Here is a 1107619-nt window from a genome sequence, read left to right as displayed (position 1 = left end):
CTTGGTCTCGCTGACTTCAAGAATGAAACCATGGACCCTCGCCGTGAGTGTTACAGTTCTTAAAGATGGTGTGTCCACAGTTTTTTCATTCTGATGTTCAGACGTGTCCAGAATTTCTTCCTTCTGGTGGGTTCGTGGTCTCACTGGCTTCAGGAGTGAAGCTGCAGACCTTTGCAGTCAGTGTTACAGCTCTTAAAGGCAGCGTGTCTGGAGTTGTTTGTTTCTTCTATCTGGAGTTGTTCGTCCCTCCCGCTGGGTTAGGGGTCTCACTGGCTTCAGGAGTGAAGCTGTAGACCTTCACCGTGAGTGTTACAGTTCATAAAGGCAGTGTAGAACCCAAAGAGTGAGCAGCAGCAAGAGTTCTTGTGAACCCCAAAAGAACAAAGCTTCTACAGCATGGAAGGAGACCAGAGCAGCTTGCCGCTGCTGGCTTGGACACCCTGCTTTTATTTCCTTATCTCACCCCACCCACATCTTGCTGATTGGCCCATTTTACAGAGAGCTGATTGGTCCATTTTACAGAGAGCTGATTGGTCCGTTTTGACAGGGTGCTGATTGGTGCGTTTACAATCCCGGAGCTAGACACAGAGTGCTGATTGGTGTATTTACAATCCTCTAGCTAGACGTAAAAGTTCTCCAAGTCCCCACTAGATTAACTAGACACAGAGCACTGATTGGTGTGTTTACAAACCTTGAGCTAGACACAGGGTGCTGATTGGTGCGTTTACAAACCTTGAGCTAGACACAGAGTGCTGATTGGTGTATTTACAATCCTTTAGCTAGACATAAAGGTTCTCCAAGTCCCCACCAGATTAGCTAGATACAGAGTGCTGATTGGTGCATGCAGGAACCCCGAGCTAGACACAGAGTGCTGATTGGTGCATATACAATCCTGCTGCTAGACATAAAAGTTCTCCAAGTCCCCACCCAACTCAGGAGCCCAGCTGGCTTCGCCTAGTGGATCCCACGCCAGGGCCGCGGGCGGAGCTGCCCGCCAGTCCCGCACCGCTGGCCTGCACTCCTCAGCCCTTGGGCGGTCCATGGAACCGGGCGCCATGGAGCACAGGGTGGTGCCCCTCAGGGAGGCTCAGGCTGTGCCGGAGCCCACCATGGGGCGGGGGGGGGGGGGGGGGGGCGGGGCTTGGGCATGGCAGGATGCAGGTCCTGAGCCCTGCCCTGCCAGGAGGCGGCTGAGGCCCTGCGAGAATTCAAGCGCGGCGTGGGTGGGCTGGCAGTGCTGGAGGACCCGGCACCCCCTCCGCAGCTGCTGGCCCGGGTGCTAAGCCTCTCACTGTCCCAGGCCAGCCGCTCCGAGTGCGGGACCCGCTAAGCCCATGCCTACCTGGAACTCGCGCTGGCCGGTGAGCGCCTTGCACAGCCCCGGTTCCCGCCCAACCCCGGTTCCCACCCGCGCCTCTCCCTCCACACTTCCTCTCAAGCAGAGGGAGCCGGCTCCAGCCTTGGCCAGCCCAGAGAGGGGCTCCCACAGTGTAGCAGTGGGCTGAAGGGCTCCTCAAGCGTGGCCAGAGCGGATGCCAAGGCCGAGGAGGCGCTGAGAGCGAGTGAGGGCCACCAGCACGTTGTCACCTCTCAAAACCATCCCTCTGAAGTCAAGCTGCTTGTCTCTGACATCAGACCACAGTCTCCAACGTCCAGCTGCTTCTCCTCTTCTCCCCTTCTCTGCTCTCTGCCAGTACGGTAAGGGGTTTTTAATGGGTACAGGATTGGGGGTGTGGCAGGCCATGTGTGGTTTTGGAAAAGGCAATATTTGAGCGGGAAAACAAGAATCTCACTTTAGGCCATGGTTCCAAGCTTGAGGGTGGGGCTTCTCCAGGGACTCTGCCCTTTTCTGCTTAGAATTTCTCTGCCTCCTGTCCCTATCACTAACAGCGTTCTCAGGAGGATCAAATGAATGAATACGTGTAAAATGTTTAGAACAGGACCCATTTACAGTGAGTGTGTTAAGTGTTGGGTGTAATTGATGCTGCTGCCCCTGCTGATGTTTTTAGGTCGTAAGTAATAGATTTTTGTCTAATTAAAATAACAAGGGAGATGCACTGAACAAACACTACAGAATGTCAGATAAACAAAGCAAAGTCTAAACAATCAGTTTTTGTCATGGGCAGGAATGAGGACCATTCTGGGGACCTAGGAAACAAGTGTTTGTCAACTCCTCCGAGCTTCCCTTGGACCAGGGGTCTAGAGATAGAGTATAGCACAGTGGTTAAAAGTATAGGCTCCAGAATCTAAAGCCTGGGTTTTTTCTCTTAATAAACTTTTAAAAATGTTAGAATAGTTTAAGATTTACAGAAAAGTTGTGAAGACAGCGCAGAGAGTTTCTGTGTAAAACTCAGAAGACTTTGTACCGGGCTTGGGCCAGTTACAAACTGTGTGCTTGGGCCCACTCCCACCCTGTGGAGTGCTTTCTTGCTTTAATAAATATCTGCTTTCATTGCTTCCTTCCCGTATTTCATTTCTTTGTTACTTTGTGCGTTTTGTTCAATGCAATGTCTCACTCTGTTGCCCAGACTGGAGTGCAGGGGCATGATCACAGCTTACTGCAGCCTCAACTTCCTGGGCTCCAGGAATTCTTACAAACTTGGCCTGTAAAAATTTCCCCAGACTTTAGGCAATACAGTGAACACATTTCTATAAACTGCAATTCTACAATGTAGCTCTTTTCTATTCTGATGCCTAACACCTTTCAGTTTATTTTGATTTAGAATCTACCACTTGACAAACAGTGGGACACAGGAAGGATTTTGAGGTTTCGGCTGCAAGGGTAGCACATTAGGAAATGGCAAAGATTTCACTGTAGGAAGAATTCAGGTGATACTTGGTTGGCCAGGCTTATTACTCAGTTTTTATAGCAGTAACAACCCTCAGATCTCACTCTCAGTTGCTTATAACAATAAACATTTCTTGCCCACTGTTCAGCCGATCAGCTGTGGTGGCTCCATATGTCTCTCATTCTAGGACACAGGCCAAAGAGCAGGGGCCACTTGGGCAGCTGTACAACACATCTGCTTGTAGTTTATCACCCAAATCAAATCATGTGGCCAGCCAGGCTTGGTGGCAAACACCTGTAATCCCAAAACTTTGGGAGGCCAAGGCAGGAGGATCACTTGAGGCCAGGCATTCGAGACCAGCCTGGGCAACATAGTGAGACCTGCCCCCCACCACCACCACCAAAAAAATAAAAAAATAAACCACCAAAAAAAAAAAAAAAATAAGCCACACACACACAAAAAAAATTAGCCAGGCGTGGTGGTGTACACCCATAGTTCCAGCTAATCGGGAGGCTGGGGTGGGAGGATCACTGGATCCCAGGAAGTTGAGGCTGCAGTAAGCCGTGATCATGCCCCTGCACTCCAGCCTGGGCGACAGAATGAGTCATTGCTCGAACGAAATGCACAAAGTAACAAAGGAATGAAATACAGGAAGGAAGCAATGAAAGCAGATATTTATTAAAGCAAGAAAGTACTCCACAGGGTGGGAGTGGGCCCAAGCACACAGCTTAAGGGCCCAGTTACAAAGTTTTCTGGGTTTTAAGCCCTCCTTTGGAGATTCCTATCAGTTACCCCTGATCTGGATGAAGGATTTGGTCCGTGGCTAATTACAGGCTGGGGTGAATTAGAGCCCTAGGCAGATGAAGGCATGGCCCCTGCTCGGCCCGCGGCCAATCCAGGGCACTCTCCCTTTCCATCTGAGCTGTGGTGGAAGCCGGAGGGCTGTAGGGAGAGTGGCCTTTGATCCTTTGTTACTGGGCGTGGGGAGCTGGGGTTTTCTCTTTTGGTTTAGCTTTAGGAAGTTGGCATTAATTGTTCTTTGGTTCCCTGCCCCAGACACAGGTGCTCCCCTTTTGGTCCAGCTTTGGGAAATTATCGTGAATTGGCCTCAGAGTCCTGCCCCCAGACCTTGGTGTTTTCCCTTGATTCAGCTTTAGGAAGTCGGCATGAATTGGGCTTAAGTTCCCTGCCTCCAGACCCTATTCTCCTGCCTCAGCGGTAAGGAGACTTCTATGGCGATGTGCTTCCACCAGAACACAAAAACGGGAGCTGCTGGAGTCTCCTTAATGCCTGGTCTTGGCTGCCCCCGGAATGTCACCTCTGCCTCATTCTACTATCAAGGTGGTTGCAGGGACAGCCCAGGTTCAAAGGAAGGAGAAGTAGACTCCCCCTCTTTTGACTGGCAAGGGGACATTGCAAAAAATCCTGTCGTTTGGGGGGGATTGTTGTAGTCATCTTTGGAAACACAATCTGCAACTTTGATGTTCATCAAAGAAATCTGCTTGAGCTGTGAGCTCAACTGGTATTCGACTTAAGAAATCCACAAAATCGGTTCTGAACTGCATTTTCATCTCAGCGTTTGGCCACGGGCAATGAGAGCTTCATTCAGAAGAGTCACAAAATCGTTCTGACTAAGACCATTTTGTCTAGATCAGTAATTTGGGGATTTGCCTGTCTCAGTGCCATCAGAAGCAACCACCTAACCCAGAAATGCTAACATTCCTCTTCTTTCAGCAGTCACTGACTACCTACATCCCTCAGCTCCCTCCCCATCTCACATCACCCTCAGGGGCCTCTGAGCACAGCATCACCGAGGGGGCCACAGCAGCAGAACCTCCTACCCAGATCTCTGTAGGCACTGCCATCATGTGACTAAACTCCCCTCTCAACCACAACCTCCAGCTACAGGGCTCTCATCCAAGTCAAAAATCCAAAGACAGGCGTCTGGCTGGCTGCAGGAGTCCAGAGCCATGAGTGTCCCTAAATTAGTCAACCATGGCTGGGAGACAGAGCCATGCAATCCAGACCCAGCTCTTCTGCTCACTGGGGCCGTTCCCGGAGAAGGAGAAACCACGCTGGAGCGGGCACTCCCACGAGTTGTCGGGGAACAAGAACTCGGATCCTGGCGGGAGAGAGCGAACAGTACACCCGAGCGGCGGCTGTCACCCGCTTTGAAACACGTAAGTGCCCGGCCAACCAGCATCCCAGAAACGCCTGGGGAGCGGGGCGCGCGGACGAGGAGAGACCGCGCTGGGAGGGCGCGGAAGGGCGAGGGCGCTGCCGCCTCCACGCTGAGCTCACTGCGCGGGGCGGCCCCCGAGGCAGGGCGCGGGGCGGAGGCGCCCGAGTGGTCCGTCTCGGGAGGCGCAGACGCGGTTCCTCTCGAGGGCGCTCCCGCTGTGAGGAGCAAATCCTAGGGACCTTTGCGTCATGAGCACCCAACGGGGCCCGCCCCCTTAGGACCTGCACCTGCCTGAGGGGAAAACCCGCCCACCACCCACGGTCGCCCGCAGCGCTTGCCTGCCAGCCTTCTCATCTGCAAGCCGCCTCCTCCCTGCCAACCTCCTCCTCCCTGCCCAGCCTCTTTCTCTCTGCCAGCCTCCTCCTCCCCCATCGGCCGCCTCCTCTCCTGCCAGCCTCCTCCTCCCTGCCAACCTCCTCCTCTCCTGCCAGCCTCCTCCTCCCTGCCAACCTCCTCCTCTCCTGCCAGCCTCCTCCTCCCTGCAAGTCTCCTCCTTCCTGCCAGCCTCTTTCTCCCTGCCAACCTCCTCCTCTCCTGCCAGCCTCCTGCTCCCTGCAAGCCTCCTCCTTCCTGCCAGCCTCTTTCTCCCTACCAACCTCCTCCTCTCCTGTCAGCTTCCTCCTCCCTGCCAACCTTCTGTCCTGCCACCCCCCTCTTCCCTGCCAGTCTCCCCCTCTTCTGCCAGCCTCCTCCTCCCCTGCCAGCCTCTTCCTTCTCACCAGCCCCCTCCTCCCTTTTCATCTAAGATCATTTGACCTGTCATTCAAGGCCTAGTTGAAATGTCACCTCTGTAGAAAAGTTTCTCCCCAGTTCTCTCTGATAGTTAGTTCTTTCTCTCCTTTGAGTGGGGTAGCATGGTGCACATTTCTATATCAAGCTTCTTGGCCCGGTTTTGGTATTTACATGCTTATCTCTCCCCTGCAATAGGGACAGTGCTAACTTTCTGTCACATTTCTTTTTAATGCCTTCCTAAAAGAGTGACCAACACATGGGTGATATTCAACAAATGATTGAAAAAGAAAAAACAAGAAAAAGAAAAATGCTGTTTATAATCAGGTTCAGGGGAGACTATGAGAATATAAATAAGACATAAGAACATCTTGTTATAAGAGAAGTTCATATAAAATACATTTCAGGCACAGACTAGACACTCAATAAATATTGCCTGAAAATGAATACAAAGAAAGAACTCAAAATAAGAGGCTTTGGGGAATCATTATATATATATAATTATAAGGGAATTGGTTTTTTTGGTCTCTAACTTTCTAACTTTCTAAGAGTAATAACTGGAAAATTTAGAAAATAAAAGTATGAAAAAAATATAAATCATACCACTTAAAATTTAGGCATACTTCTTAATCTTTTATGGTGTGTGTGTGTGTGTGTGTGTGTGTGTGTGTCCATACACATTAAACATACGTAATATAGATACATTAACTGGGTCTAAATGGAAAGGAAAGTAACATGAAGAGCTTGCTGCCATATGACATTCGTAATTTATTATATGTTGGTCTTTTTTTTTCTTTTTAAAAGTCTTTCCCTCTTTCCTTTGCATTTGAATATAGGTTGTTTGTTTTGTTTTGTTTTGTTTTTTGAGACGGAGTCTCACTCTGTGGCCCAGGTTGGAGTGGAATGACACGATCTCGGCTCACTGCAACCTCCACCTCCCAGGTTCAAGGGATTCTCCCACCTCAGCCTCCCAAATAGCTGGGATTACAGGCACCCACCATCACGCCAAGCTAATTTTTGTATTTTTGTAGAGACAGGGTTTCACCATGTTGGTTAGGCTGGTCTTGAACTCCTGACCTCAGGTGATCTGCCCACCTTGGCCTCCCAAAGTGCTGGGATTACAGGTACGAGTCACCATGTCTGGCCATATGTGGGTGTTTTCTAATTTAAAAAAAAAAAAAAAAAGGCTGGGCATGGTGGCTCATGCCTGTAATCCCAGCACTTTGGGAGGCCGAGGTGGGCGGATCACGAGGTCAGGAGATCGAGACCATCCTGGCTAACATGGTCAAACCCTGTCTCTGCTAAAAATACAAAAAATTAGCCAGGCGTGGTGGCGGGTGCCTGTAGTCCCAGCTACTCAGGAGGCTGAAGCAGGAAAATGGCATGAGCCTGGGAGGCGGAGCTTGCAGTGAGCCAAGATCGCGCCACTGCACTCCAGCCTGGGTGACACAGTGAGACTCGGTCTCAGAAAAAAAAAAAATTAAAAAAAAAGCAAAAATCAAAAGAAAACCCTCCTGGTTTTGTTCAATGTGAATTTTCTTAAAGATGCTTGCAATTACTGAACATGTTAGCTGGCAATAATGGCCTTTATGTTGATTTGTTTAGTTAAAATAATCTTTGCCCAGAGTCCCTACCTGTTAAAGGTTTACACCATTAGCAAGTTCAGGTTTTCTCTTCATTTGCTTGTTTTCATAGTGGTCACCAAAAACAAAAAGATATTTCATCTGAACTGCTTTGTTAAGAATATGGGTTTAAAAAGATATTTTTCTTGTCCTAGAAAAAATGAGAAAGCAATGATTTCTTTCCTTTGAGAATAACTCATGTTTTTGCCAGATACTGATAGTTTTTTTTTCCCTTTACCCTTGTAATTAAAATTATTTTTAGTGGGTGTCACTTAGAATCCAGGGAGCACTTTGTGTATCTTTAGATTTTTTTTTTGAAACTCAGACAAGTTTCCTTTGATGATGTATTTGAATAATATTATCTATGCATTGATTGTGTTGATGTCTTCTTTAACAGCCTCTATAAATTTCCTAGGTTGGTTCTCTATTCTCTGCCCTCCACACCTAAAGATATTCATTATTATGCATGATCATATGTAGATTAAAGAACAGAAAATTAATAAGCTTTATTATAAATACTTTAGTATCATTCATACTCACATGCTTTTCCTATGTTGTAAATTTACAGCAAAAATAAAGAAGGCCAAATTCATGCTTATCCTTTTAATTCAAGCATTTATCTTTAAAGGTAAAGAAGATACCACAAACATTTAATGAGCCCTTCCTATACTATGTGCTTATCACTTAACTATTCTAAATAATTTTGCAGTTAGGCTTGTAGCAAAGAAACTGATAATAATTTTAAATGATATTATGAGTATCACAATGGAGAAAAATAATCAGATAACTTATCTGACCATGGCTTAGGTTCTTCTCTTGGAAAAATATTTTTGGGTCAGACTGTGGTTGGTCCTTCTCTCTTTAATGCTCTTTCCCCTCTTTGGTCCTCAATTTAGAACTATTTATAGAAGCATCTATTATGATAGATTCTGTCTCTGCATAAGTGATTGTAATTAGCTATATCTCATGAAAGTTTCCTAGGATTGAATAAAATAGAGCCAGAGTTAGCAGCGGCTCAAGTCTGTAATCCCAGTACTTTGCGAGGCCCAGGCAAGAGGAGCATTTGAGGCCAGGAGTTCAAGAACGGCCTGGGCAACAAAGCCAGATCCCGTCTCTACAAAAAAATTAAAAAATTAGCCGGGTATGGTGATGTGCACCTGCAGTCCCAGCTACTTGGGAGACGAGGGCAGGAGGATTGCATGAGCCTGGGAGGTCAAGACTGCAGTGAGCCACAATCTCACCACTGCACTCCAGCCTGCGTGACAGAGTGAGATCCTGTCTCAAAAATAAATAAAAATAAAAATAATGTACTTTAAAAAAGAGAGGGAGCCAGCGCTCACTTTCTGATTTATCATCATGCCATTCATAAATCTCAGAAGCTACTGTTACAGTGAAGTATCTAATGATACTGATTCCTTCTGGTGAATTCTGTTCTGCTTTAATTATATTATATTACAATAAAGGGCATGTTTTTTCTTTTGGGATTTAAAAGAAAAATATTACCCCACTGACACAGATTGATCTATCTAAAATGAGTAGCACGTTCAAAAATTAGTTGTTTTTGTTTACAAAGATGGAATTGTCACCTTTATATGCCACAGCCTCAGTTTTGGAAGTATCTGGTTTTTTATATGGAGTTGAAATATAACCAAGGCAAGTTAGTGCTATGGTCTGAATGTCTGTGTCCCTCACCCCCACCCCCCGCACCATTCATATGTTAAAACATAATCCCCTGTGATAGGATTAAGAGGTGGAGCCTTTGGGAGGTGATTAGGTCACAGGGCCCCACCCTCCAGAATGGGATTAGTGCTCTTGCAAAGGGGGCCTGAGGAAGGTCACTAACCTCTTGTTTGCCCATTCCACCAAATGAGGCTACAAAGACAAGACATCCATTTAATGAAGGAAGTGGCCCTCACAAGATTCCAAACCTGCTGGCAACTTGATCTTGGACTTCCCAGCCTCCAGAACTGTGAGAAATAAGTTCCTATTGTTTATAAGCCACCCAGTCTAAGATATTTTGAGCATTTTGAATAGACTAACAGCTATTGTATTTAATGTAATCCTCCCTTTCCTTCTCAGAAATTCCTATATATTTCTTTTTCATCTGGTCCTTTCTTTCAGCAACTAGTTCCCTACATATAGTAGTTATCAAGCAACTGTTGCATGAATGAGGAACAGATATCTCAAATCTATTTATCTGCAACAGAGTCAACCAAGAAAAAAACAGAATTTGATGTCCAAAATTCAACCTTGTTCATTCTTTCCTCTGACCAGGGAGCCAAAGAAAGATGAAAATATTTTTAAAAAAATTTTTTTAATGCAACCATGAAATTAAAAATGCCAGGTTGGGGATTCTAAATGACAGCAAGTATTATGGGAAAGAAAGAAAGAAAAAGGAAGGAAGGTAGGTGAAAAGAAAGAAGGAAAAAGAAAAGAAAGAGAAGAAGGGAGAGAGAAAGAGAAGAAAAAAAGAGGAAAAGAAGGAAAGAAAGAGAGCAAGAAAGAAAGAAAAAAGAAAAAGAAAGAGAAAGAAAAGGAGGAGGAAAAAGAGGAAGGAAGGAAGAAAGGAAGGAAGGAAGGAACAGGTTGAACTTTTTTGTAAATTCCTGTAAGGGAAAATGTTTGATCCTTAGACCACTGTAAAAACAAGTAAGTGGTTCTGTGGTAATGATTTAGGAAGACACCAAAAGGAGAAAATGTTATTAATATAGGAATTATTATCAGTGAAGAAGTTCTGTTTAGACAGTTGGTAACTTCTGATGAGTCTTGAATCATACAGCCCACAGTTAGCAGACGATCCAAGCCTATCTGCTCATGCACTCCTCTATGCTAATCGCCCTGAAGTTCTGGGGTCCAGGGAATTAACTGTAGGAATTTATAGATTTTCTTGTAAATCTAAAAGCTGAATTTAGGGTCCTGTTGTAGCCTGGGTCATCTGAGAAGCAGCTGCCAAGATGGAATTAGATGTACAAGAGGGAGGATAGAGGCAAAAGGGAGCAAGAGCAGCAGAGTAACCCTAAAAAACTCCTAATAAAGTCTTGGTCAACGAGTAGACATGAGAGGAGTCTCATGTCCAGCAGGAATGGCCAGGGTCTAAGTCCCTTGCAGGGTTCAGTCCTTGGTTGGGAATGGCCTGCAGAGGGCATTGTCTCCAGTGAATGCTGCAGGGGGCAGAGGGTGGCCATCAGCCAACCCCAGGTCTCCTGCAGGCTCTGTTAGTGGAGCTGTGAGGAGCCACCTCCATGGTTCCAGATCCCCGAGCACCTGTAGATCTAATTTTATGTTGAGTTACCCGTAAAGGGCCCAAGACATCCTGGAAAGGTGATTCTACCTAGAAGAACACCTGTGTTCAGTCGCTCTATTAAAGAGAAGGTGAAAATGTTACTGGAAAAGGCGGTCTCCATCCAGACCCCCAGAGAGGGTTCTTGGATCTCTCACTGGAAGGGTGAGAAGGAGATATTTTATTGAAAGCTACTTCTTTACAGAGTAGGGCATCCTCAGGAAGCAAGCAGAGGAAGGCACTGTCTTTAAGTTTTTCATATACGGGGGTCTTGTCTATGTAAAGACTAAACTAAGCTGTGCCTATGTATGGCTGAGCAGACAGAATGAGAAAATTTATTATTCTGTTGACTTAAAGAAAACTATCCTTGACATTCTATTGTGTGAATACATCAAAGCATAACTGTAATATCGCCAATGTTGTAAAACCCCAACTCTACAAAAATTAGCCAGGCATGGTACTGCACACCTGTAATCCCAGCTTCTCCAGAGGCTGAGGTGGGAGTGAGGGGTGAAGCCAGCTGGACTTCCTGGGTCGGGTGGGGACTTGGAGAACTTTTCTGTCTAGCTAGAGGATTGTAAATGCACCAATCAGCAGTCTGTGTCTAGCTAAAGGTTTGTAATTGCACCAATCAGCACTCTGTAAAAATGCACCAATCAGCACTCTGTGTCTAGCTAAAGGTTTGTAAACGCACCAATCAGCCCTCTGTAAAATGGAGCAATTAGCACTCTGTAAAATGGACCAATCAGAGCTCTGTAAAATGGACCAATCAGCAGGATGTGGGCAGGGCCAAATAAGGGAATAAAGGGTGGCCACTTGAGCCAGCAGCGGCAGTGGCAACCCGCTTGGGTACCTTTCCATGCTGTGGAAGCTTTGTTCTTTTGCTCTTCACAACAAATCTTGCAGCTGCCCACTCTTTGGGTCTGCATCATCATTAAGAGCTATAACACTCTCCACGAAGGTCCGTGGCTTCACTCCTGAAGTCAGTGAGACCAAGAACCTGCTGGAAGGAAGAAACTCTGGATACATTTGAACATCTGGAGGAACAAACTCTGGACACAGCATTTTTTTTTTTTTTTTTTTTTTTTGAGATGGAGTCTTGCTCTGTCACCCAGACTGGAGTGTACTGGCATGATCTCGGCTCACTGCAAGCTCCGCCTCCCGGGTTCACGCCATTCTCCTGCCTCAGCCTCCCGAGTAGCTGGGACTACAGGAGCCCGCCAGCACACCTGGCTAATTTTTTGTATTTTTAGTAGAGACAGGGTTTCACCATGTTAGCCAGGATGGTCTCAATCTCCTGATCTCATGATCTGCCTGCCTTGGCCTCCCAAAGTGCTGGGATTACAAGCGTAAGCCACCGCGCCCAGCCAACACACCATCTTTAAGAGCTGTAACACTCACGGCAAGGGTCCGCAGCTTCATTCTTGAAATCAGCGAGACCAAGAACCCACTGGAAGGAATAAATTCAGGACACAGGAGGATCACTTGAGCTCATGAGGTCAGGGCTGCAGTAAGCCATGATGGCTCCACTGCACTCCGGTCTGGGTGACAGAGTAAGACCCTGTCTCAAAAAAAGAAAAAAGAAAAAAGTAACCACTTTCTTTGCTCATCTGTAGGAAGCAATTCCTTACCCATTCAAGTTTTATCTTGAGCCATGCTCTCACTGCAGCACTCCAGTCTGGGCAACACAGCAGGATCCTATCTCAAAAACAAAACTTGGGTCACTTTCCTGGTCATTCATGGACAAACATATGCTCAAGAGTGGCAAAAATTTGAGTTGCCCACCTGGCACATTCCCAGCTGAGTTGAAACAAGGTGACAACGCTGCCTTCTTGTTTCAACTCTCCCACTGCAAACAAATGTTCTTTACAAAATCTATTTAGTGCCACATTGTTCCTATTTTGTGCGTTTGGGTGGTGATTTTGCCTGTGAAATGGCCCCCAAGCATGGTGCTTGAAGGGCGATCTAGTGTTTCAAGTACAAGAAAGTTGCAATGTGCCTTACAGAGAAAATATGTGTGTGAGATAAGCTTCATTTGGGTGTGAGAGTGCTGTTGGCCAGGAGTTCATGAATGAACAACATATATTAACCAAGATGTCTTTAAACAGAACTACCTGTAAAACAAGAGTTAATGAATGAACAACATGTATTAAATAAGTGTCTTTAAACAGAACCACACATAAGACAAGGCTACGTATTGATCAGTTTACAAAAATATTGGGACAGAGGCTCTCAGGATTCTAACCCTGTATTTCTCCTGTGAGAAAATTCAGTGATCACAGTGACCTTATGAAACACGACTACTGGCCAGGTGCCATGACTCACACCTGTAATCCCAGCACTTTGGGAGGCCGAGATGGGCGGATCACCTGAGGTCAGGAGTTCGAGACCAGCCTGGCCAACATGGTGAAACCCCGTCTCAACTAAAAATACAAAAATTTGCCAGGCGTCGTGGTGGCACATGCCTGTAATCCCAGCTACTCAGGAGGCTGAGGCAGGAGAATTGCTTGAGCCCGGGAGGCGGGGGATGCACTGAGCCGAGATCATGCCACTGTACTCCAGCCTGGGTGACAGATTGAGACACTGTCTCAAAAAAAAAAAAAAAAAAAAGATAATGAGAAGAAAACTATGTTAAAAAGTCAGCATGAGGCTGGGCGTGGTGGCTCACACCTGTAATCCTAGCACATTAGGAGGCAGAGGCTGGAGGATCACTTGAGCCCAGGAGTTCAAGACCAGCCTGGGCAACATGACGAAACCCTGTCTCTACAAAATATACAAAAATTAGCTGGGTGTGGTGGCATGTGCCTGTATTCCCAGCTACTTGGGAGGCTGAGGCACAAGAATTGCTTGAACCCAGGAGGCGGAGGTTGTAGTGAGCCAAGATGGCACCATTGCACTCCAGCTTGGTCAACAGAGTGAGACTCCGTCTCAAAAAAAAAAGAAAAAAGTCAACGTTATATGCAGTGGCAAAATTCTAGAGTAGAGGCCATAAACTGATAGGCCTACTACTCTGTCCGGCCCAAACACTGTAACAAATCATTCCAATTTAGTTGCAAACACTGAAAATTGCAGTGCCCGGTAATGAAACTTCCACAAAGGGGTGATTCCAAAACACCTGACTGACAGTGCTAAATTACTGCTTGGCCCTGCAGGCATTTGAGTTTGTAACTTGCACTCCCGAGGCATTCTTTTTAGTTCAGAAATATTACAAAGAGGCCCCTTTTTTCCTATTATTTTGAAAGTATTGATAATATATTAAGGCATAATTAAAATCTTAGTAGCTAAATGTTCTCGCCACGAAAACCAAAACTCAGAATACCCATAACTAGTTGAAGTGATAGACATGTTAACTTACTTGATCATGGTCATCATTTCACAACATATTGTACACCTTAAACTGACACAACTTTATTTGTCAATTACAACTCAATAAAGCTGGAGAAAAATAAAAAGAAAACTAAGATTCATAAGATTATTGTGAATAAGATAAACATATAGCTCCTAATGATGCACTCAAGTATTTCAACACGGAAAACAGAAGATAATTTCCCCTTCATTTCATCTTTTAAAAAATGTACACTAAATACAGTCAATTCTCATTATGCATGGTAGTCATGTTTTGTTTTTTGTTTTGTTTTGTTTTTTTGAGACAGAGTCTCACTCTGTCATCCGGGCTGGAGTGCAGTGGTGTGATCTCGGTTCACTGCAACCGCCCCTCAGTTGAAACAATAGAAAAAGAGGGAATCCTCCCTAACACATTTTATGAGGCCAGCATCATCCTGATACCAAAACCTGGCAGACACAACAAAAAAAATTTCAGCCGGGTGCAGTGGCTCACGCCTGTAATCCCAGTACTCTGGGAGGCTGAGGCAGGTGGATCATGAGGTCAGGAAATCGAGACCATCCTGGCTAACATGGTGAAAACCTGTCTCTACTAAAAATACAAAAACAAAATTAGCCAGGCATGGTGGCGGGCGCCTGTAGTCCCAGCTACTCAGGAGGCCGAGGCAGGACAATGGGGTGAACCCAGGAGGCAGAGCTTGCAGTGAGCGGAGATGGTGCCACTGCACTCCAGCCTGGGCAACAGAGCAAGACTCCATCTCAAAAAAAAAAAAAAAAAAAAAAAAGAAAGAAAATTTCAGGCCAATATCCCTGATGAAAATTGATGCAAAAATCTTCAATAAAATACTGGCAAACTGAATCCAGCAGCATATCAAAAAGCTTATCCACCACGATCAAGTTGGCTTCATCCCTGGGATGCAAGGCTGGTTCAACATACACAAATCAATCAGCGTAATCCATTACATAAACAGAACCAACAACAAAAACCACGATTGTCTCAATAGATGAAGAAAAGGCCTTCAACAAAATTCAACAGCCCTCATGCTAAAAACTTTCAATATACTAGGTATTGATGGAACGTATCTCAAAATAGTAAGAGCTATTTATGACAAACCCACAGCCAATATCATACCGAATGGGCAAAAACTGGAAGCATTCCCTTTGAAAACCGGCTCAAGACAAGGATGCCCTCTCTCACCACTCCTATTCAACATAGAGTTGGAAGTTCTGGCCAGAGCAATCAGGCAAGAGAAAGAAATAAAGCGTATTCAATTAGGAAAAGAGGAAGTCAAATTGTCCCTGTTTGCAGATGACATGATTGTATATTTAGAAAACCCCATCATCTCAGGCCAAAATCTCCTTAAGCTGGCCGGGCACGGTGGCTTACGCCTGTAATCCCAGCACTTTGGAAGGCTGAGGTGGATCATGAGGTCAGGAGATCGAGACCATCCTAGCTAACATGGTGAAACACTGTCTCCACTAAAAGTACAAAAAACTAGCTGGGCATGGTGGCAGGCGCCTGTAGTCCCAGCTATTTGGGAGGCTGAGGCAGGAGAATGGCGTGAACCTGGGAGGCGGAGCTTGCAGTGAGCTGAGATTGCGCCACTGCACTCCAGCCTGGGCGACAGAGTGAGACTCTGTCTCAAAAAAAAAAAAAAAAAAAAAAAAAAAAAAAAATCTCCTTAAGCTGATAAGCAACTTCAGTCATTTCAGGATACAAAATCAATGTGGAAAATATCACAAGCATTCCTATACAGCAATAACAGACAAATAGAGAGCCAAATCATGAGTGAACTCCCATTCACAATTGCTACAAAGAGAAAAAAATACCTAGGAATCCAACTTACAAGGGATGTGAAGGACCTCTTCAAGGAGAACTACAAACCACTGCTCAACGAAATAAAAGAGGACATAAACAAATGGAAGAACATTCCATGCTGATGGATAGGAAGAATCAATATTGTGAAAATGGCCATACTGCCCAAGGTAATTTATAGATTCAATGCCATCCCCATCAAGCTACCAATGACTTTCTTCACAGAATTGGAAAAAACTACTTTAAAGTTCCTATGGAACCAAAAAAGAGCCCACATTGCCAAGACAATCCTAAGCAAAAAGAACAAAGCTGGAGGCATAATGCTACCTGCCTTCAAACTATACTACAGAGTTATAGTAACCAAAACAGCATGGTACTGGTACCAAAACAGATATATAGACCAATGGAACAGAACAGAGGTCTCAGAAATAACACCACACATATGCAACCATCTGATCTTTGACAAACCTGACAAAAACAAGAAATGGGGAAAGGATTCCCTATTTAATAAATGGTGCTGGGAAAACTGGCTAGCCATATGTAGAAAGCTGAAACTGGATCCCTTTCTTACACCTTATACAAAAATTAATTCAAGATGGATTAAAGACTTAAATGTTAGACCTAAAACCATAAAAACTGTAGAAGAAAACCTAGGCAATACCATTCAGGACACAGACATGGGCAAGGACTTCATGACTAAAACACCAAAAGCAATGGCAACATTGTTCAGCTCCCACTTATAAGGGAGAACATGTGGTGTTTGGTTTTCTGTTCCTGCATTAGTTTGCTGAGGATAATGGCTTCCAGCTCCATCCGTGTCCCTGCGAAGGATGTGATCACATCTCGTTCCTTTTTATGGCTGTGTAGTATTTCATGGTGTATATGTACCACATTTTCTTTATCCAGTCTATCACTGATGGGCATTTAGGTTGATTCCGTGTCTTTGCTATTGTGAATAGTGCTGCAATAAACATATGTGTATATGTATCTTTATAATAGAATAATTTATATTCCTTTGGGTACATACCCAGTAATGGGATTGCTAGGTCAACTGGTATTTCTGGTTCTAGATCTTTGAGGAATCACCACACTGTCTTCCACAATGGTTGAACTAACTTACATTCCCACCAGCAGTGTAAAAGCATTCCTATTTCTCCACAGTCTCACCAGCATCTGTTGTTTCTTGACTTTTTAATAATCGCCATTCTGACTGGCATGAGATGATATTCATTGTAGTTTTGATTTGCATTTCTCTAATGATCAGTGATGTTGAGCTTTTTTCATGTTTGTTGGCCACGTGAATGTCTTCTTTTGAAAAGTGTCTGTTCGTATCCTTTGCCCACTTTTTAATAGGGTTGTTTGTTCTGGTTCTTGTATATTTGTTTAAGTTCCTTGTAGATTCTGGATATTAGACTTTCGTCAGATGGATAGATTGCAAAAACTTTCTCCCATTCTGTGGGCTGTCTGTTCACTCTGATGATAGTTTCTTTTGCTGTGCAGAAGCTCTTTAGTTTAATTACATCCTATTTGTCAATTTCTGCTTTTGTTGCAATTGCTTTTGACATTTTCATCATGAAATCTTTGACCAGTCCTATGTCCTGAATGGTATTGTCAAGATTTTCTTCTAGGGTTTTTACAGTTTTGGGCTTTACATTTAAGTCTTCAATCCGTCTTGAGTTAATTTTTGTATAAGGTGTAAGGAAGGGGTCCGATTTCAATTTTCTGCATATGGCTAGCCAGTTCTCCCAGCACCATTTATTAAATAGAGAATCCTTTTCCCATTGCTTTTTTTGGTCAGGTTTGTCAATGATCAGATGGTTGCAGATGTGCAGTCTTATTTCTGAGTTCTCTATTCTGTTCCATTGGTCTATGTGTCTGTTTTTGTACCAGCACCTTGCTGTTTTGGTTACTGTAGCCTTGTAGTGTGGTTAGATGTCTGTTAGTGTGATGCTTCCAGCTTTGCTCTTTTTGCTTAGGATTGTCTTAGCTATACGGGCTCTTATTTGGCTCCATATGAATTTTAAAGTAGTTTTTTCTAATTCTGTGAAGAATGTCAATGGTAGCTTAATGGGACTAGCATTGAATCTATAAATTACTTTGGACAGTAAGGCCATTTTCATGATATTGATTCTTCCTATCCTTGAACATGGAATGTTTTTCCATTTGTTTGTGTCCTCTCTGATTTCCTTGAGCAGTGTTTTGTAACTCTCCTTGAAGAGGTCCTTCACTTCTCTTGTTAGCTGTATTCCTAGGTATTTTATTCTCTTTGTACCAGTTGTAAATGGGAGTTCATTCATGATTTGGCTCTCTGCTTATCTGTTGTTGGTGTATAGGAATGCTTGTGAATTTTGCACATTGATTTTCTATTCTGAGACTTTGCTGAAGTTGCTTAAGAAGCTTGTGGCCAGGTGTAGTGGCCCATGCCAGTAATCCCAGCATTTGGGGAGGCTGAGGCAGGTGGATCACCTGAGGTTAGGGGTTCAAGACCAGCCTGGCCAACATGGCAAAACCCTGTCTCTACTAAAAATACAAAAATTAGCTGGGTGTGGTGGCACACACCTGTAGTCCCAGCTACTTGGGAGGCTGAGGAACAAGAATCGCTTGAACCCAGGAGGCAGAGGTTGCAGTGAGCCAAGATCATGCCATTGTACTCCAGCCTGGGTGACAGGGCAAGACTCTGTCTCCAAAAAAAAAAAAAAAAAGCTTTTGGGCTGAGACAATGGGGTTTTCTAGATATAAAATCTGCAAACAGAGACAGTTTGACTTCCTTTCTTCCTATTCTAATATCCTTTATTTCTTTCTCTTGCCTGATTGCCCTGGCCAGAGCTTCCAATACTATCTTGAATAGGAGTGGTAAGATGGGGCATCCTTGTCTTGTGCCAGTTTTCAAGGGGAATACTACCAGCTTTTGCCCATTCAGTATGATATTGGCAATGGGTTTTCATAAATGGCTCTCATTATTTTTATGTGTGTTCCATCACTACCTAGTTTATTGAGACTTTTTAATATGAAGGGATGTTGAATTTTATCAAAGGCCTTTTTTCATCTAATGAGATGGTCATGTGGTTTTTGTCTTTAGTTCTATTTATGTGATGAATTATGTTTATTGATTTGCATATGTTGAACCAGCCTTGCATCCCAAGGATGAAGCCAACTTGATCGTGGTGGATAAGCTTTTTGATGTGCTGCTGGATTCTGTTTGCCAGTATTTTATTGAGAGTTTTTGCATTGATGTTCATCATGGATATTGGCCTGAAGTTTTCTTTTTTTTATTGTATCTCTGCCAGGTTTTGGTATCAGGATGATGCTGGCCTAATAAAATGAATTAGGGAGGAGTTCCTTCTTTTCAATTGTTTGAAATATTTTCAGAAGGGTCCCAGCTCCTCTCTATGTCTCTGGTAGAATTCAGCTATAAATCTGTCTGATCCTGGGCTTTTTTTGGTCTGTAGGCTATTTATTACTGCCTCAATTTCAGAACTTGTTATTGGTCTATTCAGGGATTCAACTTCTTCCTGGCTTAGTCTTGGGAGGGTGTATGTGTTCAGGAATCTATCCTTTTCTTCTAGATTTTCTAGTTTATTTGCATAGAGGTGTTTATAGTATTTTTGTATTCGTATAGTATTGTTTGTATTTCTGTGGGGTCAGTGGTGATATCCCCTTTGTCATTTTTTATTGTGTCTATTTGATTCTTCTCTCTTTTATTCTTTATAAGTCTAGCTAGCAGTCTATTTTATTAATTTTTTCAAAAAACCAGCTCCTGGAGTTGTTGATTTTTTTGAAGGGTTCTTTCTGTCTCTATCTCCTTCAGTTCTGCTCTGATCTTGGTTATTGCTTGTCTTCTGCTAGATTTGGGGTTTGTTTGATCTTGGTTCTCTAGCTCTTTTAGTTGTGACATTAAGATGTTGATTTCAGATCTTCCCAGCTTTTTTATGTGGGCCTTTAGTGCTATAAATTTCCCTCCTAACACTGCTTTAGCTACATCTCAGAAATTTTGGTACATTGTCTCTTCATTCTCATTGGTTTCAAATAACTTCTTGATTTCTGCTTTAATTTCATAATTTAGCTGGGAGTCGTTCAGGAGCAGGTTGTTCAATTTCCGTGTATTTGTGTGGTTCTGAGTGAGTTTCTTAGTCTTGAGTTCTAATTTGATGGCACTGCGGTCTAAGAGACTTTTTGTTATGATTTCAGTTCTTTTGCATTTGCTGAGGAGTGTTTTACTTCCAATTATGTGATTGATTTTAGAGTAAGTTGCCATGTGACATCAAGAAGAATTTATATTCGATTGTTTGGGGGTGGAGAGTTTTGTAGATATCTATCAGGTCCACTTAAGCCAGAGCTGAGTTCAAGTCCTGAATATCCTTGTTAATTTTCTGTCTTGATGATCTGTCTAATATTGACAGTTGGGTGTTAAAGCCTCCCACTATTATTGTTTGGGAGTCTAAGTCTCTTTGTAGGTCTCTAAGAACTTGTTTTATGAATCTGGGTGCTCTTGTACTGGGTGCATATATATTTAGAATAGTTAGGTCTTCTTGTTGAATTGAACCCTTTACCATTATGTAATGCCCTTCTTTGTCTTTTTCGATCTGTGTTGGTTTAAAGTTGGTTTTGTCAGAAACTAGGATTGTAACCCCTGCTTTTTTCTGCTGTCCATTTGCTTGGTAGATTTTCCGCCATCACTTTATTTTGAACCTATGTGTGTCTTTGCACATAAGATGGGTCTCTTGAATATAGCACACTGATGTGGCTTGACTCTTTATCCAGCTTGCCATTCTGTGTCTTTTAATTGGGGCATTTAGCCAATTTCCACTTAAGGTTAACATTGTTATGTGTGAATTTGATCCTGTCATCATGATGCTAGCTGATTATGTTCCAGACTTGTTGAGGTAGTTGCTTCATAGTGTCACTGGTCTGTGTACTTCAGTGTGTTTTTGTAGTGGCTGGTAACATTTTTTCCCTTTCCATATTTAGTGCTTCCTTCAGGAGCTCTTGCAAGGCAGTCTTGGCAGTGACAAATTTCCTCAGCATTTGCTTGTCTGAAAAGGATTTTATTTCTCCTTCACTAATGAAGTTTAGTTTCGCCAGATATGAGATTCTGGATTGGAAATTTTTTTATTTAAGAGTCTCCCTCTCCCTCTCCCTCTCCCTCTCCCTCTCCCCACGGTCCCCCTCTCCCCACAGTCCCCCTCTCCCCACGGTCTCCCTCTCCCTCTCTTTCCACCGTCTCCCTCTGATGCCGAGCCGAAGCTGGACTGTACTGCTGCCATCGCGGCTCACTGCAACCTCCCTGCCTGATTCTCCTGCCTCAGCCTGCCGAGTGCCTGCGATTACAGGCGCGCGCCGCCACGCCTGACTGGTTTTCGTACTTTTTTGGTGGAGACGGGGTTTCGCTGTGTTGGCCGGGCTGGTCTCCAGCTCCTAACAGTGAGTGATCCGCCAGCCTTGGCCTCCCGAGGTGCCGGGTTTGCAGACGGAGTCTGGTTCACTCAGTGCTCAATGGTGCCCAGGCTGGAGTGCAGTGGCGTGATCGTGGCTCGCTACAACCTCCACCTCCCAGCCACCTGCCTTGGCCTCCCAAAGTGCCGAGATTGCAGCCTCTGCCCGGCCGCCACCCCGTCTGGGAAGTGAGGAGCGTCTCTGCCTGGCCGCCCATCGTCTGGGACGTGAGGAGCCCCTCTGCCTGGCTGCCCAGTCTGGAAAGTGAGGAGCGTCTCTGCCCAGCCGCCATCCCATCTAGGAAGTGAGGAGCGCCTCTTCCCGGCCGCCATCCCATCTAGGAAGTGACGAGCGTCTCTGCCCGGCCGTGACCCCGTCTGGGAGGTAAGGAGTGTCTCTGCCCGGCCGCCCCATCTGAGAAGTGAGGAGACCCTCCGCCTGGCAACCGCCCCGTCTGAGAAGTGAGGAGCCCCTCCGCCTGGCAGCCACCCCGTCTGGGAAGTGAGGAGCGTCTCCGCCCGGCAGCCACCCCATCCGGGAGGGAGGTGGGGGTCAGCCCCCGCCAGGCCAGCCGCCCCGTCCGGGAGGGAGGTGGGGGGGTCAGCCCCCCGCCCGGCCAGCCGCCCCGTCCGGGAGGGAGGTGGGGGGGTAGCCCCCCACCCGGCCAGCCGCCCCGTCCGGGAGGTGAGGGGTGCCTCTGCCCAGCCGCCCCTACTGGGAAGTGAGGAGCCCCTCTGCCCGGCCAGTCGCCCCGTCCGGGAGGGAGGTGGGGGGCTCAGCCCCCCCGCCCGGCCAGCCGCCCCGTCCGGGAGGGAGGTGGGGGGGTCAGCCCCCCACCCGGCCAGCCGCCCCGTCCGGGAGGTGAGGGGTGCCTCTGCCCAGCCGCCCCTACTGGGAAGTGAGGAGCCCCTCTTCCTGGCCAGCTGCCCCGTCCTGGAGGGAGGTGGGGGGGTCAGCCCCCCGCCCGGCCAGCTGCCCTGTCCGGGAGGTGAGGGGCGCCTCTGCCCGGCCGCCCCTACTGGGATGTGAGGAGCCCCTCTGCCCGGCCACCACCCTGTCTGGGAGGTGTACCCAACAGCTCATTGAGAAAGGGCCGGGATGACAATGGCGGTTTTGTGGAATAGAAAGGCGGGAAAGGTGGGGAAAAGATTGAGAAATCGGATGGTTGCCGTGTCTGTGTAGAAAGAAGTAGACATGGGAGACTTTTCATTTTGTTCTGTACTAAGAAAAATCCTTCTGCCTTGGGATCCTGCTAATTGGTGACCTTACCCCCAACCCTGTGCTCTCTAAAACATGTGCTGTGTCCACTCAGAGTTGAATGGATTAAGGGCGGTGCAAGATGTGCTTTGTTAAACAGATGCTTGAAGGCAGCATGCTTGTTAAGAGTCATCACCACTCCCTAATCTCAAGTACCCAGGGACACAAACGCTGTGGAAGGCCGCAGGGTCCTCTGCCTAGGAAAACCAGAGACCTTTGTTCACTTGTTTATCTGCTGACCTTCCCTCCACTATTGTCCTATGACCCTGCCAAATCCCCCTCTGCGAGAAACACCCAAGAATGATCAAAAAAAAAAAAAAAATTTAAAAAATCAAAAAAATAAAAATAAATAAAATGTTGAAAAAAAAAAAAAAGAGTGTTGAATATTGGCCCCCAATTTCTTCTGGCTTATAGGGTTTCTGCTGAGAAGTCCACTGTTATTCTCATGGGGTTCCCTTTGTAGGAGACCTGACCTTTCTTCTTTCATTTTGACCTTGGAGAATCTGATAATTATGTGTCTTGGGTTGATCTTCTCATGGAGTATCTTACTGGGGTTCTCTGGATTTCCTGAATTTCAATGTTGGCCTGCCTTGTTAGGTTGGGGAAGTGCTCCTGGATAATATCCTGAAGTATGTTTTCCAACTTGGTTCTGTTCTCCCCATCTCTTTCAGGTGCCCCAATCAGTCGTAGGTTCAGTCTTTCTACATAATCTCATAGTTCTCAGAGGTTTTGGTCATTCCTTTTCATTTTTTTCCCCCTCTAATCTTGTCTGCTTGTCTTATTTCAGCAAGACAGTCTTCAAGCTCTGAAATTCTTTCTTCTGCTTGGTCTGTTTGGCTATTGATACTTGCGGTTGCATTGTGAAGTTCTTGTATTGTGTTTTTCAGCTCCATCTGGTCATTTATGTTCCTCTCTAAACTGGTTCTTCTGGTTAACAGCTACTGTAATGTTTTCTCATAGTTCTTAGCTTCTTTGCATTGGGTTAGAACATGCTTCTTTAGCTCAGCAAAGTTTGTTATTACCTACCTTCTGAAGGCTACTTCTGTCAGTTCATCCATCTCAGCCTCAGGCCAGTTCTGTGCCATTGCTGGAGAGGTGTTGCAATCATTTGGAGGAGAAGAGGCTTTCTGGCTTTTTGAGTTTTCAGCATTTTTGTATTGATTCTTTCTCATCTTCCTGATTTTATCTGGCTTTGGTCTTTGACGCTGCTGACCTTTGGATGGAGTTTTTGTGGGGACATTTTTGTTGATGCTGTTGTTGTTGTTGCTTTGTTCGTTTTTCTTTTAACAGTCAGGTCCCTCTTCCACAGGGCTGCTGCAGTTTGCTGGGGGTCCACTCTAGACCTTATTCCTCTGGGTTCTTCCCACCCCTGGATGTGTCACCAGTGGAGGCTGCAGAACAGCAAAGATGGATGCCTGTTCCTTCCTCTGGGATCTCTGTCCCAGAGGGGCACTCACCTGATGCTAGCAGAAACGCTCCTGTATAATGTCTGATGACCCCTGCTGGGATGGGGGGCAGGTCTCACCCAGTCAGAAAGCAAGAGATCAGGGACTTGCTTAACCAAGCACTCTAGCTGCCACTTAGCAGAGAGGGTGCACAGTGCTGGGGGTTATCCCACTCCCAGACTGCCCAGATTCCACAGAGCCAGCAGGGGGAAAGACTAAGTCTGCTGATCTGCAGAGACTGTGGCTGCCCCTCCCCCCAGGGGTTCCATCCCAGGGAGATCAAAGTTCTGTCCATAAAACCCTGGCTGGAATTGCTGAAGCTCCCACAGGGAGGCCCTGCCCAGTGAGAAGATATGGGTCCAGGTCTGGCCTAAAGAGGCAGTCTGGCCACGATCTTCCACAGCCACTGTGCTGCGCTGTGGGGAATTGCCCCTGGGTCCAAACCGCCCAGTCTCCCCAGCACCAGCAGGGGAAAACAGCAGACTGGAGCTGCAGTAATGCCAGCTGCCCCTTCCCCTGGGAACTTGGTAATCTTAGCGGCTGACAAGAACCTACGCAGCTCTGTACTTGCAACCCAAGGCTCTGGTGGTGTGGGCTCACAAGGGGATCTCCTGATCTGTGGGTTGCACAGATCTGTGGGAAAAGCATGGTTTCCCAGGCAAGGTAGCACAATCACTCACCACCTCCCCTGGCTGGGGGTGGGAGCTGCTCTTGCTCCATGTGGCTCCCGGGTGGGCTGTCACTCAACCCTACCTTTCCTCGCTTTCTGTGGATCATGCCAACCACCTAGTCATTCCCAATGAGAGATTCTGGATACCTTAGTTGCCAGTGTAGGATTCATTCACCGTTTTCGTTCATCTCAGTGGGAGCCTCGAACCGCAGCTGCTTCGAGTCAGCCATCTTGGTCCTTGGCTGGGTATTTGGCTACTGTCTCATGTCTCTTCACATTGCAGGGCTCTTTCTCTTGCTACAGACAGGTGATCAGGTCTGGCTTGGAGATAGTGACACCATTTCTTGGCTTCAGGGGTGCCCTGGAGTCTTAGCTATGAATCTTCCAAAACCAGCAGTTCGCAGAGCGGTGGAGGCTGAGGCTGTGGCAGAATCACCTAGACCTCCTGGAGTAGAGGACACAGGGCAGTGAAGACCTAACCCTGAGCTCTGGATGGAGTGAGAGACAAAAGCAGGTATGCATTTTGACTAACTGCCCACTTAAAAAATTGGGAGGATAGGCAGAGATATTTCCATTGAGCTGGCAATCTATAATACAGAAGGGTCCTCAATGTATTCTGAATGGTTTGCCCAATTCTCTCTACAGAAATTGTTGCAGACATTTCAGAGATAACATGCCCAATTTTCATGCAGTCTTACTTATTTTTATGTGGGAGACATAGTGCACATGTAATCTCTCTTTGTTTGGTAATTGGATGTGACCGAAGGATATATATGACAAGATTTAAGAAAGAGACTGAGAAAGAAGATGGAGAAATTTTGAAAGGGATGAAGAATAACTTGGACACTTGACAATTTGGCCTGCAACAGCACTGGCCATGCCATGTAGATTGTTAGCTTGTGAGTCTTTTGTTGTTGTTGTTGTTGTTTGTTTTTTTTGAGACGGAGTCTGGCTCTGTCGCCCAGGCTGGAGTGCAGTGGCACGATCTGGGCTCACTGCAAGCTCCGCCTCCCGGGTTCACTCCATTCTCCTGCCTCAGCCTCCCGAGTAGCTGGGGCAACAGGCGCACGCCACCACGCCTGGCTATTTTTTTTGTATTTTTAGTAAAGATGGGGTTTCACCGTGTTAGCCAGGATGGTCTCGATCTCCTGACCTCATGATCTGCCCGCCTCAGCCTCCCAAAGTGCTGGGATTACAGACGTGAGCCACCGCACCTGGCTTGTGAGTCTTTTAAGCATGTATTCCATTAGTTGTCAATCTCTGTTATAAAGACAGAAGATAAAGTAAAGGCTACCCAAGTACTATTCCATGCTTGGAGTCCTGTAAGTTTATTTTCAATTACATATTGTATATCCTGGGATATTTCTGAAGTTTCTAACTTATCTAGTACAAGTAGAATCCCAATGTCAAACATTTGGTCGATGGTAAAATTGTCATATTGTATCTAAAATTTGCTTAAAAATGTATATCTGTTGCTAAACTGCATGTGGATGATACAAAAGTGTTTTTTTAAACTTTTAAAATAAAGATTTGACATCTGCTCTATTAATTTACCATATTAACAATCAGTAACAAAGTATGGCTTTTAAAAACTTAACAAAATATATTTAACCCTCCTAAAGGTATTATAATATGTATATACTATAATGTACTCTTAATGAAATGGCTTCTTTTAAAGTATTGTCTTGGTCATTTGAAGAGGAAAAGCTGTAAACCTTGTCGAAGAGGCAGCTTAGTGTGGTAGAAAGGACATTGAACTAGGGGCCCAGAGCCCCACTTTTAAGCTTCATCTTTTTTCTTGCCAGCTATGAGAACCATAAGCAAGCCCTAAGCCTCTCTGAACTTCATTTTCCTCATCAGTAAAGTTAGAGGCTTGGGTTTCATGACTTCTGGGGTTTGCTTCCACTCTAACCATCTATGATTGTGTTTATTTTTATTCTTAGAGTGCTTCCTACATATTGTTAGACTCAATGATAAAAATTGTAGTATAAGAAAATAACAATCATTTTTTAACTGGAGACCTACAGGATGTGAAATTATTCTTGTTGGTATAAAAATGAAAATATGTTTTATTATGGAAAACCCTTTAAACACAGACTAACCTATGAGCCATCATATCCACAGATAAATTGAAATATGATAATCTTATAAAGAATCCCATATACTGTATATGTGAATTAAACTCCTTTTTAGAAGTTGCAACATTTCCATAGAGTCTCTCTGGGGAGTTGTTTGTTTTTTGTTCTTTGTTTTTCTTTTTTCTTTTCCTTAAGTAAAATATTCTCAAGTTAACAGTTAAATCTTCAGTTAAATATGAAAAATTTCACACATATTGGTCTCCTTGGGCTGCCATAACTAAATACCATACACTGGGTAGCTTAAACAATCAACATTTATTGCTAACAGTTCTGGAGGCAGGGAAGTCCAAATCAAGATGCCAGCTGATTTGGTTTCTGGTGAGTTCTCTCTTCCTGGCTTGCAGATGGCAGCCTTCCTGCTGTGTCACATATTGAAACAGTTACTGAATATAAATTCTTATCATTCATAGACAGGCTACTAAAAGGATGACAACTTTTTAAAAATTTTTTTGTAGAGACAAAGTCTCCCTATGTTGCCCAGGCTGGTCTTGAACTCTTGAGCTCAAGAGATCCTCCTGCTGTGGCCTCCCAAAGTGCTGAGATTACAGGGGTGAGCCACTGTGCCTGGACAGGATGACAACGGAAAATACTTGTTCACTGTACGTTTATTGAGTTTCTCATTTAAATCAATCAATGGATCAATATCAACATGTCATTTAGCAGTCTAAATTTTATGGCAATATTATGTAAGCATTAATCCATTGATTGATTTAAATGAGAAACTCAATAAACATACAGTGAACAAGTGTTTTGATTATATTAAACCCATTAGAATCTTGGTGCACCCCCGCTATCCCTACAACTTAAGTTAATAGAACATCTGGGAATGAAATGCAAGGTTTTAATTTTACTACAACTGCTTTTCATGTTTAAAACAATTGTTGATACAAAGCATTCAGGTGATGACATCCATGTAACCAAGGTGAGTGAAGCTGAACCCTACTAGGAAGAAATAAGATTCAAGTAAATAATGTGTATTAGTTATGTAGGCTGGGTGTGATGGCTCATGCCTGTAATCACACTTTGGGAGGCTGAGGCAAGATGATCTGTTGAGGACAAAAGTTCAAGACCAGCCTGGGCAACATAGTGAGACCCCATCTCTACATAAAATATTTTTAAATATTAGCCAGGCATGATGACACACACCTGCCGTCCTAGCTACCCAGGAGACTAAGGCAGGAGAATTGCCTGAGCCCAGAAATTCAAGACTGCGATGAGCTATGATTGAGCCACTGCACTCCAGCCTAAGCAACAGAGTGAGACCTTGTCTCTAAACAAACAAAAAAAAAAGAAAGAAAGAAAAGAAAAAGAAGAAAACCTAAGAAATATAAATAAAAAGTGAAATAGTGAAGCTAAAGAAAAACAAATATATTGAATTCTATGTCAATTAAAAAAATGTCTATTAAGAATGAGAGAAAAATGGAAATATTTTTAGACAAATAAAAGCTAAGAGAGTTTGCCAGGATCAAAATCCACTATAGGAAATTATAAAAGAAGCATTTCTGGCAAAAGGAAAATGATCCCATATGAAGGGTCCGAGTTGGGAGAAAAAAAATAAAGGTAAAATAGGTAACAATAAGTGGGTAACTCCAAATGTATTAAACAAGAAAAAGAATGTCCTGTAGAGTTCTAAGTAGATATACAGTACTAAGCAAATATTAGCAATAGGATAGTTGGTTTGACCATAATGATATCAGATCAAATTGACTTTAGGGCAAAAACCAATACCAGAGATAATGATAGTCACTTTATAATAATAAAAGGTCAATTAACCAGGAAGATACAACCATTTAAAATTTGTACTGTAGGCCGGGCACAGTGGCTCACACTTGCAATCCCAGCACTTTTGGAGACCAAGGTAGGAGGGTCCCTTGAGCCCAGGAGTTCAAGACCAGCCTGGGCAACATAGAGAGACCTCGACTCTATACAAATAATTAATTAATTAATTAAATTTGTACTGTAGTCCCAGCTACCTGGAAGGCTGAGAAAGGAGGATCGCTTGAGCCCAGGAGTTCAAAATCAGCCTGGGCAACATAGCAAGACCCTGCCTCTAATGTTTAAAAAATAAATGCACCCAGGCACGGTGGCGCATGCCTGTAATCTCAGCACTTTGGGAGGCCGAGGTAGGTGGATCACTTGAGGTCGGGAGTTCCAGACCAGCCTGGACAACATGGTGAAGCCCCATCTCTACTAAAAACACAAGTTAGCTGGGCGTGGTGGCGCATGCCTGTAATCCCAGCTACTCAGGAGGCTGAGGCACGAGAATCACTTAAACTCAGGAGGTGGAGGTTGCAGTGAGCTGAGATTATGGCACTGCCCTCCAGCCTGGGCAACACAGCAAGACCCTGTCTCAAAAAATAAATAAAAATATATACGTGTGTGTGTGTGTATATATATATATATAATCAGTTTTGAGACATACTTTGTCAGAGATATCTGCTATTGCCTGCATATTATCTTCTGGATTATAACCTGGCACTTTTATCATAATTATGAAGGTGGCTAGGTTTCCAGTAAATATCAGCATTTTATATGGACAAAAGCAGTTAATAAAAATCAGTTCATTTACTATAAGCCAAATGTGCTTGTTCTTAATCTCACCCTTTCCCAAAGTTTTTGAAGCTTTGATGTGTTGGTTTTTGGTCTGTCCTTAATATAAAATGTACTTACAGACACTTCTGCAGTTAACCCTGAAATTACAAATTGATGACACTTCAAGGCAAAGCAGGAGCATTATCTGTTCCTTCAGTGTCCCCTCACTGAATTCTGACTTCTGCTGCTCCATCATACCATCTGGCTGAACGCTGACATTTCATAGTTTACCACTGTAAAGACACCGACCTATGTGAGTTTAAAAGTGATCTGCACAATCTGTGAAATTTTATATACAACAAATTGGTTTTTAAAAATACAAAAATAACATCGGTCTTTTTTTTTTTTTTTTTTTTGAGATGGAGTCTTGCTCTGTTGCCCAGGCTGGAGTACAGTGGCACGATCTCAGCTCACTGTAACCTCCGCCTCTTGGGTTCAAGCGATTCTGCTGCCTCAGCATCCCAAGTAACCGGGATTACAGGCTTGCACTACCATGACTGGCTAATTTTTGTATTTTTAGCGAAACGGGGTTTCGCCATGTTGACAGGCTGGTCTTGATCTCCTGACCTCAAGTGATCCACCCACCTCGGCCTCCCAAAGTGCTGGGATTACAGGCGTGAGCCACCGGCACCCGGCCACATCAGTCACTTTTGTCATGCTGACAATTTGACATATAGACACATGCAGGAGAAAAGTTCCAATTTAGTCATCTGAACAACTGTAGCTTCTATATTTTTAATATGACAAACACTGCCACTGAGTTTTCACTCTGACAACTCCTTAAAAATTGACCATATACTGCCTGTGAAGTAGTCTCAGCAAATTTCAAAGGATGGTAATGATTTAGATTTGTTCCCTCACCGCACTGCAGTTAAACTAGAAATCAATAACCAAACAACAACATAAAAGCTACTCCCTACGTGTGGGAGTCAAAAATGAAATCATAGTGATCTTATAGAACATTGTTAACAGAATGATAAGGAAAATACTTCATATCAAACCTGGTTGGGGATGTAACTGAAGCAGTTTTAGAGGAAAACGTTTCATCTTCAAAGTGTATAGAACGGGCCAGGCACGGTGGCTCACGCCTGTAATCCCAGCACTTTGGGAGGCCAAGGCGGGCGGATCACAAGGTCAGGAGATCGAGACCATCCTGGCTGACACGGTGAAACCCCGTCTCTACTAAAAATACAAAAAATTAGCCGGGGACTATGGCATGTGCCTGTAGTCCCAGTTACTCGGGAGGCTGAGGCAGGAGAATGGCATGAACCCAGGAGGCGGAGCTTGCAGTAAGCTGAGATCACACCACTGCACTCCAGCCTGGGTGGCAGAGCGAGACTCCATCTCAAAAACAAACAAAAAAAAGAGTGTATAGAACAGAGGTTCTTTTTTTTTTTTTTTTTTTGAGATAGTGGTAAGACTATAAACAAAAGCAAGAAAGTTATTGCCGTGAAAATTCAGAAAAGGGCCAGGCACAGCGGTTCATGCCTATAATCCCAGCACTTTGGGAGTCTGAGGCAGGTGGATTGCTGGAGTCCAGGGGTTCCAGACCAGCCTGGGTAACAGGGTGAGACCGCATCTCTAAAAAACAATAAAATTAGCCAGGCGTGTGGTGCATGCCTGTAGTCCCAGCTACTCAGGAGGCTGAGGTGGGAGGATTGCTTGAGCCCAGAATGTTGAGGCTGCAGTAAGCCATAATCGCCACTGCACCACTGGGCTCCAGCCTGGGTGACAGAGTAAAACCCTGTTTCAAACAAACAAACAAAAAAAGTCAACATAGTGGTTACATTTAGGGGAAGTAATTTTGAATAGGAAGAGACATGTAGCAGCTTCTGAAGTGCTGGCCAAGTTTTTTTGTTTTTTGTTTTTCTGAAGTGCTGGCCAAGTTTTGTTTTGTTTTTGTTTTTGAGGCAGGGTCTTGCTTTGTCACCCAAGCTGGGGTGCAGTGGTGTGATCATAGCTCACTGCAGCCTTGACTTCCTGGGCTCAAGCTGTCCTCCCACCTCAGCCTCCTGAGAAGCTGGGACCACAGGCATAAACCTAGCCTAGCTATTATTTTATTTTATTTTATTTTTATTTTACTTTATTCATCTATTTTACTTTATTTTGTTTTACGTTTATTTTATTTTATGTAGAGACAGGGTCTTACTCTGTTGCCCAAGCTGGTCTCAAACTCCCAGGCTTAAGCAATTCTCCTGCCTCAGCCTCCCAAAGTGCTGGGATTACAGGAATGAGCCACCACGACCAGCCCTGGGCAAGTTCTTTTTTCTTAATTGGCAGGTGTTTACACGGTTGTTTGCTTTATAATATTTTCATTAAAATTGTTTTGTTTATTCATTTATTTTTCTAGAGATGGGGTCTTGCTACATTGCCCAGGCTGGTCTCGAACTCCTGGCTTCAACTGATCCTCCCACAGACATGAGCCACCACACCTGGCCCAAATTTTATTTTGAGATAATTATAGATGTACATGCAGTTGTAAGAAATAATATAAAGAGATCCCATGTACTTTTTACCCAGTTTCCTCCAAGGAAGGAACATTATATTACAATTTTATAATATAATACAATATAATATAATGACACAATATAATACTGTATTATATCATAATACAGTATTATATTGTAAAACTATATATAGTTCTATATCACAGTCAGGATATTGACACTGATACAGTCAAGATACAGAGCATTTCCACTACCCTCCTCTTGCTGCTTTATGGCCATACCCACTTCCCTGCCACTCCATAACTCTCACCTCCTTAACCTCTGGTAACCAGTAATCTGTTCTCCATTTCTATAATTTTTTTTTTTTGAGAGAGGGTCTTTATCATCCAGGCCGGACTGCAGTGGCGCAATCTCGGCTCACTGCAGCCTTGACCTCTCAGGCTCACGCCATCCTCCCACCTCAGCCCCCCAAGTAACTAGGACTACAGGCATGCCACCAGTATATTTTGTGGAGATGGGGTTTTGCCATGTTGCCCAGGCTGGTCTTGAACTCCTAGGCTCAAGCAATCTGCCCGCCTCGCCCTCCCAAAGTGCTGGGATTATAGGTGTGAGCCACCAAGCCGGGCTCCTTTTTATAATTTTATTATTTCAAGAACGTTTTATATAGCATCACAAAATATGCAACCTTTTGGGATTGGCTTTTTCTCACTCAGCATAAATTTCTGGATATCCATCCAGGTTGCTGTATTCATCAGCAGTTTATTCCTTTTGATTGTTAAATACTGTCTCCATCCATTCCTGCTGCTATAACAAAATACCTTAGCCTAGGTAATTTATAAATAATAGAAATGTATTGCTCACAGTTCTCGAGACTGGGAAGTCCAAAATTAAGGCACTAGCAGATTTGGGTCTGGTAAGGGCTTCTCTCTGCTTCCAACATGGCTCCTTCTCACTGCTGTATTTTCACATGGCAGAAGGGTTGAATGCTTGGGTCCTCACATGACAGAAGGGCAAAAGCCGAAAAGGATCAGACTCCCTCAATCCCTTTTATAAAGGCACTAATCCTATTCATGAGGGCAAAGCCCTCTTGACTAATCACCTCCTAAAGGCTTCACCTCTTAAAGCGATTGCATTGGGGATTAAGCTTCAACATGAATTTTGGAGAGGCACAAACATTTAAGCCATAGCAGATCGTATTCCATGGTGTGGACATACATTGTTTAACCATTCATCCATAACAATACATCAGGGTTGTTTGCAGGTTTTGGCTATTACTAAGAAACTGTTATAAACATTTATGTACAGGTTTTTTTGTGAATGTAACTTTTTATTTATCTGGGATAAATGCCCAGGAGTAAAATTGCTGGGTCATATCCAGATTCAGTTTTTTTAAGAAACTGACAAGCTGTTTTCTCCCAGTGATATATGAGTAAACCTGTTTCTCTGCATCCTCCACAGTATGTGGTGTTGTCAAGGTTTTTTATTTTAGTCATTGTTAAGTGCGTAGTGATATGTCATTGTGAACTGAATTTGCATTTCCTTAATGGCTAATGATGCTGAATATCTTTTCATGTGTGCATTTGCCATCTGTATATCCTCTTTGGTGAAATGTCTGTTCATGTCTTTGGCCATTTTCTAATTGGATTGTGTGTGGGTTTCTTACTATAGATTTTTGAGCCTGCTTCATATATTTAAGAAAAAAATCCGGGGCTGGGAGCAGTGGCTCATGCCTCTAATTCCAGCACTTTGGGGAACCAAGGTGTGAGGATCACTTGAGCCCAAGAGTTAGAGACCAGCCTGGGCAACATAGGGAGACCCTGTTGCTACCCAAAAAAAAGAAAAAAAAAATTTTTAATTAGCTGGGTGTGGTGATGCTTGCCTGTAGTCCTAGCTACCTCAGAAGCTGAGGTGGGAGAATCACCTGAGCCCAGGAGGTCAAGGCTGCAGTGAGCTGTGATGGCACCACTGCACTCCAGCCTGGGTAACAGAGTAAAACTCTGTTGAAAGAAAGAAAGAGAGAGGAGGAAAGGAAGGAAGGAAGGAAGGAAGGAATAGAGGAAAGAAAGGAAGAAAGAAAGAAAGAGGGAAGGAAGGAAGGAAGGAAAGAGAGAAAGAAAAGGAAAGGAGAAAAGAAAAAAGAAAAGAAAAATGAGAGTGAGGGATGGAAAAGAAAAAGAAAGAAGGGAGGGAAGAAGGGAGGGAGGGAGGAAGGAAGGAATAGAGGAAAGAAAGAAAGAAAAGAAAGAAAAAAGAGAAAAGAAAGGAGAGAGCAAGGGATGGAAAAGAGAGAGAAAGAAGGGAGGGAAGGAGGAAGGGAGGGAGAAAGGAAGGAAGGAAGCAAGAAAAAGGCAAGGAATGGAAAAGAAATACTGGCCAGGTACAGTGGCTTATACCTGTAATCCCAGCACTTTGGGAGGCCAAGGGAGGTGGATTGCTTGAGGCCAGGAGTTCGAGACCAGCCTGGCCAACACAGTGAACCCCGTCTCTACTAAAACTACAAAAATTAGATGGGTGTGGTGGTGTGTGCCGGTAATCCCAGCTACTTGGGAGGCGGAGGCTGGAGAATTGCTTGAACCCAGGAGGCAGAGGGTGCAGGGAGCCTGGATGGTGCCACCGCACTCCAACCTGGGCAACAGAGCGAGACTCTGCATCAAAAGAAAGAAAGAAAGAAATTCTTTATCAGGTATATGGTTTGCAAATATATTCACCTGGTATGTAGCTCATCTTTTCATCCTATTAACAGCATCTATCACAGAGGAAGTTTTTAATTTTGATAAAGTCCAATTTGCCAGGTTTTCCTTTTATGAATTGTGCATTTAATGTCAAGTCCAATGATTCTTTTCCTACTCCTAGGTCCCGAAGAATGAATTTCTGCTAGAATTCTTGCTAAAATTTTATAGTTTTACGTGTTACATTTACATCCATTATCCATTTGGATTAATCTTTATTTTTTCTTTCTTTTTTTTCCCTTCCTTCCCCTCCTTCCTTCCTTCTTTCTTTTTTTTTCTTTCTTTCTTTCTTTTTTTTTGAGATGGAGTTTCACTCTTGTTGCCCAGGCTGGAGAGCAATGGTGCGATCTTGGCACACTGCAACCTCCACCTCCCGGGTTCAAGTGATTCTCCTGTCTCAGCCTCCCGAGTAGCTGGGATTACAGGCACATGCCACCACGCCTGGCTAATGTTTGTATTTTTAGTAGAGACGGAGTTACATCATATTGGTCAGGCTGGTCTTGAACTCCTGACCTCAAGTGATCCACCCGCCTCGGCCTCCCAAAGTGTTGGGATTACAGGCGTGAGCCACTGCACCAGGCCGGGTTAATTCTTTATAAGGTGTGAGATTTAGGTCCAAGTTCATTATTGTTAGTGTTTGTGCCTATGGGTGTCCAAATATTCCAGGACCATTTGTTCAAAAGGCTAGCTTTCCTTCATTGAATTGTTTTTGCACTTTTGTAAAATATATGTTGGGGATATTTGTGTGGCTCTATTTTTGGGTTCTCAGCAAGACGCGGTGGCTCACACTTGTAATCCTAGCACTTTGGCAGGCTGAGACGAGAAGATACCTTGAGCCCATGAGTTCATGACCAGTCTGGGCAACATAGTGAGACCTTGTCTCTATAAAAAATGTACATATATGTAAATGAAGTTAAAAAAATATTTCTGGGTTCTCGGCTGGGCATGAAATATTATATTATATTATATTATATTATTACAATACCATTTTATAATATAATGCAATATAATATAATAATACAATATTGTATTGTAAAACTATATATAGTACAATATCACAGTCAGGATATTGATACTGTGGCTCATGCCTATAGTCCCAGCACTATGGGATGCTAAGGTGAGTAGATCACTTGAGCCCTGGAGTTTGAGACCAGCCTGGGTAACATGACAAAACCCCATTTCTACAAAAAATTCAAAATTTAGCTGAGCATGGTGGTGTCAGTGGAGGCCTAGTGGGTTGCTGGAACTCTCACCCCCACACAGTAGAGATACAGAGCACCCTACCTTGGTGTCAGAGGAGGCTCACCTTTACCCCATCTGTTAGTCACAAGGCAGTGCCCCCTTCTACTGCTGGGGTAGTGTCACACACACACACATACACACACAAAGCAGCCAAAAAGAAGGTTTAAAAATGGAGAACAGATTAGTGGTTACCACAGGTTAAGGAGGTGGGAGGTGTGCAGCTGGAGGGAAATGGGTGTGGCCATAAAGGAGCAAGAGGAGGGATCCTTGTGGTAATACCTTATAGTTTACCTTGTGGTAAACTATATCAGTTATTTGGGAGGCTAAGATAGGAAAATCGCTTGAGTCTGGGAGGTGGAGGTTGCAGTGAGCCAAGATCGCACCACTGCACTCCAGCCTGGGCAACAGAATGAGACCTTGTCTCAAAAAAAAACTATTTTAGAAACATAAAATATTTAATCTATAATATATTATAAAATATATAGTCTATAGTTAAATTATAAATATTGAATTATAAATATTTAATCTATAGTATATTATAAAATATTTAGTCTATAATTAAATTATAAATATTGAATTATAAATATTTAATCTATAGTATATTATATAAATATACTTTATATAATTATAAATTATATTTATATAATTTTACATTTTACAGAAATATAAAATATAACATATTTTATTATTTAAATAATGTGTTATAATTTAGATATATAATAAATGATTTCTAATATAACATATTTTATTGTATAATTTTATAAAATATGAATTTATATATAGAATATAGTTATATATAATATGAAATTATATGTGTATACACAAACACACATATATACAAAATTTTATCATAGTTACAAGTGTCATTTTACCAGTTCAAGTATAGAAGCTTTACCTTTCTTTACCTCCCTTTATCCTCCCAGATTTATTTATGTTAACTACTTTCTCCTTATACATTTAGAACAATACCAGACAGTGTTATAATTTTTGCTTCAACTACTAAATATAATCTAGAAAACTCAGTAGGAGTTTTGGAAGGTGTTCTGTATTCACCTGTATTTTGACTTCCATGTTTTCCTTTTCTGGTATTCCAAGATTCCTTCTTTTATTGTTTCCTTTCTGCTTAGAGGACTTCACTTAGTCATTCTCTTAGGGTGGTCTGCCAACAGATTCTCATAGTTTTCTTCATCTGAGAATGCTGTGGCTTCTTTATTCATGAAGGATATATTCTCTGGGTATAAAATTCTGGGTTGATAGTCTTCTAGCACATGAAAACTGTTTTGCCATTTCCTTCTGGCCTTTGTGGTTTCTGAGGAGAAATTAACTGACATTTATACTTTTTTCCCTTATACTTAAGGTGTTGTTTCTCTTGCTCTGCTTTTAATATTTTTTCTTTGTCTTTTGTTTTCAGAAGATTGACTATGTTAATGTTGTAGATTTCTCTGGGTTTATCCTGTTTGGAATATACTCAGCATCTTAAATCTGTAGGTTTATGTATTTTACCATATTTGGGAATTTTTCTGGTATTATTATTTGAGTACTTTTACAAGGAAGTCCCTTCTTTCTCTTTTTCTTTGGATCTTCAATTACATGAATGTTAGACCTTTCATTATAGACCCACAGGTCCCTGAAGCTCTGTTCATTCCTTTTAAGTCTATTTTTCTCTATTGCTCAATTTCTATTGTTCTATCTTCAAATTATCTGATTCATTCCTCTGTCACCTCAGCAAATTAAGCTCATCTGCTGGATATTTTATTTTACTTATTGTATTTTTAATTTCTAAAAATTTCTATTTCATTCTTCTATTTCTTTGCTGAGACTTTCAATTTTTTCACTTACTTCAAGCATGTTCATAATTTTTCACTGAAGCATTTTTATCTTTTTCAAATAGTTCTAACATCTCTGTCATCTTGGTATTTGCATCTGTTGATTGTATTTTTTTTTCATTCAGTTTGAGATTTACTAGCTCTTGACATGGCACTCATTTTCAATGGAATCTGAGATATTTGCGTATTGTGTTATGAGACTCTATATCTTAACCTTCTTTTTGGCTGGTTTTCTTATGTGTGTGTGATACTACTCCAGCAGGAGAAGGGAGCACTGCTGCCTTGTTACTGCCAAATGTGGATAAAGGTCCAGATACCCACTCAGCCTCCTTTGACACCAAGCTGGGGTGCTCCATGTCTCTACTGTGTTGGGGTGAGAGTTCCTGCACCTCATTAGGCCTCCACTGATACCTTTCAGTATGAGAAGGGCAGTGGTGCTTGAAATCCATTCCTTTCTCTCTGTATACACTGGAATTGATTTAACTCAATATTTGTCATTTCATGCCTGGTCTGGGACAGTTAATTTGTAAATGGACTCCCCAACTTTGACATTTTCTTCCTCCCATCCTTCCTCCACAATGCTTGCAGAGTGATCTTTACAAAACATAAACCCAGTCATCACATCCCCTTACTTAAAACCCTTTCATGAATCCCTACACTCTCCAGAATAAAATCCAAAACAAAGAGAGTCCTTCAGGACTTGGTCCCTGCCAACTTTTCCAGCAACATCTCACTCCACTAATGATATGGTTTGGATCTGCGTCCCCACCCAAATCTCATGTTCAGTTGTAATCCCCATTGCTGGAGGTGGGGCCTGGTGGGAGGTGATTGGATCATGGAGGTGGGTTACTCCTGATGGCTTAGCGCCATCCATTTGGTGCTATTCTCATGATACTGAGTGAATCTCCTGAGAGCTGGCTGTTTGAAAACGTGTGGCACCTCCTCACTTCTTCTCTCTTCTGCTCTTCCATGTAAGACATTCCTGCTCCCTCTTCACCTTCTGCCATGATTGTAAGTTTCCTGAGGCATCCCCAGAAGCCAAGCAGATGCCAGTGTCATGCTTCTTGTACAGCCTGTAGAATCATGAGCCAATTAAACCTCTTTTCTTTATAAATTACCCAGCCTGAGGTATTTCTTTTTTTTTTTTTTTTTTTTGGAGACAAGAGTCTCATTCTGTCACCCAGACTGGAGTGCAGTGGTGCAATGTTGCTCACTGCAACCTCCGCCTCCTGGGTTCAGTGACTCTTGTGCCTCAGCCTCCTGAGTAGCTTGAATTACAGATGCATTTACCCACACCCAGCTAATTTTTATTTTTGTATTTTTAGTAGAGACAGGTCTTCACCATGTTGGCCAAGCTGATCTCAAATTCCTGACCTCAAATGATCTGCCCGCCTCAGCCTCCCAAAGTGCTGGGATTACAGGCATGAACCACAGTGCCCTGCCTGAGGTATTTATTTATGGCAATGTGAGAACAGCCTAATACAGAAAATTGGTACTGGGAGTGGGGCATTGCTATACTGATACCTAAAAATGTGAAAGTGACTGGGGAACTGGGTAATGGGCAGAGACTGGAATAGTTTGGAGGGCTCAGAAGAAGATAGGAAGATGAGAGAAAGTGTGGAACTTCCTACAGACTGGTTAAATGGTTGTGACCAAAATACTGATAGTGATATGGACAGTGAAGTCCAGGCTGAGGAGATCTCAGATGGAAATGAGGAACTTATTGGGAATTGGAGCAAAGATCACTTTTGCTATGCCTTAGCAAAGAACTTGGCTGCCTTGTGCTCCTGCCCTAGGGATCTGTGGAACTTTGAACATGAGAGTGATGATTTAGGGTATCTGGCAGAAGAAATTTCTAAGCAGCAAAATGTTCAAGATGTGGCCTGGCTGCTTCTAACAACCTATCACATATACATGAACAAAGAAATGGCCTATAGTTGGAACTTGTATTTAAAAGGGAAGCAAAGCGTAAATGTTTGGAACCATTTGCAGCCTGCTCATGTGGTAGAAAAGAAGGCCCATTTTTCCAGGGAAAAATTCAAGCAGGCTGAAGAAGTGTGCATAAGTAAAAAGGAGCCAAGTGCTAATAGACAAGACAATGGGGAGAAGCCCTTGAAGGCATTTCAGAGACCTTCACAGCAGCCCCTCCTATTATAGGCCCAGAGTCCTAGAAGGGAAGAATGGTTTTGTGGGACAGGCCCAGGGCTCCACTGCCCTGCACAGCCTCTGAACACTGCTCCCTGCATCCTGGCCACTCCAGCTCCAGCCATGGCTCAAAGGGGCCCAGAACTCAGGCCTCTGCTTCAGATGGTGCAAGCCATAAGCCTTGGTGGCTTCCACATGGTGTTAGGCCTGCAGGTGCACAGAGTGAAAGAGTTGAGGCTTGGGAGTCTCTGCCTAGATTTCAGAGGATGTATGGAAAAGCCAAGATGTCCAGGCAGAAGCCTGCTTCAGGGACAGAGCCCTCACGGGGAGCCTCTACTAGGGCAGTGTAGAGGTGAAATGTGGGGTTGGAGCTCCCACACAGAGTCCTCACTGGGGCACTGCCTAGTGGAGCTGTGAGAAGTGGGCCACCCTCCTCCAGACCCCAGAATAGTAGATCCACCAACAGTTCGCACCGTGTGCCTGGAAAAGCTGCAGACATTCAACACCAGTCTGTGAGAGCAGTCACTGGGGGCTGAACACTGCAAAGTCACACAGGCAGAAAGGCATCAGTGTGGCCTGGATGTGGGACATGGAGTCAAAGGAGATTATTTGGGAGCTTTAAGATGTAATGACTGCCCTTCTGGGTTTCAAACTTGTGTGGGGTCTGTAGCCTCTTTCTTTTGGCTAATTTCTTCCTTTTGGAATGGGAGTATTTACCCAATGCCAATACCCCCATTGTATCTTAAGAGTAACTAACTTGTTTTTTTATTTTACAGGCTCATAAGTGGGACTAGCCTTGTCTCAGATGAGACTTTGGACTTTGGACTTTTGAGCTAATGCTGAAATGAGTTAAGACTGGGGGACTGTTGAGAAGGGATGATTGTATTTTGCAATGTGAGAAGGACATGAGATTTGGGAAGGGCTGAGGGCAGAATGGTATGGTTTAGATCTGTGTCCCCACCCAAATCCCATGTCCAGTTGTAATCCCCAATGTTGGAAGTGGGGCCTGGTAGGAGGCAATTTGATCATGGGAGCTGGTTCTTCATGATGGTTTAGCGCCATCCTCTTGGTGCTGTTCTCTCAATAGTGAGTTCTCCCAAGATCTGGTTTTATGGCACCTCCTCTCTCGCTCTGTCTTGCTACTGCTCTGCCAGGTAAGATGTGCCTGCTCCTCCTTTACTTCTGCCATGATTGTAAATTTCTCAAGGCCTGCCCAGAAGCCAAGCAGATGCCAGCATCATGCTTCCTGTATAGCCTGTGGAACTCTGAGCCAATTAAACCTCTTTTCTTTATAAATTACCCAGTCCCAGGTATTCTTTTATAGCAATGTGAGAACAGATAAATACAACTAGGGAACCCTGTAGATCAGCTGTATCAAAGCACTTGTCCTGGAAGACAGTCCCTGACAGCACTGAGGCCTGGAAGCAAAGAGAGACAAAAAATACAGTCAACCCTCCATATTTATGGGGTATGCATCCATGGATTCAACTAACCACAGATTGAAGATATTTTTTAAAAGATGAAGAAAAAAATGGATGGCTGCATCTTTACTAAACATGTAGACTTTTTTTCCTGTCATTATTCCCTAAACAATACAGTATAACTATTTACATAGCAGTTATGTAGTATTAGGAATTACAAGTAATTTAGAGATGACTTAAAGTATATGGGCAGATATGTGTAGGTAATATGCAAATACTAATGATTTTATACAGCAGATCCTTGAAGAACATCATTTCATTCGACATCATTTTGTTATAATATTGATGAGAAAAAATCGATTCCTGGCCAGAGCTGCAGTCTGTGTGGTGTCAGCACATTCTCCCTACATCTGCGTGGGTTTTCTCAGGGACTCCAGTTTTCTCCCACATTCCAAAGCTGTGCACATTAGGGGAATTGGTGTGTCCAAATTGTCCCAGTGTTGCCAGGTGCAGTGGCTCACACTTGTAATCCCAGCACTTTGGGAGGTCCAGGCAGGAGGATCACTTGAGTCCAGGGGTTCAAGACCAGTCTGGGCAACAAAGTGAGACCCCATCTCTACAAAAAAATTAAAAATGAACAGGGCATGATGGCACACACCTGTAGTCCCAGCTACTCAGGAGACTGAGGTAGGAGGATTGCTTGAACCCAGGAGTTTGAGGATTCGGTGAGCCATGATTGCACCACTGAACTCCAGCCTGAGCAACAGAGCAAGACCCTATCTCTACAACAAATAAATACATTGTCCTAGTGTAAGTGAGTGTGTGTGTGTGTGTGTGTGTGTGTGTGAGAGAGAGAGAGAGAGAGAGACAGACAGAGAGAGCCCTGCAATGGAACTCTGTCCTGCCTAGGGTTAGTTCCCACCTGTGCCCTGAGCTGCCAGGATAGGCTCTGGCCACCTGCAACCCTGAAATGGAATCATTGGGTAAATAATTATCTTGCTTGATTTTATTAATCTTTCTTAAATGTATGTATCACTCACATTTATTTCAATATTTTATTTATTGAATATTTGGTAGAGACAAGGTCTCACTGTGTTGACCAGGCTGGTCTCGAACTCCTGGCCTCAAGTAATCCTCCAACCTCGGCCTCCCAAAGTGCTGGGATTACAGGCATGAGCCACTATGCCCGGTCTATTTCAGTGTTTAATATTAGAAAGGTTTTGGGTCTTTATTTAGAAGTTTGGTGATATTTTTATAAGCAGAAATATGCCATAGGAACTTAGCTCTTGTTTCTATCAATTAGCCTATGGTTAATGAGTTCCTTTATTCATCTTTTCACTTAAAGTCACAGTTTCCACGAACCTATTGATGATGCTAGGGGAGGACTTAACTGTATAAGGGACTTGAGCATCCATGGTTGGGGGGTGCTGGAACCAATCCCCCACAGATACCAAGAACAACTGTACTGCAACTACTTTCTCTGCCCATATTCCCCTCCCATCTTGTGCCATTCCTCCTACTGGCTGAGCTCAACCAGAAGTGAGAAGCCAGAGAGCAAGAGAGCCTGGATGAAACACTCCATGGGGATCAGACTTCAGGTCACAGAGTAGGGCAGAGAAGAGCAAAGAATGGATGTTGCAGGGGAAATGGGGACAGTCAAATGGAGAGTAACCGGCACTCTGAACCTCAAGCCAGCCTAGGTCCTAGAGCAGTTAGGAACCAAAGTCTCATCTTGCCAAATGCCATTCTTTTTTTTTGACAGAGTTTCGCTCTTGTTGCCCAGGCTGGAGGGTAATGGCGCAGTCTCAGCTCACTGCAACCTCTGACTCCTGGGTTCAAGTGATTCTCCTGTCTCAGCCTCCTGAGTAGCTGGGATTACAGGCACGCGCCACTACGCCCAGCTAATTTTTGGTATTTTTAGTAGAGACGGGGTTTCACCATGTTGGTCAGGCTGGTCTCAAACTCCTGACCTCAGGTGATCCGCCTGCCTCAGCCTCCCAAAGTGCTGGGATTACAGGCGTGAGCCACCGCGCCCGGCCCCAAATGCCATTCTTATCCTCCAAGATTATTACATGTTCTGACAGAGTTCATCAAACATCCCAGGTCTCAGCTCAAATAATATTAAATGCGTTACATAAAATCCCATTTTCATTTCATGGATAGAACCACTACGTTGCTCTCTATGTTTCAAAAGTCTTCCTAGCTCAAAAAGGAATTAGATAATTATACCCATAATCAAAATATGGTTGGTATGATACAGATGGTTAAATATATGCTCCACTATTCTCACTGATTAAAACATCTTTTTATCCCATTTATCGTAGCCATTTTTTTAGGATAGTGAATTCTTTTATAATTTTCAGGAGAAAAGTTTATCTTTAGCAGAGTAGTTTAAATCTACCCAGTGGTTTTTATTGGTGGTGGGGTAGGGGGTTGTTTGTTTGTTTGTTTGTTTTATTAAGACAGAGCCTTGGCCGGGCACAGTGGCTCACGCCTGTAATCCCAACACTTTGGGAGGCTGAGGGAGGAAGATCACAAGGTCAGGAGTTTGAGACCAGCCTGGCCAACATAGTGAAACCCCATCTCTACTAAAAATACAAAAATTCGCTGGGCATGGTGGCACGTGCCTGTAGTCCAAGCTACTCAGGAGGCTGAGGCAGGAGGATTGCTTTAACCCGGGAGGCAGAGGTTGCAGTGAGCTGAGACCATGCCATTGCACTCCAGCCTGGATAACAGAGTGAGCCTCCGTCTCAAAAAACTAAAACAAAAACAAACAAAAGACAGAACCTTGCTCTGTCACCCAGGCTGGAGTGCAGTGGCGCGATCTTGGCTCAATGCAGCCTCAACCTTCCGGGCTCAAGTGATCCTCCCACCTTGGCTTCCCGAGTAGCTGGGACTACAGGTGAATGCCACTATGCCCAGCTAATTTTTGTACTTACCCAACGGGTTTTTAAACAAATAGATATCATTGCCATTGATGTAGTTATATGTTGCACAATAGCTGCTGGAATCCATAAGTTGAGCAACTTGCACCATATGCTTTGAATACTGTTAAGTAAATATTAAAAAGTGAAGATTGAGTACTTACTTATGCTGTCAATAAACTTGAAAGCAAGATTTCTTACACTAATGCCCATTGAATAACCAAGCAACCAAATAAACATTTAGTAAATAACTTTATGGGTAATTCCAGATGTCTATAAGCTTTTAAAAATCATTCATCAACCTGAACTAGTCCTAGCTTTCTGTTTTTAAGTTTCTCATTTTGCTATCGTTTTCATTAAATGTATCCCTGCACATACTTCAGAAAGTCAAATAATCCTAAATTATTATAAAATCTAACAGTTCCCTGTACATATCCCTCTTCCATTTCCCTTTCTTCAGAGGCAACCACATAAAATTGTTTTAACTGTTTATTTGGACATTTGCCTCGGAATCTCTAAATAACCTGCTTACACTGCTATTTTTTTTTTTTTTTTTTTTTTTTTTTGAGACAGGGTCTCACTCTCTTGCCCAGGCTGGAGTGAAGTGGTGCGATCTTGGCTCACTGCAGCCTCAATCTCCTGGGCTTCCCAAGTAGCTAGGACTACAGGCACATGCCACCATGCCTGGCTAATTTTTTTTTTTTTTTTTTTTTTTTAGAGCCGGGTCTTGCCACATTACCTAGGCTGGTCTCAAACTCCTGGGCTCAATTGATCTACCCACCGCAGCTTCACAAAGTGCTGGGATTACAGGCATGAGCCATGGTGCCTGGACTTATACTGCCATTTTTTTTTAAGTTATAAGTAAATTGTTCTATCATAAAGACACAGGTATGTGTATGTTCATTGCAGCACTATTCACAATAGCAAAGACATGGAATCGACCTAAATATCCATCAATGGTACACTGGATAAAGAAAATGTGGTACATATACACTATGGAATACTATGCAGCCATAAAAATGAATGAGATCATGTCTTTTGCAGCGACATGGATGGAGCTGGAGGCCATTATCCTTAGCAAACTAAAGCAGGAACAGAAAACCAAATACCTCATGATCTCACTTATAAGTGGGAGCCAAAGGATGAGAACACGTGAACGCCTAGAGGGGAAAAACGGCCTGTCAGAGGATGGAGGATGGGAAGAGGGAGGGGATCAGGAAAGATAACTAATGGGTGCCAGGCTTAATACCTGGGTGATGAAACAATCTGTACAATAAACCCCCAGCTTTACCTGTGTAACAAATCTGCACATGTCCCCTGAACTTAAAGTTTAAAAAAAAAAAGTATAATCTATTAACATTCCACTATGAAAGACGAGGATTTAGGTCTTTTCTAAGCCCTACTATCACCGCCATACATAAACACTCACTCTTCTCATCCTCCCACATGAAAGTTTTATGAAGAGTTTAGTCAGTGGGAGGCTTGAGGTGGGAGGATCTCATGCAATAGTTTGAGCCAAGAGTTCAAGACTATAGTGAGCTATGATCATGCCACTGTACTCCAGCCTGGGTGACAGAGCAAGACTTGGTCTCTAAAAATTAAAATAAAGTAAAATAAAATAGCTTAAGCCAGGCGTGGTGGCTTATCCCTGTAATCCCAGCACTTTGGGAGGCTGAGGCGGGCAGATCACTTGAGCCCAGGAGTTCGAGATCAGCCTGGGCAACATAGTGAAACCCTGTCTCTACTAAAAACGCAAAAACAATTAGCCGGGCGTGGTGGCACTTGCCTGTAATACCAGCTACTCAGGAGACTGAGGCAAGAGAATTGTTTGAACCCGGGAGGTGGAGGTTGCAGTGAGTCGAGATCACGCCACTGCACTCCAGCCTGGGTGACAGAGTGAGATTCCATCTCAAAAAATAGAATAGTTGAGTCAGATTCACTGTTGGTGTTATTATGGAAATGTTAGCCAAATTCACGGTACAGCCACATTTCTTTTTCTTCCCTGATAACATTTTCTTGTTCTTGGTGTTAATACATGTCCTTGTTTTCACTTAGTTCTCTATGCACTGTTCACTATTTTGTCTCCCTCTAATGGATCTTCTGTTTCCCGGCTCTCATATATTCTACTTTATTAATATAATACCTTATTTTAGTGGAACACGTCCTCCAGTAACTTTCAAAGAAAAAATAGATGGGTGGCCGGTGTTTTGAGATTGTTCGTGTATGCAAATGTCTTTATTTACTTACCACTGGATTCATAGTTTGGCTGCGTATATAATTCTCTACTTGAAACCACTTCTCCTCAAAATTTCAAAAGCATTGCTCCTTTGTCCCTTAGCTTGCAGTATTACCATTGAGAAGCCCAGTGCCATTATTTTGTCTGATTCTTCTGTAAGGAAAGATTTAAATATCTTTCCATTGTCCCTAGTGTTATGACATTTCATACTGGTGGGCTTCGTGTTTTGTTTCATTGTTTGTTTTTTTTTTTTGGAGATGGAGTCTCACTCCAGTCAGTCATGCAGGCTGGAGTGCAGTGGCGCGATCTTGGCTCAGTGCAACCTCTGCCTCCTGAGTTCAAGTGATTCTCCTGCCTCAGCCTCCAGAGGAGCTGGGACTACAGGCATATGCCACTGTGCCCGCTAATTTTTTTCTGTTTTTGGTAGAGACGAGGTTTCACCATGTTGGCCAGGCTGGTCTCAAACTCCTGACCTCAAGTGATCCACCCGCCTCGGCCTCCCAAAGTGCTGGGATTACAAGCATGAGCCACCACATCTGGCCTGGTGGGCTTTGTTTTTGTTCTATATCCATGTCATGGGCTCTGGACACTGTGGTGGACCTTTCTGTGTACAAGTTCACATCCCTCAATTCTGAGAAATCTTTTTGAATCATGTGATTAATAATTGTCTTCCTTCCATTGTCTCTGTTCTCCCTGTAACTCCTAATATTCTGGCTTTGTTCTACCTGTAAGCTTCTCTGATTTTCTTATCACTTTCCTCCTATATACATCCTCTTGCTCTACTTTCAGGAGCTATCCTCAGCTTCTGTTTCGTACCATCTGTTGAATTTTTCATTTTTGTTACTATACTTCTAATTTCCAAGACCTCTCTTTTGTTCTCTGAATGTTCCTTTCTTTATAAAACCCTCCATTTGGTTTCATGGGTGCCACATCTTCTGTCTCAGAGAACATTGATAGGTTTGTAGCAGTTTTCTTTTCTAAGGATAGTCTCCATTTCCTCTAGGTTGCCGTTTCCTGCTTATGTGGTGTTTCCCATCTGTTTCCATGCCGTGGACTCTTCTCAAATGTCTGATGATCCTTAGCTGTCTACTCATGTTTAGGAATGGGGCACTGAAAAGCTATTTGGAAACTGTGTGAATATTGATTTGCCTTGACCATTTTGCTAAGAAACTCAATGATTTAGTGTCTTTAAATCTTTTTTTCCTTTGTGATCAGATTCTGCAGAGGGTCGGGTGCCATGGCTCACACCTGTAATCCCAGCAATTTGGGAGGCCGAGGCAGGTGGATCACCTGAGGTCAGGAGTTCAAGACTAGCCTGGCCAACATGGCGAACCCCTAGCTCTACTAAAAATACCAAAAAAAAAAAAAAAAAAAAAATAGCCAGTTGTGATGGTGAGCACCTGGAGTTTCAGCTACTCAGGAGGCTGAGACGTGAGAATTGCTTGAATCCGGGAGGTGGAGGTTGCAGTGAGCCAAGATCCCACCACTGCACTCCAGCCTAGGCCACAGAGTGAGGCTCTTTCTCAAAAAAAAAAAAAAAAAAAAAAAAAGTTCTGCAGAGAAGGTTCCGACAGCTGCCTGCTTAGGTAGGGGAAGTCTCCTCAGGGGCCCCAAGATTCAATGTGAAAAGGATGGGAAGAGAAGGATGGATTGGGCACTGGCATTATCCACAGGGAATTGCAGCATACACATGCCTTTTCGATCTTCTACATTTCCCTCAGGGCTGAGTGCTTGCAACTGGACACCCCCTTCCTGCTTCCTGCTTCCTATTTCTTGGTGTCTGAAAAACTGTAGTGCTGCATACTACTCCAGTGATGGCAAACGTGGTGGCCATGAGAACATGCCTCATAGACTTCTTTTTTGGAACATAATTGACCAAAGGCCCCAGCTGCTGTGCTCTGAAATTCATCAGTATGCTTGGGCATGGTGCTTCTGCTCATAGGCTGCTCCCGCTAGGGACTGGATGCAGCAGGACACCAAGGCAGACACACTCCCGGGAGGCATGGCCTCCTTTGCAGGCTGACTTTGGCTCAGGGACTCCCTTATCAACTTTGCCGAGGCCGAGCTCAGTGGCTCACACCTGTAATCCCAGCACTTGGGAGGCCGAGGTGGGCACATCACTTGAGGCCAGGAGTTCAAGACTAGCCTGGGCAACATGGCTAAACCCCGTCTCTACTAAAAATACAAAAATTAGCCAGGCATGATGTCTTGCGCCTGTAATCCCAGCTACCTGAGAGGCTGAGGCAGGAGAATTGCTTGAACCCAGAAGGCGGAGGTTGCAGTGAGCCAAGATCATGCCTGATAGGTGACAGAGCGAGACTCCATCTCAAAAAAAAAAAAAAAACTTTGCCAAATCTTCCTTGCAATGCTCTCTAGGATGACTGTGCTCAGCCTTCTCTCTCTCTTTCCTTCACTCAGGCTCACACTTGCATCACCAAGTGATGCCTCTCCCAGCCATCCTGGCTCTCTCCCTATTTCCTTTCACACAAGCATTTCCCTTAATAAAATCCTTGCATGTTTAATTCCATCTTGATGTCTGCATTTTGGAGGGCCCAGTCCAACCCAACAAGACAGTGCTAAATTCAGCTCTTAGACACAGTAAGTCTTTTAAATATAAAATATATAAGTATTGATTTAGTTCATAAGAAATTAACCATAAGTAAGAGAAAACTGAAATTCATTTACAGCTATGCTGAGGGACTGCCAAATTAGACACTGAGAGTTGACATTTATGTTCTCGGTGTCTTTAAAAAAAATTTTTTTTTGTACAGATGATTTCTACGTTACCTAGTCTGGTCTCAAACTCCTGGGCTCAAGTGATCGTCCCACCTTGGCCTCCCAAAGTGTTGGGATTATAGGCATGAGCCACCACATCCAGCCCCTCAGTGTCTTTTGATTTGGATGTTTGCTGAAACTCTTCTATAAAATGAGAAAAATAACATTTCTAACATAGCTTTGACTTTGTTCTTTCTTAGATTTTTTCTTAAGAATTCTGAGTTGTGTCTAATATCAAAATTTGCAATACAAATAGAGATTTCTCTTTTAAAATAAAGGCCAGGCGTGATGGCTCACACCTGTAATCCCAGCACTTTGGGAAGCCGAGGCAGGCGGATTCCCTGAGGTCAGGAGTTCGAGACCAGACTGCCTGGCCAACATGGTGAAACCCTGTCTCTACTAAAAATACAAAAATTAGCCAGGTGTGATTACGTGCACCTGTAATCCCAGCTACTTGGGAGGCTGAGGCAGAAGAATCGCTTGAACCCGAGAGGCAGAGGTTGCAGTGAGCCGAGAGCACACCACTGCACTCCAGCCTGGGCAACAGAGTGAGACTCTGTCTCAAAAAATAATAATAAAATAAAATTCATATCTGCCTAAGTTTTGAGAAGGCTGTCAGGAGTAAAAGCTCGTGTGCATCTTCCCTGCTCTCATCTGAGTAGAACAGATCCCTTTTAGGTCATGTTAAATCTGCATTTTCTTTTATGTGTGCACCCTACAGACCCCCCAGTCCTGAAATGTACCCAGATTAATATCTTTGATGTCCAGATCACAAAGGGCTTCTTATTTTCAGGGTGTTCTTTGTGATAGATCATCTTTTCAGACTATCTATCTTTTGGCAAAAAGGAAATAACTTATAAGTATTTTCTGAATGTACAAACACATTCATGCATTCATTACTCTCAATTTCTTTTTCCACCTTTTGAAAACCAATACAGGTAGAATAGGAAGCCAAGGATGATGGTGTTAATATGTAAATATTAAAAATTTTTATTTAGCTATTTTAAAATCAAATCAAATGGTCCAGGTGCGGTGGCTCATGCCTGTAATCCCAGCACTTTGGGAGGCCGAGGTGGGCGGATCGCAAGGTCAGGAGATTGAGACCATCCTGGCTAACATGGTGAAATGCCGTCTCTACTAAAAAATACAAAAAATTATCCCGGTGTGGTGGCGGGCACCTCTAGTCCCAGCTACTCAGGAGGCTGAGGCAGGAGAATGGTGTGAACCCGGGAGGCGGAGCTTGCAGTGAGCCGAGATCGCACCACTGCACTCCAGCCTGGGTGACAGAGCGAGCGAGACTCCACTCCGTCTCAAAAAAAAAAAAAAAAAATCAAATCAAATGTATGATTGTGACTTAATTTTTGTCATTTCAAATAATCTTTCTAACTCTGTGTTTGAGAAGAATATGCTTATCCTTAAATGATGCAAACATTCTATACCTTACCCCCAGCCACAGTGGTTAGGGTAATACTTAGAGAAAAGCCAGGCCACTCAAATACACTGCCTGGATTTTTCAGATTGTCACGGGGTGAGAAATGCTTTTAACTCCTGAACATCAAATTTAGAAGGATGAGGTATAGGGCTGCATATAACCATGACCCCCGACTGCCACTCACAATGTGGGCAAATATGTCTGCATCAGAGAGAAGAAAGCAGAACATTGTGTGGGGATCCCAGTTATCCTCCAAACCAGACGAGTGTCTTTCTGGGGTCTGTTAGGAAGTGAGATAAGGGGCTGCGCATGGTGGCTCACACCTGTAATCCCAACACTTTGGGAGGCTGAGGTGGGAGGATTGCTTGAATCCAGGAGTTCAAGACCAGCCTGGCCAACAGGGTGAAACCCTGTCTCTACACACACACACACACACACACACACACACACACACACACACAAATTAGCCGGGTGTAGTGGTGCATGCCTGTGGTACCCGTTGCTCAGAAGGCTGAGCTGAGAGGCTGAGGCAAGAGGGTCACTTTAGCCCAGGAGTTCAAGACTCCTGAGCTATGATCATGCCACTGCACTCCAGCCTGGGCAACAGAGCAAGACCACGTGTCTACATTTAAAAAAAAATTAATAAGGAATTGAGATGAACTGATTCTTTTAATCTACACCCTACCTCAACCTCTCTGAAATTTATTTTGTATTATTGGCTGTAAATGCAATCTCTTTCCTTATAACTCTATGGGTTAACATCATCTAAGGTGATTTTTAAACTTGTTATCAAGTTCTTTCACATTTGTCCCATCAGAAGTGAAGTCTCTATTCCCTCCTGTTAAATCTGGGCTGGCTTTGGTGACTTGTTTGTACCCAATAAAATAAAGCATAAATGATGCTGTGTGACATTGGAGGCTAGGTCAGAAAAGACCATGCAACTTCTGCCTGGTTCTCTTGGAATGCTTTCTGTAGGGAAAGCAGCCACCATGTAGAAGTCTAACTCCCCTCTCAAAAAGGCCATGCATACCTGTTCTGGCAGACAGGCCTGGCTGAGCTCCCAGCCAACAGCCAGTATTCCCTGCAAGCCATGTCAGTGTTTCATCGTAGACATTCACAGCCCAGTTGAGCGTTCGGATGACAGCAGCACAGCTGACATCTGACTGCAACTACATGAGAGGCCTCAAATGAGAACTGCCCAGCAAAACCCTTCCCCAATACCTGACTCACAAAATTGGGAGCAAAATAAAATGCCTACTTTAAACCACGAAGTTTAGAGAGACTTTGTTACAGAGTAATAGTAACTAGAATGTATCTTTGCTTGGGCAATTGATTCCAATCTCAAAGTAATGGCAGTAGTGGTACATTTTCCATGGATGGAATGGATGAGATCTAAATGCTATGTGTTTTCTTAAAAACTTCTGCTGATATGCTCCTTACGTATTATAAAACTCTTTTCTTAACAGCTACAATGACTATATGAAATGTATTTATTTTTTATTTTTTGAGACATGGTCTTTGTCTGTCACCCAGGCCAGAGTGCAGTGACATGATCATAGCTCACTGCAGCCTCAAATTCCTGGGCTCAAGCAATCCACCTGACTTAGTCTCCTGAGTAGCTGGGACTACAGGCTTGTGCTATTATGCTCAACTAATTTTTTTATTTTTATTTTTATTTTTTGTAGAGATGGGGTCTCCTTCTGTTGTCCAGGCTCACCTCAAACTCGAGACCTCAAGTGATTCTCCCACCTCACCCTCACAAAGTGCTGGGATTACAGGCATGAGCCACCACACCTGGTCTGAAATGGATTTTTGAGCACAGTCTAGATCTTAAATGTCTGACTCTGGTTCCAAGATTTGATTTGTCAAGTATAGATCGGATCTTACCACACAGTCTTACAGGGACTGCACATGTATTTTGTTGTACGAAAAATCAGTGGTATCATTTTTTTTTCCTAACATGGGTGGCCTTGAAATTTTTGTTTAGTTTAGTTTAACTTGGGCTTATAATATTATTTCTTTTTCTTTTCCAATCAACTTTCTCAGGTTGAAAATTTCTATTTGAAGTTGGATCAAAGAAAAATATGAAGGGAGAGATGATGATAAAGAATGAAAACAGGACCCTCCTTCAACCACTGAAATGGGAACACTGTGCTTTCTCTGAGCAGCAGTTAAAGGTCAGCATTATTTTCCCAGGCCCTATGCTAGGCCTGACCGATTAAAGCTGAGAGCAGAGGCTTACACGGTTAGCATGGGAAAGGAGAGAATTCATGGTCCAAGAGGCAGATTCTCAGCCAAGACTGATCTTGGGAGGCCATGAAGAAACACCAGAGCTGAGCAAGAGAGTGCAAAAAGTCATAGTCAAGAGAAGAAGCCGAGGAGATGAGGCCCAGGGAAAGAGCCCAGGCAACCCAGAGAAAGGAAAACTAAACAGGCTTTCAGCCTGATCATTTCTCACCTAGAGCCCACTGCAACATATTAAGTGTTCCAGCTCTTACCCCAACATGTCTTAAAGAAGGTAGCCCTTTAGGTTGGTGTAGTGTGGGAAGTTAAAAAATCATGATGAGAGCTAATCATCTAATCATGATGAGATGATCCCAGGTGTGTTACAGGATCCCAGATCCATGCTGTGAAACCTCTTGTTCCCAATCTGTCAGTTTTATAGTCTCTCCTGGTATTGATGGGAATTTGGTACAGACCAAATGGCATTTAGTTTTCCCAGCTATTAGTACACATAGGACAACATGGCTAAAAAAGAAAAAAGTATAGGCTTCTTTTTGGCCCCCAGAAATCCAAGCAGACATGGGGGAGCTATGCGATATAGTTTGGATGCTCCATCCAAATCTCTTGTTGAAATATAATCCCCAGTGTTAGAGATGGGGTCTCGTGGGAGGTGTTTGGATCATGGGGATGAATCCCTCATGAATGGCTCAGCACCATTCCCTTGGTGATGACTGAGTGCTCACTCAGTTCACATGAGATCTGATTGTTTAAAACTGTGTGGCAGCCAAGCGTGATGGCTCACACCTGTAATCCCAGCACTTTGGGAGGCCAAGGCAGGCAGATCGCTTTGAGCTCAGGAGTTTGAGACCAACCTGGGCAACATGGTGAAACCCCATCTCTACAAAAAATACAAAAATTAGCTGGGCATGGTACTGCGCACCTATAATCCCAGCTACTCAGGAGGCTGAGGCTGGAGGATCGCTTGAACCCAGGAGGTGGAGGTTGCAGTGAGCTGAGATTTCACCACTGCACTCCAGCCTGGAAGACAGAGTGAGAACCTGCCTGGAAAAAAAAAAAAAAGTGTGTGGCACCTCCCCAACCCTCTCTCTTGCTCTGGCTCTTGCCATGTGATGTGTCTTTTCCCACTTCATCTTTTGCCACGAGTAAAATCTACCATGAGTAAAAGCTTCCTGAGGCCTCCCCAGAAGTCAAGCAGAAATGCCAGCGCCATGCTTGTACAGCCTGCAGAGCTGTGAGCCAATTAAACCTCTTTTCTTTATAAATTACCCAGTCTCAGGTATTCCTTTACAGCAATGCAAGAACGGCCTAACACAGTAGCCCTTTTTGATCTACCATGAGGAAAATAATGGCACAAGTAGAGTATTGACCTGGGCAGAAATATTCAGACTCTCAAGATAAACTAGGGGAGGAACAATGACTAATGCGTTTGGTCATTATTAGCATTTGGTCATTTCTAGCATTTTCCCTAGCAAATGGATTCACTCATTCATTCAGCTGATATCTGAATGAATCAGGAGGCATTACGCATCCAACAGTGAACAAGAGACAGTCCGTGTCTTCCAGAACCTCTATTGAGCATTAAGATTTGAGTGAGGTTCTGGCAGACAGGCCTGTTCCTAGTGTAAGGCTCAGCCTCAGATGTGATCCTGAAGGCCTGTTTCACCTGGATGCAGTCCATTTGGATGAGTTTGCTTGAGAAGCACACACATGGAAGCCATAGGCTGGAGGACATCAAGTATGGCTGACGTTAGGGTGTCTTACCTGAGGGATCCCAGAAAGCAGAGGCTGAGACAAAGTCTTGAGAATGAGTTTTCTGTTGGGGAGTGTGATCCTATGGAGAAAAGCAAGGAAGAGCTGGGTGTGGTGGCTCACGCCTGTAATCCCAACACTTTGGGAGGCTGAGATGGGTGGATCACCTGAGGTCAGAAGTTCGAGATTAGCCTGGCCAACATGGTGAAACCCCATCTCCACTAAAAATACAAAAATTAGCCGGGTGTGGTGGTGCAGGCCTGTAATCCCAGCTACTCGGGAGGCTGAGACATGAGAATTGCTTGAACCCGGGAGATGGAGGTTGCAGTCAACTAAGATCACACCATTGCACTCCAACCCTGGGTGACAGAGTGAGGCTCCATCTCAAAAAAAAAAAAAAAAAAAGACGAATACAATGCAGACCAGGAGGAGGAGCCAGTTGAGGGAGGTGTTAGCAAAGACAGTCACTGCCATGGGTAGATGATTGCTTGAGCCCTCGGAAGCATTGGTCTGGTGGAGAGAAAGGGATAGCATCTGTCCATTAGTTCAAATGTTCCTAAATCCAAAGTTGACCTGATGGAGTGTTAATTCTCCTGCACTTATGGGTTATGCTTTCATGGACAAAGAGCAGGTTCTCACAGCATCGCCCCCTACAGCATTAGAGGAGCCCTGGGGAGGGAGGTGAGAAGCATGTGACACAGGACTGTGGTGAGGCTGTCAAGGTGCGTCTGTGTGAATCTGATGAGTGCCCATACAGCACTGGTCACTGCAGTGGTGCCTAGAATAAGAGTAAGGTGAGCCTGAGAGTATGAAGAAGGACCAATTTTTTAAAAGGTAATTAAGTGAAAGTTTTCCCATTAAATCTTGGGGCTGATGAGAAGCCTTTTGCCCCTCCTATGCAGGCAGTTGGCATACTCTTCTCTGCAGAATTTGATCATAGAGGAAAATGTTTTAAAGATGTTAAATCATTGGGTTTCCCAGGAAAATGGTCCAGCCAGATCAATGCATCCACAGTTGATAAATCTAACTTATTCACATAGCTTCCAAATGGCTTCTAAGTGCCCTGTTCTTAAACATGAGTAGGCAGCCAAGGATCATCAGATATTTGAGAAAAGTCCATAACATGAAAGACAGATGCCAAACAACAAACAAGTAGAAAAGTAACTTGGAGGAAACAGAGACTATTCTTAGGAAAAACTTCTGGCTGAGTGTAGTGGCTCCCACCTGTAATCCCAGCACTTTGGGAGGCCAAGACAGGAGAAGTGCTGGAGACCAGGAGTTCAAGACCAGCCTGGACAACAAAGCAAGACCTTGTCTCTATAAAAAAAAATTTTTAAATTGGCTGGGTGTGGGGGCTCATGCCTGTAATCCCAGCACTTTGGGAGGCCAAGGCAGGTGGATCACCTGAGGTCAGGAGTTCGAGACCAGCCTGACCAACACGGAGAAACCCCGTCTCTACTAAAAATACAAAATTAGCCGAGCGTGGTGGCAGGTGCCTGTAATCCCAGCTACCCGGGAGGCTGAGGCAGGAGAATCACTTGAACCCCAGAGGCAGAGGTTGCAGTGACCCGAGATCACACCATTGCAGTCCAGCCTAGACAACAAGAGCGAGACTCTGTCTCAAAAAAAAAAAAAAAATTTTAAAATTAGCAGGGTGTGGTGGTACACACCTGTAGTCCTAGCTACTCAGGAGGCTGAGGTAAGAGGATCACTTGAGCCCATAGGTCAAGGCTGCAGTGAGCTATGATTGTGCCACTACACTCCAGCCTGGGCAACAGAGCAGGACCCTGTCTCAAAAAAAAAAAAAAAAGAAAAAAGAAAATTTCTAAAAAAGAAATCAGTATCCTCAGGGACAGATGATGTGGTACTCATAAAACAAAAATGGAATGCTTTAAGAAAGAAATGTTCACAGAACAGAAGAGAGACCTTAGAAATTAAAAGGCATAATTTAAAAAATGAAAAACTTGGTTGGGTATAGTGGCTCACACCTGCAATTCGAGCACTTTGGCAGGACAAGGTGGGAGAATTGCTTGAGACCAGGAGTTTGAGAACAGCCTAGGCAAAAAAGTGAGACCCTGTCTCTACAAAAAAAATAAAATAAAAATTAGCAAGGTGTGGTGGTGCATGCCTGTAGTCCTAGCTACTCAGAAGGTTGAGGTAGAAGGATCACTTAAGCCCAGGAGTTTGAGACTGCAGTGAACTATGATCAAACCACTACACTCCAGCCTGGGCAACAGAGCCAGATCATGTCTCAAAAAAAAAAAAAAATTTATAAAAACCTGCCAATATCCTCAGAGACAGAAGATGTGATATCCATAAAACAAAAATGAAATACTTTAAGAAAGAAACAGGCTGGACGCGGTGGCTTACGCCTGTAATCCCAGCACTTTGGGAGGCTGAGGCAGGTGGATCACAAGGTCAGGAGTTCAAAACCAGCCTGGCCAAGATGGTGAAACCCTGTCTTTACTACAAATACAAAAATTAGTCGGATGCAATGGCAGGCACCTGTAATCCCAGCTACTCGGGAGGCTGAGGCAGGAGAAGCGCTTGAACTCGGGTGGCAGAGGTTGTAGTGAGCCAAGATTGTGCCACTGCACTCCAGCCTGGCCGACAGAGTGAAACTCTGTCTCAAAAAAAAGAAAGAGAAAGAAAGACAGAAAGACAAGAAAGACGAAAGGAAGGAAGGAAGAAGAAAGGGAAAGAAAGAGGAAGAAACTAAAGAAAGAGAAAGAAAGAAAGAAAGATTGATTCAGAGAACAAAAGAGGGATCTTGGAAAATAAAAGTATAATTTAAAAAATGAAAAATTCAGTTTGGTGTAGTGGTTCTATACAAGGTGGGAAGCCAAGGTGGGAGGATCACTTGAGACCAGGTGTTTGAGTCCAGCCTGGGCAACATAGCAAGACCTCATTTCTACAAAAATTAAAAAAAAATAAAATTAGCCAGGTGTGGTGGTACAGGCCTGTGGTCCTAGCTACTCTGGAGGCTGAGGCAGGAGGATCACTGGAGCCCAGGAGTTCAAGGTTACAGTGAGTTATGATCATGCTACTAAACCCTAGCCTAGGCAACAGAGTGAGACTCTGTTTCTAAAAAAAAAGAAAAAGACATTAATAGTTGAGTTGGAAAGAAGAGTTGAGAACATCTCCTGAAAGTAGAAAATAGAAAGTGGTCACTCCTCTGACCAATCCCTTCCCCATGCTCAGCCCTGCAGATGCTCCAGAAGGGGAACCTGCAGATGCTCCAGAAGGGGAACCTGCAGATGCTCCAGAATGGGAACCTGCAGATGCTTCAGAAGGGGAACCTGCAGTTGCTCCAGAAGGGGAACCTGCAGATGCTCCAGAAGGGGAACCTGAAGATGCTTCAGAAGGGGAACCTACAGATGCTCCAGAAGGGGAAGTCTTTGTTTCCCAGGACTCACTCACAGCTTTGCCCACTGAATTCTCCAGAAGGGGCATTTATGAGCTCTGAGGAAAGCTGAATCCAGGCAGTTACCCAGACTATGACTGTCTTAGTGTGCTCAAGCTGCTGTCACAAAACTCCATGTACTGAGTGGCTCACAGTTCTGGAGGCTGGAAAGTCCAAGAGCAAACAGCAGATCTGGTGTCTGGTGAGGGCTACTTCCTGGTTTGTGCATGGTCTTCTCATTGTATCCTCACATGGCAGAGAACAGAGAGAGGAAAAACCCTCACATTTCTTATAAGATCACTCATCCCATCACAAGGGCCCCACCCTTATGACCTAATGATCTCCCAAGGCCCCATCTCCAAATACCAGCAGCTTTGGAGTCAGGGTTGCAACATATGAAATTTGGGGCACAAAAACATTCAGTCTATAGCAATGACTGAGTCTTTTTCTAACAGTGGCAGTAGTCTTTTTTTTTACACAGCTAATTTTGTGCTTGTTTTTCAGTTCTTTACACATTAATAGCATATCGTTTAGAAATTCATATATATATTTAAAGACCTTGATATGCCACCCTTTGAGTTACAACTGGGACAGTTGGGAGAGGGGAAAGTGTTCGAGTGGGATGAAGAGCTAGGAGAGGCTCCATGGCCGGAGGCCTGGTCCACTTCGTTTTTGTACCGGAAGGGCTCATCGCCAGTTTAATTGAGAAGATATGTGCAGATGAGGACTTCTGTCACCAGAAATTAGTATGTTGGAGTTAACACTAAAAAGAAAAACAAAGGAACAAGTGATTCTCCTGATGGAGGATGGAAAGGAAAGGTGTCACGGAGTACTTCTAAGATAATGGTAAAGATCTATCTGAGGCTGGGCATGGGGGCTCATACCTGTAATCTTGGCACTTGGGAAGCCAAGGGGGGCAGGCCAGGAGCTTGAGACCAGACTGGCCAATATGGTAAAGCCCCCTCTCTACAAAAAATAAAAAATTAGCCTGGCACAGTGGTGCACACCTGTAACCCCAGCTACTCAGAAGGCTGAGGCATAAGAATTGCTTGAACCTGGAAGGCAGAGGTTGCAGTGAGCCAAGATTGCGCCACTGTACTACAGCCTGGGCGACAGAATGAGACTCTGTCTCAAGCAAACAAAAAACAAACAAAACAAGAAAGATGTACTTTAGATGGCAATTCACAGTTCATCTTATTCAATAAATTGTACAATATGTTTATATATTTTTGTGTATGTATAATACATTTCATAACTTAAAACAGACTTTAACCTCATCTGATAGACTTATCTCTTGTACCTTGATGTCAAGAAAATTTAGGGATAGAAAGACTACGGCCAGGCGTGGTGGCTCAGGCCTATACTCCCGTTTGGGACGCCGAGGCGGGTGGATCACCTGAGGTCAGGAGTTCGAGGCCAGCCTGGGCAACATGATGAAACCCCATCTCTACTCAAAATACAAAAATTTGACAGGCATGGTGGTGGGTACCTGTAATCGCAGCTACTCGGGAGGCTGAGGCACAAGAATTGCTTGAACCAGGGAGGCGGAGGTTGCAATGAGCTGAGATTGCACCACTGCACTACAGCCTGGGAGAAAGAGCAAGACCCTGTCTCCAAAAAAAAAGAATAAAGCATGGCAAAGTACAATCTGAATCTGGAACTTTGCTCTTAGCCCCACTAATGAACTTTGGTCCTGCAAATAATACAGAACAGAGTTGACTGCACTGCACCTAGATAAAGAGGCAATGATTGCTTCACAATCCTTTAATTAAAACTGCTTTTGTATTTTTCATTTTGTAAATTATACTTATTTCTATCAAATTTTCTTTTGTGTTCCCTTTCCCATATTCTTTCTGTCATGTGACTTGGAAATATTAGAAATCCATGACTCCTCCCCACCTCAATGGTCAGTGAGTGTCTTATTCTTCTTGACTGTATATCTAAAATAGCTCTGTCATCACCCTTCTGTTTCCAAAACTCTGCCCTGGTGCTGGTGCAGGCCCTCCTGAGAATCTCTTGCTAGCTAAGACATCATGTCCAAGCAGGCCTCCCGGACTCCGGTCTTGACCTTCTTCAATCTGTCTTCAATATCACCACCAGAATTCAGCTTCTAAAGTGTAGGTTTCTTTTATCATGGCAAAATATACTTATCATAAAATTTGCCATTTTAGGCCAGGCACAGTGGTTCATGCCTGTAATCCTAACACTTTGGGAAGATAAGGGAAGAGGATCGCTTAAGTCCAGGAGTTCAAGACCAGCCTGGGCGACAAAGTGAGACCCCATCTCTACAAAAAAAAAAAAAAAATGTTTTTGAGATGGAGTCTTGCTCTGTCACCCAGGCTGGAGCGCGAGAGTACAATGGCCTGTTCCCGGCTCACTGCAAACTCTGCCTCTTGGGTTCAAGCGATTCTCCTGCCTCAGCTTCCCAAGTAGCTGGGGTTACAGGCGCATGCCACCATGCCCAGCTAATTTTTGTATTTTTAGTAGAGATGGGGTTTCACTGTGTTGGCTAGGCTGGTCTCAAACTCCTAACCTCAAGTGATCCACCCACCTTGGCCTCCCAAAGTGCTGGGATTATAGGCATGAGCCACCACGCCCAGCCCCCCAGAAGCATTTTATATATTTATTATTATTATTACTTTAATAGAGACAGAGTCTTACTTCGTTGCCCAGACTGCTCTCAAACTCCTGGGCTCAAGCAGTGATCCCCCTGCCTTGGCCTCCCAAAGTGCTGGGATTATAGGCATGAACCATTGTACCAAGCCTAGCAGTATTTTGAATAATTCCCAAGCATGCTAGCTGAATGACAGATTTAAGGAATTTCTTTGATTCGCTTTGTTCTTTACAAATATATTTCCCATTTGTTTTGATTATTGTTAACTAGGAAGACTTGCTTGTCAGCACGTTGTGAGGTTGTTTTTACATATAAAGGAATGAATTGTGAATGGTAGTGAGTTCTAAGCTGTTAGTTTGTGGCTGCTCCAGCTTTTATCTAAAATTATGTTTCTTTTCTGATTTGTTCCCAACGTCATTATGTTAAGGGTAGGATAAGGGAAACTTCAACATTTGACAAAGACTCTCCTTTGACCAAAACCTCAGTCAGGCTCCTCTGAGTCCTCCCTGCACTAGGCTCGACCTTGGGCTTCTCTTTCTGTCCTTATTAAATCCAGTTTGAGCAAGAATCCTGACAAATTGGTTTAGTGAAAAGTCTTCCACACTTATATCTGTCCAGCCTCCACATCTTATCACGCTGATCTGCCTTTAGCAATAATCCTATCAAGTTGGTTTAGCCAGAAACCTCTTATCCTTCATGTTTCTTCTTAGCAATTTTCCACCCACTCCCAACTTGCTCCTTGGTGATAAATCCTCACTCATCCTTGTTGGAGACAGAGTTGAGTCCAATCTCTCTCCCCGACTGTGAGACCCCATTGCAATGGTCCCTATACCTATCACCATGGCTCCCTTTGAATAAAGTCTGCCTTATAATCTTTAATAGCATCATGAATAATTTTTCTGTAATAATTTTATCACAAATATTACATTGCAAATTAAGTATGTACATAACTTATGAAAATAGGACAAAAGGCCGGGCACAGTGGCTCACGCCTGTAATCCCAGCACTTTGGGAGGCTGAGGCGGGTGGATTACCTGAGGTCAGGAATTCGAGACCAGCCTGGCCAACATGGTGAAATCCCATCTCTCCTAAAAATACAAAAAATTAGCTGGACGTGGTGGCAGGCACCTGTAATCCCAGCAACTTGGGAGGCTGAGGCAGGAGAATCGCTTGCACCCAGGAGGCAGAGGTTGCACTGAGCCAAGATCAGGCCACTGCACTCCAGCCTGGGCAACAAGAGTAAAACTCCATCTCAAAGAAAAAAAGAAAATAGGATAAAAATGGATGAGATGATTGTTGGAATACCTATTTTGTTGAGTATTTTCTCTGGTGATTATTTTCATATATATATATATATATATATATATATATATACATATATAAAACATGATGCTTTGTAGTAAGATTCTAATGAATGTCATAAAAATGCTCATGTGTGGTCATATCGACATCCACCTTTATGGGGAGAATTTAGTGATTTCTATTGTTCTTACAACCATCATTGCACACTTAACAGAATCTGAAAGCTAGAAGTTTCCTTAAAAATCATCATCATTTCAGAAAAATAACAGATGCTGGTAAGGATTCAGAGAAAAGGGAACTCTCATACACTGCGGTTGGAATGTAAATTAGTACAGACATTATGGAGAACAGTATGGAGATTTCTCAAAAAACTAAAAATAGAACTACCAAACGATACCGCAATCCCACTACTGGGCATATAACCAAAGGAAAGGAAATCACAATTTCAAAGGGATACATGCATCCCCATGTTTATTGCAGCATTATTCACAACAGTGTCCATCATCAGAAGAATGGATAAGGAAAATGTGGCATATTTACACAATGGAATATTTTTCAGCCATAAAAAAGAATGAAATCATGTCATTTGCAGCCACATGGACGGAACTGGAGGTCATTATATTAAGTGAAATAAGCCAGACACAAAAAGACAAGTATCACATGCACTCACTGGTGTGGAAGCTAAAAAAGCTGATCTCATAGAGGTACAGAGTAGAATGATAGTTACCAGAGTCTGGGAAGGATGTTGAGGGTTAGGACAAACAATGGCTAATTAATGGGTACAAACAGCCAGGCACAGTGACTAACGCCTGTAATCCCAGCACTTTGGGAGGCCAAGGTGGGCAGATCGCTTGAGTTCAAGAGTTTGAGATCAGTCTGGGCAACATGGTGAAACCCCATGTCTAAAAAAAATTACAAGTATTAGCTGGGCATGGTGGTGAGCACCTGTGCTCCCAGCTACTCAGGAGGCTGAGGCAGTGACTGAAATCGCACCACTGCGCTCCATCCTGGGTGACAGAGTGAGACTCTGCCTACAAAAAAGTGGGGGGGGGTGGTACAAACATGCAAACATGCAGTTATAATAAATAGAAATGTAACTGCCCAAGGGATTCTTCCTGCCTGCTGCACAGACAAAATCAATCCACTGAGACCACGGCACTGCAGTAAGAAAGAGTGTAACTGACTAGAGGCCACCCACTTGTGAGAACTGGAGTTATCACGCAAATCAGTTTCCCTGAAGGCTCAGAGGCTAGGGTTTTTATGGACAATTTGGTGGGCAGGAGACTAGGGAATGGGTACTGCTGACTGCTTGAAGATGAAATCATAAAGGTGTGTGCTGAGTCCGCCTCTGGGTGGGGTCACAGGACCAGTTGAGTCATGAGTCTGGGTGGGGTCAGTCTGAAAAACATCTCAGAAAAAACAATCTTAGGTTCAACAATATTGTTGTTATCTATAGGAGCAATTGGGAAGGTCACAAGTCTTGTGACCTCCGGCCACAGGACTCCTGCGCCGTAATGGGTTATAGAAATTATGCCTACGTTTTAGCAGAGTTCATGCTCCTCCCATAATGCTATTCTTGTGGCCTTTCATTAGTCTTAAAAATGCAGTTTTCTGTCCCTGAGCAAGGAAGGGGTTAGTTTTAGGGAGGAATTGTTATTGTCCTTGTTTTCAAGTTAAACTATAAACTGAATTCCTCCCAAAGCTAGCTTGGCCTATGCCCAGGAATGACAAAGGACAGCTTGGGGGTCAGACACAAGATGGAGTCCACTATGTCAGATTTCTTTTACTGTCATAATTTTGCAAAGGTCGTTTCAGAAGGAATAAGTTACAATGTTCTGTAGCACAGTAGGGTGACTATAGCTAACAACAATGTATTGTACATTTCAAAATAGCTACAAGTGAGGACTTGAAATGTTCTCAACACACAGAATTGATAAATGCTCATGGTGGTAGATATTCTAAATACCCTGACTTGCTCATTACACATTCTATGCATGTAACAAAATATCACTTGTACCTCATATTTACAAATATTATGTGTCAATAAAAAATATATTTATAAAATAAAAATAAATTTTAAAAAATTTTAAGTCATCTTATCAGGATTAGAAAACTAAGGCCAAAAAAGGCTAAGGTCTTATCCTAGACCACCAACTTAGTGGCTGAACCAAAATGAGGACTCAACTCCTCTAACTTCTGGTGGTATGCCCTTTTCACCATACAGACAACATTATCTTCACTGGCAAACACAGAGGTCATCTACGTTGGTGGCACCTTCTGGATATGGGCAGCGTACAAGCCAGCAGCCTTGTCCCTGTCCTTTCCAGGATTTTAAACCTAAGGCAGGCAATATTATAAAATGATGAATGCAACATGGATCAAGGTAAGTAACATAAACAGGTACAGATACTACATAATGAACAGGCTCCTTCCAGTACATATTTTACAAATCTATGTTATGCATGCAGGTGAAGGTACAAAGGTTCAGTGGGAAAGCTTTATGTTTAGAGCACAGGAAGAATGAAGAATCAGTTTCTTATTTCTTACAACCCTAGACGTTAACATTATTCCTATCTTACAAATGAGGAAACTGAGGTACAGAGAGCTGAAGAAGCTTGGAAATGTCACACAACTGCTAAGAGGCAGTACCTGGACTGGTGATCCATCCTCCACACGCTTGACCACTAAGACAACGTATCTCAGCCTTTTGTGATTTGCAACCTCCCTTATTGAATTCCATTAGGAATTTTCTTAACCATATCACCATTTGTGCATGGAATATGATTAAATTATTATAAGTTAGTTTTGTGGCAATTTATTTTTTTGCATGTGTTTGTTTTTCTTACTGACAGGGTTTAACTCTGTTGTCAAAGCTGGAGTGCAGTGGTGTGATCTTGGCTCACTGTAGCCTCTACCCCCTGGACTCAAGGGATCCTCCTGCCTCAGCCTCCTGACTAGCTGGAACTACAGGCACACAGCACCATACCTAGCTAATTTTTGTATTTTCTGTAGAGATAGGGTTTCCCAGGCTGGTCTCGAACTCCTGGCCTCAAGCAATCCTCCCACTTAGCCTCCTAAAATGCGAGGATTATGGGTATGAACAACCACACCCAGCTCTTCTGGCAATTTGGCTAGGCTATACTACCCAGTTATTCAAACACTAATCTAAGCATTGCTGTGGGAGTACTTGTAGATGTGATTAAACATCCACAACCAGTTGACTTTAAAGGAAAATTATCCCAAGTTATCTGGATGGGTCTCATCCAATCAGCTAAAGGTCTTAAAAGCAAATCAGGACTGGGTGTGGTTGCTCAAGCCTGTAATCCCAGCACTTCGGGAATCTGAGGCAGGCAGATCACTTGAGGTCAGGAGTTCGAGACCAGCCTGGCCAACTTGGTGAAACCCCATCTCTACTAAAAATACAAAAATTAGCGAGGCATGGTGGCACAGACCTATAGTTCCAGCTGCTTGGGAGGCTGAGGCATGAGAATTCCTTGAACCTGGGGAGACAGAGGTTGCAGTGAGCTGCGATTGTGCTACTGCACTCCAGCCTGGGCGACAGAGTGAGACTCTGTCTCAAAAGAAAAAAAAAAAGGAGCAAATATATTTCTCCAAGGAAGAATTTGTTGACTGCAGTGTCAGCTCCTGCCTCAGAGCTTCCCCTCTGCTGCTAACCTGTCCTACATACTTTAGACTTGCCTAGCCAGACTGCACTATCATGCAAACAAATTTCTTGAGATAACTCTCTCCATCCTTGTGTAGATGTATTCTACTGGTTGTTTCTCTGGTAGAATCTAGACTCATAGAACTGTTAAGATTGTATTGTATTAAATTTCATTTAAATCTAATATTTTATGGTATGTTCCATAAACTATAATTTTTAACCTTATTCCATATACTAAATAATTTCTTTTTAATTTACTTTATTATTTTCTACAAAGTATTTCATGTTTGGTTTGGGGATCAAATAAGTATTAGCATATGAATAAATTTACTGATGTCTTCATTGCATCAAAAATTGACAAAATTGCTCTCATGCCCTAATACTTGAAATTGTTGGCCAGGCGTGGTGGTTCACACCTGTAATCCCAGCACTTTGGGAGGCTGAGGCAGATGGATCACTTGAGGTCAGGAGTTCGAGACCAGCCTGGCCAACATGGTGAAACCCCGTCTCCACTAAAAATACCAAAAATTAGCTGGACGTGGTGGCAGGCACCTGTAATCCCAGCTACTTGGGAGGCTGAGGCAGGAGAATCACTTGAACCCAGGAGGCAGAGGTTGCAGTGAGCTGAGATCGTGCCACTGCACTCCAGCCTGGGTGACAGAAGGAGACTCCACCTCAAAATACGTAAATAAATTGTTGCCTTTTTTTTTTTTAAAGAAAAAGCGACTGCTTTGTTTTCATAATTTTCCAGTTTTGTTTGTGAACAATGAGTTTCCGACTGGTCTTTGCAAGCACTCGTTTCTATCGTTTTTTTTTTGGTTTGTTTTTTTGAGACAGAGTTTCCCTCTTGTTGCCCAGGCTGGAGTGCAATGGTGCAATTTCGGCTCACTGCAACCTCTGCCTCCCGGGTTCAAGCAATTCTCCTGCCTCAGCCTCCCGAGTAGCTGGCATTACAGGCACGCGCCACCGTGCCCTGCTAATTTTTGTATTTTTAGTAGAGACGGGGGTTTCACCATGTTGGCCAGGCTGGTCTCGAATTCCTGACCTCGTGATCCGCCAGCCTCGGCTTCCCAAAGTGCTGGGATTACAGCCGTGAGCCACCGCGCCCTGTTTATATTTTAAGTTGTTGGGGAGGAAGGTCCCAACTTCTAAAGGATTTTAAAACTGAAAGTCCTGTATCCCAGAAACCCCTCAGCCCTGTTCATGCTATTAGCTTCCTTCCTAATAGATGGGTGTAACACCAGTTACTTTACAGGTTTCTTCTTTTTCTTTTCTTTTTTTTTTTTAAGACAGAGTCTTGCTCTGACACCCAGGTTGGAGTGCAGTGGTACAATCTCGGCTCACTGCACTCACCGCCTCCACAGGTTCAAGCGGATTCTCGTGCCTCAGACAGTCAAGTAGCTGGGACTACAAGCGCACACCACCATACCTGGCTAATTTCTGTATTTTTAGTAGAGTCAGGGTTTTGCCATGTTGGCCAGGCTGGTCTCGAACTCCTGGCCTCAAGCAGTCCGCCTGCCTCAGCCTCCCAAGGTGCTGGGATTACAGGTGTGAGCCACTGCGCCCGGCCACATTGCAAGTTTAAAAGATTCCTGGCAATGTCAAGCACTCGAACCTTCCAAAACTAGCCACTAGCCACATGTGGCTACCAGGCCTTCAAATTTTGGCTAGTGCAACTCACAAGCTGAATTTTTCATTTTACTTAATTTTTAAATTTAAATTGTTATTTTATTTTATTTTTTGAGACAGAGTCTCGCTTTGTTGCCCAGGCTGGAATGCAGTGGCACAATCTCAGCTTACTGCAACCTCCGCCTCCCGGGTTCAAGGATTCTCCTGCCTCAGCTTCCCGAGTAACTGGGACTACAGGCGCACACCACCATGACCGGCTAATTTTTTTGTATTTTTGGTGAAGACGGGGTTTCACTATGTTGGCCAGGCTGGTCTTGAACTCCTTGACCACGTGAGCCACCGCGCCCAGCTAAATTTAAAAACTGATACTTGATTCAGCTTTTGGAAAACTTTTAAGTATGATTGGAATAACAGAATATGTGAATCTACATTTTCAACTGTAAATTTAATAAACTCTACCAGCCCGGGCAACAGTGAAACCCGTCTCTACCGAAAAAAAAAAATAATAACAAATTTAATTAATTAACTGGCAGTGGTGCTGCGCACCTGTGGTCCCAGCTACTTGGGAGGCTGAGATGGGAGAATCGCTTCAGCCCAGGAGGTTGAAGCTGCAGTGAGCTGAGACTGAGCCACTGCACTTCAGGATGGGTGACAGAGAGACCCTGTCTCAAAAAAAATTTTTTTTCAATAAAATCTAAACGTAGATATTTCTGATGAAAATTTAGTATCCCAACAGAGACTTGCTGGAAGGACAAAATATATCACATTTTTAAGACATTGTACGTATATCTCATTAGTAATTTGATTATTGAAATAACTTTTGAAAATACCGCACTAAAACGTTAACACTAATTTCACCAGTTTCTTCGTACTTTTTGTGGCTACTGCAAAATTTAAAGTTATGTGTGTGGCTGCATTATATTCCGAGCGGACAAGCCCGACCTGGCAAGGCCTGGCAAATGGTAAAAGCCACCAAAATGGTGGCATATGAGCTGCATGATAGGAACGAGAATGATATTCCTTTGTGAAGATCAACAATACTTGACATCAAGTAGGTCTTCAAAACACAGGACTACCTAATGCTGAGAATTACTCCTCCCGATTACACAGTGTCGCATTTGTTTTTGTGAGCGCCTTAAGTTCCTTTTCCGACAAGAAAGGCTGGCAGACAGTTCTGATAGGGATGAAGGAATGGAGCACTTGGGGCTTGCCTAGGCTGTAAGGTGAAGTTTTAGAATTGTCACTTGGAACTCGGTCCCACGCCCAGAAATCGCAAACAGTCCCAAGTTTCCACACTGGCCACGCCAGTCCGCGACCCACGGCGGCTCCCAAGGCTGCGCCGACCTAGGCGCCCACACCCGCGACCTTCCCCGGAAGCGTTTCCATTTCATTCCCTCAAGTCCGCAAGGCGCCGGGTGGGTCCCGAGCGCCCGACTCAGCCATAAAGGCGGCCCCGGGAAAACGCTCTCGGAAGCGGGTAGGGGCCCAGGCCCACGCTGCCCGGCGTCCGCAGGCCAGGGGCAGGGGCAGAGGCAGGGACGGGGCAGGAACAAGGGAAGGTGGCGGCGGGCGGAGGCGAGGCCGAAGCGCCGGGGCCCGCGGGCAGAGGCCGCAAACGTATCCACGCCCCTCGTGCATCCTGGAGCGGGGCTGATGACGAACACAGGGCGCGACGGACGCACACACCGCCCAGCGCTCGCACGACGGTGCGTGCAAGGAGGCGGGAGGGAGCCTCGGGCTGTCACCGGCGCAATCTGCGTCCCGCCTCCTCCGCTCCCTGCGCTCCCGCCACCTCGGCAACTCCGCGCCCGCCTCCCGCCTCCGTCGGAAGCCTCCGCCGCAGTAAGGCTCCCGGTCTCGCTGCTGTCTCTTTAAATGGTGGGGCTACGAGCCGCCCCTGCAGCTGCTCCCTGGGTGGCCCCGCGCGCCGCTTTTGAGGGGCGAACCAAGATGGCGGCGGTTTTGGCTGTGTGAGGAAGACGGAAGAGACGGCGGCGGAGGGAAACCGACTTCCACTAGTCCGGGTCGCTTGGGCGGCCGGGGGCCCTCAGAGTCTCCCGGGCAGTGGTAGCAGTTGCAGCAGGATCAGGCGCCTGTCGGCTTCTGACGTTTAAAACAGGGGGAGCGGAAGGGAGCCACTGGCCGCGGTGGCAGGGCCAGGTATAAGGAAGGAAAATATGGCGGCGGCGGCGGCGGCCTGAGGAGGCGGCGGCGGCGCGGGAAGCTGCTTCGCGGAGATCATGGCGGAGGCGGGAGCAGGGCAGTGACGGGAGCCCCGAGTTCCTAGCGCTGCGGGGCGGGAGGCTACGAAGCGCTGCGCGGCCCCCTCGGGGCTGCCGGGCGCCGGGCTCGCCAGGCCTGGACAATAGCGCCGGGGAGCCGGAGGCGAGGAAAGGCGGCGGCCCAGAGCTCGGTCCCTGGAGCGGGCCATGCAGGCGGCGGCGCGGCCCCGCGGCGCCCAGCGGCGGCAGTGAGGCCGGGGAGCCCTCCGCTCGCGGGCGCCCTCACGCCTCGCCCCTCGCCTCTCCAGGGCCCCTTTCCTGGGCGTCTACTGGCGGGGCCCCCGCCCCGGTTCCCGGGCGGCACGATGACCGACACCCGGCGGCGGGTGAAGGTGTACACGCTCAACGAGGACCGGCAGTGGGACGACCGGGGCACCGGGCATGTGTCGTCTGGCTACGTGGAGCGGCTGAAGGGCATGTCCCTGCTTGTCAGGGCTGAGAGCGACGGTAAGTGAAGCCCCGCGCGGCGGGACCCTCGCAGCCCCCACGGCCCTGGGCCGCCTCCCTGGTTCTTGCGGGGCATGGCGCTCGCTCCACGAGAACAGAGGGACGGCTGGGGAGGGCGGCCACCTCGGGGGAGGACGGGCCCCAGGTACCCCAGTCTTGCGGGAGCTCCCCGGAGAGCGCTTGAAATGTTTCCTTTCTCTGAGTGCCTGGTGGCATTTTGGGTACGAGGAGAGCCAAGCGTGTTTGAGCTGTGCCGCCCTGGAGTGTGGAGAGGTCGAGGACCTGAGATAGGGAGTCCGGAGTGTGCTGTTCTTTTGCACTAGAGTGACCTTGAGAAAGACACTGATTAATCCGATCTGCTGCCTTAGTTCACCCATCTGTAAAGCAGGCATGAAACTTTGCTTGGAGCTAAGAAAGTTCTTGGACCTTTCACACTTTGAAGAACGTTTTGCTGTGCTTTTTTTGTTTTTCTTTTTAAACATCTTTTTGCTACATGTTTCTGATCGTGTTGAAGCTTGGCAACACTGTATCTGGCAACTCTACACTAAGAGAAAACGCTTTCCCTTGCGAAGATTTTCGTTCACCAGTGTTGGTTGTCTTTTTTATAGTAATGCAGAATTTTGTGTGTAGCTTACTATATAAACATCTTGCAAAGTTGGAATCATATGAGCTTTTTTTGATTGCTTAAATGGGTGTTCATAATTTGGTTAACAGGTGCAGAGAAGTTGGCAGATAATTTTTAAAACCTTTCGGATCTTCCCTAGTGTTTATGCTTCACAAATTTTGAAACAGCCCTCAAGGTTCAAAGACTAAGTTGTTTGAAAATAAGTGTTTCACGTTTTTTCTTTTTTCCACATGTGCTGTTTCATATTTTAAAAGGCTTATTCTCTGTAGGGATTGCCACTGTTTTTGGCGATATACAGTGAATTTCACTTAAAATACTCAAGTGGGGTAAAACTATTCTCAAATTGTTACTTCCAAACGTGAAAGTAAGTTATCTTCCACTTCTTTTTGTACATTAGTTTATATTTTGCAGTTGCTAACGATGCCAGTTTATTATGATTGTAGCGATTCTGTATCTGAATTATTGCAAACTAATTTCAAGGAATTTTCTTCAATTGGACTCTCCCCAGAACTCCAATTCCATGAAAAACCAACAAGACTAGCCCTTCTGTAATTGAAGACTCTGGGAATATTGATGTTCTATTTAAATTGAAAGTGGTAATCTGGAGTATATTGCCCACAGGTTATAAGGTTACCCAAAGTAACTTAAATCTGGAGAGAAATTATTTTCTTTTGGAGGCATTTAAAAATTTTTGAATGTTGGGTGTATTTTTCTGGGCCTGAGTTATTGGCTTCTTAAAATACAATTTGAATGTCAAGTGTTAGTGTAATTTTGTATGTGACTCACATAATAACCTACTCTAGATCTTTCACACATTTGGAAAACTTTACATAGTATGTTGGAAGGTATGGACTTTTTGTATCAGCTTCTTATGAGATGAAAGTATCCGTAGATTTCTTTTTAATTTTTTACTTTCAAAAAAATAAAAACAGGATTTTGCCCTGTTGCCAAGGCTGGTCTCAAACTCCTGACCTCACGCAGTCCACCCGCCTCGGCCTCCCGGAGTATTAGGATTACAGGCATGACCCCCATCCCAGCTGAAAGCATATGTAGATTTGAGATCAATTTATTGAAATCCATATTAAAAATAATACATATAACCTTCACATCATGTGTTTAATTTGATTCATTATACAAAAAATCCTTTAAGATATTTTTAAGTATAAAAGTTTAATGTCGTACTATCAGAAGTATGCTTTTCTGCATAATTAATATAAGCAATTTTTTTCCGTGTATATATTATTATAGTATATATAATAGTATATATAACTATAGTATGTATAACATGTATATATAACTATAGTATGTATAATATATAGTATATATAACTATATATAATATATAGTATATATAACTATAGTATATATAATTATAGCATATATTCTATATAGTATATATAACTATAGTATATATAATTATAGTATATATACTATATAGTATATATAATTATAGTATATATATTATATAGTATATATAATTATAGTACATATACTATATAGTATATATAATTATAGTATATATACTATATAGTATATATAATATGTATAGATTTTTTTTTTGAGATTGGGTTTTGCTCTTGTCTCCCAGGCTGGAGTGCAATGGCACCATCGTGGCTCACTGCAACCTCCATCTCCTGAGTTCAAGCAATTCTCCTACCTCAGCCTCCTTAGTAGCTGGGACTATGGGCATGTGCCACTATGCCTGGCTAATTTTTTTGTATTTTTAGTAGAGACGGGGTTTCAACATTTTGGCCAGTCTGGTCTCGAACTCTGTACCTCAGGTGATCCACCCGCCTCGGCCTCCCAAAGTGCTAGGATTACAGGCGTGAGCCACTGCGCCGAACCTCCATTTATATTTTTACCATTTTGGAAATAGCCACAAATCTCTCTTCCTCCATTTTGCAGGTTGGAGGTTAAATGACTAAAACAAAATGACTTTAATTTTTATCTAGCAGGGAGAGCTTAACTAAATTACTGATGTGCCCTTGTAAATTTAGGCTGTAAGGAAAACTGAATGCAAAGAATGGACTTAGGCTGGGTGCGGTGGCTCACGCCTATAATCCCAGCATTTTGGGATGCCCAGGCCGACGGATTGTGTGGGCTCGGGAGTTCAAGACCAGCCTGGGCAACATGGCGAAACCCCATCTCTACAAAACATACAAACATTAGCTGGTGCGGTGGCACGGGCCTGTAGTCCTATCTGCTCTGGAGGCTGAGGTGGGAGGGTCACTTGAGCCTAGGAGGTGGAGGCTGCAGTGAGCTGTGATCATGCCACTGCACTGGGTGACAGAGGGAGACCCTGTCACACACAAACACACATACACACACACCATGGACTTAGAAAAAATTCCAGGATACTTGTGAAATACTGTCAGTAATCTTTAGTCGATGATTAACATTTCTTGTCACATCTAAATAGGGATAATAAGTCAAAATTTACTGACTACCTACTATGTGCCAAACTCTTTTAGCAGTTTACTTATATTGACTTACGTAATTCTTACAACAGTGTCTGATTTAGTGCTATTAACCATATTAAACTCCCATGTTACTGTCTACTTGCATTTGCTGCTTTATTAGCCTGAAGGTTTATTTCAAAGAAAATGAAAATTACTTTTAGCCTAAAGATATTTTCGGCCGGGCACAATGGCTCATGCCTGTAATCCCATCACTTAGGGAGGCCAAGGCGGGCAGATCACAAGGTCAGGAGATCGAGACCATCCTGGCTAATATGGTGAAACCCTGTCTCTACTAAAAACATACAAAAATGTAGCCAGGTGTGGTGGCGGGCGCCTGTAGTCCCAGCTGCTCAGGAGGCTGAGGCAGGAGAATGGTGTGAACACAGGAGGCGGAGCTTGCAGTGAGCCAAGATCAGCACCACTGCACTCCAGTCTGGGTGACAAAGCGAGACTCCGTCTCAAAAAAAAAAAAAATTTCAATTATAGTTTATCTACAAGCTTTACATGGATGTTTTTGTGTTGACTGCCAGTTGGGGTCAGCCATTATTGTGTGCTTGCTCCATTCTCCATCATAGGATAATTGATATTTTCTTTTTGTTGTCATGAGCAAAATGGAAAGTATTTCTGATTTTCCATAAATTGAGTCATTTGTCCAATAGAAACTTAAAATTATTGCGCTTTTCCATACTTGGGCTAGACCTAGTCATTATTGTGTTGAAGTTTTTCTTTTCTAAATTACTTGTAGCTTTTCCCCAAAAAAACTTTTGATTTTCAGATTATTTCTTTAGAACAAAATAAATATTTGATTCTTAACACTTTTCAAGTATTTATTGTCTGTAAAATTAAGTTTTTGTGATGTGTTAATCATCCACCTTAGAAATAGGCTATCAGCTAATTTGGTGGTCAGTGCTAGAGATAGTGTGATAGGGGCTTTTGCATACCTGTGAAATAAATGGTGTGTGTTTTTTTTTTTTTTTTAGGCAGAATCTCTGTCATCCTGGCTGGAGTGCAGTAGCATCATCTTGGCTCACTGCAACCTCCACCTTCCAGGTTCAAGGGATTCTCATGCTTCAAGCCTCAAGCCTGGGATTACAGGCGTCTGCCATCATGCATGGCTAATTTTTGTGTTTTTAGTAGGGACACGGTTTCACCATGTTGGCCAGGCTGGTCTTGAACTGCTGACATCAGGTGATCCGCCCTCCTCAGCCTCCCAAAGTGCTGGGATTACAGGCGTGAGCCACCACACCCGGCCGCGTTTCTTTTTTTTAATAAGTTCTCTCAGAAAGGATGACAACATGTCCAAAGTCATTCATCTATTAAGATGGTATGAGTTGGGATTCAAATTCAGGCAATTCATTTTAAACTGTACACACTACTTAGTAATGACAAAGCGTTTGGGAATTTTATAATGTATATAGTGTTAGCATGGGTATAGAAAGGCTGGGTAGTTTTAAAATTCTCTCATTATTGGGTCTATATTTGTGGACGGGGAAGCTATAATAATGCTATCTCAACTGTAGGCTCAGTTCTTGTTAGGGGAGCTTATATGCTCGTCTAAAAATCACAGAAGAGAATTTCTAAATGGAAGTACTTGTGGCCTTCATGTTACAGAGCAGATCTGTCATGGTAAGTACTGTATGCCTTCCCTTCCAAAACCGAGTAACTTGGCACTCAACCTACCTTGCTTTAGAGGAAAAGGGATGTCCCACTAAGCTTCTGGGCCCATTTCTTGGATTGCATCTTTATCCAGTAGGTTTCTGCTGGCAAAATAGGTTGTAAGAACACGTCCCTTTTGTTTTTTGTTTTCTTTTTTTTTTTTTGAGTCAGTGTTTCGCTCTTGTCACTTAGGCCGGAGTGCAATGGCACAATCTCGGCTCACTGCAACCTCCGCTTCCCGGGTTCAAGCGATTCTCCCGCCTCAGCCTTACGAGTAGCTGACATTACAGGTGCCTGCCACCACGCCTGGTGAATTTCTGTGTTTTTAGTAGAGACGAGGTTTCACCATGTTGGCCAGGCCGATCTCGAACTCCTGACCTCAGGTGAGCCACCGCACCCTGCTCTTTTTCTTTTCTTTTCTTTTCTTTTTTTTTTTTTTTTAATTTTTAAGAGCTCTGTTGCCCATGCTGTAGTGCAGTGGCAGGATCATAGCTCACTGTAACCTCAAACTTCTGGGCTCAGTTGATCTTCCCACCTAGCTGGGATTACAGGTGCACACCACTGTGCCTGGGTAATTAAAAAAAAATTTTTTTTTTCTTTTTTTTAAGAGATGGAAGGGGGTGGGTCTTACTTTGTCGCCCAGGCTGGTCTCGAACTCCTGGGCTCAGGCATGAGCCACCATGCCTGGTCCAATTTTTGAATTTTTTCAAAGGTTCTCACTGTATTGCCCAGAATGGTCTCGATCTCCAGATGTGAAGTGATCTTTCCCACTTGGCCGCCTAAAGTGCTGGGATTACACCGCACCTGGCCCATGCTTTTCTTTAAGGAAGATAGATTACCTTATTTCTCTCAGTTTTTATGATAGCCGTATACCTGCAAAGTTCCATCTTCCATTTCAGATTATTTTGTTTTTATTTTTAATTCTTTCAGTGTATGCTGTGTCTGTTAACTTGAAGTAAGGATAATAATTTCATACCTTGCTTATGCTCTCCCTTTGTGGTGAAATCATTATACTACTTTTCTTTCTTTTGTTTTTTCTTCAACTTTTATTTTAAATTCCCGGGTACGTGTGCAGGTTTGTTACATAGGTAAATGTGTGCCATGGTGGTTTGCTGCACAGATCAACCCATCACCTAGGTATTAAGCCCAGCATCCATTAGCTATTCTTCCTGATACTCTCTCTCCCTCTGCCCCTTTGTACTACTTTTCACCATTATGATTTTTACCATATCCACCTGCCAGTTTTACAGTTGATAAATGCAAGGCTGGGGAACAAAGTGAGACCCCCCATCTCTACAAAATAAAAATTTCTAAATTAGCCATGTGTGGTGTTAAACACCTGTAGTCCCGGCTGCTTGGGGCTGAGGCAGGAGGATTGCTTGAGCCCAGAGGTCGAGGCTACAGTGAGCTGTGACTGAGCCACTACTCCAGCCTGGCTGATGAAGCAAGACCCTGTCTCAGAAAAAAAAAAAATGTAGCTCGGGCACAGTGGCCCACATCTGTAATCCTAGCACTTTGGGAAGCCAAGGTGGGGGAGGATTGCTCAAGGCCAGAAGTTCGATACCTGCCTGGGCAACATAGCAAGACCCTGTCTCCACAAAAAGTTTAGAAAATTAGCTGGGCATGTGGCACATACTTGTAGTCTTAGCTACTCAGGAGGCTGAAGCCAGAGAATTGCTTGAGCCCAGGAGTTTGAGGCTGCCATGAACTTTGGTCATGCTACTGCACTCCAGCCTGGGTGACAGAATGAGACCCTATTTCTAAAAACAAAAAATTTAAAAAAGAAAGAAATGTAAGGGAGTTGGAATTCCTCCACACACTGAAGAGTGTCTTTGGCCATAATCATATTTGTGCTCCTTATTACGAAGTACTTGCCAAGGCATCCAGAATAGTGTGCTTACATTGAGTTTTTACCTTGAATTTTATAAAGTATTCTTTACATTTCAAAATAGTTTTATCTGTTCTCTGACTCATATCTTAGAGTTAAACAGGTTAAATTCTCACTGTTACTTGAGGCATGAAGAAAATGAGACATGGAGAAATGTTTTTGTTCAAGGCAGCACTGCTAGCGAATGGTAAAACTGGGATTCTGTGCTGTTTCTGCCTCTTGATAGAACTCCATGTTCATTGTAGGTGGGTCTGCCTCTATCCCTACTGTGATTAGAAAAGGAGGTCAGAACACTTAGGGTGGAAAAGCTTTTGGGGGTAAGAGCTGTGAGAGAAATGAACAGATCAGTCAGTAGTATAGAATCTTGTATATGCCAAGCATTCTGTATATTTATCAAGAAGAGCTCAGTGTCGGTACAAGGGGAAGTATTTCACTTTGAAAAGTTTGTTTATTTAGAGACAAGGTCTTGCTGTCACCCAGGCTGGAGTGCAGTGCCACGATCATAGCTCACTGCAGCCTCAAACTCTTAGGCTCAAGTAATCCTCCTACCTTAGCCTCCCAAGTAGCTGGGACTGTAGACACATGCCACCAGGCCCAGCTGATTTATTTTTAAATTTTTTCAGGGGAGGTGGGATCTTACTGTGTTGCCCAGACTAGTCTTGAATTTCCTGCCTCAAGCAATGCTCCTACCTCACCCTCCTGAGTAGCCAGGATTATAGCTGTGAGCTACCACACCTGGCCCATTTTAGTTTTTAAATGCCACTATGTAATGAGGCATTTAAATTTTTTTCCGAAAAGTCAGGAAAGAAGGACTTGGAGCACATACCTGTTACGGGTTTAAAGCATACTTTAGTCTTGGCCGGGTGCGGTGGCTCACGCCTGTAGTCCCAGCACTTTGGGAGGCCGAGATGGGCAGATCACGAGGTCAAGAGATCGAGACCATCCTGGCTAACATGGTGAAACCCCATCTCTACTAAAAATACCAAAAAAAAAAAAAAAAAAAAAAATTAGCCGGGCTTGGTGGCGGGAGCATGTAGTCCTAGCTACTCAGGAGGCTGAGGCAGGAGAATGGCGTGAACCTGGGAGGCGGAGCTTGCAGTGAGCCAAGATCGCGCCACTGCACTTCAGCCTGGGTGACAGAGCGAGATTCCGTCTCAAAAAAAAAAAAAAGCACACTTTAGTCTCCCACCTACATGAGATTTTGGGCCCCATTGACTTTTCTTTTTTTGAGGCGGGATCTCACTCTTTTGTCCAGGCTGGAGTGCAGTGATCAGGGCTTACTGCAGCCTTGACCACCAGACTCAGGTAATCCTCTCACCTCAGTGTCCCAAGTAGCTGGGACCACAGGTGTACACCACCATACCTGGCTAGTTTTTTCTGTTATTTTTGTAGAGATGGGGTCACCTTATGTTGCCCAGGCTGGCATTAACTCATTTTTGATGGTGCATTCTCTCTACTAATGAAGCATAGTACATAAGTCCCTGCCTTAAGCCTTGAATATTGATAAGGACAATATACTCTAGAAGCTGATGGGTTGAGCTGCTTGCTTAGGAGTGACAAGGGTGTAGCTCTTCTTTCTGAAATCCTTCAGTATTTATCCAAATCAGGGCTGTGGTGAAGACCAAAGTTACTTAAACCCAAACCCAAACACTCCCATATTACTTCCCTGCTACCTGAGTCTAGTTGGTTGATAGTGAAGATAAAACCATAAAAATTACAGGAATTCTCTATACTATCTCGTTTCTTCAGTGAGAGGAAGTTAAATCTTCTAAACAAGTGAATTTTCCAGATGAATAAAAGCTGTGTACCAGAAGGTGTTTTTTGGGTTTTTTTGTTTTTAAATTTTAGAGACAGGGTCTTGGTCTTTCACCCAGGCTGGAGCGCAGTGGTGTGATCATAGCTCATTGCAGCATCAACATTCTGGGTTCAAGCAGTCGTCCTGCCTCAGCTTCCCAAGTAGCTGGTACTACAGGCACATACCACCATGTCCAGCTAATTTTTGCATTTTTTGTAGAGACAGGGTTTGCCATGTTGCCCGGGCTGGTCTTGAGCTGGTCTCCAATTCTTGGCCTCCAGTGATCCACCCACCTCAGCTTTCCAAAGTGCTGGGATTACAGTAATGAGCCACCATGCCTGGCCTACCATAAGTTTTAAAAGTCAGTAATTTTTTTATGGAATGTTGACTAAATGTGTACTGGAATGTTTTTCCTAAACAGTAAATGAATATATTGGTTAACCTCTTATTCGTAATGTGTTTATGGGTCATTATTAATGCTTGGTGTTTATGGGTCATTATTAATACTCGTTTTCCTGCTATACAACAGTACAGTGTTACCAGTGAAATGACTGTATGATGATGCCCTAAAAAAACAAGTATTGAGGCCAGGCGCGGTGGCTCAGCTTGTAATCCCAAGCACTTTGGGAAGCCAAGGCAGGCAGATCATGAGGTCAGGAGATCTAGAACATCTTGGCCAATATGGTGAAACCCCGTCTCTATTAAAAATACAAAAATTAGCTGGGCGTGGTGGTGTGCGCCTGTAGTCCCAGCCACTCTGGAGGCTGAGTCAGGAGAATCACTTGAACCCGGGAGGTGGAGGTTGCAGTGAGCCGAGATCGTGCCACCGCACTCCAGCCTGACAAGAGTGAAATCCGTCTCAAAAAAAAGTATTGAGTGCTGGTTATGTACTACATATTGGGACAGGCACTTGAATAAAAAATTTCAGTTAATGCTAATGGCAACCCTGTGAGGTAGGTATTATTTTTTTCTTAACTATAAATCTTGTTGTATTAACTTGCACCTGGCAAGAAATCTATAATTTTTATGCAAAACCTTTCCTTTTAAAAATATTTGCTGAGTTCTCTGTAATGTAGACTTTGTTAGAAGGATACCTCACTCTGTACTACCAGCCATCTTTATCTCCAATCCCCAGAGGTGTAGTGTTGTGTTGTGTTTTGGTGGGGGTTGGTAGCACCCTACAAGAAAGGGCCTCACATTTCATTTTATAGGAAGAACCAAGATATGAAGCAGGGAGGGAACTTTTTTTTTTTTTTTTTTTTTGAGGTGGAGTCTCGCTCTGTCACCCAGGTTGGAGTGCAGTGGTGCGATCTCGGCTCACTGCAACCTCTGCCTCCCGGGTTCAAGCGATTCTCCTGCCTCAGCTTCCCGAGTAGCTGGATTTACAGGCACGCACCACCATGCCCAGCTAATTTTTGTATTTTTAGTAGAGATGAGATTTCACCATGTTGGCCAGGCTGGTCTTGAACTCCTGACCTTGTGATCCGCCCGCCTTGGCCTTTCTTATATTTTTTCTTGCTATTGGAATGTGACAGTTTCTACCTGCAGTTGTCTTGGTGATGTTCTGAGTCGCATTTCTCCTTTTGACATTGTTTTCCCATTTCCTAATTGTAAACACCTCTATTATCAGTATATTTGGGACATCAATTAATGTCAGGATACACAGATCTCATTTAAAAGTAGTGTAGTATTCCACTGTACTTATTCACACAGTAGCTTGTTGGTGGCACAGTGTAGCATTCCTCGAACTTTTTTTCTCAGGATACCTTTAGACTTTTTTTTGTTTTGTTTTCATTTTTATATTTTATTTTGTTTTTTTCACACAGGGTCTCGCTCTGTCGCCCAGGCTGGAGTGCAGTGGTGTGATCAGAGCTCACTGCAGCCTCAACCTCCTGGCCTCAAGCAATCCTCCTACCCCAGCCTCCCAAGCGGCTGGAACTATGGGCCTGTACCACCATGCCTGGCAAATTTTTATTTTTTGTAGAGATAGAGGTCTCAGCTGGGCGTGGTGGCTCACATCTGTAATCCCAGCACTTTGGGAGGCCAGGGCGGGGGCAGATCATGAGATCAAGAGATCAAGACCATCCTGGCCAACATGGTGAAACCCTGTCTCTACTAAAAATAAAAATAAAAAAATTAGCCAGGCTTCTTTTTTTTTTTTTTTTTGAGTTGGAGTCTCACTCTGTCGCCCAGGCTGGATGGAGTGCAGTGGTGCCATCTCGGCTCACTGCAAGCTCCGCCTCCCGGGTTCATGCAATTCTCCTGCCTCAGCCTCCCGAGTGGCTGGGACTACAGGCGCCCACCACCACGCCTGGCTAATTTTTTGTATTTTTAGTAGAGACGGGGTTTCACCGTGTTAGCCAGGATGGTCTCGATCTCCTGACCTCGTGATCCACCTGCCTCTGCCTCCCAAAGTGCTGGGATTACAAGCGTGAGCCACTGCGCCCAGCCAAAAAAATTAGCCAGGCTTAAGTGATCCTCCCATAGCAGACTCCCAAGTACCTGGGGTCATTGGCGCGTGCCACCACGCCCAGCTAGATACCTTTATACTCTTAAATTGAGGATTCCCCAGATGTTTATTTGGATTGTATTTATCAATATTTACCATATTAGAAATTAAAACAGACTTTAGGAAAAAAATCACTTAAAAATAATGTTCTAACTTAGCATGTTAACAAAATATCATTAAGAAAAAATAACTTTTCTAAAATAAGAGTTTAATGAGAAGAGTGTCTTTTTTTTTTTTTCTTTGAGACAGAGTCTCACTGTCAATTAGGCTGGAGTGCAGTGGCACAATCTTGGCTTACTGCAACCTCTGCCTCCCAGGTTCAAGCAATTCTCCTGCTTCAGCCTCCCTAGTAGCTGGAATTACAGGCATGCACCACCACACCCAGCTAATTTTTATATTTTTAGTAGAGACGGGGTTTCACCATGTTGGCCAGGCTGATCTCGAATTCCTGACATCAAGTGATTCGCCTACCTTGGCCTCCTGAAGTGCTGTGATTACAGGCATGAGCCACCATGCCTGGCCTACTTTTACAAATTGCAACATCTGGCCTAATTTTTAAAAAACCAGAAAGATTCTCATCTGCTTCTGCATTCAGTCTTTGGCAGTATCAGTGTAGACTCTGAGAGAATTAATGGTGGAAAAGGCATGTAACCTTGTAGTATCATTTTGAAAATAATCTTGACTTTGCAGGCCCCATAGTGTCCTCAGATCACATTTTGAGAACAGCTGGTATAGATTGTTTTTAGTTTGTTGCCATTACAGACTCTCCTAATGAAATCTTTATCCATATACCTTGGCACTTATCTGAGGGTGTAGGGTAATTTCCTAGAAGAATAGTTGGCCCAAAGAGTAGTATGTGTTTAAAAGTTGGGTAGGTGAAGATGATTCAATTTTCAGTCTTGGTACTGGTAAATGAGTATTAAGGACACCTTATTTTTTTGAGAAAGTCCAAGTGCACATATCAATTAGTAGACATTAGAACTTGTTAGGAATGATAGATTCCACAGTGGCAGATCTAATTGTACTGATGCATTCCACTTAGCTTGAGCACTCTCTTGATTTTCATTTTTCTCTGTGTTTCCTTTCTCATTCTTTCTCAAGTCTCAATATTGGAGTTTTCTTGAATTGGAGTGTAGGATTTCCTTTCCTTGGTCTTTGTGACAATGTCTTTCTCAGATGTGTGGGAAAAGGTATCGTGTGTGTGTGTGTGTGTGTGTGTGTGTGTGTGTGTGTAAATAAAAGATTCCTCTTGGGAGATAAGGGCATCTGTTTCATTGGAGAGGATAGATGTGTTTCTCAAATGAGTTGGGGTGAATGGGGTCTGTCTTGAGTGTGTGCTTCAGTTATTGAGTTCCACTAGACATAACTGTTATCAGAAACATGTTGCTCTTAGTTAGAACCTTCTCTGCCTCCCTCTTAATGTTGCTGAGGTCTCCTGCTAAGGATCATCATTTCTCGCCTGTCATCTCTGCTACCATGTTATTTAATAAATTCCTCTCCTAAAGTTGAGCTCTATATCCCCATCCATACCCATACCTTAGTAGGATAGAATTACTGTGCCTAATACTGTAGCTATAGCAACAAAATACAAACAAACTTGTTGGGGGTAAGGATTGTGTTAATTGATATTAACACTGAACTGGATCTGTTATAGTTGATTGGTTTAGTGTTTATAACTTGGCTCAATAAAACCTATTAGGTGATGGAGGGAAACCCAATAGACTAGGAATAAACCTAGTATTGTGTCTTTTATTTATTGTCTTACTGAGCCCTCAAGTTGAAAGACTTTCCGGTGTTCTAGCCTCTATAGCCTACTTATCTCTTTGGGAATATGGTATTGGGGATGAGAGCTGGACTTCCTAGACCAAAACTGTGATATGGCTGAAAAGAGAGTTTCAGGGGATACTTCCCTCTAATATCCTGAATAGACCAGAAAAACATTTCCCAACACTAGAAGCTTCTAGTGTGTCCTGTTTTAGCCAGAACTTTGGAAGGGAGTACGTCAAACCTTTTTTTCCCTCTTTCTTATTATCCTGATCCTGTAAACACTACTAAGAGAGTTTTGAAGAAAATGTAAAAGAGACTGGTACTTGAGAAATAATTGCTATTAGGGATTAGGTGGCTGACAATGTCATACCACTGCACTGCCGTGTTTTTTGTTTTAGTGACTGTAAAAATCAGGCGTGTGTTTCTTGAAAGCACAACTTGAATAACAACCTCAATCCCCTGTGCTATGTGTTTCTGACTTCTTAAACTTAAAAAAACTTTTGAATTGCAGTATAATACATCAAAAAGGTACACAAATCATAAGTATTCAATTTGATGAATTTTCAAAAAATAACCAGCACACCATTGAAAAAACAACATAACCACTACTCTGGAAGCCTACTTCAGGTTCCTCCCCAGTCACTATCCTACCCAGAGAAAACTGCTAGCCTAATGATAGGTTAATTTTGCCACTTTGTGAGCTTTGTGTAAATTGAATTCTATGGTTTATACCTTTGTCTCAGCTGTCTTTTACTCAGGTTTGTAAAATATCTGTTGTGTTTACTCTTTGATTCATATATTAACATTGTTCGTGGTATCCATTGTATGAATATTTATACTTTACAGTTTACCTTTTTGTGTGTGTGTGTGTGTTTTGTTTTGTTTTTTTGAGACTGGGTCTTGCTCTGTTGCCTAGGCTGGAGTGCAGTGGCATGATCTTGGCTCACTGCAACCTGCATTTCCAAGGCTTAGGCAATCCTCCCACCTCTGCCTCCTGAGCAGCTAGGACTACAGGCGTGCGCTGCCACACTTGGCTAATTTTTAAAATTTTTTTATAGAGACAAGGTCTCACTATATTGCCTAGGCTGCACTCCACCTGTTTTTTGTTTTTTTTTTAACAGTATTTACATACTATATAATTCACCAATTCAAAATGTACAATTCATTGTTTTTTAGTATAATCACAGGTTTGCAACCATCACCACAATCTAATTTTAGAACATTTTGTCTCCTCTGAAAAAAATCATGTGCCCATTAGCAATCACTACCCACTTTCACTTCCTCCCAGCCCTAAACAACCACTAATCTATTTTCTGTCTCTAAATTTACCTATCTGGACTGGGAATGTGCCTGTAGTCCCAGCTACTCAGGTGGCTGAGGCAGGAGAATTGCTTGAACCCAGGAGGCAGAGGCTGCAGTGAGCTCAGATCACGCCACTGCACTCCAGCCTGGGCGACAGAGAGACTGTCTAAAAAAAAACATACACACACACACACACACACACATTATGTATCTGGACATGTGGTATTTTATGATGGGCTTCTTTAATTTCATATGTTTTCAAGGTTTATACATATTGTAATGTGTTAGGTTTTCATTACTCTGTGTAGCTGAGTATATGCCACATTGAATTTATCTGTTCATTTTTTGCTGTTGTAAATAACCTTGCTGTGAATATAAATGTACAAGTTTTTGTCTGGGCATGTATTCATTTCTCTTGGATATATACCGAGAAGGGAAATTGCAAGGTAACTGCTTAACTTTTGAAGGAACTGCCAAACTTTTCCAAAATTGATGCCTCATTTTATATTCCCAGAAGCAATGTATGAAGCTTCCCATTTCTCTACAGCCTTGTCACCGCTTGTTATTGTCTTGTCTTTGATTGTAGACATTCTAGTGGGTACTAAATGGTATCTCATTTGTGGTTTTGGTTTTTGTTTTCATTTGAGACAGAGTCTCTGTCGTCCAGGCTGGGGTGCAGTGGTGCAATCCTGGCTCACTGCAACCTCCACCTCCCAGGTTAAAGTGATTCTCCTGCCTCAGCCTCCTGAGTAGCTGGGTTTAAAGACATGCACAACGATGCCCAGCTAATTTTTTGTGTGTCTTTAGTAGAGATGGGGTTTCACCATTTTGGCCAGGCTGGTCTCGAACTCCTGACCTCAAGTGATCCACCTGCCTCAGCCTCCCAAAGTGCTGGTATTATAGGCGTGAGCCACCGTGCCTGGCCCTTATTTGTGGGTTTGATTTGCATTTCCTTAATGACTAATGCTGAGCATCTTCTCATATGCTTACTAGTTTTTTGTATATCCGTTTTGGATAAATTTCTATTCAAATTCATTGCCCACATTTTAATATTGAGTTGTAAGAGTCCTTTATATATTCCGGATACAAGTCCTTTACCAGATATATGCTTTCCAAATCTTTTCTCTCATTCTGTGGGCTTTCTTTTTACTTGATGGTATTGTTTGCAGCACAAACAAATTTTTAATTGTGATGCCCAATTTTTTCTTTTATATAGGTTGTACTTTTGTGCAGTTTTAACTTTTAGAGAAGCGTTTCCTAGTTGGGTCCTATGCCATTAGAGATCTTGCATCTTCTGAAATATAATTTGTTAAAGTAATGCAATTCTTTCACTCTATTTTACTTTTGTAATTTTATGGAGATAGATTGTGTCTGAGAATATGAGTTGTATTTCAAAGTAGGTTTTTGTGTGTCTTTAGTAGAGACGGGGTTTCACCATGTTGGCCAGGCTGGTCTCGAACTGCTGACCTCAAGTGACCCACCTGCCTGCCGAGGCGGGCAGATTATCTGAGGTTGGGAATTCAAGACCAGCCTGACCAACATGGAGAAACCCTGTCTCTACTAAAAATACAAAATTAGCCAGGCATGGTGGCACATGCCCAGCTACTCAGGAGGCTGAGGCAGGACAATCACTTGAACCCAGGAGGCAGAGGTTGTGGTGAGCCGGGATTGCACCATTACATTCCAGCCTGGGCAACAAGAGTGAAACTCCGTCTCAAAAAAAAAAAAAAAAGTAATATTGATCCATAATGTACTTTATATACTTTATGATTTCCGTGGAGAATAATAGAATGCAATTTTTATTCTAGTAATTAAAATAATGAAAGACTACAAAGATAGTTGGAGATTTTTATACCTTTTTTAAATTTTATATTAAAAATATATAGTATGGGGTCTCACCATCCTATATATGAGACCAGGCTAGCCTCAAGCAATCCTCCCATCTCGACCTCCCAAAGTGCTGGGATTACAGGCATGAGCCACTGCACCTTGCCTTTGTTTTTTGAGACAGGATCTCTTATCACCCAGTCTAGAACCCAGTCTAGAGTGTAGTGGCGCAATCATGGCTCACTGTAGTCTTGAGATTCTGGGCTCAGGAGATCCTCCTGCCTGTCTCTTGAGTAGCTAGAATTATAGGCATGCCCTACCTCATCCAGCTAATTTATTTTTTCTTTCTTTTTCTTTTTTTTTTTTGAGGCAGAGTCTCTGTTGACCAGGCTGGATTGCAGTGATGCAATCTCAGCTCACAGCAACCATGCCCGGCTAATTTTTGTATTTTTAGTACAGATGGGGTTTAACCATGTTGGCCAGGCTGGTCTCAAACTCCTGACCTCAAGCGATCTGCCCACCTCAGCCTTCCAAAATGCTGGGATTACAGGCGTGAGCCACCACGCCCAGCCTACTTTTTCTTATTTTTATTTTATTTTATTGTTATTTTATGTTTGCAGAGGCAAGGTCCTGCTTTATTGGCCAAATTGTTCTCAAACTCCTGGCCTCAGGCGATCCTCCCACCTCAGCTTCCCAAAGTGCTGGGTTATAGGTGTGAGCCACCGCACCTGGCCACCTGCTGCTTTTTCTTGTTATGAATGTATCACTAGCACAGCTCTTAATAACCAAAATAAAATCCTGAAAATTGAGCGTAAAGAGAATTGAAGGGGCACTGGAAAATGTGTTTTGATTAATCTGGCAAAAGTTGGATAAAGAGGAAGAAGATTAAAACAGTATTTTCTCCAAAATGTGAGAATGCTTATCTGAGCGTCCTAAGCCAAAACCAGTTTTTGTAAAGAAAAAAAGCCCAAAGAAATGGGGTTTGTGGGGAATACAGGTGGGAAAAAATAATATGGTGAATGTTTAGTTACCTTAAGCACTCAAAGGATAAGAAAGAGATTTTGGATTAATTAGGTCACCTGTCCTAGACATAGTTGGGAGGGTTGGTGTGAAGTGGAAAGCTGTTCATGTGCATAAGACATATACAAATTGAGTTATCATAACTTGGTTAATTTACTGTGTTCGGTATTACTTGGTACTGTTCTGAGCACACAGTAGTGAATGGTCATTAAATCATTAATACTGGACAGCATTCATAAAACAAATGAACTTTGATGTAAAAGCAAACTAAATTTGGAAATGTTAAGAGCACTCTTAGCCATCTAACCACTATTTGGAATGGGTAAAGCAATTGTTAAGTGTAATAGAAGAAATGAAAGCTCCGTATGAGAGACAGTTGCAGAGAAAACTGCTTTTTCTCAAATATTTTGGGCCAGAGTTTGTCTTCAGGTAGTACTTGCAGGTATAAACTAGAACTGGTTGATAAGAGGAGAGGGGTATGGGAAGTCATACAATATATAAGAGATTTTAACCCAGATCATCTGACTTCACACTGTGTTGTTTAATTACCTTCTGCTGTCCATAAATTAGTAGATTTCTATTGTTACCCAGTCCTTACTCGTCAGATTATCATGTCTTTACTGCTAAAAGTAAGCACGTATATAAAACATTTATTGGCTGGGTGCAGTGGCTCATGCCTGTAGTCCCAGCACTTTGGGAGGCCAAGATGGGTAGATTGTTTGAGCCCAGAGACCAGCCTGGGCAATAAAGGGAGACCCCGTCTGTACAAAAAGTAAAAAAATTAACCAAGCATGGTAGCTGGCACCTGTCCCAACTACCCAGAAGGTGGAGGTTGCAGTCAGTGAGCTGAGATCGCACAACTGCAACAGAGCTGAGACCCTATCTCAGAAAAACATTTCTTAGGTTACAAGTTACTGTAATTAAACTTACCTTGTTTTAAAAATAATTTTTCTAGGCCAGGCGTGGTGGCTCACGCCTGTAATCCCAGCACTTTGGGAGGCCAAGGCTGGTGGATCACGAGGTCAAGAGATTGAGACCATCCTGGCCAACATGGTGAAACACCATCTCTACTAAAAATACAAAATTATCTGGGCGTGGTGGCACATGCCTGTACTCCCAGCTTCTCAGGAGGCTGAGGCAGGAGAATCGCTTGAACTTGGGAGGCGGAGGTTGCAGTGAGCCGAGATCGCGCCACTGCACTCCAGCCTGGCAACAGAGTGAGACTCTGTCCCCAATAATAATAATTTTTCTGTAACTGAAGTTGAGTTTGCATCAAATGTTCAGAAAAGGAAATATGGTCGGGCACAGTGGCTTGCACCTGCAATCCCAGCACTTTGGGAGGAGGGGGCAGTGGGAGGATCACTTGAGCCCAGGAGTTGGAGACCAGCCTGGGCAACATAGCGAGACTCTATCTCTACAAAAAGTGAAAAAATATTTAAAAATATTTTTTGAGGCCAGGCGCAGTGGCTCACGGGTGTAATGCCAGCACCTTGGGAGGCCGAGGCTGGTGGATCACCTGAGGTCAGGAGTTTGAGACCAGCCTGACCAACATGGTGAAACCCCGTCTCTACTAAAAATACAAAACATTAGCCTGGTGTGGTGGCACACACCTGTAATCCCAGCTCCTTGGGAGGCTGAGGCAGGAGAATCTCTTGAGCCTGGGAGGCGGAGGTTGCAGTGAGCTGAGGATCGTGCCAGTGCACTCCAGTCTGGGCGACAGAGAGAAGCCCTGTCTCATTAAAAAAAAAAAAAAAAAAATTATTATTATTTTTTTTAAGGAAATATGTGTGTATGTAAGGGAATATAATTTTGCTGTTTTACAGTAACATAATGGAATGTCTTTTTCTGTTTCCTAGGTTCTCTACTTTTAGAGTCGAAAATAAATCCTAACACTGCATACCAGAAACAACAGGTAAAATTTTGAAGATGTGTTTTATCTTGCATATTTTCCTTTTGAGTAAATGAAAGTTTATTATCTGATTGCTTATAGTGAAAAATTTAGAAGAGATTACAACAGTTTGGCAGTGAAATTCTAAAATAGGATTTCTGCCAATTCCTATAGTGTTTAATACAATAATTTTAAATTTAAAAAGCTTGCCACAAGTTAAAATGGAGTTTGTGTTCCACCTACTATAGCAACTGAGCCCTAAAATTTCCTTGTTTTTACCTAAAAAAAAAAGGTGACCATTGATGTGATAAGCTGCTACAAACACAGTTAAATGGTGAAAATTCCTGTTGTAGATGATAGTGCAGAAGGAACATTAGTATCTCCCTCTACAGCAGTACTGTGTAGATAGGAATCTGTCATATGAATCTGATTTCTTTTACAGATTCCTGAATAGGGTCTTATTATGATACTACAGTTTTGAAGGTAACTGTACTTCACAGTACAGTGTACTCAAAATACACTTTCTTAAACCTTTCTAATATGCAAAAAAATATTAGAAAGTAAATCTTTCACTTAGTATCAACTAGTGCTGTTATTAAATGGTATTCATTCAGTACACACGCGCGTGCGCTTCACGTACACCCACACAGACACACAGGATGAGTGCTCTATATAGCCAATGAAGTCAAGATCAGTTCCCTCATTGCCCAGAAGATGCAGATACAAAATAGTTAATTGAGAAGAAAGAAGATTACCAGCTTGTTCATAAAGTGCTTTGCTTCATCATTGATCTTTAAAATACTAGAAAGAAGTTAGTATTGTTTTTATTTTTCCCATTGGGTGATGCGTAAAGGTCGTGACTTGTTTGACCACACAAATAGTGGTTAGGAATGCTGGTGTCAACTCCTAAATATATTTAGTCGTGATTTATTTGTCCACCAAACATTCATACAGTATATTTTCTTGATAGTTTGATAGTCTGATAGAATACTGTATTGCATTTAGTGTTCTTAAGAAAACTTAAGTTTAATGGAAAAATCTAGAGCCTGGAATATTTGGCTTTGGTCTTCCATACTTAAATACATTAAATACATGTTTTGAAGTTGTATTCAGCTGAAGAGTAAAAGCACATCTTAAGAAAAAGGAAAGATTGAAACTGTTTTGAGAATGAATGAACAGATTCATGTGTCTCAGCCTATAGGTTTTTGGGTGATAAGCAAGATAATTTGGGGAAAAGTTGCTGTAATATTTGGAATCTTCAAGGAAAACAGAAAAGCAGTTTCTAAAATTTTATAAACTTGCTAGATTTGTCAAATGGGTAATTAAGAGCATATGTCTGGCTATACCCTGACTTAAGCATCAGCCACAAAGTGATTCTGAATATACGTTATAGCAGAATGTGTTATTGGCTTTACACTTATCCTAGTAGCCTTTAATAAGGCTGATAATTGTAAGTATTTATCAGAATTTTAGGAGCCATCTAATTTGGGCAGGTTGTTCCTTTCACCCCCAAGATGATTGTTATTTTCTGCCAACTTTGTTTTCATCACTAAGAAGTAGTACCAGCCAGGCGTGGTGGCTCACACCTGTAATCCCAGCACTTTGGGAGGCCGAGGCAGGCGGATCATGAGGTCAGGAGATCGAGACCATCCTGGCTAACACGGTGAAACCCCGTCTCTACTAAATATACAAAAAATAAGCTGGGCGTGGTGGCGGGTACCTGCAGTCCCAGCTACTCAGGAGGCTGAGGCAGGAAAATGGCGTGAACCTGGGAGGTGGAGCTTGCAGTGAGCCGAGATTGCGCCACTGCACTCCAGCCTGGGCGACAGAGCGAGACTCCATCTCAAAAAAAAAAAAAAAAAAGTGGTATCTATATTATGACTAGTTTTCATAACAGTATATATCTTTCCCATCCTAATGATGAGGAAACTGAGGCTCAGAGAGGTTACCTCACTTTCTAAGCATTACCTGCCACATAGATGGTGGTATTAGAATTTATACCGTGGCCTCTTTACCTCTTAAATTTCTTAGTATTTTCATTCCATGCTATTTTGAGGGAAAATAACATAACTTTAATTTTGTCTTATCTGGAGCCTTATAATAAGTGCTCAGTATTTACTGAGCAGATAACCTTGTAAAGTATTTAGGCTGCCAGAATTATAGATTAACTGCAAATTCTTCTACCATTTGTTCTGTTCTGGTGAATTATAAAGGTAAACTAAAAATGAAACCTTACCAATTTTTGGCATGTTGATCTTAGAATGTTAATAGTTTTGAGCTTGAATTGCCACTCAGTCTGGATCAGATTGCCTGCCTGGTGTCTGTGATATATGGAAGTCCTTTAAGATAGTATAAAAAGTGGAGTTTGAGGTGTTTTCCAAAATTCTGAATAAAAATTATAGACTTAGTAATACTGCACAACCAAATCAGATTCTTATCTGTTTATTTCTGGCTGGCAGCACTTTAGTCCAGTGAGACTACTGGTCTCATGATTGACAGTTATATAAATGACTGAACAGAGTTAATATGCAGTTTGGCAGATAAATTTTTCATTTTTTTTTTTTTTTAGAGATGGGGTCTTGATATGTTGCTCAGGCTGGAGTACAGTGGCTATTATTCACAGGTGTGATCATAGTGCACTGCAGCGTCCAACTCCTGGCCTCAAGCAATCCTCCCTCCTCAGCCCCGTAACTAGCTGGGACTACAGGGATACACCATTGTGCCTTGCTTAGACACATTTTTAAACATGGAATCCATTTGTGTTACATTAAGAAGTGTTCTTGGCTGGGGTTGGTGGCTCACGCCTATAATTCTAGCACTTCTAGAGCCCAGGAGTTTGAGACCAGCCTGGGCAACATGGCATAACTCCGCCTCTACAAAAAATACAAACATTGGGCATGGTGGCACATGCCTGTAGTTCCAGCTACTTGGGAGGCTGAGGTGGAAGGACCACCTGAGCCCAGGGAAGTAGAGGCTGCAGTGAGCCTTGATGGCACCACTACATTGCAGTATGAGTGATAGAGACACCATCTCAAAAAACAAACAAACAAAAAAAAACAGAAGTGTCCTTGCCTAGTGAGAAAGATTAGAAACTGCTGCAATAGAATCATAGGTCCTTAAAGGTACCTTAAGCTAGTCATCTTTCCTTCTCAATACAGGAACCATTATCATCCTGATGGATACCCAGTCGGCCTTTGCATGGCTGTTTTTGGTTACTTGCTAGTCAGATTGAATTATTTTTTTCTTTATACCATATTCAAATCCATCTAACTTTACTCTTCTAAATTCTCTTTGTACCAGCTTGAAAAAACACTTGAGTGACATAGCCCTTCAGATTTTGAAGTTAGCCATTAAATGTAACTCTCCCTAGTACCATTCAGTATTTCTTGTATGAGATGATTTATAGATTGCTCTCAATGAGAGGATCCTTTTTTGAAATGGTTGATTGCTATCAAACAGTATGTATATTTATTTATTGCCAGTAAGATTTGAAAGGATTTTTTTTTTTTTTTTTTTTTTTTGAGACGGACTCTCACTCTGTCACCCAGGCTGGAGTGCAGTGGCACGATCTCGGATCACTGCAACCTCTGCCTCCCGGGTTCAAGTGACTCTCCCACATCAGCCTCCCATGTAGCTGGGATTACAGGCATCCGCCATCATGCCCGGCTAAAATTTTTTTGTATTTTTAGTAGAGACGGGGCTTTACCTGTTGGCCAGGCTGGTCTTGAACTCCTGACCTCAGGTGATCCGCCTGCCTTGGCCTCCCAAAGTGCTGTGATTAGAGGCATGAGCCACCGCACCCTGCCAAAAGGATATATTAGGCCTTATAAATATTTTGACTCTCTATTTTTTTTTTTTTTTTTTTGGAGACAGAGTTTTGCTCCTGTTGCCCAGGCTGGAGTGCAGTGGGGCAGTCTCAGCTCACTGCAACCTCCGCCTCCTGGGTTCAAGCAGTTCTCCTGCCTCAGTCTCCCGAGTGGCTGGGATTACAGGCACATGCCCGGCTAATTTTTGTATTTTTAGTAGAGATGGGGTTTCACCGTGTTAGCCAGGCTGACCTCAAACTCCTGACCTCCGCCCACCTCAGCCTCCCAAAGTGCTGGGATTACAGGCGTGAGCCACCACGCCCAGCCAAATATTTTTATTATACCATGCATATTGTAGAATATATGCTCTTGGTACTATGAGGAATATAAAATGGTCTCAGTAAGTATTGTATGTGCAGTGTCTTGCTGAGATTACATCTTAATAAAAACTGTTGAACTGTTCATTAAATTTTCATTAAAGTTCTGTCTAGATGGCCAGGCACTGTGGCTCATGCCTGTAATCCCAGTGCTTTGGGAGGCCAAGGCGGGAGGGCCCAAGGCCAGGAGTTCAAGACCAGCCTAGGCAACATGACAAGACCTCCATCTCTACAAAAAATGAAACTAAGAAGTTCTGAATAGGAATGAAAGGGTGGTAGGTGCTAGGAGTTTGCTGCTTCTTGAACCATAGCACTTTGCTAAGTTTAAAAAAAAAAACAAAAAAACCTATGTATAGGTAAATGCTCACGTACTACAAATGTAGCCAATAATTTCAAGGGCTTCATGGACCTCAGAGGCCCCTGGTGAAAAACACCTGCTGACAATAGAGGGAAGAGAGAAGGAGTTTTATTAACCCTATCGTCCTAACATGCCCTAGCTATTTTATGCTTAGATTTCCTCTTTGGACATTTTAATGACAGCATAAAATGTAAGTCAGTATGCTCGGATAGCGTTGGTATAATTGGTATAATGTTTTGTTTTTATCTTTTGCAATGCATGAAAAGAATATATTTCATATATTGGTTTAAGTTGTCCTTAAGGAAACATTATTTTTGTTTTATAGATTGGGGGAAGTGAAGTGTAAAAAGTCATTGTTTTGAAAAAGAAAGACATTGATAATTGCCAGTATTAGTGTTGCAAAAAGTAAAAATGAGCACAGTTTTATTTCCTTTTGTTTGTTCATTTTCGTTTGTGATAGTGTATGTTAATCATTCAGACTCCTTTTATGTCTCCAAAGGACACTCTGATTGTGTGGTCTGAAGCAGAAAATTATGACTTGGCCCTTAGCTTTCAAGAAAAAGCTGGATGTGATGAAATTTGGGAGAAAATATGTCAGGTAATTTTTTAAATAAAAAAATCAACATGCTTTCTTTAAGTGTTTAGTTTTTTGCCATGCTTTCAACTAATGCCCAAGAGTTTAAATAAATTTCAAATTGATCTTTTAAATTCACTGCTGTCTTTGAACTTGATTTAAAGGAAGGTGTAATTTATTGACACTAAACTCTCTAGCTCATACCTTTGCTGAACTCCAGTGTTTTATATCCACCTGCCTTTTTGAAACTTTCTCTTTTCATGTTCACTAGCATCTCAAATTTAGTACTCCAAAACCAAACATAATCTTCTCACATATATCTATCCCATCTCCTTCTAAGTGCCATGCAGTTGCTGAAATCAGAAACTTGTGGATCTTGTTTATCCTTCCATCATCGCTTTTATCCATTCAGTCCCTCGATAATAAATCTAGATCCATTGGCTTATCTTCATTTTTACTTTTGTAGTTTTCCAAGCCACCATCATTTCTTGCCTGGTTTATTGGTTTTGTCTTGACTGATCTTCCTAAATCAACATTTTAGCTAGAGCAATTAGGTGATCTTTTTAAAAATGCAAGTCTGATTACATCACTCTTTGTTCATAACTTCTTGTGGCTTTTGAAAGAAAACCCACCCTTGTACTTGTCTTGAGCAGTATGGCTGTTGACTGACTATTCAGCCTTACCGTGCCTCTAGGCTCGAATGTTCTTAATTTATTCTGGAGTTTCCCTAGTGACATAATCACAATCTTTTGTGAATTTGCATTTGTATGTGCTCTAGTAGCTAATGCTGTTGGCTCTTGTTATACACTTCTTAGGCCATTTCTTTCTAGAGAAGGTTTCTCCATCTCCATGTTTACTTTATCTAGAGAATAATCTTCACCAGATTCCTTAATTCCTTTGAATGTGGCCCTCAAACCAGCAGCACAAGCATGACCTGGGAACTGATAGAAATGCAAATTCTGAGACTAGCACCCCTCCCGCCGACCCCAGACCTACTGGATCAAAAACTGCAAGTAGGGTCCAATAATTGTTTTTTAAAATCCTTTCTTAGGAATTCTGTTTTCACAAGCCCTATAGGCCAGACTTTTCTCTGTAAAAAACAAGATAGTAAATATTTAAGGCTTTGCAGGCCATATAGTCTCTGTCACAGCTAGGTCACCTCTGCTGTTCTAGTTCGGAAGTAGTCATAGACAGCACATAAATGAATGGAGGGGCTGTCTTCTAGTAAAACTTTTATTTACAAAAACAGGTGGCAGACCAAATTTGGCTATGGTTTGTCGCCCCCTGCTTTTGGTGATTCTGATGCACCCTAAAGTTTGACAGCTATAGCATTCATAGAAGATATAGTGTCCTTAGCACAGTTTTTCCTTGACTTAATGGAATTTATTTCAAGAATATATTCTACTTCGCTGTGCTTTTCATAAATTAACCTGTCTGTTAAGCTGTCCCTTTCCTTCTCTGAAACATGAAAGGACTAACATTTATATCTGAATACCATCCATCTTTTTAGTTTTTCTTTGCTTTCCATCCAACAATTATATTTATAGCATATGTCTCTAGATTTTGTCTTGTAGTGTTATCCCAAAGAGAGAGAGGTGACATTAATGAGTTCAGGCTATGTTAATAGCATCTGTTATTCAGACAAATCTTGTTCTCCTCTCTCATCTTTCTGAATCAAACACTTCCACTCTGGATACAGTCTTCCTTTATGCCAATGTGTAACTCAAACCTGAACTCACTTTGTCATTGTCATGCCTGGCTCTCCTTTAATATTGTCTGATCTTTACCTTTGTTTGGTCTTTAATATCATAAAGTTTTTCATCATCTTAATAATTTTATCACTAGCTGCTTTAATATTCTTTTCTGATACTCCCTTTCAACTTTTATATAGTTTATGTTCAAGGTGTCATTTCTCAGTCACTCTTTTTATGGGTTCTGTCTGAACTTCTCAATCATTTTCTAGATCCAAGAAAGTCATTACATTTTGCTCTCTGAGATATTAAATGTTTTTCTATTTCTTGAACCATGTTCACCAATTTGCTCAACTCAAAAAGATGGCATTCTTAATATAATAAGGGCACTCCTCTCTTTTCATTTGGTTTGCTAATCAAAATCTAACATTTTTCTGTGGATAAAGTCATAGTTTGGGTATCAGGAACTTAAAACTATAATGAGAGCTTACATAATTAACAAATTCAGAGCCAGTGTGAGACCATGCAGGTACAAGCCATGAATGTGACTTGCCTCCTTTCAGTGCTGCTGTCCACTTGGTTGAGGTCAAGACCATATCACCTTGCAGCACATTTCAAGAAAAGTATTCCAGGTCGTCATCTTTTCTAGTATCTATCAGTGCATCTGTTCATTACGCTAAGCAATTTAAGTTTCTTGGCTTTTCCATATAAGGTCTAATTTTTTTCATTGCTTTACCATTCTACTTGGCCTTCTACTTGCTTTAGTGTTCACTGTCCCAAATTCTAGGGCCAAGATAACAAAATTTGTTTCATTTCAAAGTTTATCCTTGACCTTTTGTTACCAAAAAAAATGCCTTACTTTAAAATGTAGTCAATATAAGTTACCTTTTTATAATAAGAGCCCCTCCAGTGGCATAAAATTAGGTTTTATGACAGATTTTCAGGCTCCTAGAGGGATCATGAAGGCTACAGGTTAGGGTGTGTAGAAAGGAAAATATTTTCGTGGTTTGGTTACTTAACCTTCAGCAGACCTTTTTTGGGAATAACTCTACTACATATAGGTTGTATTTACTTTATATGTGGCTTCATTTTTATGTAGGTACACTTGTATTCTGCCTAGTGTTTTTTAAATCCTGTGTTTGGGCTGTCAGTATTTATAGAAGATCAGTGACTCACTTTGGTCCAAAGCCAGTTTGTTCATGCTCTTTGGCCCTTGGTTTCTACAATCAATTGATGTTAAATATTTTCCTTTTTGCTTATAATTATATATATTTTCTGTGATCATAACATTATGATATTTGGTGTTTATTTGGTCTTCACCTCAGAGTTAAATATTGAAGAGTTTGGTGGTGGCAGTGTCCTTTAGCACAGTCCTAGGACTGTTTCTGAGACTTGCCTTGGTCTGCTGGAAAAGAGGGCCAGGGATATGAGATGTTAGTGGCTGTTTTAGCATCAGGCTTCTATGTTGTGGGTCTGCAGAGGGCTGTTTCGTAACAGTCTCACTTAGTTTAGCCTGTCCTAGAAAGTTGTTCTTGCCAGCAGACCTCATACTTTATAGGGAAGCTCATTCTGTTTTTGAACTTTGACTAACTTCCTTAAAATTGAAAGTATACATATTTGGAGAAATGTAATGTAGAAAAGTAGGCAGTTTTGTCTTGAAAATGACCATTATAGGTTTCTTACAACATTTCTAGTATTCATCTTAGAGTAGCATTTAGGTTTGCTGGTCACCTGTTATCTATTTTGTCAGCAATTAAATTTTTTTTCATAGGTTCAAGGAAAGGACCCTTCCGTGGACATCACTCAGGACCTTGTGGATGAATCTGAAGAGGAGCGTTTTGATGATATGTCATCGCCAGGCTTAGAATTGCCATCTTGTGAATTAAGTCGCCTTGAAGAAATTGCAGAACTTGTGGCATCATCTTTACCTTCACCTCTTCGTCGTGAAAAACTTGCACTGGCACTAGAAAATGAGGGTTATATTAAAAAGCTCCTGGAGCTTTTTCATGTGTGTGAAGATTTGGAAAATATTGAAGGACTGCACCACTTGTATGAAATTATCAAAGGCATCTTTCTCTTGAATCGAACTGCTCTTTTTGAAGTTATGTTCTCTGAAGAATGTATAATGGACGTCATTGGATGTTTAGAATATGATCCTGCTTTATCACAACCACGAAAACACAGGGAATTTCTAACAAAAACAGCCAAGTTTAAAGAAGTGATTCCCATATCAGATCCTGAGCTGAAACAAAAAATTCATCAGACATACAGAGTTCAGTATATACAAGATATGGTTCTACCAACTCCTTCGGTCTTTGAAGAAAACATGTTATCAACACTTCACTCTTTTATCTTTTTCAATAAGGTAGAGATTGTTGGCATGTTGCAGGTGAGTTAGATCATTCCTTTTTTCATATTTCAAGAGATGCAGCGAAAACAATTTGCTCCTTTTAAATACATACATTGAGTTTTAATTTTGTTAATGTATAAAGTTAAGTATTGTGAGTTATTTTAAGAGATTATAATATACAATAATAATACGAGACCAGAAGGTTACTCTATCTGGGGTAGGAGAGGTAAGTGTGACAAATGTAGTTTGAAGAAATGGTATGAGGGGATGATTTTTTGGATACAGGGTCTTGCTCTGTCACCCAGGCTGTAGGGCAATAATGCAGTCTCAGCGACTGCAACCTCCACCTTCGCTTCCCTGGCTGAAACAATCCTCCCACTGCAGCCTCCTGAGTAGCTGGGACCACAGGTGTGCACCACCACCCCCAGCCAATTTTTGTATTTTTTGTAGAGATGGAGTTTGTCATACTGCCCAGGCTGGCCTCAAACCTCTGAGCTCAAGCAATCTGCCTGCCCTGGCCTCCCAAAGTGCTGGGATTACAGGTGTGAGCCACTGGGCCCAGCCTGATTTTTTTTTTTTTAAGTTGAGGTCTTGCTCTGTTGCCCAGGCTGGAGTGCAGTGGCACAGCCATAGCTTATTGCAACCTTGAACTCCTGGGCTTGAGCCGTCCTCCCACCTCAGCCTTCCAATTAGCTAAGACTACAGATGCATGCTACCATAGCCACCTTTTAAAAATTTTTTTGTAAAGAATGGATCTCACTTTGTTGCCCAGGCTGGTCTCAAACTCCTGGCTTCAAGCAATTCTCCCACCTTAGCCTTGCAAAGTGTTGGGATTACAGTTGTGAGCCACCATACTCAACTATAGGAGGATAATATTAATGAAATGGTTGAATGCTGAACTTTGGGGTTATTACTCTATGAATTTTGCATAGAATAGAACAGATTGGAAGAGGAAAGAGTGAAGCACAAAGCCAAGAGAAATGTCACCAAACACAGAATATAAATTCTAATGAGAATTGTGGGCCAGGCGCTATGGCCTGTCTCTACCAAAAAAATAAAATTTAAAACGAATTTGTAAAATTCCCAGATAATGATACGGTAAAAGTCCAGTTTCAGGGTCTAGGGAATGTAGCAGAGGAGGCAAATTATAACTGCATGTATCCCTACCAAAAGCCACGTTTTGCTAAGGGGTGTGCCTGTGGGTGAGTTAAACCCATGTGAATTTGAGTTTCAGCTCCGTCTGTCACTTAATAACAGTAGCTATGTGAGTTGGGCAGCCTTAACTTCTTAAAGCTTCGGTTTCCCCATCTGAAGGATGGTGACATTAATGCCTACCCTGTAAAGTTGTCTGAAAATTAACTGAGGTCAGGCATGTAAAGAAAGTGTTTAATATGATGTAAGATTCATGGGAATTTTTTAAGTGTCTATTGATAATTGCTTATTAAAATGTAGATTTTTTTTTCTTATAGTATGCCCAATCTCTCTGATCTGGTGTTTTAGGGTATTTGCATCACAGTCCCCTAGGGTGCAGTATCATGAATTCTGCACAAAACCTGAGTCAAAGTCTCTGAGAGCTAGACAATAATTTGCGTTTGTAACACCCCCAAAATTAGAAAAGCTCTTACTGTGTCATCCCAGTGTGTGAATTGGTCTATTCTAACTGAAATAGAAGTTTACATAGGCTGGGCCTAGTGGCTTATACCTGTAATCCCACCACTTTGGGAAGCCAAGGCAGGAGGATCGATTGAACCCAGAAGTTAAAGACTAGCCTGGGGCTGGATGCGGTAGCTCACGCCTACAATCCCAGCACTTTGGGAGGCCAAGGCGGGTGGATCACCTGAGGTCAAGAGTTCAAGACCAGCCTGGCCAACATGGCGAAACCCCGTCTCTACTAAAAATACAACAATTAGCTAAACGTGATGGTGGACGCCTGTAATCCCAGACTCGGGAGGCTGAGACGAGAGAATCATTTGAATCTGGGAGGCGGAGGTTGCAGTGAGCTGAGATCACACCATTGCACTCTAGCCTGGGCAACAGGAGTGAAATTCTGTCTCAAAAAAGATTTTTTTTTTTTTTTAAATTAGCCAGGTATGGTGATGCATGCCTATAATCCCAGCCATGTGGGAGGCTGAGTTGGGAGAATCGCTTGAGCCCAGGAGTTTGAGTCTGCAGTGAGCAATGATCATGCCACCGCACTCAAGCCTGAGCAACAGAGTGAGACCCTATCTCAACAACAAAAAAATAAGTTTGTGTAGTACAAAGAAAGAATTGTTATTTGCACCCATACACACACACACACACACACACACACACACACACACGTTGTTTTTTATTCTTTGATGCCTGTGGTATTGTAAGAATAATAGGTCTTTGGGAGACTGAGGTGGGTGGATCACTTGAGGTCGGGAGTTCGAGACCAGCCTGACCAACATGGCAAAACCTCGTCTCTACTAAAACTACAAAAATTAGCCAGGCGTGATGGTGGACACCTGTAATCCCAGCTGCTCAGGAGAATGAGGCAGGAGAATCGCTTGAATCCAGGAGGCAGAGGCACATGCCTGTAATCCCAGTTACTCCAGAGGCTGAGACAGGAGAATCATTTGCACCTGGTAGGCAGAGGTTGCATTGAGCCAAGGTCGCACCGCTGCAGATAAGTGTAATATGACTTGGAAGATCTTTTAAGACTTTACCTCAGGTGTATAAGTAAAATTTATTTGAAACCTGAATTTGTTAAGTATAGAAAGGAAGACAATAAATGTAGTAAGAGCTGCCTGGTAGCACACATTACATATAAAGCAGTATGTTTAATCATGTCTGTTCCTGTTTAGAAAATTTTGTATTTCTAAAATATTAGCCAGTGATAGGCAAAAAAAGGAAAAGTATGAACTAAAATACTGAGTTCTCCTGATCCTTTTCTTTAGCTCCATATGGTTCTGTTTTTGTTATGTGGGGATTTGTCACTTCTGTGTTTTCTTGGTCTTCATACATGTAAAATGCCAGTTTTATTCATTAAGTATGAATAATTTCAAGTTGTTAAATCTTTGCTTCCCTGTAATGTGCTTTGTAAAATACTGGCTGCCAATATGTCTGTTTCTCTTGATGCTGGACACTTCTATCCAAAGTGCTGCTGTGAAGGCTGTAGCATTTTACAAATGTTTTGGCAAGAAGTGATTGAGGTACAGTTTAATGCAGGTTCCTGCCCACTTTGTATAGCCCCATGCACACAAAATAAATATCACACCCTCTTAACATTGACTGCTTCCTTTGTAGTACCATAAACATTCTTATTTTCTCTATTTCTGTACCCCCAACTGCAGCAGTTCAGAGAATGTCTTTTTTAACCATTTGATACCCATTTGGTAGAATATAGTATATTGGAGATGTGTCTTGAAATTGGATGCCATTTGGGTAGCAAACATGGTCAAGATCATATTAATGAGGTATGACCTATTTGTTCATTTTAGAAAAAGTAAAGGTGAGAATAACCAAACTAACTTAGTGCCACAGAAGATTTTTCTGGAGCACTCACAACAGTGAATGTGGAGCCAGTAATCTAGTGGGAGCTTGTATATACATCCATGTGTATGTGTATTTAGAGTGAGGCATGTCTAGGGCTTAAGTGGTATTGAATCTACTTCCACTAGCTGAGGTAGTAATTAAAATCTTGGTCGAGCATGGTGGTTCATGTGCGTAATCCCAGCACTTCAGGAGGCCCAGGCCAGTGGATTGCTTGAGGCCACGAGTTCAAGACCAGACTGGCCAACATGACAAAACCCCATCTCTGCTACAAGTACAAAAATTAGCTGGGTGTAGTGGTGTGTGCCTGTAGTCCCAGCTGCTAAGGAGACTGAGACAGGAGAATTGCTTTAACCTGGGAGGCGGAGGTTGCAGTGAGCCGAGATGGCACCACTGTGCTCTACCTGGGTGACAGAGCAAGACTCTGTCTCAAAAAGCAAAACAAAACAAAAGCCAAGATCTTGATGAAAAAATAGTGATGAGAAACATTGACCGGACAATCATGAAGGCTCTGCCACCTTAATTGGGCTTGGGTAAATTTTAAAATCCAAGTCTCAATTATAAAATGAGGAAGTAAAACAAAAAGTTCTAAATTTTGCTTTTTAAATAATTGAGTCATTCTCTGTATCTTTAAAACACTAAAGTAGCTTTGTCTTCATTTTCATTCTCATTTGAGAGGTTGTAGAACTACCTTTTAAAAGTTAATAAGGTTATAAAACCTATGAAAGTGAGGGGTCAGCAAGTGTTGGTCCTGCTATTTTTGTAAGTAATATTTTATTGAAATACAGCCATATCCATTCATTTCCAGTTGTCTGTGACTACTTTCATATTACTGGAGCAGGGTTGAGTACTCGTAGTAGAGATCACATGGGCCGCAAAGCTCAAAATATTTACTACCTGGCCTTTATATAGGCTTAGAAAATAGAGCCTTGACAAAATTTTATACTTTAATAGTGTGGTTTTTCCTTCTGTTAAAAAAAAAAAAAAAGACAGCATTGCCAATACCACCTTTCCTTTTTATAGTTATTGCTGTGTATATTAAAGCATTCCTGAAATTATATTTTAGGACAATCTTAGCATTAACATAATTGCATTTGTCCTTTGTTTCACAGGAAGATGAAAAATTTCTGACAGATTTGTTTGCACAACTAACAGATGAAGCAACAGATGAGGAAAAAAGACAGGAATTGGTAAGAAATTAGATACTATGAAAGGCATAAAAATAAAACAACTGGCCGGGCTTGGTGGCTCACGCCTGTAAATCCCAGCACTTTGGGAGGCCGAGGTGGGTGGATCACGAGGTCAGAAGTTTGAGACCAGCCTGGCGAACATGGCGAAACCCCATCTCTACTAAAAAGTACAAAAATTAGCCAAGCATGGTGGCGGGCACCTGTAATCCTAGCTACTCAGAAGGCTGAGGCAGGAGAATCGCTTGAACTCGGGAGGTGGAGGTTGCAGTGAGCCAAGATCGTGCCATTGCACTCCAGCGTCGGCAACAAGAGCAAGACTCCGTCTCAATAAATAAATAAATAAAATAAACTTTTTATATCACTTATCCTTTTTTCTAATTTCAGGTTAACTTTTTAAAAGAATTTTGTGCGTTTTCCCAAACGCTACAGCCTCAAAACAGAGATGCTTTTTTCAAGACTTTGTCAAACATGGGCATATTACCAGCTTTAGAAGTCATCCTTGTAAGTTTTGTGTCTCCTCATTTTTAATTACCATTTTTTAATCCCAAAATTAATATTTTTAATGCTACATGCAAATATTCTATTATAGCCAATATTTGAAATTAGCTGCGTAGTTCATTAAGTTAAAGAAGCTGTAAAATTCCAATATTAGACAGTTTTCACACAGTATTGAAAGAATGCAGTAAAGGAATTTCCCATAATTTAATGATAGTTTGTCAGCTTTGCAGCTTATTAGCTGAAATGTTAAAATAGGCAAACAAATAAATGATTTAGAAAGTATAATTTTATCCGTACAATAAGAGTTTTATATGCAGAAGAATTTCTTTGACCTTTCTTTTACATTGAAGTTTTTTCATATGTTTTGTTAGGTTTGGATATTTACATAGCTATAGGTTCCGTATTTTTATAAATACAGGAAAAATAAATGTTTTTTGTCTGCAGGGCATGGATGATACACAGGTGCGAAGTGCTGCTACTGATATATTCTCATACTTGGTTGAATATAATCCATCCATGGTACGAGAGTTTGTCATGCAGGAGGCACAACAGAATGATGATGTAAGTAAGAAGTTAACAGAGCAAAAAATAACCAGCAAGGTAAATATTATTTGTACTAATAGTAAGTATTTATACATAGGAAGCTATAACTGTTTTTATTATTCACTTTTAAGATTTAATTGTTGCTGTTTGGGAAAAGTGTAGCCATAATATCAGACAGCTTATTGTTCCCCTAAATTGGTTCCTGTCTCAGTTTATCAATTTGTCCTACAGCAACTATTTATGTTCATTTAAATTGCCTTTTAAAATATTCATGTCAGTTTTTTTTTGTTTTGTTTTGTTTTAATTCTGAAGTCAACTTGCTATATTGTGTTTTTTAAATCATTTAGTCAATCAATTCTTGTATCTGGGGAATTAAGAGTAAGTTACCTAGGAAAACATTGACTTTAGGGTAGATTCTCAAAATCGCCAAGAATGAAGAAATGTAGCACAGTCCCTTAAAATATGAAGGGTGCTGTTTCTTTACTGCCTAGCCATAGAGAACAAGCTGTTACGTTGTTCACAAACACTCACGTTAGCATCTGAGATATACCAGATTTTAAAGTAGTAGAGAATATATCCTGGTAATGTGAAGGGTGCGCCTGGATCACATAGTGCGTGACATGTGAGAGCACTAAATGTGTGTGCTCTCCTTTATTTTAAAATAATTGAACCAATGATTCTGATTTTTTCCTGCTTCCCCCATAACAATTTGGAAGCAACTTTTTACGTAAGAATGAGTAAGAAGGACCTGCTCTCAGGTCCTTCTTAAGGGAGGAGGGGAATAAAGATCCCCTAAGGAAAAAAAAAAAATCTGTTTAGAATTCCAGCCTGTGGTATTTTTACGAAATAGGAAAATAGACTGTCTTACTTTTTGAAAAGATCCTATTTAATGTATTGTGATGTCAAAAGGAAATGGAATGCCATGTAACTGCTATGTTTAAGTTTTTATTTTTATAGTGCAGGATAGGTGCAAAAAAGCACCAGTTTGAACTGTTGTGTCATGTTTTTCTTTTATAAAATATTAACATCGGCCTCAGCAACATAGCAAGACCCTCCTTTAGTACAAAATTAATTTTTAAAACTTAGATATGGTGGCATGCACCCATAGTCCCAGATACTCAGGAGGATGAGAAGGAAGAGTCTCTTAAGACCAGGAGTTTGACTCTGCAGTGAGCTATGATTGCTCCACTGCACTCCAGTCTGGGTGACGAAGCCAGACCCCATCTCAAAAAAAAAAAAAAATTCTTTGAGAACCAAAGTATCTGTATTATTGAAAATAAAGGCTATTGTTGGTCCCATTAACCCATGAGCTGAACATATGAACATGTATTGATATACCTCAAAATACACACAGTAGGACTCTTTTTTTTTCCTGTTTTGCAACAGAATAACATTTCAGTCACTAGGACTCTTGATTCCCACTCTTCTTAATCATCATTTCCATCTACTGTCTGCATTTTCTCTATCCCTTGTCCATCCTGCCTTTGCATACACATAGGCAAGAGCAGGGATTTTCTCACTGAATCCCTCTCAATCTTATTTACTACTTAGGTGAGGAATACCAGTCATAATAGGACCTCAGGAAAACCAGCCATCTCTTTTCTTTGATATTTAGAATGTGTATAATCCATTTGTTCTCTGCACTCTCTAAATACCATAGTCTCATTTTCTCCAATTTCAGACATTCAGATAATTTTTTCCTAAATTTATTTTAAAAGGAAATTTTATATCACTTTTACAAATGGAGAACATACATCACTGGCCATAAATAGAAGGACTCTATAATAATAAAAGCAATAGACCAGGCACGGTGGCTCACGCCTGTAATCCCAGCACTTTGGGAGGCTGAGGCAGGCGGATCACCTGAGGTAGGGAGTTCAAGACTAGCCTGACGATCATGGAGAAACCCCGTCTCTACTAAAAATACAAAATTAGCCGGGCATGGTGGTGCATGCCTGTAATCCCAGCTACTAGGGAGGCTGAGGCAGGAGAATCGCTTGAACCCGGGAGGTGGAGGTTAGTAAGACGAGATCGTGCCATTGCACTCCAGCCTGGGCAACAAGAGGCAAACTCCGTCTCAAAAAAATAAAATAAAAATAAAAGCAACGAAAGTATTATGATGTTCTAAATCCTACCTAAATATTCTTACTCTTAAAGCTATGGTCATAAAACCCACTGGCTTTCTTCAAAAGGTAGATTACATTATTAGAAAGTTGTAAAGATATATTATCACCAAACTAAAACTTTGCTTTTGCTTTATTCAGAGGAATTTAAAGATAATAGACAAGAAATTTCTATTTAGGGCTATGTCCCTGTACCACACTTTAGGGAATGAAACACTGTCATATGTCCTGTCAGATAACTGAGTTAAACATTTCACTTTGCAGTTAACAAAACAGCTAGAGCCTAGGTATAATGCTGTGGTATGTGTCTTAGTTTTTGCTTTTTCCGTTCTCTCATAATAAGTGATCCTGAGTATGTCTATTTTTCTCTCCAGGATATTTTGCTCATCAACCTCATTATAGAACATATGATTTGTGATACAGATCCTGAACTTGGAGGAGCAGTCCAGCTTATGGGCCTGCTTCGAACTTTAGTTGACCCAGAGAACATGCTAGCCACTGCCAATGTAAGCCATGAGCATTTCCCCTCTTTTTCATAGCTAGTATATTGTGTATTGCTGGTAGGAACCAGTGTGGTTAAAGTTCATGGAATTGTTCTTGTTTCCTTAGAAAACAGAAAAGACTGAATTTCTGGGTTTCTTCTACAAGCACTGTATGCATGTTCTCACTGCTCCTTTACTAGCAAATACAACAGAAGACAAACCTAGTAAAGGTAAGATAATTCAGGTTGGTAGTTAAGTTCTCTGTTCTTGAATGCTGAATTCAAAGTTGGTGTTAAGTCAGTCTTTTTAGGAGGCAGTTAGTGGGAGGTAGAGGCTGGGAGGACACACCTTTTAAAAAGTAGTAGTCTTTAAAAGTTCAAACCATCAGGTTAACATAGAGGTCTTAATAATTTGGTTGGTTGGTTGGTTGGTTGGTTGTTTTTATCAAAAGCAACCTGGAGAATTAATGATGTATTTTGAAAAGAAAGGTTCATGACAAAAATGTCCCTAAAAGGCCTGTAATCCCAGCACTTTGGGAGGCCAAGGCAAGCGGATCATGAGGTCAGGAGATCGAGACCATCCTGGCTAACACGGTGAAACCCCATCTCTACTAAAAAAATACAAAAAAAATTTAGCTGGGCGTGGTGGCAGGTGCCTTGTGGTCCCAGCTACTGGGGAGGCTGAGGCAGGAGAATGGCGTGAACCCAGGAGGCGGAGCTTGCAGTGAGCCGAGGTCGCCCCACTGCACTCCATCCAGCCTGGGCGACAGAGTGAGACTTCAACTCAAAAAAAAAAAAAAAAAAACAATTTTCCTGAAAGTACTGTAATCAGATAACAGAAACATGTAAAAGAAATAAGATAATTTTTTGTTGAACAATATTTGTATTCAGTTTGCATCTACACTGGTGAAATATAAATAGAAGGCAGTAGCTATGAAAAAATTCATTTTAAATTATTTGTACTCCAGATGTATAGACAGAGCTAGGATTTTTGCACAATATTAAGCTACTTTTATTTATATTGAAGATATGTTAAGGTTTGTTATTTTTGTATTATATTCATTAGAGCTTTAGCGTGCGTGTGCGTGTGTTTAATTTAGGAGGTAGTTTTAGGTCTACATTCAAAAATTGCTTATTTAAGCTTTAGGAGTAAATACATTATTTTGTCATTGGAATTTTTTTTTTTTTTTTTTTTTTTGGAGACAGAATCTTGCTCTGTTGCCCAGGCTGGAGTGTGGTGGCGGGATCTCGGCTCACTGCAACCTCTGCCTCCCAGGTTTGAGCAATTCTCCTGCCCCAGCCTTCTGAGTAACTGGGATTACAGGCACCTGCCACCATGCCTGGCTAATTTTTATATTTTTAGTAGAGGCAGGGTTTTCACCATGTTGGCCGGGCTGGTCTCAAACTCCTGGCCTCAAGTGATCTGCCCACCTTGGCCTCCCAAAGTGCTGGGATTATAGGTGTGAGCCACCACGCCCAGCCTTGAATTCTTAATATAGCATAATTATAGCACTCACATAAAACACAAGTTAAATTTACTTTTTGTGTAACTCCAGAATCAAGTCCATGAAATGTGAATGTCCATTTTTCTTACCTGCTTTATTCATATTAGGTAAAGCTTGAGGCTTCTTTCCAAACCACATGTTCTATTCCTCCAACCTTTATTAAGATGAGAACTCATTGTGATTTTGTGAAGGACTGTGTTATAATCTAAACGTGGGGGAATGAAAAAAAGCCTTTCAGAGGCTTGCTGCCTAGTGAGGAGTAAAGATAAGTCAATGATTATAATTCAGTATAGACTCGTTACAAGTAGTAAAGGAGGCACAAAACACACTGGAATCAAGGGAACAGGGAGAGAGAGTAATTGCACCAAAGATGACACGGTGTCTGGCAAAACCTCATATGCTATATCTGTTGGAGAACATGCTAAGGTACCTGGTAGAGGGTCCTTGAATTTTGGAATAAGGCAGATACTCTAGATTTGTATCATAACTCTGCCTTACTAACTTTTCCAACTTGGGTCTAGTTAGTTAATAGGCTCATAATGTGAAACAGTTTCTTATAGGGTTGTTAAAATTAAATAAAAAAAAGTAAAGCACCATTCCTGGCACATGTTAGGCGTTCAGTAAATGCTAATTTCCTCCTCCCTAAAGTTAATATATTTAGGTTAATAGAAGAGATTTTACTTGATTAGAATTTGAGTTCTTACATTTTAGAAGGAAAAATGTTAGTCATTAAATATAATTAGTTGTGTTTTGTTTCTTTTAGATGATTTTCAGACTGCCCAACTATTGGCACTTGTATTGGAATTGTTAACATTTTGTGTGGAGCACCATACCTACCACATAAAGAACTACATTATTAATAAGGATATCCTCCGGAGAGTGCTAGTTCTTATGGCCTCGAAGCATGCTTTCTTGGCATTATGTAAGTGTTAGAATTATTTATCATCTTTGTATATTGACATGTTGGTATTTTTTACATCTTATTGCCCAAATGAAAAGACCACTGATTACAGGTCAGGAGATCTAGGTCGTAATACTAGCTCTGCCACTGATTATGCAGGTTTGCCATGTTGAGCAGGTGTTTTTCTTGACTCTCTTCTTACTTAATATACAGTAAGGGAGTAGAATGTATCTACAGTGTTATATTCCATTACTAAAACAGCACTTTGATCATTTTACCTTGGATATTTTATAGCAGGGGTGACAGACTACAGCTGAGGCCAGATCCAGCCCATGGCCTGTGATTGTACAGCCTACAAGCTGAAACATGCTTATGTTTTTAAAAGGTGGCCTGAGAAGAGAGAAATGAATATGGTACAGAGACCATATGTGGCCCACAAAGCCTAAAATATGTACTAGGTGGACCTTTATGAAAACGTTTGTAGACTCTTTTAGAGCAATATAGTCTCATAACAAGATTGTTCTTAGACATAAGTTTTTCAGAATGACTTTCACAGTGTTCTTAAGACCCGAGTTTGTTAGAGAAAACCATGTTTCTGAATTGAAAATAGGTTAATCCAGGATGTTCTTTATCAAGCAGCAGCCAGACATCTCAGGTAATGAGTTGCCATATGTAAGTGGTCCTTACTGGTAAGTTGTTAGACCAAATTTAGGGGTACCTTAGAGGTTCTGTAAGAGATTTCTGGTGGTAATTTAATTTTTGCCCTTTGGTTTTTAAAGGTAAGTTTGAGTGTTTGTTGTTGTTGTTGTTTGAAGCAGTCATAGTCATGCACTAATTAGAGGCCTGAATATATATCCATTTTTGCTAATCTTCTTTACTTCATTTCTAATTGTTTTGCTTAATTGATTTTTTAAAAATCCTTAAATCATGTAATTACATATTATTAAAATAATTATAAATTAAAATTTTATTTTAAATTTATAAATAAATAAATGGCCAGGTGCAGTGGCTCATGTCTATAATCCCAGCACTTTGGGAGGATGAGGCTGGCAGATCACCTGAGGTCAGGAGTTCTAGGCCAGCCTGGGTAACATGGTGAAACCCCGTCTCTACTAAAAATAGAAAGCTGGGTGTGGTGGTGCACGCCTATAGTCCCAACTACTCGGGAGGCTGAGGCAGAAGGATCGCTTGAACCTGGGAGGCAGATATCGCGGTGAGCTGAAATTGCACCATTGCACTCCAGTCTGGGCAACAGAGAGACACTGTCTCCCCACCCAAGAAAAATAATAAATTTTATATTTTATAAAAGCAACATTGCTTTCTTTTAAAATTCATTAAACTTCCTATCAGGGCAACATTATATTCATTTTTCTCATATACTATCACAGAAAAAGTGAGAACACCAAGGCCAAGTTTAGAGGGGGAGTTTATAGCTCTTTGACTTGTTCTTTTATGTTGACAATAGAGTTTTGTTCAAGTGTGGAAAAGGGGATTTGAGAGCAGAATGGAAAAACTGAATAAATGAATAAATTGTTTTATTTTACCAAACATATTAAACACAACTATATTTCATTGATTCAAAAAATGTACACTTTTAAACATTATCTCTGAAATTAAGATGAGTCTTACAATTAACCCATTTATGCCTAGTGTTCCATTATTGGAACGCTAAGCTTGTGGGAGTTATTTATATCCTGCTTAAGGTCAACACCAAGGTCTGATTTTTTTTTTTTTTTTTTTTACAGAAAAAATTTGCAACCTCTAGCATGAATGGGTTAATGGCATGTCACTATAATTGGTAGCTTAGTCAGTGGCATCTTAGATTTGATTACTATCTTATATCTGGTGTACTAGGAAAATGAAGATGGTTATGACCTGGACTTGGCCATCAATGGAATCAGTTCATTAGGAGGAGGGAGTCATGTGAAAATCAAAATGCAACAGTAATAAGCACTACATTGAGGTGTGTTTGGATGCATAGTGGAAATAATTCATTATAATTTAATGAGGCAGATGAAAAATTTCACACAATTGGTAACTTGAGTTGTGTCTTGGTCATGGGAGAGTATTGCATTCTTGGTTGAATACATAGTTAAGATGTTAATTGGGTAAAAAAAAAAAGTGTGGCATGTGGACAAAGTATACTTGGTCTTTTTTTTCTTTTTTCCTTTTTTTTTTTTTTTTTTTTTTGAGACGGAGTCTCACTCTGTCGCCTTGGCTGGAGTGCAGTGGTACGATCTCGGCTCACTGCACCTCCACCTCCTGGGTTCAAGCAATTCTCCTGCCTCAGCCTCCTGAGTAGCTGGGATTACAGGAGCGCACCACTACACCCAGCTAATTTTTGTATTTTAGTAGAGATGGGGTTTCACCATGTTGGTCAGGCTGGTCTCAAATTCTTGACCTCGTGATCCGCCTGCCTCGGCCTCCCAAAGTGCTGGGATTCAGGCGTGAGCCATGGCGCCCAGCCTACTTGGTCATTTTTAAAGAGAGTCAGGACAATGCAGCTGAAAGCAAAGGACTTTTCTTTAGTTCAGTTCATCATTTCATTATTTTGCTTGCAGTATTGCAAAGAAAATTTCTCATAATCTAATGAGAACTTTGGAGAGAATCTTTTAAGTAAATGAAAGTTTATTGTTGGAAACTAAGTATGTTAGCAAAATCTTAGTTATGTTTCATTGTTGATATTTTCCAAACTGAGTCAGGTTATCATTAAACCTAACTCTTTGAAAGGACCTCTTGGTGTACCTCTCTTCCCAGGGTTGAGGATATATAAGTATCTTCCTAACAAAGATGTCTGTCATTAGGAACAAGCTTTTTAGAACTGGCTTTGTAGTATGCAATAGGAGTTTTTATCAAAGATATCTAAGAACTAAAATAAATTTGAGGAAATTTAAGATACTTGTGGTTCTTCTGAAAAAAAGTGTACATTGAAGTATTAGGTATAGTATTTTTTAAAGGAGGGTTTATTGATATTTAAGTTTAGGTGCACATATATAAATGCAGACAGTAATGAGCAATTAAATGTAACAGTTTGGGGATTTAGGGAGCTTTTAATTTTTTTATATTTGCTGCTGCTTAATTATTATACTTTGTCATCTTTAAAGACAACTAGTTAAGTATGTAGGTGTGTCTAGCAATCGTTTCTAAACTCGGTCTTTATAGGCTAGATATCACATCTATCAATTTCCTTGGCCTTATTAAGTTCCTTGGATCTTACATTGTAGCCCTTTAGCTCATACTTTTATGTTGTTTGAGAGTGTTTTGTTGTTAAAAACATGGAAATCTTAAAAAGGAGTGAAATAAAGCTTTATTATAGAGGCATTTATTCAATTATCATTAGTTACAAGGTAAAAAGTCACAAATTTATTACATGAAATTCACGTTTTATAAAGTACAGATAAATAATGTTTTTTAGAGATGATTGAAACTAAGCACAAGAGGTTCCTGGAAATGTTAATGAAGGTTAGAGATGTGAGTGGAAGCAGAATGTGCTTTACATTGAAAATCCAATGGCAGTGCCAACTTGGCCTATCCTAAAAGCTTTCTCCACTCTACTTTGAGTGACTTGACTTCCTAGATCTTACTGGTAAAATTTTGAAAGCAGCTTTTTACTCAACAGCAAAGAATAGTGGTTGGATGTTTTTGATGCAGGTTTCTTTTAAGGGATGGATTTGAGTGGTAATAATACAAAGTTCTTGATATAAAATGTAAGAGCAAATGGAAATAAGGACCAAAACAAAAAGACCACTAGAACCTCCTTCTATCTACCCCAGCAGTTTCTGGATAGAAGTGCTCTGGAAGAAGTGCAGTGGTGCCATCTACATTCCCTTGTCTTAGTGAATTTCAGGAAAGGAGTTTTTCACTCACCTAGGAACTATAGTCAGACAAGAGGGGTGTGTGTGTGTGTGTGTGTGTGTTATGGTAGGACACAAGTCTCCACAAAGCCCGCAAAGTTGGAGTACAAATTCTTAAAATAGTAATACTCCTGCCTTAATTATTACAAGTTTAAAATGTGGTCTATTAGCATGAGCTCTAAAGTACTGATTTTTATTCCTAACAAATGGAAATGCCTCAGTAAGTTCCTTTGTCAAATAACCTTAAAAATACAAACTGAAAATATTGTTTTGGGAAAATAAACCCTTGTTAGGCTTTGACTTATCACACAGAAAGATGCCTCTTAGTGTTTAAAATGTCTTAGTTCACCATGAGTATGTTTTTAAAAATATTCAGTAGTTTAAAAAATAAAATGCAATTATTATTCTATAAACTATTTAGAAACTCCCTGCCCAGAGTGTTTCTTAAGAAAGATACACTCTTAAATAAGTTGCATTGTTAAGGCAGTTAATAATCAACTGTACCTAATTGGGCATTCACTTGTGGACCTCTTTTCTGCCAACTAAAGAAAAATTGAGCTGCTTTACTCCTCTGCCTTCCCACCCAGAAACCGTGTCAGCATGGTTGCCTGGCTACCTGCTCATGAAGGACTTGATTAATAGCAAATTGGCAATTTAACGAGCCACTTCCATGATCTCCAAAGAAACCAAAATACAAACACAATATTTAATCTTGCCAACCGAAGACGATGTGACTGCATGAAGTGAGTATGCTTTTTTGCACTGTTTACAATAACTGGGGCATTAACTTACTGATAATTCCATTTAGGTAAAGAGGGCTTTGTTGAAGTCTAGCTGTCTGAGTATATTTGTGTCTTGATGAATGGTGACTTAAGTAACTCCCCATACCTCAAGATGTAAATATACCTTTTAATCTGTAAGTTAAAGCCTAATTAATTATGAAAATGAAAACTAGAAAAAAATTAAAAAGCATACTCGCTACAATAAGCATAGAGGACCACATTTTAAATAACATCCTCTAAATTTATTTTTAAACTATGGCAAGGCAAATTTTGGGTCATGCAGATTTTTGTGGGTTGATGGCCTTTCTACAGCCACATCCACAAATAAATAAAATTCCATGAACTACAATGCAAAATAATAAGAGTGTCCAAAAATATTGAAGATCAAATTATACAGTGGATTGCCCTAATAAAACACTGGTTTTTTCTATTAAGGTGGATATAAAAGGTCATGTTGAATTTTTTCATCTTAAGTAGTGTGATAGGTTCATTCATTTGTCTTAGCTCTTATTTTAGATGTAAATTACATTTTGGTCATTAGTAACTGGTTTATTTTCAGGATTTTTCTGGCTTTCTAAGACTTGTGTTCTATGATGACATATACTACTTTTAGAAGACATTTTTCTGATAACATTTTCATAATCCTTATCTTTAGGTTCACAGTTCCGGAAGTGCAAACATCATAAATAATTATTGATATGTGTTAAACAGTTTTTTTTGGTTTGATGGTTATTTTTGTTTGGTAAGTCTAAAGTATGGAAGAGTGGTATGTGATTTAAACAACCATGCCTCTGTGTTTCAGGTGCCCTTCGTTTTAAAAGAAAGATTATTGGATTAAAAGATGAGTTTTACAACCGCTACATAATGAAAAGTTTTTTGTTTGAACCAGTAGTGAAAGCATTTCTCAACAATGGATCCCGCTACAATCTGATGAACTCTGCCATAATAGAGATGTTTGAATTTATTAGAGTGGTAGGTTCTGTATTTTTAATTAGAATTTTCATTTTAATTGTTTGAGAAAATTGAATATGCATTACCTAGTATTTTGGCTTGAGATGATAATATTTGGAGAGATTTAAAAAAAAAAAAAAGTACTAAAAGCCTGTGAGAGATTTGAGTCAAGCTACATCTTACCTCTCAGCAGCTACAAATCTGTTATAGCAGGGGTCCTCAACCCCTTGGCCGCGGACCGGTCCATAGCCTGTTAGGAACCAGGCTGCACAGCAGGAGGTAAGCTGCTGGCAAGCAGGCATTATTACTGCCTGAGCTCTACCTCCTATCAGATCAGCAGCAGCATTATATTCTCCTAGGAGCATGAACCCTTTGGTTAACTGTGAGGTGGAACAATTTCATCCTGAAACTGTGCTCCCCCACTCCCACCCCAGTTGGTGGAAAAATTGTCTTTCATGAAACCAAAAAGGTTAGGGACTGCTGCTTTGTAGGATGGTCACAGTAATCATTTTAAGAAAGCAAAACTACACTTGACAGATAAGCATTTGAATGTGTTTTTCTTAACTTACACATTTCTAAAGACCAATTTCATAATACTCTTTATTCTCTAGTAATGTAATAAGCTAGTGGTTCTCATTGATGCTGTGCAAATTTATCTGGCATGGCTTTTTGTTTTGTTTGTTTCTTAGAGACAGGGTTTTGCTATGTTGCCCAGCTGGGCTCAAACGATCCTCCCACCTTAGCCTCACAAGTAATTGAGACTGGAGGTGCATACCACAGTACCTGGATGTCGTGCTTTTTTAAAAGCTGGGATAAAATAATATAAAACATTAAACTTGCTATTTTAACCATTTTAAAGTAAACATTCACATTGTTGGCAGCCATCACCATTATTCATCTCCAGAACTTTTCTGTAACATGCTTTTTTTGGGGGGTGAGGGAGGGGGGTGGGGACAGAGTCTCACTCTGTCACCCAGGCTGAAGTGCGGTGGCATGATCTCGACTCACTGCGCCTTCCACCTCCCAGGTTCATGCGATTCTTCTGCCTCAGCCTCTAGAGTAGCTGGGATTACAGACATGCGCCACCATACCCGACTAATTTTTGTATTTGTAGTAGAGATAGGGTCTCACTATTGGCCAGGCAGGTCTCAACCTCCTGACCTCAGGTGATCTGCCCACCTTGGCCTCCCAAACTGCTGGGATTACAGGCATGAGCCTCTTCACCCGGCCTGTGACATGCTTTTAAAATACGCATGGCTGTTGTGTGTTCTCTCTTGTAAGTGGGAACTAAACTTTGAGTACACATGGAAATAAAGAAGGGAACAACAACAGATACCAGAGCCACTTGAGGGTAGAGAGTAGGAGAAGGTGGGGATTGAAAAACTACCTATTGGGTACTGTGCTTACTACCTGGGTGATGAAATAAGCTATACACCAAACCCCTGTGACACGCAGTTTACCCGTATAACAAATACGCACATGGACCCCCTGAACCTAAAATAAAAATTAATTAATAAAACATATATGTCCATGGCCAGGGATAGTGGCTTATGCCTGTAATCCCAGCACTTTGGCAGGCCAAAGTGGGAGGATTGCTTTAGGCCAGGAGTTAGAGACTAGCTTGGGCAACATATCAAGACCCCATCTCTACAAAAATTTTTTGTTAAAACTTAGCCCCGTATGGTGGTGCATGCCGATAGTCCTAGCTGCTCAGGAGGCTGAGGTGGGAGGATTGCTTGAGCCCAGGAGTTCAAGCCTGCAGTGAGCTATAATCATACCACTATATCTCAACCTAGGTGCCAGAACGAGACCCCATCTCTAAAAAATACACATACCCAGCCCGCACATCAGAATCAGAATCACCTAGGGCAAGACCTGGGCATTTACTTTGTAAAGACCCATAGATAGCTGGGTGCAGTGGCTCGCACCTGTAATCCCAGCACTTTGGGAGGCCGAGGCAGGCAGATCACCTGAGGTCGGGAGTTCGAGACCAGCCTGACCAACACGGAGACACCCCATCTCTACTAAAAATACAAAATTAGCCAGGCGTGGTGGTGCATGCATGTAATCCCAGCTACTCTGGAGGCTGAGCCAGGAGAATCGCTTAAATCCAGGAGGCAGAGGTTGCAGTGAGCCGAGATCATGCCATTGCACTCCAGCCTGGGCAGTAAGAGCAAAACTCCATCTCAAAAAAAAAAGACCCATAGATAAATTGGGGACTACTATAGTAGCCAGTGTACGTTATTCCCATTTTTTATTGTTTGGTTATCTCTAAGATTATGTAGTTTTATTAAATTAAGCTATTTTTGGTGGGTATGAATTGATTAAATTAAGCCTCATCTTGCTAAAATGACATTTTCCTATCATTTTTTCATTACTATTCTTTTCTGTAGGAAGATATAAAATCATTAACTGCTCATGTAATTGAAAATTACTGGAAAGCACTGGAAGATGTAGATTATGTACAGACATTTAAAGGATTAAAACTGAGATTTGAACAACAAAGAGAAAGGCAAGATAATCCCAAACTTGACAGGTAAATTACCATATATTTAAACCTATTCGTTCAGCATCAAGTCGTATGGTAGTGGCTTTATTGTTTATTTGATATTATTTGGCTTGACAAGGAACAGGGAAATCAGCAGATAGCAAATAGAAATTGTAGCTTCCTGTAAGGGTCAACATAAATGTTTCCCTGAAGATTAGGCTGGTTATTAGTATAATACCTCAGGCATGTATCAGGCTAGATAAGGGAAAAAAAAAAAAAAAGACCAAACAGTGGAAGTGAGGCTTCATGTGTTCCAAATAAAATCAGAGGATTATATTACTTGCTTTGAATTTACAAGTTACTAAGGTTACAAATTATTATTTAAAATTTTGTACATTAATCTAAATACCTGGATTTACATTGATACTTTAATATTTGTAAATTTCATGTTAATTCCCTATGTTAACAAGTTTAATAAGTCATCTGTAACAGTACAATTAAGTCCATATATGATTGTATTTACTCTTTCTTCCCTACTCATAGTATGCGTTCCATTTTGAGGAATCACAGATATCGAAGAGATGCCAGAACACTAGAAGATGAAGAAGAGATGTGGTTTAACACAGATGAAGATGACATGGAAGATGGAGAAGCTGTAGTGTCTCCATCTGACAAAACTAAAAATGATGATGATATTATGGATCCAATAAGTAAATTCATGGAAAGGAAGAAATGTATGTTGGAAAAAAATGGGCAAGAGAAAATTAAGGCTTTCTTACTCTAGATTTATTCTTATTTCTTGACAAAATGATTATTTGCTTGGAAGGTGTGATGGCATACGGTTTAAAGACTCTATTGCTTTATGGGATGTGACTGAATAGCAGTGTTGTGTAGGCATAAACTTAAGTTTTCTTAATTTGAGTTGAATAAGGAATATACTATTTCAGGAAGGGTAGGGATACTAAATATGATTCTGAAGGTTTCAATTCTTCTCTGGGGTAAGATCCAATGAATGGAATTGTGGTTAGTATTTTGGTAAGCTTCTTTTATAAATTGAACTTCAATGTTTCTACCCAGCGTAGTAAGCTAGTTAAATGTGTTTTAGTGTTACCTCATTTGGGGAAATTTAAAAAAGAAGTATGGGGGACGACTATTGACAGTATTCTCATTTTTAGTAAAAGAAAGTGAGGAAAAGGAAGTGCTTCTGAAAACAAACCTTTCTGGACGGCAGAGCCCAAGTTTCAAGCTTTCCCTGTCCAGTGGAACGAAGACTAACCTCACCAGCCAGTCATCTACAACAAATCTGCCTGGTTCTCCGGGATCACCTGGATCCCCAGGATCTCCAGGCTCTCCTGGATCCGTACCTAAAAATACATCTCAGACGGCAGCTATTACTACAAAGGTACATTCTTGACTCCCATTTTGCCCCCTTTTTTCCCAATTGAAGCTTTCTCAACAATAATTTTGACTAAGATTCCCTTTGGTTACTGCCACCTAGAACTGATTTAACATCCCTGAACTAGAGGATGAGTCCCCCCCACCGCTTGAACTTATATAAAGGTTGAGAAATTTCTGAAAGTTTTTTTTATGACCAATGCAAGTCTGCATATAGTGTGAATTCTCACTTGGGTATTTTGGATTTTAGAACTGAAACTTCAAATTTGTATGTCAAAACATTTACAGAAATGTTCAAGGTTTTCAGTTATTCTTGAATAAATGTTCCTAACTAATACCCAGATAAAGCCTTTGTGGGGAAATGATAATCTAAATATCTGGGTACTTCTAACTTTACTTTGCCAGTTAAGGTTTGTTAAGAAAATTAAACATCTACTATCACTAACATTTCATATAAGAAATGAACAAGGGCTGGGCACGGTGGCTCACGCCTGTAATCCCAGCACTTTGGGAGGCTGAGGCGGGCAGGACACGAGGTCAGGAGATCGAGACCGTCCTGGCTAACGTGGTGAAACCCCGTTTCTACTAAAAATACAAAAATTAGCCAGGCGTGGTGGCGGGCGCCTGTAGTCCCAGCTACTCTGGAGGCTGAGGCAGGAGAATGGCATGAACCTGGGAGGCGGAGCTTGCAGTGAGCTGAGATCGCTACTGCAACAGCGAGACTCCATCTCAAAAAAAAAAAAAAAAAAAGGAACAAAATCTTAAGAAAAAATGTAGAAAACATGCAATCTCAGAATAAAACCAGTTTTGGGGGCTCCTTATGCCAACCACCCTTTTCTTTTGAGACATAATATATTGATTATTGGGCTAGCAGACTAGCAGTTAAAAGACTGGCATTTGGGAATCACTGATCTAAATCAGACACGTAATGCCCATTCAGTCTTTTTTTTTTCTGGCGTGAGCTGGAGACTCCTGACGGCTAAGAAGTGAATCTGAGACACGCTGAAATGAAGAGGCAGGCTTGAGAGCAGAGCAGTGTGAATTTTTCCCTTAGCATCGAAATAAAGCAAGCAGCAGCCAGGCGCGGTGGCTTACGCCCGTAATCCCAGTGCTTTGGGAGGTCCAGGGGGGTGGGTCACGAGGTCAGGAGATCCGAGACCATCCTGGCTAATACGGTGAAACCCCGTCTCTACTAAAAATACAAAAACATTAGCCGCGTGTGGTGGCGGGCGCCTGTAGTCTCAACTACTCAGGAGGCTGAGGCAGGCGAATGGTGTGATCCCGGGAGGTGGAGCTTGCAGGGAGCTGAGATGGCGCCACTGCACTCCAGCCTGGGCGACAGAGTGAGACTCCATCTCAAAAAATAAATAAAGCAAGCGGCAGTGGTTTCTGGTGAAGGAGCAGGGCTAAAAGGAAACCCAGATGAAATGATGAGGAAGAGTCAGGGTAGAACTGCTTTCCTAACCTCTAATAAATAGAAAAAGCCTGTCTACCCTCATTTCTGGTGGTCTCTTTATCTGCTGCAGTTTTCATTTTGGTACTTTTTTTTTTTTTTGACAGAGTCTCAGTCTGTCACCCAGGCTGGAGTGCAGTGGCGTGATCTTAGCTCACTGCAATCTCCACCTTCCAGATTAAAGCGATTCTTGTGCCTCAGCCTCCCAAGTAGCTGGGATTACAGATGTGCACCACCACACCTGGCTAATTTTTGTAATTTTATTAGAGACAGGGTTTCACTATGTTAATTAACAGGCCAGGCTGGTCTCAAACTCCTGTCCTCATGTGATCCCTCCGCCTCAGCCTCCCAAAGTGCTGGAATTACAGGCACAGGCCACCATGCTCAGCCTCATTTTTATACTATTTTAGACTTTATGTTTAAAAAAATTTTAAGATGCTATTAAGTCTTGAAACAAACATTTTTCATTCATTTTCTAACTCCTGGGTAATTTGCTAGGATTATAAACTACTTAAATTTTTTTGCTTTAGTTTGGGTGCAGTGGCTCATGCCTGTAATCCCAGCACTTTGGGAGTCCAAGGTAGGTGGATCGCCTGAGGTCAGGAGTTCAAGACCAGGCTGGCCAACATGACAAAACCCTGTCTCTAGTAAAAATACAAAAATTACCCAGGCGTGGTGGCGGGCGCCTGTAATCACAGCTACTCGGCAGGCTGAGGCAGGGAGAATTGCTTGAACCTGGGAGGTGGAGGTTGCAGTGAGCCGAGATCGCACCACTGCACTCCAGCCTGGGTGACATAGCGAGACTCCGACTTGGAAAAAAAAAATTTTTGCTTTAATTCTAATTAACTCAAAGTTTTCCCTTATTGTAAAAAAGTATGCATGTTTATTACAGGAAATTTAGAAAATATGTAAACATAATGAATTGAAGTTTAACACAGTCCCACCACCCAGAAATAACCACCGTTACTATGTTGGTAGGATCTATTTTCTTTCTCCAGCCAGAAAACACCAGTGTTTTTATATGTTTTATTTTCTGTTCTTTAAATAATCCTTATTTCTTAACAGGGAGGCCTCGTGGGTCTGGTAGATTATCCTGATGATGATGAAGATGATGATGAGGATGAAGATAAGGAAGATACGTTACCATTGTCAAAGAAAGCAAAATTTGATTCATAATAATGGCAACGGCCTAGGATCAGTACCTGTTGAAAAAAACTGGTTCTCCACCCCTCCCCCATACAAAATCCACAACAAAGCGCAGTGGTCTCTTGTGAATGACTGACACAGATCAGCCTCTTACACTTGACTTCTGCTCATCAAGTGCCAATTCAATGGAGCAGGAGGAGGGGATATCATATATTTAGGGGAAAGACTTAAGCCTTTGAGCTCTCCAGCTTGGACCACACATTGCCCTTTTCTCAGGGAAGGAAATGGAAACAAAAAGCCAACAGGGCAGGGGTTTTGTAAGTGGAACTCTGGATTGACTGGTCAGTTGCTACAATCAGAATATGCTTTCTTGGACCATGTTTGAGACTCAGAAGAATGGGCCTTTCTGCCATAATTCTTCACTAGTCAAGAATGCCAGCAGTTTCTTTGTATAAAGAGACCTGCCTTTAAAATCATACATTCTGAACATTTTAGTCAAGCTACAACAGGTTTGGAAAACCTCTGTGGGGGAGGGGCGAGTATAAAGTTTTCCTCTTTTTTAACTGTTCCCTTTGCCCTTCAAACTGCAGATATTTTTTTTTTTAAGTGGGGACTTCTCCCTACTTGATTAAAGATTGAGTGGAATTCTAGATGTGGTCATTTGTGTCATAATTTTTTTGTTTTATTTTGTTTTTGATTTTTTTTTTCCTCCCCTGAGTGTATGCTTAGTTGTTGAGTATATATATTTGGGACCATTAAAACTTTTTTTGATGTAATATAACCTAACGTTGTGCTGGTACCTGTTTTACCATGTGTAATTTTTGTTCTACATCACAGTTCTTAATTTGTTTAGAGTTTTATGAAAGATGGTATAGTTTTTATTGACAAAAGCAAAGTAATCTTACAACTATGTGCATACAAAAGCAATACTATTTTGTGACTAAATATTTTATATTAAAATTTACATCAGCAACTGTCTTGAGAATTCAGGGAAATAGAATGGAATTTAAAACTTCAACAGTTTTGTTAAATCTAGAAACATGAAATTAGTATTCCAAAGAGATTCTGAAATTTCTTTTCTTGGGGAAATGACGGTACATTAAATCAAAATTGAGGATGGATGATTTAAAAACATTTGACTTTTGAATAATAAAAAGAAAAGTGAAGAGTAAGAGAAATTGTATTAGTTGTATGTTTCTTGTTTTTGTTTTTAACTACTCCCTTTGGAATACCAGTTTGACTTGTAAGTGGTGGTTTCTAAATAAATACCTGGCCAGAGGACCATCACCTGTCACCTTATTAAAACAGTATTTTTAAATAGGTTCTTTTTGTTGTCTTAGATGTGATCAAATTATTTCAAGGAAAATGAAAATAATTCTACTTACCCTCACTTTTTAAAGTGAAGAGTTTAGAACTTAAGAATATATTTTCAAATGTGAATAAAACTTCATATCCAGGAAAGGATGCTATTTTAAGTATCATATACTTTAAGAGTATCTAGCAAGCGCTGTGTGCTTCTCTGTCTTGTCTTGTTTATTCCTCAGTAAATTACAATGGTGGTACCAAAAACAAGACTATACTGCATAGTTGGATAGAAAACCAGAAAGTGTCAACTTGCTACAGTCATTAAAAGTTTTATTATTGGCTGATAATTTTTTTTAACAACAAAAACTTTGGGTGCTTAATTATGAGATTATATCTCACTAGAGTATAGATCTAATTAGGAGGCACAAGTTTTGGCTATTAATAATTGAAGTTAATCAACTTATCTTGCAAATAAAGAGAAGAAAAACTCTTAGGATCTAAGCCAATTATATTATGTCTTCCTTTTTTACCTAGAAAGCCCCATGCCAAGTAATGTTTCTGCTTTAAACATATAGTTTAAAACTGACCTTTCTGGATGATTCTTGAAACACTTGTCTTGGTATTCTGCAGGTTCTTAGATTGAGGGAAGAACTTGCATCACTTGATTTCATTTTGTGGTCCAGTATATTAACTGCTGGCCTTCCACAGTTAAGAGATGACTTCTCATTGATGGACTTTTGTGTTCCCTTAGTTATTAGTGATTATGGTTACTGAAATAGAAACCTGACACAAGTGTTCCTAAAACAGGAGAAATGAGGTTAGAAACAGCTTGTCATCTTATGAAGGAATACTGTTAGAAATTGCTAGAAATACAACACTACACACAGTTCCATTGACTCAAAAGTCCATACTTTGTTTCACTCTGTCACCCAGTCTGGAGTGCAGTGGTATGACCATGGCTCACTGCAGTCTTGACCTCCCAGACTCAACTGATCCTCCTCCCTCAGCCTCTCAAGTAGCTGGGACCAAAGGGACACCACCATGCCTAGCTAATTGGTTATTTTTTGTAGAGACGGGATCTCCCTATGTTGTCCTGGTCTCAAGTGGTCCTCCTGCCTTGGCCTCCCAAAGTGCTGTGATTACAGGTGTGAGCCATCATGCCTGACCAAAAGTCCAAACCCTTAATCAAAGATACTATCTTGGTAACTGACACGAATGTAGTTAAAAATTATTTCCCACCTTAACGATACCAATTGGTTCTTTCGGTCATTTTGCAGTGTTTAAAATGAAAACATTTTCACCTCCCAGAGTGAACTCAACAGTTTCTGAAAAAGATTTATAATTATTGCAGGAAACACCTTGACATCTTTTTAATAGAATGATGTGTCTTTTTTTTCTGCCCAATTATACTCAGATCTTGCATCTAATTTTTCCCAGAACTCCAATTTGCAAGTCAATCTTTTTGAATTTGGAAATGCAGGGGAGGCATGGAGCAGGGGAAAACATTCCCTACTATTTGTTCTTAATTAACAATTGGTCATTGTAAAGGCTGCAAGATTAGAATGGCAACAAGTTTAAACTGGAAGATTTTAAGTGGAAATTTTTTCAGGTTGTCAGATTTCTGGTATTTAACCATAAATAACTGCTAAAACAGCATTGTCAGAGTTCTTTTTGGAGGAAAAATTAGGCCCTCAAAATTCTTTTATTCAGATTATATTAACTTTTTCTGACAATGTTATTTCAAGAAAGATTATAGACATTTTTATGTATGGACTATTTACCATTACACTGGGGCTTTGAGAGCATATGAGGAAATGAGAGTCATCAGTATATTGTGATTCCCAATGCTAATTTCAGTTTTTATTTCTTCAGCCTTAATATCTTATTTTGGCTTTGTAGAACGATGAATCTGAAAGAAAACTGTAGAGATCCTGTTTTCAGCTGAGTATGTTAACGCTGGAGTCAAATGTCTCATTTCTTCAAATAGTTCTTGTTGGAGACACAACGTTCCTTGACCCTTTTCAGTCTCCTGGATAAAAGGTTCTTCTTCCATGTACTCAGAGGAAATAGTGGTTACTTCAACATGAGGCCAGATGGGCTTTTGTTTATTTCCTCTGCCTCCTACCATTTCAAAGAAAGTGCTCTGGTATAAGTAACATCCTACCTGCAGGTTTATTGGATCCTTTTTCGTTCTCTATTATTTGACGCTGAGGCAGCATTAGCTACCAACCACTGTTTTTTTTGATATCTTTGTCTTGGTTTCTACACATGTGTTTTAACTTTTTTTTTTTTTTTTTTTTTTTTTTTTTTTTTTTTTGGAGATGGGGCCTCTGTTGCCCAGGCTGGAGTGCAGTGGGGCGAGCACAGCTCACTGCAGCCTTGACCTCCTGGGTTCAAGCAATCCTCTTGTCTCAGCCTCCCGAGTAGCTGGAACTAGTTATGTGACACCACGCCTGGCTGATTTTTGTATTTTTTTGTAAAGACTGGTTTTCACTGTGTTGCCCAGAGTGGTGGTGATAAGAGACAGGGTCTCGCTCTGTTGCCAAGGCTGGAGTGCAGTGGCACAATCATCACTCATTACAGCCTTGAACTGGCCTCAAGCAATCCTCCTGCCTCAGCCTCTCTAATAGCCAGGACTCTAGTAGCTGGGACTACAGGTGCGTGCCACCATGGGTTTTGTTTGTTTTAAGAGATGGGATCTCACTATGTTGCCCAGGCCAGTCTCAAATTTGACGTCTCCATTCTCTACCCCTTCAATGCTGGGATTCATTAGGTTTCCACCTTTGTGCACTCAACTTCCCAAGCTCTGACCAGACCACATTTCTTGTTAGGTCCTTGACACAATCATGCTGTGCTCTAAAGGATCTGCCCTTACCTGCACTGTGCCCCTTTTCTTGACTGCTCTTTTCTCTGCCTTGACTGCTGATGAACTTAAATTCTTTCAACATTCAAAAGTGATCCCCTGATACCCCCACTCATTTCTTGAAGGAAGGGGCTATATCCTTTTCAACTTTGTATCCCTAGCATATAGCATGATACTGAACCCACAGGCAGATTTTGGGTAATCTGAGTAAATGAAGGAAAGACTGAATAATGTGCACACAGAGTACAGACTAGGAAAGCAGCTGATGCTCTTAAAACAGTCAAGAGTTTGACTTATTCTTGACCACAAAATTTCCTATCCTTTGTACCCATGAGCCTTAGGGTAATTCTTTTTTCTTTTGTTAATGAACTGCAGCTAGAAAGAGACCTTAGGGTAATTCTAAAAGCCCAAAATACCCCCTTGGCATAACATTTGTTGCATCAACAATTCCTACAGTCCTGCTTCTTTAAGCTTTCCTGGTTTATTCATCTCTGCCCCAGCACCTCTAACTCCTCAGCTCAGCGTTCATTTTGGTCATAGGTCTTTACCCCTAAGTAGGACTTTCATCACCAGACCTAGTATGAGCTGGTTGGTTCCTCAATACCCGGGCCACAGGCCAGCAGCAGTCCATGGTTAGGAACTGGGCCACACCGCAAGATGTGAGCAGCAGGCAAACGAGCAAAGCTGTATATTTACAGCCACTCCCTATTGCTTGCATTACCACCTGAGCTCCACCTGTCAGATCAGCAGTGGCATTAGATTCTTACAGGACCGCAAACCCTATTGTGAACTGCACATGCAAGGCATCTGTCACTGTCTCCCATCACCCCCAGATGGGATGGTCTGGTTGCAGGAAAATAAGCTTGGGGCTCCCACTCATTCTACATTATGGTGAGCTGTATAATTATCTCATATATTACAATGCAATAGTAGAAATAAAGTGCACAATAAATGTAAGTGCACTTGAATCATCCCAAAACCATCCCCCCACCCACCCTGGTCTGTGAAAAAATTGTCTTCTATGAAACCAGTCCCTGGTGCCAAAAAGGTTGGGGATCACTGCTCTAAAGGAAGGTGAGGAAATAATAATACTTTATTAACCAACCTCCAAGATAATTCTGATTGGCTTATACTGTGAGAGGTAAAAATCTCTCCAAAACTAAGAGCCCAGAAATATTTGGCCTTTGGAATGTTTAGGGTGGCTTTCAACAAAGGTAGAGAATGAAGAATTAGTGAAAACCTTTCACCCAAAACCCCCAATTCAAGCCCTTCAAGGGCCTACTTTGGAAGACTGGAATGGGATAGGGGTTGGGGTGCAAAATAAAAGAGGCTAAATCAGCACTCAGGAAATCCCACAATATGTGTTCCATGCTTGTATGTTGATTGATAAATTGATTCTAAGAACGCTTTTCCTGGTAAGGCAGCAGTGAAAAGTGGACAAAATGGAATAGCAAGAGCATAGAAAGGCCTGGGTTTAAATTCTTACTCTGCTAATAAGATCTTAGGCAAGCTCCTTTAGCCTTGGTTTTCTCATTTGTGATAGGAATAATATCCACAAAACAACATGAGGGCTGTGGAATATATGTGTATATAAAACAGCTATCCCAATGGTAGGTACTCAATAAGTAGTAGCTATTTAATATATATTAATATAGTCCAAACAAGTCTGTAAATTATCTACTTTTAGGAGTCATTCATAGTCTATGCAGTGGGAATTAATATATTGATTAAGATTATACATCCATAAATGGCTGAGTGAGGAACTTGGCAAATCTCTCCCCAAACAGCAACGTTAAAACAGCAAAATTGCCCGGGCACAGTGGCTCACACCTGTAATCCCAACACTTTGGGAGGCCAAGGCAAGAGAATTGCTTGAGCCCAGGAGTTTGAGACCAGCCTGGGCAACATGGCAAAACCCTGTCTACAAAAAATACAAAAATTAGCCAGGCATGATGGTGTGCCTGTAGTCCCAGCTACTCTGGAGGCTGAGGTGGGAGGATCACTTGAGCGGGGGAGTTTAAGGCTGCAGACAGCCATGATCTCACCACGGCACTCCAGCCTGGGTGACAGAGACCCTGTCTCAAAAAACAAAACAGCAAAATTGCCAAAACCAACCATTTCAGGACTGTAGAAATCAACCAAAGACATATAACAAATTAAGAAAACAATCTTGGTGGGCCAGGTGCAGTGGCTCACACCTGTAATCCCAGCACTTGGGGAGGCCAAGGCAGGCAGCTCACTTGAGCTCAGGAGTTCGAGACCAGCCTGGCCAACATGGTGAAACCCCACCTCTACAAAAAATGCAAACATTAGCTGGGCATGGTGGCACATCCCTGTAGTTCCAGATACTCCGGAGGTTGAAGTAGGAGGATGACCTCAGCCCAGGGAGTCAAAGCTGCAACAAGCTGTAATCATGCCACTGCACTCCCACTTGGGTGACAGAGTGAGACCCTGTCTCAAAAAATAATAATCTTGGGTAAGAACAGTGGGAGTCTATCTAGAATTTTGGCCTGGGGCTACTCCCATCCCCCGAAGCCGCCTTACTTCCCCACTCCCAATCCCTCAGCTCAACCAGCTGGGTAGTTCTACTAAGCAGGATAGATTTCATTTGGAGTGGAGGGAAAAAACACACTCCTGCTTGTTCACAGAAGCAGTAGCTTGACCAAGAAAAAAAAGGACTCAGATTATTAACGTCAGAAATAAAAGACACTTGGTTGGGACATTACTACCAACCTTGAAGGTTGGTAGTATGAATAATTGTATGCCAGTAATTAGATAACTCAGATGAAATGGACACATTCTTAGAGACAAACTTCTGAAACTCAAGAAGAAACACTATTTGAAGAGATCTATAACAAGTGAAAAGATTGAATTAGTAATCCAAAAGACTATCCCCACACACAAGAAAACCCTGGAGTCCAGATGGCTTCATTACTGAATTTTACCAATTCTTCACAAACTTCCAAAAAACAGAAGAGGAGGGATCACTTCCCAAGTCATTCTGTGAGATCAGTATTACCCTAATAACAAAATCCAGACAAAGATATCACAAGAAGAGGAAGCTACAAAGTATCTCTGGATATGGTTGCAAAAATTCTCAACTAAATACTAGGACACTGAATCCAGCAACAAAGAATTATATACCATGACCAAGTGGGATTTATCCTAGGAATGCATGGTTGGTTTAACATCTTTAAATCAATTAATGTAATAAGCCATATCAAAAGATTAAAATACAAAACCACATGATTATCTCAATAAATGCAGAAAAAGCATTTGACAAAATTCAACACCATTTCATGATAAAAACACTACACAAACTCAACCAGATAAAGAGCATCTAAGAAAAATCTAGAGTTAACATGATAATGGTGAAAGACTAGATGTTTTCCACCTAAAATCAGAAACAAGAAGTGTCTCTTGCCTCTTCAACATTGTACTGCAGGTATTAGCCAATTTAGGTAAAACAATTAAATGAAAAGCATCAGATTAGAAAGGAAAAAGTAGCTGGGTGCAGTGGCTCATCCCTGTGATGCCAGCACTTTGGGAGTCCAAGGAGGGTGGATGGCTTAAGCCCAGGAGTTCCAGACCAGCCTGGCCAACATGGCGAAACCCCTTCTCTACAAAAAATATTTTAAAAAATTAGTAGCCAAGCGTAGTGGTGCATGCCTGTAATCCCAGCTACTCTGGAGGCTGAGGCAGGAGAATCACTTGAACCTAGAAGGCGGAGGTTGCAGTGAGCTGAGATCGTGCCATTGCACTCCAGCCTGGGCAACAGAGTGAGACTCCATCTCAAAAAAAAAAAATTAGCTGGACATGGTGGCATGAACCTATTGGTCCCAGCTACTCAAAAGGCTGAGGTGGGAGGATCACTTGAGCTCAGGAGGCAGAGGAGATTGCAGTGAGCCAAGATCACACCGCCATACTCCAGCCTGGGCAACACAGTGCCTCAAAAAAAAAAAAAAAAAAAAAGTGGAAGAAGTAAAACTGTAGATGTTTGTGGATGCCATGATCTTGCATGCAAAGTCCTAGGGAATTCATACAAAACTCTTAGAACTATAAGCAGGTTCAGCAAAGTTGCAGATGTAACATCAACATACAAAAATCAGTTGTATTTCTGGGGCCAGGCGCGGTGGCTCACGTCTGTAATCCCAGAACTTTTGGGAGGCCAAGGCAGGCAGATCGTGAGGTCAGGAGATCGAGACCATCCTGGCTAACACGGTGAAACCCTATCTCTACTAAAAAATACAAAAAAGTAGCCGGGCGTTGTGGCGGGTGCCTGTAGTCCCAGCTACTTGGGAGGCTGAGGCAGGAGAATGGCATGAACCCGGGAGGTGGAGCTTGTAGTGAGCCGAGATTGCGCCACCGCACTCCAGCCTGGGCAACAGAGTGAGACTCCGTCTCAAAAAAAAAGCTGGGCGCGGTGGCTCATGCCTGTAATCCCAGCACTTTGGGAGGCCAAGGCGGGCGGATCACCTGAGGTTGGGATTCACGACCAGCCTGACCAACATGGAGAAACCCCATCTCTACTAAAAATACAAAGTTAACTGGGCATGATGGCACATACCTGTAATCCTGGCTACTTGGGAGGCTGAGGCAGGAGAATCGCTTGAACCTGGGAGGCGGAGGTTGTGGTAAGCCGAGATCGCGCCATTACACTCCAACCTGGGCAACAAGAGACTCAAAAAAAAAAAAAAAAAAAGTTGTATTTCTATACACTTGCAATGAATAATCTGAAAATTTAGAAGACAATTCCATTTACAATAGCATAAAGAAAAATAAGATACAAACATATTTAACAAAAGAAGTCCAAAGTTTATACCCTGAAAGCTAAAAAACATTGTTGAAAGAAATTAAAGTTTTGTTTGTTTGTTTGTCTGGGGACAAAGTCTTGCTCTGTCACCCAGGCTGGAGTGCAGTGGCGCGATCTCAGCTCACTGCAACCTCCACCTCTTGGGTTCAAGCGATTCTCGTGCCTCAGCCTCCGGAGTAGTTGGGATTACAGGTGCACTCCACCACGCCCAGCTGTTTTTTTGTATTTTTAGTAGAGATGGGGTTTCTCCACGTTAGCCAGGCTGGTCTCAAACTCCTGGCCTCAAGTGATCTGCCTGCCTCAGCCTCCCAAAGTGCTGGGATTACAGGCATGAGCCACCAGGCCTGGCCAAAATTAAAGATTTAAATAAATGGAAATGCATCCCATGTTTATGGATTGAAAGATTAATATTGTTAAAATGGCAATATTCCACAACTTGATCCACAGACGGAATGCAATCCCCATCAGAATCACTAGCTGACTTATTTGTAGATGTTGAAAAGCTGCTTCTAGAATTCATCTGGAACTGCAAAGGTCTCAAAATAGCTAAAACAATCTCTAAAAAAAAAAAAGAAGAAGAAGTAGGAGGACCCACACTTCCAAATTTCAAAACTTACTACAGAGCAAGAGCAATCAAGACAGTGTTGTACTAGCATATAAAATAGAGATCAATTGAAATGGAAGAGAGAGTTCAGAAATAAAACCATGTGTCTATGGTCAACTGATTTGCAACACGGATATTGTTACAAGCTGAACTGAGTACACCTAAAATTCGTCTGTTGAAGTGCTAACCCCCAGTCCCTCAGAATGTGATGGTATTTGGAGACAGGGTCTTTAAAGAGGTAACTAGTGGCGTGTGCCTGTAGTCCCAGCTACTTGGGAGGCTGAGGCAGGAGAATTGCTTGAACCCAGGAGGCAGAGGTTGCAGTGAGCCAAGATCGCGTCACTGCACTCCAGCCTGGCGAAAGAACAAAACTCTGTCTCAAAAAAAAAAAAAAAAAAGGTAACTAAGTTAAAATGAGTCATTGGGGTATACTTTTAAGAAGAGGTAATTAGGACACAGACAGACACAGAAGGAAGATTATGTGAAGACATAGGGAGGAGAAGCTGACCATCTAGAAGCCAAGGAGAAAAGTGTCAGAAGAAACCAATCCTGGTAACACCTTGATCTTGGACTTCCAGACGCCAGATTTGTGAAGAAATACATTTCTGTTGTTTAACCCACCCAGTCTGTGGTATTTTGTTATGGTAGCTCTAGCAAACTAATACCTATTTTTTTTTTTTTTTTTTTGAGACAGAGTCTCACTCTGTCGCCCAGGCTGGAGTGCAGTGGCACAATCTCGGCTCACTGCAAGCTCCGCCTCCCGGGTTCACGCCATTCTCCTGCCTCAGCCTCCCCAGTAGCTGGGACTACAGGCGCCCGCCGCCACGCCCGGCTAATTTTTTGTATTTTTAGTAGAGACAGGGTTTCACAGTGTTAGCCAGGATAGTCTCGATCTCCTGACCTCGTGATCAGCCTGCCTCAGCCTCCCAAAGTGCTGGCATTACAGGCATGAGCCACCGCGCCCAGCCACTAATACCTATTTTAATACCAAGAGTAGATCTAGAGAACAGAATCTTTTTTAAAATTTTTAATTGTTATAGGTACACAGTAGGTATATATATTTATAGGGTATATGCAGGTATTTTGACACTGGCATAAAATATGTAATAATCACATCAGGGTAAATGGGGTATCATCACCTCAAACATTTATCCTTTGTGCTACAAACAATCAAATTATAATCTTTTAGTTATTTTTAAATGTACAATTAAATTCTTATTGAGTACAGTCATCAAATGTTGTGCCATCAAATACTAGATCTTAGATCTTATTCTTTTTTTTTTTTGAGACAGGGTCTTGCTCTGTCACCCAGGGTGGAGTACAGTGGCGTGATCACAGTTCACTGCAGGCTCAATTTCTCTGGCTTAAGTGATCCTTCCACCTCAGCCTCCCAAGTGGCTGGGACTAGAGGCGTGTGCCACCGTGCCCAACTAATTTTATGTTTTGTAGAGAGGGAGTCTCACTGCGTTGTCCAGGCTGGTCTTAAACTCCTGGGCTCAAGTGATTCTCCCACCTTGGCCTCCCAAAGTGCTAGGATTACAGGCATGAGCCACTGCACCCAGCCCCTAATTTTTTGTACCCATTAACCATCTCCACCCTCCCCACCCCGACCCCCTTACTACCCTTCCCAGCCTCTGGTAACCATCCTTCTACTCTCTTATCCATGTTCAAATGTTTTAATTCTTAGCTCCCACAAATAAGCAAGAATATGTGAAGTTTCTCTTTCCCTGCCTGGCTTATTTCACTTAATGACCTCCAGTTCCATCCATGTTGTTGCAAATGACAGGATCTCATTCCTTTTTATGACTGAATAGTGCTCCATTGTGTATATGTATAGCACACTTTGCTTATCCATTTGTCTGTTGATGGACACTTAGGTTGCTTCCAAATCTTGGCTATTGTGAACGCAGCTGCAACAAACATGGGAGTGCAGAGATCTCTTCATTATGCAAATTTCCTTTCTTTTGGGTATATACCCGGCAGTGGGATTGCTGGATCATATGCTGCTAGCTCTATTTTTAGGTTTTAGGTTTTGTTTTGTTTTGAGACAGAGTTTCACTCTTGTCGCCCAGGCTGGAGTGCAGTGGCGCCATCTCGGCTCACTGCAACTTCTGCCTCCTGGGTTCAAGTGATTCTCCTGCCTCAGCCTCCTCAGTAGCTGGGATTACAGGTATGTGCCACCATGCCCGGCTAATTTTGTATTTTTAGTAGAGATGGGGTTTCACCACGTTGGCCAGGCTGGTCTTGAACTCCTGACGTCAGGTGATCCGCATGCCTCAGCCTCCCAAAGTGCTGGATTACAGGCGGACCCACCACGCCTGGCCTTATTTTTAGTTTTTTGAGGAACCTCCAAACTGTCCTTCATAGTGTTTGCATGAATTTACAATCCCACCAACAGTGTACAAGGATTCCCATTTCTCCACATCCTTGCCAGCATTCATTATTGCCTGTCTTTTGGATAAAAGCCATTTTAACTGGGGTGAGATTATATCTCACTGTAGTTTAATTTGCATTTCTCTGATGATCAATGATGTTGAACACCGTATGTATATGGAGAGAGAGAGAGACAGAGAGAGACTGGCTCTGTCGCCCAGGCTGGAGTGCAGTCGTGTGATCATGGCTCACTGCGGCCTCCGCCTCCCAGCTCAAGCGATCAGCTGGGACCACAGGCATGCACCACTATGCCCAACTAATGTTTTTTGTTTTCTTATAGAGTTGGGAATCTCACCATGTTGCCCAGACGGGTCTTGAACTCCTGGGCTCAAGTGATCTTCCTGCCTCGGCCTCCCAAAGTGTTGGGATTATAGGCATGAGCCACCGTGCCCTGCCAAGCACCATTTCATATAACTGTTTACCATTTGTATCTCTTCTTTTGAGATATGTCTATTCAAATCTTTTGCCTATTTTTAAATTGGATTATTAGATTTTTTTTCCTATGGAGTTGTTTGAGCTCCTTATATATTCTGGTTATTAATCTCTTGTCAGATGTGTAGTTTGCAAATATTTTCTCCCATTCTGTGGGTTTTCTCTTCACTTTGTTGTTTCTTTTGCTGTGCAGAAGCTCTTTAACTTGATGTGATCCTATTTGTCCATTTTTGCTTTGGTTGCCTGTACTTGTATTATTCAAGACATCTTTGCACAGTCCAATGTTTTGGAGTTTCCTCAATTTTGTTTTGCAGTAGTTTCATAGTTTGAGGTCTTAGATTTAAGTCTTTAATCCATTTTGATTTGATTTTTGTACATGGCAAGAGATAGGGATCTAGTTTCATTCTTCTGCACATAGATAGCCAGTTTTCCCAGCATCATTTATTGAAGACTCTCTTTTCCCCAGTGTATGTTCTTGGCACTTTTGTAAAAAATGAGTTCACTTTGGATTTATGGATTTGTTTCTGGGTTCTCTATTCTGTTCCATTGGTCTATGTGTCTGTTTTTATGCCAGTACCATGCTGTTTGGTTATTATAGCTCTGTAGTATAATTTGAAGTCAGGTAATGTGATTCCTTCAGTTTTGTTCTTTTTGCTTAGGATAGCTTTGGCTATTCTGGGTCTTTGTAGTTCCATATAGATTTTAGGATTTTTTTTTTCTATTTCTGCAGAGAATGTTGGTATTTTGATAGAGATTGCATTTAATATGTAGGTTGCTTTGGATAGTATGAACATTTTAACAATATTGATCCTTCCAATCTATGAATATGAAATATCTTTCCATTTTTTTGCATCCTCTTTAATTTCTTCCATCACTGTTTTATAGTTTTCATTGTAGAGATCTTTCACTTTTTTGGTTAATTTCTAGATGTTTAATTTTATTTGTAGCTATTGTAAATGGCATTACTTTCTTGATTTCTTTTTCAGATTGTTTATTGTTGGCATATAGAAATGCTACTGATTTTTGTACATTGATTTTGTATCCTGTAACTTTATTGAATTTATCAGTTTTAATAGCTTTTTAGTGGAGTCTTCAGGTTTTTCCAAATATAAGATCATATCATCTGCAAACAAGGATAATTTGACTTCTTCCTTTCCAATTTGCATGCTCTTTATTTCTTTCTCTTGTCTGATTGCTGTAGCTGGGACTTCCAGTACTATGTTGAATAGCAGTGGTGACAGTGGTCATCCTTGTCGTGTTCCAGATCTTACAGAAAAGGCTTTAAGTTTTTCCCCACTCAGTATGATACTAGCTGTGGGTCAGTGATGTGTGGCTTCATTATATTAAAGTATGTTCCTCCTATACGCAGTTTTTTGAGGGTTTTTATCATGAAGGGATGCTGAATTTTACCAAATGCTTTTTCAGCATCAATTAAAATGATCCTATGGTTTTTGTTCTTCATTCTGATGATACGCTGTATCATATTGACTGATTTGCATATGTTGAACCATCCTCGCATCACTGGGGTAAATCCCATTTGGTCAGGATGAATGATCTTTTTAATCTGTTATTAAATTCAGTCCTAGTATTTTGTTGAGGATTTTTGCATCAGTGTTCATCAGGGGTATTGGCCTGTAGTTGTCTTTCTTCTTTCTTCCTTCTTCCTTTTTCTTTCTTTCTCTTTTTTCTTTTTTAATGAGTCTTTGTCTGCTTTTGGTATCATGGTAATACTGGCCTCTTAGAATGAGTTTGGAAGTACTCCCTCCTCCTGTATTTTTCAGAATAGTTTGAGTGGTTGGTATCAGTTCTTCAAATGTTTGGTAAAATTTAACCGTGAAGCCATTGGGTTCTGGGCTTTTCTTTGCTGGGAGACTTTACTGCAGCTTTGATCTTGTTACTTGTTATTGGTGACCTGTTCACGTTTTGGATTTCTTCATGGTTCAGTCTTCGTAGGTTGTATGTATCTAGGAATTTATCCATTTCTTTTAGGTTTTCCAATTTATTGGCATATAGTTGATTATAGTAGCCTCTAATAATCCTGTGAATTTCTGCAGTATTAGTTGTAATGTCTCCTTTTTCATCTCTGATTTTATTTGGATCTTCTCTCTTTTTTTCTTAGTCTGGCTAAAGGTTTGTCAAGTTTATCTTTTCAAAAAAACCAACTTTTTGTTTCATTGATCTTTTGTATTGTTGTCTTTGTTTCAATTCCATTTATTTCTGCTCTGATCTTTATTATTTCTTTTCTTCTCCCAACTTTGGGTTTGGTTTGCTCTTGCTCTTCTAGTTCTTTAAGATGGATCATTAGGTTGTGAAGTTTTCCTTCTTTTTTGATGTAGGCGCTCATAGCTATAAACTTCTCTCTTAACACTGCTTTTGCTGTATTTCATAGGTTTTGGTATGTTGTGTTTCCATTATCATTTGTTTCAAGAAATTTTTCAATTTCCTTCCTAACCTCTTCATTGACCCACTGGTCATTCAGGAGCATATTGTTTAATTTCCATGTATTTGTATAGTTTCCTTAATTTCTTGTCATTGATTTATATTTTTATCCTATTGTGGTCAGAGAAAATTGATATCATTTCAATTTTTTTGAATTTTTGTTGTTGTTGTTGTTGTTTTTTGAGACAGAGTCTCGCTCTGCCACCCAGGCTCTGGTATTTTGATAGAGATTGCATTTAATATGTAGGTTGCTTTGGATAGCATGAACATTTTAACAATATTGATCCTTCCAATCTATGAATATGAAATATCTGGAGTGCAATGGCGTGGTCACAGCTCACTGCAACCTCCACCTCCCAGGTTCAACCGATTCTTCTGCCTCAGCCTCTCAAGTAGCTGGGATTACAGGTGCCTGCCACCACGCCTGGCTAATTTTTGTATTTTTAGTAGAGATGGGGTTTCACCATGTTGTCCAGGCTGGTCTCAAATTCCTGACCTCGTGATCCACTCGTCTCGGCCTCCCAAAGTGCTGGGATTACAGGCATGAGCCACCGCGCCCAGCCTTGAATGTTTTAAGACTTGTTTTGTGGCCTAACATATGGTGTACTCTTGAGAATGATCCATGTGCTGAGAAGAATGTGTTCTGCAGCCATTGGATGAAATGTTCTCTGAATGTCTGTTAGGTCCATTTGTTCTACAGTGCAGATTCAGTTTGATGTTTCTTTGTTGATTGTGTCTGGCAGATTTATCCAATGGTGAAGGTGGAGTGTTGAAGTCTCCAGCTATTATTGTATTGGGGTCTATCTCTCTCTTTAGCTCTAACAACATTTGCTTTACATATCTGGGTGCTCCAGTGTTGGGTGCATATAATTAAAATTGTTATATCCTCTTGCTGAATTGATCCTTTTATCATTATATAATGATATATATACATATAAAATGATAAGGAAATAAAGGAGAGACCTCCTTTGTCTCTTTTTATAGCTTCTGTCTTGAACTCTATTTTGCCTGATATAAGTATAGCTACTCCTGCTTTTTTTGTTGCTTCTGTCTTCATGGAATATATTTTTCCATCCCTTTATTTTCAGTCTGTGTGTGTATTAGAGGTGAAGTGTGTTTCTTGTAGGCAATAGATTATTGTGTCTTTTTTCTTTAAATCCGTTTAGCCACTCTATGTCTTTTGATTGGAGAGTTTAGTCCTTTTACATTCAATGCTCTTATCAATAAGTAACAACTTAACTCCTGCCATTTAGTTATTTGTTTTCTGATAGTTTTGTGATCTTCTCTTCCTTCTTTCCTTCCTTCCAGTCTTGCTTTTAGTGAAGGTGATTTTCTCTGGTAATATGTTTTAATATTCTGCTTTTTATTTTTTGTGTATCGTTGTATGTTTTTAGATTTGAGGCTATCATGAGGCTTGAAAGTATAACCCATTATTTTAAACTAATGGCAAGTTAACACCAATTGCATAAACAAGCAAAAAGAAAAGTAATGAAACCTCTACACTTTTTTTTTTTTAAACAGGGTCTCACTGTGTTGCCCAGGCTGGAATGCAGTGGTACAATCCCAGCTCACTGCAGTCTCAAACTCCTGGGCTCAGGTAATTCTCTTGCCTCAGCTTCCCAAGTAGCTGGGACCACAGGTGTGCACCACCATGCCCGGCTAATTCTTGTATTTTTTGTAGAGACAGGGTTTTGCCATGCTTCCCGGGCTGGTCTCAAACTGCTAGGCTCAAGTGATCCACCTGCCTTGGCCTCCCAAAGTGCTAAGATTATAGACGTGAGCGACTGCACCTGACTTCTTGTTTTCTAACTTTTTGTTGTTTCTATTTATATATTATTGTACTAGCTATGTCTCAAAAAGTTTAGTTATTATTTTTTGATTAGCTCATCTTTTCATCTTACTACAATTAAGTGTTATAATATTCTGTGTTTTTCTGTGTACTTACTAATACCAGTGAGTTTTGTACCTTCAGATCATTTCTTATTGTTCATTAATGTTCTTTTCTCTGAGACTGGTGAACTCTCTTTAGCATTTCTTGTGAGACAGGTCTGGTGTTGATGAAATCCGTTAGCTTTTGTTTATCTGGGGAAGTCTTTATTTCTACTTTACGTTTGAAGGATATATTTACTGGATATACTATTCGAGGATAAAAGTTTTTTTCTGGCCAGGTGTGGTGGCTCATGCCTGTAATCCCAGAACTTTGGGAGGCTGAGGTGGGCGGATCACCTGAGGTCAGGAGTTCAAGACCAGCCTGGCCAACATGGTAAAACCCCGTCTCTACAAAAATACAAAAATTAGCTGGGCATGATGGCGGGTGCCTGCAATCCCAGCTACTTGGGAGGCTGAGGCAGGAGAATCACTTGAACCTGGGAGGCAGAGGTTGCAGTGAGCCAAGATCACGCCACTGCACTCCAGCCTGGGTGACAGAGCAAGACTCTGTCTCAAAAAAAAAGGTTTTTTCCTTCAGCACTTTAAATATGTCAGAGAGTTGCCTATAAGGTTTCACTGAAAAGTCTGCTGTGACTACAGGTGCCTGCCACCACTACTGGTTAATTTTGTATTTTTAGTAGAGATGGAGTTTCACTGTGTTGGCCAGGCTGGTCTTGAACTCCTGACCTCAGGTGATCCGCCCTCCTCAGCCTCCCAAAGTGCTGGGATTACAAGCGTGAGCCACCACACCTGGCCAAAGTGTACACTTTAAATGTGTGAACTGTATAATATGTGACTGAGACAGAGTCTCACTCTGTTTCCCAGGGTGGAGTGAGTGGTGCTATCTTGGCTCACTGCAGCCTCTGCCTCCTGGGTTCCAGTGATTCTCATGCCTCAGCCTCCTGAGTAGCTAGGATTACAGGGGTACACCACCACACCTGACTAATTTGTGTATTTTTGGTAGAGACTGGGTTTTTCCATGTTGCCCAGGCTGTTCTCAAACCCCTGACCTCAGGTGATCCACCCACCTCGGCCTCCCAAAGTGCTAGGATTACAGGCATGAGCCACCGCATTCAGCCTTGAATTATATTTCAAAAAAGGTGTCTAAAAAAAACTAAAAGAAAGGTTGCAAAACAATTATATAAGTTTCCACTTTAAGAAACTAGAAGCCGAGGCAACATAGTGAGACCTCATCTCTAATACAAAGAATTTTAAAAATTAGCTGGGTGTGGTGGTGTGCACCTGTAGTCCCAACTATTTGGGAGGCTGAGGCAGGAGGATCACTTGAGCCTGGGAGATTGAGGCAGTAGTGAGCCATGAATGCACCACTGCACTCCAGCCTAGGTGACAGAGTGAGACTCTGTCTAAAAAAATAAAAAAGAAAATAAATAAATTTAAAAGTAAAAAAAAAGAGAAACTAGAAAAAGAAGAAATTAAACCAAACTCAGAAGAAAATAAAGAGCACAAATCAATGAAATTAAGAACAGAAAAATTAATAGAAACATCAATACACACTCTAAAGACATTAAAAGGATAATAAGGCAATGGTAGGAACAACTCTATGCCCATAAATTTGGATTTAGATAAAGGGGAGAAATTCCTGGAAAGACACAAGCTACCAAAGTGTTTTAGTCTGTTCTCACATTGCTATAAAGAACTACCCAAGACTGGGTAATTTATGAAGAAAAGAGGTCTAATTGACTCAGTTCTGCAGGCTCTACAAGAAGCATGGCTGGGAAGCCTCAGGAAACTTAAAATTGTGGCAGAAGGCAAAGGGGAAGCAGGCACATCTTCACATGGTGGAGAAGGAGAGAGAGCAAAGGGGAAGGTGCCACACACTTTTAAACAATCAGATTCCACAAGAACTCACTCACTATCATGAGAACAGCAAGGGCAAAATCTGCCCCTGTGATGCAAACACTTCCTACCGGATTCCTCCAACACTGAGGATTACAATTCAACATGAGATTTAGGTAGGGACACAGAGCCAAACCATGTCATTCCACCCCAGAGCCCTCCCAAATCTCATGTCCTTCTCACATTTCAAAACACAATCATGCCTTTCAAACAGTCCATCAGTCTTAACTCATTCCATCAGTAACTCAAAAGTCCAAGTCCATAGTCTCATGTGAGACAAGGCAAGTCCCTTCTGCCTATGAGCCTGTAAAATCAAAAACAAGTTACTTACTTCCAAGATACAATGGGTGTACCAACATTGGCTAAATGCTCCCATTTCAAATGGGATAAATTGGCCAAAACAAAGGGCCTACAGGCCCCATTCAAGTCTGAAATGCAGCAGGGCAATCATTAGGTCTTAAAGCTCCAAAATAATCTTCTTTGACTCCATGTCTCACATCCAGGCCACATTGATGCAATGGGTGGGCTCCTAAGCTCTTGGGCAGCTTTGCCCCAGTGGCTGTGCAGAGTACAGCAACTGCAGCTGCTTCCACAGGCTGGCATTGAGTGCCTGAAGCTTTTCAAGGTGCATGGTGCAAGCTGTCAGTGGATCTGCCATTCGGAGGTCTGGAGGGCAGTAGCCCTCTTCTCACAGCTCCACTAGACAGTGCCCCAGTGGGGACTCTGTGTGTGGGTTCCTATTCCACATTTCCCCTCTGCACTGCCCTAGTAAAGGTTCTACATGAGGGCTCTGCCCCTGTAACAGACTTCTGCCTGGACGTCCAGGTGTTTCCATACAACCTCTGAAACCTAGGCAGAGGCTCCCAAGCCTCAATTCTTGCCCTCTGTGCACCCTCAGGCTTAACACCATGTGGAAACCTTGGTGGTTTCCAGCTTGCACTCTCTGGAGCAGTGACCTGAGCCACATCTGGGGCCCTTTTAGGCACAGCTGAAGCTGGAGTGGCTGGGATGCAGGGCACCCTGACCTGAGTCTGCACAGAACAGCAGGGCCCTCAGCCTGGCCCATGAAACCATTCTTCCCTCCTAGGCCTCCAGGCCTGTGATGGGAAGGGCTGCCATAAAGGTCTCTGAAATGGCTTTGAGGCATTTTCCCTATTGTCTTGGCTATTAACATTTGGCTCCTCTTTTCTTATGTGAATTTCTGCAGCTGGCTTGAATTCCTCCACAGAAAATAAGCTTTTCTTTTCTATCACATGCAGGCTGCAAATTTTTCAAACTTCTCTGCTCTGCTTCCCTTTTAAATATAAGTTTCAGTTTTAGACCATCTCTTTGCTCATGAATATAAGTATACACTGTTAGAAGCAGCCAGGCAGGGCCGGGTGCAGTGGCTCACGCCTGTAATTCCAGCACTTTGGGAGGCCAATGCAGGCAGATCACGAGATCAGGAGTTCGAGACCAGTCTGGCCAACATAGTGAAAGCCTGTCTCTACTAAAAATACAAAAAAAAAAAATTAGCCAGGTATGGTAGTGTGCACCTGTAATCCCAACTACTTGGGAGGTTATGGCAGGAGAATCATGTGAACCAAGGAGGCAGAGTTTGCAGTGAGCCGAGATCATGCCATTTTACTCCAGACCGGGCAAGAGTGCGAGACTCTGTCTCAAAAAATAAAGCAGCCAGGCCACATCTTGAAAGCTTTGCTGCTTAGACGTTTCTTCTGCCGGATACCCTAAATCATCTTTCTCAAGTTCAAAGTTCCACAGATACCTAGAGCAGGGGCACAATGCTCCATTCTATTTACTAAAGCATAGCAAGAGTGACCTTTACTCCAGTTCCCAATAAGCTCCTCATCTCCATCTAAGACCACCTCAGCCTGGACTTCATTTTCTATATCACTATCGGCATTTTGGTCACAACAATTTAATAAGTCTCTAGGAGGTTCCAAACTTTGTTTCATCATCCCTTTTCTTCTGAGCCCTCAAAAGTGTTCCAACCTCTGCTCATGACCCAACTTCAAAGCTTCTTCCACATTTTCAGGTATCTTTATAGCAATGTCCCACTTCTCTGGTACCAATTTTCTTTTTCTTTTTTTTCCTGAGAAGGAGTCTCACTCTGCTGCCCAGGCTGGAGCGCAGTGGCATGATCTTGGCTCACTGCAAGTTCCACCACCCGGGTTCACACCATTCTCCTGCCTCAGCCTCCCGAGTAGCTGGGACTACAGGTGCCCGCCACCACACCCGGCTATTTTTTTTTTTTTTTTTTGTATTTTTAGTAGAGACAGGGTTTCACCATTTTAGCCAGGATGGTCTTGATCTCCTGACCTCATGATCCACCTGCCTTGGCCTCCCAAAGTGCTGGGATTACAGGCATGAGCCACTGCACCTGGCCCTCTGGTACCAATTTTCTGTATTAGTTCATTCTCCTGTTGCTACAAATAACTACCTGACTGGGTAATTTATGAAGAAAAGAGGTTTAATTCACTCACATTTCCACAGGCTGTATAAGAAGCATGGCTGGGGAGACCTCAGGTAACTTACAACCATGGTGGTAGGTGAAGCGGAGGCAGGCACATCTTCATATGGCGGAGCAGGACAGAGAGCAAAGGGGAAGGTGACACACACTTTTAAACAACAAGATCTTATGAGAACTCACTCATTATCATGAGAACAGCAAGGGGGAAGTCTGCCCCTGTGATCCCTCTAGGGATCCCTGCCCACTAGGTCCCTCCCCCAACACTGGGAATTACAATTCAACATGAGTTTTGGGTGAGGACACAGAGCCAAATCATATTATACAGCTTAACAAAGATTAAATAACCTGGTTAGTTTGTATCTATTATAGAAATTGAATTTATAATTTAAAACCTTTTAGCAATAAAAACTACAGGTGCACATATCTTCACTGGCAAATTCTACCAATTACGTAAGGAAAAATATCAAGTCTACACAAACTCTTTTAGGCTATAAAGAACAAGAAACACTTCCCGATTCATTTGCTAAGGTCATCATTACCTGACACCAAGACCAAAAACATTACAGAAAAAGAAAACTAGAGGCCAATATCCCTCATAAATACAGATGTGAAAATTCTCAACAAATTACTGGCAAATTGAATCTAATTATACATGAAAAGAATAAATCATCATGGCCAACTAAGGTTTATCCCAAGAATGGAAGGCTGGTTCAGCCTTTGAAAAGTCAATCAGAGAAAGGAGAAAAGGCTGGGGAGGAGCCAAGATGGCCGAATAGGAACAGCTCCGGTCTACCGCTCCCAGCGTGAGCGACACAGAAGACGGGTGATTTCTGCATTTCCATCAGAGGTACCGGGTTCATCTCACTAGGGAGTGCCAGACAGTGGGCGCAGGTCAGTGGGTGCGCGCACCGTGCGCGAGCTGAAGCAGGGCGAGGCATTGCCTCACTTGGGAAGCGCAAGGGGTCAGGGACTTCCCTTTCCGAGTCAAAGAAAGGGGTGAGGGACGCACCTGGAAAATCGGGTCACTCCCACCCGAATATTGCGCTTTTCGGACCGGCTTAAAAAACAGCGCACCACGAGATTATATCCCGCACCTGGCTCAGAGGGTCATACGCCCATGGAGTCTCGCTGATTGCTAGCACAGCAGTCTGAGATCAAACTGCAAGGTGGCAGCGAGGCTGGGGGAGGGGCGCCCGCCATTGCCCAGGCTTCCTTAGGTAAACAAAGCAGCCTGGAAGCTCGAACTGGGTGGAGCCCACAGCAGCTCAAGGAGGCCTGCCTGCCTCTGTAGGCTCCACCTCTGGGGGCAGGGCACAGACAAACAAAAAGACAGCAGTAACCTCTGCAGACTTAAATGTCCCTGTCTGACAGCTTTGAAGAGAGCAGTGGTTCTCCCAGCACGCAGCTGGAGATCTGAGAACGGGCAGACTGCCTCCTCAAGTGGGTCCCTGACCCCTGACCCCCGAGCAGCCTAACTGGGAGGCACCCCCCAGCAGGGGCACACTGACACCTCACACGGCAGGGTATTCCAACAGACCTGCAGCTGAGGGTCCTGTCTGTTAGAAGGAAAACTAACAAACAGAAAGGACATCCACACCAAAAACCCATCTGTACATCACCATCATCAAAGACCAAAAGTAGATAAAACCACAAAGATGGGGAAAAAACAGAACAGAAAAACTGGAAACTCTAAAACGCAGAGCATCTCTCCTCCTCCAAAGGAACGCAGTTCCTCACCAGCAACGGAACAAAGCTGGATGGAGAATGACTTTGACGAGCTGAGAGAAGAAGGCTTCAGACGATCAAATTACTCTGAGCTACGGGAGGACATTCAAACCAAAGGCAAAGAAGTTGACAACTTTGAAAAAAATTTAGAAGAATGTATAACTAGAATAACCAATACAGAGAAGTGCTTAAAGGAGCTGATGGAGCTGAAAACCAAGGCTCGAGAACTACGTGAAGAATGCAGAAGCCTCAGGAGCTGATGCGATCAACTGGAAGAAAGGGTATCAGCGATGGAAGATGAAATGAATGAAATGAAGCGAGAAGGGAAGTTTAGAGAAAAAAGAATAAAAAGAAATGAGCAAAGCCTCCAAGAAATATGGGACTATGTGAAAAGACCAAATCTACATCTGATTGGTGTACCTGAAAGTGATGGGGAGAATGGAACCAAGTTGGAAAACACTCTGCAGGATATTATCCAGGAGAACTTCCCCAATCTAGCAAGGCAGGCCAACGTTCAGATTCAGGAAATACAGAGAACGCCACAAAGATACTCCTTGAGAAGAGCAACTCCAAGACACATAATTGTCAGATTCACCAAAGTTGAAATGAAGGAAAAAATGTTAAGGGCAGCCAGAGAGAAAGGTCGGGTTACCCTCAAAGGGAAGCCCATCAGACTAACAGCGGATCTCTCGGCAGAAACCCTACAAGCCAGAAGAGAGTGGGGGCCAATATTCAACATTCTTAAAGGAAAGAATTTTCAACCCAGAATTTCATATCCAGCCAAACTAAGCTTCATAAGTGAAGGAGAAATAAAATACTTTACAGACAAGCAAATGCTGAGAGATTTTGTCACCACCAGGCCTGCCCTAAAAGAGCTCCTGAAGGAAGAGCTAAACATGGAAAGGAACAACCAGTACCAGCCGCTGCAAAATCATGCCAAAATGTAAAGACCATCGAGACTAGGAAGAAACTGCATCAACTAACGAGCAAAATCACCAGCTAACATCATAATGAGAGGATCAAATTCACACATAACAATATTAACTTTAAATGTAAATGGACTAAATGCTCCAATTAAAAGACACAGACTGGCAAATTGGATAAAGAGTCAAGACCCATCAGTGTGCTGTATTCAGGAAACCCATCTCATGTGCAGAGACACACATAGGCTCAAAATAAAAAGATGGAGGAAGATCTACCAAGCAAATGGAAAACAAAAAAAGGCAGGGGTTGCAATCCTAGTGTCTGATAAAACAGACTTTAAACCAACAAGGATCAAAAGAGACAAAGAAGGCCATTACATAATGGTAAAAGGATCAATTCAACAAGAAGAGCTAACTATCCTAAATATATATGCACCCAATACAGGAGCACCCAGATTCATAAAGCAAGTCCTGAGTGACCTACAAAGAGACTTAGACTCCCACACATTAATAATGGGAGACTTTAACACCCCACTGTCAACATTAGACAGATCAACGAGACAGAAAGTCAACAAGGATACCCAGGAATTGAACTCAGCTCTGCACCAAGCGGACCTAATAGACATCTACAGAACTCTCCACCCCAAATCAACAGAATATACATTTTTTTCAGCACCACACCACACCTATTCCAAAATTGACCACATAGTTGGAAGTAAAGCTCTCCTCAGCAAATGTAAAAGAACAGAAATTATAACAAACTATCTCTCAGACCACAGTGCAATCAAACTAGAACTCAGGATTAAGAATCTCACTCAAAACCGCTCAACTACATGGAAACTGAACAACCTGCTCCTGAATGACTACTGGATACATAACGAAATGAAGGCAGAAATAAAGATGTTCTTTGAAACCAATGAGAACAAAGACACAACATACCAGAATCTCTGGGACGCATTCAAAGCAGTGTGTAGAGGGAAATTTATAGCACTAAATGCCCACAAGAGAAAGCAGGAAAGATCCAAAATTGACACCCTAACATCACAATTAAAAGAACTAGAAAAGCAAGAGCAAACACATTCAAAAGCTAGCAGAAGGCAAGAAATAACTAAAACCAGAGCAGAACTGAAGGAAATAGAGACACAAAAAACCCTTCAAAAAATTAATGAATCCAGGAGCTGGTTTTTTGAAAGGATCAACAAAATTGATAGACTGCTAGCAAGACTAATAAAGAAAAAAAGAGAGAAGAATCAAATAGACACAATAAAAAATGATAAAGGGGATATCACCACCGATCCCACAGAAATACAAACTACCATCAGAGAATACTACAAACACCTCTACGCAAATAAACTAGAAAATCTAGAAGAAATGGATAAATTCCTCAACACATACACTCTCCCAAGACTAAACCAGGAAGAAGTTGAATCTCTGAATAGACCAATAACAGGAGCTGAAATTGTGGCAATAATCAATAGTTTACCAACCAAAAAGAGTCCAGGACCAGATGGATTCACAGCCGAATTCTATCAGAGGTACAAGGAGGAACTGGTACCATTCCTTCTGAAACTATTCCAATCAATAGAAAAAGAGGGAATCCTCCCTAACTCATTTTATGAGGCCAGCATCATTCTGATACCAAAGCCAGGCAGAGACACAACCAAAAAAGAGAATTTTAGACCAATATCCTTGATGAACATTGATGCAAAAATCCTCAATAAAATACTGGCAAAACGAATCCAGCAGCACATCAAAAAGCTTATCCACCATGATCAAGTGGGCTTCATCCCTGGGATGCAAGGCTGGTTCAATATATGCAAATCAATAAATGTAATCCAGCATATAAACAGAGCCAAAGACAAAAACCACATGATTATCTCAATAGATGCAGAAAAAGCCTTTGACAAAATTCAACAACCCTTCATGCTAAAAACTCTCAATAAATTAGGTATTGATGGGACGTATTTCAAAATAATAAGAGCTATCTATGACAAACCCACAGCCAATATCATACTGAATGGGCAAAAACTGGAAGCATTCCCTTTGAAAACTGGCACAAGACAGGGATGCCCTCTCTCACCACTCCTATTCAACATAGTGTTGGAAGTTCTGGCCAGGGCAATTAGGCAGGAGAAGAAAAGAAAGGGTATTCAATTAGGAAAAGAGGAAGTCAAATTGTCCCTGTTTGCAGATGACATGATTGTATATCTAGAAAACCCCATTGTCTCAGCCCAAAATCTCCTTAAGCTGATAAGCAACTTCAGCAAAGTCTCAGGATATAAAATCAATGTACAAAAATCACAAGCATTCTTATACACCAATAACAGACAAACAGAGAGCCAAATCATGAGTGAACTCTCATTCACAATTGCTTCAAAGAGAATAAAATACCTAGGAATCCAACTTACAAGGGAGGTGAAGGACCTCTTCAAGGAGAACTACAAACCACTGCTCAAGGAAATAAAAGAGGATACAAACAAATGGAAGAACATTCCATGCTCATGGGTAGGAAGAATCAATATCGTGAAAATGGCCATACTGCCCAAGGTAATTTACAGATTCAATGCCATCCCCATCAAGCTACCAATGACTTTCTTCACAGAATTGGAAAAAACTACTTTAAAGTTCATACGGAACCAAAAAAGAGCCCGCATTGCCAAGGCAATCCTAAGCCAAAAGAACAAAGCTGGAGGCATCACACTACCTGACTTCAAACTATACTACAAGGCTACAGTAACCAAAACAGCATGGTACTGGTACCAAAACAGAGATATAGATCAATGGAACAGAACAGAGCCCTCAGAAATAATGCCGCATATCTATAACTATCTGATCTTTGACAAACCTGAGAAAAAGAAGCAATAGGGAAAGGATTCCGTATTTAATAAATGGTGCGGGGAAAACTGGCTAGCCGTATGTAGAAAGCTGAAACTGGATCCCTTCCTTACACCTTATACAAAAATCAATGCAAGATGGATTAAAGACTTAAACGTTAGACCTAAAACCATAAAAACCCTAGAAGAAAACCTAGGCATCACCATTCAAGACATAGGCATGGGCAAGGACTTCATGTCCAAAACACCAAAAGCAATGGCAACAAAAGACAAAATTGACAAATGGGATCTAATTAAACTAAAGAGCTTCTGCACAGCAAAAGAAACTACCATGAGAGTGAACAGGCAACCTACAAAATGGGAGAAAATTTTCACAACCTACTCATCTGACAAAGGGCTAATATCCAGAATCTACAATGAACTCAAACAAATTTACAAGAAAAAAACAAACAACCCCATCAAAAAGTGGGCGAAGGACATGAACAGACACTTCTCAAAAGAAGACATTTATGCAGCCAAAAAACACATGAAAAAATGCTAATCATCACTGGCCATCAGAGAAATGCAAATCAAAACCGCAATGAGATACCATCTCACACCAGTTAGAACGGCAATCATTAAAAAGTCAGGAAACAACAGGTGCTGGAGAGGACGTGGAGAAATAGGAACACTTTTACACTGTTGGTGGGACTGTAAACTAGTTCAACCATTGTGGAAGTCAGTGTGGTGATTCCTCAGGGATCTAGAACTAGAAATACCATTTGACCCAGACATCCCATTACTGGGTATATACCCAAAGGACTATAAATCATGCTGCTATAAAGACACATGCACACGTATGTTTATTGCGGCATTATTCACAATAGCAAAGACTTGGAACCAACCCAAATGTCCAACAATGATAGACTGGATTAAGAAAATGTGGCACATATACACCATGGAATACTATGCAGCCATAAAAAATGATGAGTTTATGTCCTTTGTAGGGACATGGATGAAACTGGAAATCATCATTCTCAGTAAACTATCGCAAGAACAAAAAACCAAACACCGCATATTCTCACTCATAGGTGGGAATTGAACAATGAGATCACATGGACACAGGAAGGGGAATATCACACTCTGGGGACTATGGTGGGGTGGGGGGAGGGGGGAGGGATAGCATTGGGAGATATACCTAATGCTAGATGACGAGTTAGTGGGTGCAGTGCACCAGCGTGGCACATGTATACATATGTAACTAACCTGCACAATGTGCACATGTACCCTAAAACTTAAATTAAAAAAAAAAAGAAAAGTCAATCAATGTAATCCACCATATTGACAGGTATAAATATATAACAATACATAACATTTTTGTAGCAAAAACAAAGTCAAAAGAAAAATGATAAACTGGCAGAAAATATATGTGACATACATCACCAAGGGGCAAAAATCCTAATTTATATGAAGAACTCTTTAAAATGTTGACAATGTCCAAAAATCCTATAGATAAATGGAAAAAAGATATTTGAACAGACAGTTCACAAATAGATTTTTTTTTTGAGACAGAGTTTCATTTGTCACTCAGGCTGGAGTGTAGTGGCACGATCTCAGCTCACTGCAACCTCCACCTCCCAAGTTCAAGCAATTCTCCTGCCTCAGCCTCCTGAGTACTGGGATTACAGGTGCCTGCCACCACGTCCCACTAATTTTTGTGTTTTTAGTAGTGACACAGTTTTGCCGTGTTGACCAGGCTGTTCTCAAACTGCTTACCTCAGATGATCTGCCCACATTGGCCTCCCAAAGTGCTGGGATTACAGGTGTGAGCCACCACACCTGGCTGAGATATTAAAAGATGTACTAGAAACATGATGTTCAAGTTCACTTGCAATAAGAGAAAAGGCAAATTAAAACTACAATGAGACTCCATTTCTAATTGATCACATTGCAAAGATTCAAAAGTTTAACAGTCCCCTCTGGTGGTACAGTGGTGGGGTAGAGAAACAAGCACTTTCACATATTGTTGGTGGTTCACTTAGGTCTTTTATTTTTTGAGACAGAGTGTCACTCTGTTGCCCAGGCTGCAGTGCAGTGGCGCGATCTTGGCTCACTGCAAACTCCACCTCCTGGGTTCAAGTGATTCTCCTGCCTCAGCCTCCTGAGTAGCTGGAATTACAGGTGTGCGCCACCATGCCTGGCTCATTTTTGTATTTTTAGTAGAGACAGGTATTCACTATATTGGTCAGGCTGGTCTCGAACTCCTGACCTCAAGTCATCCACCTGCCTTGGCCTCCCAAAGTGCTGGGATTACAGGTGTGAGCCACTGCGCCTGGCCTGGTCTTAACATTTAATCATAAAAAGGTGTTTTCAGAACCCCAGAGTTAGGACCCCCGTTCAAAGGCTGCATCAGGTCCCAAAAATGCTTTGTCCTGTTCTGCCTCAGTTACATGAGCAAAGATTACAGGAAACTTTTCAGCGACAAGGTCTCAAAGTCATTTATTTCCCTGTTGATGTTTTAAAAATACCCTTAAACAAGTAAGCCATTGTTGAAAATGTGCTCACCCTTAGGTATTAAACAATAAATATTAGTCTTGCTTATTGACTGTTACACATGAAAACATGCTACGAGTTTAGAATTTGGAAATGAACCAGCAGAGTCTGGGGCTCAAAGAAATCTCTCTCTTTGCTTCCTCCCGCCAGCTATCTACTCTGTGTCACTTGGCTAGTCCTGTACATTTCAAACCTGTTTCTCTTCCATTACCCAGATACTTCTGGTGCCAGATACTATTGAACACGGATATATTGTGATACATCCTTTAATCCTGCACCTTTACAGTAAACCTATCTTTACCAGATTGAGGCTCCTGCTGGAGGCCAGCTGGCTATGAAAGAGTGAATGAAAGCAATGCTTTCTTGAGCTCTGCTGCTTCAACTTAAAGGCACCTAGGAATCAACTAGGGACCTTGTTCAAATGCAGATTCTTTTTTTTTCTTTTTGAGATGGACTCTCGCTCTGTTGCTCAGGCTGGAGTGCAGTGGCACAATCTTGGCTCACTCCCAGGTTCAAGCAATTCTCATGCCTCAGCCTCCCAAGTAGCTGGGATGCCTGCCACCAAGCCTGGCTAATTTTTTTTTTTTTTTTTTTTTTTTTTTTGTAGAGATGGGGTTTTACCATGTTGGCCAAACTGGTCTCAAACCCCTGACCTCAAGTGATCTGCCTGCATTGGCCTCCCAAAGTGCTGGGATTACAGGCATGAGCCACTGCGCCCAGCCTCAAGTGCAGATTCTGATTCAAGTAGGCCTTGGGAGGGTTCTGAGACTGCATTTTTACCAAGCTTGTGGCTGGATCCACTGACTAGGCTTTGCCAAGCAAGGGGCCATGAAAGAAATTTGGGTAGGCTCCCCAGCGTTGGTGACACAACTCAGTCTTCCTATCCCATCCAAATCCCCCAAGCCCTCCACATTCAATCACCAACCCTCCTCTCCACCTCCCCTGCTCTAGTTTGGACCCTGATCACCCTCACAGGAATTATTGCAAAACTCTCCTGATTTAATCTCCTTGCCTTTTTTCCTCTTTAATCCTGTTTTTGAGGTTGCACAGAGATCTTTCTAAGATGCAAACCTTGGCCAGGCATGGTGGCTCATGCCTGTAACCCCAGCACTTTGGGAGGCTGAGGTGGGTGGATCACCTGGGGCCAGGAGTTCGAGACCAGCCTGGCCAACATGGTACAATCCCATCCAGTAAAAATGCAAAAATTAGCCAGGTATGGTGACACACACCTGTAATCCCAGCTACTTGGGAGGCTGAGGCAGGAGAATCACTTGAACCTGGGAGGTAGAGTATATTCGTCTGTTCTCACGCTGCTAATAAAGACATACCCAAGACTGGGTAATTTATACAGAAAAGAAGTTTAATTGACTTACAGTTCCATATGGTTGGGGAGGCCTCACGATCATGGAAGAAGGTGAATGAGGAGCAAAGTCACATCTTATACAGTGGCAGGAAAGAGAGCTTGTGCAGGGGAACTCCCATTTACAAAACCATCAGATCTCATGAGATTTATTCACTACTGTGAGAACAGTATGGGGGAAACCATCCCCATCATTCAATTATCTCCACCTAGTCCCGCCCTTGACACATGGGAATTATTACAGTTCAAGGTGAGATTTGGGTGGGGACACAGAGCCAAACCATATCATTTTGCCCCTGGCCCCTCCCAAATCTCATGTCTTCATATTTCAAAACTAATCATGCCTTCCCAACAGTCCTCCAAAGTCTTAACTCATTTTAGCATTAACCCAAAAGTCCAAGTCCAAAGTCTTATCTGAGACAAGACAAGTCCCTTCTGCCTATGAGCCTGTAAAACCAAAAGCAAGTTAGTTACTTCCTAGATACAATGGGGGTACAGGCATTTGGTAAATACACCTGTTCCAAATGGGAGAAATTGGCCAAAATCAAGGCTCCATGCAAGTCCAAACTCCAGCAAGGCAGTCATTAAATCTTAAAGCTCCAAAATGATCTCCTTTGACTCCATGTCTCACATCCAGGTCACACTGATACAAGAGGTGGGTCTTTATGGTCTTGGGCAGCTCCACCCTGTGGTTTTGCAGGGTACAGCCCCACTCCTGGCTGCTTTCATTGGCTGGTGTTGAGTATCTGTGGCTTTTCCAGGCCCACAGTCCAAGCTGTTGGTAGGTCGACCATTCTGTGATCTGGAGGACAGTGGCCCTCCTCTCACAGCTCCACTAGGTGGTGCCCTAGTGGGGACTCTGTGTGGGGACTCTGACCCCACGTTTCCCTTCCACACTGCACTAGCAGAGGTTCTTCATGAGGGCACCGCCTCTGCAGCACACCCCTACCTGGACATCCTGGCATTTCCATACATCCTCTGAAATCTAGGCAGAGGTTCCCAAACCTCAATTATTGACTCCTGTGCACCCACAGGCCCAATACCAGGTTGAAGCTGCCAAGGTTTGGGGCTTCACCCTCTGAAGCAATGGCCTGAGTTCTACATTGGCCCCTTTCAGCCACGGCTGGGACACAGGGCACCAAGTCCCCAGATTACACAAAGCAACGGGGCCCTGAATCCGGCCCAGGAAACCATGTTTTCCTCCTAGGCCTCCAGGCTTGTGATGGGAGGGGCTGCCATGAAGACCTCTGACATGTTCTGGAGACATTTTCTCCATTGCCTTAGTGATTAACATTTGGCTCCTAGTTACTTACACAAATTTCTGCAGTGGGTTGAATTTTCCCCTCAGAAAATGGGTTTTTCTTTTCTGTGGCATCATCGGGCTGCAAATTTTCCTAACTTTTATGCTCTGCTTCCCTTTTAAACAGAAGTTCCAATTCCAAACCATGTCTTTGTGAATACATAAAACTGAATTTTTTTTTTGAGACTGAGTCTCACCTTTTTTAAGTCTCACTTTTTTTTTTTTTTCCGAGACTGAGTCTCACCCAGGCTGGAGTGGCACAATCTCTGCTCACTGCAACCTCTGCCTCCCAGGTTCAAGCAATTCTTGTGCCTCAGCCTCCCAAGTAGCTGGAATTACAGGTGCAAGCACACCACTTCACCTGGCTGATCTTTATATTTTTAATAGAGACAGGATTTTGCTCTGTTGGCCAGGCTGGTCTGGAACTCCTGACCTCAACTGATCCGCCAGCTTTGGCCTCCCAAAGTGCTGAGATTACAGGTGTGAGCCACCAAACCTAGCCAAGACTGAATGCTTTTAACGGCACTTAAATCACCTCTTGAATGCTTTGCTGCTTAGAAATTTCTTCCAAACAGATACCTTAAATCATCTCTCTCAAGTTCGAAGTTTCACAGATCTCTAGGGCAGGAGCAAAATGCTGCCAGTCTCTTAGTGCTAAAGTAACAAGAGTGACCTTTACTCCAGTTCCCAACAAGTTCCTAATCTGCATCTGAGACCACCACAGCCTGGACCTTATTGTCCTTATCACTATCAGCATTTTGGTCAAAGCCATTCAACAACTCTCTAGGAAGTTCCAAACTTTCCCACATCTTCCTGTCTTCTGAGCCCTCCAACTCTCTAGGAAGTTCCAAACTTTCCCATATTTTCCTGTCATCTTCTGAGACCTCCAAACTCTTCCAACCTCTACCTATTACCCAGTTCCAAAGTTGCTTCCAAATTTTTGAGTATCTTTACTGTAACACCTCACTACCTGGTACCAATTTACTGTATTAGTCTGTTCTCACACTGCTAATAAACACATACCCGAGACTGGGGAATTTACAAAGGAAAGAGGTTTAATGGACTCACAGTTCCGCACGGCTGGGGAGGTCGCACAATCGTGGCAGAAGGCAAATGAGGAACAAAGTCACATCTCACAAGGCGGGAGGCAAGAGAGCTTGTGCGCAGGAACTCCCATTTATAAAACCACCAGATCTCGTGAGACTTATTCACTACCATGAGAACTGTATGGGTGAAACCGCCTCCATGATTCAATTATCTCCACCTGGCCCCACCCTTGACATGTGGGGATTATTACAATTCAAGGTGATAATTTGGGCGGGGACACAAAGCCAAACCATATCATGGAGGTTGCAGTGAGCCAAGATTGCATCACTGCACTCCAGCCTGGGTGACTGAGTCTGTCTCAAAAAAAAAAAAAAAGAAAAGAAAAAGAAAAGCAAACCTAGTCAAGGCCCATTCCAGCTTTAGCCCTTTTGCTGGCTCCCACCTTTCCTTAAGATAAAGTCCAAACTCCTGGACTGAGCCCACTGGCCCTCTCACAAGCTGGGCCCTGCCCACCTCCCCCATATCCCAGTAACATCACCTCCCTCTGTGTCTCGGCAATGTTGTGGTTCCCACATGCCTTTCCACATGGTGTGCCCTCTGCCTCGAATGTCCTTACTGTGAGTCCTAGTAAGGGAAAAGGAGCTAGGCTTGGCAGGACCAGGGGAAAGCAAAAGGAGAAAGCAGATAAGCTGTAAGTCAGCCTTTGTTTATGGTCCAGGACACACAGCCCTCCTTCACGAATAACTCATAATCTTCCTGCACCCAACTTATCAGCAGACCTTCGGCTGATAGAAAAATGCAAGTTAGCTCACTGCAACCTTGGCATTACCAGCACTGCACAAAGCTCTCTTCAGCACACAGTACAAGCGGCATACCGTAAAATCCCCAGCAAGCCTTCGTCTCTTTGCAGTCAGCTCTTCTCTTGCTGACCTGCCCATTGCTTCCTTGCAACATGTTTTCCTAGTTTCTCTAATAAATCTGCCTTTCCTCACTGACAACTATCTTAGTAAAATTTTTTTATCACCCTCATGACAGCGGCCCCAGAAAGTCACCACGTGCAACATTTCCCACCTATCTGCAGGACAAGCTTTTATTCAGCCTTAAGTACTCTGGCCAAATATCACATCCTCAGCAAAGCCTTTCACAATTCCCCAAAAGAAGTTAAGGTGTAAACACACTCTCCATTGTACTATTTCTGTACCTTATACATGCTTTCCAAGATGCTGTCCCTCCTATGCACGATCAAGCTCTTAAAGTCAAGGGTCACGTCTAGTCTTCATTATGTTGTCACTGAAGACGTAGTTCTGAGCTAACACATAGCTTTACAATACAGCTTATGTCTTCAGCGCCTGTGATCAGGAAGAGAAAGCATGGAACCATTCAGGATGCCTGGCTTTTAGTCCCAAATCTAAATTTGCTCAGCCAATTTAGGCAGATCACATTAATTAGACTCTCTTTTCCATTGAGATTTATGACAAATGACAGTATAAGTGAAAATGCTTTGAAAAATATCAAGTGCTATAAATGCAACAATTTAATAATTTCAACGATCAAAAAAGCCACTTTTCATTGAACACTTAGGCTGTACCAGGTGCTTTACATAGATTGTTCCTCATTCTGACAGCATTCCTGGGAGGGAGGTAGCAGGAGCCACACTGTGTAGACAAGAAAACCTTTGCTAAGAGACATTAAGAATTTGTTTCAAGTCACACTGCTAGTAGATGGCACAGCCAGGACTCAAACCCATATATCTGGTGACCCCAAATTTATGCATTTTCTAGTAAGGTTTCATGTAAGGTTGTCTTATGACATAAAACTATATTGTATGGCCGGGCGTGGTGGCTCACACCTGTAATCCCGGCACTTTGGGAGGCCAAGGCAGGTGTGTCAATTGAAGTCAGGAGTTCGAGACCAGCCTGGCCAACATGGTGAAACCCTGTCTCTACTAAAAATACAAAAATTAGCTGGGTGTGGTGGTGCATGCCTGTAGTCCCAGCTACTCGGAAGGCTGAGGCAGAATTGCTTGAACCTGGAGGCCGAGGTTGCAGCAAGCTGAGATCACGCTAGAGTGAGACTCTGTCTTAAGAAAAAAAAAACAACTATATCGTATTATCCAGTTTCAGATGCATCTAGCATCATAATAAATGATTGAACTTTTATTATTTTTACTTGTCTGCACATAACTTTTAAAAATGCGAAAGGTTTAAATTTATCTGTGATTACTTCTTACTCCTTTTTTTTTTTTTTTGAGGCAGTGTCTTGCTGTGTTGCCCAGGCTGGAGTGCAATGGCATGATCATGGCTCACTGCAGCCTTGACCTCTTGGGCTCAAGTGATCCTCCCACCTCAGCCTCCCGAGTATCTGGGACTACAGGTGCACACCACCACACCCAGCTAATTTTTAGATTTTTGTAGAGATGGGGTCTCACTATATTTGCTCAGTCTGGTTTTGAACTGGGCTCAAGCAATCTCCTGCCTTGGCCTCCCAAAGTACTGGGATTACAAGCATGAGACACCACATCTGGCACTCTTACTGTTTCTTGAGAGCAGGTTCATGTCTTGTTTAAAGTGCTTATCATAATGTTTAGCACTTAGCAGAAATTCTATAATGTTTATTTTTTAATTGTTAAATATTGTTAGTCTTTAGTTTCAACATATGAAATTGCCATTTTTGTAGGCCCAAATTTGACAAATATCAGCAATTTCATATGATTTAAGCTATATCTTTAAGAAAAAGTTAAAGGAAAAATAAATCAGTTGAAAATATGTTTACTTGAGCATCCTGGTTTCCAATATTATGTGTATACTTCAGCATTTCCATGTTTTTTTTTTTTTTTTGAGATGAAGTCTCGCTCTGTCGCCCAGGCTGGAGTGCAATGGCACGATCTCAGCTCACTGCAACCTCTGCCTCCTGGGTTCAAACGATTCTCCTGCCTCAGCCTCCCGAGTAGCTGGGACTACCGGTGCGTGCCACCACGCTTGGCTAATTATTTTTGTATTTTTAGTAGAAACGGAGTTTCAACGTGTTAGCCAGGATGGTCTTGAACTCCTGGCCTCGTGATCTGCCTGCCTTGGTCTCCCAAAGTGCTGGGATTACAGGCATGAGCCCACCGCGCTCAGCAGCATTTCCATGTTTTAGTGTATTGTTTCCTATTCTCTGAAAAAAAAAATCTTTGAAATAGGTTGAAATTTTCCCCAAAATATCAGTCTCACATTAACAAGCAGCAGGTTGAAACACAGATACTCTCCTATGCCTTGCATCCCAAAGGACCCCAAATCCTTTATGTTTTTCCTGAATTTGACAATAATATTAATTCCCAATTTTTTTTTCTTTTTTTTTTTTAGATGGAGTCTTGCTCTGTCACCCAGGCTGGAGTGCAGTGGCGCAATCTCAGCTCACTACAACCTCCGCCCCCAGGGTTCAAGCGATTCTCCTGCCTCAGCCTCCTGAGTAGATGGGATTACAGGTGCACGCCACCACGCCTGGCTAATTTTTGTATTTTTAGTAGAAATGAGGTTTCATCATGTTGGTCAGGCTGGTCTCGAACTCCTGACTTGTGGTCTGCCCACCTTGACCTCTCAAAGTGCTGGGATTATAGGCGTGAGCCACCTCGCCCAGCCTAATTTCCAATATTTTAAGAATGTTCCAGCCCAGCATGGCGGCTCATGCCTGTAATCCCAGCATTTTGGGAGGCCGAGGCAGGAGGATCACTTCAGCTCAGGAGTTTGAGACCAGCCTGGGCAACATAGCAACCTTGTCTCTACTAAGATTTAAAAAATTTAAAAAAAAAATTATCCGGGCATGGTGGGGCTCACCTGTAGTCCCAGCTACTAAGAAGCCTGAGGCAGGAGGATCACGTGAGCCCAGGAGACTGAGGCTGCAGTGAGCTATGATTGCTCAGCCATTACACTTCTAGCCTGGGCAACAGAGCGAGACTCTGTCTCAAAAATAAATAAATAAATAAATAAATAAAGTAAATAAAAGAACGTTCCAAAATGTCAGATCTGTGACAGAATATAAAACTATCATAGAATATAGTATTTTGTGGCCAGCCATAGTGGCTCACACCTGTAATCTCAGCACTTTGTGAGGCCGAGGCGGGCAGATCACCTGAGGTCAGGAGTTTGAGAACCGCCTGGCCAACATGGCGAAACCTTGTCTCTACTAAAAATACAAAAATTAGCTCGGCATGGTAGTGAGCTGAGATAGCTTGACCCCTGGGAGACAGAGGTTGCAGTGAGCCAAGATTGCGCCACTGCACTCCAGCCTGGGTGACAGAGCAAGACTCAGTCTCGAAAAAAAAAAAAAATAGCCATTCCCTCTCCCCACCCCAAGTTGTAGTAACAATTTAAGCTCCTGCTCCTATCAGGTGAAGTAGAAATGCCATTAGCTAACACTGCTGAGTCAGTATTTTCTGAGAGGGTAGAAAATTCCTTTATCAGAAGAACACAAAATACTGCTTCTACCCAGGAAGCAATGTATTAAGCAATAGATACATTTATATCCAGAGATTAACAAGGAAAAACTTAAAAATAAAGAGTTAAGGCTCAGATGGATGGAGTGAAAGCCAAGGGTGTTCTGGAAGGATGGAGGAGGGGCATTGGGACTCTCTGTGTAGTGGTCAGTGGAGGGTCTGTGCATTTGCTCCTTGAAGCTTATGCCCCAGCCCGACGGAGACTTCGGGGAAACAATTTTTATTAAAGCAAGGGTAGCAGAATGGGGCAGGAGATGAGGAAGAGACAGTGATTATGTATCTCTATAAAGCTTTATGGCTTCCACAATCTTTTTACATGCATCACCTTGAGCTTTAATATTGTCTTGTCAAGTCACATGGGGAAAATGGTCTTATCTTGATTTTGCAGATTAAGTGACTTCTAGGAGGAAACTTGTCCAGGCCAAACTTGTCCCGTCCTTTGAAGCCTTCCAAGCTTGCTACACCTGGGGCACCATCCAGTTTGCCTGCCCCATTGCCTCCTAGGGAACAAGGGAGCTGAGTTAGATCCTTTTAATCCTGGTGGCGTAGTCAAGCCAAGGCATGGTAGCAGATACATCAATGATTATGAACCAACACAGCAGCTAACTGACCCCAAAGCAAACATTCCTGACATGGCTGTGGCCCAGGGCCTTGTCAATGTCCCCAGGGGAAAATTCCCTCACCAGGATGGGAAAAGTCTCACAACTGTCAGAAGGCATTTGTCCACTGTATTTCTTAGTGTGAAAGAATAAGCTTACTCAATAAATTTTTTTTTTTGAGACAGAGTCTTGCTCTGTCACCCAGGCTGGAGTGCAATGGTGCAATAGCAGCTCACTGCAACCTTCCCCTCCCGGGTTCGAGTGATTCTCAGCCTCCAGAGTAGCTGGGATCACAGGTGTGCACCACCACACCCAGCTAATTTTTCTATTTTTTTTGGCCAGGCTGGTCTTGAACTCTTGGGCTGAAGTGATCCACCTACTTAGGCCTCCCAAAGTGCTGGGATTACAGGTGTGAGGCACTGCACCCGGCCTCAATAAATAACTTTAAAGATTCCTCATCCTTGTCTTTCCAAAAAAATTGGAAAAACAACTTTGGCCGCATCTGCATCCCTTACTTTTCAGAAGAGAGGCTTCCGAGCGAAGAGCGGTGTGTGTACACATCATACCTATTTTTGAACTAACTTACATTATGAGCAATTAAGGAACTTTTTTAAATAAAAGATTTTTAGCCGGGCGCGGTGGCTCACGCCTGTAATCCCAGCACTTTGGGAGGCCGAGGCAGGCGGATCACGAGGTCAGGAGATAGAGACCATCCTGGCTAACACGGTGAAACCCCGTCTCTAGTAAAAAATACAAAAAATTAGCCGGGCGTGGTGGTGGGCGCCTGCAGTCCCAACTACTCTGGAGGCTGAGGCAGGAGAATGGCGCGAACCCGGGAGGCGGAGTTGCAGTGAGCAGAGAGCACGCCACTGCACTCCAGCCTGGGCAACAGAGTGAGACTCTGTTGTCTCAAAAAAAAAAAAAAAAAAAAAAAAGAGAAAAGAAAAAAAGATTTTTATTTCAGATAAAATTAATATTTCCATAATTAGGATACACACATAATTAGCAAACACACATTCTTGAGTCCATTATTTAAGGTTTATTCTATAAACGACTTCCATGAGTATTAGAGATCCTGAATGTCATCTGAATATTTGTCTACACACTTGTGGGCAGCTTCTGTAGACTTTTCTTTGTAGAAATTCCAGTTTTTCTGAATTCTTCCTTTTCCTTCAGGTTTTCCACTTTGCATTATTCATAAAAGGCTGGGTCATTATAGTGAGCTGTTAAGACATTCTTTCAATGCAGAATTTTCTTTCCAGCATTTTACTACCATAAGGATTCCAGAGTTCTTGCAACATTTGGTAAAATCTTGAACTTGTCAGAAGACCTCTCTCTGGCCTTTTCTCTCATTATTTTAGGGATCAAAACATCTTTTTCGACACGTCTGAGCTGCTGCTCCAAAAACCTGTAGTGTCTTCCCATTGTTTTTGGTATAAAAATCAAACTCCTTGAAATGGTTTACAGGACATTTCATGATTCACAACTGAAACTCCTCCACAGCGATGGCACACACTCCTCTTTGATCTCAATTCTTCTTTCTTGTGGTCTTTGCTTAAACCACTGTTCTTTAAATTTCACAGAGCAACCATCAGAGTTGTTAAATTAATCCGCGGGGTCGAGTGCCATCGCGGCGGGCGGAGAAGCAATTAAGGAACTTCTCTAATGAACTTCTGGTGCACAACAAAACCATGTAGTCTCGAAATTTTAGTTCCTCCGCAGTCCCCCATTGTGTTTTATGCTACCCCGCCTTCCACAGTCTCTAGGGACCCCTAACCGACCCCCTTGGCTCTCAGGCCATAATCTCACAACCCTCCCCAGCCCAACGGGGTCCGCCAGCGCTGGGCTGTAATACCACTCGCCACCAGCAGATGCCGCAGCCCCAACGCTGCACAGAGCCAACTTTCAAAATTACCACCGAGCCTGTCGGCAGCCATTTAGTGCCTGCTGTATACTTGCCAAGCGCCACGCAGGGCCCTTCGGGTCAACCCTGTACCAGTTGGCCCAGCTGCGAAATGCGGCGATCGTTAGGGTTAAATTAGTAAAATGGTCTACAGTGCTTTGAACAATGACCGGCTGGTGGTGTGAAATTATTACCAGGCCGAGACCAGCCTGGAGCCGGCTCCTGCCTCGTGCCGTCCCGCAAGGAGGTCCTGCCCCCGGGCTTGCCTTCCAGCCAGTTGGGGCCTTTGCCCTTTTTCCTGTCGCCTGCCACTAAGCTGCTGCTAGGAACCCCGGCTGGAATTTAGCTCGCCTCCGGCAAAGTGGTGGGGGCGGGCCCGGGTCGGGGAGGCCACATCACCTGCTTCCTGCAGGAACTTTTAGAAGGCAGGCAGCCCGGAACATGGCACGGTGGGGCACGGTAGGGCGCGAGGGGCCGCGCCCCTAAGGCCTAAACTCAACATAAAGTTTCTTCTTTGCCCTCCAGCCCAGCCCCAGGGTCGGGGCGCGTTTATCGCGCCGCGCACAAGCGTGAGGAGCGGGGGTTTGCGGGGCCTCTTGACTGTACCTGGGGCTGCACCTGCCAGGAGTGCGGAAAGGCGCAGGGCCGAGGTCCCCAAGCCCAGAGCGGGCGGCAGCTGCGGGCGACCTCGGAGGGCAGAGCAACCTCGGAGGGCAGGGCGTCCCCGCTCCCGGCACGCACCAGTGCCCGCGCACCCCAGCTCGCACGTGGCGCTCGGGCCCCGGCTGCACGCGCACGCGCGCAGGGATGCGCCACGTGCTGGGGCCCCACACGCGGGGAGGCTGCGCTCGGCGAGGGCGCGCGGTCCCACGGGCGGGGAGCCGGGCCCCGCGACCCACCCGCCTCGGGCCACCAGTCCCCTCCCAGCGCCCCGCGTAGCCTGGTCCCGCGCCCGGGCTCCCGGGCTCCCGGGCTGGCACCGCGAGGCGGCGCGCCGGTCGCCCAGGGCCGCCGAGGGGCGGGGCCGCCCGTATTGTTCCTCCCCGAGCGGCTGGCCCTCCCCTTCCCCCAGACCCGGGCGGGGCGCGGGGCCGCCGAAGCCGCGGAACGTGGGCTCGCGCGCCCCGCCTTTGTCTCCCGGGCGCGAGCCGCCGCAGCCCCGCGCCCGCTGCTCGCTGCGGAGCCGTTTTGTGCCGCGGCGCGGGGGAACGGGGACGCGGGGCGGGGGGCGCGGAGCCGGCGGGCGCAGCCTCAGCATGGACGTGACAGTCTCGGAGCTCCTGGAGCTCTTCCTGCAGAGCCCGCTGGTGACCTGGGTGAGTGCGCCTGGCTCCCCGCCCCTTTGTTGGTGCACCGGCTTCTCTCTAGCCCGGCGACGGGACGCCGCAGACCCGACACGGCCGGGGCCCCGGGTGGCTCCGGGGCGCGAGGGACGCAGCAAGTGGCTCCCGGCCGGGGTTGGGGCCGCGTCCTGGAGTCCGGAGCTTTGTAACTCTGGAGCCGGCGCCCCCGTTGTGCGTCCGGCGCGGGACCCCGCCGCGCTTTCGGCCGGGCCAGGAGCCGGGCGGGTACACCTGTTCCCGCTGGGGCTCTAGGCTGGCTGCCTCGGGGCGGACCGGGTCCCAGTGGTCACTCCTGTCCCTGGGGTTTAGCCACTCCCGAAAAGGACCCCATTCTTCCCAACCAAATATCTCATGTAGTTTTTCTGAATCCCTGAGACCAGCCGGTGGATGGCGGTGACGGGTGGGGAATGGGGGGCGCCGAATGGGAAAGCGAACAGACTGGGGTGGGCGCACTGATTTACAATGGATTTGAGACGTGAGACATTTATTGAAAAGTCCTTTTTATTTTTATTTCTTCCGCTCTGGAACGCGGGAGAAAAGTGGCGAGGAAGTTTTTCCTCCTGTCTCGTGTCTGTTGCCCCGCGCGGGGAGGGGAGACAGGCCCTAGGAGAAGGCCGGGCTTGGTGCCTGCTGAAGGGTGGTGTGGGCGTGGGTGACCCCCTTCTGCTCACACTGACCCGTCCAGTCTCTGCCTGGGAGAGCTTTGGACCGTTTGTGCGCACGGGGTGACTTCCTGTCTTTCTCTCCTCGTCCCCCTCCCCGCAGGTGAAAACTTTTGGCCCGTTTGGAAGCGGCAGCCAGGACAACCTGACTATGTACATGGATTTAGTGGACGGCATCTTTTTGAACCAAATTATGCTGCAAATGTAAGTTACCTTCTTCTCGGAGGAAGGAAAGAATGGTGCGTTAGAAAGTTTGAGAGTAGAAATGGAGTGGAAGGTTGCATGGCGGGGTGTGTGTGGGGTGGGGGGTAGTTCTCTGAAGGTGGAGACGCTGGTATCTCAGTATTAACGTGCCTGTTGGACATTCGTAGGTGTTTGAAGAACTCCAGGACAGTGGGTCTGGCAGTTGGTTTGATGAAGGAAATTTGGAATTGAATGACTGTCATTTACGTGGTGTAGATAGTGCAATTGACTTCAGACTCAAGGACTTAATTGTGGTTTGAGCAATGAAATGAAAAAGTCCCCTTTTGGAGGGCAAGGAACTGTAACGGAGAGTGTCTGGTTACAGGAAGTGTCGGGGTGGGCCCAGGCATCCGAGGGTTACTGTAAAGTTTCATTTTAGATGAGGGTGTCTGTGTTTCTGAGCTCCTTTACATTTCATCTTCCTTTTTCAGTTGCCCCAAAGCAAGTGCAATTCATTAAGTCCTACTGTATGGACTGAGTTTAAAGTCACAGTGTTAGGAGGGTCCCATGGTGCTGTTTGTTTGGAAGCATGCAGCCTGAACAGGGTCTTAGTAGAAGTTACTCTTGCCAGCGAGTACATCTGACCACATCCTTTCCTGTTGCTGAGCTCTGCACGGCCTGATTGACAGCTTGCCACAACGTAGGTGTTGGCTTCTACCTTTGCATTCTGTTTTTAACTCAAACTGCAGGGAACATTGGAACTGAGTGTCGGGATGATTCACAGGCACTTGAAGCAAAATAAAACATCCTAATGTTCTCTGTGGATCAGCCTCGTGTGCGCACCTATTCACCTACGACTGAGCAAGTTGTCATACTGGAGCATAAATCTATTAGCTAATGAGAGATCAGCTTCGTTTGTGGCTCACAAAGGCAGAGGAGCAGTTTGCTTTGGCATATCCAGAAAGTGGCTTATATAGATTGCCTTAAACAGCCTGTTTAGAAAAAAATAATTCAAGAACCTTGCTTTTTTTTTTTTTGGAGACGGAGTTTCGCTCTTGTTGCCCAGGCTGGAGTGCAATGGCGTGATCTCAGCTCACCACAACCTCCGCCTCCCGGGTTCAAGCGATTATCCTACCTCAGCCTCCCGAGTAGCTGGGATTGCAGGCATGCGCCACCACGCCCGGCTAATTTTGTATTTTTAGTAGAAATGGGGTTTCTCCATGTTAGGCTGGTCTCGAACTCCCGACCTCAGGTGATCCGCCTGCCTTGGCCTCCCAAAGTGCTGGGATTACAGGCATGAGCCACTGTGGTGCCCGGCCTCCTTTTATTTTAATAAGTCATTTGATGTCATGCTGTTTAATGGTTTTTGCTTTTTTTTTTTTAAAGTTCACAGCTGTGGGTGTAGGAAAAAAAGTCACTACCAATCTTACCAGTCTTCAGTGTCTGATTAGATTGAAAAACATAAATCTGTTGCCAGCTTTGACAGCACTTCTTAGATAACTTTGTTGAAACTGAGTTTTCCGGAAGCTGTCTCGTGGCATATTCGAGTTCTGGCCACTCTCCCCTCATTCTGTTAGACCCTGAAAATTACTGGATTCCATTGGCGCAATGACCGGTGAAACTTCAACCTGTCCTTACCCAAGCCCAAGACTGTTTAATTAAAAAAACCAGCAGTATCCCCAGCCTTTTCATTCAGCTCCTACACCCAGGCAGAGGGGGGAACAAAAGCACTGGGACTGTTTCTCTTTCTTCCCTGACCTTTGGAATTCCTGAAGCGTTTCCCACTTGCTTGTAAATCAGGAAAGCCTGTTGGACCGTTCCTTTGAGAAACGCCAGCTCATCACTTGTTCTCATTTGGCCCATGGCTAAATTCGGCCGGGGTGGTGTGGGGTGGGAGGGTTTCTCCCCTTCCCTGGGCAATTTTAGATGTTCTCTCTGTGATATGCCAAGGTAATCATTCCAGAAGTGGGAACTGGTAAATTGTAGCTCTTAAGACTTCAAGAAGTGCTTCTGGGTCCCTCAGGATGAGTTGGGCACAGAGGAATGGAGCGTGGGGAGGCTGAATGGCTGGCTTTCCAGAATGAGGAAAGAGAAGAGAGAGCGGGTGGGCATGGTTTCCTGCATGGGTCATCAGAATCACCCAGTTCCAGGTGATAGAAGTCAGAATAGTGTTTTTGTGTCTGGAAGTGGTGAGGATTGACTGGAAAGGACCCGGGGGAACCTTTTCAGGGTAGTTGAAATGTCCTGCAGAGTGGCTGGAGTATGTTTCATTTTCCAAAACTCCTCAAATTATAACTTTATGCATTTCATGCTATGTAAAATTACCTCAACTAAACAATGAACCCTGGCCTGTATCGGACAGCCTACATAGCCAGCTGGGATTCAAACCCTTGGCCTCCCTTTTACCAGCAGTGTGACACTGGGCATGTCGCTCAGTGCCTTAGTTTCCTCATCTGTAAAATGGGACGTAAAGTACCTTCCTTAAGAGATGGTTGTGAGGACAGAATGAAACCTTGTGTTAACATTTAGCTATTTGCCTATGTAGGTGCCATCTTAATCCAGAAAGGATTTGAGGCACCAACTAAAAGTTCTTTTTTTGTGTGGCCTACCTTTTCCCCCACATTCTTCGATCCTTGGATTACCCCACAGTTCTCAGCCCTTAGCCCTCTACCAATGAGGTCTAGGGCAACATTGGACCCTGGGACCCAAGTCCTAGCCCCGCATTTAGACTGTACTGCACTTAAGCCTCTGTTTTCACTTCTACCAAATGGCAACATGTCACTAGCCAGCAGGTAAGGGGTAAGGCTGTTCTGCCTCATCTCCCATACCAGTAGCTCCTAGACTGTGCTATTTGCCTGTTTTGATTCCTTCACCCCAAGTTTGTAGGACCTGAAGAAATCGCGTTGAGCAGTACTGCTAACAGAGCTCAGATAAGAGGCTGTTACCTAACACCTGGGAGCCTTGTGGAGGTTGGCTGGGGGTCACGTGACTGCACCTGGCCATTGTCTCCGGCAACCGGAGAAGGCTGTTAGTAGTCTCTCGGCCCTGGTCTCCTGGTGACATCAGCACCTGGAAGCAGGGAAGCCCCACAGGTTCAGCTTTCTGGGGAGGCCCAGGGCTAGGAGAATTCATGAATGAAACTGAGGCTTTGAGTGGCCTGGATGGAGAGGCCTGGGAATGCCTGCTCAATAGCCCCTCTGTCAACACAGTGTCTTGGGTACCTACCAGCACCCAAGAGAAAACAAAGTTTGCTCTGGTTAACTTTGGACACGTTTTTCATTCTCTTGTAGGAAAATTATTTAAGAGCCTTAACCCTAGCATCAGGCAGACAAGTTCAAATCCCCACTCTGCCACTTCCTAGTGTTATTATGTTGGGCAAATGACTGAAACTCTCTAAGCCTTGATTTCCTGATCTGTAATAAGGGGATGGTATTTTACCAATTTGGGGGAGATTTAAATAAAACTATGTATATAGAACAAGCCTAACATATGTCTATCATTGTGCAGATGAGGCCCAGATCTGAGTTTGTGTGTGGACATACGTACGTGTACCCATGCCCTTAGTGCTGTACATCTCTACTTGTGAGAGTAAACCATCCGGTTTGACGCAGTGGCTAAAGTTGGAACTTGGTACTAGGGCTGAGAGCTTGTGCCCTTTAAGTTCAACCATATTTGTTCAGGCTGCTTGTGACCCCTGGTGCTAGCTGCAAAATTCAGGATACTGTGTTAATTATTCATAGGTTAGAAACATCCTCGGGGAAATAGGAGAGTTTCTTTACCTCCCAAAAAGCATTTGAAGGATAACTTTTACCCCAGTGCACTTGAAGGAGAGTTTATGTTTCCCTTTTGCAGATGTAGAAGCTTAGGATAAAAGGGGAAATTTTACTTGTTGGTTGAATGAATTTGTATTGGCGCAAAAATCTTGGGAAAAAACAATTTTTACCTATGAACTTAAGTAATTTCCATCTTTTGGCTGCAGTATATGACACATGGGGGCTTTGAGTCCTTAAAAATTATACAAACAGGCTGGGCACGGTGGCTCACGCCTGTAATGCCAGCACTTTGGGAGGCTGAGGTGGGCGGATCACAAGGTCAGGAGATCGAGACCATCCTGGCTAACACAGTGAAACCCCGTCTCTACTAAAAATACAAAAAAATTAGCCAGGCGTGGTGGCGGGCGCCTGTAGTCCCAGCTACTGAGGAGGCTGAGGCGGGAGAATGGCATGAACCCGGGAGGCAGAGCTTGCAGTGAGCCAAGATTGTGCCACTGCACCCAGCCTGGGCAACAGAGCCAGACTCCATCTCAAAAAAAAAAAAAGAAAAAAATACACAAACTATGTTCATCTTAGGAGAATAGGAATATATACAGATGAGCAAAATAAAACTTGCCTGTGATTTTACCATGTGGAGGTAGCAATGTCAATATTCTAGTGCCTTCCGAATGTTATCTATGATATATATTAATACGTGTCCTTAATGTATTAATATTTTTATACAAATATGGACTCTTGCTATTGTTTTTTAGCATGGGTCCATATTTGTATAAAAATACATTAAACATATATAAAAACATTTAGCATGTTTTTTAACCTGTGATAAATTAGGGATATCTCTCTGTGTCAATACATAGTTTCTTGATTTAGCTTTAAATTTAGGAAGTTTTTGGAATATGACCAAAAGTTGGGGGCTGGCTTTCCCAAAGGAGGGGGGCAAGGTTACTGTAAGCCTAAATTATAACTCTTTTTAAAATTCTAGCAAGAATTGGTTATCTTTCTTCTTCCTTTTTTTTTTTTTTTGAGATGGAGTCTCACTCTGTTGCACAGGCTGGAGTGTAGTGGCTTGATCTCTGCTCATTGCAACCTCTGCCTCCCAGGTTCAGGTGATTCTCCTGCCTCAGCCTCCCGATTAGCTAGGATTACAGGCGCATGCCACCATGTCTGGCTAATTTTTGTATTTTTAGTGGAGACAGGGTTTCACCATGTTGGCCAGGCTGGTCTCGAACTCCTGACCTCAAGTGATCCTCTCACCTCGGCCTCCCAAAGTGCTGGGGTTACAGGCATGAGCCATCGTGCTTGGCCAGTTTCTTTTTTTCTAGTTGGAAGTTTTTATGAAAAGGAATCCCTGGGGGCCCACACTTTAGACTTGGAACTCTTGGAACTCTCCAAGTTCCGACCAGCTACCATATTTATGTCGTGTCCTCTGAGATCCTGATACTAGAGTGTTGGCCTTTTAAGTTTTAGGACTATCATATAAAGATGATTGTTGTTCTGAATGACAACTTTTGGGGAAGTGCAGTTGTTTAGCGGTTATAATAACATCTTCCTGTGGTACAGAAGCAAGTACAGTCCACGTTTGCTACTGCAGATGTAGGCTTCATGGAACCATATAGACTTTGAAGGCCGGAAGGATCCTGTAGCCATTTTGCAGATGAGAACACTGAAGCCCAGTGAGCTTTGGCTGGGCTTGGGACCTGGGCTAGAACCCATGTCTCTTGATTCCCATTTTGTACAGCATGGAAAGGTGGGAGTTACGGGGGTGCTGGGCAGAGTGGAGATTGAGATGTGCCTGCCTTAACTGTAGTTGAGGCTTTTGTTTTGATTAGTGTCCTGATAGCTCTCTACCCAGAGAGGCTTAGTTAAAGGAGGGAGTCGTAATAATCACGGTAAGTAGCTTAATTACTCATACAGTAAATGTCAGGGTTCTTTTAGAGTTGTTTCAGTGAGCTATTTCTTGCAAGAACTGGGGAGAACAATAGCAGGGATGGTCAGAGGCTTCTATGCTGTGATGTGAGGGGACTCCCAGGTTCCCGACCCTGAGTGTATGCTATGCCTTTGCACGTGCTGGAGATGTCCACGATGTATACTGAGGCTTTCGGCTCCTGGCCACTCCTGGGGTGGTCCCGTCTGACTTCAATGAAAGATGGGTCTACAATGACAAAGACCAAAGAAAGAAGAAACAAAACAGAAAAAGCGCTGCATGTTCTCTGAGTTCTGCTATTTTAAGAAGTGCATTTGTCACTGTGAAATTGATTTTCATCTTTTAAGGTATCTACAGTAAAGGGAGGGGAATTGTACCTTTAAGATAAATTACTTTATGCTGCCAGGAACACTTCTGTAGCTAAAAATGCCTTTGCAGTTTAAATTCTGAATGCCTCTTCTTTTCCTGAATTAATTTCCACAGAACTCTTAACCTTTATTTTCTCAGTTATGCATGACTCCAAGAGAAACATGTAACATGTAAATGACTTGGCCACACTCCATCACTGTACTTCCAGAAACATTTGAAACGTTTTCGATTTGTAGGGTTTTTTTTTCCTTTGTCAATTTTCTACTAATTATTGGCTTTGAATGAGCCAGATGGCATTGAGATTGATTTCCTTAACTCCCCACACTAACCCCCAAGAGGCTCAGCACCTTCATCACGGGGTCTGGATAACAGAAGAAACTGTGAAGACAGGCTCTCCTTTGAATTAGCCATCCTTTGCGGTGTCTTGGGACTGTCAGATGGAAGGGAGGCCTTTGTTATGAAAAGCAGCGCACAGTCTGTGGAAGGGTGGAAGCGAACTCAGTAATGCTGAGTGCTCTTGTCTAATGGGGAACGTTTTCTGACACTGAGCATTTTGAGAAATGTCCTGTATATAGATGAGGGAGGGACATGATACATCACTTGATGTAGATTTCTAGTTTCATCACAGCCAGACCCAACTTTTGCCTGAGGTTGGAAAATAAATGACACTTCGGGGATTCCCCACATGAATTAATTGTGTCTCTTAGCATTTCTTACAGGGTGCATTGTACACCATAGAGTGCCATAGATTGTTTATGCCAGTTTCTCAAGATAGGATTTTTGTCCCTGGAATTTGTAAATCACAGGGAGGACCAGCCCAAGACCAATTCGCATGACAGAGGGAGACCTGTGTTTAATGGAACATTATGATTTTATTGGCGAATTAAGTCAGAAAATGTACCATTTTGGCCTGGCACAGTGGCTCACACCTGTAATCCCGGCACTTTGGGAGGCCAAGGCGGGTGTCACTTGAGGTCAAGAGTTCGAGACCAGCCTGGCCAACATGGTGAAACCCTGTCTTTACTAAAAATACAAAAATTAGCTGGGCGTGGTGGCATGCACCTATAATCCCAGCTACTTGGGAGGCTGAGGTGGGAGAATCGCTGGAACCCAGGAGGTGAAGGTTGCAGTGAGCTGAGATCGTGCCACTGCCCTCCAGTCTGGGCAAAAGAGCAAGACTCCGTCTCAAAAAAAAAAAAAAAGAAATGTACCGTTTTAGGCTGGGCACAGTGGCTCACACCTGTCATCCCAGTGTTTTGGGGGTCTGAGGCAGGAGGATGGCTTGAGGAGTTCGAGACCAGCCTGGGCAACATAGTGAGACCCTGTCTCTATAAAAAAAATTAAAAAAAAATTAGCTGGGCCTGTAGTCCTAGCTGCCTGGGAGGCTGAGACAGGAAGATCCCTTGAGCTCAGGAGTTCGAGGCTGTAGTGATCTGTGATGGTGCCACTGCATGCCAGACTGGGTGACAGAGTGAGACCTGTCTCTATTTAAAAAAAAAAAAAAACTACCATTTTTCTCCTTCTGTCTTTCTTGATATTTCACATATTTTTCTTTGTTCAGCTTTTAATTCTTTTAATCTTGAAATATATTTGGCTGGGTTGGTTTTATACAGTATAACATTTGGGGTCTGCACTGATATGTGGTTGGTTTTTGTGGGTGCTAGGAACGGTGGGAATGGAAACAGCACTGACTGAGGGCCTGCGGTGGGCCAGGTGCTCGGGTCAGGGAGCAGAAAGGCGATGTGGCCCACCTGAGGTCCTGGCTTAGCAGTGGCAGGATTGGGATTTGACTTGAACCACAACTGCCACAGCACAGCCTCATGGTCACCTAGGGACTGGAGGACAAGATGCTGGGTCGTGGCTGGGAAAGGAAGTGTGGCAGCTGCTGGGAGATGCAATTTCCATTCTCGTGTTTCTTCCCCTAGAGATCCCAGGCCCACAAATCAACGCATCAATAAGCACGTCAACAATGATGTGAACCTTCGCATTCAGAATTTGACCATCTTGGTGAGAAACATTAAGACCTACTACCAGGTAAGGGCAGTTCTGCTGTCGGGAATTCTGATGTGTGTCCATCAGTATCGTCACTGTCACGGTTTTCCCACAGGAGGCCGGGAGGAAACGGTGCTTATGTTTAGGCCTCTACTTGTTGACAGTTGGTCTGCTTTCATGTGAACCCTTTGTTGGGGCATGTGTGAGGATGAGATGGTGCGTTGATTTCCTTTGTTTGGTGAATGTTCTTTGAGCTGTGTGTAGCATCGTGCTATATGCTGTGAAGGTCCCAGAGAGGAGCCTCAGTTTGCAGCCTCTGCCCCGAGAATGCAGTTGAGTGGGGACTGGCTGGAATGGGCTTCCTGAAGGTGACCCTGAGGTGGTTATCCGCAGCCCCTGGCTCAGTGGCTCTTTATACAGGAGCCATTCAAGGGTTGAGGGAGAGGAGGAACCACTGGAGGGTTATGAAGATGGGACCAAGAATGTGATTAACCCACCTCTAGCTGCAAGCAGGAGCACTGGGCTTAGGGAGCGTCTGTCTTTCAAGTGTTTACCGCATCTGATCTGTGTGGTCAATGGGACAGTCAAGCCAGCCTGATGGGGATTTGCTCTTTAATATCCCAGGCTGGGCGCGGTGGCTCACACCTGTAATCCCAGCACTTTGGGAGGCCGAGGCGGGTGGATCATGAGGTCAAGAGATCAAGACCATCCTGGCCAACGCGATGAAACCCCACCTCTACTAAAAATGCAAAAATTAGCTGGGCATGGTGCACGCCTGTAGTCCCAGCTACTCAGGAGGCTGAGGCAGGAGAATCGCTTGAACCTGGGAGGTGGAGGTTGCAGTGAGCCAAGGTCATGCCACTGTACTCTGTCCTGGTGACAGAGCACGACTCCATCTCAAAAACAAACAAAACTAAACCCAAAACCCATCCCAGCCTTGGGAAGGCCAGTTGAGTCTTTGATGGTGTTAGTGATCTCTGTGTGGCCAATACGGATGGAAATGGACTGAAACTGTGTACCTTGGAGCCCTGGTTTTCAAACCTTTTCTTAGCAGTGAAACGTTCCCCCCATATGATTTTTCTCGAGAACCCAGGTGAAGCCCAGTGCACTGTGCTCAGCTGTCTCCTCGGCCTCCAGGGCATCTGTCTGGGTTCCCGGGACTCCAGAGGACACAGATTGAGAACTGCTCAAGAACAACTGCCTCCCAGATTCACGCCAGCGTTTCACTAAACATGTGACCAGACTCCGCCTGGGACCTGTGCCTCGCACTTGGCTTCCTGGGCTGTAACTTAGTCTTGGTTCTGGGATTCGGGAGCATCTTTGGATGTTGTGAGGCCTCTGTTGACATGAGGAAGCCGTCTGGCCAGCCGTGACTCCCCTTCTGCCCTTGTGCAGTGGTTGCTGGTTCTGGGGTCTGCTGAGGGACTGCTGGGTGGGCTGCCAGGCAGAATGTGTGCTGTGGCATTGGGCTTTGTGCTGGGCCCAGTTCCTGTTGAGGGCTGTGGTTGCTTCTGTTTCAACATGAATTTGAAACTGAACGTGAGAGGGAGGGAGTGGACAATGGCCTGGGTTTTCTGAGATGGTTGTTTCCGTCCTCCTCCTGTTGGGTGGGGGGGGCTGGCGTAGTTTGCCTGTGTGGGCCAGTTCAGTGAGCCATCTGTGCTCAGTCCAGAGACCATTGGGAGAGGGGCACTATGGGCTCTCTGGACATTGCATCTGGGAAGCTTAGAACCAGCCCCATCCCTTTAGTTCCAGATGTCTGAGGTGGGGGCCGAGGGTCAGGGAGAGGCCTGGAGGGCTGGTGTGGGAGCCTGTGAGAGTTGGCTCTGGGGATTTGAAGGGGAGCCACACTCAGCATGGTGTATGCTATAGGCAGGGGCATTTCTGCTGGCGTCTCCCTCGCGACAGCCATGCACAGGGGCAGTGGGGTAAAGGCAATGGTGCTGTCAATGACCTGGGCATCTGTGATGAGGGCCTGGTGGCTGTGCCGGCTGCTCAGCAGATACGCAGGGCATGGGCCCTGTCTGCAGGTGCCATTCGTGACAGGCAAGTGCTTTCAGGACTCTGTGCTGAGTGCTAGGGGAAGCACATAGTGCTGAAAGTTCAAGAGGCAAGACCCCCTAACCCAGCCTGCGTGCGGGCAGTTGGGGAAGTCTTCTTGGAGGAGGTGATACCTGAGTGGAGTTTCAGTGGGCAACTGAGTTTCCAGTTTGGAGGGTCATGGGAGGGAATGGGCAGGGCTGGCCAGAGCCAGTGGTATAGCACTGGGCAGGTGTCTGCATCCCTGTCCTCCCTCCTCCTGCACTGTGAGCTCTTGGGTGAGCTTGGATTGATGAAGGTCTCAAATGGAGGTGAGGTTTCTGAAGGTCTTTGTGAGTAGCATGGGGCAGTGAGGCTCTTGCTGCAAGCTGTTTGGCCATAGAAATGCCATCCTCTGGCCCTGCCAGTCCAGGAGGACTTCTGCTGTTGGTGACCAGCCACTCTGAGGGTCCATCCAGCTCTGGGCCGGGCAAAATGGACTTGACACTCACTTGAGACTGTGTGGGTTTGAGAAGCAGTTTGCTGTTCTTGGGGTACTGTGCAGAGTTCCAGAAGATGGGAAGTGGCCACACAAAGTAAAAGATGGCCAGCCCACCCTCAGGGTCCAGAAGGACTTCCAGATGGAAAGAGGACCCTGCATCCCTGCTCTCCCTCCTTTTGTGCTGGGAGCTCTTGGAGGACTGGGCTGGTGTGCGCTGGCAGTCTCGGCCCAGCTCAGAGCAAATGGTCAGTCAGTGTATGCTGACAGTACTTGCTGCTGACCAGGGAGTGGTCACTGCGTCTCAGTCCTGCCCTCTTGAAGGAAGCTGACAGGACGCTTGTGTTCAGGGCTGACACATTCCATGTGGACGGTGTTCTGCTGTGTGTTTTTTTTCCTTCCAATTTATAACAAAATAAAGTTTTTGTTATATAGGTCATACTGTACGTGCTCTTTGTAAACAGCTTAGAAAACAGACAAGTAGCAAGAGAAAAGACCCACCCATCAGCCCAGCACCCAGAGACAATCGCCGTTAACGTTTGTAGTATTTCCTTTCAGTTCTTGAGTGAATAGTTTTTGTTTTATGCCATTGTGGTTGTTGCCATATATACAATTGCGTATCCTGCCTTTTTTCCCTCCCACCTAACATTATAGCACAAACATAACCGGTTATTATAGTAAAGGGGTATTCCAGAACATTTCCGTAAAGCTGCCGCCCGGCCTCTTCTTGGGAAAGTAGCCCCGAAGGTCCTGAGGGCTTGGAATGAAGTGGGACAAACCTTGTTCCTTACTCTGACTGGGGTGCTGCGTGGGCGGGCCTCCCTCTCACCTGTGGCTTTTTGGTAGACACATCAAGGTCGCGCATTCTGGCTCTGGGTTTTGTTTGCCAGGAGATGGCTCTGTGCCCCTAACTGTCCCCTTCTTCTCTGCGGCACACTGGAGCAGTGACAGTCTGGAAGGCCAGGCCTTTCCTAAAGAGCGTGGGCCGTGTCGCTAGGATGCTCAAGTTGACCTCTGAGAACCTGGGGAGGCAAAGGGTCCTTGACCTTTTCCTGAGCAGGGCATAGGTCAGCAAGTGGGTGGAAACCAGTGTGGCTGAGATCCTATCCCACCACCGGGGTCTAAGGCAGATTCTCCGCCTTCCTGGCTTACTGCATTGGACTCTTCTGGGATTGGGGCCCTGGAATCTGCATTTTCTTTTCTCTTTTTTTTTTTTTTGAGATGGAGTCTCGCTCTGTCGCCCAGCCTGGAGTGCAGTGGCGTGATCTCGGCTCACTGCAAGCTCTGCCTCCCGGGTTCATGCCATTCTCCTGCCTCAGCCTCCCGAGTAGCTGGGACTACAGGCACCTGCCACCACTCCTGGCTAATTTTTTTTGTATTTTTAGTAGAGACGGGTTTTCACCGTGTTAGCCAGGATGGTCTCGATCTCCTGACTTCATGATCCACCCGCCTCAGCCTCCCAAAGTGCTGGGATTACAGGCGTGAGCCACCGCGCCCAGCCAAGGAATCTGCACTTTCAAAAATTTCCCAGCTTCTTGAGTCTCACCATTCCAACAGGATTGAGAATCAGTGGGTGAGAGTGGTGGTTCTTCAAAGGATGGTCCCCAGATCTGCAGCCGCGCTGGGAGCTTGTTAGAGATGCAGATTGTTGGGCCTGCATGTAAGTTGGGAGTCTGTATTTTAACAGGCCCCCAGGTGATTCTGACGCACATGCCCATGGGAACCACTGGAACCAATGGGTTAGAACATTTCTGGTGATTTCTAGAAGAGTCACGTTGAGCTGAATCTCCTGGGTAGAAGGAGCTCAGTCCTCACCAGGTGACCCTTCTCCATCACATACACCAGATTCACGTCTCACCGCCCCAGGACAGGAAGGCAGGGTCTCAGACTGGAGGAGGGGAAGGAGAGGATGCGGTTACCAGAGGGAGCAGGGGGTGTTGAGGGGGTAGCTGAGAAGGGGCAGAGAAAGCCAGAGTAGGACAAAGCCTTGGAGAGAGAGCACCTGGGTCAGTCTCTGCATTTTGGAGAAGAAAAGGCTGGCCTGTCCAATGTGGGGACACCGGCTTTAGGACAGCACCCTCAAATGGGATATCTGCTGAGCAGCCTGGAGGACAGGCAAGGCTGGGCCAGAGCCCCACGCTGCCTCAGCCTGGCTGGCCAGGTTTACCCTGTGTCCTCCGATGCTTGTTTTACTCATTCAACAGCCAACCTCCTTTTCATCTGGCATTTTAAAAATTTAATTTAATTTTTTGAGATAGGGTCTCTCTCTGTCGCCCAGGCTAGAGTGCAGTGGTATAGTCTTAGCTCACTGCAACCTCCCCCTCCACTGGGCTCAGGCGATCCTCCTACCTCAGCCTCCCGAGTAGCTGGGACCACCAGTGGGCACCACCACGCCTGGCTACTTTTTGTATTTTTAGTAGAGACAGGGTTTCACTATGTTGGCCAGGCTGGTCTCAAACTTGGGAGCTCAAGCAGTCCTCCTGCCTTGGCCACCCAAAGTGCTGGGCTTATAGGCACGAGCCTGTAAGGCTCACGGCGTCTGGCCTGGCTTTTGTTAAAATTAAATTTTGGATTTATGTAATGGTTCACTTTTTTCATTAAGAGCCTTGAATGTTTACATTAAATGCAGATAGTGGAGTCAGGCTGAAAGTGAGGCTGTTCCAGCAGAAGTCCGCCCTGTGCAGCAGTGGCTGGCCTGTCTGTGCTCTGGGGTTGTGCCTGGCATCCCATCCCCATTCCCTGCCCTGGACACCTTCAGTCCGGCGCCTTGTCTGGAAAGGGCCTCATTGTCATGTGAAGTTTCTGAGGTTTCTTTGGCTTTGTATGGCGGGAAGCACTTCAGATGGTGGCCTGGATACATTCCCTGTGTGTTGTTGGAGACGTATGTCTTTGTCATCGAGTCCACACGTGGATATCTCATCCAGTGAGATCGGGACCCTTGGATGGATGTGGGGACTTACCCATTGGATTCACTCTGAAATGAGGAATTTGCTGTTTCTTCATGCGCCTCTCCTCGCCAGGTGCAGAGGCAGCAAGGCTGGGGTCCCGCCGTCTCTCTGGGCGGGCTGCTCTCCTTCTCTGAGCCTCCTGAGTGCCCTCCTTCAAGCAAAAGGGGGTGGGCCTGAAATGCTACAGTTGCATGGTGACCAGAAACTGCGAGATTTAGAGGAGATTTAGAGTTTACGATCAGCTCAAGGAAGTTTAGCTTTCTGGGTTCCTTGAGCTCGGCTCTCTGACTTCTGGCCTCTAGCATGGGCACAAGGCCAGAAGGTTCCTTATCTCAAGTGAAACAGCAGAATAAATACAGCCCGGGTGCCTTAGCTTCTCCCAGCCCTTTTCTTTTTCCTTTATTGTTTTGAAGAATTAAAAATAAAACAGTACAAGTGGTCATAACGAACACTCACATACCTGTCGTTCAAAATAAATATGAACATACGGTTCTATTTTTCCATATTTGCTTGAGACCTTTTCCTTTTTTAAGAAATAAAAATTTTCTCTTGAGATAGACGTTCCCAGCAGCCACTACTAAGCCCTGTTGTCCTCTCCCTTCCTGGGGTTAACACCTCTCATTAATTGGGTGGTATCTACTTAACACTTTTATCCGCTTGCTGTGTTTATGTGTGTGTGTTGTATATATATGCGTGTGTGCACACTATACACACTTGTGTACACACACACACAGCTTTGTGTGATCTTTCTTCGAGACTTCCATAAACGGCAGCACACTGCCTGTAACTTCTTCCTCTGCTCAGCCTTGTTTCTGAGATGTCAGCCTCTGTGGTAGTTGTATTAGATAAGCATGCTCTGTTTACTAAAAATTAGGATTATCTTTAAGAAATGTGGACATTTTGTTTGAAGAAGGAAAGTCTTTTAATTTGTGTTTTTTTGTTGTTGTTGTTGTTGCTGTTTGAGACAGTCTTGCTCGGTTTCCCAGGCCAAAGTGCAGTGGTATGATCATAGCTCACTGCAGTCTCAACCTCTCAGGCTCAAGCAGTTCTCCCACCTCAGCCTCCTGAGTAGCTGGGATCACAGGTGTGCGCCACCACGTCTGGCTACTTTTTTTTATTTTTAGTAGAAGCAAGGTCTCGCTAAGTTGACCAGGCTGGTCTCAAACTCCTGGGCTCAAGCAATCCTCCCGCCTCACCCTCTCAAAGTGCTGGGATTACAGGCATGATCCACCATGGAAAATCTTTTGTCAAAAGCGAGAATAGAAGGAAATGTCCATTTGACATTGTTGGTGGAAAGAACACGTTAAACTTGTGGCTGTGTTTCATTTGTGTGGTCTAGAGGGTTTAGTCCACTTAACTGCTTTGATGGGCAGGGACAGGATTCAAGGGAACTTAGAGTCCACTCAGGCAATGGCTACTGGTACAAGAGGCATTTGCTTTAGGAGTAATAATACGTTGTACAGAATTTGCAGAGGAGACATTAGTTTCTCCACTTTTGACTTCAAAGGTTAAAGAGGAGGGCCACATTTTTTATTTTGTAGCTCATGTCCACATTGTGAGGAAATTAAAAATAACATTTTTGATTATAAAAATATTTTCTGGCCAGGTGCGGTGGCTCACGCCTGTAATCCCAGCACTTTGGGAGGCCAAGGCAGACGGATCATGAGGTCAGGAGATAGAGACCATCCTGGCTAACATGGTGAAACCCTGTCTCTACTAAAAATACAAAAAAATTAGCCTGGTGTGGTGGTGGGCGACTGTAGTCCCAGCTACTCAGGAGGTTGAGGCAGGAGAATGGCGTGATCCTGGGAGGCAGAGGTTGCGGTGAGCCAAGATCGTGCCGCTACACTCCAGCCTGCGCGACAGAGTAAGGCTCCGTCTCAAAAAATATATATATATATAATATATGTAATATATAATAAATATATACATTATAATATATAATGTATATAATATATAATATATATAATGTATATATTATATAATATATAATATATAAATATATATATTCTTACTATGGATTAGGAAGTAGAAAGAAACTTAAGTTCACCTGTTATCTCAACACCTAGGTATACCACTGCCAGCATTTTGGTACTTGTGCTTGCTTTGTGTGTGTGTGTTTCTAAAGTGTGGCTCGTATCATTATACTGTTTGTAACCTGCCTTTTTTTCATTTACCAGGCAGTGAGAAAGCTTTTCCCTGCCATTAAATACTCTTTCATAATATGAATTTTGGTGTCTGTGTAACATTTTATCGTGTGGGTGTAACTACTATCATTGTCTCAGAATTATAAACCATACCACTGTGAACATACTTGGTACATAAGTCATTCAACAAATGTTCTTATTTCCTTAGCAGGGAGTTCCTAGGTCAAAGGACATGAATACTTTGAGAATTTTTGCTACTTACTGCCAAAATAGCCTTATTTATAGGTTTTTTCCTTTTTCTTTGGTCAGTTACCCATTTGTGTTCTTCACCCTTTGTGATTGTGTTGGTTAAAATGCAGCTATTTTAACAAATTGCTATTGCATGCTGAAGATTCTCGAGTCCCTGCCAGGCGGTGAGGTCCTGAGGTTGTGTTTGCAATGTCTGGGTGGACTTCGTTTTTGTTGGAGGATCTTGAGTGCCTTTTGGGGATCTCTCCAGCAGGACTGCCTGAGGGAATCGTAGTGGGGTTAGAGAACAAGGCAGCCATTAGGGGCAGGGCCTGGCTGTGGCCGGGAGTCCAGCTCTGGCCTGGGCTCTGTCCCCATGTCGGCAGCGGGAGCTTTTGTGGACCCAACCATCCGGAGGTCACAGTCAGCTTCCATGTGAAGGTTTGCAGTCCGTTCAGAATTCAAGAGCGAACCCTCCAGACTGCTGGGAGATGTGCCTGAGGAGGGCAATGGTCTGCGGGGGGTCCCCCGTCCTCCTCCCGATCCCCATTCCCTAGCTAGAGCTTGTATAATAGAAGAAGGAAATGCAGGATGTGGAAGCTCTGGTGGCCCCCAGGTGGGTGGGACTTGACAGGTTACCGGCTCTTCCTCTTTCTGTTTCTCTTTCTTGTCCTCTCCATGCCCGAGATGCTCACGTTTTGTGGGGTGGGAGAGTGGCCAGGTAAATCAGCTGCAATAACACCTGTGTACGCAGGACATGGGATATGGCCAGACACAGGCCTGGGGAGCAGGGATCCTGGAGAGCTTTCTCGGGGGAAATGTCTGCCTGCGGCTGGTGGGGTTGACTGGCAGGGAAGGGGTGTCCTCTGGGGAAGAGCGGCACCTGCAGAGCTTTGGAGACATAAAGCAGCCTGAAGGTTGGGGCGTCTCTTGCGGGTATGGGGGTGAGGCTCCAGGCTGTGCTTAGGTGCTTAGGGATCTCAACTACTTCTTCTTCTTCTTCTTTTTTTTTTTTTTTTTTGAGAGGGAGTCTCACTCTGTCGCCCAGGCTGGAGTGCAGTGGCGCGATCTCGGCTCACTGCAACCTCTGCCTCCTGGGTTCACATGATTCTCCTGCCTCAGCCTCCTGAGTAGCTGGGATTACAGGCACCTGCCATCATGCCTGGCACATTTTTTGTATTTTTAGTAGAGACGGGGTTTCACCGTGTTGGCCAGGCTGGTCTTGAACTCCTGACCTCAGATGATCCACCTGCCTCGGCCTCCCAAAGTGCTGGGATTACAGGCGTGAGCCACTGAGCCTGGCCTAGGAACCTGAACTTCTAAAAGAGAGAGCTTAGGAAAGAAAACTCCTGCTCCCATTTGGAGAATGCACAGGTGTTGGGAGGGGTTGGCAGGTGGCAGGGCCCTGGACTGTGGCCACGGCAGCAGAGAGAAGGACGAGCTCTAGGAGACTCTATGGGGATCCAGCCCAGATGTGGGAATCCAGGGCTGAGGGGTCCGTGGGTTCCTGGTGTGACTTGGGGTTGGGGCGTTGGTGCTGTTCTCTGGGTGGGCCTGGGGCTCTGGGTGAGGAGAAGTGGGCTTAGTGGGGAGCAAGCCAGCTTGGTGTCACTGGTGTCGGTCAGGTGGATCTGAGCGTTCCTGGCTGGGAATGCAGATGGGAGCCATGGGGAGGTTGGCTCAAGAGTCACAAGCAGGCATGGAGAATGAGAACTGCCCATGGCCAAGGAGGTGGGAGCAGGCCCCAGGGTTAGGGCTGGGCAGAGCACATGGGACTCCCCAAGATGACAGTGAGGAGTCCCCCAAGTGGGAGGACCAGAGGGAGAGTGGTCCGCAGAGAGGAGAACCCCTGAGGAGAGAGGGCACCAGCACACAGGGCTGCCCGAGGCCCAGGAGACCACTCAGCTGTGGGCGGCTCAGTGCCCACCTGGAGCAAGCACCCTAGAGGAGCAGGAACAGCCGTCTGGGCCGAGGAAAGCCATGCTCTGCAGCAGACCTGTGCGCCCCCAGGGCTGCAGGCTGCTGGCAGTAGCTTCCTGATCAGCCAGACAAGAGGGCTGCAGCTCTCAGGGCCACTAGAATCACCCTTTCCACACTTAACAAAAGGCCTGCACTCCCAGCCTGTGGTGCTCCCTGTCCTGCTGGCTCCTGCTGCTTGTATTTCTTTCAATTATTTATTTTACCTTTTTATTTATTTATTTTTGAGACAGGGTCTCACTCTGTCACCCATGCTGGAGTGCAGTGGCGCGATCATAGCTCATTGTAACCTCAAACTCCTGGGCTCAAGCAATCCTCCAGCCTCAATCTACCAAGTAGCTGGGACTACAGGTGTGCACCACCATGCCCAGCTAATTATTTTTGTATTTTTTGTAGAGATGGGGTCTCACTGTGTTGGCCAGGCTACTCAAACTCCTGGGCTCAAGCGATCCTCCTGCCTTGGCCTCCCAAGGTGTTGGGGTTACAGGCGTGAGCCACCATGCCAGCCAGTGTTGGTGTTACAAGCTCAGTGGTTCAACTGTTGGCCAGGGGTGAAGCAAACGGGCTGAGGACCTGGTGGTGTGCTGAACGCCCAAACCTCTTGGGAGGCAGATTTGGTTTCTGTAAGCTGTTAGAGTGCCAGTTGGACTTGTTTTCCTTTCTTTTCTCTCCTTTTTGTTGTCAGAAGAAATGCTGTCCAGGCATATCAGATAGCAGCGAGGAACTGTGGGACTCAGATCTGTGCCCAAATCAAAAGGCTGAGAGATGAATGGGAGGGAGCTTAACCTTTACTGAGTGCCCATGCTGGGGGCTTTAGAGCCTCGTCATTTTTCACTGTTACTTCGGTATTATAAAGAAGAAATTACTGTCTCCATTCGATAGATTAGGAAACCAAGGCTCATGGAGCAAGATCAGGAAACAGCCCCGGAAAGCTGCAAGTTTTCTTCATCATCAGCTGCTTGGAGAAGCTTCTTTCTAAAAGCCAGGCTTTCTAGAATCATGTAGGGAGGTAACTTGCTGCAGGTGGACGTGCTGTCCTGTAAAGGCTGGCAGGGCCAGTCAGGATCTGCACCCGCAGTGGGGTGGGGGTGCTGCGTGTGGTGTGCCCCCCAGCTGGGAGTGTGGGCTCCCGTGATAACCCGGCTTCACACCAGCCTGGAGCCCAGAGGAAGGGACCGGGTTGCTTCAGGCACCTCTGAAACTTCCGGGGTTGGGCGGAGGGTGGAACAGGGAGCAGCTGGCCTCAGACTTCACCCCTCACCCCAGAGCGGCAGGAAGCAGAGATTCAGGGTTAATTGCAGGTGTTGCAGAGGGCGAAAGGTGGGTTTGATGTAATTAGCAGAGTTGGAGTTCAGCCAGGGCAAGGAGATGGAGAGAATGTGTGTGTGTGAGTATGAGTGTGAGAGTGTGTGAGTGTGAGAGTGTGTGTGAGTGTGTGTGTGTACACAGTCTTTCTGTTCTCTGAGGCTTCCTTCTCTAGGACTTGAGTCAAGACCTTGATTTGCTGGGGCTTTTCTCCTGTTTCAGGAGCGGCCATCATTTCCTCAGCCTTTGCGGGAAGGAGGTTTGGCTCAGGAGTCTTGCTTTCACTCCTGGTGTTGGGGATGCCACCCAGGCCCCTGTGGCTGTCCCCTTGCCTGGGCCTGTTGGGCACAGCACCGAGCCCAGATGCTCAGAACATGCAGCCTCACAGGGTCTGCTTGGAGACCTGCCCACCTCTGGACATTGACACATCGGGACTTCCCCCAGGCCCCTCTCCCTCCCCTATTGGTGTTTGTTCCAGAATCATGTTTCTGATACAGGTTATCTTACCATGTCAAGTATTGATTTTTTCACCGTTTGCTCAAGTTTTTTTCTTTCTTTCTTTTTTTTTTGGTGACAGGGTCTTGCTCTGTGTAGCCCAGGCTGGAGTGCAGTGGTGCGATCACGGCTTACTGCAGCCTCGACCTTGACCTGCCAGGCTCAAGCAATCCTCCTGCCTCAGCCCCCCGAGTAGCTGGGACTACCAGCATGCACCACCACTTCTGGCTAATTTATGTTTCTGATTTTTTGTAGAGACAGAGTCTCCCTGTGTTGCCCAGGCTGGTCTCGAACTCCTGAAGTTGTTTCTTAATTCATGGCCATTTATTTACAGAGATGTGTGTTTATGAGCCCATCTTGGGGAGCACAAAGTAAGCAACAAAGCTTCTGGGAGTGGAAGCTGAGTGATCCCCTGATCGGAGGGCAAGGGGTCTGAATTTGTGCTTCCGGAAAAATTATGGCTGAAACGATGAATGTTAAGCTTGCAGAAGCCGCGAGTGAGCTGTGCTTGGTGTTCCCGGTGCTTGTCGGGCTCATTCTTAGTTAGCTCTCGTTCAGCTCCGATTGAAAGCTGCACTTGTGGGTGATGAGTGTTGTGGGAATCGAGTGATGCGGGCGTGAATGAAGGTTGGAAACACAGCTCACTTTATGGACATACCCTAAACGCCAAAGTGGGAGGAAGTGGCAGGAGGAACCAGTTCCTTTTGTGACAGAAAGGAGAGAAATGGATTTCTCAAGTCGTTAAAAAGAAAAAACAGAGGTTTCTCCTTTGCCTTGGGTTTGGTGTTAGATGCCAGGATCAGCATGTTTGATGTTCTCACTGGTTTGTCAAAAGGAGTTTCTGAAGAAGAACTTGCCCAGGCAGGCTCTGCCTCTCCGTGAAGCCGGCTGCGTGGCTCACCTCCAGGGCTCGTAACAGTTTTTGTTATTCAGCTCTTCTTTGGGGAATGGCAGAGATTCTCTGCTGCTTCGCCTTGGCATCCAGGGCCCCTTGATCCTTCGAGATGTAATTGTCGCGATATAATTGTCGTCTTATTTTTCTAGTAATGAGAGGAATGTCGAGGGAAGGAGGATGAGGAAGTGCTGGTCTTAAATTGGTGGTTTCAGCCAGTACTGTAAAAGTTGAAGGGGCCGCACTCTGTACCCCCAGTTCTGAGTTGGTGGTATTTAGGGGGGAGGCAGAGATTTCAGATAAAGAGTCAAGGCTGCCACGTTCCACTGGGAGGGTTCTATTGGTTTGGGATTGGGTTTCGGGGAGGCTAAGGGTTGAGGGGTGGTAATTCTACATGTAGGGGTGTTCTGTAGGGGAAGAGATGGGGCACACTGCAGCTCTAGGGAGAAGCCTCTGGTTGCTTTCCTTAGCTGCAGCTGGGCAATCCTGGCCTGGGGGCTGGTGGCCTGGGGAGGGAGCAGGCAGGTTTGCCTTCTCGGCTGGGGGATAACGTTAGCCACTGCCTGGTGGAAGTGGGTGAGCCAGCTCTGTGGGGTGACTTCTTTGGTTACCCGAAGGCCAGAAAAGTGAAGCCAGAGAACAAGGTGGAATGGGAGGTGGGAAGGCAGGAATGATGAGAGCTCTGCCACTGTGTCAGCTTGGGTCCCTGAACGCTTTCCCTGGTCCAGAAGCTTGTGTTCACTGTTCCCAGCAGTGTGACTTAGGGTGCATCGTCCAACCTCACCTGTAGAGCAGGGGTAAAAATTACCTTATAGGTGGTTGTGAGGCTCAAATGAGATCACAAGACGTTTCTTTAATCAGTGAATAATAATAGCGACAGCTCTGGGTCCCAGGCTGACTCTGCAGGGGACGTACTTGTTCACCTGTATTCTGCAGGCGGAGGGGGCAGTTACTTGCAGGTAGGGGTCTTGGGAGGCAGGAGACACAAATCCAAATAGAAATGGAAAAACAACCAAGAGCCTCACCATCTGCAGAGGCACAAGGTCGAATGGTGGGTTCCTTTGAGCGTACCCCTCAGATTTGTGGCCTTGGGTAAGTTACTTCATCTCTGAGAGTCTTTCTTATTTGAAAAGTGGAGATATTAATAGTGCCAGCCTGGGAGGGTTGTAGGAGGGGTTCTACAAAGGCCTTGTACTCAGGGGACACGTGGGTGGGAGGGGAGGATGCCCACCCGTCTGGCAGAGGGGTGGCAGGCAGGCCCCCCACCCAAGGCCCGTCCCCTGGCCACTCTGTGTTCATTTGTTACTGAGCGGATTATCCAAGGACCCCTCCCGGAGTAATGCGCTCTGATTCATTTGGATTAATCTTGCGAGTGTGCACGTGTGCCTGTCTCTAGCCCTGCACGTTTTTCTCCTGTATGATCGTTTTATTTTAAGCTGAGTGACTTACACATATTATCTCATCAAAGGAAGCCTCATGATTTTATCCCTCACCAGCAATAGAATTCCTTAAAAGCAGGCACTGAATCTTTCTGTTTGTCTGTCACACCAGCATGGAAATGTGTCTGCCGTCAGTCAGCATGTGTTAATGACAAGATACATAACAACGGAGGCCACCATTCAGTGGAGTAAATAATTCAGAGAATAAGTCATTACAATCAGGGAGCACGGTGTCACACCAGGCCTGGGCCGGGAATCCTGTCTCTAGGTTAAAATGACCCTGCAAAGTGCCCCCGACCTGCTGCCCTTTCTAGACTGTTGAATAATTAGAGGATGGGGCCTGCCTTGTTCCTCTGTGTCCCTGACACATGGCAGGGACCCAGACCCTGACTGTTTAGAGGGTAAACAGGGGTAAACCGGTATGGAGGTGCAATGCAGTGAGGGGGCTGGGCTGGAGCTTAGGGCTCCCCTACTGTTTTCACGCAGACCTGTAGGCTTTTCATGTGGTGTTTGCTTTGTTGATGGAAATGCCATATGTCAGGTACTGGGAGGCTCAGTCCCTGGGGGGTGGAAATTAAATTGATTGTTTTCAACTTTGTCTAGCCAGCTTGGCTCCCCTGAGCATTCTAAGGTTTAGGCTGAATGACTTTAAAATTTTAAGACTAAAATTTTTGCCTCCTTTCCAAACCTTAGTAACCAGACAGGCTCACCTTCTGCCCAGCAAGTCAGATTTACGTGCCTTTAAAGTGTGGAATTGTGGCTACTTAAAGGACAGAAACTCCGGAGCAGCTGGCACTTTTTGTGCTCAATTGGTCTTCTAGCACCCTGTTTTTAGGGTGAGAATTTGTGGCATTCAGATTTTACGGAGTAGAGCTCATGAAGTTGATTTCTTTTTTTTGAGACGGAGTCTCGCTCTGTCGCCCAGGCTGGAGTGCAGTGGTGCGATCTCGGCTCACTGCAACCTCTGTCTCCCAGGTTCAAGCAATTCTCCTGCCTCAGCCTCCTGAGTAACTGGGATTACAGGCATGGGCCACCATGCCCGGCTAATTTGGTATTTTTTAGTAGAGATGGGGTTTCACCATGTTGGACAGGCTGGGAAGTTGAATATTTCAGGTGGAAATGGACTAAGTTGCAGAGGCGAGTATCCCAAGCTTAGATGCCAGAAGAAGGAAGCGTTGGTGGTTTCTGAGAACTCTGGGCTATTTTGATAACCACCTGGGGCAGTTAATCCAAAACAGGTAGTCCAGACCTTCAGAGGAAGCCAGATCGGGGCTGAGGTGTGGGCCGTCTGGGAGGGCGCTTCTGTCTGTACCCCTTCTCCTACCTTGCCCTTGTTTCTTCCTTCGGGAGGTAGAATTCGCTCAGGTTGCCTCTGCCTCATCTGCCCCTCTGCCTGCAGGGCTGGGGGTTTAGGGGGTGGGGGGGCTCCCATCCTACTTGCGGACAGAATAGCTGGCACCTGGACCTGTCATCTCCCAGCTCAGCCTCTCCCGGGGCAGCTCCTCTTGTCCTCCAGGGCTGCCCTGACACTGGTGTGACCTGGGGCAAGCGGCCCAACCCCTCCTAGCCTGTTCCTCTTTTGTCAGATGGGGGTGATGACTGCACTCCCCTCCCTGGGTTGCAGTGATTCTGAGAGAGCCAGTGAGCGATTGGTGCCTGGGAAATGCCCAGCCCAGTGCCCAGGGGCCGTTTCCGGGAGCGGACTCCGGTACTGTCTCTCCCTCTCCCGCTGCCTCACACGTCCTGTCCTTGCAGTTTCTCCTTCCCCAGCACCTTTCCTTTTTCGCTATGTGAGGCCTTGAGGACTCTCTGGAATTTAACATCATTATCGCCGTCATCACACCCCTGGCCCTGACTTGTTTTCTCTGTGTCCCACCCTACATTGCAGACTCACTCAGGGCGGGGACTCCGGCAGCCTCTGCCTCTCCCAGGAAGTGCAGTGAGGGGGCTCAGTGAGAGTGAGGGGTGCAGTGAGAGTGAGGGGCGCGGTGAGAGTGAGGGGCGTGGTGAGAGTGAGGGGGCTCAGTGAGGGGTTGCAGTGAGGGGCCGCCCTTGCTGGGGTCCCTGGTGCTGCCTTCAAGAACTCCAAAGGGCCAGGTCCTCGGGCTGGGCTGGGCTTTAAAATGTTCCTTCTTTTATGCATCGCTGGTATGGAAACCCTGGGTTATTATCGGCTCTGGGTTTAAAAGATGAGGTAAATTGATTTCTAAAGGCAAAGCCACTTTGACAAGCCTTTTGATCTCATTCCTTTTGAACAGAAAGGAATTGGAAATGTGACCAGCTGAAGCCTCTCTCGTTTCTCTTTCCCCTTGAAAAGGTTCTCCTCCTCTAGCCCTAATTAAGGTGTCCTTCCCTGCTCTGGGTGGTTGAAGCCAGCCCCTCGGAGCTCCATGTCCACCGACTCCCACCTCTAGGTTTCCTGGATAGGGATTTTTGTTGTTGCTTTTGTTTTGTTTTGGCAGGGTTGGGGGTGGCATGTAGGAAAGGGTGATCTGAAGCCAGAGTTTATAGAGCATGTTAAGTTCTGGGTCTGTTTGAACTCCTCCTAGGTACAGGTTCAGGAAGGGAGAGCTGGAACCTCTGGAGGTGGCCGTGTTCGTGGGAACAGGGTCAGTGGGAGCAGCTGTCATGGTGGCCATGGGAGCTGCTACCCTGGAGGCCCCAGAGGCACTAGAGAGTCAGGAACAGCCAAATGGAGCCAGGGAGTGAACTCATGAGGCAACTTTGAGATCCAAGTGTATGTTCAGATTTAGTTGGAAAGAGTTTAGAAAGTAGCTGGATTGCGTCACTGCACTCCAGCCTGGGCGACAGAGCAAGACTCCGTCTCCAAAAAAAAAGAAAGTAGCTGGAAAGCGGACTTTCAGCTCCAGAGTAGAGTAAAAATTTTAAAAACAAGAAAAAGGAATATAGTACACTCAGGAACATGTAACTTCTGGTCTTTTAGGAAGCTGCCTCTTTTTTCTTTTTCTTTTTGAGACGGAGTCTTGCTCTGTCACCCAGGCTGGAGTACAGTGGCATGATCTCAGCTCACTGCAGCCTCAGCCCCCTGGGATCAAGCGATTCTCCTGCCTCAGCCTCCCGAGTAGCTGGGATTACAGGCACACGCCACCACGCCTGGATAATTTTTGTATTTTTGGTAGAGACGGGGTTTCACCATGTTGGCCAGGCTGGTCTCAAACTCCTGACCTCGAGTGATCTGCCCGCCTCGGCCTCCCAAAGTGCTGGGATTACAGGTGTGAGTCACTGTGCCCGGCCTACTTCTGACTTTTAAAAAGCAAGAAACACAGAGAGTTATTTGTGTAAGGGGTACAGAATTTCAGTTCTGCAAGATGAAAAGAGTTCTAGAAATGGATGGTGGGGATGGTTGCACAACAGCATAAATGTATTTAATGCCACTGAACTGTACACTTAAAACTTAACCATTTTAAGCTTTTTTTTAGGTTATGCATATTTTACCACAATTAAAAACGGGCACCCAGTGGGTTTTTTTTTTTGTTTTGTTTTGTTTTTAGCAGGAAGAGAGTTTGTACTGTGAGGATGATGGTAAACTAAAAGAACTGTGTTCTGCATTCCCTGGGTCCAGCATGAGGCTCAACACACAGGTGCCAGTGAATGGGCAAGCTTCTCAGGCTTCTAGAACATTCTGGTGTGTGGCTGCCATTGTGTTAAGCGCTTGGTGTTGAAGGCAGTGGGTGTTAGGACTGCTGCTAAGAATCCTTACTTCCTTCCCATTTCAGTCTTCACCTTCACTAGGTGGCATTTATTCTCATCTCAAAGATGAGGAGACAGAAGTTCAGAGAAACCAAGGACCCTGGGAACCTTGTCCCAGAGCCCAAGACCTTAAAACAAGGAAGTGGTGAGCCTGAGGACCGAATCCATGTTCTTCCTTTCTGGAGACCCCTGTCCTCTGCGCTCTCTGGTTCTGATAGGTGATGGGAGACCAGGTAAAGGAAGTGGGGTGCTTCCACCCCATTCTCTGGGCTTTGGAATCTGTTGTTTGGGTTTTTTTTTCTTTGTAACTCCCTTAGGCTCTGGGAATCCTGTAATAGGATGGGACCAGCCACTGGCTTTTCGCATGTGTACCTGGAAGGCGACTTTGGTATGGCCACTGGCCACTGGGAAGGTGCAGTGGGCTGGCCATGGACTTTGCCTCCTGGTGACCCACAACACTGACTTGGAACAGTTAGTTAGAAAACCCAGAGGCTGGAGGGGTGAGGGCCCTGTGGCAGCCTGTGCGTCACTGCCCCAGTGTTCTCTGTGATGGGAGGCTTTAATGAACAGGAGCGCCTCTGAGATGCCAGCTTGGTTTTTCTTCATTTAGCACAGAGCACGGGGCATACTTTCGGTGTTGCACTGAGTGAGAAGAGTCCCCACCCTCTCCAGTCTGATAACGAGGTGGAGATGCCAAAAGCATAAATTAAGCGGATGGAGGGTTTCTGTGGAACATATGGCTATGTGCCAGACGCCGTGCTTAAATCTGTGTCAAGGAGCAGAATCGGGCATCTACTAAGAATGTGTGTGACAGTCATCATAAGGGGTTTGGAACCCCAGCCCCGCCTTGAAAGTAGCAACTTGCTCCACTGAGGGAACAAAGTAACCATGGCTCATTGAGCAGGACTCATCAGCATTTCTTATATTTTCTCTTTTTTTTTTTTATCCTTTTTCTTTTTCTTTTTTTTTGAAACAGAGTCTCACCCTGTCGCCCAGGCTGGAGTGCAGTGGCACAATCTCGGCTCACTGCAAGCTCCGCCTCCCGGGTTCACGCCATTCTCCTGCCTCAGCCTCCCGAGGAGCTGGGACTACAGGCGCCCGCCACCACGCCCAGCTAATTTTTTGTATTTTTAGTAGAGATGGGGTTTCACCGTGTTAGCCAGGATGGTCTCCATCTCCTGACCTTGTGATCCGCCCGCCTCGGCCTCCCAAAGTGCTGGGATTACAGGCGTGAGCCACCGCGCCTGGCCAAGAAAAAGCTTTTCTCCTCTTTTTTTTTCTTTCTTTCGTTCTTTTTCTTTCTTTTTTTTTTTTTATTTTTTAAATAGAGCCAGGGTCTTGCTGTGTTGCCCAGGCTAGTCTGGAACTCCTGGGTTCAAGTGATCCTCCTGCCTCGGCCTCCCAAAGTGCTGGGATTACAGATGTGAGCCACCACGCCCAGCCAAAAATCTTTTTTCACTTGGAGTCAGCATAGAGGTTTTTCCACATCAAAGCAATTCCTCTTAAGCCCCAGCAGCCAAGGTACTCCTGTTGATGATGGATAGTCCTAGGATAGCAAAGCTTTTTAGAAGCTCATGCTTAAATCAAGCAGGACTAAACTGTCAGACACGGAAGCATCCCTTTCTACTTGAAACCTTTGGGGTCAGTGACCTTGACTTTGAACTTGGAATCACATCTTCAAGAGCAGTTGTTGACTTTTCCCCTGGGGAAGCCGGGAAGGCCAGGAGGAGGATGGAGCAGAGGTCAGGGCCCATGACCCTCTTTTCTCTTAACGTTTGGACTCGGAGGAAGCCTGGATGGAGCCATTTTCCCTCCTCACCGTACCTGTCCCTCCCTGGTTTGTAAACTACCCCCACTCCACTTGACCAGTAGCTGCTGAGGCCATAAGGGCCAGGCAGGTCTTCAGATGAACTAATTGGCTCCTCATTCAGGTGGGGGACAGGAGTGTCTCTGTGTACTTCAGTTTCCCTTGAACCTCATGTTGGGCTGGCGTGCAGACTAATATTCTGACAGGCTGAGCAGAATCAGGACCCTCGGTGCTTTATTTTCTGTCTTTTGTTTTTGTCACATGAATGATGGGGTCTGAAGAAGACAGAGACTCACGCACCATCCTGCCACCTCAGCACATTCAGGTGCTTCAGGGTTCCCTGCGGAGCCTGTGGCCCTTCCCTTGGAAGGGAATCTGTGGCTTTCGTGGGGACAGCTGAGGGCTATTAATACCCAGGGAAGTCCTTTCCACCAGCCCCAAAGGGAGAAGTTCACATCCCTCGCTGCAAGTGTGCTTGAGTCATGGCCCACAGTTAGAGCGGATCTCAGTCTGTGTTTGGTTGAAATGTCACGTGTTTGAGTGTTTCGATCCTTTTTAAGTCATTCTCTGTTTTGCGAGTGGCTGACAGCTCGCTGTGTGTGTTTCTTGTTTATACATCAGTTTGAGAGCTTACTGTGAGCGTCTGAGTTAAGCTCTGGGCAGCAGACGCGGTCACCGTCTGCTCAAGGCTGCTATAGCTCAGGTCACTCAGGAAAAGAGGGATCTAGTGTTGCTATGGCAGACACCTTAGCCCTGGACGTTTCCAGAACAGGCGCTACCTGGTACCTGCCTGGGCCTTGAGCACCTGAGGCCTGGAGGCTGTAGCATCAGTGTCAAGAACGTTGAGAAGCTGGGCCGAGGCAGCCTAGAGCCACGAGGCCCAGTCCCCTCATTTTACATGGGAGGTGGAGCGGGGGGTGGGCTGAGGCCACATGGTGAGTTAATAGCAGAGCTGGAGCTCACTTCTGTGTGACAGATGACAGAAATCTGGTCATACATTGGTTAGGGCCCTTCACACCCTGGCCGTCTCCCGCTTGCTGGCCGCAGCACAGTGGGGATATCGCTGGGGCGTGGTAACTGCTCCTCTGTGTTTAGGCTGATGGTGACTCTAAGGGGGATGGTTTCAGAGCAAGTCCTGATGGTGTGTGGCTTCGCTCAGCAGTGGAATGTTCAAGCTTGCAGGGACCTGAATCCCCAGCCGCAAGGCAGAACCAATGGGGAGCCCTTAAAATGCATTGTCTGGACCCCACCCCTTGTAGAGTGAGGGTTTCTGATTTAACTGGCCCAAGTGGGCTTGGCTGTCAGTATTATTTAAAAGCCGTTGTCTGAGGTGATTCCGACGTGCAGCCAGGGTTGGGCACTGCTGATCCTGCCCAAGCTGCTCCTCGTTTAGCCAACAAGAAAACTGAAACATGGGCCATTAAGTGGTTTTTGTCCATGCCATCAGCATCTCGGCTCTTGTCTCTCAGGGTGCTGCCTTCCCTCCTTTCCTTGTTTCCCTGTCAGGCATCAACCAGGAATCTTCCTGTGGCTGCATAAAGCCTTGTGGAAACTCCCTGGAGTGGCGACAGCTGGCCCGTGCACTTCTTGTGGTCAGAGCGACGGGAGGAGGCCTGTCTAGTCTGCCTCCTAGTGCCTTTGTCCAGGGCCTAACCCAGCAGGCAAGAGAGTTCAGGTTTGTCAGTTTCCATCTGGCTTTGGAAATCTGGGGGCAACAGAAAGAGAGCTCTTATAGGCGGCAACTGTCATTGCCTTCCTGGGAGCAGTTTTGTCTATATCGTGTGTGGTTCCCGCCACACATGCTGCGGAGGTAGCTTGGCCTGACTGGGCCTTTGGAAGAAGACGCAGCGGAGTGTAACCGTCATCTGAGCCAATTCGCCAAACCTCCATGGCCCGGACGTTGGCACTCTCCATGACAACCCGTAGAGGTTCTGTGGTTGTGGGAACGGAGCTGAGAGGTTCAGTAACACAGCTCAGCCCCTTGAAACTGACTGTCAGTTCTATAAAGGAGTTAAATTATCTTTGCGTAAACATTGTGTGTTTAGAGCCCCGTGGTTGATTTTCTTTTCCCAGAACAAGTCCTTGTGTTAGGCTGTGCGTTTTGGATGTGGACAGTTGCGCCAAAAGCTGATTCCACTTTGGGCGAGTCACTCTGCATCTTTATGCCTCATTTTCCACATTCATAAAGTGGGAATCACAACAAGGTTAGATTAGACTGAGGATAAATAAGTTAGTATATTTAAAATACTTAGAATGGTGCTGGGCGCTTAGTACACAAATATTAACAATTACCACCACTTTTGCATTTCATCACAGAGGATGCCCAGTACTACCTCATTGTGGTGGGTCCTGGCTACCTTCTCTGGCAGAGATGACTTAGTTGGTCCCAAGCCCCTAAAGTGGGGCTAGCCTGGGTCATAGCCCATGAATGCAGAGCCCAGGGCTGTTTTGGCGCTGGGCGTGAGGAGAAAGTGTGCTGGCCTCTAAGATGGAATCCACAAGGCTTCCCTCCCATTTGAACAATCACGTCCAACACTGGGCTCGGCCATGGTGGAAAGTCTAAAAGGTGGCATGCAAGCTGCATGAGCAGAAAACACACAGATTGGCCCGAGCATGGAGACTGTCAGCTTCCAGAGCAGGGTCGCACATTGGGGTGGCGAATGAACTATGGCCACCGTGGCAGGTGTGTGTGTGGCATGCGCAGATGTGCACAGGCCCTGTCGGTTCTACCATTGGTCTCCTCTACTGTTTATTTGTTTATTTATTTATTTAGAGATGGAGTTTCACTCTTGTTTCCCGGGCCGGACTGCAAAGGTGTGATCTTGGCTCACTGCAACCTCTGCCTTCTGGGTTTGAGTGATTCTCCTGCCTCAGCCTCGCGAGTAGCTGGGATTACAGGCACCCACCACCATGCCCAGCTAGGTTTTTGTTTTTTTTTTTTTTTGTATTTTTAGTAGAGACAGGGTTTCACCATGTTGGCCAGGCTGGTCTCGAACTCCTGTCCTCAAGTGATCCACCCACCTCGGCCTCCCAAAGTGCTGGGATTACAAGCGTGAGCCACCGCGCCCGGCCTGCTCTACTTTTTAAATTGTTGGCTCATCATAGAAAGAGCTCAGTCATCACAGGATCTATAAAGAGTGTGAAGTAGATGGTTCAGGAAGTATTGTCCCCATTTTACAGATAGGTAATGAGGCCCTGGGATGTTAACTGGCTTGCTCAGGGTCACACATGGCTAGTGAGTGTCAGACCTGAAATTGGAATACAGGCCATTCTGCTCCTGGCCCAATGTTTTTCTCTGTACTGTGTGGCCTCTGATATAGAAATGCATGTGGACAGTTCTCCTAGGAGGTGGAGATGTGTCATAGGCAGCAAGCCCTGTGCCCCACCCAGGACAAAAGCAGGCTTTTAGTTTTAATTAATTATTTTTTTTTTTAAAGAGGCAGGGTCTTGCTATGTTGCCCAGGCTGGTCTGGAACTTCTAGTTTCAAGCAGTCCTCCCACCTTGGCCTCCCAAAGTGCTAGGATTACAGGTGTGAGCCACCACACCTGGTCAAAAGCAGGCTTTTAAAACCCTGGAATATCTAGCCCCCTGTTCGGCACACCCTGGACTACCAAAGAGGGGCAACCAGCTTTTGATGTCCGAGTTTGGCCTTGCCGCCCACCTTGTGACCTGAGGCCCTTCTCCAAACACAGGTTTTCTGTGGGCCAAGTGGGCACGGAAACCCTCACCTCCCAGGGCTGGGCAAGCTGCGAGACATCTGGCACTGTGTTAGCTCCTCCTCCTGGGAACCTTCTCACTGAGGCTGTAGGAGGCTCCCACCTTCGTAATATGCGTCAGGGTGCTGCTGTCTGTCAGAATCGAGGCCTGATGGGGTGGGGGTGGTGGGGAGTACATGCCATGAGGGCGTTTCTTGTGCTAAAGTTACTTGTGGGGTGAGAGAACCCTGGGTCTGGGGTAGAGATGGAAAGGTGTGTTGGGGCCCTGGCTGCGGTGGGCTGGCATTCATTGGTAGACTTCTTAGGTAAACCTCCTGGCCGGTGGGTGACACTTTCCACGTGGGCTCTGTGTGCTTTGGGGTCTTGCAGAGCAGCACACCCAAACCTCAAAGTAAAACTACCTGAGCGTGCTGTGTCCTGGTGGACCTTGTCTGTCTTAGAAAAGGATTGGTAGTGCCGGTCTCACCATGTGGCTCATTAGAAAAGGCTTCCAGGGATCTGAGGGATCACACTGCATTTCTTCATGGGGAGAATGTGCTTTGGAAGGAAAAAGTTTGTCATCTTTAGAGGATGGGAACTGTAGTATCCTTTGCCGTTGGGTGGATGGTGCCCTAAGAACCACCCCCGTGCTGTGGATTTGAGGGTCAGGGTTTGGAGCATCACCCGTGGGCTTCATCCACCCTTGGGGCTGTCTGTGGCCAGGAAGGGAGTGGGGGAGGACTCCAGGATCCGGAGTCCAGCAGCACACTGGGCTTGTTCGCAGCACATTGACAAGCCTGGTTCCCCAGCTGGCCCTGCACCATAGAGCAGCCGCACGTGTTGGAGAGAGCAGCTGATGGGCGTCCCAGGTGTGCAGTTGGGGTAGGCTGGCCACCCTTTCCTCCCGGTGCCAGTGCGTAGTGTGCAGCACAATAGTGAAGGTCATAGTTTTTCCACCTGAGAATTTTTGGTTTATTATTTTTAAGAGATGGGGTGATGATTATGATGAAGAAGGTGAAGAAGCAGATGAGGAAGGGGAAGAAGGAGGAGATGAGGAAAATGATCCAGACTATGACCCAAAGAAGGATCAAAACCCAACAGAGTGCAAGCAGCAGTGAAGCAGGATGGTCTACCTTCCGCTTCCCTGGAAAGGATGAATTTACATCATTTGACAAGCCTATTTTCAAGTTATTTGTTGTTTGTTTGCTTGTTTTTGTTTTTGCAGCCTAAAATAAAAATTTCAAATACAAAAAAAAAAAAAAAAGAGAGATGGGGGTCTCGCTATGTTGATCAGGCTGGTCTCGAACTCCTAGACTCAAACGATCCTCCCACCTCAGCCTCCCAAAGTGCTAGGATTACAGATGTGAGCCACCACGCCTAGCCTCCACCTGAGAGTTTTTGGATAATCTTCATGGCTTGGATGTTGACGCATTGGCTTTTGCACCTCGGTCTAATTGGATGCACCAGTCCTCTTGGTACCCAGATGTGGTGCCCTAGGAACATCTTCCCGGGATGCACCAGTGTGCCGTGGTACCCAGGTGTGGCACTCCAGAAGGCTGTGCCCTCACACTGCCTGCAGAATGGGTGTTTATAGTAGTAACAGAGGGAGGCTGCTTTCTGCAGGTGTCACAGCATCACCCATTACTGGAAAAGTTTACATACAGATAAATTTGTTTCTGCCTCACAGTGAGAAAGAAGCCTCTTCTCTTCTGGGGCTATCACCTTCCAGTGCTAGGTCCTCTTCATTGGAGACCCCTCCCTGTCACAGCACAATGTGGGTAATAAAATGGTTTGTGACCTGCGGGAGTCCTTGTGTCTTTTCCCAGTGCTTGCTTTCCCCAGGAATGGGGCTGTTCCCAGGGGTGTCTGGTTTCCAACTGGCCATTCATCCGGTCCCCACACTATTAAGCAGCAAGAACTGGTTTTGCAAAGTAAACCGATACCTCGTGGAGTATCCTCAGCCAGCAAGGATGAGACAGTTTAATAAGTGCCTGGCGACCTCCGAGGAGGCAGAGTGTCCCTGGCTCCCCACTTTCTCCACCCCCTTCCTCCTGGCTCCCGGACATCTGAGTGCCCAAGCAGAAAGAGGGAGGGGCTTTCTCATTCCTTGGTGCTGGGGAGGAGGCCTTGATCAAAGTAGTGGTGTTTGGTGGAAACAACGACAGTCTTTCTTGGGGGTTCTGTTCATGGCCCCCTGAGATTCCTGGCTGGGCCCCCCACGGCAGCATGGCCAGCCTGGGCTTTGGGCAGTCTCCTTGGGAGATGAGCCGTTCTGTGGAACGGATTGCCCTGGGCACTCCAGGCCTGGCAGAGCCAGGGTTCGAGGGGGTGACTCTCTTACCTTTGAGAAGCAGCTTCCCCAGCTCCAAGTCTACAGATGGTGAGGAGAATAGGGCTCTATAAGAAAGCTGGAGGCTGCAGTGATGCAGGAAGGCACTGGGCTGGAAGGTGCTGGGAAGGGGTGCACTGGAGCCCTGGGGTCCTTCAGTAGGATCTGGCTTTAAGATGAGGCTTTGCGGGAGGCAGGAGCAACCCCAGAGTTGGAGGATGGAAGGAGGGATAGTGACTGACAGGCCCCTGCTTTGTAGCCTCCTGGGTAAGTAGGATGAGGGTCACAGCCCAGGGCTTTTCAGATTTCCGGGGCCTGTGACACTGGTTGTTAAAGAGGCACAATCAGATGACACCTGGGCCCTGAGAGGCCCTAGTCTTTATATTGCAGGAGATAAAGCAGAGAATTTTAAAGCGGGTGCGTAGCCTGGGTTTGGAGTGTTCGCTTGAGTCTGTGCCAAAAATCCAAGCAGACAAGGTCGTCCCTTGAATTTTCTGTAGGAGGCCAGGTAGTCCTTGGGAGCATCTATGCATGCCTGTACCTACTTCTTGGGCTGAGGTCAGATTTAATTTCATCCCCAGCTTTGGTGGTTGTGTATTTCTCCGTCTTCTCTGGGTCATCTCTGCCTCACCTGCTAGATGGTGTCTGTAGGACCCATGTCCTGTAGAACAAAGGGAAACACGCTGAGCTGGAGATGGAACAGCTTTCTTAGGGACCTGACTTTGAAGAACCTTTCAGGGTCTGTTATTCCTGACAAAGAAGGCCAATTTAGAGTCCAGATAAGCTGGGGAAAGATTGTGTTCTCATGTTTTGCATAATCTCCAAGGTGCTGTGTCATGGGGCCCGCCATGTTGAAAGGGTCTCTGGAAACCACCTGGTCCAGGGAGTGGCAGATAGGTTTAATCTTGAGTTGATTGGTTGTGGCTGCCCAGAGGGCTGTGTTGAGAAGGATTATGAGGCCTCTGCGTTGAGATTTGTGGAAAAGAGTGCTTCATCAATTAGTGATGTCTGCTGTGGGGGCAGGAGGTGGACAGTAGCGCTCCATACACAGTGTTTGCTATCTCTCATCTTACAGATGAGAAAACCAGGGCCCAGAGAAATTGTGACTTGTCTCTGTATTTAATGGCGGGTCTGAAACTTAAACCTAAGGCTGCTGAGATCCAACCCAGTGCTCTTTCTACTTCCCTGACATTACAGAACCTATCCTAGTAGAGGATGAGTCAAAGTGTGAAACAATGAAGACAAGATGTCGTGATAAAATGGGCTGTTCAGAAAATACACCGTGGAAGGCATCAAGAAGGAGGCAGGGAGGTGGGCTCGGACTGGAGAGAGGAGTGAGCTGAGTCTCGCAAGAAAGGGCCGGTTTTTTGTTGTTTTTGTTTTTCGAGACAGAGTCTTGCTCCGTTGCCCTGGCTGGCACGATCTTGGCTCACCGCAACCTCTGCCTCCTGGGTTCAAGCGATTCTCCTGCCTCAGCCTCCCAAGTACCTGGAATTACATGCACGCGCCACCATGCCCAGATAATTGTTTGTATTTTTAGTAGAGACGGGGTTTCACCAAGTTGGCCAGGGTGGTCTCGAACTCCTGACTTCAATTGATCCACCCAACTTGGCCTCCCAAAGTGCTAGGATTACAGGCATGAGCCACCGCACCCGGCCAAAAGGCCCGGCTTGAATGGAAGACAGTCTGCAGTCCCCTGCAGGGGCCACCTGGGGCAGAAAGTGTTGCTGCCTGCTCTCTTCTTGGGTCAAGTTTTAAAGCATTTTTCTTCAGTAGCAGGAAGAGGATGCAACTTTCGTGGGCATAGAGAATATAGAGAAGATCACATCCTAAACCCAAAAAATTCCTCCCCAAGTTTGCGGGCTGGTTGGTCACATCTGTGTCCCCAGTACCCTGTGCACAGGTTGTTTGAGATTTGGAGTTTGACCCCCTCACGGGCATGTGTGAGGGGTCTGGTGGGTCACAGTCTCCTTCAGAGGACAAGCTGGGGGACAGGAGACTCAGACCGTACCGGGAAAGCCCCACACCTTTCAGTTCTGCCCACCCACAGGTGCTTCTCTGGGAGCCCCTGAGTGATGGAGGTAACCTTTCCTGTAATGGGACCAGTGGCTTTCAGTGGGTTAAACAGAGGGTGGACCAGGGCACACACTGCTTCACAGCCCTGTTTGTGGTCCATTTTTCTTGCAGGAAGGGGCATCAGTTTGGCACTTAGAAGAGTTACTTAAATTTTTCCACCAGCAATGCTATTACACCCTTACCGGATTGGTGGGCCACGTTGTCAGCCTTCCAAGTTCCCATTCTCCTTGGCTGGTGGTTAGTGGTTATAGTCACAGAAGGGAGGACTACAGGGAGGATACGGGGCGTGCAAATCACAAACGCTCCCTGGGGACTGCAGCTTCCACCAACACAGTTCTCTCTCCATGGTCTCCCCCGCCCCTTCCCTCTGTCTCCTACTTCTGGGCTGGCCTCCAAACACATACAGAGGCCTTCATTTTAAGAGGCACATAGGGGAAAAAAAAACAACTTCAGAGCATGTAATTGTGGTTATGTAAGAAAACGCCAATATTCTTTAGAGGCACATTCTGATGGAGAAGTGGAATGACATGATGCTGGAGTTTGCTTTAAAATTCTTTCCCTTTACAGCAAAGGGAAAAAAGATGGAGCCAATCTTGCTTGTTGTTGAATTGGAGGGTATACAGGGGCTTATTGTACTGTCTGCTTTTATTTGCATTTGAGACTTTTCACAATAAAAATGTTTTTAAAGTGTATAGAATTCTAATGACAACTTTTTGGCTTGCATGTAATTTTTGGCGCTCTTCTAAAAACTGATTTACCTATTGAGAGATGCGGGCCTGACTCCTACACCAGCACTGTGTTCTTGGGACTTTGCTGCTGCCGCCTCCTAGCTGAACACTGGTGTGCTTTATGTAAGGTTTTCTGAAAAGCTGCAGTATGTCCAGCCGCCCCAAGATAGCCGAATCCTATTATTAACAGTTTTACAAAGGTTATTTGTACTCTTGCATAAATAGTAATGTGAGTTTTGTTTTTACTAGACAAATATTGATTGAACATATATGTGGGAAAACAAATATGAGGAAATGAATGAGGTGGGGGAGGGACCCTGACTGTCTCAGGACCCTGCTCCGGAAGCTGGCAAGGGAGACACCCCTGTAAGGAGAAAGGACCTTCAGCGTGGAGTTGGTTCTCACGGTGGGCTCGCGCAGTTCCCAACAGTTTTACCCCTTTCGATATCCCCGTAGTGAGCCTGTATTCAGCCCCCAAACGCCTTTTCCTTTAGTAAAATCTTCTCATCCTGTTTTCAGGATAGACCCTTTTTCCGGTAACTAAACTTCTTGCGGGCAGACACAGCGTTTGAGTTTTCGCATTGGCTTCAAACAAACCCAGTGGAAGTGGACAGTGAACAAGACACCCCCGCAGGAGGCCCGGGCACGGGGTGTGGCTGCCAGGCCTGGCCATGGAAGGCCATCACTGTGGGCTCTTCTGGGAGTGGCACTGACAGCCAGCAAGGAGAATGGGTGCTGGGGCGGAGTGGAAGAAGGTGAGCTTGAGGCCGGAGTTCCTACCCCAGGAGGCACCGTCAGCGTCCCACTTCTGCTCGTGTGATCCCCTGGAGGCACCTGAATCAGGCAGTAAACATGGAGTGAGAAACACCGGAGTAGAAGACCTTGCAACAGCACATGTGTGGGCCCAGTTCCTAGCTGCCCCGGGTGGCCAAGGCCACATCCTGTACACACAGGTCTGGGAGTGTCTGCATTTCAGCCCTTGACCGTGAACTTGACCCTCTGGAGGTGTCCATCTTGATGTGATCCTCTGACTGCAACCTCATCCTCTGCCTCTCAGAGCTGCCTCCCCCTGTGGCTTCTTGCCCTGAGGCATGGGAGGCGTTGGTGCCAGGAGCTTGGGGTTTGAGTCAGGTTGGCTCGGGGATAAGACCCAGCCTTTCCACACATTAGTTTGTGATGCTGGGTCATAGTGCGTCTGTTTGCTCCCTGTCAAGGGACCAGTAACATGAGGGGTCAGAGAAGGGATCAGAACTCTCGTGGGCCTCCAGTGTGTCGCAAGTTTTTGCTGTTCTGCTTTTCCTCAGCTGCTGGTGGGAATGCAAATTGCTGTGCTGACTTTGGAAAAACTCTCCGGCAGTAAAGCCTAAAGTTCCACATCCACACACCGTACTGTGGCCCAGCTGATTTCTCTCCTAAGGGTATCCCGGAGTAACTTCTGCACATGGATGCCTGGGACTTTACAGCCCTTCTGCACACAATAACAGAAACCTGGAAGCCACCCAGATGCCCATCAGTGGGAGAAGGGATGAATACACGAAGACACGATCACACAATGGAATATTATACAGCTGTCCAAACACATTAACTGCAGCATAACTTCAGTGATGTAGGTGGATTCTGGCAATATCATAAATATTAGTAAAAATAGCATGTTCCCAATGATGACTTACAGCACTATGCCTTTTAAAAATAAAGTTAAAAGCAACTACAATGACTGTACTCTCTAGGAAAATTTACAGGTGCAATAAAACTACATAAAAAAGAGCATGGGAATGTGTACTTCTCATTCCGTTTTTGGTGTCTTGGGTGGCAGGAGGTGGCAGTGTGCTGGGGGCGCCATCTGGTTGGCTGTAGGTTATTGTCAAGGCCCTAGCCTTTGTTTCAGCTGGTGGGTGTGCAGGTGGTTATTACATTGTGAAAAGTGACTAAGTGGAAGTGGGCCATGTGCAAACCAAAGATGAGTGTCCCGAGCCAAGGACTGCCATGAACAATTAACCCAGTTCCCTGCATGTCAGGCCCAGCGCTCCCCGGGCCCCAAGCTGGTTTAGCTGAGGCTGTGATGGCCTGGCGTTCACTGGGGGAGGGGGTGGAGTCTGCTTTTCCAGTTACTCTTTCCCCTGCTTCTCTTGTCACCCCCTGTCCCTCCAGCTCAGGCCTCCCCACTTCAGGATGCCTGCTGGCTGTAGTGACCTCTGCCAGCTTGCGGCTTTGCACTTCCTCAACTACTGTTTCCTATCTGTGTCACACAATTATTGCCTTGTTATAGATGGCCTCACCCACTAATCATTTCCACATGTGCGTGTGTCTTTTAATGAGCTGGTAATCTCCACAGGGCCAGAGGTCATGTTTTATCTCCTCTAATGTGGCAGATTTCTGCCCAATTCTGTACCACTCTCCTCTTCTTCCTTACTTAAAGAACCCCCAGTCTCCCCTCAGCTAGGCAGTGCCATGTGGCTGCATGGCATGTATGGAGCAGCGTCGTGTGCTCCTGGGAAGCCTTCCTAGAAGGAGGAGGCAGCGCGCCTCCCTTCCCCCTTCCTCCTTCCTGCTGCACGCACTGCAGCGTAATGGCTGGAGGTCCAGTCCCCACAGAGGGGCAACCAGACAGAGACTGGTCCCTGACACCCAGCACTGGGGGGCTCGTATAGCAGCTTTGGGCTGCCTGTCTCCTGAGAAACTTCAATCTTGTGTAAGTCACAATTTTTAAGGTCTTTGTTACTCACAGATGAACATAATTCTCAGGGGTGCATCTTGTAACCCTCCCCACCATGGTTCTTAGCACTTCTGGGTACATAATGATTATACTGTGAATCCTGTGGGTTAAAAAAGTCAGAACCTTGAAGTGGCACCGGGGGGGGGCCATCTGCATTTAGCAAGAGATCTGGACTCTCAAGAACTGACGACGAGTCCCATGATGCGTCCCATGCTCGGGTGGCCGGGGTGCATCCCTTAACCCCCTGAACTCCACTTGCTCGCTGGTTCAGGGAGTGAATAACCGCGCCTGCCGACCTCAGAGCTAAGTGGCATAGATCGTCAGCAGTTCAGCACCATCGCTCCGGCTCTCATGCGCGTGAACTGTCATCTTCACAGCAGGCCTCAGGCTGGGAGCTCCGCGGTGGAAGAGTAAGCTCATGTCTCAGCCTGCCACACAGGAATGGGTGGAAGGGCTCGCGTGGCACCCATGCCCTGTCCCTGGCAACTGATGCTGCCAGCCCTCAGTGGCCACTGCCACCCCCTCCTCCTGAGAAAAGCTCAGGGCAGGCAGTCTGAGGTGGGATGAGCTTGTTTGTTCAGGTGGGGGTGCTTTTTCATGGTTTCTGTTTCTCTTTGTTTTTTCTCCTTTCTTCAAGACCAGTGTCTCAGTGGACACAGGGTGAGAGCCACTTTGTGGCAGTTGGTTAGGGAGGGGGGGCGGGCAGGCAGCTTTGCTCGGGTGGGTGTGGAGTGGCTGGTCTGCCCACCCGGAGCAGTTCTTCACGATGTCCTGGGGCCAGCCCCACTTTCCCAGGTCTGGGTGGCCGGGGCTGTGGCAGTCACTTTGGGATATTAACCTCAGGGGCTCGGCAGTGTGACTGAGAGACAGACATCCTTTCCTACCTCGGCAGGCCTGGGTGTCGTGGGCAGCCAGCTGGGGGCTGAACCGACACTGGGCTTACCTGGGGGTGCGTGGCCCCCATGGGAGGGCACCATCCAGGGGACCCCTGGGCCTCCCCACAGACAGCACCAGCCACTCTTCCGCATCTCTGCTCTCTGCCTCTGCTGCCAGGTGGCTCTCAGGATGCCCAGCTGCAGGCTTCCCGGCATTCCTTCTCACCTCTGCGTTCATGCAGGAAATGTTTGTTTAGAGCCTCCCTGTGCCCCACCAGGGCTGTGTTCCCACCTGTGGGCTCTCCAGAGACGGCGGTGGATAAAAGTCCCTCACTACCTTGACTGTGGTTCCTGGGGGGCAGGGGTCCTATCTGTTTCCATTCACTATAACGCCCTGGCTCCTAGCACATGCCTTGAGGGGACGGGGGCTCACTAAACGCTTGTTGGGTGAGTGAATGAACACATGAGTGGATATAAAATCGAGGCAGTCATGAGTGTGCAAAGCGCAGAAGATGGCGACCAAGGTCAGGGAGCAGGAGCAGACAGCGCCCCCACCACCAGCCAGACATGCATATGCCCGGCGACGAGCACCTGGGTGTTTCAGGAGGCTCTGAGCTCACAGGAGAGAAGCCTGACCTATGATCGTCACCCTGTCCTGGGGGGCAGCAGCGGGAGTGACAAGTGTGGCCTTTCCTGGCTGCCACAGCCTAAAGGGTCCTCTGCGCCTGCCAGCTCCTCAGGTCTCCTCCGCAGATACATTTGGGCTGCTGGCTGTTGGCTGACTGGGTTCAAGCCTCTTCTCCTGTGAACTCGCGGGGCTGGAAGGTCTACGTTTCCAGCCCCAGCCTCGCCACTTGTAGTCATGTGACCCCAGGGCACATCCTTACTGTCTGTATCTCAGTTTATTCCTCTGTAAAATGGGCACAGTTACGGCACCTGCCCCATTGAACGCAAGAAGATGCATGCCTGCTGGAAAGGGTCAGATCAGAAGGAGACATTTGCCCCCCACTCGCCCTGAGGAGCCTCGCACAGGGAAGGTGCTCCGGGCACGGACAGGGTTGAGTCTCCCCTCATCTCGTGGCTTGGGCTGGAAGAGTCCACTTGCTGCCGAGGCAGGGCTGGCACAGACTGCCATCCTGCTTGGCTTGGCCATGGGAACAGCTGGTGAGGGTGCTTTTATTTGCCTGAAGTGTGGGCTCTCGGCCGGCCCTGCGGGGAAGCCAGAGCAGCTGGTCTGCCTCGTGAGCAGGTGCCGGGGCGGGTCTGTGCGCCTGCCCTTCCCTCCTTCCCCGAAAACGCTCTTTGATTCCGCTGCCCACCCCCCTCTTCCCCACCTCACCCACATCTGAAGAAAAGCTTCCCTACTTAAAGGAAAAAAGGAAGAATAAGCTTCATCTGATTTGATTTTTTTTGGAGTCCTCAGGTCGGAGCCTCACACAGCAGGGGTCCAGTTGGTCTAATTGAAGGGCATTGTTTCTGTCCCAGTCCTTTAGATTCAGGCTGTTCACACAGCCTGTCTCTCTCTCTCCCACATGCGCGCGCGCACACACACACACAGACACGCGCGCATGCTAACCCTGGGGCCTGTGGCCCTTCATTAGCTCATTTGGCAAATGATGGCTGAGCCCTGCTGTGTGCCAGGCCCTGGGAGAGCCCTGGGGAGCGAGACCGCCCAGATCACCACCCTCAGGAGCCCACAGCCCAAGAAGGAGACTCGAAGAGTAAGGCTGGTTTAGCAGAGGAAACTCAGTCTGTAGCTTCGTAACTAGTGAAGAGAGTTCCTGGTGTTTTGCCCACATCCCCTCGGCATGTTGTATACCACATACGTGTTACAGTGCCTGTCCCATTGGGCTCCGTAAGGGAGTGTCACCACATCTTCATTCCTGGCTCTGACAGGCACCATTGACCGATCTTGGCCCTCTTTGTCTCTGAGCCCAGATCTGGCCTCAGAATCCTTCTCAACACAGAACTCTAGGTAACCACTACCAGTCATCTGTGCCTGGAACCCAAGCTTAAACTACCCCTGGGATCACAGTGAGTTACTTGTGTGAGACTTCCTTGTGCCTCCTGAGGCTTCGGAATGAGCCTGACTGCAGAGACCACTGCAGATGCTGCCAGACTGTTGGAATGGCCTCAAAGGTCGGTTGGGCCACCCCAGGCTCTGTGCTCAGCAGGACTGCACGGCCTGTTCTGGCTGTAACCCCTTGCCCCTGGCTGTTCCCTCTGCCTGGGATTCTCCAGTTCCACCCGTCCACCTGGCTCACACCCTCCCTACACTCGCATTTTGTTCAGCTGACGATTCATCGAGGGCCCTCTTTGACCACCTGTCTGTAAGAGCTATGTTTTCTGTCACTTCCTCCTATGTTCCTTTATTTTGCTTCTTAACACACACATGTGACATATATTTACCTCTTTAGCCCTCTCATTTACTCCAATATTCCAAGCAATGAAAAATACCTATTGATCAAATGGACCTTGCATTAGCAGATACCTGGTGGACTTAACCCTGCTACTGCCTGCAAGAGTTAGGATGAGAGGTAATAGACACAGTGTGTCTAGCCAAGCTCCTGGTTTATGCAGCATGCTGATTTATTGCTGTTCGAAATAAAGTGTTCTTTACACTGTAGATGGGGGAGGGTGCGTTTAGTTGGAGGTCCCAAAAAGCCTCTGTTCTCACCAGAGCCTTCCTCCCCGCAGCCAGTTCCATTTAGCCAGCAGCTGGCAGGCATCTGCTGTGGGCCACACTGTGCAGAGCCCTGGGGGGATTCAGAGGTGAGCATGTTCCAGCATCTGCCCTGGGGACCCTGAGGATCTCAGTTCCCTGTGTGGGACTCAGGCAGGGACACGAGAGAGGGGCCTGGGGGCACTGATTGCTGAGGAAGTGATCATTGCCGGCGGAGGGGTTTGAGGAAGGCATTGGAGGCAAGTGTGGCTGGACAGAGAGGATTTTGTCAGGTGCGGGTGGGCAGGGGACCGGCTGGGCTGCCAGGTCACCTCCAACCCCTGCCCACCCCCCAACTTGGACAGCTGCTGCAAAGTTGATAACATCTTTTGAGATTTTCACTTCCTGCCGAGATATTAGTCATTAGAAACTTGTCACTTCTGAACCTTCCTCCTCCCCGGCTTTTCAACTGTGTCCCGATATGCCCTCCCCCAGTTTCCTGCTATAGAATACATTCTTGGTGATAGAATAGAGAGTTTCTTGCTCTCTAGATGAAGTCTGATCTTTTGCTGCAAACTCCTGTAATGAAAAGAGACCAGTTTGCATGAAATGTCTGCTCTGCTGTCTGTTTCCTCCAGAAAGCTTTTTTGGAGGAGCGAGTGGGGGCTAAGGAGGGGTAATTACAGTCTTATTTATCCATGCTGGAGACTCATGGTTCCCATGTGTGTAGAATTTTTCCTTCTCTTCATCCTTTGCTATTTGACCAGCACAAGTTCTGCTTGGCCCCAGGCAGATGTCACTGATGAACCGTGGCACACTTGCTCCCAGGGCCAGACCTGCCCCTAGTGTTCTCAGCATAGCGTCCAAGCCAGCTCTCTTGAGTCCAGACCACCATAGGGCACTGGTATCGTGTGTGTTTTTCTTGGCCCTCCTGAGGCCAGAGGGAGAAGAGAGAAGGTGGCCCCAGCAGATGTCCCAGCTCAGTTCTTCCTCCTTGGTCCTGAGCCCAGGGGCTGGGGACGGTTTGTGCATTCCTGGGGATCTCTAGAATGGACCCCACTCCTCGCACACACAGGTAGCTGGGACTGTCTTCCTTTATGGGCTCACTGTGGTGACTGTGGCTTCCTGTGTTTGCCCCCTGCAGAGCTGCCCTGTGTTGAAGCAGGAGGGAGGATGGTGTGTCGCCCCGGAGCATGTTGAGAGCACAGTGCCCAGCAAAACCTGACGGCTAGGAAAGGCCTCAGGTTCAGCCAGCACCTCCGGGGGCCTGACTTCATGCCAGGCACAGGCTTGATTGTCGCTAGGTTAAGTGATGCCTGCCTGCCCGGCCACCTGCCTTTCTGGCCACCTGGCAGGGCTTGATGCCGAGGCCCAGCAGCAACGTGGTGGTGGAGCCGGCAGAGGGGACTCCAAAGCTGCTGCTGTCACCGTTTAGATAACGTGCAGACAGGGCTGGGTCCAGACTCCCTGAACGGTGGTTCTGTGCACATCTGGTTCTCAGTTGTCCTTCATCGTGGGACTGTAGCCAGAGACACAAGATGGGGGCACCTTCTGTGTCTTCCTTTTCCTTTATTCCTAGCCCTCCCTGCACTAACACACGCCTCCCCCCCCCGCCCGCCCCCCCCCGCACCACTGCCATCTACCTGGATGTCACCTGCTCCTTGTTCTTTCCCATTTCAGCTTCCGGCCACCTCCTTCTTGGAGCTTTTCTGGATTCCCCGCTCTCCTCTGCTCCCAGTGCCCCCAGCTCAGGTGCCTGCCATCCCTCTGTTAGGGTGCCAGACTTGCTGGTGGGATTTGCTGGTGGGATCAGGCTGTGAGCTCCCCAGGACAGGGCCTGGCCCTATAGCAAACACCCTGGGCCCCTCACTGTCCCCCATCCCACAGGCTTTGTCCTCCTTGTCTTTGTTTCCTGGCTTTGAGGGTAGCAGTCTTGGCTTCATACCCTCCACCTCCCAACTGGCATGCCATCAGACACCCAGCAGGTGCCCGGGAAGTGTGGCATAAATGAGAGAGGGAATGGCTGCCCTTCCTCAAGGAGCTCTCCCTGCCCTCCAGATGCCTGCCCTGGGACACTGGACAAGGAGGCCTGGTCACTCGGGAGTGCTGGTACCCCTTGTGCTGTGGTGCTCGTACCCTGAGGCCTGGGCTCAGGTTGGGGCGTGAGGTTGGGGGCTGGCTGCCCCCACTGCCTGCCTTTCCCACCCTCACAGGTCCCAGCAGGCTGGGGTGGTCTGGGCTGCCATCTACCGCTGGAGGCTCCTAGGTGCCCTCCACCATCCTGCTCCGACTTGTGCCTGGGAGTGAAGCGGCATTGTCAGGCCACCGGGTGAGGGCTGCCAGGGTGTGGCGTGGCCCCAGCCCTGCCCTGGCATAGGTGCCTGTGGGCCTGGGTGGGTGAGCGGTGGAGTGGGACATGGGACACTGTGTGGGCAGGCGCCACGTTCCCCCAGCCCAGCTACTTGCTGGGACGAGGAAGGCCTTGCTTCTGCTGAGCTAGGGAGGGTGTGCCCAGGACAGATAGGTGCCTGCCCAGGAAATCAGCTAGAGCCACCCCTGACTGGAGGGTGTGGGAGGCAGTCTTGGTCCCAGTCTGTGACTCCACAGGCTCCTCGGGACCAAGACTGTGGTCTTGGTCTGTGCTGTACTCCTGCCACCGCCGGCCTCTGTACTCCTGCCACCGGCGGGTGAGGTTGGCTGGGCCTGGACAGCACATGGCTCCTCCCATGGGACCACTACACTCATTCTGGCTGGGGGGGTCATGCCTGTCCCAGCCCACCCTGCATGCATACCGTAGTTTCCTCTGGCCACACTTTCTCTGCCCCTTTCTTGCTTATCCATCAGCAGAACTACTGACTTTTCCATCCATCAGCAAAAATACTGACTTTGCCAAGAAGCTTAAAAAAAAAAAGTACTCTACCACCATGAAGTCACAGTCATACGATCCCTCACGGCCATAAAATCAGGGCCCTTATATCAACTCCAAGCACTGGAGCACCGATGCTGTCGTTTTAGCCAGGAGGGGTGGACTTAGGGACAGAGGAAAGGGCAGCCCAGAACTGCTGCAGGTGCTGTCCTGTGGGGAAAGGGTCCTGCTCTCTCCATCCTTAGCCTAATCCTTGAAGTCCTTCTGCCTCACCCCAAACACACACCTCAGGGCATGGCATGCACTCAGCAGACACCGCTGAGTGGATACAAGCTTCTTGGTATGGCATAAGGAGCCCTAGGGCGGAGTGCAAGGAGACCTGGGTTTCCAGACCTGAATGTGGGGCTACGCCTCTGTCATTTTTTGCTCCGGACCTCAGTTTCCTGACTCTATGGATAATCTTGATGGCTCTTTTGGTTTTAAAATGCAGATTCTCAGCATCCCTCTGCTGTTGGGGTCTGTATGCACGGATGTGTCCACCTACTGACCCGCCTTCCCCTCCCCCACCATCCGCACCTGTGGTTGCCGAGGCATCACTGCAGCAGGTCGTTCCTAAAGCCCGATGCAGAGACCCGGCTTGCATTCCTCTTGTAAAATGGTTCCTGAACTACTGTTTATGGGCAGAGGTTCTCTTCCAAGGAGTCGAATGCCGTGTCCTGCCCGTGTTTCTGGGGCTGCCCCCCGCCCCCTTCTTTGGCTCAGGGGCTCAGAACAGGCCCTTCCTGGCATCAGATAAGACAGGTCTGCCCACAGAGCAATCCAGGGCATCACCCAGCCCTAAAGGGAAGGTGGCAGGAGCTCCTGGGGTTACTTGAAACATCCTCTGGTTCCCTCCCTGCCGGGTTCCCTGAGTTCTTCTGGACGCGTGGGCACTTGCCTGCTGGTGAGAGCTGGCAGCCGAGTTAACGCCATAAAGATGTGCTGTGCCTCTCTTGCCAGCAGCGTCTCTTTTTCCAGCCCCTCCCTTCCCCCTTCTGAAGGAGACTGAAGTCCTTTAGAGACTGTGGAGTCCTGATCCTGGTACAGATGAGGGTGTGGCTCAGAGAGGGACTGTGACTTGCCTGAGGCCACACAGTAGGTTACAGGCAGAGGCAGGAGTTAGCGGCTCTGCCCTCATGCTGCGGTGTTTGAGTTTCCAGGTGCTCCTTCCCAGCGGTTCTCCTCCTCCTGGGTCAGCTCAAAGGAAATATTTGTTTTCCTTTCTGTGAACAAAGAACCGACTTATGTTTGTTTCTGTGAATGCAGCCACAAGGACAGGCAGTTAGGAAGTGTTCCGTGGGAGGGGGTTTTCTGATGACGTGGTAGCCTCGGCCGGGCCGAGTTGGTCCCTGGGTACGGAGACACGGGTGGCCTTGTTAGGGGAGCCGGCGCTCCTGGGCTTGTGCAGATTGCAGTTGGTTTCAGGCCCTAGGGATCCCAGGATTAATCGAAATGAGGTGGAACAGATGGATTGAATCTATCAGCAGCTTTACATGACAGCCTCGTAACATAAAAGCACTTCATTGCCACTCGTTTTGCCAGGACTCCCCGCCCCGAAGAGGGACTGGGTGGAGAGGAGAGCCTCTTGTGCAGATGGAGTTACAAGCATGTGGGCCTGGGCTTTGTGCAGGCAGCAAGGACAAACCACTGCTTGGGTTTTCCTCTCAGTGGCTATGTTAGAAAATGTGCTATGTTCCAGAGGTAAAAAAAAGAAAAATAATAATGAATAAAAAATAAGAAAATTGGCCGGGCATGGTGGGTCACACCTGTGATCCCAGCACTTTGGGAGGCCGAGGTGGGTGGATCACCTGAGGTCAGGAGTTCAAGACCAGCCTGGCCAACATGATGAAACCCCATCTTTACAAAAATACGAAAATTAGCCGGACATGACGGCAGGCGCCTGTAATCCCAGCTACTTCGGAAGCTGAGGCGGGAGAATTGCTTGAACCCAGGATGTGGAGGTTGCAGTGAGCCGAGATCACGCCATTGCACTCCAGCCTGGCGGGTGTGATTGGCTGGGGTTGGGCCACAGGCTGTGTCGTGAGTCGTTATTGAAGGTTTGGGGCGGGCCTGTGCTGTAGAAAGTGCTCTGGCTTTGGGCATGAGGTGATGAAGATGGTGTCTATGAGGGAAGCTCTCCAGGCCTGAGGTTCCAACCCCGGTCTTGCTCCAGGCCCTGCTGGCAAACGATCAGCGACATTGTGCTGCGGCTGTTCCCTCCCACTGGAAATGCTCATAATTCTTGTCCTGGCCACCTCGCATGAATGTCAGGGAGGAAGGAGGAGAAAGGAGATGGAACCTCTTCACTGTCTGGTGTTTCTGGTAACGGGGCCTGAGGTTGGCTGGTTGCCAGTGCCAGGTCGTCAGGTGGTTTTTGTTTTGGCCATCAAGTTGTTGAGGTGCATTCAGGGGCTGCTTCTGGCCAAATCCAGGAAGAGGTTGTGAGATGTGTCCTGTGGAGAGTTAATCAGTGGCATGAGCGTAGACGTTCCAACACCTGCAAAGGAGATCTGTGGAATATCCCTCCTGACTACAGGGTTCTCTTGGGGGCCCTCAAAAAGCATCCCACCTGCCTGAAGCACAGCCAGCACCGTGCCGTTTCTGGAAGTGTTAAATCGATGCAGGGTTTCGACACCCCTCCTAGAGCACTGGACTAGACATTGGGAACACTGGAATACGTGTGGGGCCTTTCCTGTCTGAAGTCACTTCTGTAGTTTAGGAATTTAAAATTAATTTACTTTTGCTTAGTTTGCTCATAAAACTATTGCATTTGGGATTTTACAGTTGGAAAGCATGGTATATTCAAGCCAGCATTACCAGTTCACTTTGGAATGTTTTTAAAAATCTATATTCAATCTTCTACTTACACAAGTTCTAATGGAAAATTCTAAAACAAATTCGAAGCTTTTTTTCCCTCTGAAATGTTTTTAACTTTTGTTAACAGCTACAGGCTGTGAATCTTAAGGAATATGGTGTCAGATTTTCCAGGTTTCAAGGCACAGGAATTAGCAGAGAAACCACCCTCATTGCAGTGATAGAGCAGAACAGTAGGTTTTCAGATCTTGGTTCCCTTGTCAACATGGAAGAGACAGAGAAGACACCTCCTCCACAAAAGAGGTTTTTAAAAACTGTGTACTCAATATATATTTTGAGGAATATTTTCTGATTTAATTTTCCCAACTGTCACTATTAGCAGCTTTTTGCCACTTCGGAGTGGGGAGTTGATTGACATGGCACAGTGTAGAAAGTGCCGCAGAAGGGGGCTGAGGAAGCATTAGGAGTTCAGGGGAGAAAAAAATCATCCGGCATCAGGTGGCTGCCTAGAGGAGGGGGCGTTTTAGCTGAGCTTTGGAGGGCGAGTAGGGTCTGGCAGGTGGTAATCTGGTGGTAATGGGGCTGTGGGAGGAAGGGCACCCTCGTGGGAAGCGCAGAGAGTGTTGGTAGTTCAGTTTGATGCTCAGGGTAACCGAAGGGTTGACTTGCTGCCCACACTTAGCAGTTAATACATTTCCTGGCTCTGTCCCTCACGTGTCAGACTCCTAAGCATTCTCTACAGCCCAGCTCAGAAGCTGTCTCCTCTGGGAAGCCTTCCCAGACTTGTCTGGGCAGTTTGGCAGTACTCCCTGTGCTGTGCTGCCACTGTCTACCTCCCTCCCAGACAGGCCGAGAGTTCTCTGCTCGCTGCAAGGTGTACACAGTACGTGTCTTCTGAATATCTGAACCCCAGAGCAGACCTAAAGGTGTAGAAAATGCCCCGGCTTTGGGCACCAGGGAAGACGGTGTCTAGAGGTGTGCTGGGTGCACCTGCGAAGCCGACGTCACTCATGCTTCTGCTATTTCAGTCTTGACTGTTAGCGTGTGTGGGTCAACAGCGGCATTCTTTGTGGTTTTGCTTTGGCTGTGTGGAAGGCTCTCTTTGCTGTTTGGACCATCTTGGTCTCCTTGGCAACCGTGAGCGTCACCTTCATCCTGAATGCCTGTGCTGGGCGTTCATCTTAACTTTTCTGGGATTTCCCTCTCATTTATTCTGCATTAGCAGCTCCCATTCATAGCCACATGAGGGGCATCCTGTGGGCCTAAACGCTTGGCTTTCGGCAGCGTTTATTCTTCCTTCCTGGTAAAATATCAAGCTGCGAGATTCAGTTTCACTTAGAAGGAGAAAAATAATTCTTCCCATTTCTTCGTGAAATCATTGTTCTTGGTCCAACTGTCCTAGTGTTTTCAGTGGATACTGAAGCTAACCTCTGCCACATGCACAGAACGGTGTTTCCACCTGCATCTTTCCCAGGACTGTAATGTTTCTCCCACCTGCGGAGAAAATGACCTTTTTGTTGGAGCAGGCACAGTGGTTGAGATGGCCCTGGCAGGTTGTTAAGTCTTTTCAGGAGGCCCTTACTTTGCCTCAGGTGTTGAGTGGGCCTTTTCTGGGACCTCTGAGGCTCTGTCTTCACAGGGCTTATACCCTGAGAGTCAGCCTTTCGCCCAGGACCCCGTCCCCCTTCACTGGTTACAGACCCCTTGGGTGCTCCTGGCTCCCATCTGTTCTTCCCAATCAAGAGGCTTGGCTTCTCCTGATGAGAAGATGCTTGAAGGTGCAGCTTGCTTTTTGTGGCTATTATTTAAAATGGCAATCTACTTCATTCCTCATCTTGGATAGTTGGTGAATTGTCTCAGAGGAAAGAGTGGCTATAGATATATGGATATAGATACAGATACATGGTTTTTTGTTTGTTTGTTTCTTGTTTTTTTTTATTTTTATATTTTTTTAGACCGTCTTGCTCTGTTGCCGAGGCTGGAGGGCAGTGGCGCAATCTCGGCTCACTGCAATCTCTGCGTCCCGGGTTCAAGCAATTCTCCTGCCTCAGCCTCCCAAGTAGCTGGGATTACAGGCACATGCCACTGTGCCTGGCTAGTTTTTGTATTTTTAGTAGAGATGGGGCTTTGCCATGTTGGCCAGGCTGGTCTTGAACTCCTGACCTCAGGTGACCCGCTCGCCTTGGCCTCCCAAAGTGCTGGGATTACAGGCGTGAACCACCATGCCCAGCCCTGTGTGTGTGTGTGTGTGTGTGTGTGTGTGTGTGTGTGTGTGTGTGTGTATTTTTTAAGTAGGTCTGTCATGTTCACAGCTGAAATACCTAGTTAAATAGATGCCTCTGACTATATGGTCTCTGTGAGAACCTTTACAGAATATTTAGAAAATGCTGGGGAAACTTGCTCTTGCCCTAATCACTCTAATAAAGAAAATTCTGTCATTTTAGTGTAATATATTTCCTTTGAGGTTTTGTTTTCTTTTTTCAACATCCATTTCCTACTGTACATACAATTATGTATCTTTTTACACCTTTGAGCACTCTTTGCTGCCTTCCTAAATGGGATGAGTGGCCATAGCGTCCTGAACCGTTCCCCAGCGTTAATTTGCAGCAAGACTGTTAGAGTGCTGTTCTCTAATCTCACACCTCTTTCATGCTTCCTTTTGTAGTTTTGGGGAGGATTTGGGCCTTTAATAGTCTGTGGTTGACAGATTGCATAGTAGATGGTTGACTCAGAGTTGGGGTCTACATACTTGTTCTCAGAGCGGGGCTAAGGATGTCATTTAAGGTACTTGAGCTGAGTACCTTGTTGCCAAACCAAGGGTGGAGGTCCCAAAAGAAAGCACAGGCTCAGTTCAGGGTCTCCAAGACATTGAGCCCGTGGCGAACGTGGTTGAGTGGATGCACCATTTCTAAGTCCCAGATAGAGACTGGCTGAAAAGGAATGAGGCGGCCTGTCCCCCTAACAGTTTAATGGCCTCAACTGGACAAAACAGAAAATGAGCTTCATCTACAAGCCCCAGGAGCCATACAGGGTCATGTGGGGCGTGAGGGGCCACCGTAGGTGGAGAAGGGAGGCGCTCAGACCCCTTTCCTTGGGTCCTTCCCAGCCTAGTCCCTTCCCGTCCTGGTCCCTACCTGCTTCATGGGCTCCAGACACCTGCCTGCCACTCATTCTGTCCTGCCTCTCATTCTGTCCTGCCTCTCAGGAGGGCAGAAGCCCCAGCAAGGTGAAACCTGCCTGGGAGGGGTGAGGGGTGAGGGGTGAGGGAGTTGGAGGAGAGGAGGAGAGCACTTAGGCTGGAGGGGACCGTAGGGTGCCTGTGGCCTCCTGGAGCCAGCAGTGACAAGTGCTTAGCGTCACAGCATTGGCCTGGACGCTGGTCTTGTTTGCAGTGGCCCCACCACCCAGCATGGGCGTCACTCCCTAACCAGGCGCCGCTACGATCTGATGTCGTCCTCCCCTGTCAGAGCTTCATTGCCTATGAAGCCTGGAGTGGGACACCTGTATCCTGTGTTTTGGGGATGGTCCCGATTTCTCAACAAGTACATTGATGTTTGTCCCCAGCAGGTTCTAATAGAATCAGCTTTCTCTTTGGTTCTGTTCTTAGAACTCTACGCCTGTGACCTTGGAAAGCCACCGCTACAGGCCTTGAGATGCAGCATGCTCTGGGCCACCTTCAGTTTGCTTCCTGTGATCTGGGTTGGGAGCTGGGAATGGAGGCTTGTTGACACCGTGTGCAGACACAACTGCTGCCCCTGCCACCTTCCTGCCGGGGTGACAAATGCTTCCTGAGGGGGTCCTGGCCCACCCCAACCCTCCCCCTTGGGGTGACTGATAAGAGCCTAGATTTTAGATTTGAGGCCAGGGTGTTGTCAGGTGGGTGGGCCCTCTCCCCTTGTGAGATTACAAAGCGCTTTTCAGCCTTGCTCTCCCCCAACCCCTAGGGACACCAGTGGCCCCTGCAGTATCCAAAACACAAATGCACCTGCCTCTGACCCTTTGTTCATTGACTTCTTTTGGTTTGTTTAAAGCATTTAATTGGCCGAGGAGTCATTCCAGGATGCAGTTGAAAAGCAAGTCATTTATGAAAAGCAAAATCTTATTTTAGGATCCGAAAGCAAACCTAAAGGAGAAGTGGGGAGGAGTGCAATCTACCCTGGATTGCAATGCCACACCCCTACCATGTGCTCTGCGGAAGGGGGTTCCCTTGGAGGGCCATGTGCCAAGCCTGACCCTCTTCTTCCCTGTCCATCAGACCACAAGGACCGGTGACAAGACAGAGGCCTCAGCGAGGCTGGTGTGTGTCCCTTGTCCCTCAAGCTTGCCTTGGCACTTGTTTCTGCCATTGCAAAGACTAGAGTGGCACAAGGAGGGCTCACTGGCAAATGTGGGGGCCTGTCCAGAGCACCACTGGGCTTGCACTCTCCAGCCTGGTGTGGTCCTGCCTCACAGGTGGCTGGCTGGGGTGTGACCAGGTGCCCTGGCAGGACAGCATCAGCTGCAGCCTCCAAGTGAGTGGCTTTCTGTTCTGATGCCACGTGGGAGGGTCCCCTCGTCAGCAGCCTCCTCACGTCCCTGCCAGACTGAGGGCCAGCCCAGAGGCCCCTCACCCCACCACATTCCCCGCGGGGGAGGGCAAAGGCCTGGTGTTGGGGCCCAGTAGCCACCAGTCGCATGTGGCCTTCAGGGCCTGGAGATACCGCAGTGTGACTGTGGAAATGAATTTTTTATTTTAGTTCATTTAAATTTAAAAACTGGTACTCAGTTCAGTTGTAGGAAAACTTTTAAATGTGTTTGGAACAACCTGGGAATACAAGTCTATTTTTTCTTTCTTAAAAATTTTTTTTTATTATTTTTTCTTAATCTCGCATATTATACCTCCAACAAATGAACTTTTTCAACTCTAGATTTTGTGAAATCTGGAAACAGTCAAGTATTTCCAGTGAAAATTTAGCATCTGAATTGGGATGTGCTGTAAGTGTAACATACACACTGATTTCAAAGTGTATGGAAAAAGAATGCAAAGGCCGGGCAAGGTGACTCACACCTGTGATCCTAGCACTTTGGAAGGCCGAGGTGGGGGTATTGCCTGAGTCCAGGAGTTCAAGACTAGCCTGGGCAACATGGTGAAACCCCCTCTCTCCAAAAAAAAAAAGTAAAATAATACATTTTTATGTCAATTATGGGTTGAAATGATTATATTTTGGTTATATTGGCTTAATTAAAGTTGAATATTTTCACCTGTTTCTTTTTACTTTTTTAAAGATGGCTAATAGAAAATTTGAAATTAATGTGTCTCAATTATGTATATTGCTGGACAGCCCTGGCATCTGAGCCAGTTTTTGCTGGAAATGTGATTGATGGTTCTTTAAGGGGACCAGTTAATGGCTCGAGAGTAGCTTTGGCCATAGGATTACATCTTAGGAGAACCATGGTGTTTTGAAAGGAACAACTCAGAAAGATATTGTCTGTTCCTAAAACATGATTTCTTTTTTTTTTTTTTTCCTGAGATGGAGTCTCGCTCTGTCACCCAGGCTTGAGTGCAGTGGCCCAATCTCGGCTCACTGTAACCTCCGCCTCCCGGGTTCATGCCATTCTCCTGCCTCAGCCTCCTGAGTAGCTGGGACTACAGGCACCCGCCACCACGCCCAGCTTATTTTTTGTATATTTAGTAGAGATCGGGTTTCACCATGTTAGCCAGGATGGTCTCGATCTCCTGACTTCATGATCCACCTGCCTCAGCCTCCCAAAGTGCTGGGATTACAGGCGTGAGCCACCGCGCCCGGCAAAACGTTATTTCTTAATTGCACAAATGACACATGTTTCTTGTGGGAAAACTAGAAAGTACTGATTAGACAAAATTAAACATCCTGTTTTGGAAGGAGAACACATACATTTTCTAGCAATATTTCTAGCAGTGTTTTGCTTAGATTAACATTCACATAAAAATAACAATTTGCATTTTTTGCAGTGACCTTCAGATTATTTCAAAAAACAAAACAACAAAACAGGATGATTTCACATATTGCATCTCGCTTATAAACACGTTCACCCTGATACAGGGCTGAGCTTGGACAAATGGCAGAAGAAAGCTAGCCAAGAGTTGGAAAGGGGATTGTGGCTGGTTTGCTGGTGATGACCTTTGTTTTTTGGGTTGACTGGAACACTGGAACGTAGTCTTTTTTTTCTTTTTTTTTTTTTTGAGACAGAATCTTGCTCTGTTGCCCAGGCTGGAGTGCAGTGGTGCGATCTCGGCTCCCTGCGACCTTTGCCTCCTGGGTTCAAGCAATTCTCCTGCCTCAGCCTCCCAAATAGCTGACGTTACAGGCATGCGTCACCAGGCCTGGCTAATTTTTGTATTTTTAGTAGAGACAGGATTTCACCATGTTGGCCAGGCTGGTCTTGAACCCCTGACCTCAGGTGATCCGCCCACCTTGGCCTCCCAGAGTGCTAGGATTGCAGGCGTGAGCCTCTGCACCCAGCCTGGAGTGTAGTTTTGAGGCTGGGAGGGAGCTGTGTGACGGACAGGCTCATGTCATTGGGCACTCTCCTTTCACTGAGTAAATTAGCTGGAAAGCAGATTTCACTGATTTTACTGGTGTATTTTGCCGGGGGTGGTAGGGCGAGGGTGTTGGAACCCTTTGGCAAACTCATGCATTTAAGAGACAATTTTTTCACATTGACTTTTCCCAAGCCCTAAAGGAGGGCTGAGGCTGTTAAACAACTCACACTATTGTCCAACACGTACAGATATTTACCAGCTGAGACATGTTTGAGAAAGCATTAGCCGTTGCTGACACGGTGACATGTGACCCTGGATAATGGAGAAATGTGATTTCCAGCACTGAGTGGAGGGGGGTTGGTGTGTTCAGGAGTAGAGTACACCTCACGGTTTAACATCCCCTCCTGCAGTGTGGATAGGAGCCATAGAAAGACAATAAGGAGGGACGAGAAGACCATCTTCTATGTTCTCTGCAGGTGCTGGCCTCTCCTGGCATGCGGCCTCGGCCCCCGTTCTAATCTGACTCAGAGATGGTCTGAGATACGCACTCGGGCCATGTGGGTTGTGTAATTATCCCCCTCTTCTTCTCGAGTGCTAGTTAGCAGCACACTGGATATAGAGATTCCGCATGTTATGCAATAGAGCGACTTACGAAACTAGTTGTGTCTTAACAGAAACACATTTTTAAAGGCCTAACAGGAGCTTTCTTGGTGAAGAATTTCTATAGTGGCCACTTGTAGAATAGTTATGAAACCCACCCTCTTTTTTGTCTTCCGTAAAATTGGATTTTTTTTTTTTTTTTTTATAGACAGGGTTTTACTCGTCACCCAGGCTGGAGTGCACTCGTGCAACATAGCTCACTGCAGCCTGGAACTCCTGGGCTCAAGCAATCCTCCCGAGTAGCTGGGACCACAAGGCCTCAGTGCCACACCTAGCTGATTCTTAATTTTTGTAGATCCGAGTTTTTTCTGTGTTGCCCAGGCTTGTCTTGAACTCCAGGCTCAAGCCTCCCACCTCAGCCTCTCAAAGTGCTGGGATTACAAGCGTGTCCACCGTGCCCCACCAGAACTGGAATTTTAAAATCTCCTTATTTGTGAACAACGTCCTGCATCTAGGCACAGAAGACTGATCTGCCCCAAGAAATACTTAGGGGGATGTAAGTGGTAGACTGGGCTGTGAGCCGGCACGCTGAGGAGAGCCTGTACCCAGACGAGCGGGCATGACTGATAGCTGATGCCTGGGCCTTCTCTCCAAGCCCACGGGTGTGAGGGCGGGAAGGCAGCTCATCGCCTGTGCCCCACCTCGGGCTGGGCAGAGCAGCTCTGATGTATCCCTCGCTTAGGAAGCCCATGCTATAAATGAGAGAAGTCTCCTCATTTATAACTTGTACCAAAGACCTGCTTAGTGCTGGATCCTGAACCATCAGATTAGAAAGGCTCAGTAGCATCTCTTTAATCTTTATTTCTTCTTCTTCTTATTTTCTTTTTTGGAGACAGGATCTCCATCTGTTCCCCAGGCTGGAGTGCAGTGGTGTGATAACTCACTGTATCTTCGACCACCCAGGTTCAAGCGATTGTTCCACCTCAGCCTCCCAAGTAGCAGGGATCCCAGGCACATACCACTATACCTGGCTAATTTAAGAGTGTGTGTGTGTGTGTGTGTGTGTGTGTGTGTGTGTGTGAAGATGGGGTCTTGCTATGTTGCCCAGGCTTGGTCTCGAAATCCTGGCCTCAAGCTATCCTCTTGCCTCAGCCACCCAAAGCGTTGAGACTACAGGCATTAACCACTGCGCCTGGCCTCCTTATTTTTTAATTGCACAAGCCATACAATAAAAATAAGGGTATCTTTTAAAAAAGAAACATCATACTGCTGTCCTAGCATGTCATCTATTGCCTTTTTTTCCAAGACCTCTCTACCTATGCAGACATAACTTTAGCTTTCATTTTATTTTTTAAATATGCTTTTTCTTTTTTCATAACCCCATTAAATCTCTTGTAGGCATACTTTTTATTTGCTAACAATCAAGACAGAAATACAGTTAGGCTTTGGCTTTCGTGTTTGTTTGCATCTTACGTGCTCCTTGCTGTCATTTTAGCTCCTTCGTAGTCACCACGGGATGGCTGTGCACCCGTCCGGGGGCTTCATTACTTGTAATTTACTTAATCCCTCTTTATTTTTGTTTCCGGTTCTTAATGGTATCTTTTCCCCCTTTGTTTCTGCAGGAAGTTCTCCAGCAGCTGATTGTAATGAATTTGCCCAATGTTTTGATGATTGGCAGAGACCCACTGTCTGGTGAGTGAAAGCCGCTCCCTTCTCCCCTGTGGTGCCCAGCCAGAGGCATGGCGTTGGGCAGCTGCTGGCCATCGAGCTCCGGCTGCCAGCTTGGGCCAGCACAGTGAAAACACGTGATCGTTTTGGTGAGATTTTAAAGAGTGGGTTCATTACCCTGAGGCATTCAGCCAAGGGCACATTTCTTCCTTAAGAATGAAGCCTCCCAGGCCGGGCGCGGTGGCTCACGCCTGTAATCCCAGCACTTTGGGAGGCCCAGGCGGCCGGATCATGAAGTCAGGAGATCGAGACCATCCTGGCTAACAAGGTGAAACCCCATCTCTACTAAAAATACAAAGAATTAGTTGGGCATGGTAGTCCCAGCTACTCGGGAGGCTGAGGCAGGAGAATGGCCCGGAGCTTGCAGTGAGCTGAGATTGTGCCACTGCACTCCAGCCTGGGCACAGAGCAAGACTGTGTCTCAAAAAAAAAAAAAAAAAAAAAAGAATGAAGCCTCCCAACCGCTCAGATGTGTGTGCAGAGGCCAGTGAGGCCACCGCCTTGTTCCTCCTGGGAAGATGAGTTTGGGTTTAGGTGCCTGAGTCATACCATCTGGTGGACTCACCTCCTCAGTAAGTGTGGAATCAGCTGACACCATCAGGGAGTGTGGTACCTTAGACAAGAGAGTAAGAATCTCTTTAGAGAACTGACATCTGTCACTGGGGTCCTGCGAGGTTCATGCTCGGTGACGGAGCTCATTGATCTGTCTTATGTCTCCCTGTTGGACTCAGCTCTCCTGGCAGGCACGCGTTCTAGGTCCCCGCAGTCTCTGACGCTCAGTGTGAGTTTGAAAGACTCAATGAGGCCGAGCGCAGTGGCTCACTCCTATAACCCCAAAACTTTGGGAGGCCGAGGCAGGAGGATCGCTTGAGCCCAAGAGTTTAAGACCAGCCTGGGCAACATAGTGAGATCTCATCTCTAATTATAAAATGAAAAAAAGAAAGACCAAATTAAATGTCCTCCTGGCATCTTACAGAAAGTCAGAACTTAATCTCTGCCTGTCAGATAACTTCCTTGGTGCATTAAATGGAGTAATGCCTTGCGTCCCTTTCACCTGTGTGTGTTTACCTGCACCCATAGCTGGTGGACAGAAGTCGCAGGCCCCAGGGACAGAGTTACTCGCTGGCTAGGACTTCCCTTGTTCTGATGGAGACCTTGTCATCATTTTGAAACCTTAGGTCTGGGGCCTCCTGGAGTAGGTGAGGGGTCAAGGAACACAGGAAAAGCCACACCTGTAGGATGGTAATAAACCGTGAATCCTAAACATTAGAGACATTTCCAAAAGGGACTCGGGCTTCCTCTGTTGGCGTCTCCTCAGCCTGGTCTCACTGCAGCCTGGCCATCCCCTCTCCTGTCCGTATGACAGTAGCTAGTGGCCTTGAGACTTTAGAAGAGTTCACTGAGTAACCAGCCGAGGACAAAGCTGGTAGGAGAGCAGTCTTCTTTTAGTGCCACCGCCCTGAGAACATCAGCAGCGGCTTCCTTGTTCCGTGGGGGCGCTCTTTCTGGGCTCCAGCTGGCTGAGGTGTCCGCCTTTGCATGAGCCAGAAGGAAGAGCATCCCTGGACCCCTGATAGTCTTCAGTGCTCTGGCCTGTGGGCACTCACCGCCTTACATGGAGACCCTGCAGAGGCCACCCCTGGTCCTCCTGGTGGCCCCCGGCAGCAAGCGCCCTCCCCCACTTCCCGTGTTAGTAGCAGGGGGCCTTTGGTTCTGCTCCCCTGCCAGCTCTGCCATGGGGCCATGTGTGTTCCGGCTTTATTTCATGGCTCCCCCAGAGAAGGGCGGGGACGCCAGATGCAGTCCATGCTGGCCACAGCCCTGGGCTCCAGGGACCGGGGGACTCTCATGATTTCTGGTAACTTCAGGGAAGTGGAGCCTGTTTTGCTGAGCAGAACTCTGCCACCTTCCTAGTTTATTTGGGGCTGGTTACGGGAGGAGATGAGAGTGATGCCTGTAGAGGTTGGCGGTAGCTTAGTCCTGTTGTTCTGTCTGCCCTGGAGACAGTGGAGGAGCAAAAGGAGGGGACAGCCACTCCGTCTGCCCTGGAGACAGTGGAGGAGCAAAAGGAGGGGACAGCCACTCCTTAGCACGCCCACCCTGTGCTTGGCACTGAACGTGCGTTACAAATGCAATGAAAGACCGAGCGTGCTGGCGAGACACTAGTTCTACAAAAAATAAAAAAGTTAGCCGGGCATGGTGACACGCACTCATAGTCCTAGCTACTTTAGGAGGCTGAGGCAGAAGGATTGCTTAAGCCCAGGAGGTCGAGGCTGCAGTAAGCTGTGATTGTGCCACTGCACTCCAGCCTGGACGACAGGCAAGACTCCATCTTTAATTAGTTAATTAAAATTTGTATTTAAAGGAATGAAAACGTGCTTCTGTGGTGTGGCTGCGCCCATTTCCGTTTATAGGGAGAGAACTGAGGCTCCGAGGGCTTGGGTGCCATGTCCTTGACCAGTTGGCCTGTAAGCAGAGGGGCTGATTGGAAACCTGCTCTGTCCGCCCCCAAACCTGAGCCTCTTCATCTGTCACACATGGACATCTATGGGTTAGGTTTAACTGTAGGCAATTGCCAATATCCAGTCTTTTTTGACCTATAAAAATGGCATATGGTTGAACCTAATATTAAACGCATCCTTCTCCCCGCCTTTTCTCACCCCTCCCTTTAGCTCCAATGTTACCTGCATAGCTTGCCCACCTTCCTGCTGGTGCTCCCCCTCTTCTCATCCCTGCAGGTGTCTCCCCTTCCACTACCATCTGGAAGCCTGCCCTCTCTGCCCCACTACCATCAGGCACCTCCCAACACCACAGAGATTGTCCATGGGCAGAGAACATAGGTCCGCATCTCAGGTCTGCTGCCAAACAGAAACATCTGTAAAGATGTGGATGCTGATTTTTTTTTTTAACAGCTTTATTGAGGTATCATTTGCATGCTATAAAACACACCCATTGTAAGTGTATAATTCAGTGATTTTTTTTCATAAATATACAAAGCTGTAAAACCCTAACCACAATTCAGTTTTTAGAATGTTAAGAGGAAGCTGGTTTTAGACTGTTGACAGGTGAATTGAATGTCCCTGGGGCCCCCGTGGTATATAATCAGCCCACATGGATCAGCTGGTCCCAGCTCTGAAGGTGGAGTTGGAGAAACTGGACAGTGAGGGCTGGGAAAGTGAAGGACGGGAATAACTCTACCCATCACCGAGGGCTCAGAGGGCCCCGGGCCTCGCTGACTGACATGCTAGACGGTGGCCTCGGCAGGCTGCACACAGAGGGCAACGTGTCAGGGCTGGGGGACGGGGAGCTGGGTGCACGGATGAGTAGGTTTGACAGGGGTCCCATGGTGCTCTGAGAGCAGAGGAGGCTGGCAGCGGACATCCACCAGCAGGAAGATGCAGACACCAGTGCTAGGGGCAGAGGGATGTATTTATGAAATAGCATTTTCAGTTTTAAATTGTAAAAATAGATGTGTGAAGCTCTTTTCGTTTCTTTTTAAACAAAGAACAAAGTTGGTGTTTTTTTAATTTGTATGGTTGCCCGGGGTGGGGCATGTGTGTGCTTTTTGACTAAATCTATCCCCGTCGTGTGTGAGGGGCTTGCTTTGTACTCTTTTTGATGGATGCTAACACTGTACTGTTATTTATAACGTTTTATAGTTTGGGGTAACTTTTCTGTTTTGGGCACATAGCATCACAAGCTCCCAGATTCCAGATCCCAACAGAGCATCTGGTCCACCCACTGTTCCCCAACACAATGATACTAAAAGACCCTGAGAGTCTACGCATTTGTCCCCTTTCTCTGACCTAAAAAAGGGAGGTGCCACAACTTACAGTTTTTCTGTATGTCTCACTTAACCCCCCACACCCATCAGACAGAAGGGTGTTCACTCTCTTCCTATCCTGGGTGGAAGTCAAGGACAGTGCAGTAACTATGAAACAGTACTTCGTATACTGAAAATTGCTTTTGAAATCTCTCCTCAGCATCTGCCCGTCCCGGCCCAAACTCCTCACTCCCTTACGCTGTGTCTGCCCTGGGACCGTCTCTGGATTTCTGCTCTGATGGTGCTGTGGTTTTGCAGCTCACTCTCAGCTGCACCCACGCCCCCGGGGAGGGGAGGGTCTGTCTGGTGCCTCACTGCTGTAGTCTCTGCTTCTCCGAGCACGGCCTGGGCTCTGGCTGGACCCTGCTTGAACCCCGCCCTCACTTTTATATGACGGCTCTTATAAGAGCCTGCCCCCATAGTGAGGCGGTGTGCAGGCTTCTGGGGCCTGAGTGCCGTAGAGCGTCCTTCGCCTTGTTTCCCCTCAGCCATCCTTATCCTTCCCTCTTACCCGTGTCTGCGCTGTCGCCTGGTGTCCCGGGTCTACCCTCAGTGCACCCCCAGAAGCCGAGCTCTCCTCTGCAGCCCTCCTCACCACCACCAGCTCCCCTGCTTCCGCCTGGCTGCTCCCCAGGGCAGTGTCCTCACCTCTGCCCCCTGCAGTCTGCTCCCAGCATGGCAGCCCGAGCAGCCCACTCCTCAGGTCAGCCGACTGTCATTTTGCAGCCCGCTCCGGGCACTAGGGCCTGTGCACCTGCCGGTCCCTCTGCCAGCGAGCTGTGTAAACACCTCCTGTGAGCCCCTGTTCAGTGTGGCCCCACCTGTCTCTCCTGCCACACGCCCTGTCTTCTTTGTTCTGCTCTGCTTTCCCTTCTCCATATCTTTTGGCACCTGTGAATAGCCTATACTGTTCACTTATTTTTTCCCCTCTGTGGCATTGCATACTTTTCCCCCGTTAGGGTGCACGCTCTCATGACAGCAGGAATCCTGGGGTTTTTTGTTGTTGTTGTCAGTGCGTTCGAATGCCTAGATCAGTGTCTGGCATGTAGTAGGTGCTCAGTAAATACAGCATCCATGCAGGGGGCCCACCTTTCTCTCTTCCTCTCTCCACTTTGCTCTCCCGTCAAGCTGGGGCCCCTGACAGGTGTTACCCACTTGCTCTCATAGATAAGAAGGCCAGTTGTCAGTGGTCAGGGTCAAGTGAGATTCATTCTCTGCCCAGTACCACGTGTCTGTCTCCCCTAGGCCTGAGATGACTCCCTGAAAACCGCCTTCACCATCTTGCCAGCTGCACAGCTATTAAATATCTTTCGCGGTTACTGGTGAGTGTTTTCTACAAGAAGCCTGTGAGAAGCAAGAGCTCACGTCTGTGCTGTGAGGGAGGATGCTGGATGGAGCTAGACCAGCTCCGGGGTCCCTCCAGCTCTGGCTTCTCAGCATCTTGCTCAGCAGCCAGGCCTGTCACTGTGCCACACGCACAAGAAAAGACTAGATTTGTCTGACGGGAAGCCAGGGTGTTAGCAAATTACTTTCTGCGATGAATCACAGGACAGTTGCACTGGAAGAAAGCATTGTTTTTTCTTCCAGGGTTTGTATCCAAGTATAGTAGTGGTTTCCAGACTTACACATGGCCGATCCCACCGAAGCCATTTAGAATGGAAGGGAACGAGCCATTTAGGTGTAGAAGCCCAGCCCAGAGAGCGGAGGAGCTCATTCAGAGGCACACAGCATGGAGGTCCCCATAGGCGCAAGACAGATTTCACACCATAAATTGCACAGATGGTTACTTTTGTGGACAGTAAGCCACTGGTTCCAAGCAAGAGGGTTACTGTCACTGGTCTGCCCTGATGTTTCTTACATTCTAAATGCCAAGCAGGATTCCTGGAAGCCCTGGAGGGGCTGCGACTGCATATGCACACCCTACAGGGTCCTGTCTGAATGCCCCTGGAACCTTTGAGAAGAGCCTTGGGGTTTCATTAATTGCCGTTCAGCGGCCTGGCCCTCTGTCCTATGTTTTCTCTCTCTTATGATGGTTACAGAGGGTGCGCATTCCAGCAGCAGAGGAAGCACCCTGAAGAGACAAGGTTCTGTGCGCACAAAATGCTGTGACCGACCTTCCTTCTCAGCTGAGTGCAGAACTCTATCTACTGCACCGGCTGAGGAAGCCAGAAGGCCCGACTTCTGACCTCCCCAAATAAAAGACTGGAGTACCTTTTCATCCTTCCTCATCTTAGCTGGCTGCCCCTCAGCCAGAGGCTCACAAAAGGAGCTCAGCCCAAGCCCCTCCTTTAGCTCCCCTCTGCTGGTGAGATGAACAGGCCGCCTCTGCTCAGGAAGCCCCCAGTCTGGGTTGAGGCAGGAAGGGAAGACAGAGTCCTGCGACATTTATTCTAGGACAGAAGATGGTGCAAGAATGTGCTTCACAGCCAGTGCAAGGGGGCTGATGAGTTCTGCTTGGGCAGGCCAGGAAGGCTTCCTGGAGGAGGCAATATCTGGGCAAGCCACGGACAGAGAAAGCGAGGAAAGGTGTTCTAGGTGGAACGAGCTCAGGGGAGTGCAAGTTGCTGGAAGTCTCATGAGGATCAGCAAGCCTGGGGCAAGGAGGAGGCCTTCTGTGACAGCTGAGGTTTAGGATTCATGGGCCAGAGGAAACAGACCTCCTGAAACTCCTTGGAATTTAATATTTAACCCTCTCAGTATTGATTTGCTCTCCTGCCAGTGTGTCCTTGGAGTGCTTTTCAGATCCCATGGAAACCTCTCTCTCGTAGCCCACACGGCACAGCCCTGCCTTCCTTCGGGGGCCCCGGGGAACTTGTGAGGGCTGGGTGTGCCCCAGGCTTACTGACCTCCATCCTGGCAACCCAGGCACAGGCTCAGAGTCCGGCTTGTGAGGAACAGTCCTCCTGCTGCAGAGATGGTGCTTTTAAAAATCAAAAGCCCTGTCTTCCTGGCCCTGCGGCCCTCCCAGTCCTGCCCCTGGCTCCATGCCTGCTCACCGTGTGGTGTGGAGGCTGAGGGTCGGCCACTCAGGCTTCATGAGCCATTCTTGTGTTCTTTTCCCCTACCCCTGTTGTTTTTATTTTATTTCTCCTGGCCATAATTCTCTAATCCTGTGTATAAGTGTATATGTGTGTGTGTATATATATATAATTTTCATATTTGCAAAACGTTTTGGGCGTTTGAATGGGAGGGAAGAAATAAGAAAAAGCTAATCTTGCAGGCATTTTGATTGTTCTAAAATTTCCTCTTTCATCCTTGAGAGAGAAGGTTCAGAAAAGCAACCAAATGCTGTTTTAAACTACCCCGTTTCTATCCTGCTTCTTTGCTTCTGTGCTGCTTGTTGGATCCGGAAATGAGGGCTCCAGTCCACGTGCGGTGCTGGGGCACTTAAGCCAGGAGCCGAGGCTTTCCTTTCCTAGGAAGGTGCAGAGTTTGGCTGACACCAAGCCCAGCCGAGCGTCACAGTGCGGCCCACACGCCGGCCTCCAAGCACCCGCGGATCTGCCTGGAGACCAGACTTTGTTAGTAAACTTCCTAGCGATGGCCCAGGCACACAGAGAACGCCGCTGGCTGCAACAGCCACACCATGGCTTCCAGCAGCCCTACTCTCTGTGGCCACCGCCGTCTGCGGAGGAGGGAAGAGATGCTATTTGTCAAAGGTCTTTATGTTTGAGTTTTCCACGTGGTGGTTGGGAGGGACCCTTTCCCAGAGCGTCCCCTGCCTGCCCTAGCTCCTCGCCCCTTCCCAGGGCAAACTTGAGTCTCAAGCTGCAGGCTTGTGGCTGATTCTGCTTTTCTGGTCTTCAGTTGTTTGGTGCTGGGAAATGAATTCGCTCTCAGCTTCTGCAGGCGTGGCAGGCAGGTGGGGTAGGAGGTCATTTTTGGGGTGAGGGTGCTCCGAGGGGCTGATATTTCAAAGTGTTCTACATGACCTGGGGGTAGCTGTCGTCTGTTGTGCGTGGTGGTGCTGGGGTATCTGTGGGGGTGGGACTGACTTGACATGGGCAGCAGAGAGACACTAGAGTAAAGGGCCACTAGTCAGAGTGCCCCCGGGAGGCTCCTGCACCATTCCACACAGGCATGCAGCTTAGCGCCTGCCAGAGTCCACGTTTGATAAATATGTGTGCCTGGTTATGTTAATGCCGGGGGGTGGGGGCACGTGGTGACATGAGGATTCCACAGGGGCCGCTCCCCAGAATGTGAGCCCGTGCGTAGAGGTGCCTGCCTCCTTCCCCATGGGTGGGGACACATATGATGGAGCATCCCCATGTGCCCACCCACGGGGAACTCTCCACCTTGAGTATTCCTCGGCAGTGCCTAGGAAGTACCCCAACTGTTAAAATAATAATAAACAGCTCTTCTCGTTGTAAGCTGAGCCCTCAGGAGGGCCCTCAGAGCCGTGCCCATGTGAGTGAGTGTTGGGGTGTGCCCGTGTACTGAGGAGAGACAACAGGGTCGTGTTCAGTGCACTGCTGTTTTCAAATCACTGTGACAGCCTCGTGAGCATCCTTATGAAATAACTGGTTTTTAAGTACAAAACCAGGGAAAGCAGTTAGTGGTTCACACCAGCATGTAAGCCAGAAGAGAAGAGAATGTAGAATAAGTAAGCACACATACGTGCCGTAGAAGAGAGAAACTGAAACTGCTCTCTTTGCGGTTCTAACCCAGGTACTTGATGCTAACAGTTAACCTCACTCAGTCAGCAAACGCTGGTTAAACAACCTGCGTGGGACCACCGGGATCAGAAGCGAAACCACATAGCTCCCTGCTTTGGAAGGAAACATAAATAAGTTAGGAGATGGTAGGTAGTGGTGGACCCGGGGACAGATCTTAGTTCTGTGACTCAGCCTTTCTGAGCTGCATCCTTCTATTTCTGAGATGGAGTCATCATGCCGTCCTCGGGGGATTGCTTTTAGAATTAAGTCACATGGTAGCATGCCGTATATTAAGGTGCAGTAATGGTGGTCTGTAGGAGGGAAGGGCAGAATTACTCTATGGAATATGGTCAGTCCTTCCAGGTTGTGAGGGTTAAACCCTGAGCCTGGCTGGTCATTTGCAGGTCCTGGGCCTCTGTGGTTGTGGGGAGCTGAGTTAGCAAGACAGAGGAATCAGTTTCACTGCTTTATCTCTGACCCCTGTTCGTCTGTGGAGAGACATCACTGTGCCTTTGACCCCAGCAAGGGCAGAGAGTGTGCAGTTTGGGGCAGGAAGGGAAAGGGATGCTTGCCTGCCATTGCTTAAATCCCCAGCTTCACACCTCAGTCATTGTTTATACACAACAAGAATTAGTTCCTGTATCCAGAAATCAGAAAGTGTCTTCTGTCTGGGCATGGTGGCTCACACCTGTAATCCCGGCACTTTGGGAGGCCAAGACGGATGAATCACTTGAGGTCAGGAGCTCAAGACCAGCCTGGCCAACATGGTGAAACCCTGTCTCTACTAAAAAATACAAAAATTAGCCAGGCGTGGTGGTGGGTGCCTGTAGTCCCAGCTACTTGGGAGGCCGAGGCAGGAGAATCTCTTGAACCCGGGAGGCGGAGTTTGCAGTGAGCCGAAATTGTGCCACTGCACTCCAACCTGGGTGACAGAGTGAGACTCTGTCTCCAAAAAAAAAAAAAAGTGTCTTCTGAACATGTGCATGACTACAGCTTAAAGAACCAGAGTGGAGTCAAAAAGGACTATACACATTATGTACCAGTCATGGAAGGAAGATAGGTTTTGTTCCATGTGTTAACTTCCATTAACTGGTAGTCTGTGGAGGGCTGTGTTCAGAAGGATTCTGAGGCCTAGTTCCACCCTAAGTCAGAAAGTGCTGTGATTGACTAATCATGTCTGCCATGGACTCAGAGTTAGCAAGTCGGGGAATTTTCAAACCTTGATATAATGCACATTTTAGAGGATGGTGTATTTTAATTGTGCAACTACTTTTCTATCCTCACCTCTGCCCTTAGAAACGTGTGCTATCAGGCAGTTTCCCTTTTGTTTTGGAAGCTTATGACTGTTAACGTCTGCAGCTTTCTATATAGCTTATGTTGGCCTGCCTGCATTGCATTTCTGCTAAGAAAGGCTGGGGTGAATTTCTTTGTGTCAAGACTCCAGGAAGCAGGTAGTAAGGTAAGGTTTTTCTTAGACTCAGCTATTGACTCAGGCCGTCCTGGGATTCCCCCAGGGGTTCTCCTATTCTCAACAGAGTGTAGTTGTGTTAAGTGTGGAGTGTGTCCGGTCTGATGTTTCTCGATCCCCGCCCGCAGTGGTTGCTTGTGACTTTTTTGGTGTAGAAATTCACGTCGTTTTATAACCTGCCCCCGTTTCTCCCTCTGAACAGCAGCTCGAGTAAGTGTAACCATAAAGCACTTATACTTTGACAAGCAGCGTGCTCTCTTACCTCTTGGCCTTCGCATGTGCTGTTCCCTGGGCCTGGAAAGCCCACACTTGCCTACCCGATAAGTCTGTCTCCTCCTTATCTGTGGAACTCAGCTCAAAGGTTATTCCCTTTAGAGTCCTTGCCCTGGGCCTTGCTGCAAATTAGAAGTTCCTTTCCCGGGTTCCCATAGCATTTATCAGCTTTCTGATTGCTGGTTTGGCTCCCAGCACATAGTAGGTACTTGGCAGGGAGCTGTCTGTAGGTTTGTTTGATCTTGGCCTGCTTGACTGTGTCACTGAGCCAGTCTTACTGGCAAGGACCCAGGAGGGAATCTTCTGCTGTGTTTTGAAACTATTCAAAACCCACAATCTGGTAGATTTATGGAAATAGCGGTTTTTCTTATGACTGAAATCCTGAAAGAAATTGGGCATCGGCTTCTCATGAGAAATGAGGAAACTTCTGCTTCCCGCCCTGGGCGCTTTTTAAAAAAAAATTTTGTAGGAATCTGTAGGGGTGGGGATCACAGGATGTTTTTGTTAATAAGCAAATGTTTCTATTCACTCAGCCTGGTGAGAGCAAGCATCACTCTGCTTCATTTGAATGAGGGCAGAGGTGAATTTCTTAGTAACCTGTTCATCACCAAAGAGTTTATTTTTTTCATGAATATTTTTCTAAACTTAATTCTCTACCTTTAAAGCCTTTTTCCCTCCTGTTACAAACCTTAGCAAACAGGAATCCATACTCTTCTAACCTGTGCTGTGGGTCAGATTGTTTTCTTGATGTCTAATGGGTGTTGGGATGAATGAGGGAATGAATGAACTCAGGGTTGTCATTGTGTGTGATTGCAGGGTGCTGAGAGAGTAGAACCGTTTGCTCTGTCACCAAACAGCCTCGGAGTGTTGTTTGTTTTTGTGGTGTTTTTTGTTTATTTGTTTGTTTTGGAGACAGGGTCTTGCTCTGTCGCCCAGGCTACAGTGCAGTGGCACAATCAAAGCTCACTGCAGCTTCACCCTCCCAGGCTCAGGCGATCCTCCTACCTCAGCCTCCCAAATAGTGCACCACCAGGCCAGGCTAATTTTTTTTTTTTTTTTTTTTTAATAGAGATAGGGTCTTGGCTGGGCGCAGTGGCTCACACCTGTAATCCCAGCACTTTGGGAGGCCAAGGCAAGCAGATCACTTGAGGTCAGGAGTTTGAGACAAGCCTGGCCAACATGGTGAAACCCCATCTCTAATGAAAATACAAAAATTGGCTGGGCATGGTGGTGTGCGCCTGTAATCCCAGCTACTCGGGAGGCTGAGGCAGGAGAATCGCTTGAACCCAGGAGGCAGAGGTTGCAGTGAGCTGAGCTTGCACCACTGCACTCTAGCCTGGGTGACAGAGCGAGACTCCATCTCAAAAACTCACCATTTTTTATGGCTGCATAGTATTCCATGGTGTATATGTGCCACATTTTCTTTATCCAGTCTATGGTTGTTGGACATTTAGGTTGGTTCCAAGTCTTTGCTATTGTGAATAGTGCCACTATAAACGTACGTGTGCATGTGTCTTTATAGCAGCATGATTTATAATCCTTTGGGTATATACCCAGTAATGGGATGGCTGGGTCAAATGGTATTTCTAGTTCTAGATCCCTGAGGAATCGCCACACTGACTTCCACAAGGGTTGAACTGGTTTACAGTCCCACCAACAGTGTAAAAGTGTTCCTGTTTCTCCACATCCTCTCCAGCACCTGTTGTTTCCTGACTTTTTAATGATCGCCATTCTAACTGGTGTGAGATGGTATCTCATTGTGGTTTTGATTTGCATTTCTCTGATGGCCAGTGATGGTGAGCATTTTTTCATGTGTTTTTTGGCTGCATAAATGTCTTCTTTTGAGAAGTGTCTGTTCATGTCCTTCACCCACTTTTTGATGGGGTTGTTTGTTTTTTTCTTGTAAATTTGTTTGAGTTCACCCGGCCTCAGAGTGTAGTTTTGAGCCCTCTAGTGTGTGTGCAAGGTTTCTGGTCTCTTCCTTGCTCTCAGAACACCATCAGTGAGCCTCTCTAGCACTTTCCTCCCTTTTAATTTGCTGTTGTAATGTGCTTTGGGCTGGGGAAATGGATCACCAGAGTTGTCCAAATGATTCTACAGTGTGATGTAATTAGTTTATTTGGGGACTTTGCTGCGAATAGAGTACATAAAGATTTTCTGTGCAAACCCTGACTTCTGTTTGGGCTGATCTCAGGCCCTTAAGTGCTTTCTTAGTGTTTCAGCTCCTGTGGTGGGTACAGTACCAGGTGAGTGGCCTTTCAAAAAGTGAGTCTCATTGTAGGAAGACAAGCCAGTGACGGCTGGGAAGGGTCTGTGCCTCTTATATCCAGCATGGGCATGTGATGAGCACTTGCCAGTGATCTGTGGGCCGACAAAAGGGAAAGGGGGAGGTGGGTGACTTGGGCTGAGCCGGCAAGCACTGTCAGAAAGACTGATTGGAGGCTTTGTTAACACTCATGTGGGCATTCCCTTTTCTCTCTCTTTTTTTGAGACAGAGTCTTCCTTTGTCGCCAAGGCTGGAGTGCAGTGGAGCAATTTCAGCTCACTGCAACCTCCGCCTCCTGGGTTCAAGTGATTCTCCTGCCTCAACCTCCCAAGCAGCTGGGATTACAGACGCGTGCCACCACGCCCAGCTAATTTTTGTACCTTTGGTAGAGTCGAGGTTTCACCATGTTGGCCAGGCTGGTTTCGAACTCCTGACCTCACCTCCCACCTTGGCCTCCCAAAGTGCTAGGATTACAGGCATGAGCCACTGTGCCCAGCCCCTTTTCTCTTTATCGAAACTAAAATTAAGTGGCTGATGAATAGCTCCACGTTAATAGGGAAGTGAGTCACTGTGGTGATATTTATTCTATGGATTAGAGTATCTTGGGCCAAATAAAAGATCTCAAGTAAAAAAAAAAAATCCTAAGATTTTGAGAATTTTTCCATTTCAAATATTGATGAATTTCTACACTTACTAGCAGGAGAAGGATTTAACCTTAGAAGATTGCTTTGCAACGCTGAGCCTTATTCTCAGGTGTGTCCTCCAGAGCAGGAAAGTGGCCTTAGACCCTGTGGTCCAACCCACCAGTCTCTCCCTGCCCTGCCTTCAGGCTGGGGGGCGGGGTGTGTTTCTGGTTCAGTGAACCCCCAGTTCCCAGTTCTGAGGCTTGACAATGATGTCATTATCTCAAGGAAAGCCAATTTTAGCTATTTCTCAGTTGAGGGGTCTTAGGAGGAGGTCGCATATTCATTCACTACTTATACCCAGGGATCTGAAATGAACCGCAGCATTGGTTCTCAGGACGGCGGTTTGGTTTTTTCATCCCGGCAGTCTTTGACACTTTGGGACACTGTAGCCCAGTGTGTGAGTTGGTTAAGTCTTTTAAGAGAAGAAAGCTATTTCTGGCATGTCCTTTCTTCCTCAATACAATAGGATATAACGAAAAAGAACACATAGATTTTTTTTTTTTTGAACCTGAAAGGGAACCCTGCACATTACCCAGGCCATTTTATAGATGTGGAAACTGAGGCTTGGAGACAGAGTATGGCTTGTCTGGGACACACAGTTCCTGGGTGACCAAGCCCATCGTCTAGGCGCAGGTGTTCTGCTGCTGTTTAAGTGTTTGAGATAGATAAACAGGTGAAGATGCATTCAGCCCCAAGCACAATCAAAGAGACACAGCTCAGAATGACGAAACAGGATTTTTGGCCTGATTGACAAAGTTGGGAAAGTGGTGAGGTAAATGTTGATCAAGGGTAGGAAAATGGGAATCACCACACATTTCCCAGGGTGAAATGGCAGAGCCTGTCTGCAGGGCAGTTTGTCAATATGAAAAGCTTAAAAAGGGAATGCATAAAGAATTAGCTACCATGATATTCTTTATAACATTGTTTAGATTGAAATATTTTAAGGCCGGGCACGGCTGCTCACGTCTGTAATCCCAGCACTTTGGGAGGCCGAGGCGAGCAGATCACGAGGTCAGGAGTTCAAGACCAGCCAGGCCAACATGGTGAAACCCCCGTCTCTACTAAAAATTCAAAAATAGCAGAGCGTGGTGGCGAGCGCCTGTAATCCCAGCTCCTTGGGAGGCTGAGGCAGGAGAATCGCTTGAACCCAGGAGACAGAGGTGGAAGTGAGCCAAAATTGTGCCACTGCACTCCAGCCTGGGTGACAGAGTGAGACTCTGTCTCAAAAAAAAAAAAAAAAAAAATATATATATATATATATATATATAAATTGAACCTCTGGAAGGGGTATTGGTTAAATAAGTTACTGGCCTTGATTTACAAAGTAAGTATGCAACCATCAAAAAGGTGCAGTGGCTCACACGTGTGATCCCAACACTTTGGAAGGCTGAGGCAGGAGGATCGCTTGAGCCCAGGAGTTCAAGACCAACCTGGGCAATATTATGAGACCCTGTCTACAAAAAATACAAAAGTTAGCCAGGTGTGGTGATGCGCACCTGTAGTCTAGCTACTCGGGAGGCTGAGGTGGAAGGATCACTTGAACCCAGGAGGTGGAAGCTGCAGCGAGCTATGATTGCACCACTATACCCCAACCTGGGCAATAGAGTGGGAACCTGTATCAGAAAAAAAAAAAAGGGGCCGGGCGCGGTGGCTCAAGCCTGTAATCCCAGCACTTTGGGAGGCTGAGGTGGGCGGATCACGAGGTCAGGAGATTGAGACCACGGTGAAACCCCATCTCTACTAAAAATACAAAAAATTAGCTGGGCGCGGTGGTGGCCGCCTGTAGTCCCAGCTACTCGGGAGGCTGAGGCAGGAGAATGGCATGAACCCAGGAGGCAGAGCTTGCAGTGAGCCGAGATTGCACCACTGCACTCAAGCCTGGGCGACAGAGCGAGACTCCATCTCAAAAAAAAAAAAAAGGATGGCTTTATGTTATCTTATAGAATTTACTTTAGAATACTCCAGCCAAACAAACTTAAAAGGGGGAAGGAGGAGGCAGGTAGAGTGAGAGGTGCAGAATGTTGATAATGTGAGGCTGAGTGTATTGTGGAGGTTCATTATACTGTCCTCCCGTGTCTGTTTGGAATTTTGCATAATAAAAAGGGGAAGGTTGTATACAGCCTTATTTTAGCGTTGACTCAGTATTTCCTGTGGGAGTTGTTCTCTCCCATTGTGTACTTTGCTTACGCGCTAAAAAGGGATGCTGATGTTATGGTTTGTTAATTATCATGGGGAGATACTTACGACATATTTGAATGGAAGGGGCTTCAAATAGTTATGTACAGAATTCTCATTTGGTTTAAAAAGTAAATAAGGCTGGGTATGGTGGCTCACACCTGTAATTCCTGCAACCTGGGAGGCTGAGGTGGGCGGATCACTTGAGTCCAGGAGTTTGAGACCAGCCTAGGCAACATGGCAAAAACCCATCTCTTCAACAAATACAAAAATTAGCTGGGCATGGTGGTATGTGTCTGTAGTCCCAGCTACTAGGGAGGCTGAGGTGAGAGGATCGCTTGAGCCTTGGGAGGTCAAGGCTGCAATGAGCTGTGGGCCTGCCACTGCACTCCAGCCTGGGTGACAGAGTGAGACCCTGTCTCAAAATAAAATAAAAAGTAAATAAAGCCACACATGGAAGATCGATGGAGTGTGTATACCTAAGTGAATGTCACAGAGTAGAGAGATGATTTTTTTTTATCTGTTTTTTCCCTACGGTAAACATGTCACTGAAATTATATCAGCAGTTGAGCTGAGTTAAATGTGTTGCTCTCTTGATCTAGGGAAGAGCATGGAGGAAATCAAGAAGGTGCTGCTGCTGGTGCTGGGCTGTGCTGTCCAGGTAGGGATTGGGCAGGGCTGCAGCAGAGGGACCTACCCCAGCCATCTCATATTGGGTTTGCGGGACTTGACCGAGCCCTTAGCTTAGGTGGGAGGATGCTCCTTTCAGTCCAATATGACAGAAGGCCGCTGGGTTCCTGGAAGAGAGTGGCCATTGTTTTACGTGGCAGCTGTTTCTAGTACCAGGGCACCTTGGGCAGGAGGCGAGATGGGGATCCCTCAGGCCAGGGTACCATTAGCAAATCGTCCCCAGCGTAGGAATCACTAGAACAAGGATCTGCAAACTACAGCTTGTGGGCCAGATCTGACTTGCTGCCTGTATTTGTAAATAAAGTTTTATTGGGCCGAGTGCAGTGGCTCATGCCTGTAATCTCAGCACTTTGGGAGGCTGAGGTGGGGGAGGATCGCTTGAGGTCGGGAGTTCAAGACCAGCCTTGGCAACATAGTGAGACCTCATCTTTACAAAAAATAGAAAACATTAGCTGGGTGTGGTGGCGCATGCCTGTAGTCCCGGCTACTCGGGAGGCTGAGGCGAGAGGATCACTTGAGTGCAGGAGTTTGAGGCTGCAGTGAGCCATGATCATGCCACTGCACTCCAGCCTGGGTGACAGCGAGACCCTCTCTCAAATAAAGTTTTATTGGAACACAGCCTCATGCCCACCTTTACATATTGTCTGTGGCTGGTTTGCCACTACAGCGACAGAGCTGAGTAGTTGTGACAGAGGCCAAATGGCCCACAGAGTCTAAAATATTTACCATCTGGCTTTTTACACATGAAGTTTGCCCCACCCTGGCCTAAACCAGGTGTCCCCCGTCTTTCTGTACTTAAGAATCACCGGGAGAGCTTGTTTAAAATGAAGCGTTCTGTGTTCCACCCTGGTCTTTTCAATCTGGGTGGGGGCTTACGGATGGGAGTTTTAAGAACAAGCTCCCCAGGTGATTCTGATGTAAGTGGTCCTGGCAACCACTAGAGACACATCAGTGTAAGGCTGGTAGGAGGACAAGAGCGTTCTTAGTTATGAAGGAGAAGCCCGGGGTGGGTGGTTCCTTTTGAAACTGTCATTCTGTGGCTGTGGTGGACTCAGCTTCACCCTCACTTGAACAGCGCTTCCATTAACACATGTAACCCTCCGCAGTGTGAGAGGAAAGAGGAGTTCATTGAAAGAATCAAACAGCTGGACATTGAGACCCAGGCTGGCATCGTGGCCCATATCCAGGAGGTAGGTGCGTGGCCTCGTGGTGGGCTCAGCTGTGGACTGCTGCTCCTGTGGTGGCCGGGAGGCAAAACTTCTCTATGAGTGGAAACGTTTGAAGAATACATCACCCATTACGATTTTGCTAATCTTAGGTTTCAGACACCACAGACACATTGATTCTATTTGGAAAGATAGCCATCAATCAGCCAGCTAAAATAAAATGAGGGTAAAAATAAAAATTAAAAAAAAAAAACACCTCAATCAAGTCATCTTTTGTCTCCTTCTTTTTGCCTTATATGGACTCAGACTATTTTTAAGAGCTGTCAACTGGTTGAGGCCCAGAGTTTGATTTACAGGCCCTGAAAATGTATTCTGGCAAATGTCACCCTGCTTTGAACAGTTGATCTTTATAGAATAGAGAGATTCTCTGCTTCTGTCAGTGACATGGCAGAGACAAGCTGACACCACTTGGGAATCAAAACCAGCGAGTCCCAGAAAGACCGCCTTGGGAGACTTGGCCCAGCCCCAACTCAGGCCCCCCAGCGAGGGGCCGGGAGGGCTCTGCACTGAGCGTCAGCGGAGTGGAGGAGGAGGAGCCCCTGGCCTTTGAGGCCTGACCTTCCCGGCCCTTTGCCATTGATGTTGGCAAAGGTGGTATCAGCTAAGGAGGCCGCCCACCCTAGGGGGCGGTATCCAGGTGGAAATTTACTTTCCTGACCTCCACTTCCACACTCCTTCCAAAATAAGCATTGTGTGCTTTAATTACCTTAGGGGATTTGGGTTCAGCAGTCAGTGTCATTGGACAGATGAGATAAATACATGAAGATTTGCATGCACAGGAGCTGGTGTGTGATTGGCAGAGGCAGCTGAGCACAGGACTCCCTGGGTTGATATTGGGGAGAAGCTGTAGCTGGGCCTACCAGCTTCCACAGCTGGCTGGGGCCATTGGGCCTGGGCTTCAGAATTCCCTGGGTGCTTTTTTAAAATTTGGGTGCTGGGCCCCATGAGAGACCCACTGAGTCAGACTCAGGGGGAGGAGGGGGCATAAGCATTTCAATAAAAGCTCAGCAAGTGGCTGTGGTGCAGCCAGGCTGAGCCCCTGAAGCCCAGCCACACCACCCTTTACAGAGGCCCCGAGATGTCCAAGGAGTTTCCCCAGCATTGGGTCTGGACCAGGCCTAGAACCGGCCTCTCAATCCTGTGCCCTTAGGGTGCTCTGAATCATGGGATAAGATTTCTCCTAATTCTCAGATCACCTGTATCCAAACTCGGCCTTTTAAGGTGGGGAGAGGTAAGAAGGTGGTGTCTCTTCAAATTTTGAGAAATTGAAGGGCCTTTGTTGACAGGGTTCTGTCTGCTTTTTATTTTATGGGTTTGTCTTTTTTTAGAGACAGGGTCTCTTTTTTTTAGAGACAGCCTGTCACCCAGGCTGGAGTACAAGTGGTGTGATCATAGCTCACTGCAACCTCAAACTCCTGGCCTCAAGTGGTCCTCCTGCCCCAGCCTCCCAAGTAGCTGGGACCACAGGTGCATGCCACCTCGCCCGGCTAATTTTTAAATTTTTTGTAGAGATGGGGTCTTACTAGGTTGCTCAAGCTGAGTTTTTTTGTTTTCTCTATCTCTGTTGATTGAATAAAGACTTCTTTGGGTGTGTTTCAGAGTAGATACCCCTGATTTCATTGTTTTTGTTTTCCTCTTTTGAGGCCTGAGCACTATGGTATCTTTCTTCCAAAATTGAGAGGAGAAGAGCTCGAAATGGATCCTGTCTCCTGTGGCAGATCCGGGGGTGTGCGTCGAGAGGCTGTTTCACGTAGACAGAGCTGTGTATCTCCGTTCCCTGGCCAGTGAAAGGGGCACAAAGAGGCTGTCTTCTGTGGCCCGTGGGAATGAGATGCACCCTTCCCTGAAAACTGTTTATGAATAGATCCAGAAAACAACCCAAGATTGCTTTGTACACAACATTCTGACATAAGATTAATATTTTTGCTGTTTGCATAGATTTTAAGAAGTAACATACAGTCCCTTTCCTCACCCTCTCACCCTGAAGCTTTCCTTCTTTGTGTTCTACATTGATGTAGCTCCAATGAAGATATCTTATCCCAGGACCCTATAGGGAAATAATTGTGAGGCGTGCTTTCTGGTCCCCTTTGAAAATCAGCATCCTCTCTGACCCAGTTCTGAAAGCAGAAGTGGTTCGTATGAACAGGGCTCTGCTGAAGGGTTTGGCCACACTTGCGTAGGGCACCCTTTTGCTGGCCACCGTAAATTTGTCACTGAGGGATTAGTAAGGTTGATTGGAAGGGGATGCTGTTTGCAGTGTGAGGGAAGTGGGCGCCCGTCTCTGCCGCCCCTGCAGTGCCCTGCCATGTGTGCCCACAGGTGACTCACAACCAAGAGAACGTGTTTGACCTGCAGTGGCTGGAGCTGCCCGACGTGGCTCCGGAGGAGCTGGAGGCCCTGTCGAGGAGCATGGTGCTCCACCTGCGGAGGCTCATCGACCAGCGGGACGAGTGCACCGAGGTGCGTCCGCGGGTCGGTGGCCCGGTCAGCCTGGGAAGGGGCTTAGGCCCCTTCATCTCCTCTCCCTTCATCTTCAGCCTAGACGCCTCGGTCCTGCTGCTGAGGTTCTGGTGGGGGTGGGACGTGCGTGCTTTCCCTGGTTACGGCCCCTGCAGTGCATGGTCACCTCGGGCCTGTGGGAGGATACAGGGAATCAGGACGCGGAGCTTGGGGCCCTCCTCCTTCGTACACTCCCTTTTGTTTCACTAAATATTTCACCTCTTTTCAAAACCCATGCCAGCCTTTTCCCACCTTCCTCCTCGTTTCTTAGTCTCCGCTGAAATATCTGTCTTTTGGCGGTTTCTTCACCCTGTTCAAGCTCAGGCGTTGTGCTGGTTAACCCCGTTTGTTCTCCTCCATCCCCCTCTCTGCCCGGCTGCAGCTGATCGTGGACCTCACTCAGGAACGGGACTACCTGCAGGCACAGCATCCACCCAGCCCCATCAAGTCCTCCAGCGCCGACTCCACTCCCAGCCCCACCAGCAGCCTCTCTAGCGAAGACAAGCAGCACCTGGCCGTAGAGCTGGCCGACACCAAGGCCAGGCTGCGGCGCGTCAGGCAGGAGCTGTGAGTCCCCGGCTGCTTCTCCTACCTTTGTGTGTGTTGCAGACATGTTTCTGGTGTGGTGTCGACTCACATGTGTGGTGCTGCCAATGGCACAGCTCTGACGTGTGCCCCGGAGTCAGCTGGGGTCTGCCCTGAGCTTACTCTTTGACCTCGGACTAGCTGCCTCCCCTTCTGAGGCCTGCACAGGGATGGGGGCGGGGATTCTTCCCGGTCTTCAGGGTTTCCTCCCGTCCAGACGGTGCAAGTTGTCCACAGAAGCAGCCTCCAGTCCACGCTCAGCTCCAGCTTGGGGCCGGGACGACCACACCTGATGTGTTTTCTTGGCTGGAGGGATGAGGTGCCCCTCCTTCCCTCCAATCTGGTGAGCCTGTTCTCCCAGGTTTCCTGCAGCTGATGGATGTCACCTGTGGAGCCTGGCTGTGGGGTGGTACAGCTGCCGCTGGGGTCTCCTTACCTGCCCCACACACAGGGAGGGAGACCTGAGTGGCGGATGGACATAGTTTAAGGGCCGGTGTTGCAAACTTATGAAAAGAAAAGAATTTTGAGTCAGTAACATTTTTGCAGGCCCCATAAGCAGATCGCCTCCCCACCGCCCAAATCCCGAGTCCTTTCCTTTTCCCACAGGTTTTAGGAAGTGGCAGCCTGCTCCCAGGGCTGCTTGTTGAGGAAGCTGCCTCCCACACTCTTTCTCCTTACTGCCTCTGCAGGGAGGATAAGACAGAGCAGCTTGTGGACACCAGACATGAGGTGGACCAGCTGGTGCTGGAACTGCAGAAAGTTAAGCAGGAGGTGAGTCGGGGGCCTGAGCCTGTGTGTCCTGGGGGTAGCAGGGCTGGAGTGTCCAGTAACGGGGCCTGGAGGGTCAGGAGCTCAACAGCAGCGCTTTTAAGCCACACAAGAGCCACTTGTCCTGAGCACGGCTATGGGGATGACCCTGTTTCTTAGTGACAGCAGGTGGAGATCCCGTGTGGTGGTGGCACATGGAGGCCCCCGGCCACCAGGAGCTGGCTTGTCCTGGGCCGTCGTGGAGACACCATGCAGAAGGGCAATGGCCTTTCTGCCCTTCCTAGAGGATGCCCTAAGCTAGGTTCTCCTGCCTTTGTCCACCTTGCAGAACATCCAGCTAGCGGCAGACGCCCGGTCTGCTCGTGCCTATCGAGACGAGCTGGATTCCCTGCGGGAGAAGGCGAACCGCGTGGAGAGGCTGGAGCTGGAGCTGACCCGCTGCAAGGAGAAGCTGCACGACGTGGACTTCTACAAGGCCCGCATGGAGGTAGGGAGCCTTGCTGTGAGGCCCCTGGATGGGGCTGCTGGAAATTCCTGAGAAGCACATTCAGACTGACCTGTCCTTGGGGGCTTGGAGGAGCGGAGCCACAGCTGTTTCAGCAGATGCTTCCCCGGCACCTCAGCCTGCCTGGGCTTCCCAGGGCCCCCGTCTTGCTCCTCTTCATCTCCCAGTCAGCAGGGGAGGGTAAGGAGTGTAATTGATTGATGTAAGGCAGTGATTCAGGGTTTCTCCTGCCCCCACCTCATGGCATTATGATCACCTTCTATCCGTGTGCGTCTTTTAAAAGACTTCTTGCAATTTCTGTGGCTAATTTGCTAGGACTATTTCCTCATCTGTGGGAATAACGGGCAACCGGGTGCAGCGGCTCACGCCTATATTCCCAGCACTTTGGGAGACCAAGGTGGGAGGATCGCTTGAGGCCAGGAGTTTGAGATCAGCCTGGGCAACATAGCAAGACTCTGTCTCTACAAAAAATAAAAAAATTTAGCCAGGCATAGTGCCACGTGCCTGCAGTCCCAGCTACTCAGGAGGCTGAGGCAGGAGGATTGCTTGAACCTGGGATGTCAAGGCTGCAATGCATTGAGCTATGATTGCACTGCTGCACTCCAGCCTAGGTGGCAGAGAGGAACCCTGTCCCTAAAAATAAAATAGGAATTATTGTTATGGCTCTATGAGGTTTCAAAGATGTAACTGGTGTTGGGCAAGCCCCATAGCCATCAGCTAGTGGAGGCTACTCTATCTTTATTTTAAATCTTATCAAGGTTCTGGGAAAAATGTAGGTGAAAGGGTCAAGGCTACATGGAGACCCAGACCCAGGTGAGGTCTCTGATGCTTTGACCACTCACCCTGACAACCTCATGTCAGTAGCAGCTTCCGGGACCCTCTTTTCTGAGGATTTAGGAATTTTTCCCATTGCCTATTCCAAGGGGGGCTGGAAGTGGTTAGAAAACGTGAGCTGAGTGAAATCAGAATACTGGCACACATTGAGTGGACTTGTTCAAGGCTAAGAAATAATCCCAACGTCTCTCCTACCAGCCAGAAGGCCTCTTAGGCCACCGAAGGCAGAGCACCGTATTGCCCTCTCCCTGCCGTGGAGCTGTCGGGCTTGCCGGGGAAGGCTGTGAGCCCAGGATCTCTACGTGTTCTGTGCTGCAGCCGGGCCCTGGAGGCTCTGGAAGCTCTGGGACTGGGTGAGGTGGGTTGGTGAGGCTGTGGCGAGGACCTGTCTGTTCCTCAGACCCACTCAGGGAGTGTCTTTGCATGCTAAGGCTCCTTACCTCCTGCTGAGGAGCATCCTGAAGGCTGTGCAAAGCCAGCCCATGCCTGGGCGAGGGGTGGGGAGGGTAGACCGTTTCTCAGCTTTGTCCTGGAGATGGGCCACTGGCTCTCTGGGTTATGAGAGGCACGAATCTCTGGCACAGATGGGTTCCAGAACATGGGCAGCTTCTGACGGCTGCATTGCTTACTGGAAATGCCCCGGGTGGGAGGGCTGGGGACTGTCATGCACAAACCACCTCAGCAGCTCCTCCTGCACATAGGGGACCTCATGCAGCCCCAGAGTGGGGTCATGGATGGAACGTGACTCCCACATCTCACCCTGCACCCTGATTTGTGGAGGAGGGTGGGTTTGGGGATCCCGTCTCCGTGTTCGTTCCTGACCTTGTGGGAGCATCCTCGCTCAGTCACATAGACGCGTCTGCCCAGCACCCGCCTGCATGGTAACTGAGCGCTGCACCAGGAGCAGAGGATCTAGAAACACACAAGCTGTGCCCTCTGCATCAGGGAGTTCTTGGAGTTTTAGAGAGGTTTCCATCATCTCCAGTGTCATGCCTCTGTGAAGTGACAAGTATTTTTCACATTAATGACTTTCATAGTGGAAAATTACCATGAGATTTATAATGCCTTAGATTTCGTATTCACTTTATTAATCACAAGAGAAAGAGAAATAGTGTCTCTCTGCATGAGACATTTACTCAGGGATAGGTAGTGAGACAAACGTGGGTTTGCAGACACTGAGCCGCCAACGCAGGTGATGAATTGGGCATGGTTGATTAAGTCCAGGCCACTGCTGAGAGGAGTGAGCTGTACTCCCTTCGGATGCCCATAGTGTCAGGAATTAGATAAATGGTGGAGGACACCTGTTCTCAGATTGGAATAGTTACAACAGCCTAGCAAACCGTCTTCAGTCCTCATAGGATGCTTAGAACAATTTGGGATTCCCTCCCTTGTCCCTCTTCCAGACTTGAAACCTTTCCGATTGTGAGTGACTTTGCCTTCTTCATGCGGTGACATTAATTGAGCAGCATGGATATAGTCATGGAAGAGACAGCTGGACCCACAGGGCTTAGCCTCTGGGGAGGGAAGCAGGCAGGCAGCACATGGTTAGGATGCAACACCATCAGTGCTGTGCTGGGGGTCACAGAGGAGGGCGCCTCACCCAAACATGGCTGGGGCCAGGGGGTGGGGGTGCTGTTGAAAGTGAGGCCTGAAATAGCTAGGAGTTAACCAAGCAGGGAGAGCCAGGCAGAGGCAGGAGCAAAGGCCTGGAAGCCCGAGAAAGCAGCGTGCAGGAGAGACACCTGAGGTCAGGGCCACAAGGTCCTGGTGTGTCTGGGTGGACGGTGAGAGGTGAGGCTGGAGGGGCTCTCAGGGCCCAGCCATGGAAGGTGTGCAGCGTGCATCGTGCCCATCAAGCATTTTCACGAGGCGGGTGGCGTGGGGTGTTTCAGAACATTTAAGCACTCAGGCTACGTGGCCCCAAGTCTGCCTGATGCACGAGCCCTGCTTTCTACCACTGCTTTCCTGAGTCCCACCGGATGAGGAACCCTGGCCCAGGAGTTTGGTTTGTGTCTTCATGGGCATGTTCTCAGCATGTAGAGCAGTTCTGGCCCCTGGGAGGTGTTGGAGAGACGCTTGCTGAGTGAATCTGGAGCTGGCTTTGGACAGTGCTGCATTTGCAGAGCTGGTGGCTGCTCTGCTGCATTGGAGACCCCACCTTCTCAGATACCTGCAGAAGCCGAGTATGGGAGCACAGGGCTCTTGGGGCGGGCCTCCCACCTGAGCACTCAGGTGTGTGTTGGACTTAACTTAGAATGCAGCTCAGAGGCCTGGAGCTGAGCTGCTTTGAGATGGGAGCCAGGTACCATCTGAGCCCTGCTGGGGTTGAGGTGAACCCTTGCCCCCGGTGGCAGATGCCTGGGCCAGTCACTCCCTCCAGTGCTGAGTGGGCTTCATGTCAAGGCCCGGCGTTACCTTGATGCACAGGTGACTTCGATGGGCCCGTGTTTGCTTTTAATAAATAAGTGTGTGCCCAGGTTTATATGAAAATCCAGGTTTTTCAGGGTGTGGCGATGCATATTTCCAGGGAATTTGCCCTGAGATTCCTTAAGAACAGTTCCTATGCAATTAAAAGCAGACAGCACCATGAAGAGACACCTCTGTGGCCCAGGCGTGGTGGCCCATGCCTATAATCTCAACACTTTGGGAGGACAAGGCAGGCAGATCTCTTGAGCCCAGGAGTTCAAGACCAGCCTGGGCAACATGGTGAAACCCCATCTCTACAAGGAAATGCCAGAAATACTAGCCGGCTCTGGTGGCAGGCAGCTGTGGTCCCAACTCTCGGGAGTCTGAAGTGGGAGGATTGCTTGAGCCTTGGAGGAGGCTGAGGTTGTGGTGAGCCGAGATCGTGCCACTGCACTCCAGTCTGGGCGACAGAGTGAGACCCTCTCTCAAAAAGAAATGCATCCGTGAATTGAGGTTGACCCGCAGGTGGTAAAACCTTAGATTAGAAAAGACCCAAGTACGAGGTATGTTTATGCAGAAAATAAAAATGAAGTGGTTAGAGAGATGGATAGATTGATGGATATGTGATAAAGCACATACAGCAAAAATTCTCATTGTAGCATCTAGGTGGTATGTGTATGGGTGTGTGTGATACAATTATTTCGACCTTTCAGGAAATTTTATATTTTTTACGATAAAATGTTAGTGTTAGAAGAGGTATTCCAAGTAAAAGGTCAGCGGGAAAACAGGCACTTTGCCTCAGTGCACACCTGGTCAACCACATCCATTGTGAAACAGTTAAAAATACTGATCAGTTTAAAGCTGTGAAGCAGCTTCTCATAAGTCTCAGCCCTTCATTTCTCAGTTTCTCAAGATGCGGTCTGTGTCTACCTATATCAGGATCAGCTGAGGGTTTGTGTTTAAAATGCAGATTCCTGGGCCCCACCCTAGACCCTAGGGAGTAAGGGCAGGCCCTAGAAATCTGCATTTTACAGGCCCTCTCCCAGGCCATCTTGCCCCCCTTAAAAAAATAACCTTTACTTTTAAAAAACTAATATGTGCGTTATAGGAAACTGAAAAAGGCAAGCGAAGAACAAAGTCCTCCAGAATCGCAAGCAGTTTACAGTTTGCCGTGTCCTTCCGTGTCCTGTGTGTGCACACAGCATCGTTTTACATGGTTGAGAGCATGCAGTATATGTCATGCTTTTTCACACATCATGAATATTTACCAATTCGAAATCCCAAAGCTGTATGAGTATTTTGATAACCAAGAACACACTACACCAACTCAATCTGTTAGGAAAAAATGTAATCCTGCCTTTCTTTGGACATAAATTTCACAGACGACGAAAATGGTAACAGGCTGCTAGATAAAGTTGTTGGCAGAGTTAATGTTAAAATACTATATTCCCTTAAGGCTCGGTTTAAAATAAGGCATAAAGCAACAGGGTACAGTAAGTATATGTTTCGAAGAGAATTCATTAGCAGATCTATACCATTAAAATATTAGCAAGAAGGTTCCATTGAATTACTTAATGTATTCCTATAGTACAGCCAAAAGAGATGCACATACGTCAGTGGCTGTCATCCAAATGGAAATATGAACACATCTGCGTGTGTCTCTCTCTTTATACTTCTTGGATTCCTCCCAAGCTGGAGGAATATGGTTGCAGATGAAGAGAGTGCTTCTTTCCGCACCCCCGACCCCCGCCCGAGGCTCTTCACTCGTGGATTCCCTCCGGAAAGGCAGGGTTTGCAGAGCCAAGGGCCGGTCTGTGGGTGGAGTGTGGCCAGAGGCTTTCTGTGTGGACCTTGAGCCCCAGCAGGTGGGACTGTCTTACTTGACTGCTTGTACACAGAGCCTGGCACACACAAGGCACTTGGTAATCACACCACTCTTTGCTCTGCAGTTACAAGGCTTGCAGTCTCGGGAGGAGGGAAGGGGAGGAATCATGAGTTTTTCGACTCCTTGGGATTGGAGACAGGGCTGTTAGGTGAGATGGGCAGGAGAGCAGAGAGGTTATTGCATTCGTGCCAGCTCGAATTGGTGCAGCACTTGCAGGTACAGTGGGAGACACTGGTGGCCAGGTCCGCCCAGACAGGCTGCCCCGTCTAACCCGTAAAGCACATTGGTGTGCATCACCGAAGGGAGAGCGCATCCTGCCATGTGGGAGGACAAGATAAAGGACCCGGGCTTCAGGGCAAGGGCAGATTAATTTTGGTTACAAAAACATGGAACACAAATGTACATGGTTTGTTTTCAAAAGTCTGGCAGCTATTTTTGCTCCTAGCCTAGCTTACATAAGAGGTGAAAAAACAAAATGAGTAGCAGAGTAGGTGTCCCTCGGTCCAGGAGGAAGCGTGCGGGCGGGCGTGGGGTGTCCCTGACTTCCCTTTGTAAACAGTAGTTCTGCTCAGTGCTGTCCAGGGCATGGGGGTTGCCCTCAGGGCTGTGTGGGAGGAGGACAAAGGCAGAGAACTGGAAGGTTCTCTTTCCCCGTATTTTAAAATTGGCTGAAAGTTTCTACTGCAGGCAAAGGGCAGATGCATAGATGCTGTGTGCATCCTGAGCGGAGTGGATGTGGCCTCTCTCTGCTCCTGTGTGATTTATGGCTCTCTAGGCAGCGCTGGCTCCCAAATAGCCCGAGGGGCAGAGACCTAGCTGGGCAGAGTCTGCACTCAGGGGCAGAGACCTAGCTGGGCAGAGTCTGCACCCAGGGGCAGAGACCTAGCTGGGCAGAGTCTACACCCAGGGGCAGAGACCTAGCTGGGCACAGTCTACACCCAGAGGCAGAGACCTACCTGGGCACAGTGTATACCCAGGGGCAGAGACCTAGCTGGGCACAGTCTATACCCAGCTTGCCAGGTGTTGGGCAAGTCTTGTCCCCATCTGTCAAAGCAGGGGGTGCTCTCGGGCATGTCTGAGACCTTGGCATCCTGTGATGTAGGAGCATGTTTGCAATGGGCTTATTCTGGGGTGCACCTGTCCGTGGGGAGCCTCCCCAACAGGGAGCTGCCCCAAGGAGGTGGGGACCGTGGAATAGATCTCTGCAGTGAGGGGTCAGCCAGAGGGACAGAAAGGGTTGTTGGCCAGCACCGGCCAGTGAGGAACTGGGCTAATGATCATTCTTAGAATGTGTGTCTGTCTTTCTCTCTCCTCTCTCTCGCACGCGCACACACACGTGTGCACATGCACACTCTCCACCCCACCATGGTGACCAGGAACGGGGTGGGGCAGGAGCTCTGCTGTGGCCTGGTCTGCCTTGCCCATGGGGCCTGGAGACAGGGCCCCAGCTCCTCTGCCCTCCTCCACCCTCCTCTGGCCCCAGGCAACATCTCCTGCAGCTCTCAGAGGTCTCAGTCATCTTCAGGAGGAAAAGGTGCTTGGGACATGTTTGTTGATTTGAGTCCAGTGTCTTAGGGCCCCTGAGGCTTTCCCATCTTTAACTTAAAACAGACCTTTCCACTTTCCTCCGATTCTCTCCAGCTGCCTCTCCCTGGGCTCAAAGGCAGACCTGTGTGAAAGCAGTGTCAGCTGTGGGCCCATTTCCCCCAGTCTGGAGCCACCTGCCGTGCCTGCACCGCTCCCCCCACCCCCGCCCCACTTACCAAAGCCACTCTTGCCAGTAAAGGGGCGCTCCTGACATGGACATATCCGGCAAGCACTCCTCAGCCCCAGCCCCTCCTACCACTTCCTCCCTGAGCTTCCACTCTCCCCACTCCTGGACTCACTCTCCCATCGCAGGCCCACCCCTCAGTATCAGGGCCCTCATTCACCCCTTGCCCTCTGCTTCTCCTCTGGGCTTTCTCCAGGGATGGCTCACCTGCCCTGCCGCCTTCCCTTAGCCCACACACATAGACCCTCGAGTCCCAGATCTTAATCCTTGGCTGAGGCTCTGTCTTGCGCTCCAGGCCTCAGTGTACCCGGGTTATCCAGAGACATCTCAAGGCCAGTGTGTTCAGAGTCATTGTCTTTCCCTCCACACCTGCCTGTCCTGTCTCTGGTCTGGAGTCACATCCACTCGGGTGCTCAAGCCAGAGCACAGGGCCACCTTGGTTCTTTGTCTTCCTCCCCATCCCCTCGTCCCAGGTCCAGGTGCCCCTCCTGTTTGTAAGCCTGTTTCTCACCTCCCAGCATGTCCTTGTCCGGAGGCGGGTGTTGAAGAGTGTGGCTCAGCCTCACTGGCATCCTCGCTCATGTTACTCCAGAGTCTGCCTGCGGAGTGCCTCCCTAATGGTCTGGACTGGCCAGTCTGCCTCTGTCTGTCCTGCTGCAGAGGCCTTTGCAGCCACTCTCCATGGCTCCTGGGTAAAACCCACACCGTACCCTCGTCTGCCACTCCCCACTTCAGCTCCCCCAGGACTCCTGGTGCTTTTGCACAAGTGCTTCCTCAGCCCAGCCCCACTCTCTCTTCCGACTCTGCGGCCAGGTCAGGGGTGGGGCGCTGAACTGTGCGGGCTGCGTCTCCCAGCCTCCTGCTCCAGGCTTCCTTGAAACCCCTCCTGACTGCAGGCAGTGCTCATCACGTGGCACTTTCCTGTCTGTTTCCCAACCAGAGTGGGAGCTCTTTGAACACAGGGTCTGTGCCTTACTGACCCCTGGTCCTCTGTGCCCCATGCACCTTGTGGCTCAGGGGTCAGCACATGGCAGTCCCTGGGCAAACCCGGCCCCTGTGAGTTTTTATGAACACAGTTGTGTTGGAACACAGCTAACACCCATTTGTTGTCTCTTTTTGTGCTCCCTCTGTGGAGTTGAGTAGTTGTGACAGAGACTTAAAACCTGCAGAGCTGAAAACATTGCCTGACTGGGCCTTCACATTCTCAGGGTCTGGCCCAAATGAGGTGCACAGTCGGGTCTTTCAGTGAGTGGTAACGACCTTGTGTATCTGTGGAGCTTTCCCCACCTGCTGGGAATGATGTCAGGCCCTAACTGCATCCATGCACTGAAGCCTCATGGTGGCCCTGCAGGTTTAGCAGCCACTGGCAGTTCCTCCCCTCTTTTCAGATGAGGAAACTGACAATTGATTAATTAATAACTTGCCCAGCATGGCAGTTGCTAAGCAGGGGGACCTGGGATGGGAATGACTGTCTGCCTCCAGACCTTGATGCTTGCCTGTGAATGACTTGATGCTTGCCTGTGAATGAACGTGAGCTTCAGCCTTCACAGGAAGGAAGAAATAAAGGGGGTGTGGGAAGTGCTGCAAGAGGGGTACTCCTAGGAGAGGTGAGGGGCTGCCACTGTCTCAGAGGCCGTGGAGGCCTGAGGAAGGGCCCCAGCCTCCAGCAGCTCACGTTAGGGCTGACATGTCACATCATACTTAATCAGGGAATGTCAAGATTCAGGGCACTTACTAAGGACACCCTGAACACAGGGAAGTCTTCTGTTCCCACCTGGAACTTTGTGTCTCCCTTGTTCCTTAATAACTGCTGAGGAGTTGTGATGAGGTTCAGCACACTAAGACGTTGAATAGGACAGACCTGCCGTTTGGTTTAAGGTTTAAGTCCCCCATGCTTCTCAAAGTGGGTGAAGTTTAAAAACAGGCAGGTCTTCGGTGAAGTTCAAGGGATGTCCATGAAGCTGGATGAGCAGGTAGGGTTCAGAGCGGGGGTGATGTTTCCTGGGTGGGTAGGATGTCTGCCTGCCCTGAGTCAGCTGACCCAGACCCTCCCCACTGAGGATGCCCTGGGCCAGCCTCCTGCTGCTATGGCCCCCTTAGGGAACCATACGGCATCGTGGTTGCTACAGAGCTCCCTGGCGGAAGACTGCCTGTTTGTTTGATTCCGCACCCCCTCTGGTGCTGTGTGCTCCTCAGGGGTCAGGAGGCACCCTAGAAGCCAGTTTTTTCTGTTAACATGATAGGTGCTCCGTGGGGAGTGCTGGGGGTGCTCTGTCGGTGTGAGTTGGTGGTGATGGCGGCTGGCGAGTTTGTAGGTCTCAGGCGCTGCGCATGGAGTATTTCACACGCATCATCCGAGCTCCGCGTCACCCTGTCTTTAGGCCCATCGTGTAAAGGAGGAATCCGGGTTGAGAGTGTATGTAGCAGCCCTGGGAATCGGGGCCCGTTAGCTCCCGTGCCTAATCACTGCCCCAAGTCGCAGTGGCAGATTAGAAGTGAGCTCTTGAGCCTCCTGAACTAGCCCTCAGTCCTGGGCTGTGACTTCATGAGTGTGGTCCCCTCAGCTGTTTGCTGGGCTGGGTCGGGCCTTTAAATAGCCTCCTAGGTCACTTGTGGTCAGGGCCACGGTGGGGCGTTCTGGCCTTGGACAGCTACCCAGAGGTGTGGAATCCGGCTTCCCACTCCTCCTCGCCAGGTGCCCGGGGGAGCCCTGGGCTTGCTTCGGGAGCTTGGACACAGCTTCTGGATCTGGCTTCTCATTTCAGAGGTGGTGGTGCAGTGTGCAGGGCACTCGAGATGTTTCTGTTACCTTATGTATAGTGGAGGTTGAAATGGCCAGAAAACCACAGCATGTTTGAGTAGCAGTTAGAAATCTTCTGTTCCATGCCATCTCCCACTCCTGGCCATCTCCATTCATTCCGGGAAGTCTCTGAGTTCTTTAAGGTCCACCTCACATGCCGCCTTTGATTCCTCCCTCCTTGTGGCATGATTTGGCCAAGTAGTGTTATTGAACACTTACGCGAGGCTCACAAGAGCAAAAGCACAACAGTCCTGCCTGAGGTTCCTGGTCTGGGGGAGGAACAGGCCGGCCTGCTGTGGCCTCAGAGCAGACCCAGAACACTAGGAGCCCAGAAGCCTGACTTGGGTGGGACACAGTGAATTCTCAAGCACTTCTCCTAGGGGACAACTCCAGCTGGGTCTTGAAGGCTGAATAGGAGTTGCTTGTGAGGGTGAAGCAGCAGGCAGCCTGTGCGGTGGTTGCTCAGGGCCTGAGGGTAGTGATGCTGGGGAGTGCTGGCGGTGGACCCTGCTGGAACGCTGGTCAAAAGAGTGGGGGCAGTAGCCAGAGAGAAAAGGCTGGGCCTTCTTTCTGCTTTGAAGCCCGTCATTGTGCTCTGGCTTGTGTTATTAGTACAACAGGGGCCTCTCACCCACACAAGCCCCTCGAGGGTGGGCTTCAGGGAGCCGAGGGCAGTGAGGAGAGCACCGGGTCTGCGGCCTGTCAGGCCCCAGCTTTGTACCTCACTAGGTTCGTGGCTTTGAGCTCATTTCTTATTTTTTCTGAATTGGTCTTTCATCTGCAGGAAGGGACTGTCCCTGCCTCCCTCTGAGGGCCACTGTAAGGCAGGACATGGATTGCCTGGGGCAGGGCCAGCCACATAGTAGATGTGGTCTCTGCTGGGCACAGGCAGCGAGAGGAGGGCACGCAGGTGAATCCAGAGACTTAATGGCCAAGCCCCTCACCGCCTGCCAGGCTTTGATCAAAGCTGTGTCCGCTGGCCGGAAAGTGTGTGGCTTCCCCTCCACCAGGAGTCTTGGATTCTGGCCCACATAGGAAGATGAGCACATGGTGGATAAGTAGAAACTCCCAGCCTGGTTCCCAGTGTGATTCGTGAGTGGGACAAACCTCAGACAGCTCTGCCCACCGAAAGAAGCGTACACGTTCCTGGCGTGTGCTGTTTGTAACCTGCGAAGGCATTTGGGGGAAGCTCAGTTCCCCGCCAGATACCGAGCGGTGCTTGGAAGGGCCCAGGAGAAGAGAAGCCAAGAAAGCCCGTAGCAAAGGAACAGTGGAGATGTGCGCCCTGGACTGACTTCTTCCCTTGTGCACATCACTGCCTGTGTCAAAAATAGATCCAGCGCACCCCTCAGCTGTATACATTTGTGGAGCTCACATTTGTGTGGTTTGCTGTGCTGAAACTTAACTGTCTTAAAGACCCCCATTTCCAGGAAACTGCCAAGAACTTTTGTTATCTAAGAGTGTTTGTAAGATACTCAGATAGGAGCAGTGTATTGAATGAAAGTTTATCTGAATAGCTGCTGTTTTCCAGGCCCCACATCTGTAGAATGAATGTTGAATTAAGAGGTCTACTAGACTCAGACCTGGAACCCAGGATTGACTCTCAACCCCACTCCTTCCTTGTTAAGGAAATGGGCTCAGGGTCCCCTTGTCCGTCCAGATGAGATTAGGCATGTCAAAGCCTTGGCACTATTCCCAGCCTATCTTGATTCATGGATTTTTTTTTCTTATAGCAGAGAAAGTCCATTGTCCTTGCCCGATTAAAAAGGGTGAAGATGGGCTGGGCACAGTGGCTCATGCCCGTAATCCCAGAACTTTAGGAGGCCGAGGCAGGTGGATCACCTGAGGTCAGGAATTCGAGACCAGCCTGGATAACATGATGAAACCTCGTCTCTACTAAAGATACAAAAATTAGCCGGGCGCGATAGCAGGCGCCTGTAATTGCAGCTACTTGGGAGGCTAAGGCAGGAGAATTGCTGAACCTAGGAGGTGGAGGTTGCAGTGAGCTGAGATCGCGCCACTGCACCCCAGCCTGGGCGACAGAGTGACATTCCGTCTCAAAAAAAAGGTGAAGATGATAAAAAAAAAAGTAGAGGAAAAACTTCCTGCCTCGGACTTCCCTCTAGATTGTTTGCTTGGGTCCAGATGCCTGAAAGAGTTTTGGTTTTAGAATTCCATCCTAATGACCCAGGTGCCTTTATCTGATGGTTCTCATGTATGTTTTTGCTAACCAGGAGCTGAGAGAAGATAATATCATTTTAATTGAAACCAAGGCCATGCTGGAGGAACAGCTGACTGCTGCTCGGGCCCGGGGCGATAAAGTCCATGAGCTGGAAAAGGAGAACCTGCAGCTGAAATCCAAGCTTCACGACCTGGAATTGGTACTGCAGGCTGTGTTGTTACTACATTGAAAACAGATTGGGCTCGGGCACAGTGGCTCATGCCTGTAATCCCAGCACTTTGGGAGGCTAAGGTGGGAGGATCCCTTGAGCGCAGGAGTTCTAACCCTGGCAACCTAGCGAGGCCCCATCTCTACGAAAACTAAATAATTGGGCATGGTGGTGTGAGCCTGTAGTTCCATCTACTTGGGAGAGACTGAGGCAGGAGGGTTGCTTGAGCCTGGGAGGTTGAGGCTGCAGTGAGCCGTGATCACACCATTGCATTCCAGCCTGGGTGATAGAGCAAGACCTTGTCTCAGAAAAAAAGAAAGAAAGAAAAGAAAACCGATTGGGGCAGGTTCAGGTTTATGGCGTGCCCTTCTCTGATAGTTTAGCTACTGGGTTTGTTGCTGCTACTGCCGTTGCTGCTGCCACTGCTACCACGAATGACTTGTTGACTGCGGGGAGTAGCTTGCTAAAATCAGCAGGCTTGAGCGGGTGCCACTTAACACCCACAAACAGAGCACTTGACTTCTGTATTGCTTTTCTGTAGGAATGAGTGTGTGTGTGTGTCTTGGAAGAAGGGTCTTTGCCAGTGTTGATGGTGTGGGGTGAGCTGTGATTTGTTAGCCTGTTAACAGCTTTAGAGGCCTGTTAGGGCTTCGCTAGAGCCACAGAGCTGCCCATCACTGCACACTTGCTTTAAAGCCCTGTGCAGTATGTCACTTTGTTCAGACAGCATTCAGTTAGGGACCCCGGCCGGGTCTGTCTTCATAACCTAGGTAGCCAGGTCAGGGTACCTTTGAGTGGCTTTCCCTCTCATAGCAGGGCCCTGTGTTGGGATGTTTCTGTGCAGCTCTGTTTATTTGGAAGTGAGCCAGTACATCTTCATCCACAGCACATGACGGTAGCTATACAGGGGCTGAGGCTTGTCCAGGGGGATCTCCAGCTGTGCAGCCTCACTTCTTGCCTCTTCTTGCTTGCCCCAGGACCGGGACACAGATAAGAAACGAATTGAGGAGCTGCTGGAAGAAAACATGGTCCTTGAGATTGCACAGAAGCAGAGCATGAACGAATCTGCCCACCTTGGCTGGGAGCTGGAGCAGCTGTCCAAGAACGCAGACTTGTCAGACGGTAGGTAGCGCCTGGTGCCGGGGAGCCAGCCTGGCCGTGGCCGCCGCTGCCTCCAGGGAGCTGAGTCCTGGGCTCTGAATCTGCCATGTTAGCCCATCCATTCATCCCAGGCAAACATGATTTCCTTCAAGCTCCACTTGGAACTGTTTCATTACAGTTCTCCCCAGGGAAGACACGAGGGGTCTGGCAGCCTTGATGTCAGGACGCAAAACACAAATTAAGTGTTGCCAGTTTTCCGAATTCCCATATGGACATTCCCGGGAGCTTCCAGATTATAGTGCACTGACACCCAGAGGCTCTCTGAGGCCATCTGTGGATGGCTGAAAGCCCTGGATGGCAGGAGCCATCACCAGTGGCCACGAATCCCTGCTATAAATGTACCCAGGGCGTCATTTCCTCCATTCATTTGCATAATTGGGCAAGATGGAGGCAGCCTGTTTTCTCTCTCCTGGGTGGGGAGGGTGCTGAGTGGCTGCTGCCCCGGAGACCCAGGTTCTTAGCGCCTCTGCCAGGCCTCTCCCTTTCCCTCTTCCCTCCTGGGCTTGCTCTGCTGCCCACTGCCCCGCGCCCCGAGAGGAGGTGTCGGTCATGGGAAGCGTGGGCGGGGCCGCACTCAGCCCCCTGCGCAGGAAGCCTCAGCCCCGGCAAACAATGAGCCAGTTCCTGTGTTTGAAAATAGCACACGCTCACCGTTCCCGTGCACGTGATCGTGCAAGTTCATAGTTACTTAGACTTTCCAGGGTGTGATGGGGCTTTTGGCTTGTTTAGTGGGTGGCTTTAAAAAATTCTGATAGACATCTAAGCATTCTGGAAAGGTTATTGGAAACAGGTGAATATTTCTTGCATTTGGGGGTTCCTATCAGTTCCGAACCTAAAACCAGTTTCACTGTGAATCTGTGTGAGAAGTTAGCTGTCTGTGCTTTGATATCTGTGCGTAGTTCTGGGGCCTGAGGGCTGCACAAGGGGGTTCCCCCAAATCCCTTGCCTCTGGAAGTCCAAGTTGGGGGCGCCCCCTGGTGGAGCAGAGAGGTGGTACAAGCAGCTAGGATGGTCTCTCATCAACTAAATATTTGTTAGAGACCATGGTGGCTGGTGAGAAGGCCTCACCGATTTAGACCATTTTCTATAATGTGTGAGCTCTTTAAAGTTAATACCGTGATTTATTCTTAGTGTTGTCAACTCCTAGTGCCTAGCTAGGAGCTGGCATCATTCTAGTGTTTGCTAGAATGATGGCATCGTGCAAGCAAAGCCTGAGTGTATGGGGCAGTGGCTTCGAGAGCCAGAAAGACCTGGCATAAAGCCTTGGCTTCTCTGCTGGTTAGCTGGGTGACCTAGGGCAAGTACTTAACCTCTTAAAACTTTAGTTTCCTTACCTGCAAAATAGGGGTAATGAACCTGCCTCACAAGATGACTGTGAGGATGAGTGAGAGAAAACAGTGAAGCAGGAACCCCGGCTCTGGCCCTTGGTGTGTTCTGTAGAGGGCAGCTCTTCTTGTCTGTCTTACTAAGACATACCCAGTTACTCTGGTTGCTGGGGGGTGCTGACGAGATTTGCACTAGTAAAGAAACACTGGGCCGGGCAAAGTGGCTCATGCCTGTATTCCCAGCACTTTGGGAGATTAAGGCGGGCAGATCACTTGAGGTCAGGAGTTCAAGACCAGCCTGGCCAACATGGAGAAACCCCGCCTCTACTAAAAGTACAAAAATTAGTCAGGCGTGGTGGTGCACACCTGTAATCCCAGCTACTCAGGAGGCTGAGGCCGGAGAATCGCTTGAACCTGAGAGGTGGAGGTTGCAGCGAGCCAAGATCACACCACTGCACTCCAGCCTGGGTGAGAGAGTGAGATTCTGTCTCAAAAAAAAAAAAAAAAAAAGAGAAACACTGGCGTTTTAGTAGTAAACCATTGTGTCGTTTTAATAGTCTTCAAGGCACTGACTTTAATGGAAGAGGAAATGAAACATCGATTCCATTGTTTAACTCACAGAACCTTAAAAATTAATCTCTGTGGTCAGTTTGGGAAGGTGAAAAGGGATGGTGGTGATGGTTGCAGAAAAGTGTGCTTGTACCTAATGCCACAGATCCAAACACTTTAAAATGGCTAAAATGGTACTTTTTAAATATATTTTTCTGTAATTTTAAAAATGGGTTCACCCCCATGAATTCTGCAGAGACACTGTCCAGATGACCACAGGTTTTGAAATAATGGAGTCTTATTTGAGGCTTGGTGTTGAAGTTAGGTTAGTTTCATTTACAGCTTATTTGGGATGGAGCCCTCCAAGCGTCCTTGTATGTGGAGTGTGTGTGTGTTTATGTGTGTGTCAGTGCTGGGCTGGGGCCAGGTACACACCATCCCCTCCACTTCTCGCCTGCTGTTGGTTTGGGTCTTTAGGGCGTTCTGGCCTGTTGGGTGGTCCATGTCGTTATCCTTGGTAGAGGATGAAGACTCAGAGGGAAACGAGATGCTGTTCAGTCTTTATGATCACCCGGGGAATCTGAACCACACACATTTCCAGATTTATGTGTTTGCTGTGAAAGCCATCACCCCCCTGTACCCACAGCCCCTGGGGTGAAGAGGTAGGGGGAGGAATCGCTGTATTAGCAACAGTGTGGAAAGGCCCCAAGAGATGAGGACGTGGCACTGGGTTGGGTAAATGAAGGGGGGAAGAACCGGGCTCCTTTCTTAAGAGGGCTTTTGCATACCTTTTTTTTTCCCCTCCCCAAAACAACCCCATGACTTACCTAAAATCATGCACCTGCTTGTGGCAGGAGGGGGCCAGGAACTCCCATTCCTGACTCAAGACTCTTCCCTTCTCCATTTGCACCTGAGCTGTTTAAAAGCAGAGTAGATAGTCTGCCTTTTACTATTTTTAGCTTATTTTTCATCTCATTTAGAATTTTAAAAGTAATTTGCATACACTATCACAGTTTTCTTCAACATAATTGTGAAGTCACAGAAAGAAATCTCTGCATAGCATCTCATCCAGGCTGACAAGTGCCCGACACATGTTCCAGTGTAGCTTTCTACCACCCATGGCCAACGGGAGTGGTCAGTTACGTGCCCCTGCCTGCTGAGCAGCCGAGATGTCCATTATGCTCTGGGGGGTATGGAAAATGTCACCTGTGTGTCATCTCTGTTAGCCTCTAAAATCCTTGATTGGACAGTTAGGATAGCAGCCTGATAGCCAGATGGTTCCCAGAAGTGACACAGCCCTTGCATTGGCTCCTGGACTGTAACCTGCCGCCTTCTTGAGCCCTGGATTGCTGCCCTGACAGACCCCAGCAAAGCCTGCAGAGGAGCCCTCGGGCACTGGGAGTGGAGGGGCAGGAGGAAGGGTCCCCAGCTGACCTGTGGGAGCTCCTCCCCAGCCCCTTAGACCCTGGACTCCGGGACTGATGACCATCTCGGAGCTTGGGGCAGAGAGTGGAAGTGGAGGCCCACAGACCACTGGGCTCTGACTGGACTTTGTCTTCAGCCTCCAGGAAGTCGTTTGTGTTTGAGCTGAACGAATGTGCGTCCAGCCGCATCCTGAAGCTGGAGAAGGAGAATCAGAGCCTCCAGAGCACCATCCAGGGGCTGCGGGACGCGTCCCTGGTGTTGGAGGAGAGCGGCCTCAAGTGCGGGGAGCTGGAGAAGGAGAACCACCAGCTCAGCAAGAAGGTACCTCGGCCTCCTTAGGCCACCGGGGAAGCACAGAACCCTTGGGCACCCTCCCATCCTCCCCAGTGATTGTCTGGAGCACAGACAAGGAGGGGGCCAGGTAGAGCATGCAGGTGTCAGGCAGTGGACAGAATCCAGGCGCAGTCACCGCTGATTATAATAGGAATGGGAGTGAGGACTGGGGAGAGCCAGAGGAGGCGTGGCCCTGTCCCTGCTTCGCTGCCATTAGAGGATGACCCGGACATGTGACTTTCTTGTGCCTCATTGTCTTCATTTGTGAAATGGGGTTGATGGGGTGCCTGCCTGTAAAAAGAAAACTCCCTCGTTCTCTTCCACGCCACTGCTCCCAGTACCTCACTGCTTATACCAGGGGTGTGGGGTTTTCCCCATATCAAGCAGTTCTCAAGTTCTTGGGGGACACCAGCTGGGTATCCTACAATTTAACTCAATTCTGACACTACAGACCCTGCAGCCTAAGGGCTCAGTCCCACCAGACTGCCTCCCACTTCAGGTGCCAATCCAAGTCCGGATTGTCACCTGTGCTTCTGATCGGCTGGCTGCAGATCAGAGGTTCCCACCACCCCCTTCGTGGGCTCCGCTATTGCCTAGATGGCTTAGTATTCCTTGTTTATTACAAAGTATACAACGCACAGGCAGAACAGATGCACAGGGCGGTGGGTGCGGGGAGTGGTGCCACGCTACCCTGTCCTCTGCGGGTGCCCCTCCAGCACCTCCACATGTTCACCAACCTGGACACTTTTTGACCAAGTCCTTTTGGGTTTTTATGGAGGTTTCATTATATAGGCATGATTGATTACATCATTTGCCATTTGATTAGCTCAACCTCCAGGCCCTGTCTCCTCCCTGGAGGTAGGGGAGGCCTGAAAGTTTCATCTCTCTAATAACATGGTTGGTTCCCTTGGCAACCAGCTCCCATCCTGAGGCTCTCCAGGAGCCCCCAGTCCTCATTCATCTTAGCATACAAGAAAGACACCTATCCCTTTGGAGATTCCAAGGGTTTTCGAAACTTGTGCCAGGAAATTTAGCAACAACCAAACACACATTTCTTTTTTTTTTTTTTTTTTTTTTTTTTTTGAGACTGAGTTTTGTTCTTGTTGCCCAGGCTGGAGTGCAATGGCACAATCTCAGCTCATTGCAACTCCACCTCCCAGGTTCAAGTGATTCTCCTGCCTCAGCCTCCCGAGTAGCTGGGATTACAGGCACCCACCACCACACCCAGCTAGTTTTGTATTTTTAGTAGAGACGGGGTTTTGCCATGTTGGCCAGGCTGGTCTCAAACTCCCGACCTCAGGTGGCCCACCCGCCTCGGCCTCCCAAAATGCTGGGATTACCAGCATGAGCCACCATGCCCGGCCCCAGACACACATTTCTTATGCTGGCTGTTGTGGGGATTAGAGGTGGTAGTGTGTGTGACGGATTCGGCACATAGTAAGCACTCAATAAAAAGAGAGCAGGGCACTGTTATAAAGCATGCAATAGGGACCCAGGGAGAAGAACCAGTAAGGTACCGAATACCAGACGTTGAGTTGTTGACTAAAGTGATAATGAACATCTTTGGGGCTGCAAAGCCTAGGTCTGTATGTGTGAGGCCACTGACGGAACACCTTAGGGTCTTGCTGTGGTAAAACAAGCAGGTCAGTGCTTTCTCCCTCCCCTGGGTTTATGGGATGGGGAAGAAGAGATAGCTGAACTGTGTTCTGTTTTAATGACAGCTGTTAGGTCTTCCTGGGAGCAGAGTAGAAGCCAGACACCTGGGTGAACAGATGAGAGTTTGCAAGCCAGTCTTGTTCTACAGTTAAGAGGATCCCTGTCACATGGCAGATTCCTTCTCAGGTGCAGGAAGGGGCCAATGAGAGACTAGGGATTGCCGACAGGTCTTGCTCATTCCAGGTCAGAGGACCTCTCATCCACCTGCCTCACACTGTGGAGGCACTGGTGTACTGTGGGCTCTGAATGCACCAGCTGTCAGATTCCAGTCGAGGGAGGAGGCCAGAGTGTTCTTGCGGGCTGACTGCCATGCAGGATGGGCAACCCTCAGCCAGCTCAGCTCATCCTGAATTTCCCTCTCCAACCTCAGCCATCCAGCTGTGAGTCCTGGCAGTGTCATTTACTGAGGCATGACTGTGGCAGGACACCTGGGTCCCTTGGCTCTGCAGGTTCTTTTTTTTTTTTTTTTTTTTTGGACGGAGTCTCGCTCTGTTGTCCAGGCTGGAGTGCAGTGGTGCAATCTCAGCTTCCTTGCTATCTCCATCTCCTGGGTTCAAGCGATGCTCCTGTCTCGGCCTCCCAAGTAGCTGGGATTACAGGCATGTGCCACCATGCCCAGCTAATTTTTGTGTTTTTAGTGGAGATGAGGTTTCGCCATGTTGGCCAGGCTGGTCTCCTGACTTCAGGTGATCTGCCCACCTCAGCGTCCCAATGTGAGCCACTGCACCCAGCCACTCTGCAGGTTCATGATCTCTGAGGCTGGGAACAGGTCCCCCACTCCTGGGAACTGGTCCCTTGAGTTCCCTCATGGGACTTCTACGAGGCTCCTCACTCTTGTCCCTTTGAACTTTGTGTGCCTTGCAGCGTTTGAGCTGCCAGGTGGTTTTTCCTCTCTTTGTAGGACAACAGAAGACACCCCCGTCTCATGCCACATCTTCTGGTGCAGGGCAGCATGGGGAAAGTGACTCGGTTTTTTGAGACAGGGTCTTGCTCTGTCATCCAGGCAGGAGTGCGGTAGTGTGACCATGGCTCACTGCAGATTTGACCTCCAGAGCTCAAGTAATCCTCCCACATCAGCCTCCCGAATAGCTGGGACCACAGGCACGTACCACCACGCCCAGCTAATTTTTTTTTTTTGGAACTGGGGTCTCTTTATGTTGCCCAGGCTGGTCTCAAACCCCTGGGCTCAAGCAGTCCTTCGGTCTCAGCCTCCCAAAGTGCTAGGAGCACAGGTGTGAGCCACTGTGGCTGACTCAGTGTTTTGGTTTCTTAGATTCATGTGGGCCTAGCACGGGAAATGTCTTCATAAGTGGCAGCCCAACCTTGGCCATGATAAAAATAATTGCCCTTTAGGAAGATGAGAACCTCCAGCTCTGCAGGTCCTCACGACGCTGCCCCAGAAAGCCTGCAGTATTATCTCTCTGGCCTAGTGATATTTTGGGGCCCCTTCTGGCAGGTCACCAGGGTGGTGCCCAGGCATCTCTCTGCCCTGTCCTGTCTGCTGTGGCCCCTCCTCTGTACAAACAGGACCTGGCGGGGGCGTCGCCCACCCACCACAACTCCTTATGCTGATCTCTCAGGCCCTACCCACTTCCTCCCTGGCCCGACGCCAGCCTCTCCTGCCGTGGCCCTCGGGAGGCCCTGTCTTGGCACACACTCTCTGGTCGTGGGGGCGCCGGAAGGGAGGGGCCGCTGTTTGCAGGCAGGGCTGTCCTGTGTCTGAAGCCTGGAGCTCTCTCCTCCCTCTCGTCCTTGGCCTGCCCTGAGCCTGGCTGGAATCTGGCCCGACCCTGCAGGGTGGTTCTCCCTTCACTCTCTGTCCATGTCTCACTGACTGTTTTATTGGCCCCAGTGCCCAGCCCAGAGTCTGACACGTAGAGGGTGCTCGCCAGCATTTGACAGGTGAACCCTTCAGCACCAGCAGGAGGCAGGCTGTGCTTCAGGCCTGGCAACCCTCAGCCAGCTCAGCTCATCCTGAATTTCCCTCTCCAACCTCAGCCATCCAGCTGGCATTTCCTAGTCAGTAAGCAAGCCCGTTGGCCCTGCTGAGTCCCACAGGGGGCCCCTAGTGCCAACCTGGCTCTTCATCTCACCCCGAATGTAGCCCAGGCTGCACGCTTGCTTTGGTCTGGGACCTCTGGAAACCATAGTTCCCTGAAGTTAAAACATCTTTCTCTCTAACTCAAGGCACCTCCATGGGTCCTAGAGAAGCCCCCTCCCTCCTCTGTGTCTGTAGCTTTGTATTGAAGTCATAAGAGTTCATTCTTTGAGTCAGGAAGGAAAAAGAATCCTTATTTTTAGAGGAAGAGGGGCAGCCCTTTGGGGGCCTGTCATGAGAGGCAGGAGCAGCTCATGTGAAGACATGCAGCCTGGGGGCTGAGGGGCAGGGTCCTGGCACCCACAACTCCCAGGAAAACCTAATGCTGCACCACATGAGACTGTTGCCCATGCCAGTGGCTGCAGGGAGGACAGGAAACCCTCTGGGGGCCAGAAAGTCTGCAGCCATCCCATACCTTAGCCCAGCAGGTTCATCAGGTGCACAGGTCTTCTTCGGGGATGGACCGGAGTATAGGACAAAGAACCACAGAATGAGAAAGATGAGGGGTCCATCAGGGGTAGGTAGGACCCAGGAAATCACACCTTTAGACCAGAAGCAACAGCAATCAGAAATGCAAGGGTTGGCCGGGCACAGTGGCTCATGCCTGTTAACCCCAGCACTTTGGGAGACCGAGGCAGGCGGATCACCTGTGAGACCAGCCTGGCCAACACAGTGAAATCCCGTCTCTACTAAAAATACAAAAATTAGATGGGCGTGGTGGCAGGCTTCTGTAGTCCTAGTTACTCAGGAGGCTGAGGCAGGAAAATTGCTTGAATCTGGGAGGCGGAGGTTGCAGTGAGCCAAGATCATGCCATTGTACTCCATCCTGGGCGACAAGAGCAAAACTCCATCTCAAAAAAAAAAAAAGGTTGAGTCAGAATCTGCATTTCAGCAAGGCGGGCACTCGTGTGCAACGGGGAGCATAAGGACCTCTGTTTAGGTAGTTCATGTTTAGGAGGGCTGCGAACAGGTGGGTTCTGGCATAAGACCTTGATGTCAAGGAGATCACTGGGTGGCTGTCCAGGCCAGACAAAATGTGGCCTGGCCTGTGAGGGAGATGGTGGAAGTGTGGAAGGGGTAAGAAGGACAGGGCTTGGTGACACATTTCCATGGAGGTGAAAGAGGAAGAGATATAACAGAGGGCCACTTGAGCAGCCAGGTGACATCACCAACTGAGGCAGGAAGTCTCCAGGAGGACAGGAAGCTGGGTGCGTGTGAAACCCCCGAGGGCACCCAGCGGTGGCGGCCTCAGGCGGTGGAGCACATGGCAGCAAGGATGGGGCAGAGGGACGCTGGGGGGATGGTGATGGTTTGCTTCCTGGTGACTTTCTGTCTTAAGAGTGACAGCTGTGGTGTGGGGAGTTGCTACAGAATGATGTCAGGAGGTCTTCCCTTGAGAAAAGACCCATCAGTGCATTCTGTTGGGGTGGTTTCTGTTTTGTTTTAAATCATGGTTCACTTCGTAGGACTGATGTCTGCACTGGGCTGGGTCTTTTGGTTCTGCAGATTGAAAAGTTACAAACCCAGCTGGAGAGAGAAAAGCAGAGCAACCAAGATCTGGAGACCCTCAGTGAGGAGCTGATCAGAGAGAAGGAGCAGCTGCAGAGTGACATGGAGACCCTGAAGGCTGACAAAGCCAGGCAGGTAGGTGCCTCCACCACTAACGCCTCTCCTAGAACCCCTGCCTGCAAGACGGAGAGCCGGGATTACAGCCATTCCTGGTACTGTATTGTGGATGCATGGATTATCCGTTACCTAGCTTAGCCACAGCTTAAATCAGCAATTCTCAATTTCCCAACTGGCGGTGGGAAAAGGTGGGGTGAATTTTGCCTCCCAAGGGACATTTGGCAATGTCTCAAGACATTTTTGATTGTCGTGACCCCGGGGAAGAGAGGGGGTGGTGCTCCTGGCATGGAGTGGGTGGAGGCCAAGGATGCTGCTACATATTCTGCAGTGCGCAGGTCAGGAACACTCCATCTGCAAATGTTCTTAGTGCCCCAGCTGAGAACCCTGGCAAATCCGTGTGGTTTTATTTGCCTCACACGGCGGGCAGTCCAGGGCTGATGTAGTGGCTCAGGGATGCCATCAGGAACCAGGCCTCTTGCCTACAGCTCTGCCAGCCTTAGCAGTGGCTGCTGCACATCCCTAAGGTACAAGCAGGAGAAAGGTGGAGGGCTTAGCATCACAGGGAAACCCTCCCAAGGATGCTCCGTAGACGTCACGTTGGCCAGAACTAACGTGTGGCTACCTCTGCCTGCAAAGAATGCCAGGGCACCAAGTATTTTAGTTTTTTGTTTTTGTTTATGTTTTCTTTTGTTTAATAGAGATGGGATCTCACAGTGTTGCCCAGGCCGGTCTCGAACTCCTGGGCTCAAGTGATCCTCCCGTCTTAGCTTCCCAAAGTGTTGGGATTACAGGCATGAGCCACCATCACTGGCCCCAAGTATTTTAGCTTTTTGGCATCTGTAGTAGAGGAATAAAAAGCCCAGAGAAGATGGTTAGAATGGTGCATGGTAAACAGACGGACAGGGCCCTGCCCAGATGTTGCTCACAGCCAGGAAGGCACACTTCCAGGTGACAGGCAAGATGATCTCAGGAGGGTGCTACTGAGAGAATAGGGTGCTGAGGGAGAGAATACTGGGATACACGGCTACCTTAGAATCATCATGCCAGGATGTTTTGGGGAACTGACCCCAAGTATAAGAAAGAGCCAGTGAGGCTGATAGCCAGAGGAAAGTACTCCAGGCAGAGGGATCAGCATGTGCAAAGTGTTCACAGTCAGCTGGGCTAGGAGCAGTGAGCAGGAGGTGGAGAGTAGTGTAAGCAGAGGCTGCAGAGGTGGGCAGGGCCCGGCTACCAGAGACCAAGAGAAACCGCTGAAACTTAAGTGAGGGAGAGAGATGTATTTACATTTTAAAATCATCCTGGCTGCTCTGAGTGTATTCTGACTTGAACCATCTAAGTGGTGGTGTCTGTGCCCACTCACCTGTGTCTGTCAAGCCTCTGGGGAACGCACAGGCAGTGTCTGAGCACAGGTAGGACAGCCGTTCAAGGCCTTCTCTCTCCCATCCCCAGTGTGAGCCCATGTCACTGAAATAGGTTCCTGCAGCAGCCTGGGTTGTGCCTGTTGTGTTTTCCCGTAGATCAAGGACCTTGAGCAGGAAAAGGACCACCTCAACCGAGCCATGTGGTCGCTGCGGGAGAGGTCGCAGGTCAGCAGTGAGGCCCGCATGAAAGACGTGGAGAAGGAGAACAAAGCCCTCCACCAGACGGTGACGGAGGCCAATGGCAAGCTCAGCCAGTTGGAGTTTGAGAAGCGGCAGCTGCACAGGGACTTGGAGCAGGCCAAGGAGAAGGGGGAGCGGGCAGAGAAGCTGGAGAGGGAGCTACAGCGACTCCAGGAGGAGAACGGGAGGCTGGCCAGGAAGGTGACCTCCCTGGAGACAGCCACCGAGAAAGTCGAGGCCCTGGAGCATGAGAGCCAGGGCCTGCAGCTGGAGAACCGGACTCTGAGGAAGTCTCTGGACACCTTGCAGAACGTGTCCCTGCAGCTTGAGGGCCTGGAGCGTGACAACAAGCAGCTGGACGCAGAGAACCTGGAGCTGCGCAGGCTGGTGGAGACCATGCGCTTCACCAGCACCAAGCTGGCACAGATGGAGAGGGAGAACCAGCAGCTGGAGCGTGAGAAGGAGGAGCTGAGGAAGAACGTGGATCTGCTCAAGGCGCTGGGCAAGAAGTCAGAGCGCCTGGAGCTCAGCTACCAGAGCGTGAGCGCTGAGAACCTCCGGCTGCAGCAGAGCCTGGAGAGCAGCAGCCACAAGACGCAGACCTTGGAGAGTGAGCTGGGCGAGCTGGAGGCTGAGCGCCAGGCGCTGCGGCGGGACCTGGAGGCCCTCCGGCTGGCCAATGCACAGTTGGAGGGGGCCGAGAAGGACAGGAAGGCCCTGGAGCAGGAGGTGGCCCAGCTCGAGAAGGATAAGAAGCTGCTGGAGAAGGAGGCCAAGCGGCTGTGGCAGCAGGTGGAGCTCAAGGATGCAGTCTTGGACGATAGCACTGCCAAACTGTCCGCCGTTGAGAAGGAGAGCCGCGCGCTGGACAAGGAGCTGGCCCGCTGCAGGGACGCAGCCGGCAAGCTGAAGGAGCTGGAGAAGGACAACCGGGACCTCACCAAGCAAGTCACCGTGCATGCAAGGACACTGACAACTCTGAGGGAGGTGAGCAAACACAGGCGGCGCCTGTAAGGGGATTGGCAGATGGTGGTAGTGGGTTCTGTGGTGCATGGTTTCAGGAGAGAAATAAGACTCTGTGTCCTCCTTAAATGCTTTATCTAATTCTAAACAGCAATACCTAAAGGTCTAAGAACCCAGTGAATACCACGTATTACAATCTTACAACCCAGAGATAACGCTTCTCATAGTTTGAGTTGTTTCGTTTCATCATTTTCCCTCGTGTGTACAGACACATGCTTGATGTCATACTTACACACAGGTGAGCTGTTGTGGTTTTTATTAATTATGTTGTGGTTTTTGTTATTTTAGATTTCAAAGCCACAATTTCCCAATGGCCGTAAGATATTTGTTTGTTTGTTTATGTATTTATTTATTTATTTTTGAGACGGAGTCTCACTGTCGTCCAGGCTGGAGTGTTGTTGCGTGATCTCGGCTCACTGCAACCTCTGCCTCCCAGATTCAAGCGATTCTTGTGCCTCAGCATCCCACATAGCTGGGCCTACAGATGCACACTACCACACCTGGCTAATCTTTTTGTATTTTTAGTAGAGACGGGTTTTCACCATGTTGGCCAGGCTGGTCTCGAACGCCTGACCTCAGGTGACCCACCCGCCTCGGCCTCCCAAAGTGCTGGGATTACAGGCATGAGCCACCGCGCCCGACCCTTACTTATTTTTGAGACAGAATCTTGCTTTGTCACCCAGGCTGGAGTGCAGTGGTGTGACCCCAGCTCACTGCAGGCTCCACCTCCTGGGTTCAAGCGATTCTCCTGCCTCAGCCTCCTAAGTATTGGGATTACAGACACGCACCATCACGCCTCGCTAATTTTTGTATTTTTAGTAGAGGTGGGGTTTCGCCATCTTGGCCAGGCTGGTCTTGAACTCTTGACCTCAGGGGATCCATCTGCCTCAGGCTCCCAAAGTGCTGGGATTACAGGTGTGGGCCACTGCACCTGGCCAAGATATTTAATCCTATAGGTTTACTGTAATTATTTTTTAGATGTTTAGATTGTTTTAGTGTTTTCCACTATTTTATTTTTATTATTTTTTAAATTTTATTACTTTTTTCCTAGAATCCTTTCCTGAAGTTTTTTTTAAATTTATTTTTAAAATTTTATTACCTTTTTTCCTAGAATCCTCTTTTCCACTATTTTAAATAATACTAGACATCCTTGTATACATAGACCTTCATGAATCAAACTATTTTTTAGGGTATATTCTCAGAAATGGAATTACAGGGTCAAAGAGTGTGAACGTGTTAGTCTCTTGAGGGATATAAAATCCTCCAGAATTCCATGTTGTCCTTACCCTGGTAAGTGTTGTGTGGGCCACCTGGGCATTTGTTTAGTATGCTGGGGTGAGTAGATGGCTGCTCTGGGAAATGGCTTCAGCAGCTGAGTGGCCCAGCACCGTTTATCTCACTCGTGAAGGGTCTAGTGTGGGGACCCTGCCCACATGGGAGAAGCCAGGCGCTGGAGTCACTGCACTTAAGGCCCAGTTCAGGCACCTGGCTTCTGCCATCTTGAGGCTTGGGCACCCCTAGTGGAGTCCTCTTCTGGTTCCTCGGCCTGTGGTGGGTAGAGGAGGAAGAGAGAGAGTGAGGAAGATCATGCTGCATGGGTGGGGCTCAGCAGCACAGCCACACCCAACCACAGGGTGCCACATGCCACACAAGAGAAGGAAATGGGTTTGGTGAACACTGAGCAGTCTCCACACTGGAAAGAGATGACTGACGATCCATGCAGGCAATTCCATGTGCTGTGGGGGAGAGATCCAAAATATGAATGCAGGCAGAGCCCCGGCTCGTTAGCGTAGGTTAGTTAGGCTGTGCTACGATAGCCAACCCCAGCATCTCTGCTGCTCATCACAGCCAAGGCTTACTTCTTGCTCACCAGAGTCCAGGGGACCCTTCAGGGAGTCTGTCCTCTGCTTGACCCAGCAGTCCAGGCTGTTTTGATCTCGTGGCTCCACGGTCTCTACACCAGGCTTGGGCGGTTGCCATGGCAGGTGAAAGGGCAGCTGAATGTCACACATAGGCTCTTCTGTGCTCCAGTCAGGGAGTCACCCACATCACTCCCACTTCATCCCCTTTGCCAGAGCTGGTGACCTGGCTTCAGCTGATACAGGGTGGCTGGGAAATTTGGGGGAGCAGGTAATGAGCATCACTGTCTCTGTCACAGTGCCGTTCAGGTCTGAGGATTTGGTAGGAGGGTTAAGCGTGCATGCGAATGACTGTGACACCAGGCAGAAAACGGTCACTATCTAGAGAGCTACAAAGAGGTGCTGACGTAAACTGGGGTGGAGGAAGTGAACCACCGACATGCATTCAACACCCATGTTTTGAAAAGTAGACCAAGGCCGGGTGCAGTGGCTCGCGCCTGTAATCCCAGCACTTTGGAAGACCAAGGTAGAAAGATTGCTTGAGGCCAGGAGTTCAAGACCAACCTGGAAATATAGCAAGACCCCATCTCTACAAAAAATTTAAAAATTAGCCAGGTGTGCTGGTGCACACCTGTAATTCCAGCTACTGAGGAGGCTGAGGTGGAGGATCACCTGAGCCAGGAGTTCAAGGCTGCAGTGAGCTGTGATCACACCACTGCACTTCAGCCTAGGCAACCAAGCAAGACGCTGTCTCTAAAAAATGAAAAGTAAACCAGATCCAGGGTTTAAAATAAAATATTTCCCCTCTTTACACATTTTCTGTTTCAAAGTGTCTACAAGGGGCCTTTAATTACTTGTTGCTTTGTTGAAAAGTCAGCCATATTATCAGAAATCAAACATACTACTTAAAGGTCAACATAAGTGGCATTTCAAATACATGACTTAGAGAAGTGGCATATTAGATCCATCCTGACATGTAGCCACCTGGTCTGGTTGTTTTCAGCACCAGGAGGGCTGGACAAGTGCATTCATTGGCTTTCCTCGGGAAGAGCATCCCTGGGGTTCAGAGTCCCCTCGCTCCACACGGAGGCAGCCGTGGCCCGGGAGGACAGTTGCTCACACCCGGGCGGGACTGGCGCCTGGCCTTCCTGCGTGTTTTGCTGAGCTCCTATCCAGTGCTCTCTCCCCATCATTCCAGGACCTGGTGCTCGAGAAGCTGAAGAGCCAGCAGCTCAGCAGTGAGCTGGACAAGCTGAGCCAGGAACTGGAGAAGGTCGGCCTCAACAGGGAGCTGCTGTTGCAGGAGGACGACAGCGGCAGTGACACGTGAGGGCCTCTTCTCCCTCTCCCCATCGTGGGAGCACTTCCTCCACTGTTCAGTCTGCAGGCTCCTCACCCTCCCCTGAGACCTCCATGAACTCTCTACTGCCGAGGGCTGTGACCTCACGCGGTTCCTTGAACCCAAAGTTCCTTGGTCGTTTCTGTTCCAGCTCTTGTTCCTTGAGGTTCTCAGATAGGTGTGGAAGGAGATTTTGTCTGATGAAAAAGCTTCTTAATTTTTTTTTTTTTTTTTTTGAGACAGGGTCTGGCTCTGTTGTCCAGGCTGGAGTGTAGTATTATGATTTCGGCTTACCTCCATGTCCACCTCCCGGGTTCAAGCGATCCTCCAGCCCTAGCTGGAGACCACTACCTAGCTGGGACCACAGGCATGCACCGCCACACCTGGCTAATCCTTGTATGTTTTGTATAGAGGGGGTTTCGCCATATTAGCCAGGCTGGTCTTGAACTCCTGAGCTCAAAGCGATCTGCCCACCTCAGCCTCCCAAAATGCTGGGATTACAGGTGTGAGCCACTGCTCCCAGCCACGCTTCTTAATTTTTTTAAAAAATTAGACTATTACAGTTTTTCCCTGCAATGCTTGCTTAAATGATAATGGGTTTTGTTGTTGTTTTGAGACGAAGTGTCACTCTGTCATCCAGGCAGGAGTGCAGTGGTGTGATCCCGGCTCAGTGATGAAAACCTCCGCCTCCTGGTTTTAAGTGATTCTTACGCCTCAGCCTCCTGAGTAGCTGAGATTACAGACATGCATCACCATGCCCAGCTAATTTTTGTATTTTTTTAGTAGAGACGGGGTTTCACCATGTTGGCCAGACTGGTCTCGAACGCCTGACCTCAAGTGATCCTCCCGCCTTGGCATCCCAAAGTGCCGGGATTACAGGCATGAGCCACTGTGCTCGGCCTGATCTTGTTTTTTGGGAAATCGAACATCTTGGACTTTTCCTGGACTTGTAACCGAGAAGATCCACATGCCTTATAGTAGGAGTCCTCTCTGGTGGAAAGGCCTTAGACTTACCACTTAACCTAGCACTGTGACCTTGGGCAAATTGCTTAACCTTTCTGAGACTCAGTTTCCCCTTCGGTAAAATGGCAATAATAATTCCTGCCTCAGACAGTGACTGTAAAACTGTAGCCGTGGTGTCGCCTTTGAAGGTTTCACAGGTGTTTCTACCCAGGGAACCCCCCAAAGGGCTCTGGGAAGATGAGTTTTGGCTCGTGAGTTCTTCTGGGCCAAAAGCTGCAGCAGCTCCGTAACCCAGCCTAATGGAAGGAGTGATGTGTTGGCAGCGAGGACACTGGGAACTTGCGGAGAGGAAGTAGATAAGTGATACTATTGTATCTTTGTGTTTTCCAGAAAATACAAGATTTTGGAGGGCAGAAATGAATCAGCATTAAAAACAACACTAGCCATGAAAGAAGAAAAGATTGTGCTCTTAGAAGCACAGATGGAAGAGAAAGCGAGCCTAAATCGCCAGTTAGAGAGTGAGCTGCAGATGGTGAGTGTGGAGGTTGCACTGTGGGGCCCAGCTGCCCATTCTCAGCCTCACCCTTTCCAGCCCCTCACCTGTATAGCAGTGGGGTGGCCTGGATACCCATTTTCTAGGGCAGGGGTAGATGCGCCACAGAGTGACTGAGGGAGCCACCCTCAGAATCACACGCACTAGGGCCAAACAGAACCAGAATAAGAGCCACAGGCCTGCGGGGAGGCGGGCAGTGGCCTAGAGCAGCACCAAGTCCACCAGGCAAGATACGGGAACACCCCTGAGAGCCCTCCATGAAACTGCACGTTGGGCACTGAGCAACGGCCTGCAGAGTCTCACGGGTGCCCTCTGATGAGACAGATGGGTGCACAGGGACTCATGAGGACATGCACATGTCTACTTCTGGGTGCATGCATGCACACGTATTTGCCACATGTGTGAACACACTTTCCATACACATATAGATGTGTGTTCTCCACACATACACACTCTCCACATATGCACATGCTCCTTACACATGTACATGCATGCTCTCTACACACATGTATTATACATGTGCCCACCACGTGTGTGCACACTCCACACACAAACACATGCTCCTCACACACAGGTGTACACACCCGACACGTGCTCTCAATGTGCACACTCTCACAGGTGATCAGGTGTGCACACTCCCCCCTTCCACACACGCACTCTTCCAGCCTCAGTTTTGAACACATGCCATGCTTCTTGGCTGCAGGATTGAATAGGAATCTGGATAAAGCTGCTCCAGTGCCAGCAGGGGCTTTGAGACCTCATCCCTGTTCACCTCCTGTATCCTCAGCCTCACCTCTGTTTGAGGGAGTGGATAACTGAGGCTCAGGAAAGCAGGAAGCCACATGGCTAAAGCAGGGACTGAGGCAGGAACGGGTTGCAGGCCCCCACCTCCCTGTCCTCTCTGGAAGGGAAGGGAAAATGTAGGGCAGAGGGTTGGTGCCTTCCCCTCAAAAGAAAAGGAGCGCGTCTGGCTTACACAGACCAGGGCGGGCGAGTATGGGGAGTGTGGAGGGTGTGGTGCAGGTTGCCCTCAGCCACTCACTCGGGGCTCCAGGCCAGGCTGCTTCCGCCTAAAGCCTCCTTGCTTATTGTCACACCTGTAGCTAAAGAAGGAGTGTGAGACCCTCAGGCAGAACCAGGGAGAGGGGCAGCACTTGCAGAACTCTTTCAAGCACCCTGCGGGGAAGACAGCCGCCAGTCACCAGGGGAAGGAGGCCTGGGGGCCCGGCCATAAGGAAGCCACCATGGAGCTTCTCCGAGTGAAGGACCGGGCCATCGAGCTGGAGCGGAATGTGAGTGGGCTGGCCTGGGCATGGTCCATCGGGGACAGAGAGAGAGAGACTGCCTTATCAGTAGTCCCATTGATGACTTGTCATTGCTGTAAAGAACACAGGAGATTTAGCCAGATCTAGTTGGACACGTCTTGAGTTGCAGGTCCTGTGGGCCCCTCTTCATTTGAGGTCCCTTCCGTGATTCTCACATCAGGGGCACACACAGCCTTCATGGCAATTCAGCCTCTTCCTGTAGTGTTGTGTCTTTCAGTGCCCAGTACCAGGGATTGGGAAACTCCAGCCCCCACCTGCTTTTGTAAATAAAGTTTTATTAGCAGACAGTCATGCCCATTGTTTAGAGGTTGTCTGGGGCTGCTTCCCCTACAGTGACAATGATTCTTTAGGTTGAGATGGAAACCCCATGGCTGGCAAACCCAAAAGTATTTCCTATCTGGCCCTTTCTAGAAAAAGTCTGCTAATGCATGTCCGTGCCTCTGACTTTGATTCTCAACAATGACTTTATGAAGTTCAGAGTGGTGATTTTCATTATTTGATCGATGATAAAGCTCAAACAGAATTTCAGAGACTTGACCCAAAGCCCCATGCTAATAAGGGATAGTAAAAGACTACAGGTCCTGGCCCTTAGCCCAGTTGGTGGCAAACTTTAACATGGTCTTTATTAGTCTCACATAATGTGAAGTGCCTTATTCTACTTGCTGTCACCTCTGAGTAAGGCTGTAGCCTAAGGCTTTGACTCCCTGTCCTGTGAGATACTCAGGGTTGGAGTCAATGGGAGATGGAACCAGCTCACAGAAATGCACTCTTAGGGTGTTCAACAGAAAACAAAGGAAAGCATTAAAGAGACAAAGGAAGCAGCTTTAACTCCAGCATGCATTCACCTCCCACTCACATATGCAGGTGTCAGGCAGTGTCCCCATGATGTGTAGCCTTTAAAAAAAATCCTGCTGATTATCTTTTTCAAAGAGAGAAAATATACTGACCTCATCCAGCGGACCCTCGATTTGGCCCCCAAAACATCAACTTTTGAGGGTTCGTTACAACCCAAGTACCTGTGGCCAGTTAGCATTTACCCAGTTGGAGTTTGATTCGCTCATGCCTCCCGATCTTCTAGAATGCAGCTCTGCAGGCTGAGAAGCAGCTGCTAAAGGAACAGCTGCAGCACCTGGAGACCCAGAACGTGACCTTCAGCAGCCAGATCTTGACACTGCAGAAACAGAGCGCCTTCCTGCAGGAGCACAACACCACACTGCAGACCCAGACCGCCAAGCTGCAGGTGAGCGGGGCTCCCAACACCAGTGGTCACAAGCCTGGCGGGATGTTTATCTGTGGCTCCTGGGGACCAACTGGGGGCATTAGGACTCCTCAAAAGCAGCAGATCAAAGCACAAAGCAGTTTGGGATTTTGTTAATAGAGACCCGCTGTAAACAGTGATCAGTGAAGGGGGTGATAGTTTTTAAGCCATTTTCAGTGATTGAGAAAATGGCTGCATGGGCCATTTTCATTTCATTTCTCTCCTTTTACTTGCATTCTTGTCCATGTTTTCCAGTCTTTTCCTTGAAGTGTTACTAGGACTGACTTGGAAAAGAGGTTTCAGGATTAAGCTTGGTTTAACAAAGTTAACCAGGTTTCTTTACTGTAGAACCTGGCAGAACTCTTTCTTTTTAAGCTAATGTGAATTTTTAATCTCTAAGAGGGAAGTGTAGGATATTAAGTGGCTCCCAGACTGTTGAGAGCATCAAGCAGAACTAGGTTGTGTGCCACTTCAGATGCTTGTTTTCATTTATCGCCTATAGACTGTGGGGAAATAAATTATTTATTGCAGTTTTTGTTTGTTTGTTTTGAGATGGAGTCTCACTCTGTCACCCAGGCTGGAGTGCAGTGGTGCGATCTCGGCTCACTGCAAGCTCCACCTCCCAGGTTCAAGTGATTCTTGTGCCTTGGCTAATTTTTGTATTTTTAGTAGAGATGGGATTTCACGAAGTTAGCCAGGCTGGTCTCGAACTCCTGACCTCAAATGATCCACCCACCTCACCTCCCAAAGTGCTGGGATTACAGGCGTGAGCCACCACACCTGGCTTTTTATTGCAATTTCTGAGAAAAGTTTGAAAATATGTATCTTATGGGGCAAGGACAATCAACAGGAAACTGTTTGGCAAAGAAATCGGAATTTGTTCTGGTAACAAGAAAATAGTATATTGACTTACTATTTTGAATTTTTCTTACAGTCTTAATCTGGTTTTAATATCAGGGTAATTCTGGCTTCATAAAATGATTTGGGAAGTATTCCCTCCTCTTCAGTTTTCTGATGATTTTGGATGTTGTTGGATGGAGAGGTATACAAATATCAATTATGTTAAGTAGGTTGATAGTATTGTTCAGGTATTCTATATCCTTATTTACAGATATTCTGTATACTTGTTCTAGAAAATAGGTTCTGTTTTCATTGTAAGAGACAGGGTTTCACTCTGTCGCCCAGGCTGGAGTGCAGTGCTGCAATCATAGCTCACTATAACCTCCAACTCCTGGGCTCAAGCAGTCCTCCTGCCTCAGCCTCCCAAGTAGCTGGGACTATAGGCATACAACACCATGCCCAGCTAAGTTAAAAATACTTTTTTTTTGTAGAGATGGGGTCTCACTATGTTGCTCAGGCTGGTCTTGAATTCTTTGGTTCAAGTGACCCTCCTGCTTCTGCTTCCTGAAGTCCTGGGATTACAAGCCTGAGCCACCACAGTCAGCTGAAAAGAGGTTTTTAAAAAATAGTCAGAGAGGGCACAGCACACAAGGGAGTTATCCAGGGAAAGGACATCATCTGCCCCAGCAGCTCACATTTGTGGCGAGTGGCTCAGGACTGAAGTACCCTCTGAGTGCCCGTCTATGCGGTTTAGTCCCCTTCCCACAGCAGTTGCTTAAGTTCTGGAACAGCCATCCTGGGTACCCTCTGGGTCTTCTGCCCTGAGGGTCCCGGCTATTTTCGTGTCTGCTCGAGCACTTGACCTGCTCCCCAGCCCTCCTCGCTGACTGTGGGGCCTGCGCCACGCCGCGCTTCTCCCTCTCGGCAGGTGGAGAACTCCACGCTGAGTTCCCAGAGCGCAGCGCTCACCGCGCAGTACACGCTGCTGCAGAACCACCACACGGCCAAGGAGACGGAGAACGAAAGCCTGCAGAGGCAGCAGGAGCAACTTACAGCGGCCTACGAGGCCCTGCTGCAGGACCACGAGCACCTGGGCACGCTGCACGAGCGGCAATCGGCCGAGTACGAGGCCCTCATCCGCCAGCACAGCTGCCTAAAGACACTGCATCGGAATCTGGAGCTGGAGCACAAGGAGCTCGGGGAGAGGTAGGGCCTGGGGAAGGAAGGGGATCTGGGGAGGGGTAGAGTCCAGAGGAGAGGCTGGGCCCAGGGGGAAAGGTGGGGCCTGGGGTAGATGGGTGGGACCTAGGGGAGAGGCAGGGCCTGGGGAAGATGGGTGGAGCCTGGAGGAGATGGGTGGGACCTGGGGGAGAGTGATAGAGCCTGGAGGAGGGGTGGGGCCTGGGGAGAGGGGTGGAGCCTGGAGGAGAGGCAGAGCCTGGGGAGAGAGGTGGAGCCTGGAGAGAGGCGGGGTCTGGGGGAGGTGGGTAGGACCTGTGGGAAAGGCAGGGACTGGGGGAGATGGGTGGAGCCTGGACGAGAGGCGGGGGCCTCGTGAGAAGGGTGGAGCCTGGAGGAGAGGTGGAGCCTGGAGCAGAGGTGGGGTCTCAGGAGAGGGTCTCAGGAGAGGCAGGGCTTTGGGGAAGTGGGCAGGGCCCGGGGGAGAGGCAGGGTGTGTGGGGAGGGGAGGTGAAGGAGGGTGGAGGTGGGGCCCCTGGGTAGGCCTGCAGCGGGGCCTGAGGCCAGGCCTGGGGAGTCTGTCAGGCTGCGCGGAGGACTGGGACTTCCCTGGACCTCCCCTGCAGGAAATCTCTTGGCCAGCTGCTTCCCATTGTTGGGGCACCTGAGCTTTCCCAAAAGGAAGGAAATAAACGTTACCTTTAGCAATTTGGAATTTGTGCAACTGAAGACAGTAGTAAGAGGGGCTCCTGTGTGGAGAAGGGGATGCCTCTACTATTTCCAGTGGGCCTTTGGGGCCCTGATCCCTAAGGGTTCTCTTCTGTCTCTTTTCTCCCCAAAACAGAAATAAGGAGGGAATTCTCCACGGCTCCGTTTGTAGGGGTATGCCTTCTCTGGCCTCCCAGCTCTTCTCTTTCATATCAAGGTCTCGCTTGCTTTTTTTCATTTTTAACCTTTAATTATGGAAACTTCCGAACATATAGAAAGGAAGCAGAATCATATAGTGAAACTCTTGTGTATGCATCATGCACTCTCGACAGTCATTTATGTCCTGCTGTTCTCATTTCATGTGCACCTCCCACTCTCCACACCCTCACCCCATTTTTTACAGGTAAAACTTACATTGAAATGCACACATCTTAACTTTGCACTCTTGACAGTTCATGGTCTTGGGTTTTGTATTCATTAAGTCAGCCAATCTGGGCTGGGATTCTGTCTCCTGCTGATCAGTGATGGTACCAGGCACCTGCGCAGGGCATGGCAGGATCCAGGGAGGGCTAGGAGAGGTAGGATGCTGCTCTCCAGAGTCTGAGGGGCAGGTGTGATGTGCACCTGAATCTGATGCATGAGAGAGACATGGCTAAAGAGAGGCTCTCAGGTACTTGGAGTACAACAGAGGGAGCAAGATCTACTTCCTTTGCCTGGGAAATGGCCCTGCTGATGGTATATCCTTTGGAGCCGCCTCAACAACATGGCTAAGTGATCGTTGGTTCTTCAAGGTGGGAGTGGGGAGGACATCTCCACGGTCAGGAGCCACAAATGTCATTGAATCACAAAAGCCTTGTGCGGGCGCTGATGATGCTTGTGGGTTCATGGGTGGTGATGACATTCATTTATTCACTTGCCAAGTGCTTCCTTTTTGTCTCTATCTGGAGTTCTTCACCCCTTTTATCCATCCAGATCTCCATCCTTCAGGGGCTGTTGAGGCATCTGAAACTATAAGACTACTCCTTCCGGCCTAAAGTAGCATCTTCTGCCTCTTTTCACTTTGATCTCTCCCTCGTCTTCCCCCACCCATCTTGTTATTTGTGTGACATTTATTGTGTACGTGGTGCTGTGTCTAGACATGGTAGGAGTTGCACCCAGCTGACAAACTAATGAAGCATTCGTGTAAGTCTGATACTAGCATGATGCCCAGCACTCACCAGGCACTTGCGTGCCTTATTCTTAGTGTTATGTTATGTCGTATTAAATAATGCTGTATTGTATTCTTTCCTTCTTTCTTTATTTTGAGATGGAGTCTCACTCTGTCGCCCAGGCTGGAGTGCAGTGGAGCGATCTTGGCTCACAGCAGCCTCCACCTCCCGGCTTCAAGCAATCCTCCTACTTCAGCCTCCCAAGTAGCTGGGACTACAGGCATGCACCACCACACCCGGCTAATTTTTGTATTTTTTAGTAGAGATGGGGTTTCACCATGTTGACCAGGCTGGTTTTGAACTCCCTACCTCAAGTGATCCACCTGTCTCGGCCTCCCAAAATGCTGGGATTATAGGCGTGAGCCACCGTGCTGACCCCTTATTGTATTCTTAATGTGCATTCAGAGAGCAAAGGTTTTGGCAGGTGGAGTCTGGACTGTTGTTTTCCCTGCAGGTCCTTGCTCAGTACAGCATGTGGTAGTTACTCAGTGCTTTTTGCTGGTTGGACAGATGACTGGAGGCTCCCTTGCTGTGTCTGCAGCAGGGCTACAGGTTTAGGAGTGTAGGTACATGGCACACAAGGATGATGGTTTTCTCTTCTTCTCATTTGACACTAAAATCGGAGACGCTCACCCACTCATTGCTCTAACAAGCATTCACTACGTGTCATTCCTCACACGGGGATTCAGTGGTGAGTAAGAGTTATAAAGTTTCTGCCCTACAGTTGGGTCATTGCTAATGGTTAGAGACATGCTTGATTAATGTGCTTTTCCAACAAGGTGCAGTGGAGTCCTGAAGAGAAAGGCCAGAAACCCCAGGGACACTGGCTAGCCTCTGTCAGATTGTCTTTGGGTGTGAGACACTCAGGAAGGGGTCTGTAGAGAAGAATTTGCCTGAATGGGAAAGATCAGGAGACTGTGCCTCAGACTTCTCAACACTTCCAGTCTGCTAGGAGATCCTGGGTCACCCGTGAACACACGAGGTTGAAACAGGCTGGGAAGGGGAGGGGCCGGGACCTATGGGGCTACATCATTGTACTCTGCCCCCCAAGAGATGGCCAGTGCAGCCGACAAAGATAGATTAGAGCCTGGAGAAGATTAGAGCCTTGAGGGTAAGGAGAAAGTTGTGGGGACGGTGAGGGCTGTGGCTAAGGCGCCTGAGGAGAGCTGCTGTGTGTATGTGACAACTAGTCCCTGGCAGCTCCTGGGTGAGCCTCTGTCCCCTGGGGAAGGCCAGACTAAGAACAAGTGGATGCAGGCTCCTAAGGGGAGAGGGAGAGGCTTCTCCAGCCCTTGGAGGGTGAGATTAGCTGTGATGTGCAGCGGAATTCCACTGTTTGTTTTGTGGTTTCTCTTAGATTTATTTGTGCTTAGTGAACTACCTAGTAGCGTATTTATAATTCCCTAAAAGAGAAGGGCATGGAGCTCAGAAAATGTAGTCATCACATTGTCAGGTGGCTAAAGGAAGAGCGACTGCTTTATCAGGGCATGGAGGGACTATGGAGACAGAACGGGCTGGAGGAAGAGGATTCTGGGCTCCAGGGCTTGGCGCTGGCCTTGACATGGCTCCCAGTGGCTGCGCTCCCCGCCTGTTCCCTGCCCCATGCCCCTCACTTCTGCAGAGAGACTCTCCAGAGGAATCCCATTTTCTCACGGGAGGCACGCAGATCCTCTGGGATGTGAGTTACCTGTCGGAAAAGAAGGCCCTGGCCAGACTCACGGCAGGTGCTTCCCTCCAACAGGCACGGTGACATGCTGAAGCGCAAGGCGGAGCTGGAGGAGCGGGAGAAGGTCTTGACCACTGAGCGAGAGGCGCTGCAGCAGGAGCAGAGGACAAACGCCCTCGCCATGGGCGAGAACCAGAGGCTGCGGGGCGAGCTGGACAGGTGAGCGCCGGCGCCCGGCCCTGCACATAGCAGCACCCCAGATTCTGTTCAGACTCTCCTTGCATAGCAACCACTGAGAAGTTCAAGTCCCCTGGCGATCGTGGATTTTTATCCCTTGCTGTGTGAACAGCTGGGTGGGTAAAATAAGCTAAAGGGCAACTCTAGCTGGTTGCTGGCATGAGAGCACTCAGGTGACACCTGGGGATGGCGCGTCGTCTGAGTTAAGTGGTTCTCCCCTCCCACCCTTGTGGTGAGGATTGCATCAGGCACAGGTGAATTCATCATCTGGCATAAGCCTGCCTCTTGCTCATGAAGGAGAAACTGCAGATTGCTCATGATTCACAGAACCCCTATTTGTGAATCCACCTACTTGCTAAAGTTTTATTTGCCGCCCCAAGACCAGTCTCCGTGGGGCTTTCGTGGACACGCACAGAGTGGTGAAATGCGGGAGTCACTGGATGCGCACCTTCCCAGCTGAGGGCACACACGACAGCACGCTGCCTTCTTGTTTCAGCTCCTACTGCAAACAAATGTCCCTTTCAGAATCTCTTCAATGCCACGGTTTTCATATTTTGTGCTTTCGGGAAGTGACTTTGCTGTTTAAAATGACCCACAATTGTAGTACTGAAGTGCTGTTTCATGTCCCTAAGCAGAAGGTGGCTGTGATGTGCCTTACAGAGAAAAAGTCTTAGATAAGCTTTGTTCAGGCATGAGTTATAGTGCTGTTGGCTGTGAATTGCTGCATAAGGTATCTTCAAACAGAAACCCACATAAAACAAGGTTATGTATTGATCAGTAACAAAAATGTGGCCAGAGGCTCCCGGGAACCTAATTCTATATTTTTTCCCTAGGCTGGATGCTTCGCTGTTCACTAATTCAGTGTTTACAGCAACTTTATAGAATGTGACTACCACACATAATGAGAATCGACTATACTATTGTTATCTTTTTGGCTTTCTTTTTAACAGATGAGGAAACAGGTTGGGAGAGATTAAATAACTTGTTCCGAGTCAGTGTTTCTAGTGAATAGCAGAGTCAGGATGGAATCCAGGTCCTGTCTCATTGCAAAGGCTTGACCATACGAAATTCTTCCTCCTCCCACATACTCGAGTTCGTGTATACGGGGGGTTAGAAACTCAGTTACCTTGGCTCCCCAGGCAAATAAAGCACATGGGTGAAACAGTACCAGACATAGACCACAGACTGTTGAACGGAGAATGCACATCGTCTAAAAGGGCAGCAGAGAATCGGCTCCAGCAAAGGCCGCCAGCTGGAGGCGGGCCCGGGACTGCCTGGGCAGCCTTTTGTTTTTTATATTTTAAGAGAACCTGAATGTTTGGGTATTGATGTAAACTTCAAATTTTTTAATGCTGGCCACTAAATTTTTTTTTTTTTTTTGAGATGGGATCTTGCTCAGCCACTGAGGCTGGAGTGACATGATCATGGCTCACTGCAGCCTTAACTCCCTGGGCCTAAGTGATCCTCCCAGCCCAGCCTCCCAAGTAGCTGGGAGCACAGGTGTGCGTCACTATGCCCGGCAACATTTTTTTTTTTGAGACGGAGTCTTGCTCTGTCACCAGGCTGGAGTGCAGTGGCGCGATCTCGGCTCACTGCAAGCTCCGCCTCCCGGGTTCCCGGCAACTTTTTTCTACTTTTTGCAGAGATGGGGGTCTCACTATGTCGCCTAGGCTGGTGTGGAACTGGCCTCAAGCGATCCTCCCTCCTCAGCCTCCCAGAGTGCTGGGATTACAGGCGTGAGCCACCATACCTGGTCAACTAATTTGTTTTTAAAAAGTAAAATTGTACAGGCCAAATAAGACACGTCTATGTCCAAATCAAGTCCACAAGACCCTGGTAATGAGCTTTCTGATATAAATCTCCAGAGAACTCCCAGTTGGATAATAGTTGTTTTGATGATAGCAATTTTAATAGATTTACATAATACACACCATCTCACACTTTATCTCACGAGCTGAAATTAGAAAGGGGCTTGGAATTGGGAAGAAGAGCTGGGCAGAGACAGAATTTTAGAGCAAAAATGGTCTAGTTTAGTGGTTTAAACATTTTTTTAAACAGCAGAATCTTGTTTTTCAAGTGTACACAGATACCAAAGCTGTAGCATGGAAGTGATGGTAGCAGTGATGCTGTGTTGAAACAGGTGTCTGAGCTTGCCTGCTCAGTCTCCCTGGAGGCTCAGTGTAGTGGCATCAGGGGTACCCTCATGCATCCCCAAAGAACACAGTTTGCTGATGGACAGTTTTGTCCAAGCTCCTTATTTTATGCATGGAAAAAAAAAAAAGCCCAGAGAGGTTGTGATTTTGTCTAAGGTTGCACAGCCTGCCACTGTCAGAGCTGGGACATAGCCCAGGTCTCTGGGCCGTTACCTGTTTGTCAGGCTCTTCAGCTCCTTTGCCCTGTGACTCTTCCTCCTCCAGGGTCAATTTCCTGCACCACCAGCTGAAGGGGGAGTACGAGGAGCTGCACGCCCACACCAAGGAGCTGAAAACCTCACTGAACAACGCGCAGCTGGAGCTCAACCGCTGGCAGGCCCGCTTCGACGAGCTGAAGGAGCAGCACCAGACCATGGACATCTCGCTGACCAAGCTGGACAACCACTGTGAGGTGAGGCCAGCGCCAGGGGAGCCTCGGGAGACAGGGATGAGTCCCCCAAGGGGACAGCCCAGGGCTCAGCCAAGCTGTGAGGGGTCCTCATGGGCATTTGTGCTCAAAGACAGAAATGTGTGGAGGTGGCACAGAGGCTGCGGTGAAGCCAGAGGTGCTGACGGGGGTCATTGTGGCTTCTGGTGGGACTGTATACGAAAACACCCCTGTCTGACCGTCACCTTTTGCAGGGTCGGGAGAGGCACAGTGGGGACGGTTGATGATGTTTTATCTCGATCCTCTTAGCTGTGTCTATACTGTCTTCCTACATCTCTTCAGTTCAGTAGTCACACTGTCCTAGAGAAGTGGTGTGAATTTGCTCCATTTTGGGGTGTGGCTGCCTCTGGGACGGAGCTCACTCGGGAGTCCCTGGCTTCCAGAGCCGTCCCTTCTAGTACACAAGGTTGGAAATGGCCTCACGCAGCAAGACCCTCTCCAGATGAGATCTTAACAGACCTCAGCACATGGAAGGCTGGTGAGGCAGGTCTGGCAGGGAGGAGCACGTAGGTCTCACCCCACCTCCTAGACAGCCCCAGGGACAGCTGGCACCTCAGGACAAGGTTTGCTCTTTGAGAAACAGTCTCAGACGCCTTTTGCCCAGATCCCTCAGTAGCCCTGTGAGACATCACAAATGAGGAAACCGAGGCGCAGGGTGCCAAGATGCCTTGTCACAGCCACCCACCCAGATCTTGTGCTGCCCCCTGAGAATGAGAGACCCTGGGACCCTGAGGGCCCCACGGGGGTGGAGGCGGGATGGAGGCAAAGGCCACGGCACTGCCTGTGGAATCCTCGCCCCCAGGGGCTGTGCTGTCACAGGCAGGTGCGTCAGGATCTTCCAGGAGGTTTCAGGTCAGGGGCTGCAGCGCAGGCCCCGTGGAAAAGGTCACGCTGATGAAGTGAAGGACTGGCAAGAGCTGGACATGTGTGGTAGGCTTTGCATGGGAAGGACTGATTTGCACAGAAATGGACAGGGGTACTTTTTGGAAGATGCTGATGATTCACTCAGGGTGGAACACAGGTCACGAGAGGGGACAAGGGAAGGGCTGTGGCCAGGATGGTGGCTTTTGGGGAGGGGTTCAGCAGAACTCCAGGTCCAGCACAAACCAGTCCCCCCAAACAGGCCACACATGGAAACCATGTTCGTCTCCCTGGGCTGGAGGAGCAAAAGACCTCAAGCCGGGTGGCTTAAGCCGCAGAGGTGGGTTTCTTCCGGTTGGGAGGCTGGACGTCCATGATCCGTGAACCGGCAGGGCTGAGCTGGTTTCTCCCAAGGCCTCTCCCTGGCTTGCAGGCAGTGCTCTTTTTCTCTGTGCGGGCTCATTCCCAGTATCTACGTGTCGAGATTTCCTTTTCTTGAAAGGACATCAGTCAGATTGGATCAGAGCCCACCCTCATGGCAGCCTCATTTTAACTTAATGGCCTCTTTATGGACCCTGTCTCCAAATGCAGTCCCATGCTAGGGACTGGGGCTTAGGGCTTCACTGTATGAATTCTGGGGACATGGTTCACCCTGTGGCAGAAGCGAAGCAGCATAAGCGAAGTGATGAGGGCGTGGCTGTGCTCGGAGCCGTGCTCGCCGCTCCTCCTAACCCGCCTCTCTCCAGGAGCCCATATGCCTTACATTGGGTTGGTTTGTTGCCCGGCATCTAATGAGGTGGAAGAGCAGCTCCCCCATCGTTACTGGGATGCACTGGCCCTCAGGATCATGGACTTGGGCTGAAGGGTGGGGCCCAGCCGGCTTGGTTCCCTGGGGCCCCCCCGGCCACACAGGGTCTTTCTGTTGGGCCAAAGCTGAGTTTCCAGGGACGGCCTTTCACCCTGCAGACCGCTGACTTGCCACGTTTGTGACGTGCCTGACTCCCAAGCCTCGTGCAGTTCTCTACACTGGGGAGACTAATGCTTTATTATGGTATTTGTTTTAATTCTTGCCCAAGCAATATAGCAGTGGCAATCACAGAAGTATTTTTAGTGAAAAAATGCCATAGCTTCACCTCCTTTTTCCTTCCAGTTCTTCTCACTGTATGCATAAATTATGTATAATTATATTAAAAACAGGTAGAATTTTGGTTTTTCTTTTAATGGTGAAGTTAAAGTTAGAATTGCTTATGGGGTGAAGAGGAGGGGACAGCCTATGTTTCCCACCTCCGGTGTACCAGGCATTTTGCTGTGTTCTCCTCTATGTTACTCAGTCCTTACGGTGGCCCCATGAGCCCATCCTCCTTTCTCATAGTCGCGTATTGGAATCCAAAGCCTGTGATTTTCCCATTGCACCCCAATCATACTCTAGAACAGAAGTTGGCAGACTTCAGGCCAGGCGCGGTGGTTCACGCCTGTAATCCCAGCACTTTGGGAGGCTGAAGCGGGTGGATCACCTGAGGTCAGGAGTTTGAGAACAGCCTGCCAACATGATGAAACCCCGTCTCTACTAAAAACACAAAAAATTAGCTGGGCGTGGTGGCACGCGCCTGTAATCCCAGCTGAGACTCAGGAGGCTGAGGCAGGAGAGTCGCTTGAACCCAGGAGGCGGAGGTTGCAGTGAGCCGAGGTCATGCCACTCCACTCCAGCCTGGGCAACAAGAGCAAAACTCCATCTCAAAACAAACAAACGAAAACATTATTGATGAGATTTTTCGTATTCTTTTTATTTGTACTAAGCCTTCAAAATCTGCTGCGTATTTTGCACTTGTGCATCATGATTCAGACTAGCTGCATTTTACTGCTCAGTAGCCATGTTGCCAGGGACATCTGGATTAAACAATGCAGCTGCAGAGGGAACTCAGCCATTCCCACGTTATTGGCCGTTTGGCCCTTTCCAAGTTTCCACTGGCGTAGATTATGCTGCGTTGAACATCTTTGTGCAGTGGCCTTCTTCCTTTGGGAGCTAGGTTCCCAGCAGTGGGAACACCGGGTCACATGGTGTCTGAGACGCTGTTGGTCTGTGTTCTAGCTGCTCTCCCGTCTCAAGGGGAACTTGGAGGAAGAAAATCATCACCTCCTGAGCCAGATCCAGCTGTTGAGCCAGCAGAACCAGATGCTTCTGGAGCAGAACATGGAGAACAAGGAGCAGTACCATGAGGAGCAGAAGCAGTACATGTAAGCAGGGAGTCCCTGAACCCCTCTCCGCACCCTCACCACAGCTGCACATCCTCAGTCTCTGGAGGTCCTGGCTTCCCATGCAGAGAGGAGCCCCTGGGCCCGTTGGGATCCTGAGGGCAGGGCACAGACCGATCACCAGCACGGACTGCCCTTAGTTTCCTGGAATGTTCTCAGTTTCTAGAGTTCTCAGTTGGCTTTTGTTTGCTCTTTCAGAGGCGCTTTCCACCACCAGAAACTTCTTTTCTCTGCTTCTAGAATTAAATTCACTTGAAAAAATCATGAGAACACTGAAGTATCTCAAGGGGGAGAATTCAAACTGAAGGCTGGGAATGAGTGCTGTACACCTGCCTGTGTCCCCCTGGATGGAGGGAAGTGGGCTTGTTGGGCCCTGTGAGGTGCACAGAACCAGTTCCCTGGTAGCCAGGAACCAGTAGGGGGAGGTAAAATGTGAACAGAGCTTCATCCATTACCAGCCAGATGTGAAGGGTTACATGAAGCATGGAAAAAAAACAGGGGGAGTTGAAGTCCACAGCTACCCCAGGGGGTCTGGGGGAGGCCCACAGGAGGTGGGCCATGGCAGGCGAGGGGACAGGAAGGTGGGCCGTGGCAGGCGAGGGGACAGGAAGGTGGGCCGTGGCAGGTGAGGGGACAGGAAGGTAGGCCGTGGCAGGTGAGGATGGGAAGGTGAGCTGTGGCAGGTGAGGATGGGAAGGTGGACCGTGGCAGGTGAGGACGGGAAGGTGGGCCGTGGCAGGTGAGGGGGCAGGAAGGTGGGCTGTGGCAGGCGAGGGGGCAGGAAGGTGGGCCGTGGCAGGCGAGGGGACAGGAAGGTGAGCTTTGGCAGGTGAGGATGGGAAGGTGGGCCGTGGCAGGTGAGGGGACAGGAAGGTCGGCCGTGGCAGGTGAGGATGGGAAGGTGGGCCATGGCAGGTGAGGGGGCAGGAAGGTGGGCCGTGGCAGGTGAGGGGACAGGAAGGTGAGCTGTGGCAGGTGAGGATGGGAAGGTGGGCTATGGCAGGTGAGGATGGGAAGGTGGGCTGTGGCAAGTGAGGACGGGAAGGTGGGCCGTGGCAGGTGAGGACAGGAAGGTGGGCTGTGGCAGGTGAGGGGACAGGAAGGTCAGCCGTGGCAGGTGAGGACGGGAAGGTGAGCTGTGGCAGGTGGTCTAAGTGCGGGGAATGTGCAGGAGGCACCCAGAGAGAAGGCTGGAAAAGGAGGTGGGCGCTCAGCTGTGGTAGCTTCCATGTCCAGCTAAAGATGTTGGATTCCTGGAGTTGTTTTGGAAGGGATACTACTCTGGCAGGGCCAGGGAAGCTTCCAGAAATAGAAGGCAAGGGGACGAACCCTGGTGCCAGGAATCTCGTGGTTCAGAAGTCGAGGAATCGAGAATCTAGAGTGGTTTCTGGATCCTAGCCATGGTGGTTGGGCTGTCCTTCCACGTGATCGGGAATGGCTGGTATTGGCGTCCGGGCAGGCATTGGTGTGCTGGCATCAGTGTGGGGAAGGCAAGAAGGGACGTGCTTGTGGTGGGACGTGGTCACTGTGGTCACAGTGAACACTGGTGTGCTATCCCAACTCTCTGATGTAACGATGCTCCTTTGTTATTCTGTCGGCTTCACCTACGTGTCTAGGGCTGGCGTGCCACCTTCGGGAGGATGGTTTGTATGTAAAAGCACACTGTAATTGTGGGGTGGAAATGACCCTGAAGTTGGCCCTCTATAATCCCGGTGATAAAATATCGCCAGCAGAGGTTGGGCAGGTGCTAACTGGAAGAAGTATAGGAGCACTCAGGGGGATTATTTGATGACGTTTTTGCATTAGACAGTGTCTACTCCAGGCCAGTGGGTTGGCAGGCTTCCTGGGGCCTGCTCCGGGCCCTGGAGTTCGTGTGAGTCTGTGGGGCCAACCCCAGCCATGAAGCACTCAAGGCTTAAGGCTCAGCAGCACGGCCGTGAGCACAGAACACCAGCACACGGATGTCGAGTCAAGGGACTGGGAGCGGAGCGTGGCTGGGGTCACTTGTTACAGGGGCTCACCTCACCGTGAGCTCTTGGGAAAGCCCTCAGTTGGGGCAGGACCTTGGCAGCTTCGAGAATGAGCTGTTACCTCTCATGTAAGGCCTCGTTTTCAGACGAGGAAACCAAGGGTCTGGGCTCTCAAGACCACCCAGCGCTGAGGCATGAGTGGGCAGCAGTCCTCAGTACCATGGGCAGCGCGGCTCCGAATGCACTGTGGGCGCAGCCCCGTGACTCCCTAAGTGCAAACAGAAGCTTTCTGTTTGTATGAGGAAGGCCAAGGTCTCCCCGGTAAGCAGAGGTGCCTGAGCCCGCCCAAGATTCAAGAGATATCTCTTTGGTCCCTGGCAGAGTTTTTGAAAAGTGGCTCAATTTCCAATATTTAGGAATCGGGAGATTTGGCTTCATCATCTGGGCATCTGGTATCTCGGGAAGTCCGCCCCACTGTGCCCTGGTTCATTCCCCTGTGGCAGCAGGGTCTGCCGGAGATGGCAGCACAGGGGCTCACTGCAGTCCCCACTAGCGCCCCTGGTTTCTCCAGCCCTGCTGTGCTCATTAACTTCTCTTTCTGGCCCCTGAAAGCTTCTCAGTTTGCTTCTGAGTGGGAATGGGCCTGAGTCATGCATCTGACTTTGCTGAGCTGACTTTTTCAACCTCACTGCCCAGGTGTTGTTAATATGTACCCCCTGAACCCCGCCCCGTCACCACTGCGGGGTAGGTTCTGCCTGACCCCAGGAGCATCTCACGTCTTGAACAACCTGGAAGGAGAATCCTTGGGTCTTCCGAGCGTGAGTTTTCAGATTGTTAGAAGTTTGCTGCCTTGAGCTCGCTCACAGCTGGGTCCCAGGGGCTTCAGTAAATCTCAGGGTCATAGAGCTCCCTGAACCCACGGCGCATGCCACCATTCCCGTATTCCAAACTCAGTGACCATGACGGTGGTGAGCACCCTCATCTCAATCCTGGAAAAATACCAGCCCCGGGTACACCAGGTTCCAGGCTGGGCCGATGAGTAAATTCACTTGTTTGATTTAAAACTGGATTGATAGGTTTTCTTTCTCCTATATTCACAGAGACAAATTAAATGCCTTACGAAGACATAAGGAAAAGCTGGAAGAAAAAATCATGGATCAATACAAGTTCTATGATCCTCCTCCAAAGAAGTGAGTTGATTTAAGTGTAGTGGCATAAAGACAGAACTTAAAAGCTTCCTTTTCTGTGCACAGGGTGAAAGCAGCCATCTAGGGCAGGCCCCGCACCATCCACCTGTGCACAGATGCCTCCCACATCAGAGAGAGTTCAGAATCCTTCCAGCCTGCCTCTGTACTCTAGCTTGTCCTGTGAGGGGTGGCCAATGTCTGGTGACCCCAATGAGACACAGGCTTCATTTAGCTATGAGCCTTTTTTAAGGGGGCAGAGCATCCGTGGTCCTGGAGTCACTCAAGCAGGATGGCGGGGCTGCCTTGTCAGGTTTTCGTCTCAGGATTAAACATGACCTGGACACCCATGTTCCTATTTTGGAGAGGATGCTTGGGCAGCACACTTGGCCCAGCCCCCATGGTCTTCAAATGTGGGAACCTTTTGACCTTATGCAGATTTTTCTGGATTCACAGAACCTCAGGGTGGCTTCATGGACATGTCTCTTCCCCAGAGAGCAGCAGCTCTCCCCAAGTGGGGCTGGCCCACCCTAGCAGTGCTGCCCCTTGTCCACGGCCTGAGCCCCAGGAATTGTCCCTTCGGATTGTCCTGGCCCAGCCTTGAAGTCAAAATCACTGCAAATCCCTTGAGGTCTCTCTGGGAATCCAGAACCACAGAATTTCCGAACCTCAGTCTGTTTTTGGTTTTTGTGTGTGTGCTTATTGTTTTGTTTTGTTTTGTTTTGTTTTGAGACGGAGTCTCGCTGTGACATCCAGGTTGGAGTGCAATGGCACAGTCTCAGCTCACTGCAACCTCCGCTTCCCAGGTTGAAGCCATCCTCCTGCCTCACCCTCCCGAGTAGCTGGGATTACAGGCATGTGCCACCACGCCCAGCTAATTTTTGTATTTTTAGTAGAGATGGGGTTTCACCATGTTGGCCAGGCTGGTCTCGAACTCCTGACCTCAAGTTGATCCACCCACCTCGGCCTCCCAAAGTGCTGGGGTTACAGGCGTGAGCCACCATGCCTGGCCCAGAACCTCAGTCTGAATCTTCTGTTTGACACAGAAATTGAAGCCAAGATGAGAAACTGGAGTGATAATATAAATAGATGCTGTTTCGTTTCAGAGACGGGGTGAGAGCACAGGCAGGGTTCTCTTCATGTCACACCAGGATGCCCTCGGTGTCCAGCTCGCTGTGATGTTATTGCTTACTCTTTAAATGCACTGATTTTTAATCAAACAGCCTGCTCTCCTCTGCCCTCTCCACCTCACCCAGATTACTCAGTGCCAGGGAGGAGTCAAGGGAATGCCAGCTTATTTCACTGATTATTAACTTTAGCAGAAAATGAGATTCATGGAAATGGCTTTTTGACAGAAAAATTGCCAACTAAATTAAGCACGGCATCACTTCCTTCATCCTGGGAGACTAGAGTGGATTTCTGTCACAATGCACATGGCTCTACCATCCCCAGCCCTGTGCCAAACTGAGAATTAAGTTCTAGCTCCTGAGCCCCAAATATGATTACCATGGTCATGAGCGTCATTGTCCTGAACCCCACGTGAGTGGCCTAGCTTCCCAGACTGGGGAAGAACATCCCAGCCCATGTTAGGGAACCAGGGACCCACTGGGGGTGTGTGGGAGGGCTGGCTATGTCCTAAACATCTACTTCTAACCAGGAAGAACCACTGGATTGGAGCCAAAGCCTTAGTCAAACTCATCAAACCAAAGAAAGAGGGTTCGAGGGAACGCTTAAAATCCACCGTGGACAGCCCTCCCTGGCAGCTGGAGTCCTCAGACCCCGCCTCGCCGGCGGCCTCTCAGCCGCTCAGATCACAGGCCGAGAACCCCGACACCCCCGCACTGGGCTCCAACTGTGCAGAAGAGCGCGACGCCCACAACGGGTCTGTGGGGAAAGGTAGGGGCGGCCGTCCTGGCCGTGGTCGGGTGAGGAAGGGGGTGTCCTGAAGGGTCCCGCACCGGTGGCTGTGCACACGTGTGCAGGAACGTGCCAGGGGTGGGTGACTGCATGTGCGCCTTCGCTTAGATGTGTTACGAGCCAAGTAGAAATTCAGCGTGGCGACCGTTTTGTCCCATAATGCTTTTGTTACTTTATTTTATATTTTATTTTAATTTTTTTGAGATGGAGTTTCACTCTTGTTGCCCAGGCTAGAGTGCAGCCTGGCTGCCTCCCAGGTTCAAGTGATTCTCCTGCCTCAGCCTCCTACGTAGCTGGGATTATAGGCGCCCACCACCACGCCTGGCTAATTTTTTGTATTTTTAGTAGAGACGGGGTTTCACCATGTTGGCCAGGCTGGTCTCGAACTCCTAACGTCAAGTGATCCACCCGCCTCAGCCTCCCAAACTGTTGGATTACAGGCGTGAGCTGCCACGCCCAACCACTTTTGTTGTTTTAGAACAAAAGGTATCATTCATCATGTAGCCGGGCAGATATCTCAATATCCAAAGCTGACATTCGTGCAGGTACCATAGAGACAAGCGACATAGCTTATTTTGGGCTGCCTCGTATGTGCCAGATTTGTAGAAAGCTGCTTTGTGCAGGGAGATCCCAGGTGCACTCAACACGTTCTCCATGTATATAAGACCTCCCGAAAGCCTTGGGTGGTTTATCTGTTACCACTTTGAAAGGTGGGTTAGGACTTCTTCAGCCTGATCTGGCCTTGTGTCCCACCAGCCACAGGACACACTGTGCCTTTTCCCTAAGGGCTGTCCTTTGGAGTTTGCCAGAGGTTCTGAAACAAGAACAGGATTTCTCATCATGTATGCTGTATTTCATCAACTCTCAGGAGCCATGAAAGCTGCACAGTTACTTTATATACCACGAGGCAATCAAACGGTACAGGGCCACCACTTCGAATTTTTCTTACGCTCTTGTTGAAAGAGCTTTTCTAAATAAGAATTCGATTTTTGTACACACACGTAAAAGGAAAATAGGACCAAGATGAGTTGGTTATGACCATGTCAGTTTTGTCACCGTGGCCACCTGGCCAGTGGTGACTGAGACATCACTGAAATTGCCTCCTAATTTCCAAGACGTTAAAGGTGTCTTAGAATCGATTAGACACAGCATTTACCTTACACATTGTTAAATTTTCAGCTTTACCTTTAAATATCATTTTGGGGAGATTATTTATCCCAGGCCTGCATCCCAAGTCATTTAAATTTTTACAAAGGACACTAGGACTTTCTGAAGACCCAGCCTATGCCTGAGACCCATGGGGTCTTGGAGGCGGAGGATATAACACTGAAGACCAGCGACAGGCTACCCTCTGAGTGTGGTGTGTGCACAAGCCTTTCAGGGGGCACATTCACAAGTACCTGTTGTGTCCCCTTCAGATGCAAAAAAAAAAAAAAAAAAAAAAAAAGACCTGGTGCAGTGGCTCATGCCTATAATCCCAGCACTTTGAGGGGCCAAGACAGGAGGATCACTTGAGGCCAGGAGTTTGGGACTAGCCTGGGCAACACAGGGAAACCCCCATCTACCAATATATATATTTTTATTTAGCCAGGTGTGGTGGCACGTACCTGTAGTCTCAGCTGCTCAGTCGACTTGAGCCCAGGAGGTCGTGGCTGCAGCGAGCTATGGTCATACCACTGTACTCCAGCCTGGGTGACAGAGTGACACCCCATCTCTAACAAAAATAATGTTCACGCACATTGTTCAGGGACTAACACACTGTCATTCTTTATGGGGATAAGATTAGATAGAGTCAGCACCGTAAGACAGGGTGAGAAGGAAAAAAATTAGAGGCCTCACATGCAAGTAAATGAGAAGCTTAACTTTTTTTAAGCTAGAGGGGTTCTGTTGCCTCAGGTTTTTATATTGGCTCCTGTTTAATTTTTGGACATTTGTCATCTCAACTTGTATTACTCTTTAAGTGGAATTAATTAACTATAATCAGTCTGAGTTAGGAAAACTTTCAGAGAAAAAAATGCTTGACTGGTCCAAAGTGATCCGTGAGCAAGCAGGTCTGTAAACCATGATCATGTTCACTAGCAGCCACCATGTCTTGGGTGCTCCCTCTGGGCCCAGCACCCTCTAACTACTTTATGTGCTTTATGCATCTCATTGAATCCTAACGACCCTATCAAGGCAGGTGGACGTGGCCTCCCCTGTGTAGAGGTGAGAAAGTGAGGCTCAGCAGTGTAAAACATTTGCTTTGGGTAAGTGGGACCCAAATGCAGGTCGGCCGCACTCCGGAGCCTGAGCTCTTAACTGCATGCACTTAACTGCATGGACTGCCTCCAGTTAAAGCTCTCTGGGTCCCTGAAGATGCCGAACAAGAGCCTAGCCCTGAACTGGCCACAAGGACACCAGCCTTGAATAAGTTGGTCCCTTATTCTGTGGTGTGAGCCACTGTGGCCACCAGGTGGTGCTGTGGAGGAAGAAATAATGGAAATCCTGGTATCAACTTTAATCCTACATCAGAAATTGGTTAGGTCGATTAATGTTACTATAAGACAGTTTAGGAAGTTAGCCCAATTGTCTGCTTTGTTAAGACACTAGAGGCTAAGGAGTGGAGGATTGGAGTGGAGGATGTATATAGAAGATCTAAAAGGAAATCATGATTCTTGGTGTTGAAGGGTTTTTTTTAGTATGCAAAGGAGGTATTTAAATTATTTTAAAACTCATCCTGCCGAAAGATTATTTTAGAGATACAGAATCATTAGTGAATACTTCAGGTAGAGTATTTGATTACAGCGCCCTGAAACGGATCATTGAATGTTCCCAAGGTCTTTGAGTGGGAACGGGAGGATTGTGTGAGCTGAGCTGTTAGGGACCCCATCATTAAAATGGATGAGTAAGAGAAGTTGGGCCCTAAATTAATAAGCATTAGTGTTTAATAATTTGGCACACTGAAACCGAAAAATCATCCAGACCATTGGCTCCTTGGGCAGTATGTAATTCTCCTCACACGCTGAGGAAATAAATTGTTGGCGTTCAGGTGCCTTTAAATTAATTGAGTCAGAGCACAGATGATTACTGAGCCCTGATTCTGTTCTTGAGTACTGTGTACTGTTTTCATCTTTCCTGGGCAAGACGGGATTCTGATTTCTTAAGTACATTTAGCTAATTTCGATTCATTTGTCATTATTGTTCATTTCATTTATTTGTGTTTTCTTTTTCCTTCCTCCTTTGGGTTATCCGATTGATAACAATTTAGCACCTCCGCGCAAAAAGAGTCCCTTTTTGAAAAGCAAAAACAAGGACAAAGACAAGTCTCCAACGACCCACCCAGCTCTCTCTAAACGCCTGCGGTTCTGGTCTTCCTCCGACATCCCATCCTCTCCTAACGAGCCTCTCTCTTTCTCCGACATTGGAGATTTCTAATCCCTTTCCTTTATCATGTGTCTGTATTGTGTACCCTCCTTCATTTCCGAAATTCAAACAAACAAAAAAAGCCAGCGTCTAAAAGGCCAGATGGCCGATAGCGGACCCCTCCTCCTGCCCCCAATTTCAAGCTTAAAGTAGCCAGCGTGGATTCTGATTTCAAAATAGAAGATGAGTTGTCACACTCCCTGGACCATTTCTTCAGCACAACACAGTTTTAGGGGGAGCCTCAGGATATACGTGCACATGTCCTTGGGCCAGGATGTCCGTACTAAGTAAGTCGAGTGGCCGTGCCCCCCTCCCGTCTCTTGCACCTGCGAGCTTATGTTTTGCCCGTGTGTCAAGCAGCACTGGCGGGTGGTTGCTGCACTTCCTAAAATGTACAGCCTCTGTCAAGTGAGGGTTTTTTTTAAGACTTATTTTTAAGCAGCTAAATTTAAAACTGCTGCCCTTTTCTCCTCTTCCTTTGTCAGAGCACTGAGTTGTGGGCCTTTTCCGGTAAGGCCCTTATAAAATGTGTTCTGTTTTGAAGGATTGATTGCTCCATTCAGGCATTTTGACTAATTGGATTGATTTTGCCCAGACAGAGTTCAGCCCAGAGTGAAGTTTTATGACTGTGCTGTGGTTTTATGACATCTTGGATGCTGAAGTTAAAACAGCAGGAGACAGAAAGAACATCAGCACACAAATCATGCCTCGAGCAAGGGAAAATGCCAGCCGGCCAGCTAGGCCATTACCTATGGAGCATTTCCTGTCTCTAGCCATCCCTGTACCACCTCCGTTATTTTTGTCATATCCTGATACCGTCTATGATTACCTACAAAAATATGATTACCTGCATGTTTTCCCTTACATTGATTCACAGTTTGTAGTTAAATGTATTAAAAGGAAAGATTAGTATCAGTCCTGTAAGTGGAAAACACACATATCATCATAAAAACAAGGTAATCATAAGAATAAACACATAATTACTAAAATATGAGAGTCGGTTAATGTGCCACTGACTTCATCTCATGAGCCTCGCTCTGGGAACCCTGGGCTGCCGTGGTGCCGGGTCCTCCAGACCTGCCTTCCGCGCATGCTGTTGGAATTGTGCTTTCTCTGTTCGCTGCTCATGCTAACTGTTCACTCATCTCTGCCTCCCCTGTGGATCCTCATTTTAGCTTCACCTGTAGGATGACCTGTCCCGATTCATTCCACCTGTCCCGATTCAGGCAGACTTGAATCTTGCTTCTCATCAAGGTTATCTTTCAAAATCCAAATTTCCCCTTGATTTCAAATCATCAGCTCTGGGCACTTAAAACTGCACAGTGAGCCCAGACTTTGAGTGGCTGGGAGGGCAGACGGCTTGATGGGTGGAGAAGCCGAACTGCAACAGTGAGTCCTGGCTCTGCACACGGAGTGGGACGCTCTGCAAAGTGCTTTGTCAGCTCTTAGGAATGCCAGCCATGTTCATTTTTATCTTGTGTTGGGAGAGCCTGTCCTCTTTCCTGTGGGGTACTTGGTTTTATGGGCTGTTTTTCTTTTATGATTTTATATGTTTTTATTTAATTTTGACCAGAGTTTATGTTCATGGTAGAAAAGTTAGAGATTTCAGAAAAGCACAAGACACAAGGTAAAAATTTTCTTGCAGTTCGTCTCACCATGCAGAGATTAAGGCTTCCCTTTTTGAAAAAACAGAATATTGTGAGGTTAGCAATAAACTTCTATTTGAAGTCCTTAGTGAGTCAGGTTAGCAGGACCTTCGGATCCTCAGCTACAGGCTTGGATCCTTGGAAGTCAGGGATTGGAGTTCCGGACAGTGTTACACAGGAGATGTGTCCTAGAGTGAATATGTGTGACTTTTACCAACAGTTTATCCCCTCAGGGGCTCCCTTTGTCTCCTCCCAGCCTCTCAGGGCTGGCAGTATGACCCCAGCATTAAAGCCAGAGCCATCCTCATGGGGCCTCTGACACCACCTGAAGCCAAGCCCTCTTGCCCCCACCTGCCCCGCCAGGCCCCATTTAAGTTGCAGCCCGAGAGCTGTGGCAGCCCCGCTTTTGTCTCTGTGGTCCTCATGCCCTGCTGCCCTGCTTCTAGGCCATGGTGTGGTTTCCCAGCCTGGGTACAGGACTTGGCAGCCTCATTTCTCAATGTCCTCTTCTGCCTCAGGCCCTGGGGATCTAAAACCAAAGCGAGGCTCCCCACACAGAGGCAGCCTTGACCGCACAGATGCCTCCACCGATCTGGCCATGAGGTCCTGGCCCTCGGAGCTGGGCTCCCGGACTTGCTCAACTTCAGCCACCACTACAGCCCCTTCCAACTCCACCCCCATCGCCCGGCACCCAGGCCGCACCAAAGGTGAGTCACAGGCCCTTCCAGAGCCATGAGCGTCGGGCCTAGTGTCCTTCCTGAAGACCCCAGGCTCTCGGAAATCAGAGAGGTTGCTCTCCCTCTCAGTCTGAGAGGTGGTGAGTAGAGGGGTGAGGCTGCTGACAGGCTTTGGTGGCACAGATGCAGCTGTGCTTACCAGCCAAGGACTTTGGGCAGGAAGCCCTTCAGAGGCCCAACTGCAATGGGGCCTCAGAACCCACTGCCACCACCGGCATTCAGGAAATGAAGGCACCAAATAGCTCCAGAAGGGAGGTGAAGGTGGGCTGAGAACCAGAGTTTGGGCTAAAACCAGGCAACTGCCATTGCCCTACCTTGGTAAAAGTTTGGGGTTTTTTTCTCGAGAGAAGATAAATTATATATTTTAAATTAGTGTGTGTATGTGTATTTTAAAGTTTTTGTAGATATGTGGTCTCATCATGTTGCCCAGGCTGGTCTCAACCTCCTGGCCTCAAGCAATGCTCTTGCCTTGGCCCCCTAAAGTGCTGGAATTACAGGTGTTGAGCCACTACACCTGGCCAAGAAAGGATAGCGTCTCTGAACTGGAAGTTCACTGACACAGTTGAGGCAGGTGTCCTGTATTGAAAACAAATGGGTTCAGTGAAGGATTTAGGAACTCCCTGTCTCCAGGGTGCCAGGAGTTCACATCTTTAGGCATGAGATTAAAATATTCTTTGAGTAATCTCATTAGCCTGAGAGAGTCCCAGCAGAATGGCTCAGTCAGATCTTGCCGGGTGACACTCAAATCAGAGACAAGAGAAATGATTGCACCCAAGAAACAAGAACAGGATGCTATAAAAAAGCAACAGGGAAGGGAGAAGCATTTGGAAATTTAAAATATGCAAAGAGAAAGGAAGAGATAATGCTTAAAACGGAAAAGGGCATTCCCCTTATAATTTAAGAGATAGGAAAATATCCAAAGAAACAGCTGAAGGAGTTGAAAGTGATTGCCTTTGGGGTGTTGGAAGTCTGAGAGAGCAAGAAGGGGTTAATTTGCATAAATAAACCCACTCACCTGACTCTTGAAGCCATGGGCATGTAGAACCTTGAGTCTGAACAACAGAGCAACAGAGATAGGGTCCTGACCTCAAGGGACCCTCCCACTCCAGATATCTGTTGCAGGTGGGCATGTCACCATCTCCAAAATGGAGACCCTGTTGTCATTTTGGAGGGGACCCAGGGTCTGCTCTCAGGTAGAAACTAGCAGGATTTTGAGGCGTGGGGCATTTTCCAGTCCTCAGGGAAAGGCCAAATGCTTGATGGCCAATGGATTCCAGGTCTGTTTCTGGTCAGGAGCTGTTAGTGCAAGGGTTATTCCCCAGGAATTCAGCCTCTCCCCTCAAGGAGTAGATTCTGATTTTGCCTCTTTTTCTTCCTTCTTCCTCCTACCACCTGAAGACAGCTTGACTGCTGAAAGCGAATTGCTCTCAGGGCTGGCCTCTGAGACTGGAAAGGACTCCCCAGGATACTCAATATTCAGCTCTTTTTATATTATCCTTAGGCCAGAACACGCCTTTGGTCCACACGTTCCAGCCACAGCAGAGGTGGAAGTGTGATTTAAAGGGGATGGGAATCGGGAGTGTCAGGGTTGTCCCAGCAGGAGAAACGGTGGAGGGGTAGGAGAGGCAGGTCCCAAAGGCAGCATCTGCATGCCATTCCCTCATCCCCAAGAGCTGGAGCTACTGGGATCCGGGTGCCAGGCGAGGTGGCGGGGTTCCCTGTGGATGAGGCATGTTCCGTAACCATGACTCACTAGCCTTATTTTCACCTTAGGCTATAACTCAGATGACAACCTCTGTGAGCCATCCCTGGAGTTTGAGGTCCCCAACCACAGGCAGTACGGTGAGTAGGGAGGGTGCTGTGTCCTCCAGCCTGGGTTTCCAGACTGGTTTTTATCCACGGTACCTTTCCTTTAAGCTGAGTCCTGTACGGGAGTCCAACACCAAATGAAGGTGGAAATGGGGGACCCATTCTTCCTTCCCCTCCCCAGGGGGCTGAGCGTGTAGCTTCTACTTACATACCTCCAGTGGTGGGGAATTCGCTACCTCCCAAGCATCACAGTTCTGGAAGCACCGACCTCTCCTCTTCATGCCTTCAAGCACCCTTCCAGGCTGGCCAGGAAGTTCCGGTGGCCCAGGTGGGGAGCGTTCATTTCAAGAAGGTCCCTTGCTGTCCTCACTTGGCTGCAGTTGCCCATAGTAGCTCTGAGGCGTATTTAGTCTTGGAAATTGTTAGAAGCACTTGTCATTGGATTCGAGCATGTTATAAATTTCTGCAGAAGGGAGACAGTAAACAGTACCTGCCTTCTCAAAAATCAAAAGCTGCTTTGGTTTAATTTTTGAAAAGCAACCCTACAAGGGTGAGAAAATAATCCTAAAAAGACCCCTTGAAGTTTACATCGATTTCAGTTTACTTGTGAAAGGCTCGGTAAGTGTAGGAGCTGGCATCACCTCCTACCCCTATCCACGGTCTAAAAAGCTTGATGACATTCTTACAGTCTTCTACTTGAGTAAAGAACTGTAATGAAACAATTGAATGAATGGGAGTCTTACATCTTTACACTGAGTGGAGGCTAATCCAACAGAAGAAATCTGCCTCGTGTGCTGGGTGCATCTCCCTGAGCAGCCAGATTTGCGATCAGTCAGCTAACCATAGGAACTTTTTTCATAAATGTTCTGTTTCCTCTAGCTTCTCTTAGGAAAAAGAAGGGAAAAGGATTTGCATTGCAGTACTTGAATAAACAATGGTGCTTTTGGGCCGTTGATCGCTATCACGGTTTCCTTATACTGAAATTTACTTATTTTTTTAAGAGAGATGTGCATTTGTTTATTTCACATTTTCACTGCTCAGGGAGGGGACCGATTCTGTTTTTAGGCTATTCGCTATCACCAAGTATGTTTTTGGCTCAGTTTCAAACATATTTGCTAGCAGGTGTTTTCTGGACATCTGCTGTTTGCAGAGCACCTCAGCCCTTGGAACCAGGTGCCCTGTGGACCCAGGAAACCTGAGTGAACTTGCCTTGGTGGCACAGTGAGCAGAGGAACCCCAGGTGTCTCTTCTGCAGGCTCCTGAGGTGGCTCAGCTCAGCACCTGCTGGGTGCTGGGGGTGGCAGGGACAACTGAAATGCCATCCCTGCCACGGGGGTTCATAGCACAGCAGCGTAGACATGTTTGCTCTCGAGATAGGGCCGCTGGAGGAGTGGCCCAGGAGAGGTGTGCAGGCCCTGGAAGGGATGGCCTGCCCTCTGTAGGGAATGGTGCCAGCCTTCCTGAAAGTCTGCAGTGGGGTGGCATGGCAGAGCCACACTCAGGCAAGCACCTGTTGTGGCCAGGTGGGCAGGTGCCCTCAGCACCATAAACCTTGATTTTTTTCCTTTGGGGCAGATGTAAATTTGAGGCAAATGACACAAAGAAGCTGAAGAATAGCAAATGTCCAGGAGAAGGGAGTGCCCCCTTCCTTCCCAGGCCCCTGGCACCTGCTCCCTGTGGGTCCCCTGACGTGACACCTTCAGGTGCGTGCCCTTACATGTGCGCACACATGGCCCTGAACGGTCCTCATCTCTCTTCCCGTGGCCTCGGCCTCGGCTGTCCACATGTGTTCCAGAAAGCTCTGTGCAGTAATAGAGGAGGGCCCCCCGCAACCTCAACCTCTGGTTCACCCAGCACAGCCTTTTTTTTGTCTGCCCTCTATACTGGCGTTCTGTGTGAGATTTCCTTTGTGAAGTTGTTTGAAGCTGCAGCCCCAGGCCTCATAAATGTAGATAAGCAGAGTATCATCTGTTGATGGCTGCTTGTGCTGTGCCCAGCACTCCGTTGGTGAAGTGAGGCTTCCTCACTGGAGCGCAGAGGGAGTCCCAGAGCTCCTCCTTCCTGAGGGCGTTGGGCTTAGCTTTGGCATGGGATTGTTTTGCTGCATCGTTTTTCTTAGATGGCTCATCTGGGATATACCTGGTCATTGGCTTTTTAATTTTAACACTGCCATTTCCTTTCAGTGTCGCGGCCAAGTAGCTTAGAGAGCAGTAGAAACACATCCAGCAACAGCTCACCTCTTAACCTAAAAGGTAAGTCTTGTGCTTCTGTGTACTTTTAAAAATTGATTTGGGCCAGGCACAGTGGCTCATGCCTATAATCAGCACTTTGGGAGGGCCAAGCAGGTGGATCGCTTGAGCCCAGGAGTTAGAAACCAGCCTGGGAAACATGGCGAAACCCCATCTCTAAAAAAATAAAAAATTAGCTAGGCGTGGTGGCGCATGCCTGTGGTCCCAGCTACTCAGGAGGCTGAGGTGGGAGGCTCGCTCAAGCCTGGGAGGTCAAGGCTATAGTGGGCTGTGATCATGCTACTGCATTCCAGCCTGAAAAACAGAAGTGAGACCCTATCTCAGAAAAAAAAAAAAAAAAAAAAAAAAAAAGTGTATTTGGTGGTTTGGCTCTGGGGTCATATTATTATAATTTTTAAAATACATGACTAGGGGTTTCAAATGCATTCTGACGCATTCAGAGGCCACACAGTACAGTTTCAGGCACAGGCTGGGAGTTAGAATGGGTTGGGGTTCAGCTCCCTTCTCCCCCGAGCAGCACTGAGAATGCAGGCATGTCACAGGTCCCGAGTCTCATTTACTTCATCTGAAGAATGGGGAGAGTAACACTAGTTCCATTCTACTGTGGCCACAGAACAAATGTGGAGGATTTTGATTCTCGGAACATGTATGGTTTGTGTTAGGGACAGAATGTGGTCTTTCTTCATGAACCTTCCCTGTACATTTAGCCCCTAGCACATAGCAGGTGCTGAATAAGCTTTGAATACGTGCATGAGCGAGCGCTGACAAGGGCAGTGCCTTACAGCCAGTAATAACTTAAACTTCAGCAGAAGCTTTCCACTTTTATCTCAAAGTATTTTGTTTTTAAAGCCAAAGTGAAATTCAAAAGGAGTCCAGACTTTCAGCCTGGTGGGAATAAGCCCTGGGTTTTCGGGCAAGGGATTTTATTCTGATAGTTTGAAGTGGGCAAAGGCAGCACGAAGCCTCTAGAAGCCACCAGAGGGCTGCCAAGACTGATGAGGGTCCTCTGTCTCCTGCCCTGACACCCAGGCTCCTCCGAGCAGCTCCATGGCCGGTCTGAGAGCTTCAGCAGCGAAGACCTGATCCCCAGCAGGGACCTGGCCACTTTGCCCCGGGAAGCCAGCACACCGGGACGCAACGCCCTCGGCCGCCACGAGTACCCCTTGCCTCGGAACGGGCCTCTCCCACAGGAGGGTGCCCAGAAGAGGGGCACAGCCCCTCCCTACGTCGGAGTGCGGCCCTGCTCGGCCTCCCCCAGCAGTGAGATGGTCACCTTGGAGGAGTTCCTGGAGGAGAGCAACCGCAGCTCCCCCACCCATGTGAGTGATCCGGACACGGACTTGGCCCGTCTCTCTTCCCTCTCTGTCTCTTCCTGGCTCAAGATCATAGCTGCAGAAAGGATGGGGTGGGGGTGGCGTGGCCTAGGCACAGGACTGGCTTGGACATGAGAGGCTGACTAGAGCACTAGCTGACAAGTCACCGCAAGCCAGCCGCCAGCCCCAACCCTGGAGGCTGCTCTCCCCTGGGTCTGGGAAGTGAGCTGGCAGAGCTTGTGGCCCGCACCAAGGGTGCGTGGCCAGCACCTGACTTACAGGGCTAGGATCTCACGCTGGGTTTCACGGCAGAGCTCTGAGTACCCGCTTACCCTGCATTTTCTCCAGCAGGGATTGGCAAACTTTCAAGGACCTTGAAAGGGCCAGAGAGGAATGATTTTAGGCTTTCTGGGTCTCACAGTCTCTGTTGTAGCTACTCAATTCTGCCACATTCGAGAAAGCAGACACTTGATCCTATGTCAATAGATGGACATGGCTGACATCCGATAAAGCTTTACTTATGGACACTGACATTTGAATTTCATATGATTTTCGCATGATGTGAAATACGTTTTTACAAAATTTCTTTTTGACCAATTAAAAATGTAGCAACTGGCCAGATGCAGTGGCTCACGCCTGTAATCCCAGCCTTTGGGAGGCCAAGGTGGGCAGATCACCTGAGTCCAGGAGTTTGAGACCAGCCTGGCCACCATCTCTACAAAAAATACACCCGTCTCTACAAAAGATAAGCAGAGTTGTAGAGACACTTGTCTCTACAAAAAATACAAAAATTAGCCGGGCCTTGTGGCAGGTGCCTTTAACCCCAACTACTCGGGAGGCTGAGGCAGGAGAATCATTTGAAACCGGGAGGCGGAGGTTGCAGTAAGCTGACATTGCACCACTGCACTCCATCTTGAGCGACAGAGCGAGACTCTGTCTCAAGAAAAAATAAAATAAAAATAAAAATGTAGCAACTATTCTCACAGGATATACAAAAACAGGCGGCTAGCTGGATTTGGCCCCAGCTCTGCAGCTCCTCACCCTAAACACTGCCTGTTGACAACCTCCTGCCACCTCTGTAGGTCTTCGTTTAGCTTTTTTGAAGCTGCACATACGTCTTTAAAGTGCTCTGAATTTTGTCACGTGAGCTGTTGGGTTACTGAGTGAGTGAAGTTCACTGTCTGCAATTGAGCCCTTTTGAGGATTCTTAAAACTTCAGCCTTTTTCAGTCTTTCCATCTCATTCCCCTTAAAGAAACACATTTGGACTTTGTCTGGCTCTCTGGTAAACCCTGTGACCTGCATTACTAGGGCACAGTGACACAGAAAAGAAAGTGTGTGTTTGGTAGATATTTATTGAGCACCTGCAGTCTTATGTTTAGCAGTATGCATGGTGCCTGCTCTTGGAAAGCAAAGCAAACCAGTTCATCAGCAGGTTTTCTTTGCCTGCATGTGCTGTGCCCAGCCTTGCAGTTGACACGAGAGAAATATAAAACATGGCCCTGGCCTTCCTTCATTTAAACATTTCTCTTTCCCAAGCACTTACTCTGTGCAAGGAGCTGGAGAAGCCAAAGCTGGAGAAAAACAAAGGAGGGCCTGCCCTCGAGAAGTTAGCGGTCTAATGTTGTGGTTCTCAAACTCAGGCGTGCGTTTGAATCGTCTGGGGGCCTTGCCAGACCACAGAACCCATCCCCTGAGTTTCTGAATCAATGGGTCTGAGGTTGGGCTCGCTGAGAATTTGCATCTTTATAAATTCCAGATAATGGTCTTGCGGCTGGGTAGGCACCATGGTTTAAGAACCACTGGTCTGGCCGGGCGCGGTGGCTCACGCCTGTAATCCCAGCACTTCGGGAGGCCGAGACGGGCGGATCACGAGGTCAGGAGATCGAGACCATCCTGGCTAACACGGTGAAACCCCGTCTCTACTAAAAATACAAAAATTAGCCGGGCGTGGTGGCGCGCGCCTGTAGTCCCAGCTACACGGGAGGCTGAGGCAGGAGAATGGCGTGAACCCGGGAGGCGGAGCTTGCAGTGAGTCGAGATCGCGCCACTGCACTCCAGCCTGGGCGACAGAGCGAAACTCCGTCTCAAAAAAAAAAAAAAAAAAAAAGAACCACTGGTCTAGGCCAAGCGGTGGCTCATGCCTGTCATTCCAGCACTTTGGGAGGCTGAGTTGGGTGGATCACTTGAGGTCAGGCGTTCGAGACCAGCCTGGCCAACATAGTGAAACCCCATCTCTACTAAAGATACAATGAAACCCCATCTCTACTAAAGATACAAAAATGAACCGGGTCATGGTGGTGGGTGCCTGTGATCCCAGCTACTCGGGAGGTTGAGGCAGGAGAATCTCTTGAACCCGAGAGGCTCAGGTTGCAGTGAACCGAGATTGTGCCACTGCACTCCAGCCTGGGCAACACAGTGAGACTCTGTCTCCAAAAAAAAAAAAAAGAACTGCTGGTCTAATGGACTGAACAAGAACACTCCAGAAATTGGGGGGGCCCACAGCTGGAAGGCTTTCCTTCTCAGTCTTTTTTTGTTATATGCCCCTTATGATGCTTTCCTTTCCCTTTGGAGATCTGGCAGGCAGGTCCTGAGCAAGGAGTGGGGCCCCTCCCTGCTCAGCTCAGACTGGTCTTCACAGTCCCCATTCCCTGTGCCCTGTACTGTTACCTTTCCATTTTTAGCTTAAATGAGACCAAAACAGTCTGGCTGTAGCAGCTTCTGTTGAAAGCTGATGTCTGGCATGCAGCGAGCCAGCCCCCTCTGTCTGCCTGGTATATTTAACCCCCTACCCCTGACACACCTGACTTCCCTCCTGGTACCCCTGACACACAAGGCCCCTAATGTACACAGGGGCTTCCCATCCCAGGGAAATGACAACCGTATGCCCACCGCGCCCCCACTCTCTGGGCGTCGATGATGCAGGGAGGGCATGTCACAAGATGGGGCTCCCTGCGTGGCCAGGAAGGGTGGGTATCAAAGGCTCTGAGGTGTGCAGGGAGGAGCCTGGTGGAGTGGAAAGCAGCTCTGGAGTCAGGCAGCCATAGGCTTTCATCTGGGTCTGCCTCTCTGGACGCATGGCCTGCCAAACCTCCGTGACCTGTTTCTTTACCTTGATACAGCCTTTCAACAACCTTGCGAGGTCATTTTGAGAATTAAATGAGTTTCTTTGCAATTATACATGTGGTTCCCAGAACAGCACATGGCCCCACAGGTGATGAAAGGTACCTGTGATATCACGGGTCTTACTGGACGCCCACCCAAGATGTGTAGCGTCAAACTAGCATAAAACAGCAGATGTATCTCTGTCCAGTGGCACCATGTCCAGATGTTTGTGTGGGACAGGAGTTGCTGGCAGGTGCAGATGGCTCCTGAGCTACCAACCCGCCTTCAGGCTGACACCTGCCGGCCTCTCATCCCCCATGAACTCACTTCTCTTCCTCTTCATCCATGTCAGCCTCAGGAGAAGCTAGGCTTGCAGAAGGCTGCAGTTCCTGAGTGGGGCCATAGACCCTTGCCTCTGTGGCTCTGCCTATTCCCAAGGTGGTGGCAAATGACACCTGCTCCCTGGGCAGGGGAAGCACAGCCCGGGCGGCAGCTTAGCAGGGACAGTGTGGCGGCTGGGCCTTCCTGGTGTCTTCATTTCCCTGTGCAGCCCCACCATTCCCCCTTCTGGACCCTCGCGGACCCCATTTGTACCTCTCTGTCCCCCACCCCCTCCCATCCCCATTCTGCCTCTCTCTTCTCTTTCTCGGGCCCAGAGAGAGGTCTGAGTGGCAGTGAAGGTTCCGGCGTTTCAAGAGCTGCTCTTGTTCCTCTTGCTCTCGGTGGCGCAAGGTGAAGTCCTTATGATGTCCCGGGGTGACCGGGGAAGGAAGGCCCTGCTCATATCCGCCAGCATTCTAGTTCCTGCTGTGCTTGGTGGAAACCAGACAGACCGAAGCAGTCGGCTATAGTCGAGGTTTCTGGGAAACTTACTCACTTTGTAGGAAGTCATTTCCCTCTCTGGGTCTGTTTCCTTATCTGTAAAGTTAGGGGGTTGCCTGGGGGGAATCTGGGGTTCTTTCCTGGTGGTCCCATGCTGCCTTAGCCACCCTCACCATCCTGCCCAGGGCTGGTGTGTGTGGTGGAGGCGGCACATGTGCCTCGGAGAAGGCAGGCAGGAACTGCGGTCCCAGCCACGTGGGCTGCTCGGGGGCGTCCCGCGCAGGAGGCGGCTCCAAGGACCCACCCAACCCTCATGCCCACCTCCAACCTTCACTCTCTTCTCCGTAGGACACTCCCAGTTGCCGGGATGACCTGCTGAGTGACTACTTCCGAAAGGCCAGCGATCCCCCAGCCATCGGAGGCCAACCAGGACCACCTGCCAAGAAAGAAGGGGCCAAGATGCCCACCAACTTTGTGGCCCCCACCGTCAAAATGGCCGCCCCCACCTCGGAGGGGAGGCCGCTGAAGCCCGGGCAGTACGTAAAGCCAAACTTCAGACTGACTGAGGCCGAGGCCCCACCCAGCGTGGCCCCGAGACAGGCCCAGCCTCCCCAGAGCCTGTCTCTGGGCAGACCCCGGCAGGCTCCGGTGCCCCCAGCTTCCCATGCACCTGCCAGCCGCAGTGCCTCCTTGAGCCGGGCCTTCAGCCTGGCCTCAGCTGACCTTCTCCGGGCCAGCGGGCCAGAGGCCTGCAAACAGGAGTCCCCTCAGAAGCTGGGGGCTCCTGAGGCCTTAGGGGGCAGAGAGACAGGCAGCCACACCCTGCAAAGCCCCGCACCCCCCAGCTCCCATAGCCTGGCCCGGGAGCGGACCCCACTTGTGGGAAAGGCTGGCAGCTCCTGTCAGGGCCCAGGTCCCCGCAGCCGGCCGCTGGACACGAGGCGCTTCTCCCTGGCTCCCCCAAAGGAGGAGAGGCTGGCCCCCCTGCATCAGTCTGCCACAGCCCCCGCCATTGCCACTGCAGGTGCTGGTGCTGCTGCTGCTGGCAGTGGCAGCAACTCCCAGCTCCTGCACTTCTCACCTGCTGCAGCCCCGGCTGCCAGGACCAAGCCCAAGGCGCCCCCACGCTCAGGGGAGGTGGCCACCATCACCCCTGTCCGGGCAGGGCTCAGCCTCTCAGAGGGAGACGGGGTCCCGGGGCAGGGCTGCAGTGAGGGGCTTCCGGCCAAGAGCCCAGGTCGGTCTCCCGATTTGGCTCCCCACCTCGGCCGGGCCCTGGAGGACTGCAGTCGAGGGAGCGTCTCAAAGAGCAGTCCGGCCTCCCCGGAGCCCGGCGGGGATCCGCAGACCGTGTGGTATGAGTACGGCTGTGTGTGACTGTCTCGTGGTTGAGCTCGCAAACCTGAAAACTACTGACGCGCCTTCCGACTCTCACGGCCTTTTCTCTTGCTTGCCTGCGGTGCCAGGAGAGGGTTTGGAATGAGGAAAGGGGTTCCCACGCATTTCTGCTGTTTGTTCTGTGAATGGAAACACTGTGCCAAGCCCCAAGAGGATTACGCTTCCAGGTGTGTAACGTGTTTTCTGTGTCTGCCGCTTCCAGCAGCTGATATCTTTGGAACAAATAATCCACGTCAGCATGGGGACCAATTAGGATGCAATGACAAACTGACTTCCCCCAAAGCAGACACTACTCCAGTATGTCCCAGTAGAACACTCATTTGCAATGTGTTGAGCTCCGTTAAGCACACACACACTCACACAACAGGCTTACGAGGCTCAGGCCTGGCGGGTCAGAAAGCCCACTCCCTCTCCCAAGGCCACTGGATCCCAGGAGAAGCCCAGACTGGCGATACTACAAAGGTCTCCAGGGCCTGGCAGACCCCAGAGTCAGGCCTGCTGTTAAAAAGTGAGAGTGCTGCTGTTCCATTCCTGGGGTCCCAAGCACTTCCCTTTACCCCAGGACCCAGGGCAGCCTGCAGGGCAGCTGGCGGTGGCCTTGGCCATTTGCCCCCAGCCTCCAGCTGGCTCCTGAGCTCTGCACCAGGGGGTTTGGGGACCACACAGGCACCTGCCTTCCTAGATTTCCCTGGCTCACTTTTCTGCAAACACTGGATCTGCCAGGCCTGGGGATTGGGGGGCAGGAAAGAGGCCCCCATCCAGCCCCCTCCAGGCCAGTGTGCACAGTGCACCGAGGGGTCATCCGCACAGAGCGAGGTGCAAGCTCGATGTGTAACCTGGCTGCGGCACCCGACATCCCCGGTCTCGGGGTGTTGATTTATTTCTGAATAACTTTTTGGGTATAGAAACCAATTTTTTTTAATATATGACATGTATATGTACACACTCATGTGAAATATGTATACTTTGGGGGGATCTATTTATGTTCCAGTGGGAGTCACTCTCTTCTGTCGGGAATCTTATCTGCTGCTTTGTGTCTTTGGTCAGATTCCTGACAATTTAGTTTCCTGTTGTAAAGGTGCTTTTCCTGGGGTGAACTAAACCTATTGATTTTTTTTTTTTAAGATTTTTTTTTCCTTTTGATTTAATATACTGAGAAAGAAATGGGAGACTTTTGAATGTTAACAAGATCCATTTTAGGAGTGTTTGGGGTTGTGTATTAAATAGCCATTCATTCTGGAACTCAAGGACAGGACTGTAATAAAATGGAATGGAACCGAAGTGCGTTCTGGCTTTCCTCACTGCACATTGTTAGCATCGGGTGGGCCCCTGGGGACTTGGGGCTCCCTGCGCCCCTCCTTATGCACCCCTCCCTCTGCTCCCCTTCCTCTGTGCCCCTGCACCCCTCCCTCTGCGCCCCTCCACCCCTCCCTCTGCGCCCCTCCCTGTGCCCCTCCCTCTGCACCCCTACCCCTGCGCCCCTCCACCCCCCTGCGCCCCTCCACCCCCCTGCGCCCCTCCACCCCCCCTCTGCGCCCCTCCCTCTGCACCCCTCCCTCTGCACCGCTCCCTCTGTGCCCCTCCCTCTGCGCCCCTCCACCCCTCCCTCTGCGCCCCTCCCTCTGCGCCCCTCCACCCCTCCCTCTGTGCCCCTCCCTCTGCACCCCTCCCCCTGCACCCCTCCCTCTGCATGCCGGCGACCCTTCCTCCACAGTTGGAATCCACCACTTTCCTTGCCACTAGGTGGGGGAAGCTGTTACACGTGCAACCAGAGACAGATGTGAAGGACAAAGATTTCCTGTACGGTGACAGCTTTCCACCCCTCCTCAGGTGTGTTTAAGTTGGCATCAATTGAATCCTATTTTATTTGTTTTTCTAATGGGTCACCACCACCACAGGGGGCATGCAATGGGCTGGAGACCAGTCTGGGCAACATAGCAAGACATTGTCTACAAAAGATAGAAAAATTAGCCAGGCGTGGTGGTGTATACCTGCAGTCCCAGCTACTCGGGAGGCTGAAGACAGAGGATCCCTTAAGCCCAGGGATGTTGAGGCTGCAGTGAGCAGTGATGGTGCCACTGCACTCTAGCCTGGGAGACAGAGTGAGGCCCTGTCTCAAACAAAAAATAAAATAGCGGGGTATGGTGGTTTGCACCTGTAGTCCCAGCCACTATGGAGGCTGAGGCGGGAGGATCACTTGAGCCCCAGCAGTCGAGGCTTCAGTGAACCAGGACTTGTGCCTCTGCACTCCAGCCTGGGCGACACAGCAAGACCCCATCTCAAAAATAATTGAAGAACCCCATTTTGCTATGGCGTTCATCTCATGTCGTGACAGGAGCTCAGCCTGAAGGGGCTCCTTATGATTTTCCCAAGGCTACTCAACCAGTAAATGCTGGATCTGGAATTTGGACCTTAGGGGCCGAAGATACTGAAATCGGATGCATGGTGGAGAGGAGGAAGAGAGGGAAGGAGGAGGCATGAAAATGGCCATGCCTGACCAAGGTTCTTCTGATGTTTTTCTGTCCAGCTGCTGCCTCAGTGTCTCCTTCCTTCTCACCAAGCCTATTTTTTGGCTCTCTCCTCTCACCTCCTTGCCCGTTCTCCCCGAGGCTCTGCAATCTGTCCTTGTATCTGGCCACTCCACAGAAACTGCCATCCATGCTGTTTTGAGCCAGACTGAGCGGTGGCCACCCGCAGTCTTCATCCTGTGTGGCCTTTGCAATACTTGACAGCTGGCCAGGCACTTCTTGGCACCCTTAGCCTCTGCTGCACGCTTCTTTGTCCCTCTGGGACAGCTCTGTGCTGCCTGCTCCTTCGTCCCTTCATTCATCCCTCCCGGGGACATCAGGGCTGCGGGCAGAGCCCTGGATTCTGCCTCCACCACTCTCCTGTCGTGCATTCCCCCTGCAGGCCTGACCCCACCCTCCCTACAAAGGGAGCGCTTGTGGAGGTGACCTCCAGCCCAGCGTCTCCTGACCTTCAGGCCAGGACTGCTGCCCTCATCAACCCAGCTCCCCTGTTCCCAGGACCATCTCTGCAGCCTCAGGAGCCTGAGATTCGAGCTGGACCCCTCCTTTCCTCACATCCCACATATCACACGTCACATCCTGGACCTGAGGGTGGGGTGGGAATCTGGGCCGCTCCCCTCTGCCAGCTGTCTCTGCCCTAGTTCACACCCTCCCGCCGACTGGTCCCGCTGCCTCAGGCTCTCCCCCTACTCTTCCATCCACTCCAGCCGGCTTTTGGTCCCACTGGTCCTGCGGGAGAGCTCCTGTCAAGGTCGCTAATCCAGAGGCAACTTCTCAGCCCTCGTCACTTCTCAGGAGGTGCCCTGACTCAGGGACCTTCCTATTTAGAACACTCCCCTCCACATTGGCCACACTTGTGAGCAGCGCGAGGTCAGGCATAACCAGGTCCACACACGTGTGTCTTTCCACAAGGTCAGACTTTTATTGACGCTGTTTCGTTTCTTTCTTTCTTTCTTTTTTTTTTTTTGAGACAGAGTTTCACTTTTGTTGCCCAGGCTGGAGTGCAATGGCACAGTCTCAGCTCACTGCATCCTCTGCCTCCTGGGTTCAAGCGATTCTCCTGCCTCAGCCTCCTGAGTAGCTGGGATTACAGGTGCCCACCACCACGCCCGGCTAATTTTTGTATTTTTAGTAGAGACGGGGTTTCACCATGTTGGCCAGGATGGTCTCAAACTCCTGACTTCAGGTGATCTGCCCACCTCGGCCTCCCAAAGTGCTAGGATTACAGGCGTGAGCCACCACGCCCGGCCTCTTTTACTTATTTTTACATGTACAATAAGTTATTTTTGACTGTAGTCATCCTCTTGTGCTATCAAATACTAGGTCTTATTGTATCTAACTATATGTTTGTTCCCATTAACCATCCTCACTCCCCTCCCACCCCATTACCCTGCCCAGCCTCTGGTAACCATCCTTCTACTCTCAACCTCCATGAGTTTAGTTGTTTTCATTGTTAGCTCCCTCAAATAAGTAACGACAGGTGAAGTTTCTCTCTCTGTGCCTGGCTTATTTCACTTAACATAATGAGCTCCAGTTCCATCCATGTTGCAGATGACAGCATCTCATTCTTTTTTACAGCTGAGTAGTTCTCCGTTGTGTATATATGCAATATTTTCTTCATTCATTTGTTGATGGACACTTTGGTTGCTTCCGCATCTTGGCTGTTGTAAATAGTAGAGTCACTGATGTGGGCAGAGCCTTCGGTGGGAGATGCTGGGTGCTGATCACAAGTGACAGCAAGATGGTGTCAGTTGAGACGGCCGTTTCAAGCTGCTGAAGTCTTGCTCCTTTTATAGTCACAGAGTCTTCTGGTGAGGACTGATAGTGGAGAGTGTGTTTGTTTATGTCCTTATCTGGTTGGATGAGTCTTTATTGATCAGGTAAAACATGCGGTCCCTGTTGGCGAAGTGCCATATTAAATGTAAGATGGAGTCTTTTTCTAAGATGGAGTTACTTATGTCGAAGGTGCTCTACACCCATACCCAGCCCTTTGCAGACTAGGTCCTCTCTACAGGCTCCCCTCAAGGCACACCCAGCCCCTGATCATACTTCATCAAGCCCAGGCATACCCACAACTTTAATTACCACCTATTCCCAGAAGGCCCAAACTTGTATCTCCAGCCCCCACCTCTCCTCCAAAACCCCAGATCTGGATTTCCAACTTGCATGTCCCAAACGCACCTCAAATTCAACATGCCCAACACAGCTCACCATCCTCCCCCTCCAAAGCGAGGCCTCTTTGTATTCCCACCCCCAACACCTGCCCCATACACATCCGGAGGATGCTGGCCTTCCCCTCACTCTCCCCCGTGGTCCTGTTACTCCATCAGCTGCTTTCAACGCTAAGACCCTGCTCACCTCCACAGCCAATCCCAAGCCACAGCCCCCTTCAGCAGTACCATGGGATCCTGTGGCTAAGAGAGCACCCTGGATCACGCCCCCTCCTGAGTTCCAGGGCCCCACCCTCTGCGTTGGTGTGGTGTGTGACCTGGTGGCTGGGAAATACCCAAGTTGCAGCTGGATATGCTTTTTTTTCCTTCTGAGACAGGGTCTTACGCTGTCCCTCAGGCTGGAGTACAGTAGTATGACTATGGCTCACTGCAACCTCAAGTGATCCTCCTGCCTCAGCCTCCTGAGTAGCTGGGACTACAGGCACATGCCACCACACCTGGCTAATTTTTTATTTTTTGTAGAGACGGGGTCTTGCTACATTGCCCAGGCTGGTCTCAAACTCCTGACCTCAAGTGATCCCTCGACCTTGGCCTCCCAAAGTGTCAGGATTGCAGGTGTCAGCCACCACACCTGGCCAGAGTTTGACTCTTTATCATCAGTAACAATTTATAAATAATAAAACATACAATAACAATTATTGTAAAATCCATACAACCAATTGATTCTTGCAGAAAGCTCATTGATTTTTTTGCTGGTGTATTTGTAGCCAACCTAGGCTTGCAACTGACAAATGAGCATAGCTTCAACACAAATGTGGTTGATAATTTCTTTCACGTTAACATGTAAGATGAAAGGGAAACAAGTCAAAGATGTATGTCAGAACTTCACTGAAAACATGAGTAACTTTGTTTAATCAAGTGGTAGTTTCTGAATGCTGAACAAATATTTCCTCAATTTTTTGTACTATTCCTATTATAATGGCTACAGATGCAACACACTTTTTTAAAAATTGAGATATAATTTACATACCATAATATTGACCCAAGGCATCTTCTCTATTTTTTTTAAGTCTAGAGACACTAGACAATGAAAAAATATATAAATCAAGCCCAAGTTTATAACATTTACCAATTTCTGTGCTATAAGTACTCTCACCATGGCCAACATCAAGCTGCCAGCACTGAACACATCACTTAACACGGAACTGATCTCAATCTTTGAGATTAAAAAATCTCAGTTTTTATTATTTATTTTTTTGAGATGGAGTCTCACTCGTCGCCCAGGCGGGAGTACAGTGGCACGATCTCGGCTCATTGCAACCTCCGCCTCCTGGGTTCAAGCAATTCTCTGCCTCAGCCTCCTGAATAGCTGGGATTACAGGCGCCCGCCACTACGCCGGGCTAATTTTTCTGTTTTTAGTAGAGACGGGGTTTCACCATCTTGGCCAGGCTGGTCTTGAACTCCTGACCTCATGATCCACCCGCCCCGGCCTCCCAAAGTGCCGAGACTGTACAGTTGTGAGCCACTGTGCCTGGCCTCAATTTTTTAAAAATCGAGATATAATTTATATATCATAATATTCACCCAAGACATCTTCTCTATCATTCTTAACAGGTATACATGACAGCCTTCAGAATAAAGACTAGACCCCCTCCAGTGAAGTCCAGAAACTTATATACTACCTCGAGGTTACAGACAGAATGGGGGCTTATGGGAGAGGGAGAAGAATTCTATTGAGGGATTATAAATGATTACTAGGGAGAACGATTGGATGGGGAACAGAAAGTAACTTGTAAAATTCTTTGGAATTTATATGATCCTTGGCAACAGTCACTGTCTTGAAAGAGTCTGTTCAGATGTGGTTACATTCTGGGTCTTCTTTGCTGTGAAGGGTAATGAGATAACGGGCGAACAAGAACAACTGTTCTCCTTGGTGATTCAGTCCTTTCTTTTTGTAGAAGGGGGAAAGTTTCTTCCAGTTTATTGATCTCTAAGGGTGTTGAATTCAAAATACTCACTATACCAGGGAGCCATATTTTGGGGTGAAATATTTTGGGATTTCCTTCACCAGAAAGAGATGCACCTCATGGTATAATATCACCACCATACAGATACAATAGGTGTAACCTGAAAGCATGGGCAAAAGTAAAATAATTAGGAAGTGGGGAGTCTTGAGTGTTACCTTTGCTTTTCATGTAAGTTACTCGATGGTAGGTTTACATAAGTTAATTGTTAATAATGGCTGTGCTGAACAACTGGCTTGCAAAATTCCTGGAAATTCACAGATGTGCTTTCACAAGCCAGCACAGGTCGGCTTGGCACAGGGAGCACCACCTCTTAGGGATGGGCTGCAGGGGAAGAGTCTGAATGATTGAGCAGAAATAACCAAAGGTGAAGAAGGAACGAGAAGAGAAGAGAAGCTAGGGGCTTTGCGGAGCTGACCGTCCTAAGGTGTACGCAGCTATGCCAGCCGCTGGCTGTCTCCTAGGCCATTTCCCTCTCATTTCTGCCCTCCCAGCCCCATGAAAGGCCTCAGGGAGAGGGGTACCAGGTGTGCAGGATGGCCACAGGGATCCGATTCCAAAGGTCTGCTGAGGCAGGCCCAGTAGCAGGCTCAGAGCAGAACAACCCAGCCGCCTCAGACTCAGCTGGCCCCAAACTCAGCCCTGGAAGAGCCTAGGTTTGAGAGACGTGGTTTTCCCGCACAAGGCACAGAGAATGGCCACTCGGGCTTGTCTGGAGGCTGGGAAACTCTGTCCCGGCTTCTCTCTCACCTTCCACCCTCCCTCCTTGCCCTTCTCCAGAGACAGCAGAAAGAGTCCGCCAGGGGAATGACAGACCCCAGGCCCGGGGGCAAGCCCGTCACCTCTCCATCCGTATGGGGTACAATGGTCTCCACCGGGCAGAGTCCATAGCCCGAAGTCAAGCGCAGAAATGTCCCCTCTCCAAGCTCCGGCCTTTTGGCCCAGCCCCACGAAGTTGGGTTCATCGTGTCACATCTGAGAGCAGAGGCAGAACCAGCTACCTGCTCCCCATCTCCCTTCCCACAAAGAGACCACAAATAGATAGGGGCAGGGATCCAGCCAGCCCGGCCGCAGGGAGGGAAACCTGGGCCCCTCGAGCCCCGGGGGGAGGGAGGTGCCCTAGGAGCTGTCCTGGCAGCCGCACCCTCCCCAGGCCGGTGGGGGTGCAGGTGCCCTGGTGTCCGGCGGGGCCTGGACTCTGTCCCCGTGGCGGGGTGGGCGGCGGAGCCTCCGCCTCCCGCCCGAGGACCCCGCACGGCGAGCTCCGCGCCGGTCCCGCCACGCCCCGCAGGCGCCGTCCCCGCGGCCACTCCCTCCCGCGGGCCCAGCCGAACCGCGGCCGCGCTTCCTGCACCCGGGACCCGACAGAGGTGAGTGCGCCGGGCGGCCGGGGCGAGGGTTGACGGCGGCGCCAGCGCGGGGACGCACCCGGGAACGGCTGACCTTCAGCGAGGCCGGCTCCCCGCCAGCTACCGGGGCGGAAAATTCAAATCCAATCTGTGGAATAAAGGCCTTCGGGGGAAGTGGAGCAGGAGAAGGACTGGGGTAGGTCTCTGTGCTAGGATAGGATACAAATGGATGGGGCTCTTGGGGCCCAGGGACTTCCCACCCTGAGGGTGTCATGGAGTGGCGTCTAGGGGGACGGCAGGCCAGAGGGGCTCCCTTGCCCAGGGTTCCTGGAGTGGGGGCAGATCTCAAAAGTCCAGCACTGTCCAGACCCAATGAGGACATGACCTTTCACAGGTCAGCTGCAGCTGAGGCACCGAGAGGAACACTACGGGAGGAGTCCAAGGACCCGGGCCCAGGCGGGAGGTCTGGGCTCCGTGGCAACTCTTAAAGCTGGGGAAATGCTATTCCACCCGGGCCCAGAGAGAGGAGAGAGGCGAAAGGAGGAGGGAGGGGCACACTAATATTTACTGAATGCCCGCCTGGTGCCAGGTACTTCTCACACATTATTTAACTGCCTCGTTTTATCCTTCCATCTTCCCTCATTCATTTATTCAGCAAAACGGGCACTCTGCTGGGCTTTGGCCTGAGCTGGAGGGAGCTGGTCACTGCCCATGTAATTCACACTTTACATGGGAGACAGACTGTAATTCAGAGCGACCGCACGCTACATGGGAGACAGACTATAATTCAGAGTTACCGATGGGAGGTCTGCACTGCTTCTCCTTCTTGCCCAAGATGATCAAAATCAAACTAAGTGGCCCCCAGCAATACACTCCTGGGCCAGTGAGCCCCCACCATCAACATTCAAGGGCCCCTTCTGTATCCACAGCATCACACACACCAGTCACTGAGAGAAGTCCTAGGATACCTCTTAGTCACTTTTGGGTTTCAGTTCAGAATCACCTCTTCCAGGAAGGCTTCCCTGACTTCCCGCCCTCCAGACCAGGTGCTTTTTACTTTGGCTCCTGAGGCGTGGCTCCTCCCTGCCCATTATCCTCCAATCATAGCTGTTATCAGAATGTTGTTCTTGCTGTATTCATCCTGGTTTTCCCTTCTAACCAGTTTCAAAAAATCTCAGCCCCCTCAAGTTCCATGTCTAGTATATACATCATGTTTTTATTTGAATATTTTACCTTGGGAGCTGGATTACCGCAGGACCTCCACTCAAAAAATGGAAACTCGAAACTTATGTCTTACCATCACTATTTTCAGATTCCGTCTGTGCTCCTCAATTTCCTGGGCAGAGTTCATCATTTCCAGGCCCCTGTGGTACAAATTCTGTTACCTCTGATTGACCCCTGGGGCTCCTGACTGAGGAGAGAGAGCAGATAGTAACCCACCTTCTAAAGAAAGTAGCTCCACTTCCAGCTCTCGAAGACTCTCAGCCTCCAAATGCTCTCCCTCTAACCCCAGTTCTACTCCCCGCCCCGCCCCTCCCCGCTGCCCCGTACTGACAGTGTGTGTTGGGGGGTGGAGATTGCAAGGTGGAGGGGGCTGCTGTTGGTGGAAGTCCTGATTAGGGAGTGGAGTCAGGCCCCACCACTAAAGAGGACCTAGACCCAGTGGTCAATTCCAAGGCAAGGGGGAAAATCCCACTCTTGGTTCTATTACACAAATATATTATTTTTTAAAAAGAAATTACAATCTACTTCCAGAAATAGAAAATCAGTACCCCTTGCCACAAAAAGAAGGTAATTAAACAAATAAAAGTGAGGGACTAGGCAGAAGTGTTATTAAACTTTAGCACCTGTGAACATACCTGAGGCCTGCTCTCTAGGCTAAAAAAGGAGATGAGCAAGAATGAGAGTGGTGTTAAAGCACCCATGTGAGGCTTTCTCCTTAGTGTAATAAGACAGATTAAGAAAGGATTGGGACCGGGTGTGGTGGCTCACGCCTGTAATCCCAGCTTTGGGAGTGGATCACTTGAGGTCAGGAGTTCGAGACCAGCCTGGCCAAACACGGTGAAACCCCCGTCTCTACTGAAAATACAAAAGTTAGCCGGGCATGGTGGTGCACGTCTGTAATCCCAGCTACTCTAGAGATGAGGCAGGAGAATTGCTTGAACCCAGGAGGCAGAGGTTGTAGTGAGCAGAGATTGCGTCACTGCACTCCAGCCTGGGTGACAGAGCAAAACTCCATCTCAAAAAAAAAAAAAAAAAACGGCTCTGACGGGAATAACAAAAATAATCACTGACTCCTTCAGTCAGCACCTGCTGAGTGCAGAGAGCCCAGCAGTGCCTGGAGTGATATAAAACAAACCTTCAGTTAATCTTGTTATCAACTAAAGGGCTACTTCTTCCAGGAAGTCCACCCTGATGTGCCCCTTCACAAGCTAAACCTCTCCTGCTGTAACGCTTGCCATGTTTCATTGCAATGGCATATTGTCTTCCACTCCTGAGTATAAATTTCATAAGAACAACCACTAGAGCCAGTTGCGGTGGCTCACGCCTGTAATCCCAGCACTTTGGGAGGCTGAGGCGGGCGGATCACCTGAGGTCAGGAGTTCAAGACCAGCCTGACCAACATGGTGAAACCCCGTCCCTACTAAAAATACAAAATTAGCTGGGCGTGGTGGCACATGCCTGTAATCCAGCTACTTGGGAGGCTGAGGCAGGAGAATTGATTGAACCTGGGAGGCAGAGGTTGCGGTGAGCCAAGATCATGCCATTGCACTCCAGCCTGGGCAACAAGAGCAAAACTCTATCCCCAAAAAAAAAAAAAAAAAAAGAACAACCACTAGGTCTATCTTGTTCACCTCACTGTCCTGGCACCGGCTCCACCCTGGCCCCACAGCCTAGAGCACAGGTGTTAAATGAGCTGATGAACGAATAATGAATGAATAACTGAGTGAGCCTCCCTGACTTCCAATTATGCCTTTCTTTCCTTCTCCCTGCCCTCCTCCCTGTCCTTATCCAAACCCTCCATCCTTCAAGGCCCTGCCAGGGGTCCGGCTTCTCCAGAGGCCTTTTTAAACCAACGGATCCACCCTAAGCCCTCTTGCCCCAGAATATTCCATCGCTGGCAATACGCATACCCAGGGCACATTCAGTTCCATGGTCTGGTGTGTTCCCCACACCTCCAGAGGGCAGGGGCTGTGGGTGACACTTAAACCACAGGTGCTCAGGAAACACTGAGGAGTGACTCCACATGGTCCAGCCTCCAAGTACAGAGCTGTGTTGGGTCTCAACAGCTGTGTTAGTTTCCTGTTGCTATGGAACAAATTACCACCAACTAACTTAGTATCTTAAAACAACACACATTCATTATTTTAGAATTCTAGAGGACAGAATAGAGTCTCACGGGGCTAAAACTAAGGTGTTGGCAGGGCCAGCCAGGTCCTTTGTGGAGGTCCAGGGGAGACTCCATTTCCTTGCCTTTTTCAGCGTCTCAGGCCTGCCTGCATTTCTTGGCTTGCGGCCCCTCCCATCTTTAAAGCTGACAGTGGATGGCGGAGCCCTTCCCTCTCTACATCACTCAAAGTTTCTCTTCTGCCTCCTGTTTCCACCCTTGTGATGACACTGGGTCCACTTTGATAACCCAGGATCATCTCCCCATCTCAAAATCTCTATCACATTTGCAAAGTCCATTTAATGTGTAAGGTAACATGTTCACAGGTACCAGGGATTAGAATCCAGTCATCTTTTTTTTTTTTTTTTTTTAACAGACAGAGTCTTGCTCTGTTGCCCAGACTGGAGTACAGTGACACGATCTCGGCTCACTGCAACCTCTGCCTCCCGGGTTCAAGCGATTCTCATGCCTCAACCTCCCAAGTAGCTGGGACTACAGGCATGCACCCCCACGCCCAGCTAATTTTTTTTTTTTTTTTTTTTTTTAGTAGAGACAGGATTTTGCCATGTTGGCCAGGCTGGTCTCAAGTGATCCGTGCGTCTCGGCCTCCCAAAGTGCTGAGATTACGGGTGTAAGCCACCGCGTCCAGCCAAGGCCACATTCATCTTTGAGGGCTGTTGTTCTGCCTACCACAGTAGTAGCTGTCCCTTGTAGTCACAGGACACACTGGCTGGTGGAATATTCCTAGTAGCTGACATTTACTGCTCCAGGCACATTACATGACACTCCATGAGTTAGGTGCCATCATTGTCATTTTACAGATAAGGAACAGAGGTTAAATAACTTGGCATGTGGCAGAGCTGGGATTTGAACCTAGGCAGTGGGGCTCCAGGGTGCACCTTCCTGGCCTCTTGGCTACACTGCCTCTCTGGCACCATTATTGCCCTCAAGATGCCTGGAACAGGCCAAGAAGATCTGAAGCCCAGCTCAGGAGGAGAATTTTCTCCAAGGTTTTCTAGGTAAGGCCCCTGTTTAGGCTACAAATTCTCTGCCAGTGATCTCTCATTTCAGCCCTTTCTCACCCTCCCACACCATCCACACTCTATTATAGGCACCTAAGCCGTGATCCAAGAGGGCTGGAGGGAGAACTGCCAATGGTTTTCTTCAGGGGTCCCAGGCAGTTAAGGCTGGAAAAGTTTCTGTGTGCCAAATACCACTCACATCCATCCCTGTCCTCCCCCAGCACCCGCACACCAAGTCACGTGAGCCCCACAGGAGGCAAATCTTATGTAGCAAATCAAAGAAAAGTAATCACCATTTACCCAGCTCACTGCCACAAAGAAGCCTGCACCCTTAAATGAGATTGGAACACATACGCCTTCCATGGGCATCGGGGGAAGAAGGGATGGCTTAACATTTATTAATTGAGCATTACTAGGGTCAGGCACAGTTCTAAGCGTTTTATACTTACTAACTCAGTTAATACAACAACCCTGTGCAGTACTGTTTTGTTGTTGTTGTTGTTTTGTTTTGTTTTTGTTTTTGAGACAGAGTCTTGCTCTGTTGCCCAGGCTGGAGTGCAGTGGCAGGATCTCGGCTCACTGCAACCTCCACCTCCTGGGTTCAGCAATTGTCCTGCCTCAGCCTCCTGAGTAGCTGAGATTACAAGCGGCCACCACCATGCCTGGCTAAGTTTTGTATTTTTAGTAGAGACAGGGTTTCACCATGTTGGCCAGGCTGGTCTTGAACTCCTGGCCTCAAGTGATCTGCCCGCCTCAGCCTCCCAGTGTGCTGGGATTACAAGCATGAGCCATCGTGCCTGGCCCAGTACTTATTATTATTATACTCAGTACTTATTATTATAATAATACTCAGTATTATTCCCATTTTACATATCAGGAAACTAAGGCACAGAGAGAATGTCACTTGTTGATGGTCACATAACCAGTAAGTGGAGGAGCCAGGATTGGGGCCGTTCTCCCTAAGCAGGGAACCAAGGCAGAGGCTGACCAGAGCTGAATAGCCCCAGCCTGGGTCATGCTACTTCCGTCAACAAAGCCCCCTCTTGTGCCTTCCCAGCATAACCTGTTGTTTTTGGACCTGGCAAGGCTGGTTTCCTGGTTTCTATGTCAACCACACTTCCATTTAATTAATTTATTTCCATTCCTTTTTTCTTCTTCTTCTTTTTTAAATAGAGACAGATTCTTGCTATGGCTATGGCTACAGTCTTACCCAAGCTCTTCTTGAAGCCCCGGCCTCAAGTGATCCTCCCACCTCAACCTCCCAAGGTGCTGAGATTACAGGCATGAGCCATCATGTCCAGCCTTCAACCAGATTTCTTGACAGCACCTTTATATGTGATTCTTACACCAATCTTCATTGTTAACCCCATTTTAAAGAAGCAGAAACCAAGGCCCAGGGAGGCTACATAACTTGCCAGAGCTCTCAGAGCCAAAAAGCAACAGATGTGGAATTCAAACCCGGGCATTCAGATGCCCAAGTTCCCTGCACTCCCACTCTCCCAAACTGCCTCAGCCTGAGCAAGCCCAACCTGAAGCCTTCCTCCTGGAGTCCAAAGTCCAGCCAGGAATGTGACATGGGCTCCCCAGCCCTCCAGATGTGTGTGCTCACACTTTGTCTGGACTTGTTCCTCCTTGGCCTTCGAACGTTCTGCCCTCAGATGTCCCCATTAGTCACAGTCTGTCTGAGAGCCCTCGGATTAGCTGGATGGGAGCAGACGCAACTTTGTGGTGGTCATCAGGTTGTCCCATTCATCAGCTCAGGCCTGAGCCTGCTGGAGTGTGGTCGTTGCCAGAAACAATAACTCTTAGGAAAGAAAACCAGCCTCTTTCTGCCTGAAACTGTCCTGAGAGGTGCTTGACTCAGCATCGGCAATTATTTCCCAGAAGGAAAGTTACCGACCTGATTCGGCAGCCGCGTGCTCCGCTCTAGAAAGCTCATGGTGACGGGAAGCACAGGACAGGGGTGGATCAGCAAGAGAAGGCTTGGGCCTGAGCAGAGACTGAGATGAGCTGGCGCTAGAACCGAGGGAGGAAGTAGGGACTCATTCTGTTGTTTAGGGGATAAAGAGAGATTTCCGCGAAGGCTAGCCAGCTGTGCTAATTGGAAGAACGAAGTGGAAAAACAGTGATTTTCAAAAGTAGATCATCTGTGCACATTCTGAAATATATGCACATTTTTCCATTAGTATGAGTTTGCAGTGAGGATGTATCTGATGCATCCGTTTCTGTATCAGTCAGACTCAGCAGGAAGCAGATGGCACCCTCAAGCAGGGTAACTGATGAGAGTTTAACACAAAGGTGTGGACAGGGTTAAGGGATGGTGCCACACGGTGGGACGGCCATGCCTCAGGAGCTGTTACTAGCCCTAGGCTTGCAGGAAGAAGGAAGAGACAAGTGCAGGACAGGGACTCCAACAGGAACTGAGCTGACATCTTCAGCCGAGGGAGGCAGCCAACCTGAAGTGACCCTGGCAGAGTGGATAAATACTGCCGGGTCTTCACTCTCCTCCCATCCTCTGATCTCCAGTTAGTGCTTCCTATCACCCAAATCTAACAGACGCTGGAAGGCAGGGTGCCGGGTGACATCATCCTTAGAGTAGGGGGATGGAGACTGGATCTGGATAGGTGGATAGAAAGTATGCAGCACATTGCTGGTGCAGGAGCCTCTTTCACACATTCCTTTGGCTGCCATTTTCTGGACACCTGCAGTGTGTCACTCTGGGTTTGACACTGGGGAAATGCAGTGAATGAGCTGTCCTCAGGCTCTGTGTAGAGATTCTGCCTTTACAGATGCCAGGATAAAAAGAAAATCCCACAAGTGACTGGAAAAGAAGAAATGGATGCAAACATCACTGGCACTGGGGGTGGTGAATTTCAGACCATGTCTCTGGAGCCCAGCCCAATGTGGGAGATAATTTCTGTGGGCGAGACAGATAGTTATTAGTGCAGCATTTCCAATCAGCATTTCAAAAGCGTAGGTCATAATTTACATTCTCTAGGCTCAGGAAGGTTCTGGAAGACAATATGTGCTTAATTTACCATTAGTGAGCTGTTTTGTTGCTTGTAAAGCCAGGTTTTATTTACAAAACAACAAATTCTGCTGTCTCTGCCAAGGACTGGACATCTTGACACCAAGAAACATAGCAAAATCCAGTCAAAAGTGACTTTGCAAGCAGTATGATGAATTTCTATATGGTTCTCCAGCTCCAGCATTTTCTTAGGGAAAGCATGGCCAGAAATGCCCAAGTCTGTATTTTGGCAACAGCCCAAGCTTCTCAGACTCCACTGGCCAGTTCCAGATCTTTAAGTAACTATAATAAGAGCCATGCTGTCTGTCTCTAAAAAGTGAAGCATGAATCAAAAGTGACTTTGTTTTAATTTAACAGCATTGAGACTGTGAAAGGCACTGGATATGTTTAGGCACCTGTAAACGGAGAATGTGGGGTGAAAAAAGAGAGGCATAGCTGGGTGCGATGGCTCACGCCTGTAATCCCAGCACTTTGGGAGGCTGAAGCAGGCAGATCACTTGAGGCCAGGAGTTTGAGACCAGCCTGGCCAACACGGTAAAACCCCGTCTCTACTAAAAATACTAAAAATTAGCTGGGTGTGGTGGCACACGTCTGTAATCCCAGCTACTTAGGAGGCTGAGGCATGAACATTGCTTGAACCCAGGAGGCCGAGATTGCAGTGAGCCAAGATCATGCCACTGCACTCCAGCCTGGGTGACAGAGGGAGACTCTGTCTCAACAAAAGAAAAGAAAAAGAGAGGCAGGAGACAGGGCCACCAAGTACTGGCACACTGTGCCAACTCCAGGGACCACCAACTGATAGATTGCAGCATGCACGGCACCCTTGAGGTTGTGCAGTGTGGTAGCCCTGGCAGGATTCATTCTGTAATACATTTTCTACAGGGCATGCTCTGTACTCCTGATAGTCAGAGTCCTCGATCTGGCAACTGACAATGAGCTTTAAAACAGCCCACCTCTTTCCTAGAGAGATAAGACGAGGCAGAACAGAATCATTGGAAGAAACAGCTTCAGAGTCAGAACTCCTGTCAAGTCCTGGCTCAGTCACTTGGGAATTGAGTGGCCTCAGGCAATTTATGAAACCTCAGTTTCCTGATCTGTGAAATGGAGAGAATAAAACTACTTGTTTTGGAGATGAAAAGAGATCATGCACAGGCACTAAGGACACAGGAAGCATTTACAAGATAAGAGCAATTGAGCCTGCAGTGAGCCGCCACTGTACTCCACTGTACTCTGGGGGACGACAAAGTGAGACCCTGTTTCAAAAATAAATAAATAAATAATAAATGATAAGAGCTGCAAATAAGAGGATATTTGGAATGTCCAATGACAGTGATAATAACAGCTAACATCTATTGAACCCTCATGTGTGCTGGGCCTTGAGCTAAGGGCTTTACTTGGTTTAACTCATGTAATCATCTTAGCCCTCATTTGAAGATGTGTCTCCATTTCACAGATGGAAACAGGCACAGAGAGGTTAAAAGACTTGTCCAGGGTCACCCTACTAGCGCGTAGTACAACTGGAATTCAAATGCTGACACTGGCTTTCAACGCCAAACTCTTCACAACTACATTCAGTTTGGCAACTTTTAGAAAGCAGATGTGAATTTTTATGGCATAGTCAACCCAGAAAATTCCACTTGTGAGGACTTTCTAAGGAGGAATTTCAAAATGAAGACCAGCAGAGGAGGCTTATCCAGCCTCTTAGCCTGCTGGGATGTTGCTGGGGTAGTGCCCAGTGAGAAAAGCAAATCCTCCCGCCTCCACACTCCCTGTGCCTCTCTCTGCCTCCTCCTGCTCCCCGGCCTTCCCCCGCTAGGGCACCTTCTGTCCTCTTACCCACTGTCCATCCTTCTGGAGATTCACCTAGAGGCTAAGTCACACCGTGTGGAGCACTGAGCCACCTAGAGGGGTTAGCAGAAGGTGAGATGTTTGCTCTCTTTCTCCTTCTACCTCCCCTGCCTGCAGTTCCAATCACCCTTCATCCCTAACCTGCAACCATCTGTCCTGACAACCGCCCAACCTTCTGCAGACTCTTGCCGTGACAGTTCCAGACATTCATTTCACAAATAGGAATGGGGGCACCCTGCTTTGAGCAGGATAACTGGGCTGAGAGCAAGGGCCCTGTAGAGAGACAGCTGTGTGCCAGCGACCCCAGCGGCAGTGCAATGCTGGGAAAGGGGCTAAGGGCACACAGCAGGGTTCAGCACACATTACCTGGGGCAACCAAGAATGCTCCCTAGGGGAAGTGACTTGGGGTCTTAAGATGGGGGCAGGAGTTCAGGAGGTGGGAAACAGGAGGTCTATAGAGTGGGGAGGGCCACAGGAGCCAAGGTATGCAATTGTGAAAGAGCAGAAGGAAACAGCCAAGGGTGGCTTGGGACAGGATGTGGGTAGGAGGAGGGCTTCTGTACCCAACTGCCTGGATTTGAATCCCGAGGCCTCTACGTACCACCTGTGTGACCTTGGGCAAGTTGTTTGCCCTCTCTGTGCCTCATTCCCCTATGTATAAGATGGGAATAACAATACTGTCTACATCATAGAGCCCTGAACATCAAATGAGTTAATGTAATTAAGTACTTAACAACAGAGCCCAGCACACAGCTGTGCTCAATAGATGCGGGCTGGGACTATTATTACTATTATCTGTGAGGATGTGGGGCAGAGGGGCCTAAGGCCTCCTTGAATTATCAAGAAGGTCAGTAGGAGGTCCTCTAAGCCATCCCTGCGGCAGACAGGCTCCGGCTCTGAGGAGCACCGGGCAGGGACCCAGGAGGCTGCAAACCTAAGTGCAGATCCCCAGGCTGGGCTGGACAGGCTGAGGTCAGGGCAGGTGCAGAGAGGCCCAGAGCTGCAACACCGCACTTCATTTATTGCGTGGCTACTGATTTGCCCGTGCTGGGCACACGGACGTGGTAAAGGACAGAAGGGCTACTCCTGGACTGTTCTCTGGGCTTCTCACCCTGCGGTTGTGGTGAGAGGCTGCTGACAGCCAGGGCACCCGGGAGTGGGCGTGGCTGGAGAAGGACCCCTGTCCTTTTACAGCTAGGCCCACTCTGAGCCCCACGCAGTGTTCTAGAGCCTGTCCCCCCAGGGCAGGATGGTAGTGGGGGCAGGGGTCCCTGAGCCATTGCGGCCCTTCCCGGCAGGCGCCAAGCCTAGGGGCTGTGGTCAGCGTGAAAGGCAGGGCATGGACCCTCACTCAGGGCTGCGTGTGCCCGACGTGGGTGGGGGGGGCGTGGAATCGGAGCACAACTTGGCCCTGCGTTCCCAGGAAGGGACCCGAAGACCTCCCCAGGCCACCCCGCCATCTGCGTGCGCGCTGGCAAGAGGAGGGGCGCGGGGTAATGGTGGCCGGCGCCACAGCCCCGCGCCGCGCAGGTAGGTGTCCCCGCGAGCCAACCCCTTTCTCTCGCCTCGCCTGTGGGTCCCCGGCGCGCCGGACCCCGGAAACCGCGCGCGGGCCAAGGCCGGGTCTCGGCACCTCCCCCGGAGCGGCCCCGCGAGCGCGGGGGAACCGGGCGGGCCAGTGCGGGTGCAGGCGCGTGCGCGTGCGAGGCGGGGGCGCGCCCCAAGCGAGGCCGCCGGGGCGTGGCGGGGGCGGGAGACGCGGCAGCGGCCGGGACCGCGGGTGTCTGTCCGCGAGCGCCGGCGCGGCCCGGTCCCTGTCCCGGGCGGGGCGTCTCCGCCTGCGGTCGCCGCCCGGGTTAGCAGCCGCCCCCTCGGCTGGCTCCGCGGCCACCTGGTAATTACTCCCGCCCCCACAAAAAGTGCGAGACACCGCGAGCCCTTCATTTCCCAGAGCCCGGCCGCACCGGCCATTCCGAGTCCGTTTGGGCCTTTACATCCCCCAGATCTGCGCGGCCCCTCAGGGCAGCCCTGAGATCCCGACAGCTCCCCCTGCCACCGATGAGGGGAGAGCTGGCTCACTGCTCGGTGGGCTGGGGCAGCGCCAGGTGGGGTCCTAGGTTGCAGGCCCCCCACCCCCCAACTACTCCGCCAAGCAAATGGCCCAACGGAGGCAGCAGGGTCCAGGTGGTCCTCTGGGTGGTCCCCCAGCTGGAGAACAGGGGCTGCGGTGGCGAGAGGGCACAGGCAGGGGAGAGAGCCCTGCCTTGGAGCCAGAGGCTGTGTAGCTTTGCGCAGGTCACCTGCTGTGGCTGGGCTTCTGTAAAACTGAGATGAAAATGTTAGCCATTGTCACCTCACTGAGGTGTGAGGCTGGTTTGAGAGTCTGCAAATCTGAGATGCTATAGTTACGTTTGGCTTTACTCCCTCTGCCCCTACCTGCACACACAGGATCGCTTCCAAAAGGAGGCAGGGAAACAAATTCCTGAGCTCAACAGTGGAAGTGGGGCTGGACAGTGAGGATGCTGTGGACTGTGGGCTTTTCACTTGCCAGCCCAGTTCCAGAACCAGATAGTCTAAGTCCAATCCCAGCTCTTCCATATTTTAGAGCTATTACTGGGCAAGTCGCTTTTTTTTTTTTTTTTTTTTGAGATGGAGTCTTGCTTTGTCACCCAGGCTGGAGTGCAGTGGTGCAATCTTGGCTCATTGCAACCTTGACCTCCTGGGTTCAAGCGATTCCCCTGCCTCAGCCTCCCAAGTAACTGGGACTACAGGCGCCCACCGCCATGCCTGGCTAATTTTTGTATTTTTAGTAGAGACGGGGTTTCACCATGTTGGTCAGGCTGGTCTCGAACTCCTGACCTCAAGTGATCCGCCTGCCTCGGCCTCCCAAAGTGCTGGGATTACAGGCGTGAGCCACCACGCCCAGCCTATGTTGTCTCTTTCTAAGCCTCTGAGTTTTCTGTGAAATGGGCAACATAGTAGGGCGGTTATGGGATTGCACAGGTGAAATCCGACCTTGAAAGCCTTGCAATGTCCTCTGAATGTCAGCTCCGCCCACTTTTATTATTACTGTCATACCACACGCTTCTGGGTAAGGTGCACACTGTCAGAAGAGAAGACTCAGCTAACAGGAAACAAAGTGGAAAACAGGTTCAAGGCAGCAAATGTAAAGTGTGAAGGTGTCCAGAGGTTGGTGGACTTCAGTGGGTGGACCCAAAGAGGGGCTGGTGACTGAAGACCCCTGAGGGAAGGAGGAGCACTTGGCACCAGCCACGGTGAGGATGATGATGATGGTGGTAGAGGAATGAGCTTTAGCATCAGAATTCCTGTTTCATCTTTCCTAGCTGGTTGGCCTCAAACAAGATATTTTAACTTTCTGAGTCTCACTATCTCATAGGGAGAGTGGAGATGATAATACCTACACCTCAAGGAATTGTTATAAAAATTGAAATCAAATAATTATATGAATGAATCCAGCACATGATAGGCCCTAAAGTGATTTGGGGAGACAAATAATTTATGTTCCTGTTATCTATTGCTGCATAACAAACCACATTTAAAGATATTAACTTAGACCGGGCGCAGTGGCTCACGCCTGTAATCCCAGCACTTTGGGAGGCTGAGGCGGGCAGATCACGAGGTCAGGAGATCGAGACCATCCTGGCTATCACGATGAAACCCCATCTCTACTAAAAATACAAAAATTAGCCGGGCATGGTGGCAGGCGCCTGTAGTCCCAGCTACTCGGGAGGCTGAGGCAGGGGAATGGCGTGAACCCGGGAGGAGGAGCGTGCAGTGAGCAGAGATCGTGCCACTGCACTCCAGCCTGGGTGACAGAGCAAGACTCCGTCTCAAAAAAAAAAAAAAAAAAGAGTAGCGGCTACGTGTTTACACTTCAGTATACCCAACCCAACTTGCAAGTCTTCCTCCTGATTAGTTGGCAGTCTTTCTTGCAGGGCTTGGTGGGGATGGCTCATCTCTGCTCCTTGGAGCATCAGCTGAGATGGCCCTACTAGGGGATCCTCATCCAGGATGACATACTGGTATGCAAGACAAGTCGAACCTGGCTGTCAGCTAGGGGTGCAGCAGGGGCTGCTGGCCAGGGTTTGGTTCCGCTCCATGTGGGCCTGTCATCGAGGCTGCTTGGCTTCCTCACAGCATAGCACTTAGGTTTCAAGAACAATTATTCCCAGATGACAGGAAGTGGGAACTGCCAGTCTCTTCAGGCTTAGCCTCAAAAACCGGTACAGTGTCGCTTCCATGCTATTTCTGTTGGTTAGGCAGTCAGAGGGCCTGCCTAGGTTCAAGGGAGGGAACTTAGACCCCCACTTCTCAACGAGGAAAATCTCAAACAGTTTGCAGCCACCTTGGGTCGGCCACAACTTGAGTCTTCTCTTCTGCATTTTTTTTTTCTGGGTGCCATGGTGATGAATTAATGAATCTTTTGCAAAAGTTGAAGTGTTTCTCCCAGGAGAAGGACCTGCAGAGACAGACATGGGCCTTATCACAGTCCATTTTGGTCAGAATCAGTATCTCTGGGCCTGACACAGGGCTAAGGGAGCAAGCATCCTACCCAGTGGCCTCTCTAGCATCATTTTCCCTGGAACCTCTGAGGCTTCAATCCCCAGCTTTGTCAACCCTGGGGACAAACAAGAGGGAGAAGCCAACAAGAGAGCAATTTGGATTCAAGAAAATAGGTTTGGGCAGGTGGCCCGGGGTTGAGTGTAATGAGCATATTTGAAGCTCTCAAGTCGCTGGAGAAGTCTGTTTGTTTTTCAAGAGGGCTGCTTCCTGTGTGTTTGGAGTGACTGTTGTCATACATTATTAGGTTATTAATTGATGGGCTGGAGCACTCTGCAGGCAGTGGGGGCAGTAGGCCACAGGGGTTGCCATGGCAACCTCCAGGTCTGTGGTCTGTGCTGCGGCTGCAGACAGGAGAGATGCCCCAGGCAGCTCAGACCTTCTCAGACCACAGACTCTCCTGGCTGCAAGTCCCCGGTTCAGCACCAGGAAATGCACTTCCACGTAAGGCCACTCACTCACACCCTGAGAGTCCAAACCAAGCCTCTTCTTGTTGCCTCATCCTATATCCTGACTGTTTCCACCAGATTGTTAGTTTCTGACTTCAATTTTAGCCACGCTGGCCTTCCCAGCAGGCTACAGGAAGAAGCAGAATTTAGATTCATTTATTCACCCAAACGTTCGGCATGTTTTTGGTGTGCACGGTGCCTAGCAAAGAACAAAATAGACCCAGCTCCTCCTTCCCCAGGCAGCTTCCTGTGTAAAGGGGAAGATAGGCATTAACCAATAGTCACACATATTTCCATGCATTACATTGGTGAATATTAAAATACAATGATGGACCAGGTGCGGTGGCTCATGCCTATAATCCTAGCACTTTGGGAGGCCAAGGTGGGCAGATGGCTTCAGCTCAGAAATTTGAGACCAGCGTAAGCCACATGGTGAGACCTTGTCTCTACTAAAAATACAAAAATCAGCCAGGCATGGTGGCATGACCCTGTAATCCCAGCTACTTGGGAGGCTGAGGCACAAGAATCGCTTGAACTCGGGAGGTGGAGGTTGCAGTGAGCCAAGATCGTGCCACTGCACTCCAGCCTGGGCAACAGACGGGAGACTTGTTTCAAAAAAATAAATAAATAAAAATAAAAATAAATAAATACAATGATGGAACCAATCCCTTGCATATACTAAAAAATTTTTTTAAAAATACAGTGAGCTGGGCGTGATGGCCCATACCTGAGTCCCAGCTACTGGGGAGGCTGAGGCGGCAGGATTGCTTGAACCCAGACTTTCGAGGCTGCAGTGAGCTATGATCGCACCATTACACTCCAGCCTGGGTGACAGAACAGGGACCCCATCTCTAAAAATTAATTAATTAATTAAAAATGAAAACACAGTGAATTCAGACCTTGAATTGAATACCAGCACTGCTGCTTGCTTGCCAGCTGTGTGACCCTTGGTCTTGGATAGCCCTGAGCTTTCAGTGATAAAGCTGGGATGATATTTACCTGGTGGGTTGCTGTGAGGCATCAAGGCAGCCTATGGAAAGCTCAATGCCTTGCTTATACTGGGAGCTCAAAGCAGGTGAGCACCCACCCTGCATCCCCTTGCTCAGCACCCGTTTGTCATTTAGAACCTCAGGCCACCTTCTTTCTGTGTGAAGCATGTGTGAGGAGCCCTTGTCCCAGCTCCCTTGTACCACAGTGATAAAAACACTCAGAGCTCAATTTTTCCTTCCTTCCCTCCCTCCTTTTCTCTTCCTTCTTTCCTTCCTTCCTTCCTCCCCTCCCCTCCCTCCTTTCCTCCCTTCCTTCCTTTGGGTCTTTCTCTGTTACCCAGGCTGGACACTACAGCCTCAAACTTTCAGGCTCAAGGGATCCTCCCTTCTTGGCCTCCCAACTAGCTGGGACTACAGGTGCGGGCCACCACAACCAGCTAATATTTTAAATTTTTGTACAGACAAGGTCTCACTTTTTTGCCCAGGCTGGTCTCAAACTCCTGGCTTCAAGCAATTGATCCTCCTGCCTTGGCCTCCCAAAGTGCTAGAATTACAGCTGTGAGCCACCATGCCTGGCCCTTTCCATTATCAAGTATTTATTTAGTCCAAACACTTGTGCAGCATTATAGCAATTGCCATGGGGATACAAGAGATAAAGGTGGTCCTCAGTTCATGTTAGAAGGGCAGAATCAGGCCGGGCGTGGTGGCTCACACCTGTAATCCCAGCACTTTGGGAGTCTGAGGAGGGCAGATCACGAGGTCAGGAGATCAAGACCATCCTGGCTAACACGGTGAAATCCCATCTCTACTAAAAATACAAAAAATTAGCCAGGCGTGGTGGCGGGCGCCTGTAGTCCCAGCTGCTCAGGAGGCTGAGGCAGGAGAATGGCGTGAACTCGGGAGGCGGAGCTTGCAGTGAGCTGAGATTGCGCCACTGCACTCCAGCCTGGGTGACAGAGCGAGACTCCATCTCAAAAAAAAAAGAAGGGAAGAATCTCGGGCCCTACCCCAGACCTACTGAACTGAACCAGAAGATACACTAACAAGATTCCTGGGAGATGTATAATACATGCACACTAACATTCGAGAAGCAGCGCTGTACAGGGTTTTTGTTTTGTTTTGTTTTGCTTGACACATGGTTTCACTCTAGTCGCCCAAGTGTGATCTCGGCTCACTGCAACCTCCACCTTCTGGGCTCAAGCAATTCCCCAGCCTCAGCCCCCTGAGTAGCTGGGACTACAGGCACATGCCACTGCACCCACCAATTTTTTGTATTTTTTGTAGAGACGGGGTTTCACCATGTTGCCCAGATTGGTCTCAAACCCTGAGTCAAGCAATCCACCCGTCTCAGCCTCCGAAAGTACTGGGATTATAGGCATGAGTCACCTCACCCAGCCAGCACTATACAGGGTTTTAAGTAAGTATCACAAGGTGGGTGTGGGAGGCAGAATAATGCCCTCTCTAAAGAGGCCCAGTTCTTAATCCCCAGAACCTGCCACTGCGTTACCTTACGTGGCAAAGGGAGATTAAGGCAGCAGGTGGAATTAAGACTCCTAATCAGCTGACCTTAAAGTAAGGAGTGATCCAGCATTGTCACAAGCAAGGACCCTTTGAAGTGGAAGAGGGAACATGAGAGTCAGAAGAGGAGATGTGATGTGAGAAGGACTCAGTTGACTGCTGTAGGCTTTGAAGATGGAAGATGCCACAAGCCAAAGTATGCTAGAAGTCTCTAGAAGCTGGAAAGACAAGGAAATGGATTTTAGAGCCTCAAGAAAGAATGCGGCCCTGCAGACTGCAGTTTTGATTTTAGCCAGTAAGATCGATGTCATGCTTTTGACCTCCAAAACTGCAAGATAAGAAATCGATGTTGTTTCAGCCAGCCACGGTGGCTCACGCCTGTAATCTGAGTACTCTGGGAAGCCAAGACAGGTGGATCACTTGAGGCCAGTAGTTTGAGACCAGCCTGGCCAACATGGCAAAACCCCATCGCTACTAAAAATACAAAAATTAGGGCCAGGTGTGGTGGCTCACGCCTGTAATCCCAGCACTTTGGGAAGCCGAGGTGGGCGGATCACCTGAGGTCGAGAGTTCAAGACCAGCCTGACCAACATGGAGAAATCCCATCTCTACTAAAAATACAAAATTAGCCAGGCATAGTGACACATGCCTGTAATCCCAGCTACTCAGGAGGCTGAGGCAGGAGAATAGCTTGAACCTGGCAGGTGGAAGTTGCCGTGAGCCGAGATCACGCCATTGCACTCCAGACTGGGCAACAAGAGCGAATCTCAAAAAAAAAAAAAAAAAAAAAAAGTTAGCCTGGTGTGGTGGCGCATGCCTGTAATCCTAGCTCCTTGGGAGGCTGAGGCAGGAAAATTGCTTGAACCCAGGAGGTGGAGGTTGCAGTGAGTGGAGGTGGTACCACTGCACTCCAGCCTGGGCAACAGGATAATCCCTGCCACACAGAGTTGATATAAGGATTAAACAAAGGATGGGCACAGCACCTGGTGCAAAGCAAATGCTCAGGAAATGGTAAAGGGAGCTCTTGGCACTGAGCCACTCCAGGCTATTTTCTAACTCCTTGAGGGCCAAGCACATGAGAGAGCATGGGCTCTTTTTTCTCTTACTGAGCTAGCATTTCACAAAGACCTGGGCTCAGCCAATTTGAGTAAAACCAAAGAAAGTTTCACCCCTCCTTCATCCCAAAGGCATGGTCCTTACTCCAGGTGCAGTAGGGCACATGCTGCCAGCAGAGGGGCTGGGGCAGCTTGCCAGCCCCTGGCAGGGCTGGAGGCGGGAGGGGACACCATGCCATTAGTGGTTCCTGCAGGTATAGACGATGATGGTGTAGACGGCCGGTGTGTGCACACCCTGTTAGGACAGGCCACCCCGTAGAGGGCCAGAGGTGCTCTCTCTGGCAGGTTGTGTCCTAGGGGTAAGCCAGGCAGTCACTGCTAAGTCAGTTCTGTGCTCCTAACCCCGCGTCCTCCTATATGACATCAGGGAAAGCCAGCCACACTTCCGCAACTCAGAAGTAGCACGTGTGTCTAAATGCACGCTACTGCACCACAACAAGCTGAAGCCTTTGCTCGTAACATAAGGCCTGCAAGAAGCAACTGACGTAGGAAACTTTTTTTTTTTTGAGACGGAGTTTCGCTTTTGTCGCCCAGTCTGGAGTGCAATGGCATGATCTCAGCTCACCGCAACCTCTGCCTCCCAGGTTCAAGTGATTCTCCTGCCTCAGCTTCCCGAGTAGCTAGGATTACAGGCATGCGCCACCACCCCCAGCAAATTTTTGTATTTTTAATAGAGATGGGGTTTCACCATGTTGACCAGGCCGGTCTCCAACTCCTGACCTCAGGTGATCCACCCGCCTCGGCTTCCCAAAGTGCTAGGATTCCAGGCGTGAGCCACCGCACCTGGCCGGAAATAGTTTTTAAAAGGCCTGCTATGTGGTAGCATTTGCTTGGAGGGCCCAGGCCCCACTGAAGGGGATTTCCTTAGACCCCCTACCAACAGAGTGAGGGCAGTGGAGCCAAGGCTCTTGGCATGAATAAGATGGGCATCAGTGTTTTAAACTGTGTTGGTCCCCAGAGCAGGGACCAAGCACAGGGCTCTGGCCACTTCCAGCAGGAAGGACTCGCACCCCCAGTGGCCCCATGCACCGTATCTGTTGGCTTCCTGGCTCTGGCAACGTAGCTTATAATCAGCTTCCAAGGAGTCTGCCTTGGAGGGAGGTGGTTACGCCAAAATGCTGGGCCTTTCCATCCTCCGTGTTATGTGTGTGAGGGAGGGAGTTTAGTAAGTGCTCCTGAGAGCCAGAAGGGCCCCCGGGGCCAGAGCCCTGGGCTTGATTCCTTCTCTGGGGACCGACACAGTTGAAAACATTGATGCCCGCCCTATCCTTACTGATGCCCAGAGCCTTAGCTCCACTGCCTTCGCTCTGCTGCTCTGCCAAACAGGATCCTACCTGCTTCACCACATCCGTGGCTGCCCACCTTCACTGCACTTTAGAACAGTCCAGGGAGCTTTAGAGCCACTGATGCTGGCACGTCACTTCCAGGAAACATGATTTAACCAGCCCCGGGTGGGGCCCGGGCATTGGTATTTTTTTTGTAGGCTCCCAGGTATGTTCTCATGCACATGGCCAGGGTTGAGCCCCAGTGACCCAGATGTTGGCGGCTTCCCCCACCCTTGCCTGGATCCCGGTATCCTGTAGGTGCTGAAAGGTGGCTAGAATTAGCCCACCCCCTCCTCCTGTATCCCCCCACCACAGTCCTGAGGGCACCTGCCCCTAGCTCAGGCTTTCACATTCCCAGCGAGGCTGCTCACTGACTCTGGGTTGCATGGAGAGCAGAGGAAGATGCGTGGAGAGAGCCATTCCGCCGCCCTCAGCCTCTGGCTGGCGAGTGGTTCCTCGGCAACCGCCCAGCCTGACACCAGATTGGAGTTCACATGATTCTGCCTCAGCTCGGGAATGGGCAGCCTCCAGCTGGGGATTTTCTAGCCGGAGCTGGGAGGTTCAGGCTGCGGGAAGTCGCTGGAGGGAGAGCTGGGATCGTGGCTGCAAGGGTGCCCAGGCTCCTGCAGAGCCTCTGCAGGAAGCCCAGCTGTTTGAGGTTTGAAGGCAGAGCCTAGCTGGGGCAGGCAGAGTCAGAGAGGACTCGTTTCAGAGTCCCCCCTCAGAGGACTCCCTCCATCCTGATTTCAGCAGCTGCCTGCTCCTCACCTGGTTGCAGAGACCACACTGCCTTCCTGGGGCCCTGAGGCTCTAGGAGAAGCTGGAAAGCACAGGTGGGGGTCCATCCAGCTGTTTCCAAACTGCGGGTTGTGACCCATTCATGGGTCAGTAAATCAACTTCATAGCTCATGACCTGCATTTAAAAAATTGAAATAGAATAGAAATGATCAGAGTGCGTGGCAAGAAGTAGGGTAAGTATTGCTTTGGGGAAGTTTGTTGCTTTGTACAGATGTGTGTGTGTGTGTGTGTGTGTGTGTGTGTGTGTGTGTCTGTGTTCTGGGTCGCGATGTCAGGTGTATTTCTTGCTATTGCTTGTGATCCAAAAAGCTCAAAGGCAGCAAGTTGGTGCCTAGACACGTGGGTTCTGGATTCAGATCCACCCCAACTGACTGTGTGAGTTTGAGCCTCCCTGCATTAGCCTCTCTGGGCTTCAGGTTCTGAGAAATGGCTTAGCAATGCCAGCCCACCTGACTCACAGGGACTTCGTGGGCCCAGATGGGACTGACCTTTGAAACAGTGACAAGGGTTCTAGAAGTGAGATGCTATGGTCCACGTTGTTGCTGGAGTGAGGCGATCTGGGGGGAAAATGGGGACTAAGGAAAAATGCATCCTGATGTTTCCCCTCTCCTCAGAGGGAAAAATAAAGCACTTTCAGAAAATGAAACAGCCTTGCTTAAAGCATGCAGAGGTTTGGCCAACTGAAGGAAAAGGAAGCTGGGCCCTGGGGAAACTCCCCAGCTCTTGTGGGTTTGGGGTTCCGTGAGCAGCCCTGGCACCATGAGTAACTGTCTGTGTGCGTGCCGGTGTGTGCTGCACGAAAGGGGGGGCGAGTTAGATCACTATTTATGTGCCAGCTGGAATCCAGCATTTAGGCACCTCCGCCTTCTGACTTGGGACATGCAAGAGACTCCTAGCTTAGTCAGAGAGGCCTTTCCTTCCTGTTGGGAGCTTAATTTCTCTTGGTCATTAAAGTCCTCAGAGACCTCTATGCTGATTTGCATTTGCTAAAGATTTGCTTTCAGGCGTTGAGTCACTCTATAGTTTTTCTCAATTTTTTAGCTGGGTAATAAAGTGTTATTTTGATTCTTTTCTCCAATGCCTTCCCAAACTACGGACTGGCCACGTGGCTGGTTTTCCTCAGTGGGCGTTGAAAACATGGTTGACCTGCTAAAGCATAGTCCAGGTGAAGGGGCCAGGCCAGGACCAAGCCTGGTGGCCATTGCTGCAGCATCTGTGAGGACTGGAGCTTGGCTGAGCTGGGGGCTTGAGGGTGGTGGTTCTGGGATGATCATGATAGTCAGCACAGCATGAAGGAAAGTATGGACCAGTCCGAGTTCCAGACCTGGCCTGCCGCATCTCAACTGCAGAGACTTCAGCAGGTTGGTTCATCTCTCTGAGCCTCAGTTTCTTTATCTGTAAAGTGGGAGCTGATGAGAGTGGTGTTGAAAGAGAGAACAGACATTCAGAAACTTGCCTGGCAAGTGCAGGGCCCTCGACAGATGTGGCTTAGTTCTTCTCTACATCTACGTTTTTCCATTTATGGAATATTTTCGCATCCACTGTGTTCTTTGATTTTTGAGGAGGAAGGTTCCTGTGGAGATGAGGTAGAGGGCAAGTCAGAGTTTCCATCTGGGGGTGCCTGTCCTCAGGGAACAGTAGAAGGGAAGGCACTGGTGAAAAATCAGGACCCTCAGACCAGCTCAGGCAGGCTGAGCAGAGAGGGGACCACGGTGATTCCTCCTCCTCACTTTCCTGTTTCTATTAATGATATCCTCACTGTCCCAGCACCCAGCCTCAACCCCCCACCACTTACCTATCCACTCACTCACCTACTCACCTACTCACCTATCCACCCACCCATAATCCATCTGCCACCCATTCCCTCATCCATCTATCCATCTTCCCCTCACCTGTGCATCCATTTACACATTCACCCATCCACTTAGCCACCCACCCACCCACCCACCCACCCTTCCATCAGCTCACCTATCCACCCACCCATACGTCCGTCTGTCCACCCATTCACTCATCCCTCTATCCCTCTACCCCTCACCCATGCATCCATTTACACATTCACCCATCCACTTATCCATCCACCCACCCATCTATCCACTCACCTCTCCAGCTGCCCATATATCCATCTATCCAGCCATCCAGTCATCCATCTATCTGGCTACCCCTATCCCTCCATTTACTCATTCACCCTCCCACCTCTCCACCATCCATCCAACAAATAATTCTGGGGAGGCTATAAGGACCAGGCACCAAGAAAAATCTCCAATTTGCCCCTGGTTGTTCCCCACCTCCCTTGTAATTACTTGCCAGTTCTACAGCTTCACACTGTTTCCTCTCTCGCCCTGCCTACCTCTTATTTAGATCCAGTCACACCAACCTACTTTCAGTTCCGCAGAGCTGCCCCTTCTCTTCCTCTTGCATTTCGTCTGTTTCCACACATTTTCCACAGGTAGAAACTCTCCTCTGCTTCGGCAGCACTTCCTCTTTCTTCTGATCTTACTGTAACTGCCGATGCTCAGGAAGGCCTTTCCTGACAGGGTGAGGCCCCCACCCGTGAATCCTCACAAAACCCTGCGCTCTCTTTGTGAGCTTGTTTCACTTATCTTCTCTCCTCCGCCTTAGGACTAAAAACCACTTGTTACTAGGGGCCAGTGTCTAGTGTTGTGCCTTCCATATAATAGACACTCGGTGAGTATTTGCTGTATGAATGAATACTTGGGTGGACGGATGGATGAATGGATGATGGATGTTTGAATGGATGGATGAACAGATGGATGGATGGGTGGATGATTGGAGAACCATGGAAGCATTTGCAGCAGGGTGTGACTGGGTTAGATTTCTGTTTAGAGGATGGCTTTGAGGATAGTAAGATGGAGACAGGAAGCAGCCCAGGAGGAGGCTGTTGCACTGACTCTGGGAAGGAGCTCTTGACCAAGCCCATCTAGGGTGCTGGCAAGAGAGCTGAAGAGGAGGAGATGGATGTAGGAAATACTTAGAGTTGAAAATGGTAGAACTTGGAAATTAACTGGACGCTGTGGATGAAGATGTGGGTGAAAGCTGAAGGCCAGCCATTGACATGAATGATTGGGCAGGTGAGGAGGCCCCTTCCAAGAACAGGGCAGTGGAGAAAATGATGGACCCAGCGTGGGCCTCACTGAGCGTGTCCTGTGAGTGGCAGGAAGCTGGTTATGCCTTCATCCTGGGAAAGACCTGGGAGTCATCAGAGTGTAGATGGGGTTGAAACCACGGAGAAGCAGCCATCCCACAGGGAGTGCACAGGGAATAAAAAGGGCAAACCAGTGTTTAATGTGTGTGGCAGAGAGGCCCACTGCACCCACCATACACTGCCTTGCATGATAGTGATTTGTGCATGGGACATTCCTGTCTTTCGAGCTTGGAGGTTCCTTGAGACTGGCAGCCATTTCTTGCATTTTGTTTGTTTTGAGATGGGGGGTCTCACTCTGTCACCCAGGCTGGAGTACAGTGGCACGAACATGGCTCACTGCGGCCTTGACCTCCTGGGCTCAAGCGATCCTCCCACTTCAGCCTTCTGATTAGCTGGGACTATAGGTGTGCACCACCATGCTTTGCTAATTTTTAAATTTTATGTAGAGACAGAGTCTTGCTGTGTTGCCCAGGCTGGTCTTGAATGTTGCGGGAAGTCAGGGACCCTGAATGGAGGGACCGGCTGAAGCCATGGCAGAAGAACATAAATTGTGAAGATTTCATGGACATTTATTAGTTCCCCAAATTAATACTTTTATAATTTCTTATGCCTGTCTTTACTGCAATCTCTGAACATAAATTGTGAAGATAATCATGGACATTTATCACTTCCCTCATCAATACTCTTATGATTTCCAATGCCTGTCTTTAATCTCTTAATCCCATCATCTTCGTAAGCTGAGGATGTATGTTGCCTCCGGACCCTGTGATAATTGCGTTAACTGCACAAATTGTTCGTAAAGCATGTGTGTTTAAACAATATGAAATCTGGGCACCTTGAAAGAAGAACAGGATAAAGCGATGTTCAGGGAACAAGGGAGGTAACCATTAGGTCTGGCTGCCTGAGAGCTGGGTGGAACAGAGCCATATTTCTCTTCTTTCAAAAGTGTATAGGAGAAATATCGCTGAATTCTTTTTCTCAGCAAGGAACAGCCCTGAGAAAGAGAATGCATTCCCAGGGGTAGGTGTCTAAAATGGCTGCTCTGGGAATGTCTGTCTTATACAGTTGCAGATAAGAGATGAAATAAGCCCCAGTCTCCCATAGCGCTCCCAGGCTGATTAGGATGAGGAAATTCCCGCCTAATAAATTTTGATCAGACTGGTTGTCTGCTCTCAAACTCTGTCTCCTGATAAGATGTTATCAATGACAATATGTGCCCAGTGGGACATGAAACTTCATTAGCATTTTTAATTTCGCCTCGGTCCTGTGATTTTGCCCTGCCTCCATTTGCCTTGTGATATTTTATTACCTTGTAAAGCATGTGATCTCTGTGACCCACACCCTATTCATACACTCCCTCCCCTTTGAAAATCACTAATAAAAACTTGCTGGTTTTGTGGCTTGAGGGGCATCATGGAACCTGCCGACATGTGATGTCTCCCCTGGACACCCAGCTTTAAAATTTCTCTCTTTTGTACTCTTTCCCTTTATTTCTCAGACTGGCCAACACTTAGGGAAATAGAAAAGAACCTATGTGAAATTACGTTAAATTATCGGGGGTGATTCCCCTGATACTTGAACCCCTGGGCTCAAGCGATCCTCTCGCCTCAGCTAGTGCTGAGATTACAGGCGTGAGCCATCACACCCGGCCCATTTCTTGTTGACCTCTAGGTCCTCCATGTCTAGCTTGGTGCTGTGAACATCCGAGATGCTCTACACACACTTGTGCAGTGAAAGCCAGGGTACTGGATAGTTCAAGCTGCTTCATCTGTCTGACCTTGGTTTTCTCATCTCTAAAATGGACACATCTCTAAATGGCTGTTTTTAAAATTGGACAAGAGAACAGAAGTGAAAAGCTCTGTAAACTGTAAAGTATTTTGCAAATAAAAGGTGTAAGTGCTCAGGTTTAATCGCTTTTTCTTGGGGCCTCGAATCAGCCGGGAGACATCCCAAGGGCTGCGACCTGGTTGTGCCCACAAGGTCCTGCTGGATCACATTCCCCTGCCAGCTTCCTCTGTTTCCCTGCCTTGGGAGCTCTTGTAGGGCATGCACTCAGGAGCTGAACCCTGGACCTTCCAGACTCTCCTAGCACCTTGCTACTCAAAGTGTGGTCCATGGGCTGGCAGCATCCGCATCACCTGGCAGCTTGTTTGAAATGTAAAATTCCTGAGCCCCAGCCCAGACTCACTGAGTCTGAAACTCTGGAGGTGAGGCTTAGCGATCTGTCATAACAAATTCCCCAGGGGATTCTGAAGCACCTAAGTTCAAGCACTGCAGCATTAGAATACCAAAACCCTCTTTTCTCTCCAAAATGAACGTAGGAGGTGCTTTCATCTAAACGGAGTAAATGTTTCTTTTTTGTTCTTTAGGCTTGAATGTTTCTGACTTTAGTTGCCAGAATTAGCTTATTGTTGGCCTAGGGAAGAGGAAGCACCACCCTACATGTATATACACCCACCACTCGTAAACTATAGCCTGATGACGCTCAGTGAATTTCCAAGATGACTGGTTGTGTTTTCATGGGGGCTTCATTTGCCATTTGGGGGGAGCCTGGGGGCCTGTGCTTTTATGAATGGATTTTATCTTCCTGCGGGCAGATTTTGTGTGGACTGTGGAGAATCTGAAGTAAATTCGGAAAACGGAACGGCCCTGGATAGGGGACCATTTGGGGACACGAGCTGCAGTGGATTTCCTCATATGTAAGCCTGGCAAAGGATTTGGCCCCACAGGTGTGAGCTTGCAATTCAGGGACAGGAGGGCTGGCAAGAGGAGGGTGACTAGGGCTGAATTCTGATTCATTGGGCTGTGGGAAGAGTTTTGGGATCACGGACTTCAGCTGTTCCTTCTCCCCTTTTTCTCACCACCAAAACATACAAATGAAAACAAACAAACAAACAAACAAACCCCAAACCCACCGTTGTGTATTGCTGGTGGAAATGTAAGATGGTGCAGCCACTATGGAAAACGGTAGGGTGGTTCCTCAAAAAATTAAAAATAGAACTAACATATGATCCAGCAGTTCCAATTCTGAGTATATACCCAAAAGAACTGAAAGTGGGAACTTGAACAGATCTTTGTTCACTCATGTTCTTAGCAGCTTCATTCACAATAGCCAAAAGATAAAAACAATCCCAATGTCCATCAATGCATGGATAAACCAAATGTGGGCTGTGCATACCGTGGACTATTATTCAGCCTTAAAAAGGCAGGAAATTCTGACATGTGCTACAACATAGATGAATCTTGAAGACATTATACTAAGTCAAATAAGCCAGACACAAAAGGACAAATACGGTCTGATTCCATTTATATGAGGTACCTAGAATAGTCAAGTTCATAGAGACAGAAATGGTGGTTGCTGGGGGCTGGGGAGTTATTAATTTTGCAAGATGAAAAGAGTTCTGGAGATGGAGGGTGGTGATGGTTGCACAACAGTGTTGATATACTTAATGCATTTGAAAGTGGCTAAAATGGGCCGGGTGCGGTGGCTCATGCCTCTAATCCCAGCACCTTGGGAGGCCGAGGTGAGTGGATCACCTGAGATGGGGAGTTCGAGGCCAGCCTGACCAACATGGAGAAACCCCGTCTCTACTAAAAATACAAAATTAGCCGGGCATGGTGGCACATGCCTGTAATCCAACTACTCAGGAGGCTGAGGCAGGAGACTCGCTTGAACTTGGGAGGCGGAGGTTGCGGTGAGCCGAGATTGCGCCACTGCACTCTAGCCTGGGTAACAAGAGTAAAACTCCATCTAAAAAAAAAAAAGTGGCTAAAATGGTAAATGTTACTTTATGTGTGTTTTACCACAACGAAAACAAGAAGCAACTCCCTCCACCACCACCACTGGAATTCTAGGCCAGTGCCCTGAAGAGGATGGAAGAGGTGAGTCAGAGACTGGGAGTCCCTGTTTTCTGGGAACTGAGAGGTTGAGAGCTGAGTCTCAGGCAGAGACTGTACGTGGCAGGGATGTGGAGCAAGGAGACCTGGATTCTAGCAGCAACGCTTCCAACCTCAGGCTGGCTTCAGGCAAGTCACTTGCCCTTTAGAACCATAGTTTCCTCACCTGGAAGGTGGGAAGTGTCGTTCACCTATTCATCCAAGAAGTTCTTTTTTGTTTTTGAGACGGAGTCTTGCTCTGTTACTCAGGCCGGGGTGCAGTGGCATGATCTCAGCTCACTGCAACCTCTGCCTCCCAGGTTCAAGTGATTCTCATGCCTCAGCCTCCTGAGTAGCTGGGACTACAGGTGCCCGCCATAAAACCTGGCTAATTTTTGAATTTTTAGTAGAGACGGGGTTTCATCATGTTGGCCAGGCTGGTCTCGAACTCCTGACCTCAGGTGATCCACCTGCCTCTTCCTCCCAAAGTGCTGGGATTACAGGTGTGAGCCACTGCGCCCAACCAAAACATTGTATTGTATCTTGCTCAAACTTATTCATATATCTGGAATCTTCTTTGTTAAATTCTCAATAAGAACTTCTTTTTTTTGAGATGGAGTCTCACTCTGTCGCCCAGGTTGGAGTGCAGTGCTGCGATCTCGGCTTACCGCAAGCTCTGCCTCCCAGGTTCAAGTGATTCTCATGCCTTAGCCTCCCGAGTAAGCTGGGATTACAGGAGCCCGCCAGCATGCCCAGCTAATTTTCAGTAGAGACAGAGTTTTGCCACATTGGCCAGGGTGGTCTCAAACTCCTGACCTTAAGTGATCTGCCCACCTCAGCCTCCCAAAATGCTGGGATTATGGGTGTGAGCCACTGCACCCAGCCAATAAATAGGAACTTTTCACTAATTCCAGTAAGATTATAATCTCCTACTCCTCCTCTTTGCTTCTGGAAAAACAATGCCCTGTGTTTGCATACCCATCATTTGATCTGGCCCTGACACTGATCCCCAAGGGCAGGTGTTTTTATCTCCATTTGACAGGTGAGGAAACCTAGGCTGAGACAAGGTAAGTGACTTGCAGTCTGTATGTGGCTGGCCCTGGCTTGGCGCTCATGTCCTGGAGCCTTGGTCCAGAGCATTCCCGGAGCTCCATGGAGGAGAGGAGAGGTAGCTGGATGAACACCCAGGAGTCCAGGCTGTGCTTGCGGGAAACTGGGTTTTTGTTTCTTGCCAGAACGCGGTAAAATGTGGACAAGGTTGGGCCTCTTCTGATGCTATCTGGAGAGGTCCCCATGGGGGGCAGTGGCCTCAGTGTAAATGGACTTAAGTAGTACATTCCTGTGAGCAAGTAGGACAAATGTGAATGCCGCCTATTGCTGTGGATGAAGGTGGCCGGTGCTGTCACGTGTGGGTTAGAACTGATCTTTGCCCCAAGTCTCCCTGGGAGAGCAGGCTCAGGGTAGGCACATGCTCATAAGAACCTCTAGCCTTACTTGCTACACCAAGGGAGCAGGAAAATATATAAAGGATAGGCAATAAATAGGCAAAGCCAGGGAATGGGAAGGGGAGACGTAAGCTACCCTGCAGCATCTTGGTATGTGACCCATTCGGATATATTCTTTTTTTTTTTTTTTTCTATTGACACAGAGTCTCCCCGTCACTCAGGCTGGAGTAGAGTGGCACGATCTTGGGTCACTGCAACCTCCGCCTCCCAGGTTCAAATGAATCTCCTGCTTCAGCCTCCCGAGTAGCTGGGATTACAGGTGCATGCCACCATGCCCAGCTAATTTTTGTATTTTTAGTAGAGACAGGGTTTTGCCATGTTGGCCAGGATGGTCTCGAACTCCTGACCTCAAGTGATCTGCCCACCTTGGCCTCCCAAAGTGCTGGGAATACAGGTGTGAGCCACCTCGCCTGGGGCTCCCATTCAGATCTATTCTTCTTGTTATTTATTTATTTATTTATTTATTTATTTATTTATTTATTTATTTATAGAGACAAGGGCTTGCCATGTTACCCAGGCTGGTCTTGAACTCTTGAGCTCGAGCGATCCCCACCTCCCAAAGTGCTGGGCTTACAGGTGTAAGCCATCATGTCCAGCCGTTCAGATATTCTAGTTGAATTGGAGTTGGTGGGCTAGTACACCTTCTAAATTAAATGAGTAAAGGATTTAGAATGGTGCCTGACACACAGTAGGTGCTACATTCATGTTAGCTACTATTATAAACCTTTCCTGCCTCTGACTTTCAGGGTCTTGCCCACCACCAGCGATGCCCAGCCCTTGGTAGAGCTTGAACCACCTTCTATAAACAGGATGGCGGTGGAGAGACAGGCCCAGTCCCTGAGCCCATGAGGAGTGTGGCCCCTTCAGGCCCAAAGATGGGGAACATCACTGCAGACAACTCCTCGATGAGCTGTACCATCGACCATACCATCCACCAGACGCTGGCCCCGGTGGTCTATGTTACCGTGCTGGTGGTGGGCTTCCCGGCCAACTGCCTGTCCCTCTACTTCGGCTACCTGCAGATCAAGGCCCGGAACGAGCTGGGCGTGTACCTGTGCAACCTGACGGTGGCCGACCTCTTCTACATCTGCTCGCTGCCCTTCTGGCTGCAGTACGTGCTGCAGCACGACAACTGGTCTCACGGCGACCTGTCCTGCCAGGTGTGCGGCATCCTCCTGTACGAGAACATCTACATCAGCGTGGGCTTCCTCTGCTGCATCTCCGTGGACCGCTACCTGGCTGTGGCCCATCCCTTCCGCTTCCACCAGTTCCGGACCCTGAAGGCGGCCGTCGGCGTCAGCGTGGTCATCTGGGCCAAGGAGCTGCTGACCAGCATCTACTTCCTGATGCACGAGGAGGTCATCGAGGACGAGAACCAGCACCGCGTGTGCTTTGAGCACTACCCCATCCAGGCATGGCAGCGCGCCATCAACTACTACCGCTTCCTGGTGGGCTTCCTCTTCCCCATCTGCCTGCTGCTGGCGTCCTACCAGGGCATCCTGCGCGCCGTGCGCCGGAGCCACGGCACCCAGAAGAGCCGCAAGGACCAGATCCAGCGGCTGGTGCTCAGCACCGTGGTCATCTTCCTGGCCTGCTTCCTGCCCTACCACGTGTTGCTGCTGGTGCGCAGCGTCTGGGAGGCCAGCTGCGACTTCGCCAAGGGCGTTTTCAACGCCTACCACTTCTCCCTCCTGCTCACCAGCTTCAACTGCGTCGCCGACCCCGTGCTCTACTGCTTCGTCAGCGAGACCACCCACCGGGACCTGGCCCGCCTCCGCGGGGCCTGCCTGGCCTTCCTCACCTGCTCCAGGACCGGCCGGGCCAGGGAGGCCTACCCGCTGGGTGCCCCCGAGGCCTCCGGGAAAAGCGGGGCCCAGGGTGAGGAGCCCGAGCTGTTGACCAAGCTCCACCCGGCCTTCCAGACCCCTAACTCGCCAGGGTCGGGCGGGTTCCCCACGGGCAGGTTGGCCTAGCCTGGGTCCTCCGCGGGTGGCTCCACGTGAGGCCTGAGCCTTCAGCCCACGGGCCTCAGGGCCTGCCGCCTCCTGCTTCCCTCGCTGCGGAGGCAGGGAAGCCCCTGTAACTCCGGAAGCCTGCTCTCGCTTGCTGAGCCCGCTGGGACCGCCGAGGGTGGGAATAAGCCCCGGTTGGCTCGTGGGAATAAGCCGTGTCCTCTGCCGCGGCTGCGATGTGGCCAGGCTGGGGCTGCTGGTCGGGGGAAGACAGTGAACTGCGTTCCCTGGCCTGCTTCCTGCAGAGTTTGTGCATGGGGAGTGTGAGGACATGGAGGGTGGGAGGCTGGGCGTTCAGCTGCCAGGGCCTTCCAATGCCACCGTTGTCACAGACAATGCCTGTCCAAACGTCCCGGTGGGATCAGCACTGCAGCCCGCCCACAACAGGGTGGGAAGGGAAGACTGGAGGGGGAAGGAAGGCAGGAGGGGGAAGGAAGAAAGAGGGGGAAGGAAAGAAAGAGGGGGGAAGGAAAGGAGGAAGGGGAGAAGGAAGGGAGGAGGAAAGAAGGAAGGTAGGGGGTGTTGGGTTGGGAGAATTGAGGGAGTTATAGGCAGAGGAGGATCCTAGCTCCAGCCATAAGAACTGGGAGAGCCGCCTGCTGCTCCAGAAGACCTGCCCACCTCCACAGAAATGCTAGCCCTTCAGACCTTCTGGTCAGTGAACTGGGACCAGCTCTGACTAAGGATGCCTTCCATGGCCTGGGACTCGAGTTCTTCAGAACCAAGAGGCTAACTGGGCTTCCTCCAAGAAGGGACCAGGGGCTAGAAGCAGAAGTTGGCATCAGCAAACATTTCTGGAATCTACCAAAGGGAGGCCCAGGCAGAACCCCTTCCTCAGTCTCCCTTCCCCTCTTCCCCCCAGCCTTGAAGAGGTTGATCCTTTGTGCTGTGTCTCTTAGCCCTTTCATCGGGGATGCCCAGAGGCAACAGCCCAGGCTGGAGGTGCCCCAGGGAAGGGTGCTCACAGTGGTCCCAGGGCTACACTTGGCTTTGACTGCACAGCCCCTGCTCAGATCCTTGTGGAGGGTGTCCGATGACTTGGGGAGGTTCTCTTCCCCTTCCTAGAGGAGGAAGTGACCAAGTTTGAAGGCGGCAGAAATGGCCACACAGCCAAGAAGAGCCCATGCAACTCAGTCCAGGATTTTACTGGGTCAGTGACATTGGTGGAAGCCTTCATGCCTCCTCATTCCACAGCACTTCCTCCTATGTTGACCTTAAACACTGGCTTCCCACTGATACAGACTGGGATGAGCTGAGGGCAGTCTCATTTACTGTCAAGAGTTGTATTTTTGTATTGTCCTTTTTGCCAAGTCTACATGTGTTGACTCTGTAATGGATTTATGTAGCCCACTTCAGTCTGCAAATAAAGCAAAGTAACTGGACACCTTGGGAGTATGCTGCAGTCCTTATGGGGTAAGGGAGTCTTCAACACCAGGGGGTCTTGAGGGCCCTTGAAGAACCAAAGGAGTCAGGAAAGGGCAGAGGTTGACCTTCTCAGGGCAAACTCAAGCAGAGCGATTAGGGGATTTGCACTTGATTACCCAGCAAATGGTCAAGAAAGACACAGCCCTTGAGTGAAGTAGAGCCTTCTCTCCCTCCACTTGAGATTCATGAAGTGCCACCCAGTTCTTCAGTGTGGTGTTGCAAATTCGCTCTGTGGTTTAACTTGGCTAACTCCCTTTTGAGGACAGAGCCCAGTCATGTGGTTTGGAGAATATCACCCACTCTGTCCTTGGCCACATAACCCCTTGTACCTGCTGGGTAGCTGCTCCCCACAGTGAGGGAGGGCTCCATCAGACCACCCCCTCCTCACTAGAGAAGAAGGGCCTGTTGCATTCATCTCTGTGGGGCTGTCCTCAGTGACGGGGCTTTGTTTGGAGAGGCCCACATTTGCTGACCTGCCTCTTTAGGCTGGAGCATCTTCTCAACAGTGGCATATGCCATGTTTATCACTGAGGATTAACTGCATCATATTAAAATGTAAATTTGATCTTGGTCACTTAATCCCTCTCTGGGTCAGGCTCCTAGAGTCCTGGAGTGTTCCAGAAGAGTAGATCCTTCTTCTAAACAGATTAAGTAAGGACAATATTGGGGATTATGACTCCTTTCTCTCCTGAGAGGATGGGTGGAAGAAAAAGTCCATCTGGTTTGGAAGGTGACAGAAGCCATTAGGATTTATTTCTTATTCACCAGAGTTGTTTAGTCAGATGAGGGCTCATCTTCCTGTTTACACACAGGGCTCATCTTCCTGTTACACACACTGGTCTGTGGGTTGGCCAGACAAGAGTGGGAGAAATTTTCGGCACGAAATACATCCCCATCTGCTGCTTTCCTCTGGCTGGTCCAACCAAAAGAGAGCCAAACTCTGACCCTCTTGGCTCGTTGCTTTTCTGAAAAAGCCACTTCTTGTAGCTGGTGATCCTGAAGCCTCCATCCCTGGAATTCATCTGGCAAGACAGTAGTCTCTGATGATACTATGATTTGAATGTCCCCTCCAAAACGCATGCTGAAATTTAATTGCCATTGTAACTATGCGAAGAGGTGGGACCTTTAAGAGGTATTAGGTCATGGGTTAATGCTGTTATGGTGGGAGAGAGTTTGTTATTGGGGGAGTTCAGCCCCCTTTTTTCCTCTCTTCAGAACTTGCTTGCTTTTCTGCTTTCTGCCAGGAGATGACCCTGCCAGATGCTGGCACCATGCTCTTGGACTTCCCAGTCTCTAGACCCATAAGCCAAAGAAATGTCTGTTCTTTATAAATAACCTAGTCCGTGGTATTCTGTTATAGCCATAGAAAATGGGCTAAGACAGATGGCCTTAATCCTGAGGTTATAATGGTGCCCAGTACTCTGGGGAAATGTTGGGATTTCAATCCCATTTGCTTTAATTCAACAACTTTCAGAAGAATACTGCTAAATTACATGTTAGATATTAGTGCTGGCATATACCAGAGAGGTCATAATATTCAGTTCCCTCTCCATGAAGTCTCCCCTCTGCATTCCCCAAAAACGATAGTCCAGTCTGTCTACAAACAAACACCACCAATGACAACTCACTACTACTCAAGATGACTAATTTCAGGGTCGGGCAGAAAATTTCATGCAAAGTCCAACGAGAGGCTGCTTTCTGGCAAGTCTTTCCCAAAGTGATGGCAGTGATTCAGGATCCTCCCATCACCAGAGTCCATCATCTTGGGGTCTTCCCTTTTCACCCACACAGGTAAGGGGATGCAGCAAAAAGAGAATCTCACAGGGGTTTTTGGCCAAGTGTGGAAATGGCGGATATCCCTGCTACTTACATTCCATTGGTCAGATCCCAGGCATGTGGCCTCAACCTAACTGCAAGGGAGGCTGGGAAAGGTAGTTTTCCTATGGATGCAGGAAAGAGAGGCAGAATTGGTGAGTATCTGGCCAGTCTCTGACAGGCAGCTCTTCAAGCCACCTCAACTTAACAGGTTTTTTGTTTTGTTTTGAAACAGAGCCTTGCTCTGTCACCCAGGCTGGAGTGCAGTGGCACAGTCTTGGCTCATTGCAACCTCTGCTTCTCAAGTTCAACCAATTCTCCTGCCTCAGCCTCCCAAGTAGCTGGGATTACAGGCGTGTGCCACCACAGCCAGCTAATTTTCGTATTTTTAGTAGAGAAGAGGGTTTCACCATGTTGGCCAGGCTGGTCTCAAACTCCTGGCCTCAAGTGATCCACCTGCCTTGGCCTCCCCAGGATTACAGGCATAAGCCACCACATCCAGCCCTAAACTTAAGAGGTTTTAAGCACCCACCCCTCTGTACCTTCCTCTAAACAAAATCCACTTCTTCAAATGCGATGCCTGGAATGTGAAGTGAGAGCAAGTCTGTCTGACCTGCCCCATGGAGAACAGGCCCATTTTCCTCTCTGCTTCTTTACTTCTGGTGAGAAATCTTATTGCTGACACACATTGAGTTTATGTGAATTGCTGGTAAGCCACATCCTCCTCTCCACCTTGCCTAGAGGAAGTGGTTTTTCGAATCTGAGTTAGACCTCATCGTGCAGCCAGTGGAAGCCACAGGGAGTGGGCAGGATGTAGCAGAATGCAGTGGGCTGGACCAAGTCGGGGCTGGTGGTCAGCAAAGCCCGTGCAATGAGGGGCAAGGAACAACCTCAGAGGAATGCCTTTCCCTGCTGAGTGACGGAGGGGCCAGAGGACCTCCAGGGGACTAAGGAGCCCTGACCTGCTTAGCTGGCTCACTTGTCTTTGATCCATCTCCTGCAGGGTCTGTGTGGCTCATTCTCCCCTCAAGGTGCCAAGGTCTCCAGCCTGCCCTTGTTATCCATGGAGCATCCTATGCACTGTTCACCAGGATTACCTCCCCTCAATGTTCTTGGAAATGCCCAGTGATGCTCCTATGTCCCACAAATCCATTCTGGTTGGCACCAGGCCCATATCTCGCCTTAAATCACCCCATCATTCCCTGCATGTCATCTCCTATCTCCCTGTAACTAGCTTCTGCAGGCTGCAGCCACACTCACCATGGCCACCCCATGGATACAGGTGCTTCCTCAAAGCACAGTCAAGGCTAGGATAAAAGAGGAAAGCTGAGCAAAACTACTAAAGGTCTGAGCAGGAATCCTACAGTGGAATGGACAAGCATCAAAACTGGATCCTGGAATGCAGAGCTCCTGTGGTCCTTGGGCTGGGCCCTGCTAAGGGGTCTTCTCCCTTGCATCAGAGCCCCTGATGTTGGACCACAGGCCTGCCTCTCCCTGTAGCGGGGTCAGGGGTTTGGATGTGTCACTGAGTCTAGGACCCTTATTCTCAGCTTTCTCTGGGCTCAACCTGGTGTCAGCCTCTTTACCAAACAACTGAAATCCTCTCCCCATGAATTTCTGCCCACAGTGAAGACAACCCATTACATGGTTATGCCTCAGACTCCTCCATGCCAGAAGAGAACCCTGCTGTTACTACTGCAAAACCAAAGACCCATTTGTGTCTTCCCCCAAAACATGAGTCAGAAGCGTGCTGGCAGCTTTACCATGGTGAGGGCTTCTCTCTTCTAGCCATCAAGATTGCAGAAACGTCGGGGTACAATCTCAATCAGAGGCCCTCGCTACATGGAACTCTGCAGTCCCAAATCAGGGACAAAAATCCTAATTGGAGGACATGTGGTCAGGGAGGCTGCAGAGCTGAGGTGGCTTCACTGAGCCGTGAGATGCCGCAGATCCCCATGTGGCTGAGTTCTCAGGATGCTGGAGGTGTCAGCCCTGCTGCCGCACCAGCACTGAGCACAGCCCCTGCCTGTGGGAACTCCCCTAGAATGACAAAGGGAGACCTGGAGAGCCCCAGCCCCAGCAACTTCCGCCCAGGGCTGCATCATGCCCCTGCATAGGGAGAACTGAAGTCAGTCCCAGAACCACTGTGCTACATCCTCACGCTTAACTGCTGTGTGTACAATGCGGGGTTCATTTCTACCCTCTGTGTTCTATTCTCACAACTGTTGCTCCTTAAAGAATGAAACTAGACCTGTTTAAGGAAATGAATGAAAATTAAGCAGGTTCAACAAACATTTGGGGCCATGGCTGCGAAGCTGGACTCCCCTGATCTGGGTGAGTCAGCCGTCACTCAGCAGTGCAACCAGCACAGGATATTGTAAGAGTGTAATGGGACACGGTCAGTGACTCAGTTTCTAATGTTGTTGGGCACTGTGCAGTGGGAGCTTGTGAAAGAGATAAGGGCAAGTGACTGGAGTTGTTCAGGAGGACTCTGAGCCGCCTGAGCACTGGAGAGGCCTGACCCACCCACAGGGTGAGGCTGCCCTCCTATGCAAGAGGTTAAAGGGTCTGGGCTCAGGGGGTGCAGGGGAGCAGACAGAGAGGAGGTGGAATAGTGTTAGGGGTGAGGTGAGGGGCAGCAATGGTGATAAATGTTAGGCTCTTCAAAGGACCTTTTGCCTTAGTAAACAAAATGCTGTTCTTTTGCCTTAGTAAACAAAATGCTGTTTGGAAAAAAAAGCATTTCAAAGGTATAAATATTTTGGTGGTGGTAGGAGTAAATCTTCTGTAAAACCCAAGAACTTTGTAAATATATATTCCACATTTGCACATTTTACCATTTTCTTTTTTTCCTTTTTTGAGACTAGCTCTTGCTCTGTCACCCATGCTGGAGTGCAGTGGTGTGATCACAGCTCACTGCAGCCTCGAACTCCCAGGCTCCAGTGATCCTCCCACCTTAGCCCCATGAGTAGCTGGGACTACCGGAGCATACCACCATGCCTGGCAAATTTTAAAAACTTTTTTTGTAGAGATGGGATTTCACTATGTTGTCCAAGCTGGTCTCAAACTTCTGGGCTCAAGGGATCCTCCTGCCTTGGCCTCCCAAAGTGTTGAGATCACAGGTGTGAGCCACCATGCACGGCTGCCTGACTATGCCCTAATGATAACAGTACCCCCTCATCCACGTGGAGTATGTTCCAAGATCCCCAGTGGATAGTACTGAACTCGACTGCTGTCAGTTGGAACACGTTTCTGTTCACGTCTTCCACCCACACATGTAATGCCTTTTCCATCTTAACTGATCACTTACCACACATTGTGGCCAGAACTTTTGCAGCTTGAGGTTTGACAACAAAACTAGCACATATCTCTTTTTCCTTCTCAATTCTTTTTTTTTTCTTTTTTGTTTTGAGACAGAGACTCGCTCTGTCACCCAGGCTGGAGTGCAGTGGCGCAATCTGGGCTTACTGCAACCTCCATCTCCCAGTTTCAAGCGATTCTCCCACCTCAGTCTCCCGAGTAGCTGGATTATAGACGCCCACTACCACGCCCGGCTAATTTTTTCTATTTTTGGTAGAGACGGGGTTTTGCCATGTTGCCCAGGCCAGTCTTAAACTCCTGAGCTCAAGTGATCTGCCCTCCTCGGCCTCCCAAAGTGCTGGGAATACTTATAGGCATGAGCCACCATGCCCAGCCTCCTTCTCAATTTCATGGATAGAAAATTCATTCTTACCATAGAGCTTAGTAGCCTCAATATATGAACTTGTTCTTTATTAAGTCAAGAACTTTCACCTTTTCGGGTAAATATATATACAGTATGCTTACCTAGTCCTCCATGCCCGTGCAGCAATATGGAGAGGAAGGGAATTCCTAACTTCCGAGGGAACACCTATCAAACATCAGGAAGCCATTAGGAGATTATTATTGGCTGTACAGAAACCTAAAGAGGTGGCAGTCTTACACTGCCGGGGTCACCAGAAAGGAAAGGAAAGGGAAATAGAAAGGAACCACCAAGCGGATATTGAAGCCAAAAGAGCCACAAGGCAGGACCCTCCATTAGAAATGCTTATAGAAGGAGCCCTAGTATAGGGTAATCCCCTCCAGGAAACCAAGCCCCAGTACTCAGAAGAAATAGAATGGGGAACCTCACGAGGACATAGTTTCCTCCCCTCAGAATGGCCAGCCACCGAAGAAGGAAAAATACTTATGCCTGCAGCTAACCAATGGAAATTACTTAAAACCCTTCACCATATCTTTCTCTTAGGCATTAATAGCACCCATCAGATGGTCAAATTATTATTTACTAGACCAGGCCTTTTCAAAACTATCAAGCAGATAGTCAAGGCCTGTGAAGTGTGCCAAAGAAATAATCCCCTGCACTGCAGCCCATACATTTCAATCCCTTTATCTTTAACCTCCTTGTTAAGTTTGTCTCTTCCAGAATCAAAGCTGTAAAACTACAAATAGTTCTTCAAATGGAGCCCCAGATGCAGTCCATGACTAAGATCTACCATGGACCCCTGGACCGGCCTGCTAGCCCATGCTCCGATGTTGATGACATCGAAGGCACCCCTCCCGAGGAAATCTCAACTGCACAACCCCTACTACGCCCCAATTCAGCAGGAAGCAGTTAGAGCAGTTGTCAGCCAACCTCCCCAACAGCACTTGGGTTTTCCTGTTGAGAGGGGGTACTGAGAGACAGGACTAGCTGGATTTCCTAGGCCAACTAAGAATCCCTAAGCCTAGCTGGGAAGGTGACCACATCCACCTTTAAACACAGGGCTTGCAACTTAGCTCACACCCGACCAATCAGAGAGCTCACTAAAATGCTAATTAGGCAAAAACAGGAGGTAAAGAAATAGCCAATCATCTATCGCCTGAGAGCACAGCAGGAGGGACAATGATCGGGATATAAACCCAGGCATTCGAGCCAGCAATGGCTACCCTCTTTGGGTCCCCTCCCTTTGTATGGGAGCTCAGTTTTCACTCTATTAAATCTTGCAACTGCAAAAACAAACAAACAAAAAAAAAGACTTTCACCTTTTCACTTAAAGGAAGCCCTTTATGGCCTCTTTTTGGCATATCCAAATTGCCAGCATCTCTGCTCTTGCACTTTGAGGACATTACTGAGTCACATAAGAGGTTCTTGAATATAAGCACTGCAATACCATGACAGTCGATCTGATCACCTGCTGGGTGACTGGCAGGCGGGTGGTGTAGACAGCACGGGTACCCTGGACAAAGGGAGGATTCACGTCCTAGGTAGGATGGAGCAGGATGGTGTGAGATTTCATCACGATATTCCGAAGAGTACACAATTTAAAACTTAAGAGTTGTTTATTTCTGAAATTTTTCATTTAGTATTTTCGGTCTGCAGTTGGCTATGAGTAACTGAAACCATGAGTAACAGAAACCATGGATGGGGGAGGATGACTGGAGTCTGGAGTATCCTATCCTACATGGCCTGGGAATGTTTGTTCTCATGCTCTGCCTGGCAGTTAATTGTTCACAAGTGTCCCCATAAGTAACTGTCGAGAAGATTCTCACAGGAGACCACGTGGGTTGCCTGAAGAAGCCAGAGTGAAGGAGGGTTGAAATCAACGCCTTTAGAGTCTTAGGAATAAAAGTTAAAAAGCCCCAGAGAAATGTTGTCCTTTGTCCACAGCACCTGCACTAACCCCTCCCAGAAAGTGGGCATGCAGTTTCCCAGGCCAGGCGAGTGTTCGTTGCTCACCGAAGACCAGTGTTTACTAGCAGGATTGTCGCCAGAAGCAGCTGCATTCTCCCCGGATGCAGACCTGCCCGTTGGTAGGGACTCTGCTCACACGGAACATGGACGGTTACACCTGTGCCGTGGTGACGTCCACCAGCTTCTGGATCATCTCGGCGTGGGTGTTGTGGAAGGGCAGCCCATCCACCTCCATGCCCACGATGCCCGAGACGCCACTCCGGACTTTGTGCTGCACCAAGATGCCCAGCATTTTTTCTTCCTGGAAAAAAATAGGGCAGAAATAGAAGGAGTGGAGGGGGAGGAAAAAGAAATTTCTTTTATACACATTTATAAGTGAGAAGGATCCTTTGCCTTGACATACTTGCTTTTTAAAAAAGTAAAATTTTGGTTTAAAGTACTAATACCATTGGAAAAGTCATGAAAAGTAAGTGTCCTCCATCACAGCTCATTGGCCCCCAAATCTACTCCCCAGAAACAATCACGGGAATAGTTTGGGCTGCTTCTTTTGGTAGTTACTGTTATGTAACTAAATAATATGCTTTAATGGAAACATAGTTTCTTAGTTTGATTGTCCGTTTTTAGAGATGGGGTCTTGCTATGTTGCCCAGACTGGTATTGAACTCCTGGCCTCAAGTGATTCTTCTGTCTCAGTCTCCTGACTAGCTGGGACTATAGGTGCACATCACTGTGCCCGGCCAGCCTGCATTTCCTTAACCAACACTGAAGATTCACTCCTCCTGCAGGTGCAGTGCAGGCTATTTCCTGCCAATAAGTTCCTCCCAGCCCTGGATTATCTGCCAATAGTCTTTGTGCCAAAGGCCCCCATTTCTCCTGAGACCTCTTAGCCTAATGTGGGGCATGTGTCAAATCCTGCTGCTGTTGCCTTCTAGAAATGACCAGGGTGACTGTGGGAGTGGGAGCATCTAGGTGTAGCAGAGTCACAGAGAATACAAGCCCCCATCCTGAAGCCGCAGCCCGGGGCCTAGCAGGCAGAGTGGTTTGGGGATCAGAAAGGTCTGACTTGAGTCTTTCCTGGCAGGAATTTTAACTGTTCTGTGCCTTAGTGTGCTTATCTGTAAAATGGGGAGGGTGATGATAAAAGTACTCATCATGCCTCCTTTAGAGGGTTGTTCTGAGGATTACGTACAAGCAAAGCACTTAGCAGGGTCCTTGGCACACAACAGGCATTCACAAAATGAGGTTGATTTTATTGGCAGGGCTAGGTCTTCTGGCCTTTAGCCTAGAGCTTTCTCCCTTTGCTCTCCTGCTGGTTAAAAAAAAAAAAAGTGGTTTGATCCTCCTCCATCCCCCCTCCTTCCAAAAATAAAATCCCAAAGCACCACTTGCCCAAGCCACTAATGTGTCTGTCCCTAGTGAACAGCTCAGGTTCCCCTAAGGACAGTGAGCCTTAAGTGAAGGCATAAAGCAACTCAAACACATCCTTCCCTCTTCTTCTTCTTCCTCCTCCTCCTCTTCCTTCTCCCTGTCTTCTTCCTCCTCCACAACAAAGGCAGGAGGTGAGAGGAGGGGACCTAAGGAATCTAGAATAGGACATTAGGGCGGCTATAAGAAGGCTCTCTCCCTGCTCAGGCATTTGCTCATTCATCCCACCATTGATCAAAGGTTTATTGAACACCTGCTAAGTATGTGTCAGGCCCTGAACCAGGGATACAGTGGTGAATGTGACATGGTTCCTGCCCCCATGGGGTTCACAGTCTAGATGAGTAATCAGGTAGTCATAGTACAGGATGTCACAGCACAGAGCAGGGGCACCCAACCCAGCTTATTGGCATGGTTCAGGGAACATTTTCTGGAGGCAGGGTGTTATGGACTCAATATGTACCCTCAAATTTTGTATGTTGAACCTAATCCTCAATTGTTGGAATTTGAAAGTGGGGTCTTTGGGAGGTAATAAGATTGAGATGAGGTCATGAGTGAGGGTCAGGATGTGAAGTGCTCTTATAAGAAAAAGAGAAACCAGAGCTCTCGCTCTCTCCACCACATGCGGACTCAGCAAGAAGGCGGCCATCTGTAAGCCAGGAAGAGAGTCCCCACCAGTGAATCAAAACTACTGGCACCTTGATGTTGGACTTCCCAATCTCTAGAACTGTGAGAACTAAATTTCTGTTGTTCAAGCCACCTAGTCTATAGTTGTTTTTTAAAATAGCAGCTTGAGCTACGACAAGGGGCAACTAGGATCAGAGGTGATGAAAGAATAAAAATGAGCCAGCTGAGAGCCCTGGAGGGTCACTCACTAACTTTTTCTAAGTAATAGAGAAAGCATTGGCAAATGTTAACTGCAAACTGTCTCTTCACAGCTGGCCTGAGAGCCTGCATTTCTGTTCTGCCCTGGGGGCCAAGAAGGATGTTCCTCTGTAGGAGGGAGGCCCTAAATTGTTTCCACTTTCACATGTGTCCTTTGTCCAACAGCTCCTTCTCAGGAGCTACCCACTCAGAATGGCATTTCCCGCCCTTTGTTTGGGCTTCTTCCTCTCGCTTCTCTTCTCCACTGGTCATATCCTCTCTTTATGGGGGAATGTTTCTGGGACTCCTGGGGCCATTTCCTCACAGCACACTGTTTCCCTCACCATTCTCATCCTTCTGGGCCCCAGGAAGGGCTGTGGGGTCCTCAGGGTGCACGCAATCAGCCAACAGGTTTCGAGCTGACTGGCACCCAGCCTCCAAGAGACACAGGGACCAGCTGGGCCAACAGCTACTCCCTGCAAATTTCCAAGAATCACGGAATGACCATGCCATCTTCTAAGAGGCAGAGGTGGTAACAGTGGCAGAGAATTACCAGGGAGCAGCTGGAGGGCAGGGCGCCTGAAGGCCACTGCACCAGTCCAGGCTGAGACAACAGGGCAGGAGAGGAGGAATGGAGGACCCAAGTGAGGGAGAGTAGACAGGGCTTGGATGGGGACAGAGGCCCCAGGGTGGCTGAGTGTGTGGATGCTGAGTGTGTAGAGGCTGAGTGTATGGGTGCTTGCTATTAAGTCACACTGGGAGCACGGTGGGCAGGTATTTATGGGAGGTGATGATGCCGCTCAAAGTGGGGTGCCTTCTGGGAAGTTGGAACTGTTTTGTGTCTTAATCTTGGTGGTGGTTGCAAGGGTGTATACTTATGTAAAAATTCATCCAACTGTACACTTAAGGTGTACACACTTTATTGTATGTTAATTATACTTTAACAAAAATAAGTTATAAAGAATAGTAGGGTGAATGAAAGTGCTGAAAGAGAATGGGAGCCCAGAATGAGGCCCGAGGCTGTTCCTGCCTCTCTGCATCACCCATCCATCAAAGCATTCATCCTTCCATCTGCTCACCCATCTATCCATCCATCCATGCATGCATCCATCTATGCATCCATCTATTATCCATCCATCCCTCCATCCCTCCATCCACCCACCTACCCAACCATCTATCCATCCACTATCCATCCATCCATGCATCCATCCATTATCCACGCATCCCTCCATCCACCCATACATCCATCACCCATCCATCCATGCATCCATCCATCTATTATCCATCCATCCCTCCATCCACCCATCCATCTATCCATCCATCCATGCATCCATCATCTCTCCATCCAACATTTCCTGAGTGCCTTCCCTGGGCCAGGCTCTGAAGTAGGGACAAATAAGTCATCATTTGTTCCTCCAAGAGCTCTCACTCTTTGGCCCCTCACTCCCTACCTACCACTGGGCATGTGAATAACAGGGTCCTCTTCTGTTTCCCCAAACCACATGGCTGCTATGCCCTGGGCTGATGGCATATTCCACATCCATGTCACCATGGGTGCTCAGTACCTGCCCTGGAGCAGAGATGGAGCAGAGAGGGGCTGGGAGCCTGGCCAGAGCCCTCAGGCAGCTCCCTCCAGCCTCCACTTCAAGGCAGTGATGCAAAACAGGCCCAGCTGCTGTGTTCCTCTTCCCCAAGTACTGGGTTGAGGTGGGGGAAGTCCAGGAAACCTTTCCTGGTGTTTGTTTATACCATGAGCCCCACGTTTCCTTAGCCTCTTTCCTGCCCAGGCATCAGCTTCCTGGCATTGGCTTGCCCACTCCCAGGGAGTGCCTCTTCTTTGTGATCTCTTGTAAAGGGCTGGCATGAAATGGGCTGGGATGTGAGACAAGGCACTCCCTTGGCCCTGGGCTCTGGCACAGGCAATGACGAGGCAGGCGGGAACATGGTGCTGAGGCTTCCCGTAGAGCAAGATGGGGCTGGTATAATCATGGTCTCATCTTGCAATAGGCAGGGGAGAGCTGGCTGCCTGGACCGGGCTGGGGAGTGTGGCAGCGGGAGAAACGGCTCCATCTGCCTCCCAGCCACACGGGGAAAGACAGACAGTCCCACATGACGCCACATGGCATCTGGAGGCCCCAGCTCTGTCTTGGCCTTCACCTCCTTCTGCTCTGGCTGTGGGAGCTCTCCTTGGCATAGGCCACCTGCTGCCACCATCAAGCCTGGCTCAGGGACACCCTGACACCTGCCCCAGCCTGACTGAAAGTAAAGAAAGGACCTTGTCATGATAAGAAGGATGATGATGATGATGATAATGACGGTTGGCATTTATTGAACACTTGCTATTAATCCATGCCAGATACTATGCCAGGTGCTTTACACAAAGGGACTCATTCCATCTTCCAATCACCCAAAAAGTAGATCTGTTACGGCCCCACTCGAGGAGACCGAGGAATGCTGAGGTCGGAGACTTGCTCCAGGCTGAAGTGGGCGGAGCCAGGGCTTGAACCAGGCAGCCGGCCAGGGCCTGCGACCTTCCTAACCACCCACTTCACTCACCCAAGGCAGGCCCGATGTTTTTACAAAGGACTTGGTCCTAGGAAACAGAGAAGTCCACAAACTACAGAAATACAGGGAAGAGAGTGGCCCTAACCCAGACCAGCATCCAGGCACAGCCGGCCTGGCTGGCTGCTGTCTGAGGCCTCCATCGGGCTGAGGGGAAGATGCCATGAGGGGGCTTCCCGAGGCCTCATCCTTGGAGGCCTTCAGTCCCTCCTAGGGACCCACCCCCTGCCCAGAGCTCTGTCACCCTGCCAAATTGCAGCACCTTGGCCCCCAAGCTGAGGAAGACCAAGTTCTCCACCTCCTGAGCTCCAAGTCCTCCTTATCAGACCTTGCAGGTACCCCTGTAAAGTGTCATCAAGTGGCTCTTGGCCCTTGATGACGTCTTAGGAATGCTTGCCCTCAAGTACAACCCAAGGGCCTCTCCCTCACTTTAAGGTGCCCCTGGGCCAAGGGCCAGAGTGGGCAGGGTGTGCCCAGGTAGTGATGTCCACCTTATCTGGCCTCCTCAGCATAGTGCCTGCTTCTACCACACTCACAGTGAGATCCTTAAGAACCCCTGTCCCCAGATGCAACTCACTGAGCAGAGCTGTGGGACATTTCTCTGCCCCAACCAATCAAGCTTTTCCACTAGCTCAGGCCACAGCTCTGCCCAGCATCTCTGGATGACTCAAGGACCCCCACGTAGTGACCTGCAGAACTCTAGTGTGACGATTCTAGCTATTTCCTCTGCACACTGTACGGCTTCATGTCCCTGTACCTTTGCTTATGTGGGTTCTGCGGCCTAGAAGGCCTTTTCCACCCTTCCTTACCTGGCTACTTATATCCTACTCACTCCTCAAGACAGCTCAGTGCCAGTGCCACCTCCTCCAGGCAGCCTTCACTGAACTTGCTGAGCTAAGCACTGTTTTCTGTGCTCCCACAGAAGCTTTTTTCAAAATTTTTTTTTCTTTTTTTTTTGAGACAGAGCCTCACTCTGTCACCCAGGCTGGAGTGCAGTGGTGTCATCATGGCTCACTGCAACCTCCGCCTCCCGAGTTTAAGTGATTCTCATGTCTCAGCCTCTCGAACAGCTGGGACTACAGGCGCCCGCCACCACGCCTGGCTAATTTTTGTATTTTCAGTAGAGATGGGGTTTCACCATATTGGCCAGGCTGGTCTCGAACTCCTGGCCTCAAGTGATCTGCCCGCCTCAGCCTCCCAAAGTTCTGGGAATACAGGTGAGAGCCACCATGCCCGGCCTCTCACTGAAGCTTACTGTGCACATTCCATCTTGGCTCCTGAAATTGCCTGTCATGTGTCGTCTCCCCAGTGGACCCTGAGTCCCCCACCCAGGGTGACTCCTCATTGTCCCCTAGAGCAAGCCTGGGCCTGGCCCAGGGGCGGGGCTCAACAAACATGTGTTTGTACTTTTGCTTTTAAAAAATCCCCATTTTAGGCCAGGTGTGGTGGCTCACGCCTGTAATCTCAGCACTTTGGGAGGCTGAGGCAGGCGGATCACTTGAAGTCAGGAGTTCAAGACCAGCCTGGCCAACATGGTGAAACCCCGTCACCATTAAAAATACAAAAATTAGCCGGGTGTGGTGGTGCGCGCCTGTAATCCCAGCTACTTGGCAGGCTGAGGCAGGAGAATCACTCAAACCTGGGAGGCGGAGGTTGCAGTGAGCTGAGATTTCTCCACTGCACTCCAGCCTGGTAACAGAGTGAGACTCCATCTCAAGAAAAAAAAAAAAAATCCCCATTTTATGTTCTTTATAAGGGTGGTACATTATTAATTGATTTATGAAGGACTAGGTAGAAATGCAGAAGGAAAAGCTTCCATCTGTGTGTTGGGCTGTGTGATTTGTTTGGCTGGGTTCGTTCTTTTGTGTCTGCGTGAATCAGGAATCATGTGTGAAGCAGCCCTTGCATGTTTTTTTCCAGTTCAGATCCAGGAAGTATAAAGAAAGCACAAAAGGCCCTCTGGGCCCCTCTAGGGCAGACCATTTCCCTCTGAAAATGTCACCACAGCTGCCTGAGCTCCCCCTCCCCCATCTCTCTTCCCTGGCACTACCTGGGACACTTCTGAGCGGAATTGGGAAAAGCACAGAGAATGGAGTCACAGAGACCTAGACTCGGATCCCAGCTCTGCCTCTCAGCTGGGTGGTCTCAGGCAAGCCATCGGCTTCTCAGAGCCCCAGGTCTCTCGTCTGTAAAATGGGAATGACACCACCAATCCAGGCAGGTGCTGGAGAGAAACAGAGGCCAGGGGCAGGAAGGAGAAAGACACAGAGAAACAGAGAGGGAGAGACAGACAGAAGGAAAAAGGGAAGAGACAGGGTGTAAGAAAACAGGAAAGAAAGACAGAAAAGAGGCCGGGCGTGGTGGCTCACGCCTGGAATCCCAGCACTTTGGGAGGCTGAGGCAGGTGGATCACCTGAGGTCAGGAGTTCAAGACCAGCCTCGCCAACTTGGAGAAATCCTGTCTCTACTAAAAATACAAAAAAAATTAGCTGGGCATGGTGGCAGGCACCTGTAATCCCAGCTACTCGAGAGGCTAAGGCAGGAGAGTTGCTTGAACTTGGGGGGTGGAGGTTGCGGTGAGCCGAGATCGTGCCACTATACTCCAGCCTGGGTGACAAGAGCAAAACTCTGTCTCAAAAAAAAAAAAAAAAAAGACAGAAAAGGGGCAGCAATGCGGACGTCTGGTTGCAGACGTTGGGAGGCTATCGGGCCTGCCCACTGGCAGGGGACTTGTAGCGACCACCCACCCAATCTCGGGCTCTTCTGCAGGCTCAGTGCTCAGGACCCTCCGGCCTCTTGGATTTGCTTTCCCATCTCCCCAGACCTTCCACGCCCTCTCCCACAACCTTCGGCACCCACCTCTAATCCCTCAGGCTGCTGTCTGCTCACAGGTGAAGTCACATCTGACCCAGGATTTAGATGTAAAGTCAGAGCTTTGGCCCCGTTTTCCCAAAGTCCAAATTACCTGGGAATATTCCCCAAGTAGGTGTCCCGTTAAGCACTGAGGCATTGTGAATGTCCCGCAAGTCTGGTCCACCAGCTTCTCCTCCAAGAGGGGCAGGTCCCATCTCCTTGAGGAGCCCCAGAGGAGGCGGGTTAGAGCCTGGAATTGGTGTTGGGGGCGGAGCTTGCTCTAAGAGGGCCATGGAAATTGAGGCCCAAGGAAGGAAGGGCCAGTCCCGCTGCCACCTCGCTGCTCAGGCTTGGGTGCTGCGCGCTGGCCACCTCTCTTTTGCATTTTCCCCATATGCATGTGTGAGTTCACATAAGTTAGACGGGCACACGTTGATGCCCTTCCTCTGCACTGGGCTACAGAGTGTACCTAGAACTGCAAACAACACTTCGGAGCATGGGGTCTGCAGTCGGAGGAGCTCAGACAAAAGTTACCTGCTGCTGCCTCTCAGGGAGAGTCCTCAGGGAGAAAGTCACAGTGTCCTTGGGTCCAGCTAACATGATCTGTCCCTTCCCAGGGATTCTTTTTTTTTTTTTTTGAGACAGGGTCTCCCACTCTGTCTCCAAGGCTGGAGTGCAGTGAAGTGAACATAGCTCACTGCAGCCTTGGATTCCTGGGCTCAAGCGATCCTCCCACTTCAGCCTCCCAGGTAGCTGGGACCACAGGTGCATGCCACCAGGCCCAGCTAATTTTAAAATTTTTTTTCTAGAGATGAGGTTTCACCATGTTGTCCAGGCTGGTCTCAAACTTCTGGGCTCAGGTGATCCTCCTGCCTTGGCCTCCCAAAGTGCTGAGATTATAGGCATGAGTCACCGTACCCAGCTGGACCAGGGATTCTTAATGGCCCCAGACTACTTGAAGAATCTGATGAAACCACAGAGTCTTGCGCAGAAAAATACATGTACAGGAACAATTGTGCAAACAGCTTCAGGGGCTCATGGACCTCCTCCTTGTGGGCCTGCGGTCTGAAGCCCTCTTCTACTTTTGTCTCACCCCCTACCTCCTGCTCTCCACCTCAAGAGCTGTCTCCCACAAACCATCACTAAGCCTGTCCTCATCTCCCAAGCCCCTGCTCCCCCCATTCCTCCCGCTGGGATTCCTCTCCTTCTACTTGGCTTATTCCTTGCAGCCTCCAGCCCACAGGATTCTCTTCTCACCTTGTCTGTCCCCCTTAGCACTTTCCTTAGTATGGCTGATTGACTTACTCTGGAGGTTTTAGTGGCCTCGCTGGGTGGTGAATTCCTTGGAGGGGGCTGACAGGACACCTGCCCACCACTAACAGTATGAAGTACCCACCATGGGTGAGGCATTCGGTTCCTCCAACAACAATGCTGACCACCCCCATTTTACAGATGAAGAAAATGAGGCTCAGAGAAGCTAAGCAACTCACCCAAAGTCAAACTAGAAGGAAAATGGTCACTTGGATCAGGCCTGCCACACGATTCAGAACTGCGAGTAGCTTAAAGGGCACCCAATCCAGGAGACCTCTGCTTCAAGGCTGGCTCTGCCTCTGGCTTTTGAGGGGCAGCAGGGTGCCAGCCCTCGGCTTACGGCTTGGGACCTCAGGCCTGCTGCTCATCCAGGGTAAAAGCTGCTTCCAGGCGAGCGGCTGGCTGGGGTTTGTTACCTTAATGACCGACGGGAGGGCCTGAGTCCAGGCCTGATCTCCAGGTGCCCTGGAGGGTCCGACTGCTTTCCTCAGGTACTGACTGTGGACAGCACATGAGTACAGGATGTAGAGTGCGCAGGCCAGGGCATAGCCTCCCCAGTTAGAAACACCTAGAACAGCAAAACAAGATTCCATCATGGAGTTGGAAAAGTCATGTGTCTGTCAGCCTGCCTCTAGGAAGCAGAACTATCTGCAGGACTGGTCCACGGTCCCGTAGCACCAGTATCATCTGGGAGCTTGCTAGAAACACAAATTCTTTGGCCCCAGCCAAGAACTACTGAATAAAAAGCTCAGCAGGAGAGGAGAGGAAAGGAACAAGCTGAATTTTCTTTATTTGTATTTATTTATTTATTATTATTATTTTTTGAGACAAAGTCTTGCTCTGTTGCCCAGGCTGGAGTGTAGTGGTGCGATCTCGGCTCACTGCAACCTCTGCCTCCTGGGTTCAAGCGATTCTCCTGCCTCAGCCTCCTGAGCAGCTGGGACTACAGGTGTGTGCCACCATGCCCAGCTAATTTTTATATTTTTAGAAGGGACGGGGTTTCACCATATTGGCCAGGTTGGTCTTGAACTCCTGATCTTGTGATCCACCCATCTCGGCCTCCCAAAGTTCTGGGATTACAGGCATGAGCCACTGCACCTGGCCTATTTTTATTTTTAATTTTTTTTAGTGATGGGGTCTCCCTCTGTCCCCCAGGCTAGCACGACCATAGCTCATTGGGGTGGAGGCTTAAACTCCTGGGCTCAAGTGATCCCCCTGCCTCAGTCTCCCAAGTAGCTGGGATTATAGGTGCACCTGGCTGAGTTTTGATAAATCCTCTATGTGAGTCTGATCCAAGCCAAAGTTTGAAAACCCTTGCTCTAAACTACTTAATCCACTGCTAATGACCATCAGAAAAAAAGGTTTAGGCAATAACCGTAGAAACCCATTCCAAAACACTCAACATGAAGAAACTCTCCCCTCTGGCTGAGCTGAATCCCCTGTGCCACGTGGAAGCCCACCCTCAGAGGGCAGGAAACAGCCCCGTCGCGCTGGATCGCATGACCTCTTCATGTGCTCAAAGATCACTCCCAAATCAGCCTCAGACTTCCCTTCCTTTTCCATCACATGCCCAAAGGGCTTATTTCCCAGTTTTGGGACCATCTCCTTGGCTCTTCCCTGAAACCTGCTTGAGTTCTCCATGCAGTTGAAGAAGAATTGATGAAGGGCCTGGTAAGCAATAAGTGCTAGAGCACCACGAAAGAGAGGTCAATTCTGCTCAGGAGAGGAGGGACTGTGCACACGGCCAGCCACGGGCCACTATGACTGAGATGTTCACGCAGAATTATGGGAGCATGGAGAGGGGGCACTCATTCTGACTGGTTTAGGAAAGATTCATAGAAAAGGGGTCATTTAATATGGGCCTTGTAGGTTGAGTAAAATTTTGCCAGAAGAGGGGTGGAGGAATGGGAGCAATTCCAGTTAAAAAAAAAAAAGAAAAACAAACAAAAAAAATAACAAACAAAAACTCCCTTGGCCGGGCACGGTGGCTCAAGCCTGTAATCCTAGCAATTTGGGAGGTTGAAATGGGCAGATCACCTGAGGTTAGGAGTTCGAGACCAGCCTGGCCAACATGGTGAAACCCCATCTCTACTAAAAATACAAAAATCAGCAGGGCGTGGTGGAGGGTGCCTGTAATCCTAGCTACTCAGGAGGCTGAGGCAGGAAAACCACTTGAACCCGGGAGGTGGAGGTTGCAGTGAGCCAAGATCATGCCATGGCACTCCAGTCTGGGCAACAGACCAAGACTCCGTAACAAACAAACAAACAAACAAACAAACAATCTTCAGTGAATACAAAGGCATGTGGCATGAAAATACAAGCCATATATCAAAACGTGGCAGGTAAAGACCATACGATAAAAATAATACTGTATTCTACTGATTTTAAGATGTACTTTTGTTACACTTACATCTCTGAAATTGAGATGTATCTTATAATTAATAGTATCTTACAGTTACAATTGGTTGTATTTTCCTTTCTTAGTAGTATGTAAATTATTGTTAATTCTTGTCATCAATAATTATTATTTTTTTTTTTGAGAGCAAGTCTTGCTCTGTTGCCCATGCTGGAGTGCAGTGTTATGATCTCAGCCCACTGCAACCTCTGCTTCCTGGGTTCAAGCAATTCTCCTCCCTCAGCCTCCCGAGTAGCTGGGACTACAGGTGCATGCCAACACGCCTGGCTTAGTTTTGTATTTTTAGTAGAGATGGAGTTTTACTGCGTTGGCCAGGCTGGCCCTGAACTCCTGGCTTCAAACGACCAACCCGTCTTGGCCTCCCAAAGTGCTGGGATTATAGGTGTGAGTCACCGTGCCTGGCTTTTTTCATTTTTTAATAAAGACAGGGTCTCACTCTGTCACCTAGGCTGGAGTGCAGTGGCACAATCATAGCTCACTGTAACCTGGAACTCTTGGACTGAAATGATCCTCCTGCCTTGGCTTCCCAAAGTGGTGGGATTTTTTTTTTTTTTTAGAGACGGAGTCTTACTCTGTCACCCGGGCTGGAGTGCAGTGGCATGATCTCGGCTCACTGCAGGCTCCGCCTCTTGGGTTCACGCCATTCTCCTGCCTCAGCCTCCTGAGTAGCTGGGACTATAGGCACCTGCCACCATGCCGAGCTAATTTTTGTATTTTTAGTAGAGATGGGGTTTCACCATGTTAGCCAGGATGGTCTCGATCTCCTAACCTCGTGATCTGCCTGCCTCAGCTTCCCAAAGTGCTGGGATTACAGGTGTGAGCCACTGCGCCCAGCCTTTTCTTCATTTTTTAATAAAGACAGGGTCTCACTCTGTCACCCAGGCTGGAGTGCAGTGGCGCAATCATAGCTCACTGTAACCTGGAACTCTTGGACTCAAGTGATCCTCCTGCCTTGGCTTCCCAAAGTGCTGGGATTACAGGCATGAGCCACTATGCCTGGCCATCAATGACATCTTATATTCAATGAACAGAGTATCTTCTTTGATTGAATATTTACAACATGTGGCACTGTTGTAAATGCCTTACATAGAGTAGCTCCTGGAGTCCTTACAACAAGCTTGTGAGGTGTAAGTACTATTATTATCTCCATTTGAAAACTGGGAAACAGACACAGAGATGCCACTAAGCCCAGCTAATATTTTAAAATTTTTTTGTAGAGACAAGTTCTCGCTACATTGCCCAGGCTGGTCTCAAATTCCTAGTGTCAAATGGTCCTCCTGCCTTGGTCTCCCAAAGTGTTAGGGTTATAGGTATGAGCCACTGCACCCAGCCTTCTCCTTCTCTTAACATTGTCGTTTGCAGGGCAGAAGTTTGAAACTTTAGTGAAGTCCAGCTTATCAACTGTTTCTTTCACGGATAATGCCTTTGGTGTTGTTATCTAAAAAGTCATAATCAGCCAGATGTGGTGGCTCATGCCTGTAATCCCAGCACTTTCAGAGGCCGAGGCAGGTGGATCACTCGAGGTCAGGAGTTCGAGACCAGTGTGGCCAACATGGTGAAACCCCGTCTCTATTAAAAAAATACAAAAATTAGCCAGGCATGTTGGCGTGTGCCTGTAATCCCAGCTACTGGGGAGGCTGAGGCAGGAGAATCACTTGAACCCAGGAGGTGGAGGTTGCAGTGAGCTGAGTTCATGCCACTGCACTCCAGCCTGGGTGACAAAGCAAGACACAGTCTCAATCAATCAATCAATCAAATTAAAATAAAAAGAAGTCATAATCATACTCATGCTCATCCAAATATTCTCCTATGTTACCTTACAGGAGTTTTATAGTTTTGTGTTTTATGTTTAAGTTCATAATCCATTTTGAGTTTATTATTGTAAAGGATGTAACGTCTATATGTCTAGATTGATTTTTTCTCATGTGGATGTCCAGTAGTTCCAGTTCCAGCACCATTTGTTGAAAAGACTACCTTTGCTCCATTGCATTGCCTTTGCTCCTTTGTCAAACATTGTGTGGCCCTATTTGTGTGGGTCTACTTCTGGGCTGTCTATTCTGTTCCATTGATCTATTTATCTGTTCTTTCACCAATACCACACTGCCTTGATTACTGTAGCTTTATAGTAAGTCTTAAAGTCAGGTAGTGTCAGTCCTCTGATCTCGTTCTTTTTCAATATTCAGTTTGTTATTCTGTATCTTTTGCCTCTTCATATAAACTTTAGAATCAGGTTGTTGATATCCACAAAATAACTTACTGGGATTTTGACTGGGACTATATCAAATTTATTGATCAAGTTGGGAGAACTGACATCTTGACAATATCGAGTCTTCTTATCCATGAACATGGAATATCTCTCCATTGATATAGTTCTTTTTTGATACCTTTCATCAATGTTTTGTATTTTCCTTCATATTTTTAGATTTATTCCTAAGTATTTCATTTTAGGGAATTAATGTAAATGGTAATGTGTTTTTAATTTTAAATTCCACTTGTTCATTGCTGACATATACAATTAAAGTATTTAACTTTGTATCTTGCAACCATACTATAATCACTTATTAGCTCTGGGAGATTTTGTTGATTCTTTTGAATTTTCTACACAGACAATCATGCCATCTGCAAGCAAAGACAATTTTATTTATTCCTTCCCAATCTGTTTACATTATATTTCTTTTTCTTGTCTTACGGCATTAGGCAGCACTTCCAATACAATGTTGAAAATAGTGGTAAGAGGGAACATCATTGCCTTTTTCCTAATCTTAGTGGAAAAACTAGTTTCTCACCATTAATTACGATGTTAGCTGTAGGTTTTTTGTAGATGTTCTTTATCGAGTTCAGGAAGTTCCCCTCTATTTCTAGTTTGCTGAAAGTTTTTATCATGAATGGGTGTTGCTTTTGTCAAATGCTTTTTCTGTATCTATTGACATGAACATGTGATTTTTCTTCCTTAGCCTATTGACGTAATGGATTACATTACTTGATTTTTATTTTTTATTAAAAAATTATTTTATTTTTATTTTTGAGAGACAGAGTCTCACTCTGTTGCCAAGGCTGGAGTGCAGTGGTACAACCCAGCAGACTGCAGCCTCCAACTCCTAAACTCAAGCAATCCTCCTGCCTCAGCCTCCTGAGAGGCTAGGTCTACAAGTGCACACCACCATGCTCAGCTAATTTTTTGCTGTTTTTGTAGAGATATGGTCTTGTTATGTTGCCCAGGCTGATCTGCCCATTTCTGATACAGGGGTGTTGAAGTCTCCAACTGTAATAGTGAATTTGTCTATTTTTCCTTGCAGTTTTATCAGTTATGCTCCCCCCCATCAACTTTTTTTGGGGCAATCTTGGCTCACTGCAACCTCTGCCTCCTCAAGTGATCCTCCCACCTCAGCCTCCTGAACAGCTGGGACTACAGGCATTTGCCTGTAGAGATGGGGTTTTTGTAGAGATGGGGTTTCACCATGTTGTCCAGGCTGGTCTTGAATGTCTAGGCTAAAGCAATCCACCTGCCTCAGCCTCTCAATGTGCTGGGATTACAGGTGTGCACCATTGTGCCTGGCGTATTATGTCTTATTTGAATACTGGCCCCTTTATCATTATGTAATCCCCCTCTTTATCCTGATAACTTTCCCTGTTCTGAAGTCTGCTATGTCTGAAATTAATGTAGCTACTTCTGCTTTCTTTTTATTAGTGTTAACATGGCATATCTTTCTCTATCTCTTTATTGCTAATCTGTTTAAATATAAAGACACATATAGTGTCTTTACAGTTAAAGTGAATTTCTTGCAGACAATATATAGCTCAATCTTGGTTTGTTTTTTGCTTTCTGTTTTATTTTCTTTTTTGTTTTTTGAGATGGAGTCTCGCTCTTTCACCCAGGCTGGAGTGCAGTGGCGTGATCTTGGCTCACTACAAGCTCCGCCTCCCGGGTTAAAGCGATTCTCCTGCCTCAGCCTGCTGAGTAGCTGGGACTACAGGTGCCCGCCACCACGCCCAGCTAATTTTTTGATTTTTAGTAGAGACGGGGTTTCACTGTGTTAGCCAGGATGGTCTCGATCTCCTGACCTCGTGATCCACCCAGCCTCGGCCTCCCAAAGTGCTGGGATTACAGGCGTGAGCCACCGCACGCGGCCTCAATCTTGATTTTTTAAGTTCACTGTGGCATTGACATTTATGGTGATTATTGATATAGTTGGATTAATAGCTACCATATTTGCTGCTGTTTTCTTTATTGCCTTTGTTCTTTATTCCATTTTTTTGTTTTGTTCTTTTGTTTTGTCGTCGTTGTTGTTGTTTTGAGACCGAATCTCACTCTGTTCCCCAGGTTGGAGTGCAGTGGCATTATCTCGGCTTACTGCAACCTCTGCCTCCTAGGTTCAAGTGATTCTCCTGCTAACTTTTGTATTTTAGTAGAGATGGGAGTTCACCATGTTGGCAAGGCTGGTCTCGAACTCCTGACCTCAGGTGATCCACCCACCTCGGCCTCCCAAAGTGCTGGGATTACAGGTGTGAGCCACTGCGCCTGGCCCCATTTTTGTCTTCTACACTTTTTCTGCCTTTTGTGGTTTTAACTGAGTATTTTATATGATTCTATTTTCTCTCCTTTCTTAGCATGTAAATTCTACTTTTAAAATTAATTTTTTAGTGGATGCCCTAGAGTTTGCAACATACATTTACAACAAAGTCTGCTTTGAAATAACAGTATACCACTTCATGGGTAGCACAAGCAACTTATAACAAAACATTGCTAATTCTTCCCTCTCATTCCATGTACCATTGCTGTCATTTGTGTCACTTATTCTATTTTTTTTGAGACAGGGTCTGACTCTGTCACCCAGGCTGTAGTATAGTGGCACAATCATGGCTCACCGCAGCCTCAACCTCCCAGGCTCAGGTGATCTGCCTACCTCAGCCTCCCAAGTAGCTAGGACTATAGGCGTCCACCACCATACTCAGCTAATTCTTCTATTTTTTGTAGAGATGGGGTTTCCCCATGTTGCCCAGGCTGGTATCAAATTCCTAGGCTCAAGTGATCTGCCCGCCTCGGCCTCCCAAAGTGCTACGATTACAGGCGTGAGCCACCGTGCCTGGCCTGTCATTTGGGTCACTTCTACACAAACATACATAAGCATATATATACATATGGCATACATAATGGAATGCACTGTTATTATTATTTTGTGCTGTTATTATTATTTTGAGCAAACTGATATGTAAGGTCAAAAATAAATACAAAAGTTTTTATTTTACCCTCACTTATTTTATTCACTGATACTCTTCCTTTCTTTATGTAGATTCAAGTCTCTGACAGATATAATTTTCCTTCTCTCTGAAGAATTTCTTCTAACATTTCTTGCAAGGCAGTTGTGGCAACAAATTCTCTCAATTTTTATTTGCTTCATAGTCTTTATTTCTCCTTTATTTTTGAAGCAAATTTTGCAGGGCACAGAATTCTGCATTGGTTGCTACCTCTCAATACTTTAAATAGTTCAGTAATGTAAAGATTAAAGGTGGCCGGGCGTGGTGGCTCTCTCCTGTAATCCCAGCACTTTGGGAGGCCAAGGCAGACGAATCACCTGAGGTCGAGAGTTTGAGACCAGCCTGACCAACATGGAGAAACTCCGTCTCTACTAAAAAAATACAAAATTAGCAGGGCGTGGTAGCGCATGCCTGTAATCCCAGCTACTCGGGAGGCTGAGGCAGGAGAATCGCTTGAACTTGGGAGGAGGAGGCTGTGGCGAGCCGAGATTGCGCCATTGCACTCCAGCCTCGGCAACAAGAGTGAAACTCCATCTCAAAAAAAAAGAAAAAAGAAAAAAATAAAAATAGTCCAGTCTCTTCATGCTTATATGTTTTCTGTAGAGAAGTCAAATGAATGTAATTTTTACCTTTGTTCCTGTATAGGTAAAGGGTTTTCCCCACCTGCCTCTGGCTTCTTTCAGAATTCTTCCTTTATCTTTGGTTTTCTGAAGTTTGAATATGATATGTCTAGATGTAGCTTTTTGGCATTTATCCTCTTTAGTGTTCTCTCAGCTTCCCGGATCTATGGTTTGGTGTCTGACATTAATATGGGGGAAATTCTCATTTGCTATTGCTTCAAATGCTACTATTTATCGCTCTCTTTCTTCTCCTTCTAGTATTCCCATTAGTCTAGGTTATACCTTTTGTAGTTGTCCCACAGTTCTTAGATATTCTGATCTGTTGTGGGTTTTTTTTTCCCCCAGCACTTTTTCTCTTTGCTTTTTTTTCAGTTTTGGCAGCTTTTGTTGAGATATCTTGAAGCTCAGAGATTCTTTCCATAGCCATGTCCGGTCTACTAATAAGCCCATCAAAGGCATTCTGCATTTCTGTTACAGAGTTATTGATCTCTATCTACTTCCTCTTTTTTTTTTTTTTTTCCTGAGACAGTGTCTTGCTCTGTCATCCAGGCTGGAGTACAATGGCTCAATCACAGCTCACTGCAGCCTCATCTTCCTGGGCTCAAGTTCTCCTCCCACCTCAGCCCCCCCACGTAGCCAGGACTATAGGTATGCACCACGACACCTGGCTAATTTTTAAATTGTTTACAGAGATGGTATCTTGCCATGTTGCCCAGGCTGATCTACCACTTCTTATTTATTCTTTCTTAAAATTTTCATGTCTCTGCTTGCATTATCCATCTCTTCTTGCATGTTGCCTATTTTTTGCAGTGAAGACTTTATTATATTAATCATACTTTTAAAAGAATTCCAGGTCTGATAATCCCGTCATTTCTGACATGTCTGACTCTGTTTGTAACTTCTCTTCAAATTGTGTTTTTGCTTATCGGTGTTTCTTGTAAATTTTTTTTGTTGTTGAAAGGTGGACATAATTTACTTGGTAAAAGGAACTGCAGCTGGGCCAGGCGCAGTGGCTCATGCCTGTAATCCCAGCACTTTGGGAGGCTGAGGTGGGTGGATCACCTGAGGTCAGGAGTTCGAGACCACTCTGGTCAACATGGCGAAACCCCGTCTCTACCAAAAACACAAAAATTATCCAGGCATGGTAGTGCGCACCTGTAATTCCAGCTACTCAGGAGGCTGAGGCATAAGAATAGTTTGAACCCGGGAGGCAGAAGTTGCAGTGAGCTGAGATCGTGCCACTGCACTCCAGCCTGGGTGATAGAGTGAGACTCTGTCTCAGAAAAGAAAAAAAAAAGAAACTGTAGCAAATGGACCTTTAGTGATGGTGGTAAGATGTGTCGGGGAGGGGAAGGGCTCTGCAGTCCTATGATTAGGTCTCTGCCTTTTAGTAAGCCTGTGCCCTGGACTGTGAACTTCACTACTGCTTCTCAGTTTTGTCCTCTCCCCCTTACGTGGCACAGATTGCTAGAGGGAGCTGGAATTGGGTATGTCCCTCTCCCACGTGGAAGGCTGAAGAAAGGTGGGGTTGGGTATTTCGCTTTCCCCAGGGAGATTTAAGGCCTGTAATCCCAGCACTTTGGGAGGCCAAGGTGGGCAAATCACTTGAAGGCAGGAGTTCGAGACCAGCCTGGCCAATATGGTGAAACCCTATCTCTACTAAAAATACAAAAATTATCCAGGTGTGGTGGCATGTACCTGTAATCCCAGCTACTCGGGAGGCTGAGGCAGGAGAATCGCTTTAACCCGGGAGGCGGAGGTTGCAGCGACCAAGATGGCACTACTGCACTCCAGCCTGGGCAACAAAGCACGCTCAAAAAAAAAAAAAAAAAAAAAAAGAAGAAGAAGAAAGGGAGGAGGAGGAGGAGGAGGAGAAGGAGACGGAGAAGAAGAAGAAGAAGAAGAAGAAGAAGAAGAAGAAGAAGAGAATGCCCTGGCCTACTTGAAAATGACTCATTTTTCCCTCCAATGATGCAAGCACGAGGGGATTTTTTTCTAATATCCATTGTGAGAACTTGGTTGAACGCCCAGAGGCAAAACTCACAAGAGCACGAGGGCCCCCAGACCACTGGGTCGCCTGGAGTTTTAAACTCTCATACTTGCCCATACTGAGCCTCCAGCCATTTCTCAATTACGAATCAGGTTTTCCCACCCTAGCACTGGTTCCCACGAGGTTCCATTCCTTTCCAGGCTATGATCATGAAGTGGGAGAGAGCCTTTTTCAGGGATCTCCCAATTTTCTTGAAATGTGTGGTGAGGTCAAAGGAGGAGGCCACACCTAGACGGACCTGGACACAGGAAAGGTGGGTCCTGCGGGAGAGGAGCAACAGTAGGGAGGCACAGGGCAGCCCAAGGCAGAAGTAGGTGAAAGGAAAGGTAGAAAGCTTCTCGCATCCTCCAAACACTTACCAGATAGTTTTCTTACTGTTCATGCAGATAAAAGCACAGATCACTCTCTTCAGAAAAGCCTTCCTGACCACTGATCTGAAGGGGCCCTCCCATCACCCTCTCTCAGCGACCTGTACTATCGCCCCCAAAGCTCTTATTACTCTTTAGAATCATCTGATGTGTTTATTTGTCAGGGCTCATTCTCTATCTCCCAGTCCTAGAATGGGAGCTCTGTGGAGCAGGGTCATTGCAGCTATAACCCCAGTGCTCAGAACACTGCCTGGCACACTGTAAATGTTTGTTGAATGACTGAATGAAAGGTCATAGGCTGAGCACCACCTCCCCTCCCTGCCCTGGTGCCCTATGGACTGACTGCAGAGAAGAAGAGCTTCTGGCCTGGTCAGGCTCCAAGCCAGGTCGCTCACCCTGGGTAGCCGGCCGGACTGGGCGGCCATCCGAGTGCTCACCAGCAATGACGGCAAAGTCAGCCTCCACGTCGCAGGCGATGACATCCCCGTGCCGTATGTGCCTCCTCACAGCCTCCTTGACTTTACCCATCCCAAGCTCGTTGCCTCCATCACCGACTCCTGAAGGGAAGGGGAGCTGAGTCAGTGCACGGGACCAGGGCAAAATGGGGGAGGCCTGAAGCAAGGCAGCCCTACATGTGCTTGTTGCCTTTGGGAGGGCAAAAAGGTTGGCTCTGGATATATTTTCAGACAACCAGGAGTTGTGGTACTTCCCCTTAGGCCTTCTAGAAACTTCTTTAGTTAAAAATGAGTCCACGTTTGGAACACACTACAGTGTGGGCATGTCTCCTTTTGGGTCACATTCTCCAGCAAAGATGGAGCACGTTCTATGCTCTTGGTGCCAGGCCCATGGGAGATGTGGGTATGGTGACACTCAGGACCTCCCTTCCAGTGGCTCCCGCTCACTGAGCCCCCCGGGGGATCTGGTGCAAAGTCAGTTCTAGAACTTACTTTAAAGGCTTCTGCTGAAAGAATGTGAAATGTATGTGTTTTAGTTCATTTTAATCTATACCACAGGGGTACCTGGTTAACATCTGAAATATCCTAATCAGGAATACACACTCCAAGTGTGGTTAGTAAGCATTTGAAAGAGGCTACATAGTCTTGAGGCCCATCTGATAGTCTGCATCAGAGAATTTGTTAATTAGTGTAATAAATGAATGCTAGAATAAATACATATTAAAAATGATTTAATTCATTGGTGAAATGAATGGTGTTCAAGATAGGTGGATTGGCTAAAAATAACTAGCAGATACCTCTACCCTTGTATGGATAAGATTTAAAAATCTAGTCTGGGTGCAGTGGCTCATGCCTGTAATCCCAGCACTTTGGGAGGCCAAGGCAGGGAGATCACTTGAGATCAGGAGTTCGAGACCAGTCTGGCCAATATGGCAAAACCTTGCCTCTACTAAAAATACAAAAATTACCCAGACATGGTGGCACATGCCTGTAGTCCCAGCTACTGTGGAGGCTGAGCCAGGAGAATCACTTGAAACTGGGAGGCAGAGGTTATAGGGAGCTGAGATCACATCACTGCACTCCAGACTGGGCAACAGAGCAAGACTCCATCTAAAAAAAAAAAAAAAAAACACACAAAAAAACCTATCAAGCCCTGAAGCATGTACCCTTTGAGGTGGTGCTGTAGATCTGGGGGACACAGCTCCTGTGTCCAGGTATTTATAGAGGAGTCTGTAAACTAGATGTTCAGCTGAATCCACCTCTAGAAGAGGGTTACAGCTGTCTCAATAACCTTTCATGCAATGCACCTGTCTGAGTCTCTCAAGGCCAGAGGGCTGGACTCTCCAAGCCTATGGAACAGGTACATCATTGTTTTTGTGTCTGCTTCTATAAAGGCTTGGAAGATGCGGAAGAATTCTGTCAGAGGCTAGTGTTCTTTGTGGGATCTAGAGCTGATCCATCTCAAACATCAGGGAGTGAATTTGGCCAAAAGAATGACACAATTGTGAAGGACCAAACACCTTAGATTTATATCCTGATGGTTTTTCTCAGAACACTTCTCTAGATCTATGACAGCCCACTGAATGAGGAGAATAACACCCAACATGTAACACTGGTATCTGGTCTATAGCTGTCTCTTTTTAGCATCTTATGAATTCCATCTCTTTTGGGCTTCACATCCATCCTGTCATGGGTATCATGATCCTCACTGTATAGAGCTGGCAGTCCCTGATGGGGGCAGTACCTGGGCAGTCAGTGGAAGGTGGAGACTTAAACCCAGGTGACTTGATTCTCAATTGAGCACTATGCCCATGACATGGCAGTTGCCCATGGAACCTGAGGAACAGGGGTTTTGAGGAAGAAGAAGAGAAAAAGGAAAATTCAGGAGGTAGCCTTGCTGGGCAGGAGGGTCTGGGGCGGCGGGGGCCACAGGAGGAGACTGGGCTCCTGAGGCCGTGAGAAGGGCCCAAGGGTCTACAAAGGGGGCGGTTCGAAGCCATGAACGGCCAGCTCCACCTGCCTCCTCTGGGATCTCAGGGTCGTCACAGCACAGATGGGGGTCCCATTGCGGGTGTGGGAGGACGGGATTGCTCTAGCAGCTCCCTCAGACCCTGTTTGCCCCTGTAGCCACAGAGATCTCTTTTTTCTCCACTCTGAGAACCCCTCCCCCACAGGCTGAGGTCCTCTGCCTGCCCAGCCGGAGGGACAGGAAGCTGGAAGCCAACAGGAAGCTGGAAGCCAACAGGAAGCTGGAAGCCAACCGCACTGTGTGCACCACACCCACAGCCTCTTCTGGGAAAAGCCAGGGCGATTTGCAGAAACGTTCTAATCAGCGCAGAAGGCTCTCACTGTCTCATCAAAACCTCAAAAGCCAAAGGAGACTAATGAGTCTGGGAAACACTTGGAAACATGCAATGACAAACAAGTCTTCATTACCCCAGGGCCTGAGACCCACCCAGAGGGAAGAAAGGTTCTCCTTGGGGCTTACACTAAGCCTTTCCGCAATTCATAAAGGCATGATTCCCTGATAAAGGGCTGGGGCCCCAGGAGTCTGCAGTCTACTCCTAATGCTACCAGCAACACTAATTAGCTGCGCCATCTGGGAAAACCTCCTGGGACTCACCTTACCTGCCTCACAGGGTTTTCACAGAAGCTTAAACACTACAATGAATGTGAAGCCTCTTGGAAAAGTACAAAGTTTTGTGCAAACACAAATTATCACATTATTATTATTATTATTATTATTATTTTTGAGACAGAGTCTTGCTCTTGTCGCCCAGGCTGGAGTGCAGTGGCGCGATCTTGGCTCACTGTAACTTCCACCTCCTGGGTTCAAGCAATTCTCCTGCCTCAGCCTCCTGAGGAGCTGGAATCACAGGAGCCCACCACCATGCCTGGTTAATTTTTTTATATATTTAATAGAGACGGGGTTGTGCCATGTTGGCCAGGCTGGTCTGGAACTCCTGAGCTCAGGTGATCCACCTGCCTCAGCCTCCCAAAGTGCTGGAATTACAGGTGTGAGCCACCACGCCCAGACCATATTATTATATTATTAACGACTGAAGGCCAGGCTCAGTGGCTCATGCCTGTAATTGAAACAGTTTGGGAGGCTGAGGTGGGAAGATAGCTTGAGCTCAGGAGTTCGAGACCAGGCTGAGCAATATAGTGAGACCTCATCTCTACCAAAAAAATGTTTAAAAGTTAGCCAAGCAGCCGGGCATGGTGGCTTACACCTGTAATCCCAGCACTTTGGAAGGCAGAGGCAGGCGGATCACGAGGTCAAGAAATCGAGACCATCCTGGCCAACATAGTGAAACCCCATGTCTACTAAAAATACAAAAATTAGCTGGGCGTGGTGGCATGCGCCTATAGTCCTAGCTACTCGGGAAGCTGAGGCAGGGGAATTGCTTAAACCTGGGAGGCGGAGGTTGCAGTGAGCCGAGATTGCGCCACTGCATTTGAGACAGGTAACAGAGTGAGACTCCATCTCAAAAAAAAAAAAAGTTACCTGTCAGGCCTCTGAGCCCAAGCTAAGCCATCATATCCCCTGTGACCTGCACGTATACATCTAGATGGGCTGAAGCAACTGAAGATCCACAAAAGAAGTGAAAATGCCAGTTCCTGCCTTAACTGATGACACTCCACCATCGTGATTTGTTCCTGCCCTACCCTAACTGATCAATTGACTTTGTGACAATACACCCTCCCCGCCCTTGCCATAATGTACTTTGTGATATTCCCCTGCCCTTGTGAATGTACTTTGTAAGATACACCCTCCCCACCCTTGAGAAGGTACTTTGTAATATCCTCCCCCACCCTGAAGAAGGTACTTTGTAATATCCTCCCCCACCCTTGAGAATGTACTTTGTGAGATCCACCCCCTGCCCGCAAAAAATTGCTCCTAACTCCACCACCTATCCCAAACCTATAAGAACTAATGATAATCCCACGACCCTTCGCTGACTCCTTTTTCGGACTCAGCCTGCCTGCACCCAGGTGAAATAAACAGCCTGTTGCTCACACAAAGCCTGTTTGTGGACTCTCTTCACACAGACGCACGTGACATTACCCAAGCATGGTAGCACACCCTGTAGTCCCAGCTACTTGGGAGGCTGAGATGGGAGGATTGCTTGAGCCCAGGAGGTGGAGGCTGCAGTGAGCTGAGATTGTACCACTGCACTCCAGCCTGGGCAACAGAGTGAGACTCTGTCTCAAAAAAAAAATTGAAATATTAATCATATATTAGATAATTTTTAAATTAACATGCTTCACAAAATAATATATGGTACATTCTGTCCTATATGACCAAAATAATATGCCATGCCTCAATTTTACTATTGATATTACTTTAATATTAGTTTTATTACTTTAGAGTCAGGCAAATAGAATATGCTTTCCCTCCCTTGCTTGTGAGGATGTTGGATTTCTAAATGGTGGTGTCATTAGTGTCTATACCAACCGTAATGAACAAAGACCGTCTTTGCAGTGGAAAATGATGGTCCCCACATAACTCTTTCTGGTCGTGTGTTCAATAGTCAATAAAAACACACTTAGGCTGAGCACAGTGGCTCACGCCTGTAATCCTAGCACTTTGGGAGGCTGAGGTGGGTAGATCACTTGACGTCAGGAGTTCCAGACCAGCCTGGCCAACATGGTGAAACCTCGTCTCTACCAAACATACAAAAATTAGCCAGGCGTGGTGGTGCATGCCTGTAATTCCAGCTACTTGGGAGGCTGAGGCAGAAGAATTGCTCGAACCCAGGAGGCAGAGGTTGCAGTGAGCCAAGATCGTGCCACTGCACTCCAGCCTGGGTGACAGAGCAAGACTCCATAACAACAACAACAACAAAAGACACTTCATGGGGCCACGTTCTTGGTGCATCCCCAGTACTCCATACTTACCAGTTGATGAGATTCCAGGAATCTTCTTCGCAGCAAGAAAAAGATCGTCAATGGGGTCAACCAAGTGCTTGATGTTCATCTTCCTTGCATTGTAGTAATTGCCATCAGCAGCTCTTCCGGCACGCTCTATGGCCACCAGGTGGTCAAATCTGCCGGGAAGCAAAGGTCAGAGGTCAGAGGGTCCTATGGAGAGGTGGCTGCTTTGCTGGGTCATGCCTTCTTGTGTTTGCGCGAAAGACGCTTCTTTTTTTCTTTGATTCCTTCATTCCTGCAGAACTTGGTGGCACATCTACTCTGGGCCAGGACCTGTGCTGGAGACTAGTCTATTAAGTCAGTTTAAGATATAGCATTGGGGCTGGGCATGGTGGTTCATGCCTATAATCCCAGCAGTTTGGGAGGCCGAAGCAGGTGGATCACTTGAGGTCAGGAGTTCGAGAACAGCCCGGCCAACATGGTGAAACCTCATCTCTACTAAAAAATTAGCTGGGCGTGGTGGTGGGTGCTTGTAGTCCCAGCTACTCGGGAGGCTGATGCAGAAGAATCACTTGAACCCGGGAGGCAGAGGTTGCAGTGAGCTGAGATCGCACCACTGCACTCCAGCCTGGGCGACAGAGTAAGACTCTGTCTTGAAAAAAAAAAAAAATCCAGCATTGGAATCCTCAGCAATTTCTTTAGTAGGGTCAGAGGCTATAAAAGCAGGAGGCCAATGGTCAGGGTTGCTATGGGGATGGGAACATTGCTGGTGCCCACTCAGATCCCCTTTGTCCAGCAGGGATAGCCAGGCCAAGAGGCTGAGAGTATTGGCTGCTATTGGCCTGCTGCTGGCCCCTTCCAGGATCTTGTTCAGTTTACAGACACAAAACAGAAGGAAAAGGGCTCAAAATACAAAAGGAGTGAGTCTAACACAAAGATAAACTTCTTTAGATAGAAACAGAGAAATAAGGGGCACAGATGGTATAGTGGTCAGAATGTGGGCTGTGGCAGCAGATCATCTGGGTTCTGATTCCAGGTCCTCCTGCCACGGGCCTTGGGCAAATTGCTTAACCTCCCTAACCTTCATTTTCTGCATCTGTAGGGTGACATGACCACACTGTGTACCTCACACAGTGTTCAAAGGGAAACATGAGAAAATGCACAGGAGGCGCTTGTCATGAAGCCCTGAACCTACTCAGTGCTCAGTCAGTGTTGGTTACAGTGATTATTGTTGCTATGATTACTAGCAGGACTACTGTTTTGACAATCCAATTTAAGAACATGCAGGCTGGGCGCAGTGGCTCATACCGGTAATCCTAGCCATTTGGGAGGCCGAGGCAGGCAGATCACTTGAGCCCAGGAGTTTGAGACCAGCCTGGGCAACATGGTGAAACCTTGTCTCCACTAAAAATACAGAAATTAGCCAGGTGTGGTGGCGAGTGCCTGTAGTCCCAGCTATGCTTGGGAGGCTGAGGTGGGAGAATCGCCTGGGCCCAGGAGGCAGAGGTTGCAGTGAGCCAAGATCACACCATTGCACTCCAGCCTGGGTGACAGAGTGAGACCCCGTCTCAAGGGGGAAAAAAAAAAAAGGCTGGGCACAGTGGCTCATGTCTGCAATCTCAGCACTTCAGGAGGCTGAGGCAGGTGGATCACCTGAGGCCAGGAGTTCGAGACCAGCCTGGTCAACATGGTGAAACCCAGTCTCTACTAAAAATATAAAAAATTAGCCAGGTATGGTGGCGGGTGCCTGTAATCCCAGCTTCTTGGGAGGCTGAGGCACGAGAATCACTTGAACCCGGGAGGCAGAGGCTGCAGTGAGCCAAGATTGTGCCACTGCACTATAGACTGGGCGACAGAGCAAGATTCTGTCTCAAAAAAAAGAATATGCATATTGTACTTTTACATCTCTCTCAATCCTTCCAAGACAGTGTTTTTCAAAAATCTCAACTCTGCTATATAAAATAGTATGGCCATTCCTCAAAAAATTAAAAATAGAACATACCATATGATCCAGCAATTTCACTTCTATGTGTATGTCCAGGAGAAGTGAAAGACTCAAGGAGTTATTTGTCCACCCATGCTCATAGCAGCAGTATTCAGCATAGCCAAGAGCAGGAAGCAAACCCAGTGCCCACTGACAGATGAATGCAAAAACATAATGTGGTCTATACACACAAGGGAATGTTATTCAGCCTTAAAAAGGCAGGACATTCTGGCACATGCTGTGACATGAATGAACATTGAGGACATTATGCTAAGTGAAATAAGCAGTCACAAAAGGACAAATATTGGATGATTCCACTTACACAAGGTGCCTCGAATAGTCAAACTCATAAAGACAGAAAGTAGAATTGTGGTTGCCAGAGGCTGGGTTGAGGAGGAGATGGAGAATTATCTTTGAATGGAGCACAGACTTTCAGTTTTGCAAGATGAAAAGAGGTCTGCAGATGGATGGTGATGATGGCTGTACAGCAATGTGAGTGTAGTTTTACGCCACTGAAGTGTAAGCTTAAAAAACAGTTCAGAGAGGCCAGGTACAGTGGCTCACACCTGTAATCCCAGCACTTTGGGAGGCTGAGACAGGTGGATCACCTGAGGTTAGGAGTTCAAGACCAGCCTGGCCAACATGGCGAAACCCCGTCCCTACTAAAAATAAAAAAATTAGCGGCCAGGCGCGGTGGCTCATGCCTGTAATCCTGGCACTTTGGGAGGCCAAGGTGGGTGGATCACTTGAGGTCAGGAGTTTCAGACCAGCCTGGCCAACATGGTGAAACCCCATCTCTACTAAAAATAGAAAAATTAGCTGGGTGTGATGGTGCGTGCCTGTAATCCCAGCTACTTGGGAGGCTGAGGCAGGAGAATCACTGGCACCTGGGAGGCGGAGGTTGTAGTGAGCAGAGATCGCGCCACTGCACCCCAGCCTAGGCAACAGATAAAGACTCCATCCCCACCCCCTAAAAGAAAAAAAGTTTGACCATAACACACAGTAAGAAATACACACACTTGCATGTACACAGTCTTATGAGGGAGTACTTGCCATTACTATACAAGATATACAATGATGCTGTATTTCTATTTCATTTTCCAAAGGTGCTGGATACCCTAACTGAAATGATTTCACTATTCTCTAACATGTCATGACCCACAGTTTGAGACTGAGAAACTTTTTTTTTTTTTTTTTTTTTTTTAGTGCTATGTCTCCCCTCTATCAGGAAGATATGCTGTCTCTCTCTGCTGCCCAGGGACCTGTTACTTCCAGAGATGTTCTGTGAGGCCCCCAGGATACCTTGAAACCCCCCAGCCTCATTTGTTAGTCTGGTCCATGAGAACCCATCTTCCTTGGCTCATGGCTTCGCTCCCTCTGAAGGGCTTGGGTGTGCAGACACTTTGTTGGCTAAGTGAAGAGCATATGGGCGTTTCCACCATCCGCCACTTAAACTGGGATGCGACATACGTACCTAGGTGTCTGCGGGTCCCCATTTTTGCACAGGAATGCCTGAGCAGCTTCCACTGATCCACCTTGGTAAGTTAATATCGGGATCTGCGTCTTCAGAACACCTTGAAAATAAAGGCAAGCAGGGCACACATCAGCTCTAGTGTTGGCTTTTGGAAATTCACGTTGGCTTTTCAAAAGCTTCTTTGAAGGGTATCATTACTGTTGTTGAACAACATCTATCTGTAGAACATGTTAGGTAAGCCGAGGCCATGACACAGAGGATATTTAAGTTTACTTTTGGTCCTGGGTAAACTCTAGGGTTGACGGGGGTGGAGGGCAGAATCGGGCTAACACAGCCTAACAAATATGCTGCATGTAAGATGCCCATAATACCATGGGAACAGCGGCCTGTTCTGGCCCACTGCCATCACGAGGGCTGAGCATACATTTATGTGCCCTCGGTGACAGTGCGCCAGCCACTGTGATTTAATTTTTACAACAATTCCATGTGATAAAAACCATCATGGGCTGGGCACGGGTGCCTCATGCCTGTAATTCCAGCACTTTGGGAGGCCAAGGTGGGCGGATCACGAGGTCAGGAGATTGAGACCATCCCGGCTAACATGGTGAAACCCTGTCTCCACTAAAAATACAAAAAATTAGCCCGGCGTGATGGCAAGCGCCTATAGTTCCAGCTACTCGGGAGGCTGAGGCAGGAGAATTGCTTGAACCTGGGAGGCAGAGGTTGCAGTGAGCCGAGATCACGCCACTGCACTCCAGCCTGGGCAACAGAGTGAGAATGCATCTCAAAAAAAAAAAAAAAAAACAAAACCCAAAAAACCATCATTATCGCGATTTTAAAGATGAGGAAAACTGAGGCTCAGAGATGCCAAACAACTTGGGCAAGGCCATGTATATATGTCAGTTTCATGGCTCCAATTCTCACCCCAAATTCTCACCCACTCCCTACCTCCCTGCATACCTTCAGGGAAGGTCAAGAACAACTGAAGGAAATTCCCAGAGTCTGTGCCTTGGGATACTTACTTATATTGGAGTGATTTCCAAAAGTGAATCAAAGTGAATTTGATTCTTAAAAATAGGACCTTTTCTAATGACAAAAAGAACACGTATTGTTGTAGAATATGTGGGAAATACACAAAAATCCCAAAATAAGATAAAATGAACTTGGTTTTCATTAACCGATCTATCTCACAGCAGGTTGGGATAGAATCCCAGCATAGTCACTGGCCAAAGATAAAGTCTTCACACAGAGCTTAAGACGGCAGGGAGCCAGGAGCAGGGTGTCTTGGACCCACTGTTATGGTCTAGCTGGTCCTGCAGGAGCTCCCAGACTGCTCTGTAGCCCAGGATGGCTGCCAAGGTAGCCTTGGAGGAGCTTCAGCCAGCTCCTCAATCTCCATCATCAGCCCCTCACACCCCTCACGTAGAGCCAGCCCAAGGAGGCACCGTACCCATGTTAAAACTGCATGCTTGTACTGCAAATGCAGCTTCCAGACAGCGGCTCCCACCCTCAGCTACTCCGCCATGCTGCTGCCCCTGAGCTCTTTGGGAGCTGCCACTGCCACCCCAGTGGGTCAATGGGGCAAGTTGGCATGAGGAACAAGAATCATTGTCAGAAATCTTAAAGAATCCCTCACTGGCCGGGCACGTAGCTCACACCTGTAATCTCAGCACTCTGGGAGTCTGAGGCGGGCAGATCACGAGGTCAGGAGATTGAGATCATCCTGGCCAATGTGGTGAAACCCTGTCTCTACTAAAAATAGAAAAATTAGCTGGGCGTGGTGGCGGGCGCCTGTAATCCCAGCTACTCAGGAGGCTGAGGCAGGAGAATCACTTGAACCCGGGAGTCGGAGGTTGCAGTGAGCCAAGATCGCGCCACTGCACTCCAGCCTGGCAACAAGGCAAAACCCTGTCTCAAAAAAAAAAAAAAAGGATCCCTCACTGTGGCTCCTTCCCCATCCCCCCTCCCTAACCTCAGCCCACATCTAAGTGGGGAAGGCAAGTAGCTGTTAGTCATCGTGATGCTCACAGAACACATTCTACATGTGAAGCCATAAGCTGGCAATTTGGGGTTGGGGGACAGTCACAACAAAGGGGAATGACCCAGCCCTTCCCTGTGCTGTGAGGGGCAGCCTGCCAATCTGGAAAGGGGGCTGAACTTAGAGCCAAACAGCCCTCGGTGGGAACGTCACATCATTCCCTTGCTATGTGACCTTGGGCAAGCTATGTCAGCCATTGGTTACCTCCTCTACAAAATGGGGTAACACCCACCTCCCAGGACTACCGCGACAGGGCAATGACATGCTGTGTGCTAACTACCTGGCTGGCCGTCGTGCACACGGTCAGTGCTAAGTAAAGGATGTTTCTTTCTTACTGCCTCAAAATTGGATCAAGGATATAGGATACTAGTAAAAAATACCAGGGAGTCCAGGAAGGCAGGGAACATAATGTATCCCAAAGTGGGGAACACACGAGAAAGGACACAGGAGAATCCCCAAAAAGGAGGGTCTGGGCAAGATGAGGTTCCCACTTCTGAGCTATGAAGAAAGAGCTATGGTCTGTCTATGCTCAAGACAGGAAAGAAATGACAATGCCTAGTCAGCTTTAAAACTCCTTTTTTTTTTTTTTTTTTCTAAGATGGAATATCACTCTGTCGCCCAGGCTGGAGTGCAGTGGTACAATTTCAGCTCACTGCAACCTCCACTTCCCAGGTTCAAGCGGTTCTCCTGCCTCAGCCTCCCTAGTAGCTAGGACTACAGGCGCGTGCCACCACACGCAGCTAATTTTTGTATTTTTTGGTAGAGACGGGGTTTCACCATGTTGGCCAGGCTGGTCTCAAATTCCTGAGCTCAGGTGATCTGCCTGCCTTGGCCTTCCAAAGTGCTGGGATTACAGGGGTGAGCCACTGCACTCAGCCTCTTTAAAACTTTTCCTAGGCTTTGGTTATTAAAAACGGAGCTGAAATAATTTTCATTAAAAGGCCAAATTGCTTTTACTTTCTTCATGCAAATGTAATGTAAGTTCTGTAAAATCCAATATAGCAAATTCTACCCTCTGAGCTCCCATGAGGACAAGAGACAAGACCCAGCTCTGAGTGGAGTCTGGCAGGCGTCTCCAAGCCAGGCTGTCAGGTGAGCAGAGAGGGCAGAGTGACTTCTGGGAAGGGGGCAGCTGAAAATACCCAGCAACACCGTTGTCAGATGGAAATGAGGTTGGCCTGTGAATGGTGCTCTACGCCGTCGGCAGCCCTTCCTCCCGAGGCCTTTCTCTGCCCTACGGAAACACGGCCCCTTGCCTTTCCTCTGGCCTCAGCGCTGCTCCTTCTCGTCTCCCTCGCTGGCTGTTCTGCCCTTCTCCTCATCCTCTTAACACAGGGAGACCCAGGACGCAATCCTGGGTCCTTTGCTCTGCCTCCATTTATTTCCACAGTGCTCTCACCCAGTAGTTTGACTTGAGAGCCCACCAACACGCCAACAGCCTCCCAATTTCTCCTTGCCCACGCTGCTCTCCTGAACTCTTTATATATCACTAACTGCCTCCTTGACTTCTCCACTGTGTGTCTAATAGACGCACCTCATACCTAACAGGGTCAAACCTGCATTCTTTTAAAAATTATGGTAAAATACGTGCAACACAAAATTCACCATTTTAGCCTTTTTATTTATTTATTTTGAGACACAGTTTTACTCTGTCACCCAGGCTGGAGTGCATTGGTGCGATCTTGGCTAACTGCAACCTCCACTGTCAGGGTTCAAGCGATTCTTGTGTCTCAGCCTTCCAGGTAGCTGGGATTACAGGTGTGCACCAGCCACCACGCCTGGCTAATTTTTGTATTTTTAGTAGAAATGGGGTTTTGTTATGAGACACACAGGTCCTGGTGGAAACGGGGTTTTGGACAGGCTGGTCTTGAACTCCTGACCTCAAGCGATCTGCCTGTCTCGGTCTCCCAAAGCGCTGGGATTACAGGCGTGAGTCACTGTGCCCGGCCTGTTTTAGCCATTTTCAAGTGTATAGTTCAGTAGCATAAAGTATTTCACATTGTTGTGCAACCATCACCCCCATTCATCTCCAGAACTTTCTCATCACCCCAAACTGAACCCCTGTACCTATAAACAACTCCCCATTCCCCTCTCCTCCCAGCCACTGGCAACCACCACTCTACTTTCTGCCCTATGAGTTTGCCTACTCTAGGCATGTCATATGCGTGGAGTCATACAATACGATTGGCTTAATCCACTTCTCAAGATGTCCTCGAGGGTCATCCATGTTGTAGCATGTGTCGGAACTTCCTGCCTTTTTAAGGCTGAGTAATAATTATATACCACATTTTATCTATCTGTTCATCCATTGATGGGCACTTGGTTTGGTTCCACCTCATGACTGTCGCAAATAAAGTGCTATGAGCATTAGGGAACAAATACCTCTTGAGTCCCTGCTTTCCTTTTTCTGGGGTATATGCCTGGAAGTGGAATTGCTAGACCATATGGTATTTGCTGTTTTTAATTGTTTGAGCCACTGCCATCTGTTTTTCATAGCATCTGCACCATTTTACAATCCTTCCATCAGGGCGCAAATGTCAAACCTGGACTCTTGATTTACCCCTAAACCTGCCAGTCTTCCCCATCTCAGTTCACAGCAACTCCATCCTTTCAGTTACCAGGACAAAAACCTTAGAGCAAGCCCTGATCCTTCTCCTCACACCCACACCCAATCCATCTGGAAATCATGTTGACTGTACCTGCAAAATAGATACAACATCTGGCTACTTCTCACAATACCCCCTGCCCTCTGTATCTGTACTTTTTGTCTCTTTGGGTTTCTTTGAAACCAGAACTTGAGACTTGGGTGCAGATGGTCTCTTGGGAGATGGTGCCACGAAGCATGTGGGAGGGAACAGGGAGAATGAGGCTGGGAAGGAGGGAACGTGCACCTTCAAGGTTGCTGCTCTAGGGAGTGGGGCGTCAGTTCCACCAGGACCTATGTGTCTCCAAAAGACAGGGAACTGTCCAAAAGACAGTCACTGTGCCCGGCCTGTTTTAGCCATTTTCAAGTGTATCGTTCAGTAGCATAAAATATTTCACATTGTTGTGCAACCATCACCCCCATTCATCTCCAGAACTTTCTCATCATCCCAAACTGAACCCCTGTACCTATAAACAACTCTCCCCATTCCCCTCTCCTCCCAGCCACTGGCAACCACCATTCTACTTTCTGCCCTGTGAGTTTGCCTACTCTAGGCACGTCATATGCGTGGAGTCATACAATATGACTGGCTTAATCTACTTCTCAAGATGTCCTCGAGGGTCATCCAAGTTGTAGCATGTGTCACTTACACCTCAGGTCCTGTCCCCCAGGGGTTGAGGGTGCCCTGAAGCCATCAGCCAGTGATTCCACATGGCTTTGGAGAGGCCCTGCAGGGCCCTAGCTTGTGGCGGGGTCCCATCGGGTCAGTGTGACTCAGAACATCCACCGCAGTGGCAGCTGAAATCAGAAGTGCGGCTGAAGGGATGTGCCATGAGGCACCCCCACTCCAAACCGTCCTCCTCTCCCACCTTCCATAACTCACCAGTCTCCCGTTTCCACCCTTGTCTCTGCACCCCAGTGATTGCTTACAACCCACACAGAACATGGCTGTCCCTGACTCAGAGAAATCCCAGGCTCCCCATCTCACCCAGAACAAAAGCCCAGCTGCCCACAGGGTCCTGCGAGGCCCTGTCCCATCTGGTCCCTGTTACCTCTCTGTCCCTCGTCCCACTTCTCTTTTCCTCATTCACTCCAGGCCAGTCAGCCAGCATGCCATCCTCTCTTAAACCCACTGGGCCCCCACTCCACCTAATGACCTCTGCCCCAGCCACTGCCACAGTCCAGGATGCCCTTCCCTCAGCCAGCCCAAGCCTCACGCCCTCATCATCAACCTGAATTCTGGACTCAAAGGCCACCTCCTCCAGGAGGTCTTCCTGGCCATTCTGTGTAAAGTGACAGCTGCCCCCCACTGCTGCCACCGCCCAGCCCCTCACTCTCCAGTCTCCTCATCCTGGTCCATTTTCCCCATGGCATCATCACTCGAACACACTGTGCATTCATCTTACAAGTTGTTTCTTGTCTGTCACACTCCACTGGAAGATACTCTCCGTGGGGGCAGGACTGTTGTCAGTTTTGCTCACGGGTGGATCTCAAGAACCTAACAGAGGCCGGGCGCGGTGGCTCACGCCTGTAATCCCAGCACTTTGGGAGGCCGAGGCGGGCGGATCACGAGGTCAGGAGATCGAGACCATCCTGGCTAACACGGTGAAACCCCGTCTCTACTAAAAATACAAAAAATTAGCCGGGCGTGGTAGCGGGCGCCTGTAGTCCCAGCTACTCGGGAGGCTGAGGCAGGGGAATGGCGTGAACCCGGGAGGCGGAGCTTGCAGTGAGCCGAGATCGCGCCACTGCACTCCAGCCTGGGCGACAGAGCGAGACTCCGTCTCAAAAAAAAAAAAAAAAAAAAAAAAAAAGAACCTAACAGAGTGCCTGGCACATACTCGAGCTCAACACACATTTGTTGCATGAAGTGGATTCTACACGTACAGACACAGGCTTTTGGAAACTTCTGACATAATGGGTGCTTTAGGGTATGCCTTACTGAGTTTAAAGCCCTTTTTGAATGCTAAAAGGAAAAAACATACCTCTGAAGAATGCATTTTGAGGGACACAGAGCGATCGGTAGCGGGAGGCAGGTGAGATTCACCAGGCTTCCAGCTCATGCCTGATAACACTTCCTGCAGGATGGAGGTGAGGTGAGCAGCGGTTGTTCACATTGAGCCCGACGCTGATCTGGCTACACGGATAGTGGAATTACAGCCTCGCGTCTCCAACACCTACAGCAATAACGCCCACCTGGGTGCTCCAGGTGCAGCCCTGCCCATCACGACCAGGTGGGACTGCTGTCTGAGCCTTTCAGCCACTTCATACTCCACTACTCTCCCCAGCTCTGGTGGTCCAGGGCTGCCCCGGATTGCTAAGAATACTCGGCAGGTCATTCCCCACACTGCAAAGGGACAGCAGCAGGTGTGCAGGAAGGATCCCATGCTTTGGAGCCTGGTGGACCCAAGTTCAAATTCCAGCTCACCATTTCCACCTGGGAAAATCCCCTGGATCTCTCAGAGCCTCAGTCTCTTCGTCTATGAAATCAAGCTATGCAGCTTACAACGGAGTTGTTCTGAGCTGGAAGGAGAATGCTCTGTACTGCAGATGCTGATTCCCTCCAGCCTCCGTCCACAAAGCCCGTTTGGGGAAATGGACCAAGCCCATCTCACTGCTTACCTTGCTCAACAGCATCTTCAACAATCTTCTGGTGCAAGTTCCAGGCTCTCTGGTCAACGATTATGGCGACCTCCTTCTCCAAGGCCTGCAGGAAGGCAACCAGAGCAACAGCTCCTGGTGGGCCATCTGTCTCTTCTGGAGGCTCATGATTGAAATGTGTGGGGAACCCAGTGGTGATGAGCACTGAGCGGGCATGGGACAGCGAGAGAGAGGCCTTCAGCAGCTCATCTTTACAGAGCAGGTGCCCAATCCCCCGGTTCCCTGAAATGACAAAAATAGAATGTAAAAGTAACTATATTTTTAAAATTATTTGTATGTATGTATGTATGTATTTATTTACTTATGATAGGGTTTTGCTCTGTCATCCAGGCTGGAAGGCAGTGGCGTGATCACAGCTCACTGCAGCCTCAAACTCCTGGGCTCACGTGATCCTCCCGCCTCACCCTCCTGAACAACTGGGCTACAGGCACGCGCCACCACAGCCCGCTAATTTTTTTTGGCATTTTTTAAAAAGATAGGACCTTGCTATGTTGCCCAGGCTGGTCTCAAACTCCCGGGCTCAAGCAATCTTCCCACCTTGGCCTCCCAAAGTGCTGGGATTACAGGCGTGAGCCACCACACCCAGCCAAAAGTGATTATTTTTAAAGTAGAAACTTTACAGTAAGAGTAGTTTGGGTTTTTAGTTCATTTGCTTTGTTTTTTTGAGGGCTGTGGCAGAGACTGCAAATTGCTTGCCACAGTGTATTCTACCCCCGCCCCCTGACCCCAGCAGTGAAGGACAGAGGGGTAAATGGCTGAGGAGCCTCCCTTCAGTCTGGTGTGGCCGCGAGATTGGGTTCTCTGTATTGGATCGTGATGGAAGTGACGCATGCCACCTCTGGGCCTGGCATGCACCTCCAACACACACCTCCAAGCTCGTTCCCTTTTCCTGGCAGCTGGAGTATTGACAGCCAGAACCTCCTGGGGGTCACAGGATGTAACGGCAGACCTGCAGGGTCCCTGAGTGACTGAGTGGAGCAGATCCCCTTCTGCTGACCCAGGACACTCACCCTGGAAGACCCACCCTGGCCTGCTGTGTGAGAGAGGAACACACTTCTGCTGTATTTGAGCAAAGCATCCCGGGGCTTCTAGGTTACAGCACTCTAGCAAACCCTAACTAATACAGGGAAAACATAAGAGGGAAGGGAAATGGTACAGACAGCACCATTAGCTGGGGATTCCCTCAAAGAAGACCCTGACACAAGGACCTGGGCACAAGTATTTCAGTGGGAGGTGATCCCAGGAAATGCAAGTGAGAAGATGGGGAAAGCGGAAAAAAAAACAGTAAAGGATTGTGAGTGAGCAAGTTAACTTCAAAGGCAACTGGGGCTCAGCACAGCTTGAGATTCTCTAAGAAACTGTGGGGTCCTCGGAGGACAGGAGACTGGGCATTTACTCACCTGCCTATTAGGGCGTTGAGTCCTCTGCACTACCAAGCTGTGCCTGCTGTGATGAGGGAGACTCTGGAGGGACAGAGGGCATCCTCAGATGGAGCAGAGACCTGAGCCTATGGTAAGAGGCTGTCGTGCTGGGAGCCGCCCATAATTCTATGCAGGTGAACCCAGGCAGCCCAGAGGATACGAGTGGGGAAGCTGCGGTGTGTGCTACAGGTGCCCACCAGTGGCCACCAAGCCAGGCAGCCGCCCTCATGAGGTCCCATTGTGCCTTTGTCTACATTCAGGTCATCTCAGAGCAAAACAGTGCACGCGAAGGCAGTGTGTGGGACACAGAACTTCTACTCTGGCGGTGGCTGAAATCAGCAGTGGACTGAAGGGACGTGAGAGGACGCTGGCTTATAGTTGAGGTGCCTGGAGAATATGAAAGACACGGGGTTGGCTGGGCGGGGTGGCTCACGCCTGTAATCCCAGCACTTTGGGAGCCTGAGGTGGGTGGATCACGAGGTCAGGAGTTCAAGACCAGCCTGGTCAACAAAGTGAAACCCCGTCTCTACTAAAAATACAAAAATTAGCCAGGCATGGTGGTGGGTGCCTGTAATCCCAGCTACTCAGGAGGCTGAGGCAGGAGAATCGCTTCAACTCGGGAGGTGGAGGTTGCAGTGAGCCGAGATCGCACCACTGCACTCCAACCTGGGTGACAGAGCAAGACTCTGTCTCAAAAAAAAAAAGAAGAAGAAGACATGGGGTTTGGATTTCTGTTATGGAGGAACAGTTCCTGATTTAGAACCAGGAAACTTGCATTCCAGTCCAGATGCTGGCATATCGTAGCTGTGTGACCTGGCCTCATCCTTTGACCTCTCTGAGCCTCAGTTTTCCCACATGGAGAATGGGAGGTAGTCCAGATGTAGGAGGGTCACAGGGACATGGCCCATCACATAGTGTGCTGGGAGGAGTGGACACTGGAGCAGTGCTGTCTGGAGGGTGATTTCTGTCTTAGATTTGTGCATTCCACTGGAGCCAGCGAGTCACTTCTCGTGCCCACTGTTCCTAACAAAGTCATCATGGGCATGTTCACAAACTTAGTCATAAGGATGTTCATTACAGCATTGTTTATGGTATTAAATAACAGCATATTAATAAAATAGTGGAACATTTGTAAAATGAAATTTTAGGTCAGGCACAGTGACTCACATCTGTAATCCCAGCACTTTGGGAGGCTGAGGCAGATGGATCACCTGATCCATCACCTGATCCATGGTCAGGAGCTTGAGACCAGCCTGGCCAACATGGTGAAACCCCGTCTCTAATAAAAATACAAAAATTAGCCGGGCATGGTGGTGTGCACCTGTAATCCCAGTTACTCAGGAGGCTGAGGCAGGAGAATCACTTGAACTTGGGAGGCGGAGGCTGCAGTGAGCTGAGATCGCACCACTGCACTCCAGCCTGGGTGACAGAGCAAGACTCTGTCTCAAAAAAAGGGGGGGCGAGGAGAAGAATAACAACATTTTTAAATAAAAAAATTGGGATGTAACCTACTTCCTAGGGCATGGTGAGCTCCAAAGGGAGAAGAGGAGAGTGAGAACTTGGTCAACTGTAAATTGGTAAATACATTTATGATGATTTTATCATCAGTGCAAAAATCATTACTATAAACCCTATATCCCTTCATATTCCCCAGGCACCTCAAATGCAAGCCAACATCCTCTCAAAAATGACTAAGTGGGTCTATTATTATGTCCAGTGAGTAACGCTCAAGATGCTGTTATGAATCTTCTATCTGCTTATTTAATATAGTGGGGATCAAAAGCATCTGTTGTTCTTGAGGATTAAAGATGGTCCTTAACAGATGACATCAACACATCCAACAGCTGTAAATCTGCCTCCCCCAGCCTCATCCTTCAAGCTTTGTCTTGCAGTCTGCACAGCATTGATGGGTGGTGTTTGTGGCTGACCTCTTAGCTTGTTTTATTAAGCAATGGGTGCACCACATCTGCAATAAATTTACTTCCCAATTACTTTTTTTTTTTTTAATCTGAGCTAATGGTAGAGTTAATAATTCATCTTCCCTCATGACTCTGTGCTAAATGGAGAGCCATCAGCTTGGGTAAGAATGTTTGTGAAGGAGAAGGTATGGCAGAAATTTTAAAAAATATACCCACCCAGAGCACCAGGAGCGGTGGCTCATGCCTGTAATCTCAACACTTTGGGAGACTGAGGAGGGAGGATTGTTTGAACCCAGGGGTTCAACACAGGGAGACCCCATCTCTACAAAAAAAAATTAAAAATTAGCCCAGCATGGTGGTGCGCACCTGTAGTGCCAGGTACTCGGGAGGCTGAGGTGGGAGGGTACCTTGAGCCCTGGAGAGTGAGGCTGCAGTGACCTATGATTGCATCACTGTACTCCAGCCTGGAGGACAGAACAAGAACCTGTCTCAAAAAAAAAAAAAAAAAAAAAAAAAAAAATCCGGCTGGGCACGGTGGCTCACACCTGTAATCCCAGCACTTTGGGAGGCCGAGGTGGGCAGATTGCATGAGGCCAGGAGTTCGAGACAAGCCTGGCCAACATGGTGAAACCCCAGCTCTACTAAAATTACAAAAATTAGCCAGACATGGTGGCACATGCCTGTAATCCCAGCTACGTTGAGAAGCTGAGGCACAAGAACTGCTTGAACCCAGGAGGTGGCGGTTGCAATGAGCCAAGATCACACCACTGCACTCCAGCCTGGGCAACAGAGTGAGACTGTGTCTCAAAAGAAAAAAAAAATCCACCCAGGGGATCAACTATGTAAGATACTTTATGTATACACAGTCATGAGCATAACCTATGAGGTGTATCTGTGGTGGGTTTATATCCTTAATTTACTATAGGATTATATGTAAAGGAAACCACATTCTCTACAGAATGAACTAATGAATGAACAACCTAACAGAAGACAAACAGGCAAAGAGCTATGTCCAGTGGTTCAGCAAGAAATTTAGTTACTACAGATGCCCCTGTCATTGGAAGACAACTTTTGCTCCTAGGCCCAGGGGAGAGAATCAGACATTTCCTTCCTTCCCTCCCTCCCTCCCTCCTTCCCTCCCTCCCTCCCTCCCTCCCTTCCTTCCTTCCTTCCTTCCAGAATCAGACTCCCTCCCTCCCTCCCTCCCCCCCCCCAACTTTCTTTCTTTCTTTCTTTCTTTCACAGGGTATTGCTCTATTGCCCAGGCTGGAGTGCAGTGCTGCAATCATGGCTCACTGCAGCTTCAAATTCCTGAACTCAAGCGATCTGCACACCTCAGCCTCCCCAGTAGCTGGGACCACAGGCGTTTGACACCACCACACCTAGCTAATTTTTATTATTATTGTTTTTTCTAGAGATAGGATCTCTCTACATTGGCCAGGCTGGTCTTCAACTCCTGACCTCAAGTGATCCTCCCACCTCGGCCTCCCAAGAATTAGGTATTTCTAGGGCTGGTCTGCACTGTCAGATTCGTGACAGTGCTGGCCAGCAGGGGAAGGTCCCAGCCTGTCTGTTTTGGGGTTCTACCCAGCTGCTGTAGGCTTTAAACTGGTGCTGGAATCAGTCCTGTCTGGGCCCTGGGAGTCTGGCCCAGATTGCTGACTGCTGCTTTGCAGGCTGGCCTCACCCCTCAGCTCTCCACGGAGGTCGGCCACCATTGATGCAGGTAGCTACCTAGATCTTCCCACTGGCCCACCTGACTCTGGGGAATGAGAGTCAGGTGGGCCGGTGGGGAGGCCACATATGCCTTCTCCTCTCCAGTCATTCCAGGTGCCAAGGGCGGTTTGTACCCCAGGTTTAGGAGCACGGCCCATGAGAAGGTCCAGAAGAGGGACTGGGGTGTGAACCAGGAGTCGCTAGAGCACTCTTTCAACTGCCCAGGCAAGACTGTGACTTACCGTTTCCATTGAGATTCTAATTTAGCTGACAGGTATAAATCATAGGCTTGAAGTCAGCAGACATGGGTTCAAGTTCTGCCCTGACCACCTACTAGGTATGTGGATTTTGGAAAGTCTTTGTACCTTATCTGCCTCAGTTTCCTCACCTGTTAAATGAAGTTAATCATAGCTGCCTCCACGTAGAGTCACTGGGAGAATTTAATAAGATGAAACGCATAAATGCTTGCAGCCTGTTGCCTGGCACAGTATAACTTGGTAGGTGACACCATTATCCTTATCATGCATCACAACCCAGAGAGGCAGGCATAATTGTCATCACTCCTGTTACGCTGATGAAGAAACTGAGGTATGGGCTACACCGTAATTCTCTCATGAGTGTTTGCCAACAAAGGGATTTACCACACACAATGGCAGGTGAAACTGCAGTCCCTGCTGGCCACCTGGGATTAGAAATTCAGCCCTTAAATGAAGACATAGCAGGAAGTTAAAAGCCCCTCAACCAGCTTTTAGCAAACCTCTTTCTAATTGGAATCAGCAGGGCCAGGCATGGTGGCTCATGCCTGTAATCCCAGCACTTTGGGAGGCTGAGGTGGGCAGACCACTTGAGCTCAGGAGTTTGAGACCAGCCTGGGTAACATGGCAAAACCCCGTCTCTACTAAAAATACAACAACAAATTAGCCAGGTATGGTGGTGCCGGCCTGTAGTCTCAGCTACTCAGGAGGCTGAGGTGGGAGGATTGCTTGAGCCTAGGAGGTGGAGGTTACAGTGAGCCAAGATCGCATCACTGCACTCCAGCCTGGGCAACAGAGTGAGATCTTGTCTCAAAAAATAAAATAAAATAAAATAAATAAACTAAACTAAAATAAAAAAATAAAAATAAATAAAAATATAAAATAAAATAAAATAAAAAATAAAATAAAATAAAATAAAATAACTAATTGGAATCAGCAGGTCCCCTAGGGGATCCCACCAGCCCTCTCCCATGTACAGAAGGCCAGTGGCTCCAAAGCCACAGAAGGGCTATCCTTCCCCTGAGATGCGTTATACAATATACAAGTTGACTGCAAACTGTTGTGAGGCTGTGGCTGTAGGGTCCTGCCCCACTGGGATCCCCGGAGAAGTAATCCTACCCCATCACTATCCCTGCTATCCAGTATACAACTAATCTATTCCATGCCCAACCCCAGGGCAATGGCACTAAAGGGGGAGATTAGGGACATCACTAAATCCATAGAGGACAGGCTAGGTGGCTTATGCCTGCAGTCCCAGCACTTTGGGAGGCCGAGGCGGGAAAATCACTTGAGCCCAGGAGTTCAAGACCAACCTGGGCAACATAGTGAGACACCACGCCCCCATCTCTAAATAATAATAATAAACTACATAAATAACTTTTTTTTAATGGTGGCAGTTGCCTACCTAGAAACCATTCTCTCTTTTTTTCTTACTACCTAACCCCATCTGCTTCTGGCTGGCAACATGCCCAGCAAATAAACTCAACGAACTTCCTCACGTTTAGTGTTAAAGTTTAGAACAACAAGAAAAAGCCAAAAACTACTGGACATGGTGGCTTACACCTGCAATCCCAGCACTTCGGGAGGCCGAGATGGGTGGATTACCTGATGTCAGGAGTTCGAGACCAGCCTGGCCAACATGGTGAAACCTCGACTCTACTAAAAATACAAAAATTAGCTGGGTGGGGTGGCACATGCCTATAGTCCTAGCTACTCAGGAGGCTGAGGCAGGAGAATCACTTGAACCCGGGAGATGGAGGTTGCAGTGAATTGAGATTGCACCACCACACTCCAGCCTGGGCAACAGAGTGAGACTCCATCTCAAAAATAAATAAATAAATAAATAAATAAATAAAAAGCCATAAAGAAGAAAGCAAGGCTGGGCATGGTGGCTCACGCTTGTAAACCCAGCACTTTGGGAGGCCAAGGTGGGCGGATCATGAGGTCAGCAGTTTAAGACCAGCCTGGCCAACATGGTGAAATCCTGTCTCTGCTAAAAATACAAAAATTAGCCAGGTGTGGTGGAGCGTGCCTGTAATCCCAGCTACTCAGGAGGCTGAGACAGGAGAATCACTTGAGCCAAGATCACGCCATTGTTCCAGCCTGGGCAATAGAGTAAGACTCTGTCTCAAAAAAAAAAGAAAAAAAAGAAAGAAAAGAAAGAAAACAAAAGAAAGAAAGAGAAAGAAAGAAAGAAAAAGAAAGTAAGCAAAAATCACTCACAATACCACTACCTAGAGACCATCAATGTCAGTATTTTGGTGTATTTAATTCTAGTCTTTTTGAGATTTATATGCAGTATCAACATTTAAAAAATCATCCTGTGGATACATTTTGCATCCCACCTTTTTCACTGAAAAGGTGATTTTCTCCAGGTGCAAATGTGTTGTTTCTTACCTGGGTCTATGCCGAGCAAATGTGTTGTTTCTTACCTGGGTCTATGCCGATCATAGACTCTAGTTCTCTGATCTTCTGAGAAGCAGAGACTGACGCGATGCTGTAGTGCAGAGGATCTTGGGAAATGTGATGGACCTCTGGAATTCTCTCTGGGGTGAGACAACCAGGTGGAGCCTTTGCATCCTTCAGGTCAGTCATAACTGTGCAGCCTGGGATGCTGGCAAAAGCCAGTGGGGTCTCTAAAACACACAGCAGGAGGGTCTGAGCCCAGCCACTTCATCAAGTCCAGCCTACCCTCATCTAGCCCACTGTTGATAGGCAAGATGGCACCTGGCCATCAACTCAGCCTAAGCACTCCCTATACCACCTGCTGGCACCAAGGTCAGAATAAGCTGGTTTATAGCTACATCAAGTTCCATTTAAACAGTTGCCTCTAATCTCTAGGAAAGTAAAGATGAGTTGAATATGGGTTGAAAAGAAGTGAGATACAGCCACAGCTATAGCTAGAGCTCTAGGCGATTCCATCAATTTAACCCATGGATATCAGGAAGTGTTTACTGGATTCTTAAAACTCATGAAGCCATCTTGCTTTGCTTTCCAGCAAATGTTAGGTTTGGAACCCTCTGTGAGCATCATTTCTATTTTTCCTTATGGCATCGTTTCTATTTTTCCTTATGGCACTTACATTTTGCTTTGATTTATGTTAATTTTATTCTTTAAAGACTCTCCTTTGTTAGATTTCAGGCAATGTGAAACACTCTAGCATAGTTATTAAGAACTGGTTTTAGCATTGTGAATATACTGGAATTTGAGATGTGACTTTATTGACTTTATTCTTTTTTTTTTTTTTTTTGAGATGGAGTCTTGTTGTGTCACCCAGGCTGGAGTGCAGTGGTATGATCTTGGCTCACTGCAACCTCTGCCTCCTGGGTTCAAGCGACTCTCCCGCCTCAGCCTCCTGAGTAGCTGGGATTACAGGCACCCGCCACCACGCCTGGCTAATTTTAGTATTTTTAGTAGAGACAGTGTTTTACCATGTTATCCAGGCTGGTCTCAAACTCCTGACCTCAGGTGATCTTCCCCTCTTGACCTCCCAAAGTGCTGGGATTACAGGTGTGAGCCACCACGCCCAGCCCGACTTTATTCTTTAAACCTGTTTCTTTGACTGTAATGATAATGCCTCATATGGCTATTGTCAGAACGAAACTGGAAAACGTACATAAAAGTGTTTAGCAGGCAGGGCGCAGTGGCTCACGGCTGTAATCCCAATACTTTGGGAGGCCAAGGAGGGTGGATCACCTGAGGTCAGGAGTTCAAGACCAGCCTGGGCAACATAGTGAAACCCTGTCTCTATTAAAAATACAAAAATTAGCCCAGCTTGGTGGTGCGCCTGTAATCCCAGCTACTTGGGAGGCTGAGGTGGGAGAATTGCTTGAACCTGGGAGGCAGAGGCTGCAGTGAGCTGAGAACACGTCACTGCACTCCAGCCTAGGCAACAGAGCAAGACCTTATCTCAAAAAAAAAAAAAAAAAAAAAAAGTGTTTAGCATACTCGTGGTTTAAAAATGTAAAAAAAAAAAATAAATTTTTAAGAAAGTGTTCAGCAAAGTGCTTGTTTCAGAGTAAGCCCTCGATGGTTTGCTTAATTGAACAAGCATATATTTTTTTTTTTTTGGAGACGGAACCTTGCTCTGTCGCCCAGGTTGGAGTGCAGTGGTGCGATCTCGGCTCACTGCAACCTCTGCCTCCCGGGTTCAAGAAATTCTCCTGTCTCAGCCTCCTGAGTAGCTGGGATTATAGGCGTGCACCACTACACCCGGCTAATTTTTGTATTTTTAGTAGAGACAGGGTTTTGCCATGTTGGCTAGGCTGGCTCGAACTCCTGACCTCAGGTGATCCTCCTGTCTCAGCCTCCCAGAGTGCTGGGATTACAGGCGTGAGCCACCGCACCCAGCCTCATCTATATATATTTTTAAAGAGATAAGGCCTTGCTCTGTTGCCCAGGCTGGAGTACAGTGGTGCAACACAGCTCACTGCGGCCTCAAACTCCTGGGCTCAAGCAATCCTCCTGCCTCAGCCTACCACAGTGCTGGGATTACAGGCATGAGCCACAGAGCCTGGCCTGAACCACGTAGTATCTTACTCATTCTTAGTTCCTTATGCCTAGCTCATTAAGTGCTTAATACCATACTATTTACCTCTTCTGCCTTCCTCAGTGTCATTACTATCTTTGAGTATTCATCTCTACTCAGTTGTATGCTCCTGGAGAAGAGCGACCATTGCTCATTCATCTCAGGATCCCACAGAGGGCCTTGCGCATAATAGGTGTTCAACAAATGCAGATGTGAATTGAGTAAATAAATCTTGGATTTCACAGAAACAATAAAGTTTCTTTTTTTTTTGAGACAGAGTCTCGCTCTATCACCCAGGCTGGAGTGCAGTGGTGAGATCTCAGCTCGCTGCAACCTCCGCCTCTGGGGTTCAAGCAATTCTCAGCCTCCCAAGTAGCTGGGATTATAGGTGTGTGCCATCACGCCTGGCTAATTTTTGTATTTTTAGTAGAGACAGGGTTTTACCATGTTGGCCAAGATGGTCTTGAACTCCTGACCTCAAGTGATCCGACCACCTCAGCCTCCCAAAGTGCTGGGATTACAGGCGTAAGCCACCACACTTGGCTTAAAGTTTCATATTTAATAGAAAGAGTCAGCCAGCACTTCAAAATAAAAATCTAATAGATACATAACTTTTAGATTTGATGTGTAAGGGGAAAAAGTCTTGAATCTGATGATGAATTTAATTATCGCTTGTCTGTGTTTTGGATGGCACCTAAAACTGGTCACTCCAAAACCAGGTAGATGTCAGAACAGTCAGCTCAGAGCATGACACGGGGTTTTGCCCCCATCAGTTGTGAGGTCTGTTGCACATAATCTATTGCTAATAGAAGTTTAAATATTGAAGTTCAAGGTAGGCATGGTGGCTCACGACTATAATCCCAGCACTTTGGGAGGCTGAGGTGGGAGGATCGCTTGAGCCCAGGAGTTCAAGACCAGCTTGGGCAACATAGTGAGACCCCATCTCCACAAAAATTTAAAAATTAGCTGGACATGATGGTGCATACCTGTAGTCCAGCTACTCCAGAGGCTCAGGTGGGAGGATTGCTTGAGCCTAGGAGGTCAAGGCTACAGTGAGCTGTGATCGTGCCACTGCACTCAGCCTGGGTGACAGAGCGAGACCTTGTCTCAAAAAAAAAAAAAGGGAATTTGAGAATGATTCAAGATTGTCCCTCTCTGATGTCATTTGTTCTCATCTACGATCAATTGTGCTATCGCTGTCAGAACTAAAGGACTGGAACATGCCATGCTGGGGTGCCCACAGCAGTGAGATCTCCTCTGCAGGGCACCTGCCACGACCGATGGTGGGAAAGCGGTGAGGCCACTGGGCTGGGGGACGTTTACTGCACGTGGGTGGGTGTGTCTACACACATGCCCACACACACACTCAGACAAGACCATGAGCGCCCAGAGGACTCCATCCTGTCCCATGGAGCACTGTACTCCTGAGGCCTGGGTGCATGCCTGGCACATAGCAGGTTCTCAACACATGCACTTAAATAAATGAACAAATGGAATCCTGTGGATCTTGGCAGCCACGCCTCATCACCACATTAGGGATGATCTTTCCCTCGCATGAGGCCATTCTGATAGCTGAACTCTCACGAATGCTTTCAAAATAAATTAAAGTAACACTACAGTATGTGCTTACAGCGCAAGTGTGGCTGGCCTGGCCAGAATTTTCCAGTGTCCATGACCATGGTCTGCAATAGCTGTTATTTTTCATGTTTCTGTCACCTTCCTATCTTACTGAGAGCTAGCGAGGGCGCCCTCGTGTGTCTCTTCATTGTAATATCACCTAGGCCTTGGAAAAAATGTACTGCTGCTGGCCTTGTTTATAATCACCTTGCAAATACCACAGGAAATGACTTGTTTAGTTATATTTCTTGGCTTCACCTTTGTTTTCAAGGCCCCATCAATCTCCAAAATGTCTCAAAAAGCCAAGCTAAAGGTTAGTCCTCCTGCTAGAATGGGCTGGGATGCTTCAGCAGATAAAAATATATATTTAATCAAAACGGCTGAAGCAATGGCTCATGCTGTTATCCCTATGACTCAGGAGGCTGGGGCAGGAGAATCACTTGAGCCCAGAACTTTGAGACCAGCCTGGACATTGTAACAAGACCCCATCTCTACAAAAAATTTCTAAAAATTGGTTTGGTATGGCGGCGTATGCCTGTAGTCCCAGCTACCTGGGAAGCTGAGATGGGAGGATCACTTGACCCCAGAGGTTTGAGGCTGCAGTGAGCTATGATGATGCCACTGAACTCAAGCCTTGGCAATAGAGTGAGACTCTGTGAAAGAAAGAAAGAAAGAGAAAGAAAGAAAGACAAGACAAGAAGGAAGGGAGAGAGAGAGAAAGAAGAAAGAAGAAGGGAAGGAAGGAAGGAAATATATTTAATCAAAACATATTTGAGGCTGGACACGGTGGCTCATGCCTGCAATCCAAGCACTTTGGGAGGCTGAGGTGGGAGGATCACTTGAGGCCAGGAGTTCAAGACCAGCGTGGCCAACATGGCAAAACCTCGTCTCTACTAAAAATACAAAAATTAGCCAGGTGTGGTGGCATGCACCTGTAATTCCAGCTACTTGGGAGGCTGAGGCACACCTCCCTCGCTGGAGCCCAGGAGGCGGAGCTTGCAGTGAGCCGAGATCGTGCCACTGCACTCCAGCCTGGGCGACAGAGTGAGACTGTGTCTCAACAAAACCAAAAAACCAACGACAAAAAAATTGAGTTGTAAGACAAAGTGCTCTGGTAAGGAGATCCAGCCCTGGGATTAAAAGAAGGAAACCAGGCCAGGCGCGATGACTCACGCCTGTAATCCCAGCACTGTGGGAGGCAAAGGTGGGCAGACCACGAGGTCAGGAGATTGAGACCATCCTGGCCAACATGGTGAAACCCCGTCTCTACTAAAAATACAAAAATTAGCTGGGCATGGTGGCACATGCCTGTAATCCCAGCTACTCAGGAGGCTGAGACTGAAAAATCGCTTGAACCAGGGAGCTGGAGGTTGCAGTGAACCGAGATTGCACCACAGCACTCTAGCCTGGCAACAGAGTGAGACCCTGTCTCAAAAAAAAATAAATAAATAAAAGAAGGAAACCAGAGAGAGATTCACTGTAGCTGTAGGCCTCTGTTTTGTGTTTTGTTTCATGGCTTTATTTTTAAATCATTGTACTACGAGAATATGCTTTCAAGAACTAGACCCCACTGGGCTCCATCCTAGGGCAGATCGATTGTCCCATTATCCCCCAACGTACCACAGCTGCTGACAGCTCCGAGACTGGTCAGCGGAGAAGGCCAGAACACTGGAACCTCCCCTGGGGGACACACCATGGCATCCCCGTAGGCAGGTTTGGAAAGCTCTTTGATTCCCAACAGTTCTGCAGATGGAAAAGGAAAATGTAATTTCCTCAGCAGGGAGCATCCAATTAGAACTGGTTGAGTAGTTTATGGTTCTTTCTCTAAAACAGAAACTCAAATTGCAGGATTATTGTAAATGGTATTTGAGGAAGAGGTGAAGGAGAATAGGGATTAAGGCTTTGACAACTCAGGCTACTCCATAATTTACAGTCCATGTGGCATGGTGGTTTCAGAAAACAGAATCTCAAACTGTGTGGCGTGATTTCTGGAAGGATCCTTGGGTGCATTGAGCCTAGTACTCTCATTGTGCAGATTGCTACCAAAGCCAGCCTTGGGGGGTTGACCTTGGTCCAGGCTGGGTCACATCTCATGCACCTAACCTCAGCTGCTTGACTACCAGCAGCAACCTAATCCCGAAGACAGCAAAGATGGATGTGCTGGGCCCAATCCATCCCCGCTAATGATAAAACTCCTCAGCAGACACCATCCTGGTGGGTGGCCCTGAATCATCCTCATGTGATGAAGCTAGCAAGTACTGACTGCATTTTCACAAAAGGCTAGGTTCTGTCTAATGTTGTCGGTTATGCAGTTGAGCAAGTTTAGGTATACCAAACTTGGACCCTCAACCAAGGCCCAGTCTCAAACTCTCATCAGGCCTTCTAAGAGGCCTGCACAGCTTCTTGATATTGGCTCTTCATCTTGGATCTGTTCACTCACTCTCAGATTGAGTGAATACGCTGGGGATCAATGGATTTCAGCTCAAATTAACATATGGAACAAAGCCATCTCCTACCCAAATATACCAAAGAATAGCAGCCCAGATTAGACGTTGCTTCGAGCTCAAATCTCCGGACAAAGAGCCCTGCTGCAACCCTTGGCTTCCTCCAACCCCAGATTCATTGGAAGTTCATAGGAGCTTTACATTTATCAAAGATCCCCAGTGGGTGAGCGTGTAGAGAAAAAAACTCTACCTAAATGGTGTGTTTCCTCTGCTCTCACACCGCAGTAACAGTCATCCACACAGAAGACTCCTGTGACCAAATTTGTAGGGGTTTCTCCCCACCATCAAGCAGGAGGCACCAGCTGGGTGCCCTCCAATTCCATTCCACCTGGAGATAGCATCAGAACCCACGGGTTGAGGGCTCAGTCCCCAAGGCCACCCCCCTACAGACACCAGTTGCAAGTCTGGGCCTCCAGAACTTCTGACCAACTGGCTTCCAGTTTGATTAACCCTCTTTGGGTTTGATTATACCCAAACTCTTTGAGTTTGATTAATTTCCTGGAGCAGCTCACAGACCTTGAGGAAACATTTACTTATGTATACCAGTTTATCATAAAAAATATTGCAGACCGGGTGCGGTGGCTCATACCTGTAATCCCAGCACTTTGGGAGGCCAAGACGGGCAGACCACTTGAGGCCAGGCGTTCAAGACCAGCCTGGCCAACATGGCAAAACCCCATCTCTACTAAAAATACAAAAATTAGCTGGGCATGGTGTTGGGCACCTGTAATCCCAGCTACTTGGGAGGCTGAGGCAGGAGAATCGCTTGAACCCAGGAGATGGAGGTTGCAGTGAGCTGAGATTGCAACGCTGCACTCCAGCCTGGGCGACAGAGGGAAACTGTGTCTCAAAAATAAATAAATTAATTAATTTAATTAAATTAAATAAAGGATATTGCAAAGGATACAGATAGAGATGCCCAGGGCAAGGTGTGGGGGAAGGGGTGCGGAGCTTCCATGCCCTCCTTAGGCACCACCCTCTAGGAACCTACATGTGTTCAGCTATGTAGAAGCTCACTGAAGCCTATCCTCTTGGGGTTTTACGGAGGCTTCATTACATGAGCATGATTGATTAAACCATCAGCCGTGGGTAATCAGCTTGACCTTTAGCCCCTCTTTCCTCCCTGGAGGTTGCGGGGAGGGGTGGAGCTGAAAGTCCCAACCCTCTAATCCTACCTTAGTCTTTCTGGTGACCAGCCCCACCCTGAACCTATCAGACAAAATACAGCATTTTGGAGGTTCCAAGAATTTTAGGAGTTATGAGCCAGGAATTGTGGACAAAACCCAATATATATATTCATTATATATATATATATTTTTTCCTATGTATGTATTATTAAGCCTCGGTAAAAACCCAAAAGGATGTGATATATATAAACTTACATCACAGTGAGACTGGCTATTCTGCCAAGGGTGGCACCTTTAAACCTGAGGGGCATCTGTAAGCCCAGCCCTGATACAGCTGCCAGAGCCTTTGAGCCTTGTTCAGGGCCTTTGCCCCTGGAGACCCCTGGTAAAAACAAAGACAAGCCATGGGAGCTTAGGAACGTGGCAAACTCCTGTCTGCTTCTTAGGCCCAACTCCAAGAGAGGCTGTCAGGATCATGGGCAGGAGCGAGAGACACTGACCTGGGTCGCCGATGTGAACAGGGGGATCATGGGCAGGAGCGAGAGACACTGACCTGGGTTGCCCATGTGAACAGGAAGATCATGGGCAGGAGCGAGAGACACTGACCTGGGTCGCCCATGTGAACAGGTTGCCCCTGCTCACCTCCGAGGGAGCAGCAGGCCCGCACCAGCCCTTCCAGCTTGTCCTTGGGAATGGGCCTCATCGTGACCACCAGAGGGCAGCAGAAGCCAGCATGGGTAACACAAGGCACTGTTGTCTGACCAAAAAAAAAAAAAAATCAAGTGAAAATGTTAAAAAATGGAATTAGCACAGATCCAAGCTCTGAGCACCAAGAGTTCAAGGCAGCTAAATGAAGGAGGAGTAGCTGTTATAGAAATTAGCTTCTATTTTTATGTGACATAGAGAGAGGGAGTTTGCTGTTAATTACTGGTTTAAAATAGGGAATCTTAACTTTTTGTGTGCCACGGACCCCTTTGGTAGACTAGTACAGCTGTGGACCCCTGGTCAAAGTAATGCCTTTAACTGCATACAAGAAAATGCACAGGATTCCAAAGGAAACCAATTATCCTGCAAGCACAGTTATCAAATAATAGAAAAATGTGGCCAGACACGATGGCTCACACCTGTAATCCCAGCACTTGGGAGGCCGAGGTGGGCGGATCACGAGGTCAGGAGTTCGAGACCAGCCTGGCCAGCATGGTGAAACCCCATCTCTATTAAAAATACAAAAGTTCGCCGGGCATGGTGGCACGCGCCTCTAGTCCCAGCTACTCGGGAGGCTGAGGCAGGAGAACGGCTTGAACCCAGGAGGCGGAGATTGCAGTGAGCCGAAATCACACCATTGCACTCCGGCCTGGGTGACAGAGCAAGACTCCATCTCAAAGAAAAAAAAAAAAGGAAAAATGTGAGACAATATGCATGCTTCCTCAGTAGCAGCCTAAGAAACAAGATGCCAGTTCTACTATCATTGTAACTTTGAAGTAGTGATCAGCATATAGGATATTTTTGAGACATCAGGAAGAACTCTAACGTGATATGAAGATATCTGTGATTTCTGTTGCCAGCCATGAAGTCACAGGGTCTGCTGATATGACAGCCATTTGCTGCCTACATTCATAATTGAAGGAAATGCTAAATGTGAGTTGAGGTTATGAAAATAAAATTGAGGCTGGGCACAGTGGTTCATGCCTGTAATACCAGCACTTTGGGAGGCCAAGAAGGTTGGATCGCTTGAGCCCAGAAGTTCAAGACCAGCCTGGGCAATACAGCGAAACCCTGTCTCTACCAAAAAAAACCAAAACCATAAATTAGCTGGGTGTGCTGGCACATGCCTATGGTCCCAGCTACTCGGGAGGCTGAGATGGGAGGATCTCTTGAACCCAGGAGGTTGAGGCTGCAGTGAGCTGTGACTGTGCCACTGCACCACTCCAGCCTGGGCAACTGAGCAAGAACTGTCAAAAATAAAAATAAAAATAAAATAAAATAAAGAAGGGAGGGAGGGAAGAAGGGAAAAGAAAAACGTACTTTTTTTCCCATCCAATATCATGGAGCCTCTGAATTTCTCTAGGGACTGCAAGGGCCATGGACCAAAGGTAAACAGCCTCTGGTGAATCACGGGCAGAGGGAGGCAAGGGAGAACATCACAGGAGGAGCTGGTGTTCACTCTGCCTCCTGAATCCACACAAGCAACAAGCCTGTCCCCAGACCCCATGGAGCACGGCCTGGTGCCTCCTGCCTTAACAGATGTTGCCCGGTTTGATCTGTGTGACTTTTATTGGTGTTTCGCTCCCCCACCCCACCTCCTGAATGGTTTCTGGTGCCTGCAATAGAGCTTATGAAAGATTTAGGACATGGCCAGGACTATAATCCACTGTGACAGTCTTGGCCACCACCTAAAGAGCTTGCTATCACCACCCTGGCGGCAGCAGGATGGAACCTCGGTGTGGCTGCCAGCAGTGTCTGCATAATAGCACCCAGGAGAGGGGACATGCTGGAGCCACTGGCAGAGCCAGGCAGCCCTCCCCAAGGCTGAGACACATCCCGTCTGGGGGTGGCCAATGGAATCCCAGATGGCTGTCTGGCCATCTCTCCCTGGAGCCCAGGGGCAGAGGTGTCGATATTAGACTGAAAGCTATTTGATAAGCATCGGGGTCAGTGAAGCCCTGTTGAGCACTTACTGTGGACACTTACTTGCACCTTTGTAGGCAACAAACAGTTGCCATATCAGCAGACCCTGTGACTGCAAAGCATCATTTAATTGTCACATCTCTGTTATTGACATTGTACAGATGGGAGCCAGGGGTTCCAGGTTCCCATCTGGCTTTGGGACTTGGGCAAGTCCTTTTCTCTCTTTAGACCTCGGTTTCCTCATCTAAAATGAGAATCTGCATGTGACGAGCCATGGGGCCCTCTCAGCTCCCACCTCCTACAAAGGGTGCTGTGTTCCAGAGCCAGAGACTGCCATGGGTGCCTGCCAGTGGCTGGGGTCCCATCCCCACCCTTCCCTAGCTTCAAGAGAACCGCTCGGGCACACTTCACCCATGAAGGCAGCACAGACTATGGGCAGCTTTGTTGCTGATCAGAGGCAGCTGGGGCCTCTCTGGCAGGAGCCCAAACCAAGACATTTTAATAAATGTCCCAGAGTCCAAGACAAAATCTCTGATCCAAGTCCTCCATAAATAAAGAAACCTGGAGCCTGGCTGTTTATGCTGGCTGACCACTGATGGAGCAGAGTGAACTCTCAGACTTTACCAACAGATGTCCAGGAAGGGTCTGTGGAACCAGGGAATCGAGTGCACTCACCTTGACAAGTAGGGGCTGGGAGAGGCACAGCAGGCACGTCCCAGAGACGCCGGCTGTGCTGTGTTTGTGACTGCCAGAGGCCACCTCCGGCCAAGAACATGACCCAGCTTTCTGGACAGAGACCTGACCCAGGAGCTACTGCCTGGCCGAGGCTCTGCCACAAATCCCTGGGTATTGAGAGAGCCAGGCTCATTCCCCCTGGCTGAGGCTCACCGGAGCCAGGGAGGATTTTTAAAAATCTCGCTGAGGTGCCTGAAGTTAAAGGAGCCAGAGAAATCCCAAGCAGGTTTGGTTTACAGCACTGAACCATGAAGAAGGGCCACACTGGGTGCTCACAGTGGTCCCAGAGGTGAGTGGGACCGAGGCTGGCTCAGAGAGATTGATCATTTCTCCTGGGTTGCACAGCTAGAAATGGCTGAGCTGGGGCTGGAGCTTAGGTTTTCCACCTCCCGTGCCCATGTTCTCCCCACCCCAGGAATATGTAAGTTGATCTGCATCTTCAGGCCATTCTGCCCTTGTGGGCTGTGGGCTGTGTCCCTACCTTGTATGCACCCGCCTGGCTGTGACCTGCTGGGTCTCTTCTGGGGAGCCCCGCTTTCTCCAAGGCCTCCTCCAGGGAGAAGCTGCAGCCCAGGAAGAAGGCCACCATGTCCTTCAGCTGCTCCGAGTACTGCTCCAGCGAAGCCAGGCTGCCGGTGCAGGCACCGAACTCGTATTTCCAGAACTGGGGATGGCCCATCCTGGGGACATAAGGGGAAAGCTGGGAGGGCCCCAGACTCTCACTGTGGCCCCTGATAATACATTATAGAAGGACTGCGGAGAGAGAAGAGGATGTCTAGTGCTGAAATTTTCAGCCCTGGCACCAGGGTAGGGAGCATAGTTTTCAGCAGGGGGCCTTGCTGGCATCCTTCAAATGTCCCCAGATCGGAAACGATTAAATCAGCACGTATAGAACGTACCCCCACCTCCCACCCAGTGTGTCTCCTATACCCGCAAGCCAAAACAAGCCAAACCACCGAGAAAAGTAAATGGTGGCCAGGCACGGTGGCTCATGACTGTAATCCCAGCACTTTGGGAGGCCGAGGCGGGCAGATCACTTGAACTCCGGAGTTCAAGACAAGCCTGGGCAACAAGGTGAAACCCCGTCTATACTAAAAATACAAAAACTAGCCAGGCATGGTGGTACACAGCTGTAATCTCAGCTACTCAGGAGGCTGAAGCAGGAGAATCGCTTGAACCTGGGAGGTGGAGGTTGTAGTGAGCCGAGATCGTGCCACTGCACTACTCCAGCCTGGGCAACAGAGTGAGACTGCCTCAAAGAAAAAAAAAAAAAAAGAAGAAGAAGAAAAGTAAATGGTGGCCTCTCTGCTATAGAGGTAGGACCAGTAGCCCAAAGGGGACAGAGAATATGTGTCTTGGGGAACCTCTCAGTGCCAGTAGTGGGTGAGGCCTTTCTCTTCCCTTAAAGGAAACTCTTCTGTAGGGTTGAAAGACTTCTTTGGTTACAAGCTTATTCTTTACCCACTCCAAACTCTTTTACTGAGCCATGCCTTCATGCCGGGCACATGCTGGGCGATGGGGCTAGAGTAATGGAGAGGACACTGTCCCAGTCTTTTTTTCTTTTTTTAATGTTTTTTATTTATTTATTTTTTTTTTGAGACAGAGTCTTGCTCTGTTGCCCAGCCTGGAGTGCAGTGGTGCAACCTCGGCTCACTGCAACCTCTGCCTCCCAGGTTCAAGTGATTCTCCCACCTCAGCCTCCCAAATAGCTGAGATCATAGGCCCGAACCACCATGCCCGGCTAATTTCTGTATTTTTAGTAGAGACAGCGTTTCACCGCGTTGGCCAGGCTGGTCTCGAATTCCTGATCTCAGGTGATCTGCTCTCCTTGGCCTCCCAAAGTGCTGGGATTACAGGCGTGAGCCACCGCGCCCATCCCATCCCAGCATTTAAAGAGCTCGTAACCCTAATTGATAGGTGAGACTTCACTGAAAACACATACTGGCAATACACAGCAAGGAATGTCAACCGTCTAGGTAGAGTGACACAGAGAAGGAAGAAATCAATTCTCTTCCACAGAGGAGTTTGGTGCTGGGTCTTGAGGCATGAATAGGAGTTTGCCAGTTGGGCAAGGAAGAAGGCATACCCAGGCAGAGGAAGCAGCACGTGGAAAGCCCACTGGGGGATGGGCTCCAGGAGTTTCCAAGTTGGCAGCACAGGAGGCACCGGGGAAAAATGTAAAGGTACAATCATGGGCCCAGATGGGGTCTCCAAAGGACCTTCCCGTCCTAAAATGATCATGACAGAATGTTCCTGGGGGGTTTTCTGTCTCGGGAACTGGCTGGGGATGACTGGAGTGTCAGGGGTCAGGGGAGAAACTGAGCTGGGGCCAGGTCACCATGGGCTTGAGATCAGGCTGAGGTCCAAGCCATAAGAAGATGCTGAAGAATTTTATTTTATTTTATATATATATATTTTAGACAGGGTCTTGCCCTGTTGCCCAGGCTGGAGTGCAGTGACATGATCTCGGCTCACCGCAGCCTCAACCTCCTGGTCTCAAGCAATCCTCCTCAGCCTCCCGAGTAGCTGGGACCACAGGTGTGCACCGCTATGCCCAGTTAATTTTTAAAAAAAAAATTTGTAGAGACCAGGTCTTCCCTATGTTGCCCAGGCTGGTCTCAAACTCCTGGGCTCAAGCCATCCTCCTGCCTCAGCCTCCCGAAGTACTGGGATTACAGGCATGAACCACAGCACCCAGTCTGAAGGAGTTTTAAGAGGAGAGCCACATGATCGGGTTTAGCATTAGAAAGTCACTCTGCTGGGAAAGCAGATGATGACAGGGTTGGGGAAGAAAGGATGAGACTAGGGCTAGGCCAGGGAAGATGCCAGTCTGTGCTGGTGCCATAGGAAAGGTAGACTCGTGGGAGAGGTACACCGACCCAGCATCAGTAGGGCCATTTACTAGATAGGTTCTAGTTTAAAAGCCTGGGAGAACAGACACAATATCTCTGTCTCTGGGTGTTGGTAATGCAAGTGTTTTTTATTTTCTTCTTAATCCTGTACAGGCGGGTTTCTGGCTTGGGCGATGGAGTGGACAGATGGCAGAGCCAGTGGGATTTCTCCAGGGCTGGACTTTCTCCATGATCTCAAAGATCTCAGCCAGGACAGGCGCCAGGTGATAGGGGAAGGAGTCAGAACAGTGGGGAGGGCAGCTCGTTCCTGAGCAACAGTCATGAGTGAGGTTCTGTGCCAGGCACTGTGAAGGTCCCTGAGGCTGGACAGAGAGGTCCCGGATGACAGAGACACCTGGCTACAGCACCTGGACACTCCCAAGCTTCAACCCACAGTAACCCAAGCTTTTTACCTGGTCTCTGAGATAGCACCTTGAGGGGGCAGCATCCACTTTTCTGGCTCACTCTGGCCCAGCAGGGGTAGAGGACCAGTGTTGACCTGGCAGAATCTTTCAAAAGCTGGAGCAAGGGACCTGGGCAGGACCACCAGGCTGGCTGGTCGGAGCTCTGGGTATGGTGGGAGAAGGGAAAAATGTATAGTCAGCGGTTTCTTGGCAGACACTTACTGATTTTCTTTCTTTTTTTTTTTTTTGAGGCGGAGTTTCGCTCTTGTAGCCCATGCTGGAGTGCAATGGCACAATCTTGGCTCACTGCAACCTCCGCCTCCTGGGTTCAAGCAATTCTCCTGCCTCAGCCCCCCGAGTAGCTGGGATCACAGGCGTCTGCCACCACGCCTAGCTAATTGTTTGTATTTTTAGTAGAGACTAAAAATATACATGGGATATTTATTGGCCCATGTTGGGCCAACTGTTCCATGTTGGACAGGCTGGTCTTGAACTCCTGACCTCAGGTGATCCACCCGCCTCGGCCTCCCAAAGTGCTGGGTTACAGGCATGAGCCATTGCGCCCAGCCCCTCTGTGATTTTTTTAAAGTGGCAAGGTCTTGCTATTCCAGGCTGGCCTTGAATTCCTGGACTCAAGTGACCCTCCGGCTTCAGCCTGCCAAGTAGCTGGAACTACAGGTGCACACTACCATACCCAACTTCTAATGTAATTTTTTTTTTTTTGAGACAGAGTCTCGCTTTGTCACCCAGGCTGGAGTGCACTGGCTTGATCTTGGCTCACTGCAACCTGTGCCTCCTGGGTTCAAGTGATTCTCATGCCTCAGCCTCCCAAGTAGCTGGGACTATAGGTGTGCATCACTGTGCCCAGCTAATTTTTGTATTTTTAGTAGGGATGGGGTTTCACTATGGTGGCCAGGTTGGTCTCAAACACCTGGGCTCAAGTGATCTGCCTGTCTTGGCCTCCCAAAGTGCTGGGCTTACAGGCGTGAGCCACCGCAACTGGCCTAATGTAAATTTTGATTGAAGCATTACCTACACTCAAAAAAGTGTACACCACCCTGCAGGGAAGGACACAGGCCTGGCTGGTTTTGCTACCTGCTAATTGCAGAGCCCCACTCAAAAAAGTGTAGGTAATGCTTCAATCAAAAACATACGAACCTACAGCTTGATGAATTGCCATGAAATGAATGCACCCATGTAACCAGCATCCAGATCAAGGAACAAGAGCCAACCATCCTGACTTCTAGCACCACATACGACTTTTGCCTGTTCTTAGACTCCATATAATAAAATCATACACTATGTGTCTTTTAAGTCTAGCTTCTCTCACTCAATATATTTTGAGATTCATTCATATTGTTGCATTCAACAATAGTTCATTCTCACTGCTGCCTAGTATATTCATGCAATGAGGATTTACCCAATCCTATTGCTAATGGACATCTGAGTAGTTTCCAATTTGGGGTTATGACAAATGGTGCTGCCATGAACATTTTAATGCCACAAACATGCATTTTGGAGTACATAAATGTGCATTTCTGGGGTGGTAAGTTATACACATGTGCAACTTTAATAGATACTGCCAAGCAGTTTTCCAAAGTGGTTGTGCCAATTGACACTTGCACCAGTGGTATGTGAGCATCTCCAATACTTCATATTACCTGTCTTTTTCCTTTTAGCCATTCTTGTGGGTGGGTAGTGGTATCCATCACCTTGTGGTTCTAATTTGCATTGTCTAGACTGCTAGTGTGGCTGACTGCCTTTTCATATGTCCTATTGGCCATTTGGGTATCTTTTTGGGGGGCAGATTCTTGCCTGAGCTGGCTCACAGTGTTCACAGAGCTACAGGAGAAGACCTCCTATTACATGCTGTAGCCTCCTCTGGGGCAGCCAGCCTTCCTCCGCAATGGAAGTCCTTTGGCTTTGGTGGTAAACACACCTGGGCTTGAATCCTGATCCTGTCTCTGACCAGCTGTGTGAACCCAGGCTGTGGCTTTGCATGTCTCAGCCTCAGCTTCCCCATCTATAAGATGGCAGCAACCATACCTACCTCCAAGAGACCTCAGGGAGGTAATGTATGTAAGTTATTGAGCACCTCGGTGTTCAGGAAGCAGGGACTAAAGTTACTGTTCAATGAAATCCTGTGTAGATGTTTAAAATTACGGTTACAGAAGAAACACGTAACGGTTATGTTAAAAGATGTTTGTTATGTGTCATTAAAGGAACTATACTAGGTAATGAAACAATGTGTTGGACATATTCTCCTTTTTATAAAGTCAGTGAGTGAAAGAACTAGAAGGAAAGGGGAGGGAAGAGTGGAAAGGACTGTGTCTTGTAATTTGAGTGCCAGCTCAGCCACAATACAACAGAACACCAGGTAGGCATCTAAGGTTTTTGGCTGTAGTCCCTGACTCCCAGACGGCTCTTCTGGACTCACCCAGGGCCTGGGGGAACTCACCACCCTGCAGGGAAGGACACAGGCCTGGCTGGTTTTGCTACCAGCTAATTGCAGAGCCCCATGGCCTTGAGCAAACATAGGCAGTTGCCAGGGAGTGGTTACAGCAGGACTTGGGCAAGACCCAGTGCTGTGCTGGCTTCAGGTCTGGCCCAGCACAGTCACAGTGGTGGTGGCTACAGGGGTGATTGTGTCATTCCACCCCCAGCTTTAGGTGGTTCCAAACAGAGACAGAGAGAGAGAGAGACTCTTTGGGAGAAAGTAAGGGAAGAGAACAAGGGTCTCTGCCTGGTAAACCAGAGAATGCTCCTAGATCTTCTCCAAGACCATCAAACCCATACCTGTACTAAGTCTGCAAGAATGACGGCGTTACTGGGCTTGAGGTGCCCCCTAAAGCAGAAACAGCTTAGATCACAACACCCAAATCCTTTCAAATAACTGGAAAGCCTTCCCAAAACAGAGGACTACAAATAAGCCCAGATAGCAAAGACTACAATAAATATCTAACCCTTGAATGTGCAGACACCAAAGAACATCTACTAGAACCAGTAAGGACATTACAAGTTAATCACGGTTGTCTCCAGGTGACAGAGCTGTGCATACTTGTCATTTGCTTCTCTGTGCTTTTCTCAATATTCTAAAATTAAGACCATACCAAAGAAAAACATAATTATGTTCTATTGGGCCGGGCGTGGTGGCTCACACCTGTAATCCCAGCACTTTGGGAGGCCGAGGTTGGCAGATCACTTGAGGTCAGGAGTTCGAGACCAGCCTGGCCAACATGGTGAAACCCCATCTCTACTAAAAATACAAAAATTAGCCAGGCATGGTGGCACGTGCCTGTAATCCCAGCTACTTGGGAGGCTGAGACAGGAGAATCGCTTGAACCTGGGAGATGGAGGCTGCAGTGAGCCGAGATCGCGCCACTGCACTCCAGCCTGGGTGACAGAGCAAGAATCTGTCTCAAAAAATAATAATTATTATGCTCTATTGGAGAATACCCTTGAGGACAATTGCCCTGTCAGATTTGCTCTATCAACCCATGTCCCTTTCTCTCCTACAATAATCTTGTGGGCTAATATTTACTGAGTGCTTTTTATGTGCCGGGCTCCCCATGCCAAGTCATTTGCACAAGTAATTATATTTTATAGATGAGGGGAACGAGGCTCAGAGAGATGAAATGACTTTCCCAGGGTCACACAGCTGCTGCACGGCACAGCCAGCATTTAAACCTGGAAGGGGTGCCCGCGAGCTTGCCTCATTTCATCACGGAGTGGCCTCTGCTGGGCTGCAGGCACTGGGTTTCCCTAGGAGGGGAGCGCCGTCCTCCATGGGGACTGGGGAGTGAAACAGATGCAACCATCCGCTGGGAATGTCCAGGACCAGCTCCTGCTCAAATCGCAGGGCCCGGAGCTCATTATCACAGTCGCTACAGTGCCTGCCAATGCTACAAGCAGACTTTCCAAATGAGGACACGTGAGACACCCCCAGCTGCCGAAAGCCCAAGGAACCTGATGCCAGTCTCAAGCAAGCCCAGCACGGCTCCAAAAGTTATCTGGAGCGAGGTGGGAGGGGATTTGGCTGGCTTAGAGGCCTCCCACTCCCTACTCACCCGCTTCTTACTGCCAAAGCCCCTTGTGAGAACAAACTGGATTTTTTTTTTTCTTTTTTTTGAGACGGAGTCTCACTCTGTCGCCCAGGCTGGAGTGCAGTGGCGCAATCTTGGCTCACTGCAAGCTCCACCTCCAGGGTTCAAGCAATTCCCCTGCCTCAGCCTCCCGAGTAGCTGGGATTAGAGGCGCATGCCCCCACACCTGGCTAATTCTTTTGTATCTTTAGTAGAGACAGGGTTTCACCATGTTGGGCAGACTGATCTTGAACTCCTGACCTCAGGCAGTCCGCTGGCCTCGGCCTCCCAAAGTGCTGGGATTACAGGTGTGAGCCGTCATGCCCAGCACAAATTGTATCTTTAATACAATAAATCAGGATGGTATGTGCACAAAGCTTCTTTGTTTCCTTTTTTTTTTTTTTTCTTGAGACAGAGTTTCGCTCTTGTCGCCCAGGCTGGAGTGCAATGGTGCGATCTCGGCTCACTGCAACCTCCGCCTTCTGGGTTCAAGTGCTTCTCCTGCCTCAGCATCCCAAGTAACTGGGACTACAGGTGCACACCACCATGCTCAGCTAATTTTTATATTTTTAGTATAGATGGGATTTCTCCATGTTGGCCGGGCTGGTCTTGAATGCCTGACCTCAGGTGATCCACTTGCCTTGGCATCTCAAAGTGCTGGGATTACAGGCGTGCGCCACCGTGCCCGGCCCTTTGTTTCCTTTTTAATTAAATGAACTTTGCAGGTTTTGTTTTGGTTTTGTTCATCTCCACAGCTGGAGATGAACAGAAAAGTCCCCAAGTTGTCCCCATTAGTAACAGGACACAGAATAGAAGCCTTCATGGTCTCTTTCTGGAGAGGATGGTGGACTCTGGAGGCCTCACCTTTTTGGAGGATACTTTATGGTCTAATGTGATTTGTGCATCCCCCAGCTGCCTTGGGCTCCATGGAAGGCAGTAACACTTTTCTTTGTAGATAAACTGAGTGATTTCTCTGAGTCCTTTTACCTCAAAATCATTTTTTTTAACTTAATGACAAGAGAGAGGAAAAAACACCCTTTAACATTTCTAATTTGATTGAAAGCCCCCAGAAGACAGCTCCAAGCTGGAGTTTCCCAGCTGTTTGGTAAAATGAGCTTCTCTCCTTGAGGAGCATTTCACGGCAGCGGGGAACAGCTCAGGTGCCCCTCCCGACAGTCCCACTGGGAAGGTTCTGCTGCTACTTTCATTGTGTAGGTGAGGCTTAGAAAGGTCACAGTTTGCTAGTAAAGAGCGAAGCTGGGACTCATACTCAGGCTGTCTCCCTCCAGGCTCCAAGACCCTGGCTGCTCTGCTCTGTTGCCTCCCAGGGTCCTAGCAAGCAGTCGTCAACCTGGGGTTAAGCTGGTGTTCGCTGCTCGTATATAACAGGTTGCTGTAGACTAATACCTTGGTGGCTCTCTCTGTATATATTAGGTAGTGCAAAAGTAATTGCAGTTTTTGCCATTACTTTTATTTAAAAAAAAAAAAAAAAAAATGGCAAAAATCGCAATTACTTTTGCACCAATTTATATAAACTATGCTCCCCAGTATTCACACCCCATTGTAGCCCCTTCCCTATTGACTCTGGCCTTGGCCCTGTGATTTGCTTTCGCCAATGGGACATTAGTAAGTGTGATGCAAGCAGAAGCTTGGTATGCGTTTGGGCATTAGGACTTATTCTCTTGGAATCTGTCTCATGGCGTCCCATGTAAAGAAGTTTGGCGACCACTATTGAAGAGGCTTCATGGAGAAGAAATGTTCAGCCAGTCTCAGATGTCCCACTGGATGCCAGACATGTCAGGAAGAAGCCATCTTGGATGGTCTATCCCCAACAGACACCACATGGAACAGAAGAAGCGCCCTGCTAAGACCAACCTTGATTGCAGAATTGTGAGATTAATGGTTTTAAGCCACTAAGTTTAAGAGTGCTTTGTTGGGCCTGGTGCGGTGGCTCACACCTGTAACTCCAGCACTTTGGGAGGCCAAGGTGAGCGGATCACGAGGTCAGGAGATGGAGACCATCCTGGCTAACACGGTGAAACCCCGTCTCTACTAAAAATACAAAAAATTAGCTGGGCATGGTGGCGGGCGCCTGTAGTCCCAGCTACTGGGAAGCTGAGGCAGGAGAATGGCATGAACCCAAATCTGGGAGGCGGAGCTTGCAGTGAGCCCAGATCGCATCACTGCACTCCAGCCTGGGCGACAGAGCGAGACTACGTCTCAACAACAACAAAAAAGAGTGCCTTGTTATACAACAGTTAACTCTGTTAGCCCATATAGAGCAACAGAGGCCAGACATATTAATAAACTAAAGGAAAATGGTCTTGCTCTAGTACTTTAGATGGTGCTGATGGTTTTTCCTTGGGCACTTATACCATAACCAGACGAGTCTTTTTTAATGTGAAATTTTGCTTGGACTTAGGTCAATGACAAATTTGGTATCTGTTTTCTCTTGCAGGACCTTTTAGAGCCTTCAGTATCACTCCCAGGAGACAGTAGGGAAATGGGTGCCACCAGAGAATAAGACCAGTCAAGGGTAGGAAGAATTGGTCTGAATCAAAATCTGGTTAAACTGCAGTGTAACCTGGGGGCACTTTTCCCAGAAGGGACAACCCTTTTCATCACCTGAGCCCACTGGTGGTTCTCCATATGGGGCTGAGGTGACCAAGCAGAACTGGGTGTCATTAGACCCATCTGATGGGTTTCCATACCTTGAGTCTAATCCAAGGTTCCAGTTTCTTCTGAGCAGTTAAATAGTGACCAGAGCTAATATCATTCTGCTCTTACTTTCTGTTTCCTATGCAGAATCTAGAAGTCTTAGGAGTTTGTGGGCCCTACACAGCTGGTAATTCCCAGGAACTTTCTTTTTTTTTTTTTTTTTTTTTTTTAACTATCTGGCACCACTTACCTCCAGCCATGCTGGATGTATTTCTGATGTTTGGTTTCTTTTGTAGAATCAAACTCCTTATGGCAGAGGGAAGGCGGGACCTCAGGTGGAGTGTGAAGGGCATCGTGTCAACTTGAATAAGTAGCAGAGAATCTGGGTGAGGGAAGGAAAGGGAACAAATTAGAAAGTGTGGCCCCCTGAAGGCAGCAGATTCAGCCTCACATAGCTTCACATACCACATCACATCCTACCCTTTCCTGGCCCTGTTCCTGGGCCTGCCTTGTGGTGGGCATTGTTTGGAATCCATTCTCCCCCGTCACATCTCCTTTTCTGATGAGAAATTCCTAACGCAAACTTCCCTGTGCCCCTCCCTTGGCCTGGAACGTCCCCCTTCCCTTCCCTAACAGCTTTCCATTCCTCGGGAGCTGCAGAGTCTTCTCCAAAAGGCTGGTGCTGGGCTCCTTGGCCAGGAGGCACCGTGGCCTATTATTCTACTTGACTCTGAACTCCCTTCTCTCCCTAGGGCCTCGAGGGCAGGGACACATGTGAGACTTCTTCCACAGGCTCCAGAGCACCCATCACAGCCTATGCACATAGCACGTGCCCAAAATACACACAGTTGAATGAACAGACGAATGAATACCACCGCAATCGCAAGTGAAATAAGAGGCCGAGTTTCTGTCGACATGTGACTTCCCTTATTTAGATTTAGGTTTCTAGAAGGTATAGGGACTTTGTGTTTTCTTCTTTGTCCTTCCCCTAACCCCACTCTAGGCACAGTGCCTTATACAATCTTTGGTGAGTAAATAGATATTGTAGATTTTTAAAAGTAGAATGTGTTTTTTAAATCACAATTAAAAGCTAAAAAATATGATTTTTAAAAAATAGAGGTGGTCTCAAATCTCTAGGAAATTGTGCTCAGAAAGGAATCCTGTAAGTTGACTTCTTTTTTGTTTGTTTGTTTTTCTTGAGGCAGAGTCTCGCCACTCTGTCTCCCAGGCTGGAGTACAGTGGCGCAATCTCAGCTCAGTGCAACTTCCGCCTCCTGGCTTCAAGAGATTCTCATGCCTCAGCCACCTGAATATCTGGGATTACAGGTATGTGCCACGACACCTGGCTTGTTTTTGTATTTTTAGTAGAGGCGAGGTTTCACCTTGTTGACCAGGCTGGTCTCAAACTCTTGGCCTCAAGTGATCAGCCCACCTTGGCTTCTCAAAGTGCTGGGATTACAGGCGTGAGCCACCACACCTGGCCTAAATTGACTTATGCTATTAAAAAAAGAGGTTTTAGCCAGGTGTGGTGGCTCACGCCTGTAATCCCAGCACTTTGAGAGGCTGAGGCAGGAGGATTGCTTGAGGCCAGGAGTTCAAGACATGCCCAGGCAACATGGCAAAAACCCATGTCTACCAAAAAAAAAAAAAAAAAGCCAGGCATGGTATTGCATGCCTGTAGTCCTAGCTACTTGGGAGGTTGAGGTGGAAGGACCACTTGATCCCAGGAGGTCAAGGCTGCGGTGAATCAAGATCACGCCACTGCACTCCAGCCTGGGCAACAGAGTGAGACCTGTCTCAAAAAAAAAAAAAAAAAGATAGGTTTTAGTATGTCAACAAAATCTAGAGCTAGATAACCACATTGTGTTGGTCTCTAAAGCATAGCCAAGGTCCTTTTCATCCAAATATACCCAGTGCCTAGCATAGTGGCACAAAGGTGGGAGTTCAGTAAGTGTTTGTTGGATGACTAGCTGACTGCAGAATGAATGAGAGCAGGATTCAAGGACAGTGCCCATAGTGAGGGTTCTGGACAAGCCTGACTTTCCACAATTCTATCTAAAGAGAAGAACTCAGTGGAATTCCAAACCACCAATTTATGTTTTCAACTCTAATCTCCTAGATAGAAAATAATGTAAACCCCAGGGCCATTTTAACAAAGAATTTGAGATTACATGAAATCTCTAGCAAACAAAACAAAAAGAATATTGCTTTGGAAGGAGGAGAGATGTACTTAGAGCCAACAGTGAGTACTTTAATAGCTGTGGGAACAAAGTGCTGTGGGGACACAGGGGAGAGAACACTTAGTCCCCGCAGGCTAGTGGGAGGGGGTGCTGGGAGGAGTCAGGTGAGGTAGGATTCCATTGCCCAGTGAAGATTCTGAGGCTTAAAGCAGCTGCTTTGGCAGGTCAGGCCTGGGCTTGCCTAACGCCTGGGCCTGGCAAGCCTGACCACCTTAGCCAAGCAACTGAGCTACCAGCCAGGGTCCTGAATGTCTGTGGTTCCCCAGGGTCACTGCACACTGCAGAGAGGACCTAGCACCTCTGCCTGGCACACAGCAAAGGCCAAAGAGAGAAGCTTTCCATAACCTTGTGGGGAATAGCAGCCACTCCTCTGATAACCGTCCTCATTTGCCCAAACCCACTGGAATGGGCCACCCCACAGGTACCTCCACCCACCCTCATTATTACCCTAGAGGGCAGCAGGTGCAAGCTGTGTGCTGTTTTGCAAATACATTTTAGCCAGGAGACCAAAGTCTGAGGGTTATTGCCTTCTCTTTCCTTTATTTATGTACTGTTTTAATGTAAATGTAAGTTGATTTCTAGGTTGCTTTCCTGGCCTGGAGAGAAATGAGTGTTGCCAGAAATCCTGCCCTGTGAAATGCATGCTGGGAGTGTGCCAGGCACCCCAGTGTCACCCACCGTGCATGCTGGGAGGAAAAGAAGGCTGAGAGCCCCTACCTTACAGAGTCGTCCCTTTGAAGGCAGGGTTAAACAGGGTGTAACTTGGCTCCTGCAAAGTCAAAAAAAAAATGCCTTCAATATACACCAATCAGAGAATGCCCACTCACAGTAAATGATAGCAACTACCACCATATATGGTGACCCACAGTGTGCCAGGACCATGCTAGGGCGTTTACGTACATCATCTGTTAGTTTGTCACTATAGTCCCACACACAAAAAAGGCATTGTTAATCCTATTACAGACAGAAACTGAGGTCCAACGAGCTCAAAGAAGTTACCTAATAATAAAGCAGGTCTAAGTTCATGTTTGTTTGATCACTATTTACCTTTCTATATGTATGAATCTATGTATGTATCCATCCATCCATCCATCCACCCATTCATCCATCCATCTATCCACCCACCCATCCATCCATCCACCCATTCATTCATCCATCCATCCATCCATCCATCCACCCATCCATCCATCCACCCATTCATTCATCCATCCATCTATCCACCCATCCATCCATCTATCCATCCACCCATTCATCCATCCATCCATCCATCCATCCATCCATCCATCCACCCATCCATCCATCCATCCACCCATTCATCCATCCATCCATCCATCCATCCATCCACCCACTCACCCATTCATTCATCCATCTATCCATTCACCCAGCCATTCATCCATTCACCCACCCACCCATTTTGTGGTGTTAGGAATCACATCCTCAGTATATTTTAAAAATAACAGGGACCTTCCCACTATCCCCAACAAGGTGATTTTAGGGCCAGAGCCTCTTCAGCCCATATGCTTTTAGGGACTGAATCCTGAACTTCTCAGACTTTCTATCAGGGCACTGGGGAACCCACTGCTGCATGGCCCAGGTATCTTGTTTTCCGGAGTGGTCTTCCTCTAGAAGTGAGGTGAGATGAGATCCAATCAGTGAGCCCTGGCTAGAATCCAAAAAGCTACCTTTCTGCTCTGAGCTCTCTCTTTTCTCTTTAGAGAACAAACTATCAAACCCAGAAACATCATTCCCTAACATCAAATATATCAGAGAGGAGCCCCACAGACAGTCAACCCCTAGCCAGATCTGACAAGCCCCAAACTTCAGTGTAAAAATATCTCATGTATGCTTGTCACAGATTTCTGAAATTCCACCTTTAGAAAGTAATTTCTCTGTTTACCCAAGCAATCCAATCCTAGGACTGTATCCTACAGATGTGCTCAAACAGTGACTGAGTACACAGCAGCACTGTTTGTAAAAGAAATGATTTAGAAACAGGCCGGGCACAGTGGCTCATGGCTGTAATCCCGGCACTTCGGGAGGCCAAGGTGGGAGGATCGCTGGACCCCAGCAGTTTGAGACCAGCCTAGGCAACATGACAAAACCCTATCTCTACAAAAAATACAAAAATTAGCCAGGTGTGGTGGTGCATGCCTGTAATCCCAGCTACCCGGGAGGCTGAGGCAGGAGAATCACTTGAACCTGGGAGGCGGAGGTTGCAGTGAGCCGAGATCACGCTACTGCACTCCAGTCTGGGCAACAGAGCGAGACTCCATCTCAAAAAAAAAAAAAAAGAATGAGGCTACCCTACACACCTTATCTGAAATAATCTCCCAATGATGCAAAATTAACAAGGCAAGGTGGAGAATTCTCTATTAACCGACATGCCCATGTTCTGTTCACATCCACATAGACATCTGTGGAAGGATGGAGAAGAGCTTGGTATCAGTGGTGCCCTCAGAGGGGAAAGTGGGAGACTGGGGCCTGAGCAGGAGTGGCTGTCGCACTACATTTTATGTGAATGGCGCCCTCTGGAGTTGTGCCTTGGGGTGGCCCTGATGGAAGAGAGGCTTTCTGCTCTTTTGTCTTTTCTGTCCTTTTTTTTTTTTTTTTGGAAACAGGGTCTTGCTCTCTTGCCCAGGCTAGAGTGCAGTGGTACAATCACAATTCACTGCAGCCTCAAACCTCCTGGGCTCAAGCAATCCTCCCACCTCAGTCCCCTGAGTAGCTGGGACTACAGGTGAGCACCACCACGCCCATCTAATTTTTAAATTTTTCTTTTTGTAGAGACGGGGCTGGTCTTAAACTCCTGGGCTCAAATGATCAGTCAGCCTTGGCCTCTCAAAGTGCCAGGATTATAGGAGTGAGCCGCCGTGCAAGGCCAAAGCCACCACGCCTGGCCATCAGTCAACTCTCTAGCCTATAAAAACACGTTTATCTCTTTGGAGATTCCAAGGATTTTAGAAGTTGTATGCCAGGAAACCAGAGGAAGACCAAATACATATCTCATAATATCACAGTACCTCACTGAGTGGTGGTAAGGGTTAAAGTTGTAAACTCATGTAAGGCTCTCAGGACACTTCTGGCCGGTTCACAGTTAGCGCTGTGGAAGTGTTACCCATGTTTATTACTCTGGGCCCCGTGCCAAAAACACAGTGGTGAATAAGACAGTCACAGCCCACACTCACAGGGGTTTACCGTCCCAGGAGACAGACATTAAACGCATAATTACCATCTACCATCGTGTCTGTCTTCCAGGAAAAGATAGAAAAGTAAATAGTTAACTATAACACCATGTGCTTAGCGCTCCGGGGCCTGTGGACTCAGGGTGGAGGAGAAGGGGCTGAGTCTAAAAGGAGAGTAGGGGTCAGACTAGAAGCAGGCTGGGGAGGGAGAAGGCCCTCTAGGCCCAGGGGCCAGCAGGAGCAAGGCAGGGAGGTACTGGGGGGACCAGCTGTCCGTGCTGCAGAGCCTGACACAAGGCAGGAGGTGGCGGGAGCTGGGTCTGGAAAGGAAAGCAGCGGCTGGCTCATGGGGACCCACCTGTCATGTGAAGAAATTTGGATTTATCCCGGAGCCTCAGGAAATCACAGAAGGTACTGAGCAGTGAGTGATTTGTGAAACTTGCCTTTTAGGAAGCTAGTAGGGCTGCAGGTCGGGGACGGACAGCAGGGCAGCCAAAGCGCAAAGTTGGCAGATGAGATGGGAGCGCAGGGCAGAGAAGGAGCATCAGAAAGTCTCTCTCGCAGGTGTGAAAGGAAAATAAATCTTGAGACCCCAAAATCACTAAGCCAAAGGGAAAAGTCAAGCTGGGAACTGCGCAAGCCTGCCTCTCATTTTGTTCCTAAATAAGATCGCTAAAAGATGAATTCCTTGTGGGCTTCAACATCTTTACCCTAAAACAGTTCTATTGAATTTCACCCTGGCAATGTAAATTGACAGCTTATTTTCATGGGTGCCCGACAAAGAATAGACAGAACCCAAAGTCATCCCTCTGAGGCTCACCTGAGACAAATGCATATCTGATTGCTTCCTCTGCCCTATTGTTTATGTAAAAATGTAGATTCACTGAGCCAGACTAAGGCATAAGTGACTACTCCTCTACCCTCCTCTCACATGGAAATTGTGTATTCAGTGAAAGGCTGATCAATCTCACACATAGATTGATTTCTCAGGTCTCCCTAAAATGTATAAAACCAAGCTGTGGCCAGGCATGGTGGTTCACGCCTGTAATCCCAGCACTTTGGGAGGCCAAGTTGGGCAGATCACCTGAGGTCAGGAGCTCAAGACCAGCCTGGCCAACATGGCAAAATCCTGTCTTTACTAAATATACAAAAATTAGCTGGGCATAGTGGTGCACACCCGTAATTCCAGCTACTTGGGAGGCTGAGGCAGGAGAACTGCTTGAACCCGGGAGGCAGAGGCTGCAGTGAGTCGAGATCGCACCACTGCACTCCAGCCTGGGTGACAGAGTGAGACCCTGTCTCAAAAAACAAACAAACAAACAAAAATAATAAAAACCTGTACCCCGACCACCTTGGGTGCATGTCCTCAGGACCGCCTGAGGCTGTATGTTAACGCTGTATCCTTAACTTTGGCAAAATAAACTTTCTAAGTTGATTGAGCTCTGTCTTAGATACTTTTGGGTTCACATAGGAAAGAACCTTGCAGGGGAGAGGCTGCCTTCATCCTTCATGGGCCCGGCAAGGCCTGCATGAGCAGGCAGTGCTCATCACACCATGGGGAACAGCTGAGGTTGTTCCCGTGACGCAGAAACAAGCAAGCAGGCTCACACCCAAGGGAGGGGGTTTTCCTCTTTTCCTTTCAGTTCAGAGAAGACAAGCCTTTCCATCTGTTGTACTCACTGCTGGATGTGCAGCATCAACAGTGCCTGGCACACGGGAGGTGCCCAATAAATGTTCACTGTCAGCCGGGTGCGGTGCCTCACGCCTGCAATCCCAGCACTTTGAGAGGCCGAGGTGGGCGGATCACTTGAGGACAGGAGTTTGAGATCAGCCTGGCCAACATGGTGAAACCCTGTCTCTACTAAAAATACAAAAATTAGCCAGGTGTGGTGGCGCATGTCTATAATCCCAGTTACTGGGGAGGCTGAGGCACGAGACTCGCTTGAACCAGGGAGGCAGAGGTTGCAGTGAGCCGAGATTTCGCCACTGCACTCCAGCCTGGGCGACAGAGCGAGACTGTGTCTATAATAAATAAATAAGTAAATAAAGCTCACTGTCAGGAGGGATGGGCAGAGCATGTGGCTCACACAAAGGCAGCTGAGAAAAGGCGGCCAGGGAGGCAGGAGAGAAACTTTGTGATTCAGAAGCAAGTATTTCAAGGAGGAATTTACGGTCCGGGGAGGTCAAGGAAGAGAAAACCCAAGAAGCATCCACTGAACTTCATAACCCAGGCTCCTTCTTCCAGTTTATCCCACTGAAGCCCTCACAGCTCCACCAGCCCACAACGACAGGAAACACCTTATATTCATGTAGCATCATATTTAGAACCACGAAGGATGCACACGAAAAACAGAAGACACAGCTTCCTTGAAGCTTCCAGTCCAGTCAAGAAGATCCTATTATTTACAAGAATAAACAACTCACAGTGTTACAAAACTCCATTTTTGGTTTCTGTAGATGTCCCCTGGATCACTTCCCCAGAGTCCCACAACTTGATAATGGAAGAACAAAATGAGTAGGTGTGCAGACCTTGTCTCTCTACTCATTAATTTTTGTGGTAGGAGTTGCTCAATGTTTGCCAAGAGAGTTGCTGGTGGTAGCCTAAATACAACTGCAAATTTGCAAAATAAGTGTTGCTGCAAGGAAGAAGGCATCCTAACTGTATAATCATTTTATTTAAAAAATGGTATTATAATAGCAGAGACAAGATTGGGGAAATGCTGGTAGTCATAATTAAGATTTGTTTATTTAATAGGTTAAATACAAGGGCTCCCCACATGCAAAGAATTGTTAATGAAACAAGTATTTTCTTTCTTTATTTTTTTTCTTGAGACAGGGTCTTGCTCTGTCATCAGGCTGGAGTGCAGGTAGTGCAATGATGGCTCACTGCAGCCACAACCTCTCAGGCTCAAGCCATCCTCCCACCTAAGCCTCCTGAGTAGCTTGGGACCACCACAGGCATGCACCACTGTGCCCAGCTAATTTCTGTTATTTTTTTGTAAAGATGGGGGTCTCACTATGCTACCCAGGCTGTATTTTCTGAACTCCTGGGCTCAAGCGATCCTCCTGCCTTGGACTCCCAAAGTGTTGGGATTACAGGCATGAGCCACAACACCTGGCCAAAACAAATATTTTCAATGAAAGCAAATGGTGGTCCCTTCTCCTCCCCTTTCTAAACAATCCAGTCCTAAAGCCACAAGGTGGAGCTGAGTAAGGTAGGACTCCGTGGTGGGGAATGGCGGGTAGGGTCTCTTATGACATGAGACCCTGTCTATAAAGAAAAAAGAAGGGCTGGGTGGGGTGGCTCACGCCTGTAATCCCAGCACTTTGGGAGGCCGAGGCCAGGAGTTCAAGACCAGTCTGGCCAACATGGCAAAACCCCGTCTCTACTAAAAATACAAAAATTAGCCAGGTGTGGAGGCGCACGCCTGTAATTCCAGCTACTCAGGAGGCTGAGACAGGAGAATCTCTTGAACTCAGGAGGCGGAGGTTGCAGTGAGCCAAGATCGCACCACTGCACTCCAGCCTGGGTGACAGAGCAAGACTGCATCTCAAAAAAAAAAAAAAGAAAAGAAAAGAAAAAATAAAAAAGATGAATAATGAGATATAAAAAAGATTTTCTTTAGTACCATTCTTGAAATGTTTTGTCACTTTGCAATTATTTTAAAATAAAAAAAATAGGCCAGGCATGGTGGCTCACGCCTGTACTCCCAGCACTTTGGGAGGCCAAGGCAGGTGGATCATGAGGTCAGGAGATCGAGACGAGACCATCCTGGCTAGCATGGTGAAACCCTGTCTCTACTAAATAATAAAAAAAAATTAGCCGGGTGTGGTGGTGGGCGCCTGTAGTCCCAGCTACTTGGGAGGCTGAGTTAGGAGAATGGCGTGAACCCCGGAGGCAGAGCTTGCAGTGAGCCGAGATCACGCCACTGCACACCAGCCTGGGCGACAGAGCGAGACTCCGTCTCAAAAAAACAAAACAACAACAACAAAGAAATAAGAAACTATAGAAAAATTATGGATAAACAAAATGTGGTATATACATACAGTAGAATATTCTTCAGCCTTAAAAAGGAAGGAAATTCTGATGCATGCTACAACATGGGTGAACCCTGAGCACGTTATGCAAACTGAAATAAGTCAGACATAAGTGACAAATATTGTATGATTCCATTTCTATAAGACACCCACAACAGACAGATGGACAGACATGGAAAGCTGAATGGTGGTGACCACAGGCTGGGTCCAGGAGATGGGGTGGGGAATGGGGAGTTACCGTGTAATGGGCAGAGAGTTTCAGTTTGGGAAGATGAAGAGAGTTCTGGAAATGGAGAGTGGTGATGGTTGCACAACAATGTGAATGTACTTAATGCCACAGAACTGTACACTTAAAAATGATTAAAATGGTAAACTGTATGTTGTATATTTTTAACCATAATAAAAATTTTAAATTAAAATGTTAAAAATCAAGTTGTGATTGTTAAAAAACATTCGGATTAAGGCCAGGTGTGGTGGCTCATGCCTGGAATCTCAGCACTTTGGGACGCTGAGGCGGTAGGATCCCTTGAGTCCAGGAGTGCGAGACCCCCATCTCTACAAAAAACAAAAACTAAAAAAATTAGCTGGCATGGTGGCGTGCACCTGTAATCCCAGCTACTCAGGAGGCTGAGGCAGGAGGATTGCTTGAGCCCAGGAGGTCAAGACTGCTGTGAGCCACGATTGCACCACTGCACTCCAGCCTGGGGGACAGTGAGACATTCTCTCAAAAAAAAAGAAACATTCACATTAAATGTTTAGTTTCAAATTGTTGGTGTGAAAAGCAACAATTTTTCAATGTGTTGCTGAAAAGCACCACACCAGACTCAGTGTGTGTCTTGAATATCAAATATTCTAGCCCCGGGGCCCCTGTTCCAGCTCCACAGGAAGGCGCTAATATTGGGAAAGGAAGGTTTTGTGTGGGTGCTTCACACAGGCCAAACTGGATTTTTTTTTTTTTTTTTTTTTTTTGAGATGGAGTCTCACTCTGTCACCCAGGCTGGAGTGCAGCGGCGCAATCTCCACTCACTGCAACTTCCACCTACTGGGTTCAAGCAATTCTCCTGCCACAGCCTCCTGAGTAGCTGGGACTACCGGTGCCTACCACCATGCCTGGCTAATTTTTGTATTTTTAGTAGAGGCAGGGTTTCACCATATTGGCCAGGCTGGTCTCAAACTCCTGACCTTGTGATACGCCCGCCTCGGCCACCCAAAGTGCTGGGATTACAGGTGTGAGCCACCGCACCCAGCCCAAACATAAGCTTTATGACTCTGAAAATTTGGGAATAACTCTGTCTGCCCAGCATGACTGTGAATGTCCATTCTTAGAGAGTTCTAGAATATTTGAGAACCTCATTCTTCAAAGTAAATCTGCTTTTAGTTACTTAGCCAAATAAAGCAACCCAACCAAGTGGCAAAAGTCCAAGGTATGACTGCTAAGGGCAAGAAAGGCCAACCCTTCTGTTTCACAGTTTGCTTGGCCTGTAAAACTAGAGCACACGTGTTTGCTTATTTAGTACAGAGTTTCTGCAACGGGTCCATCAGGCCAAATTCCTGTAACCACAAAATATGATGCACGAAATCTACATGCAGGTTGAGTGTATGATACTGCCAACAGTAAACGCTGAGTCATCGGTTCCATGGTTAGTCCTAATGATAAACTAGGCAGTTCCTTTAAGGATGTTTAGCTACTTCTGGCACTGCACAGCTCAACCAACGGCCTGACCCACAAGCCTACTTCAGGGTCACCATGAGCACCACTCCCTGGTTGGAGAGACTGGGGGCTCCACACATCTCCATCACTGGGAGAGAATTTGCCAGAGTGATAACGACCTAGAGACACCACCTGCATACACAGAAGACAGGCTGAACTAATAGCAAAGTATGCAAACTCTTTGGGCCTCAGTTTCTTTCTTTTCTTTTCTTTTCTTTTTTTTTTTTTTGAGATAGAGTTTCGCTCTTGTTGCCCAGGCTGGGGTGCAATGGCACCATCTCGGCTCACAGCAACCTCCGCCGCACGGGTTCAAGTGATTCTCCTGCCTCAGCCTCCCGAGTAGCTGGGATTACAGGCATGCGCCACCACGCCTGGCTAATTTTGTATTTTTAGTAGAGACGGGGTTTCTCCATGTTGGTCAGGCTGATCTCAAACTCCCCACCTCAGGTGATCCACCCGCCTCGGCCTCCCAAAGTGCTGAAATTACAGGTATGAGCCACCGCGCGTAGCCTTTACTTTTCTTTTTTTGAGACAGGGTCTCACTCTGTCGCCCAGGCTGGGGTGCAGTGGCACAATCACGGCTTACTGCAGCCTTGACCTCCTGGGATCAAGCGATCCTCCTACCTCAGCTTCCTCAGTAGCTGCTACTACAGGTACACTGCACCATGCCTGGCTAACTTCTGTATTTTTTTGGTAGAGACAAGGTTTCACTATCTTGTCCAAGGCTGGTCTTGAACTCTTGAGCTCAAGTGATCCTCCTGCCTTGGCCTCCCAAAGTGCTGGGGTTACAGGCATGAGCCACTGCGCCCAGCAAGGGCCTCAGTTTCTTCATGTCAAATGCCACACATGCAGGACAGACATTTTGTTAGCACCTTCTGGTTCTATCATTTTCGTAATCTGTAACTAAACAATAATTTATGAGTTAATGATGTTATTGAGTTTTAAGTTTTTGGTTGTTAAAATAAATTCCTAGCCAGGCACAGTGGCTCATGCCTATAATCCCAGCACTTTGAGAGGCCAAGGTGGGTGGATCGCTTGAGCTCAGGAGTTCGAGACCAGCCTGAGCAAAATGGTGAGACCCTGTCTTTACTAAAAATACAAAAAAATAGCCAGGCATGGTGGTACACACCTGTGGTCCCAGCTACTTGGGAGGCTGAGGTAGGAATATCGCTTGAGCCTTGGGGGTGGAGGTTGCAGTGAGCCGAGATGGAGCCACTGCACTCCAGCCTGGGTGATGGAGAGAGATCCTGTCTCAAGAAAAAAAAAAAATCCTTTGTTAGAGATGTGTGTATCTTTCTTTTTTGAGACAGAGATTTACTCTGCCATCCAGGCTGGAGTGCAGCGGTGCAATCTTGGCTCACTGTAACCTCCACCTACTTAGTTCAAGCGATTCTCCTGCCTCACCCTCCCAAGTAGCTGGGATTACAGGTGCGTGCCACTGCACCTGGCTAATTTTTGTATTTTTAGTAGAAATGGGGTTTCACTATGTTGGCCAGGCTGGTCTTGAACTCCTGACCTTAAGTGATCCACCTGCCTCAGCCTCCCAAAGTGCTGGGACTACAGGCTCACGTGCGCCACTGCGCCCCGTCTGTGTTTCTTTAATTGAGAATAAAATTACCTTCAGTTGGTTGGTCTGGTCTCAGAATCACACATTGGTCCAGAATTACACTTGCCCTGCTCTGAAGAAGAATGCCACCTGAGAGCACAAATGTATAGAAAGAAATGTACATAATAAAGCCATCACAGAAGCAGATATGATGGGACAGATATAATAACAGATGCCCTTTCAACTTGATCCTCTCATGCTAGGCCTAAAATAAAAGAGTTAGATTTAGTGTGTGTATATATGGGTTACGTTTCAGAAGACATGAAATTGGTCTAAATCTAAATAAAAATGAGCTAAGCTCTGCCTAGGTTCATTTACATTCATCTATCAACAGCCTTGCAGAGATGGTTATGTAAGTGCTACGGGATGGTTCCAGCACTTGTTTCAAAGGGTCTTTCAGTCCATTCAAGCTGCATCCAAAAATAGTTGAGGCTGGGCCCTATTCTGTACTGCCTGTGGCTTCACAAACTGAAAACCACCATATCAGACGTGGTTATGCCCTACCTTGCTCGGCTTTCTGGGTTAGATCCTCTGAAATTTCATTTTATGAGTATTCCTGATTACCAAATGTTCAGAACTCAGCTCCTGCCCCACAAATTCTTTATGACATTGCATAAAACCAGTGACAGTGCCACATCCAGGCAGGATGAGGACCACGCACTCCTAACTATGGAGACAGGAATGCTGGCAGTGCTACTTTTGAGGTCACTGTTGGCCAAGATAATTGCTTCACTAGGCAAAGGCAAACCCCCTTAAGTGAGTTTCCTGAGGACTCAGAGAGGAAGGCCACAGGTGCTCCAGGAGGAGGATGCACCATCAGGGACCTTGGACAATGACAGCAAGACAGTGAGAAGCCTCTGGGGACCATTCTACAGGGGACTTCTTCCCTGGCCGTGCAGCTGACAGGCCCCAGGAAGCAGAGTCCCTGGGCTCTCCCTGGCAGCTCTCGGTGCATTTCCAGGGGAACAGCTTGGCAGCCCCGTGCTGGGTGGTGCGCTCCATCTATTTCTATGGTACCTATCACCATGGTACCTACTTGCTCTGAAAAACACAGCTAAAAACAGAACATAAAGAATAGGAGCACAGTCCGCTTCCCTGCAGTCACCTTCTGCAGCTGTTGTTATGCCTCAAGATTGCTCTCATGGGCCCCCTTCCATTCTGAGTTTCCATGTTTTTGTTGTTTGTGACCTTCAAAAACAAGAGGCTTACTAGCCGCATCAGCCTTGTCTTGGGGACAATGTGTGTGGCCTGAGGCTTCAAAAATGTCCCACTCGTCTTGCTGCAGGTGTACATTCCTCCGGGGGACACAGTCACCCAGGAAGCAGCTCCTCCCAGGGCTTGCTCGGAGCCCCATATGAGATGTTTTCGGGAAAGGGGAAAAAGTGGGAGTGGAGGATGACTGTGACGTTAGTGGGCATAGATGCCCCGAGGAAGGACCTGCGCTTATTCCAACAAAGAGGATCCTAAGCTTTCTCAGGAACATGCTGGAAATTGTGCTCAGGGAAAGATCCACAAGGCCAAATCACTTCTCCAAAGGTTTTCTTTAACTCAACAATTATCCTTCACAGCAGTGCTCAGCCCATCCATGGTAGTCAGACAGAACTTGAGTTCAGATCCCAACTCAGCCACTTGCCAGCCATGTGAGATTAGTGGGCAACCTCTCGAAGGTTAAATTTACTCATTTTTAAAATGGGGCATGGGCCAGGCATGGTGGTACACGCCTTAATTCCAGCACTTTGGGAGGCTGAGGAGGGTGGATGGCTTGAGCTCAGGAGTTTGAGACAAGCCTGAGCAACATGGTGAGACCCTGTCTCTACAAAAATATACAAAAATTAGCTAGGCATGGTAGCTGTGGTCCCAGCTACTCGGGAGACTGATGCGGGAGGATTGCTTCAGCCTCAGAGGTCAAGGCTGCTGTGAGCCATGATCACGTCACCGCACTCCAGCCTGGGCAACAGGGTGAGAGCCTGTCTCCAAAAATAAAAAAGAAAATTAAAGAGGGAAAAGGAAATGGGGATGAGTGTATAGACCTTACAGGGACAAGCCCCTTGCTGTGACCTCGGCCTCCATGGTCATTTCTTAGCTTTCCCATCTACAAAATGGGGAGGATAATGGCACCTGCTTCAAAAAAGCTTTGGGATAGTTCCAGGAGATGATGTATGTAAAGTGCTGAGAGAGCACCGGGTATGTTGCAAGCGCTCAATAACTGCTGGAGATGCAGGTGTGAGGAGGAGGAGGGGGATGGTGGTGACAGTTGGGACAAGGATGCTCTGTGGGTACCATTGGTGTCAACCCCGTCTTGGTTCTCCTAGGCGTGACTTCCTGTCCTCAGTCCTGGTGGAGCGGGTACAAATGGGGCCTCAACTCACAAGTGGACCCCTCCCTCCAGACTCCCAGATGCATTCATCAGTGTCTCTGGGCATAGTGGATGTAGCTGAGGATAAGCTCAGGCTGTGAGGTGGGTACACCATGCAGAAGGGTCATCAGCCCAGGTGCTCGATGTGATACACAGGACAAAGGAATTCTCATGTCCTGGAGAAAACCCCAATGTGGTTACCTGCTTGTCAGCTTTGGAGTCAACAGCCCTGAGGACTCAAGTCCCCTTTTGACAGAGTGGCTCTGGACAAGTCACTTGCCTTTCCTTCTCCATCTGTGAAATGGGGCAGAGAGGGAGGTTGGGAGCATTAAAAGAGAAAACGTAGGAGAAGCCTCCAGCCTAGTGTCAGCACACAGTGGGCTCTCAGCAGCTGTGGGCTCCCTTCTTTTCTAACCCCCCACGCTGAACATTTTAAGGCTGAGTAAATACTCCATTTAATGAATAAAGGATTAGGCTCTATAATAGGAGGAAACAGGCTCATTTCCTGAATTTGCTAGTAATCCGGTAAATGCTGCACTAAAACTCCCAGACTCACACAAAGCCTGAGGCCCCGCAGGCTCCCCACAAGGCCCCTTCCAGCACCCCCAACTCCCTCCCAAATGCTCCATTTCTCACAACTCACTTTCAAGAACAAAGAATGCTCTGCTCTAGCCAAACAAATCTGTGGGCTACAATCATATACTGCTTGTGCCTTCCTGCCTTTTTATTTCACAAAAGCAACTTTCCTGTTGTGATCTTTGTGGCTGTCTCCCTGACAAACCCCACTTCCCACGAGAGCTCCCAATTTTCATTTGAGGGTCCATGTGCTTCCAAGGACAGAGCATGCCACTTAAGCTAAGCCAGTCAGCTCATTCCATCCCCCTGGCAGGCAGGGATGGATTCCTGAGATCTAAGCTGGTCCAATCAGGATGACTCCCATGACTCCTTTTTTTGTGATACGCAGTCTTGCTCTGTTGCTAAGGCTGGAGTGCAGTAGTGTCATCTCAGCTCACTGCAACCTCTGCCTCCCAGGTTCAAGCAATTCTCTTGTCTCAGCCTCCTTAGTAGCTGGGACTACAGGCACCCTCCACCATGCCCAGCTAATTTCTGTATCTTTAGTAGAGACAAGGTTTCACCATATTGGTCAGGCCGGTCTCAAACTCCTGACCTAAGGTGATCCACCTGCCTCAGCCTCCCAAAGTCCTGGGAGCCACTGTGCCCAGCCCTGCTCTTCCTGTTTTGACCATTTATATAGTTACCTGATAAATGTTTGTTACCAAACGGCCAGTAGAATCTCCTGAAACCAGAAACACCCTGTCCCAGGGACCCTCCCACCCCGGCTGAGCAGTCTGAAAAGTACCAGGCTCTGGGCTGAATGCTTGACATATGTCATCTCATTTTCAGAAAATGGCTCATTGCATTTATGTTATTCTTGGACCCAAGGGCTGGTGGCGTTTTTCCAAGGCTTGTGAGTGGAGCCTGTTTGGATTGGAAGAGGAGATCTTACACAGAGGAACTAATGCAGAGAGCGGTGGCCCTTCGCGGTGGCACAGAGCTGGATGGAAAGGACAAGGCCTTTAGGTTTAATAATTGACTCTACTTATTACGTGGATGATCTTGGGCAAGTTACTTTGCATATTTGTGTCTCCGTTTTTTCATGTGGCAAATGAAGATGGAATCCCTACACTTCTCTGGGTTATTGGAAGATTAAATCATGTTAGTCAAATACCCAGCACAATGTCTGGCATAGTCTTGCTCTTTCTCTACTGTATTTCTCCTCTGCTGAACACTGACCAGTGGCTGGGCCCTCACAGGTATATTGTCCCCCCATTCTCTGTGGATGACCATCAACCCCACCCAGGAGCTGAAGGGTGATATAGAGGTTCAAGAAAACATTGGCCACCAGGTGGGAAGAAGTCTCCATCCCATTCCTTGCCAAACATAGATTTGCTGTCAGAAAGGCAGAGCGTGTGGAGAAACGGTTGGAGACCAGGCCACTTGTTTCATTGCAAATCCGTTGTATTTAGATTACACCTAAGGCTTTGTCCTCTTGTCTCTGCTCAGCAAGCCACGAACACTTCCAGATCTGACAGCCTGAGCAAACTGTTCCTCAGAACTGCTGCCAGGCGCGGTGGCTCATGCCTGTAATCCCAGCACTTTGGGAGGCAGAGGCGGGCAGATCACGAGGTCAGGAGATGAAGACCATCCTGGCTAACACATTGAAACCCCGTCTCTACTAAAAATACAAAAAATTAGCCGGGCGTGGTGGAGGGCGCCTGTAGTCCCAGCTACTTGGGAGGCTGAGGCAGGAGAATGGCATGAACCCGGGAGGCAGAGCTTGCAGTGAGCCGAGATTGCGCCACTGCACTCCAGCCTGGGCGACAGAGCAAGACTCCGTCTCAAAAAAAACAAAAACAAAAACAAAACAAAACAAAAAAAGAACTGCCAAAACTGCCATTAGATCCTTTTTTTTTTTTTTTTTTTTGAGAGGGAGTCTCGCTGTGTCACCCAGGCTGGAGTGCAGTAGCACGATCTCGGCTCACTGCAACTTCCGCCTTTCCATTTCAAGTGATTCTCCTGCATCAGCCTCCTGAGTAGTTGGGACTACAGGCATGCACCACCACGCCGGCTAGTGTGTGTGTGTGTGTGTGTGTGTGTGTGTGTGTGTGTGTGTTTAGTAGAGATGGTGTGTTGTGTGTGTGTGTGTGTGTTTAGTAGAGATGGGGTGTCACCATGTTGCCCAGACTGGTCTCGAACTCCTGACTTCAGGTGATCTGCCCACCTCAGCCTCCCAACCCAAAGTGCTGGGATTACAGGCATAAGCCACCGTGGCCAGCTACGATTAGACTTTTGAGTGTTACCAAATAACCAGTACATGTTTGCTCAGGGGTTTGTCAGCAAAGGGCAATGTTATACCTCTTCAGGCAAATTCATTTGAGGTGCACTTTTCTGGGGCTTAGGTGGGGGCAGGGAGGCCTGAGGGACAGGAAGAGATAAGAAATCTTTGCATCTTATTACCCTCTTCTAACTTCCTCTTCTACTCAAAGAAGGAGGGAAAGCCCAGCATTTGGTCCACCCCAGAATAAGTCTTCTGTTACTAAAGAGTTTCATCTTTCTAATGGAAGCCGTGCAGTTTCTATTTGTGACAGGAAGTGTTCTCAAAGTGTAGCTCTCCAGGACCCTGGAGTGCTTGTCAAAAATGCAAATTTCTGGCACCACACTATTCCTACTGAATTAGACTCTGCATAAATGATTGTAAACCTTGGGTAGCAATTCAGACCACAAGTTCTAGAGTCAGATAAATATAGACTGAATGCCAAGCTCCAGCTCTACCACCTGTGATCCTTGAGCAGGTTAATTAACCTCTCTGGCCGGGCACGATGGCTCACGCCTGTAATCCCAGCACTTTGGGAGGCAGAGGCAGATGGATCACCTGAGGTCAGGAGTTCAAGACCTGCCTGGTCAACATGATGAAACCTCGTCTCTACTAAGAATACAAAAATTAGCCAGACGTGATGCTACGTACCTCTAGTCCCAGCTACTGAAGAGGCTGAGGCAGGAGAATCGCTTGAACCTGGGAGGCAGAGGTTGCAGTGGGCCGAGATCACGCCACTGCACTCCAGCCTAGGCGACAGAGCAAGACTCTGTCTGAAAAAAAAAAAAAGGCCGGGCGCAGTGACTCACGCCTGTAATCCCCGTACTTTGGGAGGCTGAGGCGGGCGAATCACCTGAGGTCGGGAGTTCAAGACCAGCCTGACCAACGTGGTGAAAGCCCATCTCTACTAAAATTACAAAGTTAGCTGGGTGCAGTGGTGCATGCCTGTAATCCCAGCTACTGGTGAGGCTGAGGCAGGATAATCACTTGAACCCAGGAGGCGGAGGTTGCAGTGAGCCAAAATTGCGCCATTGCACTCCAGCCTGGCGACAGAGTGAGACTCCGCTTCAAAAAAAAAAAAAAAAATTAACCTCTCTGAGTATCCATTGTATCACCTGTGTGAAGGTAATGCTGAACAGTCAAGGGATATGGATCTCATGTGATCGTTCTAAGGATGAAATGGAATAATATTTGTTTAGCAGTGTTTGGCACATAGTAAATGTTCAATATACGATAACTCCTTTTTTTCCTTTTCTTTTTTTTTTTTTAGATGGCGTCTCGCTTTGTCACCCAGGCTGGAGTGAAGTGGTGCAATCTCAGCTCACTGCAACCTCTGCCTCCCAGGTTCAACCGATTCTCCTGCCTTAGCCTCCTGAGTAGCTGGAACTACCACACCCAGCTAATTTTTGTATTTTTAGTAGAGACAGGGATTCACCATGTTGGCCAGGCTGGTCTTGAACTCCTGGCCTCAAGTGATCCACGTGCCTCAGCCTCCCAAAGTGCTGGGATTATAGGTGTGAGCCACTGTGCCCAGCCTGATAACTATTCTTTTTCTATAACACTTACACTCAAGAAAGTCGGAGCACCCTACAAGAAATAACAGACAAACTCGGCCATCATGACCAGCCTTAAGAACTATCCACTGGTAGAAATTTTGACAAGTCTACAGGTCAGCAATCAGACCTGAAGGTTTCCTGAGTCTCATGAAATCCTACAGGATTCACATCTGATCCTCAACAATAGACCAGCCAGGAGAGGGCAGCAAGAGAGAGCCTGAGTCTAACCATTGCTGTTTGAATCACAACCCCTAGGTGTTGTGGGCACTTTACTTGGGAATGTCCAGGTTGATACTCATTTCAAAAGATGGCAGATCTGCTGGCTAGAGGTGTGGCAGCACAGATTACGAATGGGTGGTGACTGTTTATCAGGCTCTTGACTTTCATAAATTATTTTCTTGTTTGTTTGTTTTGGAAAGGGGTCTCACTCTGTCATCCATGCTGGAGTGCAATGGCGTGATCTAGGCTCACTCCAACCTCCGCCTCCCAGGTTCAAGAGATTCTCCCACCTCAGCCTCTCCAGTAGCTGGGATTACAGGCATGTGCCATCATGCCTGGCTAATGTTTGTATTTTAGTAGAGATGGGGTTTCACCATGTTGGCCAGGCTGCTCTTGAACTCCTGACTTCAGGTGATCCGCCAGCCTCAGCCTCCCAAAGTGCTGGGGTTACAGGCTTGAGCCACCGCACCCGACCCATAAATTATTTTCTTTAGATAATCACTCAAGCATCACTATATTGTAGGAAACAACAACATGTCATTGAGACATAGATTTTGGGAGACAGTTTAAATCAAACTGGCAAACTTTTTTGTAAGGTTTGTGAGCTAAGAATAGGTTTTACATTTTTAGGAGTTGTGAAGAAGGAGAAGAAGGAGGAGGAGGAAAGGGAAGAGGAGAAACAACAGTATTGTGAAGGAAAAACAAAAACTTGAACCCTGGTTCACTCTGCCAGAAGGAAGAAAATGAAGCTGAAAGCTGAGTCATGCAAGAATCTGTCTTTCCTTTTGTTCCTAAGCAGATAGCTACACATAAAAGGTTAAAGATCTCTGCAGGTAGTTACTCTATGTTCACCTTATCTTACAGAGAGTGCTGACTTACTATTCCCCTACCTGCTCCCTTTCTCTTGCAACATGGGGATTCAGTCATGTGACCACAGCCTCCCTCTTCCCCCTCCATCCTGCTTTCTCCCCTTTTAAATCCTGAAGTCCTCAAAATCATCTTTGGAGAAAGGCACAGACCCATCTCCTGGGCTTGTCCTTAACCTTGGCAAAATAAACTTCTAAATTGATTGAGAACTGTCTCAGGTACTTTTTGGTTTACAGTGTGATGGTCAATTTTATGTGTCACCTTGATTGTATCACAGGGTGCACAGACATTTGGTTAAACTTCATTTTTTTTGAGACAAAGCCTCAACTCTGTTGCCCAGGCTGGAGTGCAGTGGCACGATCTCGGCGCACTGCAACCTCTGCCTCCCGAGTTCAAGCTATTCTACTGCCTCAGCCTCCCAAGTAGCTGGGATTATAGGCACAAGCCACCACATCCAGCTCATTTTTGTATTTTTAGTAGAGACGGGGTTTCACCATGTTGGCCAGGCAGGTTTCAAACTCCTGACCTCAAGTGATCCACCTGCCTTGGCTTCCCAAAGTGCTGGGATTACAGGTATGAGCCAACACGCCCGGTCTGGTTATTTCTGGGTACATCTGTGAGGGTGTTTTGGGGTGAAATTAGCATTTGAATCAGTAGACTGAGTAAGGAGGATCCCATCCTTACCAATGGCAGTGGTCATCATGCAGTCTACGGAGGACTCGAAGAGAACAAGGAGGAGGAGGAAGGGAGCATTTGCTCTCTGCCTGGCTGACTGAGCTGGGCCTTTTCCTGTCCCTGTACTGGGATTTGCCCCATCAGTGCTCCTGGTCCTCAGGCCTTTGGACTCAGACTGGAATTTAGTCCTTATCTCCAGCTTGCAGATGGCAGATAGTGGAACTTTTCAGCCTCCATAATCCTGTGAGCCAATTCTTTATACTAAATCTGTTTGTCTATATCTGTATCTCCTATTGGTTCTGTTTCTCTGGAGAACAATGACTAATAGAAACAGAGATGCATGTGTCGTGGAAGCCTAAAATATTTAAAATATCTGGTTCTTTACCTAAAAGTTTGTTGAGCTCCTGCTCAGGAGCTGACTTTTGATTGAGCTCATGGTCTCGAAGGCCAATATAACTTAGATTCATGCCCCATCTGATATGGTCTGGCTCTGTGTCCCCATCCAAATCTCATCTCAAATTGTAATCATCATCATCCTCATGATGAGGAAGGGACCATGTGTGAGATGACTGGGCCATGGGGGTAGTTTCCCTGTTCTCATGACAGTGAGTGAATTCTCACGAGATTTGATGGCTTAAAATTGTGACATTTCCCCCCTCCCTCTTGCTCACTCTCTCCTGCCACCTTGTGGAGGTGCTTAAATCTCCTTTGCCTTCTGCAATGAATTTAAGTTTCCTGAGGCCTCCCCAGCCATGTGGAACTGGGGATTAGACCTCTTTCCTTTATAAGTTACCCAGTCTCGAATATTTCTTTTTTTCTTTTTCTTTTTTCTAGACAAAATTTCACTCTTGTTGCCCAGGCTGGAGTGCAATGGCGCAATCTTGGCCCACCGCAACCTCCGCCTCCTGGGTTCAAGCGATTCTCCTGCTTCAGCTTCCTGAGTAGCTGGGATTACAGGCATGAGCCACCACACCCGGCTAATTTTGTAGTTTTAGTAGAGATGGGGTTTCTCCATGTTGGTCAGGCTGGTTTCGAACTCCCGACCTCAGGTGATCCACCCACCTTCACCTCCCAAAGTGCTGGGATTACAGGTGTGAGCCACCGCGCCCAGCTGCGTATTTCTTTATAGCAGTGTGAGAATGGTCTGATACCCCATGGTCTAGATAGGCAGGGGACACTACCTTAGTGCCCAGAACATTTATCTGGATCAACAAAAACCCTCAGGACCAGAAGACAAAGGCAGGACCAAAGAGGAAAGTGTCAGGTCAATGTAACTAATGAGTATAGATATAAAAACTCTAAACAGAGTATTAGCAAACTGAATCACGCAGTGTCTTTTTGGGGCTCAGAAAATGATATCCCAAAGTTTGGTGCTTTGTCATGCTGAGTAGTTTGAACTGAAGGACATTGGGGGGCTCAGAAGCAAGATGTTACTGACCTTTTCCTGTCTCCATCTCTCCTGCTCCCCTCTCTCCCAAGGCAGGCCATAGAAACTAGAATTCCTCTTCCCTAAGGCAGGTGATAGAAACTAGAAACCCTCTCTCTCAAAGCCAGCCATAAAACCTAGAAATATTACTCTAACCTTCCCTTGCCTTTCTGTGTAAGAGCTAGCCATAGAGAAATTCTCAGGCCAAGTACGGTGTCTCACGCCTATGATCCCAGCACTTTGGGAGGCTAAGGCGGGCGGATCATGAGGTCAGGAGATCAAGACCATCCTGGCCAACATGGTGAAACCCCGTCTGTACTAAAATACAAAAAAAAAAAAAAAAATTAGCCAGGCGTGGTGGCGCACGCCTGTAGTCCCAGCCACTCAGGAGGCTGAGGCAGGGTAATCGCTTGAACCTGGAAGGTGGAGGTTGCAGTGAGCAGAGATCACACCTCTGCATTCCAGCCTGGCAACAGAGAAAGACTCCGTCTCAAAAAAAAAAAAGAAAAGAAATTCTCTACCTTTTCTGATAGTAGGCCATAAGACCCTTATTCCAAAAGAGGTCACATTCTACACTCCAGGTAAAAGAACGAGACACAGAGAGACCAAGAAGAATCTGAACAGGGCTGGGCATGGTAGCTCATGCCTGTAATCCTAGCAATTTGGGAACCTGGGGTGGGAGGACCCCTTGAGGCCAGGAGTTGGAGACCAGCCTGGACAACATAGGGAGACCATGTCTCTACGGGAAAAAAAAAAAAAAACCTGAACAGACACGTTCTGCTGGGCCTTTGCCTCCCATCACTCTATGAGCATTAGATCACTCTCTTCTGTCCAACCATATTTCTACACAGCTGGCCATTTTTCAGCGAACCTAAGCATAAAAATAGAGTTTTCCCTGAGGCTTGGGGGTCTGCATTTTTTTTTTTTGAGACAAAGTTTCGCTTTTGTTGCCCAGGCTAGAGTGTAATGGCACAATATCGGCTCACCGCAACCTCCACCTCCCGGGTTCAAGCAATTCTCCTGCCTCAGCCTCCCCAGTAGCTGGGATTACAGGCATGTACCACCACGCCTGACTAATTTTGTATTTTTAGTTAGAGATGGAGTTTCTCCATGTTGGCCAGGCTGGTCTCAAACTCCTGACTTCAGGTAATCCACCTGCCTCAGCCTCCCAAAGTGCTGGGATTACAGGCGCGAGCCACCGTGCCTTTTTTTTTGAGACAGAGTCTTGCTCTGTCACCCAGGCTATAGGGCAGTGGTATGTCTCAGCTCACTGCAACCGCTTCCTCCCAGATTCAAGCAATTCTCCTGCCTCAGACTCCCGAGTGGCTGGGATTACAGGCTCCTACCACCATGCCTGGTTAATTTTTGTATTTTTAGTAGACAAGGGGTTTTCACCATGTTGGCCAGGCTGGTCTTGAACTCCTGACCTCAAGTGATCTGCCTGCCTTGGCCTCCCAAAGTGCTGGGGTTACAGGTGTGAGCCATAGCGCCTGGCCTGGGTCTGAATTTCTAAAGGCTCTCGTGTCACATAAAACTTTCATTAAGAAAATCTGTTATGCTTTTCTCTTGTTAACTTGTCTTTTGTTTTAGGAGTATTGGCTTTGATGGGAAGGAAAGGTATCACACCTTTTCTTTTACCCCTGTAGTATAAAAAATGCTAATGTGGCCGGGCTCGGTGGCTCAAGCCTGTAATCCCAGCACTTTGGGAGGCCGAGGCAGGTGGATCACGAGGTCAGGAAATCGAGACCAACCTGGCTAACATGATGAAACCCCGTCTCTACTAAAAATACAAAAATTAGCCGGGCATAGTGGCGGGCCCCTGTAGTCCCAGCTACTCGGGAGGCTGAGGCAGGAGAATGGCGTGAACCTGGGAGGCGGAGCCTGCAGTGAGCCGAGATTGCAGCACTGCACTCCAGCCTGGGCGACAGAGCCAGACTCTATCTCAAAAAAAAAAAAAAAAAAAAAAAAAAGCTAATGTATCCTAGCCAAGTTGGAATTACCCCAAGAATCCAAGATTGGTTTACTATTACAAAAGTGATTCATGTAATTCATCATATTACCATGTTAAAGGCAAAAAGATACTATCTCAATAAATGCAGAAAAAAAATTAGTAGCATTTAATGTCTGTCAATAATAAAAACTCAACTAATTTGAACTAGAAGTTGATAAAGAACATCTAGCAAGGTTAAAAACAAAAACAGCAAAAGCCTATACCATACTTGTTTTTTTTTTTTTTTTTTTTTAATGAGGCAGAGTTTCACTCTTGTTGCCCAGGCTAGAGTGCAGTGGCTCGATCTCGGCTCGCTGCAACCTCTGCCTCCCAGGTTCAAGTGATTCTCCTGCCTCAGCCTCCCGAGTAGCTGGGATTATAGGCATGCGCCACCATGCCTGGCTAATTTTTGTATTTTTAGTAGAGACGGGGTTTCACCATATTGGCCAGGCTGGCCTCAAACTCCAGACCTCAGGTGATCCGCCCGCTTTGGCCTCCCAAAGTTCTGGGATTATAGGCGTGAGCCACCGTGCCTGGCCTGCCTATACCATACTTAATGGTGAATGTTGAAAGCATCCCCGTGAAGATCAGGAGCAAGGCCTAAGAACTCCCAATACCATCATATTATACCAGCCTGTGTAGTAGAACAAGAATAAGAAAGCAAATAAAAATGTGTAAGGCAGCAGGGCACAGTGACTCATGCCTGTAATCCCAGCACTTTGGGAGGATGAGGCAGGAGGATTGCTTGATCTCAGGAGTTCTCAAGACCAGCCTAGAAAATATAGAGAAACCCTGTCTCTACAAAAAATTAAAAAATTAGCTGGGCATGGTGGTGTGCGGCTGTAGTCCCAGCTACTTCGGGAGGCTAGTGGGAGGATTGCTTGAGCCTGGGAGGGGGAGGTTGCAATGAGCAGAGATCACACCAATGCACTCCAGCCTGGGCTACAGAGTGAGATCCTGTCACAAAAAGAAAAAGAAAAAAATGTGTAAAGGCTTGGGAAGGAAGAAAAAACGTGCAGATATTATGATTGCGTGGAAAACCCAACATTATCTACAAATAAATTATTAAAATTAGTAAGTGAGTTCAGGAAGGTTTCTGTATATAAAATCAATATGTAAAAGTCAACTGCACTTCTATACACCAGTAACAGTTAGAAATGTAATTGTGAGGCCGGGCACGGTGGCTCATGCCTGTAATCCCAGCACTTTGGGTGGCCAAGGCAGGTGGATCATCTGAGGTCAGGAGCTTGAGAGCAGCCTGGGCAACATGGCGAAACCCTGTCTCTACTAAAAATACAAAAATTAGCCGAACGTGATGGCACAGGCCTGTAGTCCCAGCTACTCGGGAGGCTGAGGCAAGAGAATCGCTTGAACCTGGGAAGCCAAGGTTGCAGTGAGCTGAGAGGGTGCCACTGCACTCCAGCCTGGGTGACAGATGGAGACTCTATCCCAGAAAAAAAAAAAAAGAAATGTAATTTTGAATGATACCATCTATAATAGCATGAATAAATATCAATTACCCAGGAATAAATCTAACAAAATATGTGAAATCGTTTATGGAAAATATGGTAAAACTTTACTTAAAGACATTAAAGAAGAACTAATAAATGGAGAGACAGCATGTTCACGACAGAAAGACGCAATGTTGTAAATATATCTGTTCTCCCTAAATTGTATATTCTAGGCAATTCCAATCAAAATCCTAACAGGTTTTTAAAAAGGAACTGAACACGCTGATTCCAAAACTTACAGGGAAGGGTCAAGGGCCAAAAAATAACAAATCGCTTTTAAACAAGAGCAACAGACAGGTGTGTGTTGGGGTTGGGGGCTTGTCCTCTACCAGATATTAAGACACAGAAAACTATGGTAATTAAGATGGAGTGAAAGGGCTCCCACAACTCAACTCAAAAAACAAATGAATAGTCCAATTAAATGGGCAAAGGACTCGAATGGCCCTTTCTCCAAAGAAGCTATACAAATGGCCACTGAGCACATGAAAAGATACTCAACCTCATTACAGAACTGCAAATCAAAACCACAGTGAGATACCACTTGACATACATTAGGATGGCTATTATCAAAGACAAAAGCAAAATTAGAAAAGAAGTATCGGTGAGGACACGGAGTAACTGGAACCCTTGTACATTGCTGGTGTGATGGTAAAATGGTGTAGCCCTCTGTGAAAACAGTATGGCTGTTCCTCAGAAAATTAACATTGGGCTACAGGCGGTGGCTCATGCCTGTAATCCCAGCACTTTGGGAGATTGAGACGGGAGAATTGCTTGAGGCCAGGAGTATAAGACTATCCTAGGAAACATAGTAAGACCCCATCTCTAGAAAAAATATATATAATTTTTAAAAATTAAACATTGAACTACCATGTAATCCAGTAATTCCACTTCTGGTATATACCCAAAAGAATGGGAAGCAGAGATTCGAACAGATATTTGTATACCAATATTCATAGCAGTATTATCCACAATAGCCAAAAGGTGGAAGCCAATGTCCACTGATGGATGAATAGATAAACAAATTTGGTATATACAGACAATGGAATATTATTCAGCCTTTAAAAAGAATGAAATTCTTTGTTGTTGTTGTTGTTGTTGTTGAGACGGAGTCTTGCTGTTGTCACCCAGGCTGGAGTGCAGTGGCAAGATCTCGGCTCACTGCAACCTCCACCTCCCGGGTTCAAGCAATTCTCCTGCCTCAGCCCCCCAAGTAGCTGAGATTACAGACGCCTGCTACCACGCCCGGCTAATTTTTGTATTTTTAGTAGAGACAGGGGTTTCACCATGTTGGCCAGGCTGGTCTCAAACTCCTGACCTCCAGTGATCCGCCCACCTCAGCCTTCCAAAGTGCTGGGATTACAGGCGTGAGCTACCGCGCCCAGCCAAAAAAGAATGAAATTCTGATATATGCCATAACATGGGTGTACCTTGGAGACATGAAAGACATTATAAGTAAAAGAAACTAGACACAAAAGGACTAATATTATATGATTCCACTGATATGAGGGACCTGGAATGGTCAAATTCATAAAGATGGAAAGTAAAATGGTAGTTGCCAGGGGCTGGGGGAAGGGAGGGATGACTGAGGAGTTGCAGTTTGGGAAGATGAAAAAGTTCTGGCTGGGCGCAGTGGCTCACGCCTGTAATCCCAGCACTTTGGGAGGCCGAGGCTGGCAGATTACCTGAGGTCAGGAGTTCGAGACCACCCTGGACAACATGGCAAAACCCCATTTCTACTAAAACACAAAAATTAGCCGGGCGCAGTGGCGGGCGCCTGTAATCCCAGCTACTTGAGAGGCTGAGGCAGGAGAATCGTTTGAACTCAGGAGGTGGAGGTTGCGGTGAGCCAAGATCGTGCCACTGCACTCCAGCCTGGGTGACAGAGCAAGACTGTGTCTCAAGAAAAAAAAAAAAAAAGAAAAAGTTATGGGTCTCCCAAGTATCTTGGACTACAGGCATGCACCACCATGCTAAGCTAATTGTTTTATTTTTTGGTAGAGATGGGATCTCACTATGTTGCCCTGCCTGGTCTTGAACTCCTAGGCTCAAGTGATCCTCCCACCTTTACTTTCCAATGTGCTGGAATTATAGGAGTGAGGTACCACACCCTGCCCATAGTAATTAATATTTATTGTACTTACAAAAATATTGGTCTACAATGAATTTTGGAAAAAAATGAAGTTCAACACAGGAAATTTGAGAGCTCAGGGAAAACAAGACAAAATAAAACCCATAGCCATGTCTGGAAACTTGATTTCTGACACAGAGTAATTGCAGACAAGTGGGTACAAAAGTAAAATTGGGGCCAGGTACAGTGGCGCACGCCTGAAATCCCAACACTTTGGGAGGCCAAGGTGGGCAGATCACCTGAGGTCAGGAGTTTAAGATCAGCCTGACGAACATGGAGAAACCCTGTCTCTACTAAAAATACAAAATTAGCTGGGTGTGGTGGCACACTCTTGTAATCCCAGCTACTTGGGAGGCTGATGCAAGAGAATTACTTGAACCCAGGCAGAGGTTGCAGTGAGCTGAGATTGTGCCATTGCACTCCAGCCTGGGCAACAAGAGCGAAACTCCGTCTGAAAATAAATAAATAAAAGTAAAACTGGAAGCTAATTATCAGTAACAAAAATCAAATCCAGGTAGATCAAATACTTAAATATGAAGTACGAAATATGAAGGATGAAATTAGAAACTTTTATAACAGGAAAGAATATCTCAAGTTGGTGGACACAGGAAGGGGAACATCACACACCGGGGCCTGTGGTGGGGTGGGGGAAGAGGGGAGGGATAGCATAGGAGATATACCTAATGCAAATGACGAGTTAATGGGTGCAGCACACCAACATGGCACATGTATACATATGTAACAAACCTGCACGTTGTGCACATGTACCCTACAACTTGAAGTATAAGAAAAAAAAAAGACGTTAGGCTTATAACCAACTATATCAGTAATGACAATGAATGTAAATGGAATAAAATTGCCCATAAAAAGACAAAAAAAAAAGAGAATATCTCAAGTTGGGAAAGGTTTCCTAGAGAAGATAAATTTGACATCAAAATTAAGAACTTCTGTCCAAAAGTCACCATAAATAAAATGCAAAAGCATTCCCAAACTGCAAGTAGATATACAAGCATATAACACTGAGGCATGATATTCCGTGTCTATAATCCTAGCATTTTGGAAGGCCAAGACAGGAAGATCACTTGAGGCCAGGAGTTCCAGACCAGCCTGGCCAACATGGTAAAACCTCGTCTCTACTAAAAATACCAAACTTAGCCGGGCGTGGTAGTACGTGGCTGTAATCCCAGCTACTTGGGAGGGTGAGAGGCAGGAGGCTTGCTTGAGCCGGGGAGGTTGAGGCTGCAGTAAGTCATGTTCTTGCCCCTGCACTCCAGCCTGAGCAACAAAGCGAGACCCTGTCACAAAAAGAAAAAAACATAAAACTGATATGGAATAATTACCATCCAGAATATATAAAGAACTCTCATTAATCAATAAGAAAAAGACCACCCCTTCATTAAAAAAATGGGGAGAAAGATATAAACAGGCATTTACAGTACAGAAAAAACAGTTGGTTTATAACTATGAAAAGATTATGCACTGTTAGCTGGGTGTGGTGGTGCACATCTGTGGTCCCAACTACTTGGGAGGCTGAGGTGGTAAGATCGCTTGAGCCTAGGAGGTTGAGGCTGTGTGAGCTGTGACTGCACGACTGCACTCCAGCCTGGGTGACAGAATAAGACCTTGTCTCAAATAAAAATAAATAAATAAGAAAAGATTCTTGGCCAGGTGTGGTGGCTCACACCTGTAATCCCAGCAATTTGGGAGGCCAAGGAGGGCGGATCACAAGGTCAAGAGATCGAGACCATCCTGGCCCATATGGTGAAACCCTGTCTCTACTAAAAATACAAAAATTAGCTGGGCATGGCGGCTTGTGCCTGTAGTCCCAGCTACTCGGGAGGCTGAGGCAGGAGAATGGCTTGAACCCAGGAGGCGGAGGTTGCAGGTTGCTGGTTGCTGAGATCATGCCACTGCACTCCAGCCTCCTGACAGAGCAAGACTCTGTCTAAAAAAAAAAAAAAAGAAAAGAAAAGATTCTTCACTTCAAGAGTAATTAAATACATGCAAATTATAACTATAATGAGACACAGGCCACACTTGTGGGGTTGACAAAAATTAAAATCGACAAGAATGAAGTCAACTGAAACACCATTACTGACTTGTAGTGCAAGGGTTGATTGTTATAAACCACTTTAGGGAAAAAAATTAGCATTATCCCATAGAGTGGAAGCACCTTTAAACCTAGCAATCCATTCTTAGTTATACACTCTAAACAGTACATGCAATGTGGGAAAATCATACAATGTAACACTATGCAGTGGTGAAAAATAAACTACAGCTACCTGCATCAACACAAACGAAGCTCAAAAACATCATGTTGAGGCTGGGCACGGTAGCTCATGCCTGTAATCCCAGCACTTTGGGAGGCCAAGGCGGGTGGATCACCTGAGGTCGGGAGTTCAAGACTAGCCTGACCAATATGGAGAAACTCCCATCTCTACTAAAAATACAAAATTAGCCAGGCGTGGTGGCACATGTCTGTAATCCCAGCTACTAGGGAGGCTGAGGCAGGAGAATCGCTTGAACCCGGAAGGCAGAGGTTGTGGTGAGCCGAGATTGCGCCATTGCACTCCAGCCTGGGCAACAAGAGTGAAACTCCGTCTCAGAAAAAAAAAACAAAAAACAAAAAACATCATGTTGAATAAAAGTCACAGCAATATAGTACATTCTTTTTTTTTTTTTAATTTTTAATTTTGTAGTGAAGGGGTCTCCCTATATTGCCCAGGCTGGTCTTGAATTCCTAGGCTTCAGCAACCCTCCTGCCACAGCCTCTGAAAGTGCTGGGATTACAGGTATGAGTCACCATACCCGGCTAGCATATTCTTATATACAGCATTAAAATAGGCTTCTGGGCTTTGCAAAACCGAACCATATAGTACTTAGAGGCTTAAGGGTATGTGTGTAAAGGAAAACTATAAAGAAAAGCATGAAATCTGTAATTTCCCTCAGGTAGAGACAGGAGAGCACATGACTGGGGAGAAGCACATATAGAAGCTTCTAAGAAACTGACTCTGATCTATTTCTTAACTTGGATCCTAGGGACACAGTTGTTTACTATTCTTTAAGTTGAACATATGGCTTATATGTATATAGATTTCACAATTTTTAAAAATTTAAAAGAAAAGATAAAAAGTGTGTAGATGATGGCTAAGGATGCAGGAATAGAACTGGGTCCCCTGACGCTCAAAGCAGAGGCTAGGCGGATTGTCAGGCTTCTGACCCACTGGAGAATGCAAACCAAGAATGTGCTGAGAGCCCAGCCCCTTAACATTTGATTTTGTCTCCCTAGCATTTTTTTTCTTTCAGAAACTGTCTTTCCCCCAACCCAGAAGGGCTGCCAATCATGGGGCCTTACCTGTCCCATCAATAGTGCCATGTGACTCAGGCCAACTAACCAGGGTATTTCCACTCATCTGGCCTCGGTGGTTATTTAATACAGGGGGTGAGCAGAGGTCCCAAGCGAGTCCATTCAGAGCCCTTCCTGTGTCTTCTGTTGGAACAACTCAGAATCTAAGAGGATTGCTAGACATAAATGCACTGTGAGCCTAGAGCTCCATGAAAATCAGCCTGAAATCCCATTAAAACCAGTAGAAAGACAAGCAGAGAGAAGGGCTGGAGAGTAACAGGGGACAAAGGGGGGGTGAGAAACAAAGTCCTTATCCTGTCATTTAGGTATCTGGATCCAGCCTTTCCTGCTTCCCAGTTATATAGGCTAATACAATCCCCTTTCTGGATCTTTCTTTTATTTTTTGTTTTATTTTATTTTTTTGGTTTGAGACAGAGTCTCGCTCTGTCACACAGGTGGGAGTGCAGTGGTGTGATCATGGCTCATTGTGACCTCCATGCCTGCGCTCAAGTGATCCTCCCACTTCAGCCTCTCCAATAGCTAAGACTACAGGCACATGCCACCACCCCCATGCCCGGCTAATATTCTTGTGGGTTTTTTTTTTTTTTTTTTGTAGAGATGGGGTTTCTCCATGTTGCCCAGGCTGGTCTTGAACTCCTCGGCTCAAGCAGTCCACCTGCCTCAGCCTCCCAAAGTGCTGGGATTATAGGTGTGAGCCACCGTACCGGCCTGGATCTTTCTTAACATCAATTGCAATCAAGTGTCCTAAGTAACTCAGAATTCTGTACCAGGAGCAGGGTTTTGCAAATGACAGACCCTAATATCTGGAATTTGCTGTGTTGAGGTGGGTGTAAGGTGGGGTCTCCCTTCCTGACTCGGGGTGAGCAACACCTCTCAAGTGGTGCAAGGTAGCCAAAGCCTCTCCTGTTGAGCCCAGTGAGTCAGACCACATGCTCAATGAGGCTGGAAATTGGTAGGACTTGTTAAAAAAAAAAAAAAAAAGCCAGGTGCCTGGGGTGTGCTGCCCCTTCTTCAGCCTTCAGTAAGCTCGGTGAGAAAAAGATGCACTTTAGTCCCAGTTGACCTTTCTGAAAGCAGGGAAGGAGAAAAGAAAGCCATGAGTTTCTCTTTCTGCCTGGGGCAAGTAATTCAGCTGAGCTGAGAACCAGAAAATCATATTTCAGGATTGCAAAAGTCAGATTCCCTGCCCCAGGCTAGGAGCACAGGTAAAGGCTGGGAGAAGGACGACACAGTGTGAGAGGGGACAGAAACCGGAAGAAGCAGTTTCCCCTGGCTCCCTGCCAGCCACTTCTGCCCGGCGTTCCCTGCCTGGCCAAACCGCAAACAGCCTGAAGGCAAGGGCCAGACAGCCCGGCCTCATCCCTCTGGCCCAGGCCCAGTGTGTTGGGGCAGAGGCCAGAAGGCTGCAGTCTGAAGGAAGACTCAGGGAGAACGGGGTGTAGAGGGGGCAGGTGCAGCGAGGACAAGGTCCAGATTCTACAGCATGACTTGACTTGAGTTTCTAGCTCCAGTTGGCAGCTCACAGAGTTATCAGAAAATGGACTAAGGTCCTGGCATGGTGGCTTACGCCTGTAATCCCAGCACTTTGGAAGGGTGAGGCAGGACTGCTTGAGGCCAGGAGTTCAAGACCAGCCTGGGCAACACAGCAAGATCCTGTCTCTACAAAATATTTAAAAAATACCCAGGCATGGTGGCACATGCCTGTGGTTCTAGCTACTTGGGAGGCTGAGGTGGGAGGATGGCTTGAGATTGGGAGGTTGAGGCTGTAGTGAGCCATACTTGTGCCACTGCACTTCAGCCTGGGTGACAGAGGGAAATTCTATCTCAAAAAAAAAAAAAAAAAAAAAGAGTATCATCAAGGCCTGACTGAGAAGAATGTACATCGGCCAGCTTTGCTTGGATGTGGGCAGCCTGTACCACACTGGGGTGTTGCATTTCTGGAATTGTTTATGTGGAAAAGGCCATGGATGGATGCCAGGCAGTCAAGGGGTGGAGTGCAGTGGCTATTTATTTCTGCCCTACAGGGGGTGGAATGTGGCCCCCAAAGAGATAAATCCAAGTCCCAACCCTCACCCCATACCTGTGAATATGACTTTATTTGGAAAACGGGTCTTTGTAGATGCAATTAAGTGAAAGATCTTGAGATGAGATTATTATGGATTAATTGAGTGGACCCTAAAACCAGTAACATATTTTTTTGTGTGTGGTGGAGATGGGGTCTTGCTATATTGCCCAGGCTTGTCTCAAACTCCTGGGCTCAAGCAGTTCTCCCACCTTGGCCTCCCAAAGTGCTGAGATAACAGGCCTGAGCCACCGCACCTGGTCTGACACGTTTTTTGTTTTTTCAATGTGTAGGGCATTTGTTTGTAGGGAGGTCACAAGCTCTGTGTCCCTTGTCACAATGACCCCAGATTCCTATTGGGTGTGTTGTAAACAGAGGAGGCATTCTTCGGGCCCCCTGCTCTGAGCACACCCCAACACATGTAATTATAAGAAGGCACAGACATGACAGGAGAAACACAGAAGGGGCCATCCTGTGAAGATGGAGGCAGAGATTGGAGTGACGCAGCTACAGTCCAAGGAACTCCAAGGATTTCCTGGGGCCACAGAAGCTGCAAGAGGCAAGGAAGGATCATTCCCTAGAGGCATCAGAGGGAATATAGTCCCCCTAATACATTGACGTAGAACTCCTACCCCCCAGAGCTGTGAGATAAGAGATTTCTGTTGCTTTTAGCCACCAAGTAAGTTGGGATTTGTTGTGGCAGCCCTAAGAAACCATTACGTGCCCAGCAAATTGGAAAAGTGTCCCCCAGTACCCAGTGGGGCTGTCAGTCACTATCTCAGACCTAGGTGACAATCAAAATAGCCCATCCTCCTTAGCACAATGCTTGGGTTGAGGATGGTCACATGACCCCAGCTAGCCAACCAGAGTTATCCTTTGAATTTGTTTTGTTTTGTTTTGTTTTTTAGAGACTGTGTCCTGCTCTGTCACCCAGGCTAGAGTACAGTGGCAAGATCTCGGCTCACTGCAGCCTCTATCTCCTCGGTTCAAGCAATTCTCCTGACTCAGCCTCCTGAGTAGCCCAGGCTCGGCTAATTTTTGTATTTTTAGTAGAGACAGGATTTCACCATTTTGGCCAGGCTGATCTTGAACTCCTGACCTCAGGTGATCCGCCTGCCTTGGTCTCCCAAAGTGTTGGGATTACAGGAGTGAGCCACTGTGCCCAACCTTAACCTTTGTATTTGTATAGCTGTCGGGAAAGAAGTATTTCTTACCTCTGAAACTGCTAGACACAGGGACAATGTGAGCATAGGCTGCCAGTGGTCATTTGTCACCCCACAGAGAGAGCTGGCTCGAGAAGGAAGCCAACAGAGAAGAAAGCAGAGAGCCAAGAGTAAAAAGAGGCAGGGCTTGACGCTGTCATCCCTGGCCCTACAAGCAACCCTATCTAAACACAGTTCTATCTCTGGACAAACAACCTTACCTAAACACAGATCTATCTCTGGGCTTTTCTGCCAGTCACTTCCCCTTTTCTGCTCAAATCCATTTGAGACAGGATCGCAGCCATTCCAGAGGGCAGAGTCTGCAGCAAGTACGTGTTTGAAATGCTTGTTCCCCGGTGCCGTAAAGAAATAGTACTTGAACATAAATTTAATTTCCTCAGCAAGGCCATTTTTACACTTTCTGCAGAAAGGGTACACTCGCCAGTAGTTGTGCCCCATGAGTATATAGAACAAAGGAGACAGGGTCATTTATAACCTGACTCGTCCACCCTACTGCTGTGTCCAGTTTCCATTGGCTGGAATGGGACCTCAGATCCTGTATTTGTCCCAATTGGCTGGCAACTTAGAACCTTTTAAAAGAGGCAAAGGCAGAGGAGAACAAAGGAAGGAGGAAGTAACTTGTGCAATGTTGAGAAAGGTAAAAACACCTTCAAATAAGGAAGAGGAACAGGCTATGACCTAATACTTGCTTGGACCAGTATAAGCATGCCAGGGCAAATATTCAGGCTAAATTGTGGGAGCTAAGAACATTAAAGTACATTGATTTCTTTATTATGGATAGCAGATATTTAAGAATGTTAGCACAGGTCTTTGAATAAATTTTGCTTCTAAGAGAAGTTACTATTTATTCCTAATTAGATGGGAAGGAAAGTCTCTGAAGAGGAACCTCTACTTCACTTTTTACTGATGTCTCAAGTACAGCAGGTAAAAATCTCATCAGAACAAACAACAAAGGCTTCTATGAAACAGGCTGATTTGTTTCTGATTAACCACAGAATCAGAGTGAGTTACAACCAACCCCTGTGTAACAGGACACTTTCCTTGGCCCGGGCAACACGGCCTTCCACCAGCACTTTCTTCAGGCCTCAGAGAACTCGTGGTTGAAAAAAGCCATGCCATTCACAGAAAGCCTAATCTGCCATGAATTAACAAGCAGCTATGCCCACAGTGGACCTGTTTCCTACCTCCAGCCTGAAGTCCTGCTGAACTGTCAACCCCATAGACCAAATGCAGTAATACAATAAATGTGGAAACCCCAGAGAGAAGAGGAGGCATCAGGAGGAGGGAGGATGGTGCTTCCATCTGCTCAGCTCCTTGACAGCAAATTAGTGAGGAGCAGCTGCTTCACTCCCAGTTAGCTGGGTCTGCTGCTTTTAAAAGTCTGACTATTGGCAGGGTGTGGTGGCTCACGCCTGTAATCCCAGCACTTTGGGAGGCCGAGGTGGGTGGATCACGAGGTCAGGAGATCGAGACCATCCCAGCCAACATGGTGAAACCCCGTCACTACTAAAAATACAAAAATTAGCCGGGCATGATGGCGTGCGACTGTAGTCCCAGCTACTCAGGAAGTTGAGGTAGGAAAATCGCTTGAACCCGGGAGGCAGAGGTTGCAGTAAGCCAAGATTGCACCACTGCACTCCAGCCTGGGTGACAGAGTGAGACTCCATCTCAAAAAAAAAAAAAAAAAAGTCTGATTATTAAAGCCAAAAGATGCGCTGTTAAAACATTGAAAAAAACAGGCTGGATGCAGTGGCTCATGCGTGTAATCCCAGCACTTTGGCAGGCCAAGGCAGGCGAACTGTTTGAGCCCAGAAGTTCAAGACTAGCCTAGCAACATGGCGAAACCCTGTCTCTACAAAAAATCAGCTGGCTGTGGCGGTGCACACCTGTAGTCTCAGCTACCTGGGAAGCTGAGGTCAGAGGATCATCTACACCCAGGGGGTTGAGGTTGCAGTGAGCCATGACTGTGCCACTGCACTCTAGCCTGAGGGACAAAGTGAGACCCTGTCTTGAAAAAAATAATCAGAAACAACCTAAAGTGCTGTTACAATGGACCTAAACTTGATGCACTAGGCTCCATGAGTGAGAGTTTAACGTTTCTGGAAGCATACAGTTCATTCTTTTTTTTTTTAACTGTCTCCACCTCATCTCTCCCAACCTAGCGCGTCAGTATGACAGTTTTCCCAAACAGGGCTGCTCCGTTTCTAAATATTCACAAGTGCCATTTGCCAGGGCCTGCCAGGGCAGCGTTTATTGCTTCAAGATGTGCGCTAATATCAAGTGGCTTTGCAGCATGGGAATATGCTTGGCTGGGCCCCTCCGTTTACTGTCTAACTGATACCTTGGAATCCTGCTCTTATAAATGTTCTGTTGTGTGTTCGTTACTTGACATTTTTGGAAACACCCAAGTTAGACCTATAAAAATGGATTGACTCCTCTGTGATGATCCAGGTACTCATGATACTTCAAGTCTGGTGGCCGTCACTAGTAACTAAGGTGGTGTGGGCCGAACAGAGTTCTCCCTGAGCACAGCGAGCAACTCTTGATTGTCTCTGTGGCTCAGGTGCCTGTCTCCTGCTAAGCCTAAGTCCTCGAAAGACAGGGACTGTGTCTTATCTGTCTTTATGGCCCACAAACCCAGAGTAGTGCCGGCTACATAGTGAGTGCCTCTTTGCTGAATGAAATGCAGCCTTAAGAAAAGAAAGAACTAGCCAAGCACCGTGGCTCACGCCTGTAATCCCAGCACTTTGGGAGGCTGAGGCAGGTGGATCACAAGGTCAGGAGTTTGAGACCAGCCTGGCCAATATAGTGAAACTTTGTCTCTACTAAAAATACAAAAATTAGCCAGACATGGTGGCAGGCGCCTACAGTCCCAGCTACTCCTACTCAGGAGGCTGAGGCAGGAGAATCACTTGAACCCGGGAGGTGGAGGTTGCAGTAAGCCGAGATCGAGCCACTTCACTCCAGTCTGGGCGACAGAGTGAGACTCTATCTCAAAAAAAAAAAAAAAAAACTTTTTTCTTTTATTATAGTTAAAATACACATAACATTGACCATCTTAATCATTTTAAAGTGTACAATTCAGTAACATTAAATACACTCACAGTGATATGCAATGTCATAATTTTTAATTTAAAATAAAAAAAATCTTTCTTTTTTTCTTTTAAAGGTACAATGGCTCACGCCTGTAATCCTAACACTTTGGGAGGCCAAGGCGGGAGGATTGACTGAGCCCAGAAGTTTGAGACCAGCCTGTGCAACACAGTGGAACCCCATCTCTACAAAAAATAAAAAATTAGCTGGGCAGGGTGGCACGTACCTGTGTTCCCAGCTACTCAGGAGACTGAGGTGGGAGCCCGGGAGGTCAAGGCTGAAGTGAGCTGTGGTTGTTGAACCACTGCACTCCAGCCTGGGGAACAGGGTGGGACCCTGTCTCAAAAAAAAAAATAAAAAAATAAAAAGCTCCTTAATAAAATTACTCTAAATAGGTTAACAGTTTTTTCTAAGAGAAAAAAAAAAGATATCATACAGAGCCTGATTTCAAGGCAATCTAGACAACAAGGTGTGAATACTGTTCTCCACTAAATACAACTGCTATCACTTCTTAGCTCTTCTGTGATCATCTCCCAGTGCTCAAAACGTATTCATCAAGCAAATGTGTTGAGCACTCTGTTAGATGATGGGAATAAACAGATGAGCAGACATGGCCAGTGCCTGTGAGGTGCTTAAAGACCAGAGAAGAGACAGATGCTTACTTCTAATTCCCCATGCTATACTGTGAACCTCTTAAGGGTAGGGGTTTTTGTCATTTTTTTCCCCCTGCTCTATCCCCAGTATACTGAACAGTGCCTGGCACACTATAGGCATTTTAAAAATACTTGATGATAGATAAATAATGAAAATCTGGCTGGGGAAGTAGGAGAAGCCTTCACTGAAGACATTAGTTGAGTTTGTTCTTGAAATTATTATTATTATTATTATTATTATTATTATTATTATTATTATTTTTGAGATGGAGTCTCACTCTGTCACCCAGGCTGGAGTGCAGTGGCGCGATCGCCACCACATCTGGCTAATTTTTGTATTTTTAGTAGAGATAGGGTTTCACCATGTTGGCCAGGCTGGTCTCGAACTCCTGATTTCAGGTGATCCACCCACCTCGGCCTCCCAACGTGCTGAGATTACAGGCGTGAGCCACTGCGCCCAGCCAAAAATATTATTTCTTGAAGAAAGAGTTACAGACATCCCCACAGGAGAGGAGGGTCTTCTCAGAAGCTTAGGTACAGAGCAGGTAGCATGATTGGAGGTGGAGTAGGACATGGAAAGAGCCATACAGTTCACTCTTTTGCCATTTACAGAGCACTTTCTGTGTGTCGGGAAATGTGCTTAAGCACTGGAGCTGCTAATGAGGAAGAGGCAAGGAAAACTGTGTTGACAGTGTCAGGCAGGTATGGCCTGGGAGACATTGCATGAGCTTTGACAGACAGCTGGAAATCAGCACTAGGAGAAAGGCTGAAGAAGTCTCTGTAGGTGACAGTGTGAGTGGTTGGCACACCTGGGGTAAAGAGGGAGAGGGGCTGGGAAGATAGACAAAGAGATGCTTGGGAGGGAGCATGTGCATAACCTGAAGGAGTATGAGCTTCATCTAAGAGCCCCAGGAGCACTAAGGGTAGGAGGATCCCCTGAACAGGCAGCACTTGGTGGAGGATGAATGTGAAGAAGAACATCCCTCAGAGACCCTCTGTCGTAAGTATTTGAGAAGCAATCCAGGCTTTCCCCAAAGTGAGAGAATGAGAGGAAGGGCTGATTTGAGGAACTGGAAGAGGTAGACTTGCCAGAACCTGATACCTGATTGAATGTATGCAAAAGGTGCAACGAAAGAAAGGAATCACAAATAATTATCAGGGCCAGGTGGGGTGGCTCATGCCTGTAATCCCAGCACTTTGGGAGGCTGAGGCAGGTGGCTCACCTGAGGACAGAGTTCAAGACCAGCCTGGCCAACATGGTGAAATGCTGTCTCTACTAAAAATACAAAAATTAGCCAGGCGCGGTGGTGGGTGCCTGTAATCCCTGCTACTCAGGAGGCTGAGGCAGGAGAATGGCTTGGACCCAGGAGGTAGAGGCTGCAGGTTGCAGTGAGCTGAGATAGCGTGATTGCACTGCAGCCTGGGTGACAAGAGTGAAACTCCATCTCAAAAAACAATAATAATAATAATTATCAGATTTCTTTTTCCTGGGATGGGCAACTAGCTAACTGTGCCATTCATGAAAATAAATACAAGAAGAGACTGATGAGGAATTTGGTTTTAGAATGCTAAGTAGGAGGAGCCTGTGAGACAGCCCCAGGCAGAGGTCCATGACAGGGTGGACATTCAGCACCAGAAGTCAGGAAGGACACCTGCCCGGAGGAGGGAGAGCTGCGAGTCATCAGCTTTTGCGTGGCTGAGGACACTAAGTGTATTAGTCAGGGTTCTCTAGATGGGACAGGACTAACATGACGAGGAGTTTATTAAGGAGTATTGACTCACACCATCACAAGGTTAAGTCCCACAATAGGCTGTCTGCAAGCCGAGGAGCAGGGAAGCCAATCCAAGTCCCAAAACCTCAAAAGTAGGGAAGCCAACAATGCAGCCTTCAGTCTCAGGCCAAAGCCCTGAGAGCCCCTGGCAAACCACTGGTGTAAGTCCAAGAGTCCAAAGCTGAAGAACTTGGAGTCAGATGTTTGAGGGCAGGAAGCATCCAGCACGGGAGAAAGATGAAGACTGAAAGACTCAGCCAGTCTAGTCCTTCCATGTTCCTCTGCCTGCTTTTGTCCTAGATGAGCTGGCAGCTGATTATATGGTGCCCACCCAGACTGAGGGCGGGTCTGCCTCTCCCAGTTCACTGACTCAAATGTTAATCTCCTTTTGGCAACACCCTCACAGGAACAAGACTTTACATCCTTCAATCCAATCCAGTTGACACTCAACATTAAGCCATCACACCGAGGGAGAGGGCAAAAGGCAGGAAGGGCTGTGGGTGGAACACAGAGACCCAGAGGATATTTAGGGAGTGAGTGGAACAGGAGGTCTCTTTGAAGGAAATGGAAAAAAAATGTCTAGCAAAGTAGGGTGGGAACTTAGAAAGAGTAGCACTGCAGTGAGAAAGAGTCTTCAGGTATGGGAGCACAGTGGTACCAAAGGTCCAGAAAGACAAGGTCAGATCAAGGTAGAAAAGCCTGGGAAATTTGGTCAGGGAAACAGAGTGGGTCAGGGAATATGAGTGAAAGGATATGTACAACTCTGAGGTATATCATTTAGAAGGGAGCTGTTTGCCCTCTAATTCCTCCCCTCTTCGCACTACAGGCAGGAACAGAAGGTGAAGGTGATGTTGAGTCACTTTTGACTATGCAGAAAAGGGAGCAACAAGATGGAGGAAGCTGGGTTCCTGAATGACCCTGTGGAGCAGAGTTGTTTGCCTGTCCTGGACTGACCATTTACCTCTTAGCTATTATGTGAAAGAGGAAAAATCTTCTACCCTTTTTGAGCAAATGTATTTTGGGATCTTTTTTACAATTTAGCCTGTACCCTAACTAATACAGAGTATCTCCCAAAGGCACAGATAATAATAATTTTAGTAGTAGTAGTATAATTTAAAAAAATTTTTTTTAACTTTTTAGGTAGACTTTTTAGGGTCTCACTATGTTGCCCAGGCTGGTTTCGAACTCCCAAGTTCAAGCAATCCTCCTTCCTTGGCCTCACAAAGTGCTGGGATTACAGGCATGAGCCACCGTGCCTGGCCCCACTGATAGGAATATTTCTTGAAAGTATAAACCAAAAGTAAAATTCTAAGCCCTTCAACCAATTGAATGGACCCCCTTTCAGCCAAGGGCATTCCAAAGAAACCTGAAATACTAGTCCAGGCCATGATGGGAGGTGAATGGCTGAACATGCCTCATTATCCCCCACCACTTGGGAGTTTAGATACAACTGACCAGCATTAACATTAAAACAGAGATCTTAAGACAGATAAAAGAGACTCTTTGTAGCCATAAGATACCAAATTCCAACCTGACTCTATCAAATGACAGATAAAGAAGGAAATCAAAATATCTTACCCCCAAATATGTTTCTTCACCATATTTTGAAACTGCTTTTTGTATCTGTAAATCTATTAACTAGCTCTTTCCCCTTCCAAGTCCTCCCACCTTGAAGAGAGTTATGAAGAGTCTGGCACCTTTTAAGGCCTGATAAGAGAGATTCACCTGTAACCCCAGCACTTCAGGAGGCCGAGGCAGGTGGATCACTTGGAGGTCAGGAGTTCAAGACCAATGTGGCCAACATGGTGAAACCCTGGCTCTACTAAAAATCTAAAAATACAAAAATTAGCCAGGCGTGGTGGGGGTGGTGGTGCCTGTAATCCCAGCTACTTGGGAGGCTGAAGGAGGTGAATCGCTTGAACCCAGGAGGTGGAGGGTGCAGTGAGCCAAGATCATCCCACTGTACTCTAGCCTGGACAACAGAGTGAGACTCCGTCTAAAAAAAAAAAGGGGGGGGGGGGGCGGGGAGAATTTACCATCCATTCTCTCTGAAGTCTGCTACCTGGAAGCTTCATCTACATAACAAGAACCTTGGCCCTTGGCTTCCACAACCCCTTTTATCTTGAATCCAAGCATTTCTTCCTGCTAACTTCAACTTTAGGCAAAGCTTAACTCATTTAACTAATTACCAATTGGGAAATCTTTGAATCTACCTATGACCTGAATACCTCAATTCTGGACTGAATCAATCAAACCAATGTGTACTTCACATGTATTGATTGATGTCTATGTCTTCCTAAACTGCATAAAACCAAGCTGTATCCCAACCATGTCAGGCACATGTTCTCAGGACCTCCAGGGTCCTCATGTTTGCCTCAGAATAAGTCTCTTCAAATATTTTACAGTTTGGCGTGTGTGTGTGTGTGTGTGTGTGTATGTGTGTGTGTGTGTATGTGAACAAAAGCTTACTCTGTGCCAGGCATTGTTCTAAACACTTTTCATGTACTATGTCATTTAATCCATACAACACTCCCTAGATGAGGGCTGTTATCCCTATTTTACAGAAAAGGAAGCACAGGATGATTCAGTACTTTGCCTAAAGACTCATAGGTATTGAGTGGCCAAACCAGCAGTCAAGCCCAAGTGTCAGAGGCTTTCAAACCAGAGCCACTCCATCTCGAACAGGGGCTGGGTAAAATAAGGCTGAGACTTACTGGGCTGCATTCCCAGGAACTTAGGCATTCCTAGTCACAGGATGAGATAGGAGGTAGGCACAAGATACAGGTCACAAAGACCCTGCTGATAAAACACTTTGTGGTAAAGAAACCAGCCAAAACCAAGATAGCAATGAAAGTGACCTCTGGTCGTCCTCACTGCTTATTATACACTAACCATAATGCATTAGCATGCAAAAGACACTCCCACCAGCACCATGACAGTTTACAAATGCCATGACAATGTCTGGAAATTACCTTATTTTGTGTAAAGAGGAGAGAAACCCTCAGTTCCAGGAATTGCCCACCCGTTTCCTGGAACACTCATGAATAATCCATCCCTTGTTTAGCACATAATCAATAAATAACCGTTAAGTATACTCAGTCGAGCAGCCCATGCCACTGCTCTACCTATGGAGTAGCCGTTCTTTTTTTTTTTTTGAGACAGACTCTCACTCTGTCGCCAGGCTGGAGTGCAGTGGGGCGATTTCGGCTCACTGCAACCTCTGCCTCCTGGGTTCAAGCAATTCTCCTGCCTCAGCCTCCCAAATAGCTGGGATTACAGGTGCATACCACCACACCCAGCTAATTTTTGTATTTTTAATAGAGATGGGGTTTCACTATGTTGGCCAGGATGGTCTTGATCTCCTAACCTTGTGATCTGTCTGCCTTGGCCTCCCAAAGTGCTGGGATTTCAGGCATGAGCCACCACGCCCGGCCTATTCCTTTACTTTCTTAATAAACTTGCTTTCACTTCCACTTTGCTATGAACTTGCCCCCAGTTGCTTCTTGCACAAGGTCCAAGAACACTCTCGGGGTCTGGTTTGAGGCCCCTTTCTGGTAACACAAGTATTCTGGATTGAGATCATACTTTCAGTCACTATGCTTTTCAAAGCATAACTTTTTACAATTTCACACAGTCAAAAAGACACAGCTTGGTCTTCCAGAGAGCTGTGCCTGAATGTGAACCTCAACATTACTGAAGGACCAAGGGCAGTCATTTAGTTTCTCTACAATTCTGTTTCCTCCAAGACAGCATGAGGAGATCCAAATTACAGACTTCATGGAGCTTCTGGAAGGATAAAACAAATTCAAGTCTGTTTAAGAAATGCTTTGAAAGCTGTAAAGTGTGGCATAAATGAAATATTGCCTTAAGGCAGGTTGGAAAATCCTTAAACCCAAAATAAGAAAATAAACTTTTTTTTTTAATGCAAATACCCTCTAGCAACTTGGCAGATCGCCTGGAAAGGCTGAGAAATCTGTCAAGGAGAGGGTTGGTTTTGTGTATCTGCCATGCTCCACTGAAAAAGGGAGATATTAATTGAAATTAATTGAAAGAGCATATACCTGTGCACTTGGACGAGAATCATTATTATCAAACCAGAAGGAGCAGCAATCTGCATTGCCCACAGGAACCAGGCAGGTACAGAAGTTTTGGGGTGGGTCAAGGAATGCAAAGCTCAGTGCAGGAGAGGTGGGGACTTTGGCAAACCAGCAGCTACAGCGCCAGCCGAGCTGCGGAAACGTGAGCCCATTCTTTCACAACGCGTGAAATTTTCCAAATTTCCAAGAGTCCTCACTCTTACAAATAAAACATGTCAGGGGCCACCAGTTGGCCTCCGGGGATCTAGCCCTCAGCTGGAAGTGACATCTGACTCTTTTAAGATGCTTCCTGGCTAGGTGTGGTGGCTCACGCCTATAATCCCAGCACTTTGGGAGGCCAGGCCGGATGGATGGCTTGAGCTCAGCCTGGCTAACATGGCAAAACCCTGTCTCTGCTAAAACTACAAAAATTAGCCAGACCTGGTGGCATGTGCCTGTAGTCCCTGCTACTTGGGAGGCTGAGGCAGGAGAATAGCCTGAACCCAGGAGATGGAGGTTGCAGTGAGCTGAGATCACACCACTGCACTCCAGCCTGGGCGACACAGCAAGACTCCGTCTCAAAATGAAGGGGGGAAAAAAAGGTGCTTCCTCATAATTATGTACAAGCCACAGTTTAGCCTTCTTTCAGTTAACTCCACCCTGCCCTGCCCTTCCCACCCATCACCTCCTTCCCCTTCCTGCTTCCTCAGCTTCACTCCACCCCTCCAGCCAAGTCAGCTTTCTTTCTTCTTCCTACTCTCGGCCTCTCCTTTCCTTCTTTTTAGCTCATACTCAGTTACCTTTAAAGCACAAAGCAGCTCTCGTCCCCTGCGTGCCAATCAATGCCAACATTCTTCCTGCCAACATAATCTCAACCTGCTGCCCTCCTCCAGCACTGGGATAATTTTTGCAATTTAGTGTGGTTCTCATGAAAGAAGGTGGGTTATAGCTAGCTCGATCTCCCGTAGTAAAAGAGGACAGAGGGGAAGTACAGATAATCCTAGAGAAGAGACCCCCGCAAAGTCACCTGGCTCTGCCTTTAGCCTTGGGTGGGTACACAGGTCCAAAGCACACCACTGCAGTCCCCTGTGCCATGTTGGTGTTGATGCTCCCAGAGGAGGCTGAGATGAGCTAACCAGTGGCCTGGAGAAAGACTTGGCGAGGATTTACAGAATTCTGCCTCCAGCCAACGCAGGGGTGATCAGCCTGGCCGCTACCTCATAGCCATCACTCACTCTTCAAAACAGGGAGGGACCTTTGGGCCCTGCAGGTATCCACGAAGCTCTGGCCTGTGTGCCTGCGGCAGCCCAGAACCCCTTCCCCAATTGCCACCTCGATTAGCTTTGTCACCTCATCCCCAGCAAGCCTGTGGCTCAAAGGCAGTTTCAGTTTTACTTTCTTTGCCTTCATGTGACCTGGGAGTTCTCAAGGGCAGTGACAAGGACTGAAAGGGCCTTGCAGGAGAGAGAACAGAGGAGAAACACTACCAATACCTGATATGTTCTGTCCTCAGGTGCTATCTGGCTTGAACCAAGCCTTGACTTTTCAAGGAGAGGAACAGCTGGGCCTCAGTGGAGAATTTCAGGAATTTTCTGCCTTGCTCACTGGTTTTGCCCTGCCATTGTCCTGGGGTGGGCTCCCAGAATACCCTTGGGCTCCTTAGGTGGGGCGGGGCAAGGTGGATACTGCCTGGGGCGGAGGGAGGGACTGTGCTGTGCTCTGTTCCCTTCTGACTTACTGTTTGTTTGGGGCGTCTGGACGAGGGCTACAAACAGTTCCTCCCTTTGTTTCCACGGCCTTGCAGAATGTGTGCTTCCCTCAAAAGGGCATAAAGGCCCCCTTTCTTCTGCTCTCCTGCGCCACGGGGGGTTGTTCTGCAGGGCTCGGGTCTACAAGCTGAGGCCAGCCCCAAGCGCTGACTGTAGCAGCTCCATCCGCTCCCACAGCCTGAGCTCACGTGGCCCATGCAGCAGCGTGGTCTCCTCGGCAGCTAGCCCGCCCCAGTTCTTAAAGCTGCAGAGCTGCTGGCAGCTGGCTGGACCCTGCAAGCCCAGTTCTCCCTGCAAGAGTTAACCTGCTCTCCCCGGCTCAACAGAGGGGTAATTTTGAAAAATCCTGATGCCTGGGTGACAGACCCAGAAATGCAGATGTAATTGATCTAGGGGTGTATGGCCTGGGCACTAAGGATTTTTGAAATCCCTCAAGTGATTCCAATGTGCAGCCGATCTGGTGAATCGCCATCTGTGCTGTACAAACTTCAGTGTGCACTGGGATCACTAGGGGATCCTGTGAAAGTGCAGGCTTGATCCAGAAGATCTAGGGTCAGGCAGAGATTCTGCATTTCTAAAAAGCTCCCACAAGATGCAGCTGCTGGTCCGTGGGCCACACTGTGAATAGCAAGGGTGATGTTTTGAGCTTGGATCTGCATTCTGCCACCCACATTTAGAGGTCTTGGTAAGTTTTTAGGCCTGTTTCCTCCTCACTTATCTTGCTTGGCTGCTCTGACGATTGACTGAGATAATAAGCATTATGCACTAGAACAGTATCAGCACTTAGAAAGTGCTCAAAAGATAGTAACTATGACCATGATTTTCTCCTGATCTGCTTCAAAGCCATCAGGACTTACCTTTGGACCCCATACAATTGACCCTTGGACAACGTGGAGCACTGAACCTCGTGCAGTCGAAAATTCTTGTATAACTTTTATTGTTGTTGTTATTTTGAGACAGAGTCTTGCTCTGTCACCCAGGCCGGAGTGCAGTGGCACGATCTCCGCTCACTGCAACCTCTGCCTCCCAGGTTCGAGCGATTCTTCTGCCTCAGCCTCCCCAGTAGCTGGGAATACAGGTGTGCGCCACCACGCCCAGCTAATTTTTGTATTTTTAGTAGAGATGGGGTTTCACCATGCTGGCTGGGCTGGTCTCGAGCGCCTGCCCTTGTGATCCGCCTGCCTCAGCCTCCCAAAGTGCTGGGATTACAGGCATGAGCTATCGCACCTGGCCTTTTTTTTTTTTTTTTTTTTTTTAGATGTAGTCTCACTCTGTTGCCCAGGCTGGGAGCAGTGGTGCGATCTTGGCTCACTGCAATCTCCGCCTCCTGGGTTCACGCCATTCTCCTGCCTCAGCCTCCTGAGTGCCACCACGCCTGGCTAATTTTTTGTATTTTTAGTAGAAACAGGGTTTCACCGTGTTAGCCAGGATGGTGTCAATCTCCTGACCTCGTGATCTGCCCGCCTCGGCCTCCCAAAGTGCTGGGATTACAGGTGTCAGCCACCGCTCCCAGCCTATTTTTTTTTTAATTTGTTCATTTTGGTTTTGGTTTTTTGTTTTTGCTTCTTTTTCTCTTTTGTTATCATGCATCTTGTTCCTTTTTTTTCTTTTTTTGGAAGTATTCAATAATGTTGGAATGAGTGAGTGAATGAATAAATGAAAGGGTTAAAGTGAAAAGTGAAAGATCTCTTTTATTATAGAATCAAAAACCCCATGTCATGCAGCCTCACCCACCCAGGGTGCCATCTCTGACCTGCTGGACCCTCAGGCAACGCTCTGCGAAGGTCCATAATGACCACAGCTACCCATCACGTGTGTTCTCCAGCCCCAGCTTTCCTGCAGAGCCCTGCTGTCTAAGTTGCTCTGTTTGGTGTCATGGTGTCATGTTTCCAGAGAATGAAATAGAATTAATCAAAAGGTAGTTGTTAAATTGAGGCCAGGCTCACAAAGGAGAGAGATCCCATCTGCCACCTGTTATGTTAAACTCTTTTTTTTTTTTTTTTGAGACAGAGTTTTGCTCTTGTTGCCCAGGCTGGAGTGTAATGGTGCGGTGTTGGCTCACCGCAATCTTCGCCTCCTGGGTTCAACTGATTCTCCTGCCTCAGCCTCCCGAGTAGCTGAGATTACAGGCATGTGCCACCACACTCAGCTAATTTTGTATTTTTTTTTTTTTTAGTAGTAGAGACGGGGTTGCTCCACGCTGGTCAGGCTGGTCTCGAACTCCCGACCTCAGGTGATCCGCCTGCCTCAGCCTCCCCAAGTGCTGGGATTACAGGCGTGAGCCACGGTGCCAGGCCATGTTAAGCTTTATTAGACAAGAGCCAAAAGGTGGAAACAAATTGTGTCTATCAACAGATGAGTAGGTAAACAACATGTGATACATACACACAGTAGAATACAATTCAGCCACAAAAAGGAATGAAATTCCTATACATGCTACAACATGGATGAAACTTGAAGGCTGTATGGTCTGAATGTTTGTATTCCTCCAAAATTCATGCATTGACATTTGTATGTTGAGCCCTAATGATGGCATTGAGGCCCCAAAGAACTGCCTTGTTTCTTCCACCTTGTGAGGACACAGCCAGAAGGCACCATCTATGAATCAGAAAGTAGGCCCTCGCTAAGATCTGAGAGTGATAGCCTAGTAAGTTTTTAAAAATATAAATAAAGGCTGGGCACAGTGACTCATGCCTGTAATCCCAGTACTTTGGGAGGCCAAGGTGGGTGGATCACAAGGTCAGGAGATTGAGACCATCCTGGTCAACATGGTGAAACCAGGTCTCTACTAAAAATACAAAAATTAGCTGGGTGTGGTAGTGTGCGCTTGTAATCCCAGCTACTTGGGAGGATGAGGCAGGAAAATCGCTTGAATCTGGAAGGCAGAGAGGTTGCAGTGAGCCGAGATGGTGCCACTGCACTCCAGCCTGGCCACCGAGTGAGACTCCATCTCAAAAAAAAATATATATATATATATAGATAGATATAGATATATAGATATATACACACACACACACACACACACACACACACACACACACACACACACATATATATAAATAAAAAGAAAAGGGGCCCTCGCCAAACATATTATCTACTGGCACCTTGATCCTGGACTTCCCAATCTCCGGAACAGTGAGAAATAAATTTCTGTTGTTTATAAGCCACCCTATTAATGGTATTTTGTTCTAGCAGCCTTAACAGACTGAGACAAAAACGTTAAGCCAACTGAAATCAGCCAGACACACAAAAAAATATTATACGATCTCGCTTATATGAAGTACCTGGAGTTAGGCAAATTCACAGAGACAAAAGTAGAACAGCAGCTACCAAAGGGTGGCAGAAGGAGAACGAGGAGTTACTGAAATGAAGAAGTTCTGGAGATGGTTAGTGATGATGGTGGCATACCATTGTGAATGTACTTAATGCCACCAAATTTTACACTTAAAAATGATTCAATTTTATGTTATGCATATTTTACTACAATGAAAAAACTTGATTAGAAACCCAAACTATTGGCCGGGCACAGTGGTTCACACCTGTAATCTCAAAACTTTGGGAGGTTGAGGCAGGCAGATTGCTTGAGGTCAGATCAGGAGTTCGAGACCAGCCTGGCCAACATGGAGTACCCTTGTCTCTACTAAAAATACAAAAATTATCCAGGCATGGTGGCGGGCGCCTGTAGTCCCAGCTACCAGGGAGGCTGAGGCATGAGAATCTCTCGAACCCTGGAGGCGGAGGTTGCAGTGAACTGAGATTGCACCACTGCACTCAAGCCTGGGTGACAGAGCGAGACTGACTCCAAAAAAAAAAAAAAAAAAAGAAAGAAAGAAAGAAAGAAAGAAAAACAAACCAAGCAGAGCTTGAAGGATTCCTTGACACCAAGCAGGGCTTGCAACATGCCCTAGCTTTTCCTTTTCCATTTTTTCTTAAGGCTTAAAGATGAGATGCAGAGCCTCAGAAGGTTAAACTGTGTGTATGGCCAGAGGTGCAAGGAATGTCAAATATTAATATTTACAGTTGGTTTCTTCAGTGGGTGAGATCCAGGCAAAATTGCTCAGGAAGAGAAATATTACAATATTCAGCTGGTGTCACAGTGTGCTTGGGAAGAGAAGCAATTGCTTGTGTCAAAAGAATGTAGAAGTATAATCAAGCTATTGTTTGCAATTGCTTAGCTGAAATGAGGCCCCCTCCAGGGGAAAAAAAGAAAAGAAATTAAACCTAGGTAACTATTGTATGCCAAGTAATCGTAGCTATTTAAAAGTTCAAAAAGAGAAGGCAATTGAAGGGATTCAGTGAGCCAACAGAAACAGGAACTCAAGATGTTTTTCCCAAAGAGGTTCCTCAACCTGAATTAGATATGAAAGCCTCCAGACATGGTCGGCTCTGACAATGGGGAATATTATGGACTGAATGTTTATATCCCCTCCAAATTCCTGTGTTGAAGCTCTAACCCACAATGTGATGGGTTCTGGAGATGGGTTTTTGGGAGGTAGTTAGGGTTACATGAGCTCATGAGCGTGAGGCCCTGGTCTGATGGGATCAGTACCTTTAGAGACCCCAGAGAGCTTCCTTTCTCTCTTTCTCTGCCCTGTGAGCACATAGTGATAAGGTGGCCATCTGGGAGCCAGGAAGAGGAACCTCATCAGAACCCAACCACCATATGTTCTGACCCACTTCTGCCTCAGGGAATTACCTCCGTGTTCCCTGCAGCCTGTAGCCACTAACTACCGCTGATGAAAATGTTGATCTAGGACCAAAGCCTGGGGCAGGGAGGGTTTCCTGTGACCTTTCTCATAAATCATACTGTCTTCATGGTGCCTGGTGGCACCCAGCCAGCCACTCTCCTTGACAGTGCCAGGCCCTCACTACCTTTCTTGAAAGGTGAAGCAACTTGTCCCCAGTCCTAGGAACACAGCGGCTCTTGAGTCCACGCTGCTGTTGGAGCAGAGGAAAGTCATGGTGCCTGTTGGAATGGAGCCCACCCAACAGGGAGTCTCCAGAAGCACAACTAGGCTTCAGTGCAAGGGTTCCAGGGTTTGCAGAGTTTTCAAAAGTATATTTCTCAGCCACAAATAATACCATTGTCACGGCAGCACTTCCTGTTTTGCAAAAATCAGTCATAATAAAAACAGAAAGAGGCACGAGGCCCGCATTCATTGTGTCTTTTCAGTTGTTTGGGAAATGATGAATTCTGGGGGTGGTTTAGAGACAGGCAAAGACCCATGAAAGGCAAGGAGCAGCCAGCTTTCCTTCCCATACCCCCTGTTCCTATACCATGGGCCTGGGGCATCACAATCCATTTCCTGACAGGTCCTTGCTCTCCGGTCCCTTTCTTCATCCTCCACATTGCTTCTAGACCAATCGTCCCCAATATTTTGGTTACATCATTTATTTGTTCAAGATCCTTCAAGGGGCTGGGAACGGTGGCTCATGCCTGTAATCCCAGCACTTTGGGAAGCCGAGGTTGGTAGATCCCCTGAGGTCAGGAGTTCAAGACCAGTCTGGCCAACATGGTGAAACCTCATCTCTACTGAAAATACAAAAATTAGCCGGGCATGGTGGCACATGCCTGTAGTCCCAACTACCAGGGAGGCTGAGGCAGGAGGATGCCTTGAACCTGAGATGTGAAGTTGCAGTGAGCCAAGATCATGCCACTGCACTCCAGCCTGGGTGACAGAGCAAAACTCTGTCTCTCTCTCTCTCTCTCTCTCTCTCTCTCTCTCACACACACACACACACACACACACACACACACACACACAAATTCTTCAAGGGCCTTTCCAGTGACCACAGAGTCAAGTCTAAAGACTTAGACGGCCCTCCTCTAGGGACTGTGAACTTACTGACACAGACTCTGCTCCAAGGGCAGAAACTAGGGTGAAACTAGTGCAAAGTTTAAGGGAGCACCAAACAACTCAGTAACCAATATGAGTGCTAATTTTTTTAAAATCAAAGTTACCACAAAAATTCCATGATGAACCCAGTACCAAAATTTTAAACGAGGACAGGGACTGACCCTACACTTGTACGCTCGACTCCCACCTGGCCCTATTGCTTCCTCACTGAGCTAATCAGCCAGTCGACTCCTTGTTTCCAGAACCACGAAGACACTTCCACCTGCACACATTTGCTCCAACTGCCTTCTCCCCCGGCACCCCACAGAAGACCAACCCCGCTCCTCTGCTCACCAGAGCCTTTTTCTCTTCCTGCTCTCATCTGCGTCACAAACCCTTCCCTTTGCTCTCGCTTCTCTGAGCTCCTCTCATTCTTATTGCCTTTCAAGGGCTTCAGGCTTCCTTGGCAGCAGCACCTGGCAAGCACAAAGCTCACTCCCTGATCTCCACATCTTTGCTCCAAGGCCGCATCCTCAGTGAGGCCTGGCCTGGCACCCTCCATAAAGTAGCTCCCTGTCTCGTGTCTCCCACCCCCGCCAGCTCCTCATCCCTCTGGACCTGCTTTAGTTTTCACAGCACTTATCGCCATCTGATATACCATTCCATTGTTTTCTCTCTAGCTATTCTCCATCTCCCTGCTCTGGAATCTAAGCTTCACAAGAGCAGGTCTTCATGTCTGCCTGTTCATGGCTGAGTTCCAGAGCTTCCAACAGAGCCTGACACATGGCATAGAGTCAGTAAACATGTGTCAAACAGAATCTCTTCACACTCACTCTTAGCTGCAATCTCAATATATCAAGCAGATAAATGAAGGGTTTTTATTTTTTTATTTTTTTTTGAGATGGAGTCTCACTCTGTTGCCCAGGCTGGAGTGCAGTGGCGCGATCTCAGCTCACTGCAACCTCTGCCTCCTGGGTTCAAGCGATTCTCCTGCCTCAGCCTCCCAAGTAGCTGGGATTACAGGTGTGAGCCACCACCCCGGCAAATTTTTGTATTTTTAGTAGAGACAGGGTTTCACCACGTTGGCCAGGCTGGTCTCGAACTCCCGACCTCAGATGATCCACCCGCCTCAGCTTGCCAAAGTGCCGGGATTACAGGTGTGAGCCACCACACCTAGCGAAATGAAGGGTTTTTAGTTAGTGTGAAATAAGACATGAGAACATATAAGAACATTACATGTTCAAATGTATATGATTACTTAGAAAGGCAGCCAAATGAAATGTTTTAGCTCGCTTGTACATAAAAATTTGAAAATTGATGCTATGGACATTTGTGGACATCAGGCACCATCTCCTAGCATCCTCATTTCACTCTAAATTTGCATTTTTCTTTGCACAAACTCAAGAGAATCTTGATTCACTCAAATAAGCAATTGCAAACTGTAACTGTTTAAAAACCAAAACTTTAAATGGATGAATTGTATGGGATGTGGATTATATCTCAATAAAGCTGTCAAAAAATAGTTTCTCTTGCAACTTTTATCTGGGTGAATCAAGATTTTCCTTTATTAAACAGAGAGGGAAGCAGACACTTCATTACAGCCTGGACAAAAATCTATTAACCTGAAACAGAACTTAATGTGTTGATGATCTCCACTGTTTTGAAATTTCGCCTTCAATACATTCATAAGTGAGTTTTTTTTTTTTTTTGAGACAGAGTCTCGCTTTGTTGCCCAGGCTGGAGTGCAGTGGAGCAATCTGGGCTCACTGCAACCTCCACTTCCCAGGTTCAAGGGATTCTCATGCCTCAGCCTCCCGCGTAGCTGGGATTACAGGTGCACATCACCATGCCTGGCTAATTTTTGTATTTTTAGTAGAGACGGGGTTTCACTATGTTGGCCAGGCTGGTCGCAAACTTCTGACCTCAGATGATCTGCCCGCCTCGGCCTCCCAAAGGGCTGAGATTATAGGCATGAGCTACTGTGCCTGGCCAAACTTAGTTTTTTAAACTACAGTTTTAAAATACAGTCATGTGCCATATAATGACAATTCAGTTAATGACAGACTGTATATACAACAGTGGTCCATAAGTTTTTTGGGGGGGGGTAGGGAATGGAGTTTCTCTCTTGTTGCCCAGGCTGCAGTGCAATGGCAGATCTTGGCTCACTGTAACCTCCACCTCCCGGGTTCGAGCGATTCTCCTGCCTCAGCCTCCCCAGCAGCTGGGATTACAGGCGCACGTCACCATGCCGGGCTAATTTTTATATTTTTAGTAGAAACGGGCTTTCACCATGTTGGCCAGGCTGGTCTCAAACTCCTGACCTCAGGTGATCCATCCGCCTCAGCCTCCCAAAGTGCTGGGATTACAGGCATGAGCCATCACACCTGGCCCCATAAGGTTATAATGCCGTATTTTTACTGTAGCTTTTCTAGGTTTAGATATGTTTAGGTACACAAATGCTTATCACTGTGTTACAATTGCTTACAGTAGCAACTGTAACACAGTCACATGCTGTACAGGTTTGTGGCCCAGGAGTAATAGACCATATCATATAGCCTAGATGTGTCGTAGCCTATGCCACCCAGGTTTGTGTAAGCACAGTCTATGACGTTTACACAATGATGAAATTTCCTAATCATGCCTTTCTCAGAACTTATCCTTATTGTTAAGTCAGGAGTCTGACTGTAGTTTAAAACATACTTTAAAACAGAAATTGGAATTCAAAAGTTTGAGGACGCCCCTTGAAGTGTCTCTGAAGAATGAGTTTCATAGCATGCTATTTGGCAACTACTGGTCTCTTAATAATTGGGCACCTATTATAGCTGCCTGACTTTTCCACATATTCCTCTATGTTGCTCTCCTGTTTATTCACCATAGGCAAGCTCTCTGGAGCAGAAATCCTGCTTTGCACGTCAGGAAAAAAACTTAGTACCAGGCCTGGCACAGGGCTCATGGTCAGCTAGTGGTTTGTTCTTGCTGTCATTTCAATGAAATAGAATTAAACACCTGTCTCGATGTGATCTGGTGAGTCCTCAGCACCTGTTCTTGAGTTGTCTGGTGAAAAGTAAAATGATAATGCATTTTTTTTTCTTTTTTTGTGTGAGATGGAGTCTCACTCTGTCACCCAGGCTGGAGTGCAGTGGTGAGATTTTGGCTCACTGCAACGTTCACCTCCTAGGTTCAAGCAGTTCTCCTGTCTCAGCCTCCTAAGTAGTGGGGATTACAGGCATGCACCACCATGTCCAGCTAATTTTTGTATTTTTAGTAGAGACAGGGTTTCAACATGTTGGCCAGGCTGGTCTCAAACTCTTGACCTCGTGTGATCCTCCCAACTCAGCTTCCCAAAGTGCTGGGATTATAGGCGTGAGCTACAATGCCCAGCCAGTAATGCAATTTTTATGTAATAGAAGTTATAAATAAAAATAACAGCTAATATGAATTAAACTCTGCGTCATAAGATGCACTTGGATTTCCTCATTCAGTTATCACAACTCTATGCAGTAAGTGCTGTTATACCCCCATTTCACCAAAGAAAAAACTGAGGCTGCCAGATCACAAAGGAGAAATTGTGGCTATAGACAACAGCAGGGAAGCTGAGAGCTGGGACTCCAACCAGGTAGTCAGACTCCAGAGCCAGCTTAGAAATGATCTGAAGCCACTGGACAGGCCAATTTGGAAGACAAAGGAAAGAGAAATCCGAGAGCCCAGGACGGAGTCAGGCAGAGGAGGAACCTGCAAAGGAATGGCCACTGGACAGGAGGAAAACCAGAAGAGAGAAGTGTTTCATGGAAACCAAGAGAGATGAGCTAGGTGTGATGAGTGTGGAAAGTCGTTTCTCAAACTTGGCATCAAGGACGCTCTTGGTAACCTTGACAAGAGCAGCCCCTACATCCAGGTTTCTCAACTGTGACACTACTGACATTTGGGGCCAGATAATTCCATGTTGTGGGGGGCTGTCCTATGCATTGTAGATGTTCAGCAGTATCCCTGGCCTCTGCTCACTTGATGCTGGTAGCAACACCCTTCCCCAGTTGCAACAATAAAGAATGTTCTCGGCCGGGCGCGGTGGCTCACGCCTGTAATCCCAGCACTTTGGGAGGCCGAGGAGGGCGGATCACGAGGTCAGGAGATCGAGACTATCCTGGCTAACACGGTGAAACCCCGTCTCTACTAAAAATACAAAAAATTAGCCGGGCGTGGTGGCGGGTGCCTGTAGTCCCAGCTACTCAGGAGGCTGAGGCAGGAGAATGGTGTGAACCCGGGAGGCGGAGCTTGCAGTGAGCCGAGATCGCACCACTGCACTCCAGCCTGGGCAACAGAGCAAGACTCTGTCTCAAAAAAAAAAAAAAAAAAAGAATGTTTTCAAACACTGCCCTAGATGTCCCCAGGTACAAAATCATCCTAGGTTGAGCACTACTGCTCTGCAGAGTGGTGGGCGGAAGCCAAATTGGAGTAGGCAGAGGAGGGAATGGGAGGCAAGGGAGAGGAGAAAGCTTCCACAGACATGCGCAGAAGTGGGAGCTGGAGGTGGGGGCGGGGACAAGGGAATGTTGTTCTAAAACTTTCATGTATGTGTGTGTATATATATGTGTGTGTGTGTGTGTTTCATATATGTGTTTGTGTGTGCGTGTGTGTTTATATATATGATAAGAGATAGCAGAGAAGGACTGTAGGTTGATGGCAATGACACAGGAGAGAGTGAACGTTTGCTGATTTGCTGATGAAGGAGAGAGATATATAAAGAGAGAAAGACAGAAACAGCAGGTGTGAATTTCTGGGGTAGGCAACAAGAAATGGGATCCAGACTACAAGTTGCGCGATTTGCCTTTGCAGGAGTAGAGACATTTGCTCTGGTATAAGAGAAGGAAGAGAGGCCCTATGCAGAAGTAGATGTAGGAAGGCGTGTGTATTTGGTGATGGGGAGAGGAGGGAGCTCCCATCTGTTGGCTTCTATTTTCCCAGCCAAGCCTGCGACAGGGTCATCGGCAGAGCTGGGATGGAGACGGAGGAGGAGGGAGGAAAAGGCACAGAATTCTTATCTTGGAGTGCAGCAAAGCAGGCTAAAAGGAGAAGGGGGAAGGATTGCTAGGCCGTGTTGATAGCCCATTTGCAGTCTGAGGCCAGGAATTTGAAATGAGGCCAGCCCATGTGGTGTGAGAATTTTCTCTGGCAACTTCATCTGCTCTGGGAGCAGCATGGAGTGCGTGGATGAAGCCTCGGTGACTGGCAGCAGCTCCCCAGGCAGCCTACGGGAGCAGGGTCCTCATTAAGGACCAATCATTAAGTTGCTCTCCCTTGGGCCTGAGAGAAACATGGGGGTATCTTTGCACTTTCAAGATCAAGAACGGAGGGGGTGCCGGGCACGGTGGCTCACACCTGTAATCCCAGCACATTGGGAGGCTGAGACAGGCGGATCATTTGAGGTCAGGAGTTCGAGACCAGCCTTGCCAACATGGTGAAATCCCATCTCTACTAAAAATACAAAAATTAGCCAGTCATGATGGGGGGTACCTGCAATCCCAGCTACTTGGGAGGCTGAGGCAGGAGAATTGCTTGTACCTGGGAGGCGAAGGTTGCAGTGAACCGAGATCACGCCACTGCTGGGTGATAGAGCGAGACTCAGTCTCAAACACACACACACACACACACACACACACACACACACACACACATACACACTGGAAGGGGTCCCAGCAGCATCCTCCAATCCCCAGAAGCAGATGCACAAATCTGCTAGAGCACATGCAATTCCCCATATCCATGCCCTGTAGAGCCTGTGAGCCCCTATTTTACCCTACCAAGAAGAAAACCAAAGTTTGCTGACATTCCACAGTCTCTCCGTGGACACCACTGCTCCTCTGCCATTCACATCTGCCTCTACCCTCAATGCCACTTTCCTTTTGGCTCCCATCGACAGTCCCGGGGCCGGAGGAGGAGGGGGTGGCAGCAGGTATGAGCAATGAGACCAGGTGGAAATCAACATGGAAAATTCTAGACATTATGATCTGCTTGTCTTAAAATGAGGGAAGTTCACTATTGGACATGAGACAAAAGGACACTTTCTCGAGAAGGATTTAAATTCACCCTAATACTGGACTTCATCCATCGCCTCACAGAGAACTTAGGAGTAAGACATTCCAGAAGCCTTGAACACTGATCACTTCATTGGAGCCTGAAAGTCAAATTAGAAAATCTCTGGTGATTTATTTTTTAAAACTATATTCACTTATTTAATATTTTTATGGTTTTTAATTTATTGATACATAGTAGATATACATATTTTCGAGGCATATGTGATAATTTGATACATTCATATAGTCAAATCAAGGTAACTGAGATATCTACCACTTTAAATATTTATCTCTTCTTTATGCCAGGAACATTTGAATTATTCTCTTCTGGCTCTTTTGAGATCTACACTAAGGCCAGGCATAGTGGTTCACGCCTCTAATTTCAACACTTTGGGAGGCCAAGGTGGGAGGATTGCTTGAGCCCAGGAGTTTCAGACCAGCCTGAGCAACATAGTAAGACCCCATCTCTAAAAAAATAAAAAATTAGCTGGACATGGTGGCACACATCTGTGGTTCCAGCCACTTGAGAGGCTGAAATGGGAGGATCGCTTGAAGCTGCAGTGAACTGTGATCATGCCACTGCATTCCAGCCTGGGTAACAGAGCAAGATCCTGTCCTCCCCAGAAAGACATGTACAATAGATTGATGTTAGTATAGTTACCCCATTGATCTATCAAATATCTGATGACTTACTTTGACTCAACTCAAGAATGCGTCCATAAGCCAATTTTATGATTTGTGTGGCATTTGGAACATCCCTGAAGTGTTAGGGTGTGACCAGCAGCAAAGGAGTGCACGACTTCCAACGTCCTGGTGGAAATGTCATATCATTGTAAGGGCATCAGGGATGCCTGCTTTCTGAGCATCTCCACAGTGTGGCAGCTGGCCAGGCTATCGCCAAGAGGTGGCCTAACCTCACACAGGGGCTCTCAAATGAAGTGAAAAAGACAAATAGCGCATGATTCCACTTACATAAGGTTTCTAAAAGAGTCAAATTTAGATAATCCAGTAGTAGATTGATGGTTGCTAGGGGTCGGGGAGGGGGCTAAGGGTGAAGAGTGGGCTCCTAACCAAGGAGCATGAAGTTTCAGTTAAGCAAGATGAATAAGCTATAGAATCTTCTGCCCAGCGTTGTACCTATAGCCAACAATGATGTTAACATAGTTACCCCACTGATCTATCAAATATCTTTATTGACACCCATAAAACTTTGTTAAGAGGATAGATCTCATGTTAAATGTTCTTACCACAATAAAATAATTTTTTTTTTTTTGGAGATGGAGTCTCGCTCTGTTGCCCAGGCTGGGGTGGAGCAGCATGATCTCGGCTCACTGCAACCTCTGCCTCACGAGTTCAAGAGAGTCTCCTGCTTCAGCCTCCCGAGCAGCTGGGACCATAGGTGTGCGCCACCATGCCCAGCTAATTTTTGTATTTTTAGTAGAGACAGGGTTTTACCATGTTGGCCAGGCTGGTCTTGAACTCCTGGGCTCAAGTGATCCACCTGCCTCGGCTTCCCAAAGTGCTGGGATTACAGGCGTGAGCCACTGTGCCTGGCCAAAATAAAATTTGTAAAAAAAGAATTCACTGGAGAGCTTGTTAAAACACAGATTCCTAGATACTGTGGGTAAGGTCCCAAAATTAGCATTTCTCAGCTCCCCAGGAGGCTGGTGCTGCTGGTCTGGGGACCACACCTTATTACCACAGTGGAAGAAGATGGGATGCTGTCAGGTTGGAGTTTGAATTCCAGCCTCATCCAGCTTTGCAAGCTTGAGCAAGTGATGTCAATGCTCACCTGTAAAATGGAATCAGAGTATGGTACACCTTGAGAAGTTGTTTTGGAAATCAGAGAGAAGTCACGTTAAGTCCAAGGTCCTAAGTAGGTGCCCAGTAAAAGAAAGCAGTTGCTATTTTTGTCACCATTTTAACACACCTCCACAACTCACAGCTGTTTGGATTAGGCATTCAAGACAAGCATTGACTTAGCCTCAAAAGTCGTGAGGAGGTTACTGAATTGGTAATCTCTCCACCCTCTCTTCCTCCTCTTCTGAACACCCAGGCACCAAAATAGCCCCTAACACCCACCAATGCACTGCCAGCGATGACATTTCTAAGCGGAGGAGATAACTGATCACTTTCAAATTCTGTAATATTTTAAGTACATTATCTTTGAAATCTGGGTCAGGATGAATATTGAACTTGGGCTCATCAAATGTTAAAGCTGAAAGGAAACTTCGAAACCATCTAATTTTCTTTTCTTTTCTTCTTCTTCTTTTTTTTTTTTTTTTTTTTGAGACAGAGTTTCACTCTTGTTGCCCAGGCTGGAGTGTAATGGCGTGATCTTGGCTCACCGCAACCTATTGCCTCCCGGGTTCAAGCAATTCTCCCGCCTCAGCTTTCTGAGTAGCTGGGATTACAGGCATGTGCCACCATGCCCGGCTAATTTTGTAGAAACCATCTAATTTTCTAGTTAAAGGTGAGGATGTCGAAGGTGAGGAAACTGAGACCTAGGGAGGGGTAGCAACTTGCCCAAGGTGGCACAGCAAGTCCAAGGGCAAGGGCAGAACTGGAAACCATGTGTGCTGCCTGCTGGCCCTGGCTCAGACTTTCACAGCCTGATTCTCAGCCCAACTGACCCAAAATGCTATGCTTTCCTAAATAAAACTGCAGATCCCCTGGGTTGGTGGGGATACCCAGAACTGAGTGGGAATAATTCTCATTCTATGGTGATATTCACCTAAGGGAACAGATCAGAATCTCTAAGAAAAAAAGGGAGATTTTTATGCTTATCAGCGAAGGGCATTTTTTTTTTTTTTTTTGAGATTGGGTCTCTGTCGCCTAGGCTGGAGTACAGTGGTGCGATCGCAGCTCACTGCAGCCTCAACCTTCTGGGCTCAAACAATCCTCCCACTTCGGCCTCTCCAGTAGCTGGGACTACATGTTTATGCTCCCATGCCTGGCTAATTTTTGTATTTTTTGTAGAGACGGGGTTTCACCATGTTGGCCAGGCTGGTCTCGAGCTCCTGACCTCAAGTGATCTGCCTGCCTCGGCCTCCCAAAGTATTGGGATTATAGGCATGAGTCACCGTGCCTGGCCAGTGAAGGGCATTTGTTTAAAAGTGTTTGGAAACTCTGACCCCACACCATGTGACCTCCTTTCTTAAACTGCTGTTCTCTTCAGTAGGTTAGGAAGTAGTCCCATTTGTTGGCCTTAATTCTTCTAAAGCTACCTCCTGCATCAAGCAGCCTCCTTTCTTCGGCTCTTCATCTTCTCTCATTCTCCTTACACTGTATCCCAAATGCAGAGAGAGCTTGCTCTGTGCCTAGAGCAGAACAGACATCTTTTACCTTTACTTAACTCATCAAGATAAATAAGCTAAAGACCTACATGCATTAAATTTTCTTTTATTCCATTATTTTCCACTATTCAATCAGCCAATATTTATAGGAGCCTATTACTTGCTAAGCATTCATTAACTGTTGCTGCGCTTACAAGGAAAGTCCCTTACTCTCATTCCATAAATATGTACTGAGTGTACCGAGGATGTGCTGGCCATGGGCCACATGGGTTATTCAATGATCAACAAGGTAACACAATCCCTGTCCTCATAGAGTATCGAGTCTGCCTTCTAAGAAATGACATCTTTTTGGCAAGAGGACAGGCCTGCAGCAGTGGTCAGGATGAGGCAGGTACTCATCCTGAGGCTGGAGGTGGCTCACACAAGCTTGTGGGAGCTGAGTGTTAAATTTTTGGGAAGTTTGTGAGCCAGTTGTTAAATACAGCCATTATTAGAAATTAAATCATATAAACATAATTTAATAAGTTATATTAAAAAGCAAAGGTAATACACACTCAAAGCTCATCACCTAATTATTTTATTTTTTATTTTTGAGACAGAGTCTTACTCTGTCACCCAGGCTGGGAGTGCAGTGGTGCCAACACAGCTCACTACAGCCTTGACCTCAAGCTCAAGCAATCCTCCTGCCTCAGCCTCCTGAGTAGCTGGGACTTACAGATGCGCACCATCATGCTTGGCTGATTTTTGGTTTTGTTTTAGAGATAAGGTCCCACCATGTTGCCCAGGCTGGTCTCTAACTCCTGGGCTCAAGTGATCCTCCTGCCTCAGCCTTCTGAAGTGCTGGGATTATAGGCATGAGCTATGAACTATGGTTCCCAGCCACTTCCTAATTATTTTCTGATGTTTTACTATCATCTCTGCTGTTAGGGTCCTTTACATCTATATGGTAGAAATGCTACATAATGGTGGCCTGTGGGGCATTTCCTAGCTCTGCATTCAGTGCCATCAGGCTAACAGCTTGGCATTGGCTGTAGTGGGGAATATTTATATTATGAACATTGGCAAATGCTACAAACTAGGATTTTTTTCTCTTTTTCTTCCAGAAAGCTGGTTGTTAAACATTTACTAAAACACCACTGGATACAAGTGACATCATACAAGGTAGGAGGAGTCAAATGAGTAATTAACATTTGGAGGAGGAGGCAAAATTAGCTGGGCGTGGTGGCACACGCCTGTAATCCCAGCTACCAGGGAGGCTGAAGCAGAAGAATTGCTTGAACCCAGGAGATGGAGGTTGCAGTGAGCCAAGATCACGCCATTGCACTCCAGCCTGGGCAACAAGAGCGAAACTCCGTCTCAAAAAAAAAAAAAAGGGAGGGGAGGGGGTCCTTGATCGCCAAGTAGAGAGAGACATGGGGTCAAGGTGAGGGTGGGCAAGCTGTCTACAAGCCTGCCTTGTGGGGACTGTCTGTGTTGAACTGTTTTTGGAGGGAAACATGAGGCTTAACAAATAGCTTTATTGAGATTTATTTCTCAAACATACACATTCACCTAAAGTGTATAACTCAATAATTTTTTGCATATTCATGGAACTTTGCAACCTCACCACAATTTTAAAACATTTTCTTTGCTTTTTTTGTTTTTGTTTTTTTTGAGACAGTGTCTCGCTCTGTCACCCAAGCTGGAGTCCAGTGAGGCAATCACAGTTCACTGCAACCTCCACCTCCTGGCCTCAAGCAACCCTCTCACCTCAGCCTCCCAAGTAGCTGGGACCACAGGCACGTGTCACACCCAGCTAATTTTTGTATTTTTTCGGTATAGACAGGGTTTCACCATATTGCCCAGGCTGGTCTTGAACTCTTGGACTCAAGCAGTCTTCCTGCTTTGAACTCCTAAAGTGCTGGGATTACAGGCGTGAGCCACTGCCCCCAGCCTAAAACTTTTCATCACCCCAAAAGAAACTCCCAGACCTGTTAGCAGTCACTCCCCATTTACGCCAATCTCTTTTTTCTCCAGCCCAAGGCAACCACCACCAGTCTATTTTTTGCTTCTATAGATTTAAGGCTATTTTTTTAAGCTGACACAGAAATCTGAAATTGTATGAGTTAATCTTGGAGAGTGTTTCATGGGCAGCATGCCCTGTGCCAACCCAGCAATTTCTCCAATTTTCCCAGTGCGAGCTCAGTAAAATTGCCTCTTGACTACAGCTGACCCACTCCCTCTCAGTGGGCCAACTTGTTCCCTACCCTGGGAAGGATCAAGGGAGAAAAATTCCTACAGGTGAGCTGAGTGGTCAGCCTCAGGCTGAATGTACACGCTGAAACCTTGGTAGGTGCAGAAGTCGGAGGAACAAGCCAGGGGGGTGGGCAGGGGAAGGCACTCAGCTGAACATGGGCCTAAGTGCGAGAGTGGACCCCGACACTCTAAGGGCAGACAAGCCTCTCTGGAGAACTGTGCTGTGGTCAGTCCCCAGGCAATTTCAAGAAAAGTCACAACCTGTATAGCTGTACAAACTCCTCCATCCGTTACTGACTTGGCCCCAGGAGGAGTCACCAGTGAGAGGGTCGCACTCCCCAATTTTCAATAATGCATCTCCCTGCTGGTTCTTCCTTCCCACCCCCGGCCCTGAGATGGAGTCTCGCTCTGTCACCCAGGCTGGAGTGCAGTGGCACAATCTTGGCTCACTGCAACCTCCGCCTCCCAGCTTCAAGCAATCAAGCGATTCTCCTGCCTCAGCCTCCCAAGTAGCTGGGATTATAGGTGCGCATCACCACACCTGGCTAATTTTTGTATTTTTAGTAGAAACGGGGTTTTGCCATGTTGGCCAGGTTGGTCTCGAACTCCTGACCTCAGGTGATCTGCCTGCCTCAGCCTCCCAAAGTGCCACCGCGCCCAGCCTCCCTACTGGTTCAATTGGCCACTTGTGCAATACAAAGTGAGGAGATGACAAAGACCCCCACCTATCTCAAAACATTCCCACTACCAAATACTAGCATCTGAAATCCTTGTCATTCCTTTGAGTTATACCATTATCCCCAGAGGCCATGAGTGAAATTCTTGTTATAGGGGATTGGAAGTGGGTGGAAGGGCACTAGCACCTGGCTCAGGTCAGCAAGACTTTACCTTGGAAAGCAGGGGCTGGACTCTGCATGCGGTGGGACACTGAAGATGTGAGCTTTGGATTGAGGCAGTGATGGTCTAGATGACAAAGATATAGAAGATGTGTTTTGGGGAAAGGTGGGCCCAGACGGAAAGCTGGGGAGGGAGGGGTGGGCCAACGGAGAGTACCACTGAAGAGGTGTATAAAGGAGAGCTGCCATTTTTCTCCCCCCATTTGCAGAGTCTTCTTCCACTCCATCTTTCTCTCTTCCCATCCCACACTATAAATAATTGCAAGTCTTTGTTCTTTGCCTTGGGAATAGCTTCTCCAGCTGTTGCCACATTTCTGAACCGAATAAAGCATCTCTTTTGAAATCCACAAAAGAAACAGATTGAACTATGGTGTATTCTTTTTAAGAGGCTTGACTCTACCAGGAAAAAAAAGCTCCCTTACCAAAGAAAGAACATGGAGTGCACGTCATAGCCACTTGCCTTCACGTGTAAAGATGCGGTGACAAGCACCCTTATTCTTAGCCACTGGCCTTGTGGCAGGAAGCGAGCCAGGCAAGGACAGGGCACAGGCAGAGTGGCAGCCTCTGCCGACCCTGAGAACCAGCCTCCTCCTCCCTCCTGGTGCCCCTAGGAATCAGCATATCCCAACCATGACTCCTAGAAGTTCTTCAGGAACAGGTGGACTAATTTCTCAGCAATAGTCACTGTTTTTGTGATATGAAGGAAAGCGGTTCTAGAAGGCAGGACCGCCGAGGATGGACATCTGCTCTGCTGCTGCTAAGAAGAAAAGCAAGTGGGCACATGGTCTGCTTTCAGGGGCAAATGAACTGGGGGGGCAGGGGGAATTTCTCATGGGTGCTGTCTCATGACCAGAGGAGACGGCTAGAGTTTTGTGTGGCTAGGAGAGGTGACCAGCTGCTGGAGGGCAGCTGCTGCTTTAGATCACCCATGCCTGGACCCAGAGCGAGCAGGTTCCATTCATCACAGCTTGTGTTGGATCCTTTTACAAAGTGGTATATCCTTAATATAGATGTCCACAGGCTGATGACAGCCCTGTCTCATGAGATCATGGCTTGAGTTCTCACTCGAGGCCTGAAGACTTTTTTTTTTTTTTGAGAGAGAGTTTTGCTCTTGTCACCCAGGCTAGGGTGCAATGGCGAGATCTTGGCTCACTGCAACCTCTACTTCCCAGGTTCAAGTGATTCTCCTGCCTCAGCCTCCCGAGTAGCTGGGATTACAGGTGCCCATCACCACACCCAGCTAATTTCTGTATTTTTAGTAGAGATGGGGTTTCACCATGTTGGCCAGACTGGTCTCGAACTCCTGACCTCAGCCTCCCAAAGTGCTGGGATTATAGGAGTGAGCCATTGCGCCTGACCCAGGCCTGAAGACATTCTGAAGCACTCCCACCCATGTCTACAGGCTCCCAGCTTCTGTCTGCATGGTCACCTCTGCCTCTGGGATCCTGTTTCCACATGGGCTGTAGTTGCTTTTTTTTTTTTGGGGACAGAGTCTCGCTCGGTCGCCCAGGCTAGAGTGCAGTGGCATGATCTTGGCTCACTGCAACCTCCACCTCCCGGGTTCAAGCGATTATCCTGCCTCAGCCTCCTGAGTAGCTGGGATTACAGGCACCTGCCACCGCACCCGGCTAATTTTTCTATTTTTAGTAGAGACAGGGTTTCACCATATTGGCTAGGCTGGTCTCGAACTCCTGACCTCATGATTCACCCACCTCAGCCTCCCAAAGTGCTGGGATTATAGGCGTGAGCTACCGTGCCCAGCCTGTAGTTGCTCTTTTTGACTTTTGTTGTAAATTGTGGTAAAATGCACATAACATAAGATGCACTCGTTTTCAAGCGTACAATTTAGTGGTATTAAGTATCTGCATAGTGTTGGGCAACTATCAGCATTATCTAGTTCCAGAACTTTTCATCACCCCACATGGAAACCCTATACCTGTTAAGCAGTCACTTCTCATTCCACAGATCCAGTCCCTGCAACCACTGATCTGCCTCCTCCCTCTATGGCGTCACCTGTTTGGAACATTTCATGTAAATGGAACCATACAAGATGTGACCTTTTGTGACTGGCTTCTCTCACTTGGCATAATGGTCTTCTGTTTGTTTGTTTGTTTGTTTGTTTTGTTGCTCTGTCACCCAGGCTAGAGTGCAGTGGCTCCATCTCAGTTCACCGTGACCTCCGTCTCCTGGGTTCAAGGAATTCTCATGCCTCAGCCTCCCAAGAAGCTGGGATTACAGGCATGCACCAACACAATTGGTTCACTTTTGTATTTTTAGTAGAGATAGGGTTTTGCCATGTTGGCCAGCTGGTCTCAAACTCCTGGTCTCAAGCAATCCACCCACCTTGGCCTCAAGCAATCCACCCACTTTGGCTTCCCAAAGTGCTGGGATTACAGGCATGAACCACCATGCCCAGGTAGCATAATGTTTTGAGGTTCATTCATATTGCTGCATGGATCAGTCTTCAATTCCTTTTTATAGCTAGATAATATTCCATTTCATGGATCTACCACATTTCGCTTCTCTGCTGGTGCTGTTTTGTACCTCATCTACCCAAATACAAAACTTGCATTTCCATTTCCACAACAATCCCTGCTCACAGTTTCCTCATGGGGATAATGATACTTCATCACATCCTGTAAGGGTTAAATAATACACAACATGTAAAGCGACCAAAAGCACCTAGCAACTAGTGCTCAATAATATATTATTAATTATTATATCATCATTATAGTCATTATGCAATCATTATGATCATATAAATTCCTCCAACCTCTTGTTTTCTGTTGTATCTATTCATTTGTTTCACAAATTATCTTTTTTTTTTTTTTTTTGAGACTGAGTTTCACTCTGTGGCCCAGGCTGGAGTGCAGTGGCACGATCTTGGCTCACTGCAACCTTTGTCTCCCGGATTCAAGTGAGTCTCCTGCCTCAGCCTCCCGAGTAGCTGGGACCATAGGCGCCTGCCACCATGCTCGGCTAATTTTTGTATTTTTAGTAGAGACAGGGTTTCACCATGTTGGCCAGGCTGGTCTTGAACTCCTGACCTCAGGTGATCCACCTGCCTCGGCCTCCCAAAATGGTGAGATTACAGGTGTGAGGCACTGCACTTGGCCCACAAAATATCTTAAATGCAATTATGGTTGGATAGCCGCAGAGAGATGTCTGGATTAGGTACTTGCAAGGATTATGTTGAATTGCATACTCCTTTGGTTCCCAATCTGGGGCCATGAAGCCATGAGATCTCTATTATACCGTTACAGCAAGGAGTTCATGAACCACAACTGCAGCAAGCATTTTCTAGCACTCAGTGGCTACCCTTTCTCTCCTACACATACAGGCACTACTGTTTCTCAAATGTGTGCAGTCTCTGTTGAGAATGAATAAAAGATAAGTCATATAAAATCCTTTTATCATCAAGTGTCTTCTCAATCTAACCAATACTCAAGATGCCACTTTTCTCATAGGGAGATCTTCATATTTGAGAAGATTAGAACCCACTAGCATACAGCAACACTAAAAGAAACCAAAACGATTCAACTCAGTATGGAAATCAAATGATTAACAAGAGTTTATTGAACACCTACTACAAGTTTGGTACTATTCTAAGCACCATGGTGGGGGAGTGTGGATATGAATATGCAGAAGATAGTTTCTGTCCTGCACACTCTGTAATTGGGAAGAGCAGCCGTAGGCCAGTACAGTAGTCAAGAATGTGTCAGCATAAGATCAAGCGTTAAATTAGTACTATGGCTAATACATGAAATTAACATGGGCTGAAGTCATCAGGAAAGGCTCCAAGGAAGAGTCTGGCTTGAAGCATAGGCATGTTTTTAAAGGGGCAGGGAGCTCCAGGTAGGTAGAGGCAGGAATGAGAAAGGAATCTTAGAGTATAGATATTGGCCTGCCTGGAGTCAAGGGTTTGATTTGGAAGACATGGTCAATTTCCGTGAGTAGGACATCAGAGGACAGAGCCCTAGAGGTGCAAGGATGACTGAGGGGCAGTCAAAAGCCACTGATGTTTTAGAGCAGAGGAGAGTTGAAGGAAGGCCGTGTCCCAAAATGCTCAGCCTGGCTGAGGCAGGAGAGTCTGTGTTCAGGGGACTTGGGTATGTTCATTCCCGGATACAGTCATTAAAGGGACTCCATAAGGGATGGAACAGGGGTCTCTGTACTTAGACTGATCTCTTACGACAGCACCTGGGCGTCTTTGCCCTCTATACCAACTATCTTCTGCCCCAAACATGCACATGTGAATTGTCCAGACAGGCTATGGACCTTTGTCCAGTTGTCAGAACTTTTTGCATTATTTCCACGTTCAGGAAAAGGCATATGCCCTCTGAGAACAGACAAATGGACAGAAGTTTTTATTTTTCATTTTATTTTTATTTCATTTATTTATTTATTTATTTTTGTCGCCCAGGCTGGAGTGTAGTGGCGTGATCTAGGCTCACTGCAACCTCTGCCACCCAGGTTCAAGCGATTCTCCTGCCTCAGCCTCCCAAGTAGCTGGGATTACAGGCACCTGCCACCGCGCCTGGCTAAGTTTTGTAGTTTTTAGTAAAGACGGGGTTTTACCATGTTGCCCAGGCTTGTCTTGAACTCCAGAGCTCAAGTGACCCACCCACCTCGGCCTCCCAAAGTGCTGAGATTACAGGCGTGAGCCACTGCGTCCGGCCGGAATTTTTTTTTGAGGGGGGCTTTCCAGAAGAGGAATTTATGGAGAGGAATGTATTGTATTATATATTGTATTGTATGGTATTGTATTGTATTTTTATTTGGGGCTTTTCAGTAAAGACCAGAAAACCTTCTAGACAAATTGTAAAAGAGTTGTAACACTGGACAGGGAATTTGCCAAGCTGGCTTAACAGATGTCTTCCCAATCCTCAACACTCCTTAAAGCAATAGCCCTTCAGGGGTAAAGTCCATGCTGACCACACCTTCCTCCCTCTCTTGCAGAGGGCAAAGGGTAGAAGACCAAGAGGCTGAGGTGTTTGGAGAAGCCAGGGAAATGGGTGGATTCGCCCTGCAGGATGCAGCCTCTGAGCTGTAGGATGCTCACCCACAGTCACCCTGGAAGATGGAGCCATCCCCACCCTCCCTGTGCACATTTGCTGGGAGTTTGACAGGGACAGTGGAGATGGAACAGCCAAGGCTCCACCAGATGTCTTAGGCATCTTCCTCAGTGTCTCCTTCTTCCCATCAGTCCTGGAGAACCTATCTGTGACCAAATAGGGTCAGAGGGGAGCTGGATCATGTACCCCAAGGCCACCAGTGGACTTTCCTGACATCAACAAGCTCCTGCTAGTGGCTCTTAGTTTGCTAACCAGGACAGAGCTCCCCTAGAGCCATGGCAGGAGGCAGAGCATCCCTGACCTTCATGACCAAACGCTGCCCAACCCTCAGGAACTCCCTGTTGTTTTCAGCCCAGATGAGGAAGGATGCTTATGGCCAAAGTCATGCAGGAGGCTGGGAGAAGGTTTTAAAAACTCACAGAGGATGTAGCTTGTGGGGCAGTGGCATCTAAAACAAAAAAAAAGAAACAGAGCATGTGGAGGCAAATTCACTGTCATTCAACAGGTACCCTCACCGCTCCTTTTTCTGGCTGAGGTCCAGGGAGAGTAAGTGGTCCTCACCGAGATCCATGACTGGGATGGAAGCCAGTTTACTTCCTCATCTGTGGGGGTTCCCCCATAAGAACCTGATGTAATTTCAGACCCTGTCTGGAACAAGGTGTTTTCCTCCCTGTGGCGGTGCAATGAAAGCGTGCTCAGCCAGTGAGGAGAGGGGAATGGGTTTTAGGGCAGGTGTTTCTGCAGCCGCCAGCCAGATACCTGCACAGTCAGATGTTTCCTCCTTCGTCAGGGCCCCACTTGTGCACCTCAGTAGAGGTGGACAGATTGTCCCATGATTGGATCAGTGGGTTGTATGTAGGGTGCATAGAGGTTTTGGCTTGTATGAGACCATTCCGGGTTACATCTGTTGTCCCAGAGTAATTACTAATAACGTCCCTTTTCATTATTTTCTTTATAAAAATTTTATTTTTAATTTTTGTGGGTACATAGTAGATGACCCTTTTCATGCTTTTTTTTTTTTTGAGACAGAGTCTCACTCTGTCACCCATGCTGGAGTGTAGTGGCGTGATCTCGGCTCACTGCAAGCTCTGCCTCCAGGGTTCAAGTGATTCTCCTGTATCAGCCTCCCAAGTAGCTGGGATTATAGGCATGCGCCACTATGCCTGGTTAATTTTTGTATTTTTAGTAGAGATGGGATTTCACATGTTGGCCAGGCTGGTCTCAAACTCCTGATCTCAAGTGTTCCGCTCGCCTCGGCCTCCCAAAGTGCTGGGATTACAGGTGCAAGCTACTGTGCCCGGCCACCCCTTTCATTCTTAAAATGTCTTAGTTTCGACAATAAATTGCTTGGTCACCCTAGTTTATAAGGCGACAGACTTACATAAAGCACGCAAAGCTGCTTAAGCCAAGAGAGGGTTTTATTGCCAGAACTACAGGAAAGTCAGACATGATGAGAACCAGAGACTCCCCTGAGGGGTCCCTCACCGTCTCTCCTGCTTCTTTCTGCCCTGTGGCTCTAGTTGCCTTTTCTCTCTGCACAGTCACCCTTTTCTTCCTGACAGAGCTGCCACCGGCTCCTGAGTTGGACATTTGGCAGTTTCCATCATCAAAAGAACCCTGACTTTCTCAGATGCAATCCACCAAAAATACCCAGGAAGAAACTTACTGTCCCATGGTGGGCAGGAGGGCAAGATGTTTCCAGAATCTTGCAGCTGTCTAGGGAACCATGATGAGAATGGAGGAAGAGGCAGTTTTTAGAAGGGGCAACTGGTGCGGAATGGACAATTCCTTCAGTGTCTGGTACAATCAGCATCAAGTATTTATTGAGTGGGCCCTGTGGCATTGATCTAACCACTAGCTTGTTAAATGTGTACCAGACCGAAGTCTATTCCCCTTTAGTTTCCACAGAGAGATGCCATTCATCCTGGGGACAGAGCTGGCCTTGGAACAGAAGAAAGGAACTTCCTTGCTTGGGAGGGCGGGGTCCCCAAGGAAAGATAGATGCTGCTTCCCAGAATACATGTGGCTTCAGGTTGGCAGCCTCCCGTCCCTGGGGGTGACTCTGGGTATGTACACATGTCTGTGTTCACAGGATCTGAAATGGCTCTGGGCCAGTAGGCCAAGGCACTGGGAGTTGAGGTCACCGTGGCCTGCAGCAACCCCTGCTTAGGGGAACCCTATGGAAAAGGGTCCTCTTCTCCCCTCTCTCCCTGACCACAACCCCTATCTCTGTCCTGAAAGCACTTTCTTCCTTGGACAAGCTCTGCCCTGGCTCTGAAATCTCATCAGAGGCACTGCTGACAGCAACAGCAATAATAACAGCAGAGAACAAGACACTGAGGGGGACTCATCGGCTTCTCTGATTTTTTTATCTCTAATAGGTAGAAGCTCTAGGACTGTCCTAGTGACTGAGTAGAACCCTGTGGTTGTGGAACTTATCATGGAAGACTTCTTTCCAGGAAGGAAAGAAAAGTATTCTTATAATCGTGGGGTGGAAGCTCCGAATCACATTCAAACTGTCTTATTATGTAACCCCCAGGGAGGTGAAGCAAAACATGATGCTTTATATCACTATTTATTTCCCTTTTCACATATCTTTTACTGTAAATTCCTTGAGGTCAGGGTCACTGTTTTCTAATTCCTTGGCGCTCCAAAACTGGACAAAGCACTTTGCACATATACTGACTTCTCTACATTTACTTGCAATTTCCAATGGGGTCCTCTTCTCCCTGGCTCCCAGCTCACCTTCTCTGCCTGGAACATCTTCCTCTGACCCTTTGCCTGCCCAGCTCCTCCTCCTCCTTGGAGACTCCCCTCTGCTTTCACCTCCCCAAGATGCCTCCTCTGACCTACTGCTGGGTTAGAGGCTCCATCCCTGGGCTGTCTCATTGTAGCTGGCTACAGGTCTGTCTTTCCCGTGTTAGAAAAGCATTTCTTGTTCCCTGGTGCGGTAAAGAAATAGCACTTGAACATAAATTTAATTTCCTTAGCAAGGACATTTTTACTTTCTGCAGAAGGGGTACACTTGCCAGTAGTTTTGTCACGAGAGTACACTGAACAAAGGAGACAGGGTCATTTATAACCTGACGCGTCCACCCTACTGCTGTGCCCAGTTTCCATTGGCTGGAATGGGACCTCACATTCTGTATCTGTCCGGATTGGCTAACAACGTAGAATTTTTTTAAAAAGGCAAAGGCAGAGGAGAACAAAGGAAGGAGGAAGTAACTTGTGCAATGTTGAGAAAGGTAAAAACACCTTCAAATAAGGAAGAGGAACAGGCTATGACCTAATGCTTGCTTGGACCAGTATAAGCATGCCAGGGCAAATATTTAAGCTAAATTGTAGGAGCTAAGAACATAAAGTACATTGATTTCTTTATTACGGCTAGCAAATACTTAAGAATGTTAGCACAGGTCTTTGAATAAATTTTGCTTCTAAGAGAAGTTACTATTTATTTCTAATTAGATGGGGAGGAAAGTCTTTGAAGAGGAACCTCTACTTCACTTTATACACCCATCAGACAGGGGGGGTTCTGTAGGGCAACACAATTCCTGGCATGCAATAGGTGATCAATAAATATTTTTTGAATGGACAAAGATGATTTTGTAAGCAATGTCTGATTCGATTCTAGGCACAGAGAAGATGAATAAGATATTGGTTGAGTCCTTTGAACTTTTGGGGGGCTCGGCTTTTTTAGTCTGTGGAGACCAGGGAACAAGACCAGCTGACATCAATCTTGTGGCAAACTTCTAGACTCTGTTCACCTCTGACTTTCAAAGGTGGGTCCCATGAACTGCAGCCACCTGCATGTGCAGCCCTGATTTGGACCCTGCGGTCAGTCCTGTCCTTGTCCTGGGGGAATTTAGGGAAGTCTACAGCCTGGGCAACATGGTGAAACCCCATCTCTACCAAAAATACAAAAAATTAGCCAGGTGTGGTGGTGCGCACCTGTGGTTTCAAACTTGGGAGGATGAGGCAGGAGAATGGCTTAAGCCTCGGAGGTGGAGGTTGCAGTGAGCTGAGATCGAGCCATTGCACTCTAGCCTGGGTGACAGAGTGAAACTCTGTCTCAAAATTAATTAATTAAATTAAAAAATAAAACATAAAAAGTGTTTATTGAGTGTCTAGCCCTCAAAGCTCACCTGATCTGATAGAGAATCTGAACAGGTATAAAATACAGTCAGCCCTCTATATCTGTGGGTTCCACCTCTGTGGATTCAACCAACTGTGGAGCTAAATTATTCAGAAAAAAAAATGAAAGGTTGTGTCTTTACTGAACATGTACAGGCTTTTTTTCTTGTCATTATTCCCTAAATGATACAGTGTAACAATGGTCTATATAGCATTTACATTGTATTTGATATTATAAGTAATCTAGAAATGACTTAAAGTATACAGTGGGATATGCATAGGTCACATACAAATACTACACCATATCTTGTAAGGCAGCAGTCCCCAATTTTTTTGGCACCAGGGACAAGTTTCACGGAAGACCATTTTTCCATGGACCAGGCAGGGGGTCGGGGATGGTTTGGGGATAATTGAAGTGCATTATATTTATTGTGCACTTTATTTCTATTATTATCACATTGTAATATATAATGAAATGATTATACTCACCATAATATAGAATCAGTGGGAGCCCTGACCTTGCTTTCCTGCAACTAGACAGTTCCATCTGGGGGTGATGGGAGAAAGTGACAGATCATCAGGCATTAGATTCTCATAAGGAGCACAAAACCTAGATCCCTCACATGCGCAGTTCACAATAGGGTTCATGCTCCCCTGAGAATCGAATGCCACCACTGGGGCTGACAGGAGGCAGAGCTCAGGTGATGGGGAGCGACTGTAAACACAGATTGCTTGCTGCTCACCTCCTGTTGTGCAGCCCAGTTCCTAAGAGGCCACAAACTGGTACCAGTACTGGTACATGGCCTGGGGGTTGGGAACCCCTGTTATAAGGGACTTGAGCAGGGCCAGGCATGGTGGCTCATGCCTGTAATCCCAGCACTTTGGGAGGCTAAGGCAGGTGGATCACCTAAGGTCAGGAGTTCGAGACCAGCCTGGGCAACATGGTGAAACCCCAGCTCTACTAAAAATACAAAATTAGCCAGGTATGGTGGTGCACGCCTGTGATCCCAGCTACCTGGGAGGCTGAGGCAGGAGAATCGCTTGAACCCAGGAGGTGGAGGTTGCAGTGAGCTGAGATCGTGCCATTGCACTCCAGCCTGGGGAATAGAGTGAGACTCCGTCACACACATACTAAAAAAAAAAAAAAACAAAAAAAAAACAAAGGAACTTGAGCATTCATGGATTTTGGTATCTGCAAGGGGTCCTGGCACCAATCTTCCATGGATACTGAGGGACAACTGTACCGACTCATAAGAGCTATGGACACAGTGCTGTGGGACCTAGGGGAGGGGAAAAAGATGTGGGGGGTATGGAGAACGTGGCACAGCCCAGGAGGGGCCTTTGAGTTGGCCCTTGAAGAGAGCAGGAGTTTCCCAGGCAGAGGTCAGGACTGAGGACCCACATGGGCAAAGGCACTAAGGGATGAGGTTTACTTGTTTAGCGGAGAGAGCAATCAACAGCTCTGTTAACTTTTTTTTTTTTTTTTTTTTGAGACAGGGTTTTGCTCTGTCACCCAGGCTAGAGTACAGTGGTGTGAACATGGCTCACTGAAGCCTCAACCTCCTGGGTTCAAGCAATCCTCCTACCTCAGCCTCCAGAGTAGCAGGAACGACAAGTGCACACCACCATGCTAGGCTAATTTCAAACATTTTTGTAGAGATGGGGTCTTGCCCTGTTGCCCAGGCTGGTCTTGAACTCCTGGACTCAGACTGTATTACTGTTTTGCCCTTCCAAAGTGTGGGATTACAGGCACAAGCCACCATGCCCACCCTCTTTTAACTTTGAAAAATCACACCACCACCACCCTCCCTTGATAAACACAAAATCTCAGGCTCTCCTTTAACAATTGTGACACACAAAAATAAGCATCATGAGTACAAAACGGAAGTGCAGGCAGGAGAAGGCATTGCTTTGCTTCCAATCTGCACATCCTCACACCCACTTCAAGTCCAATGTATCTCCCCAGGGGTGCCTCTCTCCTCCTCCATGCTGGAAGTCATTCCACTGGTTGGAGTGGAGCAGACCAAAGCTAAGGATTATAGAGAGGAAAGCACCCTGGTGAGATTCAGGAGGAACATTTGGTGACAGGGTGGGCTAGAGATTGGTGCAGACTGAGCAGTTACCACCACTGTAATTGCTTTAGGGCTTGAACGTTAGTGCTAGGGGGTGGGAGGGATGGAGGAGAAGAGATGCATGAGAGACAGATGGGCTGGGCGTGGTGGCTCATCCCTGTAATCCCAGCACTTTGGGTGGCCAAGATGGGTGGGTCACTTGAGGTCAGGAGATCAAGACCAGCTTGACCAACATGGTGAAACCCCATCTCTACCAAAAATATAAAAAATTAGCCGAGCATGGTGGTGGGTGCCTGTAGTTCCAGCTACTCGGGAGGCTGAGGCACGAAAATCTCTTGAACCCAGGAGGTGGAGGTTGCAGTGAGCCGAGATTGGGCCACTGCAATCCAGCCCGGGTGACAGAGCAAGACTCCATCTCAAAAAAAAAAAAAAAAAGAGAGACAGATGATGGTGGAGAGAACTGCTAATGCTTGGAATCGAATAGATGGGGGGCATCCAGGAGCTCAGGCCTTGGCCCAGGCAGCACCCCTCATTCATTCAACAACATGTATTGCCAGCCCTACTGTGTGCCGGAAACTATGCTAAGCACTGAGGACACAGCAAGAACAGGACAGAGAAACTCCCTACTTCCCAAAGGAGGAAGACCACCAGCAGCAGCAAAGAAGAAAATACACAGATGAACAAGATCATTTTGGATAGTGGTCTATGCTATGAAGCCATTAAAGCAGAGAATGGAGATGAGATGAAGAGTAATAGGGGTGGGGTGGACAGAGGGAAGCTACATTAGATTGGGGGCCATGAAAGTGACTCCAAGAAGTGACAGCCAAGCTGAACCCTGAATGGTGCTTTAGCAATGAGCCATGGAAGATCTAGAGGCCCCGAGGTGGAAACACATATTTCTGACACATTATTAAAAAAAAACCAGAAAAACATTGCTGGCATCTCTGTTCTCAAGTTGACACAAAAGCAACAAATGCCTCCATCCCCTAGGAAGGAACTTCAAGGAATGTATTCTCTTGCTGCTGCTTCTCTTGCTTGCTGACAGTAGGACATCTGGGTCAGGCGTGGAGACTCGCTCTTTTACGGATCGTTCTCTCTGTTTTTTTTTTTTTTTTTTGAGACGGAATCTCTCTCTGTCACCCAGGCTTGGAGTGGAGTGGCACGATCTCAGCTCACTGCAAACCCTGCCTCCCAGGTTCCAGCAATTCTCCCACCTCAGCCTCCCAAGTAGCTGGGATTACAGGCATGCACCATCATGCCCAGCTAATTTTAGCATTTTTAGTATAAATGGTGTTTCACCATGTTGGCCAGGCCGGTCTCGAACTCCTGACCTCAGGTGATCCACTTGCCTTGGCCTCCCAAAGTGCTGGGATTACAGACGTGAGCCACTGCGCCCGGCCTTCTCTCTTTGTTCTTTAAGTGGGAGGCAGACCACTACCTCCGATGTGGTGGAGATATAAGTGTGCTTAGGGCAGGCCACAAATGTGGCTCTTTTCCCTGCACTATTCCCAACATGTAGGCATAGGGTTGCAAGTTGGGGCAGGGCATGCAATGCCTGTAGATCTTTCTGAGATGTAAACTCTGATGGTCATGATGGCTTATACCTGTAACCTCAGCCTTTTTGGAGGCCAACGCAGGAGGATCACTTGAGCTCAGGAGTTTGAGACCCACCTGGGCAACATAGTGAGACCCCCATCTCTACCAAAAAAATTTTACAAATCAACCAAGCATAGTTGCGCATGACTGTAATCCCAGCTACTCAGGAGGCTGAGGCAGGAGGATTGCTTGAGCCCAGGAGGTCGAGGCTGCAGTGAGTTGTGATCATACCACTGTACTCCAACCTGGGTGACAGAGCAAGGCCTTGTCTCAAAAAACAAAACAAAACAAAAAAAGATGTGCAACCTACATATCTAACACATTCACCAAAGGCCTGTGATAATGAAGCTGATACCAACAGGAACTTCATGAGGATCCTTCAGCCTGCCTTTAATCATTTTCCAACACTGAAAGGAAGAGGCTTGCAATTAATTGTCATCTTCAAACTTCTAACAGCTGGCTTCAACCTTACAGAACATGATAAGGATTGGGAAATGTCCAATTATAAGAATCACCACCTCTGTAAGTTGAGAGCAAGCCATGTACTCATAAGAATTGCTGGTATTCCTGGTATTGAGATGAGGTGGACTTTGTTCTCAACAATGTTCCTGAAGTAATCACAATAATAAGCTTCACGTGGCTGTTTCGATAAGGCCTCCAAACACAAGCCCAAGAACAACAGAGTCAAAGCGAAGACATTTGGTTAAAATGATGGTCAGAACATCATACTGGCTACACTTGGGTCAGGTACCTCTTTCATGGGAAGGGGGGAGTGTGGCTCACTTTTTATCTTGGAATTCCTCCCAAATAAGAAAGGGTGTTGCATGCAGTCAAACTGACAAATACCCTCTACATGCTCTATCACAATTTCCTTTTTCTTTGCTTTTCCAAATGTTACCCAGCTATAGCAGGCTGAATAATATGCCCCCAATCTCCAACTCCAAAAGATGTCCACATCCTAATCCCCAGAGCCTGTGAATATGTTACTTTACGTGATGAAATTGAGGACCTTGAGGTGGCTTTATTATCTTCGATTTTCTGGGTGGGCCCAATGTAATCATGAAGGTCCTTATGAGTGGGACGACAGGAGGGTCAAAGAGGAGAGAGGAGATGTGACAACAGAAACAGAGGCTGGAGAGGCCAGGAGTGGTGGCACGCACCTGTGATCCCAGCTACTCGGGAGGCCAAGGCAGGAGAATCGCTTGAACATGGGAGGTGGAGGTTGCATGGGCTGAGATGGTGCCACTGCACTCCAGCCTGGGTGACGGAGTGAGACTCTGTCTGAGAAAAATAATAATAAATAAATAAAATAAAATAAAAATAAAGAAACAGAGGCTGGAGAGATGGCCTTTGAAGATAGAGAAAGGAGCCACAAGGCAAGGAGTGCAGACAGCCTTTGGAATATGAAAAGGGCAAGGAAGCAGTCTCCCCTAGAGCTTCCAAATAGGAACACAGCCCTACCGATGCCTCGATCTTAGCCCATAAGACCCATTTTGGACTTCTGACTTCCAGAACTATAAGATGTCTTAAGCCACTTGTAGTAATTTATTTGCAACAGCAGTAGGAAACTAATATACCTGCTAAAATATCACCCTTTGGAAAGGTCATGCTGGCCCTGGCCTATGGCCCTCAAGGTTTGTTCCCGTCTATGAATCCCTATTACTTATGATGAAGTCATTTGAAATTTAGTACCGTATTGCTGTGGGATGTGCCTCCTGTTTTTTCTTGAACATTTCTCTCAGCTTAGTTAACATGGCACTTGTACTTGTTTGTGTAGAACACAGATAGGGCTTACTCATTATTATTCTCTTAATACATGCTTTTTTTTTTGTTTTTTTTTTGAGACGGAGTCTCACTCTGTCGCCCAGGCTGGAGTGCAGTGGCGCGATCTTGGCTCACTGCAAGCTCCGCCTCCCGGGTTCACACCATTCTCCTGCCTCAGCCTCCCCAGCAGCTGGGACTACAGGCGCATGCCGCCATGCCCAGCTAATTTTTTGTATTTTTAGTAGAGACAGGGTTTCGTCACGTTGGCCAGGTGGTCTCGAACTCCTGACCTCAGGTGACCACCGGCCTCGGCCTCCCAAAGTGCTGGGATTACAGGTGTGAGCCACCGTGCCCGGCCAATACATGCTTTTGAATAAATGAATGAAGAGGAGCTCTTTTTCTAGACTTCCTTGCTTTTTCTCAAAGGACTGGATGTTGCACAATGCACACAAAAGGCACTCATATTTGTTGAAGATTTTCCTAAAGTGTAAAGCACTCTTACTAGGACTCCACTTTTCCCCTGGTTTCATATAGATAGTTGAAGCTCTCTTATATGATGAGTTTGGGATGGTTGGTTAAAATGGGAAACCATTAAAAATTACATGTTCTGGGGCTGCGTGTGGTGGCTCATGCCTGTAATCCCAGCACTTTGGGAAGCCAAGGTGGGCAGATCCCAAGATCAGGAGTTCGAGAACAGCCTGACCAACATGGTGAAACCCCGTCTCTCCTAAAAATACAAAAATTGGCTGGGCGTGGTGGCGGGCACCTGTAATCCCAGCTACTCAAGAGGCTGAGGCAGGAGAATCGCTTGAACCTGGGAGGTGGAAGTTGCAGTGAGCTGAGATCGTGCCATTTCACTCCAGCCTGGCAACAGTGCGAGACTCCGTCTCAAAAAAAAGAAAAAATAAATAGTGTCAGTTTCCGCAAAAAGTTAAACACAGACTTACTGTATGATTCGGCAGTCCTACTTCTAGGTGTATACCCACAAGAATTGAAAGCAGAGACTCAAACAGATACTTGTACACCAGTGTTTATCACAACATTATTCACAACAGTCAAAAGGTAGAAACAATCGCAATGTCCATCCACAGATGAATAGACAAGCAGAATGTATGGTATATATACACAAGCCATAAAAAGGAATGAAAATTTGATATATGCTACAACATGGATGAATCTTGAAAACATGATGCTAAGTGAAATAAGCCAGACACAGAAGGAAGAATATTGTATGATTCCACTTCTATGAAGTCCCTATAATAGGCAAACTCATAAGGACAGAAAGTGGAATACAGGTTACCTGGGGGAAGGGAAAAATGGGGGTATTATTGTTTAATGGGTCCGGAGGATGACAGAATGTTTTGGGTGTAGATAGGGTGATGGTGATACAACATTTTAAATGCATTTAATGCTACTGAATAGTACATTTACAAATGGCTAAAATGATATATATCATGTTATATATATTTACCATAATTTTTTAACAGCCATAAAAGCATTCAAACCTTTTTTTCTGAATCTTTTCTAGTACAACAATTTGATATGTGAGCAATTATTTTCTGCATAAAGCTCTTCATCACAGTGTTGTTTATAATCATAAAATATTCTAAAGAACTTAAAAGTTTGTTAGTAGGTGATTTGTTAGGAAATTAGTGTAATCCAAATTATGGACTATCAGGCAGTCATTAGAAATCATGTTTATGTTTGTGACCAGCCCGGCCCATATGGCGAAACCCCGTCTCTACTAAAAATACAAAAACTAGCCGGGTGGGGTGGCAGGCACCTGTAGTCCCAGCTACTTGGGAGGCTGAGGCAGGAGAATTGCTTGAACCTGGGAGGCGGAGGTTGCAGTGAGCGAGACTGCACCACGGCACTCCAGCCTGGCGACAGAGCAAGACTCTGCCTTAAAAAAAAAAAAAAGAAAAGAAAAGAAAAGAAAGAAACAATGTTTATGAAGACATTTTACTGATGTAGGGAAATTCTGATAATATCATGTTAAGCCAAAAAGGGCAGCGTATAATATTGCGCTCAGAATGATTCCCAAGTGTTAAAAATTTTTGAAAAAACACAAAATAAGGCTGGGCGTGGTGGCTTGTGCCTGTAATCCCTGCACTTTGGGAGACCAAGGCGGGCAGATCACTTGAGGTCAGGAGTTTGAGACCAGCCTGGCCAATATGGTGAAACACCGTCTCTACTAAAAATACAAAAATGAGCCAGGCATGGTGGCGGGTGCCTGTAGTTCCAGCTACTCGGGAGGCTGAGGCAGGAGAATCGCTTGAATCCTGGAGGTGGAGGTTGCAGTGAGCTGAGATCATGCCACTGCATTCCAGCCTGGGTGACCGAGTGAGATTCTGTCTCAAAAATAAATAAATAAATAAATAAATAAATAAATAAATAAATAAAAATTAAAAATAAATAAACAGACACAAAATAGAAATATTGGAAGAAAATATTCCACAGTATTACCAGAGGTTGTCCCTGGACAGTTAAAGATCATTTTGCTCCATTTCTTTCTTAGTTTCCTGACTCTCCAGCTTTCTTCAGAGAAAATGAATTACTTTGAAGACCAAAAACCAAAACCCCAAAACTTCAATGTGGCACAGTTCTTGCTTATTTAGGGCTACCACATCCTCTAGGGTACAAGACTACGCTATTTTCTAACAACTGCTACTTTAATCTTAGTTGTTGAGGTCACGCTAGTGTTTTCAAAATGAGGCACATGCTGGTTCACAGAAAGACAGTGAATGAAGGCGTGGGGGGATGGAGGGAGGAAAGAACTCAAAGGAGACCCGCTGCAGGGGAAAATTCTTCCTCACTGCAACCTCCCCATCAAATAGTAGCTTCTAAAACCACAAGTTTTCATTTTCAGGATCAAAGCAGACAACCAAGTTCCTTGAAAGTAAATGTAGGCCAAGGTTATTAAATCCAGTTTTTCAGGGAAACTCAATCTAATTGCTCATTAGCATACCATTCAAAGTAGCTTTTATTAACACTGATTCATACTGCCTTTTAAAAATAATGGAAACAGTTCAAGATCAGCCTGGCCAACATGGCGAAACCCCGTCTCTACTAAAAATACAAAAAGGAGCCAGGCGTGGTGGTGGGCATCTGTAATTCCAGCTACTCGGGAGGCTGAGGCAGGAGAATCACTTGAACCCTGGAGGCGGAGGTTGCAGTGAGCTGAGATTGAGTCCCTGTACTCCAGCCTGGGCGACAGAGCAGCTGTCTCAAAAATAATAATAACAATAAAAACAAAATAGCTTAGTATTTTAAGGCCTGTTAATGTTTACTGCACCAGAAAGACACTACAAGCAGAGTCTGTTTGTGGGGATAGTTTGCTATGAAAAGAAAATTATTTCAGTTAGTTAATATGATTGGAACTAACTTCCTTCCTTCCTTCCTTCCCTTCCTTCCTTTCTTCCTTCATTCCTCTCTTTCTTCCTTTCCTCTTTCTCTTTCTTTCTCTCTCTCCTTTCTTCTTTCCTTCCTCCTTCCCTTCCTCTCTTTCTCTCTCTCTTTTTTTTTTTTTGAGACAGAGTCTCGCTCTGTCACCAGGCTGGAGAGCAGCGGCAAGATCTTGGCTCACTGCAACCTCCGCCTCCCGGGTTCAAGCGATTCGCCTGCCTCAGCCTCCTGAGTAGCTGGGACTACAGGCGCATGCCACTATACCCAGCTAATTTTTGTATTTTTAATAGAGACGGGGTTTCACCATGTTGGCCAGGATGGTCTCGATCTATTGACCTTGTGATCCTCCCACCTCGACCTCCCAAAGTGCTGGGATTACAGGTGTGAGCCACCGTGCCCAGCCTCTTTTTGTTTTTTCTTTGTTCTCTCTCTCTTCCTTCCTTCCTCCCTCCCTCCTTCTTTCTTTCTTTTCTTTCTCTCCTTCCTTCCTTCCTTTCCTTCCTTCCTCCCTCCCTTCCTTCTCCCTTTCTTTTTTTCTCTGCCTCTCTCTCTCCTTCCTTCCTCCCTCGCTTTCTTCTTTCCTCTTTGTTTCTCTCTCTCTCTCTCTCTTTCTCTCTCTCCCCACTCTTTGCTTGCTTGCTTGCCTTGCTCTGACACCCAGACTGCAGTGGCACGATCACGGCTCACTGCGACCTTCACCTCCTTGGCTCAAGTGATCCTCACACCTCAGCCTCCTGAATAGCTGGGACCACAGGCACACACACCACCACACCTGGCTAATTTTATTCATTTTTTGTAGAGACAGGCTCTCACGATGTTGCTCAGGTTGATCTTACTCCTGGGCTCAAGTGATCCTTCCACCTTGGCCTCCCAGAGGCCTGGGATTACAAGCATGAGCAACTGTGCCAGCCTACTGGAACTTTCTGAAACAAAAATCTGATCATGGCACTGCCCTGTGTCCAGGCTGTTAGTACTTCCCATTCCTGTGGAGTCGTGCTGGCACTGTGACCCGGAACACAGGACACCGTGGTCTAGCCCGTAACTCCCTCCCTCATGCAGCCTCATTGCTCTGGGGTTCTGGGAATTTGCAGTCCCCAGCACTCCTGGGACGGTGTCTTGCTTTTTTGTTTTTGCTCTCACTGCCCCCTCTGCCTAGAATCCTGGATTCCTACTCCATCCCTCACCCATGCCCACTCATCTTTCAATCCTGACCCAAGTATCACCATCCCTGTGGAGTTTCCCAGATCCTTCCCAGTAGCTTTGAGCACTTGCCCTTTTCCACCTCCACCGGGTCCTAAACAGGTTCCTATTGGAACACTCAAGACACTATTGCACACACAGTGGCCCTTCCTATCTATGGCTTCTACATCTGCAGACTCTACATCTGCAGACAACCTTGGATGGAAAAGATTCAGGAAGAAAAAAACAATAAAAAATACAAATAAAAAACCCATACAGTGTAACAACTGCTTACCTAGCATTTACACTGTATTAGGTATTATAAGTAGCCTAGAGATTATAAAGTACATGAGAGGATGTGCACAGGTTACATGCAAATATTATATTTCATACATAGAGTAAAATGAGCATCTACAGATGCTACGAACTTGAGTATCCATGGATATTAGTATCCTTGGGGATCCTGGAATTAATCCCCCACAGATACTGAGGGAGACTGTACTTGTTTCTATGTCTGTCTTCTCTTACCTAGCTATGAGCTTCTTAAGGGCAGGCACTGTTTTCCATCTTTTTTTTTTTTTTTGAGACAGAGTCTCACTCTGTCACCCAGGCTGGAGTGCAGTGGCACAATCTTGGCTCACTGCAGCCTCCACCTCCCAGGTTCAAGCAATTCTCTTGCCTCAGTCTCCCAAGTAGCTGGGATTACAGGCACCCACCACCACGCCCAGCTAATTTTTGTATTTGTAGTAGAGATGGGGTTTCACCATGTTGGCCTGGCTGGTCTCGAACTCCCAACCTCAGGTGATCTGCCCACCTGGGCCTCCCAAAGTGTTGGGATTACAGGCATGAGCCATTGCTCCCGGCCTGTTATCCATCTTTATAACCTCTGTAGCACTGGCACACAGAAAGGGTCCAGTAAAGATGCTGAATAAATAAGGAAATGAACCACCCGGGCTAGTGCTGATTGCTTCTTTGGTGGTAGCAAACATTGACTTCAGGTATTATAAGACGCATTTGGTCAAGAGGAAGGAGCAGCCCTTACTCCATTTCCTCTTGTCCTTTCCCACAGTCAGCCAGTTAGAAAGACTAAAGCAAGCAGGAAAATAAAACAACAACCCTGGAGGACGCACTTATTTTGAGGAAGAGAACCCAAATCAAAGCAAACTAAAAAGCTCCAATACAATATATTCAGAAAGATAGGATGCCCAACAAAGGACAAACAAGGGCTCTTATTAATTAAAAACATGACTCTAGGTAGGGTGCGGTGGCTCATGCCTGCCATCCCAGCACTTTGGGAGGCTGAGGTGGGGAGATCACTTGAGGCCAGGGGTTCGAGACCAGCCTGGCCAACATGGTGTAACCTTGTCTCTACCCTAAATACAAAAGACAATTGGCCCTGGAAAGCCATGAAAGTAAATGCTACTGTGACAACCCTGTAGGAGGAGGATGATGAGCCTCAGAGAGGAGGCCTTAAAAACTCAGCAAAATACCTAATTGGATAAAGAAACTAGGGTAAAATGAACCATGATAAAGAAAAAATGCAAGAAAGGCAAATAGAAGATCCAAGGGGAAAGAAGTTTGTACGATAAAAAGAAGAGCAATTCTTCTTTTTTTTTTTTTTTTGAGACGGAGTTTCTCTCTTGTTGCCCACGCTGGAGTGCAATGGCACGATCTTGGCTCACTGCAACTTCCACCTCCTGGGTTCAAGCAATTCTCCTGCCTCAGCCTCCTGAATAGCTGGGATTACAGGCATGCGCCACCACACCCGGCTAATTTTGTATTTTTAGTAGAGATGGGGTTTCTCCATGTTGGTCAGGCTGGTCTTGAACTCCTGAACTCAGGTGATCTGCCAGCCTCAGCCTCCCAAAGTGCTGGGATTACAGGCATGAGCCACCATGTCCAGCCAAGAAGAGCAATTCTTATAAACATTTTGCCTCTTCAGAGAAAATAATATTAGAGAATACTGCAATATGGTTTTTGCCATTACTTTCAATGGCAAAAATGACAATTACTTTTGCACCAACCTAATAAATGCTGTTTAAGTGATTTTCATGTTTTACGGTCAGTCTGTGGAATACTTAATTATGGTTAAGAATAGAAGGTAAATGTTTTTTAGCCATAAAATTATATGGGGCAGAAATTGGGAGGTAGATGTCAGAGAGAATCTGTCTGAAGAACAAAGATGCTGTTACCTTCATTCTTTTTTTGTTTTTTTGAGTCAGGTTCTCACTCTGTCACCCAGGCTAGAGTCCAATGAGACCACATCATAGCTCACTGCAGCCTCGAACTCCTGGGTTCAAGTGATCCTCCCACCTCAGCCTTCTAAGTAGCTAGGACTATAGGTACATGCCATCACACTCGGTTTATATATATATATATATATTTTTTTTTTTTTTTTTTTGAGACAGGGTATCGCTCAGTTGCCCAGGCTGGAGTGCATGGCACAATCACAGCTCACTGCAGACTTGGCCTCCTAGGCTCATGTGATCTTCCCACCTCAGCCTCCCAAGTAGCTGGGAATACAGGTGCTTGACTGTGTGTGTGTGTGTGTGTGTGTGTGTGTGTGTGTGTGTGTGTATATATATATATATTTTTTTTTTTTGGTAGAGATGAGGTCTCATTATGTTGCCCAGCCTGGTCTCAAACTCCTGGGATCAAGCAATCTGCCCACCTCTACTTCCCAAGGTGCTGGGATTATAGGTGTGAGCCACCGTGCCAGGCAATTTTTAAATTTTTTTGTAGAGATGGGGGTTTGCTATATTGCCCGGGCTGGTCTTAAACTCCTGGCCTCACACGATTCTCCCACCTTGGCCTTGCTAACTTCATTTATCTTCAATTTATCTTATGCAGTAAGACGGTCATAGCTCACTGCAGCCTCGAACTCCTGGGTTCAAGTGATCCTTCTGCCTTGCAGGTTCTTGAAGGTGTAGGGCTGAGGTCCTTGTTTCCTTGTTGGTTGTTGGCAAGGGAGCGGCTCTTAACTCCTAGAGGCTGCTCCTCAGGGCCTTTCCACTTGGTCCCCTCCATTTTCAAAGCCAGCAACCAGATAACCCTTTTGCATTAAAGATTTTTCATGCAGCCAGGAGCGGTGGCTCACACCTGTAATCCCGACGGGGATGGATCACTTGAGGTCAGGAGTTTGAGGCCAGCCTGGCCAATATGGCAAAACCCTGTCTCTACTAAAAATACAAAAATCTCTACTAAAAACACAAACATTAGCCTGGATGACAGAGTTAATTTTTAAAAAATTTTTTTGAGATGGAATCTCACTCTGTCGCCCAGGCTGGAGTATAGTGGCACGATCTTGGCTCACTCCAACCTCTGCCTCCCAGGTTTAAGCAATTCTCGTGCCTCATCCTCCTGAGTAGCTGGGACTACAGGCGTGTGCCATCACACCTGGCTAATTTTTGAACTTTTAGTAGAGATGGGGTTTATCCATGTTGCCCAGGCTGGTCTCGAACTCCTGAGCTCAGGCAATCCATCCGCCTCAGCCTCTCAAAGTGCTAGGCATGAACCACTGCACCTGGCCTGTAATTAACTTTTATGACATCTGCAAAATCCTTTTCACCACATAAATCACATAATCATGGGTGTAACACCTGGTGACAAAAGGCATGGGAGCCATCTTCCATCTTATCCTTCTATTCCACACTACTCAAGAAAAATGACTGTTATTTTTATTTTATGTTTTTTATTTTTTTTGCTGTCACCCAGGCTGGAGTGCAGTGGCATGATCTTGGCTCACTGCAAGCTCTGCCTGCCGGGTTCATGCCATTCTCATGCCTCAGCCTCCCGAGTAGCTGGGACGACAGGCGCCCGCCACCGTGCCCAGCTAATTTTTTGTATTTTTAGTAGAGACAGGGTTTCACCATGGTCTTGATCTCCTGACCTCGTGATCTGCCCGCCTCGGCCTCCCAAAGTGCTGGGATTACAGGCATGAGCCACCGCACCTGGCAATGACTGTTAGTTTTATATAGAATGAGCTTTTCTAAAAAGCTTTAGAAAGCACCATGAGGAAGTTTTGTTTTTTGTTTTTTTTTTTGGTGTCTCAAATCTCACTTTCTGGAAACAGCCATCAATATTTGGTATATGTCATCTGAATTTGGGCATGCAGAGCAAAAAGATCAATAGATAACAATGGAATTTTATTCTGCAAATTATTTTTAAGTAAAATTAAGTTTAATTTTACAGAAAACAGAAATTAAGTAAAATAGAAATAATTGCTGAACTTCAGCTAAATGTTTGTAAACCACAAAAATTCCTAAAATAATCCCCTTAAAGATAAGAAAAAACGAACACAAAAATCATCAAGAAATTAGAATCGTGTCTGTTTTAAAAAGCTGCAGTTCATGGAGTTCTTTTTTTTTTTTTTGAGACAGAGTCTCATTCTGTTGCTCACGCTGGAGTGCAGTGGTGTGATCTCAGCTCACTGCAACCTCCAACTCCCACATTCAAGAGATTCTCGTGCCTCAGCCTCCCGAGTAGCTGGGATTACAGGTGCATGCCACTATGCCTGGTTAGTTTTTTGTATTTTTAGTAGATAAGGGGTTTCCCCAGGTTGCCCAGGCTGATCTTGAACTCGTGGGCTCAAGCGATCCTCCTGCCTGGGCCTCCTAAAGTGCTGGGATTGTAGGCATGAGCCCCAACGCCTGGCTGGAGTTCATTTTTTAGACTGGATTATTTTCCAGCCATTAAAGATGAGTAAATTTACATGCTTAGAAATCTTCCAACTGCCCTTTCCCCTCACTTCCCCATTTTTGTTAGGTGTATAATTATGTTCACAGTATAAGAGTTTGGAATGTTTACATTTTGTTCTTTTTTTTTTTTTTGAGATGGAGTCTCACTCTGTTACCAGGCTGGAGTGCAGTGGCGCGATCTTGGCTGACTGCAACCTCTGCCTCCTGGGTTCAAGCGATTCTTCTGCCTCAGCCTCCTGAGTAGCTGGGACTACAGGCACCCACCACCACGCCCAACTAATTTTTGCGTTTTCAGTAGAGACGGGGTTTCACCATATTGGCCAGGCTGGTCTCAAACTCCTGACCTCGTGATCCACCCGCCTTGGCCTCCCAAAGTGCTGGGATTATAGGCGTGAGCCACCACGCCTAGCCTACATTTTGTTCTTTAACCATAAATTCCACAGCTATTTATTCTTGGTTCTGTATTTAAAACAATTCAAAACTCATCTTCAGTATTTTTTTTAATCCTCAATTCCTTCCTTGATTTCTTTATTTTGATTAATCTCTTGGTTGAATAATTTCAACGTAAAAAACTTTTTTTTCAAGAATGTGGAAACTCTTGAGTTAATTCATGCTCAAGAATGACTGCCAACAGCCTTTAGACTTCTTTTTTTTTTTTTTTTTTGGTGGAATCTCGCTCTGTTGCCCAGGATGGAGTGCAGTGGTGCAATCTCAGCTTACTGCAACCTCTGCCTCCTGAGTTCACACCATTCTCCTGCCTCAGCCTCTTGAGTAGCTGGGAATACAGGCGCGTGCCACCACACCTTGCTAATTTTTTTTTTTGTATTTTTAGTAGAGACGGGGTTTCACCGTGTTTGCCAGGATGGTCTCTATCTCCTGACCTTGTGATCTGCCAGCCTCAGCCTCCCAAAGTACTGGGATTATAGGTGTGAGCCACCACACCTGGTCAGCCTTTAGACTTCTTAAGGGACAATTTGGCAAAATATAAAATTCATGAGTCACAGCTTCATGCCCTTAAGTTTTATAAACCTTGCTTCATTGTCCTTTAACATTGTGTTGCTCTTGGTTTTTAAAAATCTGATGTACTTTGTTATTGATCACTCTGTACTCATTTTACCTTGACACAGTGTGTGCTTTCTACCTGCTGACTCAAGTCTTCATTTTGGTTAAGTTTCCTCCATTATTCTATTGTTTCATTTGTTCTGACTTGGTCTTCAGGAATGCCAATTATGCATCTATTGGATCTCTATTGCTTATTTTCCATAACTATCAAATGTTTATGATTATGTTTATTTCTTTGTTCTTTTCCATATTGTTCCATTGTTTTCCCTCTTGTTCATTCTCTTTTGGTTGATTCCAAAGTGGCTTTCCTGTCTTTCTTTTCTTGAGATTTGCCACTCAGTTTTTTCCTCTTTTGTTGTTCTATAATTCCTTACTTTTACTTCTGAACCTCACCTTTGAGTATTTTTTTTATTTTAAAAAGAGATAACTTTGTAATTTCTCTGATGTGATGGAGAATTATTTGTTAAATAGCATGGGTAGAGGAAGAAGAAGGACTTTGAGGCAATCGGCTGCTTCACTTTAGTGTGTTTCCAAATCTGTTGACAGTATTTCCTCTCCATGAGAGAATGTCTCTGAGATTCTCAGGTTTTGGCTCTCAGGAGGTGCCAAGGCCCCCAGCAAAGCCCTGTCACTCTAGGCTCTCTGGGTTCTAATCTAGAAATTATTTCTCTACCCCCTTCACCCCCTCATCTCCAAGAGACTCTTTTGGCTTGGAGGGCAGGTCACAAAAAATAGAAATAAATAACCATCCTCCAGCTTCTCCCTAATTTTGACCCTCCCTACTATCATACTGGTTCTTCAAAGGAACACTACCAGTTTTTCCTGGGTCTTGTAAGTCAAATATAAATTTCAGTCATTTGAGTACCACTTCCACAATTTTTGCCTTATCTGTAGATCACCTATACTAAAGTCGATTTTTTTTCTTTAAATTAATTCCCAGTTTTTTCAACTAAATGCCTTCTTATTTAAAAAGGAGGTATATTCAAAAATTAGCTGGGTGTGGTGGCAGGCACCTGTAATCCCAGCTACTTGGGAGGCTGAGGCAGGAGAATCACTTGAACCCTGGAGGGGGAGGTTGCAGTGAGCCAAGATTGCACAACTGCACTCCAGCCTGGGTGACAAAAAAAAAAAAAAAAAGAGGCATATCATTATCATAAGTGAAAAATATCAAGCTGGGCACAATGGAACTACACAATAGCTGTAGTTCCAGCTACTTGGAAGGCTGAGGTGGGAGGATGGCTTCAGCCCATGTGTTCTGTAACCCAGCCTGGGCACATTTCTTAAAAAAAAAGAAGGAAAAGTAAAGAAAGTATCACTTGCCATAAATAGAAAGTAAATATTAAAATAAATGCAATGAGGCTGGGTGCGGTGGCTCACGCCTGTAATCCCAGCACTTTGGGAGGCTGAGGTGGGCGGATCACCTGAGGTCAGGAGTTCGAGACCAGCCTGGCCAACATGGTGAAACCCTGTCTCTACTAAAAATACAAAAAAAATTTAGCTGGGCATGGTGGTGGGCGCCTGTAATCCCAGCTACTTGGGAGGCTGAGGCAGGAGAATCGCTTGAACCCGGAAGGTGGAGGTTGCAGTGAGCTGAGATCACGCCACTGCACTCCAGCCTGGGTGACAGAGCAAGACTCCGTCCCAAAATAGAAAATAAACAATAAATAAGTGCAACGAAAACAAAACTTTAGTAAGTTCTAGCCAGATACAGTTGTCTGCTGGGAGCTGAGTCTGAGGTCTGCATTTTCCTTGTTAGAAAGAATGATTAGGACAAATTAGAGAAAAGTTAAAGACTACTGGCACCAAACCAAGGCTTTCTTCTTGATATAATCACAAATGAAAGGGAACTAAAAAAAAGAATCACTTTTTCATTAGGTTATTTAATATAACTCAATGACTCTTCATGTACCACCTAAACTTACTTCACTCTTCCCTAATAACACAAGTCTCCTTTCCCCTTTGGGAAACACCCCTCCAATCCAAGGATCAATGATTTGGTGCCTCTAAGGAAACATATTGCCTGCTCATGGATGTAGGCACTGTACATTGACTCTTAGCATTTCATCAATTTTAGTACAGACTTTGCAGTATTTGGCAGGCATACCTCATGGTTTGTGGTTTGAGGTTCTGAGAGTTTCCTTGTTTCATTAAAAATGGGACCTTTTCTATGTTTTTGCTTTGCTTTCTTTTTGTATTCCGTCCAGAAGATTCCAAGGGAGGAGAGAGGGAGTCCAAATATCTTTATTTTGTTTTATTTTATTTTTTTTGAGGTGGAGTTTCGCTCTTGTTGCCCAGGCTGGAGTGCAATGGCACGATCTCAGCTCACTGTAACCTCCACCTCCCGGGTTCAAGTGATTCTCCTGCCTCAGCCTCCTGAGTAGCTGGGATCACAAGGCATGCCCCACCACGCCTGGCTAATTTTGTATTTTTAGTACAGACGGGATTTCTCCATGTTGGTCAGGCTGATCTCAAACTCCCAACCTCAGGTGATCCACCCTCCTCAGCCTCCCAAAGTGTTGGGATTACAGGTGGGAGCCACCGTGCCCGGCCCCCAATATCTTTATATCTTTTAATTGGATATATATGTGATGCGCATCCCTCTGAAATCTCTCACAGCTGTGTGCTGGTTGGCACAGGTTGAAACGGAGGTGGAACATCTTAAACTTGAATCTTCCCTTTCGTCCTAGTGTTCCTCATCTGCAATGCTAGGAAGGTTGCTAAGCTAGAAAGGTAGTATCTGGTGCATCAAAAGGTAAGGTGAGGACACTGCTTACTTGCTGCTGCCCCCTTCGCAAGACTGTCTCTCTGTGAATGCAAGGGGTGTGTGTGTGTGTGTGTGTGTGTGTGTGTGTGTGTGCGTGCGCGTGTGTGTGTGTGCACGCGCCAGTACATTCCCAACCTTCTCACTTTGTAACTGTGGTGACATGTCAACTTCAGCAGTGGTGGGTGTCTTCAGTAAGTGTGAACTTCACACCACCCCCTAACTGTGTTGGTCTTTGTATCTTGCAGTCTCTTCAACTTACTGGCTCTATATCACATGGCAAAGGTACTGACAGGGTCAAAAATAGTATTAAGATATTGATAATGGGCCAGGTGCAGTGGCTCAGGCCTGTAATCCCAGCATTTTGGGAGGCCGAGGTGGGTGGATTGCTTGGACCCAGGAGTTCGAGACCAGCCTGGGCAACAAGGTGAAATCCCATCTCTACAAAAAAATACAAGAATTAGCTGGGTGTGGTGGCATGTGCCTGTAGTCCCAACTACTTGGGAGACTGAGGTAGGAGGATTGTTTGAGCCCAGGAGGCAGAAGTTGCAGTGAGCCGAGATCGTGCCATTACACTCTGGTCTGTGGAACAGAGTAAGGCCTTGTCTCAAAAAAAAAGAAAAAAAAAAAGATATTGGTAATGTAGTTTTTGACTTTTTGAAAGATTTTCTTTCTTATCTATGTATACTTTGAAGTGTTTTGATAGAGCCAGTTAAAGGAAAGTATGATGTGGTGGGCCTTGGGTGTTTCCTACTTCCTATAAATGCAAAGGTGAGGAACTTCCTGCTCACATTGCCTAAATGGTAAGATTAATCAAGTCCTAGTGGCTTACGCCAAGTGAGGCCCTCTCCCCCCTTGCTTACTTATATAACTAAATGACTGTCCATGTACCACCTAAACTTCTCATCTCTCCTAATGAAAAAGTGTTTTTTTTTTTGGTTCCCTTTCATTTGTGATTATACCAAGAAGCAAGCCTGGGTTTGGTGCCAGTAGTCTTTAGCTTTTCTCTAATTTTTACCAATCACTCTTCTTTTTTTTGTTCTTCCTCAATCTACTCAACATGAAATAACTCTTTCTTTTTTTTTTTTTTTTTTTGAGATGGAGTCTCGCTCTGTCACCCAGGCTGGAGTGCAGTGGTGCAATCTGGGCTCACTGCAAGCTCCACCTCCCAGGTTCACACCATTCTGCTGTCTCAGCCTCCCAAGTAGCTGGGACTACTGGCGCCCGCCACCATGCACGGCTAATTTTTTTTTTTTTTTAGTAGAGACGGGGTTTCACCGTGTTAGCCAGGATGGTCTCGATCTCCTGACCTCGTGATCCACCCGCCTCGGCCTCCCAGAGTGCTGGGATTACAGGCGTGAGCCACCGCGCCCGGCCGAAATAACTCTTTCTAGCAAGGAAAGTATAGACCTCAGACTCAGCTACCAGCAGACAACTGTATCTAGCTAGAACTTACTATCATTTTGTTTTCATTGTATTTATTTTAATATTTACTTCCTGCTTCCTGTTTATGGCAAGTGATAGTGGTTTTTCTTTTTCCTTTGGTTTAGAGATGGGGTCATGCTATGTGCCCGGGCTGGATTCAAGAACTCCTGGGCTCAAGTGATCCTCTCCGCTTCTCAGTGAAGAGGTATAAAGCTAAGGATAGGTGAGACCACATAGAATGGTGCCACAGACATAGGCTTACAACAAAAGGGGGTGAGCACGGACCCCGTTCTGGCAGCAGGTACCAAGCCAGCCTGGATAAAGTCAGTTTCTTTTCTTTCCTTCTTTTTTTTTTTTTTTTTCTTTTTTTTTTCAGATGGGGTTTCACTCTGGTACCCAGCCTGGAGTGCAATGGCGCAATCTCAGCTCACTGCAACCTCTGCCTCCCGGGTTCAAGTGATTCTCCTGCCTCAGCCTCCCTGGTGGCTGGGATTACAGGCATGTGCCACCAGGCCCGGCTAATTTTTCTATTTTTAGTAGAGACAGGGTTTCACCATGTTGGCCAGGCTGGTCTCAAACTCCTGACCTCAGGTGATCCTCCTGCCTTGGCCTCCCAAAGTGCTGGGATTACAGGCGTGAGCCACCACGCCCAGTGGATAAAGTCAGTTTCTGAGAGGAAGAAACATATTTTCAAGGTCTTTTCTTGATTACTCTTCTGGCCATAGCAGAAATCTGACCTTTTGCTGGACAACCTCTCTGTCTCAGCCTTTTCACGGACCCCACCCTCTCTACTTCTCCATCTCTCAGGGCAGGAGGGAGCAGTGACTTTTTCCTCACTTCCAGCTGCTGCATCCTCCAGGCCATAGTCCATTATCTCACCCCAGTTCAACAACTTTTCCTCATTTGACTCCAAGCTGTCTGGTCACATCACTAATCACTCAAGCCCCGCACCCATTTAATTTGGTGTTTTCAGCTACTCATTTATAATTTTCCCTCCTATTTTCTCTAGTGTCATCACTACCTCTGAAAAGTTGCTGTTTTTTCCAAAACTCCAATTTGCTCTTATTTACCACTGTCTGCTCTAATAGTTGTGCAAGAGTTGTGCATTACAAACTTGGTTGTACATTAGGTTAATGATGTGGGGAGCTTTAAAAAAAATCCCAAAGTCCAGGCCCAACCCCAGACCAATTTAAGTCACATTCTTTAGGGGTAGGAGTGGTGGAGATTTTTGTTTTGTTTTGTTGTTATTTTTCAGTATCCCAGGTGATCCCGATGTTCAGCCAAGGTTGAGAACTCATCCATACTAGCGCCAACTCCTTGGACTCCATCCTATTCTTCCAGGCTAGCAGCTTATCCTGGCTTCATTGCCTTCTCACCCAGCTTAGGCCCCAGGGTCATTCACTTTAACCAGGTTGTTGCCCAACCGCTCATCTCCCACCCAGAGGGGATATGTAAGTTGCTAGAGAAAGACACTTCACTATCCTGATTCAGGCTTTCTAACTCCACTGGAGCCCTGTGCTAATCAGCGTTTATACAAGCTGCCTGGATAGATCTATTTCTCATAGTGGCTGTTCCAACCTGTTTCCACTCTCCTCAGATCCCTAACCCATGCCCTCCCCTCCCTCCTATCACTCAGCACAGTGCTTAAGTCTGTGGAAGAAACTCTTCCTACATGTGTGCACATTTAAGTGATCATATGGCGTGCTTCTGCTTTACTAAGTTTACTAAGTTTTGCAACTCTTCTGCAATTTTAAAATTATTTGAAAATAAGATTAAAAGCCAAAAAACCGAAAAACTCCCTGGATCCCTCCAGCTAGGATCTTTGTTCTCTATTTTCCTTTGGAGAAAAATATGTCCCCACACATGGTTACTACTTCCTCACCTTCCATTTGCCTTGCCAAAACTGCTCTGGATATTGTCATCAGTGGTACCCAAGTTGACAAATTCAGTGGATCTTTCTAGACCTCATGTTATATGACATCTTAGGGTATCTGATACAGCTGACCATTCCCTTCTTCTGGAAATACTTTGGCTTCCAAGATACAAAACTCTCCAGGTTTTCCTTTTCTACCTCTAGCTCCACCTTCTTATTCCAACTTTTCTTTTCTTTTTTTTTTTTTTTTTTTTTGAGACAGAGTCTGACTGTGTCACCCAGGCTGGAGTGCAGTGATGCGATCTCAGCTCACTGCAACCTCTGCCTCCTGGGTTCCAGTGATTTTCCTGCCTCAGCCTCCCGAGTAGCTTGGATTATAGGCATGCACCACCATGCCCAGCTAATTTTTGTATTTTTAGTAGAGATAGGGTTTCACCTTGTTGACCAGGCTGGTCTTGAATTCAAGCGATCTGCCCATCTCAGCGTCCCAAAGTGCTGAGATTACAGGCATGATCCACCGCACCCAGGCTTCTCCCTAGGTAATCTCATTCGTACCTCTGGCCTCAAATGTCATCTATGTGCCAGTGATTCCTAAGCTTACATCCCTATGCTAGACCTCTCTTCAGAGCTCTAGACTCATATATCCACATAGCTACTTAATTTTGGCCCTGGATGTCTCAAAATTAAACTCTTGATGTTCTCTCTCATATGTGCTCTTCCTTTAATTTGTCCCTTTCATTATTAAATGGTACTGCCATCCTCTTCCAGCCACTAGCTGCTCACGCTAGAAACACTGGTGTCATTTCAGATATTTCCATTTTTCTCACTAACCAAGTCTAATCCTTCAAGTTCAAAATATAAACATAGAAATGTTCCATTTCTCTCCATCTCTACTGCACCCACTCTCATCTTTTGCCCAGATTACAGTGATAGCCTCCTAACTGGTCTCCTTGTATCCCATTTTGCCTTCTCCAGCGCAGTCTCCAAACACTAACTTCAGTGACCTTCTGAAAATACTACCACGATTATATCATTCCTGTGTTTAAATTCCTTCTACTGCTTCCCACTTCACACAGGATAAAGTCCAAAAATATTAATAAGAGCAACCACATACTTCCTGACCGGGCCTCTGCCCACCTCCTGAACCTCATCCCTTGCTTACTGCATTAAGGCTCCACTGCCTTTCTCAATCTCTCAACCGAATAGGCTCTTTGCCTGCCTCAGGACATCTTCCTAAAATTTTGATCCCTCCATATTACACATATGAAGTAGTATAAGGCTAGATTATGCTTTGGTAGCAAATAATCCCATCTAACTAGCTTATGCCTAAAACGGTGTATGTATTGCTCACATCACAGTCTGACATAGGTCAGGTGGCTCCTTAAAGAATTAAGTGGAAACTCAGGGGTTCAGAGTCCTCCCAGTCTGTGGCATACCCACATTAAAAATGTGGCCTTTGTTACAGCAGTTGAAAGAGAAGAGTGTGAGTGATTATGCAAGGAGTTTTCTGGTCAGGCCTGAAAATGTTATATATCATACCAATAGGATCTGCCCATACCCCATTGGCCAGATCATAGTCATATGACCCTAACCTAACTGCAAAGGAGGTAAGAAAAAAAAAAAAAAAGTCTTCCTGTGTGTCTAGGAAGAGGAAATGAGATTGGTGAACATCAGGCTACTTTTTGCCACATCCTGGTTAAAACCTACTCATTTTTAAAGTCTCAGCTTAAATAATACTTACTTACAAAGGTCTTCCAGCTCCTCCAACTTAAATTAGGCATCCCTGATACATTCTATTGTAGCACCCTGTAATTTTCCTTTACAGCATGATCACAATGGAAAGTTTATATTTCTTTATGTGATTAATATTTATATCTGTTGCTAGACTGTAGGCTCTATAGGAGCAAGGACTGCATCTGTTTTGCTCCCACTGTGTCTCTAGCACCTATTACAGTACTTGGTATATAACTGGTATAAAAGTTTTCGAGTGAACAAATGAACAGTTGCACACAGTCATTGCCTGGCTCCAAATAGCACATGACTTTTGCAGGAGAAAGACAAGTAAGTAGGCAGTCATGGTTTAGTGTGATGATAAATGTTCCAGGCAGGTAAGCCCAGGGAGCTGTGAAAGCAACCTGAAGGAACTTGCAAGGCTTCTGTGTTTTGTCTTTCACAGCAGTCGAATCCAGGAGTCTGCAAACTATGGCCTGTAGGCCAAATCTGGCTCATTGCCTGTTTTTTAACTGCCCTTGAGCTAAGGATTGTTTATATATATATATATATATATATATATATATATATATATATATATATATATATTTTTTTTTTTTTAGACAGAGTCTCGCTCTGTTGCCCAGGCTGAAGTGCAATGGTGTGATCTCGGCTTACTGCAACCTCCGCCTGCCAGATTCAAGCAATTCTCCTGCCTCAGCTTCCTGAGTAGCTGGGATTACAGGCGCCCACCACCATGCCTGGCTAATTTTTTGTATTTTTAGTAGATTCAGGGTTTTGCCATGTTGGCCAGGCTGGTCTTGAACTCCTGACCTCAGGTGATCCATCTGCCTCAGCCTCCCACAGTGCTGGGCTTACAGGTGTGAACCACTGCGCCTGACCTGTTTTTATATTTTTAAGTGATTCAAAAATAATTAAAAGAAGAATATATTACGATACATGAAAACTATGTGAAATTCAAATTTCAATGTCCATAAAAAATATTCTATTGGAACACAGCTACTTCTTTTATTTATTGTCTATGACTGCTTTTGCGCTACAATGGCAGAGCTGAGTAGTTGTGAAAAAGGTCATACAGCTTGCAAATCCTAAAATATTTACTATCTGGCCCTTAATAGAAAAAAGTGTGCTGACTCCTGATCCAATCCATGCTTAGTTTAAAAGATCACATCTATCTGAATTACGTCCAACTGTACATCTTTAAGTTTCTGCTTTTTCCCATTCTCGTGTCTGCTACTAGAAATCAGGTTCCCTTTAGTTCTATCCTTGCAGCAGGATTCCTGCCCTGCTATCTCTCTCCTCTTTTCAGTTCATCACTGTGTACTAAAAAAAATCTGCACTCTTCAGCACAGCATCCCTAGTTCCCCATTATCTTACCACACCTCACCTTGTCAGCTGTATCTCTTACATCATACTTTCATCTAACCTTATCAATCACTTAACCCACCCTTGCCTTCTCTGCTGTAGGCCAATGCTCACAGTTACTCTCTCTGTGTGGAATGTCTATTGCTGGTATTTCTCTCTTATCCATCCTTTACGTTGGTTATCTCAAATGCCTCCTTGCCCTAAAAGCTTTCCCCAGTTCCTCGTCTGGGAATAATTATTGCCATCCGTGCGAGATTCTCTAACGCTTTGTACGACTGCTTTATTTCAAATTCTGCTTTATAGTTCTTTTGTGTACACACACAGATTGTTTCTCACGTTCTATTGAAAGCTGCTTAGGGGAGGAATTGTATTCTATTTTGTTAATCTCTGCATCCTTTCGGCGCCTAGTAAGAGTCTTGTACGAAACAGAAATGTCTCTCCTTCGTAAAATTCCTCATCGGGAGCTGGGACTGTGAATTTTTGTAACGTTTAAGAACTATCTGTTATTTAAGAACAAACACTCTGCTTAACTTGTTTAGGGTTCACTAGAGCGAGTAAGACCTTTTTAGGGCACGCCGTCTCGCTGGTTGTCACACACGCATGGATCGCTGCCGGGACCCTTAGGTTTGTCTGCAAACACGTGGGTGATAAGCGCTACCCTCCAGGCCCCTCCTCTGTCCACGGTGATTGGCGGACCAAACGTTCCAATCATCCCTCCCCGCCTCTTTCGGCAGTAGCCAATCAGAGACCCCGAGCGCCTCCTGACTACTAGACACTGTTTACTAACAGATCGAAGCTGGGGAATAAGGGGTGTGACCGTTCTGGGGAGGTCAGGGAAGGGAAGGTCTTGACTGCGAGTGCGCACCAGAGGAAATGGGCGGGGCAGAGCTTTGGGTCTCACCAATCGGAGTGGCGGCGCTCCTCCCTCTCCTGCCTCCCCGCCAAGCAACAACAATTCGAGGAGCGAGGCGGGGAGGCTCGTGAAACGTCACAGCGTACTGCCCAATGGGAACCGGCGTTGGCAGACGCGCGCGCCCTGTGTCCAATCAGCGAAGGCGGCTCGAATGGCTCCCTTACCTTGCTGGCTGTGGGCGGAGCGGCCTGAGGAGGCGGCGGTGGAGCAGGGGGCGGTTTGGTTGCGCGGTACTAGCGGTGCCCGCCGAAGGGGGAGGAGGCGAGGAGCGAGCCGTGCGGCCAGAGCGGGAAAGAGACTCGTCTTTGCGTCCGAGTTCTGGAGCCGCCGCACCCCGACTCCTGGGGCCGCGGCAGCGGCTGCGAGGGGACGGGCGTCCGCTGTCTCCTGGGTTCCCCTCGTAGCGACCCGCGGGATCGGAAAAAAAGGAGAAGATGGAGGAGGAGGGTGGCAGCAGCGGCGGCGCCGCGGGGACCAGCGCGGACGGCGGCGACGGAGGAGAGCAGCTCCTCACTGTCAAGCACGAGCTGCGGACTGGTGAGCGACCCCGCCCTCTGCCGGCCGGGCCCGGCGCGGGGGCGCGCCTGAGGGCACGCGGGTGCCCGCGCGGGGCTGGGGGCGCGGGGCCGCAGCCGTGGGCGCGGAGGGGCGGGCCTGGGGCGGGGCGTCGCGGTCGGGGCGCGTGCCCCGGGGGTCCCGGGAGGTGGGGGCGCGCCTTGGGGGAGGCGGCCGAAAGTTTTCCCCAGCCCGGGAATGAGCGGCGGGCACCAGGCATCGGGGCCAGCGCAGCCGCCGACCGCTGCCCGTGGCACGCACCTCCGAGGATGTCGCTGCTCCCCCTTCCCGCACAGGTGACACACGTGTGTCTGCGTCCTGTCAGGGCGAAAGGTGCGCCTGCCTCCGCGTGGGGCGAGCGGCGCTTTGTTTTGGAGAGTGTCTCCCTCCTCCGCCCCTCTGGTCCCCGCGATGGGGGGTCCCGGTGGGGCTCTGTGGAGCCATCCCCTAAGGTGCTGGGGTCCTGTAGGAGATAAACGGGAGGTTTCGCCTCGGGCTTTTACCGAGTCCAGTCTAGAGACAGGAACAGGAATCGCCGGCTCCAGGGATTGAGTGCCTTTATTCTCACTTATCATGAAATACTATACTTGGCCTTGAATTTCCTTCAGAGGTCCCTGGAGATGATGGCTTTAGAAATTTAAAGCTCCAGGTAAAAGGAACTAACGAGCAGGCTTCAGCGCTTACGTTCTAATGTTTGAGATCACTAGCGTTGTCCTAAGCTTTATAACTAATTAAATGTATTCGTGGTGTAGGTTCAGGTTGTTCATTTTGGAAAATGCTTATTCAGACCAATCAGTACAATTTGGATTTATATTCTTGGAGCCCAGTCTCGTATTGTAGATATATTAATACTTTTTTCTCTGAACAGATAGTACATTTTAATGAGTCGTTCGTTATTACTAGATATGTTTGTGAGCGTTGAAGGTTTTTGACAGAGCTGCTTTGGCATATTGGGATTTTTTTTTTTTTTTTTCAGACAGAGTTTCGCTCTTGTTGCTCAGGCTGGAGTGCAGTGGCATGATCTCGGCTCACCGCAGCCTCCGCCTCCCGGGTTCAAGCGATTCTCCTGCCTCAGCCTCCGGAGTAGCTAGGATTACAGGCATGCGCCACCATGCCCGGCTAATTTTGTATTTTTTGTGGGGGCGGGGTGGGGGGGGCGGTCCTCTCCACGTTGGTCAGGCTGGTCGCGAACTCCCGACCTCAAGTGATCCGCCCGCCTCGGCCTCCCAAAGTGCTGGGATTACAGGCGTGAGCCACCGTGCCCGGCCGGGTTATTATTTAATTGTGAAGGCACAAAAGCTTAAACGGCAGGATTCAGGTGTCCACTAGTACATCTTGTTTCTGTTTTGAACAGATTGGAAAGTTAGCTCTGTCCGTCAGTTCTTTCAGTTTTTGTTATTTCTACTGAGATTGCCTATAAGCATTCCATTGGGTGCCAGTGTGGTGACTTAATTCAAGAGAGATGTCAAATTCATGCTTCTTAATTCAACATTTGTAAACATTGTTTTTTTGGTCATTGTGAATCTGTTATACATCTTGAGCCAGCTGTTCCATATTTTTGAGTTCCTAACATAACCTGTATGAATTCAGGTGATTTGGTTTTTCTTCTCTCAATTTCATAGACAACTGATATTTTCAAAAGACCCTGACATGGTTTACTCAGTATACATTTATTCGGATTTGTGCCACACTCAGTGTCAGGTGCTTTCTGGTGTGAAGATTTTGAATTTTTTTCTTGTCTTACATAACGATCCACTGATTTATATGTATGGAATCCTACTGTACAGCAAAAGCTACTTGAAGTCATATGCTTCTCAGCCATCGACTGTGGTGCAACAAGCAGCTTTTTGCTAAATGACCAAGGAGCAACCTGCTTGTTATTAGTAGTTAACCAACTGCTTGGTTTCTGGATTTTGCAAACAATGCTAGTTTTGTAGAAAACAATGAGTACTGCTTTATTTCCCCCTCTCTTCTAACTGTGTGAATCATCAGCTTCAAGTTCGCATTTTAGAAATTTTTCTGATGGATGGTGAGATTATACTGAATTCATTAGTACTGTTAACTGTCAAAGGAAACGAACAATCATTTTGATTTATTACTGAACACTGGAACAACTGACCGGATATAGTGGTCAAAAACACTGTTAAAATATAACTTGAAAGAGTTGCTCATCTTCAGCCAACTGCACTTCTTTCAGCACATGATCTATAATAGGCACCAGAGTAATTTGATCTGATATGGTCCCGTCTCAGAATGTAGATAAGCATCTAGTTATATCAGGCTGGCAGTTGGTGGTGGCTCATTTGTGCAGAACACTTTATTGTATTCCATAGGATGAATGAAAAAGCAAAAAACGTCCCATGAAAGGACATGGAGTTGGAAGACATGATTCTAAATCCCGTCTCTGCAGCTTAATATGTAGACATCGGCAAGTCACTTCACCCTTTCAGATTCACATCTTTAATCTATAAAATGTGAGAATTGAATGAGACACTGTTGGAAAAGTGCTAAGCGGGTTGCTTGGCATATAGTGGGCCCTTAGGAAATGTTGGTTGAATGTATATATAAAAATCATTCCATAATAGTATCTTATCTTGAAGTGTGTGAATTAATCCAGTGTAATTTGGGAAACAAATCACTCATTTAGTGTTTAGCCTATGTCACATTGCCTGGCTGTTATCTTTTTCTGTATATGTCCAGTCTTCTCATGTAGAGTGTAAATTCGCCATAATCTTTGCGGCTGCTCAGCAGCCTGTGTGGATCTCTTCAGTAACAGTTAACACACGGTACTATAATAGTCCATTTACTTGTATTACAGTCTAATACAGATTAGACTGTAAGGTCCTTGAGGGCAGGCAGGCAGGCAGACACCATGTCCTTTGTTTATTTGCAGCCCCTGGCATATAGTAGGTACTTAATATTTGTTGAATGGATTCACTGAATGCATGAGAATCCAGGAGCAAGTCTAGTAAGTTTATTGTATTACCAGTGCCTTGCAGATGTTAGGTGGTTGATAAGTGGATGACAGTGACTGTAAAAGCTGAAGAATGCAGAGTATAGGATTGAACAGATCACTTAAACATACATTTCTTGAATGTATGTCTAAGAAAATGTCCCGCCCTCTAGTAGTAGGGGAGGAGGCCATATAAACCAGTAATTAAGATAATACTGCCTTGGGAGGCTGAGGCGGGTGGATCACGAGGTCAAGAGATGGAGACCATCCTGGACAACCTGGTGAAACCCCATCTCTACTAAAAATACAAAAAATTAGCTGGGCATGGTGGCACGTACCTGTAGTCCCAGCTACTCGGGAGGCTGAGGCAGGAGGTTCTCTTGAACCCAGGAGGCGGAGGTTGCAGTGAGCCGAGATCATGCCATTGCACGCCAGCCTGACAACAGAGCAAGACTCCCATCTCCAAAAAAAAAAAAAAAAAAAAAAAAAAAAAGATAATACTGCCTTAAGTATAACAGTAAAGGGATATTCAAGTATAAAGTTAGCAAAGAATGGGTTAGGACTTTTAGCTTTCAAATAATCAAATCTTCAACAACAATAACAAAAAGGATATTATTGGAAGGAGATTGGGTTATCTTACCCACTTATTTAGTAAGTATTTTATTTCCTCTTACATACTGGGTGCGATTTTAGATGCTTGGATGATAGGACATGTATGGTCTGTCCACTGGAAGAACTGGGTTGCATCAGGAACCATTGGAAGCAGAAACTTAGCATTGTCTGTATTTTGTCCACCTTGAATCTCTGCTTGTCACTATGTGATGGCTTTATTCTTCCCCACTACTGTGCCACTTTTCCCACATGGGAAAGATCATGCTGTTGATAGACTGCAAGTTTTACATCCTACAGCTTCCACTACTGAAAAGACACCGCCGCCTTCTCAGCTTCAGTTATAAAGATCTCAGGGAAGGACTTTTTTGGCCTGCCTTTGGTGAGGTATCCACTTTTGGATCATTCACCTAAAGCCAGGGGATGGGATCATGTTTTTGTAACATGGCAGCAATTTCTGTAAACATGGATAGGGATAAAACTAAACTCTAAGAAGAGGAGGAGTTGCTGGGAAGACATTTACTTAGATGCCTGTTATTAGGAGAGAGAGCCTAACATTGAGGAGAAGGTCGAGGAAGTTTATGTATTGTGGTGTAACAAATTATTCCAAACCTTAGTGGCTTAAACAACATGATTTGTGTGGGTCAGGAATTTAGGAGTGGCTTAGCTTATTGGTTCTTTTTTTTAATCCTAAGTGAATTAACACAGGAAGCTTCTTGATTCTAACTCAGGGACCCTCATGAAGTTGAAGTCAAGGTGTTGGCCAGGACTGCAGTCACCTGAAGACTTGTCTGGGTCTAGTGATTCCCCTTCCGAGATGGCTTACTCACATGTTGGCAGGTTCCTTGCCATGTGGGCCTCTCCATAGCGTGGCTTGAGCATTCTCATGACAGGCAGCTGGTTTCCCCAAAAACAAGTGATCTGAGAGACAGCGAGGTGGAACCTACCATGCCATGTCTTTTGTTGTTGTTTTGTTTTTTTGGAGACGGAATCTATCCAGGCTGGAGTGCAGTGGTGCGATCATGGCTCACTATAATTTCAAACTCCTAGGCTCAAGAGATCCTCCTGCCTCAGCCTCCTGAGTAACTCTGGGACTACGGGCATGCACCACCACACCTGGCTAATTTATTATTTTTTTGTAGAGACAGGATCTCATTATGCTCACACTGGTCTCCAACTCCTGGGCTCAAGAGATCATCCCACCTGGGCCTCCCAAAGTACTGAGATTACGGGTGTGAGCCAACCTGCCCGGCAAAATTAATCCATTTGTAGCATGCATCAGTACTTCATTTTGTTGTTGTTGTTGATAAATTGTGTTCCATTGTATAGATATACCAAGTTTTGTTTATGCATTCACCACTTGTTTGAAATTTGGGTTGTTTCCACCTTTTGGCTATTGTAAATAATGCTGCTTTGCACATTTGTGGACAAGTTTTTGTGTGGACCTATGTTTATTTCTCTTGGGTATGTAACAGCAGTAAAACTGCTGGATCACTTGTTAAAACAAAGCTAAACAAAGTCTGGGTTTACCTTTGTAAGAAACTGCCAAACTGTTGTCCAGAGTGGCTGTATCATTTTATATTCCCATCAGCAATTTATGAGGCCTCCAGTTCCTTCACAGCCTAACCAACATTGTCTGTCTTTTTGCTTATCATAGGGAGTGTGAAGTGATTTTCCATTTCCCTAATGCCTAATGACAAGCATCTTTTCATGTGCTTATTGGCCATTTGTATACCTTTGGAGAAATTTGATTCAGATCCTTTGCCCAGTTTAAAATTGGCTAGTTTGTCTTTTTTTATTATTGAGATATGAGAGTTCTTTATGTATTTTAGGTACATGTCTCTTATCAGGAATATGGATTTGCATATATTTTCCTCCATAAATGAGCTGTCTTTTCACTTTTTTGATGGTTTCCTTAGGAGCACAAAAGTCTTTAATTAAAAAAAAATTTTTTTTTTTAAATAATAGAGATGGGTTCCTGCTATGTTGCCCAGGCTGGTCTCGAACTCCTGGGCTTAAGTGATTCTCCCTCCTCGGCCTCCCAAAGTGTTGGGATTGTAGGTGTGAGCCACTGTGCCTGGCCTAAAAGTCTTTAATTTTTTTTTTTTTTTTTTCTGAGACAGAGTCTTGCTGTGTTGCCCAGGTGGAATGCAGTGGCATGATCTTGCCTCACTGCAACCTCTGCCTCCTGGGTTCCAGCAATTCTCATGCTTCAGCCCCCTGAGTAGCTAGGATTACAGGCGAGTGCCACCATGCCTGGCTAATTTTTGTATTTTCAATAGAGACGAGGTTTCACCATGTTGGCCAGGCTGATCTTGAACTCCTGTCCTCAAGGGATCCACCTGCCTCAGCCTCCCAAAGTGTTGGGATTACAGGTGTGAGCCACCGCTCCTGGCCCTAAAAGTCTTTAATGTTGATGAAACCTTTTTTTTTTCTTTTTCATTTTATTCTTGTGTCTAAGAAATCATTGACTAATTCAAGATTATGAAGATTGATGTCTCTGTTTTCTTCTAAGAGTTTATGGCTTTAGCTGTTACATTTAGATCATTGATCCATTTTAAGGTAATTGCTGGATATCATGTGAGGTAGTGATTCAGACTCATTCTTCTGCATGTAAATATCCAATTGTTCCAGCACCATTAGCTGAAAAGACTATTTTTTTCTCCATTTTAATGTCTTGGCACCCTTATTGAAAATCAGTTGACTATAGATGTATGGGTTTATTTATTTTATACTCTCAGTTCTCTTCCAGTGATCTATATGTCTCTCCTTATAGCAGTACCATGCTGTCTTGACTACTACAGTTTTTTAGTAAGTTTTGAAATTGAGAAGTGTGAGTCTTATTCTTCAACATTGTTTTGGTTATTCTGGATTCCTTGTATTTCCATATGGATTCTAGGATCAGCTTGTTAGTGTCTGCAAAGAAGCCAACTCAGTGGCATTCTGATAGGGATCTCATTGAATTTTTAGTTAAACTTTGGCAGTGTTGCCATCTTAGCAATGTTAAGTCGTCTGATCTATGAACATGAGATGTCTTTCCATTTATTTAGGTTGTCTTCAATTACTTTCAACAACGTTTTTCCGTTTAAGGAGTATAAATTTGCACTTTTGTTAAATTTATTTCTAAGTATTTTATTATTTATTTATTTTTTGATGCTATAGTAAAAGGAACTAGTTTCTTACTTTTATTTTTGGATTGTTCATTCCAAGAGTATAGAGGTACAGTTTTTACCTTGTGTCCTGCAACCTTGGTGAACTAGTTTATTGGTTCTAATAGTTTAGTGGACACCTTAGGATTTTCTATTTATAAGATTGTGTTAGCCATGGATAGAGATAATTTTACTTCTTTCTTTCCAATCCAGATATCTTTTGTTTCAATTTCCTGCTTAATTGCCTTGGCCAGAACCTTCACTATGGTTCAATAGAACTTGCAAGAGCAGACATCCTTGTCTTATTCCTGATCCTAGGGTGAAAGCTTTAGTCTTCTACCACTGAGTATGGGGTTAGCTATGGGTTTTTCATAGATGTATTTTATCAAATTGAAGAATTTCACTTCTCCTCCTAGTTTGGGTGTTTTTTTAAATCATGAAAGAGTGCTGGATTTTGTCAGATGCTTTTTTCTGCATCTATTAAGATGACCATTTTTTTTGTTCTGTTCATATGGTGTATTACATTAATTAACTTTTGAATGTTAAGCCAACCTTGTATTCCTGGGATAAATCTTGTTTGTCATGGTATATAATCCTTTTTCTTTGTTGCTGGATTCAGTTTGCTTGTATTTTATTAAGGATTTGTATCTATATCCATAAGAAATCTTTGTAGTGTTCTTTTTTGGTGATACCTCTGTCTAGTCTCCCCAAAATATTCTTGATTGAGTTCTGTCACCAACTAAAGAGCTTTTTTTTTTTTTTTTTTTTTGGAGATGGAGTCTCGCTCTGTTCCCAGGCTGGAGTACAGTGACGCGAACTCTGCTCACTGCCAGCTCTGCCTCCTGGGTTCACGCCATTTCTCCTGCCTCAGCCTCCCAAGTAGCTGGGACTACAGGCACCTGCCACCACGCCCAGCTAACTTTTTTTTTTTTTTGTACTTTTAGTAGAGACGGGGTTTCATCGTGTTAGCCAGGACGGTCTCGATCTCCTGACCTCATGATCCATCCGCCTTGGCCTCCCAAAGTACTGGGATTACAGGCTTGAGCCACCGCGCTTGCCTAAAGATCTTATCTATTTGATTAGTGGTATCCATATTTACAATCTCTTAAGTAAATCTGTTTTTTTTTTTTTTTTTTTAAGAGACGAGTCTACTCTGTTGCCCAGGCTGGAGTGTGGTGCTGATCTCGGCTCACTATAACCTCCGCCTCCTGGGTTCAAGTGATTCTCCTGCCTCAGCCTCCCAAGTGGCTGGGATTACAGGCACCCACTACCATACCCAGGTAATTTTTTTTTTTTTTTTTTTTTTTTTTTTTTTTTAGTAGAGATGGGGTTTTGCCATGTTGGCCAGGCTGGTCTTGAACTCCTTACCTCAGATGATCCATCTGCCTGGGCCTCCCAAAGTGCTGGGATTACAGGCATGAGCCACTGCATCTGGCCTTAAGTAAAGATTTAACAGAGGTAGGGAGTGGACTGTAGTTCTAAGTCAGCCCCTAATTTGCTATATGACCTGGGATAAGTCATTTTGCCTTTCTGAGCCCAAGTTTTTTGATTCATAAAGTAAAGGTGATGGACTGAGTTATAATCAAAGTATTTACGAGCATTAAAGCTCTTCTGTGGCATTTCCATGGAAATTCTGGTATAGACAAAGTTAGTTCCTTGTCTTTTCCCGATCCTAGGGGGAAGGCTTTAGTCTTCTACCACTGAGTATGAAGTTAGCTGTGAGTTTTTCATAGATGTTCTTTCTCAGGTTGACAAAGTTCTCTTCTATTCCTAGTTGGTTTGGGTGAGCTTTTTCTTTTTTTTTTAAATCTTTCGGCCAGACATGGTGGCTCATGCCTGTAATCCCAGCACTTTGGGAGGCCGAGGCAGGTGGATCACCTGAGGTCAGGAGTTCGAGACCAGCCTGGCCAACATGGTGAAACCCCATCTCTAGTAAAAATACAAAAACTTAGCTGGGCACGGTGGCGGGCACCTGTAATCCCAGCTACTTGGAAGCTGAGGCAGGAGAATTGCTTGAACCTGGGAGGCGGAGGTTGCAGTGAGCTGCGATCGCACCATTGCATTCCAGCCTGGGCAACAACAGCAAAACTCTGTCTCAAAAAAATAAAAAAATAAAAGGATGTTTCATGATAAAAAGTCCAGAGTGGTGATTTACTTTATTGTTGTTGTATTTTAAAATTTCATTTTATTGAGACAGAATCTCACTATGTTGCCCAGGCTGGTCTTGAACTCCTGGGCTCAAGCAGTCTTCCCATCTCTGCCTCCCAAAGTGTGGAGATTACAGGTATGAGCCACCATTCCCGGCTAGTGATTTACTTTATTTATTTATTTATTTATTTATTTATTTATTTATTTATTTTTATTTAGACAGGGTCCCACTCTGTCGCTCAGGCTGGAGTGCAATGGCGTGATCTCAGCTCACTGCAACCACTGCCTCCTGGGTTCAAGTGATCCTCCCACCTCAGCCTCCCAAGTAGCTGGGACTACAAGTGTGTGCCACCACACACCGCCACGCTTAGCTTATTTTTGTATTTTTTGGTAGAGGTGGGGTTTCGCTATGTTGGCCAGGCTGGTCTGGAACTCCTGACCTCACGTGCTCCACCTGCCTCGACCTCCCAAATGGCTGGAATTACAGACATGAGCCACCACACCTGACCCTATGATTTACTTTAAAAGATCATCCTGTTTTACCAAAGGATTCATGTTGGATCTGTTGAAAAACAACAGTTCCCTGCTGCTTTTTGAATGTGGTTCCATTAATAATGATTTGATTTGTAATTAGCTTTTAAGAAACATAACTATTAGTTCCAATAAGATACTTGCTTTTTTTTTATTTTTATTTTTTTAAACAAACATAGCTTACAAAAGCAAGCCGGCTGGGCGCGGTGGCTCACGCCTGTAATCCCAGCACTTTGGGAGGCTGAGGCGGGTGTATCACCTGGGGTCGGGAGTTTGAGACCAGCCTGGCCAACATGGTGAAACCCTGTCTCTACTAAAAATACAAAAATTAGCCAGCCATGGTGGCAGATGCCTATAATCCCAGCTACTTGGGAGGCTTAGGCAAGAGAATTGCTTGAACCTGGGAGGCGGAAGTTGCAGTGAGCCGAGATTGTGCCACTGCACTCCAGCCTGAGGGACAGAGTCAGACTGTGCCAAAAACAAACAAACAAACAAAAAACAAGCCAATAAGATGCTTTGTTTTTGTTTTTGTTTTTGTTATTTTTGAAGATAAGGTCTTCTCTGTTGCCCAGGCTGGAATACAGTGGTGATAATAGTTCACCGCAGCTTCAAACTCTTGGGCTCAAGTGAACCTTCTGCCTCAGCCTCCCAAGTAGCTAGGACTGTAGGCACATACCACCATGCCTGGCTAATTTTCTTTTTATTTTTTGTAGAGATAGGGTCTTGCTATGTTGCCCAGGCTGGCCTTGAACTTCTGGCCTCAAGCAATCCTCCTGCCTCAGCCTCCCAAAGTGCTGAGATTATAGGCAGCCCAGTAAGAAACTTTGAAAGATTTCAGTGACAGTTGTAGTTATGTATGAGTACAGTGCAGCTCTCCTTTTTATACTATACATATGTAAATGTATATATTCATGAGCTGCATAATGACATTTTGGTCAATGGCAGACTGCATGTAGATTGTGGTCAATGAAATTGCGTTACTGTATTTTTACTCTACTCTTTCTCTGGTTAGATACACAAATACTTAAAATTGTTTTACAGTTGCCTATGGTATTCAGTACAGTAGCATGCTGTACAGGCTTATAGCCTTGGAACAATAGGCTATATACCATATACCAGGTGTGTAGTAACCTATACCATCTAGGTTTGTGTAAGTAAACTCTATGGTGTTTGTGCAACCATGAAATCACCTAATGATGTTTCTCAGAACATGTTCTCATTGTTAAGCAACGCATACTGAATATGTGTGTGTTGTGTGTTTGTACTTTTTTTGTAGTACTTGTCTCTTTTTTCTTTTTTCTTTTTTTTTGAGACAGAGTCTTGCTCTGTCGCCCAGGCTGGAATACAGTGGCGAGCTCTCAGCTCACGGCAAGCTCCGCTTCCTTGGTTCACGCCATTCTCCTGCCTCAGCCTCCCGAGTAGCTGGGACTACAGGCGCCCGCCACCATGCCTAGCTAATTTTTTGTATTTTTTAGTAGAGATGGGGTTTCACCGTGTTAGCCAGGATGGTCTCAATCTCCTGACCTTGTGATCCACCCACCTCAGCCTCCCAAAGTGGTGGGATTACAGGCGTGAGCCACCGCGCCCGGCCGACTTGTCTCTTTTTTTCACATTTTCCTCACTTTGAGAAGAGTAGGAAGAACTTGTGCTCTATCTTTTGTTTATAGGATACATTGGGATGGTTAAAATACGAATAGATTATTAACAGTACTCTAATTTGGTTCCCTAGTGCCTAGACCTTAAAAGAAAATCCCTTCTTAACTTTCTACCATGAATTTTAGAGATTAAGAAAATGATCTAATGGGTCAAAGAAGGTGACATCTTATCCCTTCTGTCAAGGGGGATTCAGGTATAGTTTGTATTTGTAGTCTGTAGCGGGGAAAAGCCTCAGATGTTAAGTCTAATACTGTATCAGACCCAACATTAACCTCTGCTCCAAAGCAAGGAAATATTCTGAAGCCTCAGCTTCCTGGAGACACAAGTGGTTTGATGAACAGGATTGAATTCTTCCCTGTGAAAAAGAAGCTGATTCTTGGTGAAAACTGCTCTAGGGAAAATCTAACATAATAACATCATGTGTTAGTTGAAGCTTCACAATTAAATACACTGTTGAGAGATGTCAATCCTAAAGTGCTGTGGGAGGGAGGGGTTGTCACAGTTATCTCCTTTGAGCTCCCATCATGATTTACAGATCTCTCTGTGCACCTCAAAGGTATGATCACTCCTACATTCATCTTGTTTTTCAGGGAAGATGAATAGGGTCTAAAATAGAACCTTGGCCTCATTATGTTTGTTTCTAGCAGTGTCCCTCTCGGTTCAAGTGTAGCTAGCTATTCCTCCAAAAATCACAGAAGTTCTATTTTATATACTCCTAAAGTTGTGAGTGAGCTGGCTGTCTCACTTTTTTCTTTCTTTCTTTTTTAAAAAAGTATTCAGTAGGCATCCTCCCCTGTGACTGCAGGGAGAATGAGGAAGTAAAGTTCCTGATTTTTAGTATAGTGCTTGGGGTATTGCAGTTATTTTATTTCACACTCAAGTTTTTGTGTAGGTGTGCTTCTTTTTATATAGTCAGTGTGTTTTTGGCAAAAACTGCGTAAATAATATTTTTGTATATCCTATTTTCTGGAATATAGAAAGTGAATTTGGTACTTAAAATAATTATATCATTAATTCTTGTATTTTAAAAATGTTTTAAGTTTTCCACTTGTGGCTCTTACTGTTATGTAGATTTTCCTAGTACTATTCTTACAATTTAGGTAGCTTCAAGCAAATACATGATGAAGGCTTGTGTGGTAGGCTGAATAATGACCACTCCCCCAAGATACCCACATCCTAATCCCTGGAACCCGCAAACATGTTGTCTTACATGGCAAAAGAGACCTTGCAGATGTGATTAAGTATCCTGAGATGGGGAGATTATTTTGGGTAATCCATGTGGGCTCAATGAAATCACAAGAGTTCTTGTAAGAGGGAGACAGGAGGGCCAGAGTCAGAGAAGGTGATGTGAAGATGAAGCAGAGAAAAAGAGGAGGAGATATGAGGAAACAGATCAGTGATGCCATTGCTGGAAGGGAGGCCATGAGCTAAGGAATGCAGACAGCCTCTAGAAGCAGGGGAACAGATTTTCACCTAGAATATCCAAAAGGAACACATCTCTGCTGTCACCTTGATTTTAGCTCCATGAGATCCAGTTTCAGACTTTTGATCTCCAGAACTATAAGAAAACGAATTTGTGGTGTTAGTAAGCCGTGAGGTTTATGTTAATTTTCTACCGCAGTTACAGGAAACTAATACAACTTACTAAGATTGGATTAACCAGGAGATAATTTTGCCCCAAGATATGGGTGACTAAGGGTGATAACAGAATGTGAAGCAGTCAGTTATTTAAACAACTGTTTTGCCAGAAAATGGTAACACGTGTCATTCTTTGTAGAAGTAGAATGGTGTCTTCTCTAATGAATCTGCAGGGAGACATTCCTTTCTGATCTTAGCACCAAGGCTAGCTGTGCTGCTTTTGACCAGCTGTTCTGTTTTTCATAGGAGTGCTCTGAAGTGGGTGGCTGAGCAGACCTCTTACCAAGTTGGTGGTTAGAAAGTGTCAAATCTCAGGCCTACACCACTTAGAAGTATGGTTTGGCATGCATATTGAGTCTTATCCTGGCAGTGTTTTGTGCCCTTGTTCTTTCTTCTTATTTTCTTATGGTTTAATTAATGCTGGTAATTTGCCTTACATCTTTTCTGGACCAAGGCAAGGATTAGGTAAACATATAATTAAATAAGTACATTTATATATAAACATAAGTAGTAGGGAAAATATGGGAAGATATTTGACTTTATGTCCAGTGTTTTGCTTCTTCTTCTTTTTTTTTTTTTTTTGGAGACAGGGTCTTGTTCTGTTGCCCAGGCTGTAGTGCAGTGATGTGATCACAGCTCACTACAGCCTCAATGACCTCCTGAGCTCAAGTGATCCACCTGCCTCGGCCTCCCAGAGAAGTGCTGCGATTACAGGCGTAAGCCACCATGCCGGGCCTGTTTTGCTTCTTAAATAAAATCTTTGTCATATGGTGTTCATGCTATTTTTATATTTCTTTGAAAAAGAGAAGTAGTAAGGTCTCTGATTAATTAGAAGCACTTTTAATTTTAGAAAATACGTAATGATAAACAATAAAATGGGGGCATACTTAAAAGAATGCTAGAGGTAAAAGGGTGGAGAATCATACACAGGTCTGTCTTTGTACGATGCGGTTTTCTATATAAGTAGAATTCTCCATCATTACCTGGAAAATTCAGTCAACTGAAGCACTCTGTCCTCTAATCACATCATAATAATCTGAAGTGAGATTATGTATTTTTTTAAAGGAAATATTTAAGATGTGTAATAAGGATAGTGTCACACTTTCTATCTAAATATGATGCTGCATGAAGACAGCATGAACAGAGTCTTAGCGGTAGATTTGCACTAGCCCACTCCCATGATTTTACCTATGTTTTTTACCTTTATACTAATGTTACTTGTGTGTATTGAAGCATCATAATTAGGGCTAAAATAGAACAAACATAATGGGGCCATATGCAAATCAAACTCATAACTTTGACCTAATTTTGTCTTGTATAAGTTGGGCAAAACAGCCAGTTTTATTCACCCATAAGGGTTTATTGAATTCCTACTGTGTGTCTGGCACTGCACTAGATGCTGGGTTTTAGTAGGGAGCATATTAGACCTGGCTGCCACGCTTATTGTATAATACCTAAGAGAGAGACCTTAAATACATAATCACTAAATAACTAACCCTATGATTGCGATTATGATGAACTCAGTTAAGAAATACACAGTTCTGTGAGAGAACCCAAAAGGGATGATGGCAAGCTTCTGGGAAGCAGTCGTGTTGAAGCTGAGGCCCTGGTTGTTGTGGGGTGAAGAGCGGGGAAACAAAGCCTTTCTATCAAAGGAAGCAACACAGATGGTCTTCCAACACAATGGGAAATGGCTTGGCACACTGGAGTTACTGGAAGGAAGGTGTCTGGCTTGAGTGTGACATTCAAGCAGGAGAGTCACAGGAAATGGGGCTGAGAAGGGAGCCAGGGCCATTTCATGCAGGGGTTTCTAGAGTTTAGACATTGAGTGTCATGTGAAGCCATTGAAAGATTTCCAGTTGAAGAATGATGAGATTAGTTTTGCTTTGTAACAAGATGACTCCTATTTCTGTGAGGAGAGTGGGTATAGAGATTATATGAAGGGAAACCAGGTAGGAAACTACTGTGGAAATTCAAATGGAATATAAAGGTTTAGAATAGGTAACAATTGAGATTAACAATTGTGAATGTGTTTGAGATTCACTTAGGAAATAAGAATCAGCAAAGGCCAGGCGCGGTGGCTCATGCCTGCAATCCCAGCACTTTGGGAGGCCAAGGCAGGCAGATCACCTGAGGTCAGAGATTCGAGACCAGCCTGGCCAACACGGCGAAACCCCATCTCTACTAAAAATACAAAAATTAGCCAGGCATGATGGCAGGTGCCTGTAATCCCAGTTACTCAGGAGGCTGAGTGGGAGAATTGCTTGAACCTGGGACACAGAGGTTGCAGTGAGCCAAGATCACGCCGTTGATTGCACTCCAGCCTGGGTGACTGAGCAAGACTCCATCTCAAAAAAAAAAAAAAAAAAGAATCAGCAGAACTTGGTATTGTATTGACATGGGGTTTTGTGGCTGGAACAAATGTGTGTTTGAAGATGCTGTTTATTGAAATGATGTAATTATTTTCTATTGCTGCATAACAAATTACCACAAATGTAGTGGCTTGTAATAGCATCCATTTATTAGCTCTCAGTTTAGTAGATTATAAATCCTTATGAGACCTAAATTATTGTGTTAGCCAGACTGAGTTCTTGTCTGGAGGCTGTGGGTAAAAATCTACTTCCAAACTCATTTTTGTTGGTAGAATTCAGTTCCTGTATTTGTTCCCCAAGGTTCCAGTTTCCTTGCTGGCTGTTAGCTGGGGGTTATCTTCATTCTTCTCATTTGTCTCTTCCACCTTTTTTTTTCTTTTTTTTTTTTTTGACACGTCTCGCTCTGTTGCCCAGGCTGGAGTGCAATGGTGCGGTCTCGGCTCACTGCAACCTCTGCCTCCTGAGTTCAAGCGATTCTCCTGCCTCAGCTTCCCGAGTAGCTGGGATTACAGGTGCCTGCCACCACACCTGGCTAATTTTTATAGTTTTAGTACAGACGGGGTTTCACCATGTTGGCCAGGCTGGTTCGAACTGCTGACCTCGTGATTCACCCGCCTCGGCCTCCAAAAGTGCTGGAATTACAGGCGTGAGCCACCGCACCCAGCCTGGGTCTTCAATCTTTAATCCAGTAAAAGTGTGTCAAATCCTTTCCATACTTTAACTTTCTGACTTCTAAACCCCCTTCTGTCTGACCTCTAGGTACGGATTTAAAGGGACTCATGTAATTAGGTTAGGCCTACTTGGGTAATTTTCTTTCTTTCTTTCTTTCTTTCTTTCTTTCTTTCTTTCTTTCTTTCTTTCTTTCCTTCTTTCTTTCTTTCCTTCTTTCTTTCTCTTTCTTTCTTTCTTTCTTTCTTTGTCTATCTTTCTCTCTCTCTTTCTCTCTCTCTCTTTCTCTCTCTTTCTCTCTCTCTCTCTTTCTTTCTCTCTCTCTCCCTCTCTCTCTCCCCCTCTCTCCCCCATCTCTTTCTCTCTTTCGTTTTACTCTTGTTGCCCAGGCCAGAGTGCAATGGCGCGATCTCGACTCACTGCAGCCTCCACCTCCTGGGTTCAAGCGATTCTCCTGCCTGAGCCTCCCAAGTAGCTGGGATTACAAGTGCCCACCACCATGCCCAGCTAATTTTTGTATTTTTAGTAGAGATAGGGTTTCACCATATTGGCCAGGCTGATCTTGAACTCCTGACCTCAGGTGATCCACCCTCCTTGGCCGCCAAAAGTGCTGGTATTACAGGCGTGAGCCACTGCGTCCTGCCTACTTGGATAATTTTCTTATCGTAAGGTCAGTTGATTTAGGACCATAATTACATCTGCAAAATCCCTTTATCACAAGTGTGTGATTTCGTGATATTCACTCACTCAAGGGGAGGAGATTATACAAAGGCTAGGGTCATTGGGGTCATCTAAGAATTCCTCCTTAGAAGTCACAGAAGATAGTGAACCAGGGGAAATGCGTATCGGGGTGGGCAGAAAAGATAGGATCCAGTTTTGTACCTATCAAAGTAAGTTTGAGATGCCTTTGACATATTCTGATGGACATCTATGGTATAAGTAATCATAGATAATGTGCTAGATAGTAGGTGCTTTCATCAACTCATTTAACCTAAACAGCAACCCAGTGAAGTGAGAATTATTATTATTCTTCTTCCAATCTACGTATAGGAAAACTGAGTCTTAGTGTGCTCACCGGCTTGTTCAGGGTTACTCAAGAAGTAAGTAGAAGAATCGGTTGTGAAACTGAAGCAGTTTGGCCACAAGGCCCATCTAAAGCACTGTGCTTAGTGGGATCAGTAGGATATGGGTCAGGAGCTTGTAAAAGAGGTCTGGGTTGCAGATTAAAATCCTAGCATCATTGACCATTAGATGACATTTAAAGCCAAGGTAGTAGGTTAGATCATCTTAGGAGAGATTTTAGAGTGGAGAGGAAGAAGACTCAGAATTGAGTCCTGAAAAACTCCCAAAATTAAAGGAATCGATAGAAAAAGAGTTGCTAAGAAATGATACAGAGGAGGAACAGCCAGAAGAAAAACCAGGAGAAAACCTAGGAAAGTTGTGGTGTTTGGAAGCTAAGGAGAAAAGATGCTTTAGGGGGTGGCAGGGGATCAATTTGACTGACTACCTAATGGCCTCATCAAGAACAATTTTGGTGGAGATTTGGTGGGAGAAGCCGGATTGGAATGGATTGAGGAGTGAATGCAGGTGAAGATAACTTTTGAGAGACTTGGTTCTGGAGGATATTAAAGAGAGGGACTTAGCCAGAGAGCTATATGGGGTTCAGGAAGGGTTTATTTGTTGTGTCCTTGTTTTAAGATGAGTGATGGTAGAGCGTGCTTAAGTATTACTAGGCTGGACCTAGCCTAGTACTACAGTTTCATAGCTATTAAAACTGTACAAGATGGGATAGACGATGGTGTCATGGTCCTGAGAAGGGGGATGGGATGTTGTGCACCTGGGGGGTTAGGAGGTCCGATAAAAGACTTGCTTTTATTATTTAATGGGAAGGAAGAGGTAGAGGATACAGGTCCATTTGCAGATTTGGTGGCAGGAAGATATGGGAGTTTTGAGTTTCGAGCATGATTCTTTTTCTTCTCAAATTATGAAGAAAAGGCAATTCTTTATCCAAAAAGAGAAAAATAGCATCATTGTTTTTTAAAAATTGTGATTCTGGTCTTCAAAAAAATTCTTTTTTTTGAGATGGAGTCTCACTCTGTGCCCAGGCTGGAGTGCGGTGGTGCGATCTCAGCTCACTGCAACCTCTGCCTCCCAGGTTTAAGAAATTCTCTGCCTCAGCCTCCGGAATAGCTGGGATTACAGGCGCGTGCCACCAAGCCCAGCTAATTTTTTTTTGTATTTTTAGTAGAAAAGAGGTTTCAGCATCTGGCCAGGCTGGTCTTGAACTCCTGACCTCGTGATCCACCCACCTCGGCCTCCCAAAGTGCTGGGATAACAGGTGTGAGCCACTGTGCCCAGCCAAAAAAATTCTTAGATATGGAAAAACACAGAAAGTTGACACAAAATGTATATGCTATAAGATGAAAGTTTATAGAATGTTATAGAACAACTTACTGAAAGAGGTTTTCAGGCATAACCATTGAAATGCTTCTGTACTTTCCACAGAGGTCATTTCCCTGAACGTGTTCTCTGGATCATGCCAGAATTCTTAGTAAGCTTAATGTTCTCTTTCTCCTTTTTGAAGTGTTTTATATTTAGTTTAGTTCTTCTAAGTTAAATTTATTTGGTACATGTATTGGGAAAAAAAAGCCTGTTTGTTACTGCTTTATAAGCATTTGTTTTCTTATTGACTCAGCTTTCATACTGGCTCAATCATGTAATTCCAAAATCGGTTGGATATGTAAACACTGCCGTTTTATACACCAGAAGTACAGTAAGTCTTCAAGGTAAGTGACCTGACAATAAGAGCAAAGTGGGCAGCATTGTTTTAAAGTACACAGATATTAAATATAACTTGGTTCTGCCTCCAGCAGAATGCTGTCCAGAGACACGGTTTGAGGCCCAACCACAAATCTAAACAGCTTCAGAATAGCTTAGCACCTGGCAGTTAAAAGGACTTGAATGTGCTAGCTATTTAGCTTATTTTTAAGTTCTTATGTATGCCCTAGACTTGGGCTAATTGGACCCTGTAGACAGGAGTTAAAGATTTTAGATTTCAGAGTTATGTATGTGTTGTCAATACTATACTGGGCAACCACTAAATTAGAGCTTATCTGGTAAATTGCTTTATAAATAATTTATTTCCGCCTGACAAAAAGAAAAAAATAATCTCAAATAGCAGAAAAAGATTTTTTTCTCTCTGCATACAATTGTCACCTTTTGACTGAAGCTAAATTAGTCTAAGAAGCTTATGTTTTGTGATGTTGAGTAAAAAAGACAAGGGAAATGAAAAAAAGTTGTTGTCCCAGTAAATGAGAGACTAAATACATATTTCCTAGTTGGCATATTGAAAGCGAATCCAAGCCTATTAAATAAGGATGATTGAGTCAGATTGTGCTTTGCACCTGTTTTTGAAATCTTCTGCTTCCTCAGAGACTTTACTCCATGTTGTTCTCCCCTTTTCCTGATCCTCAGGTTCTCCTTCCCACAAACACATTTGAGTCTTTTTGTAAAAAGAAAAAAGAAAAAAAAAATTCTCTGTCGCCCTCTAGTTATTTCTATTATCCCTCCTTCCACTAGTTTTTGCAAGAGCAGTTGATACCAGCTGTTTCTACTTCTTTATGCCCCATTCACTGGATCTGCTGGAAGATCAAGCTTCCATCTCAAGCACTCCACTGAAACTGCTTTCACTAAAGTTACTAATGTCTCCCTGTTCCTAATCTGGTGGAAATGTCTCAGTTTGAATCTAACCTAATTTCTGTAGAGCACTCAGTGCTTGGATATTGGTACTTTCCTCCCCTTGCCCAGTGACAAACTGTGCTCTTCTACCTGGTTCTTCTCAATCGGTGACTGCCTCATCTCCTTACATTAGCTGCTATCTCTGCTTGTGCCTTAAATATTGGTACTCCATTGTCAGCCCTGTTTTCTTGTAACTGTATGCATTCTTCCTGGGAAAGCAAATGTTATCATTGCTTGAACTAGTATCCAGGCCCTATTTTCAGCCTACATCTCTTTCAGGTTTTCAAGACCCTTTCTTGAGTTTCTTATCACTTCTAGCAGCCCACTAAACACAAAACATTTGGATAGTCCACAGGCACCTTAGACTCTGAGGTTAATAATACTTTTTCTTCCAGCTTTCCATGTTTTATTTTTTAATTTAATTCAATTTAATTTAATTTAAGAGGCGGACTTTCGCTCTTGTTGCCCAGGCTGGAGTGCAGTGGCATGATCTCGGCTCACTGGAACCTCCACCTCTCGGGTTCAAGCGATTCTCCGGCCTCAGCCTCCCAAGTAGCTGGGATTACAGGCATGCGCCACCACACCCACTAATTTTTGTATTTTTAGTAAAGATGGGGTTTCTCCATATTGGTTCTAGGCTGGTCTCAAACTCTCGACCTCAAGTGATCTGCCCGCCTCAGCCTCCCAAAGTGTTGGGATTACAGGCGTGAGCCACCTCACCTGGCCCCATGTTTTATTTAGTGGCATGCCATTCACTATTCTGCCAGGACTCTAGTTAGAAACATCCAGACTTCTTCCTCTCTCTCACATTCTCCCCACCCACCAACTTACTCTCCTAGTTGTGTCAGTTATAACTCTGAAATATTAATACCTCCTTTATTTGTTTCTTGCTCATCATTGCCATTACCATAGTCTAAGTTCAGTGTCTAATCTAATGATAATAGCTATCATTTATTTAGCTTTATGTGTCAGGCCTCTTCCAAGATTTTGCCTATCTTACTTAATTTTCACAGCACACCTATGTGATGGGTACTGTATTTGACACCTGTGGTGCGCAACCTCATCCTTCTATCTGCCTTACTCTGGAGTCAAGCTGTGGCTGTGGGCTGTGACAAACAGTTCTGTTTGGGCTTCAGCTCACTTCAAGGTGATGGCACCTGGTTTTAAGCACATATTGCTGCACATTGTTTACTTTCCGTCCCAGGCTTTTGACTCCTCCAAGGCTTAGTTCTCTGGTGGGAACTGGCTCAGGAAGCATAAATGTGCATCTCAGAAACATAAGGACCTTGATGTCCCACTGGGGCAACCTTCAACTAATGGAGTATGAGAGCTGAAAATAAATGCTTATTTGTATTGATCTGAGAGTAGAAAATTCTGAGGGGCATTCCATATGTTCCTCAAAAGATCCAGATCAGATTGAGTTGGTAATGCATTTTTGTATTGGTTTTTCTTTATTCTCGATTTCACTCTCAATTCCTCCTCACTTCTGATTGGGATTACCTTCCAAATCGCTTTCATGAATCCAGGCTAAGACATTTATTATCTACCATGGTTCTAGAAATTGACAATATCCACTGGGATCTCAGAGTGGATGACTTACTGGTGAGACTGCAACAAGGACCCCATTGCTGGTGGTAGTGGGTACTAATAGCCCCCTGCATGCATCACAGCACAGTTAATAAGACTCTTACCTTCAGGGGATTGGGACTAGAATTGAATGGAAGGTGAAGAGTTGGGTTAATTGATAGCTCTAGGACTTGAATGGTATGGGGATGGTGGAAATCAATAAGGATTTGGAGTTAATGGACCTCTTTTAGCTTTTGAAATCTTGAGGACAAGAGATCAGCCAGTTATCAATGCAGGGTACACTGTGAAAAGAGGGCCTATGGCAGCATTTGGAAAGATCCCCATTGCTTGTGACTATAGGACAGATTATGCCAAAAATCAGGCTGAAGATTTAATCATAAGGGTGAAAGAGCTGTATACCTTCTGTGGTGGGTTTGTACTGTGTCAACTGGGCTAAACTGGAATTATGTTTCCCAGAACTCCCTTCTAGGCTCTAGATTAGCACTGGCCATGAGACATTTTGAGTGAGATTTGGAAGACAGAAGTGAAGCAGCAGCAGCTGGATATATTTTATGGCTAAAGATTGGTGCTGGTACTAGGCACTGTTGTAACTCCCACACATGATTGCTAAGCTGCTGTGTCATATTGTTGGTTTGGAGCAGTAGCCAGGTCTGCGGCTCCTTCAGCTCTTGTTGCATCACTGCCATCAGCTTCTGGCAATTCTGGGCCAGTGTGTACAGCTTTTCTGCAGGTTATCTGAATCATTGAGTTTGGAAGCCTGAAGGTGGTGAGAGACAGACATGGACTCTTGTTTGTCCTCATGGGTTCCAGATTGTCTTTGGGATTCCAGTCTATTCTTACTTTTTTCTATTTTGTATTACTCTTTCCTTTACAACTCCAGATGTGGAAGCAGTCTTATACAGACTCTTTAACCAACTCCCACACCTGTGTGAGGCCAAACTCCTATATAAGTCTCTTATTGTATAATTCATAGTGGTCCTACCTCTCATACACCCTTGACAGGTGTTCAGGGCCAAAGTCTGACCCTAACATGGGAAGAGTAGGACCCTGATGAAATCTCAGAAGGAGACTTCTAAGTGGATGACCTGAGAATCTTGAACTCCTTAATTTTCCTGAGTCCTCTGGATAGGCAGGATCAACACCTTGTTAGAGAGAATAACTTTTCCTTGTTTGGAAACCAGGCAGAGATCACATAGAGATGGATTTCTTACAAGGTGATACTTGTTCTCCTTAAGCTCTGTCCCATCTCTCACCCCTATTTCCTCCAGAACAATAGCTAGACACAATCTCAGCATAGCCTAATCAGGGATGTTTTTCTTATTCTGGGAGTAAATACTCAAGCACGTAATCCCAGGACCTGGCTAATATGTACCAGTAGGAACAGAAGGAACATTTAGGGAGGTGGATCTTGCAGGTCTTGCCTGGAGTGGGCTGGCGGAATAATAAGGATGAATAAGGGAGAATTTATTAACATGGGAACGCTATTCGTAACTCAGGATTTGACATCCTAATAACTTGGTCCTAGGATACACTGGTGGGATGGTTTCTTGAAGCTTGGACATGAGTATGACCTATAGTACATTAGATAAATATGCAAGAACTTCTTTGGCAGAGTATATTGAGATCAGAACTCACAGAGAAGAGAGAGTTTTAGAATGGATTTACTATATGAGACTGGAGAACACACTATCTGACCATACTTCTTAGGAAGGTCCAAAGAAAACACTTCATTCACCAAGGTAATTAAGAATGCACTGGTGAGGGGACACAGGCTGGAGTTGATAGGAGATGCTTCCATGGAGCTATGTTCCCTAGTATCCATAGCAATGATAGGATTTTGGAATGGCATAGGCCAGATGGTGATACCATTAGGGCTAGGGTGGATGTAATTACCATAATGGGCCACAGTGGCATTCAGGGTGTCTTTATCCACAGAGATTTGGGGCAGTGACTAGGATAGGTCATGGGGCAAGAAAGATGACAGCCAACTAGGATGTTAGTTGACTTGTATGATTCAGACCTTCATCTCTGGGGGATCTTCTCTTGCCTTGCTGTTGTTGGGCTGTGGTTGCTTCCAGTGCCTGTTTAGAATTATTCAGCAGGCATGGAAGCAATAAAAAACATTCCACTATATCCCTTGAGTTCAAGATAAGTTCTTTCCTGTCCCCATTAGGTAGTAGTTTCTCCTTGAAGACTCAGTGACCAAAGGCAGGAGGGGATTCAAGCTGTATTCTGTTAGCTCTCTCTTAAGCACCATTTGACGTCATCTTCAAACTCCCTCATGCAAGCTTTGACTCATGTTATCCCAACAGTGTCTTGTCTTGAGCATGCTCACTGTGCATCTTTTCCTTTCTGCTCCAAGGCGTCTCCACTGTCCACCCAGCAGAAGGTACAGGTGAGAGAGCATACAGGCATGTGCAGCCTGGAAGTGCTAGGAAGTTAATGCTCCCCTTGGGCAACCCTGAACTAGAGGGGGCAGGAGCCAGTAGAGAAATTCTTTTCCTTGTCCTTGCACAGACAATTGACAATTCTGAGAGCACTCTAATGGTTCCTTAGGGAATCCTGGCAAAATTGAGCTCCAGTTACCCACAGCAGTGACCTCGATAAAGGTAGCTTTTTATTGGCATATGCTCCTTTCCAGTTTCATGTTCCTTGGTCCTTTACTTCACCTTCCAGCTAAATTATCTGCATGTAAATGTCCTTTTCTGATGTGCTGCTTTGGGGAAGAACCCAGGCTCATACAAGTACATTTGTTATTTGTGTGCATGGATCTGTTTGTCTACCTGCCTTCCTAGCTAATCTGCCTATTCATCCACCCACCCACCCATCCATCCATCCTGTTACAAATAAAGGACTTAGAGTGGTAAAAATACTTGATCAGCACAGCTTTAGTAAATGGTAGAGTTTAGTTCTAAACTGAGTTCAACTGAATCAAAACATACTCTCTTCTTCCTTCATTATACTGTCTTCCGACCTTTGAAGATGAAATCAGTAGGCCTTAGTTAGCTTGTCTTTCCAAGTCCTCAGTGGTCTGGAGCTTCTTAACTGTCCATACAGGTTGGTTATAGTTCACCAGTATACAAGTTGGGCCATGCACATGCCCATCCATTTGTCAATAAATTCTTTTCCTTTTCCTGTGCTTCACTGTGGGGAGTTGCACCCCCCACAGTCTATTTTGAAAATGTCTGTGTACTCTTTTCTGTTTCTTTTTTGAGTCCTGTCAACTCATTTCGTTTCTTTCTTTTTTGTTTGTTTGCTCATTTCTGTTCTTAGTTTTTGTATTTCTGCTTCAGGATTTTTTTTTTTTCATACCCTAAGTGCTTGCTTGAAGATACCTAATTCAGTTTGGAGTGTTGTATTACCATATTCTTCAGCTTTGGGGTTTTTTTTTTTTTTTTTTTTTTTTTTTTTTTTTTGAAGGTGAGGGTTTCATCAGCTGAAATGCTTTGATTAGCATCTTCTGATTTTCTTTTTAAACAGTTTTCTGTGTCTCTGTTTGGCTTTTTTGGGTATATCTCTTCATTTTCTACTTAAAACATTCCATAGCCCCCTCCTGTGCAGTAGCTTTTATAGATGATGTTGGGGGAGGAGATGGGTTTGGTATATCTTGTTTCTCCTTCATTTCTGTTGGATCCTTTCTGTTTTTCCTCTTGTTTCTTTCTTTCCCTTTACTGCAGTGTTTCCAAATGTACCTACCCTTCTATCTGGTTTGCCCTCACAAGCTGTGCTTCTCCAAGGCTAACCATCACACCTGTTTCCTGGCTGGTGCTTTAAAGCACCCACGTCCTGACTTATGTATAATATTTTGGCTTTTATGGCTGGACTCTTTCTGGGGGATGATTTTGTCTTGCTTTGTCTAAGTCCATGCCCCCCTACTCATTTTTAGTGTCCCATAAGCCTCCCTTCCTTAGTCTTGCTGTAGCAGCAGCTCTGTTGGAATTTGGTCTATTTTTCTATGACAGGTAATTTGAAGGTTGTAATACTCTGTCTCCTAGTACTAGTACAGCGTGGTTCATATGCAGTTTTACTTGTTGGTTTTATGGTCTTTTTTTTTTTTTAAGGGTGAGTGGGGAGATGTGAAATCAGGCAGACTTCATTGATGCCCACATCCAGAAGTTTCTGTGTACTTTTAAAGGCTTAGCTCAAATTATCATCTTTCCTTTGAAGTCTTTCCATATAGCTTTCCAGTTTCCATGCTCAGATATTCTGTTTCCTTGTGTTCTAACTACCTTACCTCTCCCTAATTACATTTGTTATATTGCATTGTAATTATATATTTGTCTCCCCTCCCCCCATCAAATTGTGAACACCTCTAAACCAGCAAACTGTTTTTTTTTTCTTTTTTGTGGTACATACTATGTGCCCACTAAATGGATTGACTTAAAGCAGAATAGAGGAACACTTAATGAATGTCACTGTGTCCGAAATTTATTCCTGCTGGTGGGTTCTTGGTCTCGCTGACTTCAAGAATGAAGCCATGCACCTCGTGGTGAGTGTTACACCTCTTAAAGGTGGTGCATACCCAAAGAGTGCACCGCAGCAAGATTTATTGTGAAGAGTGAAAGAACAAGGCTTCCACAGCGTGAAAGGGGACCCGAGCAGGTTGCTGCTGCTGGCTGGGGTGGCTGGCTTTTATTCCCTTATTTGTTGCTGCCCATGTCATGCTGATTGGTCCATTTTACAGAGTACCGATTGGTCCATTTTACAGAGTGCTGATTGGTGCGTTTACAATCCTTTAGCTAGACACAGAGCGCTGATTGGTGCGTTTTTACAGAGTGTTGATTGGTGCATTTACAGTCCTTTAGCTAGACACAGAGCACTGATTGGTGCGTTTATAATCCTCTAGCTAGACCCCACTCGACCCAGGAAGTCCAGCTGGCTTCACCTCTCATCACCTCAGACAGCTATGAATAATATGAATATTTTGGGATCAAATTTATCTTTTTTTTTTTTTTTTGAGACAGGGTTTTTACTTCTGTCTCCCAGGCTGGAGTGCAATGGTGTGATCCTGGCTCACTGCAACCTCTGCCTCCCGGGTTCAAGCTATTCTCTTGCCTCAGCCTCCCAAGTAGCTGGGACTACAGGTGTATATCACCATGCCCAGCAAATTTTTTTGTATTTTTATGTAAGGGTTTTGCTGTGTTGCCCAGGCTGGTCTCTAATGCTGTGGCTCAGGTGATTTGCCTGCCTCAGCCTCTCAAAAGTGTTGAGAATACAGGCATGAACCACTGCGCCTGGCCTAAAAAGAATTCTTTATGCTGCATACAGCATAGCCTTATGTTCTTGGATTTATCTACATTGTTGTGTGTTAGGTGTATTGTATTCATTTTCATAGATTTAAACTTATGTGTATGAAGACTATAATTTATCTACTTTACTGTCAATGAACATTTGAGTTTTCTTTTTCCCTATTAAAAACAATATTGCTGTAAACGTTTTTTGTTTCATCTCTCCTGGTACAAATGTATAAGAGTTTCTCTCAGATACATGCCTACAAGTTAAATACTCTAGTGGTCATGGAGGTATACACATCTTCACCTGTACTAGATAATTCTGATTTTATCTCAAAATAGTTTTATTAATTTATACTCTTAACAGTACTGTGTAAGTAATCTGGTTGTTCTTCATTCTGTCCAACAGTTTTTATTTTTATTTTATTTTTGAGACAGAGTCTTGCTCTGTTGCCCAGGCTGGAGTGCAGTGGCGTGATCTCGGCTCATTGCAAACTCTGCCTCCCGGTTTCAAGTGATTCTCCTGCCTCAGCCTCCCGAGTAGCTGGGATTACAGGCATGCACCACCACACCCAGCTAATTTTTTGTATTTTTAGTAGAGGCAGGGTTTTGCCATGTTGGCCAGGCTGGTCTTGAACTCCTGACCTCAAGTGATCTGCCCACCTCGGCCTGAGCCAGGTGTGAGCCACAGTGCCCGGCCCAACAGTTTCTATTGTCACGTTAAAAAAAATCTTTTCCAATCTGATAGGGATGAATCTTACTGTCATCTTATTGTGATTTTAAATTTACATTTTCCTTATTATTAGTGAGGTTGAACATTTTTCTTTTTTCTTTTTTTTTTTTGAGACAGAGTCTCACTCTGTCTGCCAGGCTGGAGTGCAGTGGCGCCCCAATGTCGGCTCACTGCAAGCTCCACCTCCCAGGTTCATGCCATTCTCCTGCCTCAGCCTCCCGAGTAGCTGGGTCTACAGATGCCCACCACCACGTCCAGCTAATTGTTTTTGTATTTTTAGTAGAGACGGAGTTTCACCGTATTAGCCAGGATGGTCTCAATCTCCTGGTCTCGATCTCCTGACCTCGATCTGCCCACCTCAGCCTCCCAAAGTACTGGGATTACAGGTGTGAGCCACCTCGCCCAGCCAAGGTTGACCATTTTTCATATGTTTATTGGCTGTTTAGATTTCTTTTGTGAAGTGCTTATGTCTTTTTCCTATTTTTCTGTTGTATGTTTTTCTTTTTTTTTTTCTATGAATTCTGTGTAGCAGTTCTTTGGCAACTCAGAAGTCTTGCTTTTCTTGAAAGTGTTCTGTCTTTCCCGTGCATGTTTGCTTATGTTGTTTCTTTGATGTGGACTATATATTCCTGTTAAAACTCACTCAGTTCTTCAGGACCCATAGCCGTCAAGCATGAAGCTATCTCTGATGTTCCAACTAGATGTGTTGCCCCTGCCTCTTTGGAATTCATGCAGCACCACATTTTGGCTGTAGTGCATAGTTAGGTATTATAGTTTTTTTTTAATTGATTCCGTTCACTCTAGCAGATAGTGTGCTTTGTGGGGAGGAACTGTTTCATCATCTTTGTTTCCCAGTGTCTGTCATAGTAACTGTGCGTGTTTAGCTGCAAGTAAGAAAACTCAACTACAGTGGCTTAACTAAAAAGGATTTTTAAAATCCTTGCATAACAGGGAGTCTGGAGCCAGGAAGCCCAAGCCCCTAAGAATCTAGACTCTTTCTGCTCTGGCAGGCTTAAATGTGTTTTAGCTTTTGCCCTCATTGATTATTCACATTCACAAAAGAATATGGGAGAAGAGGAAAACAGTTTCTAATGTAGGTTTTGAAATCCTCTTTACTAGACTTTTCTGTATGTTGAATTTTTGGTCACATGGTATCACATGGTCATCATTCTGCAAGGGAGGCTATGAAATCAGATATTGAGCTTCCCAAGGGGAGAAGGTAGTTGAGAATGGTGAGAACGGTGTTTAAGTGGACCTGCCTATAATGTCGCCCGCAAAGAGTACTCAATAAATATTCTTTGTTTAATTTTAAAATTTTTATTAAAACGATCCATATAAATACTTAGTCAAATAGTACAAGAGGGATTTTATTCCCAGTTTCTACTCTTTTCTAATATTTTCTACCAATTTCAAGTGGCATTTTAAAACTCTTGAGTCATCAATTTTAGACCTGTTTTATTTCCCTGCCTGTCTACTTAATGAAGTTATATTATAATTTTGGTTGAATCCACATTCAGTTTTTAATGGCTATATAAATATTCATTGTGGGGCCAAGTGTTTTATGTTTTTTTTCCTTCCTTAAATAAGTTTTTTTTGGTTGTTTTTCCTGGAGTTAAATTACCCCAGTCTTTTCATTCACTTAGCTTTCTTTGAGTCTCTAAGTGTTTCTACATGTTTTAACAGCTTTATAAAATACTTTTCATTATGATTTTCTATAGGTTAGATAACCCATGAGTTCTTTTTTTCTTAAAGACAGTCCTTTGTGGAACTCTGTTCCGTCTCTTCCATTCTGGATTGGTTTCTTTCTCAACTTTGTGTAACTGTCATAATGGGATTTTCCTTCACTATCATCCTGGGAATTATGTGCTTAATCCTGTTTCCTGGATCCAATGGCTGTCCTCTTTTTTAGTATTATATCTGTGGCGCATCCTCCAGTAGATTGCTGAGAAAGCTTGCATAGGAGATTTTTTTTTGGAAAAGCTTTTTCAGATATTAAAATGTCTTCATTATGTTCTCATATTTGTGACAGGTTTGCTTGGTTTAAAGTTGTAGATTGAATTGTTACTTGGGATTTTGAAGGCATTATCCCATTGTCTTCTAGCTTCTAATGATGCTGATGAGAAGTTTGATACCATTCTTATTTCCAGTGGTTTGTATGTGACCTATTTTTTAAAATCTCTGGAAGGTTTTAGGATCCTCTCTTTATCCCTGGTTTGGAATTTTGGAATTTTACATTTATATTTTAAAATTTATTTGCTAAGCACTGAGTATGCCCATTAAAACTCCTTTAGTTCTGGGGATATTTTTTGAATTAGTCCTCCTCTGGGTTCTTCTGTTCACTTTTTCTAAAATTCTCTTAGATACTGGATTTCCAAGATTATTCTGTGTTTTTAAATTTTTTTAATCTCCTGTTGTTTATCTCCTTGCATCTTTACTTTACATTTGGTCTCTTTCTTTAACTTTATTATCTAGACCTTTAATAGGCTCCCCCTATACAGATTTAAAAGTTTTCTAAGAGCTTGATTTTTTGTTTTATTTCTTCTTAATTGCTCTCTTTTTCTATTTTATGGTTGAACTATATACCTCCTTAAGGATAATTATACTTTTTATGAAGTTATTTTCCTAGTACCCTGGGTTGCCTCTCTTTCTTCTGAACTTCCTTTTTTTTTTTTTTTTTTTTTTTTTTTTCTGTTTATTTTGGTGTCTTGCATGTTAGGGATTTCTCTCAATTGTCTGGTGATCCTTGACTGTTAATGTGAATAAGACACCAAAATGCTGGTTAGAAACTCTGTCTTGCTGGCTGGAGGCTTACATGGTATAGTTTTTCACCGGGAGCTCCATATGTCAATATCAACAACTTTTACCCAAGTTTGTTCATTTTTCCATAAAAGGATCCTCTGGACTTCTTGGGGAACATTAGCCTGGCTCTCTGCTTTCTGAAACCAACAGCGCGTGTGTAGACTTATATATTATTCTGCATTTTCCGTTCTTACCTCATCCTTGCTTCTCTCTATACCCAGTGACCCCAAATCTGGTTCTTCTCCCAGGAAATTATTAATCCTAAGTGTTACGAGTGTGAGGACTTGGGGAATAAAACTCCTTAAATCCGTTTCAGACATTTCCCCTGTTTGCATTCTTTATCTTGCCCTCCCCAGTCCTCTGCCTTTGGTGATTACAGGTGCTTCTATAATTTGGAGCCTTTTGGGGTTCTCTGGGGGTGATTTAGCTTGCTCACATGAACAGTTTCCTCTGCAGGCATTTTAACTTGACCTTTTCCCATTCTGCTGAGTCATTTACCTTTCTTTCAAATGTTTTCCATCCTCATGCATTTTAGCTTAGGGTTATAAATGTCTTTGTGGGTTATTGAATGTGTTTCTGTTTCTTGTTTACCTTTATGTTTGGGGGTATGGAAATGTTTTTACCATGTTAAAATTGGAAGTCAATAAGTGACTTCCTTTTAATGAATTATAGCAATATAATGTACATATATTGTATAATTACTATATACTTGGCACCATTCTAAGTGGTGTACATTTATTATCTTATTTAATCCTTACAATGTCTGGTTTGTGTCAGGCATTTACTTCCCTAAGATTTTTAAATTGTATTTTAAGTCTTCTTATCTCCACAACAAATCCTATAAGGCCAGTACCATTAGCAGTCTTATTTTACAGATGAGGGTACAGAGAGGCACAGAGGTTAAGTAACTTGCTTGAGAATGTATACATTATAGCTAGTAAATGGGTCCTATGCAATGAGACTCTAAGCCACTACTGTTTTAGATAGCTCTCTGCACAGTGCCTACATGCAATGTGAACTTGTTAAATATTTGTAGAATGAAAATTTTAAAGTATACTTGGTTTTATTTTTTTAATTAAGATATCTTTGTAGATATGTCCTTTGGTTAGCTATTGCTTATTTGCTTTTTATTCTTCCATTATTTTCAGTCAATTTTAATATCATAAATAAGGACAGTTTAGTAAAGTGTAAGCTTTTTAAAAGGTAGTATGTTTTCACTCACATTTTTAAAAAGTTTTAGAAAATGGAAGACAATAATAAAGCAAATAGTGGGAAAGTAACATTGAATTTATATGTCATTTTTAGTGAGTTTAAAATTCCCTTTTATGGGCACACAACAAAGAAAGAATAAGTCATTTTCTGTGGTTCGTTGTCTTTATGGATGTCCTTGAATTTTTTAATGTTTATGTTTATCAACGTGCTATCATCCAGATATTATAGATACTTTAAAACTTGCCTTTTTACTTCCAGAAGTGTGACCCAAAATAATAACTACTATAAATAAAAAATTAAATAGATATTTTTCTTTGTGTTTACTACCCCTTCAGATATATTACTTCAGATGTATTTGTGCTAAGTAAACAGGTAATTAATGATATCTAGGCCTATATGAAGATAAATACCTCTATGTATATAAAGTAAACCCATGTGCGTGTATATTAGTGATTCTCTTTATTAAAAATAGGCTGGGCGCAGTGGCTCATGCCTGTAATCCCAGCACTTTGGGAGGCAGAGGCGGGCAGATCACGAGGTCAGGAGATCGAGACCATCCTGGATAACATGATGAAACCCTATCTCTACTAAAAATACAAAAAATTAGCAGGGCGCGGTGGTGGGCACCTGTAGTCCCAGTTGCTTGGAAGGCTGAGGCAGGAGAATGGTGTGAACCTGGGAGGCAGAGCTTACAGTGAGCTGAGATCACACCTCTGCACTCCAGCCTGGGCGACAGAGTGAGACTTTGTCTCAAAAAAAAAAAAATCATTTAAGGCTGGGCATGGTGGCTCATGCCTGTAATCCCAACACTTTGGGAGGCTGAGGTAGGAGGAGTGCTTGAGCCTAGGATTTGAGACCAGCCTGGGCAACGTAGGAAGACCTTGCCTCTACAAATAATAAAAAATTATCCAGGTGTGGTGGCTCAAGCCTGTAGTCTCAGCTACTCTGCAGGCTGAGGTGAAAGGGTTGCTTGAGCCTGGGAGGTCGAGGTGGCAGTGAGCCCTGATTGTGCCTTTACACTCCAGTGCAAGACTCTGTCTAAAAAAAAAAATCATGTAAATTTTCTTTGTAAGGGTGTTATGGATACAGTCATCTTTCATAATTTAAAGTTGGCAATAGCTCGCTTTGGCAATAGCTAACTTTGTTTTCTGGGAACTCTAATTAAAGCATTTTAGTCTTCATCATTTGGCCAAATAAAATATTACATTTATTTGACAGGTCTTACTGCATGTCGTTTGAATTTCATTAGAACTTGATATGTTTGATTTTAATGTTAAGTCATTGTAGTTTTTATATGCTTTTATATGCTAAGTACATTACTGCAGCTAACAGAAATGTTTAGGAATATTTTAGGTTTGAGATACAGCTTCTATGGTGGAGATTCTGGCTCTCCATCTGACACAAGATAGGCCCATTTGTGGTTAGGTGATCAGTTCTTGCCAATGAAATTGAGCAGAGGTTACATGTAAGACTTCAGGGCTGGTGTATTTAACTGTCAGTGTAACTCCTTTAAAAGCTTTATTTCCACTACTTCATCAACTGGCAGTACTCTAGATGTCAGCTTCTCTTTAAACATAGGTTCTGTAGTGAAGAAGACATGTAACAGAACCCTAGACAAGCCACACTGGACATGCAGAATGAGGGAGAAGTGAACTATTATATTAAGCCACAGAAATTTTGGGCTAATATGTTACTGTAATATAATGTAGATAATTATGAGTGATAAAACCTCCTGTGTAGAAAGTCTGGTATGAAGCCTCTCAGAATTTTTTTAAGACTGTGGAGCTGCAAATAATCTACCATTTTTACAAAAACAGACACATAAACCAATAGAACAGCATAGAGAACCCAGAAATACAGCCTCACACCTACAGCCATCTGATCTTTGGCAAAGTGGAAAAAAAACCAAGCAGTGGGGAAAGATCTTCCTATTCAAGAAATGGTGCTGGGATAACTGGCTAGCCATATGCAGAAGCATGAAACTGGACCCCTACCTTTCACCATATATAAAAGTTAACTCAAGATGGATTAAAGATTTAAATGTAAGACCTCAAACTATAAAAATCCTAGAAGAAAACCTAGGAAATACCTCGGACTTTGGAAAGAATTCCTAAGTCCTGAAAAAGCAATTGCAAGAAAAACAAAAATTGACAAATGGGATCTAATTAAACTACAGAATTTCTGCACAGCAGAAGAAACTACCAGCAGAATAAACAGCATACTCAATGGGAGAAAATATTCGCAACTATGTATCTGACAAAGGCCTAATATCCAGAATCTATAAAGGACTTAAACAATTCAACAAGCAAACAACAAATAACCCTATTAAAAAGTGCGGAAAACACATGAACAGACGCTTCTCAAAGGAAGACATGCAAGTGGCCAACAAACATGAAAAAATGCTCAACATCGCTAATCATCAGAGAAAGGCAAATCAAAACCACAGATGCCATCTCACACCAGTCAGAATGGCTTTTATTAGAAAGTAAAAAAATAACAGATGCTGGTGAGGCTGTACAGAAAAGGGAACACTTACACACTATTGATGAGAATGTAAATTAGTTCAGCCACTGTGGAAAGCTGAAAAAACTTAGAACTACCATTTGATCTAGCAATCCCATTACTGAGTATGTGCCTAAATGAATATCACAATAGACACATGCACTTGTATGTTCATCACAGTACTATTCACGATAGCAAAGACATGGAATTAGTGTGGGTGCCCGTCATTGGTGGATTAGATAAAGAAAATGTACGTATGTTGGGCATGGTGGCTCATGCCTGTAATCCCAACATTTGGGAGGCTAAAGAGGAAGGATTGCTTGAGCTCAGGAGTTGGATTCTAGCCTAAGCAATGTTGTGAGACCTCGTCTCTACTGGGAAAAAAAAAATTAGCTAGGTATGGTGGTATACAGCCATTGCCCCAGCTCCTAGGGAAGCTGAGGTGAGAGGATCGCTTGAGCCCAGGAGACGGAGGCTGCAGTGAGCCGTGATCATGCCACTGCACTCCAACCTGGGCAACAGAGTGAGAACAAAAAATCCAGGGCAACAGAGAACAAAATAAAAATGTGGTACGTATACACCATGGAATATGCGGCTATAAAAAATAACAAAATCATGTCCTTTGCAGCAACATGGATGCAGTTGGATGCCATTATACTAGAAGAGAATTTAATTCCGGAACAGAATTAACATCTAAACCTATATGAAGTTCTTACTTGTAAGTGGGAGCTAAACATTGGTACACAGGGACATAAAGGTGGGAACAATAGATACTGATAGACAGTAGAGAGAAAGAAGAGGGAAAAGGCTGAAAAACTACCTGTTGGATACTATGGTCACTACCTGGGTGACGGAATCATTTGTACGCCACATCTCAGCATTACACTGTATAACTCATAACGAACCCACACAGGTACCCCCTGAATCTAAAATAAAATTTCACATTATATAAATTCATCTTTTTTTTTTTTTTTTAAGAGAAAAAGGACATTAGCATTTAGCTTTCCACTGAGGGCAGATGGAGATGGAGTTGGGAGGTTTTAAATCTTTAGAACACCTCTGAGAGACTCTCAGACCAACCTGGAAACTTCTCATTTGCCTTGACGATTTGTTTGCTTTTTTTTTTTAGAACTTCAGAAATGATACTTTAACAGTGAGCAAGGACAGATATTGTAGGTCTGGAGGATAATGTCAGTCACCTGATTCCAAATTTTCATGTACATCTTTCCTGCCTCCTCCGCAAAATAATATTAACAAGCTGAAAACCACACATGACCCATGCTTTCAGCATTGCTCAGAGATAGGGAGTATGATAATCTTCAGATTACATGTAATTAGGGAAAGGAAAACAGTACCAAATTTCATAGGGCTCTTCTGCAGTAGTCTTGTTGGGTATGGAATAGTGGAGAAAGGGAAACTTAAGAGACTCAATGAAAAAAAGGAGACTGGGCGTGGTGGCTCACGCCTATAATCCCAGCACTTTGGGAGGCTGAGGCCGGCAGATCACCTGAGGTCAGGAGTTCAAGACCAGCCTGACCAACAAGGTAAAACCTGTCTCTACTAAAAATACAAAAATTAGCCGAGCATGGTGGCAGGCGCCTGTAGTCCCAGCTACTCGGGGGGCTGAGACAGGAGAATTGCTTGAACCCTGGGGGCTGAGGTTGCAGTGAGCCGAGATCGTACCACTGCACTCCAGCCTGGGCGACTGAATGAGACTCCATCCCCCCTAAAAAAAAAAGTTAGACTGGCATGGTGATGCACATCTGTAGTCCCAGCTATTGGGAAGCTGAGGCAGGAGAATCACTTCAACCCAGGAGGCAGAGGTTGCAGTGAGCTGAGATCACACCACTGCACTCCAGCCTGGGTGACAGAGCGAGACTTGGTCTCAAAAAAAATTTAAAAAAAAAATTGGCTCTATGAAAAAAAGGCGAGAGTCCCCAAAACTTTAGACAAAACACATACAGAAATCATTCTCAGAAAGAGAAAATGTCAGCAATATGTGCCAAAATACAGAACCCTGGTCTGGGACTTGTTAGTTTACACCTGTGGCTAAGGAAAAGGGTGTTAAAGTGAGCAGAACCAGAAGGGGCAGCCTCTGAGAAGCCTTGCATTTAGAGGGGAATCAGATAAATAGAAAAGGGGTTGGTACCTTGGAGATGTGACCAGTGAAGAGAAAGAGAAAATTATACATTTTTGCAGAAACAGGAAAAATTACTAGTTTTTCTCTATCATTCATTAAACAAAGTGAACCTCACTAAACTGTTAGTGACTTTTTATACTTAGAATGCTGTGTAATAAATGCCTAGAAATAGAACAAATTACTACAAAACTACTGTAAAAGGAAAACAGAAAATGCAAATAAAAATATTCCTCCAAATCCAACCATTATGTAGAAAAAAAACAGGAATATAATACTCCAAACTGAATAAATGTCCTGAGACAAGCATTAGATGATATAAAAAGAGAAACATAACACCTGGAATCAGGTATTAAAAACGAAGAAAGAAATGGACAAGAAAAGGGAGGAAATGGATTCTGGAAAAAAAATGACAATGACAATTGATTCTGGGAAAAAAAAGGAAAAGACAGAATTGTATCAGAAATGATGAATATATTTACAAGTTCTCCAAGGAAGAATAGATTTAAATACAAATTTAATAAGGGCATTGAAGAAAAGCAGGGGAACACTTAATTAAATACAGAAAGAAAAAATGTCAGAGAAAAAGTGGCTGAAATGGAGAACAGGCAAAGAAAATGTAACATGTAGAACTGGAGTCCTTAAAGAAGAAAAATTATTCAGCAAATGTAATTCTGAGAATAAAAGAAGACTTGAGTATACACATTGAAATGGCTTACTAGGTACTGGGGAAAATTGATAATGATACAATTATCAGTTCTCATAACAAACAGCTCTGAGATATATCCTATTAATACTATTAGACTTCAATATTGAGTGATATTGTTAGATTTTAATATTTTAAAAAATCCTCAGGGCTTTAGGCAAAAAGATAAAATAAATTATAAACGGAAGGATAGTTAGGTTGGCATCCAACTTCTTAAAAGTGACATACAAAGCAAGGCAGCACTGGAGCAACTTTGTGTTGGTGGTTTTTTTTTAAAGAAACTTAGGGAAAGAAAGTACAAAGCAAGAGTTATATCCAACTAACTGCCTTCAAGATTAAGGCTATAAAACAAAGTTTGAGGTTGGGCACGGTGGCTCATGCCGGTAATCCCAGCACTTTGGGAGGCCGAGGTGGGTGGATCATGAGGTCAGAAGTTCAAGACCAGCCTGGCCAACGTGGTGAAACCCCATCTCTACTAAAAATACAAAAATTAGCCAGGCATGGTGGTGCACGCCTGTAGTCCTAGCTACTTGGGAGGCTGAGGCAGGAGAATCGCTTGAACCCAGGAGGCAGAGGTTGCAGTGAGGAGATCACACCATTGCAGTCCAGCCTGGGCAACAGAGTGAGACTCTGTCTCCAAAAAAAAAAAGAAAAAATTTGAGCACTCAAGAGCTCAGAGAATACCCTACACAGGTAGTCTCCCTGAGGATCTACTAGACAATGAATTTCATCCAAACAGATTGAGAAAACAACCTGATGGTGAGCACTTAATATACTTATTTGTAGAGCTGAGACTAAGGAACAAGGATGGGCCCATAGGTAGAAGAGTAGTACACAAATCTTTTTTTTTTTTTTTTTTTTAGATAGAGTTTTACTCTGTTGCCAGGCTGGAGTGCAGTGGCGTGATCTCACCTCACTACAACCTCCGCCTCCTCGGTTCAAGTGATTCTCCTGCCCCAGCCTCCTGAGTAGCTGGGATTACAGGCGTGCGCCACCATGCCCAGCTAATTTTTACATTTTTAGTAGAGATGGGGTTTCACCATGCTGGCTAAGCTGGTCTCGAACTCCTGACCTGGTGATCTGCCTGCCTCGGCCTCCCAAAGTGCTGGGATTACATGTGTGAGCAACCACGCCCGGACAGTAGTACACAAATCTTAAATTATATTGAATATATATTTGTAATTACATAAGTATGCAAGAGCATAAGTACATGTGCATACTTGTTCCCGATTTTAGTTTCAATTTCAATTTCACTTGAAGTCATAGCAAACATCTAGTTCCTTGAAATGTAACACACAGAAACAGAATCAGAAACCATGCAAACCATGTAAACATTTTCAAATTCAGGCATTTATTTCCAGTCTAAAAATGTGGTAGGAAACTGAGGTAGGACCTGAATTCTTAGATGCTCAACCTTTTTTTTCTGCTTTAACTGCCACCAACCATCCTCTAGTTGCTGCCACTCTGATATTTATTGGAAAGACACAGAGAAGTGAGCAGACAGGTTGTTTCATAAGTGGTTTAGTGATGGGTAGCAGACCAGGCTTTCATACTAGGTAGAGACATGGACATTATTGATATACTTCACATTCCATTGGATCCCCATTATAATATTTGGGTTTCACCATTCAATTTGATCATTATTCTTGTACATCATATTCTTGTTCTGAGTAAGTTGGCTATATGCTTTTTGGTTCATTTGGGATGACTTCAATCAGTAAACAAGTTTAAAGTCAGTTTCACATTCAAATAGTTTCCTGCATGAGGAAATTAAAAGCAAATGGTTACAAGTCAACTGAATAAGGCATTCCTTATAATATTATGAAACACGCATACCACATATGTATACAATATAAGTTCATGTACAGCATAAATATTTGTGCACCAGATTTAAATGTATATAAAATGACCTAAATATGCATAAATATATGATCTAAATATGTATGTCCTAGCTCTGTTCATGAAAGAGCCTAGAAGGCAAGGTACCTCAGTAGCAAGCAGCATACCTGATGCCCAGATCTTGGTTTCTATTAAGATTCCATAAGATCTTATTTCCCATTAAAAGGAATCAAGGCTACTTGTAAGAGAACAAATGAAGTTCTCAAAAATAGAAAGAGAGAAAGAAAAAGAAAAGTAAAGAAAGGGGGCATGTCAGGACACAGAGCCGGCTTTTGAAAGTGCTTCCAGTGACCAAATCTGGGACAACTTGTGCATTAAAATGATTAGGGAAAGGCTGGGTGTGGTGGCTCATGCCTGTAATCCCAGCACTTTGGGAGGCTGAGGTGGGCGGATCACCTGAGGTCAGGAGTTAGAGACCAGCCTGACCAGTATGATGAATCCCTGTCTCTACTAAAAATACAAAAATTAACCAGGCATGGTGGCATGTGTCTGTAATCCCAGCTACTCAGGAGGCTGAGGCAGGAGAATCGCGAGAACCACCATGCCTGGCTTATTTTTTTAAATTGAAATAGAGACGGATCTTACTGTGTTGCCCAGCCTGGTCTTGAACTCCTGGGCTCAAGCAATCCTCCTGCTTCAGCCTCCCAAAGTGCTGGGATTTCAGGTGTGAGTCATTGTGCCTGACCAAGAATGAGTATTAAAGCATTGAAAAAAATGGTGATTCATGAGTAGCCTAATAGATAGGTAGATATCTAAGCAGGAATAAGGGAGGTCTCTTCTCTGTGGTGCAATGCTGACTGATAAACTTGGAAGAAGTGGAAGAGTCAGAAAGTTACTCCATTGTAACCATTATAGTAAGGATTAGTTCAGGCAAGAATTGTCAGTGAATGCTCAATCTAGATAGGACATTTTGATGAAGAACAGCGTATTTTTCATGCCCTAAAATGTGTCCCTATGGATTGCTTTATTTCCCTATTGCTTTATCCACCTATACAGTGGATAAACTGGACATCACTTTAACTGGATGATAAATCTAATGTCATTAATGAGGGACAGACTGATGTTGTATGCTTCGGGTTTGGATACCTGCAAAGCACACATCACCTAAGTATTGAACATGCATAACCTGAATGATGATGAAGTGCCAGTGAAACAAAAAATTATATTTAAATAAAAAACAATATTCCTCAACAAAGTCAGTCCTAAAAGACAGAAATTGAGAAACTTCCAGATGAAATGAGACCTAAGAGACATGACAAAATAAAGGCAATATCTGATTATATACTTGATTATATACTGGATTTTATACTCAAGGAAAAAGTGCTGTAATAATGTATTAGGCTTCTCCAGAGACCAGGACCAATAGGATATATACATACACATACACATATAAACACACACACACACACACACACACACACACACACACAATAGGATATATACATACACATACACATATAAACACACACACACACACACACACACACACACACACACACACACACACACAGTCATTCCTTAGCATCCATAGGAGATTGGTTTCAGGATCCCCTATAGATACCAAAATCTGTGGATGCTCAAGTCCCTTATATAAATTGGCATAGTATTTGCATATAATCTATACATCCTCCTACATACCTTAAATCATCTCTACATTACTTTAAATACCTAATACAATGTAAATTGTATGTAAATTATTGTTATACTGTATTATTTCTTATTGTTGTATCATTATGTTTCATCACTTTTTTTGAATATTTTAAATCTATAATTGGTTGAATTCACAGATTTGGAACCCATGGACATGGAGGGCCATACACACACACGTGTACATGCACACACACACACACACACCCACATAAACACAAATGGTCATGTGCCACAGTGACATTTCAGTCAGTGATGGACTGCTATACAACAGTGGTCCCATTAGATTATAATACGGTGTTGTTACTGTAACTTTTCTATGTTTAGATGTGTTTAATTAGACAAATACTTGCCATTGTGCTCCAGTTGCCTATAGTATTCCTTACAGTCATATGCTGTACAGGGTTGTAGCCCAGGAGCAATAGGCTAGATCATCTAGCCTAGGTGTATAGTAGGCTGTACCATCTAGGTTTGAGTAAGCACATTCTATGGTGTTCATACAATGACAGAGTTGCTTAATGATGCATTTCTCAGACAATATCTCCATTGTTAAGTGATGCATGACTGTATGTACAGATGCTACTTGACTTACAATGAGGTTATGTTCCGATAACACCATTATAAGTTGAAAATATCCTAAGATGAAAATGTCTGGCTGAGTGGGAGCTATGGCTTACCGCTACTGCCAAGCATTGTGAGAGAAGTACCGTTTCTACTGTATGTGTATTACTTTTGCAGTGTTATGAAGTAAAAAAAACTGTAAATAGAATCATTGTAAGTAAAGGACTATGTGTGTGTGTATAAATATAAAAAGATTTATTATAAGGAATTGGCTCCTGTGATTATGGAGACTGGCAGGTCCAAACTCTGCATGGTGGCCAGGCAGGGTGGAGACCCAGGAAAGTTAGTGGTCCCATTTGAGTCTGGAGACCTTCTACTGTAGAATCAGGAAGAGCTAGTGTTGCATATAAAGTCTGAAGACTGTGCTGAAGAATTCTTTCTTGCTCAGGAGAGGACAGTCTTTTTGTTCTGTTAAGGCCTTCAACTGATTGGATGACACTCACCCACATTATAGAGGGCAATCTGCTTTACTCAAAGTCCACTGATTTAAATGTTAATCTCATCCAACAATCTCCCCACAGAAACACCCAGGATAGTGTTTGTTTGACCAAATATCTGGGTACCTCATGGCCCAGTCAAATTGACACATAAAATTAACTCCCACAAGTCTACCCCTTTTCAGCTCGGTACCCTTACACATCTCCTTAGGCCTTGCTTAATTTCCAAATAAAGTGAAAACACCGACATAAATCTGCCTAACATGATACAGCTATCCTGTGTACAAAAATGCACTGACCTTTTCCCTAGAAGAGGGTGCAAAACCTTTGGATAATGTGTATTCTTCTGCTTGATATCTTGTAATTTATATGCTATGATATCTAGTTAATACATCTTATGTTTCATGTTAAGAGGAAAAGAGAGGGTAGATGTGTTATAAGTCAGGGTTCTCCAGAGGAACAGAACTAATAGGCTATATGTATACATGATAGGGAGTTCATTAGGGAGAACTGGCACACACAATCACAAGGTGAAGTCCCACGATAGGCCGTCTTGCAAGCTGGGGAAGAAAGAAGCCAGTAGTAGTTCAGTCCAAGTCCAAAAGCCTCAAAAGCAGGGAAGCTGACTGTGCAGCCTTCAGTCTGTGGCTGAAGGCCTGAGAGCCCCCGGCAAACCACTGGTGTAAGTCCAAGAGTCCAAAGACCAAAGAACCTGGAGCCTTGATGTCCAAAGGCAGGAGGAACAGAAGGAAGAATCCAGCATAGGAGAAAGATGAAAGCCAGAAGATTCAGCAAGTCAGCTTACGCCACCTAATTCAGCCTGCTTTTGTTCTAGCCATGCTGGCAGCCGATTGGATGGTGGTGCCCACCCACATTGAGGGTAGGTCTTCTTCTCTCAGTCCACTGACTCAAATATCAGTCTCCTCTGGCAACACCCTCACAGACATACCCAGAAATAATATGTTGCTGGCTATCTAGGCAGCCTTCAATCCAATCAAGTTGACACCTGCTATTAACCATCACAGTAGAGAACAAAGACTTGATTAGTACATATATTAATATATAGACACAAATATTTTTTAAACAAAATAAGGAAATATTCATGACAACCATAGTCCCCATTTCTGTGTCCTAGCTGGTATTTATAACTATCTCCTTCCATTACTCATTCTGTATGCCTTTGCCTTCAGCCAGCACCTGAGATGTTTGTGGTTTTTTACCTGGGAGGTGACCCAAACCTTTATTCCTGAAGGTTCTGGGCCATTAGTATTGCTGCCTGAATTGCGTTGTTGTAGTTTTCTGTTGACTTTAATCACAAGGCATGGTAATACCAAGAGACATCCAAAGGAGATTGCCTGTATTTTAAGCATACTCTTCCTTACCTTTATTGTGGAGTAGCAGTTCAGGATCAGTCACCTGAGCCAACACTGTAACTCCCTCCTTTGCCTGGTGATACAAAGGCATAAGGAGCCCAAAGTGGCCATGTGGCAGTCTTAACTTCCAGTTCAGTGGAATCATTGTTGTGTCTCCTGGTGGAAACATCTTGCCCTTGGAACTAAGACTTCTAAGCCAGCAGAGTATACAGTTGTGGGAACAGGAAGCATACATTTTGCTAGTGGGCTACTAGGGTTAATAGTGAGTGGTGCCACTCAAATTTCCACCCCTTGATTCCTGAATCCATTAACTCTGGCTATGGGAGAAGTGGCACTATTTACTGGATGCTGATTCAGAGCATGTACAGCTTCTTGGAGAACCTTGCCCCAGCCCTGCAAGGAATTGGCATCCATCTGGTGCTGTACCTGAGTCTTCCAGAGGCCATTCCATCAAGCCACCTGCTTCAGGATGGTGGAGAACATGGTAAGACCAGTGAATTCCATGAGTGTGGGCCTACTGTCACACTTCATTTGCTGTGAAGTTAGCTCCTTGATCACAGGCAATGCTGTGTGGAATATCATTACAGTGAATAAGGCTTTTTGTAATACCATGGATGGTAGTTGTGACAGAAATATTGTGTGCAGGGAAGGCAAATCTGTATCCAGAGTAAGTGTCTGTTACAGCAAGAACAAAACACTGCCCCTTCCATGATAAAAGCAGTTCAGTGTTATCAACCTGGCATGGTAGCTTGGCTTACTATTGTCAGCAATGATGCCATATATCGAGACCTAGTATTGGTCTCTGCTGCTGGCAGATTGGCACTCAGCATCAGCTGTAGCCAGATCAGCCTTGGTGAGTAGAAGTCCATGTTGCTGAGCCCATGCGTAACCACCATCTCTGCTACCATGGCCACTTTGTTCATGAGCCCACTGGGTGATGACAGTAGATAGGATGACAGGTGGGAAAGAGACTGGCTGGTATCCACAGAACAGGTCATCCTATCTACTTGATTATTAATATCCTTCTCTGCTGAGGTCATCCTTTGGTGGGCATTGACATAGGAGAATACAAATACCTTCAGTTTTTTTTTTTTTTTTTTGCCTGTTTAGAGAGCTCTAGCCAAATACCTCTTCCTTACACTTTCTTGTCATCGATTTTCCAATCATGTTCCTTCTAAGTCCCTGACCATCCAACCAAACTATTGGTGATAGTCCATAAGTTGATATGTAATCCGATGTCTGGTCGTTTTTCCTTCAAGCAAAGCGAAGAACCGAGTGTATACCACTTTCATTTGATGGTGGAATGCTGCTGTGCATCCCTCACTTTATCGAGGGAGTCTGCCTAAAGCCCAGTGATTTAAATATTGATCTTATCCAAAAAAACTCACAGAAACACACAACACACACATAACTAAATATCTGGGTACCCTAGAACCAAAAAAGTAGTATGTAGTATGTATGAGTGTATTAATAAGATAGAAAAATATGACAGAATGTTAAAAATTGGTGATTATGAACAAAGGGTTATTTTGAATAAGCAAAAAGATTATGAATATGACAGTTGTCTTATTTTGGCAACTTTGCATTTTAAATCATTTAAAAATAAAATTAAAAAAATTAATTGACCACTTGGGAGGCTGAGGCAGGAGGATCTCTTGAGCCCAGGAGTTCAAGGCCAGCGTGGGCAATGTAGTAAGACCCCGTCTCTAAAGAAAAGAAAAAAAAAATTAGTTTACCAGTGAGCACTGTAGTTGTGTTTATAGGCACTAAATGTCTGACTTTTATATGACAACATAATTGTGCTGATACCCTTGCCATAAAATTAGAAGCATTAATTGCTTAACTTCGTTTCAGGGGAGTGGGTTACACACTTCATGTTTGAAATGAGAGCAGGAGGGGACACCAGGGCTGCACACTGCTCTAGCTCTCTAGTGCCTCTAAGTCCCACCACAGCACCCCTGGACTTTTTTCTTCTACATTCAGAATTGGGGTTGGAGGGCAGTTGTGGTTGATTAAACAGTTAGAATGAGGTAAGAAAGGAAAGCTGAATGAAGGCTGGGACAAGACAAGGTGAATCTAGTTTCTTTGGTCACCAGTTTTCATAGTATTAGATTATATAGCTCACTGAGTTAACATTTTTTTAAAAAGTAGGATTATTCTTGAAAAATGAGTTGGCTGTAGTCCTATGAAAGTTTATTGCTGTAAGAACAAGTTATTACAAACTGTTATTTGATGTAAGGCTGCCACATTTCTGTGCTAATAGAAACCAAATTGGCACTGTTAGCAGCATGTAGTCTGGAAAACAGAAAAAGGAAAAGGTGTTGATAAAGTACTTTCTCACAATAGAATTACGTGTAGAAGTGACAGTAGAACTGCAGTGGAAAAATGAGGTTATGACTTAGGAGGAACAAAGTGCTGCTATATTTTCTTACATCAAATTGAAATCTTATCCTTGGAAATAGTACTTTGGACTATAAGAAACTATATCTTGTATGAAAAGTGTAATTCAAAACATAATAAACAAAATAAATTTGGTAGCACTTTGGAAGCTGGAATGTTTGCCTTGCTGTAATGGTTTAATTTTTTTTTTAATCATTCACAAGTTATCAAATTTTTGCTTGCAAAAATACTGAAGCAAGACTTCTATTGTAAATGAAGGTATACCTTAATTTGAGGATAAGGAATGCTGTGCTGAGTGTAGATAGAATGTATCTGTTCTTTATATGTCTAGATTCGGGTTCCAGGTGTGATTGTCTCCAACCTGTCAAATAGTTAATGGTTTATAAACTAACACTTGAGGGAACTAGCTTTTGAAAGTAAATCTTAAAAACCTCTGTGCAATCCTTTTGATTTACTCTGTTGCTCCCTAAATCTTTTTCTTCACATTTTTGTGTATATTAAGTTCAGACATACGACATGGTCAGGAAATGAAGTATTTGAATTAACCATTCTTTTAATTAAACTATTTGTTTTATAATAATAGTACATTTTCAAATAATTTGACTACAACAAATTAGTGTTCCTTGGCATCTTCATTTGGAAATCCCATAGATACTTCATATACTTTTAAAACATTTTATAAAGTTTATGGTCATCAAATATAAACTATAAAGCTGCATATGAAAAAATAATGTGCTATTAAATCACATTATTAAAGCAAATATGTAAAAACTTGAAATATTTAACAATAGTGCATTAATACATGTTTTTTATAAAAATAAGGGATTTTTTTAGAGGATGTAGTATAAGATGTATCAAAAATATGTGCGTTTAGAAAAATAAGCCTTAGGAACTTTATATCGCTATTTAGAAATAAGCAGTTTTTCTAATAAGTAAGGATTAACTTTGATAAGTAAATAATATGCTTGCAAAATTATAACCAAATAAACATTAAGAAAATCCTGATTGAGTCTGAAAATTTCTTTATAATACTCATTTTTTTTGTTTTTTGTTTTTTTTTTTTTTGAGATGGAGTCTATCTCAATTCCCCAGGCTGGAGTGCAGTGGTGTGATCTCGGCTCACTGCAACCTCTGCCTCCCGGGTTCAAGCGATTCTCCTGCCTCAGCCTCCCGAGTAGCTGGGACTACAGGTGCACGCCACCATGCCCAGCTAATTTTTGTATTTTAAATAGAGACCAGGGTTTCACCGTGTTGGCTAGGATGGTCTCGACCTCTTGACCTCGTGATCCGGCTGCCTTGGCCTCCCAAAGTGCTGTGATTACAGGCGTGAGCCACCGTACCCCGGCCTTATAATACTCATGTTTTAAAAATACATTCATGTTTTTTACTTTAAAGCCCTAATTTTTTCTTTTGAGTTATAATTTGCATGCAATAAAGTTCACTCTTTTTGGCATATGGTTCTGTGAGTTTTAACAGATGCTAACAGTTCATGCACAACATTTGGAAAGTTGATCTTATTTTTTATCCCTAGTACTTTATGACGTCGTGGTCACCAGGATTATCATTGTGAACTTTAATGATTGCACTGCAACTATTCAGAATAGATTAATTTTAGTACTTTCCAATGTTTTCTCTTTGTGCTGAGTAGAATTAGTGAATACATATTGAGGAATTTACGTCTTCCTCCCTTTCCCTACCTTCAGTGGCTTAGTGTAGCCTTTATGAATTTTGGCCTTGACTGTTGTTTCAACCTGTACATTGGCTTCACTGTTTTCCATCTCAATTCCTTTCTAGTTTGTTTTCCACGCTGCTGCTGCTGCTGGTCTTTCTAAGATGCAGAACTGATAATCTTCTCCTTAAAATCTTTTATTGCCTCTCCTTTGCCTTCTTTAGATGGGAAGAAATAAAATACTACTTTTTCATATCAAACACAGATTCTTTTGTGAGCTGGCTCCTGCCTGGTGTCTTGCAGTGCCTTTTTTCCCTTTCCTTCCCATGCATCTGCCTGTCTGCACTAATTGCAGATTCTCAGATATGCCATGTTCTCTGTTGTTTTGGTGGTTTTCTGTATGCTTTTCCTTCCTACTCACAGCTTTTTTTTTTACCCTGCTGTTCCTTAGCTGCCTAACTTCTCCAAACCTTCAGATGGGCTGAGATGCTCTCTTATGCTCTTCTGGTACTATTTACCTCATTTCTCTTTAATAGTGCTTGTTCCTTGGACTTGGTCACCTGCCTGAGTGTCCCCTCTGGACCCTGAGCTGCTTGGGGTCAGGGAGTATGTCTGTTCCAGTCTTGTCAGTGCTTTGCACAATGTTGGATATAAGTAAGCATTCAAGATGTTTGTTCAATTAATATACTATAGCTTACATGTAGAGTCTGGTGACTACGTGAAACCTATGAAATAGGGAAAGAGAAGAAAAATGTCTTATGGCATCAGTGGACACCAGAATTCCTTATATGAAGGGAGGTACACTGGGGGCATTGCCTTGACATCAAGCTCACTTAAGGATAGGGAGTCCTGTGAGGATGGATGTTCACAGGGTCTGAGAGGTCAGAAGAAGTAGAGCAAACAAGGGGATGGGATTGCTGGTCTTATTCCTAATAGGGAAGAGGAGAGAGAAAACAAGTCAGAAAAGTGATGTAAGGTCAGGGATAGGTGAGATAAAGATCCCCTTCCCCACGGTTGGATGATGGAAAGACAGATTGAGAAGGTTCCTTCCTCCAGCTCCTTTTGAGGGGGTTGTTTTAACTGTTGCCTGGTGTACCACTCTTTTGCCTAGCTTCAGAAATCTTCACTGAAGTCTGGTATGCTAAGGAATGCTTTTTGAACATGTTTGGTTTTTGTTTATCTTGTGTAGAAGTTGGTGAGCTGTGTCCTCACTGGATTATTGCAGTGCATAAAAGCGTTGGTGACCAAGTAGCTCTAAGAGTTCTGAGAAGGTCAGCTCTCCCAGTAATTGAGGGAAACCTGGGCAGACAGGGGAGGCTTTGGACTTGCACAGGCCTTGGCACTGCAGATTTGAGTATTGAGTGTAGATTATAAGGGGCTGGTAAGCCCAATGTAACAACTAGAGTACACATACAACAAGAAAAGACTGGAATTGAACATATAAAAATGAGAGTAGCTAGTGTTCGGAAGATAGGATTACCATATATAGTTGTTTTTTTCCCCTGAAGACTTTCTTTGTCATAGTTCATAACATAGGAACAGTTTTAAAAAGACAAAAATATGTGCAATACAGTGTCATGATCTTATTCATACCAGAACTTGAAAATTAGAGGTTAGTATTGAGATTTCATTAATACCAAAAGTGTTGGAACGGAGAAAGTGAAACTGTTTATTGAGGAATAGGGAATAAGGGCTAGGACTGAAACTCCTTTCTTTGCCAAAAGTAGGAACTTTCTTACTAACATATTAGGCTTTGTTTCCCTCTTTTTTGTTTTAATTGATGAACTGATGTCTCAAAGAAAAAAAAATCTGTCAAGTAACTGAAAATTGGATAAGGTTTTGAACAAAATTTAAGTTTTAGAAATTGATGTTCTGTAGATCATTTATAATAAATTATGGCTTATTTAAGTTTAGCTGCAACAAACGATACGTTTCTATCCTTTCTGTTGCATTCACTACTAAATCTTACAATGTTACTTTTTATAATTGTTCTCCTTTTTTTCTGAAATAAAAAAATTAGAAAATAATTGAGTAGGCCATGGTTTACTTACTGCAGTATTATGTATATATTGCTGTTAATTAAATGTGCCTTGATAGTGGCAAATAGGAGTCATTCAACACTGGATCATTATGCTATTCGTCTTTTCATATTTTGATTTCATGCTTACAGCTATAGTTATAAGCAAAGGACGGAAGGACTCAATTGGTACCTTTCCATGGTGAGAATGGAATTAGAAAAAAGGAATTGGTCAAGTGGTCTAATAAGACAGTAAAGCTTGAGAGCATGATACAGCAATTTCCATGATAGGGAACCTGATGTTTGAATTGACAGGTTAGATTGTCCCATGGATAGTGCTAGAAACACATTGCCCAATTTAGAATTCTGTTTTTTAGTTTTCTTTTCTTTTTTTTTGGGACAGAGTTTTACTCTGTCTTCAAGCTGGAGTGCAGTGGCGCGATCTCAGCTCAGTGCAACCTCTGCCTCCCAGGTTCAAGCGATTCTTCTGCCTCAGCCCCCTGAGTAGCTGGGACTACAGGCGCCTGCCACCACACCTGACTAATTTTTGTGTTTTTAGTAGAGACGGGGTTTCACCATGTTGGCCAGGATGGTCTCGATCTCTTGACCTCGTGATCCACCCGCCTCGGCCTCCCAAAGTGCTTGGATTACAGGCATGAGCCACCGTGCCTGGCCTGTTTTTTAGTTTCCATTTTGTCCAGTCTATCTTTTGTTGTCCATTCTTTTATACATTTTTGTTCTTTTGATTAGGAAAGTTCAAGTTCTTCTGATCTGCATACAGTGATTTGTATTTCGTAAGGTGACTTTGCATAGATCTCATTTCATCTTCTGAGGTGTGTTTTTGGCCAAGCTGACTGCTGAGGCATTCTATTGTTGCTCCAGGGTACTGCTTCTCTGGTACTTCCTTCAGAGACCATTTGTGTTGGTGAGAAAGCCTATGGTTTGTTTTTTTCCTGCCCTTGACACCTTAACATATCCTTCTCTCTGTTCTTGAATTCTTGAGTCTCTTCTGTCCCGGATCCCATTATTTATCACTGCGTGAAGAACCTGCTCCCTTAGGAACCACCCTCCCATCTCTACTTTTTCTAGCCTTTCCTACATTCCATTTTCCCATGGGTTTTCTCTGTCATCTGTCTTAAGTTGGAAAAAAGTTTCATATGATTCTTTCCCATTTCCCCTGTATTCCTTTTCATTATACCCTCATTCCTTGAACAGAATTGTTATTGTTTTGTTTTTCCATCCACACCCCTATAATGCAACCTTCCTGTGTAAATTTTAGGCTTAAGCTTTTCTATTCACATACTTTTATGCTGAGGCTTGGATTTTTATTTGGGCTGTTAGATGCCCATTTTGACATTGACATTAGGGGTTTCAAACCATCCTTAAAAGGTTAGATGTGACTTGCAATGTTATTGAACAATTTGATGATCCGGGATATTATGGCTCTATGAAATCTCCATGGTTCTTGGAGCTAGCTTGTTTTTATTCTGGGAAGAATTTTCTAGCTCCCCAGCTTACGGCCTGAATGGTTAGAGTCCAGCCAGTGCTGTTTGACTTTATAGTTCAAAGGGGGTCATTTCTGTGGTCACTATCCTATTTAACAGTCATGTCATGGTATGTCAAGGTAGGTCATCATACAAATAATCTGCATTCTGTTTTGACTGTTTTATTTTTAAAAATAATATCTCCTCCTTTTAAACTTTAAAAAATTTAGTAAAGTTTAGTAAACTTTCAAAAATTTAGTAAAAAATGTAGTAAAAATTCACTTCCTTCATTATGCTTTTTGAAATCTGGCTTTTTTTCTCATTCTTCCCCTATTAATGGTTCTTAAAAAAAAAAAAAAATCGCTGTTGACCTAACCAAATTAGAGTGTCTCAGTCTTCATGCACTTCCACCTTCTTGCTGCATTTGACTGCATTGATACTTCTTTTTTGATGTTCTTTCTTTGAATTTCATACATGGTTAGTTGAACCACTTCTCTGGCTCTTTTTCTTCTTGCCTCATAACTCTAGGTAATCATCAAGACTTGCCTTTCCTTTCCTGTGGTCTCTTGAAGGGCGTTCGTCTTAAAGCTTTAGCCATTGCCTTTCTCCTAGTAACTCTGTGCATGATGTCTCTGCAGAACTTTAGTTCCTTGTCTAGAGCTGCCTACATGAAAGCTCTTTTGGGGTTTTTTTCTGCCATTCTTCAAAATCAGTGTTGAAACCAAAAAACTTCCCCTTTTGACTTCCTTATTCTGTTGGTAACACTGCCATTCACCAGACTTGCATTTCTTATGCTTTAGATATAGGGCTGTCTTAGTCTGTTCAGGCTACAATAATTAAAATACCTTAGACATGGCCAGGCATCATGCCTGTAATTCCAGCACTTTAGGAAGCCAAGGAGGGAGGGTTGCATGAGCCAGGAGTTTGAGACCAGCTTGGGCAACATAGTGAGACTCGGTCTCTATTAAAAGAAAAAGCCCAGCAACCTTGGATTAGGTAATTTATAAACAACAGAAATTTATTTTTCACAGTTCTAGGCACCAGGAGGTTCAGTGTCTGGTGAGGGCTCTCTGCTTCATAGATGATGTTTTCTAGCTGTGTCCTCACATGGTGGAAGGGGCCAGCAGGCTCGCTCTAGCCTCTTTTATAAGAGCACTAATCCCATCCATGAGGGCTCTGCCCTAGTGACCTAATCACTTTCCAGTGGCCCCACCTCTTAATGTCAACACACTGGGGATTAGATTTCAACATACAATTTTGAGGAGAAACATTCACACCATAGCAGGGGCCAATAGGGAAAAAAATGGAACAGAAATTGAGTTAATTTATCTTTGAAAGTGAGGACCCTGTCCTGTGCCTTTTGTAGTTTCAGCACCCAAGACAGGTATTCAATGAATGTTTCTTAAACTGAGCATTACAGTGATTCTTGGGTTCACTCTTTCCTCTAGTTTTTACTCAGACCAGACCCTCATTAGTACACATCTTTTTTACTGCAATACCTCATTGTTTTTTAGCAATCATTTTTCCTTGCTTCTATGCACATTGTACATTACTGCCAGGAGAATTTTTCTAAAACATTACTTTTATGTAGTGAAGAGCCATTATTACTTACGGATTCAATTAAAACTAGTTAGTCTGGCATTCCAGGTTTTGAGCCAGCTAGTTCCATATACCTATTTTATGTTATGTTTTTCTCACATAAATTCATTATAGCTAGTTAGAACAGTCTTTTTATTATTCTCTCGTAGTAACATAGTTATTTCTACTTATACCTTTGCCCCAGCTGTTCTTCCAGTACAGAATTTCCCAGCCATCCTCTCATTTTTTTGCCAGTACAAATCCTGTACTTCTTAGCTAAAGACCTAACACGTAGCCCAGAACGTTGGCCTTTAGTAGGCACTCTTGACTGTTGAGTAAATGGGGACCTGTATTCTCAATGAGCTTTTCTAACCAGCTTCACATGATATTCTCCTTCATGTCCACATACTCCACAGGCCTGTTTATTAACTTACATTTCTCATATCTTATTTCAAGTTTAATAAATGATTAATTCATTGAATAAAATCTGGCATATGAGTGCCTTAGCATATACTGTGAAATGTATTTGAAATGGCTTCAAAAGCATTATTGTTCTCTTTATTTCTACCTTAATTGTAAAAGTGCTTTTAAATTAAGCCTTTAACATAAGTGAATCATTGGATCTAATCAAATGATTTCAGCACATGCTCTGTGCAATTACATTTGTGCAGCTTAGCTGAAACTATGGCAACAGAGTGAAAAATGCATTTTTACCGATCATTTTCCTCCATAGGAGTGGGAAGTTCCAAGTTAAACATCTCACAACTTTAAAAAATTATTATACAAATTATACTTACAATAGCATTGCTTAGAAAGTTAGGAAGCCATTTATCAATCATAGGTTTGTGGCTGAAATCCTGGAAGACCATGCCAAGGGTTAACAATAGTTACCTTTGAGTGTTGGGATTATGGGAGATTTTTAAGGTCTGCTTTAGGCCTATTTTTTCAAAAAACAGTGAACCTGGATAATTTTATGAAGAAAACAACAACAAAGTTATTTAAATCTGAAGGAAAAGACAATTTTCCTTTTATCCTTAAGTTTACTGTTTTTAAAATTACATCAATCACCACCTCATATCTACTAGGATGGCTACTACCAAAAAAAAAAACAAAATAGTAAGTATTGGACAGAATGTGGAGAAATTGGAACCCTCTTGCACTGTTGATGGGAATGTGAAAAGGTACCTGTGAGGGGATTTCACAAAATTCATGGAAAAAATGGTTAAAATTGCTTTGTGAGAGCATTAAAACTATTTACACCTCTTTTTCCCTAAATGATTAAACTTAAGGCATTAATATAAAAAAATTCTAAGAGCTTTTGAGAGGAGCATGGTTTAAGCTGATTCACAACAGAGATAAGCCTGAAGTAGACCTTGAAAAGATTTAAAATATTTATTGATTTAGTCCAAATTTACTAATATTTAACAACTCATGTGGTCATCAGAATTGACACCAGAAACAAATAACTGATATGGTCGTACTCCTGTGTACCAGTTGATTAGCTCTATTCTAAGTTTTTAGTTTGTTGATACTCTTTGTTGTTTTGTATATTTGTCAAAAGTTTTCATAAGGCATTCTTTCTATGGGAAGGAGTTAATATTTTTCTAAGTTAGGATTTAGAGGCTGAAGGTAAGGTTTTGGTGCCACTATGCTGTTATAGTCAGACATCCACAAATGCCCAAACTCTGCTCTCCCAGGCCCCTCTTTTCCCTCAGAGTCATGAGTGATCCATCTGCAAGGCACAAGTAGCTGGTGGGAATCAGAGTAACAAATTTAATAAGAGTTGTGCAAACATCCAACACACCAATGTAAAACTCTTCTGTAGAAGCTGCATTGGTGCAGTAGTTTAGGTTTAAGGCCTAAGTGAGGTGTCCTACTTCCCTTCCAACTACATCTAATTATAATCTTGAGACCAGCATGTTCAGGTGTGTGACTTAGAAGGTTAGAATGGGCCGGGTGCGGTGGCTCATGCCCATAATCCCAGCACTTTGGGAGGCTGAGGCAGGCGGATCACCTGAGGTCAGGAGTTCGAGACCAGCTTGGCCAACATGGTGAAAGCCTGTTTCTACTAAAAAATAAAAAAAAAGGTTAGAATGGAGAAGAAACACCAGGTATCTTAGTTTCAGGTTTCTTTAACAAAGACACCATAAACTATCTGGTTTAAACAACAAACATTTATTTTTCACAGTTCTGAAGGCTGGGAATTCCAAGATTAAGGTGCTGGCAGCTCCAGTGTCTGGTGAGGGCCCACTTCCTGGTTTGCAGATGGCAGTCTTCTTGTGTCCTTGCATAGGGAAAGCAGAGAGAGAGGAAGCATAGTCTGTCCTGTCTCTTCTTGTAGGGCACTGAATCCATCATGAGAGTTTCACCCTAATGACCTGATTACCTCCCAAAGGCCCCATCTCTAAATACCATCACTTTGGAGATTAGGATTTTAACATATGAATTTTGGAGGATACAAACATTCAGATCATAGAACCAGGTCCCAGGAGAACCCCTGAATCTGCTTAGCTAACTACTATGTATGTTGAAGGGAGAAGTGCAAGAGAATGGCCAATCTGTCAGGCCATGGAAGAAATTTGAGGCAAAAAAACCAAAGAGGCCTTGTGGGGAGGCTGATCTTTTAACACAGTGAGTCTACCTATTAATTGTGCCCATCTGGAGTTTTGGACTCTTGAATAAATGAATTAGTCACGTTTCTTACCTTTGGGGAGAACTAGAAAGGGGGTTGGGCAAAGGCATGCCTGGCATAGGAAAAGGAGCAAAAGTCCTTTTTTCCCACAACTAGACTAAAGTACCATCTCCTTTTGAGTGTGAAGAAAGACAGTGTACAATTCTAACAGGTCTGTTTCTGGCACAGTCTGATCTAGGCATGCAGGTAGCTCCACATCATCTGAGCAGCATATTTTGGGCTTTACTAAAGCATGTGAATGACTCACACATACAGATTTCAGCAATTGGTTGATGTTTTATTTCACCTGTAGGGTGAAATAAATGTGTAAATATTATAAGTCTTGTTCTAATACTGTTAATATTATTGTAGAGAAGTTTGAGCTCTTGTTCTTAGGTTAACAATTAAGAGAAATGTGATTTATTTTTAGACTTTCATGCACAAAAGCTTTAATCACAATGACAAAATAATAGCATAGGAATGAAAACTATTTAGACACCTAGACTCACATGCTCAAATATGTGTTTTTTATTGCTTAGGATTCTATATAATATGATATTTACCATTTCTTCTTATGTGTTTTGTCATTAACACAGTGAAAAAAATCTTTATAATGGACAAATACTCCCCCATGCCTAAATATGATACTACTTACTACTGATTTGCTCTCATATGTGTGTTTACTTACTTTGCCAGTAGATGTAATGGAAAAGACTCAGAGTCAGGAACAGGGGCAAAAAACAACAACAACAAAAACATGTGGTTGCTAAGTTCAAGAGCTCTGAGATGGGCCTATATCATATCACCTTTTAAATTTTTATTTTACTCTTTTAGATTAATTTATGATGGCAGTAGTTGAAGTAAAGTAAAGGCTAAGTACAGCCCACACTGTGAAGATTCTGGTGGAAAAATAGTAGACTGTCAGAAACCTGGATGAAACTCAAAGACTGTAGGCCAAGTAAATGAAGTTGAAAGCCAAGAAACTATGTATTGCATGATTTCATTTATATGAAATTCTAGGAAAGCTAAAACTGTAATGACTGGAATTAGATTATTAGTTACCAGGGAAGTGATTGGCTTCAAAAGGACATCCAGAAACTTTTCAGGGTAATGGAACAGAAACTTTTCAGGGTGATGGAACTGTTTTTTTGTTTTTTTGTTTTTTTGTTTTTTTTTTTGAGACGGAGTCTCACTTTGTCGCCCAAGCTGGAGTGCAGTGGCGCGCGATCTTGGCTCACTGCAAGCTCCGCCTCCCGGGTTCAGGCCATTCTCCTGCCTCAGCCTCCCGAGGAGCTGGGACTACAGGCGCCCGCCACCATGCCCGGCTAATTTTTTTGTATTTTTAGTAGAGACGGGGTTTCACTGTGTTAGCCAGGATGGTCTCGATCTCCTGACCTCGTGATCCACCCGCCTCGGCCTCCCAAAGTGTTGGGATTACAGGTGTGAGCCACCGCGCCCGGCCTGGAACTGTTTTATATCATGCTTGTGGTGGTGGCTCCATGACTATGTAAAATTACCAAAATTCATCAAACTGTTCATTTAAATAAGTGAATTTTATTGTATGTAAGTTGGACCTTAGTAAAATTTAAAAATACGTTAACTATAGATTTTTGGTGCTCAGATGTCTTTAATTTTTCCTTTGAGCAAAGACAAGAACCAAAGGAATGTTATCTGACAGTCTCAGACAATAACTTTGAGGACTATTGTAAGGATTAAGATTTCTGTATCCTACCCTATCATAGTTTCAACTGCATGGTTCCCAGGTGAGATTAAGAAAGTGAAGGCGCGGTGGCTCACGCCTGTAATCCCAGCACTTTGGGAAGCTGAGGCGGGTGGATCACGAGGTCAGGAGATCTAACACGGTGAAACCCGGTCTCTACTAAAAATACAAAAAATTAGCCGGGCGTGGTGGCGGGCGCCTGTAGGCCCAGCTCCTCGGGAGGCTGAGGCAGGAGAATGGCGTGAACCCGGGAGGCGGAGCTTGCAGTGAGCTGAGATCGCGCCACTGCACTCCAGCCTGGGCGACAGAGCGAAACTCCGTCTCAAAAAAATCAAAAAACAAAACAAAAAACAAGAAAATGAAGACAAAATAAAGGAATACATGATAGCAAGCTTGATCTTTGGTTCTGTACCCCAAACTGAAACCTTGACCTTGGTGAGCTGGGCTGGATCACATGGACCTGCTTAAGGACTTACTTGTCCCTTTGCCCTGTGCAGATACCCTTTAAGATTGTTTACTGGAATCTTGCCATTCTTAAGCAAGAAAATTCCAAGAAATCTAAACTCTATCAGAAACTTGAGGTGGAAGAGAGTGGTTTTTCTTCATAAGCCCAGGGCTAAGCTCTTTTCAGGACCAGCATTCTTGAGTTTTCCTAAGACCTAGGACTTGAGGTATGGGAGAAAGAAGAGCTCTGCCTTACCTACCAGCCACCTGGGAACAGTATTGGTGGAAAAGCAATAAAAAGAGTAAATGAAATTCTCAGCTGCTAAATTAATGAGAGGAGGAGCCAAAGAGAACATACCTTGAGCTGCTTCTCATTACCTGGAAACCTTCAACCCTGAGTACAGAAGGCACCCTTCATCTGGAGCCCTGGGGATAGGAGGTTGGAGAAGACTTGAGCTCCTGTAGCAGCCAAAGTGTTAATTTATGTCAGAAACAAAATAATAGAGGTAGTAGATTATGAACAAAAACAGCCCTTCACAGATCATCTGAACAACCTTTGTGAATGACTAGGGTTTCCTGGGTACTATACTTTGTAAAAGAAAGTGTAATTAATTTATAACCTCTTTTAATTTCCTATGAAAGTTAATTCTGTGTATCAAAAAATAATTCCTTATCTTCTTAGTGTAGCAGCAAATATAGATAAGTAATATATAAATATAAAGCAAATATAAATATAGATATAATCTAGTATATGAACAATGCTTTTGGAAAGCTGGGCTTGTACATATCTCAGTAAATAAAAAAGGATTCCTAATAGTAAGAACCAGGAGTAATTATTTTTGACACATGACTCTTTAATAATCTCTTAAGCTTTTTTACATAATAAAATAATAGAATTTAACATTAGAAGAGAGCCAAATCATTGTTTCAAAAGTGGTTGTCTCTTATGAGTTTGGCTTTTTATAAAATCTACTTGACATATTAAAGATAAGCCATCGTTTATTTTAGAATACTACCTATGTTTTTGATATTCATTTTAGATCTATACTGATGTCAATGTGAACTCTAGGCTGGGCCATGTACATTGACTTGTTCTTACTATAAAATTATACATTGATAGTAAAACTCTTAAAAATAGAAAATAGAATGGTGGTTCCCAGGGCTGAGAGAAGAGGGAAGAGGGCAATTGTTGTTCAATGGATATAGTTTATTTTGCAGGATGAAAAGGTTCTAAAGATCTGTTGCATAACAACGTACATATGGTTAACAATACTGTATACTTAAAAATGGTTAAGGTGGTAAATTTTATGTTATGTGTTTTTGACCACAATTTTTAAAAATTTTAAATTATGAGTTTAGTTAAACTTTGGAAAGACATTGAAATTATTTATGCCCCAAAGCTTTTCATTCTAAAAGTTGTTAGTTGAGTTTTATTTTCTTAAAGTTGTAGTCCCAAAGCATTAATTTATTTACAAACACTTATACTGCTTATTGGCACACAGCAAGCACCATATAAATTTGATTCATTTAATCCTCATTAAATTCTATGTAGTGGGTATTATTTTGTTTTCTGTCATTTTATAATGGCCATTTTCTAATATACAGAGAATTTGAAAGAATTGTATGTTGAATACCCTTATACTCACTACCTAAATTCTGCAATTAATATTTTGTTGTATTTGCTTTTGACGTATGTGTTCATAGCTATATTTATTTATAAATTTATCTTATTTTAAAAAATGCATTTCAAAGTAAATCACAGATATCAGTATGCTTTGAGGATAGGTGTTTTTATGCCCATTTTACATTATTGGGAACTGAGACACAGACAAGTAATTTGTCAAGGTCACACAGCTTTTAAGTGGCATAATTAGGATTTGGATCAAGCCTTTCTTAACCACTTCTACAGAGTACTAGTTCACATAATGTTAATAGATACTACCTTAAAAAGTAATTTTGTGGTTAAATCCACAAATGTAGTATCTTTGTCTTGATCTACATGCATATTTTCATAATACAGGATCTGTAAGGTTCAGCAGTAAAGAAATCGTTTAACTTTGTTTAAGCCAACCATTTCCACATTTATTCTACCAAAGCACTCTGCTCCCCACATCTCCCCCTAACAGAACACCTATTATAGGATAGGACTAGAATTCAATGGAATATGTTATGGAAAATGCTAATTTATAAGAGATCCTAATTTTATTTATTCAAGACAATATATCTTTGAAGAGTTTATATTTTTAAACATAGTCCTAGAATTTTAGAGCTGACAGGGATCCTAGAGTTCATTGAGACCAACACTTTCATTTCAGAGATGTAGTAATGGAGACATAGAGTATTGAAGTGACGAATGCATACTATATCGTGTCCAGGTATTTAGTGGCAGAAATGGAACTAGAACTTACCCTAGAACCTGGGGATGGCATTTAATAGATACTCAGTAAATGTTTGTCGAATCATAAATACATCTTCTCAATCCATCCAGTTTTTTCCCCACTATGTATCTATCTACATATTAGAATTTTTATTTATTTTTGGAGTATATTGGTCAGTAGAGAGTCTAATAAACACTTTAATTTATGTTAATATTTGGTACAAATGATATATATAGTTCCTAAATTCCAAAAAAAGTTTTATTGTAATGCATAACATACAGAAATTTATGCAAAATATGCTATACTGTTTAACAAATAATTATAAAGCAAACCCTGGTTAATCACTCAAGTCAAGAAATAGAGCGTCGCTGGTACACAAGAATCCCCCAGGAGCCTCCTTCTATTGCTGACCCTCTTGTTTTTTTTTTCCTCTTTTTTTCTTTTAGCTAATTTGACAGGACATGCTGAGAAGGTGGGAATAGAAAATTTTGAGCTCCTGAAGGTCCTAGGAACTGGAGGTAAGTCTTAAGTTAATTATATTTAAGGAAAAAAAAAAGTACTTATTATTCCTATGATGAAGGATTGATATCCCCAATACAGAAATTAAAATTTAAAAAGCATGAGGAATCCATTAGGAGAACTGTCAAAGAACATGAACAGACCATTCATAGAAGCACAAAAGGCAAAAATAAAAAGAATTGGCAAGGATTTAGGGAAACCAATCCCTTTTACCCTGCTGTTGGGAATGTAAATTAGTTCAGCCTTTACACAGGACACAATATTTTATTTTATTTTATTTTTTTTGAGACGGAGTCTAGCTCTGTCGCCCAGGCTGGAGTGTGGTGGCGTGATCTCAGCTCACTGCAACCTCTGCTTCCTGGGTTCAAGCGATTCTCCTGCCTCAGCCTCCTGAGTAGCTGGGATTACAGGCGCCTTCTACCACGCCCAGCTAATTTTGTATTTTTAGTAGAGACGGGGTTTCACCATGTTGTTCGAGGCCAGGTTGGTCTCGAACTCCTGACCTCAAGTAATCCGCCCTCTTCTGCCTCCCAGAGGGCTGGGATTATAGGCATGAGCCACTGCGCCCAGCCAGGACACAATATTTTAAAAAATCACTAACATTGATAGAGTGCTTGTTAGATGCCAAGTACTCTGTGGAGGGCTTTGTATTGATTGTCTTATTCAATCTTTGTTCAACTCAGTTGATACTCAATGAACGTAATTTGTAATAATGAAAAACCCAGGACTGTTTAGAAACCCAACAATAGGGCTTTGGTTAAATGGAACATGGATCTCTATGTTCTATAATGTATATAATAGATTAAAATGATCTACTTTTATTTAATATTTTGGAAAGCTCTCCAAAATAAGTTTTTAAAAAGCTACAGAAGAGAATGTACAATATACAAAACATTATATGAATAAATATAAATATCTACATGTGTATATGGATATGGAAAATATCTGCGTGTATATTTGTATGCAGAAAAATCTCTAGGTGCCCGGGCGTGGTGGCTTATGCCACCACAGCACTTTGGGAGGCACTTTGGGAGGCCAAGATGGGAGAAGCCCTTGAGGCCAGGAGTTCAAGACCAGCTTGGGAAACATAGTGAGACCTCATCTCAACAAAAAATAAAGAAAATTCTCCGGGATGTACATGGTTATATACACTAAAATCTTAGTGGTAGCGGGATTTTACATGATCTTGGTTTTCTGCTTTGTAACTTTCCTTTGCCTTCTGAATTTTTGCTACCACCGCTTTCGCTGCTCAGAAATCAGGGCTGACTTAAGGGGGATGTGACCTATGCAGTTGTAGAGATCCCTGCATGTAGAAGAGCCCCATGTTTGGTGTAATGCTCTGCTGTCACTGTTCTGAAATTATTAGTAATTCATGAACAAGGCACCCGCATTTTCATTTTACACTAGGCCTTGCCATTTATGCAGCTTCTTGTCATGTGTATGTTTCCTACTCAGTTCTCTCCCTGTCCTGGACTGTGTTGCTCTGCAGCCACCGCTGCTGTGAGAACTGGCTTCTGTCATTTTTCTCCCATCAGGTCAAGATACAAAGGAGGCCTTTAACTCTTCCCCTCCCCCTCCTCCTCCCCATTCTCAGCAGGCCTAGATCTCTTTTCCTGGAAGACCAGGGAGAGCATCAGAGGACAGACCATTTTTCTTCCCCGCTGCAGTTTAGCGTCACACTCTCAGGGACCTGAGTGTTCTAGCGCCTGACAGGATGGATTACACCTGTCCATATAAGGGTATCTGCCCATCCCTTCCAAAATGCCAAACATTATAGCAAGAAAGAAAGCCTTTCTCTTGGGGCCTCTGTAATCAATACCAGCCACTTCCCTAGCTTCATGTCTGTTTGTTTTTTTGTTTTTTGTTTTTTTGTTTTTTTGAGATGAAGCCTAGCTGTGTCGCCCAGGCTGGAGTGTAGTGACTCGATCTTGGCTCACTGCAACTTCTGCCTCCTGGGTTCAAGTGATTCTTCTGCCTCAGCCTCCTGAGTAGCTGGAATTATAGACATGCACCACCATGCCCAGCTAATTCGGGTTTCACCGTTTTGACTAGGCTGGTCTTGAACTCCTGACCTCGTGATCCACCCTCCTCAGCCTCCCAAAGTGCTGGTATTACAGACGTGAGCCATCACGCCCGGCCTGCCTCATGTCTAAGTTCGCTTATGTAAGCTGTCTTTAGGTCATTTAGTAATGAGCCTTCATGTCTACGGCCCTGCTGTATGAGGTCTTTATAACCTCCCTGAGTAGTTTAGCATGCCATATAGGCCCAATCTTTACAGCTACCAGTGAATAAGCAAAATGAATAGTTTATTCCCATCAACTAAGCATGTTATTGTCAGAAATTTAGTGTAACTGTCAACTTGGAGATGTTATTGTACATTTCCACCTTCAAATAATTTGTTCAAATGTATTTTTTAAAAATCCAAGCTCTACCCCACTGTATTCCTAAGAAATCATGCTTTCAAAATATCAAAATAATACCCTTTATTCCTACCTTTGTTTCCTGTTTCAAAGGCAATATCTACTCAAAGGGGAAAGAGGATCACAGTTCTGTGGTGACTCAGTTCCCTTAAAAATAGTGCTTTGTGACATCTGGTCAAAAGTTCTTAAGGTTGATATATATTATAGATTGTTTTTATAATAGCTGTTTTATCTGCATGTTTTTATCTGTTTTGTCTGTATGTGGCTTTCTTGGTAACAACTTTATTGAGATATAACTCACGTACCATATTGTTCCATCATTTAAAGTGTGCAATTCAGTGGTTTTAGTATATTCACAAAGTTGTGCAGCAATTTTATAACAGTCAGTTTTATAACATTTTCCTTACTTCAGAAAGAAACCCTGAACCCTTTAGCTATTAATGCCCAAGCAAGCTCACCATCCTCCCCAGTCCTAAACAACCACTAACTGACTTTTTTATCTATATATTTGCCTCTTCTAGGCATTTCATATAAAGGTAAACATACAAATGTGTAGTCCCTGGTGACCAGCTTCTTTCACTTAACATAATGTTTTCTAGGTTCATTCATATTGTAGTACACATCACTACTTCATACTTTTTTTTTTTTTTTTTTTTTTTCAGACAGAGTCTCGCTGTGCCACCCAGGTTGGAGTGCAGTGGCGCAATCTCACAGCAACCTCCACCTCCCTGGTTCAAGTAATTCCCCTGCCTCAGCCTCCGGAGTAGCTGAGATTACAGGCGCACACCACCACGCTCGGCTAATTTTTTTGTATTTTTAATAGAGACGGGGTTTCACTATGTTGGCCAGATTGGTCTCGAACTCCTGACCTCAGGCGATCTGCCCGCCTTGGCCTCCCAAAGTGCTGGAATTACAGGCGTGAGCCACCCTGCCTGGCCAGTACTTCATACTTTTTATGACTTACTGTTTCATTGTACAGATATACCACATTTTGTTTCTCTGTTCATCAGGAGATGGGCATTTGGGTTGTTTCCATCTTTTGGCTGTTATAAATAATGCTGCTTTGGAGACTAGCCTGGGCAAAATAGTGAGACTCCCCATCTTGCCAAAATTAAAAAATTGGTTGGGCATGGTGTGATATGTGCCTGTATTCCTAGCTACTTGGGAGGCTGAGGTGGGAGGATTGCTTGAACAGGAGTTTGAGGCTGCAGTATGCCATGATTGTGCCACTGTACTCCACCCTAGGCAACAGAGCAAGACCGTCTCTCTAAAAGATAAACAAATACATGAATATAATGCTGCTATGAACATTCATGTACAAGTTTTTGTATGAACATATGTTTTTTTCATTTTCAGGTACTTTATAAAAAGTCATGCACACTTTTAAATATTTTGAATACAAGGTTCTATAAATTCTCTCAAGTTCTGTTTAAAGTAATCTTTGAAGTGAGAATGATCTTCTTCCTTTTTTACTACAGGTCAGGTTAAATAATTTTAAAACAGGAAGAAATCTGAATGGTCGTCTTCCTTTTTTACTACAGGTTAGGTTAAACAATTTTAAAACAGGAAGAAGTCTGTGATAGAAAAATATTATATGCTTATACTTTAATCATAATCTATATTGCCTGAAGAGTTCATAGTGTCTTGGCATGTTTCTTGCCATCTGCCATTTATTTAGATGGCAGAATTCCATCTAACTCATCTATAATTCAGTAATGTAAAATTGCCAGAAAAATAGGGTTTGGGTAAACAAATTTTCTTAGTGGGTTAACTTATGCATAGCAGTTTCTCAAATATTTTTGAATGAATGGATGAGTATACTTATTCCATATAATAAGGGATCTCTATAAAGATCCTTGAAAATTTGAAAACAAATTGCTATTCTTATTTGCAATGTTTACCTGACTTTCCATGCTTTAGAGATTCTTTTTTCATATTAAAGTTTTAGAAATGTCAGTTTTTATGTTTTTTATCAAAAGCAAAACGTAGTAAAAATATTAGTACAATTGATCAAATGAAACTACTGTTTATATACTTTTGATTAACCCAATTATTATTTATTTTATTTTAAAAATAGATTTATAGCTGTTTTTAAAAGAAAACGTTATCTCTGAGATGATGTTTTATTCTAGATATGGTCAAAGCTAAACAACTTTAATCTGTAATAACAGATAACTTCTCTATAGCAAAATAGACATAGCATCTACAGAACTTTCAAGGACACTATTAAAATGTAATATTAATGATTAATTTCACCATTGAATTTTATAGTACATAACAAGAACCATGAGACTAATCCTATTCATTGATCTGTTAATTTAATGCATGCAGGCCTGGTGCAATGGCTTATGCCTGTAATCTCAGCACTTTGAGAGGCTGAGGTGGGAGGATCAGTTGAGCCCAGGAGTTCAAGACTAGCCTGGGCAACATAGCGAGACTTCATCTCTACTGAAAAAAAAAACAAAAAAAAAAACAAAAAAAACAAATTAGCCTGGGCTGTTGTGACACTCGCTTATAGTCCCAGCTACTAGGGATGCTGAGGTAGGAATATCTCTTGAGTCTGGAAGGTTGAGGCTACAGTGAGCCATGATTGTGCCATTGCTCTCCAGCCTGGGAGATAGAGCGAGACCCTGTCTCACTATAGTTTTGAACTTCTGGGCTCAAGCAGTCCTTTCACTTCCACCTCGTGAGTAGCTGAGACTGCAACCATGTGCCAACACACTCAGCTTGCTTGCTTATTTACTTATTTAGTAGAGACAGGGTCTCGTTATGTTGCCCAGGCTGGCTTCAAACTCCTGGGCCCAAGTAATCCTCCTGCCTTGGCTTCCCAAAGTGCTGGGATTACAGGCATGAGTCACTGCATGTAGCCACAATCATTATTAAACCTCTAAAGTGCTAGATAAGGAATTTTCCTTACTCTTGCCAGGTATCTATGCAGTTGAGTAGTCTTTCTATCAACTGCTTAGATTACCTGGCAAAAGTAAGGAAAATTCTTAAGCTTGAAAAAATAAAATGGGAGCAGGAATTTAGAGAAGCAAATAAGCTGCCTGAGGGCAGAAGTTATGCTGGAGAAATCCACCAGTGAATTCCGAGCTAGTTCTTTGGGTTTACCATTTTCATACTTCATATATAGGAGACAGCTTCTAAGGCACTCAAGCGGTAGAGAAGGCTACTGCTCAGTAAAACAGTAAATGAGAAAATAAAAATCTAGCCTGCAAAGGGAGATAGAGGGGAAACTTTTCTGGCTTAGCATTGGCTTCGGGTGAAGGAAACAAATAAGCAGTAAAAGCCTTCCGTGAGTCATAACCTTAAACCAAACATCATACAGGTTTGCAACTTCAGTTTGTTATCCACTTATGTGATTTAAAAAAAGAAAAATCCTGGCCAGGCACGGTGGCTCGTGCTTGTAATCACAGCACTTTGGGAGGCTGAGGCCAGCATGGGAACACCCCATCTCTACTAAAAATACAAAAATTAGCCAGGCGTTGTGGCGGGCACCTGTAATCCCACCTACTGTGGAGGCCAAGGCAGGGAGAATTGCTTGAATCTGGGAGGTGGAGGTTGCAGTGAGCCACTGCACAGAGCAAGACTCCGTCTTATATTAAAAACAAAACAAAACAAAAAACCACACACAAGCAAGTATGAATTTAGTTTATTCTACTTATGAATTGGTAGTGTTCCCAACAGCACTAGCAAAGCAAATGTAAATCTTCTCTGGAGGATTTACTTAGATCTTAAGGAAATAGCAAAGAAAGTTTTACAGACATGATTTTACTATCAAAAATTACAAACACCAGCCGTGTGCGGTGGCTCACGCCTGTAATCCCAGCACTTTGGGAGGCCGAGGCAGGCGGATCATGAGGTCAGGAGATCGAGACCATCCTGGCTAACACGGTTAAACCCCGTCTCTACTAAAAACAAAAAAAAATTAGCCGGGCATGGTGGCGGGCACCTGTACTCCCAGCTAGTTGGGAGGCTGAGACAGGAGAATGGCATGAACCCAGCAGGCGGAGCTTGCAGTGAGCTGAGATCACACCACTGCACTCCAGCCTGGGCGACAGAGTGAGACTCAGTCTCAAAAAAAAAAAAAAAAAAAAAAAAAAAATCACAAACATCCAAGAAGCAAAGCACTATGAGTGAAAGAAGTGGAAACAACAAATAATAGAATTAGACCTAAAGAGACTGTTGGAATTATTAGATATAAAATATAAATGTGTATGTTTTTAATTAAGAAGAGATTTGATTGTAATATTACGGAATAATACATGCTAAAAAAATGACCAGACAGATTGGAGAAAGAACCAGTAGTCCTTCTAGGAGTGAAAAAAAAACAATTCAAAGTATAAACTTAATGGATGCTTTACTGGTAGATGAGATATAGCTAAAGAGAAAATTATTGTGGATTGGAAGATAGATTTGAAGAAAATATGCAGAATATAGAATGGAGAAAAAAGAGATAGCATATGAGAGGACTATTAAGATATAGAGGATAGGCCGGGTGTGGTGGCTCACAGCTGTAATCCCAGCACTTTGGGAAGCTGAGGTGGGAGAATCCCCATCTGTCTGGGCAACATAGTGAGACCCTGCCTCTAGAAAAACAAACTAACTTAGCTGGGCATGGTGGTGCATGCATGACTGTAGTCCTAGCCATTCAGGAGGCTGAGGTGAGAGGGTTGTCTGAGCCTGGGAGGTTAAGGCCACGGTGAGTTATGATCACATCACTACACTCCAGCCTGGGTTGTCTCAAAAAAAAAAAAATAGAGAATAGATAGAGAAGATACAACATTTTTCTAATCAGACTTTCAGAAGGAGCTTATAGAATGAGTAGAGGCACTGTTCAAAGAAATAATAGCTGGGAGTTTACAGGATTAAACGTGAATTTGCAGAGAGCAAATACAAGTACTTGCATACAAGTATAAAGAAATTCTTATGTAGATACATCAGAGAGAAACTGATGAACATGAGACAGAGAAATACCTGAAAAGCAGTCAAAGAGAAAAGACTTATTTATAAAGGAACAACAATTAGTTTAACAGTGGACTTTACAACAGCAACCCTGGAAGCCATGTAAAGTGGAATAATATCTTCAAAATGCCCAGAGAAAATAACTGTTAATCTACACTTGTATACTCAGCAAAACTGTTTTCCCTAAGTGTGGCAAAAAGACACTTGTTGTTGTTGTTGTTCTTTTTGAGACGGAGTCTTGCTCTGTCTTGTTGTTTTTTTTGAGACGGAGTCTTGCTCTGTCACCCAGGCTGGAGTGCAGTGGCACGATCTTAGCTCACTGTAACCTCCGCCTCCTGGGTTCAAGTGATTCTCCTGCCTCAGCCCCCTGAGTAGCTGGGACTACAGGCTCATGCCACCATGGCTGGCTAATTTTTGTATTTTTAGTAGAGATGGGGTTTCACCATATTAGCCAGGCCGATCTCGAACTCCTGACCTCATGATCTGCCCACCTCGGCCTCCCAAAGTGTTGGGATTACAGGTGTGAGCCACCACGCCCAGCCAACATTTTCAAACATACAAAAGCTGAGTGAGTTTTCTACCAATAGGTCCCCTATGAGAATTTTAAAAGAAGTAGTTTTAGGAAGAAGGAAAATAATCCCTGGAGAATTTTCCGAGATGCAAAAAGAATTACTGAACAAACAGTCTAAAGCATACTGACTGTGTAAAGCTCTCGTCACGATGTCTCATTTGTGGAGTTGAAAAAAGAAAACTGAAAAATTGGACAAAATAGCATTTAATTTGGGAGGTGACAGGAGTTAGTTTCCTGAAGTAATGTTCCTCAAAGTTTAACATGCACAGTAATCTTGAAATGTGTAAATTACCAAACTGATTGAAAAAAGGTGTGAGAAACCTACATAGTCCTATAACTGTTAAAGAGATTGGTCAGTAAGCAAAAATCCTCTTGCTGGGAAGACACTCAGTACAGTTTTAAGAATGAGTTCTGCCACACATTCAAGGCATAGATAATTCTGATCTTCCACAAACTCTTTCAGAAAACAGGAAAAGGGGGATTATTTCCTCCAACTCATTGTATGAGTCCAGTGTAACCTTGATTCCAAAAAACACACTAGGACAGTATAAAGAAGGCAGATTATCAGCCCATTTTATATATGTGAAATTTTTAATATCAAATTTATATAGTCAAACCTTGTGTGTATTTTCTTTCAACACATTGAATACTTTGACTCATTATCTATTATACATCTGCACTGAGTAGTTTGGTTACAGGCCTTGAAGACAATTCTGTAAAGGTAAGGAAACAGTTTACCTGTAATGTTTTACCTTTGTATTTCCATTTTGTGTGTGTGCACTGTTTTATAATGGATCAGTTGTCAGCCATGGAGACTGCTTTTCCTTTTTGCCAGCTGACAGTGTAGTCTCTTATGAGAAGATGGGATAACTAAGAAATGTCATTGTAAGTATATCTGCCTTTAAAAAATCACAGTTTTGATGACTAAATGGAGTAGGTGGAAGCTTTTATAATGAATATAATAAAATCTCAATTTTTATTCAAAAATTTTACCACTAATCTTTCAGTTTCATTACCTTTTTAAGATAAATTTTTTTCAGCACTACTTAGAATAATAGGAAAGACTCATCAGATGTCTTCATGTGTCATGTAAGGTTTTCTTTGGAAATGAAACTGAAAACTCTTCTGATGAATTAATTTCTATATATTTAAACTAGAAAAAAATGCTATTCATCAAATATCTTGAAGACTGTGGAATATTTGAATATCAAAGATTTACTTTTTGACACTTAAATACATCTAATATGCATAAAACTCTTTTTTACTCAGATTGACTTGCTTCTCTTGAACTATCTGGTTTCCTTTGGCCTATCACTAACCTTGATCAGTTTTCTGAGCTAGAAACTTTTAAATAATTTTGGATTCTTTTTGGATTCTTCTCTATCTATTTTGACCTCTTTATCTCTCTTCTTTTTTTTTTTTTTTTTTTGAGATGGAGTCTCACTCTGTCACCCAGGCTGAAGTTCAGTGGTGTGATCTCAGCTCACTGCAACCTCTGCCTCCCAAGTTCAAGCTATTTTCCTGCCTCAGCCTCCCGAGTAACTGGGATTACAAATGTGCACCACCATGCCCGGATAATTTTTGTATTTTTAGTAGAGACAGGGTTTCACCATGTTAGCCAGGCTGGTCTCAAACTCCTGACCTCAAGTGACCCACCTGCCTCGGCCTTCCAAAGTGTTGGGATTACAGGTATCAGCTGCTGCGCCCAGCCCAGCCTCTTTACTTCTATTTTCTCACAAAGTCCTATAATTTTCCCCTTAAAGTGATCCTTGGATTTACCTTTTCTGGGCCTAAGAACGGAAAGTGCCATCACTCATTTTACCTTATGCATGGATTCTTTCAAGGGGTGTCTTAACCTGTCTGCCTTTCTGTAGGCTCTCTTCCATTTGTGCATTTTAATATCATATGCTGTTATACGTAATATACAGTCTTGCTAAAATACAACATTTTCGTGCAGTTTTTCTATTTAAGAACATATACTGCATTTTTTCCCATTTAACTATTCAAGCCCAAATTCTTGCCTTGCTTTCAGTTTCCCCTGTCTTTTTTCGCCCAGCTTACCCTGATATTCTGCCTACTTTCTATTTTTTTCCCCAACTTTTATTTTAGGTTTGGGGGTACATGTTCAGGTTTGTTACCTGAATAAATTGCCTGTCGCTGGTGTTTGGTGTAAAAATGATTTTGTCACCTAGGTAGTGAGCATAGTACCCTATATGTAGTTTTTCAACCATCACCCTTCTCCTACCCTCTCCCCTCAAGTAGGCCCTAGTATCTATTCTTTCCATTTTTATTTCCATGTGTACTCAATATTTAGCTCCCACTTATAAGTGAGATCATTTTCTTTTCCTACATCAGTTTGCTTAGGAAAATGGTCTCCAGCTGTATCCGTGTTGCTGCAAAGGACATGATTTCATTTTTTAAAATGGCTGCATAGTATTCTGTGGTGTACATGTACCATATTTTCTTTATCCAGTCCACCATTGATGGGCGTCTAGGTTGATTCCATGTCTTTGCTATTTTGAATAGTGCTGCAGTGAACATGCAATGAACATATGAGTACATATGTCTTTTTGGTAGAATGATTTATATTCCTTTGTGTATATACCCAGTAATGGGATTTCTGGGTTGAGTGGTATTTCTGTTTTAAGTTCTTTGAAAAATTTCAACTGCTTTCCACAGTGGCTGATGTAATTTACATTCCCACTAGCAGTGTATAAACATTTTGTTTTCTCCACAACCTCACCAGTATCTGTTATTTTTTGGCTTTTGAATAATAGCCCTTCTGACTGGTGTGAGATGGTATCTCATTGTGGTTTTTATTTGCGTTTCTCTGATGATTAGTGATGTTGAACATTTTTTCATATGCTTGTTGGCAATGTGTATGTTTTCTTTTGAGAAGGATCTATTCATATCCTTTGCCCATTTTTTAATGGGATCGTTTGTTTTTTGCTTGTTGATTTGTCCGCCTACTTTCTAGTCCACTTTATTTTCCTTCACTTGCCTACAATTATGTGTACTTTTCCACCCTCTGATGCCCTGCCTTATCTTGTCCCCCCATTGGTAGTGCTCATCTTTTTTTCCACCTGTCCAAATCCTGCCCAAATTGCTTTATTCTCTGAATTGTTGCACTGAGAGCCCTCCATAGAGAGCATAGCACTGACTTGTTCTCTGAATTTTCCTTCACATCTGCAATCTTTCCTCTGGATTGTAAGCTCTTACGATCATCCCTGTATATTTTTCCAACCCTGTTGCCCTGTCCCCCTACCTGCCCATAATCCAGCATTGTGTGAAGTATAATAATAGTCTATCAAGTATGTCATTTATGCTGTTGTCTTTAGCATTATTCTTCAGATTGATACCCAAAAGCCCAGGAAATATCTTTGGCTCATCTTTTAGAATTTGTTTGATGATGAAATTTTGGGTTATTTTGGGGAATAATGATTATATTTTTATTTCTTTTTTAATCTCTCTGCTGCCTTCCTTTTGACCATTTTGCCTTCTTTGAGATATCTGTCCAAGTATGGGAGAAGAAAATGTTTAAATGTACCTGTGGGTGTGCATTATCAGTAATTCTAATAATGAAGTGCAGCATGAAGGTCTCAGCTAAAGACTTTAGTATTCTCTGAATTTTCTTTTTTTATCATAAATGGTCATGTACTTTGAAGAGCTGATGTCTTGTCTTACCATGACAAAAAGGAAAAAAGAAAAATTTTGCCATGTAAGAGTAAAGGATGCAGCCAAGTTGATTCACTCTTCTGGTTTTGGTGCTTTCACACGGTTGTAGAGTACTTGAGTATCGAGGATGACGTAGAAGACTCAAGTTTGCATCTTGACACTCTTGTTGTTTACTTGAGTTTCTTGAGTTAATCATATGAACTCTGTGAGCCCAAGTCCCTTTGGCATAAGTTATTATAATAATACCTATCTCACAATGTTGTTATAAGTTTAATGAGATAATGGATATGAATTGCCAATTACTAGATAACCATGGGTTATGGTTATTGAACAGGGAACTCCATTGTAAAGCTGTAACCTAAATTGAAAAAACAAAATTATTTAGGACTTACTCATAAGAAGAGATTATTTATTTATTATTTTATATAGTCACTTACTTTATTAGCATCTCTGGGAGTAATTTCAACTAAAGTGATATTTTTAATAAAAATTTAACAAGTGAGAAAATACCTCATAAATGAGATGTTGCTAATTGCAATTTTGTTAGCATTTACAAGAAGTTGATTTGTATGTTACCTTAAGCATAACATGTCAAATGGAAAGATTATATTTCTTTGTTATTTATTTATTTATTTATTTTTTTGAGATGGAGTCTTGCTCTGTTGCACAGACTGGAGTGCAGTGGCATGATCTCAGCTCACTGCAACCTCCGCCTCCCGGATTCAAGCAATGCTCCTGCCTCAGCCTCCTGAGTAGCTAGGATTACAGACGCCCGCCACCATGCCTGGCTAATTTTTGTATTTTTAGTAGAGACGGCGTTTCACCAAGTTGGCCAGGCTGGTCTCACCTGACCTCAGGTGATGCACCCGCCTCGGCCTCCCAAAGTGCTGGGATTACAGGTGTGAGCCACCATGCCCAGCCTCTTATTTGTATCAAACAAATGTATTCAAGCATCTTAGATTCTGAACCATCTTAGTGTAGTATAGGTTAACATTCCTCTCCTAAGATATACATGATATGAGTAATAAAATGTTTTGATTGCCTGACACATAATAAATGCTATGTAAGTTTTAGCTATTTTGTTTTTCAGTTTTAGCTATTATTGGGGAAGCTGAAAGGGAATGTAGTTCAGCTTCTAAAAGAGCTGATGTAATACATTACCAAGCTTTCAGCTTAGCTTTATACATAAGTGAATGTCATTTCTTAATGAGTATTTTTTGTAAAGCCTAAAATGTGTCCTGCAGTAAATAGAGAAATAACAACCACCAAAGGTCTTCCTGGTTTCAGGCCTTGCTGATGCATTTATTTCCATTCTAGAGCCAGAATGATTTTTCTGATGGGCAAATTTGATTATGTCGCTTCTCAATTTAAAACCTTTCAGTTCATTCCCGTTGGTCTTGGGATTCATTCATTCATTTGTATTTACCAAGAGGCAGACACTGTTCTGGGTGCTGGAGATAAGAGTAGTGAGTATTAAGTATGTATATGTTATACACACACACACACCATACAACATAGAACCTTGTAAATGGAATAGTATGGAGCTGGTCTTCATGTAATGCAGAGTTATTTGTGAGTTTATGAAACCTTGGAGTGAGTGCTGGCAAAGTATAGAAATTCAGAGGGCCTTGCTTATGATAGTGTCTAATGAGCAGTAACCATTTGTGTCTACCTTGGTCCCTGGTGTCCTCTTTAAGAAGTTCACTTTTTCCTTATGTGGATATCCTTTGTTGTTGTTGTTGTTGTTGTTGTTGTGGCTGCTGCTGCTGTCATCTAATCAACAGCAGATCTTGTAAGTTTGCTCTGTGGAAATACTGTTTTTCCAGTTGAGGCGGTCTTTGGGCTGCTTTCCCCAGCCTTCAGTGCCATCTTGAAATGTAATTTGTGATATTTCTTTACTCATTGGTCCCAGACTCTATGAATATTCCTGATAAGATAGCTTTTTTTCCCTCCAATCTTTTTTTTACTACAGATTTAGAGTAACACATTTCATTTATTAAATGAGACATACTTGTTTCTCATGGGTAATTTGTTACTAGAGGATGCTGTAAATTGCACTAGGCAACTTAAAGACATTGCTACTTTTTGATGACATGATAGAGGGAAAAATACTTTGGTTGAGTCATTTAAAAGAGTGTTTTAAAAAGTATGATGACTTAGTCATCATTTGTCATTTTATTCTTTTAAGTGTTTGGAAAGTATCCGTATTAAAATAATACCTTTAAAAGCATGTATTCATTAAATTGTCAAAATTGTCATTCAAAAAATTTATAATTTTGCATTTGTGTATGTGTATACCCACTATACCTTATGCTTCAGTGTAAGCCTACAATGTTTATGTAAGTCTTAGAGGTTAAATGTTTGTGATGTTTTATGCCATAATAAAAAGATGATTCCATATGAAGGTGTCAAATGACATTGTCTCTCTAGTGTAAATACAATTTTATTTATTATTGATACTATGTTAGGTCATGTTAGCTAGAAGCAGATCCCGGGACATGGATTTGGATTTATGTGATTTACTGCAGGAGCACTCTCAGGAGAACAAGAGTGAGGGAAGGAGGGTGGTCAGGAGACTAGCCTAAACAGGCATGTGGTCTAAGCAGTGGTCTGGATTCAGCCTGGACTCATGGGAAGTTTTGGAGCAAGAGCAAAGAGGCAGGCCTTTCATACCTGTGTTAGTCATTGGCTGCAGGCTGCTTGAGTGAGGGTGGAGTAGAGAATGATGGCATGTAACCTTCCAGGTGTGGTGGCCCCTGTCTACCTGAGGCCTTTCTCCAGCAGCCAACACTCACAGCAGCTGGAGAATAGATGCACCGGCCTGTAAAGGGGACCTGGCAGAACACCATCAGCACCCACTACAGGTGGTCATTAACTCCAGCAGTTAAGACATCACTATTTAGTTAGGCAAACAGCTTGTCTTTTGAGATATAAATAGAGAATTATTTATGAATATGCATCTTAGTCTTCTTTTGATTCTTATTTTAACGTATTTTTTTTTTTTAGTAAGATGCTCTGGTAATCATGTTTACCAGATTGAAATAAGCACACCTGGAGGCATAGCTAGTGTGGTGGATGACCAAGTCACCATTTCACAAGATTCCAGTAATCTGGAAAGATTAATTTTAGGAGTGATTAATATGATTCTTCAGTTAGTAGAAATTCTCTCGTATGACACAGTTGGTATGTGTAGGTAATTTTAAAAAGTTGGTTCAAGTGTGAATCATTTAAAAATCATTATATATTTTTTGAACATTTTTTACTTAAAATGTATAAGAGTACTTCACTTGTGAATCTTTGGATGTAAGCACAGGACTCTGAATGTAGGTTAATAAACAGTTTATTTTGCATAAACCACGGTTGAATCCATCATCTAAAAATAACAGTTTCAGGTTCTTTAGAGTGAGAACTAGCCAGATTTTAAGTAGTCTGAATACTCCCCCTAGCCTTTTATAGTTGTTTCACTCACACCTAATTTTTCAGCAGTTCCTTTCTTTAAAGTGTTTTGCTTTTATCTAGTCCTTTCAAAGCATTCATCCTCATTTTTCTCTTTGGCATGCACATTTCAGTGGTTCATGTAATATTTAATGAATTTACATAATAAGAATAACAGATACAACAAGTAGAAATAGGCAAAGCAACAAGTATCAGTGACTGGCATGGAACTGCATGGGTGCAGAAATACACATGTAAACTAGTCATAGATTGTCAGTGTGCAGTGGGTGTTTTCAGAGGGAAAGGGGAGTATAAGACTAAGTTGGTCTTAGGAGCTGGCTAAGTATAAGTCACTTAAGAGCATTTCTACTGTATTTTTTAAGTGGTAGTTCAAGTTCAATAGTTAATAAGTTTGTTATGAACCCAAAGTGCAGCATGGCTAGTAAACATTCTATTCAAGGTATAATTTTAAGCTGCATTAACAAAAGTTTGAGTGAAAGAAAACATTGCTCTCACCTTGGTTGAGCCATTCAGGTCCTAGTGAGAACAGCATGTCCAAGTTGAGCACAACAAGGAAGGACGTAAAGCAGGGGCCTCTGAACAATGGCTCTTATTCCTGGCTCGTGGTTGCCCCTTCAGAATAATGCATGTAAACGTGTACACACACAAAATTTTGCATGCATTTAATTATGTTACATTTTAAATTGATTGTTTTTACAAATTAAAAATATTTTCTAACAAATTAACCTCATACCATTTTAATGTAAAAATTAAAGGCGGCCGGGCGCAGTGGCTCACACCTGTAATCCCAGCACTTTGGGAGGCCGAGGTGGGCAGATCACCTGAGGTAGGTAGTTCGAGACCAGCCTGACTAACATGGAAAAACCCCATTTCTACTAAAAATACAAAAAATTAGATGGGCGTGGTGGCGCATGCGTTGTAATCCCAGCTACTTGGGAAGCTGAGGTAGGAGAATTGCTTGAACCCAGAAGGTGGAGGTTGTGGTGAGCCAAGATCGTGCCATTGCACTCCAGCCTGGGCAACAGGAGCAAAACTCCGTCTCAAAAAAAAAAAAAGATTAAAGGCTACTTATGAACATGTTTAATAAATTCAAATTTTGCAAATAAAATGAAAGATAAGTTTATGCTCAAGAAGACTGCTTTGGCTTGGCTTAAAAAATAAGTTGGAATTGTGCAGTGGTTTCTGACATGGCAGCATGGATGTCTTCTTGTTTTAAAACTGTCAGTCATTTTTAACTTTTCTTTATTATAGCCATAAGTGCTTAAAACCTGGTTCACAATAATTGTGGCAAATGGAATAAGAGCCACACATTTGGAAAAGCAAGCTGAAAAGAAACCTACTCCAAGGAACCAGAAATTTTTCTATGACACTTCCTTTGGTTCAGTATATATTATTTCTTATCGTCAAGCCACTGAAATCATTATCAGCAAAGATTGTCAACGTTTTGCTGTCTACATCAGGTAGAATAGAATTATAAATCCACATTTCAGTTTGAACAGAAGCGACCTTCATAAGATGTCTGCAGTGTTCTTCCAACCTATAGAAATGTATATCCAGCTTTGGAAAAATTTACATAGTTGATCCAGTTCTCTCTTCTGAAATGGCTGTTTAGCTAAAAGAGCACATAGGTTTTCAGCAGCATTCAAAATGGTGTCTGTAGGGCCATGAATTGAAAGATTTACGTCATTCATTTGGTCTCAAATATCAGCCAAGCTAAATCAGTAAGTAATCCTTCCTGTCATTTGTTCTTAGAATGTACTTTCCCTCAGTCTCAAAAAGTAGAACCTCTACCTCAAGTTCAGTCAAACACTGCAGGACTAGTCCTCTGGAATACCAGTGAACTTCATGATCTCAGGCCGAGTGTGGTGGCTCACGCCTGTAATCCCAGCACTTTGGGAAGCCAAGGCGGGTGGATCACCGGAGGTCAGGAGTTCGAGACCAGCCTGGCCAACATGGTGAAACCCCCATCTCTACTAAAAATACAAAAATTAGCTGGGTGTGGTCGTGGGCACCTGTAGTCCCAGCTAATCCGGAGGCTGGGATGGGAGAATCGCTTGAACCCAAAAGGGAGAGGTTGCAGTGAGCCAAGATCATGCCACTGCACTCCGGTCTGGGCGACAGAGCAAGACTTGGTCAGAAAGAAAGAAAGAAAAAAAGAAAGAGAGAGAGAGAGAGAGAGAGACAGAGAGAGAGAGAGAGAGAGAGAGAGAGAAAGAAAGAAAGAAAGGAAAGAAAGAAAGTGTGTTTAGAACTTCATGTTCTCTTTTGCTTTTCATTTCCCCATTCCCCTTTCCCGATGCCCCTTTCCCCTCCCCTTCCCTTCCCTTTTCTTTCCTTCTTCCTTTTTCTTTTTCTTTCTCCTTTTCTTTCTCTCTCTCTTCTTTCTTCTTTCTCCCCCTGAGACAGAGTTTTGCCCTGTTGCCCAGGCTGGAGTGCAAGTGGCACGATCTCAGCTCTCTGCAACTTCTGCCTCCTGGGTTCCAGCAATTCTCCCACTTAAGCCTCCTAAGTAGCTGGGACCACAGGCATGCCCCACCACACCCACATAATTTTTGTGTTCTTTGTAGAGACGGGGTCTCCCTATGTTGCCTAGGTTTGTCTTAAACTCCTGGGCTCAAGTGATTTGCCTGCCTCTGCTTCTCAAATTTCTGAGATTTTAACATGAGCCACTGTGCCCATACTTTGCTCATATTTTTTTCTTTCTTTCTTTTTTTTTTTTTTTTGAGATGGAGTCCTGCTCTGTCCCCCAGGCTGGAGTGAAATGGCGCGACCTTGGCTAACTGCAACCTTTGCCTCCTGGGTTAAAGCGATTCTCCTGCCTTAGCCTCCTGTGTAGCTGGGATTCCAGGCACCCGCCACCACGCCCAGCTAATTTTTTTTTTTTTTTGAGATGGAATCTCGCTCTGTTGCCCAGGCCGGAGTGCAGTGGCACGATCTTGGCTCACTGCAAGCTCCACCTCCTGGGTTCATGCCATCCTCCTGCGTCAGCCTCCCGAGCAGCTGGGACCACAGGTGCCCACCACGACCCCTGCCTAATTTTTTGTATTTTTAGTAGAGATGGGGTTTCACTGTGTTAGCCAGGATGGTCTCCATCTCCTGACCTCATGATCTGCCCGCCTCGGCCTCCCAAAGTGCTGGGATTACAGGCGTGAACCACCGCGCCTGGCCAACTTTTGTATTTTTAGTAGAGACGGGGTTTCACCATGTTGGTGAGGCTGATCTCGAATTCCTGACCTCAGGTGATCCGCCCGCTCCGGCCTCCCAAAGTGCTGGGATTAGAGGCGTGAGCCACTGCGCCCGGCCCCCTTGCTTATATTTCTTAACAGAGTATCTTGAAAAGACCTTGGCTCTGATGTAGTTGATAAGATTAACAGCGGTAGACACGACTTCTGTGAGGATTGCTAATTGAGCATTTGATGCCATTGCATGTTGATGCAGAAATTAGAGAGTCATACCTAGTAAGGCATGAAGGTAGTTTCTTTAAGCAGCTCCATCCAAGCAGGAAGTACTATTGTTTTATCTTTTTTTTCTTCCTTTGGAGACAGGATCATGCTCTGTCACACAGGCTGTAGTGCAGTGGTGCAATCATGGCTCACTGCTGTCTCAAACTTCTAGCCTCAAGTGATCCTTCTATCTCAGACCCCCAAAGTATTGGCATTACAGGCATGAGCCACTGAACCCAGTCCCTATTTTGTTTATCTTTTTTTTTTTTTTGCCAAAGGAATTTTCACTGTGGTAGTCTTTGCAGTTTCTTAAAATTACTTTAAAAATAAGATTACTCTAATAATGTCAGGGCACACATAGTGAATGAAAGGCAGGAGTTGGCTGCACTTGCAGGCAGTCATTCATCCAGTTGCAAACTAAAAGAAAAGAATATTGCCACCAGTTCCAGTTTCAATGGCCGCTCTTAAAATATTGGAGAACAAAAAGGTGGTCTGGAATAGATAGCATTATTCAACAGAAGGACTACTTTACTTTCTTTCTCTGCTCTGAGCTATAAACCAGCTTAACCAGGTAAGGTGGCTTCTTTAAGTTCTCTCCAGTATGGAATGTGTTTTCTTCCCATTTGGCAATGTGATAAACAGCTTTATGGGTGCTTCAAAAACAAAACTGTTTGGAGGCAACTATGTTTTAGTTACACAGCCTTCTTAGAAGTAAGATCGTTATCTGAAATACTTATTGTTTGGAATGTCGTAAGGCACTCCTTGAATGTTGGTAATAAGCATCCACTGGCACTTACCATGTGGTGAAGCATTGTAGCTTAAATGTTAATCATGGCAATTATAAAAGTAAAAACAAAATATTTGTGAGCTTCATTATAGTTTTTCCCTGACATTGTCTGATAGATGAACACAATTGCGTTGGCAGAGTACGTGGTCTTTAATTCATATTATTGGGAAACTTCTTGATGTTATCACATGGCAAGGATGATTGCGTATTATTTGACCATATAGATTGTAACATAGCAATCAGGATGATTTTATATTATTTGATCATATATATTGACATCCTATGCTACTTCATGCATATTTTGAGTGAAATACAATAGTTTTTAAAGTAACAGAAAGAAATCAAAGAAAAAAATATTTACAACCCCACACAACATATCAGTGGGACCTCCTAGTGGTGAGAGGTCTCGGAGTCATCTTACTTTGAGATTGGTTTAAGGAGGAAAGAGTATGGAGATTACATGATAGTGCTTTTAAATATTTAAAAGATTATCTTATAGAAGAAGAGTGATACTCTTTTTTAAGTCCAGAGGATATAGAAGGACAAATGAAAATTATAAAATGGCCTGCTTCCAGTCAATATAAAGAAGATTTTCTTTCAGACTAAGTTTCACTCTTGTTGCCCAGGCTGCAGTGCGATGGCACGCTCTCGGCTCACTGCAACCTCCATCTCCCAGGTTCAAGCAATTCTCCTGCCTCAGCCTCCCGAGGAGCTGGGATTACAGGCATAGGCCACCATGCTCGGCTAATTTTGTGTTTTCAGTAGAGACAGGGTTTCTCCATGTTGATCAGGCTGGTCTCAAACTCCTGACCTCAGGTGATCCACCTGCCTCAGCCTCCCAAAGTGCTGGGATTACAGGCCTGAGCCACCACGCCTGGCAATATAAGGAAGATTTTCAAACAGAGCCTCCCATCAATAAAATGGGCCGTTTTGCAAAACTTCCTCCTCTTGGAAGAGGGAGCACTGGGTCCATTCACTGTTAAAACACCTAACTTGCATTGTGACTTCTATTTAATCTCTGGTTCCCTATTTATTTGCCTATGAGGTCATTCACTTAAGTGAAGCAGGTAGACCACAGGTAAGACTGGCCCAGGAGTCAGACTGAATGGCAAGTGTGATCTAGGACAAGTGACCCAACTCTTCTATACTTCAGTTTCTTCATTTATAAAATGGAGATAATAGTTCTCACCTCCTTATAGGAATGTTGTAAGAATCGAATGAGTTTATATCATAAGTGCCTGACAAGTACTCAGATGTTAGGTTCGAACACCCAGCAGCCTGTGTGTCACATGGTCAACACCTATGTTGCGGACAGATGTACTAGGAAGAAGCTGAACAGCCATGTTTGGTGATCTTGTGGAAAGAATTCCTGGTTTTGAGAGCATAGATGGATTCCCTAATTTCTAAAAACCATAGTGCTCTGGAGTTAGGAACCTGGGATAACAAGAATTTAGAGTAAGTGCCATGTGTATGTAAGGAACACAGAAGTTTCAGGGCTGCTTGTGGAAGACTTTACCTTCTCCTGAGTTTATATAGTGGCTTTCCCTGTTGGAAGGTGTAGTGCATAATATTTTCTAGCTTCATTTTGTTGCTTCTGAATAGATAAACATTTTTTTATTTGTATACCCTAATTTGTTAGGTTCCAAAAGTTGTCATTTCATCTTGTTGATTCACTTCTGCCTTACTGAGGTCTCAACCTATAATTATTGGATTTCCGATGAGCTAATACACAAACCTTTGTGAACTTTTTCTGTGCCCTGGAATGTGTTCAGTACGTTTACAGTACTGGTTATATTAAGATCCAGAATGTCTGATTACTAGCGCTTGTGAGGAATCACTTTTTTGTTCATTTATGGTTCAGAGTGTGGTCCCTGGAGTCACACTCCTTGCATTTGAATCAGTTCTGCTGCTTCTTGCCTCAGTCTTTGGGCCAGTTCTGTAACTATTCTGAACACATTTCCTCATGGGTGAAGTAGAATTGCTAAAAGCACCAGCTTCACTGGCTGTTTTGAGGATTAAGTGAATCGATATGTTTAGTGCAGAGCCGGGCATCGGCAAGTCCTTAATAAATGTTGGCGCTCCTTCTCAGGATTATTAGTCTTTCACTGATCTCTTGCACATTGTGTGTTGGTACTAATCCAGTTCCCAGAGTACTGAACTGAATAACATACGGAGTACAAGAGCCCTTCCCTTAAAGCTCCCTTCTTCTAGTGGGTGGATTACAATAGAATTAGGTGGTAAATGCCATAGAGTGTGAATATTGATCTGGGCCAGAATTCAAACTAACTCAATAATGGTCTGATTAAAGCATTTAACAGAGAGACTGGACTTAAACATCCCAGAAAGCATTTGCCTTTTTAAACAGATTAACTGTAGAGGATTGACACCTTGTAGGGATGAAGTGGGGGACTCACCTTTTCATTCCCAAAGTGTTTTTGTTTTTTTGTCTTCCCTTCTTCCTCCCTCTTCCTTCCACTTCTTCCTGCCTTAGCCCACTTCTCTAAGAAAATAAATGCAGAGGACCTGCTCTGCCCACAGGCACAGTGCCCACATGGCCCCAATTCCTCCACCTGGAGGAGGGGCACCACACGTAGGATCATGCCCAACAGAGTCCTTATTATGAAAAGTGTGGCAAGGTTGACCTAGTAAGCTGTAAATTACTGCCCAGAGATACAAAAGGGCTTCTGTCGTATTGTATGCAGTTTAGGATCTTTTCATGTTTTAAGTCTGAAGATCTCTTTTGTTCATATAATGTCAGCTTATGTTGCTTTAGGCTTTTTTTTATAAGTATAGAGGAATAATTGAGGCATTTGATTTATATATATATGAAATTCTTATTAAGAACTGCCTTCATTTGTCTACATCAGTAATAAATATATATATATCTAGAAGTTTTATCTGATGTCTAAAATGTCCTGGTTGTTCCAGAATTGGATTGTGGTTAGTTGACCGTAATAACAGCTAGTTTTCTACAGCTAAAAATATTGCGGAGAGAATAACAGTAAAAGAGTAAAAGCATAATTTTGTCATCAGTGGTTAGATATGTAAACATTAAGGGTTAGACCTAGAAATATATTTGGTATAAAATTGAAGAAATCTATCAAATAACTATTTGAACTGGTACCAAGGGTACTTTTTCCTTTAAAGAGTGTATTTTTTGTGCATTAAATAAATTTAGTTGCACTAAATTACCATTTTGCCTGTGTAGCATTTTAATTCTTTTTATTTTTTCTTTTCATTTTCAGCTTATGGAAAAGTATTTCTAGTTCGTAAAATAAGTGGCCATGATACTGGAAAGCTGTATGCCATGAAAGTTTTGAAAAAGGCAACAATCGTTCAAAAGGCCAAAACCACAGAGCATACAAGGACAGAACGACAAGTCCTGGAACACATTAGGCAGTCGCCATTTTTGGTAACATTACATTATGCTTTCCAGACAGAAACCAAACTTCATCTCATTTTAGGTAAGTGTCAGTTGTTATCAGACTTTTTATGAAAACACTTTTCTTTGGGTCTTAAGTTATAATGTACTTAAAGGGCAAGATACTATGGACTTAGAAGAAGTGAAATATTTTGATTCTCATTCTTTGTGGTGGCATCTCCTGGAATATCATGCATTGCTCTGGATTTGAGGCCTCCCATTATGCCATTATGGAAGAATTTACCTCCTTCTATTCCACACTCTTTTCTTAGTCTTTTTTTCTTTTCTTTTTTTGAGGCAGAGTCTGGCTCTGTCACCCAGGCTGGAGTGCAGTGGCACAATCTCAGCTCATTGCAACCTCCGCCTCCCAGGTTCAGGTGATTCTCCTTCATCAGCCTCCTGAGTAGCTGGGACTACAGGCATGCACCACCATGCCCAGCTAATTTTTGTATTTTAAGTAGAGATGGGGTTTTGCCATATTGGCCAGCCTGCTCTCGAACTCCAGACCTCAAGTGATCTGCCCGCCTTGGCCTCCCAAAGTGCTGGGATTACAGCTGTGAACTGTCACTTCCAGCCTTTCCTTTATTAATGTTAAGAAACATTTGAATTGTTAGGGGTATCTACCTCCCTGAGCAGTATGCTTCCATTCAAATGTGAGGAACTGATTGGTGAAGTGGGCCAATTTCTGCTTTAGGAGTTCTCAGAATGAACAGGTTTAGGCTGACAAGGGGACGGACGTTCATGGAAACCAGTAATGGAGAAAAAGAAAAAAGAAAGAAAAGACTTCTGTTCCTAGAGATGCTTTGCATTCCTGGTGAAAAACTTGATTAGCTACTAATCAGTCAGCCCTTTACACTCCCATTTCCACCCTAGGCACTTTCTGAATCCATTCCTTTCTCAAATAGAGCTGGACCTTTATATATGATCTTTGGGAAAGTCCTCACACACATTCCCAGACTGCTTTGCAGAAAAGTTCCACCATCTTCTGTTCCCACTAGAGAAATGGCAGTGCTTCTAGTGTTCTACCATCGTTGAAGATTTTATCTGTTACCATTTTGGTCCCGTGCTTGTTTTAATTTGCATGTATGTGATATAACTCTCTCCTAGAATTATGGTAAGGATTAAATGAGCTAGAATTTCACATAGTGCTTTGCAAGTATTAGCTATTTCTTGAGTGCCTACAGTATGCCAGCCATTACACTAGGTGTATTCCATAATATCACTGACCCACACAAAGGCACTGCAGGATCCCCTCATTAGTGATGTCCACATTCTGGAAGCTGTATGTCCTGAAGTTACGTATCTTGTGTATGCTTGAAGATTGGAGCTCAAGTCTGAATCATTCCAATGTCTGTCTTCTGTTTCCCTAAATTGCTGCCTGTATTCTTTGATTATTGGTAATACAAACTGGTTTTTTAATATATATTTGGCCATTTTATTGAGTGCTTTTATATTAGAAATTATATTTTTATTAATGATACCTAAGATTGCATTCACCTTTTGAGCCATGATGTTACACTTCATGCTCATTTTGCAATGCTTACCATCAATTAACAATTCTAAATCTTTATTCATGTAGGACACACTCTCTTCTCTCCTCTTAAGAGTCCCCATTAATGTTATCATTTGCCTATTGTTCCAGTGAGTCAATATAATTTGGCCCTTCATTCTGCCTCCTGTGTGTATCTGCTATGTTATTGATTTTTTTGATATATATGTCTTCAGTATCTACCCACATGAACAACAAGACTGTTGTAGGTGACAGAGCATTCTAATACAGCGGTTTCAAACATTTTTAGTGCAGGACCCTTCCCTCAAATGAACACACAGAAATTCAAATGGAAAACAAATGGAAAGGAGTAGCTCTGCTTGTATCTGGGCCTAAGGGTACCAAGCCCTACCGGTTTATTTCTATTCTTTACCCTAGAATTTCCAGGAAAGCCTTAGGAAGTCCATGAGGACTGTTTGAGAAATGATTATCTTTTCAAGTTTCTCCCTTGACAATAAACTCATAAAAGTTAAATCATGTGTCTAAGGTTGTCCGAGTCAGAAGCTGGTAAGAAAACAGGTTCCTGGACTCTGCACCATTACTCTCTAGCCTGCCCCCGCCCTTTCTGTCTCCTCTCTTTTTTTTTTTTTTTTTTTTCTGTTCTCTTAACTATACTCAATATGCTTTTTAAAATTATTTAAAATTGTAATTTTTTTATAAAACATGTTAAATTTAGAAGTAAATAGATAAGAGTGAAATATTTTGTATTAGACTAGAAAACAGTAGTCCTTAATCATGTTGCTTTTTCGTTATTGGCTCTCCATTACTTTTGGCCTTTGTCATTGGCCCTAAATAAACAAATCCAAAACAAAACAAGAAAACCCATTTTTTTATGCTAAGTCAAGAATGGAACGTGAACTGGACAACATATTCATTCCACAGTGAGTGAGGCATTGCATTTAGAAATCATGCCCTTCTATCTTCTGTTCACATTAATTTATTTAACACAATTATTCTTTGTGCCTGTTTCAGCAGTTGACTTTTAAAGATGAAAACTTTTCAGGAATTTAGAAGAGGACCATAGACTGTTTTAATGGTTCAGTTATTTGTTTGCAGTGCCCTAATGCACACTAGGTCAGTTTCCCAAATATCGTGCTATACACTTGGTCCCTATATTAGTTTGCTAGGGCTGGGTGGCTTAAACAATAGACATTTATTTTCTCACAGTACTGGAGGCTGGAAGTCCAAGATCAATGTGCCACTAGGGTTGGTTTCTCCCACGGCCTCTTTCCTTGGCTTGCAGATGGCCACTGTCTTACCACCTCTTCACATGTTGTCCCCCTACGCATGTGTGCCCCTGGTATCTCTTTTTGTGCCCAAATTTCTTCTTCCTGTAAGGACACCAGTCAGATTGCTTTGGGGTCCACCCTAGGGGCCTCATTTTAACTCCATTTACAGTCACATTCTAAGGTACTGGAGGCTAGGACTTCAACATAATGAGTTTTGGGAAGATACAGTTCAGCCTGTAACAGTCCCAAAAGGTTTATTGGTTGACTGACTTTATCCAGCTTTTTGTGAGGTATTAGCAAGAACTTACATGTCTAGCTCTTCAGGAACCTTGCTAACAGTTTGTCTGATGACTAAGTAAATACTATAAATCTTTTTTTTTTTAAATATGTGTTTTCTTAAAGTTTTATTACTGCAAAGGCAGTATATATGCATACAGAAAATACAGGACAGCAAAAATAAGAAAATAAAAACTTATTTTCACTACCCAGCATGAACCTTATTATATACCCCTCTGTTATCAGTATATATTCTTCTAGGTCTTTTTGTCTGTATGTCTATCTGTGTGTTTTATCAAAATGAGTTTGTCCCGTATATGATTTGTAAGCAGATCTTTCCGTTAATGATATCTACCTTTCCCAGCTAATAAATTTTCATTTAAAACCCAGTTGTACAAGTTATTTATTGCTGTATAACAAACCACCTAAAATTTCATAGCTTAAACAATGATTTATTTTCTCATGATCCCATGGGTTGGCTGAGCAGTTCTCTAATGGTTAGCCTGGGCTCACTCACCTGGTGTTCAGATGGAGAGTTGGCTGGGCTGTGAGGTCCAAGATGGTTTCATTCTCATGTCTGGTAATTGGTGCTAGCTGTTAGCTGGGCCACCTCTTTTCTCCTCCATATGGCCTCTCATCCTCCAGTACAGTAGATCAGCTTTTTCATAGCATGGTAGTATCAGGGCAGCTAGCAACTACTGCCAAGAGGGCAAAAGTGGAGGCTGCAGGGCCTCCTGAGCCTGGACACTGGAACTCACATAGCTTCACTGTCAACACAAGACCAGCCTGGATTCACGGGATGCAGAAATAGACTTCACCTCTTGAAGAGGGGAACTAGAAAGAATTCATGGCCATTTGTCACACAAGTCCATTTTCATATTTTACTAATTGTAACATAATTATGCTTTACAGCTGTTTGTCCAATCCAGGAATGCTCACTTGGTTGTGTCCTTATAGTATCTTTTAACTTATTCCTGCCTCTGCTGAATTCTAGTAGTAATTGGGAAGCTAGATCTAAAGTCTCAATAGGTTAAACTTAAACGTTTTGAGCTGGAATACACCATAAATGATGTTATGTATTTCATGTTATATCACGTTAGGAGAAACCTATTATCCGATTTTTCCCAATTAGTGATTCTAAGATTAGATTACATAGTGACAGCCTGATCCCTTCATCATAAGGTTATATTTTTTCTCCTAGAAGTGAAAATATTCTGTGTGGTGTTTGGACACTATTTTTTTTTTTTTTTTTTTTTTGAGATGGAGTCTCACTCTGTCACCTTGACTGTAGTGCAGTGGTGCAATCTTGGCCCACTGCAGCCTCCACCTCCTGGGTTCAAGTGATTCTCCTCCCTCAGCCTCCCGAGTAGCTGGGATTATAGGCACCTGCCACCACACCTGGCTAATTTTTGTATTTTTAGTAGAGACGGGGTTTCACTGTGTTGGCCAGGCTGGTCTTGAACTCCTGACCCTCAGGTGATCCGCACGCCTTGGCCTCCCAAAGTGCTGGGATTACAGGCGTGAACCACCACGCCCGCCCTGATACTGGTTTTAACATAATATAACGTGGTTGTAATGTAACATAACATATGAACACCATATAATTCATAAAGCTTTTCCTTGTTCTTTTTTTTATTCCTGCACAGTCCTTCGTTCCATTCCATTGTATACTTAACTGGTTCCCTGTGAAGGGATCCTTGGGTTATTGTTTATTATCTTTTCTTATGAGGATGCTTCAGGGATAACTTGCACGTATGTCATTTTCTACTTGTTTGGGGGAAAAAACCTGTAGGCTTGATGAAGGGAGATTGCTGGGTCTGTGTTTTCACCATCTCTTCTTTTTTTTTTTTCGAGATGGAGTCTCGCTCTGTTGCCCAGGCTGGAGCGCAGTGATGTTGATCTCGGCTCACTGCAACCTCTGCCTCCTGGGTTCAAGTGATTCTCCTGACTCAGCCTCCTGAGTAGCTGGGACTACAGATGCATGCCACCACACCTGGCTAATTTTTGTATTTTTTCAGTAGAGACAGGGTTTCACCATGTTGGCTAGGCTGGTCTCCAACTCCTGACCTCAAGTGATCTGCCCACCTCGGCCTCCAAAAGTGCTGGGATGACAGGCATGGGCCACCACACCCATCCTTTTTTGCCATCTCTAATTTTGCCAAATACACTTCCATAGAAGTTGTACCATTTTACATTCCCATCAGCATTGTTTGAGAGTGCCTGTTTCTCCACAGAACGTATTCTCAAACTTCTGGGCATTTGCCTGTCTCATAGGTGAGTAGTAGTGTCTCATTGTAGAGTTAATTTTCTTTTTTTCTTTACTGAATGAGGCCGAACATCTTTTCACATGCTTAAAAAGCCATATGTATTTTTTCTGAGAATTATCTATTTGTACCCTTTGCCTCTTTTTTTCCTCTCAATTTCTAGGAGCTCATAAAGTAATTAATCATTTCTGGTAGGCATTGTAAATACTTTCCCGTTTCCCATGTATTTTTTTGAGTTTGGTTATGATGCATTTACCATGCAAAAATTTATGTATAGTAAAATTTATTTTTAAAATTATTTTTATGGCTTGTGATTTTGAGTCATAGTCAGAAGACCTCCTCTACTCCTCTACTGAGTTTATAAAGGAATTAACTGATGTCTTCTTCCAGTACTTGCATGGTTTTATTTTTTGCATAGAGAACTTGGATCCATGTGGATGGCGTATGACATGAAATAAGGATCCAACTTAATCTTTTTCAAATAGCTAATTTTCCCAACACTGTTTAGTTAAAAGTCCACATTTACATTGAGTTGAGGTGCTTCCTTTTTCCTCTATGAAATTCTCATATATGTTTGGGTCTATTTGATTTTTTTCTGTTTGGTTTGTTAAGTCATGTACCAGTACTATACTGTTTTAATTTATCAAGGTTTTACAATGTATTTTAATTCTTGGTAAGGTTAGTTGCCCTCTGCCCCTGATCTTTCATTGCCTTTATTTTTCAGAGCTTTTTGGAGGACTCTTCCTGTTGGTTTATTTTTCAGCATGAACTTTAGAATCACATTGTCTGGTTTTGGGGGGAAAAACCGTAAGGTATTTTCACTGGAATTGCTGTAAATTAAAAAATTAATTTAGGGAGACTTGACATTTTTATGATATTGGTTATTCCAATTCAAGAACATGGTATGTTTGCTGATGTTGAAATCCTTCTAAGACCTTCAGGTGTGTTTTAGCATTTACTTCCTAGCCATGTTTCTTAACTGAATCTTAGATATTCTGTCATCTGTTGCTTTTGTAAATGGGGTCTTCTCTTCCACCATACCTTCTAGCTGAAAGCTATTACTTTTATATATTAGTTCTATATCCTGCTATCTTACTACATTTTCCTACCTTCCCACATTGCTCATGTCTTGCCCAGTTCCTTCTTAGCCTGCCCTGAACCATGTTGTTTGGTGTATATGGGTTTTCTTTCTCTCAGTTTTGCTGAAGGAGTAGGTCATGGAGGTTTACAGCTTTTCTTGCTGTTTTTAAAGATGTTTTAGGAGCAGATGTGGAGATTCATGTCTAGGCTGCCATCATGTGCCTACTAGTATTTATGGCTCACTGTAGACTTCTTGATGGGGCTTGTTCCATTGGGATTAAATTCGCCTTGTTTGCACAGGCTTCTCCAAATGATAAGATTATTACAATGTTAGTATTATCTTGCCATTTGCTTACCTGTGACATTTTGCTTTTAGTAACCAGATACGGAATAGACTAGCATTTCTACTTGAACTGAGTATGTGTGATTGTTTCCTACAATATGCTGTATTTACTGGTAGTTGCCTTCTCTTTATTTATATTGTATCTGTCATCTTGTAAATCAGGCATCAGGACTTTGACCAGTGAAGGGCTAGATGGTAAATATTTTAGGCTTTGCAAGCCTTAAGGTCTCTTTGACCATAGGCAGTAGTGAATAAATAGGCATGGTAGGGTTCCAATAATTTTTTTTTCTTTTTGAGATGGAGTTCACTGTCGCCTAGGCTGGAGTGCAGTGGCGTGATCTCGGCTCATTGCAACCTCTCCCTTCCAGGTTCAAGCGATTCTCCTGCCTCAGCCTCCCGAGTAGCTGGGTTTACAGGCATGTGCCACCTCACCTGGCTAATTTCTGTATTTTTAGTAGGGACAGGGTTTCACCATGCTGGCCAGGCTGGTCTTGAACTCCTGGCATCGGTAATCTGCTCGCCCTGGCCTCCCAAAGTGCTGGGATTCCAGGCATGAGCCACCGTGCCTGGCCCAAGTTCCAATAAAATTTTATTTACAAAAATGGTGGTGGACCAGATTTGGCCTCTGGTCTGTAATTTGTTGACCCCTGCTTTAAAGTTATCTATTGTTAAGTCACATTTCTGGTTTTTTTTTTTAATTCAACAACATTAATATCTTTTAAGCCTCTGATTTATAGCTAATGATATTGGATTTGGTGGATTTTTCCCTTTATATTTCTTTTACTTTTCCCAAATCTTGTAACGTGGAGATCATGTCTCCTTTTATAACTTTTTCTGTACCTGTGCATGGTTACAACAAGAGATATAAAAATATTTTTATCTGTTCTCTCTCTCTTAAAACTCATATTTATTTCAACTAACACTGAGAGGGAATTCTATGTGGAAAATAATCTGTAAAAATAATTTTTCTTTTGATGTTTTCTGGTTTCTGTTAGTGGTGATTTTGTTGAAACACCAGCTGATCTATGACTGTAATAAATTGTTACATTAATCAGAATTCACAAGATGTTAAATAAGCAAATCACCAAAGTGTTTGTAAAGGTAATGCCAAGGATCATTCCCAATAATGAATGCCATCCCAGCCTTGTAGACAGTTTTGTGATCATGAGTCATTCTTTCAATGGAGTTAAGAGGTATTTAAAAATTAAAGTTTCACTTTTGAGTATTGGTTTCATCTCAATAATTGTAAGGGTGAGCAATAATTGTAATTGCTGAGATGGTAACAGAATGGTTCATGATATATTACAGTCACTAGTATGACGAAACAGACAGTAACTGAAAACACTTCCTTGCTTTGAAGTAAATATGACTAATTCACAAGATTGATAAGATGTTCTTAGTCAGAACTTTGTAATGATTTTGATAAGCTGAAATGCATTTATAGAGTGTACTATTAGAATGTTGAGCTAAAACCAAACAAAAATAAACTGAGATGGTTTTGGCATGACATTAAAAAGAAATGACTTTCAGGTTTGTGTGGCATGTCACGTTAAGACTATATTTTAGATAGAAGATAAGAAAAGGGAGCTATCAAGAGAGATTTGGGTGGTCCAGAGGAGAAAGAGTAGGTAGAAATGAGAACAGGAGGTATGGGAGTTCATGGAAGTGAAGCATATCAGAAGGAAGAGGAAAATTTGTAGGAAAAAAAATAAAAAGAAGACCAAGTAACAGTGCAGAGAGAGAGAGAAAAAAAGAGAGAAGTGGTCTGAATCATAGGGGGCATGTGGGAATTAATAACAGCTCTTTGGAAGGTGCCACCATTTAAGAAGAAATATGAGAGAGAGAAATTCTAAGTAGGAGAATTTGAAATAGAAAGCTTAGATGTCTAGAGGTCAGCCAGAGTATTACTGGAAATAAGTAGGTGTTTGGGTGTTTGGAGAGTGAAAGCAGAACAGAATCTTTCCTTGAAAGCAGGAGATGTAGGATTTCTGTTAACTCTACGACTTCCCCTCCTACAAGCTGACTTCCATGCAATTGCACGAGCAAGACATAGCCTTAAAATAAGCTTGCTAGCCCTTTCTGTGGTTATCCTTTTGCATCTTAAATGGAAAATGGGCTATTTAGGCTGTAGTTTTTAGTAATACTTTAAAGCTTATGTAACCCAATGTCTCTGTGAATTTCACTTTCTCCATCTGCTAATAAAAGTGTATGAACTGCAGAACAATGGAGAGATTTCTGAGTTCAACGTTAAGTCAAATCAGATGTGCAAAGACGAGCAGCCTGAAACTGTGCAACAGTATGTACTTAGAAAGTCAGAATTTTGATGGAGAGCACGTGCTGTTTTACCCTAACGTTAATTCCATAAGGTATTAATTGTCAGAATGATATGAGTTGCTTAAGAATCTTGGAAATTTTGTAGAGATCTTCAGTTCAAATTCTCAGAATTAATTTACTGTTTTAAGAAACAAATTTACTGGTTTAAAGGCTATTTTTCTCTCCTCCATTCTCTACCTGCCTTTCCATATACATACAAACACACATACACACACACGGCTTGCTATTCTGAATCCAAGAAGGAAATATTATTTCATAATAACAAAGTGAAATCTACTTGCTACTGTTAAATATCTGCATAAATTATGTGTCATTGAAATGAAATATAAATTGTTTTCCTAATATGAAAGATGTGTGACCTAAATTAAAGGGCTATTATTCTGCTAAAATAAAAAGATTGTTTTGGTTATTAACTGTGTGATCTTGAACAAGACACTTAAGTTATAAGCATGATCTACAAGTTGCTAATATATCAGTTGTCTTTTTCTGCATAACTAACCCAAAATTCAGTGGGTTAACATAACCATTTTTGAGGGGCTCAATTTGGGCTGATCCATAGAGGCAGTTTTTGTGCTATTTTGCTGCCTTTGAAACACTCTTTTCCTTTTTGCCCTTTGCAAAGGGCATAAAGTTAAGTAATATGAGGACTGAAAAGTATTCATTGACTCTAGTAACAAGAGGTTATTTTTAGCTTTAAGTTATGGTGTTATCATGGAGGTAGAAGTTGTACTGTAGTATGTTAAGGAATGAATAGAGGCTGTGGTAGACTGAATAATGTCCTCCCAGAGATGCCCACATTCTAATCCCCCAGGACCTGTCAGTATGTTGAGCTACATGGTAAAGAAGAATTAAGATTACAGATGAAATTAAGACCACTAATCAGCTGACTCTAAAATTGAGAGATTATTCTGAATTATCTGGTGTGGGGCCAATGTAACCACAAGGGTCCTTACACAATAGGAAGAGGGAGGGAGGGAGGAGAGAGGAGGGTGAGAGGGAGATGTGTCTACAGAGAAGGTCAGGTGATGCAATGTGAGAAGTGACTCAGCTGCCATAGCTGCCTTTTAGGATGAGGGAAGGGACCAGAAGCCAAGGAATGTGGGTGGCCTGTATCTAGAAGCTAGAAAAGGCCAGGAAACAGATTTTTCCCTGGAGCCCCAGAAGAAACGCAGTCCTGCTGACACCTTGATTTTAGTCCAGTGATGTCCATGTCAGACTTCGAGTGTACAAAATTATAAAATAATAAATTCATAGTGTTTACGCCACTAAGTCTGTGGTAACTTCCTATAGCAGCAATATGAAGGGAACAGTGGGTAAGGAGCATCAGCCATGTAGACCACGCTTTAAAGAAGTTTGGCAGTAAAATAAAGAAGAAAGACAAGATGGGACACGTGGGATTTAGGGAGGATGGTAGTGTGTTTTAAAATGGGAGAAATTTTATGTTTTTGAATTTTCACATTATTTGTGTGATTTCTGTGTTATTTTTATGCTTCTTAGAGACACAGTATCAGAGTGCTTCATCTGGCATTCCAAATACCAGAACATAAAAATCTTTAAAAGCAAGTTAATTGCACTTGAATAAAAACCAGATATCTCTGCAATTTTAAAACTTAGGATTGCACTGAAATATCAGTTATATAAGAAAATCTCTCTTTAGCTTAATACTAAGTAATTAGACCCTGGTAGTACTTTATGGAAATATATGTTAAACATTCATAAGTCTTAAAATTATGACCACATTGAGTATGTAAGTCAGGGCACAATAAATTTGATTTTTATATTTAAGTCATTATAATTAAGCTTGACAGTATTTTTCAAGTCTATAAATTGTAACTGATGCCTGTAAATAATAATAGGAGCTATTAGTTATTATTTAACAAATGCCTACTGTATGCCTGGCTCATAATCCTCAGTAGCTCATTTAATCCTCATGACAATCTTATGTGGAAGTTAGAATTATTTATATTAATATTTTGCAGTTATAGAATATTAGTCATCCTACATATAAAGAAGACCATTTAAGAAATACAAAGGAATTAAGATATAATCATTTACATGACATTTCTTTTAATCAAGAAACAAATCATTGGCACAAGGATCATATAAGGTATTCCATTGTATGGACTGTAAGTCAATTTCAATGGGATGATAAATGTTTTTTGGAAGGGTCACATTAATGAAATTTGCCTGACAGCTTCTGAGAACATGTATTAGAGTTAGCCCTACCTATTTATTTTTAATTATTGTCATAAAGATGGACTATTGATAGTTTTCTTTTGTTCTTCAGTTGTAAACAGAATAAGTCTGAAGACTTATCCTGAATTTATCTCTTGGAAGAGCTCAGAACTTGAGACATGCCCATCAAGAAAGATGTTCTTACTGTTATTACCAGTTCTCTTTTGCTTTCTCTCTTCTTTTCTATTTCTTTCTACTCTTTATCAATGCTGAAACTTAAGATGAAGAATCTACCTTAATACTTATGTGGCTACGGCAGTTAGTTACTGCAATATTACATGTTTACTCATTCCTTGCAACTAGTATTAGTGCCTTGTATTCGATAGGGCTAGACCCTGTGCCTGGCAGAGAGAAAATTGTCCTTGGACTTTAGTCTGCCTCTTTGGTGCCAGATCCCAACTTGACTTTCTGGCAGAATACATGTAAATTAGCTTTTAGAATAAAATGTACAATATGTAAATAAAGAGGTATGACTCCGTTGGTACACTGTACTCTCTAAAGCTTAATTTTGTATGTGCCTACTATTTTAGAAGCTTTGGAGATATTTTTTATGTCTTTAGGAATTTTGTGTTCTTCCCCCTACTCAAACATCTCTTCATCTTCCTCTACTAACAGAAAGGGTTAGTATTCTATGAGTAACTGTGTGCATAAACTCCTGAAATGCTTTATTTATCCTTTCCTCTAAAGTAAAACCTTCTGTTTTTGGAGGATGTTGCTTCTCTAGCAGCCCCTGTCACAGAAGACCACCTTCCTGTACTCAACAACATGATGATAGTTAAACATCATTTTAAAAAATCATTTCTCAACAGAGTCTTGTTTTTCAAAGAGCTTTTCTAAGCCACTTCCCTCAATTCTGTAGCTAATTGACTCCCAGGACACATATCTGCGTTTCCAGTGACATTCATCAGACGTAGTTTCCCTTTCCTCCAGTTTCCTCCCATCACTTTCTACAACTTTAGTACCAGTATTGATAACCAGTTCAATACCATGCCAAACCTCTTTCACTTCTTTTGCTTCATTTACAAGTATAGCTGCACATTAGGCCTTATCAGTCAAACCAGTTGCACCTCTAAGACCTCAAAGTCTTTAACCATAATCTTCCATCATTTTCCTTTCTCATACTCCCCGAGCATTTTTTAAATCCCCTCTGAGCCCTACCTTCTTTTGAGCCTTTCCTATTCTCCTACTTCCTTTGGGTTCCATCTGCACCCTTACTAACCTAGAATCTGCCTTGGCTGGCACACTGGCATTGCTTGCCCTCTTCACCTTCCTCCTTGCCTGACATTGCAGTCACTTTGATTATTCTCTGAACTTGTCTTCCCAATACTAGATTGCTAAGCTTTCCTCGTGTGTCAACAAAATGTGTCACCTGGGTCTGGCATGAAACCCATGCTGTCAGTCTCAGCAGAGCTTCACAGGTTAGTGAGCATTTTACCCCTCTCTCGTGAACTGCATGTGAACTTTCCCAGCCTCTTATTACTTCTCAAACCCACAATCCCATTACTGTCTTCCTCTCTGTCTGAGATGATCAGGTCCAGTTGCTACAAGCTCTCAAGTTTTCTTCCTTTCTCCTTTCTTTTGCACCTTAAAATCCTCTGTATCTTGGAAATGTATGTCAGATTGGCAAAAATTTAAGGTATTTGATATGAGAACTTTTTTTTTGTTGAGACAGAGTCTCGCTCTGTCGCTCAGGCTGTAGTGCCATGGTGCGATCTCGGCTCACTGCAATCTCCACCTCCCAGGTTCAAGCCTCAGCCTCCCGAGTACCTGGGATTACAGGTGCCCATCACCACGCCCAGCTGATTTTTGTATTTGTAGTAGAGACTGGGTTTCACCCTGTTGGCCAGGCTGGTCTCGACCTGACCTCGTGATCTGCCTGCCTTACAAAGTGCTGGGATTACAGGCATGAGCCACAGCGCCCAGCCGATACGAGAACTTTTTAAGAGGTATTTACTCACTGTTGGTGGGTGATATAAATGGCTTCAGCCTTTTTTTGGAGGTACTTACCAAAAATTGGCAACAGTTATCAAAATTTAATATGTATGTTTGTTGTGACTTGCCAATCCAAGTTTGTTTGTTTGTTTGTTTGTTTTGGTTTTTTGGTTTTTTTTTTTTTTTTTTTTTGAGACAGGGTCTCACTCTCTTGCCAAGGCTGGAGTGCAGTGGCACTATCATGGCCCACTGCAGCCTTGACTTCCTGGGCTCAAATGATCTTCCTGCCTCAGCCTCCCAAGTAGCTGGGACTATAGGTGCACACCACCACTCCTGGCTAAATTTTTTTGTATTTTGCAAAGTCAGAGCCTCACTATGTTGCCCAGGCTGGTTGTGAACTCCTGGGCTCAAGTGATCCTCCCATCTCAGTCTCCCAAAGTGCTGTGATTACAGATGTGAGCCACCACATGCAGCCTCAGCAATCAAATTTTAGGAATCCATCCTACCAATTTATGCCTGCCTAAGTAGATAAAAAATATGTACAAGGTTGTTTCTTGTGGCACTATTACTAGAATGAGAATGTCAGTACAAACTAAGGTTGTCTGTAGGCCAGAAAATCCTACACTTCTGTGCTCACAGTCAAAAAGCATTTTAGATGAAGGTGGCAAATATTTTTATTGTAATATTTATGTTTTGTAGTACTTATTTGTTATCAGACACTACTCTTGGCATTTTTTTATATATTATTTTTTTCAGTCTTTGAAAGCAACCCTTGAAGAAATAGATTATCATCTTTGTTTTATAGATGAGGTATCTGAGGCTCAGGGAATAAAAAAAGGCGCCCAAGGCTACATAGCCGGTATGTGCAGGAGCCATGCGACTTGATTGCTATACACAGCTTAGCCACATGTGTTGCCTTCTTTGTTTTATCAGGAGAAGCAGCATTATTTTTATTATCAGAAAATTAGAAATAGTGCTAATGTCTATTTTTTGACCCCTTTCAATCCTTTCCAGTCCGTTTTTTACATTAATATTTGATTAGTCTTCCTACGACACAGCCATGATTGGGTCACTCCACTGCTTGACGTCTCTCAGTGACTTCCATTTACTTGAAGAGGATATATTCTAAAGTCCATTGTAAGGCTCTCAAAACAATCTGACCCCAGCCTCAGCTTGTCTTTCCCTCCCAGTCTCCCACTACTGTGCTCTGATACCTGTGCACCAGCCAAGCCAAATAATCTACTCCTCGGTGAACATGTATTTTTCTCTGTTTCACTTAAGTAGTAACTTGGCTCAACTCTGGGTTGCTGGGTTTCAATATATCCTAGCTGCAGGATCCTAGGCAAGTCGCCTAATCTCTCTGATACTCTGCTATCCCATTTACCTGGAGTTGATTGGCTTAAATGGAATGATCTATGTAAAGTGTGTCGTATCGCCCCTGGCAGATAGTGATCCATGAGTGGTGGTGATATTAAAATAAAGCCTTGAAAAGTACAAGATGAAACTAGAACATCTTGTTATGCTAGAAAGTAAGAAAGTGCAATAAATTGGGGGCGAAGGGAAAGCTCTTCCTTATGGGAGAATGCCAACTAACATAGAGGAATGATGGAGTTGGAAAATCATCACTTGATGCTAAAATGAGTGGGTGACATGAGGAGGAGGAGATTTTTACATAGTCTCAATTCCTCTCCCTAAAATTTACCAGTTAATTATAAAGGGAAACATAGTAACTTCATAGTGGAGAAACGTGGCAAACTCCACTTTAGTGACTCCACATTAATGATGTTCTCAAAGTTAACACCAATGTTGGGTAAACTAACATCCGTGCTTCCTGAGATGTCGTAGTGAGGGTAACATCATTTTATTGCTATTCCTTCCAAGAATACATAACCTGCATCATGAGAAAACAAAAGATAAAACCCAGATTCAGAGTTAGTCCACAAAATATCAGGTCTGTCCTCTTCAAAGATACCAAGAAAGAAAGACCATGGATTCCAGACTAAAGAGATGTGATTTCTAATGCGTTGTATGAAATTGAACTAGAAATTGGACTGGAAAAAAGTAGCCACAAAGAGCATTATTGGGGTAAATGGCCAAATTTGAATAGGGAATGCAAATTAGGAAATGGTATTTTTATCGTGGTTAATGGCTCTGATATTTACAATTATACTGTGGTTATATGCAGGAATGTCCTAGTTCTTAGGAAATGTACACTGAAATGTTTAGGAGTAGAGGAGCACGATATCTCCAACGTATTCTCAGCTGGTTCAGGAAAAATATGCACATATATGAAAACAGAAAGAATGCTAAAGCAAATTAAACAAAATGTAAACAATTAGTGAATTTTCATAATGAGCATATAGGGATTCTTTGTATTGTTCTTACAATTTTGGAATCGTGCCAAAATTTTGTACTACGTTAAAGGTACAGTACTTTTTTCGAGAAAACCGCCCAGGGTTCATACTGCACTCCAGCCTAGGCAACAGAGCGAGACCCTATCTCAAAAAAAAAAAAAATCTAGGCCGGGCATGGTGGCTCACTCCTGCAATCCCAGCACTTTGGGAGGCCAAGGAGGGCAGATCACCTGAAGTCAGGAGTTCGAGACCAGCCAGGCTAACATGGCGAAACCCTGTCTCTACTAAAAGTACAAAATTTTGCACCTATAGTCCCAGCTACTTGGGAGGCTGAGGCAGGAGGATCATTTGAGCCCAGGAAGTCAAGGCTGCAGTGAGCTGTGATAGTGCCACTGCACTCCAGCCTGGGCAAGAGAGTGAGACTCTGTCTCAAAAAAAAAAAACTGTGCCAAGATAAGTTTTTTGTAAAAAAAAACCCTTAGGAAAAAATTCTTTAATAGGGCTTCATTTAGGAGCCACTATGTACTTCCTAGACTAACAATAATAAGAAGTTTCATGCCACTCTTCAGGCTTCATAATGTAAGCCCGTGGAACACAAGGGGAGAGTATAATTTTTCCAAAACAGTGTAATCTGTGTTTATAGCTTTCTGCTGCTCTTGGTCCAAAGTCATAATATAGTGTATCAAGAGAGATGTATTGATCATATGCATTGTCCTTTATATGTATTATTTCTAACAACTGAACATTTAATGATATTTGGTCTGCAGATACTTTGAGGTTCTAATCTCTGGCAAGAACCATGAATGTAGCTCTTCTATGTTGCCAAATTCAGATCCTCTGCCTTAACAGCCAGGTGGGTTAAAATGATAACCTCTTAGGAAAAATTAAGGAACTTTTTGCAAGGTTGTAGATATTCCTCCATTCAAGGTACAGTACTTTTTTTGAGAAAACAGCCCAGGGTTCACTACTGCAAGATGTAAATTGCTGTCCTTAAGTTCTGTGCCATAAAATCTATGAGCGATAATTTTAGCTTGGCAGTCTAAAAAAAGATTTAAACTGATTGTTTACTGTAGCCATTAAAAAAAAAATCTCAGTAGACATAGAATGTCTACTTTTGATTACTGTGACATTCAGATGAGCCCTCCAAAATTTAACTGGAAAAAGCATGTAAGACTGCAAAATTATATAAGATATATAGAATTATTGGTTCTAAGTCATTTAAATACTTGGAAGCTGTCTTCCAAAGAATAGTTGATCTTAAGGCAATATTTCTGACAAAAATTATCAAGTCCGACTGCCTGATGAGGCTGCTCCTCAAAAGCAGCGGGAAAGCCAAGTTGGAAAGGGGAAAAGAGCAGCTCTAAGACAACGTCTAAACCCACTGTCTTCAGAGTCAGACACGTTCATCATCCTTACTCTCCCCCTTCATAAGATGTACAACTCTGGAAAATTGACTTAACCACTCTCAGTTTTACTTTTCTCTGGAGATTCCTATTTTCTCTGGGGATTATGTGATTATTTTAATAGTACCTACTTCATAGCATTATTTATTGGGATGAGATTCATCATATCTAACTAGAACAGGCATGAAAGAAGTGCCTAAAATCTATAGTTGCTATTGTTATTCTTTGGTCTCAGAAGCAGTGGGCTGTGTTCAGATACAAACTTTTAAGGAGGGCCACCCAAGTCATTGTTTTACATCCGGATTCTTGTCTGTCGGGAGCCCTTTCCCACTTCCCCTGCCTATCTGGTTATTACGCTACTTCCGTACAAACGTCAGTAGCCAGGAGTGTATACGAACAGTACCACTTAGCCCATTTTCATTGTATGTCCACAGAGACAAAAAGCTGAAGGAGTATCAATAAAAATTGAGCAATCTCATGCTATCTTCTGATAGTTTTCTTATAATAAAGGGAAGAAAAACAATATTGGCTTTAAAAATTCAAGAATGCTCAAGCTTACAATTTTTTGTGGAAGAAATGACAGAGACTTGAGAAGGAATTTTCAGAAATCTAATGGATCATAATTTTGGCAGAAAAGTTATTCAGGGTAGATAAGCTGGCATGGATCAAGAGTCCACCAGGTAGATTGGACCGTAAATTCTAGCAGTAGACAGTTTTCAAGTGCTTTATTCTACCTGAGCTATTTAATATGTATTTTATATGAGGAAATGTAATTTATGCCCAGTTGAAAAGGGGCTGGGGATCTAAAAGCTCTGGAGGTTTTCCTTAGGCTATAAAGCTGAGAAGACTCCTCCTTTCAGATGTCAGTGAGGATCTGGGTGGTCATGATATCACTGACCACTTTGATGCCACTGCTAACTCTAGCCCAGAATCCGCCACATTCCTTTTGAGAGAATAACAATTTGAAAATTCAACTCAAATTTAACGATATCCCTGATAGTCTTTTACATATTTTGTCTTATTTGTTGTTTCGCTGCCTGGCTAAGTTGTTTTTACTTTCAGGGGCATGCCCGAGCCCTATCCTAACAGAGTTGATAGATCTCTTGATAAACAAAGAGGCGTAAAGACATCAGAGATGCAGTTTTAGCACATTCTCGGTAGTCAGAGCTCTTGTTGAAATGAAAATCCCTTGCTCCGTCTCACTTTTCTTAAGCTCTGAACCCCACTGGTCCAAATGTGAATACAAAGAATCTCTAGGATAGTTAAGCCAAGCAGGGGTAAAATTCAGGGAGAACTAATCCAAACGCTGAGAGGGAGTGTGGCACTGGTGGGCATGCTGGGCATGATCAAGTTGGTGGTGTGGGCTCTCAGGGCAGAGCTATGGCACCTGTTCTCAGAGGTTTCCCATGTGCTGTCAGTACTTGCTGGTTTGTTTGTAAATAAACTTGATAGGAACCTTTCCATTCAAATTTATAATGCTGTCTTTAAGGTGATGTTCCTTAAATTTTTGGCTAACAACTCCTTGGCAAATCTCACAAAAGCTGTGGATTCTCTCTTCTCAGAAGAATGCATGTAGGCCTACATATACCCAAACAGTTTACATAATTTCAAGGAATTAGCACGAAGCGCTTTCACCATGGTTCATGGAAGCTACTCTTAATGCTCTACAACTGGCCACAAGATGGTGGTGGTGATGACTACCATTTATTTAGCTTGTACTATTAGTCAGGCACTCTTCATTCTTCATATCCAAAATGAACTCTGGATAGCCCCTTCCAAACCTGTTCTTCCCCCATCCTTACTCATCTCAGGTAACACCCACTCCATCTCTTTAGTTGCTCAGTTATGCTGAGTCCTTATCACTACTACTGTTGTCACCTTCCTCCTAGCCAGTCATCTCTTGCATTATTACCTTATTTATTATTGCGAGTGATCTCCCTACTTCTACCCTTTCTATTCTCAATACAGTAGCCAGAGTCATTGCTCCTATTAAAATGAAAGTCATATCACACTACTATCCTACTCAGAACTCTGCAGAGTCTTCCCATTTCATTCACAGTAAAAGATGATGGCCAGGGCCTCTGTGCTGCACAGCCGCAAGGGCAACTGTTCACATAGATGACAATATGTTGTGCAGTAGATGATGTACACTACGGCTCCAGTAAAGGTCCATAAGCCCTGTACAATCTGCCCCACCCCCCTAATTCAGTTACTTCTGTGACCTCGACTCTCCTACTGCTTCTCCCTCATTCACTCTGTTCTAGCCACTTGATCTCCTTTATGACCTTCAAATACACCAGGCCTGCACTGCCTCAGGATCTTTGTACTGGATGTTACTTCTGCTTGGAACAGTCTTTCCTCAAATATGTGCTCAGCTCATGTTCTTGCCCTTTTAAAGTCATTGCTCAAAAGTCACCTCGCTGAGGCCTATACTAACCATCCTTATTTAAACACAGTCCTCATCTCTACCCTAGACCTTTGTATCTATGCTACTTTTTCCATAGTAATCATGACCTTCCAACTCATTAATAATATCTAATTTACTTATTTTTTTTTCCTGAATGGAATGCAAGCTTCACTAGGATCCTCACTGGAATGCAAGCTTCACTAGGTTGGAGATTTTTGTCTGTTTTTTCAATGCTGTGTGTGCAGTGCCTAGAAGAGAGGCTGATGCATAATAAGAGCTCAGATATCTGTTGAATAAAATGAACAAACCTTAGGAAGATATATTCTTTTAAAACACAGATTTAGATTCAGAGAGATTAAACATCTTGCTCAAAGTCACACAATTGATAAAAGGTATAGCTAAGATTTTTGGACTTTCTGACACCAAAGATGTGCTTATCTACTGCATCAGTCTTCCTTTCTAAAGATAAAAATATTCCTTTCTAAGGATATGCAAAATCAGAGATCAAAATGTAGTCCAGAAGTAGGAGTCTTATTCTGTAGATTATAATGCGTTGCTAAGAGAAATGAAAGAAAACTGATTATTGGAGATACACCATATTTATGGGTTGGAAAACGCAATATTTAAAAAATGTCAGTTCTCCTAAGTTGAACTATGGATGCAAAATTTTCCAAATAAAAATCCAAGCAGACTTTTTTGTAGAGATTGGCAAACTGACTGTAAAATTCCTATGCAAATATAAAGGAACTCAAATAGCCCCATCTAATTCTTTATTCATTATTATTATTATTATCTTGAGACAGGGTTTCACTCTGTTGCCCAGGCTGGAGTGCAGTAGCACAGTCATGGTTCATGGTTCACTGCAGCCTTGACCTCCTGGGCTCAAGCGATCCTCCTGGCTCAGCCTCCTGAGTAACTGGAACTACATGCCTGGCTATTTTTATTTTTTATTTTTATTTTTTTTCTAGGGAAGAGGTCTGGCTGTGTTGCCTGGGTTTGTCTCAAACTCCTGGCCTCAAGCTATCCTTCTACCTCGGCCTTTCCAAGTGCTGAGATTTCATGCATGAGTCACCACACCTGACCTAAAACTAAGGGTGCTTTTGGAAAAAGGAAAAAAAAAAAACAAAGGAAATTTTGGTGGTAAGCAATTTAAGAGGAAGCCAGTAGCTCCATTAGAGCAACAAGCTTAACTCTGTCGTATGTGGACAACTAAGAAGGGTCCTCCTGGGGTCAGAACAAACTTTAAACACTGTCCTCAAAAGCTACTCCTGCAAATGGGCCTGAATTTATTGGACTAGACCATGGAGTAATTTATGCTCCAGAGCATTATTGAAAACAAAATAGCGACCAGCCAGCAATTAGTGGGTCCTAACAGCTGGGTGTAATACCAGCAAGAGGCAGACAGCCTAACAGATCAGGGAAAGAAAGTGCAAAGAGAGCCCTGCTAGAACCATTGTTCGAATGCCCAAGGTTCTGCTCTCTGAGGAGCAACATTGGAGGCTTCACACTGCAGATAAAATACTTTACTAAAATAGTCAAGCCAAGTTATTAAATAAAGAAAAAATAACTATAAAAACAGGCTAGGTGCAGTGGCTCATGACGGTAATCCCAGCACTTTGGGAGGCCATGGGAGGCAGATCACGAGAGGCCAGCAGTTTGAGAGCAGCCTGGCCAACATGGCGAAACCCTGTCTCTACTAAAAATACAAAAATTACCCAGGCATGGTGGTGTGCACCTGTAATTCCTGCTACTGAGAAGGCTGAGGCGCAAGAATCGCTTGAACCCAGGAGGCGGAGGTTGCAGTGAGCTGAGTTTGTGCCACTGTACTTCAGTGTGGGTGACAGAGTGAGACTCTGTCTCAAAAAAACAAAACAAAACAAAAAACACTGAAACAAAACACCAGGGTTGGGGATGGAAGTAGGGGGTTGGAATCAGATTATAACTCGAATTCACTGGGAAAAAAAAAAAAAAAAAAAAACAGAAAAACAGTAAGTAGGAAGGCTAATATAACAAACTACAAGTATGTATTTCCCCTTCTATCTTGTCTCAGCTTCTTTGAAAGACAAAATTATATATAGTAATATTAGGTTTTCAACATATGTAGTTGTACTGTATGTTACAATAATAGCACAAAAGGGGAAGAGAATATAGATATATAGAATTAATGTTTCTATATATAACCAGAAGTTGGTATAAACCCAAAGCTGTTATGATAAGTTAATATTGTATGGCAAGTTGCAGAGCAACCACTAAGAAAATAAGTAAAAAAAAAAAGTAAAATGAGAAAGTATTAAAGGAATTAAAATGTTGCACTAGAAAATATTCAGTTAACAAAAAAAGGATAAAGAAAGACTAGACTAGAGGAACAAAAAAGATATGAGATATATAGAAAACAAAAAAGTAAAATTGCAGATATTATGTTAATAACAATAAATGTGAATGGATTAAACATTTTAATCAAAAGGCAGAGATTGTCAGACTGGGGGAGATCTCACTATGTGCTGTTTACAAAAGATACACTATCAAAGGTACAAATAGATTAAAGGGAAAAATGATTAAAAAGATAAACTGTGGAAACAGCAACCACAAGAAAGCTGGAGTGATTATGCTAATATCAGACAAAACAGATATTTTTAAATGCTAGTAGAGATTTAAAAGGACACTTCCTAATGATAAAAAAAGGCCAATCCATGAAGATTGGTTATAAATATATATCATTATCCCTCATTATCTGCAGGGAATTGGTTCCAGGACACCCTACGGATAAAAAAAAACTTCAGATGTTCAAGTTTGTTATATTAAATGGGATAATATTTGCATGTAACTTATATGCATCCCCCTGTATACTTTGTCATCTCTGTATTACTTCTGATACTTAATACAGTGTAAATGGTATATAAATAGTTGTTAAACGGTTTTTTCTTTGCATTATTTTCTATGGTTGTATTGTTACATTTCTGAATATTTTTGACCCATGGTTGGTTGAATCAGTGGATGCAGAACCCACAGAGATCAAGGGCCTAACAATATAGAGCCTAACGTGGATGTACCTAACAACATAGATCCAAAATACATAAAGCAAAAACTGAAAGAAATGGAGGAAGAAATAGACAATTCAGCAATAATATCCCATTCTCAATAATGCAAAAAGATTCAGCAAGGAAACAGAAGACCCAAACAACACAATAAACCACCTAGGCATAATAGACATCTATAGAACTCTAAATAGTAATTGCAGGATATATATACAGATGCAACATTCTCTAGGGTAGATCATATGCCAGCCCATTTTTAAAGAAATTAATTTTAAAACATTAAAATCATAAAAATTATGTTTCCTCTCCACAATGGAATGAGAAAAGAAATCAATAACAAAAAGAAATTTGGGATATTCACAACCATAGGAAACAATGTACTCCTAAATATCCAATATGTCAAAGATGAAATAAGAGAAATAAAAAAATACTTTTTGACAGCCTGGGCAACAAAGTGTGAGACCCCGTCTCCACAAAAAAATAATTTTAGCCAGGCATGGTGGCACACACCTGTAATCCTAGCTACTCAGGAAAATCTCTTGAGCTCAGAAGTTAGAAGCTGCAGTAAGCTATGATCACACCACTGCACTGCAGCCTGGGTGTCAGAGTGAGACCTTGTCTCTAGATTTAAAAAAAGAAAATTGTTTCAATAAGAGACAATGAAGACACTACATACTAAAACTTACAGAATGAAGCTAAAATTAAAAAAGCAAGAAACATTTGAAATCAGTAACCCAGTCTTCCACCTTAAGATACATAAAAAGAAGCAAACTCAACCAAAAGCAACCAGAAAGGAGGGACATAACAAAGATTAGAAATTAGTCAAATATGGAATATGAAAACAAGAGAAAATCAATGAAACCAAAAGATTATTCTTTTGAGATGATCAACAAATTGACAAACCTTGGGTAGACTGACCAGGAAAAAAGAAGACTCAAATTGGCAAAATCAAGAATGAAAGAAAGGACATTACTATTGACCTTACAGAATTAGAAAGGATCATCATGAACAACTGTATACCAACATACAGTTTTGTTATTTATGTTATTTCATGTTGGATAACTTATATGAAATAAAGACATTCCAGGAAAGACACAAACTACTAGAACTTACTCAAGAAATACAACTTCTGAATAGACAAGTAAAGAAATTGAACTATTGCTACTGTTACCACCACCACCACCACTACCCACAGGCCTAGTACGGTGGCTCATGCCTGCAATCCCAGCACTTGGGGAGGCTGAGGCAGCTGGATCACTTGAGGTCAGGAGTTCAAGAACAGCCTGGCTAACATGGTGAAACCTCCTGTCTACTAAAAATACAAAAATTAACTGGGCCTGGTGATGGGCGCCTGTAAGCCCAGCTACTTGGGATGCTGAGGCAGGAGAATCACTTGAACCCGGGAGGCGGAGGTTTCAGGGAGCTGAGATCATGCCACTGCACTCCAGTCTGGGTGACAGAGGGAGACTTTCTCTCAAACAAAACAAAATGAAACAAAAAACAAACAAAACTACACACAAAGAAAAGCCCAGCCCCAGATGGCTTCACTAGTAAATGTTACCAAACATTTAAAGAAGAATTACCAGTTCTTCACAAACTCTTCCAAAACATAGAGGAGAAAGAAACACTAACTTATCTTATGAGGCCAGTATTATGCCAATACCAACTGCAGATAAAAACATCACAAGAATAACGGGGGAACCTGTCCCCAATATTTCAATGTAGGCTCTTTCTATTTTCCATAAGTGTTGACTGGCTGAGAAATAAAGAGAAAGAGAACAAAGAGAGGAATTTTACAGCTGGGCCTCTGGGGGTGACATCACATATCGGTAGGACCGTGATGCCCACCTGAGCCTTAAAGCCAGCAAGTTTTAAGGATTTCAAAAGGGGAGGGGGTGTTAGAAAAGGGAGTAGGTCACAAAGATCACATGCTTCAAAGGGCAAAAAGGAGAACAAAGATCACATGCTTTTGAGGAAACAGGACAAGGGCAAACTCAGAACTACTGATAAGGGTCTGTGTTCAGCTGTGCATGTATTGTCTTGATAAACATCTTAAACAAAAGAAAACAGGGTTTGAGAGCAGAGAACCGGTCTGACCACAAATTTACCAGGGTGGAGTTTCCCAGTCCTAGTATGCCTGAGGGTACTGCAGGAGACCAGGGCGTATTTCAGTCCTTATCTCAACTGCATAAGACAGACACTCCCAGAGTGGCCATTTATAGACCTCACCCCAGGAATGCATTCCTTCCCCAGGGTATTAATTACTAATATTCCTTGCTAGGAAAAGAATTTAGCGATATTGTCCCTACTTGCACGTCCGTTTGTAGGCTCTCTGCAAGAAGAAAAATATGGCTCTATTTTGCCCAACCCTGCAGGCAGTCAGACCTTATAGTTATCTTCCCTTGTTCCTTGAAAATCACTGTTATTCTGTTCTTTTTCAAGGTGCACTGATTTCATATTGTTCAAACACACGTTTTACAATCAATTTGTACAGTTAATACAAATATCATAGTGGTCCTGAGGTGATGTACATCCTCATCTTACAAAGATAACAGGATCAAGAGATTAAGACACGTATAAGAAATTATAAGAGTATTATTTGGAAACTGATAAATGTCCAGATAAATGTCCATGAAATCTTCACAATTTATGTTCAGAGATTGAAGTAAAAACAGGTGTAAGAAATTATAAAAGTATTATTTGGGAACTGATATATGTCCATATTAAAATGAAATCTTCACAGTTTATGTTCCTCTGCCACGGCTCCAGCTGGTCCCTCCATTCGGGGTCCCTGATTTCTCGCAACATCTCTCCCTTTCTTTTTATATAAATGTGCCATGGTGCTGAAGGCTTGTTCGTTTTCTTGGTTTTGACGCAGGATTCTTTGACTGGTCCAGCACACTAAAAACAAGCCGATTAAACAGAGAAACATAATTCCAAAATTTACTACAGTGGAGCTCCCCATAGACTTAATCCAAGTCGTGGGGTTTAGTCCAGAAAGACTTTGTGCCACCTGATCTAACGCCTCAGCTCCAGGCACAATGGATAAATGAGCTTGAGAGCCTTCAAAAATTTGTTTCTTTAATTTAGTTATGTCCAAGGATAAATTATCTTCCCTACCCAGAAGGTGTCCTTTGACCATTTCCCATTAATGATCAGTCTTGTTGTAGGAATATGGTGTGATACAGAAATCAGAAGTATTCCAATCGCACTGCATTTGCATGCGATGTTTGAGACTCATTAGCCGATCCCCAAGCCAAATAACAGACTGTCTTAAATCATTAATTTGATTAGCCAATTTTTGATCAATGCCTTGTTGAGAATTCCACATTTGGGTGGAATTGGCTTGCCAATCATTAACAAAATGAGCTGTTTGAATAGATTGATGTAATGCCATTCTGGCAGTGGTGGCCAGTGTAATGACTGTAATTAGGCCCATGATCACAGTGATTAAAGTGAAAACAAATCTCTTAGATCTTTTGAGAATTCGTTGTAACACTTCATTAATTAAATGTACTGAGGGGGAAGATTCCCAGGTCTGGGTAAAGTTACCGATATCCAGATTCCTTCTTGAACTCGAACCAACATTGTACTTTTCCTGGAGTCAAAACGGGAGTTAATACAAGTGTATAAATGACAGGTAATGCATTGGACAGTTTGATTGTTTGTCCAAATTTTGATATTTCCCACTAATAGCATGTAAGGAGGCTTAACACAACTCTATATAGGAAGAGTCAGGTTGGAGGTAAACAAAGCATAATGTTTGAATGTACATTGATAGGGAGAGGAGCGGCGGTGGCAATGCCTGATGTTCTCTGCCGTAAAGAAGCAATCCAAGGTGCCTGGGGATGCCAAAGAAGTAGAGGGGCATACCTGGGTTGAGAAGAATTATCATAATGCCAATTGAAGTCCCATAAAGGGGTATTGGCATCAAAAAGAGGAAAAGGATTCAAAGGGGATTTATCTTGGTGGTCAGAATCACGGATGTGAGGGGTGGTAGTGGGGACAACAGACAGAAAAGTTTCCCCTTCCCATACTCGCAGTCCGGACATGGCAATAGCCAATTTCCAAAGGTCTGGGTGTTCTGGGCTCAGAATGGGGAATATCATACAAGGCCTCTGGGGGTAATGCCCTTATCTTCCCATTTTAAGGGAAAGAACGAGCGGAACCTTCTATGCAAAATAGGATGATGATCCTTGTCCTCCCAGTAAGAAATAAAATAAGTAGCCTCCAGACATTCCCTTCTGCCAGAGGAGCAATTGTTTTTTGAATAGCCCTTTGGTGCCCAGTCTATTATTAAACCACGAGTCATTTTTTAATACTACTGCATGTAAGTTAACACAGTCTTCCCAAATTAAAGTTTTAGATGGGCGCTCAAAATTTTTAGGACATGGTTTTCCTACAGGTTTTTTGTTTTTTGTTTTTTTGTTGTTGAGATGGAGTCTCACTCTGTCGCCCAGGCTGGAGTGCAGTGGCTCACTGCAAGCTCCACCTCCCAGGTTCACACCATTCTCCTGCCTCAGCCTCCCAAGTAACTGGGACTACAGGCACCTGCCACCATGTCTGGCTAATTTTGTTTTGTATTTTTAGTAGAGACGGGGTTTCACCATGTTAGCCAGGATGGTCTCGATCTCCTGACCTGGTGACCCGCCCGCCTCGGCCTCACAAAGTGCTGGGATTACAGGTGTGAGCCACCGCGCCCAGCCTTCCTACAAGTTTATATTGAAAGTATGGTGTATCAACTACAGACCATTATCTCTCTCTCTCTCTCTTTTTTTTTTTTTTTTTTGAGACTGAGTCTCTCTCTGTGGCCCAGGCTGGAGTGCAGTGCAGTGATCTTGGCCAACTGCAACCTCTGCCTCCCGGTTCAAGCAATTTTCCTGCCTCAGCCTCCCGAGTAGCTGGGATTACAAGTGTGCACCACCACGCCTGGCTAATTTTGTATTTTTAGTAGAGACAGGGTTTCACCGTGTTGGCCAGGCTAGTCTCAAACCCATGACGTCAAGTGATCCGCCTGCCTCAGCCTCCCAAAGTGCTGGGATTACAGGCATGAGACACCATGGCAGGCCCAGATCATTATCTCTTATGAATATAAATGCAAAATTCTCAACAACTTTCTATCAAACCAAATCCAGTAACAAATAAAGATAATTACATGCCATGGCCAAGTGGAATCTATCACAGTAGTGCAAGATTGGTTTACCAACCAAAAGTCAATCAGTTTAATATATCATATCAGCAGGATAAAGAACACAAAGCATATGATCCTCCCAACAGATGTAGAAAAACAGTATTTGCCAAAATTCAACTCCTTCATAATAACGCTCAACAAAGTAGGAATGGATGTGAACTTCTTAACCTGATAAAGGCATCTATGGAAAAACCAAGAGCCAACATAATGCTTAATGGTTAAAGACTGAATGCTTTCCCCCTAATATCAGGAACATGGACAGAATATCCACTTTCCCACTTTATTCAACATTGTAGGCAAGAAAAGGAACAAAAGGCCTTCAGATTGGAAAGGAAGAAGAAAAATTCTTATCTAAAGATGACATCTTATAAATAGAAAGTCCTAAGGAATCTACTCAGAAACTACTCGAACTAATATATAAGTTCAGCAGAATTGCAGTATGTAAGATCAACATACAAAAATCAAATATATTTCTATACATTTGGAATAAACAGTCTGAAAATGAAGTTAAAACCATTTAGGATCAACAGGAATAAAACATTTGGGAATAAATTTAACAAAAGAAGTACAAAAATGTATGCTCTGAAAACTACAAAACATTGCTGAAAGAATGAAAGAAGACCTAAATAAATGGAAAGCCATCCCCCATGTTCGTGGATTCAAGGCAGCTATGCTCACCACTGCGTCATCCATGCATTCCCAAGTTCATAGAGTTTGCTGTACAACTTACAAAGTATACAACCCATAACTGCCCCCTCAAAATTAAATAACTTATTTTATGATGTCAAGTCTTTACCTTGGGCTGTCAAGTCAATCCATCCCAAAAGTAGGAAGTAGGTCACTTGATATTTTAGGTATGTCTCCTTAGATTTATAGTTACTTTTTCGCAATCTCCCAGTAAATGGAAAATAAAGCACTTTGTCCCAAGTAACAATAATTCATAAGTAGTTATTATTCCTGCTTTATAAAGAACTGAAGCTCAGAGAGACTTAATTTGCTTAAGGAAGGACAGCTGTGGAGCCATTGTCTAGTTCAGGTCCATCAGTTACAAAGCCCTGTTTGTTTTGACTATGCCATGTTGCATTTGAAACAGGAGTACATTAGATTTTTTAAATAGTAGACTGGCCTCTTAAGTTTCAGAGTGGTTTTGTTCAGAGACCCTGTTTATAATATATTCCAGTATTAAGAATTTGTGTTCAATTGTTAATACCATAAATATCTATTTTGTGCTTACTGCATGCAGGCACTATGATGAGTAAATAGTAATGAATATATTAATCCTTACTTTAGCAGAGAAAGTAAGTATGCAAATAAACAATTGCAGTATAGCAAGATAACTGCAGTGCTGGAAGTCTTAAATAAGAACAGTGCTAACATAGAAGAAAGTAATCAGCTCTACTGGAGTGGCCATAGAAGAAGAGATGATTGAATTGGACATTCAAGGCTATGTAGGAGTTTGTCACTTGATATATGCGTGCTTCTTTCTGTGTCATGACTAACTATGGAAAGCATTTATGCATAAACATAAGTATTGAGTTTTTAAGTAAAATAAGGTAGGAAAAAAGTTCATTATTAGTTTGCAGGAATCCTGTGTTCCTTTACACCTTTTTAATAATTAGCTTTGTGTTCAGGTATAATTAAAACTCCTTGGCAAAATACAGAAGCCTGAGAAGGGAAATGCTTTTTGCTGTCGTGTGGTTTGTAAAATGCATTGCAAAACAACTAGCTATTAGAGTTCTTTAATTCTGTTGTATCTGCTTTTTGGAATTTAAAGTTAAATGGACAAAGTAAAAGAAAAATTTGTGAGTTCATGAACAATTTCATTCTTTTATCAAATTGTGGTAAACTCAAGTGAATATACTTGGGATATACGCTTTTCAAATTTTTCAGGAGAAAAAGCTTTAAATTGCATTTGTGACTTTTCTAGTTGTCAGTGGTTTCTCACACGCAAATCCTGTGTGTTAATGTGTCAGTGGTTTTTTTTGTTGTTGTGTTTTTTGGGGTTTTTTTGTTTTTTTTTTTGAGACAGAGTCTCACTCTTTCGCCCAGGCTGGAGTGCGGTGGCGCGATCTCCGCTCACTGCAACCTCCGCCTCCCAGGTTCATGCCATTCTCCTGCCTCAGCCTCTCAAGTAGCTGGGACTACAGGCAACTGCCACCACGCCCGATTAATTTTTGTATTTTTAGTAGAGATGGGGTTTCACCGTGTTAGCCAGGATGGTCTCGATCTCCTGACCTCGTGATCCGCCTGCCTCGGCCTCCCAAAGTGCTGAGATTACAGGCGTGAGCCACTGCGCCCGGCTCAGTGTTTCTGATGTAACTACAATTTAAAGCTTTTTTGCAACACTTATTTGGTAAAAAGTTTATTCTATAGGATTTTGAGCAGTTTCTAACATTAATTTGTATAGTTGTTACCTAAAATAATGAATGATAAATAAGTTCTGCGTTTATGAAGAAATATCTTATTAGAGCCATGTATCAACATAACTATTTTGGTTTTTTAAAAAATTAACCAGCTCCCCTATTTATGTCTTAATGTAGCCTTTTGGTCACCTATTTCATTATCCCCCTTGGGATAAATAGAGAAAATTGACAGGGAAATGGTAATCTTCTACTTTCAGAATCTTTGATTTGACCAAGTTGTAATACTTATACTATTGGGCTAAATAAAAGGGTGTCTATTACCTAATATAGATTTTTGGAAGTGCATGTAGACAATTCTGGAAAATAGGGTATCTGTTTACAGGTGACTGGCAATTATTACAAATGAAAGGATGGGACTTTGTGTTTTGTTTTGGTTTTGGTTATTGCAGTGGCTGATGTTTTGGTACTCCAGAGTAGGTTAAGTATGCATTATATGGTTATGGCAGAGGTTTCTGATATGCTGTATTTGAGAAAACATATTTAAATATATGCAGATTTTAGTAATAGTTTTAATGGCAATACTCTTTGCAAACTCATTTGATTATATTTAAGGTAATCATTATTTTGCGAAACTGTATTGCTATCTGAATCTAGAACTCTATCTACATGATACTGTATGCTAAATTGTATATAGCAATATATTAAAATCAGTGCCTTATGGTGAATCCAAAGTGATTAAAAGGAAACACTGCTTTTCATTTATGAATGCATGTTTAAGAAAGAAAAATGTATTTCATTTTTAGATTATATAAATGGTGGTGAACTTTTTACTCATCTTTCTCAAAGAGAGCGTTTCACAGAGCATGAGGTGCAGATTTATGTTGGAGAGATTGTGCTTGCCCTCGAACATCTCCACAAGGTAAGACTCTTCATTTTTCAGGTTTCTTTTCTGAAGTCTGTTAACTAAGGTAATAATGGAGCTGGAAGAGCTAATGTTTTTACATGTTATTGTCTTAGTGGAGATTATGAAAGCATACTTATAGAACATTACCAATTTTCTCAATTTCATAATTCCGTTTGAAAAAATCTACTTTCCAATTGTACTTGCTATGATAGAGATTAAAAAGAACCTAAGCAGGTTTTGGCTTTTATCCTGAAAAATCCTAATGCTTATTTGTTACAAAGTATCATTATAATAAAAGCTTTTAATTGTTAAAATAACCAATAAAATGAAACCATCAGTCATAATATGTATTTCCTTCATTGTAATTTACTGCATTGCAGACTCTGCCTGTACATCTTCAGGGTGTATCCTGATGAGGTTGGAGAGTAAGAGTTATTTCCCACTCGCACTCTGGCTTTCTTTTCCATTTGTTTTGTCCCTGACACCGTCTCTTGCTCCCACTCCCTCTCTCCTCCATTGTCCCCAGGTAGGATGAACTCTTACTAAAAAACTTTAAATGGAATTCATGTCTGTGACCCTATGCAAACTGTAACAATCAGTTTAAACTGTAAGAAATGTTATTGCAGATAACCATTAATCTTGAGCCAAGAAATTTTCACTCGGTTTTTTGTTTTACTTAATGAGGAAACATTGTAGAAGCAGTCATTATGTAGACTGGGCTTGTGTTTTTCCTCAGAGACAGAAAGTACTCAAGTAATTTTTAAATTAGGACAATTCAGGTACATCATGAAGCCACCCTTCCTTGTCCTGTTATATTCAGGTCCTACACTAGTTTAAGATAGAGATTGAAATGCTGATTATGGAGCATAGAAAAGAAAGGAGAGAATTGAAGGGAAAAGGAAGGATGAAGGATGACATTTCTAAAGGGGCAGGCAGCAAGGTGGAGGTAACAGGTGGGTGAGGCCGTGAGAATAAATTATGGTAAGATGTAAGAAAAAAAGAGATCAGGAAAAGGGCAGATCCAGCCCAGAGGAGAAACCAGACCTGCCAGGTGAAGGGAGATGGTTCAAGGGTAGGAATCTTAGGGAGACTGAATGAAAAACGTGTGAGAACAAGCAGGGAAAGAAACCTTTGGTAATGGGGGGGTTGAGGGGCAGGGCTGCAGCACAATGGAGAGGAAGGGGAACGAGGTGCAGTCAAGTAGGCACTCAAACTGAGGTAGCAGAACAGACACTTGGACTTCTTTTCATGGAATTATTGATATGGTAACAAGCTTTAAGATGATTTTTGTGGGATATAAGATAGTTAAGACATTTTCATACAAGAAACTATTGGACCCAAGAATATGCTGCAAAGAAAGACCTTTGAAATTTATGATTTAGGGCAATTAGTTTATAATATAAAAATGATGGTAGAAATCATCATAAATATGAGTAAGAAACAAAATGAATAGCTCCAGTGAGTAAGCTAGGAAGTCCAGTGTAGTGGTGCAATCTTGGCTCACTGCAGCCTCCACCTTCCCAGGCTCAGGTGATCCTCTCGTGTCAATCTCCCGAGTAGCTGGGACCACAGGAACGTGCCACCACACCTGGCTAAGTTTTGTATTTTTTATAGAGATGAGGTTTTGCCATATTGCCTAGGTTGGTGTTGAACTAGACTCAAGCAATCTGCCCGCCTCAGCCTCCCAAATTACAGGCATGAGCCACTGTGCTTGTCCGAAAATCCGGTTTTTAATTTATGTGAAACTTGCTGATTGTCAAACACAGAAGTAAATAAAACAATGAATGTTGGATATAACTGCAATTGATATGGAATGAGAGTAATATAGTAAATGAACTCTTGGTTAACCTTCTCTTAATCTTACTACCCTAAAAAGATACAGATAAATATAACGCAAAGCCAGCAATGTTAATCTTGATAAAGCTACTAACATTGAGTTTCACAGGAAGAGGCAAAAATGGATGTTTACTTGCAAGTGATGAGGTGACGCAGATAGTAAATTATTTGTTTCTAAAATCTTTTCTAAAGAGGTTGTTTTTTAGGAAAAAGCATCTCCTGGTTGTTAGATGCATATAATGCTCCAAGTCAATGTCTGTTCAATATAAGCTCTAGACATTTTCCTTCCTGTCTGTCTTGTAGAACACTGGGGCTCTTAAAGGAAAATTGCCTAGTACTTTTGTGTTCTGTTGTGTTGTGTTGATACAGGGTCTTACTCTGTTGCCCAGGCTGGAGTGCAGTGGCACGATCACAGCTCACTGCAGCCTCAACCTGCTTGACTGAGGTGATCCTCCTACCTCAGCCTCCTGAGTAGCTGGGACAACAGGCATGCGCAACCACACCTGGCTAATTTTTGTATTTTTTGTAGAGACAGGGTTTTGCCATGTTGCCCAGGCTAGTTTCAAACTCCTGAGCTCAGATGATCCTCCCATCTTGGCTTCCCAAACTGCTGGAATTACAGGCATGGGCCACCCACACTTGTCCGTTTTTTATTCTGTTCTTTTAAAAAAAAAAAAAATAGAGACATTGGGTCTAAAAATAGACATATGGTCTCGCTCTGTTGCCCAGGCTGGAATGCTATCATAGGTTGCTGTGGCCCCAAACACCCTGAGCTCAAGTGATCCTCCTGCCTCAGCTTCCCGAGTAGCTCTAGGACTACATGTGTGCCACCACACCCAGCTAATTTTTTTTTTTTTTGAGATGGAGTTTTGCTCTTGTTGCCCAGGCTGGAGTGCAGTGGCACGATCTCAGCTCACCGTAACCTCCACCTCCCGGGTTCAAGTGATTCTCCTGCCTCAGCCTCCCGAGTAGCTGGGATTACAGGCATGTGCCACCACGCCCGGCTAATTTTGTATTTTTAGTAGAGTCGGGGTTTCTCCATGTTGGTCAGGCTGGTCTCGAACTCTTGACCTCAGGTGATCTGCCCACCTCGGCCTCCCAAAATGTTGGGATTACGGGCGTTAGCCACCACTCCTGGCCCAGCTAATTTTTAAAATTTTTTGTAGAGATGGGTCTCACTGTGTTGCCCAGGCTAGTCTTGAACTCCCAGATTCAAGTGACCCTCCTGCCTCAGCCTTCCAAAGTCTAGGGTTACAGACATGAGCCACTGTGCCTGGCCCCTAGTGTTTTTCTGTATGCAATTTTGATTTCCATTTTAAGAGATTATTAAGAACTTTCTCATATTCTTAGCATTGAGGAAAACAATATTTCTAAGTTTAGAAACATTTAATTCAGGCTGACATAACTGAAAACATGAAACAGAATTCATGCAGATCAAGCACCTCTTATATGAGTTGGATAGATTATTTGTTATATAGCTGAAGTGTTTTGCTATAGAACTTACAAAAAAGTAAGTTTTATAAATGCAAAGTAAAACAGAGGGATCTATAAATGTTACTTAATTGATTTTCTTTGCTTATTTAGAACTAAAGTTTGAGCCTAGTGCAGTGGCTCACACCTGTAATCCCAGCTACTCTGGAGGCTGAGGTGGGAGGATGGCTTTAGCCCAGAAGTTTGAAGTTGCAGTGAGCTAGGACCACGCCACTGCACTCCAGCCTGGGTGACAGAGTGAGACCCTATCTCAAAACAACAACAACAATAACAACAACAAAAAACAACTAAAGTTTGAGTAAAATTAACCTATGATCTTCAACCTTTATGTTTAAGAGCCTGTTAATCAACAATTCTTTATAAATTTCCTATTTTATACATGGTGTGCTGCACAAATACCTATAAATACATAAAAAGTGAAAAAAAGAGTTAGAGTATAGGTATATAAAGACAAGTAGGAAATAGCTAGAAAATATCAGTCATGTATAGGTAAGTACAATGTAAACATAGGTGTTGTAGGATGAAAAACAAGGAAATGACAGGGGATCTGGTTAGTCAGGAGAGTCTTCTGAAGCCGTTAGGAAGTGATGGACAAGAATTGGCTATGAAGGCACCTGAAGGTCATCTAGAGTGAGAGTGAACTAGGAAGAATAGAGACATGAAGAAGCACGAGTCAAGAGGGAGGCCCTAAAGAAGCTGACCCAACAAGGTAGACCCTGTGCACAAGGAGAACAAAGACGTGGTTGGAGAGGTCCAGAGAACGCAGCAGATAAAAGAATTTCCATTTTCCCTGACCAATCACCAAGAGCCATTACAGGATCCTGAGGAGGGAAATGCCTTAAAAAAAAAAATAAATAAATAAAGGTAGACGAGAAAGACTGCCCTAATTCATTTTTTTGTAAATTATTTTAAAATTTATATTTCTTTGTTTTTGCAGTTGGGGATTATATATCGTGATATTAAGCTTGAGAATATTCTACTTGATTCTAATGGCCATGTGGTGCTGACAGATTTTGGTCTGAGTAAGGAGTTTGTGGCTGATGAAGTGAGTATATTTTAATTTGAAGTTAGTAATAACAGCATGTAAACAAGGATGAAAACTTAGCCGTAGAATAAACATTTAGCAGAAAACTGCCCTGTGAATTCTGAACTTTTGTGCAGATTTGTCCATGGAAAATGTAGAGATTTTTAGTTTAAAATTCGTATGGAGCCGTCCTGTTAAAATTGCGGTAAACCTTGATGGGTATATCAGAATTCCTATTTATTTAAAAAAGAAAAAAGACACTATGCATTTAACTTTCCCCATAAAATATGTAAAATATAACTGAAAAATCAAATAACTCTTTTGGCCCTTCAGGAGAATTATGGCTTTGATAGTGGCCAATAAAGAATCATAAAGCAAAGTACATACAGTTTACATTGTGGTAACAAAGTAGGACATGCTATGAAGGCCCTTTGAATTCGCTTGACAAGAATGACAGAGATCTACTAGACCCAATTTTTAAATAATATTGCTGGTTTTTGCTCAACATGAATTAAAATATGGTGGCTAATGTGCAGATTTTACATTTGGAGAACTTTAATTTTCAGTATTAATTAGAATTTGTTTAATATTACAAATGCATTTAATGACACTTAAAATTGTACATCTATTAGTTGTAATTAAGTACTGTTTATGTAATGGTTGTAATAGAAGTTACATTTATTTCTGCACTACTAGTTATTCAAGATAACTAAGTAAATTTGAATGTTAGTTTCGTTTCTATCTAGGAAATTGTTGGTATAGAATATGAAATCATACTAAAATTTTTGTAGTGAAGGACTTTGTTGTTATAAAAGACATCATTCTTGGATTCCAAATTAGGTATATCTATTTCTGATTGGTTTTTGGAGTATATTGCTAAAGCAGTCCTAGGTGAGTGAGATAAGTGCTGAAATTATAAAAATTAAAGATCCTAATTTTTTAATCGCATCTATATTCATTCAGTTTACTTATAAAATAAATATTTATTTATCCCCTCTACTATGCTGGGTACTGGACAATACAATAATAAATGAAGTGAAAATGATCTCTGCCTTCATGAAGCTGAAGTTATTACAGTAAATTGATCATCTTTGATACAAATATCGTAGTTATAAAATAGATGAATTTTGAGTTTACTTCTAAATTTGATTTTTAAAACTTTTTATGCCTTTGTAAAAATTTTAGTGATGACTTCAGCAAATTGTAGCAGATTAAATCTGTTTACCGTTGCCTCCTTAATAAATCCCACAAGGATAAAAGGAAAGGGATAAGATAGACATGCACTCCAAAGGGAAAAGAGAAAATAGCAACTACATTTTAGAAGATGGATGACAGTAACATGGGAAGCCTAAAAGCAGGCTCTCTGTACTTCTGACCCCCTAAAAAGGTTCAATAACTGGAGACAGCAGGTATCCCTCGAAGTAGGCATGCAAGTGATGCAGGACCCAGGAGGATTGATTGAAAGTCTGTGTAAGAAACAGGTAACCCCCAGATCCTATCTCTGCCCCTGTTCACATAGGCAGCTGTGCCTTCCTCACCCTAAGGGAAGACTGACAAGGTCTGTGCATTCAGGGACAATGGGCACAGCTAAGGATGAGGATACCATACAGAAAATGACAGGTATGGTGAAAATGGACACACAGAACTGTGCAAACTCCCTCGGCGGCTTTCTAGCACTTCACTGAGCACAGTGGCTTCCCAGGCAGGAGTCTGGAGGAGTTTTCTCTGAGAAGCCAAGAACAAAATCTCCATAGATGTTGTCAGTAATTTTGCCACTGAACTGGCCCAGCCAAATCTCTCTACAGAGAAGCCTGGGGCTTGGCAATCCCACCCGGTGCCACAGAAGCATGTTTGTAATGATGCCACATTTAAAAAAAATAGTTTTGTGACTGTATTTTACTATAATTAATTTCCTCTATAATGCTATCTATTTTAAAATATTATTTTGAGAAGGGGTCCACAGGCTTCAACAGACTGCCAAAGGGGTCCTTGGTTTGTAAATGTGTAAAACTCCCCCTGCATAGAGAGATTTGATGATCACTTTTATTTGCTCATTCCATTGATATTTGTTGAGGGCCTTCTGTGTGCTAGATCAGCAGTCCCCAACTTTTTTGGCACTAGGGACTGGTTTCCTGAGAGACATTTTTCCCAAAGACGAGGGTCGGGGTATGGTTTTGGGATGATTCAAGCACATTACATTTATCATTAGATTCTCATAAGGAATGTGCAACCTAGATCCCTTGCATGCACACTTCACAATAGGGTTGGCACTCCTAGGAGAATCTAATGCCACCACTGATCTGACAGAAGGCAGAGCTCAGGTGGCAATGCTTGTCTGCTGCTCACCTCCTGCTGTGCGCCCTGGTTCCTAACAGGCCGCAGACCAGTACTTGTCCATGGCCTGGGGGTTAGGGGCCCATGTGCTAGATGGTAGGCTAGGTTCTGGTAGTACACTCATTAAAAGAATCACTTAATAATTCCTCTGTTTATAGGTGTGTGTGGCAGATCATTTGGCAATAGATAGAAACAGACTTTGGCCCTGGGGAACAGCAAAATGTTAGGACTCAAAACTAAACAAACAAATAAAAATCAAAGTTGACCAGAGTTGCTAGGTCTTAATACAGTAATAAGCATTAGTCAGAAATGCTGTGTGACTGAATCAGCCAGGTCACTCTTCACAAGAGGAGAGTTTGCTGCTAGTCGTGTCAACAGCCACCCTTCAAGGGGATGATGGAGATCCAGTCAAATACCATCATCTTTGAGCACTTAGTGGTCTGGGTGCAAAAATGAAATAGGAGAGTTCAAGCTGAAGTAGAGGAGTAATTAGTAGGCGCCCTTATTTACTGAATACAGCCTCACTCTAGGTTATGTTAATAGTTTAACATTACTATTAAGCTTTAAGGGTTGCATATCTCTTTGATCCTTAGACTGTCTGCTCATTCTTCCTGTTAGCCCTAGAGGACATACTATCATGCTTGGCTTCAGGTTTAACTCTCAGGGCTCAGGTAGGAATTTTCCTTTGCTGAGTCCTCTGAAACTTGATCTAATGGTTCTTTGCTCCTCTGATTCCACCCAGCACCTATTTAGGAAGTTTCTCTATCTAGACCCTTTCTTACCTTAAAAATATTCCCATGAAACCATTTCTATTTTGATTAGCTTGCATTCCTTTTTGGTTTCCATGTCAGCCCCAACTCATATCAAAATACCATATTTTTTGGAACAAGTTTCTTTCTGCTCCATCCCTAATCTGCCTCCTTGGTTTCCAGGTTAAATGTGTATCTTTATGGTATGGTTTGGCTGTGTCCCCACCCAAATCTCATCTTGAATTCCCACATGTTGTGGGAAGGACCTGGTGGGGAGTTAACTGAATCATGGGGGCAGGTTTTTCTCATGCTATTCTTGTGATAGTGAATAAGTCTCACGAGACCTAATGGTTTTAAAAACGGGAGTTTCCCTGCAACAAGTTCTCTCTCTCTTTGTCTCCTGCTATCCATGTAAGACATGACTTGCTCCTTCTTGCCTTCCACCATGATTGTGAGACCTCCCCCATCCACATGGAACTGTAAGTCCATTAAACCTCTTTCTTTTGTAAATTGCCTAGTCTTGGATATATCTTTATCAGCAGTATGAAAACAGACTAATACAGTAAATTGGTACCACGAGTGGGGTGCTGCTGAAAATGTGGAAGCGACTTTGGAACTGGGTAACAGGCAGAGGTTGGAACAGTTTGGAGGGCTCAGAAGAAGACAGGAAAATGTGATAAAGTTTGGACCTTCCTAGAGACTTGTTGAATGGCTTTGAGTAAAATGCTGATAATGATATGGACAATGAAATCCAGCCTGAGGTGGTCTCAGATGGAAATGAGGAACTTGGTGGGAAGTAGAACAAAGGTAACTCTTGTAATGTTTTAGCAAAGAGACTGGTGGCATTTTGCCCCTGCCCTAGAGATTTGTGGAACTTTGAACTTGAGAGAGGTGATTTAGGGTATCTGGCAGAAGAAATTACTAAGCAGCAAAGCATTTAAGAGATGACTTGGGTGCTATTAAAGGTATTCAGTTTTAAAAGAGAAACAGAGCATAAAAGTTCGGAAAATTTGCAGCCTGACAATGCACTAGAAAAGAAAATCTTGTTTTCTGAAGAGAAATTCAAGCCAGCTGCAGAAATTTGCATAAGTAAGAAGGAGCTGGATGTTAATCACTATAACAAGTGGGGAAAATGGCTCAGGGCATGCCAGAGACCTTTATGGCAGCCCCTCCCATCATAGGCCTGGAGGTTTAGGAGGAAAAAATGGTTTTCTGGGCCGGGCACAGGGCCTCTCTGCTGTGTGCAGTCTAGGGACTTGGTGCCCTGCTTCCCAGCTGCTACAGCCATGACTAAAAGGAGCCAAGGTACAGCTCAGGCTGTTGCTTCAGAGGATGGAAGCCTCAAGCCTTGGCAGCTTCCATGTGGTAGTGAGCCTGTGGGTACACAGAAGTCAAGAATTGAGGTTTGGGAACCTCCGCCTAGATTTCAAAGGATGTGTGGAAACACCTGGATGCCCAGGCAGACGTTTGCTGCAGGAATGGGGCCCTCACGGAGAACCTCTGCTAGGGCAGTGCAGAAGGGAAATGTGACGTCGGATCCCCTACACAGAGTTCCTACTGGGGCACTGCCTAGTGGAGCTGTGAGAAGAGGGCCACTGTCCTTTAAACCTCAGAATGGTAGATCCACCAACAGCTCGCACCGTGCACCTGGAAAAGCCACAGACACTCAACACCAGTCTGTGAAAGCAGCCAGGAGGGGGACTGTACCCTGCAAAGCCACAGGGGCGGAGCTGCCCAAGGCTATGGGAGCCTACCTCTTGCATCAGCGTGACCTGGATGTGAGACATGGAGTCAAAGGAGATCATTTTGGAGCTTTAAGATTTGACTGCCCCGCTGGATTTTGGACTTGCATGGGACCTGTAGTCCCTTTGTTTTGGCCAGTTTCTCCCATTTGGAGTGGCTGTATTTAACCAATGCCTGTACTCCTGTTGTGTCTAAGAAGTAACTAACTTGCTTTTGATTTTAGAGGCTCATAGGTGGAAGAGACTTGCCTTGTCTCAGATGAGACTTTGGAATATGGACTTTTGAGTTAATGCTGAAATGAGTTAAGACTTTGTGGGACTGATGGGAAGGCATGATTGGCTTTGAAATGTGAGGACATGCCAGGGGTGGAATGATATGGTTTGGCTGTGTCCCCACCCAAATCTCATCTTGAATTCCCGCATGTTGTGGGAGGGACCTGGTGGGAGGTAATTGAATCATGGGGGCAAGTTTTTCCCATGCTGTTCTCATGATAATGAGTAAGTCTTGCAAGATCTGACTGTTTAAAAAACGGGAGTTTTCCTGCACAAGTTCTCTCTCTCTTTATCTGCTTCCATCCATGTAATATGTGACTTGTTCCTCCTTTCCTTCCACCATGATTGCAAGACCTCCCCAGCCACGTGGAACTGTGAGCCCATTAAACCTCTTTCTTTTGTGAATTTCCCAGTCTCGGATATGTATTTATCAGCAGTGTGAGAATGGACTGATACACTCTGCCTGCCTTCTCTTCTCTTTAACCTCTTCCTCTTTGACCATTTCTGTCACTGTTTAAGTAGACATAGTCTTTCCATCTTAAAATTTTAAAAATGGGGAGATGAATGGACTGATAAATAAAAAGGAAAAAAAATCTCAGAATACCATATTCCCGCCTAGCTATTGTCTCATTGTTCTCCTTTGTCAGTATTTGTCTCTACTTACTCACATGTCCCTTACTCCCTTATCAATTCCAATTCTGCTTGTACCTCCTTGCCCCCCTACCCCGCCACCATCTGCTGAGGCTGTTCTTGCCAATGTTACCATTGACGTGCATATTAATACTTTTTAGTTACTTTATTTGACTGCCTGGTAGTACTGAACTTGAAATCACCTCTCAGCTTGGCTCTGTGACACAACACCCACCTGACTTTCCTTCTCTCTCTCACTGCCTTTTGTTGGCTCTTCCTCTTCTACCTGAGGGTTCCCCTCAGCTCAGTCCTAGGTACTCTTCTTTTTTTTATGCTGTACTCTTCTTACATGCTGCTCATTCCCAGCCTTCTCTTGGCCAACCTTCTCTTCTGGGCTCAAGACCCAAATATGTGAATGTTTTATCTCCACTTGACACTTTCACAGGCTCCTCAAACTGAACATTTTCAAAACAGAAGTAATCTTCCACCAAAATCTGCCTTTCTGTCAGTATATCACAATTTTATATTATAAATTCTGGCCTCATTTGGTCTGGGAAATATATTTAATCTTCAGGAATTTACTTTTTATGTATGTTTGATGTTTCTGCTCATGATATTATACTTATCTCTGTATATATATTAATTTAGTAATTCAAAAAATCTTGGAGTACTTACCATTGCCAGGTATTGCACTAGACCCTACAAATATAATGGTGAACATAACAAATTCCTTACCCTCCTGAGCCTGTATTCTAGAGATATTTGTCAAATATTCATATAATTATTTCTGGGTTTTTTGTTTTTGTATTTTTTTTTTAAAAGATGGGGTCTTGGTCTGTCACCCAGCGTGGCAAGATCGGCTCACTGCAACTTCTGCCTCCTGGGGTCAAGCCATCCTCCCACCTCAGACTCCCAAGTAGCTGGGACTCCAGGCACATGCCACTATGCCCGGCTAATTTTTGTATTTTTTGCAGAGACTAGGTTTCACCATGTTGCCCAGGTTGGTCTTGGACTGATCTCAAAAAATCCACCTGCCTTGCTCTCCCAAAGTGCTGGGATTATAGGCATGAGCCACCAGGCCCAGCCCATATAATTATTTCTGGATAATGGTTTGCAGCCTAGACTACATACAGGTTAAAGTAAATTTATTTTAGAAACTTTAAAAATATTTTATGATAATAAAAATTTGCTACTTTTACTGTTCTGTTCTCAACCAGAAAATTCGATCAAGCTCTTGAGATTCTGAAAAATAACAAAACATCTCTAATTTTCAGGCTAATATATATCTTCCATAGAATTTTTTTGGTAGTACAGTTTTACAAACATTTGTTGAGTTCTTACTTCAAGTCAGAGAATCTGGTAGTTATTGGATATTTGATTTTAATGTTGACAACTTTAAAGACAGTTAAAAAAAGTGTTGGTAAAGTGATGATAGCTTCAAAATTGTGTCTGTTCATATTTATAAGCAAATAATGTCAAAAAGGACACGTGTTTATGCTTAAATATGGTATATGCATTCTGTTTTTATAATTTAACAGTGAGTGCTTGAAAATTTTCAAAACAGATCATTAACACGAATCCCCAGGTAGATAAATACAACTTTAAGGTTCAGAAGAAAAATAATATGTTGGCTGAACAGTACAGAGTATCTGTACTTAAAGGGAAAAGCCTATGGATTTATGACTGTTTCTCTCTTTCCAGAAGTAGAAAAATCTAACCTTGCTCAATTCAGATAATGTTATTTATTGATTAATTCTTTGGACAATGTAAGAGGCATTTTAGTTAGGGGGATCTTTTTCTGGTTCTCTATTTCTTAGCTTTAGGACATGAGGCAAGTCACTTCGTCATTAACCTCTCTGAGTCTTAATTTCATCATCTGTAAAATAATATTTATCATACCTAATTTATAGAATTATCATACAGACACAATGAATTAATGCTTGTGAAAGTACTTTCTAAAGTATAAAGCACTATATCCGTTCTATTTCTGAGAAGTACTGTTTACATTTCAGATTACTGTGAGCAAAATTAAAATATACCATTGAGAATTTAAAATTATTCTCTTTATTTTCTTTTTTGTAGTTTTAAATTACATCTTTCTCTAATAAATGCCTAGCTAATAGTGCCACTTTCAAGTTTCTGCTGTTATAATGTACGTATCTCAAGATGTGTAGGTAAGGGTCGGGCTCCATAAAGAGCGTGTTTGCATTGAGAATCAGATAACCTAACCCTAAACCAGCTTTTTAGTTACCTCTGTCTCCCTTCCTAATTGATTTGTACTGACATGTAGTCATGATTTTTTTTATTTGCATGTGTCCTGAAAATCTATTAGGTCTCTGATAATAAGCTCTATCAGTCATTTGCCAAAATCAGTGACTCTAGGATAATTTAGTTATTTTAAGGTAAACATTGAGTTGGAGGTGTTGGGAAAATAGGAGACCTAGAAACCAAAGTGTTACCCTGTTGCCCCAGTTCTTCCTTTCTTAAAACACTATTACACAATATTCAGATGCCAACACATTAGCTTGAGCCGTTCATTAGTGAGATTTTTTTCCCCCAGATATCTGAGCAGACCTTTGATTCCCCTCCAAAGGTTGGGGGGTAAATAGGGATTGCCTGCCAGCTGTCTGCTTCACAGATCCCTTTATAATTATTCTTATGGCAGAAATTTTTGGATCTACTAAAGTTTATTCATAATACGATTTTTTTTAAGGTAGATTCAGTGTGAGTAACAACACAGAACAAGCAGGGACAACTTTTGAAATGAGATTATTTTCACAGAAACTTCCAAGTATATATTTCATTTGTTCAAATAATGTTAAATATGTGTTTTTAAATTTACTTGATAACTATATTTAGCAGTCACAGTTTATTTTTATCTATTTTCTAAGAAAGAAAGGAAAATGATTCAGAACTATGCTGAGTGTCAGGGACTTTAAAGTCCATAAGGGCAAAAGATATCCTAGAATAATAAGAATTCATAAATGTGAATAATAAATGTTTATATTTTCCAAATTTCTCTTTAAATTTTTATGCTATAAAGCACAATAAAAATAGAAAATAATATAACTGAGTTTATGTGCCCACTCTTCACATTTTCAGTTATGAAAATTTTATAATTTTTTCCATTAATTCAGTGAATATTCATTGAATGTCTCCTGTGATCCAGGCACTGTTCTATCTCAGTGTTGAGATCTTGCAATGAATGAGCAAAATGGACACAAATTCTTCCTTTACACGGGGAGGCAGACAATAAGAAATAAGTATTTCTGTAGTATGTTAGATAGCAATAAGTTGCAAGAAGACAAGTATAGTAGGGAACAGGAATAGGGAATAGGGTGAGAAGAGGCTACACTTTGAAATCAAGTGGTCAGGAAAGGCTTCACCAAGGTGATAGTGCAGTAGAGACATGAAGGAAGTGAGAGAGTCAGCCATGTAGATATCTCAGGAAGGAGATTTCTAGGTAGAGGGATCAGCCAATATTAAGGCCCTTTAAGGTGGGGTTATGGAATGAGTGAGGGTTAGAGGCCGTTGTGGGCATACAGAATGAGTGAGAGTTACAGTAGTAGGAAAGAAGGACATGGAGGTGATCATATGGAAGAAGGATTGTACAGATTACTCAGGGCATTGAAGATCATTGTAAGGACTATGGCTTCTTCCCTGCACAAAATGGGGAGCCACTGGGGAGTTTTGAGTAGAAGAGTAGTGATCTCCTATTTTGGAAGAATAATTCTGGTTGATAACTGTGATAATCCTGTAGTGGGACAAGTGTGGAAACATGAGGTCCAGATAGAAAACTGTTGAAGTAATCCCAGCAAGAGATGGAACTGGCCTAGACTATGGAGTAGCAGATTTTAGGACTATTTTGACATTAGATCTAATGGAATTTTTTGATGAGTTAGATGTGGGGTATGAGAATTCAGAAGAAATCTAGTGTGGCCCCAAGGTTTTTGGCCAGAACAGCTGGAAGGATGAAATTTCCATCAACTAATATGGGGTAGGCTGCTGATGGGGAGCTATCTGGGGTTACAAGAGGAGAAGTTCAGCTGGACAGGTTAAGTTTGAGACATTTATTAGACACACAGCAGAGATGTTAAGCAGTGAGCTATATGAGTCTGGAATTTGGGAGAGAAGTCTGGTCTGGATCTATGAATTTGGAATTTGGAAAACAAGGTGGATTGTCTCAGAAGACAAGTGAAAAAATGTTTCAAGGTTGAAAATGATTAACTGTGTCAAATGCTATTGTTAGGTTAAATAAGATGGGGACTGAAGATTGAGCATTGATTGGCTCAGTTTTAACCTTAGGAAAGAGAATAGCAGTAGCCTTATTGTCTTCCACATATGTAGACAACTTGGGGTTTTCTGTTAAAAGGAATAGTGAAATTCTGTGAAGAGCATAGCAGAGGATGAAGTGAGGATGAAAAGAGGGTTTTTTCCCCTAAGATGGGAGAAATTACAGATGTCATACACTAGTTAGAATAGTCCTCAAAAGGAAGTGGGGTAGATACACTGATATCTACCACCCAAACCCAGATATCTATCTCCTATAATAATACAGCAGGTAAAGTGGGAAATTGCTGGAACACTGTCCTTGAGAAGGATAATGTCAAACGCACAAGTGAGTTTGTGCGTGATCATGCTACTAGTGCTTAACGAGTAGCATGGTCAGTTCATGCTTAGAAACTGAAGAAAGTTGAGTTACTAGGCACACATGTGGGTGGAGGTTAAGTGGTGTGTACTGGCAGCTTATAGAAGGTCTTCTGTTTTCTCACTGAGTATGAGGAAGGGAGTGGACACATCGAGGTTTTAGGAGAAAGGAGATGATATAAAATAACCAACTAACAATGTGGGAGAGTGAACGGATTAGGGAAATGAATGTGTTTGCTGGGTACTATTAAGACCCATGTGAGATTCCTGATCATGAATTTAAAGTGAAATTGCCTGGGCTGATGCCTGTAATCCCAGCACTTTGGGAGGCCGAGGTAGGAGGATCACTTGAGCCCAGGAGTTTGAGACTCAACAGCCTGGGGAACAGTGTTGGGCAACAGTGAGACCTCATTCCTATAAAAAAATAAAAAAATTAGCCGAGCATGGTGGCACGTGCCTGTATTCCTAGCTACTTGGGAGGCTGAGCTGGGAGGATTGCTTGAATCCGGGAGGCAGAGGATGCAGTGAGCCAAGATCATGCCACTGCACTCCAGCCTGGGTGACAGAATGAGACCCTGTCTCAAATGAATGAATGAATGAATGAATGATTGAATGATTGAATAAAATCGGCCAACCTGATTATATGGTTTTCTCCAACAATGTGTAGCTGCACTGGTGCAGGTAAAGAGTATGTGGTGGATTAATTTTAATTGTGTTTTAGTACCCTTACTTCATGTGTGTATATCCGTAAACAATATATACTATTACCATGTTTTTTAAATGTACATACATGACATATTCTATTGCAAATTGTTTTTTATTTGACCTATTCTTGAAATTTATCCAAGCTGATAAATGGGATGTTTCATTTATTTTAACTGTTGTGTAATAATCCTTTATATTAGTTATCCAGTCTATCTTTTCTCCTACTGAGGTACATTTAGGTTGTTTCTATGTTTTCTCTATCACAGTGTTGCATTTTTTCCCCTGATGTTATTGATTTGTTGGAGTTCGTTAAGTATTATAGATACCAACCCTTTATAACTATATGTTTTGTAAATTTCTTTTCTAAAATTTTAACTTGTTTTTAATTTTGTTTAATGATCTTTTTTGCCATTTAACATTTTAATATCCAATGTACTAAATCTTTTCTTTTACGGCTTATTTTTTTAATTTTAAAAAAATTTTAATTGTGGTTAAAAAAACACAAAACAAAAATTGCCATCTTAACTGTTTGTGAATATATGGTTCAGCAGCTTTAATAATACTCATTTTGTTATGTAACAGATCTCTAGCACTTTTTCATCTTGCAAAATTAAAACTCTATACCTTTTCCCCCGTCCCCTAACCCCCAGCAGCCACCATTCTACTTTCTATTTCTGTGAGTTTGACTACTTATGATATCCCATGTCAGTGGAGTTGTACAGTATTTATTTTATTTTTGTGACTATTTCACTTAGCATAGTTCTCAAGGTTCATGCATGCTGTAGCATGTGACAAGATTTCCTTCTTTATTAAGGCTGAATAATATTCCATGGTATTTATATGCCACATTTTGTTTATTCGTTTATCTGTTGATGGACATTTGGATTGCTCTCACCTCTTGGCTATTGTGAATAATACAGTGAACGTGGTTGTGCAAATATTTCTTCAAGAGGCCTGCCTTCAATTCTTTTGGATATATACCCACAAGGGGGATTGCTAGATCATATGGTAGTTCTACTTTTAATTTTTTGAGGAACATTTATACTATTTTCCATAGCAGCTGCACCATTTTACATTCTCACCAGCAGTGCTAAAAAGTTCCAGGTTCTCCGTATCTTTGCCAACACTTGTTATGTTGGTGTTTTTGTTATTATAGTGGCTGTCCTAATGAGTGTAAGGTGAAATCTCATTGTAATTCTGATTCGCGTTTATCTCTAATCATTAGTGATGTTGAGCATCTTTTCATATGCTGTTAACCATTTGTATGTTATCTTTGGAGAAATGTCTATTAGAGTCCTTTGCTCATTTTAAAATCAGGTTATTTGTGGGTTTTGTTGTTTTTAGGAGTTCTTTATATATTCTAGATATTAACTCCTTATCAGATATATGATTTGCAAATATTTTCTCCCATTCTGTAGGTTGCCTTTCATTCTGTTTCTTTCCTTCGATATTCAGAAGTTTTTAAATTTGATATAGTCCCATTTGTCTATTTTTGCTTTTGTTGTCTGTGCTTTTGGTGTCATATCTAAGAAATCGTTGCCAGATCCAATGTCATGAAGCTTTTCCCATGTATTTTCTTCCAGGATTTTTACAGTTCTAGGTCTTACATTTAGGGTATAAAATCAGGTGGAAATATTTTATATTTTTAATACAAATAACCCAATTACCTTTTAAGTATTTGTTGACTAGTCAGTTAATCTTTTCTCTTCTTATTCGAAATGCAACTTCTGTCATATAACTAAGTTCCCAAGCATACTTACGAGTCTGTTTTTAGGCTCTTCATTGAATTCCATTTGTCTGTTTGCCTCGCTCTGTATCAGAACCAAAATATCTTAAAGCATCTGGCTGGCCGGGCGTGGTGGCTCACGCCTGTAATCTCAGCACTTTGGGAAGCTGAGGTAGGAGGATCGCTTGAGGCCAAGAGTTCAAGACCAGCCTGGGCAATATAGCAAGAATTCATCTCTACAAAATATTTAAAAAATTAGTTGAGTGTGTTGGTGCATGCCTTTAGTCCCAGCTGCTCGGGAAGCTGAGGCAGAAGGTTCACTTGAACCCAGGAATTTGAGGTTGCAGTGAGCTGCGATCATGCCACTGCACTCCAGCCTAGACAACAGAGCAAGACTTTATCTCAAAAAAGAAAAGAAAAAAAAGCCTATCATTTTATAGTAAGTCTTGATTCTGAAAAGGTGAGATCTTTTTCCTCTTCACCCTCACCCTACCTCCCTCTCCTTTCCCCCGACCTTCGTCCTCCCTCTTCACTGTCTTCTCTATTCTTGGCTTTTTGTGTTCCTCCACATGAATTGTGGAATCGAATATATAAATTAATTTGGAGGGAACTGCAATTTTTGAATATTGACCCTTCCAGTCAATGAATTTGCATCAGTGAATGTTCAGATCTTCTCATTTATTTAGTTTTTTATGTCTTTCAAAAATATTTTGTACTATTATCTGTAATATTTTATACATATATTATTAGACTTATTTCTATTTATACATTTTGTTTCAATTATAAGAATTACCTTTAAAAACTGGAATATTTATGTTTTTCTTGCCAGAGCTTAGGAATGCTGTTGACCTTATACATAAAACATTGAATTCTTATTAGGTGCACAAATTTATAGATTGACTTGGATTTTTGTATAGATGACTACATTAAAAAGAAAAAAGTCAGAACCATTATTTGTAAGTAATAATGGCTTTGTTTCTTTTCATTTCTCATACCTTTTAGTTTCTGTGTGTTTGGGGATGGTTATTTTGTTTAGGTTTGGCTTGGTTTTATTGATTTGTCTACCAAGTTTTATGTGTATATGTATTTTTTACATTAAAGAACATGTATTTTAGTCATTTAGTATGGTATTTGCTGTAGGTTTTTGGTAGATAAATTATATTTTTAGTATCTTTATTGTTATAAGTAAATTCTTATGGTTTTTCTCTTTAACCACATAATGATGTGAATTATATGAATAGATTTTTGTTTCCTTTTTCAGTGTTAGACCATCTTTCAATTCCTGGAACAAACTTAACTTTCCATGATATGTATTTTTTATACATTGCTGGATTTTATTTGCTAATATTTTACTTAGGATTTTATTTTCTAAGTTGACCTATAATTTTCCTGTATAAAATTGCATTTGTCACATTTTAGTATCAAGGTTGTCCTAGCACCATGAAATGGATTTAGAATGGTTTATGTAAGATAAAGTACATTTCTTCTAAAGGTTTGTGTGGATTCACTTTCAAATCTGCCAGAGTGTGTTTTTTTCCTTTTTTTTTTTTTTTCATTTTAAGTGAGTGCAAGTAGCTTTTCAAATACTGATTTAATTTTTAAAATATTTACAAGTATATTTAGAGTTTTTATTTCTTCTTGAATGTTAACATTTTTATAGAAAATGGTATTATCTTTTTAAATTCTTTGACATCAGTTTCTTCAGAATTTCCTTACTTTTAAAAATCTCTGTAACTATAGTAATGTTTTATTTTAAATTACTGATATTATTCATTTGTTACTTTTCTTGATCCTTTGTTAGAAGTGTCCATTTTATTAGTCTTTTATAAGAAAGAGCTTTTGTCAAGCCTTCTATTTTTCTTCTCTTTCTTTGATGAGGTTTATTATTTTGTGCATTTTACTTTCTATAAGCTTCTTTCATATTCTTTTTCTAAGCTTTTAATTTGGACATCCAGCTCACTAATATTTAATCTTTTTAAAATAAAGCTGTGAATTTTTAAAAATAGCTCTAGCTGCATCCCACAAGTTCTTATATATAGTATTTTTATTGTTACTGTAATATTTATTGTCACTTTTTCTTTGAGTGGTGGCTCATACCTATATCCAAGCACTTTAAGAGTCTGAGGCGGGCGAATCACTTGAGCTCAGGAGCCTGGACAACATAGCAAAACTGCGTCTCTCTACAAAAAGTACAAAAATTAGCCAGGCGTGGTAGCAAGAGCCCAGCTACTTGGGAGGCTGAGGCAAGAGGATCACTTGAGCCTGGGAAGTCAAAACTGCAGTGAGCTGTGATCACACCACTACACTCCAGCCTGGATGACAGAATGAGACCTTGTCTCAAAAAAAAAAAAAAAAGAAAAGAAAAGAAAGAAAGAGAAAAAAGACATATGCCTGAAAGACTATGTGTGTATTCTCTAATTGATGGATACAGGATTTTGTATATTTTCATGAATATCATTCAAATCTTGAATATCTTTACTAATATTTTTCCTTCTTGATCTGTCAGTTATAAGAAACATATGTTAAAATACCCATGATGATTGTGGATTTGTCCATTTCTCCTTGAAGATCTCTCCATTTTTATTTTATATATTTTTAAAGCTTTTCACAAATTTTTGAGGATATTCAAGCTTGGAATAGAGTTATTTCCCTAGTGAAATGTTCCTTTTATTATTTTGTAATGTACGTAATTTTAATAATTCTTTTGCCTTAAAGTTCATTTCTCCTCCTATTAATAAAGATACTCCAGCTTTCTGTTGGTTAGTGCTGTCTGATACAACTTTTTTCATCTCTTTACTTTCAATCTTTCTTTGTCATTATGTTTTAGGTGTGCCTTTTATAAATAACATATAGCTGGATTTTATTTTTTGATCGAGAGTTTCTGTCTTTTAACTGGTGAGTTATGATACCTGTATATTATGATTACTGATATATTTTTATTTATTTCTCTTATCTTGCTTTGTGTTTCTCTTTGCTTCTGTTTTCCCTTTTTCCTGTCTTCTATTTAAATGATTAAGATCTTTTGATTTCATGTCCGCCTAATGGTCTGGAAGTCATGTATATTCTATTTCTGTTCTTTTAGTAGTTATTACCCTGATTTTATTTACTTATCTATTTTTATACACAAGGCATTTCTGTAATATTACCCTGATTTTAGACTTGTGCTCTGACTTAACAGAGTCTGAAATTATCCATTATCTCTCAAACGATCATGACCACTACAAGAACGTTAGAATGCTTCAACTTCAGTTATTTATCTAATTTTTATATTATTTAGTATTTTAGTCCTACCTGCTAAATTTCCACAAATCAATCATTACTGTGCAGTTATTACTTTTATTTTATAAATTCAGTGCTTGTTTATATTTACTTACACATTTGTTTTCTCTGCTTATTCTTGCTTCTTGCATCTGAGTTTTTTCTTTCAAGTTCAATTTATTAATTTATGAAATACATACGTTAGATTTCTTTTTAGCAAGGTTCAATGATTAATAAATTCTGTCTTTGTCTTAAAATGCTTTATTTTGCCCTGCATATTAACTGATAACTTAGCTGCTGGGTATAAATAGATCTAGGAATGGACCTGTGAGATATGTACACACACACACACACACACACACACACACACTTAAATATATATATATATACACATACATATATATGTCTCTCTTTTTATTGTAAAGTAAAACAGATTCAAAAACAAAATAAATGTATGGCTCAGTGAATTATTATAAGACAGCACCCTTGTAACCACCACTCAAGTGAAGAAATAGAATGTGGCCAATCAGGAATATATTTTTATTTAATCTGCTTAGGACTTTTGCAATATTCTGGATAATTTTCTCAAATTTACTAAGTCTTTAGTAAATTTTACTAAGTCTTTTTTTTTGTTTTTTTTTTTTGAGACAGAGTCTCACTCTGTGGCCCAGGTTGGAGTTGAATGGTGCGATCTCTGCTCACTGCAACCTCCACCTCCCAGGTTCAAGCAGTTCTCCTGCCTCAGCCTCCTGAATAGCTGGGACTACAGGCACGTGCCACCATGCATTTTTAGTAGAGACAGGATTTGAGCTATGTTGGCCAGGCTGTTCTCGAACTCCTGACCTCAAGTGATCCGCTCACCTTAGCCTCCCAGAGTGCTGGGATTACAGGTGTGAGCCACCATGCCCAGCAATTTTACTAAGTCTTGAGAAGATTATCCAGAATGTTGCAAAAGTATCCTCTAATTTACTGTCTTTCTTCAGCTGTGTCTAATACGTTTAGTCTGCCTTTTTTATTGCCTCGTTTCTTTATTTGCACAGCTCTATTTGATTCTTTTTCTTCTTTTCTTTTCTTTTTTTTTTTTTTTTTTTTTGAGTCAGGGTCTCACTCTATCACCGAGGCTGGAGTGCAGTGGTGCGATCATGGCTCACTGCAGCCTCGATCTCCTGCTCTCAGGTGATTCCTCTTGGCTCAGTCTCCCAAGTAGCTGGGACTACAGGCATGCGCCACTATGCCCTGCTAGGTTTTTTTTTTTTTTAATTTTTTTGTAGAGACAGGGTTTCACCATCTTGCCCAGGCTGTCTTATTTTATGTCTTTTATCTTTTACAACATGCTGGTCATTTACAGATTATTTTTCTACTGTTTCAAGTAATCCTTCAGTTTGTTGTGTCTGTGGAGTCTAGTTCACTTATTTAGTAATATCAAGACATCAGCGCTTTATAGGAATTCTGGGCAGGCTAAGTTGTGAGAATATCTCTGGTTCTATCATGTGTCCCAGGGTGTCACCATGTTTGGCCAGATTTTCCTACTTCCCCACACCGTGCAGAAGAGTAAATTCAGATCTCAAATCTAAGAAGCATAAGCCTAGGCATTTAAGCTCATAGGAGGAACTTTGTTCAGCTAGGGCCTAGACAGAAACGAATGAGTGCTAGCAGATGAATTTATTTTTCTGTAGTTTGTTTTCACTGAGGTTTAGCTTTCTTTGGTTTCAAGGTTTATATAAGAGTGGTAATTCTAGCCCATCTCATTTGAGCTGACAGCCTCATCGTTTATCCTCACAGGGTATTAAAACTCAAGTTTCTGGATTGCTGAGACCTGTAACAACTCACCTTTCCACCGTTTGTGCAGCCACAGCACTAGGTCATATGCCTACCTCTCTGGTTTTCTGTACTCACTTCCTGGCTGGCACCCAGGAATTCTCCTTTCTTTCTTGTGAGCCCGGTCTTTGGCGATTACCAGTGGAATATGTAATCCTTTTTAAAAATCAGTCAAACATTTCTAGATATTTGTGTGGAGATTTGCCAGCATTAAGAGTCTTTCTAAATATGGGATGAGAAAAAAACCTGTTTTCATTGATGATTTTACACCAGAATTTATCTGTCACAGGCAGATATGATTAGGACAAAACATTGGCAAATAAAAGCTAGGAATTATTTCATCAGAGTCTTTATTGAGAAATACTTAAGTCTGGCATTTGAGTTACTATTGGGATTCCTCCCTAGAAGGAAACCAGCTTTATATCCAGTGTTATCTGATCCTTTTCTCTAAGGAGCAATGAAGCCTCCTTGATTGGCTAATCACTTAAAACACATGAGTATTCCATATTATCTGCTAGTATGTTGTACACATCCCACTCCTGCTGTTTTTGTTCATAATCAAGTAAATTTTCATTCACATTTTTTTTAACTGTGATAACTAAAGTTGCTTATAGTATGGGCATAAATGTCAAATAGGTTGTCTCCTTGAGAAAATTGTTACTTGAGAAAATTATTGTATTTTGAACAAATAATAAACCATAAGCATAGTAGAACTGTTACCTTGAAGTCTTTCCTGCCCCTATCAGAGACTCTGGAATATGTTTTATGGTGCATCCTTCCCCTGTCAAATCTCATCAGTTTGTCTTCTTGGTAGAATTATTTTAAGGCATTATGCATCTTCATAGGCAAATAAATACAAATTCAAAAGTTACAATTGGTGATATTTTTACAAATAGAAGAGAAACTCTTAGGAAGTTTAGGCAGAGACCTAAAAGTTAGAACCCAGAGGGAATAACACAGGAGGAAGCAAATATAGGTTTAGAACTGGGTAAGATGGCAAGGGTTTAAAATAATTGAGAGAATTAAGAGATGTTTGTCTTTATTTACTACTATTCTCAGTGATTGGGACTTCTCAACATTTAAGCTTTAGTTTTTCTATATTCTGGAATTTCTATCAAATAAATAAATATTTATTAATGTATACCCTATCAACTCCTCCCCCAAAGCACCAGATAAGCTAAAATGAACTATAAGAGAGGCCAAAAATTACTTGGAAAAGGTAGAAGAAAAATCTTTTAAGCACTTAACTTGGGGTGGTTGTGAGCTTCCTCTAAGTTGAGATAATAAATGAGCTACGTAATTGCATAATTGATTATCTAAAAAATAATTTTTAGGTTAACTTTCAGGCATGATATATTAGCCCTTTTGAATTTTTAAAATTCTATAAAAAGGAAACATCTATCTTTAAGAAATAATCTTTTTTTAAAGACAGTTTTGTTTACCATCGTTAAACATAACATTAGCGTTGTCAAACCTACACAAGATGGTAAGGTAGAAAAAAAAATTTTTATTCTTTTTTATCTTTGGGTTTATTATTCCCCCTCTTAGAATTTGGTCTTTCCTACCCCTTCAAGTTACCCAGTGTTTTCTCAATCTTGCCTAATAAAGTCATTCATACTAATGTGTTAGACAGTTCATGTTGCCTTACTAGGACTATTTGCATTCTTCAAAAAAAGGGTTAAATCAGCAACTGAAATATACATGCATGCAAAAAGTGAACAAGAATAAATGAATGGATTCATGGAAAGGATGGATGGATGGATGGATGGATGGATGGATGGATGGATGATGGTACCATTTCATGCATGAGAAGTCTTTCTGATGGGATGGGATGACATATACCCAGGACTCATATTATGTAGACAGTGGTCTGTTCCAGTGAAGAGTGGGTCTGTCAAGTAGATTCTACCACTACTTTGCCACTATAGTGTATCTCAACCACTAACATGTATTACTTTCTTCTTTTGTCACTTGTCATACTAGCTTGAAATCAAATCCCTTTTTTGTTTGTTTGTTCAAGACTGAAAGAGCATATTCCTTTTGTGGAACTATTGAATACATGGCACCAGATATTGTCAGAGGGGGAGATTCAGGACATGACAAGGTATGTTCTATTTTTGATGCTTCTTTATGTATTTCTATAAAATGTACTATAAGAATCCTAGTTAACAACTTAGGTCATCTCTTCAACAGAGCCGTCTTTCTGGTGTTGATTGTCTTACCTTCCTTTTTTTCTCTTTTGCTTTGTATTCCTGAACACATTATGATATCTAGTATTTTGGAGGAAAAAGATAATACAAAGGTTAGGACATTCTAGATTTCCCTTTTTAAAGATTTTATTGGTGAGAATTGTGTTTTATTTTATAGAGTAACACTCTTGTTAAAGTTGAGACCTCCAAACTAGTCAAATAATTTTTATTTTATTTCTGTTGAGAGAGCCTATTTCTTAGAGTACAAACTATGACTCCATTCTTTTAAAAAATTAAGGGCCTGTAATCCCAGCACTTTGGAAGGCCAAGGTGGATGGATCACCTGAGGTCAGGAGTTCGAGACCAACCTGGCCAACATGGCAAAACCTCATCTCTACTAAAAATATAAAAAATTAGCTGGGCGTGGTGGCGAGCGCCTGTAATTTCAGCTACTCGGAAGGCTGAGGAAGGAGAATGTTTGAACCCGGGAGGCAGAGGTTGCAGTGAGCAGAAATTGTGCCATTGCACTCCAGCCTGGGCAGCAAGAGTGAGACAACGACTCAAAAGAAAATTACTTACTTATTTTTGCATGAGACCCTGGCCTTTTAGGATACAAGTGAACCACAATGCAATACAGAAGGGTCACGGCATGTAAAACTGCACATTGTTCCTGTCTGAGTCGTGATGAATGGTTTTGGACAGTATTTATTGGCATTTTTAATTTCTACTAGAAAAACATTCGGAAACATATAGTCATGTGTATCACCTTTAGTTAATAATTGGCTTTTTAAGCTGTCACTAAGAGGTCAATGAAAAGGGAATCACTGATATTTTCTTATTCCCAGTTTCTGCCTTTAACTTTCCAGAGACACTGGAGACTGTTGATTATCTTCCCAACAGAAATAAATATTTTAACAACCCTTGGTGAAAGAAAAAATCCTGAGTTCTAGATAGTTTAAGTTTGTTTTCCTAAGCCCTCTAAAAAGCTCAATTTTTTTGGCCTCCTCTCTTGCCTTTGTATGTGCAAAATGAAGATTCTAGAAGAAACTTTCTAAGTAATTATGTTATAAAATCTAGGTCATGGTTTTTTTTCTGTATTAAAGGGTACAAAATTTGTTCATTTTTTAACACTTCTGTTTTATTAATAGCTTTATCCAAATAAGGTATTCTACTTTTTGTTCCCCATCTTTCCTTCTCCTTCATTCCCTTTCAGAGTCCCACATATGCAGTTCAGATATCTGGCTGTGGAGAATCTTTGGTCTCCTTCCTGACGACTAATCATGTATTTAAAAGCATGTTCTTCAAGTTTGTGTGTTACTGGTTTTGGAACCCAGGGCTAAGAATCTGATTATTGATCTCTGTCAGTTGAATAATGTGGTTTCAAATCCAACAGCAAAACATTCTGAGGGTTCTGACTCAAATGGCAGTCAAACTGCTTGTATTAATGGAAGAGTTTAATTGCTGGCTTAGTTTGCTTCTTGATATTCTTTGAAGCTGTTGGGGAATTTGGTAGGAATTTATACCTGTTAATTTGAAAATTATCTTCAGAGACCTAATGGAACCAATTTTCACATAAGAAAATCTTATATTACTCCTAGAATTTCTACATACCTAAGGTGCAGAATATACCTAGTCAATAAATATTTTTTCCCACACCTGGAACAACCTGACAGTTATTAAATGATATAATGTATGCAAAGTGCTCATCATAGTGCCTGGCATGAGGAAAATATTCAGTAAATACCTTTGCTCTCACGATTTTAGTCTGCCTGATGTGTTTTGTATGTCAGCACTCTGTATTTTCTTAATAGCTCTAGGCTCATAAATTTTGTCACCTCTCTGAAACTTAGGCCCTGGAAATTGGAAGCAAATAGTTTGAAATTTTAACATCTAGTTAATATTTCTCATTGGTGTACACTCATTTATTCAATAGTTATTAAAATTCTGATTTGCCTAATTACAAAAGAAGTAATTTTCAATACATCAAGATTCTTTAGGCCAGGCATGGTGGCTCACGCCTGTAATCCCAGCACTTTGGGAGGCTGAGGTGGGCAGATTGCTTGACCCTAAGAGTTCAAGACCAGCCTGGGCAACATAGTGAGACCCCATCTCAAATAAAATAAAATAAAAGATTCTTTAAATTATATATAATTTTCTATGTTCTCAGTTCAGGTAACTGCATGTATAAATTGGTTTCCAAATTAGAACACATTTTATTTTATATTATTTTAGATCTTCCCATCAGTGAAGACTCTGAGGTTTATGTGTGATAGGTTCTATAAGAAAAATTGATTTAGGCAGTTAGGAAAAAATAACATACCCTTGGATGTGGTTTTTTTTTTCATTTATTGTTCTTTGAATTTTAGACATTTCATAAGGCTCACTGGAGCTGAATACTTTAGTTCCCTATCATAAGCCCAAAGAAATATCACCTACTTAAAATTTTAAAAATTTATATAAAGTTTAAATTTTTTAAATTATCAAGGTAAACGGTTACTAGTTTAAGAAATAACATGCTTTCTGTGCTGAGGATACTTGGATATTTGTTCTCTAAATGTCTTTCTTGCATGTGTTAATTTAATACTCCTTACATAGAAGGAGGTGTACAAAATCATTTTTTAAAACATTTTCCTAATAGATAGCTTTTATTCATTTTTTCTTTCTTATAAAATATTTTAGTTGATAATTCTATAAAATGAAATTATTGTTGTTTTATAGGCAGTTGACTGGTGGAGTTTGGGTGTTCTAATGTATGAATTACTAACTGGAGCATCTCCTTTCACTGTTGATGGAGAAAAAAATTCCCAAGCTGAGATATCTAGGTAAGATTTGACAAAATAAAATAAATGCATTGTTTTCTCAAAGGAACTGATCACATTTCTGCGGTTAGGCTGATGTAAACGATAATTTTTTAAAATGAGGATAGACAAAGTGATGTTTATGTGGTAAATTTTCATTTCTATCATATGGCATATAGATATGTTACCTTTACATTTCTTTATACTGATTTTATGTGCCCAGTTGAATCTGAAGTTAACTTATGATCTATAGTGTCATGATTTTGGTGTGCCCCAGAGCACTTAGCATATTGTCTTACACTTAGTAGATACGTCATATATTGAGAAGTTTATTTAATGGATACTTTTTTCTCTACTGTATATGTAATTTATTTCTTTGTGACTTTAACATGAAGAAACAGTAATGATATTTTTGAACTCATGAATGTAGTCTCAATAGAAACAAATATCGTAAAATTATCCTCTTGTAGGTCTCAGAGCATTATTCTCTTCTTTTCTTTCAGAGCAGCTATCACAGTTGCAGTGTTGCATTTTTGTTTATAATTATTTGATTAATGTCTATCTGTCACACTAGATTGTAAGCTCTGTGAGAGTAAGGGACATGTCTGGCTTTGATTCTCAGTACTTGCTATATAGAATGCCGTAAATATTTGAGGGATAAAATGGGTTAATGAACAAATAAGTGAATAGTGACCAACATTATACTAATTACTAGTTATGTTTTTGTCCTGTTTTTACTTGAATTTTGTAACTTTGAGAACAGATTTGACATTAAAAATTAAAAATAGAGATTCCACTTCCAAAGAAGATGGAATAAACAGGGACCAGATTTACTTTCCTGCCTGAAACAATTTTAACAATGGGCAAAATATATGAAACAACAGATTTGAAGACATTGGACATCTGGAAGTGAAGGACAGTGTTCTTTGAGAGGCGGAAAAATAAATGAGGTGAGCCCTATGATTGCCCCAGCTTACTGCCTTGAGAGCATTTCCAGGCCGCAAAACCCAGACGCAGTTCAGGAGGTGGAACTGAGAGTCCAAGAAGATCAAGACAGCTAGAGTTTGCAGGCCAGAGTATGGGAGAGGAGAGTGGCACCCAGAGGGAAGTCCAGAGGTGTGCAGAGGTATTCAATTGAGTGTTGGTAAGCACACAGTGAGGGAACTATTCCATATAGTGAAGATGTTATTTCTTGCCAAATTGAACTGTAGATTCAATGCATTCACATTTCCAGCAGGCATTTTTTTTTCTTTAGAAATTGACAACCTGGGTCTAAAATTCATTATGAAAATGCAGAGGACCTAGAATAGCCAAATTATCTTTAAAGAAATATAAGTCTTGAAATAAACTTTGTTCTAAGTTACAGTAATTTAAGACATTGTGATATTGGTGTCAGGATAGACAAATGATCAATGGCAAATGATTTTTGACAAAGATGCAAAGTCACTTCTGTAAAGATAGTTTTGAATAAATGGTGCTGGAACCACTGGCTATCCAGATGGAAAAAAGTGAACTTCAAGAAATACTTCATACCATATAGAAAAATTAACTCAAAATGGATTATAGACCTAAATGTAAAACCTGAAACTATAAAACTTCTGGAAGGAAACATAAAGGAAGACCGTTGTGAGCTTGGTTTAGGTAAAGATTTCTTAGATATGACACAAAAAGTGCAATCCATAAAACATTAATAAATTGGACTTCATCAAAATTAAGTATTTCTGCTCTTCAAAACTGTTAAGAGAATGAAAAGACAAGCCACAGACTGGGATAAAATTTTAAATCATATGTCTGCTGAAGGACTGGTATCCAGAATGTATAAAGAATTCTTAAAACTCAAGAAAACAAACAACTGCATTTAAAAATGGGCAAAAAATTTGAACAGACAGTTCATCAGAGAAGATGTGTAGGTGGCAAATTAGCACATGAAAAGACTATCAACACCTTTAGTCTTTAGGGAAATGCAAATTAAAACATCAATGAAATACCACTATATATTCAACTAGTATGGCTAAAAATAAAGAGACTGATAATACCAAGTGCTGATAAAGACTTAGAGGAACTGGAACTTTCATACACTGCAAGGGGAAATGTAAAATGGTACAAAAACTTTGGAAAATAGGCAATTTCTTAAAAAGTTAAACGTTACTCACTGTCTAATCTGTCCATTCCATTCCTGGGTAATTACCAAGGGAAATGAAAACATATGTCTATATAAAAACTTGTACATGAATGTTAATGACAACTTTCATTTGTAATAACTGAAAACTGGAAATAATCCAGGTATCTGTCAACAAGTAAGTGGTTAAACAAATTGTGGTTTATTCATACAAATGGAATACTCCTTAGCAATGAAAAGGAATTTATCTAAGACATGTGCAGTAGTGCACCTGTAGTCACAGTTGCTGAGGAGGGTGAGGTGGGGGGATTGCTTGAGCCCAGGAGTTTGAGGTCAGCCTGGGCAATGTAGCAAGACCCTATCTCTTTTAAAAAAAAGGAATGATTTGTTTATACTCTTGCAAATGGATGAATCTCAAAATAATTACACCAAGTGAAAGAAGCGAGAAAATATAGAATATATACCATATGATTCCATTTCTGGAAAATGCAAACTAACCTACAGTGACAAAAAGCAGAATAGCAGTTGCCTAGGGACTGGGATTGGGGGAGGTCAGGAGAGATTACAGTACGTAGGAAAACTTTGGAAGGTGATGAGTATATTTGTTTCTTGATTGTGGCAATGGTTTCACAGGTGTATACATATGTCAAAACTTATCAAACTTAGAACATTTTCTTCCATGAAATTAAAAAAACATAAAATTATATACTTTGTATGTGGGAATTTTATTGTACGTCAATTGTACTTCAATAAAACTGTTAAAAATTTAAAGTGTACCTTTTCCAGGACAGGCTAGGAAGTAAATGATTTCTCACTGTTTCAATTTATTTAATGCCAAAGTTAAGTGAGCAGTACTTCTTTTTAAAATCAGGGTGAGTTAAAATCTCACCTCTTATGAAAAATTATAAATATGACTTTGTTTATTTTAAATTGATTTTTTGGCAGTTTGAAAATACCTCAGACTATAGGAAACTGTGGCCACCGTCCTGAGAATTTGGGTCCAGTTGTAAGATCATACCTGTCATGGTGACAGGTACTAAGGGTCGCCTTAGCCTGACAACATTAAGTGGTGGCTTCTCTAATTCCCCTCTTTCTGATTCCACATATACAGGCAATCTTTATAAAATAATTTTCCTTTCCACTGTAGGTCTGAGTGTGGAGAGAAGTATATTTCTTATGATGGCAAGAATATTCTGAACAAAGTAATGTTCACATTTAAATTGCTTTTATTCCCTTTATATCAATCAATTGGCATTCTGGTTTTAGAAAGAGAAAGAGAGCCTGAATCAGATTGTTTAAAACCTTACAACTAAAGCAAATAGACTTTTCAAGAATTTAAATAGGATTCCTTCCCTTTAATCAATTAATTATCCACTTTGTCATGGTGTCAACCTGTAATTTCATGGTTTTGTGTGTGTGTGTGTGTGTGTGACAGAAATTTACAAACAATGTGATAACTAAATTATCCTACACTACATTTTCCTTTCAAAATAATCATTCTGAGTATCTTTCCTGGCATAAATCTTGTATGTATCATTTAGATAAATGTGCCATTATCTGTCCCCAGTGTCTTAATTAGCTCAGGCTTTTTATCATCATTGAATTTTTCCATTCATTAATTATTATGATCTTCCCTGAACTCTGCATACTTTCCGTATTTTTTGTTTGAAATGGTTCAAAGTAATGTATTATTTAAGTTATCTGTTCGCCATTTTTGTCTACAGGTAGCCTAGAATAAAAATGTTTTTCTAGTATATCAAATTTCAAAATATGCTAAGAACTTAGAATGAGAAGAAACTTAGAGTCCAGCTTTTCCCCTGACATAAGAATCCCTTTCTCTGTAAGAATCCCTGATAGTTGTGCCATCATGGAAAGGATGGAGCTTCTATAAGGTGTTTTTAAGGAAGCCATGTTCATTAATGGACAACTTTAGTTGTATAGAGTTTTCCCCCTCTTAAACTGAAATTATTATTTTCTCATTTCTGAATGTTAATTTTGGTCCTGCCTGCTCAAGAACATGGAATAATTCTATTATTTCTTTCCAGACATTACTTTAAGGATAGTTTTATCTAGGATAAATCTTTTAGCTATTCATTAGAAATCATTTCTAGATTTCTCATATCCTGATACTATTTTGGGCAAATATTAAATTATCAGTATTATTGATTGGAATGATTGGTTTTTAGCTTTTCTGTGAGTCTGTTTCTTATTTTTTAAAATACATGTACATGTGCTTTTCTTACGTGTCTTACACTAGCTTTTATTTTATAAATTTATTTTATTTATTTATTTATTTTTTTAATGTTGAGACAGAGTCTCACTCTGTCACCAAGTCTGGATATAGTGGCCTGATCTCGGCTCACTGCAACCTCTGCCTCCCAAGTTAAAGTGATTTTCCTGCCTCATCCTCCCCAGTTGCTCGATTACAGGCACATGCCACCACGCCCACCTAATTTTTGTATTTTTAGTAGAGATGGGGTTTCACCATGTTGGCCAGGCTGGTCTCAAACTCCTGACCTCAAGTGATCCGCCTGCCTCAGCCTCCCAAAGTGCTGGGATTACAGGATGAGCCACTGCGCCTGGCTTCCATTAGTTTTTATTGCCTTTCTGTATAGAACATCTTTTACGCCAATGGCCACTCTCAGTTCCTTGCAATGTGGGCTGCTCTAACCTGACAACTCTCTTTGTCAGAGCCTGTGAGCTGGAAAGGCAGTAGAGTCCACTAGGAAGATGGGATGCCTTGTAACCTAATCACGCAATTGACATCCTATCATCTTTCTGTACCCAGTATTGGTTATAAGGAAGGCACTAGGTCCAACCCACAGGTAAGAGGCTGTGAATGCAAATATACAGTGATCATTGGGGCCATCTTCAAAGTCTGCCTACCATGAGCCCTTTACAAAAAAGATTGCCAACCCTTGGTCTAGGTAATTAATTTTGAGATATGTTGCTTTTGGAGTCATGTATAGAGTAACTACAAGTATCTTTTTTTTTACCCTGTTTTAAGAAGAAATCAAATGTATTATCTTTCTTGGCTTTCTTAGGTCTTTATGATAAAATCCTTTCTTGGCATATTTTATAAAGCCTCCTTGATTCTCAGTTTGCTGGGGGTTTATTCTTTTCTTCCTCATTTTGGGTATTTCTGTACCCAATATGAGCATCTATGTTTCCCAGGGTTTTTTGACTAGTTAACCAAAAACTTTTTAAAGTTTGTCACAGTAGCTACTCATCTACACATTCGTCTACACGAGGCAATTGCAGCAGCTCCGGACTAGAGTCCAGCAGCAGGAGGGGATGGCAAGGAGAGGACAGGGTGACATGGCCCTTCCCTTGGCACTTATACTCCTCAGCTCTGCATCTTCTTTCCTTTCTTCATTTGTTTTGCACTGCTTCACTCTACAACCTGTTGGGGTGAATCATACTTTGTTATTAATTGCTCTGAGGCACTCCCTAGCGGGGTGGAGCATTTGGAGTCCTGAATAAAAACCTAGGGATAGGCCAGGTGCAGTGGCTCACGCTTGTAATCCTAGCACTTGGGGAGGCCAAGGCAGGTGGATCACCTGAAGTCAAGAGTTTGAGACCAGCCTGGCCAACATGGCAAAACCCCATCTCTACTAAAGATTAAAAAATTAGCTGGGCATGGTGATGGGTGCCTGTAATTCCAGCTACTCAGGAGGCTGAGGCAGGAGAATCGTTGGAACCCTGGGGGCGGAGGTTGCAGTGAGCCGAGATTGCACCACTGCACTCCAACCTGTTGTGAAAGAGTGAAACTCCATCTCAAAAAAAAAAAAAAAAAAAAAACCCTAGGGATCATTCTTCCAACTGTGGAAAAGGTCCATCAGAAACATCATCAGTCTGCCTATCATTTCCCAGGCCTTCTTAGTCTCTCACCGGAGACCTGGCCCTCTGTTGTTTCCCTGATGATGCTGCAGTGTAGATTCTTTGCCGCCACCTCTGTGCACCACCCCAGCCAGTTCTCTACTGCTACAGTCAACCCAGAGTCTAAAAGGTCAGCCTCATACATACTGGAAAGGGCCGTGAAAGGAAGAAGGTAGTTTTCTGTGTTCACGACTCTGTCACACATTTTGGTCTCTGGATCACCTGCTGTTTCTCATGTACTCATGGTTCTCCATGGCCTCCCAAAGAAGGTCTCATCATTTTGGGTGATAATCTTGTCTCTATAGTCTGACTGCTGCTCTCTGCCTCTAGCTCTTTTCAGTTTAGCTTTCTCTTTGGAATTCCTTGCATTGAAGTCTGCTTCTGAGTGTCTTAGTTTTATTGTCACATGCAGCCACTTGGCTCCAAGGAACCCCCAAGGTCTGAGTTTACCACTCTCTTCCATCACTATCATCTTCCCCCTGTTAGGGAAAGGTAGTCTAAGGGCCATCATGGAATGATTGGAGAAGTAAAGGTTTAACAGCATTGTGTGGGCTACAGAAAAAAAAGTGTACAAAGGAAGAGAGACAGGAAGAGGTCTGGCGATAAAAGTCATACTAAGTAACTTTTAAATCTTATTTAAGACACTTCCAGGCACGTCTAACAAGCCAGTCTAGTAGCTCCACCAACAATCTAACTGTACAAGAGCGGTGAGGACCTCCAGCAGACCAGTTTGGTTCACTAAGGAAGCCTTAGCCATTGAGAGGAAGGGCAATTTTTGGCAATATCTATCACTTTTAGATAGAAGATGCTATAAATTAAAAAGAAAGCTCTTTTCAGCAAAATCTTTGCAGTATCATGCATTCATCTTTGGTTCCCCTAACTTTGTAAAAGAAACAAGTTTTTTCCTTCAGTCCCAGAAGCAATGGCCGGAGTGTGCACCTCTCAGATGGCTTCCCAGCAGTGTAGTAGGAGACCTGGTTAGTGTACTGGGCAGAAGAGGGAAATAAGATGCTTCATGTGGCCGGCCGCAGTGGCTCACACGCCTATAATCCTGGCACTTTGGGAGGCTAAGGAGGGTGGATCACTTGAGGTCAGGAGTTCGAGACCAGCCTGGCCAACATGGTGAAACCTCGTCTCTACTAAAAATACAAAAATTAGCTGGGCGTGGTGGCGAGTGCCTGTAATCCCAGCTACTCGGGAGACTGAGGCAGGAGAATCACTTGAACTCAGGAGGCGGAGGTTGCAGTGAGCCAAGATTGCACCAGTGTACTCCAGCCTGGGCAACAGAGGGAGACTCCACCCAAAAAAAAAAAAAAAAAAAAAAAAAGATGCTTTATGTGACAGTGAAGAAGAGTATTTATAGCTTACATAAGACATGCCCTGGGGACGACTCCCAGAGTTACTGGGTGGGTGAGACTTTTGAGTGCAGTCACAGATTCCACAGAAGCAGATAAGGATACCAGCCAAATAATCTCAATTTATTATTATTAATGACCTGGCTGGTGTGGCCTAGGGAAACACAGGTTAAGTGGATCAAGGAAGAACTCAGTAACACCAAAAGTGAAGTGACAGCCTGTCTCATAGCTAAAGGAAGACAGACTACTATAGAGTGACATCAACAGCACCGTTCACCTGGGGACCGCTGTGTGCCAGCCTCTGTGCTGAGAAGTCACCCACATTGTATTCTGGAATCCTCAGAACCCTGAAAAATAAGTGGTAGCATATGCAGTTTTACAGATGAAGAAACTAGGATGTAACTTGCCTGGGACTCAATGCTACTGTGAGGTTGGACTGGGATCAAATACAGAGTTACTGGAAAGTTACTCCATGCTGTCTTCACGGGTATCACTTGTTTCCATGCTGCTGTTTTCTTTCCAAGTCTGGCAGGTGCTTATTTCAGGTAAAAGACTGGGAAGTACTGGCCCACGGACTGCAGGGAATTGATTTCATTAATCAGTGGACTATTTGTTGAATAATTCTTTACTCCTAAGGAGAAAGAGAAATAGAGGGTAAAGTCCTTGTCCTAAGAACATTTATTTATATAGCATTTGGGAGGATATGGAATAAATACATGAAAATTCATAGTATCAGGGAGTTTTGACAAATGTCTGAGTGCTTTTAGGTAAGAAGAATGCTGGGGGAGGACAAAGGAGGTTTGGTTCCCTGGGGGTGGGCTGTCAGGGAAGCATTCATGATGGAGATGCGGACTGGGTTGGGTAGAAGAGAAAAGATGGTGGGGAAGTACCCCCAGTGGCACATGGGAGGTTCAGGACTCCATTGCCTCCTTGCCACTCTGTGTACTCCTGCCATTGGGTTCGTGATCTTGTAAGCGAAACTCATTTTATTGTTCCCACTCTAAATGTCATGTTCATTATAGTTTAAGATACGCATATGGGGTAAAGAGTCAATAATAACACGCAGAGACATATACTATTAATGTTTTGGTATATTATGTTTTATTCTTTTTTACTTGTATAATGTTGTACTCATACTAGAAATATAATTTTGTATTTTTCAGTTTTTGCTGAAATTTATGTCGTAAACATTTTGTTCTCTAATTAGAAAACTCTCTGTAAACATAATTTTGTAATGGCTGCTTAATGTACTATTGAGTGGATACACCATAATATGTTTCACTTTTCCCCTAGTGTTGGACAAAAATGTAGAGTAAGTGAAGCTTACTGAGAGCTGTTTCTAACTCAGGCAGGCACATAAATAATTTTATAATTCTGGGACCACATGGGAACCAGGAAGTGAAAGTCAAGAACGTTAAGTCATGAAATGGAAAAGATTGTGAACTTTTAAATGGAGGACAAATAGAAATAAATAAACAACCCATGAGAATGCATGCCATCTGCAGAAAAGCAAAAGAGCTATTGCAGGCATCTCACTGAAACTGTGAGGAAGAAAGGTCCTGAGTGGGCAAGATACAGTAAGTAGAAAACAATTTGACATTTATTTATTCACTAAATATTTGTTGAGGAGTTGCTATGTGCTAAGCAATGTTCTAGGCCCTGGAAATAAAGCAGTGAACAAAACAAAGAGAATTCTTACTCCATTAGAGCTTATGTTTTAGTTGAGAGAGATAAATAATAGACAAATAAACATATGGTATGCATGAAGAAAAATAAAACAGAGTCAAGGGATAAGGAGTATGGGGGTAATGGCTATTCTTGATAGGATGGTTAGAGCAAGCTTCTCTGAAAAGTTGACACTTGAACAAAGACTTCAGTGGGTTTAAGAGCATCCCCAGGCACAGTGGCTCACGCCTGTAATCCCAGCACTTTGGGAGGCCGAGGTGGGAGGATCATGAGGTCAGGAGATCGAGACGATCCTGGCTAACACGGTGAAACCCTGTCTCTACTAAAAATACAAAAAATTAGCCGGGCGTGGTGGAGGGCGCCTGTAGTCCCAGGTACTCAGGAGGCTGAGGCAGGAGGATGGCGTGAACCTGGGAGGCGGAGCTTGCAGTGAGCTGAGATCGCGCCATTGCACTCCAGCCTGGTCGACAGAGCCAGACTCTGTCTCAAAAAAAAAAAAAAAAAATAATAATAATGATAATAATAAAAGAAGTGAGCATCGCCTATTGTTACTAAGACTTGTGCTTAAAGGTCAGTGATTTTTTTTTTGAGACAGGTCTTTGTTATATTTTAGTGAACACACAAAAACACATGTACAAAGCTTCATAGGTTTACTTTTTCTAAAACATTTTATTATAAAAGTTTTCAAACATTTGTTACAGTGGACACTCACACACTCACTACCTAAATTCTACCATGAATATTTCATCATCCTTGCTTATTTCCTGTCTGCCTATGTATCTGTACCTCTCCCATCATAGGTTTAATTTTAATTTTGGTGTCTACCCTTTATTCTGTACACTTGTGATTTCCTTTTGCCACAGAGGTTTCCAGAAACTTAATTCATGAGTAGGAAGAAATTTTATATTCATTTTTATATTACTGATGTGTATTTTAATTTTATTTCATTTGGTTTTTTACATGCCGTTCCTCAATCCATTTGGAATTCATTTGGGTTGTAATATAAGGCAAGGTCTTGCTTTTGTTTTTTTATTTCCTGTACAGCTGGTTTCCCCAACATTTGTGGCCTTTTGCTATGCGATCTGGTCATTTTTTTTTAAATAATGCAAGTTTTTGGCCGGGCACGGTGGCTCACGCCTGTAATTCCAACACTTTGGGAGGCCGAGGCAGGCAGATCACCTGAGGTCAGGAGTTCGAGACCAGTCTGGCCAATATGGCGAAACCCCATCTCTACTGAAAATACAAAAATTAGCCAGGCATGGTGGTGGGTGCCTGTAATCCCAGCTACCCGGGAAGCTGAGGCAAGATAATTGCTTGAACCTGAGGCAGGAGAATTGCGCCACTGCACTCCAACCTGGCAACAGAGCGAGAATCCATCTCAAAAAATAATAATAATAATAATTCAAGTTTTTATATAAGCTTGGTTATTTTTCACAATGTGTCATCTATGTTCACTTGATTTGGCTATTAATTTATTTGCTAGCACCTCACTTTAACAATTTCATTTCATGATACATTGTAATATGTGGCTAGGCAATCAACCCAATTTGCTTTCTTAGAATTTTCTTACTTGTGCTGTATATTTTGCAAATGAATATTAAAGCCACCCATGTTCTAAGGCCTTGTTGTAAGTTTAATTAATATTCATATTTCTTGCTTTTTTGAAAGGAGTCTTTCCGTATCTGTGAAAGAAGGATAAAAATAGCAGTCTTTTGATAGGATTATTATATGGATTAAATAACATACACGTGAGGGGTTTAATATGGCTTATCAACTCAGAGCTTTTTCTGACTTTACAGAAGGCTCTAAGATTTATTTGGGCTCTACCTAATTGTAATTCATTTCTGGAGTTTCCCAGATCCATTTTTAAGCAAGAAAAAGATAACTTTGGGATATTACCAATTCAGAAATCAAGCACATTGGAGGAGGAGAAGTGACAGCAACACCCAAGAAATGTCTCCCTGCCCTTGTTGCAGGATCCTCTAGTATTGTCATGACTAAATGTCCCACAGAATCGTCTACCCTCAGCCCCACTTCTGCAGTGCCCATTCTGCATAGGCAGCAGTGGTCTAGGGTTCAGATTGACGTTCACACTCACATGTCACAATAGACTGGAATCTGGCACCAGTTTTATTTAGCTTTATATAAGGATGCAGGACAGGAAACAGTGTATCGACATTACAGCATCAAACACATCTTCATCGGGGACCTTCCCACCACCTATGCGTGGCTTCCCAGCCCACACAAGACACACTCAACCATTGGTGATGAAAATAAGGGGGAGCTTGTGGACCACCCCAGCATGGGAAGCTCAGAGCAGCAACTGTCCCTTGTAGCAGCCTGTGAGCATGGCTTCCAGGGGCCTGCATGCCTGCTCACACCTCTCAGTCCAGATGCAGCTCACTTCCAGGAGGAGCTTTCACAGCACCTGACCCACCTGCCACGCCAGTTATCTTAACCCAGTACATTTCAAGAGTATGGTATAAGAAATAGTTACATCTGGGATCACTTTCTTATGGAGAAAAGATGTAACCTGCTATAGGCCCTTTCTCCTCACCACGCCACTCCCAGTGTCTGGTTCTCTTCCTGTCACTGCAGTTTTCTAGCAGGAATAGGCTTTAGAACCTCCTCACATCACTGAGGAAAGCCCGTGGCACTCCGTTTACCAAGACAACAGGGAGCCTAAGTGATATTCCTTCCACATATCTTCTGTTTTCACAGGGTGGGGCAAGATACTCCTCATCACCTGCTAGGGTCTCCTGCTGCTGCTTCTGGCCATAGGATTTTCACTCAGGAATGGGAGGGGTTTAGGCTATCACTGGTGGTTCTCCAAGCTCCCTCATCAGCACTGTTTTCCGCCGACATGCTTTCAGATTTGTACTCAATTTCTCCCAGTGTGGTCCCTGCCTCATCTGAATTTAAAATTCTAGCTCCCTGCATGTGGTCTCCTTGTGTTCTTCTTTCCAGACTTGGCATCTCAGCAGAGCCATTTCTGTTTTTGGGTACTCCTCCTTTTGAGGATGAACCCACCATGGTGGACATTTCTCCTTTCTGCCTTCGCAGGACTGACTGTTCTTTCCCCAGCAGCTGATATTGAGTAGATTTCCAATACAAGTTGAAATGTTCTTAAGGTTTAAGAAGTAATAAGATGGTGCAGAGTCAGTATGCTAAGATGATGTCAGCCAAAGTGCATATATTTCTACCCTAATTCAACAAAAGTAAATGTCACAATTTGCTTATCTTGACCCTGATCCTTTATGCAAAGCTTTTTTCCTGCAAAAAGTACAGTAGAGGTGGAGAAAATGGGAAAAGCTATGCTTATTTTTCCCCAAGAAGCAGGATTCCCAGTTTCTGTCTCAGACATGCTTGTGTCTGATCTGAGAAGAGGATTGTCTATTAATGCCGAAAATCCAGACAAGCAGTGAGCAATGGGAGAGTATTAAAGAATCAAAAAGCAGAGAGGGTGTTGCTTATTTCTTTCCTTTCTTTCCTTGTTTTACCAACATTTTCTTGGGTTCCCAGAATTAAGTGCTAGAGGTAGAATTAACTTTGAGATTAACAACACTGCTGGAATCTTTTGTAAAAAATTACAGTTTCATTATCATTTCACTGATTCTCAGTGGCTATTTGATAGAGCGTCTAGGCCTATTTTCTATATGGTTGCCTTGGAATGAGGGAGTATAACAGTAGCTCACATTGATTGAGCATTTGCTATGCGCTAGGTACTATGTTAAGCACTCTACAGGTCTTATTTAAGCATCATAATACCTATTTTAGGTAAGTACTGATGTTATGCCCATTTTACAGGTGAGAAAACTGAGGTACAGAGTTTAGGTATCTCAAGGTCACACAAGGTCAAGGCAGAGCCAGCGTTGGGCTCATTCTGGCTCCAAAGTCTATATTCTAACTCACCACACTATACTGTCTCTTATACATTAATTATCTGTTGTTGTTCCATAATGGTTATTAATATTTTAATGCACAATAGGGAATCTTTTTGCAAACCCAATTAATGGAGTAACTGTCTTCATATATATTGTGTTAAGGTTCTTAATTTCAGTCAATCCTTTTAATATTTCTTACTAAATTATTGATCTGGATGTTAAGAGGGAGAAAGGTACACTTGGATTGGATTGATTTCTTCTGTATCCTTAGAATAAATTTCTCATCAAGAAACTTTATTACCATCTTATGTTTTTATTTTCCATAATAAATTGTGGATTTTACTCCATCTCTGAGCTCTACCTGCCTCATAGGGCTTGTCTGGCTGTTTTATAGCAGCAAACATTGAAGCAGGTACTTTTACCCCATGAAAATCCCCAGCTGTAGTGCCCATTTCTAGATATCAAGGGTTGAACCATCTCCAAGTGGGTCTGACCCCACTTGTCTCGGTGGACTTCCCTCTGCATTCTTATGGGCCCCTTAGGTTTGCTGGCACTCAGGGGAAGAGGAGTGAGGTAAAGATGGTTGTTCTCTTTTGTCCTTTTAAATCTGAGTGCTCAATTCCCTTACCTGAATTTGTTAAGAGTGTTTTATGTTGTGAAGTCTTTAATCATAGAGTCTAGTCTATATACGAGAGGTCTAATCTAGCCCCAGGCTTTTCCGTTTTTCCCCCTAGTGAAATATTTGGGATGTTAGCCTCCCACCAGGATTGACTTATACTGAAAAAATGAGCCAACATTTTTTGTTACTGCTCTTTTGAGTTTCAGAAATTTGACTTTATGGTATCTCATTCTAAATATTTTTTCAACAGTATTGAGGTATTATTGATTCATGTTAAGTATTTATATCTCTCTTTCACATGTGGTTCAGTTTCAAAGTGTATTTCACCATGCTTTTTTTTTTTTTTGTCATCCTGTTTGTTTTAACAGCAAGTTTTGTCTGCCTACAGGAGAATATTAAAAAGTGAGCCTCCATATCCCCAAGAAATGAGTGCTTTAGCGAAAGACCTAATTCAGCGTCTTTTGATGAAAGATCCCAAGAAGAGATTGGGATGTGGTCCACGTGATGCAGATGAAATCAAAGAACATCTCTTCTTTCAGGTGAAATTATTGAATAGATAAATGGTTTCATACTCCTTGCCGTTTTCAGGGTCCTTGGCGTTCTTGGTGAAATTAGTGAACACAGTCCCCTTTGGGATCATTTTCCACTGGCATTTTCACGTACATTGCACCTTTTGTTTTGTTTTGTTTTTAATGATAGGGACCCTTTCAGTAGGGCCAAAATTCTACTTGTATAAACATTAATGGTATTTTTCTCCCTCAATGGAGTGGGAGTGGGGAGGATCATAATAGCATTCAATTTTCTACATACTGATTCATTAGAGTTTCTAGGTGGTGGTTTCCATTTATGATCTTGAGATCTAGCCATATGGACTGAGACTTTTACTGTACTTTTCACTTCTGTCTCAGTTCATGAGCTATTACTGCCACTATGTTTCACCTTTTAGATAGTGATTTCTTCACTTCCTCTTTTCCCAGAAGTAATCTTTAAAAATTTTAAATTTACCTATTTCTCAGTTACATATTCATGACACATAGAGTGTTACTCATTTATTTCCTTTGTCCTGTGACAGTGCTTCTCTTATTCTGAAAAAGCCTAATGAGACCATTCTACTGAGGACCAACTATATCTGCTCAGTTTAGTACAAAAAAAACACCAAAATATTAAACAACTGAGAAAAAACATTTAAATTAACTGAGTTGGCTAGTTATTTCCAGCCTCAGTCGTCAAACTGGGGATGCCACGGCTTTGATTTCTAAAACTCTGGAGATATGACTTTTAAATAACTTCATCATATCAGTAAGCCTGACCTAAATATTTATGGTCTAAAGGGACCATCTAGGTTTTATTTTTTATTCTGTAAATTAAGCTTTTACATTATTATCACCAAAACAAATGAAAATAATATAGCAAAATGAAGAAAAACTGTCAGTTAAGCTTCATGTTGTTATTATTTTTTAAATATATAAAAATAAATATTGATTAGAAATGAGTTATCTCTGCTCTTCTGTGCTCAAAAAAAGGCATATTTCTCTTAGTCTCTCAATGTAATTATTTTTTATAATACTACTGCACATCTTATAGAAGTTCAGTAACATAATGAGAAATACATTTAGAATAAAAGAAACTTCTCACTATATGCATTTCATAGATTCACATGGCTTGGAAGGATTACTCTTTGAACAAACTTTCAAATATCTTGTTCAGAAGTTTATCTCAAAAGTTAACAGTAAAATTTAAGAAACAAGTCGAGCAAAGTACACCCAATCATATTTTCCTAGGATCTTTTTCTCCATTGCTCCCTCTATTTGGGAATATTGCAGGATGTCTTTCATATTAGAGAAATTTCTCTTTTCAGTAGCTTGGAATAGTAATTTTAGATTACTTAATTGCCTTGACTTTTTAAATGATAGGGACACTTTTGGAAAGACCAGAATTCTACTTGTAAAGGCCTAAATGGCCTTTTTCTCTATAAATGGAGCGGAGGTGGAAAGGATCATAATAGCATTCCATTTTCTACATATTAAACATTCTCCTGCTAACAACATGTTTCTTTAAATTACCCCTTTCCTCTAGAAGTTTATTTTAATATATATACAATGGCCAAGCACAAGTTATGTGCTTATAATGGAAAACATTACAGCTGCAGAGAGAAAAAAACACTTAACTAGAAAGTCAAGAGACTGTGTTCAAATCCTGACTCTTCCACCAACTGGTGTTTGGGTGAAAAGGTTATTTCTTATTTCTCGGCCTCAGTTTCACTGGATCAAATAAAGGAGATGAACTAAATGATCTGAATTCCATTTTAGCTGAGAAATTTGAAGATCTGTGATTTAATTATTTTGTTTCTATTGCATCTACAAGACAGCATAATAAAAAACATTTTATGGGCCAGGCGCAGTGGCTCACACCTGTAATTATTTTGTTTTGGGTTTTTTGTTTGTTTTCTTTTTGGCTTAACACCTTTCTGAAGCACTTCGGGAGGCCAAGGTGGGCGGATCACTAGGTCAGGAGATCGAGACCATCCTGGCTAACACAGTGAAACCCTGTCTCTGCTAAAAATACAAAAAATTAGCCGGGCATGGTGGCGGTCGCCTGTAGTCCCAGCTACTCAGGAGGCTGAGGCAGGAGAATGGCGTGAACTCAGGAGGTGGAGCTTGTAGTAGTGAGCCGAGATCGCGCCACTGCCCTCCAGCCTGGGCGACAGAGCGAGACTCCGTCTCAAAAAAAAAAAAAAATTTATGGTAGTTGATTAAACTTACTAAATTTTATCAACCAAGAAGTGCACATTTTCATATTTTACTGTCACTGAAATCAGTATGCATGTTACAGTGGCCATCATCTTATATTCTTATGATTAATACTTTTTTCTTCTTAATGATACATAAAATAATTGTGTATCTTACTATCAGTAATGGCATCTTAGATTTGAAAAAATGTGGTAGTAGGAGACCTGTAGGATTTAATTCAGTAAGTGTTATCTGAGATTGTTTTAAATGATAGAAGGAGCACAAAGAAACAGAGCAAAGGGTTGGATTTCAGTAATATAACTCAGTAAGTGACCTAGAGGGAAAAGGGGCTTGCATTATTCTATGGGGGACATAAGAGGCAGTGTTTAAAATGCTTGAACACAGTTGAATAAGAAAAGAGTGATCACATCCATATGATGGTATCATTTGAACTTCTAGACATAAGCACATGCCTGATTTACAGTGGATTTATTTTCCAGTCTGTCTGGATGCCCAGGAGGAAAAGCAAGTGCAGGCAGAGAGCTAAGTAACACTGCCTCTAGAAAATAGGAACATTCTTTTAGAGCTAATATCCACATCTGTAGAGCCTTTGGAAACCCTTTATTTCAGTTTTTTATTTTGTTTTGGGTTTTTTGTTTTCTTTTTGGCTTAACACCTTTCTGAGGAGGCTCAGGACAAAAGTATTCTTCTGTTGTCTTTAAAGGTAAACTAGGGTGTCTTGGTGCCCCCCAGAGGACACTCTGAGATTCAACAGCGATAGTCTCATCTTTGAGGCACAGCATTGGTTGGAGCTATAAACTGCTGTGATCTTGTTTGGAGAAAATATGTTTTTTATTATTGATTTGAAATATGTTCTCTTATTTTTATCCTCTCTCCCTACCAGTCAAAATCCTAATTTATCTTTGTTATTCTTAGAAAGTACATTTTGACTATTGATTTCTACTTTGTACCAACTTTCTTTGTTTTAGAAAATAAATTGGGATGATTTAGCCGCCAAAAAAGTGCCTGCACCATTTAAGCCAGTCATTCGAGATGAATTAGATGTGAGTAACTTTGCAGAAGAGTTCACAGAAATGGATCCCACTTATTCTCCCGCAGCCCTGCCCCAGAGTTCTGAGAAGCTGTTTCAGGTAATTTCCCATCCTGTGCACATGCACATTGGCCATATGTCCTTTGAAAGAAAAGATTAAATTTCCCATATTGAAGTAGTTTTGTTGGCATCATAAAAATGGGATTCTCTAATATCCTCTAAATTATTAAATGCAGAAATATTGCACATTGTTAACCGAAGCTTATAGTTTGCTCAATAGCAGATATTGTTTATGCATTTATTTTTGATATAAGGGAAGTTTTAATTTTATACCTGAAATTTTATTTTTGTTCAGATTCTTTTATAGAAAATACAATAATCTTTTATTTTACCTCTATTCATATTTAAAAATTTTTATTTATATAGACAGGGTCTCACTCTGATGCCCAGACTGGAGTGTAGCAGTGCTGTCCTAGCTCACTGCAGCCTCAGACTCCTGGGCTCAAGTGATCCTCTCACCTTAGCCTCTGGGATAGCTGAGACCACAGGTGCAAACCAGCACACCCAGCTAATTTTTCTATTTTTTGCAGAGATAGGATCTTGCTATGTTGCCTAAGCTGGTCTTGAACTCCTGGCCTCAAGTGATCCTCCTGCCTTGGCCTCCCAAAGTGCTGGCATTACAGGCATGAGCCACCACGTCCAGCCAAAAAAATTTTTTTTTTTTAAGAAACAAGGTCTCACTCTGTCACCCAGGCTGGAGTGCAGTGGCATGATCATAGCTCACTGCAGCCTTTTTAACTGCTTGGCTCAGGGGATCCTCTTGCCTCAGCCTCCTGAATAGCTGGGACCACAGGTGCATGCCACCACACCCACCTAATTAAAAAAAAATTGTAGAAACAGGGTCTTACTTTGTTGCCTAAGCTGGTCTTGAACTCTGGCCTCAAGCGATCCTCCTGCCTTGGCCTCCCAAAGTGCTGGGATTCTAGGCATGAGCCACCGTGCCCCTCAACCCCCATATAAAAACATTCTTTAGTTCACAATGTTACCTTATTCTTTACCTTCAGTAATTAATCTTAACTGCTGTTAAAAAAAGATTTAGATTTTATATTTAGAAAAGGGCATTTGTCACACAAGATAAAATATTCTAACTATTAAATGGCATCAGAGCTTTGCTTCTTTGACTTCTATAAGTATACCTTTAGTATGGCTTAATCTGGCCATCCAGACGGTGTCTTTTCTTCTTTGCTTATCACTGTCTAGTATGTGACTGGGCACTTATTGAACATTTTTTTAAATGTTTGTTGATTAGTGAATGTTCTAGCTTGAACGGATTAATCATCCGTCTTTGTACCACTTAGCTCAGAGCATCATTCTGCCATTAGACTTTGTTCCTTTCCAAAACTCAATTTTAAATTTAATTATTCTGAAGATATTAATAAGAATCAAATAATTGCTAAATTAGAAACTAACTTTAGTGAGACTTGCCATTTTTCCAGTTTGAAAAACAATAGCATTTAAAGACCACTTTGTGGCTGGGTCTGGTGGCTCAGGCCTTTAATCCCAGCACTTTTGGAGGCCGAGGTGGGTTGATCACTTGAGGTCAGGGGTTTGAGACCAGTTCGAGACATGGTGAAACCCCGTCAGGCATGGTGGCATGTGCCTATAATCCCAGCTACTTGGGAGGCTGAGGCAGGAGAATGGCTTGAACGCAGGAGGCAGAAGTTGCAGTGAGCCAAGATCGCACCACTGCACTCCAGCCTGGGCAACAGAGCCAGACTCAATCTCAAAAAAAAAAGACCACTTTGTTTAATACCTTGACTGTATCCTTTTTTGAGAAGTTAGTTATGTTTGTAAACAAATTTCATCAGCAAACCAGGAGAATTTCATCTATGAGTCTGATTTTGGGGGTGGAATAGGGAAGAAGTCTTTTTCTACCTTTATTTTTGAATTGGTTTAGTTCTACCAGAAGATGGCATTATATCCTTCTGAACAGCATTTTTCAAATGATTTGAAATAACCTTGCATTTTAGATTGCAAATAAAATAAAATTAGACTCATCTCAACAAATATTTGAGTGTTTTTCTAAGGAAAAAAAGTCATTACAATCTAATCTGTGTTAAACTGGAAAACTGCAAGTTGTTTTTCTTTATCTTTCTTTGTCTTGTTTTTAGGGCTATTCCTTTGTTGCTCCTTCCATCCTATTCAAGCGTAATGCAGCTGTCATAGACCCTCTTCAGTTTCACATGGGAGTTGAACGTCCTGGAGTGACAAATGTTGCCAGGAGTGCAATGATGAAGGTATATAGATGTGGTAACTTATATGACATATTTGTAGGTTTTGTGAGTGTTTAAATACCAACTCTAATTAATGTTCTTAAGTCTAGTAATTCAACTAAAGTGCAATTTTAAAAGTGGGATATAGCAATATTTTCCCTAGAGAATTAACGTCAAGTTGAATGAACTTCTTTTTACAATTATAGAGAATTATGTATCTTAAATAATTATTTAGATGAAAATAGAAGTTACCTATAAAGATGAATTTTAGATTATAAATGTATTCTATTCCTGTTTATTAATATTAATAATTTTATTTTACTCTACAATTTTATTGATCCTTTGTGTATTACTGACATTTTCTGAAGTTAAATGATGTTGATTTCTTGACAGGACTCTCCATTCTATCAACACTATGACCTAGATTTGAAGGACAAACCCCTGGGAGAAGGTAGTTTTTCAATTTGTCGAAAGTGTGTGCATAAAAAAAGTAACCAAGCTTTTGCAGTCAAAATAATCAGCAAAAGGTATGACCATTTTTAATATAATATTCTTTCTTAGGTATTCATGAATTCTGTAAATTAAAAGATATTTATTTTAATTGAAACCAGTATTATATTGTAAGACTTTCTTACCCAAAGGTTTAACCACTTGGCTCATCAGTTGGTCCATTATACTTTTAGCTCTAATTGATATTTTCTGATAAAGTAATCCATTTTAGACATAAATCATAGTCTTATTTGCTTTTGAGTTTATCTAGAGAAAACGTCTTTGTGACAGTGACATATTTAATCAGGCTCACATAGTGATTTTGGCAGCCATTGCCATTTCTACTAGTTGTGTATTTGAAATATTTTTCTCTAAAATTATTTAGCAAGCTACTGATAGCTTTGAGAGCCATCTAGTTGTTTTGGTAACTGATGATTATTATTAAGATTGCATATTCTTATTACTCTAAATTGTCAGGAAAGTAGAGCATTCATTTCCTCATATGATTTGTACTTTTCTGACTCAGAAATAATAATTTTCTCCAGAATATTACTTTTTCTAGTGTGTGGTATAATTCATTACTTTCATGGAAACCTCATTACAGTATACTGTAACATGTATATTCTGAATGCACTGTAAATAAGACAAAATTAGTCTTGGGGCAGTACTGATATAAAAACTTTCTTGAAGAGACATGTGGATGCTAAGTGTCTCATCTTGCAGGATGGAAGCCAATACTCAAAAGGAAATAACAGCTCTGAAACTCTGTGAAGGACACCCCAATATTGTGAAGTTGCATGAAGTTTTTCATGATCAGGTATCCTACTTTTTTTTTTTTTTTTTCCCATGTGTACTAATTCACTTACAGGGTTGTACTTTTCACGCGTTTTGTTGGTGCTGCTGGGTCAGAGTCAGGGATATAGAACATCACCCAGCCACCAGAAAGGGCAGTGAAACCACCCTCTCAAACCCCTCCCCAACCACACACTGTTTCCCAACCCCAAATCAGGTTATCCCTTCACCTCTCATGCTTTTCTCACTCAGCAGTTAACCACCTATGACAGGAAGACGGAGGGCCAGGAGCTCAGTGGTGCAGTCACTGGCTACAATGTGCTTGTTGCCAGTGCCGCTTCTACCCACCATCACTTAATCCTGGAGTACCTCTCAGGACTCAGGAATTTTGAGCCTCCAACTTCCCTTTCACTTCTAGAGTAAAACTGAGAGAGCCTGGAGCCTAATTAATGCAAGCTAAAGGACAAATAGGAAGCAGAAAGCAAAGATACTCCTTTTATCTTCTAGCTCCAGGTGGTAAATTCTGCTCAGAACCCTGGCCAGATCATGCTGCCCCCTCTTCTGCTCTCAGTCCTGCTTTGCAGCAGGAACTATGGGAGGATGCCAGTGTGTCCAGTTCGTGTCTGTTCACCTCACACATGACAGAAATTGCTCCATTACACTTCTCTGCCCCTGAGACCAGGTGGGGTGATGCAGTCCTACTTAAGACAACTTGGAGGCACAAGAGCACAAACCAATCCTGAATGTGCTTTGCCCTAATTTTACCAATAAAGAAACTGAGATTTTGAATGTTCATAAAACTTGTCTAAGGTCACATAGCATGTCAATGCGAATCTAATAAGGAGAACCTGTACTCCAGTTCTGGGCTCTCTTTGTTGTGCTGTTGTAATATCTGTGACCTAGGATCGATGGGGCCCAGTTCTCTACCACATTGAAATATCCTCGAGTGCTATTGCCAGGAATGATACATCATGGTGAGACCAGGCAGCAGCAGCAGTAGCACCATAACCATAATAGCTGCTGCCATTTATTATCACATATCTTGTGTGGTCTAGGTTCTGTACCAGGCACTCTGCATGTATTGTCTTATTCAGTCCTTACCATAGGTCCATGAGGTGAGAAAATGGACACTCATAGAAGTTAAGTAACAGGTCTTACAGTTGGTAAGTGTGGTAAGGCTGGGATCTGAATCCACACAGTCCAACTTCAGAGCCCAACAAGCTTTTATTTACTTTAAACTACTGCCTTAGGGAAGGCAGAATCACATCTGGCAGTAAGCATCCCAAAATGGCATCATCCTCTACTCACTCTTTGGTTCTTGTAGTCAGAAAAGAAATGCCACTGAAGCAAGGACTCAGGGGGAACCGCTCTCCCTGATCCTCTACCTCCTCTTGCCTCATCAAGCCACTCGACACAAGAGGAGGTAATGAGTCCCCTGGCCACGAAGGTGCTTAAGAAGAGGCTCACTAGACAGTCTCCTGTTGAAGATGATATAGAGGAAATTCACATCATTCAAGGAATCAACGGGTGATCTTAGATGCTCTCCTCTGGGTTTGCAGCTGTGCCCATAACTACATCCCAGACAAGATACTTGATCTCTGACCTTCAGACTAATGTCAGGTCCCATGAACAACATTTCTAATTTTTTATTTGTGTCACAAATTAAGTAGATGTTTTGCTATTTATATATTCAGGAGTTACTAAAATATAAATTGTCACATGATATAATCCTATACAAACTAGTATAAATACATTATCAATCTAATATGCAGTTGTAATGTATCTTGGGTTTTCTCATAATGGTGGCACAGTTGCCTAGATCATCCCTGTATCCAGTCTTTTCTTCAACTAATGGGTGAAATTGGTTATGGTGGGTCTTCAGCCTTTGTGCAATAGCATAGTTCATTTTGTGTGCCATGATATGCGTTTCACGTACTCCATGAGTTTGCTATTGCTGCTGCAACAAATCACCACAAACTTAAAACAATACAAATTTATTATCCTGCAGTCTGGAGGTCAGAAGTCCAAAATCAGGCCCATTGGCTTAAAGTCAAGCTGTCACCAGAGCTGGTTCCCTCTTGAGCAGAACCAGGTGCACAGCGGGAGGTGAGTGGCAGGTGAGCCAGCATTACTGCCTGAACTCCACCTCTTGGCAGATCAGCGACAGCCTTAGATTCTCACTGGAGTACAAACTCTATTGTGAACTGCGCATGGCGAGGGATCAAAGTTGCAGCACTCCTTATAAGAATCTAATGCCTGTCCCACCCCACTACTGCCTCCCCTCGTCCATGGAAAAATTGCCTTCCGTGAAACCATTTCCTGGTGCCAAAAAAGTTGCGGACCTGGCTCATGCCTGTAATTCCAGCACTTTGGGAAGGTGAGGCAGGTGGATCACTTGAGGTCAGGAGTTTGAGACCAGTCTGGCCAACATGGTGAGACCCTATCTCTACCAAAAAATACAAAAAATTAGTCAGGCGTGGTGTTGTGCGCCTGTAGTCCTAGCTACTCTGGAGGCTGAGGTGGGATAATCCGTTGAACTTGGGAGGCGGAGGTTGCAGTGAGCCAAGACTGCACCACTGCACTCCAGCCTGGGTGATAGAGTGAGACCCTGTCTCAAAAAAATAAGAAAACAAAAAAGAAAAAAAATGTTGAGGATCACTGCTCTGGAGGCTCTAAGGGACAACCCATTTACTTTCCTTTTGTAGCTTCTAGACACCCCCCAACATTTCCTTGGCTGTGAGCCTTCCATGCATCACTCTAAGATCTTGCCTCCAGGGTCTCATCTCATACTGCTAACTCTGATGAATAATTCAGGATAATCTCACATCTCAAGCTCCTTAATTTACTAATCACATCTCAAAAGGCCCTTTTGCCATCCTTCTAAGGTAACAACCACAGGTTCTGGGCATTAGGACATGAACAACTTTGGAGGGCCATCATTCAAGCTCTACCACGCATACATTTTCTCATTGCTATCTGCATTTTATTGATAAGGATCCTAGAATTAATAAGATAAAGTAGCATCCCAAGATCATGAATAAATAACAGAACTGACCTTCAAATCCAGGTTGAACTCTAAATCTGTTCGTACACCACTGCAAGTATTGCCTTACATCTTTTTTAAAGCTCACCAGCCTACAGTTGTAGCAGACCTGCAAGCTCAACTTTATCTGATGTAGAAACTCAAGTTAGCTTGATGTCTAGTAGGCTGGGAGCAATTTTCTTGTTAGAAGGGTTGTTCACTCTGCAATTTGTCTAATGCTTTCAGGATAATGTACTTATAATTGTCTTTTTTATGAAGCAGTTTATTCTGAGTTTTGCTAATACAGAAAGAAACATTTTGTTTGTGAAGTGATGTTGGCCTTATAATGCATAGCACCTGAATTCAGTATATTGCCATGATATCTTTTTCTAAACCATTTGTGTTCATTTGAGAGCTGATTAAGTCCTTTGCTTTTTTTCTTTTTTGAGACAGGGTCTCTGTCACCCAGGCTGGAGTGCAGTGGCACAGTGACGGCTCCCTGCAGCCTTGACCTCCCGAGCTCAAGTGATTCTCCCACCTCAGCCTCCTGAGTAGCTGGGACTGTAGGCGTGCGCCACCATGTCTGGCTAATTTTTGTTATTATTTTTTGTAGAGATGAGGTCTCACTATGTTGCCTAGGCTGGTCTTGAGCTTCTGGGCTCAAGCAGTCCTCTCACCCTGGCCTCTAAATGTGCTGGGATCTATAGCCCTTTGCTTTTTGATAATTCCTGTATTATTTTTTGGAAATTATCCATTCTGACAGAAAAGAGCCTGGGTGGAGAAGAAGAGAAAGGATGGTAAACATATAACTTACAAAGTAACTATTAAGATAATATTGTTGGGATTAAAGCAAAAACCCATAGTGAGTTATGGGTATTTGTAATGAATATTAACAGGAACCCTGAAACTAATCTGTTGAGTCCTAACAGGAGGTTCAAAATGACAATATCAAACAATACCTTTTTAAACTTTTATGTTTTAATTTTTTTTGTACAGACAGTCTCACTGTGTTGACCAAGCTGGTCTTGAACTCCTGACCTCAAGCAGTCCTCCCACCTCAGCCTCCCAAAGTGCTGGGATTACAGGTGTGAGCCACTGAGCCCAGCCTCATTACCCTTTTAAAAAGATTAATTTGCCATTGGATGGGTGTGCCAGGCCTTGGATGGGTGTGCCAGGCCTCACATGGGCACACCCATCCTACTCAGTTGCCCATTCTACTCAGTCAGTATTCAGATTCTGTATTATTTAAAGCAAGTGACTTCACATTATTGTCACATTATTGTCAGCAGTTTAAAAAGAAAGATGTGTAAACTTGATAGAGAGGGTTGGAGTGGAATTCAAATGAAAGAATTAGCTGGATGCAATTGCACACCTATAGCCCCAGCTCATCGGGAGGCCTGAGATGAGAGAATCCCTTGAGCCCAGGAATTCAAGGGCAGATTTCTTTTTAGAGACTTCATCTCTTAAAACAAAACACTGCAAATGAAAGAATTCATCACAGAAGGGAAAAAGGATATACAGTATAAAGATTTCACTGCAGTACTTGAAATTTTCCATTACCAAAATAGAATTATAAAACAGCTACATTATCTTTCAGCCCTTTTCTCTAAGATATGAGGATTGCCATTGATTATTTTAACAGGGGATTATTTAAACGTATTGGTGGTAGATAGTCAATAAATGTTTTATATGTTAATAGACTTCTGTGCTTCAGGAAGGCCCTCCACGTTATTCTTTCTCTTTTCTAGCTTCACACGTTTCTAGTGATGGAACTTCTGAATGGAGGAGAACTGTTTGAGCGCATTAAGAAAAAGAAGCACTTCAGTGAGACGGAAGCCAGCTACATCATGAGGAAGCTTGTTTCAGCTGTAAGCCACATGCATGATGTTGGAGTGGTGCACAGGGATCTGAAACCTGAGGTATAAAATCACTGGATCTCTTACGTAATTCAGTCTAGCACCATTATTAAAGATCTCCCAAACATGGGGGAAGTTTCTGGGGAGGTTTCCTTATTTTTTTACTTTTCAAGGCTGTTAAATAGATAATTGAAAATACGTTTCTTTGATGTTTTTTCTTTTATATTTCAGTCTAAAATAAATTTGTCTTTGTTTATTTTTTGCCAGCTGATCATCTTGAGGTTATATTTGTAAGTGTGAGAACCTTTTATGGAAAAAATACTTTATGCAACAGTTGTGGACTAAAAATAGCAATGGAAATTTTTATAGCAGAAAATAATATCTCTTACATATAATTTTAGAGGGTTTTTTTTCCAAATGATGTATTTTGAAAACTTATTTTTTACATTTGTAATCAAATTGGTTAGCTCATGAATAAAAATGTATATAATTCTATTCTAAATACTTAAAGAGTTGTCTTGGTTTAATTAGTTATGCCGTCTTTCTATGTGCTTTTCTATGATCGTGCTATAATATTTATAGAACTATATGTAGCAATGCAAAAGTAACAGCTATTTATATGTCTCCTCTTATGAAAGGCTAATAAAGAATGTTCTAACTCTTAGAATGATCCCTTTTTAGTATCAAAAATATGAAAATTCCCTCCTTTTAGAAAATCAACAAAATAATGAAAATTGAAAAACGAAAATCAATACTGTATAAAAAGATAATGATGACTCATCCTTTACCATATACAAGATTATACATATTCTCTCCAAAATAGAACTTTGTTTAATTATCATGTGATTATAATATGTTCTCGAGTATATATAAAATATTATTTGATGTTCCTTTTGTGATTAAGCCACAAAAGATTATTTCTCTAAAAGCACTATTTTTGCCTTTTACTTAGGTATCTTGAATTATTAGAAGAGGATGTTTTAAAAATGGAATTCTTTTCTTCTCTACTTCACATGGAAAAGAAAATTTTTAAAATGAAATTCTGTGCATTAAAATATATTTGGTTTATTCCTTTCATGTATTTAGACTTCTATGTATTTTCTATTACCATTATTCACAGTACTAGTAATTAATCAAAAGTAAATTCTGTTTTATTAACTTGCAACTATGATAGTTCCCCTCTGCTTCCTTCATCATAGTTCTCACTCTCCTACATAACACCCACTGAAAGTATGGTGCTCTGTACATTGGAGATTAGCTGTCTATTTTTAAATGTGAAAGCACACCACTTAAATGTTTTCTTGATAGACAAGGAACAAGCATGTAGTTTTTTTTAATTGAAAAGATCTGTTCCATGACTGTATAGAATTCATTTTCACATGTTTTATTCTTTGATAACTGGCCATCTGTCACCTCATGAGTCTCAAATGAGGCAACTGTCCTCTCTTGCAGAATTTAGATTTGCATTCCTCCTTTCCTGATAAAAAGATAACTTATGTAGCTTAATTCTTCTTATTTGTTATAAGGCTTTTCTTTCAAATACTCACTTGAAATGGGGCAGAACTATCAGATTATTTAGGACATTCTACTGCAATTATAGTCCTAAATCAAACTAGATTTTGGAGAAATGAAAATAGACCTTTGAACTAACATTTTCATAATAAAATGTCTTTCACTTTGACTTTTAAATGGCAGTGTATATTATTTCTAAACTAAAAGTTTAATATTTTCCCATGTGGCACTTTAAGGTCTGATTATCTATCTTTTGGTAGGTAGCTATGTGGATTCATTTTCTGCATAGGCAGAATCCTAAGTCTAGGTAAGAGTCAGATAAATTTAGAAGCTGGCTGACATTCTTAGTAAGCTGCCTTGTATTTTTCAAACTTGTCCCATACTCTTCTGAGATTAAGAAAAGTTGCATACATCCAATTTGTTTCAGGCAGAACTTGAGATGAGGATAAAAGGGGATTGAATGGTTACTTCCCACCATTCCTGACTAGGCACACCCTCCTCCATGTAGAACTGTCTCTAACTTTGAGCTTTGAGAGAAGAGGTAGGCAAGTGAGCAGTGTTTCTCAATTTTACATATTCCGGAATAGGAGGAATGGATTAAAGTCACCAAATTAAAGTGATTGCCACATCCTCTCACTTCTTCTGCTTTAAGAAGTGAAACTGGCCGAGCGCAGTGGCTCACACCTGTAATCCCAGCACTTTGGGAGGCCGAGGCAAGCGGATCACTTGAGGACAGGAGTTTGAGACCAGTCTGGCCAACATGGCAAAACCTCATCTCTACTAAAAATACAAAAAAAGTTAGCCAGGCATGGTGGCGGGCACCTGTAATCCCAGGTACTTGGGAGGCTGAGGCAGCAGAATCACTTGAATCCAGGAGGTGGAGGTTGCAGTGAGCCAAGATCGCACCACTGCACGCCAGCCTGGGCAACAGAGCAAGACTGTCTCTCTCAAAAAAAAAAAAAAAAGAACTAAAATCAAGGAAGCCCTTTTCCAATCTTAATATAGAATAAACATGGTCATTTCCAAAGACTTAGCAGGCTCAATGAAGACAAGGCCAGCTGTGGTTCATTCAGCTGTTCTGTGTGGACAGTGCCTTACACTGCAAAGGAGCTCAGGTGTTACTTGCTAAAAGACTTCTCCCAAGCACGCATCCATCAACCCCAGCCGTGGCTTCAGTGTCACAAATTCAAGATTAAACAATGTATGCTAGAAAATTTAAGACAATTTTTAGTTAATGTTTTGTTTTTCTTTCCACCCACTTTATTGACTTTCAGATGGAAGACTTAGGAGATTTTTCTTCTTTGCATCAGTGATACCATCTATAATGTGTTTTATTTCAGCTAGAATAGTATTAACAAAGCAAATAATATTCCAGAGCTGGGAATAATTTAATGACTATAAAGGCATAATGGATTTTGTTAGGATGCCTAAAGACGATATAATCAGATTTCACTTACTTTCAGTACTAGCTTAATGTACTTATTAAAATAATTTGTGCATCAGTAAGTATTAAGCATGTGATAAATACAAAAAGTAGTACTACAGAGTCTTAGTGATCAAGAAGCCTTGGTGGATGAATGATTCAAAATAATAATGTTTTCTGAATATTTGAAGTATTAGCTGTTGGAGAAAATATTTCTGAAATGTAATGGGTGTCTCTACCATGTCTTCTTCAATAGGCAATACTAGATATTATATAGCTATTTTATTTATGACTTTGTTCAATGAACACATGTTTACCAAAGCACCTACTCTATGTCTGTGCCAGGCCCTGGGGTAGGGTCAAAAATAAGGTAGACACATAGTCCCCGTCCTTATGGAATTATGACATAATGGGGATGAAGACATTAAGCTAGCAATACAGAGGTGGTAAGTGCCAGAAAGGAAAAGTAAATAGTGTTAGGAAAAAATATTAAACGTTTTAACTTCAGTTTGGTAGGACAGTTAGGATAGTATCTCTAAATGAGGAGTAGATGGGGGGAGGTAGGTTGGCGGAGGAAGCAAAAGACAAACACAAGCAGAGGGAAAAGCTTAGAAAAAGGGTCTGACATCAGAAGAGGCATGGTGCAGTTGAAAAATGTTTCACATGACATGGTAAAATTGAAATAATACCAAAAAGCATCAAGCAGAGAGCAGCAGTGTATTGATGTCCTGCCCTCGCGCCTCCCCATGAGACCTCTCTGCACATGAATCAACTATCAATATACAAAGTGTTACATAAATAGTACCAGCAATTCCCAAGACATGCCTAGTGAGAAACTAATGTAAGCATTGATATCTTGCAGAATTTATTGTTCACCGATGAAAATGACAATTTGGAAATTAAAATAATTGATTTTGGATTTGCACGGCTAAAGCCACCGGATAATCAGCCCCTGAAGACTCCATGCTTCACCCTTCATTATGCCGCCCCAGAGCTCTTGAATCAGAACGGCTACGATGAGTCCTGTGACCTGTGGAGCTTGGGCGTCATTTTGGTGAGTTCTTTTCAATACAGTCATTAAACCTGCTTATTTCTTTGGTGTCCTCTCTCCTTATCTCACTCTTCACTGTTTCCTTACATTCATGAAAAAATTGGCAAAGTGGTTTCTTTTCTGTACAGCCAGTTAGAGGCCTGACTGAATAGTATTTCCCTGTCTTAAAATGTATATTAAAGAAAATGTAAGAATTTCTATTTTGGTTTATTTTGAAATATTTAAGTTAGCTGTGTTTTATATCAATGAGAGTTAAAGGAACTATAGCATATATTTTTAAAGACACATATTATATTGGACATAATGTGAAAATAGCAAAATGATTCATCAATAGAAAAACATTTTTAAAAAACTTCTGTGAAGTTTCAGACTAAAATGTAATTACAGAATACCATTTAAGCTAAATTAACAAATAAATAGATGAAATTAGAAATATTTCTACTACGTAACTTAAAGTAATGTGAGCATGCTTTTCACAAAATGTCCTTGGCTGCTGTGATTAGAAATAGAACGTTAAGCTAGAAAAATCTTGTGTTTTTTTTCTCCAAATATCATTACTTTTTCTGCATATAATTTGTAATGCATGATCTTGGGAAATTTTCAGACAGTACAGAAAGAAGGAGCAAGGTGAAAATTACTCATATTCTTCACATTGAGAAGTGATATACCTCAAGCTCTCTCTCTCCCTTCAGCCCCTCCTCCCCTTTAGATATGTAGGCTTTTCATCTTTCCACATGTTTTCTATACATGTATACATATTTGAATTTTTTAACAAATAAGATTATATTATACCTGTATTTTGAGTCTCTGAAACTTATGTAACCATTTATTTACTAATAAGCAGTTAGCTTTTTTTCACTTTTTCACTAATTATAAGCTACACAAATGAATTTTTTTTATATATGTGTTTGTGTTTGTCTCACCATTTCCTTAGGATAGATTCCCAGAAGAAGGGTATGCACAACTTTCCTTTAACATGTGTGCCTGGATTTCCTTCTAAAAGATTTATCAGATTATGTTCTCATCAACTATATGGGAGTACATTGGCTATCAGTTTTCATCTGAAATGATATCCCATTGTGATAATTTGCATGTGTTTCTTTGATGAATATTTAGTTAGAGCATCTTTTCATGCATTTGAACATTAGTATTTTCTCTTTTATGAATTACTCTTTTTTTTTTTTTTTTTTTTTTTGGAGACAAAGTCTTGCTCTGTCTCCCAGGCTGGAGTGCAGTGGCACAATCTTGGCTCACTGCAACCTCCGCCTCCCGGATTCAAGCGATTCTCCTGCCTCAGCCTCCTGAGTAGCTGGGATTACAAGTGTGCACCAACATGCCTGGCTAATTTTTGTATTTTTAGTAGAGACGAGGTTTTACCATGTTGGTCAGGCTGGTCTCAAACTCCTGACCTCGGGTGATCCGCCTGCCTTGGCCTCCCAAAGTGCTGGGATTACAGGCGAGAGCCACTGTGCCCAGCCTCTTTTATGAATTGCTCTTTATGAGCTTTGCCCATTTTCCTATGGGGAGATTTTTCTTACTGCATTTTAAAGCTCTATTAAAGACTTTCATTCTTTGACGTTAATATTGGAAATGTTTTTTCTGGTGTGTCACTTGTTTTAAAACTTTGTTTATGGTAATACGGTATTTTGATTTTGTTTTTAGAAGGATTTAAACAGAGAAGATTCTTAAATGTCTATGTAGTAAGATATGTCAGTCTTTTTCTTTATGATATCTGACTTTTATGTCAGATTGTCACTCCACTCCTATGCCCACCGCAAGTTTATGAAAATATTGTCCTAAATTTTTCTCTAGAATTATTTTGTTCTTACACTTAAGTCTGGAATTTATTTTAGTGTCAGTTGTTTTCCCCCAATGACTAGTCAGTTGTCCCTGCAGGATGGTTCTTCTTTTATTTTTAAGTTTTATATAGTTTTTATCTCATCGGTTTTCAGTCATCATTTATAATTTTCAAACTAAACTTACATATTTGTGAATAACATTTTAAACAAAAATAAACTGACTTGTAGATCTGAGTTTTGTTGAAGGACTTAAATTGAAGACATTTTTATTAGTAGCATGTCTTAAAGATTAATCTAAATAAAAAAGAGACTTTCATTTTTAGTAATTTCTTTTCTCTTGCTAAAGGCCAATTATGTCCATCAAGCTCTTTAAGGTTTCAAAAGGCAGTCTTAAACATGCAGCAGTGTATTTTGGAGCCTCTGAATTCCTTAACTATAGAAATAACTTTGTGTAATGACATGGATGGAAGCCATGCTTCTCTCTAAATCTAATTGTCAAATTTTTAAGAAAAATAGGACAAAAAAACAGGTTAAATGATATCACAGGATAATCACAATATCCAGTCTGTGGGAAGTTCCACTAAACAAACAACCCAGTTTGTTCAACAAATAAATGGTAAAAAAAGGTAAACTGAGAACTTATAGATGAAAAGACACATAAGAAACAATGTTTGCATCTTACTGAAATCCTGATTTAAGCACTTTCTAATTTAGATTCCTTTTTTTTTTTTTTTTTTTTTTTTTTGCGATAGCCTCCCTCTGTCGCCCAGGCTTGAGTGCAGTGGCACCATCATAGCTCACTGCAGGCTCAAGTGATCCTCCTACCTCAGCCTCCTGAGTAGCTGGGACCACAGGCACATGCCACCATACCCCAGCTAATTTTTTTTTTTTTTTTAAATAGAAAAGAAGTCTTGCTTTGTTGCCCAGGCTGGTCTCAAATTCCTAGCTTCAAGTGATCCTCCCGCCTCGGCCTCTCAAAATGCTGGGATTACAGGCATGAGCCACAGTGCCCAGCTTAATTTAAATTCTATTTATTAAATTCAAATTAAATGTAATTCATATAGATCTAATTTATATACTATGTATATACCACAGCTAGGGAAATTTGAATATTGATTAGATGTTGAATGATACAAAGGAATTACTACTAATTTTTTTTAGATGTGATACTGATATTGTGGTTGTGGTTTTAAAGGTGCTTGCCTTTTATGGACAGACACAGTCTGTAATCCCAGCACTTCGGGAGGCCAAGGTAGGAAGATTGTTTAAGCCCAGGAGCTCAAGACCAGCCAGGGCAACACAGTGGGACCCAGTCTCTAAAAGGAAAAAAAAAAAAATTTTAATTAGCTGGGCATGGTGGCTCATGCCAGTAGTCCCAGCTACTTGGGAGGCTGAGGTGAGAGGCTCACTTGAGCCCAGAGGTTGAGACTGCAGTGAGCCGTGATCACACTACCACACTCCACAGTGGGTGACAGAGCAAGACCCTGTCTCCAAAAAACAAAAGTCCTTTCTTTTTAGAGGTACATGATAAAATACAGATGAAAATGAACAAAAATAATACCTTCATTAAACTATCCGAAAAAAAAGAGTGCTTTGCTAACTTTTCTATATAAATGAATGCATATCTAGATACAAAGGCTGAATTATCCCATAACAAGCACAAAATTTATTTGAAGTCTCCTGATTTGTTTCAGAAATAAATGGAAGTTTTGTATTTTACATCTAATAAACATGTATGTGGATATTTTAATATGAAAACAAGTTATATTGTCCTCATTGAATAAAATAAATACTCCAGGAAAATACATCATGTAGTATTATGAGGTTTTGATTACAACCCATTATACCTGATGGATATACAATCCCTGTCTGAAATGTATAGGACTTTAATAAAAATAGAGCTTACACGGTATATTAATCTGCTTAGGCTGCTGTAACAGAATACCACAAATTAGGCAGCTTGAACAACAGAAATTTATTTTCTCACAGTTCTTGATGCTGGGTGGTCTTACGAACCAGATGCCAGCAGTATTGGTGTGTGGTGAGGGCCCTCTCTTTGGATTACAGATGGCCACCTGCTTGTTGTGTCCGCACACAGCCTTTCCTTGGTCTGCACACTCACAAAGAGAAAGTGTCTGTCCCTTTAAGGACACTAATTCTCTTGGATCAGGGGCCTACCCGTATAACCTCATTTAACCTTAGTTACCTCCCTAAAGGCCCTGTCTCCAAATACAGTCACATGGAGAGCTGGGGCTTCAGCGTGTGAATCCCCAGCGGGTGCAAGGAGAACACAAACATTCAGTCCACGGTACACAGTATTTAGAGAAAGTAGGATAAGATATATAACATACCTGTGAAGTGTTATAAAATTTTGTTTAAAGTGTTTTATTCTCAGGACCTTATTTTTTAATTTTTTTCCCACAATTTTATTTTGAACATTTTAATGCTAGAGAAAATATGAGAGAATATTACTATGAACATCTGACATTTTGCTGCATTTCCTTTTTCTTTCTCTCTAATTATTTCTAGTGTGCACGCTCTTCTTTATATGTATGTGTATATGTATATATATGAGTATATATAATACATATATGCAGACATACATATATATCTTTATGTAGAGATAGAGCTATACCTTGCTACAGTATTTGCAAACAATTTGCAGACACAAAGTTATCCTTAACAGATATTTCTAGATAATCAACTAAAATTTTAAGAGCTTGGAACTGAGAGGATCCTAAAGTTTGTTTAATTCTGCCTTTTCCAGAAAAGGGATCTTTTATATTATCACCAATATCCTCTCCAGTACTTCCAAAGTTGGAAAGTTAGTTTTTTCACCCAACAACCTGTTGCATTATTACATGCCAGAAAACAAGAAAACTTTATTTATAAAGATTGGTTTCTTTTTTCTTTTTTCTTTTTTTTTTTTTTTTTTTTTTTTTTTTTTTTGAGATGGAGTCTTGCTCTGTCACCCAGGCTGGAGTGCAGTGGCGTGATCTCCGCTTACTGCAAGCTCCGCCTCCTAGGTTCACGCCATTCTCCTGCCTCAGTCTCCCGAGTAGCTGGGACTACAGGCGCCCGCCACCTCGCCCGTCTAATTTTTTTTTTTTTTTTTTTTTTTTTTTTTTTTTTTTTTTTGAGACGGAGTCTCGCTCTGTCGCCCAGGCTGGAGTGCAGTGGCGGGATCTCGGCTCACTGCAAGCTCCGCCTCCCGGGTTCACGCCATTCTCCTGCCTCAGCCTCCCAAGTAGCTGGGACTACAGGCGCCCGCCACTACGCCCGGCTAATTTTTTGTATTTCTAGTAGAGACGAGGTTTCACCATGTTGGCCAGGATGCCTCTCGATCTCCTGACCTCATGATCTGCCCACCTCAGCCTCCCAAAGTGCTGGGATTACAGGTGTGAGCCACCGTGCCCAGCACTTTTTTTTTTTTTTTTTGAGACAAGATCCTGCTCTGTTGCCCAGGCTGAAGTGTAGTTGCACGTTCATGGCTCACTGCAGCCTCGACCTCCCAGGCTGAGGTGATCCTCTTGCTTCAGTTTTCCGAGTAGCTGGGATTACAGGCACACACCACCATGCCCAGCTAATTTTTGTATTTTTTGTAGAGGTGGGGTTTTGCCATGTTGCCCAGGCTAGTCTCAAACTCCTGGGCTCAAGCAGTCCACCCATCTCAGCCTCCCAAAGTTCTGGGATTGCAGGTGTGAGCCCCTGTTCCCTGCCCTGCTTTCTTATATTTAGCCACAAACATACCTGTTAAGAAGTGGGGCAGGACAAAGAAGTAGAGCAGACTTTAGAAAACTATTTGGCAGTATCTACTGAACATATGCAGACCAAATAATCCAGCAATTCCAATTCAGGAATATATCCAACAGAAATATGTATATTTCTGTAACAAAGACATGTATAAGAAGATATATAACAGCATGATTCAAAATTCCCCACACTGGAAACAACCCAATGTTCATCAACAATAGAAGGATATTTTAAAGAGAGGATGCTGGGAAGACAGTGCAGCAGGAAGCACCAGGAATCTGTCTCACCACCAACTGCAGTGGCAGAATCTCTCTGACGTAACTATTTTGGAACTCTGAAGTCCATTGAAAGTTTTCAACTTCCAGGGAAAGGCTTGGACAGTAAAGTGCAGTTAATTTTGGTCAATTTTAGCTCTTAGCACAGTATAGGTCGAGTATCCCTTATTCAAAATGCTTGGGACCAGAAGTATTTTGGATTTCGGATTTCTTTGGATTTCGGCATATTTGCAGAATACATACTGGTTGAGCATCCCTAATCTGAAAATTCAAAATGCAAAGTGCCCCAGTGAGCATTTCCATTGAGCATGTTGGCGCTCAGAAAGTTTGTTTTGGGAGCATTTTGGATTTTGGGTTTACAAGTTAGGGATGCTCAACTTACAGCAGCCACCCATTCCCCACCCTCAACCCTGTAGCAGACAGCCATGCACGTATTCCTAAAACAACCTACACACAGTTTGTGGGAGCCAGGATGGGCAAAAAGGACCTTGTCCTCTAAATATAGAGCATCTGTGATCTGAATTGCTATAATTGCTGCTTCTCACTATAGAGGTGCAAAGAGGGCAGTGGTCATTGTTGTTGTGCCTGCCACCATTACTGCAAGCCCCTCCTCCTCCTCTGGATGAAGTGATTTCCAGGAGTACTTAAAGGACCAGTCCCCCTTTTTCCCTTTGGGAGCCAGACATTCAGTACTCATACATTCCAAAGCAACTGCTTATACAGGGAAAATTAGAAAGCTACCAGGCATGCCCAGGCAAAGCCACAGGCTCATCAAAGACCTGAGAAGACCTTAAGTTTGTACTCCATGCTGATCCTCGGCACAGAGACAGCCTATAACAATCAAAAAACGAAAAGCAATAAACAAAAACAAACACAAAAAAAGCAAACCCTAGGGAAGGAGGAGAATTTTGATTCCCAGAGGTACCACATCATTAAGTTCAAGGTCCCATTTTCAACAAGAATCACAAGGTATATAAAGAAACAAGAAAGTATGGCCCACTCAAAAAAATAAATCAACAGAAACTGTTTCTGAAAAAGGCCTCATGATAAATTCACCTAGACAAAGACTTAAAACAACTGTGTTAAAGACATTGAAAGACCTAAAGGAGTATGTGGGGAACATCAAGACAAAATGTATTAACAAAATGGAAATAACAGTAAAGAGATAGAAAACCTGAAAAGAAAATGAAAAGGAATTCTGGAGCTGAAAAGTACAGTAACTAAAATGAAAAATTCAATAGAGGGTTTCAGAGGCAGATTTGGCAGGCAGAAGAAGGAATCAGTGAAATTGAAGTTAGGACAATTAAAATTATTGAGTGTGAGGAACAGAGAGAAAAATGAAAAAAAGCGAACAGAGCCTAAGGAACCATAGGATGCCATCAAGAGGACCAACATATGCATTGTCGGAGTTTCAGAAGGAGAAGAAAGAGAAAGGGACAGAGAGAATATTGGAAGAAATATTCTATTGGATTGGTGGAAAACTTTCCAATTTTGATGAAAGACAATATAAACAACTAAGAAATTCAACAAAATTCAAGTAAGACTAACTGAAAGAGACCCACACTGAAACACATTATAATGAAACACCTGTAATCCTAGCACTTTGGGAGGCCGAGGTGGGCTGATCACTTGAGGTCAGGAGTTCAAGACCACCCTGGCCAACATGGTGAAACCCCATCTCTACTAAAAATACACAAATTAGCCAGGCGTGGTGGCACACACCTATAATCCCAGCTACTCGGGAGGCTGAGGCAGGAGAATCGTTTGAACTTGGGAGGCGGAGGTTGCAGTGAGCTGAGATCATGACAGAGTGGGTGACAGAGTGAGACTCTGTCTCAAAAAAAAAAATAGAATCTTGAAAGCAACAAGAGAAAAGCAATTCCACACATACAAGTGATCTTCAGTTAGATCATCAGCAGATTTCTCATCAGAAGGTGGCTCAGAAGGCAGTGGAGTGATACATTCAAAGCACTAAAAGGGAAAAAAAAAACTGTCAACCAAGAATCCTATCTCTGGCAAAGCTGTCCTTCAAAGTGGAGGGAGAAGTTAACATATTTCTAGATCCGTAAGAAGCTGAGGGAGTTCATTACTTCATTACCACTAACGCCGCTCTGTAAGAAATGCTCAAGGGAGTCCTGCAGGCTGACAAGAAAGGACACTAGACAGTTAATTCAAAGCCTTATGAAGAAATAAAGATGTCAATAAAGGTAAATACAAGGCCAGTTGTAAAAAGCTAGCATTATTGTGACAACAGTTTATAACTTCACCTTTTGTTTTCTGCGTGACATAAGAGACGAATGCATTTAAAAGAATTATCGGTTTGTTTTGGGGCACACAGTGTATAAAGATGTAGTTTTGTAACATAAACAACCAAAAGAAGTTGGGTAGAACTGTTAGAGGAGCAAAGGTTTTTCTACATTATTAAAGTTAAACTGATACAAATTCAAGTTAGAGTGTTATAACTTTAGGATAGTAAATGTAATCCCTTGGGAACCACAAAGAAAATAGCTATAGAATATATACAAAAAGAAAAAAGAAAGGAATTTAAATGTTTTATTACAAAAAAATAAACTAAACATAAAAGAAGGCAGTAATGCAGAATATGAAGGACAAAAAAGTTATCAAGCATATAGAAAACACATAGCAAAATGACAGAAGTTAGTTCCTTTTTATCAGTAATTACTTTAAATGCAAATGGATTAAACTCTAATCAAAGGTCAAAGATTGGCATAATGGATTTAAAAACATGATTAACTATATGCTGTCTGCAAAAGAATCACTTTAAATCCAAAGACACAAATAGATTGAAAGTGAAACTATGGGAAAAGATATTCCATGCAAATAGTAACCAAAAGAGATCAGGGCTGAGTGCAGTGGCTCAAGCCTGTAATCCCAGCACTTTGGGAGGCCGAGGCAGGCGAGTCGCTTGAGGTCAGAAGTTCGAGACCAGCCTGGCCAACATGGTGAAACCCCATCTCTACGAAAAATACAAAAGTTATCCAGGCGTGGTGGTGTGTGCCTGTAATCCCAGCTACTCAGGAGGCTAAGGCAGGAGAATCGCTTGAACCCAGGAGGCAGAGGTTGCAGTGAGCCAACATTGTGCCATTGCACTCTGGCCTAGGTAACAAGAGCGAAACTCCGTCTCAGAAACAAACAAACAAAAAAGAGCTCAGGAGTGGCTACACTAAAATAGACTTTTTTTTTTTTTTTGAGACAGAGTCTTGCTTTGTTGCCCAGGCTGGAGTGCAGTGGCACAATCTCAGCTCACTGGAACCTCTGCCTCCCGAGTTCAGGCAATTCTCATGCCTCAGCCTCCCAAGTAGCTGGGATTACAGGCGCATATACCATGACACCCAGCTAATTTTTGTAGTTTTAGTAGAGATGGGGTTTCGCCATATTGGCCACACTGGTCTCAAACTCCTGGACTCAAGCAATCTGACTGCCTTAGCCTCCCAAAGTGCTGGGATTACAGGCATGAGCCACCACTCCTGGCCACAAAATAGACTTTAAATCAAAAAAGTTTACAAGAGGCTGGGCATGGTGGCTCACAGCTGTAATCCCGGCACTTTGGAGGCTGAGGCAGGAGGATCACTTGAGCCCAGGAGTTTGAGACTAGCCTGGACAACATAGTGAGACCTCATTTCTACAAAAAATTTAAAAATTAACCAGATGTAGTAGCATGTGCCTGTAGTCTCAGATACTCAGAAGGCTGAGGTGGAAGGATCTCTTGAGCCTGGGGAGGTCAAGGCTGCAGTGAATCGTGATTACGCCACTGTACTCCGACCTTGGAAACAGAGCGACACCTTGTCTCACAAAAAAAAAAAAAAAAAAGTTTACAAAAGACAAAGAGGGTCAGAGGGTCCTCATATATTAATAAAATATCCAATTCAACAGGAAGATGTAATAATTACAAACACTTGTACACCTAATGTAGACCAGTAAAGTACATGAAGCAAAAACTGACAGAACTGAAGGGAGAAGTAGACAGTCCTGTAATAATTATTGGAGACTTCAATACCCAACTCTCAATAATGGATAAAACAACCGGCCAGAAGATAAGAAGGAAATAGAGGACTTAACCAACTAGATCTAATGGACACATACAGAGTTAAAATGTGGATGCAATCTGAGTTTCCATGGATAGATGATAGACAAGCAAAATGTGCTGTATACATACACTGGAATATTATTCAGCCTTGAAAAGGGAGGAAGTTCTCACATGTACAAAAACATAGATGATTATTGAGGATATTATGCTAAAGAAGGAAGCCAGTTACAAAAAGACAAATAGTGTATGTTCAGAAAAGATACTTAGGGTATTCAGAATCATAGAGACAGAAAGTAAAATGGTGGTTGCCGGGGTTGTGGGGGAAAGGAGAATGGGGAGTTATTATTTAATGGGTATAGAGTTTTAGTTTTACAAGATGAAGAGTCCTAGAGATGGATGGTGATGATGGTTGCATACCGTGAAGATATTTAATACCATCGAACTATACACTTAAAAATGGTTAACATGGTACATTTTGTTAAATGTATTTTAACACAATAAAAAATTAGGAGTGGTGGCCAGGCATGGTGGCTCACTCTTGTAATCCCAGCCCTTTGGGAGGCCAAGGCGGGTAGATCACAAGGTCGGGAGTTTGAGACCAGCCTGGCCAAGAGACAAGCCTGACCAATATTGTGAAACCCCACCTCTACTAAAAACACAAAAGTTAGCTGGGCATGGTGGCAGGCGCCTGTAATCCCAGCTACTTGAGAGAGTGAGGCAGGAGAATTGCCTGAACTCAGGAGGCAGGGGTTGCAGTGAGCCGAAGATCGTGCCACTGCAGTCTAGCCTGGGCGACAGAGCGAGACTCCAACTCAAAAAAAAAAAAAAAAAAATTAGGAGTGGAGAGAAAGATATTCTATTCTGTGTTCCCCGGAAAGCGAAACCTGAAGCTAATACTTGTGTCATATTATGTTATTAAAGAGCATAATCCCAAGGGTGCAGGACTGAGGAAAAGAGAGCAGAGCATGTGCTACTGGGCTGGCCACGTGTCATCACCAAGTGCAGCTGATCACTTGAGCTCATGGAACAGACCTCTGAGCAGAGCCAGGAAGCATGAGTTCTCTAAGTGGGTCGTGCACCCATAAAATCTAGATACAGAGGACCTGGACCCATCAGCCATTGGTTCAGCACAGCTCTCAGAGACAGCACCCCGACCCCACAAGGTATTATCCTGAGCCAGGTGGTATCTTTGCTGAGTCTGCCATGTTCTACAGGCCAGCTGCACTTAAGTGAACCATCTGCCAACCAGGCTTATCAGTTGATCATAGGGAACCTCCTTCAGTGAGGCCATAGTGTGAGTTAAGGAAGAAGTGTTAGTGCATCCAAGACAAGTGACATGTGTGTAAGCACGTTATTTACTCATGCGTTCTGGACTGCCCAGGGCAGATTCTGAGTGTGCCATTTCCATAGTGCATTGGTTTGTTGCTGTGCCTACCTGACTTGGTGAATCAAGGCATCTGCTGATCTTAGCACATGATGCACTGCTCTTGGGATCACATGTTTGAGGCACTCAGAGCCTGCCGGGGTCTAGTAACATCTCAGGAGCAGTTATTTGGAAAATAGTTACCTGCCACAGAAGGCCCCACCTTGCACCAGAATACTTCAGGTCTGCTCTGAGACTCTCCTGTTGTGGCTGCGAGAGAGTCTCATCTTTCACAGATACCTGTAGTACAATCAGAGCAACTGAAACCTATGGCCCAAGTAGCTTCCTGCTAATTGGCAGGATTGGACCTATAACAAAAGCCTATGCTAGGCCCCACTTGAAACAGGTAGCCTTCCGAGTCACTTGATAAATTTCTTAGAGCAGTATTCTCCAGTGCAACGTATGCTACCTCCAAAATGCAAAGAAGCCCACTAAGTTCTATTCCCGCTTCTTAGTGGTGCAAGGTACAGTAGGTTGTCTTTTAGAGGAGGATGTTTCATTATGTCCCTGACCACTGGAGCCCCAGTTTTCTGCTCTGCAGAATGAGAATTACATCATTCCACTTCTGCGGAATGAGGAAAATACCCTATAATGGTGCCTAATTGCATTAACAGGACTAACTTTGCTCTGCTTTCCTTTCTTTCCTTCACTATAGATATTAGAAGAGCTTTTGTTCCATGTTTGGGGAGGTAAACTTGCAGCTAGAAAGGCAAGGCCTGGGGAAACTACATTCTATTCAATAGCAAGAGTCAGGGAAATAGGATTCTAGAAACTTAGGGAAAAGGGGCGGAATTCCTGGCATCCGAGGAAGGGGAGGGGGGATCTGGAACACATGTGACACAAGTTCCACAGACTCATCAGAGCTGTCATTTGGTGGCATCCCTCTGTTTAATCAAGACCACAGTACAGTCTCTATCATATCACTGTCTTAAGTGTTCTTAAAGGGTTCTTACTCATTCAGGAAATAAGCATGGGATAGCAAATTCTGGCACTACGCAAGGTTCAGGGGATACAGTGATACATGAGACATAGTTCTGCTTCCAGGGAGCTCATGGTTTAGCAATGTGGACAGTTGTATTGAGTTACCCCACAAAGTGATAGGGCATCTACAGGTGTGCACACCAGTTCAGTGGCTGTGTAGATAGCTCTGTGGATACAGTAGTGGAGAATAAGATCGTGAAGAAAGGATTCTTTCCATAGAGGGGAAGCATTAAGAGACAAACTTATTAACCATTTGCTGAGCACCTACTGTGTGCCAGGCACAATACTAGGTATGTTAAATGTATGATTTCATGTAACCTTATAATATCACTTGTTACTTTTACCCGCGAAGAAATGGTCTAAGAGAAGTTAAGGAATTTGCCCATCCCGAAGCTAGTTATTGACAAAGCAGTTGTTTGCAGCCAGGTGTAGTTACCCAAACTGGGTAACTGGGTTATACTCTAGGCACCCTAGGATGCATGGGACTTTGCCAGCTGAAGAAAAAAAATGGCATTCTAAGGAGACCAAACAGCATGTGGAAAGTCCCAGAGCCCTGAGAACTGTTGTTGGGAACACAGGATTGGAATATGGGGAACTGCAGAAGCTGAGGCTGAAAAAGAAAGGCAAGAGTCAGAGACTGAAGGAAGCCAGTGAAGGGATTTGGATAGGGGAATGTTGTAAGATTTAAGTTGCATGACTGTTACTCTGGTGTCTGCATGAAGGATACAGGAGGGAAGAAGTGAGGTTGGGGGCAGGTGGAGGCACAGCATCAGTTATGAGACTCCAGTTAATCTTGGACAGTTACTGCCAGCCTGTGGACTGGCTCACTCAGACCTAGTCGTAGCCTGCCTTCAAGCTACATCAAGGATTTAGGGAGTTTTGTCTGCCTTCTACAGACGTTCTGACATTGCCCTTCTTAGAGCAATTAATCTTCTTCATTAGGTTGCTCCAGATTAGAAACTGAGGTTCCTTCTCCGTGTCTTCTATTTTCAAACTCTGCGCATTCTCATGCATATAGTTTTTATTCTTCTCAGGCACAATTTTCTATTTCAGAAAATCCAAACTTGTCCAAAGCCTTCTAGCCTCTTGTAACCTCAGAGGTGTCAAGTTTCTCTTCCTGCTGCATCTGGGTCTTATTCCTGTCTTCTCCATCCTTCTTACTCATGTTTTGTTTATTACCTACCTTACTGGATCTCCTGGTTGTCCTTTTTATGTTATTTTTATTAGCCTGTCTAGGAGTTTCCATCTTTTCTGAAGAGCCAGTGTGTAAGAGCTGTTTCACCATCTTGCCATAGTGAGGACAAGCCTACTTGTCAGAAACGTGACCAGAAAAGAAAGATGGCATATTGTTTCTAGATCACCGGAACATCCTGTGGCTTCCATGTCTCCTAATTAGGGCTGGGGTTGACACTGAGCCTCCCCTCCATGTCCCTTCCTAAGTGCCAGGATGAGCACGCTTCCCTCAGCCCAGGCTCCTGCCGACACCACTGCTCCCTTCTCAAACCATCTGGTAGGGCCGCCTTTTGGTCCTCTCTGGTCCATACCCAGACACAGCTACTTAACACCAGCCAACCCACCACCATTGATGACCAACCCACCATCTCTGCAAGACCAAAAATCAGTGAGCAGAGAAAACCACCCCCAAGAATTTTAAAGGATCACTTTTCTAAAATCCAATCTCTGCTACAAAGATAAGCCTTGGCTTGTTTGTTATTCTGTTAACTTTATAAAGGGGAAAATCTTAAACATAGATTTCAAACATATGGCTACAATGAAAACAGGTGGCTGTAGATAATTCACTGTATTTAAGACAACAGTGAGAAAAATAAAATAAAAACAGGGGTAATTACAGATCAAATAGGAAGGCCTATATGAAGTTTTTCAAGTCCTTAACCATAGTTACATGTCCTGGGGAAAGGATGGTGGAAATGGAATAGAAAAACATAGTTATTCAGGAGTTCTGCTATCTCTCTATTTTCTGTTAACATCAATACCATCTTTTTGAAGCAGTTGGATTATCCTTTTCTGTTCTTATTGCTCTGAATATAGTCATAAATGTGATTTTAAATCTATATCATAACAAGCCATGCCACTGGTTTACAAGTCTTTGAGATGTATTCACTGCCTCAGTGATAGAAGTCACGTAATCTTTTTTTTTTTAATACTTTAAGTTTTAGGGTACATGTGCACAACGTGCAGGTTTTTTACATATGTATACATGTGCCATGTTGGTGTGCTGCACCCATTAACTCATCATTTAGCATTAGGTTTATCTCCTAATGCTATCCCTCCCCCCTCCCCCCACCCCACAACAGTCCCCGGTGTGTGATGTTCCCCTTCCTGTGTCCATGTGTTCTCATTGTTCAATTCCCACCTATGAGTGAGAACATGTGGTGTTTGGTTTTTTGTCCTTGCGATAGTTTGCTGAGAATGATGGTTTCCAGCTTCATCCATGTCCCTACAAAGGACATGAACTCATCATTTTTTATGGCTGCATAGTATTCCATGGTGTATATATGCCACATTTTCTTAATCCAGTCTATCGTTGTTGGACATTTGGGTTGGTTCCAAGTCTTTGCTATTGTGAATAGTGCCGCAATAAACATACGTGTGCATGTGTCTTTATAGCAGCATGATTTATAATCCTTTGGGTATATACCCAGTGATGGGATGGCTGGGTCAAATGGTATTTCTAGTTCTAGATCCCTGAGGAATCACGTAATCTTTTAAACTCAATCATGCTAGTTGTAGCAATTGGTAAATTACACCAGTTACGTTACTATTAGGATTATTAGAGTGGCTTTAACAGATCTGGGTAGTCATTCTGTTTTGTTACTTTTTCCCTGATAGTACACAATGTTGTCAGGACAGGTTCCCTTCCAATCTCATGACCGAAGTTTGACGTGTACCAGCGCGGTGGAAATCATGAAGAAAATTAAAAAGGGAGATTTCTCCTTTGAAGGAGAAGCCTGGAAGAATGTATCCCAAGAGGCTAAAGATTTGATCCAAGGTAAGAATCTAATGAAATTTTACATTTTATATGATGTGTAGTGATTGAAGTAGAATCATGGCCATTACACATACATTCATATGTTAATTACTCGAGGAATCCATGTGTATTCTAAAAGGCTTCCAGGCTACTCTCTTCAGCCTTGTTTTCTTATCAGAACATTCTCTTTAGTAATGGTATCCACATTTCTAACATGAGCTAGCACTTGACTTCCACTGGCATCTCAGTCAAGCACATCTAAAACAAACCAATACTTTTTGACTGTCCTTCCCCCCAAACACGCTCCTCCTCCTGTCTTTCCTCCTGTCAACAGTGGCACTGCTAAGAAGCCAGATCACCAAAACAGAAACCTAGGCGTCCTCCTGGATACCTGCACCTGCCTGCCTTCTGCAGCCAGTCACAGAGTTCTACACATTCAGCAGCGCTCCTAGCAGTCCGGTCCCTTCCTTCCCATTCACCTGCCGTTGCCTTTGTTCTCATCACCATTTCTCTCCCCAAATCCTGCAGCATCCTTTCACCTTGCCTCACTTCCTCTGACTTAAGCTGTTCATCATCTGTCAATAGAGGGACTTTTCTAGAATCCCTATGTGATTATGCCTCTTTTCTGCCAAAAATCCTTTGGAGACTCTCTGTTTGCTTCAGGTCAGACTCCTTAGCCTAGCATTTAACATTCAAAGCCCCTCATGACCTGGTCCTGTCTGCCTTTGTTTCCTCCTCACCCCAGCTCTGCCGTTGCAGGATATTTGAATTCCTCAGATATGCTGAGCTTTCAGATCCCTCCGTGTCTTTACATGCTCTTAATCCTCTTCCATAGCCACTTCTCCTTATCCTACAGGATTCATCTCCTAGAAGCCTTCCAGGATGCCCTCACTCCCTAGGCTACACTCTCCCTCAGGCCTGCTAACACACTGTGCCTGTGTATCTTGCTATCGCACTTATCCCTGATGTTATAATAGCTGGGGTTTTGCCTGTGTGTCTTCTGATATTAATAGCTCCTCTCTGCATCTCCATCTCCATATCTCTAGTGCCTTACTGCACTCCCTGACCTATAGAAGATGGCCAGTAAATGTTTGGTATATGGATGAAGTAGATCTGTGTGCTTTTTGCTCATTTGGAGCTTACGAAGTCACCAGTGGGAATCTTTGTTTTGGATGTTTATTTTCTCCTGATTGAAAAGCCACTTCGCCTGGAGCTTCCTAGAAATAGGCTACTGTGACTTTATCATTAGACTCCAGCATTCACAAAAGAATTTAAATGAATAGGAAAATCTAATTATCTTTGTAGGAGGTTAAAGCTATATAGAAACCATTATGTCATGTGAACATAGCTGAGATTTATTTCTGAGTTTGTTTTTAAACCATGTTTAAAATGACAAATCATAAAATAAAAATATCTATTCCCAAAGGACTTCTCACAGTAGATCCAAACAAAAGGCTTAAAATGTCTGGCTTGAGGTACAATGAATGGCTACAAGATGGAAGTCAGCTGTCCTCCAATCCTCTGATGACTCCGGATATTCTAGGATCTTCCGGAGCTGCCGTGCATACCTGTGTGAAAGCAACCTTCCACGTAAGGCCCTGTGCTCTGTACATGTTGGGCGGTTTGAGTAGGAATCATAATCAAATGTTCTTACTCTGTAGCCTCAGATACGTTTTCTTTGTTTCACATTTAAAATAATATGTGTCCTTTTACTTTTAGGTATGTTTTTATAAATTGCTTCATGGTTATAAACACTTTATAACAATAAGTGCACAGGGGACCAGAGTCACTGCTAACCCACAAAATACATATTTAATTTTTAGAATGACCTTATGAGATGAGATAATAGAACTTTTTCCTCTCAAATAGACTGACTAAATTTCTTTAAAAACCATAATAAACATTAGGAACTAAGGCATATTTGAAAGTCCATTCATTTTACAACCATTTAGTACATCACACATTCTTAAAACTGGGAGGGATATGAAGTAAGTTCATTGGTATTAAGTATAGATTGTATGTTTGAAAGACTGAGACTATTTGGTAGAAACTGTGGATTATGCACATTTGTGCCAAGCAGATGCAAATATATTAAGATAATTCATGTGAAGTATAGTATAAGATGAGTTAGGGAAACAGAAAGTCACCTTCAAAGGGATTATTTTGAGAAAGGAGAAGGTATAGGGATAGTGCTTCTTCAGCAGCAGAAATGGATTTAAAAAGTAATAAACTAGGAAATGTTGAGATGGTAAAGAGATTAACTGCAAGAATTTCTATCAGATGATCCAAATCTTCTCAGTGACATAGGTTGCAAGGTGACAACTACAAGGTGTAACTGCAGCATTATCCAAGCCTAGGCTAAGGAGAGTGAAGACAGGCTGCAGGAGGAGGAAGCCAGGGCAAAGCTGTAGAGCTGTGCTTCTCCATGCGTGTAAGTGTCCAGTATATATCCAAATGACATTGAATGGGACTGAAGAGCAAAGACTCAGAATGCGTCAAGTCTGCTTGCATTGGGACTTTGTGTTCAGAATTTTAAATCTTAGACACAGAACCAGTAAAAGCAATGGGGATAGTTTAGATTACTGATGGTCTTCAGGAATTTCCAGTCAATTGTTTCGTATTAGGATGTAGTACTAACTTCTTCAAAAGATTTATTAGAATTGTGACTCTCAGACCGCCTAGCTAGTTTGATATAAACAGAGCCCTCAGAATTTTTTTCCCATGAACTTCTCCACCCTGCCAATAGACTTAGATATAAAGGTTTTAAGAGCTTTGTTCCCTTAAAACAACTTGGGGCTGCAGTTGCCAATGGAAAGTTGTCTTCTGCTGTAAGTCATAACTGCTAGGAAAGCTTCAGTACTTTTACCTTCACAGGGGTTCCCTTTTTTTCCCCCGCCAGGCCTTTAACAAATACAAGAGAGAGGGGTTTTGCCTTCAGAATGTTGATAAGGCCCCTTTGGCTAAGAGAAGAAAAATGAAAAAGACTAGCACCAGTACCGAGACGCGCAGCAGTTCCAGTGAGAGTTCCCATTCTTCTTCCTCTCATTCTCACGGTAAAACTACACCCACCAAGACACTGCAGCCCAGCAATCCTGCCGACAGCAATAACCCGGAGACCCTCTTCCAGTTCTCGGACTCAGTAGCTTAGGCATGGTAGGAGTGTATCAGTGATCCATTGCACCTTTATTCCCTCAGCATATGCCTGAGGCGATCTTTTATGCTTTTAAAAATGTTTCCCGTTGGTCTCATTGGAATCTGCCTCCTAATGATTTTTTTCAGGAAAACCTGTTTGGTTATCCTCATTCAAAAGCACTGGACAGAGAATGTTACTGTGAATAGAGCACATATTACTCTTTTTAGCAACCTAGCATGATGCCAACAAGACTATTCTTGAAAGAGCAAAGGTTCCTGTAAATTTAATTAGGGCTAGATTTGAGCTGCTTGTAAGTCACAGGTTTTCCAGATGTCTGCCAACAAGAAATGACTCATACTGTGATGATACCTTTTGCTTTGCCTTGTGGACAATGTGGGTTTTTGAAATTTGCACCCTTCAAACAATGATTTATCAGAGAAAGGGGTCTGTTTTCAAAAAAGATTCTGTAATGAATTTTATGTGTGGCATATACTTATTTCTTGAGAGAAGATTTTAACTTATTGTTTTTATTTTATGGTTACATATGATGATAACCTGCTATTATTAAACTTTTTCTAAAAAGTGAAAAAAAAAAAAAAAGATATAAGAACTCAAGGTCCCATACTCTGTATTCGGGATCCATCTGAGATGCATGCTAAGCTATGTGTATGTTTTTAATTTTGCACTGCTCTTTCCTGGCAATTTGTTTTAATGGTTATTGCAGAATATTAAGGTACATGTCTCTCTGTTTTAAGTAATATTGCACTTTATAAAAAAGTATGAATAAAGCAAACTATTTTATAAAGTGCACTGTTTAAAGCATTTGCACTGTATTTTTGCCATTTATTTTCATTTTCTACTTTAAATTTGTCCTCACATTCCTCTTCTACTTTGTATGCAACAAGTAGAATGGGGCATGTTGTGTCATGTAGTCAGCCACTTATGCACCAATGTGAGGAAAACCTAAAGGGAAATTAAACTAAACACTGTGCTTCATATTTGTACACTGTGTTGTACTACAGTGAGGAATTTCCTCCTGTAGTCATATATTATGTACATAATATTTTAGAATCATACCTATGACTTGTTTGGAAATTTTTCTGTTAAATTTTAAATCCAGAAAGCATATTTTATAAACTTATGCAGAGCACTTTTATTGCTCAAAAGTTCTGAATTCATACAGAAAACAAGTACTATGTGATGAAAACATTTCATTAAAAGATTGCTGCATTTAAAAATACAATTAATTCGTTCCCTATGCAAAAAAAAAAAAAAAAAAAAAAGAAGTGATAGGGTTTGTGTGTTATATTTTCTTTTAAAGCCATCATGTGAAATGTCAGGACTGAGAAAAGTGATTTTTTTGCTTTGTTTACAGGAATCATGCTTAAAGAGATAATGCCCAACATGTTTATTTTATAGTTTTTGTTAATGATAACCTTTTGAGCATTAGTTTGGAATTTGGACATGATATTTATTTATTCCTTTCTTGAGGTTATAGCAGCATTAATTTCAACCAGTTATGAATACTAAAAATATTGCACTCTATGTAATAGTAGTATATTTATTACTAAATCAATGTATATATTAATAGCACAGGCAAAAAATGGCAAATATTAAAATATTTTCAAAATATTATATTATCCTGTTCACATTTTGTCCACAGTGGTTATTGGGAATAATATTTTACACTTTTTGCTGGCCCAAATGGCTACATAATATTGAGTTAATGAAAGTTTTCTACTCCCAGCTTTCAGTTATTCCTAGTAATTATGGGAAATTTTGTGTGAATTATTACCAAACTATTGCTAATTCACAAAATGTGATTCCATCAGGCACAGATCTCTAGTAATCAAGAAAATGACCATATTTATAATTATATTGGACATATTGGGAACATATTTGGCTCTTCAAGCCATTTTTTAAACTGTGCATCCTGGTAGAAAATACTAGTTATAAAGTACAAACTAAAGGGACTATGTTGCTAATAGAAAATGATCCAGAAAAATGGTCAGACAGTATACAGATTGATGATGTGATTGATTTCATTGTGAATATTGGAAATTAATGGGTTTCATTTTCATTTATTTCCCTTGCCTCTTCTTGAGGAGGATTCGACAGGCGATGAAATGGGTAAAAAGGCAGTCAGACTAACAGGAAGAAGGAAAGATAGGCTAGCTGTCAACTGATGAGCCTGCCTGAATAATCTCAAATGGGCTTTTGAAAAGACCTTAACAAACACTGTTGCACTCTTGTCAAATATCTTTATCTACACCCTACTTATAAGTACCAAAAAGACAGCATTTGATGCCAAGTTTGAAGCAGTTAGGTCCTATGCAGGCTGTGTATTAACATACAGTGAATTGCACTTTAAAATTCAGAAAGCTTTCATTTGGTCACATCAAAAATAAACACTACAAAATATATAAAAAGTTAAATGATAGGACTCTTTTTTTGGTATTAAGAGTAAAATAGAAGAAGATCTAAGAAATACAAATACTTACATTATTTCTCCTTATGACATTAACTTTGGGACTAGAGCCACACCACCCCCTCCCTTCTTCACTTACTGATTGTATTGCATATAATTTTCATGCCAACATAAATCCTGATTCATATATTTTGTAACTGTATATGACAAATTGAGAGGCAAGAATAAGAAAAGGAAGATAATAGAGGAAAGATGTTAAGAAAGACCAGTTTCTTCTAATTACTCTGCCAGATCGTGTGTCTGAAAGAGGTTAATTAGCATTTTGAAATTGATTGGCTGAGTGTGGTGGCTCAGGCCTGTAATCCTTGTGCTTTGGGAGTATAAGACTGGAGAATCACTTGAAACCAGGAGTTAGAGACCAACCTGGGCAACATAGTGAGACACTGTCTCTCCAAAAATAAAAATAAAAATTAGCTGAGCATGGTGGCTCATGGGAGGCCAACATGTGGAGGATCGCTTGAGCCCAGGAGTTCGAGGCTGCAGTGAGCTGTGATCACACCACTGCACTCCAGCCTGGGCAACAGAGCGAGACCCTGTCTTAAGAAAAAAAGAAATTCATTAATTCTTCCAAACCTTTATAAAGTAAGAAACCACTGAATTACTAGAATAGAAAGTCAGTCTCCTGAGTTAATTTCCACATTGTTGTCTGTCTTGGAGTCACAGGTTCATTACCCAAGAAAACTGCCTTTTAATTTTTTTAGATTACTGTTGATTTCTTAAGTATGTAAATGACTAACTTTTAAATATAAGGTAAGTTATTTTAAAGAAATCTACTAAGATAGAAGTCACTTTTTTTAAAGTAAGGAAATTCCTTTTGTATCTCAGTTTATGTTCTCAAATACACTACTTTATAAAAGTATACAATTGACTGGATACTTATTCACCTTGCCCCCATTTCAAGCGCCTGTTATTGTCATATTTATTAAAAACAGGGTACCTCATAATGGTGAAAATTTCTAAATTATTGGGTCTATATGTGCCTTAGACTGCCTGATTACTTTGGCTGTTCTCCCAGTGACTGATAATAATAGCATGATTTGAGTGTTCATGTGAGAATACATCTAATATTCCTTAAGATCTAAGTAAATAAGTTAAATTCTGATATGCCACTTATGTCAAAATAATTGTTATATAGATGAATTATTACTGTAACATCATGAAGTATCTTAAAATTATATGACTTTTGGCCTCTCAAATGTCTTACATGATAATACCCCAATTTCCAGTCTTTAATTGATTGTATACCTCACGTAAGTGTCTGTCATCACTTGATACCTGTATCTGGCACTAAAACAAATGTAGCCGGCTCTAATGAAATTTGAAGTTTGGATAGGAGACATTGTAAAACTCAAGAATGGGAAAAAAAAATTTTAACAGAAGTATGTATGAAGGAAATATTTTAAGTATAATCTACCCAAAGAAAATAACTGCTACAGCCAACATTAAAGGTTTTATTCCCTGTTTTGTTAAGTAACTTCACTCCAAATTGTGACATTCTTTAGAGAAAATATTTTCCTTAAGAGTAGTTATTTACGTGTTTTATTGGGGGAGCATATTTTCAGGGGGGCAACATCTTGCTAAGAACATTTGATTAGCCTCACTTCTGTCCTCACCTTCTATATTGCTTACTTTTCAAGATATTTCTTCTGAGCCCTTTTCTTTGTATGCCCAGCTCCCTGTTATGTAATTAAGTAGTTGATTACCATTCCAAATGCTTCCCCTACACAAGGCTGTTGTCCACCCTGTTTCATGAATTTGTGAATTAAGTAGGTGCCTAATATTTTCCTACTATTAGGGTGAAAAGGAATAAGAAACTAAAGTGGCTTCCAAATGTTTGTGTCTTGGTTTCTTCACCCTAGTGCAAAATAGGAAATGTTTATTGGCAGTCATTTCTTTTCCATTACTCCTTTTAACCACATTACAAAAAGCTAGGATTTTGTGTCTAGAAGGAGACTTGTATTAAAAGACAAGATTCTTAGTAGTTATTCATCAGGCTTAAGTTTCCTGGTGTATTTCTTGTGGGAGAGGTAGAAGGACATTTTGTAGTAGTATTCTAACTATTAATATAATGCTGCTTGGGTTATCAGAAAGTATTGAATACTTCAGATAAGTCAAGTTAGTATTTAGTATAGCAGCTGTTCTTCAGAGCACAGGAAACTGGGATAGTATGTAGTATTATGCTGTTTCCATTATTGTTTCTCATTGCATAACACTTTTAATTTATATGTTGGTATACAATTTGCCCCTTTACTAAAAAAAAAAATCTAGTTTCATTCTTGTTCCTTGCCACATTAAGCAGTTTTTTCATTTACGTTTTAAATTTTCTTAATATTAGAAGAAAAAGAAAACAGAACAAAAGAGAAATGTCATGACTTAGAAAAGGAAATTTTAAGTTTTATGGAATACTGTAGCTTTATTTTCTGACATTTCTGCTTATAGATAGATTAGAAAATCCTTGTTTCTTTTGTTTGCTTTGTTTTAAAATCCAGTAAGGTTGAGGAACTTGACATTTTAAAACTGCAGTTTTATTTTTAACTACATAAGAGGCTGGTCATGTGAAATGTGCACTGCTATGTTGGAATGGATATGTATGTGACAATTAACCTCATTAAAGCTCTGTTGCTGTGGTAGGCATTCAGTTATTCCTAATAGTTTATTTTAGGTACTATACTGCTATCCTATTTGCTGAAATTATAAATACTAGCAATGTACAATAATTCTCATTCTTTGGCTGAATAAAAACAGAAATTTAAAGGTGCTGTGTCACATAAACAGTTAATGCCTCAGTACTAAAGTTTTGAAAAATATTCCTAAAAACTTCACAGGCATGAATTTTTGAAAAGAAGAAGAAACCACATATACACATAGAGGAATTTTTAAAGACTGGCATTTTAAAGTATAGCTGGTAAAAATGGTATGTATCCTTATGTGTAGAATTTAAACTTCTTGAAAATAATCTAAGCTGCAACAATCTATGTAACTGCTCTTCCACAGTTTTACATAAAGATAAGAATTTGTCTTACTAAAAGGTAAATGGAAGATTAAAAAAGATGAAAAACATTGTTTTTCCTCTATTCTATGTGGACAATTAAAAGTATAGCCAAGCCTCAGCTCAAATGAGTTGCCTTTGTGTGAGACAGGGTCTCACTCTGTCACCCTGGCCGGAGTGCAGTGGCGTGATCACAGCTCACTGCAACCTCCACCTCCTGGGCTCAAGCAATCCTTGTACCTCAGCCTCCTAAGCAGCTGACTAAGTAGACTACAGGCATGAGCCACCATGCCCAGCTAATTTTTTTTTAATAGCTACAAGGTATCAGTATGGTGCCCAGGCTAGTCTCAAACTCCTGGCTTCAAGCAATCCTCCCGCCTCAGCCTCCCAGCTTTGCCCAGCCGTGAGTTGCTTTGTGAGTTGTCTTCCTTAACTGCATCAGTTCATCCCATACTCCGTACATGCACTTTTTCTCGTATTTTTCTGCTTTTCTATGGTGTGTCCACACTCATTTGTGTATTTCTACACTGGTATTTCACTACTTATTAAGATATCTGCATGTGGACCTACATTTATAAATTGTAATTCCGTTCAGAGAAATAAGAACTTGATTGGGACAGAGCTGGGAAATGTTTGTGATGAAAATTATTAGGAATAAGGAAATAATGATGCTGTGTGAGAAAGCAAGTAGACTTAAATTCTGAGATAGAAACATCTGCAATCAACATAGAGAAGGCTACTTTACAAAAATGTTATTTCAGTGCCCGTATGGACAAATCTCTTTAAAAGGCTTTGTCTACTGTGTACATAAAGGAACTTATAAGCTTCATAAAGTGCTTATTTTTCTCTAGGAAGCCCATGTGATAGCTCTCTCCTCTGTTTTCCCACTCCTTCCCCAGCTTTTCCTGCTGCCCACTGCTCCAAACACTGACATCCAGTGGCCAGAGACCAGTCCAAATGGAGCACTAAAACTACATATAGATAGTGATCATATTGTTTAAAATGTTATTGCAACATGGTGTGTAAAGTGCACAGGTCTGAAATATACAGCTCAATAAATGTTTACATATATATGCGCCCATATAACCATCATTCAGATCAAGATGAGGCTCCCAGTCAGTCCTCATACATAACCACCACTCTGACCTCTGTCACTGTTGTTGACATTCCTATACATGGAATTATCCAGTCTATAGGTTTTTGTGTCTGGTTTAATTTGATCAGCATTATGTCTGTGAAATGCATCTATGTTGTTGCATGTAGCAATAACAGTAGTTTGTTCTTTTTCGTTGCTCTGTAGTATTCCATCAGATAAATACATCACAATTTATCCATTCTCCCACTGATAGACATTTTGGTTGTTTGTAATTTTTAGCTTTTGTGTTTAAAGCAGCCATAAGCATTCTTGTGCATATATTTTAATGGACACGTACACTCATTTCTCTTGTGTGTCCACTTAAAAGTGAAACAGCTGGCTGCAGTGAGCCTTGATCGCACCACTACATTCCATCCTGGGCGATAGAGTGAGACCCTGTCTCAAAAAAACAGACAAAAAAAAGGAGTGAAACTACTGAGTCATAAGATGAATATATATTTAGCTGTAGAAGATATTACCAAATGGTTTTCAACAATGGTTGTACCAATTTACATACCCACCAATAATGTGTAAGTGTTCTAGTTCTTCCACATCCTCATCAGTGCTTGGTACCATCAGCCCTAGTAGTTTAGCCACTCTGACAAATGTGTATATTTGATTGTGGTTTTAACCATTCTGGTGATTTTGTATTTCACTGAGATTTTAAGGTGTATTTTCCTGATAAGTAGTGATGTGTGGAACACCTTTTTATATTTTTATTAGTCATTTGGCTATCCTCAATTAAGTGCCTGTTCAAGTCATTTGTTCATATTTATTGGGTTGTCTTTTTTTCTTACTGACTTGCAGGAGTCTTTTATATTTTATGGATATGAGGGTTTTTGTCTGATATTTTACCATAAATGTCTTCTCTTTAGTTTGCTTTTCTACTTTCTAAGTGCTTTCCTTTGATGACCAAAAATTTTATGAAGTCCAATATACCAGTCTTTTATTTAATTGCTAATACTTTTGCGTCGTATTTAATAAATGTTCACACCAAGGTTATGAAGATATTCTTATATTCTTCTAAAAGCTTTATTGGCCGGGTGAGGTGGCTCATGCCTGTAATCCTAGTGCTTTGGGAGGCCAAGCCAGGTGGATCACTGGAGGTCAGGAGTTGGAGACCAGCCTGGCCAACATGGTGAAACCCCATCTCTACTAAAAGTATAAAAATTAGCCAGGCATGGTGGTGCATGCCTGTAATCCCAGCTACGTGGGAGGCTGAGGCAGGAGAATCGCTTGAACCCAGGAGGCAGAGGTTGCAGTGAGCCAAGGTCATGCCACTACACTCTAGCCTAGGCAACAGAGCGAGACTCTGTCTCAAAAAATAAAACTAAAAGCTTTATTGTTTTACCATCCACATTAGGTTTACAGTCCATCTACTGCTGATATTTGTATATGATGTGAAATAGTAGCCAAAGTTTATGTATTTCCATATGAGTATTAACTTGACCCAGCACAATGTATTGAAAAGCTGAGTTGTAATTTTTATGAAGTCTTCATATCTGGTAGTGTAAGACCTCTAACTTTTATCTAATAGTTCTAATAGTTTTGGCTATTCTTAATCCTTTGCATTTCCATATACATTTTAGAATCACCTTGTTAGTTTTGGGGGCAGAGGATGTTAGGGTTTAATTGGTATTGCATTGAATGTATAAATCAATTTCAGGAGAAATTATATCTTACCAATTTTGAGTTTTCCAATGCATGGACATGGTATATCCCTCTATTTACTTAGGTATTTAATTTGTCTCACCAGTGTTTTATAGATTTACATGTAGAGGTTAGATTTATATCTAGGTTTTTGACAGTTTTACTTTATTATCAAATTGTTTTTAATTAGTTTATAGAAATATAGTTTTTTTGGTATATTACCCTTTCACTTAGAAACCTTGTTAAATTCACTTTTTAATTCTAATCTGTATATTATTTTAGATTTCTTTAAGTCTACAGTTATATCGTCTGTAAATAATGACAGTTTCATTTCTGCCTTTTCAATTTTTATTTTTCTTGCCTTATTGAGCTGATCAGGACCTCCAATAACATGCTAAATGAAGTAATGACAATGGACTCCTTAAACTTCTTCAACTCAGAATAAGAATTCAATATTTTTCTATTCTATATATATATATTTTTTTCTTTTCTTTTCTTTTTTTTTTTTTTTTTTTTTTTTTTTTGAGACGGAGTCTCGCTCTGCCACCCAGGCTGGAGTGCAGTGGCTCAATCTCAGCTCACTGCAACCTCCACCTCCCAGGTTCAAGTGATTCTTCTGCCTCAGTCTCCCGGGTGGCTGGGACCACAGGCATGCACCACCACCCTCAGCTAATTTTTGTATTATTAGTAGAGATGGGGTTTCACCATATTGGCCAGACTGGCCTCGAATTCCTGACCTCGTGATCCACCCGCCTCAGCCTCCCAAAGTGCTGAGATTACAGGCATGAGCCACCTCACCCAGCCCAATATTATGTTTTATTTAATTTTTTTATAGATATCATATAGCAGATTGTTTTATTTCTAATTTTCAGAGAGTTTTTACTAAATGCTTTTTCTGCCTCTGTTGAGATAATCTTGTATTTTTCTTCTTTATTCTTCAATTTTCAAATGCTGAAAATAGAATAAATTCCATTTTCATGATGTATTGCCCTTTTCATATATCAATGGATATAGTTTGCTAATATTTTGCCTAAGATTTTTGGATCATAAGGAGGATAGACCTAGACTGGGTGTGGTATCTCACACCTGTAATCCCAACACTTTGGGAGGCCAAGAGGAAGGATTGCTTTAGCCCAGGAGTTGGAGACCAGCCTGGGCAACATAGAGAGACCTCATCTCTACAAAAGATTAATTAGCCAAGGATGGTGGTGCACACCTGTAGTACCAAATACCTGGGAGGCTGAGGTGGGAGAATCACTTGAGTCCAGGAAGCAGAAGTTGCAGTGAACCAAGATTGTACCACTGTACTCCCACCTGGGCAACAGAGCAGGAGCCTAGCATTAAAAAAAGAAGAAGAAGAAGAAGAAGAAGGAGGAGGAGGAGGAGGAGGAGGAAGAAGAAGGACAGACCTGTAATTTTTCTGTCTTTAATATTTTTGTCAAGTTTTGGTATCAAGATTATTCTGGCCTCATAAAAAAAAAGTTGGAGATGTGTTCCCTTTTTTTCTACACTCTGGAAGAGTTTGCACCTGATATTATTCCTCCTGTTTAAAATAATTCACCATTGAAGCCACTTGAATGAGAAGTTTTCTTTGTGGGAAAGTTGTCATTAATTGGAATATATCTTGTCTACTTACAGTTAATGTAATTATTATTGGTTTTAAGTCTACCATCTTACAATTTCTTTTACATTTTTGTCCTATATCCTCTTGGTTCCTGTATTGTGTCTTCTTTTGATAAACCAAATATTTTCTTTTGTCCATTGTTTCCTCCTATGTTAGTTCGTTAGTAATTTTTAGAAATTCATTTAGTACCTTAAAGATTACAGCTTGTATCTTTGACTTGCTGCCTTAAATTGGTACATTACCACTTCCCAACAATGCAGGAATTTTATGACAGTTTAAATCTGTTTTCCCCTTTTTTTTTTTTTTTTTTGAGATGGAGTCTTTGTCGCCAGGCTGCAGTGCAGTGGCACGATCTTGGCTCACTGCAACCTCTGATTCCCTGGTTCAAGCGATTCTCCTGCCTCAGCCTCCCGAGTAGCTGGGATTACAGACACAAGCCAGCACACCCAGCTAATTTTTGTATTTTTAGTAGAGACGGGGTTTCACCATGTTGGCCAGGATGGTCTAGATCTCCTGACCTCGTGATCTGCCCACCTCAGCCTCCCAAAGTGCTGGGATTACAGGTATTCCCCCTTCTTCCTTTTATGTTATTGTTGTCATGTATTTTACTTCTACATTCTATGTATGTTTTATCTCTATATATGTGTTTTAGACTTCATAAGACATTATTTTTTTTTTTTTGAGACAGAGTCTCGCTCTGTCGCCCAGGCTGGAGTGCAGTGGCGGGATCTCGGCTCACTGCAAGCTCCGCCTCCCGGGTTCATGCCATTCTCCTGCCTCAGCCTCCCAAGTAGCTGGGGCTACAGGCGCCTGCCACTACGCCCGGCTAATTTTTTGTATTTTTAGTAGAGATGGGGTTTCACCGTTTTAGCCGGGATGGTCTCGATCTCCTGACCTCGTGATCCGCCCGCCTCGGCCTCCCAAAGTGCTGGGATTACAGGCGTGAGCCACCGCGCCCGGCCGACATTATTTTTATTAGTAGTACTACTACTATATATTTTAAAGACTCTGGCTGGGCACTGTGGCTCACGCCTGTAATCCCAGCACTTTGCGAGGCCAAGGCAGGTGGATCACCTGAGGTCAGGAGTTCGAGACCAGCCTGGCTAACATGGTGAAACCCCGTTTCTACTAAAAATACAAAAAATGAGCCAGGAGTGGTAGTGCATGCCTGTAATCCTAGCTACTTGGGAGGCTGAGGCAGGAGAAACGCTTGAACCCGGAAGAGGGAGGTTGCAGTGAGCCAAGGTCGCACCATTGCACTCCAGATTGGGCAACAAGAGCGAAACTCCATCTCAAAAAAAAAAAAAAAAAAATAGACTCTATATTGTTTGTTTGCTCACATATTTATGTTTTCTGGTGTTTTTCTTTCCATCCTGCCTTTTTTACTTCCATCTGGGATTACTTTTCTTCATCTGGAGAATTCTCTTTAGTATTTATTTTAGTGCCAGTCTTCTGACAATGAATTCTCTCAGCTTTTGTTTTTTGAAACCTTCTTTCTTTTGCCTTTATTTTTCTGTATTTTTATTTTTTTAAGATAAAATTCATGTATCATGTAATATACCCATCTAATCATTCCATTCAGATACAATTCAATGTTACCTTTATTTTTGAAGGATATTTTTGCCTTGTATGAAATACTAGGTTCACCATTTTATTTTATTTTATTTTTGAGACCAAGTCTCACTCTGTCACCCAGGCTGGAGTGCAGTGGCACAATCTTGGCTCACTGCAACCTCCACCTCCTAGGTTCAAGTGATTCTTGTGTCTCAGCCTCCCAGGTAGCTGGGATTACAGGCATGCACCACCACGCCTGGCTAATTTTTGTGTTTTTAGTAGAGATGGGGCTTCACCACATTAGCGAGGCTGGTCTCAAACTCCTGACCTCAAGTGATCTGCCCACCTCGGCCTCCCAAAGTGCTGGGATTACAGGTGTGAGCTACTGGCGCCCAGCCTAGGTTCACCATTTTCAAGATATCATTCCAATCCTTAAGTTCTGTGGAAAAAGCCATTAGTTATATTTCCTTTGAAGGTAATGTGTCTTTTTTCTGTGGTCACTTTTAAGATTTTCTCTTCGTCTTTGTTTTTATTTTTTATTATACTTTTAAGTTCTGGGTTACATGTGCAGAACGTGCAGGTTTGTTACATAGGTATACACGTGCCCTGGTGGTTTGCTGCACCCATCAACCTGTCACCAAATTAGGTATTTCTCCTAATGTTATCCCTCCCCTAGCCCCCAACCCCCCGACAGGCCCCAGCGTGTGATGTTCCCCTCCCTGTTTCCATGTGTTCTCATTGTTCAACTCCCACTTATGAGTGAGAACATGCGGTGTTTAGTTTTCTGATCTTTTGATAGTTTGCTGAGAATGATGGTTTCCAGCTTCATCCATCCTAAGATTGGTAAACTTCCTGAATCTGTTGGTTGATGTCCTTCCTTATTAGAATTCTTAACCAGTCATTCTTCAAATAGTTTTTTCCAATCCGTTTTCTCTCTCCCGTTTTCTAGGATTGTGTGTTATACTATGTTCCATATGTCTGTTATAGTCCTTTGTTTGCCATCTTAATTTCTCCCTGTACTTCAATCTGTATAGTTTTTACTGACCTAATTAACTTATCCTGTTCTGCTGAGCCTAATCAATTTTAAATTTAGTTGTATATCTTATATTTTGGATTCTAAAATATCCATGACACTTTTTTGTAGGTGCCAAGTCTCTGATCATATCTTGTCTTTTCCTCTATATTCTTGAACACATTAATCAAAGTAATTTTAAAACTCTTGTCTGAGAAATCCAGTGTCTGATTACTACTACTAGTTGTTTGTTTCCATTGTCTGTTGTCAGTCATTTGGTGCTGTTTTTTAGCATGCCTTATAAGTTTGGTGAAATGTCATACATTGTGTGTTAAATACTGTAGGGGCTTTGAACGATGTTATCTTCCTCTAAGATGGTTATGTTTTCTTCTTGCAGTCTGATAAAATACAGGCATATCACTGTAATCCTATTGAAGGTTGGTTTTAGACTTTGTTGGGCTTGTACATTTCAGTTTTGCTCTTACTCCTAGCATATGGCCTCTTTGGGCTCTCATCTGAAAATCTAGGGTGTTTATCAGGGCCACTTCACCTCGGTGACCTTGAATTCCAACCTTTCCCTCCTCAGTACTAAGAGCTGCTCAGCTCGTTAGCCTCTCATCTGCTGCTTTTTGCTGGATTTCTTGAAGTCTCACCTTGTTGCACAGGAGTCTGCAATTGGCAGACACCTCAAGGAGATACTGTACCAGTATTTCAGGCTCACTTCCCTGAGGTTTCTTCGCTCTGGGATTTTGCCCCTTAAGTCCTAGCTACTTTCCCAAGCTCCAACTTTTGTCTCTTCAACCAAGTGGGATTACTGCTTGCTGCTAGGTATTTATTTCCCTGTGTTGTGAATTTGCAGTGCCTTGAAGAAGTAATCAAAATGAACACAGAGCTCACCAAAGTGTGCTTCCCTTTTTTCCCTCCTTTCAGCTATTTTATTGCAGCTCGTCAAGTTCTCCCTGCATTGGTTTGCTCCCTGTTGCCTATAAAAGATGTTCTACTTAACCCTTTTCCTGTTTGCCCCAAGAATACTTGCCAGCAGCACTTGCTGCTGCAGTATTTACCCCAAGATAACTTTGCCACGAACTCTCGCTTTTATTATTACTTTCGTTTAGCTCTAGTATATTGACTTCAGAAAAAAAGGACATCGTTCTCTTTATAGCATTCTGTTCTTAGTAGTGGTATTTCCATTTACAAAGTATAATAATTCTCGATCGCTGAAAATGTCGAATCCTAGAAAATGTAGCATTCCTACACGTGATGTTAACATCATTCTCGAACAGTTCTTGGACAGAGATTTATTTAATGAATTCGATTTTTCTGAAATAGATGATTTTGATGATTCAGATGCTTCTGATACTAGATCTGTTTAGAAATAACATCAAGAACAGTTTTTATATTTTATTTTCACATTGAAAATCAGTCAGATTTGCTTTAGCCTCAAAGAATGTGTTTACGTAAAATTAAATGAATGCTGGCAGTGAGCTGTACTTTTTTTTTCTAAACCGGAAAAGGGTTAATATAGCTTTCATCGTTGTTTTCAGTAGGAGGGCTAGTCCAATCACAAGCTACTCTATTGTGGCCAAAAGCAAAAATCTGGTGGTAATCATTTTTAATCGCCATTGTTGATTTCTCCGCAGTGGCTTCTGGCATTGATAACTTGGTTGTCACATGGTCATATGTGAAGGCACCCGGTTTATTCATTTGTTCCTTTGTCCATTAAATAGTTTTTGAGCACTTCTTTCAGGCCAGGTATTACTCTAGACACAAGCAATATAACAATATTTAAGATAAGATCTGTGTCACTTTGGCACTTGCAGCCTGTTTTTATAGAAAGGCTACTAAATGGTTGCCGAGTCGGACTTGTGGTAATTAAAATAGACTTTTCTTGTGTGGGGGTTGGGAGTGAGAAAAAAGAGACTGGAATCTTTTAGATGATTACATCTTCTTTATATAAATATTTTTAGCCTTTTGAAAAAACTCTGTAGAGCTTAATGCAGTTCACAGTTCACCCACACTACATCAATATTTGGCCTACCTTTTGCAAGCCCAATTCCCTAACTATGAGTTTCTGTGTTACATAAAAATCTCACCGGGAGCACAATTATTTGACAATTTGAGTTGAAACTCCAGGAACTGATTTATGGAGAACAAACTTAGCTCTGAAATTATGTCTCTTTATGAATATCGACATGAAATCTGATGAAGAATCATCCTACTGTGGTTTCCCATTTTAACTTCTGTTTTTGAAAAACATTTCAGATGCAACTAAGCACTTATTAAATGCTTCGTGATACCAAAAAATGGCTTGGTGGTCTTTGTCTTCCAGAATAGCATAAATTTCAGTGTTACCAAGATAAAAATATAATCTGGGCACATGTCACTGTTAAAATATTATAGTCAGATCAAGGATTCTATTCCTGTCTTTGTTATTCTTTCCCACTTTTGAAACTTTATCCAGTGGATTTTTTTTTATTACAAAGACGTATTCCAGAGATAACAGTTTGTACTTCTGATTATGATCCATGTTCATGTGATCAAAAGGCAGCAATAATAGGACACTGTCATATATGGTAGCTCCATAGAAACTAGGCTGCACTGGGAGGACAGATTCGCCATCTTGAGCACCTGTGGCTTGGTATTCTCGAAATTGTAGCCCCTTTGGAATGGCTGAAGAACTACCAGTTAAAGGTAAAGAAACCAGACACACAAGGCCACGTATTGTATGATTCCACTTACATGAAATGTCCAGAATGGGCAAATCCATAGAGACAGAAAGATTAGTGTTTTTCAGGGGCTGGTGGGAGGGGGAAATAGGGAGTGACAATGTATACAGGTGATGGGGTTTTGGGGTGATCAAAATGTTCTGGAATTAGGTAGTGGTAATGGTTGCAAGACATTGTAAATGTAGTAAAAAACAATGAATGGTACACTTAAAATGAATTTTATCTTATATTTTAAAAAATCACACACAGGCCGTGCACAGTGGCTCACGCCTGTGATCCCAGCACTTTGGGAGGCCGAGACGGGTGGATCACCTGAGGTCAGGAGTTGGAGAACAGCCTGACCAAAAGGGAGAAACTCCATCTCTAATAAAATACAAAAATTAGCCGGGCGTGGTAGCGCATGCCTGTAATCCCAGCTACTTGAGAGGCTGAGGCAGGAGAATCACTTTAACCCGGGAGGCAGAGGTTGCAGTGAGCCTAGATCGCACCATTGCACTCCAGCCTGGGCAACAAGAGTGAAACTCCGTCTCAAAAAAAAAAAAAAAAAAAATCACGCATAGCTAGAAAGGCTGTAGCTAGTTTGAGGAAGTCAGTACTAACACCTGGCTATTCAGAGAATGCCATCCTGCCCCCCTTTCTTTGGCATCAACTCTGAAGCATAGTTATGTTATGGTTGGAAAATCTTTTCTAACTAGAGATTAAGCTCTTGGGGACAAAGTAAACTTGCCTCTTACAGGAAACACCAAAGTTCCAGCTTAACAGAGAAAGGGAACCTCCTTGGGAATCATACTTTTCCCATTATTGGGTAGTGCTCGGACAGATGTCAAAGTGCTGTATGTTTCCATGGTGATCATATCCAGCTTATCATTACTTGTATCTTTGCCCTAAAGTTTAATTTCTTACTTTGGGACTCATTATAATAATGGGAGCACCGGCCTTTTGGGAGGCCAAGGCGGGTGGATCACGTGAGGTCAGGAGTTTGAGAGCAGCCTGGCCAACATGGCGAAACGCTGTCTCTACTCACGCCTGTAATCCCAGCACTTTGGGAGGCTGAGGCGGGCGGATCACGAGGTCAGGAGATCGAGACCATCCTGGCTAACACGGTGAAACCCCGTCTTTACTAAAAATACAAAAAATTAGCCGGGCGTGGTGGCGGATGACTGTAGTCCCAGCTGCTCGGGAGGCTGAGGCAGAAGAATGGCGTGAACCTAGGAGGCAGAGCTTGCAGTGAGCCGAGATCGCGCCACTGCACTCCAGCCTGGGCAACAGAGCAAGACTCTGTCTCAAAAAAAAAAAAATACAAAAATTAGCTGGGCGTGGTGGTGGGTGCCTGTGGGCCCAGCTACTTGGGAGGCTGAGGCAGGATACTCTCTTGAACCCAGGAAGCAGAGGTTGCAGTGAGCCGAGATCACGCCATTGCACTCCAGCCTAAGCGACAGAGTGAAACTCCGTCTCAAAAAAATAAAAAATAAAAAATAATGTAAGTACCAGGCCTTTGTTTGAGTTCAGTTTTTCTTTGGTGAGCACTTTTCTAAAATCTCTCTCATCTTACCTATGTTAACTTTGTCTCAGAAGCAGGCTCATTTGTGCAGTTAGCTGAAATATTTATTCAGAAAGTCATTTATAGCAGTTGTCTTTTCATCAAACATAATACCTTTAAAATAGCAGAAAATTAATGCCATTCATGATTTTGCCATTTTACTAAGTAGTCAGAAGCTATGTCTCCCTTAGCCCCATCATATACATTTGAAATATCTTTATCCTAGATAATCTGTATTCATTTGAATGCAAAAGTTTTATCAATATGAGTGAACTTATACATCTTTTTATTCGCTGATGGAGATATCACTTGAAACTTTGTTCCTGGCAAAGCAAAGAGATGAAATGTATTGAAAAAAATCGATTAGACTTTTAAAACTTCAAAATACTTTTATAGAAAATGTAAATAAGATTGTTTCTAACTGCAGAGTGTTTTACATAAAATCTTTATGTGAAGAATTTATATTGCAGTACAATAAAGTCAGTGCTTTTTATATGTTTTGAATGGTAAACATTTTGAAGGTATTTTTTGAAGTAACTAGGTATTGACATTTTTTAATAATATATTTTGAATAAAGCACACCTAAAATGCATGAACTTGTGTAAGTATTTGGCATCATTAGTCTAGTTGTACATATTTTTAAAAATAAGAATGGGCTTAGAAGATAATGTATTTGTAGTAAGTATAGTATATTTTTTACTGAGTGAGTCTGATACGTCTTTTAGATATTTGAGTAAAGTCTACTGTTAAAGTATTCCAGATTTTTAAATTCCAGTGTCCTTGCTGTGGAATCTAGTGTTGGCTTTCTGATGTCAGAATAATCAAACCCTGCTCATATACACATCCAGAAAACTTTTTCTAATGATGATACATTTAGCAAAATCGCAAGTCTTTAAAAATTCTAGTTAAATAGACTTACTTGAGACAAGTGTACATTGTGAAATCTAAAATAAAAATTTGTGACTATATAATACATAATCTTCATTATGTAGGCTATTTCTAAAAACTTAGTTTCTGTGCTGATTTCATGTTAAGTTTTTCAAACGTTAGCAGATTATAATGGCTACAGTAAGTTTTGTTCTAAATCTGGTAGCCATTTATTATTAAATGATTAATGATTAAACATTAATCATTTAATAATTACTTAGGAATTATAAATTACAATGTCAAATCTTCATACATCAGGCTCCTTGCACTATAATTACTTAAAATTAGTTTGCATCAATAGTCTATATAAACAGATATCTTAGTTTAGAGGAAAAAATATTCTATTTTCTAGGTACTTTAATAGTTTGGTCTTGTGAAAATTACATAGGTGTGTGTTTATGTATGTGTATACACACATGTATTGGGGGCTTACAATACCAAATTAATAAGACTGCCCCTCACTCCTTAAATCGACTATCTGCCCTGCCAGTAATCCCCCACCTGTACTGGTATATACAGAGTTTTCTCTGGTACAAATGATTAATCAAGAAAAAGGGTGTGAAATATTTGTGTTCGTTTCTTTTTAAATGAATAATGGGATACACATAAACTAGTAACACCACATTGATTTCCTAAAGACCTAATACAGCTTTAAGAGGGAATAACATTCCAGAGCTCCAGGATTATTTTAATTTAGCTTTCAAGATGGTTACGATTTTGATTTAATATAGAGACTTCATAGTGTTAAATTTTAGGGTTTTTTTTTTTTTTTTTGTATTTTTAGTAGAGATGGGGTTTCACCATGTTGGTCAGGCTGGTCTCGAACTCCTGCCCTGATGATCTGCCTGCCTCGGCCTCCCAAAGTGCTGGGATTACAGGCGTGAGCCACTGTGCCCAACCTAAATTTTAGGTATTTAAAACATCCATTGATGCTTTGTTTTGTTTTTGGGTTTTTTTTTTATTGTTGTTACTTAAGGGATGCATCTTATTTATTTGGTTGACTTTTATCTAGACATCATAAATGTGATGCTTACTTTTTTATTAGCCACTTCATTGTTGATGTCTTAATGGGAGATCTTAGTTTGATGAATCTACTCTTTGAAATTTTAGTTTGATTAGTCATTTGTTTCTGCTAGGTTTTGGCTTTTGTTTTGTTTTTTGAGTGATAACCTAAGAAGTTTCTACAGTGGAAAATATCATTATGACATCTTCATCCCTTATAAAGTTGTTTCATTTAGAGGAATTTTTCAAAGCCTATGTTGAGAAATGGGCAAATTAAGTAAAGCATCATAACAATTTTTTTTATAGTGAACTCATTTTATTTATAGAACGGCAAACACATTCACTCTTTTTGCTAACATCCGGGGCTTTTTTCATTGTGACTGCTTTGCACACTTAAAAATGTTTCTCCCAGGCCGGGCACGGTGGTTCATGCCTGTAATCCCAGCACTTTGGGAGGCCGAGGCGGGCGGATCACAAGGTCAGGAGATTGAGACCATCCTGGCTAACATGGTGAAACCCTGTCTCTACTAAAAATACAACAAAAATTAGCCGGGCGTGGTGGCAGGCGCCTGTAGTCCCAGCTACTGGGGAGGCTGAGACAGGAGAATGGCATGAACCCGGGAGGCGGAGCTTGTAGTGAGCCGAGATCGCGCCACTGCACTCCAGCCTGGGCGACAGAGCAAGACTCTGTCTCAAAAAAAAAAAAAAAAAAAAAGTTTCTCCCAGCAAAGGCTAACTGGAATTTATTTTTGTTTAAAGACAAATACTTTTAATGTGGATAAAATAAAAGTTGGAAGTATGCCTTTCATGTGGCAAACTGGAAATTAGTGGTTAGTACTCCATTGCAGCATTAAATACCAATTCTTTACAATAGGGTGCACATATCAGATGCTGTTTTTCCCTTAACCTTTGCACTTTTCATTGAAAATGTTTTCAAATCAAATCTTGTTTTATTGGGTTTCACATGATTGGACTAATACTTACATATATGCTTCTTTTTAAGGTATTTAGACATTGACAATTAGTTATTTCCTTATGAGCCATAGCTTTGAAAAACCATTTTAGAAGAAATTTCCATTTTTTAAACAAAAGTGTTGGGAGGCCGAGGCGGGCAGATCACGAGGTCGAGACCATCCTGGCTAACATGGTGAAACCCCGTCTCTAATAAAAATACAAAAAATTAGCCAGGCATGGTGGTGGGCACCTGTAGTCCCAGGTACTTGGGAGGCTGAGGCAGGAGAATGGCGTGAACCCGGGAAGCAGAACTTGCAGTGAGCCAAGATCGCACCACACCACTGCACTCCAGCCTGGGCGACAGAGCGAGACTCCGTCTTAAAAAAAAAAAAAAAAAAAAAAAAGTGATTTTTTAAAGAAAAGATACCGATAATTTGTCTTTGCTGTAGATGAATGCCACGTTTTTATATACTAGGACTATTACTGAATAATACTGTTTATTTCTTTAGATCAACGAATATATTAAATTCTGTCTTTTTTGTTCAAATAAACGCTGTGAGATGATTGGGAAGGCTGTGTGTTGAAGTTAGATGCAAAGTTGGACCTTGTACAGTGAGCCTCTTGTGAGAACTGAGCCATGAAAGATAAAGCCTGTCATTCATGTCTGCCTTGGCCTGTGCCCAGCTTTATTAGTAAAAACCATTCAGTTTTTACTAATGATATCTACCAGTATCTAAAGAGAAATACCTTCATCCTCTAGAAGAAAACAAGGTTACCCAAAGAGCTCACTTAATTCCTTCCTTTTTCCCTGAACCCTTGGTTTTAAGTGAAGAGTAAAATGTACTAGATATGACACTCTCTCTGAGTATTACTGAGGATTTTGTGGAAAAGGCAGTTTGGTACTTTATTTCCAGCTTAGCTGCAGACTTGGTGACCCTGAGCAAATCACTCAGCCTCCCTTTGCCTCCATTTCTTCATCTGTAAAATGGGGTTAACCTGTGCCTCCCTGTCTCACCAGCATACTGAGGGATCGATTAAAGAGGATTAAAAAAATCCATAAGGTACACTGATTCCAAAGATGGGTAGAATGATATTTAATAATGAAGACTTTCTGTTATATAGCAATTTAATTTTAAAAGTATCTTTACCAGGCCAGGTGCGGTGGCTCACTCCTGTAATCCCAGCACTTTGGGAGGCTGAGGAGGGTGGATCACGAGGTCAGGAGATCAAGACCATCCTGGCTAACACGGTGAAACCCCGTCTCTACTAAAAGTACAAAAAAATTAGCCAGGCATGGTGATGAGCGCCTGTAGTCCCAGCTACTCACGAGGCTGAGGCAGGAGAATGGCATGAACCCGGGAGGCGGAGCTTGCAGTGAGCCGAGATCACGCCACTGCACTCCAGCCTGGGGGGCAGAGTGAGACTCTGTCTCAAAAAAAAAATAAAATAAAAGTATCTTTACCCACTTCTCTGTAGTGAATATTGACTAGCATTTTGAAGTAGGAACTAACAAAGTATAAAATTAAGTAGATTTTTTATATTTATGGGTATTGTTCTAGTACAAATTTATGGTGTACACTGTCGGTCTGAGTGTGGGTTTAAAATATATCATTGTGCTTGGCTAATTTGTAGAATGTCTTATTTGAATTGACTTCATTTATTTCAGAGGAATGCATAGATGATCAGATCAAACTGTCGTCATAGCAGTGTTTTCAGCACATACGAGAATCTTAGAGTTTAGGAGCCTTAGAGCTCACCCAGTGCAATTTCCTGCCGGAAGCAGATTCCTTCCTGGTGACCTCACCAACAGGTGCTTGTGCAGCCTTTTCCTGAAAACTTTTTGGGAAAGTGGGGGCTGCTACCTCACTACTTTGATGTGTACCTTTTGTTCAAGAACTTTCTAAAACTTGGAGCTAATCATGGGTTATTTCAGAAGATGTAAGCATTTTAAGTTTTTTATTGAATTCCATCCTTATTTAAAAGGCCTGGTTATGTAATATTTTCTGTTTTTTTTTTTTTTTTTTGTATGGTTTCCCACATTGATTAGGTTGTTTTCTTCATTTTCTTAATAGATTAAAAATACTTTCTTCTCTTTCTATTTGTGTCTTCTTCCATTTAGTATTTATGGGAGGGAGCAAGAAGGGAAAGGATGTCTATTTTTAAAATTGACTACAATCATGACTGTTCTTCTTGTCATTCTGTAGCAGCTGGATTTATTACCATCTCTTATTTAAAGGTCCTTCAGAACACGTTGAAGCAGTTCATTTCAGGTCAATGGCTGGTAAGCAATGTCAGGACCTCTGGGGAAGGAGAAGCTGACGGGATCCCAGAGGAAAGAATTGAGGTTGTTTGCTCCCTTGTAGAAAGCCCACAGATCCCTTCCCAGACTAGAAAAAAAGTGCCAGAGTGTCCTGAAACTTTCCTTCTAAGGCACATACTTCAAAGAGACTGGGGATTCCTTTGTTTTAAATATAGGTGGGGTCTCACAGTGTTGCCCAGGCTGGGCTCAAGCGATCCTGCCACCTGGGCCTCCCAAAGTGATGGGATTACAGGCATGAGCCACCATGCACGGCCATGGAGATTCTAATGTGGTGCCAGCTGCCAGGTAAGAAAGCTGTGAGACAATGTGTTGATTTTCCTTTACTACGTCAGGTTTGAGGACATCATCTAGCATCAACGGGTAACGTCACCCTTTGTTCCATCTTTGGGAAATAATAGTAGTAGCTTGTTACTGTTAGCTGACCCCTACATTAGCATCAATAAAGTAAATCCCTTTAACTTTCCTTTTGGCCTTTCCTTTCTCTCTCTCTGCCTCCCCACCAGCCCCGACTCTCTCCTGTGTGCGTACACATCCACACACACCTCCATGGTATTCCTTCTTTCTCCCACCTAAGGGAAGCTGTGCCCGATCTTGCTGCAGTCCAGGTCACCGTACTGAGATGAGTCAGCCACAGACTCTAAACACTAGCAGCGATTAGCCGTATGTAGCCACCAAGTGCACTGTTTTAGACAGGTTTACACAGCTCTTTGCTGTCCACTCATATCAGCTGTGTAGTAGCCCAAGGCAGCCTGTCAGGCAGAAGAATTACCAACCAAAGTGGATCTATTCATAAGATAAAAGATCCGGAGTCCGTGCCCTCTTAAAAAACTTTTGTCTTCAGACATATGGGTGCGTGTTCATCTCTGGCCAAAACTTTGTTTCCAGTTTCAAAGGGCTGGTTGCGAAGGTGGCCTTGTAACCTTTCTGTTGCCGGCTCTGTTAGTTGCCTGATAAGCAGTAGCTAATTCATCCTCCTCAGAATTTGAGAGTGGCATCTATTAGATTCAGACCACCAAGGTGCCTGCGCGGGCTCTCCTGGTTACGACTGAGTCCCCTTTTCTCATCTGTGGGGTGAACGCTTCTATTTGCAGAAATTTGCTTGCATCTTTTTCCTTTTATTTATTATTACTTTTTAGAGATGCGGCCTTGCTCTGTTGCCCAGGCTGGAGTGCGGTGGACTCTTTTCTTTTGTTGATCTTTGCCATCCTCTGCCTGGCTTAATGAGGTTCTTTCCCTGCGTATTTATGTCCCAGGAGCTCACCTTCCCCCTAGGTTTTTAAGAAGGAAGCAGAAAATGTTACAAAGTATAAGGGATTCTATGAAGTCCATAGATAGGATTTGCTTTGGGAGTAGATGATTTCTTCTTATTTTGGTGTAAACATCAATTTGGATGGCAATTAGAATGTCTTTAGCCTCTTTAAAAAGCCCTTCTGGGGCAAACCTTTGCAAGTCACTCAGCTGGCATGTAATGAGATTTTTATTTGCATGGCTTTTTTTTTCTAAGTCTCTCTAGAAGAACATAAGGACATTCTGAACATGCAAGGAATACAGTTATTCTCACATCAAGGATCAATTTTATTTTGTATCTTCATTTTATGTCATTTTCCTTTATTTTATTCACATTAATCTAGCATTAATTCCCCCCAGAGGGAATGATATTTTTGGTTGCTGCCACCTGTGTTATTAAGTGACAGCTTTTCTTTATCTGCTTTTCTGAATTTCATATTTATATACTTTATTGTAGTTTTTTAAAATCTATTCTAGCTGGGCTAGAATCTTCCAAGTATTAATTCATAATGAACTTCCCTCTTCTGGAATTGTTTAGGAGGGCTAATGTTCCATGTTCCCTTCGTTGCTATAGATATGAAGTTATTTCGATGTTCTTTGAGTGCTTTATTATAGCGATAACTGGTACTGCCTTTGATTAAAGGTGAGCTATATGGAGTTAAGCATTTTTATACTAGTAACTATTTATTGAGAATTTTCAGAATTCTATAGCTACTTGTCTTTAACAGTTATAAGAGGCATGTATTTTTTTTTCCTTCATGGTCTGGAAGTTAGTTTTCTCTTTGTTTGGGTAGATCGGAATGAGTTGTTGAGCTGTGTTGAAAACACACATGAATCAAAAAAGCAGATGTATTGTAGAAATGTGATGTTTTCATGTTTCGGGAATTTGACCGGAAAGCTTTATGTATGGGTTTTATTTTTAACAAAGCAGTAAGGGCTTACTTTTTACCAACTTGTGTGTGTGTAAAGATGTATTTGTTCAAGCTTTAAGAATAAACCTGTCAATGTACAAATGCCTGATATCTGACTTGGACTTGTGGTTTGTTTGTTTGTTTGTTTGTTTGCTTTTCGGGGCGTGGGGGTAGGTATGTTGGATCTTGGAAATAAGTGAGAGTGTTAAAGAAGCACAACAATCTGTATCAGTGAATTTACATCTTAGAAGACTCACATTAACTTATGCTTGAATGAAAACCGTGTGTGGATAACTGAATGCAGCGTTTTCTGAACTGCCCTGAAGGACGGCTTAAAAGGAGAAGGAAGCCACTCGCCCATTTAGTGTTCTGAAAGGTCTTTTCCCCTAGGACCCATTCATGCCTCCCTTCATCAAGCCCCCATCCTTCGAGGGTTCCAGAAAATGAGCCCCGGAGCAGATGATTGAGGGAGGGCACGCCTAGGTCTCCATTCCCACGGTTCTTGGTAGCTGATTCCTCAGTCCCCTTGGCTGCCACCCACCCAGTCTTCTGGGGCCCAGTCATTCCTCAGCCCACCCTCCTGCCCCCACTCCCTGAGCCACTTGTCCTTCACTCTTTATCCTCAGAAACTCTCCCACCTTCTATCCCTCCACGTCAGCTTCTCCCAGCCTTCCAAAGACATCATGACCTAACTTGATCGTTTTGGAGGTGGCATCTGTTGGCAGAATAAGCACAGACTCAGATGCTATATTACCTATCTATTGCTGCACAACAGATAACCCCCAAAATAGTGGCTTAAAACCATAACCATTCAGTATTTCACAGTTCTGGTAGGTCATGAATTCGGAAGCAGCCTAGCTGGATGGTTCTGGCTCAGAGGCTCTCATGGGTTGCAGTCAAGGTGAGGATGTTGGCCAAGGTTGCCATCACTGGAAGGCTTGACTGGGGCTGGCAGATCCGCTTCCAACTTGGCTCACATGGCAGGAAGCTTGCAAGGTGGGCTTCTCCACAGGGCTGTGTGAGTGCCCTTGCAATAGGGCACTCGGCTCCCCCAGGCTGATGATCTGAGAGAGAAGACAAGGAGGGAGCTACAGTTCCTTTGATGTCTTACTCTCAGATGCCACAGGCCGTCATCTCTGCCAGATTCTGCACTCATCTCTACATTCTCTAGAAGCCAACGACCAGTTACAACCACCCTTGGGAGCAGGAGAATGAGGCTTGGTCTGTGGAAGGGTGGAGCACCAAAAAATCTGTGGACATGTTTTTAAACCACCACAGATCCTTACTCATCCATTTTTTCTGACCACATGAGGTAGGCGAGTCACACTCCTAACCCTTGGATTCTTCTTCTCTAAAATGAGAACAATACTGTCTTCTTGAAGAGTACTTACGTGGCTTCAAGACAGTGTTGGAAACCTTCTAGCCCAACCATATCTGGCACACAGTAGGTGTTCATAAATAGGAGTTATTGTTATCCAGGCTCGGGGAGACCCAAAGCAAGAGTCTCTGCTGACAGCATGGGTGAAGGTGGAACTCCAACAGGGTGGTGAGGGGGTTTTGGGGAGAGGCAGTCCCACAGGACAGGAAACATCCTGTGCTGCTCCTGGCTGGGTCCGCGGATGAGCCAAGATGGGAATTAGACTCATCTGCCTCTCAGCTGGAGGCTACCACTTTGTTTCTCTCCTACTTTCCACCAGAATAATGGTCCCCCTCAAAGACATCCATGTCCTAATCCCCAGAACCTGTGGCTATGTTAGCTTACGTGGCGAAAGGAACCTTGCAGATGGGATTAAGGTAAGGATCTGGAGTTGGGGAGATGACCCTGGCCAATCTGGATGGGCCCAATGTCATCACAAAGGTCTTTCTAAGAGGGAAGCGGGAGCTCAGAGAGGAGAGGAGATGCCACACCACTGGCCATGAGGGTGCAGGAAGGAGCCATGAATCTAGGACATAGCTGGTCTGTGGAAGCTGGAAAGGACAAGGAAATGGATTCTCCCCAAGCCCTTCCAAGAAGAGCCAGCCCTGCTGACGCCTTGACTTTGACCAATGAGACTGATTTTTGGACTTCTGACCTCCAGCGCAGCAAGACAGAAACTCCACTCCAGAACGGAGCAGCCAAGGGCGCAGGGCTCTGTCTTCCCCAGCACCCAGTGGGAGGGCTGCCTTCCCAAGAGAAGCAGCATGCCAGCATTTCTCCTCCTGCCCCCAGTTCCTGTTGCTGAGGCTAAGTTCTGGGCAGGGACAGGCGAGAGTTGGGGGCTCCCTTCATCCTCCTGCCCCCTCGTGGGATGGAGGCCCTACCCGGGCCCCATCCTGGGATGTGAATACTGGCACCCTGATGGCCTGTCCTGGCTCCTGAGGCAGAGTTTCCGTGCTGGGAGAGGCAAACCAGGGAGACCAGAGGCTACTGTGGACCCTTGCACCAAGCACTCAGTCCTAAAGCTGAGGCGTCACTCAGGGAAACATGCCGTTGTTCCCAGGCCAAGACAGAAACTAGATTCATGGTTGTCTAGGACTGGGAAGTTTGGGAGACTATGGGAGGATAGCTAAAGGACACAGGGTTTCTTCTGGAGGTGATGAAAATACAGTTGTCTCTCAGGATCCATGGGCTCCAGCACACCAAGATCTGAGGACACCAAAATCCGAGGATGCTCAAGTCCCTGACATAAAATGACACAGTAGGCCGGGTGTGGTGGCTCACACCTGTAATCCTGGCACTTTGGAAGGCTGAGGCGGGTGGATAACTTGAGCTCAGGAGTTCGAGACCAGCCTGGCCAACAAGGTGAAACCCCTTCTCTACTAAAAATACAAAAATTAGCTGGGCGTGGTGGTGCACACCTGTAATCCCAGCTACTCGGGAGGCTGAGACAGGAGAATCACTTGAACCCAGGAGTCGGAGGTTGCCATGAGCCGAGATCATGGGTCTCATTTTGTCACCCAAGCTGGAGTACAGTGGCACAATCATGGCTCACCGCAGCCTTGAACTCCTGGGCTCAAGCGATCTCTTGCCTTAGCTTCCTGAGTAACTGGGACCATAGGCGTGTGCCACCACACCTGGCTAATTTTTTTTATTTTTTATTTTTTTGTAGCGACAAGGTCTCACCATGTTTTCTAGGCTGATCTCAAACTCCTGGGCTCAAGTGATCCTTCTGCCTCAGCCTCCCAAATTGCTGGGAATACAGGTGAGCCACTTCGTCTGGCCCATTTTGTGTTTCTTTAACTTTGGTCACCTATGCTGTGTTGTGTCCTGTGCTGAGCTTAAACTCAGGTGGGTGTAATGCTGACATCTCAGAGTCAGCCCCACGGATTACCAGCTAACCAGGGCAAATGTTTGGCTATTTATAAGACAGAGAAGAAGTAATCCCCAGGGTAAAACCAGAGGCCATCAAATGCAGTGGACTAAGCTACCGTGTAGAGGTGTGGGGGGAGGGGCTAGCCTTGGACCACTGATCACCACAGGGATAGCTCTGGCTGGCTGCTACCCCATCTGCATGTGGACTTTCTCTGCAGGATGTGGCAAAGGATGGTGAGCCACATACTCAGATTGAGTCAAGAATCTCATTTTTGTAAAAATAATGTATATAAAGCACCCCTGGGTGTTTTAGTAAATATCAGTGTTGATTCTATCCGACTTGTATTATCATTCCAGATGGTACAGCTGAGCCAAACCACCAGTCAGTCCTTCCCAGTTTGTGTCTTTGTGGCTGTTTGAGGCTCTAACTGGTGCTGATGAGTGCATCAAGAGCTCACAAGTGGCTGGGTGTGGTGGCACACACCTGTAATCCCAGCTACTCGGGAGGCTGAATGTGGAGGATCTGTTGAATCCAGGAGGTTGAGACTGCAGTGAGCTATGATCACACCACTGCACTCCAGCCCAGGTGACAGAGAGAGACCCCATCTCTTAAAAAAAAAATCAAAAATTAGACCAGGTGCAGTGGCTCATGCCTGTAATCCCAGCACTTTGGGAGGCCAAGATGGGCAGATCACTTGAGGTCAGGAGCTCGAAACCAGCCTGACCAATATGGTGAAACCCCGTCTCTACTAAAAATACAAAAATTAGCCAGGTGTTGTGGCGGGTACCTGTAATCCCAGCTGCTCAGGAGGCTGAGGCAGGAGATTCGCTTGAACCCGGGAGGTGGAGGTTGCAGTGAGCTGAGAACACGTGACTGCACTCCAGCCTGGGCGACAAAGTGAGACCCTGTCTCAAAAAAAAAAAATTAAGGTCAGGCGCGGTGGCTCACACCTGTAACCCCAGCACTTTAGGAGGCCAAGGCGAGCGGATCGCCTGAGGTCAGGAATTTGAGACCAGCCTGGCCAACATAGTGAAACCCCGTCTCTATTAAAAATACAAAAATTAGCCGGGTGTGGTGGTGGACACCTGTAATCCCACCTACTCAGGAGGCTGAGGCAGGAGACTTGCTTCAACCTGGGAGGCGGAGGTTGCAGTGAGCTGAGATCATGCCACTGCACTCCAGCCTACGTAATAGATCAAGACTCCGTCTCAAAAAAAAAAAAATTAAAATTAGAAAAACTCACAGGAAACAGATTAAGGTCACCCTGGGTCCCTCCATTGGTTCAAGTACAAGTGGCTAAAAAACAACCAAAATAGTAGATAGACCAGCCTGGCCAGAAGCCAGAAGCAGCCTGTGGTGGAAGGAAGACCCAGGGGAAGCCTCTGCCTCAAAGTCCCACCTGCTCAGCAGGTCTGCTCCCACCTCTCAGTGCTGCCTGAGTGCCAATCATTAGAGCATCAGACCTCTCTGGTCCTCAGTGTCCTTATCTGTAAAACAGGGGTAATGTTATCCTTCAGTCAGTTTTTCTCTGTAACAGTTCCTAAGGCTGCAGAAGACTGGAACATTCTCTGGGGTAATTCTTTATACTGTAGAGTCTAAAGAAAGTGTCTATAGAGTTGGGATGCTCCAAAAGCATAGTAGTTATTAATAGGCTGCCAAGACTGTGGGAGGGTGTAAAGCCAGTTGTACGCAACAAAGCTTTGAAAGGCAGCCTAGAACAGGAAGCGTCAGCATGTGCTGCAGACGTCAGGCATGGTGGCCCTGCATGAGATGTGGGCAGAGGGGAAGGCGCAGGCCTGGGCAGTACTTCACAATTTGGGCCTCAAGAGCTCCCCCCACCTCTACAGTGTGGTTATTATTAGGACGAGAAGGAGGTGCAGTAGACTGAAAAAATCCTCAGCTCAATGTACAAGGCTTCCCACGTTGCTGCAGGTGACCTATTTTGGATGCAGAAAAGCATGGTGATGCTGGGTGCGGTGGCTCACGCCTGTAATCCCAGCACTTTGGGAGGCCGAGATGGGTGGATCACGAGGTCAGGAGATCAAGACTATCCTGGCTAACATGGTGAAACCCCGTCTCTACTAAAAATACAAAAAAATTAGCCGGGTGTGGTGGCGGGCACCTGTAGTCCCAGCTACTCGGGAGGCTGAGGCAGGAGAATGGCGTGAAGCCAGGAGGTGGAGTTTGCAGTGAGCCAAGACCACGCCACTGCTCTCCAGCCTGGGCAACAGAGCGAGACTCTGTCTCAAAAAAAAAAATTAAATTAAATTAAATTTAAAAAAAGCATGGTGATAGGGATAGTAATTGCTAGCAATTTGAAAAACCTAGCAACTCTCCGGTGTCTTATCTGATCAGACATGGAAGCCATGTATAATCTTGGCCCACCTTGAATTGCTGTTGACCCTAAGCATATGAGCAAGTTCTGCAAAGCTCCAGTTAACAGTGTGAGGCTCTTTAAACAGGGATTCACACAGGAGCGCCAACTGCATTTCTTTTCTTTTCTTTTTTTTTTTGAGACGCAGTCTCACTCTGTTGCCCAGGCTGGAGTGCAGTGGTGCCATCTCAGCTCACTGCAACCTCCGCCTCCTGGTTTCAAGCGATTCTCCTGCCTCAGCCTCCCAAGCAGGTGGGATTACACATGTGTGCCACCATGCCCAGCTAATTTTTCTATTTTTAGTAGAGATGGGGTTTCACCATGTTGGCCACGCTGGTCTCGAACTCCTGACCTTGTGATCCGCCCATCTCAGCCTCCCAAAGTGCTGGGATTACAGGCGTGAGCCCCCGTGCCCGGCCCACCAACTGCATTTCTAATGCTTGATTTGTTCAGCATAGTGGTAGCATGCAGGTGTTCATGATAGTATCCTTATGCCCTTTGCATGTATGAAATATTTCATAATGATTTTTTAAAGGACAGCATAGGCTGGGTGTGGTGGCTCATGCCTGTAATCCCAGCACTTTGGGAGGCCAAGGCGGGTGGACCACTTGAGCTCAGGAGTTTGAGACCAGCCTGGCCAACATGGTGAAACCCCGTCTCTACTAAAAATACAAAAATCAGCCTGGCACGGTGGCACGCAGCTATAATCCCAGATCCTCGGGAGGCTGAGGCAGGGGAATCGCTTGAACCTGGGAGGCAGAGGTTGCAGTGAGCCAAGTTCGCGCCACAGCACTCCAGCCTGGGTGACAGAGCGAGACCCTGTCTCTCAAAAAAAGTGCAACCTAAGTACAAGCCTAGTCCCACCAGCAAATAGCAGCCCATCCTTGGTTGCATAACCTGGAGGAGAGGAGCAGAGCCACAGTCAGAGCCTCACACCGCAGATTCGCCTGCCGTGATTCCACTCAGGCTAGAAACATTCCCTAAACAACTCATAAGGGAGACAGTGCACTCTAAGCACACTGAAGGGTGAGAGGAGGCTGCCCAAGGATTAAAATTTTAACCCAGATGGCCGGGCACGGTGGCTCATGCCTGTAATCCCAGTACTTTGGGAGGCCGAGGCAGGTGGATCACCAGGTCAGGAGTTCAAGACCAGACTGGCCAAGATGGTGAAACCCAGTCTCTACTAAAAATACAAAAAAAATTAGCCAGGTGTGGTGGCGGGTGCTTGTAATCCCAGCTACTCAGGAGGCTGAGGCAGAGAATTGCTTGAACCCAGGAGGCAGAGTTTGCAGTGAGCCGAGATCGAGCCACTGCACTCCAGCCTGAGCAACAGAGCAAGACTCTGTCTCAAAAAAAGAAAAAAGAAAATTTAATCCAGATGATCTGCGGGGTGAGAGGGCAGGTTGTACAAAGTTCAGTTTGAGGGGCTGTGTGTGCTCACTCCTGCCATCCATCAGGCCTTTGGGGCACGTGGGCCTGGCAGAATGAGTGACCTGTGAAACTGAATTTGTCCACAGGCCTACCCTGAGCAGTGAGTTATTAAACATCAGTGAAGAGCAAGGAAGGGTATGTTAGTCCATTTTGTGTTTCTATAAAGGAATACTGAAGCTGGGTAATTTATATAGAAAAGAGGTTTATTTGGCTCACAGTTGTGCAAGCTATACATGAAGTATGCTCAGCTTCTGATGAGGATCTCAGGAAGCTTATAATCACAGCAGAGGCTGGGCACTGTGGCTCATGCCTGTAATACCAGCACTTTGGGAGGCCAAGGTGGGTGGATAACCTGAGGTCAGGAGTTTGAGACCAGCCTGGGCAATATGGTGAAACTCCAACTGTAATAAAATTACAAAAATTCTCCTGGCATGGTGGTGGGTGCCTGTAATCCCAGCTACTCGGGAGGCTGAGGCACGAGAATCACTTGAACCCGGGAGGTGGAGGTTGCAGTGAGCCGAGATCACACCATTGCTCTTCAGCCTGGGCGACAGAGTGAGACTCTGTCTCAAAAAAAAAAAAAAAAAATCGCAGCAGAAGATGAAGGGGGAGTAGGTGTGTCACATGGAGAGGGGGGCAGAGGAGAAAGAGGGAGAGGAGGTGCCAGGCTCTTTTAAACAACCAGCTGTCACATGAACTAACAGAGTGAGACTCGCTCATCACCAAGGGGTGGCACCAAGCCATTCATGAGGGATCCTCCCCATGAGCTACACATCTCCCTCTAGGCCCCCACCTCCCACACTGGGGGTCACATTTCAACGTGAGGTTTGGAGGGGACAAACATCCAAACCATTTCAAAGAGATATTAAAGCCTGAGCAACATGGCCAAACTCCGTCTCTACAAAAAACACAAAAATTAGCCAGGTGTGGTGGCACACACTTACAGGCTCAGCTTCTTGGGAGGCTAAAGTGGGAGGATAACTTGAGCCCAGGAGGTTGAGGCTGCAGTGAGCCATGATCACACCACTGCACTCCAGCCTAAGTAACAAAGCAAGACCCTGGAAAGAAAAAAAAAAAGGAGATATTAAGATCTCTGTTCATCCAACCAAGAAAACAAAGATAGGTTTCTGTGCTCTGCACAGTGGGAGCAGTACTGCTTCTGTTCTCTGTGCTCTCCGCCCCAGGGCCAGCATTTCTCCGCCTGGGTCTGGGCTCTGGACAGTTCTCTTAGTCTCCCAAATCTTTTCCAACTCCAATTGTTATAAAAATCATTTACCAGATGTCTCCCTCAGGTTCTTTGTTCAAAAGCAACAAAAACTAACTTAAGTAACTTAAGCAAAAAGTTAACTGAGTAACTTAAGCAAAAAGGGAATGGACAACAGGAAGTGGGAGAGGCAAATGACCGAAGGCACAAAGCCCAGACTTGGAAGGGGCAGGGCCTGGGTGGCCCTTGGGGCCTGGGAAAGGAAAGTAAATGGATGTTTCATCTGGTCCTCAGTACTGAACACATCTAATCCGGCGTGAGTGGGCAGGGAATCGTGTGAGTGACTGTGTTTAAGTTTGAGTTTCTTTTTCCTTCATCCCTAGGTCTCTCCAGGCTAGACTGAAATATCAGGGAGGAAGGGTTCTAACTGCCTGGCTGGGTCACATGCTCAGCCTTGACTAGAGGAAGGCAGTGCATCCTCCTCCTTGACGGGTACTTATCATGTGCTAGTTTGAGGTCATTTCTCCAAAGCAAAGTGGGAGCAGAAGCCGAGGGCAGGAGACTGGACGCTGGGCAGAAGCAAAATCAGTGGCCGCTCCCCCAGGGCTTCTGGTCTGCCTGTTCCTTGTCTGCCTTTTTTTTTTTTTTTTTTTTGAGATGAGTTTCACTCTCGTCACCCAGGCTGGAGTGCAATGGCATATTCTCGGTTCACTGCAACCTCTGCCTCCCGGGTTCAAGAGATTCTCGTGCCTCAGGCTCCCAAGTAGCTGGGATTACAGGCACCCGCCACCACGACCGGCTAATTTTTATTTTTATTTTATTTTTATTTTTAGTAGAGATGGGGTTTCACCATGTTGGCCAGATTGGTCTCAAACTCCTGACCTCAGGTGATCCACCCACCTCGGCCTCCCAAAGTGTTGGGATTACAGGTGTGAGCCACCGTGCCCAGCCCCTTGTCTGGCTTTTTAACAAGACATTTGTCTTCCAGCAGATCCCAAACTCCAGGACAGGGACATTTTCCTCCACTTTTGTTTCCTTTGGTGGTGGACAGGGGAGGTCAGCGCCATCCCAAACATTTGGTAGCTGCATAATAAATGCTTATGGAATTGAGTTTGATCAAATCCGAGAGACAAAAAATGGAAGCGCAGAGCTTTCCAAAATACTGAAAGCATTCAGAACATCTTGGTGCTCTAGGGTAAAGTGGAAAGAGTTAAATATTTCAGACTGGCTTTGTGTTTCTGACCCCTCCTTCACCCACCCTGTGCTGGGTGTTGCTCTGTGGTGATGCAGGGTAAAGGAATAATTGGCCATATTCTGTTAAGGCATGGCATCTAAAAGTGAAGGTTTTCTTCTGAGATAAAGTTTGAAAAGGGGCTCAGTAGAGGCCAGGTATTAATTTCCATCCTGGAGGAAGAAAGGCATGGAAACTGCAGCAAGTTTGTGTTGACTTCATTAGTCTGTTGATGCTGGAGCACACGGCCTGTCCCCTTCACAACTGGAAAGAACACAAGTCCCCGCCTCAATCAAAGCCTGTGTGTTGTCTCCCAATCAATGGTGCACCTTACCTTCTATTTATTTATTTGAGACGGAGTCTCGCTCTGTCACCCAGCACCCAGGCTGGAGTGCAGTGGTGCGATCTTGGCTCACTGCAGCCTCTTCCTCCCGGGTTGAAGCAGTTCTTCTGCCTCAGCCTCCTGAGTAGCTGGGATTACAGGCGTGCGCCACCACACCTGGCTACTTTTTGTATTTTTAGTAGAGATGGGGTTTTGCCATGTTGGCCAGGCTGGTCTCGAACTCTTGATCTCAGGTGATCCGCCTGCCTCGGCCTCACAAAGTGCTGGGGTTACCACCGGCCCAGTGCACTTTACTTTCAAGCGATGACGTGCCCACTATAATTAGGGGCCATATATGTTCTCTGAGAAGTCTTCCATCAGGGCAAGCCAGTCTACATCTCGCAGTCCGCATGTGAAGTAACAAGCGTTTCTCTTTCATCTGTGAAATCAAAACCTCTGTTCGAACAGATAAACATATCGTGCTGCTTCTGTGTTGAATAACTAAAGACCAAACTTGAACTACTTTCAGGAGTCGGGAAGAATAATTGGCCAACTCATGCATCATGATACCATAGTTTTCATTCCAAAGGTACTTGAAGAACAACTTCAACCACACAAAACTCTGTTCGCTGATGACTGCCCTTTAGAAGGTGGATGTTTCCTGGGGACATTGCACAGTTGGCTGCTGCCGGAGATGGGGTGCCGCCAGGGAACATGGGGTGTCCAGGCACTCTTACACTGAGATATTTTCTGGTTGAAAAATATTTTGCAAGCAAGAAAACTGAGGCTCAGAACTGTAGAGTGACTTACTTGTATTCTGCAGAAAAGACCCTCAGAGATGGCTCAACCCTGGACATATTGTGGTATTTGGCTTTCTTTTTTAATTTAGAAATTTTTCTTAGAGAAAGACAGAGACGTCATTCCTAGCCTTGCACACAGACACCCCAAATAAACAGGCCCCACAGGAGGAGTATGGTGATCTAGAACCCAGCTTCTTGACGGAGGAGTGGGTGTCTCAGCTGATTCTGTCTGCTCAGCAGCACCCCTCACACTGTGCAAATGCTAATCATGAAGGTGAAGTTGCCCGCACTGGGCACCCCTCTGCCCTCACAGGTGGGCACCCCTCCGCCCTCACAGGTGGGCACCCCTCCGCCCTCACAGCTGGGCACCCCTCCACCCTCACAGCTGGGCACCCCTCCACCCTCACAGCTGGGCACTTCTCCACCCTCACAGGGCACCCCTCCACCCTCATAGCTGGGCACCCCTCCGCCCTCACAGGGCACCCCTCCACCCTCACAGCTGGGCACACCTTCGCCCTCGCAGCTGGGCACAACTTCACCCTCGCAGCTGGGCCCTGCTGACCAAGCTCTCCTCCCTTGTCAGAAGGTGGCTCTGTAGCTTCCTGAGATTTTGGAGAGGAAGAGAGAAGGCTTGTGGGAAAACTTCCCCTTCCCAGGCACAAGTTCAGAGCCCGTCAGCCCAGAAATGCCCCCGTGTGCCCTGGCATCCAGGGTCTCCATCTCAGAGAGGGCCTAAGGGCCAGCCCAGGGTGCCTCTGGGAGCCAAGGAAACTCCCCTGCTGCTAAGTAAATGGAAGTAGCTTGGGCTGTGGTTTCTACACGGGGGCCCCTGATCTGACCGCAGAGGAGAACAACAAACCACCCCAAAGGCGCTCCTGGGCCTGGGTTCCCAGAGTGGGGGCCAGGGCTTCTGCGTTAGACCGTGATCAGGGATTTTAGAGGTTGGATCACCTCAATGACCATCTAAAAATTTAAATCTGAAAAATAAATAAAAATTCCAATCTGATCATTCCCACTGCAACCCCCTGTGTGGTGCCCCAGTGCTGGGAGGATAAAGCCTCAGGGCCTCTCCCGGCCCTCCCCACTTTTCACCTCAGGAAGGAGTCTCGCTCTGTCACCCAGGCTGGAGTGCAGTGGCGCGATCTCAGCTCACTGCAAACTCCGCCTCCTGGGTTCACCCCATTCTCCTGCCTCAGCCTCCTGAGTAGTTGGGACTACAGGCACCCGCCACCACATCCGGCTAATTTTTTTGTATTTTTCTTAGTAGAGACGGGGTTTCACCATGTTAGCCAGGATGGTCTTGATCTCCTGACCTCATGATCCACCTGCCTCGGCCTCCCAAAGTGCTGGGATTACAGATGTGAGCCACCGCACCCGGCCAAGACTTCATAGTCTTAAAATGGCAGTACTCCTCAAATGGATCTACAGATTCAAACACAAGCCCAATCAAAATCCCTGCTCTTTTCGCAGACATTGACAGATCTGAATTTTAATATGGAAATAAAAGGGAGCCCCCCCCAATCAAAACAATCTTATAAAAGAAGAACAAAACTAAGACCTCACATTTTCCAATTCTGAAAGTTACTGCAAAACTACAATAATCAAGACAGTGTGATACTGACATAAGGATAGCCATATAAGTCAATGGAATAAAATTCAGGTTCAGAAATAAACCCATACAGTTATGGTAAATTGGTTTTTGACAAGAGCACCAACATTATTCAATAAGGGAAAGAATTGTCTTTTCAATAAATCGTGCTGGAACAACCAGATATCCACATGTAAAAGAGTAAATTTGGGCCAGGTGCAGTGGCTCACGCCTGTAAGCCAGTAGAAACCCCGTTTTTAGTAGAAACCCCGTCTCTACTAAAAAAATACAAAAAAAAATTAGCCGGGTGTGGTGGCGGGCACCTGTAGTCCCAGCTACTGGGGAGGCTGAGGCAGGAGAATGGCATGAACCCGGGAGGCGGAGCTCGCAGTGAGCTGAGATTGTGCCACTGCACTCCAGCCTGGGCAACAGAGCGAGACTCCATCTCAAAAAAAAGAGTAAATTTGGACCCCCACCTAATACCATATACAAAAAATTAATTCAAAACGGATCACAGACCTCATCCGAAGAGCTAGAGCTGCAAAATTATTAGAATAAGACATAGCTATAAATCTTCACGACCTCAGATTACGCAATGGTTTCTTAAGTACACCACCCAAAACACAGGTGACAAAAGAACAAATTAGATAAATTGAACTTCATCAAAAACATTTGCAGCCAGGCGTGGTAGCTCATGCCTGTAATCCCAGCACTTTGGGAGGCCGAAGCGGGAGGATCATTTGAGGTCAGGAGTTCAAGACTAGCCTGGCCAAAATGGTGAAAAACCCCATCTCTACTAATAATACAAAAATTAGCTGGACATGGTGGCAGGTGCCTGTAATCCCAGCTACTCAGGAGGCTGAGGCGGGAGAATTGCTTGAACCCGGGAGGCGGTGGCTGCAGTGAGTCAAAATCGTGCCATGGCACTTTAGCCTGGGCAACAGGGCGAGATTCCATCTCAAAAAAAAAAAGAAAAAAATTTGCACCTCAAGGAACACTGTCAATACAGTGAAAATGCACAGAATGGAAGAAATACTTGCAAATTATATATCTGATAAGATACGTGTATCTAGAATGTATAAATAACTTTTTTGTTTGTTTGTTTTGAGATGGAGTCTTGCTCTGTCACACCCAGGCTGGAGTGAGGTGGCGCAATCTCGGCTCACTGCAACCTCTGCCTCCTGGGTTCAAGCGATTCTCCTGCCTCAGCCTTCTGAGTAGCTGGGAGTACAGGCGCCTGCCATCACGTCTGGCTAATTTTTTGTATTTTTAGTAGAGATGGGTTTTCACCATGTTGACCAGGCTGGTCTCGATCTCCTGACCTCAGGTGATCCGCCCACCTCAGCCTCCCAAAGTGCTGGGATTACAGGTGTGAGCCACCGCGCCCAGCCATAAATAATTCTTACAACTCAATAATGAAAGAAAAAAAAAAAAAAACCCAAGTAACCCAATTTAAAAATGAGCAAAGAATCAGAATTCTTCAAAGATGGACAAATGGCCAATAAGCACCTGAAAAGTTGCTCAACATCATTAGTTATCAAAGAAATGCAAATCAAAACCACAGTGTAATGCCACTTCGCATACACTGGGATGGCTAGCCTCAAAATGACAGATATGAAAAAGAAACAAAAGGGAGATGTGGAGGATGGGGAGAAATGGAAACCTCATACATTGGTGGTGAGACGTAAAATGATGCACATTTTGTTTGTTTGTTTGTTTTTGAGATGGAGTCTCGCTCTGTCGCCCGGGCCAGAGTGCAATGGCGCTATCTCGGCTCACTGCAAGCTCCGCCTCCCGGGTTCACGCCATTCTCCTGCCTCAGCCTCCCGAGTAGCTGGGACTACAAGCGCCCGCCACCACACCCGGCTAATTTTTTGTGTTTTTAGTAGAGACGGGGTTTCACCGTGTTAGCCAGGATAGTCTCGATCTCCTGACCTCGTGATCCACCTGCCTCGGCCTCCCAAAGTGCTGGGATTACAGGCGGGATTACACCGCGCCCGGCCGATGCAGCTGTTTTAGAAAACGGTTTACTAGTTCTTCCAAAGGTTAAACATAGAGTTACCAGCATGACCTAGCAATTCTACTCCTACTTCTACACCTAAGTGAAATGGAAATGTACGTCTACACAAAAACTTGTACAAAAATGCACATAGCAGCATCACAATAGCCAAAGAGTGGAATCAGGCTGATGCCCATCTACTGATGAGTGGATGAGTGGATGTGGCACCCACGCAATGGAATATTAGTGGCCATAAAGTTGGATGAAGTGCTGGTACAGGCTACCACATGGAGGAACCTTGAAAACATTGTGTTAAGTCAAAGAAGTCAGTTATAAAAGACCTCATGTTGTATGAGTCCATGTATGTGAAATGGCGGGAACAGGTAAATCCATGGAGACAGAAAATCCTAGGGCCGGCCGGTAGGGGATGTTTTGGAAAAACTCAAACCTGTATTTCTTTTGTTTTCATGCCACAACAATCAACACAGACTTCTGTGACCAAGGGGGGCGGTTTCCCTACCAACAAGCAGTAGGCACCAGCTGGGTCTGATACTACCTGTGTGGAGCTAGGGTCAGTTCCCACAGGTAGAGGGCTCAGTCCCTAAGACTGCCTCTTCCTGCAGACACCAGTCACAAGTCCAGGCCTCTGGAACTTCTGACCAACCAGCTTTAAGCTGGGGGGTCTCACAACCCCCTCTTTGGGTTGAATTAATTTGCTAGAGCTGCTCACAGAACTCGAGGGAAAACTTAAGTTTACCAGTTGATTATAAAAGATATTGTAAAGATACAGATGAAGAGATGCATAGGGTGAGGCACGTGGGAAGGGGTATGGAGCTTCCATGCCCCCCGCAGGTGCACCTGCCTCCAGAAACCTCCTTGTGGTCAGCTGTCTAGAGCTCTCCAGCCCAATCCTCTTGGGGTTCTTTTTTCTTTTTTTTGAGACAGAATCTCGCTCTGTCGCCCAGGCTGGAGTGCAGTGGCGTGATCTTGGCTCATTGCAAGCTCTGCCTCCCGGGTTCACGCCATTCTCCTGCCTCAGCCTCCCGAGTAGCTGGGACTACAGGCGCCCGCCACCACGCCGGGCTAATTTTTTTTGTATGTTTTAGTAGAGACGGGGTTTCACTGTGTTAGCCAGGCTGGTTTTGATCTCCTGACCTCCTGATCCGCCTGCCTTGGCCTCCCAAAGTGCTGGGATTACAGGTGTGAGCCACTGCACCTGGCCATCTGTTCCAATTCTTTTTTCCCTTTCTGTGTAGCATTCTTTTCTCCAAGGTATGAGGCAGGACCCTCTGTAGCAGGTAAAAGGAGGGTAGGAGAAGGTCAAAGAGGGCTTTGGGAGTTATGAATCAGGAACTGTGGATGAATATATATATATATGTATAATGTGTGTGTGTGTGTGTGTGTGTATATATATATATATATATTATCATGAGGGGAAATAGGGAGTGATTGTTAATGGGCATGGAGTCTCTTTTTTGGGAGCATTTAGAAAAAAGTGCTCCTAAGTGGACTGTAGTGATGGTTGCACATGTCTGTAAATATACTACTAACTTCCGAATTCTGTGCTTTAAATTGGGAACCGCATGCTATGGGATCTATCTCTCAGACAACTTTTTTTAAAATCACACATTCCAACACACACATACTTCCCGAGTGTCGTAGGGGTGGGCGGCCTCTCAGCATGACAGCTCCACTCTATGACTGCGCCTTCATTCAAAAACCATGTGGCCCGCCAACGACGCGCCAGATGATGTGGGAGATGGTGACATGGTCAGGACCCAGGCCTGGCCTTTCTGAGACTCCTAGTCTGTTTGGAGAAGCAAATGAATACCCAAATACCTCTGCCAGAAGAGGAACTGTGGGTGCTCATGACAGGAATGGCACAAAGTGTAAGACAAAATGATGAAAGGAAAAGCTGGAAACCCCAACCAGTCCTTCCTCCTGGGGAGGAGGTGAGCCTGGGGCAGAGGGTGGTGGCGTTCGGCAGGGATGTTTCTTCTCCCTCCTTTGGGGGGTCACTGAATGGACAGGTGAACTGACGGGTGCCTGTTGAGGGCCTGCTGAGGCCCAGCCCATGGGTGATGGGCGCCCTGGGGGATGCAACGAGCGCCGAGGCACAAACTGTGGCACCTGGGACTCTAAGCCCACCAGGAAGGGATCAGGGAGAAGCTGACGCCCAGAGTGAATGGTCCGCAAAGGCAGCAGGGGCGGGGCGCTGGGTTGTGCACCCAGAATGGCAAGTGCTGTCGGAGAGCTATGTCCTCGTCAGCTTCTGTCCAGATTGTGCTGTGAAAGCCCGCTGTGCTGGCAGATGCCTGCTGGGCACGTCCTCGTGGACATGCACGCAGCGCTGTGCGGCATTCATGGTTTGAGCCTGGGGTAGGGAGGAGATGTTGGGCCTGCAGCTCAGTCCCTGAGAGCTGGCTTCCTCCTTTCTTGGGGGTCCATCTGAGGCAGGTCTGTGGAAGTCTGAGGTTTAGAGAGCTCTTACTGCCCCATGGGGGAACGGCGACAGCCCAGGGCGTCTGGCACCTTTGCTGGGGAGGAGGCCTGAGAAGAGGGGTGGGAAGCGCCGGTCCGGGATGCCAGCCCCTGCCCGCCTTCTGGAGGCTTTCCCTACCTCACCTCCATCCCCAGGCTCCTGAGCCCTCCTTGCTCTCTCAAACTCTGCTCCAAAGAAGGCAGCTCATCCCCAGGCCCCCAGCACCACCAGAGTTTCCCCACCTGGGAAAGGGTGGCTCAGGGAATAGCGTCCTCCCAACACCCATGTCAATGAACACAGAGCGGCAAAGGGCCAGCCCCACTGGAGTGAGTTCGCCCATCAAAGGTGGAAATGCAAGGGCTGCGTTAGGGCTGGGGAAAGGGGCATTTTAAGCCTCATCTTTCATTCTAAAAAGAAAGTCTTCACCCCAAGTTAAAATTGTACTTCAGGTGAAGGACTTACCTATTGGGGAGCACACTGAGGCTTCCTAATAAAATCAGAGAAGCCCGCCTAGTAAAAGGCTACCAGGAGCCTGATCTCCTCTCTTAAACCTAACCTCCCTTCCCACTGGGGAAGAAAAGCCCAAGTTTCTTGAGTAAAAGGCTCAGATCCCAGCACTTTGGGAGGCTGAGGCGGGCGGATCGTCTGAGGTCAGGAGTTTGAGACCAGCCTGCCCAACATGGGGAAACTCTGTCTCTAAAAATATAAAAATTAGTCAGGCGTGGTGGCAGGCACCTGTAATCCCAGCTACTCAGGAGGCTGAGGCAGGAGAATCGCTTGAACCTAGGAGGCTGAGGTTGCAGTGAGCTGAGATCTCGGCATTGCACTCTAGCCTGGGTGATAAGAGCAAGACTCTGTCTGAAGAAAAAAAAAGAAGGAAGGAAGGAAGGCTCAAAGGGGAAAAAGCAGACCTGCAGGAAACCCCTCCAGCCCAATCATGACTCCTAGGACCCTTTATAACTCCTGTGAGAGGCTGGAGGATACCCGACCCAGCAATGTGACTTGCTTCCTTCCACACAATTCTGAAACTTGTGACTTGGTCTGAAGGAAGATGGTACCACGATGCCTCTCCGTCCTCCGTCTCCTCCCCACCCTTAGCCTGGTGCCATTTTTTCTACCTGGGCGCCCATCCTTTCTTGCCTAGCCAGTGCCTGTCCCTCCTACAGGAAGCCTCCTCCAGCAGTCCAGTTCTCTGCTAGAAACCACAGAAACCAGCTCTGGCTGATTTAGGTAGAAGTGGAATTCATCACATCAGGTGCACACATTCTGGGAGGAAGGGACCCAGGCTGGGAGGCTGGACATCCTCCGCAGGACTGGTCTGGCAGGGAGGAAAAGTGCTGCCACCACTGCTGGGCACAGATACCCAAGTGCACCCCAGCCCCACTCACATGGCCTGCCAGAGCAGTTGCCACCTGGGATGCCTCCGAATCAGGCTGAGGCTGCCCACGCTCCTGCACCTGCTTTCTGAGTGGCGTCTGCCTGGCAGGGTTGAGGTCCCCCACCCCTCACTGTAGAAACAAGGGGGTCTGGCACAGTGAGTGCCTGGCATTTTCAGTGTCTCTGGTGGGGGATTCCTCAAATACAGGAAAGGAGATAAAGATCCCAGATGACAGATGGCATCCTCCCACGAGTGAGGCCATCTAACTCTGCTCTTTCCTCTTTCTTTCTTTCTTTCTTTCTTTCTTTCTTTCTTTTTCTTTCTTTCTTTCTTTCTTTCTTTCTTTCTTTTTCTTTCTTTCTTTCTCTTTGTCTCTCTCTCTCTCGCTCTCTTTCTTTCTTTCTAAATAAAAATAGAGACAGGGTTTTGCCATGTTGCCCAGGCTAGTCTTGAACTCCTGAGCTCAAGTGATCTGCCCACCTCGGCCTCCCAGAGTGCTGGGATTACAGGTGTGAGCCACCGCGCCCGGCCTGCCCGCACTCTCTCTGCTGCCTGCCTTCCCTGGCCCACACAATCTCTGAGTCTGATAACAGGCATTCAGGCTGTATCAGTCATTCAACGCATATTTGAGGGCCCAGGCCAAGTGCCAGGGTCTCATCCTTAGAAGAGTGTCCTGTACACATCACTTAAAACTCCGCTTCTCTCTGGGCAAAGGGTCAGCGCCCTTAGACTGCAACAAAACAGAGGCATTATGCAAGTTCCTAGATACCTCTTAAAAAGGAAGGCCTGGTGGGCTGAGGACCAGCGTAATAGCTGCCAGGCTCCTTCAGCATCAGGGACATTCCAACCGTCCCTCACACTGTAGTTCATTCGAAAATAACTTCCTAGAATAGACAGTGCTGTCAGCATCTTTCTGCTGACCATAGACTACTCTGGGCGGTATTTTGAAAATGAAACTGATGTATCAAAAGCTTGCAACAGGAAGCAGCAAGGTTGACTTGACTGCCTTTCCTTGTGGGGAGCCCTGGGCTGTGGGGAGCCCTGGGCTGTGACCCAGGGTCATGAGAGTGGGTCCCCTGGGCAGGCAGCAGGGACCAAAAGCTTAGTTCTCTGTTCCCCCACTGTCCCACTGAATGGCCACATAACCCTGGGCAAGTCGCCTGGGTCTGTTTCCACGTCTGTGGAACAAAGCTGGTGTTCGGTGCTCCCAACACAGCGGGTTAGAGGACCACAGTGGGCAAATAAAAGGCTACCAAGGGACATTCTCTCAGCGTTGCTAAATGGTTAGAGTTAATAGTGCGTTTGGCCTGGATTGAAACAAAACTAAACAACCCTCCACTTTTACTAAAGAAAATGAGGGCTCACCCAAAATAAGTAAACCCAGTCTCTGGAGTGAGTAAAAGCCCTTTTTTCTGGGTATTTTCACTGCTCTCTTAAGAAGGGCCTGACCCATCGCGCTCAGGGGAAATAAGCGCTGGGAGGAAATAAGGAAAATCGAACCGCGGTTTTAGGTCCGGGCTCTGGCAGGCACCGCCTCCGCCCCGCCTCGCCCCGCCTCGCTCCGCCCTGCGGCCCCCGCCGCGGCCCCGCGAAGGATCCGCCAATGAAGCGCCCAGGAACTGCATGACCTCATCAGGAGGCTCCCTCATTGGCTGCCGCCGCCGCGCCTGGTCGCCTCGTTCCGTTCGATTCCAGAAAGCCGCGCCGGCCCCAGTCCCCATGGGCTGAAGGCAGGTTGAGTTCTTCCCCAGGTCTGCGAGCCTCGAAGGCTTCTTTCAGACAGCAGACCCCTTAGAAGCGCAAGGCTGCTTTCTGACAAAGAATCAAGTGTTCCTTTCAACCAGCCAAGGGACTGGTTTTCTCGCTGACCCTTTGACAGGTATGTTCCCGGGATTTTGCTGGGACCTTCATCTTCCCCTCCCTACGTCCGTGACACATCTGGCTTCCCACTCGTTTCAGTCGTGTATTCCGTGGAGTTTTCTCTTGCTTCGCAGTAGATGGACTTCTGAAGCCCCACCTTACTGTTAAATGCCAGTGATCATCTCCCCCCACAGCTAACTCGGGAATTAGTCCACTGACACCCCCAGAGAGGGGACACGCCTTTCACAAGGTCACACGGCAGGTCAGTTACAGAGATGAAAATCAAATCCAGGTTTCCTAACTTCAAGAGTTTTTTCAGATGCCTTATTATTATTATTCGTTTTATTTTTATTTTTCATTTTTTATTTTTTTGAGATGGAGTCTCACTCTGTCACCCAGGGTGGAGTGCAGTGGAGTGATCTTGGTTCACTGCAATCTCTGCTTCCCGGGTTTAAGCGATTCTTCTGCCTCAGCCTCCCGAGTAGCTGGGATTACAAGTGCCCACCACCACACCCGGCTAATTTTTGTATTTTTAATAGAGACGGGTTTCATCATGTTGGCCAGGCTGGTCTCGAACTCCTGACCTCAGGTGATCCACCCGCCTCGGCCTCCCAAAGTGCTTGGGACTACAGCTGTGAGCCATCTCACCTGGTAATTATTATTATTTTTTTTTTAATTTGCTTCCTGAGAGCTCAGAAAGGAACCTCAGCTGTATGGGAGCACCCATATACCAATCCCATTCCAGCCACTCTCACTTTGACAGGACAGAATCAACGACCAGAGCCCAGGACCTCCTTGACTAGCACTCTCCTCTTACAAATAAGGAAACTGAAGGGTACCTGATCATGAACAAGCTGATGGGCAGCACTTGACCCAGACCTTTTACTTCTTACCCCTCCACCCCAGTTTGGACTCCCAAATGTGGGGAGGAATGGAATGCCCTACCAGTCCCCAGGGAATGGTTCATGCAGTCAGCATGGTTTTAGTACCTTTAGCATTTGATTTGGGAGAAAGATAATAACCAGAAGTGTCTGTATGCCTCACCAGCTGTCCAGCAGATCCCATAAACCTTCACCCCCAACCCTTCTGACCACCAAGTGCTTTGCTGCAGGAAAGGAGACCAGATTGTTGGGTTTTTCTCATCTGATGGTCGGGGGTGATCTGGGACTGCATATGTCTGAATACTGGGACCCTATTTTGAGTGCAAGAGTTTTGAAAACCCAGGACCACTTTGTTAGATGGTGAGGGTTGGTGAGCAGACTGGACCTGAGATCCTTTTTCAAGGCTTGGCTTGGGGGCAACATTCTCCAGGAAGACTTACTGGAGCACCCACCACAGTTAATTCCTGGCGTTCCTCTGGGTCCGGCTGCAGAGCTGTTGCTCACTTCTTTCCCCCACTAGACTGTGAGTTCCTTGAGGGATGGGACCATACCCTACACAATATTGTATCACTAAGGCCTAACACTGTGTCCGGCACATAGTAGGTACTCAATAAACGTTTGTTGAATTGAACTGTGGAAACCTTGCACCCTATTGGCCTTGTGCAGGGGAAGATCACTCACAATTCCTCACTGAAGCAGATCCTGTGTCTATCAGGCTCCTTCACACAAAATGAGAATTAGTTTCTTTTTTTCACAGTAACGTGTCCGAAGTGCAAACTTCAAACCTGTTTGCTGATACAACTCCCCAGGAACAACCAGGTCCCTTGTGCCCACCTAGTTCGTGATTTCTCTTTAAAACTCCTGATGTCAGCTGGGCGTGGTGGCTCACACCTGTAATCCCAGCACTTTGGGAGGCTGAGGTGGACAGACCACTTGAGGTCGGGAGTTCGAGACCAGACTGGCCAACATGGTGAAATCCCGTCTCTACTAAAAATACAAAAATTAGGCAGGCGTGGTGGCATATGCCAGTAATCTCAGCTACTTGGGAAGGTAAGGGAGGAGGATCACTTGAACCCCAGAGGCAGAAGTTGCAGTGAGCCAAGATTGTGCCACTGCATTCCAGCCTGGGTGACAGAGCAAGACTTTAATCTCAAAAAACAAACAAACAAACAAACTCCTGATATGTGAATCAACAACATCATTTAAATCAAACCATTCTGCCAGGCGCAGTGGCTCACACCTGTAATCCCAGCACTTCGGGAGGCCGAGGTGGGCAGATCACCTGAGGTCAGGAGTTCAAGACCAGCCTAGCCAACATGGTGAAACCCTGTCTCTACTAAAAAATGCAAACATTAGCTGGGCATGGTGGCAGATTCCTGTAATCCCAGCTACTTGGGAGGCTGAGGCAGGGAGAATTGCTGGAACCCAGGAGGCGGAGGTTGCAGTGAGCTGAGATCAAGCCACTGCACTCCAACCTGGGTGACAGAGTGAGACTCCATCTAAAAAAAAAAAAAAATTAAATAAATAAAACCATTCCACGTGTTTTCTTCTGTGCCTGGTCTGCTAGGAAGCTCAGAAATCAGTCTAGCCTTATGCTGAGGAACAGTCAGTCTCCTCCCTGTTGGCAGATACACCTTTCTCCCCCGTATCTGAATAGTTTCCCATCTTTACTTTGATGTTCATTTACAGATATAGGTGGGTATTTTATCACAAACCCAGTCTATGCCTTTTTTGGAGAAGATAGGACAGGTGGGGTACAGGGTAACACGGAAGTGTCCCCAGAACTCTGAGTGTGAGGAAAACACTCCTGAAGATTCCTATTACAGGCAGGGCATCACAGCTCATGCCTGTACTGCCAGCACTTTGGGAGGCCAAGGTGGGTGGATCACTCAAGCTTAGGAGCTCAAACCAGCCTAGGCCACAAAGCAAGACCCCCATCTCTACAAAATTAAAAAAAGTTAGCTGGACATGGCGGCGCTACTTGGGAGATTGAAGCAGGAGGATTGGTTGAGCCCAGGAGTTCAAGGCTGCAGTGAGCTATGATGGTGCCACTGCATGCCAGCCCAAGAGACACAAAGCAAGACCCTGTCTCTAAAAAAAACAAAGAAAGAAAGAAAGAAAAAGGGCAGACACGGTGGCTCATGCCTGTAATCCCAGCACTTTGGGAGGCCGAGGCGGGCGGATCACGAGGTCTGGAGTTCGAGATCATCCTGGCCAACATGGTGAAACCCTGTCTCTACTAAAAATACAATAAATGGCCGGGCATCTTGGCTCACGCCTGTAATCCTAGCACTTTGGGAAGCCAAGGTGGGCGGATCACGAGGTCAGGAGATCGAGACGATCCTGGCTAACACGGTGAAACCCCATCTCTATTAAAAATACAAAAAATCAGCTGGGCGTGGTGGCGGGCACCTGTAGTCCCAGCTACTCAGGAGGCTGAGGCGGGAGAATGGTGTGAACCCGGGAGGTGGAGCTTGCAGTGAGCCGAGATCGCACCACTGCATGCCAGCCTGGGCAACAGAGCGAGACTCCGTCTCAAAAAAAAAAAAGCTGGGCATGGTGGCTCATGCCTGTAATCCCAGCACTCTGGAAGGCTGAGGTGGGAGGTTGCTTGAGGTCAGGAGTTCAAGACTACCCTGGTCAACATAGTGAGACCCTGTCTCTAAAGTAAAAAACAGAACAACAACAACAAAAAACCCTCCTGTTACACAAAAGTTACTATTTTACAGGCTTAAACCAAAATCAGCTTAATTGTTATGGTGTCTACAGCCTGTGCAAGGTTGGAATGTATGGAGATAAGAAGTAAAAATTCACAGAGCTGGTCCAGCCTCATTCTGGGCAGGGGGAGATAGGCTTTGGACATGTGGATATTCTCAACTGTGGAGAAATGGGTTCAACAGCGGGACTGATATTGGGGGAACCAGCCCCCAATATTTCAACGTACATTCTTTCTATTTTCCCTAAGTGTCGGCAGGTCTGAGAAATAAAGAGAAAGTGTACAAAGAGAGGAATTTTACAGCTGGGCCTCCGGGGGTGACGTCACCTATCGGTAGGTCTGTGATGTCCGCCTGAGCCGCAAAACCAGCAGGTTTTTATTAAGGACTTTAAAAGGGGAGGGGGTGTATGAACAGGGAGTAGGTCACAAAGATCATATGCTTTAAAAGGCAATGAAGATCACAAGGCAAAGGGCGAAGCAAAGATCACAAGGCAAAGGGCAAAATTAGAATTACTGATGAGGCTCTATGTTCAGCTGTGCACATATTGTCTTGATAAACATCTTAAAACAACAGAAAACAGTGTTCAAGAGCAGAGAACCGGTCTGACCACAAATTTACCAGGGTGGGATCTTTTCCCCACCCTAATAAGCCTGAGGGTACTGTACTGCAGGAGACCAGGGCATATTTCAGTCCTTATCTCAACCATGTAAGACAGACACTCCCAGAGTGGCCGTTTATAGACCTCCCCCCAGGAATGCATTCCTTCCCCAGGGTATTAATTATTAATATTCCTTGCTGGCAAAAGAATTCAGCGATATCTCTCCTACTTGCACATCTGTTTATAGGCTCTCTGCAAGAAGAAAAATATGGCTGTATTTTGCCCGACCCCACAGGCAGTCAGACCTTATGGTTGTCTTCCCTTGTTCCCTGAAAATCGCTGTTATTCTGTTCTTTTTCAAGGTGCACTGATTTCATATTGTTTAAACACACATGTTTTACAATCAGTTTATACAATAGTGGTCCTGAGGTGACGTACATTCTCAGCTTACAAATATAACAGGATTAAGAGATTAAAGTAAAGACAGGCATAAGAAATTATAAGAATATTATTTGGGAACTGATAAATGTCCATGAAATCTTCATAATTTGTGGTCAGAGATTGCAGTTAAGACAGGCATAAGAAATTATAAAAGTATTAACTCTGGGAACTGATAAATGTCCATGAAATCTTCACAATTTATGTTCCTCTGCCGCAGCTCCAGCCGGTCCCTCCATTCGAGGTCCCTGACTTCCTGCAACAGACTGAGATGGCCTTCTGAGCTTTTCCAGGGCTGACGACCACCTTCTTGATACCTTCCCCTCTCTCGTTCTGAATCCGTGCCCACCAGGTAAGTTAAGGATGATTTTAGCTTTGCATGCTTCCTGACACTAAGAGTGGGGTCTCCTGATTATGAGATACTGGGGGTTGGCTTCTACTGCAAATGAGAGTTGGCATGGGATTGAAACAGTGGTCTCTGGTGGGCTTCATTAGTGGGACTAGGCAGAGCACCCTGGAACACTGACATATTTCTAGACTTGCAAAGCTGAAACTTTAGACCATGGTTTCTACACCTGACTCATGCTACCCAGGGCCCTCCCTGAGCGGCCAACTAGCCTTCTCCATCTGGCTGTCCCTCTCAGATGGCAACAGATGGTAAATTAGAAGCACCAGCTTTGGTGCCTATAGTGGAGTTGCCGAGCAAGTTTCCCACTGCTTTGTCCCTACAATGGGAATCATAGTTCCAGGCAGCTGGAAGTGGCTCTTTGGAAGAAAGTTAGGGGACCCTCAGGGAACTCCAAGGGGGAGGGGCACAGAGCCATCCTGAATCCATCCTCAGAAACCCCGCTCAAGACAATGATGGCACTGATGCAGCTTTTTTTTTTTTTTTTTAAGACGGACTCTGGCTCTTGTTGCCCAGACTGGGGTGCAATGGCGCAATCTTGGCTCACCATAACCTCCGCCTCCTGGGTTCAAGCGATTCTCCTGCGTCAGCCTCCCAAGTAGGTGGGATTACAGGCATGCGCCACCTCGCCTGGCTAATTTTGTATTTTTAGTAGAGACCGGGTTTCTCCACGTTCATCAGGCTGGTCTCAAATTCCTTCACCTCCCAAAGTGCTGGGATTACAGGTGTGAGCCACTGTGCACAGCCTAATGCAGATTTTATAAACAATAACCTTGTCCATTAAAGCAAACCTGCAGACTCGAGGTCTGATAAACCTGGAGGTTGGATAATTCAAGTGTAGCACAGTCATGCCATGGAATATTACACACCAGAGAAAAGAAGACACGACGCCATTTTTAGAAAGCTCAAAACAAGTGAAACCAAACGATATCGTGTATAGCAGGGGTCCTCAACCCCTGGACCACAGACTGGTACTGGCTAGTGGCCCATTAGGAACCAGGCCGCACAGCAGGAGGTGAGTCGTGGGTGAGCAAGCGAAACTTCACCTGTATTTACAACTGCTCCCCATGGCTCACAGTACTGCCTGAGCTCCGCCTCCTGTCAGATCAGCGGCAGCATTAGAGTCTCATAGGAGCACAAACCCTGCTGTGAACTATGCATGTGAGGGATCTAGGTTGCACACTCCTTATGAGAATCTAATGCCTGTCTCTTATCACCCCCAGATGGGGCCGTCTAGTTGCAGGAAAACAAGCTCAGGGCTCCCACTGATTCTACATGATGGTGAGTTTCATAATTATTTCATTATATATTATAAGGCAATAAGAATAGAAATAAAGTGCACAATAAATGTAATGCGCTTGAATCAGCCCAAAACCATCCCCCCACCTCCCCCTACCCATGGAAAAATTGTCTTCCATGAAACTGGTCCTTGGTGCCAAAAAGCTTGGAGACCTCTGGTGTATAGGGTTACATGTTGTACTCACCTTATAAGAAGTGGCAGAAAGCAAGTTTAGTGATAAAACTAGCTAAAAAACAAAGCAAGGGTATAACAAACACAAAAATCACAATGTAGTTAACTCTGGGATAGCCAATAGTTTCCCTGGTGTTCATCTTATTATTTTATTATGTAGGTGCCCCTTGATTCTGGGTATTTTTGTATGTATCAAATATTACATAATTAAAAGCCAGCCAAAGCCAGCTATCATGACTGCACTCTCATTACTCACGCCCCGGGCCTGCAAGCTGTGGTGTGGTTTCCAGGTTCCCCGTGAGCATCGCCGCAGCGACCGCCCACAGCACCAGCTGCTGATGGCTCACACCTCCTGGGGCTGCAAGGCCTGTCCCTGGCTCTGGCAGCGAGATGACAGGGCTGTTGCCCCGGCAGGGTGAGGCCAAAGGTTAGAGGTGATCATTCTTTCTGCTGGCACACTGAGGCCCCTTGTGGATCCCCGTTTCTGGGTTTCTGTCTCCCCCTTCAACCTGCCCATCGGCTTCAGACAGTGGATCTCCACTTCCCTGTGGGGCTGTTCACCAGGATGCTCACCTGCCCAATCCCAGCCCCTCCACCTTCCTTCAGCTCATTCATTCATTCAACCTGTATTGACTGAGTACTCACCATGCATCAGGCACCGTTCTCAGTGCTGGGAAATGCTGTTGTGAACAGAACCACACACAAATCCCTGCCCTCCTGGGGCTTTTGCTCTAGTGAGGGGAGGCAGATAATACACACTCAGTTAATAACCATAGATCAGGTGGGACAAGAAGAAAACTACAGCAGGGTGAGGGGGTAAGGGTGAAGGGAATGAGGGGGAGCAAAGGTGGACAGAGTGGTCGGGGAAGGTCTCTGTGAGGATGTGACCTCCCTCACTGCCTTCAGAAGGAAGGTAGAGAGGGACCACATGGGTTTCTGGGGAAGAACCTTCCAGGCCAGGTGAGGGAGGAGAAAGGGCAAAGTTATGACCCCTCCTCCCACCAGTGTCTCCTTCCCCTAAGCTCTCTCCATCCTACCCTGGCCACAATCCCTCTCTCATTCTCTCTCTCTGTTTTCTCTCTCACGCCCGCTCCCTTGCTGCTCACCTCTTCCCTTATTCTGATTGCACAGGGAATCCAGGCTTTCGGAGATGAGGACTGGGAGGTCTCCAGACCACACAAGCCCCCTATTTGCACTGGCCTTTGGAATGAGCCTACAGCCTGCCTCCACTCCTCCTGGTACCCCAGCTGTTCTCAAGGAATTGGCCAGAAGTCAGACTCCTTTCCCAGCTGTCCTCCACTTCTTTCCTGCCAGGCACCCTAGGCCCCATGGTGGGATTGGGCCTATAGGCTGTGATTTTCCACATCCTTGTCAAACCTGTACTACCTGAATGCCTAGAGGAAAAGATACTGCCTTAATTACTATTATGAGCACGAATGCCTTCTTACTCTTGAATTTAGCTGAGTGCTGCCTGCAGGTAAAGTCACCTGGAGAACCATCCAGGGACTTTGTCCTCATAGGATCACTTGTACCTCTCTAGGGTTGCTGTGGCAGCTGCCAGAGTGGCCCGGGCCATGGATGAGGGCCAGGATATGGAAAGCAGAGGCAGAAATGAGCCCAGAGGCCACAGGGCCCAGCTCTCAGGCTCCCACGGTGAAGCCCAGAGGGTTCCTTCTCTCTCCTGCTTCAGGCTGACAATGTTTGTCAGCCTCTGCTCCCAACCCCTATACCCAGCAACCTCTGCGCCCAAGCACATGGTCTGAAGAATATTCTGGTGTTGGGCCCCTGTAGGTGGCCTGCCGTGACGGTGGAAGCCTGGAACGTAGTGACATGGATTCATCATTGGGATGTTTCATCCTAAGGAAACGCACTCGCAGGTGGCTGTAGACCTTGGGGACTCCAGCCTCGTTCATTTAAGCTCCCACAATGTTCCAGGCCCTATGCGGCTTGCAAGGGGCAGAGAGACACAGAATGACAGCCGACATGGCACTCTATTGGTGCACTGGCACTGTTTTTTTTTTTGAGATGGAGTCTTGCTCTGTCACCCAGGCTGGAGTGCAGTGGCATGATGGAGATGCAACCTCTACCTCATGGGTTCAAGCGATTCTCCTGCCTCAGCCTCCCGAGTAGCTGGGACTACAGGTGCCCACCACCATGCCCGGCTAATTTTTTTGTATTTTTAGTAGAGACAGGGTTTCACCATGTTAGCCAGAAAGGTCTCGATCTTCTGACCTCGTGATCCACCCAAACTGCTGGGATTACAGGCGTGAGCCACAGAGCCTGGCATGCTGGCACTGTTCTCTGTGCCCTACCTGTATTTCCTCATTTCCTCCTCAACGAGCTCCAGGGGGAGGTATCACAGCCAAGAAATGGAGGCCTGGGGATGTTAAATGCCATGGCCCAGGCAGCATCCGTCCTCATGAAGCCACCTTATCAGGTAGGGAGGCAGACAGGTGGCCCTCATCATTTACCTTCCAGTGTGGCAACTGAGGCAGTGTATGCGTTAGTCATGATTAAGACCCTGCCCCTTCCCAGAGGGAGATGGCAAGTGCTGTCACACAAGGTCTGTCAGATGTTGAGCAAGGCTGCCCAGTAACCTTTGGCCCGTGTCTGAAAGAAGGCACAGGAATCTGTCTCCTGGTCCAGATGGAGAACATTCCCAGCAAATCTGGAGAGGCAGACTGGAGTTGGGAGAACAGGAGGGTGTCAGGAGAGAGGAAACATCTCCTGTGGAGATTTCTTCTCCTTCCCTTCCTGCTCCCTCTTGGTGGGAGCTAAGGGCCAGGGCACTAAAGGGTCCCCTGTTGAAACTCTAACGTTCTAGTTCCCCTTTCCCTGGGCTGTTCACAGTGTCCAGGGCCTGTCAGCTCAACTTCCATCACCTTGGCAGTCCCTGAGGCACCTGAAAGTGATACTGGTCACATCAGAACACATCTCCTTATCTTTCCTCCTCACCTCTCTTAAATGTCTGTGATTCAGCCTCCTCATTGGTAAACTGAGGTCCACAGTGTGTGTTCTTCATCAACTCCGGTGGTGGGGGAGTTGTGGTGGGGATAAGAACCTGCGTGTGACTGCTCTTGGAAAGTTGGAGTAAGGGCACCCAGAAGGAATGACGACGACCCCTCAGTGCCTCCTTGTGACTGCGGGCGGGCTACGGAACCTTCCAGACTGACCGCTTCACTCTCAAATGCAGGACCCAGAATCCAACACTGCCACCACCACAGCTATTTCCCTGGCAGTATTCTCAACACTGCAGTCACAGTGATAGTCCAAAGTGTAGGTCTGATCATGCCACTCTTCCGTGAAAAGCCCTGCAGGGCTGCTCCATGTCACCAGAGTAAAAGTCAAAGTTTTTTTTTTTTTTTTTGAGACGGAGTCTCTCTCTGTTGCCCAGGCTGGAGTGCAGTGCTGCCATCTCAGCTCACTGCAAACTCCGCCTCCCGGGTTCACACCATTCTCCTGCCTCAGCCTCCCCAGCAGCTGGGACTACAGGCGCCTGCCACCACGCCCGGCTAATTTTTAAAAATATTTTTAGTAGAGACGGGTTTCACCATGTTAGCTAGGACGGTCTCGATCTTCTGACCTCGTGATCCGCCCACCTCGGCCTCCCAAAGTGCTGGGATTACAGGCGTGAGCCACCGTGCCCAGCCAAAAGCCAAGGTCTTATAATGGCCCACCAGGCACTACACAGAACTCCCCCCAACCTCTCAGAGTTCATCTCCTGCCTCGGCCCCTCTCCTTCGCTCCACCCAGCCCCTCTGGCCTCTGCCATTTCTCCATCCCACCCAGTGTGCTCTAACCCCAGAGCCTTCGCACTTGTGGTGTTCTCTGCCTGGGATACTCCTCCCCCAGAGATATCCTCATGGCTCCCCCTTAGTTTCTTCAAGTCTAATGCCACCTCCGTGAGGCCATCCCTGACTGCTCCATTTTAAATGGCAACACTTGCTCAGGCTGAAGTGCGTTCACTGCTCACTGCAGCCTCCACCTTCTGGGCTCAAGCAATCATCCTGCCTCAGCCTCCTGAGTAGCTGGGATTACAGGCATGAGCCACCCGCCTGTCCCAACTCTTTATGTTCCTCACTGAACCCTTCCCTGTTTCTTCAAATAGCCATTTTTACAGTCTAGTTTACTATTTTATTTTGCTTATTTTTCCCCCAAACTGGAATGTAAGCTCTCTCAAGCCAGGAATTTTGTTTTTTTAGCTCACAATTCTATCTCTGGCACCTAAAGCAGCGCCCAGCACATAGTAGGTGATCACTAGACAGTTGATTCACTGAGAGAACACAGAGGGACACCTCCCTAGGTCTCAGTCTAGGTGGCCAAGACAGGAGGCCCCACCAGTGACTGTGCCTTCCCCTCAGGGGGTCCGAGAGCTGGCGTGTGAGAGTGGCAGCCCCTGCCTGGCTCCGCTCAGCCATCTAGGGCACCCCTGGCAGGTGCTGTGCCTTGCCTGGGATGGAGGAGTCTCCGTCCACCTCTGGCTGGGTAGGGGCTAAGGCTGCGGGGCAGAGGGGCATCTGCTAAGGGGCACAGGCCAACCGGGCCCCAGGGAACCGCTGGCCACCTGAGATGGCAGGACAAACTCGGGCAGGCCTCCCCCCACCCCTCACACCTGGCTCACTGGTCCCACCGGGCGGTGACCTTCCCCAGGGTCACTGCCCTTTCTTGGCCCTACTCCTGGGGATCCAACCCGCTCCCAGGCTGTCGCTAGCTCCCTCCCGATCCTCTCCCTCCCCTTCATCCTGCCCAGACCCCTACCCCACCAGACCCCTCACCCGCCCTTGGTCAGATCTCTCTCCTACCCCGCTCCCCCACCCCCATCCCCACTTCCCCTCGGTCTTCACCCCGCCCCAGACACCCCCAGTCCCTCTCCCTGTCCTCCATGCCCACCCCGCCTTTCCTCCCTCGGGCCCCTGTCTCCCGCCCTAGCCCCCGCCCCTGCCCCAGCCCTGGCTCCGGCCCCGGTCAGTGCTGCGGCTCCGGCCCTGGCCGGCAGGGGCCGCTCCTCGCGGCGCCCGGGGCCCCGCCGCGCCCGCCGCCGCCGCCCGCCTCCCCGCCCCTTCCCCAGCCGGCGCTCCCGTTACGCCGCGGAGCCGGGAGCCGGAGCCCGAGCCCGCGGCGGCGGCGGGAGGCGGCGAGGGGGCGCCGCGGCGGCGGCGGTGGGGCCTGCGGGGCGGGCGGCCGGGCCCGGCCAGGCCGCGATGGCGACCAAGAAGGCAGGCTCGCGGCTGGAGACGGAGATCGAGCGCTGCCGCTCCGAGTGCCAGTGGGAGCGGATCCCTGAGCTCGTCAAGCAGCTGTCGGCCAAGCTCATCGCCAACGGTACGCTCCGGGCGCGCCGGCCTGGGCTGCGGGGGGCGCCGCGGCCTCCGCGGGAACGGGCCCCCGAGGCGCGGCCGGGCGCGGGGCGCGGGCAGGGGCGCGGCCGGGCCGCGAGGGAGCTGCGGCCCAGGGGATGTGCGCGGGACCGGGGCCTGGGGGAGCCCGGGTGCCCCGGAGTCACGCGGTGTGGGGGCCCGGGGGGGCGCCAGGGGCTGTCCCGGCGCCTGGGGTTCAAGCGTGCAGGGCGGGCTTCTGCGGAGTCTGGGGTGTCCGGGGGTCTCAGCGAGTCCGCTGCTCCACTGGGACCACAGGAGGTCAGGGGCCGGCCTGGGGCTTCCAAGAAGTTGGAGGTGATGGGGTGAGGGGGTCCCTCAGGACATGGGTGAAGTCCACAGTGTGTGTATGGTGTGCTCAGGGAATCAGGATGTGTTTATGGGGTCTTGAGAATGGGGTGTTGTACATAGACCCCTGGGGAATCTGGTTTGTAAACATATGGTGTTTAAGGGGTTCTGGGTGGAAGCGCAGACTCGAGGTGTGTGGGGTGGTGGTAGAAAGCAGGCTGGGATGTGCGTCCTGGCGTTCGGAGAAGTAGCATCAAGGCTGCCGACCTAGAGAGGTCAGGGTTGGGAATAGAGGAGAAATAGAGTCAGGGGGACCTGGAGGGAGAATATTGTGGAGCGAGATGGGAATGTGGTTGAAGAATGTCGGGAGATGGAGTTGGGTGGGTGAGGGGTTGGTGCCTGGGCCAGAAGGGGGTCTGAGGCAGCCTCTGAGTAGGAGCCTGGTGCCTGGAGTTGGTTCATGACCCCTTTAACTGGATTGGTTCTTGTACCCAATCAAATAAAATTGCATCCAGAATCCCATTCCAGTGCACAGCTCCACGTGGCCTTATTTGTTTTGGAAGCGAGTATCTTTAATATTTGCTTGTCTTTTAGTACCCGCCTAAAGCGCAGGCACCAGCACACCGTGGCCAGAGGGCAGAGGGTTTGTCTCATTTCATCCTGGGCTTCCCCAGGCCCAGTGAGCACATGTTGGCTGAACAAATGAATGAAAGAGTGAATGAATGGATGGCGGGGCTGCTCTAAGAAAGGACATCTGCACTATTTTCAACCTTCTCACTTCAGACTACCCAGAAAGGAGAGGGATGTCAGGTGTCCTCCTGGAGGGTGGTTTATGTTTGTGTCCTATGGTATTAGTGCCTGGAAATTAGAACTTGGTTTTGCGCACTCTCAATGATGGATGCATGCTGTGGGCAGGTACCTTCTGGGTGAACGCAGGTGCCATGGTGTGTCAGGGGCATGGAGATAGCACCGACCCTACACGGGCTCCACTTGGTGGAAAATGTGGACCCTTCTCAGTTATGTCAGCCTTTGAGGAGATGGTGTTCAGTGCCCTGGGCCCCAGAGGCAGCTTGCCTTTGCCCTCCGTGTCGGGCTCACCTGCTTCTCCGCTTACCTGCAGCATTTTCTCTTTTCCTCTCGGAGTTGCACAGTCCTGGGTCTACTTTGTGGCTTCCCAGCGGTGTAGGCATAATGACACCTTCTGTGCAGGTTGATTTTAGGATTAAATGGGTTTATTTGTGAGCCTCCTGGTCTTTTTTCTTCTGAATCCACTTGTTTCCTGCTGTCTTTGCTTATTCATTCACCCAATATTTGCGTGCCCACCTGTGCCAGTCACAGAACAGTGGTGAACAGCACTGACCAAGCCCCTGCCCTTATGCCCTCACCCTGCTCTCAGGAGGCAGGTGATAAGCAAATATGGAAATAAATAAACAGCACAGCTTCAGATAGTGAGAAGTGATTGAAACAAAACAGATGAGTTAATGTGATTGAGAATGACAGGCAGATGAAGGGGGACTCAAGCTATGATGGTCCCTGGAATGAGAGGGTAGATGGGTTTTTGGTGGCCTGGGCCCTTCCTATTCACCTTCATGGCCCCCGAAAGGCTTAGCTCTCTTCCCAGGGGCTGCTCCCAATGTCCTAAGATGCAGTCATGAGTGGGGCTTGGGGATCGGGGTTTGCGGGGGCACTGTGGTCCATGGGTCTGTGTGCAAGTTCAGTTTGGGGAAACTCATGGGACATAGATTTTTGTCCTAGAGACTCACATGGTGAGTGGTAGCCATTGATGGCAAAAAGTTACCCGGACTTGAAAAGATCAGACAGAGTGAGTGCTCAGGAAAATAAAACGATGAAGCCAAGAAAAAGATGAAACTAAACTAGAATGATTGTGGCTCTCCTTTGGTGTTTGCAAGAGGGGCCTTCCCTCCGTTTGACTGGTGAGGCCTTCCCACTCTCGGGCTGGTAGAGGGACTTCTTCCTGGCTTTTGGGGGCACCGGCTCCCCCATAGATTCTCGGGTGCATGAGCACAAGTTCTGGGCAGATTTTGCAAAATCCTGAAGTTAAAGCATCTTCTGCTTAGAATAAGGAAAGCAAGTGAATGTCACGTTTGTCACACTAAGACAGTTACCATGAAAACAACCACAGGCGAAAAAAAAAAAAAAAGAATACAGTGTTTGGAGCCAGCCAGATGGGGGACTGATTCTTGTGACCTTGGCCACTTCTTGACTTTGTGACATTGGCCAAATCACTTAACCACTCTGAGCCTCAGTTTTCTCATTTTAGAACGGGATTTAAATGACTTACCTTGCAGGGGTTGTTATGAGGGTTAAAGTAGCTAATGTCTCTCAGGGCCAGCCACTCATTCCTTCCTTCCTTCCACAAAGATTGAGTACCTGCTCTGTGCTAGCCACTGTTTTAGGCACTGGAAATACACTGGTAAACAAAACAGACAAAAATGGCAAAAATCTCAGCCCTTATGAAACTCACATCCCAGTAGGAAAGGGGCAGGGAGACAGATAATCAATATAATCATTAGGTAAAGTTTACAGGGTGTCAGATGGTGGTCAGTGCTATCAAAGAGAAAAAGGGGAAGGTGAATAGGTGCTTTGGAGTGGGCTGGGAGTGGGGGTTGCAGGAACTACTAGTTTAAATAGGGTGGCCCTGAAAGGTGTCCCCAAGAAGGCAACATCTGAGATGAGACCTAAGGAGGTGGAGAAGCATGTTCTAGGGAGGGAACTTCATGGGTAGAAAGTGGCGGGGCCTGATAGGCCGAGGGTAAGGCTTTGGCTTTCCTGTGAGTGAGACAGGGCTATGGGAGAGTTCTGAGCAGAGGAATCCCTCCTTCCCAAAGCTCCCACTTGTAGTGGGCTTCCCCACCCAGCAGCATTAGCTCCTTACGGGAAGGAAGCGTGGCAGCCCCTCCCCGTTAAGGACTCTAAATAGTGGACACTTTCAGAGTGTACTGCCCCAGCCTGGCTCCTTTGAGATGAATTGGTTTAGATGTTTTGCCAAGAGGTGGATAAGGAAGAAAAGGACAAATGCCAAGTTGAAAAGTGAACCCAGAGGTCTGTCTTCTTCCTCGTACCCTACCGTAGTCACCATTTTCATTGCACCATCTCAAAAAACCCAAATGTGGTGGAACCTAGCTGTGCACCAGACCCGGGTGAGTCCCACTGAGAGAATGGTCACCTAAGTTAAGGGTGGGGGTGGGAGACAGTCCCCCGGAAGCCTAGGCCCTCGTGGGCTGAAGTGTGGCCTGGGGATGAGTGGCAGGGGCACCACCGGGAACCTGTGAGAAATGCGGATTCTTGGGCCGGCTTCAGACGTGCAGGGTTAGAATCCACATCTCAGCAAGGTGTCCAGGGGTTTGGGGGACTCAGAGAAGCCTGAGGTGCCCTGGCTTGGAGCTGAGGCAGCAGCCTGAGCGCTCAGGGATAAAGACAGAGCTGCACATCAGCTTCATGTGGGCTCACAGGTCGGTCCTGGTCTCTGGGAGGACAGGCCCAGCTGTCCTCTCTCTACAGAATGTCACCCTCCAGCCTCCCAATGATGAGGTCACCACTGTGTGTGAAAGTGCAGTGACCTGGCACCGGGTCTAAAATTTGGACCTTACCTGTAGTGGCTAGGTGATCTCCAGCCAGGTTCTTAGCCTCTCGGAGCCTGCCTTTCCTCCCTGCTCAGCCAGCTCAGAATGCCCACTCTCAGGGCACGTGTGAGGATTCAGTGGGATGGTACCTGTCAGCCAGGGCACATGGTCATAATGGGGTTGGTTCCCTGCAGCTGACCCCTTGTGACCCTGGGCAAGGTAGGCCAGGTCCCAGCTGTCAGCCTGGCAGGGAAAAAAGAGAGTGGGGGACCAAGAAATGACACAGTTGAGCTAGTGCCCGGTCAAGACTCCCACCTATTGCAATGACAAACAGGCACATTGGAGGTCTGCGACTGTCCTGACGGACGGCTGCTCCCTTTTCTGAGGCAGTGTGGCTTCCCGCCTTCCCCAGCCTGTTAATCTTCTTAGGCAAGCTCGGCGACTGAGTTCACTTAGAAAGATTAGGCCCCAAATGGTAGCTTCTCCCTTAGGAGATCATTGCCTGTCGGATCCTATAAGATTTTGAGACATTTTAATTACCTCGTGGTGACGGGTAGGTAGGGAAATGGTGCCTGAAACAAAGAGTATTTCTGGGGCATAGTTTGGTAAGCAAATGTTTTCAGGCCATGAAGAAGAGGATGTGGAGATCTGTGTTGTTTTAAGCACGGGCATCCACAGTGATGTGGCTTCCCCTTGGTGGAGGGTGCAGGGTCCTGGGCTCCTAGACGACACCTGGTCATGCACACCCTCCTGTGAAGAAGAGGAGTCGGGGTGGACTATGGTCCTCCCTGGCTGGCCTGAGGGTCTTCTCTGGAAACAGGACTGAGGTTTAACTGAGAGTCACTGCTGTGGGGTGAGGCAGCCCCTGTTGTTTAGAGGTGGCTTCTTTGGACATACCTGGGGCATCACAGACTCCTGGGAGCCCAACTCCTCCCAGAATGTGGGGAAGGACACCAGTGAGATCTCTGGTGACCCACTATTATGGCCTTTCTGGGCCAGTCTTCCTGCTTTCAAACACTCTGTCCTCTTGTCATCAGAAGACCACACCTTTGTGGCAGACCATATGTCCTGATTTTTGGATTCAGAAGACTCATTTATTTGACAGTGACTGATTGATGGCACTGAGCTGGGATTGGGGCTCGTGGCCATGGTAGTCAGGGCAGAAGGATTTGGATTTCTTGTGGCTGTGCACAGTGGGGCTGGGGCTGTGCAGCTCGTCCTCAGCCTCATCCATCTGCTTGGTCTGGCCAACCTTTCCAGCATGTCCTTATGTCACCTGCTGCACTGCCTTCATTCCCCCGACTTCCCTCGGCTACTTTGGCCTCCTGGACCCTCCCACACACCTTGCTTATTGTCTGTGCACCTTTGCTCACGCTATTTGACTCTGGAATCCTCTCTGCAGATCAAAAGCCTACCCATCTGTCAAGGTCTGGTTCAAGTTTCTCCCAGCTGTCCTTTCATCACAGAAAAGGCTGTTTGCCTTACAGAAGACAATCATACAATGTTAGAACCAGAGAAGACCTTACAGATTATGCTGTGTAGCAGTTTTCAAACTGTGCTGTCAAGGAACCCCTCTGGGAACATGCTTTAGGGCTCTGGTGGTTGGGTGAGCAGGCCTCACTCGCTGGAGCAGTTACACTTTTCCTTAAGGTTTCCTTTGAAGGAAGGGCTAATACACTTTTAAAACAAAGAAGCTTGAAACCCATTGATGTAGTCCAACCTCTTATAGATGACAAAACAGTGCCAGAGAGGGAGATGTCTTCCTTAAAGCCACCAACCAGCAAGTGGCAGAAGCAAGCACAGTGGGTAAGAGCCCTGGCTTGGAGTTGGGTTGCTTGATTTCAAAGCATGGCTCACCTGCTTCCTATGGGGGGTAACCTTCAACTTGCAAAGCCCCCTTTGGTGACACAACATCCAAAACCCTTTTTCGGAAGCCCTTGGGGCCAGATGTATTTCAGAATGCAGAATTTTTTGAAACATGTTATGTTTACTGGGCATTATGTGACATTCCCAATGGGGTCTGGGGCGGCATTTTGTAATAAAATGGGTCAGTATTTCTGCATCAAAGCATATGAGCAGTCACTGCAAAAGGGAGAAATAGACTATAAATAGCCTCACATGGGTTCAGTTGAGGTTTCTGCCATCCCATAAATGATTAACAACAAAAAACAACTTTTGGTTTTTAGAGAGTCCTGGATTTCAGAAACTGTAGGTAAGGTATTATGAACCTGTAATAATAGTGCCAAACTTATAGGGAGGTTGTAAGGATCAAATGAAGAAAAAACCAAAATACCTAAAAGTGCTTCTTAGTGCCTGCATAGAGTGAGCCTTCACTAGCTACCAGCTGTTTTCTGTTGCTGGTGGTGGTGGGTGTTATCCACTCCCATCTCCCAGCTCAGGGCTGTTTCCCTCCCCTACTCCACCGATTTTGGCATGTGCCTTGTCTTCTTACCAAATGGTCAGCTTCTAGAGGGCCAATTCTACCTTTCTGGCCCCATGACATGGAGTTGGGCTCACAGCACATGCTGTGTTGAATTGGCTCGGCTTTCATGAGCAGTTGGAACAGGTGTAAGTAAGGAAGTCAGGCCGAGGGTTTTCCAAAATGGAAGCGAGGGCCAAGTTACATCAATATTACGTGATGACTCTGGCCCTGAGAAATGGCGTCCTGCAAGGACAAGTGTTTGCCCTTGGGGTTGGTGGGGTCTTGTGAGTCAGGGCCAGCCAGAGGTTCCCTGGTTGTCAATCCAGCATTCTCCACCGCTGTCTTCCAGCTCGGACTCCCACCCATTTTCCTCCTTGATTGGGCCCAGTTTTGTTCAGCTGTCAGCAGTGGTGCTGTGTGCTTCACTGTAGGGGCCCTGGCCCCAGTAGATACACTCCCTTGCTTGTGATTGGCTGAAGTGCAAGCATGTGAATTAGTTCTGACCAATGAGACGTCAGGGAACATTTGCTCAGTGGAGGGGCTTCTGGGAAAGATTTCCTTTTGCTTAAGGGTGACATCCATGCTTAAAAGGGAAGAAGTAGTCTCTCTTTTTCCCCTGGAAATCGTTCATATCTTTGAGGCCTGGAGCTGTGGCCATCTTATGGCCATGAGGGCACCTGACCCAGGAGTAAGGCAGACCCAAGGAGGGTGGCGGTGCAGAGAGACAAGAAGAATCTCACTCGATTATATCACCAGGCTGCTGATGGCAATTGGGCCTGGAGCAGCCCTTCTCTGGACTTCCTGTTATGTGAGAGAATAAATTCCTTCTTGTTGAAGCCACACTGAGTCAGGCGTTTGGTCGTTACTGGCTGCTGAAGGCGTTCTAACTGGTACACCTCTTACTTACCCAGAGCATCCCTGCACCCCAGCTGCCCGGCCAGCTGTGCCCTGGGCACGCAGGAATGGCCTTTGGTTCTTATTCACGTTGGCCACACGTGGGTGGATTCCTGCCCCTCTGAATGACCTCATGCTTGGTAGATGGTGGCGGGTTGCAGGCCTTTGACATGCGTGAAAGCCAGTGTCTCCCACCTGGGAAGCCCAGGAAGAGGGATGAGGTTTTCTGAGACCTCAAAAGCATTCCCATCAGCCACCAAGACAAGGATGAGCGGATGTCTGACCCAGAGATAGGTCAAATGGGTGCCATATAAAATATGAAAGACGGCCACAGCCACAGGAAAGCTAATGGAGTGGCTGCAGCCCTTCCACCCATGGGATTTGTCTGTCCCTGCTCATCAAGTGTGGCTAGTGGTGGCAGCACCAGAACCATGTAGAGCAGATCTGGTCTGGTCCTTTTAGAGGCCACCAGGCCTGGAGTCAGAATCTTCTGCATTTGCCCTCCAAGCCACCTTGTACACATCACATGATCATCTGAAACTGTAGCTGTCCTGACTTGATGAGTGTTAAAATAGTGCTAGCAGGGAAGAAGAATGAACTGCATTTCTTGGGTCTCTCTCTGTCTTTCTCTCTCTCTCTCTTCATTTTTTCTGTAGAGACGGGTTTCCCTATGTTGCCCACTCTGGTCTCGAACTCCTGGGCTCAAGTGATCTTCTTCCCTCGGCCTCCCAAAGTGCTGGGATTACAGGCGTGAGCCACTGTGCCCAGCCTCTTGCGTCTCTCTTGTGTGCCAGATTCTGGCTATGAACTTTTACACAGATCTCAGTTAATCATCACAACAAGCGAATGATGTCAGGGGTAATTCTCATTCAGGGCTTGAGTAGACTGAGGCTAGAGCCGTTAATTGAACTGGATTCTAGCCCACTTCCAACTAGTTTCACTGTTCTTCTATTACACTAATGTTTTTCTAAACTGATTGGATCAAAGAATCACTTCTAGACAGCTTGTTAGAATCCAGATTGCAAAGCCCCACTCCCAGAGATACTGATATAGTAGGTCTAGGGTGGAGCTGGGGTTCTGCATTCTTAAGCTCCCAGTGTTGCAGGTATGCAGCATGCTTTGAGCCAAATACTAAACTAAGTGTAGTTTATAGATTACCAGACATCTTGGCTGAGGGTGGTGATTCTCTCGGCCCAAGGTAGAAGCTGGAAATCTACATTTGTAAACAGCCTCAGTTAGTTTGAGTAGGCAAGTGTGGGAGCCTTTGCTCTGAACCACAATGGTTAGCATTTAATGTGCACCTACTATGTGTGGGCACAGCACCAGGTATCAGAGGGGCATCAGAAGAAATAGAGTGAGCAGGTCACCAGGCAGGGAAACTTACAGTTCAGGATTGTCGCTCAACCTCTGGGCAGCAGGGTCCCCTGGGGGCTAGTTAGCAACTCAGATGGGCAGGCTGGGCCTGAGCTTCTGCTTCAGGAGGTCTTAGTGGTTTAGGGACTCAGGAAGCAGGATCCCAGGGCCCCAAGTGATTATGGTGCCCGGAGTTCTAGGACCAGACTTTAGACGTGGTTGTCCGAGTGGGAGACAGAATGTGACCCTGTAGCCTGAGGACAGCAATGACAGCATTGCTTACAAGCACAGAGGGTGCAGCTGGGAGCCTGGAGAGGTCAGACTCAGTGGCAGTGAGTGGGTAAGCAGGGCCTGGCAGGGCACCAGGAGGAGGATCTTGGGCAGGGTGGTGGCGTGAGGGTGACCAACTCGTCCTGGTTGGCCTGAGACTTTTCTGGTTGTAGCATCCAAAGTCCTGAGTCCCAGAAGCTCCCTCAGTCCTGGGCAAGTGGAACGGTAGTCTTTCAGGTAGATAGAGGTATTTTAGCAAAGGGGAAAGGAACCCCGGGCAGGAGAAAGCAGTGGGCTTTGCCCTGTTAGACCTGGGTTCAGATCTCGGTTCTGTCACTTCCTGCTTGTCTGGCCTCAAGTGAGTGAGTGACTTAACTTCTCTGAGCCTCACTCTTTTTGTTTTTGAGATAGGGTGTCACTCTGTCGCTCAGGCTGGAGTGCAGTGGTGTGATCACGGCTCAGTGCAGCCTCAACCTCGCAGGCTCAAGCAATCCTCCCACCGCAGCCTCCCGAGTAGCTGGGATTACAGGCAAGCACCACTATGCCCAGCTGATTTTTGTATTTTTTGTAGAGATGAGGTTTCACCATGTTACCCAGGCTGGTCTCGAACTCCTGGGCTCAAGTGATCTGCCCACTTTGGCCTCCCAAAGTGCTGGGATTACAGGTTTGAGTCACTGTGCCTGGCCTAAGCCTCACCTTTATCTGCAAGGTTATTTTGTGGAGTAAATGAGACAGTGCAGTTTCCGGCACCAGCATTATTTGAAAGCAGCCTGACTGAGTCAGGAGTCTTGTGTGTGGAAGTAGGATGGAAAGGTTCAGATGCTCGGTTTCTTTGCAAAGGGTGCAGGGGGCAGGTGGGCTGATAACAGCAGCAGTGATAGTGGATGTAGCAAGCCCTGCAGCGGGGAGGTGGGGTTCTGGTTGTACTGATTGTGACTCAGGCCCAAAGCTGAAGCAGCGCGGTGTTGGCTGGGTCACAGAACGAGGCAGTGCAGAACACGGGCTTCAGCCCACGGCTGCCAGACTCCACAGTCCTCCTCCTCCAGCCGTTCATTCAGTGCTTTGGCGAGCCCAGCACAGAATGTGGGGGTGCTGTATGTGTAGCGGGGATGCAGACAGGAATGTGACCACTAGACTCTCAGCCCCGGGAGGGCGAGGCTTTTTGCTGGTTTTGTTCATTGCTGTATCCCAACCACCAGTAACAGTGTCTGGCATACAGTTGGTGCTCAATTAATTATTCAATGAAACGGAATTGTTGACTTTTTTTTGTGTTCGTGTCAAGTACTTCCAGGAACAGAGAAGAAACTCTTAAGTTTTTTCTTTCTCATCTGATCAAATCTTTGCATGTCAGCTGCTTATCCTGCATGGGAGGAACCAGGAGGAAGGGCAGTCCCTTCCAGAGGCAAAGGCCACAGCCCCACCTTCCCCGGGGGATCAAGGAGGCCAAGTGCCCCTGGGCATTGAGCTGTGCCCGCCGCAGGGCTCACAGGAGTGACTCTGATGAGCTGAGGCAGGGCACGGACCCCCTGCAGGGCGGCTAATTCCCCATATCTCTTTGATGAGAGTCTCACTAGTGGTCTCTATTCGGCTTCAGGCTTTATCTCTGTATACAAGTCGTTGGGAGCTGGTTATTGCAGCCTCACTTAAACCCCAAATAATGCCCGAGGGAAAAGCGAAGCCAGCTCTGGGTACCCTTGAATCCCTCCTTACCCCTGTTCCAACCTTGCAGATAGAGGTGAGGTTTAGGCCGGGCGCGGTGGCTCATGCCTGCAATCCCAGCAGTTTGGGAGGCCACGGTGGGTAGATCCCCTGAGGTGAGGATTTCGAGACCAGCCCGGCCAACATGGTGAAACTCTGTCTCTACTAAAAGTACAAAAAAATTAGCCGGGCATTGTGGTACACGCCTGTAATCGCAGCTACGCGGGAGGCTGAGGCAGGAGAACAGGAGAATTGCCTGAACCCGGGAGGTAGAGGTTGCAGTGAGCCGAGATCGCGCCACTGCACACTACCCTGGGTGACAGAACAAGACACCTTGGCCTCTGCCCTTGAGGAGTTTACTTAGATTCATTACTCATCGAGCTCTTACTGAACACCTACTGTGTGCCAGCCACTGGCCCGAGGCCCTGGACTGATGTCTGAGATGCACCTGTAACTCTTAGCAGACCTGGGCACGTGCTCAGGACTGGGAGTGGCTGTGGGCGTCCACCCGAGACCTGGTCCCACGCCGAAGACTGTTGGTGTCATCTCCAGGGTGGCTGTGTAGCCCTGCCTGCCTGGGGCTCCGGGTGAGTCCTGGCTTGCTGGCGGGGCTGACGGAATGCCCATGACCTTCCCTCCCTGTGGCTTTTGTGGACCTGCATGGTGGACACTTGCTGAGCAGCCTTCCCCAGAGAGGGGTTCAGGTCCCCTCCACCGCCCCTCTGTGGTCCTCATCTCTCCGCAAATGCAGATGGGCTCAGCCCTTTTGCTGTGAGGCCTGGTTCCCTTGAGGAACTACCCCCCTGGCCCTTGCAGGCCCGAAGCCTAACAGGAAGCAGTGTTTTCTCTGAAGTGAGCTAGCCCCAGCGAGTGTCCAGTCGACCAGGTGCCAAGCCCTGGGACCCGCAGTAAATGCTGCCTACCAGGCCAAGGGAGGTGACTCGCCACTGAGTCTCAGGCCCTGAGGCCTGGGGAGGTGGTCTCTGAGACCCTTTGCAGCTGGCTTGCAGCCTGTGGCATCCCTTCCTAGCCTCTGCTCCACCGCACTCACAACCGTGCTGAGCCTCCTTTCCGCCTGGAATCACACCTGGGAAACTCCTGCCACACTTGGAGAAGTCCCTCAGGCCCGGCCCAGATCTCATTTGCTCTGGACACTCCTCTCAGCGTCCTGGGGGCCTCTCCACACCACCAGGCCAGGACTCAGTGCCACTTGTCCACCCACAGACCTGCAGCCTCGAGGCTTCAGCTCTTTCTTTTCTTTTCTTTTCTTTTTTTTTTTTTGAGACGGAGTCTCGCTGTGTCACCCAGGCTGGAGTGCAGTGGTGATCTTGGCTCACTGCAAGCTCCGCCTCCCGGGTTCACGCCATTCTCCTGCCTCAGCCTCCCGAGTAGCTGGGACTACAGGCGCCCCCACCACGCCCGGCTAATTTTTTGTATTTTTAGTAGAGACGGGGTTTCACCGTGTTAGCCAGGATGGTCTCGATCTCCTGACCTCGTGATCTGCCTGCTTCGGCCTTCCAAAGTGCTGGGATTACAGGCGTGAGCCACAACGCCCGGCCACAGCTCTTTCTTTTGGCTCTCTGCGAGTGTGTTGAACTTGCCTGTGTGGAGCTGGCTTCCTGAGAGGCCATTTCCAAGCCCTCTGGGCCGGCCTGATAACATCCCCCTGCCTGGTAGAGTCACTTCCTGCCCTGCTGGGCTCCGGGGACAGGCCAAACCAGCTCTACGCTAGTGACTTTCAGGTTACCTTTTCTTGTATCAGGCTTCTCTAGGAATTGTGTGTGTGTGTGTGTGTGTGTGTGACCAGCGTACTCATCTCTTCTGCCAGTGTAGCGGAAGGATTGTCTTCTCTTCCCACACTTTACTCTCCCATCCTGTTCTTCTAGCCTCTGCGCTGTGTGTGTAGATGTGGGGGGAGGCTTGGCATGAAGCCTGGTCTCTGACTACCAAGATTTTCCCAGAATATTGTTTCTGCCAACTTCTTCTGGGCCCCTTCATCTTTGCCTTTTGCCATCTTTGCTTTTCAGTCAAGAGTTCCAACTAGCCAGGCCCTCTGAACTGGGCCACAGTTTAAACCAGGAGAGTTATGGGAGTCGGGAGGAACCAGCAGGAGCCCTGCAGTGGGAATGGGAAGGTCCGAATTCTGGCCCACAGTCATGGCCAGACTGTGTCCCAGGCACCCCAGGGGAGCTGAGTCTCCTGAGGCCAGCCTGCTTGGTTGGGCTCCATCTGTGAAGGGGAGATATATTGATTGGTTGATTCCAGAAATATTTATGGAGCCCCTCCTATGGCCCAAGCACTGCAGCTAGAACATAAGTATGAGGGGATAGATGGAGGTAGTGGCTAGGTGGTAAGTTACAAGGATTTTGGCCTTCACTTGGGGGGAGAGTGGAACCACTGGAGGGTTTAGAGGGGAGGGGTGACCTGGTATGGCTTACATGGGGTCAACTCATTCATATTTTTTTTTTTTGCATCGGAGTCTCGCTCTGTCACCCAGGCTGGAGTGCAGTGGTGTGATCTCAGCTCACTGCAACCTCTGCCTCCCGGTTTCAAGCGATTCTCCTGCCTCAGCCTCCCCAGTAGCTGGGATTACAGGTGTGTGCCACCACATCCAGCTAATTTTTTGTATTTTTTTTTTTTTTTAGCAGAGATGGGGTTTCACCATGTTGGTCTCGAACTTCTGACCTTAGGTGATCCGCCTGCTTCGGCCTCCCAAAGTGCTGGGATTACAGGCGTGAGCCACCGTGCCCGGCCTTATCCATGTTTTCTAGGAGAGGTGTGTGCCCTTCTCTTCTAACCCCGCTGCTTGACAGTGTCCCTGCCCTGTTACACCCGGCTCTCTGCCTCTCCACGCCTGCACCTGCGCAGCAGCGTCCCTGGGGAGTACCCGTCAACCCTGTTGACTACTTGCAAATGGTGACCAAAGACCGGGAGGAGCACCGCCGCTCTTCAGTAGGTCGGATTCCCATGCTCCAAAGTGTCTGTTCCATGTGCTCCTCCCTCCCTTCCTTTGAAAGCCACCCTCTCATGCCTAGCTCATGACCTTGCCTCATACTTTACTGAGGAAATAAAAGCAATTAGGAAACTCCCTTGTTTCATGCCACTAACTCGACCAGCTTTCCCCTCTGTCACTGCTGGCGCCCTCTGTCACTGCTTGGAGCCCTCACTCCCTTCAGAGGCCAGCGGCTCCTTCACCTGTGCTCAGAATCCCTTCCGTTCTCACCCTCTCAGGACCGGGCTGCCACAGCCTTCACTTCTCTCCTGACCCTTCCCTTCTGCAGGCACGGGCACAGGCACCCTAGACTTCCCTGCTAAAGGCTCCCTGAACCCCCATCGCTGTCTAAGGACTGGCCCAGCCCCCTGCAAACCCTTCCCTAGCAAACCCTCAGTCCAGTGAGTTAGGCTTGTACCCCGCAGTCCCCTGAGATGCCTCACGTCGAGGCTGCCCTCTGATGTGGCCCGTGTGCTGCCAGGTCTAATGGCTAGTCTGTGATCTTACACTTGATGTTCCAGCTGCTTTCTTTCTTTCTTTTTTTTTTTTTTCCTTCCTGAGATGGAGTTTTCGCTCTTGTTGTCCAGGCTGGAGTACAATGGCACGATCTTGGCTCACTGCAACCTCCACCTCCAGGGTTCAAGCGATTCTCCTGCCTCAGCCTCCTGAGTAGCTGGGATTACAGGCACCCACCACCATACCTGGCTAATTTTTGTACTTTTAGTAGAGATGGGGTTTCACCATGTTGGCCAGGCTGGTCTCGAACTCCTGACCTCAGGTGATCCACCCCCTTCCCCTTGGCCTCCCAAAGTGCTGGGATTACAGGCGTGAGCCACCGTGCCCGGCGCTCCAGCAGCTTTCAATGCACTCAAATACCCCTCTTTCCAGAAACCCTTCCTAATCTTGGTTTTGGTAGCAGACATGGTCGTGGTTTCTCTTCCCAGGTCCTTCCCGCTCAGTCCTCCAGCTTTGATCTGGACTTAATTTCTGTACTTGGATATTGAATGCTGTCTCACATTTCACTTGGCCCAAACAGAGCTCTTGGTTTTATTCCTCCTCACCTCAGTAAATGGTAAAATGGCTCCACTCTCCGCTCCATTGTGCTATCTCAAATCGAGGGTTTATCTTCAACCCTCTCCTTTCCTCATCCTGTGTGCTCATTTCCTGTGGCTGCTGTAACAAATTATCGCTCATTTGCCAGCTTCAGACAATACAGATGTCTTCTCTTAGCGTTCTGGAGGTCAGAGTCAGAAATGGGTCTCACTGGGCGAAGTTCAAGTGTCAGTGGTTTCGCGTTCCTTCCGGGGACTCTTGGGGAGGACCTGTGTTTGTGCCTTTTCCAGCTTCTAGAGGCTGCCGGCACTGCATAGTGCCATCTTTTTTTTTTTTTTTTTTTTTGATAGGGTCTTGCTCTGTCTCCCAAGCTGGAGTGCAGTGGTGTGATCATGGCTCACTACAGCCTCGACCTCCCGGGCTCAAGCGATCCTCTTGCCTCAGCCTCCCCTGTAGCTTGGACTACAGGCGTCCACCACAAAGCCTAGCTAATTTTAAAAATTTGTATAGAGACAAGGTCTCACTATGCGTGCACCATAACTCAGTTAACAGGTCTCCTCTCAAGGACCGTATAGCCTGGTCTCAAACTCCTGGGCACAAGCAATCCTCCTGCCTCAGCCTCCCAAAGTTCTGGGATTATAGGTGTGAGCCATCGTGCCTGGCTGCCTTCCTCCTTCTTTAAAGCCAGAGGTTTAGTGTCCTCTATTCATTCTCCCTACTTCTGTCCTAACATCTCCTTGGACTCTGACCTTTTTTTGAGACGGAGTCTTGCTCTGTCATCCAGGCTGGAGTGCAGTGGCGCAATCTTGGCTCACTGCAAGCTCCGCCTCCCAGGTTCACACCATTCTCCTGCCTCAGCCTCCCGAGTAGCTGGGACTACAGGCGTCCGCCACTGTGCCCGGCTAATTTTTTGTATTTTTAGTAGAGACAGGGTTTCACTGTGTTAGCCAGGATGGTCTCGATCTCCTGACCTCATGATCCGCCTGCCTCGGCCTCCCAAAGTGCTGGGATTACAGGTGTGAGCCACCTCGCCTGGCCGGACTCTGACCTTCTAACTTCCCTCTTCTAAGGACCCAGTGGGCCCACCCAAATAATCCAGGATAATTCTCCTATCTCAAGATCCTTAATTACATCTGCAAAGTTCCTTTTGCCATGTAAAACAACATGTCCACAGGTTTCAGAGATGAGGATGTGGACATGTCTGGGGGCCATTATTCTGTCTGCCACACCTCCAGTTTAATCTTTCACCTTCAAATGATGTCCCCACTCAGTCTATTTCTCTCTTTCTGCATATTTCTCACCTCGTCCTGCCCAAGTCACCATCACGTCTCACCTGACTACTACTACCTCCTAACCATTTGTAGCCTTGCCTCCAGCCCCACCCTGGGTCCATTCTCCACAGGGCTGACAGAGGCATCTTTTAAAAACTTAGATCAGGCCGGGCGTGGTGGCTCACGCCTGTAATCCCAGCATTTTGGGAGGACAAGGCGGGTGGATCACGAGGTCAGGAGATCGAGACCATCCTGGCTAACACGGTGAAACCCTGACTCTACTAAAAATACCAAAAATTAGCTGGGCGTGGTGGCGGGCGCCTGTAGTAGTCCCAGCTACTCGGGAGGCTGAGGCAGGAGAATGGCATGACCCCAGGAGGCGGAGGTTGCAGTGAGCCGAGATCGTGCCACTGCACTCCAGCCTGGGCGACAGAGCGAGACTCCGTCTCAAAAAAAAACAAACAAAAAAAACTTAAATCAGAGCATTTCATCTCCCTGCTTAAAAACCTTCAGACTCCCAATTGCACTTCACATGAATGCCAGACCCCTTGCCACAGTCTGTGCTTACCTGCCCCGCTGTCTATCTCCACCCCAACGCCCTTCCCTCCACCCAGCCACACGGGCTTTCCTGCTGTTCCTGGAACACACCAGCTCTGTTCACACCTCGGGGCCTTTCCAGGAGCTGCTCCCTCTCCTGGAATGCTCTTCGCTCAGATCTGGGCATGACTGACTCCATCTCCTCATTGAAGTCTTGGATGCCCTGCCCTTGAGTCTTTCCCTGATCTGACCACCTAGTCCACAGTAGCCCCAGTCACCCTCTTTTCTCTGCACAGCTCTTACCACTGTCTGGCCCTTTTCTGGTTTATCTCTTTGTCTTCCCTGTCTAGAGTGTAAGGTCCTTGAGGGTAGAGACCCACTAGGTCCTGTTCATAGCTGTAAGTCCTTGGTGCTGGCAGGTGCTGAATGAATGGGGGTGATGTGCAAAGTGCCACCAGGACCCTGATGGCCCAGGCCGAGGGAGCAAGGGAAGCTGCTCCAAGCTGACCTGAAATGTGTCTTAAAGGATGCCTGGGATATTGGCAGGAGAAGGGAGGGAGGCATGACATGTCCAAGCACCCTTGGGTGAGTCAGATGGCCGTGGCCTTGGAAAGATGCTGAGGACCTGGAGCACGGGTGCGTGAGGCTGGAGGCCCAGGGAGAGTGGGAGATGGGCTCTCGGTAGTGATCGCAGATGTAAAACTCCTTCCTTGGCTCTGAGATGATGGACTGAGCCACGGGAACCCCTCTGGGGTGGCCAGAATAGCCACTCTAGACCAAGAGCACACAGTGACATGGGTCATCTTTCTTCTTTTTAAATTATCTGGTTCATGTTTTTTGTAGGTAATGAATGTACATGGTAGTAAAAATCGAATTATAGGGTATATGGTGAAAAACAGCCTCCTACATCGTGTCCATGTCCTCTTGCTCCCTTCCATAGGAACAGCCACTCTTTAGACTTTCCAGGGGCTCCTTTAGGAATTATTCTGAATATCTGCACATTTATAAGAAAACATGTTATTGCGTGTTTTTTTTTTTTTTTTTTTTTTTGAGATGGAGTCTCACTCTGTCGCCCAGACTGGAGTGTAGTGGCACGATCTCAGCTCATTGCAACCTCTGCCTCCCAGGTTCAAGCAATTCTCCTGCCTCAGCCTCCCCAGTAGCTGGGATTACAGGCACCTGCCACCATACCAGCTAACTTTTGTATTTTTAGTAGAAACGGGGTTTTGCCATGTTGGCCAGGCTGGTCTCGAACTCTTGACCTCAGGCGAGTGTTGGGATTACAGGTGTGAGCCACCTAGTCCGGCCTATTGTTTTTTACACACAATAGTGACTATATACCCTCTTTTGTGTCTTGCTTTTTTCAGCTATCTTTGTGATTGTCAGCTATTACTGCATAACAAACCATCCCAAAGCTTAGTGCCTTAAAGCAATCACCTTTTATTATTTCTCATGATTCTGGGCTTGCCAGGGCTCGCTCATCCATCAGTGGCCTGCTATGGGTCAGCCCGGTGACTTTGCTGCTCTTGGCTGGGCTCTCTTACGCTTATGGAGTCTTGCCTAGACAGCTCAGCTCTGCGCCACGTGGCCTTTTATCGTTCAGCAGGTTGGCCTGGGCTAGGTATGGGCTGGCCTAGGCACGTTCTCGTGGCGGTCACAGAGAAGCAAGAGGGAAAAAGTGCGTAAGCCCTTTTCTAAGCCTCTGCGTGCATTAACATTTCCACTGTTCCATCAGTCAGAGCAAGCCCTGGGGTCAAGCCCAGGGACAGTGCAAGAGGCCACAGAGCATGGGATTCAGGAAACGTGAAGACATGGCCTTTCGTACAGCCAGGCCACCACAGAGTCGTATGGAGATCTGCTCCATGTGTTTATGGGTGCACGGTCCTGCTGCATGGGGTGCACCATAACTCAGTTAACAGGTATCCTGTCAAGGACCTTATAGGTTGTCTCGTATCTTTTGCTATGACCAGTAGGGCTGTATGTAGTAAACATCCCTATCTGTACATCTTTGTGCTGAAGATTGCATATATCTGTGGGATAACCACTTAAAACTGGAATTTCTGGGTCAGCTGGTATGGGAGTATGTCAGTTGCTTTGTAGAAATTGCTACATTGCCCCCTGGAGACACTCATGCTAATTTATACCCCCACCAGCATGACACAGCAGTGTCTGTTTTCCTGTTAGCACTCTGGAGGCAGGGGGATCACAAATACTGCAAATGCTGGGTTACCCGGGATTACAGGAAGCCCAGTAAACGAGGAGCTGGAGTTCACTCTGGTCATTCTGAGGCTTTTTTTTTCTTTAGACTAAGTCTCACTCTGTTGCCCAGGCTGGAGTACAGTGGAGACATCTCGGCTCACTGTAACCTCTGCCTCCCAGGTTCAAGTGATTCTCCTGCCTTAGCCTCCCGAGTAGCTGGGATTAACAGGTGTGTGCCACCATACCCAGATAATTTTTGTATTTTTTTTTAGTAGAGATGGGGTTTTACCATATTGGCCAGGCTGGTCTTGAACTCCTGACCTCATGATCCACCCACCTTGGCCCCCCAAAGTGCTGGGATTACAGGTGTGAGCCACTGCACCTGGCCTTCTGAGCCTTAAGAAATGGAGAACCTGGGTCAGGCAAGTTGGCTTGTGCCTGTAATCCCAGCACTTTGGGAGGCCAAGGCGGGCAGATCACTTGACACCAGGAGTTCCAGACCAGCTTGGCCAACATGGGAAAACATTGTCTCTACTAAAATACAAAAATTAGCCTGGTGTGGTGGTGCGCGCCTGTAATCCCAGCTACTCGGGAGGCTGAGGCAGGAGAATTGCTTGAGCCTGGGAGTCAGGTTGCAACGGGCTGAGATTGTGCCACTGCACTCCAGCCTGGGTGACAGAGCGAGACTGTCTCAAAAAAAAAAAGAAAAAAAGAAAAAGAAATGGAGAACCTGGCTGTGTTTTGGGGCAACAAAGGGGACACTGAGGAGCCAACTCCTCCCTGAATAGCGGTGTGTTTCTTCCTCCTGGATGCCAGCTGCAGCAGGAATGGTTTGAATAGATCTAAATACTTCTCTATTGACATAGAAACTGAGTTGTTGAGAATTTTTTGTGTTGGTGTCAAGTACTCCCAGGAATAGAGAAGAGTCTTTTTTTCTTCCTCATCTGATCACATCTCTGCATGTCAGCTGCTTATCCAGCAAAGGAGGAACTAGGAGGAAGGGCAGTCCCTTCCAGAGGCAAAGGCCACAGCCCCACCTTCCCCGGGTGGGGGGGATCAAGGAGGCCAAGTGCCTGTGGGCATTGAACTGTGCCAGCCACAGGGCTCAGGGGACTGGCTCTGTTGTGCTGAGCCAGGGCACGGACCCCCCTGCAGGGTGGCTCATTCCCCATATCTCCTTGGTGAGGGTCTCACTAGTGGTCTCTCTTTGGCTTCAGGCTTTATCCCTATATAAGCCATTGGGGAGCTAGTTACTGCAGCCTCACTTAACCCCCAAATAATGCCCAAGAGAAAAGCGAAGCCAGCCCTGGGTACCCTTGAGTCCCTCTTTACCCCTGTCCCCTGAGAATCCTAGCAAGTGAAGGAGAGGGACTTCAAAACCATCCATCCAGCCTCTGCCCCAGAGGGGTTAAGTGGGCCGGGGTCACCCAGCTGGTTGGGAGGGAAGCTGGGCCCCTTCTGGAGGCTGATGGTATAGTTTGTGCATGGCGTGCCGGAGAGAGTGTAGGGAGACTGCCTGCGTTCAAACGCAGCTCCAGGATGAACCAGCTCTGTGGCCTTAGGGATGCTGCTCCCCTCTCCTGCCTGGTTCCCTGTTTGTGAGATGGAGATGATAATAGCATCCTAGTATTGTTTCCAGGACTATCAGGATCGGGTAAACTGCTCACCATACTGCATGGCACTTCGTATGAGCTCAGCATGGCTGGGCTATTAATGACTCACACAGCATTCATATCCTCCTGCTACATTGCAGGCCTGTTGAACACGGAGCTTGTGTCTCCTAGAGCTTTCTGGCCCCACAAGATCCAACATAACTATTCTGGGAAATAGTCAATCCTAAATGGATGGTAATAACAGTAGCTAATGTTTATTCACCACTTACTTCAGACTATGTGCGTTACATATTATCTCTAATCCTCATGATACCCAAGTGAGAAAACTAAGGCTCAGAGAGGTTAAGTGTCTTGCCCAGTGCCACACGGCTAGCGAGCAAGGGAGGTGGGATTTAAGCCCAGGGCTGCCAGAGGCCAAAGCTCTTTCCCCTGCATTGCACTAGCTGTGGCCTCTCCTTTCTGTAAACTGCACTTCTGGCCCCACTTTGCAGTCCGGCTGCTCCACGACCAGCTGTGTGCCACACTCTGCCTGGTGAGTGCATAGGCACATGGGGGATTTAAGCCTTTCCTGCGCACAATTCGAGTGTAAGGTCCCCGCTTCTGTGTTGCACCTGGAAGCTCTCAAGGCCGTAGTGGGCTCACCTTGTTTGTTACCCAGCTCTCACGGGTCACTGTTCTTTGTTGCCTGATGCCCAATGTCTTGAAAACATTTTTTTTTTGTCTTGTTTTTGTGGTAGTCTCAGATAGGAGAGTAAATTTGGTCCCTATTACTCTTTCTTGGCTGGAAGTAAAAGTCTAGCTTTAATGTTTTGATCTTGTTTTATATTTAATTCTTTAATCTATCTGGAATTAATTTTCTCGTATGCCCTGGAGTGCCTTTTTTCCCTCTTGTCACACTGTTCTACCTTGCAGCTGGACACGTTATTAGGTAATAAATGCTGGTTAGGTGATGTCTTTTCTTGCTAGTGGGTTCTGAATTGGGAGCCCACGAGGTCCCTGACAAGGGCAGGCAGTGCTCATGGAGTGTTGGTCACACCACCCAGTGCCCCTCTATCATTTAGGACTGAACTATGCAGCCTCTGGATGATTTCTTTGGCCTGACTCTTGATGTTTTTAATATCTCTGCCCTCCTGATTGGGAGAGTGAGTGGCAGGGAATTCACCTTTTTTGAGGGAAGCAAAGAAAACATAATTTGTTGGGAGATTAACTTAGCGCCTGGACTTTTGAAAAATTTCGGAAATTGTTTTGCAGCCACCATGCTCAATTTCAAATGAGATTGTAACTTCCCTGCTCAGAGCAGGCAGCTCCTTTTGGAACTGAGGAGCCGATACCTACCTGCCTAGCAGGAAACTCCCCTGACGGTTCCCCCTTTCTCTCTGTATTAGTCCATTCTCACACTGCTATAAAGAAATACCCAGCCAGGGCTGGGTGCGGTGGCTCATGCCTATAATCCCAGCACTTTGGGAGGCCGAGACAGGTGGATCACGAGGTGAAGAGATTGAGACCATCCTGGCCAACATGGTGAAACGCCATCTCTACTGAAAATACAAAAAATTAGCCGGGTGTGGTGGCAGGCGCCTGTAGTCCCAGCTACTCGGGAGGCTGAGGTAGGAGAATCACTTGAACCCGGGAGGTGGAGGTTGCAGTGAGCCGAGATTGCGCCACTGCACTCCAGCACTCCGGCCTGGTGACAGAGCGAGACTCCGTCTCAAAAAAAAAAAAAAAAAAAAAAAAAAGAAATACCCAGCCAGGTGCAGTGGCTCACACTTGTAATCCCAGCACTTTGGGAGGCCAAGGTGGGTGGATCACTTGAGGCCAGGAGTTTGAGACCAGCCTGGCCAACATGGTGAAACCCTGTCTCTACTAAAAATACAAAAACTAGCCAGGTATGGTGGCGCGTGCCTGTAATCCCAGCTACTCAGGAGGCTGAGGCATGAGACTTGCTTGAACCTGGGAGGCGGAGGCTGTAGTGAGCCGAGGTGGTGCCACTGCACTCCAGCCTGGGTGATAGAATGAGACTGTTTCGAAGAAAACAAACAAGGCCGGGCGCGGTGGCTCACGCCTATAATCCCAGCACTTTGGGAGGCCGAGGCGGGCGGATCACCTGAGGTTGGGAGTTCGAGACCAGCCTGACCAACATGGAGAAACCCTGTCTCTACTAAAAATACAAAATTAGCTGGGCATAGTGGTGCATGCCTGTAATCCCAGCTACTCGGGAGGCTGAGGCAGGAGAATTGCTTGAACCCAGGAGGTGGAGGTTGCGGTGAGCAGAAGACGTGCCATTGCACTCCAGCCTGGGCAACAAGAGCAAAACTCCATCTCAAAAAAAAAAAAGAAAAAAAGAAAAAAACAAACAAACAAACAAAAGAAATACCTGAGACTGGGTAATTTATAAAGGAAAGAGATTCTTTTTTTTTTTTTTTGAGACAGAGTCTTGCTCTTTCGCCAAGGCTGGAGTGCAATGGCACAATCTCAGCTCACTATAACCTCCGCCTCTTGGGTTCAAGCGATTCTTCCTGCCTCAGCCTCCTGAGTAGCTGGGATTACAGGCACCTGCCACCACGCCTGGCTAATTTTTGTATTTTTAGTAGAGACGGGGTTTTGCCATGTTGGCCAAGCTGGTCTCGAACTCCTGACCTCAGGTGATCCGCCCACCTTGGCCTCCCAAAGTGCTGGGATTACAGGCATGAGCCACTGTGCCTGGCCAGGAAAGAGGTTTAATTGACTCACAGTTCCACATGGCTGGGGAGGTCTCAGGAAACTCACAGTCATGGTGGAAGGTAAATGGGAAGCAAGGACTTTCTTCAGAAGGCGGCAAACAAGAGAGAGAGAAAAAGCACAGGGGAAATCACCACTTATAAAACCATCAGGTCTCGTGAGAACACAGTCTCATGAGAACAGCATGGGGGAACTGCCTCATGATCCAATCACCTCCTACCAGGTCCCTCCTTTGACAGGTGGGGATTACAATTTGAGATGAGATTTAGGTGGGGACACAGAGCCAAACCATATCACTCTCCCAGCACTTCATGGTTTGGTTCTAACAAACGACTTGTAATTCCCCAAACGAGTAGGGCATGCCATACCTTTGCATATTCTATTCCTTCTGTCTGCAATTCTTTTCCCCACATTTTCCATCTTGCAAATGTGTAGCATCACATTCTTGGTGCAAGCTTTGTCTCCTCTCCCACCCCCATCCAATACTGTACACATCTTCATTAGAGCCTGTATTGTGTTGAATGGTCTTGAGAGACTGGGGTGTCGTGAGGGAAGGGACTGTGTCTCCTAATTCTGAGGAAAAACTTTTTTCTCCGTTGATCATTTTCCTGCACCGTGCTCTCCCAGTTGCTGCTTTTGTTGTTGTTGTTGTTGAGACAGAGTCTTGCTCTGCTGCCCAGGCTGGAGTGCAGTGGCACAATCTCAGCTCACTGCAACCTCTGCTTCCCAGTTTCAAGTGATTCTCCTGCCTCAGCCTCCAGAGTAGCTGGGATTACAGGCGTGCACCACCATGCCTGGCTAATTTTTGTATTTTTAGTAGGGACAGGGTTTCTGCATATTGGCCAAGCTGGTCTTGAACTCCTGACCTCAAGCGATCCACCTGCCTCGGCCTCCCAAAGTGCTGAGATTACAGGCGTGAGCCACCGCACCCTGCCCCCAGTTGCTGCTGATGGAACTGAGCGCTCTCCACATCTTGGCATCACGACTCTGGCGCATTCCCCCAGCATCAGGAGATCAGAGAAACACAAAGGCCCTGAATCCGCATAGCACTTGGGTAGCAGTTTTTACACCTCTCTGCAACTATGAAACCCATTGTTTAAATAAAAATTTGGCAAGCCTGGGATGTAAAACCAAAGCAGCAGGAGAAGTGCAGGGTCTGCGGATTCTGCAAAGGCCCTCAGTTGGGTTCTGGGAATTCTGTTTGGAGACCGGTAAACTTGAGGACTTGAGGTTGATGGGGTGTTTCCAGATAGGAGTTCTCAGCCTGAAGCTGGTTTCTTGTTTGGGAGATCTGGTTAAGATTCCAGTTTGGCCCCTGTAACAAAGATCACAGTGACTTAGAAAGTAGATCAGGATAGAAGTTCATGTTTCACTCTCACATAAGCAGTCGGGGGCTCGGTGGCAGCTCCTGGTGTTGGGGATCTAGCAAGCCTTGTGTGGCGCTGCTCTGCTCTGCTCATCCTCAATAGGTGGCTTCCAGCTTGTGGTCTCAGATGGGCGTGCCATTTTCCATCAGCACTGCCAAGGTCCAGCCTATGGGGGAGGGTGAACAGGGACTGGCGGGCAAGCCTATTCCCTCTAAAGGCCAAGCCCAGAAGCTGCGTGCAACACCTCTGCTCCCATCCCATCGTCATAACGTAGTCACGGGGCAGCATGTCGCCATCAGGGAGCCTGGGATGTGTAGTCTTTAACTGGGCAGCCGCGTGCTCTGATAAAACATGGGAATTTTAATACTAAAGGAAGAAAGGGAGAGTGAATATTCTGGGACAACAAGCAGACTCTGCCACAGGCAATGACCGCCCTAACCCTGGGGAAGATGCAGATGCCTTCCCTATCATCTAATTAATTCACCATTTATTGAGCATGGACTCTGTGCCAGATATTGTGCACAACACACAGGTTCTTCCTTTAGGCCTCCTCCTTACAGTCTAGAAGGGGCAGACAGACTGATGAACACCCAGGGTGCTCAGGGTTCCTGGGGCTGCTCGAGGTGGTTTGGGATGAGGCACCTGGAGGAGAGGTCTGCAGCGCTTGGAATATTCGTAGGTGTTCACTAAGTAGCGGTGAATGGTGTCCTCAGGATGCCAGAACATTCCAAAGGGGTGGCACATGTGACACTTGGCCAGGACCTGTTTTCCATTGCTGAGGGCTTTGGATGTCTCCCTGTGGTGGGGGTGCTGAGTCGGGAGGTCAGGAGCGGGAAGCATTGACATCTGGGCATTCTGATCCCAGCTTGATTCTCCAGCTTTCTATCCACATCCTATTCCCCTGCCACTTGGTTCTCTCCGCTTTCCTGGGCTCTGTGCTGTGGCTTTGGTTGTGCTGTTCCTTCAGCCTGGTTTGCCCTTCCCTCTGCTTTTTGCCAGCCCAGGTCCTACTCATCCTCTGAGGCCCAGCTGGGAGGTGTGTTCACTCTGGGCCATAGAGTTTTCCCACTGAGAACTCAGTAGCTCTAGCCCACAGTCTGTAAATGGAATTGTGGCTCTGAGAGGGTAAGTCATGTGCCCCCACAGCTAGAATAGGTAGCAGGGGTCCTGATCTCCCGTTGTTTCTGCTCCCTGGCTTGGAGATTCTGCCCAGAGGAGCCATTTTCAGATGCAGGGTCCCTGTGGCAGGGAGGCGAGGAGGGGTGAGGTCGTGAGGAGGGGTGGGGAGAGAGGAGTCCTCCGCTCAGGCCGAAAGAGGTGCTTTCTTGGAATTGCTTCCCAGAATCAATGAAGTTAAATCATTGGGCCAAAGTCACCGAGTGACAAATTTGGGTTTAAATCTAGGACTCTGAATCCCAAGTTCTATTTTATTTTGTTTTTTGGAATTTAAAAATATACAGAAAAGAAGTTCTACATAGATGGATAGTCTTACCACTCAGAAGTAACCACTATTAATATCCTGGTATATATACTTCCAGTTTTTAAAGAAGAGTTACTTTTTTTTTTTTCTAAAAGTGATATAAAAGAATTTTGCTCAATGTAAATAATTTAAACCACAAAGATGAGAATTTAAAAATTATCCCAAATCTTATCATTCAGAAATTCCTATTGTTTACACTAAGTGATGATCATTTTAGACATCTTTGTAGGGACACAGACAGATATAAAGGTAGATATTTAGACAGACTTCTATAAACAGTGATCATATTGCTGTCCAATATGATATCCCCTAGCTACATGTAGCTATTGACCACTTGAAATGTACAGGTTAGAGCTGACATGTGCTGTGAGTGTAAAATACACACAAGATTTGGAAAACTTAATATGAAAAAAGAATGTAAGGTCTCATTAATATTTTAAAAATATGATTGCATGTTGACCTGATAGTATTTTTTTTTTTTTTTTTTGAGACAGAGTCTCGCTCTGTTGCCCAGGCTGCAGTGCAGTGGCGCGATCTCCGCTTACTGCAAGCTCCACCCCCCAGGTTCACGCCATTCTCCTGCCTCAGCCTCCCGACTAGCTGGGACTACACACACCCACCACCACGCCCGGCTAATTTTTTGTATTTTTAGTAGAGACGGGGTTTCACCGTGTTAGCCAGGATGGTCTTGATCTCCTGACCTCATGATCCACCTGCCCTGGCCTCCTAAAAGTGCTGGGATTACAGCTGTGAGCCACGCGCCCGGCTGACCTGATAGTATTTTGGTTATATTTAGTTAAATAAAATGTTATTTAAATTAATTCCACTTTTTTTTTCTTGCGATGTTGTCCAGGCTGGTCTCAAACTCTCGGGCTCAAGTGATCCACCTGTCTAGGCCTCCTAAAGTGTTGAGATTATAGGCATGAGCCACCGAGCCCTGCCTTCTTTTCCTTTTTTAACATGGCTATTAAAATTTATAAATTAAGGCCGGGTATAGTGGCTCATGCCTGTAATCCCAGCACTTGGGGAGGCCAAGTCAGGCGGATCACCTGAGGTCAGGAGTTCAAGACCAGCCTGGCCAACATGGCGAAACTCCGTCTCTACTAAAAATACAAAATTAGCTGGGCATGGTGGTGGGTGCCTGTAATCCCAGCTACTCTGGAGGCTGAGGCAGGAGAATTGCTTGAACCCAGGCGAAGGTTGCAGTGAGCTGAGATTGTGCCATTGCACTCCAGCCTGGGCGACAAGAGCGAAACTCTGTCTCAAGAAAAACAAAACAAAACAAAATTTTTAAATTATGTATGTGGCTTGCATATATTTCTATTGAACAGCACTGGTCTATTATTATAGTATTAATAAGTTTATTCATAAATATTAAAAGGAAAAAATGAAAATGAATTTAGAGGAATTTTTTTTTTTTTGAGATGGAGTCTCACTCTGTTGCCAAGCTGGAGTGCAGTGGCATGATCTTGGCTCACTGCAACCTCTGCCTCCTGGGTTCAAGCGATTCTCCTGCCTCAGCCTGCCAAGTAGCTGGGATTACAGGTGCACACCACCATGCACAGCTAATTTTTGTATTTTTAGTAGAGACAGAGTTTCACCATGTTTGCCAGGTTGATCTCAATCTCTTGACCTCGTGATCTGCCCACCTTGGCCTCCCAAAGTGCTGGGATTACAGGTGTGAGCCACTGCGCCCTGCCTAAAGGAATTTTTGAGCTCTAAATAAATGGTTCTTCATTATTTCCTGAGAGTTCACTAAAATTTAAACAAATTTTTGAAAAATAGTAAAAGATTAGATTGATTTTTTTTTTTAAGAGCACATGGTACAGTGTTTTGAAAGATAAAGGCATGACACTCCGAAGCTCCTCCCAATTTCGGATATATGATTGTTTTTGCAACGTATTGCTTTCTGACATTCATATTTGTTCTGTGGCTCTAATTCTTGTGGGCATTTAGTATTCTGTAAGAAACACTCAGGCCTTTGCCTACATGTCCTTCGTTCCTGAGTCCTGGGTTTCTTTATGAGCTGGGTTTCATTTCTTGAGAAGGGCTTGTGTGTCTGGGAGGAAGCTGCTTGTTGCCTTGGTGCCTGGCTGGTGTCTGGACCGGCCCCACGCACTGGAGTCGCACTTTGTACCCCAGTGTACTCTGTATGCGCCACTTCATTGTCTTCTGGCATTGGATGCTGCTGTGGCCTTGCCTGATTTCCTCTTTTTTTTGAGTCAGAGTCCCACTCTGTCGCCCAGGCTGGGGTACAGTGATGCAATATCGGCTCACTGCAACTTCCACTCCTGGGTTCAAGTGATTCTCTTGCCTCAGCCTCCCTAGTAGCTGGGATTACAGGTGCACACCACCATGCCTGGCTAGTTTTCCTGTATTTTTAGTAGATACCGGGTTTCACCACATTGGCCAGGCTGGTCTCAAACTCCTGACCTCAGGTGATTCCCCTGCCTCAGCCTCCCAAAGTGTTGGGATTACAGGCATAAACCACCATGGCTGGCCAGACTTGCTTTTTCTTCTTGCATGTCTAATGAGTTCTTGAGTTCAGTACCTGAACTCAGCCCTGTTTTCGTGTTAATTGGCTCCTCCCAGAACTCTAGGTCTCATCTCTAAAAGGTTATTTTAGGCTTCCCAGTACATAGATAGAGCATGCTAAGACCTATAGATTCAGCAGTTTTGGGCCAACTTCTCAGAACATGTGGAAAAGGCTTTTGTTTTAGCTCTTGGCCTTTGGTGGACTTACCACCCAGAATCTTAGGGGGGTCCTCGCTGATGACTTTTTGAATTAATTTTAGATTGCATATATAATAGGTAAATCTAGTCTTCTTTTTAGGACCAGGATGTTAAAGACAAAGCTAAAGTCCATTTTTGCCACCAACCCCAGTTGAGGTCCCCTCCCCAGCACCCCAGCTGTAACTACTATCATGGCCTTAAGATATGTCCTTCCAGACCTTTTAAAACTGATTTTATATTTTAATACAATTATGTTCTGTCCCATCCCAGAAAAATAGACCATGCTTAGGCTGGTGTATGAGTTGTTCTGGGTTTATTCAGAAGAGTCTGGGGGGTGGTGTGGATTACAAAGAGCTGCTCCTGGAGTGAACTTTTCATTTGAATTAAGCCAATATAGACATCAACAAGTTATAACCGTAAGTAGTAGTATGCTCTCGGGAGTAAAAGCTTCATGCAAGCATTCCCAGATATCTGTATAGTTATGACTTTTAGACAGAAACAGACGAACACTCTGTTACTCTGCAAGAATACAGACTTGCGTTCAGGTCATTTTGACACAGACTCATCTTAAGATCTGGCTGTACAGACATTCCACCAGCTGCATAGAATACAGCACCAGAGCTGGGGATTTCATCGCGCCACTCTTGAAAATACGTAACACTGGGGTTTGTGTGTGTTTTATAAAGATCATAATGAACACATCATAAGCCACCTTTGTTTTTTTCCTACTGAACTTGAACTCTCTCCACGTTAATGTGTATCTACCGGCAGCCAGGCGCAGTGGCTCATGCCTGTAATCCCAGCACTTTTGGAGGTCGAGGTGGGCGGATCACCTGAGGTCAGGAGTTTGAGACCAGCCTGGCTAACATGGTGAAACCCTGTTTTTACTAAAAACACAAAAAAGTAGTCGGGCGTGATGGCAGGTGCCTGTAATCCCAGCTACTCGGGAAGCTGAGGCAGGAGAATCGCTTGAACCCGGGAGGTGGAGGTTGCGGTGAGCCGAGATCGTGCTATTGCACTCCAGCCTGAGCAACAAGAGCGAAACTCCATCTCAAAAAAAAAAAGTATCTACTGGCAAAGAAATGATGGAGTGTTTGAGCCAACACCTATTTGAGTACATGCTACTGGAACATTCTTTAAATGAACTGAATTCACTATGAGGTGGTGCCCACTTAGACCCTATGAAGGCTATGAAGTTCCAGAAGGACCTTGCTGGGGGCCTGGAGCCTCGGAGGGTGGTGGTTCTGGGGTCCCTTGAGTGAGGGGGTCCTACATGCAGGCCATTCCTTGCTCCCACTTTGTTCTCACTTTGTTTTTGTAGATGACATGGCAGAGCTTCTCCTCGGGGAGTCGAAGCTGGAGCAGTACCTGAAGGAACACCCCCTGAGGCAGGGGGCCAGTCCCCGAGGCCCCAAGCCCCAGCTGACTGAGGTCCGCAAGCATCTGACCGCCGCCCTGGACCGAGGGAACCTTAAGGTACCATGGGCCTCTGGGCTGAGGCGACACTTCCTTTGGACAGTGTGGGGTTGAGAAGGGTGCCCAGGGTTGAGCCGGGTGACGTTTGGAGCTCACCTGCACACTGCCAGGGCTTGTCTTCTTAGAAGCGGGCCAGCTCCCAGTTGGGTGGATGTGCCAATCTCTAGGCTGGCTGACCACTGTGGGGGCTTCTGGGCCAATAGGGTCTCTCTGATGAGAGTCTTCAATGACACGTCATCTGCACAATGCCACTTATCTCTCAGACGCTTGAACTAAAGCTATCCGATATAACCCAGAGCTTAACCTGACATGTTACGCAGTTCTAGAAAAGAGAGAAGTTAATCAGAAGGATGCTCAGCGCACAGCTTCCTGCTCATCAATGTAAGAAGCCACTGTGGCCCAGAGCTGTGGGAGGTTCCATACTGGTGCCAGCAGGCCTGGCGTCACAGTTGGGAGGGGGCCAGGAACTTCCCCACGTCTCAGCAAGAACCCTCACCCTCAGGCACAAGGAATCTTAGGTGCTGCCCCCTATCTGTCCATTCTGTTTTCCGGTCTCATTACACCCAGGTTTCCATTCCCTCTCACGTGGCTTTCCTTCCTTTCTTCTTGGACTCCTCATCAGTTCCTTTTGCTTTTCATGGGGGTCATCTCCTCTTCCCGCCCTGCCCTTCTGCCTCCCAGGTGGCTCACACTCCCCTGGCTCTAGATGCTTCCCCTAGTTCAGATGGCTGTCTGTGGCCCGCTCCATGCTGCCTGTCTTCCCCAGGATGTATTTCCCACTGAGGACAGTCTTTGGTGAACTTCTGGAGCTCTGACTTCCGTTTCCTTTTAACTTTGATGACTTCTTTCTCATTTTTCTTCTCTTCCTGTCTCGGAATCCTCTGAGACTCCATTTTTGGTCTTTATTCTTGTTTGTGTGTGCACGCTTCCCCCCGGGAAGCCATGCTTTCTTTGGCTTTACATTTCATATCTGTACTGCAAACTCCAGCCTGCTCCCGACTTGCTGTGTGACCCCGGGGAGGTTACTCGCCTCTCTGCAGCTCAGTTTCTTTAGGTTTGAATGGGGTGGGCTCTTAAAGGGGTGAGCTTGGACCTTCCCGGCTCCTGCATGTTCTAAGCCTGTGAGCTTTCAATTTGAGCTGTTCCTCCTCTTGGTCATCTGGCCACCTCCTTGGCCCTGCTGCAATGGAGGGCCTGGGCAACCTTTGAGTAAGTTAGTATTGGTGTTGGTCAGTTGTGCAGCAACAGGCTTCTGGAAACCCTGATAGAGAGCTGCTTTCAAAATTGTCTCTGTGTATGTTGTATGCACGGGACACAGCTCCAGGCCGCTAGGAGGTGGCTGGAGAGCGTCATCTCAACACAGGGATCTTGCCCCAGGCCCCTAGGGGGTGGCTGGAGAGGTCAGCTCAGCATAGGGATCCCAGGTACTTAAAGACTCCCTGCTGCATTTGGGCTTCAAAAACCAGGTCTTCTCTTTCCCCATTCAGTTTCTCTGTAAGGGCCATGCCACACTTTGGTGTGTGGCAGATCACTTGAGGCCAGGAGTTCAATACCAGCCTGGCCAACATGGCGAAACCCCATCTCCATCTCATCCATCTCATATGTTTTTTTTTTTTCGAGATGGAGTCTGGCTCTGTCACCCAGGCTAGAGTGCAGTGGCGTGATCTTCGCTCACTGCAAGCTCTGCCTCCCGCGCTCATGCCATTCTCCTGCCTCAGCCTCCTGACTAGCTGGGACTACAGGCACCCGCCACCACGCCCGGCTAATTTTTTGTATTTTTAGTAGAGACAGGGTTTCACCGTGTTAGCCAGGATGGTCTCAATCTCCTCACCTCGTGATCCGCCCACCTCAGCCTCCCAAAGTGCTGGGATTACAGGCGTGAGCCACCGCTCCCGGCCTCATCTCATATGTTCTTAACCGATGACATGATGACACAGGTGGACACAGGGGTAGGTCTTGATCTGGGGACACAGGTGGTAGGTCTTGATCAGCAGGAGAGAGTGAAGGGACAGCAGGCACATGGGCCACAGCTCACAGTGATGGCCAGCCAGACTCAAGTGTCCTGCTGGGAGGTGTGAGGGGAGAGATCTGGCTTGTTTCTTTCCCCCGTCTACCCGCCCCCCAACTTCATCTTGAAAAATTCACTTTTCATTTCACCAGGTGCTGATAGGTTTTGCTTTCCATCCTCTACAATGCAGTGTGGTAGTAAGCCCATTGAATTTATTTTATTTTTTATTTATTTATTTATTTTGAGACAGAGTGTTGTTCTGTCATCCAGACACCATCTTGGCTCACTGCAACCTCCACCTCCCAGGTTCAAGCAATTCTTATGCCTCAGCCTCCTGAGTAGCTGTGACTACAGCCGCATGCCACCACACCTGGCTAATTTTTGTATTTTTAATAGAGACGTGGTTTTACCATGTTGGCCAGGCTGGTCTCGAACTGCTGACCTCAGGTGATCTGCCTGCGTCGGCCTCCGAAAGTGCTGGGATTACAGGCCTGAGCCACTGCACCCAGCTGTTGAATTTAATTCAAGTTAAAATGCTTGAGTCTGAGTCCAGTTCTGGATTTATAAGCTGTGTGATCTTGGGACGTTACTTAACCTCTCTGAGCTTCATGTTTCTCAGCTGCAGGCCTACTTAACCCAGGATTGTTTTGAGGCTCAAATGGAGAAATTCTTTCAAAGCTGTATAGCACTAGATACACATCATTTCTTGCTATGTTATTAGTTCTACCTAGAGAATTTTTTTCTCCCATTGCTCTTTTTCACCTTCCTCCATCTTATAAAGAATGTTCCAAAGCCGTACATCTTTTGCATGGGTGTGCTGTCCTACTCACACCAACTAATGTGAAACTTTCTCTTTCCTTGAGCTTAAGTCCAGCTTGTCTTAAGTGAATTGAGGCTGGGAAGACCAGAGCCAGCCAGGCATGTAGTGGGATGGAAAGAGTCCTGGACTAGGAGTCAGGACATCTGGCTTGTGATTCAAGGCAAGAAAATGGTCCTTATTGTGAGCAAGGTGGCCCCTGACACTGTGTTGGGGCTGTTCTCCCACTGCCCAGGCAGCCGAGGCGCCCTGGCCAAGCTGTTTCCTGTACTTGGGTGGAGACTGGACTCGCCCAGGGAGGCTCTCCCAGTGTGTCCAAGCTGTGCCTCTAGGCTTGCAATTTTCTTCAAGCGTTTTCTCCACCTGGCTCTCCAGTTTGCTTTTGTTAACCTTTTTTTTTTTCCCTTTTGGTAAAATATACATAACTTACAACCTAACATTATAGCTCTTTGTAAGTGTACAGTGTAGTGGCGTTAAGTATATTACCATTGTCACTCAGCCGTCACCACCCTCCATCTCCAGGACTCTTTGCATCTTCCCAGAGCGAACCTCTTGTGATGTGTCCATTAATGCTAACTCCTCATTCCCCCTCCTCTTTCAATTCGCCTTTAATCCAACGGTTCTTAGAGGCTAGAAGCTTGGGGAAGGAGGGTAGACTTCCCAGAATGTCCTAGGAAATGTTTTCAAAATACCCAAGCCTGGCCTGTCCCCTACCTGGGTGGAGAACCCCTGTGGTGGATGCTTTTTTTTGAGACAGAGTCTCGCTCTGTCATCCAGGCTGGAGTGCAATGGCGTGATCTTGGCTCACTGCAACCTCCGCCTCCTGGGTTCAAGTGATTCTTGTGCCTTAGCCTCCTGAGTAGCTGGGATTACAGGTGTGCACCACCATGCCCCACTAATTTTTGTATTTTTAGTAGAGATGGGGTTTCACCATGTTGGCCAGGCTGGTCACGAACTTCTGGCGTCAAGTGATCTGCCTGCCTCGGCCTCCCAAAGTGCTGGGATTATAGGTGTGAGCCACCGCACTCGGCCTGGATGCTTTTTTTCTCTTTTCTGAGTCTGCTTTGATTTCTCTGTCTCCAGATGTAATTCTAATTCCTCTGGTGCCTCTCCCTTGGGCCACCCATAAACACTTTTGCTCCCATCAGTCCTGCTTGTCCACTGCACCATCCTTTCCAATGCTGCCTGATGTCCCTCCCTCTTCCAAGAAATGCCTGGAAGCCGACCACGCTGGCTGAGATAGCTGCTGTAACACGCTGTACCTGGCTACCTGGCCGTGTTGTCCACTCATCAAAGCTCTAGGTTACAGTATAAATAGTGCGGTTTCATGGTGTGCTTCTGTAAGCAAAAACCTCAGCTTTGAACCGCTTGGGCTCTGAGGAGAAGGTCTGGCCACAGAAGATAAATCTGTTTCCTTATATAGGTGGCAGGGTGGCCTGTTCTTTCCCTAGGTGCCGGAGGACGGGTCAGGGAGGAAGGCAATGATGAGGCTTTGGGGAGAGGGGGACTGGCCAGGCCAGCCTTGCTGACTGGGAGGAAGGGGGGCCCACAGAGAACTTCCAGCCCTTAGCCTCTAGGGAGGGTACCAGGTCACCTCAGTTTAGAAACTTCAATGGCTCAGTGAGAAACTTCGCCCTGGAAAGCAAGCAAGTCCTGATCTTCACATCCATTTGGGAAGGCTCTCCTTGGTTATTTGGGTTACAGGGTTGTGGTGCATCTCCAGTGCCATGGCCAGACCCACCAGGATGTCTGGCCGCTTCCTTTTCTGAGACAGGTGCTTGTATGTTTAACTTATGAAGCATTCCTTCCTTCCCAGCCGGCCCAGCCCAGCCACAGGCCTGATGAAGGGAGCCGCAGGGTTTTGTTTTGGTTTGGTTTTTGCAACAGCTTTATTGAAGTGTGATTCACATACCATACAACTCACCCATTCAGAGTGTCCACTTCAGTGATTTTTAGTATATTCATGAAGTTGTGCAACCATCACCACAATGAATTCTAGAACATTTTCATCACCTCCCAAAGAAACCCCATTATCACCAGCAGCCACCTCCCATTCCTAGCCAAGACTAATCTGTTTTCTAACTCTAGACTTGACTATCCTGGACATTTCATACACGTGGAAGCATACAATATGTGGCCTTTTGTGACTGGATTTTTCACTTGGCATCATGTTTTTAGGGTTCGTCTATGTTGTAGCATAACAGTACTTCATTCTTTACTACAACTGAGCAATATTCCATTTTATGGCTAGCCCACATTTTGGTGGACATTTGGGTTGTTTCCACTGTTTGGCTATTGTGGATAACACTGCTCAGAACATTCACGTCCAAGCTCTTGTGCGGGGAGCTGTGGGGTTTTACGGCAGCAGCTGGCCAGACTCTGAGGGAGCATCATGCCTGATATTGTAGGAAAATGCTTTTCTTTCTCTCCTTTTGCTTCTAGTCAGAATTCCTACAAGAATCCAATCTGATCATGGCCAAGTTGAATTATGTGGAAGGTGATTATAAAGAAGCTCTGAACATTTACGCCCGGGTGGGCCTGGACGATCTGCCACTGACAGCTGTCCCGCCCTACAGGCTGCGGGTGATCGCAGAAGCCTACGCTACCAAAGGTGAGGCCCGTGCCTTCTAACACAGTGTCCCGTGACCTGGAGCCAGCAGCGCCTCTTCGGAGCTGCCTATTTGACCCTTGGCCCTTGGCTGGTGATGAACCTGGCAGTTCCCAGCAAGGCTGCTGGGGCCGCCCTGCAGCACATGCTGGGTCATGCTAAGCCCAGCAGGGATTTGTCCCTCCAAGCCAGTGGCCATCAGCTGTCACTGAAGGGGATGAAGGAAAAACATTTCAGCAAAGTTTCTTTCCTTTCTTTCTTTCTTTCTTTTTCTTTCTTTCTTTCTTTTCTTTCCTTCTCTCTCTCTCTCTTTCTTTCTTTCTTTCTTTCTCTGTTTCTTTCTCTCTTTCTTTTTTTTTGAGATGGAGTTTTGCTCTTGTTGCCCAGGCTGGAGTGCAATGGTGTGATCTTGGCTTACCGCAACCTCCGCCTCCCAGGTTTAAGTGATTCTCCTGCCTCAACCTCCCGAGTAGCTGGGATTACAGGCATGCGCCACCACACCCAGCTAATTTTGTATTTTTAGTAGAGAGGGGGTTTCTCCATGTTGGTCAGGCTGGTCTCGAACTCCTGACATCAGGTGATCCGCCCACCTCAGCCTCCCAAAGTGCTGGGATTACAGGCATGAGCCACCGCGCCCAGCTTCAGCAAAGTTTCTTGATAAGTAGTATGCAACTTCAGCAGGGGCCTTTCTTGGTAATTAAAATCCTGCACAGCATGTAGGGATTCATATCATATGGTCAGTTGGCCACATGGCTGATGATGTTTTTATTCATTAATGCCACCTCTGGGTTCATTAAGGCTAATCAGTTGACACACAGCAATCACTAGCAATCAGTCCTCTCTTAGTTAACTGTGTACCTATTCAGGGACAAGAAGAACGTGTAAATATCTCACTGCCATGAAGCAGTTTGCACTCTAGTGTGAGATAATGCAATCTCATGGGAAGAAAAAGTCTGGAAGCACAGGACACACAGATGATCGGACCGTTCCAAGCTGCTGCTTCCTCAATCTGTAATGGGCATAATCACACCCACTTCATGGGGCTCTTAGGAGGATTAAGTCAAATAATGTATGTAAAGCATTGATTGTGGTACCTGGCACATTCTAAATGCTGCATAAATGATATTTTAAAATCTCGACCAGGTGCGGTAGCTCACGCCTGTAATCCCAGCACTTTGGAGGCCAAGGCGGGCAGATCACCTGAGGTCAGGAGTTCGAGACCAGCCTGGCCAACATGGTGAAACCCTGTCTCTACTAAAAGTACAAAAATTAGCCGGGTGTGGTGGCAGGTGCCTGTAATCCCAGCTACTCAGGAAGCTGAGGCAGGAGAATTGCTGGAAACCCGGGAGGCAGAGGTTGCAGTGAGCTGAGATCGCGCCATTGCACTCCAGCCTGTGCGACAAGAGCGAGACTCCATCTCAAAAAAATTAAAAAAATAAAAAATAAAATCTCAACCCCAAACATGGCAGCAAATAGTAAAAGCTAGGGATGGGTAATACGGAGAGGTCACTTCAGGCCAGCAGGGCCAGGAAGGCTTCCTAGAGGAAGAGGGACACTTTGAATGGGACTTCTTAAGGCCATGGCAAGAAGTGGACTATCTGGAGTGGCTCCTGTCCTTCTGGCCATCTGCTGTTCAAACCACGTTCCGTGACTGACTGTGGCTGGCAGAGACCAGGGCCCTGGGTGGCGCGTCCCTCCAGCACAGTCATGAGCTGGCCATTGAGTGCTGCCAGCACTTTCTGGCTGAGATGAGGGGGCTACAGGTGGTCCAGCCTGTCTGACTTAGTTGTCTTCTGCAGTGTTGAACAAAGACCCAGCCCGGGGCACACTTGTTAAGAGCTTTGTGAAGGGGGTGATATATTCACCCAGTTCCCTGGGGACCCTTGAGTACTGCCAGGCTCCTCTAATTAATCTTCTAAACGTCCCCATGGGCTAGGAAAAAATGCCCTTGCTCTCGACAGGGCACTCTGGCAGTTTAATGGGCACGCCCCTTTGAGGCTGCCTCTGGGGTCCTGACAGCATTCGGCTTTGTTTGCATCTGTCTGAGCTACGGGGAGTGCTGGGGTCTGTGCCACACAGCCACGCTCTTTCCTCCCTGGTGTTCACCCAGCTACCTCACGTGCCTCAGCAGCTGTGTGTGTGTGTGTGTGGCCAGCAACAGCATTCTGGAAGCACAGCAAAGCATCATCTGGCAATTTCCACCTGCCCAACTGCCCTGGGGCTGGTGAGTTGTACCAGGAGTTGGCTTCCTATTTGGGGGTGGGAGGTGGCTTTGGGGCCTGCCCAGTACCCAGAGCCCACGTCCTAGGATTGGTTCTGAGATAGTTTAATGGAGGCAGGCTGTCTACAGGTGTCACTGCCAGCTCAGTCTTTTGGCTGCCATGAAAGGTGGGCAAGGAGGACAGGCAACTTGGGCCCCGAGCCTGGCCCTGGGTGATATGTGGTCACCCCGCCCATGAGGTTGTGGCATTGGCTCTTGGGACACCTGCTGGCTCACGGGAGACCTGGCTCTGGCTAGTTTCTGACTTCTGTGAGTGCAGGTAGAGTCACATGTATACTGGGAGAGGGAAGGGTCACTTCTGCCTAGAGGAAGTGGCCAGCAGCCTGGGGGCTCCAGGCCCTGGAGAGCCTGGTGGGCCAGGTGAGAGACAGTGTAGAGGGACGGTTATGAGCATCGGCCCTGACCATCTGCCTGGGTCCTACTCAGTGTGTCACATGCTGGCTCTGGGGCCTTGTGCAAGTTCCTTAGCCTCTCTCTGCCCCTGTTTCCCCGCCCATCAAGCTCTCATTGGCTTGTCACGAGGACTGCATGAGATAGCACACATAAAATGCTTCTACAGTGCCGACACATAGTGAGCGCAACGTAAATGTCAGCTGAAGCTGAGTGTTGGGTGGGCCCTGAGGGACTAGAAGTGACTTGTACTAACAGGGCAATTGCGGGCCCAATTCATGGAGATGCCCAGAGACAGGCCTGCTCTCTGAGGAGTTCAAGAGGCCCTCAGTCCTAGCTCTGTGTAGGAATATTCTTGGCCCTTCTTTCTTCACCAAGGTCCCTCAGGATTTTTAAGGGGAGGCTGCTGTCAGGGGGTTCTCTGAATGTTGGTCCCTCCCCTAGGCTATGTGCACACTGCTCTAGGCAGTGCAATTGACCTGCACACTTTGTCACCTCAACTTTTCCCTGGTGACCTGAGGTCTGAGTTGGCCAGGGTTTTCAGATAGAGTCCCTTCCCCTGGCCAGCCAACGTTAGCCTTTGCTGATTGGGAATCGGAAGCCTGCATGGTTCAGCTCCCAGAACCTCCTATGGGCCAGCACTATGTTAGGGGATTTCCTGTCTCTTTAACTCTCCAAACCCCAAATTTACAGAAGAGAGAAATGAGAGGAGGTGAGGTTATGCAGAAGCGTAGCAGTGGCCACGGTGTACTGAGAGATTCCTGCGTGCCAGGTGTGATGCCCTTTATCCCAGTATCTCATTCACTCTTTTAAAAAAAAATAAAAATAAAAAAACGGAGTCTCGCTCTATTGCCCAGGCTGGAGTGCAATGGCACAATCTCGGCCCACTGCAACCTCCGCTTCCCAGGTTCAAGTGATTCTTCTGCCTCAGCCTCACAAGTAGTTGGGATTACAGGTGTGCACTATCACACCTGGCTAATTTTTGTATTTTTTTTTAGTAGAGACAGGGTTTCACCATGTTGGCCAGGCTGGTCTCGAACTCCTGATCTCAGGTGATCCACCCACCTCGGCCTCCCAAAGTATTGGGATTAAAGGCATGAGCCACCATGCCCAGCCTTCATTCAGTCTTTGCCACCACCTATGAGGTAAACACCATTATTCTTTCCATTTTACAGAAAAGAAACCTGGGGCACAGGGAGGTTAGGTAAACTTGCCCAGGGTCCTACAGCTAGGAAGTGGTTGAGCCAGGACTTGACCTCAGAGACTGGCTCTAGGGCCCTTGTTCTCTCCTCTGAGTGGCAGAATGGGGTCTCAGTCTGACACCCATGTTCCTAATTGCTCTCTTCTACTGGCACATGGACTGGAACTCACTTGGGCTGGGTAAGGTTTCTTCAGGGAGAAAACATTCAGGTCACTCGAGAATACCCTAGATTTGTACTCCTGCCCTTGGTTCCTCTACCTTAATGCCTCACCTTTGCCGGGTTTCCTCCTGTAAGTTCTGTCCTTCCAGCTCATATTGCTGTCTTCTCTGAAGCCCCCTGGGAAGAGTCAATGATATTTGATGTTGTCGTAGCACAGTACATTAGAATTATGTAAGAAATGACTGGAGTTGTACGCATGCTCACTTAAGGCGTCCTTCCCTTGCCAATCTAGCATTCCTAGAAGAAGGTCATCTACCAGTTACACTCCGCCATTTTGCCCCTTAGTGCGCATGCTTGAGCCCCTCGCCCAACTCCTGAGAACTAGTTGGGAAGCTGCTGATCACCAATTTCGAGTTTCTTCTATCTGCTGGGAGGCTGCTTTTTCCTGATGCAGGCTGCTACCAATTATTATTTTAGAGAAACAGTTAACAACTGCCTGACCATCACCTGATGGTCACCTGACATTCCTGGCGTGTGTGTGTGTGTGTGTGTGTGTGTGTGTGTGTGTCACGGGGGGCCCTCTCCTGCCCTGCTCATGCCTGACTAACTGCCTACTATAACAGGGCTACTTGCCTTCCTCAGCATTTTCTGTGGCCTTCTTTTCTGCATACACAGAGGAAAGTAAGCACCTATCTCTGCTTTATAAACAGAAACATAATTAATAAAAGAGACAAAATGAACAGTTCCCTTTTTAGTAAAATAAAATTTTTAAACCGGAAATTTTAAAATTTAAAATTTTTAAACCGGAAATTTTAAAAATGGGGCCTGGAAACAGCAGGGGAATTAACTTCTTTTCCAGATTGCATGGCACCAAAGCAGAGGACTGGCTCTGAAGAGCAAATGGGGCCAGCACGGTCATCTCCCACCAGCACAGTCATCTCCCATGCAGACATTTTATTTCCCAGTAGGGGAGACTGTGCCAGAGAGGAGAAGGGACTTGCCCTATGTCACACAATCCAGGACCAAGATGTGGGGATGTTTCTTGGCAGGAAATTTTTCCGTCAAGCTGAGTAACCTCTGTGCCCAGGTGGAGGAGCTGGGCTCCTCCTGTGCCCAGGAGGAGGTGCCCAGGTGTAAAGCACCATGTCGGGCGGTTTACAGAGCTCCTTTACCTTCTCCATTCCTCCCTGCTGCTGGGGTGGAAATTGCTCTTCCATGCAGTGGTTAAGGGCATGAAGCTTGGGGTCAGGCTGTCCAGGTTTGACCTCTGGCTTTGTCACTTACTAGCTAAAGGGTCTTGGGCAAATTATTTTCACCCCACTGGGTCTGTTTTCTCATCTGTAAATGGAGATAATAATAATATCTACCTTACAGGGTTGTGCAGGGAATGGGTGAATACATGTAAAGCACTTAGCACAATGCCCGGCAGATCAACAAATGTGTTATTTTTATTCTTATGTATCCCTTGGGTTTGACCACAAATGATTGGCCTCTTCAGATGCCCCAGGTAACAACATCTGGTTATGGGGAGAGGGGAGAGGCCGGCTTTTTTCCATGAATACATTGGTGCCTTAGTGGATCTGCTTTGTCAGGCAGAGGGTTTGACCATCAGGAAGTGGGACCTGGGATCCCTACATTTACGGGGAGAATTTTTTTTTTTTTTTTGAGACAGAATTTCACTCTTGTTGCCCAGGCTGGAGTGCAGTGGCGCAATCTCGGCTCACTGTAACTTCTGCCTCCCGCGTTCAAGTGATTCTCCTGCCTCAGCCTCCCAAGCAGCTGGGATTACAGGTGCGTGCAACCACGCCTGGCTAATTGTTTTTATATTCTTAGTAGAGACAGGGTTTCACCATGTTGGCTAGGCTGGTCTCAAACTCTTGACCTCAGATGATCCACCCGCCTCGGCCTCCCAAAGTGCTGGGATTACAGGCGTGAGCCACCGCGCCCAGCCTAGCGGGGGACTCTTTAGGGGAAGATCACATGAAGATCAGAGGCCTGGAGTGCGGCTTAGGGAAGGGAAAGTTGTTGCTGATGTTGGAGGATGGGGAGTACCTAGAAGTCAGGGGCAGCTGGAGAAGCTACCCACATCATCCCTTCTGCCCAGCTCCAGCCAGATGCTTGGCAGGCAGATGGAGTGAGCAGGTGTGCTCTGTTCACAGAGGGGGTGGAGGGGGCAGTGCAAATCCAAGTCAGCCTCGACAACTCCATCCCACAGGGCTTTCTGAGGGCAGGGCCTAAGCTCCTGCCTTAGGCATATGCAGAGGGGTAAACGGTGTATGCAGCGCTGACCGCCCAAGCCATGCTGCAGATCCATTTTCTAGTTTCTGCCAAAATCTGTGCATTAGGGCCTTTTCAGCTGTAGGTGAAAGAAAACCCAGTTTAAACTGACTTCAGTGGCAGCTGGCTTCAGGGCTCAAAGACATGGATTCTTCCTCTCTGTTTCCCCTCCCCTCTTGTTGCTTTCCATCTCAGGCCCCAGGTGAGCGGAGCGGCTACAGACTGTCATTGTCCTGGGTGTGATCCTCAGACATCTCGGTCGGGTTCTTGTTGTGTCTTATTGGCCCCAACTGGATCACATTCTCATCCTTGATCCAGTGACCATGGTGAAGAGGGGCTGGTCCCATTAGGGGGATCAGAGGTAGGGCAGTGTCCAGTGTCCATGACAGATGTCCACAGCAGTGGCTCCTCTGAATAGAAGCCTTTCATCATATAGGTCCAGGGCTCTTTATTTTTTTCTTTGAGGTGGCCCCTGCAGGGAAGAAGAGAAGGGAAAATCAGGGAGCAGCCAGGTGACTGCTCTGTGAGAGGGTCACTGTGGACTAGAGGTGACCTTGGGACCAGACCGTGTGAGGCCGATCAACACTGAAGGAATGGGGCTTTTTGGGGGAAGAGCAGCCTCCAGGGGTGGAGGAGCAGGCCTCACCTGTGTGGAGGGCTCTTGGAGGAAGAAAGACTCGGTCTGTTTTGGCCTCAGGGACAGGACCAGAGCCGGGCACTGGAAACTGCATGAAGTTCAGTGTTAGTCCCATTTACAGAAGCCAATTTCTAACCTCACAGCTGCCAGAGAGCTCAGCTGCATGGAGAGGCAGGGGTTCCCTGTGCCTGAGCATTTATTGAGCGCTGATGGAGAGTCTGGCATGGTGCGTGGTGATTTACCTGCGTGATTGTGCTTATCCTGAGAACAATCCCGGACCCTAGTATTATCGTTCCCTGCGGAGGGGTTAAGAGGCTGCTTTTCAGAGTTGAGATGGGATTCAAAGCAAGGCCTGTGGACTCCAGCATCCATACTCTTTCCACTTTACTGAGCTGCCTGTCAGTGGGAGCATAATCACTCATTGTGAGTGAGGATATGGTTGATGCGATTCTGGTGTGAGATAACCTGCTTAGCCTTGATTGTGTTCTGTGATTTGTGAGTGATTTAAGTCTGACTTTTCTTATCTGCAAAACAGAGCTAATAATACTCTCACAAGAGTACTGAGAAGACTAAATAAGACAAAATGGGAAGATGCTTTGAATTTATAAATCCAAGGTCAGTGGAAGGGGATTTGAATAGTCAGATCTCATGGACAGCTGAGGCTGGGAGCAGCAGGTGGCTGTGATGGCCTTGCCCCTCCTGTCCCTGAAGGCCCTGCCTGCCACGCTCCTTAGCTGAGCTAGCCAGCAATACTTCTAGCTGTCCCTAGTATTGATCTCTTGTTTCATCCCCCACAATTTTATTTTATTGTTCTTTTAAAAAATTTATTATTTATTTACTTTTTTGAAACAGGGTCACGCTCCGTTGCCAGGCTGGTGTGATCTCGGCTCACTGCAACCTCTGTCTCCCAGGCTCAAGCGATCTTCCCACCTCAGCTGGGACTACAGGCATGCACCATCCTGCCTAGCTAATTTTTGGTATTTTTTCTAGAGATGAGGTTTTGCCATGTTGCCCAGGCTGGTCCCGAACTCCTGAACTCAAGAGATCCTCCTGCCTTGGCCTCCCAAAGTGCTGGGATTACAGGCATGAGCCACTGCACCCGGCTTTATTGTTCTTAATATAGACAAAATACATGTGTTTTATATAAAATTCAGAAATGATGACTAATCAAAAGAACATAAAGATATCCATTACCCATCTACTCAAGGCAGTTGCTGTTAACACTACAGTGCATTTCCTTCCAGATCTTCTCTACACCTCCTGTATGTGTGAATTTTTTTATATAAAAGTGGGATTATACCACATATACTGCTTTGTGACCTGCTTTTTCTACTTCACTATAGATCGTAAACACTTTCCATGACAGTATATAACTTTCTGCAACATTTAAGCAGCTGTATAACATTTCATAGTATGGATGAAGTATAATCTATTTAACTAAAGCCTCTATTTTTGGACATGTAGGTTGTTTTCAGCTTTTCACTGTTATACACGAGGCTGTGATGAGTACCCTGTCAGCCTGGTCTCTGTGCCTGTTCTTAATGATTTCCCTAGGAGAGGTTTCCTGAAATTGAGTTTCTGGGTTGAAGGGAGGTATTTCCAGATTGCCCTGCAGAACGGTGGTACCTGTATGCTTTCCTTCCTGTAGTGTGAGGAACCAGCCTCCTCCCATTCCAGCCAACACTGAATGCAATCCCTTCGATTTAAAAATGAGCATTTATTCTTTAGCTGTGTATTGAGTGTAGGCTGTTTGGAAAATAAAGAAATATATATATATTTCTTTATTTATAATATATATATTATAAATATATACATAAATTATATATATAATTATATATTTATATAAAATTTATACATATAAATATATATTTATATATAAAATAAAGAAATATATACATATATATGTATATACTTAATATTTATTTTTAAATATTTATAAATAAAGTCAGGTACCATACTGTTACTTGAGCTGGTTAACCACTGTTACACACACACACGTGCACACACACGCATTATATGTATTTACTATTTTTATATACAATTGAGATTATGCTTTATATACTATTTTATATTCTTTTTTCATTCTGTGTGTGTGTATGTGTGTACAATTATTTTTCCACGTCATTAAATATTTTTGAAAACTTAGTTTGTAAAGGCTGCACGGTGGTGTGCCTTATGGATTTTTTTCTTTTTTTGAGACGGGGTCTTGCTTTGTCGCCCAGGTTGGAGTGCAGTGGCGCAATCTCAGCTCACTGCAACCTCCATCCCCTGCACCAGGCTCAAGAGATCCTCCTGCCTCAGCCCCCACAAGTAGCTGAGGCTACAGGCATGTGCCACCACACCTGGTTAATTTTTGTATTTTTTGTAGAGATGGGGTTTGGACGTTGCCCAGGCTGGTCTTGAACTCCTGGGCTTAAGCGAGCCTCCCGCCTTGACCTCTCAAAGTGCTGGGATTACAGACGTGAGCCACGGTGCCGGGCCTATGAATATTTTTGTAATAGCTGCCCATGAAACATCTAGGTCATTTCAGTTTTTATATTATAAATATACTCTATAGCTTTTCTCCCCAGTTTATTTTATTTTGGTAAAACACGTATAACAAAATTTCCCATCTTCATTATTTTTAAGTGCACAGTTCAGTGAGATTAAATGTATTCTTCACATTGCTGTGCAACTGTCACCACCATCCGTCTCCAGAACTCTTTCCCTTTTAAAAACTCATGAAACAATAACTCCCCATTCCCCTCCCACCCCCAGCCACTGGAAGACACCATTCTACTTTCTGTCTGTCTGATTTTGCCTACTCTAGGTAGCTCATATAAGTGGAGTCATGTGGTATTTGCCTTTTTGTGATTGGCTTACGTTTCACTTAACATAATGTCCTCAAGGTTCATCCATGTTGTAACATGTGTCAGAATTTTCTTTCGTCTGCATGCAAAATAATACTCTATTGTGTGCATGTACCACGTTTTGACTCAATTTGTGACCTAACACATGGTCTGTCCTGGAAAATGTCCCATGCATACTTGAGAAGAAAATTGGGTAGAGTGACTGTTTATGTCTCTTAGGTCTAGTTGGTTTATTGTGTTTTAAGTCCTCTATGTCCTTACTTCTGTCTGGTTGTTCTTTTTTTTTTTTTTTGAGATGGAGTTTCACTCTTGTTGCCCAGGCTGGAGTGCAATGGCGTGATCTCGGCTCACCGCAACCTCTGCCTCCTGGGTTCAAGCGATTCTCCTGCCTCAGCCTCCCAAGTTGGGATTACAGGCATGCGCCACCACGCCCAGCTAATTTTGTATTTTTAGTAGGGACGGGGTTTCTCCATGTTGGTCAGGCTGGTCTTGAACTCCCGACCTCAGGTGATCTGCCCGCCTCAGCCTCCTAAAGTGATGGGATTACAGGCGTGAGCCACCGCGCCTGGCCTGGTTGTTCTATTCATTCTTAAGAGAGGGTTATTGAAGTTTCCAACTACTATTATAGAATTCTCTGTTTCTCCCTTCAATTCAATGTGTGAATTTTTTGCTTCATGTATTTTGATGGTCTGTAATTACATGTGTAAATGTTTATAACTGTTGTATCTTCTTACTGTATTGACTCTTTATTAATATATAACATCCTTCTTTGTCTCTTATTTGTTTACTTATTTTCAGAGATGGAGTCTCATTCTGTCGCCCAGGCTGGATTGCAGTGGTGCTATCATAGCTCACTGTAACTTTGAACTCCTGGGCTCAAGAGATCTCCTGCTTCAGCCTCCCGAGTAGCTGGAACTACAGATGTGTACCATCATACCCCTACTAATTTTTTTATTTTTTGTAGAGATGGGGTCTCACTATGTTGCCCAGGATGGTCTCAAACTCCTCGTATCAAATGACTCTCCTGCCTCAGCCCCCTGGATAGCTGAGATTACAGAAGCATGCCACCACACTCAACGCCTTTTTTAATTTAAAGTCTATTTTGTTGGATATCAGTATAGCCATCCCTGCTCTCTTGGTTACTATTTGCATGAATATCTTTTTGTTTGTTTGTTTTGAGACAGAGTCTCGCTGTGTCATCCAGGCTGCAGCACAGTGGTGTGATTACAGCTCACTGCAGCCTCAACCTCCTGAGTTCAAGTGATCCTCTTGCCTCAGCCTCCCGAGTAGCTGGGACTAAAGGCTCATGCCACCATGTCTGGCTAATTTTTAAATTTTATTTTGTAGAGATGAAGTCTTACTGTGTTGCTCAGGCTGGTCTTGAATTCCTGGGCTTAAGCAATCCTCCCACCTCAGCCTCCCTGAGTGCTAGGATCTGAAATGTGAGCCACTTTGTCCAGTCGGAATATCTTTTTCCATTCTTTCACTTTCAACGTATTTATGTCTGTGGATCTAGAGTTTCTTGTAGACGGCATATAGTTGGATCATGTTTTTTAAATCCATTCTGTCAATCTCCATCTTTTGATTGGAGAGTTTAATCCATTTCCATTTAAAGTAGGTACTGATAAGGGACTTACTTCTGTAATTTGCTATATTTTCTACATGCCTTATAGCTTTTTTATCCCTTGCTTTCTGCATTATTGTCTTCTTTTGTTAGTTGATTTTTTTTGTAGCGAAATATTTAAATTTCTCATTTCCTTTTGTGTATATTTGCTAGCTATTTTCTTTGTGGTTACCATGAAGATTCCATTTGATATCTTAAAGTTTAACACTCTAACTTAAATGTATACCAGCTTGACTAACATACAAAGACTCCATTCCTGTAAAGCTCTATCCCCACCCCTTTCTGTTACCGATGTCACAAAATTATATCTTTACCCATTGTATACCCCAAAACATAAGCTAATAATTCTTTTAAGTGCATTGTCTCTTAAATTATATAGGAAACAAAGCATGGAATTACAAGCCAAAGTTATAATAATACTAGTTTTTGAGTAATAATTTTAAAAATATATTAGTCTCTTAAGTCATGCAGATAATAAAAAGTGGAGTTACAAACTATTGTTACAATAATACTAGTTTTATAATTGCTAATGTATTCACTTTTATTGAGATCCTTAGTTCTTTATATAGCTTAGAGTTATTGCTTAGTGTCCTTTCATTTCACCTTGTGTGGCTTCTGTGAGCATTTCTTGCAGGGCAGTTCTAGTGGTAAAAAAACTCCTCAGCTTTTGTGTTTACTTGGGAATTTCTTAATTTATCTCTCACTTTTGAAGGATAGCTTTGGCAGATATGGGATTCTTGGTTGATATGGTTTGCTCTGTGTCCCCATTCAGATCTCATTTTAAATTGTAATACCCATGTGTTGAGGGAGGGATCTGTATTCCCCATGTATCAAGGGAGGGAGGTGATTTGTTCATGGGTACGGTTTTCCCCATGCTGTTCTCCTGAAAGTGAGTGAGTTATCATGTGATCTGATGGTTTTGTAAGTGTTTGGAAGTTTCTCCTTCACTCTCTCTCTCTCTCTCCCCCACTGCCTTGTAAAGAAGGTGGCTGCATCCCCTTCCACCATGATTGTAAGTCTCCTGAGGTCTCCCCAGCTATGTGGAACTGTGAGTCAATTAATCCTCTTTCCTTTATAAATTACACAGGCTCAAGGAAGTTCTTTATAGCAGTGTGAAAATGGACTAATACATTGGTTAAGAGTCTGTTTCTTTCAGCACTTTGAATATATCAGCCTATTGCAATCTGGCCTCTTATGTTTCTGATGAGAAATCTGCTGATAATTTTATTGAGGATCCCTTGTATGTGACAAGTTGCTTCTTGTTGCTTTTAAGATTCTCCCTTTGTCCTTCAAAAGTTTTACTATAATGTGCCTTGGTATGGGTCTTTCTCAGTTCCTTTTATTTGGAGTTTGTTAAGCTTCTTGGATGTTTATATTCTGGAGCTGAAAAAGTACAATAAATGATAATTGTACTTTTCACTTAATATCTTTCACCAAATTTCAAAAGTTTTCAGTCACTATTTCTTCAAATATCCTCTCTGCTCCTTTCTCTCCCTCTTTTCCTTCTATAATTCCCACAATACATATGTTAGTTCTCTTGATGGTGTTCCACATGTTTCTTAGGCTCTGTTCACTTTTCTTCAATCTTTTTTTCTGTTTGTTCTTCAGTGTCTTAGTTATTTTTGTGCTGCTGTCATATAACACAAGAAACTGGGTAGCTTATAAAGAAAAGAATTTATTTCTCACATTCCTGGAGGCTAGGAAGGCCAATATGAAGGTTCTAGCATCTGGCAAGTGTCTTCTTGCCTTATCTTCCCATGGTGGAAGGTGAGAGGGTGAGAGAAAGAAGGAAAAGGGGGCTGGACTTCCTCTCTTATAATGAATCTACTCCCAAGATAATGGCATTAATCACTCACTCTGTCTTCATGGTATGGTCACCTCTCATTAGGCCCTACCTCCCAACACTGTTGCAATGGGGATTAAGTCTTGAGTACATCCTTTTAATGGGACACATTCAAACCATAGCACTTATTCTCAATAATTTCTATTGTCCTGTCTTCAAGGTTACTGCCTGCTCAAGTTTGCCTTTGAAGCCCTCTAGTGAATTTTTCATTTCACTTATTGTACTTTTTCAGCTCTAGAATTTCACTTCTATTTTTTATTGAGACACGGTCTTGCTCTGTCACCCAGGATTGAACGCTGTGGCACTATCACAGCTCACTGTAACCTTGAGCTCCTGGGCTCAAGCGATGCTCCTGCCTCAGCCTCCCAAAGTGCTGCAGTTACAGGTGTGAGCTACTGCACCCAGCCCAGAATTTCTTTTCTTCCTTTCTTTCTTTTTTTTTTTTTTTTTGGTATATAAACTATTTATTAACAGACAAGGCCTACAGACTTATTTCTTCTTGGACACACCCACAGTGCGGCCATGGCGGCCAGTGGTCTTGGTGTGCTGACTTTGGACATGAAGGCCCCAGGAGTGGCACAGCCCTCTATGGGCCCGAATCTTCTTCAGTCGCTCCAGGTCTTCATGGAGCTTGTTGTCCAGACCATTGGCTAGGACCTGGCTATATTTTCCATCCTTTACATCCTTCTGTGTGTTCAAGAACCAGTCTGGGATCTTGTACTGGCATGGATTCTGCATAATGGTGATCACACGTTCCACCTCATCCTCAGTGAGTTCTCCCGCCCTCTTGGTGCAGTCAATGTCTGCTTTCCTCAACACCACATGAACATATCTTTGGCCCACACCCTTAATGGCAGGGATGGTAAAGGCTGTTTTCCACTGCCCATCGATGATGGTGTTGAGTACTCACAAAATATGCTGGAACTTTTCAGGGATCACTAGAGACATGGCGGCAGTACAAGAGGTGGCACGTAGGCCTCCTGTCCAGAATTTCTTATTGGCTTCTTTTTAGGTTTTCTATGTCCTTTTTGACATTTCAATTTTGTTCATACATCATTTTCTTGACTTTCACCACATCTTCCTTTAGTCTCTTGAGCATCTTTAAAATGGGTGTTTCTTTGTCTGGTAGATCTGCCATCAGGTCTTTTTCAAGGACAGTTTCAGTTGATATATACTTTTCCTCTGAATAGGCTGCTCTTTCCATTTTTGTGTGTGTGCCTTCTGATTTTTTTTTGATGTTGTTGAAAAATAGACATTTGAATCTAATAATGTGGTAACTCTGGAAATAGGATTCTCCCCATTCTCAGGGTTTGCTGTTTTTGTTTATTAAAAAAAAAAAAAAACGTTGTAGGCTGTCTTTGTGCCAAGGATCAGCCTGGGGTATATATTTGAGGTCTTCTTAGGTCTTCTCTGAGTCTGTGCCTTTCCATGGGCATGCATGGTCAACCATCTAATTTTCCCCATGTATGTAGTTGCCTTTGAATGCTCTAGTCTTGAATGTCTGGCCCTCAAAAGGGAGAAAGAGAAAAATGAGGCTGGGGGAAAGGGCACTGGCCCTTTAAATCCTCTGGATGTCACTTCTGTTGGTGTATGTGGGGTGGCTTGCAATAATGAAGGGAGGTGCAGCAACAATGGCTACTGCCTCTTTTCTGCACCCCTGTGATCAGAAGCAGCAGTCAGTGATCAGAACACAGATACCCAATATTTGGAGGACAGGGTGCTCTTTGCCCACCCTAGCTCCTGCAAGCTTTATATTTGCTTCTCTAGGAATGTGTTCACAGCTTCTACTATGCTAAAAGCTGAAATTAACTGCAATTTACCATCAAGCTTTCCCCTGGAAATTGTAAGCCTTCAAGAGACCCTGGAGTTCCAAAATAGTTATATTGAACAGATTGTGCCAGTACAATAGTTGTCTATGTGGGAAGATAGATTCCTGGTGCTTCATAGTCCACCATCTTCCCGGAATTCTGTTTATAGCTTTTTAAATAACAGATTTATTGATATATAACTCATATACCATACAATTCAACCCTTTAAAGTGTACAATTCAGTGGGTTTTAGTATATTCAGAGTTGTGCAACCATCACCACAATCAATTTCAGAAAATTTTTATTACTCCAAAAAAGAAACCTTTACCCATTAGCAGTCACTTCCCATTTCCTGAACCCCCACCCCAACTCTATAGCCCTAGTCAACCACTAATCTATACCCTGTCTCTATAGATTTGCCTAGTCTAGAAATTTTGTATAAATGAAATCATGCACTTGACTTTTTGTATCTGGCTTCTTTTCATTTAGCATAAAGTTTTAAAGGTCCTTATATGTTGCTGCATGTGTCATTTCTTTTTGTGACTGAATATTACATTGTATGGATATACCATTTTGCATATTTTGTTAATCCATTCATCAGTTGGTGGACAGCAGGTTATTTCTATTATTTGACTATTATTAATAATGCTGCTATGAACATTTGTGTACAGGTTTTTTGGTGAACATAATCCCATCCAAAACATTTTGGGTTTTCATTTATCTTGGATGTATACTTAGGGGTGGGATTATTGGATTACATGGTAACTCTGAGTGTAAGTTTTTGAGGAACTGCAAGCTGTTTTCCAAAGCAGCTCACCTGCATGAAGGTTCTAATTTCTTCACATCCTCATCAACACTTGTTGTTATCTGTCTTTTTGATTATAGCCATCCTAGAGTGTATGAAATGGTATCTCATTGTGGTTTTTATTTGCATTTCCCTAATGATAAGTGGTATTAAGCAATTTTTCATGTGCTTATTGGCCATTTGTATATCTTCTTTGGAGAAATATCTATTCAGATTCTTTGCCCATTTTTAATTGGGTTATTTGTCTTTCCATTATTGAGTTGTAGTAGTTCTTTATATATCCTAAATATAATTTCTTTTACAGATATATGGTTTGTAAATATTTTCTACAATTTTGTGGGTTGTCTTTCACTTTCTAAGTGATGTCCTTTGAAATGCAAACATTTTTCATTTTGATTAAGTCCAGTTCATTTTTTTTTCTTTTATTATTTTTGTTGTTTTGGTTTTGTATCTAAGAAACCATTGCCTAGTCAAGTTTATGAAGATTTACTCTTGTGATTTCTTCTATGAGTTTTATAGTTTTTACTCTTAAATTTAGGTGTCTGATCCATTTTGAGTTAATTTTTGTATATTTTTGTGAGGTCAGCATCCAACTTCATTCTTTTTGTATGTGGATCTTCAGTTGTTTCAGCCCAATTTTTTGAAAATACTGTTCTTTCTCCATTGAATTGTCTTGGCATCCTTGTTGAAAATTAGTTGAGCATATATGTAAGTGTTTATTTCTGGACTCTCTGTCTGTACCACTGGTCTGTATGTCTGTGCTTATGCCAGTACCACACTGTCTTTATTACTGTAGCTTTGTAGTAAGTTTTGAGTTTGGGGAGTGTGTTTTCTAACTTTGTTCTTCTTTTACAAGATTTTTTTGGCTTACATTTCATATAAATTTTAGGGTCAGGTTGTAAATTAGTGTAAGAAATAATTCTTGGTAGGGATTGTGTTGAATCTGTAGATTGATTTGGGAAGTATTGCTTTCTTAACAATATCAGGTCTTCCAATCCATGAACATGGGATATCTTCTTTAATTTCTTTCAAAAATGTTTTGTAGATTTTTTTGGCATTCAAGTCTTACATTCCTTTTGTTAAATTTATTCTAAGAGTTCTTTTTTATGTTATTATAAGTGAAACTATTTTTTAAATTTCAGATTGCTCATTACTAAGGTATAGAAATACAGCTCATTTTTGTTTATTAATCTTGTATCCTTTAACCCTGCTGAGCTCATTTATTAGCTATTATATTGTTTTTGTGGATTCTTTAGGGCTTTAAAATATGTAAGATCATGGCATTTGCAAATAAAGATAATTTTACATTTTCCTTTCCAATCTGGATGACTTTGTTGCTTTGTATTGCCTAATTGTGCTGGATAGTATCTCCAGTACAATGTTGATTAGAAATGACCAGAGTGGACATCCTTATTTTAGGGGGAAAGCTTTCAGTTTTTCACCACTAAGATGTTAGCAGTGGCGTTTTCATAGATAGCCTTTATCAACTTGAAGAAGCTCTTTTCTATTTCTAGTTTGTTGAGTGTTTTTATCATTATAGGGTTTAGACACTGTCTAATTTTTTTATTGCATTGTTCGTGTAATTTTTGTGCTTTATTTTTTAAATATTGCATTTTACGTTGAATGATTTTCATATATTAAACCAACCTTGCATTCCTGAATTAAATCCCATTTGGTCATGGTATATGATTTTTTAATGCATTGCTAGGTTCCATATGCTAATATTTTGTAGGGGATTTTAATACCTATATTCATAATAGATATTGGTGGTATTCTTGTGATGCCTTTGGTTTTAGTGTCAATGTTACGCTGGTGTCATAGGATGAGTTGTGAAGTGTTCCCTCCTTTTCTGCTTTTTGGAGGAGTTTGTGAAGAATTGGTGGTAGTTCTTTAAGTATTTGGTACAGTTCACCAAGGAAGCCATCTGACCCTGGGCTTTTCTTTGTAGACATTGTTTGATTGCTAATTCAATCTCTAGTTACCCTGTTGTTTTAATAGATTTTAATAGCCTTTACTTGCTCTCCCTGTTCTTTTGTATGGTATGTTTTCATTGGAGCCCTTAGCCTCTTGGTCATGGCAAACAGCCCTGATCCAAAAGTAGTTATCTTTAGTTATTTCCCAGTTTCAGGCGTGATGGCTTTGAGGAGTAGTCTCTATTCTGTTCTACAGCAATACTTTGAATAGGAGCCCATCTCATATTATAGAGCAAACCCGATACATGTCATAGTCAAGGGAAGCAATACTTCCTATATTTGCAATTGATTGACAAAATCAGCCTGGTGGATAAGTCCTATTTTTTTCTGCCAGGAAACTGCCAGCCCCTGACAAGTTTTAAGCAGGAGGAATGACTTAATTAAGTTTTTAAGCAAGAAAGATCTTTCTGGCACAGAGTGGAGAATAGATTAGAAAGAATTAAAGATTCTAGCGAAGGAGACTGGTTAAGGGGGTTAGTTGGATTTGGGCCCTTTCTCTGTTCTGTATTTCAGTGGGCTGAATTCTGCAGGCTTTTTCCCAGGTGCCCAAGTCAGTGGTTTCTGCCTGGGTTTGGTCAAGCAGAGGCACTGGTAGGAAATTGGAAGAGACAGATAAGCCAGGGTATTTCTCTCTGCCTCAGGCAGCACCTTTGCCAGCAATGGTGTCTCTTCAGTTGTCCTAGCTCCTGTCAGATGAAACCTTTCTCTGTAGTTTTAGTGCCCATTAGGGAGCTTCCTCTGGGTTTTGGCTCTCTATGGCCCCAGCTTCTGGGCTCTTAACTCTGCCTCCTCCCCATGTTCTTTCCAGTCCTAGGGATGTTAGTGGCTTCCTGCTATTTCAGAATTCTGGGGTACAAAACCATCCTGTTTGGCCTCTTATCTCTTTCATCTCCTATGCAGACAATTCCATACATTCAATTCCCTTTATTTGAAAGAACTAGAATGTTTTCATTATCCTAACTGTATCCTGACAGATATCAGAGGTATTGCAAAAGCCTAGATTCCAAGTACAAAGGGCTGAACCAAGGCAGGGGCAGGCAAGTGAGAATCCAGAGTCATTTGAAAGAGAAGCAGTAGGCCAGAGAGATAGGCTGTGTGTGTTGGGAGTTGGTATGGGAAGGTGGTTGAGGGAGGAATCCAGATGACAGTGAAATTTTTAGCTTAGCTCACTGGGCAGGTAATGATGTTGTCAAACCAAGTGAAGACTGCAGGAGTGTAATCGCCCATTGCATTCTTCCTGCCCACTGCACAGACAAAACCAACTCACTGAGACCAGGGCATTGCAATAAAGAGTTTAACTGACATGAGGCTAGCTGTGCCACATGGGTGATGGAGTTATTAATCAAATCAATCTCTGAAAATTCGGAGGCTAGAGTTTTTCAAGGATAGTGTGGCAGGCAAGGGAATGGGTGCTGCTGATTTGTTGGGGATGCAATCATAGGGGTGTGGAAAATGGTCTTCATGTGCTGAGTCTGCTTCTGGGTGGGGCCACAAGGCATGGCCCTGTGGTGGATCTGGTGGGGGTGATGGTTGTCAGAAATGTGAAAACCTGAAGAGATACCTCAAAAGGCCAATCTTAGGTTCTACAGTAGTGATGTTATCTGCAGGAGTAATTCGGGAAGTTGCAAATCTTGTGACCTTTGGAACAATGGCTGGTAATCACTTATGCCTTAGCAGAATTCAGGCTTCTCTCATCCTCCTAACCTGGTGGTCCTTCATTGGCAGTTGAGTTTTGGGGAAGTGTTATTATCATTTAAACTATAAACTAAATATCTCCTAAAGTTAGCTTGACCTAAGCCCAGGAATACCATAGTTTGGGGGTTAATGGCAAGATAGGGGTTGGTTAGATCAGATTTCTTTCACTGTCATAATTTTCTCACTGTTACAATTTTTGCAAAGGCGATTTCAGGAGAAGGAGCCCATTTTCCTTGGAGGGTAGAGGGAAGATACTGGATTGGTTGAACATGGTGGAATCTCTTTGTCCACAAGAGGGTGCTATCCTGGGGAAACATTGGAATTCTTGGCTAGTGCTCAGCATATAGGTTTCCAGGCTATTGGCTTGTTGGTCAGGATTCAGGAATAGGTCTGCGTATAGGTGCAGGACTTGGTTAAAACCCAGGAGTGGCTGAAGCTCATTTGGAGGGCATGGCTAGAGGCTGGGCCCTGCAAGGCCCCAGCAAGTAACAAGACAGCTCCACCTATAAGCACAATGCCCCCCAGGGCTCTGGGCTAGTGAAGGGGTGGAGGGATGCCGATGACACAGAGCTTTCCCCTGGGGTTTACAATGCCTGAAATACATGAGCATTTGGACATTTGTGCCGGATTTACATTCTCAGTTAAGGTGATGTTAAAATGTGGTGAAGAGTGTAAATAGTGGCCTGAGTGTCAGGACAAGCCAGTGTGAGGTTTAAATGTATCATGTTGAGATAATCAGGAGCTAATTATCTCGAAAAAAGAGTCATCCTCTCCCTTATTGCTTGAATCTCGAGTTCAAGTCCTCCTGCTAACCCTGGCAGGTCTAGGTATGGCATGCACCTCTGCAGACTGTGGAGGATATGTCCTAGTCTTGGCAGGCTGGCTGCATGTCCTGCTGTGTCCCACCCATCCTCTGCTCCAGGCTGCCTGCCTCCTTGCCCACCTGCCCTCACCCCTGCCAGGCCAACCCCCCACCTCTGTTTATCTTCTCCATCCATCTGGGAGTCATCTCTTCCCTGTGCTGAGTCCGCCCTTGGTGACACCCGTTGTTGCATACAGACCTCTCCAGCCCCGTTTGTCCACACCAATCTCTCCATCCTCTGATTCCACCTCTATTTATAGCTAGTACCATCTAATTTGGCATTCAGATTTTAATTATTTCACATCTGCCATTTGCCTCTCTCAAACTAGACTGTATAATTAATTAATTCATTAAATCAGCAAATATGTGAGTGCTTATTCTGGGTTGGGTGTTGAGGCTGTGTCATATCTAAGCTGCCTGCTTTATCTCCCTGCATGTGCGCCAGGGACAACAGTGCCTGCTGCACAGGGGTGCCTGTGACGGGGCCATTCTTTAACATTTTGCCCTGGCATCCAGGGGCACACTATTGAAGATAAACTCTAGCTGAATAACACACAAGGTGCCTAAGCAAAAGGGCAAACTTCTCAGTATATTCTGAGATCCACTCCATTTCAGAATAGGTTTTGGTTTGGGCCTGATATAAAAACAAATACTCTTGTGTCTAATGCCTCTTCTGCCTACACTCACCGACGAGCTGGTTCATCTCAATTTGTCAACTTTCAAGCTGTTTGGCTCTCAAGGGACTGCCTCCCACTGCTCATTTCCTCTGACAGCAGGTGACTCTCTGGGCCTCCTTAATGCAGTTTTCGCCTCTGCAATGTGTGGTGGTGGCCGCTGTAGTTTTTATTCTTAGGGTTTGGGTGCTTACTTCTAGGATCTCTTTGGGGCCTAGACTGCTACAAAGCTAGTAAGGTTGTAAGACATCACCTAGGCCAGACTCGTGTTTTATATTTTAAAACTCCTAGTACGGTGCTTGTTCCGTCACCACCCATCCCTTGGCTTCCATCGTTTCCAAACCATGTCTGGTGTTCATTTTCTTCTCCCAAATGTTCGTGATGCTTTGGGAATGCAAAAAGCATCCATATTTGGAAAGCTCAGAACTCTCTCGGGGGCGGGAGCAGAACACAGATTGTTCTGTGGAGAAGGAGAGAGTCATGTGCGGCTCAGAGCGTGGCTCTCCGGAGTGGGTCGGAGTGGGACAGAAGAGCAGGAAGGAAGCTGGGGCCGGCCTGGCTGGGCCTTCCTCGAACCAGGCAGAGGCAGGCAGCTGCCCTGCAGGGCCCACCGCAGTCTCTCAAGACAGACAGAGGAACGGTTTGTTGAGTGCCTACTGTGTGCCAGGTTCTGGAATTGTAAAAATATAATACATTATTAATAATGACTACAGCATTAAAATAATTCCTTCTAGACACTGTTCTAAGCACTTGTCCCTTACCTCCCTTTATCCTCACAACAACTCCAGAGCTAGAGACAGGAATAGAGCCCCCATTTGAGAAGGGGAGTGAGGGGTGCCTGCTTCCTGGACTGCGGCTAGCAGGTCATTTGGGGAGGGGCTCCCAGGTGCAGATTCCGCCGAGTCCGGACTGAAGGAGGACACGTCGATCCTGGTGTGCTGGGAGGTGCCTTAGTTTGCGTTTAGCGGCCTGTGAACGAGTCTTGGGACCTCTAAAAGCTGACTCAGGGCCACATCAGCTAGGACTCGCTGCTAGCTGCCGCCCAAGGTCGTCCCGCAGCCCCTCGGCAGCCGCCGCCAGGGGTCGCGGGAGCCGCGTTCTAGCGCAGTCGCGCGCCACAGTTGCGCATGCGCGGAGCTGCTCCGGGCGTCCTCGGCCGGGTCGGCCTTGGGACCGTGCCCCCCCTGCCCCGCCCCGCCCATCTCCCCTCCCCTCGCGTTTCGCCCCGCCCCGCTCACTGCTGTCCCCGACCCCGCCCCGCCCCACTCTCTTGCCCCGTCTCGCCCCGCCCCTCCTTGCGCTCTCGCCCCGCCGCGCCCCGCCCCGCCCCGCCCCGCCGTCCTGGAGCCAGTGCCCTGCATCTCGCGCAGGTGCCGCCGCAGGACTGCAGGACTGGTTCCTGCCGCGGCCACCGGGACAGTGGTGCCCCAAGGCCGGCTGACCATTTGAAGCCCCTGTACTTGGGTTGATTCCGCGATTCAACTCGAGTTCAGGGATGGAGAAGAAAGGCAAACTTGCCAACTCTCTTGATTAACCTCGCATTAGTGAGCCTTCTTAGGGACTCACCAAGCCGAGCTCTCTGGGAGGCGTTCACACTCACAGGCCCTGGCTGTTCGCAGGCAGCAGCTGAGCCTTCACCGATGTGCCCCTTTATTGTTTTCTGAGACCATATTTATAGAGACTCTCGTAGAAGCTGACAGCATTTAATACGTTAAACATTCAATGCGTGGGTATTTACAAAGAGAAAGGATGTAAAGGTGCGTTTCCTGCTTTAGCAGGAATTGAAGTACGTCATATTTTTCGTGGACCGAAAATTCCTGGTCATAAGGACTATAAAAGCCCAAAGAGGATTTTCCTGGAGTGTTCCTTGAGAGATTCATGTCTTCAAGTGAGATCTAATCCCAGTCTTTATGAATTGGATATTTGCTAATGACCATGATCTTCTAGGTGTCATCCTAGAGCCGTAGGACAGACAAGTGACCACTGACATTGCCTTTTCCCCGGCAGAAAAAGTCTCCAGTCTGTTGGGAGCTGTGTGGCAACTGCTGTGGACCTGCTGTGGTAGTAAGCTCATTGGATCAGGATTTGCCCATGTGACCTTGGGCAAATCATCTCTGAGCTTGAATCTCCTCATTTGCAAAGAGAGGACAGGAGAGAAGATAGAGCTCGATCTTTTTTCCTTGAGAATCTGCTTTTCTTTTCTTTCTTTCTTTTTTTAGAGACAGGGTCCTGCCCTGTCACCCAGGCTGGAGTGCAGTAGTGCGATCATAGCTCCCTGCAGCCCCAAACTCCTGGGCTCAAATGATACTCCTACCTTGTCCTCCCAAAGTGCTGGGAATACAGATGTGAGCCACCGCGCCAGGACTGCTTTTCATTTTTGGAAACATTGAGATCACTTCGGGTGCAGTGAAACAAGTAGTTTTATAGAAAAGTCCATGAGTGGAGGGAACGGGGTGGTTCAGGGGAGCTTTCCGGGGTGCTTTCTTTTGCCTATGTAGGAAACCCAGAGATGTGGTAGTAGGGGTTGTGAGGGGGCGCTGTGGGGCCATGCCTGGTGGAGATCCACCACGTTAAGCCTTCTGCTAACTGTTTGTCTCTGACTCCATGATCTCTTCTGCCTCTTCCCATTCTGGATTCTGCTCATGGTGGGCGGCTAGATGGGTGTATTGCATGTGGCCGCTCATCTCAGGTTGCTGGTCAAAGCTTCCTGTTTATATTTAGAGAGTGTAAGAAGAGTAAGAACCCTTTTATTGCCACTGACCCATATTCATATTTAATGTTGCTTGTGTTAGTCGGCTCCTCATTGGTTCTCTTTTTGGAAGCAAGCAGGGACTTAGAGAGTCCAGAGGAAGCTCAGAGGGCTGGAGCTTTAGTTCAGGTTGGCTGAGGTGCTTGTTCTTAATTCTTCTGTGACACCATGTCTGTCTCAGTCACTGCATTTTTAACATTGTTTTGAAAACATTTCTCGGCCAGGCGCGGTGGCTCACACCTGTAATCCCAGCACTTTGGGAGGCCGAGGCAGGCAGATCACCTGAGGTCAGGAGTTTGAGACCAGCCTGGCTAACATGGTGAAACCCCGTTTCTACTAAAAATACAAAAAATTAGCTGGGTGTGGTGGCGCACGCCTGTAGTCCCAGCTACTCGGGAGGCTGAGGCAGGAGAATCGCTTGAACCCAGAAGGCGGAAGTTGCAGTGAGCCGAGATCGCGCCATTGCACTCCAGCCTAGGTGACAAGACTGAAACTGTCTCAAAAAAACAAAAAAACAAAAAAAAAAAACAAAAAAAAAAAGAAGAAAATAAAATAAAACATCTTTCTCTTCCACTAGAGGTGAAATTTCTCAAGGACAAAGAGATTTCTTAAGGGCAGAGTCCTGTTCTGTGAAGCCCACCCCTAGCCCAGAGTGCTGCCCGCAGTTGGTGCCTAGTGAGAATTTGTGGAATGGAGCAAGCACAGGACTCCTGTTCACTGGCTGCTCTCACTCCTTGCTATAGTTGGGGACCTCAGAGGCTACACTTACTCATCACACCAGTGATGAGTCCCCTCTTCTTAGGAAGGAAACTAGAACCAAGACCAAAATTACAAGGCATCATGTGTTAGTAAGGTTGTGGCTCTGTGCCAAAATGTGAACTGTGTTTGATTTTGAACGGTGGGAATATGGGTGGTTGTTATTGTCTTCTTGATGCTTTTCTGCATTTTTCAGCTACCCCTCAAAACAAATTGAGGAGGATTATCATTGTCCCAGGAAAGACATATAATGAGAAGAGTACTTATTGAGTATTTACTGCATGCCAGGCACTGGGCCGAGCCTTCTAACAGTCAGTTGAAACAAGTGCTATTTTGCTCATTCGCTTGATGAGGAACAGAGTCTGTGTGATGTTAAGCAGCTTGCTGCAAATCACAGAGCTGGTAAATGGAGAAGCAAGGGTTTGCATCCAGGTCTGTCAGAAGCCCAGACATTTTCTTGTTTTTTTTTTTTGTTTGTTTGTTTTTTTGTTTTTTTTAGTGACAGGGTCTTGCCCTTTTGCCCAGGCTGGAGTGCAGTGGCGTGATCATGGCTCACTGTAATCTTGAACTCCTGGGCTCAAGTGATCCTCCCATCTCAGCCTCTTGAGTAGCTGGGACTACATGTGTGCACTACCATGCACAGCTAATACAAACAAAAAATTATTATTTCTTTTAAAGATGAGGTCTCACTATGTTGCCCAGGCTGGTCTCAAACTCCTGGCCCCAAGTAATCCTCTTGCCTTGACCTCCCAGAACACTAGGGTTACAGGCATGAGCCACTGTGCCCAGCTCTGCATTGTCACTCTTAATATTTGACCCAGCAGTTCAGCAGTTACATAGTAGAGGTGATTTTTAGAAGAAAGATGAAAAATAATATAACAAGACAGGTTACCACGTGGTCCACCCTAGGTATATGTCTAATTCCGTCCCTAGGTGTATATCTAAGAGAAGTGGAAATGTGTGCCCACACAAGAGCCAATACCTCAATGCTCATAGCAGCATTCTTCATACATCCCCAAAGTGGAGACAGCCCCATTGTTCATCAGCTGATGAATGCGTAAATAGAAAGTGGTGTATCCGTATAATGGAATATTATTCGGCAATAGAAAGGAAGGAAGGTTTTGAGTTAGACAGAGGGCATGGTTGTGTAATAACTGTGAATGTGCTAAATGCTACTGAAGTGATCAGTTTAAAATGATTAATTTTATGTTATGTGAATTTCACCTCAATTGAAAAAAAAGGATGAAGTTCTGATATTTGTTATAACAGCTATGAATCTTGAAAACATTATGCTAAGTCAAAGAAGCCACATATGAAAGATCACATACCTTACAATTTCATTTCTGTGAACCATCCAGAAGAGGCAAATACAGACAGACAGAAAGCAGATTGGCGGTTCCCGGGGGCTGGGAGAAGGGTAGAATAGGGAGGAACTGCTGATAGAGATGGGGCTTTTCAAGGGGTGATGAAAATGTTCTGGAATTAGCTAGTGGCGACTATGTGAACATACTAAAACCACCGAACTGTACACTTTTAATGGGTGAATTTTATGGTATGTGAATAATATCTCAATCAAGCTGTTATTTAATATATACAAAAGTAATATAATAAACAAATACAATTCTTCTACTTGGAGACTTTCCAGCCTACTGTTGCCTAAATCTAATAGTGAGGTAATAAATAATAATAATCAGAGTTACTGTTTTCTGTGTGTCTGCTATATGCCAGGCACTGTTCTAAACACTTAGCATTTTTGCATATAAAATCAGCTGTGGATTAGAAAGCAAGGAGTCTGGCTTCAGATCCCACAGTCTTAGCTACTCTGCTGTACTGCTTTACGTATAAAGACAGATACATCATAGAGACGAGAGTGTGAGGTAGAGGCTGAGAACGAGAACTCAGGAGTTAGGCTGTCTGGGTTGGAATCCTAGCTCTGCCACTTACTTACCAGTTGTACACTCTTGGGTGAGTTACTTGACAGACTAGAGCCCTAGTTTCCTTATCTCCAATGTGGAGATTTTAGTAAATCCCCCCTCGTAGGGTTTTCACACAGGGTTCCCTCATAGCATTTATAGATGAATTATCACAAACTCTGAGAACAGTATCTGACATGTAACTAGCACCCAATACATGTTATCTTTATTACTATTATAGGGTTACTAAATAGAGACTGAAAGAGCATAAATTCAAGTTGCAAACTCTCAGTTAGTGAGCATTTCAGGTTGAGCTAGCATCTCATTTGCTCACAGAATTGTGGAGCTGGAAGGGACATTGAAAGACCATCTGCTCTAGCAGGGGAATGTCTAATCCAAGGCTGGCATCCTCTTCTTTTATGAGGGATGTGTGTGTGTTTGTGTGTGTACCTGTGAGCACACCTCCTAAGAAGGATATGCTGTCTCTGGCAGGAAAACAGCAATTCAGGAAAGCACTCAGAAGGGACCAACTGTGGCTCCCAGCCAAGAGACTTTCCTAAATCATAGATGCTCTGGATTGACAGGGACCTCACAGGGGATCCAGGCCGGCGTCCCTGTCCCTCTGCTTCCCCCCAGCACTTGGTGGTTTCCATTGGCATCTTCTCCTCCCCTCTACACCCCTGCACAGGGCCTTGTCCTCCTATTGAGCTAAGTCTATCTGACACCTGTGGGAGCCCAGCCTTTATAGAGGCAAGAACACAAGACCAGCCATCGGGGCTGCCCTTGCCAAGGCTTTGCTTTGTGTCTCTTGAATCTCTTTTCTTGAGTCTCTTTTCAGCCTTGGAAATTGAGACCCTTGGACGTTGTCTTATCACCTTTGAAGGCTATACCATGGGGCTGGGTTGTCAGAAACTTACCATTATAATAAAGGCTTTCTGGTACTTTCAGTTATAAACACCCCTGTGGGTCATGTTATGGCAAAGCATCAGGGTGTACCTGTCCCAGGCCTGGCTTCCAGAGATGTGGTTGAGATAAATGAGGAAGCAGTGCTTAGAGTTATAGTACATAGTTCATGTCATTATATTTTATAGTCTTTTCTTGCATTACATAGCTTTATAAGAAATTAATTTCCTGTCCATTTCAATGCAGTTCAAAAAAATCAAAATATTTGTTTTAGCTGTTAGTCTCTTAGACTTGTACAGCTCAAGGCAGTATCTCAGTAGTTCAACTCTTCATGACACAGACAAAGAATAGGAGGCCCAGCGATCTGGGGAATTGCCTAGGGTGATGCAGTTCTTGGTAGGAAAGAAAATCAGCACCCTAAAGTTCTAGACTTTGATTTCTTGCCTTTTCAATTTGAAATTCATTTTTGTTGTCATTGCTGTTATTGAACACTGAATAGGCTGCTGTCAACAGCTCAGTGAGACAGGAGATTGTGAGCAACACTTTGTAGTCAGATAGACCAGGGGTCGGAACCTGGCTTTATCATTTACTAGCTGTGGAGCCCTTAATTCAGTCTTATCTATAAGGTGGTGTTAACACCTTCCTCTCAGGGTGGCTGTGGGAATTAGAAATAGTGCCTGTCATATCCCAGGCATAGTGCTGGGTGCTGAGTAGGGCTTTGATAAATCAACCTTTATTATTATTGAAACTGAAGTCTTACATACCCAGATAAGGCTCCTAGCTGAGGGATCTCAAATCTAGACAGACCTGAAAGAATTTGGGGTGCTAACCCCTCAGTGATCACTGAATTTTCAGGCAATGAGATGTGTAGCTTTCTCCACGTCCTCAGCCAAACTTCCAGAGAATCTACAGGCCTTGGGGAGAGAAAATAGCTCCCTGTCAGAGGTATTGAGCCTGAATCTTTCTTTTTTTAAATTAAATTTTTTGTAGAGATGGGGTCTCACTATGTTAGGCAGGCTGGTCTCGAACTCTTGGGCTCAAGCAATGCTCCCACCTTGGCCTCCCAAAGTGCTAAGATTACAGGCATGAGCCACTGCACCTGACCCTTAATCTTGATGTGAAAGGAAGCAAGGAGTGGAGAGTCCGGTTTGTTATACTATATTCTGTTAGTTACATCTACATAGAACAGTTCAGAGGCTGGGCATGTTTGAGCTTTTAAAAGTATAGAGGGTCCTCAGCCTGCTACTCAGCTAGCTGCCCAGCACCCCTCCCCGTGTGATGTCCCATTGGTCTGCTGGCTTCTGTCTAGCACCTTTGCTTTCCACACTCCACCCTGTGCACTCAGCAGTCCTTGTTGCCCCTCTAGGACATTACCCAGAGCAGATGCATTGGCCCCAGCTAATGGGCTCCCTTATAAGGGGCTTCCACTTCTGACTCCTGCATGGACCTTGGGCAAGTCACTTAACTTTTCTGAGACTCTTATTCTTTTCCCACGAGATAGAGAGGAGAATAGTACCTATTGAACAGGACCAAACAGGCACATGGAAGGGGTTTGAAAGCAAGTGTAATTATAATTTTATCATCATTAATTTATTTAAAATGTGTTACCTAGGCTGGGGCCAGTGGCTCATGTCTATAATCCCAACACTTTGGGAGGCCAAGGCAGGAGCATCTCTTGAGGTCAGGAGTTTGAGACCAGCTTGGACAACACAGTGAGACACTGTCTCTACAAAAAATAAAAATAAAAAATAAAAAATAAAAAAATAAATAAAAAGAAATTAGCAAGGTGTGGTGGCATGCACCTGTAGTCCCAGCTACTCAGGAGGCTGAGGCGGGAGGATTGCTTTGAGCCCAGGAATTCAAGGCTGCAGTGAGCTGTGATTATGCCACTGTACTGCAGCCTGGTAGACAGAGTAAAACCCTATCTCTTAAAAATAAAGTAAAAGGTGTTACTCTTCTTAGAAAGGGCATTTCAGAAGTGAGTTTATCTGTGGGAGCGCTCTTGTGTGGCAGGGAGATAAATTTTGGGTTGCGTGGCAATTCATTGTTCTTTAAATCACACAACTCAGTCAGCCACTTTTAGCACTCATGCTTTACAGCTGGTCATGGTTGGTGAGAAAGCACTGAATTTCCACCCTTTTTGTACATCACTTTAACTTTGGAGATGTAGATCTTATTGAGATGTTTACTAGGCATTGCTGTCATACCACTGTTTTTCAAGTCTGCTTTTCACTTATTTTTGTCAGGCATGTCTCTGGAAAAAAGAAAATAAGTAAAAACATTATTGATGATAGCTTCCCAAATTGACAGTACATCATCTGACATTTTAATGGGGACCAATTTTGTCCATGACCTCAGGACTCTGCTTCTCAGACAGTGTTGATATGATCCTGGACACTCGAAAATTTATAGACCAGTCCAGAGGGCCTGTAAATAGCTTCTGACAGAGAGCTAAATTTTCTGGAACTGAGCTGCATAGGCACAAACTCACTGTGATAAATCAAGACTCTGCCATTGCTCTGAGATGTGTCCATGGAATAAATGTGTACATGGAATAAATGCCATAGCATGTGGGAGAGGGAAAGGAACAATACTTAATTAATTTAATACCTTAAAGGGCCTTCTGCTCAAGAATGGACTTATTGCTAGGAATCAATTTGCCAGCTGAGACTTTGAGTGTCCACATACCTGCCTAATTAGAACATGAACCCACAGGAAACACTAGTTTCTCCTCACTGTGGAGGATTAAGTTGTGTAGCTGGTTTGAATCTTCTTACTGACCATACATGACTGTGGATTGCTGCCCTAGATGATTGGTTTTCAAGTATTTTAAGAACATGATAAAATATAGATGATAGTAAAATTATGTTGAACTGGATTTGGCCTTTCTTTGATTCACTGGCTTGGCAGGTCTCTGAGAGCCTTGGTCATTTTCATGAGCATTAGTGGTCAGAGTCCAGCCTGAAGCAGTACAAAATGCCTAAAAGTACACTCAATTTTTCCTGACCCTTTGACATACTCTGGGGAATTAGTTTTTTAAATATTAAATCCCTGATATCAACTTGCACAGTATTCTTGCTTTTCATATAAGCAGAAGGCAGACTATGAAATGATCTATCTCTTTGTGTTGTTTTTGGTGGTTTTAATTTTGCGCAAGTGAGCACTTAAAGCATATTTGGGAAGGTAATGCTTCCAAATCTGCGATTTGCTTTTGAGTAGCTTTGGAACTATTCTGGCAAATGGTGAATTTGTTCATTTTATTTATATTCTCTTCCAATGAAAATGTCAAGAGGTTATAACAGTTCACACTAGAGAGAGGCTACTTATTGATTATTTTCAATTGCATAAACAACATTGGTGCTAACTGGAAAGAAAATGAATATTGAGAACCTAGGCTGGAGGGCCATTGAAAGTTATTAGAACCGTATTCCTTATTTCAGAAAGTTTAGTAAAGACGTGGATGGTAAAAATAGACCTACATCAAATTTCTAGAGATGAAAACTACCATGTCTGATATGAAAAGTACACTGGATGTGATTAATGGCAGATTAGACATTGCAAAAGAAAAGATTAGTGAACTTGAAGACATAGCAATAGAAATTATCCAAAATGAAAGAAAGAAAAATTATTATTATTGGCCAGGTGCGGTGGCTCATGCCTGTAATCCCAGCACTTTGGGAGGCCGAGGCAGGTGGATTGCCTGAGGTCAGGAGTTCGAGACCAGCCTGACCAACATGGAGAAACCCCATCTCTGCTAAAAATACAAAATTAGCCAGGCGTGGTGGTGCATGCCTGCAATCCCAGCTACTCGGGAGGCTGAAGCAGGAGAATCACTTGAACCTGGGAGGTGGAGGTTGCAGTGAGCTGAGATTGCGCCATTGCACTTCAGCCTGGGCAACAAGAGCGAAACTCTGTCTCAAAAAAAAAAAAAAAAAAAAGAAAAATTATTATATTTTAAGTGGAAAGACCATAAGTGATCTGTAGGACAACTTCACATGGCCTAATATGTGCGTAAAGTCCCCTAAGGAAGGAGGAGGGTGACATAAACATTTTTGAAGATAAAATGGCTGGATGTTTTTCAAATTTTATGGAAACTATAAACCATCAGTTCCAGGAAGCTCAACAAAGCCCAAGCACTTCATAATCTAAATTACTCACAACCAGTGATAAAGATAAAATCTTAAAAGCAGCCAGGAAAAAAGACATATTATATACAAATGAACAAACGTAAGGGTGATAGCAGAATTATTGTCAGAAACCATGCAAGTGAGAATACGGTGAAGCAGCACCTTTGAGAGTAATGGAGGGGGAAAAAAGCAAACTGTTAACCTGAATTCCATACTCCATGAAATTTCTCTCTAAAATTAGAGCTAAATTAAGTATTTTCAAGGCAGATAGTAGCTGAAAGAAATCAGCAGGAGCAGAACTACCCTACAAGAAATGTTGATACCAGGAGGAAATATGAATTTACACAAGAGAACAAAGAGAGCTGGAAATTATAATTTGGTGAATATACAAGAATTTTTCCTTATGATCTAAATGTTAAAAAAATGACTAAACAAAAATAATAACCACATAGGGTAAGGTTTTTAACCTGTGTAAAAGTAAAATGTACATAAGATAATAAAGGCTGGGAGGGGAGAAATGGAAGTATGTAATTGTAAAGGTCTTATACTATATATATGTGAAGTAGTATAATATCATTTAAAGTAGGAGCTGGGCATGGTGGCTCAAGCCTGTAATCCCAGCACTTTGGGAGGCCAACATGGGCAGATCACTTGAGGTCAGGAGTTCGAGACCAGACTGGCCAACATTGTGAAACCCTGTCTCTACTAAAAAAAAAAAATTAGCCATGTGTGGTGGTGTGCACCTGTAGTCCCAGCTACTGGGAGGCTGAGGCACGAGAATCGCTTGAACCCAGGAGGTGGAGGTTGCAGTGAGCCAAGATCGCGCCACTGTACTCCAGCCTGGGCAACAGAGTGAGACTCTGTCCCAAACAAACAAAACAAAGTAGACTATGCCAAATTAAACCTTGAAGCAATCACTGATATGGAAAATAAAAATTTTAGTGACTAAGCCAATAAGTAAAATAAAATGTAAAAATACTCAAATAGATGACAGAAAAAAAGGAGAAAAAGGAAAAATAGAACAGATGGGACAAATAAAAAACAAACAGCAAAGTGGTAGATTTAAACCTATCTGTTTAAAAAATTACATTAAATATAAATGATTTAAATACCCTATTTAAAAGTTAGAGATTGTCAGATTGGAAAAAATAAGCAAAACTCAACTCTGTTGTCTACAAGAAATACACTTTAAATACCAAGACACAATAGATTAAAAGTATAGATTAAAAGTAAAGGGATGATTAAAAGTAAAGATTAAAAGTAAAGGGATGAAAAAATTTAAATGCTAACACTAATCAATTCAAGGCTGTAGTATCTATATTAATATCAGACGAAGCAGGTTTTAGAGCAATGATGTCAATCCATCAAAAGAATATAACAATTCCAAAGGTTTATGATCTTAATAACAGAGTTCTAAAATACATGAAACAAAAACTGATAGCACTTCAAGGAGAAATAGGCAAATGCACAGTTATGCTTGGGGATTGCAATATCCATGTTTCAATAAATGATAAAACAAGTGGACAGATGATTGGTAAGGATATAGATGCCTTGGGACAACACAATATACCAACTTGACCTAATCGACATTTATATGACATTCCACCCAACAACAACAGAGTCACATTCTTTTCAAATGTAACATTTACCAAGATTGACCATATACAGGGTCAGAAACAAGTTTTAACAAAATTAGGAGACTTCGGGTGTGTTCTCTGGACTGTGTCAGAGGTCCTGAAGACTACCATCAGGCATTGATATACTGGAAAGACTCCCATAGCTTAGAAAAGCTGTTATACTCATGGTTACAGTTTATTACAGCAAATGGATACAGATTACAATCAGTAAAAGCAAAAAGGCACATAGGGCAGAATTCAGGAGAGACCAGGCTCAAGCTTCTGGTTTTCTTCTCCCAGTCGAGTCCTATAGACAGTGCTTAATTCTCCCTGCAACGGAGTGTGACAGTACTTTTGAAATATTGCCAATCAAGGAAGATTACCTGAGCTACCTTGGTGCCTAGGGATTTTGTTAGGGGTCAGTCACATAGGCATGGAGCACCCATGTTACTGACCTTAGTCAGTCTCCAGCCCCTGCAGAGATCAGACTGATATAGCATGGCCCTAGTCCTCTGCCATTAATAACATTGTTAGCATAAACTATCTGGTATGGCTCAAGGCTCCAAATAAACAAAGACACTTGTCAGGTAGGATATTCTGAGGGCTTAAGAGTTTTTCTCCCAGGAACTGGTAAGGGCCAGTCCTTCCTTTGGAATGTACAGGGTTTGAACATCCCAAGGCTCTAAGTCAGCCCTTTACTGCACAGATCATGATGGAATTAACTTGGAAATCAGTAAAAGAAAGACCTTTGGAAAACTCCCAAATATTTGGAAACTAAATAATACACTTCTAAAGAAGAAAGCAAAAGTTAAATTAGAAAATATTGTGAACTGAATATCAAAATTTGTAGGATGCTGCTAAAGCAGACCTTACGGAGAAATTGCTGACACTAAATACCTATATTAGTAAATAAAAAGGTCCAAAATTAATAATTTCCACCTCAAGAAACTAGAATAGGAAGTGCAAATAAAGCCCAATGTATTCAGAAGAAAGGACATAATAAAGATCAGAGTGGAAATAAATGAAATCGAAAACAGAAGAAGGATAGAGAAAAATCAATGAAACCAAAGTCAATGAAATCAAGGAATCTTTACTGAGAATTTCAGTAAAATTGATAAACCTCTGATATCAGGAAGAAAAGATAGAAATTGCCAATTATCAGGAATGAGAGAGGTGCCATCTACTAAAGATTCTACAGGTACTAAAGGATTATAGAATATTATGGACAGCTCTATACCAATAAATTTGACAACTCAAAAGAAATGGACAAACTATTTGGAAGATATAAACTACTAAAGCTTACTCAAGAAGAAAGAGACAATCTGAATGACCCTATATCGAAGAAATAGAATTTGTAATTGAAAAGCTGCTCATAAAGAAAACTCCAGGTCCAGATGGCTTTACTGGTGAATTCTATCAAACATTTAAGGACAAAATAATATCAACTCTACACAAACACTCTCAGAAAATCGAAAGAGAGGGAATATTTCTCATTTTATGAGGTTGGTATTTACCTAATATCAAAACCAGATATGGAGGCATTTGAAGGAAACTTTAGGCAAATATTCCTCAGAAACATAAATGACAAAATTTGAGGCCAGGCACAGTGGCTCACACCTGTAATCCCGGCACTTTGGGAGGCTGAGTCGGGCAGATCACCTGAGGTCAGGAGTTCGAGACCAGACTGGCCAACATGGTGAAACCCCATCTCTACTAAAAAAAAAAATTGGCCAGGTGTGGTGGAATGCGCCCGTAGTCCCAGCTACCTGGGAGGCTGAGACAGAAGAATCTCTTGAACTCAGGAGGTGGACATTGCAGTGAGCCGAGGTCGCACTGCTGCACTCCAGCCTGGGTGACAGAGCGAGACTACATCTCCAAAAAAAAAAAAAAGAAAAACAAAAATTGAAGGCAAATTTTAACAAATCAAATCCAAAAATATAAAAAAGGATAATTCATCTGGCCAAGTGGTATTTTTGCTGGGAAAGGAAGGTTGGTTTAACATTTGATGATCAGTCGATGTAACCACATTTAAAAACTAAAAGCAAAAAAGCTATATGATTATCTCAATGAACATGGAGAAAGGATTTGAGCAAATCCAACATTGATTCTTAATAGAAACTCTCAGCAAAACTGGTGTAGAAGGCACCTTCTTCAACCTGGTAAAGGGCGTCTAAGAAAAACTTATAATCTCAAACTTAATGCTTTCTGACTGAATGCTTTCTCCCTAATATCAGGAATAAGATAGGGATATTTATTCTCACCACTTCTTCTTCTTCTTCTTCTTTTTTTTTTTTTTTTTTGGGAGACAGGGTCTCCATCTATTGCCCAGGCTGGAGTGCAGTGGTGCAGTCATGGCTCACTGCAGTCTCAAACTCCTGGGCTCAAGTGATCCTCCTACCTCAGCCTCCCAAGTAGCTGGGATCACAGGTAGGTGCCACCACAGCTGGCGGTTGCTGTCACCCCTTCTATTCAGCATGGTACTGGAGATTCCTGCCAGTGCAATAAGGCAATCAATAGAAATAAAAAGCATCCAGATTGAAAAGGAGGAAGTAAACTGTCTATTTGCAAACAACATGATATTCTACAGCCATCTTCTGGCCCTCTAGAGCAATATTTAAAAATGAAGCCTTATGAAAAAAAATTCACTCAGTTTTTGTGTCTGATATTTTTTTAAGGACTTTGTTTGGAGAAGCTGCCTATTTCTTCTTCTACCAGTAATCTCCATGTGGACCGGGAACAGGATGTCATCACCTGTTATGAGAAAGCAGGGGACATCGCACTCCTGTATCTCCAAGAGATAGAAAGGGTAAGTGAGGACCACGTGTTTGTTCCTGATAACTTTTTCCCTCAAATCAGATAGTGGACAACTGAGATTAATCTCTAGGAAGCTTTCAACTTGTCTGTCTCTGTGTGCAAAGCTTTACTTGTACTCCTTAAAGCTAAGGAGAGTGTGGTAGTGATTGCTGTAGCTTATGAAAAATAGATGGTTGGGCCAGCGTGGTGGCTCACACCTGTAATCCTAGCACTTTGGGAGGCTGAGGCAGGTGGATCTTCTGAGGTCAGGAGTTTGAGACCAGCCTGGCCAACATGGTGAAACCCCATCTCTACTTAAAATACAAAAATTAGCTGGGCATGGTGGCGGGCATCTATAATCAGCTACTTGGGAGGTTGAGGCAGAATTGCTTGAACCCAGGAGATGGAGGTTGCAGTGAGCCAAGATTGCACCACTTCACTCTAGCCTGGGCCATTGAGCAAAACTCCATCTCATAAAAAAAAGAAAGAAAGAAAGAAAGAAAAATAGATGGTTCAGTGTTTGTGAAGCATTTTAGCATCCTCTGAGCAGAAATGACAGTGTGCATCTGTTCATACCTTCAGCACCCTGAAGCTGGCCAGCCACCCCTGTCTTCCTAATAAAATGGGTTGAGCTTCATTTGTACTTGTATGGACTCTGTGCCAAGACCTGTTCATCTGGGGCTTGGGAGGCCTTACCTTGACAGATATGGCAAAGGTGCTGGGGACGTGGACCGAAGTAGACCGAGCTGAGTACATCGGGTATCCCCGGAGACCATCAGGGATGGTCTCAGCCTTCAGTGCTTCGCCTGTGGTGTGGGTGATGGAAACGAGCAGCTGACAAGAGGGCCTCTGAGCAGAGAACGAGTGAGCTCGGGGTTCTAAGCTCGCAGCCTCAGACAGAGGAGGTTGGAGGCTGGAGGCTGGATGGGGCCAGGGAGGTGGAGGCAACATGCCTGTTTCAGATTCTCATCTTTGGGTTCTACTCTTTACTAAGTTTCTTCACCTCTCAGCCTCGATTTTTTCCGTCCATAAAAAGAACATAATCATAGTTCCTACTTCATGAAGCTTTTGTGAGGATTACATAAGGTCTTGTGAATAAAGGCACTTAGCCCAGATTCGTGAACATATTGGATTCTTGGTAAATGTCACTTATTTTTATTAATAACAATAGCTCCTAGCAGTTGCTGTTGCTGGCAGTGTTTCCTGGAGTTCTCACCAAGGACACTGCTATTGACCCCTTCAGACCCAGAGATGTACCCTACAAGAGTGTTTGAAATGATTAGAAATCCTATGAGACTTTGAAAATGATTGGAGGTCTTGTTTTCCAGCAATTTTCTGGGCTCCTTGTTTTTGTAAAGATTAGAATAGAGAGAGACTGCCAAAGTCTCCCTAGCTTTTGTTACTTTATAAATGAACAGACAGGAAGTAACTTTTTTTCATAAATCATATTGTCATGTGTTGGTGCATATGATATGCATCAGAATTGCCTTTTTAGGAGGCAGGGAGATTAGAGTGAGAATCACAGCAGGAGAGGTGGAGAGAGTGATGGGAATAACATTTGACCTGGCCTCAACCAGAATGGATTATAAGCCATGGTTTAAGATATCTGGGAATTCAGGAAGATACATGTCTGTCTTGCCAGAATTATGTTCTATCAGAAGGTTGCTATGAGAAGAGAATTTGTTGTTGTTATTCAGAATTTACGATATGATCTTTAAAGGAATGATCATCCAGGCTCCTTTAAAAACCTCCATTATTTCCACTGTCTGCCTCCTTGATGGACCGTGCTTGGCAGTCGAGAAGTCTGCTTATCCCATCTGAGTTGTTCCAGCTGACTACACAGCCCTGGCCACTTAGGGCCCTATCTTGCTGCTTACTCTCCACTGTTGTCCAGCCCTGTCACTTTGGAGCCGTCTTCTCCCGGCTGGGAGAAAGGAGGCTCATGTGTTACATGTGTCTGTAGTGATGTAGGAATTGGTAGATCTGAATACACTTCTGTTATGTTCACTCACAACACCCCATTCAGTGCTGGGTTCTTCAGCAGGAACATCAAGGAGGCTTGTATAGTCGTAGGATTTAAAAGAAATCCTTTTCTTTGATTTTGGGGAAATGGTGATCATAAGATGTTGGATTTTGAGAAGAAACTTGAGGTCTAGAAAGGGAGAGCCCAGGCACACAGAAAGTTAGGCCAAAACTAGTTTTAGAACTCCACTCACACGACACCTAGCTTAGTGCTGGCTCACTTTATTCTCCCAGGCTGCTGCAAACAAAGAAAAAGCATGACATTTCTCCACACTCTTACTTAGAGAAAGTGCTCAATAAGGCTGGGTGTGATGGCTCATGCCTGTAATCCCAGCACTTTGAGAGGCCGAGACAGGAGGATCACCTGAGGCCAGAAGTTTAAGATCAGCCTGGTCAACAGAGTGAGACCTTGTCTCTACAAATGAAGAAAGAAAGGAAGAGAGAAAGAGAGAGAGAGAGAAAGAGAAAGAGAAAGGAGGGAGGGAGGAAGGGAGGGAAGGAGAGAGAGAGAAACAAAAGAAAAAAAAGAAAGAAAGGAAGAAAGAAAGAAGCGAACGAAACGAAATGAAACGAAACTAGCTAGGCATGGTGGCAAGTGCCTGTAGTCCCAGCTACTTGGGAGGCTTAGGTGGGAGGATTGCTTGAGCCCAGAAGTTCGAGGTTGCAGTGAGCTATGATTGTACCACTGCACTTAAAAAAAAAAGTCAATAAATATGTTTTATTTGACCAAGTAAGCTTTAGCTTTTGGTAGCATTTGGGAAGCAGCTTCTTTAGCCTAAGGTTAAATCTCAGCGTAGGTACACGATTTTCAAATTTCTGGCTCTGATTTTCAAATTTCTGGCTCTGGCGTTTTCTTTTTTGGAAAACCAGTTTGGACCTCCCCAGATTTCAGCAAGCTGAGATATTAGCAATGAGAGAGATTGAATGAACCCAACATCTGTTTTGACTGTAGTAAGTACTCAAGAAACTAACTGTTGATTAAGCAGAAGGCTAGCGAGGAGAATAACCTTCCTTAGGTGACCAATGGGCTTGGTGGAAAGTTTGCAGGTTTTTATGTGGCAAGATAGTTGTGTGTTATGCAAGAGATACTTGATTGGCCTTTTTCTTTTTTTAAATGTTGAACTTAATTGACTTAATTTTGAACTCAGTAAGAATTATGTTGAATTGAAAACAGAAAAGGGGATGGAATCTGATCAAAGCCTTGAGCAATCCAAGGCAAATAGGGCTTTATTTTGGGATCAGCCCTGCCAGGTAGGAAATCACACACGCTGTTCCTGTTTGCTCCGCTGGGCAGAGGTGGCCTCTCCATGGTGCCCTGTCACTTCCCCGCCATTCTGTAGTGAAGAAACTTCTGCTCGCTGGGGCCTGTGGGCCTTTTATTTATTAGTCCTGGCGTTTAACTTTATTCACTAGCAAGAGTAAAATTTGGGGAGGGTTTTTGGAGACAGTTAGGAGTGTCGTGACCAGTGACTTTTCATAATTGTGCTTCTGAGGGAGTGCCGTTCTCTGAGTTTCTCTAGTAGTGGGGATGTTCAGTGATGTTCTGGGATGTTCTGAGTTGTTGGGTTCCTGAAGGGCAGTGACACTTCAGAACGAGGACTGACCTGGCTTCCCCTCGAGGGAGCTGACAGAAGCTGTGGGAGGCTGCAGAGCACTGCGGGTGAGTGACTGCCAGTGTTGGGACCCTGGCCTTGCCCCCTTTAGCTGTGGGACTTTGGGCAGTTGCTCAGCCTCTCTGTATCTCAGGATCCTCGTCTGTAAAACCGCAGTCCTAGTTGCCATGAGGCTGCTGTGAGGTGAGGTGGGTTAACTCATGTGCCTCCCAGCACATTGTCAGCATGCAGTAAATGTCAGCTCTCTTGCCCTTATCTGTTCCTGTGTCACCTGGCTGTGGAATCTTTCCTAACCTCGGACAATTTCAGATATTTAGGTTAAAATCTGGAATATTATAAACATACTGTTTCATTAAAAATGTTAAAGAGGCCGGGTGTGGTGGCTCACACCTGTAATCCCAGCATTTTGGGAGGATGAGGTGGGCGGATCACCTGATGTCAGGAGTTCGAGACCAGCCTGGCCAACAAGGTGAAACCCCGTCTCCACTGAAAATACAAAAATTAGCCAGGCATGGTGGCAGGAGCCTGTAATACCAGCTACTCGGGAGACTGAGGCAGGAGAATCGCATGAACCTGGGAGGTGGACGTTGCAGTGAGCCGAGATCGCACCACTGCACTCTAGCCTGGGGAACAGAGTGAGACTCCATCTCAAAAAAAAAAAAAAAAAAAAAAAAAGTCAAAGAATTTCAGGGGAATGTTTATGCAGTAACTTTTTCGGGAGAATTTGCTTTTCCCTTTCTTGTGCTGAAGCCAGTGGAACAACGTTTTGCCTGGTGTCCCCGTGTCTGGACTTCTCTGTTCACTCCTGGTCGTTTGACCTTGGTTTGTTTCTGTGTGCTTCCGGGGCGGTGCTCATTCTGCCTGACTTGCCTGGTTTTCTGGGGCTAGAGAAGTGGCCCTTGCTGAGAGCAGCAGCATGTGCCAGGCAGTACCTAGGAGCTTTCCAGGTGTTCCTCTGCCCTCTAGTTCCAGACCCAGAGGCGGGGCCAAGAAAATGGGAATAAATGAAAGCTATGTGCATCAAATATTTGTTTAATGTTGTCCTTGTTATATCAGAGTCACAGGGACACCTACGAATAGTCTCTGATAGTTTGTTTTCCGAAGGGGAATAACAGATAAACTACCCCTAAAATTGAGCATATAAAATAATTTAACCAAATAAATTACATTAGAGCAGATAGAAATGGCATAGGATGGCCTTGATTAGTTTATCTTCAGATGACGGCATTGTGCCAACAGTAAATAAAGTTATCCGCCCTGCAAGGAGCTTCTAGTGGTGCAGTGATGGGAATAAAGATGACTTCACCCTTGGATACCATAATATGAGCCCTGCTGTTGGCAGATGAAATAATCCTGTCTCTGTCCTTTGCATGCATCAGCCAACCAGCTGGTTATGGCTCTCTTGAGCAGGAGTAGAGCCAGGGTGGAACTTGACCTTCTGCTGACAGTTCATTTCTCTACACCCTATTTTAGAAAAGAAGTTAATGCTAAGTTATGGGGTACCCATGACATTTTATTGGCTGTTTTAGTGCTAAAGTTTCTAGAAGAAACACCAGGTCCCCAAATATTACAGTGCCCCACCTAGACTTCCCGTGTTCATGAAGGGGCTGTTCACTGGCAGCCTGGCCATGCCTTGAGTGGATTATGTTCTCCCGGCAGGAGGGATTTGCAGTGATGTCGCTGAGGTGTTGGATTCCAAACTGGATTAGATGCAGGTTACTGCCGGTCTTGAACTGGAACCAGGTGTCCTAGGAAAAGCACTCAGTGCTGCTGCTGAGAAAGGTGGGGCTGTGGCTCCAGAGGGCCAGGTGATTGTGCTTCTGACTTTAAAATGTGAGACAATAAAGAAAAGGCCAATTCCTCCTTTCCTTCCCGTTTCAGGCCTACCTTTTCACTCAGGCCAAAGCCAGAAGGGGACAGTTCATAGCTTGATGTAATATTTCCTTAAGAGATGTCCAGAAACTGACTGGCTAGGCAGGTGCTTCTGCTCTAGGCACTTCTGACTTTGAGCCCTTTATCTGGGAGCCTGGAGTAGGAGGTTACAACGCAGTGAAAACTGAGTTGGGAGAGTCTGGATACCAGGCAAGAGCAAGTGCTTATTTTAATTTTTGTATATTTCCTGTCTGTGTTTTTTTGTTGTGTTTTGAGGCAGGGTTTTGCTCTGTCGCCCAGGCTGGAGTGCAGTGGTGCAATCTTGGCTCACTGCAGCTTTAACCTCGCAGGCCGAAGCGATCCTCTTACCTCAGCCTCCCAAGTAGCTGGGACCACAGGCACGCACCACCATGCCCAACTAATTTTTTTATTTTTGTAGAAACAAGGTCTCTCTGTGTTGCCCAGGCTGGTATCACGTGTGTGGCCTCTGCGATACGATGAACGTATTGTTGTGTATAAGCTGTTGTAAATAATGCTTCCACGCCAACTTCCTTTGGGTTACTTTTTCTCTTGCTTCACATTATTTCCTAAGGACAAATTCTCAGAAGTGAGGATATTTTTACTATTCTTGTTACTCTGTATTGTGTCCAGTTGCTTTCTACAAGTTATACTAACCTCTTTTTTTTTTTTGAGCCAGAGTTTTGCTCTTGTCTCCCAGACTTGAGTGCAATGGCGCAGTCTTGGCACACTGCAACCTCCGCCTCCCGGGTTCAAGTGATTCTCCTGCCTAAGCCTCGAGTAGCTGGGATTACAGGTGCCTGCTACCACACCTGGCTAATTTTTGTATTTTTAGTAGAGACAGGGTTTCATCATGTTGGCTAGGCTGGTCTTGAACTCCTGACCTCAGGTGATTCGAGAGCTTGGCCTCCGAAAATGCTGGGATTATAGGCATGAGCCACCGTGCCCGGCCTCTACTAACTTTCTCTACCTATGGCTGTATGGGAGAGTAGTGGTTTCTTTGCAACCTTGACAGGGCTGCTATTGTTTAAAAGTTATTTTGCCGAAATTGCTAGATGAAAATGGTACCTTGCAAGTTTAGTTCACATTTTTTGGATTACCAGTGAGGTTGAAATTTTTTTAATACTAGTTATTACTAGTAGTATATACTAGTTATATTTCTATTTTCTTTTCTCAAAAATAGCATTACTGTTACCATACAATTCACCCATTTAAATTGTACAGTGGTTTTTAACATATTTCCAGAGTTCAGTAACCATCACCAATATTTAATTCTAGATTTTCATCACCTCAGAAAGAAACCTTGCACTCAGCAGTCAATCCCCATTTTATGGCCAGCCTCCCCAGCCCTAGGAAACTATTAATCTGCTGTCTGTCTCTGTAGATTTGCATATTCTGGACATTTCATAGAAATAGAATCATACATTGGGTGCAGTGGCTCACGCCTATAATCCTAGCACTTTGGGAGGCCGAGGTGGGTGGATCACAAAGTCAGGAGTTCAAGACCAGCCTGGCCAATATGGTGAAACCCCGTCTCTACTAAAAATACAAAAATTGGTCGGGCGTGGTGGTGTGCACCTGCAGTCCCAGCTACTTGGGAGGCTGAGGCTGAGGCAGGAAAATTGCTTGAACTGGCAGGTGGAGGTTGCAGTGAGCTGAGATTGTGCCACTGCACTCCAGCCTGGGTGACAGAGCGAGACTCCATCTCAAAAAAAAAAAAAAAAAAAAAAAAACAGAATCATACAATATATGATCTTTTATGGCTGGCTTCTTTGGCATAGCATCACGTTCTGAAAATTCATTCATGTAGTAGCATATATCAGTACTTTGTTTCTTTACATTGTTAAATAATTGTGCCATTGTGTGGATATGTGCTACATGGTATTTATCCATTCACCAATTGATATGCATTTGGGTTGCTTTTACTTTTTGGCTATTGTGAATGATGCTGCTATAAATATTTGTATGCAGGTTCCTGTGTAGACATATGTTTTCAGTTTTCTTGAGTATATTTACCAGTGGAATTTCTGGGTCATGTGGTAACTTTATGTTTAACCCTTTTTTGTCTGCTTATCCTTTTTGTCTAATTTTTGGAAGTGTTGTTTTCTTACAGTTTGAATAAACTATGTCATAAGTATGTTAACTCTTTATCATATTTGCTCTGAATATTTTCCTAACCAGTAATTTTCCATGTTTAAGTTGCTCATAAATTTTGAATCTGTATATAGTTGAATCTGATTATCTTTTTAATTATATTTTATTTTACTGTTTTTAAAGCTTGAATGTTGGAATAAACTTCCCTAGGATTTGATAACTTTCAACCATTTTCCATATATATGTATGTGTGTATATACGTATATATACTTTTTTTTTTTTTTTTTTTTTTAAGAGACATGGTCTTGCTCTGTTGCTCAGGCTGGAGTGTAGTGGGGTGATCATAGCTCGTTGCACCCTCAAACTCCTGGGCTCAAGAGATCCTCCTGTCCCTCCTGCCCCAGCCTCCCAGTTAGCTGGGACTACAGCCGCATGCCACTATGCCCGGCCTATTTTTAAATTTTTTGTAGACAGGTTCTCACTTTGTTGCCCAGGCTGGTCTTGAACTCCTGGCTTCAAGCAATCCTCCTGCCTTAGTCTCCCAAAGTACTGTGATTACATGCATAAGCCACCAAGCCTGGCCTCATTTCCTACCCACCCCCCCTTTTTTTTCTGAGACGGAGTCTCACTCTGTTGCCAGGGCTGGAGTGCAGTGGAGTGATCTTGGCTCACGGCTACCTCCGCCTCCTGGGTTCAAGTGATTCTCCTGCCTTAGCCTCCTAAGTAGCTGGGATTACAGGTGCCCACCACTACGCCCAGTTATTTTTTTGTATTTTTAGTAGAGACGGAGTTTCACCATGTTGGCCAGGCTGTTCTCGAACTCCTGACCACGTGATTCACCTGCCTTGGCCTCCCAAAGTGCTGTGATTACAGGCACTGCACCCGACCTCCTCCCCTTTTTTTAAAAAAACAGAAAACAAAAATTTTTTCACTATGTACAGAGAAACCTTTAAAAACAAACAAAAACAAACATACAAAAAACTTTTAATTTCCAAATGTAGTTGGGGTTCATTGTGGTATATATATATATATATAGCTCTAAATTAATTTTTCTCAATTAAAATTTCCCAAATTTCCAAATTTCAGTGCTACTTTAAGATGATCTTTCCTTTTCATATTTTCTGTCATATATTTTTAGTCATTCAATAAAATTCTGGCTTTTTAATTGTGTTGTACCAACATGACACTGTTTAATAGGCACTTCTTTATGATAGGTTTTAACATTTAAATGATTAGTAACTACTCATTACTTTTATTTTTCAGGTTATCCTTTGTTCTTATCTCATTCTAATACTTTCAGGTAAATTTTAGAATAATTTTGTTGAGTTCAAGAAAAATCCTTTTGGGATTTGGTTGAATTTTTAATTCCATACATTAATTTGGAGAATTATATTTAGTCTCCTGTCATCTATGACCCTCTTCCTATTTTGTCAAGATTTTTTTGTTCTATAGACTTTAGTAGGTTTTTTAAAAAAAAAAAATATTTAAAAAAAGTGATGAGGTTTCGCTGTGTTGCCCAGGCTGGTCTCGAACTCCTGACCTCAAGCGATCCACCCACCTTGGCCTTCCAAAGTGCTGAGATTACAGGCGTGAGCCACTGCACCTGGCCAGTAGGTGGTTTTATTCTCAGATCTTTTCTATTTTTATTGCTTTATGAATAGGATCTTTTTTTTTTTTTTGAGACAAGGTCTCACTCTGTCACCCAGGCTGGAGTGCAGTGGTGTGATCATAGCTCACTGCAACCTCAAGCTCTTGGACTTAAGCAATCCTTCCGCCTCAGCATCCCCAGTAGTTTGGACTACAGGTACACACCACCACACCTGGCTAATTTTTAACATTTTCGTAGAGACCAGGGTCTCACCATGTTGCCCAGACTGGTCTCAAACTCCTGGTCTCAAGCATTCCACCTTTCTTGGCCTCTCAAAGTGTTGGGATTACAGGCGTGAGCCACCGTGCCTGGCCTAGATCATTTTTGAAATTATATTTTAACATATAAATGTGCCTGTGATGTTTTAATTCACTTGCACAATCATGTATTGAGTGCCTTCCATGTTCTGGATACTGTTTGACTGCAGGGGCACTAGAATGGGTATGTCACAGAGCCTGCCCTTAAGTGGTTCACACCTGTAATCCTAGCACTTTGGGAGGCCGAGGCAGGTGGATCACCTGAGGTCAGGAGTTCAAGACTAGCCTGGCCAACATGGTGAAATCTTGTCTATACTAAAAATTTAAAAATTAGCTGGGCGTGGTGGCGCATGCCTGTAATCCCAGCTACTCAGGAGGCTGAGGCAGGAGAATCACTTGAACCTGGGAGGCAGAGGTTGCAGTGAGCCGAGATCGTGCCACTGTACTCTAGCCTGGGCGACAGAAACTCCGTCTCCAAAATAAATAAATAAATAAATAATAAAATAAATAAAAATTTAAAAAGAAGCTCATGAGGACACAGGTCCTTAGCCAGGAGGAGTGCTGTGGTGGGAATTCTCAGAGAACTCTGAGAGCTCCAGAAAAGGCCTTGGGCCAGTGTGGGAGTTCAGGGATGTCTCCTGGAAGAGATGATGCCTGAGCAGCATCTTGAAGGCTGACAAGGATAGCAGTGTCGAGGATGGCAAGGATGGTGTTTATTGTCCATAATACTGAAGTCTTCTATAGAAACAGAGTTGATGCTTTTCAAAGCATGATAGTGATCATAGCTCATTGCAGCCTATAGATCTATGAGGTGGAATGATTTTTGTCGTTGTTTCCTCCTTTCTTTTTTTTTTTTTTTGGGAGACAGAGTCTCACTCTGTCACTCAGGCTGGTGTGCAGTGGCGCAATCTTGGCTCACTGCATTCTCCGCCTCCCAGGTTCAAGCAATTCTCATGCCTCAGCCTACTGAGTAGCTGGGTCTACAGGCACGTGCCACCACACCTGGCTAAGTTTTTGTATTTTTAGTAGAGACGGGGTTTTGCCATGTTGGCCAGGCTGGTCTTGAACTCCTGAGCTCGAGGAATCCACCCACCTCAGCCTCCCATAATGCTGTGATTACAAGCATGAGCCACCACGCCTGGCCTGTTTCCTCCTTTCGAATATTTTCCATCTTATATGTCTCATGCCTTATTGCCATAATTTATAAAACGATGTTAAGAAATAAAGATTTTTATTTTGTTTCTACTTAAAGGTAACTCTTTAATATAGCTCCATTAAGGATTATACTATTTGTACAATAATGTATAATATTTGTTCATGCAGTTAATATAACTCCATTAAGGATTATAATATTTGTATAATAATGTATGGTATTTGCTCATGAAGTGAAGTTTCTCATTTGCAATTCAAACCAACCTTGTGAGGTAGGTATTATTATCCCCATTGTATAGATGAGGGCAGTGAAGGTCTGTGAGGTCAGAGGTGTTGTCCTAAGTCCGCGAATGGTGGGTGAGCAGTGTCAGAACCAGACCTCGCGCCTCGGTCTTTTGACTAAAATCTTCAGCCCCTTCCCCGTGCTTCCTCAGTCATTGGGTACTTGCTTCTGCCAGAGCCAGCTGCGCTTGTTAAGGACGCTTGTTGGCAGTCTCCTCGCTGGAAGTGTTTATCCACAGAACAAGTGGTGGCTTCAGCACTGCCAAACAATGCTTCTGCCCAGGCCCATGTGTTGGAGGCTCTTTGTGAGGAAGGGATTAAGTTCAAGATGCTTAGACTTCAGGGTAAGCCCTGAGCTATGCTAGTCCCTCCAAGGCTTCTCTTGCGTCTTTCCCATTCTCCCATTTATAACCTTAAGCCACCTCCTGGCTGCCCTTGTGTTTTGGACTTTGCTCTGCAAGCAGACACAGATGAAGGAGAAGGAGCCGGGCTGTGGAGTCAGGGGGATCTGGGTTTCTGCACCAGCTCCACCGCTCTCAAGCCACATGATTCGGGCACCTCACTTGGTGGAGCAGTCTCCGCTTCCCCTCTGGTAAAGAGAGGACAATGGTGTGTATCTCGGTGGGTTTTTGTGGAGGAATACATGAGATAGCGATGTACCCACATGGTGCCTAAGACACAGTGGGTTACTTTCCTGTTGCCTTTTCTCTGCATTTATGATTGGCCTTGAAAGTTTATTCATTTACTATGTATATTGAATGCTTATCCTGCACTAGACACTGGGTAAGTAAAATAGGCGTGGCCTCTGACTTTGTGGAATTTGTAGCACAGTGGAGAGAGACAGCCAGAAATCAAGTGAAGAAATAACAATGGCAAATGTAATGAAGGAATAGGAAAGGATGCTGTGGGCAGGCGAATAGGGCAGACTTCCTTAATGCCGATTGTTAGAAAAGGCCCTTCGGAGGAAGCAAGAAGCAGAAGCAAGCTGATATCTGAGAGATGAGAAAGAGGAAAAGGAGCTTAAGAGCAACATAATCCAGATTGGATTATGAAAAATTATTCAGGAGCTGGGCGCAGTGGCTCATGATCCAGACTGGATTATGAAAAATTATTCAGGAGCCGGGCGCAGTGGCTCATGATCCAGACTGGATTATGAAAAATTTTTCAGGAGCCAGGCGCAGTGGCTCATGCCTGTAATCTCAGCACTTTGGCAGGCCGAGGCAGTTGGATTTCTTGAGCTCAGGAGTTCAAGACCAGCCTGGGCAGCATGGTGAAACCTCATCTCTACAAAAAATACAAGAATTAGCCGAGTATGGTGGCACACACCTGTAGTCCCAGCTACTTGGGAGGCTGAGGTGGGAGGATCGTTTGAGCCTGCGAGGTTGAGGCTGCAGGGAGCCATGGTCATGCCACTGCCCTCCAGCTTGGGTGACAGAAATTATTCAGGCTGCTTATAGAGAGTGAGGGAAATAGGGAAGCAAGAGAGGACGTGGAGACTCCATTCAGGAGGCTGTTGTAGAAATCTAACAGGAAGTCCTGGCAGCTCGGATGATGTAATGGTAGTAGAAATGGATAGTCACAGACATAGTTGAGAAATAATTAGGAGGGACAAACTTTCTAAAGTGTAACTTTGGTTACACTTTAGTTCCTTCTGTTAAATTTAACTAAATTAAATATAATGATTTAAATTTAAAACTAGCATATATAACATGATCTCATTTTTTTGTAAAATGATTTTTATCTTTCTCTGCTTGATACATGTGTCCACAAAGATATCTGGATTGTCGTTCAATAAATGTTAACTGTGGTTATTTTTGTGTGATGGAATTGTGAGGTGATTTTTTTATTTTCTTTTTTGTGCTGTACTGAATTTTTTACTTTAAAATAATCATGGCATGTCAAAATTAAAACTATGCTGAAAAGCAAATGAAGGATGATTTTTAAAAGTTTCCGTGTTGGACCTCCAAGTGCAGCAGTTGGATATGTGAGTTGGAAATTCACAGAGAAAGTCTTGACTACAGCTATAAACTTGGGCGTTGGCAGCATACTGATGATTTTGAAGCTCTTAGGGATGGATGCGGTCATCTCAAGAGACCTAAGAGAGAAAGGAGTGTGGCTCCGATGGTGCCGCGTGCATCTCTGGCACTTGACGGATGAGTGGAGGAGGAGCCTGTAGTGGGTGGAAATGAGGTTCCCAGAGAGGAGGAACTCCCGGAGAGTCAGGGGTGCAGAGCTGAGGGCTAAGTCAGGACGGAGCTGGGCAATTTCTATAAGATGCTGGGATCCGGTTCACATGCAAGGGTTGCCCACCTGGGTTTCATTCCTCGATGTCTCGTTTATCATGTACCTTCTACCTTTCTTTTCCCCAAAGCTTGTGGGTTAGGGAACTAATAATTACTTCCACTCTGTTTGGAGACTAAGGTTTCAAGACCTCTAGGATGTTTGGGGTTTGGCAAACAACTGGGTCTTTTGAAGAGCTGCTGACTTTCAGCAAATGTGGACGGCATGTTTGGAGAACATTGGTTTTTATGTGAGCCACAAGTAGGCTTTCCTCTGAGAAATGCTTTGACTTGTGAGTTTAAAGAGAGTAGCAGCAGGCCGGGCGCAGGGGCTCACGCCTGTAATCCCAGCACTTTGGGAGGCCAAGGCAGGCAGATCACAAGGTCAGGAGATCGAGACCATCCTGGCTAACGTGGTGAAACCCCCGTCTCTACTAAAAATACAAAAAAAAAAATTAGCTAAGTGTGGTGGTGGGCACCTGTAGTCCCAGCTACTTGGGAGGCTGAGGCAGGAGAATGGCGTGAACCCGGGAGGCGGAGCGTGCAGTGAGCTGAGATTGTGCCACTGCACTCCAGCCTGGGCGACAGAGCGAGACTCTGTCTCAGAAAAAAGAGTAGCAGCTACATGTTTACACTTCAGTATACCCAACCCAACTTGCAAGTCTTCCTCCTGATTAGTTGGCAGTCTTTTGTGCAGGGCTAAAAAATTAAACCTTTAAAAACCCCATTATCTGTTGATAAGCTAAGAAGTCAAGTTTGGGGAGAGAGGGTGTTTTGCTCAGCTCTCCCTTTGAGAATAGAGGACTGCCACGCAGCCCAACCTCACCAGGTTGCAAAGCTGCAATGTCCCTCAGCTCTGGAGCCTGGTGAGTCTGCCTTTTTCTGGTTGATTCCAGGGCTAGTGCAGATCACAGCACTCATCAGCTCATCTTGGAGCTCATCAAGCTCATGCAGGGCTGCAGCTGCAGTCTGCCTGTGAGTGACCTCGGCCATTGGTGGATCACAACTATTTCCGCCCTTTGCTAGGACCCGCTTCCGTGTCCCCAGCCTTCCTGTCAGTATCCTGGCATTCAGCAGGGCCTCTCCGCCTCTAGTGCTTCTTACAGCACCACCTGCTCATCAGCACCCCCGACTCCTCAGCTTTCGGTACCAGGAGGGCCCTGTGTGCCCCTGGGTTGCTTGTTGCTTCCTGTCTAGTAGAACCATTCTCTCTGCTTTTCTAATGCTTGCACTTCTACACCTGTGCCTCTGCACTGATATTTGCCTGAGGAAGTTGGTTTTTTAGGTCGAGCAGTACATTTAGAGATAGGGTTTGAAGGAAGTAGGCTTGGATGTGCATCTGATTAGTTTTCCAATTTTCTCCCCTTCTAGGTAATACTTTCTAATATTCAAAACAGAAGCCCTAAGCCTGGCCCTGCTCCCCACGATCAAGAACTAGGTTTTTTCCTAGAAACAGGACTTCAGAGAGCCCATGTCCTCTATTTCAAAAATGGGTAAGCCATCTTCATTTTTTTAAATCCACTTCCTAAAGAAGGAAAGTAGAAAGCCTTACAATGCTGTCTCCAGTTTAGTTATTATAATAAAGGAATTTTAAATATGAACTACCATTGGAACTTTTTTTTTCTTTTAAAGAATGAACATTGGCTGTTTTTGTCTCTTCTCTACCTGGCTCTCTTGCTTTCCCATGAGATGTGAAGGTGGGAGAAGGGAGGGAGGGAACCCAAGTCAAAAGTACACAGCCTCAAGACCAGTGGGGTGGGCCTGATGGGAGCCATGCCTTCCCATGCCCTCCCTCCATGAATGGCTCTGCATCGGCCTCCCCATTTGTTAAGGAAAAAGTTAATGAATTGGAAATCCTGGCACACAGGAGCATCGCCCTTTCAGTGGCTGATCATTCAGGGAATTGGATTTGCCAAATCTCAGCCAGTTTTTATGAAAGTGAGTGTGGCTTTGAAAAGGCTTTTAAGAAAGGTTGAAGGACATGAACGGGAGGGACAGCTCTCGAGTGCATTTGATGTTTGTTTTCCTTTTTGTGTTGCTCTTGTGAGAAATGTGCTGATTCTGTTCCAAATCTCTTCAGTTATCCCTTGTTTTGACATTGTGCTGCAGGATAGATGTGCATGAAGACCAACAGTAGGTATCTGGTTCCTCTGTAGCACCCCCGTAGGCTTTGCATGGGAGGCCCCTAGAGGCCCGTTCCCCTCCTCTAGAGTAGTCCAGTAGTGCTTTGAATGGCAGAGGGGACCCAAGCCCCAGCCTCTGGAAAAATGAACAATGGAGTTGCTCCCTCTTCATTTTTAAGAGCTTCAAACCTTGGGGCATGGCTCTTGAAATTGGGATTTCATCTGCCTGGTGGCCCAGAGCCGCATGCGTCCATTTCCCATTAGTTGAAAATAAATGCCTATTTTTCAAGTCCTATTAAACTGCTTGTGAGAGAAGGCCTGCTTTGGTCCAGAGGCCTCTGGCTGAGGTCCACATGGCCTACAAAAGGCTGTGACACACACCCCAAGGTTTGCAGCAGCTCAATGGCCTTGGCACAAAGATGCTCTTGCATTCGATCTCATCTGCCACTGATTGAGATCATTTGAGCAACGGTGCACGTCCCCTAAGCTAAGATGAAGTTCTGTTTTCTTTGTTGTTATAAATAGAAGGAGAAGAGAGGGAACATGGAATATTTTTCTAGTGATGTTTCTTTTCCCTTTTCACGATAAATGGTGGTCATCACGGAGGAGCTCCCGGCCCTTGCCCTCCTTCTCTCTGACCTGTGTCTGTATGTGTTAATATGGAGGTCCGGACCCGGGAATTAATCCCCCTGGAGGTCCCAGGGGTACCATACCCATACGTTCAGTTGAAAATGTTTTGTGTGAGATTAATAAGAGTGGGTTGGGTAATTTATTTGCATCTTTGAAGCCTGTTCTTTGGGGAGAAAGGAAGACTACTGGGCCCTGAGACACTGGCTGCCCACTGGAATCCAACTAAAAAATAATAATGAGAGGTTTGCACTAGGTGATGGATTACATGCCATGGATTGCTTACTGACTCATTTCTCATTTTATTTTACTTTATTCGAGTTCAAGGAAATGCCTGTTGATGTAGCCTTAAGGGACTGCTTAACTTTGAAGCTTTTTCTCTTCTCTTGTCCTCTTGCTCTTCTCTCTGGGCTCTAAAGACCAGTGATGGGATTGGGCCAGGTACTCTCATTCTTTTTTTTTTTTTTTTTTTTTTTTTTTGCGGGGGGGACGAGGTCTTGCTATGTTGCCCAGGCTGGTCTTGAACTCCTGAGCTCAAGGGATCTGCCTGCCTTGGCCTCCCTAAGTGTTAGGATTACCGGCATGAGCCACCACTCCCAGCCCTGGGCCAGGTACTCTCAAAGGTCCCTGTTAGCTGCAGTCCCTGCTGGTGCAACTAGCTCAAGGCTGGGACGGTGCAACAGTAGTGAGGAATTACTTTTAGGAGGTGGAGGTGAGGGCCAGTTTGGGGGCCACAGAATATACCCCAAGGAGAAAAACCGTTGGGAGGTTTTGAACATGCCAAGTGCTGTCAGGGCTGCTTGACCCATACCAGTGGGCTACGCAGGGCCTGAGGGCCACAGCCAGGGCTCATTTGTCACTGGATGCCTACAGCAAGCGGGGACAGAATGGAGGTAACTGCTGTCCCTAAGCACCAGCAGCTTCCCACGCTTCCTTGTGAGGTACTTGCTCCCAGTTGTCTCACTCCTTTTGCTCTTCTGCAGTTTTCTTCTGTGTATCTGAAAGGATATAATGGACAGGATTGACTGATTTTCAGTAGTAGGAAAATACACTAGAGTTTGGCAATAAGAGATGGAATTGATGAAACACAATGTTTTTCTTTAGAAATATACTTAAATGTATACTCAGCTTTTTAGCTGTCATTCCTGAGGACTCACTGAATTATAGTCTTGAATCTGATTCTTCTAGAACTCTCCCATCTTTTCCAGAAGTCACTGCGGAACTGGTGGACTTGGGCATCTCTTTCAGAAAACCTGATGCCAGGACCAGTTCCTAAGCCCCTTCTGATGTGTTAGATCCAAGGGCTGCTTTTAAGTTTGGCTTAAACACTTGTCCTTCATGGTCACTGGTCCTCACAGCGTTGCCGCTCCACCATGTGCAGTGGGCAATGTGAGCAGTATTGCCCCTATTGTTTAGAAAAATTTAGACTCACAGGGGATGTGCCTTGCTGCAGTCACACAGTTCCTTGGGCTCCAGTCCTTTCACCACTGTGCCACTGTGTGGGAAGCGCTGTGGCTCGGTGTGGATGGAGTCGATGGGAGGGATTGACTGTCCATCACCCTCCCTCTGTGAGGGAGCACTTGACCCCGGACAGGACATCGCCCACAGACAGTTCCCAGCCTCTGTTGGTTGGGTGATTTCTCCTAAGGCTTTCCCCCGTGTCTCATCTACAGCGCGTCACAAAGCATCTCTTTCTCCTCGCCCTCCTCTCCCGGCCTCCCTTTCTGGCTCGTCCTCTTCCCTCTCCCACCCCTCTTTTTCTTCTCCTTCACATCTTTTCCTTCCCTTCCTTCCTAGTTCCTCCCTTCCTGGGCTCCCTCTTTCCTTATGAGGCAGGAGAGAACAGCTAGTTGTCATCCAGGCCGGTAACTTCCTCCACCTCCCAGTCCCGAGTCTCTGGGCGCGGTCTGACTTGGAATGTACCCAGATCCATTTCACATCTATTTCTCTTATCCCTCTGGGTGGCAGCAACAAGCCTGTTAAGGCTGAAAAAACATCTTGTTGAGGCTCCGCAGAGGGTGAAAGCAGAACAGTAGCCTCAGAGGGCCAGGATTGCCGCCTCTGAGGGCTCCAAGTCGCCTCGCCAAAGCAAGCGCTTGTGTGAGGGCAGCTCAGGTGCTGGGTTTGGAACCAGCCCTTTCTTCCTCTGAGTCTCAGGTTCTTTATCTGTGTAGTAGGGTGAATATCAGTCACCTCGGAGAGCAGTAGTGAGGAGCAAATAAAAATATGCACATGGAAGCACCTGGTGGGGTGTCAGGCAAACAGCAGGAGGTAAATTGTGACTTCCAATGGTGACGACGCCTGGCTGACTTACCAGCTGAAAGTGGGACCAGATTCAGGTCACGTCCTGGTTGCAGTGGGAGCTTGTGGAGAAGTAGATGACCGAGCCGGACATTGCCAGGGCTTGGAGGCAGGGCATTTCTTTACAGTGGCGCTGGCTTAAGGCAATGCTGCTCAAGGTGCATAACCATGGGCTTGGATAACATTCTAATCACTTTCAGAGAAAATAGGTGGGACTGACTGGTCTGACCGCGGTGGCACTGGGTATTCATTTCACAGCCCAGCTAGCAGCAGAGAAACGGCCTCACCCTCGGGTTCCCCTCGGCCTTCTGAGAAGATAATGTTACTCCCTACTTGAGTCATTGCCGCCAGAATTGCCAGAGAAGCTTGATTTGGGCATGTCAATCAATTTTGGATTTTTACCTCTTTGTAGAGTCAAGGTCTTATTCTATGGCCCAGGCTGGAATGCAGTGGTACGATCCTAGCTCACTGCAGCCTCGAACTCCTGGGCTCAAGTGATCCTCCTGCCTTGGCCTCCCAAAGTGTTGGGATTATAGGCATGTGCCACTGTGCCCAGCTGGGATGCCAATTAGTTACTGCAGGTTGCTTTAGGAATATTTACCCATCTTTTGTAAACAAAGGGTAGCAAAGCACATTTAAAGTAACCTTGCTTCTTGTTAGCTGTGTCAGGTGTCCTGGGTAGGCAAAACGGATTGTAGTGTGTTTTCACTGGCTTTGAATTGATTTTAATTCAGGTGGGGTGGAGATAAATTGATGCAAAAGGCAAATGACTGTCAGCCGGGAGATGCACCCATGGGGTTGTACCATTTTCTAGGTTACATCACCGAGTGCTGCATGGGAGGCCTTGACTCAGAAAGCAGGAAGTCAGGCAGGGATGGTTCAGACCTTGGGCTCCCCTCAGGTACTTGCAGCCAAGCCAGGGAATAAAGTGGTATGGAAGGGCTTTTGGACCTCTGTTTTTATAATCAAACAAATAGACCACTCATCACCACTATGCATCTACTTTAAAAAGCTTTCAATCTTCCCATATAATCTCTTTGCAATTGTTTAGCCCTGCTCAGTGTAACCTAGACTTAGAAGGCAGGAAAAGGAGTCCAAGAGGCCCTTCTGTATCCTATGGGCTGCTGAGGAGGGTGCTTCCTGGGCTTATGTCTCAGATACAACAGCAGCAGCAGCAGACAGGCTCCCACATCCCATGTGATTGTGGGGAGGTGATCATGGTGAGGGCGCCCGCCAGGACGTGAGCATGCTTTGCTGGATGCAGTTGTCTCTCTTGGTGCTTGAGCAACTTAGCCTTTGCATTCTGGCCTTCTGGAGGTCATCTTCCCTCTTGCAGTGGTAGCAAGTGTTCACGTTTAAAACTGCACACTACTTTTGACAGTAGGAGTCCACTGCAGTGAACATAAGAGAATTCACACACGTTTCCTGTAAGCATTTAATAACCACCACTTTTTTGTATGCAACCCTCTTCAAGAGATACGGAGATGAAAAGGAAATGGGCCTTGTCATCTGGCAGATGGTAGAGAAAAGAAAAAAGATGAAGACATAAACATTAGTACCTTTAAAGGTTATGACATGGTTCTGTAAAAGCATAAACAATGAAAGAACACCAGATCACTTTAAATGAGCTGAAGATTCCAGGCCCATTTATTCATGCATTCGAGTAGGGTCATTTGTTCATTCAGTTAATGAGGATTCATTGTGTACCATCCGTGCCAGGGCTGTGTTAGCCCGTTCTCTCATTGCTATAAAGAAATACCTGAGACCGGGTATTTTATAAAGAAAAGAGGTTTAATTGGCTTACAGTTCCACAGGCTCTACAGGAAGCATGATGCTGACATCTGCTTGGCTTATGGGGAGGCCCCAAGAAATTTGCAATCATGATGGAAGGCAAAGGGGGAGCAGGGCCATCACATGGCCAGAGCAGGAGCAAGAGAGTGAGGGCGAGGCAGGGTGCCACATACTTTTAAACGAACAGTTCGCATGAGAACTCACTCGTTATCATGAGGAGTACCAAGGGTGATGGTGCTAAACCATTCATGAGAAATTCACCCCTACGGTCCAGTCACCCCCTACCAGGCCCCATTTCCGACATTGGGGATTACATTTCAATATGAGATTTGGGTAGAGACACACATCCAAACCATATCACAGGGCCTACATTAGGTTGTGGGGACGAGTGGTGAAGAGAAGAGACAAAGTCCCTGCCCTCCTAGAATTCATGGAGAACTGAGTCTCATGGAGAATTAGGAATTAAAATAAGCCATTTCAGGATAGTTGTATGTGTTATCACTGGGGAAGTCAAGGTTGCCATAGAAGCAAACAGGAGCACTGCTCTGCTGGAAGGGCCATGTGATTTGGAAAGGGGAGTGAAGATTTGGAAAAGTGGGCTTGAGATGGTGTAGATGCCTACAGATGGGGAAGCACCAGAGGGACGTTCCAGTGGTTGGTAGAGTGTGGAGTTAGAACTGTACTCGGTATTGTGTGTATTCTACAGGATATGAGACCAGTCTGGCTGGAGTGATGGTTTCTGTAGACATCTGGGGATGTTCCTATAAAGCTTTCAGCATGGGACCTGGCATGCAGTGGGTTTGGTCAGTTATTCAACGAGTATTTGTTGAGTTCTGCTAAGTACCAAGTACTGTGCTCAGTACTAGTATATGTTGGCCAATATAAGAGACATAGTCCAGGCTCTCAGGGAGGAGACAGTCTAGTGAGGGAGACAGATAATATGTAAGTACTGGTCATATATAATTACAAATTGGAATAGGTGCTAGGAAGTGAATGGGTGCAGTGAAAGCAAATAACAGAAGGCCCCTGCTTAGATAGGGTGGCCTGGCCAGGTCTCCGGAGGAGGTGACATTGAGATGAGACCAAGACTTGCAGGGTGAGAAGGAACTAACCAGGTCAAGCACAGGGGAAAGAGAGCTCCAAGGAGTGGGTGCAAAATGTGCAGAGGTCTTGACCCGGGAAAGAGCTTGGAGTGTTCAAGAATCAGAAAGGAGTCCAATGTAGTAGAAGCATTGGAAGGAGGAGGGTCACAAACTGTCTCAGTCTGGCTTACCCAGAAGAAGGAAGGTCCACTGTGCAGCATATAGTGGGAGAGTGATGGTTGTCCAAAGAAAAGTCCCTGAGTCACCAGGACAAAGGGTAGGTGATACTAGGTGGTGAAGACATTAGATGTGTATCTTAGAGATAACAAAGGGTATAGAGACCAAGAGAAGTGGATGCATTTGAGATGTCTGTTAGAACTACTAGAGTTAGGACTGCTGGTGGATTGGATTTGGGGGACAGAGGGTAAGGGAAATGGAGGAACCAGAGATGACTCCCCAGTTTCAGCCTTGAACCATTGGTTAGATGCGTGGAGACAAGGAGAGGATCAGATCTGGAAAAGGAGAAATCAAGAATTTGCCTTTGGCATGTTAGGTTTAAGATGCCTGTGAGATGTCTAAGTGGAAGTGTCAACATGACCAGAAGACGGGTTTGACTTGAGTTATAAATGGGGAATTTCAGCATATTGATTATATTTAAGGCCACAGGATTGAATGAGATCAGTGAAGGGGCAGAGAGTAAAGAGAGAAGACAGCCCAGGACTTGGCCTGAAGACCTGCAAGAGTTGGAAGTTGAGTAAAGGAGGAGGATCCTGTGAAGGAACTGCCAGAGGTGGAAGGGAAATCGTGAGGGTGTGTCCTTGTGAAAGCCAAAACGGGAACCTGTGCTAGGAAAGAGGAAGTGGTCACCTGTGCTGAATGCTGCTTAGATGTTAATAAAGAAGACCAAATTGTGACCCCTGGATCAGATACCATGGAAGACATCTGTGACCCTGAACAAACTTGGTGGAGTGGTAAGAGCAGAAGCTGGACAGGGGAAGTTGAGGAGCAGATGATACAGGATGAATTGCAGCTCTGTATACAGGCCACTTCCTAGAAATGTTCTTCCCCTTCCATTTTCTTTTCTAAGGTGGAGTTCATGCTGGAAGGACCGATGGCAGAATGATGGTGGAAGATTAAACAGCAGGCTAAGGAATAGGGAATTCATTCTCTAGGTGTGGAGAAGCCATTGGATCTGGAAGGTGGGGTTTTGGGAAGGGTCAAGAACAGGGTAGTTCATTTGGCCACCAGGAATCTAGTGCCACCAGAGCCACGTCCCCCATTTTAGTAGGATCAGGTTCATTTTACTTGGTTTTTGGCCACAGGCTACATTTTAACCTCAGCAGGAACCATACTAGGAAGGTGGGGATGATGGAGGGAGGGATAGAGCCGGGAGGGACAGAGCCAGGAGGGAGTCTGTGTGAGAGCTGCTTTAACAGCTTCAGAATGGAAGTTGATGGAGTAGCGTGAGATATAGGGCGCCTTCCTGCAGCCTGGCCAGCTAAGGCCAACTTGGGGATGCCACATGTCGCCTGGGCACTCACATGTCTGGAAGACTTGACTCACCTAGATCGCTGTTCCACGCTCTTCATATGAGTCATTTCACTTTGAAGGGAGATCTTCGTAATAGTTGAACTGATGGTGCAGTTTCTATTCGGAAAATCCGGAAGCTCCAACAGCTGTTAGAGAGCATTTGTTTCCATCACTTCTCTTGATACATGAGATTCAGAGAAATCCTGTTCACTAATTATTCAACAAACATTGATGGAGACCCTTACTAGGTTACTTACTAGTGCCAAATACTGTTCTAAGTGAATGAGTCAGACCCAGTCGCTGGCTTTATGGAGTTTATGTATCATTGGGGAAACAGTTGATTAGCAAGGTAATATGATTTTCTTCAGGGTCACACAACTGACTAGGGCAGAGCTGGGACCTGTCCTCTTGCTCCTGTCTTCCAGTTCAGTCCTCTCATCAGTTGGGCCATACTGACCATGCCCTGTCAGTACCTTCTTGAAAATGGAGTCAGGAGCAGCATAGCAATATATTACACTTGAAAATTAAGGACCTTAAAAAGCTAGTCTATCGTCTTCTAATTGGTCTCACGTAATTAAAAAAATAAAGATAAAGCAAGTCTAGACGTAATTATGTATGAATAAAAAGCATCAGCCCGATCTTATCTGTTCTGTTTAAATGTGGGCTAGGTCTTGCTCATCCCTTAATGCCATCAAAACCTTAGTGTGGAAACAAAAGAATCTCTAACGATTTTAATTATGAAATTCCGAAACCCCTCTTTTCAGTGATGAATTGTGGAGACAGGTAATTACTTTCAGTGTACTTCACAAGTGCTAGCACTTAGTGAGGGTTAGAGATCTGATGCCGTCAGAAAGCTTCCTCAGCATTCAGCAAGATGGGTGCGTTTGTGTTGATCTCTCCTTGGTTTCAGCAGAAAAATGGGGTGGGTCATTCTAAGCTTCCAAAGTCGGGGAGGAGGTTAGTGATTGGCATTTAATTGTATCTCCCAAAGGCCCCTCCCTGCATGGTTTACCGGTGATATGCTGCCTCTTGGAAGGCAGGCTACAGTTCCTTTAATCACCACCAAGAAACTGGAATTCCTTGACAGATGAACTGGTTAGCATTTGTCTTGGGTAGTGGTTTTCAGTTTTAATGGGAGCAGGAGTGGAGGAATAGATTCCGTGCTTGTTTGTTTATCCATTCACATATTTATTCATCTGTCAAATATTTACGTGTCAGGAACTAGGGTCGAGACAGCAAATGGTCCCTGTGGAATTTCTAGTCCAGCAGGAGAAGAAAAAACAAGTAAATTACCAGTGGGCTATGCCTTTAGGAAAGGGGAAGATAATACTATTTTCTTTTCTTACCTTAGCTTTTCACCTGCAGCTTTTCTTTTAGAAAGATGGTTATATAATTTCGTGTCTAAAAGTCAGAGTTAATTTTTGTAGCATCTCCTGGTACCTCTTGACATAACGGGAGATTCATGCCCTGGGAATTGCTGATATAAGACCTTATCAGACGGCAGTATTTTCAGAGCAGCTCTTGCTCATGCTCTGGATGGGAGTATCGTGAATGAACACACTGCAGGAACACACCATGTGGTCTGAGGGATACTGCCCTCCGCTGTTGGTTTCAGATGATGTGTTACGGCATTCACTTGTTCTACCAGTGTTTATCAGCTTCCACTCTGAGCCAGGCATTCTTTGGGTGCTGGGGATAAAATGGTGAGCAGCCAGACAGGCTTTTGCTGTCAGAGAGAAATCAGATCGTTATACTCTTGGATGTATAACTATAGCCTAAGATAGTTACAGCATTGAGGAGGAAAGGTACCCATTTCTGAGAGTCCATTTTAAAATGAAATTAACCTACAATTGGTGGTCATGGGGGGTTTTCCTGAGGAAGTGACTGAGCAGAAACCTGAAGATGAATTGGAAAGTAGGAGCTAACTGGCAAAGGTGAGGTGGGGTGAAGGGAGTGGTGATCTTATTGTTTAGTCAGGGGCGTCCAGTCTTTTGGCTTCCCTGGGCCACATTGGAAGAAGAATTGTCTTGGGCCACACGTAAAATACACTAACATGAATGTAAGCTGATGAGCTTAAAAAAAAAAAAAAGGTCTGTGCATAAATCTCATAATGTTTCAAGAAAGTTTGTGAATTTGTGTTGGGCAGCATTCAAAGTCATCCTGGGTCGCATGTGGGCCACAGGTTGAACAAGCTTGGTTTAGACCCAAAAGAATCCTCAAAGGCATCTTGTCCAGCCAACTCATCCTTTATTCTCTGCTTTATTTTACTCCTTAGCATTTAACTGGCATCAAATACACTATAAGCCAGGGAATTTGTTAGGTTTAGTGAAAGATTCCAACTCACAAGAATTTCATAGGCTGCCCTTGACACCCATCTACTTAGATAGATATAGGACAGAACCACAAATTGCCAGCAGGGAAAGGTCAGGGGCTTCTTTCCACATGAGTTCTCCCAGCAGTCCCTACAGCCACCCAGGAGCTGCTCTGTTTGTTCCTTTTCACCTCAAGTGACAGCTCAGGTGCTAGGGAATGAGACTCACATTGGGTAGGTTTGCCATCTGCCCTGGCTTAACATCTCAGGCCCCACGTCTTCAGGGTCTTCCAAGGGATATGCTCAGTTGTAAGAATCAGCACACTCAGGGAAGCCCAAAGACACAGTGTTCCTATCAGGTATTTACAGTTCCTCCCAGTCTGGCTGCAAGTTATCAATCAGGGGCCATTTTTATCATAGGAAGTGTTGCCTAGTAACATAATTGACATTTTATCTTTTTAGGCTTTCTAGGGAAACAAAACTGGAAAGTTAACCTCAGGTTATTTTTGTTGTTTTTGTTTGTTTTTTTGAGGCAGGGTCTTGCTTTGTCACCCAAGCTGGAGTGCAGTGGTGCAGTCACGGCCCACTGCAGCCTTGACCTCCCAGGGCTAAGCAATCCTCCCATGTCAACCTCAAATAGCTGGGACTGCAGGTGCGTGCCACCAGGCCCAGCTAATTTTTGTTTTTTTGTTTGTTTGTTTGTTTGTAGCGACGGGGTTTCACCACATTGCCCAGGCTGGTCTCGAACTCCTGGGCTCAAGTGATCTGCCCACCTGGACCTCCCAAAGTGCTGGGATTACAGGCGCAAGCCACTGTGCCCGGCCAACCTGAGGTTAAATTCTCAAAAGAAGAGGGAAGGAATTTAACCCTTTGCCCCCATTTGTATTTTGTCTTATTTAATTTGTTTACAGTTGTCTCCCATCAGTAGAACCTAAGTTCCACTTGGGCAGGAATTTTGGTCAATTTTGCGTGGGAACAGATCTGTACCTGTATGCCCCAGTGTCTGGTGTATAGTTGTGCATCCATGAATGAATGAATAAATGGATGTACTTTTCATTTTCAGCTGAGACGGCTGTGGCTCATAGATGTCTATCTGAGAGTTGCATATTGTCTGTAAAAGTAGTTGATGTAACACCTGTGCACGTTGTGCTAGGTGCTGGGGATCTAAGGCCGAATAGGACAGCCCAGACCGGCTTCATGGAACTTACGGCTCCTATTCTTGTTTCTTTGTGGTAAAGCGGGAGATACACTACGACCACCTAGGTCTTCCTGGATATGATCTCATTCTGTTAAAGGAGAATGGTGAGTGCCAGGCATCAAACAATTTCCTTGACCTTAGCAAGAAATAACACATTTTCTGGAAAGATCATAGAGACCTCTGCTTTCTACCCTGTCTTTGTGGTTGGAGGGAAATACAATAACGGTGGCTTTATTAAGTGCCTCAAGCTGGCTCTGAAAGAGTCTTTTCTGGGAAGATCCTAGCCCAGTGGAAGTTTGGTCTTGTAGGCCTCCTTCCGAGGAGGGTGCCTAACCCACACATCTGGATGGGATTCCAGAGTTCCCGCAGCAGGAAAGGGAGCTATCATCTTCCCTGGTTTAGTTGTTGAGAACATTTGCTCCCACAGCCTCCCAGACTTGAACTTTTTTAAGACTTCAAATATGTAGCTCTTCAAGTTGAAACCTCATGGGGTGCAGCTGGACAGAGAAGCCCACAAGAGAGTTTAAGTGTGGCCTCTGCAGGCCGCCCCTCAAGGGCAGACCATTGAAATAACACATGAGTGTGGGGAAGAAGGAATTCATATCCTGTCTGGTCAAGAAGGAAGCCAAGTTTCACCCTCTCTGAGCCTGTCAGACTGTGGGGAGCTGTCTTGGTAATTTAGTGACATCTGCATCACAGAGGGGGTCCAGATGTATCTGTTGGGGAAGCAGGGTGGATGGGAAGGAGAGGAGGGGGAAGCATGCACCCCTGTTCTGGCTCTGGCCCAGAGCAAAAGCTCAATCACCTACCTGCCTTTTCCCTTCCCGGGTTTAGGTGTCAAATGCATTAGTATTTTACACGAAGGTGGGCTGGGGGTGGGGACCTAGCTCTTTTCAAGGGATATTTCCTACCTGTTTTTAAAAAATCATCCTTTTCCTCTCTATTCTTTTTTTGCAGTGATATTTTTAGTCAACTGTTAGAGAAAATTGCAGAGAGATTGAGCTAAAGCCCAGAAAATGACTGAGACATCTTGGGATAATTTATGACTTTTCTTAGGATACACTAGAGCCTTCTATTGAAAATGAGAGGGGATATAAATTTTTCTAAAAGTACCCACCTTTATATTTGTATGGCAATGTCTGCCATAGACCTGCCCACCAATAAAGAAATCTGTAATATGATTGTATGTTCTCATAGCAAATTCCTGCATTAAATTACAGGGTTTAGAAAAGTCACGGATTATTTCTTTTCTTTTTTTTTTTTTTTGAGATGGAGTCCCTCTCTGTTGCCCAGGCTGGGGTGCAGGGGTGCGATCTCAGCTCACTGCAAGCTCCGCCTCCCGGGTTCACGCCATTCTCCTGCCTCAGCCTCCTGAGTAGCTGGAACTACAGGCGCCCGCCACCATGCCCGGCTAATTTTTTGTATTTTTAGTAGAGACAGGGTTTCACCATGTTAGCCAGGATGGTCTCGATCACCTGACCTCGTGATCTGCCTGCCTCGGCCTCCCAAAGTGCTGGGATTACAGGCGTGAGTCACCACGCCTGGCTGGATTATTTCTTAATTGACATTTGTTTTTTCCACCTTCCTCTGTATTTTGGGTTTGAATTTTTACTTTTTATTTGTGAATGCCTTCTGGTGATGGTTCTCCAGGTCTGGTGTGGACACGCTGTATCTTTTTTTCTGCTAGCTCTTCCTCCTTCTGCCTCCCCCTGGCATAATTTGCGTCTTCTGTCTCTCTGTTCTGGCTGACTGATGGTTGTGGTAGCTGGTTCTCCTCTGAATCTCCCTGGCAAATTAGCAACAGAAGCAGTGATCCCTGCATCCTGGAAATAAGCAGTTAAAATACCAGGAAGAATCTAAAGCTATATTTTTTCTGAAGAATACCCAGAAAAACTCATTAGCCAGGCTTAGTAAAACCTGAATTACAGATCTTTTTAAAAGATGCAATTATACTGCTTTCAAGTACATTTTGAGCTAGTAAATTAAACACACATACACACACACAAAAACAAACAAAAAACTGTTGCCTACTCAATTCCATGAATGTTTATTGAGAGCCTGCTGGGTAAGCTCTGGGGATATAAGATGAACAGAAGCATTCTCTGAGCTATGGGAAAGACAAGGATGTCAATGGACAAAGATTCCTTGCTTGGCCAAACTTTAGCCACACTTCGAAATCTTCTGCTAGGCCCATCTGTACACTTCCATGTAAAATCCAGTTTTAGCAAAAGAATCTGTGAAGTCATTTTAGCCAGAATCCCCCATTCTCTAATACCTGATCATCCTCAGTGTCTGATTGGGTTCCTCAGCCACTACCATCCCCCAGTTGCTATCTGATCACCCTGGCCCGTCTTCAGCAAGAATCCTGTTAGATCGGTTTAGCCAGAATCTTTCCTACTCCTCATGTTTCCTCTTAGTGATTTTCCACCCACTGACCCCCACCCTCCTTCTTGGCTGTAAAGCTTCACCTGTTTAGGCTGTACTTGGAGTCTAGCCACTCCTTCCCTCCCACTGCAAGACCCAGTTGCAGTGGTCCCTCTGCCTATCGTGACGGACCTGAACAAAGTCCTTACTCTGCCTTAACAAGTATCATTGAATAATTTTTTCTTTAACACAACAAATAATTATATCACCCTGTGAAAGGCAGTATAATGAAGGTCTGTACTGGGGGAGAAGGAGAAAGGAGAGGAGGAAGGCGGAAGTATTGTAGTTAACTACTTGGGTGAATTCATTAGGTTTCTTAGAAGAATTAACATTTGGACTTGGTCTTTGAAGGAGGGATAAAACATACCATCTGACAGGGGTCTTGGGAGAAGTGGGTGGGGTGGTGGTCATGGTTGAGTGCTGAATCTACAAGGCCAGATACACTTTACGTGCTCGTGAGAGGCAGAGTTGTGCAGCACTGACTCTGGATCCTGCTCCTGGGTTCACATGCTTGGTCTCCTGTTGACCAGCAGTGTGACCTTGGCAAGTCCCTTCACTTTCTCTCTGTTTCAGTTTCTTCATCTGTAACTGGGGATAATAATAGGACCTGCTTCATAGGATTATTAGGCTGATTTAGAGAGTAATTTTAATGTGCTTTGAACACATTATCATTACACATAGCAAGTACTATGTAAGGGTTTGATAAATAAATAAATCAAACCCTACAGAGTAGAGGGTTTCCAGCTCCCATAGAGGGAAAGGCAAGAATTTGCAGCTAAGAAATCTGAGAAGGTGGCAGCACCAGTGGCAGCGTAGTTCTGGGTCTTCTCCTATATCCACGTAAAAAAAGACACAGCGACTAGAGAGCAGACCCAAAAGCTCAGGAACAACATTTAGAGCTAGACTAGGTGGCAGAGTATCCTCATGAGCCCCAACATACCAGCTGATGGGGACACACTACCAACAGCTTCACAGCTGGCATATTATTTGCATTTGTGTGCAACAGGGCATCGGATGGGTCTGGGAACAGGAGACCCTAAAATAGCCATCAACTATTTACTGGGAAGCTTGTCTGGCCAATTTGAGATAAGCAGCTGAAAATGAGAGGATTTTTGCCCAGCAAGGTCTAAGGGGCCAGAGCAGTCAGGCCCTTCTGATGACTTGAAACTGACTCACTAGGGCTCTGTTCTGGGACTGGGCCCTGCTACAAGAGAAACTGCTGAGAGCAGAGTGAAAATTGATCAAGAAGTGATGTAAGAGGTGAAAGAATGAGAAAATAGAGATGAAAATTGGGGAGGGGGAGATAGCCAGGAATTGTCATAGAGGAAGCTGCTATATTTTTAAAAGCAGCTTTGTGTATAATTCACATATTTAAAAACCCTATAATAATTATACAATTTGGTTGTTTTTAATAAATGTATATAGGCGGGGCATGGTGGCTCACGCCTATAATCTCAGCACTTTGGGAGGCCGAGGTGGGTGGATCACCTGATGTCAGGAGTTCAAGACCAGCCTGGCCAGCATGGTGAAACCCCATCTCTACTAAAAATACAAAAATTAGCCAGGCTTGGTGACAGCCGCCTGTAATCCCAAGTACTCGAGAGGCTGAGGCAGGAGAATCTCTTGAACCCGGGAGGTAGAGGTTGCAGTGAGCCAAGATTGCGCCATTGCACTCCAGCCTGAGCGACAAGAGTGAGACTATCTCTAAAAAAAAAAAAAAAAATTTATACAGCTGTGCAATCATCTTCACAATTCAGTTTCAGAACATTCCCTTTAGCTCGAAAAGTTCCTTGTGCCTGTTCGTCAATTCCTTCTGCCACCCCCTGCCCCAGGCAACCACTTATTTGCTCTGTGGCTCTGTGTCTATAGATTCGCCTTTTCTAGAAATTTTGCATAAATGTAATCATAGAATACGTAGTTGATTGTGTCTCACTTTTTTTTTCTTTTTTTGAGACAGAGTTTCGCTCTTGTTGCCCAGGCTGGAGTGTGATGACGTGATCTCGGCTCACTGCAAACTCCGCCTCCTGGATTCAAGTGATTCTCCTGCTTCAGCCTCCCAAGTAGCTGGGATTATAGGCATGTGCCACCACGCTCAGCTAATTTTTTTGTGTTTTTAATAGAGACAAAGTTTCTCCATGTTAGTCAGGCTGGTCTCGAACTCCCGACCTCAGGTGATCTGCCTGCCTCCACCTCCCAAAGTGCTGGGATTACAGGCGTGAGCCACCGCACCCGGCCTGTGTCTCACTTCTTTCACTTGGCATACTGTTGTTGAGGTTCACTCCCATCGTAGCATGTATCAGCAGGTCATTCCTTTTTATTGTGGAGCTGTCATTATTATTACATTGTATGGATATACTACATTTTTGTTTATTTATTTACCAACTGATGGACATTTGGATTGTTCTTGCTTTTTGACTATTATGAATGAAGCTGCTGTGAACATTCATGGGCTGATCTTTTTGTAAACATGTGTTTTCACTTCCCTTGGGTAGATTCATAGGAGTGGGATTGATGGGTCATATGGTAAGTTTGTGTTTCACTTTTTAGGAAACCATCCCATGGTACCATTTTACGTTCCTGCCGGCAATGTATGAGAGCTCCAGCTTTTTTTCTCTTTAGCTCTTGGCATTGTCAGTTTTTTGAATTAGAGCCATTCTAGTAAGTTTGTAGTAGTATCAGTAGTATCCCATTGTGATTTTAATTAATTTACATTTTTCTAATGATTAACAAAGTTCAGCAAATTTTCATGTGCTTCTGAGCATTCTTGCTGGGCGCAGTGGCTCATGCCTGTAATCCCTGAACTTTGGGAAGCTGAGGTGAGCGGATCACCTGAGGTCAGGAGTTTAAGACCAGCCTGGCCAAAATGGTGAAACCCTGTCTCTACTAAAAATACAAAAATTAGTGGGGCATGGTGGTGTGCACTTGTAGTCTCAGCTACTTGGGAGGCTGAGGCACAAGAATTGCTTGAACCTGGGAGGTGGAGGATGCAGTGAGCCGAGATTGCTCTACTGTACTCCAGCCCGGGTGACAGAATGAGTCTCCGTCTCAAAAAAAAGGTATTCTTAGTATTCCTCTGTGGTGAAATGTCTGTTCAAAACTTTTGCCCTGTTTTCAATTGGATTGTTGTCTTCTCATTTAGTTGTTGAAAAGTCTGTTCTTTTCACGTTGGATTGCATTGACACGTTAGTAAAAAAAAATAATTTAACATAAACATAAAGGTTTGTTTCTGGAGTCTCTATTTTGTTTCATTGATCTGTATGTCTGTCTTTAAGCCAATACCACACTGTCTTGAATATAGTAGCTTTATAGTAAGTTTTGAAATTAGGTAGTATAAGTCCTCCAACTTAGTTCTTTTTAAAAATTATTTTGGCTATTTTCAGGCTTTGACATTCCCCCATAAAATTTAGAATCAGCTTGCCAATTTCTGTCAAAAAAGAAAAAAAAAAGCCTGCCAGCGTTTTGATAAAGGTGGTACTGAATCTTTAGATCAATTTGGGCAGAATTGCCAGATTCACAGTAGCAAATATTCTAATCCAACCTCTCTCCATTTATTTAGATCTTCTTTGATTTCTCTCAAAAATGTTTTGTAGTTTTCAGCTTTTGTATTTTCTGTTAAATCCATTCCTAAGTATTTCATTCACTTCATGTGATTGTGAATTGCTTTCTTAATTTCATTTTCAAATTATTTTTTGTTATTGAAAACTTTTGATTTTTATATATGGATGTTGTATCCTGCAAACTGACTAATCTCTTGAATTAATTTTTATAATTTTGTAATAGATTGCTTAGGATTTTTACATATAGGATCATGTCATCTGTGAATATAAACAATTTTACTTTTTTCTGTTCAATCTCGATCCCTTTTATTTCTATTTATTGCCTTATTGCATTGTCGAGAATCTCCAGTACAATGTTGAATAAAAGTGGCAAGAGCAGACATCCTTATTGTATTCCTGATCTTAGAAAGCATTCAGTCTTTCACCATTAAGTATGATGTTAGCTGTAGGTTTTTGATAGATGCCTCTTGTCTCTAGTAATATTCTTTGATTTAAAGTCTGTCTTACCAGGTATTAATATAGCCACACTACTTCTCTTATGGTTACTGTTTACATAATATATTTTTTTGTCCTTTTATTTTCAACCTATTTGTGTCTTTGAATTAAAGTGTCTCTATCTCTTATACATAGCATATGGGTGGATCTTGGTTTTTTAATCTAGTATAAACCTTTTTGCCTTTTGAATGGATTGTATACATACACATTTAATGTAACTATTGATATGATTGGATTTACACCTACTATTTTTGCCCTTTGTTTCTGTATGTCTTATGTCTTTTTTGATTCTTCATTCCTCCTTTCTACCCTTTTTAATGGTTGTTAAAAAATAGTTTTTTAGTATACCATTTAAATTCCTCTGTTGATTTTTAACTGCATTTTTTTGGAAAAAATTTTCTGTTTTCAGCTGGGCACAGTGGCTCACGCCTGTAATCCCAGCACTTTGGGGGGCAAAGGCGGGTGGATCACCTGAGGCCAGAAGTTTGAGACCAGCCTGGCCAACATGGCAAAACCCCGTCTTCACTAAGAATACAAAAGTTATCTGGGCATGGTGGTGGGCACCTGTAATCCCAGCTACTTGGGGGGCTGAGGCATGAGAATTGCTTGAACCAGCGAGGCAGAGGTTGCAGTGAGCTGATATTGCACCAGTGCACTCCAGCCTGGGCAACAGAGCGAGACTCCATCGGGAGAAAAAATAATTCTGTTTTCTCTATGGATTATAATATATATCTTTAAACTATCACAGTCAACTTCAAGTTAGTATTGACTTAATTTCAGTACTAGCAACTTTGCTCCAATATAGCTTCATTTCCCCCGTCTTCTTTGTGTTATAAAAACAATGTAATATATTAATTTTCCCTTTACACAATGTTATTTTTTAAAGATATTAAAAGAAGAAAAGATAAAACAATATTTATACAGTCTTTTATATTTACCCACATATTTACATCTCTGGTGCTTTTATTAGTTTATTCCTATATATTCCTATGACCCTCTGATATCATTTGCTTGTCATCTGAAGGCTTCCCTAAAATTTTGTATTGGGCAGGTCTACTAACAATGAATTCTCTCACTTTTTGCTTAGGTGGGAATGTTTTTATTTTTTCCTCATTTTTGAAGGATAGTTTTACTGGATATAGAATTCTTGATTGACAAGGTGTTGTTGTTTTTGTTTTTTCTTCAGAAGTTTGAATACCTACCTCAGAGATATTGTAGGTTTGGTTTCAGACCATACAATAATGTCAATAAAACAAGTCACATGAATTTTTTGGTTTCCCAGCACATATAAAAGTTATATTTACACTATACTGTATTCTGTTAAGTATGCAATAACATTATGTCCAGAAAAGAGTACATACCTTAGTTAAAAAATACTTTATTGCTAAAAAATGCTCAGTCGTCTGAGCGTTCAGCAAGTCATATCTTTTTGCTGGTAGAGGGTTTTGCTTTGATGTTAATACCTGCTGACTGATGGGGTGGTGGTTGCTGAAGTTTGGGGTGGCTGTGGCAATTTCTTAAAATAAGACAACAATGAAGTGTACCACATTGATGGACTCTTCCTTTCATAAAAGATTTCTCTGTAGCATGCAATGCTGTTTCATAGCATTTTACCCACAGTAGAACTTTTTCAAAATTGGAATCAATCCTCTCAAACCCTACTGCTGTCTTATCAACTAAGTTGATATACTATTCTGAATCCTTTGTTGTTATTACCACAGTGTTCACAGAATCTTCACCAGGAGTAGATTCCATTTCAAGAAACTTATTTCTTTGTATATCTGTAAGAGCAATTCCTCATCCATTCAAGTTTCATCATGAGATTGCCACAGTTCAGTCACATCTTCAGGCCCCACTTCTAATTCTAGTTCTCTTGCTATTATCACCATGCCTGCAGTTACTTCCTCCACTGAAGATTTGAAGCCCTCAAAGTCATTCATGAGAGCTAGAAACAATTTATTCCAAGCTCCAGTTCTTCTTGATATTTGGATGTCCTCCCATGAATCACAAGTGTTCTTAGTGGTATCTAGAATGGTGAATCCTTTCCAGAGGTTTTCTTTTTTTTTTTTTTTCAAGTAGAAAAGTTTATCCAAAATATTGACAGTTAGCAGCCTGAAAATACAATTTCTTTTCTTTTTTTTTTTTTTCTGGCACATAAGGTTTTTTTTTTTTTAACGAAAGAGAAACTATAAAAATGCACATGAAATTGCACTCATTAGAAGAGATTTAATTTTTACATAAACTTGGATTTGCCACTGGTTAGATTTGAGCCCTCAAACATAAATTATATATAAATAAGGGTTGATGTCAATTAATATTATGCTAGACTTATGCCATGACAAAAGCATTATAAAATAATACCACTCTTTAAGATACAAATTATGTAATTGCTCATAAATATTCTTTTTTTTCAGGTTGAGAAATTATTATTATTATTTTATTATTATACTTTATGTTTTAGGGTACATGTGCACAATGTGCAGGTTTGTTACATATGTATACTTGTGCCATGTTGGTGTGCTGCACCCATTAACTCGTCATTTAGCATTAGGTATATCTCCTAATGCTATCCCTCCCCCCTCCCCCCACCCCACAACAGTCCCCGGTGTGTGATGTTCCCCTTCCTGTGTCCATGTGTTCTCATTGTTCAATTCCCACCTATGAGTGAGAACGTGTGGTGTTTGGTTTTTTGTCCTTGTGATAGTTTGCTGAGAATGATGGTTTCCAGCTTCATCCATGTCCCTACAAAGGACATGAACTCATCATTTTTTATGGCTGCATAGTATTCCATGGTGTATATGTGCCACATTTTCTGAATCCAGTCTATCATTGTTGGACATTTGGGTTGGTTCCAAGTCTTTGCTATTGTGAATAGTGCCGCAATAAACATACGTGTGCATGTGTCTTTATAGCAGCATGATTTATAATCCTTTGGGTATATACCCGGTAATGGGATGGCTGGGTCAAATGGTATTTCTAGTTCTAGATCCCTGAGGAATCACCACACCAACTTCCACAATGGTTGAACTAGTTTACAGTCCCACCAACAGTGTAAAAGTGTTCCTATTTCTCCACATCCTCTCCAGCACCTGTTGTTTCCTGACTTTTTAATGATCGCCATTCTAACTGGTGTGAGATGGTATCTCATTGTGGTTTTGATTTGCATTTCTCTGATGGCCAGTGATGGTGAGCATTTTTTCATGTGTTTTTTGGCTGCATAAATGTCTTCTTTTGAGAAGTGTCTGTTCATATCCTTCACCCACTTTTTGATGGGGTTGTTTGTTTTTTTCTTGTAAATTTGTTTGAGTTCATTGTAGATTCCTTTCCAGAGGTTTTCAATTTGCTTTTCCCAGATCCATCAGAGGAATCACTATCTATGGTAAACAGTAAGTCAGAATTACTCCTTGACCCTTGGGCTACAGAATGGATGTTGTGTTAGCAGGCATGAAAACAACTTTTATCTCCTTATACATCTCCATCAGAGCTCTTGGGTGACCAGGTACATTGTCAATGAGCAGTAATATCTGGAAAGGAATCCTTTCTTTTGAGTGCATCTGAACAGTGGGCTTCAAATATTCAGTGAACCATGCTGTAAACAGATGTGCTTTCATCCAGGCTTTATTGTTCCATTTACAGAGCACAGGCAGAGTCAATTTAGCATAATTCTTAAGGGCCCTAGGATTTTCAAAATGGTAAATGAGCATTGGTTTCAACTCAAAGTCACCAGTTGCATTAGCTCCTGCAAGAGAGTCAGCCTGTCCTTTGAAGCTTTGTAGCCAGGCGTTGACTTCTCTGTAGCTACGAAAGTCGTAGATAACATTTTCTTCCAATAGAAGGCTGTTTCATCTACATTGAAAATCTGTTGTTTACTATAGGCACCTTCATTAATGACCTCAGCTAGAACTTCTGGATAACTTTCTGTAGCTTCTATATCAACACTTGCTGCTTCACCTTGCACTTTTTTTTTTTTTTTTTTTTTTTTTGAGATGGAGTCTCGCACTGTCGCCTGGGCTGGAGTGCAGTGGTGTGACCTTGGCTCACTGCAACCTCCACCTCCTGGGTTCTAGCTGTTCTCCTGCCTCAGCCTCTGGAGTAGCTGGGATTACAGGCACCCATCACCACGCCTGGCTAATTTTTTGTATTTTTAGTAGATGTGGGGTTTCACTATGTTGGCCAGGCTGGTCTCGAGCTCCTAACCTCGTGATCCGCCCGCCTCGGCCTCCCAAAGTGCTGGGATTACAGGCGTGAGCCACCACACCTTTCCACCTTGCACTTTTATATCATAGAAACAGCTTCTTTCCTTCAACCTCATAAACCAGCCTCTGCCAGGTTCAAACTTTTCCTCTGCATCTTCTTCACCTCTCTCAGCCTTCAAAGAATTGAAGAGAATTAGGGCCTTGCTCTAGATTAGGCTTTGGTTTAAGGGAATGTTGAGGCTGCTTTAATCTTCTATCCAGACCATGCAGACTTTTTCCCTATCAGCAATAAGGCTCTTTTGCTTTTTTTAAAAAATTATTTTTATCATTTGTGTGTTGACTGGAGTAGGCACTTTTAATTTTCTTCAAGCAGTCTTCCTTTGCATTTTCAACTTGACTAAGTGTTTGGTACAAAAGGCCCCACTTTCAGCCCATCTTGGCTTTTGGCAGACCTTCCTCACTAATCTTAATTATTTCCAGCTTTTGATTTAAAGTAAGAGATGTGCAATTCTTCCTTTCACTTGAACTTTAAAGGCCATTGTAGGGTTGTTAATTGGCCTCATTTCAATATTATGTCTCAGGGAATAGGGAAGACCAAGGAAAGGGAGAGAGATGGGGAAATGGCTGGTCAGTGGGGCACATATACAACATTTATTGATCAAGTTTGCCATCTTAGGTGGGCATGGTTTGTGGCACCCCCAAACAATTATGGTATTATCAAAGATCACTGATAACAGATGATGAAAATAATTGATGGTGGTATTATTAGTATTATTCTGAAACTTCTCATATAACACGGAATAAAGCAACTGAGTAGTTATGGAATGTTCTAATTCCATCATCCCCTGTGTCCTTGAGAATGAATATTCTTGCTATGGAAGAAAGGAAAAAGCAGATTTAAGATAGAAGTAGTCTAGGAAAAACTGTAGTCCTGAATTTGAATAATCAAATTGGAAATATCAGTATGAAATCTGAGGTATTTGTGTCTATGTATGTGTGTGTATGTATATGCATGTGCATATACACACATATGTACATGTATGTGTGTATGTGTTTATATGTGAGAGAGAGAGTTCTCGCTAAGGTGACCGAACCATTAGCAGTGAACATCCCTAGCTCCTAGATTTGATCTTGAAGTATCAGCTTTCAATAAAAGAAACCTCATGCCAGTTCTGGGGCAGGAAATGTATAAGATGAGCCTGGAACACCTTTACCTACATCCGTATAGCGAAGAAGCTATCAAAGATTCCTAGGTCATTTTAAAAGGACTCGGGTCAAATATAGGATAGTTTGAATTTCAAGAAGGGTAAAAATTGCAATAGACTAATCAAATGAGCTTAAGTTCATGAGTTCTAATTCAGTATTTTGAAAACTAAGCAAATAAATGGAAAACATAAAACATTTTACTATGTGTACTAAGCCACTGGAAAGCCAAATATTAGATGAAACATCTTATAAAAATTATTCCAGGGCTGGGTGTGGTGGCTCACCCCTGTAATCCCAGCACTTTGGGAGGCTGAGGCGGGTGGATCATGAGGTCAGGAGATCGAGACCATCCTGGTTAACACAGTGAAACCCCATCTCTACTAAAAATACAAAAAAATTAGCCAGGTGTGGTGGCAGGTGCCTGTAGTCCCAGCTACTCAGGAGGCTGAGGCAGGAGAATGGTGTGAACCCGGGAGGTGGAGCTTGCAGTGAGCCGAGATTGCGCCACTGCACCCAGCCTGGGCAACAGAGCGAGACTCCATCTCAAAAAAAAAAAAAAAAAAAATTATTCCAGCTAATAAATGAAAATGCAGTGGGAGAATTAGAATGTCACCACTTAGTAACTCCCGGGAGATTGATGCTGAAAGTGTTGAATACCAAGGGCTGCTAATGTCAGAACAAGAGCACAACACTGCTGAAGTCTTGCCAAAGGGATCGACCCTGAATTGATCAAGCCTGCGGATCTAGCTGCCAAATTGCAGGAAATACAGAGAACAGAGGCATGTATTGAACTGTAGCATGAATGTGCAGTTTTCTAGCCAGTGGGAAACTCTATAGGCTGAACAGTTCAGGTTTTCTCTAGCAGATAAGTTGTAAGAAAAAGAGGTAGTGGGGAAGGTGTAAAGTAGGAGCGATTTTGAAGAATCGTCAAGTGAAAAAAAGTGGACAAGGCTATAGGGTAGGGATGCCTACGTGAGGAACAAAGCAATTAACCAGAAAAGTCAGGGTAGTTGTTACTTTTAGTTGGAGGGGGCTGTTCATTGGCATGTGGTGAATGGCGGTGTCTTTATTTTTTTTGGTGGTGGTTACATGGTGTGTGCCTTCTAATAGTCCCTTACGCCATACAATTGTTTTATATGGCTTTCGGTATCTATATTTTATCGAATAAAATATTAAGAAAGAATTGAGGGGGTCAATGAAATATGGGCTAGAACAGTACCCAGCAGAGGGCAGGGGAGGGAATCCCTGCCCTGGGAACCCAGAGGCCGGGTGGGAATCAGGTCCTGGCTCAGCCCCTCCTAGAGCTGTTGGGCCAGACTCCCTTCTTCTCTCTCTGGGACTCAGTTTCCCTCCTTATCAGTTGCGAGTAACGAATTCCTGCCTGTGTCACTAGGTTGGCTGGCAGATCATCTGGAATAATGAGTTGGGGAATGGCATGGAACCAGTTAGTGGTATCTCAGAAGAAGATGATGGCTGACCTTTCCTGGGCAGTGACTGTGACCTTTCATCCTCACAACAGCTACATGAGTAGGTGTGCAGCTGGATCATACTCCATCCTAGTGGGAGGGACCCAGTCTCTGTCCTGAAGAAGCCCAGTCTCTTGTGGGGACTTTCTTGATGAGAGAGTGAAATAATTTTAATTACCATGTCAGTGGTTTGTTAGTAAATGGCAGCTCCTCTGGATGGCTTAGAGGGGCTTGAAATAGCTTATTCCCCTGAGCAAATTAAATATTCTCCTCACAGATCATGTTTGCTCTGCTGATGTGCTTAGCAAAGCTTTTTCTTTTCTGTAGATAGAGCCAAGGTAAACCTGAGCTTCGCGTCGGAGTGAGTGAGTGTGAACTCTGACTGGGAAAGCCAAATAAATGAGGTGCTGTGCGATGAAAGAACTGACTTCAGAGGGTTGACTTCTGGTCAGAGCGTCTTCTGTGTTGTCGCCATCTTATCAATGTTAGTCTTTTTCCCCGACACCATCTTTCTTCTGAGTCCTGTTTCTGCTGTGAAGCTCAGACGCCTCAGCATAAATTCTCTGCTACCCCTTTGTCACCCACTCCCAGTGGGATCCCATCCCGTTCTTTGCAGCCAGATGTGTCTAGGTTCAGAGACTTCAGCTGGCCTGTGCCGCTGGGAGCCTTCCCAGGCTGCTCTCCTGTCCCTGGGATGCCTTTGTTTTGCGTCATAGGAGGTAGTCACATTTTCCAGTTTGACTGCAGGCTTCTGCACGACAGGGATCATCTTCACCTTCCCTTAGCACTGGCATCAGATAGGGCCTGAGTTCAAATCCCAGCTCTTCTGCTGTGGGCTGTGTGATCATGGGCATGTTCCCTGTTATTTCTAAGCCTGTGTTTCCTCATGTATAAAGCTACAATTGAGAAGAAGAGTTTGGTGTAGTACATCGTAGAAACCGGTTCAGATTCTGCACTGTTTTCTATTAAACCAAAGGTTCACAATCACACCAGTGGCTGCTTTTGGCTTTTAGCCAGTAAATGTTTGTATGTGGAATGAAGGGCCGGATGGTGGGACGTAGCAGCTGGTTGGGGAAAGGCGGAGGATTCACGTGTTTTTGAGCATGGAGTCAGAAGCTTTCCAGGTGCCATCTCATTGCATATGGCAAGTAGGTGTTAGTCCTATTTTGCAGATGAGGAAGAGACAAGGTGAAGCCCGTTGGCCAGTCCTTCCCCATCTCAGTGCATGCCTGGCATCTGGTACTTGTTCCCCTTGCCATGTTCCCAGATGGCTCACATTCCATGCTCACTTCCAGTCCTTCTTCTCATGAGCCTCCTCAACCTTTGCCCTTTTTGTCTTCTCTCCCCAGCAGATTTGCCTTTCCCAGGCCCAAGCGGGTTATCTGGTCCCACTCCTGAGAATGTGTGACAATCCCATCGGCACTGTGCTGCCTCAAACTGAGCAGCACTGCTTTGTTTCCCCAAGAAAAATATCAGAGGCTTTTATTTACCAATTTAATGGCAAAGAGCCTCCCTTCCCTGTTGAGTTTCTATGTTATGGTTTTGAACTGGAGGCCTGTAGGCTTGCGACGCCTGTCGTCCCACAGTCTGTCTTCACCCACCTCTGCTACCTGCTTGGCTTCTGCAGCCATTTGGACTGCTGACCCCTGCACATGTAATGGTCTTTTTTTTTCCCTTTCTTTCAAATGATCCCCTTGGATTTTTTTCTCACTGTTCTAGCTTTGAAATGTGGTCGCCAGAGTTGTGTTGGAAATGCAGTTCTCCTGTCAATTGAATGGAAGTGAACGTTGCACTCTTATCCTCACACTCGAACTTCCAGCTCAAGTGCTTGTGGTGCGTTTGGAGGGACTTTCCTCCCCTTGACATCCTTTCTGCCTTTTTTTCCTCTCCATAGCCCAGTCGAGGGGATGGACAGGGTGGCCAGAAGTTCTTTTCCTATGTGACTTTGCCACTCAGAATTGATGAATGAAGTCATTTTGTTAGCAGGACATTTTTACCTTCCAGATTGTCTTTTTTCTGCACTTTTCTGGACTATTAAAAACGAATATTGTTGGCCTGTGCCCATCAGTGTTCTGTGCAGCTAATTGAGCCCCGTCTTATGAAGCAGGCTGACGGGGACCCCGCCCTCATGCTTGTCTTCCAGCTCTGGCCAGGTCTGGAGCAGACACTTCCCCAGTGGAAGTGGCGAGCTTTCCTCTCCAGCTTTGTGTTATGGGCTCATAAAGCTTTAGTGGTTCACTTTTGAGTTCAAATTTTTTAGTGTGATCTGGCCCTTCTTGATGAACTCAGAACAGTCTCCACACGCTCACTGTGCTAAGTGTGATGGAGCAGTCAGGATTCACACCTGCCAGACACGCGGTCATCTGTCCGTGCCCCACCCCAAAGCCGTGGCTGGAGACTGTTCCCCTGCCCCCGTCAGGGGCACCAGCACTCTTAGGAGATGTCACATCATTTCCCAGGAGGGTGACCACAAGGCCCCAGAGAAAGTTTTTTACTGTTCTTACCTGACATGGGTTGTCTTTTGTCATTGTGAGCCAGACCTGGGAATTACATAGGGAGTTCCTGGGACATGGTAGACTTTCAGTAAATAGCAAAGAGGATCAATGAATCAAACTGGGGAATATCTTTTTTCCTTCAAAATTAAATGACTTCAAAGAAGTAAAGCAGATTTTCATATGCTATAAATTGACTGGAAAACAGATTCCAGAATTCCAAAAGTTTTTTTTTTTTAAAACAATGATAGAGTTTTGAGGCTAACAGAAGTAATAATGGCAAATACTTAAAAAGCACTTCCTACATTTACTGACTAGTTTAATTCTTACAACAAATCAATGAGGTGGATACAGTTGTTACTGACTAGTTTAATTCTTACGACAGTGAGGTGGGTACAGTTACTCAATGAGGTGGGTACAGTTGTTACTGACTAGTTTAATTCTTACAACAGTGAGGTGGGTACAGTTACCCAATGAGGGCAATACAGTTGTTACTGACTAGTTTAATTCTTACAGCAGTGAGGTGGGTATGGTTAAATGAGGTGGGTACAGTTGTTATTTCCATTTTATAAGGAAACTGTGGCACAGGCACTTGCCCAAGGTCAACAATTAATAAATGGCAAAGCTTGGACTTGAACTCATGCTGTCCGGCTCCAGGGTCTGTAACCATGACTCTATTTTGTCTCTTTACATTCGGGTATATAGATAAACATATGGATTCCCGGGTGAAGGACAATCCTTATATGATAGATAAGTTCGGATTGGTTTGTTTTAAGTATTATTAGGTTGAGGAGTCCAAGTGTGTTTGGATACCATTAGGGTTAAACTGAACATCATTAAAATACAAGTTCATGAGGACTCACGTCTGCTGACTGGCTTACCATTGCGTTCACTGTGCCTCACTTCTTAGTGCATAGTAGGTATGAGTGTTCTCTCTCTCTCTTTCCATATATATATATATATATATATATACACACACACACACATATACATATATACACATATATACACACACACACAGATATATATGGAGAGAGAAATATATATTTGTGTGTGTGTATATATATATATATATATACGTTTCTTTTGGAATGAGTACTGATATTCTTTGACTCATTCCCAGAGGTTGAAAGGAAGGATGTGAGATGGGGCAAGGCTTTCTACACTTCCTGTTTCTCAGAGACTCGGAGCTTAGGGGAGTGGAGGGGACAGGTGAAGGGCAGGCGAGTTGCTCTTCTGGCTGGGCTGTCAGAGCAGTCTGGCCACTTTTCATTCTTAGGCCTTGTGCACGCCTGTTGGAAGGACTTGTTTATGTGTTCCTGTCCTGGCCCCTGAAGTATGAACTCCAAGAAGCCACTCTCTGTGACTTCTTTGACTTTATGTGTCTGGTGCCACTTACACTGCCTGGGCCGTAGTCCCTACTCCCTGTACTGTGTGCTGCCTGGCCGGCTGACCAAATGTATAATTGACTCTGCTTTTGTCACGAGGAAGCCTCAATTGCTGAGGTAGTCCAAAAAATGTTGTTAAGCCCAGTACAGCTCTCATAAGGTTTGAGGTGAGACATCCGGAAGCCTCGCCTGCTTGTTCTCATCTCGGCGTGGATGGCTGTCACACCCTCCGTCACTATATCCAGGCTGCAGCTGGCTTGCTCCATGGGTAAGAGAGAGCCCTTCGCTAACGAGGCCAAGGTTGTGGGTTTGATCCCTGGCCCCTGACTGCAGCAAGCCATCTGTCTTCACAAATGCGTGTCATTGGATATGAGGAGGAGAGTATGTACAGAGGGGGAAGCTGGACTCCATTCTGGGAAAAACAGCTCCCTGACAGCCGGCCACAGTGTCCTTTTGGACTGTGAAGGGTATCTGTTCTTCTCCCACTTTCCAGATCTGGGTATCTGGTTTTGATTTCAGCCTTTTTCAAGATAGATGATACTAAGGGTTACGTAAATTCTCAAGCCTGAGAACTAAAAGTGATGGACCTAGAAGATACATGGTATGTATCTGCTTTTCCGGAGTTGTAAGTGTTGACAATATCCAGAATGACATTGTCTTTGTCAACACTTACAACTCTGGAAAAGCAGATACATACCATAAGGGTATACGTATATGATGATGGGATGTATCTCATGGTATACCAAGTACCTGCTTTAGTTGTTCCCTTTGTAACTGAGATAACTCTTTTCAGCAAGGAGATGGGGAAAGGGGTCTGGGAATATAAGATGGTGCTCACTCTTTTCTTTCTTTTGGGGGTGCCCAGCTTGTTAAACGTCACTGGTACTGGCTGGCCCTGTAAGGCAGTTGAGACAAGGAGTGGTGGGTACACAGGGGGCCTTTGCCTTCACAATGATTGCAGTTTGGTTGGTGAACAGATATAAACTCAAATGAAAATCAGTATGGAAAGGTATAAAGTGCTATCTAGGCTGGCCTCAGCCCTGGGTCTTGACCCTGCAGACAGAGGAGCAAGTGTGAAGGCACAAGGGCAGGAAAGTTTCCCTGAAATGCCTGGAACTTTTCTTTAAAAAACCTCAAAATCTCCATTATCCACGTAGCTCTCTAGAAACTGCTAGGCTGGGCATGCCACTGGTGTAGGAGTACTGCTCCCCCAGGTCTCCACGCTATAAGCAAAGCCCCCGAGGGCATACTAGGCTGTTCTAGTTAAGAGAGTGCAGTGCTTTGCTGCCTGCTGAACTGTGTTCAGTGAGAAAGAAGGAGAAAAGAAACGGGTAGGAAATGTATCCCCTCATTGTCTTGGTTCATTCGGCTCATGATGGTTCTTTTTCATTCAACAAATATTAATTGGGTGCTTCCTGTATGCCAGGCTCCGTTTCAGAGGCTTGGGTTATGTCAGTGAATAAAGCCAAGGCCTCTGTCTTGGAGGCACTTACATTTTTGTGGGGATGTGAAGCCATCTAAGCTCCCTGAGGCAGGGACGGTGTCCCCTGCTCAACAGTGTGTCCTCAGGGACCAACCTGGCCTTGGCTGAGAAACATTGCTCAGTCATTGTGGAAGTAACCTAGTGCTTCAGCATTTCAGGAGTGCTGGTTGGTGAGAAGAAAACATGGAGAAAGGCAGACGGTTTCTTTGCTCTTTGAGATCTACTGGGTTGACTTATTGTGTTTGATCTTTAGTTATAAGATTCTCAGCCACATAAGAGAAAAAAATATTGAATAGACTCTAGCAGGCCTCCTTTTCCTCATTACCCAGGAAATTGACCCAGTCTTTTATTCACACTACTACTTTGAGTTTCCACGACAATGACAGGTGATATTGAATTTAAGTGTATTGGTGCCTAGGTCAGATTTTGAGGTCTGAAGATAATTTGGAAGGACAAGTTAAAGGGAAGAATTGTCTTTTCCCACCCTACTCCCAAGAAATAAAAGGAGAAATAACAACACAACAAAAATGTATTGAGCTTATTATTGAAGTAGCCACTCATTACAAGCTGAAATGATTCTCATGTCCCCAAATTTCTCTAGCCTTGGTTTTCCATTTTGATTTTGGAGCTCTGGCCTTCTTCCCATTTACATTTCCTCCTTGGTTTGATCACAGAGGGACAGATGGCAATATTAAAGAGCCGAGAATGTGGTTCAGAGTCATAGAACAGGACGAAACCAGGTGCGGTAAGCTTGTACGTTAGAATGTACATTTCAGAGCCTGGAAAGGTGCTGCCATGGGGCCCAAGGGGGAACTGGAACCTATCGCCAGGACAGAGGGTCGAGAGGGAGGGTTGAATGCTGGCGAATCAGCAGACAAGCCCTGGAAGGAGGTTCAGCAGGAGGAGGATAAAACCAGATAGAAAAGATAGGAGAGAAGAAAAGATGGAAGTAGGTCAAGGGAAGAGTAGACTATGTCCCCATGAAAAGTGGTAGGCTTTCCTGCCAGTGGAAAAACAAGGATTTGAATGAGAGCAAGGCTGTGGGACTCTGGCCTGAGCTCTCCATAATGGGCTGAGGACAGTGATGTTGGTGAGCGGAAGCAGAGCTTTGCCTGTCAGGCGGAACGAGCAGCTGGTGCTCCGGGGACCTGCAGGCCCTTTCCTCCTTGGTCCCAGCCGAGCTGTTGGGAACGATTCCAAGTGGAAGGAAATGCACCCAGCTCAGGAAGCTTGTGAAGTAAAGTGCAGGAGATGAACCCCAAGTTCTGACAGCTTGCCAGAGTGCCCGCTGAGTGAATGCTGGCAGGAACATTTGTTTTGAGAATAGTTTACCATAATGAATTCTGACATCATTGCACTCTCTCAGGCAAGGGTGTTGAAATGGAATAAATGACCTAATGTCAGGGATTTGTGGAAACCCTCAAAACAGGGAGATTGGGAGATTCCTTGGCTCTCTTATCTTCATTTTGAGTGGAGTTTTAAGCAACAGTTCCTTCTTAGATGTTTAATTGATCTCAACATTTTAAGAATTAACTAACAGTTTGAAGATATGAAAGCAATCGTGTGGGTTTTGTTTGCCTCTCTCAAATTGGGTTATCTCATAGCATTTGGAATAGAATTCTTGCAAGTTAACTTCCTCTTTTTTTTGTTCTGATTATCCGTGTACTTGAACATTTTTCCTTTTCTGCTCTCATGGCAACAGTGGAAGCGATTAGTTGAATAAAATTATGATTATGTGATTTAAACATGTTTGGAAGACAGGATTTCCTGGGAATCATGCTTTTACATTTGGGCACTTTAAGATGTGCCTGTTTCACCTCTTCTTGCTGTCCGATTGATCTGTGGTGGGGCGGGCACCCTTCTGGGTGCCGCATTCATTGCAATGGGTTGTAGCTTCAGGCCTTCTCAGCTCTGTGGTTACTGTGGCTTCTTTGTTTACAAGCAGATGCTTCCCAGATTGAGGAAGAATTTGCTTCTGAATCTTAAACTCTCTCCAGGAATAAACTGGAAACAGTTTGAGAAAAACTTGTATTTGCTTCAAAGGCTTAATTGGGAATACGCACCCAGTGGCTGGTGTTGCCTCATCCTGCCTGGCCTCCTTCGGGGCGGAGACTTCCTCCGTTCCTCCACCAGAGGGCCTCGGTCCTGCATGGGAGAAACCGTCTTGCACCTTAACGGGGGAATTGAATTTCTCTACCCGTCATTGATCTCTTTCGGCAGCCCAGGGCATTACCCGCATTCACTGGACTTCTTCACCTGGGCCAACGGATTTTCTTTCCAGTTTTGGACCAGTAATGAGTATCTTATTAGCTGTCATCACTGGGACACACAGAATTTATGTTATAAATATATGAAGTAATTTGCATATTAATGATGCAAAACATAGACCTGAACTCTTGGATTCATATTTTGTTCCTTCCTCTAGAGTTACACTTCTGTTTTAGAGCTTATGTGTACCCAGGAAGGTAACAGAGTACGGTAGAAAGCTCCCAGCTCACTCTCTCACTGGGCCTGTGAGCTTGAGCAGGCCCTTCACTTCTGTGTCATAACGGACCAGATTCTGTTGGATCATTTATAGCTGGAAAATTCTGTGCTTCTGTAACTGTCTAAGTAGCTTACTCTGTTTCCTAGGACACTGGAAACATTCTGAATGACCAGTTCCTATTTGTAGGCTTCCCTGGGTTACAATATTTAGGTTTGATCCTGCTTATTCCAGGCCTGATTTCTACCTGGTAAATCAGCCCCTTCAACCAGGGTCTCCACTTATGTTGCCTCAGTCACAGCTTATTTCATACAATTCAAAGTACCATCCCTTCTGTACCCAGTAGGAGTTTAATCCGTGATTCTGGAACAAAGTTAGACTACCATATCCATTCCCATCCTTTGTTTAGCTGTAGCTATTTCCTTCCCGCCGTGTTACTTAAGAGAACTGAGCTTCAGTCCAAAGCAAATGTACTTTGTTGCCTGTGAACATGGATCCCATAAAAACAAATGAAGGAGAAAGCAGAGTAGATTGCATGTCCCAGGGCCTGTTACCTAATCTTTATTCACGTCTCTGTTAGGTTTCCTTTAGTGCTGCTTGGCATCCTGAGCACAGCTTCTCTTTTTATGCCACCATCAAGCTTCTGATCTGATATCATCTGATATGTGTGGGTGAGAGGACTATGGGAGTATTTATGTACCTATGCCAATAAATCATTATCTTAAAGTTCTGGGGCCATTCTTGTGCATGAGAGCCCTGGGATGTCATGTAGGTATAAGATGCGAATTAATAGCCCTCATGAGTGCTTGTAACTTACAGAACCCACATTCAGTTTGATTTAATATCTTTGCATGATTCAAAATGTCGTCCAAGAAGAGAGCCAAATACCTAGAGCATCTGCCACGGCCTGCAGAGGCTGGCTGACACGTTTGCACTGGCTGACCCACACTGTGGCTTTTTGGAAAGATGAGATATGTTCTAATGAGCAGGTTATAAATATCGCCGAGTTATGTCATAGGTGGTGGCCGTGCTTAATGTAAAGGGACCAGCTGGGGAGCGTTCCCAGCTCAGCAGGCTGGATGCAGCTTTCAGAGAGGACAAGTGGGGCTTGAAAATATTGACCAGGATGTTACAAAATAATTATTTGTCTCTTAATGAAACATGTCACCAAATGTGTCCCTGTGGGGTGTGAGTGGCAGCGAGATGAGGTGTGCTCTGCTCACACTCAGGGAGCTCGGGTTCCAGTTGTCACATGCTCGCTCTCAGAAGGGGCCTCTGACCCTTTGCTTCTTTTTCGTCAGTGTGGGGTTTGGAGGAGGGTTGGTTTGATGAATTTACTGGGTTTGATAAGTTTATGTTCTCAAAGATGCAGAGTGGTTGCTTGGTGGAGTTCCTGTTTTTTTGTGCCTTCCATCTTCATATTTTATCCTTACCCATGTTGCACACGGTGCTTGCTCATATTCCTGTGCCCTGTTGCCCAGTGTTGTCTCCCACCTTTTAAATGAAAATATAGATTTCAGTCCCACTCTATAGAGCCATTGAGAGTTTGAACACAGACTCTTCTAAGGTATCTTGCTTTTTAATTTGTTGGCTTCAACTGATTTTCAAATTTTTATTTTTTAGAGAAAATGTGCTAGGGGTTAGAAAACACAAAAGGCCATCAATCTTAGGTCAAATGTTTCATTTAACCAAAGATGGCTAGGCATGTGCAGAGTAATCGTTTGCTTAAAATCTAGCCAACAGCTTTTATGCAGACAAAATGCATTGAAACGTGCATATAAAATATTTAATATTAATACATGCCAGATGAAAACCGTCAAATTCTGTGTCCACACAGGAACTTGACAAGAGGAGTCGGAAGATTTAGAGAGCTTCTCAGAGCAGTTGAAACAAGAACGACTCAAAACCTGCGAATGGTAAGTGTGAACAGTGACTTGATTGAGGCCAGCAGGGCACTTGTCTCATAGGTATTTACATTCATATTTTTTTACATTTATGTATTATAAATATATGTGACATATATGTGTTATAAATATATGTGACATATATGCATTATACATATATTTATAATAAATATATGTGACATATATGTGTTATAAATATATGTGACATATATTTATGTACATATATGTCACATATATTGTATGTGTGACATATATATGTATATAAAATATACATGTTTTATAATAAAATGTATATAAAATATACATGTTTTATACTAAAATGTATATAAAATATACATATTTTATATGTATATTTATTTATTTTATATAAAATAAAATGTATATAAAATATACCTATTTTATAATAAAATAAAATATATTTTATAATAAAATAAAATATATTTTATAATAAAATAAAATATATTTTATAATAAAATAAAAAATATACATATATTTATAATAAATATATGTGGCATATGTGTTATAAATATATGTGACATATATTATACATATATTTATAATAAATATATGTGACATATTATACATATATTTATAATAAATATATGTGACATATATGTGTTATAAATATATGTGACATATATTTATGTACATATATGTCACATATATTGTATGTGTGACATATATATGTATATAAAATATACATGTTTTATAATAAAATGTATATAAAATATACATATTTTATATGTATATTTATTTATTTTATATAAAATAAAATGTATATAAAATATACCTATTTTATAATAAAATAAAATATATTTTATAATAAAATAAAAATATACATATATTTATAATAAATATATGTGACATATGTGTTATAAATATATGTGACATATATTATACATATATTTATAATATATGTGACATATATGTATTATACATATATGTCACTGGGCTTGTGAACTTGCGCAAGCCCTTTCACTTCTGTGTCATAATGGATATTTACGTGACATATATTTATAATATATAAATAGCAGTTTACTCATTTAAAGTTTTTAGCATATTCACAGAATTGTCCAGCTATCACTAATATTTAATTTCAGGACATCTTAATCACCCCCAAAAGAAACTCTATACTCGTTAGTAGTCAATCCCCATTTTCCCCTCCCCCTAGTCCCTGGCAACCACTAATTTACTTTCTGTTTCTATGGATTTGCCTATTTGGGGCATTTGCTATAACTGGAATGATACCATTCGTGGTTTTGTTTTTTTGTTTTGAGATAGAGTCTCGCTCTGTTGCCCAGGTTGGAGTGCAATCGCACAATCTTGGCTCATTGCCTCCTGCCCCAGCCTCCGAGTAGCTGGGACTACAGGTGCGCATCACCACACCTGACTAATTTGTAGTCTTTTTGTGATTGGCTTTCTTCACTTAGCATAATGCTTTCAAGCTTCCTCTGGGTCACAGCATGATCAGTATTTCTTTCCTTTTTATTGCCAAATAATATTCCATTGTGTGGATATATCACATTTTATTTGTCCATTCATCAGCTGATGGACATTGGGTTGTTTCTACTTTTGGGCAAGTACAAGTAATGCTGCTACGAACATTCATGTACAAGTTTTTGTGTGGACTTATGTGTTCTTTCTCTTGGCTGTATACTTAGAAGTGGAATTGCTGGGTCATATGGTAACTGTGTTTAACAATTTGAGGTGCTGCCAGACTGTTTTCCAAAGCAGCTGTACCATATTACATTCCCACCAGCAGTTATGAGGGTTCCAATTTCTCCACACCCTCAACAACAGTTGTTATTATCTTTTTAGGTGTAACCATCCTGGTGGGAGTGTGGTGATATTCCATTGTGGTTTGATTGGCACTTCCTTGATGGCTAATGATTTTGAGCATCCTTTCCTGTGTTGTTGGCAGCGTTCTCTGCTGAAACCTGAGAATTGCACCTGTTAAGGCAGGCAGAATGTAGGCCCTCGTGGCTGCCAGGGTGTTGAGGGGTTGGTGTATGCTTATGATTCATACCAAACCCAGACAGAATAAGGCAGATTGGATCCCGAGGGCTGCTAGTTGTTTGGCTAATTATATTGACTATAAAACTTGGAAGAAAAATATACAACATAGTTAAATTAACTGGTTGGTTAGCAATTTGACTCTCCTGTTGACTTGAATTCTTTCTTTTCTTTTTTTAATCCTTTCACTTTCCTATCTAGGGACGTTCATTAGGTAGACCTCTATAACTTGCCCTACACAGCCATAGCCAGTGGGTGCTTGAGTGGAGGACTGGTGCTTATTAAAACTAAGCAAATGCCACATGTCACAGTTGATGTAACAACCTCATGTAAGATTGCAATTTATCTTTTATTGCCCATACTTTTGTCCTTTCTTTATCATGAATCCTTTAAATGCTGTAGGAGATTATTCAGTTGGGCATGGCTAAGAGATTCATGTCATAGGAAATGACTTCATTGTGGTGTCTGCAGAGTTTTAAGAGGTGGACGTACAACTCATGGGGCCAGATGGCCAAGCTGGGCTTTCCTAGAATTATGGGGGTGAGACAGGATGGACAACTTCACACACACACACACACACCCTGCCATCACCACCACCAAGAGCTCAGTTGGCCTTCAAAATTTACTTAAATATCAATGTGATTTATAGGTGCCTTAAGAAGTTCAAACAAAATATTTCCATTTTTAGGATTCTTCAAGGCAAAAGAACCTACAAGAATATGGATAAAAGTTGTTGCCAGCTGTCTTTTCTCTCAAATTTACCTCTTCTCAGTATTCATAAAACTTCCCAACTGGTCAATATGAACAGCTTCTTCCAAGATTTGGAAGCACAATGAAAGTAACTGACTGAATTGGCAAGTGTTTTCGTAATTGTTTTAAAAGCGCATTTAAAAAGTCAGTTTTTCAAAATTGCTTAAGTATGGAGCATTTGTTCATATTGTTGACTCTCACTGGTATCTTGATTTACATTGGACGTTAGAAAGTTTCTCCATCTAATGACATTCATAAGCAGTGTTTCCATCAGCCTTAAAAACTATGATTTTTTAAGATTAGCTGATAATTGCAAATTTATAATATTCTTATGAGATGGAAAAGTTGCTTTGTAAACTCTATCTGGTGTGAGATCATAGCAGAGAAGGATTTGAAAGTATATTTTCAACAGTTCCACTCTTAGGTATATACTCCAAATAATTAAAAACAGGTGTTCTGCAGTGAGCTATGTGTGATTGCACCACTGCACTCCAGCCTGGGTGACAGAGTGAGACCCTGTTTCAAAACAAACAAAAAAAACCACAGATGTTCAAACAAAAACTTGTACATGGATGTTCGTAGCAGCACTATTTATGATAGCCAAAAGTTGGAAGCAATACACATGTCTAGAACTGAAGAATGGATAAGCAGCATGTGGTTTATCGATGCAATGGAATATCATTCAGCCATAAAAAAGAATGAAGTACTGATACATACACGATGATACTGATGAACCTTGAAAACTTTATGCTAAGTAACGGAAGCTGGTCACAAAAAGACCCATATCGCATACTTTAATTTATATAAAATGTCCAAAATAGGCAAATCCATGGAGCCAGAAAGCATGTTGGTTGTTCCCAGAGTCTGAGAGGGAGGGGAAGTGGGGAGTGATTGCCTAAAGGATATAGGGTTTCCTTCTGGGGTGATGAAAATGTTCTGGAACTAGATAGTGCTAATGGTTGCACAACATTGTGAGTGTCCTGAATGCTGTTGGATTGTACACTTTAAATAATTAAAGTGGTGGCTTTTATGTTATGTGAATTTCATCACAAGTTTTAAAACACATACACACACAAAAAGGGCATTTAATGACCAAATTTGTACATAAACATCCAGGTCTTATTTCAGGCCCACTTCCCACCTTTCTCTCCTTTGATCCTGAATTTATTTTATAGTTACCAACAATTGGATGCATTTAAACTACAGGCTAAATGTAGGTTGAGTTTAAAAAGTAAAAAGTATTCTAGATATTGGTGATCTTGCTGGTAATTTCATATTTATTGTTTTTTTCTGAACTTCATTTGAGCTTTCAGTGGACATAACCAAATGGCCTTCTTAATAGGTAGAGAACTGGTGAAGTGATGTCTTCAGAATATGCAATCACATCAAAACCCCACGTTTAAAAAATCTCTCAGGAAGGTTAATACCCTGAGAGAAAATGAGACCTAGCATGAGCTATCTAGTAGTGAACAAGCAAACTGTTTAGGGCAGAAATTTTTACAACTTTAAAATCCCTCCATGGCAAATGTATTCAGAAAATGAAATTCCTCGTTCATTTTTTTTCCTTTTAACACTTATTTCTCAGCTATAGTGAGTGGAAGTTATTTTTGCCAGTTGAAGTTTCCAGCAAAAGTCATTAGCTTATATGACTGCAATGAGATCAAAATGAAACTATAATGGAAGGTTTAAGAAACCAGTTCAGGAGCTGTTTAGGTCCTGAAAATTGTGTTCTTATGAGATCTTTACAGATTGCTCAGTTGGGGATGATCAGAGTGCATTTAATTTCACATTTTTATAGACATTTAATGCCAATGGGTCTTACTTGGGAATAATCAAGAAAATTTGCCTTTACCCAGTGGTTATCAGAAACCACTCTGTTAGTGATTTGGTTGGATTTAATTTTCCTTGTGGTGTTTTAAGAGATTTCATATGGATGAAAGCTTAGCAAAGCCCTCTTCTGAAACATTTACTTATTTTTTTAAAAAAGTCTCCTTCTCAGAAGATCAGCAGTCTTTGTCTGCATCTTCAAAGAATGCTAAAACCTGGTAGAAAACCATGCTGGTTTATGATGCCACCTCTGGCTGATCATGGGTAGAGTGAACTACCCTGGGATGCAGTGCTTCTCTTTTCAGAGGGATTTTTTTTTAAATTACTTATCCTCTTCTTTGTTACTGGAAGATTACAAGCTAAGTGAACTGACATACATCAGTCAACAAAACACTTCTTAGTACATACCACACATTCTTTTCCCCCATACATTATATTATACATCGTACTGTTTTAGGCAGTGGAATTACAGAAGTTTGGGAAGCATATTAATCTGCATCTAACTTGGAGGACAGGATCCAGATGTTTCTGGGTTTTCACTGTGAAGAAGGGGATACCCATCCAGCTTTAAAGAAAGGTCTTTCTTGATCGGGAACCATTTCCCACTTTGCCTTCCCTATTGCACAAGGCCAGTGAAAACCTCTGGGCCAGGAGCCCAGGATGCACTGAGAGTAGACACTCAGGTGCTGAGTCCTCGGGGGTGGGATGATTAGGCCCTGCCATTGGTACATGTAAGAAAGAAGACGTCTACAGTGGACATCGGATTGTCAGTGAGGATAATTTTTTCAGGGATAGCGTTATCTAAGCTGAGTACAAGCATTTTGCCAGGCTTGAGGTTAAGCACACATCATTAGTGATGCTAATATCTGCAGCTCACCTGTTATTTATAAGAGCTCTTGGGAAAGGGCTTAGCCAAAAGTTTCAGTTGTTTCAGGTATAAAACATGTTTAGTATTCCAGAGTGTGACAGGTGGGGTGGCATTTGAAGTACATGAACCTTTTAAGTGTTCAAACATCTTAGTGAATCATATTTTCTTTTCTTTCTTGTCATAAACTGGTATGATTACCATCGTAAAGGAAAAATTTTTAATTATGAGCCTTGCAGTAGTGCTTAGCACAATGTGATGATATAAATATTTATTGACTGACTGAATGAATGACTAATACAAGATAGATTCATGGCTATGCTTTTCCTCGTTTATGTTCCCAGACAATAGCCAGGCAGCTGGCAGAGATCTTGTTGCGGGGTATGTGTGAGCAGAGCTACTGGAACCCTCTGGAGGATCCACCGTGCCAGTCACCTCTGGACGATCCTCTCCGCAAAGGAGCAAACACAAAAACCTACACTCTCACTCGGAGAGCCCGTGTCTACTCAGGAGAGAAGTATGAAAGTTGATGTCCTCACTTGTAGGTTATGGGTTGGGAGGAAAACTTGGGAAAATTCAAGGATGATGAGAAGTACAAGAGTAGATTTTTTCCTTAAAAGAAAATCAAATGAACAAGTGTCATTTTCCAGTTTAGTAGAGATTCCTCATTACTTTTCGTAACTTCAGCAAATATCTGTGCACTAGCAGGGACATTTTAAGTAGGAGAATGCTCTCATCTCAGTGCTTGGGTGCCATTTGCAGCCATCACTATTGGCTTTTGGAATTTTCTTTCCATTTATTATAAGACCTCAGCATCAGACAGCAATCAGAAATAAAGCTATCTGTAAGCCATCTAACATCTAACATCGATCTCACCCATCTAACATTTCTTTTCTTCAGCAATTCCTTGATCCTTTTGTTTAAAATCTTGTTCTAAATGGAACTAGATATAAGAAGGAGAATCTAATATTTGCAAGTGATTGGAAGGTGATGTGTCTTTAGAACTTCTTTATCTTTTTTAAGTTTTAAATTTGAGACTTGATCACCTTGGAGGATAATGGGCCAGAGAATCACTATAGACTTAGCATGAGCCTTCCCCAGGCCAGGGGAAGCCAGACAGAGGAGGGAGAGACAAGGAGAAGGGCTGGGAGGCTGGAATGGTTGTTGACTCATTCTCAATGCCTCCCATTCAAGTCTTGAATTCCCATATTTTCCTGCTCTTTTAAATTTTTAAATTTTTTTTATTTTTTATTTTTTTGAGATAGAGTCAGGCTCTTTTGTCCATGCTGGAGTGCAGTGGCGCAATCTGCAACCTCTGCCTTCCAGGTTCAAGTGATTCTCCTGCCTCAGCCTCCCAAGTAGCTGAGATTACAGGCACATACCACCACACCTAGCTAATTTTTTTTTTTTTTTTTTTTTTTTTTTTTTTTTTTTTGAGACAGAGCCTCTCTCTGTCACCAGGCTGGAGTGCAGTGGCGTGATGTTGGCTCACTGCAACCTCCACCTCCTGGGTTCAAGTGATTCCCCTGCCTCAGCCTCCCAAGTAGCTGGGACTACAGGTGCGTGCCACCATGCCTGGCTAATTTTTTGTATTTTAGTAGAGACGGGGTTTTACCATGTTGGCCAGTATGGTCTCGATCTCCTGACCTCATGATCCACCCGCCTTGTCCTCCCAAAGTGCTGGGATTACAGGTGTGAGCCACCACGCTGGGACAATTTTTGTATTTTTAGTAGAGACAGGGTTTCACTATGTTGGCCAGGCTGGTCTTGAATTCCTGACCTCAGGTGATCTGCCCACTTTGGCCTCCCAAAGTGTTGGGATTACAGGCATGAGCCACCACTCTGGCCTTTGCCTGTTCTTGTAAGGACAAGACATGATGGCTTTTCAGAATCTCTGTGTGAAGGAAAGGGGAACACACATGAATAAATATTGAAGACCTTTTCCATGTTTTCAAATTAGAAAAACAGCTGAGAGGATGAGGTGGCTGCTTCTGAAGTCCCAGAGAAAGCACTAATAGAGATGGCGTGACTACACGCTTTCTCCATCTGAAGATCAAGATTTCAAACATCTGAAAATGACTGTTGTACTTTCAGAGGAGTCGGCATTTCTTCAAGGTTGCCACCTCTTAATAATCCTCTTAAGTTGACCCTTGCATTTCTCTCTCTTGTCACCTTCTTGTTCAAGTTTGTGTTTCTTACATGGATTCAGATGAGTTAGCATATTCTTAGGTTTTTCCCTCGGCTTATCGTAATTTAGTTTTCATCCCCCTTTTCTACAGCCTTGTTGAACCATGAGTTTGCTTAATTCACAATATGTGTTTACTCTTTAGTCCTTATCTGGATTCATAGAACATCTGTTCTAGCAATTTTCAATGCTCTTATTTTTAAAATGCTGACCCCTCATTGTGAAGCAGGTTTGGGGTTCATTTTTAAGTGATATTTATATCATAAAAATAGACTCTAAAGTTTTCCCCTGCTTTAGATGCTTCTTAATAACCAAGGTGCCAGGTGCATTAAGGACCTCCATTCTCACCCTCTTCCCCCAGTCCACTTTGACACATGGCCAGAGCTCTGTGTCTCTTTGGGTGCCATCCAGTATGGCCTCACCCCTTGAAGGCAGAGAAGCTCACAGTGCTGGCCATTTCTCCATTTCCTGAACCACTCAGATTTTGTCACTTTTCTAATGTCAGCTTTCCCATGTGTACAAGGAGAATTATAGAAGCAAAATACAGCTCCAGAAAATGCAGTCATTAAAGGGAGCATTCCCGTAGTAGCACTGTCTACTGAGTCACAAGTTTCAGTTCACATGGATACACGTGATCAGCTTTTAAAAAAACTGTTTTATTGAAACATAATTCACATATTATACAATTCATCCATTGAAGGTGTGCAATTCAGTGGCTTTTAATATACTTGCCTAGTTGTGCATCCATCGCCATGATTGGAACATTTTTATTACCCCCAAAATGAACCCAGCACCTCTTAGCTGTCACCTTCCTGTCTCCCAAGCCCTTGCATTTCCATATGAATTTTAGCTTGTCCATTTTTGAAAAAAAAAAAAAATAGGCAGCTGGGATTTTAATAGGAATTGCATTGAATTTGTAGATCAATTTGAGGAATAGTTCCATATTAAAAATATTAAGTCTTCTGATCCATGAACATGAGATATCTTTCCATCTATTTAGGTTGTCTTTAATTTCTTTCAACAATGATTTGTATTTTTCAGGATATAAAGCTTGTATTTCTTTTGTTACGCTTATTCCTAAATGTGTGTGCACACGTGCGTGCACATGTGTGCATGCAAATATGCATTATTCTTTTTGATGCTATTATAAATAGAGTTGTTTTCTTAATTTCATTTTTGGATTGCTCACTGCAAGTATATGGAAATACAACAGATTTTGTAAATTGATCTTGTGTACTGTAACCTTGCTGAATTTGTTTATTGGTCCTAATAGTTTTTTTGGATTCCTTAGGATTTTCTATATCAAGATTGTGTCATCTATTAATACTAATATAGATGGTTTTACTTTTTCCTTTCTAACCTAGATGCATTTTATTTTATTTTCTTCCTTAATTGTCCTGGCTAGAACTTCCAGTACAATGTTAAATAGAAGTGGCAAGCATGGATATCCTTGTCTCATTCCTGATCTCAGGCGGGGGAAATTATCTAGTCTTTCACAGAGTATGGTGTTCACTGTGGGCTTTTATAGATGCCCTTCATCAGGTTAAGTAAAGGGCTTCCTATTTCTAGTTTGTTATTTTTATTATTAATGGGTGTTGAATTTTGTCAACTGCTTTTTCTGCATCAATTGAAATGATAATGTGGGTTTTGCCCTTTATTCTAATGCTGTGGTGTATACATTAATTGATTTTCACACATTAAGCCAACCTGCATCCCTGTCCAAGTCATGGTATATACTCCTTTTTATTATTGCTGGGTTCTATTTGCTGATATTTTGTTAAAGATTTTTACATCTATATTTATAAAGGATACTATTCTGCAGTTTTCTTATGATGTCTTTGTCTGGTTTTGGTATTAGAGTAATATTGGCCTCATAAAATGAGTTGGAGACTATTCCCTCCTCTTCTTTTTGAAAGAGTTTGTGGAGAATTGGTATTAATCCTTTAAATCTTTGGTAGACTTCACCAGTGAAGCCACCTGGACCTAGGCTTTCTTTGTAGGAAGTTTTTTTTGTTTTTTTTTAAATGCTAATTCAATCTCTTTACTTATTTTAGGTCTATTTGTATTTTCTATTTCTTCTTGAATCAGTTTGAATAGTTTGCATCTTTCTAGAAATGTGTCTGCTTCATGTAAATTACCTAAGTTGCTTCCGTACAGTTGTTCATAGCATTCCTTTATAATTTTTTTGTATTTCTACAGGGTTGGTTGTCATGTTCTCTCATTTCTCATTTTAGTAATTTAAGTCGTTTTTCTCTTTTTTAGAGTCAGTCTAACTAAAAGTTTTGTCAATTTTGTTGATCTTTTTGAGGAACCAACTTTGGGTTTTGACTTTTTTCTGTTGTGATTCTGTTCTCTGTTTCATCGATTTCCACATGAATCCTATGCCTTCATTTATCACCATCAGTTTTTAGCTTTGTAATTTTGTGGGTTCAGAGCTCTACTTCTTAGAATATTAGTAAAGAGGAACAGCTGTGGGAGTTATTCTTGTTTGGAGGTTCCCTTCTTACCAAGGCTGGACTCTGACCCATTCACATTGGCAGAAAGCACATTCTCACCATTCAGTTATGCTGGTTTGGAGGTGGGAAAGGGAATCCGTAGATAATGTGCAAACCTCATTTTGGCTAACAGTCTCCTTCTCCACAGTCTCTTATGAGAAGTATAATAAGTGTCAAGCAAAATTTAGATGGCAGAGATCCCTCTAGCTCCAGAAAACCACAAGGACCATTCAGAAGAGTTGGTTGTAATGGAACATAACTGAAAAACAATCCCTGCCAGGAAGCTGCACCCCAGGTCAAAGAGACCTGAACGTGAAATGCATACAGGATGCTCACTCTGCCCATCTTGAATTTGAAAGGAAATACAATGTAGAAAATCCTGGATGGAATGAGAAGAGGGATCACCTGTCATAGGCTTCCTTGCTTTCTTTCCTTCTGGGTGGTTTCTGTGAAGAATTGTATCAGCTTTAGTTTACTTATTTTTTAGAGTAAGCTTTTTTGGATACACACCATACATAGAGAAAAATAAATCAAAAGTATGAAACTTGATGAACTTCCACCAAGTTCATCAACATATCCATGTAAGTAGCATTTGGTCAGGAAAGGACACTACTGGAGCCCTACACGCCCTCCCGTGGCCTCTTCCAGTCACCACCCCCATCCAGGGCAGCACTCTCCTGACTTCTGTCACAATAATTAGTCTGGCCCCTTTTTGAAATTTATATACATGGAATCATACGATATGCACTCTCTAATGTTTAACTTCTTTTGTCTAACTTTATATTTGAACTATTCACCCATATTTCTTCATGTAGCAGTGTTTTTCATTGCTGCGAGGTATTTCATTTTATGACTGTCCTCCAATATATTGACCCATTCTGCTTGTGTTGTGAGTTTGAGTTGTTTCCCATTTGGGGCTAATAGGAACAGTGCTTCTGTGAAGAGTCTTGTACGTGTTTCTTTTTTCCCCCTGCATCTACATGTTTCTTAATGTGTATATATATATGTGTGTGTGTTTCAGTCAGTCAGGCATACTTTTTTTCATTGTATTTCTTCTTGTAAGAAGCAGTTGAGGTAGCTTCGACAATTAAATGCACATTAGACTAGATAGTTAACACAAAGTAAAGCAGAAGATTAAAAACAGCTATTGTGGATACTGGTTAATATTGGATAATACTTCCAAGAAGCAGATGATGAAAAGATTCATTGAATGCTAGTGAGTGCCAGGCACTGTCTAAACTCCTTTGTAGGTCTCGGCGGAAAAGGTAATTATCATGGAATATTGAGTGTAGATCTGAACCTCCTGGTTTCCAGTTTTTGGTAAGGATGGGAATGCTGTTTAAAATGGAAAATGGAGGGGTCTTGGCCGGGGAGGGCAGAACATCCCGAGCCAGGCACTGGCCAGGCCCTTCCGTGGACACAATAAATCCTCAAGAGCTTGCAAAAATAAATAAATAAAATAAAATGGAAAGCAGAGGGATGTTGAAGGGTCAGGATGACTTCTTGATGGCCGAACCAAAGCTGTGTAAACGACCAGCTACACCGTTGGCTGCCTGTCATCTCCTTGCCTCTGGTGTACACAGCCCACCTTGGAGTTGTGGAGAGGCCCGTCCTCTCAGCAGGAACATGGAAACACTTGTGCAAGGTGATGTTCTATGTGGGATTCACCTGACCCACTCAGCAGAGTGTAGCCCAGTGGACCTGCACTGGGCTGCGTGAGGGACCCTTCTTTCTTTGTCATGGGGAGATTTTTGACCTATATGAATTGACACAAAATGGAAGCGTGGTGAGGCCTCGATAGTCCTTACATCAGACTAGCTGATCCCTAATAATCAAGATGCACTCTTAATTTTCAATTTAAGTCCTATTCCTTTTTTGATACCCATTTATCCACATAAACCTGGGATCGACAGTAGATTCTGCCTTGGCATGTTTGCAGACAGTGTGACTTGGGGTCGGGGTGGGACTTCAGCCATTCTTGGCCTCCATGCCTCAGCTCTTACCTGGCTGGCTGTGGTTCAGAGGCTGTGTTTCTCCAGGAATTTCCTGGTAGTATCTCAGCCAGACATATTAAAATTATAAAGGAACCATTACTAGACCTTAGAGTTGATGTTGTCATTATTTACAAATCAACTTTCTCGTGGGTTGGCAGTGTTCAAGGCCCTCCCTGCACCTAAATAGAGAATTTTAGGGGATGCCGGTGACCTTTAGACCTCAACTTGTCATTAGTTATATAATGGCTAACGATGACAGAAGAGATGAAATGCAGTTGGGTAAAGTTGGATTAATTTCTTTTGTATGATTGTGTCTACCATTAAGGTAAAGTTTCTACCTTTCGGAGGAAATTTTTAAGAAAAAGCTATTATGTGGGAGCCCTGGCAAGATGATGATTACTACTTATACCTGAGAATTCTCACCCTTGTTCCCTATGTCTTCTGTAGAATCAGAAAATGAGTTGGTAAATTCATCCAAAGTAAGAAAATGGGCAGTTTGCCTAAAGGTCACCCAGTGAGTTGGTGGCATGGCTGGGACGAGGACGCACCCTCCCATTCTCAGCGCAGCAGCTGCCCCACTGCCGCCTCCTTTGCCAGCCTGCCAGCTCTTGGGAGCTTGTCCTCATGCCTGCTGAGCCCTGTTTTCTTCTTGTCCCCTTTCGTCCCCCACCTTCCCCTTCACGCAACTTCCTCTGGATCTAGGGCCCCAGTTTTCCCACTCTTCAAGGCTGAGGCCTGGGTACCCCAGTATCTCCCCCTGAGGCTCGTGGGCCCCAAAGAGGAGAAGGCCACAAAAGGAAGGCCCCAACAGTTTTGACCCGTTCACCCTGAGCTCCATCCATGCTTCCCTGAGCAAACAAGAGGGAAGGAATTGGCCGGAAATGGGTCTAGAGAATTCATAATGATTGAGAGGGAGCCTTCTAATGTGTAGTTGTTTAGGTATGTCTCTTAAAACTACCTTTTCTCCCCCGGCTCCTGCTGGCCTTGGGAGCTTTGCAGTGCTCCTGAGTACCCACCTTGCCTGCCACAAATAGGGAGGGTAGAGGAAGTGGAGCTGGATTCGGTTAATGTGCCACTTGTTAGCAACTATGGTAAAAATAACACAAACTAGCATTTAAGCAGGCTGGATGGCTCAAACAGAATTTGGAGATTAGCCATGGACTGAATTGACTGCTGTTAAGTCACAATTAGCATAGGCTGTCTGTCTTTTCAATTGGTCTGGATAATGCAGAACCGGCTAGCCATGAAAAAAAAAATGATTCATGTTACTGCTTTATTTGCAAGATCCTAGTTGCATGTAACCACAAGCCAGGATATCAGGAAATGATTGCTGGGCATGGGTGTGCACATATGGGTGTGTGCGTGCACACATACACACAATGGTTCATGTTACTGCTTTATTTGCAAGGTCCCAATTGCATGTAACCACAAGCCAGGATATCAGGAAATGATTGTGGGGCACGAGTGTGCATGTACATGCACACACACATACACACACACACAACAACAACAACAACATACTGAGGTGGTTGTTTGGGAGACACTTAATTCAGAGCCTTTAGGCTCTATTCCAGAATCTAAGGGGAAAGAAGTGTCCCATCTGAAAAACCCAGATCATCTCAAGCTGACTTCTGAAGCAAGTCACTGCACATCCCCGAATCTTGCTCCTCATTCTCAGGCCAGCCTTTTCATAAAATTTTAGCCTCAGAAGAATGATAGAAACCATCCTGCAGGTGGCTTCCTTACCTCCAGCGGTATCAGCATTGTAACGAGAATACCAGGCGCTGCATTCCTCCTGTCTTGCTCTTTATCATCCTAAGATGCAGTACAAAAATTGCCAGCACTTCAAAGAAAACAAATGTTTGTAATTATGTGGAAATCCTTTTTTTTTTTTGCCTTTTATTGGGGGTGTGGGGAAATCCCTTCAATTACATGATTGTAATATTATCCCTGGGAAGACATAAACTTAGTTGTTTTTAGTCATCTTCAAGATATCTAGGAGTTTTTTTTAAACCAAGTTCATTTTTATTTATTGCACTCTCTTCGTCCATTTCATGAAAAAATATTGAGTTTGACCCAATTGGTGATAACATTCACAATTCTGCTCAAAGGATTCTAGAGCTTTAGAACAGGAGAAAAAATGCTGCAATTGCTCACAACACAGAAAATAGGCTATAGAGAATACAGATTGGGGTTCTGCTGACTTTTTATTATTCTCTAATCCTGAGCAACATTGAGCTTAAAAAGCTCTTTCTTTTAATCCAAGATTTAGGAGTTCAGCCAAATTCCATAAAATAGATTAATAAGAGCTCTTGCATGCTACCCCATAATAAAACTTATGTGTCTAAATAAGATAGTTCACTAAATTCTTACAGTATTAGAGAAATTATTCAAACTCTAAAATTGCTTCTAATCTCTTATTTCATCTAAACGACAGTATAAGATATGCCAGTTAGCAGGTAAGAGGTAAGAAGAGTACTGTTTAGTGAAATGCCTGCAATTTATACCTCTCTAATAGGTTTAGGAGAAAGCTTGTATTATTTAGATAATGTCAATTTATTGAAATCTAAAATTCTGCCTCTGTAATATGTACATATGTTATTTGGGCTTTTAACTTGGTTTTTACAGCTTTACTTTACCCTTCTGCCTACCACTAAAATGCATAGCTAAAATGTATGAATTCCATAGATTACCATAGAAATAGGCAAATTAATTCAAGTGTCCAAATTATACAGTATTTTTCATGGGTATTATATAAAATTCTGGAAGCTTTTAGTGTTCAGTTCTGCTTGTATTTGTATATTTTGAAACTGCCATATATCAAAGTCAGTTTTCTTTCAACTGCAGCATTTTTTGTCCTCAAGAAAATACGGAAGAAGCCCTGTTGTTATTGCTGATTAGTGAATCAATGGTAAGTGGAATGTGTTTTTACATCGTTCTTTCCCCTGGCCCTGTAGACCCTTTTTTGATATAGCCATTCTGCCAGTATCATGACTCTTTTTCTTAAGAGAAAATACTTTCTAGAGGGTATACCTGGATGGGAAAAAACAGTAGAGGTTTAAAAAGAGGGTTGTTTCTTAATTCCTGGACCAGCTAGCAATGTCCCTTGGTTAGCCTGGAGCTTGGAGCTTCTCTATCTTCTATCTTGAAGCACGTATCTTAGTTCATTCATTCATCCACCCAGTATTGGCTGAACATTATTGCAGTTGTATCTAGGTAAACCACAGCTAAAATGACCACTGGAGGAACCTTAAAAGGAGAAAGAGGCCCCCAAAGGGTGACCTTTATAAGCCTCTCAATTTGCCCTGGAGTGGGCGAGAATTTTGGGATAAGTCATTTGTTGGATCTATAAAGCTCTGGTCTTCACAGCAGGAGCTTGATGAAACTCTCATCCTCCTGCCCTTGTTGTCTCTTCCAGCTCCTGGCTTTGCCAGACACTGTAAAGTCCCAGGCCGTGAGAGCTCACTTGTCACTGCTATTGTGAGGGAGTTTTTGCCAGACCCTCTGATTCCTTTGAAACATTTTCTTAGTATTTGGCCAGAATATAGAATTTTAGGTCTATTTCACCACTCATCATTTATTGGGTTTCTGCCCTGTGTATCTATCACTAGGCGCTGTGGCCCTGGCTTAAAACCTTCAGGATCATGTGTGTAGTAATAGTGAATTCCTCAGCAGAAAAGTGATGTATACTGAGCACCTGAGCAGAATGGGTGGGCTCCTGGAATCAAAAGATCTTGAGGGCTCGCGTCCCCTTCCCTCGTTTTATACATGAGGAACCTGAGGCCTAGAGCAGGCGGAATGCGTGCATCACGCAGTGGTCTCCTGTTCCTGCTAGGAGATTGTACTGCCCCCTCCCCATAGTTGTCACCGCTTACCGCCAACCCCCGGGGCAGCCCAGGGGAGAGAAGGGAATCATAACTAAAGCAAGAGAAGGCATTTCCCTTTTTGCCCTCCCCACACATACTGTTTAATGGGAGGTATAAAATGGACTCAGGTGAGTATAGACATGGGGTCTGAGCATAATAACGTACATGCGCGGAGAGAAGGAGGGTTCAGAAGAGGCCAGAACTCATGAGAGGGCAGCTTTCTTGCCTTTGATTAAAACTTTGAATGGTCCACTGATGTTTACAAGAGCAAGTCTGCTTGAGTTACCACCTCTTTTGATCTGGAGGCTCTTTGGTGTCATTGGGCTTACTTCCTCTCAAGGAAGCAGGTTGCCCGATAGTCAGCTGATAACTTAGGGTGGTGTCATTTACATTCTCTACTTGCCTTGGTGCAATCAGGGAAGCACATAGGTGAGCAGGCTGGCACTAGGTGGCATTCAAGTGAACGAGTCTCCACAGGCTTCCCCACCGGGTCATCCATGGAGCCAGCTCATCTTGGCCTCCTGGTCAGCATTCCCTCATCCCAAGTTGGGTCCTTGGCAGGTAGTTCCCTTTGGGCAAACTTGGTTGGTTATGGTGTAAAAGTTCTGAAAGCATGATGACTGTACATTTTAGATTACCTGGACAATTCTGATTGAAAACATTATGTTCCACTGTCAGATGATGTGTTCCAGTCTGCAATTTGGAAAACATGGCCACCTCTCTAAAATGCTTGCACTAAGTGGAGATGTCTTTGGAATGATATCTCCAACTCTCCTGCTTCTTAATTGAAGTGATAGAAACTAATAATACTCAAACATTGAGATCCCTTTGAGACAGTCAGATTTGGCTCTATGGTATGTAATTGCCAGAAAAATCTCTTCAGGGGATGTTGAAATCCAGTGATGTCATCAGTGGATATGAAGGATGAGGTTTCTAACCAAAATGATTATGTTCTTCCTGTAAATCATTTCAGAAAATGTAGGTAGAAATCTAAATGAAATTGCCTTTGGAAGCCTTTTTTCCATATCCTTTGACTTCTCGATTGTTTAGTTTTTAGACAGAAAATGAATGTGCTCAATTTCAAAACCAAAATGAAAATTGCTGTGTTTTTTGGATGTCAGAAAATTGTGTTCTTTGTTGGTACTGACTTTAATTCAGAAGCATGAATTTGTCCGTCGCTTCTCCACCTACAAGGTATCATTTAGAATTGTGCTGTTTTCTAACTACAAATCAAATTAGTTTCCCCTAGGAGAATGGGATTATAAGAACTTGATTTGCAGAACTACCACTGAGGCAATATTCTGGGATATTTATTATTTGTGGGTCTGTTTGAGGTTCTATATTGTACCTTTTTAATCAAAAGATACTGATACTTTCTCTAAAAATGAAAAGAATGCATTTAGTATAACTTGAAAGTCTCTCATAAATAGTATGTTTGTTTTGTTCTCTTCCAGGCATTGGTCTCAGTATGGAACATATATAGCAAATAAATAAAATGAGACCATTTGCAACAGGCCCCTGTTTCCTTCAGAGCTGCTTTTTTTGGGCTCAAGAGGGACTCCTAACAAGAAAAACTTAGAATGAAATCTTCAAAAGCAGGCTTGTTTCCGTAAGAGATGACTCACTTTGTAGGAAGTGGCCTGTCTTATATATTCTTATTTGTCTTTGACATTTAACAGCAAGGAGTTTTAAAGTGAGTAAGTACTGATGGGTGGCTAAAAGTAAATGCCTTGGACTCACACACAAAGAAAATGCATTTTGTCTCATTAGTGAGAGGGAAGGTGTGTGTGTGGCCTTTCTGAATGTCAGGGGGAAGATCAACGTCAGCCTGCCGGGACAAGTGACCCCGGAACCTCATGTACCACTTTCACAGGAAAGACTGGGGGGGCCTTTCTCTGCTCCTACAGACAGATGGATCTGCAGACTTCTGTTAATTAGCAGAGGGAAAAAGGCAGGCGAAATCTAACTTTGTTGATTCTGAACTTCCTATTAGGGAAAAGAGGAAAATGAGCTAGCTGTTGAGTCTCAGACATGTGATATATTTGGAGGAATCTGTAGAGAAATTAAATTTTAGAAGTAATGGAAACAAGTTGCTGTAAAGAGCATTTGATTTCTGGATAGATGAGATTAATAAGTTTGAATGTGCCTGATGTATTTCTGTGCTAAGCATAGAAAATTGACGGTGTTCTCTTGAGTCCTCTGTGTTAATATCTTTTAAAGTAAAAATCTGCTTTCTTCTTGTTTTCTCTTATATATCTGTGTTGTGCTTCCTTAAACAAGATTGAACTCATCTTTGTGTTCTGTTCCAGTGAAGATGTCATATAGGGATTTGAATGTTGCTTGGTGATAGAGGAAAAGTAAGATATATCTCTGTAGGACTCATGGAACTTGATGACACAATTGGGTGTTGGGAAATGCAGGGCTGGGAATTTTCTCCCACTCTTTAATGTAGAGCAGAAGCAGGATTCACGAGTGAGGTGCAGCAGGGCCTCACTTGATGGATGATTCGGCTGCTCTAGAGCGCAGCTGCGTCTTCTATGAGGCTGGCTATGAACCCGAGGCCAGGGAAAACTTTGTATCGGCTGCCAAGGCTTCCTCCAGATGCCTGTCGACAGGTACAGGTGCCCTCTAGGTTCACACTTCCAGGACTTCAGTGTTTGGATCATCCCGTATATCATGTTCTGCGGTGCCCAGGGGATTTTGAATAAATAACCCAAGATGACAGGCCTCTGCTCATTCCTACCCTTGTCTCCATTCCCTTCGCAAATTGGTAGGGGCAGGAGGGCCTAGGTGGACTCCCCGCCATGCAGCACTAGGTTCTCTCTCCATCTGCTTCTCTATTCCATGTTTTTTCAGGCCAACCGGGACGCTGTGCTGAGCAGGATACCTGAACACAAGAGTGACCGCCTCATCAGTCTGCAGAGTGCATCTGTGGTCTATGACTTACTCACCATTGCTCTTGGAAGAAGAGGCCAGTATGAGATGCTGTCAGAGGTACAGCTGCTGAGTCTGGTTGACATCCAGGTGGTGGGTGGCAGTTGCACGGTGACCCCAGGGAAGCGCTGTGAGACCTGGTCCTGGGCCCCCCTCTATTAGTGGCAGCCATGTGATCTTGGGCCAGTCACTTAACTTTGGTTTTCTCCCCTGTAGAATGGGCCTTGGGCTAAATGATTAGGTGGTGGAATTGATCTAGTCTTTTACCATGAGAGTTCCATAACCCACCAGGCTGTGAGTTTGTGTGTGAGGGAAGGCAAACATTTCTCAAGCAGTTTCTCTTTCCACCAACTGAAAATCTCCCATCTGTGATATTAATTTCCTCATAGAACAGGTTTCCTTTAAAGTATCAATGTGTACAGTGAAATCGCCAGTGGCCTGACAATTTCAGGCACAGTGTGTTATGTTAGCTGGTATAGACCGTTTCATATAAAGGAGACAGTCTTCTTTCAGAGTCTTTTGCTTGTTCAGAAGGGACCCTCGTGGATTTCAGATCTTGTGCAAGGTACTGTCATCTTCTCACTCCCTCAGTTTCTAAGAAACGCTTAGGATGGAGGCTTGCCTCTTTCACAGTTTCAGGAGAAGCTGGTTCATCCTGGGCTATGGTTATGCATTATTAGGTTCCTGCCCAAAATATCAAATTCTACCATGGTAAGGCTAAATAAATAACAAGAAGATCACTTTATCTTTTCTTTAGCAAAATAGAGAAAAAAAAATCCCTATTTTTTAAAAGGAACTTTTCCATGTTATTTATCTTTCTCTTTCTAAATTTATACCCATTGCAACAGCCTCTGGGCACGAGGACAGGGAATGAAATACAGTAACAGATTGGCTGAAATCAGATAAGTGCCCGACTCACCCTCTAGCCTGCCAGTGCATCGCCACATTAGGCAGGAACCTTGGGGAAACAGATGAGCCTGTGTGGCTTGAATCTTTTTTTAGTCCATGGTTTGGTGACTCTACAGGGCAGTGGTTACTCAGCCTCACAATCTGGCCTGACAAAGCAGTGTGTGCAGATGCCCCCACCACATGCGGCTCAGCCCCGGGACTCAGTCCAGGCTTAGGATTGGCCTAGGTTGCTCATCACTAAATGGATCGAACCTCTCCCGGTACCTTGATTTCCTGGACCCCCCTTCTCCCCACCACCTAAGTTCCTGTCAGCTGTGTCCACCACAAAGCCTGTCACTGGGGACCATGCCACCCAGCTCACAGTTGAATTCCTTTAAGGTGAATTCGTTCCTCCAGACAAAACACATTATCACCTCTCTAGGTTCAAGGATGACAGTGGTACGCACACATCTACTTCCATCCTATTGGGTAGCAATGTTGCCTTTCCCCAGCTCGAAATCTCCTAGGTCCAAAACAAGAGTGAGGAGCTTGAGGTGTCTGGCCCTGTTGACTGGCTGGGTGGTCTCTGCCCCTGGGCTTCCCATTGTTCTGTGAACGTTCTAGGGGGTGGTCATCACCCTGGTGGTTTCCTCTGCAAGCTGTGGCTCCGGGGCCTGTGCCTGCTCCTGGCACAGAATACTAGGACCTTGTTTTCACCCAGATGACTTCTGTCTTGATATCATATGTAGCTCCCACCTCGTGGTGGTCACCTGCCTCCCAAATGACTGGGTAGTGTAGTTGCGGGAACCTTTGCAAGTCAGAACTTCACTCCCCTAGTCACATTGCAAAAGGTGGTGCAGTGCCAAAGGTTGCCTCGGGGAAGCTGGAATAGGAGGGTAGAAGAAAGGCAAATTTGTTACTGTATCTCCCCCAGAGCCTTTTGAATTTTATACCATATCTGTGTTTTATCTTCTAAAAATCTCAACCAACTGATGAAATATATGAAATGGAAGATGTTTATTTCTTCAACACATGTATGTACTATCACCTCTTCTGTGCCAGGGGCTCTGATTAAGGCCAGGGATACAGCCAGGAGCAAGGTGTGGCCCCTGCTCACAAGCTGCCCCCAGCCTGGAGCTGCCAGGTGTGACAAGCAGCTGTGGCCCATGTGCTGACGGGGGCGGGCCCAGCACAAGCTCTGCATGCCTTATCTAGGGGTTGGATACTTGGCTTCAGCCTTGCCTGTGCCTACCACTTAGGCAATTGGAGCGAGCATTCACCAACTGTGTTGTCTCAGATCATCCGACTAAAACGGTCGATGTTGTAGGAGAAAGATGAAAGCTCACAGCATCTCAAGGCTGCCTGGCCCATGGTTGGATAGCTCAGTTACTGAAGATAGGGGTTAGGTCCACCCTTTGCTGAGTGTGGGCCCTCTCTCCCTCCCTCTGTCCGAGGCCACATCCTACTCTGGGTGTCCCACTTGTCTTACTTCCTCATTTACTGGGGTTTTTCTGAATCCACTTTTTTTTCCTCCTCATCTGCCTTTCCATTTTCTCAGGACTTTAATTTAAAAGAGTAACTGGATTTTTTTTTTAATTGAAGTACAATTCACGTAACAAACCTAACCATTTTAAAGTGTAGAATTCAGTGGCATTTAGTACGTTCATACCACTGTGCAACCATCACCTCAAATTGCAAAACCTTTTCCTCACCCTATAAGAAACCCTATACCCATTAAGCAGCCACTCTCCATTCCTCACTCCCACCAAGTTCCTGTCAACTATTAATCTGCTTTTTTTTTCTATGGATACTGATTTGGGGTATTTCATATAAATATAAATAGCCAATATTTGGGCTTTGGTGTCTGGCTTCTTTCACATAGCATAATGTTTTCAAGGTTATCCACATTATAACATGGATCAATATTTCTTTTTATGGCTGAATAGTATTCCGTTGTACAGATCTACCACAATTTGTTTTTCCATTCATTAGCTGATGGAAATGTGGGTTGTTTCTACCTTTTGGCTACTATGAACAGTGTTGTTGTGAGGATAACTGGATTTTAAACTTCCTATATTACCTTTCTCTGAGCTCCATAAATGTTAGTAATTATCATTTTTATCATTTGTCTTAGAGATATGTTATATTTCCCTGTCTTCATTTCCTCCACTGTCAGCAGGGCGATCTTTCTGAGACACAGGAATAGACATGCCATCCTTCTGTTCAGAAATATTCGACAGACCCGCGCTCCTTCTTTTTTCTCTTTTTGTTTTGTTTTCCTTTCCGCCCATAATGAAATTGACTTCACTGTTTATCTTTTCGCCATATGCAATAGTCCTGCATGCTCCTTGGAGAATCAAACAATACATGCAAAATATGGAAAAGGAAAGAAAAGTGCCTTAGAATCCAGCTCTCCTGAGATAGTTGACTAATTGACATTTTAGAGGCAATCTTTACATCTGTCTTTATGAATAAATTGTGCATTATGTAAGTTTTGTTGAATGGGACAGTATCTTGCACATTTTATTGTGGATATTCCCTATCTCTCTTCTCTCCTCCACTGGCACCTCACCCATCTCTGCCTCCTCAACCCCAAACTCAGGTCATCAACATAGTGTGTCACAGGCTCTAGAGTCAGAGAGCTTTGGTTTGAGCTCTGGGTCTGCTATGTACCAGTCGTGTGAGCCTAGGCACATCATTAACCTCCTATGCATCAGTTTCTTTTCCTGTTAAATAGGGGTAATAATTGTGTGCATGTATATCTCAGACAGTTGGGAGATGCATATTCATTAATCCATGTAAAGTACTCAGAACAGAGCCCAGCACTTAGAGCTCGTTAAGAGGCAACTGTATGCTGCTGCAGTTACTACCACTGTATATACAGGAGTTACTAGGCACAGGGGAAGCAACAAAGGATACAAAAAGATCTTTTGCCTTCAAGAAATTTCCATTCTAGTTAGGGAGACCACATAGAAACAAACAAAAAGATAATCAAATTAGAGAATACATAATAGTGCAAAGCATGTTAATTGGCAGGTGAATGGAATAGGCCAATTGCAGCAGAGTTTATAGGTTGGGAGTGCCAGTAAGAGATTATGAACAATGGATATATGAATTGGCTCTTCAAGGCCTGATAGGCATTAAGTGGTCTAGGAGGAGAGAGACCCTCTTCATCCTTAAGCTTGCGGAGCTGTGAAGGCACTGGACCCAAGGGAACAGGAACCCAGGGCTTGCTCTCATGGAGAAGTGGGAGGAGAGGAGCTTGGAAAGAAAGTGTGGGGCCTGATTGTCAGCACCACAACCTGTTGGCAGACTTTACATGTGCCCCTTGAAGATGCGATCTAGACATATCACCGTGTGGCTCGTGTGTGAGTAAGTCCTCTTTGCCTCAGAAACCTTGCTAGATCTTCTTTTACATGGGTGGAAGCTTTTGTGGACAGAAGAGTTCATAAAACCATCAGTCAATTGTGAGAGAGAGAAGAGGTCTTAACTCCTTCTCACCCTGTCCTTGTGCTTTCCTTCCTTCTCTTGTCCCCAACCAGCATTAACACTTACACGTCAGGGCACAGCATGTCTTCCTGCTTCTTGGCTCCTCTCCTTGGCTGACCTGGGCCCACGGGCACCACAGAGGGTGGGGGCGCCTCTGCTGCCACTGCCAGCACATGTTCCTCTCTCTCCTGTCCTTGGCACCCTTGTGCAGTGGGTGTGTTGTGCAGCGTTGTGCAGACCCAGCCTTTTAATAACTGTGCTCACAGGGGTAAGTGGGAGCAGAGCCTCTCTTTCTCAAGGAAGCTGGCCTTTCTCTTATGCTTATTCAAGATGGAAGGCTGCTCTCCCATCTCAAGACCGGCCGCCTCTGTGTGCACCACATCATCGTGCCTTTCTTTCCTTATGGACTTTTCAGCCAGATGCTGGCCAAAGAGCATTGTACAAAGGAGACACAGACCAAAGGTTTATCACATCCTCATTCTGACAGGTTTAAATAGAAGCACAATGTTTACCATATCTCCAGTGCTGTGAGTTTTTGTGTTTTTAAAGACTAATTGTGAGCCCTGCTGAAAGGTTTGTGTAGGAAGGAACACTTCTTTTTTTCCTCTTCATTTTAAACAGCAGCACTAGTTGGCATGACAACCTGCGCTATTAAAAGTAAAGCAGCAAGCACCGCTTCCTCTGTTTTTCAGAATGAACCCAAGCTGCTAAGGAGGTTTGTCTCTTGAATTTGACTATTAATGGCTCCATTTCGACAGGATATTATGGGGTCCTTTTAGAAGGTTGTGTGTGTCCCCCCTCCATAGGCAAGGCAGCTTTAAAGACAGGAATGGTATTTTTATCTTTCCTGTTGAACTCATATTCATGTGTTTGTGGTAAATCTCAACAACACCATAGTTCTGTGGGTAGAACTGTCTGACTAGTGATTGTACCAAAAGGACATTTACACCTCCCTAACCTAAATGCTTATTTAATCAGGGAGCACAGTGAAAAGCATTGCACATCTAACAACGTCTGCTTGCCAGGCCCACCATTTGTTTAAAGTTCAGCATTGCGTGCAGTCCTGCTTGTACTGTAGAAACCCAGCCTTGAGCTACGTGCCAAGGTTTCTAGAAGGTATCAGTGGGCATGACACAAATGGATCCGTAGACTTCTGAGAAATCAAGGCAGGGTGTTTGGCTAATGCTAGGTGGTTCATAACAACTTGCTGAATGCACCAGTGCTTCAAAGCCAGTGTGCACCCTCATCCTGCCCCCTTTCCTTTGGTTTTAGAGGTCCCTAGATGTGCAAGGAGTGTATCTTCCCCAGGCAGGCCCAAAGGTTAAAGGTCATTGAGTGGAAAATGGGCAGCAGAGTAAGGGATGGGCCTGGCTTGGGGCAGAGCACCTGGACAGTTCCCAGCTCTGGTCCAGCTTTGTGAGTCGGCTCAATAGGAACCATCTTTACCATTTTTTCATGACACCCTGCCCCAAAGAATGTCAGCCTCTGACATGGCCCCTGGGATCTCCATTCTCACCATTATGGAAATGTTCTTTTGAATTAAGCATTGCTTTCTTAACGTGGTCCTCAATGAAAATGCCAACACGTTTGGGAGGAATGGAAGGGGTTTAAACTCTTAGGGTAGCATAGTTCAGAGAAACAAGGAATCTAGGTATATACCTCATGGTTTTGTTTTAGTTCTTTGTTTAAAATTTTTTTTTAATATGCCATGTTAACCTTTTTAAAGTGTAAAATTCCGTTGCATTTAATTACATTCACGATGTTGTGCAACCATCATCACTATCTATTTCCACATTTTTCCATCATCCCAAACAGAAATTCTGTACCCATCAAGCAATAACTTTTCATTCTCTCCTTCCCGATACCCTAGTAAACTCTAATCTAATTTTTGTCTTTATGAATTTGCTTATTTTGGGTACCTCATATAAAAGGAATCAGGCAATACTTGCTCTTTTATGTCTGGCTTGCTTCACTTAGCCTAATGTTTTCAAGATTCAGCCATGTTATAACAATATATCTGATGGCATTAATCAGAACTTCATTCCTTTTCATGACTGAATAATATTCCATTGTATGTATATGTTACATTTTGTTTATCCCTTCATCTGTCAATGGACACCTGGGTTGTGTCCACCTTTTGGCTATTGTGAATAATGCTGCAGTGAATACTGTCCTTGGACTTTCCTTCCTTCTCCTGTCCCCAGCCAACATCAACACTTGCACATAAAGACACAGCATGTTTTCCGAGTTCCTTTTTTCAGTTCTTTTGGGTTTGCACCTAGGAGTGGAATTGCTTGGTCATATGATAATTCTATGTTTAACTTTTTGAGGAACTGCCAGACTGTTTTTCACAGTGACTGTACCATTTTTACATTCCTACCAGCAATACACAGGTTTCTAATTTCTCCACTTCTTCACCAGCACTTGTTATTTTTAAATTATTATTAATATAGACATTCTGGTAGGTGTGATGTGATATCTCATTGTGGGATTGATTTTCTTTTCCCTGATAACTAATGATGTTGAGCATCTTTTTATGTGCTTATTGGCCATTTGTATATCTTCTTTGGTGAAACTACTATTCAAGTCTTTTGCCAATTTTAAAGTCTAAATAATAAACTCTGGTCAGCTATATTTTTAGAGATACCACACCTGCTTTTTTTTTTTTTTGTAGAGACGAGACTGTAGAAATCAGCTTGGGCTGGTCTCAGACTCTTGGCCTCAAGTGATCCTCCCGTCTTGGCTTCCTAAAGTGCTAGGATTACAGGCATGAGCTACCATGCCCAGCTTCACTTTCTTGAAATGTCTTTTGATGTGCAAAAGTTTTAAATCTTGATTAAGTCCAGTGTATCTATTTTTTATTTTGTTGCTTATGCCTTTGGTGTCATAACTAAGAATCCATTGCCAAATCCAAGGTCATGAAGGTTTAATTCTTTGTTTTCCTCTAAGGATTTTACAATTTTGCTCTTATATTTGAGCTGTTTGTCCATTTATAGTTTTTTTGTATATGGTGTGAGGTAGGAGTCCAACTCCATTCTTTTGCATGTGGAAATCCAGTTGTCCTAGCACCATTTGTTGAAAAAACTATTCTTTGCCCTATTCAATGGACTTGGCACCCTTATCAAAAACCAATTGGCCATAAATTTATGAATTTTTTCCTGGAATCTTAATTCTGTTCCTTTGGTCTGTATATGTATCTTTATGTAATACCATACTATTTTAATTTCTGTAGCTTAGTAGTAAGCTTTGAAATCAGAAAGTATGAGTCCTTTAACTTTGTTCTTTTTCCAGTTTGTTTCTGGATCCCTTACAATTCCATATGAGTTTGAGGATTGGCTTTTCCATTACTGCAAAAAAAAAAAAAAAAAAAAAAAAAAAGTTGAAATTTTGATAGGGATGCATTGAATTTATAGATCACTTTGGATGACATTGCCGTCTCAACAATGCCTCATAGTTTAACATCAGACCTGTGTGATAATCTCAGTTCTGCTACTTTACATGCTGAATATGAACTTGAACAGATTCCATTACCTCGCTGAACCTGTCCCCTTATATGGAAAACATAGATAATAATAAGATCTACCTTGGAATGTTATTGTGATGATTAAAGAGATAATGTATGTTACTGCAAGAAGTGCATGTTACTATTGTTATTGGTGGCATTAATAATCTGCTTTCTAATGTAAAAATCTCCTTTGTATGAAATAATAACTCTGGCAGATGATCCTTGACCCTTATATAGGGAAGTACCCATTGTACAGTAAAAAAAATTCAGCCCTGGAGTCAGGGAGATCTGTGTTCAAATTCTGGCTCTGCCCTTTCCTAGCTGTGAGACTTTGAGAAATATACTTGGCTACTCTGAGCTCCTACCTCAGAGACTGTTAGGAAGCTCAATAAGATAATGGCTATAATGTAGCTAGCACAGCAATTGATGGGTAATATATATTGTTCGATTCCTCTTTGGTTATTAGAAAGGATTGATCTAAAATGAGTTTCCTTGTAATTTCTACCTATTCTGTCTTTTTGGAGCAGTAGGGCAAGTCCAGCCCCACCTCACTGACAGTCTACCAATTTTTTTTTTTTTTTTGGTTGGTCTTATTATCTATTTTGAGCAGGTAATATTTGCACAAGGGAAGTATTACAACAGAGCCAAGGGGAAACATGAAGAAGAAGTTACTTGTGTATTCTTCTAAAGACTGACTATGAATCCACAGGCCACTATGCATATGTGTGTGTTCCCCTTCAGTGCAAAAGTAGCATGCCACAGGACATAAAATCTATGTTTTATCCAGCTGGTGATCTATCCTGAAGATTGTACCAGATTCATGTGTCTAGATCTGCCTCTTTTCACAGGTGGGAGAATGTTCCATAGTAAAGATGCCCTGGTAATGGATGGCTCCTTCTCCCTATTGAGTCCACCAAATTTTGAAGACAGTTGTCATATTGTCTTTTTTCCTTCAGCCTAAAGTGCCCCCAGTTCCTTTAGAACAAGGGTCAGCAAATTAAAGCGTCAGATGCTAAATATTTTAGGCTTCAAAGGCTAAGAGACAAAACCAAGAATAGCATGTAGGTATAACGAGAGAAAACAAATTTCTGCAAAATTTTAATCAATGAAACTCAAAATATAATGAGTACAACTTTTGTAATATAGATCCATGCATGAGAAGAATGGGGTTGTTTGCGGGGGTAGGGGATAACATTTTGCTTAATTTGGGTTTAAAGTTAATACCCCCTCTCACCAAATTGATGGTGTATGTTCAGCTATAAACGCAATTCTTAACTTTTGGGCTCTAAAAGCAAGCAGTAGGTCATAATGGGCCCTCAGGCCATAGCTCAGCGACCCTGCTTCTGTCCTTTCTGCTATGTCGTTGTCTCCAGTCTTGGCAACTCCAGTACTCCTCCCTGCCTCCATGTTTGCTGTGGCCCTCCTTAAAGGATCTCCAAAAGAATGGATCCCAATTCTCTGTCCAGCCTTCATTCAAGCATTTACCATGCAACTATTTTGTACGTGGTATGTCCCAGGCTGCCGCACTCTCAACTCCTTACTTCCTCCCTTAGTCCTGGCATGGGCTAAGTGGCAGCCATGGTTGAAGGGTTAAAACCCAGTGCCCCAAGCCAGGGAAGAGAGACTGAAAAGACCAAAAGGTGAGAGGCAATTGAGGAGACAGGAGGAATGGAATGCCCATTTTGTGAATTCACTGCATTTTGCAAGGAACAGCTACATTGGCAAAGCAGCAGATGGAGTAGTATTTGAGTAGGACCCCGGAGACCCCTTACTCAATGTGCAAGCTTGGTCTACTTGATTCGTAGAGTTGAGAGGAGAGCATGCCAGAAAACCGCATCCAGCATTCAAATTCTATAATAAAATCTGTGACCTTTGAAAACAACCCACTCTACTCCTCTCACTGTGGCCAGAGGCAATGATATCCTTTAAGTGTTTGCCAAAGCAATAAAACTCTGAGACTTCCCTGCTTGGAGCAGTATTGCTGTTTTAAAGCAAAAAGAGAAATGGGAAGAGGTGGGGCATGGATACATTTGCTTTATTTCCAACATAAGGAGAGAAAACTTGAGCAAGCTTTGATGTCTATGTTTTCTCCAAACTTGGGGCAAGGAGGGGGACTTTTATTTGTAGCTGAGAGTCCCATAAATATGCCTTTTAGAAGCTTTTCCTGGACCCAGGCTCCTGTAGATAGACCTCTCAAACTCCATTTTAATTTGTACTTTCATTTTTAGTTAATTTAGGAGTGCCGAGTGTGGTGGCTCACACCTGTAATCCCAGCACTTTGGGAGGCCAAGGCAGGCATATCACCTGAGGTCAGGAGGTTGAGACCAGCCCAGTCAACATAGTGAAACCCTGTCTCTACTAAAAATACAAAATTAGCCAGGCGTGGTGGCGCACGCCTGTAATCCCAGCTATTTGGGAGGCTGAGGCAGGAGAATCACTTGAACCCAGGAGGTGGAGGTTGCAGTGAGCCGAGATCACGCCATTGCACTCCAGCCTAGGCAACAAGAGCAAAACTCTATCTAACAACAACAATAAAAAATTTAGGAGTAAGAGCTCTGAACTGAGGATCATGAGATGTTGGCTCTGACTCTAGGTCTGCCACTGTGTGCAGCCCTGGGGAGGTCCTGTCTCCTCTCTGGGTCTTAGTTTCGATATCTGTAAAGTAAGAATGGGATCAGATAATCTCAAAGGCCTCAAATTGCTCTGTGATTCTGTCAGTCTGTGGGTATAAGGTGATGGCCCAAAATGTCTGAATAGCTTACAGAGGTTTTTATTGCTAAAAGTTAACAAAGTGAAATATTTTGTATATATCATGTTTAAAAACAATCAGTTACACAACTGCAAGGAATTTGATTAACTGACTCGTGAAGTATACACGATGTGGAAGAGAAAGTCTCCCTGAAGAACTGAAGGATCTATGTCATAAGAACTTTTAGGATATGGCTGACCTGTCTATGAGGTAAATAATGATGACAGTTCACTATGCTATTTGTTGTCTTTTAATAGTGATGAATTTTGGACGTAGACTTCAGGCTAAATTTGAGGGGTATCTGATTATTTTATTTCTGCCCCCTCCCCAGTGGGATTTGGATGCAGAATCTTACTCTTGAATTCCAAAAATAGACTTTGGCTTTGCTGTGCTTGTGGTACTGTACAGCTGTCGCTGCCGCGCACCCAGTTTGTGTAACTGGGCTTTGTGTACTAGGGAGGTAATTGCTAAATCCCTTTCTGATGCCAGAAAAGCTTCTCATTCCTGGAGCCCCCTCAGAGATGGCTGATTTATGAAAAGCTGGAAAAAGAGACTGGAAAGGCATAAGCTCTTGCTACCAAAAGGAAACGTTTTCGCAAGTGACATTTTGACTCGCACTTAAATGATTAGGATGCCATTTAGAGTCTAATTATTGTTCTACCAAATATTCATGGTATTAAATGAATGTTATCTGGGATTAGAGAGGTGGCAGTCATGTGATTACAGCGAATGGACCTATCTTTCCTGGTAGAAATAATACCACTGCCAAATCCATCTTCTTTTCTTGTGAGGGAGGTGATTTGGAGATGTCACCTGCTGTTTTGTGTGGGTGACTCAGGGATCTGCAGCCTGGACTGGCCCCACTTCCCTTCCTAGGCCCACACTGCCATCCCTCTGCTGGACTCCACAAGTGGAAAAGGGGCCAGAATCTAGCTCATGCCACTCAAAGACTCCTATTCACACTGCCTTTGCCATCCACTGGCATGCCCACCCTCATTCCCAGGGGTTCTCATTCTCCCCTTCATCTGCCCTTCAGAACCCTGAAGATCTACTCTTGCTTTGTTTCATAAAAGCCAACCCATTGATAGCCTTCATTGTGGGCCACTCTTTTGAGCATTTCACATGTATTTCTGCATTTAACCCCCATTACAACCCCATGGCTGGGAGTGAGGAGCTTGGATTAAGCCTAGGCAGCCTGGCCCCAGAACCAGTGCCTTTACCATGTGACTGCTCTTTTTGTCCTCACGCCCTGCGAGCTGGGCTTGAGTGATTAAAGCACTCTCTTATATGCCCCCCATGCACAGAACACCTGCCATCTTCTGAAAAGTCCGTTTTCATCAATGCATCTTTTTCACTGGAACCATTATTAAAATGTGAATGCAGCTGGGTATGGTGGCCCAAGCCTGTAATCCCAGCACTTTGGGAGGCCGAGGCGGGCGGATTGCCTGAGGTCAGGAGTCCAAGACCAGCCTGACCAACATGGTGAAACCCCATCTCTACTAAAAATACAAAAAATTAGCTGGGCCTGGTGGCGGGCACCTGTAATCCCAGCTACTCCGGAGGCTGAGGCAGGCGAATCGCTTGATCCCAGGAGGCGGAGCTTGCACTGAGCTAAGATTATGCTACCACACTCCAGCCTGGGTGACAGAGCAAGACCCTGTCTCAAAATAAATAAATATTAAAAAAATAAAAAATGTGAATGCTTTTATTTTATGTTCTCCATCTCCCCACAACATTAAAACTGCAGTTTTTTACTCTGTCCCATACACATACGGTAGGGTTCTTAAAAAGGGATAGGCAAACATAACTGGGATGAGCAAACAGCCTAAGGGGCGACGGTTGTGGATAGCAAAAGCCCCCAGTGACAACCCACATTCCTTTTTACCATGGGTGCATTTTTTTGGCAGGGAGTCTCCTTTTGTAGTTGAGGTATGGTTGACCTGAGCTGCTTAGGGGTTTATGTAATCTTCATGTTTACAGAAACATAGGGGAGGACATGTTATATATCCAGGCAGCATGCTTGGCATCAGCATTTCAGGAGCATCTGAAGCTGTCTGGGTGCTTTTCCAAAGCCGGCGTGCCGTCACTGTATCTCATAAGATGCCAAGAGCCCACTGGCAGGCAGCGCCATCGGCTGTGATGCCAGAGCTCACACACCTCTGAATTGGGGTGGAGGGCTAATCTGTAATTGACCCAGATTTCCTAACTCTCTTTAGGACACCCTCATGGCTTGTTAGGGGAGGTGGGTTGTTATCATTATGAGAAAGAGGTCCAAACTAGGAGGGAACTGGGAGAGATGCTGCCTGTAGAGGAAACACAGGACTCATGTAATCTTTGTCGATTGAGAACTTTGCGATGGGCTGGAGACGTGGCACCACTGGCTGCCGTGGTGCTGGTGGATATCGTGGGATCAGTAAAGTTGATTGACACTTCTACTAGCTGGAAAGGTCTCAGTCCTTAGTAGCCTCAAGCAAGGGTCCCCATTAGCAGCAAAAAAAAAACCATATCGCTGAGTCTCTGAAACAGTTCAAGAAGCATGTGGCCTTTTTAGGGGCCTTTTATTTAGTTGTCCTTTGCTTTCTGCAGCATGAGTGGGCCTGATAAATGAAGTGTGAGTGGCACAATATAATTAAAGTTTCAGAGGCAGTAGTGTTGTGGTGAAGAGCTCAGTCTCTGGAAGCAGACCGCTTCACTCCCAGCTGGCTCCACCACCAACTCTGAGGCCCGCGTACCCCCTTAACAACTCTGCATCTCAGTTTCCTCACCTGCAAATGGACGATGATAAAGGGGCCTACCTGCCTTGTACTTTGCAGGGTCCTTAGGGTCACCCGATGAGGCGATGCTTGTAAAGTAATTAAAATAGTGCCTGGCTACAGAGTAAGTGTTACCACACTTGTTAAAGTAATAAAGAATAAGCGTACATTCCGGTCCAGTTCTGTAAAGTTGTGCCCTCTTCTCAAGGGTCTCAGATTGAATCCTTTTCTAAAATGAGGAAACATTTCACAAAGTTCTGTAAATATTTTGTAAAGATATTTATTTCTGATATAATGCATTGTAAATTTGAGTTTTCATACATTGAATCTGGGTAAAGTGATAGGTATGATACAATTTGTTGTGTTTCCATTCCTAATATAAGAATGTTAAAATTTTTAAAAAGGAATAATAGCTAACTTTTGTTTAGTACTCACTAGCCTGTTTCTGAGGAGCTATTTCCTGTGGCATTGTATGTAGTAACTAATTTAATCTTAGTAACTCTCTGCATTAATTACTGTCATAGTTCCCATTTTACAGTGGGGAATCTAGGCACACAGTGGTTAATTGCTTGCCTGAATTCACACACCCAATCTGTTGTGCACCTTGAAACTGTATTTCTAGCTGCCATTCAGGTTGTGTATTCCCTATTCTGAAGGGGTCTCAGGCAGAAGCTCTACAACTTGTTGGGGGCTGGAAGGTAAGGGTTGTTACAGGAGGAGCCTGAAGTGTTTGAATGGGCGTACCTTCGGGGCCTTGGCTGTAGGTGACGGAACCGGACTTGTTAAGCAGAAAAGTAACTTATCCATCTGCACTGCTAAGCTCACCAGTTCCACCAGAGGCTGAAGAAGAGACTGGAACAGATTCAGGGAGACAAGGGCCCTGCCCCAATTTGGGAGGTCCCAGCTCACTCAGGTTGCTTGGAACGAGGTCCAGAGGCCCCTTCCCTGCCTCCCTACCTGCAGATTCAGAGGCTGGCAGGAGCCTGTGATTGGCTGTCTGCGTGCCACGCGTGTGCCACATTCCTATCGCTTCTCTTCTTGGGAGTGCCTGCTCGTCCCCCCTGCCAAAATCAGAAGAGTTTTGAAGTAACAGGCAGCCAGAATGACAAGGGCCCTCTCCTTTGAGGGCTTCAACTAGATGCTCCCCAAGTGATCTCCAGCCACAGGATCCCGTGATTCTACTCCTGATGAGGACTGGGGCTGTTTTTCTTTCCTGTAGCACCTGGAATGCAGTTCTATACCAATTAGACCTCCGGTGAATGTGCTTCACAGAGTTTAATGAGGCTGTTAGCCTTTGGCATGCAAGAAAAGAAGGGTGCATACTTATTTATAGCATCTAGCTTTTTGATTCAGAACAGGCTGTTTCAGCTGCAGAGCTCCTTTTGTTGATCAGGAAAACAGTTGATATTTATCATTCCTCTTAGCAAAAGGAGGACAAAAAAACCATTTAAACATATAAATGTTTAAGTACTTAGTGTTTAAGTACTTACTAAGTATATTGAAGTACTTGGTGGTGTTATTGCAATGTATTGGTTGAGTAGGGCTGTTAGAATAATCCTTATTTTTGATTATCTACCATCTCTCCACATACCGGCTCCCGTGTCTTATTTCAGCCACAGTGATCATTCTCATCTCCTCCTCCTCCATCGTCCCTCATCCCCATCCCCAAGTCAGTTTCTAGGTATTGCTAGCTTTTCACTGCTTAGCATCCTCCATCACACTTGTCCTCCCCTACTTAGTCCCAGCCCATGCCTCCCAGACCTGGGTTACGTCTCTCCCGCCACCCTGTCTTGCCTACTTGGTCTCAGCATGCTGCTTTCATTTCTGCCTCCCCGCTGTGCTCCTTAAAGGCACAGTGACACCTTCCTCAGTACAGCAAAGCAGCTAAGAGGGCCCTGGGTTCAGGTTCAGATTCCAGGTCTGCTGCTTGGTGTCCGCACTAGTGAGGAGTATATTCAGATGTAATTAACAAAACCGGCATGCAGTGGCTTAGCCAAAGAGGAATTTATTTGGTTCCCCCTGCAAGAAGCCTGTGAGAGGCTGGTGCAGCAGCTGCAGCGCCTCATGGCATCAGGGCCACGCGCTTTCTCTTTCTGCTCAGTGTTCCTGGCCACCCTACTTCCGGCTGTGAAGGGGCAGGGCTGAGGGCAAAGTGTGTGCTGGCAGAGAATGCCCTGCTTTTAAAGGACTCTCCTGGAGGCCTCGCCCAGCCACTCCTGCCGATGTCCCATGGCGTAGGATGAGGCCCGCAGCCAGCCCTGAGCTGAACACATTGCCCGTGCTCACCTTGCTCAAGGTCTTCGGATGCCCACCCTGTGCCATCGCCAAGCACTAGGTGCTTGTTAATGCTTATTACTTTGCTTTTAAATAGAATATGTTTTTGTCAGAACAGCTTTTCACAGTAAACCAACTAGCGTGATATTTACTGTGTGACCTCTGTATATATCATTTAAAATTCTAGAATTCTTTTCTCTCCTCTCCCACCACCTCACTTTACCTTTACCCATTTGTCACCTTCACTGCAGCTCCTTGCCCTCCTTCCTTCACTGTCCGTGAATCCTGAACATCCCATCATTTTCCTGTGCTCCTGCACTGGCCTCCTAGCAGCACAAGAGAAGGTGGCAACACAGTGGTGCAGGCTCCACTGCGTGGTTGCACCAGTCTCTGAGCTGACCCTGCTGTGAGCCTTCTCTCCCCTTTGGTGGAGGGGGATTTTGTTGTTGTTTAAACCTTTTCTATTTTTTGCATTGTTTTTCTTTTTCTTTTCTTTTCTTTTCTTTTTTTTTTTTTTTTTTTTTTTTTTGAGACAGGGTGGTCTTGCTCTGTTGCCCAGGCTGGAATGCAGTGGTACGACGATCACAGCTCGCTGCAGCCTCGGCCTCCTGGGCTCAAGCTATTCTCCCTCCTCAGCCTCCTGAGTAACTGGGACTACAGGTGTGCACTACCATACCCAGCTAATTTTTACTAATTTTTTTTTGTAGAGACAGGGGTCTCGCTATGTTGCCTTAGCTGGTCTCGAACTCCTGGCCTCAAGTGATCCTCCTGCCTCAGCCTCCCTAGTGCTGAGATTACAGGTGTGAGCCACTGCGCCCAGCCGCCTCTGTTCTTTTTAAAACCTCCTGCCATTATTCTTTTCTTTTCCTCCCAGCACCCACCTCATTCCATCTTTACAGAGAAAACTGGCTGGGCCCGACACCACCTGCCATTCTCTCCTCCTTATCTGGAGGATCTTGCCTCTGTAGGAGAAGGCCTCTCAGCAGGGATACATTTGTTCCGGGGACCTGGCTCTCTCTAGTCTTCTGGGACCTAATTTATCTCCCCAGAGTCTTCACTCTGCATGCTGGTTCTGCTCATGTTAGCGAGAGGCTTGAGTTGCCTCTATGAAAAATTAACACATAGATAACCTTTCTTCACCCCACACATCCTTCCTTCATACCTCATCTCCATCTTTTCTTTGCTTATTGGTCCCCATGGCCTGTGTTCTCCTCCCGTGTCCCCTAAAGCCACACGTGCGGAGCTCGTCACCTGATTGATTGTGGTGGCTTCTTGGCCTCCGTTGCCGCTGGCCCCATTGGCCCCTTCTCGGGTCCCTCTCTGTGTTGTGACACTGCTGCATGCCCTCCCACCCAGATCCCTTCTTCGCCCTCCTTTCCAGATCCCTTTTCTCTCCCTTTCCATGGTCTGGCCCCACTGCCTTGCCTCTGAATACTCTTCTGGACTGATCTGATCTCTTCTAGTAACTTCAGCTCTTTTCTCAAATGTTTGTCTTCTGTTAGATCTTTTTCTTGAGGTCCCAGAATGTCTTTGGTAAATTACCTCATGATGCCTTGAACTCAGTATTTCCCGTGCTAAACTCATTCATGACAGCTTCCTTCCCCATTCTCCCTTTCTCCTAAAAAAAAACACCTCCCCTTCTCTCCCTCTCTCTCAAACACACACACACACACTCCACACACTCTCTCTCTCTCACACACACACACACACAATCACACTCGTGCATACACAAGGGCCTTCTGTGGCATGGATTCTCCCCCAGGTATGCAAGCCAGAAACTCTGGGCACCTCCTGTGCCTCCCCAGTCCCCGCATGCTTCCACAGGTGACCCATCCTTGCTGATTTGACCTCGGACACATTTCTTGATTCTGAAACCCCTGGACCATTCTATCCACTTTGTTCCTGGCCTGCCTCCATCAGGGTCTTCCACCTCACCCCACTCACCCCAGTCCCCCACGATCTTCCTAAAGCTCTAACGTCATCATGTCACTCTGTGCAGGGACCAGAGGCTCCTCGCTGACTGAGAGGGAAGTCCGTTTGTAGATTACTCACCACGGCAGGCAATGCACCAGTACTGAGAAGATAAAGAAGTTGTGGTTTCTGCCTTTGATGGTGTCTCATAGTGGGGCTGGGCTGGGGAAGGCCCAGCTCAGTTTCTATTCTCCCTGATGCCATTCCTGATTCCTGGGATCACCTCACCACAGTCCTGTTTCTCGCCCTGGGGGCACTCCTGAGTTTGTCTTTGTCTTTGTGTTGTTGGTGTATTTGCCTCTTTTCCTGTGCCAGATACAAAGCTACTCGAGGGCAGGGATTGTCACAGCTCTGGTCAGTTGTAGGTTGTCCTGGCCACCGGCATGGTGCATCATCCTGTGTGGGGACTCCGTAGGAGCCGTTTGGTGGTGGATTATGTTTTAAGCATTCAAGGGAAGCAGATTTTATGGGACTTACCTTAGTGTGCATAGATACAAACTCACACTTGTGCAGTTGTGGCACCAGTGATTCTCAGATGTCTGCATTTGTTTTTCTTTCCCAACCAGTGCCTAGAAAGAGCCATGAAGTTTGCCTTTGAGGAATTCCACCTGTGGTACCAGTTTGCTCTGTCCCTGATGGCTGCTGGAAAAGTGAGTCCCTTTTGTGATGGGCAGTTTTTTATGCCTTTCCTATTAAGGCCAAAGAGTTGAATGTCATGGAATTGCACGGAATGATAGACTTTGTGGAAGTCTTTCGAGCCACTCTGAGAAACTATCGTGGTCCGTTCTCAGTGAACAATCAGATTTAATTGTTTGGGGAGCCAAGATGGACTTATCACTGAGAAGAAAAATTCTGAAATATTTGTCTTTTTCCAGTCATTGTGACTTCATCAGGTGTCATGGACATGGCTTAAACTAGAGCTGATGTTTTACACAGACACCTCCACTCATCTGAGAGTTAAGCTGATTCCTGGAGGGGAAACCTGTTGGTTATCTTGAGCAATGTGTTATATTAGGCAGTGCATGATACTGGATGAAAATGTGGGCTGAGGGAGTCCAACGGCAGGATAGAAGCTTGATGCTGCTCTCCCAGCTGAGTGACCCAGGCAAGTTACTGAGCAGCTCAGTTTCCTCGGTAAAATGGAGTAAGAACAGCACCTGCTCCATAGATGTGTTATCAGGAGAATGAGATGCTACACCAGAGGTGTTTAGAGGCACGCTCCTTGCTGTGTATACACTCAACAGAGGTCGTAGCTATTGTTTTTCTTGCTAATTTGGGCCATTTAGCGAATGAAGCCTGAGATGGAAGATTATTTGAGCTAAGTGAATTCAGAAATTCAGTATTTTGTGCCTTAAATTAGATATTTACCTTTTATAAGAACAAACTTCCACCATCTTTATGTTTTTCTTAATTTTCCAATAGCTACACAAGTATGGAATGAAATTCAGGTGGCGCCAGAGAAGCATTCCTGCTGGCTTTTAACCCAGTGTACTCCCCAGTCACTCAGAAGCCGCAGGCTCTGGTTTTCATGCACCTCAGGCCCCCGCTTGCTTGGGCTTAAAGTTGGACAAGCCCACGAGGAGGTCACCCTGACCAAAAACCCCTCTGAGAAGGCTGTAGTATTCGGTTCTGTCAAACACTTTGAGTTTCACGGAAATAATCTTCTCTTGCCAAGTCTGCCCGTGCCGTGAAGGTGCTGAAAGAGTGTATCCGCCTGAAGCCAGACGATGCCACCATCCCTCTCCTCGCTGCCAAGCTCTGCATGGGCTCCCTGCACTGGGTGAGTAGGGGCGCCCCCCTCCCCGCTCCTGCAGAGGACTCTGGGCCAGGACTGCCCATTTTTTTCATGTCGAGGCACAGAGAGAAAGCGAGGGTGATTCATCAGCTGTACAAAGACAAGACTGTGTAGAGCCACGGACCCTGGGCCTGGGCCCCTGGCCTCCTCAGGCCTCATCCACTCCCCCAAGGACTGAGGAGTACTCTGGGGTACTCCAGGGGTTTTTTCCTATGGGATTGTGCTTCAGGAATAATGATAATAAGACAGAATTATAATTCATACTCCCATACATCTTGCTTTATTCAAGCAATGTGGGACTGAGAAGAGACACGTCACTGAATTAGCATCCCTGGCTGAACCTGGTTTGTTTTTGCTTTTGTTTTTGTTTTTGAGACAGGGTCTTGCTCTGTCACCCAGGCTGGAGTGCACGATCAGAGCTCACTGCAGCCTCAACCTTTTGGGCTCGAGTCATCCTTTCACCTCAGCCTTCTGAGTAGCTGGGACTACAGGTGTGCTCCACTGCACCCGGCTAATTTTTTAATTTTTTTGTAGAGACAGGGTCTTACTCTGTTGCCTAGGCTGGGAGCCTGGGACTTTCTACAGAGCAAGGAGTCACCCTATATTTCAGCTCATATGTTAAATTCAACTGTCTTCATTTCTATTCCTTCACATACGCGTTTTTCTTCAAATATTCTTGTTCAGATTTGAATTTGGCAATACCCTGATTTGTAACAATTCTAGTACCTCAGAAAATACATCATTTGAGTAGAAAATAGAAAACTCAGTCTAATTGCCGAGATGGTGGTATAGATAATTGCCACATACGATAGGGTTCTAATTTCTTTTCTTTAACTTCATGTCAAGATTAGCAATAAAAAGGATTTGCTCAAAAAAGACCGAAGCATCTTACAAACTCAGGTTGTTCACCCTTATATCCTTGCTCTTTGGTTTTTCCATGTATTCTCACCCAGCAGGAGAAAAGTAAGCCTAGTGAAGAGTGTTCCACTTTAGTTCCATTTTGCTTGGGAAAATGTAGAAAAGATGTTTTGAAAGCACAGGCTCTCACCTGAAACACACAGCTGTGAAAGTGTAGTTTGGTCACGTGGGTTTTGACAGTTTGGGGCTGTGAGCAGGCAAGGGGATGGTGCAGGCGGTTCCAGGAGTGGGCAGGCGGAGGAGTGGACACAACCTTTGCATTTGGAACGTGCCAGTTCCCAGCAGTGACTACTGCCCTCCTCCCAGCTCTGGCTTTATTTATTACTGTAACATATACATCTTGAAATGCCTTAAATAGACCTCTTTTTTTTAAAAAAAATAAGAGTAACAAATCTTTTCTGTATATTTTTTCTTGCATTTTTATTATTAAAATTTCCAAATACCACAAAACTCAAGAGTATATGAACTCCAGTGTCTTATCACCCAACTTCAATATCATCAACATTTGCCATACTTCAATGGAACAAATCTTACTCTTTTTGCCTCTAATGAATTGTGCACCAGGTCTTATTGTGGGTGTAGTTTACAGGTGCACATTTTCTCATTGGAATCTGCTGGCACAAGGTACATGTGTTGTGGTTTGTAAAATAAGTGGATGGAGTTTTGAAATTTATAACAGCTCATGGCAAAGAGAATCCAAGCCTAAATGGATTCTTTATATCCTGGGTAGGGGGGGAAAGAAAGGCTCAAACATAAAACATTTCAAGAACTTGATTCTTTACAAATATATTCAGTTCAACTTCTGCATACCTAGCACAACTTCATTATAGAACCAGTCAGTAAAAAATAAAGATGAAAAAGATAGACCCCCACCAAATATGAAAGCAACTTTGGAAAAGAAGGCAAATAAGCAGTAAGAAAAACTTTAAGGAGAAAAAGCAAGGTAGGAATCCTGCGAACTGTTAGAGAGCTCAAGAAAGAAAACAGAATCACCAGAGTGGGATTGGGAGATTTGAGAGTCATTTTCAAAGTGACTCATCAGAAATCCAATTTTGGCAGCAGACGCTTATGGGAACTCATGTTAGAAATTCTGCAGGTTGTTGTTGTTTTTAACTTGTCTCATTTTTCAGTTGGAAGAGGCTGAAAAGTTTGCCAAAACTGTCGTTGATGTGGGAGAGAAAACGTCAGAGTTCAAGGCCAAAGGCTACTTAGCTCTGGGGCTCACGTACAGTCTGCAGGCCACTGACGGTGAGAGACGTCCCACCCCCACAGCTGCTGAGCTGCAGGGCTGGACTACCTAAGTCTACCCTGCGGGATTCCCACAGTCCCCTTCTGTCTCAGGAGGGTGCAGAAGCTGGGGCATTCTGGTGTGCCATCCGGTGGGGCCCCTGGTGCTGCTGTCCTCTTTGCTTGGTCTGATGGGAGAATGGGAGGGCAGGGAGGAAGGCCCTGTGCCAGGGCTCCCAGGCCTCATTTTTAGGTACATTATGCTGGTGGCACACTGGGCACCTCACTGCGCTTTGAGGGATGATTCATCCACCTAGCCTTGCACCTGCCCCTGTCCCACCACTTGGTCTGGGCTGTCCTGTGTGAAGGGATGCTGGATCTTAGGTACAGGAATGTGGAAGAGTCAGGGCCAGACACTTCCAGGAAGCTTCCCTTGACTGGTCAGGAAATGCCCCTTCTCCATTTGCACATTTTAATTTGTAGATATGTACATGTGCAGTGCAGCAGCTCACAAGACACCTAGGGGTCTTGGGCGCAGTGATTTTTGGATGTGCTTAGAGTTCTGATGGATGGGATTCTAGCTAAGAAAAAATCTTGTATACTTAAGTTTTCAGTGATATTTGCAGAAAATTTAACAAACTTTTCCTGAACTGTTACTATTCTTTTATCATGTTGTTGTTAAATATAACACAAATGCAAAACAAAAATCCCAGAAACACATGGTTAATTTAATGAATTTTAATTAGTATAAGGCAAAATATCCTGTAGTCATTACCCTGCTGAGGAGCTAGAACCTTGCCAGCCCCCTGGGGAGCCCTCCGTGTGCCCCTCCCAATCACAAACTCCCTTCTCTCCCTTACGAGGAAATACTATCCTGGCTTTTGTAATACTTCATTTTTTCTTTATGGTTTTGTTGTAATTTATTTTACAAATTACTCCAAATTCTTTCCTCTGCCCTAAAATATCAAAGGTCCTGGGAAAGTTGTGCATATTAATTACTTTTCAATATGGATTACTTGCTAATTTTCCATATACACATGGTACATTGGCAATACCCAGCACATAGCTTTTGACATAGTAGACTTTGAGTGAGGGGCAAATTTAATGCCACATATTAACCCATGTAAATTCTTCAGACTCTACCCCTCATTACTCCTGCAACTTTGGGAGAGTTGCTTGACCCTATGGGGCTTCCTTTTCCATTCTTGGGTCAGTTGGGTCCTTTCTGAGGTTCTCTCTAGCTGTGTCACTGCTGTTCTAAGTTAGCCATGGTCTCCAGCCACATTGACCCCCTGGCAGCCTTTCACTGCTCTCAGTCTCATGCCAGGCTGGGAGGTGCCATGTTGGAGGCGTTAGGTAATGGCCTCTTGCAGTTCCAGCCATAAACAGTTTCCTCCAGGACTTTTTCTCTTGCCCTAGTAAAAAGTACCTTTTTCATTCCTAGCCAGGTTTAAGGGGCCATTTCTCACATGCTCTGCACAGGGGAAGTGTTGATTCACAGCGAGGTGGCCTCATGCTTTTGAGCTCATTTTCCATGATCAGTGTTAGGTTTGCCTACTCCATTCCTTGTGTTCACATGAAGGTGTTAAAGGTCCTGGCCATTGCCCAGTGTGAACCAAGCTGGCCTTTCAAGGCAGCAAGCTACTGTCGGTGGCCCAGGACTGCAGCTTCTCAGTGGCAGAAGGAACTCTGAAGGCAAGGCTGTCAAAATCAACACTGCCGGTGCTTGCAACCCTCCCACCCCATCTTCATAGAGCTTGTCGTTCCCCTGAGTTACATGCCTACACTTGAGAGGGCAGTCGTGCTCCTTCTGGAGTTCCCAACTGGTCTTTTGCAAATGGCCCCCATATGCCTGGGAGTACCAAGAGTGACCACCCAACTCACACTGTCCCCTTGGCATTGTTCCACAGTCACACCTAATGAGTGCAGGCACCTTGGGGGTAGGACTGGGCTCTGTTTCCTATCTTCTCCAGGGCCTGGTGCAGGACTGGGCACGTAGGCACTCAGACATTGTTGCTTTTAATCCAGTTGAATGTACAGGTTTTGTGATGGGTTTTGTATTTGTCAAAATTCCCTGATCCCCCATGCCACTGACTAATTGAACCCTTTTCTTAGCTTCTTTGCGAGGGATGCAGGAGGTCCTACAGAGAAAGGCGCTTCTTGCATTTCAGAGGTGAGTGGGAGTTCATCTTTTCACTCGGCTGTACATAATGACACCAAAGTATGATGAGTATAAAAAGAAGAGATATTTATAAAGATTATGTAAACAGTGTTTTACCCCTGAGAGTCTTTCGTCCTGAGCACCGAACACACAGCACACAAACCCTGCTGTATCACTTGTTGCTGTGTCAATCTGCACTCTTAATCTGTTTATCCATTTGGGCACATTTTATTCATTCCTAATAAAGTGATTTCAGCTCAAAAAAGATAGGTATTTTGTATGCCAAGGGAGATGAGTCCTTTATTAAAGACATTTGTCATCATCTAGAGAAGAGATTATTCTTTTCTAGCTTTTTTTTTTTTTTAAAAAAAACATGTCAAACTGCAGGTTTTTGTATAAAGGAATGAGAAGGCCGATTTCAGGAAGTCTCCGAAATACTGAGTGAAGACAGTCAGCCCCAAACTCCCCGCCCCCACCTTGTTCCATAACACCTTGTGCTTCTCTCTGTCATTGTGCCTCTCAGGAAATTAGGAGAAGGCCTTGCAATTATAAAATGCTCGAGTGTCACAGCGTGCCTTCACATCCCTTATTTAATTTGTTGCTTACCACACACAAGTGAGGAAGACGGACAGGCAGTATGTCCCTTGCAGGTCAGGGACTGAGGCGCAGGAGTTACAGGAGCTGCCGGTCCCGCAGCTGTTGAAGTCAGTATGCAGTCAGGGTCTCCTGGCTCTAACACAGTTTCTCCTGCCCCACCATACTACACTGCCCTCATTTTATTCTTGTTACAGGTATAATCACAAAAATGAAATCATCTGGAAGCATAGCCCCATGATGTGAAATCCAGCATGGGTATTGATCCTGTCACTTTAAATATATCTGAGTTACACTGATTTCTTGGAACTGTATTAGAAACTTAGTTACGAATATTTCATGAGGCCTTCCCAATACCTGACAAGCTTCGTTAGACTCTTTCCTTAGAACTGGGGCTGCCTACTGATTTATCATGGTGTCCGTATGCCTTTTTTCATGAAATCATGATCAGTGGTTTCAGTGAGTCTGAAACTCTTCCGTCTCATTTCTGTTTCCTAGCAGGCTTGCCGGTAGCTACTTCAGGTTGCCAGCCCCAGTCTGGGTATTGACAAAAAGTACCAACTGACATCTGCAAACAGATCTCCTGTCTCTGTGCTAAGCTTTTGTTGATGTTCCTCAGCACGGAGTGTGGAAAGCATTTCCATTTCAAATGATTTGGAGTTTTAAATTCTCCAGTCCTAGTTTGTAAAACCCACACATGGATGCTTAAGAAAGTGGTCATTACATCTGTTTCACTTTTCTTAAATCAGCACATCTTACTGGCTCTCTAAAAACAGCCACAGTGGTGGTCTGCCTTGAGCTGCCAGTATAACTTCATGTTATATAACAGCTGCTCCATTGGCCTGAATTCTTTTTTGTTCATCTTTTGCTTAAGTTTAAATTCGAAGAGATTTTTAAAATATTAGTTCATATGGGAATAAAGAGTAATAAAATCCCGCTAACCTAACTGATGATATTGCAGAAGGCTAACCTAAATTAGAATTTGTGTGAAATATAGAATGTTTTTCATTTTATTTCAAGTACACATTAACTAGGACTATTCTAGTGAATTGCAGTCCTAACAAAAATCTTTAAGGGAAAGATTTTAAGTAAGTGAAAATGATTTGTATTACTTCTTAAATGTAAATGGATAATTTAAAACTACTTTGATGAGAAGTACTTTCTCTACTATTTGTTTTAAATATTCTCCCCACAATTCTGTTTATACTAATGTTTTGCATTTTTTGTTTAAAAAGAAAACACAATTCAGGAAGGGATGGGGTTGCAGATATAGCACAAGAAAGTTAACTCTTAATTATGACTGCCAGAATTCAGACATATTTGTTCTCTAGTGGATCCAAAGAGGTGATTTTTGAAGACATCCAGGTTGGGTGGCTGCATCTGAATGTGAGACCCTCACCTGTTCCTACACTCATAAGCTCAACCCAGGCAGCTGAACCAATTCATTTGCCCTGTACTAAAGTATAGTGAAGAAGAACATAATATTGTTTGCAAAGCTTCTGAAGATGCTGAATTGATATGACTTGCTTCTTCTGCAGGCTCTCACATCCTACTGAGAAAAGCCATCCTGAAAACAGTTGAGAGCACCTTTCATTGCATGGCCCACAGTATGCATAAAGCCTGGTGCTCCAGGAGGCAGGGGTGGCATGGTGGTGTTTGTTTATCACTCATTGTGGCACAGGGTACACGATCTTGCTTTGCTTTCCCCTTTCTGTCCTAGCTTGAGTTTAAGTGTGGTATGATGTGTGCATATAGGGTGATCAGCCATCCCAATCTCTTGAGGACTGAGCGTTTTCCCAGAACATGGGACTTGCAGTGCTAAAATCAGGAACATCCTGGACAAACCAGGACAAGTTGGTCACCCTGTGTGAGTAACTAACGAGAGATTCCTGAGCAATAGATTTAACCAGGGTTTGCACTTTTTAAAAAACTTAATGCACGAATCCCATGGCCCCTGTAATCAGGACTGAAGGGAAATTCAAGGAGAATTGGCTAAACAAGGCAGCAAGGTTCTGGCTTTCTCTCATTTGCTGGCTGTTCTTGGACAAGAAGCGTAATAGTCGATAACTTCACAAATTGTAGTTACTATTGTTACAAGATATGTGTCTTATGGACTAGGGTCAGCATTGATCAGCCTTCTCTATATTCTTGGTTCAGCTCTAGAGAATGTTGGAAATGGAATCTAAGAGAGCCCTGGGTTAGATGCCACAACATCCTTGGGTTCTAGCCAGGTGATCTGGGAAGCCCATCCGATGCTTTCCAGTAGCAGCCCAGCATGCCTATCTCTGGGCACTGCTCCCACTGCACGATGATGATGGTCATTCTGGGTCTCTCCCTCTGGGGCGGGGGTGGGAGCTCATCAAGGAAAGGCACTAGCATGATTCATCTCCATGCTCCCCAGAAGTTAGCATAGGGCCTGGCATCACATTATAGATATTGCATAATGTGGATGGGTGGATGGTGGATGGATGGGTAGGTGGATGGTTGGATGGTGGATGGATGGATAGGTGGATGGGTGGGTGGTTGGCTGGGTGGATGGGTGGGTAAGTGGATAAAAGGATGAGTGGGTTCTTCTTCATGGGAGAGAAACTGAATTAATTATGTGGAGGTGCTTTGATAAGGGAAGCATTTTGTGAGCATCCTTGTGGTGACATTTTTAGGTCTTTTAGGTATTTCTGAGCAGTCTAGCCAGGTGTTCAGTTTATGGGCACGGAGTTTATGAGGCTGCTTTAGATTCATTTACAGAGTTCAGAAGGCTTGCAATTTTTCTGATCACTAATGTCCTCTCTCTCATCTGCCTGGCCTGAGGATTTCTGTCCGGCGAGTTGCCTGTGGCATACCAAAGGGGCTTTCCCACAGGAAGCTTAGCTGCTGAAGTTGCTCCACGGGAAGCAAGTATTTTAGCATCTACTTGAGATCAACACAGGGAGCTTTTTCTTGTTTTGTTTGGCATTTGCCTTATTTCCTTCAGAGGGTGAAGTGGTCAGTTGAATTCATTAGCCAAGTTGTAGAAATAAGGTTTTTAAAATGTATATGTTTCAGTTGTGCCTCATTAGAAATTTGGCAGTTGAATATGCATCATTAGCCAAGTTGGAAATCCTTCAGATGTTGCCCTAATGCACTCCAGAAATACCAAGATTTCTAGCACTTCTGGTTTGTTCCTTTCACGGTGCTGTGGTTAACAGAGAAAAATCATTTGATGAGGCCAGCATGGGGCCTTTAGCCAGAACTATCTTTATGTACACCCTCAACTCAACAGATCATTGCCAGCTTTTCAGTTGGTTGGTATTGCATAGAGGCAACCATGACTTGATTTATTCGTGAAGAATATGAATTGAACTGAGAAAATTATAATTCTAAGAAGTTCTTTTTGAGGGTTCTGTAAATTTATTATTTGTGAAAGAAGATAAAATAAATCTAAAAATTTCTTCATAATTGTGTATTATTTTTCCTGAATAATTATGAGAGAAACCATGATTTTTCAATCTCACTTTTATAAACACCAAAGAAAAATATTCTTTGATGTACAAATTCATGGAAAGCCAATATTTGTAAAATTATAAAAGCTGCTATATACTGAGTGGACCTTAGAAATAAGCCATTTAGTAGCTGGGCGTGGTGGCTTATGCCTGTAATCCCAGGGTTTTGGGATGCCAAAGTGGGAGGATCACTTGAGCCTAGTAGTTCCAGACTAGCCTGGATAGCATGTTGAAACCCCGGGTCTACAAAAAATTCTATAAATTAGCTGGGCGTGGGGAGCACGCCTGTGGTCCCAGCACCTTGGGAGGCTAAGATGGGAGGATCGCTTGGGCCCTGGGAGGTTGAGGCTGCAATGAGCAGTGATCATGCCACTGCACTCCAGCCTGGGTGATAGAGTAAGACCCTGTCTGAAAAAGAAAAAGAAAAAAAAAGAGAAATAAGACATGTAAAAGGGTAACACAGGCAATATCAGCTTCAGCCTCTTCAACTAAGCTAAGAAAAGTCCTGAGGCTATGTCTTGAGGCCAAGTGAAGAGTCCCCTGGAATGGAAGTCTATGTGCTTTGCTCCTAAGATTAATATAAGGACAGAGATTAGCTTTGCCTCACCCTGGACCTGCATATGAGCTATTACATTTGCATAAACAATGACCTAAATTAGTGAATTTAGCATATTTTCTGGATGGCAAACACCTGGGAGGTTTGTTAGCTCCCTTCCCTGCAGCAGACAGTCCAATTAAAAGGCCTTATTATTGTAGAAAGCCATCTTTGGCCTGTTTGCCACAGTTGAATCCATAATGATTTGGTTTTCTTTTTTATCTCGAATTTGTTTTCTGCTGGTAGAAGATCCTCCTTTAATCACAGAATGTTGACAGAACAGCATGAAGTTTTGTTTACTATCTGGGTCCCACCTAATTAGTCTGCTCCATGGTGCCTTTTAAAGAAAGTAGAAGTTTGTTTTTCTCTTCCCAGCAGTTAAACACAGAATTATGTCTAGTATGTAGTCAAATTTTGAGTTGCTTATGCTGAAATACAAATGACTTCCACATAGAAGCAGAGAAGACCACGTTTGCAATCAGCTAGGAGGCCAGTATGGTCCCTTCCTGTCTGACGTCAAAGGCCAGTTCTTAAAACTGAGCCTAGTGTCTCACCACACTCTTACACGACAGTTATCTGCAATAAATCAGTGAACGGCATGGAATTTTGTAGAAGCTTCAAAAGACTGAATGAGTGCCTTTCTCTTCCCTTTTTTCACCAAAAACCCAAACCTCATTTTATAAGCAAAGCTGGGTCTTTGATTTTCATATGGTTTCTCTGAAATCTAGAAATTTGGATAAAGTAGCATTAAGGAAGGCCAAGCCAAACTTAACCAAAGCAGCCATCGCCTTGCCAAGTGCACACATGGCTTCACTGCGTCCCAGCACGACACAGAGACCCATCTGCTGGGGAGATCAGACCTCAGGGCCTATGGATTCTTCACCTCGAGGCCCTCCGCAAAGCCGACAAGCTTCAGCTGCCATTTTAGATGCTAGACAAAACACAGAAATGCACTCCTATTCTGTACCTTTATACAGTGGTAAGAGGGAAATGGTTTACATGTGTAGGTGGACAAAGAAGAAGAGTTTAAATGAAGCATTACATAGTTAAATAAATACGGGCCCTTAGTATAAGAATGCAAATGTGGAGAAGACTTGCTTGATAGGGAAAGTAAAAATGGCCTCCTCTCCCATGTACTAATAGCCGTAAATACTTTTTCAGGGCCCACAGCCTGTCACCCACAGATCACCAAGCAGCTTTCTACCTGGCTCTGCAGCTTGCCATCTCCAGACAGGTCAGTTTCTCTAATGTTTCCTATACTTGCTGCACTCTGTATCTTGATACAACTCCTTCAGCTCTTCAGTTTGAAGTGGTAGGTGATCTTCCTTTATTCCATTGAGGCTGACCTGGAGCCAGGAACCCTTCTCAGAGGTTTCAGCAAAGAGCCTGGTGTTTTGGTTGGTTTGAGCATCAGCTGTGAAGACACAGGAGTTCCAGGCTCTGCTATTGGACATTAAATCCACACAGCTGGAGGGCCCAAGCTAGGGTCAGATGGCAACCTGGGGAGCAGCACATGGCATATACCCTGAACCCAGGAGTCATCAAAGAGCCTCTGTCCCTTGCCAACAGGAACCAGGTAGCAGAACCCAGTGCTGAGCTGCATGGTGGGGATTTAGCCCTGATTGGCGTCTGGTTGTCATAAGGGTGTCATTGATTGGCAGGAAGATGCCAGCAGGCAGAGACAAAAGAACCAGGTCCTTTACAATACGTGGAAAACATGAACAGTTACACACCGTGGCTACTCGAAAAAGGGGACTTAACACTATCTCCTTGCGGGAGGGGCAAGTTTTGTCGGCCTTCATCTTCCCAAAGGCAGCTTTTAGATGCTGCCTCTGCCATTCCCGAAACCCTCCTATCCCCTCCCAGCTGTTCTGGGGATGTTGGCCACATGCCTGGCCACCCACCAGGTGCAAGACACTGGTGGTAACCCCAGCACATTCCTGAGTGCTGACTGGGAGGGTGATTCAAAGGTCAGCTCTCCAGACATGCCATTCCCCTGGCAGGCCTGGGCTGAGGTATGCACCTGTCTTCCTGGTTGCTTGGGAATGGCATTGAGAAGTGGCTTCCATTGGCAACCTAGGGACTAAGGAAACCAGGATACCTCCCTGTAAAGGTCCTGTCACCTGACTGTGGCTCACAGCTGGGCTTCTGCAGCAGGTGTGGGCATTGATTGACCATCTGATCTCTCCCCTACGCTGACAGCTTCTCTCGCCTCCTCCATGAAGCCTTGCTCCTGTAGCAGCCTGCACTTCTTCCTTTTGCCCAGCTTTCTTGTTCAGTATCTGTCTTTCTCACTGGACTGTAGGTTCCAGGAACCCATGCCCATCATTGTCATTGCTTTACCCTGGCACTTGGAATGCCACCTGACATGTGTTCAGCACTCAGGAATACTCGCTAAATGAAGGAACCAGCTTTGAATTCCTTCAAGGCAGCTATCCCTTAAAGACATCGTTTTGATCCCTGTATCAGTTTGTCCCTGGTTGCTCTGGTCATCCCTGCAAATCAACATCATGCCTATGCTTTGCCTTTCGACCCACCCATCAATACCAGGTTGAGTGCTATTCACATAGTAGGTTGTCACCTGGGGAAGGATGAGTAAATGGAGCCTTGTGGGTGTGGCAGCAGCCTTTGTGGGCATGTAGTGTCAGAACACCAGAGCTCCGAGGGAGTGTTTCCCTGCTTCCCCAGGGGAGGGGGTTTGACCAGGAGGAGAGGATGGACAGGAATCACTCTCTTGTCAGACACTCAATAGCTGGGTGACCTTTCCCAAGCCATTTCACCTCCCGGGACTTCAGCTTCCTCCCTGTAACTGAAGGATTGGGGTGAATGGTCTCTCTTCCAACTGTGAGAGCTGTGATTCTATGGTTCCAAAGCAGAAAGCCTCCACAGCCAGCAGTTATAACCTAAATCCATCAAGAAAAGAAGTTCATTGAGGAAAAGTAATTGGTTTGGGAAAGAGAAGTCATAGCCTTCTACTAAGGAGGGAGGTTACTGAGGGTTTGGGAAAAAGCAGGAGAGCTGAGAAGAGGCCCCACAGAGGACTGGAGTTGGAGCGAGACCGGAAGCCATCTGTGGGATGGTTGTGCAAGAATGCTTCAGTCCAGAGCTCTATTTCGAAATCTAGCTTCGGGTTCTAATTCTCCCTGGTTACTGCCAAACCTGCATGGAATCCAGGGTGTCACATACCCATTTTGTGTGTATTTTATCAACCCTTGTGCTTGGATGATTTTGAAGAAAGTCTTGAACAGCTGTTGCACTGAAAGGTTCAGGATGTGTCTGGTCCTACATGAATTTGGACACATCTGCTTTGCATGCGGCATTGCAATTTGTTTCTCAGATCAACTTATTTTGGGTTGTAGTTTGGAAAGGTGTGGGGGCCTTTGTTGTTTACTTTTTTGGCATGTTTCCTTGATGTCTAGTGGAGGTCCAAGACAAAGGAACCTGAAAAGAATCACAGGCCTCTGATCACTCGGAAAGCTCTGTTAAAGGTTTTGTAACTTATTAAGCACTTTAATTTCAGTAATACTTGAAAAAATGAGAACAGTTCAGCTAAGGCAGTTTAATTCCACTAAAAATCTCTGACACTTTGTATGTGTCTCCACTTAGAGCAAAATCATCTTGGGCATAATCAAAAGTAGATCAGTTTTGTGGAAAGAATGAGAAAGTGTTTACTCAGGGAGAAGGGAAAGACTTGGAGCAGTATTGGCAGCTACGTAGAGAAACAGGGTCTCCTGTATCACTCTATCAGTCAGAATGTCTTTTGAAGGTGGCTTCTGCTTTCATGTTTGTGGTTAATATCCTGGGGCTGCCATAAAGATTTGGCTTAAAATGTGAATGAGGCACAATGTGAAACAACTCAATATTTGAAGAGAAGCAGACATTGAAAAGATGGCTTCTTTCGCGCGTGTGTGTGTGTGTGTGTGTGTGCGTGTGCATGTGTGTATGTAAAACCTTTTTTGGTTTTGTTTTAAACCAGATCCCAGAGGCTCTGGGGTATGTCCGCCAAGCTCTTCAGCTTCAAGGTGACGATGCCAACTCCCTGCACCTCCTTGCCCTCCTGCTGTCAGCACAGAAGCATTACCATGACGCTCTGAACATCATCGACATGGCCCTGAGTGAATACCCAGAAAATTTCATGTAAGTGATCCTGGGCTTTGGTTTTCCCTTACTCAGAAGTTATTAAATTTACTTCTTCCCCTGCCTTCTTTCCAATCTGTCTAAGTCCCTCATGGACACCCTGGCAGTCAATAATATAAAATCCCCTTTACTGTTATTTTTTCCTGATATTAAAAACAAACTTAGGGCTGGGCGCCGTGGCTCACATCTATAATCCCAGCACTTTGGGAGGCCGAGGTGGGTGGATCACCTGAGGTCAGGAGTTTGAGACCAGCCTGGACAATATGGTGAAGCCCTGTTTCTACTGAAAATATAAAATGTAGCTGGGTGTGGTGGCGGGCGCCTGTAATCCCAGCTCCTCGGGAGGCTGAGGGAGGAGAATTGCTTGAACCTGGGAGGCAGAGGTTGCAGTCAGTGGAGATTGTACCCCTGCACTGCATTCCAGCCTGGGCGACAGAGCGAGATTCCGTCTCAAAAAACAAACAAACAAACAAACAAACAAAAAACTTAGGCTGTTAGGTCATCCTAACATAAGGTCATCCTTATTTTTTTAAAATACTTTATCCACTCTTTCCCAATGTGTACCATTGGAGCACATGAGACAATTTTAGATGGACTGTGGATGAACATTTTTAATAGTTATACATTCCTTTTTTTTTTTGAGACGGAATATCACTCTGTTGCCCAGTCTGTAGTGCAGTGGCATGGTCTCGGCTCACTGCAACCTCCACTTCCCGGGTTCAAGCGATTTTCCTGTCTCAGCTTCCCTAGTAGCTGGGACTACAGGCGCCTGCCACCACACCCAGCTAATTTTTTGTATTTTTAGTAGAGACGGGGTTTCACCATGTTGGTCAGGCTGGCCTTGAACTCCTGACCTCACGATCTGCCCTCCTTGGTCTCCCAAAGTGCTGGGATTACAGGCATGAGCCACTGTGCCCAGCCTAGTTACACATTCTTAAATGTACATTAGAATGTAGTGATTTGATGAAAATTATTGCTCAGGGGGCTATTAAGAATTTTCCAAGTCAATTTAAAGAAAAATATTAAGTAAATATTAAGTAACTTCTGCCAGATATACTTGGATATGGCAGAAGTGATGTTGAACTCCAGTGGGTGAAATCTGGGAAACAGGGCTTTATAGCTTGTTTGTCCTGAGTTACTGAGGGCTTCCACTAGCTCTCGGTGATTCTCCTATTTTAGGCAATTTTGATCAAGATAGCTTCCCTCTCTGTGTCTTAGTTTTATTCTCTAGGAAATGGAAGTTCTTAAACAATCAATATTATACGTAACCTAAGAACTATCACTGTAAACTGTCATATGCTAGAATCATCTACCTACCTTCTTATCTTTCCTCTGAATCACTATAATCCATTGCCTGTTGGTTAGGCTTTGTTGAGAAGGACTTTGTCTTTTGGGCTACTGGGTTACCATTTCATCCTCAGTGGCAGTAGCTTAGTAACCAGTACACAATGGCCAGAAATAGTAAACATTCCTGCACGCTGGAAGGTTCTGATTGTCTACAGAGTTGCAGGGTCAGTAATGGGGCAGGGACTGCTTGGGGTTGGGGAGAAGGGAAAGAATGTAGAAGGTGGCCCAGGGTTGCTCTCTTCACTTTCAGAAGGAAGTGCAGCCACAAACTTTAAGTGGGTCAGCTCTGGCTTTATTTCACTGCCTCATCACCTCGCTGTGTTTTTAATCAGTGCTTTTCAGCAGCTCTCCTTGGAAAATTGGTTCACACATTTCCATTACAAACATTTCTTTGTCTTCAAGTGAAAAGGGCACTTCTTCCCATCGAGAGAATTCTTGTTATAATCCAGGAAACCTCTGACTAGAGATTTCTTTTGTAGGCTCAGCTATTTATGCAGAGTGAATTAAAGAGCTTTGCTGCAGTGTTTTACTTCTTGCAGATCTCAAACTTGCTCTTTTGTACACCAACTATATTTCTGGATTTTACCCCAAGCTGTTTATCCCATGGAACCTTAAAATGGTTAAAGCACTTTAAAAAATATTCGATCCTTTAACCATCGGTAAAGTACAACCTGATGCAATTGAATTCAGTGTCTCTCATCAATATTTATAAAGCTTCATTCCGTGTCTCACCCTCCAACACACACACACACACACACACACACACGCACACACACACAAGCTCTTTCATTAGGCATTGGACTCCAGGGTATGGTTCCTTCTTCCATAGCCTAGGGTGTCATCCAAGAGGAGGCTTATTAAACTAATAGCCATACCACATGGTAAGCAGTAAACAGTGGTGGCTAATATGGTAATGCCTCCAAGTGACAGCAGCTGACAGCCTTTTCAAGTAGTGGAAGTAAGGAACAGCAGTGGAGATATTTGAGGAATGCAAGGCTGTTATTTTAATGTTAAGCCGTAAGCTCAAAAAAGCAAAGCATATGGCAGCAGGTCTGAGAGCAGTCCGTGACTTGTTTGCTTTTTAAATATTTGTATTTCTTTGCGATGGGAAACTTCTTCCCAAGAATACTTTATTAAAAGTTGGGGCCAGATGTAATCAGTGGATCCCATGGTTTCTTCCCAACCTGGCTAAAACATTTCAACACCAACCGAAACAAGATTAAGTGGGCACTTGTTGCAACTGCCATGTAGTATTATCTGTTTGTTTGTGACAAGCTTGTCTGCAGCAGAACTGTAGACTCCCTGAAGCCTGGGAGTGGAGGACATAGCTGATGGGTAGTCAGGCCTTGATGGAGGTGAAACCTTCCCTCCGTGAGGGTCAGCTCTGTCCACCTGTTGGGCAGTTAGTAGAGGAGACAGCTGAAGGCCCTTGGAGGAGCAGCTGGTCCCTCCAGCGTTACATTCCTGTCACCATGAAATGATAAAACTTGCTGTTTAAGTACTTTGAATAAGCTTAACAGGGTCCAAAAAGTTCTAAGCTGAGAGGTACCATCTCAGCCACTTTGTCACTCCAAGCAGGGCTGAGACAACAGTAGAATCAACAATTGAGAAGATGTTTCTAACCGTAGGGATTTGTGAGAATCAGGAATTCTTTCTTCAGGGAACCCCCAAAATAGGCTCACTACTCTGGAGAAGCAGGCATTTTTGGAAGTGTTATAGGGTTAGTCCAGTATGGAAGGAAAGGAACGAGGAAGGCTTTTTTTGTAGTGGTTGAGAGTGCAGTCTTACAATGGGACAAGTTGAGTTTAGGACTCCAGATCCTTCACTTTTAAGTTGTGTGACCTTGAGCAAGTCACTAAATCTCTCTGAGTCTCATTTCCTCATCTACAAAATGTGAATAATAAAATATCCATCTCAGACAGTTGTGGTCAGAATTGATTTAGCTGGTGCATTTGAGGCATTGTACCTGGTAATCACGTAATAATTGGTAGAAACTCATATTACTATGACTATTACTACCAATACTACTGAAGTATGTTCAAATATGGTATTTTAGAATCCTTTAGAATTGTTCTTAAATATGGAATAAAATCAAATGAATGTTTATTAAATATATCTAAAATCATACAATGAACATATGTGTTTGCCTATTCGTAGTTTAGAAAAAAGAACATTAATATTACCTGTGAATTTCCTGTGTAGATTTATTTATACATATATACTTACACGTATCTTAAACATGTGTATGTATTTCCTAGGTATATGGATTTTTCGTGTAATATTGCCAATGATTTTTCTCTGTATCCTGTCCTTTTGCCTGTCACCTGACAGGTTAATGACCATTCTAAATTCTATGTTAATCATTCTCTCATGTTTCTATACCATGTATATTGTGCTTTTTCTTTCTCTCTCTCTTTTTTTTTTGTTTTGAGACAGGGCCTCACTCTGTCACCCAGGCTGGAGTGCAGTGGTACAGTCACAGCTCACTGCATTCTCAAACTCCCAGCTCAATGGATCCTTCAGCCTCCCGAGTAGCTGGGAGCACAGGCGTGTGCCACCATACCCAGCTCATTTTTGTATTTTTTGTAGTGATGGGGTTTCACCACGTTGGCCAGGCTGGGCTCAAACTCCTGAGCTCAAGCGATCCATGCGCCTCGGCCTCCCAAAGTGCTGGGATTACAGGCCTGAGCTACCGCACCCGGCGTGTACTCCTAAATAATAAAAATTGTGTTTTGCCTGTTTTAAACTTTTGGTAGAAAATGGAATCAGACTGAATATGTCCTTATGCTGCTTGCGTTCATTGCTTAACATCCCGTTCCTGAGGCTCCTCCTTGTTGCACGCAGCAGTGACTCTTTGGTTTGCATGAATGAATAGTATTTATTGTGTAAATGCACTAAGATTTCCTTACTTAGTCTACTGTGAATAGATACGTGGGTTGTTTTCAGGTTTTAGCTATTATGAACAGTGCTTGTAAATCTTCTTTACAGGGCTCCTGGTGCACACGTTCAAGGATTTCTCTATGAGTGAAATAGTTAGGTCGTAGGATTTGTGTATCTTCAACTTTACCAAATAATTCCAAACTGTTTTTCAAAGGGGTTGTATTAGTTTACACTCCCATCAGCAGCGCTCAAGAGCCCTGTGGTTCCATACACCAATACTTGGTGCTGCCCGACTTCATATTTTTGGCAGAATGGTTGCTGGTTAATGATGTCACCTTGTGAGTTTAAGTTGCGCATCCCTCATTACTAATGAGTTTGGACATCTTTTTATTTGTCTATTGGTCATTCACCTTTTCTCTTTTGTGAAGTGTATGTGAAATTCCTTCTTTTTTATTGGATGGTCTTTTCCTTAATAATATTTCTTTATGTATTTTGGTTACAAGTCTTTTTCTTAGTTATATGTGTTGCAGAAATCTTCTCCCAAGCTGTGATTTTGTTTTGCTTTCTCTTCATGATGTCTTTTGATAAACAGAAGTTCTTAATTTTAAAGTAATAGAAAGTAGAAGTCGTTTCCTTTATGGACAGTACTTTCTATGTCTAGTTGAAGAAACCTTTCCCTTCTCCAAGATCATGAAGGTAGTCTCCTAAATCATCTTCTAAAAGCTCTCTTGTGCTATCTTTCACACTGAAACCTAAGGGCCCACCTAGAATGGACTGTTTTATGTGTGTATGGTATGAGCCAGCCAATGTGATTTTCCCCATAGGATATTCAATTGTCCCAGCATCAAACGCTGAAAAGATTCTTTGCCCTGTTGCTCCACAGTTCCACCTTTGTCATCAACCAAATGTCCGCAGTTGTTTCTAAGTTTCCTGTTTTGTTCCATTGGCCATCGTGCCAGTCCCATGTGATTGCCACTGTCTTGTCACTGTCATAGCTTCATTATATGTAAGGTGGGTCCCTCTCTGTATCCTGCTCTTTAGGTTGCCATGGCTTGTCTTGGGCCTTTGAACTTTCACATAAATTTTCAAATCAGCTCGTCCAGTTCCACAGAAAACTTCTGGAGATTTTGGAATTAGTTTAATTTAATAGCTTAGTTTGGGGAGAATTGTATATTTATGACAGTAGGTTTTCTAATCCATAGCCATTATAGCTCCCTAATTATTTAGGCCTTTACAAGTATTTTTGGATGTTTTTATAATTTTTTAATAAATATTTTGCCCATTTTTTACTAGACTTATTTCTAGTTACCTGAAAAAATTTTTCATGCTTTTATATGCACTATTGTATACAGAATATTTTTGTAATCAAATTTACTATGTACTTGTTGCGAAGGTATAGAAAGGTAACTGGTTTTTGCACATTCTTCTTGACCCAGCTAAATTCTTAATAAGTCTAATGACATATATAACTCAGTTTGGAATTTCTACATACATAATGACTTTTTTTCTGAGGTGATTAAAATTGTTTCTTTTTCTCTAATCTTTCCATTTTTTTAACTTGTCTTACTGTACTAGTTAGGACCTAGTAGTTAAATGAGAAAATTCTTTCAATGTTTTACCATTAAGAATTACATTTAGCTGGGTGCAGTGGTCCACGCCTGTAATGCCAGCACTTTGAGAGGCTAAGGCAGGAGGATCGCTTGAGCTCAGGAGTTCAAGACCAGCCTGGGCAACATTGTGAGACCCCATCTCTAGATAAAAAAAAAAAAAGGGTAGCCAGATGTGATGGCGTGTACCTGTGGTCCCAGCCACTCAGAAGGCTGACGTGGGAGGATCAGTTGAGCCCAGGAAGTCAAGGCTGCACCACTACACTCCAGCCTGGGCAACAGAGCGAGGCCCTGCCTCAGAAAAAAAGAATTGTGCTTGTTACAGGTTTGTTTGTAGGTACTATTTAAGAGATTAAAGAAGTTTCCTTCTTCCTGGTTTATTAAGAGTTGTTTTGTTAATGATGAAACGATAGCAGATTTTATCAAATGCCTTTTCTATATCTATTGAGATGATTATATGACTTTATTCCTTTCATCTATGAATGTTATATATTAATTTATATTTTTAAATGTTAAACTCACCTTGTATACTTGGAATAAGCCCAACTTGATTGTGATAAATTAGCTTTTTTATGGATTCACTTTACTTATTTTTTAGAGAACTTCGCGTTTGTGTACATTTGCAAAATAGGCCTATTCTTTTCCTTTCTCCTTCTGTTCTTGCCAGATTTTGGCATCAAGGTCAGCCCAGCCTCATAAAGTGAGTTGGAGTAGTACTTTTTCTTTTTGCATGTTTTGGAATTATTTGTTCTGAGAATATTAAGTTTTGGTAGAATGCATCTGTAAAACCATGTGGGGCTGGGGGGGGGTTTTTCTCTGTGGGAAGATTTCTGATGCTTTTTAAAAATAATTATAGTCTATTCAGGTCTTCTATTTCTTTTTTTTTATTAAGCTATGTATAATGTATAAGCTGTAATTATATTATATGTAAGGATTTGTCCATTTCATCTAAATTTTAAATTTTATTGGCATAAGATAATTCATAATGTTTATTTTTCATATGGCATTTGTTGGTTAAGTTTTTTTCAATTCTAATATTGTTTAATGCACCTTATTTCTTTTCTTGAATAGTCTTGCCAGATACTTGTCTGTTACATGGATCCTTTCAAACAACCAGTAACTTTTTTGTCAACTCACTTGTGGGTTTACTTTCTCTTTCATGAATTTCTGTTCTCATTTTCATTATTTTCTATCTTCTGTTTTCTCTAAGTTCTGTCTTGTTGTATTTTGGGTTTTTTTTTTTTCTTAATCTCTTAGTTGGGTGTTCATTCATTTTTTGCCTTATTTTCTGACATAAGCATTTAAGACTAAAAATTTTCCTCTAAATGCTGCTGTAGCTGTAAACTACAAGTTTCAATATTTGAAATTTTTATTATTGTATAATTCTAAATATTTTGAAATTTCTGTTATTTTCTTTTTGATCCATTAGTTGTCTTTGAACTGTGTTTTACAATTGTCAAATATGAGTTTTTTCAACTTATCTTTTGTTATGAGCTTTTAACTTCATTAAATTATGTTTAAAGACTATATATACATTTGAAATTGGTCGAACTTATTTTGTGGCCCAGTGGTTACTTCTTGTAAATATTCCATGTGTGCCTGAAAAGAATGTTTTCTGCATTTGTTGAGGAAATTTTTATATGTTTTATTAGTTTGAGTTGTTAATTATGCTATCAGAGCTTTTTTGTTTTTATAGAGGTTTTTTCTACTTTATCATTTGTTGAGAGGAGGTATGTTGAAATCTACCACTGGGATGGCGGATTGGCTTTTTTTTTTTTTTTTTTTTACCACATCGTTATAGCAGTTTTTCCTTTCTATATTTTAAAGCTGTGCTATTAGTTGCATATAAATTTAGAGTTGCTGTGTATTATGGTACATTCAACCTTTTATGATTATGTTGTAAGATACAAGGCATTTTGCTTCAAAGTCTATTTTGTATGATATACATATGGCCACATACATATATATGTGTAGCCATATATCTGTACATATATGTGTGTGCATGTGTGTGAGTATACACACATGTATACATATACACATATATAGACTTGGACTATCATTTTCCATTCTTTTTGAACTTTTTTTTTTTTTTTGAGATGGAGTCTCACTCTGTTGCCCAGGCTGTAGTGCAGAGGCACAATCTCAGCTCACTGCAACCTCTGCCTCCTGGGTTCAAGTGAGTCTCCTGCCTCAGCCTCCTGAGTACTTGGGATTACAGGTGCGCACCACCACACCCAGCTAATTTTTGTATTTTTTAGTAGAGACGGGGTTTCACCATGTTGGCCAGGCTGGTCTCGAACTCCTGACCTCAAGAGATCTGCCTGCCTCGGCCTCCCAAAGTGCTGGGATTACAGACGTGAGCCACCGCACTCGGCCACTTTTTGAATTTTTAAAATACGTTTTGGATGTACTCTTCTGCTTATTATATATAGATAATTTTTTTTTTTTTTTTTTGAGACAGAGTCTGACTCTGTCGCCCAGGCTGGAGTGCAGTGGCGCAATCTCGGCTCACTGAAAGCTCTGCCTCCTGGGTTCACGCCATCCTCCTGCCTCAGCCTCCCAAGTAGCTGGGACTACAGGTGTCCACCACCATACCTGGCTAATTTTTTGTATTTTTAGTAGAGATGGGGTTTCACTGTGTTAGCCAGGATGGTCTCGATCTCCTGATCTCATGATCCTCCCACCTCGGCCTCCCAAAGTGCTGGGATTACAGGCGTGAACCACTGCGCCCGGCCTATATATACTGATAATTTTTTAAAACCCAGGCTTATGGTATCTGGAATATTTAGTTCATTTCTATTTATTGTAAATACTGACATATTTATATTTGTGTCTACCATGCTATTTATGCTTTCTATTTGACTTGCCTCTTGTTCCATATCGTATCCTCTCCTTTTCTGCTTTCTTTTAGATCGATTATATTTTTATGATACATTTTTTCTCTGCTAATATGGAAAAGAAACATTCTCTTTTAGCTCTTCTTCTTTAGTGATTACCCAAGAAATTTTAGTGAGGGTCTATTGCTGGCAGACTTTCTTAGACTGTATCTAAAAGTGTACTTGGCATTGCTGTCCAAAGAAGTTTTTCAAATTGGATGTACAATTCTAGGCTCAAACATTTTCTCACAAATAGTTGACTCCTCAATGACAAAAGGAGCACAAGTGATCTTGCTCCTTTTGTAGTTGTTAAGAAGTCAACTATTTGTTTACTTGTAGTTCATTTTAACGTCCTCTGTCTTTTCTCTCTGGCTGCTTATAATTGCTGTTGTTACTGCTATTGTACACTTTTGCTATGACACATCTAGGGGTGAATCCTGTTCAGTATTCACTGGGCTGTTTAAAACTGTATTGGTATTGTTTGTATTATTTATCATTTCCAAGAAGTTCCCAGCTATTCTTTCTTCATATATTACTTCTCTTCTTTTTTGTTTTGTTTTGTTTTTTTGAGACAGTCTTGTTCTGTCTCCCAGGCTGGTGTGCAGTGGCATGATCTCAGCTCACTGCAACCTCTGCCTCTCGGGTTCAAGCGATTCTTGTGCCTCGACCGCCCGAGTAGGTGGGACTACAGGCACATGTCACCACACCTGGCTAATTTTTGTATTTTTAGTATAGACGGGGTTTTGCCATGTTGGCCGGGCTGGTCTTGAACTCCTGACCTCAGGTGATTCACCCGCCACAGCCTCCCACAATACTGGGATTACAGGCCTGACCCACCCCACCCGGCCTCCCTCTCTTCTTATATAATAAATAGCAGATAGGTCTTTTTTTTTTTACTTAGTCTGATAACCTCTGCCTTCTGTCTCAAGTGTTTGGTCCATTCACATTTAATATAATTAATGCTATGGCTGGATTCACATCTGCCATTTTCATGTGTCTTGTCGTTTTGTTGCTCCTCTTAATCTGCCTTCTTTTTGTTGAAAAATTATTTTTTAAACCCCTGAACTATTAAATATCTAAACAAAAGGATGAAAAGTTAATGTTAACTGATTATGTAATAATTATCTCGACACACTGTAAGTTTGGGAAAAATTAACAATGGGCCAGGCGCGGTGGCTCATGCCTATAGTCCCAGCACTTTGGGAGGCCGAGGCAGGTGGATCACCTGAGGTCAGGAGTTTAAGACCAGCCTGAACAACATGGCAAAACCCCTTGTCTGCTAAAAATACAAAAATTATCCAGGCATGTTGGTGCATGCCTGTAATCCCAGCTACTCGGGAGTAGCTGAAGCAGGAGAATCACTTGAACCTGGGAGGCGGAGGTTGCAATGAGCTGAGACCGCGCCACTGCACTCCAGCCTGGGTCACAGAGCAAGACTCCGTCCCCACTCCCGAAAAAAAAAAAAATTAACAAAGTACACATTTTTATACTGAAAGGTGTTCATGAATTCCGATGGATTCAGTGGTTTCACTATCTATTAAATTTGCCACAAGAGCCCTGATTTTTCATCTTTTGCAGTACAGCTTTGTAGAAATTTCCCTTCATTAATACATTTTACTTAGTAATTTTCCTCATTGGCCCAAAAAGGTAGAAGGTAACAGGTGATATTTGGAGTACATAATTGTCTCTCCCAATGGCAATGAGGCACTGTTGGTCGAGAGCTTTGATCAGGCCCTCAGACTGTGTTTCTGCTGTTGAAATTCATTTGTAGAAAAAAATATCAGGTTAAGAACTGACAGTTTGTTGTTTTTTGTCTTTGGAATATATATTAGATAGTATCATACTTTTATGGTGGGATTTAAGAACTTCAGTGTTACTGAAAGGTTGCATTCTCATTCAGCAAGCCTTACAATGGCCGCTAAGGAAAGCCACTGCCAGAATTTAACTTTCTTGCCCTGAGACAATTGTGGTTATGCAATTCTTCCATAGATTTTTAATTGATTTGAATTTTTATTGTTTCCTATTTAAATAGAACATATACTCACTCCTATTCATGTGCTCCCAGAGAGGTTATCAAATCAATAGCACACTTAAGAAAACATCAGATGTCACCACAAAGCAAACCTCTCAAGATTACTAATATAAGTATGTGATCATGATGCTGTATGCACAAGTGTTTGAAGTGTTTTCTCTGACCCATAACTATAAGACATCAGATGATATTGAGACACACCCTCAGTCACCTGATTGGAGGCACAGAGGTCTTCTAGAACACTTCTGTCCGTGGCCTCAGCTCTTATACATGTCAACACAGATTTTATCAGACAGTCACATTTCTTTTTACATCAGTGGAAACTAACTGTATGGGAAGAAGTGAACATATATAACATTCATTCATTTAATCAGTCATTCTTTCAGCATTAGTAACCACTAATGTTTATACCCCGCATTGTGACAGGCACTCTTAATAACACTTTACACATTTTTAACTAATCCTTGCAAGAACTATCTATGGTGGGTAGTTTTGTTATTATTTTCATTTTGTAGATAAGGAAACTGAGGCACAGAGAATTTAAGTAATTTGTCCAAGATTATACACCTGGAAAAAGGCAGAGCCATGATTTCAACCCAGGCAATCTGGCCTCGCCATCTGTGCTCGTAACCACGAACTGACTTTGAAGCATTGAGTTTCTACCACATGCCAGGGGCCATGCTAGATGTTGGGGATTACTGCTGTGAACAAGTCAGTTTCTGCTCCATTAGAGCTTATAACCCAGATGAGCAGGAGTTTTATGCTATCTCCCCTGTTAACCTGGAATCAAAAAACTAGGAAACATAGTTATAATCATTCTTTACTTGAGTGGAGTATACATATAATTTTTTTTTAAATCATTACTTGGCAAGTGAGACTAATGTTTCTTTTTCACTCGGGCACACACACACATACTCTCAGAGAAGTTCAGTTTAAGTTGAAACATCATATTGAATAATGTTTTGATTTAGTGATTAAAACAATTTTGGTGATTTAAATTGACCAGGGGTTGTGGGCAAATTTTTTGCCTGAGCTGAGTGATGAAGCAATGAACATGCCCACTAAATTAGCATTTGATAAGAAGTTAGACCACAAGGAAAGAGGCTGTTCATCTCATTAAACTAGAGAAATGATCCACTGATACCTGAAGGATGTCTGGAAGGAGTGAGCACACAGTAACCACCCCAGGGATACCAGTAGGGAGGGAGGCCTTTGGACACAGGCGAGTTGGTGGCAGCCTGGAAGACAACAGGGGTCACAATGGAGTGGGACTTAGTGGTGCAGTAGCTTATTTAAAATCAACTTTCCACAACCCTAACAAAACGAAACAAAACCCCATCCCCTTTAGGAAATGGGCAAAGGAAAGGAGTTGCATAGATGTTTCTCCAAAGAAGATATACAAATAGCCAATAAGCACATGAAAAGAGTCTCTACATCACTAACCATTAGGGAAATGCAAATCAAAACCACAATGAGATACCACTTCATACCCAGTAGGATGGATTTTATCAAAAAAACAAAGTCACAAGTGTTGACAAGGATGTAGAGAAATAGGAACCCTTGTGCATTGCTAGTGGGAATATAAAATGGTGCAGACTCAGGCTGGGCAGGGTGGCTCATGCCTGTAATCCCAGCACTTTGGGAGGCTGAGATGGGCAGATCACAAAGTCAGGAGTTCGAGACCAGCTTGGCCAACAAAGTGAAACCCCGTCTCTACTAAAAATAAAAAATTAGCCGGGTGTGGTAACATGTGCCTGTAGTCTCAGCTTCTCGGGTGGCTAAGGCAGAAGAATCGCTTGAACCTGGGAGGCGGAGGTTTCAGTGAGTTGAGACCATGCCACTGTACTCCAGCCTGGGTGACAGAGCGAGAATCTGTCTCAAAAAAAAAAAAAAAAAATTGGTGCAGACGCTATGGAAAACAGTATGGTGGTTCCTCAAAACATTAAAAATAGAATTATCATGTGATCCAGCAGTCCCACTTCTGGGTGTCTGCCCAAAAGAATTGAAAACAGGGACTTGAACAGATCTATACACCCGTGTTCACAGCAGCATAATTCTCAATAGCCAAAAGGTGGGAACAAGCCAAGTGCCTATCAATGAATGAATGGTTAAACAAAATGAGGTTTACACATATAATGGAATATTTTATTCAGCCTTAAGAAGGAAGGACATGGCTGGGTGCAGTGGCTCACGCCTGTAATCCCAACACTTTGGGAGGCCAAGGCAGGCAGATCACAAGGTCAGGAGATCGAGACCATCCTAGCTAACACAGTGAAACCCCGTCTCTACTAAAAATACAAAAAATTAGCTGGGCGTGGTGGCAGGCGCCTGTAATCCCAGCTACTCGGGAGGCTGAGGCAGGAGAATGGCGTGAAGCCAGGAGGCAGAGCTTGCAGTGAGCCGAGATCATGCCACTGCACTCCAGCCTGGGCAATAGAGTGAGACTCCATCTCAAAAAAAAAAAAAACAAAAAACAAGATAGAAGGACATTCTGATGGATGTACCAACATAGATGAAAATTGAGGACATTATGCTAAGTGCAATAAGCCAGTCACAAAAGGACAAATAATGTGTGACTCTACTCATATGAGGTACGTGGAGTAGTCAAACTCATAGAGACAGAAAGTAGAATGGTGGTTGCCAGGGCTGGGAGGGGGAATGGGAAGCTATTGTTCAGTGGGTGCGGTTTCAGTTTTGCAACACGAATAGAGTACTGGAAATGGAGGCTGGTGATGGTTGCACAACAGTGTGAATGTACACAATGCCACTAAACTGTACGCTTAAAAATAGCTCATTAGCAAATTTTATGTTACGTATATTTTACTACATTTTAAAGAAACGAAACTTTCTGAGCTCCCTTTGTTAACATGTGTGGCTGCAGGAGGGTTTCCAGCATTCGTAGATGACAAGGGACCCTTCTGCTCTTGAGATTCTCCGGCTCTGCATCACGGAGCCAATGTTCTTCTGGGATGGACTTGCTGAGCCACGGAAGCAGCCTCCCAGCACCCCACGCGCATGGATGTCCTCTTTCTGTGAGGCTTTGGCTCTGTGCTGTTGCCTTCACTAAACATAGATGCTTGTCAAGAGGGACAAAATCCCCCAAATGCAATGAAAAATTGTCTGGAAACTGAAGATTTGGTTTATGAGGCAAAAGTAGAAGAACTGGAAGAGGGGAAATGGCAGGAAAATGTATTTGAAGCCACGTTTGTTTATGAGAGGATCCTCCTTTCTCCGGGGTTGGAGACAGCCATGTCCTGAGATTAGGAGTGGTGCTGGCCCAAACCCCTCCCCCCATTTTCACAACCAGTACTAGGCTTGCATATGACTGGTGTCCCCCAGTTTAAATCCTCATGGGATATTCTGCTTCCTTTCCAGGGAAGTTCCCTTTTCTAGTTTTTTTTCCAAAGATGCTGGAGAACCAGCCTTCAGGGCATCCCAGCCTCCCTGTCAGCCACAGGAGAGAGCACTGGCTGACCGCCGGGGGCTCAGAAAGCCGAGCAGCTGGGAGAGGCGAGGCTGGGCCAGGAGGGGCACCATGGTGAGGCCCACACCAAAGCCACTCCCCGCGAGTCATGGCATCCAGAAGGTTTATTTATTTTTGTGCTTTTCTTTCCAAGATCTCCAAGTTCTCCCCATATCTCATTCAACAATTCAGAGTATGGGAGTGTCCTCTTGAGACTTCTTGCAGGTGTTTCCTGGAAACCTCTGGCTCCCCAGCACCTGGCCCCGGGCTGCCTGCTACAAACATTAATACCTGTCTGTGCAATGCATGCTTGAAACTTTGTCCGTGCAGAGTAGCCTGGTAGCTCTTCGTTCATAGCTAAGCTTGTGTCTGCCTGTGTTTCATCTGTTATCCATTTTGATTTCTACTCTGCCAAGTTTCACTGTCTGATAAAATGATGGCCATACTTTCTGCAAATGGGCGGTATAAGGTGCTTGCTGGTTACCCAGCCAGCTGTGAAAAAAAATCAGATATTCCAAACACAATTGAATTCTAGTTCATTTGTAATGGTTGCATTTTAAAGTAAGGAAAGTTTACTATTTAAAAAAAAAGAAAAAAAAAGGAACCTGAGAACAGGGAAGAGAAATGAGAGAATCTCCAAATTTATCCTATAAGTATTCTTGTGGGGATCCTGAGCTGAAAACAACTGGGGAGAATTGATAAGCCACCTTCAGATGATCAGATTCACTGTCCTTTGAACACCTCCCCCAGTTCATGGGTAGAGAGCGCCTGCTTTCAGCCAGGCATGGTGCCAGGCTCAGGAGGGCCAAGGCCGGAGATGGCACCATCCCAGTCTTCACGCAGCACACAGTGAGATGTGGAGGCAGAATCACGCTGGAGCGTGCTATGCCTCCGAAGAATCGCTCACCTTCAGGGAGGAGGGCTGTCTGTTTCTGAGCTCTAGGCCAGGCATGGACAAAAGTGCTGCCTTCAGTGTCCCTTGGCACAGTGGAATCAAGCCATGCGAAACCAAACAGCCCCTCATGGAAACACACAGGAAATGAAGGCAGAGAAGGCAGGAAATGTAAAACAGGCCAGGATTCACAGGAGCAGCTGATTGATGCAAGGATGCGCGGTCCCATGTGGCCCTGGAGCCCAGAGAGACACATCATCCACCTCTGGTCCTGGAGAGCCGCTTGAGCTTCCCAGTGCCCTGCCAGGCCCCTTCCTTCCTAGTTCCCTCCTGACTGTGCAGAAGGCGCCATTTCTATATCACAGAGCTTCATGGATCAAGTCCATATCACACTGTGGCCCAGGCCCTTCCCCTTCTAGGTCTAGGTGGTGGGATTCCCATTCTTCTGGCATCTGCCGTTGTCTGCTGAACTGGGTCCCAATGTCTCATTTCTTCACTGTGCTCCCCTCCTCAAACTGGGTCATGTGGAGAAATCAGGGCCTTGGGGGCTCAGCCAGAAATAAAGACCGAGAGATCCTCCAGAGAGAAGGTCCTCTAGGAGAGGAAGGGTGGCAGAACAGAAGAGGCCCGGGACTTGCTTCCCAAATGTCAGAAATTACCAAAAAGCTTCACAGTTCAGAGAGAACAGTGTATTTATTTTAGGAGCCAGAGTAGTCTGACAGGAAGACTTGCTTTCAAACATGTCCTGTTCACGTATGTACTTAGCAGATGGCTATTTGACACTTCCTGTTCCAGAGGCACTTGTTCAATTCATTTTCCAAATCTGGGGGCGGGTTTTGGGCCCCTCACTTGCTTTGCAGGCCCCCAGCCCTAACACCATGCGCTCAGGTAGCCTTCGGGAATAGCCCTGGCTGTGTAGACTCTCTGGCTTCACGGATGGCATTATATGAAATGGCTCCCTTCATTATAATGTCACTCACAGGAACTGGAGAGGTCTTTGGAACACGGGCAGTAAGGTTCAAGAGGTGTTTTCAGTTGCACCTGACCAGGTCATCTCCAGCTTAGGTGCCGGCTCCTGGATGCCAATCTGAGTGGAGATTAATAGCTGACGTGGGAGCAAAAAATGAGCCAAACTGGGGTTTCTTGAGGTGATTTATTCCAGCTAACTATGTCAGTTGTTTGTTCGTGCTAAAAATACCGCTAGAAGGATGGGGGAGTATTCCAGATTGTTGACACTTTGACTGAAATGAGAAGCAAAATGTAACTGATATGAGCTCTAACAGGAGCTCCTGCCTGTCATAAAGAAGAGGGAGGATTAGGACACCAAGAGGCGCAGCCAAACCACCCGGGACGGCCACGGCCCAGGCCCTAGCGCTGCCACTCACCACAGCCTCCCAGCTAAGATAAGGGCTGCTAAGTTCTGAAGAACGAGGTATCTCCTCATCATACTTTGGCCCTGAGAAACTTCATTTTGCTAAATAGATGTGGCCTGGATTTTTCCAGGACAGTGGATCTGGGAGTCTAGGTTAGGATGATGCAGCCTTGCGCTCACACTGATGGGTGAGACTGGAGTGGCAGGAACGCCCTGTGAGTGTCCCGGATGTGCCAGCCTTGTGTGCTGCGACCCCTTCTCCAGCAGCTGGAGACATTAAATGTGTTCACATGGGCCAGGTGCAGTGGCTCACACCTGTAATCCCAGCAATTTGGGAGGCCGAGGTAGGAGGATCTCTTGAGCCCGGGAGTTCAAGAACAGGCTGGGCAACATAATGAGACCCCCATATCTACTAAAAAATTTTTTTTAATTAGCCAGTCATGGTGACGCATGCCTGCAGTCCCTGCCACTCAGGAGGCTGAGACGGGAGGATCTCTTAAGCCCTGGAAGGTCGAGGGTCTTGACCCTCGAGCCACTGCACTTTAGCCTGGGCAACAGAGCAAAACCCTGTCTCAAGCAAAACAAAACAAGATAAATAAAAGTGGTTAAGTTTCTAGAACTTCCTTGGTGGTTAAATAACTCCCAGACAGAAGTTTGCCAAAAAGCTCCCCAGGCCAGTGATTTGCCAGGGCTTCATTCCTAGAGAAGACGCGCTTAGGAGAGGAGTCATCCATGCTCTTTAAACCCCCCGTCACTGGTTCTGTTGGCAGACTGGACTGACCGGGGCTGGCATGTGGTTGGGGTTTTGTAACAGAAACCAGGTACTCAGGTTTGATGGATGAAAAGCATATAGACACGGTTTCCAGCTGGCAGCCCATAAGCTGGCATCTGCTAGCAGGGTTGTGTCAGGCCAGTGCACGTTTCAAAAAAGTTTGAATTTGCTGAACTTCTGGTCATCGCACTTGCCTGTTTTGGAAGACATTTGAGTTCTCAGCCCCTGGGGAACCCACAATGGGAGAGGGATGGTTACTCAGTGCTCTGCAGACTCAAGCAGGTGCCCTTTATGGGGGTGACAGTATGAATGGTACCCCCTCAGTGGGTACATTGTGGACTCCCCAGCTCCTTCACTGGAGATGTGTGGAGGACCCGGGCAGGGCTAGAGCACCTTCAGAATGTGATCCAGGGGATCCCTTCAGAAGGAAGGAAGCATTCTGTTCAAGACACGGGCAGGGGTGGCCTTCCTTTGGGGGCTTAATGTAAATGGTTGTTCAGAATTCTCACTGAATTTAAGAACAAAATACATCCTGAAAAATGTCTTCCAAGACATGCTCCCCCAGTTCTTATTGGAATGAAATGAGCACAGAATTTCCTAAGTGCAGGGACTGTGAGAACTCTTCCCTGGGAAGTCTTTTTTCTTTTTAAAATCAGACCATGGCAGGTTAGGATGGAGAGTTATGAATGAGAGCGGTGCTTCTTGACGTTAAATTTGCGCATGAATCCCCTTGTGATCTGGTTACATGCAGATTCTGACTCAGTAAGTCTAAGGTGAGTGGAGAACCTGGAGATTCTTCTATTTCTTGCAAGCTCCCAGGGGATTCTGAGGCTGCCTGCCCTGGACACACTCTGAGTAGCAAAGTATTATTTGACCTCAAGGCCTTTTCCAGCTTTGGGTTAATTGGAAACATCTATATGTTTTCTAATGAACCCCAATGAATAGCACATCAATGCAGCAATTGGGTAAGCCAGATGATCTAAGAATTGTTTATTTCCTGTGTAACCGTTGAGGAATTCGATTATTCACGTGACATTATTGAGGATGTGCATTTTGGGAGGCCCCATGCAGTATTTGGTATCTAGTGGGAATGGTCACATGACCTGTTCCATCCTTTCTCATCCCTTCCAGCTGTTGCCAGAGGGGCCTCGGGGTGATTTGAGGCCTCCCAGCTCCAGGACGTGCACAGCTGTCATCCCAGCATCATAGGCTCACCTGGCGGAGGTCGGGCCAGTGACGGTATTGATTTTCAGTGACAGTGACTCAGCCTGGGACCAGAGGCTGCTGTTTGCAGAGATATAACACCTTCTGAGATTGGGGTGCTTTGGAAACCCAGCCAGGAGAGCAGTGGCTCCAAGAGCAGCATACGGTGGGCCCTCAGAAATGGTGGTGAAAATGAATTGCGATCAGTTTCCTTCCAGCCACATGGGAACCTGAAAGGAATCCCTCCTCCCTGCTGAGGGCCTGGGTCGATGGATTCGATGACATCCCTCTCCTTGGGCAGCACTGGGCTGATCTCAGACTCTCTGTTCCCAGCCGAGTTCTCTGGTTTCACATTCCCATCTGCCTTCTCCCGGTCACGACATGCTACTGGCACATCTCTTTTGACTTCTCTTACCATTCTGATTGGCCAGTTGCCAAACAGCCTTCTCAAGTTAAAATTTCAACATACTTGCCCCCTGCCCCCTTCAGCCTGATCCATTATTTCTCTTACCTGGTGACAGATGCTCACTTTCCTTCGGATATTTGACAGCCAGCCTCACTCCAGCTCCCCCGATCTGGACAGGAGGCAGCAAGAGATGGGGAAGGTATCCAGGGCCCCCTCAGCCGCTGCCCCGCTTGGGCAGATCCCGCATGCTTTTCTGCACAGCCATTTTGCATTCCTGCCTGCATTCAGTAGATAAACAAAGAAAGAGCAGGTCCCTGGCATGCAGAGCCCAGGAGCTCGCAAACACAGATCAGCACAAGATACGAAATGTTCAAGGTTCCCGTGATGTTACCTCTAAAGCAGTTACTAAGACTGCAGCATTCACGGATCACCTAATTAGTGAAGGTTTTGTGTATTAATATGTGTGTTTCTTCCTTGATATAATCAGCACATTTTTTATACTGACACAGAAGATGGGAGGGAATTATTACTTTAGTATTTCTCTGAACTTCTCTAACTTATTTTCATCGAGAGTTCTTCGGACGGCTCAGAATTCAGAAATATCTGCCCTTTTCACTCTATCTTTGGCCCCTGCCCAAGTCTGGGACTCACTGGGGTGGGGCCAAGGCTAAAACTAAACTAGGGTGTGAGGTACTAGAGGTGCATGTCCAGTGGTTGGGAGCAGTTTCCAGCGAGTCAGCGAAGTCTTCCTGGGGAATGGCATGAGACACCGAGCATGGCCCTGACAAGTGCCGCTCTGACTCATTTCCTGAGGTGAACACTGGACAGTCACAATGCCGCGTGCCCCAGAGCTTCCCCAGGGGCAGTTGTGTCTTCTTTCTAAGCCCTGCCCTATCCAAACATAGTTGTTATTTCAAGAGTTATCTTGAGATTCTTAAAATATTCCAGAAGTACAGTAAAATAGTATTTCTATTTGTTTTAATGAAAAGTAAAACTTTGATTAACGAGGTCCTTCAAAAAACCAGATTTTATGTGCACCAGACTTTTAGATGAAAGACAAGTCACAAAACACACACACGCGCACGCGCACACACACATGCACACATATACACGCACACGCATATGCATACAGGCACACTCATGGGTTTTGTTTTGTTTTGTTTTTGTTTTGTTGTTTGAGACAGAGTCTGTCTCTGTCGCTCAGGCTGGAGTGCAGTGGCGCCATCTTGGTTCACTGCAACCTCCGCCTCCTGGGTCCAAACAATTCTTCTGCCTCAGCCTCCTGAGTAGCTGGTACTACAGATGTGTGCCACTACGTCTGGCTAATTTTTGTATTCTTAGTAGAGACGGGGTTTCACCATGTTGGTCAGGATGGTCTCAAACACCTGACCTCAAGTGATCTGCCTGCCTTGGCCTCCCAAGGTGCTGGGACAACAGGCGTGAGCCACAGCGCCCAGCCAAATGTGATTGTTCTTTAAAGAACTGTATATGAAAGATCCCAGGAGCAACACCCTGGTAGCCCAAACGCCTGCTCACCTGCAGCCCTACTCAAGTTTCAGGGCCATCATCTGGCCCAAAACTAGAAATCCTGCCCAATAGTAGTGGTCAAGTCTTTTTCTCCAATTGGATTGTAAATTTTTTGTAAGCAAGGGACTGTATTTTATACCACTTTGTATTAAACATAGCCAGCACAGAGCTTTGCACATTTTGGAGTTTTAAATATTTGGCAATGGATCTTCTTTAGTGCCGCTATCTTCATTAGTGCCAGTAGTATGGTGGGATTTTCAATCATCCTTCTCTGTTTCTTATTCACATGGATTTGGGTTTACATTTCCATTCTACCAATAACTAGTGGTGTTAATTTGGGCAAATTACTTAACTCAGCCTCATTTGCAGGGTTGTCGTTAAGAATCTGGAATTAAATATTTAAAGTGTCTGGCAGCTGCTGTTATTATTGTTATTATTTTGCTTGTCTTCAAAGCAGAAGTTTCCTGGCTTGTAGCTTATGATTTCACAGTTGTGAGCTCTCGTGTTTTTTATAATTATGTTTCCATTTGGAAGGTTTAACTCCTATTACTTAAGGCTGGCTTCAGTGAGGAGTTGCTATTTGACCTGAATCTTGAAGGATGAGTAGGTGCTTAAAAGGCAGAAATGGATGGAAAGAATATTCCAAACAGAGGGAACAGCATGTGCAAACACCCAGGGTCATGGAGGAGAGTGACACATGGGGGAAGCTGACCACGGCTCGAGTGGGGGCGTAGGTGATGGGCAATGGACAAATCCTTTGGTAGCTAAGCATGTGGGTGGACAGGAGCCAGACCGCAAAGGCATTGTATGAAATGCTAGATTTGGGTCATCAGTAATGGAGTTAGATTGGTATTTTAGCAAGGTTCTTCTTTTCTTCATTAATTTTCTGTAAGTTTTTAATGAGTCTGTGAACAAAATAATTCTTTTGGGGGGAAGTGGGGGCAGGGTCTCACTCTTTCACCCAGGCTAGAGTGGTGTAGTGGCATGATCTCAGCTCACTGCAGCCTTGACCTCTAGGACTCAAGCAATCCTTCCACCTCAGCCTCCCGAGTAGCTGGGATTACAGGTGCACGCTACCACAACTGGTTAATTTTTATATTTTTTTGTAGAGACAGGGTTTCACCATGTTGCCCAGGCTGGTCTTGAACTTGTGAGCTCAAGCGATCTACCCACCTCAGCTCCCAAAGTGCTGGGATTACAGGCTTAAGCCACCATGCCTGGCTAATATATAAATTTTTTAAATTAGATTCATGGCTGGGCACGGTGGCTCATGCCTGTAATCCCAGCACTTCAGGAGGCCGAGGCAGGTAGATCACTTGAGGTCAGGAGTTCAAGGCCAGCCTGCCCAACATGGTGAAACCCTGTCTTTACTAAAAATACAAAAATTGGCCAAGTGTGGTGGCATGCACCTGTGGTCCCAGCTATTTGGGAGGCTGAGGCAGGAGAATTGCTTGAACCTGGGAGGCGGAGGTTGACAGTGAGCCAAGATCACACCACCGCACTCCAGCCTGGGCAACAGAGTGGGACTCTGTCTCAAAAAAAAAAAAAAAAAAATTAGAATCATGAACTTTGTGTGGCTAGCTTACAGTCTCACCTGCATCTCCTCTGCCCTCTTCATCGTGTTGACAGTTAGACATATTGAAATGTATTAAATGTTAACTTTTCCCAAGTTTTTCCATAATTTTCTTTTTGCCTCAGGGTTTCCTCAGCACATCGAATCTATATCTTTTTGGTATCAGCTGTAGCAAATGAATGCTGATCATTGTTTGTGTACTCTTCGTTTCTGTGCTAATGTAACATACACCCAGCCAGATGTTTTTGAACAGTCTTGAAGTGTGTAAGCAGGTTCAGCAAATAGGATGACGAGCATCACTGCTTGTTTTCAGTATTGTTTTGTATCTTGTAAACAAGCTGAGGTTTGAGGAAATGATGGAAAGGCAGCACGCTCTGTTCCTGCTTTCCCTTGGGCATCCCAAGGAGTGTTGGCGACGGGCAGGGCAGGTGTTTCTGCCCATTGTACTGCCTACAATTGTGTGGCTTCTGCCCATTGTCCCAGCTGAACCTGTGTGGCTTCTGCCTATCATTCCGGCCATACTCGCATGGCTTCTGCCACTTGTCCCAGCCGTACCCACGTGGCTTCTGCCCATCATCCCAGCCGTACCCACGTGGCTTCTGCCTATAATTCCAGCCATACCCGCATGGCTTCTGCCACTTGTCCCGGCCGTACCCACGTGGCTTCTGCCCATCATCCCGGCTGTACCCACGTGGCCTCTGCCCATCGTCCCGGCCGTACCCGCGTGGCCTCTGCCCATCGTCCCGGCCGTACCCGCGTGGCCTCTGCCCATCGTCCCGGCTGTACCCGCGTGGCCTCTGCCTATCGTCCCGGCTGTACCCCGTGGCCTCTGCTCAACATTCTGGCTATACCCACGTGGCCTACCTGCGTGGCTTCTGCCCATCGTCCCAGCCATACCCACGTGGCCTCTGCCTATCGTCCCAGCCGAACCCATGTGGCTTCTGCCTATCGTCCCAGCCGAACCCGTGTGGCCTCTGCCCATCATCCCAGCCAAACCCATGTGGCCTCTGCCCCATCATCCCAGCCGTACCTAGGCAGCAGCTGTCAGGCTTTCCTCTTTGTCCCTGCTGTGTCCCTGGCTCCTTTTCTCTGCCAGCCTCTCTCATGCTGTTCCTCTTGAGAGGTCTTCCAAGTGCTTTTTTCCATCGTTTGTGCTCAGCCACTCTACCATTGTTCTTCCTGTCTGGTTCTCTGAAATGCAAGCCCACACCTTTTCAATTCCATATCCTGAGTCAAGTGTTTGAAAGCTGTTATTTTATGTTAATTAGAAGTTCTTTTTCCAGCCAAGAAGGCTTGCTCAAAACTGTTCCCCCAAGCTGAGGCTTAGAGACGCACTCTGGCATTCTGTCCTTTGGGTACAGTTAAAGGAACCACAGTTCATTGCTATTAGAGGCACCCCACTGCCCGCTGTGGGGCAGGCACCTCCTCTGGGGGCAGGCGCCATTGGAGGGGAGTTCTTGGCATGGCCCCCAGAGAGCTCCAGCCTGTGCAGCACGTGCACGGCTTCCTGGACCCCCCACAGTCCTCCATGGGGCCTCCCCTTGCCGCAATTGCTTGGCACTCATGCCTTACCACCCTCTCTACCCAATGGTGACCTGTTTGGCAGCTTCTCCTTCCTTTGTCAACTCTCCCAGTTGACCCCTGTTTGGTGAGAGATTCTGGTGGAAAAGTACTCCCATCTTGTTCTGGACTCGGGCAGGCTTCAGCAGGAGCCAGCTTCTGGTGTCTTTAATCCCCACAGAGGCACCCTGAGCGGCTGCCATCCCATTTAGGCAGTCTTGGTAAGGCTTCCAAAGCATTTCCGCTTCTTGGGATGTTTTTGAGCAGAAGCTGAGCCCTATTCTCACATCTAGCCTCGCTCTTTATGCTCATCTGCTTGTAGATCAGAGACTACATTCCTCCCTTTACCTGGCCCTCGTCCCATCATTCCAGGCTTCTGCAAGCCCAGGCATGGGGAGGCTGCAGCCGTGGCCCCACTGGGAGCACCGCACCGCCCTGGACTTCCTATGTTCCATTTGGAGGGGTCGCTGGGGGCGCTTGGTGTGAACCCATCCTGAGCTTGGGCAGTGATGGGTTAGGACCACTTTCATTCCACCTCTCACACATGAAAAAGAGACTTTCCTCCTCTAAGGTACCTTTGAATGAGGACATCACATCATGCAGGGTGAAGGAATTCTCCTGGATGTCCAGCTGAAATCTCTAAAATGCCTTGCTTTATAGAAAAAGTAGTCAGTGAGTAAATGCTGATTTAAGGCCCATCAAACTCAGAGCACAATTCTTGGAACTGGAGGTGAGGCTACAGAGAGGCAGAGAGAGATGTCAGGGCTCTTGTCCTCAGGAAGAAAATCACATCCAGAAAACAACCAAAGGGCACCAGAGCTTCAGTTTCCATATCTGTTGAAGAGTGTTAGACACCACCTGCCTTGACAGCTTCTTCCAAGGACATTGACAGCGTGTGAAGTGCCAAACACAAGGCCTGGCACGTGGGATGCCTTCGGTCAGCAGGAGCTCCTCCCTCTCTTTTTCTTCTTTTTATTATTAACAACAAATGCCAGCTAATATGGCACATACTGAGTAGAGAAGATAAGGGGTTAAAACTTGAAGACTTACTTATTTAAGTGGGGTTTTGGCTGGGTTTGGGAAGAATTAAAGAAAGATGTGCATGAGTAGAAGTTGAAGTTGGGGACGTGGCATGTGTAGCCATAGAGTTGTGCCAGAAAAGTAGCATTTGGCCTATGAATTACATTGGCAGAAGTAAAGGGTCCAATCGGATGAGACAGTGAAAGAAGAGTGGCTAGTTGGTGGAGTGCCTTAAACGATGAGATACAGAATTTTGACTTATTATTACAGACAGTATAAGTAAGGGATCATTGTAGTTTCTCGAGGTGAGAACAAAAATGATTTTTGGGGGCTGGGAGCGGTGGCTCATGCCTATAATCCCAGCACTTTGGGAGGATCACGAGGTCAGGAGCTCAAGACCAGTCTAGCCAACATGGTGAAACCCCACCTCTACTAAAAATACAAAAATTAGCCGGACGTGGTGGCGGATGCCTGTAATCCCAGCTACTCAGGAGGCTGAGGCAGGAGAATCACTTGAACCTAGGAGGTAGAGGTTGCAGTGAGCCAAGACCGTGCCACTGCACTCTAGCCTGGGTGACAGAGCAAGACTCCGTCTTGGGGAAAAGAATGATTTTTGGAGATCTTTATAATAAGATGTGTGAGAGCGGGTAAGTCAGGGGACAGGAAGAACACCAGGAAGGAAGCTGGGCTCATACTGGGACTTTTACTAGGATAGTGGTGACAAGTCCAGGGGCCAGGAGAGCTGATGTCTACAGGTACCTAGGCTGATGTCGGCAGAGAAACATAAGTAGAATCTGGAAATGGCATTACCCTGTGGGGCCACGAAAGAGAGAACATTCTGAGCTTAGTGCCCAGAAGGTCTGGATGGAGGGTGGAGTAGTTGATGGTAACAAAAATACAGAAGAGAGACCTAGGTGATTGCGGAACGAGCCCTAGGCCCTCAGTAGCAGGAATGGGAAGACACAGGAGCTGAGGGCCTATGCCGGAGGCTGCCCTTCTTCATGGGACTTCCGTTCAGGCTTTCGAAGCTCACACGACGGTGAGCATCATTGTGGAGGGTTATCTGTAGATATTTATATCAACTGAGTCAAATCTCCTGTGTAATTCTGTAAATAAACCAAGGTTCGCTTTTAATGAGTTTTTGAGGTTTCACAAATAAATTGGTTTGGTTCTAAAAAGCATGCTTTTAATAAATTCCCTGTGTTCTGAATAAAATTGGCCACTCTAATGCTTTCAGCCTGACCACAAATAGTCACATCGTGCTTGCATTTGCGTTAGTGGTGAGACTTGTGCAAAGCAACACCTTGAGCCAGGAGTTCTGGAATCCCGCTTTCCTTGGACCACACATGTGGATGTTCCCTTTCTGAAATGAGTACAGCTGCTTCTGGGTCTAAGCCCACCACTTGTCTTGCTGGGATGGGGACTCTGTGGCTTGAGCCGTGGTGTTTTCTCCCTTTGTCTCCCCACTGCAGACTACTGTTTTCCAAAGTGAAGTTGCAGTCACTCTGCCGAGGCCCGGACGAGGCACTGCTGACTTGTAAGCACATGCTGCAGATATGGAAATCCTGCTACAACCTCACCAACCCCAGGTAAGAGGCCAGCAGGGCCTGCTTTGCGTGGCTTTTGCATGGGTCCCTGCCTATCAGTGCCTTCTCTGATTGGCATTTAGCAGGCATTAACTCTGTCACCCCTGTGCACCTCCAGGCCCCCACAAGTGGCAGATGATAGCAGTGGAGCTTCACACTCCATGTTTAAGGGGCTGTTTTCCCAGTGGCTGATGAAGCCTCCAGATCCTGGGTTTCTTTTGCTTTCACTGCCATAGTGACCCACTGGACTCAGTTCACAATGGATCTCTATCCAGTTTCTCTCTAACACCCGTTTACCTAACTCCTTTGACCAGTCTTATCTTTCTGGTAATTTATGTATAGACCAGTCATTTATGTGGTCCAGATGGGGTTCCTGCAGCAATATTTAAAAGACCTGCACAGACATCAGGCCGCATGCTACTAAGAAGAGAAGTGGCTATTGGCATAAAATATCACTGTGAAAAAGTTAAAATCATGATGCATACGACTATCAAACACATGTCAAAGATTTTATTTACCTTATTAACTAATGCAGGAACCAGGAAAATGTTAAGACCTATTCACAGAAGAGTTTGAAGAACAGATACTCATAGGCAGGAATGCTGAAATGATTTGCAAGTAGATACAAAAACAACATCCTATAAGATGATGAAAGATATCGTTTGGGGTTCTTTACTGCAGGGTGACATCAGTTGTCTCTCCCCCAAACAAAATTCACTTGCTTTATTATCAGTTTTCCGCGGGTTAATTTCTACCCCTACAGAGCTGTAAAGTAGCTCCGTCAATGGGAAGTGAGTCAACGGTGCCTGCCCTTTAGAGTCAGATAACCCGGGGAAGGTCTGCTGGTCAACCCCCAGCATTCCACGGACAGACACCCACCTATTTGCCCATTTCCAAGTCTTGCACAGTTTTCCCTTGCATATGTTTAGATTACTAAGTGAAGGAAGTCATTTAATGAGAAGGGATGTAATGATTCAAGTGAATTCACACAACTGCTCCAATACTCAGAGTATTTTTTACTTTCCTAGTAAGGTGTCTGGTCAGCTGATATCATGCTTTTAAGAGTCAGGGGCCTAAAAATATGTCACCTAAAATATAAATGAGTACGAAGGGTGAGGCGGGCAGTGGGCTGGTGGCCGTGGTCTGCAGAGACCAGCAGGGAGGGAGGGCTACGGAGGCAGCAGAACAGAGATGGGGTTCCCTGTGAGATTGTTTTACAAATGTTTCTGCAGTTAAAAAAAAATGTTCAAAGTCAGGGCCCTGTTAAGGGGATGGACCCCCTGGAAACTGATAGACAGACCCGTGACCCCAGGCCCTGCGGGCAGTGCACCTGGAAGGAAGAGAGCTCTGCCTGGAAAGCCATGAGCTGTCCAGCCCCTGCCCTGCCCACCGCCAGGCAGCCCCAGCCCCCACCTCCCCCCCAGCTGGAAGTCCCCTTCCCAAGCACAGGAACAGCGGCGCGGCGCTGTGCTGCTGGGCGCACCCGCCCTTCGCTTGGTGAAAGGTAATCATGAGACTGGCCTCTTCCCTTTTGTGGATATGTTCTCAAAATAAAGATCATTTTAATTTTTTTAAAATTCTACATTTCTAAGTCTGGAAGCAAAAATAGAAACTGTCCATATTTATCTCCCCTGAAAGCCCCCACTCCTGGCCTATGAAATCTTCAGGATTTGGGGGAGTCTGCCTCCGAACCAGCTAGCAGGAGATGCTGCCCAGGCAGGTTGCCTCGGCGCCGGAGCGCTTTCCTTTGCCTGTACCCCCTTTAGAAATGAAAAAATAAACCCATCAGCTTCGTGTTGCCAATTTCCCCTCAGTTCCCCACACCTCTCCCACCTCCCCACATTCCCTCCCACTTAGCAACCAAGAATATTGAATGTGAGGAGAAAAAAATAGCAGAATTGGAAAGCTTTTTAAAAATACTTAACCAAATGCCTGGGCTGTGTCCATACTTCCTCCATTTCCTGAAGGTTCCTTCAGGGCCAGAGTGGGGAGGACCCTGGCTCCAGGCAGTGTCTGGTGGGGACTGGCGGATGGGGTGGGCGGTAGAGGCCCCAGTGGTCACTCAGAATTCCCCCTCCGGCTCCCCGCAAAGCCTGGAGGGAGGAGTGGTGAATTGAGCAGCCCTTATTAAGGAGCATCCTGTCTGGTTTTTTAACTTGATTTTCTCTGGGATAGAAATAAATGTTTCTCCTGTAGCCCTTATCATTATGTAAATGTAGTCATCCCCGCCAGCCTGCTCGGTAAGAGGTGACCCTGGCAACAGCATAAAGCCTGAAGGAAGGGCTGTGTCTTTCAGGGGACAGCACACCTTGCAACACTCCCGAGTGGGGCCGCAGTGGCTCCAGCAGCCTAGAGGCTGGGATCAGGGCATACAGTGTTTTAGAGGAAGGTGGAACTACATGAACAAGCGCCTAAGAATCATGGCTTCTTTAAAATAAAATGAAAACTGAGCAGAAAGCATTTTGGCAGACAGCATTTGGCTTCTCCCCGGAGCTGGTCTGTGCTGACTTCCCGGCTTCCTTGCTTCTGAGCATGCTGGGTTGTAATGGGCCCCCTGCTCTATCTGCCAGTTTCCCAGTCTTCCCACCCCCTTCCAGATCCACCCCAGGCTCTGCACAGGCCTCCAGGGCAGTAAGATGAGGAAGACGTGGGCAGTAGCAGGGAGTGAGTGGCCAAATTGAGAATAGACCCTAGCTTCATATTCTCAGCAACCCGTTCCCTCTTCTCGATTTTTGCTTAAAGGGGGAAAAAAATTACACTGAGCTAGTCACTAAACTGAGCATTGGAAAACTTGCAAATAGTGTTCCACCTGCAGTTGGAGATGCGTCTCTTGCTGTGAGCAAAATGGTGGGTGGCATTCTCTTACATTTGGCGAGGTGTTTGTCATTTCAGAAGCCTGGATTCTATTTCTCTCGGTCTGCAGTTTTGCTTGCATTTAGGATAGAAATCTGTCTCATGCTTTGTCTTCTGTCACTGGGTGAAGTGTAAGGCTCCCTCAGTCCTTGTGCATATTGACCCAGCCACTCAAGACAGTGTGAATTCTGACCAGAATCTCACCAGAAGGTCCCAGCAGGCTCCCTGAACTGAATCTCACAGCATTTCAGCCAGGGATGGTAATAACCACGTTTATTGAAACTTCTCCATGCCAGCACTGTACTAGGCCACTGATGTGTTATCTTCAATCCCTACATTAGCCTTGCAAGATAGCTACCGTTACTTCCATTTTACAGAAAATAAAATTGAAGCTAAAAGTGGCTAAATAACTTGCCCAAGTTTTTCCAATTGAATATGTAGCAGAACAGTGATTCAGCCCCAGGCCTAACATCAATGCTCTCTCCACACTGGCATGCTGCCTCTCTTGAGCTGACAACCAGTTTCTTTTCATTTTTTATTGTTAACCAATTCTTTCCCCCTCTTGTCACTGCTACTAGACCCATCTCCATCATGTACCCATGAGGTGACATCTCCAGGTGATTCAAAGTCCTGTTTCAGTTACTTGCCAACAAACAGCATTTAAACACACACATACTCACATTCACATTTCTTTGCTCTAACCTCAGTTAGGAGTCAGAGATCCCATTTCATCCTTACAGTCACCAGCATTTGGGTGGAGCTTTTCTTTTTATAAAGCATGTCCTCATTCTATCTTTGAAGCAGCTCCATAAAATGGGCCAAGGTCGTGTGATCTCATACCCATTTTACTGATGAGACAACTGAGGCTCCGGGATATTGGGAGCTTACCTTGACTCTTATCATCCAGGCCTAAGAGACCTGGAGAAAAACAGAAGTTCCTCTCTCATCTGCCCCTGTTCTGGTTTCCTAGCCGAGGCCCTTCTTTTAGGTGCAATATTTACTGTGTGCCAGGCACTATTCCAGGAGCTGGGAAGAGGCTCAGCTGAGACAAGAGCTCCAGGGTTCTGACTCCAAGCCCGCCCCACCACCACCAAGCCTCTCGTGTTTAACCTCTGTGGAAGATAGAGGATTTCCAAGAGAGGCTTCTAATAGCCGGTATAACTTTAACTCTCATGACAATTCAGTGATAATAGGGAATAGAAGTCCCTGCATGTGCGCATCTACGCATGTGGGCATCTCCCGCTTACATACCATGGATCTGGGGTCCTTCCAGTTTCCTTTCGCTCTACTACAACACTCACCAGGAATGGTTTTCTCTCCCTTCCTGCCTCCCTCCTTGGGAAGTGCTCCTGGCAGCCTAAGGGCCCGGCAGAGAAGAGGTGAGGTGACTGGGCTATGAGGAGGAAATGGGTGGTTCACAGAAGTGCCTGAGCAGATGTGTCCCAGAGGGAGAGAGGAAGGTGACTTTCCAGCTTGCCTGAGAGACTGTCCAGAGTGAGCAAGTTAGGGAGACTCAGGGTTGCTCAAGGCCTCTCCTTGCCCCTTGTCCTGTATTCTAGGAGTCAAATGTAAATCTTGATTGGTAAAGACTCTATACCATGTAAATGAAGAACTAAAAATTGCTTCAAGCATCCAGTAAAATTCTCAATCGGTCACAAATACCTAATTATTTTTAATTTTTTTTTTTTGAGACAGTCTTGCTCTGTCGCCCAGGCTGGAGTGCCATGGCATGATCATAGCTCACTACAGTCTGTCTCCCAGGCTCAAGCCATCCTCTTGCCTCAGCCTCTCAGATAGCTGGGGTCACAGGTGCATGCCGCCAAGCCTGGCTAATTTTTTTATTTTAATAAAGATGAAGTCTTGCTATGTTGCCCAGGCTGATCTTGAACTCCTGAGCTCAAGCTATCCTCCTGCCTCAGCCTCCCAAAGTGCTGAGATGACAGGCATGAACCATTGTGCCCAGCCCTAATATTTTTAGAGAGAAAACATTGAATGTGGAAACAAAAGCATCTCTATGTTGAATAGTTGATTGTTGCGTACACACTGTTTTCCAAAGGAAGTAAGGCAGACACACTAAGGATGTAACTGAACGCTGTTTCCCAGCTGGTGGAGGGAACGTGGATCCTGTGCCATTGTCAGGGGGTGAGGTTCAAAATTCAGATGATGGTTTGTTTGGGGTTTCTAACATTTTAACTCAGCTTCCCCATACCTCCTACAATTGCACCAGAAGCCTAGGGATAAGTTGGCTATAGGAATTGGCTGGCCATATTAACCTCAGATGTGTGTTGTAGGTATGTGGTTTTATACACACCTGGCATGTACCTAGAAGTTGTAAGTCTTCAGAGTGCTCCATCTATGTGACCTTATGTCATCCTCACACAGTTCTGTGTAGGACAACAATCCTTATCTTCATCTGATCAGGGAAGTCAGTGAGGCACAGGGAAAGCTGTCTTGCCCAAAGTGACCTCCTCATTAGTGACAGCACCAAAACATGGTGAGATGAGAGGCCTGGAAGATGAGAATGTCTGAAACAAACCTCAGATTTGGACCACCAGAAACCCAGGCAAATCCTTCCTTTGCAATGCCGATACCTCATCGTGTGTCTTGGAATCCCCAAGGTGGTGAATAATATGTCATCGTTTCACTGTATTTTGAGATAAATCTTCTGAAAAACTCCTAAGTGGAGGGGCATTGCAATATTCAGATAATTTGTACTTAGTAGTATTTATGTGAAAAATGCTACCTGGACAGACCTGCGCCAGAAATATTCAGTGTTGTGATGAGTGAAAATTTGCATGTACTTTTATGTTGTCTTCTGTTCACAGACATGTATTGTTTCTCAGTTATGGAAACAATTGAAAGAGCAGTTTCCAAAAAACATGTCTGGGATGATGTAATAAGTATAGGCTGACAAATAGTCTGTCCTGAAGGAAGTTTTCTTCTGCTTCCTGTGGATTTCTCTAATGTAGTTAGAGAAATCGCTGGACGTGGAAATTGCAGCCTGTAAACTGTATTAAGTTTCATGCCAAATCTTGTTTGTACTGCTTTAGCAACAGCTGCATAAAGGAAGGAAATTGTGTCTCCTTATTGTAGAATCTGAACTTCTTCACAACAAAAAATCACTCTTAAAGCCCCCAGATTGGAAAAGAAAATAGATTCAAAGAAAAGCATTGAAGATTCAAACCTCAAGAGACAGACGTGGTTCTTTTTGGAGCTGCTTTGATAGGATATCACGATACAGGAATAAAGCAATAGTGTTTACCTACGAGCCTCCTAGAATTTAAAAAAGAAATCCATGTTAGATGAGATCCCTTAACAGTTTCTCTCCCTGTTAGGCCCGCTGTGGTTTCCGTGTGGCTTTACCGGGTGAACAGTGCCAAGCCTGTTTTATAGGCACAAGCTAGAGAGGGGACTCAGTAGAGATGGGCAGTGCAGGAAGCTGGTAGGAGTGGTGGTATGGAGGCTGCCACCAAAACCCTGCCATGTTCTCTCCCAGTCCCTGTGTGTCCCTATCAGCCAGCTTTCTCCAGCTTGGGAACACTAGACAGGGCTCGTACACCAGCAGGAAAGTTAACCACACGATGTAGCACAAAGGCCTACATTCTGGGGACCCCAGAATGAGTGCATGACTGTGATCACACTCAGAAAAGGGGGTCAGGGGTTCTTGAATCCAGCAGCTGCACCTTAGAACCATCTGAGGAGCTGTGAAAAATGTCGATCAGCCCAGGAGTTTTGATTTGTTCGGTTCACAGTGGGACCTAGGCGTCTGTTGTTTAGAGATGTCCTGGGTGATTTTTCCGTGCAGCCTGGGTTTTAGAAGCGCAGGTGTGGAGCATTGGTTCATGAAGACAACTCTTCATGGATGGCGTGTTCATGGACTCACTTGCTAAGACTTCACTTTCTAAGGTTGCTAATGCCAGTCGGTTTCCCCCTGTAAGGTGGATGGAAAATGAAGCTTCAAGTTTTCATTTTTGTGTCTTCTAATGACATAAAAGAGGCCAAAATTAGCCAGGGTCTGTGGGTGTGGTTTATGCCCTGTTTGTGATAGTGAACACTGAAAGGAATCGCAGCCCAGGCCAAGCCAGGAAGCAGGATGCCTCCTTCATAAGAAAGATGCTGAAGAACGTAAAAAATGCACAGAAAGTATTCATTGGCCTTCAGGAGTCAGTATTGGTTGCCTCTCTTTCCTTCCCTCCTCCCACCTTGCAGGTGACTGACATTTGTAGCTGTGTTTTGCAGTGATTCTGGACGTGGGAGCAGCCTCTTAGATAGAACCATTGCTGACAGACGACAGCTTAATACAATTACTTTGCCAGACTTCAGCGATCCCGAGACAGGTGAGAATAAAAAGCCAGAGGGGACGAAATGGTGTAATGGAGAATGTGGGGGCCTGGGACCAAGTGACATGGGATGAGACTGATCGGGTTGGGGTTGGAAAAATTTCTTGCACAAATAGTTTAAACACTCAACCGAGGTGCATTGCTCCAGTGTCTTTCTCAAGTGTTTCTTCACAGTGGGGACGGTCATATGATTTGCCCAGCCCAGTGCTTTCTTTGAAATCTATTTCCCCCTTTGCTCTTGGAACTTAAAATTTGAAACTAAAATGAGGTGGTTTCTGTCCCCATCAGGTTTCCCCTCTGCTTCCCTGTGTCTCCCTCTCTCTTTGGGTTTCAGACCTTGCTGAAAGCAAGGTTCACTTTCTAATCAGTTGCACATATAAACACACATACACCCAGCACAAGACCCCGTAGGGTGGCAGGTGGGTTCCACTGTCCCCATGTGGAAGCCCGAGGCACTTCCTGCCTATGAGCAAATCTGCACACCTCGTCGTGTGTGTGTTCCACATTTGCCTAAGTACAGGGGAGTGAGTCCACCTAACTACAGGGGAGTAGACCCCACAGTGGTGACACAGGTGAAGTGTCCCTTACCCGAAATGCCCGGGACCAGAAGTGTGTTGGGTTTGGGAATATTTGCATAAACATAATGAGATATCCTGGGATTGGACCCAAGTCTAAACACAAAGTCCATTTCTGTTTCATATACACCTATACACACAGCCTAAATTTAGGCAATTTTATACAATATTTTAAAGAATTTTGTTCATGAGACAAAGTTTTGACTGCATTTTGACTGCAGCCCATCACATGAAATCAGGTGTGGAATTTTCCACTTGTGTTGTATTAACACTCAGAAACATCTCGATTTTAGAGCATTTCAGATTTTGGGTTTTCAGATTAGGGATGCTCAACCCATACCAATGATTCAGTTGTAATCTGGGTGACTCGACAGACTCACAAAACATATAAATTTGCTCTTCTTTGAGCCTCAAAAATCATTCTAGAGCATCATTTGGAACCTGCTCCTGTTCCTTCTCCCCCACCCACAGGGGACCGTGTACAACTGAATTTCTATCTGGGTATGCCTGGTCTTTTATGGGCTGGCTGCATGACAGGGACCACGAGGTTATTTTCTTGTCCTTGTGCCACATCCCAGCTCTGCCAGAACCTTTCCAAAGAAAGCCTGAGAGCAGCTCTGAGTCTTGCACTGCCAGGGCTTGTCCTGGGAAAAACCTATCCAGGTGGGCTAAAAGGGATAGGGCCTTTGGGAGCCAGATGTGATGTTCAAGCCTGGCCCACCCCAACAGCTGCCTTGCAGACTGCATTTCTGCCCTAGGCTCCCTTGTACCAAATTTAAAGTCAGCTTGAGAAATCAGATCCAAAAGTCCTGCAGCTCCTGGGTAAAAAGATTTTTGGGCACTGGAAGCGGCACAAATCGTAAATTGGTGCAGTTTAATCTGGCTTGCAGCTGCTGCTTAAAATGTGGACTGAGCCATGGAGAAACTCACCCCCTGGAGTGGCCTGACCACTCTCCAAACAGTTCAGCAGTCATTGGTGGGCTTAGACTGCACACCAGGCAGAGAGCCTGGCTGGAATAGCACAGCAGAGTTCTGCATCATCCCAGCTCCTGCCGAGGGACCTGTTTAGGCCCCGTCATTGTAGGAAAGAGGTCAGGCTGTCAGGACTAGCCACTGCAAGGTGAGGCTCGGACATGGGGAAGAGAAGGAAGTGAAACTCACTATAGCACCAGCAGCAATTTCAGCTGATTCAAAACAGCTGCTGTGGCTACCCAGCGCCGTCTCCCCACTTTTCTCCCTCCTAAGTATCCTGTGAGAACAGCCACACTAAATTCAGACCCCCTTTCCTTCCAGCTGGCCTGGACCTTAATTTCCCTGGAGGTCCCAAGACTTTAAAGCCACATCACATTGAGAACAGGTAGTGTCAGAAAATAAATGAGGTCCTTGTTATTCATTCTTCCCGTTGCCCATTGGGACATTTTTCCTAGAGTGCTTGAGAGTCTCCCTCTTCAGATTCAGCTTTCTCAGATGCCATGGTGTTTAGGGAAGATGTGCCTGTGTGACACAGTCTGCGGTGTCACTGCCCTGGGTTGGGCCTGGCCCCCGGGTCTTCCTCCTCCCCCTCTGCTTAGTGGTACTGATGCAGCCAGTCTCTCGGGTGGGCCACCATTCACTTCCAGAGAGCCTAGGTGTTTGGAGTCAGGACCGCGGGCTCCTATGCCCTTCCTCAACAACAGGGAAGCCACAGCCTCCCAGGCACTGCCACAGACGGTTTCATTGTTGAGTCATCCACGCGAGTCCTTCTGAGACTCCTGCCACCAGCCCTACACCACCCCCGACCCAACCAGGCAGCTGCAAAATACTGATTTGCACGCCGACAATTTAACCAAGAGACCAGGGAATCAGAAAAATGGAAGGCCATTTTAGGAGGCCTTATCATATTTGTAAACGAGGGTAAAATATTCTGAAATGACAGTGTCAATCAAAGAAACTTACACGTTGGGAAGGCTTGCCTAAAAATGGGGAAAAATGCCTCCATCTTGATTAATAAAGCCCAGTTGCATATGGTTCAGCTCATGGTGCAGTCAAGAAGGGGCAGATGCTGTCATTCACACACCTGTGTGGAGAGCCCGCCTTGCGAACCACCCACAACACAGATTGTTTATTCCCTCACCTTGATTTGATTTGAAGAGGAAATACATTTACATAATTCAAAAGCTAAAAACTAATTCACAAGGTGCTGTAGAGAAGTTTGGCTTCCACCCCTGCCCATCCATCTTATTTGTTCCTAAAAATAACTGTATTTATTAGCTTTTTGTTTACCCTTCCAGTATTTTTTCATGCAAACAAGCATATGTATCTTTCCTCTGCCCCTTTACATAAACAACCACACACTGTGTATGCTTTTGAGCACCTGCCATTTTGCACTTCACAGTGTATCTGAAGATGCCTCCATACCCATCTGTGGAGAATTGCCTTATTCTTGTTTACAGCCATATAGTATTCCATGACACATGGATTTTACATTCTGGATTCTTATCCATCCAGCATGACCGCAGTCATTTTTCCTCCCTTTGCCTTTGAACAGTTTTCAGTTCATGTGCTAAAAGAGCCTGGCTGACTTTGAACATCCGCTGCAACACTGCTCATCCAGAAAAGCGACTGGGCTATAGAGGCAAAGAGAAAAGGAACTTATCCGAGATCAGAATGGTTCCCAGTGAAACAGAAGTGACCCTGAGATCAAATGTGGCCTGGGAGAACCCAGCCCTGGCGGGTGGCAGCTTATCAGCGTCATGCCCGACACTTAACTGCTTTTCTAAGTCCCCTTTAAAGGGCACAGGCGTCCGACACAAGCAGAGCCCTGCAGTGTTAGCATCCGTGAGGGTGCACAGCCACAGCCACAGCCACAGTGAACTTCCACTTTCGAGATCCTGCCAACCCTGGGGCACAGGCCCAGGATCACCCGCTGTGCAGGCAGATTCCTTTGTGAGGCCGCAAGTCCTCTTGGATCTGTTTTGTTTTCCCCCAGAACTAAATTTATTTTTTTTCTGTTTTTTAATTTCTATTATGGAAAAATTTCTAAAATGCCAGAACAGAGATACTAATATTCCCGTTACCCACCAGTGAGTTTTAGCAATCAGCATTCTCATTCGATCTCTCTCTCCTGTCCCACACTTGCTTTTCCTAGAGTATTTTAAGGCCAGTCCCTAATATCCTATTTTGCCTGTTAAAATTTCAGGATATATGTGTAACTGATAAGAGCTTAAAAATATATAACTACAATACTATTATTATATATCCTGGGTCCTTATACAGTGCAGCCTCAGTATTCATGATTTTGGAAGTGGTTGGTTAACTGGAATACGGTTTCCTACCTCTGAAATTGTCCATATGCAGAGCTGTGGAATAACATGAGGAGTCACCCACGTCCATAAGCTTTGAACTGGCCAAGTCCACTGTAGCTAATAGAGTGGAATTTTGTTTCATTAAACAGACATGTCAAACTAAAATAGCCCCCCTTATAGAACATGACTTCCCCTTAGGTATCACCTTGGGCGTCCCTTCCTCCCACCTCTGCCATCTCATAGGTCCCAGCCAGTGAAAGAGGACTCAAATAGAGTGACAGTCTTTACTTTGAAGCTCTGAGTCATTGTCTTTTCTTTGGAATAAGTTGGTAGTTCCTTAAATAGAGAATGAAAAAAATATTTTATTCCTTTGCCTTTAAAACAGGATGTGGGGTAAGGGGATTTATCTTTAATAATTGATAGATATCAACAAATACCTATCCAACGCAAAATAAGTATTTTAACTTGAAAGTTTGATCCACTTTGTTTGGGAAAATTTCTAATTGCAGCGGCGGTGGTCTCCCCGTTGCCATGTGTTTCTCCAGCTGTAAGACATGAAGGCAGCCATACCGGCTTTTTTCCCAAAGTGCCCAACCAGCACACCCCAACCATAGGCCACCCCAGAAAGCTTAGCACCCCCTTGTCATAATGCTGGGACCATGACATAGTGTTGCACCTCAGTACTCTGCACCTTGGAAAACCTTATTTTCAAGTAAACTGTATATAAGTGCTTCTCATAAAAAACAAATCTATGTAAAGTCAAGTCCTAACCCTTTCCAGTTGAAAAGCAAATTGCTTCCTCTAGAATGTTCTGGATATTGTAGGCTAAAGATGTATTATTTTCAGCAGATCACACTGCTGAATCTGTGCCCAGGTAAATCTTGAGTTATTTTTATTCCATGGTGTTGTTGCGGACCAACTAAATAACCAGTGGAAAAACAAATTTGTTTTCTTCGAAAAGCACTTGTATTCTATTGTCAGGTAGAGGAATGATTGTGTATTACATGACCTCATTTTCTTTGCAGCTTATGTGAGTATATTAAAAGCGAGTTTATTTTTTTCTTTGTGTTTCTAAAGTTTTTTTTTTGCCTTCACCCTTTTTTTCTCTTTCACTTTTTTAGTGTCAGATTCCTCCTCCTCCTCCTCTCCTCTTTCAAGAACCGAATCTCCTCTCCACCTGTTTGTGTCTTCTCATCTTCATTCTCCCAAACCCGATACCTTTGTGTGGCCCCCTGCAGCTCATTCATTCAGTGACGCAGGTCCCCGCCGGGAACCCTCTCTCTGTAAACATGGTTTTTCCTTTCTTGTGAGACCTACTTCATTTGCGTGTTTTACCTTCTGATAATCTTCCTAACTGATAAGCTGGAGAGGAAACTTCATCAGACTTGTCAGAGAGAAATCTTGCTCATTTGAAAATCCAAAAGCTGTTTGGGGCAGAAGGAAACCTGAGATTGCAGGCATTGGAGCCCATGCCTCAACTTCCTCTTTGCAAAGTAAAGGAAACCTTCTGGGCAGAACGGATAGAAGTTTTTCTAGAATATTGCCTCTAATCCTTGGGTCCTTCCGTGCTTTCCTGGAGTTGATATAAATGCATAAAAATCCTATTAAAAGGCAAATTACGACATTTTGCGCAAAAACTCCCGTTTTCAATTTAGAAATGAATTCAACCAGCGTATAATCATCAAGGCCGTATTCTACAGATCAGGGCCACAGCCCTTTCAGCATGTGGTTCTCAAACTTTACCATGCGTTAAAACCACACAGAAAACCTTTAAAGCAGCGGATCCCCTGGTCCCCACCCCCAACTTTATATTCATTAGGCCTGAGGTGGGGCCTGGGAATCTGGATTTATAAATTGCTCCCCTATGATTCCAATGCCAGTGGGTTTTAGACCACATTTTGAGAAACAGTGCTGTAAACTGTTTTCCATTTGCAGTGAAGGAAAATGTAGGGTTTGTGTCGTGAAACTATGCAGAGAAATTGAATAGTATTTTAGTCTAATCTTGCTTTTAAATAACACGGAAATTTTGAAAGTCGGCTTTAGGGAGTTCCAGAACCTGTCCATGAACAGCAACAAGAAAGATCCCTGTGTGAAAATGAACACTGGTTGGTAAAACCCTTAAATAGGACCTAAATATGAATCTGACCCGGGGAGCCCATCCTTGTTTTCTTTTGCTCATTTATTTAATGTTCACTGCCAGCACTGCTAGAAAATTTAATCTCTATATCTGTGATTTATAAGGGCTCATCTTTGTTCCAAATGCCCAGTTATGTGCTGAACAAAAGCTCTTAAGGGGAACTGCTGCCAGAAAGAACCACTATCTCTAATGTGCATATCTTTTGATGGCTCACCCGCTTTGTTCAGCTCTCACACACACAAAGCCAGGGCAGAAACTAGATTACCATTCAAAATAAACCATCCACGCCGAGAAACCCGCTGACCGTACTTATCTGCATATTAAGTGTTCTGAATTTTGCTTTAATGGCAATCCCAGTTTTATGAAATGGAAGATGAAGATACTGTTTAAACACCGTGTATGTTGTTTTTCATGCATTTCTTAAAATAGACATTTTCTCTTAATACAATGCCTACTGGCAATTGCCAACTTCGATTTTTCTAGAAAAATTCTTTACATTGACTTTTGATGAGTTTATTGTCTGAAAATGGGATCTTCCCATTCTAGAATAACATGGTATGTTCCCACTTCCCTGTCCACTCTTTTCTGCACAACAGACCCACCTGCCCGTATTTTTCATGTTGCATCTTGTGAGCCCTGTGATCCTGTAAGCCTTTGAAGATTGCAGTCCTGACTCTTCAGGGGAGGCACTTTATGTCTGATTAATCAGTGACTTTCTGGGGTGATGAGCACCCACTGGGCTTTCTGCTGAATGGAGTATGTCCCGGGCAGTGCTCAGTTGTTTATTCTTAATAAGCTGAAGTCATCTTTCCATCCTCAGGGAGTGTCTAGCCAGTAACCAGGTGTTTCAACTAAGACTGAAGCTCTCGAGAATCCACCCCCTCCCACAGAGTCAGCATTTAGTTAGAGGGGGGAAAACATACTGACAAATGCAGAATTTCTTAATTAAAATTGTAATGATTTTAAGTCCCAACTTTTCCGTTAGGATAAGCAGATAGTCAAGATCTGAAGTTGTATGAATTTCTCCCTCCAAACCTTTGACTTCATAGAAGGGAAAATTAGCCCAACCCTACAAACCACTGGAATCATGATTAGGGTTAATGTGTGGAAAGACCCAAAACCCACTTGTTTGATTATTTTTCCCTTCCCTTTGGAATTTCCTGCTCTGGAAACAAAATACATTGCATGAATTGGTCAGCTTTCATGTGCTGGGTGAACATTTCAATGGATAGGGGAATGCCCAGTTGGCCTTTCTTTTGTTTAAAAAAAAAATGTTAGTGGAAAAATGTGTGCCACTCTTGAATGGAAATATGATTCTAGACAGCCAGACTTACAGTTGGAAGGTTATTAGAACTCTGTTCGCTTTTTTAGTCTTAATTTTGATTTTTCAAATGTTTTGTTTCTTGGTTTTAATTTTTGGTTTGATCTGTTGTTCCAAGGCAACTCTCCAGAAGCATACTTTCATGGTTTTCCTTCCCTTTTTTCAGTTAGTAAGTAGTTTACCAATCTATTAATCCTTCCGAGGGCCTCCAGAATCACACTCCCCCCACCACGGAATGTGCATTGTGGTTGTTGAGTGCTGAGAATGCTGAGATGACGTGGACATCCCTCTGCCACCTGCCTGCCCACTCTGCCACCTGGAGCCCATCCCTCCTGAGATCCTAATGCATTCAGCGCAGCTTGGGTTTATATATGAGGAGGCAGTATTGATCTGAGAAGGACTACAAAAGAAGGCATTGCAGGGAAAAAGGCCAACTCTGGGTGTGCAGTGGGTGGTGAGAAGCACTCCTGGCACTGATTGGAAGCATGAGATGCCCCGTCTTCCCAAGGCGGGTGGCCAGTAAATTTTAGGTAGAGGGAACCAGTTGGATCTTGAAATTTTTGTAATTAATCCAACCATTATTGTTGCATAGGAGAGCAATTCTAACTGTTAATTTTTCTAAAAATAAGCAGACATCATAAAACTTAAAAATGTATCTACCAAAATTTAAAGGAATTGCTTAATTCCCTGGATGTAGGATCAGTGCTTTTTTTTTTTTTCTTTTTGAGACAAGGTCTTAGTAGATCAGGCTGGAGTGCAATGACACGATTACAGCTCACTGAAGCCTGGAACCCCAGGGCTCAAGTGAGCCTCCCACCTTGGCCTCTTGAGCAGCTGGGACACCATGCACACGCCATCATACCCAGCTAATTTTTTAATTTTTGGCAGAGAGGAGGCCTCACTGTGTTGCCCAGGCTGGTTTCCAACTCCTGGGCTCAAGCGATCCTCCCACCTCGCCTCCCAAAATGCTGGGATTACAGGCGTGAGCCATCACGCCCAGCCTAACAGTGCTTTTGGCAGTGTTTAAGTCATTAGTGACTTGTCACATCTGCCAAAGGATGTTTCTTAGACCACTGATTCTCTTTGGTCAAATATATTTGGACGACAGTCCATCTCCTGCCTAGTGCTTCATAGTTCACATTAACCACATTAAATGTTCTGAGAAGTCCCGCACTTTGACCCAGTGTTCCCAAACTAATGTAATCGTTTTTTCCACCCTAGGAAATCAGTGTTCATGGATTGCATTTGGGGAAATGCTGGTGGATATGGGGATCCAGTGCATTTGAATGACCTGAGCCTTTAGCTTATGGCAAATACTGCCCCTCACCCTTAAGAGTTGATTCCACCCTCTGAAATCCAGCTCAACCTAGATGTGCCTTTATTTCTGGCCTAAAAGCAGTCCATAATAGAAAAGAGGTATGTGTTGGTGCTGTCATCACACATTAGGTGCTTCATAAAAGAGATTTCCCTGCCAGGTTCCTCTCACCATCAAGGGCCAGCTCTGGAGTCACCCGGCAACTCGCCGCATCGCCCTGGGCCTCATTTCCTCATCTGTAAAAATGTAAATTCCATAGTTATTCTATGTACACCGCCCTTATGATTTGGCAGCCATGGATCCTGGTTTTAAGGGCGAGTCAGGTGCCTTCCCCCTGAGTTACACCCTGGGCAGCTAGGACCAGAAGAGTGGAGGTGGCTGAGCAGGATTGGAGCGAAGCAGCAGGGCTCTCTGCATGCTGCTCATCACTTCTTAGAGGACCCGGGGCGCTCCCCTGCAGGTGCCCTAGCAGTTGTTTTTTTGGAGAAAAATCTGTGCTGATGTTTTATTCCCCTCTCCAAGAACATGCTAAAATCAAGATTACCGACTTGAGTTCTTGGCTCCATTTTTCCTATCACTGATTCTAGTGAAGTTGCTGCTCTCTTTAGCAGTAATTCACCGGGAGAAGAGAGTAAACACGTTAATGAAGAACATACCTCTAAAATAAAATAAGAGTGAGAAAGGAATTCAAGACAGTAGTGATGTTTTTCTCTTTCCATCATGGCAAGCATTTTATTGAGCTGCATTTTCTAACACTCAAGAATGTATATCATGATCAGGAAGTGACTAGTCAATTAGGCGGTTTTAGTCTCTGTTCCTGCTTAATAGAATAAAGTAGCTTTAAAAGAAATCTAGGTATATATGGGAGCATCACTCTGTGATGACTGTACCATTTTTGAGGGGTGGTGATTTTTAAAATTCAGCTCTAATATAGAACCTTTTTTTGCTATTTTAATTAAACTAAATTTAATATAATTCTCCTTAATTAGTTCTGTAGTATCTTTCTTTAAACAAGATTGAGTGGAATGATAGGAGACTGACAAGCCAACAGTAAGTGGCACTCAGGTAGAAGTTGGGGAGTGTGTCCAGCATTAGAATATCATCCCAACCTGGGAGGCTTTCCCCAGGACGCCGGCAGTCAGGCACTTGGAGGCTCAGAGAGCCTTCCCCAGGCAGAAGGCACTTCCACCCCAAGACACAGCCTCATGAATATGCATCAGGGAGGGTTCAGGTGGAGATGGAAGCATCTGCCCAATGTAGTCCTCCAGAAGGTACTGTCTCTAGCGCAGAGCCACCGGCAGCGGCTCGCTCTGACAGCTGGCACCTTCCTGCATGCGTGTGAACGGCTTCCCTCCATGCTTTCTGTGTGACCACCTGGCCCTGCCAGCACCCACCAGCAGCATGCTGCGCTAGCCCCGCATGCCCACCGGTGATGACATGTCCCCGGCCCTCCCTGCCTTACTGGGGTCCTTCCCTGGAAAGAGCTTCCCCCTTTCAGGACAAGACGTGTGCTGTCAGGTTTAAACGGTGCTTGATATTATGTTAAAGTCAGTGGGAAACTGATCCCGTCTTGGGGCTATGAGTCTTAATCCTTTTTTCACTTGGTGAAAAATGGAAGTGTCTACTAGAATGGTGACCAAGGTGATTTATTTATCAGAGGAACCCACAGCAGGAGCCCTCATGGTTGGTGGGACTGGGTGGGCAGCGGCCCCGCCCCTGCTGTCACACTGGGGGACACAAGGCGCGAGGGCAGCTCCCAGGGAAGCAGCAGATGGAGAGGAGAGCTGTGACAGCGCGGTGCAAGGAGCCACCACCTGGAGTCGCCTCCTCAGAAAGCAGGACTACCCTACAGCAAAGATGGGAATTGTCCTAACTCCCGGGCACCAGGGAGATGAGGGGACAGCAGTTATGTTTTTTAAAAGGTATGGAGAAATATGCCTGCTTTGAGGGCCGAAGTGGGAGTGGACACTCATGCCTCTTCCTCTCCCTTCAAGAAATAAGAGACAGTCAACACTAACTCCTTCGCCTCCTCCCGTCCTCAGCCCCCAGGACATTCTGGTTCTTCAAGCACAGGTGACACACAGAGACAGAAGGGCACAGAGCTGCCAGCAGTCTGCAGTGTTGGACTGATTTATTTCCAAGCCCTATCTTGAGAAACAGAATTTTTTTTTTCCTGTTAAGAAATGAAAATTCTAAAGCAAAGCTAGCTCACAGAATGCTGAGTCACTCAGATTGCTGCTTAATATTCAGGTTCTTTAAGAGATGGAACTGCTGCTTTTTCGTATTATTTTAATTGTGAATAAGTTGACAGAGAATTTGGAATCATTTCAGGGTCAAGGGAAAACAGGTACAGCAGAAATTCATTAGCAGCAGGTGATTTCTGCATGCCCACGACTGCAGTGGCTCAGCTACTTGTCAGAAAAATGTGGGGAGGGCAGGTGTCTGCCGCTGCAGCATTAGGCAGAAAGAATGTGGGTGCCAAACAGAGACGGGGCTTGGGGTGTGGCCACGTGCCATCGTTCCCCCATGTTCACACTCATGAGGCATGGAGTGGGTTCTCCAGGGCTGGGAAGCAAGGAGCTGCCCCAAATCCTGCCAGCCTCATGTGAGGTGGTCGGCTGACATCTTTTGGTAGAGGATGTTTTTCACACGTCATGTAATGTGGCTGTCCGTCGTTCCTGGCACTGGAATGCTCGCCAAGTCACCGGGTGGGCAGGATTCCATCTGAGAGAGATCCAGCTCATCTTCTATGTGCTGTGAGGGGAGAGGGAAGGCGAGGGGTCCTTCAGACTGCAGCCACTTAACTGAGGCCACCAGACAGTTAGAAGGAGAGCTGGAATATAATATATCCTATTTATTCGGCAACACTTGCGTGTGACAAATACAGGGATATGAAGCATAACTAAGCCACTTAATTTATCAGTTATGCTTTTTCCTTTGTCTTTTTCTTCTCTTTTTTTGTTTGAGACAGAATCTCGCTCTGTCACCCAGGCTGGAGTGCCATCTCAGCTCACTGCAACCTCCACCTCCTGGGTTCAACCGATTCTCCTGCCTCAGCCTCCCGAGTAGCTGGGATTACAGGCACCCGCCACCAGGCCCGGCTAATTTTTTTTGTATTTTTAGTAGAGACAGGGTTTCACCATGTTGGCCAGCCTGGTCTCAGACTCCTGACCTCAAGTGATCCACCCGCCTCAGCCTCCCAAAGTGCTGGGATTACAGGCGTGAGCCACCACGCCCAGCCTGTGCCTTTTCTTAACAGAATTATTGGTGCTGGGATCCCTTTGGATGATGAACTTTGGTGGAAGAGGGCTCACATGTGATTGCCACAGCTGAGGTCTATGTGAAATTCACCATAGGTGTCATGTGCATTGGAAAAAGGATTTTTGGAAAAGCTTCACCTGCAAAGGCAATATGAGCTAGCCGTCCCAGTGTCCTACTTGGGGCAGGCAGGGTTTCTCAACAGCCCTCAGTGTACAATAGGAGCACGGGTCAGAAAACCTCAGGAAGGGTTCAGAGCTTGGACTCATGGTGCCCTGAGATCAGTGGCCTTGGTTCCTCTTGGTTCCTGGTCCTCTTGGCCCGTGAGGAAATGCCTTCCCATCACAGTTTCTAGGTCCTCGGCTGCCTTCCCCCCTCCTTACCCCCATGCATGGTGATGGAGAGAGGAGCCTAGAAGGAAACCCTGGCTCAGAATGTTCTTCAGGTGGCACTTTGCCTCTGTATCAGGTGTCCAAGATAACATTTTCGATTGAGGATCTAGGTGGGAGGGCAAGGAAAGCCATTGGCTTGTGGAAATGCAGATGGCCTCCGCTCCAGGACGTCACACGCCCTTGCACCATTCGGGCCGTTTGACGACAGACCTGTGCTAGATTTCAGAGCGAGCTCTCACCTGCCTACGTCAGCCCTTGGTACAGTGGGTCTTGCAGTGGCTTTTCAGAGCCCCTGTGTCCTGTGACTGCGGGGAGAGGCGCATTGTCTCCTAGACGGAGCACGGCAGCCGCTGCGCAGCACACAGTCCTGTGGGCTCTGGCAGTGGCGGGACCTCTTGAAGCTGGGTGGCAGATGAGAGATGCACCATGGCCCAGGTGCTCTCCCTGGCTTACCTGTTGAACCTGATTATTTGGAAACTTATTTCTGCAGAGCCTTGGATTTCAAATTGGAAATATGTCCTATATTCTAACTTCTGATTCCTTTTTCAAGCCTCAGTTTGCCCATTTCCACCTTAAGTTAATAGTGCTCTCATTCTGATGTACGATGCAGGAACATGTTTGCCGTGGTGAGAAAGAAAGGGGTTCTTTAAAAATGTGCTGGTTAGAGCCAGTGTTTCCAGCTGTTTACCTATATAAGTCAAAATCCAGTGTCTATATAGTCACTTACCATTTCAGTTCTATGAAACAATAAAATACAGTACAGGGTTTTTTTTGTTGTTGTTGTTTTGTTTTTTTTTTTAGATGGAATCTCACTCTTGTTGCCCAGGCTGGAGTGCAATGGCGCAGTCTCAGCTCACTGCAACCTCCACCTCTGGGGTTCAAGCAGTTCTCCTGCCTCAGCCTCCTGAGTAGCTGGGATTACAGGTGTGCACCACCATGCCCCGCTACTTTTTGTATTTTTAGTAGAGACAGGGTTTCACTATGTTGACCAGGCTGGTCTCAAACTCCTGACCTCAGGTGATCCGCCTGCCTCAGCCTCCCACGGTGCTGGGGTTACAGGCATGAGCCACCGCGCCTGGCCTGCTTGGTTTGTTTTTTAACCAGCTGTATCCATTCTGATTAAAGTGATGTTTTTCCTTCCCCCTCCTTCCAATACTAATTCAATGGAAGACTTTTATTTGTTGTGTTATTTTCAGGAATAGTAGATACCAACTTATATAATTTCACTATTGTTAGTTATGTGCTATTATTATGTGAGTGCCCTAACATTTATCCCTGGTTCAGAATATGAAGGCTCTCTGCCCTGGTGAAATGTGTGTACCAAGAAATTGACTAGGAAGAAAAACATTATTTCTAATAAACCTGTTATCCTTCTCTATATTTTAATTTTACGTTAGGGGAAACGTCCATGTTTAATTGGAACTATTCACCACTGTCATTTTTAGTCTGGATTGTTGGAAGTGATGAGCACTGCACTGAAGTGTCCTTTGAGTGGGTGAATGTTCTGGCCTCTGAGCTGTTGTTAGAGGGGAAGAGTAGAGCACACGTGCATCCAGAGAGGGGGCCGCCCTCTTCTGAATTTCAGACAGTGAAGTGTCTATTGACAGCACTCGTTCATTCCCTGCACACTCATTTACCTAATACTTAGTATGGGCCTGGTATTGTTAGTCCCTGAAAATCCCTACCCTGAGGACGTAGTTCGCATCTTCTAGACCCACACGGTCTAATAAGGGAGATAGTTACATTAACTTTAAAACATGTGGTCTGTGCATTGTTAGTGACAACCACATAGAAGCACCAAGGACCAGAGAGTCTCACTTATTGTAGGGAGAAATGGAAGGCTCACAGCAGCCTTCCTGTAGGAGGTGGCATCAGAGCTGGACTTAGAGGACAGATTTGGAATCAGACTAGTGTTTGTGTTCTGGTTAAAGATTAGTACATATAAAGTGCCAATTGCAGTGCCTGAAACATGGTATGTTCTCTAAAACTGACAACCACCACTGCTGTCATCATCATCGCCATCATCATCATCATCTGCCAGACCTTATTCATAGTAAAATATATTGTGCTAGGAATTAATTGATTTAGTTGTGTATAAATACCACAAAGAGAAGAAACTTTGGCAGTAGTTCTGATTATTTATTTGTGGACCAAACAAAACAGTTAATCCAAAAACCAAAATTAGCCCCTCCAAAAGTCACAAACTCTTGTAGCAAAAGATTCACAGAACCTGGTAGAAAATGTGTGGAATGTTTCCAGAGCAATAATTTATTATTGTTATTTTTAATGAATTAGTAAGTGAATATTTTAAACATGTCTGTTAAAACATGTTAAAAAAAACATGTTTTTACTTCTAATGTGAATATCAATAGACATAACATATAAACAACCTCTTTAGGGTCTTCAATGATTTTTTTAGAGTCTGAAGAGATTCTGAGACCAAAAAGTCTAAGAACCCCTGTTCTAGAGAACAAGATCTTCCTGGAACTCTGTTCCCCAGGTGACGCTTGTGCTGCAGGGAAGCAGGAGAGCTCAGGCTGCCTGGCCCGTGTACAGGCTTTTTTTGACCAAATATTCGTTAACATTTGCTTCCGGTCTCTCCAAGCGAGTGGTTCTCAGTCTTAGCGGCACATTGGAATCACTTGGGGTGATTAACAAAGATGCCAGTCCTCACCCCTAGACTGAGTGATGTGGTCGGTCTGGGATGTAGCTATAACATCATGATTTTTTAAATCCCGAATGATTTTGATGTGAAGTTAAGGTTGAGAACCACTGTTCAAGCCAATGAGAAGGTAGCCAACTTGGTAATGGCGGAATAGGGCAACAACAGCCTCTAGATTACTCATTTATTTAACTTTCATTGCTACTAAAAATCTCAGGGAAACTACATCAAGTCCTTGTTATCAAAGTTCAAAATATTACTTTCCATAAAAAAGGTGACAAATAAGAAATTTTGACAGCAGTTTAATCATTTTGCTATGTAGATTTTTAAAAAATAGTAGTTAGACATACTTTGTCTAAACAAGGATAGATTCTTAGCACACTTCTTAGGTTCCCCCTTCATATACCATCAATTAGACTCTTTTTTAATTATTTATTTATTTATGCATTTATTTATTTTTTTGAGACAGAGTCTCACTCTGTCACCCAGGCTGGAGTGCAATGGAGCGACCTCGGCTCACTGCAAGCTCTGCCTCCTGGGTTCAAGCAATTCTCCTGCCTCAGCCTCCTGAGTAGCTGGGATTACAGGCACCTGCCACCGCGCCTGGCTAATTTTTTGTATTTTTAGTAGAGACAGGGTTTCACCATGTTAGCCAAGATGGTCTCGATCTCCTGACCTCCTGATCTGCCCGCCTCGGCCTCCCAAAGTGCTGGGATTATAGGCGTGAGCCACCGCGCCCGGCCACTAGACTCTTTTAACTCAGCCTCTGAGTTCCGTATTGTGCAGCAGGACTTGTTAGACCTTTCCAGAGGCTGCTCTCCTCTTGGTCGTCCTTGTGGGCACTGTCGGCCCACTCTGATTTCCATCCACCAACCCCTCACCAAAGGATTCAGGTGCATTTAGAAGCATCCATGTTACCATTATATTGGAGCAATCAAAACATAATATGGATGGCGCATCTATTGCCGTGAATACTCTTTAAATTTATAGATGATGGGTACATTCCAAAGCGCAACTGAAATTATTTTTATGCTCACAATTTTGTATTACCAAGAATATAACTCCATTTATTTTGTAGTCGCATTTATCTTTATAGATTATTACTATTTTAAACTTTATGATGAGTTGGTAGTTACCACTCTCAATGTTGGTATGTTTATCTCCATACTAAACTTTTTGATGAAGTTTGATGGATCATTAAGAATGATGCAGGTGAATAGAAATATTAACAGTTTCAAATTTGAAACAACTGCTCTCTTGAAATCAAGAGAATCCTGCTCTTGATTCTAAAACCACATCTCCAAGAGTGAATGTTGGAAAGAGATGGGAAGCAAGCCTCTGTTTAAGGAGGTGGTCTCCGATCCTCCGAGAGGTCAACGTGAAAAGAAATGAGTTTTGCATTTTGACTTGTGCACTCCCCCAACCCTTGACTAGTGAACATGCTTGGTTGACCCCTCTCCTTAGCCTTTCAGGACAGCAGGTTTTACAGAATAATTAGGCAGGTGCATATTCTGAACCCCAGGAGTCTTTGCTACAAACCCATTCCATCCCATCCCCTGCTAGTCTAGCCTTAAGGATAGACATCTGCTTATACACAGGGCAAAAGTGTGCTTTTTTCTGCAGTTTTTAAGTCATGCCTTAGAATATGGTTCTAAACCGAGGGTGTAGTCCACCTCTCCAAGGCCAGGCTTGCACTAATGAAACGGGAAGTTGCTGGGTTTGTCTTGAGAATGGCCAGTACATCTACTCCAAATGCTACCCCAGGAGGCAAGTATATTCCTCCCCCCACCCTGATTAAGTTTCTAGGTTTAGGCCCTTACAGGGGCGCTTTGTAATGTCCCCTTATAGCACTTCATTTATTTGATTTTTAAACGCCAGTATCATCACAGCTGTGTATCTGGCCCCCCATCTGCCAGCACTCACACCGCTAGGCTGAGCTCCTGGAGGGGGCATGTGCTCTGTTTGTTGACAAAAAGATTAGCTAAAGCCCAAGGATGGAAACTAAGGCCCCGGGCCGTGATTGCCCGCGTTTCTCTGTGGACAGTAAATCTTAGAAACATCATGGGGGAAGGGGTGTGTGTGTTCCGCGCTTGTCTGTGTGGGAAGGGGTTGATTGGTTGGGTCTGTTCTTTCGCTCCTGATAGAGTCTTCTCAAAAACCTCTCACAGGCTCCGTCCATGCCACATCGGTAGCAGCCTCAAGAGTGGAGCAGGCACTGTCGGAAGTGGCTTCGTCTCTGCAGAGCAGTGCCCCTAAGCAGGGCCCGCTGCACCCCTGGATGACGCTGGCACAGATCTGGCTCCATGCAGGTACCCTCCGCCTCACCCACAACCCGCTGCTGTGCCAGAGCCTGGGCTCCGCCCCACCCACAACCCGCTGCTGTGCCAGAGCCTGGGCGCTTGTCTGTTTAGCCCACACCCCTCATTAGGAGAGATCAAAGCTTCACGGCCATGCACCAAAATGTTACTACTACTTTGCACAAACCGCAAGTGACTCTGTATCCCCCGATCCCTCTCCCCTGCCTCGGTGCCCTGGCACAGAGCAGACATCTAGGAAAGTTTTCTGGATTGACTCTAAGGATTCTTGGGGAGTTTGCCATGTGGGGTGCAGGGTCTGTGCTGTAGAGACTGTCTTTGTGAGTGACTTGGAGTCATAGCTGTACCAACTGGGTAGATTTGAGTTAAAGTATTTAGCTCAGCCTCAGTTTCCAATTCTGTATGATGGGCTTAGGAATAGCACCCATCTCCCAGGGTTGATGAGTGCAATGCCTGGCACATCTTGACAGTGAATTCTTGGAGTCCCTGAGAGAGGGCCAGGAGGTGTTAAGGACACAGATGTCTTTATAAAGCCAGGGAAGGGGCTGTGTGTTTGGTGCCCTATGATCCTATGCTCCTCTGCCCCTCTCTGATGGCTCTCTCTGTAATTTCATAGAGAGACAGCAACAGCCTCTGACCTGGAGACTGGCCCGGAAGGGGGGCATGAGTGCCCCTTCCCCAGTTCCCAGGGCACTCTGCTGGCTCAGCGATGCTTCTGCACCACTAAAAAGCCCAAAAATAAATGCAGTGTCCAGGCTTTTTTTTTTTTTTGAGACAGAGTCTTGTTCTGTCACCCAGGCTGGAGTGCAGTGGTGCAATCTCGGCTCACTGCAACCTCTGCCTCCCAGGTTCAAGCGATTCTCCTGCCTCAGCCTCCCAAGTAGCTGGAATTACAGGCGCCCACCACCACGCCCAGCTAATTTTTGTGTTTTTAGTAGAGACGGGGTTTCACCATCTTGGCCAGGCTGGTCTCGAACTCCTGACCTCAGGTGATCCGTCCACCTTGGCCTCCCAAATTGCTGGGATTACAGGCGTGAGCCACCGCGCCTGGCCTGTGCAGGCATTTTAATAACGAGAATCCCACTACACTGCGCTTCCAAGAAATAATGGCTGTGGATTTACTTACATATTTATATTTCAACATAAAAGGTAATTCCCCTCCTCAGGTTTCATCACTTCATCTGTATAGCCCTACCTGGGTCTTCTCAGGCTTGACTCTTACAGTGTGTGGTGAAAGCCCACATTTGGCTGAGAAGGGTGCTTATTATCCACCAATTGTCCCTCTGTTGACTCCTTTTTTGCCAAGGCTAATCGTATGATATTCCACCCTGTTTGACACCACTGGCAGGCCTTCGCATTGAAAACATGTTTGGATTTACCTGGCCTTGGCATGCCGCAGAGCCCAGCTCAGTCAGCCTTTTCTGTGTTGGCATCTTCAATTGCACCATAATGACTACCGTAAATTAACAAATTATATTCTTCTAAGCAGAAGTACAAAAGAGGGGTGATTCATGAATTCACAGTTGTTCTTCTCTGCTGCAGACGCCTGCAGCATTTGGCCTCTTGCTTAGAGAGGTCCCAGACATTCTGGCTCTGAGGGCCAAGGAGTAGCAGTAACGCCTCCTCCACAGCTCCCTTATGCAAAAGTCCAGTTCCTGGCTGAGAACTCTGATGGCTGTCCTAGTCAGTTACCCCCATGAACAACAACTACAGAGAACAGAAAGGGAAGGAGTATGGTTTAGTGTCCAGGCCAGGTAAACCTGAACTTGTGGGGCTGGTGTAGGGGCAGAGTTGCCTTTTAAATTGGTCTCAAAGTTGGGTTTCTGAAGAGCTGGAGTCTAAAACACTAGAAGGGCTGAAGGCCATCCCTCCAGGGTGGAACTAGCCCCCCTGACCTCGAAGGTGGTGCTTCTCTTGCTTGTTTCTCAGAAAACTTAATGACCTGAAAGTCAACATATTCCAGGAGAGCTCTGTCTGGTGCCTTGCTGCCCCCAATTCAGTTATCCAGAGACTTTGCCCCACTTTGCGTGGCCTGCCGTGACTGTTGGGGAGGAAATTTTGTAGCTGATTATTAGAATATTGAAGAACTTAATGGTTAAGATTCAGCTTGGAGCTATCCTTTCATTTTATTTTTTCGGGGGGTTGGAGTCTCACTCTTTGGCCCAGGCTGGAGTACAACGGTGTGATCTCAGCTTACTGCAACCTCTGCCTGCTGGGTTCAAGCAATTCTCCTGCCTCAGCCTCCCAAATAGCTGGGATTACAGGTGCCTGCCACCATGCTCCACTGATTTTTGTATTTTTAGAAGAGACAGGGTTTCACCATGTTGGCCAGGCTTGGTCTCGAACTCCTGACCTCAGGTGATCTGCCTGCCTCAGCCTCCTAAAGTGCTAGGATTACAGGTGTGAGGCACCGTGCCCAGCCTTCTTGGAGCTGTCCTTGAATTTTAATATAATCACACAAGATCCGTTTCTCATTGCATGGCCCATAGGACAGAGTCAAGTTCTCCTTCCTAGCAAATGGGTGTGGCTTTACTATTCTAGAAGGTGGTGGAATTGAACTATGGAAAGTGACTGTCGACCCTGTAAACCCTGAGCAGACTGTGCTGTATGCATACGGTGAGCATTGTGTGTAGGACGAATGAATGAAGTCAATTAGGATCTTTTTGGAATTTGTGCCATATCGACTGTTTCAAAGCAATGACTTTGCTTGAGTCAAGATTTAGAATCGTATCATATATTCACATAGTCCTTCAAGAGGAAAATTTAGAAGACAGTTTCCACTGCACTGCCAGATTTTACCTTATGTGATTTGAGCTCCACTGCTCTGAGAGGCAAAATAAATGTGACTCAATTTTTTGGCAGTTCATGGAAACCAGGTAACCTCTGTTTCCTGTGTCCATCATCAGCTCCCACAATACTGCCAGAGCCCATAAGTTTTGTAAGCTTTAGAAGAAATTAGTTAGATCAAGGCCTGACACCCAAAGCCATGGTGTCTGAGTGACATTTGTGGGCCTGTTCTCTCCTGGTGGTTTTTTCTGGTGAACTGAGTACAGTGGGAGCTCGTGATGGGAGCCCACAGTGGAGGTGGACCCAGATTTGAGGCTTGCAGGAAAGGTCACTCGGAGATGACCTTGGATTTCCAGCAGAGAAATCTATTGTAGCAGAGGGTCCCTAGGCCACTTGTCTGTGCATGTATATGACAAGGAGATAGTGAATAGGACACCTGTGCCGCCAGCTGCTTTGTAAGGGGACAGGCCCAGGAGATGAGGGATGCTTGCCCACAGCAGGTCCCCACTTTCTGTATGATAGGTGCTCCCTTCCATAGGTCCATGGCACACAATTGAAAAGCCACAAAGTGAAAAGGCTCCCTCTTATCCCTGAGCCTCAGTCACCCCCACCACAGGCAACCACTGTCACCGGTTCTGTGCATCTTCCAGAAATCTCACATGCTGTACTTTGTCCCCCACCACCCCCTGAATGTGCCACCTGGTAGGTCAGTGCACATCAGCACCTGTAAGGTGACTTATACTTTGTCACAGCTACAGAGTATGTCTACTGTATGGTTAGACCATCATTTAACCAATACTCTACTGATTAACATTTAGATTTTAATCTTAAATTCAGCTGATAACATTTAGCTTATTATGGCAATTTGTGCCATGTTGACTCTTTCAAAGCAACGATTTTGCTTGAGTCAAGATGTAGAATCATATCATACCTTCACATAGCCTTTTAAGAGGTAAATTTAGAAGAAAACAGCTTTCACCGCACTGTCGGGTTTTACCTTATGTGGTTTGAGCTCCCCCACTCTAGTATTTTGCCATTACAGATAATGCTTCAATAAGTATCCCTATACACAGTCTACCCTTTACATTCTCAGGTTCTGCACCCACGGATTTAACCAACCTTGCATTAAAAATATCTGAAAAAAATCTGTCTGTACTGAACAAGTACAAACTTTGTCTTCTTGTCATTATTCCCTAAACAATACAGTATAAGAACTATTTAAATAGCATTTACATTGTATTAGGTATTTTAAGTAATCTAGAGATGATTTAAAACACACAGGAGGATGTGCATAGGATAATTTAAAATACACAGGAGGATGTGCAAATCCTGCACCATTTCATATCAGGGACTAGAACATCCATGGATTTTGGTATTCAAGGGAGGTCCCAGAACCAATTCCCCATGGATACTGAGGGCTGACTGTGTATTTTTTTTTATCTGTAAGATAAACTCTAAACAGTGGAAGTGATGGATGAAGGGGTGTGTACTCTTTAATTTTGATAAGTTTTGTCCATTGCCTTCCACAGAATTGTACCAGTTTACATTCCAGTCAACAATGTGCTAACGTCCACTTTCTCACGCCCTTGCCAACACAATGAATTCTCAGAATCCTTGATCTTTCCAGTCTGACAAGTAGAAAATGGTATTTCAGTTTTCTGTCCGTAGCTTTTGACCATTTATCTTCTTAGATACTGAGCTTTTCCTTTTTATTTCTAAGCACTTATTGTGTGTCAAAGAAATCTGCCTTGTCTCTGAAATAGGTGCTGTAAACATCTTCCAAGGGTTTTTTTTTTTTTTTTTTTTAGTTTTTGTTTGTCTTTTGCCGTTTTTTAAAATAAATTTATCAATTTTTTCTTACGGCATCTGTGCCTCCCATGATATTTGGAAAGCAACTATTCATGTTTATGGTTTCTTTTCCTAAAAGTTCCAGGTATGTTCCAGTGCCATTTGTCTATATACTATTCTGTAAAGAAAGTCAGAGAAAGGTTATTTTCTCCATTTTTACAATGTGGGAGCCCAGGCTGGATAGAAGTGAGCACCTTTGCAGTCTCACTATGCAGAAGTCAGGAGAGCCCCATTAGAGCATGGGATGTGGCACCTCAAGACATGGTTCCTCAGGAGCCATTCCTCATCTTCCTTGAGTGCACACCTTACTGCTGGCATTGGAAATTCGCATGTCCACAGCCCTTCAGCACTGAGCCAGGGTCTTTTCCAAACCAAACAGCTTCTTGGTGCCCATTTTTCAATTTCCACCTTGGGATGGCAGCTAAAAATGACTTTGCGGTAGGTGGTTAATTTCTGCTTGTTACTTACTAATAATTACAGCTTTCACTTTGGCACCTCTCATGGTTGAAACCAGCGGCTATTCTTAGATATGCAAGATCAGATTTTCTGATTTCTGCTGGAAATTTAAGGCTGTAATACTCTCACAAATTCCTTGGCCCTGGCCTGGCCTGGCCTGGCCTGGCGCCTTTGCCCAGACTCCTCCCAGGCACCAGAGGTTGCATCAGCAGGGTCAAGGGGTAATCCCGTAGCCTTGCCCCATTCGTGACGAGATGAAGACAGTTCCCAGACAGGTGGTGTGTGCAGTCACTGTACAGGGAGCGCCTGTGAGAGGGAACACGACGTCCCTGAGGGTCAAGCCCGTCCAGCTAACGTTTACCACACACTGTAGATGTGTCAGATGCTATTCCAAGGACTTTAATATGTCTTAATTTGTTCAGTCCTCATAATAACCTTATGAGGTATAAATACCCGTATTCACCCCATTCCATAGGTGAAGAAACTGAGACACAGCTATCAGGTCACTTGCCGAAGGTTACGTGGCTAAAGAGTTAGAAAGCCACAATCTAAACCCAAGCAGTGTGGCCCCAGAACCCTAGCTCCAACCCACAGTAGGCACTCAGTTGTCAACACAGTATCGTCCAGCATCTCCACCTGCCACAGTGGAGCGAGGCACTGGAGTCCTATGGTTATGAAGACAGACACAGCTCCTGGCCTTCATGGCATTTGCAGATGTGGAACAGAACAATGACAGAAGCACTTAACTCCCTGTGCCAAGTGCTGGGGGGAGCACTGTAGGCCCCTGCGACCCCTCATAACACAAGGCCTCCCCCAACCAGGGGAGCCAGAGGGGGCCTGCACACACTTGGGCAGTGACCTCAGCAGTGACTAGCACCAGGTCAGGGACGATGGAGGCATAGAACAGCATGTGGGAAGACCTGGGGGCAGCCTGAGCTCTGAGTGTTAGAGGAATACTGGCCCCTGGGGCATGAACCCTGAGGAGTAAGCAGTAAAGCAGCCAAGGGGAGCCAGGAGAAGGGCCCAGGCTCAAGTCATGCCAGCACCCCTGGCAGCCATGTTAAGATATTTTAGTTAATCCTAAAATCATTGGAAAGCTACTGAGGGACTTGAAGCAGGAGCATGAAAGGACCACTTTCAAAAGATCACTCCAAGCTGGGCACTACTCAGGAGGCTGAGGTGGGAGGATTGCCTGAGTCCGGCCTGGGCAACATAGCAAGACCCCTCTCCGGAAAAAAAATCACTCCAGCTAAATGTGGAGAATGGATGGAAGGCAGTCAAAGTGGACGCCGGCAGAGCAGGAAATTGGGAGCATTGGTCCAGGTGGTAGAGGACAGCAGCTTGGTCTGTGGTCTCAATGGAGATGAAGAGGAGGGGACCCTGAGATGCCTTCTGAGGCAGAACTGATGGGACTTGTTGTAGGTTGGATGTTGAGGGGTGAAGGAAAAGGAGGAATACAGAAGGAAACCTGAGTGTGGGGCTTGAGTCTGTGGGTGACTGGTGACACCATTTGCTGCAATGAGGAAGCCTGGGGAAGAACTGATGAGTTGGAGTCAGGGAGGCAGAGACTTCAGAGTCCCACTTGAGCTTGGAAGTGTCGGGTGCCTGAGGACAAGGAAGTCAGGATGCCAGGCAGGCGGCTGGATGTTCCGGTCTACATTTCAGAACTGGGCTGGAAACATACCTTTAAGAGTTGGGATTTAAAGCCCCCTTTAAAGGCCTAAGATAGGTGCTAAGACGGCCTAAGAAGAGAATGTAGGTGGAGAAGTGAAAGGGCCAGACTGAGACTGAGCCCCTCCACATTTAAAGCTTGGGGAACAGCCGGGTGCAGTGGCTCATGCCTGTAATCCCAGCAGTTTGGAAGGCTGAGGCGGGTCAATCACCTGAGGTCAGGAGTTCAAGACCAGCCTGGCCAACATGGTGAAACCCCGTCTCTACTAAAAATACAAAAGTAGCCAGGTGTGGTGGCAGGCACCTGTAATCCCAGCTACTCGGGAGGCTGAGGCAGGAGAATCGCTTGAACCTGGGAGGTGGAGATTGCAATGAGCCGAGATCGCACCACTGCACTCCAGCCTGAGCAACAAGAGCGAAACTCCACCTTGAAAAAAGAAAAAAAGATTGAGGAGCAGAGGAAGAGCCACAGCATCTGAAGGGGAGTGGTCGGCAAGGCGGGAGGAAAGCAGCGCAGACGGCATCGCGGCAGCCAGGGGGGCAGGAAGGAGCCCATGCGGTGAAGGCGAGAACCTGGGTCTGGCTCATCAGTTACAACCCTGGCCCCGCCACACACTAGCAGTAATACCTGGGCAAGCTATTCCCACTCCCACTGAGCCTCTATGTCTTCTATTAAATGAAGAGAGTTAGGACAACCACATAACAGCAAACACATAACAACTACTAAAATAACGATTTTTAAGGAGGATGTGGCCGGTGGGCAGTGCCGCTGAGAGGTTGGGAATGTAGCGACAAAAGCATTTGCTGGACCTGATGTATGGGAGTGTTGGTAACGAGACTGGATTTAGTGGCGTGGTGGAGATGGATGCCATCTGGTGTGGGTTGCAGAGCAAATGGCAAGTGAGGAAGTTAAGGCACAGAAGGTGCACAGTTCTTGCAAGAAGAATCCCTCTGGAGCAGCAATGAGGGATGTGATTGGGAGCCTGGGGCTTGAAGGGGGCTGAAACCCGTTGGAGCATGTTGATTGGATGTGCGGAGCTGCGTAGGGACTGAGGAGGCTGAAGCCCATTGGAGCACGTTGATTGCCCACAGGGATGATCAGGTAAAAATGAGGCCCTCGGCATCCAAAAGAGAGGGGGGATGTGTGGAGGTGAAATGAATTCCTCCAGCAAGAGTGTGGTGGGGTCCAGGGCACAGGCAGAGGGCTCTCAGTGACGAAGTCAGAAGAGACACAGAGTGGATGGAACAGAGGACACAGATGAGTTGTTGGTTTGGTGGCCAGAAGAGGCTCGGGGTCCACTTGGCTGGCTTCTGACTTCTCTCTGAATGATGTGTCAAGGCAGCGGAGGGGATGGGTCAGGAGTCAGAACAGCGGGGCTGAGGCCAGGAAGGGCTAGCGCCTGTCACTGCTGCAGCTAGGGGAGGAGGAGCTCATCCTGCTGTGCCACGGAGCCCCTGGAGAAGGGATCCCTCTCGACAAACTGACACAGCCAGATGCAGACTCAGAGACTAATGGCAGTTGCACAGCCCGACCCTGGCAAAGACATTTGGCTGGGCCTTCAATGAGGCCAGAGCCTGGGCTGTGCTCAATTTGGGGACTTCAGATCCCAGCATGGGGCCTGGCCGAGGGAAGCTCAGGGTAGGACGGCACTTGAAGACAAAATCACTGCCTCCTTCCACTTGCTAACCCTTCTCAGACAAAGAAAGAATTAAGGCTAAGTCCAGTGAGAGCCGACAGAGCTGAAGGCCTCTCTAGGCCTTGAGGGCTTGGAAGGGTGACAGGAGACCCATCAGGACACAGGATCCCTTTCTGCTTGGCCCTTGTGCTGATTTTTATGTGAAAAAGAAGGTGGGCTCCAGGAGCACCCTCTGTGCTAGCAGACACCCTGCGATCAGGTGGGACCCCTCTGCCCTCCACAGCATCTCTCTTTAGGGAGGCAGGGTCAGGGGTAAAGGACATGGTTTGGAGGGGTCAGGGAGGCTGCCGGCTTGAGCTGCGAGGTCGGGAGGTACCTACTGCCATGCGTCCTTTCCGTCACGTTTCTCTGCCAGGCGCAGGTGAGGTAGAAGATCTCGGGGCCGTTCTGAGGGCTGCCTCCAGCCTAGACTGCTCCTTTGTGTGCGTTTCCGAAAGATGTCCCTTCTGAATAGACTAAGCCCCCAGAGAGAGCAGCCTTGGCTAGTGGAGGACAACTTTGTGAGAAGGAAAGGGCTTCCTTGCATTCCTCCAGGCTGGTGCAGCCCTGTCCAGGCACACAGCCTGCAGTGGGGCCCAGGCTGGTTGTCAGCCTCCTCAGCCCAGTGCCTGTGCACACCCCGCACAGCCAAGCCCAGGGCAAGCCCCTTGCAGCTGACATGAAGCAGGGGCTTGACAAGCATTTGATGAATGAATGAATGAATGAACGAGGAAACTAGACCTGCGTGAGGTTCTGGGTGCATCTAGCACCAGGTCCCCCAGCCAGGAACACCACTTCACCTTGAGAGAGAAACCTTCACAGAGTAGCTTGCCCTTTTAGGATCACGTCTCCAGTCTGGTTCAACAAACCATTCCAGGAAGCCCTCTGTGCGCAAGGCAGAGTTAGGGTGCGAGGAAGGAACAGGCTTGACCCAGCCCTGCAGGAGGGTTGGCACACTTGCGGCTCACTGTGACAGGGCAGATGAGGTCGAGGGGTGTCCCAGAGCACACGCAGGGTGGAGGAAGAATGGAAAGGTGAAAAGTGCTTGCCCTGGGTTTCTGGGGGGTCCTGGGCAGAGTGAAGCTGAAAGGCATTTGAGGCAAAAGAGGAGGTTGGAAAGGCGGCAGGGCCCTGATTTTGAATTTTAAATGCCAAGCAAAAGCATTTGGGTTATGTTCATGCCAAATAAGCTTTGTACACGGTGGGGAGATTTTATCCACATTTTTCATAGTAACCCAATAGCAGGGACAAACCAAGGGTTCCTAAGAGAACATTCAGAGCTTATGGAGCTCTCAAAATAAGGTAGGAAGTATCCACGCCCCTTGCCTTTGGTGAGAGGCAGTCAGCCACCAGCGGCCAGGACAGAATATCTGTCCCTGGAACCTCTTCAGAGAGTGACCTTCCAGACCCTGCCCTGCAGCTGGAGCACTGACCTTGCGCTGAAGTGTGTTCTTGTTGGCAGCTGATGGCGTTGAGTTCCCAGAGCCCATTTCACTGTGCTGCTGTTCCTTTGGTACCAGTTCTTGTATCTCTTAATAAGCTTACAAGGCCCTTTATTTTTTTAAATTGAATTCACTCCTTGGTGAAAGGAAAGGGAGATTTCATTTGCTGTTGCTTCCCTGGCCTTCACCTGTCCTTGTTGATCTGTGCCACAGAAATGGCTGCCCTGCTCTGACCCACACCCAGCATTCAGTAATCTGCAGACTTTTCTTGAGCACCTACTAAGTTGTGTCCTAGGGGACCAGCCTGTAGATCCTCTGCTGAGGGATACAGAAATGACTGTGGCTAGGAGTTGTCTACAGTTTAGCGAGAAAGCCATACTGTTTCTATGTGAGGGGCTTTGGGAAAGTATAAATGATATTCTTTTCTTCCTGAGTTCCCAACCAGTGAAGATGAGGGAGGCAGATGGAGATCAAATCCCCACCTCTGCTACTGGGGAGGTTGGGTGGAATATGTGGTCCTTATTTGGGCTATGGACTCCCAGGAAAGAAGGCTTTTCAAGTAGTGCAGGTTCATAATCAATACTTGTGGCCTCGTTCTGTCCTAGAGGCCCAGCCACATGCCTAGGCAAAGAAGGCTACATCCTGGGGTGATCTCACGGGTGGTGGGAGACCTTAGAAATCCTTTCCTTTTTATCTCCAACTCCATCTCAAACTACCTGATTGGTGTCTGAAACCCCACCACTAAAGCTTCATTCCTGGAGCCTAAGACGTTGTGCCCCATGCAAGTGTAATTTCCTCTTAGAGAGGGAATGGCTATTCAGAGTCATTGTCTTAAGGGGCCATGGTGAAATGGAAAGGCTAGACCTGGATCCCCCAAATACTCTGACCTGGCAAAATAGAGCTGCGGGGCTCAAATGAGTCCAGTTGTCTCTTTGCACCTCAGCTTCCTCACCCTGCGGTCTCCAAGAGAGCTTAGGCTTGACTGAGAGTTACTTACCCTCACCATTTGTGACTCGCTTTGGGCTCCAGGCTTTCTGGTGAATGGAAGTTGCTGGAGGAAACCTGTGGCACTGGTATAAGGCCTGTGCTCCTGATGGATGTGGCAGGAAAATGCTCAGCCTAGGGTTGATCCCTTGGCACGGCCTTGTCTTGATCCCTGCCACTCCTGTGTTGTCTGATGCCTGCCACTGCCCTGGGAGAGCTATGGGCTAGGCACAGGCCCCCCACCTGACAGGTGGACAGGCCCAGAGAAGGTGATTGACTTGCCCAAGGCCACACATGAGGCGCAGGGCCAAGAACCAAGTTCTCCATGTTCTCATGACACTGTGGCTTGCAAATTGGAAACCCTAGTGTTCCCAGTGGCGCCTCAGAGGCAGAGAGAGGGGGGCAAACAAGAGGGAGCCACACTGCCCACTCTCAGGAGTCTTTTGTATCCTGGGGTAAGATCCCTTTGGAAGAAACAGCCTTCACTGGCAAAAATGGTTTGAAAATCACTGCAGGACATCATGCCTTCAGTCTTTCCTTTTGAGCTGAAAACGGAGGGATTTGGGAGTAACCCTAGGCCGTGCATTTTGCTGTCACATCTGTCAGGGTCACAGGCCTTATCAGAGCCATAGGTTTCCTCCAGCAACTTCCACAGCACTGAAAAGTGCCATGGGGGCTGGATTCTTTCCCTTACCGTCATGATCCTGACTTCGTTCCGTCTGTGTCTCCCATTTCCCCATCACGTGAAGGGAGCGAGAACATCAGGCCTGAGGCTTAGGCAGGCTTGGCGACCAGTGAGATACTTGGAATCACATTTGGTCTCATGGAGGACCCCTGGAGAGCAGGAATGACATGCACACAGTCTTATTGGCATTTATGGCTTTCTCCACATTGATTCTTGTTCTGGACATGTTCATCCCTGCTCTCCTATGTCAGCCTTTGTTCATAATGCTCTAACTGGGAGAGGCTGGGCGGCCTCACCAGCCCACAGCATCTCCAGGACTGGGATCTTGGAAGTGAACTCACTCCCAGCTTGGCAGTGAGGCAGGAGCCAGGCGTGCAATGAGAGGGACGCTCTGTCCTGCTCCCCTGTGTTGCCACTGCACTCGAGAACCAAAACCTCAGTGGGCACACATTTGACTCTTTGGTGAGGGCGTTGAGGGAATTGTGTTACTGAAAGGCATCAGACAGCCCGATGGTGTCATTAGGAGGGTGTTTGTCTCCCAGAAGGGAGAGGTTTTGCCTGGTCCAAACTAAAGGACAGAGAAATGTCTTCTTTGTCCCTATAGAGTCCCCTGTGAGTATAGAAGTTCAGGAGTTACCTTCTGAGTTGAGTCTTCTGAGACCAGGAGGCAGGCATGGCTGGGCGGTCACCTTCAGGGCTCAGTGCATGGTGCTGGAATTGCTCGAGTTTCTGTGTCTGCAGGAGTCACCCAGTATGCCCCTCCACAAGCCCCTGGGCCCCGTTATCTCTAGCGAGGAGGGACTGGCAGGCACAAGTACAGACAGAAGGCACTGTGTGCATCTGGGCCAGGCGAGGCCCGCTTCTTCCAGGGCCTTCTCTTGGGGAGAGAAGGCCTGGGGAGTCAGTCGTTGGTACAAATATCACCAGGAAAGTGAGATGTTCGAGGGAGGGACCGGCCAGGCTGATTGAGGTCAAAGGTCAGCAGCATCGCCACTAACCACAGCCATGAGATACACACCAGCCATTTCCCCGCCCCCAGGCCTGAAGCTGGGAGCCAGAAAGATGGATCTGCCCCAGCGCCTGCCAGGGCTATCCCTGGCATACCCAAGACCTCACAAAAATACTTACAGGGACCTGGCTATCAGGAGCTGCAGAGGCTGGGCTTTCCTTTCAGCTGAGGCGGGTGGTCAGAGAGCTCCCTGGGATGGCGGGATCCATCTGGGCCCTGAAGGAGGCTGCAGTGATGGCTTTACAGGCACAGGCCATAGAATTGACACAAGTGTGGAGACAGGGACACCCACTGTGTGTGCAGAAGCAGCACTAGCAAGGCCAGAGCCCGGGGGTTCCGGGAGGCGGTAGGAAGCAGATAAGGGCAGTGTGCCAAGCTCCCGAGGGCTGCAGAGGAGTCGGATATCACCCTGGGCCAGAGGAGATGCTGTTCTCTGTGGGGGCTGCAAGCACAGGCTCCCAGCCAGGTGGCTGGGGTTCTAATCCCAGCTCTGCCTCCAGTTTGCCCTGAGAACTTGGGCAGGGTGTTCACGCTTTCTGCACCTCAGTTTCCTCATTTGGACAATGGGGATAAAATAATAGTACCTACTGGATCACCATGTAGATAAAATGAGAACTGAGAAGGCCTCTAGGTACAAAGCACATGTTTAATAAGTGTCAGCTACTGCTGTTGTTAGTTACCTTTCATCCATTCAGCGATTCAGTGAGCTCTGACTATGTGCCAGGCACTGTTCTAGTCCCTGGGGACGCAGCAGGGAGCAGCACAGACACCATCCCTGCCCTCATGTCGCTTACAGCCCATATTCCGGTGGGTGCAGAAAATCAGAGCACAGGGCCTCGGCCTGGCTGCCTGTTGGGCAGGCGCGGAAGCCACAGGCCCCAGGGAAGAAGGAGGGCTTCGGAGCAGGTGGCTGCCGCCCCAGAGGTTGGCCTCAGGGTTAACCTGGCAGCAGCTGTGGAGGACAGGCTCATGGCCAGGGCAGGAGGCAGGGAGGGGAGTCTCTGCATAATTGAGGCAGTTTCCAAAGTGGGCTCCAGGGGATGACAGGGTAAGGTGCACAAAGAAAATAGTAAAACTTTCTTGTTTTTTTCGTTGTTGTTGTTGTTTGGTGTTTTTTGTTTTGTTTTGTTTTTCAGACGGAGTCTCACTCTGTCACCCAGGCTGGCATGATCTTGGCTCACTGCAACCTCCACCTCCCAGGTTCAAGTGATTCTCTTGCCTCAGCCTCCCTAGTAGTTGGGATTACAGGTGTGCAACACCACGCCCGGCTAATTTTTTGTATTTTTGGTAGAGACGGGGTTTCCCCATGTTGGCCAGGCTGGTTTCGAACTCCTGACCTCAAGCTATCCGCCCGCCTCGGCCTCCCAAAGTACTAGGATTACAGGCACAAGCCACCGCAACTTGCCTAAACTTTCTTTTTTTATTTTTGTTCTTTTAACTTTCTATTTTGTGTGCTGTTGTGGATCATATGACATGTAAGATATTAATTCATACAAACATACACATAACTGGGAGATAGGGGTGCAAACCTCTTTTACTGCAGGATACGCCAGTGGTCAAGGCAAGAGTGCTGAGGAAGGGTCTGGCCTGCAGGTGGGAGAAGGGGTCCATGAGCCCCGACAGAGCGGGCGGCCTCTGCGTGAGGCTCTGGGCTGCAGACTTGACCATGTGGCCCTGCTGGCCCTGGAGAGGGGTGGGGGGTGATTCAGATGTCCCTGAAGCCTCAGGCCCAGCTGACTAGAAAGATGGTGGTGCCTCAATTGGCAAGGCCTCAGGAGAAGAGGCCCTCGGGGCCAGTTGACACGTTCCCCCTGGATATTCGACAAGTGTGCACCTGGGAGGCAGGGAGGCCGCCCTTGGAAACACTCAAAAGGGCTCTTCAGGGAGGCCAGGGCTGCAGAGGGGTTTGGCTCCACATGGAGGTGAGAGAGTTGAGGCCTGGATCGGTAGCAGGGTCATTTTCCTGCTTGTTTTAAAAGCGATAGCTTGGCTTGTCAAAGGGCTTTGTCACTGTGACACAGATAAGAGTTTACAGGGTGCATCAACTTCCCCTGGTCAGAGGTGAGCTCAGGGGCCAGGTGTGGCGGGGCAGCCATCTTGCATCACGCCTGTGAACATGATAGCTGCAGCCTGCAGCCCCATCATACTTCTTGGCATCAGGAGAGTGGGTCAGAGGGCAGAGCCGTTGCCCTCTGAGGGTCTGGGTGCCTCTGGTCTGCTTGTGCCCTTGTTCATTCTGGCCCTTTTTCTATGGGGGTCAGAGCCAAGGGTTGGACCGGGCCAGCCTCTGTCCAGACACTGAGGAGCCCCGGGTGGGCCCTGAGGGTGGGTGCCCTCAGAGGTTGGGGCAGGGACCAGGCAGGCCTCACTGCTCCCTGCCTGGTGGTGACCTATGCCTGCCCTGCAAGGCCCACAACACGAGTGACTCCAGTCCCCATATAGGAGTGGGCAGGAGGGACTGTCAGCGGCAGCTGTTTCCACTTGGAGCAGGGATCAGCTGGCTCTGCGCCCCGCCAGACTCCCGTGCAGGGAACACGAACATCAGAGTGGTGGCTGCTCGCAGGGCCTCAGAGGGGCACCAGGAAAGCATGTGCCGTTGCTGTCTCCTCACAGCTGAAGTCTATATCGGCATCGGGAAGCCTGCAGAAGCCACAGCCTGTACCCAAGAAGCTGCCAACCTCTTCCCAATGTCCCACAATGTCCTCTACATGCGCGGCCAGATTGCTGAGCTCCGGGGAAGCATGGACGAGGCGCGGCGGTGGTATGAAGAGGCCTTAGCCATCAGCCCCACCCACGTGAAGAGCATGCAGCGACTGGTGAGTCCACGAGCCCGGCGGTGGCCCCTACTCTGGCATGGGGACAGCCCTTGGAAGCGGCAGGTAGCACATGACCCTCACACCCTCTTCTGCTTCCAAAGGCCCCATGCAGTTAGCTTGCCAGGCTGTCACATGGCCTGAAGCCAGAGGGCACCGTTTCTACCATAGTTTATGCAAATGGCACCCCCAGAGTTGGCTGTGTATAGCCTCAGCAGCCCTACCCGACATCCTGTTAGGTGCTGTGGTCTCCTGGCCAGCAGTCTAAGCCACCCTGTGGCTCTGGGTTTGATAAAGACATTCTTGTGGCCGTGGGGCATTGTCACTGTCATCTCAGCCTCTGTGCTGCTTGCAGTAGCCACCTTCGGGGGTTTCCACATCCCGGGGAGACTTCAGGATGACAGTCAGAACACTTTACAAACTGGGAGACTCTCTTGCCTTAAGGGAGCCTGAGACTCCAGCATGTCTCTGAGGCCATTGGCTGGGAGGGAGCATCCTACCAGCGGGGGTGTCTGGCCATGTTGCCCTGAGAGGTGGGAGGCAGATGAGTCACCCTAGTGTCCACACTGCACAGGGGTGTGGCGGCGCTCAACGAGTGCACATCCTTCGTCTACAGCCTGGGCCAAAAGCCTGGGGTTGCCCTGCTGCTCCCACCCCTTGCCATGGATCATTCTTGAGAGACCCTGGAGCCGGCCACCTGGCCGTGTCGGTTTCAGTTAGGTGGGGACACTGCTCGCTCAGGAGGGTTCTGTCCGTTATGAACGTGTGTTAGTGCAGCTGCCTCGGCAGTCCTCTGTCATCTTCCTGCGAGGGTCTGAATTGAAACTCACAAGTTACCAGGGTCTGAGGAGCTTGTGAAAAGCCGTGCCACGTTCCCTGGGCCTGCATGCTGGGCTTTGGTTCTGAATTGTTGTTTCATTTTTAGCAGTAGACATCGCTGATGTCATGAACCGCAGGAAAGAAGAGCCTTTTATTATAAAGCTCAGGGCCCTTCGTGTCCGCACCCGTGGAGGCTTAGCACCCATAACCAGATGGTGGTGTGTGATATGGAAGAGTGAGCACTGGACAGGGAGTCTGAGGACACAGTTCTGGTCCCAGCGACATCAGCTGCTTGCTCTTTAACCTCAGGAAAGGCCCCTAAGCTCTCAGCACCTCAGTGTCCTTTCTGCAAAATGAAGGCATTTGACTAGACAGGCTGTGTCTGTCCAAGACTAATAGGATGTGGTTTTGTAACTAATAAGTAAAATGTTCCCCAAAGCATCCCAAAGCCTTCATTATCTTGCCATTTCTCATAGTAATGTTGCAAAATGTAGAAAGGGGCTGGGCACTAACTGCTGGTTTCCAGCAGAAGAATGCTGATGCACTGGGAATTAGGCCCCATGGAAAGAGTGTCTGCTTACAAGTTACATCTGCACTCGAACTAAGCCCTGGTCCTGACTCCTGGGGAAGCTCGGACTTGTCACTTAACCTTTAGGCACCTTGTTGTGTTTAGGTGAATTGGGCTCCTACCCCAGTGGGATGTTGTGAGAAAGAATGAAATGATTTACATAATAATCTTAGCAGAGTTCCTGGCACCTAGTAGGTGCTCATGAAATAGGAAACTGAAGACAGTCATTTTCAGTTTTAAAAAGAAATCAAACCTTACCATAATTACAGCTACTTAATTTTTTCCAACTTCCCTTTGTGAGTCTTCTGTGGCCCCAAACAGATTTATAAATAATTTTACATATTATCCAAATGTTAGTCTGTTTGATTAAAAATACTACATGGCTTTTAATTTTTTTCTCACTATTAGAAGAGGAATTTGTAAAGAGCTTGTCAGATCTCTGTGCTTTTGCTGAGAGCATCTAGAAGACGTACAATCCCCGCCATGTCCCAGCCTTTTTATTAAAAAGAGGCTGCATGTTTCCATCTCGGGGACTATGAATTATTCAGGGAAGTATTTCTTGTTCATCCCCAAGGGGAACACATGAGACAAAAGATCAAATAGGAAAATCGCACCGGGAGAGTTTTCTGTTTCACCTTTGGAGCTTTTCAAGACACCTGAGATGCCTGACACATGCCAGGCACTTTCCTTTCTGAAAGGAGCAAGCAGTTGACCCAGCACGAGGGAGCTGGTGAGTGAGACTAGGGCCATGGTGAGCCCCGCCTGCTGGGTCCATCGGCAATGACTGAGCCTTACTAGGCTCAGAGACATGAGCTGCTTTGGAGATCTTGCCAGTAGAGAGGGGTCATCATAATAAACTATTAAAACCTCTCTCCGTGGATCCTGAGATATTGAAAAACCATCCAGATTGGAGGCAGGATGAGAAGAGCGAGACTACAGATTTGAGGAGTTTAGAGTCTCGCAGTCAGAAACTTTGCCCAGTGACTGATCAGTGTGGCTCCCGAAGGTAGCTTGAGCACGCCTTCTTGGTGATTTTCTAAATGATGCACCTGGCCTGTGTTCTCCCCAGCCTGTCCCCAGGAGCCCAGCCCACAGCCAGGGGGAGCCCCATGCAGCCAAGGGCAGGCCCCCCTCCCACTGGTGCTGCAGGACCCTCTGGTGCCTGTGGAGGGGCAGCCCATGGACCCCACAGGCTCTTCAGCCCTGAGACATCACACTCCCTCTCTGTCCTCTTCCCTACAAGCTACACAGGGAAGCTGTGTTTCTGTGCCCTTCGATGGAGGAAGGGAGGAAGGGGGTCTTCACGTATACCCTAGAGGCCCAGGAGGAGGCCCTGGAGCCAGGCTGGCCTGGGTTAGAATCACAGCTCTGGCCCCATTCGCTGTGGGGCCTTGGACAGGTTATTCACCCTCTTGGTGCCTCATTTTCCTCAGCTATATAAATGAGGATAACCGCGCCAATACAACATGCAGACAGATTAAACCCAAGAACTGACATCTCTTGCTAAGTCACAAAAGGTTCTGTCTCTACCCTCACGGAAGGTGGATTGGTTTGCAAGCCCCTGAGTTAAGAGGAAGGTGTCAGCAGGGAGATGAGAGGCTGTCTTACCAGGTCAAGCCCCAGGGAGGAGGCAGGGCCCCGACCTGTGTGGCGGAGAGTGGCGGAAACAGAGCTGAGCGTTGACAGTTGCCTGGCACACAGGGAGAGCGGCGAGGGGGAGGCCAGGGAGGCCAGGGTCAGAAGGTCAAGACTAGAAGGAGTTTAAAGAACAGAGCCCTAGGGAGCATCAAAGAGCCAACTACGGAGGCTCCAAGGGAAGGAGCCAACTGGGAGACAGGTCGTGGATCATGGGAGAGGGTAGAAAGTGTGCTTGCAGCAGCCCTGATGCTCAGAGAGGAAGGCAAGGAGCCAGGGGACAAGCAGTCAGTGGGGGCTGTTAGGGAGAAGGAAGCCTCATTGTCTGTGTCACAGGTGGTGGTCAGGTGGCTGATGTGACGGCAGAGAACAGTTATGCCAGGAGTTGTAAGTGGCAGCAGGTGCCAGATCAGCAGCTTGCAGGAGGGCTATGGCTTAAGCAGAAATGCAAACCTGTTAGTATTGTTAAAAAGCAAGAGTGACTTTAGTATTCATGAACAGTAAATCAGAGGTCAGACTTGACAAGAGAAATGTAAATTCAACCCCAGAGGAAACGGACGATCTTCTAATAGCTTTAGCCTTCATGTATGTGTCTAAATTCATGTGTAGTGAGAAGGGAGCAGAGAAATCATGTGTTTATTAGCAATAATGAGTTAGCACAAGACAAGGGAGGCAGAGATTGCTGAGGATGGGCAGGTATTACGGGAGCAGCATGCTAGAGGGATAAGGAGTTGCCAAGTAATGTTGTTGACAAGGGGAGGAATTCATAGACTGACCAGACTTTTTCCAGAAAATCTAAAGGCATATTTTTGTATTATTTTTGCATAAGTGTATAAATTTACATTTATTCGTGTGCTATGTTAAAAAGCCTTTAGCTCCCAGTATGCAAAATGAATTAAAGAAACATAGAGCAACTTTTTCCAAAGCAGTTATTCCATGTTCTGGGGTGGGGAGAGGAGAGAAGCATGGCTCATGGTGGACAGAGGAGCAGAGAACCAGCATCCCTGGACAGTCATTCCCAGGCCAAGGACAAAATCACCAGGACAGGGACAGGCTGTGCAAACACTGACATCTGGTTGCCCTCTGATAACGTCAGCCTGGGCTTTTGAGGGCAAGTGTGAGGTTGGAAAGTAAGAAGGGAACAAGGGCTTTCAGGAGAGAGAAGAACATGGAAGGGAGCCAAGAAGGTTGCGTGGAGGGGAGCTGATAAGGCCAGGATGGGAAGTATTGCTAGGGAACAAATGTGTGCTGGAGAATATTAGCAGGAGGCTCGGGTCCGCCTCCAGTCCCTTTGACAGGTTGAGAAAAGGTGTGAAGCAGAAGCAGATGGCAGGGGTCAGCCAGGGCTTGGCGGAGTGGACAGCAAGTGGAGTGAAGTGGGGTGAGGCCGCTTTGAAGAGGCCTGTGGGCCGAGAGGGACCGTGAGCCAGAGAGGGACCATGAGCCCGAAAGGGACCATGAGCCAGAGAGGGACCGTGAGCTGAGAGGGACCGTGAGCCGGAGAGGGACCGTGAGCCGGAGAGGGACCGTGAGCCGGAGAGGGACCGTGAGCTGAGAGAGACCGTGAGCCGGAGAGGGACCGTGAGCTGAGAGGGACCGTGAGGCGGAGAGGGCCTGTGAGCCGGAGAGGGACCGTGAGCTGAGAGGGACCGTGAGCCGGAGAGGGACCGTGAGCCGGAGAGGGCCTGTGAGCCGGAGAGGGACCGTGAGCTGAGAGGGACCGTGAGCCGGAGAGGGACCATGCACTGAGAACCATGGAAAGAGCATCGGGACAGCAGTGAGATGGAGCCCCCACCCTGCAGTGGGGAAGGAGGAGAACTGCTGCGTCCACCTGCAGGATGAGCATTCCCCAAGGCTAGGACGGAGGCCATTATATTTCACAGCCAATGCTGAGAAGTGACGAAATCTAGATTAAAAGCATGAAGGGGCCATCCCCTTAAATGAAGTTTCCAAGGCAAGGCTGAGGGCCTGGAAAGGGACAGAAAGCCATCAGCCCTTTGTGAGAAGATGGCAGAGGGGCTGTGTTTCACGCACTGCCCCCCAACCCCCGCCCCAAGGAAGTAGTGATAAAAGACCACTGGTGAAGCTCACCAAGGAGAAGGGGAAAGTGATGGGGAGGAGAGACGGGCGGTGGCTAGGGGTTGGGCTGAGGCAGTTGGCCCAAAGAGTACGCTGGGGGCCATGTGCCTCATCTGGAGGGGTCTTAGGTGTGGTGGGTTGGGAGTGGAGTGGAGCATGGGAAGCATTTGGCAGGGAGCTTGGATCAGGAGCGCTGCTTGGTGGAAAAACACATTTTTCAGGTTACCATAAGGGGTCAATCTAATAATAGAATAAGCTTTTTGTTCCGGGCATGGTGGGCCCAAAAGTGCTCTTTTGTCTTCTGTGGACGGATTGTGAGACAAGAAAACCTCTTAGTTCAATCAAGATGGCTGCAGGCTAAAGGTTTCATACACAGGCTGTCTTTGAGGAGTTCCTCTATGATCTTCTGTTCTCTGAAACATCAGAAATCTGGAATAACATCAAATATAAAAACTTGAGGACTGGCTCTGCCGTTCTATTTCAAGGGACTACATTAGTAGCAGAAGACTTGCAGAGATTGGCCGAGCTGTTTGAAAAATGCATTTTCTTATGAAATACCCGAAGGTGCGGCAGATTGATGGTAGGTTTGGGAGATGGCCCCACGATGTGAGGTGCAGTGGATATGTCTTATGGATTATGACTACATTTTCAGTTGTTTTAACAGCTCCAAAGGCTGACTAACGACACTGCTGACTAACGACACCACTCTGAGAAGGTGGCTCTTCTGAAGTTCAAAGAGGGGCCTGAAGTCGGAGCTTTCTTTAAACTGTCTTCCAGTTTACATGCTTGTTTGCTGTGTGAAAACATCTCATCCCATTATGCGTGATGAGCTGGAAGTATGGCAGAGAGGGCTGGAATCGAGGGAAAAAGGTGAGCTTCGGCTTGCCTGGCATTGCTAAATTATAAAACACTGGTGTTTTTCTCTCTCTCTCGTCTCTTAAATTGTCCATCTGTTCATTGAGATTTGGGAAAAATTGCTGTCTCCTATTTTCTTAGTTGGCACCATGTTTTCCAGTTTGTGTCCCTGTGGGAGGAGAGATTCAGCATGAAGATGATGAACTTCCCAGGGGGCTCCTCCAGAAACTGGCACTCGGTGTCTGTGTGTCTGTCCAGTTTATCCATCAGCCTAGTGAGGGCTACCCAGGATCCAGACAGGCAGGACAGGCTCACGCATTGGCACATCTGCAGTTTTCCCTTGGAGAAACGTCTTCAGAAGACATCTTTTGAACCCTTCTGTTCCTCTGGATAAGGCCCAGGCCCAATTAAGCTGATGAAATAGACTTGAAATACCCTTCCCGCTTTCAAATGGCCATCTTTAGACGTGGATCTCTTTCATCCGAAGTATCAGTTTTCTTTCCATACATAGAAAGAATGACTGGCAGGAAACAAAACTTCATGATAGTCCAGTGAGAAGGCCTTTTCATCTGTTAATTGTATTTTGCTTTCTTTCATAATTAAAAAATGTTTTCCAAATTGAGGAGAATAACTTTTTTTTCCTCTAGAGCAAGGCTTATGAAGTATTTAGTGCCCAGCCTTCCAATGCGTCCATGTGCTTGTTGAGAGGACCCTGAAAAGTGCACAGGCCCTCATTTCTCTCTTGCCTTTCCTCGCTATAACTGCAGTTCCAACTCACAGTGCCGAGGACAAAGTAGTGCCTCCTACTGGATGCCTCCTACTGGACACTTCATCTTCGATCTTTGCTCTGTCTTCTGTCTGGTGACACACACTCTTCGATAGCTGCTTGATAGTTTTAGCTTCTTCGATAGCTGTGTGAAGCCCTTTCAACAATTATTGATACTTGGCTTAAGGATTACCTTTCTCTACAAAGAACTTTGAAGCCTCATATGTCGTGTCTGCTGCGTGTGCTCTCCTAGTACACAGTGAGAGGGGACTTTCTTGTTTACTGATGGGGACCCTGCTGTTGGTCACCTGCCCCAGGTCACCTGTAAGTTAGGAGCAGAAGCAGAACAAGAAAGTCGTGAAATCGTATGTTGGTGTGGTCCCTTAGGAACCCAGAGCTTCAGTGACAGGCGGTGGAAAGATCGGGAGCACGGTGCTGGCGCCAGCTGCCTGGGTTCCAGTCCCAGCTGTGTCGCTTACTAACTGCGTACCCCGAGATAAGTCCCTTCATCTCTCTGTGCTTCCATTTTTCTCGACAGTGAAATGGGAGTAATAACAGTGCCCGGTGGTGTTGCTGTGCGGGTTAAATGAGTTAGCAGGGTGCCTCACACTCCGCAAATATCAGCTCTGAGTGTCGCTGTCATTCTCTGTAATCCAGGTCGCGCCTGGGCTGGGAGATCCTTTGCGTCTGTTTGACAGTGAGTGAGTCATCTCCTGGCCCCATGGAGCTTCCCTTTCTGCACCAGCGTGACTGACTTTCACTGGTTGGAGGAGCCGAAATGAGAATATATCTCGGTGCGTGGTCGGCCGCGAGCACGATGCTTCGCTTTTGAGTGTGACTTGCTGCCTGTTTCTGCAGAGCCAGGGCCCTGGTTTTGAGGTGGAAAAGGGTGGGAGAGTGCATTGGTGGAGGCCCCTGGGGTGATTTGTTCCTAGGCGGAGATAGAAAGTGTTGGATTTTGAGCAGAGGTCATCAGAACCAGCTGTTTCTCTCCAGCCAGGGCTCCTGCCTTGGTGCAGAGGCTTTGAGTGTTTGCTGGCTTGGCCTTGGCACAGCCTTTGCTGACCAAATGAGTGCGGGAAATGACTTCGAGGCAGGATTGGATGATGCAGCCATGTGATTTGACATGAGATCACGAGGCTTGGTCAGGCTGATTAATGGAACACTCCAGCACAGTGGGATGTCAGTGTATTACAAGCCAGACCTCAGGGAGGCCCTGCTAGGCTGTAAGTGGGGCTCTCACTCAGTGTGCTGGGTACAGCCGGGTCCCCAGGCTGATCTGCAGTGTTGACTCCGGGCCTGAACATGGGAAAAGGCTGGAGGAGAGCCTGTGCTTGAGGGCCCTTGGTGGAGGGAGTCACCACCACCCCCAAGTTCATACACTCAGCCCTGTTGACCCCAGGCATACTCTTCCTTGTCAGACTCTGTATCCCATTTGGAAGGCATGGGCGTCACTATCCTTCGACAGAGACTACTGTGGAACAGTGCCCTGCTGGAGCCTGCAGAGTCTCCCCTGGCCACATGTGTGTCCCTGGCTGCTTGCTCTCTGTCCACATGGGCAATCACAGCTGAGAGAGGCTCAGGGGGCAGGCACCTGCCTGAGGGCTGTTATGTCCCTGTGTAGGCATGTCCAGGCGCAGGCGTGTCCAGGTGCAGGCATGTCTAGGCTCAGGTGTCTGTTGGCTTCACAGGACTCCAAGGCCTGGTCCTTCTGTTCTCTCAGTTCACTCAGACAAGATCCCCCTCTGAGAAACAGACTCACACTAATCACACTCTTGACAGACTGAGTTCCCAACCAGAAACCAAAATGATGATTTATAAGGATTTGCACTTTTCCTGGGCCAGACCCCCTGTGCTCTCTTGCCCTCCTCCACAGAGGAGCTTGCCCTCTAGGCTAGACATCAGGCCCCTCCTCCCTCAGGTCAGATGAATTCTCAGCTAGTGGAGTTTCTATTAGTCACTCCCCAGTCGTCTGTTGGGACACACTCTCATCCCTGGATGGTGACTTGGGACACAGCCTCAGCCCTGCATATGGCGGTTCCCTCTGTAGATTGTGATCACAGTGTCGGTACAAGGCAGGATCTTCCTCCCATCCTGGTCCGGGGAGAGGGAGTTTCTTCTGTTGCCTCCACCCTTACCCCAAACCTAGATGAAAGCAGCCTCCCCTGCTTTCCACAGCACCGAGGCCTTTTCATGGCTTTCACCACTGCCTTAAGGAGGGCGGGCTCCTCTGGGGAGGAGATATGGAGACCATGCGGGTCTCACTGGGTTTGCAGTGCCTGCCACCTTGTCTTTGAGGCTGCAGGTGATAGCGATGGCAATAACCAATTAAAGATGGGCCTGTCAAATCCCATCAGAGGGGCAAACCCAGTGGAGAGGATTGAGTGGGGGGAGGTACTGGTGGAACAGGTGTGAGGTGAGAATCAGGTAACTGGAAGTTTTCTTATGATGTAAGCTATTTCCTCACATCCTTTTGAAACTGCACTTTTTTAGCTTATAATATTTTCTCCTTCTTGAGCATCTGTGTCCTCCTTGGAGTAAAAGGAATGTCCCTGGGAATAAGAACCTCTGCCGTCCATCCACATGACTCCTGTTTGGTTACTTGCCCACCTCTCCCCAGCAACCCTCCTGCTCAAAACAACATCATTTGGCACAGGGATAGTCTCTGCAGACATTTTCTGCTTGGTGCTTGGATTTCTCCTACCACTGCAGCATTTTTCTCAGTGCTGGCCAGGGAGGCATGGCACCAGGCCACCCTGTCCTCACCGAGGACTAAAGCCACAGACCCAGAAGCTTCATGGGCCCAGGGCAGGCTCTGAAATGCAAGCATGCGGTGCCTTTTGTCACTAGGCATTCCTTTGCTTCAGCTTAAGGAAAAAATGAATGCTGTGTTTATTTCTGTTTTCTGTCTTGGAGTCTTAGATGACTAATTACGGGCAGTACAGTTCAGTCTGTCATTAGTAATTATGATCTAAAATCATTTAAAATCTGACATACTCTAGCCGAACCATTTATTCTTGGAAATTCTGCCCCGTTATTTCAGTGTGATTTGACATTGAGGTTCCACCTCCTTCCTGCTTTGCTCCCTAGCTTGAATCAGGCCTTTCGTTTTCACTTCTGTGGGTTGTTCTGTGTTCTCAGATTCTGGTCCCGATTCCCGCTCCTTACTTCCCACCTCCCTGGATTTTAGCCCTGCTGCTGCCTTTCATTCCTCAGCCACCCCCATCCCCCACACCGCCTGCCTCTGAACTCAGCCAGAGGGGATGGCTGTCACTCAGAATGTGGCATTCTGTGCCAACTGGGCCTGCTGCTTCCAAGTCATCTTGGGCCTGAATTGCTTTCCCACCATTTGGTGCTGGTCCCAGAGACTCCCCATTGAGGGCTCGGGGGCTCTCTTTGGGCCGTGTCAACCCCACGTGTGATCTGGACCTTCAGACCGAGTTTAAATCACTGAGCCCAAAGGTCTAGGGAGAATATCCTGTAAGAAGTCTCTCCCAGCATCGAGGCTGAGTCCCTAAAACGGACCGGTTGCAGATGGAAACCTTTGGACCTGACACTCACCAGAGAGTTAGAGGCACTGCAGACTGAGAATCCCATTGAAATGCGCTAATCTAATCACCCCCTTTTACAGATGGGGAAGCGGAGGCCAGACAGGGGAAGGGACTCACCAAGGGTCCAGAGCAGTGAGTGGCCAACCCACCAGGAATCCTGACTCCATCGCTTTTGAAGGTTTCATGTCCACTCTTCCTATCTGTAAAATGGGAGACTAGCACCTGCCTTCTTGAGATGGGGGTGGGGATGGAGGTAAAAGAGATCAGCTCTCTGAACTCCTCCAGGGCTAACGCTGCCCTAGAGAACTTTGTCTCCACTCTGATGGACGGGGGGAGTTTCTCATTGTTCTCCGAGGCTCAGACAGCCCCAGCTCTAGGTCTCGTGGTCATGCAGCATCCACTGAGCTTGGCGCCTTTCTCTTTCGCTCTCCACTAGAAAGAAGTCTTTGTGTCTCTTCTTGCCCCTTACCCGCCTAGATGTGTCTCTCCCTGCTGTGTGGCATGCCTGCACTCACAGCTGCCCTGAGCCCAGGACGTGCCTGAGTTGCCAGCCTCAGCGTCGATAGACGAGCTCATTTGGATACAGAGAAGTTTCCAGGTTAGCCTTTGGCACTCATGTTGCCAAGGTGGGGTTGCTTAGGAGGAAGGAAGACAGATCTACCAAGAATCACCAAGTCTAAAACCCTCAGGCTCTTGCGGGGTGCTGACCTGGAGCCAAGGCAGGCCTCTCTCCCCTGCACAGATCCACGGATGCCTGCTCTGGGCCCTGGCCCTGGAGACCACCCCTCCCCGCCCCCGCCTTCCCCTTTCAAATTGATGAGTGCAGCTGACCAAGGAATGAGAGTGCAATTGTGTGAGGCTCCACCCAGAGCGTTTGGTGCAAGCCCAGTCTGGGGTCAGGAGGTGGCCTTCCCTGTTACCTGGCTCCCGGAGGCCTCAGCAATCACCTGGGGAAAGGAGAGAATGGAACAAACCAACCAAGGTCTGAGGGCCTCAATGTCCAGAACACTCCAAGTCACTGAGAGCTTTGGAAAAGCCCTTAGAGAACTCCTTAGCTAAAGGGGAGCCTCTGCCAGGGTTCCAGGGCTCTAGACCACTTTGCCCCAGTAGGAAATTCCCCACCCCATGGGCCTTGCCTGCTTTACTGCCCACCACGTTCACTGATGAACGACACGTGATCTCTCCCTTCCCTCCTCCAGTTGGCTTCCTCCGTTTTCTCATCTGTGTGGTATTTATATAACAACTGTCTCTTAAAATACCTTTCCAGGTGTTAGTGTTTTCATTCTTTTTTTTCTTTTTTTGAGTCTTTCAGAACATCAACTAGTCAGTCACCCCAAGGGCTTGTGAAGGAGGAGGGTACAGGCACAGACACACCTTGTCTTATTGCCCTTTGTCTTATTGCACTTTGCAGATACTCATTTTTTACTAATTGAAGATTTGTGGCAACCTTGCATTGAGCAAATCTATCAGTGCCTTCTTTTTTTTTTTTTGGAGATAGAGTTTCACTTTTGTTCCCCATGCTGGAGTACAGTGGTGCGATCTTGGCTCACTGCAACCTCCGCCTCCCAGGTTCAAGCGATTCTCCTGCCTCAGCCTCCCAAGTAGCTGGGCACCTGCCACCATGCCCAGCTAGTTTTTGTATTTTTAGTAGAGACAGGGATTCCACATATTGGCCAGGCTGGTCTCAAACTCCTGAGCTCAGGTGATCTGCTCACCTCAGCCTCCCAAAGTGCTGGGATTACAGGCATGAGCCACCGTGCCTGGTCTATCAGTGCCATTTTTCCAACAGCACATGCTCACTGTGTTTCTCTGTGTCACACTTTGGAAATTCTCACAATATTTTAAAATTCTTTTATTATTATTACATCTGTTGTGATCTTTGATATTACTATTGTAATTGTTTGGGGGCACCATGAACCACACCCATATAAGACAGCAAACTTAATAAATGTGGTCCTGACTGCTACACTGACCAGCTGTTCCGCCATCTTTTTCCCTCTCCTTGGACCTCCCTATTCCCTGAGACACAGTAATATTGAAATGAGGATCATTAATAACCTTACAATGGCCTGTGAGTGTTCAAGTGAAAGGAAGAGTGGCATGTTTCTTACTTTAAATCAAAAGCTAGAAAGGATTGGCCAGGCGCGGTGGCTCATGCCTGTAATCCCAGCACATTGGGAGGCCGAGGCGGGCAGATCACGGGGTCAGGAGATCGAGACCATCCTGGCCAACACAGTGAAACCCCATCTCTACTAAAAATACAAAAATTAGCCGGGCATGGTGGCGCATGCCTGTAATCCCAGCTACTCGGGAGGCAGAGGCAGGAGAATCCCTTGAACCAGGGAGTTGGAGGTTGCAGTGAGCCGAGATCACGCCACAGCACTCTAGCCTGGCAACAGAGCAAGACTCCGTCTCAAAAAAAAAAAAAAAAAAAAAGCTAGAAAGGATTAAGCTTAGTGAGGAAGGCATGTCAAAAGCTGAGACAGGCCAGAAGTGAGGCCTCTTGCACCAGTTAGCCAAGTTGCGAATACAAAGGAAAAGTTGTTCAAGGAAATTAAAAGTGCTATTCCAGTGAATACTCCAATGATAAGAAAGCGAAACAGCCTTATTGCTGATAGGGAGAAAGTTTGAGTGGTCTGGATAGAAGATCAGACCAGCCACAATATTCCCTTAAGCCAAAGCCTAATCCAGAGCAAGTTCCCAGCTCTCTTCAGTTCTCTGAAGGCTGAGAGAGGTGAGGAATCTGCAGAAGAAAAGTTGGAAGCTAGCAGACGTTAGTTCATGAGGTTTAAGAAGCTGTCTCATAACATAAAAGTGCAAAGTGAAGCAACAAGTGCAGACAGAGAAGCTGCAGCAAGTTATCCAGAAGATCCAGCTAAGAAGGTGGCTATAGTCAACAACAGATTTTTATTTTTATTTATTTATTTTTTGAGGTCTCACTCTGCCTCCCAAGCTGGAGTGCAGCAGCGCAGTCATAGCTCACTGCAGCCTTGAACTCCCGGGCTCAAGTGATTCTCCTGCCTCAGCCTCCCAAGTAGCTAGGGCTATAGGCACGTATCACCACAACCCGCTAATTTTTTAAGTTTTTTGTGCAGATAGGGATCTCACTATGTTTCCCATGCTGGTCTCAAATTCCTGGCTTCAAGCAATCCTCCCAACTCTGCCTCTCAAAAGTGTTGAAATTACAGGCCTGAACCACTGTGCCCAGCCCAGCAGTTTTTTAATGTAGATGAAACAGCCTCCTATTGGAAAAAGATGCCATCTAGGACTTTCATAGCTACAAAGGAGAAGTCAGTGCCTGGCTACAAAGCTTCAATGGATATGCTGGTTCTTTTGTTAGGGGCTGATGCAATTGGTGACTTTGAGTTGAAGCCAGTGTTCATTCACCGTTTTGAAAATCCTAGGGCCCTTAAGAATTATGCGAAATTGACTCTGCCTGTGCTCTGTAAATGGAACAAGAAAGCCTGGATGATGGCACACCTGTTTAAAGCATGGTTCAATGACTATTTTATGCCCACTGTTGACACTTATTCAGAGAAAAAGATTCCTCTCAAAATATTATTGTTCAGTGACAATGTACTTGGTTACCCAAGAGCTCTGCTGGAGTTGTACAAGGAGATGACTGTTATCTTCATGCCTGCTAACACAGCATCCACTTTACAGCCCATGGATCAAGGAGCGATTTAGACATAGATAGTGATTCCTCTGATGGATCTGGGCAAAGTAAACTGAAAACCTTCTAGAAAGGATACAGCATTCTAGATGCCATTAAGATCATCCATGATTCATGGGAGGAGGTCTAAATATCAACATTAACAGGAGGTTGGAAGAAATTGATTCTGACCCTCATGGATGACTTTGAGGGGGTCAAGACTTTGTTGGAGGAAACAACAGCAGACGTGGTGGGAATAGCAAGAGAGCAAGAATGGAGCCCGGAGATGTGACTGAATTACTGCAGTCTCATAAAACTTGAATGGATAAGGCATTGCTTCTTGTGGATGAGGCAACAAAGTGTTTTTGTGAGATGGAATCTACTCCTGGTGAAGACATTGTGAACATTGTTGAATTTAGAATATTATATCAGCTTGATTGATAATGCAGCAGCAGGGTTAGAGAGGATGGACTCCAACTTTGAAAGAAGTTCTGCTGTAGGTAAAATGCTATTAAGCAGAATCACATGCTACAGAGAGCTCTTTTGTCCAAGGAAGGGTCCATCAGTGAGTCTTATTGTACCCACTGTTGTCTTATTGTAGGAAACTGCCCCAGGGCCTCACCTTCCAGCATCCACCACCCTGATCAGTCAGCAGCCATCAACATGGAGGCCAGACCATCCACCAGCAAAAAGCGTATCACTTGCTGAGGGTCACATGATTGTTAACATTTTTTAGCAACAAGATGTTTTGTAATTAAGTTATGCACTTGTTTTAGGTATAATGGTATTACACACTTAATAGACACACTGTAGTGTAAACACACCTTTTAGGTGCACTGGGACACCAAAAAGTTCCTGGGACTTGCTCGATTGTGACATTTGATTGATTACAGTGGCCTGGAGCTGCACCTGTGGTAGCTCCGAGACATGCCTGTGTCCTTCGAGCTTTACCTTTAAGCATCACGTTTACTCAGTCACCAGTTATTGATTCAGCATAGCAGCCTCCTAGGATTGTTGGAGGGATTAAATGGGATGATACATGTAAGATAATGTAGTTTGAGTCCAATACTGGACTAGGACCTGAGGATGTTAACATGACTCTATCCTAGTCCCTCCCCTCTGGTACTGAAAGGCTATAGGGAGAGATGTTAACATATACAAGTGAGGATAAGGGTTGTCAAGGAGACTCTGATAGACAGATGTGCAGGGTATGGTGCGGCAGGGGTTGGGGGAGGGAGGTGCGGGTCTGTGCTCGTGGTTTGTGGGCCAAGTGCTGGCAGCCGAGTAGAGGCGCAGACTCTCCCACAAGTGGGAAGACAGGTGGAGTTGACATAGGCAATAAGCCAGCTTTTGGAGGTGGCTTATGCATGGGACATTCGGGCAAGTTTGAGTGTGGAAAGGCTAGTGGATGATGGAATGGAGGTACTGTTCATTTTGTTAGGTGGGATATGGTTACATGGTTATATAAGGAAATGTCCTTATTTTTTAGAGATTCATCCTGAAGTATTTAGGGGTAAAATGTCACAGTGCCTGCAATTTACTTTAAAATACTAGCCTTTGCCTCCAACAGATGAAGCAGATACAGAAAAGATGAATGGTTGTTAAATGTAGGTGGTAGGTCTAGAGATGTCCATTTTGTTAGCTGCTTTTCTGCAGGTTGGAACTTTTTCAAGATACAGTTTAAACAAGTGAGTGAATGTGATTAGGTCTGCATTTTAGAGAGATTGCACTGGAAGCTGTGGAGGATAGGTTAGGTGAAAAGTAAGAGACACTAAGGTCTGGACTCAGCTTGTCATAACACGTTGACAGTCCAAGGTGGGAGTATTGAAAAGGGAGACTTCACAAGGGTTGGTGAGGGAACCAGAGGGTTTGAGGCTGACTCAGGCACATGGTTCAGGAGCCTGGTTGGGTAAGATGCCTTCACGAACATGAGGGGACACAGAGGGAGGGGAAGGTACTGAACGAAGGGTGATGGCAAGTCTGGTTGGCTGTGTGGAGGTGGGCTGACCGGGGTTTTTCCTGGAAAGGTTGCCTCTTCCAGCCAGGGTAGGTCTGGAGGTTGGGGCATGGCCGGGCTGGGGCGATGGTTTTGGGGGCAGCAGCAGCTGGTACATGGTACCCGAAGCTATGGGAGGAGACAAGACTGCCTGAGATATAAATTCCAGAGAGCAGGAAAGAGAAAGGGCCTAGGACAGAACCCAAGGAGCACCCACGTTTGGGGAGCAGGAGGGAAATGAGGCTCCTGAGGACAGGTAGGTTCTGATGTTCATACGTTTTTTCAGTCCACCTTGCTAATCCCAGCTATAGCAAGCATTTGGGGCTGGCTTTGCCAGACTCGCCAACCCTCCTGTTTCCACAGCCCCAGTCTGCTCTCAGCTTAGGGCTGTAGCCAGCCCTCTTCCCTGCCATGGTTTATATGATGTCCACCAAGCCACCGTGCACAGGAAGGGTCTCAGCAAAATCACTCTTGGATAAGTGTCAGGAGCAGAAGTGGCTTGAATTAGAAACGGCTTCCACAGGGAGGAGCTGGGGCCCTTGGGCAAGTCATGTCGATTCTCTGGGCCTCAGTTTTTCTTTCTGTATGTGGGGACGATGGTGTTCATCCCACCGGGCTGTGGGAAAATTAGATGTGATCACATGTGTGAGCCAGAGAGACTTCAGTGGTGTCTAACAACAAATGCCGCACCTTGGTTCTCAGGAGAAATGTGAAGCGTCCCCTCTTTATGCCTGTTTGAAACCTGATTCTCTTGCCAGGTGTCCATCCCTCAGGGGACAGTGGGTGACCCCAAGCCCATAACAACAGTGACTGCTCCTGAAGGGAATCTTGGACATGCACACACACGTGCACACATGTACAGTATGCCTGGGGTCCACCCTTGCCAGTTCAGTCTTGATTAGATCCAGTTGAATGCTGGCCAGTGACCTTCTGAGTGAAGCAGAAGCTGCCGGCCCAGCCCCTCGGGGGAGCCAGTGAGATGTGATGCCGCGTCTTTCTTCATAAACAGAGGAGCGGAGCATGCCCACTGCAGGATCAGTGTCCCTGCAGGTTCTCTCTCATTCTCTACATCAGGGCACCCCGCACCACACAGATGCATGGGGCCAGAACCAAAGCGCAAGTGAGCGATCCCTGCGGGGATCTCCCAGAACAAACTAGAAGCAAAATCTGCCTCTTCCTGAGGACAACATGCATTTTTCCAGGCCTTTCAAAGCAAGGCAGGTCAATTGAGTTATAATTGGCTCTCTAATTAGAACTGCCACAAGCTGTTAAATTCTTTACCTGCTGCCTGATATATTACACAAAGGTGACAAATCTGCTTCTGCCTTTGCAATGATCAAAGAAAGCCAGCTAGAATCTCACCTTCCTTGCCGCCAGCAGCCCCCACCAGCTACCCTTACTGCCACTCAGACGCCCACACACCCACCAGCAAGTATGACATGGACACAGCCCAGTTTACAAGGAAATTGGCTGTAGGGAAATCAAGCTCAGAAGGCTGTGTTGCTGAGCCACCGTTTGGAGCCTGAATGGGAGGAGACAGAGCCTTCTCATTTTTCTAGATGTGGGAAGTGTTCTGAGGATGTTTCAATGATGCTTTGAGCCTCTCCTCGTTCCATTGTTCTGTGATAGAAGAAAATGTATCTCCTTTCCCTTTCTGAATCCTCAACACTGAAAAGGATAGTATTTTTGTGTTGCTCCCCTCAACCATCAAGACGACAGTGTGCTTTGGATGATGGGATCAGTGTGTTTTGTGACATCCAGTGTCACCTGTGTCTTCTGTGTTGTCTCTGCTCTAGTGCCAGTGCCTCTTGCAGGTCCTGCTGGTTCACACTTGCATGCAGTGCAGCTGATGCCAGTATGTCCCTTCCTCTCACCTCTCCCTGGCTCCACCCACAATGACATCACCTCGGTAGCTTGGAATCGGCCATGGTGGAAGTGTTTATACCACGGAAATTGGCAGGCGCCACAAATCAAGGCCTTTTTCTCTTTCAGAGAGGCAGTTTGCTGACACCACTGGACTCAGATGGTTTGAACTGTGATGGGGGAAAGGCAGGCACAGGAGACGGGAGCAGAGTCAGGAGAGCACCGGACATTGGCAGAGAAGAACGGTGCCAAATGGCCCTAACCCGGGGCTCCTGGGGCACATGGCGCTTGTGGCACAGATCTGATGGAGGTTCTCTGCCATTCCAGAGGGACAGGGGCCAAGGGGGAAGGAACGAGCCCTGGAATTGCCCAGGATGGTGGCAGGAAGGGTAGCACGGTGGGGGAGCGCGCGTTGTGGAGCAAAAGAGCCCCTTGTTTGAATTCTAGCTCTGCCATACACTGGCAGTTTGTAGGACCTTGGCCATGTGGCCGTGTGATTTAACCTCTGTAATACAGAAGTGAATTCCAACCTAGCAGCACTGTCATACAGGTTCAACACGGTTCTTAGCACCTGCCCAGCATATAGGATGTACCCGGCAGCTGTTAGTCTTCTGTGCCTTCCCTTCTCCCAAAACAGAGTGGCTGTGAGAATCGTGTGTGTTGTGAGAATCGTGTGTGTTGTGAGAATTGTGTGTGTAGCACAGAGGCTCCCACCACGAGTCCATGTAGGGTGGGCTTTAGGGCCTCGTAACAGATCTGCCTCTTCCCCGTTCTCTAGAGAAGGAAAGGGCCTACTTTTCCACCTAGTGTCCCAATCTGAGAGCCAAGGGGTGCCCAGATGGGTTGCAGGGAGGCTGATCTCCTCAGCTCCTGAGAAGCCAGAGCTGCCCCGCCAGTGCCCTCTGGCTGTAAGCAGCCACCTCTGTGGCCCCCTGGGCACAGAACCGCCACTGCATTCGCAAAGACTCCTGCGAGCACTGCAGAAGCAATATGTGCTGTTGCTTTTACTCTTCCAATTCCCTGGTCTCCCTCCAAGTCATTGTTTAGCCCCTGCCCCTGGACCCATTCTGTGAACCCCTGCAAGGGCTTCTGGCTTCTGAGGAGACTTGGAGATGCTCCTTGTTAACTGACCCATACATGGCAGGTGGCCGGGTGGATCCTCCAAGCTCCGCGTTTGCCCGGCCTGGGTAAGCGGTCACATCACTGTGCCCTGCCCGTCACAGCTGACTGGAGGTTTTGAGGAAATGGCTCTATTCTTGATACTGAATTATTCCATATTGAAGTGGTAACTGATAAGAGCTCAGTTGTGTGAAGAAAGAAGGTGCCAGGCTGGGTCTCTGCCGTCACCCAAGCATCATTTCCGCGCCCCTATGCAGTTTCCAGGCGGCAGTTGCTCCCCTACAGTGTTCCCTGCCTGTCTGCTGTCACCTCTGCTCCAGCCCTGGGCCTGAGTTTGGGGCCAAGCCCTGGGGGCCCTGGGGAGAAAGTTTGTAAAAAACTCCAGGAGTGAAGGTCCCCATTTCTGGCAAGCCGCCCGTTTCTGTTTTCCTTGCTAACCAGTGTTTGTCGGCGCTAATGCACTAGAATCGCCCTGCAGTGTGAACAGAGGCCGGCAGGGCAGAGGAGCGCTGGCCGGGGAGACCCCGCCCTTTGGGGCTGTGAATTCTCTTGTTATTTGTGGAAAAAAATTTTCCAAGGCCTATCAGTTCCAGGCCTCCCTTCATCAGAAGGTGTTTTATCATTTATGTTTGTTCCTATTTAAAAATGGAAAAATAGTGAATGCCAAACCCTGGCAGTGATGGGGGAAGCCACTCACCAAAATGACCGGACTCGCCGTGGCAGGTAGTGAACTATCCGGCCTTTGTGTCACACAGCGGTGTGGAAAAAACACTTCCTCTCCAGCTGCTGCAGAGCAGCGCCCGGGGTGGGCTTGGTGGGCGCAGCCCTAAAGCAGAGCCCATCCTCTCAGCCCCCTGTGTGTTGAAGCTGGGACTTTGGCCTGGGGTCGTCCTGGCAGCTGTTTGTGTAGCCGGCACTCTCCATGGAGATCTAGACGGGGCTTACCTCCCCAGGTGGACTTCACGGCCAGGGTCTGGCAGCCTTGCTGAGGACCACCTGCCATCCCCCACCCAGGCAGCCATGCCAGGCCAGAGGGGCACCCTGGCACGGAGGCTGGCCTTCCCAAGTGGACCCTGGGCTGGACGGCAGGCGTGGCTGCAGCACAGCTGGGAAATAATACCCCTTCCATACTCATCTATCGAGTGCCGACGGTATACCAAGAATGTGCCGGGGACTGCAGTGACTTTTAGCCAAGGACCACTTATTGAGTGTCTACTGGGTCCTCAGGACCACACAGGTGTCAGGAGATGCAGCGATGAGCGCCTGTCTTCAGGAGCCTGGCAGCTCTTCTCCTCTGCACCATTGGTATTTTTGAGCTTTCCAGAGTTTCCTGTAAATCCAGTCGCCTTCCAGAACTCCCCACTAGCCCATCGTCTGTCACCACTCCACTCCGCTGCCTGCCTTTAGAGAGTCAGGGAGAAAGTTGGGCTGCACTGCTCAGTGAGCCCGTGGTCCCCACACCCCAGGCAGCACCAGAGCAGGGGCGCTTCCCCCTCTCCCCCCGAGCATAGGCAGGGAATGGGGTTCCAGGGCTGCCATCTTGTTTGAGCTCAGTGTTGCTGCTGGAGGTGGAGACTCCAGCCAGGCCTCTGCTCCTGCAGGCTGAGTTGCCAAGGACCCTCCTCCAGGAAGCCCTCCCTGGCTGCGTTGGCTGCTGCCACTCAAGTCCTAGAAGAACAGATACACACTAAGGATATAGTAGGTGCTCCAACAAATATTCCTTGGGTGGAAGATTTCATCAAACCCCAGAATTTTCAGCTGGAGATCAAACCCTAGAATTTGCTGCTTCATTTTCTTGATTAGAACACTGAGGCTGAGAGAGAAGCCTCTGCCTAAGTGGCAGTTGATGGAGGTCACACAGCAGGGGTGGGAGCGTGGCCCTCTGCCCCACGTGACTTCTCCCAGCCCTGCTCTCCTGCAGGGGGAGCATACCTTCAGCCCTCTCGCTGAGATAACTGGGGACAGGCCTTTGCTGCCAGTGTTCAGTGATAAAAGATCAGCCCTGAGTACAGTGAGGCCCTCGCAAAGGGATGAGCCCCGCCCCACCCCACCTGAGGACAGGTAGAAGCAGAGGGCAGATGGGGCTCTGTCAGGGTCTTTGGGAAAGAGTGGGGTCAGAGTTTCTAGGACCCCCTGTCTCAGGCCGTGGGGCTCCCAGGAAGCCTCCCCGTGCAGCACTGCAGTGGCCGCATGGGAATGGCTTTCTGACCATGGAGACCCTCCAACACTTCCAGGTCTGACGCTTCCCTCGCCAGAGCCCTGGGGTCATAGCCCTGCCCATGTCCCCCCCGTTCCCTGGCTTCTGGGGGAGCTCAGCCTCTGCCTGGGCCTGCTATTCTCCCCTGTGGAGGCAGTGGTCCCAGGACCCCAGGGGAAGCCTGTGCCTGCAGCAGGGCCAAGTTCCCTCAGAGTATCCCTGATGCCTGCATCTCCCTGGCCTGGCGCACATGGCCTGGGGCACAGTGCCACCTTCCCCAAAGTGCAGGGGCACTGGCTTCCCCAGAGGGCAGGAGGGGTCTTTAGGGGGTGATTAGCACTAAACTTTCCACCACGAGGATCAGTCGGGCCATGGGGGAGTGCCAGCTTCCAGGCTGCTCTGTGCTGTTGGTTTCTGCCTGACTTCTTGTTGGGGAAGATAGGTAAAAATAAATAAGTCAACCAGGGAAATGTAGAAATAAGTGAACAGGAGTCTCTTGCCCATTACCAGTGGAAAAGTACCAGCAAGAGGGGCTGTGTTAGCACCCACAGAAGACCCTGGCTGGCATGCAGCAGGCCCCCCAGCAGCAGGACCCAAGCTTCCCCCCTCCTATGAGCTGACAGCTACCGCCACGTTCCAGCCAGCCTCTGAGCTAAAACTCACTGCCTCAAAGCACGTGATTTAAACGGCAGATGGGGGAGGGGAGGCTGGAGACTCTGGAATGTTACCAAGGACTGCCCAGGCTTCAGGGTAGGGGGGATGCCTGGCATCCCCACATATTGCTGGGGACCCCAAGGCTTCCTCCTGTCTCCTCTCCGCCCCCACGGGGCCCCCACCCAGCCAGCGCTGCCGCCAGTGGACCTGTCCTTCCTTTCTCGCTGACTGTCCTTTGATGTTACGTGGGACTTGCTGGCCTGACACTTTCAATTAGGTCAGTGCACCACGCGGCGCGCCGGAGGTGCTTGCGCTGGCGCTCCTGTGAGTGTGTTTGCTGAATTTCTGAGTGCTGTGCCTTAGGCTGCAGCCGGCAGGGAGCTCATGTGGACCCCGGGGCACCGGGATTCCCCATCACCCTCCCCTGACGGGTCCCCGGTGACCCTACCAGCAGCAGCACCCAGGTGCATGGACACAAGTGTGACCAAGTTATTCCACTCCCAGGGCTAGGCAGAGGCAGCTCTCAGCTTGCCTTCGTGCTCTTTTCCAAGGAGAAGGCAGATGCCTCCCTTGGTCTCTCCAGAGCTGAAGTCAGAGAGGAGCTGAGAGATGACTGATGTTGAGGTCAAGTCATCCTTCTGTTCTCACAGCCATTTCTCCCTCTCTTTCCTGACTCGCAAAATCACCACACCATTAATCCCAAGGGCAAGGAAAAGGACTCTGGGTTAGGCGGCTGGGCTGGAGACACAGTCGGCAGAATGGCGCTGGTGCAGGTTGCAGGGAAGGGAGCCGTGCTGTCCCCATGCCATCCTGTCCTCCCAGCAGAATCCAGACTGTGAAGGGTCTGCTTTTTAGATTACCCTCCTGCACCCCTCAGCGTGCACGCGATAGGGCAGCCATTCTTCAGGTCACCCAGAGGGAGACATCCCCATCAAACACCCCCCCCTTCCCTAGGTCCTCTTATGTCACCTGGGTCCCAAGAGCCCGTGGTCTGGCTCACCCGGAATCTGGCAGCCGCCAGGTAGAGGAAGGGCCTGCAGTGCCAGGCAGACTGACAGAGAACAGCAGGGAAGTCGGCTGCGTCACTCTCATGTCCTCGGAGCTTCTCCCCCAGGTTGGTGTAGGGAGTGCTGAGCCGTGGGGTCCAGGGTCAGCTGACCATCAGGGAAGGACTGTTGGAATGTGTTTCCTGGTCCCTAAATGCCTGCTACCCTCTCTAGAGATCTCAGTAGTCTGCCATGGAGCAAAGAGACCTAAGCGGGTCTTCACAAAACCTAGGTTCTGACACCTGACGTCTACCTGGCTTGGTAACTGAACCAGGTACTTGCCCTCCTTCTCCTGACCTGGAGTGAGGTACCCTGTCACCACTACAACCTCCCAGGCAGGGCTGCCGAGAGCTAGGAGCCTGCGCCACATCATTCAGATGTGATCACTAAGAGTCGATCCACTCCAGGAAGAATGAGACCTCTGTTCACAGGAAGCTTTTGGAGCAGAAACATCAGATCCTATTTGAAGTTTCAGCTCCTTCTCTTCAGCTGTGTGGCCATGAACCAGCACCCTGACCCTGAGCTTCCGCCTTCTTCTTTGTTCAAAGTGGGGAGAGCATCATATTGTCTCTTTTGAAATGTCCTCCCTCATCCTCCTGCCAATAAGCCTTGCTCTGTGGCAGATGCTGGGACTACACACATGAATGACTGAGGCTCTGGGGCAGGACCCACAGCAAACCAGCCCCTCCAGTCCCGAGCCTTGAGCGAGGGCAAGAGCGTGGCTCGAGTGACAGCCTGTGCCACTGAGTTCCCCGCACCTGGCACAGCACCAGGACATTGGTGCCAGAACACCCACAGGCGCTCAACGAGTGTTTGTAGAGGGGAGGAAAGAACTAGAAATGGCTTTGGTTGGAGCAGAGTGAACAAAGCCCCACCCCCGGAACCCGAACACCCGGATGCTGTTCCTTACTCACGTCCGTGCTCTTGGCAGGACACTTACCCTCTCCGGGCTTCTGTTTGCCCTCCTGTCAAATAGGATGGCTGGTCCTTTGGGGAATGCTCTAATGCCCTGCTCACTGCAACCCCGACCACCCTCTGGACACCTGCCGCAGAGTGGGTGGGGGACTGTGGGGCTTTGGGGCTCAGAAGCTGCTGGCAGATGGGCTGCGGTCCGTCTCCGGATGTCCCACCGATTGCCAGCAACGGTTCTCTAAAAGCCACCACAGTCTGTGGATATGTCAGCACCAATGCTGAAGCACCCAGTTTCAAAGAAATTAGGCCAAGGGGAAATGGGGGGCCAAGTCTGTGAGATTCACGCAAGGCTGATCAAGCCCTTTGGCTTCTGGCCAGGCTGCCAGCACCCTAGGTGCTGGCGTTTACTGCCTGACAGCCCATTACTCTGCACTGCTAATTGCAGAATAAGCTCCTCCAGAATATTCCAGATCATCCTGGAAGAAAGCAGCTTTAAGAGATTCTGCCAGTCAGACGCTTTAAAAAGAAGACAAAAGTCAAAGCCGTGCTCATATTTTCCTGGGGCTTAACGGAGCCTTCATCTGGACCCACAGCCAGGTCTCCTTCGAGGAGCTATGTTAAGCAGCAGAATTCAGGGAGGTGGGGAGAGTGGGCGGGAGGTCTGAATCCGCCATGCCTCCAAGGCCCCAGAGAGGGAGCGTGCGCTGTTCTGGAAGCTTTCTTCCTATCCTGAAGGCCCATCAAGTGGAAAGAGAACGGGGCTTTTCCACGTGGTTCCAGAAGACTCAGAGAACTTCAAAGTGTGGGGATTCGATGAAAAGGACAATGAGGGCTCCACATTTAACCAACAGTTCAGACTGTCCTCTCATGGTGTGGGCTGCCCGGGGAAATCACAAGCTCCTGGTCCCTGGAGGGGGTGCTGCCCATGAGGGACAGCAGCAGGGGCTGTGCATCGGAGAGCCGAGGCCCAGGCATCCCCCAAACCCTGAGGAGTTCTGCTTCCATAGCTGGTTGGCAGTTGGCTTAGAAAAATAAGAGGTTTTTTTGAAAAAATGAGTATTTTTCCTTCTGAGTTGAGTTCAATGCTGGAAAGGCCTAAACCCCAGAAGGTGCATTTCTCCAGATAAAATGTCTGACCTGGAAAAGGGGCCCCATGATAGCGCAGCCCCTGCCGCCATCAGCTGTTCCGGGTGAGCAGAGGTGCTGCACCTGGGGCTGCCTCTGGCTGTGCTGCAGCCCTTGGTCCCCCCAGTGCTCTGAGAGGGCATGCTGGGGGTCTCCCCTGCTCCCTCCTGGAATACTCGGCACACTCCCTGAGGAAGAGCCCCCTGGGGGCATCTGGCCTGCGCCTAGACCACAGGCCCCGTCCCTGCCCCAGACAAAAGCATCACTCCCCTTCCTGAGGTTCTTTGGGCCTCAGTCTTTTCTCTGGGGCTCCACACCCCTATGTCTGACTGGGACTGGCTGCTGGTAACTGGGGGCGTTTGTTTGGCTAACTTGAAGGGAGTGAGGAAGCAGCCACCCCGTTTCGGTTCTGACATTTGAGCAGGGAGGTGGCAGCCATGGGGACTGGAGGAGATTTGCCTTCCGTGTTCGACCCCAGGCCCAAGGGAAAAGGTGTCCGGCCTGGGGGCCAGGCTCCCGCTCACATCTTCTGGAGCTCTCCTCCTTCATCTGAGCTGGCTTCTGTCAGAAGGACGCCCTTCTTAAGGCAGCATGTCCCCAGGAGCCACACTGCAGGTACCTTCCCTCCTCCTGCACTGCCCTTCTGTGTGGGTTCCTGGACCAGCACGTCAGCGGCCTTTGTGGATCTGGAGGTGAAGTGGCCACACGAATGTTCTATCCCCACCTGAGAGCCTGGGGGTGGGCAGGATTGGAGGCCACCTGGTGACAGCAGCAGCCATCATGTCACTGGGGAGAGGGCCTTGTGCAGGCTCCGGCCACCTGCTGTGTATGAGGCTTAGATGGGCACGGGCTGTCAGGAAGACCTAGGGTTGGCCTTTGGGGAAACTGGGTCAGTGCTGAGTAAAATGGGCCAGATGAGTAAACCAGCCCCACACCTGCCCCTGCCCAGAACTTGTGACCTGCTGACAGGAAGGTGGGCCTGCCTGGTGCCCAGAAGGTCCTTCAACTTGCTCTTGACTGGCCCGGTGAGGGGCTGAGTGAGTGGCAGCGTGTGAGTCCCACCCCACGGTGGAGCTCTGACGGGCAGAGGTGTGCAGGAGGTGTGGGGCTGTGGGGCTGGGGATGCCTCCCCTCAGCCAGAACACCAGGACCTGGCCCCTGTGGAGCTTCTGGCCTGGGGAGGCCAGCCTTCTGGCTGGTGTCATTAGCCAAGACACACACACTTGGCCCCCTGGCAAACTGGTGCCATTTCTAAGCACTGAGAACAAACAGAAATGAAACACAAAACAGAGCCCCATAGAGACCAGGCCTCGCCCAGAGCTTCTAGAATCCAGGTGGAAAAGCTGGCACAGCCCCCACCCCACCCACGCATGTTTTCAGTTCCTTTTCAAGGCATTGTTGGAAAGCGGGGTGGGGCTCAGGGCTGCCCCCTCAGCTGCACCCACAAAATGCTTGTACTCAAAACTGACAGTGCCTCTGACACTTGCCAGAGAAGAAAGGGCCGCCCGGGAGGAAAGGAGGCAGGGCAGCCCTCAGCTCTGTGTTCCTGAGCTGCTCCAAGGAAACCCTTTCAAAGCCAGTCTCCTGTGGGCTTCTCAGAGTGGTACTGGTTTGCAGTCTATTTATATTTTGATTTAAAAGAAAAATATTTTTGAAAACACTACCGCTGCCACCCTGCTTCCCTCTGATCAATGGCATCCTCTAGAAGGAAAATTCAAATTCCCGAGAAGTGGTGACTCACATGTGCTGGTGTTTCTCATTTCATGCCTACATTTCAGCGAATGCAGACGGCCAGACCAACTGTGCTGCAGCTTATGGGAAGGGGCTGGAGCTCTTGTGGGGTCCTCATTTTCCTCAGGTCAGGGAACCCACTCTTAGAGGCCTGGTGGGCTTCCAGAAAGCCTGGTCTACCATGGACATAGCCCCTGACAGGACAAGCAGAAAGCAGCTAGGGTCAAGGGCAGAGTTGGAACACTGTAATCGGAGTCTAAAACTTGGAGGCTGGCCCTGGGCCAGGCCCTGCACCAGGCTTTCCAGACTCAGCCCTTCAGGAGCCTGCTGTCTAGCCCCACTCTGTGTCCAGCAGGGTCAAGGCCTTCAGCAAGGCTGTTCTCCTCTCTGGCCCTCTGTTTTCTCCTCTGTAAGAGTGTTGGCTCTGCGGGTGGGTTCTGGGATTTTCTTAGAGAGCAGTGTCAGATCTGTGGTGTACGAGCAAATAGCCTGAGGGGAAGCCATACAGCCCACTGGGCTCAGCTGGGAGCAGGGCATCTTCTCCCAGGGGGTGCTCGCATCCCCCAGAGACCATCATGCTAATGCTCTGTAAGGAGAGGAGGCTCTGAGTATGCTGGCCTGACTTGGGAGCATAGACAAGGGTGACCTGAGGCCAGAGCTTTCTTTGGGACTTCTCCTTCCCTACTACCCCACAGCATCCCACACCATCCCTCCTCCATCCCTCCATCTATCCAGCAAGCATTCCCCAAGAGCCTCTTCTGTACCAGGCCCACTCCAGGTGCCGTACATGCAAAGACAAATCATGGTGGTCCTTGCTGTTAAAGAGGGAGATGGAGGTGAAGAGTCAGCCAACTACTGGCATCACGGAAGGGCCCCCCCTCCTCTCGGAGTCACTAATAGTGTCAACTGAGGAATCAGTAGGTTCATACATTTGCAGAAGAGACTTCATTTCTTACAAAGGATTGCAGCCTTCAGGGTGGCCATCTTGACTGGCTGGGAAATGTAGCCTCAGGCAGAGACCAAAAGCAAGCACTTTGAGAGAGGGGAGGGTGGAACAGGGATTTATGTGGAACTGGTTGGCCAAGTATACATATTCAACAGGTTATAGGAGGAGCTATGAATATTCACAAAAGGGGGATGTGTGCATGTGTGTGATAAGCAAATACGCAAATTACATGCATCCCATGTTCACTTTAGGGTGGAGACATAACATTTAGGTGCATTACAGTTCGGTCCTATACATCAACAGATGAGGCAGGGGCAGGAAGACACACAGTGCTCAGCCTCTTACTAAACCAGTCAGAACCAGCCTGTGGTTGGTGGTCTCTTGTCCCGTCAAAGCTGCAGTTGCAACCTGTGGAATGGGAGCTCAGTTAGGGTCTGGGGTAGGTGAGCTGCAATTGTTTCAATATTGCTTATCTCGAGGCCAGTGCTTGTTTAGCTGCTAGAGAAAAGAAAAACCTTGTGGCAGTTAGAAGGCGGTGTATTCTTTCAGGGATATGTGACTTAACCCTTGCCTGTCGTGGTCTTAGTTCTGGTTTATGATTTGGTATCTTATTGCACAGCGAGTCTGTTCCATCAGTCTTATGATCTCTAGTTTAACAATGGTAATGAGAACAGCCATAATCCTAATATTGCTGAGAGCTGCCACCCACTGAAGGCGTACAAATATGCTGGGCGATCTGCTAAGTGCCTTGCAAACTCTGACCTCATTTAGTCCTTACTAAACGAGTTAGTCCAACTAACTCCCCCGTTTGGTTAGTATTTCTCCCCCTTATGCAGATAAAGCATCTGACACTCAGAGTATGTTGTCCAAGTAAACGGTGGAGCTAGGATTCAAGCCCAGTCTGCTGGGGTGAGCCTAGGACTCACACCCCCAACCTCCACACTCCACTGTCCCAGAGAGCAACGTGCCCCTCCCCTGTGGCCAGCCAGGTCCCTCCATGCAGAAGCCACCAGCAGCAGCCAGGGCCTGTAGCACCTTTCAGGCCCCTCACCTACACCCTGAGCCCCCAGTGTGCCATCTGTGGCCAGCACAACTGCAGCTCTGGCCACAGCCAGCTCAGCAGCACTGTCATCTTCCCAAAGGGAGACAAAGGTGGGATGATGGGCTTTCCACCCCAGAAGCTGCCACCACAGTCCCTGACACCCCACCACGAGGAGGCTGTATGACTTTGTTCAAAAGTCGTGGTGGTGCCCGTTTGACTCAGGTGGCCCCAGCAGCTCAGGTGGGCGCTGAGCCGTGGGAAAAGCCACTGATCCTGGTCCTCAGCCCCCACCACCCTTGCCTTTGGGCCTCACTCCCTCTGGAGGAGAAGGGGTCCCACTCCACCAGTGAGGTTTGACCTCCACCAGCTGCAATGAGCGGTGGCTGACTTGCAGATGCTAAGAAAATCTTTTTTTTTTTTTTTTTGAGACGGAGTCTTGCTCTGTTGCCCAGGCTGTAGTGCGGTGGTGTGATTTCTGCTCACTGCAAGCTCCACCTCCTGGGTTCACACCATTCTCCTGCCTCAGCCTGCCAAGTAGCTGGGACTACAGGCGCCCGCCACCACGCCCAGCTAATTTTTTGTATTTTTTAGTAGAGACAGGGTTTCACCGTGTTAGCCAGGATGGTCTCGATCTCCTGACCTTGTGATCCACCCACCTCGGCCTCCCAAAGTGCTAGGATTACAGGCATGAGCCACTGCACCCAGCCGATGCTGAGAAAATCTTTCACCCTCTCCATGGCAAGCTGTGGTGGGTCAGAGCACAGGCCCTGGACCAGGCAGACAGACCCACGCTCAGTCTGTGGTAGCTTTAAACAGTATGCTGCTCTCATCAAGTTTCTGGGTCTGCTCATTTATTCATTCTGCCCCAAGTTACTGGCCACCTGCCCAGTGTCAGGCCTGGAGGTGCAGAGATGACCGGGGTTCACCCAGTCCCTGCCCTCCAGGCACTCACAGCAAAGCCTAGTGGGGGAACAGAGCTAGAGATAAGCCACCTCAATTAATGTGGCACCTGTCACACAAGATGGTGTCAAAAGCACTTTGCAGTCAGCAAAACATACACTACATTGATCATAATGGCTTGCACATGCACACTTAATAGAGCCTGGTGATCCATGAATTTGTCCTCCCAGGTTTACTTGTGTTTTTGGAGAGGCCACCTGACAACACTGCCTTAAGCCACCCATGCCCACCTCTACCCCCTGCAAAGGGTAATGGTGGAGTTTCTGACCCAGGAGCAGAACAGAAAGATCTTTAAGTGCTCCAGTACCATCCCTGACACTAGACTTCCTACCCATCAGTGGCCCTGGAGTGGCCCAGCAGGCTCTGCAGAATCCAGGCCGGCTGTGATGTGGTGAGGGACAGCTCACTGCTCTCTGCACTAACACTGCACTGCTGCTCAGAGAAGCTGAGAGCACTACCGGCAGGGGAGCCTGCCCATCAGCCATGCCCTGGCGTAGAGAGCACTTGGAGTGGTTCACCTCCATCCCTGCTGCTGAATGCTTGATTTCCAAAACATTATGCCTGGGGAAAAGCAATAACCAGGTAGACCAACTGACCCCCACCCAGAGCTGGGCCACAGGACTTCTTTTCAGCAATGGCTTCTCCTTGGGAAGGATGCTTTCAGGGACGTTATCTCCCTGTATCTGTACCGTTAGAGGGACAAGCAGTGGTCTGTGATGTGCTCTTGAACCCAGCAAAGGGCTAACTTGGCTTTTGTGCAGAGTGCCATGGGGATGTCCAAAATCTCCCAAAAGAGCTTTTTTTTTTTATCTCTGTCACCCAGGATGGAGTGCAGTGGCACAATGATAGTTCACTGCAACCTCCGCCTCCCAGGCTCAAGCAATCCTCCCACCTCAGCCTCCCAAGTAGCTGGGATCACAATGTGCGCCAGCACACCCAGCTAACTTTTGTATTTTTTTAGTGGCGACGGAGTTTCACCATGTTGCCCAGGTCGGTCTCGAACTCCCAGGCTCAAGCGATCCATCTGCCTCAGCCTCCAAAACTGCTGGGATTACAGGCGTGAGCCACAGTGTCCAGCCTCCAAAGTGGCTTCTGTCCTGCAGGCTTCTGCCTCAGAGGATAGTGCAGGCCGGCCCTGCTGAGGGCCTCCTACACCAAGGCTGCAGCAGGAAACCTTGCACACAGGAGCCTTCCGGGGCTCTGGCACAGGCGCCCTTGAGGTCTGGCAAGGTGTTTAGCCCCTGGGCAGCAATTAAAGGCAAAAGCGAGGAAGATGCTAATTGCTCTGAAACTGGCCAAGTCCATTTTATCTCATTTGAAATAACAGGTTTAATTTAATCTCTTATTGCCAATTTGGTGCATCATCAAGATCCTATTTGTACAAAACACCTGATTATGATAATTACCAGCTTGGGAGGCAGCCTTCATCTATGTCTGAAGAAAGGGACTAATAAGTTACTTCCTCAGTGATTTCCCAGCTCTCTGAAGCTCAGCCCCAGCCGGCTCCCAACCCATAGTGGCTGCAGGAACACCAGTGCTGGGGAAGGTGGAAGTCTGTGTGCGCATCCTCTCCACACACAGGGGAGGGGAGAGGGCCCAGTATCAAGGGCACACGCAGCACAGCTGCAGGCCTCAGCTCTGCCGCTAGCTACCTGTAGGCGGGTCATCTGGTCTGTGAAACTCAAGCCCCAGCAGCGCTGGCTCCTGGAGGTGAGAGAGGATGGAATGAGACCTTAATGCTTAGCGCTGTTGGTGATTTGCACTGGACCCCGAGCTCTTTGAGAGCAGGCCTGCGCTTACCCACTCTATCCAGCACCAAGCAATCACTCGGTGGGTTTTGTTGGGTTTGATATGGGGGCAGGGAGTGGCAGGTTATATGGTAATATATGGTAATATGTCATCATTGGAATCTGCCTCCTGCAGGCTGATGGCTGGGAGCAGGAGCTGCGTGCTGCTGGGCAGCGCTGCTGGTTGGGGGCAGTGTGGCTGCTTGGCTCTGCAGGGATGGGGTGCATTATGGCCTCAGGCAGATGGACAAGGGCTCTAGCAGGAAGGCCCCAAGCTGACCGACAGCAGCTGGGAGGCAGGAGGGGGCTGGGGCTGCGTCCTGCAGAAACACGTTGGCTGACAGACAAGCCTGGCTGAACCCAGGGAAGGTTGGACGCAGCTGGTGCTGACAACAGCTCCATGCCAACCTCAGGAGTTAGGCCTTTGATCTCCGGAGGAGAGAGCAAGCCGGGCCCCTAGAATTGGAAAGGACATGAGGGCTGCAGTGCAGAAGAGCACATGGAGCCCAGGGAAGGGAAGGGAAGGGAAAGGAAGGAAGGTCCCTGGCCAGCACTGTGGGGCTTGGGTGGTGTGTCACTCCTGACAGCCAGACACAGCCAGGTCCCTGCCCACCTCTGGCCAGTCCTCTAGCTGTGCTGGCTCCAGGCAGTGGCTCTGACTGCAGCTGGAGCTTGTTCTGGTTGATCCCGTCATGGGCTGATTTCTGAGCTGCTCCTGGCTCACTGGGGAGAGGCCTATTTTTCATTCCTGTGCCAAGCCTGAGCTGGCAGCCCCTGGCAAGTCTGCGATGTCTCCCTAAGCAGCTCCAGCTTTAGGAATTAATTCCACTGAACAGATTGCTCAGGAAGCTTCAAGGTCATCTGAAAATGGCAGTTCCTACGTTAGGACTACAAGTCCAGGTATATGGGCTGGAAATTTCCAAGCCAGCAAGAACCCTAGAACACCAGAGCACTGCAGAGGCTCTTAGTGGCCAACACGGAGGGTGCTGGCTCAGATTAGCCCCTCGGGGTTGGTTCTCTGCAGGACTTTTGAGGGCAGTTAGACATGCCCCTGTCCCATACCCTGCAGCCCCCACAGTTGGCCAGATTTAGTGGCCTGCCACTTTCTAAACAAAAATCCCAGCAGGAAGGGACTGGTGGGTTCTCCCCACTCCAGCAGGGTGCCGAGACCAGAGCCCTCTGCATCCCACTGGGCCAAGGCCCTGGTCCTCCTGGTCTCCACATCTCACCCATCCACTTTCTGGCGGACAGAATGGCCCAGTCGGTTGGCTGTGGCAGCCTTCCCAAGCCTCAAGATCACAGCTGTCCTGAGGCAAGGAGCCCTCCAGTCCATGAGCAGATATACAGGATGCCTCTAAGACACAGATCTGAGCCAGAGGGAAGCTGTGCCTTGGAGAGGAGCAATTTCCCCATCATAACATGGGAAGGAGCAATAAAATCAGCAGTTAGTGGTCAGAGAAATGAAAGGGAAGACACAGCATGGCAGACGCCCCTTTCCTGTTGCTTGGATGTAACTGGGTTATTGCCTGAGTGCCCTGGGGCCCGCATTGAGAGAGCTCCACTGAGCTCTCCTCTGCTGGCCCGGGGCTTGCCTCTTAAAGCGACAGAGGCAATGTGGACCAGGTGGGAAGCATGGGCCACTTTAGGACCAAGCAGACCTGGGCAAGGCTGCAGCTCGATGTTGATTGGCCCTGGGACCTGGGGCAAGAACGTGGCCTTTCTGAACTGTGTCTTCTTGTATCTAAAGCAGTAGTAATAGGAGATGGGCTAGCTACAGTGCCTAGCGTGGTGCCCAGTGGGGAAAAACCCTCCACTTGGAGGAAGAAAACAGCACGGGGCTGATGCTACGGTGGCAGAGCCTAGTGGGACCTGAATTATATTCTCCACCTGCAACAAGTAAGCACAGTGGCTTACTGCTCATCACCTATTTGCCAGAAGCATGCAGCATGTGTCTCCCTGCTGGGAGAGCCACTCAGAAACCTGTTGTGTGTATTTAGTATCTTGATGCACCAAGAAAGCCATGCCAGGAAGGCGTGTGACGAGCTCCTGCCATAATCTCTCCAGGCTGCTGCTCAGGGCCGCTACCCAGAAACCTCCCTTCCCTCATAGTTACGTTGGAACGTTCTCGGGTGAGCACAGGTGATAACCTCCCCTCAAAGAAAGGGGGCAGGATCTCATTCAGCCTCGCGTCCTACTGAATGCAACCTGGGTAGGTGGCCTACCATTTGTTCTGCTGGCCTTTGAGGTTGGGAAGCGAGAATGTGGAGTTGTCAGATTCCCTCTTAAGGAGGTCCAAGGTGGTCCAGAGCACCATCCTGGGAGATGGACGTGATTATTTGCCACCCGCAGCTGGACTCCACACCCAGAAGCCCTTCAGGCAGGCACCAGGAGTCATGAGGTGTGGCTCTGCAGTGGCCAGCTACCCTCGGCTGTTTGGCCACCCCGGAACCTTCTCTGGCAGATGCCACCAAGGACCTGGTCATATGCAGGAACTCCAGCATGGACACATGTTTGGATATTCATAAGAAAAGAAACATCGGGTATTTCTGTTGTGTTCTTGAGAAGGTAGAGCTGACCCTGAAGCCTGCTGTTCCCAGACGGGGGAGGGCAGCCATCTCTACCTGAGGCAGCGTGGCCTCCGCCTCCTCCTCACCCAGGAGAGCTCCCTAAACTGCCTCTTCCTCCCAGAGCTGGGGGTCTCCTTCCTCCACCTTCCACTCTGAGCCTCCACAGGGGCCACACACTGCCCTCGGCCATGGGTCTCCTTGGCTGTCACCCCAACCACGTGCTCCTCCTGGGTGGACACCCCAGCTCCCCTGTTGGGGGCTTATGGAAGCCAGGTTGTCTCTCAGGCTCTTGGATGCCACTTCAAGGCAGGCACATTCCTGCCATCACACTGGCTGGTTCTGCTCCTGACAGCTACCCTGCTGCCCTCTTGCCTGTTGGTGAAGCTGGGGCCTGTGAGCAGGCTGGGTTGCCTCGTGAGTGACATGCTCACACTGCCTAAAGCGAGGGCAAGGCTTTATTGGGAGATTTAAGATGAGATTTGAAAGAGCAGAGGGCCATAACTCATTCCTCAGTGGGAAGACTAGACATTGTAAAGATGTCAGGCTTCTCCACACTCTCCAAGAGAGGTAATGCAAGTGCAATTTGACTTCTAAAGGGAATGAAGAAACTGATTTTGAAATTCATCGAAAATAGTACAGGGTAAGATTGTCAAGAAACATACTAAAAGCAAGGAGCAGTGAGGGAAAGCTCTGACTCTACCTATTAAAACATGATTTTGGGAGTAACAGAAATGAAAACTGTGGTGCTGATGCAGAAGTTTGATATTGTGGCTTGTTGGAAAATAGTGGAAGGCCCCTGATTCATGTAATAATTCACTCTAGGATGGAGGCAGTGCCTTACAAGAGTGAGGGGAGGGAGGATGAGCTAGTTTGTGTCTAGCAAAGTAGGAGGAATCCATCACTCTGCCAAGATAAAGTAGTCAACTACTTAAAAGAGGGAAAATTAAGATAAATGGAATTGAACATGTGTCAGCTCTTTGAAAGGATAACTTTCTAAGTTTTGAAGTGGCAAAAAAATCAAAGATCAATAAATTTAATTTTGCAACTTAAAACTTTTCAAAGAAAAGAATCTCAAAAGTCAAATAATAAGCTGGGAAATTATGGTAGCAGATGAATAGCAATCTTATGAAAGGCTCCTAAACAAAAGCATGGGAAATATTTAACCTCAATGGTTATTAAAGAAATATAGATTTCAACAAGGAGGGACATTCTGCATGTATGACATTAGCAGAAATAGAGTCATGATAGAAGGGGGTAGGTGACCAACCACAGAAACTGCTGATGGCTGAAAAAGTGAGGCAACCTTTGGGGATAAAATTTGCAAAATGTTTGGGGAGTGCTAAAGAGAGTCATATCCTCTTACCCAGAGACCCTAGTTTGGGGAGATTTGCCCTAAGGGGAGGATGTCCAAATAGTTGTCAAGGCCGTTCCACTGATCCTCCCCCAGGGCCACTAAAAGGAGCTCATGGGGGACACTGGACTCCCCTCCCCACCCCACCCACCCCACCAAGTTGTTCCTTTTTGTCTGTTTATACATAGACTGTGTGGGTGTTCTCTGTAAGATTTCATTTAACCAAAGGTTTTCAGGGATACAAAAAAGATTGGAAATCCACTGATCTAAAGAACAAAGAGGTGCTTTCTGGAAAGATGTTCATGTCTGTGCGATTTGGAACAGCAAAGAGATTGGATGTGACCTACATGTTTCTCCCCCGAGGGAGAGGTTGAGAAAGTGAGAGTGTCCATTGGATGAGCGAGTACACGCATCGCTTATAGAGGTGCGCAGCTTGGAAACGCAATGATGATGAAATAGGTGGGACCCACGGGTACACCCCAACCAAGGAAAACGAAGATGACAGCTGGGCACAGCCTGGGGCAAGCAGAGACAGTGAGGTCAGGGCCTTGGTCGGGGAAGGGGCTGTGAGCAATGTAAAAACTGTCGTCATCATTCTCATAGTATAATTCCACCAATGGTTTCTTTAGTTTAAAAAAAAAAGACGACAGGCCAGGCCCTGTGGCTCACGCCTGTAATCCCAGCACTTTGGGAGGCCGAGGTGGGCAGATCACGAGGTCAGGAGATCGAGACCATCCTGGCTAACATGGTGAAACCCTGTCTCTACTAAAAATACAAAAAATTAGCCGGGCGTGGTGGCGGGCGCCTGTAGTCCCAGCTACTGGGGAGGCTGAGGCAGGAGAATGGCATGAACCCGGGAGGCGGAGCTTGCAGTGAGCCAAGATCGCGCCACTGCACTCCAGCCTGGATGACAGAGCGAGACTCCATCTCAAAAACAAAAAACAAACAGAAAAGGATGATAGTCCCATCCCATGCTGACGCCGCGCTGGGTCAGTGCAGACTGCGGACTTCCAATTAGTTCATTCATGGTTCTTAAGTTTTCAGATGAACCATATGAAGTTGCCATTTTTATATTCAAAACATGGCTGAATATTGGCAATTTCATATTAGTCAGCTTGGCGACTATTTTGACTGTTGCCCCTGAACACAGGAAATACTGGAGAACTTACTATGGGCCCAGCCCAATGGCGATATATTCCCGGCTCCGAGGAACTGACTGGAAACTCGAGGACAAGTAGGATGCAGAGCTCCTGAAGCCTCCATGGCTGACTGTCTCTCTCTCTCTCTGACCTCTCCAGGCCCTGATCCTTCACCAGCTAGGCCGCTACAGTCTGGCGGAGAAGATCCTCCGGGACGCGGTGCAGGTGAACTCGACAGCCCACGAGGTCTGGAACGGGCTGGGCGAGGTCCTCCAAGCTCAGGGCAACGATGCGGCGGCTACGGAGTGCTTCCTGACAGCCTTGGAGCTGGAGGCCAGCAGCCCCGCCGTGCCCTTCACCATCATCCCCCGCGTGCTCTGAGCAGGCGCCTGCCAGCCTCACCTGCCGCTCAGGCCTCAGAGGCCCTGCCGGGCACCAGGGCTTGTGCCATCGCCCCAAGGGGATGAATCTGCCACACTGAGGCCAGGGACGAGTGTTCAGTGGGCCACAGTGAACCAACCAAACCAACCCCGAATCATCGCTCTCGCCATGTGCGTTTCTCTTGTTTTTTTTGCCAGCCCAATGGTAGTTTCTGAACCTATTGACATTGTTCAAAATGGATCATGTGCCATATTTTGTTAGTTGACATCTGAGTTTTCAGTAAAATGATTATGGAATTAATCAGCAAATGTAGAAGAATATATTCAAAGTTAAAATTCAGTGGCAGCACAGATTATTTTTATCAGAGCTGTAAAGAAAACAACTGTCCTTTTCTCCCCACCACCCCTCCTGCCCCACTTTGGCCCAGAAACCAAATGTGAACTTCCTGTCTCCCACCTCAGCACTAGTCCATGCCAGGACACCAGCTGACAATTTCTTGGTTTTACTGTCAATAATTGTACCATGTGATCAATTACTGTCCTCACTTAGAACAAAGCCTGAGTCCGAGAATATTTATATTTTACCAATATATGCCTGTTACAAGAGAAGGAAATATGAGTTATTTAAGTTTAACTTTTTTATGTGAATTCAGAGTTTATTTATCGAGGGAAATATGTACAAAGAAGCTTCAAATGGAATATTTACCGACATTCCTTATACATGACAGACACTTGGCTACATGGGAAGATGATGTTAATAATAAAATGATTTTTAAATGGACTCATAGCCTGTGTCATTCGTAAAAGCTCAAAGACCTGAGAAAGGCTTAGTTCCTGGGGTGGGGAGCTGTCTGTACCTGGGGGCCCACTCTGGACATGTCAGCCCTTGACACTAGAAAGCCCAGCCTCTCTTTCCCCACTTATTTTATTTTTATTTTTTGGAGACAGGGTCTCACTCTGTTTCCCAGGCTGGAGTTCAGTGGTGCGATCACAGATCACTGCAGCCTCGACTTCCCAGGTTCAGGTGATCCTCCCACCTCAGCCTCCTGAGTAGCTGGGATCACAGGCGCACACTAGCATGCCCGGCTAATTTTGTTTGTTTGTTTTTGTAGAGACGGGATCTCACTGTGTTACCCAGGCTGGTCCTGAACTCCTGGACTCAAGCAGCCCTCCCGCCTCAGCCTCCGAAAGTGCTGGTGTGAGCCACCATGCCCGGCCATCTCCTCACTTATAATTTGAAGATGATCCCTAGGTAGGGACGTGTTTCCTGCGTCCTCAGCACCCAGGCCTCCTTTTTGCAGCAACAGCCCTGGTTTTGGTTTGGGAATTCGCCTTAGCTCTCCCCCGATGGGGCTTTGGAATTGGAGCATGCAATTCAGTCCTGCCCAAGCAGCCTCCTGCACTCATGGGCCACAGAGGGTCAGGAGTGAGCATGTGACCTAAAGCGGTCCAGTCAGAGCGGGAGCCACAGAGAAGGCTGTCGCTCTTTCCTGCTGCCTTTCAAGCTGAGAAGTGAGGCTGGAACTGCAGCAGCCCTCTTGCCACCATGAGAAGAAGGTGTAGAGGTGTTTGAGCCAAAGTCCGAATCCCACAGAGTAGACAGCAAGATCCGGAACCAGAGAGAAACTGAGCAGGTATCTGCAGTCTCTCAGGGACAGCTGTAGGGTGGCCCCACCTTTCCAGGACACAGGGAAATATGGAGGGCTGAGCTCTGAACTTAGGTGCCCTGAAGCCTAGAGGACTGCATTCAAACTGGGCACGACCTCTCTGGCTCACTGAGGCAGGCGGGCTAGGGGGCAGCCAAGGAGGGAGAGACAGTAGGTAGGAGCCCCAGCCTCAGCACTGACCCTGCCAGGCAGCACTTGTGGCTTTGAGTGGTCATAAGTCATGGAATTTGCAATGTAGGACCTGGGGCAGGTACTCAGTGTGGTGGCAGCTTGCCCTGATTGGAGGCACAGGGCTGGGCTCTGCCATCCCATGCGGGAGCGTGGGGCAAGGCCCACTGGATCAGGACCAGGAAGGGAGGAGGCTGGGCCACCAAGGCAGATGGTGCAGGCGCTGTACCAGACCTTCTCTGCCAGGCCCTCACCTCAGAGACTCCTGTGCGTATCAGCCCTGCAGGGCGCGGGGGCTGGCTCCTGTGTGTCTGCCCGGCACCTCTCCATTGTCTTCATCTCCCTCAGGGAACCACCCCCACTCTCCACCCACATGGCTCAAGGATGGACACATGGGCCCAGCCTTAACAACCAGAGCCCTCCAGCTCCCCAGTATCAGTGACTGGTTTGGGTTTGGGCATGTGACCCATGCTTGGCCAATGAGAAGCACCCCTGGGACTTTTGTTATGAAAACATTAGAAAAAAAGCCTCTTTCTGCTGGGTTTGATGTCCTAATAGGATGCCAGTGGGGGGCTGTGGGTGCCATTTGACATTATATGGGGTGGCCTGCCTGAGAATGATGCCAACACAGAAAAAGAGAATGAGGAGGTGGAAAGAGAGCCGGGCCCCGGGTCACCGCTGGAGCACTGCGGCCCGAGATTTTTCCATCATAGGAATCCATACAGTTTCCCATCTTGCTTAGTGCAAGCACAGGGGTTTCCATCACTTCTACCTAAAAGGTACCTAAGAAATGCAGGAAAGTCCTGCCGTCCTTGGTACTCCCCCCTTGGGCACTCTTCCAGACTCCTCAGTCCCCCACCTTAATCCCACTCACCCACCTCATATTCTGTTTTCCAGTAAATCTTGTCTTTTCTACCCAAATCGCATCTCAAATCTCTCCCATTCAACTTCATCCCCAGTACCTTGGCCCCAGCCCCACACAGTCCAATGTCTGCACAGTCCTCTTAGAAGGGAGGATTGAGTCGGTTCTCTCTATAAACCCCTGATGGCTTCTCAAGCCCTTGCCTGGAACCAGACTCTGTGTCCCAGCCCCCTGTGTGCCTGGCTGCCTCTCCTTCCCCAAGCCCTCTCATGGCTCTGGCCTTCTTCCTAGTCTTCTGACCTGCTGAGCCTTTCCCAACTAAGGACATTCATCCATCCGTCCATCCATCCATCCATCCATTCATCCGTCCACCCGTCCGTCCGTCCGTCCATCCATCCATCCATCCATCCATCCATCCATCCATCCATCCGTCCATCCATTAATAGATGAGGACGCAGACGCTAGACACTAAGACGGCAGGACACCTGCCTGGGGTCATTGTGGAATTACCTGGCAGAACTAAGATTGAGACAGGCCTGAGGGATAAACATTTCAAAAGTGCCCAGGTCTGCCCAGTGGAGGCATTTTTTGGACAGTGAGATGCAGGAGATGCCGCGTTTGATTCCAGGACTAGTGCTGACCCTAACTTAGGCAAGGCGTTCCTGTTCCCTGGTCTTAGTCTCCCCATCTGTGAAATTTCATTCATTCATTCACTCATTCATTCATCCAACAAATATCTATGGAATGCTCACAACATGCCAGATGCTTATTCCAGGCACTGAGGGCACAGCAATGTGTGACACAGATGCTGCATCCACTTAGGACCTACCTTCTGGTAGAAGGAAACAGACAGATGAGGAGTATGGCAGGTGGGGTGACGCATGGAGAAAGATGAAGCCAGGGAAGGGGTGTAGGGAGTGGCAGGGCTGCTGTTTAGAAGGTGACTAGGGAAGCCTCGCTAAGAAGGTGACATCTGGCTGAAGAAAGACAGGTAACCTGGGAGGAGGACATCTCAGGAAGCAGGAACAGCAGGTGCAAAGGCCCAGAGGGGAGGGGGATGGTCAGGTGGTGAAGGATGAGAAGAGGTCAGAAGTTTAACAGGGGCCACACAGGTGCGGCCTCGTGGACCATGCTAACAGTGTATATTAATTGCCTGTGGTTGCAGCAAATTACCATAAACTGGCTGGGCATGGTGGCTCCTGCCTGTAATCCCAGCACTTAGGGAGGCTGAGGCAGGAGAATCAGCTGAGGCCAGGAGTTCAAGACCAGCCTGGGCAACATGGTGAGACCCCCCCCCCATCTCTACAAAAAAAAAAAAATAGCCAGGTTTGGTGGCGTGCACCTGTAGTCCCAGCTGCTTGGGAGGCTGAGATGGGCTGATTGCTTGAGCCCAGGTGGTTGAGGCTGCAGTGAGTGATCACGCCACCGCAGTCCAGCCTGCATGAGAGAGCAAGACCCTATCTCTACAAATAAAATAAATTAAAAATTTTAAATGACCGCAAACTTAGCGTCTTAACACAAATTTATTCTCTTTGTTTTGGAGGTCAGAAGTCAAATCAAGCTTTCAGTGGGGCTGTGCTCCTTCCCCAGGCTCTGGAGGAGGACGGGTGTCCCCGTCTTCTCCAGCGGCTAGAGGCTTCCTGCGGCCTTGGCTCGTGGCCACCTCACGTCACCTTTCCTTCCTCTGCTCCGTCACTGCGTCACCTTTCTGCCTTTGACCTCCTGCCTCCCTCTAAGGACTCTGCTGGTTGCTCTGGGCCCCCTGGATAGTCCAGGGCCATTGCCCCACCTCGAGAGCCTTCGTTCAATCACATCTGCATCGCTCCATCTGTCATGGAAGGCAACATAGTCACAGGTTCCAGGGCTCGGGATGTGGACGTCTTTGAGGGGCAGGGGGAGCACGTTATTCTGCAGGCCGCAGCGTGGGAGCTGGGAGGCTGTCAGGCTCCTGCTGTCACACAGCGACCATGGTGCTTAGACCAAGGGGCGTGGAGGAAGTGGCGAGAGGCACTGGACTGTGAAGATTCTGAAGACAGAGCCAAGAGGGTTGCTCACACATGGAGCTGGGTGTGAGGGAGGGGAGACGCCAGGGATGAGGGTGAGGGTCTTGTCCTGAGCTACTGGAAGGATGGCGATGATGGCCAGGAAACAGGAAGAATAGGTTGGGGAGGAGAGGAGAAGGCAGGAGTCTGCTTTCAGGCAGGTTGAATACAAAATGCCTGTGGAGCCTCTGAGGGGGAGGCAGCTGGCTGGGCAGGAGCCCAGGCGAGAGCCCAAGATGAGGCGAGAGTGTGGGAGGTGTCAGGGATGCGGGGCTGGGAGCCATGGGCCTGACGGGGCCACTTCGGGACAAGCATAGACAAAGAGGAAGAGGTCAGGGCTGAGCTCCGGGGCTGGCGGGGTTTACAGGCTGGGAAATGAAGAGATCAGGAAAGAAGGCGCAGGAGCAGCTGCAAGGGAGGCGGAGAGCAGGCAGGGTGAGCTTCCTGGAGGAGGTGGGTGGGCTCTCTCAATGCCTGGAGACCCCGTCAGGGTGGCCTGAGAGCTGACCGTGGGCCTGGTGGTGTGCAGGTTGGCAGTGACCTTGACCAGAGCCATGCTGGGGATGCAGTTTTGCTCCCCCAGATTCATAGGGTGGAGCCCCCGCCCCTGTGTGACTATATTTGGAGATAGGCCCCTTAAGGAAGTAATTCAGGTGAAGTGAGGTCATCAGGAGGGGCCCTGGCCCAGTAGGATTGGCGTCCTCACCAGAAGAAACTCTAAAGTGCAAGTGAGCTCACGCTCAGCCACGCCAGGACACACGGAGAAGGCGGCCACCCGCAAGCCAGGAGGGAGCCTCACAGGAACCCAGATGGGCTGGAACCTTTGCTTTGTTCTTTGAACCTCCAGGACTGTGAGAAATTAAGTTCATTGTTGAAGCCACCTGTCTGTGGCGGTTTTCTTACGGCAGCCCAAGCTGACTAAGGTGGGGTCAAGCCAGGTTGGAGTGGGCTCAAGGGGGAGGAAAAGGTGAAGTCTCTTTCAAGAGCGTAGCTGCAGAGGGGAGCTGAGAACACAGGTTAGGAGTCCGGTGGGGAAGGGGCCGTGTTGAGTGTTGAAGGCGGCCTCGCTGAGCACCTTGTGTTTCCAGCAGGGCAGGCGTGAGGAAGGAGAGAGGGAAGCTGAGGGGGGCTGCCTTGGCTGGGGGCCTGGTGGTTCCCCAGAGCAGCAGCAGCAGGGAGGCAGAGGCCTGGGTACCCCCAAGCCAGGGAGCCCTGGGGACGGGGCACCCACTCCTCAGTGAGCAGGGAGCCAACTTCGGGCAGGGTGGGGTGGCGAATGGACCAGGAAGGGAAGGAGGAGGCAGAGGAGGGAGGAGGCCCTTCTTTGAAGGAGCCGCCCCACTCAGCCAAGAGGATCTCAGGACAGAGCCAGGCTGGGGGCCTGGGCAGGTGTGGCCGGGGCAGGCCACTTCCCATCCCCAGCCCCATTTGGGATCCATGGGCTCGTCTGTCTGTCTCTCTGCCTCCTTCCAGGTCCTGGGCCCTGGGCTGTGGCCAGGGCTCTGCTCACCCTCAGGGCTGCGTGGGGACCTCCCTCGGTGGGGAAAGGAGGGAACCAAGGCCTCCCGTTATCCTCCATGCCCCCTACCTGTGGTCATGGCCTGGGGGAGGTGCATGCTCGTGCACAGGTGGGCGTGTCTGTGATCACATGGAGCAACCCAGACTCCTCCAGATGGCCCCACGCATCTCCCCGGCGGCCACACAGTCATCATTGCGGGCCCAGACTCTCTGCCTGCAGGAAGTCCCCCCTTTGCAGGCACCCTCCCCATCATCCTTGGAGTTCTCCACGTCTGCCCTGTCCGTGCTGGGCCTGTCACCAGCCTGTCACCTGCTGCCCCAGCCCCAGCCCAGGTCCCTGCAGCACAGCCGGCTCCAGGCTGGAATGGGTGACCCGGCCCTACTGAAGGAATTTCAGGGCAGGGTCAGCCACTCTGGCCACTGTCTCCCTCCAATGCCCCCATACCCTCCCAGCGCTCGGCCCCTGCCACTCGGCCCCCTCTCTCCATATCGCCACCTTCTCATTCCTGCTCCTCCCCCACCACCTCTCAAGGCCGACAGGGTGGGCATTGCCCAGTGAGGGGACACCACTCATATTGAAGTTCTGTAAACTGTGTCTTGGGCACTGTACCAGGTGGCTGCTCCCATCCCTCCCCTAGCGTCTGCTTGCCCTGTCCATCCTGCCTACTCCAGAAGCAGCCACACACTTGACCATAAGCCTTTGAGGCCTGGCCGGAGTCCTCCGGGGGAGGCGGGCAGTAGCAGCCGCACTGGGCCTGAGGACCCCACACAGGAAAATGGGCCGAGCCCCAGGGCTGAGCCTTAGGGCTGCGGCCGTTCCCGCCACTAACATTCCTCCCACACTTGTGGTCATGCATTTCCTGCTGCCCCTGCCCACGCTGCAGCCAGATAGGAACAGAAAAAGGACATCCTGCACCATTTCAGACAGGAATGTGCTCCTCCTGAAGGTCTTTTGGGGGCCAGGCTGAGGCCCCCCCTCAAGGTCACACCGTGGGGGACCCACTCCAGCTCTGCACCTGCTGGGGGTGATCCTCACTGTGCCACTGTCCCTCCCTGGACTCAGAATCAGATGAGGACAGTCACCTCTGCCCAGCCTGCCTTCTGGGCTGAGATGTGAGTCTGCAGGCAGCTGTCAGAGGTGGTGTGTGCCAGGTAGGGGACACGAGGGCTACCGCCCCTCAGGACCACCACACAGGGCCTCAGGGCCAGGCCAGCAGGCAGGACTCCTCCTGGACACTCAAGCCCTGAGTGGGGCTGACTATGGAGAGGTGGCAGGAAGGTGGTGGGGGATCTTCTGCAGGTCTGCCTGGAGCCAGCAGCTCCCGCTGACCATCCGGGCCACCCACAGCCCCCACCACCCTCCTCGTCTCCCTCATCTTCTGCTGTTTGGCCCTTGACCCCCTGAGGACAATAGGGTTTCCTGGTGACCACTGGGCTGTGGGTCACACAGATCTGGCTGGAATCCCAGTTCTGCCTGGCCGTGTCACCTCTGATGGGGAAGCACTCTGTCTCCTCATCTCTATGGTCGGGGAGTAACTTCCCTTACGGGCTTTTGGGGATATTAACAGAGGTCAACCTGGACAGGGCATGGGGCCCCCGGGGTGCACCATAAAGTCTTTCCTTCTTTCTTCTATCCTCAGGCGAGGGGTGAGTGGCTGCTGGGACGTGCTGAGGGGTCCCTGAAGCAGGGCAGGAAGGGCAGAGCTAGCTGCAGCTGAGGCAGAGTCCGAGTCCCGCTCTGCATGGAGGAGGAGGTGAGGGGCCTGGTCAGCATGGGCATGGCTGGGGGCCTCTGTGACCGCCACCACTCTTGTCTTTGCCTCCTTGACCCCACAGGGTCATCCTCGGGCCCTGGGTCCAGCCAAGGCCTGAGGAGGGTCATGCATCCCTGTCCCACTTGGTCACAGCACAGGAGGCTCCCATCCGCCACTGCCTGAGGCGGTGCCTGTGGCCCAAGGGCTCGGGTTGTGGGCCTGCTGGGCTGGAGCCTGCATCGGGACCTGGCCACCTACTCTCCTAGGAGCCTTAGGTGAGTCACTAGTCCTCTCTGAGCCTCGGTTTCCTCATCTGTGAAATGGGGAGAACAAGGTGGTTGTAAAGATTCAGAGGGTGTGTAAAACACAAGCACATGGCCGAGCACAGCCCAGCCCTACCCCTGCATGGCTCCTCCCCCGGGCATGGCAGGAGGTCAGGGTTTCCAGCCTGAGCTTAGCCTGCCATTCAGCAGTACCCAGGAAGGCACAGCTACCAGGAAAATGACCTCCCCAAGCCCATGGAGGCTTCCTGAGCACCCAGCCCAGCCTGAACCTCCACCCACCCAGGTGGCAGTGAGGCCTTCCTGCCTGTGTTCAGCCACGGTGTATCAAGGACCCCTGGCCAGACACAGGTACCTGGGCTGGGGAGCTGGTGGTCTTATTGGGGACTGGGAAGACAGACCCCAAACAGAGGGGTAAACAAATAAGATAATTACCAGCTTGGCAGATGATTAGAGCAAATTTGAAGTGACAGGGGGAGGGTTACTTTAGATTGGCTGGTCGGGGACACCTCTGTAAGACAGTGACATTGAGTGACAAGAAGGTGCCCACCCTGGAGGACACTGGGCTTCTTCACCTTTAAGAGGGATGGTGAGCAGAAGCCCAAAAGCGTCAGGTTCTGCCACTTTGTACCAGATGACTAGGCCCAGCCAGTTTGCAAAAGGGCTGGCCCATCCTCACATTGGCCCATCCTCACATTGCCAGCAAGGACCAGACCATGTGAAGAGGGAAGAGCATCCTGTAATGTACAAATAGGGGATCAACTTTAAATTATCTCCAGAGTTTCTTTCTTTAATATGTTGTCCAAAGGTAACTATGTTAATTTTTACAAATATTTTTATGTAGTTTTATATAGTTTTACAAATAGTTTTATGTAGTTTTGGTTTTTATTTGTTTGTTTTTGTTCTACTTGAGATGGGGTCTTGCTCTGTCACCGAGGCTGGAGTACAGTGGCACGATCTCAGTTCACTGCAGCCTCCACCTCCCAGGCTCAAGTGATCCTCCCACCTCAGCCTCCTGAGTAGCTGGGACTACAGATGCCAAGCCCCACTAATTTTTTTCAGAGACAGAGTTTTGCCATGTTGCCTAGGCTGATCTCCAACTCCTGGTCTCAAGTGATCTGGTCCCCTCAGCCTCTTAAAGGTCTGGGATAACAGGTGTGAGTCAGTGTGCCTGGCCTATGTAGCAGTTTTTAAAACTACAAAATTAAATAAGAAAGGGGCAGAGCTCAGACACAATGAGACTTTTCAGTCCAGTGTTTTCAGATTCTCTGGCTTTCAACTTTACAATTTCACTTCAAAAATTTCAACTTCAAATTTCACTTCATTGCTTTCAAAATCTTGAGCCAGCTTGTCCTTTGGATCTGGACTGTGCCTGTCTGCACTGGCAGATGGACAGAGCTCCTGTATAGAAATGAAGCCAGTTCACCCACGGCTTTTTTTTTTTTTTTTTTTTTTTTGAGAAGGAGTTTCGCTCTTGTTGTCCAGGCTGGAGCGCAATGGCACAATCTCGACTCACTGCAACCTCCGCCTCCTGGGTTCAAGCTGTTCTCCTGACTCAGCCTCCCGAGTGGCTGGGATTACAGGCATGCGCCATCACGTCCAGCTGATTTTTGTTTTTTGTTTTTTTTTTGTTTGTTTTTTTGTTTTGTATTTTTGATTTTTTGTGCTTAGTAGAGACAGAGTTTCACCATGTAGGTCAGGCTGGTCTCGAACTCCTGCTTCAGGTGATCTGCCCGCCTCAGCCTCCCAAAGTGCTGGGATTACAGGCGTGAGCCACTGTGCCCAGCTGTTTTTTTGTTTGTTTGTTTGTTTGTTTAAGCAAGCAGCTTTTTCTTTTCTTTTGTGATCGTAAAACCTACACCCACTGTATCAGCTGCCTGTTGCTGCTACAACAAATTGCCACAAATATAGTGGCTTAAAACAGCATACAATTTTTTCTTTCTTTTTTAAGTTATAACAATATATTTTAATCTCATAACAACTTCAACTGAATACAAAACTCTTTACATTTTCAGCTATTAATATTAAAATTATATCATTTTATATCCTGTATCTATTAACAGAGATTTATGCAGATTTACATTTTGTTCTTCAAATTCTATAGAATTTTAATTTTTTATTTTCATAGGTTATTGGGGAACACAGTGGTTACATGAGTAAGTTCTTTAGTGGTGATTTGTGAGATTTTGGTGCACCCATCACCCGAGCAGTATACACTGCACCCAATAAAACAACGCACATTTCCTGTCTTACATGTAGTTCTGGGGGTCAGAAGTCTAAAACGGGCCTCATGGGGCAAAAGGCAAGGTGACGGCAGGGCTGTTCTTTCTGGAAGTACTAGGAAAGACATCAAACTTTGCCCTTTCCAGTTTCTCAGGGGTGTGCTTGGCTCATGGCCATGTTCACTGCCGGCAGTGGCATCACTCCGACCTCTGCTGTAGAGCGATCTCTGTGACTCCTCCTTCTCTGCCTCTGACCCTCCTGTCTCCCTCTTTCCCTTGTAAGAGCCTCCTGATTACATTGGTCTTACCTGGATAATCCAAGACACTCTCCCCATCTGAAGATCCCTCATCAAATGGCATCTGCACAGCCCCTTTTGCCAGGTAAGTGACCATCTTCACAGGTTCCAGAAAGTAGGATGCAGGCATCTTTTGGGACCATCATTTCACTTACCATAGTCACCTTGGGGACAATTTCAGACATACGAAGACTAAGATCATTAAATTCCACTATTTAGCGCTCACCTTCTCAGCATTTTGGCCTGTTGTCTTGCAGCATTCTCCCATGAGTATAGATTTTTTTGTTTTTTGGGATGGAGTCTCGCTCAATTGCCCAGGCTGGAGTGCAGTGGTGCGATCTCGGCTCACTGCAACCTCCACCTCCCGGGTTCAAGTGATTCTCCTGCCCCAGCCTCCCGAGTAGCTAGGATTACAGGCACGTGCCACCACGCCTGGCTAATTTTTTGCATTTTTAGTAGAGACGGGGTTTCGCCGTGTTGGCCAGGATGGTCTTGATCTCCTGACCTCGTGATCCGCCCACCTCGGCCTCCCAAAGTGCTGGGATTACTTACAGGCGTGAGCCACAGCGCCCAGCCAAGTATAGATATTTAATGAAGTGAAATCATACTATCTATAACACCGTATGGATCTTTTCACTTAATATTCTCTTGTCAGTAAAAATCTTTCTAGATAACTTAGAGACAGCATAACCTCCCCTCACATGGATGCACTGCAGACTGTTTAACCCTTTCTTTATTGTCAATGATTTAAGTGGTTTCACATTGTCATGCCACATACAATGGAATGGGTAATGCCAGCTCACAATTATTGAGCATTTATTATGCACCAATCATTCGACATGTATTAACTCATCTAATCCTCATGACAGTGCTATGATATGCATACAGTTATTACGGATACAGGTCCAGGTGAGAAATGAAGCTCTCTTCAGAAGATGAACAAACTTGCCCAAGTTTGGGTAATACTACAGCAGGCCTTGAACCCAGGTTGCCTGACTCCAGAATCCATACTCTTAGCCACTCACATGCTCATGTTTTCTCCTAGCATCTCTGATTATCTATCTTAGGGTAGAATTCGGATAGGCAGAATGGCAGTTCATCAGGCTATATTTATTGAGGGCTTAGTTTGTGCATTTTCCATGGGCTCACTGAGTTAATCCTCATGACTCCAAGAAGTGGTCTGTTAACTGGCCGAAGCCACGCTGGTTGGCTCCAGTAGCTAGACTCTGCCTGGAACCTCTGTGTGGTAGCCAGTCATTAGCGGTGGTGAGGGCTACGGCCTCTCCCTGACAAGCTCACCTTGCCAGACGGTGCCCCCATGAATGCAAAATGCAGTCAGATCCCGCTATCGGAAAGAGGTAACAAAGCGCAGTCAGGTCACGCCATCAGAAACAGGTAACAAAGCGCAGTCAGGTCACGCCATTGGAAACAGGTAACAAAGCAGTCAGGTCACACCATCGGAAACAGGTAACAAAGCGCAGTCAGGTCACACCATTGGAAACAGGTAACAAAGCAGTCAGGTCACACCATCAGAAACAGGTAACAAAGCTCAGTCAGGTCACGCCATTGGAAACAGGTAACAAAGCAGTCAGGTCACACCATCAGAAACAAACATCAGAAACAGGTAACAAATCACAGTTGGGTCACACCACCAGAAACAGGTAACAAAGCGTAGTCAGGTCACACCATCGGAAATGGGTAACGAAGCGCAGTCATGTCACACCATCAGAAACAGGTAACAAAGTGCAGTTGGGTCACACCACCAGAAACAACCATCAGAAACAGGTAACAAAACACAGTCGGGTCACACCATCAGAAACAACCATCAGAAACAGGTAACAAAGCGCAGTCAGGTCACACCATCGGAAACAGGTAACAAAACACAGTCGGGTCACACCATCAGAAACAACCATCAGAAACAGGTAACAAAGCACAGTCAGGTCACACCATCGGAAACGGGTAACGAGGCACAGTTGGGTCACGCCATCAGAAACAACCATCAAAACAGGTAACAAAGTGCAGTCGGGTCATGCCATCAGAAACGGGTAACGAAGCGCACTCGGGTCACACCGTCGGAAACAGGTAACAAAGTGGGAGGTCAAGGCTGCAGTGATTATGCCACTGCACCCCAGCCTGGGAGACACAGCAAGACCCTGCCTCAAAAGAATGACAAAAATAAAATAAGTTGCTCTACCACTTTGCGTGGTCACCTGCAGAGTGTGAAAGTGTCCACTCACAATGTGGCCCTGGTTCTTAACTGACCATTTGGAGGGTTGTCTGTAGCCACTGAAACCCAGACTCCAGCTTCCTCCAGGCTCTCTGTCCGGCTGGACAGAAGGAGGAGCTGGTGCTGCTGTTTAGCCAGCCAGGGGATTGGAGGCTCACAGCAGGGGAGCGTGGGGCTGTCACCCATTCCTGTTTCCATGGTTTGTATGGGTAACCGGGAGGCAGCAGGCGACCCCATGGCTATGTCATCCACAGAGAGAAACCTTATCACATACGGAAGCTCTTATTCATACAACATATGCCAACCTTGTCAACCAATAAATGCCTATGGAGCCTTTACTCTGGATCAAGACATCCTTCCAAGTGATCCACCCGCCTCAGCCTCCCAAAGTGCTGGGATTACAGGCGTGAGCCGCCACACCTGGCTCGCCATTTTCCTTTAGCTTGTGATGTGATCATAAAGTGAGTCACATCTGCCAGGCGCAGTGGCTCACGCCTGAAATCCCAGCACTTTGGGAGGCTGAGGTGGGTGGATCATGAGGTCAGGAGATCAAGACCATCCTGGCTAACACGGTGAAAGCCCATCTCTACCAAAACTACAAAAAATTAGCTGGGCATGGTGGCAGACACCTGTAGTCCCAGCTACTCGGGAGGCTGAGGCAGGAGAATGGCATGAACCCGGGAAGCAGAGCTTGCAGTGAGCCGAGATGGCGCCATTGCACTCCCACCTGGGCGACAGAGTGAGACTCCATCTCAAAAAAAAAAAAAAAAAGTGAGTCACATCTCCCTCTGGATCTCAGTTTCCTTGTCTGTAAAAATGGTAAAGAAGGTTTTGACTAAGTGATCCCTGAGCCTTTGTAACTGCGAATTTGCTAAGTTTAGAGATTATTAGGACTTCTACCAGAGGGACAGTAACAGGGGTGGGGTTAAGTGAAACATCAATGTGAAGTGCCTGGCGTAGAAGATCCTCAGAGTCAAGTGAAGCTTGGGGAGCTTCATCACTGGAGTGTGGGCTGGACTTGGTGACTTGCATTCAGAGAGAAGGATGTGGAAATAGGAAAAATAGTAACATTACCACAGAGAAACCTGGCAGGACATCACCTTCACCAGTCAATGAAGGTCAGCATTCCCAGTGATGAGTCGTGTGAATACCAGGTACCCCCAGATATGATGGGGTGAGCAGGGCACCTCATCTCTGTGGTCTTCTTCCCCCAAACCCATAACTCCAGTGTAATCATGAGAAAACATCAGACAAACCCAAACCGATGAACTTTCTACAAAATACCTGACCAATACCCCTCAAAACTACCAAGAGCATGAAAAAGAAAAGTCTAAGAAACTGACGAAAACCAGAGAAGCCCATGAAGACATAGCTAAATATTAGGTGGTACGGGGTCCTGGATGAAAGGCACCGTATTAGTACGTCCTCATGCAGCTAATAAAGACATACCCGAGACTAGGTAATTTATAAAGAAAACGAGTTTAATTGACTCACAGTTCAGCATGGCTGGAGAGGCCTCAGGAAACTTACAATCATGGAGGAAGGGGAGGCAAACATGTCCTTCTTCACATGGCAGCAGGAAGGAGAAGTGCCGTGCAAAAGGAGGGGGAAAAACCCTTATAAAACCATCAGAGCTCATGAGAACTCACTATCATGAGAACAGCATGAGGGTAGCCACCCCCATGATTCAATTACCTTGCACCGGGTCCCTCCCATGACATGTGGGGATTATGGGAACTACAATTCAAGACGAGATTTGGGTGGGGACACAGCCAAACCATATCAGGCACATTCGTATTATAAGCTGCTGACATCTAAATAAAGTCTGGAGTTTGGTTACTAGTAATTTATCAATGTCAGTTCCATTGTTGGCACAAATGTGCCAGGTAACATAAAGGTTATATTAGGGGAAATTGAGTGAAGGGTAAATGGGAATTCCCTGTGTTATCTCTGAAACTTTTCAGTGAATCTAAAATTATCCCAAACTTAATAGTTTATTTTTTTTTAAAGTAAGGTCTAGGCCAACAAGCACATGAAGAAATGTTCAACATCATTACTCACTAGGGAAATGCAAGTCAAAACTCCAAGAGATACCACCTTACACCCACTAGGATGTCTATAATCAAAAAGACAGACAATAACAAATGTTTGTGAGGACGTGGGGAAATTGGAACCCTCATACGTTGTTGGAGGGAATGTAAAATGGTACAGCCACTTTGGAAAACAGTTTGGCAGTTTCTTAAAAAGTTAGACATAGAATTATCCAGGAATTCCTCTCTTAGTATGTACCCCAGAGAAAAGGAAATATATGTACAAATATAAAATACAAAGACTTCTTTTTTTTTTTTATTTTTTTTATTTTTTTTTATTTTTTAACCAATCGCAACTCTGTACGTTGGTATTATTCTAAGGGAGCAAAGCTTTGCCCCAACCCCCACCCCCATGTCCTGGTACTCTTCCACTCTGAGAGCTTTAGAACCGGGGTTCCAAAGTCTCTGCTTAGCCTAACAGTGACGTGCTTGTCACAAAGCCAGAGGCCGGTGTACTCGGGTTAGAGAGGGCCTTTGTCGTTGGGTTTTATTCTTATTGTATTATTCGGGCTCCACCGACCCAAATATTAGTCAACTGGGTTGGGCGAGGTAGGACGGATGAAGCCCACCGTCTAACAATCTGGACATCTATAGGAGCAGATCCGCCGCTCGAAACAGCTGACCCAGCGACGACTGCGGAACCACTAGCAGCGTCTGCACAGATCGACCCCGCCATCCCGCCGTCCCGTTCGGTGACCGGAGACGCAGCCGGGAACGCGACTGATCAGGCTACCGAGCCGGGCCGCAGGGCGAAAGCGGTGCGGTCCGAGGCCTCAGAAAGGGACACGCAGCAGCGGCAGTGGCGCTGACTCAGCCCGGCCTCCCTGCAGTCCCCTCAAATACAAAGACTTCTCCGCAAATGTTTATAGCAGCTTTATTTGTAATAGCCAAAAACTGATCACAATCCAAATGTCCACCAACAGATCAAAGGAGAAGCGAATTGTGATCTGTCCATATGAGGGGCTTGGTGCCTGCAGCAACATGGGTGAATCTCCAGGTAGTGGTGACGAGTTGAAGGAGCCAGTCAAAAAAGAACGTGCTGTGTGATTCCATTTATAGAAAACTCTAGAAAATGTGGACTAATCTAGAGTGAGGGAAAGCAGACCCGTGATTGCGCCTGGGGCAAGGAGACTTGGGGGTGGAGGGGGGGCCAGAGGGAGGGGTTTCAAAGATGATAAAGACATTTTGAGGGTGATGGATATGATCCCTCTCTTAATAGTGGCGATGGCTTCATGGATAGATACAAATGTCAAGACATATTGAACTGTATACTTTAAATGCTTGCGCTTTACTACGTGCCAATCACATCTTCATAAGGCTGTTTTTTGTTTTTTTGTTTGTTTTTTTTTTTTAAAAAAAAAGGCCTCGTAATGGAGATGAGTACAGCCTGGCCTCAGTCTCCCCACCTGCAATGTGGGGGATCCCCGTGTGCCTTGCACCACCTGAGAGCTCCAGGCTTAGGAGGAGACCGAGGTGAGCCCTGTTTCTAGCCAGAAACCCCAAGGCCCTAACCCCCAGGGCTGGGCAGCTGCAGGGCCCAGGCTACTGCCCCTCCGGGGATGGACGGTGCGAGGCCACTCCAGGGGCATGACCTGTTTTGGGCAGGCGGTGGCTGTGGGGAGAAGAGTGGGGAGGTCCCTTTCTTTTTTCTTCCTGAATAAAAAAATGCATGATGCTACATGTGCCTTGGGATTTTTCAACACAATTATCTAAAAATAGTGTGGGCCACCACAGCCTGATTCCTTTTTAGGAAGGATTTTGGGAGCCCAGCCTGTCCTGGCGGCCAGCTCAGGAAGTGGAGGCTTGTCTGGGTGGGGCCGGGGCTGCAGCGACCCTTCCCTAGCTCCGGCCAAGCCCACCCCATCTCCCACTTCGCTGAGAGCCGGGCTGCCAGGAGTGCATGGTGGGGCGGCCAGTGGCTTCCTGGCGGGGCCCACAGCCCCAGTGAATTTCAGCCCTGCTGCTAGGGCACTGCATGACTTCTCTGTGCCTCAGTTTCCCCAACGGGGAAGTGGAAGTCATTGATCACAGTCAACAAGGCCCAGCAGAGACAGGAAAGACACTACTGAGGGAGGGTTGATGGGTGCCTGCTTCTCAGTTGAGCCTCTGTCCTTGCAAAATCAGGCAAACCGTCCGGGTGTCCTGGACAACTCTGACACCTTCCTGCCCCACCTAGGCCTTGGGACCAGCAGGGTGAGACCCAAGGCCTGGACTCCCAAGGCCAACAGTGGCCAGCTCAGGTTGGTTCCACTGCTCACACTCTGCTGACACATCCTTTCCCTATGGGGAGCTAAAGGTCAGACCCTGCACGTGGCCTCCTTTGTTTCCAGGGAGCATGGTGGGTTCTGGAGGCCCAGCACAGCCCCCTGTCCATCCACAAGCAAAGGCCTCGGCCCACTGCTGCGGTGGCCCCAAAACACCGCGTGGCCTGTGGCTGAGGCCTGGACCACCATGCCTGTGGGCAGGGGTCAGGACACATGTTCTGATCACCTGCCGTGCGGTTGGTGCTCTTCCAAACCTGAGGGCCCAGTTCTTATGTCTGTGGCCCAAGAAAGAAAAATCCAGCTACTCAAATAATTTTGAAATGACTCAGAACCTTGCATTTCTCTCTCTCTCTCTTTTTTTTTTTTTTTTGACACAGTGTCTCACTCTGTCGCCCAGGCTGGAGTGCAGTGGCACAATCTTGGCTCACTGCAACCTCCACCTCCCGGGTTCAAATGATTCTCCTGCCTCAGCCTACTGGTAGCTGGGATTACAGGTGTGCACCACCATGCTTGGCTAATTTCTGGGTTTTTTTTTAGTAGAGATGGGCTTTCACCACGTTGGTCAGGCCGGTCTGGAACTCCTGACCTCGTGATCCACCCGCCTCAGCCTCCCAAAGTGCTGGGATTACAGGCGTGAGTCACCGCGCCCAAAAACTTTGAGGGAGCTTTAAGCCCCCAGCCCCGGGCATCCCGCCCTTCTCTGATCAGTGAGGCCATTGGTGACCAGCTCTGCGGAACCCAGGGCCAGTGGCATCCAGACTGCAGGTTCATGTGTGTACACACAGACACGCACGGTGCACACACCCAGGTGCTACACCTCCCTGGGAGCAGGGAGGGATGGAGGGGCTGGGCAGCCTCCTGCGATGCTGTCAGGCCTGCCTCCCTTGGGCTGCTGTTGCCCTGGCAACCACCACAGGCTCAGGGCTGGAAGCCAAAGGACCAGCTCCCCCCTCCCACGCTGTGGTGCCCATGCGGGGCGTGGTCTCTCTTTGAGTGCTCCGGCCAGAGCTGTTTTCACAGAAAGGTAGGGGGAGGGCAGAGGGTGGCGTGGAGCGCTGCTGTGACTGCAAAAAGGGACAGGATTGGGTGGGGGCCAAAGAAGGCACTCCCCCCAGGCACATCCAGCTCCCTAGAGAGATCTCAGGGGACAGGTGATGGGGTAGGCGCTCAGAGTACACACTCCAGAGGCCAGGGAAGGACTGCAGCCAGGAGAAAGGGGAGGCGCCCAGGCCGCGGCACGAGGAGGAGTCTCCCCTGTCGTCACCACCACGCCAGGCCAGGACCAGTGCCTGAAGGAAGCCACTCCTGACCGCAGCCCCCGCGGCTTCTCCTCCCACTACTCCTGGCTGGTTTTCCTGACCAGAGCCTCCCCTCGTGCTGTCCGCTCTTCTGCTCCTTTCAAATCCTCACAGATGCCCCTACATGTCCTTCCACTCAGGCAGAGGGGCTTGAAACCCAGAGCTGGCGCTCTTCCTACAGCAAGAGCGGGGGTGAAGAGTTTGCCCTTGACTTGCGTGGCCCATAGTGATGCACTGTTGTGAGCGCCTGAGTGTGTCCGCCCAGCCGAAGGCCCCTCCCCGCCTCTGTTTCTCCCACAGGGGTCTCAGCCCGAGCGCCCTGTGCTAGCGCAATTGCTGAGCCCACCTCACTCAGCACAGTGCCACGTTCAGCAGGCACCCACTGTGCACCAGGCACACCGCACAAGGAGCCCAGCAGGCGGTGTTCTGGACATTCTTCCCCCTCCCGGCCCAGGCCTTCAGGGAGCGAGCAGAGAATGGAGGACTAGGTCAGCTTCTCCTGGCCCCACTGGAGGCCACAGCCACGGGTGCTGGAGTCACGCACCCTGGGTTTCAAGTCCGGCTCCACTGTGTATCTGCTGCGTGACTTTCAGTCTGTCACTTGCCCTCTCTGTGCCCCACCTTACTCATCTGTAAATGAGGGGTAATAAAGGCACCTACCTCATTGATTAGTTTGTTGTAAAAATCAAATCTGATCATGTCTTGAAAGCCTCAAGTACAAGGTTCCTGGTGCAGTGAGCATCGGCTATTTGGTTTAGAGGGGCGCGAGGCAGGGAGAAGCAGGACCTGTGCCTTCTTGCCCGTGTTCGTCTTACACGGGTCACATGCCCATGGGAGTTCCCACTCTGGGCCTCAGTTTCCCCAGCTGGGGGCTGAGAAGGTGAGGCTCACCAATGACGATGTCTCTGGCTGTCCTGTCTCCTACAGGCCAGGACTGCAGGGGATGCAGGCAGAGCCAAGGGCATCCAGTTGTTGTGTGACGTTGGACAGGTCACCCTCCCGGGGCCTCTGCTCGGTCTCCTGTCCTGTAAGAGGCTCCAGCTGGTGCTGTTCCCTCCCAAACACCTTTGTGAGCTGTGGAAAACATCAGAGACCTCAGGAGGTCCTTCTAGCTGGGGCCCGCTGCATGCCAGGTCTCCATGGCACCCAACCCTGCAAGGTCACGGCTCTCAAGAGGCTGGGCACTTGCTCCAGGTCTCAGCAAGAACAAAGCTGGTCGCTGCATCTCGGTCTGTTGGGCCCCAAGACCTTTGCTATAACCGTCTCCTCCTGCCTCAGCCCCTGGCCCCCACCCTACCTCCCAGAAAGTTCTCCCCCAAGTTCCTGGGTGAGAGCCAGTGGCCCTGGCGTGTGACAGCTTTTGGCTTTCTCCCATCAGAAGAGCAATTTTTTCCTCTCCTTGGCTGTACTTTCTTTTAATGACTTTTTGGCTCAAGGCCCAAGCTGGATCAAAGACTCCCTGGGGGAGGACAGTAGGAGAGGACAGCAGGTTTGCTGTGAGAAAATCGTGGAGGTGAAGCTTGTGTCTTAGGGTCTGGAGGGGACAGATGGGCCCAGGAGGTGGGGCTGCCTCAGGCTCCAAATGGGGAAGGGGTGTGGAACCTCTCTGTCTCTCACCACAGATGCAGAAGAGGAGGTAAGGACAAGGAGCACAGGGTGGAGAAAGGAGCCCGTTAGGGTGAAGTGAGAACAGGAGGCTCCCAGTGTGTTAGCTGGGACTGGACAACCTCTGGGCCCAAGCTTGAGGTCCCAGTGGACCCCTGTCTTCAGAGAAGCCTGAAAGATCTGCTCAGACAAGGAAGGAGGTGAGGGTGGGGCAAGGAGCCTGGGACTGTCTCTAGGAGATTCTGACTCCCTTCACCTTCCTTCTCTCTCACTCAGCACCATCCCCTCCCCACCTGCCAGGCTGGACCCAACTGGGGAAGCCTGGGAAGTACCCCTTGACTTGGTGGGTCCTGGTGTCAAGGGAAAAGATAACCCTCCTGAGAGTAGCTGCCCTGTAGCTGGGCCTCCAAGGTGCCAGGAGGGGAAAGGGCCAGGGCCTGGAAAACACAGCTGCTGATGGCAGCCTGGAGCTAGCCCCGCAGGGCGGGGGGCCACGCAAGTGGTAAACAGGAGGGAGGTGGCTCACCCCTTGGGAGCTGCTGCGGATGTTGTTTTGGAAAAGGGATCAGGAGTCAGCCACTGTGGAGCGCCAGGGCCCTGGAGAGCCAGAGAGAGCCACTGCAACAGAGACAGTCCTGCTGGAGCCCAGGAGTCTGGGAGAGCCAGTAAAGATTTGGGTGAGGGAGGCCCAACTGCTCCTCTGAGGAATAAGGAGAGACCCTCCCTCTAGACAGAGTCATCAGGGTTTGTCCAGAATGGCTTGGGTTTCATACACACTGACCTAAGTGACTTCTCATGTGCACACTCCCTGCACACAGACCCCTGAACACATGTTCACATGCACTCCACACACACCCTCGCACACACATTCCTGCACACACACTCCTGCACATATACACACTCACATACAGCCCTGCACACACAGGTTCTGTGTGAGGCCACATGGTTCAAGTCTCAGCATCACCACTTCTTGGCTCTAAATGTGGGCGTTTCACTTACGCTCTCTAAGCCTCAGTTTCCCCATCTGCCAGGTGGAGCCAATACTCTTGTCCTACCTCTGGGTGATTGCGAGGTTAGCAATGCCAGCTGCCAGCTTGGACCCATGTAAGTCATTGTCCTCCCCGTTTAGTTAAGGAAACTGCATCTCAGCAAGGTCGAGGGAGTGGCCCCAGTGCCTGGGCCAAGTAACAGGACAGGACTTGAATCACATTTTGAACCAGAGGTCACCTGCACATCACACATCCATATTCACCCATATGTGCCCACACGAGTTAGCAACTCGTGCACACTCATAGATGCACGTGATTGTAATAATAGCCTCCATTGATGCGCATTTACCATAGGCTGGGCATTGTGCCAAGTGCTTTACCCATGCTCACACAGCACCTCACACCTCAGTGCTGCCCCGATGTGTTTGGCTGCAAGTAACAGAATTCAACAAAACCACAAATACAGCCATTGTTACTTCACAAGGACCCTGGGCATAGGCAGTTTCCGGGTGGCTTGGCTGCTTGGTGAGGTCATCAAGGACCCAGGTTCTTTCCCTCTCTCTGCCCACCATCCTCTGTGTTAACTTGGTGCCACATAGTTGCAGGATGGCTGCTGCAGCACCGGCCACCACGTCTGCACTCCAGCATGAAAGAAAGTGAGGGTGGACCTAAGAGAACTCTCCTTTCACACCCTTCCCTTTTGTTAAGAAGCAAAAGCTCTCCCAGAAGCACCCCCACAAAAAACTTTCCCTTACACTTCATTGCCTGAAATTGCGTCAATGGCCCCTAGCTGCAAAGGAGGCTGGGAAAGAAAGGGCCTGGCACAGGGGTACAGGGCCATCATCACTGACTTATGCAATGAAGCAAGACTTGTCCCTGGGGCTGGGCATTCTGCCGCCTTGAACAAAATCAACGTTCTGTTGGCCAGGAAGAGGAGGTGAAGGTGGATGAAAATGTCTACTGCTTGTGCCCTTCAGCACCATCCTTCATCCCTCCTCCAGGGGGCAGTGTGGGACAGAAGACACAGAAGGCACAGGGGTGTGAACGCCTGGCGGGGGATGAGGGGACCCCAAATTCCAGTGCAAACCCAGCCAGCAACAGGCCTGCTGCAGACAGCTTCCTGGAACAAGGCACGTACCTGGTTGTGCCCACCCCAGGCACCAGAATCCAGGTCACAACGGCACGTGTCCCCGAACCCAGACATCTAGTGCTGTGGTTCTTAACCTTTGTTTCTTCCTGCCATGACACATGGATGGGATGGGTGCATGCCCATGGCCGTCCTACCCTTCACCAGCCCTCACCAAAACATATCTGCCTGCGAGTGCCTGATGACGCTGTCATGGGGTAGCCTGGAGTCCCCTCTAACGAAAGACAACAGGAAGTCAGTAGCTCACCTTCCCCAGGCATCACATGGAGCCAGCCGGGAGTCCCTAGTGCGGGGAATGACTGCCTCATGGAGCATTTGTGAAGATGGGTTGTTGAGAAGGGCTTGCTGTCATGTTCCTTCTGGAGTGACATTAATCCGGCCTGCCCTTCAGTCAACACAGCTTGAGGACCAGCCCTGGCTGAGTGCTGAGGGCGGGGCTTGGCTGTCCGGGACCAACCACGGGTCTTTTTTGGGAGATGCGTCCCTGTTTGGATTTTATCTGAAAGCCCTCTATCCAGGGTCCTGTTGACGCCATGTGTGCCCTGTGGGCCTTGGTCCGGGTCATGCATTCTGGGGACGCTCTCCTGAGCTGGAGCACTAGCCACTGTGCACATGATGTTTGGGGTCCCTGACCCTGCAAAAGCTCCAAGCTCCCTGGAGCACCCTTCCTGCCTGCCCAGCCAGCAGTTTCTAGTGGAAGTTTATTTCCTTCTGCGCGCTCTGCGGTGCTGGCCGCCGGCCTAACGAGCACGGCTTCTTGCTTTATGTTAGGCCCTGCAGATCTCCGGCAGAAGCTGTCTCTGTCCCAGGCACTGGCAGAGGGAGGGGATGGAATCCCTTCCAGATCAGAGTCAGAGATGGAAGCAGAAGCCCCTCCAGACAGCGCATGGCCCCAGGACACTTGCTGGGGGAGCCCCAACAAATCTCGTACTTGGGCAGTGCAGGACTCAGCACCCTTTGGACAGATCTCCCGCCCACTGTCTCCCTAAACACTGAGAACTGAACTTCTTATAAATGCTTTTGGGTGTTAAGAATGGGGCTTGGGAAGGCTGTGATCACACCACCGCACTCCAGCCTGGGTGACAGAGCAAGGCCCTGTCTCGAAGAAAAAAAAAAGAGTGTGGCAGTAGATCCTGGTGGCCCTTCCCTTTGAGAGAGCGGGTGGCAGGGAGTGGCTGGGTGTGAAGGGTGCATGTGCCGCGATTCAAGGAGAGGGAGTCCCCACAGGTCCCCACATGGCTGTGTCAGCAGCTTTGGCTTCCAGCAAGTGGCGGGAGGGGAGGGCGTGTTTGTCTGAAAAGGTTACTAAAGGTTGTTTCACTCAAAGGATTTGGTTCTTTGCAACCTGGCCGCTTGGATCCCAGAGTTGGGCGAGGTGGGAGACACAGTGGGGTTTTCAGCTCATCTCCGCTCTGGGCGGGCTGGGGGCAGGGGCAGGGACTGGGTGTCCTCTCTGGCTGCAGCTGCACTCCTTGCAAGAAGGGAGGGGGTTCTGGTGAGGGAGGGCCAGAGCCCAGGTGTTCACACCTGCGTATGCTGAGCCTGTGTGGGGTGCTGGGGACATGGAGACCCTGTCCCTGAGGAGTGTTCAGCCCTGGAGAGGGGCTGATGGCCATGCAGGTCACCATGGAGCTGAAGTTCTCAAATGGGGGTAATTGTGTCTCCCAGGGACCATTTGGCAATGTCACAATTGCCAAGGGATACTGCTGGCATCTAGTGGGTAGAAGCCGGGGCACTGCTAAAAATCCCACCATACACAGGACAGCTCCCCACCACGTGGACCTATCCAGCCTCCAAATATTAACAGGGCGTCTTGGGACCACCAGCGTGCTGCCAGGGAGCCAACTTCTGCCTGGTCAGCTAACTCCACCGTCCCAGAGCCTGGGGAATAGCGAGGAGCGGCTGGAGACTGGCGCATGAGATCACCTCTCATGGCGCGACGCTGCCTGATCAGGTAACTGCGCTGACTCATCAGGCTGCCATCCCGTGGCCCTGGAGAGTGGCTTGTGGTCTTTGGCTCTGGGGTAGTGAGAGCCTGCTGGCCCTGGGAGGGTCCAGCCCTTTTCTTAGGCTCTTCAAGTCCCAGCACACACATGGGGACTGGCTCTCTTCTCAGGGTGGCCGAGGCCCTGCTGGACTTGGAGAGATACAAGCCCTAAACAGGGGGCTTTCTTCATACTCAAGCATCCAGCTGCCTTCTCTGGCCTATCTCTCTCAGAAAATGGACAGGAGGCTCCCGCCTGTGTCCCTGCTCCAAGACTTTCCTGCCCAGAGCACTGAGGCCCAAATGAGAACAACCAAAATAGGGCAGAGGCCAGATCAGAGTCCACATCTTATCTTACTTTTTTGAACTCCCCTGCACCTTCCAGATAAAACCTCCATCTGCCCTTCCAATGATGTGACTTTGCTTCAACTTGCTTTTCAATTTTCTTCTTTGAGACGGAGTCTTCCTTTGTCGCCCAGGCTGGAGTGCAGTGGCGCAATCTTGGCTCACTGCAACCTCCGCCTCCTGAGTTCAAGCAATTCTCCTTCCTCAGCCTCCTGAGTAGCTAGGATTACAGGCATGTGCCACCACACCCAGCTAATTTTTGTATTTTTGGTAGAGATAGGGTTTCACTATATTGGCCAGGCTGGTCTCGAACTCCTGACCTTGTGATCTGCCCACCTCAGCCTCCCAAAGTGCTGGGATTACAGGCGTGAGCCACCACGCCCAGCCAACTTGCTTTTCTAACTGCCCCCCTTGTCCCTCTCAAAGCCCTGGACTCTTCAAAGTCCCTGCCCTCCTGCCACATAGCCCACCTCCCACCCCATCAACACTGACTCTGCCTCCCCCACCTCGTCCCCACTGACAAGCCCAAATTTCACTGTTCCCTCTTTGGTCACTTCTGCCTCAGCGCTTCCGTTCAGCACTTACTGCATTTGAAATTCAAACAAAAGAAAATGGCTTTAGGAAACTTTTTTTTTAACCAAAAAAAAAAAACTTCTTGTACTTTTTAAAAACCAGAAAAGTGTAGAGAAGAAAACAAAAGCCTTAAAATGCTTCATTCCTAGAAAGCCGCCGCTAACAGCTGGAGAACATCCCTGCCCGTGTCTCAGCGCAAATACACACCAATAAATCCATGTTTCCAACTCCACAGAAGCCGGATCTCTTTGGCGTGGCTGCTTGTTCATCCATCAATGTGACATGGAGAACCTTCCGTGTCAATACAAACACCCGTGCGCTCGCTGACCCAGTTGTGGGAACGTATTCCATGGGATCCACAGATTCTAATCGAATTCTTTAGTTCCCAGTTAAAGGACTTTAGATGATTTCCAACTTTTTATTTTAACAAACAAGACAAGATTGTCCAATGTATACTTTGAACCAATGGTGATCATAAAAATAATAACTACAGTGCATGAAATACCAGTTACACGCCTGGCATCCCTCGAAGCACTTTATACACAGTAACTCATTTACTCCTCCCAACAAACCTGCAAGGCGGGTACTGTTAGTGCCCATTTTACAGACAGGTAAAGTGAGGCATGGAGTTTATGCTAGAGGTCAAAAGTTAGTAAGGGGTGGCTGGGCGTGGTGGCTCATGCCTGTAATCCCAGCACTTTGGGAGGCCAAGGTGGGCAGATCACAAGATCAGGAGATCGAGACCATCCTGGGTAACACGGTGAAATCCTGTCTCTACTAAAAATACAAAAAATTAGCCGGGCGTGGTGGCGGGCGCCTGTAGTCCCAGCTACTCGGGAGGCTGAGGCAGGAGAATGGCGTGAACCCGGGAGGCAGAGCTTGCAGTGAGCTGAGATCGCGCCACTGCACTCGGGCCTGGGTGATAGAGCCAGACTCCATCTCAAAAAAAAAAAAAAAAAAGTTAGTAAGGGGCAGAGCCTTCATAACCAACTTGCCCATGCTGGGGGAAATGTTTCTAATCTTTTTAATAATCTAATGGGGGGGTGCAGAAAATCTGAATGTTGCTTTTATTTTCATTTTTGTTACTCATCAGGTTGATTTCTATTTTTTGTTTTTTTCTAAGTGTTGATAAGCATTCATTTTCTTTTTTAAGAGATGGAGTCTCCCTCTGTCACCCAGGCTAGAGTGCAGTGGCACCTGCAACCTCGAACTCCTGGGCTCAAGTGGTCCTCCTGCCTCAGCAGCCTGAGTAGCCAAGACTGCAGGCACACACTGCCATGCCCAACTCACTTATTTCCGTTTTTATTAAAAAATTTTTTTTTTGTAGAGATGTGGTCTCACTGTGTTGCCCAGGCTGGTCTTGAACTCCTGATCTCACGTGATCCTCCCACCTCGGCCTCCCAAATAGCTGGAATTACAGGCATGAGCCACTGTGTCCAGTCTTAATTCTTTCATGAGTTACTTCTTAGCCATGTCTTTTTCTCATTTTTCAACTGAGGCCTTCACAGTTTATTGATGAATTATAGTGCTTCATACACCGTGGAACTAGCCCTTTGTTTTAGAGAGGGAGGCCCTCTAGGCAGGGATTGCACCATCCTCACCCCATTTCCCCAGCCTGGCATGGAGTCGGCTGCCAGTACCTGGGGTTCCAGGAGGCGTGACACCTCATCATTCAAAAGGGGGCTCTGGAAGCTCCTAGCGCTTGACAGGGGCCCGACCGATTTATCATCAACTCTAATGTCTGGTCTGCCCGCTTGGCCCAATAATAACTCCCTCTGTTTGCTCAGAGCTTGTAAAGTTTAGAATGAACGTCCTCACACACTCATCTGATTTGATGCGCACGCAGCCAGGTGAGCCAGGCGTGATGCATGAGCCCCTTGTTAGAAATGAAGAGACTGGGACTCGTAACACAGAACACGCCAAAGCGCCCATGGCCGAGACTGACGTCCAACTCAGGGCTTCTTGGTCTAAGGCTCACCCGCTCCATCTCTGAGTGACAAACTCAAATCAGGGGCCTCTCAGAACCCCAGTTTGCTGGTCAGAAGAATGGGGTGGAATTTTCTGCCTGCAGAGGACAGGGCCCTCTAAAGGCCTGGCTCCCTGACACGCCTGGAGACTGGCACACAGCAGTCCTTGCACCCGCCCCGTTCCCCACCCAGTCAGGCCAGGGCTGTGGGCCAGGCCAGCCTGCCTCTCAGAGAGCTCCCAGCTGGGGCTGAGCTCAGGGAGGGAGCCAAGGGAGCAGCGAGCAGCGAGCAGCGGGCGGCACAAGGGCCCCTTTGTGCCTGTTGCTAAGGGCCCGGCTGTATTTACTCACCTTCAGTAAACAGGAGGTGCTGGAGGCCCCGCTCTGTTATGACAACTTAAAGAGCATTTTCTTTCCTTCCTCAGCTGCTCATGCCCCAGGTAGCTCCAGGTGAGTCCCCACAGTGGAGGGGCTTCCCTGGGGCTGAGCTGGAGCTGAGTGGCAGGGCTAGGGAGCATCAGAAGGGTCACTTGGCTCAGCTCTTGAGGCTCTGATGGGGACGCTGACACTGGAGGGGGTCCCTGGCCCAAGGTCACAGGGGAGGGTCAGGCCAACATAGGCCTGACAGCTGCGGTCTGTCCTCTGCACAGAGCTGATTTGGGAAGCGTCCACCTGTCCCTCACACACTGGTTGTCAGCGTTTGGCTAAGTCCCCAGGCCATTCCCCGGGGAGGTTAGAGGGAGGCTGCCCAGCTCACCTCCACCCAGAATTTTCTGGAACCAGGCCCTTGGAGGCAGAGAACAACTTGAGTCATGGTCATTTTTTAAGGGTCTTAATGTCTTACCGACACATGGAGATCACGTTATAAGAATCATAATATTGTTTGTAATGCTTATGGTGAACAAATTACCACTTTCAGCCCCCACTGGGGCAATAGCCTAGTGGTAGCTACCAAGTAGATACAGGATTTATTTCCGACACATCCAGGTTTAGGAGCCATAGGAGGTGCGTCCAGTGATGGGACCCTCCCTGGTGGCTGTGAAACAAACTTCCTCTGGCCCTGCAGACATCGTGGTTGTGCCTGAGTCTGTAACCTCCTTTGGAGAGAATGTCAAAGGCTTATGTTTGAGGCCCTTAGTGTGCAAGAAGGCTCCTGTGACAGGCCCAGCCCAAGGCAGCCGGCAGCCAGGTCTCCTGCGTGACCTTTAGCCAGTGCTCACCCCCTCTGACTCCCTTCCTCCAAGGGAGGGGTGAGCTGTGCTGGGGCTCTGCCTCTCCCCACACTGAGGGCTTGGAAGGGCTGGGGTGGAGGCATTTCTGGACTGGAAAGTGATCTCCAAGAATCCCTATGACCCCTGGGCAGGTGCCTGGGGGCTTCCAAAAGGCGGGAAGCTTCTCCTGCTGGAGTCCCACCCTCTCCTCCTGCCGCACACAAGGGCTCTGTGTACTTTGGTGTGGCCTGGACTGCAGGCAGGGAATCCTTTGGGGGAACCGAGCTGCTGTGTGGATTTCCTCCACGGTGGGGGCAGCCCATCCTGGGGAGGCCTCCTTGCCCCAGGGCCACCTCGTCCTGGCAAACAACCCACAGCTCAGGGTTCGGCCTGGGGTGGCTGTGATCCTGGCCCAGTGTTCTTTAAAAGAGTCAGCTCTGGCTGCCAGCCTGGCAGGGGAAGGTCAGGGGCACGCAAGAGCACACAGGCTGCCTCACCTGGGTTGGCGTGGCTGGGTTTGCCCCCAGAGGAAGCTCACCCTGCAGTCTGGGGCTCCCACCGGGCCCTGCATCTACCCCTCAGCACATTGCTCTGGCAGAATCAAATCGTGTCAGTGGGAGCTTCTGAGTGAGCCTCAGACAGATGGTGAACAGCAAGGAGGGGGCAGGGCCCTGTGGGGCTGAGCCCTCCCCCAGGCCCAGCCCTGGGCCCCCAGAGCTGGCCTTATTGTCCTCATTTACAGATGAATAATCTGAAGCTCACAAGGCCCCAGGAAGCATGGGGACAACATAGGGGACAGTGCTGTGTCTGGAGATGGGCCTGGAGCAACTGTGTGTCCCATCCCTGGCAGCTGCCTCTCAGAAGGAAGCCGAGAGCCCCACGTGGCCATCCATCGGCCACATGACATCAAGCACGTTACTCGACCTCTCTGGGCCTCAGGGTTCATAAATAGTACCCACCTTATGGGGTTGCGGCAGTTAGTGAATTCATACTTTTTAAGCACTTAGCATAGTGCCAGAAATAATCATTACATACGTTTCTCAAATAAAACAAATATACTGTAACGGGATGATGACAATGAGAATGGCGACCATTACAGGACGAAACTGTCTTGGAGAAAGCAAAACAGCTCAAGCCTGCAGACCTCAGAGAGTTCTTCTGCTAAGGTGCCTCTAGGGTGCCTGGATTCTGGGAGAGGGGTCACTGCCTAAGGTGATCTGGGCTGGACTGGTCCCTGGGCCACTGTCTGGGAGTTCTCTGAAGGCCAGGTGGCTCACAGCCTTCCTCCTTGGCCTTCCCTGATCTCTGCCCAGCCTGGCAACTCACTTCAAGGTGCTGTTAAGACCCTTTTCTCCTGGGCACTCAGCCCTGCTGCAGGTGTGACGTCAAAAATTGATCAGCCTCTGCTAATCTGACCCAGGTGGGGTTCTCTGTGTATGGCTCTGTGCTGGGCACAGGTGCTTGCAGGGGACACAGTGGAAGGTCCGGCCATCAAGGTGCCAAAAGGGTGAAGGGCACACTGATCCGAACATGCGTCACCCTGGATTTCTTTTTCTCTTTTCTTTTCTTTTCTCTCTCTCTCTCTCTCTTCTTTCTTCCTTTATTTATTTTTTTTTTTTTTGAGACAGAGTCTTGCTCTGTCACCCAGGTTGGAGTGCAGTGGTGCGATCTTGACTCACTGCAACCTCCGCCTCCCAGGTTCAAGCAATTCTCCTGCCTCAGCCTCCTAAGTAGCTGGGATTACAGGTGTGCGCCCCTACGCCCAGCTAATTTTTATATTGTTAATAGAGACGGTGTTTCACTGTGTTGACTAGGCTGGTCTTGAACTCCTGACCTCAGGTGATCCACCAGCCTCAGCCTCCCAAAGTGCTAGCCGGGAGCAGGGGCTCACGCCTGTAACCCTGTCGGACTTCTGTGTGGGAGGGCAGGCGGCAGGAATTATGGACCCAGGAACAGGACAGACCAAATCAAAGTGGCCTCAGAGAGGCAACATGGCTCAGCTCAGAGCCAGGCAGGAGTGTACAGTGCCCCAGGGCTTATACTACTGTCCCTGTGTCAGAGGTGACAAAGCTGGAGCTCAAAGAGGTAAAGGGACTTGCCCAAGGCCACAAAGCTAGTAAGGGGCAGAGCAGCACCTCGCAAGCCTCTGGGGGTTCATGTTGCTTCCAGGGGCCAAACCTTGATTCATTCTGAGCCTGATTCAAAAGCCAGATTTTGATACCCCTTCTTTTCCTGGGCCCTCCTTTCTGTTTTGTTTGGGGAGAAGTGGACAGGAATGAAGGGGGAGTCAGCGGGAGTCTGCCCAGGCAGAGGGGAAGAGCTCACTCTGATTTGCATGACCAAGAAGGCGGGCACAGGGGGAGCTGGCTCTGAGGCCCTGGCTCCTGGGTTTCTTCCAGCAAAACAGTGATGGGGGCAGGGATGAGGTGTGTGCTGGCTCACGTGAGTGACACATTGGGAGCAGAGCAGCATCGTCTAACGAGAACAACTGGGCTGTGCGCCACCAAAGGTGAGGCGGGGTGGAGGGGGCGGTAGAGCTGGGTGAGCCACCAGAGATGGGAACACAGGGCCACTCGTGCCTTGCCTGGCTGTCTGACTGTGTCACATGCAATAATGACAGTCACTGTTTGTTGTCTGCTACTATGTGCCAAGCACCAGGCAAAGCACCTTCTACATGTTACCTCCTCGATCCTCACAACAGCCCCAGGAGGGGTGCTATTATCCCCCTTTCAGAGTAGGAAACTGAGGCTCAGGGAGGTGAAGAGATATGGCCTTGGTCACAAAGCTGGGGTGCAAACCTGGGTTGGCCCTGGAGCCTGGGCTTTGAGCCCCAGCCCCGCCCTGCCTCTCTGCACCTCTGTCATGGCTCCTGAAGGATGTGGGTGCTGGCCGGGCACAGTGGCTCACTCCTGTAATCCCAGCACTTTGGGAGGTTGAGGCAGGTGGATCACCTGACGTCAGGAGTTCAAGGCCAGCCTGGGCAACATGGAAACCCCGTCTCTAAAACAAAAATTAGCCAGGCGTGGTGGTGGGCACCTATAATCCCAGCTACTCGGGAGACTGAGGCAGGAGAATAGCTTGAACCCAGGAGGCAGAGGTTGCCGTGAGCCGATATCACACCAAAAAAAAAACAGAATGTGAGTGGAGGAGCTTGCCCCAACCTGTGGCCAGAGGGCATTGGAAGGAAGCAGAAGCCTCCGGGTGGTCATGGACGGTAACATCAATTGGCCCAGACTTTCAGGAAAATACCAGTGCCAGGCTCTTGGGGCATCATGATGCTGGGACCAGCTGCACCACATCCTGAATGGGCGTGGGGGTGGGATTCAGGGGAGAGCTGAGTGGAGTGGCTGCTGTCAGTCATCTTGGAAAGAAGGTCCATGAAAGAGGAGTGTCTGGGGTCCAGGAGGGAGAAAGGACTTTCTGCTCTCTCTGGGCTCATGTTTCCCTTCAGAGGCCTGAAGTGGTCGTGATGGTGGGTGAGTTTTCCCAGGTCTCATGGAGGCAGCTGGGAATTAAAGACAAAACCGTGCCTCAGTTTCCCCCTCTTGGTGGTGGAGGTGGCAGCAGGAGCCCAGAGTGGGCAACAGTTTCTAGGACAGCCAGTATTGAGGACTGGTGTATTCGGTGGCACTGGTTAAGGCAGGGTAAGGAGGACTTCGCTCAGGACCGTCATGATAGGTATAGGGGCCACTGCACCAGGGTCTTGCTGAGGGAGAGAACTGGCTCAACCTCAAAGACCAGCCCGGCAGGTGGGGATTTATAGCAGAGGAGGCAGAACGGGTGTCGGCGGATGGAAAATCACTGAGAGGAAACATCTGACAAAACCGCCCGAACAGGATTCTTGCTGCAGGCAGGGTGATCGGACAGTGCCCGGGGGTGGCGGAGAATGAGGAACCCCGTTCGTTCAGGTCTCCACGGTGATCAGCGATCTAGGATGGGGGGTCTGCCTAAACTGACTTCACAGGTTCTTTTGCTAAAACTGGGTTTTACAAGGAAGTGCCCAGACGGGTGTAGCAGAAGATTCAGAAGCCTGACTAAAGTTTGGCCAAGCAAGGAATCTTCATCAGGATCATGACTAAGGGGGCCTCCGCCTCCGTGCAGGTGGCATCTGCTCTGGCCACCCTAAGGAGGGAAGCACCTTAAGAAGAGAGGTGTCCCCACGCACCCCAAAGCCTGGGAACATCTGCAGAGGTCAACTCCCAGGAGAAGGAGTCTCAGCAGATGCTAGAGGAGAGAGCAGAATACCCCCTGCCACCAGGAGAAGCTTCCAGAGAACACCAGAGGAAGGCAGGGCCCGGAAAATGCACAGAAGCAGGAGTGCATACTCTGAGGGGGAAGGTATGAAAAGTGAGGTCTCAGAACAGTGAGGTAGGAACACTGGAGGCACCAATGACACATCAGCATTTTTTGTTCATTGTTCTTTAGGTAAAATATCACCCCCAACAAGATTTTGTTACTATGTCCCACAGTCCTGGGGGTTGGCTGGTTCTCTCTGGGAGCCTCTCCTGCCATCACGGCGGCTGGGGCCAGAGTTGTTCTGAAGATGTCTTCATGCCCATGTCTGGCGGCTGAGCCTCAGCTGGGGCAGTTGGCTGGAGCATCCACGTGCAGCCTCTGTGTGGCTTCGGCTTCCTCACACCATGGTGCCAGCCTTCCTTCATTCTAAGGAACTGGGCAGAACCGGTGTTGTCTTTCATGACCCAGTCTCGGAAGTCACATAAATTTACCTCTGACATAGTCAGAGTCCTGCCAAAACTCAAGGGAAGGGAACAAAGACTCCACTTCTCAAAGGGACGGGTATTGGCGCCATGCTGTAAGAAGCACAGTGGCTTGGGAGGTATTGTGGTCAGCTCTGGAAAAGACAACCGCCATATTAGTAAATATTTATTGCAAACCTACTGTGAGCCAGGCACTAAACACTGGGAATCCAGACGTGAACCACAGACACCAGTCCCTGCCTCATGGAGCTGACATTCTAGTAGGGGAAGCCAGACCATCGAGCAAATAAATAAATGCAATGGCGCGTTAAGTGGAGGTGAGCGCTAAGGAGAACAAGCAGTCAAGGACCAGGGCAGGCAGGGAGAGGGCTGAGTGACAAGAGGGTCCTCTCCCCACATGTCTGGTCCCCTCTGCGGTGACGTCTGGGGATGAGACTCCAGGAGAGGGATAGCCTGAGCAGAGGCACTGAGGTGGGGGATGTCAGGGGCTTGGGCCACAACTCAGAAGCAGCAGAGCTGGAGTTGAGAGAGGGAGGAGAGTGCGAGGTGAGGGCGGTCAGGCAGTGGGGCCAGGACGGGCAGGTGGTCAGCCTTAGCGGGGACTTTGGCCTCTGCCTTGAGCAAAGCAGGGACTGTGGAGAGTTTTGAGCAGGAACAGAGAACCTCTCTCACTCTAAGAGCAGGACTGGATGTATAAGAACAGTTCTCCCCCACCACCATGGCCCACGTTAACCTATGTAACATGTAACAAACCTGCACATCCTGCACATGTACCCCGGAACTTAAAATAAAAATAATTTTTTTTAAAAAAAAGAACAATTCTCCCCAACCCCCAGCCTCTGCTTGCATGCCTCTAAGAATATGGGACTCACCCCTTCATTGCTTATCGGGTCTTTCTTGTCGTGAATGAACATAAGTCTCTTTGCTACGTCCCCCGCATTACAGTTGGGCTCTGGGGCCATTGAATGGATCTGTCACCATCCCTTGGTGTTTTAGGGGTGGATGCCTAACTCTCTGAGTCTTCACACTAAACCAATCCCACCCAGTTCTTTCCTCAGTCCATATACACGCGCCACTACCTCTTGAACGCTCACCATTTTGGTCATTTATATGTGTCCTTTTTCTAAACCAGGGGGTGGCGAACTACAGCCCAAAGGCCAAATCTGGCCCACCACTTCTTTGTGCAAATAAAGTTTTATTGGAACACAGCCACACCCATTCATTTACTGTTGTGCTTGGCCGCTTTTGTGCTATACTGGCAGAGTAGTTGAGTTACTACAGTGGAGACTGTATGACTCGCAAAGTTTAAAATATTTACCCTCTGGCCCTTTACAGAGGAAGTTTTCTGATGCTCTCCTAAATGTGTGTGCCTTAAGTTTCACCCCAATCACTCAGCTGCTGCTGAAAGCAGATTGGAAGGGGCAAGGAGGCCTATCAGAAGGCCAGGCTCTTAAAGATGAGCAGTAATAATCCCAAAGTATAATACTTTCACACATTTGCTATAAATTTGTGCAATTCAAATATTAATTCAGGCTGAGCACAGTGGCTCACGCCTGTAAATCCCAGTGTTTTGGGAGACCTAGGCACAAGGATTGCTTGAGCCCAGGAGCTTGAGACCAGCCTGGGCAATGTAGCCAGATCCTCTGTGTAAAAAAAAAAATTTTTTTTTTTTGGAGATTGAGTCTCACTCTGTCACCCAGGCTGGAGTGCGGTGACGCAATCTCAGCTCACTGCAACCTCTGCCTCCTGGGTTCAAGTGATTCTCCTGCCTCAGCCTCCTGAGTAGCTGGGATTACAGGCACGTACCACCATGCCCGGCTAATTTTGGTATTTTTAGTAGAGACAGGGTTTCACCATGTTGGTCAGGCTGGTCTCCCACTCCTGACCTCGTGATCCACCTGCCTCGGCCTTCCAAAGTGCTGGGATTACAGGCATGAGCTACCGTGCCTGGCCCAAAACAATTTTTTAAAAATTAGCCAAGCGTGGTGGTGTGCACCTGTAGTCCCAGCTACTCAGGGGGCTGAGGCAAGAGGATCGCTTGAACCCAGGAGTTGGAGGCTGTGGTGAGCTATGATCACGCCACTGAACTTTAGCCTGGAGCAAGACCCCGTGTCAATAAACAAATAAATAATAAAAAGATGAATTTATACAAACACATGTTTTAAAATTAGACTTTATGCCTAGTTCTCCATAAAGATTTCTATGACACGTCTCTGCTTGCGTAAATACATATTGCTGTGTGTTTTCGTGAATGACCACCCCAACACAGAAGGCCTGGAATCTTACCTTCAATCCTTCCGTTCCGCCTGTCGAACACCAGCTAGGAACAGAGCAGGGGGGCATCCTCAGGTGCAATTAAAAACCGCAGATTTTTAACTCTGAAAAATAACAACATTAAAAACCGCAGTGGGTGCAAGGCCCACAAAGGGCTGAGTGTCTGAGGCCTGGCGGCAGGGATTGGCCAACTCTGCACAAGAGAAGGCAAGAAAACCCAACCCCGCATGGCAGGGCCGGCCTCCCTGGGAAACTTGGACTTGCCCCCGACTTTCCGAAGCAGAGGTTTGCTCAGTCTCTGTGGTCGTGAAGCATGGAAGGCAATCTCTGAATTGTTTTCCAGAAAGAAACGGAGAAAACAAAAACTAAGTTGCAGTTTGAAAATATCTGCTTTGTTTTACTTAAAGAAAACAGGCAGCAGGACTCACATACTTAGATGGAGAGGCTAAAACAGGGAAGTCTTTTTTTTTTTTTTTTTTTTTTTTTTGAGATGGAGTTTTGTTCTTTTTGCCCAGGCTGGAGTGCAATGGCACGATCTTGGCTCACTGCAACCTCCACCTTCCGGGTTCAAGCGATTCTCCTGCCTCAGCCTCCCGAGTAGCTGGGATTACAGGCATGTGCCACCATGCCCGGCTAATTTTTGTATTTTTAGTAGAGATGGGGTTTCTCTATTTTAGTCAGGCTGGTGTCAAACTCCCGACCTCAGGTGATCCGCCTGCCTGGGCCTCCCAAAATGCTGGGATTACAGGCATGAGCCATTGTGCCTGGCCAAACAGGGAAGTCTTTACCTCTCTTCGATGGAAACTTCCAGAATCTGTATCCCTCGGTCACTAAACTGTGTGGCCTCTTCTGACCTCTCTTGCCTTTGGTTCTGGGTCCGTGTCTGTGTAATAGAAACTCCAGGCCCCCCCGCTTGACCCCCACCCAGGGCTGCTGGAAGGCTCGCTGAGAGGGTGAAGGTGGAAGTTCCAGGGGAAGTGACTGCCAGGTGTCCCAGCGTGGGGACTGTGCATGGAAGGACATTGGAGAAGGGAGTGGCTGGGATCCCAGGCATGGATCTTCTGGGTCATGGCCGCCCACCTGGGATGCAGAGATGCGGGGCAGTGTGTGGATACCACAGGTGTGCAAGCATCTTCTGGAAACTTGATTAGTGAAGTTGGTGTGTGAGGAGCTGAGAAAAAGAGCAGGGGGCCGGGAACGGTTGGCTCATGCCTGTAATCTCAGCGCTTTGGGAGACCAAGGTGGGAGAATTGCTTGAGCCCAGAAGTTGGAGACCACCCTGGGCGACATAGTGCGATCCTGTCTCTATGAAAAATGTAAAAATTAGCCAAGCATGATGCTGCATGCCTGTAGACCCAGCTACTTGGGAGGCTGAGATAGGAGGATTGCTTAAGACCAGTAATTTGAGACTGCACTCAGCTATGATGGTGCCACTGCACTCTAGCCTGGGTGACAGAGCAAGACTCTGTCTCTAAAATAAATAAATAGGCCAGGTATAGTGGCTCATGCCTGCAATCCCAGCACTTTGGGAGGCTGAGGTGGGCAGATCACCTGAGGTCAGGAGTTCGAGACCAGCTTGGCCAACACGGTGAAACACCGCCTCTACTAAAAACATAAAAATCAGCCGGGTGTGGTGGCGTGTGCTTGTAGTTCCAGCTACTTAGGAGGCTGAGGCATGAGAATGGCTTGAACCCTGGAAGCAGAGGTTGCAGTGAGCCAAGATCGTGCCATTGCACTCCAGCCTGGGTGGCAGAGCAAGACTGTGTCTCAAATAAAATAAAATAAAATAAATACATCGATAGACAGATATAGATAAATAGATAAAAAAGAAAGAGAGCAGAAAGTGCTACCAGGAGAGGAGAGGGCTGGGGACACCATAGAGGCTCAGCTATTGGACCTTCACCATGGGGGAGGAGGTGAGGGCACCAGGGACCAAGGGCACAGACTCCTCCACACCCAGGCCCTGTTCTGGGTTCAATGAGGGCAGCCTGACCTGCCTGCTCACCTCCCCCAAGGGTTCCCTGGGCACCCAGACCAATGCTGCCCAACATTTTCTGTGTCATGGCCCTGGCAGGGTGCCTGGGTGCTGGCACTGGGCCAGATCTCTTCTTCCTGCTCCAGAATGTGCCCAGGGTCACATTCGGTATGGAAAGGCAGCCGCCCCTGCCCAGGCCTCCCCAGCCTCAACCCTTGGTTGAGGTCATTTCCCTTTCTCATGCGTTCCATGAAAAATCTCTCCCTAGGTTAGCGGTCAGGCAGACCTTGCTCTGAACGAACCTCCTGGGAGAGATGGGAAGTGGAAAGCAGAATGCAGAGCTCTGGGTGGAGTTAGCTGAGCTGAGCTCGTTAGGTATCGCAGGACCCGGACATGACCTCGACAGGCTGAGCCCATGTCCTCTGAAACCACCTTGAATCTATTAGGCTAACTGGCCTCTAGCATTCTAGTTTTCCTTAATAACCACAAATAGATTACTTGTTTATTGACTAAAGTCAAAATATACAAGATAAATGTAGCAGATCTGGCAATGGAGGCCGGCTGCAGGGGCCACCTGGGAGTTCCAGACTGCCTTCTGAGGGAGCTGACCAGCTGAAGGGGCATAAGAACTCTCACGTCTAGCCATGAATCCAGGCATCCAGCCATTAATTCACCCATCCTTCCATTCTTCCTTCTCTAACCTCTTACATTGTTCCTTTCAGCCTTTCATTCTTCCATCAGTCCATCCAAACATCCATCCATCATTTCATCCTTTATTTCCTTTCATCCTTCCATTAATTTATCTCACTATTAATAGAATCCAACTATCCAACTAATAGAATCCAGCTATTCTTTTATCTATTCACCCTTTTCCCTTCCTTCCTTTCTTTCATTTTTCCATCCTTCCTTCCCTCCATTCTAATGGTCAATCTTTCCCTCCATTCATCCTTGCATCCTTTATCCTTCTATCCTTCCACTCAATATCTATCCTCCTTTCCTCCCATTCAACTATCCTTTCTTTCTTTCATACTCTTTCCATATATATCCATTCAACCATCCATCCATCTTTCCTTTTCCTCACTTCCATCCATCCATCATTCAATCTAGCCAATCATTCTTCCTTTCCTCCTTCCATTGGTCCACCCGTCCTTTCTACCCATCATACATTCATTGATTACATATTTATGAGTACCTGCTTGAACTGGATACTAGTTATATTTAAATATTTACATTTTATGCATGTCCAAATTTTTCAATCTGAATAAACCATAAGCCTATTCTAGAAACATCTCATAGGGAAGAAAGACTTCAAATACTTAAGGTACAACTTGAGAAATGCAATATAATAGATGTGTTTCCAAGAAGTAATGCAAGTTAGGGTGGAGTCGCCAGCCCTCAGGTGGTCATAATGGGTTCCCGAGGTGCTCTTGGGGGAGGTGGGAAATGAATGTTTATCATGCAGATAAGGAAGGCATTCCAGGCTGAAGGAAGGGAATGGGCAAAGGCACAGAGGCATGGGAGAGCAGGGAGGTGATGAAGAGCACGTTGTGTGCTAACAGGACAGAGGGTGGAGAGGAGGGGGCTGGAGAGGAGAGCCAGAGCCCAGTCTCTGTGAGCCACGTGAAGAATTTGGACTTTGTCCTGAGGACAAGGGGAGCCCTAGAAGAAAGGCCCCCCTGGCTGGGAGGGGAGGAAGGAATGTTCAGGGCTGAGGAATGTGACTGTAGGCAGGGGGAAGGTCACCCTGGGAGGTAAGAGAGGAGATGACTTGCACTGGTGAAGGTGCTGGAGCTCAGAGGGAGAGTGAGCAGAGTGGAGAGTGGTGTGGGTGGCAGCAGGAGCAAGTGATGGGCAGGAAGAGGGCGGTGGTACTGAGGGGGGTCCTGCGGGTGGCCAGGGGTGATGATGCTGGAGCTGGGAACATGAAAGAGAAGCAGGGGTCAGAGGGCAGGGTGAGTCTAGGCTCAGCTAAGGAGAGTCTGGGGCCTGGGGGCACCCCGGAAGAGTGGGCACACAGATCTGTAGCACTGGCTTTTGCTGCTTGTTAGCTCCCCTGGTCTCCAGTACTGACCAAGGCTAGGCAGGCTAGGCATTCATTCATTCATTCATTCATTCTTTCTTTCTTTCTTTCTTTTTTTTTTTTTTTTTTTTTTGAGACGGAGTCTCGCTCTGTCGCCCAGGCTGGAATGCAATGGCGAAATCTTGACTCACTGCAACCTCCACCTCCTGGGTTCAAGTGATTCTTCTGCCTCAGCCTCCCAAGTAGCTGGGACTACAGGTGCCCACCACCACATCTCATTTTTTTTTTTTTTTTTTGTATTTTTAGTAGAGACAGGGTTTCACCATTGGCCAGGCTGGTCTTGAACTCCTGACTTCAAGTGATCTGCCTCCCTCGGCCTCCCAAAGTTCTGGGATTACAGGCATGAGCCACTGCGTCTGGCCCATTCATTCTTTCATTTACTTGACAAACACTTTCTGAACACCATGTACCTGACTCCACTGTAGGCCCTGGATACACAGCAAACAGGTCACCAGCATCCCTGTCTTCCTGGGACCTGCATCCTGGTGACAGCAAGTCCTGCTGGACAGTTCCGGAGCCTGAGACTTACAGAGGTGCAGTGGCCTACACAGGGATGCGCAGTCAGCAGGTGGACAGTCGGGAGCAGCCGCCAAGGCCCCTGGGGCTGCAGGGCCGGGAAGTGGAACTGAGTGGGGACTCTTGATAGCCAGAGGAAGCTCCGGGCTGTGCATGCTGCTGGGTGACTCAGCAAATGGCTTTTCTGCTGCAGCCCCGGACTGAATGCCGAAGCAAGAGGGGACTGTGAGGGACCCAAAGGGACAGCCAGGTGTCTGTGGCCGAAGCTTCCACTGCCCTTCCGGACGTGGTTGTTCTCCCTCTTCCGGCCGGAACCTGCCTCCTCTCTCCTCCCCAGTCCCCCAGTCCTGCTGTCTCCTCTGCTTCCGGCTGCAGCTTAGGTTCCAACCACACCCTCACTCGATTCCTTGGCCACTGGTCGTCTGCTGAGTGAGAGCTGGGTCTCTGGCTGAGTTTGCCCTGGGCCGGCAGTGGGGTCTGAGATGTGTTATTTGGCCACTCTGAGCTGCCTCCATGTCCTTCTCCATAAAGCAGAGCCGCCTGGGCTTACGGACTGGACCAGGCTTTTGAGCTGAGGTGGACCTGCCAGGGTTTGCTCAGGTGAGCAGGAGCTGAGGCCAGTCCTGCACCAGGCCCCCACTGTGCTCACATTCCCTGAGCCCACCATGTCTGGAGTCTTTCCAAGCGTGATCCAGGCAGGCATGAGCCCACTTAATCTTCAACAAGTCAACAAAGCAGGTCCTGTTACCAACCCCTTGTCTGTAGACTAGGAAAGTGAAGCACAGAGGAGTTCAGTACCTTGCCCAATGTCACACAGCTCCAGTCTCTGCGGCATCAATACTGGGCTATGTCCCCTCGCAAGATTCTGCCCCGGGCACTACCTTTTAAAGAAGGGCAGGACCACTGGCTATGGGAGAGGGGCTGGCAGGAGCTGGACATGCTCAGTATGAAGACGAGATGGCTTGCGGACCTGGGGGCTGGAGGGGAATTCTTGGAATTCCTTTCCCCATCTCTTCCTCTTGGGTTAACTCTTGACCATCTCTTAGCACTTAACTCAAGGGTCTCCTTCCCCACCAGCACCCTCCTGGATGCTTGCAGGGTCCAGGTGATTATCTCGTTGCATCTAGCACTTTCTCTGCACCAGGCACTGGGCGAAGCATTTGATGCATTATCTCTTGGAATCCTCATGGCTTCTCTGTCTGTACGTGGCTTGGCCGGGCAGGGGTCTCTGGTAGCAGTAGCAGAAGCCCCTGGGGCCAGCTTAAGAGAAAGGGGGCATTTGTTGGGAAGCCCTGGATGTGTTGGGGACCCCTGGTCTCACCAAGTATTCCAGACAGGCACTGGGAACTTCCTATCTCCTCTCTGCCTCTCATTCTCTGAGGCTGCAACATTTCTCCTTGTGTGTTTCTCCTTGTGGCCCTGAGGCCTGTGGGACAGAAGTCCCTTTGGTGTAGGAAGAACGCCTCAGTCAGGGATGTCCAGCCACACAAATAAACTAATAGATTCCAACTATTATTTTATTTATTCACCTTTCCTTGCTTCCTTTCTTTCATTTTTCCATCCTTCCTTCCCTCCAGTCTAATGCCCATTCTATCCATCCATCCATCCATCCAACCCTCCATCCATCCACTCTTTATCCTTCTATCCTTCCACTCAGTATCTATCCTTCTTTCAGCTGCCTGGGAAGACAGTGGTGACCCACCCTGGATGCACGTAGTCAGTGATGCAAATGTGGTGGAGGAGAATGTCCCAGCTCTGACGGGCCTTGGGTTCAGGTGGCCTTCTAAGGGCGGGTCCCATTTGAGCCACTCTGGGCTGTGAAATCCAGAATCCTGTTTCCAAATCCCTCCTCAGTGTCTCCCTGGGATGTCCAGTGGGCACCTCAGACAACACATCCAAATCCAACTCCCATTCTGTCCCGCAGGCTGCCCTTTCTGCAGTCTCCCCATCTCTGGGGATGGCAACTCCATGCTTCCAGTAGCTCAGGCCAAGACTTCCAAGTCATCCTTCAATCCCCTCTGTCTTCCATTCTGATCCATCCACACATCCTGCTGTCCCTACCCTCGGAATCTATCCCAAGTCTGACTGGTCTCTCCACGGCCCTGGCCGTCATCCTGGTCCAAGCCGTCACCTCTCATCTGGGTAACTGCTAGAGCCTCCTAACCAATCCCCTTTCCTCCACAATCCATTCTCGCCACAAGAGCCCTTTAAATCTAAGTCAGATCATGTTCTTCCTCTGCTCTAACCCTGCTGTGACGTTGAGCAGAAGCCAGTCTGTATGAGGGCTCCCCATGGCTTGGTCCCCTTGCCCCCTCACTTCCTTCCAACCACGCCTCCTGTGCTGGGTCCTCCTCCACACCAGCCACATTCCCCTCCTCTGGCCTTTGCACTGGCTGTCCCCTCTGCCTGAAGCCCTGTTCCCCCACATCTGCATGACCAAGCCCCTCAGCCCCTTTGAGTCTTTGCTCAGGGGTCGCTTTCTCAGTGAGGCCCACTCTGACCTCTGTTTAAAAAATTGCAGCCCCCTGACCCCCAAACACATTACCCAAGCCCATCCCCGCACTCCCCACCCCCTTACCCTGCTAAGCTTTTTTTGTTTTTCCCAGAGCACTAACCACTTTGAATGTGCTATATAATTTAAATTACCGTGTTCATTATTATCTGTCTGCACCCACTAGGATATGAGCTGTCTGGGGGCATTAACTTTACTTCTGCTGACCAATGCATCCTAATCACTTCCAGTATCCTAATCACCTCCAGCTTCCTAATGTCAGCTCCAGCATCCTAACCACCTCCAGCATTCTAATATCACCTCCAGCATCCTAACCACCTCCAGCATTCTAATATCACCTCCAGCATCCTAACCACCTCCAGCATCCTAACCACCTCCAGCATCTTAATATCAGCTCCAGCATCCTAATATCACCTCCAGCACCCTAATATCACCTCCAGCATCCTAACCACCTCTAGCATTCTAATATCACCTCCAGCATCTTAACCACCTCCAGCATCCTAACCACCTCCAGCATCCTAATATCAGCTCCAGCATCCTAATATCACCTCCAGCATCCTAATATCACCTCCAGCATCCTGATCACCTTCAGCATCTTAATCATCTTGTGACTGATACAGTATAGTTGCTCAATTGGTAAATACAGTGGTGAGGGAGGGGCTGCAAGTCAGGAGCCAGGGGCCTGGGGATGCCCCTTGCAGCTGGTCGGGGCAGAGGTCCCCCCACACCTGGCTTGGGGGTCCAGGCAGACTCAGCCCATTCCCTCTTTCCCTCTTCCCCACTCCATGTAGAGAAGGTCATAACCTGGAGGGGCACTGGTTCTGAGCTGTATCCATGGAGGGCTCAGGAGGGCTAAAAACCAACTTTGTTCATATAATTCCAGAGGTCACTTGTTTTTCAGGGGGAGAATGTTTTCCTTTTTTCCCACAGCGTTTATCAATTTCTAACATACCACACCATACATTTACTTACTTATTAAGTTTCTTTCTCACTCTGTTGCACAGGCTGGAGTGCAGTGGTGCAACCACAGCTCACTGAAACCTTGACCTTCCAAGGCTCAGGTGATCCTCCTGTCTCAGCCTCCCAAGTAGCTGAAACAGCAGGCATGTGCCACCTTGCCTGGCTAAATTTTGTATTTTTAGTAGAGATGGGGTTTCGCCATATTGCCCAGGCTAGTCTCAAACTCCTGGGCTCAAGCGATCCACCTGCCTAGACCTCCCAATGTGCTGGGATTACAGGCATGAGAAAACATGCCTGGCCTTATTATAAGTTTCTAAATGTATTATTTACCATTCGTCAGATTATCAAAGGGCTTCTGATTTTAAAAAGTAGAGAACTAGCTGGGAGGCCAAGGCAGGAGGATTGCTTGAGGCTAGGAGTTTGAGGCCAGCCTGGGCAACATAGCAAGATCCTGTCTCTATATAAAAAAAGTTTTAATTAGCCGGGTGTGGTGGTGTGTGCCTGTAGTCCCAGTTACTCAGGAGGCTGACGCAGAAGGACTGCTTGAGCCTAGGAACTGGAGGCTGCAGTTATCTATGAAGACATCACTGCACTCCAGCCTGGGTGACAGTGTGAGACCCCATCTCTAAAAGAAAAAAAGATGCCAAGTGCAGTGGCTCACACCTGTAATCCCAGCACTTTAGGAGGCCGAGGCGGGCAGATCACGAGGTCAGGAGATCGAGACCATCCTGGCTAACACGGTGAAACACCATCTCTACTAAAAATACAAAAAACTTAGCCGGACTTGGTGGTGGGTGCCTGTAGTCCTAGCTACTGGGGAGGCTGAGGCAGGAGAATGGCATGAACCCCCGAGGTGGAGCTTGCAGTGAGCCGAGATCATGCCACTGCACTCCAGCCTGGGTGACAGAGCGAGACTCTGTCTCAAAAAAAAAAAAAAGGAAAAAAGACCAGGCGAGGCGTGGTGGCTCATACCTGTAATCCCAACAATTTGTGTGTTTTTTTAAATTATCATTACAATATTACAATAACTAGAGATTTATTAAACCAACAAGTCATTCTTCTTACAAAATTACAGTTAATATGGGGTAGGGGGCAGTGATGGGGTTGGGAGGTGGGACCACTGCACCTAGGAGAGATGGCTTTGCTAAGGAGGGCCTGGGGTGCCTGAGTCCACCTAGCCTAGATAGGGGAGGGGAGGATGAGGAGGCAGAGGGTGCGCAGCAGGAGCAGGGTGGGGGATGGCAGGCTGAGCCAGGGGATGGTTTGGAACCAGCAGAATAGAGAAGACCAGGAGGCAAGACGGGAGGGCCTGGCTCCCCAGAGCTGGGAGCATAACATGTGGGGTGTGGAGGGGAGCAGAAGGGAAAGAAGGGGGGAAGGGGACAGGAGGAAAGGGGAGGGGAGGAGAGGGGAGGGGAGGGGAGGAGAGAGGGGCCACAGGCTACAGGAGCAGTGGTGCCTCAGAGCTGCCAACTCTGCCAGGAAGGGCTGTGGGTTCTGCTGGTGGTCTTGGTGCACTGGGCCTGGGGATAAACACTTCTCTTCCAGGAAGAGAAGAGGGGGAACCCTTCTCTCCTGGAGGGGGTCCAGGAGTTTGGATTGGGGGACATTCTTTCTGCTTTTCCCCCAACCTGCCCCTTCTTTGACAGGGGCTTTCATCTGGCCGGAGTGGGGTCTGTGTGGAGGCCTCAGCTGGACTCTGGTCAGGGTTGGATCAGGACTCTTCTTGCTGAGGGTTGGGAGACAAGGAGCCCTACCACAGATCCCACTGCAGCAGCTCATCCCCTGGGCCTGTTCCCTGGGCTGCTGAATCCCAGCACTTTGGGAGGCTGAGGTGGGCGGATCGCTTGAGTCCTGGAGTTCCAGACCAGTCTGACCAACATGGTAAAATCCCGACTCTACAAAAAATACAAAAACTAGCCAGGCATGGTGGTGCATGCCTGTAGTCCCAGATACTTGGGAGGCTAAGGCAGGAGGATCACTGCAGCCCGGGAGGTCGAAGCTGCAGTGAGCCATGTTCACACCACTGCACTCCAGTCTGGGTAACAAAGACCTTAGAGAACCACTTGTCTCCATCATCCCACTGTTTTCCTTGTGCCCAGCAGGGTTCCTGGGCTCCCAGGCCTAAGTGTGACTCACCAGGCTCCCCTTGGGTCTGTGACTACAGCCTTCATGCAGTTTGAGAGCTGACAGTTGATTCCCCAGACTTAGCTGGCCCCCGGACTCTCCCTCCTTGGCCCCCAGCCTGGTGGTTTCCGCACCCCCAGACCCTGTCCTTCGTCTCCTCAGGCTTTAACCCGAGCGGGGCCCTTTAGGTAATTAGCAAGAGCAAAATGGTGCCTGTAAGATCACTGTGGTGCTCTCCATGGTCCTGAACCTCACTAGTCCCTGCTCAGGGTGAGTGAGGTGGTTTCTTAGCAAAGCAGTTGGCGGGGGAAGGGGGGATTGTGTGGTCCCAGAGGCTCCTCTCCCTCCCCCGTCCCTTTCCATGTCATACTTTTACTTCTCCACTTCCTGGAATTCTAAACCTGCTTTTCTGGCTTACATTAAGCCATCTTATCTTTGAGGTCATAGCTGAGTTGTCAGCTTCTCGGGAAAGTCTTCTTGGACTCTGCAGAACTGAGGTAGGTGTCCTCCTTCGTGTTCGGGCAGCATCCTATATGTCCCACATTCCAGTGTGCAGTGACCACCTTTTGGGTCCTATCAGTCAATTGTAAGCTCTCAGTTCGTTTCCCTCACTCTTGTGTCCCCAGCATATAGATAATGACATTAAATTTTGGTTGAACAGAAAAATGAATTCATGAATGAAATGAATCTGTGGTGGATGGTCTAGGGGAAAGAATTCTCTCACAATCTGTGCCTACCCTTTGATTAAGCCAGGGCTATTCTGGTAGCCTTTGTGTCGGAAACACAGAAGAGAACAAGAGCACAGTCCTTGCCCAAAGGAGTATATGACCTGGTGGAGGAATTATAGTGGCTGATAATCTGAGCTCCATTTTACAGATTTGGAGACTGAGGCTGAGGGAGTGATGTGATTCTTCTATGATTACATAGTTCAGGAGTGACAGAGATGGAACTGGGCTCTGGACACTGTAGCCATCCCCTGCCTGTGCCATCACTTCCCATCTCTAGATCAAACTGATGCTCCTGTGTAATGAAGACATCTCTAGGGAAATGTCCCAACACCAATTTCCATGAAAAATTAGAACCCATGGGTTTAGTCTGTATTTTGGGGGCCACAGCTTCTGGGGCCACTGAGATGGCACAAGAGAAAGCCCTTGGCACCCAGTGAGTAGTTTCATTGTCCAAGTTTTATCATCAGAAACAAGGTGGGAGGCCCCTTCTTTCCAATAACTGGATTCTTGGCAAGAACCACAAGGACATGTCACACTCCCAAAATGTCTGAGCAGTTGAGTCCCATGGGAAGTTTGTGGTAGGCATGATATGGCCCAGTCTGGCCTCAGTCTGATCCATGGCCAGAGCTCCTGGGACGACCCACATCCCATCCCAATATGGGCCTGTGGGTCCTGCAGGAAATTCCATTGATGTCATCTTGGGAACCTTCACCTGCAGGGTTCTGAGGGATGCAGACAGTAGGCCCTGCACTAGTGACAGTGTTCAGCTTATGAAACTGTCCCACATATCCATCACATGACCATATAAGATCCTGAAGAGTCCCGTGTCTCTGGGGTAGGCAAAGCCTGGATTCTGTGGGGCTTTGATGATCAAAAATGGGCTATTGTGTGTGTCGTTACTCAATATAGCTGTTTGCTTAAGAGACAGCCAGGGTGGTGGTTCATGCCTAGAATCCCAGCACTTTGGGAGGCCGAGGCAGGTGGATTACTTGAACCCAGGAGTTCAAGACCAGCCTGAGCAACATGGCAAAACCCCATCTCTACAAAAATATGAAAAAGTAGCCAGTTGTGGTGGTGTGCGCCTGTGATCCCAGCTACTCGGGAGGCTGAGACTGGAAGATTCCCTGAGTCCAGGAGGTCGAGGCTATAGTGAGCCATGATCGTGCCACTGCACTCCAGCCTGGGCAACAGAGTGAGTCCCTCACTCAAGAAGAAACAGAGAAAGAGAAGTTTTGAAAACATGGTATCTTAGTTCATTCAGACTACTATAGTAAACTATCATAAACTAAGTGGTTTATAAACAACAGAAATTCTGGAGGCTGGAAAGTCCAAAATCAAGGTGCTGGCAGCTCTGGTGTCTGGTGAGGGCCTGTTTCCTGGCTCACAGATAACTGTCTTCTTGCTGTGTCTTCACATGGTGGAAGAGGTAAGGGAGCTCTTCAGTGCCTCTTTTATAAGAGTACTGATCCCATTCATGAGGGTCTGGCCTGATGACCTAATCACCTCCCCAAGGCTCCCACCTCCTAATACCATCACAATGGGGATTAGACGACAACATATAAACTTCCGGGCAACATGAAACATTCAGACCATAGCACATGGGATACATAAAAGAAAAATAACACAGAAGGAGTTGGGTGGGCAGAAGGCAGGAGAGAGCTGGTTAAGGACCTACCAGCCTTAAAGGGAGGCCGTTGGCCTCTGCTGGAAGCAAACTTCAGGACCAACGTTCAGCCTGCTGAGGAGGAGGAAAAAGAGGAGGGGAAACAAATAGGGGCCCCCAGGACCCTGGCAGGGAGGTTGCTAAAGGCTGGCTTGGCTGGGAGCAGTGGCTCACACCTGTAATCCCAGCACTTTGGGAGGCTGAGGTGGGTGGATCACGAGGTCAGGAGATCAATACCATCCTGGCCAACATGCTGAAACCTCGTCTCTACTAAAAATACAAAAATTGACTGGGCGCGGTGGCTCACGCCTGTAATCCCAGCACTTTGGGAGGCCGAGGCGGGCAGATCATGAGGTCAGGAGATTGAGACCACAGTGAAACCTCGTCTCTACTAAAAAATACAAAAAATTAGCTGGGCGCAGTGGCGGGTGCCTGTAGTCCCAGCTACTCGAGAGGCTGAGGCAGGAGAATAGCGTGAACCTGGGAGGCGGAGCTTGCAGTGAGCCGAGATTGCGCCACTGCACTCCAGCCTGGGCGACAGAGCAAGACTCCGTCTCAAAAAAAAAAAAAAAAAATTAGCTGGGCGTGGTGGCCTGCGCCTGTAGTCCCAGCTACTCAGGAGGCTGAGGCAGGAGAATCACTTGAACCCAGGAGGCAGAGGCTGCAGTGAGCTGAGATCATGCCACTGCACTCCAGCCTGGGCGACAGAGTGAGATTCTGTCTCAAAAAAAAAAAAAAAAAAATGGCTGGCTTGTGCCCTTCCACTTAGTCTGAGAGCTGGGGCTGCTGAGAGTGGAGCAAACTCAGCACCCCCACAAATTGACTGTCTGAGTCAGCTCAGGACGCTGTAACTCATTACTGTGCACAAGGCAGCTTCGACAATAAGTATGGATTTATTGCAGCTCTAAAGTCTGCAAGATCAGAGTACCAGCATGGTCGGGCTGCGGAGGGCCTTCTCCCTGGTTGCAGGCACCCTCGCGTGGTAGAGGGATCATCTCTCCTGTCTCTTCTCACAACAGCACTAATTCCACTGTGAGGGCTCCTCCCTCATGCCCTAATCACCCCCAAAGGCCCCACCCCAAATACCATCACACTAGTGCCTGGGGCTTCTGCATGTGAATTGTAGAGGGACACAAGCATTCACTCCTTCGCACCCACCCACCACTGTGTCTGGGAGAGAAGAGGAAGGCAGTGTCCAGCTTCCTGGAGTCCCTTTGTCTTCTGCATCTCCCTGGCTCCAGCAGCTGGCCTGCTTTCTGGGACTGGTCTGCCATGTGGCTAGTCCCCTGTCTGCGATGTTTCCGGGTGCTCCGTGCCCACCTGATCACAGCTGAGCCCAGGAGGGAGACCCCAGGGGGTCTGTGCAGCTTTGGACAAGCCACCGATCCTCTCTGGCCCAGTGCCCCATCCGTAAAATGGGACTGGCTAGATATTCTCTGGGAGCCCCCAGCACCAGATATGCCGAAGCTCCCATCCTAGATTCTATGGGGGCAGGGCTGGGTCTTGCAGACAGGCCGTGCTGGCCCCAAATCCTGGCAGCATCCGGAGCTGGCCGCCCACGCACAGGCAGGCGGGGGGAGGCAGGGTGCTGCAGCCTTGTTGCCAAGAGCACAGAGAACTTTCCACTGGGTCCAGGTTTTCATCACCATGGCAACTGCTGGGGGGTGGAAGCAGAATTTCTCAGCATTCCAGAGAGAGATTATATGGGGGAAGAAAGAACAAGAAAGTCAGACCTGAGCCAGGCCTGAGAGGTCAAGGCCAACACCCCAGGGAGACCCATTTCCTCTCTGGCCTCTTCACACCCTTCTCCCCTCCTTCTTCTTCTTTTAACGTTTCTCTCTGCCCCCTGTCTTCTCTACATCCCTCTTTCCTGGCTCCCTTCCCTGAGCCCCTGCTTACAGGAGGTGTCTAATCCACATGTGCCGTGTGCCAGGCACAGGTTCATGCGCTTCACAAGTGGGGACTCATTGAATTCCCCTGCTCTGTGTAGGAGGCACTATGATCACTCCCATTTCACTGATGAAAAAATGGAGGCTCAGGGAGGTTAGGTGACTTGCCTGACTCACAGTAGATGGTGGACTTGGGAGTTTGATGGGACTCCAATGACTGCACCCTCAGTTACAAGGTATTTGGATGGTCTCTGTTGTCTGAGAAACTCAGGGGCCCCCAGTGAAATGCAGGTGAGGGTGGGAGGCAGAAAAGAGGCACAGGTGGCCCATACTCTGGAGACCCCGTTGGGCCTCCGCACTCTCTCTTCCTTCTGTCTACACCCCATACTGACAATCCTGGTTTGGGCCAGGGCAGAGGATGAGGCTGGCAGCCCATTCCTCCCGAAACACTGCTTTGGGGCTGATTCCCTGGCCTTAGCCGACCAAAGCACTCTCATTCAGGCTCAGGAAAGACTCCCCAGTTTAGGGATGGCACTGGAAAGTCCAGGGGGCCTAGAGACCTAGGTACCACTCCCAGCACTCACACATTCCCCAGAGATGCCCTGTAGAGAGAGAACCTGGCCCAAGAAGCCTGGCTTACGCCACACCATAATCCTGCAAGAAAATTCTTCAGAATTTCAGGCTTCAATGCCCTCCTTGCTGCCTCTCCAGTGAAGGCGAGGGGCAGATGGGAGGCCACATATAAGGATAGCAACTCAGCCATGCCAGTCACTTGGCATGGCCTTCATGGCTGGCCACTCGCCAGCTTCTAAAGACCAGAACAAACTGGGGACTGGGAAAGTCCTGCTTCACTTCTGGGGACAGAGAACCTTCCATTCATGGCTTTAAACATGGCTTAGTCCTCGCCAGGCTGGCTCTGCCTGCGCCTCACTCTCTCCTGGCTTCTGTATCCTGCAGCACAAGCTCCTCCACTCACTGCCTTCAGTGTGATTTTTGTCTTCTGCTCCTTCTACAGATTGCCCCACATTTCTTCCAAATCTCTCGCTCAAATCTCCGGCTCAAATCTCCAAGACAGAGATCCAGCCTGGACCTCTTATTTATTGGTATTGTGATTGGGCAGAACTCCCCCTCCAGGCCATCTCATTGGCTGCTTGCAGGCTGCTGATTGGCTGCCCTGGGACTGGGGCTTCCCTCTGGTCCAATCAGCTATCACCAGGGAGGTGGCGTCCTCCTCCCTGGTGATACCTAATGTTACTGAATGTTGTTGCTAAGATCATAGATGCAGTTTTTCGTTGTTTAAGCCAGTCATTGTTGCTAATCCTTTGACCTGAACAGCCACCCCCTCACTACTTGGAGTCATGACATAAGCCTCTGGCAAAGAGTCAGTTGCTTCTCTGCTTCCATATGACAGTTAAGTTGGGGTTTCTGTTATTTGCAACCAAAGCCTCATGGCTGACACCCATTTCATAGGTTTATGGCAAGATTGAATGAGTTGGGACCTGTTTCAGGCTTAGCCATGACCTCACAGAGCTGAGATGAGGGGATCCAGAATAGTGCCCCAGGAAACCTGGAGGTTCCACTCCCACTCAACAGCCTCCTTCCAACGGCCAGCAAAAAGTGACCGGAGAGGCTTGTGTTTCATCTGTAGTCGTTGGTGGCTGCTCCGTGGTCCCAGGATGCCTATGCTGGAAAGGACCAGAGGAATTAATTCATCCTACTGCCTACTACCATTTGGACCAGAGGGGAACCCCAAGGCACAAACCAGGCTCTGAGAGCCCAGCTCTGGGCCAGGCCTCCCACCCGAAGAGCCAGCTTTCCATCACCCATATGGTAGGGAGGATAATCGGCAGCCAGAGGCCTCCCCAGCCCCTCAGGGCTTGCTGAAGTCTCTCATCAAGCCAGCCTTACAAATGCCTCCTTGATTCCTCGAGCCTCATCATTGAAGGGATTGTGGCTGTGCCTCCAGGGTATTATTCATGTCTCACTATGTAGGCAGAATGTCCCAGCCCAGTGCTGGGACAGGGAAGGATGGGAAGACAGGGCCATTCCAGGAGGCAGAGGCCAAGGTGTGGAAGATCACCAGGCCCAGTCCCCCCATCCCTAGCCTCGGATAATGCAGAATCACTCCTTTGTTGTTTTATGGGGGTCTTCCCTGGCATGGATGAAAATAAGCCCCCTTCTCACTTTCCCCCACATGGCTCTCCATCTGGGGCCACTGAGGGGGTATGCCTACCTCTCCCCACTGAGCCCCACCTGGTTCTTTTACCCATCCACACTGGCCTCCACCTCCAGAACCCTCGCCACCCTGATGTCTGCCCTTTTTTCCAAAGTTGGGAGAACAAACTACAGCCCAAGGGCCAAATCTGGCCCACCACTTGTTTTTGTAAATAAAGTTTTATTGGAGCACAGCCACACGCATTTGTTTACTGTTGTCTGTGGCTGCTTTTGAGCTACAAAGGCCAAGTGGAACAGCTAAAACAGAACCTGTATGGCCCAAAGTTTAAACGTTTACTACTTGGTCCTTTACAGAAAATTTCTGACTTTCGTTCTAAAGCATCAGTGGTCCCCTCCGTGGCACATGGGACCTCAGGGATGACCATTTAGGATGGAAACCTTCTTTCCCCTCCTTGGACCCCATGTGTGACTGCTCAGTGCAGCTTCAAATGCCATGGGCTTCAGTAGCCATGGCCCAGTACTGGCTTCCCAAGAACCCACGTGGGCAGCAGAGATGCCCAGGTCACATTTGCACAGCCTGCTGCTAAGGCCTGTTGCCAAGACAAGCTCTCCCAGCCCTTGAGTTCTGCAGGACTCGCATTCATCTTTGGTTCTGTTTGCCTTTGTCACCTTTGTCCCAATCTCTTGCTTTATGAAGACCATTTTGAACCATGGTCTTCTCATCATGGGTCTCTCATCCACTTGTGCATTAGCCCTCTCTGTTTTGTGTTTTGTATACATTTCAACTTCTTTTCTGTAGGTTCGTTCAAGTTGTTGACCTTAAAAGAGCCCTGTGGGACCGGGAGCAGTGGCTCACATCTGTAATCCCAGCACTTTGGGAGGCCAAAGTGGGAGGATCACTTGAGCCTAGGAGTTTGAGACCAGTCTGGGCAACACAGCGAGACCCCGTCTTTACAAAAATATTTGTAAAAATTTGCCAGGTGTGTTGGCTTGTGCCTGTCATCTCAGTTACTTGGGAGGCTGAGGTGGGAGGATCATTTGAGCCCAGGAGGTTGAGGCGGCAGTAAGCCATGATTGTGCCACTGCACTACAGCCTGGGTGACAGAATGAGACCCTGTCTTAGGAAATAGTAAAATAAAAGAGTCCTGTGACACATCACTAGAGACTTCCTTGCTGGGCTGTTATTGATCCATACTAATCAATACTCCTTAAGCGTCATTACTCAGCCTGCTGTGACCCATCTCCACCTGCAGCCTGCAAGCTTCCACTTGGCCATCTTATCAGTCAGGATGCTGTCAGACATTTTGTCTAATATTTGGCTGGGTTTTTATTCCCAAAGACTGCTGTCCACCTCTTAGAAAACAGAATCACAGAACAGAAGGGACTTTTGGAAATCACCTAACTGATCCTCTTTCCTCACAGATGGGAAAATTGGGTCTCAGCAAAGCAACTGTCCAAGATGACAGCGAACGGGTGGCTTATTTTTTGAGTCAGGAGCTGGGTGCTATTTGCATGACCCCATGATGACACAGACTGTGTATTAGGGGAGGCATTCTGCTGTAACAAACAGGCCCACGCAGGTAACATCTCCCTGCAGCAGAAGCACATTTCTTGCCCACACTCACGCTAGTCCCAGGGTAGGTATTGAGGGTGGGGGTCAGCTGTCCTTTACATGGTCCTTTGGAGACCCAGGCTTCTTCCCTCCTGTGGCTCAGCCATTCTGTAGGGCCTCATCATGATCTGCCTCTAACAGACAGAAGAAGACAGAGCCCTGGCCCAGTTGGGAAAATCATCCTTCTACTTTGCTGAAATCCCAAGTGGTTCTTTTCTGGATCTCACTGCTCCCCTCCTCCTGCCAGACCTCGGCCTTCTCTGGGCCCCTGTGTCACAAGCTCAGCCCTCTGCCCACTGGGCAGGGTCTGGTCTGGGCTCCGAGCTGGCCAGGTGGGCAAGGCTGCAGTCCAAGTCACCAAGCAGAGGGAGGCTGGGCTCACTGAGCAGCTGGTGTGTGCTCAATTATCATCCAGTCTGCAAGGAGGAGGCGGGGCTGTCCCCCATCCTGTATCAGGAGAGAACAGGAAGCAGCAGCTGGCAAGGTCACAACTGGAGCCTGCCCACATGGAATTCACATCCCTCTCTGAATCTAAATGTGCCTGGTGCCATAGAGAAGGAAGCAGTTCCTACCTCTCGGGAGAATCCATCAGATGAAGGGGTCTGCAAGCAAGGCTCTCTGAGAGGTGGGTGTCTTGGTGACAGCTGCTGCGGTGGCTGGGTGAGATTATGACCCCTGGCCTTCTTAACATTCCATGCCCACCAGCTCCCTTCTCTGCTAGCAGTTTTCTTAGAATCTATGTTGGTGAAGTCTGGGCTCTTGCTTCTGGCATCCAAGGCCTTCCCTTGGGCTCATCCCTATCTCACCTCTCCCTACCATCTTCCCATGACATGTTCTTCCTTGAGTCAGGATAGCACTGCGGTCTTTGGCATCATGCAATTCCTGGTTCTGCTATTTACTAGCATTATGACCTTGGGGGATCTCTCTGTGACTCAGTCTTCTTATCTGTAAAATGGAGCTCATAATAATTAGTTAGCAGGGATATTGTGTGGATTAAGTGACACGAAGGTATGTATATGAGCCTAGGACAGTGCACATAAATATTCATCTTCTCCATGCCTTTCCCCTTTCTCATCTGGACTCACAAGGCTTCCTCTTCCTCGCTGCCCAGCCAGCTGTCACTTACATCTCTGCTTCCAATAGTTTTCCAGTTCCTGCTGGAGGCAGAGCTTCTCTGACCAGCTCATTCCCCAAGGATCTCTTTGTCATAGTACTAATTGATGGAGAAGAGCTATATATTTGTAACCTGAATAAAATGCAAGGCTCCACATGGACCAGTCTTTGCATGAATTTGCACTCAAAGACTCATAGTCTGGCAACCAAAAGAAACTTAAAATTACATTTCAATCCTTTCCTGATTCTTGAAAAACAGTGGAATTCTTGACCCTCAGCTGACTTCTCAGAAGGTCCTTTGCCACGCCTACTGCAGCTCTTGCCAGCCCACCCTGCAAACTACCCCCAGCCCCACTCCCATGGTCTGTCTCCCACCCTCTCCCCTCTAGTTCTTCACTGTGTACCTTGCTGGAGCCGGGGGTGGGACATAAACACCATAGATAAGTATGTCTTGTCCTCTTTACCTTCAGAGGCATTTGGGCTTGCCAGGCGTGTCTCCTCTAATTTTAAACTCCTGGGAAAGGGACTCGGGATTTGGGAGATTGACTTTTTTATTTTGAGATGGAGTCTCGCTCTGTTGCCCAGACTGGAGTGCAGTGGCACGATCTCGGCTCACTGCAACCTCCGCCTCCCAAGATCAAGTAATTCTCCTGCCTCAGCCTCCCGAGTAGCTGGGATTACAGGCACCCGCCACCACACATTTTTTTGTATTTTTGGTAGAGACGGAGTTTCACCATGTTAGCCAGGCAGGTCTCGAACTCCTGACCTCAAATGATCCACCTGCCTCAGCCTCCCAAAATGTTGGGATTACAGGCGTGAGCCAGCACACCTGGCCGACTTTTTATTTTACAAAATTTCAAAGGGTGGAAAATTTGCAAGAATAGTACAAGGAGCTCTCTTATATCTTGGACCAAAATTTACCAAAATTTACCATTTTCTTCATCTCACTCTCTCTCTACCTATATGTATATATACACACATACATATAAAATATATGTATATATAACTATATAATCATATATTTTAATATATACATACATTTTACATTGTACATTGCAGTGTGTGTATTATACGTACATATATATATATATAATATATCTTTTTTCTGAAATCATTTGCAAGTAATTTGGAGATATAGTGCCTTTTTATCCCTAAATACTTCTGTGGGAATTTCCTAAGAAAAAGAACGTACTATTGTATAACCATAGCCCAGTTATCAAAATCAGGAAATTAAACATTCCAGCAAAATACTATTATCTATTTCACAGTCCATATTAAAATTTAATCAATTGCCCCAATACTGTACTTTATAGCTCTTTTATTTTCCTAGTCCAAGATCCAACCCACATTCCCAAATTGCAGTTAATAGTCACATTTCTTTAGAAAACAATATTTTATGTTTTAATGGGTTTTCTTTCTGAATCCTGACCCCTACCCAGCAGTGCTTAGAACACTATGAACTTAATAGCAAATTAGTAAACACTGATTTGAATCGAGAAAAAATGATTTAAATATAGTAACTGAAGATTCTCGGCCGGGCGCGGTGGCTCACGCTTGTAATCCCAGAACTTTGGGAGGCCGAGGCGGGTGGATCACCTGAGGTCAGGAGTTCAAGACCAGCCTGACCAACATGGAGAAACCCCATCTTGACTAAAAATATAAAATTAGCCGGGGTTGATGGCACACACCTGTAATCCCAGCTATTCGGGAGGCTGAGGTGGGAGAGTCGCTTGAACCTGGGAGGCAGAGGTTGCAGTGAGCTGAGATTGCGCCATTGCACTCCAGCCTGACCAACAAGAGCGAAACTCCATATCGGAAAAAAAAAAAAAGATTCTCATATCCTATGGCAAGCTGTTGGTTATATACCCAATAGTCATTCTCCTGGGTTGCTGGGCATGTTAGTGGTTGGATGGAGGGATAGGTGGATACATAAATGGATAGATGGATGGCAGATGGGTAAATAAGGAATAGCTGGATAGAGAGAGGTAGGAATGGGAAGGTGGATGGATGGATGGATGGATGGATCATAGATGGGCAGGTAGAGGAGTGGATTATACGAATGGAGAAATGGAGGAATTTGGTGATTTGTGGATGCAAGATGGATGGTTGGGGGGAATGGTTAAACGGGGAGAATCAGTGGGTGGAGATTGTTTATGCCCAATATTCACAATGATGGACTGAATGAAGTACTCAGACGGGAGTCAGAGGTCCTAGGTTCAGGCTCCAGCTCTGCCTCCTCCTAGCTGGAGCTTCTGGAGAGCTCCTTCCCCAGTGGGGCCTCAGCAGCATTCTCTGTGAAATGAGGTTGCTGGGCTGAGGGGCCTTTTTGACCCTTCTAGTTTGAAACAACTCGTGTCTCAGAAATGTTCAGTGGTTTTCTGAAGGTGGTGGAGCTGGTGACCACAGAGCTCAGATGTGGATCTGGACAATCTGGCTCTAAAGTGCATGTTTTTTAACTATGCTGCTTCCCTGCCACTATAGGGACATAAGAAGAAAGATTCCGAGGCCAGCCAGGGGCTCTTTGTCTCCAGTGCCAAGCCCCACCTCCCCAGCCCACCAAGCCACCGCCTCAGCCAACCCCTCTGAGACCCCTACACCAGGAAGCACCTGGGCTTGTTCCACATTTTGCTGCCTCTCCCAGAGCCCAAGGGATGACGCAAGTGGCATTGTCCACAGGCCCCTCCCTGCTCGCTTTCCTCCCAGCTCAGCCTCTCCATTCCCCTCCTGTCCCCATCCCCAGCGCCCTTTGTCACACCCTCACCCCACACACACAGCAGCTTGCAAGACTTCCTGCCCCCTCCATGCACCACAGGAACCCAGGAAAGGTGCCGCGGCTCCGCAGCTCTGAGACTTGGCTCCTTTCCAGCCACGTGCAAGTGAGGTATCAGCACCTGCCCACACGGACAGGAATTGGGCTCCGCTCCCACGGATACCAAGAATGCAAGATTTTCAAGGTGCCTTAAGACAGGTATCACTTGCCTCCTGGATTCTCCAACAGGAGGCCCAGCAGGTGCTGAAGATGACAGCAAACAGGGGCACCAAAAAATAAATGAGGAAAAAGAAAATATTTTAGAAAGATAGTGATATGTAATGTTGCAAAAGCACTATCAAAGTAATAATCATGAAAAAAATCAGAACTCGGTTGCACTATGGTATTTCCATTATAGTATTGTTTTAGTTTTGTCTGACTTGTGGGGTGGTGGTGAGCACCAGAATCTCTCTGGAATGCAGGGCCTTAGGAAGTCTTGATGTGGCCCTGCCTTCCAGGAGTTTGGAGCAGCTTGATAGCTGGGGCCAAGCTCTTGAGCAGGGAGAGCTGAAGCCTAGGCCCACAATCTGGCATTTCAGAGGTCTGCGGACATGAATGCCACATGGAACCTCAAAGAAGCCCTCCTCCAGCCCTTCTCCAGGGCTGCCTCCTCCAGCCTCAGCTCCCTGCAGCTTGGCCTCCCTAGGCCCACCTGAGGTAAGGAGTGGTCTCCCTCCCCACCAGATCACAACTGTATGAACCCTCAGGGAGGTAACACGCCAAAGGCCTCATAGCTAGTTCCAGACAGAGCCAAGACTTGAACCTAACATGGTAGGAAATAAAGGGCCCATGAAATACAATCCACGTCATTTGTTCCAGGAGCCTTTACGAAGAGCTGTCCCTGGCAGTGACCCAACATTGTAACTACGTCGAGAGTTCGCTTTGAACTTAAGGTTGGAAGAGATGGTTAATGTATTACTGCTACACCCTTTTGCAGAGATTTTGTACACATCAATTTTTAAGCAGAACATGTGCTTAATACATCTGCACACGACATACTCATCCCTCATCCAGCCCACTAACCCCTTCTGAGAACTGGCTCTGGACCAGACACCTCACTGCACTGATGGCCAGAAAGATGTGTAAACAAAGAATTCACAACCCAGTTTGTGATCGAGAAAGGGCTAGCACTAAGTGCTCTGAGAGCACCAAAGACTGCATGATGACTTTTACCTGAAGGGGTGGGAGAAAGACTTACCAGGGAGCTGGCATTTTGAGCTGGGTCAAGAGGGATGAGAAAGAGGAAAGTGGGAGGAAGAAGTCACATTTCTTGAACACAGTATTAATTAGGATAATGTTTGTTGCTACAACAAACAAACCCTGAAATGGACAATGGGTCAAATATGATAGAAGTTTATAAGTTTTCAGGTAAAATCCAAAACCATGTTTTTGATTAGCAGGTGACTCTCTTCCCAGTGGTGATTCAGGGATCCAACCTCCTTCCACATTGTGGCTCCACCATCTTCACCTTGCTTGTCTGTGTCAAACTAGCAAAAGGAAAAAGAACGTGGAAAATTTCATGAGAGAGGCTCTTTGTAGGCCTTACCAGAAAGTGGTACACATCATTCTGGTCACATTCCACTGGCTAGCACACAGCAGGCTTCTCCCACACCATCTGCAAAGAAGGGTGGGAAATGTTATCTAAGCCTATGCCCAGGAAGAAGAACTGAGCTTGGTGAACAGCTCTAACAAACAGCTGTTCACTGTGTTATCTTTTTAAATTATATTACACCTATCAGCAACCCAGTGAAGTGAGGCATTGTTAGCATTCCCATTTCACAGATGAGAAAGCTGAGGCTTGAAAAGATTCTTCAACCTGCCCAAAGCCTCAAACCTGGCAAGTGGCTGAGCTGTGATTCAATACCAGGTTGGTCTGTGTGGGTCCAAGGCTTGTTCACTTTCCCGATATCATAAGCTTCCCCGGGAAGGGGAAAGAGCAGAAAGCAGACATGAAGGTGAAAGTAGGAGTCTGAAAGACCAACAGAGGGTGAGGCAAAAGGAAGCACAGAGGAGTAGATTTTGAAGGTGGTGGCAGCGGCCAGTGTGGAAGGAAGAACATGCAAGGTGAATTTCATGAGAATCTTTGCAGTTCATGCTGTCACCCACACATAGGCTGTGGGTACCAGAGAAGGGTTTAAAAACAGGCCCCACTAACCTCACTTGATCACAGATAGATCTTAAATAAACCCAGATAGAAAAATCTTAAATAAAGTACTAGCAAACAAAAACCAACTGCACATTAAAAAATAACACATCATGACTGTTGAACATGATGCTGGAGATATTAGCCAAAGCAATTAGACAAGAGAAAGCAAGAAGAGGCAGAAGAATTGGAGAGGAAGAGGTAACACCAATCTCTATGTTCTCTATTTGCAGAAAAATTAAGTTTGTCATGAATGCATAAAATATATGTAGATAGATCTTTTTATCATTTACTACCCTAAAAGATATACAAATCTATTACAAAAAGTTAAAATTTATCAAAACGTACACAAAAACAGATCATATATGATGCCATTTGCAGTTGAGAGAAATGTAAACAATGTAAAGATGCAGTATTAAATCACAACTGCATAAAATTAACTATAGTACACACTGCACTACTGTAATAATTTTATAGCCACCACCTCCTGTTGCTATTGCAATGAGCTCAAATATTGCAAGCAGTTCATCTCTCCAGTAAATTGCATATTGCAGTACAAAGTGATCTCTCAGTTCTTGCATCTTTTTCATTGTTTAGTGCAATATTGTACACCTTGAATAGCACAATGGGTTCCATATGAAGTGCCACTAGTGATACTGGAAGTGCTTTGAAGAAGCCGAGAAAAGTCATGACATTACAAGAAAAAGTTGAGTTGCTTGATATGTACCATAGATTGAGGTAAGTAGCTGCAGTTACCCACCATTCCAAGATAAATTAATCCAGTGTAAGGACCATTGAAAAAGAAAAGAAAAGAAAAGAAAAAGAAAAGGAGTCCAGTTTACAGTGGGTCATGCCTGTAATCCCAGCACTTTGGGAGGCTGAGGCGGGAAGAGGGCTTGAGCCCAGAAGTTCAAGACCAGCACAGGTAACATAGGGGGACCCTGTCTCTACAAAAAATTTTAAAAATTAGCCAAGTGTGGTGGTGCACACCTACAGTCCCAGCTACTTGGGAGGCTGAGGCAGGAGGATCACTTGAGCCTGGTAGGTGGAGACCGCAGTGAACCATGTCGTGCCACTGCACTCCAGCAAGGGAGACAGAGTGAGATCCCATCTCAAAAGTTAAATAATATTAAAAATAAAGAGAAAATTGTGAAGCTTCACTGCAGCTACACCAGCAGGCATAAAAACTGCATTTTTTGTGAAATAACTTTTTATCTCATGTTGAAAATGCAGCTTTTATATAGGTGTGGATTGCTGGAAGAAAGGTATACCTGTCAACTCTAATACAGTTTGAGAAGAAGTGAAGTCGTTATATGACAACTTAAAGAAAAAGGAAAGCAAAGGATCTAAAGCTGAAGAATACAATCCCAGCAAAGTATGGTTTGATAATTTTAGAAAGATATTTGGCTTTAAAAATGTCGGCATAACAGAAGCAACCTCTGCTGATCAAGAGGCAGCAGAAGAGTTCCCAGGTGCCATTAAGAAAATCATTGAGGAGAAAGGATAACTGCCTGAACAGGTTTTAAATGTAGACAAAAGTGCCCTATTCTGGGGGAGGGGGGAGTCAGAAAGGACATTGGTAAGGAAAAGAAGCAAGCACTGGGATTTAAGGCAGGAAGGGATAAGTTAAGTCTACTGTTTGTGCAAATAAGTTGGGTTTCTGATCAGGACTGCCCTTATCTATAAAGCTGCTAGCCCCTGGGCCTTGAAGGAAAAGGATAAACACCAGCTACGAGTCTCTTGGTTGTAGAACAAGAAGGCCTGGACAACAAGAACCCTTTTTCTGGACTAGTTCCATTGATGCTTTGTCCCTGAAGTTAGGAAGTACCTTGCCAGTAAGAGACTGCCTTTTAACATACATTTGATATTGGACAATGCCCCGGCCATGCAGAACCCCATCAGTTCAATACTGAAGTCAAAGTGTTCTACTTGCCCCCAAGCACAACATCTCTAGTTCAGACTCTAAATCAGGCAGTCATAAGGACCTTCAAGGTTCATCACATGCAGTGCTCTATGGAAATGATTGCCAACAATGCCGAAAAAAAAGCTGGTAGAACATTATGAAAGTCTAGAAAGAGGCTGGGCGCAGTGGCTCACACCTGTAATCTCAGCACTTTGCGAGGCCGAGGTGGGCGGATCACGAGGTCAAGAGATCGAGACCGTCCTGGCCAACAAGGTGAAACCCTGTCTCTACTAAGAATACAAAAATTAGCTGGGCATGGTTGCGCACGCCTGTAGTCCCATCTACTTGGGTGGCTGAGGCAGGAGAATCGACTGAACCCAGGAGGCGGAGGTTGCAGTGAGCCGAAATTGTGCCACTGCACTCTAGCCTGGTACAGAACGAGACTTCGTCTCAAAAAAAAAAAAAAAAAAGAAAAAAGAAAGTCTAGAAAGATTACACCATTGAAGATGCCATTGTTATTATAGAAAAAGCTGTGAAAGCCACGGTGCTTAAAACAATAAATTCCTGCTGGAGAAAACTGTGTTCAGATGTTGTGCATGACTTCATGACTTCATAGAATTTATAACAGGTCCAATCAAGAAAATCATGAATGGGCCAGGTGCGGTGGCTCACACCTGTAATCCCAGCACTTTGGAATGCCGAGGCAGGCAGATCACTTGAGGTCAGGAGTTAGAGACCGGCCTGACCAACATGGCAAAACCCCATCTCTACTCAAAATACAAAGAAAATTAGCTGGGCATGGTGATACACACTTGTAATCCCAGCTATCTAGGAGGAGGCTGAGGCGGGAGAATCACTTGAACCCGGGAGGTGGAGGTTGCAATGAGCCAAGATCACACTAGTGCACTCCAGCCTGGGTGACAGAGCAAGACTCTGTCTGAAAAAGGAAAAAGAAAAAAAAAAAAAGAAAATCATGATTGATATTGTGAATATGGTAAGAAAGGTGGTAGGGGGTGAGAGGGGTTGAAGAGTTTCAAGATATGCATCTTGGAAAAATTCAGGAGCTTGCCTTTCAAGTTGTCTGCTTGATCCTTTTCCAAGTGTACTTTCCTTCCTTTCATTTCCACTCTAAAGCTTTTTAATAAACTTTCACTCCTGCTCTAAAACTTGCCTCAGTCTCTCCTTCTGCCTTATGCCCCTCAGTCAAATTCTTTCCTCTGAGGAGGCAAGAATTGAGGTTGCTGCAGACTCCTATGGATACGGATTCGCCACCCGTAACATATTTTGGTGCCATGTGATTCGGACTGGGATACTTTCCCTAGTGGTAAGAGATTTGTATGCCTTGCCTTCTTTCGCTGGAGGTGCTCAACCCCTGTGTGTAGTTTTCTTCTCCCCTTTCACCCTCCTGCTTACTAACCAACCCCTCGGAACAATTCCACTTGGCCATAAGTGGCTCTGCTCCCCCCAGCTGATTTCTCACCTCACCCTAACAGGTGTCTCGCGGGGGTGGGAAGGACCTTAGGGTCTGCACCTCGTAAAACTGAGGCTCATGAGAGTGATAGGGCTAAAGCCTAAAACAGGGCACTGTATGGGGTTTCCTCTGCTTTTTCAACTAAAATCAGATCTTTCCCAAAAACCTGAAAACAACAACAAAAAGAAGCTAACAGACAGAGGAATGAACAGAAGACGATTTGATGGAGAGGAGTGCTTCTGAACCAGTGCCAGACAATGAGGAAAAAGACATAGAAGAGCCAGTGCCACAAAACAATGGACATTAGGCAATCTGACCGAAGGGTTCTGATTATTCAACACTGTTTTTTACTTCTTTTACAACATGGACCTGTCTATGATATGAAGCCCTGAGACTAAAGCAAACAGTGGAAGAAGACTTGGTACCAAATAGAGACATTTTTAGAGAAATATAAAAGCAAAAATTTCAGACAAAAATTACATTATATTTACATAAAGTTACACCAAGTGTCCCCGCTTCTCCTGCCCCTTCTTCCTCCTCCTCCTCTACCTCTTCTACCTCTGACACTCTTGAAACAACAAGATGAACCCCTTGTCTTCCTCCTCCCTGTCAGCCTACTCAACATGAAGAAGCATCCTCAACATGAGGATGAAGACCTTTATGGTGATTCACTTCCACTTAATGAATCTTGAATATATATTTTTCTTCCTTATGATTTACTTAGTAACATTTCTTTTCTCTAGCTTACTTTATTGTAAGAATACAGTATATAACACATATAAAACCCACAATATGTATTAATTGACTATGTTATCAGTAAGGCTTCTGATCAACAGTAGGCTATTAGTGATTAGGTTTTTGGGCAGTCAAAAGTTATACTCGGATTTTCAACTCTACAGAGGTCAGCATCCCTAGTCCCCACATTGTTTGAAGTTCAAATGCAATTTTAACAGTGTCTAGGCAAAGCGTGGTGACTCACACCTGTAATCCCAGCACTTTGGGAGGCCAAGGTGGACAGATCACTTAGAGCTGCTAGTAGCCCATTTTTATGGTTATGTCTTGATTATATACTAAACAAGGGGTGGGTTATTCATGAGTTTTCCAGAAAAGGGATGGGCAATTCCCAGAACTGAGGGTTCCTCTCTTTTTTAAACCATGTAGGATAAATTCTTGATGTTGCCATGGTATTTGTAAACTGTCATGGTGCTGGTGAGAGTGTGGTATTGAGGACAACCACCTGTTGCCATCTTGGTTTTGGTGGGTTTTAGCTGGCTTCTTTACTGTAAACTGTTTTATCAGCAAGGTCTTGATTACCTGTATCTTGTGCCGACCTCCTATCTCATCCTGTGACTAAAAATGCCTTAACTTACTGGGAATGCAGCCCAGCAGGTCTCAGCCTTATTTTACCCAGCCCTATTCAAGATAGAGTCACTCTGGTTCAAACAACTCTGACATATTTCCTCCCTCCCTTTTATAAGAAAACTCTTAATCCTAATGGTTGTAGAGAGACAAAGATCCATCTTCTGTAACTTCTTTAGGCTGAATAGGGGCAATGATATTCCTGCCTAACTATTAGGGTCGCTTGTATTCAAGGTAGAGACGAGCTCAGTCAGAAATCATCAGTATGATGAGGGCTATTCATAACTCCAATGAAAGGTGATATCTGGATTAATAAATGTACAATTTAAGAAAACATTCATTAAGCTTATCCTGCATTCTTACACAAAGAGCACAACAGCAACATATTTCACAACAGTAAAGCAAAATAAGCAAAATTATTCCAAGTAAACTAAATTAGAAGGCTTTCTATGAACTGGACAGCTGTTGGAACCAAGCTGATATGGGGTCACAGGCTGATTCCAATGTGCCCAGAAATAAAATATTGCTCCAGATTCTTATGTTACTCACCCCTCTGTTTCTTCTGAGCAGTAGCCAGAGATCACTGGTTGGTTCACAGAAATAAGCAGGGTCAGTCTAAATTGCAGGAAAAAAAACCCAAAAACAACTGATGAGACTAGAATCTAACAGGTGTACCATAGTTCTTGAAATACAATTTTTTCTCTCTTCAGTCTCCCATTTTTACTAAAGACAAATCATGGTAAGACCAATTTCCTTTATTATACTTGGCCTGATTGTTTGTATAAAGTGCAACAAGAATAATTTTTTACATAAGCTTTTAAAATTGGCTTTGATGGAATCTTCTTCCATGGAAGGAATCTCAGATAAGACTTATTTTTTTTTTTTAAAGCTGAGCCCAGCCATGGATTTGTACCATCAAATACCTATGAGTTGGGTAAATTCCTCTCGTCTTGAAGTCCCAAGATAACTTGGGGCTTCTGGGCCTGTCAGAAATTAACATTTTTTACTTACCACAGGTCAGGAACCCTGTACAGGGACTGTGGAGACAAGATATGAGGCCAGTTTTCCCAAAGGGCTTCTATTGGCTCTGCAAGTCAACTTTGATTCCCTAAAGGAAAGCATGCCATTCCAGTCAAAGCCTTGGTAAAATAACCAGTTTCTCCAACTGTGTACTGTTACAAAAGAAAACAGATTCTTATTGCACTTATGCAAATAACTATACTGCCATAAATTAAGAATACTAACGAGTAGTTTCCAAATTTTTGAGAAATCAGGTAGAGAGAAACAAATATGCTCCAAATTTTGTTCACAGAAGTATACTTTTCTCAATTGTTAAAAGCTGTTAATGGCTCAAAAGAAAAGTTTCCTTGACTCAAAAAGAAAACAAAGCATCAGGAACATTTTAAGCAAAAAGTCAAAAAGATTACTTCAGTCTTCTATTAATGCAGTTCATGCAGTTAACTCCGTTCCGCTTGATATTCATGAACATTTTAGCTTTCCAGGAATCCTGAAAGTTTTTTCCTTTACTCTAGTGTCACAATCTCCAAAGTTATCAGAAACATGCATTAAAGAGCACCTGTAAAATTCCTATAGCTGATTATAAAACCACCTTTTGAAGAGGACAAAAACAAGACAATTGTCAGCAGATGACAAAAAGTTTTAGGACAGCCACTATTAAAGCCACAATTAACAAAGAAATTTTTGTTACTTCTGTGGCATACAACAATTTTACATAATAAGTATAGTTATTGATATCATACACCAAGTCATATTAAAATTATAGGAGTTTTCCATAATTTTGGAAGACATCCCAATACCATATTTATACGAATACAGCCCGAAGAAAGCAAAACATCATTTCATATTTGACAATGCTTCCTGTATGATTTTTATACTAAATGAGCCCAATTTCACCTTTGCATTAGTGCATTATTGATGCTAACCCAATTCTTAATAAAACCTTATAGACAAATCTATCCAGTTTAATCAGTTTGACCATAAGGTAAGATTCTCATAAATCTTTTATAACCCTTTACAAATTTTTGTTGAAGAGCAGATCAGTGCTCTAAAGAAAACCTGCTGTGCTTTTATTTCAATGCTCACTTTATGAAAAAACTGAATAATACCCCTTTAACTTTAGCCAATATGTTCACACACAGAATTTCTTTTACAACATTAGTTTTTCACAAGCCTTCCAAAACTGGCTTAAACCTTCAGCTTTACCCTATCTAACTTGACACAACCCTTTAACCCTTTAATCTAGGCAGAAAAATCTACATTTTCATGCCTTCTTATAATCTTTTACCAAAACACATTTCACTTTTCTTACACACCTTGCTTGTAAAACTGTTTCTCCAGTGTCTCAATTACATATTACAATGTTAACTCTTAGCGACTTTTATTTTTGAAAAACCTTGGTAAGTAAGGGATTTTAATTATGTACTAGATGTGGAACCTAGGAACCAGACAGAAGTGCAGATAAGGGCTGACTCTTTTCAGCATAGCTAGGGGGCATGGCTCTCCACATGTTCCCAGGCCTTATCTAGAATCCAATGCCCCAAATTAGGTAAATTGAACAATTTTCAAAAGCCAAAGAAGCATTTTATGACCTTAAAGCATTTGAAAAACTTAGTATCTGACCTGCCTGATTTAAATGAAATGTCTAAATTTTGAAGATATTTTTATTTTACCAATAATCTTTAAAACTGCCTTTATTTGCCAAAGCTTATTTAAGTTACATGAACTAAAAGGCATTACACTTTTTACTTCTCTGATAAAATATTTTATTTAAGCCCTTATTTTTTAAGCCAATTAATTAAAGCTCTTTCATATCACACACACAACACATATAAATACACAGACAGAAGAAGATTTAGTACTTGTAAGATTTTTCATCTGTCACTTTTTAAATTGGATTACTGGCTTCAGAATGGAACCCTTGGAGGAACAGGGCCAGGAAAGCATATCGTTTCTATGGCCTAATAAGCAGGCACAGCTAGAAGGCAAAACAGATCGCCCAAAATTAAGGGTCCCATTTTTATACCAGATCCTGAATTCCAAAAAGAGGAATCAGCCCATCCCCATGGGAGTCTTATTTCTCAGTGGGGGGTAGGGACGTCTCCATACTTGCTAGGTGGCCAAGAGCATGCTTCTCTGATCCAAATGTGCAGAGCTGAGTATTCCCCCATAACTGCCATTAGCTAGCCCCAAAAGTATATTTCCTACCTAATTATTACACATCAAATCTCTCTTATAAGACAAAGTAATTTCTGATACTCCAAAAAGTTAAAACCATCAGATAATGCAATGCAAAACAGAACAGAGCCTTAGATTTTGAGAGGGATTTATCTGCTTTCAATCCTGGGGTTTCATGAGGAAAACTGAGTTTTTTCCTAAAACGGGGTCTGTGATGTCTCCTGTTTTTGCCAAGGAGTCCCAGACTGTCAGAGTGTGAATATCCACTTTTCATTAAGCTGACTTTTCACCATAGTGCATAGTGTTCTTTTTAAAAAGTCCTTTTAAATTTCTTATTGCCCAGCATTAGCCAGGCCAAAAAGCCAATATTTCTGTGCTCAGAGAAAGAAAAATTCAAAATGGTTTTTGGAGGGGAAGAGAATAACCAAATGATCAAGGTTACACAGATATCAAACCAGAAAGGACTCACTCTCTAAGCCAGGATTGAACATGAGCCACCATTGTAAAATGGCAAAGCCTTAACTCCTGAGTTACGACATTGGGGCAGTTTCCATTGCTCTCCCCAGAAGGAGTCTAGAACAGCCAATATTGAGCTTTCGAAGACTTTTAACTACTCAAGATAATTTTTGGAGCTATGAACCCCAAAATTCCTGTCCCTGGATAGCAGAGACCAGGAGGAAGTACCACCACATGTTTACAAGGTCAAGCTCCCAAGGACATTTTTCCATATGTGGTCTCTGGCAGGATGGTTGCCCTGAGAAACAGAAAAGATAGGAAAGGGAAATGAGAGAGAAAAAAGCATTGTCTGCGGCAGGATGGGGAAGGCCAAGAGCTCAGGAAGGCCAGATAAAGACCCACCCATTGCAGTGACACTGAAAAGTTCAGGCAGCTGCTTGTCAGTTGCAAAAGGATCTTTTCCAGCAGTCTCATCAGCTCTCAATTTTCCCTCTTTTGGGGAGAAAAAGCTCCCCATATCCCATGATCCTGTACGTGCCTAATCCTGTCACCCATAGCTGTCAGCAAAGAGTGCAAGGCAGATTAATCCAAAGAGAATAGCGGTTAACATCCCATAGTGCTAGATCCATTTTTAGGCAAGAGGAACTTTGAATTTGAAATGTCAGTATAACTCAGGATTTATTTCATCAGTATAACTCAGGATTTATTTTCCTCTTTCTAAACCATATATATATATATATATATATATATATATATATATATATATATATATACTGCATTGTGTGTATACATATATATACTGCATTGTGTATATATATATATACTGCATTGTATACTGAATAGCCTTAGAAGTGATAATACCCCAGTAGCAATAAACATATTTAGCATCTTGATTGTGATTTTTAAGTAGCATTTCCCACTAGAAGAATCCAGAGTTCCTTGAGAAGTGGCTGATTCTAGGGCTGGAGCACCTTTTGATATGGTGCCTTCAGGTACACAGCACCACCTGTGGCTCCATTATTCCCCGGAATACTACACCAGAATCTACTTAAGTCGTTAGATCAACCTCCAGTTTACAGGAAAATGGAGGAGAGAGAAACATGCTGAACACCAAATCCAGACTGTGGGAACTTGCACAGTGTGAATGACCAAGTTTCTTTAACAAATAAATGGCATTTTCAGAAGGAGGGGCAAGTGATACAAATTGAAAGAGTCTTAAGGGACATGTCAACCAAAAGCAGTGTGTAGACCTTGTTTGAATTCTAATTCAAACAAACAACTGTAAAAAGGCTTGAGACAATTGGGGGAAACTGAACATATTAGATGGTATCAAGTGATTAAATGTCAATATCAGTGGTAATGATAGTGTTATGATTATATTAATTACTAACAGATGAAGCAATATGACAGAATGTTAAAACTAAGTAAT

At 45.6% G+C, this 1107619-nt stretch overlaps 6 protein-coding genes, 11 long non-coding RNA genes, 1 other non-coding gene and 3 pseudogenes across 75 annotated transcripts, besides 136 other annotated features; 9 read left to right on the top strand and 12 right to left on the bottom strand.

Moving 5' to 3' along the window:
* Positions 1–1549: 1549 nt before the first annotated feature.
* On the top strand, positions 1550–58856 carry LOC101928957 (uncharacterized). 3 transcript variants are annotated; one of them, XR_007064306.1, is made up of 4 exons: positions 1550–1698; positions 3846–4969; positions 52579–52709; positions 57727–58856. It is a non-coding gene; the product is annotated as an uncharacterized LOC101928957 (long non-coding RNA). The 3 variants fall into 3 exon arrangements; XR_944152.4 differs by lacking the exon at positions 1550–1698 and having other exon boundaries at positions 3506–4969; XR_002957619.2 differs by lacking the exons at positions 1550–1698; positions 52579–52709; positions 57727–58856 and adding exons at positions 24980–25139; positions 25271–25522 and having other exon boundaries at positions 3506–4969.
* Positions 8982–9483: an enhancer, noted in NCBI's record as "NANOG hESC enhancer chr14:92036233-92036734 (GRCh37/hg19 assembly coordinates)". NCBI's record gives its function as "activates a minimal SCP1, AML or CMV promoter by ChIP-STARR-seq in naive H9 embryonic stem cells {active_cell/tissue: H9 hESC(naive)}" and the evidence as "EXISTENCE:reporter gene assay evidence [ECO:0000049][PMID:30033119]".
* Positions 21264–21805: an enhancer, noted in NCBI's record as "H3K27ac-H3K4me1 hESC enhancer chr14:92023911-92024452 (GRCh37/hg19 assembly coordinates)". NCBI's record gives its function as "activates a minimal SCP1, AML or CMV promoter by ChIP-STARR-seq in primed H9 embryonic stem cells {active_cell/tissue: H9 hESC(primed)}" and the evidence as "EXISTENCE:reporter gene assay evidence [ECO:0000049][PMID:30033119]".
* Positions 21806–22347: an enhancer, noted in NCBI's record as "H3K27ac hESC enhancer chr14:92023369-92023910 (GRCh37/hg19 assembly coordinates)". NCBI's record gives its function as "activates a minimal SCP1, AML or CMV promoter by ChIP-STARR-seq in primed H9 embryonic stem cells {active_cell/tissue: H9 hESC(primed)}" and the evidence as "EXISTENCE:reporter gene assay evidence [ECO:0000049][PMID:30033119]".
* Positions 68803–69002: a silencer, noted in NCBI's record as "silent region_6030". NCBI's record gives its function as "represses an Ori minimal core promoter by ATAC-STARR-seq in GM12878 lymphoblastoid cells {active_cell/tissue: GM12878}" and the evidence as "EXISTENCE:reporter gene assay evidence [ECO:0000049][PMID:35858748]".
* On the top strand, positions 68818–121864 carry PPP4R3A (protein phosphatase 4 regulatory subunit 3A). Of its 11 annotated transcripts, none has more exons than NR_169193.1 (17): positions 68818–68843; positions 69668–69866; positions 88570–88625; positions 93642–93740; positions 97179–97796; positions 102386–102463; positions 102848–102964; positions 103406–103522; positions 106002–106133; positions 106237–106339; positions 108377–108535; positions 112956–113111; positions 113953–114122; positions 116495–116637; positions 117133–117323; positions 117765–117991; positions 120503–121864. NR_169193.1 is itself a non-coding variant. In XM_047431561.1 (16 exons), the coding sequence occupies exons 2-16, from the start codon at positions 69725–69727 to the stop codon at positions 120611–120613; spliced, it is 2463 nt and encodes an 820-aa protein (XP_047287517.1). In that variant the 5' UTR covers positions 68818–68843; positions 69668–69724; the 3' UTR covers positions 120614–121864. The 11 variants fall into 11 exon arrangements, 7 of the variants coding, with proteins under 7 accessions (XP_047287517.1, XP_005267899.1, NP_001271209.1 ...); NR_158976.2 differs by lacking the exon at positions 68818–68843 and adding an exon at positions 69062–69297 and having other exon boundaries at positions 103406–103561; XM_047431561.1 differs by lacking the exon at positions 112956–113111.
* Positions 69063–69342: an enhancer, noted in NCBI's record as "active region_8924". NCBI's record gives its function as "activates an Ori minimal core promoter by ATAC-STARR-seq in GM12878 lymphoblastoid cells {active_cell/tissue: GM12878}" and the evidence as "EXISTENCE:reporter gene assay evidence [ECO:0000049][PMID:35858748]".
* Positions 69063–69810: a biological region, named in NCBI's record as "NANOG-H3K27ac-H3K4me1 hESC enhancer GRCh37_chr14:91975906-91976556".
* Positions 69160–69810: an enhancer, noted in NCBI's record as "NANOG-H3K27ac-H3K4me1 hESC enhancer chr14:91975906-91976556 (GRCh37/hg19 assembly coordinates)". NCBI's record gives its function as "activates a minimal SCP1, AML or CMV promoter by ChIP-STARR-seq in primed H9 embryonic stem cells {active_cell/tissue: H9 hESC(primed)}" and the evidence as "EXISTENCE:reporter gene assay evidence [ECO:0000049][PMID:30033119]".
* Positions 69583–69682: a silencer, noted in NCBI's record as "silent region_6029". NCBI's record gives its function as "represses an Ori minimal core promoter by ATAC-STARR-seq in GM12878 lymphoblastoid cells {active_cell/tissue: GM12878}" and the evidence as "EXISTENCE:reporter gene assay evidence [ECO:0000049][PMID:35858748]".
* Positions 69693–69752: a silencer, noted in NCBI's record as "silent region_6028". NCBI's record gives its function as "represses an Ori minimal core promoter by ATAC-STARR-seq in GM12878 lymphoblastoid cells {active_cell/tissue: GM12878}" and the evidence as "EXISTENCE:reporter gene assay evidence [ECO:0000049][PMID:35858748]".
* Positions 69811–70462: an enhancer, noted in NCBI's record as "H3K27ac hESC enhancer chr14:91975254-91975905 (GRCh37/hg19 assembly coordinates)". NCBI's record gives its function as "activates a minimal SCP1, AML or CMV promoter by ChIP-STARR-seq in primed H9 embryonic stem cells {active_cell/tissue: H9 hESC(primed)}" and the evidence as "EXISTENCE:reporter gene assay evidence [ECO:0000049][PMID:30033119]".
* Positions 70003–70052: a silencer, noted in NCBI's record as "silent region_6027". NCBI's record gives its function as "represses an Ori minimal core promoter by ATAC-STARR-seq in GM12878 lymphoblastoid cells {active_cell/tissue: GM12878}" and the evidence as "EXISTENCE:reporter gene assay evidence [ECO:0000049][PMID:35858748]".
* Positions 81639–81802: a silencer, noted in NCBI's record as "fragment chr14:91963914-91964077 (GRCh37/hg19 assembly coordinates)". NCBI's record gives its function as "represses an EF-1alpha promoter that drives an FKBP-Casp9 reporter gene in an ReSE screen in K562 erythroleukemia cells {active_cell/tissue: K562}" and the evidence as "EXISTENCE:reporter gene assay evidence [ECO:0000049][PMID:32094911]".
* Positions 83673–83882: an enhancer, noted in NCBI's record as "active region_8923". NCBI's record gives its function as "activates an Ori minimal core promoter by ATAC-STARR-seq in GM12878 lymphoblastoid cells {active_cell/tissue: GM12878}" and the evidence as "EXISTENCE:reporter gene assay evidence [ECO:0000049][PMID:35858748]".
* Positions 84364–84513: an enhancer, noted in NCBI's record as "active region_8922". NCBI's record gives its function as "activates an Ori minimal core promoter by ATAC-STARR-seq in GM12878 lymphoblastoid cells {active_cell/tissue: GM12878}" and the evidence as "EXISTENCE:reporter gene assay evidence [ECO:0000049][PMID:35858748]".
* Positions 121865–122201: 337 nt separating the features above from the next.
* Positions 122202–130894, bottom strand: LOC124903361 (uncharacterized). The gene is made up of 2 exons (XR_007064305.1): positions 129319–130894; positions 122202–122686 (listed from the first exon to the last, which is right to left on the bottom strand). It is a non-coding gene; the product is annotated as an uncharacterized LOC124903361 (long non-coding RNA).
* A 23618-nt stretch (positions 130895–154512) lies between these two features.
* On the bottom strand, positions 154513–161126 carry CCDC88C-DT (CCDC88C divergent transcript). Of its 2 annotated transcripts, NR_184261.1 has the most exons (3): positions 161032–161126; positions 158249–158423; positions 154513–154798 (listed from the first exon to the last, which is right to left on the bottom strand). It is a non-coding gene; the product is annotated as a CCDC88C divergent transcript (long non-coding RNA). The 2 variants fall into 2 exon arrangements; NR_184262.1 differs by lacking the exon at positions 154513–154798 and having other exon boundaries at positions 158128–158423.
* On the bottom strand, positions 159542–160919 carry LOC112268126 (COX assembly mitochondrial protein homolog; annotated as a pseudogene). The gene has a single exon (XR_007064303.1). The product of XR_007064303.1 is annotated as a COX assembly mitochondrial protein homolog (transcript).
* Positions 160137–160186: an enhancer, noted in NCBI's record as "active region_8921". NCBI's record gives its function as "activates an Ori minimal core promoter by ATAC-STARR-seq in GM12878 lymphoblastoid cells {active_cell/tissue: GM12878}" and the evidence as "EXISTENCE:reporter gene assay evidence [ECO:0000049][PMID:35858748]".
* Positions 160427–161071: an enhancer, noted in NCBI's record as "H3K27ac-H3K4me1 hESC enhancer chr14:91884645-91885289 (GRCh37/hg19 assembly coordinates)". NCBI's record gives its function as "activates a minimal SCP1, AML or CMV promoter by ChIP-STARR-seq in primed H9 embryonic stem cells {active_cell/tissue: H9 hESC(primed)}" and the evidence as "EXISTENCE:reporter gene assay evidence [ECO:0000049][PMID:30033119]".
* Positions 161137–162056: a silencer, noted in NCBI's record as "silent region_6026". NCBI's record gives its function as "represses an Ori minimal core promoter by ATAC-STARR-seq in GM12878 lymphoblastoid cells {active_cell/tissue: GM12878}" and the evidence as "EXISTENCE:reporter gene assay evidence [ECO:0000049][PMID:35858748]".
* On the top strand, positions 161552–308049 carry CCDC88C (coiled-coil domain containing 88C). Of its 5 annotated transcripts, none has more exons than NR_189158.1 (31): positions 161552–161741; positions 162534–162634; positions 170605–170713; positions 219661–219730; positions 235715–235773; positions 236909–236992; positions 239348–239488; positions 239910–240094; positions 240802–240883; positions 241209–241367; positions 253316–253462; positions 254449–254593; positions 258068–258252; positions 263585–263722; positions 265222–266292; positions 269386–269513; positions 270880–271021; positions 272146–272334; positions 273446–273607; positions 275394–275671; positions 279302–279445; positions 281881–282067; positions 285054–285199; positions 288288–288377; positions 290029–290267; positions 295855–296043; positions 297847–297915; positions 298064–298210; positions 300066–300134; positions 301161–301450; positions 305719–308049. NR_189158.1 is itself a non-coding variant. In NM_001080414.4 (30 exons), exons 1-30 carry the CDS (start codon positions 161682–161684, stop codon positions 306745–306747), a joined length of 6087 nt encoding a protein of 2028 aa, NP_001073883.2. In that variant the 5' UTR covers positions 161552–161681; the 3' UTR covers positions 306748–308049. The 5 variants fall into 5 exon arrangements, 3 of the variants coding, with proteins under 3 accessions (NP_001073883.2, XP_011535098.1, XP_047287374.1); NR_189159.1 differs by lacking the exon at positions 298064–298210 and adding an exon at positions 293536–293977; NM_001080414.4 differs by lacking the exon at positions 298064–298210.
* Positions 162677–162966: an enhancer, noted in NCBI's record as "active region_8920". NCBI's record gives its function as "activates an Ori minimal core promoter by ATAC-STARR-seq in GM12878 lymphoblastoid cells {active_cell/tissue: GM12878}" and the evidence as "EXISTENCE:reporter gene assay evidence [ECO:0000049][PMID:35858748]".
* Positions 162977–163106: an enhancer, noted in NCBI's record as "active region_8919". NCBI's record gives its function as "activates an Ori minimal core promoter by ATAC-STARR-seq in GM12878 lymphoblastoid cells {active_cell/tissue: GM12878}" and the evidence as "EXISTENCE:reporter gene assay evidence [ECO:0000049][PMID:35858748]".
* Positions 163497–163626: an enhancer, noted in NCBI's record as "active region_8918". NCBI's record gives its function as "activates an Ori minimal core promoter by ATAC-STARR-seq in GM12878 lymphoblastoid cells {active_cell/tissue: GM12878}" and the evidence as "EXISTENCE:reporter gene assay evidence [ECO:0000049][PMID:35858748]".
* Positions 168385–168464: an enhancer, noted in NCBI's record as "active region_8917". NCBI's record gives its function as "activates an Ori minimal core promoter by ATAC-STARR-seq in GM12878 lymphoblastoid cells {active_cell/tissue: GM12878}" and the evidence as "EXISTENCE:reporter gene assay evidence [ECO:0000049][PMID:35858748]".
* Positions 169036–169165: an enhancer, noted in NCBI's record as "active region_8916". NCBI's record gives its function as "activates an Ori minimal core promoter by ATAC-STARR-seq in GM12878 lymphoblastoid cells {active_cell/tissue: GM12878}" and the evidence as "EXISTENCE:reporter gene assay evidence [ECO:0000049][PMID:35858748]".
* Positions 178359–178988: an enhancer, noted in NCBI's record as "H3K27ac-H3K4me1 hESC enhancer chr14:91866728-91867357 (GRCh37/hg19 assembly coordinates)". NCBI's record gives its function as "activates a minimal SCP1, AML or CMV promoter by ChIP-STARR-seq in primed H9 embryonic stem cells {active_cell/tissue: H9 hESC(primed)}" and the evidence as "EXISTENCE:reporter gene assay evidence [ECO:0000049][PMID:30033119]".
* Positions 178359–179188: a biological region, named in NCBI's record as "H3K27ac-H3K4me1 hESC enhancer GRCh37_chr14:91866728-91867357".
* Positions 178829–179188: an enhancer, noted in NCBI's record as "active region_8915". NCBI's record gives its function as "activates an Ori minimal core promoter by ATAC-STARR-seq in GM12878 lymphoblastoid cells {active_cell/tissue: GM12878}" and the evidence as "EXISTENCE:reporter gene assay evidence [ECO:0000049][PMID:35858748]".
* On the top strand, positions 179173–200731 carry LOC105370624 (uncharacterized). 2 transcript variants are annotated; one of them, XR_944148.3, is made up of 2 exons: positions 179173–179233; positions 199487–200731. It is a non-coding gene; the product is annotated as an uncharacterized LOC105370624 (long non-coding RNA). The 2 variants fall into 2 exon arrangements; XR_944149.3 differs by lacking the exon at positions 179173–179233 and adding an exon at positions 180945–181809.
* Positions 179549–179608: an enhancer, noted in NCBI's record as "active region_8914". NCBI's record gives its function as "activates an Ori minimal core promoter by ATAC-STARR-seq in GM12878 lymphoblastoid cells {active_cell/tissue: GM12878}" and the evidence as "EXISTENCE:reporter gene assay evidence [ECO:0000049][PMID:35858748]".
* Positions 180250–180881: an enhancer, noted in NCBI's record as "H3K27ac-H3K4me1 hESC enhancer chr14:91864835-91865466 (GRCh37/hg19 assembly coordinates)". NCBI's record gives its function as "activates a minimal SCP1, AML or CMV promoter by ChIP-STARR-seq in naive H9 embryonic stem cells {active_cell/tissue: H9 hESC(naive)}" and the evidence as "EXISTENCE:reporter gene assay evidence [ECO:0000049][PMID:30033119]".
* Positions 180975–181044: an enhancer, noted in NCBI's record as "active region_8913". NCBI's record gives its function as "activates an Ori minimal core promoter by ATAC-STARR-seq in GM12878 lymphoblastoid cells {active_cell/tissue: GM12878}" and the evidence as "EXISTENCE:reporter gene assay evidence [ECO:0000049][PMID:35858748]".
* Positions 190581–191407: an enhancer, noted in NCBI's record as "H3K27ac-H3K4me1 hESC enhancer chr14:91854309-91855135 (GRCh37/hg19 assembly coordinates)". NCBI's record gives its function as "activates a minimal SCP1, AML or CMV promoter by ChIP-STARR-seq in naive H9 embryonic stem cells {active_cell/tissue: H9 hESC(naive)}" and the evidence as "EXISTENCE:reporter gene assay evidence [ECO:0000049][PMID:30033119]".
* Positions 191408–192236: an enhancer, noted in NCBI's record as "H3K27ac-H3K4me1 hESC enhancer chr14:91853480-91854308 (GRCh37/hg19 assembly coordinates)". NCBI's record gives its function as "activates a minimal SCP1, AML or CMV promoter by ChIP-STARR-seq in naive H9 embryonic stem cells {active_cell/tissue: H9 hESC(naive)}" and the evidence as "EXISTENCE:reporter gene assay evidence [ECO:0000049][PMID:30033119]".
* Positions 195551–196340: an enhancer, noted in NCBI's record as "H3K27ac-H3K4me1 hESC enhancer chr14:91849376-91850165 (GRCh37/hg19 assembly coordinates)". NCBI's record gives its function as "activates a minimal SCP1, AML or CMV promoter by ChIP-STARR-seq in primed H9 embryonic stem cells {active_cell/tissue: H9 hESC(primed)}" and the evidence as "EXISTENCE:reporter gene assay evidence [ECO:0000049][PMID:30033119]".
* Positions 195613–195907: a silencer, noted in NCBI's record as "tiled region #757; HepG2 Repressive non-DNase unmatched - State 23:Low, and K562 Repressive non-DNase unmatched - State 23:Low". NCBI's record gives its function as "represses a minimal TATA promoter and a strong SV40 promoter by Sharpr-MPRA in HepG2 and K562 cells {active_cell/tissue: HepG2 | K562}" and the evidence as "EXISTENCE:reporter gene assay evidence [ECO:0000049][PMID:27701403]".
* Positions 196341–197131: an enhancer, noted in NCBI's record as "NANOG-H3K27ac-H3K4me1 hESC enhancer chr14:91848585-91849375 (GRCh37/hg19 assembly coordinates)". NCBI's record gives its function as "activates a minimal SCP1, AML or CMV promoter by ChIP-STARR-seq in primed H9 embryonic stem cells {active_cell/tissue: H9 hESC(primed)}" and the evidence as "EXISTENCE:reporter gene assay evidence [ECO:0000049][PMID:30033119]".
* Positions 198126–198255: a silencer, noted in NCBI's record as "silent region_6025". NCBI's record gives its function as "represses an Ori minimal core promoter by ATAC-STARR-seq in GM12878 lymphoblastoid cells {active_cell/tissue: GM12878}" and the evidence as "EXISTENCE:reporter gene assay evidence [ECO:0000049][PMID:35858748]".
* Positions 201176–201849: an enhancer, noted in NCBI's record as "H3K27ac-H3K4me1 hESC enhancer chr14:91843867-91844540 (GRCh37/hg19 assembly coordinates)". NCBI's record gives its function as "activates a minimal SCP1, AML or CMV promoter by ChIP-STARR-seq in naive H9 embryonic stem cells {active_cell/tissue: H9 hESC(naive)}" and the evidence as "EXISTENCE:reporter gene assay evidence [ECO:0000049][PMID:30033119]".
* Positions 202023–202282: an enhancer, noted in NCBI's record as "active region_8912". NCBI's record gives its function as "activates an Ori minimal core promoter by ATAC-STARR-seq in GM12878 lymphoblastoid cells {active_cell/tissue: GM12878}" and the evidence as "EXISTENCE:reporter gene assay evidence [ECO:0000049][PMID:35858748]".
* Positions 203199–203871: an enhancer, noted in NCBI's record as "NANOG-H3K4me1 hESC enhancer chr14:91841845-91842517 (GRCh37/hg19 assembly coordinates)". NCBI's record gives its function as "activates a minimal SCP1, AML or CMV promoter by ChIP-STARR-seq in naive H9 embryonic stem cells {active_cell/tissue: H9 hESC(naive)}" and the evidence as "EXISTENCE:reporter gene assay evidence [ECO:0000049][PMID:30033119]".
* LOC107984673 (uncharacterized) lies at positions 205121–209833 on the bottom strand. The gene is made up of 2 exons (XR_001750858.2): positions 208660–209833; positions 205121–206736 (listed from the first exon to the last, which is right to left on the bottom strand). It is a non-coding gene; the product is annotated as an uncharacterized LOC107984673 (long non-coding RNA).
* Positions 205334–205403: an enhancer, noted in NCBI's record as "active region_8911". NCBI's record gives its function as "activates an Ori minimal core promoter by ATAC-STARR-seq in GM12878 lymphoblastoid cells {active_cell/tissue: GM12878}" and the evidence as "EXISTENCE:reporter gene assay evidence [ECO:0000049][PMID:35858748]".
* Positions 207007–207619: an enhancer, noted in NCBI's record as "H3K4me1 hESC enhancer chr14:91838097-91838709 (GRCh37/hg19 assembly coordinates)". NCBI's record gives its function as "activates a minimal SCP1, AML or CMV promoter by ChIP-STARR-seq in naive and primed H9 embryonic stem cells {active_cell/tissue: H9 hESC(naive and primed)}" and the evidence as "EXISTENCE:reporter gene assay evidence [ECO:0000049][PMID:30033119]".
* Positions 211817–211896: an enhancer, noted in NCBI's record as "active region_8910". NCBI's record gives its function as "activates an Ori minimal core promoter by ATAC-STARR-seq in GM12878 lymphoblastoid cells {active_cell/tissue: GM12878}" and the evidence as "EXISTENCE:reporter gene assay evidence [ECO:0000049][PMID:35858748]".
* Positions 213634–213723: an enhancer, noted in NCBI's record as "active region_8909". NCBI's record gives its function as "activates an Ori minimal core promoter by ATAC-STARR-seq in GM12878 lymphoblastoid cells {active_cell/tissue: GM12878}" and the evidence as "EXISTENCE:reporter gene assay evidence [ECO:0000049][PMID:35858748]".
* Positions 214083–214332: an enhancer, noted in NCBI's record as "active region_8908". NCBI's record gives its function as "activates an Ori minimal core promoter by ATAC-STARR-seq in GM12878 lymphoblastoid cells {active_cell/tissue: GM12878}" and the evidence as "EXISTENCE:reporter gene assay evidence [ECO:0000049][PMID:35858748]".
* Positions 214823–214872: a silencer, noted in NCBI's record as "silent region_6024". NCBI's record gives its function as "represses an Ori minimal core promoter by ATAC-STARR-seq in GM12878 lymphoblastoid cells {active_cell/tissue: GM12878}" and the evidence as "EXISTENCE:reporter gene assay evidence [ECO:0000049][PMID:35858748]".
* Positions 214993–215212: an enhancer, noted in NCBI's record as "active region_8907". NCBI's record gives its function as "activates an Ori minimal core promoter by ATAC-STARR-seq in GM12878 lymphoblastoid cells {active_cell/tissue: GM12878}" and the evidence as "EXISTENCE:reporter gene assay evidence [ECO:0000049][PMID:35858748]".
* Positions 218246–218745: an enhancer, noted in NCBI's record as "H3K27ac hESC enhancer chr14:91826971-91827470 (GRCh37/hg19 assembly coordinates)". NCBI's record gives its function as "activates a minimal SCP1, AML or CMV promoter by ChIP-STARR-seq in naive H9 embryonic stem cells {active_cell/tissue: H9 hESC(naive)}" and the evidence as "EXISTENCE:reporter gene assay evidence [ECO:0000049][PMID:30033119]".
* Positions 218746–219247: an enhancer, noted in NCBI's record as "H3K27ac hESC enhancer chr14:91826469-91826970 (GRCh37/hg19 assembly coordinates)". NCBI's record gives its function as "activates a minimal SCP1, AML or CMV promoter by ChIP-STARR-seq in naive H9 embryonic stem cells {active_cell/tissue: H9 hESC(naive)}" and the evidence as "EXISTENCE:reporter gene assay evidence [ECO:0000049][PMID:30033119]".
* Positions 223964–224474: an enhancer, noted in NCBI's record as "H3K4me1 hESC enhancer chr14:91821242-91821752 (GRCh37/hg19 assembly coordinates)". NCBI's record gives its function as "activates a minimal SCP1, AML or CMV promoter by ChIP-STARR-seq in naive H9 embryonic stem cells {active_cell/tissue: H9 hESC(naive)}" and the evidence as "EXISTENCE:reporter gene assay evidence [ECO:0000049][PMID:30033119]".
* Positions 225936–226907: an enhancer, noted in NCBI's record as "H3K27ac-H3K4me1 hESC enhancer chr14:91818809-91819780 (GRCh37/hg19 assembly coordinates)". NCBI's record gives its function as "activates a minimal SCP1, AML or CMV promoter by ChIP-STARR-seq in primed H9 embryonic stem cells {active_cell/tissue: H9 hESC(primed)}" and the evidence as "EXISTENCE:reporter gene assay evidence [ECO:0000049][PMID:30033119]".
* Positions 228434–228483: an enhancer, noted in NCBI's record as "active region_8906". NCBI's record gives its function as "activates an Ori minimal core promoter by ATAC-STARR-seq in GM12878 lymphoblastoid cells {active_cell/tissue: GM12878}" and the evidence as "EXISTENCE:reporter gene assay evidence [ECO:0000049][PMID:35858748]".
* Positions 228604–228653: an enhancer, noted in NCBI's record as "active region_8905". NCBI's record gives its function as "activates an Ori minimal core promoter by ATAC-STARR-seq in GM12878 lymphoblastoid cells {active_cell/tissue: GM12878}" and the evidence as "EXISTENCE:reporter gene assay evidence [ECO:0000049][PMID:35858748]".
* Positions 230031–230110: an enhancer, noted in NCBI's record as "active region_8904". NCBI's record gives its function as "activates an Ori minimal core promoter by ATAC-STARR-seq in GM12878 lymphoblastoid cells {active_cell/tissue: GM12878}" and the evidence as "EXISTENCE:reporter gene assay evidence [ECO:0000049][PMID:35858748]".
* Positions 247907–248036: an enhancer, noted in NCBI's record as "active region_8903". NCBI's record gives its function as "activates an Ori minimal core promoter by ATAC-STARR-seq in GM12878 lymphoblastoid cells {active_cell/tissue: GM12878}" and the evidence as "EXISTENCE:reporter gene assay evidence [ECO:0000049][PMID:35858748]".
* Positions 262872–263261: an enhancer, noted in NCBI's record as "active region_8902". NCBI's record gives its function as "activates an Ori minimal core promoter by ATAC-STARR-seq in GM12878 lymphoblastoid cells {active_cell/tissue: GM12878}" and the evidence as "EXISTENCE:reporter gene assay evidence [ECO:0000049][PMID:35858748]".
* Positions 272416–273249: an enhancer, noted in NCBI's record as "OCT4-NANOG-H3K27ac-H3K4me1 hESC enhancer chr14:91772467-91773300 (GRCh37/hg19 assembly coordinates)". NCBI's record gives its function as "activates a minimal SCP1, AML or CMV promoter by ChIP-STARR-seq in naive and primed H9 embryonic stem cells {active_cell/tissue: H9 hESC(naive and primed)}" and the evidence as "EXISTENCE:reporter gene assay evidence [ECO:0000049][PMID:30033119]".
* Positions 273250–274085: an enhancer, noted in NCBI's record as "OCT4-NANOG-H3K27ac-H3K4me1 hESC enhancer chr14:91771631-91772466 (GRCh37/hg19 assembly coordinates)". NCBI's record gives its function as "activates a minimal SCP1, AML or CMV promoter by ChIP-STARR-seq in naive and primed H9 embryonic stem cells {active_cell/tissue: H9 hESC(naive and primed)}" and the evidence as "EXISTENCE:reporter gene assay evidence [ECO:0000049][PMID:30033119]".
* Positions 275790–275949: a silencer, noted in NCBI's record as "silent region_6023". NCBI's record gives its function as "represses an Ori minimal core promoter by ATAC-STARR-seq in GM12878 lymphoblastoid cells {active_cell/tissue: GM12878}" and the evidence as "EXISTENCE:reporter gene assay evidence [ECO:0000049][PMID:35858748]".
* Positions 276110–276169: a silencer, noted in NCBI's record as "silent region_6022". NCBI's record gives its function as "represses an Ori minimal core promoter by ATAC-STARR-seq in GM12878 lymphoblastoid cells {active_cell/tissue: GM12878}" and the evidence as "EXISTENCE:reporter gene assay evidence [ECO:0000049][PMID:35858748]".
* Positions 295996–296202: a silencer, noted in NCBI's record as "fragment chr14:91749514-91749720 (GRCh37/hg19 assembly coordinates)". NCBI's record gives its function as "represses an EF-1alpha promoter that drives an FKBP-Casp9 reporter gene in an ReSE screen in phorbol 12-myristate 13-acetate-treated (for megakaryocytic differentiation) K562 erythroleukemia cells {active_cell/tissue: K562(+PMA)}" and the evidence as "EXISTENCE:reporter gene assay evidence [ECO:0000049][PMID:32094911]".
* GPR68 (G protein-coupled receptor 68) lies at positions 308582–346840 on the top strand. Of its 12 annotated transcripts, none has more exons than XM_047431790.1 (3): positions 314801–314862; positions 320425–325657; positions 344193–346840. In XM_047431790.1, the coding sequence occupies exon 3, from the start codon at positions 344292–344294 to the stop codon at positions 345417–345419; it is 1128 nt and encodes a 375-aa protein (XP_047287746.1). In that variant the 5' UTR covers positions 314801–314862; positions 320425–325657; positions 344193–344291; the 3' UTR covers positions 345420–346840. The 12 variants fall into 12 exon arrangements, with proteins under 12 accessions (XP_047287748.1, XP_047287746.1, XP_047287747.1 ...); XM_047431791.1 differs by having other exon boundaries at positions 314801–315037; NM_001348437.1 differs by lacking the exon at positions 314801–314862 and adding an exon at positions 341885–342091 and having other exon boundaries at positions 325492–325657.
* Positions 309664–309942: a transcriptional cis regulatory region, noted in NCBI's record as "candidate enhancer chr14.1906 targeted for multiplex CRISPR interference". NCBI's record gives its function as "positively regulates GPR68 gene expression with high confidence in K562 cells {active_cell/tissue: K562}" and the evidence as "EXISTENCE:mutant phenotype evidence [ECO:0000015][PMID:30612741]".
* Positions 310820–311849: a transcriptional cis regulatory region, noted in NCBI's record as "candidate enhancer chr14.1905 targeted for multiplex CRISPR interference". NCBI's record gives its function as "positively regulates GPR68 gene expression with high confidence in K562 cells {active_cell/tissue: K562}" and the evidence as "EXISTENCE:mutant phenotype evidence [ECO:0000015][PMID:30612741]".
* Positions 310973–311267: an enhancer, noted in NCBI's record as "tiled region #4292; K562 Activating DNase matched - State 5:Enh". NCBI's record gives its function as "activates a minimal TATA promoter and a strong SV40 promoter by Sharpr-MPRA in K562 cells {active_cell/tissue: K562}" and the evidence as "EXISTENCE:reporter gene assay evidence [ECO:0000049][PMID:27701403]".
* Positions 314355–314990: a transcriptional cis regulatory region, noted in NCBI's record as "candidate enhancer chr14.1904 targeted for multiplex CRISPR interference". NCBI's record gives its function as "positively regulates GPR68 gene expression with high confidence in K562 cells {active_cell/tissue: K562}" and the evidence as "EXISTENCE:mutant phenotype evidence [ECO:0000015][PMID:30612741]".
* Positions 314741–314800: a silencer, noted in NCBI's record as "silent region_6021". NCBI's record gives its function as "represses an Ori minimal core promoter by ATAC-STARR-seq in GM12878 lymphoblastoid cells {active_cell/tissue: GM12878}" and the evidence as "EXISTENCE:reporter gene assay evidence [ECO:0000049][PMID:35858748]".
* Positions 324714–325245: an enhancer, noted in NCBI's record as "H3K4me1 hESC enhancer chr14:91720471-91721002 (GRCh37/hg19 assembly coordinates)". NCBI's record gives its function as "activates a minimal SCP1, AML or CMV promoter by ChIP-STARR-seq in naive H9 embryonic stem cells {active_cell/tissue: H9 hESC(naive)}" and the evidence as "EXISTENCE:reporter gene assay evidence [ECO:0000049][PMID:30033119]".
* Positions 325246–325777: an enhancer, noted in NCBI's record as "H3K4me1 hESC enhancer chr14:91719939-91720470 (GRCh37/hg19 assembly coordinates)". NCBI's record gives its function as "activates a minimal SCP1, AML or CMV promoter by ChIP-STARR-seq in naive H9 embryonic stem cells {active_cell/tissue: H9 hESC(naive)}" and the evidence as "EXISTENCE:reporter gene assay evidence [ECO:0000049][PMID:30033119]".
* Positions 325246–325800: a biological region, named in NCBI's record as "H3K4me1 hESC enhancer GRCh37_chr14:91719939-91720470".
* Positions 325741–325800: a silencer, noted in NCBI's record as "silent region_6020". NCBI's record gives its function as "represses an Ori minimal core promoter by ATAC-STARR-seq in GM12878 lymphoblastoid cells {active_cell/tissue: GM12878}" and the evidence as "EXISTENCE:reporter gene assay evidence [ECO:0000049][PMID:35858748]".
* Positions 325831–325980: a silencer, noted in NCBI's record as "silent region_6019". NCBI's record gives its function as "represses an Ori minimal core promoter by ATAC-STARR-seq in GM12878 lymphoblastoid cells {active_cell/tissue: GM12878}" and the evidence as "EXISTENCE:reporter gene assay evidence [ECO:0000049][PMID:35858748]".
* Positions 334470–334971: an enhancer, noted in NCBI's record as "H3K4me1 hESC enhancer chr14:91710745-91711246 (GRCh37/hg19 assembly coordinates)". NCBI's record gives its function as "activates a minimal SCP1, AML or CMV promoter by ChIP-STARR-seq in naive H9 embryonic stem cells {active_cell/tissue: H9 hESC(naive)}" and the evidence as "EXISTENCE:reporter gene assay evidence [ECO:0000049][PMID:30033119]".
* Positions 334901–334950: an enhancer, noted in NCBI's record as "active region_8901". NCBI's record gives its function as "activates an Ori minimal core promoter by ATAC-STARR-seq in GM12878 lymphoblastoid cells {active_cell/tissue: GM12878}" and the evidence as "EXISTENCE:reporter gene assay evidence [ECO:0000049][PMID:35858748]".
* Positions 336031–336140: an enhancer, noted in NCBI's record as "active region_8900". NCBI's record gives its function as "activates an Ori minimal core promoter by ATAC-STARR-seq in GM12878 lymphoblastoid cells {active_cell/tissue: GM12878}" and the evidence as "EXISTENCE:reporter gene assay evidence [ECO:0000049][PMID:35858748]".
* Positions 349539–349588: an enhancer, noted in NCBI's record as "active region_8899". NCBI's record gives its function as "activates an Ori minimal core promoter by ATAC-STARR-seq in GM12878 lymphoblastoid cells {active_cell/tissue: GM12878}" and the evidence as "EXISTENCE:reporter gene assay evidence [ECO:0000049][PMID:35858748]".
* Positions 350136–350225: an enhancer, noted in NCBI's record as "active region_8898". NCBI's record gives its function as "activates an Ori minimal core promoter by ATAC-STARR-seq in GM12878 lymphoblastoid cells {active_cell/tissue: GM12878}" and the evidence as "EXISTENCE:reporter gene assay evidence [ECO:0000049][PMID:35858748]".
* Positions 350286–350605: an enhancer, noted in NCBI's record as "active region_8897". NCBI's record gives its function as "activates an Ori minimal core promoter by ATAC-STARR-seq in GM12878 lymphoblastoid cells {active_cell/tissue: GM12878}" and the evidence as "EXISTENCE:reporter gene assay evidence [ECO:0000049][PMID:35858748]".
* Positions 350636–350915: an enhancer, noted in NCBI's record as "active region_8896". NCBI's record gives its function as "activates an Ori minimal core promoter by ATAC-STARR-seq in GM12878 lymphoblastoid cells {active_cell/tissue: GM12878}" and the evidence as "EXISTENCE:reporter gene assay evidence [ECO:0000049][PMID:35858748]".
* Positions 350926–350985: an enhancer, noted in NCBI's record as "active region_8895". NCBI's record gives its function as "activates an Ori minimal core promoter by ATAC-STARR-seq in GM12878 lymphoblastoid cells {active_cell/tissue: GM12878}" and the evidence as "EXISTENCE:reporter gene assay evidence [ECO:0000049][PMID:35858748]".
* On the bottom strand, positions 353740–519039 carry DGLUCY (D-glutamate cyclase). 12 transcript variants are annotated; one of them, NM_001286470.2, is made up of 17 exons: positions 464844–465299; positions 434059–434151; positions 431514–431591; positions 430520–430798; positions 421682–421733; positions 418975–419106; positions 411994–412147; positions 409171–409369; positions 405933–406083; positions 403316–403438; positions 397983–398186; positions 390202–390462; positions 382898–382997; positions 379467–379615; positions 374547–374666; positions 363816–363967; positions 353740–354688 (listed from the first exon to the last, which is right to left on the bottom strand). In NM_001286470.2, the coding sequence occupies exons 6-17, from the start codon at positions 419075–419077 to the stop codon at positions 354539–354541; spliced, it is 1866 nt and encodes a 621-aa protein (NP_001273399.1). In that variant the 5' UTR covers positions 419078–419106; positions 421682–421733; positions 430520–430798; positions 431514–431591; positions 434059–434151; positions 464844–465299; the 3' UTR covers positions 353740–354538. The 12 variants fall into 12 exon arrangements, with proteins under 12 accessions (NP_001273399.1, NP_001095836.1, NP_001273401.1 ...); NM_001102366.3 differs by lacking the exon at positions 430520–430798 and having other exon boundaries at positions 409186–409369; NM_001286472.2 differs by lacking the exons at positions 374547–374666; positions 430520–430798 and having other exon boundaries at positions 465089–465299.
* Positions 422753–423047: a silencer, noted in NCBI's record as "tiled region #3148; HepG2 Repressive DNase matched - State 8:EnhW". NCBI's record gives its function as "represses a minimal TATA promoter and a strong SV40 promoter by Sharpr-MPRA in HepG2 cells {active_cell/tissue: HepG2}" and the evidence as "EXISTENCE:reporter gene assay evidence [ECO:0000049][PMID:27701403]".
* Positions 426370–426648: a silencer, noted in NCBI's record as "fragment chr14:91619068-91619346 (GRCh37/hg19 assembly coordinates)". NCBI's record gives its function as "represses an EF-1alpha promoter that drives an FKBP-Casp9 reporter gene in an ReSE screen in HepG2 liver carcinoma cells {active_cell/tissue: HepG2}" and the evidence as "EXISTENCE:reporter gene assay evidence [ECO:0000049][PMID:32094911]".
* Positions 436917–437086: an enhancer, noted in NCBI's record as "active region_8894". NCBI's record gives its function as "activates an Ori minimal core promoter by ATAC-STARR-seq in GM12878 lymphoblastoid cells {active_cell/tissue: GM12878}" and the evidence as "EXISTENCE:reporter gene assay evidence [ECO:0000049][PMID:35858748]".
* Positions 437137–437236: an enhancer, noted in NCBI's record as "active region_8893". NCBI's record gives its function as "activates an Ori minimal core promoter by ATAC-STARR-seq in GM12878 lymphoblastoid cells {active_cell/tissue: GM12878}" and the evidence as "EXISTENCE:reporter gene assay evidence [ECO:0000049][PMID:35858748]".
* Positions 438373–438667: a silencer, noted in NCBI's record as "tiled region #15407; HepG2 Repressive non-DNase unmatched - State 12:CtcfO, and K562 Repressive non-DNase unmatched - State 13:Ctcf". NCBI's record gives its function as "represses a minimal TATA promoter and a strong SV40 promoter by Sharpr-MPRA in HepG2 and K562 cells {active_cell/tissue: HepG2 | K562}" and the evidence as "EXISTENCE:reporter gene assay evidence [ECO:0000049][PMID:27701403]".
* Positions 452820–452946, bottom strand: SNORA11B (small nucleolar RNA, H/ACA box 11B). The gene has a single exon (NR_003709.1). It is a non-coding gene; the product is annotated as a small nucleolar RNA, H/ACA box 11B (small nucleolar RNA).
* Positions 458828–460027: an enhancer, noted in NCBI's record as "CDK7 strongly-dependent group 2 enhancer chr14:91585689-91586888 (GRCh37/hg19 assembly coordinates)". NCBI's record gives its function as "activates an origin of replication core promoter dependent on BRD2, BRD4, P300/CBP, MED14 and CDK7 cofactors, with strong dependence on CDK7, by STARR-seq in HCT116 cells {active_cell/tissue: HCT116}" and the evidence as "EXISTENCE:reporter gene assay evidence [ECO:0000049][PMID:35650434]".
* Positions 462498–462999: an enhancer, noted in NCBI's record as "H3K4me1 hESC enhancer chr14:91582717-91583218 (GRCh37/hg19 assembly coordinates)". NCBI's record gives its function as "activates a minimal SCP1, AML or CMV promoter by ChIP-STARR-seq in naive H9 embryonic stem cells {active_cell/tissue: H9 hESC(naive)}" and the evidence as "EXISTENCE:reporter gene assay evidence [ECO:0000049][PMID:30033119]".
* Positions 464420–464479: an enhancer, noted in NCBI's record as "active region_8892". NCBI's record gives its function as "activates an Ori minimal core promoter by ATAC-STARR-seq in GM12878 lymphoblastoid cells {active_cell/tissue: GM12878}" and the evidence as "EXISTENCE:reporter gene assay evidence [ECO:0000049][PMID:35858748]".
* Positions 464940–465852: an enhancer, noted in NCBI's record as "NANOG-H3K27ac-H3K4me1 hESC enhancer chr14:91579864-91580776 (GRCh37/hg19 assembly coordinates)". NCBI's record gives its function as "activates a minimal SCP1, AML or CMV promoter by ChIP-STARR-seq in naive H9 embryonic stem cells {active_cell/tissue: H9 hESC(naive)}" and the evidence as "EXISTENCE:reporter gene assay evidence [ECO:0000049][PMID:30033119]".
* On the bottom strand, positions 488236–488296 carry RNU7-30P (RNA, U7 small nuclear 30 pseudogene; annotated as a pseudogene).
* Positions 500696–500885: an enhancer, noted in NCBI's record as "active region_8891". NCBI's record gives its function as "activates an Ori minimal core promoter by ATAC-STARR-seq in GM12878 lymphoblastoid cells {active_cell/tissue: GM12878}" and the evidence as "EXISTENCE:reporter gene assay evidence [ECO:0000049][PMID:35858748]".
* Positions 515857–516006: an enhancer, noted in NCBI's record as "active region_8890". NCBI's record gives its function as "activates an Ori minimal core promoter by ATAC-STARR-seq in GM12878 lymphoblastoid cells {active_cell/tissue: GM12878}" and the evidence as "EXISTENCE:reporter gene assay evidence [ECO:0000049][PMID:35858748]".
* Positions 518229–518358: a silencer, noted in NCBI's record as "silent region_6018". NCBI's record gives its function as "represses an Ori minimal core promoter by ATAC-STARR-seq in GM12878 lymphoblastoid cells {active_cell/tissue: GM12878}" and the evidence as "EXISTENCE:reporter gene assay evidence [ECO:0000049][PMID:35858748]".
* Positions 518421–519001: an enhancer, noted in NCBI's record as "H3K27ac hESC enhancer chr14:91526715-91527295 (GRCh37/hg19 assembly coordinates)". NCBI's record gives its function as "activates a minimal SCP1, AML or CMV promoter by ChIP-STARR-seq in primed H9 embryonic stem cells {active_cell/tissue: H9 hESC(primed)}" and the evidence as "EXISTENCE:reporter gene assay evidence [ECO:0000049][PMID:30033119]".
* Positions 518579–518638: a silencer, noted in NCBI's record as "silent region_6017". NCBI's record gives its function as "represses an Ori minimal core promoter by ATAC-STARR-seq in GM12878 lymphoblastoid cells {active_cell/tissue: GM12878}" and the evidence as "EXISTENCE:reporter gene assay evidence [ECO:0000049][PMID:35858748]".
* RPS6KA5 (ribosomal protein S6 kinase A5) lies at positions 518731–731511 on the top strand. Of its 14 annotated transcripts, none has more exons than NM_001322230.2 (18): positions 518731–519040; positions 578213–578284; positions 600848–601066; positions 631822–631937; positions 636187–636294; positions 656176–656259; positions 659063–659166; positions 659906–660092; positions 673073–673223; positions 676403–676564; positions 678636–678761; positions 679131–679264; positions 679950–680043; positions 684789–684959; positions 688694–688885; positions 704012–704171; positions 705577–705740; positions 707050–731511. In NM_001322230.2, exons 8-18 carry the CDS (start codon positions 660088–660090, stop codon positions 707296–707298), a joined length of 1608 nt encoding a protein of 535 aa, NP_001309159.1. In that variant the 5' UTR covers positions 518731–519040; positions 578213–578284; positions 600848–601066; positions 631822–631937; positions 636187–636294; positions 656176–656259; positions 659063–659166; positions 659906–660087; the 3' UTR covers positions 707299–731511. The 14 variants fall into 14 exon arrangements, with proteins under 14 accessions (NP_001309159.1, NP_001309164.1, NP_001309156.1 ...); NM_001322235.2 differs by lacking the exon at positions 659906–660092 and adding an exon at positions 526910–527049; NM_001322227.2 differs by lacking the exon at positions 659906–660092 and adding an exon at positions 526910–527049 and having other exon boundaries at positions 673053–673223.
* Positions 519009–519138: a silencer, noted in NCBI's record as "silent region_6016". NCBI's record gives its function as "represses an Ori minimal core promoter by ATAC-STARR-seq in GM12878 lymphoblastoid cells {active_cell/tissue: GM12878}" and the evidence as "EXISTENCE:reporter gene assay evidence [ECO:0000049][PMID:35858748]".
* Positions 519209–519278: a silencer, noted in NCBI's record as "silent region_6015". NCBI's record gives its function as "represses an Ori minimal core promoter by ATAC-STARR-seq in GM12878 lymphoblastoid cells {active_cell/tissue: GM12878}" and the evidence as "EXISTENCE:reporter gene assay evidence [ECO:0000049][PMID:35858748]".
* Positions 556589–556748: an enhancer, noted in NCBI's record as "active region_8889". NCBI's record gives its function as "activates an Ori minimal core promoter by ATAC-STARR-seq in GM12878 lymphoblastoid cells {active_cell/tissue: GM12878}" and the evidence as "EXISTENCE:reporter gene assay evidence [ECO:0000049][PMID:35858748]".
* Positions 556829–556948: an enhancer, noted in NCBI's record as "active region_8888". NCBI's record gives its function as "activates an Ori minimal core promoter by ATAC-STARR-seq in GM12878 lymphoblastoid cells {active_cell/tissue: GM12878}" and the evidence as "EXISTENCE:reporter gene assay evidence [ECO:0000049][PMID:35858748]".
* Positions 556959–557008: an enhancer, noted in NCBI's record as "active region_8887". NCBI's record gives its function as "activates an Ori minimal core promoter by ATAC-STARR-seq in GM12878 lymphoblastoid cells {active_cell/tissue: GM12878}" and the evidence as "EXISTENCE:reporter gene assay evidence [ECO:0000049][PMID:35858748]".
* Positions 569514–569723: an enhancer, noted in NCBI's record as "active region_8886". NCBI's record gives its function as "activates an Ori minimal core promoter by ATAC-STARR-seq in GM12878 lymphoblastoid cells {active_cell/tissue: GM12878}" and the evidence as "EXISTENCE:reporter gene assay evidence [ECO:0000049][PMID:35858748]".
* Positions 569734–569783: an enhancer, noted in NCBI's record as "active region_8885". NCBI's record gives its function as "activates an Ori minimal core promoter by ATAC-STARR-seq in GM12878 lymphoblastoid cells {active_cell/tissue: GM12878}" and the evidence as "EXISTENCE:reporter gene assay evidence [ECO:0000049][PMID:35858748]".
* Positions 593324–593373: an enhancer, noted in NCBI's record as "active region_8884". NCBI's record gives its function as "activates an Ori minimal core promoter by ATAC-STARR-seq in GM12878 lymphoblastoid cells {active_cell/tissue: GM12878}" and the evidence as "EXISTENCE:reporter gene assay evidence [ECO:0000049][PMID:35858748]".
* Positions 673640–673709: an enhancer, noted in NCBI's record as "active region_8883". NCBI's record gives its function as "activates an Ori minimal core promoter by ATAC-STARR-seq in GM12878 lymphoblastoid cells {active_cell/tissue: GM12878}" and the evidence as "EXISTENCE:reporter gene assay evidence [ECO:0000049][PMID:35858748]".
* Positions 729124–729890: an enhancer, noted in NCBI's record as "H3K27ac hESC enhancer chr14:91315826-91316592 (GRCh37/hg19 assembly coordinates)". NCBI's record gives its function as "activates a minimal SCP1, AML or CMV promoter by ChIP-STARR-seq in primed H9 embryonic stem cells {active_cell/tissue: H9 hESC(primed)}" and the evidence as "EXISTENCE:reporter gene assay evidence [ECO:0000049][PMID:30033119]".
* Positions 732808–733307: an enhancer, noted in NCBI's record as "H3K27ac hESC enhancer chr14:91312409-91312908 (GRCh37/hg19 assembly coordinates)". NCBI's record gives its function as "activates a minimal SCP1, AML or CMV promoter by ChIP-STARR-seq in naive H9 embryonic stem cells {active_cell/tissue: H9 hESC(naive)}" and the evidence as "EXISTENCE:reporter gene assay evidence [ECO:0000049][PMID:30033119]".
* Positions 733308–733809: an enhancer, noted in NCBI's record as "H3K27ac hESC enhancer chr14:91311907-91312408 (GRCh37/hg19 assembly coordinates)". NCBI's record gives its function as "activates a minimal SCP1, AML or CMV promoter by ChIP-STARR-seq in naive H9 embryonic stem cells {active_cell/tissue: H9 hESC(naive)}" and the evidence as "EXISTENCE:reporter gene assay evidence [ECO:0000049][PMID:30033119]".
* Positions 750908–751167: a silencer, noted in NCBI's record as "silent region_6014". NCBI's record gives its function as "represses an Ori minimal core promoter by ATAC-STARR-seq in GM12878 lymphoblastoid cells {active_cell/tissue: GM12878}" and the evidence as "EXISTENCE:reporter gene assay evidence [ECO:0000049][PMID:35858748]".
* On the top strand, positions 751198–759299 carry LINC02321 (long intergenic non-protein coding RNA 2321). 2 transcript variants are annotated; one of them, NR_184259.1, is made up of 4 exons: positions 751198–751383; positions 756219–756350; positions 757628–757685; positions 759007–759299. It is a non-coding gene; the product is annotated as a long intergenic non-protein coding RNA 2321 (long non-coding RNA). The 2 variants fall into 2 exon arrangements; NR_184260.1 differs by lacking the exons at positions 757628–757685; positions 759007–759299 and adding an exon at positions 756896–757218.
* Positions 755520–755720: a silencer, noted in NCBI's record as "peak2229 fragment used in MPRA reporter construct". NCBI's record gives its function as "represses an SCP1 promoter by STARR-seq MPRAs in K562 erythroleukemia cells {active_cell/tissue: K562}" and the evidence as "EXISTENCE:reporter gene assay evidence [ECO:0000049][PMID:32103011]".
* Positions 762769–762948: a silencer, noted in NCBI's record as "silent region_6013". NCBI's record gives its function as "represses an Ori minimal core promoter by ATAC-STARR-seq in GM12878 lymphoblastoid cells {active_cell/tissue: GM12878}" and the evidence as "EXISTENCE:reporter gene assay evidence [ECO:0000049][PMID:35858748]".
* On the top strand, positions 762942–1054808 carry TTC7B (tetratricopeptide repeat domain 7B). Of its 3 annotated transcripts, NM_001401365.1 has the most exons (22): positions 762942–763197; positions 793044–793198; positions 798466–798634; positions 834450–834580; positions 849176–849297; positions 883794–883872; positions 889660–889832; positions 898837–898900; positions 902712–902849; positions 920985–921068; positions 922094–922198; positions 924262–924379; positions 926474–926531; positions 932349–932421; positions 935164–935324; positions 961327–961443; positions 968533–968630; positions 973614–973775; positions 976069–976119; positions 985746–985886; positions 1001064–1001266; positions 1037783–1054808. In NM_001401365.1, exons 1-22 carry the CDS (start codon positions 763077–763079, stop codon positions 1038002–1038004), a joined length of 2745 nt encoding a protein of 914 aa, NP_001388294.1. In that variant the 5' UTR covers positions 762942–763076; the 3' UTR covers positions 1038005–1054808. The 3 variants fall into 3 exon arrangements, with proteins under 3 accessions (NP_001388294.1, NP_001307350.1, NP_001010854.1); NM_001320421.2 differs by lacking the exon at positions 973614–973775 and having other exon boundaries at positions 798470–798634; NM_001010854.2 differs by lacking the exons at positions 973614–973775; positions 976069–976119.
* Positions 785418–785580: a silencer, noted in NCBI's record as "fragment chr14:91260136-91260298 (GRCh37/hg19 assembly coordinates)". NCBI's record gives its function as "represses an EF-1alpha promoter that drives an FKBP-Casp9 reporter gene in an ReSE screen in K562 erythroleukemia cells {active_cell/tissue: K562}" and the evidence as "EXISTENCE:reporter gene assay evidence [ECO:0000049][PMID:32094911]".
* Positions 812344–812877, bottom strand: RPS18P2 (ribosomal protein S18 pseudogene 2; annotated as a pseudogene).
* Positions 819855–820811, bottom strand: LOC124903360 (uncharacterized). The gene is made up of 2 exons (XR_007064302.1): positions 820472–820811; positions 819855–820380 (listed from the first exon to the last, which is right to left on the bottom strand). It is a non-coding gene; the product is annotated as an uncharacterized LOC124903360 (long non-coding RNA).
* Positions 820705–821044: a silencer, noted in NCBI's record as "silent region_6012". NCBI's record gives its function as "represses an Ori minimal core promoter by ATAC-STARR-seq in GM12878 lymphoblastoid cells {active_cell/tissue: GM12878}" and the evidence as "EXISTENCE:reporter gene assay evidence [ECO:0000049][PMID:35858748]".
* Positions 856865–858064: an enhancer, noted in NCBI's record as "MED14-independent group 3 enhancer chr14:91187652-91188851 (GRCh37/hg19 assembly coordinates)". NCBI's record gives its function as "activates an origin of replication core promoter dependent on BRD2, BRD4, P300/CBP and CDK7 cofactors, and independent of MED14, by STARR-seq in HCT116 cells {active_cell/tissue: HCT116}" and the evidence as "EXISTENCE:reporter gene assay evidence [ECO:0000049][PMID:35650434]".
* TTC7B-AS2 (TTC7B antisense RNA 2) lies at positions 879998–882039 on the bottom strand. The gene is made up of 2 exons (NR_135190.1): positions 881708–882039; positions 879998–881619 (listed from the first exon to the last, which is right to left on the bottom strand). It is a non-coding gene; the product is annotated as a TTC7B antisense RNA 2 (long non-coding RNA).
* Positions 896598–897098: an enhancer, noted in NCBI's record as "H3K4me1 hESC enhancer chr14:91148618-91149118 (GRCh37/hg19 assembly coordinates)". NCBI's record gives its function as "activates a minimal SCP1, AML or CMV promoter by ChIP-STARR-seq in primed H9 embryonic stem cells {active_cell/tissue: H9 hESC(primed)}" and the evidence as "EXISTENCE:reporter gene assay evidence [ECO:0000049][PMID:30033119]".
* Positions 930481–936743, bottom strand: TTC7B-AS1 (TTC7B antisense RNA 1). The gene is made up of 5 exons (NR_110134.1): positions 936642–936743; positions 934374–934628; positions 932392–932601; positions 931961–932118; positions 930481–931000 (listed from the first exon to the last, which is right to left on the bottom strand). It is a non-coding gene; the product is annotated as a TTC7B antisense RNA 1 (long non-coding RNA).
* Positions 931783–932982: an enhancer, noted in NCBI's record as "CDK7 strongly-dependent group 2 enhancer chr14:91112734-91113933 (GRCh37/hg19 assembly coordinates)". NCBI's record gives its function as "activates an origin of replication core promoter dependent on BRD2, BRD4, P300/CBP, MED14 and CDK7 cofactors, with strong dependence on CDK7, by STARR-seq in HCT116 cells {active_cell/tissue: HCT116}" and the evidence as "EXISTENCE:reporter gene assay evidence [ECO:0000049][PMID:35650434]".
* Positions 936290–936894: an enhancer, noted in NCBI's record as "OCT4-NANOG-H3K27ac hESC enhancer chr14:91108822-91109426 (GRCh37/hg19 assembly coordinates)". NCBI's record gives its function as "activates a minimal SCP1, AML or CMV promoter by ChIP-STARR-seq in primed H9 embryonic stem cells {active_cell/tissue: H9 hESC(primed)}" and the evidence as "EXISTENCE:reporter gene assay evidence [ECO:0000049][PMID:30033119]".
* Positions 936895–937499: an enhancer, noted in NCBI's record as "OCT4-NANOG-H3K27ac hESC enhancer chr14:91108217-91108821 (GRCh37/hg19 assembly coordinates)". NCBI's record gives its function as "activates a minimal SCP1, AML or CMV promoter by ChIP-STARR-seq in primed H9 embryonic stem cells {active_cell/tissue: H9 hESC(primed)}" and the evidence as "EXISTENCE:reporter gene assay evidence [ECO:0000049][PMID:30033119]".
* Positions 939308–939822: an enhancer, noted in NCBI's record as "H3K27ac-H3K4me1 hESC enhancer chr14:91105894-91106408 (GRCh37/hg19 assembly coordinates)". NCBI's record gives its function as "activates a minimal SCP1, AML or CMV promoter by ChIP-STARR-seq in primed H9 embryonic stem cells {active_cell/tissue: H9 hESC(primed)}" and the evidence as "EXISTENCE:reporter gene assay evidence [ECO:0000049][PMID:30033119]".
* Positions 953321–953953: an enhancer, noted in NCBI's record as "H3K27ac-H3K4me1 hESC enhancer chr14:91091763-91092395 (GRCh37/hg19 assembly coordinates)". NCBI's record gives its function as "activates a minimal SCP1, AML or CMV promoter by ChIP-STARR-seq in naive H9 embryonic stem cells {active_cell/tissue: H9 hESC(naive)}" and the evidence as "EXISTENCE:reporter gene assay evidence [ECO:0000049][PMID:30033119]".
* Positions 962173–962467: a silencer, noted in NCBI's record as "tiled region #13818; K562 Repressive DNase unmatched - State 9:DNaseU". NCBI's record gives its function as "represses a minimal TATA promoter and a strong SV40 promoter by Sharpr-MPRA in K562 cells {active_cell/tissue: K562}" and the evidence as "EXISTENCE:reporter gene assay evidence [ECO:0000049][PMID:27701403]".
* Positions 963814–964335: an enhancer, noted in NCBI's record as "H3K27ac-H3K4me1 hESC enhancer chr14:91081381-91081902 (GRCh37/hg19 assembly coordinates)". NCBI's record gives its function as "activates a minimal SCP1, AML or CMV promoter by ChIP-STARR-seq in naive H9 embryonic stem cells {active_cell/tissue: H9 hESC(naive)}" and the evidence as "EXISTENCE:reporter gene assay evidence [ECO:0000049][PMID:30033119]".
* Positions 1004119–1004992: an enhancer, noted in NCBI's record as "OCT4-NANOG-H3K4me1 hESC enhancer chr14:91040724-91041597 (GRCh37/hg19 assembly coordinates)". NCBI's record gives its function as "activates a minimal SCP1, AML or CMV promoter by ChIP-STARR-seq in primed H9 embryonic stem cells {active_cell/tissue: H9 hESC(primed)}" and the evidence as "EXISTENCE:reporter gene assay evidence [ECO:0000049][PMID:30033119]".
* Positions 1006826–1008025: an enhancer, noted in NCBI's record as "BRD4-independent group 4 enhancer chr14:91037691-91038890 (GRCh37/hg19 assembly coordinates)". NCBI's record gives its function as "activates an origin of replication core promoter dependent on BRD2, P300/CBP, MED14 and CDK7 cofactors, and independent of BRD4, by STARR-seq in HCT116 cells {active_cell/tissue: HCT116}" and the evidence as "EXISTENCE:reporter gene assay evidence [ECO:0000049][PMID:35650434]".
* Positions 1008805–1009305: an enhancer, noted in NCBI's record as "H3K4me1 hESC enhancer chr14:91036411-91036911 (GRCh37/hg19 assembly coordinates)". NCBI's record gives its function as "activates a minimal SCP1, AML or CMV promoter by ChIP-STARR-seq in naive H9 embryonic stem cells {active_cell/tissue: H9 hESC(naive)}" and the evidence as "EXISTENCE:reporter gene assay evidence [ECO:0000049][PMID:30033119]".
* Positions 1009306–1009806: an enhancer, noted in NCBI's record as "H3K4me1 hESC enhancer chr14:91035910-91036410 (GRCh37/hg19 assembly coordinates)". NCBI's record gives its function as "activates a minimal SCP1, AML or CMV promoter by ChIP-STARR-seq in naive and primed H9 embryonic stem cells {active_cell/tissue: H9 hESC(naive and primed)}" and the evidence as "EXISTENCE:reporter gene assay evidence [ECO:0000049][PMID:30033119]".
* Positions 1025006–1025168: a silencer, noted in NCBI's record as "fragment chr14:91020548-91020710 (GRCh37/hg19 assembly coordinates)". NCBI's record gives its function as "represses an EF-1alpha promoter that drives an FKBP-Casp9 reporter gene in an ReSE screen in K562 erythroleukemia cells {active_cell/tissue: K562}" and the evidence as "EXISTENCE:reporter gene assay evidence [ECO:0000049][PMID:32094911]".
* Positions 1032794–1033335: an enhancer, noted in NCBI's record as "H3K4me1 hESC enhancer chr14:91012381-91012922 (GRCh37/hg19 assembly coordinates)". NCBI's record gives its function as "activates a minimal SCP1, AML or CMV promoter by ChIP-STARR-seq in naive and primed H9 embryonic stem cells {active_cell/tissue: H9 hESC(naive and primed)}" and the evidence as "EXISTENCE:reporter gene assay evidence [ECO:0000049][PMID:30033119]".
* Positions 1039496–1040008: an enhancer, noted in NCBI's record as "H3K27ac-H3K4me1 hESC enhancer chr14:91005708-91006220 (GRCh37/hg19 assembly coordinates)". NCBI's record gives its function as "activates a minimal SCP1, AML or CMV promoter by ChIP-STARR-seq in primed H9 embryonic stem cells {active_cell/tissue: H9 hESC(primed)}" and the evidence as "EXISTENCE:reporter gene assay evidence [ECO:0000049][PMID:30033119]".
* Positions 1040009–1040522: an enhancer, noted in NCBI's record as "H3K27ac-H3K4me1 hESC enhancer chr14:91005194-91005707 (GRCh37/hg19 assembly coordinates)". NCBI's record gives its function as "activates a minimal SCP1, AML or CMV promoter by ChIP-STARR-seq in primed H9 embryonic stem cells {active_cell/tissue: H9 hESC(primed)}" and the evidence as "EXISTENCE:reporter gene assay evidence [ECO:0000049][PMID:30033119]".
* Positions 1044836–1045666: an enhancer, noted in NCBI's record as "H3K4me1 hESC enhancer chr14:91000050-91000880 (GRCh37/hg19 assembly coordinates)". NCBI's record gives its function as "activates a minimal SCP1, AML or CMV promoter by ChIP-STARR-seq in primed H9 embryonic stem cells {active_cell/tissue: H9 hESC(primed)}" and the evidence as "EXISTENCE:reporter gene assay evidence [ECO:0000049][PMID:30033119]".
* Positions 1045701–1046201: an enhancer, noted in NCBI's record as "H3K4me1 hESC enhancer chr14:90999515-91000015 (GRCh37/hg19 assembly coordinates)". NCBI's record gives its function as "activates a minimal SCP1, AML or CMV promoter by ChIP-STARR-seq in primed H9 embryonic stem cells {active_cell/tissue: H9 hESC(primed)}" and the evidence as "EXISTENCE:reporter gene assay evidence [ECO:0000049][PMID:30033119]".
* Positions 1055793–1056654: an enhancer, noted in NCBI's record as "H3K4me1 hESC enhancer chr14:90989062-90989923 (GRCh37/hg19 assembly coordinates)". NCBI's record gives its function as "activates a minimal SCP1, AML or CMV promoter by ChIP-STARR-seq in naive H9 embryonic stem cells {active_cell/tissue: H9 hESC(naive)}" and the evidence as "EXISTENCE:reporter gene assay evidence [ECO:0000049][PMID:30033119]".
* Positions 1059981–1060715: an enhancer, noted in NCBI's record as "H3K4me1 hESC enhancer chr14:90985001-90985735 (GRCh37/hg19 assembly coordinates)". NCBI's record gives its function as "activates a minimal SCP1, AML or CMV promoter by ChIP-STARR-seq in naive H9 embryonic stem cells {active_cell/tissue: H9 hESC(naive)}" and the evidence as "EXISTENCE:reporter gene assay evidence [ECO:0000049][PMID:30033119]".
* Positions 1060716–1061450: an enhancer, noted in NCBI's record as "H3K4me1 hESC enhancer chr14:90984266-90985000 (GRCh37/hg19 assembly coordinates)". NCBI's record gives its function as "activates a minimal SCP1, AML or CMV promoter by ChIP-STARR-seq in naive H9 embryonic stem cells {active_cell/tissue: H9 hESC(naive)}" and the evidence as "EXISTENCE:reporter gene assay evidence [ECO:0000049][PMID:30033119]".
* On the top strand, positions 1062163–1063566 carry LOC105370619 (uncharacterized). The gene is made up of 2 exons (NR_135274.1): positions 1062163–1062387; positions 1063485–1063566. It is a non-coding gene; the product is annotated as an uncharacterized LOC105370619 (long non-coding RNA).
* Positions 1065413–1065707: an enhancer, noted in NCBI's record as "tiled region #509; HepG2 Activating DNase unmatched - State 1:Tss". NCBI's record gives its function as "activates a minimal TATA promoter and a strong SV40 promoter by Sharpr-MPRA in HepG2 cells {active_cell/tissue: HepG2}" and the evidence as "EXISTENCE:reporter gene assay evidence [ECO:0000049][PMID:27701403]".
* Positions 1065694–1066206: an enhancer, noted in NCBI's record as "H3K4me1 hESC enhancer chr14:90979510-90980022 (GRCh37/hg19 assembly coordinates)". NCBI's record gives its function as "activates a minimal SCP1, AML or CMV promoter by ChIP-STARR-seq in naive H9 embryonic stem cells {active_cell/tissue: H9 hESC(naive)}" and the evidence as "EXISTENCE:reporter gene assay evidence [ECO:0000049][PMID:30033119]".
* Positions 1066425–1067257: an enhancer, noted in NCBI's record as "H3K4me1 hESC enhancer chr14:90978459-90979291 (GRCh37/hg19 assembly coordinates)". NCBI's record gives its function as "activates a minimal SCP1, AML or CMV promoter by ChIP-STARR-seq in primed H9 embryonic stem cells {active_cell/tissue: H9 hESC(primed)}" and the evidence as "EXISTENCE:reporter gene assay evidence [ECO:0000049][PMID:30033119]".
* Positions 1068925–1069758: an enhancer, noted in NCBI's record as "H3K27ac-H3K4me1 hESC enhancer chr14:90975958-90976791 (GRCh37/hg19 assembly coordinates)". NCBI's record gives its function as "activates a minimal SCP1, AML or CMV promoter by ChIP-STARR-seq in primed H9 embryonic stem cells {active_cell/tissue: H9 hESC(primed)}" and the evidence as "EXISTENCE:reporter gene assay evidence [ECO:0000049][PMID:30033119]".
* Positions 1070903–1073628, bottom strand: LOC124903359 (uncharacterized). Its single transcript, XR_007064301.1, has 2 exons — positions 1073517–1073628; positions 1070903–1071364 (listed from the first exon to the last, which is right to left on the bottom strand). It is a non-coding gene; the product is annotated as an uncharacterized LOC124903359 (long non-coding RNA).
* Positions 1077634–1078344: an enhancer, noted in NCBI's record as "H3K27ac-H3K4me1 hESC enhancer chr14:90967372-90968082 (GRCh37/hg19 assembly coordinates)". NCBI's record gives its function as "activates a minimal SCP1, AML or CMV promoter by ChIP-STARR-seq in naive H9 embryonic stem cells {active_cell/tissue: H9 hESC(naive)}" and the evidence as "EXISTENCE:reporter gene assay evidence [ECO:0000049][PMID:30033119]".
* Positions 1083100–1083599: an enhancer, noted in NCBI's record as "H3K4me1 hESC enhancer chr14:90962117-90962616 (GRCh37/hg19 assembly coordinates)". NCBI's record gives its function as "activates a minimal SCP1, AML or CMV promoter by ChIP-STARR-seq in primed H9 embryonic stem cells {active_cell/tissue: H9 hESC(primed)}" and the evidence as "EXISTENCE:reporter gene assay evidence [ECO:0000049][PMID:30033119]".
* Positions 1092082–1092583: an enhancer, noted in NCBI's record as "H3K4me1 hESC enhancer chr14:90953133-90953634 (GRCh37/hg19 assembly coordinates)". NCBI's record gives its function as "activates a minimal SCP1, AML or CMV promoter by ChIP-STARR-seq in naive H9 embryonic stem cells {active_cell/tissue: H9 hESC(naive)}" and the evidence as "EXISTENCE:reporter gene assay evidence [ECO:0000049][PMID:30033119]".

Source organism: Homo sapiens, chromosome 14 (genome assembly GCF_000001405.40).
Source record: "Homo sapiens chromosome 14, GRCh38.p14 Primary Assembly".
Lineage (NCBI taxonomy): Eukaryota > Metazoa > Chordata > Mammalia > Primates > Hominidae > Homo > Homo sapiens.
The sequence above is the reverse complement of the archived record's forward strand: the minus strand, read 5'-3'. Positions and strand labels throughout refer to the sequence as shown.

Bases quoted from the DNA above. Each gene is read 5' to 3' on its own strand.
- DGLUCY (NM_001358312.2), bottom strand. From the start codon at position 419,077: ATGCCCTTCACACTCCACCTGAGGTCCCGCCTTCCCTCTGCCATAAGG. The intron at 403,439-405,932 runs GTCAGTGTCTCT...TTCCATCTGCAG, and splicing joins TGTTCACATGGGCGACCCAG to AACTGTTGGGAATCAAAGAG. The intron at 382,998-390,201 runs GTAAGCAGTGAG...TTTATTTTCAAG, and splicing joins TGAAGATGCTGTTGAGCAAG to GTGTTCTGAAGACGCAGATC.
- PPP4R3A (XM_005267842.3), top strand. From the start codon at position 69,725: ATGACCGACACCCGGCGGCGGGTGAAGGTGTACACGCTCAACGAGGAC. The intron at 103,562-106,001 runs GTAAATATTATT...TTTTCTCTCCAG, and splicing joins AGCAAAAAATAACCAGCAAG to GATATTTTGCTCATCAACCT. The intron at 117,992-120,502 runs GTACATTCTTGA...ATTTCTTAACAG, and splicing joins CGGCAGCTATTACTACAAAG to GGAGGCCTCGTGGGTCTGGT.
- TTC7B (NM_001401365.1), top strand. From the start codon at position 763,077: ATGGCGACCAAGAAGGCAGGCTCGCGGCTGGAGACGGAGATCGAGCGC. The intron at 926,532-932,348 runs GTGAGTGGGAGT...ATACTTTTTCAG, and splicing joins GCGCTTCTTGCATTTCAGAG to GGCCCACAGCCTGTCACCCA. The intron at 1,001,267-1,037,782 runs GTGAGTCCACGA...TGACCTCTCCAG, and splicing joins TGAAGAGCATGCAGCGACTG to GCCCTGATCCTTCACCAGCT.
- RPS6KA5 (NM_004755.4), top strand. From the start codon at position 518,938: ATGGAGGAGGAGGGTGGCAGCAGCGGCGGCGCCGCGGGGACCAGCGCG. The intron at 578,285-600,847 runs GTAAGTCTTAAG...TTTCATTTTCAG, and splicing joins GAAGGTCCTAGGAACTGGAG to CTTATGGAAAAGTATTTCTA. The intron at 679,265-679,949 runs GTATGACCATTT...CTCATCTTGCAG, and splicing joins GTCAAAATAATCAGCAAAAG to GATGGAAGCCAATACTCAAA.
- GPR68 (XM_047431792.1), top strand. From the start codon at position 344,292: ATGAGGAGTGTGGCCCCTTCAGGCCCAAAGATGGGGAACATCACTGCA.
- CCDC88C (NM_001080414.4), top strand. From the start codon at position 161,682: ATGGACGTGACAGTCTCGGAGCTCCTGGAGCTCTTCCTGCAGAGCCCG. The intron at 240,095-240,801 runs GTGAGTCCCCGG...CTGCCTCTGCAG, and splicing joins CGGCGCGTCAGGCAGGAGCT to GGAGGATAAGACAGAGCAGC. The intron at 275,672-279,301 runs GTAGGGCCTGGG...TCCCTCCAACAG, and splicing joins CACAAGGAGCTCGGGGAGAG to GCACGGTGACATGCTGAAGC.